The sequence below is a fragment of the Lepisma saccharinum genome, chromosome 26 (assembly GCF_977018435.1).
Source record: "Lepisma saccharinum chromosome 26, izLepSacc3.1, whole genome shotgun sequence".
Taxonomy (NCBI): Eukaryota; Metazoa; Arthropoda; class Insecta; order Zygentoma; family Lepismatidae; genus Lepisma; species Lepisma saccharinum.
Genome location: NC_139254.1, coordinates 1,630,201 through 2,668,761, shown reverse-complemented (window position 1 = coordinate 2,668,761; position 1,038,561 = coordinate 1,630,201). Strand labels below are relative to the sequence as shown.

The 1,038,561-nt window shown below is 39.4% G+C and overlaps 10 protein-coding genes across 19 annotated transcripts in view; 4 read left to right on the top strand and 6 right to left on the bottom strand.

The window, feature by feature from the left end:
- The window catches only part of heph (polypyrimidine tract-binding protein 1 heph), a 1,248,713-nt gene extending 1,116,641 nt beyond the window's left edge, over nucleotides 1-132,072 (bottom strand). For both annotated transcript variants that reach the window (XM_083112799.1, XM_083112794.1), the window contains exon 1: nucleotides 131,959-132,072. The gene's annotated coding sequence lies outside the window, so the exon portion shown is untranslated. The remainder of the gene's footprint in view (nucleotides 1-131,958) is intronic.
- Nucleotides 132,073-173,680: 41,608 nt separating this feature from the next.
- Nucleotides 173,681-198,384, bottom strand: Cchl (Cytochrome c heme lyase). 4 transcript variants are annotated; one of them, XM_083112826.1, is made up of 8 exons: nucleotides 198,310-198,384; nucleotides 191,963-192,116; nucleotides 189,247-189,390; nucleotides 186,062-186,145; nucleotides 184,053-184,172; nucleotides 181,911-182,030; nucleotides 178,520-178,632; nucleotides 173,681-174,222 (listed from the first exon to the last, which is right to left on the bottom strand). In XM_083112826.1, exons 2-8 carry the CDS (start codon nucleotides 192,089-192,091, stop codon nucleotides 173,982-173,984), a joined length of 951 nt encoding a protein of 316 aa, XP_082968952.1. In that variant the 5' UTR covers nucleotides 192,092-192,116; nucleotides 198,310-198,384; the 3' UTR covers nucleotides 173,681-173,981. The 4 variants fall into 4 exon arrangements, with proteins under 4 accessions (XP_082968952.1, XP_082968954.1, XP_082968953.1 ...); XM_083112828.1 differs by having other exon boundaries at nucleotides 191,963-192,113; nucleotides 198,310-198,356; XM_083112827.1 differs by having other exon boundaries at nucleotides 198,274-198,333.
- A 12,998-nt stretch (nucleotides 198,385-211,382) lies between these two features.
- Nucleotides 211,383-712,988, bottom strand: stan (Protocadherin-like wing polarity protein stan). Of its 3 annotated transcripts, none has more exons than XM_083112510.1 (38): nucleotides 330,809-331,202; nucleotides 322,405-324,000; nucleotides 312,255-312,421; nucleotides 310,473-310,792; nucleotides 306,223-307,674; nucleotides 303,782-303,914; nucleotides 302,255-302,454; nucleotides 298,981-299,130; nucleotides 297,802-297,976; nucleotides 294,769-294,894; nucleotides 283,743-283,968; nucleotides 281,512-281,716; nucleotides 280,501-280,613; nucleotides 279,283-279,447; nucleotides 274,817-274,971; nucleotides 272,951-273,117; nucleotides 270,311-270,583; nucleotides 269,045-269,207; nucleotides 266,757-266,882; nucleotides 264,948-265,087; nucleotides 263,789-263,972; nucleotides 262,860-263,056; nucleotides 258,934-259,143; nucleotides 256,989-257,175; nucleotides 253,275-253,556; nucleotides 251,589-251,880; nucleotides 250,326-250,467; nucleotides 248,499-248,717; nucleotides 245,283-245,503; nucleotides 241,628-241,774; nucleotides 238,736-239,003; nucleotides 236,999-237,114; nucleotides 230,966-231,084; nucleotides 230,497-230,631; nucleotides 227,245-227,436; nucleotides 225,684-225,878; nucleotides 221,512-221,683; nucleotides 211,383-212,346 (listed from the first exon to the last, which is right to left on the bottom strand). In XM_083112510.1, the coding sequence occupies exons 2-38, from the start codon at nucleotides 323,931-323,933 to the stop codon at nucleotides 212,319-212,321; spliced, it is 9,291 nt and encodes a 3,096-aa protein (XP_082968636.1). In that variant the 5' UTR covers nucleotides 323,934-324,000; nucleotides 330,809-331,202; the 3' UTR covers nucleotides 211,383-212,318. The 3 variants fall into 3 exon arrangements, with proteins under 3 accessions (XP_082968636.1, XP_082968637.1, XP_082968638.1); XM_083112511.1 differs by having other exon boundaries at nucleotides 330,826-331,202; XM_083112512.1 differs by lacking the exons at nucleotides 322,405-324,000; nucleotides 330,809-331,202 and adding an exon at nucleotides 712,866-712,988.
- LOC145979783 (dual specificity protein phosphatase Mpk3-like) lies at nucleotides 586,657-678,359 on the top strand. The gene is made up of 4 exons (XM_083112763.1): nucleotides 586,657-587,314; nucleotides 615,013-615,293; nucleotides 624,849-624,984; nucleotides 674,264-678,359. Exons 1-4 carry the CDS (start codon nucleotides 586,930-586,932, stop codon nucleotides 674,656-674,658), a joined length of 1,197 nt encoding a protein of 398 aa, XP_082968889.1. The 5' UTR covers nucleotides 586,657-586,929; the 3' UTR covers nucleotides 674,659-678,359.
- A 33,131-nt stretch (nucleotides 712,989-746,119) lies between the features above and the next one.
- LOC145979321 (uncharacterized) lies at nucleotides 746,120-761,687 on the bottom strand. 2 transcript variants are annotated; one of them, XR_014440774.1, is made up of 2 exons: nucleotides 761,593-761,687; nucleotides 746,120-746,444 (listed from the first exon to the last, which is right to left on the bottom strand). XR_014440774.1 is itself a non-coding variant. In XM_083112170.1 (2 exons), the coding sequence occupies exon 2, from the start codon at nucleotides 759,450-759,452 to the stop codon at nucleotides 755,685-755,687; it is 3,768 nt and encodes a 1,255-aa protein (XP_082968296.1). In that variant the 5' UTR covers nucleotides 759,453-759,519; nucleotides 761,593-761,681; the 3' UTR covers nucleotides 754,905-755,684. The 2 variants fall into 2 exon arrangements, 1 of the variants encoding a protein (XP_082968296.1); XM_083112170.1 differs by lacking the exon at nucleotides 746,120-746,444 and adding an exon at nucleotides 754,905-759,519 and having other exon boundaries at nucleotides 761,593-761,681.
- A 12,649-nt stretch (nucleotides 761,688-774,336) lies between these two features.
- On the bottom strand, nucleotides 774,337-812,283 carry Arl8 (ADP-ribosylation factor-like protein 8). Its single transcript, XM_083112750.1, has 4 exons — nucleotides 812,054-812,283; nucleotides 804,549-804,703; nucleotides 792,592-792,753; nucleotides 774,337-775,308 (listed from the first exon to the last, which is right to left on the bottom strand). Exons 1-4 carry the CDS (start codon nucleotides 812,174-812,176, stop codon nucleotides 775,188-775,190), a joined length of 561 nt encoding a protein of 186 aa, XP_082968876.1. The 5' UTR covers nucleotides 812,177-812,283; the 3' UTR covers nucleotides 774,337-775,187.
- Nucleotides 812,284-818,424: 6,141 nt separating this feature from the next.
- LOC145979698 (uncharacterized) lies at nucleotides 818,425-838,603 on the top strand. 2 transcript variants are annotated; one of them, XM_083112673.1, is made up of 7 exons: nucleotides 818,425-818,562; nucleotides 821,747-821,916; nucleotides 823,466-823,576; nucleotides 825,395-825,460; nucleotides 828,033-828,161; nucleotides 831,466-831,576; nucleotides 838,440-838,603. In XM_083112673.1, the coding sequence occupies exons 1-7, from the start codon at nucleotides 818,499-818,501 to the stop codon at nucleotides 838,461-838,463; spliced, it is 675 nt and encodes a 224-aa protein (XP_082968799.1). In that variant the 5' UTR covers nucleotides 818,425-818,498; the 3' UTR covers nucleotides 838,464-838,603. The 2 variants fall into 2 exon arrangements, with proteins under 2 accessions (XP_082968799.1, XP_082968798.1); XM_083112672.1 differs by having other exon boundaries at nucleotides 825,389-825,460.
- Nucleotides 838,604-841,388: 2,785 nt separating this feature from the next.
- ppk23 (amiloride-sensitive sodium channel pickpocket 23) lies at nucleotides 841,389-905,764 on the bottom strand. Of its 2 annotated transcripts, XM_083112817.1 has the most exons (11): nucleotides 905,329-905,764; nucleotides 898,699-898,899; nucleotides 894,281-894,446; nucleotides 885,175-885,323; nucleotides 879,679-879,781; nucleotides 874,892-875,171; nucleotides 866,185-866,238; nucleotides 856,457-856,541; nucleotides 851,533-851,624; nucleotides 847,147-847,359; nucleotides 841,389-847,080 (listed from the first exon to the last, which is right to left on the bottom strand). In XM_083112817.1, exons 1-11 carry the CDS (start codon nucleotides 905,493-905,495, stop codon nucleotides 847,025-847,027), a joined length of 1,566 nt encoding a protein of 521 aa, XP_082968943.1. In that variant the 5' UTR covers nucleotides 905,496-905,764; the 3' UTR covers nucleotides 841,389-847,024. The 2 variants fall into 2 exon arrangements, with proteins under 2 accessions (XP_082968943.1, XP_082968942.1); XM_083112816.1 differs by having other exon boundaries at nucleotides 841,389-847,359.
- Nucleotides 905,765-932,104: 26,340 nt separating this feature from the next.
- LOC145979463 (glycine dehydrogenase (decarboxylating), mitochondrial) lies at nucleotides 932,105-1,002,397 on the top strand. Its single transcript, XM_083112369.1, is given in 20 exon segments — nucleotides 932,105-932,278; nucleotides 932,280-932,315; nucleotides 935,310-935,388; nucleotides 940,339-940,474; nucleotides 942,588-942,752; nucleotides 943,280-943,505; nucleotides 946,776-946,972; nucleotides 952,434-952,636; nucleotides 953,550-953,689; nucleotides 966,214-966,300; nucleotides 967,852-968,034; nucleotides 969,625-969,809; nucleotides 971,529-971,730; nucleotides 972,827-972,943; nucleotides 976,068-976,213; nucleotides 977,105-977,252; nucleotides 978,069-978,276; nucleotides 979,705-979,812; nucleotides 980,132-980,277; nucleotides 1,002,142-1,002,397. Coding segments are annotated over 20 exon segments (2,973 nt in total). The 5' UTR covers nucleotides 932,105-932,125; the 3' UTR covers nucleotides 1,002,250-1,002,397.
- Nucleotides 1,002,398-1,020,444: 18,047 nt separating this feature from the next.
- LOC145979846 (phospholipase A-2-activating protein-like) overlaps nucleotides 1,020,445-1,038,561 on the top strand; it is a 52,661-nt gene continuing 34,544 nt past the window's right edge. The window contains exons 1-6 of the mRNA XM_083112881.1: nucleotides 1,020,445-1,020,727; nucleotides 1,020,992-1,021,185; nucleotides 1,026,200-1,026,421; nucleotides 1,031,508-1,031,649; nucleotides 1,032,801-1,032,968; nucleotides 1,034,323-1,034,457. Coding sequence (XP_082969007.1) covers nucleotides 1,020,591-1,020,727; nucleotides 1,020,992-1,021,185; nucleotides 1,026,200-1,026,421; nucleotides 1,031,508-1,031,649; nucleotides 1,032,801-1,032,968; nucleotides 1,034,323-1,034,457 — 998 coding nt within the window. The 5' untranslated portion in view covers nucleotides 1,020,445-1,020,590. The remainder of the gene's footprint in view (nucleotides 1,020,728-1,020,991; nucleotides 1,021,186-1,026,199; nucleotides 1,026,422-1,031,507; nucleotides 1,031,650-1,032,800; nucleotides 1,032,969-1,034,322; nucleotides 1,034,458-1,038,561) is intronic.

The window sequence follows — 1,038,561 nt, the reverse complement described above, 5'->3', positions numbered from 1 at the left end:
CCTTTCTTCCTCCATTCTGGTTACATGCCAAAACCATTTCATGTCTATTGATGAAATGGTTTTCAATTGATGTTTGTTCCAGCTCTTCCCTTATCCTTTCATTTCTTACTCTGTCTCTTGTTCTTCCTACTATCTTTCGGTAGCATTTCATTTCTGCAGTTGTTACTTTACTAACGTCCTTTCCTTTCGTTTGCCAGCTTTCACTTCCATACAGCAGTATTGGTTATATTACTGATTTATACTGGCCCTCGTTCCTATTTCTCGTTTCCCAAATATTGTCTGGTTCAATTAATGCTTTTCGGACACGATTTGAGACTTCTGGCTCTATTTTCCCATTTTGATGAAGTACGAGGGGGTGCTGATAAGTCCTTACCTTTGCCCCCTTCCCATTTTCCTATTTTAAGAATTTTTTTTTTGTTTGAAAGCTACATGTTTCTATATGTTTGTTACCAAAAATCAAAGCAGTGGTACTAATGGAACTATTTCTTTTTCAGGTGATTAGTTGAGATGGCGGGGCAGTCAGTCAAGTTCAGTGATGTTGAGAGCAGAGCAGTGATCAAGTTCCTCTTTCTCCAGAGAAAGTCTGCAGAAACCATATATGATGAGATGCTGCAAACAATGGGGGACCAAGCCCCGTGCTATGCTACTGTTAAGAACTGGATTGTCAAATTTAGGACAGGATATTTTGTCACTGAAGATGAACCCCGCCGTGGGAGACCCTCCATAGTGGTTGTGCCCGAAGCAATTGAACAGGTGCATGAAATGATTCTCGCAGAGGACCTAGGCATATCCCGTGAACGCGTTGGAGTCATTATTCGTCATCATCTTCACATGACAAAACTGTCGGCCAAGTGGGTGCCGAAATGTTTGCATGTCGACCAAAAGCATCCTCACAAGACCAATGTTGCAATGCAAAAATTGGCTACGTTAGGGTTTGAACCCTTGGATCACCCACCCTATTCACCTGGCCTGGTCCCATCGGACTACCACCTATTCCCAAATTTAAAGAAACACTTGAAGGTATAAAAATTCAGCAACATTTCTGACGCAATTGTAGCTGTAAATGCATGGTTTGACACCCAACCTAAAGAATTATTTGTAGATGGTCTAAACAAAATGCAACAAGTGCATCGAATTGAGTGGAGAGTATGCTGAATAAATTCTTCATAAAACTTTAACTTTGTCTTTTTTTCTCCTAGGAAAGCTAAGGACTTATCAGCACCTCCATCGTATTGTTACAAGCAGGGTTGTTCAAGGTACAGGAATATTAAATAAAATTCAATTTCGGTCCAGGTGAGAAAACCAGCAACCGTAAATGTGTTCTGGACCGTAAAGGTCCTTCTTATTTGCAAAGTATTTCAATTCGGTCCAGGAAGCTTTTCTCCGGCTGAATTTAAATACAGTGTTGTGATTGAGCATTATATTATGTATAGTCATGAAGCAACGAAGAAGAAGAACAAATGTGTCCAATAGTCTGTTGTTGATTACGATAGAGTTAGTTTAGATTCCTCGAGATCCATGTTGTACATGTGTTGAAAGATTATTAAACCTTGTTTGTGTTTTACGTACAGGATGTATTTTATTGTATCATTCCATGTTTAATTCGTACCTAAGCATTCTACTAGCCACTCGGAACGTTTCATTCGGTCTAGAAACCTTTTTTCCGGATCAATTTCAATACGGTCCAGGAACCTTTTTTTTTTTTTCAATTAAACAATTCGCAACTTGGACCGAATTTAAATTGTGCGAGAAAAAGGTCCCGATCCTCCAGATAAACCAAATAGAATCCATTATAATTTATGGGTTCCTGAACCATTAACAACCCTGGTTTTAAAATATTCATAGCTTGAGACCTGCTCGAGTTGTTTTCCATTACAGTTTTCAATTTAGGTTTCCTACTTGATCTCCTGTTCTGCTCATCTTCATTGCTTTGCTCTTGCTTTCATTAACATAGATTTTGAAAAAGTAGTGCGGAAGAAAATCAAGGGGTGTGCAAGCTCCCTTTCGCAATCCCCTGGAGCCCCCCCCCCCCCCTGACGCCTATTCCGATTAATATGCGAGACAAAGCTCTCGCACTGGGGTACGTACACCAGACGCATGCTTCTAGGATGTAATGGGGCAAAGGGAGAGTGAATCATTTCCGTCATGCGGGAATGCAATTGCAGAAGGAATTCCTCGTATGTGTACACACACACACACACACATATGCATTTGGTTTGTTTGCATGGGGAACGCTAGAATTGAATTCCGCGTATTTATTATTTGCCAGCGATATATTTAGGCAGCTAAAATAAGCAAGCTTTGGGTGGCAAATCAATTTAGACACGCAAAAGGAGATAAGCCCGCAAGCCGGTAATATGGCGCTGTTTGCGTTTCGAATGAAACTTTATATAATATTACAACGTGGAGGGAGGTAAACATATTTACTCCTTTTCTAAGCGCCGCCTCTATCTCTCTCATTTATTTATGAGCGCATGCCTGCGCGGTCTGCTAACAGTCTTGGTTGCAGAGAGGATAATTTGCACGCCTGTATTTTGTTTATATTTGTGTATTTGCAAAATCGTGAATACCCAATAAATGCATTTTATATCACAAGGTCAACAATGAGGAATGAAAAATATCGTAACAAGATGTGCATACACACATACGTCAATAATAATAACAATAACAGTAAAATCATTATTGTTCAGCTGTTTGATGCACGTCGGTCGAAAGAAAGTTTCTTTGGGGAGAGAGAGAGAGGATACAGAGAAAGAGAGAGAAAAAGTAAAAAGGGATAGAGAACAAAAAGAGAAAAGGAGGGAGGGGGACAGAGAGAGAAAGGGAGAGAAAAGAGAGATATACAGAAAGAGAAAAACGAAACGGGAGACAAAAGGGAAATAGAGAGAGAGAGGGAGAGAAAGAGGGAGCAAGAGAAGATCTCTTTATCTAACAATTTATCGAGGGTCTGTATAGACCGAGAAATATACAACATTCTACCGTTAATAATGTAACAAACAGCGGGACGCAGGTCTTTTTAAAACTCAAATTTGAATATTTTATTACGCATCGAGGAGTCCGTGATTAGCAAAACTGTAGAAAATATTATTTTTCAGACAGGAAAAATGTTAACTATTACTAAGAAATGATGTGCGTCGATTTGAACTATTCAATTTTAACATATATTCACGAGATTCTGTGTATCCTAATCGTGCACTAAAGACAGTTTACCTAATAGTCTCCAGTATGCAAGATTTTTACGCACAAAGGAATCTAACGAGAATCCAACAACACCATTGTGTTGTGTAATGCAAGAAAAATCGAATTAATTAAATAATAATGGTTAAAAATTATCTACACTTTGATGAGTTTAGTAAAAATTTGTAATACATTTTGTTGTACTTGCTAAAACATTAAAGCATGGGTCCCTTAGTCCACCACGAACTCTATTTCCTTCAAAGGAGAGACTCTTGCATCACTACAGACAAAGTTTGCCTACTGGTTACGTTAACATTTTTGCTAAAATATTTGGCATAAAATCTGCTACAATTATGCCGTGAAATACGTACGTATTTATGCAAAGAGAACTAAAGCTAAGAAGTTTAACCTAACAACGTCTGCACTGACGTCAGAACAGAATGTTTCTTGAGGCTTGTGTTGCGAGTGAGATCCTTGCGTCCCGAAGATTTTTTTCATTTGGGTGGCGTTAGAGTCAAAATGACCATAAGTTGGGCCTTGGTTAAAAAATTTAAGGGTGTTGAAGAAATTTTGGGGGGGTGTTAGAGGGTGTTGGGGGTGTGTGGATAAATCAATGCAAGGGGCAGCTCTACCCTTACTTACCAAATCAAATTAACATTCAGTTCCGCGTTTAAAACCGTGTCTGCACACAACTGGATAACATTTCCGCCACACAACACTAGAATTCGTCCGAAAACGGGTTGGCCCGAACAGCGCTGCCACCTTGGGACAAAATTCTGAACTAGGAGTGCCACAGGTGGTCATTCGAGCCTGAAGAAGACCCACCATCCATTCTGAGCGTATTTTTTTGTGCGATAAACTCAGAGCAGGAGGAACTTTTCAAGAAGTTCTTCGTTTATGGTCCTCTCTCCTCCAGTTTATTCCGGAGTTTTTGAAGCGACGTGTCTCATGAATAGGGGGAATTTATTGTACCGAACTTGGTGAGAACTGTTGCAGAGGAAGGCAGAGCGATCAATATGGGCTCGATCCAGCGAAAGCGATTGGGACGTGTTACGTTAATTGTGTTCGGAAGAAACAAAGTACTTGGACTCGGTGTTTGCAAAGTTACTTTCTTAAAAATAACTCAGTTACAGTTACTGGAATTGCAGTTGCTGGTACGTGAAAAATAACTGGAAGCTCCTTTTATGCTGGAAATTTTCTGGCAAACTAATTACACACATCAATGTGGTTGTAATAAAATGAATAGGAAGATTTACCTGCTTTATTTACGTTTCTGGTACATAATGAATACTCATATAATATTTAATCTATCTATCTATCTATCTATCTATCTATCTATCTATATCTATCTCTCTCTCTCTCTCTCTCTCTCTCTCTCTCTCTCTCTCTCTCTCTCTCTCTCTCTCTCTCTCTCTCCAGGGTGGCTACTCTAGGACCATGATAAAATTCAAGTATAATTCCCGGTTTTCAAGGCGAACTTTCTAAAAATTCAAGCAGATGTATTCTCTATCTCAACCTTACGTATTACCGCCTCTCAACATCCACACACAAATATCTTAATAATCTAAAGGGTCAATGTGATTCCAACATCCAAAAATTATAATTTAATTAAATGGTATACGTAATATAATTAAAATATTTAATTTAAGGTGTCGAGTTTCTATTTACAATCAAAGACGCAACCACGAATTTTTGTCTGAGCGGGCGGGGAGAAAGTGCCAGGATCAACGTACTAATACTAATAACAATAGTATTAATAATAATATTACGTATTATAACATTATTATTATTATTATTATTATTATTATTATTATTATTGATTTCGTTTATTTTACTTCGCTTCTTGTGCCACGTTTGGCTAATTTGCGAAGATAGGGATGAGTGATGAAATGATGAAATTGATGAATGGACAGTCACAAACATCCATACCCAAGCCAGGATTCGAACCCGCTGAGACCAACATTGTTATTTTTATTAGTAGTAGTAGTAGTATCAAATACTTTATTAACCTCGTAAATTATGCAAAAATGGGGTAGAAGTTGGTGCTAAAGCATTTGTGTTCGAAGAAACGATTTCAATTATTTTTTCTCCACACGGCACAGTAGTTCGGATCCCATTTCAAACTGTAGGTCCAGTCCCGATTATCCTTTCTGTGCATAAAGTGAACTTAAAACCACAAATCAATAAATCAATTTTACAACATTTTTCATTTAGATAGTTCGGCGCCCAGGGCCGACTCCTGCCGCCCCCTAGCTATGGTTATAAACTTGATAAGACTAAGAAAAGTAGGAATTTCGAGCAAAGCGAGCAAGAAAATTTTCCGAAAATAATTTTTATTTGCATAAAATGTGAATAGGATTTGTATTTAAAAAGATGTAATTTTTCAAGTCTACGAAGAAAAATTCAAGTAGAATTCACGCATAATTCCAGGAATTCAAGGAATTCCCGGTGAGTAGCCACCCTGCTCACTCTATCTATAATATGGGGTAGGGTCAACAGACTACATTTTTTAAATTAAAGTAACTACTTTTACCTTACCTTACCATCCGGCTCTACAACCCCTGGTGGGCCTTGGCCTCTTCCACGACGTGCCTCCAGTCTTCTCTATTCTGTATTCTTCTCCCCCATTCTCTTATTTCCATCTTCTTTACGTCCTGGATGACTTCATCCCTCCATCTTCATTTTGGTCTCCCTCTTCTCCTCTTTGAATACATTATTTCCTTTATTACTTTCTTTGGCAATCTTTTCTCTCCCATTCTTTCGACGTGCCCCATCCATCTTTGTGATTTTATGAATATAACTACATCTTGTCCATCGAGTATTCCATCTATTTCTTCGTTATTTCTGACTCTCCATAGATTTTCCTGATTATTCTTCTTTCAAGAACTCTCAGGTGGTTTTCATCTTCCTTTGAGAGAATCCATACTTCAGAGCTGTACGTAATTACTGGTCTCACTAACGTCTTATATACTTTCATGTTAGTTCTCCTGTCGGTTAGGTTGCTCTTCAATAACTGTAGATTATTGTTTCTTGCCTGCTTGTATTCTGTCCAAAATTGTTTTGCCAGGTATTTAAAGCTTTGAACTGTTTGTATTTCTGCTTCCTCTATTTGTATGCTGCCTATATCTGCATTTAGGTGATGCAATCATACATTTTGTCTTTTCGGTGATTACCCGTACTCCTACTTTCTGTGCTTCTTTTTGTAGTTCTTGAAATACTTGTTTCATTGAATTTTCTGTCCTTGCCATTATTGTTACATCATCTGCGTAGGCGCAGATTTGACTAGTCTTGGTAAATATAGTCTGCCTTTTGTTAATTGTACTAATGGCTCTGTGAAGTGCAATGTTGAAAAGGGTAGATGACAGACAGCCCATCTCCCGGTTTTACTCCGCTGTTGATGTCAAAAGGAGTGCTTATCTCATTTCCAACTTTAACTTTTGCTATTGTATGCTCAGTGATAATTTTTATTAGTCTCACTACTTTATCTGGGTAGTTTACTTGTCTCATGATCTGCAATAATTATTTTCTTCTTACACTGTCAAAGGCCTGTTTGAAATCTACAAAAAGCATATAGAGGGTTACACCATGTTCACAGTGCTTCTCTATTATCTGTCTTGTCACGAATAGTTGGTCTGTTGTACTATTTGATCTAAATCCACACTGACATTCATCCAGTATCTCTCTGTGTAGTTCTTTATTCTCTCATTTAAGATTCCTGATAGTATCTTGTATGTTATGCCTCTGTAATTTGACCATTCCAATTTGTCTCCTTTTCGATGTATAGGACATATGATACCGATTCTCCACTCTACAGGCATTTTCTCCTTATTCAATATGATGCTAATGAGCTCTGTTATTTCTTCTATCATACTTCCTCCTGCATTCTTTATCATTTCAGCCACAATGTCATCATTTCCAGGGGGCTTGTTGGATTCTAACTTTTTGATCATCTTCTCTATTTTCTCTTTCCTAGGTGCTCCTATATTAATTTCTGTATTTTCGTTCGTCTCCTTGTAAGTCTCTATTGATATCTCTTCTGCTTCTTCTATGTTAAGTTGTTCGTTGAAGTATTCTACCCACCTAATGATCACTTCATTTTCTTCTGTTATCATTTCGCCTTCTTTTATTTCTGCATCCTATTTGTCTCCGTTGGTATCCTTTCGTTGTTTTGTTAATGGCAGCATCGAGTTTTCTGGTTTCATTCTGTTTATTCAAGTGTTCGTTTTCTACTATCTAACTCTGTATGATATGTCTCTGTATTTTTCGCAGTTATTCCTGGTTTCCCTTTGTAAGATTTTTTATCTTGCTGCATTTTTCTTCTTTATTGCATTTCTGCACTCATCATCAAACCACTCTTCATTTCTTCTGGTCTCTTGCTCATTTATTAATTCTAGGGTTGTTTCGGTTAATATATATTTTACTCTTCCCCTTTTATCTTCAATTGATTCTTCTTCTTGTATCATTGCTTCTTCTATTTAGTAACTTCTTCTCAATACTTTCTTGATACTTTCCTTTAATCTCTTTATCTTTAAATTTATCCGAGTTCCAATTCTTCCTTACATCTCCTTTGCTCTTCTACATATTATTTAACTTCTCTCTAATTTTTCCTTTTACAAGAAAATGATCTGAGTCGCAGCTTCTGACATCGAGTCTGAAGAAAAGTACCTTGCGTATCAAATCATGGTCAATTTGGTTAACTGTATTGTCAGGTGACTTCCATGTACCTAAGTGTATGTTCTTCTGTGGGTGGAGGGGCCTCCCCGATGGCGCAGTGGTAGCGTCGTCGCCTTGTAATCAAGGGGTCCCGGGTTCGATAGCCGGTGGAGGCACATAGTGGTTCGGATCCCACTTTAAACTGTAGGTTCAGTTCCGATTAGCTATCAATGATATCTATCGATTGCGATCATACTATGCATAAAGTGGAAATGTGGCGCTGTACTTCCATGATGGGTTGTAATAATGACGTGAACTGCTCCGATTGGTTATGGATTTGACTTTACCTTGTAATCTTGCAATAAACGAGAGCAGTGGCGGCGATTGGGTCCCAAAACTTGGGAGGGGGGCAAGGTGCCAAAACTAGTGGGGCAAATACAGTATATTTCCCTTTGTAGATAAGATTTAGCCTAGTGCGGGGGAAAAAGTGGCGAAAATTGGGGGGCAACTGCCCCCCTCGCCACTGAACGAGAGATTATTTCCTCGCAACTTCCAGCCACTACCAAATATCTTTCTAATTAATAACTCAGCAAAATCACTTAACGTGATTATTTGTACAACCCATCATAGAAGTACAGCGCCACATTTCAACCTGGTGGTGGAAAATTGAAGTATTTTTCTTTAAATCGCCATCCCCTTCCCCATGTGCTGCATAGTGGATTCACCAAATTTCAGAGTTCTACGATGCCTCAAACAGGCTCTGAGTTGGGTAACTTTAATTTTGGCCACCCGGTATCATATTTTGGTACTCTATCTTGATTTGATTTGATTTTAAAATTTTGGGTGCGTCAGCACTAAGGCTATTTTGCACCCGTCACAATATACGGGGTCCAGCCCCTTATCTTTACACATAACAACTCTAACGTTGCTTAATTAAAATCATAAAATATTAAAAAGTTCTGACTTTTGTTAAAGGCTGAGGCTGCAAAGAACACTCAGCACACATAGGGACAAAAGAACAGGACAACACAAACAAAATTATACTGGCCATGGGGCCAGTCGCCAGAGCCTCGTTAGTCTTCAGTCCAGGGTGGGGGTACTAACGTGGAAGTGAGGTTGACATTTGGGTGTACTACGTGGAAGATCACCCCTTACACCCCGGTACTCTATCTACAGTATCTTCTAATAGATCGTAAAATTGATCCTTCTCATTATCTTCTTTCTCGTTCGTTGGGGCGTGCAGCCTTGAGTCTCAATGCACATATACGGTCATTTATTGGTTCAAACTGCAAGATGTTTCTTCTCATTTGTTTGGTTATTATGAAACCAGTTCCACATAACATTAAGTAACTACTCTAGTAACCGCTAAGCAACATTTTTCTCACAGTTTCTGTGCAATGAATTACGAAACTAAACACTGTTGATTAAACATAACTACCCTTGGAATATTTTCCAAGATTTATAGCTATTAGTTTGTCACGGTTGGGGCAGACGAAACACTGCCTCTTTACTTAATAAGAAATGTATTTTAATTTCTCCAAATTGTCAAATGAAGGAAAATAAATTATTTAAGCAAAGAGAGAGAAAGTAATTGACCTTGAATAATCTAATAGAGTTGCAGTAGAAATGCAACAGTTAAAGGAGAAATTAATTGATTTTTGGTGTCACGGGTGGGACACAACACAAAAGAAAATAAATCATAAAGTTAAAAAAAACGAACAATAGGTAAAATAAATACCATCTAACTTAATTAAGTATAATGCTTGAATGTCTATCCAAATGACAAAGCATTGCATTTAATTTTAAAAACCGACATGCATTTACCCTCCTTTCGACACGCCTGTGCTCACTCCTCCTGCTTCGCCCCCCCCCCCCGGTCTTTTGGGGATTTAGACCTGAACTAGCTAACTTGACCTTGCCTCATTTGTCAGTGTTTGGAAGTAACAGTTACTGTACCTTTTAGAATAATTCTAACTGTAACTAGCTACTTTCAAAAGTAAGAAGCTCAGTCTATACGAGATGTAAGGTTTTCAATAGCTACTGTTTAGTTACTTTATGACACTTAAATTGTTAACCTGAATATTTGTAACATGCGGGAAGAGCTCAATTCGGCAACTGTGCTTTCAACTATGTGCCTTATCTGGATGCTAAGGTGAAACGTTTTTAGTGAAATTTCAGCCTGAAATAAATCACTGTCGAGAGAGTGAATCTTGTTGAGCTACGAATGGAATCGATGCCACCGCGTGCAAAAATACATTTCACAACTATTAAATAGAATACCTTTCTTCTGCATTAGTATATGCGATACTATATTTTCTTTTCTAATAAAAAAATAGAAAATTATAATTGAATGGACTTTATTTAATCAATTATTATATGGGTGTGAAACTTGGTCCGTTACATTGAAAGAGGAACATAAATTGAGAGTATTTGAAAATAAGATCCTTAGGAAAATATTTGGACCTAAAAGGGAAGAGGAGACAGGTGAGTGGAGAAGGTTACATAATTTAGAACTACATAATTTGTATTCATGTCCAGATAGTATTAGAATAAATAAATCAAGAAGACTTAGGTGGGCAGGCCATGTGGCACGAATGGGAGAGGAAAGAGGAGTTCACAGGATTCTTGTTGGGAAACCCGATGGTAAGAGACCTGTAGGAAGGCCAAGACGAAGATGGAGGGACAACGTTGAGATGGACCTAAAGGAAATCGGTAGGGATGGAAAAGAGTATATATATCTTGCTCAAGATAGGGACAGATGGAAGGCCTGTGTTGCTTCATGGCTACCTCCCACCCTACCCACGAAGTTAATAAAATCGGCCGCCCACAAAACCGAACCACTTACCCATTAATTACGTCAATAATCATTAGAGCTTGACCCTCGGTTTATTTCAAATTGCACCTCCCCGGCCAAACATAAATTCAACGCCATAAATATTAGCTACGTCATGCCGGCTTCATTTTCTCCACTCTCAGGATCAGGAAATGGAAATAAAAAAATAAAGGTACGACAACCAGACGCCTGATCGGAACACCGTGCAGGCAGTTTATTAAATTCTACCCGGCCGCCATCGCTAGGGACCACGGCGCATTTGATCTCCAAAGCATTAAATTTGGAAATCACGGGTCATTGCCCATTACTGAAATTCGATGACTAAACTAATTATTGCATTAGGCTCAGAATGCCAATCAGTCACGGTGAGGGTTTTTTCCCGTTTGATTCTACATTAGCGGTCGGCGAGCAGGGAAATATTATTTCAAGCACTTACGGCGTTACGCTGTGGCGATTCCTCCGGGGAGATCTATGGGGATGTATCCCCAAAGAATCATACATATAAAGTTTATAATTAATATTTTGGTGTGCGCCAAAATACACACAAATCTATGTATGCACTAAATATTTTCATACTATGTGAGAAAGAAACTGGCGATATGGATAAATGCGAAGAAACTTTTCATCTCGCCACCGAAGCAAATCGGGTTAGAATCACGACCTACCGGTGGGTGATCAATGTGAATGTCCCTTCTTCAGGTGGAAGAAAAGTGCGAAACAGACTAAGTGCACATGGAATAAGAGCGGAAATACTAAATATAAATGGAATAAGATCGATACAGACGAAGTGCACATGGAATAAGAGCGGAAATACTAAATATAAATGGAATAAGAGCGAAAGAGATTAAATGAACATGGAATAAGAGCGGAAATACTAAATATAAATGGAATAAGAGCGAAACAGACTAAGTGCACATGGAATAAGAGCGGAAATACTAAATATAAATGGAATAAGAGCGAAAGAGATTAAATGAACATGGAATAAGAGTGGAAATACTAAATATAAATGGAATAAGAGCGAAACAGACTAAGTGCACATGGAATAAGAGCGGAAATACTAAATATAAATGGAATAAGAGCGAAAGAGATTAAATGAACATGGAATAAGAGCGGAAATACTAAATATAAATGGAATAAGAGCGAAACAGACTAAGTGCACATGGAATAAGAGCGGAAATACTAAATATAAATGGAATAAGAGCGAAAGAGACTAAATGAACATGGAATAAGAGCGAAACAAAGTCGACATGAAATGTGAGCGAAAAGATTAAATATAAATGGAATAAAAGCAAAACAGACGCTCGTCGCGATTAACCAAAAAATGGCAGGAAAGCGAGATATAATAACGAAAATAAATACAAAAAATCTATACTTTGCAACCCAATCAAATGTGCATTAAAAATAAATGACGATTTTCTTTTTACTCAAAACACATCCAATCCAAAATCTAGGGGCATAACCGTGAATCCAATTTCACTGACTTATTCAGGTTATCCAAATCAATGGGGATCCCGTTCAGGCCTGCTCACGCATAGGAAAGACTACCTGCTCAAATCATGGTTTTCATTTGTGATTCTCCCTGTAAAACATACTACAATGAAAGAGAATCGGTCACAAGCACTGTGCATCCCCGCACACAGACCGCACGACGCTCTTCGGGCACTCGAGTACAGTCTACAACCATGCTACACACTCACACACACGACAATTTTTCTCTTCAGAGGAAAAGACAAAAATCCACATAACGAGGGGAGCAATGTCTCTACTTTTCCGCTTCTCGGAGAACCGAGAACTCAAGTGCGGCAGCTTGTTTGATTCTCGTTACTAAGGACGCACTCAATCTCTCCGTCTAGTTCCCTCGGGGGAGGAGAACCCGCGGTTACTTTGTAGTTCGTTCCTGCGTCCACAAGGTAGAGAGAAGGAAGGGTCTTTGTCCGACAGCCTCTCTCCCTCTCTTCCTTCAGCTCCTCATCCCAAAAGACAGCGAAATGAGAAGGGTTTATAAAAGAGAGTAAGGGAGAATATACACATGCTCAGAGCTTCTTCGGATCATCTTCTGTACACTCTGCTCCAGGTACATTCGGAGCGAGTGCAGCGGTGATTTTTTTAACTTTGAGCCAGGCCCGTAGCTAAGGTGGGTTGACTGAGCCCTAGTGCGCCATGCTCGGAGGGGATGCCATTCAAAGCTTCTCTTTTTAAAATAAAACAACAACAAAGTCAGAATACAAGACGGAGAAATTCACACTTGGATTTTGGTTCCCGAAGTAGGAGTAACAGTATGTTTTTAAAGATGGTCTTTAGGCACTAGCATATAACGGAAGTATTCTTAAACATTATACACTTTTTTTAATCAGAAATGCAAAGTACGAATCTTTAAATATGAGTTTCTCTTTATTTCAAAATTTGTATGATGTAAATATCACAAACCATGGCATAAGAAAAAGAAAATATCGAAGGACGCACATAAAATGTCGGTGCTTGGTAGTACGGGTAGGGGGGAGGGCAAACCACAATTCTGCGCAGGGCGCCAAAATGTGTAGCTTTGAGCGTTCCTCTCAGACTTAAGGCTGGTTTACATTGGTCGAGTAAGCGGGAGAGTTACTGGGACGAGTTACTGGCCTGTCTGCTCGACTCGACCATTATGTGGCGAGAAGCTGTTTACACACTTTTTATCAAAGTGGGATAGTGGCTGCAGCTCTTTGGTGCTCCTTTGATAATATGGACACATCGACGTAGTTGGCGATTTAAAAAAAAAGCTCTAAAACAGTTCACACACTTTTTTTTTACGAGAAATGAATACAATAATGCACGAGAACAAGTCTACAAAGAGAACTAACTTACTTGATTTTTTTATTTTTCTTGGTTGTACGTAGAACGTAAATTCTTTATTTTCAATTTTACTTCTCCTACGCCTCTACAAAGTTTATGTTGTCGGACTTGGATCACCTCCTATTCATGGTTGAATATTTTTTTTAAAATACAATTGCAATTAATATGCAAAATCACAAAACACTACCACCGCACGTACTCCATACTCTCCTCAGAAAGCGTTTACATTGACCGAGTGGTCTGTCGAGTATACGCGCGAGTGAAACAATCGATGGGAGAGGAAGCAACTCGGTCGAGTCGCTGTCCTCCGTGGATAGCCACTCGACTGTCCTGACTACTGGAGCAAGTACTGACTCCAGTGCTCTTCCCAGTTGTTTACACGAGGAGAGTAGCTCTCTTAGCTCTACTCGCTCCAGCTACTCGTACTCTCCCGTCTACTCGACCAATGTAAACCAGGCTTAAGTGTACCACCAATTAATAATAGATCAACAGACAAATACGGTGGTTCCTCGCGTAGTGAACGGAATCCGTTCCGGGAAGGCGTTGTTAAGCGAATCATTCGTTATACAGGACGCTGTTCTCGTATGCTACTACGAGGTGTGCCGGTTAATACTTCTTAATTTCGTCGCTGGATGGCGCTGGGAGCAAGGGTTGGTGCACAGTCTCAATTGTTACGTCAGTGTGTTGCCAGGAAAGTACCTGTCAAAACGCCGTGGATGTGCAACCACCGAGTGCGAGTGATCGTTATATTAGGTTTGTGTGGGAAACATGTCGACCTTCAAACCAAATAAGGAGCATGTGCTGCACGTCCTGCTTTTCTTGTTCAATCAAAAGAAAAACGCCAGTGAAAGCCATCGTATCCTTGTGGAAACGTACGGTGACAATGTCCTAACGCAAGACGCGTGTGTGCGTTGGTTCGACGATTCAAAGTGGTGATTTCGACTTGAAAGACAAAGATCGCCCGGGCCAGCCGAAAAAATTCCAAGACGCCGAATTGCAATCGGACGAAGACGGTACGCAAACGCAACAACAACTGGCAGAGAAGTTAAATGTTGGTCGCCAAACCATATCTGATCGTCTTCATGCCATGGGAAAGATCCAGATTGGGCGACAAGACACGGAAAAGTGATTTTTCAGCACCACAACGCCCCATCACACACAGCGAAAGGCGTCAGACACCATTTGTGCACTTGGCTGGGAATTCTTGCCCCACCCGCCATACTCAACAGACTTAGCCCCTTCGGACTACCACTTGTTTTCATCGATGTCTCACTCACTTTCCCAGCAACACTTCAACAATTACGAAGATGTCGATCTAGCGATGTATAGCTAGCGATGGCGCATACTTTGAATAAAGAATTTCTTACGTTTCTCCCCAGATACACTTGTTTTCTTTCGGATCGATTGAGAATTATTAACCGGCACACCTGGTATAAAAGAGGGGTAGAAAAAACTGATCCAGGCGCCAGCCCACTTTTCTCAGGAGCCAATTTTTTTTAAGTGTGGTCTAAGAAAGTTGTGAATCAAAGTAAGAGGCCTTCCTCCAAGCTATGAGATGTGATCATAAAACATTTAACTTACTAATTTAAGATTGGATAAACGTAATTAATTCTTGCAACAGAGTGACATTCCTAAAGAAGGCTCAATTGGTAACATCATGAATAACTATGCAATATATTCTAATATCGCCGCAAGATTTTACAATTCGGCCAGTAACAGTGAATTATAATGCATGTTAATTATTCTCATTTAAAAATACAAGAGATACAGAAAACACACTAGCAAACAAAACACATACTGTACTCGTTACTTTTTTAAAAAAATGGAAATTTCCATAAGCGAACTCGAAATATTTAAACATCTATAATTTTAGCATTGAATTTGAAAATTCAGGTGGAAAGTGAAATTTTCTGGTGCCAGGACGACCGGGCCAGTGGATTTTTCTACCCCTGGCTATAGGAATAACTTTAATCCCCCCCTCGAGCCCTGTCCAAAGTCGCGAAACATCGTAAAGAAGTTGCAAGAAATGTCAAAAAACGCAGTGGTTCCTGTAATTGAATTACTCGCCACATATTCGGCTGCAAGATCCACAACACTACACTCTAAAAGGGAATCTCCGGAGCGAACGGACGAAAACAAGTCACAGCTACACCGTTTGCAGCAGCGTACACTGCTTTGCTCCGCCAACTCGCATTCTCCCCTTCTCTTCCATTATGCGCGGCTTTGCTCCACAGATCCCAGACAGTATAAATCCTGTTTTTTTCTTTCTATGACTCCTTGTCTCGTTTCATGTTCTCACTAACAATCTTCGTTGTGACAACAAAACAAAAAAAAAAAAACAGACATTTCCCACAAAAACACAGATAACCACTTTTTTTTTACCACCTTCAGCTAAGTTGCTGCAACTATGCCAATATTTAATTAGAGTTCTTGGCAACTTTCTAGTGGGGGTTGGGTCCCCTGAACCCCTCTTTCTAAATACGGTCATTACTTTGTCCAGTTTTGCTTCAAGATCAGGTAAGTATAAAATGCAATTCTATTTTTGTTAATATGAGTACATACCTAGAAGCGAAGAGTCCCCCAATCAAAACTCTCCTCTTAGACAAGACCTTAGCCAATGGCATTCTGCTATGTTTTTGCAAGGTACTTAACAATTACTTACCTAAAAAAGAAAAAGAGACAAATATTAACAACAAATTCACACATCTTGATCTCAATTACAAGATTAATATAAACTAACCAACAATAAAGATGACGTCAAGCATATTTCTAGAAGGCTACATATAAAGTCGGATTCAATCTCTCCTATTTCTCTCGACATGCTTCGTAAACAATAGCTTCAACAATATTTAACTATTCATTTTTAACGTCGCCTTCACATATTCTTCTCAACAACTCCCTAAAAGTGGTAAATAGCCCGCCTTCTGCAATCTTTATTTTTTTCTATGGAACTTGAATCAATTATTTACTGGCATTATATTCAATTCTCTTTACAGTTCGTGAGAAAGACACGTTAGGACTATATTTTTCGGAGGTGAAAAAGTCCCTCGATGTTTTCAGGTCTCATACTTTCAAGCATAATATTTTCTCGTTATTGCAATTAGTTTGAGAGTGGTAGAATGTAATGTATTCGGTTTGTACAACATAATTTGAACTTCTTACTTGTCTTTGTTACTTTGTTTACAATGCACCAGAAATAAGGGAGGAACTTCTGTTAATTTGTGGACTCTTTACGGCAGCAGCTTCAGGACTGAAGGTCAAAAGGCAACATGAAACAGAGTAGCAATCCGACCATTCTATTCCCCTTTATAGAGAGTTTACAGAGAAATTCCAAATTTCACATTCTGAAAAAATGTTGGCCTCAAGGCAGTTTCATCGTTAATAGTGTTAACAATGAATGTGATTACACGGACGGTAGTTCTAACCCCACCGTGCCCGAAGGGTACAACCACCACCCACCACTGCGAACATTTTCATAAAAATTGAAAATGAATTACATTGTTTCATAGGGTGAGCCCAATGTTTCCGTATTCTGTTCATAAACTCCTACAGGTAACGTTCGTAGGAGGCAAAATTCACGAGTGGGATTTGGGTTTACACACGATACTCGTAAAATTGACTGAATAATTGGCTCACGTTGTTCTCTAGTTAATGATTGCATTTTTGTAATTATTATAATTACTACTGAACTGCATCACATAAACAAAAAAGTATTGATGCGAAAATAATGTATTTTTGTGTGTTTTAGTGAATGATAAAAAATGTGTGTGTGACACTCGTGCAGGGACTGCAGTTGAAACCTACTTTCAGTTTCAGTTTCAGTTCGGCTCGGAATGAAACATTGCGGTTCACTTTCAGTTCTCGAACTGAAACTGGAATGAAACCGGAGTATATATGTCCGAACCAGAACTGGAATGATCTGATGTTTTACATCCAGTTCGGCACGGAATGAAACCATTCGGTTCATTTTCAGTTCTCGAACTGAAACTGGAATGGAACCGGAATATATATGTCCGAACCGTAACTGGAATGACCTGAGGTTATAGTTTCAGTTCGGCCCGGAATAAAACCTTTCGGTTCACTTTCAGTTCTTGAACTGAAACTGGAATGAAACCGGAGCATATCTATCCGAACCGTAACTAGAATGATCTGAGGTTGGACTTCTACGGTAGTTCGGCCCGGAATCAAAACCCTTCTGTTCATTTTTAGTTCTCGAACTAAAATTGGAACGAAACCGGAGTATATCTACCCGAACTGTAAATGGATGGTCTGAACTTTCACTTCCAGTTTGGCCCGGAATGAAAGTTTTCAGTTTTCAACATACTTGTTCACACATAAACACATGTGCAGATGTAACAAACAAGTTCTTATGGGTTCGCAACCATGGCAGGTTCCAGCTTTGTTGTTATTTGTTTTTTTACAATAGAGAATAAGGAAACTCTTGTCCTTTTTTAATTTCTGAAAGTAGCGTATGACATCACAGTACAGTAACCAAATTGTAGTTAATAAAACAGATACAATTCTATGTGAGCTGTGGCTAGCTTCATAAGTGTGTCCATTTTCGCGCAAAACTACATCAATAAGATTAATACACATTAGATTTTCCTATGGCAGCAAATTTTCCAATTCATGGAAAATGGCATTTACTCTTTTGTATTACTCTTTTGTATGTAATTACATAATTTTGTTTGGTTTTCTGAATTCCTGAAAATAGAAAATTAAAATAAAATAGTGTATGAACTGTTAATTTATGAAAAACGCAATAAGCATCTATCCTCGATGGATATTTTCACACCTACAAATAACCATGGATTAAAGAAAAATCACTTAAAAATATGCTTCACAAACTTTGGTTGATTGTAAATGATACATGTCATAATTTTGTAGTACGAGTTCCTCCTCCTCGTATGTAACCTCGTATTTGCACTTTAACAGCTATTATTTAAATTTTGAATAAAAAAGGAAATTAGGTCATACATAAATCTTACAATGTTAATCTTTTAAATGTCTTTCCAAACGAGAATTATGAAAAACGACAGCAAACATGTGAGCATTAAAATCAATGACTATTGATCTTCCTCCTCGACGAACTCGTAAACACTACTGGAGCTAATAGAGGAACTGAAAGAATTTTCATCTTGGTTTAAGGCTGGCAAGTGCTGATCAGAACGCTTTTGGAATAAAGCATTCGTCCGCAAGACCATGAGATCATCAAGTGTTGGAGAGGAAAGGTTGTACCTCAAATCTGACATTACAAACTTCACACTTGGGAACAACCGCTCCACGCTTACCTGGGTGGCTGGTGCAGCCAAAACCACCGGTGTCGGGAAAAATGCGTCCGGGAAAAGTGCGCTCTCGCAATAAAAGTGGGGAAAATGCGCCCTCTCAAGAGTAACCACAATGAAAAGTGGGGAAAATGCGCATTGCACTTGCCTTCCCCAGTTACCCATTGAAAGAAAATGTATTGTGGTTTAAGCCGACAGTGTGTCGATCAAACTTCTTTCGTGACCGCAGAACCAATGACCACCACTCTTGGACAATGCCGATATGAGAATTGTTTCTTGAATTCGTATCAATCCATAGGATTGTATGTTTATTTTATTAAGTCTCTCTGAACGCTTCATGTTGACCAGGGCATTCATTTGTTTTTCTCTCAGCTGTCTCAAGCTTCTTAGGCATGTTTACAATGCATTGTGTTGTGCCATGCAAACCTCCTGAGCTTTCAGGAAACAGGTAACACTTCTGGTTTTAGAGTCAGCGGTTTGCATGGTAGCAATTATGATAATAAACACGATTCGGCGATTCGGCATCGAGGAAGAGCTCGATGGCCAGGGAATATAGAGGTGAGACAAGCTGGGAAGTGGCTGGACTTTGGGAATTGAGTTGGTAGAGAGAGGAGGTCAGCAAGGCAGGAGGTCGATAGTAGTACAACGCTCTGGTCAACAAATAGGAGAGAAGCTCACAGAGGACTTCGCTATTTTGATTCAGCTAAGAGACTTCAGTTAGACAGGTAATTATCCTACTCCCAGCCATGATACAGGTTCAACGGTTCACAAAATCCAACGAGTTGCCATTGTCTTTTCAGTAGTTTAATTCCTTTGTGTAATTTGTACCTTTCGCATGCCAAGCAATAACTCGTCATGTCAATGACGAGTGGTCTCATCAAGAGGATGAATGATGAGTAGTTTACATCACCCCATCAGTTAACTGGTTCAGATCCCTTCATTCTATAGAATGACACGTGGATGGAGGTGCTTAGGGCTTTCATCCATTTTTACGGAAATGCGATGAGAAAAGAGTTTGTTAACCAGTTTAGAATTATTCCCCACCCTAAATTTTGACACGTAGTGGAGTGCTAGTTCATTACCCACCCCAAAATTTTGCTCATTTATTTTCGTTAGTATGTCCTTGCCATATTTTATTTTGAAAATACATAGGGCTTAAAAGCTTTTGCATTTATGGGGGGAGAAGAAGTTATTGGTGCCATGATAGATGTCGAGCTTTCACCTTGCTGATGAACTCGACGAAACATTAGATCAATTGCTAGATATAGCACGAGGGACTACAAGTTTTAATTTAGATGTCAGCAGTCCAGCTGCAAGTTCCACCCCCAAGTTTAAACGTAGCCCAATTTTAACTAGACGCCTTCAGCGAGAATTATTGGAAAAACAGAGATGTGAACCACGATTAGAGCAACAGGATCAGGATTTTAGAGATTTAGACCAAACACAATTCGCAACAATGGCTCAGTCGCAGTTTGTTCCCCCAACTATTTTAGAGGGTATCCCATTTCAGGGGATAGCCGGGGAGGACGTTTCAAAATTTTTAGATAAAGTGGATAGCCTTGCCATATTAAATGGATGGAATAATGCCCGTAAACTAGAATTATTTCCAGCCCTTCTGGCCGGGCCAGCATTACGGTGGTACCAATCCTGGAAAGATGGTACAGACAATCAGGAAGTTACTTACGAGGAGATACAGAAAAAATTTAAAGACGAATTTACAGGGTCCTTGGATCAACTCCAGATCGAGGAGCAAATTCGATATAGGTTACACAAAGAAACTGAGCCAGTTACGAATTATGTTCGGGACAAACAATTACTTCTACTCAAGGCAGACCCCAAAATGAGTATTCAACAACAGATCAAGCAGATCATATTAGGCTTACAGGTGGATTACATGAAAGATATCCACCATAAAGAGTATGAGTCCGTGCATGGGTTGCTTAAAGATTTGAAATCCTTTGAGAAACTCCAATTTTTGATGAGACAGCGCAAGCTGAAGGAATTGAGGTACGAAGAGCAAAGAGAGAGTTTATTCTCTCCTTTGCATAATACACCAGCACTTTCGCAACAGCAGCAGATTTTACTGCAGAGTAACAATCTGGCTACTGCTGAGTCAGCGCAAGCGCGACCCACTTCAGACATTGAGGCAAAATTTAAAGCATTGCAAAAGGAGGTTGAGCAACTTAAGTTATTTAACAATCCTCACAATACCAAAGCTCAAGTCCAGGCTCAGGAAACTGGTCTGGAAGCGAGATTAGCCAGTCTCACTTTGAGATTGAACAGCATGGAGGATCAGAAACAGAACCCTGGCACCGACTCATCTACTCCAAAACAATTTAGAGAACCCTATTATAAGGATAATTATCAGTCAAGTAATAATTATAGAGGCTCTTATCGGGGTAATAATAATAGACGACAATTCAATAGGGGGTACAGGAATGGACGTAATAGTAATGGTAACAACACAGATCGCAATAGGCGATACAGCAATACCCAACAATGGCGAGGACGTGGGAACTTCCGCGGACAGAACTCGCGGGGTTCCTCGTCTTCAGCAGGGCGAGACCAGGAAAACAGGGAAGAGCAACGGGGGAGACCACGCTGCTCAATTTGTAATTACCCTAATCACACAGCAGCCACTTGTTTTCAGAACACGGAGGCTTTAAACGAACAATGACTGCCCATAGAAGAGACGTATGCGCAGATTTCGTTGGCAAACAGATATCAGTCTCTACTTTCCCCTATGAGGAATTAATTTATATTAACGCAGTATTAGGGGGACAACGTCAGAGGTTTCTCGTGGATTCCGGAAGCCAAGTATCCGTCACCAGTGATCGAGGCATTCCTACAACCGCCAAACGTTTCAAAATTCATACGGCCATAAGGGGAGTAGCCAAAGAACAGATTGAAATTAAAGAGATTGTCCTATTAACTTTTGCAATAAACGGCCGCAATTTTACCCATCCTTTTCGGATGATTCCAAATTTTGAACATGGGACAATCCTGGGAAACGATTTTTTAAGAGCGCATAAGGCAAATTTGGATTTTGATCAAAATCGACTCACACTGAGGAGATTTGGTACTCCTCCGCGAAACCAGTTAAGGACGGAACACCGAAAGACCTTTGACGTTTCCATAAAAGTTGCTAGTCTGATCAGGGATTTATATGTGCCGGAATTTGTAACTTCCAGACAAATTAGAATCAAACCTAGATCTCATTTGTGCATTCCTGTCAAATTGACAAATTCTAGTAATCAAAATTTAACTTATTTGGAGCCAGATTTACAGTTTCAAATGGACACAGGCTTAATGGTGCCTCGAGCCATTGTAAATCCGGAGTCATTTTTAATTTGGATTACTAATCCAAATTCTTACAAAGTTAAAATTAGGAAAGGGGCACGCTTAGGTACCGCAGAGGCATGGCAAAATCCAGTACCAGCCTCACGTCATATTGCAGACGACGAAGGACCTAACGTTATGGTGACCAAGGAGACTGGCACCGTGACAAAACCAGTGCACGACATTACTAAATTTGACATAAATCCAGCATTAGAACCCGATCAGAAATTGCAACTTAGACAATTATTAGAGAAATATGTAGATGTATTTTCATGGTCTGAGCAAGACATTGGTTGTGCCACTAATTATACGCATCGTATAAAGTTAAAGGACGATTCGGAATTTCACGTTCCAGCCTACCCTATACCAGTTCACCTGCGTAAGGAAATTAACCAGCAAATTGACAACTTGCTAGAAGCAGGGGTCATCAGTCCTACGACATCACCGTACAATTCACCAGTTTTTCTTGTCAAGAAGAAATCAGGAGCTTATCGCATGGTGCAAGATTTTCGATTATTGAATGCCAGGTCTGTTTTTGACGCAGTTTCAATTGGAAACATCTCAGAGATATTGCACAATATGGCCGGTAAGAGCTACTACTGTAGTGCTGACTTGAAACAAGGATTTTTTCAAATACCATTAGAAGAACAATCGAAAAAGTACACTGCCTTTACTATACCAGCCAGGGGACAATTTGCAATGAACTTTACACCTATGGGACATGTGACTTCTCCTGCGGCAATGACCCGATGTGTTCAGCTCGCTACAGCAGGGATGAACGACAATAATTTCGCCTTTTATATTGATGACATGTTTGTTTTTGCCAATACATTTAAGGATATGTTGGTCAATTTAGAGAAAATGTTTCAATGTTTACGATCTGCCGGATTGAAATTGGCTGTACCTAAATGTTCATTTGGATATTATGAGACAATTGCCTTGGGCCACAATGTGGGCAAATATGGCTATCGTATAAGTGATAGAATACTGTCATCCATTAAGAATTATAAAGTTCCCACCACCACGAAGAAGGTTAAAATGTTTTTAGGTCTTTGCAGCTACGTGAGGAAATATGTCAAGAATTTTTCTGATATTGCATCACCATTACAGGGTTTAATTCGTAAGGGCAAGAAATTTACATGGGGTCCTGAACAACAATCGGCATTTGAGAAATTAAAGGAAGCTCTAATTACTGCACCTGTTTTGTTACCGTACGATCCAGCGAAGAACACCAAGGTTTTCACCGATGCTTCATCTCATGCGGTCAGTGGTGTATTAATGCAGCCCAATGCAGAAGGAGAGTACTTGCCATGTGCGTACTGCAGTAGAACGTTGACCGATACTGAAAAAAGATTGAGTGTTATTGAGCAGGAATTAACAGCAATTTTATATGCTTTCAAATCATTTAGATTTTATCTTGTTGGCCGCCATTTTGATTTATACACAGACAACAAAGCAATTACGTACATTAGGACATCCCGTAATTTGAGCTCAAAGCTTCTTCGATGGAGCAACCTTTTGGAGGATTTTTCATTTACACCAATCCATGTTAAAACTACGGAGAATATCGCCGATCCTCTCAGCAGAGAATGTGGAGAAAACGTAGAGGATGCCAACACTGAAGAGGACATTCCCGAACCCAGGACACTTACTTTATTTGATGCAAGCACAGATGTCGCAGAACACCAGAGACAGGATTCATTTTTTGGCCCAATTATTAAAGTTTTGGAGGACCCAGACAGGGACGATGGAACATTACCTTTACACATCCAGAGGCAGGTTTATCATCATGTGTTGGAAGATGGATTATTATATAGACAGCAGAAATTAGGAGCTACTACCAAGAAATTATTATGCATTCCCATGACGTTACGTGATTCTGTGATTGAGACACTCCACGCTTCACCCATAGGAGGTTCTCATCTTGGGTTTACCAAGTGTTACAATGTGGCCTTACCAAGAATTTATTTTCCAAATATGAAGTTATTTATACAGAGGAAAATTAGGGAATGTATAACATGCCAGCAGAATAAACGCCGTCCAGGTCTACCAGCAGGGGAACTGTGCACTTTTCCCGCACAGAAGCCATTTCAGCGGATTTGTCTAGACTTTTCAGGCCCATATCCTCCTTCATCCAATCTTCGTCACCGATACATAATCGCTGCAACAGATTTTGGGACGCGCTATTTAATAGCCAAACCAGTTGCGGATTGCACGGCCAGTACAGCAGCAGAATTTGTGTATGAAGAGATTGTGTTACGCTACGGAGTCCCACAGGATATCTACACGGATCGCGGATCAGCATTTAAATCTAAACTTTTCCAGGAACTTGGCAATAAATTGGGAATCACTATCAAGTTCTCACCAGTCGGTCTTCATAACTCTATAGGTCTTTCGGAACGTAACCACGGCGTCTTACAGAGTATAATGAAGTGTTATGTCAACTCAAAACACACTGATTGGGTCCAATATTTACAGCCAAGTGTATTTAGTTACAATACTACCAGGAATCAGAATTTGCGGTATAGCCCATTCTTTTTAGTACATGGATTCCAACCTACTTTGCCCTGGGAGCTTGCATTGCACACACCAAGTTGTGAAAATGTGGAGAATGATGTACGGTTCCGAGTATTGGAGAAAGCAAGAACCAATGCTACGGATAACTTAGCAAAACGTCATGTTGAAGTGAAGAAATATTATGATCAGAAGAGGAAACAGATCAAGTTTCAACCAGGCGATCAAGTATTAATTTTTGACAGCACCCAGAAAATTGGAACCGCACGGTGCTTTTCAGGTATTTATAAAGGCCCAGCTACAGTTATTCGAGAAGAGAATCCCAATACATACCTGGTGGAATTCCAAAACAAGCGCGGAAAGACAGTAGTGGACTCTATTGCCGTCCAGAGATTCAAAAAATATTATGCGCCAGATGACGGTGAAGGCGAGGAAAATTTGGCAGGTGAAGATGAAGATCGTCAAGAAGACAACGCGGACTCACGCACGGATAATGGTCACTAAAATTGAAAATTCATATAAGTAACAGGTTTAACATTTTAATTTCACTTGCGTGACATAAGAATAATTTATAATAAAATAGCACTAATAATATTAACAATTAAAAGCAGACTTATTATTTAATAATGTGCTTTAGGCACAAAAGTTTTGCAGTATGTAATAATACTAGCTCAGCGAATACATCACTAGAATTTTATAGTTACTCTTCAGAAGAAGGTATATGATTATATTAGCAAAGTTTATTTTTAAGCGCCAGTTATGAGAATATTTATATTATATGAATATGTAGACGTCGACGTCCAGATTTTATTGCGCTCCACTAACAAGTATTTTCCTTCGGATATTGGATCATGACCAAAATCCTGGAAATCCATTCTGCCATCGCAGAATGATAATGATTAAACCACAACGGTTTTAGTTTAAAGCTTTGCCACAATAATATGCTAAGCATATTTTAGAATGAGTAGAGAGAATTAAAGATTCTTCAAGTTTTAGTGATGTTAGTATTTTAATGCATTTAAAGATTGCATAAATAATAGTTATTATTTTATTTCAGGTAGTCAGGAGTAAATCAGTCTCAATTTTTTTCCCTTACCTTGTACTTCAGTACGGTTCGATTGATTTCAAAGTTTTTAAACATAAAGTTAACACCTGAAAAGTTTGCAGTAAAATTTAAAATAACATAAGTTAAACAGTGCTAATAAATTTAGAGAATAAATAAATTATATTAAATAAATAAATCACGCAGATAATTTGAGCCTAGAGTCAGAAATAATTAAAGGTTGAGTTAAAATATCTACTACTTAGACTAGGCAGGCTTAAAGTACGTGTTAGCTTTGAAGAACTGTTTGTTTTGATTGCCTAAGCAACATGAAAATCATTGCGATTTTAGTTATTTTAAACGGATTACTTCCACACGTAAAAGCTTCTAATTTTATTTATCTGTTGAACAAGTCCTTTGACTATCCTTATAATATAATTACAATTTTATTATTAACAACATTTATTATTAGTATTTTTATAATTTTCATAATCTGTTATTTTCAATGTCACCGCAAGAAATCTATTACTTATGACCATGAGTGTACCAACGAGTTACAGTTAAGCAAACTTAATGCTCCACCGTCCATTGATCAGATTTACGACGATGTTACACCAATTGTTGAAGTGGTACCATTGAAAACAATAAATCCGCCACTGCCGCCTCCACTAATTCAGTCCATTATTATTCAACCTAGGGTACAAGAAGAAGTTCAAGACGCATCCAGAAATAGTTTAGTCACTAAAGACGACAGTATAGATTTACCGAAGAATATTTTATCCGTTAAAGATAGAGTTCAGAAATTTGCCGTAAGCAAGGATCCTAATTTTGTTCAAAACAGTCGCAAATTGGAAAGTGAATTGCCTATTTCATCCTGTGTTCAGCCAGTTGTAAAAGTTAAAGAGTTATTTGCGAATCAGTCACCAGTAAAAGTTGAGAAAGTTTCAAGTGTTACTTTAAAAGCGGAAAGTAAGCCAGATTTTCAGGTTCCCGAACCTGTTGTATCGTTTACAGATCATATTTTTTACGACTTCACGTTCGCCTAGAATTTTATATTAATTACGATTTAAATTTTAAGTATAATTCATTTTTTACGTTTGATTGTACCTTATGCAAGGTTTATTAGTCATTTAGTTTGCTAACAGCTTCCCAACTGTTGTTATTTTACCAGCACGGAAGTGTTCTAGTAACACGCTGTAATAAGCGCAACGAAGTTTTTTTTTTTTCTTTTCATCCAATTTATTACGTCATTTCAACGTCCTTGACTTTATTTCGAACTCCCGCAGCGCTTACTAGACTTTGTTCGTAGTAATTTAAAGTTTCGTAAACTTTACGCGTCATTCAATGTATCAGCGAACCATCGCCTTGCATTTTCTCTCTCCGCTCCTTTGCTCGCTGCCCGAAGCAGCGACCTTTTCCCTTCCACCTCCCGAACGGAACCCGAACTTCCCCGAAGTCGCCGATCACGGCAGCGAACATATGCCAGAGCTTTCGTTGTCGCCATAGAGAAATTTTCAGTTGCGTCCAGCGACCACAAATGCAACCTTGCACAATTTAGAATGTCTGGTATCAGCGAATTCCTTTTCTGCACTCAAGCGCTTTCCCGAGTACTTTGAACACGTTGGAAGCTTAGAAAACACTTAGCATTGAGATTACATCAGCCAGGGGCGGTCGTCCATTAAAATTTTATGGGATCAGTTTAGTTACGCATATAGCCATCAGAAGTTGATTTTTACGATAGAAGTTCATGTAAACAATGTTAGGGATATTTTGTTCTACTTAGATAAATTTTGCCATAAAACGTCGCATTTATGCACTTCAGGTTAATCACGACCAATAAATTTACAAAGGAGCAGCAAGACGAAATTTTTTTTTGCGTTTTTCTCGCAAAATTTTCCCGTTTTCATAGAGATATTTATAGTAAGTAAAATTTTTGGGAAATTGACGCATTTTTTTCATTAAAATCAGGATAAAGTCAAACGAAATTTCGATAAATCAGGGAAATTTTACAAAAGGGCAATTTTAGCACTTTATGCACTTAGAGTAATCAAGATTATTAGCAACATGCCAGGCTAAGCCTCGGTGAGTGGCACAGGCATTTGCAGCAAAAGTCGCCACGGCATCGTTAGCCTGTCCAAATTTAAACAGAGTGGTTTACCACAAATGTTGAATTTGAGAATTTATTATTAGGAAATTTAGCTTACTTACCCAATTTGCACCTTATTCGACAATGCAGCAATAAATTCATTACTTCTTACTGATTAACTTCATGTTAATGTTAGTACAGTAGGTAATAATTATTAATTTCTATTTATATTTTAATATATTGCACAACTATTCTCTATCTATTTTGTTTAAACATACCTAAGGGATTGACACACCATTCTTATATGGGTCAAGTATACCTTTCCGCGGCGGGTCTGTTTACACGGCCAAGTGATTTGAGGTATACGGCGGACTCAAGAAGTTTTGAGTGGATAAATTTCTTTTGTTTAAAGGAAATTTGAAATTGAGAAAGTTTTTCATTATTTTTATTGTGTTTAAAATTTGAATTTCACTTTTTTAATTCCCTGATGCTTTATTTGTTACCACCTGGAGTTTCAACAAAGTCAGAAGTAGCATTTAGAACATGCTTGCAACACTTATCTTTGTTTATTAATTCTACATTTTGTAATTTTGAAGTGAAGTCTATTACTGACAATAAATTATTTCAGTTTATCAGAACACGCAATGGTATTTTAATATCAGGTTCAGGTCAATTTATTGTCATTCAGAATTTGAATAATAATTTGAACACGCACAGATCAGTTCAGCTTACCGAAGGCCAATCTTTATTTTTTAATTACCAGGATTTTTCGCAAATTATTGTGGATCAACAAATTTTACACACAAGAATTTTAGCTTTCGAACAAGTCAATATGAAGGAAATTGAGTTATTACTTAATATTCCCAAGAATTTATCTGATTTCACTATTCCCCAATGGACTCCACTTGAACTTGCTTTAAAACAACTTAATCAATCAATTAGTAAGAACATTTCATTTCAAGAATTAGTCCTAAACCCTTTGCCCATGTCGATATTAGTTTTTGTTATTTGGAATGTGTTATTAACCGCAACCCTAGGATATTATTTTTATAAGCATTATCAGCTTGCGAATCAGATTAATTCAGAGCAGCGCAGTAATAATTAATAGGTTAAGGCAACACATTAATCATGGACATTAATATTTTAATTACGGTTGGATATTTTATTTAAATTTTTCCTTATTTATTTTCAAAGAGTTATGGCAATTATTTTATCAATTTATTTTAATCATATTTTATTTTTGATGAGACAATTTAATTTAATTTTCAAAGAAAAGGCAGTGGAAATTAGTTGGTTTTGTGTACATGCGTACTTGAATTATATATACCCATCCTATTGCAATTTCCTTTCTTTGTCATAATTTTTCCTTTATTCAACCTAACCTGTCTATACGGAACGCCATGGACAAGCAATGCCTACACCATCCATGGGCATTTTTCATTACGGACATCCGCAGGCAGTCTACTATTACCAAGCAGAAAGACTGAGTATCATTCTACGAGGGAGACATGCAGATATTTTAAGTACTATTTCAAGAAGAGACTCGTCACCACCAATTTGAGGGAGACATGCAGACATTTTTACTTATTACTGCACGGAGACTACCTTTTACAGGAAGGATGTACAACCATACATTTCCCAGCATAGCGGACTACACATTATCAACAACACCTAGTGATGGAGCTAAATAAAATTCCCCTCCACACTGTTTGCCCTCCTAGTTCTACGGGTAATTTACTACATTTTTACATTGCCCCAATGCAGTCAAGACGACAAGCAATCCAGAAAGAAGAGGAAGCAGAGAAAATATACATTCTACAACCAGCAGTTCCGGTCACAAACAATAATTACAGAATTGTGCTACAGTGTTTCTACACATACACATGTGAGCTCCTATCATGTGTATCTATTTGGTCATTTAACATGCATTATGGGAAACAGTACTTTTCCATAGTCCTTATATACATTTTCAGTTTTGTGTCATGCATAAGAATCAGTTTTATATGCATTTAAGTTTACATTATACTGCAAGGAAGCGACAAGCATCAGTCAATTGACCAGTGCATCAATTAGTGCATAATTTTTTTTTTCCGATGAAATTTTGCACTTTGAATAATAAACGGACATGCAAGCAATAAAAAACATAATTTCAGCACTTGCGAACATTTTAGAAAGCATGCTGTAGAGACAATATTTTATGCATATGTTTATTGCATGCAGATATGAGTGATATATATTTTTTTTTTTTTTTTCCTTCTCACCAACATGGAATATTGAAAGCGACACATTTGTTCGCAGAACATTTTTATAACTCAAGCACATAGTTTTGTCACTTGCAAGATTAATAATTTTGTGTGCAGTCATACAAAGGTATTCACCAAGCCAGATATATGTATACAGTGTACAGGTTAATGTAGAAAAGAAAATTGAACGCTATAATTAAGTTTTACCAGCGACAGTTTTCAGTGTAACTCACTATATGCTTTGAATATTGTATAATAATACATTGGAATGTGCAACATAGCCGTGCAAGTTCATATATTCAACGATTTTTGCACTAGCTACGCAGTTCGTAAAACATACGCACTTTGATATGATCGGGTTTTTACACGGACAAAACAGTGAGATGTGACAATGTTTTACATGCTTACCTACGTGTACTTACTTGTGCACCTTTTTAAGGTATTTTTTTACTTTTGAAGAGTCCATATCAAGTGGCAATATAAATAAACATTGTGAATTTCGTTCTATCTTGCAAAGACGCTCCAGTCAGCCGTTGGCCTAGCGGAAGACACAGAGTCGTTATCGCGTGGCGAGGGATCACAGACTCTTGACTAGGAGCAAATTAATGAGCAACTCTACATGAAAACATTACGTACACGCACATGTGATACATTAAGAGTTTTTTCGCTTAACGACACGAACTTTTGTGATTTCTAGTCCTATAATAGTATATATTATTGTTTTTTACATCGTATAAACATACGACTTTGTTAGTATTAAGGGTATTATTTATTTTAGAGTTTAGGGAATAAAATTTTTTTTTTTTTTTTTCATTCAGGCTACGGCAAACAACAGACAAGTTATGTTTTGGTGGATTTATTTTGTATATTTGGTTTTTTAAGAAAATATATGGAATTGGCGAACCTGAGTCATGTCAAGCTTTGCGATTTGACTTTTAAATTTTCAAAGGAAAATTTTTCCTAGGCGGCGCGAACGTATCAATCCATAGGATTGTATGTTTATTTTATTAAGTCTCTCTGAACGCTTCATGTTGACCAGGGCATTCATTTGTTTTTCTCTCAGCTGTCTCAAGCTTCTTAGGCATGTTTACAATGCATTGTGTTGTGCCATGCAAACCTCCTGAGCTTTCAGGAAACAGGTAACACTTCTGGTTTTAGAGTCAGCGGTTTGCATGGTAGCAATTATGATAATAAACACGATTCGGCGATTCGGCATCGAGGAAGAGCTCGATGGCCAGGGAATATAGAGGTGAGACAAGCTGGGAAGTGGCTGGACTTTGGGAATTGAGTTGGTAGAGAGAGGAGGTCAGCAAGGCAGGAGGTCGATAGTAGTACAACGCTCTGGTCAACAAATAGGAGAGAAGCTCACAGAGGACTTCGCTATTTTGATTCAGCTAAGAGACTTCAGTTAGACAGGTAATTATCCTACTCCCAGCCATGATACAGGTTCAACGGTTCACAAAATCCAACGAGTTGCCATTGTCTTTTCAGTAGTTTAATTCCTTTGTGTAATTTGTACCTTTCGCATGCCAAGCAATAACTCGTCATGTCAATGACGAGTGGTCTCATCAAGAGGATGAATGATGAGTAGTTTACATCACCCCATCAGTTAACTGGTTCAGATCCCTTCATTCTATAGAATGACACGAATTGCGCTGCAGCTGTGGTGAAAAACACGATTCCAATGTGGATTTGACTAATATCTTGTATGAACAGGGTTATTTATAGTACCTGGATTTAAACAGTTTGATGGCATGGCAGTCGGGTAGGAGGCCACGTGATTGGTTGGGAACGGGAATGCAATGCGATGTAAGGCACTGTTGGAAAATACATACTTCCTGTTCCCTTCCTACAGGTGGTGACGCAACAGAAACTGGACCGGACGGACGTAGTGACTGGTGAGTCACCTACTGACTATTTGAATCAACAATGTTATTTTTTTATGTTGTAACAATATTACATTTATTTTGTTATAATTGAAATCTGGGCTATAAAATATGAAAAATGACACCAAACACGACCAAGATATACGAATTACAAACATATTGCCACTCAGAAGTAATAACTACGTATCCATATTATTATGTAGCGTATTGGAAGCAATGAGTTCGTGTTTGGTGTCATTTTTCACACTTATTTCATACAATTTTTAGGTATATAAAATATTGAGAATTCAGGGGGTACACAGAAATATTCAATAATGTCAAGGGGAACTCTCAGACAAAAAAATTGAGAAACACTGCCTTAATGGCATTTCGGATCTTATCTATTTCCAAATATTCGGATCTGGCAGCCCCCAAAATACCAAATTGTTCACTACGAAGTTTTATTCCGAAACAAAACTTAAACTGAAAGTACACGGAGGGTTATGGTGCACCAGAATGTAGCAAAACATTTCAGTTCAGGTGTGCACCGGAAATGTTCACAACGAGGTTTCATTCCGGAACTGAACTGAAGCTGAAAGTACACGGAGGGTTATGGTGCACCAGAATGTAGCGAAACATTTCAGTTCAGGTTCGGGTGCGAACCAAAAGTGTTCACAATGAAGTTTCATTCCGGAACTGAACTGAAACTGAAAGTACACGGAGGGTTATGGTGCACCAGAATGTAGCGAAACATTTCAGTTCAGGTTCGGGTGCGAACCGAAAGTGTTCACAATGAAGTTTCATTCCGGAACTGAACTGAAACTGAAAGTACACGGAGGGTTATGGTGCACCAGAATGTAGCGAAACATTTCAGTTCAGGTTCGGGTGCGAACCAAAAGTGTTCACAATGAAGTTTCATTCCGGAACTGAACTGAAACTGAAAGTACACGGTAGTTATGGTGCAAGAGAATGTAGCGAAACATTTCAGTTCAGGTTCGGGTGCGAACCGAAAGTGTTCACAGTGAGGTTTCATTCCGGAACTGAACTAAAACTGAAAGTACACGGAGGGTTATGGTGCACCGGAATATAGCGAAACATTTCAGTTCAGGTTCGGGTGCGAACCAAAAGTGTTCACAATGAGGTTTCATTCCGGAACTGAACTGAAACTGAAAGTACACGGAGGGTTATGGTGCACCAGAATGTAGCGAAACATTTCAGTTCAGGTTCGAGTGCGAACTATAAGTCGAACTGGAGCATGTTTCAGTTCGAGTTCAAATTCGGTTCGCAGTCCCTGCACTCGTGCAAGTAAAAGCAAATAATTGGTTCTTGTTCTTTTATTAGTGACTAGCTGATTTGCCCGGTGTTGTCCGGGTATTTATTTATCCTAATCTTCTATTAGAGTGGAAAATAATGAATTCTAACTATAGCATAAAATGAACTTGGAGTTGAACGGCATTGGGAGTGTCACTATTCATCTTAGCGACCCCGAGAACTATGGATTCCACACTAATATCGGTCGTTTTCGATTATTTTTACATGTCACCCCGTTTCTTACCCCCACCCCTAGGGGTGCCAGGGGTATCTTATCCCCACAGTATTTCTTTCCAGATTGCAAGTCATATGTGTACCATGTTTGGTTGAAATCACTCCAGGATAGCAATATCGTACCTTCTGTGTAGGCAACCAACTTCGCCGTGCTGTGTAGCTGGAAGTATAACTTGCAGGATATGGCACGAAAATTCCACGCAACAGAATGATATTTCATGTCCCCTTCCCACCGCCACCCCTAGGGGTGACAGGGGTGACTTACCCCCCACAGTATTTCTTTCCAGATTGCAAGTGATACGTGTACCAAGTTTGGTTGAAATCGCTCCAGGCGTTCGAGAGTTATGCCGGAACAAACACATATATATACACACACATACATCCATTTTTATATAGAGAGAGAGAAGCGTGTCGTGACACTCGCTCACACCAGTCCTCCATAATGACTGCAATTGAGGTACGGACCGGACCTGACCAGATAAAATTAAATAAGCAAAATTAAATACGTTTATAGGCCTAAAATCATCGTGTTTGAGAATGGCAGCGCAGCTTAAAACACAGGTCCGTGCACGTAGTCTTTCGAACCTCTTCCCCCCTCTCCTCTCGATCCTCTCCACCTCTGTTCTGATCTAATCTGACCTCCTTACGATCATTGCCGTCTGTTCTTGTTCTGTCCGTATTCCGCAATCACATCTCGTTCACCCTGGCAGTGACCTGAGGAATTGCCTTCTCATCACCTTTGAGTTGCAAGGCTCATACCTGCACCGACAGACATTCCACGATAAAGAGCAAAGGAAGCAGTGATTCAATAACAAAATGATTTCCTGGATTTTATTCTTCTTCATCTCTTGAACTACAGCCCTTGGTGGGCTCTGGCATCCAAAATAATCCTTATCCACCTCGTTCTGTTTTGAGTTTCTACATTCTTCCAATTACTTACATGCATCCCTTACAAATCATCCTCAACCGCATGGATCCATCTTCCCATCGGTCTTCCTTTCGGCCTTATTCCCCATAGTTTCTGGTTTAAGACCAAGCGTAGTAACCTGTCCTCCTCCATTCTCATCAGATGCCCTGCCCATCTTAAACGTTGCGATTTCATGATTCTCACCGCGTGTTCATGTTGGATGAACTCTTCTAGCTCCATAATATACCTAATTCTATAGGCTTCAAGTTCACTCTTTATGGGGCCAAAAATCCTGGATCCTGTGGTTAACTATCACTTCTTCTTCTATAAAAGTGGAGATTCCTTCAAAACATAATCTTTCGTAAGATCTCTCTTTCAAAACACACCACCTTGCTTTCTGCTTTAGATGTAAGATTCCAGGATTCTGCACTATGGTATACCTGGTCTGATGAGTGTCCTATACAATCTTTGTGTTCCTAGAGAGGCTTTTGGACTTGGAAGGCTTCAAAACAGTATGTACCTACATTGAAAGCCAACCTGGTTGTCGATCTGGACATTCTCATGTATCTCGTTATGGTTTCATTAATTAATAGTCCAGTTTCTCCGGATTTGCTATCTTTATATATATATAAAAGCTTATAAGATCCGTAAGGGTCCGTGATATTATCACGATATCATCAACATACTTGAATTTTAGTGATGTGTGGGCCTTTAAGCCCCCCTCCCAATCTCCATCTCTGAGGTAAGTTTCTTGTAAGGCACGAGTAAGTTAGCGGTGAAATGATTAAATGGATTCGAACACAGAACCCCGTTGCGCTAACCTCTACACCAGAGGGGGCCGGAATACCTGCCGGAATACCTGAAGATTGAGTGGGAGCAGGTACGTCAGCACGCCGCGGTCCAGTCCCAAGCGCAAACACCGCCATAATTAAAGTGAAAGTTACCGTCAGGTGCACACAACTTACCCCAAGCGCAAAATCCGCGTTTTTAGAAGAAAAGAACAAAAAAGAAGCGTGGTAATATAACCCCCTCCACCGACAAAGCAAACACAGAATACAATTTAAACTTCCAACATACGCAACAAAAGAGGAAGAAGTCCCGCCGGGCACCGTGGCCAAAAAGTTTAATTTCGCCCGTTTATTTATTTTACAAATGAAATCCGGCCGAAATTTATACCCCAGTGTGCGCGTGTATCTCGCTCAGGCAAGGAGGCATACAGGAGAAAGAATAAACTGGCTCTCGTACTCAAACATACCTGCGCGATTTAATCACGGGGGCTGCTCGAGCGAATATCTCGCTCATTTCGTGCAGACATCGAATATGCACGAGTGTGTTGGGGGAGGAGGGGGGTGCCTTTGATACTCTTATTGAAGACGATGATTCCACGTTAACGTTCGTCTGTTCCAACGCATCCTTGATTGAGGGAGGGAGTGAAAGATTAAAGCTTTACCCCCATTGGAACGCGGCAACAGAACGCAGCAGACGTGTTTGTCCCTGTACACTCAGAGAACTAAATGCATCATATCGATTGATGCAGCAGAATGCATCGATTGATGCACTAAAGTGTGTTTTGCGGTTTCTTCAGAGAATCAGATTCACATTTGATGCATTTGGGTGCATTTTTGTATGTCGTGAAAGAAACACCAAAGTGCATTATTTGATTCAAGTGAGGACTTATTACAGTCGAGATGCACTTCAATGCATCAGTTAATGCGTTTTGATGCATTCTGTAGCTCAGACCAAACGTTTAAGTGCATCATCCAAAAAGATGCAGGAAGGTGCATCAAGGAACATCAACTGATGCATTGAAGTGCATCTGGACTGAAAGGAATCCTCACTTGAATCAAATGATGCACTTTGGTGTTTAACGACATACAAAAATGCACCCAAATGCATCAAATGTGAATCTGATTCTTTGAAGAAGCCATAAAACACACTTTAGTGTATCAATCGATATGATGCATTTAGTTCTCCGAGTGTACAGGGACCGAAGCGGGAATTTCCGTGCCAGAAGTCTGCATTATTTTAAAGGTTATCGCCCACTGAGACGCCCAAACGCGTCCGTTCTCGCGTTTCTCCGCGTCTTACCAAACCTCATCTCCAAGAAGGTATCCGCTTGGGGCAAGCTCCGGCAACTACCGACCTGTTGGACTTATAAAACGTTTTCTGTTCCCCCCAAAAGAGGCAATAGTTAGGCTGGAGAGTTCTATAACTAACCGCTCTGTAACTTCATTCGTAATTGGAGAGTTTTTGTCTTTCCTCCGCGTCTCAGTGGGCGTTAAGCTTAACCCTTACACGACGGAGCGTGTTTTGCCGATAAACTCGCCAACGACGGAGGCGTTTTCAACGCGAATTTTAAACTTGCGCATGACTTTAAATAAAATTTTATATCTCTGGAACTAAGAACGCTTAGAGTTACAAATTATATCTCGTTTTGTTCAGTACACATGGGGCTATAAGGCTATGCTATAAAAACAAAATTTTCCGTTATCGGGTAGAAGATTTATTATTTTTTTTTTTTCAAAATTTGTCGGACCCCCACGTTAGCAACGCCGGGAGGAAAAGGTCCAAAACGGTACCTACATATTGTCTGATATGTTTTTCATTATCGTGGAAAAAATTGTGCACATATTGCAGATACTTTCTGAAAAAAAAAATTCAAATGTAAAGCAAGAAAAAATCGAATGTGATTTTCAGAGGGCTGGCCCCTCCCAAATATAACAAAAATGAAATTAATTAAACCTTACTAATTGCTAATTACATACCTCAAGACTCATGCAGAACATAAAACATGTATATCCGAACATTATCCGAGACACGGTATGTCCAAAAAGTTACTACGAGAAAAAGCTCCTTTTGACAATATGTCACAAGCCTTCATTTAAGGGTTAAGGGAGATTTCGGACCGTTTAGGAACGAGCCATTCAACAGCTACGTATCACACCGTAGCGCAGTGCTGGAAATGACGGGGGCTGGTATCCCCCAGCTGGCAATATTTTTGCAAAGCATCCGCCAGATGTCTCATTGTCAGCATGTTAAACCATAGGAGCATTCCCACTCTACAGATCGCCACGACGCCACGGGTCCCGGGTTCGAATCCCGGTCTGGGGATGGGTGTTCTTTGTGAGGGTTCCTTCGTCATATTATCACTCAACCTCATCTTCGTGTGGCAATCTTTCAATCGAATGATCTGGTTTCATTTTCGTTTCTTTACGGGAGATTTCACACCAAAGCGACAAGCGACACGTGTCGCTTGGAAGTGAACCCTTAATAATTCAATGCAACCTTTCAAACCCAAGAGACACGACAAGCTGCATGCGTCGCTTGTCGCTTACGTGTAGCTCGGACTGGGTCGTTTTCTCACTACCGTACATCGTATCGCCTCGTGCTGTTGTTCGCGCATGGGCGGTAAATGTTTCCTTTTGAATGGGCTTGTGTCGCTTCGGTGTGAAATCTGCCATAGCACGACTAATCGCTTCTTGTATTGCAGTAAACTTGCCAAACACTCCACCTACGTTCCAAGAACGGATACGGCGCTACATGACAAATGCCTTGTTTATTATCCCATTTCAGAACCTCAATCGAAAGAATTCATCATCTGGGAACGCAACATGAAAATCGTAAACATATCATTCTATTCGCAACCCCATAAGGCAAATGGGAAAGGAGGATTTATGTGCTTGTCGGCTGGCGTGTGTGTCTCTTTGACGCTCCCCGCTTGTGACACGCGGTCGAGTAATCGAGATACCTCACCATCCATCACGTGGGCCTCCGAGGCGACAGCTGATCCTCTTCCATTGATTCCGAAGGGGAGCAAACGCACATCAATCATAATTCAGCTGCTGGCTTCCTCCGCTCCTTGCGTGTAATTGCTGGTGAAATCTTCTTTATTTGATCTTCCAGATCTTCCACTGGTTTACAAGCACGTCTTAATGCATACACCGAAACAGGCAGGCAGTGTTGCCACACATCTGCAAAACAATCTAAATCGAAACGAGGCGTGGAACAGAACAACGTCATTAAAGAAACTTGTTTTGCCTTGATGACTTGTGCGGTGACACGTTGCACATGTTTGTGCCCTAATTTCGAGATGAGTTGTTGTTAAGTCCACTATATGCACAGATAGGCTAATCGGGACTGAACCTACACTTTAAAGCGGAATCCGAACCACTATGTGCGTCCATCGGGTATCGAACCCGGGACCAATTTCTAGACGAGACCGAGACACGGGCCGAGTTTCCTCTCGTCTCATCTCGATACCATTCCATAGTTGGCAAACAATTTTCATCACTAAAAAGTTGACTACGTTGTCTCGGAAAGATTAAAGAGTTACAGACATTGTGATTCAGAACTGGAAATCCTTTCACGTGTCAATTAGCTTATATACAGGGCAAGGACGTATTTAGGGGGGGGGGTCCGGACCCCCACCCCGAAAGAAATATCAAATTAAATAATGAAAATATATTCGTTTAGCCTTTGTTGTATAATTTTCTCTGAGCTTATTGGAAGACAAGGATTATATTACGATCAAAAGGCTTTGAAGGACAGGAATAACGTCTTTACGGGGTTCCAGGAGTTCGGACCCCCCCGAAAGACTTATCAAGTACTTAAATTAAGTAGTGAAAATATTAGCATTTGTTGCATAATCGATGGTTATTAATCTCCTCTGAACTTTTTAGAAGGCAGGGATTATCTTGGGATCATACGGCTTTGAATGACATTACAAAGATTTATGTACACTACCACTTAAAATAATATGCATCAAATATTAATCAGAAACTTACATCTCTCCAACTACATGTAACATCATTTTTGTTATTCAATAAATATTCAAATATTCATCTATTTGACATTAATTTCATTGCCAGGGCACTTGTTTTTATGTAAATTATTCCAATCTTAACTACGTACGCTACGTAATGAATATGCGCTGTTATATCTCTATTCTTATACAGTCTTTTTACCAATTCGTGTAATAATAATTTAAACATTATTATATTATTATTCCTGAGACACTTAATTCGCCCCCCCCAAACATATTTCTAGATACGTGCCTGATACATGGTTACTGTATCTCGGGACACTGTATTTTCCAAAGTACTGCATATACAGATATGAATGATACATGAAAATAACTGTAAACTCACCAAGTTTCCATCGTGACACACCAGTTGGCAGCACGAGTGCAAAATGGCGACAAACCGAGATAAATAAGAGTTTTTGTGTGATGGAATATGCTAGATGTTCATCTGTTATTGCAGTGCATCGTGCATTCAGAAGAGGGTGCAGAAAAGAACCACCATGTAAACAGAGAATTGTGCTGTGGTGTCGGCTGTTTAAGGACACTGGATTACTACAAAATGTGTGGGTGGAAGTCGATTACCGCTTGGATGTGTGACGTGTGGCGAGATTGATTGAGTTGGTGTTTTAAGTCCACTTTATGCACAGTAAGGCTAATCGGGAGACTGGACCTACAGTTTAAAGTAGGATCCGATCCAGTATGTGCCTCCACTGGGTATCGAACCCGGGACTCCTTGATTACAAGGTGACGACGTTGTGTGGCGAGAGGGGCACACACAGAAGATTTGTAGAATGTGAGGAAAACTTGGTGAGTTTACAGTTATTTTCGTGTATCATTCATATCTGTGTGTACAATACTTTGGAAAATACAGTGTTTTGAAATCGAACGAATCATTTATAGAAGCCATAGCATACCTGATGTGACGTCATACAAACTGCAGTAAAGTATATGGATCAACCTTGATGTAACTACCAGGATTGAGAATGGATTTAGTCAGAAAAAGCGGTAGTGTAAAACTGTAATATGCATCAGCAATAAAGCTTACCGGTAAAGTAACACGAGGAACGAAGAGAATGATCACAAAATAAACAAAATTTCAGCAACGTTTCAAATTTTGAAAATAAGGTTACTGACAGCTAAGTTGAACCAAACAAAGGCTTACGAAAGAGGATTCTCCGAAAAATGCCAACTCGTTTAATAATGCACTTGCTGAAAGATTTAAAAAAAGACAGCAAACAATGAAGGGAATACGATTAGAGAGAGGGGATCGGCAACAATGCGACCATAGCGAAACCACCAGAAGACAATCATGGATATTAAAAATCCTAGGATCGATGACAGGACGGGCGAAACACCTAATGAAGCTGTCAGCCGTGTCGCAACGTCTGTCAACAAACACGGGAGTCTTTTCAGTTTCCACGCACCAAGAAGGTTCCCGTCTGATGGCCGGTTATGTTTGCTCATTCCGCATCATTCGTTTGCTTTCGCATCGTTCGGATTTTCCACCTGACTCTCTCTCGTCCTCTTTCCCCCCAAAAGCGCAGCTAAAATGTACCTCCCGTGTTCAAACACGTCCTGTGTCAACACTTTGGAAGCGGCCATTTCCAAATATGGCGAATCAATATGCACGTGCGGCCTGTCAATTACGGTAACTCATACGGTGGAAACGGTTCTTATACGGCACGTACGGTCCGCTGCAGTGAGGCCACCAATTAGAGACAAAGCGCTTTCATTGCCGGCGGATGGCACTTATAAGGGCCATGATTCGCTATCTGCATATGTGTTCATTGCACGGCCGAGTGCCTGCCAATAGCGAATGGTTTCGATACCTCTGGAAAGAGAGTTTTGGATTTAGTGTAGTGTTTCATACAGGTCCTGTAGACGAGTCAGAGATTACGAACTTATCCAAGTGTATACAGGGCAGTTTGGTGGACAAAAAAAATGTTAGTGGTCGCTAATCGCGTGTAATTAGTCCTTAACAACATAAAAACTGCACTGTACTGTACTAAATGAAACATTTAGAGCATCTAGCCTCTATGCGAGTTCCATTCACGAGGGCACGATTTCGGGTGGAAACTTTTCTCTCGCCCATCAATAGGTGCTTTGGGGGAAAGGTAGCTGGACAAACCCCCCTCCCCAAATGTTTTCATGGCAGCCTGCATCCGTGCAGTGATGCCACAATATGAGGGCACAATTTCCCTTTCCAAGGGGCAAAATTTCCCTTCTTGGACCATTTTTTCCCTTCACCTAAGTAAAAACAAATTATACAATAATAATAAGTATTAGTTGTGATAGTACCAGTCCCGGTATTTTTTACTATTATTATTATTATTATTATTATTAGTGGTGGTGGAAGCAGCAGTAGTAGTATTTCCGTTGGTCCATCGACGTGTGAATAAAAAATGTTAAATTTTTCACATATCACTTTCATCCCTTCCTGACCAGATGTTCCAGGTTTGGATTCTGGGAAGGAATCCATTTAATCGTTAATCATCATCGTTACTATTATCCGCTGGTGCAGAAAAGCGTTGTACGCTATGCGCCAAAATATAAAGTACTGAAACTCCCGCATCTCGAACACGTGGTTGCGTTTGTCGTGAAGGTGGACCGAGTTTGAAAAAGGTGACTGGTCTATATGCAACCCAAATGACAATCGTCCACTCCACATGCCCAACCTAACCTAACCTTAGGTTTCCTGACAGTTATGCAACCCAAAAGGCACGATTGTTATTTGGGTTGCATATAGACCAGTCACTATATTGTAACATGTCTTATACTTTTGTTCATCTTTTCATTTCAGAACTGTATATTTTTGCGCATACTGTACTTAACAGAAATATAAATAGATGCAGGATATATTCAAGGGAGCAGAAAAAATAACAGAAAAAATGAAAATGTGAATATGAAACTAGAACTTAACATAAATTGTAATAATGTAGTCAGATGTCTTAAAAGTTCCCTGAAATTGTGGTATTTTTAATCAAAATTCCCTCTTCCCTTTGGCTAAAATTTCGGTCCGAATTTCCCTGCAAAAGGGAAATTTCCCTTCATGTGGCAACACTGCATCCGTGCCGGAGTGGTTATAAAAACGCAAGTTCAACTGGTGGTTGACCTTAATGGCTGTTCCTGGCGCGTCTTGTCCCGCAATCAGGGAGCGTGTGGTCCGATGGGTGTCAACAAACTCCGTTGCGAAGTAAAAGCTGAAGGGATCACATCGCTATCCCGAAGCAACGTTGCCAAGCGTACTTCTGTTTTTGCCAGTTGTCTTTATATAACTGTGTAGTGTGTGTCCTCCTGCATTCCGACCTGTGGGTGGTCCTTCCGGAAACTTCTTCATGCAGAACCACGTATGCAGTGGAACCCGCTGGTTTATAGTGCTGACCGAGAAGACTCTTTCTCGCTTTACAGTACGTTTGGCAACATTTGGTATACCCAACGCTCAACGTTCGGTATCTTGTGACTCGAAAATGTCCGATCTCAGTCGAAGAAAATTCAACTGATCACTGATTCGCTGTTCCCCAGCCGCCAGTTGGAGTTGCGTTCAGTATAGCACAGCCCCTACGACGCGAGGCGTCCACGTTGGAATCCTACCCTGGGCATAGGCGTTCTTTCTGAGTGTCCCTTCATCAATTTCATCATATCATCACTCATCCTCATCTTCGCGATTAGCTAGCAGAATGGCGAAGTTAAAAAAAAAACAATCAATTAATTTCATGACACAGCTCAGAATGTTGCCCTTGTGATGCATTCTGACAAACACGCATTGCTCTTGGAAATTCTCTCATAACATGCTCAACACGTGTGTTAAACGATATCTTGCTACAGGCTACCACAAAAGTTACTTTACCATATCGTTAAAATTTGACACATGTAATGTTATTTTTCAGAATTTTGATATTACATCTATCTTTCGAAAGAATGCGAAATTTCGAAAACGGCTTCATTCCCGATTTTCAAGGCGAACTTTCCAAAAATTCAAGGACACAAACATATGCTTTCTCTATTTCAACCTTAGGTATTGCCGCTTCTCACCACCCACACACAAATATAATAAAAGTTTTAACTTTTCACGTCCACAGAGAAAAATTCAAGCAGAATTCACGCATAATTATCGGTGCCAATAATTCACGCATAATTCCCGGAATTCCTGGTAAGTAGCCACCCTGAATAACGACTGTACTATATGTGAAACATCAGTGTTATCTCGGCAGAAGGCGATCTTCACGGAGCCTGTTTGCCTTATCCTTTCCACCCCTTTTGGGGTATAAGGGGTGAGTGACCCTTTGCGAGGACTCACAAATTCCAAACTCACTTCAACATAATACACCCTGGACCCCTTGATTACAAAGCGAAGACGTTACCACTTCGCCATCGGAGTGACCCTGTACGTTTGTAATTGTCCTTTCATCCATTTCATCTTTAACACCATTCATCCTCATCTTCACGATTACCTAAGTGGCAGAAAAGCGAAACAAAATACAGTAAAACCTCGTTAATCCGGTCTTCGCTTAACCGGACAGGCCAAAAAAAAAGCATAATGAAAGGTTTTAAATGTGGCTAGAAGTCAACAATCGCATTCGTCATATTGCTCCGTAATGACTAAGAATACGTACATCCAACGTCCATGGATTGCTTTTCATTTTACTGTACTGTATAGTGTATTTAGGCCTATGCCCTTTAAATACACCATAATAAACGTGTTTTGTTGCTATAAACGGAGTTTTAATGCACTTTTTACTGTTCCTTTAGGTTATTCCAGTTATCCCGAACTTTCGTTAAACCGGTCAACTTATCCCCCCCATTAGTCCGGATTGACGAGGTTTTACTGTAAATCAAATCAATCAAGTATTATGCGCACTTGCATCGATGGTAAGGGCTATGGCAGACAGAATTATGTAACCAGCCTATCATAAGAACTTGCAAGTAAACCCTAACAACTCCTGAAAGATGGGAGTCGATTCGTAATTAATTAGAGAGAGAGAGAGAGAGCGCGCGCACGGGCACGCGCGAGAGAGAGCAATTAAAAATGAAAGTAAAAACAAGCTGAAGATGTAATCCGAGAAATTCATGCACCCTTCGGCACACAAATTAACGCGTCCCGCGCTCAGAAGGAAAACTAATTACGAGTCACCCTGTACCAGAGAGCATATTCAAAATGAAGAGATGCTGTCGTCCATAGTGCCAGAGATGAATAATTCATCCGGCTGTTTTTTTAGGCGAGAGAGGGATATAAAAAGATACTCCAAAGATGGCTGGCGAAACTGAAAGATCTGTTTTGAAAACAAAAAAAATTGGAGAAAGGCGAGAAGACGTTGGAGGGGGGAGTGTATCCATATTCAAACTGGAAATGTTTCACGGTGCATTTATTCCTCTCTCTTTGGCTTGACTCTGCCTCCAAGTGTAAAAATTACGAGTCGCACCACTTCTTGGCGGCATCAGCCTAATGAGATGCGATGCTGGTGGAGGAATTTCCACCGACGCTCCATCAAGGTGAGGTGTTTTAAGGGAAATGAGAAATATCAATGCGTCGGAATGACGTCTATATTTGGTCGCTACAGTACGCCGCGAATGGTACACAGTAGAGACCTGCACGGGACCACTTTCGCTCGCTCGAGCGTATACAATGGAATATCATTTTATTGTGACAATAATCGTGTGTAAAATATCCGTCCTGGCAGATTCAGCCCACAATCATCCGTTTCATTTTCATATATCACTGTATTGGTAAGATAGGCTAAACAACATTTTAACATGGAGATGATGACTATGTTTACTTAAGTTTCAATTTCACAGTGTTGCAACCTGGAGGGAGCGGAATGGTCTGAGGATTTTGAACGAAATTTGTATTCGCTTTTTCCTAGGCTGTTTTCTACCTGTCGGAGTACAGAACCTCAGCTTACCTTTCGCCTACGACTCTTTTCCTTCTTTTAAAACTTGAACTCTCCGATGGCGCAGTGGTAGCGTCGCCGGCTTGTAATCAAGGGATCCCGGGTTCGATTCCCGGTGGAGGCACATAGTGGTTCGGATCCCACTTTAAACTGTACGTCCAGTCCCGATTAGCCTTACTGTGCATAAAGTGAACTTAAAACAACGAATCAATCCAATCCTTTTAAACTTGAGAAACCATCCATTTAGATACTCCTATGGCGGCGCTTGTGTACTCGACAACATTATACTTAAGTTTATGTAACTCCTTCTGATTTCGCAAATATGTTGCAACATTGTAAACAATTTATCTGGCCTGTCCTCTAAAGGGCTTTCCAGAGCAGATTGTGGATTTCGTTGGACCCGGCATGATTTGATTCTTGCATTTCAAAAATATGCAGCCAAGAGTAAAGAGCAAGACCATTTCAATTATTTAAAAAAAGAACACATGCAAGCATGTTATCAGAGCGATTGTTGTACGATAAACAAAAGAACCCCCACTCGGCTTTTAAAAAAAAAATCCAGGCCACTGCTCGATGTCGCATTCAGAAAATTAAGTCATTCGCCCAGTAGTTTCTCTTTGTTATAAACGTTAACGCGCGTGCGTAATACTACAGTTTACGATCCGCGCACCGTACGCATTTTCAAAGACCGGGTTAAATCAAATGAACCACTGATAAACTGATATGAGCCGGCACCGACAATCTACACAGTAAAAATAGTTTGTCATATTTGTTTTAGCTTAATTTTACTGAGTTGGCACCACTCGTAGTCTCAAGGCCAGACCAGTACGTAGAAGAGAGGTGGGGTGGATGACGTAATAGGAAGTGCTCCTCAGCGATCTGTGCATATAGGGACTTCACTTGTCAGGCTATAGGACCCGTTGACCAACGGGGACGAGTCAGAGATAGAGCAGGTGATTAACGTAACCAAATTGAATAGTTAATTGACTGAGTTTTATTTGGCAAGCACTCCAATAGAATATTAAAATGGAGAAGCTAGGGGAGAAAGGATTAGCACCATAAAGGGGCAGATATTTCAGGATCGCTTGGACGCTGGAACGGTGGCTGATCAGGCCTCTGGACAGGCCCCGGCTTGGGTCCCACGCCTTCTGGGCGGCCCTGTAGACGATTCTCCTTGGCGTGTCGTTGGCTTCTCCTGAGGCAGCTTCTTGACCCCACTTATAGTGTTCTCGGGAGTTGGGAAATGCTTAGGATAGGGTTTCCGGGTATGGCCGATAACGTTACGATTATACGTCTACTACTGGGCTTCGAACGTATGCCGCTCTTTTGCCTGTTCGAGCGTTATTCGCTCAAGCGAAGAGGCTCTCAATTCCGTACGCTATCTAGCGTCGTCCTTGCAAACTATTTGGCGCTCTATTGAAATCCTCTCCCTGCAGTACTCTACCTCCGATACAGTAACAATTACGTAGAAACTACCCTACCAGTGAGGGTGTTAAACGTCTTCTACGGGGGGGAGTGACACCTCCTTCTCCTTAATACACCTGAGGCCTCCCCGTAGCGTATCACCGTCGCTTTGAAATCAAGAGGTTCAGGATTAGATACACAGTGGAGGCACGTGGCGATTCGGATCCCACTTTAAACTAAAGCCTCAGTCCCGATTAGCCTTTCGGTGCATAAACTGAGCTTAAATCAAAATCATTAATCCACTACGTGGTGCTAATATTTCCCATAATTCACGATGTGTAAGGCAAGGTAGTAAAGGTAAAGTTCCTCGTGCACTTTGCATCATGCCATGAGGCATATGCAGGGGGATGTGGAAGTAGGGTCCCACAAATTCTCGTTCAATTTGGGAATGATGTGATCAGCACCACGCACCGGCCGCCTTTACCCCCAATAACCCATTTAATTGAGGCTGGGTGAGCCTCAGAGCCGGTTATATGGAAACAATATCGAAAACAATCCGACCTAAGATCACCCACCCCGGGGTGGCAGTCAGACCCCAAACCAAAACACCAGGCTCCTAATTCACGGTATGCAGACCAGCAAAAATGCTCCCGCAAGGGAATCGAACCCGGAAACTCTTGATTACAAGGCGATTGCAACGGAAAAACTTGCCGAGACTACAGTTACCGCAAGACTGCCACTTACCTTATTCATCAGTTACCGCTACTGAACGCAGGACCTCACGATGCACGTGAGGCATTGGGTACAAGGCCACTCTCACTCGAGAACTGATCCGCTGTGTTCCAATGTCGATGACTGCGACTGCAAAAACTCGACTCCAGCGAGTGACGAAAGGAGAAAGGCGCTCGCCTGGATCGCCGCGGACGTAAGAAGCAGTTACGAGCCGAAAGGATTAAGACCAACAACAATCAACACCCACGATCAACCGCTGAGGGTTGGCCACAGGTCCCAGGTTTGAATTCTTGGCAGGAATTAAAATCTCGTCCAGCAAAGCAGGGAATTTAATGGTCGGAAAGATTTTGATTGATTGAGTTGGTGTTTTAAGTCCATTTTATGCACAGTAAGGCTAATTGGGACTGGACCTACAGTTTTAAGTGGGATCCGAACCACCATGTGCCTCCACCGGGTATCGAACCCGGGACCCCAATGGTCGGAAAGGAAATTTTTCAGTCTGAAGCAGGAAGAACATTGGAAAGAGGTAAGGATGGTCACAAATTCCGGATAACGGATATACGGATTTCAAATTATCCTATATTATTTTCGGAATGCAACGGATAATATGAATATCCGGATAACTTGGACATCTCGGATAGAATAGATTTGATGAAGGATTTGGATCCATACTGTGAAATACGAACATGATGAATAAAAAATATGTGGACAGCCCATAAAACGGATGATGAAAATTTTCGGATAATGCACACATTACAATATAAGGACTTTTAGGATTATCCGGAAAATTCGGATATTTGGGTAATCCGTATATCCGCATATTTGAAATCTGGATACAAAATTATCCGATATTCCTAGATATCCCTAGAAAGAGGACGGCTACGAGTGTAAGTGGAAAGTCGCAGTCATGATGGAATACAATTCTTACAGAGAAATCTTCAGAGATAAGGACTGCCAACATGATGTGTTTTTGTGTGTAAAAAAAAACACCTACTGGTTGTGCATGCCATCATCATAGTTTAGTTCTCCGTCTGAGGAAGACCCTGATATAGGGGGAAAAACGTAAAGTGTAAAGTGCTTTTAATTTTCAATAAACTGCCTTGGTTAGCAACTGCAGTGTATTATTCCCTGTTAAGAGTAAAATTTCCCTGTGATGCTGTAATAAATTTCCCTACGAAGGGGAATATTATAATATTTATCCACATCCAATTTCCATATCAGAGGGTGGTTGATTTTTCATTCACAGAGTGGGTAATTTCCCTACTGTGAGGGAAATTTCTTTACCCTGAGGGAAATACCTCGGTTCTGACAAAGTCTGCAGCTTGCTTACACAACAACAGTTGTAATCGGAGGCCTGAATCCCAGGGCAGCTGCGCCAACTCAAAAAAAGAGAAAAAAACGATTTCCCTTTGAATGCGGGGGAAAATATCGTCGTGATTTTATTGTTGTTTTATCGCCCAGTCTATCAGCGCCCCTCTTTTTACTACCGTTACGCGAAGGCCACGCGCCTCTAAAGAAATCCCATCTGCACCTCGAACGTGAATTTTGCATGCCAACATAACTTTATTGTTCGCAGGGGCGATATGGCTGGTATATGTGGAATAACCATGCACCTGCAGATACCGAACCACACCGAGAGAGATCCGTTACGGAAGTATCTTGCGAAATGACCACGAGTGGCGAACCTGGGCAAGAATCGAATGGACGAGCCTGGATTGGGGGACAGGAGGAATGTGATGAGGGATTACAAAGCTGCCAGGAACACAAACTTCTCTCTCGCCAACACCACACGTATTACATACCGAGTACAGAGTTGTAACCGTTCAGTACAGGAGCTCGCTTCAGGGTTCATTAACCACTAGGGCTAAGATTTGTATGACCTTAAAAACACCAAAATTTGCAAAATAAAATATGCTCTAATGACCTAAAATTTTACAAAATATGCACTATGTATTTGAAAAATATGCCCTTATAATTACACTGTTTCAAACATTAAATTATTTTCACATACGTACTAATTTTAGTTCACTTTATGGGCCCTGATGAGTTGAAATGCACAATGAATACCTACTTCCGTAAATTTTCAATTAAAAATTAAAAAGATTTTGCTGCCCCCCCCCCCCCTCCGAAAAAAAACTTCAGTGAACATGGAAGTAAGAAGTAATCAACTTGGAAAATGACTGTATATTTCTTGAAAAAGCGAAAATATGCTGAATATGACCGAAAATCCATCAAAATGTGCCTTATCACGTAGAAATGACCAAATATGCCAAAATATACCCTTAAAAAGCACGTTAATTTAATTGCTTTATTCATAATATGAATTTCTATATGTCTGGGGAACACATCACCCTTACCAAAAAAATATATGCTGAGTCATGAAAATCCTAGCCCTAGTTATCACTATACTCTGCTCCGGGAATCTGTGGAGCAGAGCCGCGCATGACGGTAGAGAAGGGGGGAAAGCGAGTGAGCGGAGCGAAGCAGTACGAGCTGGTATCTCCAGCTTCATTTTCATCTCATACACTCATTTTCCCTCTCACGTGTTCATTGGTCGAGACCTCTCGAGTCACTACTTGCGCAGAGACTTGTTTCCGTTCGTTCGCTCCAAAGATTCCCTGGACACAGTGTAGATAATTTTTTCCCTCCTTCTTTTATCATCAAGTAAACGATACCGCCTTCCCAACGCTGATGAAATAAAATATACTCTGTCCCAGAAATCTGCAGACCAAGGACCCTGTATAAATCAATTACATTTCATAGCTGTGCTTGTCTTGTATTCTTGTTTTCCAATACTTTTCTTGTGCTTATATTGTTATTGGTGTAATCTGCTAATGGTATCTTGAAAGAGGGAGAAAGTATGCAACAATCACAAACATATTATTTTGTGTGTGATTTTGGTAACAGTATACTCAAATTCAAAGCTAATCGCTTATATTTTGTTATCACAATCCTCCGACCGGAAGTCGTTAGGGCGTCTGACTGCCACGCGGGTGACTCGGGTTCGACTCCCGGGTTGGGTGATCCGGCCACCCAGCCTCAAATCAATGGGTAGGGGAGACCGGGGCTAGTTGACACACGGGTAAGTTGACACGCTGCCGATAAAATCCATATTCTGCAGTTGGTAGTCCTGATGGCTTTGTCGTGGAAGCGCGCGACGGAAATGCAGTTGCTGGTGTAGTTTGGAGCGGATCGCAACCATTCAGAGCTTGTGAGAAGAAAAATACTGTTTTTCGAGTGGGTAAGTAAATTTTGACATCATCAGATTTTATGTTTTTCTGTATAGTTTATTTGAAGTTATGAAGATGCCGGGTATTGGCTTTCAAGCAACCATATTTCGTTGATAAACTGTATGAATAGAGAATCTTTCTTAGTAATGGTTGTTGTGAAGGAAAGTTCTTTGTTCAAAATGGCGCAATGGGGTAAGTTGACACAAAGCGCCTGGGGCTGGTTGACACAGTGTGTCAACTTGCCCCATGTGCAAAATAATGATCCATACATATTCGTTGGTAATACTTTTCCGCAATAAATATATGTTTTATTGCTAGTGCTGGATGTATTGGCTACATGTAGATCACTTTTTGCCAAGTATTCCACAATTTGATATTGTGAAATATAATAAAGAGAAAACTAAATTTTACAATAATATTTAACAGTTTAAATTTCGGTTTCAAAATAAATTCTGAATTTGTCATTGTCTGAATGATCATTTTCGAAATTAGGATTTTTAAATTTCTCTTTGTAATTTCGTATTTTCATGACAATAAACTCTCATTTGATCAAGTACATGTGTTACATATCTGCTTCTCTTTCCTTCCAGAAAATGGTACGCAATTATCGTAGGAAGACTGAACGAGCAAAAACTTCAGCAGATGTTATGCTGCGTGCAGCAAGAGCTGTTCAGATCGATGGCAGATCTATTCGGGGGCAGCCAAAGACTTCGGGATACCATTTAAAACATTGGCTAGATACGTGAAGACGCTGAAGGACAAAAATGATGTAAGTACAGGTGCAAACGATAATATAACTTTAAGAGTGGGTTATGTGAAGAGTAGAATGGTGTTTTCAGAGCAACAGGAGGAAGAACTTGTAAACTATTTAAAGAAAGCTTCGGACATTTATTTTGGACTGACCCCTAAAGAAGTTCGGAAAGTTGCCTTTCAGTATGCTAAAGCATTGGATATTAGAATGCCTTTAAATTGGAGTGAAACTGAACTGGCCGGAGCAGATTGGTTTTCGAATTTTTTGAAACGTCACAAAGAACTTTCGATCAGGACACCAGAATCAACAAGTTTAGCAAGAGCATCTGGCTTTAACAGAGTAAATGTTGATGATTTTTTTAGAAATCTGAGGACAGTTTATGATCGTTTGAAGTTACGGCCAAGTGAAGTCTGGAATATGGATGAAACTGGTATTTCGACCGTTCAAAAACCTGACAAAGTAGTTACTAGAAAAGGCTTGAAGCAAATAGGGAAGATTAGATCTGCTGAGAGGGGACAGTTGGTTACCTTGGCAATGGCTGTTTCTGCTACCGGAAATAAAATACCACCCTATTTTGTTTTCCCGAGGGTTCATTTCAAGAATCATTTTGTAAGTAAGGGTCCAATTGGTAGTGTTGGAGGAGCCAACCCATCAGGATGGATGAACGAAGTTAACTTTGTGGATTTTATGAAACAGTTTGTGAAAGAAGTAAAGTGTACCAAAGAAACTCCTATTCTGCTACTTCTTGATAATCATGATTCCCACCTTTCAATAGACTCCCTAAACTATTGCAAAGAAAATGGAGTAACATTATTATCATTTCCTCCACATTGTTCTCATAAACTTCAGCCCCTAGACAGATCCGTATTTGGCCCTTTGAAAAAGTTTATTAACTCAGCCACAGACGCTTGGATGGCAAACAACCCAGGACGTACAGTTACCATATACGATGTTCCTGCTCTAGTTCAAACAGCGTTACCTTTAGCAGCAACTCAAATCAATATCCAATCAGGATTTGTAGTAACGGGAATAATGCCATTTAATCCACACATCTTTCAAGATGAGGATTTCATGCCAGGATATGTCACGGACAGACCTAATGTTCAATCTGAAAGTGTTAAAGAGACAAAAGTCGACAAACTTACCAGCACAGAAGGAGACTCTGTTCAGGATTCGGGAAATATGGACATACAGGCAACACCCGGAACATCACAAACTGTTAGCAGTGTTCAAAAACTCACTATTAGTCCTGCAAATCATTCAAAATCCCCTGAAGATGTACGACCATTACCAAAGGCAGGACCAAGAAAAGAATGCCACAACAGGAATGTAAGAAAACGTCGTTCTGCTATATTGACAGACACACCTGTGAAGGCAAAATTAGAAGAACAGAAGAAAACAGAAACCAAAGCGACTCTTCAGTGATAAGAGAAAGTCAGCAAAGAAACATAAACAGTCAAATAGTTTAGATATATCTTCTGATGAAGATGATGTCTTCTGCTTGGTTTGCACAGATCTTTATTCTAATAATAGGCCAAAAGAGTCATGGATTCAGTGTTCCCGTTGCAAGTATTGGGCTCATACAGCATGCACCCCAGGAGGAGATTTCTATGTATGCCACAACTGTGATTCCATGGATGATTTATCTGACTGAAACATAATGATAAAAGACTGATCACTGCTTAGGTAGAAGAGTGGAGTGTACATCATTTTAGTATAATCACTAAATTATGATTGGCCAATTTGTGTTAATCTCATTACTAAGAATTAATGTGTACTTCAATCTAGTATTAGCAATTCTATAGTTTGAAAAACAATTGTATATTGATTGTATTGTTTAAAACAGAACAATGTATGAGCTTCAAATACAAAAGAGGTAGACAAAACAGTGTTTTTATGTTTCCTTTCAATGTGTCAACCTACCCCACATAGTGTGTCAACCAGCCCCGTGTATGGGGCACATTGACACACTTCACATGCCTCCATTTTTGTGCTCATAGCTCCGAACGTATTGGACGAAAAATATCTCTGATTCTTCTCTTTAGTAGAGGACACTATGGCAGTTCTTGCAATAGTTTACTTTCTTACTCTGGATAAATACTTAGGTAGCTGTAGGCAAGAAACAAAAAAGTGTGTCAACTAGCCCCAGTCTCCCCTACTTGGGGGTAACCCTGGGGGGTAAAGGCGGCCGGAGCGTTGTGCTGATCACATCACCTCCGAAATGACAGAGATTGAGAATGTGTGGGGCCCTACCCGCACATTCCCCAAATGTGCCTTCATGGCGGGGTGCTATATGCACGGGGAACCTTACCTTTACCTTGGAGATTTTGAGAGCAAGATTGTTGGTGGGGGAAATCCCCGTCTCCCCCAGGATTTCGCACCCTTCCCTCTCTTATGTGTGTGTGTGTCTCTCCCATTCTCTCTCCATCTGAAAGCACTTCCCACCCTTTCTCAACCCTTCTATTCCCACCCCCACCCACCAGATGTCGCAACGTCACATGCCCAAGCACCTGCCGGTACACACAAGGAGACGCATTCATAGCCGTCATCCGGAGCGATTCCCAGCGAGGGAGATCTTCTGCTCCTTCGAGCGACAAAACGGACACGACACGAAAAATTCATCCCTTTGCTCCTGCGATGGAAGCAGAAGGGAAAAGTGGGGTAGGGGGAAGGACATCCATGATCTCCCGTGTCCCGCATTCGGAGATGACGTCTCCTCGCAGGAACAATCGCTACTCGTGCCACTTAGGCTCGCCAAGTGGAAGGGAAAGAAGGAACGGAAACGACTCTTCGATAAGGGGGAAGATGCGAGTCGGGCCATCAAGAAGTAAAGCCAACCTTTACCCTGAAAGTTACAGGGTAGAGAATGGCTCGGGAAGCGAGTATATGCTTTTCGCAGGCAGTGTTGCCAACCGATGCATAACAAAGTTCACCAAATTCAGTGATTATTTTCAACTTGGAAGAAAGAGATGGCGAAAGATACTGGGGTTAAAGTAACACTTTCTGTACAGACTGGACCTACAGTTAAGGTGGGGTAGAACTAGTATATGCGTCCATCGGGTATGGAACCAGGGACTGCCTAGTTCCAAGGCTACGCGATCGAGGAGACCTAATATCCCGTTACGTGTATTCCAGTTGCGCCTAATAGCTTATCACTACACCCCCACCGTAGGACCTCGTTGATCTGGGACACCACATCAGCGCTCATTAGCACAGTAAAGCATATTGTTCACTACGTGGGAAAACGCAGCAGGGGTATTCTGCCACAAAAGAAGTGATGTAAGTGAGGTGACAAAAAGAAATTTTATAAAGAATATGGAGGACAGAATAAAGAAAATATGCACGAAAGAATGTGAAAAAGAAGGCAAAATAAATAGCCTATGGAAACAGCTGGAAAAGAATGGCTATGAGAAGGAGGATAGACTGGACATAACAGAAGTAAGAAAAGGGGCAGGGGAGAATTGGAAGAGAAAGAAAAAGAGAGAAGGTTTGGAATAAGGACTATTGGGAAGACCACAGAAAATATATGCAAAGTGCTTAGGAAAGCAGGCATTAAAACTTACAGGAAGGGAAGGAGAAGCATCTTTGGAATAGCGAAGAATGCAAACAAGAAAAAGGAAAACAGAGAAGAGGAAGAGGAAGGGATTATCTACGAAGTGAAATGTAAAGAATGTCAGAGTGTGTACATAGGAGAAACGAAAAAGAGGCTGAAAGACAGGTTGAAACAACATAGGGATGATGTACGACTTAAGAGAGAGAGAGAAATGCGATATTTAAACGCACGACAGAAACAGGACATGGCATAGAGTGGGATGAGGCTAAGCAGATAGGAAGGGAGAAGAGAATGCTAGTGAGAAAATGGAAGGAAGCCAAGGAAATAGAGAAGAAAGGTGAAGAAGACACAATGAACTGGAATGGGGGACTGAAGTTAAACAAAGAATGGAAGGTGTTAGAAAGAGTGGAAAGGCCCAGAGAGAAAGAGGAGAGGAGAAGGAAGAAAAATGAAGGAAAAAGAGCGTGAGATAAAAAGTCGAACCACATTCTATATGGAAGAAAATATGTTTGGCCTTTTAGGTGAAAGTACAGTTGACAAGGGAAAGCCACCTGCTAGAAAGTTCCAGAACAACTTTCTAATAGTCTGGAGGGAGTAATGTTTGTGTATATATAATGCCCTGTTTTTGTATTTTGTTACATTTGTACTTGATACAGAGTCTGAAGAAGACCTTGCTAGAAGGTTGAAGCGTTACGTTTAGTTTATGTTTTTAATAAAATAAATTACTGCCGTGGCCAGCATATTTAGTTTTTCTTAATCATGGAAACAAGGCTTAATGGTGTTATAAGTGGGAAAACGCAGCAACAGAACTTCTGATGTCTGCTTCTATTGAAATCAAATGGTGTAACGCCCACTACAGGGAAACGCGCGGAATTTCCATGCCAGAAGTCTACAAGTTATCGCCCACTGAGATGCCGAAAAAGACGCGTGAAAAAGGGTGAACGTATTGAACACTTACGCGAATTGTAAAAAATCTAGAAGTATGTTTTTCACTCGACGTATGATTCAATAAATGTAAGCGAACCGTTTAATTATACCGATTTTTTTAAGAAAATCTTTCACGTACTTTATAATCACCCTGTATTTCAACAGTCATGCTCATAGCTACGCTTAGCTCAAGGGACGACGTAAAAACGAGACAGAACTCCTTACACGCGAGACTGCATTCTTAATCCTCATTGTCGCGATTAACCTAAAAAAAGAAATAGCAGGAAAGCGACGCAAAATAAGAAAAATATAAGTCGTCAACTTGCCCGAAACTCCAGCCTGTACACTTGTGTTCAATTCGCGTCACACAAGCAGTATACTTCTGGGTTTTACGCCGGGCTGTACGGGCGATTGCACCTTCATGCAGTGCATACGAGATAAGGGCTTCCAGCTAAGCGTGCTGGACACGGGGCATCCGGATAGAATTTTGCTTCCAGTTACGACTTCCAGCGTCGCTTCCAGTTAGAATGTTTCAGTGCAGGCATTCTGATCACGTTGCCCGGCAATAAAGCGAAAAACCGCCGCTTTTTTCCCGGTCTCGGCGGTCGCAAAGCTCTGCCTTCGATAGTAGTATCATCTGCAAATACGTTGATCAGGGTTGCCAACTCACGAAACCGCACCCTGGCATGCACCTAATCTAGGAATTTTTGGGTGAGTGTTCTTTTTCTTTTTTTCTTTTGTGTTGCATAATGTGAGCATTGGGTTTGTGATATCCCATTGTAATTGGAGCATTACTATGTCATGGGATTGCTTATAAATAAATAAATAAATAAATAAATCCTCGCAGTTGTCTCAAGTGTAATATTCTTCGTAGGTTTATTTATCTTACGTTTACATACATTTTCTGTCCTCTAGGCCAGTGTTCTCATTTCTTCTTTTACTTACGATGAACTGTACTGAACGCCCGTCATCTCGTGACACTTATTTGGATTTATAATTATTATTGTTATTATTATTAGGGATAATTACATCAAGAAGATTTAGATGGGCAGGCCATGTGCCACGAATGGGAGAGGAAAGAGGAGTTTACAGGATTCTTGTTGGGAAACCTGATGGTAAGAGATGGATGGAGGGATGACGTTGAGATGGACCAAAAGGAAATCCGTAAGGATGGAAAAGATTGGACTGATCTTGCCCAGGATAGGGACAGATGGAAGGCTTGTGTCATTACATAAGGCCCGGGACTTTATGTCGTATAAAACTTTAAAATATGTATGTAATTATGTTATGAAAATGGAAAAATATGGCATGAAAAATTAAAAATATGTCAGAAAAATTCAGAAGTATCCCCAGTAAAGCCAAAAATATGCACAACAGTACTTTCGAATGTCTCATTATACGGGATATCAGTATCTTCCAGGGAAGATAGACTGCGATGGGGGTGGGGTATTAAATGAAGTCAGAATCCCTTCAACCATATAATGTAGTGGGAAAATACTGACAATATATTGTGAGGTTCACTGCAATTATCCAAAATGTTATTTGCTATTAGCGTTGCCCACGAGACGAGACTTTGGCCTGTCTCGTCTCGTGGAAATGCTGTGAACTGCTGTCTCGTCTCGAAAATATTCGTTTGTCAAAGGGACACATAATCAATCTCGTCTCGTCTCGAATTTTTAAAAGCCTGTCCCGTCTCGTCCCGTGGGCAACACTATTTGCTATCATGTCAGATTTACACCTTTGTGGAAAGTAAAGCATAATTGGCAGCTCGCTATAGAAAAGGGGGTATTTTTGTTCTGTATTAGTTGGTAAGAAGACGACATCCGCTTTAATTTCTTCGTTCGCAATTTCCTTATCCTGCCATAGATAATATGAACTATCCGTTGTGCTAAAGCTACGAATTATAAAATAAAAATAAATAAATTATAAAATAACCGGTTATTTGCAAGACAATTACGAAATTATACAGAAATATGTCTTATTACGAGAAAATTGAAGAAATATGTTGTAAAAACACGAAATTGGTAAAATATGTCAAAATATGCTTTATCAAGTTTGTATTTCAACTGATTTTCATCAGATATGTAAAGCTCTCACCCCAGTATCCGATCTGATGCCAAATAAAAAATATGTTGTAACATAAAGTCCCTGGCCCTAGATTAGGGTCGGCGGAACGAGTGGAGGTGTTCAGGGATACTTCACTACTCGTTCAGTGACTACTTGTGACAATGTTTACTAATTATACAGTAAACACTCGTTAATTCGAACTTAGCTCAATCTGGAATTATCTTGCCAAAGACATTCGAACTGAAATGCACATGTTATAATGCTAACCATCACTTGAATCAGCATTCTACATATTTTTTTTTTAGTTTCTTCTCTCTACCAGCTTTTTGTCTTTATTGCGTCCGGCGAAGAAAACTCTGGGCAAAGTTACACAAGTGTTAACTTGAGGGGTAATGGGAGAGAAGGATAGTTCGTGCACGGACTTGATAAAAAACACAACTTTGTTCATTTCCGTGAACATTTGTACGAACAACATACTTGGAATGTTTTTTCCCCCCTCTTTCGACAAACACGCAAGTCAATCTCTAGTGATTGATTTGTTAAAAGGGAAAGAGTAAAAACAAAGTTTCTTTCCTGCACGCGAACTTCACCATCACGAAGGTGAGAAGATGTCGATTCCACAATAAGGTTAAGTTCAAGTCGACCAGGCGGATTTCACGATGGAGTGGATACATGTCCGCCCGAAAGTGATTCAAGATGAATACAAATGCACTTACGCATACACACAAATCTGAAATATGTTTCTCTTAAATGTACAGGGTGAGTCAAAAATATAGCTACACGTTTGAAGTAAATGTAGGGTGTTACTGTGCAATGAAGAGGGAAATAGTGAATTGCATATTAAACTTGAAACTTTATATTTTCATTTCGGAGTCACGCGCCCGAGCTTACGACATTAGGCAAGATAGCGTTGAACATGCAGCAGCAAGTTACAGTTGCAGCGTGGCCAATTGCATATCGGAATGATCATGAGGGCCGTGTGCACAGCAATGGACTTAAACTAAACAACTATTTGATTTGAGCAGTCGTTTCCTCCACTTTCCCACAGTCGACGGCAACAATGTTACCGTTACGTTAAAACTATGCTTACCATATTTTTTTGGGTCCAACCCAGGACATATTCGCGATCAACTCGTTAATGCTGAATTTCGTTTTCTTTTACAAAAATAAATTGAAATTACTTAAAAGCCTTAACATTTTATTGGAACATTAAACTATAAATTGTACAAGAAAAAATATTAACATTATTTTCTAAAATCAATCAATCAATTTTCAAATCTTTAATTGAATAATACATTTTCTGATGTTTAGGAAACCTCTCTGTTCTAGGTAGCATTATCTCTTAGTTGACTCAGTTGCGCTTTTCACTAGACATGACTTTTTTCAGAAATGGCTTGTTTGTTTTAACATCATAAAATTCACAACATGAAAGTTCTGATATAATTTTAACATTCAACAGATGTTTAACAGTGGATACTAGAAGTTTAACTTGAATTCCATCCTCTATGCTGAAATATCTTACAACAATTGGAACAAGTTCTACTTCACTTCTGTTTGAACTATCCATCGATAATGTAACATAATTAATGTTTTCTAAAGAACGCAACACATTATCGAAAATAAATGGCGAAATAACATTAACAATTATTGCCTCGGTTTTGGTTCTAGCAGATGAAAATGTTGGGTCATATAACTTTTTAACCAGTTTAGAAGTGGAGTCTGATGTGTTGAAACTTAGTTCTTGTCTAGCAGTGTGGTATGAAAACGTAGCTTGTTTAGCAGCACACTCCAGATCACTGTTATTCCCATCTTTGGCTTTTAAAAAATCTTTATGTTTGTTGATGCAGTAGCATTAATAGCACTTCTATGTTGAACTATTTTCGCGTGGTCTTCAATACCACCTCTTCCTTTATGTGCAAGAGAAAATGCTCCATTACAGAGTTTACATTGCACACGTTCACTGTCACTGTCGTTACACAGTTTCAAGAATTTATATTCCTGCTGCAGGTTAACGTTAAATACACACTTTATTTTGCCCATTTCCAAATGTAAAGCCCTTGTAAATAATTATAATTATCAAAAACATGTAGACGAGTAACTTCACACGCTTGCAAGACCAAAACGCTCACGGAAGTACGGAAACGGAAACGCTCGGAAGTCGATATCTCGAAGAAAGAAAAGGTATAATCGATCTTTATAATCGATCGATCCTTGCCGGTCATAAATTCTGGTCGTGAATATTCAATACCGGTAGCTATTTTCATGTTCAGATTCTAAAAACCCCGGACATCGCCCCGGACAGCACTAAAAAACCAGGACTGTCCGAGCTAATCCCGGACGTATGGTAAGCCTAGTTAAAACCACGTCTCGCCAGTCTCACGATCATTCTGGTATCACGTTGCATGTTCAGCGCCACCTTTGCTACTGACGTACGCTCGAGCGCATGACTCTTACATGAAATGAAAAAAAATGAAGTTTAATACACCATTCACTATTTCCCTCTGCATTGTACAGTAACACCCTACCTTTACTTCAAACGTGTAGCCATAGTTCTGACTCACTCTGTATATGTGCACCGTGGCAAATCTGGACAAATAAAAATTAGTGCTTCAAGAAATGGTAGAAAATAACAAACATTACTAAAGCAAACATGTTGGTTGTTGAAGACGTTATTATTAACATTTAGGAACATTGCAGTGTTACGTGTGTGACATTCACACATAAAATTGTAAGGTTCTAGACATACGATTGGATTAAAATGTTCATAACGAACTGATTTCATAGAATTATGTGGTGCCTGCTAGCAAATGGGAAGAACTTGAATGTTATGATATAGCCTGAATGCATCTAAAGTATTAACGAAAATGTGACATTTTGCAAGTTTGACTTCATTTGTCTGAGAAGCATACAGGCTACAGATGTTCATTATTTTTATTGTGAAATATGCAAATTATATGGTTTCACAAATATTTAAGCCTATATGCAATTAAAAACACTAATAATTTCCAGACTGATTCATTGTGTTATTTACACGGAGTAGGACCACTTTTGTGGAAATGCTCCTTTAGATCTATCTGTTTTGTTAATAGAACACATGAAAACTATTCGGATTCCAAATTCAGTGCGGGTATTCACTGTGAAAACTTGCAAAAATTGTATTCTACGAGGTGTGGCTAGAAAAAACCGTACTGTTGCTACAAAACGTTTTATAGGTTATTTTGTACAATATGAACATAATCCCCTTCAAACTACTCCGCTGCACTATCGATACACCGCTACATAAGAATCTTCCATTGCTGGAAACACTGCTGGAAATCATTTTTTGAAACCATGTTCATGACCTCGGTCGCTTTTGTTTTCACAGATTCTACAGTCTTAAATCTGGTTCCTTTCAGTGCTGATTTGACCTTTGGGAATAAAAAAAAAAGGTCGCACGGAGCGGGATCCGGCGAATAGGGTGGATGGGATCCCATACTTTGCCAATAAAGCCTTGACTGACAATGCCGTGTGGGCAGGAGCATTGTCCTGATGAAGAATCCATGAGTTGCTATTCCACAAATCAGGTCGTCATCATCTTACTAGCCCACGAAGGGTCGTCAGCACCGTAATGAAATAATGTTGGTTGACAATTTAACCTTTGGGTACACAATTCGAATCAATTTACCGATATTTGCAATGTTTGATTCCGTTTTTGACGTGGAAGACCGTTCAAACGCTAGTCCTCGCCATCACTTCTCGTCTCTCTTTAAATCTTTCAAACCACTCAAACACTTGAGTGCGTGTTAACACTAATCTCCGTACACTTCCTTCAACAAATCATAAGTTTCGGTGGCGGATTTTCCGAGTTTCATAAGAAACTTCAGATTGATACGATATTCCACTTTCACACTTAATTTGTTTTCCGACGGTGCACAGATGTACGGTTCACTTAGTCCACAAGCTACAGCGGAACCGAGCACCGCGAACCCTGGGCAATCAAACAGTCGATAGGCAGGATATCACGTTATACACTCATGCACCGCTTGACCTTGACGCGCTTGCCGTTTGTCGACAGCAACATCAATCCGGTTTTTTTCTAGCCACACCTCGTATTTTGTTTTCAAAAGTGTTTTAAAAAATTGCTCTCTTTTTGGAACACTCTTGCGCACTGGCGTACACAAGGGGAACTGATGGGGCTACAGCCCCTCCCGAAAGTTTGAGAAAATATATTTTTTTTTTTTTCAAATTACAGGAGTAAAGAACTTGGGAAAACCCAAAGTGATAAATGCTTTTCAAATGACCTCCGATTACAATTTTCGCATTTCACCAACTTTTAAAAAGAAAGGTTAAGAACGCTAAATGCGAAATATTTTGTAGTTTACCCCCTCTACCGAGAAAGTAGCTATGTGATATCCACAGTTCTACAATTCCAGCCCTTCCGAAAAAATCATGCGTACGGTAGTGCTACTCTCAATTTTGTTGCAAGCGGTTCCGGGATCGAGTCCCGATATCAAGAAGATATTGAGGACCTACTTGAAAGGAAGTAGCAGGCTCCTGTAGTTCTAATGGTGACTGATTTATAGTTACTATGCTCAAGAAGTAACTCGGTTACAGTTACCGTTAGTTTAAAAAGTAACTATAAGTTGACTATTCATGGCCACTTAAATAGAAATTAATTTCCATTGCGTTCCAATCGTAACATGTAAATACAGTAAACCCTCGTTAACACAAACTCGCTTAAGACGAACACTCGGTTAACATGAACAAAATGTTGATCCCAGCAGGGATGTATTATATCTTATAGAAAGTTTTATCGGTTACCACGAATTACGAACTGTTTTTTAGTCCCTTGAGTCATTAGATCTCATTTAACACGAACTTTCAAAGTTTTTCATAATTTTTTTCTGTTGTTTCTCTGTCGTTCCTCTGCTAGGTATGTAAGAAATCGCTCAACAATGTCTATCATCTTGTCAACAATCAACTTGTAGAGTATAATTGTAACCAACAGATTCAGATCAACAATGTGTTCAAATGTGTTTTTCTATTCTTTAAAACATAGCCAGTACGAGTAACATCAAGTTGGAACAAGCAGTAAGACGGGAGTCATGGCCAAGAGGAAGCAGACAACCATACACCTGCAAACAAAACTGAAAATCCCCGGTTAGCACGAATTCTTTTAACACGAACTCTTGATTTTTCGGTCCCTTGGGATTCGTGTTAACGAGGGTTTACTGTACATTAAAAATTATAGCAAACAATAACTGTCTCCATTACTGTTGAGTTGTACTGAAAAATAACTGCAAAATTATGAAAACATTAAAATTTACTCAGTTAAAAAAGTATCTATTTGCAGTTAAGTTCGCTTGGTCAGGAGATGCCTTCTTCGAAAATTCTGGTCGCATTATCTGGACGACCAACATCCAGAAATGCGAAAAACGTCGTAAGGGGACAGGCCAAGACATTCCTGCCAAGGAAAATGGTCACAGGGGCACAATACACTCTGAGAGAGGGATATTCCTACAGGAAAAGAAATCCCAAAAGCAACATCAAACGAATACAAGGCTCTCCACAGTATCGCTCCCAGAATAGGGACATAGAACGGGACACACAGAGAAAGAGAAAGAGTTTATATAGTAATACAAACAGGCATGTAAAGCAAATGTACAGTGAAAAGACAAACGAATGTCTCACCAATGACAGTAATTCGGTGATTTTTGCACAATAAGTAGCATGTCGGGATATTATTAGAATAATTAAAGCAAGAAGACTTAGGTGGGCAGGCCACGTGGCACGAATGGGAGAGGAAAGAAGAGTTTACAGGATTCTTATTGGAAAACCTGATGGTAAGAGACCTGTAGGAAGGCCAAGACGAAGATGGATGGATAACGTTGAGATGGACCTAAAGGAAATCAGTAAGGATGGAAAAGATTGGATTGCTCTTACCCAGGATAGGGACAGATGGAAGGATTGCGTTGCTGCAGTATAAACCTTCGGGTTTAAAAATTCTAATAGAGAGTGACTTAGTCAGTTACAATATTGAAGTCCCGCCACTAGTTAATCAGTAGGTCCCAAAATTGCATTATTGGTTTATTTCTACTTCTCTTCTCTGCCAGTTTTGGCTAATCGTGAAGATGAGGAGGACTGATGTGATTACTTGATTAGATTGATGAAGGGACATTCACACACATACCCATGCCGCGATTCGAACCCGGGACCCTTGGCGTCGTAGCGTGATGTGCTAACCACTCCGCCACGGGGCATCGTAGAGACAGATGCGATACATTTGTAAACAGTAAAATGTTCTTATTGTATGATTGAACAGTAACGCGTCACTTTTGCAAGTGCCATTAGGGAGGTTTCACAACGAAGCGACACGCTACATGTACGTCCTACGCACTCCAATTCTGTGAACTGAAGGACAATGAGCTGGAATATATAAAACTGTACTGATCCAGACTTGCATTTGAGAGAAATTGGTCAACGAGTTTCAATATCTCGAAGTTTAAACCACTTACACCATTTTTTGGAAAATACGTTTTATTAATTAATTCGGCTTATAATACTTCGCTTTTTTCTAATCGCGAAGATGAGGATGAATGGTGGCCTCCCCGATGGCGCAGTGGTAGCGTCGTCGCCTTGTAAATCAAAGGGTCCCGGGTTCGATAGCCGATGGAGACACATGGCACAGTGGTTCGGATCCCACGTTAAACCGTAGGTCCAATCGCGATTAGCCTTACTGTGCATAAAGTGGACTTAAAACAACAATTCAAACATGTAGGGACGACAAAACACGAGCCCCACAGAGCATTATACTGGTTGCGAGTCCAGGCACCTGAGCCTCGCTAGTCTGCAAAATGCAGTTCAGGGGAGACAGTAGAAGGGAGGCTGACATTTGTGGGGGTCTTCGGGGAGGTGTGACGTTTGACGCGAAGGGAGATTTCTACATTGAAAAAACAGTTATTCGTACAACACTTCCATTTCTTGACAACCTTGTTACGTTCTTGGGCTTTCATTTAATAAATAAACGACCCTTTGCTCTCTTAGTGGCGAACAATAAGACTTAAATGGCTTGCTGCTAGAACGCCGCAGACATGGACTAAATTATTGAATCTAACGCAGGGGTGGGCAATGTAAGCAATGCTTACAAATCATCCATCCCGCGCTTAATACTACAGGGCGAAATGTAACGTATTCAAATGTTAATTAGTAGGGATAGCTTGTTGTTGTAGACGTAGTATGTAATAATGTCAACAGATGCCGTGGTAAGAGACTTGTAAGCAACGCACTTGCCGCTCTGGCCAGACACGATAGAGGTAATTGCTATAGCTATAGCCATTGGTGGTTGCTGGCACTCGCTACAAGCGCCTGTTGGGAAGAGGAAAACGGGCGGGAAATATCCAGGCAGAAGTTCGTCAATAGCTATCCCTGGACATTGTGTCTGTGTGCGCTTCCTTGTTTTGAGTAGGTCTTTAATCTGTCTTTCAAGAATCTGCAGTCAGTGAGATAGATTGTTCTAGAAAGGACACTGACAAAGTATGGATTAAGAGAATTCTGTTGTATTTTCTTTCCACACTGTGAAAAACTTGCCTCAAGGTATTGATAAATATGGACAAGTTGAATGGGATTTGGTTTAATATAGTTGAAGAAAAATTCATGAATAATTCACGCATAATTCCCGGAATTCAATGAATTCCCGGAGAGTAGCCACCCTGAACTACTCAACAACCTACACGCCCAGACGAGGCACAAGTCCAGCAATCGTACCAGAACGAAGGAAGACACGCATAAATCCCTCTCCCGGAGACCTTTGCAAAATATCTCGCTCAGAGATCTCGCCTTTGAAGAAACCACGGCTCCCTCCATCTAGATGTGGCCCCATCAACATTATCTCCCTTCAAAGCGAAAAATGTTTATGAGATCCCGAAGGTAGCTCGGGACCTTTCTCGAATCGATCATTACCATCTATACGACGAAGATACCCGGCAAGAATTGCCCCTTCAGAAACTTTTGAATGATAACGAAGACGACGGGAGCGAAGGGGGGACGGGGTGGGGGGCTAATGCAGAAACGTCGACGGGACTTTAACCGCGTTTAGACTTTGAAGCATCTATGTACACTCACACTTCTAATTAATTTTATAAAGCTAATTCATTATGAGTTAGGATCTGTCTAAGGTTTACGGATCAAATTAAGCGTCCACCGAAGCGTAATTCTCAAAGCAGATGGAAGGAAAAGACCCGCTCTCCCAATCACCTCGCGGTTGCCTAGCAACGGCTTTCCGTCACGTCTGCCTCCTCGTGGGATCGCTTTCTGCAGCGCCGCTGGGGGGTCTAAGGAAGCGAAGCCTTACTTTTGAGCATGCTAAGACACACATTGAAGACCTTATCTGCTCTCTCGGCTTCTGAATATTCCGACGCCAATTTGCCCAATTGGAAAACGTCGTGCACGTGACGACGACCGTCCAATTAGAAAACCAAATATAGGAAATGCAAGAGCATTGAGGGCTCGTATTTGCCTTCATGTTTTCATGTATTTCTCTGCTTTTCAAAGGAAGATACACTACTGCGGAAACACTCGTGAGCCCGGGACGCGCTTTTACAAATCCCATGTGGGAATCGCAACTGTGGGCGTGGCTGATGTCAACAGCCAATTGTAGCACGTTTCTTACATGACGCATTGCTGCTAAATGCGCCTTAAAAGTGGTTCTCGCTTACAACATCTGAATCATTACATCTAGTGTGTTCGGGAAAAGGCACATAAGTCACAAACTGCAATTTCCTGTTGCTTTCATCCAAGTTACAATGAATCAATTATAGAAAAAATATAAATATAATTCTATATTAGGCATTTGTAAAGGTTCTAAACAGTGAGAATCCAACATGTACATCATGTCTGTAATGTTTCCTATTAAAATGATTATCATAAATAACTGTCTCTTGAGGTAAGGCATTTTTTGACGTAAGATGTTGAGGTGATTTGATTTAGTTTGCTTGGCGTATCTGCCACTGCTAATTGCGATGATGATGAATGGTAATAAAATAGATGAACGGTGATTGGTGATTGATTTGGTGTTTTAAGTCTACTTTATGCACAGAAGGCTAATCGGGACTGGACCTAGTTTGAAAGTGCCTCCACCGGGTATCGAACCCGGGATCCCTTGATTACAAGGCGACGACGCTACCACTGCGCCATCGGAGAGAAGAACACATACGGACAGCACACAACAAAAGTCCCATGGAGGGTTATACTAGTGATGGGTCCAGAAGCCAGGACCTCGTTAGTCTACAAAATACAGTCCAGGGTTATATATCTTTTTGGGAAATCAGTATCCAATCTAACACACTTGACGTAACAACAAAACTAACACGCCTAACTTTACAAAAACATAAACTTACTAACAGATTCGAACCTAACAAAAACCTAAAAAAGAAGTTAAATTACTAATCCTCTCGAACCTACAAAAACGTGAAATTATTAACGGCAACAAATCTACCAATATCGTACATTTACTAACCCCTTCAAACTTGACACAAACGTAAAATTAATAACCACCTCTAACCATTTGTGGAGGTGATGTGATCAGCATCACGGTCCGGCCGCCTCTAACATCTGTTGTTCCACTCAGGGCCCGTTCATTAGATGTTGGGTGAACCCCAGAGCCGAGCCGATTGGTGCAGGGACATTGTTTGAAGAACTCTCATCCCGGGACTCGAAGCTGGAGTAGACAAGGTAGCAGTCAAACACGCTACCGACTGGATCAGCACGACTCTCTCTACAAACCACACACATAGAACAGATTGATTGATTTGGTTTATTTTACATCGCATTTCTGCCACTTTTAGCTAATCGTGAAGATGAATGATGATGAAATTGACGAAGGGACACACACAAAGAACATCCATGGCCAGGTCGGAATTCGAACCCGGGACACTTCACTCTTCTCTCCTATATCATCGCCGAGTACGCGAAGTCACATCGGCTAAGTGCTGAAGCAAAGAAAGACGACGGAGTTGGGGAGGAGGGGGGAGGGGCCTCGTTCAAATAAATCTACCTTATGATACGAGAAGTGGCATCTAAAAATAGCGGGAAGGGAAAACAAATGCCGATCACAGCGGAAGAAAGCGACAGGATGTCTTCTATTGATCACCGCGAGGGGGGAGCGAAGGGGGAGTGGAGGAAGAGGAAATTGAAGAAAACGGAAAAATCTTGAGAAACATCTTCATTAAATGAGCATCCCCATCATTCATCTCACGATCGTTATTTCTCCAAACAACAAAGGAATCGTCATGAGCTTCCCAAGATTGCCAAGTTATATAAGCATCTATTCTCTCTCTCTCTTCCCCACTCTCTCATTCTCTTTTTCTTAGTTTCCGAAAGGGTGGGCACGAAGAATGGGACTGCAAATCTGTTTTTAATGAATGTACAAACAATCTTCTAAACATATGGACTTTAGAAAGGAGCTGTATTGTATTCCAGACTAGACATTGTCAATCCACAAAGAACTGGAATAGTTTCAAATAAGAATCACTTGCCAGAACTTTGTTATCCTTAAATAAAATTCCAAACTTTGTACGTTCATTTTGTACACTCCTGTTCACATAAGGTTGGACAGTTGAAGTATGTGCCACTTTATCTGAACAGGAGTGTACAAAAACATATTTAGATGAGTCCCGCCCAAAACTTTTCGTCGCTTTTCTGTCACTTTTGACTAATCACAACGATGATGATGACTGGCGATAAGATGAAATGGGTGAAGAGACAGTAAGCACCAATGGACAAAACAGACCAGGAGTCCCGCAGAAGAACATCCTGGCTGTTGGTCCAGGCACCAGAGCCTCGACAGCCTGCAAAAGATGCAGTCTAGGCTGTACTATGTGGAAGAAAGTTTGATTGATTGGATCAGTTCTTTTACGTAGCATTTCTGCTACTTTTATCTAATCGATGAGGATGAGTGATGATATAATGAAATTGACGAAGGGACACTCACAAAGAACACCCAACTCGGGATTAGAATCTGGGACACGTAGCGTCGTAGCGCGCTGTGCTAACTACTCAGCCACGGAGGTCGGCTAAACATGGGTTCTGTGTGTGCCACCTGGGAGATCTGGGTTCTGTTTCCAAGATAGGTGATTTCCAACAAAGGACCAAGGCCTGTCAAACCGGCTTCTTTTATTGGTGACCCGTGATCAGCGCATGGAGTCCCATTGCCGCTGTTTTCTGGCTTTCGAGACTGGAGCTTCTCAACTGTCCTCACGACAATGGGTTAATTGTGTGAGAATAGAACTCCAGACCGTTCGCACCAAAGGCGAGGGCGTTAACCATCTGGCTACTCAGGGCCCTGTATTTTGAATTTGAATTTGAATTTAAAATTTTGGGTACGTCAGCACTAAGGCTATTTTGAACCCGTCACATTATATGGGGTCCAGCCCCTCATCGTTACACATAACAAATCTAACGTTGCATAACTAAAATCATAAAATATTAAAATCTTCTGACTTTCGTTAAAAGCTGAGGCTGTAAAGGAGCACTCAGCACAAATAAGGACAACACACAGGACAACACAAACAAAATTATACTGGCCATGGGGCCAGTCGCCAGAGCCTCGTTAGTCTGCAGTCCAGGGTGTACTACGTGCAAGTGAGGTTGACTATTGGGTGCACTAGGCGGAAGGAGCAGGCCGTGATTCGATCCCGAGATCCCTGGCGTCGTAGTGCGCTGTGCTAACCATTCCGTCACGGAGGCCGGCAGAATTTACAGACAGACAAGTGAGCGTAGGAGAGGGCAGAAGGACGCTTTACTGGTACAGAGTTTTCTGACCAAATTTGCCTTCGTTTTGAGTGGAGATTTCTAGATCTCTGTGAGAAGATAACCTTGTGCTTCGAGTACTGACTTCAGAGCGGAACTTAAGCCTACAATGTACAGTATGCGCCAAAATATACAGTACTGAAATGAAAAGTTGAACAAAAGTATAAGACATGTTACAATATAGTGACTGGTTTATATGCAACCCAAATAACAATCGTGCATTTTGGGTTGCATAACTGTCAGGAAACCTAAGGTTAGGTTAGGTTTAGTTAGGGCATGTGGAGTGGACGATTGTCATTTGGGTTTCATACAGACCAGTCACCTTTTTCAAACTCGGTCCACCTTCACGACCGCTTCCGTATGAGCGGAAATAATGCTCAAGTATGAATACTTTTTCCTCCGTCGAGAGACCCATTTCCAACAACAACTGCACAACACAACTTCCTTTTCACTACTGCGAACACGTGCAGCTGGAGCTATGCCCCGTCGACAAACGCAACCACGTGTTCGAGATGCGCGAGTTTCAGTACTGTATATTTTGGCGCATACCGTATTTGAGAAACAACAAAAAATCCGGCCCTCGGTTTACAATTCGACTGGGAGAGATTCGGTGCGGTTTCTTGTCGCGCACCCTGTAGCCGAGAACGAGGAAATCATTAGGAGGAAGAGAACCGCTGCATCAGCCCGAACGATGGGGGACGTCGTGTAGCACCAGATGGGATGATAAACAGACTTCGATAAAAATAATCGACCATCTGGCGACCCTTGAACGGGCTTTCAAAGCGGGCTGTACTCCATTTCCACAGTCCTCAATAAAATCGACTTTTCCCTGAAAAAGAGGGAAAGGATATGTAGCTCGGGGTAATGTGAATGTGCGCTGATGAGAAGGGTGTACGTATGTGATCGTTATGTTTAATACTTCCACTACTCCTTACTTTTGTTTATGCATAAATGGACGGGATGGAATCATTGACGTGTACCTCAGGGATGGCGCCAAGGGGGTGCGAATGGGTGCCCACAGGGTGGATAAAAATAATGATTTTTATTTTTTAATTTTTTTTATTTAATTCGATTTTTAATTTATTTAAATAACACTCTTAAAATTGCTTGTATGGTTTTTGGCACCATACATACATGTATTACGCTTTTTCTTGTAAACGGCCCTATAAAATATTTGAACAGATTGATTAAAGTAAATAGAAAATTATACGTAAATATACGTTTCTCTGTTTCTGATACTGTATATATGAACCTACTATGTTAACGTTTATTGAGTGTGTTAATGAAACTATAATACGTTTAGTAACTTTTCTTCCAGATAAAGTAAAAACATTCTGGATGTACTCTATAATTATAACTTAAAATATTTTTTTTTATATTCTTTGTAGCTGAATTTTAGCAATTTTTAAATGATAATTTGCAAATATCAGCTGCCATGTTTATTTACAGTTTAATGATCATTATTAGGGCTCGGAAATTGAGGAAATATCCTTTCTTTCCCCCCAAGCGTCCGAAGACGAGGCCCAACATAATATATGTTCATTTTGGGTCATTGTAGGCCAGAAAAAGGTGAGTTTTATTTGTCCTTTTTCGCCTTTTTCGGCGTTTTTTGGCTTATTGGTCCTTTTTTAGCCTATTTTTAGGTCTTAACGGCTTCTTTTTGCAACTTCACCTTTCGACTATGTTTTTACTGCCCATTCTCAATTCGAATCATCATTAGTTCATCACCTCTTAAACATCCTTTCTGTAGTAAAGAAATAAAAAAAGAAAGAGAGAAATATATTTGAACCATCCCTGAAACGAGAGAAAAACATTTTTGGACGACTGAAGCAGGTACGGTACAAGGTCCTTTAACCGTAACTTATCTGGAAGTTGTAAGTGGCAACTTTCTCTTGTTTTGAAGCTTTCAGGACGGTGTATACGACCAGACAGCACGCGCCTGCAAATATCCCAAGTCACATAAGGAGGTGCCGCGCATATTCATTAAATATGTAATTAGAACTGAAGTTATTAATTAATTTGGGTCACATTTATACGTCCTTTTTTCGGTTTTTAGGTCTTTTTATAGGTCTTCAACTTCCGAGCCCTAATAATGACACTATTTACGGTTTAACATGATTAGTATTTTGTATAATTTTCTACACAAAATGTTTGCTACTTTTTCCTATAAAAATTATTGAATTTCAAATCAAGAAATATGTGTGTTTACAGTTTACATATTACATTTCCTTTCGTATGAGCTTCACTGCATCAGTACATATATTCTGTATACTTTCTTTTCCTTTCTTAGAGCCTAATAAACACTATTAAATGATTACGAGATTAATGTACTTTCACCCAAAGTAATTCTGATATCTATAAAACTCTTAACACTATTCTATCAATTATTTATTTAAAGTGATTTAAATGTGATTTTTTTTAAAAAAAAAATCTCTTGATTTAAATCGATTTAAATCAATCCACTTTGGGTGTCCACCCCTTACTTTTTTCCGCAACCCCTTCTTCAAAACCTATTTTCAACCGAAAACACACTTAACTCTTGCAGTGTCATATTGTCATATCATAGCCCCTTCGTAACTTGTGCCTGAATGTTTACACTCCATGTCCACTTTCGTGGAGTGTAACACGTAATGTGTCATTGGACTGCTTTCAAATTTACAAATGGCCTCCTCGATGGCGCAGTGGTATCATCGTCGCCTTGTAATCAAGGGGTCTCGGGTTCGATACCCGGTGGAGGCACATAGTGGTTCAGATCTCACTTTAAACTGTAGGTCCAGTCCCAATTAGCCTCTCTGTGCATAAAGCGGACTTAAAACATCAATTCAATAAATCAATCAAATTTACAAACTAACAGAAAAACGACGTACAATAACCAAATTCAATCACTCAAATTTCCAAACATGTGTTTCTTGTGGAAAAATCAAGCAAAAATGGAGCAAGTCACTATCTTCGGTACTTGATGTAGTGGCTAAAGATTGCAAACATATTTCATTTTCCTCTATTTTAAACATCAGACCGCACCCCCTCAGCGCCCCTAGATGATTAATCCTGGCGCCGCCCTGGTGTTCCTCCTTCAGGAATCAAACCCGGAACCTGTCACTCTTCTTCTCATTCTTCCTCCTCTTTTATCACTCATTTATCGTTTCTTTCCGGTCTCTATTCTGAAAACTAGAGACAAGTCGTTGCTTATCTGAAGTAAGAACGAAAGCTTGTCAAAAAGTCGACGTTTGTTTTAGGTCCAGCTGATACTCGGATAGGCTAATCGGGTCTGGACCTACAGTTTAAAGTACAACCTCAATCACGGTGAAATGTCTCCGCCTGGAATTGAACCAGGGAGAAGAAAAGAGAGAATAAAAGTGGAGGAAATCTTGTTTTAAGTCCATTTGATGCTCAGGTGGGCAAATAGGGACTGGGCATACAGTGTAAAGTTGGATCTGAACTACCGTGTGCCTCCACTGGGTATCAAACCCTCGACTTTCGATTACAAGGCGACGACGCTACCGCTGCGCCATCGGGAGGTCTCTAGAGAAATAATAGCACATATGATGCCCGAACATTTCTAAGAATTTCATTTCGCAAGCTCTAGAAATGTAGTATGCCAAAAAAAAAATCTGTAAAATGAATTCGCTTTTCTGCCACTTTGGCTAGTAGAGAAGATGAAGATGAGGCATGATATTATGAAATTGATGAAGGGACAATCACAACGAACACCCGCCTCTTCGATGGCGTAGCGGTAACGTCGTTGTCTTGTAATCAAGGGGTCCCGGGTTCAATACCCGTTCGAGGCACTCGGATCCCCCTTAAACTGTAGGACCAGTCCCGCCTATACGTGCATAAAGTGGACGTAAAACAACAAATCAAACAAACAAACCCAGGATTCGAACCCAGGCCACCTGCCGTCGCAACGCGCTGTGCTAACCACTCCGTCACGGAGGTCGGCGGTACAAAATTAGAATATATATCGTTACTAGACATTTTCAATTACTCTTGTCTTGCAGCTCGAGAACATGGCGCAGGTTCCACCACGAGGATCCATCCACACGAAAGAACACCTCTGCCAGTGGGAAAACAACGCGTCAAATGTAGGATTGGAAACGAAAAGGATGCTCCGGGCCGGTAAATAAAATCCCTCGCGATTCCTGCAGATCAATTCGGGCGTTAACAGCTTCCGGACAGAGTATCTTCGCCTGCAGCGAGGATGACGTCACAAACAGGGACCGGTGCTCTCACTCTATTAGGCATGATGGGACGAAATGGGGAAGCGTAAACGTTATTAGCGGAATGATATACACTTGCATAGGCAAATGAATGCGCGCCCGAACTTTACGACGGGCATAAATGCATTCCCTCCCCCCATTTTTAATCATAAATGGCGACTGCATTAGCATTCCTGTTCGACATCGACTTTTGAACGTGAGTAAAATAGTGAGATTTGCATCATCAGTGCTTTTCATACATACATGAAAACACACACACACACACACACACACACACACACACACACAAGATGAAGCAAAACCCTGGCCACAACTTCATGTCACGGTACATCTGGAGATAGTCACTTTTCCACCACGATAATGCACGTCCACATGTAGTTCTGGTTTCCGTGCATGCTTTTGTGATGTTGAGAAACTTGCTTGGCCAACCAGGTCAACGGATGTAAAGTCAAGGAACGGAATTTAGTGAAAGTCGTTGTCTTTTTCAATACTTGATCACGATGTTAAACACTAACAAAATTGTCTTAGGGTAAAAGAAGGGATGTTCGCAATGCTGGGAATCTCGCCGTACTTGTGGTTTTTGTAATCGTAGATAGAAACTATAGGTTTGGAAACACTCACTGATGCCTGTAAAAAATCAAGTAACATGTGCCTTGTTTCCACTGAAAACTACAGTGTGGTGAGCTAACTAGCAAGCAAGCAGTACAGTTTTGGAATGCGCGGTTGCTCTACACAGAAGACAAAGAAAGGTGCCGAATTGCAATACTACGTTGGAAATTGTCATTTCGTGGCAGATAAGAATTATTTTTCTTCCTTTTAATTATTAATTATTGATATCGTAACCTCAAACCTTAAGAATGTCGTGAAAAGATTTGCTTTGGAAAGCGTACATGTACAAATAAACATAAGTTGTTTCCTTACGACTATGCATTTGCTGGTAAATTCGCCAGAGTAACAGAAAATGTGTCGAATTTCCCTTCTTACAGGCGATCTTTTACACACAATGCATATGAACATTTAGGCCTATGTTTCTTAAACATGTTTGTATTGTATCTTTTTAAGCAGTTTTGTATTGTCATGTGTAGGTCTTTCATACTTTGTTGTCTGACTTATTGGAAACAACTTGGTATTTCATACACTTAAACTGACGATAAAATTATAAATAAGTTATATTGCGAATTTTCCAGCATGTGGCGGGAATTTCGCACTTTTTCTCATTTTAGTATTTTTAATATTACGTCATAAGTATAAGTAACACAGTATTTATGTTATATTCCTCATAATACACAATGACTACTTTTTATTTGTATAATTGTTGTCCTTCTCCCCCAATTCGTTTAGAAGGAAAAAAAATGAAAAGCATTTTGGTGGCGAACTTCCCTCCTTTGCCCTATTTTATTTCATTTCCTGTTTGTAGATATTTGGTGCTGAAATCGAAAATTAACCGCATTTTTTTAATATACTTAAGGCTTTTTAAAATATTCACCTCTATATTTTCCTTCGTTTTTGCTATCCATTTAAGAGGATGTTTAAATTTGATTTTGATTAATTGATGATTTTCTGCAACTTTCGGCTAATGTTGAAGAAGAGGATGAGTGATGATATGACGAAATTGATGAAGGGACACTCGCCAAGAACACCCACGCCTAGTCGAACTCGAGACCCCTCGCGTCGTAGCACGCTGTGTTAACCATTACCGCCACCGAGGTCAGAAGGATGTTGAAAGTTCAAAGACGGCAAATGCCTTCTTGCAGCCTGGTAACAGTTAACAGGAACAGGAAAGAATCAAACACCCAACATTGAACTTAGACGCATATTAAGAATACATTGACACAATTGGCACGTCCCTCTAACTTCAACGACAAGTGTCTGTTAGCATCGAACTATTCCACTACTATCACCTGTTATTTATGGAAAGAAAAGTGTACATTGTCATAGCTGAAATACCTTTATACCGCATTTTCTAAACGTTTTGGATCAATTTTCGTCATTGTAAGGTTACTTTTGAAAATTTTTACGTCCTCAATTTCCGAGCCATGCTTATAGCATACTGAACATCTATGGAATCTGCTTGTGTGGCATCTCGCACTCTCGCGTGATTTCAGGGGCCTTGAACAGCAGATACGGCGTTACGACCCCCTCCCTCCCTCTTCCGTGCTCGATACCCGATGAAGACTCACTGCATAGTAGTTCGAATCCCACTTTAAACTGTAGGCCCAGTCCCGGTTACCCTACCTGTTCATAAAGTGAACTTTCAACAATTCAGACAAACAAACGTACTGAGTCCCACACTCTGGACGTCTCTATGTCGCCATCAATAATAATCGCTCTCTGTTGGACTGTGCATTGTGAACTTGCTTTCGTGTTTTATTTATATATTTGACAAAATCCCAGATACGGCAGAGAAACCCATTTTACCCTGAAATTGTCAACAATGAAAAACCAAAAAAATCGGGCACCCCGTGGCGCGACAATACAGGGTGAGGCAAAAGTTAGGATACATAGGTCACCACGTTCGCCAGACCTAACACCTCTAGATTTTTAGTTGTGAAGATATGCAAAGACCAACGTGTACGCTAAAACAAAGTAAGAACCTGGAGCACATCGAGGAAAGGATCCCATGCACTATCTCCCAAATCATACAAGCAGACGTTCTACGCAACTGGGAGTCGAAGCATTCATTCAAGAACGTGTTGTGCGTGTTGAACATGCACTGTAAGTGTAACCATTGCATATCAACCATGGTAATGTTTGTCACGTTCTTGTTTTCCTCTCACTTTTGCCTCACCCCGTAGATTCAAGAAGGACATTTCCTTCGATGAAATGAAAACGTGCCCCGAACGATCGCGAGGCTGGGAGCTACTTACTAATGCAATACGACCGAAACGGAGAGGGAAGAAGGGGTCAAAGAGTGTCACCGATGTCCCCCTCCCCAACGACCGTTTCCATTTACGACTCCCCAACACCGCGAACATTAAATTGAATTCAGAAGCCATTCCCGGCGCCACCATTGTCTTCCCGAACGACTTGAACCGCCGTTAAAAAGATACTCCGCTGCAGTATGCAGACGATACTTGGCGCTACAATCGACGTAAATCATCGTCTTGCTGTTTCCACCCCGAGAAGGACTCCTCCGGCCTTCAATCTTTGCTCCGCCTTGTAGATTGGATCTTAATGCCTGGAGTTATTGGGGCGACCAACTTAATCGGCCAAGTTTTATCGCTTAATTAATGTTCACCTCCGAGAATCAAATGGCACTAGGGCACTTTGCAGAACCAGGGTATACAACGACATCTCCATCCACTTCGAAGGCCACGGCCAATAGCCACTTATGGATTTTGGATTCAAGGTGGTGGGAATTGTAAGGATTAAGAGAAAGTGGCCAGGAGACGGTAGTTGTATTCAGCGTCGCCTTTTGCCACTTCTGACCAGGGTGCGAAATCCCGGGGTAGACATAGGAGAATTCCCCCACCAACAATCTTGTCCTGAAATTCCCCCCCCCCCAAATTTTTCCTGGGGGGGGAAGAGTTTTTGTTCTAACAACAAACAAACAATTAGTTTTGGAGTCGAATATACTTTACTGGAATAATATCGAGAACATAAGCTACACACAGAACGGTCAACAAGAGCCTCATCTCGGAGAACACTGAACCCAGCAATCCCCAGAACACACAAATTAGCCTGATTTGTTATTTCTTCTCCATTTCTCATCGCCTTTCGTCAGCTACCGCAAAGTATATAAATATATTTTAAAAAAACGTAATAGCATTTAGATGTGAGGAGACTATTACCTTCTTAATGTCTTAATTTTTGTCCCTCCCCCCTTAGTCACGCCAAATCATTATTCATGTTCATAGCATTAGTAGTATATTCAAATTTTCAATTTGTAAATGAAAGGAAGGTTGATATAATATATCGTATATTTTATAATGTAATTTGATTATTTACTAATTGACACATATTTAATGACATGAAATGTATATAGATAGATAGATAGAGTGGTGTGTGTGTGTCTGCCTGTCTGTCTGTCCAATCTGCAGTGATTTCGCACCCTGCTTCTGACAATCAGGATGGATGGTGGTCACATGAAGCTGACGATATCCATGCCTAAGCCAGGACTCGAACTTGAGTCCAACTGCTCGGCCTTAAAGGTGACTGGTCGAAATTCCAACATCGGGGGGTGTGGCGCGATGGGTGTCAATAAATTCAGTTGCAAAGTAAAAGCTGTAGGGGTAACATTGGGCACATCCAGGAACGCTCAACGTTGGAGCAAGGACTCCACACGCTACCTACGGTCAACATAGTCATCTGCTAGTGGCAAGATGGCAGACAGGGGCACGAGCAGAATAGTTTCAAGGGTATAATGCACAAAGATGTCATCAACGTTTACATAATTCTAAATAAGATATACAACATTGTTCGTAGTTATTGATATAAATGAATGAAAAGAAATATATATTGTTAATTTTTTTGGCTGTTTAGTCAAGTGCAGTGTGAAAAGCACGGATCGCGAGATGATTGTCAATTGTTATCAGCTGTTGCTCTCTGCCACTCAACTCTGCATCCAGAAAATTGACCTCCTTGTGAATTTGTGTTCTTTGTGAATGTCGCTTAATCAATTTCATCATTCATCCGCAACTTCACGATTAGCCAAAAGTAGCACAAAATCGAAGTAAAATAAACCAAATCAATAACTCAAAAGCAACTCACTACTTGCCTCCACCAGGTATGGAACCCGAGACCCCTTGATTACAAGGCGACGACATTACTACTACGTCATCGGGAAGGTTCGTAAGAAATATTACAACGATGCGCACTGTGCCCTTGGCAACGCTTGAGAAAGGGTTGATTTGCAAGAAGCAAGAAAGGTTACAGGCTGAACTGCAACCTACCATTCTCAAGAAAATGTCGAACAATCAAAACGGGGAGAAACAGCTCAAACAAGAGGTTCTTTTTTCTTAAGTTATTCCGTCGCAGAGGCAATCCGAAATAAGATATTCATCCGCCGAGAGTTCCCGAAGGCAACAAAACCAAATTACATCAATTACGGAAGCCAACCGCATCTCGTCGATTCGAGAGACTCGCCAACAAAAGCGAAGGATCCTGCCTTAACAAGATAGGCACTTCCTTCAACAAGTGGGGTAGGAGGGGGGGAGAGACCCTTTATAGTCGATTTAATGAGATACAGAGACGTAGCTGGGAATTTAACCCTGAGCTGATTGCTATCTTCAGGTGGGTGCGTTACTTTCTGAATAATCCTCGTATATGCGTAAGTGTGTGTGGACGGGGATGTAAAAATAACTAAGTTACTTGATTGATTGACTTTGGGAACATCAGCACATAGGTTATTTTGCCCTTAACTAATACTAAATTGAAAACATGGCCTTAAGAAGAAAGTAAAATGTGTCTGTTAAAAACTTGCTTACTCAATTTTAAAACTAATTCATTCATTTATTACTTAATAGAAACTAAAACTATACTACTAAATCAGTGGCGTATACTGAGTGAAAGGTCTGGGCTATCTCACTATGTCACAAGGTCCTAGGCTATGAATAGAAATAAGTTTACCAACTCCTAAGAAATCAGGTTGACAACTCACAAGAAATCAGGTTGCCAACTCATAAAAAATCAGGTTGCCAACTCATTGGAAATCAGGTTGCCAATTCACAAGAAATCAGGTTGCCAACTCACAAGAAATCAGGTTGCCAAATCATAAGAAATCAGGTTGCCAACTCACAGGAAATCAGGTTGCCAACTCATAAAAAATCAGGTTGCCAACTCATAGGAAATCAGGTTGCCAACTCATAGGAAATCAGGTTGCCAACTCACAAGAAATCAGGTTGCAAACTCCAGAATCAGCATCATCATCTCACTGATATGAAAAATTTTATTTACAATTTCTGATCAATTTTTTTCCTGTATTTTATTCTCTAGACGTCAGACTTCGCTGATAACCTAGAATATACGCTCCTGTTATTCCTGAGGACTAAAATCTTTTTACCTAGGTTAAATGCTGAGGCTGTAAAGGAGCACTCAGCACACAGAAGGACATACGCAGGAGCACACGAAACACAAAGGATTATCTTGGTCGTGGAGGCGCCAGAGCCTCGTTGGCCTGCAAGAATGCAGTTACTGGGGTGGACTACGCGGAAGTGAAGTTGACATTGGGTGCCTTACCAGAAGGTCAGCCCATATACGCCCACTAAGTTACTACAATTCTTCTTCAGTTAAGGTTTCTTTTAACAGGGTGTCTACCAAAACAACAAATCCAAAATTCTTGACTTTTTCATGAATATTTCTTGGCCTTTCTTTCCTTTTTCTTAACATTTATTTAATCATTCCCCGATACTTAGGTATATAGAGCGACCACAAACAAAAGCAACTTCGGCGCGCACTTTCCTTTCGATCCGTTCAGCTCGGGCAATAAGGAAGCATGGTTCACCCTGCCCTCCCCTCCTCGCAGGAGTATACGGTTCACGGGAGTCGCGGGTCTGCCTAGGTTTTTTGCTGGTGGTTCCACTATAGTTGAAAATTAAGAAAAATTATATTTTTATTAAATGAAAAGCCCCTACCACAAGAAAAAACTCTTTGCTACGGTCAATAGGTAACCGGATTAACCCTTCGTACACCAAGGTGGGTTAAAAATTGTCCACACTTTGATTCGGATAAGAATTTTTATGGATATTTCTTTAGTATCATGTCATATTTTCTGTCATTCAATACTTTTAATTTCTAGAAAATAACCCAAAATTTAAAAAAAAAGCTTTCATGGTGGACATAAAGTACCCACCCTTGGTGTAACGTGTTACCATAATGTGCATGTAAAAGAACCGAAAACAGGAAGAGGAAGATGTGTTCTTTGTTGCAAAGAAACCAGATCAAAAAATGTACAGTTGAACAAGTTTGCAAAAACAACAATTGTATGTGGAAAATGTGAAGCCTTTGTTTGTGGAAAGCATAGTGATAAAAAGTAACGTGTGCCGCTCTTGCATAAGCAAGACTATTGATTCAGAGTAACCAACAATGACTTTTGGAAAGTAATATAAGACAATAATGCTTACTCTGTAGCTTCCAACAACAAAAATAATTTATGTCTGTAGTACTACATCATTGCTCTTATAATTCGGGAAACATGTGAATAGAATTTCCATAATGTTAAAATATATTGTAAGAATAACACATAAAAATGGTGATATATTTAATAGAATTTCCATAATGTTAAAATATATTGTAAGATTAACAAATAATAAAGGTGATATACTTAATACCTGCTCTGTTCGTAGCCTTCAGTTGTCTTAATTTATAGTTACTACAAAATAGAGAAGAATATTAAATTTTCTGGGACAGAAAATAATGATTTACGTGGTGGACATTTTTTAACCCTCCCTTGGTGTGCGGTGTTAGGCGTAACCCCTTGGTGTACGTAGCGTTAATGGCGTAGTGACAGAGCGATGAAACTTACTGGATATGTAGGCCAGGCTGGGGTACGCCACATGTCTGCGACACGAGTTCCAGACCGCGTCGCTAGGTGGCAGCACTGGCAGGGAAGGAAGGTTGTGTATGTGCAATTTGCCTCCAAGGCGCCTGTCAGTCATACTTCATAATTTAAACAAAACTTGAACACACACAAGAATGCAATTCTTAAGAAACAAAGCGAAGATATCTTAACCCCAACCCAATACAATTTTAGATTTCCAAATATTTAATTTTATCAAATCCCAGTGCAGGTATATAACAATGTAAATTCAATATACTGTAAAAAAAAATAGCAAAAATTCTTAACCACTAGCACAATCCCTGACCTTTCCTTGACTTTCTTGACCTACCTGTTGATTTCATTACTTTTCCTTGACTTTCTTGACATTACTGACTGGTAGACAACCTGTTTAAAGAAATTACTGTACTCAGTAATACTGCTGTGAATGTTAGTGACAATTACGAGTGCCGTTTGGCTCAAACAGTCATTCGACCCTCTCTGAATATTGGCATAATTCGTTTCAAATTAAATAAAAACAATCACGACAGAAATAACGTTACGTTAATTACCGTTCCAGCAGAATAGCCTAAGGGAAAATGAGTCAGCTCGGAAAAGAGTATAAATTGTAGAAACCAAATCAGAAGTTCTTGTTTTCAAATGTTACCACCAAGTACAAGGAATCAACGGTTATATGACTTTTCACAATTCCAAAAGTGAGATATTTATGCGAGAGCTCACACAATTTAAATTCATGACTAAAATTTACCCAAACTTTGAATATTTTTCCTGAATTAATAACTAAAAGTTATTAACATAGAATAATTACGCGTTGCAGTACAGCACAAGTCAATTTATACCGGAAGGGAACAATAATTATAATAAAACATTAAAACGAAACAAAACAGTACCAAGATAAAAAGAGGTCAGTTTCACAAATAACATTACTTGCGACCAATGTTCTGTAGGTTGGTGATAAAAGACGAATAACAGTTGAAAATATCTATTTGGTTTGAGACGTTGTTAAACTGATTACGAAGTCTATGGAATCAAGAACGTTGTATGAGTGAGAGTCTGGGAGTTACACTGTGGAAAGTTTCCTTGCTCCGTGTTTATGTTCAGGTACTTTGAGAGAGAGTTCGTGAAGTGAGATGCTACAACACAAGGTTCCATTTGAGACCTTACGTAGAAATTTCATATCTGCAATGTATCTGCGTGATTCTAGAGTGTTAATGTGTAAATTTTCGAGCAAATCTCTCTTGGATAGATGTCTTAGGGCTGGTCCTCTAAATCGAACGATGGAGAGGAAAAAGCTGAGAACACTGTCGATCTGGAGGTATGAGAATGGGCAGCCATGTTCCAGATGGGTGAACAGTATTCTACAGGGTGGCTCAATAAGTCACTTAACACCCTCAGTACAAGGCTACTGCGGCATGGAATGTGAAAATGGCGATGACCAATCATTGCCTGGCCAAGGGGGAACCACATTGACGCCACCCACACGGTCGGCGGCCATCTTGATGTCCGCCATCTTGAATTCAACTTCAGAATTTTAAATGGGAAGGGGGTCGTGCGACATATCAAAATGGGCTAGAATTTCACGAGAAATGCAATGGTGAAGGTTTTTTCGACGTATCTTTAACCAGTAAAAAGTTATGACTGAATTCTTGTACCAATTTGATCCTTTTCGAGGTGTTAGAAAAATGCCTTAAAATTTGTTTAGCGCATCGGTAATGCATCGAGATCAAAGTGATGTCTAGGGAGAGAAGTTCGCATGCCATTGCACACGATTTTAATCGGATACATCCATGAAGAGCTGCACATTATGAATGGTTGTCGCGAACAATTTACAGTGTGACGCTTCCATTGAATTAAAAGTCCTCCACAGTGACAAGGCTAATGTTTATGTTCATAAGGAAGTTTATAAACAGAATATTCGATGCTTTTTATCTGATAACTAACTTTGGACAAAAACAGGTTCATAACGTTCCCAGAAGTGTTCTGGTGTTCTTCCCTATTGAAACAAATTTTAAGGCATTTTTCTAACACCTCGAAAAGGATCAAATTGGTACAAGAATTCAGTCATAACTTTTTACTGGTTAAAGATACGTCGAAAAAACCTTCACCATTGCATTTCTCGTGAAATTCTAGCCCATTTTCATATGTCGCACGACCCCCTTCCCATTTAAAATTCTGAAGTTGAATTCAAGATGGCGGACATCAAGATGGCCGCCGACCGTGTGGGTGGCGTCAATGTGGTTCCCCCTTGGCCAGGCAATGATTGGTCATCGCCATTTTCACATTCCATGCCGCAGTGACCTTGTACTGAGGGTGTTAAGTGACTTATTGAGCCACCCTGTAGAATGGGGGACATGAAAGTAAATGAAACAATTTTTAGAATATCCTGTACATTTTTACTTTACCTAATTCTAGGTGTAGTGGTGTGTATGGAGTGCAGCCTAAATAGTTGAGTTGACACTTTTTTGTATAGGTTAAATATTCTAGAAATTTCATTTCTGTAATGTATATACGAATGTTTTTAAGTAAGTGGAAAGTGCTTTCGGGTTATTGATTTCTGCGAATCTGTACAGTAGGCCTACCATACGCATTCCCTTTCTGTGGTGGTTGAGATGTGATTTCATGTATTGAGTGGAAGTCTTCCAAGGGAGACAATAGTAATGATAACAAAATTACAATAAAAGACTAGTATGTTATTAATTATTACCTCTACTATTGAATGACTGCTACACGGGAGAGACTGATTCGATTCCCGGATTAGGAGATTTAGGATGGGAATTTTTCCAGCAATGCTCCTGCATGGAGAGGCTCTATGGTTCACCCAGTCACAATAAATGGATACCTGGGCCAGCCTGAGGGGGTTAAAGGTGGCAGGAGCGTGGTGCTGATCACACCACTTTCACAAATAGCCTAGATCGTGAATGTGTGGCGTCCTATCTCCACATTCATTATACACAACACACACTCCAAAAATATCTCATTCCATTTTCCTTTTCTGTATCTCTGAAATTTTGTATGCGTTTTATTAGTTTTTTTCTTTCTGGTTTTCCATTAACAATTTCGCGCGCATTTATTGTGTGTACGTATCTACCCTCTGGCTCTGTTGCACATACATACACACAAATCCTCGACCACCTAAACACACACACAAACGTACCTAAACTTCTCTCCCTCTCTTCAATCTCTCTTCTTTCTGCCCAGCTCCCTCTCCTGAAGAGCGTACGTTTTGAAAATTCACAATCTCGGGGTGGTCCTTCAAATTGGCAACTTATTTTTTGACGAGCCCCTTACAAACAGTCTAAACTTAACAAGAAGCAGAATCCGCATACTACAAACGCGCGTAGGTTTCTAAGTGATTCCAGGCGAAGAGACGAAAAGAAAATGACGCTCAATCAGTGGGTTCTCGGGAGCAAGGGGGAAAACTCGGAAGGCTCCCTGTGTCAATAGCAGGTTCGATTTCGGGAATACGGGGGCAGATTAAGGGTGCGGGAGGGGGCGAGACTAATAGCGACCCTCGAAGACGCAATTAGAGAGATCCGTGCTCGAACAATCGAATTCAAACGATCCCTTTCCGGCTCGCAGAGGTGGAGATGGCCACGGAGGATAAGCCGAAGGTTCTCGTCGACAACTGAAGGGCGCGACAGGCTAGCCGATTGCCCATTCAGCAGTCGTTTCCCCACAACAATGCCTCCCCATCAAAAAACCGTCTTGAATGTGAAGTTATAACGTTGTTGTACAGTCACCAGCAATAAAAATGAGACCCATATATAGATCCTGAAATCTTCGTTTGCCTGCAAGGTGTAATGTGTTTTGCCTAACTTTACGGCGATAAGTGATTTGTAATAGCAAATTTTCAATGGCAACTTCTATCACCCCCGTAGAGTTAGGCAACATACATGACGCCTTGCAAGGAAGCAAGTACAGTAGAACGTCGTTTATCCGCATAAATTGAGACCTAAGGTTATGCGGATAACAGGAGCGTATATTCTAGGCTAATTAGGCTATCTGCGAAGCCTGAAATCTATAAAATAAAATACAGGAGAAAAATCCATCAGAAATTGTAAATAATATTATTCATATCAGTGAGATGATGACGCTGATTCTGGAGTTGGCAACCTGATTTCTTATGAGTTGGCAACCTGATTTCCTATGAGTTGGCAACCTCATTACCTATAAGTTGGTAACCTTATTTCTTATGAGTTGGCAACCTGATAAGCTATGAGTTGGTAACGTGATTTCTTATGAGTTGGCAACCTGATTTCTTAGGAGTTGGTAAATTTATTTCTATTCATAGTCTACGACCACGTGACATAGTGCGATAGGCCAGACCTTGGACTCAGTGTACGCCAATGGCGGATAACGATTTTTGCGGATAACGCTTGGGAACAGTGAAATTGCGGCACAATGTTTGAGAGCTAATTTAGGGCGATTTCATGCTGCTGAATAATGATATAATAATATATTTCCTGAATTGGCTCTAATTTATGAAATAAATGCAACTAATCCAAAATGGCGGAAACATAAGACATACATATAAATGAACTTCCAACAACAATGTAATATTTCTTTTTGTGATTACAATCATTATTATAAAAATAAATTTATATAGGCCTATGATCATAATAATTAAGAAAATATGTACACAATGAAGTAACAAACTAAGTGAAACGTTTTCTATACGATTTCCTGCTGTATTGCTTTTTAGGACAATCCCTCGTTAAGCTCCAACAGTAGTCGGCCATCATGTGGCGATCCCACCGTCCCTGGTACCTTTCTTCCATTCTCCTTATATCCTGAAGGAACCTTTCTCCCTGTTCTTCACTAAAATCACCAAGGTTCTCAGGGAATCTGTCAATGTGGCTATGTAGAAAATATATCTTCACACTCATATTAGCTCCCAATTTCTCAAAATGTTTCAACATATTTCCAACTATATCGCGGTAGTTTTCAGCTCTGTGATTCCCCAATTGCCTAGCAATGCTTCATAAGTTGCCTAGCAACAATTTACAAATAAATTAATAAGTTTCTTAATGGGGATTTCAGCCCATTATCAAATTTTGATATTACCGAGAAAAGCGTGGAGTAATTTTACCTCCTACATTTTCCATGATGTGTTTATTTTTATAACTGGAGTTAATTCAACTGAACCAATCATACAATTGGCAATCACAGCTGTTTTGTGTGCTGAAACTGTTATTAAACTTTATGCCACAAAATAAAATCTTTTTTCTTGTTGCCCAGTGTAATCAAACATGTGTTTATTTAACAAAGAAAAGCACGTACACTATGTTATAGATACTGTACACAGTACTACATAAAGAAAACAAAAGACACGACAAAATGAGAAAACACTCGTTGAATCTTGCTTTTTTGAGTGTGCGGATAAACAACGTTATACTGTAATTCAGAATCTAAAGCGGGCTCGGAGAAAGAACCATCTTCAAAATTCTATTTTTGTCTCTTCCGTTGAAAGCCAGGGAAGGTCACATGAACCGCTGAACCAATCGGCTTTGTCCAGTTGCATTGTTGAGGGGAAATTCTCGTGGTATTCTGCGTTGCCAATTTTTTTTTCATTCGAGTCGTTTTCGAAACAGGTGGCAGCCTCAACAAGGCAAAGCACGGCGAAGCCTAATGGTTGCCGCCGCGTAGTAAGAGAATGGGTCTCCGATTCTCTCTAAAATCGAGCGAAGGGCGCATGTTGACAGCAGACAGAAGGTGTCGTGTACGGTTGGACAAAAATCAGGCATGTGTCAACACCGCTTTTCCCCCCCTTGAAACTCCCACAACTGGAGGCGAAAAGTCTGGGTTTCCTGACGTTTATTCTTTGGCCGGTAGAGCTTTAGGTGTTCAATTTTTATTGTCATTGACTGTACAAGAGTCCTCCTCCGTGGCCGTGCGGTTTAAGGCGCTGTGCTTTGGGCTCCGACTGCGGGACGACATGGGTTCGAGTCCGCCTGGGTTCAGTCTCTGGGTTTTCGGTCTGTGTACAGGACCGGTGGCAACCCACCATCGTGAGGAAGCTACGAGTGACTAGCGTAGCCCGGTCTCGGAACTCTCCTATAACGGATGGGGGTTCGACGTGCTGACTCCACGTCACCCCATTACCGGTTGAAGATCTCCACACCTCTAGGTAGGGGGTGTAAGGGGTGACCTTTCACGTAGTACACCCAAATGTCAACCTCACTTCCACGTTAGTGCACCCTGGTCTTTAGACTAACGAGGCTCTGGCGACTGGCCCCATGGTCAGTATAATTTTGTTTGTATTGTCCTGTTTTTGTCCTTATGTGTGCTGAGTGCCCCTTTACAGCCTCAGCTTTTAACGAAAGTCAGAACATTTTAATATTTTATGATTTTATTTTTGCAACGTTAGAGTTGTTATTTGTAACGATAAGGGGCTGGACCCCGTATAATGTGAAGGGTGCAAAATAGCCTTAGTGCTGACGCACCCAAAATTTTAAATTCATATTCATACCTCTAGGTAGGATTGTGAGAGGCAGATATGCCTAGGCCCTTCAAGGGCTGTCGAGTCATGGGTTATTATTATTATTATTTGAATGTACAAGAACATTACAACTACTGTAATTATAAAAATAGTGTAAACACACGATTTAAGTAAAGTGGGATAAAATAACAAGGGGAGCCCATGATTCCTAGGAAATGACGTTCTGGTTTAAATTTTAAGACATCAGGACAACATGCGCATACCCCTGAATGTATTCGTGCGTAGCAGAGCTTTTTCAGAACCTCCCCCTCTTAAAAAGTCAACTTTTTTAGTGCACCGCTACCGCAGTTATTTGCATGCTTAAAAATGCCAAGTACGCCAGATCGGAAACACACACACCGTAATCCCTGCCTGCAATGAAATCATCTTGTTTTAATGACAAAAACGTACGAGCCAAGTTCCATGGAAATGTAATGAATCGCGGGCACTAAACATAATGCTTTAGCATTCATTAAGCTCATCATTCCTCTGTTCGGCGTCCGTGGCCCGGTGTGATGGCAAACAGCGCGTCATAATTAGGCATTTTAAGAGAAGCATCACGAGTCGCGCACGGTCATTGGTCGAACAGGCATCACGTCTGCGAACGATGGGAAATAAAGAGTGACGCTGTCATATTTCATTGAGCATATTGACCGGCAAGTAGACGATTTAAAGAATACAGAGTTGGATTTGACTGCATGATCAGTCGAAGATATGAAGAAATGCTGTTTCCTCGGTGACTTCAGGAGATAATTTAGCTTCCGAAAGAATAAGATTCTACGATTGATTGATTTAAAAGTTTTGGGTGCGTCGGCCAATTTTGCACCCTTCAATGTATACCGCGAAAAATCCCATTATCTGAAACCCATTACAAGGGCTTCCCCGATGGTGCAGTGGTAGCGTCGTCGCCTTGTAATCAAAGGGTCCCGGGTTCGATACCCGGAGAAGGCACATAGTGGTTCGGATCTCACTTTAAACTGTAGGTCCAGTCCCGATTAGCCTTACTGTGCATAAATTGAACATAAAACCCCAAAACAATCAATCAATCAAAATTAACAATTAAAAAAGGGTTGTAAAGTGCCCCTTGAGAAAGGTTAAAAATGTAAGTTGTAATGCAACCTGCATTGGGCAAACACAACACATTAAAAATGTAAGCATTGTCTAAAAGCTACCTCAGAAACAGTGTAACCGGCCCGCTCTTCTCACAAAGCTAAAAACATTGGCTAAAACACTGTCATCGTCTCCCAACATTAGCTGACAAATCGTTGGGAAGATTAAAAGCCGAAAGAAGACAAAATCGGCACATTCGAGAAGATGAAAAAAACACTCCACTTCGGGTAATTGTTTGACATGTATTGATTATGCTGTGTAAGAATTTTCATTGTGGTAAAACCTGGGCCTCCCTATCAAACAATTACCCGAAGTGGAGTGTTTTTTCATCACAACATATTTTAAAGTTTCTTCTACTTTCTGAGTAGGTTAGAGTGATAATATAGTCATTTTCTGTTAGGACTGTCCTCCTCTCCAACAATACCTAAATCATCAAAATGCTCCACATAGTTTCCGAGATATGACATGTTTTGTGTCACATGGTGCGTTCGTTGGTCGACCTAATTTCTGAAAATCTTCAAACTTTGAAAAAATTCTTTACTTTCAAAATACTTGGTTTGGTTTGAGTTTGGTTTGAGTTTGTGTTTTAAGTCCACTTTGTGCACAGTAAGACTAATCGGGACTGGACCTACAGTTTAAAGTGGAATCCGAACCACTATGTGCTTCCACCGGGTATCGAACCCGGGACTTTCAAAATACTTGTTGGACAAGTCTAATATTATATATTTGTCATATTGGACCAAGTAAATATCAGTAAAAAAAAAATATGAGGCAAATACATGACTATGACGCAACTTTTTGTCTTTCAATTGAGTGATTTCATGTGGAATGACCCACATACATACGGCCATGACAATCATCATTACATTCTCATCATCGCGAAGTGTGTAAAGGGAAACTCTTTCAAAAGACATCCAAATGTTCACCACTCTTGCACATAGTACACCCTGGACTGCATTTTGTAGACTAACGGGGCTCTGGCGTCTGGAACTGCAGCTATGAATTGTGTTGTGTCATCCATACGTTCGTCCATCTCACAATTCATCCCCAATCTCGAGATTAGCCAAAAGTGGCAGAAATGCGATGTTAAATCAACTAAACCAATGGAAATCAATCAAACATCATTGCGATTATACAGAGTGTCCCACTCGTAAGAGTCCCCGGAAAAAGTGTTATAAAAATCTTAATAAAAGAGTATATGAAACCAAATTTGTACATGACATACCTTTATGGTTGAGAAATGAAGGTACGTTACAAGAAGTGCTGGAAGTGCCTCCCCCCACCTGTATACACAGTTCAAGACGGCGCTGCATGTTCGTGAATGTTGCTGCCAGAGTATTCGGCGTGACTGCCTGGATTTCACGGCGGATGTTCTCACGTAACTCGTCGATGGTGCGTGGTTTGTTCTTGTACATACTACCTTTAAGGTGTGTGTACAAGAGTTACGAGTTACGTGAGAACATCCGCCGTGAAATCCAGGCAGTCACGCCGAATACTCTGGCAGCAACATTCACGAACATGCAGCGCGTGTTGAACTGTGTATACAGGTGGGGGGGGGGTCACTTCCAGCACTTCTTGTAATGTACCTTCATTTCTCAACCATAAAGGTATGTCATGCACAAATTTGGTTTCATATCCTCTTTTTATAAAGATTTTTATAACACTTTCTCCGGGGCCCCTTACGAGTGGGACACACTGTAGAAACTTGCAGAAAAGCAACGTAAAATATAAAAATACGGAAGAAAAGAGCTGAATTTCGTGATCGCATCCAGTGAGGAGGGGAAGGAGGGATTTTTATTCACCACCACGAGGCTGGGAAAACGGCGACGCGGAAATCTTGAGAAAACAAATCAATATCTCACCCCAGCCTTCGATACATCAGGAAGCCTGCTGGCCACTTGTAAGAGGCCCAAGAACCAGAATGACCATCCGGGGCTATGAATCCAGCATCCCGATCAGGAGCAGGCGCCCGCGGGGGCAACCCATCCAGCTGGAAGCCACTTCAACGCCTGTTTCCTCCATATTTCTTCTCGGACGTTTCTCCTTTCACGGCCCTCGCCCCGAGAAGTGCCATAGAGCCACGGACAAGAGGCATGCTCTCAGAAATTATGTTCCACCGATACGTAACGGTGAAAGGTCGTGGAAAACTTCTCCGCTGCGAATATTGTAAAGAATACCTCGAGAGGCATACCGAGGTATTCGGGCGAGAGGGGAACTCTTTTCTTCTCTTAATGCTTTCTGTAGCTTCCAAATACTTCTGCGGTTTATTTTCTATTTCATTTTTTTTTTTTTTTTTAAAAAAAAGAAACTTATCCGGCGGAGGTTTTCCGATTCTCAGTGTTTTGTCAACAACCAGAATCATACCCGGTGTCGTGAGCCAAGGACATATTTACCAAGTACTGAAATTAAATAACCAAAATGTATTTGAAGAAAGTCTTTAAGTTTTCTTGGCGACGAACGTTGAAAAGATCTCCCTCTGGCTATCAACTCACCTGGTTGACAGTCAGAGAGGATCCATTCATAAAAATATACAGGGTGAGTCATAAATATGGCTACACGTTTGAAGTAAATGTAGTGTGATACTGTACAATGTAGCGGGAAATGGTGAATGGTGTATTAAACTTGAAACTTCAATTTTTAAAACAATCAGGTAAGTGTCACGCTCCCGACTTACGTCATTAGCCAAGATGGTGCTGAATATCCAGCAGCAAGTTACAGTTGCAGCTTGGGTAATTACATACCAGAAAGATCGTGAGCTTGGCGAGACATAACTTTAACATAACATTGTTGCCGTCGACTGAGGACAAGTGAAGAAAACGACTTTCTACATCAAATTGTTGTTTAAGTCCATTGCTGTACACACGGCTCTCACGATCACTCTGGTATGCAATCGCGCACGCTGTAATAGTAACATGTAGCTGCATGTTCAGCGACATCTTGGCTAATGACGTAAGCTCGGGCGCCTGAGACTTAACTGAAATGAAAAAAAAGTTTAATACGCCATTCACCATTTCCCGCTACATTGTACAGTCACGGACACTGCCGGCTCGTAATGAATACATTGACTTTCAATGGAATCGTTACAACCCGGCAGTGTCCGTGACTGTACAGTGACAAATCATGTTTACTTCAAACGTGTAGGCATATTTATGACTCGCCCTGTATTTAAACTACTGTTTGCAAAATTGGCTTGCTTCTAGTCTCTCTGGTGGGGATATGAACTAATGTGTCTTCCCAACATGAAGCACTATAAAATTAAATTTTATCCAGCACGGGGAATAAGAAAAGGCAATTTCGAAAATCCCTTTCCACCTCATATCCATTTGATTTCAATCTTGCTCTCCTTCGTAGATTTGTTTCTTCATTGGGGGAGGGGAGGGGGTAGCTGGAAAGATTCATGCTACCTATTCTCTATCCCTTTCGCCGTCTTATTTTCTGAAGTGGATAATCAAGGCGTTTGCATCTGTAGCAATAGAGGCGAGTTATCCAGCCCTGTGATCGGCTGGCGAGCGAAGCTTTAACAAACATTTTTCACGAACCTTGAATGCCTCTCTGATTAACAGTCGACTTGACGCCGGCAGAAAGGTAATTGCTTCGAATCATGTTTAATTTAGAATGGGCAGCGGCATTTCGGATAGGGGGGGAAAAAAGGGGGGGATAGCACGCAGGTAAAATGAATCATGAGGGAATTTAATGGCTGAAATACACAAACTTTCCCAGGCCCGTTTTTTTAATGTGTCGACTACGAAAGCCGTGTTTCTGTCAGTTGTTTTGGCTTGTTGTTCTGCGTTACATATTTTTAATCGTCCGTTTCAACTTTGCCTTTTTTTGTTGGATTCAATTGTGTTGTGGTGTATTTGTGTTCTCTCAAATGAAATCATAAAAAATGCAGTATCCATAAATTATTGATCACACTATAAATTTTATGCGAGGTATTAGCAAAAAGTTCCCGGAATTCGCCTACCAAATGTATCCAACTGAAGTGTAGTGTCTCTGAACGAACACATTTCCTCCTAACATCCAGTTACTATCAGAGCGCTTCTGATTCGCCTCTTTTGTTCCTTTGGGAACGTTTACGGCAGTCCTGTATTGAGAGTACGGAACTGCCAAAAGTCGGCAAGTGCTAGATCAGGCGAGTAAGGTGGCTGAGGCACTAGTTTGATGTGCTTCTCCCCAAGGAATCTGATGTTGCTGGTGTTCCTGAAATTTGACGTTCCGTCACATGCACGGGGCAGAACCAAACTCGGCAGTTTCTACGCACGTGATGCGTTCATCAGCACCGCGAGTAATGCAACACGTTGCTAGAACCTACTTACATGCACCTACGTTTTACAATTACGCCCAGTACTAATAATGCCTACGTGGCTTACGTTAAAAGAGGCAGGTTTAGGGTTCGTAGCTATCAATTTTCGCGACATACGGACGTATTGTGTGCTGCTATGGCGCAAGGTTGCCATGTACCATCTTACGAAGCACAGTTGTCACATGTCTTGCACAAGCACAACAGCGCCACTTCGGGAAGTTTTTGCTAACACCTCTCATGAATGTAACATTAGCATCATCATAATCACAAGAGGATCAATGTTTTGGAGAAAGGGTGTGAAAGAGGTGTACAGGTAGACTGGTAAAGATACTCTCTGGGGAGGTAGGGTCCAACACAAGCCCGCAGCTAGAATTGAACTCCAGGGGTGGCTCGCGGGTTATCGGGGGGGGGGGGGGCTTTGTAAACCAAGTCCAATTTTCAAAAGTTTAACAGTATTATACGGCGTACGCTTTTAGAAGGAACATGAGTTCGGCCAATACCCAGCCAGTGCTACTGCGCTGTTGCCAAACTAACTGCTAGGGCAAGGGAAGGACAGAAAATTCGCGATGTGTCCATTGTTTTTGATAATGCATGCTCGGTATATATGAGTACAGTGAAATAATATAGTGAATATTTCTACACAGGATTATAATATCATATCACTGTAGCATATACGAGAAACAGAAGCTTGAAGGTATTTCTTTATTCATCACCGCTCTCGTCGTCTTCCTCGGTCTCCGCATGGACGTCCGCAGGATTTTTTCCAGGGAGGGGCAAGGAAGGTGTTTTTTCCAGGGGGGGGGAAACAAGGGACATTTTCCTCCATAATAGTGTTGTTCCCTCAAAAACATTGCTTAAATTTGAATATCATATTCATGCAATAATTAACACATTATTGTGGCTGTAATGAAATTATATGTGAAAAATATATAATTTTTGGTTGACTTTCATTTTCCAGGGGGGGACCACGGCCCCCCATTGCCTCCTTCCTCCCGGACACCCATGGGTCTCCGTGTCACTGAATTCACTCATTTCCGAATCACTCTCCTGGGGGTTAATGATTAGATTTTGCACCCTTGATGTCTGTACTACTGGTGCTAAGTTTTGAGAGTGACATTATTTATAACACACGGAACACACACTATCGGAAGAAAGGGCTGTGTTTAATCTTTTCACAAACTGTTGTTTTTGGCGCACGAGTGAATGATAAGCGAAAACGCTGAACTCAAACTGACCCAGACTTTCAATGTTCGAGAATGCCCAGAACAATGAAGGGTCATTGTTTATATCGAGACGAATTTAACACCCACAATTTTCCCTAGAAACAACAACTCAGCTGCGTCAACACGGTGGCAACGAAAAAAACAGACGGAAGGAAATGAAAGGTGATGTTTCCCTTGTTTCTTCAAGGAACGATAACTCCGGCTGTAGGCGACGGAAATTCACGGGATTTGGACAGTCAGGTTCAAAATGTCTTTCTCCATCTTATGATGAACCTTAAAGTGACGAGTTTTATGAAAACTTCTTGCGCGCAAGAAAAATACAGAACACGGCTTTTAACTTCTGCGCCGCAGTCTCCTAACTGTACAACGTTGCACTCCTGCCATTGGCTGATCGCCACGCACACCCTTGGCTTGGCCCCGCCCGATATCGCTTCTAAAAGCGTGCGTCGTATATATTAAGGTAAATTTTGTGTATGGGGCAGGGGGCGGTCATTAAGTGATATGAAATTTAGAAATATCATACAAATACTGTATTTTTCTATATACGTATTTTAAAACATCGTTTTCTTGAAGTGTCGACTACTACTGAAATCATTCCTTGCTGCACACTCCATACTACTTTTGATGATACACACAAGAAAAAATGCACAATATTAATCATAGTGCCTACAGTACATTCCACTCCCGACGGAAGCAATGAAACTCCCCTTCCTTCCGAAAACTTGGGAGCAGTTAACCTTTGACACAGATGCAGAAGGAATTTGCATGATGACATCGAAGTCACAGATTTCTGTCTAAGTGGGAGGCCGCAACAGGGACAGCGAAGGTACAGATAAAGAAGCACTCCTGTGAAGGAACCTTCTTGAATCTAGAGAAGAGAATCTTCTAAATACTTGCCGCTACTTATACTTCTTCTTACAAATAAGATGAAGAAATGTGTTTGATACCTGTTGTTCATGTTCTGTGAATTCATCCTTCACCTAAGTTGTGAGAAAAATAATATCTGCTGTCTACATTTTCACTCTTCACTTTTGCCTAATGTCAAGGGGGCTGAAGGCAGTACCAGGAGAAGGGGGCTGACGGTAGTTCCGGGGGGGCTCAGCCCCCTGCCTGGCTACGGGCCTGGTCCAACATATTCACAATCTCGGCCATTGCGGACGTGACATGATCAGCACCAGGCTCCGGACACCTTCATCACAGAGGACTGCCCCAAAGCTATCCATTTATTCGAGGCTGGTTGTATAATAAAGGAATATTGCCGGAAATATCACCCCTCAGATCATCCAGCCTGGAAATCGAACCTCGTCTCCATGACAGCCACACTCCCTATCAACTTTTTAAAAATATTTTTAATTTTATAATCTGAATATTCGGATAGAACAGATTTGATGAAAAAATCCGAACAGTGAAATGCGAAAATGACGGATAAAAGAGTGTGTGTGTAGCCCGTAAAATCGGGATATTTTCTTTTCCGGATTTGCCCATTCCGACTCACACATGAAACGACAGCTGTGGTTAACACAGCGCGTTACGACGCCAGGGGTCCCAAGTTCGAATCCCGGCTTGGGCATGTGTGTGCCTAGTGAGTGTCCCTTCATCCAATTCATCATATCATTCATCCTCACCGTCGCGATTGGCCATAACTGGAAGGGAAGCGGCGTAAAATAAGCAAATTTAATCAATCATGAAACGATATCTGCAAACGTTACAATGTTTACTCTAACCCTTCAACCACGAAGGACAACACGAGCAGCACTGAAACGCAGACAGCGTTCAGACAACCAATGGTAAAATTTCCCTCCACTTACACCGTAAAGCCATTCCCACGGCCGTTGAAACCAGAACAATGTTACAGCGCCGCTATAAGATATTACGACCATCAAAAGACTCGATACCTCGTTACCTCCGTAATTAAATTCTTTGTACGGACGCTTTGGCGCTGTGTACACACAAGCTGTAAACTTCTGAGGTGGAATCTCACCCAAGGACGTGATTTACGGCAACGGTCAAGGACTAATATTCCGTAATTCCGTTCGTCTATGCGAAGGGGGAAAAATGGAAGCAACCCTCCGACGCCACCACCATCCCTCATCTCGCGTATATACAGCGACTAGCATCTCTTCTCAGTAATTTCCTATTTCCCGTCAGTCAGCAGCATGTAGTTAAATTTCCTCGACGTGATAAAAAATTTCCCCCGGTGAGAAAAAATTCAATCTGCATGACGAAAAAATTCCCTTTGCACGGCGAAACATTTCCCAGTGCACGACGAAAAATTTCCCTCATGGTAGGGCAAAAAAAAAAGTCCTTGACATGAAAAAAAAGATTTGCGGGAAATTTTCATGTGCGTAAAAAAATGTTCCTCGAAGAGTGAAAAAAATTCTGCCCGTTCAAAAACCTGTCGCGACGATACACAGGCGTATGCATGATTTTTTTTTTCGGGAGGGGCTGCAATGGAAAGGTGGATAGTTTTAGCTCAAAAATAGCCGAATTGTTTGTATGCGGCCCTGATGTACCAAAATGTGTTCGGCCCTGTGGACCAAATGTGTACGTCTGTTGGACTGAGCTGAGTCTGCCTAATTTTGTACGATGAACGCGAAACAAAGATATTATTACTTACTGCGCGTCGCGTTTATACTGCAGTCCTTAGAAAGAGCGTTTTGCGGGTTAACAGCAGACGTCGCTCGCACACTGTTGCCGATACTCTCGTGTCGTCTGCTCCTCAGCCCAACAAACAGGTCGAGCTAGCAAGAGACAGAGGTCACTCACCCTTCCAGAAGGGTGCAGCGAGCTAGCTGTGGCAACCGGGTTCGCTCATTTGCGGACCTGATTGGTTCTCGCAGACACACACCCATATTGTCGTGTGCTGCAAGCACGCGAAGCAATCTTTCTAAGGCCTCCTCATGGAGTATAGTACAAACCCTTGCCTCTGGAGTGGAGGTATGTTGTGTTCCAATGGGTTGATTCAACTCGGATGTTTGCGGAATAACACTCACTGATAATAACGAAGATATATTGACTAAAACAGAAGATTACATGCTTATGAAAATTTGCTACAATGCAAAACGATGGACGGAATGAATCACCGCCCTTTCCGCCATATAGCCTCTCCGTTCGAGAGTAAGCATAGAAATGCAAAACTGAATTCCCCTGACATCTATTGATAAAAATTACAAACATATCAATTATGATCTGAAACAATAGCAATTGTTTCTTTTTAGACGAGTTTGAATTTACCACTCTGTTTTTATCGCCGAGTTCACTGCTTTTATTTGAAAAAAAATTATTTTCTTAAAATTTCAGAGGGGCTGTGGCCCTTTCACCCCCCACCCCCTCTGCGTACGTCAGTGCGACGTTAGGAAAGAGATCGCTCTTCGCTTGAAAAAAAAATTCTCGTCAATTCGCGAGTTCGTATCCATCCACGGTAAAAATCTATGTAATTATCAAAATAAGTTTCAGGGGAATCTTCAAAAACAACAATTTATTTTATTAGATTTATAATAGACAAAAATCCAAACTAGTTTCCGGGGAAATTCTAGGGTTTTCGGGAAAAAGCACTTAAGTCACAAATTGTTATTTTCTTTTGCTTTCATTTAAGTCACACTAAATCAATTCAAGAAAATATTATGAGTATAATTTTATGAAATTGGGCAAGTGAAAAGATTCTAGACGGTGATGATCCAACATGTTTTCACTTCTGTAAAGTTTGCTATGTTGTAATAGAATTACATTCCTAGAAAAAAATAATTATTCCCAACAAATACAAATTCTTCAATTGGAAATATTGTCTTTAGAATGGGTAAAAGCATTTTTAAACGAAGTTTTGGGGAATTTAAAAAGGATTATTTTTAAAGTACGAATTTATCTGTTGTGTAAACGTAGAAATATGCTTCTCTTTTGAACTGAATATTTAAGTTTAAGGTACGAAATTTTCATTCTATATGAATACATCTTTAAAATGAAATTTTTTTATTCATTAAACTTAGATTTTATGTTTACAAAAGGGAAATTTTGTTTCCTTTGCGGGAATTTCGTTATCGCAACCCACCGTCAGTGATCGGTTCGGGCAAGGCACGCCATGGAGTGTGCCCCTCCTCCCCTCTCCGTGACAGGGAGGAAATTAATTTCTCCCCTCATAAAATCCGGCCATCAAAACCAACGTAATTTCACTCAGCGCTCGTTCCGAGATTACTGGTCAGCTGAGAGTCAAATAATGCAGAGCTCTGTCCATTTTAATGCCCTGCAAGCCCCTCGCCCCCCCCCTCCTCGCCCGCTTCAACGCCGAGGAGAAGAGAGGAAAATGACAAACGTTCGCAATCGCTCTTCTCGCCTTGCTGCAACTAACTTATACCTGTCGGATATTTCGTTCCATATCTTTTTTACCCCCTCCCCCACAAGAGCAGCTAGTGCATACTGTCAGGAAATTGCTTTGGAGCTGTGGTTAGTGCAGCAGCTGCAAGAAAATGTGACGAGCGATGAAGCTGAATTCTTGTGTCCAGACGCAACTTCTTGTTCCGACGTCGCACAGTGTGGTATTTTGGTAATCTAGCTGGACAAAAGTCAATTTTCGCATTTCGGTACATGGGTTAAATACTTGTTAACTTGCAAAGGAGTTGAACCATATTACATGAAACTAGGCTTTATATTCCAAGAAATCACACTAAACAATAGAAAAAAGGGCCTCACTAGCCGACTACCTGAGTTCCGCCTGCCAAGTGCTGCAAGCGATCGCCTCATTCGTCTGAGTTTGCTCGATGAATACGGTCTGTTTCTGTGCGCTAGTGGTGATTGTGTGGTGTTCTTATTTGCTTTCGTGTTTCAACGTACGGTTACACTTGTTGGTGTATTATTATGTTTGAGTTTAAGCATGAGTACCATCAGAAAAAGTCACGTTTATTTCTGTATGAGAAAAAAGAAGTCAGTCTGAACTAGAGTTTTAGTACATTATATTGCATTATACAGATCGTTTAGCCTAGTTTTCTGAAAGAGTTACCTACACAAATGATGTTAATTTGTTTGCGAATGTTTGAGACACTCATACACTCATTTTTTAAAAAATGACAGAATGACTACGCAAATTTCACGGCGGAATTTTTTTGACTTGTGGTACATCAACGCCAAAGAATCAAGAACGGATGCTTTGTTAAATTATATAGGGGAAGAATGTGGTACCTCGTCCTACGTTTAAAAGTAACAATCAGAAGTGTTAGCCAAAAAATAGAACAAAAGTGGTTGAAGTCCGGATAGAGAACGCTTTTTAAAAACGAATTCTTTGTGGTTATTTATTATTTAGTAGGAAAACTTCAAGAGTTGATACAAACAGAGATTTAATTATCAGATTGCTTATTACCTCAGATTCATTTCTTGCAAGTTTACGTGTTCCTCCCAAAACTAAACGTGGAACAATTTCTCCAGAACTATGCCAGCTCTTAGAAATGAGAGCTCCAGCTATGGAGGAGGACGAAATCCAATCAGATGAATTTGATGGCGATTCAGAGGAATCTGCAGAAGATATCGAAAGTGATTACGCTTAATCTGATAGTGATTCCAAATAATTGCTATATTTTCTCTGAAATTTCTATAGTTTTGTATATTATTATTATTATTATTATTATTATTATTATTATTATTATTATTTGTTGTACCTCTATATATTTGTACGACTATGTAGGTTCTTGTTTTTATATATTCTCTTGAATACTTTTCGTTTCTTCTGTGCTTTGGTTTCATTGATATTCTTAACCGATTTAACATCATTGTCATATATTTTATTATTAGTATGATATATTTTCTTAAAATATATGTCTCAACCCTTGGTAGTGCTTTTGTATTTCATCTACAACACTTTAGAGCATACATGACTTACATATTGAAGGCTAAATAATTTTATCTAGCTAGATTACGGAAATACCACACTGTGCGTGGAACGGAGAATAGTTAGTTCTGTCAGGTTTGTTTCTCTTGGCATAAATACACCGCAAATGTATTATTTATGCTAAGAGAACTAAACCTAATAACTTAGGCATTTAGCCTAACAATGAAAACATTCCGCGGTGACGTGAGGTTGTTCTAGCGTTGTGCAATAAGGGAGACCCTGTCTGGACAGGCCATCCTGAGGTTATCTGTGATTTTCCTCGCGAATTCTGGGATGATAGCTTTAACCAAGGCACGGATTATTACCTACCTTCGTTTAAGCTTTCTTACATCTTCCAGTCGCGAAAGCAAGAATATCGTCGCCCTGTAATGAAGGGGTTCCAGATTCGATGCCCGGTAAGGCATGTAATGATTCGGATCCCGCTTTAATCTGGAAGTTCAGTCCCGATCAGCCTATCTGTGCACAAGTAGACATAAAATAAACTTGGTTATTTTTATACGTAGCTTCTCTACCTTTCACGCCCGACCCTGTGGCCGAGTGGTTAGCACATCGCGCTGCGACGCCAAGGGTCCCGGGTTCGAATCCCGGTCGGGCTTGGTTGTTTGTGAATGTCCATTCATCAATTTCATCATTTCATCACTCATCCCCATCTTCGCAAAGTAGCCAAGAGGCACAAAACGCGAAATAAAATAAACTAACTCAATCAATCAATCTACCTTTCACGGTTAGTCGCGACGGTGAGGGTGAAATAATGATGGGACAAATATCCATTCACTACGTCTTGAATATCTCTCATGGAAAGACCCTGTAACACCGTGATCTTCAACCCGCGTCCCGTAGGCTGTAATTTATCGGTCCGTAATAAAATAAAAAAATGAATGAAAAAGTGCGAACCAGTTAACTCAAAACATGTGAAAGAGTCAGAATTGAGTTTTTGTAAACTGACATCAGCTTGTAATACAGCACTGGGACATGCAAGAAAAATTAAAATCTGAATATTTTATCTTGTATAAAGATAGCCAATGATTACAACTCTAGTAAACTTTTTACAGTGTAGCTACTAACTCGCAACTAGAAATAATTGCTAACTAGCGAACCTCATTCATACACAAAAAACTCTCTCGCTTATTCACCAATCACTTGTTTCCAGTCCAACAAATGCAACCTGTGCCTCCACAACGACGAAATTCAAACATTAAAAAGGAAAATGTTATTAATTTAACTTGCAATCTGCATTTAAGTTGGTTCACCAGCGGCAATTAGTATTGCAATCATATCCATCACCGAAATCAATCTGCTCCGGACAGCCAATCAAGTTGGTTAAATAACGAAACAAGATAAATGGAAACAGAGAGAGAGAGAGAGCTAAAAGATTCACAAAATGAAAGCGAAAAAAAGTCCATCATTGAAATTAAATGCCTACTTTTTCCAGTATACAATTGCATCATATCGAATGTGTTTGGTGAGTTAATCAAACAAAGTAAGGCGTTACGGTTACTTTGCATCCAAAAGTAACGAGTTACTGTTCCAGTAAGGGTACTTTACTGATTGTCAACCTCCGTGGCTGAGTGGAAACGATGTCGCCTTGTAATCAAGGGGTCCCGGATTCGATACCAGCTGGAGGCACATGGTACAGTGGTTCGTATCCCACTTCAAATTGTAGACGCAATCCTGATTAGCCTATCTGTGCATAAAGTACACTTAAAAACAAAACTCACATTTACAATCGCTGCAAAGCGATTAGAACAGCGCCCTACGATACTGTAGAAGTCCCGGGTGTGTTTGCCTAAGAGCAAAAGTACAATTCAAAGTATAAGTGGCATGGGTGTTCTCGGCCAGGGCATGGGTGTTCTTTCTGTGACCGAAAGGTCCACCAAACAGGTTTCAAGTACGGTCTTGTCGGCAGTGACGTCACCTAGTGCAGTTCGAATGCGCCAATTAAACGAGGATTTGAGCACGCAGGGCGCAGGACTCGAGAATGCCGTATTCTGTACTTGACTAGGAATTACCGATCGGCGTCCCTGCTTCACTCGTCTGTTCCGTTTGTTATTCATTTCTTTGAAATTATCGGCCAGTTGTTGGTTGCAGTTCTTCTGTTGTGTGTAAATGCAAATATAAGAACTATTTAAAATGCCATGCGATTTCTATGGTGAAAAACAAGTATATAACGGGTGATAACGAGGAGCATTGTCATTTCTGATTGGATGGGTGTGCGGTCATTCACCTTCGCAGGGATCGACATTTCAGTCTAACCTTGGTATTCAGTAGCAATAGAACAGTGGTCGGTCGAACACCGCATGTTCACATACGACGCGTATGTTTGAAACGGTGACTCAGTGGTAGCGGCTCAACGAGCAATTCGTCTTCATTTCAATGTCAGCCGGCATGGAGCTGTCCCTAGCCGACCAACCATTATGAAATGGTAAATGGCATATCCCCACAATCATGTTACATACGTTCAATAAAATTGTTTTTTGAAAAATTAACTATGTTTAGCTTGTTTCAAAAAGACAATGCTCCTCGTGGTCACCCTGTATAACGCGGGATAAACAATGTGTTCGTAATTTTGTCTACTGATTGTATTAGGCGCTGCAATTAAAGTGTAATTCGGAAGATTTGGCTTCGAGACAGAACAGTGAGACCATTCTTGAAGTATGCCCTCAATCTCTCATAGCGATTAGACAAGTAACAAGCCCTCCCCCCCCCCCCCCCCCGACATCACATAAAGAACATGTAATACAGTATACCAGATCGTGAGGGACCGGCGTTAGGAAAAAGAAGATGCTATCTGGATTTCCCCTTGGAAGCCGCAAGCCCCAATAATTCAGCCCATCAACACAGCGAAGGCGTGTTCTATGGCGGGCATTGTTCCCGCCTGATCGATAACACGAAATTTCCACTACTAGAGAGAAGGTGATTCCCCTGGGTGGGCGCACGCCCCCCTTCCTCTCATCTGCACGTCATGCTTATCTGGCTGTGGCAAGTCTAAAGAGATTACGTGTAGTAGTATCCATGACAACACTCTGTATTCTATCGCCTGTCTCCTGTTGCCAGTAATCACGTGATAAATTGCGTGGCAGGGTGGGGTGATGGGAGTCTGTGAAGGACGTGAAAGAAATTTAAGATTACTTATTTTGGGAAGAGATATTCGCGAACCTTGGCTGAATAACAATAATGGATGACGCAGAGACCATAAAGAATGAGGACGAGCAAGTGAATATTGTTGCACTGATCAGTGGCGTAGTTCGAGGGGAGTTTTGGGGCCGGAGCTACTGTACTATTCTATTTATGCGAATGTGCATTGTATAGTTGAAGTCCTGATTCGAACGTCACTTTACTTCAAAGAAAGTTCCGAAAGTTCAGTTTCCATATGACAACCACGTGTCAAATCCGCCCAGTATATCCTCCCCTGAAACCATTCCCTCCAATAGCATCCGTTGTAGGAAATGACAGTACTTGTCAAGTCCTCATAACGCGCGGCTGCGGTTATCCTTGCTAGGTACGTGCGTCAAGTAGGAATCGCCACATATTAATAAATTATGAAATTATATCTCAAACGTTTGCACATCGTTAGCACACGAAAGCACACTATTTATTTTAATAAGCACACAAATATTAATCAAGATATTAATGAGTTTATTGTGGCGATTCTGGCTTGATATCAAGATAAAATCGCCACAAATCAAAAAATTATTTTTGAGCAACCAACCTGTACTATCCTTTAGGCATTCGTTAGCACACGAAAGCACACTATTTATTTTAATAAGCACACACATATTAATCAAGATATTAAGGAGTTTATTGTGGCGATTCTGGCTTGATATCAAGATAAAATCGCCACAAATCAAAAAATTATTTTCGAGCAACCAACCTATACTATCTTTTAGGCATTCGTTAGCACACGAAAGCACACTATTCGCCACAATAAACTCCTTAATATCTTGATTAATATTTGTGTGCTTATTAAAATAAATAGTGTGCTTTCGTGTGCTAACGAATGCCTAAAAGACGGTACAATTTGGTTGCTGAAAAATAATTTTTTGATTTGTGGCGATTTTATCTTGATATCAAGCCAGAATCGCCACAATAAACTCACTAATATCTTTATTAATATTTGTGTACTTATTAAAATAAATAGTGTGCTTTCGTGTGCTAACGAATGCCTAAAAGATAGTACAATTTGGTTGCTCAAAAATATTTTTTTGATTTGTGGCGATTTTATATTGATATCAAGCCAGAATCGCCACAATAAACTCATTGAGATCTTTATTAATATTTCTGTGGTTATTAAAATAAATAGTGTGCTTTCGTGTGCTAACGAATGCCTAAAAGATAGTACAATTTGGTTGCTGAAAAATAATTTTTTGATTCGTGACGATTTTATCTTGATATCAAGCCAGAATCGCAACAATAAACTCACTAATATCTTTATTAATATTTGTGTACTTATTAAAATAAATAGTGTGCTTTCGTGTGCTAACGAATGCCTAAAAGATAGTACAATTTAGTTGCTCAAAAATATTTTTTTGATTTGTGGCGATTTTATCTTGATATCAAGCCAGAATCGCCACAATAAATTCATTAATATCTTTATTAATATTTGTGTGCTTATTAAAATAAATAGTGTGCTTTCATGTGCTAACGATGTGCAAACGTCTGAGATATAATTTTATAATTTATTAATATGTGGCAATTTCCACTTGACATACGTTTGCTAGGTTGTGTTTCTTTATACAGTGTGGAGACCTTGGGAGTGTAGTCGTCACAGTTCGTGTTGAAGATCTTAAACACTGCAGAGAAACAGGTGTTGGCTCGAAACCAGATACGTGTCCGGTAGGTTCTCTCTCGAGCTATATCAAAGACACCGAACTGGCGTTAGAATCAGGACTTCAACTATACAGTCACCGGCAATAAAGGTTACCACTGAATGTTTGCTTTTAAAATCCACGTATCGCCGTAGAGTTAGGCAACACATACGACGCCTTGCAGGGGAGCGATTATTTCAGGGTCTATTTATTGACGGTGACTGTACATACGTTTATTAAGCCTACTAAAGTCTGAAGGTAACAATCGCGGGATTTTTTTCAACTCAACTGTTTATGTCCAGCAATGAATTACATGTCGAAAGTTGTATTTTAAATTTAGAAATGACTGTCTTTTTACATTAGATTGATTGGTTGATTTGGTGTTTTAAGTCCACTTTATGCACAGTAAGGCTAATCGGGACTAGACCTACAGTTTAAAGTAGGATCTGAACCACTATGTGCCTCCACCGGGAATCGAAACCGGGACCCCTTGATTACAAGGCGACGACGCTACCACTGCGTCATCGGGGAGGCTTTTTTACATTAGAGAGAGAGAGAGAGAGAGAGAGAGAGAGAGAGAGAGAGAGAGCTGTGCAACAGAAAAATGCTGCCAACCATTGTATTTCCATTGCTTTCAGTAGGCTCTCGTGGCGTAGTGGTTATCACAGCGCGCACTAAACGCCAGGGCTCACAAGTTCGAATCCTGGCCTGGGAATATATGTTGCTTGTGAGTGTCCATCCCTTCATCAATTCCATCATATCACCCTCATTCTCGCGATTAGCCCAAAGTTGCAGAGAAAAGCGACGTTAAATAACAAAATATTAAATTACGATTCAATATTACTGCTGACCATGATTTCACCATCATTGTTATATTTGTATCTTGCACTACTTAAGTCTGAATCTCGGTGAATATGAACTTTCGCCGGAATGAGCATAATTTCAGACATATTGGATAAATCCATTAAAGACGAAAATCCTACACTCCTTTACGGTATCTTGAGTCTTAAGTGCATCCTCGCCTTGCAACACTGGCGAAGAAAATCAATTTGTTGTGAAGAGGGCGAGATTTATAGCATGTAGCTCTTTCGCCTTGGAAGGAAGTGCGTTTTTGTGTTTCTCTGTCGGAGGCCCATATTTCTAAACGCCACTGGTTTCGTATTTAAAGGGGTTACTAGGATAACAAATGTGTCCTCAGCGTATGATATGACTTTTGGGGTCAAATCCCGCGTATCGTCACCATATGGTTTAGTAGAATGCGACTGATATGATGAGCGTGATTAAGGATGATACAAAGTACCGATCAGAGTTTTAAGTCCACTTTATGCACAAAAAGGCTAATCGGGAACAGTTTAGAGTGCGATCTGCGAACCACTGTGCCATGTGCCACTATCTGGTATTGAAGCCGGGACCCCATGACGTTACCACTACACCATCTGTGAGGCTCTATAAAAACATAATGGGTATGGACACAAATTTATGGTAAATAAAAACTGAGGAGAGCGGTAAATAAAATGTTAGATCAGCGGTATATACCAGCGGTGAAAAAAAAATTGGCACACACTTTTTCATTATGAGAGAAAACAACATTGAAAAGAGCTATACATTGATAAACTACTTCATTTTTATATACTGTACACATACACAAGTAATTAGTTATCCAACCAAAAAGAGAACATCAACACAAAATCGCTTCATTTCTAAATTGCATATCTCAAGTGATTTATTCATTGTATGTATTTAAAGGATATCCTTGCTGTCCAACAAATAAAATAATCACTACTGTACATACTCAAACACATGTTGAAAATCACATAATGATACACAAAATTCATTCATGACTGAACACAAATTACACCATTGTTTCCCTTGATGTGCGGGAACAGACTAATCTTATCGCTGCTACAGCTAGCAGGTTCAATGAAACGAAGTTGCGTAGACATTCTGGGGAAGAAAGGAATGCAACTTGACAGGAAGTGAAGATTTAGAACTGAGATGATTATGTGCATGGGAAATCCCAATTTGCAGCGTCTTCCTGATGTCATCGAAGATAAAACTTTCTTCAGCTGCAAGTGGTAGGAAACTTTAGGCAAACAAATCGTTACAAATCGACAGTTTGTGCGCTAAACCTCGATTGCCGGTTTTTGCGTGTTTTCTACTTAATTTGATGATATTTCACTGTTATTTCGCCAAAAAGCATCCATTTCGTGGAAAAGCACACATTTCGCATTACTTCGCGAATAAAACTCATGCATATTTCATCATTGGGGGTGTAGTTACGTGCAGAATGTTCAAAATTGCATCTTTTTTTCACATTTCGCGATTTCGCGCATCGCGAAAATTCAATGTCCCTAATAATGGGATACCACTTTGCCGAACCAAATTACTTTTCCCGACTTTCATATACTTTTAAGTAACTTACTACGTAACTACAGGTGTACCGAAAATACATGATAAACCTTCGGGAATGGTTCCTTATACGTAACGTAAATTTCCTGTACACTTTGCACCGTGCCATGAGGCATACATAGGGGGATGTGGAGGTAGGGCCCACTCGGTAATTTGTTAGGTGATGTGATCAGCACCATGCTCCGCCCGCTTTTATCCATCAGCTACCCATTTATTTGAGGCTGAGTTAATTCCAGTGCCACTTTATGCATGGCTACGGCCGGAGAAGTTCCAACCTTCGATCACCCACACCTGGATCGAACCCGGGTCTTCCATGAGGTAGTCAGACGCCCTGCCGACTAAACCACCGCGGCTCCCTTTACATGTAGAGAAGGGGGAAAATCAACATGGGTCCGTAAATGTATTACTTCTGAGTAATCCAGGTAATATATGTGCAAGGATATGTTGCGGTTGTAATTTTAATTATTATATCTCTGATATTCGGAGGACTCGAGAATTCACCCCGCTCTAGTGCAAGGCATTCAACATATTCCGGTGTTGTTCTATTTTGTCAAATCAAGTTGCCAGAATGGTCAAATTGTCCTCCATTATTTTATTTCATTTTCTCTTGCATCCCAAGTGTTGTGGAATTGTATACTGATTGTGGTGCACTGTTGTTTCGTTGCGGTTTTATTTCAATTCTTAACCTCTCATACTCTACACAGCATGGTCAGCACGAGCCAAAATAGCATTCTGCCAAACGCCCTCTCCGCACGTCCACACCCCACGGCGTCTCTCGCCAGACTGAAAGACGATCGCTCGAAGCGCCACCTACTACACCGAGGCACAGGGATGCCACCGTCAACTCCTTGAAGCAGGGTTGCCAAATCTCGCCATTCCGCGAAATTTCTGATGCAACCTCGCACGCTACGAAGGCAAAATCTTCCTGGCCACCGTAGCGAACGAATAAAAATTCATACCGACGAGACAGCTAGGTTAATTCGGCCATTACTCTTCACTGCCGTGTCCCCATATCAAGCGAAATCGCACACGCCCTTCCTTTCCATAGAGCAGGAACGCCCCTCTGACGGACAGTGCCGAGATGAAAAGACAATTAGTCCGAACCGAGGCAGCAAAAGGCACCAAATATTGCATGGATCTCTTCAGTCATGTTTTCAGGAGACGTACGAATGTGCGTCTGACGTTAACGCAATTAAATGTAAATATTGAAATGGCTGAAAAATTAAACAATTCTATCTGGCGCTGCCTGATTGTACGGGCATGAAATCGTTCTGGGTGGAATTTCCTTTGATTGGAATAAATCGCGGGAGAGGGTAGGGTATTTTAATCACAGATTTTCGCAACCAATGGCGGAGTATGTAACCTCTGTCATGGGGATGGGGTCGGTGAAATTAATTTAGATGCAGTCTGCTATGTTTATTGGAGGTCTGTTTTAGTTGGATTCGGATATAGGATCCAGGATTCTGGATACGGATATGGATCCATAATTCTGGATACGAATATGGATGCAGAATTGTAGATTTGAATATGGGATCTAGGATTCTAAATTTGGATATGGGATCCAGGATTCTGGAAACATATATGGATTCATGATTCTGGACATGGGTATGGATCCATGATTCTGGATTTGGATATGGGATCTGCGATTCTAAATTCGAATAAGGGATCCAGGATTCTAGATTTGGATATGGAATCCAGGATTAAGAATACGGATATAGAATTCTGTATTAAGGCATGGGACCCAGGATTCTGGATTCGGATATGTAATCCGGGATTCTGGATTATACCAGATCCAGTATTCAAATCCGGATGAATTCTAAATCGGATTCGAATGTCCAGTCCCAGTTTCTAAGCCGGCCTCCGTGGAGGCTGAGTGGATAGCCCAGTAAGGTACGACGCCATGGGTACCGGTTTCGAATCCAGGCCTGGACATGAGCGTTTTTTGAGTGTCCATTCTTCAATTTCACCATCACTCATTCTCATCTCTGCGATTAACCAAACGTAGCAGAAATGCGAAGTAAAATCAACCAAATCATTCAAACCCTAGTTGCTAAGTATCCCCTCTTCTATGCTGGACAGCACTCACTTATGAGGCAAAACGTACAAGATGTTATATGTACTGTAAAGGACAGAGCAGGGACGTCTGGCTCCACACGTTTCCTCGAGCAGTGCTAAAATCACCCCAGACACACTAAAGAAAATCCCAGGTGTCCATGGCAACCACACAAGGAGGAAACAGAAGTCTTCTTTGGTACCCGTCTCCAAGGAGCCTCGTGATCGGATGCTGTTAACGCTAACAAGCAGCGCCGAAGCTGGTCTTTAAGAGACCTAGACCTCAGCTGCAAGGAGAATGGCTACCATAATGCCTTTTTCACTGTTGTGCTGAGAGGAAATTACGCCACTGGGGCTTACCGTATAAGGGGAAATTTCCGTTGTTAAGGGCATACTTAGAAACACGTGGAATTACTACAACTTCCTCAAAAATAATCCTTCTTCGTGTGTTGCCTCTTATGGGAGTGACAGTCTCGCACCAGATGCATTTATTTCAATATCGTCGGAATGGGCACTGCTACTGAAAAAAACAAAACATAGGACAAGAGAGTATGAACTTCCCTCCATGTTGCAAGTGGAAGCGTTTTTCTAAAAACAAATTATATTATTATTAAGCTATATAGGATGTTTGAAAAAGATGATGAATAAGAATTTTCAGAATCCTATGTATTCCTTATGGAGAAAAAAGACAATAATATAAAATAAAATAAATAAGGGGTGTACGCCCATTTTGTGACCACCCTGTACAATGTGAAGCCTGGTAGTCAGTCAAATCACTGTTGAGGAAGGATCAATATTGAACTGAATTGTTGTTTTAAGTCCGCTTTATGCACAGAAAGGCTAATCGGGTCTGGACCCACAGTTTAAAGTGGGGTCCGAACCAATGTGCCATGTGCCCCAACGGGTATCGAACCCGGGACCAGATCAATAGTGAAGTCTCGCAGGTATTGGAATATAGGTGTGTGGCAAACTGTACTTACTTATACACAAACATCTGTATGTCGCCAGCGCTTTTTAAAAAGTTGCGTATGTATACGAGAAGTCACAAGATTGTAAATTATGCGAAGGAGTACTCTATTCATGCCAAAATGGAGCACTTGCTGGCTTCTTGAGAACCTAATACGAGCTAATGCACTAACTAACTCTCTAGCCTTCTTAAACCCGAAGGTTTATGGCTGCAGCAACACAAGCCTTACATTTGTCTCTATCCTGGTCAAGATCAATCCAATCTTATCCTAGGTCCATCATCGTCTTGACCTTTCTACAGGTTTCCCAACAAGAATCCTGTAAACTATTCTTTCCACTCCCATTCGCGCCACATGGCCTGCCCACCTAATTCATTGATTGAGTTTATTTTACTTCGCGTTTTGTGCCTCTTGGCTAATTTGTGAAGATGGGGATGAGTGATGAAATTGATGAATGGGCATTCACAAACAACCAAGTCCGAGCGGGATTCGAACCCGGGACCCTTGGCGTCGCAGCGCGATGTGCTAACCACTCGGCCACAGGGTCCGGCTGCCTGCCCACCTAAGTCTTCTTGATTTAACTATTCTAATAATATCTGGACATGAGCCAATGTATTAAGATAACGTTACTTACAAACACAATGAAGGCACTCAAATTATCCAATGATAGATAAATTAAATATGGGGGGTGCTATTTGCGAAATATCATTGGTCGTGCGGAACAACTTCATTTGGAGGTGGCGGTGGTGGAGAAGGAAGGGGGAGGGGGGTTTGAAATGATTGCTACAGCTTCAGGCCAATGTGTTCGACATGAATGAACCGTTCTATGGGCATGAAAGCAAAGCACCTCTCTGCACGATAGTCACGGAAGTATGCTTTGGAATTCATAACAAATGCCTCACTTTATACTTGGTCACGGTCACTCAAAAGAAACATGCGAACGTTCGATAGAAGTTGGACAGCAATAAAAATAATCTTTCCCTACATTTTTCTCTTTTCTTCTTTCGCTTTGGTGTGTGCTGAGACCATGATCTGGTCAGCAAAGGCTTCGAGTTTGAGTTTTGGCATTTGCATTCCTTAAGAGTTTTCCTTCATCATTCATCCTCATCGAAGCGGGTAGCCAAAAGAGGAAGAAAGCAACTTAAAGTAAGCAATTGACCATTACATAGTTCACCGTAATTGATGTAATTTTATGATCGACTTGGTTTGTTTTGCTTCGCTTCACTGCCACTTTTGGCTAATCGCGAAGATGAGAATGGGCGATGATTTGATTTGATTGATTTGCTTTATTTTGTTTTGCTTTTTGTGCCACGTTTGGCTAATTTGCGAAAATGGGGGTGAGTGATGACATGATGAAATTGATGAATGGACACTCACTAACATCCATGCCCAGGCCAGAATTTTCATCGTAGCGCGATGAAAATGGGTTATGATTGATTGATTTGGTGTTTTAAGTCCACTTTATGCACATTGAAGCTAATAGGGACTGGACCTACAGTTCAAAGTAGGATCCGAACCACTATGTGCCTCCACCGGGTATCGAACCCGGGACCCCTTGATTACAAGGCAATGACGCTACCACTGCGCCATCGGGAAGGCGAAAATGGGTGATGATATGATGAAGGGACACTCGCAAACACCCATACCCAGACTGGGATTCGAACCCGGGACCCCTGGCGAAAATGAAAAACTCCATAAGGAACTCTAAATTTAAAAATACAGGGCTATAGACACTTTCAATGTCTCATAAAACAAAAACTATTCGTATAGTCGAGGCGCTAGCTACGTTAACGACCGGCTGGCTTGGAAGTCCACGGAGCGCGCCCACCAGCTGCAACAATCACATTCAACGCACAGTGTTGCCACACATCTACTCTACGCAACCTTGACCTTCCGCGCACAAGCACCTTCACATGGTCTCCACATTGAAGTTGCAAAGTACAGCAACAGCGTATCCGCAATCATGTGACTGAGACTCCACGTGGAGTAGACGAGCAGAATGACAGCTGGGCCCATTGGCTGAAGGTTGATTGTCACTGGAGGAAAACAACTCGCCCGCTATTTATTCCCATCCACGTTTATGACGGCGGATTCTTTAATTCTTCGACGTTAACGAAGTAAACGCGTGGAATATAATATCGACATGAATTTTGCGCTGGTAGGTTGAGGAACTGTGAAAGTTTCGATAGGACACATTGTTGGTGTTTGTTGTTGTCGCTGATTATTGTTCCAGCGCAACAATTGCTAAGATGGCTGCAAACGCTGTTGAAAATCATATTGCTTTCTTGAACTAGCCAAAACAAACTCCGTTACTGTCGTACAACTATATTTTCGAACACGTTTCGGAAAACCAGCACCTACTAGACACTCGATCTACGATTGGTACAGAAAATTTGAAACAACAGTGTGTTTATATGTAAAGGCAAAAGTCCCGAAAGACCCACCGTGTCAGAAGAAAAAGTGGATCGTGTCCGTGCTGTTTTCCAGCGAAGTCCACAAAAGTCCACAGCAAGAGTGAGTTTGGAACTCCAAATGCCACAACAAATTATTGTGTGTGCTCAACATTCAGAAAACGTTTTATTTTATTCCACAACCTTCCAAAAGTGTAGACGCAGGTATCTTACGCCGGGTTTGGGTTGAATTTGATTATAGTCTTTATGTGTGCCGTGTGACACAAGAAGAACATATTGAACATCTGCGAGTTCCCGAAACGAAACTTAAAGAATTACTTTATAAAACAGTGAAAAGTGTTTCCTGATTGTGTTTGGTTTTATAAAGCATTGAAAGTGTATATTTCTTTTGCAATAGCCCTGTATAATAATTTAGAACTGTATTCTTCTGTACCCCTTGTCTCAATGCTGTATGCCTGTACGTTTAATATCGCAAGGGGTTACCAACGCCATGTTTCCATCTCTTTTCTAGCCACAGCATGCGCTCACGAAAAGTGTGTTGTAAATTTCTAATTGTAAATTAACAGAAAAACTTTTAACGGTACAACATTGTAAATTTTAAGGGTAACTTCTAACAGGGTGAAGAGCGACACGAGGAAAAGTGTCCCGAAACTAAACATGGATGTCATAAAAGAGGAAAATTTCTCCCTCCGTCTGAGTTATATAAAGACGGCCTCCGGGGGTAGGAGAAACCAGAGAACAGCGAGGACCGCGGCACTCAGCAAATGGCGTTCCCAAAGTAAACGATAACTTGATAAATTAAGACCAACATCGCCCTATCTTCTTGGGCAAATATTTTCTGCGTCGGCTCCAACCAGCGAGAGCAAACGGACGACGGTGAAATTGGAAGACCGCCGTGCCCTGAGCTACGGCGCGATCGGTTCAGAGTTAAAGAGTTAAACGCCGGCAGGAGTTTCACAGTTTTTTTTAACTCTTTGATCCATATTTCAATTTCGCGGTGCCGACTCCAGTTCATGTGTCCTATTTTATATATACTGTGTGTGTGTGTGTGAGTCTAGTCGCTTGGGAAATTGACAAGTCGTTTCGCAGACATTTTCGGAAATGCGATCTCTCCCCCCCTCCAGGACAGATCGTAAGGTATAAAAGCAAATATAAAAACTGATTGAGTCATGTAATCTGTACACCCATAACCCTTTTCAAAATTCTCGTTTCTAATTTGCTTCGCGAATTAATTGCTTTTGAAGTCTGTCGACGTCGAGAGGCCAACAATTAAAGCCTGTGGCGTTAAAATTAATCTTGCTCGTTTAATTTCCTTAAAATGGTTACGAGTTCTGATTATATGTTACAGAATCACTTCTAATCGTATTTATCTGGTTGAAACGTCGAATGCAAAACACACCACAGTAAGATACGTTGTGTTAATCTTGTTTTCACAAATAATCAGCTTTGAATTCCGATCTAACTTTGCTTGATAGCAAATAAATTTCAATTATTACTTCCATTGAGTAGTAAGAGTTTATCAACATTATCTGTTTTATGTGGAATGTTTATATTTATGATTTAATGTTGTTTAAGTCTACCTTATATTCGGAGGCTAATTGGGACTGGACATACAGTTTAAAAGCTGTGCAGTGCAATGTTATCATGGTCGTATCGTAACAGTATGTCACAATTCATACTGTCAAAGAATTTTCATCAAGCATAACAGTTGTTAAACCTTATCACTAGCCGTTGTACTCTAAGGTATTTTAAAAATGCTTGCATCAGTAATTAATCAATCTCCTGAAACTAGTATTGCATACAAGTGGCCATGTTGCTGACCTAAAAGGTATCGTAAAGTAATGAGTCAGTAAAGAGGAAGAGAAGTAAGAACAATAAAATTAAGTACAACGGACAGTGAGGGGTCAGTGATTAGAAATTCGTTGTGGTTATCGACCATGCAGTCAGTCTTTGCCTGAGGAAAGAGAGGAGCAATTGGAGAAGCTAGAGTTGTACAGTTGTACGTTTAAGTTGCTCTTCAACGAGACCTTCATCATCCATTGATAGGTAAATATCCTTACTTCTTACCATGCGAGATCTGGATTGGAAAGTGTAAAACCCAAGTAATTGTGTGTTTGCCATTCAAGTATGTGTATTTATAACCTCTCGCCTTTTACCATCAAGTTTACCAAGCGAGTGCTCTGTTGATGAGGGTGAATGATCATTGAGATACATCTACCCATCAGGACAGCCAAGGGTCCTGGTTCGATCCCCCGTTCTTGCAGAACGTTACGGTATTTTCAGGGGCGGATTAGGGCTCAAACCCCTCCCGAAACTTGGGGGGATTAATGCAAGTTCAAAAACAAAAAATGCAAATCATTTTCAAATACTTACTTTAGAAGAATAGAACAGGGGGTCAGCGCTAATAGAGCCCTCCCTTGAGATAGAGTGAGAATTATCAAATGTGTGGAATTCCTGAAAATTAGAGGAAAGAGGTATATTCCTGCAATCCCTCTACTCTTGACTCCTGGGGGTGGCCTTTTGCAGACCAACGAGGCTCTGGCGCCTGAACCCACGGTTAGGATAATCATCTGTGGGGTTTGTCGCTTCATTCACTTCATCTTAGCACTTTCATAAAATCGGCGTCAAATAAACTGAATCAATCAATAAAAAAAACTCGCTTCTGGCCATCCTGTTTCCAGTGTTGTCCCTGTTCAGACTGAAAATACATTTTCCCTTTGTGTTGTTAGATAAGTTGTTTCAATCCACCCTTGTCAAAAAGTCGAACCTCGGAAGCCCACAAAGAGCACTACTACAAGTTTTCAATGTGTATGGTGAAAACGGTCAACGACATTAATCGAATTAAACAAACAGGAATGCGGATACGTTAGCACTTTCCCTGTGTTTATTAATAATTTACCGCGTCTGAAGTCCCGTAACATGAATAAGATCGCTTATTTATAGCGCTAGGTTAACAGCAATGCAGGGGTGAAAGAGTCGGAAATGGCCATGGACGTTGCCAAAACATTTTGCAGCGTGGACGGGAGGGGCAGGACTTTGATAAAAGTTGAATAGCAGAAATAATAATAATTATTATTATTATTACCAAGATTGTAAATGTTACTGTAAATAATAAATGTAAACTAATGAAAACATTATTATCTAATATATAACAATGGATGTATAGTCACGAACACTGCCGGGTTCTAACGATTCCATCGAACGACAATGTATTCATTACAACCCGGCAGTGTCCGTGACTGTATGTATATATGTTTGTTCCGGCATAACTCTCCAACGCCTGGAGCGTTTTCAACCAAACTTGGTACACGTATCACTTGCAATCTCGAAAGAAATACTCTTCTTTTTATCCTTTATTAATTTATAAGGGTCGTTCAAGGTTGACCTTCGTGCGTAAAATGTTAATGAATCAACGTAGCGCTGCAATACTTCGGCAGGACAGACCATGATTCCTTGCGAGTAACCATGATCCTTTGCGACGCATTTGGTGCATGCGCAGTAGTGTAAACAAAGACGGCGGCAAGTAGTGTATCTGTTGCTGTGGAAATTTCTCGTGAAGGGGAAGGTGAAACCTGCTGAAATTTGGCGTAGACTGCAAGCACAGTATGGTGAACACTGTCACGGGCAAGAGTGTACGAATGGTGTCAACAGTTCAGTGAAGGGCGGGAGTTGATAGCAAATGAACAGCACGGACACGTTCGCCCAACTGCAGTCACTCCGGTGAATATCGCGCATGTTTAGCAAGTTATCCTTGAAGACCGGCGAGTAACAGTGCGTGATATATCGCATACAGTCAATATCAGTGTTGTATGTGGGGCCGTTCGGAAGAAAAGACCTGGAATCTTGTTGAAACATGTAATTCTTCTCCATGACAATGCCAGGCCACACACGGCCCATTTGACTCAAACAACACTGGCCAACTTGCACTGGGAGGTTGTACCACACAGTCCTTACAATCCAGATTTAGCCCTCAGTGATTTCCACTTGTTTGGTGCTCTTAAAGAGCATTTGGGCGGGATGAATTTCCAGACAGATGAACTAAAGAACGCTGTCCTGCAGTGGTTACGACACCAACCTACTTCTTTCTACGCCAAAGGCATCAAGGAACTTTCACAACGATGGCAACGGTGTCTGGATGCTCAGGGGAATACTTTGAAAACTGACTTAGTTTGGTGCATCTATGTATGTATATTTCCTGTCTAGAAATATAAGTCTTGGTCAACCTTGAACGACCCTTGTATTTGCTTCCTTCCTCATTGTATTATATTTCTCGAGGTTTATTCGTGTCTTTATTTGCATTACTTCTTTTCTTGCTTTGTTCTTTTCTTCTATTATCCTCCTGCAATCCTCATCTCACCATTCATTTCTGGGTGCACTTCCTTGCTTTTGTATAACAGCATTACCAGTTTCATTTATTGCGGTTTGTATATTCGTCCATTCTTCATTAATATTTCTACTTTCCATGAGATCTTTCAATTTCTCATAGAGTGGTGTTCTGTATTCTTCAATCTTTCTAGAATTTTGCAGATTTGTTGTGTCCCACTTTATTGTTTGTTCTATTTTTCTTGTAGATTGCTGGTAATGTTTGTTTTAAGTTGGCTTTCACAAGGAAATGGTCAGAGTCAATGTTAGGGCCTCTCAATGTTCTTACATCTTCAATTACATCCGTTTTTCTGCTATTAATTAGTATATGGTCAATCTGATTAACAGTACTTTGGTCTGGGGATGTCCATGTACCTTTATGTATTTGTTTATGTTGGAATTGTATGCTCATAACTACCATACTATTTGCAGCTGCAAATTCACATAGGATTTCTCCATTTCTGCTTGTTCTTTCAAGTAAGCTTGCCTGTCATTTTCTTGAATATTTCTTCCTTTCCTAGTTTTGCATTAAAATTACGCGTGCGTACCTAGTATTATAATCGTGTCACTTTTTGGTGCACTAACTAGTAAATACTGTATGTCTTCATAAAATTGCTCTCATTATTTCTTCGGCTTCTGTTGGTGCATGTGCATTAATTAAAGTTATGTTGTTGTATTTATTTTTAATTCTTAGTTTACATGTTCTTTCATTATATGGTACAAATCCAAATACATGTTTTTGCATTCTTTTCAGTACCACAAATCCGGAACCAGCCTGTCCTGTGTTATCTTTTGTACCGCTGTAGTATACAGTGAGGTCCATCTTGTTAATTACACCATTTCCCCTCCATCTGGTTTCTTGCACAGCAACTATTTCAATTTGAGTTTTCTTGATCTGTTCAGTTAGTTCTTGCATCTTTCCTGGCTTTAAAAGAGTTAGGACATTCCAGGTTCCAATATAAACCTTATTCTTATTCTGTTGTACTCGCTTCTTTCGACATCCATTAATCTGTCCGGCTTTTCTCTGTTGAGAGTCTTTAGCGGTCGTAATTTTTAGTACTAGGATGCCGACCTCGCACCCAAACCTTTACCTTGGAGGACCTGGAATTTATATTTCAGGGTTATCTCCCTTAGAGGGATCAGCTTCACCATGACTTGGAGTTCCCTCTTCCCCTTGGTTTTCTGTCAGAGTTTTCCTTCCCTTAGCCTTTGAGGATCCCTCCTCACCACAAGGCAGTAGGTTTACTCTTCATTTTTAACCCCAAGAGGGAGGGTTGCCTCTTCCGCCATCTGCGCTGTACCGAAGGTCTTCTTCTCCGCCGCATCTGCCGTGGAGGTCTTCACCGTAACTCTGGCTTGGGGCCCTTACAAGGTACTACCATCCGGAGCCAGATGGACCAAGGTTTTTTTTTTAGAGAGGTGTTACTCCTCTGTGTTCTCCGCCTCTGCTGCCGTTGAGATGACCATCCATGTTCTTCCGCCTTTGGAGCCCAAATAGCTCGAGGTCCCTTGGTCGCTACTCCACGTACTTACTAATAGTAAGCCCCCTTGAAGGGGGGGGGGGGGTGTATAACCTAGTTTCTGTATTTTTCAGCCATCTAATGCATTTTTTTACTTTGATTATCCTGTTCGAATACTAAATATTTGAAACTTATTTCTGCAATTAACAATAAAAGTAACAAACTTTCTGCTTTTAGTAACTTGAAATGAACGTCCAGGGGGGTTGTTGGCCCCATTCGACCTTCCCTTTATAAAAGGTGCAATCTTTTCATTATCCTGGAGTTATTGAGCAGCTGTTGTTCCTCTCATTCACTATCTAAAGTCACATGAATATGTACGTAAAAATGCAACAGGCCTCAACTGGGGGCACTACTGCATTTCGCCATGCTAGAACTTCACACAAAAAAGTAGATTATTTTTTTAAATTTCATAATAATTTAGAACGGAGTAGTAACTTGGACATTGCAAAAGGTTGCTAACAAATTTCCCTCTCAGAGCTAATTTACTGTTAATTTGCTTGAAAATATATGATAATTACATGATATAAACCATTGTTACAGAACATGTTATTCAAAGAGGGGGAACGAAGAAAATGCATCCCTACCAGTGCACAAATTATTGAGCATTATGTTTTTCAAACAAAAGCTGGTTTAAACAAAATGTGAATTTCCTTCATACAATGCTTCAAACAGACAAAACAGAAATAACAATTACCTATTGTGCATGCATCATGAAAGAACAATGTGAACAAGAATACAAAAATTTCCAGCAAAATGATTTTACAAAGGACCTGTCTCTTGGCAATTTACAAAACTCACAGTATGCAAACCTGAAAAAATACAGCATATTAACTTTTGTTGAACAACTCATTCAGTATAAATTATTTTCATTACATCACACAATATCAAAAATAAACATGCGCAATTGCAATGCAAATATTCTGAATGGTTTAGAAATTCTGTGGTTATATTAGAATCTGAAAGTACTAATTCCAGTTTCAAAGAAACATGCTGATATAAAAATTCATAAAAATACACCTATTTAGAATTATCATCATTAAAATTAAAATCAATGATGAATTTCTCATAGCCTATGTTGTCCAGATATTCATAATAGTTCTGTGGTTCGCTACGTCAATTATATTTGTATTTTTGTCATTTAGCATTGATTTTCTGGCACTTTTGGCTAATCATAACAATGAGGATGAGTGATGAATAGATGAAGAGAAACTCATAAGGATTGAGCATGGACTCAAAAACCCCCGGAACCTTCAGTGGCGAGATCAAATGTCAACCACTTATAGACGAGGGTTGTTCCGAAAGTTCTAAGAATCAGTCAGAGATGACGTTGCAATCGGAACAAAAGCATGTGCATTAGAAGGCCACATCTGTTCTGAACGTGCAGGGAAAATGTCATCGCCACTCTTCCAATTGTCTACGTAGTTTCCATAGACACGTGAAGGAGCAAGAGTGCAAGTGATCTGACAACTTAAAACAAAAGGAAGTTTGTGTGGTCATCAAGTTTCTGGTGAAGGGGTAAAATGTGACAGCCATCAAAGCCGAATTGGACACAGTGTTGCAACGCCATCTCTGGCGATTCTTAGAACTTTCCGAAAAAACCTCGCATAACATGCTTGGACAACGAACTGGCTGTCAATTTTCTATTGCGATTATACAGACAACAGTGAATGTAACCCACATCTAGGAAAATACTATACTGGCCAAACCCTTCAGAATTTATAATATTGGCCTTTTTTTCTTTAATAGCAAGATCCAGCGTACCATTTCAAAATAAAGGTAAATGCACACTTACATTTCAGACAATAACATGTCAAAGAGTTATTTCCATCATATACTTTAAAAGAAAGTGAATACATTATTCCAGAATTTCCTAATGAACTAAAATATATTTGGCATATTTTGTATGGATATTTATTATATCGGGTGTTTCATAAATACTTGAAGGGTTACAAAAAATTTATTGCAAGTGAATATTGAACTTACGTTAATGAAACCAGTCAAAACGAACGAGAAACTCAAACAGTTTTTTTTTTACACCTACAAATGTTCAATGTGTGCACCACGGGTGACATGGCACACATCAACACGATAGTTTACTTCTTACAACACTCGCATCAACATGGGCCTGTCGATAGTGTCTATCGCTACGATTATACACTCCCTTTGGGCTGCGATATCACGTGGCATCGGTGAGACGAATACCCTGTCTTTGATGAAACCCCACAAAAAGAAGTCAGATGGTGTAACGTCCAGTGATCTTAGGGACAAAAACATTGCACAAAACACTGTCAGTGATGTGGGTGATGTGAGTGTCCCCAGCTCTCAGCTTAACAAAACATCCGTGCAGAAACTGTTTGCACTCCTCGATTGTTCTGGACTTTTTTTCATTAACGTAAATTCAATATAGTTTACTTGGAATAAATTTTTGTAACCACTCAATTATTTATGAAACACCAGCTATGTTTGTTGCCAGAAAAAATGTACTTCATTGATTGGTACATCACTATAGAAAATTCAGTTTTACAGTTCCTGTGTCTGTTCTCTGTCACTTATTTGCGGAAACCATATTTTGCAGGGGAAAAGAATCAAAACATGATTATTAATACCACAAAAGGTATTTAAAAATATGCAAACATGGCATACAGAGGATGAAAAAGGCAGTTTGTTCCCATTGCTGTTTCATGTAAATATGCATCCTGTTTGAATGTCTTATTTCATGCTGATTTAGAATTTACATAATTAAAACTTAAATACATTCATACCATCAGATCAAGCTTCACAGTTTTAATTACACCACAGAAAAAAACAAGAATACACAAAAAACAATCAGGTAGGTATGTTATGGACAAGAATAAGCATGCCACATGCACAAATCCGAAATAATACTGTGTGGATATATTAACATTGACATCCTAAAGGAACCTAGAGAAAAAAACATATTTGCTCCATTCCTTAAACAACAGAACATTCCAAAAGTTGCCTAGATCAAATCATTACTGGCAAAAATCTATCTATCTAACATAGTTTCAAATTCTGCTACTGGCCAATCAGATCACAATGCTATAGGCATTGAAGTAACAGTTGATGTAAAAACAAAAAAAATCTTTTTCAGACTACAATGGAGGAAAGGAGATCATTCAGTGAAACCAGTAAAAACTTTTTTAAATACTTAATCAGTAAAAAAACTTGCAAAAATGTACTCCAACAAACAGACAAACTTAAAATTGAATAAAGTCTTAGACACTATAAAATACTATTTTAATATAGTTTTTCCATTAATAACAAAAAAGATTGAAACAACAAACACACGTACAAAAAATGATTGGATTATAAGTGGTGTTAGAACAATGTAATAATAAAAGAGAGCTGTATAATAAAGTTAGGACTAGTTCCAACCCTCAGATGAAAGCCCATTACAGGGAATACACAAAGACACTCAAAAAGGTCCTAGCAAAAGCAAAGAAACTGGACAACAGTAACCATGCAACAAAAATAAAACAATATGCGATATAATTTAAAAAAAGAAACTGGGAGAGGGGAAAACAAACAAAAAACAAGCTTATCAATTGTACATAATAGAATTTCTGTAGATCTGAGCAAGAGGTTCGTTCTTGCCTCTACATTTAATGCCTTTTCCTGAATTCTATTAAATCATCAATTTCTGGCGCACTAAGTGCAAATCAAATCAATAACAAACAAAATAACAATAATAAAATATCAACATCACCAAGAACAATTTCTTCATTAGCCCAGTCACTCCGCATAAAATAAAAACCATAATAAAAAAATCTAAAAAAATAACACATCCTGCGGAAGCGATGGCATCAGACTTCATTGCAAAAATTTGCCCCGATGAACTCCCACTAGCAGATATAAGCAATACCTCTTTTGCATCTGGTTGCTTCCCTGATTCATTAAAAATAACAAAAATTAAGCCTGTACACAAGAAAGGAGACAGAACAGACAAAGAATTACAGGCCAATATCCATCACATTTCCATTGTCAAAAATTTTAGAAAAAGCAATGTTTAATAGAATAACATCATTCATGGAAAAAATAAATTAATATTTTCCAATCAGTTCGGCTTCAGAAACAGTTACACAAATAATGCCCTGTATTCTATCACAAAACAAGTCCAAGAAGTTCTTGACAGGGAAGGGGGAAAAATAGGTATTTATGATGATCTGACAAAAGCATTCGACCTGGTTGACCATAATTGACTGCTAAACAAATTACAGAATAATGGAATTACAGGAATACGAGTATACCCACACAATCGAAAGCAGTATGTTGAAATTGAATCAACTGCGTCAAAGATCCTCACTGTGGAGACAGAGGTGCCCAAGGCATCTGTTTTGAGTCCCCTTCTATGTCTGGTATTTATAAATGACATGTCTCGGTCAGTGATACCATCCAACATATTTCTATAAGGAGATGATGCAAGTATATTTGTTAGATCTAAAAAATCCAGAAACATTACAAATAGATAGTATAGCGGAAAAACCAACACAATGGCTACAGGAAACAAACTAATATTAAGCAGAGCCAAATCAACTTTCATGTACTTTAAACACTCACAAAAGACATAGTACGACTTTTAAGTGAAACTTAACAACTTTAATGTAACAGAAGTTACGAATACAAAATCCCTAGGACTATGGATAAATTCAAAACTAACATGGAATAAACACACTGATATTTTTCTAAATTAATTGAGTCAAATGTGCTACATGATCAGAGCAGTAAGAAATATTATAAATAAGAAAACAGTACTCAAGCTATATCATTGTTATGTTGAATAAATAATATCCTTTGTAATACTTGTGTGAGGACACTTGCCAAAGATAAATGAAATTTTTAAAATGCAGAAAAAGATAATATGAATCATTGAATTTGTGCCTAGCTTTACATTCGGTAAACAATTATTTTCTACACTAGGAATCCTGACAAGTCACCTGCATATTCATTACAGAAACACTAAATTTAATTCACTCAAACCAACAAAATTTACCAAAATCCAAGAAGTACACAGATACTAAACAAGAAATTCCAGTCTTCATCTGGAGAGAGACAAAACAAACCTCTCAACTAACAGTATTTATCATAAAGGTCTTGTAATGTACAACAAATTATCTCAAAATTACAAATCAATGAATCTCTTGGACTTTACAAAAAATATAATGTTTATTCTGTATCTGAATACCTTGATGCACAGCTGTAATATATATTCCACTTTATTTGAATCTATATGTACGTATGTATGTGTGTGTGCATGTGTGTCTAAGAATATCCACCTAAATATGTGTGTTAGTGCATTGTAATGACACTGTATATTGTAAAAAAAATGTACTCTTGCTAGAATGCATTGTATATAATATTTGTACAACTTTAATTTTATGAAATAATATTGTATTGCTTATAAAAATGTTAAAAATCATGTAAGATTATTGACACCATGGATTATTGTAATCCCTAAAGGTGAATAAATAAACCAAATCAATGAAAACAAGTTAAAAATAATAGGGTGGCAAATGGAAAATGAAGGATAATAAGTATGAAGCCAACAATTTTCAAAATTGGCACTTTAACCTAATAGCAAATTAACTAAACATGTCCTCAGGCTATCAGACAATAATAAAAAGAAGAAAACAGCAACAACAAATACTAAAAATGCAATACTGAAAGGAAAGCAGAGGAAAATGAAGAGTCCTTTTGCGCACCATCTGTATGTAATATAGAAGGGAGAGTCAAATGAGAACCTTAATTTGTTTTTGTTTCTTATCTAGTAGATTTCTGTTGCACAAGTTTGCTGCATTTTAGCACAGACCTATTGCTGCTCTACATACATTTTCAACTTCGAGTTAGTGCCTGTATACTTCAAGAAGAAAAATTTTTGGGAGTCCACGTGCAATCACTTATGAGCCACTGCTAAGGCCCTTCCACCCATCTCCCTGCGAACTGAGGTCATTGTCGAAATTTCTCCTCCATTAATAAACTTACAGGTGTGGTAAGCATGCCCAGAGATATTGAATTTTCAATTGCCAAGAAATTTCTGTAAGTTTTAGGTTGACAGGGAGCAAGAAACCATTCCTCTTCACTGGTGCAAGTGTGTAGTGGAGGCTCAATCTTTACAATGATGTTTTCAAGCTCACTTGATTAGTGTTGCAGTGTTTTTTTGTAAATAACATCTAAATTTGAGCTGTATACAGTCTGCCCTGCAATTTTTATTGGACTTTTAAAGTTTTTATTTGACTCTTGTAATATATATTAGTGAAGGTAATTTGAATAATAAATTTGTACAAGCACTTCAAACTCTTACATTCAAGAATACTACAAAATATTGGTTGAAACAAGTATACGTAGTCCATCGAGGATAAAGTATTTGAATTTCCCTCTTTTATTCCTTGCCTTTCTGCCATGCAATAATGAGGATGAATGATAGAAGGAACTTGTGAAGAGATGCTCACAAAGGAACATCCCTACTCAGACCAGGACTCAAACCTGCAACCTTGAAGACTGAGATCATTGATTAGACTGCCCAGCGTGGTTGATCATTAAAGCAGCCAAAGATTCAGGTATGTATCTGTCCTACACAAATGATTTTTCTGTTGTTTTGTGATGTTTAATTTATTTCTAAGGCTCTGGGGTTAATACAAGCAGAGAAATTATTGTGTAATAAGTCCACTTTATGCACAGAAAGGCTAATGAGGACTGGACCTACAGTCAGTGTGTAAAAACAAAATTCCCTGACTTTTGCAGGTTTTCCAGATAAAGAACCAAACTTTTCCAGACTAAGCTGTTAGGGCAATTCATGTATTGAAATATGTGTGTGAGAAGGTTATTATATTTTAGACAACACTACACTTAGAATCTCACATATCCAAGTTTTTAGAATATTCATTTCACATGCAAAAGTGATAAGAAAGGGAACTGCATAGAAATTAACTGCTTGAAATGGGGGTCAGGGATGAGCTTTTACGTAAATACTTTGCATATATTGACTTATGGTTAATAAATATTTTTTTTCTGTAAACAATCATAATTTAGTAATAGTATATGTATTAAACACAATATCTACCAAATACAACCCAAAAATTGTGAAAGTAAGTGGGACAATAGCCACTTATTGTAGTAGATTTCATGTAAAAATTGTAGGAAAATGTCATGTTTTGAAGAGTATTTATGCACAATTTTACTATAACTGCTGGCAATACTCAGTATATCAAAACCGAAGTATGTTTTGACTGCAACAAATTTTAAACAGTAAATTTCCTGACATTTCCATGAATTTTCCAGAAAAAGTAAATTCCCTGACTTTTCCAGAAGTTCCAGGTTTCCAGACAGGTAGACACCCTGACAGTTGAAAGTGGGATCCTAACCACTATGTGCCTCCACCAGGTATTGAACCTGGGATGCCTTAATTACAAGGTGACGATATTACCAACGCCATCAGGGAGGTCCTAGAAGCAGAGAAACTCTTTCAGTATGTTGCCAACACAACTAAAATCAGTGATCAACAATCTGATTTCACATTTTGCCAACCATTTTTAGAACTGTTGGCATAACGTTGTGCCAACCACTTTTGGTTACTTGGCTTATTCTTAACACATGCATATATAAACATTTCCAGAAGTATTTCTTTTATTATTATTATTTTAAACCATTAAATGTGCACTTTCAGCTATTTATTTTAAATTCACGTGCAGACTATCAAGTGGTCCTCAAGAATTTGAACCCATAGCTCCATGAGCAGGCAGTTTTGTCCAGGAACCTAAAAATACTTATTCTCAAAGCCAAAAATGCAATTCAACCTTTGTTGCGAATTAAAACTAATTTTTCAAATACAGTAGATTTAATGGTGCTTAGATGTTCAATGCAAACGTCAAATCTCCATTGCCACTTTCAAAAAACTCTGCGTTCTTCTTTCCCATAACGTACTAGAAAACCCCTCATCAAAAGGAGAGTGCCTTTCTTCACAGTATTTATTACTTCTCAATGCAAGAGACTCCCCCACTTCTGCTCTGCTGCTAGCTGGCCTTGAGGTGCAGTGTGCAAGCCGGAATACTGTACCATTATGGAGTGCTCTCTGGCCCAGATAAATATTTTCCTTTATCATGGTCCTGTGGTCTAAGGCAAGGATTTGGGCTCTGGCTTGGGTAACCTGAGATTTTGGCCGGTGCTTGGAACTGCTTGGAACTTGGAACCCACCATCGTGATAAAATGGAGAGCTATAAATAAGTAGTGTAACCTGGTCACGGAAACTACAATTATGACTGGGAGTTCGTCACGCTGACGTCACGTCACCCCATAGCTGGTTGGATGTTCCCCCACCTCTGCTGAGGCACATGGGAGTGAGGCCGGCAGTCGGTAGGTAGCTGTTGCCCTCAATGGCTGTTGCACCACAGGTTACTTATTTTTAGTTGATAAATATTATCTTAAAGTTCAGGTCAAGAATATACCGTTACGATGCCACCAAGCACGCTAGGCCAGAAATTAAAAAGAATGGTCAAAATTTGAACACACGATGCTGTCAGCATCCCAAATAACAAAATAAAAAGCACAGGAAACAGAAAATCATGTAAACTCCAAGATTATTCACATGATGACAGTGGAAATCACAGTTAAATAGAATGCTCTCAGTACATGAGGAAAAAATCACAAGTCTTCACTTTATCTGTTCTTAGTGTAGAGATTTTCACTGATACGTGGATCATTATCAGGCAGGTTGGATGGAGCTGATGCTCTAAAAGCTTTACTTGGTCTGTCAGAATTACATCAGAATATTAAATTAAATGTTAACACAAAATTCAGTTTTTCAGCACAAAACTGGTGAAAATAAAAAAGAAACTTGGAATTTTGTTTAACTTCCAGGATAATTCAAAGTAAAGTAAAGTGTTCCCCTGTGCATAGCACCACGCCATGAAGGCGTATAGGGGGTGTGAGGGTAATGCCCCACACTTTCTTGATCCGGTCGTGAGTGGGCTTGATGTGATCAGCATCACGCCCCTGACCGCCTTTACCCCCCAGGGTTTCCCCCAGGTACCCATGTTATTCGATGCTGGGTGTGCGCCGGGGCCGCTTCCAGGATAATTCGACTCTGCTAAAGTGTCAGACGACACTTTTGTGGAGTCTGTGAAAGACTAAAATGCCGGAAAGGTATTGATGGGTATTGGTAAATAAATTCCAATGAACACTTTCCGATAGCAATACCAAGGGTTAGGCGGGAGAACAGCATATGCTGAACCTCACCTGCTTAATAAAGATACAGGATTTGTCCGGGAAGTAATGAGACTGGCCACCACACGGCACTCCAGTCGTCGACAGCACGTCCACCACGAGCGGGATTGGTGGTGGGGGGTCTTAGCTAACAACGCTACCTGGATCAGTCGCTTTCGAGCTCTGGTAGAGTAAACAACGTCGAGATTTTTGGAAGCTCAAAATGCAGAGTTTGCTTGAGCAACGCCATTAAATTTTGCTTCAAGCTTGGAAAAACCGCTGCAGAGTCGTTCACCATGATTAAGGAGACCTACCAGGACCAAGCTCTGTGAAGAGCCCAGGTTTTCCGTTGGCATGGAGATTTCAAGAACGGGCGGAAAAAACGTGGAGGACGACAAACGCTCTGGATGCCCTTCGACAAGTCGTGTGGACGAATATGTCGTCAAAGTGAAGGAACTCTTGGACCAAGACTGTCTTTTCAGTGTGAGAATGACAGCCGAAGAACTGAATCTACCGAAAACAGTGGTGCACGAAATTGTGAGTGAAAATTTGAACATGCGCAAGATTTGTGCATGTTCACACCGGAGATTGCCAAATGCTGGAAGCTCCATCACGATAACATGCAGAGTCACACAGCGTTCGTTGTAACGCCATTACTGGCTAGAATCGGCGTTGCCACATTGCCACAGCCAACGTACAGTCCTGACATGAGCCCAGCAAACATTTTTCTATTCCCCAAGCTCAAAATAAGCTTGAAAGGTTGTCGGAAGCTGACTTCCAGGAGGCGTACGCTGCGTGGAAATCGTGCTGGCAGCGGTGTGTCAATAGCCAAGGAGAGTAATTTGAAGAATTTTAACAAGTTGTACCCATTGGATCAATAAATTTTATTTCCTGGACCCAGTCTCATTACTTTCCGGACAAAGCCTGTATATTATTATTACTGGTGTTGGCAGATACCGATACATCAGCATTTGTATCAGCTCAGCCCTAATCCAAATCATTAATGTCACGTTGGTTACAAGGTAGTGGTCCCTGTGTGATTGAACTGACCCACTGTAATTCACACTCAATCAATTAATGATGTTTCACTGCTATGGTGAGTGTGGGTTTACCTGTGCAGAAGCAACTAAGACAGTGCTCAGATTTGGTGTGAACAAAAATTAGAGATATTGGTGAATACAGACACTCCAAAAGTGAGAGATCTGTTATGTATCACAATTGTGCACATTCAAAAGTGGAGAGAATGCAAGAGGATACTATCTCCTGTTGCTCCATACAAGCATCCACTTACCTAGGAATTTGCACTTCAAAATCCTCCATCCAATAAATTATTACAATGATAAGATATGACTTCTCAGCTGGTTGTAAAAGACTAATGGTATGAAATTCCAATTGTTATAACCAGGAGTAGAAAAATTCAGGGCACCTGAATTTTTAAATTCAGTTCTAAAAACAATTTAATATTTCGTGTTCACTTATGGAAATTTCCATTACCTTTTTTTTAAAAAAATAATGAGTACTGTATGTGGGTTTTTTAATGATCGTGTGTTTCCTGCATTACGTGTACCATTAAATAAGAAAAATATCTATGTTCTTCTTAAAGGATCACATAACCACTTATGTACTAGATGCAAAATAATCTTCTAACACAGTCATTTTTAGTGGTTTTTATTTTATCTGCGAAATTTCATCCTGGTTTCCCAGAACTTTTTGAAGCTACACCAAGATAAACATAAACAATAAAAAAAAAAGCTTGAAAAAGTTCTGGGAAACCAGGACAAAACGTTGCAGATAAAATAAAAACCACTAAATAACTGTGTTAGATTATTTTGCAAATCAGAATAATAAACATACCACTTTGCACTGTTGCTAGCCGAATTTTAAAATCTGCAGCAATATGAAAAGTCAGTCATATATTAGAATATACTGCATAGTTATTCATGCTGTCACATGTTGAGTATTCTTTAAAAAGACCACTCCAGTGCAAGATTTAATTACTTTTGATCAAAATTTCTATTAATTAATAAATCTAATGTTTTACAATTACATTTCACAGCTTATCTTAGTTGAATTCACGGCTTTCTTAGTCCGTATTTGCAAAAATAATAATAATTAAATACTGGCTCATGAGAAAAGAAGGCTGGCACCTGAATTGCTTTTAGTAGTTTTATCTACCCTTGGTTATAACACAGAGCCATATTCATATACCCTTAATATATTTTGTACCATTCAAAAATCCAATTCTCGAATAACTAATAAAAACAATACATAAATTACAGAAAAGAAACACTGCATTTCTTAGAATCTAAATGTGGTGCTTTTGAAAGTTAATGAACATGTACGTGGATTCATTAAACATTCTGAAATTTCAATGTATTCCTAGCTCTTGAAATATGTGTAATACATTAAAACATCCCACACTGCGGCCATGCGGTCTAAGGCGTAATGCTTTGGTCCTGTGTATGAGACTGGTGTAATCCACCACCATGAGGAAATCAGAGAGCTATGAATGAGTAGCGTAACCCGGTCATGCAAACCTACAACAACTACTGGGGGTTTGTTGTGCTGACCATATGTCACCCTGTAAATGGTTGGATGATCTAGTGAGACCGGCAGTCGGTGGCCCTCACGAGCTGTTGCACCACAGGTTATTGTTATTATTTTAATACATTAAAAAAACAGTGCACTAAAGAAACAGAAGTTCTGTTTTACACTATTATTCGTCATTACACATAACTGTACAGTCAGAATAAACTGACATTGTTATGTGATCGTTAAAATACACCCTAAAATCATTGCTTGAAGTGAGAGAGAATGATATCCCCCAGCCAGTCCAAAACACAATCAAACATCCCCCCCGGTTAGTGATTTCCACTTGAAGCACAGAACGAAATTACTTTACTTTATGTTGCATTTTGGAATACAAATCAGGCAATGGTAACAATTCAAGGTTGTTTTCAGAATGTAGTGTAAATTGTAGGAATTTAAGCAATATATTCCAGACTGCTTCAGCAATGACATGTAAATTGCAAATCTGAAACCCAGTTACAATGCTGGATAACATTTCTAAGCAAAAACTACACAGCTTGCTCTGATTAACCTCTGTGCAGAAAAGTAATGCTAGAGAATCGATAATTATAATAATTTAATGTTGGAAGCAAAAAGTACTATCCCTATATTTTATATTGTAATGGTCCAAAAAATTATTATAGATCTTCCCACACTAAATGAACACTAGTATATAATATGAGCTTTGTGTATATCGATGATTTGGGCTACACACTAACATTACATGAAGATGAACTTCAGAAAATAAGCACATGCAAAATATCAGGCTTCTCGCGGTTGAACACTTGGTAATCAATATTCAAAAAATTAGTACATCTTGTTTAGTTTATATTTCCAATGTAGATATATTCATTATGGTGCATGTGCTGGTGTAAACTAACAACACAACCAACATTGGCACATGTATCAATAAAAATCTCAATAAAAATACATGTATGCTTGCTCAGTGAATAAAAAGTGAAATTTCTACAAGCAACACAACGTTTACAGAGTAGTCTCCACTCCAATCATAGGCCTACAAATTCTTTCTTACGTGATCGGTTTGTTTACATTAACCTTTACTGCTAAATGTCCCGATGTTCTATCGAATTGTAGTAAAGGGATGAATATTAATGCACTTTTTATGCTTGTGATCAATGTAAAATTAAAAGTTTTAGATCCTGGTTTAATTTTTGTTGATAAATATTAACTGTCAACATACGAACTGGCCACTCCCACATCTGCTTGTCTAATTTTGGCTCCGGCTAGTAGGCGAATGTATTGAATACGCGGAATAATAACGTTAATAATGTATAAATATAATCCTCACTTGTCTTTCAGTGGCATTCCGAAAGTAATGTGTACAAAAACAATCAATAATCAGCATCACAAAAGTTGCCACCCCGTCTCCCAAACCGTCGTGTCAAAACTTCAACACAAAACCCGGATGATTTACACACAGTTCACACAATGGTAGCATAAGAAATGATCATAATATCAATTAAGAATCTACATTACCCGTTCATCATATGGAGATCTTTCAACGCACGCAGCTTCGGCCCTAAATCCGTAATATCTGATTCACGTTGTCACAAGCAACACAACAAGTGGTCTTCTTACTATCCAATATGGCGACCTCCCTTACTCAAGAAAAGCGCCATCGTCATAGAACAAAATATAAAGAGAAAGATAAGCATTGACCATTCCTGTAGAGTTACATTTCCTCTAGTTTATTCTTCTATCAAAGCATACTTGTAAGTTAGGAACGAATTACCTTACGTGAACATGTACTTTATTCTAGCAGACCGAAACATCATCAGATGTTTGTATTGGCTGTCATCTGTTGTTTAACACCAAATTAGGAAAACAATAGACAGTTGCCATGCGTAATTTCACTTGCGCTTGACAAAATAAATACTATATACATTTCAGCGATCAAATTAAATAAAAGTATTTAAATATGTGACGTTTTCATTAAAAAAAACAATCAAATAGTAATTCATACTAATTTGTGAGGAAATATATGTGCGTAATCATAAAAAAAAGCAGAAAAGTAGCACAACAAATTCACGCTGGTTTATTTATCTGCGTTTATTGACGCAAGATAAAACAATTGTCACGTCTTTCTTATTTGATAGATCATACAAATGCCCGCATTCAATGGTCTCGGATGGCAAGTGCATCTGGGTATATTTATTATTGAAACGTGTTATTGAGATATAGGCTCTTTTGGCCAGGGAGGACGCCAGAAAGAGTGAATTGTCACTAGAGTGCGAAATCGTTAAGTCTCGGGGGGGGTCTCACTCTACACACACACATACAATACAATACAATACAATATATTTATTCATCGTTAGACATTGTACAATGCAATAGATGTCGTCAGTTATTGGTTACATATTTGTTATTGTATATATGTAAATATATAATTATATATAGAGAGAGGGATTACATGGAACTCCAATATGTTATAGATACTAATATGAGAGTATATGCATATATAAAGTAAGAGTACATAGACATTAGACAATTATAATATTAGTGACGATGAAATAATATAAATATGGCAGTGGCAATATACACAACAATAATTCATAAAACAGGAAATAAACAATACAATACATTCTAGAATATTAAATCATTTTTGGGATGGATTTCAAATTCTTCTAGATTGTAGAAGACCTTTTCTTTTAACCATATTATGTGATATAAATATTTGTAATGTTATTAAATATAAATGTAAATTACTAAATATTTAATTGATTGAGTTGGTGTTTTAAGTCCACTTTATGCACAATAAGGCTAATTAGGACTGGACCTACAGTTTAAAGTGGGATCCGAACCACTATGTGCCTCCACCGGGTATCGAACCCGGGACCCCTTGATTACAAGGCGAACTAAATATTTACAAACACATTATTATTATTATTATTATTATTATTATTAAATAAAGGGAATTAATATGTTACTTTTATATATTTCAGAGAAAAAAATAATTCCCTTAATAACTAGTTAGGGATGTCAATAAATTACAAAATAGTTGGATTTTTTATGTATAAGTTCTTGGATTCTATTACTTACAAGTAAATTATTTATTATATTTATATTTGTCTTACATTACTGTTTTACTTTTATCGTGCGTATATTGGTATTCGTGTAGATATGTTTGTTAATTATCTATTTTGCAGAGAGAGAGGGGAGGGGGGACCATGACAACCACACTACTATGTGTGCACTTTCGATTTATCATTTGTAAAGTATATTTGAAGTCAAAAATTATAGCTGTTGTTACAACAAATGCTCTCCTCCCTCGGAAATTTTTGGTGATTTTTGAGGACAAGATTGTCGGCGAAGGGAAATACCTCATACGTCCTGTCCCCCTCCCTCCATTATTTCGCACCCTGACTGGCACACCACCCAGTTGACCAGACCGCCCCTGCCGAATACCAGCAAGTAAGAAATTCAAATAATAATAATAATAATAATAAAAAAAAACTCCAGTGGTGTATTTAGCGGGGGCACATGCCCCTCAAAAGCGATTATGAAAAGTGTTGACATCACTCTATCCCCACGAAGATAAACATGTTCGAGCAACAGAAAACAGAATCCTGCAATGATATCCTGGTACTATTATCGTATGAGGGAAACACCTACGAATCATATATTTCGGACTTCTTTACATTGCTAACGTGTTATTTTCGAATGTGGAACATTTCCTAAAGTGAAATAATGCATATCAATGTCTATTTCTTCTATTTACGAGTACTTACTGTTACTTGTTGTTTCGAATCTGTAACACATTATGGCCGTGATAGCGTACTGGTTTAGGGGGCGTTCTGAGAGTGTTTTGTCGATTTATGCAGTGTTGCAATCTGGTTCACCGGAAAATATCTACTTTCGTGCCCGGATTTGAAATTATGCTAATACGTCGCAAACCATTGACGTTAGCCCCACAAAGCATTGACATTAGCCCCAAAAAACATTCACGTTAGCCCCAAAAAACATTTTCCGTAAGGTTAGGTTAGGTTAAGTTAGGTTAGGCAAGCACAGTTAAAAAAAAATTAAAAATACTTGACACGTCATGTTCTAGTGAAAACACGGCGAGGCTGAAACACTGGCTACGGGGTTGCATCATCTTAACACACGGAACATTGCACTCTCATGCAGAAAGCAAATGGCGGGAGCAGAAACAGCGTGTCAGACAGATTTTCGCAGAAAACAACACGCATTCACATTAAAATGGATCAAATCTACATTCAGGAACTTCCACAAAGCTAAAGAAAATGATTTCCGTAAGTACTTTCTCCTGTAAATTTGAAGGAAATTTGAAGGAATCCGTTTCCCTCATACGATAATGTTACCCCTAACCTAACAGGCCTAACCTAACCTAGTAGGCATACCTCGTCCCCGTGATGGTTTGTGGGGCTATCGTGAATTTTTGGGCTAACGTCAATGGTTTTTGGGGCTACCCGTGGATGGTTTGTGAGAAATAACGAACAACAGTAAGTACTCGTTAATGTAAGAAATATACATTATTTTCGTTAGAAATTCATTATTTCACATAAAGAAATGTTCCGCAATGCAGAATAGTACGTTAACAATGTAAAAAATTGCGAAATAAATCATTGATAGGTGTCTCCGGTATAGTAAAGTAGTACCAGGTTAGGTTCCATTAGCACTCATTTCGTTCAATTTAGCATATACGGACAATACGAGAGCGTAATGTGCTCTCATGCTGAAAGCAAATGGCGGCAGCCGCAATAGCGCGTCGGAAATAGATTTTCGTAGAAAACCACATGCATTCGCATTAAAATGGATCAAAACTACATTCCCGAACATCAACAACGGTACAGAAAATGATTTGCGTAAGTACTTTCTCTTGTAAATTTGAAGAAATCCGTCTCTGGTATAGTAAAGTGTTACCCGGAAATCATTTTCTTTAGCGTTGTGGAAGTTCCTGAATACAGATTTGATCCATTTTAATGTGAATGCGTGTTGTTTTCTGCGAAAATCTCTGTCCGACACGCTGTTTCTGCTCCCGCCATTTGCTTTCTGCATGAGAGTGCAATGTTCCGTGTGTTAAGATGATGCAAGCTCGTAGCCAGTGTTTCAGCCTCGCCGTGTTTTCACTAGAACCACGTGTCGAGTATTTTTTAATTTTTTTTTTAACTATGCTTGCTTAACCAAACTTAACCTAACCTAACCTTACGGAAAATGGTTTTTGGGGCTAACGTGAATGGTTTGTGGGGCTAACGTGAATGGTTTGTGGGCCTAACGTCAATGATTTGTGGGGCTAACGTCAATGGTTTGCGAGGCTAACGTCAATGGTTTGCAACGTATTAGCATAATTTCAAATCCGGGAACAAAAGTATGTATTTTCCGGTGAACGAGGTTGCAACACTGCATAAATCGACAAAACACTCTCAGAACGCCCCCTAAACCAGTACGCTATCACGGCCATAATGTATTACAGATTCGAAACAACAAGTAACAGTAAGTACTCGTAAATAGAAGAAATAGACATTATCTCAGTTAGAAATACATTCTTTCACCTTAAGAAATGTTCCGCATTCGAAAATAACACGTTACAATGTATTCGGTAACATTATCGTATGGGCAAAACGGATTCCTTGAAATTTCCTTCAAATTTACAGGAGAAAGTACTTACGGAAATCATTTTCTTGAGCGTTTTGGAAGTTCCTGAATGTAGATTTGATCCATTTTAATGTGAATGCGTGTTGTTTTCTGCGAAAATCTCTGTCCGACACGCTGTTTCTCCTCACGCCATTTGCTTTTTGCATGAGAGTGCAATGTTCCGTGTGTTAAGACGATGCAACCCCGTAGCCAGTGTTTCAGCCTCGCCGTGTTTTCACTAGAACCACCTGTCGAGTTCGGAACAAGCCATTTTTTCCGAATTGGTGTCACTTATCGCACAACATTGTAGCAACATTGTGTTCCGACGTCACAGGAGAGAGGTTTTTTATATTTTTTCTTTGTAATTATGCTAATGGAACCTAACCTAACAGGCCTAACCTAACCACGTAGGCATTCATCGTCTCACGTCTGACGTCTGACGTCAATATTCAAGGTTGGAAGGAAGAGAATTACGAAAGAAAGAAGGTTCCTACCCGAATGGGTGTCACTTATCGCACAACACTGTAGCAACATTGTGTTCTGACGTCACAGGAAAGTTTTTTTCATGTTGGGCAATACAAAGGTAACGCGTCTGTTAGCGAAAATATTATTTTTTCTTTGTATTTATGCTAATGGAACCTAACCTAACAGGCCTAACCTAACCACGTAGGCATTCCTCGTCTGACGTCAATATTCAAGGTTGCAAGATGGTTGTGCGTAAAGGAAGAGCATTAACAAATTTCGAAAGAAAGATGGTTCCGACCCGAATGGGTGTCACTTATCACACAACACCCTAGCAACATTGTGTTCTGACGTCACAGGAGAGACCTTTTTCATGTTAGGCAATACAAAGGTAACGCGTCTCCTAGCGAAAATATTATTTTTTCTTTGTATTTATGCTAATGGAACCTAACCTAACAGGCCTAACCTAACCACGTAGGCATTCCTCGTCTGACGTCAATGTTCAAGGTTGCAAGAGTGTTGTGCGTAAAGGAAGAGCATTAACGAATTGCGAAAGAAAGATGGTTCCGAATTGCGGAAGGAAGATGGACAATGAACGTGGTAAATCGCAAGGTTATTTCACAAGTTCTACACGTAAATGCGACGTATTAGCATAATTTCAAATAGGGGCACGAAAGTAGATATTTTCCGGTGAACGAGGTTGCACCACTGCATAAATCGACAAAACACTCTCAGAACGCCCCCTAAACCAGTATGCTATCACGGCCATAATGTGTTACAGATTCGAAACAACAAGTAACAGTAAGTACTCGTAAATAAAGAAAATAAACATTATCTTAGTTAGAAATGCATTATTTCGCCTTAAGAAATGTTCCGCAACACGTTAGCAATGTAAAGAAGTCCGAAATATATGATTCGGAGGTGTTTTGCCCATACGATAATAGTACCATACATTCTTTCACCTTAAGAAATGTTCCGCATTCGAAAATAACACGTTAGCAATGTAAAGAAGTCCGAAATATATGATTCGTAGGTGTTTCCCTCATACGATAATAGTACTTGTATATATAATGAACTCGCCTTTTCATGACATTGCTAAGCTTACCTCAATGGACGATCTAGGCTTCTTCCATATTGACGCTTCCACATATCACTACCTTTATACCTCTTCAAACTTCGTTTTCTGCAGACACCAGCCATTTCACGGTAGTCCATTTTGAAACCGTATTGGCTCGACAGTTTTGTAAAAGTGGTAAAGTCAACTATTTTCCACTGTAGACACACGCACCTAAACCACTTGCAGCCAACAAGACTTCTGGTTCAACGTCCAACAGCACAGCTTGCCACTACCTGTTGGGAAACAATTGGAACAGAATTGTAGATAAGCAAAGAAAGTGCACAACAATGAGAAACTTCGTCTTTTGTGTAACGGGCAAGTACGCAGTTATATATTTACTGCTGTGTTGGTTCTTGATATGTTAAAATTCAACTATTCTCAGGGGCGGATCCAGAAACGTTTCAATGGATGTGTCTAGGATAGTAAAAATTTTTACTGTAGAGGAGACCAGGGCAAAATGATTCCTCTAAGGTATATTAAACCATATTTCGCATAAACATTACAATACAATGAAGACAATTACACATATGTTTTCGTGCATATCTCAACTATTACTTAGAATTGGTTAGGAATTTTTAAATAGGAAATGTAACACAGAATAAATACAGATATAAGATGATGCAAACGATCATTTTGCCTCAGGTGTACTGGGCAATATGATCCCCTATTTCTTAGGTATGTTACAACAATGCAAATGCCTTGTCAAAAGAGAAGAAAACTAAAATGTTACTTTAGAAATGAAAAATAAACATCTATAGCACTTTATACATTTAATTTTCTTGGACTTGGCTTGAATTTTCATATATTACTTATAGAGAACACAAATAAATTCAATGTCATCATCCACTCCAGCACATTGTTGATGAGCCCATTGTTTACACATATGACACATAATCCAACCAGACCCTATGATTAGGGGGGCAAAAGCCTTGAAAGTTCAGATGGGAAAAGAAAACCTAATTTTATCTCACTGTTCTAGTTATATTGCATTGATGGGGTATGCGTATGTGTGTGTATATATATAACATATTATTTTAATAAATTACATAATCAATTCATCCGACCCATAACAAACCAACAGCAAAAATGATATAAATTGTCTCTGAAATGTGCGCGCTCCTTTCCTCAAAACCAAACCGTTTATAGCAGCAACTGTCTGAAGCACTTAGTTGTTCTTATTTCTCTCTGGTGATTTACAATGCATTACAGAAAAAAAAATTGCGAACGAAGCGAGCAAGAAAAATTTTCAATCCAAAATTTTCCAAATTGAAAACAGTATTGATTTAAAAGGGCGCAAAAATTTCATGCGACACCAAGGCATTCTCTTTTGCAATTTATCTCATTCAAATTCAAATTCAGGGACAAGTTCGGCCGCCCCCTAATTACGGCTATGAATTTGTCAAGACTAAGATGAGCAGATATTGCGAAATGTATTTTTATTTGTATAAAATTTGAAGTCAAGGGGGCAATTGCCCCTCTGTGCCTCCCTGCAGGTCCTCCTGGCCGTCTGGAAGAAATAATGGAAGAAGGACGTGAAAACTAATTCCATCTTGAGTATCCTTTTGTCCTGCTACTCTTAGATTCTGCTAGTCTTGCTTTCTTTTACTTCAATGTTTGCCCCACTAGAATTGATTTCCATCCAAGGTTGGGATGAGGCAATGCCCCTCTGCCCCCTTGTGGTTGCGCCAGTGCACCCGCTTCCCCCGTAGTTGCTTTGAACTTTCATCGGCTTCAAAATATTTCATTTTCTCCTATAATATCGTTTAATAACAGTGACAAGATTCCTCTACACTAAATTTCTAGGTGAAAGTATAATAATGTAGGGGCATGGAAAGTCTTAAAGGGGACATGGATGGCCACACCTCCTCAACCCTTCGAAAACGAATGTCAACCTAAAAGTATATATTTCACATTAGTATTTTACATTAATTATTATGTAATGGGGGACGACGCAAGAATGCGATAGTTTCAAATTCAAGTGGTGTTTTTTTGAGGGGGCAGCACTATTATCGGGCTAATATGCCTCATGGAAAAAAATACCTTGCTTGTTCCTTCGTGGAAATAATCTGCGAACGTCCGTGAATAGGGCGCAACGCCCCCTTGCTTCGCCCCCGTGCGCACGCCTATGATTGGAATTATCATTATCACTTTCAGAACACTTCTCATCCTTACAGGGATCATCAAGCCCCAGTTGCTGTTACCACATGAAACACAATGCCATGATAAAACTGCATCTTAAATAGACAGGACAAGGCATATGCAAGTAACCCTATTATACTACAACACCTAAATACGTACTAAACAATCACTTCTCTTACATCAAGAGGTCTTGCAATAACATGTTTGCCGCAAATTATAAACAAAAGATTGTGAGTGAAACAACTAACTCTTACCGACAGTCTTTACCTCAATAGGGATGGCCAAACGGATCCGGATCCGAGAGTTTCGTATCTCAATCCCATTATAATATTACCACACCTTAAAGGGTATTATGATCTTCGATTACAAAGAAATTTTTCGTTAGTCCTACAAGAATTTTTTTCAAGTGTTGTTCCTAAAATACTTCGCTACGCATCGGCTAACACACTCGTGCACAAATGTCAGAGGTGATTTTGTAAATGCCATTGAAACGAATATGTATTCATTCGAATGTATTGGAAATGAAAACACACATAAATGTGAGACATTCCATTCCAGGATGAAACCTTTAACACATATAACAAGATAGAAATGTTATACCAAAATTATGCAATTGTTCTACAGTTACAGTTTTACAAATTAAAATAAAACATTATAATATATGCAGTGTTAAATAATTACAAAGTGTAAGACTAACAAGGGAGGTTATCTAAGTGTCCCCCTCCGATTTCCATGAAACTTGGCAGTATAGTGTTGCCCAAAGGAAGAATTACATGTTTTTTTGTTTCAGCTAAAAAACGGTTTTAGGGGGCAAAACCCCCTCAAATGTCAAGATGAGGACAAATTGAAGTGAGGATCGGACCCCTGTGTCCCCCTCCGATTTGCATGGTACTTGGCAGGTGTGTGTATAAACGGGCCCAAATGAAGAAATGCGTGTTTTTTTTTTTGTTTCGGCTAAAAAACTGGTTTTTTTTTGTTTCGGCTAAAAAACTGTTTTAGGGGGCAAAACCCGCCTTAAATGTCAAGATGAGGACAAATTGACGTGGGGATCATCTGACCCCTGTGTCCCCCTCCCATTCTCATAAAATTTGACAGATGTATAGAGAGGCCCTATGCCCCCTGTTTCTTCCTATGCCATATTTACGTGGTTTCGGGGTCAGATCCCCACTTCAATTTCTCCTCATCTTGACATTTGAGGGAGGGGGGGCTCTATACATATGCCAAGTTTCATGGAAATCGGAGGGGGAGACTTAGACCTCCCTTGTAAGTGTATTAATTAATTACAAATCGCGCACGCGCGCACACACACTATATATATGTGTGTATGTATATTATATATATATATGTATATTAGCAGGTAACAATATGTTATAAGCACATTCTTACTTTCCAAAGAAGCGCATGTGGGATGGCAAAACGGATCCTTATCCGAAAATTCCGGATCCGGATCCGAAAGTTCTGGATCCGGATCTGAAAGTTCTGGATCCGGATTTGAAAATTCCGGATCCTCGGATCCGGATCCGAAAAATTTTAGAATCCGGATCCAACCAACCGGATCCGGATTTCGGATCCGCTAGGGTCCGGATCTGGCCATCCCTATACCTCAACTGAAGAGGTAGTACATGAATTGCTCACATCATAGTACCTCTAACCGAGCAGAAATTACAACGCGTGACGAATCACCGCAGCTAGAAATAGTACTGAGATGAGACTTTCTGCCTTTGTAGTGTTTATCGACTTTGATAAAGGTACGCTACAAGTTTATTCATGTTAAAGAGAGCAGTGGAAATAATTGATTGATTGATATGCTATATTTTACTTCGCTTGTTGTGTCACTTTTGGCTAATTTGCGAAGATGGGGATGAGTGATGAGATGAAATTGATGGATGGACACTCACAAACATCCATGCCCAGGCCAGGATTCGAACCCGGGTACAGTGTAAATGAAACGCTATTGTCTGTCGGGACTCCCCGATGGCGCAGTGGTAGCATTGTCGCCTTGTAATCAAGGGGTCCTGGGTTCGATTCCCGGTGGAGGCACATAGTGGTTTGGATCCCACTTTAAACCGTAAGTTCAGTCCCGATTAGCCTTACTGTGCATAAAGTGGACATAAAACACCAACTCAATCAATCAGTCAAACTCTAGATATATATATAATTTCTGTAATTTAAACGCTACTATTTTTAATATGAGTTCATCATATAAATCACGTTAGAAACAGAATAACGCCGGAAGGATTTCGTGAAATTATTGCACTTACAATTGTCAAACTTCGTGTCGAAGTGATTAGCATAACACAGATAGGATAAAAAGGAAATCGGTGCTGAAGTGTTTTCACCTGAAATGTATGCAACCTAGCACAGCGCTTACAAAAAATATATAGACTTCAAACCAGAACCATAGGTATGGAGATACGACTGAGACGAGAGTATAGCTCCATTCTTGAAGTAAATGATATTCTATTTGTTTCAATTTTGTCTGAAATGTTTATGCTATAAAAATATCTCAATGGTAGGAAAAACTGTCGTATTGTCATGTGCCAAAAGCTGAGAAATGTGTTATTTGGTCCCCCATGAAAAATGAATGTCCACCTAAAAAGTATATATTTCACACATAATTTCATATGTCACAGTAATTAATGTTAATTTTTTAAAGGCATCGAAAGGATATGATAAATTCAGACTGAAGCAGTTTTTCTTGAGGGGGCATCACTATTTTGGGGGGAAATATGCCTCTTTTGCAAACCCCCCCCCCATGGAAAAAATTACCTCGCTTGCCCTGCCGTGGAAAAAAACCTGCGGACGTCCTTGGGGACGACCCCGTATTGCTACGACTCTGTTGAAAACATACACGCACGCACACACACACACAGAAAGAGAGAGGGGGAGAGAGACGCCAGGGATCCCCCCACCCAAGAGTCTCTTGCGAAAGAGGTAAAGTTTCATCACTGCCAGGGATGATCGTATACCCCCCCCCTTCCCACATACATAACAATATAATAGTCAAATTTAATAAAATTCAAATATTTTAACTTTTAAAAGCAAACTTATTCGTGACACAAGTAACGTTTCGTGCTATCTAATGTAATTCGTGAAATCGATAGCAACACGACTTTATTCTCAAGAAATGCTAAAAAAAGGCAGTCACTCTTGCATTAATAAATTTAATGTAAACGTTCATTGAATGGGAAAACTGCACCGTTATTTCAAGTATTCTCAAATTAAATTATTGCACAAAAAGACAGCAGATGATTTGTTTATGAAAATATTTAAATTTTCTGCAGTCGTGAAAGTTACTAATAACTAATAAACGGGTTTAAGAGGTAATCACAATTTGTGAAAAAATGAAAACTTAACACGGCCATTCATGGAAAGGTGTATGCTCAGAAGATATGACAAAAAGGAATGTGGAGTTTTTATATTTTAATGTTGAGTTATTGTTAATAATAATAATAACAATAATACGTAATAATGTGTATTTACACGTATCTCCTCCCCAGAAAGAGAGTGTAAAGGTATGGTAACACCCAGCTGACATCCAACAGAAAGTCACATCTCCCTATAACCGCATATACGTATTGTAATATCAATCACACATAAAATATACTTCCCATTTCAAAAGCTACTATCCAGCCTAGGCATGCACACAAAAATCTCGACCACACTGCTCTCTTTCATTGTTTCGATTCGAGGAACTATGTTGGTAATTATTTTCCTTTCTTCTTTGCTTAAATGAAATGTGCATGTTTCGTGAACGATTGGTGCACACTGTTGTCAAATTTTGTTGGTACAAAAAGGATCTAGGATCTGGCAGCACTGATAAACTTCGTAGCTGTTGAGGATACGTTGCTGAACTTCCACAAAACCGATTACGTCAATAAAGTCCTCACGCACACCGTCTTAAATTCTAAGCTCCTTTATTGAAAACAACGAGCTACAGGGATTACAGCTAATGAGATGATAAGCGGATTTCTATGTCATGCATGTTGCGCAAAATTGAGGAAATCTGATACCTCGCTGCGATAGAATTATTGTTTTTTAACTTCACATTTCCGAAGTTATTACTGCAATATTAGTTTATTTTTCAAACAAAAATGCAACGATGGTGGAGAATCTCGTGATGGAATTTGATCACCGGACCAAGTTTTATGCATTGATCTAGATGTGTGGAACAATCACTTTTAGGGCAACATTACACTACATCACTTGTTCTACAATGCATTATCTTGTGTAGGAAGGTAGGGGAGCAATGACATAACCTGAGTTAATCTCCAAACTTCCAGTTTACCTTCTTACAGTAGCTATAATTAGATACTTTACTTCGAAAAGCTGGGATGATGGATATCGTATTTCATTTGAGTGAAATCGGTCAATAAGTTTCAAGATGGTGAACGATACTTTAATTTCCCTATGTTATGAACGTTTCAAATTCTGCCAGCTGAGGCATGAGTTTTTGCCCCAAGCTACAGAATCATACACAATGGCAAAATTAAGGGATGAAAACTTTTAGAAAACAAACATGTGGAATGAATAAGATAAAAAGGGTATGATAAATGTGTGATTGATTGATTTGGTTTATTTTACTTCGCACTTCTTCCACTATTGGCTAATCGCGAAGTTAAGGATGAGTGATGATATGATGAAATTGATGAAGGGACACAAGTAGTATAAAATACAATATTATAAACTCAAGAAAGTATGAACCCCCCTCAAGCAGATTTGGCTATACTTAAAACAAGCTCAACATGCCCATATGAGCTTTTTGCTCAAGTGTGGAACCTTGTCTAATCCAAGATTTTTGTAAAAATGCCCTCGGGAATTTCCTGAGAAAGTATGACCCCCCTCAGATTGATTTGCCTACACTTATAAAAGGCACTTCTGTGAGATTGTTGTCCATAAATTTGTTAAAAATATGCCCCTCTTGTGCCCACACCTAAAACTACGCAAACGTATTAACACACACACACACACACCCACACCCACCCACACCCACCCACACATATTTACTTCCGGTCCACTTCCGGTCCACTTCCGGTCTACTTCCGGTCCACTTCCGGTCTACTTCCGGTCCACTTCCGGTCCACTTCCGGTCCACTTCCGGTCCACTTCCGGTTTAAGTTCAATTGGACACCAGGCTCATCTTGCATATCTATTATTAAAACAATGTATTGTGCAGAGCTCTTCTAGAATTGCTCTGTGACTCTTTCATTTCTTACATCATAAACATATGATTTTTCACCTATGAGAATAACACTACATATGGTGTCATCAGGTAAAGCCTCATGGAATTCACAGATAATTTTAATGTTTGTCCTGTCATTCACCACAACCTGTTTCCTTTTTGAAGTGTTGATGACAAACATGGGTCTCTGTGTTTTGAATTCATCTGGTGTGTAATACATGTCAGTATTGCCAGTAGTGACCCTTTTGTTTGCTGTAAATGCCTCATATAATTTGAGGAAATCATCCTTGGACATGTCTAAATTGTAATTTTCTCTAGGAAAAACCTCATTTCTGCCATTTTTAAGATATATGTTCTTGATGTTGCAGTTATCAAATTTACTTGAATTTTTTTCCTGATTATTGTGTCTTCCAGTCTGAAACAATACTACCACAAAATCCGGCATGTCATATTGTATGCTGGAGAATGAGTTTGTAGCATCAAATTCATAATAAGACCCAGATGCAGGCTTCTGTACACATTGATATGTGTAAAATTGCAGAGGAATCTGTGGATTTTTTATTATATCAGCTTTGTATTTAAGAGCATAACTGGCCTCATATTCAACAACTGGGATTCTTAACTCCATAGTCTGAATAATGCATTTGCCTGCATCAGGTAGGGTATTGGGCAGAGCTTCCCCTGTAGGGTTTAATGTGCTGTACCTCATCAAAGCATTGTTATCATTTGCAGCTCTTCTAAATGTAATTCTTAACCCGCCCTTCCACATAATATCTTTGTAATCTGAGAAGAATCCTGGCAACAGGCGCATGGGGAACAGCACAGTGTGGTTCTTGGTTAATATTTTATCACCAGCCTCAAATCCACCGATTCTGTAGTAAGAAGCCTCGGTTTTGGATAATTTTAGTGTGGCCAAAGCTGTGGAGGTAATGCCGGGATAATCCACTCTGTTTATAACAACACCATGCTTTCTGATCTCAATTTCAGAGAACAGATGCGGCACAAAATTATCTACCAATCTTATATTTGAATTTGCCGGATAATCTGTTCCATCGAGCTTTACAACATCAAATTTGATGTATAGATCTGCTCTGTGGGGGTGTATAAAGCCATCCCCTACATCAAGATCAACCTCAATTTCTGTGTTGGGTTGATTTAAATTTGCAAATGTCCTCCTGTTTGGGGGGAATGATTGTAGCTCATAACTCTCAATATTTTCCATTGTATGTATTTTTATTTAAATGTTAATCTCTATGATAGCAGTTGTTGTGGCTCCAGCAAAATCAACTAATTCTTCTTTTTCATTAGTGACCATCAATTCAATATAATCTATTCTATTATGACACACAGGAAAATATAATGTTGGGGATGGATTGTAGATGATTGGCTCCATAAATTCAGAATTAGGTTTGAATGTTGCAATGATGCCAGTTTGTTTGTGAGTGCCTATGCCATTTGATTTGGTGATCATACCCTCAGCCACATTACAGTGAATATTCAGAGTCTCTATGGCTAAGAATTTTGGTATATTAAAAGCAGTGTGTTTGATGGCCGGTTCAAGTTTTGTGTTGTTCTCAAAGCCTAACAGCTCTCCTATAGTACCCAGATCTACCGTTTCTGTAGCAGACACAATCTCTACTCTGTGAGTGACAGAATTTTGACTTAACACTACACCTCTGGGTAATTGAGCATTTAGAGTGGACAGATTATATTGCCCTGGAGTGATGACAATTTTTTGATCCCCTACTGCAATTGTATTGTTGTGGTGTGTAATATTAGGGATCAAGTACATGCCGTAAAATGCTCTGAGAGCTATTGTTTTGGGATACACTATATCATCATGCAATTTGAGTTTCAATATTGAATTTTGGCTGGTGAGATGGAATACCCCCATGATGTTTCAGATACCACAAGGCTTTTTGAAAATCTTCAATTGATGGTTTATTTATTTGAGACATATATCTGAGAACAGATAAACACAAATGTCCGCAATTAACATCTTTGAAGTTTTGAACACGGGCATTATTGTAATAAAGATTAGCTGATTTTAGATATTTTACCAAATTTTCAGGTGGAACACCTCCAAATGAATCAAACACAAATGCCTCATTGTTTAAATATTTAAGATAACAAATCCAGTGAGTGCCCTGATTTTTGTACTCATCCAAATTAACAATGCCACACTCTTTGTTGAGTGGTTGTTCTGGTAAAGAATCAGACATGTACACACCTCTAAAATTTTTGATGCCCAGTGGCTTGATTAAAGCTTCAATATCTTGGTTTGTAAGCGGCTCTTGTTTTTTTTAAACTTATTCATGGCTCTCTTAACACCTTTGCCTTTTTTCTCCATGGCCAGGTTATGGCGCCTCTGCTCATCTAATTCTGCCTTATTTTTCTTGGCATCTATTACTGTTTTTTGCTATGGCAGCTGATCCCCCAGCCAAGCTCCCAACAGCCCCGAGAGCAGCTAAGATGGCCGGGATAGTAAATATGAAACCCCCCACATGTGATTTTTTTTCTTGATTGCTGTAATTTTTTTAATTGGGGGGTACTAAGCAACAATTTCATACCATGTCCCTTTGCAAGACAAGAGCTTTTTTTCTTGCGCTGCTTTTTGGTTAAAAGGCTATCAATAGTTTTAAGAGATTTGAGACCTGCATAAGGTATTTGATACATAACACCCTTGGCCTTCATTGTAGGTTTATTATATACATATTCACAACCCCCACCCCAGTTTTTGTTTGGTGCTCATAGCTATGGTGGTTCCCAATGCTGCTATTTTTTCACTCAAAGAAGCATCTTTGCTTACAAATCTACCAAATGCAGCCTCTTCTAATTTCTTGTCTGCAACATGTCTCTTGTCAAGATCAGTATGTGTGTTGTATGCTATGTCATGGTCTCTACAAGCAGCATCTAAAGGATTTACACCAGGATCCCCTCTGTTTAATCTATGATCCAATTTTGTGCCTGGACCACAATACTGATAGCCTGGAATGTGTAGTTCAAATGGCAGCTTGTTTATAATGTCATTAACAAGCCCCCGACCCTCAGAAATATTCCAAAATTTAGGTGGTAGAGTATTAATAATTTTTATGAGATATCCAATCCCCTTAGGGTCATTCACTATAAAATTAGACAATTTTGTGCTTATCATGTCCATAATTCCAACCTTTTCATTGTAAAAATTGTGGTTCCCAGCATTTTCCTCCCCAGCTATCACCAATAACCTATCCACAAGTTTCCTGACATCATCAACCCAGACAAATTCTTTAGGCAGGGTGTTGTATTGTTTGATTCCACTGCCAGTCTTGATCTGTGACCATATGGGCTTGATTAAATTATTGTATTTTGCCCCACTGCTAGACTTGACTCTTTTTTGTGTGGGATCATTGTTCTGGTATAGAGCATCTGATTTTATTAATATTTCTTTGTAATCCTCATAATCTTGCTCTGTATAGCTGCCAGGCCTTTTCCTAGTCATCAGTTCCCACAATCCAGGTGTTCCGGGGTACTTAACAAAAGCACCTTTTTCTCCGAGACGAGATTCTGAATAAACAATTATATCATCTCCCATAAATGTTACTCTAAAATTGCCAATTCTATGTATGATGCTACCATCAAGCTCTGTGTCAGCATATAAGCCAAACACCTCATCTTTATTGTCTTTAGGTGTGGTTAAATATTTTTGAGCAAGAAGACCCAATTCAATAGGATCCTGAGTAGCTTCAATTCTTCTAGGAGCAACAGGACTAGGTGTATGAATACTGGAAAGTGGGGTGAATGGATAATCTAATATGTTCCTTGCAGCTACAGGTACAAGCTCTGTGATCAAATCTTGATTTTGCTCTGTAACAGTTTTGATATTCTTACCTAAATTATTAATAGCATCAATTACAGGCTGTTCTGTTTGTTTGTGTTTTTCATAAATTCCACGGTTCTGTGATTTCCATCCCTTGAATCTTTTTACAAGATAATCTCTTAATTTAAGATCGTCAATGATTGGTCGTTTCATGGTTGTTTATATACGTCTCTACGTCTAGAAAATCGTTGATTTTATTTCTGTATTTGCCGCTACTGGGTGTTCTTGTCATATCAATTGTGACAAACCCATAACTGTCCTGGTTCCAGCACTTGCTGCAAAATTTAGAAAAATCATTGTAGCTCAAGTCCCCACCTACATATTCATCATGTATGTGTTTGAGGTTGGTATGATCTTGATAAAAAACACATATAAAATTGCTGTTGTCTCGGATCAGCTGCTTCGGTATTTTAGAAAAAGTCTGTGCCAGGTAGAAACAATCAATGTTTTTGTGCCGGCCCTGTGTAAAGAAATTTCTAACCTTGTTTTGATTATCCAGTATAATGTCATCAAACACAACAACAGAATTATCGAGACATTCATGGAGTGGCTTAACATCTGGTACAAAAGTGGCTATATCCAATCCATCATATAGCTTCATCAGCTGCTGATATTTTAATTGTTCCAAGCTCTTAGAGAAGATATACAAGTGCCTGTTTTTCCAGTCTAACCAGTTGGGTGCCAATAAAAAATTATCAACCATTAGTGTAGTTTTACCACAAGCAGATGGCCCAACAATAAGACATCTAATATTATCAGGCAGCAAGTTGCCATTTCTCTTATTCTGTTGTTCAGGTTCTGGCAGCCTTTTTATAACATCCCAGGTGCTCATATTATCACTTTGTCTGCATCGATCCAGCTGTTTTCCGGATGACCTAGCCATTTGACAAGTAACTTGTTGCCTTTTCTGCGGATGATTTTTTCTATGAGATATGTGTCAGGCTGTTTAGTTTTGCTGAGTTCTTGTTCATAGAACCTGCCTTTGAGAATTTCTCCTCGGTGGTCTTTTATTATATATGTGTTAAGGGTCCCGGGTTTAACTTGAACCACTGTAAATAATTCAGTACTCCAGTTTCTTGTAAAGCCTCTTTTGAATAAGTGCTTATATTTGCTGATTCTTACTTGATCACCCGCCCTGTATTTGGCCCTTCTTGTTGTTGGCTGGTATTTAGGATAATAAACAGTCCTGATCAATTTTTGCTCATCAGATGAAGTTACTTCAGAGGGTTTCATGTTGATTGTGGAATGGACAGAATTGTTATATTTATGTAGAAGTTCTGGAAGAATATTAAGCCATTTATAATTACCTTGAAGTGTAAATTGTTTATACATAAGATTTTTTAGGGTTTTGTTGAATCTCTCTACAATTGAGGCCTTGAGATCACTGTAACTCGAGTAATGTTTTATTGCCTGGCTTTTAATAAATTGTTGGAACACTGAATTATAAAATTCTTTGCCATTATCTGTTTGCAAATAGCGCGGTGATCTTCCTGAATGATTGATGATTGTCCTGATGGCTTCTGTAACACATGTTCCAGTCTTGGATTTGAGTGGCACAGCCCAGGCAAATTTTGAAAATGTGTCTATGACAGTGAGTAGATACTTGTAGCCCTTGTTGATTTTGTCTAAGTTTTTCAACTGTCCACTTGACAACTCAATCAAGTCGCTCTGCCATAAATCATCTATGCCTTTTGTGACTACTGGGAGTCTCTTAAAATTATGTCTGGCCTGTCTGTGTAATTCATCAACAACTAGACATGGTATGAAAACAAGAATATTGCAACTATGGGGTGTTCAGCAGCTGAGACTGCAGGATTTTCTAAATATAATTTGTCTCCTATTTGTATTTTAAATTCCAGAGAGCCATCATCTTCAGCATAGGCTGTTTCTAATGTATCGGGATCTGTAAAATCCTCTAACTCTACACTGGTGACCTTTGCTTTGTTCTCAGCATTTGTTATTGATAAGGTGGGGTAGTGGTGTGCCTGTGGCTGATGCCAATATTTGATCTTGATTGGTCTCAATGTGCCCCCAACAAAAAACTGGTAATAAAATTGTGCAGGGGACAGCATATATATTTTGCCACCTGGTGTAAATGGTGAATCATATTCTTTGTTGGGGATGCTGTACAATTCAAGAATTACTGTATGTTTTGGATTCTCGATTATGCCTGTTATTTCTTTTTCTGCTGTAAGCAATCTACTTGTTACAGATTCAAGGTGCTCATTGATGGTCCTAACAACATCATCATGGCCTGGCTTGATCTTTATGTCCACAATAAGTTTCTTGTATTGTTGCACAATCTCTTGAAGCTGGGTGGCAAAAACAGACAGAGCATTTGCTTGATTGGATTCCATGGTCCCTAGCTGTTGCTTGATATTAGCTACAATTTGTTGTAAATTTTCAACAACTGCCAATTTTGAATTTTGAGCAGTAAGATCATGGACCTGTCTTCTGATATCCTCAAACAGGGCATGCAGTTCATTAATATGTTGATTGGTTGGTAGAGTGGCCACTGTCTGAGTGAGATGTTTGATCTCTGCTTGGATATTCTTGATATCTTCTGATTTCAATATGTGATTCACTGCTCTCTTAATATTTTTAAGTTCCTGTGATGTAGGAAGATTTGATACTGTATTTTGCAAAGATTCAAGTGCCAATTTCACATTGTTTAATTCAGAAGCATCAGCCACATTTTGTATAGCATTTTGGAGCAGAGCTATATCTGCCTGAGTGGGTGTGGATTGTTGTAAAATTTCAAGTTTTGTTTGAATATCATCGATCAAGTGATGAAAATGAGATAGCTCAGATTCAGTGTTGAGGTTTTCAAGCTTTGTGATCTGTTGCTGGACACTGACAAGGGTGTCTACAATACCAGGCAGGCGGGATTCTAGTACATTTGCCAAATCACTTTGCACTGCTGCTATTGTACCCTCAAGATGGGTTATGGTACTTTGAATTTTTCCAAAATCTTCATATGTTTCAAGTTGCAGCTTAATATTTGCTACACTCCGAGTTATTGCATTCAAAGCATCAGAAGATGGCAAGTTGTTCATAAAATTTTCAAGTGTTTCAATTTTTTCTTTAACCTCGGCTATGGCATTGTGCAGAGGATCCAGATTAGGTATTTGGAGTGATTGAATCTGTTCCTTTAGAGTGGAAATCACTAGATCAAAATCTTCTTGTGATTTTATGCTTTTGACAATTGTTTGGAGCTGTGTCTGGACATTATTTATCTGCTCTTCCAATTGCTGTTTCAATTGCTCAGAGTTGGTGGTCTGGGTCTTAAATTTGGCTTGAAGAGCTGCTACAGCTTCTTCCAAACTTTGAAAATTATCTAATGTTGCCAGATCAGTATATTTCTGAAGCAGCACTTTGAGTTCAGAATCAATTTTAAGAAGAGGGTCCATGCATTGTGATTGTAAATTTGTAATTTCTAATTGAAGACTGGCATTGAGTGTGGTTTGTAAAGCTTGTAAATCACTTCTTAATTTCTTGACTCTGACATCAAGCATCAGAATCTCATCACTGTGATCTTCATGTCTTGTATGGCCAAATATATCATTAGGCATTTTTGTTTTAATGGTTATTTATTATAGAGTATCTGATTCTTAATTCTATAAAAAAGGGTATAAGCTTGTCATATGATCCAGGGACCTCAATATATAAGCAGTCACCAGCAGAAACAGTATATACAGTGCCAGAAATCATGTTTGAGTGCTTAATTCTATAAATATTTCTCCCTACTGAAATCTTGACATCACCCTCAGGGGTTGTAATAAATTGCAATTGCCCACCTACAGGTAATTGGTAATGATTTAAATTATTGTTAAATATGTACAATGTTTTGCCTGTTTCTTCATCAACATCTGTAAGTATGCTGTTCAGATGAATAATTAACAAGCCACTCAGTTTAGACAGCATATCAGAAGAGGGTTGTGGTGTTGGCAGGTCCATAATAACCTGTTTTTTGAACCCAAATAAGTTCATGGGCATGTTTATTTATTTCAAATCATGCTCTGTAATTGGGCATTGTTTGCCACTTATCAAGTCACAATGCCCCCAAGGTAAAGTATGTATGTCACATGATAAAATGCATCTCTTATCATCATGTGGGTCCAGAGCCACTTTTGTTACAATATTTGAAGTCAACAAGTGATCCTCACTCTGAATTCTATTTTCTGATGTTCTGATTGAATTCTGGGATTTGATGCAATTTTTATAATCTTCAAATTCAAGATCTTTGTCAACAGTTACTTTGCCAACGCCCTTAGCCTTTTTGGCAGCAACACCACTACATGTTTTAAAAGTATACACCTTGGCACTTAACCCAGCAAATTCCACAATAACATCACCAAGTGTCTCATCTTTTAACTTGCCAGGCACCTTTTTGTTGTGGGGTTGAATTCTTGTATGTTCACTGGTATCAAAGTATTGAAACAATTCAGACTGTGCAATATCTTGATAAACATCTTCTGTTTGAATATCAAGAACAAAACTATCCGTATCCATGTACATCAGTTTTACACGATCACCATAAAAAGGTTTCAACACATCATAATACAATGTTAACATATGTAATTTGGACAATTCCAATATCACAGCCCCTACATAAATAGGTTTATCAAATTTGATCTTTGTTTTCTTCATGTTGAAAAGTGCCATGTGCTCATCATAAATTCTTCTATAATTGAAATTAGGCTTTGCAACCAATTTTTTGCTCCGGCTGGGGTCAGTAATTATTTTAACATCGGTATGTTTTCTGACATTTTCAATTGTTTTGCCATAGACAGAATTCACCATCAATTTAAACAAGCTCTTATCAAATTGGCTCTTTGCAGATGTTCGAAGCTCTGTATTTGTATCAATGTATGGTTTCAACCATTCTGAGTGCCTGAACCTCAAAACTTTTCCAACTTTGGTCACTTGAACACCATGATTCATCAGGAACTGGAGGTTTTTGTAATATATGACATAGCCTTGTTTTGGCTCCAGTGTCATCATGAGCTTCTTCTGTTTAGAGCCAGGTGAGCACTGAACCTCGGGAATTGGGGGCAGATCAGAAAATTTATTGTGCAAATCATCAGGAATTGTCAGATCAGCCTCTAAGAATAGGCCATAATTACTGTCATCAAAATCTTTAAGATCTTCAATATTGAAATCTTCAACCCATTCAAGCCCTGCATATGGCAGTTTTTGCATCATGGCATGACCATAGAGGCTGTTTGCATCCACATACAGTATAAAATTTGATGGCCGTGCTGGATCATAATCAGGCAGCATAATATGCTTGTTATTTGCTCTGGCATATCTCTGGGAACATTGCACCATCCCCCCTCTTATACATTTCTCCATAAACAGATACATATCTTGATCTTGGATCAGATCCAATTGCATGTTCGTGTTCAAAAACATTGCAGACCATGCTAGGCCCGGGGCACTGTAAAAATATACTGGGTCCAGTCTATAATTTTGCATGGAAGATTTTCTGAATGCTTGCAATATATCAGCTAAGAGGGTGACATCAAGTTTTAAATATGCCATGTGGTAATCACCAAATGTCTTGCAATTTAAATTGTTCCACATCAACTGGGCATGGTGATAATCATCATCAGTGATTCCAGATCCTCTGATTTTGCTGTAAAACTCTTCTTGTGGTGGCAAAGAACACTCATCAAATTTAGAAAAATCTGTAACATAGTCATATGGATATACACCCTTCCGCCTAATTAATTTCAGGTCCTGATTTGGAAACGAAGCACGTGTGATTTTCAAGTGATCATCAGGTAATTGAGAGGCCAGTGTAGCCAGGCTAGCAGATAAAAATCTGTAAGAATCAAGAAATCTTAAGTGAATAGCAACACCATCAACTTTAATTATCTTGCTAATAGATATATATTTCTCATCATTTTCAGCTAAAATATTTAAATTCTGCTTGTCAAACCCCTCGTATCTGATCAGATGATGGAAATCATAATTGGATGCTCCATGGCAAAATATGGGGACAAATCTTGGTCTCTTGATCTTAATATTACAGCTATTACACAGGGCCATTAAGAATTTACCATCTGTATGAGAATGGTGTTTCACCTTGATATTTGTATCTGAAAATTCAGAATCACATACCGGGCATTTTTCTGCATTGTTGAAATCTTCAATCTGTTCCTCTGTTAAAGGCAACATAGGCTTTGATTTTAATAAGATGTTAGATGCTATGTCACGGCACTCATTTTCTATTCTAAGTGCAAATTCTTTGATGGCATCTGGTCCCATGTATGAATCTTTTTTAGTAACAACACCATCCTGTACAACCACATAACAAAAGCTGGAAGGTTCATGTAGCTGGTATGATGTACTTGAAGATTCTTCAGGATCTGGATTGCAGAATGCAATAGGTTTGACGTTCGATTCGAAATCACAGACAATATATGCTGGGTGTTCCAACGAGGCTTCATACTTTTTGAATTTGCAATTTTCACTTGGATTAGGCATCACCATATGAACAGGTTTATGGTTGCCACAGTATTTCAGATGCTCAATTAACTTGTTTTTAGCAATTTCTGCATTCACTTCCCGAACCCCATTCACCATTTTTTGACCATCAAATTCAGTTAAGCATCTTCTGCACAACTTAAATATTGTATGAGTTTTGTCTAGTTGTGTTCTAACTAAAGCTTCAAGATTATGTATCAGAGTATAATGGTATGTATCATTCCCTTCAATTAAGAGCAGATCAATCGGAATAGCAGATTCATCATCAAGTGTACTGATTCTGAGAGGTGCTATCAAGCAATTGCCAGTGGAACAAATAAATACATTAATAGATAATTGTTTGCCATTGAGGTGCCTGGCCTTTTTTTCAAATTTATCAATATTCTGAACAGACATTGGATATTCTAAACCCTCCATTGCATCGTCAAAATCATGTTCATGTTGCTTGTAATAAGTTATTCTCTCAGGATTCCTTGAAACTGGATACAAAGCAGCTAATATACACCACAAAAAGCATTTCGCGTCATTATTTTTTATATTGACCACGGCTCTTCTGTTTTTAATATTATCAGGTAATGGCACATAAGTGGAACCTTGTAATGGGCTGAATTCAGAAATATTAATATATAACTTGTGTGATGAACCGCATAGGCTCCATCCGGACTCTTTTGCCGCAAATTCAGAGTGTTTAGTGTTCAATTGTTCCATCAAATTGCTTATTATTCTGTCCAAATTTGCATTTGAATATACCGGTACAGTTTCTGTTATGTGGGGCTGTGTAAATTTTGTGCCATTTGGCTTCTTATATTGTGCAAACAATTTAAGGGTCAGCTTATAAGAGCCATTTTGTGCATTAAGAATTGCCTGGAGATCAGAATTTTTACTGTTCAAAAAATTCTGAATTCCACATCTTGGCTCTGATACAAAACGGTGATCTCTTAATTGGCCGTTAAAACTGCTACGGATAGGTTCATAGCGTGGCTGCTTTGCCGGTCCAGCATTAACAGGTGCTTCATGCTTTCTTTTCAGACCAGATGTTGATGATTGTGCAGAGCAAGTATCTTTATGTTTATATGTGAAATATTCCATGTTATATTCTCTATGGCATTTGGGGCAAATTATTGTGGGAGTTCTGTATTTGTCTGGGTTACAAATCTTTTGGTGCTTGGCCCAATTGGAGCTGGATATATTTTTATTGCACTGATTACAATATTTTTGATTCGGCATTTTTGTTGTTGTTTATTATATACAATTTCCTGGGATTCAAATCAAAACTCTATGCTGGATAAAAATATCAGCTGGGTTCAGCACTGTGCTTTGTATGTGTGTGTATGTGTGTATGTGTGTATACACTTAATATTTTTGGCTTTGGTATTTATATACAATTTCTTGGGGTTCAAATCAAAACTCTATGCTGGATAAAAATATCAGCTGGGTTCAACACTGTGCTTTGTATGTGTGTGTATGTGTGTATGTGTGTATACACTTAATATTTTTGGCTTTGGTATTTATATACAATTTCTTGGGGTTCAAATCAAAACTCTGTGCTGGATAAAAATATCAGCTGGGTTCAACACTGTGCTTTGTGTGTGTGTGTATGTGTATATGTGTGTGTGTATGTGTGTGTGTGTGTGTGTGTATGTGTATATGTGTGTGTGTGTTGATATTTTTGACATTGGTATTTATATACAATTTCTTGGGGTTCAAATCAAAACTCTGTGCTGGATAAAAATAGCAGAAATAGGCCACAACTTGGCCACAAGTGGACCGGAAGTAGGCAAACCGGAAGTGAACCGGAAGTGAACCGGAAGTGAACCGGAAGTGGACCGGAAGTGGACCGGAAGTGGACCGGAAGTAAATATGTGTGGGTGGGTGTGGGTGGGTGTAGGTGTGTGTGTGTGTGTGTGTTAATACGTTTGCGTAGTTTTAGGTGTGGGCACAAGAGGGGCATATTTTTGACAGGTTTATGGACAACAATCTCACAGAAGTGCCTTTTGTAAGTGTAGACAAATCAATCTGAGGGGGGTCATACTTTCTCAGGAAATTCCCGAGGGCATTTTTACAAAAATCTTGGATTAGACAGGGTTCCACACTTGAGCAAAAAGCTCATATGGGCATGTTGAGCTTGTTTTAAGTATAAGCAAATCTGCTTGAGGGGGGTTCATACTTTCTCGAGTTTATAATATTGTATTTTATACTACTGACACACGTACGTAGGCCGCAATTCGAACCTCAGTCTTTGTAGCACGGTGTGACTGTGGTGGTAAAAGTATTTATCCAAGATGTCAATCAGACGTCGTCAAAGTCAAAAGCGAAAATTTTGGAACAGTTTGTTTTAAGTCCACTGTATGCCTAGAGAGGCTCAGATAGGAAAGGACCTACAGTTTAAATTGGAGCCCATACCACTGTGTACTGTGCCCATAGCGAGGATCCAACCTAGTACCCCTCGATAAACGTAACCGTATATTATGGAAATTAAAATGTGGAAAGGGTTGGGAAAATTCTTTTAAATATGTGCCTAATAAGATTACATACATTAGAACAGTTAATATTTCCTGCTGATTTGCATTCAAACATCCAGGCTTCTATTCTAAAATCAAAAGCTCCAAAGGTATATTGTAACAAATGAGAATACAGCGGTCTTCCATTGCATGTTTGTGAACTATTTGCAATGGTGAAAAATACAACGTTAAATTCTCAGTTACAAAATTTCAACGAAAGATATAGAAGGATATTTCAATGCGACACGTGAAATACACGAGTTGCCTTTGAACCATCGCACCCTTTTTCCTTTCCTCAAATCAGAGACGTTCCTATGTCATTACGAAGGTCATAATTTATAAATATTTGCTCTCATTGTTCTTCTGCTGGAGACAGATTCTGATTCAGAACAAGAGAAATTGATTGCTACGAATCCTGCGGAGTTTCCAGTTCTGAATAACAAGGCTTGGTACAAAAGCATTAACCTGGATCTCCTGAAAACACAGTCTTAGCGATTCCCCTGCATTCTGAGGAAGCAATTAATAAACGCCATTATGGGGAATGGTGGCGCTGAAAGCGGCGGAGAGAAGGCGAAACACTCGGTAACATCTCTCGGTGGACATTTTCCCATTAACTTTCAATTGCTACGTCATTTTGAACAGCAATGACGTGGTCGTTTGTTACACCGTTGTAAGAAAGGACGGAGATTCAAGTAAAGCGAAATTCCAATATGATTCAAGACGTTTTCTTAGGAACTGAGGAGGCTCAATTGTGAAAAGGACAGTAATGGTGACGGGTGTTGGTTGAATGAGACCACGAGATTTTTCTTTGTGCAGGGAGTATAAATAACGGCTGAGAGTGCCACCAACGGGGAGTTTTATTAAAAAGACCGGGAAGTTTCTCCAACAGAGAATTAACCTACGTTCTCAGCTGCCATATTTCACCGTCATATTATAATGGCGCTCATGGTGCCGCAATTTTGGATCTCCTGCTGATTGTCTTCTCTTCGGGGTACATTACCTAAACCGAGAACGCACTATTGTTTAAAAGAAAACAGTGTGGTATATAAGCTACGCTACAAAAATGCAATAGGCTAGTAAACTATAACCAATGTTAAAATTGCGAACATTTTTAATGAACTGTCATTTTAATTCCTTGACACTATCGAGGAAAAAAAAATTAAAATCTCGTTCCAGAAAAAACTCTATATGGATTTATGAATGTAGTATTTATTCCCCTCCTAAATGCTTACATATATAACCTATTTGTATTATTTCACCTCGCTGAATACATAATGAACTTCCAAATAACGTAAATGAACTTTACCTGGTCTTATGTCACACTAATAATAAAGATCGTGTGACTCTGATCCTGATGTGAACTTGCACGGAAGTCAGTCGAATCAAGCTTTAGTTTTACGTATAGGTATTCATAGGTGTGCGCACGGGGGGAGGGGGCAGTTGCTCCCCTAGAAATATTTTCCACTTTTTTCGAATTAATCCAATACACATAGCTTCAAATACCAACTACGTATGGTATCTTCGTGAGAATTTGAAAAGAAACAGTGCAGAAACTTCTTCCATTAAAGTCCGTATCTGCATCGATGTCAGGTTATCATGTACCTGCAACATCCTTGCAATAATTACAATATATTACTATGACTGAAATGAAATGATATGTATGAAATATATAATTTTTGGTGGACTTTCATTTTCAATGGGGGCCGTGCGTGGGCCCTCTTTCTCCCCTTCCTGGAGGTCATATGTCTATCATTAACAAGATGGACTTGTTATGCTGACGCTGTGGCCATCAAACAATCATTCCGAAAATATTTGACAGCCTCACAAACCAAGGGTGCCAGCAGAAGGGGGCAAGTGGCACTTGACCCCCCCCCCCCCTTGTGATATTCGGAAAGTCTTCATACAATTCAAATTTTGAAATTGTAGCGCGAGAACATCGACGAGGGGTGCTATTAAAGACAACAGATTATGTGCCCATGGAAATTATTCTGCTGGGGATGCTCGATGAGAATTCTCTTAACTGGGGAAAAAGCATCACTCCACTGCACCCACACCACACCTCTGAGATAAAAATCTGCGGGCGGCCTTGTCACACACAAAAGTATCTGAAGGCGAAAGCAAAGGACTGCTTTATGTTAAGAGATATTAGCTAATTTTAAGTCCATTGTTATAGTTAGGAAGACTTTAAGTTTATAGTCATCACAGGTTTTCGTCAATGAATAACGCGAGATATCTTAAAGCCACTCTACAAAACCTACGTGAGGATGACACGTGGTACGAAACCAAATTCACACTGTTGAAATATGTAATGACTTGGATGTAGGAATTTCCTCGAGTCAAAAGAAAAAAAAGTATCTCACCGACTAGATGATACGTAACAAATATTAATTCCAGTTTAAATCAAAATTTAACTCAAAATCAAAAAATAAAAACGTGTCAATTAAACCTTATTTGTACGTAATGCATTTATACATACTAATTTTCATAAACTACAGTTGATTTGTGCGTAACCAACACACAACAATGTCACAGAAGTATACATTTCTTGTCGTTACAAAAACACAAGGTGAGTTTCAAATACGAAACAGGATAGGCGGACATGGAGGCGATCGGTCTCGAGTTGCGAGATAGACGATTGCGGTGCGGCGAAGGCAAGGAGATGCATGAAATCAGTGGAGAAAGATTGCGGGAAGTGGACGCTAATCTACTTAAAACCGAAATAGCTGCAGATTTACGCATCGCTTGCTTATACCACACCTTGCACAGTCATTAGTAAACGATATGCTATTTTAGACGATTTTTTTAAATTGGGTAATTAATCAACAAAACGCAGCCGTCAACAAGAGGAAAGATATGTAGATTTGGAGAAAGCGCGTCTTCTGGTTTCGGCAAAATCGTTCTGAAAAATTCTAGTTCACTATAGTGAAGTATAGTGTCTACTGTAGTATTTCAATATTAAAGTGTTCACTAATAAAGTGGTAAATGTAATGTATTTAAGATTCAAACTTTTAGATTCGTTAATTTATCACTTTGACAGAAATAATCTGTATTATATCTTGTTCCTCAAAATACTGTATATATAATTACACTATTTTAATAAAGAGATGACATGTTATCTAAATCTGACTTGTAAGTAATTCTCAATTATACACATTATTTTCCTTTCACCTTCACATACGTATAACTCATGTTCAACTGTATATGCAATCGTGTATGTGTGTGTTGTGCGAGTTTTAGTTTAAGAAAAGCATAAATTTTGTATAGATTCGGCTTTCCTATACTAAGTAAATATGAGTTACATTTCTGTGTGGGGATATGATATGACATACAAAAACAGTGAGATGGAAAGAGGTTTTTCTTTCCTCTATTAAACTTCCATTCAGGCTTTTGTTCCCCCTCCCCAAATAGAGGGTCTGCGCACGCCTATGCGTATATTATGTATTACGAGACCACTGAGAAGACTTACTCGTCGTGGCTGTTTTTAGAGAAACATTGACTTAAATGGAGGTCTCTTCGTATGACCACAAGATGGAGCCATCGCTACATCCCCTACTACAGTCTATTAAAGGCAGCGAACAATAATTGGTTGATGCAAGGTTCTCACTTTAGAGACAGCTACGTGGGAAAAATACAAATAAATAAATAAATAAGTAAACAAAACAGGAACTTACTAACTAAAGCAAATACTCGTCAAGCCTGAGTTGTTTTGTATCATTGCGCCCCACAGTTTCACGGTTGACTTTTTCAAACCACCCGTCTGGTGGCGTTTAATTAACCGTTGAGGTGTAAATAGAGAATTTGCGCATAAAATGAGGGAAAACACTGGTAAAACGAATTTATATTTTCTGGGTTTACTTACTTTAAAGCGAATACATTATTTTATACCTATTATTTTCCTTTACTATAATGTTACTTGAATTTCATAATGAACGCTTAAATGAAGCGAATGATACTTTTATCGTCATCATTAACATAGATTATTTCGTGTCATGCGATGTATGTTTCAATTAATACTCCGGCTCATTTACGCTCATGACTGTACATAGCAGTTTTAACGTTGTCCAGTGGTTTTGCTTTCTTCTTTACAGTGCAAGGCCTTAACAAAAATGAAGCACGAGGGACACATATTTCTTATAATAGCTTATACACATGACAAACTTTCAACTAAAAACAGAAATACTATTGGTTTAGGTTGGCATCAGCTGTACAGATCGTAAGTATAAAATATCTCACATTTCAGACGAAGTAAAGAGTAGCATATGCACATTTCTTCTTCACAGGTGTTTCCTTCACACAAGAGAAATGGAAGGGGACAAATAATGACAAAGGAACGCAACGATTTAAAAGAAGCCATTTCAGATATTGCTTTTTTGGCACTTTCCTACAGTTTTTTACAACACTGGAACTTCCTAGTCCTGAATCTAAGCGTGATTTTTTCCAGGGCGCACCTGTTTCTTTCCCTGTCAAGAGCACATTAAAAACATTTCCCCTGTAATGACGCGATGTTTAAAGCAACTTTTCTTCGTCCGTGACTTGAAAAGACGTTTCTCTCTAAAAAAGTTTCAACATAAAAGAAAAGTTCGTAACCACAGACTTGGGAGTGTCGAGATATGAAAGAAAAGCAAACAAATCACCAAGCGAGAAAACAAAAGAAGTTTTAGCAGGAGAAAGAGTTATGGTTTCTTACCGCTTCGCGTGTAGTTTTACACGATGGTACAAGAGTTGAATCATTTTTCAGTTTTGCTGGATTACATGCAACAACTTACTTCGTTGCTGTATGCTTGAAATACATTTCAACAATTCTTCACGCGATGTTTATTTAAATGCCACTGTATGTAGTATGAGAATCTTCCGCAAGAGGTCTCAAATGTAGACTAGTTTCGGTTTTAGTGGAGCAATGTTACCAAAAACAATCCCTTGTTGATTGAATAATTCAAATTTTAAAAGTATAACACAAAAAATTTGTCAAAGTTTTTCGAAGTCCATTTTATGCTCAGATAGGCTAATCAGGACTTGACCTGCAGTTTAAAATGGGATTCAAACCAGTGCTTGAAGTAGAAATTCCTTGATGGCGTAGTTGTAACGTCGTCGTCTTGCAATCAGAGTCCCGGGTTCAACAGCCAGCGGAGGCACAGTGGTTCGGATCAAACTTTAAACTGTAGGCTCAGTCCCGATTAACCTATCTCTGCATAAAGTGAACTTAAAACAAAAGCTAAAACTCAAAACTCTTAGAAGGGGGGAGGGAGGTGTCTGGTCCAGTTTGGGGAAAAGGAGGTGATGCTTGTATGATTCATCATGGTGACAATGAAGCGGGTGGGTAGACGTGTTTAAAGAAATTATCCTAGCTGGGATATATAGCATCATCACTTTCAGCAACGATTTGAACCACTGCGCAATGTGGCTCCACCAGGAATCGAACCCAGAACCCCTTGGTAATAAGGCGACAGCATTACCACTATCCCATCGGGAAGGACCTAAAAACAATTATTAGTAATAACTTGCATTGTCGATCGACTATAAATTTTAATTGGCTAAATGAATGCATTTAATTGATTAATCTAATATTAATTGATTTAAACATATTGAACAAAACCAAATGATATAATTTTAAATTCGATTTTTTTTGTAGATAATACAATGTAGTAATGTTTTTCTAGTATTTAAGAACAGCACACATTTTATTGATGTATTTCACAACTAATTGTGTTGTTGTGCTATGTAAGAAGAAAACAAGCACTTCGACTTGTCTACATCATCAAATGGCATAGAAATTTTGCTCTACACCAGATTCCCTCCATTAATTGCTTGATTAAACACATTTAATCAGTTATTCAAAGTTTAAATGATTGGTTAATCAGCTATTGTAATAATAGTTGTAAAAAAAATAGTATTAGACTAAAAAAGCACTTTCACTTGTGTTGTTTAGATAACCTCTATTCCTCCACACACCAGCAGTGGCTGCGACCTCTTGGCGGTAGGGAAACCATGACAGGTTTTTGTTGTTCTGATTTTAACTGAAAGCAAGATCTGACCATCCATTCTACTGACAAGGGTTGCTTCCCCATTTTATGGATCAAAAAGATTCTTCCCTTCTCAGTATCAATCCCATACATTGATATGGCTGCTTCCCTGGATTTACTGCTTCATTAGCATCATTACTCATGGCCTATTCCACACTGCTGTTGTAAGTGGTTTACATTGGTTATTGCTCACAAAATGGTGGTGACGCAGCTTTCCAAATACCTCAATGAATCAACATGTGCGGTGTAACATGTAGGGCCGAGCCGATCTATCGGTATCAGACAGTATCGGTTGGAATTCATCTACCGATACCAGCCAATGCTTTTCCGGCGTATTGGTTTTTCATGGGATCTGCAAATATGCCATGCGACACTTTTGAGAAGTCTATCATGAAAATTATGCAAAATTCAAACTTTTTTATTTTGCACAGAAAACTGAATTTTTTAATTTCATAATATCGATTTTAATATTCTGATGTAATTATTGAATATTCTAAAATAAATTTCTTGATGAATTCATGCATATAATTGGAGAAGAATATTTACACATCAATATCGATCAATATCTCAAATTTTAATTATTGTAATTTTCAAGTATCGGTATTGGTGAGAATTCATATGAGTATCGGTACTGGTTCAAAGTGGTATTAGCTCAGCCCTAGTAATATGTGTATGGAATGTACGAGGGGCAGTCAAATGAAAACCGAGCACCCGCTACAAAGTGACAATGGAGTTTGTTTTATTCAAAAGTAATTGCCACAAGTGTTAAGACATTTATCCCACTGGGAGACGAGATGATCAATTCCAGTCTTGTAGAAAGAGGTAGGTTGCTGACGGATCCACAACCTCACCCACTGTTGCACTTCCTCGTCCGAATGAAACCGACGTCCACAAATGACTTTTTTCAGGTCACCAAAAATGTGGAAGTCACAAGGGGAAAGATCGGGGCTGTACGGAGGATGTTCAAGCGTTTCCCAGCCAAATGTCTGAAGCTTATCCCTCACCAGATTGGCAGTATGGGGATGGGCATTATCATGCAAAAGGATGATTCCATCCGACAGCATTCCAGGGTGTTTTGACCTTATTGCACGTTGCAGTTTCTGCAATGTGTCTGCATAGCGCTGCGCATTGATTGTGGCTCCACGCTTTAGGAAGTCGACAAGCAGAGGGCCCTTGCAGTCGAAGAAGAAGCTCATCATGAGCTTACCGGAACTCGTATGGACAGCCTTGGATTTCTTTGGTGGGGGAGAATTGACGTGTTTCCATTGTTGGCTTTGCCGTTTGCTCTCGGGCTCAAAATGGTGGCACCACGTTTCGTCCCCTGTGACGATACGTGACAGAAACGCACTCTCTTCCTCGTGGTACCGCTGCAAATGACTCAGACATGCAGTCATTCTGTCAATCTTTTGTCCCTCCGTCAGTTGATGCGGAACCACTGCGCGCAAATTTTTCGGAACTGCAGGTATTTTTGATAATGGCATGCACAGAGCCATGACTAATGCCAACCTGAACAAAAATTTCTTCCTCTGTGATTCGTCGGTCTTCCCAGATCCTCGCAATCACATCAGGCGTAATGGCTTGATGGGCCTGTCCTGGGCGCGGATCGTCTTGCAATAATGTGCGTCCTTCGTGGAATCTCTTCTGCCACTCGTGCACACTTGTCAGGGACATGCAGTGTTCGCCATACACTGCAGACATGCGACGATGAATTTCACATGTTCCAGCACCCTCAGCCACCAAGAAACGAACCACACCTCTCTGCTCTTCTTTGCTTGCCTTCATTTCCAATGCTGGACACTTTTCACTACTCTCACCTCCTGAGCAATGACGAAGCAACTGTGTGGACCTGTGCATTTCACTATGCATTTCTCCTACCCTACAGATGGCAGTATCGATACATAACACAGTGTTGCCAACTTTTGCGAGGAATGTGTTTTAAAGTGGGTGTTCGGGTTTCATTTGACTGCCTCTCATACGAGGGCCATTTTTCTTGTAATGGCAACATGTATGAGAAAGAGACATGAAAAAAAGTGTTCCCCTGTGCATAGCACCACGCCATGAAGGCGTATAGGGGGTGTGGGGGTAACGCCCCACACTTTCTTGATCCGGTCGTGAGTGGGGGTGATGTGATCAGCATCACGCCCCTGACCGCCTTTACCCCCCAGGGTTTCCCCCAGGTACCCATGTTATTCGACGCTGGGTAGGCGCCGGGGCCGCTTCCACCGTTAGAAAAGTTCCCGGATTTGAACCGGCCGGGGATCGAACCCGGGACCTTGAGCATGGTAGTCAGACGCGTTACCGACTGAGCCACCGCGGCCGAAAGAGACATGAAAGAAGATACATACTTGGAATCATTTACAATCCTTCAATGTAGTCTCCTGGTGCTGCATGAAGACGTTTCCAAACATCTGGCAGTCTTTGGATGCCATTGATAGCTCCCGTTCGTACCAGTGTGCGCAGAGACGACCGCCCTGTGTCCAAAATGATGCTCAGGATGTCTGGAAAGCATTCCCTCCCGGCGGTACATTCATCTCGGGAAACAAATCAAAGTTGCAGGGACTCATGTCAGGAGAATAAGGTGGGTGCTCCAACACTTCCCAACCCCATTGTTGCAGTATGTTCTGCACCACTTGTGCTGTATGACACCTACGTGTGGATCTGTTGCCATGCGAGGATGCCCATCACCATGTTCTTTCGTGGCTGATTCACGACCACTTTTAAATGCTTTGGCCCATCTGGCAAAGGTACAAGTGTAGTTCCCACATGCCTCGCGTAAGCCTGTGTTCAGGGCGGTATTATACACACTTTACTTTAATGTCTTCTAACTACCACACAACAGTACTATTCCGCACCAAACACCTACACACGATCCGTAGTACAAATTAAACAAGACCCGATCGTCTTTTTCCCCAGCGACAACTGACAAGCGTATACCAACAGTGTTGCCACTACAAGAAAAATGACCCTTGTATAATATCCTTACTAACGACACTGATAATAATTGGTACCATGCATTTTAAATATGGAAGTGGATTCTTCTGCACTACAGAACCAGAGACTTTAGTATCATCACAAATTGGTCTCCAGGCTAGACGTTCAGAAATTTCACCAGTAACAATGCCAGAAGAAAGGGGAAGCTTCTCAAATAGGAAAAAACATGATAAATACATTTTTTTAGTAACTCATTTTTTATGTATGGTATTTAACCTGCTGGTGGTGTAATCCTCCCTTGGTAATTTCTCAATTTCTTTACAGGGAGACAAGTATAAGTAAGTTTTCACTGAATAATAATTAACAATAATGTACACTATTTATTGCTGAAAGCATAGTACCACACAATGGGCTTTCTCACAATCAGGACACCAGTGAAGATAGAATCCCACACATTCACAATCACCATCCTTGGGAATCGAGCCTGGGTTTCCCACATGTCCTCTCCTATCAACTGGTATTTAGAAAGGTATTAAACGTAACCAGCTCAAAAAATATCCCCCTTCCCTCGAAAAAGGGGGAAAGGATTTGTGCAATCCATTATAGAAATATCAGATAGGTAAAATCATCAGCCACCTTCTTAAACATGGTTGAATTCTAAACAAATCTTAATTTGACATATTTAGAATAGAGTATTTTTCATATTTAATTTTAGACATGTAATGTTAATTTTTCATGTTTTCAAAGGTGTGAGGTGCATTTTGCTACCATCCTTTGTCACGAAATAATGCGAAATAAACTCTTAAACACCAAATTTAGGGTTTATTTACCAACACAACACCATCTGAGGTCTGAATTGTCTTGAGTGTTATGCAAATCCAGGAAAAACGATCAATTCTGCTGTAAATATTTGAGAAGCAAAAATGGACTCCTTTACACAAGAATAAACTTAATATGCTGATAACAAGGGAACGGAACTTTAGGTAAATAAATGTTTTTTCTGCGATAAGATAGAGACCTTCGTTTTTGCCAAAATTCTGATCAGGGCCTTATATGTCAACACAGCAAATTTTATTTTACATAAAAACACATATTTTCCAGTTTTCTGTATGTAAATACATATTTTGCGAATTTTCATTTTAAATACATAAAATCGCTCATTGACTTCAGCTACCTCGAAATCCACGAAGGAAAAATGTTTATTCTCTGCACCTCTTTCATATCGAGAGTGTTAGGTTTGTTTTGTCTTTGAACACGCTCGCTGGCACCTCGCCTACGATCCTATTTGGGGAAAATATTACCCAGATAAGGCAAGCGTACAACATAATGCAGAGCTTCGAGAGGGTTTCTGCTTTTGTCATGTTCTGCGATATGCCAAAAGTTAAGTCAAGTGTTTCATCTCGTTTGCAACAGTTCTGTGAAGAATATAAGGATGAGTTTGCAAATTTTGCTAACCCTGTGGTAAATCTATCGCAGCTGACCAACGTTTGCAAATTATGCAGCATTTAGGTAGCAACAAGCATGTTGTTGCTTCTTCACGTTTGAGTGGCAGACAGGCACTTATTGGGCAAACAAACTCTATCTTCTTCTGGGGAACCGTCAAAATTTTCTGCTTTTTCAATGGACTTGTGCAGAGCTTTTGTGCCCCCAGATATTCCACTGTTCAAATTAAAGAACCCTGATTTACAACACTTTCTCACGAAATATACGAACTTTGAACCGTCCGACGAATCAACGTTGCGAAAACCTTATCTGCACAGTTGTTACGAGCAAACCTTACAACATATTCACTCACAATGTGCACATCAAAATATTTGGGTATGTATTGATGAAACTACAGACTCCACTGGTAAAAAAGTGGGAAATGTGATTGTGGGAGTGCTAAATAATGATGAAACAGTCTCAATGAAAAATTATTTGTTAGTGTGTAGAGAGCTAGCTGGGGCTTCACATGTAACGATAGCAAGGCTTTTTAACGAAGCAATGTAGCTATTGTGGCTGGAAGGCATAAAATTTGACAATGTTCTTCTCGTGACAGATGCTGCAGCTTACATGAAAAAAGCTGCAGTAGGCCTTGCCATTAGCTACCCCAAAATGGTGCACGTTACATGTGTGGCTCATGCATTGCATAGTATATGTGAAAAGATAAGAGCTCTTTATCCCCATGTCGTAAACTGGTTTCAAATGGGAAGAAAGTTTTTATCAAGTCGCCTAGAAGAATAGACATTCTTAAAGAAAAATGTCCTGAAGTTCCCCTTCTCCCTGCACCTGTAGTTAAGCAATGGGGGGACACTTGGTTGGATGCAGCTGTATATTATGCAAATACATTTGAAAAAATTGTATCTATTGTAAATGATCTCGACAAAGAAGATATAGAAATTCTGCAAGAACTGTTGAAGGATCCCTCCTTAAAAGTCGAATTGGCATACCTCAACAAACCTGTCCATTCTCTCTAATTCCATACGAAAGCTTGAGTCGTCCGCAAACACTTTGGCAGCTTCCGTGGGTGAAGTCCGTATAGTAGAAACAAAACTGAAAGAACTCACTGGATCTAACACACAAGTGCTAATGTCTAAATGTACAGATTTTTTGGGGGAAAAACCAAGGTTTTCAAACATTTTCCCCAAATTGCACGTGTTTTGGAAGGTGAAGTAGAGGAAGAGGAAGCTTTGGAAAACTTCAACATTAGTGACATTTCGTGCTTCAAATATGCAAGAACTGTTTCTTGTGACGTGGAGCGATCTTTCTCAAAATATAAGATGCTTTTTAGAGATAATCGTCACAGATTTACAATGGAGAATTTGGAAAAAGCTATGGTGATCCACTACAACTCTTCCAAAAAATAGCTCGCTAAGAGGTAAGAATTTAGAAACTGATTTCAGGTGTTTAAAATGCATGTAACATTTTGTTGTTTTTGTTACCAAATGTTTTTTTTATTATCGTTGTCATATATTTTCCTATTTTTATCACATATTTTCAACATTTATGAGACATAAAAAAAAATATTTCAGAGTTTTTTAGCACAAAGTTCCGTTCACTACTAATAACTATATAAATGTGCTGTTTGAAGTGAAATGTTAATTTTGTGTAATAAGTAATTTTTAATCAAATTTAGGTTCTTATTCACCACTTTAACACAGATATGTCATTTTATATATCACTTTTAATCCTGAAACGTTTCCAGTTTTTGTACCGAAATCTTGATCATTTATTCATCATTAATATGTGGTTCTAGTGATACAACCTGATGTACAGACCATATGGAAAGCCTGCTTGCAAGGCAGCCTCAAAGGGCAAAGATCCATTGTGGTATGGAATTAACATACTCAAACAAAAAATTAATCAGGCTGGTAGATCACTTGTTAGTAGCTTTTTGGCTCAACAGATGGCATCCTGATAGTAATGCAGGTTGACAAAGAGCAGCAACCTCTACCAGAAGTATTTTACAGTTACCTGGATACGTAGTGTGCTTCAGTTGTAAGCAAGCAGATCACCAAATGGTTGATTAATTGATTGATTTCAATTTGTTTTTTGTGCCACTCTTGGCTAATTTGCGAAGATGGGGATGAGTGATGATGATGACATTGATGAATGGACACTCGTAAACATCCATGCCCAGGCCAGGATTCGAACCCGGGACCCCTGGCATCACAGTGCGATGTGCTAACCACTCTGCCATGAGGGATGGCAGATCACCACATGGGTCGCAATTTAGATGTGACAGTGTGGCAGAAAGCATCCGATGTGTTTGGGTATGCCCATGGTCATAGAGCCCAGATTGAAAGTGAAGGAGACTGTCCAAGGGGTGTACCTCACCAGCAATCTTCGCACTTTCACCATAACTTTCTTTAGGTTGGTCACACTGCCTTTACGTTCGCATGCTGAAAGGTGTACGTGGTTACATGGCCAAGGTTTCATATTAATATATCCACATTTCTTTCCTTTGTAATGGAGTGAACATGGCTGCTCCATTGCCAGTGTGCACCAAGGTAGAACAAAGATCAGTGATTCACTTCTCTGGTCTGAAGGTGTGTCAGGGGCTGAAATTCCTCACAGGTGTTGGTTGTTCAAGCTCTCTCACCATGGCCACTTGGTGTAAGGCACCTTGCTTTGGGCTCCGGTATGGGACAGCAGAGGTTCCAGTCCCCTGGGTGGGGGAAGCGAAACAACATTTCGCCTAAGATTTCAGCCTGAGTATGGGACCCATGGCCACCCAGCATTGTGAGGAAATTGGGGAGCTACAAATGAGTGGCATAACCCAGTGATAGCATATTGCTTACGTGCGTATTACTCACTATCTATAAACAAAAATACATTAAAAGTATTAAATTTCGTCTACTTACGTAAATGAGTATATATTCGTTGTAAACTAAGTTTCGGAAGCTTTACTGCTTCCTTCTTCAGGTGGTCGTATTTTAGGCTCGGAACATCAAGCCATGCTTCACCTTGGCAGGGAACTAAGACTTTCAACGGCCACTCCAGCATACAGTGTTGGTGATTTTAACACGATTTTTCGTGAGTTTTAAGGGTTTTTAACAAAGGTAGTTTTAAGTTTGTATGTGTCGAGCGCCATGAAGTGTTTTTAACCCCAACCTTTTACCTAGTATCCTCGCATGACACTTCTCCGACGTGGCTAGATGTTCCGAGCCTAAAATACGACCACCTGAAGAAGGAAGCAGTAAAGCTTCCGAAACATAGTCTACAACGAATATATACTCACTTACGTAAGTAGACAAAATTTTACCCCTTAAGCGGGGAGCCCGAGTTGTGCTCGGGCATTTGAATTTGGCGGCTTTTTGTGCGTTTCAGATCCAGTCAATGTTTCCGTAGCGGGGAATTATTTTCTTTATATGGATATACATTAGTACATACATAGATACATTTCGTTTTGTACAGTTTGCTTCAATGTTTGTGTGTTCATTCACCTTTCTCTCATTTACAAGACATGTAATGTTATAATGTTATAACGTTGTCCAGAGCCATGTGCCCTCTGGGACAGGGGCGGACTGGGGGCTCCCTGAACTGGGGTCTAAGATTGAACATACAATTTACTTTAAATTATGTGTGCAGTAGTTTCATTTCAATTTCAGGTTTAAGTTACACTCTCTATCTCAAAAACAACTGTGTATTGGATTCCACATAGTGTACACAACAATACCAGAGAACAATTCATGTTACCCGATCTGAAGTTGGAATACAATTTCCTGCCCGAACCTAGCTCGGGCAACCTGCTTAACGTTACACATTGCAACCCCGAACACAGCTCGGGTAACCTGCTTGTAACTCAATTTATAAAATCGAAACACCCACTTAAGGGGTTAATACTTTTAATGTATTTTTGTTTATAACCCAGTGATGGAAACCTGCAATAATGACTGGGGATTCGTCACCCCGTAACTGCTTGGATGATCTCCCATTGCTGGTGGGATTGAGGTCAGCAGTTGCTACGTAGGCCCTGGCCCTCATGGGCTGTTGCACCACAGGTATTATTATTATTTGTTGCTGTTGTTCAAGATGGAGGGGGTTCTGTGATATCCTGTAGGTGTTTTTCTTACCATGTCACCTTCTGGTACAAGTGACTGAATCCTTGAAATAACATTGATACCCTGGCATTCTGAAAGACTGTGTTGCCTATTAGCCAATATCTCCATGACAAGCAAAACAGAACCTCCTGTCTACCAGAATAACAACTGCCATGTATGCCAGGACACACCTTGATGAGTAGGGAACGGATTTCTAGGTCCATATCTATTTTTTTTTTTGCTACGTCTTAGACATATGCCATTTAGATATCTTTGCGTTTCATGTACACAACACCCTTCTACTGAAATTCTATTGGACCTAAAAATGCCTAAATGAACTAGAACAGTTAGGTGAAAGGAGTTTGCACCAATAACTTCCTGCATCATAGAGAAAGGTTCTCCACGGACACTTCTGGATTGTAACGACCACATTGAAAGTTAATGGAATTGTTACAATCCAAAAGTGTCCATAACTGTACAAGCGCCTATTCACAGACAACTGGAAGAATACCACGGAGAACATTTAAAAGCATATGGTGGGGCAGTACTTCAAAATATGATAAAGTTTTTGCATTGGACAAATTGCATATTTTTTATAATCAAAGAATAGTCATAGCAATAAAAATAGTAATTGTTGTACACAAATTGCACCTAAAACCAGATATTTCATAAAATTATTATTAATTAATAATTATGCATATTAATTTATTATAAGCACGTACAAATCCTAAAATGGAGTTAATAAAGTCCTAAATCCTTCTTATTTAGCACCTAAAAATCTGTTAACTAACGATGAGCATTCCGCAACACATACATATATTGACTATGTCATTTCAGTTCTTACGGCAGGCGCTCTAGAAGCTGGCAAGGGAAGTGGGGAGCAGGAAATTCGCTGCAGACCAACCAGACAACAGCGGTGGTGCCGAGAGATACAATGTGGCAGAAATATGTACTACGTGAACCTTGTTCTACAGGCTGCTGCATTTCGTATCACGCTGGATTGGTCGCTTCCCCATTCCCCACTTCCCTTGCCAGCTTCTAGAGTGCCCGCCGTAAGAACTGAAAATACCTATAGCCGACTAGCCTGCCAATTCCAAAATTTGAGTGCAATGGGGAATCTGTGGACTAGAATAGCAGGTGAAATGCATGAACAGGCCTCCTGATTAACTAGAGGCTGGACTTCAATGTTGTACACCTCCAAACCCTCGTAAGATCCCTACAACATTCATGCCGTTATCCAGGAGAAAGGTGGTGTCACCAGTTATTAAATAAGTTCTGCCCGAAGTGACCTTTCTGTGTGGATGTGTGCAGGGAGCTTATACTTTTCCACTGAACATCAATATAAACATTAGGAACAATAACGAACGTATAATGTGAAACATTATGTTTCTTACAGTTCTAGTTTTATTTGGAATACCTTACTGGAACAATTACATCAAATTTTGACCAAACATTAGGAACAGGATTAACGCACAATCTTCCTACATGAGAATTTCAATGGAAAATAAACACTTGATTGAAAAAACAAACAAAAAAAAAAAAACACTTTTGGTACCCAACATTTCAACAAAAGTATTATTTACACATTACTACAAAATGCTGAAATAAATTATGACACATTATGGCTAGAAATGCCTGACAAGATGAACACTTCCACTACTCTCAGCGGTTGATGGAGCTGATCATGATTTGAGCTTTGTTTGTTCCTGAGCCTCCTCTGATCGCTCGTAGAACCATCGCCACCAGGCTACCTTCATCCTGTCCCATACGTTCTCAACGTTGTCCATCGCAGGGCGAACATCCAGGAGCGCAAACTCGTAGTTCTTTTTAACACTGCCACCATCGTAGTAATCGATTATGTATCTCACATCCTTTCCACAACGATCCACAATCCAGTCGTGTCTGTCGAAAGGAAGTTCATAACTGGAAAATGAAAAGATTGTTGTTATTATCACAACAGAAAACTTTGCTCTTTCCACACGAAGTATACGCATCCCATCCCTATGGATGGAACAGATACTGAGGTATCAACCGGTACAGGCATATCAGTGTACTGATCTAATACATATTTATCTCCAAACAATCTGTAATTTAGTGCAAAGGTTATCAGTAAATTTTGTACCGGTTCTGGAAAAATGTTCATATCGGCTATCCCAAATATTTAATGTTTCAGAGGCTAAAATTCCTTGCCCTTACAAAAAAAAATGAAGCTCAAATTATATTTTTGAGTGACGGTTTATTTTACTTTGCATTACTGCCCCTTTGGCCTAATTGCGAAGATGATGATGAGTGATGATACGATGAAATTGATGAAGGGACACAAAGAACACACATGCTCAGGCCAGCACATACATGGTTATTTTTCTTCACTTTTCTGCCACTTGACTAATTGTGAAGACCAGGATGAATGAGACGAGATGGATGAAGGGACAATTATTAACACACAAGGGGTCTCCCGGATGGTAGCATCGTCATCTAGGAATTAAAGGGGTTCCAGGTTCGATACCCAGTGCACTTCGATTGTACATAAAACTATGTCCAGTTCCAATTGGACTTTCTGCGCATAAATTGGACCTGAAATTAAACTTAGTCAATCCAGAAACACATATGGACAGCACATGACACAAATCTCAGTTATCCATGAACATCGTTTTCAAATGGTGATTTGTTTACGTTCCGAATAGTGATTGACAGTAATTCTGAACTGGACTGGGAACGCCGGAAGTTGACTTTGATCAGGAACTGGAGGAGTGAATCGGAACTAAGATTGATGGCTTTATGCGTTACGAAATATCATCTGAAGTGCGTGAAAATTGGCAAATCTGAATATGAAGTGTTTATGAGTTCTGGTTCAAGTAGTGAAATGAATCTACCCCTGTTGCGAGTAGCAGTGCCTTTAGTAAAAAAACAAGAAAGAAGAGTTGCAATAGGTTGTGAAGACTCGTATATTGCAGATAATTTCTTGAATGATTCTCCATCTTCCTGCAACGATTGCTCTGGTTATAAATCATTTTATTCAAAGGTACTCGAATCTGTTGATAAGCTACGCGATGAAGTGAAGTCCCTTACATCGCAAGTAACAAATCTTAGAGATGAAAATATGTCCCTTTATTCTAAGCTTCTGACTGGCAGTAGACGACCAACTTCCTATGTAGAAGCTGCTTTAGCGAAAAATAACCAAGCTCAAGTGTCACCTACTGACGTGGCTGAGAAAACAAATGAATTTCATGTAACATCAAACCCAACTGTTTTGTCCGCCACTCAGTACCGCATTGACGGACAGACTCCTGGTAGTGCTAATCCAAAGAATTGTAATCAGGTAAACAGCGAGAAATGGTTTGTGTTTGAAAAGAAAAGTAGAAGTAAATAATTGCAGAAAGCAAATACTAACAAAGAAGTAATTTCTAAAGCATCTGGTCAGTCTTCCGTGGATAGGAGGAACATCACGATAGATCGCAGTTCTTCAACCTCCTTGAAAGTTGTGTGCAAAGTTTCTCCTCCTAAAGCTATTCTTGTATCAAGATTGGATCCATAAGTTACAGCTGCCGAGCTGCACAATTTTCTTGAGAAAACAGAAATATTCCTAAGATGGTGTATCATAAAAAAGAAGTTGTTCTCCTTGGATAAAATGTAGTATAAAATGTATGCTTAACAAGAAAAAAAGGTTTTATTATAAGTACAGGGTCAGGCAAAAACAATGTACCAGTTTATTATAGTTCCTACAGTAACACTACATAGGGAATGTAAAGGACGAGAGTGGTAATTGATAAATAACATAATGCCATTTTATGACACAATAATTATTTTTTGAAAATCACATACTGTGAGATAATCACCCTCCTTTGTGATGCACTGACGGAGTCGACGAATGAAACTGTCCATTACTTTCACCAGCATTTCAGGTGGAATTGCCTTGACCTCTTCACTGATGCAACACTTCAGAATCTCTAAGTTCGGGACACGTGATGCAAACACTCGGCTCTTGAGGTACCCCCACAGAAAGAAAGAAAGATCTGGGGATTTCGCTGAGCACGATATGTCCCCAAAACGTGAGATGATTCTGTACGTAACGTTGTCATCTTGTCTCCAGCGGTATGCGCAGTTGCACTATCTTGCTGGAAATAAAAACTGATGACAAATCAATGCCCTGTCTCTGTAATTCAGGAAAGTCGTCAGTATGGCTCTGTAAAGTTCCGAATTGACTGTGACTGCGTTTCCGTTATGACCCTCAAAAAAGTAGGGTCCAATAATCCTGGAAGCCTAAACACCGCACCAAAGCATGACCTTTTCACTATGGAGTGGTTTTTCGTGGAGTTCCTGTGGATTCACATTACTCCAGTATCACATATTTTGTTTGTTGACATGGCCTGTCAGTTTCAAGTTTACTGAACACCTAGGACTCCTGTCAATAGCATTCCGTACCCTCTCAATGTTGTCTGGTGTCTGCACTGTCCTTGGCTTTCCCGGTGGCTTCTTATTCATGGCACTTGCGGTAGCACGAAACTGATCAACCCAGCTTCGAATTGTGTGCCGTTCTGGTACTCTTCCATGTCTTCAAATGTTGAATTGCTGTCGAAACTTCCGCTACGTAGCTACCACACTGTCACCACTTTTGAAATACGCTTCAATCACAAAAGCGCGATGCATCTTGGTCCAACGCTCCATTGTAACTAAAATGGCCTCCTTCCTGCTACACTCTACTCTGCTTGGTTTTATGTTCACTGCGGGGCCGTACAAGCTACCAACCGTTGAAAGTGGTAGATTGTTTCTGCCGGACCCTTTACATTAAAACCAATAAACTTACTTGGTATGCCAAATTTTATTTATTAAGGAAAGAAATTAAGAGAATGATCAAATATGCTAAGTGTAGATATTATAATTATTTAAATTCCTGTTTCGCTAGTGGCAAAACTCATTTTTGGAGACTAATTAATGGCTCACGTCCTAAGGTGTCTACTCTTGTCACATCTGATAATAAAATATTGCATGATGAGAAGGAAATTGCTGAAGCATTTATGAGTCATTTTGAGGGTAATTTTTCTAAACCGCAAGACACTGATATTCAGGAATCTGATTGGTATTTTAATCCTATATTCCCCCTGTAATCTGTCAGAAAGATATAATTGATGTCTTCAAGAAAATTAAGGCTAGAAGTAATTCTGGTCTCTACAATATACCTAACTATATTTTCAAAGGATGTAGTGATATACTTGCACCTGTCTAGCGTTTATTTTTTTAACCAATCATTAAAAACTGGCATCTTACCCAAATTATGGAAGGAAGTAACTGTGGTGCCAATTCAGAAGATAACTGGAAACAGTAAAATTTCTAATTGGAGACCGAATGTGCGCTGTTGTTAACTGTGCGTCTGGTGCATCTAGCGTCTAGCCATAAAATTCAAAGGTTCAAGTCAAACACATTGCCCAGACGCTCGTAGATACCAAAATCAAGGAAACGCACGCCATAATGGACTTCCCGCACGAGCTAAACATCAATAGCAGGCAAGCGCACCACACTTGGATTCCCCTACTACAACAGTTATCACCCGGAAATAGCAGACTACACAGACCCAGACACACAGTTAACAACAGCGCAACTAGCAGCAGCCAGAGAACTACAAACAAAAGATGCACGCCAAGCAACAGTACAGCAAGTTCCAACGCGGATGGTGGCAGTGGCCTCTCAAATTAATCGAAAAAGAAAAAACAGCTTCGCAGATAAAAGTGAGTACTAGTTTCTCCGTATTTATATACTACCGCATCTCTCTTTTCCCAATTATGAATTGTGCATATTGTTGCCTCGATATGCACAATGAATGGTTTTCTACACGTGTCGCTTCTCACTTCAGTCTGAAAGCTCCCTATGGCAGAGAATGATCACTGATTAATGAAATGACCTCACTTGGGAGGCATATCGAGAAAATACAAGAAAAAATTAATTCTTCACTAAAGTGAGCCTTGTAGTGTAGCATATGCCAAGTGGGAGTAAAATATATTATACTTAATTTGTCCTACTGATTACTTGAATAGGAAACATGAATGCACATTATACTGTTCAGTGATAATCCTAGGAAATCACAGGACTCATCTTTCATTTGTATCTTTGCATTCCTGAAACAACTATGATCAATAGTGGAAATAATTTACACAGATGAAAAACAAACCTTCATATAGCAAATGACATCTCGAAAAATAAGTAAACCAGCAGCATCACAACTTACCCTAACCAAGACCTTATTCTGGCACGTGGTGAATAATCCTTAGCACGGCCTCCAAAACTCTTCAATTTTGGACTCCCACACTCATGAGCATGGAGTGCTTCCCACTTCAGAACCTGACGTGAAAGTAAATACAATTCTCTGATCAACGAACGTTTCAAAACAATTCACCAAGCATGATGGTATATTTACTTAATTAGAATTCCTAGAAATCACACAAGACAAAAATGAGATGTGCACATCATCTTTGGGTACCTTACAAAGATTTTGGTGACTCAAAAAGTTCATAATTGCTGGATGGAAAAAGTGACATGTTTTCTACTATAACCCCCTAAAAAAAAGTGCTTTAAAGAAAATATAAATATATGTAGTATTATTTAAAATCTATTACACAATTTAAAAGATTTTTTTATTTGCATGACAAATATTATAATGAGTGACTTTCTTAGTTTCCAAGATAATGACAGCGTGCATGAATGGGCAAATACTCCCAAAGTAAAATATTCCCCCATTCAGATCTTGGGGGGGGGGGGGACTACTACTTTGGGAGGTCCCTGGATCAAGTTTATGACTAGATATTACTAGAATAGTTAAATCAGGAAGACTTAGGTGGGCAGGCCATGTGGCACAAATGGGAGAAGAAAGAAGAGTTTACAGGATTGGGATTGTTGTTGGGAAACCTGATGAAGAGACCTGTAGGAAGGCCACGACGAAGATGCAGGTAAAACGTTGAGATGGACCTAAAGGAAATCAGTAAGGATGGAAAGGTTGGATTGACCTTGCCCAAGACAGGGACAGGTGGAAGGCTTGTGTTGCTGTAGGCATAAACCTTCGAGGCACTGCATTCAGTTACTTTATGTCAGCTCTAAATTGCAATCCTAAGATAATTTCTTCTGCTTTCTTGATGTCTCACCCCAGTAGCGCAAAGTAATATTTCAATGATACACCTGACATGATCAAGGGTTGCATCAAGTGTATGAGAGTTGGAAGTGTAAAGTTTTAGTTGTGTGGAAATATTAATAACAGAATGATGCTCAGAGAAAGAAAAGCACAACACTGTTCTGGAGAGAATGAAAGGATTTATTACTATAGAATCACAGCGGTAATGTAGGTAACCAACCTATAAATGAAATAAATATAGGAATACCATTTTGGTGTGTGCTTCCCACTTACAATACATTCCAAGGCCGAACGATGTTTACTATACTCCATCCTGGCAACCACTGGAGCAAGGCTGCGCATAACAGTAGAGAAAGGGAGTGCGGAGCGAAGCAGTATATGCTGCTGCAAAAGCTGGTAACAGCAGTCACATTTCCACCCACCCCACCCAATCCCATTCCCTCTTGTTCATTGGTCAAGCCCTCTCGAGTCACTACCTGCATGGAGACTTGCTCTCGTTTCCTTGCTCCAGAGATTCCCAGGACAGAGAATACAGTGTGTTCACTGAAGATATGATGCAGCTACTTTTGGGAATATGAGTTAACTGGCTCAGTCTTAGCAAATATGACCTTGAGACCACCAGATAATTATATATTAAAATATAACCAGACTTAAGACTTCTAGCCACTAACACACATATGAAATCATAGGACCTCGTTGCTTAACCCATCTGCTTACCTCGTCGTTGAATCGACGAGTTCCCGATTTTCATCACGAAGTTTCTTTTTCATTCAATAGATGGCAGAGGTTGTATGATCTTTCAAATCTATGACGTGTATGTTTGTGCTGCTAAGTTTTTCATACCATTTCAAGCGTATTTTGTTCAGTAATTTCTCATGTAAATAAACCATCATTTGTTACGTCTTGCAAACATGTTGCATAAGAATGTTGTAGAAGATTCTGCGATTGAAAAGTTGCTTTTCGATAGCGATGAAGAGGAAAATGTGGATTTTGGAAGTGGAGATGAACACGGGAGTTCATTTTGTGTTAGTGAAATTGAAGAATGTAGTGAAAGTGAGGAAGAGGTGGCTGTGGCAGGAAAAATATAAAAGGTTGAGGAATGGAATGCAAAGATGTGTGTGATCAAATTTATTAGGTGAGTTTCTAATTATCTTTCAAGTAAACTGCATATGTGCATACTTATTACTATACTTCCACTTCAATATATAAAATTTTCAAGTAAATTGTTTGGATAGTTTTCACAATATTTGACATCTTGTCTTGCTGTGCAACCTTCACGGGAGATAGCCAAATTTAAATGGTATTTCATGGCAAAAAAATTGGCATTTAAATGGTATGCGGATGGGTTAATCTCGTAATTTGGAATGTTAAACAAGTTCTCTTCCTTTGTATGGCTCCAGCAAATTACACCCCAAGCAGTAATTTGATATAAAACTTGAGCTCTAGACAAAGCTTTCAGAGCTTTTACCAGGAAGTAACAGGCCTTTCTTCCAATTTGCATTGAAATACATCTTATGGTTTAATGGTGAAAGGCTTAAAATAACATCCAGATCTAGCTTTTGCCCTGCGCTTCCACACCAAGAACTATGTTAACAATAACTGAGCCAATCTTTTGAGTGCAGTTCCCTGGAGTGTATTCCAGTTGCTGTCTCTCGGTCGACGATCTGTGGTAAATGTGAATTTCTCGGGCAAAATCTGTCTATTCATATTTCTCCAAGATTGTTACAGGTAAATCAATTTAAGTCTAAACAAGAGTGACATTTATGTAAGTTTAAGTCCAAGATTACATAAACAATTATAACTTATTACTAAAGGCACATATTTCTAGTAAATAAAAAAGCAAAATAATTTCGATACAAAAAGAGAGTTAATTTCGGGTTCAAAAGTGGTTTTAAAACTGTGAATAGAATCCTAAATTTGACATAAAAACTGCACTTATTACAAAAAATTAAACATATCCCTTCAATAGCACATTCATGTAGTTAACAGAGTATTTATTGTATTCCTGTATAAAGATGTGCATTTTTGCTTCTCAAATATTTACAGCTTTACAGCAGAATTAATCAATTTTCCGTGAATTGCATAAATCACAGGATAATTCTGATGTCTGTAAATAAACTTGAAATTTTGTGTTTAACAGTCTATTTCGTATTTTGCAGTTCATTTCGCTTCATTTCGTGAGAAAACAGGGTAGGAAAATGCACCTCACACCTTTCAGAAACATGGAAAATCAACATTACAATGTGTTATTTCACAGTTCACGTTTTCGTCAAAAACGAAATATGCATATCTCTACTTATTACTCAAAAAGTTACAAAAGATACAAAAAAAGATATTTAGAAAGACACAAAATACATACAAACAACAATTAATAATAATAATAATAAAAAAGATAACACAAAATTGTACAATATGAAACACAATAACACATGAAAATTCAGGGTACACCAGTATGAGGACATATGCACTAAATTTATTCAAAACTTGTACATACCTCTCTCCAAGCTAATTCATTGTTAGCGTTGTGGATATGAATTATTGAGTCCATGTCCTCTGGCCGAATATCTGTCTCCTTCCACCTCCAACCCTTTCTCAACATCGCATTCCAAAACATCTGCAACAATGTAACAATATTACTATGCAGGAAATATATTAGGATACCATAAATTAATGTCATGTTACAATAAAAGATCTTTGCAATAACTTTACATTGCTACAATGGACCTGTACCGATTGATTGATTTGGAGTTTTAAGTCCACTTTATGCACAGTAAAGCTAATCGGGACTGGACCTACAGTTTAAAGTGGGATCCAAACCACTATGTGCCTCCACCAGGTATTGAACCTGGGACCCCTTGATTAGAAGGCAACGATGCTACCACTGCGCCATCGGGGAGGTCTGCAATGGACCGGTATCAGTAATACTAGTTTGATCTTCACCAGGGGTAGGCAAAATAAGAATAAATCAGGTGGTAGCTCATTTTCCTCAGGAACAGTTTTTTTCTAATATGGGCTTAGAAAGCCACGAATCCAACTAAGATAAAGTTACACGATTTGAAATGTGACCCTACAACTTCTAATTTATTAATTACAAGATTGGATTAAAGGTAATTCATTCTTGTGTGGTAGTGACCTTCCTTAGAAAGGCTCTACCATAGTGATGCAAATTTTAAAATTCAACTAGCAACAGTGAAAAAATTTATAACGGTATGTTTATTATTCTCATTTAATGATACAGAAAACATACAGTATAATCTGTACTCATTATTCTTTTTTAAATAAGGTAATGAAAATTTCCATAATTTCTCTTGAAAAGTTTACGGTTGTTTTATGTGCTTGTAAGAGCCACAAACTTTTCAAGAGAAATAATTCTACAAGGCAAGCAATACCTATACAAAGTATTGAATAATAAAAAAAGATAAAGAGAGATAGATTTGAGAATTCAATCACCATAAATAACAACCATTCTCTCTCTAGGAACATTTCAAAACAAAATTCTGTCAGTGACATGGAATATTTACACCTGATCTTCACCATTCATTTTCCAGAGTACAGGAAAATTTCATCCATAAAATATCAGTAACCTAAATATCCTGTAAGTTATGGATAACTTGAATTTTACACAAAAATTGTGTAGCAGAAGTGGATCTCATTAAAAAAACCCATTAAATAACAACTATTCTCTCTTTAGGAATATTTCATAGCAAAATTCTGTCAGTGACATGGAATATTTACAATCGACTTTATCAATCCATTTCCTAATTACATTACAATCTTAGAGAATGTATCACTTATATGTAGACAAATCTATTATTTTCCACATTTCTTGTTATGGAACACATTAACCTTATGGCATTTATTTCCATTGATTAAAGGCATAATTTTTAGCAGATGAGTTTAAACATTCCTAAATTTCACATATTTATAGCTGTTTTCAGAATGAAATTTATCAACTTAGAGTATTATTAAAAACAAAACTTTTCTGTTAATTGTTTTTAAACAGTTGTGTTTCACATGGGATCGCAGTAAATCAATGGGCATTATACAAATTTCTGCAGGTACTTAAGACTTGGAGTTGACCTTGACCACCCTGTGCATAGGGATATGCATTTATGTACTTTCCACATTCACATACTAGCTGCGAGGATGGTGAACAGGCAAGGACAGAACCGAAGGAGGAAGATAACACCTGTCATGGTCAGGGTTCACTGGTCAACTCTTGATTTTTCTGTTCTTTCATTTCTTTCCCTGTAACTCTGAAATATGCTTCCAAATATACACATGAGTTTCCACACTACTGTTTCTCCACTTACAACTTTCCATTGCAAACAGAGATGGCAAAAAATCGATAACGAATATCCAGATTTGATGAAAATCGATACAGTGAAATATGAACATGGTGAATAAAAGAATATGTGGACAGCCTAAAAAACAGACAAATGATAAAACTATCAGGATAATTCACACATCAGATAATCTGAATATTTGAAAATAGGATATCCAGATAATCCTGACAATTCAGATGTCTGAATAATCCATATATGAAATCTGATTAGAAAAATATCCAAACTTTAGGGATGGGAAAATTCCATATCTGTCAAGTCCAAATTAAAATCTTCCATGCTATCATCCTTACCTGCTGTGATGGGTAGATCCAGAAGTCTTCTGTGCCTGACTTGGGAATATTTGAAACCTGCCTCGCTGTAGGGAGTGGAAATGGTTGATCTGGTGCTGGTCTTTGGTTCGGTGGAGGCATCTGAAAGGGAAGAGATTTACTGCACCAAACGACATGTTTACTCTAACCAGACTTGCCTACAATTAACATATTGTTCATTCATTATCTATATAAAGCCAGGTGTACCAATGAGGGTTATTCGCTGCCAAGAGAAACTCGTGTGGACATCATGCCGAGAATGAAAGTATGGCTGTTGTCTGCATGTTCCAGCAAGAACGATGGCTTCATGTTCAAATGGTGTTGAGCTGATTGTGGTGTATCAGTCTCCATTCAAATTCAATCAGAAATACTTTTTCAGAGCGTAGGAACCTCACAGTCTTCAAAAATACCACACATGTACATGAACACAACTCATACATATTTTATTTATTTCTGTTAATACTGTTGCTAGTGTTATGAAATTTTTAGTTTTTGGATTAAAAGTTATACTGGAAGCTGGAGCCAATTTTGGTTTCTACACATCTCTAAAACTATCCAGTTTTGCACAGATATATCTGTTTGATTGATTGACTTTATTTTACTTTGCTTTTGTGCCACTTTTGGCCAAGTTGCGAAGATGCAGATGAGTGATGACATGATGAAATTGATTGATTGATTGATTTATTTAGTTTATTTTACTTCGCGTTTTGTGCCTCTTGGCTAATTTGCGAAGATGAGGATGAGTGATGAAAGGATGAAATTGATGAATGGACATTCACAAACAACCAAGCCCGACCAGGATTCGAACCCGGGACCCTTGGCGTCGCAGCGCGATGTGCTAACCGCTCGGCCACAGGGTCGGGCATGATGAAATTGATGAATGAACATTCACAAACAACCATGCCCAGGGTGGGATGTATGTGAAAGACCCCTGGCATCATAGCAACAGATATACCTGTTGTTGAATCAGTTGCCATGACTAGTGTGTGATGAAACAGATGTGTAAGAAAATGTTTTGTTAGCAACTATTTTTTAAATAGAAAGTTTCCTTGTATTATGATGGTGTATATGACAATAGTGGCATTAAATAACTGTGAACGTCTTTTAATGACAACAATAAACTTCAGTAAATGTAAGAAAATTAAATTCCTCCGCTATCACGTCCTGAGAGGGCTAATTGTAGCTGCAACATAAAGGAAAGTCCCATAACCCTACCGAGCACAGAGATTGGGCAACTACCTTCATGTAGTAATCCTGTGACTCACATCAAAAGGAACATCACAACTTTCAACCAATGCAAGAAAACTAACAATCCAAACCAGTTTTGGGTATTCACAAATCCGAATATATATACACACTGCAGCCAACATGATACCACTTCAAACCACTACCTGCCACTTTTTGTTCACAATATTTTTGTTGTGAGAGATTTGGATATTCTCCTTTCGCAATTACATGTATCGTTTATACAAACTGTGTTTGCATTTTTGTTAATTTATGTTGTTTTTCGCCACTTTTGGCTAATTGCAAACATAAAACTGTTGTAAACCTGTGGTATAGGAGCAGTCCCAGGTTATTCTGCTACAAGTGCAAAGCATGTGTTGGCTACATGAGTGGTTAGATTCAAATGTGACTGACTCTCAAATACTGGGAAAATACTACATCTGCTTCATCCACTTGTATTTGCATAAAAATGGTGGAACATGATAGATTTCTATTTGCAGTGAATGAATTTGATTTATATTAAAAAAAACGTTCTTTATTGATAAGACTTCCTTTTTTTGATAAGGTCTGCCATGTATATGCACAGATGCAAGTGAATTTCAACACACACACTGTTCAAAGACATGGCACACCCTGCTACATGCAAATTTCACCCTACCCTCATGCCCCTTAGAGTAAGTTAACCAACTGCCAATAAGGTTTCAAGCTTTCTCCTACGTTCGGACCTATTAGACAAATTAAGTTACAAATTCCGTCTGTCCATTTACCATATTTGCTGGATCAATATCATACTGAGTGGCTTCACCTCTTGGGGTTGCCGGGCATTCACTCACAAATCTCTCAAAGGACTTCTGCAAGGAAAAGGCAGAAAAAGAGTATGTATACTGTAATTACCTTAAATATATAACAAATTATGATGAAGCTTCTATAATTATTTTTACCATAATTCAATTAATTCCAAATGTAAAATTACTCAAGACATATTTCATGGTTTTCTAAATACAGGATGTCCAAAGAAGCATCACTGTTGATGGTCACGTGCACCTGAAAATTTTCCTGTAAATAAAGAAGTGATATTAAAAACATATGACATGGAAGACATCTGTATTTGTAGCACTGTAAAAACAAGACACAAAGAGTCACATACAAGGTCAAATAAGCATGACAGTCCAGAAGGTGTGTGAAGCTAGATACATAAAACAGAACACTGCAATGACAGCAAAGTAGGGGACTGAATTGATTTATTTTACTTCGCTTTTCTGCCACTTTTGGTTAAAGATGAGGATGAATGGTGAGAGGATGAAATGGATCCTACAACAACAGCACACAACAAAAGCCCAATGGAGGATTCCACTGGCTGCGAGTCCTGATGCCAGTGCCTCGCTAGTCTCCCTGTGGCAGGGAGGGTGACATATGGGTGTCTATAGAAAGGGCTAACACCAGGAAACTGAATAATGATCAAGGAGCAAGTAACAATAGCTAATCATGGAGAAACAACGACAGAACTTTTCATATTTGGGAAATGAAAGATGTGGTAGTAGATAAATCTAGTACTCACTATATCCACAAAACTGCTTTTTTTATCTATTCATTTCAGTGGCCACTGCCACCATCCTCGCTGGAACTTGTTGCACTGTTGCTTGGTGTGCTTCCATTGTTGTTAGTTCTCTGGCTGCCACTAGGTGTGCTGTTGTCAACTGTCCCTCTGTGTTGTTGCCTGGCATTAACTGTTGTAGTAGGGGAATCAACGTGTGGTGTGCTTGTCCGCTATCAATGTTTAGCCCATGCAGGAACTGCATGATGGAGTGAGTTTCCTTGATTTTGGTGTCTATGAGTGCGTGCTTAGCACAGATCACATGCTGATTGACACAAAAATCAAGGAAACATATGATATCGTGCACTTCCCGAATAAATTAAACATTGCACAACACCTTACCACAACAGTTGCCACTTAGGAACAACAGACGAACAAGCAACACAGCACACCTAACAGCAAAAGCAAAACCAAAAGCCACGCAAGCTCACCAGGCTACACGAGACCATTTACTCACTGTACCCCTTCAAGAATTACCGTATTTACGTGTGTATAATGCACGTGCGTGTATAATGCGCACCTTGGTTTTTGATAGGGAAAAGTGACAAACAATTATATCTCATATATAATGCGCAGTATAATTCAGGTGCACGAAATGGCTTTCTTCGTTGTAGGAGATGCATGCATGAAATACGCCAGAACAGACTGCTTTTGTTAGTGTAGCAGAACATTACATTTCAAAATGAAAAGTTGTGGGATGTAGCCTTTAGACTTTTATATGCAGTTTTGCTCATTTCCTCTTTACTTTTTCTAAAAAAAATTTCAAAATATATACTTTTTCCATGACTAACGTACCATTTATAGGAGGCACATTCAGGACCTTCAAATTAGCAGTTAACAGCAAAAAATTTCTTCCATTAAGGCATTACACACTCCAAATATGTCACTATTTGGCCAGTAATACATTTAAATTGTTATATTCTTTTTCTTCATCCAAAGCACCATAAAAATCAGAATGTTCCTTCATTTTGTGATGAGTTCATTTCAACCGCATTGCACAGTACTGTCACCATCTTGAATGGAATACTGTTGCCATATTTAGAAACTACAGAATTTAAGCTTTACAACAATATATAACATGATAGGGTTCCGTAAACAGAAAAGATCAATGCAGGCGTCACAAAATCATGAAATGACCATGTGTGGTATCATGTTGGCTGTTTATTATTCTGTGCATAATACGCACCACAGTTTTTGGGGACAAACATTTTGGAAAAAAGTGTGCAATAAGTAAATACAGTATGTTGATTTTTATTTAATTGGCAGATTTCGATGTTTTATGTAATATAAAATTGCTTCCAGTGCATGGAAAACACAAACAATGGAAATATTTGATCCTAAAGTAGAGCTCAAGTAAGTAAAAACCTGCCATCTCAGAGTATTTTCGCCAATTTTCATTAGTAAAAACCATGTATATGCACATTAAAATAGCAAAAGAACATGTCAGAAATTGCTATCAGCTCCAAACCTAACGACATAAAATTATAGCTGCTGTTGTGGAACGTCTTGTTGGGTGCTATACTCACTTGCACAAAGAATACGGGCTGTTTTTCTTCATGGTAAGATAACACACTACGATAACAGATGTACTTTACTTCACAATAACACATTTCTGCAACGTAAAACCAACTGAAAACATTCATAAACAAAGTAATCTTCATAAACGTTGGAAAATATTTTACCTTCTCTAGGAGGTACAAAGGACCAAGGGTACCAGCAACACTACAAGTTCTCAAGAGGATGGTGGCAGTGGCCATCACAATTAACAGATCTTTCTCAAACCAGTAACGAGAATAAGCAGTTCTTCATTACGGTATAATAAGTTGATATTGTGTCCTTTTCCCAAAACATGAATATTGCAGTTACACTCTAAGAGTATCCTTACAGTACAAAACATATCATTTGCAATTTTTAAGAAAATAAAGAGAACGTTATGTCTAATAGAGGAATAATTTAAAGTAATTGGTTATAGGTCTTTTCTACTATTACGGCGGGCACTCTGTATGATGGAAAGGGAAGTGGGGAGTAGGGAATATGCAGCAGACAACCGGTGGCGCCGAGAGTTACGACATCGAGGGGAGGAACTACAATGTACACCTCGTTCTACATGCTGCTGTGTTTCTTATTGCGCTGGTTTGGTCGCTTCCCCGCTCCCCACTTCCCTTGCCAGCATATAGAACACACTGGAAAAGAGCTATAATAAAATGCATATTAACAGATTACAACTTTCTAATGCAGTACTTGCATGTAAAGTATATGTAAGCAGCACTAAGCAAGTATCGAAGTCGCAATTAACCATCATATTTCAATTTTACATACATTAACTACAAAGGAATGACATTTCTTCAATGCACTCACCTCGCCATGCGCAACTGGACACTCGGAGCCTGAAAATTTTGAATTGGCCCAGTGATCGTCGTTACTGCCTATTATCTTGGCAGCAGCATTTTCTGCTGCAGCTATGGTTTCGCTACCACCGTTCAGCGTAACATGACGCGATAACTGCATGAGAAAAAGAAAATGCACAATTACTGTCACATATATTAAAGCGAATAACCCAGAATATCTTGAGGAGATTTCACAATGAAGCGACAAGTAGCGGGAGACATGCAACACAGAGGTTTGACACCAAAGTCACACGCAAAAGTCAGGATAAGGCAAACACGGAAGGCTAGAATGTTTAACCTCGCACCAAATCATACATTTCACTCTGCTGGATGACTTTCCGGGACTTCATGTGGGTGTTTTCATCTATGGGCGTAACTTGGGGAAGGAGGGGGTGGGGGGAAAATCGAATTTGGGACTTAACTTGGGGGAAGGGGGGGGAGAATCCAACTTGGGACTTAAATTTCGGGAACAGAATTTATAAGTTTTCAATCCCATAAAAATAGCATCCACAACACTTTTGCTAAATAGCTTACATTTGCACCATCATAAAAAAATACTCAATACTTTGAGTCTCTGGTCCCAGGAGCTTAACAAAATTATCCTTAACTTTTAAATTTAGTAACCTGAAAATCTGGGGGGGGGGGCAATTCTCCCACCCCCAGCCACTTGCAACCACCAAGTTGCGCCTATATTTTCGTCAATTGGCAAAAGTCTTGCTCTCTGCTTACCAGGGGTCGCAGTTTCCTTCGCATGGGTAATCTGAGTGCTTTCCTGCCACATTGTCGTAGATGTGAATGTTCTGGTAGTGGAGAGGTCTGTGCTTGCAGCACCACCTGTCACAAGGTTTGCTCGCTTGCACCAAAATCAGTGGCGACAATGCCCTGCAGTCGACAAGAGAAATTTTTGGTGGAAGTTATGCGAGGTTAAACACTTTTAGACTGGCCTCCAAAAATGCCAAAACGTAGCTTCTTTACATGAAGTTGAGGTAAATTCTAGATGACAGGTACACAAATAGAAAATGATTGATTTCGTTTATTTTACTATGCATTTCTGCTACTTTTGACCAATTGCTAGGGGAATGCATATTTCGTTTTTGACTCGAACAGAAAATATGAAATAACACAATGTCATATTCATTTTTCATATTTTTGAAAGCTGTGAGGTGCATTTTGCTACCATGTTTTTTTTTCGCAAAATAAACTGCAAATCAGGAAATAAACTCTTAAACATTAAATTTAAAGTTTATTTACCATCGCAACACTTTCTGAAGACTAAACTAACTTGTGACACCGAAATGCCATTTTATATACCACTTTTGATCCCGAAATATCCCCAGTTCTTGTACCGAAATCTTCATGTTTTGTTCTCCATAAACATGTAGCTCTAATAATCGTGAAGTTGAGGATGAATGGTAAGATGAAATGAATGAAGGGGCACACACACACACACGGACAACACAAGCCCTGCAGAGGATTATACTGGCTGTAGATCTGGATTCCAGAGCCTCATTGGCCTTCAATACTGCAGTCACCGGGGTATACTGCGTGGAAGAAGGGTTGACATTTAGGTGCCTACAGCGAAGGTCACCCCTCACACCTCACACCTCACACAAATAGAAAAGATAAAGTCAAAAGAATATTGTATTTAAATTCTGAAAGATGTTCATACCAATGCTTTATTATAGCATCAAACTTGAGGTTTACATTGTTACAACTCTGGGAGCGAATTTACAATACCGGACCCCTCCCCGATTTTTGTAATATTTCGCATACTCACAAATTTGGGGGTCACGTGTAGAAATTGCAAAATAAGCTAAATTGAGTGGTCCGTGATCGGAACAGACATGCACGATTGCTCATTATTTACCAGAAGATTTTGTGTTTCCAATATTTAAAAAACGAAATATATACATTCCTGACATTACTACGACCCCAAATTTTAACTATGCTTGCCTAACCTAACCTTACCGTGCATGGTTTGTAGGGCTATCCGTGCATGGTTCTACGACCCCAAATTTTAACTGTTTGCCTAACCTAACATAACCTAACCTTACCGAGAATGGTCAGTGGAGCTACCCGTGAATGGTTTTGCACTAACTGTGATAACGAACCGATAAAAAAATCTTATTTTTGTAGCACTTTAACGGCAAACGTTCTTCATCAAAGATGTCAATTTCGTATCCTGCAATTTTACGATCGATGCATTGTTGTCAAACTTACCTGTCATCAACAACTTTTTTACTGTTCTCTTCCGGCATTCTAACATGATCTATGCTCTCCAAGTATGAAATCAACAGTGGCAACACTGTAGACAGCGTAACTAATTGCGAACGCCAACTGTTCATATCAACAAATATGGTTACCATACTTGTATACGGAGAATCATTGCGAGAATGGAAAAGCTTATTTTACAACTTCCACACGTTAATGAACTATTTCTACAACATGCTAACCTCAGATAAATCATCACGACTAATTATTTCGTGAGTATAAGCAGTAGCATAGAAATTACAGAAGGGTCCGGTATTGTAAATTCTTGCGCAACTCTGAAGCAGCACTGCTATCTTGGTGATTCCCAAACTATAAGTTTCATCGTTATTTTCCCCCACAGTTATGACTGAGATACCATAAGATAATGTCGCACAAATATTAGGAACAAGGCAAAAAGACAAAAATAAGTGAATTACCTTTATATCCAATGGACATTTGCAATCACGTGGCGAGTCTTCGAATTTCTCCAAGCCATCATCCTTGAAGGCATTTGTACCCACAATTTTGGCTGCAGTGAGTTCTGCTGCACTTACTGTATTGCCCATGTTAAATCACTCTTGTTCGCTGCTACTGGAAAACGAAAAATAGTGTGAAAATTCTACCAGAGTTTGAATTAAAAATCAGCGACGTCACGCCAGACGAGTGTAGTTGCATAGCTCTCATTTCGTGGCAGGGATCAAGATTGTCTTGGACAGAGTTGATCATGTAATGCTTTTCATAATGTTTACAAGAGGACAAGAAAGGCATTTAGAACTGGAGTTGAGTGTGGAAGGAGTGAAAAACTCAATATATATTATTATAAAACATAAACAAAACGTAACGTTTCAACCTTCTAGCAAGGTCTTCTTCAGACTCTGCACCAAGTACATTTGTACTTATTGAGTTTTTCATATCATGGAAACAAGGCTTAATGGTGTTATAAGTGGAAGGAGTGTGCGGGTGATCTTCTGTACACCCGCAAGAAAGTTGGAAATGTCTTGTTGGTTGGAAGATTGTATTTTTTGAATGAATGTCAGGTCACGACATGATTGAAGCCAAGGATGCAGCTGTGGTGTGTTTATCATAGAGGTGCAACAATGCAGCAGGAACTACATATTTTCAAGGAATGTATATAAATTAATTTTACTTTCTAGTTAAATTAGGAATGTGGGTATTAAAACCTGGGAACCTTTGATTACAAGATGATGATGTTACCACTACACCATCAACAAGAAGTGTGGAAGGAATTTGAACTTTGGAAACTTAATTTCTCCTTTTCAAATTACAGGAAGCATTTGTTTCAGATATATTATGTAGGTAGTGAAAATATTAGTATTTGCACAGGATTCAAAAAATCCCGGTCGCCATGGCAACTGAAAAATTTCAGCATGGCGACTGTGATGTCTTGCTGTAATATTGCCGTATTTTCATTAGCCATTGATTTTTTTCATCTGGCACCTGATTTTCAGAGCTGGCGCCTGGCTCCGAAGGAGATTTTTTGAGCACTGTATTTGCATCATGTAGCACACTAAGCGATGATTACATGAAACTGTACACCCATGCCAATATAAGGATTTAAACCCCGAAACTTCAGAGTGAAATTGAAAGTTGACCACTCAATGTGCTGGCTAAGCTGTGAAAGAGGCATCTGCCTGAAACTTATTAATCACATGGAAAACATTGTATGCACACACCAGATATTCAGAAAATGTAGAAATACTAAGAATCATAAAATATTAAAAAAACATGCACAACACAGTCACAATGCAGGAGTGTAATAGTGATGAGAGTAGCAAACCTGACCTGCCCAATTTACTCCTTCAGCATCCTGGGGAGGGGTCACTATCGGGAGTAATTGAGTGAGTGAGTGCAAGTTCGGAACTTAAAACATTACGGAAAGTACTTATCCTTCTTCTCCATATCGTGGTACCTCGGACACCTTCACAAAGTGTCTACCTTGAGGAAAACAACTTCCTCTCCCCGGGTCAGAATCCAAAATGCACTGCCTGAAGGGCTGCCAAGTCACACCGAGGTTTCCTTATTACGTCAAATATGAAGAAAATCGGAGAGGGGTCCAGTCATCTTAAGTCTTACAATACCGCGAATTTCTCCATTTTGTTTGAAATTCGGCATACTTACTAATTTTGGTCCCCTAATCACGAATCTGCAGTTAAAATTTGGCGCTCACACGTGGAAATAGCAAAATAATCTAAATTAAATTCTTATTTCTACTCCCTAGATTTCCAAATTTCCCACCGGCTCCCCGGCTTTCTCTAGAGTCCCTGTTAAAGACATGTTAGAAATTGGCCGGAGTCACCTGCCCCCAAATAAGCTCCAAGTTTATATGTGAGTGCCAAATTTTAAGTGCAGATTCGTGATTAAGAGGCCCAAATTAGTAAGTATCCCAAATTTCAAACAAATTGGATAAATTCCCTGTATTGTTAAATTATACCTAACGAACTGTTACCGGAATTTTTACAAACAACTATTGGTAACAGTTTCATACATCGGAGACACATTTCTTCATTTTTACAGAAGAAACTACTTACGGAAATGAGTTTCTCTAAGGTTTCCAACGTTAGTCGAGGTATTTTCTTTCATTGTGGTATCTATTTGACCGGGAAATCATGTTAATGTTTCCAACCTCTTTCTTCTTTTTTTTTAACTATGCTTGCCTAACCTAACCTTATCGGAATGGTTCGTGGGGATATCCGTCAGCTACCCGTGTATAATGTACAATTTGCACACGTGGCGAACACGATAGTAGGAATTTTTCGGTGAAGAAGGTTGGAAACACTGATATTCAAAAACAAAAGAAGCTATATTCGCAAAGTAAGTGATATCAAAACGTTATGTGTGTTCGGTAGCACTTAGAAAAATGCATTATTTTAGTAGAAAAAGTGTTGTCCGCAATACACAATTGGTAAGTACGAACCATGCAAAACACAAAATATCAGTTTTTAATAATGGTAAAAATTTACTATCCTTCGGACACCTCTAATGTTTTAGTTTCGTCAATTTTTGGCATTCGTACTTACGTATCTGCTTCGCGGAACATTCCTGAAGGTGTATCAACGTTGTTTTGATTAAATTTGAACTATGTTTCCTAACCTAACCACGCGCCAATGGTTCGTGGGGCTAGCGCCAATGGTTCGCAATTATTTCCAATTTCTAGATCCTGATACTAACACGGCACCAAATTTTAACTATGTTTCCTAACCTAACAGAAGTAACCTAACCACGCGCCAATAGTTCGTGGGGCTAGCTATTCTCCGTCGGAGAATTAATTTTCAACGAACAACATGAATTTCAGCTATGGAACATTCCCACATCACACAAAACACCTTCCCGATGTTCGACAATGCTACAGGAACTTATTACGGTAAGTAGTTTCTTCTGTAAAAATAAATAAATGTGTCCGAAGGATAGTAAACAAGTACCTTGGGTGAATAATAATAATAATAATAATAAAATCACCTTTATTGGAGCGGGCGTGTTTCGGCCTCTAGGGCAGTTCTTACAACAGACCCTTGTCTGGGAGATTAATACAATGGAATAAAGAGTATACATTGAGAAAAAAAATAAAAATAAAAACATGAAAAGGATTACATAATACAAATAAGAACAATTAAATATATAGGTATATACGCGTATATGTATAAATAATGAAAAAGAAAAACAGATTTACCTATACTGTTATCTATATACCTATACCTATAGCTATACATAGGTCTCTAATGTTTGTTGCTTTTGTTTTAGTACATATTCATATATATTCAGTAATCTGGAACAATGAAAAATATAATAATAATAATGAAGTGAAATAAAATTATGAAATTATAAGATTTATATGCACAGTTGCCAAATGTTACAGTGCGTATTTTTATTAATGAAAAGTTGCTCGTGATTAAGTATTTCGCTGCCTGGTACTATTATCGTATGAGGGAAACACCTATGAATCATATATTTCGGACTTCTTTACATTGCTAATGTGTTATTTTCAAATGTGGAACATTTCTTAAGGTGAAATAATGCATTTCTAACTAAGATAATGTCTATTTCTTCTATTTACGAGTACTTACTGTTACTTGTTGTTTCGAATCTGTAACACATTATCGCCGTGATATCGTACTGGTCTGGGGAGCGTTCTGAGAGTGTTTTGTCGATTTATGCAGTGTTGCAACCTCGTTCACCGGAAAATATCTACTTTCGTGCCCGGATTTGAAATTATGCTAATATGTCGCAAACCATTGACGTTAGCCCCACAAACCATTGACGTTAGCCCCAAAAACCATTCACCTTAGCCCTAAAAACCATTTTCCGTAAGGTTAGGTTAGGTTAAGTTAGGTTAGGCAAGCATAGTTAAAAAAAATCAAAAATACTCGACACGTCATGTTCTAGTGAAAACATGGCGAGGCTGAAACACTGGCTACGGGGTTGCATCATCTTAACACACGGAACATTGCACTCTCGTGCAGAAAGCAAATTTTGGGAGCAGAAACAGCATGTCGGACAGAGATTTTGGTAACAGTAGTATAAGCCGGAAACACATTAAACTCATTGCTACTTACCTCATATGCATAGCGGAAGATTTTTGAAGCTGGGGATCACTTTTTTTCCATGAAAAAAGCGTTATTTTTAACATTATAATCATTTATTGGTCGTTGTTAATTCGGCGCGCAAATTTTGACTCACGTTGTCTATCGTCAGCTAATATGCAGTATCGTCAGCTGATGTGCAGTGTTTCCAAACTTATGAACCGATAAATGCCGCACAAACTATTCACGAAAGATTTTGAAGCGAAAATTGAGGCTAGACTCTACTTTACGTTCTTATCTGCATGGTGATTGCTTCTTTGCGTTCGCGGTGCGCGATCGTGGTGCGGCACCCGGCATCTCTTCGGGTAAGTACCTTTTTATTTTTACACTTTCTGTTCACGATAGCCCCACTATCCATTCACGGGGTCGAGGTATGCCTACGAGGTTAGGTTAGGCTCCATTAGCACTCATTTCACCCCATAATGTGTGCTTCATCATCTAAAAAATTCCTCAGTACGTTCAATTGCGCATATCCGGACAACATCGGTTTTTCTCGACTCACTCCTTCAGGAAATTTTTCCTCGCTTTGGGATTTACGTTGGTAACACTTTACTACACCTGAGACGGATTCCTTCAAATTTACAGGAGAAAGTACTTACGGAATTCATTTTCTGGAGTGTTGTTGATGTTCCGGAATGTAGTTTTGGTCCATTTTAATGCGAATCCATGTGGTTTTATACGAAAATCTTTCTCCAACGTGCTATTTCTGCTCCCGCCATTTGCTTTTTACGAGAGCACAATACGCGATATTGCTGCTGCTACAAGCCGATGTTGTCCGTATATGCTAAATTGAACGAAAGGAGTGCTAATGGAACCTAACCTAACAGGCCTAACCTAACCTAGTAGGCATACCTCGTCAGTAAAAAAGTCAATTTAAAATTCCTAAAGTGTTTTTAATGTTAAAAAAAATTATTTCCGACGCGCTATTGCGATCAACGGTAAGCTACCGCCATGTTGTGTGTGGAAATAAACAAGAACAGTAAGTACTCGTAAATGTAAGAAATATACATTATTTTCTTTACGAATTCCATTATTTCACCTAAATAAGTGTTCCGGAATGCAGAATAGTACGTTAGCAATGTAAGAAAGTGCGAAAGGAATCATTTCCAGGTGTCTCAGGTATAGTAAAGTAGTACCTTTACGTTGTTGAATTCCTTATAAAATAAGCTTTCCAACGATATATGAGACGTATTCCTTAGGAAAAGGACGTAAACTAGAGTCTTACCTTACATTGGAAAAAAAAAACCGCTCACACGTCATCTTGTCAAACTTCCGCGTGGTTGCTACACTGTGAGGGGGTTACATAACCGAACGCACGGAACATTTGATTCACGTAGTCGACGGTAATGGTGACACGAGCTATCGTACAACGGAGATGCATGATTGACGAAAAATACCTTATTTACAGGCAAAATACGTTGCACGATTCTAAAAAACAATTTCCCCGGCTTCAGAAAGTCCCCAAGAACGCAATTGCGTAAGTACTTTCTCGTCTTTTCTCCTGTAAATTTTAAGAAATCCGTCTCCGGCTTATACTACTGTTACCGAGATTTTCGCAGAAAACAACACGCATTCACATTAAAATGGATCAAATCTATATTCAGGAACTTCCACAACGCTTAAAAAAAATGATTTCCGTAAGTACTTTCTCCTGTAAATTTGAAGGAATCCGTTTCCCTCATACGATAATGTTACCCGCTGCCTTGCCAGTAGATACTGTTTGAGATTCTTTTTAAATAGCTTATGGCTGTTGATGGATGTTAGGGAGGTTGGGAGGAAATTCCAGTCTTTAGTGGCAGTTACGGTAAATGATTTTCCATAGGTGGTCGTATTATGTACTGGAACTGACAATAATGTGTCTCCGATCTATGAAACTGGTACCCAACTAACTACAAACCTATGAACAAATGCATTTTTAAAACAACAAATTGTGACTCCTTTCTACAAATCCATACATTTTATTATATATGATTTACAATTTGTTCCCGTAGATTTAAAATGACAAAATAAAATGGGATACTATTGAAAGGAATTGCAATGCAGAACACTACATTTTGAATTCAAATGAATTCGTACACTGTTAGAAGAGTTGTGATCTTTTCAAGTTCTCCTTCCTTAGGTATTAAATACTTTGCATGCATGAAACTTACTAAATTTAAACTTATAATAAAAACATTTTTTTTTACATTTCACCGCGTTAACCTAAACCCCACCATACCGAAATCACCAGCCACTCACAGACTACTGCAATTTACTGCTTCACATTTTGACGTCTCGAATGAGAAATTCTACATATACTGCTGCGCCAAGTAGATTGATGTTTGATTTGTTGTTTTATTCTCTTTTTAAAAAGTCCACTTCATGCACATATAGGCTAATCAGGAAAGTTGGATCCGAATCACTGTGCTTCTACGGGTATCGAGCCCGGGGCTCCTTGATTACAAGGGGACGATTAGGTAAGATTTTAAACGTGCGCGCAGAATATAGTTCCACTGAGACGGGTTCTATTCCGACACAATTGCATACTTGCATGAAAACAGTTATTTATTTTGTAAAATACAGACAAAATAATATTTGATCGGTTGCAATCACTGTGCAGACGAACTAGGATCCGCAGATTTGCCAACTGGACTTTGTATTGCGCTGAAGAATCGCCGAAGATCAAGAGTGAGTCGTGCAGGAATACGTTGTAGAGCGCGTGGAATCCGTGATACCAGTTTTGCACATCCCACTATTTTAACCCTATGTTTATTGTGATTGATTAATAATGGTGTTATACAGCGGCGAGAACGGCTGAATCGAGGTCTCCTGTTCAGCGCGCGGTTTTACCTGAGTGTTATTATGGGCTTCATCCGAAGGGAAAAGCTCTTCAAATGAAGCAAGTTGTTTTAAATGCATAATCCTCCTTACAACATGATCAAAGTATAACCGGGCGTGAGGTGATTTGCCGTCAATGTGCGCACGAACTGTATCGCGAGTGCTGAATGATTTGCGGTTTAAGTTTAGGAAGAGGACACGATTGTTTGTTGTTTGACGGCAAAAGAATCTCCGCGGTATTAAAAGATATCGCTGTGATAAGAAACATGTTTATTATTTGGACGAGACGTGCTTTAACTCGGTGGGGGGAGGTGGCGGGGGGCGTACATTGAATCAAACATTGAAGGAATCCACCGTGCAAAACCACCGCCAGGGCTGAAGAAACCGACGAAAAAACAAGAGGGGAATGGGGAGTCTTATTGTTTCGTTTCACCCACTGGCAGAAATGAAGTCTTTGTTGAAGGGACGTATTTACTGTTCCGTGCAAAGAAAGGGTGATTATCAGCAAGAAATGGACAGACCAAGATTTGAATCCTGGTTTAGTAAAGTGATTCATAAATTGAAACCAGAGTAATAGCATAAAATACTTAGGGTAACTATTCTATGGTAATAGCAGCAGACAATGCACCTGATTGTCACCAATAACAAATCATGCTTTTTTGGCTGCTATAATTTGAAGTCGTGGGCGTCCGCAGGATTATACGCAAGGGGGGGGGGGCAAGAGCTGGGAGATTTGATATTTTTAAATTCAAGATACGCAGCCAATTACGTGCTTAGAAAATGTGTAACAATTGAAGGGGGTTATGGGTGGCCCAATTTTTCCCCCTTGTATGCTAATTTCTGTTTCTCCATTTATTGAATGTTATCTTTAGTACATATTGACAATAAAGATTCCATTTATTGTAAACAGACAGTGCAATAATAGCAATTATTATATAACATTGAAAGTAGAAGGTTAGTCTTCAAAAGAAAACTGCAATATTTACGGCCTTTGAAACAGCAGGGTAAAAAAAGCTTCGTTTGTTCCAAAATGTCAATATATTCAATTTTGTCTTTGCCATTTCCTTGTTCATACTTGTTTTGCCAATAATCATACCAGCATTTTGCTTCATTCACAAAATTGTCCAAATGATAAAATTCTTGAATTTTTGCAATAATTCTATTAAATTCACTGGCGGATAAAGTTTTCATATTTTGAGGAAGTAGCTGCAGGAGATTGTAGCTTACATCATTTCTGTCTGAAAACCGTGTGCGTAATGATGAAATGAGTGAGTCCAAATATGGAGTATAAATTGCTACCCGGTAATAAACTTCTGGCGATGTGGCTACATGGTTTGCTCTGTGTGACTGTCGAACTGCTTGTCGTGGAACAGTTATCTCAACATTAACGCTAGCCGCTATTTCCTGTGTTTGTTGCAGGATGGTTTCCAACTGCTGTTCTGCTTCACGTCTGTGCTTAACGAAAATTTTCACAAGCTCCTTCAGATGATTCCGAACATGGCCGTATTTAGAGGGGGGTTTCTAGGGTTCAAACCCCCCCCGAAACTTCTGACATGTTGGATTAATGGAAGTTCAGAAACCAAAATCTGTAACTAATTTTCAATTTTTTTTTTCGAAGCATCACAAAAGTACAAGGAGACAATGTTGAAACGATCAACCTAGAATTTTCATACAATTGGAATTCTGAAACTTGAATGAAACGGAATTTATTCTCGGAATCGCAGCCCCTTCTGCTGTCCTCTTTCCAGTGTTGTTCCTGCGGTACTATACCGTCACAATGAATATAGACTGAAAATTCCCTTATGATTGTCCCAAAATTCCCTATCCGTAAAAGTCGAAAATCCTCCTTGATAGGAGTTCAAACCTAAAATCTCCAGTTTCGTAGCGCGTTACGTTAGCGATTGAGGTTACAATCCATGCACCAGGCAAAGTTTAAAAAAATGTAACTGGTTCCACACTTTTCAAAATTCCAAAAATTGAGTTTTAAGTTCAAACAACAAAAACTTTATGACTAAAATTTCCATCTAACTTTTACAGCTTTTTCTTGAAAGTATCTAAAATTTAATTACAAAGTATAATAATTGTGCATTTCAGTACACACTATATGAAACGTAAAGGAAGAAAACAAAAGAGACCTTGTGCTGGATTGAGTAAACCCCCTCAAGGATATAACAATGTTAATAATAATAATAATAGTAATTAGCATTATTATGGGATAAAATAGTTTTATTATTATTACATTTTAATTATTATTGTATATTTATTGTTATTATTTCTATTATTCAAATTTCTGGCGACGCCCATGGGAACAATTATGAATGAACCCCCCCCGAAAATGTTTCCTGCCTACGGCCATGATTCCGAACTGCATTGATATCAATGGACACACTCTGGAGAATATTTGTGATTGGTTCTAAAGCACCACTGTACATTGCTACAATTTTCAAAGTTAGAATGAAAACAGGGGTTGTTGCAGCATACAATAGATGGTGAGCCCTGTGTTTTGTTCTTGAATTTCCATTGTTACTAAGCTGTTCTAGTGTCTCAATAATTACAGTGAAGTTTTCTGCAAGGAGACGAATGCTTTTGTATTTTGACGACCATCTAGTATCCGATAGCATCGGAATGTTGGGGACCAGCTTCCGTCTCAAAGTGCTTTCACGGTAAAAGTTAATTACTTCTTTTACAGTTCCGCCTGTATTTCGTATTTCACTGACATCATTGAGATCATTAATTACAAGATTAAGTCTATGAGAAGCACAGTTGAAATATAAAGCATGAGTATATTTGTCCTGAATAATTTCCTTGGGGAGGGGGCTCGATCCCCCTAATTCCCAACTTAGATACGTGCTATTATCAATAATAGTGTTACAGAACATTCTCAGCCTTTCCTCGATAATTATTTCTCTCCTTAAATTATCTTTATTTTATTTTATTTCACACCACAAGGAACCAAAAACCTAATTTTATCTAGTGTAAACTGAAATCTTTCAAGGGGGGCTCGAGCCCCCGCCCCCTTGGATACGTTCCTGATCTGAGGTTAACATGTGGGGGTGGCATGTTGATAATGGGCCCGTTCCGAAAGTCGCACGAGTTTAACGCGTTATGGTAACTGGCCGTTCCATAAGTGCTTCCGTGAGTTTCATTATGCTGTCCCAAAAGTCGCATTCCGTGCTTTTCGTGCAAGAACGAGATTCACCAAACGCACGGGCCAGGATGCTGGTTTGTTCCGTGAAAATCGTCTGCTCCTTGCAGACATTGCACGTGCTGATGGATTCAAACTGCACTAGTTCGGAAAATGTATTATAATTTTAACAGATAGCGATATGAAACAACATGCACAAGATAAGTATGCCTTGACCGTTCTTAGAATGTGATTAAAATGAGTAACAGTGGCCATAATAGAGTTTATTTTTGCCATAAGGACATTCCTTCCGCTGACGCCATGCGGAAACTTTCTCTAAACAAAACGCTGCGCCTGCGCTTTCGCCTAGCGTGTCCCATAAGTCTGTAAAATAACTGGTTTCACCAGATTCACGAGCCCAGTTATTTTCGTTGAATGCGTTCGTTTCGTTAAGACTTTCGGAACGCACTCATTGTTATTTGACGTGCAGAAGTTGTATAATAAATTTTTTAATTACCGCAATCGTTCTCCGCATACGAGAATGGAAACCATAGACATACATACAAACAAACCACGTTTGTTTAAATCTTCCGGTAAATAATGAGCAATCGTGCATTGTCGGTTGCGATCACAGGCCACACACGCCATTCACGCATAGCCCCAAAAAATATTCACGGTAAGGTTAGCTTAGGTTAGGCAAACATAGTTAAAATTTGGGGTTGTAATTTCGTTTCTTAAGGTATGGGAAACACAAATCTTCCGTTAAATAATGAGCAATCGTGCATTGTCGTTTGTGGTCACGGACCCCCTTTACTTTGAATTTCTACACGTGACCTCTAAATATTAACATGCAGATTCGTGATTAGGAGGTATATTTATTTAATTAATTAGAGGAATTAGGCAAAATTTATTCTCGCCTGTTAAAAAAAAAACACCCCCAAATAAAAATTAAATAATAAGGTGTGATAGGAAAAAACAACTCAAACAAATAAAGATAAAAATAAACTAAAAACGGGAGATATATAACAGGGATAATAATCATTAAATATGCGAAATATAAATGAAATCTGGGAATGGTCCACTATTGTAAAATTGCCCAGAGGATTATTATAAGAGGCCGTAGTGCGAGAGGGCAACTTTCCCTGTGACGGTCCTGTGAATCCACACAATATAATTATATGTTTATTGAAATGATTAATGTCATATTATACAAGTCACTTTCAAATAAGTTAAAAAAATTATAATAACTACTTTGTACAACGTAAATTATACTTTATGTTATTTATTGTGCTATACGTTGTATAAACTAGGTATTTTTTGGAATTCTAACGTTGTCATAGCAACGAGAATCAATAGTCGCTATGTAGCAATCGATGTAATGGAACTGAAAATAGATAATAGTGAAATGCATATTGCTCAGTTATTTCACTATAGACCCATAGAAGTTGTATCTTCACCTTTGCCTTATAATTCAAAATATTTATGAACGAAATGTAATCGTGCAAATGATTGACTAGTGAACGTCTCTGTCACTTAAGCCCCTATCACACGGAACTGGATTTCTATTTGGAATGCTCTAGTTGACGCTGGACTGGCTACCCATTTGCTTGTTTTCGCCTCACACGGTACTTGTTATACCGTACTTGTCGATAGTCTTTCGTTCCCATAATGGCGGCCGCGCGAGATGTAAACAACGTATCACTTCACACTTTTAAAATACGATAACTATTCAACCGAGAGGAATATCGCATCGCATTAAATGGTTTTAGGTAGAGAAGAACGGCGCTGTTAAAATACGTACTTTACAACGTTTACTATACACGTATGGAAGAATATTTTAGCTTTTTCAATTGTAAACATGCCTTTCGTGTTGTATGCACTCGGAAGCCACAGACAAAAAAAGGCTACTTTACAAACTCACAGAATATCTTCACATGGCCAAACTTTGCTCTGATTGGCTGTTCCACAGAATCTAGTCGAAGAAGTTAGTAGCAATTAGAACATGTTCTATTCCTCAAAACCAGTCAAGCAGTCAGCCAGGCGGCCATGATTACTACCCAGAAAGTCAGTTCATCGCCAACTAGGGCATTCCAACTAGAAATCCAGTTCCGTGTGATAGGGGCTTTAATTAATATCTACCCACAGACAAATTTGTCTGTGATGTACCCTTTAATTTTTAATATTCAGAAATAAATTATGCTATAATCATAGAGAGTATTGGCATTTGCCTTATTGCATGGTATTAGTTTGAAGTTGACTACTGGATCTAATGGTAAAGTTAAGCATGTGCACACATGCCATGAGGGCATATGGCGTGATGTGGAGATAGAGCTCCACATATTCTTAGGTTGGGATGATGTGATCAGCATCATGCTTTGCTGCCTTTACCCCCAGGTATAAAGCGACCACAAGGAAAAAAACCATGCACGAAAAGTCCCTACGCAGTTTTCCCTTCTTCCGTTCAGCTCGGGCCATAAGGAAGCATGGTCCACTCTCTCCCTCCCCTCCTTGTGGGAGTACGATGCACAGGCATTGTGGGTCTGCACAAGTTTCTTTGCTTGTGGTTCCATTATACCCATTGGTATGAGGCTGGGTGGGGATGGGCCTCAGAGCCATTGAGAAACAGGGAAATAACTTGAAAATTCCCTGGTCCAAATCACCTGCCCCAGGATTCGAACCCAGGTCTTCAGTGAGGTAGCCAGATGGTATACCAACTGAGCTGCCACGGCCCTTCTGGATCTAATGGAATCATTATATTCATTTGGTTAGTGTTGATTTTTATTGACATGTTCACTTTCGGACACCGAAAAATTTCAATTAACCAGAATATTTCCACTTCAATATATTTGTTAATAGAAATTGCTGCAAAAACTAAATTACCCATGGTGACCATCCATCAACGTCCAAATTTACAGTAGGGAAGCAAAATGCCGCCCTGTTAGATTGCTGACTGCCATTGTCATGAAACCATTCCCTATTATCGCACTGGAAACCTGAACGAAAGGCTATCTTTCCAGATGCAAGATTTCATCCATCCGGCGCTGGCCCAAGAACAGCCCCACAGTTGATTTCTTATCATCACTGGCAAGAAAGAATTTCCTCTTTATCGCAGGTGAACCAAAGGGCATCTCTCCAGATTATTGTCAGATTGGGCTGCAAGTTGCAAACTTCAGGAAAACCTATAATTGACACCAGACCCAGCAGTTCAGAAATGCTGTTTCATCGAGTTATCAAATCTCTGGGGGATGGATATATGTTTTTTGATTCTTTTACGTTTGTTTTAAGTTCACTTCATGCACACATTGGCAAATTGGGACTGGACCTACAGTTTAAAGTTGGATCCGAACCAAATTTACTACAAAATACTGATATGCAAAAGCTTGATAATGTCCTGCCAAAATAATAATTTCCTCTCTCTTCATAATTCCTTTGCCACTATTCAAGGTATTATTAATATACAAGAATAACTAATAAATGATAACACATTCAAATACAGTTTAATACGGAATCAAATATAGTCAAATTTTTATTACAGGATATTTCCTTTCAAAAGTTCCATGGAAGCAACCTGCACCCCAGAACTTCCTTGGGTGTATCCCTGCTTTAATCCTATTGTCTGAAATAAACAACAATCTGTCAATTTCTTTGTTCAGCTATAGATGTGTTGGTTTGGTAACTATCCGAAAACAATGAACTGTAATATTTACAAATTGCTTGGTAGTGAACTTTTTTTTCAGTGAAAGCAGTGGGCAAACATACCTATGCATTTGTCCCCTGAATTTGAATTATTGAGTGAGATGTATTCCCTTACCCCTCCCCCACTAAAGGCACCCGTGGCTATATCCTTATATGTGATGTGAATGCCCCTTTAAATATTACAGCCTCAACTTTTAGCATAGGTAAAGGTAAAGTAAAGGTAAAGTGCTCCCCTGTGCATAGCACCACACCATGAAGGCGTATAGGGGGTGTGGGGGTAACGCCCCACACTTTCTTGATCTGGTCGTGAGTGGGGGTGATGTGATCAGCATCACGCCCCTGACCGCCTTTACCCCCAAGGGTTTCCCCCAGGTAGCCATTGTTATTCGACGCTGGGTAGGCGCCGGGGCCGCTTTTAGCATAGGTAAGGAGATTTTAGGCCTCAGATATTTACTTAAAGAGAGCCTTGAAATCTGAAGTTTGCCCATAATGCAAGTTATTGTATGGTTAGTTAAGGCAAGCAAGTGTCTTTTATGACACGTACCACATTATATTGTATGTACAAGTATGAGCCAAGGTTCTAGCCCTAACAAAGTTTGCGTCTCCTTCCTTGAAGACTTGCTTTGAAGTCAAATTCAGCTGATATTTTTGAGATTTCAATAAACAAATCCTTCTACTTTCGTTTCATTTATATTTATTTACATACATTGGCATTACTTCAGTGACTTTATTATGGTCAACCCTACATGATCAGGAACATAGGCAGTGTCTGAAAGGTGCAAGACCATACTTGAAGCGAGCATCCTCCGAGAATGGTTTTGCAGTGTGGACTGGAAGTGAGTCTTTCGAATTGCACTTCGACTGCAGCACCAAATGCAATCAGCAGATAAAACCGAGGACTCGTTGTTTTTCCCGTTTTTTAAACACCCATTTTTCACCATAGAAATCACATAGCATTTTCAAATGTTCTTATATATACATTTCCATAAATTAGACAAACTTCAATCAACAACTTGCAGACTTATAATGTATACTTAACCTGTGTTGCTGGCTTTCTACCTCCGCGATTTCAAACAAATGAACAACAAGTGCAGAAATCATGGGACCAAGACTTCAACGATCCATACTCTGAGCTATGGTCTTGATTTCTTGTGTACTTGGTGCTTTCGAACAGTATTAAGTGAAGTCACCATCAGACTTCAAGTCTGTATTTTGTACCTTTCAGACACAGCCATAATGTTGAGATGAGAGAGTACATGATGCATTTTATCACCATCATTTCACTACTATAATAATTTTGTAAAAATGTGTACAATGTGTAGTTACTGTATTTGCTGGCGTATAAAATGAACCCCCCCTTTTTTTTACACATATTTGAGGAATAAGCTTTGTAACTAAATATTATAATTAATTTACAGTATTTCAAATACAAAGTAGTATGTAAGTGTATTTTCAACAAATAACTTACATAATCTAACTAGGAAAGAACACATTTTAATAGTCTTCGTCAAAACCCAGACATTCATCTCCAAAGCTAACGAAGAGTCACTTAAAACCTCTTCTAAATCAGAATCCGAGTCCTCATACGTGCACATGAACTTTACATGACTGGAATGCTCTCATAAACTGAAAGGAATCAAGAAAGAAATCATCTAACTCAGAACAGAGCAAGTTTTCAGAAATGAAGGTAATAAAAAACTATTTCCGAAGGATAAAAGTGCATCTTATACACCGGAAAATATGGTAATTATGACACAACTTTTGCTAGCTTGGTTCCTCTCTCCATGCAGGTCTTGAGTAATATCTGCCTTTGTCGTCAAAATCAATATGTAAGTTTGACTTAACATGAAATAACATTACAAAGTATCGAGGAAGCCCTATGAGAAAGTCTCAATAACTGGCTACCGACTATAAAGCTGACCTCCCTGATGGTGTAGTGGTAATGTAATCGCCTCGTAATCAAGGGGTCACATACACATGGTAGTTCGAATCACACTTTAAACTTTAGCCTTTCTGTGTAAAAGTGGACTTAAAAACAAATTCAAGCAAATTATAAATTGCTAAGTGACAATTGAAGACTTGTATTTCAGTTTTAAACACAGAGAATCAAGATAAAAATAATTGTTGCTTTTCTGTTCACTTTAGATTTTTCTGTGAAAGGAAGAAAATATACACTATACGAGACTGCTGATCAGAAAGGACATCCAAAATCAGTCACAGCCAACATGTAGGACAAATAAGTTGATGATAATAACACAACTGTAAATAAAACTTGCTGCTTAATGAGTTAACCCATCCGCATACCTAGTCGTCGAATCGACGGCCTGTCTGGACGTTCGCTTGCCGTACCTTGTCGTCGAATCGACGGGTTCCCGATTTTCATCACGTAGTTTCATTTTCTGTCAATAGATGGCAGAGGTTGGATGATCTTTCGAATCTATGATGTGTATGTTTGTGCTGCTAAGTTTTTCATACCATTTCAAGTGTGTTTTGTTCAGTAATTTCTCATGTAAACAAACCTTCATTTGTTACGTCTTGCAAACATGTTACGTAAGAATGTTGTAGAAGATTCTGCGATTGAAAAGTTGCTTTTCGATAGCGACGAAGAGGAAAATGTGGATTTTGGAAGTGGAGACGAACATGGGGATTCATTTTGTGTTAGTGAAATTGAAGAATGTAGTGAAAGTAGTGAAAGTGAGGAAGAGGTTGCTGTGTCAGGAAAAAAATAAAAGGTTGAGGAATGGAAATGGACAGATGTGTGTGATCAAAATTATTAGGTGAGTTTCTATTTATGTTTCAAGTAAACTGCATACGTGCATACTTATTACTGTACTTCCACTTCAATATATAACATTTTCACATAAATTGCTTGGATAGTTTTCACAATATTTGACATCTTGTCTTGCTGTCCAACCATTACGGGAGATGGCCAAATTTAAATGGCATTTTATGGCAAAAAATTTGGCATTTAAATGGTATGCAGATGTGTTAAGTGCTCTCAGGGTGGTTACTCTAGAACCATGATAAAATTCAATTATGATTCCCGGTTTCCAAGGCAAACTTTCTAAACATTCAAGGCTACAAGCAGATTCTTTCTCTACTGCCTCTCCCCCCTTCCCTACATGCACACACACATACACACATATGTAGTATTAACAATATAAAAGGTCTGTGTGACTTCAATGTATTTAAAATATTTAATTTAAGGTGCAGAGTTTACATGTGCCATGTCACATACTCATGACTCGAAATACATCTGCAAACACAAGTCACAAATGTTGAGCAGGGAGTATACTAATCTACGAAAAATTGTTAATTGAATAAGAATTTTAAACTCAAATTCAACTGGTCAACTTCAAGATATCTTGCAATAATCTTCCGTCCGTCAGATAGATCGTTCTGCAAAGGACACTTAACAAAGTAAACAGATTGAGAGAATTCCGTTTTATTTTCCTTCCTTGATAAAAATAAAAGCTAAAGTAAAAAAATTGCCTCAGGGCATTAATAAAAATTGCAGTTATACACGTCTACGACGGATTTAATATGCTTAAGAAAATACTGTATGTTTACAAATTGGCAAAATTTTTTACATCATTACAATGGGTAAACGTTCCGATTTAAGAATGAAAGATGACATCTGGCATATGTCCCCTGGCTAGATCTAGAGCGTGGTGTTTTAATGTCTGCTGTCGAACCTGTTTCCTCCAATTTCTGGATCAACTTATGAACTGTACTCTCACTATGTGCACTTTCACTTCCAAGGATTATGCGATGCTTCCTAACAGTGTCTGCATAACACTCGCCATTCTTGTAATGAGTTTTCACTATCAAAACTCGTAATTCCTTTGTGGAATGATCCATCTGAACTAAGCTGCAATCATTGATAAAGGAACTTGTAACAACAGTGTTACCAACCCAACCACAAGACATGTTGTGTAAATCATACTTGGCATTCTTAAATCGAAACATTTTCTCAATAATGATGTAAACATATTTGTCATTCCTTTTTAAAAAAGTATTCTATTAAGCATATTAAATCCGTCGCTTTTGTTGGGACACCCTTTATAAATTTCCATACCTGAGAAATCTACCTCTCAAAATAAAATCACAAATATAACTGAGTGGGCATCTCCCCAAACCAAAATCAGTGGTCGGAAGTAACCTATCTACAAGTTTCTTGTGAACACTAATACATGTTCGGTGAGATTGGTCAGTTGGAGAATGCTACAAGGTTGCACAGTTTTCGGCATTTAGTGACTGGACCATTATTGGGCACGAATGATTTCTCACTTGTGTTTGTAACACAGGTAAGAAATAGTGTTCTGTATTCTTTCAATTCCCTTTTATTTGAGGGGTCTAAAAACATTCCTGGCAGGGGAAAAAATAATTTTCTTTTGCTGGAGACAAAATTTTTTGTAGGGGAAATATCCCTGCCATCTGCACACTGACCCAACATAACACTCTTTCTTCTCCACCATCCATCAAAAGAACAACCTGACAAAGTACAAAATATAGAGCAAGAAAATGAGGAACATATCAAGGTAAGAACTTACAATTCCTTGTTGTCAACATGTAGCATTAATAATTCCATTACGTTGTTTCTTGTTTTACCTACCGTTATCAAACACATTTCATCATAACATATGAGGGTGGATCAAATGAAAACAGAACAGGGGCCACAGAATGAAATCTACAAGGTTTATTTCAAACTTAATCTCCAAAGTTACACAAGCACTTGTCCCACTGTTTCACCAAGTGGTGAATACCCTGCTCGTAGAACTACTTTGGCTGAGATCGGAACCAGTTGCGAACATTGTCCATGACGTCAGTGTCCGAGTGGAAGAGCCAACCCTTCGATGCCCTTTTCAAGGGACCAAAGATATGAAAGTCGCATGGTGATAGATCAGGGTTATACGGTGGGTGTTCCAACACTGTCCACCCAAGTGTTCTTTGTAATAGCTGACGTATGTGGCCATACGTTGTCATGCAGCAAAACCACTCCAGGGGACAACAGGCCAGCCCGTTTGGCCTTGATTGCTGCACGCAAACGTTGGAGGGTACTGAAGTAACAAGCAGCATTAATTGTTTGATCATGGTCCAGGAACTCAAGGAGAAGGTATCCTTCATGATCGAAAAAACATATCAGCATCACTTTGCCACTATTCTGCAAACATTCCGCTGCCGCAGGTGAAGCACTGACTTACAGCCAGCCTGCTCGCCTTCTTGGACGATACTGCTGCCCGATTGCCTAGGCATATCACGTGCTCACGTACAACTGGTGAGTCAATTATGCAGTACGGGTTTCCTTCATTGCCTCCCACTCTACCTTCACACAGGGTTGTCACCACATACATACATAAATATAACCCAATACATCCACTGTTCCATTTTCACTTGATCCATCCTAATACAAAAAAAAAGGTAAAGTGCTCCCCTGTGCTTAGCACCATGCCATGAAGGCGTATAGGGGGTGTGGGGGTAACGCCCCACACTTTCATGATCCACCCTAATACACTGAGTAAATTTACATAAACAATAAATATAATTAAGTGAAATTATATCTCCACAACCTCACTTTGTCTGCAATCTCTGATTGCAATTGTAAGAAAAATATCAACAATATGCAGAAATTAATATTTATGATGGCTGTACAAACAAAAATACAAAAAAATACAAAAAACGATATTTTTACATGGATGGAAATGAATTATACAAAATAATTATGCTGATGAAAAAACCACCAAGCTTACTGGAATGTTGGCTTGAGATCAATGACTATGTCCATCATTCGCATACGCTCATACGCACACACACACATGCATCTACATATATATATATATATATAAAGCTACATATTTTTAAAATAATTTAAATTCACAATTTACATACACAAACAAGATGATAAAAAAGTAATTATCTCTTGCATTTTTAAAAAACATTACTAAGTAGGCACATTTTTTCACTTCTTTTTAACAAATCAAAGGCTTAATTTGGACAAAAGTAGGCACTCGAAAATACAAAATATACATACACTTTACACAAATATACACAGTAAGCAGTGATCATATTATGAATTAAGCTTTGTACAACACTGTATAGAATACTTGACCACTGGTTTATACGGAGATGGCAGTTTACTGGAAAGATGGACATATGCACAAAACACATATGTTGCTCTTATGGCTTACGAACTAGAAATGCACATATTTAGTTAATTCTTGCAGAAGAACCATGTGCATAACTTATATAAATACAGACATCCACTCTCACAAGTCCATACAGTCACTTCAATGAAATACTGCACACACACACACACACATACACACACATATCTTGGTCACTGGTACCGTATGGAATCCATTATTTTTAGTTTTCACTGAACATGAAACATAACATTCATAGCACATCTTTGGAATAAAATGGAAATGCATATTTTGTACACAAATGGCATAGGAGGGAAAAAGTTGCATAACTATTCAAGCTGCAAGCTTCATGATTGCTAAACAGTCCTATCTTCCCCTTGTACTGCAGCTATGATATTTTCCTATTTGGCAAGAGTCATACTGACGTCTCATTCATATCCTTCCTGCAAAAAGAAATTGAACAGTTTGTATTTTTTTAAAAGGGGTAATATTAGCATTTGGGTTTATAGAATGAATCAAAACACACACATTAAATCCACAATACATGCATATTTTGTTATTGTCAAACAGCATGAAGGTTCATAGTTGTAAACATACTTTTTTGTGGGACTGTAGGGTTGGAATAAAACAGCAAGTCTGAAAATACAAGTTTTTGCAATGTGAGTCAAATTATATTGCATAGGCATATACACTAGCCTAAATTTGTGACTATCATAGCATGCTACGATGTCAGGGATCCCACGTTCGAATCACAGCCTGAGGATGAGTGTTCCTTGTGAATTTAATCAAACCATCACTCATCCTCATCTTCGTGACTAGCCAAAAGTGCAAGAAAAGCGAAGTAGTAAAAAAAATTCAATCAAGCATATCCTATACAATGAATAGGATATTCTAGACCATTACAGTAAAGATAATTCTAATTTTGAGAGCTGTGGAGGTCCAATCAGTAGGGCATCTGATTGCCATGTGGGAGATCCGGGTTTGATTCTTGGGGTAGGCAATTTCAGATGAGAATTTTTCCAGCAATGGCCATGCATGGAATGGCTCTGGGGGTCACCCAGCCTCTAAGAGAGGTGGCAGCTCCACTAATGACCAAGATTGTGAATACTTGGAGCCTTACCTCCACCTGTTCCACCAAATCCTATTTTTTTCCTTAAAAAAATTGCTGTAACTTTCTCAGTTTTTCCCAAGAAGTAATTTTGCTTTAACTAATATTGAATCAAACTAAAAATGTAGTACAATACAGGTGCAAACATATACACTCGGACAGACACAGAATGGAACAATGACTACGCAAACAGAAAAGGACAAGAAGTGTCGTTTCCTTCACAGAGTGCTAATAGCTGAGGGAGATCTATGCAGTCTGGTGTCCAATAGAAGCTGTAATTTCACAAGAGTGTTTACAGAAGTATTACTTTTTACATAGGCCCTGACTTTAGGCAAGCAAGGCACTTTCTGCATCCCCTAAAATTCACGTAGAGGAACAGATGTTACATACATTTCCATATCATATATAAAATCGTTTATGCCAACCTAGACCCCCTTTATGCACTGAAGCACCCAGTGGATAATCCCATGCTTCCAGCCTCTCCCGTCCTTCTTTGTCGCATCGACAATAACACTCACTTTTTTCTTACACAGAGCTAGAGGAGAATATGGTCGAGAGCTAACAAAGATTGAATGGAATATCTCTCATTTGGAAGGAAAAATACAAACTGGCACAAATAGGCATTCTGAAATCATTTTTCTGGAATGAATACTTGAATGGCACATATGGCAATTTTTCACTGATAAATATATACGGGGAAAATCCCCTTATCTAAAACACTTACCTTAAGAATTAAAAAAGGCTGTAAGAAGCCCCTTGCGAAAAGTTAAAAGTGCAAGGTTATTGTTGAACATTGTACAAAAGACACACTTTCCCAGCATGGTCAAATTGACTTATCATTTGTTTTTTTGCTGTGTAGTGAGTAGTCTGTGGCGAATGCTCTCCAAGAAGGTTGTCTTGTACCATATTGTACCAAGAATGTAGCAATGTACATCGCGTTGCTGTCGGTCGCGTTAGACCCTAATAAAGTGTTAAGTAACTGTTAGCACGTGTTGTTACTCCTTGTAAAACCAACTTATCGAAATATCTGCGCTGAAGTTCAACAGGTTATGGGCCCAGATACGTTCCCACTGCGACCGTGGAATTTGGTAGTTTGTCGGAGTGCAACAGTAAGTGTAGTCGTTCTTTGGAGTACAACAGGAAGTGTCCTTTGTCTTCCTAACCAGACTGGTGAGAGTTTTACACTTTCGGAAGAAGCGTGTTTCGTTTGCTGCTGAAGATGGAGTTCAAGACAACAGTAGACAAGCTGGAAGGTGCAAAGAACTGGCCGAGATGGAAACGACAAGTGGAGCTGCTGTTACGACACCACGATGTCCTAAAAGTTGTGGATGGCACGTGTACTTCTCCACAGGAACTTGGTGCTGAGTGTACTACGGAAGATTGACGTAAGTACGAAGCAGAGTGTAAAACGTTCCAGAAGGCGGACATTATGGCACAAATGATATTGGTGAATAGTATGAATGATGCAAATTCGGAACTTACCAGCACGTGTGATACGTCTAAGGAAATTTGGAACAAACTAATGTCAGTATATGAACAAAGTTCAGCACAGCGTTTGGATCGATTGTCAGAGCAGTTCTTCAATCAATCCAAAGATGCAGCGGAAGACATTGCAACATACGTGTCCAAGTTACAGAGAAATTTTCGTGAAATGAAAGACGAAATGGAACGTCTCACGAAGTCCAAGGTTCCAGAACTGCTTCTAATGAGTCGAATCATGTCTACCTTACCTAGTGAATATTTTGAATTCAAAAGTGTATGGAAATCAGTTCCAGTGGAAGAGCGTACTGTAGACAGGCTTGCTGAATGGCTTAGGTTAATTGAAATGAGACTTCCCAACAAGACTAGTGACAAAACAGCTTGTGTGGTGAAAAGTGATGATCCGAAGAAACACAAGAAACATAGAGAAAAAGTGTTTTTAATGTCACAAGGTAGGCCATTTTGCCAAGCAATGCAAGTTGGTGTTAAATAAATCTTCAACCAGTGGAAGTGAGCGTGTTCCAGAAGGAGGAGCCTTTGTGAGCTTTGAATCGAACTGTCCTGCTTCGGAAGTTTGGATTGCAGATACTGGAAGCACAGCACATATGACTAACCGGAAGGACTACTTTCTACAGTACCAAAAATTCCCAGCACCAAAGGAATTACAGGTGGGAAATAAAGCCATCATATTAGCACATGGCAGTGGTATAGTGAATGTGAAAATGTTGGTCAATGGTAGGTGGGTGAAAAATCATCTTCGTGATGTGTGGTATGTGCCAAATATCAGTAAGAATTTATTTTCTGTGAACTCCACTACAAAAAGAGGTTTTCTATTCTGTGCAGACTCCATGAAGTGTTTACTAAAAAAGAATGGTAAGGTACATGCATGGGGAAGTGTTACTTTAAGTGGTTTGTACCAAATGCACGTGCGTGCATTACCCCCCAAAAATCCTGCTGAAGTGTGCTTAGTGTCAGCTTCCGATACATTGCAGCTGTGGCATGAAAGGTTGGTACACCAAGGTAAGCAACATGTTCGGAAGTTTCTAGTGCAGCACGGAATTGATGTAAAAACTGATGACCAGTTTTGTGAAGGCTGTGTGGTTGGCAAGCAACATCGTAAAAGTTTTAGACAGCGGGTTACTCGTGCAGAAAAACCAGGTGAAAGAATCCATGCTGACGTGTGTGGACCAATGCAAACAAAATCATTGGGTGGTGCACTGTATTTTGTTTGTTTCAAGGATGACTTTTCGAAATTCCGACGTGTGTTTTTTCTGAAACAAAAATCGGAAGTTGCTGCAAGACTAAAACAGTTTTTAGGTGAAGTCAGTGTTGCAGGTCATGTAGTGAAAGAATTGCTCACTGACTGTGGGAAGGAATTTGATAATGCAGAAGTGAAGGCTTTATTGGAAGAAAAGGGGATCAATTTCAGAACCACCATGCCTTATACACCTGAACAGAATGGAGCTGCAGAACGTGAGAACAGAACATTGGTTGAATCTGGACACTCGATGTTGCATTCAAAAGGTCTTCCAGTGAAACTTTGGGCTGAAGCAGTGAATACTGCAACGTATGTTCTGAACAGAAGTGGACCAACAACAGTAGAGAAGAAGACACCATATGAACTTTGGTATGGAAAAGACTTACCAAGTGTAGATAATTTGAAAGTGTTCGGAACAGAGTGTTTTGTTCATGTACCAAAGCAAAAGTGACAGAAATGGGACAAAAAGAGCATTAAGGGTCTTCTGATTGGTTACTGTGATGAAAAAGATGGTTACCGCATCTGGAATCAGAAAACTGATAAAGTGTTGCTCAGTCGTGATGTTGTTTTTGCACAGAAACAATTTTGCCAATAAAAGAGTCTTTTGAAATTGTTTCACCAGAAAAATCAGTAATGTTTGAATCTACTGTGGAAGAACCTGATAGCCCTGGTAGTGAGTCCACATACTCTGATGATACAGGAAACAGATGCATCACAGGAGATGTAACTGGTGGAAGTGAACCACGTTATGAATTGCGAGATTGTCAAAGCGTGCAGAAACCAGTGTGGCAAGATGGTTATGTGTTACAGGTAGATTGCTTAGAACCGAGCTCATATAAAGATGCCATGTCATCAAGAAATGCTGCAGAGTGGAAATTAGCAATGGAAGATGAAATGCAGTCTTTGGCTAAGAACCATACTTGGATACTAGTTGAACCTCCAAGCAATAAGAAAGTTATTGATAATCGGTGGGTTCTAAAAGTAAAGACCAAAGCAGATGGCAGTATCTACAGATTTAAAGCAAGACTGGCAACAAAGGGTTATCTACAGAAGAGTGAAATTGATTACGATGAAACCTTTAGTCCAGTGGCTCGATTTGATACTGTACGAACTGTGCTGAGTGTTGCAGCTTGTGAAGGGTTGAAGTTAGCTCAATTTGATGTGAAAACAGCTTTTCTTTATGGTAAACTTTATGAGGAAATCTATATGTGTCAACCTGAAGGGTTTGATGACGGGACTGGTCGTGTGTGTAAGCTAAAAAGGAGTCTTTATGGACTGAAGCAAGCACCTCGTTGCTGGAATAGACGATTTGTGAATTTCATGTCGAAGCATGGTTTTACATGCAGCAAAGCTGATCCCAGTATATCATTCGTGAGAAAAATGGAAAGAAAATGATCGTAGCCATCTATGTGGATGATGGTTTGGTTGCTGGCAATAATATTGAAGATATCAACAGTTTTCTCGGAACTCTAAAAGATGAATTTGAAATTGTGGTTGGGTCATTAGATTGTTTCTTGGGCATACAAATAACACAAAAGGAAGATGGTTCTATTTTTGTATGTCAAGAAAACTATACAAAGAAAATTCTTGAGAAATTTCTCATGAGTGAAGCAAATGCTGTGTCAACACCTGCTGAAAAGGGAAGTGTAAATGCAGGGGAAGAAAACACACAGCAGTTAGTAGACACTAGTGTGCCTTACAGAGAAGAAGTTGGCAGCTTGATGTATCTGGCTACAGTCACTAGGCCACATATCTCCTATGCTGTTGGATTAGTGTCGCAAGCATTGGACAGTCCAAGAGTATCTGATTGGCAAGCAGTAAAACGAATTTTCTAGTATCTACGAGGAACCACTGCTTATGGAATATGCTACAATCCAAATCATAATCCTGGGATCCTGGAAGCCTTCAGTGATGCAGATTATGGTGGAGATCCAACAACAAGACGCTCAACAACTGGAGTTCTATGCAAGTATGCAGGCGGAGCGATATCCTGGATGAGCTGGAAGCAGAAGTCGGTTGCTCTATCAACAACAGAGGCTGAATTTGTGGCAGCCAGCGAGGGAGCGAAGGAAGTGATATGGCTAACAAGACGATTGAATGAGATCACTCGTCTGACAGGAATGCCCACACTGCTGGTGGACAATGCTAGTGCTATTAAGTTAGTGAAAAATCCTGAATTTCATAAACGCTTGAAACATATTGCAGTGCGTTATTATTTTGTAAGAGAAAAGTTTCAGGAAAAAATGTTAAATGTGGAACACATTGATGCTGAAAGTCAGGTAGCAGACATTCTCACGAAACCATTAGCAAAAGTTAGGTTTGTTAAATTATGTGGCTTAATAGGTGTGGGAAATGAAAAGTAGTGTACTTATTGTTATGTTAAAAGTGTAACAATGTTTTTTTATAAAGGGAAGCTTGTGAAAGTTGTTTTTGAGGGGAAGTGTTGAACATTGTACAAAAGACACACTTATCATTTGTTTTCTTGCTCTGTAGTGAGTAGTCTGTGGAGAATGCTCTCCAAGAAGGTTGTCTTGTACCATATTGTACCAAGAATGTAGCAATGTACATCGCGTTGCTGTCGGTCACGTTAAACACTAATAAAGTGTTAAGTAACTGTTAGCACGTGTTGTTACTCCTTGTAAAACCAACTTACGGAAATATCTGCGCTGAAGTTCAACAGTTATAAATGGACCTACGCAAGACAAACACAACACATTAAAAAGTAAGAATCAACAAAAAGCTTCCTCACAGACAGTTGAAGAGACCAGTTCTTCATAAAAAGCTAAAAACATTTGTTAAAACACTGTCATCATCTCCCAACAGGGATGACAAACAGTTGGGAAGATGAAAAGTCCGCCAAAGGAAAGCAAAATCGACACATTCAACAATAATATGCCGAACACGTAAAACGACATTACAGACACGACACATTGGAGGGTGTGACCACGGGTGAGAAGGCTGTGTCCAATACAAAGTCGAGTTAGAAGAATTTCTTCTCAATGGGAGAGATGCGACGAGTAATGCCATGTATTGTTCCCCTTTACCACATCCCACTCCTTCTGCCAAGCATCAAGAAGGCAACAATGAAAAATATCCTGCAGGTTGCTACCTGGCAGAAGGTGAATGAGAATGTTGCCATCTCCATCAGCAGACTTTGCTGCAGCATTGGCTGCTTCGTTCCCCTTTATGGCCCATGACTAGGATCCCAGCAGAAGGGGACGTCAGCACTGGCAGATAACGATATAAGGCATCAAAGGATGCGGTGCACTACTGGATGCCAAGAATTTGGCGATTCCAGACTCTGAAGCACGCCTGGACTGTCTCAGAAAACTGGAACATCTGACAACACTAAGTAAAGCCCCTATCACACGGAACTGGATTTCTAGTTGGAATACCCTAGTTGGCGATGAACTGACTTTCTGGGTAGTAATCATGACCGCCTGGCTGACTGCTTGACTGGTTTTGAGGAATAGAACATGTTCTAATTGCTACTAACTTCTTCGACTAGATTCTGTGGAACAGCCAATCAGAGCAAAGTTTGGCCATGTGAAGATATTCTGTGAGTTTGTAAAGTAGCCTTTTTTTGTCTGTGGCTTCCGAGTGCATACAACACGAAAGGCATGTTTACAATTGAAAAAGCTAAAATATTCTTCCATACGTGTATAGTAAACGTTGTAAAGTACGTATTTTAACAGCGCCGTTCTTCTCTACCTAAAACCATTTAATGCGATGCGATATTCCTCTCGGTTAAATAGTTATCGTATTTTAAAAGTGTGAAGTGATACGTTGTTTACATCTCGCGCGGCCGCCATTATGGCAACGAAAGACTATCGACAAGTACGGTATAACAAGTACCGTGTGAGGCGAAAACAAGCAAATGGGTAGCCAGTCCAGCGTCAACTAGAGCATTCCAAATAGAAATCCAGTTCCGTGTGATAGGGGCTTAAGGTCAAGAAATAACTTCAGAACAGAGATGTCAAAATGTACAGGGTGTTTCACTTGGAGTGGAACCCTGTATTTCGTTCATAACTCGGACACTAATAAAGATATTGCAACGAAATTTGGAGTGAACTTACCTCCGTTCATGGGAAGTCGGATGACATCATAACAAGTGTTGGCAATGGCCACCATTGGCATCCAGACAGCATTAGACGTGGCGTTCCATGTTGTGGAAAGTCCGTCTCAGTACGTCACGTGTCCCTGCTTTAATGGCTGCACTGATGTTTGCTTTCAAGGCCTCTATGGTTCGCGGTTTGTTGGCGTAAACCTGCAACTTCAAATGTCAAATCGAGCGAGCGCAGTGGCCAAAGTCCCCTGGAAATTACGCAGTTGCCGAAAAAAGACCGGATTTCGGCCATGTTTGCACGTGAGGTGTGCGGTGTTGCTCCTTCCTGCTGGAAATAACCAATGGATAATTCCTCATCGTCCAGTTGGTTCACAAAGCAGTTGAAGATATCTAGGTACGCTGCTGTTTTGATTGCCGTGTCGAAGACGCCAATGGTGGCCATTTCCAGCACTTCTTATGCTGTCACTCGACTTCCCATGAACGGAGGTAAGTCCACTCCAAATTTTGTTGCAATATCTTTCTTAGTGTCTTGAGTTATGACCGAAATACAGGGTTCCACCCTGAGTGAAACACCCGTAAGCTTTGAACATTGTAAATGTTAAGTTAAAGAGCTAGAAATGCATGGGAGTCTAAAAACATTGTTTGTTACTTTTAATGCAGCTTAATAATCAACGTGAAGAGCTGCTTGCTTATGCCACATGGGAAAGATGCATACTGTAGAAAAGAACCAAACCTTTTTCAATATTTAAGATTATATCCACAGAACTGAAATAAATGTGAAACTTTTGCGAAGCTGTACGCCATGCCCTTAGGAAAGGATACACACAGACAAACCTAATTTATACAAGAACTACGGAGAATATGCTACAGGAACAACAGAAGATGCTCAGTGCTTGTTAATGTGCAAAAACGTGCTTAAACACACTGTGCATGTGATGAATGGGTATTTCATAAAGGTCAACTGCACTTACCTCTTCCCTACAAGAAGGTTCATGTAAAAGAAAATAAGGTTGTTATTAGTAGACAAATAATTAACTGCACTTGAAAGCACCTTTTAAAGATAGATGTTTAAACATTAATATTTAGGGCTCCACACCAGTAATATCAGTATATAAAAAAGGACAAGGCATTATATTAATCTTTTTCATGTGTTTTCTCTGGTACGTTATTCTATTTTTGTTACTTTTGTTACTAACATTACTTGCTAGTTTCTTTTATCTATTCATTCGTATCCATATTCAATTGCATCTACATAACATTTCTTGCGTAGTACAAATGTACTGAAGGCTTTTGCTACCACTAATATAACACACTGAAAACTTCAGAATTCACTCTATGTACACTCCTGTTCACATAAAGTGGCACATTTTATAAGGGTGAGCAGTTGAAGAATGTGCCATTCATCTGAACAGGACTGTGCATAGCATGTAAAAACAATTCATAAACAACCATTACTATGGTGTTCGCACTGATTCTCCAGATATACACATTAACAGTGGCCTTTCTCTAACGCCTTCTGGAATTTTTATTGAAATTTCACCACTGTTTAGAAAAGTTTCAATCCTGTTTCAATCATTAGGTAAAACTAGGGAGAGGGCACAGTGCCACTCCAATGTTATTGTTCATGTTGGATTTTTATAATTGAAAAAAGAAAAGAAATGAAATGATTAACAGGAATGGTTGTGCCAAATACTTACTCTGACTCAGAAATATTCGTTGACGTAAGTGGTGGAACCAGCAACCCATGGGGGTTGGGGAGGAGAGGGCTCGGACTTGCAGGGATCCCTTCACATGGATGGTTGATGTCGTTGAAGGACGAAGACATCACACGGCTTGACATGGGGACAGTGTACCCATTCTGACACTCATCTAACAAAAGAGACAAAGGCATTGTTACTTCTTGGTGGTGTGATATGCTTATCGTTCTCGCTGTAATTCAATTAACGCAATAGAATGCATGTTCTCTGCTAGGATGCAAGGATGCACACTGGGTAAATACAGTGTGTTCCGCTTAGAGGTATCGAGAAATAATTTGAAGTGTAAATAATGGCTCATTAACCCTTTCCCTGTGGCGACAAAAGAGAAGTGTGGCCAAAAAAAAAAAATGTTTATACATAGATGCAACCACAAATTCGTGTCATCGTAAATAATGCAAAAAATAACTATAAAAAGACTTGCTGCAAAATGAAGCTAAGGAAAACAATCTATATATAGACTGCCGTAAATAAACATTCCATATTAGGTAAGGTCAAAGGTAAGGTTCCCCCTGCATACAACACCATGCCTTGAAGGCACATTTAGGGTATGTGGGGCCCCACACCCCCACTAAATATTCTTGACCTCGGTCATTTTGGAAGTGATAAGATCAGCACCTCGCTCCGTTCACCTTTACCCACCAGGGTTGCCCCCAGGTACACATTGATTTGAAGCTGTGTGAGCCCCAGAGCCACTTTATGCAGGGACTAGGCTGGTAAAATTCCGACCTCAGGACACCCGCCCCAGGAATCGAGCTCGGGTCTCCCGCATTGCAGTAAGACACTCTACCAACTACACCACGGTGGCTCTAATTCCATATTGCAAAAAAAAAAAATATATATATTTTTCAGGAACTGACAAAGCATCAACAATGGATTTTTTGATGGTCAGTAGCCCACATACACTAATAATAGCACGAAAAATTGATGTCTATCAAAATGACTTGCCGCAATACAAGAACCGTTAATTTTGAAATACCGTCTATATATAGACGCTCCGCAAAGAAGGCCCAATTTTAGAGTCTATATATAGCTCAGCTGCAGTTAATGGGTTAACACATTTTTTACATATCTTGATGTAGAAACTCTCTGAGTTTAGGAAAATGGTCAATGGAACTCGATGTGTGTGCCTCGAGTTTCCCTGCAAACATCTAAATGGTCCACATTCTTTCCGCATTGGCATGCATGCACAAGCACGTGTATATTCACTCTGAGAGTTTCTGTATCTTGTAAAACGAAAATCATAACAATATCTTCCTCCGTTTTTAAATGGTGAGCATTTATTTCTCAATCACTCTAAACGAAACATGCTGTATTACCCAGAAGCAGGATTGCTTCCAAAATCCAAATTATAATTGTTTCAAAGCATGTAAACAGTAACATCTTCATTTATTTTTTTTTTAGTTTGAACATTATTATTGTATTATATAATTGATAAAGATGAGAAAAAAGAACATGTTGAAGTACCAAACTGAAATGTACCCAGGCAGCATTTCCATAGTACTGGGAGCGGAACTAAGAAAGTTTCACAGGTGATTCAAGCACCCGAACAGTCAGAAAAGTTCCCTGGAATGGTACCGAGAAGGGTTGCCTCAGGCGTCAGGCACCCATTGAAAATGATCAAAAAATATATTTCAAAATTTTTACCCACACACGCATCCTTACAGGTTAAAAGTAAAACAAGGGAAGACAGAAGTAAAATGCAGGCAGTGGAGAAAATTTTATTAACGTGTATGCTGTGGAAGATCAGAAGAGAAAGAACATGAACAGGCTTGAGATCTAGCCAGAGGAATGAGGAGTGGAGGCAGTAAAGCTGCAAGACAGAATAGATCAGGTGGTTTTGACATAGGAAGAAGATGGGACCAGGAAAAGTTCCAGTGAGAGTGATACACTGCATAGGGCGTGGAGAAAAGGTAAAAGGAAAGAAAAAGATGTTGGTGGAAAGCTCTTGTACTTTTGAGAGTGACAGAACAGAGAAAACAGATCAGGATTTGAACCCAGTGGATAGAAGTGGTGAACAACCAGAACATGTACAATAGGGTGGAACGAAAAAAAATTAAAAAAAAAAATTCTAATAGTGCGAAAAAGTTGCCATTTCATGTCAAAACGACCAAAATAAAATTTGATGGTAATCGGAGCATGACTTGAGGTGCCGCAAGTACGATAAAGTTTCATAAATTTGATTTTTTTTTTGCTCTATTTCAACCTATTTCTGTAGTTTCTTATTTGCGCTATAAAAGCCCAAATCGAAAAGTTTGTACTTTTTATGCCTTTTTATTAATAGAACAAATTTTTTTTGGGGGGGGGGTAAATTTAATATTTTAATAATTATTTTTTTATCAGCACCATAAATTTAAAACCACCAAAAAACGTTTTTTCTATTAATAAAAAGGCATAAAAAGTACGAACTTTTTGATTTGGGCTTTTATAGCACAAGTAAGAAACTAGAGAAAAAGGTTGAAATAGAGCAAAAAAAAAATCAAATTTATGAAACTTTATCGTACTTGTGGCATCTCAAGACATGCTCCGATTACCATCAAATTTTATTTTGGTCGTTTTTACATGAAAAGGCAACTTTTCCGCACTATTAGAATTTTTTAATTTTTTTGTTGTTCCACCCTAATGCACTTGAAATCTAGCCAGACACTGGAAATGGTGAAGAAAGGTGAAGGGCTCCATGTCACTGAAAGCTCCCTATCACATATGCAGTGGGACCTCTATTTTATGTTGTTTTTTTCAGGAGAACCAACCTGAAAAACTTGAAATATGGGAATATGCAAAACCATAGAAAATTTTATAACATTTTGATATGTTGGGACCACCAAAATTAAATACATAATGTGAAAAGATGTAAAAATTGAGAATGTAAAATTCCAGTTCTACTGTATATATTTAACAATACATATTCCAAATAGCATACCTCAAAAATCTGGATTTTGGTTTTAGCGGTGTCATTTTCAAATTTCTCATAGTTGTTAATTCATTACTTTTTATTTTAATACTGAAAGAATATGTAGGTGCTATTTTATTAATTAGCATTTACAACTTTGTAGTTGAGCTATTTGAAAGAAATAGTAGTAAAACTCTATATGCAGAAACAGGATTTGATGCACAGAGCACATGTTACTCAATGAAATGCTGTTAGGCTGGTTTTGGCCTTCAAAGCTCTATTACAACATGGAGTTTACGTTTTCTTTTTAAAATTTGAACAGAAAATAACAAGAAAATGTAAAATCTACGAGGGTCATCGAGAAAATAAAGACCATTTGGTTATATAAAATGTAAAACACAATATTTATTGGAAAAAAACAATTCTGTTACATACCTGAAGCTTCCTTCACTTCTCTACGTAATCACCTCCTACATTTAAACATTTGTCGTATCTGGGCACGAGCTTCAGAATTCCCATGTTATACTCTTCTGCCGCCAGTTCATTAAGCCAGGTGATCACTGCATTCAAACAAAAGACCGCTCGTGCATTTGCACCAAAAGGCACTACGATCAATGCAAATCGTTATTGTGAGACTCTAAGAAAACTACGGCGAGCCATCCAAAACAGGAGGCGAGGAATGCTTTCTGGATGAATTGTGCTTCTGCACGACAATGCCCACCCTCACACTGCTAGTGCAACTCAAGAATTGCTGGATCAATTCGGATGGGAAATTTTTGATCATCCACCCTATAGTCCAGACCTTGTTCCTAGCGATTTGCACCTTTTCCCTAAGCTGAAAGAGTTTCTGGGCGGTAAACGTTTTGGAAGTGATGAAGAGTTGGAGAATGCAGTGACCACCTGGCTTAATGAACTGGCGGCAGAAGAGTATAACATGGGAATTCTGAAGCTCGTGCCCAGATACGATAAATGTTTAAATGTAGGAGGTGATTATGTAGAGAAGTAAAGGAAGCTTCAGGTATGTAACAGAATTGTATTTTTCCAAAAAATATTGAGTTTTTCATTTTATATAACCAGACTGTCTTTATTTTCTGGATAACCTTCGTATTAAAAAGTGTCTGTTTCGTACAATATCAGTCTATAAAATCGTGTTTAGGATTGTGATATGGAAGACAATAACAAATAAAACAACAGGAAAAATAAAAGAATCCAGTTTTTCAATTACCTGTGTAGGGAAACAGGTACTTATCCCCTATGTGGTGTTTCTCCTCCAAGTCCATTCCTGCATCCAAGTCATGGAAATTCTCCTGAGAAGCGACTAGTTTGTGGTTCAAGGGTTCATTTGGTGCTTCATTGTCTGAAGCCGTAGGAGTTGAGCATTGACCCGCTGACCACTGACTGGAACGTGCAGGATCACCCACTTTTAAGAGAGAAGACAAACCTAATTGAATTCACATTGTACACTAAACCGAACTTGCAACTTTTAATACAAACAAACAATTAAAAGTTAAAACACTAAAGTTGCTGACCTTTATTAAGATTTAAAAACACTTTACATGTAATGTTTCTACCTCTATCAGGGTCTTCCTCAGATGAAGAACTAAGACCCTGTTACATGTAAAGTAATTTTACATCTTAATAAACTACCTTGGTCAGCAACTTTGTGGTTCTTCATATGGAAACAAGGCTCAATTATATTACAATTAAAAGTTGTTCAAAATATTGGTTAATATTAGTGGATGAATATTCCACTTCAATTCTATGCATCAATTTACCAGAGTTTTGTTTTAAAATCTTCCAATATTACACCAGCAAATTAAAATATCTGTTATGAAATAAAAAAGGGTGAAAAATTGGTGAAAAATCAATTGGTAACTGTGAATTTTGCATAACTTCAAGGATAATTACCTCCATGAAAGCATTGTGCTAAATTTTTGCGGAACTCATGAAGAGAGCCCGGGACTTTATGTTATAACATATTTTTTATTTTGTATCAGATCGAATACTGGTGTGAGATCTTTACGTATCTGATGAAAATCAACAAAAATAGACTAACTTGATAAAGCATTTTTACAACATATTTATTCAATTTTCTTGTGATAAGACATATTAATGTATAATATCATAATTGTCTTGCATATAATCGGCTATTTTATAATTTATTCTTCATACCTTTAGCGCAACGGATAGTTCATATTATCGATGGCAGGCTAAGAAAATTACAGACGAGGAAATTAAAAGCAGATACAGTATTTTCTTACCAACTAGTACAGAACAATAAGATCCTTCTTTTTTTATCCCGACGGTAATTCGTGTGGGCACGAGAATTACCGGGCTGGAAGTAAACAAGTTTCAACTGTTCTATTTTTTTTTTACCTTCTTTTGGCTACGCACAACAATCAGTCAAAATTAAAAATAGCATTTGGTACATTACAGCCCCTACTCTATCAGCAATCGAGTACGGAGTTCATGATCACTTGTTGTTTGAGCCAGGCACGTATCAGTGTGTAGCAGTGCAAGTGAATAGATTGCCTCCTGTAAAGGAATGCGGTCGAGAAATTCGAAAGTATTATTGTGCATATTTTTGTCTTTACTTGGAATATTTCTGCATTTTTATGACATAAAGTCCCAGTCCCTACTCATGAATGATAAATCACCAGCAAAGTATCAGCCGGTATTGCTAAATAAAATTCGACCGACACTTCCTGATACCAATACCACTGGTATTGGGTGGTATTGATATCTAGTTAAAAGTGTAACTTATGAAAATCATTTATAATACTCACTGCCAGCTGTGAGATATGCTTCAGGCAATTGGCTGGACCATCGTGGAGCATAAATAGGTTTTAAATTTGGGAACAGAGAAGAATTCATGACATTGAGCGCAGGAGACATGTTGAGAGAGCGAGGCGTTCCTGGAGGATCGGCTGCGATGTTCGGCATGTACGACGGAATTGGAGGAACCATGGTGGAGACACCTGGAGAAAGAAGGAAGGAATTTAGATGATTTGTTGGTGGATACATGGAAGCAAATATTGATAAACGTTTTTACCTCTTACCGCTGGTGAAGTACATCTCTGTTTCCACTGGACATCCTTTGTTGAGACTCTTGTAACTGTCTCGGGAACCACTTTTTTTCCAATATCTGAGTTCTATTTCATGTTCTTATGCAACTAAATATGCTAAAATAAAATATGCAATTGCATATACATTCAGTCACTTTTATCTTCCCTTAGAGTCTGGATTGTATATATTTTCATGACTCTTGGTAAGATTTTTACATGTAATTCAACACAACATGGCGTTTAATGTACAGCTTTCTTATTCTACACCCTTCAAGTGATAAGAGCGAAAAGTTTGTGATACATCACTACTGGTAAGAAAAGATATGTGGTATTTATGATATGAAATAATGAATAAAATTTATTTTGCAGCACAGGTTATTAAGTTCTTTGTGTCCTATATAAAATTACAAACAGATCTACTTTTTCAGGATTTATAAGGACGGAGTCAAATGAGAGAGATCACGTCTTTCCCTAGGTCAAATGGTTTCATCCAGTGGAATGGAGCATGTCCAGTCACTGAGCACTCAGCGAGCTACCTGATTGCTTAGCCACTTGACGGCCAAATAAGCAAACTTGAACCTTGCTTGCCACAGGTTTAAGACACAGAATATATGTTTTTTGTATTTCGATCTTGTGAGGCAAGAGAAGAAGGAAATGGGGGTGAAGATTCAACTAATAAAAGAGTATTTGTAATTAACCACTTGCGATATAGTGTATTTACAGTGGAAGTTCAAGTAATAGAAGGTAATATAATTTTCTCCTTTTTGTAATTGAATTAAAATGATAGTGTTGTTCGTTCCAAATATAAACCATAGTTTTGGAGCCTAAAGGATAAAATTTCGACAGTTCTGTCAATATCAACCATTTCCATAATTAACAGCTTATCAAAGTCACTGGAATCTTGTCCACTCGATGCAGCCATATTGATTACAGGTTAAATGCACAAGTAAATGATCTGTCTGCTCACTGAGCAAAAATCTTGCTCAGCGAGCATTACTCAAAGATATTCGACGTGCCCTTGGTAAATCAATTTGAATGATGTAATAACCTGTTAGGATGCATTCTGCATGTTAAACAAAGGTCTGTATTTCAATGGATGACTGAAGGTGTTTCTCAACATGAAGAGTATTGCTGCATGCCTGAAATACGTGTATACTGAGAACATTGCATTTAGTAGGCCACTATGAAATGGTGGTGCAAATGTTTCAAGGAAGGATGTGTCAGCTTCAGAGATAATCCAAAACATGGACAAAACTATCAACACTGGTTGATTAATGCATTAATTGTGTTTTCAATCTCTTGCTCAATAGAACTTTATACTATATATATATATATATATATGCATAAGTACATTTCTGACATTTTCATTTCAACATTACCCGGTGGAGGTAATGTTGCGCATAAAGTGCACTTAAAACATCGACTCAACCAATCAATCATTTAAACATTGCCTAGACTCACTTTCATTCGACTCACCCTTATAGAACATAAGCAAGAATCTTATAGCAGGAGGTACAAAAGGGGAAGCCAGAAAATAGATAACAAACTGATGTAGGATAGCTGAAAAATAGTAGCGAGTAGTTTCTAAAGCTGTCAATAGGTGGCAGCACAATCCAGCTTGATGATAATGGGCAGCTCAGTTTAAAAGTGGCAACTGTGCTTTTAGCGAGCGAAATATATATTATGAATGCGTAGACGTGAGACATAACCCTCATCAGGATCAACCAATCAGACATTTTCGTTCTTACTCACGCAGAAAGGCACTTCTCCAGTAATAATTTGAAGAAAGAACGAGCTACCAATGATGTTACTTCGAGCAAATGATGTAGAGACATGAACTTATATTCTAATTACTTCATAAATATATTTGTATTCATACTTTATATGTACATTTAATTTCAGTGCTTGCTTGTCCTTTAATCACAAACTTTCAGCCGCTGCTGGAAGTTGTACATCCACAAAAGCAGCGCTTGGACTCATAGGAGTGCGCACAGGTTGGGGATCAAGAGGGGGCAATTGGCTTCCCTAATCATGGACGTTCGCAATTTTCTCCAGGGATTTTACGAGGCATATTGATTAAAGCGTTGCCCTCTCAAAAAACACCACTTCAGTTTGAAATTATCACTTTCCTGCAACCCCATTATAATAATTTATGTAAATTATTGTGACTGAAATCAAACTATATGTGTGAAATATGTACTTTTAGGTTGGCATGCATTTTGCAGGGGGAGGTATAAGATATGCTTAAGGAAATGCTTCCTGTTTACGGCGAGAAGGGTTTGTCATGTAATGTGGTGCACAACTGGGTCGATAAATTCATGCAAGGATGGTCAAATGTTGTTAACGAAGACTGTTCAAATTGCAACAGAACCAACAGTGCAGGATGGTTTAGCATACAGCAACTTTCACCTGTTTGGACTGGTAAAAAACTTGGCAGCAAATATTTGAAGATGAAGATGTTGAACGTGAGGTGGGACTGTGGCTGGGACAGCAGCCCAAAGTCTTTTATGAAGCAGGTTTTTGGGTACTCATAACGTGATGGGATGTATGTATCACTGTTGAAAAAAACAACAACACAGTTTTAAAGTATTTGCACATTGTACTACAACGCCAGGGGTCCTTGGCTCAAATACTGGCCTGGGCATGGATGTTTGTGAGTGTCCATTCACCAATTTCATCATATCATCACTCATCCCCATTTTTCGCAAATTAGCCAAAAGTCGTACAGAGCAAAGTAAAATAAAGCAAATCAATCAAACTCACTCAGTATATTTTTAATAAACATCTGTGACCTACTTGCTGACTTACCCTCACAATTTTGGAGAGCTGGTTCCTGAGGCTTTTGTGATTTTCTAACTAAAGAAACTATGTGCTGGGCCATGGCCACTGGAACATTTTTCATTAATTAAACATTCTTATTACAAGTCCATGCAGAGTACAGCTATTTGTCTGCAAGTAAATATGATAGCTTACCAACATCTCTTCTCTCGGCTTCATCCTCGTCACTGCTGTGGCTAGAGGCCAGCTCTAAACTTCGTCCTTCGACAGATGCTTCCGATTCAGAATCTGACTCCTGTCTTCTCGATCTATCTGCACCTTCTTCATCAGCTACGGAATACGGAAGAAATGTTGTCATTGTCAATGTACTTACTTCATTTGTCTGTGATTCTGACTAAGAAATTGTTTTCTCCAAAGATTCTATAATTCGCAAAACATGAATTACCTGAAAAATGTTTTCTTCCATAATAATAAATATGAAAATTTGCTGTATAATGCCAAGGAGAAAGAGGTCGCACATTCAGAATAAAATTACTATTTCACAATTGTTATACTTGAAAGTTTAATTAATTACAAGTTGTTTAAATAGCTATGAATTGTTATGAATATGTAAAAGGCTTTGAAAAGTGCAGTTGACAAAAGTGCACAATAAACATCAATGTACCTTCTGTATGTTGGTGTAGTTCTGAATCATGTTCATAGCCCCGTAGATAGGATGGCATATCACTTGTCGAGTTGTAGTTGCTGGTGCTTGTCGACGTCTGGCGAAGTTGAGTGTCACTCCTGAAACATACATTCAAAGCATTCAAGTTGTTTCTAAAGGCTAAGGTTACCTTAAACTTCATATTGAATAAAATCAAAGTTAAAAGGTGTAACGGGCAAAAAATTTTTGTATTGGCAATAGTAGACACCTTATTGTGCACACTTTCTGCCAAACAAGCCAAGTCACAAAGATAGTGTGTCCGATACTTCCTCTAGGAAAGATTAAAGGAAATGATACCATCTCTCTCCCCTTGGTAAATGTCACAGTTTTCAAAAACAGGATGTAGCCTAGCAACGCAAGTGAGAGTTAATCTGTGATCAAGAGTGACTAGGTCAGATAGAGATCACTAGTGTCCTCAGAAACAGAAACCCAAGGTCTCCACATGCACATGTGTTCACACGTGCATGAGATAATGATCACCTTGATAACTTTTCTTCTAAATGGCAAGACAGCAGGAAATTGACTTAGGCGAAAATTGGCCACTGGAACAGTAAGGGTGCTTGAAGGTTAGCGCAAGTATTGAGACACACCAACTTAAATGACAAAAACCCCTCCCTTTGAGTAACCAGCATCCTAGCTAGGGGAATTGTTGCCCAAGGCTGACCGGTGTCACTTCTGCCAATCTTAGGCAAAATACTTTACTATTTTTCTGATGGTATGGCACCTTAGATTATCTCCTTGCAGTTACCATAGCAGTGGCATGGCGTGACTTTATCAAAAGTGTTACCGGCTATCAGTACGGCAATTATACCTGCTAGACGTTATCCCCCCGGTAAAGAAAACATGTTTTCGAGCAAGATATTTGTTCATTTCGTTCTTGTTTTACAATCAGCACAGTGATTTAGCCACAAACACTCCTAGAAGGAACTACCACTCATGACACAGTTAACACGAAAATCCAATGAATAGTGGTAGACCCTTGTCAATCCTTCATCTGTCTGTTTCTTTGCAATGAGGTGCAAAGGGGAAGAAGAAGAACCACACTTTTCTTTTCTCGGGTCAGTTTGACGTTTGTGTGCGGTGAGCACTGAGCAGACGACAGACCTCCGTTCCTTTGTGGAAGGGAAGCCCAGCTGTACGTACTACTGTTGCCAACTTAGTATTTTGGAGGAAGGTTTGTCCAAATCACGAATCGCACCAAGGAACTATATTTATGTCTATTACGTAACTAGTCTCAGTTGTAGTTCAATCCCCTTAGCTTTGCAGTCTACCTCTAGTTGCTTCACAGAAATGGTATTCCTATTTTAGGCGGGATTAAGCTCTTTTCTGCCAATCCAATGTGACAACACTGGCTGATCTGGTAGGTACGAACGGCAACAGGGCCCCTTAACAGGCATATAAATAACCCCAAAGTCCTTCCCTGCTCTTTCCTTGCATTGGCGCCCTCTTCTCCCTTGTTGCCTCTTCAGGGTAGCGGAACGGCCTCCCTCTTCGCTTCTGTCGGCTGCAGAAATAGTGTCCCAGGCAATATCTACTCGACGGCAACGGTGTTTATTAATGTATTTAACACTAACGTATTTAACAATCTTGTCATTTTATTGAAACAACTTTTTTAATTCTTTACATTTTGCTGTTCCCTGCAGTAACACCGGCTACATGCATGCCACGCCTCTGTACCATAGTATTAGTACTTAGAACTTAACACTTAGTATCTTAGTACTTCGTTAAATTATAAACTGTATACGACTTGAACTTACAATCTTTGTGTGAAATTAGAGAGAAAATAAACCTTAGAAATGTACAACTCGAGTTATCAATGAACTGCTCTGAGCTACGAACCCCAAGTGATGCCAAAGCTCCCCTTGGCATTGCAAAGGTGTCAACCTTTCAACTAGGAATGGGTGGATTCAATTCCTAATAAATTTCGGATATTTGACCAACGATTCAGATCTGATCCACTTTCAAATAAATGTCCATCCTTAGTTTCAATCCTTAAAAACTTGGGTCTTTATCAGGATGAGGTGTGTAAGGGATGACCTTTGCTGAAGGCACTCAAATGTCAACCTCTCTCCCATGTAATACACCCCTGGGCTGCATTTCTGCAGGCTAACGAGGCTCTGGCACCTGAACTTGGCCTGTATAATCCTCTGTGTGGAGTTGTGTTCTGGCAGCCACGTGTGTTTGTGACTCTTGATGTCAATTTATAACCATTCATGGCCATCAATGTAATTAGCCAAAAGTGGCAGAAAAGCAACATATAAAAACTAAATCAACAACTTCATCAGGATAAGATGCTTTTAAACCAGGAGTGTCCAATGTTTTTCTGTAATTACTTCTCCAATTCACCATGGGACATATTACATTCTACTGCAGCTAAAAATAGCAACTCAAATAAAGTTAGAGGCTTTGTAAGTATACAGAGGAAACTCAGATGGTTGATAACAGTTTGAGTCTCTCCCTTTAATTGGACTTCTCAGTTCTTTCTGAAGCGAAGAGCAATTACCCCTTAATTTACACTATCTCCTATGCATGTAGGAAAAAAACAGATGCATTTAACTTTCACAAAGCAGTTTCTAAAGTACTACTTTACTATACCGGAGACACCTATCAATGATTTATTTCACAATTTTTTACATTGCTAACGTACTATTCTGCATTGCAGAACATTTCTTTAGGTGAAATAATGAATTTGTAACAAAAATAATGTCTATTTCTTACATTAATGAGTACTTACTGTTGTTCCTTATTTCCCACAAACCATCCACGGGTAGCCCCATAAACCATTGAAGTTAGCCCCAAAATTCACGATAGCCCCACGAACCATCACGGGGATGAGGTATGCCTACTAGGTTAGGTTACATTAGCACTCCTTTTGTTCAATTTAGCATATACGGACAATACGAGAGCGTATTGTGCTCTCGTGCAGAAAGCAAATGGCGGCAGCAGCAATAGCGAGTAGCAAATAGATTTTCGAAGAAAACCACATGCATTCGCATTAAAATGGATCAAAACTACATTCCCGAACATCAACAATGCTACAGAAAATGATTTGCGTAAGTACTTTCTCCTGTAAATTTGAAGAAATCCATCTCCGGTATAGTAAAGTGTTACCGTTTCTAAATAACACACTTCAAACACATTTCCAATATTTATCTTCCTCTATTTTGAAAAACCAACATACTTACACACTGGAGTACTGCATGGGACCACTTTTGCTTGATCCCACGCTCAAATGTCATTTCGATGTGACAATAATCGTAGAAATATACATGTAAAAATCCACCCTGGTAGTTTCAGCCCATAATCATCTATTTCATTTTCATATATCGCTATATATTGGTAAGATAGCCTAAACTACATTTTAACATGAAGATGATGACTATGTTCACTTAAGTTTCAATTTCACTGCATCTTTCACTTCATGATCCATATTTGAGGGGCCAATAACACAGACAATTTACGCTTATACGTGGACTAATGGGCTTCGAGCATATACCAATAGTTTTGCCTGTTCAAGCGAAGAAGCTCTTGTCCGTGCAAACTACGACGCGCATCCAGAAAGTAAGTTTCCCTATTTTTTAAAAAAAACCAACACAGTTTCAGGAAACCATTTATTGGCAACAGGTACAGCAAAGGTTCAGCTATTTTTCAACATAGCAACCACCAGAATTGAGACACTTGTCGTATCGTGGTATCAACTTTTGGATCCCACTGTCGTAGAACTCTGCCGCCTGTGAATGGAACCAGCGTGTGACAGACGTCTTCAGCTCTTCGTCGTTGCCAAAACGCTCACCGGAGGACAGGAATTTCTTGAGGTGCAAGAAAACGTGAAAATCGCTGGGAGCCAGATCAGGACTGTAAGGTGGATGATCAAACAACTCCCAGCCAAATTCCGTCAAAACAGCTGCTGTGCGCCGAGCAGTATGTGGACGAGCATTGTCATGGAGGAGCACAACACCTGCAGTAAGCATGCCACGCCTCTTGTTTTGAATGGCAAGTCGCAATTTCCTTAGTGTTTCACAGTAATGGTCAGCGTTCACCGTTTCACCTCTGGGGAGGAAGTCAATGAGCAAAATGCCCTTCCTGTCCCAAAACACGGTGCACATAACTTTCTGTACCGACAGCGTCTGTTTGAATTTCTTCTTGACCGGAGATCCACTATGCTGCCAATGCATTGACTGCTGCTTGGTTTCCGGGGTGAAGTGCGAAATCCACGTCTCATCGCCCGTGACGATCCTGTCGAGGAAATCATCGCCGTCATCATGGTACCGTTGCAGGAATGTCAGTGCTGCTCCTGAACGTTTCATTTTGTGTTCGGGTGTCAGGTTTTTCGGCACCCACCTGGCACACAATTTTTTGAAAAGCAGGCGCTGCATGACAATCTCATGCAACACGGATCGCGATATCTGCAGAAAAAGGCTACTCAACTCCGTAATCGTGAAGCGACGGTTCTCTACGATGCGCTGCCGCACCAGCTCAACCAGATCATCAGTGATGAGGGACGGACGCCCACTTGCTCTTCATCATGGACACTTTGACGACCTTCCGAAAACTGCTGACACCAGCGACGCACCATCTGCTTACTCATAATGTTCGGCCCATAGACCTTACAGAGCTGACGATGAATGTCAATTGGTGCAATGCTTTGTGCATTCAGGAACTTTATCACCGACCGAACCTCGCATGCGGCGGGAGAAGGAATACGAGCTTCCATTTCGGACCACTTCTGCCTCGCTACTGGCATGCGGCGGGAGAAGGAATACGAGCTTCCACTTCGGACCACTGCTGCCTCGCTACTGGCACCGGGTGGGATCTGTTCGCCTGGCATATGATTGATACGTCTTAGCTCTGCTGCGCATGCGCAATTTACATGGCTCATTATGTTTACTTTCACGGGAAAAAAATAGGGTAAGGGAAAAAAATAGGGTAACTTACTTTCTGGATGCGCCTCGTATTTGGCGCTCGAGCAAAAAATGCACATTGCAGCACACTATTATACACAGCATTAAGTTTGATCAAACGTCAATAACTTTAAAACACTGAAAAAATAATTAACATGGAAGTTACAAATTGTTACATCCATATCCTTGTCTTTTACAACCAACAAATCTCAATGTTGAGTGTCAAGTTTCCAGAAAGCCCCGCACTACATTGGCTAACTGGCTGAACTCCACCCTGGCCCGAATTATCCTAAATTCGTTGGTTCCCGCACGGTGTCTGGTTAAGTAACAGACACACATATATTTAATGTCTACAATACACATATGCAAAGGACTATACAATAAACACGAAGGGCTGTCAATATACACGAAGGACTGAAATTCGGCTGTAGAATGTGTCTCTACAGCGCACTTGTAACTGCGCGCGTGTGTCACAGTTCCTCTTATGACAACTCTTTGATGACGACTGATTCTTGACTCGTGGCAACGTGCAAGCAAAGAGCCTGGCTCAGTTCTCGGGATGTTCCTGAATGCACTTGTGGGTGTAAGTTCCCGTAATTAAGTCTGCGGGAGGTTCCGCAGTTTCTTACTCCCACACACTTCACACATGAATAACTCACACATTATATAAAATCATTTTTCACTTGATGCATATACACAAAGAGAAAGAATATATATATATATATATATATATATATATATATATATATATATATATATATATATATATATATATATATATATACTTTGTTCACTGAACACGCAATGATTAAATTTTTTAAGAGTTCAACATAAAGGATGGTAGCAAAGCAAGCGCTCTTATAATTGCATCATACAGTTGAAACTCTAGTACACTGGCGAGGTTGTTACAGTATGCACTGCTAAGTCAGTTTTGGACTGAGCACCTGGATTTCTTATGACTTATTATTTTTTTTTGTGTGTGTGTGGATCGGAGGTGCAATCTCTGTTCTTGTTCAAACATATTATCTACCTACCTATTGTGTACAATTTTGACACTTAAAAAACACCTCATGATTTTGTCATGATTACGTACCTGTAAGGGCTGCTGCTAGTTTTGCATGTAGAGCGTGATGTTGTGCTGGAGGTGGAAATTCCAATGTTTCGCCTCGGAGTTTCAAACGTGCTGCTGTGGTAAGCCAGTGCTGACCTCTGAAGTGAAGAAAATGTAATTTAATATTCTGGTTTCTAATTTACAAATGTTAATATAAGTATTTTCAGGGATAGACGAAACTAAGAATAATTCAGAAGCCAGCACCTTTTTCTCAGGAACTACCAATACAGTTAATTTTGCTTCTACTCAACCTCTTGGACTTTTCCTCAACCTAAGTATTCTCGGGAATCGAACAATACAGGGTTATTACAAATGATCTTTCCGATTACAAACTTTAATAACTCACGTTTAATAACACTCAGATACATGAAAGTGGTATCAATGGAAAGGGAAACTCAAAAAGTTTTGTATTACATTTGGTTCACAACATCACATTACATGTGCTCAATGTGAGCTCCCTGTGTCACACAACACACATCGAGCCTATAGTCCAATTTCTGCCATACACGTTGTAACATTGGACGATCCACTAATGCAATGGCCATTGTGATGTGAACACGAAGATCCTGGATGGTAGGTGGTAAAGGTGGCCGATACACTTGTTTGACAAAACTCCAGAGAAAAAAGTCACAGGGTGTAAGGTCGGGGGAACGTGGAGGCCAACGCAAACATTGACTATAGTCAAGGCCAGCATGCCCATTCAGTTCACGTCTGACATCGAAGTGGAAATGGGGTGGTGCCCCATCCTGTTGAAAAATTAAACCTGCGATATCCTGTTCCAGTTGTTGAAGAAGCCATGTCCGTAACATTTGTAGGTACGAAATCCTGGTGATTGTGTTCTCGTCAAAAAAGAAAGGGCCATACACCTTTTCATGGCTGATAGCGCAAAAAACATTCAACTTGGGGGAGTCCCGTCCATATTCCACATAACCTCTAGGATTTTTAGAACCTATCCTGACATTATTTTTGTGCACTTTGCCCGACAGGTGGAACATTTGCGTTAAATCTTCCGCACAGTTGGTTGCGGGACGTCTAATTCTCTGCTAGCTGTGGTGGTGGATTTCTGTGGACTTCGTACCAAACTTTCTCTCACACGCTCCACAGTTGCCTCGCTTACTGGTGGATGGCTGCTTGCAGATGCATCCCCTTCCTTTAAAGTCAGAATACCACTTACAGATACTGGGCCCACTGGGTACATCTTCACCAAAATTCCTTCTAAAATTACGTTCCACAGTGATAACAGACTGGCAGACGTAAAAATCCAGCACACAAAAACCTTCCTGTCTTCGTTGGCAGCCATTTTCTTTCCTACGCGACAGTTGTACCAACCATTGAAACTTTTTGAGTTTCCCTTTCCATTGTTACAACTTTCATGTATCTGAGTGTTATTAAACGTGAGTTATTCAAGTTTGTAATCGGAAAGATCATTTGTAATAACACTGTATATCGATCCCTGGAGGTTATGTACTATAATAAGGATATTAACTTTGTAAATACAGTGTCTACTGTAGCATTGCCTTAATATAAAATGCAGCCATACTATGCTAGGCTAAACTACACAGTCGTGGGAAACTTAAGAGTGGACTTGACACATAACTATATCGGTCGGCAACTTAAACCATGACAGTGAGATGATACAACTTTATTGGTAGTCACTGATACAGTGCACCAAACAACCAGTAATTTAAATACTGCAACAGAATGAAAGATTATACTCACCGAAGCAACAGTGGTTGTACCGGTAGTCCCGAGGTTGTTGTCTAACGGAGTTTTCTTCCCGAGACAACGGAGGATGGAGACGTACAGATTCTGACGCACTCTTTGGTTGATGCAGCAATACCCGACTAGAATAAACACGGCCTGGACGAACACAGCCAGGGAGAGGAGGTAGTAAAGGACCGGTAGCTGCTCGCTCACGGCCAGAACAGCCAGCACCCATGTGATTCCGAGGAGAGGAAGAGATGCCACACCCAGCCACAACAGAGTCCTGGAAACAGAGATAAAATTAGATTACGAGATTGGCCCTTCGGTTTAGCCTCAGTGATCGACCTAAGTAATCTGCTTAGAACTATCACCGAGTCGATATCAATATGAACCAATATCCTTCTCTACTCTCATCAATACTGATACAAAGGCTTGAAAAATCATAAAAACTGAAAGCTGTCCAAAATATTGCACTGCAATTTGTCGGGTGAGCATCAGACGGGCATAACTCCAATTTATCAAGTTTAAAGGTGAGACGAAATAATGTAACGGTTGGGCTGAAAAGTTCGTAGGCTGACTCATAGATGGCGTTACTAGAATTAAATCCATGTGATTTTTACTTAGTACTAACCTTCAAAAGATACGTGTATAAATTTCACAGCTGCCGGATAATTAGTTCGTGAGATATAGCATTGTGAGTGAAGCAGCTTTTGTTATTGTGAAAAAATGGATAAAAAAGAATTTCGTGTGTTAATAAAGCATTGCTTTTTGGCGAAAAAAAATACTGTTGAAGCCAAGGCTTGGCTTGATAAACATTATTCGGACTCTGCACCAGGAAAATCAACCGTTGAGAAGTGGTTTGCTAAATTTAAACGAGGCAAAATGAGCATCAAAGACGATGCACGCAGTGGATGCCCCAAAGAGGCTGATACCGACGAAAACATCAAAAAAGTCCACAAAATAATTTTAAATGATCGTGAAGTGAAGTTGATCGAGATAGCCGAGACTTTAAAAATATCAAAGGAACGTGTTGGACATATTGTGCATGAATATTTGAACATGCGAAAGCTGTGTGCAAAATGGGTGCCGCACGTGCTCACAATCGATCAAAAGCAACAACGTTTTGATGATTCGGAGCAATGTTTAGCAATATTCAACCATAATAAACACGAATTTTTCCGTCGATATATTACAATGGATGAAACATGGCTCCATAACTACACTCCAGAGTCCAATCGACAGTCAGCCGAGTGGACTGCACGTGATGAACCGAATCCAAAGCGTGGAAAGAGGCCTATTTTGAGGCTAAAGAGAAATCGTACTATAAAAATGGCATCGAAAAATTGTATGACCGCTATAATCGTTGTATCACCCTCGAAGGCAACTATATTGAATAATAAAATCGAATTTTGTAAAAAAAATATTTTTTACTATGTTAGCCTACGAACTTTTCAGCCCAACTGTTATTCTTAGGAATACTATTGCCTAGCAAATGTAGGCAAAGTTCCCCGTGCACTTCCCACCATGCCATGAGGCTTATATAGGGGGATGTTGGAGTAGGACCCCACACATTCTAACGACCTCAGCCATTTTGGAGGTGATGTGATCAGCACCATGCTCCTGCTGCTTTTACCCCCATATGCCAATTAATTGAGGTTGGGTGAGTCCCAGAGCCACTTTTGCAGGACAAGGCTGGAAAAATTCCAACCTTAGCTCACCCACCCTGGGAACTGAACCCGGGTCTCCCACGTGACACACCTACCGACTAGACCACTGCAGCTCCCAACTTTTAAAAAGAGTCAGTTAATTTGAGATTAATGACTCCACCTTGCTCCTAAGGAGTAGCAGTGGAGATACATTAATCTGTTACTTGCCCCTTCAGTCTTCAGTGATTAGGTTTCATGCACTAAGAACAAAACACTTACGTGTCAAAGTCGAGTTTCAAACACTGCTTCTCAATACTAATATACAGCATGTAACAAAAGTCTGGGAACACTTTAAAAAAATTATTGTAGCCAAACGAGTAGCATTACAAAGTGACAAAGTACATCATTTCAAAGAGTAAAGTTGTAAGTTTTTCTCATTGCAGGTTTTACGTGTAGTTCCATATATCGTCGCTAGGTGGTGTCATAATCAAGATGGCACTTTCTGGAGCTGAGAAGGCTTTCTGCGTGCTAGAATTTGACAAACCAAAGAGTGCAACGGATGTCCAAAGAAAATTTAGGATGAAGTACGGGAAAGCAGAATCAACCAGGAAGGCAATCTATAATTGGCACGTAAAGTTTGTTGAAATGGGTGTTTGTGTGTCAAGAAGAGAAAAGGTCGGCTAGGTGTGAGTGAAAATGACATTGAGCGAGTGAGAGAAACTTTCACAAGGAGTCCGAGAAAATCTAAACGAAGAGCTTCACGTGAGTTGGAAATGTGAACAATGACTGTGTGGAGTGCTTTGCGTAAAAAATCAAACATGAAACCGTACAGACTAGTTAGTGCAAAAGTTATATCCTAAAGACAAGGACCAGCTCCAGAAAGCGCCATCTTGATTATGACACCACCTAGCGACGATATATGGAACTACACATAACACCTGCAATAAGAAAAAAACTTACAACTTTACTTTTTGAAATTATGTAGTTTGTTACTTTGTAATGCTACTCGTTTGGCTACAATAAATTTTTTAAAGTGTTCCCAGACTTTTGTTACATGCTGTATTAGTACAGCAGTTCTCAAAGGATATGTCATGAAAACCCTGTGGACTAGTGTTACACATTGTGCTATTTAACCCATGACAAACACCTGAATTAAATAGACCAGGTTGGAAGAATTTAAATTGTAAAAAAAAAAAATGAGAACCGCTATATTAGAATATCAACTACTGCAACTGTATCAAATGAGATGCAAAAATCTCACCTTAGGTTGCCAAAGTCCATGACATGATCCTTCAAAGTGAAAGCAGCTCGAATGGAGAAAAGGAGAACTCCAAGGTTGAGCAGGACAACCACGCACACAGGTCCTATCAAGCTCCACACTACGGACTCGTATATGGAAAGCCAGCAACTGGAAAAAGTCAGAAATCATATAGCAAAGCAGTCCAAAATTAAAGTAATACACAGGAACATATAAAGGAAATGGTCTACTTTACTGCAGCCAGAACTTTGTAACAAACATAATCCTTATACTTTTACCTGGAAATACCTCTGTGACACAACATTCTCTTAACACAATCCGGCTCCCCATAAACAACCATGGTCGTATGTGCTTGTATTTACCCACAAATGACAGGTTGTTTAGCTGTGGTGTCACTTTTTCAGGTGTTTTGACATCTTCTCCCCCATGTTGATTGGCGAATGAAAATGGGTGCACCACTTGACTTTGGGGGAGGTCCAATGTGGTACCCGAGAGCATATCAGGGGTGCCAAATTACCAAGGGCTCCAGGAGGCCAAACACTTTCGGATCATTGGAGGACCAAGGGGGGGGGGGGGTCACCAGCAGGAACACTCGAGGAAGTTCCTATTTGCCAGACTGAAAAATTCAACGAAAAGTGCCATTTGCAGCACCCAAGGTGCCATTTTGAAAAAGTCAAACATTTATAATGGCAACAACATTTTTTTGAGGTAAGTTTGGATTCAGAAAATGCCTGGGCTGGCAGTTTAAATGTCCCTCCCAGAGCTGGGTGTGAATGTGTTAATATACCAGATAGGTCTTTAATGAGCAGGCCTGTTTTGGTCTCGCAGGATACTTACAACAAATTCCTGTCTCAAAAAAGAAAAAGTATCAATGAAGGGAAACAAATTACTTCTTCGTAATTGCATATATTCTTTTTACATTAATGAAAACTGATACATGTTTGCAGTCAATCATGATACTTTGAAAACCAGTGCAACAATGACAAAGTTATACTGAAACTGTACATTTAGAATCACTTCTAGGGCATTCAGGAGACATTTATATGCTTACTATTGCCTAGATGCATGTGGTGCCCTTACTCAATTTTCCAATAGGAAATAGCCAATGATGATACAGCACAATTGAAAAGCTAGCGAAAAGGTGTGGCACCTTGTACGACATGGCACATAAACATACTGCATTGTCACCTAACTAACTCTCTCACATTCTTAAACCCGAAGGTTTATGGCTGCAGTAACACAAGCCTTCCACCTGTCCCTATCATGGGCAACATCAATCCAATCTTATCCATCCCTACTGATTTTATTTAGGTGCAACTCAACGTTATCCTTCCATCTTCGTCTTGGCCTTCCTATTGGTCTCTTACCATCAGGTTTCCCAACAAGAATCCTGTAAACTCTGTTAATTATTCTAATAATATCTGGACATGAATACAAATTATGCAGTTCTCACCACTCACTTGTCTCCCCATCCCTTTTAGGTTCAAATATTTTTCTAAGGATTCTATTTTCAAATACCCTCAATTTATGTTCCTCTTTCAATGTAAGGGACCAAGTTTTGCATCTATATAATACTACAGGCAAAATTACTGTTTTGTATATTACGAGGGTCACTATTTATATTTTGAGCCTAACAATGAAAAAACAGGAATTTGGCATTGAAAACTGCTTTATTGTTTTTCGAAGTATTCTCCTTTATGGTTTATACACTTTTGCATTCGTTCGAACCATTTGTCAAAGCAGTTTTTCCAATCTTCTTGAGACACCTCCATAATATGGTTTTTGAACGCATCAACGGCGTCTTCCGCCGACGAAAATCATTATCCACGTAATTTATTCTTGACATTCGGGAACAAGAAGAAGTCATTGGGTGCCAAATCAGGACTGTATGGCAGATGACCCATCAATTCGATTTTTTGACTGTTCATAAAGTCGGTTGTTAGACGAGATGTGTGACAGCTGGCATTGTCTTGATGAAGAATGATCCGACGGCGTTTGTTTGTTTTCCGTATCTGACCGAAGACCTCTGGCAAACAAATTGTTGTGTACCATTCAGAGTTGACCGTTCTACGTTCCTCTAAAGGCACAGTTGCCACATGACCAGTTTTCCCGAAAAAACAGGCGACCATTTGTTTCGATGTGCTTCGAGGGCGAACAACTTTTGTTGGATTGGGTTCATCTTGAAATACCCATACAGTCGACTGCTGTTTACGTTCCGGCTCATATGCATATATCCATGATTCGTTACCTGTTACAATCTTATATACGTCTTTTGAAGCACCATGATTGTATTTATTGAGCATTTGTTTGCACCAATTGACGCGAGCGTCTTTTTGAGTTTTTGTGAAATTGTGTGGGATCCAACGAGAACATACCTTTCTCACAGCTAAATGATCATGTAATATTTTATATATGCTGATGGAACTAATGCCTATGGTTGCCTCAATCTCACAGTATGTCACATGACAATCTTGCAGTATTAGGTTTTGCACAGCATCAATGTTTTCTTGAACAACAACTGATTTTGGACGACCTTTACGAATCTCGTCAGTGAGCGAATGGCGGCCACGATTAAATTCGTTATACTAGCGTTTCACAGTGGCAAAGGATGGGGCTTCATCGCCAAATGTGGAAGTAAGTTGATCGATGCACTCTTGTCTTCATAATCCATGTCGAAAATCGTAAAAAATCATCGCACGAAAATGTTCACGAGTTTATTCCATTTTATTGTTGTCGCGCAATCTCCAAGGTAACATAAACAACACAAATGAAGTTATTGACAAAACATTTGAAGTACGTTATGGTCAGTAATGCCAGACGATTCCGTGCAAACGTCAAATCGCGCCTAACTTCAATCAGTGTTGCCAAGGCTCAAAATATAAATAGTGACCCTCGTATAACTTTTAGCTTTTTAGATACTTTATGAAAAGATAAAAGTTTATGAAGGGAAAACTACTTGAATTTGGAAACTGATTCAAATGAGTTGTAATCAATAATTAAATTCAGATTGTTACCTAACACTTTATTTTGGCCTGTAAGCATATATTTAGTTTTCTCTTTGCTAACTTCCAAACCTATCTCTTTAGCAGCTTTTAAAAATATTTTAGCATTATTCTTAATTGTATTTATATCATCTACTAGTAATTCTACATCATCAGCATATGATAAAAACTGAGTCAGACCGTTTAATTCTAACCCTTCATTAGTTTCTTTTACCATCGTAACAGCATATTCTAAGGCAAAATTAAAGAGCAAAGGAGATAATGCATCTCCCTGTTATAACCCATCATATAAATACCAACACAACTTTCAATTCTTTAATTTTTGCATACTTTGATCCAGTGGCGTGTCCAGGATTTTCGAAAGGAGGGGGTTACACATACTTTTTTTAAGTAGTCAGCCCTCATTTTGCCATCTTTTCCTCCCTTTGACAGCCCTTTTTTTTTTTTTAGGAATGTAGGAATGTAGGACCAAAGGGGGGTTATAACCCCCATTAACCCCCCTTGGGCACGCCACTGCTTTGATCATAATAACAAGCTTCTTAGGTATTCCAAACTCGACTAATATAAATTTATTGCATTACCACCTTCTAACCACAAATTTCAACTCTTTTTCTTTGCAGAATTCCAAGTAGATCACATATAATTCATGAACTTACAAGTAAAAGTTTCCATACTGATCTGCTCGCACTCCAACTGACAGACCAACAACTACAGCTGGAAGTCCGTAGCCGACGGTGTAGTAGAACCTCATTTGGCCGTGGTTTATGTCACGCATCTCAGTGAGCATGCGGTACAGATGGATAGAGTCTACCAGGACCCAACTGAAACCACTCAGCCAGAAATAATGCAGCATAATGGCCACCAACTTGCACGGAAACTAGAAAAAGAAAGTAAAACAATTATTACACTATTTCTGGGCTCAAAACTCTTTATTTTCAATACAAAAATTTCATCTGCGTGGTTTCACAATTTAGACTTGGTGGGAAGTTCTTTCTCCAGTCAATTTGTGTTCAACGTGGCTTCTTCCTTTTTGAACTTATACGTGGCAGATGTTTAGGGCTGAATCCATACCAGTTTGAACCGATGCCGATATTCTCACCGATTCCCACCGATACTTGTAATAATTGAAAGTTGAAAAATATTGATTAATATTAGTGGGTGAGTAATTCCTCTCTAATTATATGAATCAATTTACCAAGAATTTTGCTTTAAAATATTCAAGAATTACATCGGAATATTAAGTTACATGTCATTCATAATTGAGAAAAGAGAGACGCGGCAGTATATAAATACGGAGAAACTAGTACTCACTTTATCCGCGAAACTGTTTTTACTTCTTCATTCTATTAATTTTAGTGGCTGCTGCCACCATCCTCGTTGGAACTTGCTGTACTGTTGCTTGGCGTGCATCTTTTGTTTGTAGTTCTCCGGCTGCCGCTAGGTGGACTGTTGTAAACTGTGCATCTGGGTTTGTGCAGTCTGCTATTTCTGGGCGACACCTTTTGTAGGAGGGGAATCCAAGTGTGGTGTGCTTGTCCGCTATCAATGTTTAGCTCATGCAGGAAGTGCATTATGGCATGCGTTTCCTTGATTTTGGTGTCTACGAGCATGTGGGCAGTGTGTTTGACTTGAACCTTTTGAATTTGATGGCTATTGTATTTGATATGTTTGGCAAGACCAGTAGTGGGTTGGTCTTTTTTCGCATCTGTTAGGTGCTGTTGGATTCTTTCATTGACAGATCTGATGGACCTGCCGATGTAATGTGCCTTGCATTCGCACTCTGCATCGTATACACCTGAGCTATTAAGGGGGGAGAGGAAGTACCGTTTGTGTTTGTTCAGTTATCGCCCGGAAATAGCAGACGACATGGACCCAGACGCACAGTTAACAACAGCGCACCTAGCGACACCCGGAGAACTACAAACAAAAGAAGCACGCCAAGCAACAGTACAGCAAGTTCCAACAAGGATTGGCAGCGGCCACTGAAATTAATAGAACGAAGAAGAAAAAACAGTTTTGCAGATAAAGTGAGTACTAGTTTCTCTGTATTTACATGTCATGTTATCACATAATTTAGTTATTTCACACAAAACTGGTGGAAAATAAAAAGAAACTTCGAATTTTGTATTATTTCCAAGATAAAGAGACTCCTTGAAATTGTTGCGAGGCATTTTTGCAGAGCTCATGAAAGACCAAATTACCAGAAAAGTATCAGCCAGTATCGGTAAATAAATTCCAACCAACACTTTCCAATACTAATACATTAACATTGGTATCAGCTCAGCCCTACAGATATTATTTGCTTACTCGTTTCAGTTTTTAACTTGTGTGTGGTGTATCTATTTTTTTTATTTTTAATAAATGTGATTGAAGATAATAGTTCATTTCTATGGCAGTGACAATGATTCTGGTTTTGTGCATTTTGGGACTTTCTCCATGAAGTTTTGGCAGATAAATTATCATAATTTCAAGTGTAAAATTGTTATGGCATACAGTCGTTGAAATACTTTATCTATGGGGGAAATATTTTTTTCATGACTGTCAATTATGTGTCATATCTGCTCCATTTACTTCGTAACTTCTTTGGGACATTTAAGAGCATATCAGAACCAATCCAGAAACAATCACAATACAGTTCGTATGTTAGATGACAGTCACAAAACATAGGACAAGGGAGTGAGGTTTCTTTGGTTGCTAGCATAAGCTACTTTTAACATAATGTTTTTTTTCTGCAGCTTTAGAAACAAATGCTAAAGACCTACAAAAAAGATTTATGTAATGTTTTATTCAACTGTTTTTAGTGATTTCACAAAAAAATCATTGTTTGTGAAGAATATATAGGGTGGACCAAAAGTCGCAAATACATAGGAAAATAAAATCTTGTTTTTAAGTTTCCATATTTATTTATTTATTAATGTGTTGTTTTCTAATGCATGTTCATCAGAGTGGGAGAAACGTATTGCAAACTAATGGTAACCACGTAGAGCATATTATATGAACACATTGTTTCGTATCACAACATATTTATTTTTCCTTTGTATTTCGACTTTTGGTTCACCCTGTGTACACAGGTAACTACTGCAATTCAAGGAATAATATCTGGTTTGTGTATGGAACCAACTCAACACATTGTAAGTCAATGGTATTTTGAGCCTTGATCCATTACTCCTTTGTTTTATTGCACGTGGGTTGGGCAAAAGAGACCTCTGTGAAACTTTTACAGCCCTTTGATGTAGTCATCAGCATTGTGTACAACCCATTGCCAGCGATGTGGAAGTCGTAGTATTTTTGTAGCAGTGCCTGGTTTGAATGGAGAATCTCTGGAATCTCTGGAACAGTTCACAAACTTAAACTTAGTGATCAAATCAAAGCTACTAGGGCTGGTAGAGCATCTACCAGCCCCATCGAGCTAACAAATCACCCACAGGTTGAGCTACATGCTCCCGAGCATTGTCATGCAAAATGACGGGAAGATTCAGCAGAAAGTGTTCCCTCTTCTGTCACAATGCAGCTTGCAGGTTATGTCCCAAAAATGAACAGTAATACTGTGCACAGACCTTGAGGTATTGTATGCATTAACATAACATAATCACAGTCGTACACGGCAATCACCATAACTTTCACATTAGTTGGGTTCTGACTACACAACTTTAGACCGCCAGTTCCAAAGATAATCTATTCTATTCGTCACTGCGCATGCATCTAATGTTGGAAGGGAGGTAGTTTAAGCATCTAACTAACATGGCATCATGACATAAATACAGCAGTGTTGCCACTATTAAATCTTCAACCCACACATATTTGCATATTCCATTTCTTACTCGTTCTGCAAGAGATTATTAAAGTAAATTTCTAATCTTTTCATTACTTACCTCTTGTTGAAGCAGCAGTTTTCGCATCTTTAGAGCGAGGAAAAACACAAATTCTGAAACGAATATGCAGAGCACCATATTCTTGTGTATGGAATTGGAGTTGGTTTCAACACCTCTTATGAGGCTGAGTATAAGCAGAGCAACAAACAGCATAGGCAGGGACAAGCAGAAGGCCAGATAGGTAATTGCGTTCTCAGCTGCTGTTGGTTCAGGAACATACTGAAAATATGAAAGACAAAGTTTACAAAATGGTTCTCATTATAATTAGATTATTATGCAAATATCATGGATCTATGCATAGAAATTCCCACAATTTTAACTGTAGAGGTAAATGTTGAACTAAAATGAACATAAATTATGTTTTTGTGTAAAATTTGGCTTGTTAGCAGCAATACTCTTCAAAATAAGGGCAACCCTCTCCTCAAGGGCCTTATAATTTTCTTATATGTGGACAACTGTTACAGGAGCATCATTTCCAAAGTTCTGTGCACTCTGAAAAAAAAAAAAAAATTATTGTCTGCTCCTGTTCAGTGGCACATTTTTTAAGGTTGGACAGTTGATGTGCCACTTTTTCTAAATAGGCGTGTACATATACTTCAACTGCCCAACTGGGGTGTAAGGGGTGCTCCTTCCACGTAGTGCACCCAATAGTTAACCTCACTTCCACATAGTACACCCTGGCCAGTATAATTTTGTTTGTGTTGTCCTGTGTTTTGTCCTTATTTGTGCTGAATGCTCCTTTACAGCCTCAGCTTTTAACGAAAGTCAGAAGATTTTAATATTTTATGATTTTAGTTATGCAACGTTAGAGTTGTTCTGTGTAACGATAAGGGGCTGGACCCCGTATAATGTGATAAGTGCTAAATAGCCTTAGTGCTGACGCACCCACAATTTTAAATTCAAATTCAAAATTCAACTGCCCAACTTTATAAAATGTGTCACTTTCTGTGATCAGGAGTGTATGTAGTACATTTAGAGGTTATGAGAGTAATCTTTTTTTATGTACTGATATATAATTTGCACAGCATTATTCTCTCAGAATTTGAAACTTAGTTTGAATTTTTTTTTTTAAATTCATTAACAGTTGTATTGAGGTGATGAATTGAAGTGCATCACAGACTTCACTTGATAACCTTGTGCCTCCCTGATGAGATAGTGGTAATGTTGTCACCTTGTCAGGGGGTTCCAGGTTCAACAGTGGTGGAGACACATAGTGGTTCGGATCGCACTTCAATTAGTTTATCTGTGCATAAAGTGGACTTAAACACTGAAACTGTATGAACTTAAATGTGGTTTTGGAATACATTATAATCAGCAAATGGTTGATTAGTGAAACAAAGGAAGCAGTATGCAATATTGGTCATTCACAACCTTTATGATTTCAGTTATAGTTCATTGCATAGGAGCACCGGTGGTGGCAGCGATGACGACAACGACGAGGAGGGGGAGCTCCATCTGAAGTTCTTTATGGTACTCCCCATTTTGCAGTATACAGAGCCCTTGCTCCATTTTTCACCCATGTGTGCATGTATGTGTTACATGATGCACACACAAGAAATAAGAACTGTGGGTAACTCCAGTGGCCCCCTTTCTCCTCACACCTCAAAAGAAACATTATTTATGTATAAATCAAAGTTCACGGAAGTGAAGATCACAAAAGGCAAAAATATAATTTTACCTCTCACTTTTTGTCTTCAATATTCCCTCCCAATTCTTTTGTCCAGAAAAGTAATAACTTTATATCACATTCATGTCAGTAAAAACAATAAACGAGAAAGGGAAAAGGTTAAAATTAATCAAATAAATTAAGAATTATAATTCACAAACCTTCATATCAACCACATCTACTAACACAGCAAAAGTAGACAAGTGGTTACAGGTGCAGTTTATGAGAACAGGTACAGTGTTTGATTCCTCCCAGTTCTCGGGCACACTGGTTTGACATCCGATGCGTGACCACTCTCCCACTCTGCAAACAGCAAATAGATAATACAACTAACTGATGCTAATCTTAAAAATAGTTAAAACAATTATATCAGAACCCCACACTTACATCTTTGCAAATGGTCCATGTAGTAATATCAATAAGAACTTTATTTTTTTTAGTGGCCAATTTTCTCAACATTTCGATAAACAGGGTGATTGTAAAGTCACGGTGAATTTTAGAAGTGGTGAAATACATTTCTTTTGCAAGTGATGTGAAAGAATGTAATGGTACAAAAAAGGCCAGTCATTGTTCGTCATCTTTGTGGAATGGCGTATGAACAGGTGCATGCAGACTTCACTTGGAAATTCAGCAAACTAGGCCCCGCCACGGTTGAGGGTCCCTCCTCATCCAACCTGACTCCCTTGGACTCTTGCTGGCTGGGAGTTTCCCAAGTCAAAGGTGTACAAGGTGAATATCAGCATCACACAATCGGAACAATGGAAAACACAGTTGCTGAGATTATATGTTGGAGAGGCTGTTTTGGGCCATGGTGGATGGACTCTATACAAACAGGCATGGACAACAATAATTTCTACTCGTACTGTTACCAATGTTCCACATCAGCTGAAAAAGAAATGTATCACATCATGTTATTACTAAAATGTATACAGTGACTTTAAATCACCCTGTGTCATACACACATCCTCCTCAAGAACTAAGAATACAATGAAATGTAATGCCAGTTACAAAAGATAAAAGGCAACAAGGATGTAATGTTTTTGAAAGATGGCAGTATACAATAATTTTGTATTGTTCTATTTTAATTTATCTGAATTTTAGCACTATCACACAAACCTATATATGAGAAAAATTGATATTATTACTATGTATTTACATACTACTTTTTCCAGCTTGGTAGCCAAGCACATTAAATTGTTGACTTTCAATTTCGTCACCAACATCCCCAGATTTGGGGCTTTGGGTGTACTTAGTGAGTGTTCTTACTCAATTTAAACTAATCATAACTCATTCACATTGTCGCAATTAGCCAGAAGTGGCAGAAAAGCAATGTAAAATAACAAAAATTCAAACACATACATATTACTATTATCTAACTATAAAAAAACATAACAGAAAGCATTGATTTTGGTGAAGATACGCACCCTCGAGCGGTTGTCCAGTGCACGCACTGTGGGTTCGTCCGTGGGGAGAGAGGTTTCATCTGAAGCCAGAAACGAAAGCGGACTGGTGTTGAGAGTTGTCCTCGAAGCTGTTTCCCGCCAGGTGTCAGCACCGCCACCGTCATGACGGTAGAACCCACTTGCAGATCCACCCCCCAGCGTTTATTCACCGTATCGTCGTACCGCATCGGCAGAAGTTCCCCCATGGTTCTGTATTGAGCATAGCTGAATATGGCACGTCGTTTTGTGAAGGACTGCTTTGTTGAAAGCTCTCCTGTTTAATAAACATGTTACTTTAAATTAGGCACAAAACAAGAATCATGAAGAATCATTAACTTCCTATTTCTTATGCCTTGATGCTAGTGATGCATAAAGTACGGGTGATCACACTATTGTTGGCTACTTAAGTGACAGGTTCTGTTCATATTACATGTTACATTAGCAAAAATACTGTCTCACAATTAGGGTACAGCCAATTTAGATGTATTGGTCTAGGCCAGTAGTCTTTGCCCCTATTTTTTTTCAGCAGAAATATTAGTGTCATTGAGAAGCCGAGATATAAATATTCAATGCAATAGGTTTTTCTTGGAACGATCCAGCGTTAACTCTCGGCTGCTCTGTGGCACGGCGCTGCTGTCAGTTTTCAAAGATGGCTGTAGTACTCAACACGTCCATGTCGTATGAGCAGCGAATGTTATTAGTTTTCCATGGAACAAGGTAGGAACACCCATCAAGATTCATAGGGAAATGCACCGTATAGGCCAGACCTCGCCCCCAGTGATTTCCACATGTTTGGTCCACTTAAAAAGATCCTGGCAGAACAGAGGTTCATTTACAATGATGAAGCAAAGACTGCTGTCCAGCGGTGGTTCCACGACCAACTGGCCGAATTCTACAACAGCGCCATCTCCAAACTAGTGTTGGGATGGGACAAATGCCCAAACCGCTGTGGTGACTATGTGGAAAAATAGTGCAAGGTACATAGAACAATTCCTATACTTTGATTTCCCTGCATGTTTATAATTTCGGTTGAAAAAAAAAATGGGTCAAAAACTTTTCGATTTGCCCTCGTATATAAGGTCTTAAACTGTGCATTCTAATCAAATGAATGAGGTTGATTCAACATTTTTCAAAATAAATGAAGGAAAATAAAATTAGAAACACTTTTACGTAAAACTACTGCAATGAAAAAAATTGTTAGATGAAGGTTGTTTTTTACTGTTTGATAGGTACTTGCTTCAGTCTCTAATCCTAGCAAGCAAAAAACCATATATTTTCCCAGACTTTTCCAGCTTTTTTTTTTTACTAAATTTCCTACACTTTTCACCTTGGTCACAATACACACACAAAAGTGTAAATCAGCTTTCAGACTGAAGCGGCAAGCAACACAGGCCTTCAGTCTGTAAAAATCATTCATTGTGCATTCAGAACCTCTTCACTATCAGTGATCTGAATTTGGTTGTAAGCGAGTCAAATCATGTTTAACATACACTGTAGATGCACAAAATACCAGAAACTTTGATTTTACCTGATGGATATATGCTATTTCCTCACACACACACACACACACAGAGAGAGAGAGAGAGAGAGAGAGAGAGAGAGAGAGAGAGAGAGAGAGAGAGAGAGAGAGAGAGAGAGAGAGAGAGATGCATGAATGGATGAGCTTACCTTTCTCAAGGGGTTGAATTCCCAGAAGTTTCAGAGGCACCAAGACTTTTGTGTTGGGATCAAATTTGTTCCTGTCCAGCAGGTAGTTGTTATATTTGGGAAATACTATTGTGGGTCCTGAGTTCCCGCTTCTTTCCTCCCCATTGGAAGCAGAGATTTCAAAAGCTGGTTCCAGAAAGTTTGATGTGTCTGGCAGAACGACTCGCTCGCCAAGTGAAGATGAGTCCTTTTCCGTTTCATACCCGAACAAACTCTCCGACGACAGCACATCCAGACCCATAACTGTCATGAAAGGATTTAGAATGATGCTCTACTTTATAGTTTTCTATACTAGACAAAAATATTTTTGAATTAATGAAACTGTGATACTATCCTTCCTCCCTCACTTTGAGCACTGTGTCATCCAACAAGGAAAATGGGGAGGGGACTAGTGTTGATGACTTTTCAAGTAACTACTTTTGTGTACACCTAACAAGAACATTTCTGTGTGTGCTGGCTATCTTCATAAATATATCTACCGACATTGATGTGTTGATTGTAAACAAAATATTTATTTAGTGAGTAGTGAGTAATACATTGTAACACAAGCTATAAAATATGATTTAATAAATGACTTTAAAATGGGTACTTTATCTTTCTGAAAAAGTGGTACAAATAGTTCTTGGATGGCAACACTGGCATAAAAATATTTAATAAGAAATACACACATGGCCTGGAGACATGTTAACATTTAAAACAAAGATGGCATCATATCTGCAGAGTAGCCAGACTGTCTCTCAACCCAAAACTCTGACTTCACTGTTTACATCCACATCAACGGCCACAATACAAACTCCAATGACTGTTTCACAGTTGTCTTTCTTATCCCCCTTAACCAACACCTCTTCTCATAAATGCTGGGAAAGGTCATACATCACTTATCAATGCTACCATAGCTCCTCGATTCAACCTAGCCACTTAGTAGCCAACCCATAAGTCTCCAATCCCAATCATAATTTCTGACATTATTGAACCCACACACCATCTGAAAAAGAGTCAAATTTTGGTGACAGAACTTTTTGTCGAACACCTGTGTCTATCACCTTCCATCATATGGCTACTCAGCTGCATGATGCCATCTTTGTTTCTAAAGTAAGTATGTGGCCAGGGCACGAAATACAGACATTTCCATTCTGTGTGGTATGTTTATTCTTTCCTTTTGTTTTTATTTTTCTACACTTCTGACTCCTTTTTCTTCTCATTTCATGTATATTTGCATCTGTGTATAATACAGGGTGGGGCAGAGCAACTTGCTTATTTAGAAATTCAATTACAAAAAAAGTAATGCAGCTATATATTTAATTCTCTGAACAGCATCAAGTACAACAATTAAATTTTATGTTTACACAGTTTTTAAGATGATATCAGGCAGATGGCATCCATTATTCTCAATACACTGCGTTAATCGAACTCGGAAGTTTCGTTCAACTCTTTCCAGCATATCGACGGGTATGTTGTCGACAGCTTGACGAATGTTGTTCTTCTGGTGCACCAGGGTCCTAGGAAGATTGGTGTAAGCAAGTGATTTTAGATAGCCCCATAAAAAAACAGTCGCACGGGTTCAAATCAGGCGACCGTACTGGCCAGCGCAGATCGCCCCTCAAGGAGATGAGGCATCCTGGGAAGTGTTGCCGCAAAATAGTCATTGACACACGTGCTGTGTGTGCAGTGGCACCGTCCTGCTGGAACCATACATCTCCCACATCCATCTCATTGAGTGTTGGCAGGAAAAACTCCTGAATCATGTGGACATAATGGTCAGAAGTCACCGTAACTCCCCGTTTGTGTTCCTCAAAAAAAACATGGACTAATTATTCCAACTTGCGATAGTGCACACGAAAACAGTTACACGTTGTGAATGTAGGGGAGAAGCTTATGAAGTTGTCTGGGGTTATCAGGGTTCCAATAGCGCATGTTCTGCTTATTTAGAGATCCCGAAAGATGGAAGTGAGCCTCATCACTGAAGAAAACAAGTGTGTCATGAGGCAAGCCAAGAAGCGCCTCACATGCATTTTCTCGAGCAACAAAATCACGTGGCTTAAGTTCCTGCACCACAGCCAATTTGTAGGGATGAAAGTTTAGTTCTTCATGAAGGATTCGCCTCACAGAACGAGCAGACATCCCAACAGCAGCTGCATGTTTGCGGGCAGAGCGCTGAGGGGATCGCAAAACAGAATGCCTTACGATGTCAATGTTTTGGGGTGACCTTGCTGTTTGTAGAAGCCCAGGTTTGTTTTTCTTCACATCACCAGTTTCCCTGAAGTTGTTTACCCATCAAACAATTGACTGCAGCCAGGAACACGACCACGGGGCGCAATATTGAAATTTGTACGGAATGCACGTTGCGTGGCGATGATTGAGCGACCGTTAGAAAAGTATGCCTCGACAGCGAACGCGCGCTTTACCTTCGTCCACTCCATGCTGCTATCTAAACCAAGCAGAGCTACAACTTTACACCCCGCCCTCTCGAATGTGCCTACCCCCACCCTCCTCGGAGCAATCATCGCTTCAGGGTGCCAAATTCAAATAAGCAAGTTGCTCTGCTCCACCCTGTACAAATATCACACACAGATATAAATGCAAATAATAATTACCCATGGGGCAACAGCCCATTGAGGGCCTGGGTCTACCTACCGACTACCAGCCTCACTCCCACCTCCAACCTGTTACGAGGTGACATGTGGCCAGCATGACGAAGTTCAGTCGTTGTTGTAGGTTTATGTCGCCCCAGTCGACTGCAGCTTTTTCAAGCGCTAACCGTTGCATCTGTGTTATATTAATCTGTGTTCAATTCTGTTTTCTTTAAAAGATGTTATATTTCTTTCTCTAAAAAGACGTTATTGTTAATATCACATATGTAAAGGGTTTTTTATACTGAATTCTTACTGAAAAATAATTTAAAAGATTTTGGAATTTTGTTAAATTAAAAGAAAATTGTAAAACGTAAAAGTTCTGTAACTATGAATGTATAAACAACTATAGGGTTGCCTAAGAGAAATGTAAACACATTTTCTGTACAAAAGGGTGACAGCTTTGTAAGCCTGTGGGACACACTCCTCGTTGCTGAAAGGCTGCTCTTCGGGGTGGCTTTGGGGTACTTGTATTCCAAGGCAAATATTTCTAAGCCCATCTGAAAAGGTGTTCTCCTGCATCACCAAAAGACCAGGGTTTTAAACGGTGGTATAACTAATAGGTTTCGGCCTACAAGTTATATCAGGTGAATTGTCTGTTTAGAAAGTTGTTGTATATCGTCAGAAGCTGAAAAAAATCTCTAAGAGATACTAATGATCTTTCATTCCAAACCAATATGGGTAAAATAACAAAACAAATCCTACACCAAAGACCACACAGGGGCTTGGTCCTACTAACCCTCAGATGCCCTTGAGAAGTCCAATAAAGGGTTGTATACGGACTAACCTAAAGCCAGAAGGTGCGTGTCAGGTTTTCCCTGACCAGGTTATGCTACTCATTTGTAGCTCCCTCGCGATGGTGGGAGGCCACCATTCTCATACACAAGCCGAAATCTCAGGAGAAAAGTTGTTACGCTTCCCCCAGGAGACTTGAACCTACGTACGTCCCACAGCCAGAGTCCAAAGCATCATGCCTTAGACCGGATGACCACGGTGCGGGACGTTTAGAGAATGTACACAAATTATATGGTAGTCAGTTACTTACCCAAATTTCTTGTAACAATTTCGAATGGATTTGTATATGTATCTTCCTGGCTCTCAATCAAAGTTGTTATGTAGTCATCTAGCGCATGGATAAGATCTTCGGTTGTCTCCCCTGTGAGGGCCTCCACCTTCTCCCAATGCCGCTTGTACTTTGGGTCCAGGATGGTGCTTGCAGTCTCAATCATGTTCTGGAATTAACAATAATTCAATTAATTGAATATACCTGAGCCACAATCATACTTAAGATTGGAAGAAAATTCATGGAAATTTCACAAAAATGTATTTATTGCCATATTTCCTAACATGTCTGTGATGATTACCTACATAAAACATGCATTTTTCGTAACTGCTTATACACAAATGTTGCCATATAACATGACTATTGTGGAAATGTTTGTCCTATTTGAAGTATAGTTTTAGTGCCTTCAAATCTGGATTCTACTCATAATTCTAACTATAGGGAAAGGTAACTCTACTCCTGCACATTGCAATATGCCGTGGGGTGTGTGGAGGTGAAGCCCCACATTCACAATCTTGGCCATTTGTGGAGGTGACGTGATCAGTACCACGATCTGGCTGGCTTTATCCCAGGTACCTATTTATTAGAGACTGGGTGAACTACAGAGCCACTTCAAGTAGGGAAACTGCTGGAAAAAATTCCACCTACGCCAGGAATCAAACCTGGGTCTCCCACGTGGCAGTTAGGCACCAAACCCACTAGACCAGTGGCTCTCAAACTGTGGTATGTGTACCGTCAGGGGTATATTAACGACTTAAAGGGGGTACGCGGTCAGCTCGGAAGAGAAATGTCGAGAATAGCCACAGGACAACATTTTTGCTGCAGGTGTGTAGACCAGACTTCATAGCTTTAACATTCAACAGATAAATGAGGCTGATTTGTCACTGATACTCTTATCTTTGTTTCATATGTTTTGGAAGAAAATACTCGTTCGAAATCTGTATAATAGACAAAATTTGGAGCCAAATCTCTGCCCGAAAGATTCAAGTGCACAACCAGACATCAAGAAACTGTGTCAGGTTATGCAGGCACATCATTCGCCACACGTGAAATTGCTGCTGAACTGTCGATAAGCAAGGAAACTGTTCAACACATAATCCACAAGAAGCTGAATTATGGCAAAGTTTGTGCACAATGGGTGCCCAAGCATCTGTCAGAGACGCAGAAGGTGGAGAGCTCCAGGACAACGCTAGGCCACATGTGGCCAAGAAGACCCTCGACCAACTGGGAACATTTCAATGGGAAGTCCTCACACATCCTCCATACAGCCCCGATATTTCCCCTTGTGACTCCCATATCTCCGGCCCTTTAAAACAATCACTCAAAGGTCAACGGTTCACCTGTGACAAGGAAGTGCAGAACACCGTGGAAAACTGTATCCGTAGGCAACCCAGGAGTTTCTACACTGAAGCCATCCACTCCTTTTCTATGCGGTGGGATCAGTGCATCAATATCAATGGCAGTTATGTGTAGGTATCATGTTACACATTAACTGTAATTCACATATTATGTAATGTAAATATTCTGTAATATGATATTCTTTAGATATAACTAGTCTCCTTTTCATTTGGGCATACCTTATACATGCCTTGAACATATCAAAAATGCCCCACCAATCAGGCAGCCAAAAAAATTCCCCAAAACCCACCAATCGGAGAAAATCTATGGTGGGGGTACATTAGACATTTAGTTACGACTAGGGGGTACAATGAGAAAGAAAGTTTGAGAACTGTTGCACTAGACCACTGCAGCAACCACCTGAAATTCACCACTCATTTCTTTAAAGCTTTCATATCTCCAAAACATGAACTGAACAGATGGCAGTTAAAAAAGATATCTGCCTTCCAAGGGAGAAAGTTCTGCTTTACCTCGACTCAAAATATGTTTTTCTTTCTTAACCTAATGAAACTATGATTTGCAAGATTACCTTGATGTAATCCTTATCCTGGCTGTGCGTGAGGTTGAGTCCACTCTCACCGGTCTCGTAGTTCATCAGCTCTTTCAACAGCTCGGCAGACACCAACACGTCGCTCCCATGAAGGTCCTGAGTAATGTTTGTGGCTCTCTGCAGGTCGCTGGCTACTTTCACGGCCAGGAAGGTTGTCACTTTCAGTTCTTCAGTTTCCAGGTGGCTCAGCTGGTGGGAAGGAAAGATATTGTCAATTATTCCGTTAATGAAATTATATGCAACCAAACTGTAACAGATCTACAGTGAAACGTACGGAAGGGTAGGCACACTTTTGCTCCCTGAAACTCGTTTCAATCTGCCATGCTCGAGCGTTTACAATGGAATATAATTTTAATGTGACAATTATTGCATGTAAAATATCTGTACTGGCAGTTTCAGCCCATAATCATCTATTTCACTTACATATATCACTGTGTAAGTAAGACAGAGGAAACTACATTTTACCATGGAGAAAATGACTATGTTCACTTAAGTTTCAATTTCACTGCGTGTTTCCATATTTGAGGGCACACTACCACATAATATACGTGAACTACTGTGCTTCACGCATGTACTGTTCAAGCATTATTCGCTCAAGCAAAGATACTCTCAAATTCCGTACGCTAGTGATGTCCATATGAGCTATTTGGTGCTCTAGTAAAAAATTCTCGCCCGACCCTGTGGCCGAGTGGTTAGCACACCGCACTGCGATGCCAAGGGTCCTGGTTTTGAATCCCGGTCGGGCTTGGTTGTTTGTGAATGTCCATTCATCAATTTCATCATTTCATCACTCATCCCCATCTTCACAAATTAGCCAAGAGGCACAAAACGCGAAGTAAAATAAACTAAATCAAATCAAAATCAAAGTAAAAATTTCTCATTGCAGCACTCAAGTAAGTACCCTAGCAAAAACGTCAAAACTTTAAGGCTCCAAGATATATTTCAAAATGCCAAGGTGCCAGCCTCCATGAGTGGTATTAGTACATCGAGCTACAATGCCAAAGGTCCAGAGTTCGAATCGTGGCCTGCACATGGGTGTTCTTTGTGAGTCTATCTTCGTGTATTTCATATCACCACTCGTTCTCATCTACGCTATTACCCAAAAGTGCCAATCAATATGCCATGGTAGAATTCTTCACGAAGTGTGAAGTACCGAATAAGGGGGAAACCTATTCAACCAATCGACAGCAAGTTCGGCCAGGGAGCTAGTGGAACTTATAAGCCTCACTGTTGGAATTGTTTTCCTCTTGATGCGCAGATATGCTAATAGGGACTGGACCTACAGTTTAAGGTGGGATCCGAACCACCATGTGTCTCCACTGGGTATCAAACCCGGGACCCCTCGATCACAAGGTGATGATGTCACCACTGCACCATCTGTGAGGTCCTTTATAAGACTTGTGCTTGACCTATCTTCAACTGTTCTTGTAGACCCTGTTGCATTTACGAATCTCACTATCTTAAGTTCTACCTCTTGTATAGGGTTTTCCAATAAGAACAATATGATTTTACAATTAAATAAAATAAAAACTATTTCAGATACAACCAAACTTTTTATATTATTTTGAAGCATAGTTTATTACATTATGTTTTGAATAACACATCATTTAAGTATCCACCTTGACTTCGTGCACACGAGTGAATTCGATGAACCCAGTTTTCGATGACTCCTTGCAATAACTCGGGCCTAATGTCACAAATGCAGAGTTCGATGTTCAATTTTAATGCATCAAGGGTTCGTGGTCTGTTTGCATAGACTATAGATTTCAAATAACCCCACAAAAAGCAATCTAAAGGAGTTAAATCACATTTTCTTGGAGGCCAACTAACAGTTGCGTTTCTTGAAATTATCCTTTCACCAAACTGTTCTTGCAATACGTCGATAGTGGCATTAGCAGTGTGACATGTGGCACCATCTTGTTGGAACCACATGTCCTCCAAATCAATTTCATCTAAATTTGGCCACAAAACATGTTAACATCAATCTGTACCAATCACTGTAACCGCATCTCCTACCTCGTTTTGTTAAAAAAAAAATGATCCGATGATGCCACCATGCTATAAACCATACCATACAGTGACCTTTTGCGGGTGCAAGGGCTTCTCGTGAATCTCTTGTGGATTGTTTTCACATTGTTTTATATTTTGAGCCTTGGCAACACTGATTGAAGTTAGGCGCGATTTGACGTTTGCACGGAATAGTCTGGCATTATTGACCATAACGTACTTCAAATGTTTTGTCAATAGCTTGATTTGTGTTGTTTATGTTGCCTTGGAGAATGCGCGACAACAATAAAATGGAATTAACTCGTGAACATTTTCGTGCGATGATTTTTTACGATTTTCGATGTGGATTATCAAGACAAGAGTGCATCGATCAACTTACTTCCACATTTGGCGATGAAGCCCCATCCTTTGCCACTGTGAAACGCTGGTATAACGAATTTAATCGTGGCCGCCATTCGCTCACCGACGAGATTCGCGAAGGTCGTCAAAATCAGTTGTTGTTCAAGAAAACATTGATGCTGTGCAAAACCTAATATTGCAAGATCGTCATGTGACATACTGTGAGATTGAGGCAACCATAGGCATTAGTTCCACCAGCATATATAAAATATTACATGATCATTTAGCTGTGAGAAAGGTATGTTCTTGTTGGATCCCACACAATTTCACAAGAACTCAAAAAGACGCTCGCGTCAATTGGTGCAAACAAATGCTCAATAAATACAATCGTGGTGCTTCAAAAAACGTATATAAGATTGTAACAGGTGACGAATCATGGATATATGCATCTGAGCCGGAACGTAAACAGCAGTCGACTGTGTGGGTGTTTCAAGATGAACCCAATCCAACAAAAGTTGTTCGCGCTCGAAGCACATCGAAACAAATGGTCGCCTGTTTTTTCGGGAAAACTGGTCATGTGGCAACTGTGCCTTTAGAGGAACGTAGAACGGTCAACTCTGAATGGTACACAACAATTTGTTTGCCAGAGGTCTTCGGTCAAATACGGAAAACAAACAAACGCCGTCGGATCATTCTTCATCAAGACAATGCCAGCTGTCACACATCTCGTCTAACAACCGACTTTATGAACAGTCAAAAAATCGAATTGATGGGTCATCCACCGTACAGTCCTGATTTGGCACCCAATGACTTCTTCTTGTTCCCGAATGTCAAGAATAAATTGCGTGGACAACGATTTTCGTCGGCGGAAGATGCCATTGATGCATTCAAAAACCATATTATGGAGGTGTCTCAAGAAGATTGGAAAAACTGCTTTGACAAATGCTTCGAACGAATGCAAAAGTATATTGACCATAAAGGAGAATACTTCGAAAAACAATAAAGCAGTTTTCAATGCCAAATTCCTGTTTTTTCATTGTTAGGCTCAAAATATAAATAGTGACCCTCGTAACATATCCACTTAACCAGAAATGAGCTTCATCTGAGAAGATAATTTTTTGCCCAAAATTATGATCTGTTTCAAGTTCAATAGAATGTCTATTTTCATTTTTTTTTTTGATAATAATCAAACGTTCTTGAAGTGTGTATTTAGCTATGATGAATTGTCACAGTATATTAAACACAAATGACAACTAGTGACAGTTATAACATTTGAATCATAGTTGCCAGTTCATTTCAAAATCATATCATTTTTATTGGAAACCCCTATACATCAGGCAAACAACTGGTACATATTCAATATTTAATTATCAAGATAGGACATTACCACACTTACATCAGATACAAGGATATAATGACAGCACACACAGAAACAGAAACTTGCACCATCATACGGTCTGTATAGAATGCGAATCAAACCTAGATATTCTGAATTACAATGTTATAGCATTTAACCACTTTAATGTAATTTAAGCAGATGTAAAAACAAATGTACTTACAACTTTTCTTAAGTCTAAAAATGCATCCGATGTGCAATTAAACAAGTCAGGCTCCAGCCAACCTAGCTGATCGTCGCAGATCCTTGCTGACTTGCCATGGGATTTGGAAGGACATGATTGGACGGTTGTTTTCCCAAAAGGGGTTCGTTCCCACCAGAGTCCTTTGGCAAAACTACGAGGACAGCCATCATAAACAACTATAAAGACAAGAGAAACAAACATATGTTAAAGAATGTAATGTGCACTTTTAAATCTACCCGTTAGTTTTAACTGTTCACTACGTAACATATTGCTAATGTCACGTTGCATGACTGAATAGGAAAAGGAGAGACAAGGGCACACAAGAGTTTGCCAGATTTTTTCCTATCTTGGTCGAGCTGTATATATTGTCACTTTCTTCAGACAAGCCAATTTGTTTGTCTGTTCAGATAGGCTAATTTGGACTGGGGCTACAGTTTAAAGTGTGATACTACTGAATTAACTTTATTGCTGGGTGATGCTCGGTTGTTGCTGGTCTGCAATGTGCCTCCACCAAGGATAGAATCCAGAACACCTTGGTTACAAAGTGACAGCATTACAGAGTGATAATTATTTTCTTATTATAATTATAATTACAGAGTGACCACAAACAAAGAACTTTAAGCGAGAAGCCTCAAGTCCACCTGTTGAACTTGGGACATAAGGAAGCATGCTCCACTCTACCCCTCCCCTCCCCTCAAGTCCTTTTGCCTGTGGTCCCACTAAACCCGTACACAATGGTAAAGCCATCAGATCGGAGAGAACTGTTAATTGTTTAAAGAACCAAATGCAGCATAATTGCTACTGATTTATCATTACACTCTCCCATTATCTCAGAAGGTGAGTATATTAAGATCTTGTGTGACTTCCATTACAATAACAACTCCATGATTTAAAGAAATTATATTCACCTTCGCATCCTCTCAATGTAACTTCAGCGTAAAGATTGGAGCAAGAATCACAGCGACGACCAATGACACCTTTCCGGCACTTGCACTGCCCAGTCTGAGCATCACACTGACTTCCATATGATCCTGTGGAGTAGCAATTGCAATCGAAGCACCTGTCAGAGTCATCCGGCTGATAATGGTTTTCCTACAAAATAAACAGACAAAAATCTATGAAATTGAATATTTTGTTAGACTGAACATTCAATCCTGGTACCCAGAACAGAAAGAAATACAAAGTTCATGAACACTGTTTCAGCAACAACTTCTTTAAAATAAATGATTCATTTTTAAGAACTGCATGATATTACAAATGTTTTTTTGCAACACTGGTGACTTGAAGTGTATACAGGGTGTCGCAGACCCGACTGACACATTTCAAATGGTCATAGATAATATATGGAAATAGGAAAAAATAAGCGAAACTGTCTATAAATACGTCCAAGTATGCTATTTATTACTTGCAGATTAAAAGCTCATTTTTTAAAAAACTACATCAGGCAGATGGCCTTCATTTACATCAATGCTGTTGTAAGCGTGTCTGGAATTTGCCGTACACATGTCTCTGTAGGGGCTCATCAATAGCCTTAACTTCGTCAATTATGGCTTCTTCACCCAAGCCAAGACATGTCCATGTCAACCAACACCGAACTGTCCTCTAAAGACACACTGCATTCCTGTCACAGACTTCGTTTCGTAATAACTACGAACACAGGTAACATGTTGTTGCAATGCTCCACTGCAACTGGCTATATCAAATGGCATCCTCTACTCTACCGTTCCCCTCCCGCCAACCACGACAAGCTATCGTGCCAGTGCAATATTCAAATTTGAAATGTGTCAGTTGGCTCCATGGCACCTTGTATAATAGTGCACTGCATTAAGTCCCATCAACTGGCTTTCTAGGACACTTCATCTTGCAAAATAGCTCCCCAATTATCTTTACGATGTTGTGTCAACACCAAATTGGGGATCAAATCTGGGACTACTCATGCCAAAGGCAAGAGCACTAGCCATTCAGTTGTGCAGATCAGTGTGTACATGCATGTTTCTTTTACTTATTATGTTGGTACAAGGGTTTAAGTCATGCTTTAATAAAGACAACTGTTGTCCTTATACATACCTTACAGTAGCATTCACCAGTGGTTTTGTTGCAGTTGGGATCATAACCCTTGTCAATGTCACAGTGACATGGTCCACATACTGGGTAGCCCCACCAACTAGTAGGACATGGCTGGTCGACTTTCACATCACAATAGTTACCTAGATTTAAAATACATAAAAACATTCAATGAAAGATGCTCTTAAGGTAATAAGAGAGAAAGTCAACATGTGTGTGTTTGATTGATTGATTTGCTTTGTTTCATTTCACTTTTTCTGCCACTTTTGGTTAATTTGCGAAGATGGGGATGAGTGATGATATGACGAAATTGATGAATGGACACTCACAAACATTCTTGCCCAGGATGGGATTCCAACCCGGGACCCCTGGCATCATAGAGCGATGTGCTAACCACTCTGCCATGGGGGCCGGCATTTGTGTGTTTGATTCCAAAAGTACCAAAAAAATTACTACATTTACAAGTACTCTTAGTAAGCTTTCAGACCAAAGCAACAGGTGGCAGGTAACAAGTGGCATGGCAGTTTCACACCAAAGTGACACACGACATGGACACCTTTAATGTTAAAAAACACTGTGCATGCATGACCAGACTGAGGCGGCACGATGCATGATATTGAGAAAACTGCACAGTCTGAGTGACAAGCAAGCAACAAGTAGTATGAGCAACTTGTATCAGTTCAGTGTGAAAGGTTTCATTTATTTATGAAGGTTCACTTCCAAGTGACATGTTTCAGATGCCACTTATCACTTGTTGCTTCAGTATGAAAGCTCCCATTTCTCTTTTTCATAATGACAATACAGTGGAAGCTCAATTTTATGTTCATCGGGTTACTAAGATAGAAAAAAAACTTAAAATTGGGGAAAATTTTATAACATCTTACTATGCTGGGACCATGAATATTGGATATATAATGGAGGAAAATTTAAATTCAGGAATGTTAAATCGAGGTTCCACTGTAATTCAACTCAAATAAGATCTATGAACAATTGTTCTGTACTGACGATGTGGTGTGGTAAACATGGTGAAAATAAAGTTTTGTAAATACATGTTGCTCTCCTTATTCTAGAAACCAGTTAGTTTCAAAGGTCCACTGCCTTCATTATCAAGATTTAATAAGACTAACTTGTTGCTAAAATAAGAGCAGCATGAAAATCTCACTTTTGCCACACACCATCCTCGTACTTCAAGTACAATTAACAGGTAACTAAAACAATTTATATTGGTATTAGTAGGAAAATGGCCCTAAACTAAAAAGGCTTCACAGAATATTAGGACTCAAAATGCAATTTTTGACCCAATTATACTGAACGCAACTCCAACTGGTGGTTGACCTTGATGGCTATTTCTGCCCATCCTGTCCCCCAATCATTTTCGAAGGCATGTGGTCCGATGGGTGTCAACAAATTCAGTTGCGAAGTAAAAGCTGAAGGGATCACATCGCTCTCCCGAAGCAACGTTGCAAAGTGTACTTCTGTTTTTGCCAGTTGTCTTTATATGACTGTGTGTCCACCTGCATTCCGACCTGTGGGTGGTCCTTCCGGAAACTTCATCATGCAGAACCACGTGTGTAGTTGAACCTGCTGATTTCTGGTGCTGACTGAGAAAACCCTTTCTTGCTTTACAGTACGTTTGGCAACACTAATTTGTTTCGTTCCGCGAACAACGTTCGGTACCTTGTGATTCGAAAATGCCCTATCTCAGTCGAAGAAAATTCAACTAATCGCTGAATCGCTGTTTCCCAGCTGCCAGTTGGAGTCGTGTTCAGTTTAAAAGTGAGTTATATTTTATTGCAGAGGAGAAACACAAACCTGAGAATTCATTGGAATTGCATTCACATTTGTAGCCACGCTTCTTCTTCCTGTCTTTCATGCAGTATCCTTCGTTCTCACATGGGTTCACATCACAGATATCCACGCAAGCAAAACCAACATAGCCTGTGGAGAAAAAGAGATCATCCTATGTATTGTACGTTTGTAAATTAATGAACAACAAGGCAAAATTTATATCTATATTATGGGAATGAGACAAGACTAATCAGTGGTGATTATATTGATGTTATCAGTTTATTGGTAAAATTCCCAAGAATTTTATTGATATGATACTTACATTGGTGATTCTCTTGCTAGAGGCACCAAACTATTGCCTATAAAATTTTATGTTATTGGAATAATGGCGTGAAAATTTATATACACATACCGACAATGATGCAAAACAGAATGGACCTCCAGCGATATAATGGACTCGTCCAGTGACTTTCATTTGCCTTTGTTCCGCATCCTTGCATCTTGGCAGGTGTGAGTTGAATATCGCGTGAGTAACGACATATACACTCGAACAGCGCATGGTCATTGTTTATAAATACTGATAAGCAGGTTCATTTAAAGCATACCAGATGGCATTTCTTACACAACATGAAGGCTGCAAAATGTCTGAAGAAACAATACACAATGTAAAGGAGCAATTACTGGTGTCACCATTCAAATCCCTATGAAAACTTTCCCAAGAGCCTAATCTCCCATATTCCAAGTGTCAAAGAGCTGCAAAGAAAGCAAAACTACATTACACGCCAAGAGATTCAAACTGTTAGCTTTGATGCATTGAGAAAAGTATTCCAGAATTTGGAGAAACGCATTCAAGTGTGAAGGGAGACTATTTTCAGCATCGATCATGAGCAGGCCCTGTTTTGCATTGCTGAAGGTAAGTGTATATAAATTTGAGTCATTTTCTCAATAACATAATTTTTTATAGGAAATAGTTTGGGGCCTCTAGGAAGAGAATCACCCTGAACAATTACGTTATAATTGAGTGAATTATTCTGACATCTGATTACTGTTCCATTCTCGTATCATGGTTTTACAAGGTAAATTTCTAAAATTGCAGGCAAAACCCATTGGAATCAGCTGGTTACAATCATTAATTAAAGGAATGAATGCACTATTCTGGTTCTTCATGGTATCTTTCTTTTTTTTTTTTTTTTTTTTCAGATTGTTAAAGAGTATTAGCTTTGAGTATCAGTATTGGTATTTTATTTGTACCAGTTGGTCTATCCTTAACATATCATACAGGGTTAGCCTAAAAGAAATAGACAGTTTAAATGCTTTATAAATTGAAATTTGTTTGTTACATCAGAAAACATTTAGTACTGTTGTATAGAGAAAGTCTTCAAGTTTATGACCTCCGCTTTTAGTTTGTCTTTGTAACATCAGCATCACATGAGCACCCTTGACATAAGTCGAGCAGTATGGCCGCTAGCCAGGTGGAGAAGGCTTTCTGTGTGATTGAATTTGCAAAAACAAATTATGTTACTATTGTGCAGCATCGTTTTAGAACACGGTATGATTGATTGATTGATTTAGTTTATTTTACTTTGCATCTTGTGCCTCTTGGCTAATTTGCGAAGTTGGGGATGAGTGATGAAATTGATGAATGGACATTCACAAACAACCAAGCCCGAGCAGGATTCGAACCCGGGACCCTTGGCATCGCAGTGCGATGTGCTAACCACTTGGCTACAGGGTCCGGCTAGAACACAGTATGGCAAACAACCACCCACTAGGTAGTCAAACTACGATTGGAGAAAAAAAATTGAGAAAACTGGTTGTCTGTGCAAGGGGAAAAGTCCTGGGAGAGGAGAGATGGACCATCGCATTGATATCTGTCGTGTTACAAAAGGGTCACACATAGAAAACTTGTAACTTACCAATGTAAACTCTTCAGGACGTACTCTTCAAACCACGTAAGTATTTCAGCCCTATTATTAAAACTATTCTTTCTGTAAAACTTTGAAAGTGTCTATTTCTTTTAGGCTAAACCTGTATATTAGGGACTGTACCACTGGTACTCTATCCATATCAGCAGATATACCACAAAACCACCTCATCACATCCTTACAAATATGTCAACAATAATGGATGCTTTTGGGAAAATTCTAAATAGATTTAATTTTTCAAAATTTAGAATATCAGAATGCCCCAAGTCAGTCATCAAGACACTTTCTTTATTTAAAAATATTCATTGAATCAAATTTGACTGATCACTGCAGAGGCTGAAACCACAATGGATAAATATTCTGACATGAAGCTAACTCGGCCCTTACCTGTGTCGCACTTGCATTTGTAGTGTTCCCATTCCGACATGCACTTGCTGTGAGGCGGGCACCTGTCCTGGGAACATGGGTCCAAGGAGCCGCAACCTTCGTGCACATTCTCTACGTCCGTCGGATGTTGAAGAACAGACTGCATGCTTCCCACCCGAACATCCTGAGGAGACAACATAGCACATCTTGAAATACAAATTCTTTGCTAATTTAGAATTATAATGCACTAAACTGCGTGTGGTGACGGAGTATCTAACTGCAGGAAATGTGTCCCCCAATTGACATTCATCAGAGAATGAAGGCTTTTTATGGCAATGAATGTGTAACGTCAGTAGTGTATGATGTTGGGCTGTTCATGCTCACAATGAAAACACCTGCCAAGGAATGCTTAACTCTCAAGAAGTTCATTGTCACACACATTGAGAGTTCCTTGGAAGGGGTTTTCATTGTGAGCATGAACAGCCCAACATCATACAGTACTGACATTACACATTCATTTCCATAAAAAAGGCTTCATTCTCTGATGAATGTCAATTGGGGGACACATTTTCTGCAGTTAGATACTCCGTCACCACACACAGTTTCAGGTGCACCGACATAGAATGGTTACATGCTGCCATTTTCCTCACTCTAGTTCAGCAACCCCTGGTGATAGAAGTTTGAAACTTGGAATGGAGAAGGGGGAAAGTCTGAAGAGTATAATGCATGGTTGCTCAAAATCCAAAATGTCTTTACACCGTCACAAAAAAATAGGAGGCATTACTTTTCAGCACACCCTCGTACATGTCAAATACAAAGCACACACTCTCATAAACACAAAAATCAAGGAAACACACACCATCACTCACTACAACCATGAACTCAACATAGATAGTGGTCAGGCACACCATGCCTGGCTTCCCTTACTGCAGCAATTAACACCGGTGAACAGCATATGACACATGTGCAGACATAAAGGTGACAACAGCACACCTAGTAGCGATTTAGGAAGAAACAGCAGAAACACTCCAAGCAATGACACAACGAATTCCGAGGATGGTGGCAGTGGCTACCGAAATTAATAGAAAGTAACTTAAAACAGCTTCGCGGAAAACGTGAGTACCTGAATTAAATGAAGGTTAGTAATTGAAATTGTACTGCATTACGTCAATGACTGCCATGTGGAAACGTTACTTTTTAAAAAAATATCCTTTAGCTCGTAAGTACCACACAATTCAAAATGTTCATTCATAAAAAGATGTACTTCAAAAATAACATTAAACATACCTGTATGCACCCATCAAAGTAGCTGGTAATGATCCTGTTGGTGTTCCTCTCTGTGGGGTCAGGTCCTCCAATGACAGTCTTACCAACATACAACCCCTGAATTTTCTCTTTCACAGGGGCAGTCACTTCATACTGGCCATAGTCGAGATTGATCCACACCTCTCCGGACATCCATTTGATCTCTATGTGGTGCCACCGTCCATCACTCACAAATGCTCCATCCAGCGACACTTTCTCCGAATTGTAATTGTACTGGATGAAACCATTCTTCAGCTGTGAAGAGAAAGAAAGTGGCAATGGTGAAATTGAAAGTAGATCTTTAGAATTAAGGCGAGTCAAGCCATTTATGATAATTAGTCCCCTTTCGAAGAAACGGATATTTCAAATTCTGAAAAATTGCACATGCTTAAAATTCCATAAGGTGCAATGTTTCGAAATTGGCAGCCTATGGCCTGGTACCAGGCCCTGGCGTCAATTATACTGGACCGTGGGAGGTTCTGCAGTTTGCGACTTGCAGCTGGCAACCACCTGGAAAGATGGCCTTTAGCTCAGGGCTCACCATCAATAAGAGCAGATCCTATCGCGACGGTGAACGATCAAAGGATCTAGCAAGGTGGGGGCATGTGCTTCCTGCCCCCAAATTTGGAGGTTGATGGACGGGAACCACAAACAATTTAGTTTGGGCAGCAATTTTTATTAACAAACTTATTGAAGAATATTTTGATTAACTGGAATTTTTTACTGTCCAAAATAGAACATTACAACGAAAATCAGCACTTACCAAATGAAATTAACGAAACTAAAAGATAAAAATAAAATGCAGACATAATTCAGGAAATGCATGTTACTTTTCTCTTCATAAACTTCTATCTTCTCGTATAATATCTAAGAAACTAAAAGTTAAAATAGTTAGTTAGAAACTAAAAGATTCAATTAGATTCAGTCACCCTCACTAATTAAAACCAAATTTTATATTTTGTGAACAAGCCTAGACATAATTGAACTAATACTCTCTATGATTATGCCATAATATATTTATTAATATAAAATTTGAGGGTACATACACACACATTGTCGATAATTACTAGAGGCATGCATATTTCGTTTTTGACGAAAACACGAAATGTGAAATAACCCATTGTAATTTTTCATGTTTCTGAAAGGTGTGAGGTGCATTTTCCTACCCTGTTTTGTCACGAAATAATGCAAAATGAACTGCAAAATAGACTCTTAAACACAAAATTTGGAGTATATATACCGACGCAACACTTTCTGAAGTCAGAATTATCCTGTGAGTTATGCAATTCAAGGAGAATTGATTAATTGTGCTGTAAATATTTGAGAAGCAAAAATGGACCCCTTTGTACAAGAATACACATAATATTCTGGTAACAACACAAATGTGTTATTAGAAGGGATATGTTTATTTTGTGTAGTAAGTGCAGTTTTTAAATCAAATGTTGAGGATTATATTCACAATTTTAAAACCAAAATATTGTTTTGATACTGCTTTTTCACCACTATAACACCGAAATTTAATTTTATTTACCACTTTTGAACCTGAAATTGACTCGGTTTTGGTACTGAAATGTTGCTTTTTTATTTACCAAAAATATGTGCCTCTAATAATTACTCTTCTTTCGAAGAAACAGATATTTCACATGCTTAAAATTCCTTCCAGAGGAATGGGCTCACAAAGGGCTCACCACTATTCTGGTGCATTCATGTGAATCCTCAGGTGGGTTGGTTTCGCTGTTGTCTACATATTCACAATAGGTTTGTGGCTATGTAAGCTTATTAAACTTACATAAAAATAACAACACAATGAGCAAATTTTGCACTAAGCTATTTATAGGTATGTAGTAAAATATTGAGTTTTACTAATGAACCAATACACTTTTGATATCTATACAGTGTCGATAAATCTGTCTCATGCATAAAACATAAAAAAAACAAGCAGAAATGAGAATGAAATAATTAATTAGTACATATTATACATTATTAACATACAATCATTTAGCAATTGATGGTTTGCCAACATCATCTATAAACAGTACTTAAAATAGTTGTTGCATATTTTGAAAATATGATGTATATCACACATATTCCTGATGACAATTCTGTGCTCCTGTCCTGCAGAATCTATTGCATGCCATGGCCAGCACATTCACCCTATCTCACCTGCATCGAAAATTCATGGAAACTCCCGACGACAGCAATCGCCAATTGTCCGACCCACCACAGACCCTCAAACATCTCACCAAGGCTGCCATACAGGAATGGGATTGTATTCCTCAGGATACTTTGTACAACCTGGTGTAAAGCGCGACGCATTGTGTAGAGAGGTCCACTGGGTCCTGAAGAACGGCTGTATCAGCAATGGCTATTGAGATTGTTTAAACTCATTAGGCACCTCGGTTGTTGTGGTTAATTTTGTGTACTTTTCTTCCTTTTGTTTTGTGTAAAATGCTTTCAAATAAAGGTTTTTACATTCTACCTGAGACTGCCATTCTGTAAATATCAGATTATGCAACAATTTTTTTGAGCACCATAATATGAACCTAGCAAACAAACTAATTCATGCAACACTGATAATAAATATCTAGCAATTATATGAAAAAAAAAAGTATTTCTACTCACACTTATAACTGACGAGCTATTGTGACTGACTACGATGCTCATAAGAAATGCATCTCTCTGTAAGGTGCGAATAGACAGGCTGTTCAGCCACGGCAATTGGATGGATCGCAGCAAGGGGTTGAACATCAAGATTCCATCGCCTCGGAAATGCCACGGAGGTTTGATAGCTAAGGAATCACAAACAACATCCAGATACAATCACATTCACAATCAACCTGCGAGGATCTTGCACTGGGTACAATGATGCAACACTAAACTACAAAGGTAATTTGCAAATGCAGGGAACAAAGGGGGAGGGTTACATCCAAATATACTTGACATTGAGGCAAGAAATATAAAAATAAGCACACAATCTTTTCATTATAATGTTAAAAAAAAATAAGCACAAAATATTTTCATTATAATGTTAAAACAAAACACTCCTTAACCTTTAGCAGACAGACGGTCATCATTTCGACCGCACCGGAATTTCCATTGAGGACGGACGATATTTCGATCAGCGCCATGTGGCAACAATTACTGTACCATTCCTTGAAAACTATTAAAGAACCTTGAAAACTATTAAAGATATTTCCGTTCTTTATTTTTTGTTCATTAGTATACATATATGATGGTATGACATACTCGAATTACAAAACAATATATCCAGTGTTACTATTATTAACAAGGGAAGATTGAAAAAAGTCCTTTGTTTTCCCAAAAATGATGAGACAAATTTATTAAAATTGGTATAACTTCTAAACCAGTGCATTTTAAAAAAAAAAAATACATATAACAATGAGTAAAAGGTTACACTTTCAGCAACGTGCAACAATTAAGAGTCCAGGGGGGGATGCGGTGGCAAAGGCCTGATTTTCGATCTCGTGGCAGCAATTTATGTGCCATTTCTTAAAAATTATACTTGATATTTCAGTTCTGTCTTTTTTGTTCTTTAGTATACATCTAAAGGTATTATATTCTTCAATTACAAAACAATATATGCATTGTTTCTATTATTAACAAGCAGCATTTGAAAAAATCGCTTGTTTTCCTTTTCTCACTATATAATTATTTGGTATTTTCTTCTTCTTCTTCCTTTAACACTGGGAGGCACAATATATAAATTTTACTTCTGCTAAAAGCCCTGTCTTCAAGAAAGAAAATAAAACCAATTTCATCAATCTACGACAACTAGTTCTAGAGGTATGTTTTTTTTTTTGTACTTTGCCGCAACTTTGAAAAGCACATGCTTGAAAAGGTCCCATCTGCAGAGAATTTACCCTCGGACGAGGCTCTGCCATGTAAAGGTTACATTTACTTCATCTTACTGTCATGTTTTTACTACCTTTAACCCTCCTCCCTGTGCTCAAGGATTGTATCCATTTATTAGAGACTGGAAACACAAACTACAGCATAAAAACTAGTGTGTTTCTTTTATTTATCATGGTATCCTATGGCAAATTTAGACCATATTGCCATTTTAATAAAATAACTGCCAATGCAGTAGTATAAAATTACCTCCAAAATATTTAACAACTGATTGAAACTGAAAAAGTGTTTACTAATGATGTTTTCTATTCTATTAATGTATTCTGAGTTTAAAAATTTATCTAACTAGTATATATATTTTCAGGGGGGGGGGGGGGTAGAAACGGAGATTTTAACAGTCAGGAGAATTCTGCTGTTGTTAGGGCTTACTGAAAAATTTGCAACTTACACCTAATTCTGAAAAACAACCTTGCATCCTGATTCTTATTTACCATTAACTGACTTGTCTGTCAAAAATAAATATAAATTATAGAAATTTCAGGGTGTGTTTTAATGATTGCATAACAACTGCAATTTTCTCCCTTCTGTACAGAAACATTACAATGGGGAAAAACTCACTTTCACCACAGTCCTTTCCGCTCCACCCTTCTGGACACTGGCACAGGTAGGTTCCCCAACCGTCAGAGCATTTTCCTCCATGCTTGCAAGGTTTGGATGCACAAAATGACTTCTTCTCAGGGCACCCAGCAATTGTTCCATTGTCAGCCACATAACTGAAAAAAAAGGAAATGTTCACACTTGTTATTTTCTTTATTTTTGCAAAAAAATAACAACAAATTTTGCTTTGAAAATTATAAATCTGGTCGAACCTGGTTTGAGTCTTGAGTTTACATTTTTCGCTAATATTCCTATGTAGTTTATTCAATTCTGAATCTGCATTTTTTAAATTTTTTTTTGCTAAAATTTCTACATAGTAAATTTCTTGTGGGTGCCAAGTCAGAAAGGAATTCCACTTCTAAAGAATACCTCTGCGTATACCAGATGTGGAAGAGAATGTATTGATACATTGGTGCACTATTTTGAAAGTTCAGTTTTTGGACAGAATTCATATTCGATCACATTATATAGAAGATAATTAGGGCTTGAGCCGATACCGATGCCGATGTATCAGTCGATACCAGTGGTATTGGTATTGGAAAAGCATCAATTGGAATTTATCTACCGATACCAGCCGATACTTTTCTGGCATTTTAGTCTTTTACAGGGTCCGCAAAAATGCCACGTGACACTTTTGCAGTCTAATTAGCATGGAATTCATACTATGGGAATGAGAGATGGGGTAATAGATAATTCAGCTACTCACATTTTCCGCGAAGCTGTTTTTAAGTAATATTCTGTTAATTTTCCTGTAGTTTACGGTTATTACAAGCATAAGAAAACAGTTTTTCTTTGTGACGTTTCAGGAGAACACACGCTCCTTTCATCAGACATTTATTTTCATTTTGACTGAAGATACAGTTATAACAATGGTTAGTAATTTTTAAACAAAAAGAATTCGTTATATAATGGATGTTGTTAATGTTACATTGTTGTAATATAGCAACTTAACTGTGAAAAAAGCAGTCTGTTATTTTTATTTCAGATTTTTTTTTAAAATTATGAATCCCAAATATCATCAGGTAATTCAAATTCATCATTGTTTTCACAAAGTCTCTTGATGTTTTCTGTTACATTAAATTTTAAAGATGGTGGCTTACTCCATTTGTGAAAGAGAAAACTCCATACTGGATCTATGTTACCATTTTCATTATTTAATTTATTACAGTGTTCTTCTGCAATGAACGAAGCTTCCCAGACATTCAACTCTGTGTTTCCCGTTAATCTTTTTAAAACCCTTCTCTTTTTAATCAAATGCTTCTCTTCGATGATATGAGTTGACAAACCTGTTCTTGGGTTTAGATTTATAATGTCCAAATCATGTTCGTGCCATCTTATTGCCATTTTCCTTGCTGTTTGTCCCACATAATCCTTTGATGAACAACTTATATTATATATTCCTGTGGTTTCCACATCTGGTAGAGAGTTTCTCATTTTGAATTCATTAAATGTACATTCCAAACTTCTTGGTGATTTAAAAACAATTTTGAAATTAAAACTTCTAAAAATTTTTGCAATTTTATGTGAGAATCCCTTGTGGAATGGAATGCACACAAATTTCTTTTCAACAGATTTTTCATCTTTGTCTGTATTTCTCTTTTCCTTTAGTTTTCTTGGAACTTGTTTTTTGATTTGGTTTATTCTGTTAGTGTGAAAGCCATTTTCTTTTGCTATATTAAAAAGCCTTTCTTCTTCACTTTTGATATCCTCATTATTAGAACATAGTCTTTGTGCTCTCAGGAAAAAATTTAAAAATATGTTATCCATTGTTATACGCGAATGTTCTGAATTGGCATGGATGTATTTTTCCCCCGCTAATTTTTTCCTATGGACTGATGTTTGAATTGCTGAGTCAGTTGTCTTAATTTGCAGATCAAGGAAAGAAATTACATTGTTATTCATGGGTTCGCAAGTGAATTTTATGCGACGATGTGATTCATTTAACAATTTAAATACGTCCATGATGGTGTTCTCATTTTTAGCAATAATTAGCACATCATCTACATATCTGATGTAGAGTTTGATATCCGCACCTATTTCATTAACAATTGGAGATTCTATGTAATGAAGGAAAATGCTGGAGATGATTCCGGATACTGGGTTTCCCATTGATAGACCATTACTTTGCTGATAGATTTTGCCATCAAATATAAAGTACATCTGTGGCACCTTCTATTGGGACACTAGGATATAAATTTTCAACATCAAAACTTGCAATACGATACTCAATATTCCAAACAATATTTTTTAGTTTCTGTTTCACTTCATATGCATTTTTAACACTGAATGGTGTTTGTTATCAAGTCTTTCAACTAAATATTTGGATAGTTTGTATGCAGGATGTGTGAAAGTTGCAATGATGGGTCGTATTGGAGTTCCGGGTTTGTGAGTTTTTGGTAGTCCAAAGGCAATCGGCAGGGTTGAATTTTTGACAATGAGTTTTTTCTTCATTTCTCTTGGTATCGTGATACTGCTTTCAATTACTTTTTTTACTTCATTTATTATTTTAGTCATAGGGTTTCGAGAGGTTTCTGTGAAATTGTTTACTTTAGTCAAAATTAAAATAAATGTCTGATGAAAGGAGCGTGTGTTCTCCTGAAACGTCACAAAGAAAAACTGTTTTCTTATGCTTGTAATAACCGTAAACTACAGGAAAATAATTCTGAATTATCTATCCTGGAAATTATGCAAAACTCAAACTTTATTTTTATTTTGCACCAATTTTCCACGAAAAACTATATTTTGTGATTATACGAGGGTAAGTCAAAAGTAAATGCATTTTTTTTACTTTTCGTCTGTAGGTTGGCTGTACAGCTTTCTGCACTCGCAAGCCAATAGATGGCACCTTTGTCTTCGCTTGTGGCAGGTTAGAGCACCATCACTTAAGTTTGCTCTGCACTGTTGGGAAGTAAATATGGCAGAGCCACTGTCCGTGTGCACCACAGAAGAACAGCGTTCCGTAATCCGTTTTTTGTGGTCTGAAGGTGTACCAGGAGCTGAAATCCATAGAAGACTTTCAGCACAATACGGTGACAATGTTTTACCGCGGCGAAGTGTTTACCAGTGGATTGAAAAGTTCAAAAGTGGTCGAACAAGCGTGAAAGACAAGGAAGGAGTAGGACATCCAGCCACATCCACTACTGATGACAACATTGAGCAAGTCTGTGTACTTATTCTGAATAATCGACGAGTGACTATTGATGAAGTGGCAAACCAAATGCACATTAGCCATGGTTCTGCATAGGAAATTATCCATAACAGGCTCAACTTTCATAAAGTCTGTGCGAGATGGGTTCCTAAACAACTCACTGAAGAGTACAAGCGCAATAGTGTGAGAATCTGTCGGCACTTACTGGACCATCATGCTCACGTAGGTAAAATCTTTTTGAAAAGAATCATCACTGGAGATGAAACAGGGATCCATCACTTCGAACCTGAGAGCAAATGCCAGAGCATGGAATGGAAACACCTGAATATCCAGTGAAAAAGAAATTCAAGCGTCAACCCTCTGCAGGAAAAGTGATGCTCACACTTTTTTGGGACTCACAAGGGCTAATTCTGGAACATTACCTGGAAAAGTGGTCAATAATAAACAGTGAACACTACAGTGATAGGCTTTCCAAGAAGTTGAAGCCTGCAATTCGAAACAAACGACAAGGTCGATTGTCGGAAGGCATTCTTTTCTTACATGACAACACGCGTTCCCATACCGCTGCCCACACCGCTCAAATTCTTCAGAATCTGGGCTTCGAGGTATTGGAGCATCCTGCATACAGTCTCGATCTCGCCCCGTCAGATTACCATCTGTTTGGTCCAGTTAAAGATGCTTTAAAAGGCCTTCGATTTACCACAGATCAACAGGTGAAGGAAGCAGTGCATACGTGGCTTACTGCTCAACCGAAATCCTTTTTTTCTCAGGGTATTGGAAAGCTTGTGGAACGTTGGACCAAGTGTATTGAAGTGCAGGGTGACTATGTTGAAAAATGGTCATTGTAAGTTTTCTATTGTTGCTGTGAAATATAAAAAAAAATTGAGTGCATTTACTTTTTGACTTACCCTCATATAACATCTATTTCAATATTCTGATGTAATTCTTGAATATTTTAAACCAAATTTCTTGGTGCATTCATGGATATAATTGGAGAAGAATATTGACACACCAATACTGATCAATATTTTGAACAAATTTTAATTATTGCAAATTTCAAGTATCGGTGGGAATCGGTAAGAGTATCGGCATCGGTTCAAAGTCATATCGGCCCAGCCCTAAAGAGAATCCACAATTTCATTTTGTACTTCTTCAATTTCTAATTTATCATCAAAAACATATCTGCTACAAGTGTTATACAGTTCATAAAAAGTACAAATAAAATTTTGAAGTTTGAAAGCATTTTAATAACATTAAATTAAATTAAAGGAAACAGTACCTGTTTAGGTCGATAAATTTGTGGTCCACATACAAGTCACTGAGGCAGCCAACGAAGTCCTTATTATGGATCTGGAAGTTTGTCGGGAGGCTTGGCAGGCCACCCAGTTGTAGGGGCCCGGTTAGGTCCAGAAATCGGTGGCAGGTTTCTGTAAACACGGCACATCTGGAAAGTAAATAAAACAACATTAGAACTGAATCCAAACAGCAACACAGATCGCAACAAAGAAAATTATATTTATTGTTTGTTCTTCTTTTTAACTGATCAACAGTGGTTGATTCATGATGAACTGTTTGGACTTTTATCCACTTTACTGGGTTTATTATCAAGGAACTGATTTACAAAGAGTGTTAGATATGTAAATATATATTATGTTATTTCAATCAAAATATGGAATTAAATATGGACTTACAATTGTGAAAAATGTCAATTTCATAAAGCAAGCACCTTACCTAGCTACACAAAATGCATAAGGTTTATAAAACATAGTGATACAAAATTCAATTTAAACTGTCCTTTATTTTCTGTTACCAAAACGATGGATTGCCAAACTTAATTTTAAGTCCTGAAACATGACTGTCCTTCTGTTGTCCCTAAAGTCAGATTTATACTGACAAAATGTGACCACTATCTCATGAACTAATGGAAGTATATTTAAAATATGCAATGAATTTTGCAATTAAAGCTTGATTTTGCATTCTCTATTGTTGAAAAGAATGTTACAATAACAGATGCATTGTCTATGGTCAAGATTTAAAATAGAGTACAAAATGAACAGAATAGAGATGAATGGAAAACCTTTGGTATCTAACATAAAAAGGTAAAATGCAGTAATGGGATGAATATGGAATATATGTCAAAAATGTTTGAAAATATGGAAATTATATGTAAAAATAACAAAAATATAGAAATGTGCTAAAGCTGATACATGTTAAAATATGATGACTTTCGTGGCAGAGTGGTTAGCATGTTGTGCTATGACACAAGGGGTCCTGGGTTCGAATCCTGTCCTAGGTATGGGTATTCTTTCTGAGTCTCCAATCATCAATTTCATCACATCATCACTCATCCTCATCTTCACAATTAGCCAAAAGTGGCAGAAAAGAGAAGAAAAATAAACTGAATCAATCAACCCATCAAATCAATCAATTGATACACCAACATCAGGTACCAAACAAAATCTGTTCCATCCCTGGCATATAAAAACAGCATGTTTACCTCTTTTCCAAGACTTGTTCTGAGAAATTTGCACAAGCCCAATCCTCCCCCAACTTATCTCCATATTTGATTGCCAAAAGGGTATCACAATCGTCCAGGCTCACAGTTGCACTCTGAAATAGAAATACGAACATTATATTTCCATTCTTTGAAACTTATAACGATGCATAATTTATCAATTAGATATGCACTTATAAAAGAAAGCAATACACTTTTAGTTTATTTGTTGATTTTCTTTTCACAATAATGCAACATATCAGGCTGTCTTGTTATGAACAAGGACCAATATATATTTGCATCACAAGAAATTGTTACAAGTTGACATCTTATTTGACATATTCAACACCATACTACATTGCAAAAAACATTATGATTTCATGAATGGAAATAAATAAATAAAATTTAAACATGGCTTATACCTAGGGTTGTTAGACATCATATTTTTACAGGATGTCCTGCATTGTACGATTTGTTTTCACGTCCTGTGAAAGTTCATAGTATACATTATTTTAATGTAATATATAATATGATTAACATTATTGAGTTAGTTTACATATATAAAGGCTGGTTTTTACATTCCTCTTGTGTGTGTCCTGTATTAGCACATGTTACTTGTTCAAACATGATTTATTGTTAAATCATAGGCATAACTTGGTGGGAGAAAGGGCACTTTCAATGCCCCAAATTTTCAGTTTTATTAAAATTTACAGGATCAGATTTTAGTATAGTTCAAGCATGGCATTTTCATATAAACATCAAAATGGTTCATGTAGTGTATAACATTTTACCTGCAACTTTTTCTAACTTTAGTAAGGCCTCTCTTGAAGATGCAACATTCTCAAAACATTAAAAAAAAAAACATATTTCTTCATTATGTTAAAGATATTTGTGGATATACTGTCAAGACAAACACTAATGAGCCAGAAATATAAAAATGTTGGTTTAAAAAAATGAGAATCGAATGATCTTTCAGGGTAATAAAGATGATTAAGAATATGAATAACATATTACCTTGTTAAAATACTCCACAATGACTTCGTGCCATTTTCCGTCGCTGACTCCTCCAGGGACAGAAGCTGTTATCCTCGTGACATCGGATCCCAGCGAGAAAGTGAACTGCACATCCCTGTGCACTATTTCCAAGGCAATGAAGTCATGTTTTTCATTGTAACGACCATTGTACAGAAGCAATCCATTTTCAGATTGAGTAGCAAATCTGGAATTATAATAGTTTTCATTTGTAAAAGAAAGTGATTTTTCACATCATGTCTAATTGATATCATAAAAACAACAAAGACCAAGTTACAATAATGGTTTACCGATATCATATTGACCTGACACACATACCAAGACTGACACCCTTACCGATTCTCACAGATACAGTTGTCGACACCTGGAAATTGAAACAATTTGAAGAAGTTCAGAATATAAATTTTAAAATATAGTTTTTAAATAGAACTATACCACATAAATCTGAGAGTTTTGCTTTAAAATATTCACAATTTTACAAAAATATATTGCTCCCCACAATACTTTTTGCAAAAATAATGGAAATTACAGATTTTGCATAATTTCCATGATATTTCTATTTGCAGTGGATCAGTTGGTAGGACAACTAATTGCCATACTGGAGACCCTAATTATCGAGGAAATTATAAATTATGCAAAAAATTGAAGTTTTCATATATTTTGCACCAATATTGTGTGAAAAGGAAATTCGTGGTTACACAACAGTAATTCCTGAATACTTTAAAGCAAGTGAAAAAAAAAGTGCTCCCCTGTGCTTTGCACCATGCCTTGAAGGCATATAGGGGGTGTGGAGTTAGGGTCCTACACTTTCTTGATCACGGCCAAATGTGTGCTTGATGTGATTAGCACCATGCTCCTGGCCACCACCCCCAAGAGTTTCCTCCAGGTACTCACTTTATACAATGCTGTGTGGGTGTCGGAGCTGCTTGAACAGGTTGAAAAATCCTGGTTCTCCCCTGCCGGGGATCGAACTCAGATCTCTCGCATGGTAGTCAGATGCTCTAACGACTGAGCTACCGCGGCTTACTTTAAAGCAAAACTCAGGCAAAATGATTCATATAAATGGAGTGGAATACTTACACAATAATATTAATCAGCATTTTGAACAACTTTTGAATACAATTTCCAATTATTAGTAATGATATGGGTGAGAATGAGCAATGAATATAGGCATTGGTTCAAAGCAGTGGTGTGACCAGGATTTTTGAACAGTGGGGAGGGGTTATATACATATTTTTTAGTAGACAGCTCTCTTTTGTCACCTTTTTCCTTGGATTTGTCCACGTGACGAAATATTTTATGGGCTGATTAAAAATAAACATGAAGAAGTGGAGTGTAGCTCTGCGAAACGTCGTTTACAAGATTGTTGTTTTAACACAATACTCACTCACGTAAGTGTTTATATTATATTTTTTCTTTGATCATCTTTCCTGCCTTTGACTTTTTTTTTTTGGAATACTTGGACAAAGCAGGGGGGATGAATGACCCCTACCAACCCCCATTGAGAATGGCAATGGTTTGAAGTTGCATCACGTTAACCCTAATAAATAGGATAACTGTGAAATTCACAAAACATTATGTTCTTTTTTCCACGTTCAATTCCTGCAAAGAGGCCAATAATAATTTGTTTAACACAGCATATTGAGGCCAACTGGGCAGTTACTAGAAAACAACTAAACTCTTGCTTATAGTCAGATACAATCAATAGGAGTTTGCAGAATCTGAAGTTTCGATGTTGGAACGGGGGGAAAAAAATTTACGAAATGATTTCGCAGCTTTTTGGGATCCCAAACGGCAGGAAATTCCTAATGGTCACATCTTAAAGTGGTTAATTCTTGAAGTTTTCTGCACTATAATTGTCTTAAATTCCTGGGAAATGGAAGTTTTTATTCCAGAAATGCAAAAACAATCACTTCAGGGTAAAATTTGTGTGTAGGTTTTGCGATTTTCAGTGTCGGGAAATTTCGAACATTTCCCATCCCAAAAATTTCAGGAAAATGGCAACTTTTTCCACACCAAAAGTTGTGATTCATAAAACTTCCAATCCAAACCACCAGCACACCCTTAGAAAAGCATGTTTGAACTTCATGCACTGAGAATGCATCACCAAACAAAAAGAACTTGGAACAACAGAGTTCAGTCCTTTTTTCTTTAGCAGTGCTTTATAGGGGTGTGCATTATGCAAATAAATAAAACCAAATAGCTGTACTTACTTCAAACGTAAATGGAGTCGATGCCGTTGCCTCAGAGATGGAAAGGTGAGGAATGAGCTTTTGGAGAAGCTCCTCGCCCGAAGTTCACACAGCTTGGTGTAGTACTCATCACGGGTGCAGTTGTCGCAAATGAAGCCACCTTTGATGAGAGGAGCACACGTTGATCCTGACCTACATATGCCTGGCTGACAAGTATCCATTGTCGTGTCTATTTCACAGTTCTGGCCTGAAATGGAAAAGTTCTCTTTACTAAAATGGCTTTATTTTCCTGGCAGCAAAATTTGCAATGTAAAAAATGTAAAAAGAAGGAATGGAGAGGTATGACTTTTTTTACGTGATCACTGTCACAGATATCCATCGACAGATTTGTGTCATGGCGAATAAACACCGCCATAAAAGTGTTGTTCCCACTGTCTCGTGAGCTTGGAGGGATCCAGAAAGGCTAAAGGAGTTGGAACCCTGACATGAAACAAGAGTGTACCTGAGAACCAACAGGTGGCAGCCCCACCACTCAGGTGTAGGCTGAGACAGGTCCGATTAGCCAACAGCCGAAAACATAAACAATTTGAGATAAGAAAGAAGCAAGCCGGACTGGAAATTGGAGACGACACGGGCTACGAATAGGGACATTGAATATTGGAACACTGACAGGAAGGACTGAAGAAATTGTGGATCTAATGGAGAGAAGAGGGACCGACATCTTTGGAAAGAGCAATACGAAATGGAACGGAAGAGGAGAAATGAAATTGAGGAAAGACTATAAACTGTACTGGTCAGGGACCGAAGAGGGCAGACGAAGTGGGGCTGTAGTCAGAAGTGGAATAAGTGAGGAAGTAGAAAGGGTAAATGACAGAATTATAAAACTAAAAATGAATGCCCCACAAACAGGAAGTACAAGGGGGGAAGGGGGGAAGAATATGAAGAAGATTTGGGAGAACACCTAGAAAAGGAATGGCAAATTGTGATGGGTGATTTTAATGCACAAGAGGGAAGAGACAGGAAAGGGTATACGGAAGTACTTGGAGCAGATGGATGGGGACAGAGGATTGAGGAGGGAAGGAGGCTACTACTGGACTTTCGTAAGAGAAATGGACTGTTAGTAGGTAATAGATGGTTTACGAAGAAATATGACAGCCAAAAAGGTATGTGGAAGAACAAGCATGAAAAGAAAGAAGAAAGAAACAATATGACCATTCAAGGATTGGGCATACATGCCCAGACACAAACACCCACAGACCCAACCTAAGTGCAAGGGCCATTAGGTTAATAATAGAAAGGGCGGTGAGAACTATTTTCCACTGTCTTATATTTTCCTACAAATAGCATCATGAGTAATGTTTAAAAACCATTTGCTACACCCATGGGATGGATAGAAATGCTTTATTTGTTAAAAAGTAACAATTTTCAGGCAAACAGAAGCCATCTTGGATACAAGAAACCATGTGCTCCAAACCAGATATTTGCTAAATCCTTATTTTTTATTAAATATGAAAGATAACATTTGTGCATAGGTAATATCATGCTTAAATCATGTAAAGTTAACTCATTTTTAATTATCTGTCATAAATAGGCCAGAAAAAGTGAAAAAATACCTTTCTTTACATTTTACATCCAGGTATCGTTCACAATCACTGGATAAGTCTGCCATCTGGTGGGAGGAGTTGGAACTCCTTCCACAAAGCAGCAAAAAGCCACAGGTGATCTCAGCCAGCCAATGAGAGCTTCCAAGGCTGTGACGTCACACAGGAAGCAGTCAAGTGTTTTATTATCTTCTGAGCTTGGCCTGCAAGGTCACTTGTGTAGTTTACCTGATAGAAAGCAGGTCGGAGGCTGTGTTGTCAGCCAAAACCAGTTCGTTAATGGTCGCGTGGCCCATGAACAATGGATTTACAAAGTGAATAGCCACCCAAAGTCCATACAAAGTCTATTGTGGACCTGGATGAGTGCTGCTATTAGTGAAATGGCAGCCAATGCTTTTTTTGAAGTTCCGAGTGCAATTTTCATCATTTTTGAGTGAAAAGGTGTGTGATCCATACCAGGATAGGGAATGCCAAACCACATGGCTTGCTGGATGGAATCAGAGGAGCATCCGCCAAGTATCCATAGTTATATGCAATCCTTTCATGGAAAGCCAGGAAAGTGCACCCATTACCCCCCAGAGTCTTTGTTACCTCAAGGAAATAGGCCAAAATAATCAAATTCAGGAAAATACCCCTTCTTTTGTTTTGTGTGCCCCATCAAAGGCCAAGTATCGGGATGTGGCGTGTGAATGTCAAAAAGTGTGTGGCCCTCCGGTATGAGAAGTATTTTAAGGAAATGGTATGACAGATCATAAGTTCTCTAGTTGAAAATGTTGTATATAAAAATAATCACACTGTACAAATTACAACTTTGCCAGCAATGTGTAAAAAACTACAATGGCAATCACGCTGTACAAATTATAACTTTGACAGCGCTGCAAAGAAAAGTCATATTGGCAATCACATTGTATAAAATAGAGGAATAGGAGGGTGGAGAGATTCTGTGGCTTAGCTTAATGGAAGCGGTGGTTGTAAGTTTATGCAATGCATGTTAATCGGATTGTTTTCTAACAAATTTCAAGCATGTTTGCATGTAAAAATTAATAAAAATCTGAATTTACTAACACCAGACTTGTTTTTGACATTTTTCATGAGTTGGCGTATGTGGTTTAAGCCTGAAAGGTAAAAATCCAAGTAAGGAAGTTGGTCCCCTGCGATTCTCAAGTTGCGAGAAGTGCTACGAGACTAGGTAGGCGGTCATAAAAAGATTTTATGAGACTCAGTACGCTGTCTCAAAGATTATTCGTCTAAAGATTATAATGTGAAATTTTTTACATTATCATCGCAACTAGTTTGCAAAAACGAAATATGTGATTCCACGATTGTGATAGTGTTCAACTAGTTCTTGTTTGGTGCAAGGTGAATTTAAGTGGTTTTACGTGAAAAATAAGAAATATGGAGCAAATATTGGCTGAATTACGAGCTATCTCGAAGTCACAAGAGGAACTTAAACAGGAGTTAGGACAAGTGAAAGCAGAATTTAAGAGTGATCTAAAGAATCTAGAAAAAAATATAAGAGCTGATCTGAACATCCAACTGAATGTCATGCAGAAAGATGTGTCCCTATACAGGCAAGAATGCATTTCTAGGAATGAGAAGGTTACGAGTGAAACCCAGAAAATTGATAGAAGAAAAGGATGAATTGCGTCAGGAACTGGTGGTTGTGAAAAACAAACTTTTTGAACTGGAAGAAAGAATACAAAACAATGAAGCCAAGACTGTATGGTGTCATCGTCAAGTACAAGTACCAGAGTCTGTCAAAAGGAAGCCTGCATTTTCACCTGTAGATCAACAGGAATCTACTGAAGAGCCATCAGAAGCTGAAGAATGGTTTAATTTTATTGCTGGTAAATCCCACACAAGTGAAAATATTCCCATCGAAACTAGTGAATTACGAAATGGTAATGTTTCCCATGAGGTAGAACATTTAGTGGGTATTGTGAACAATACAGTGTTGCCCGTTTTGTCAGGTGTAGCTCAACAAGTTAAAGTTCTACAGAATTCAACTACTACTATGCTACACTGGTTTCGGGAAAGTGATTCAGATAGTTCTCCCAGCACAATTAGATGTCATTCATCTGGGCTTAAGAGTAGAAAAAAGAATAGGTCTAGGAAAAAGTCTCCCTTAGTAAATGTGAATAATAATGATAGTGTAACAACACTTTTCCCTAATGGAACAAGTAAGCGTGTTTCTAGGTGCAAAGAAAATCAAGTTTCCTCACATGTTACTAAAAGAAATTTCTTGAAGTCAGATCAATTAAATAGGTTTCCGAAATTCTCTGGAGTTTCTAGTGAACTAATCCCATCTGAATTCTTAGATGATGTCGAAGAGAATTTCGAGTTATTTCAAATAGCAGAAACAGATTTTATGACTTATGTACCAACGCTGCTAACAAAAGATGCTAAGCAATGGTACAAGATCTCAAAGCAAAAATTTTCAGATTACCAATCTTTCAAAATTCAGTTTCTGAATCATTATCAAAATTCTAATTGGAAAACAACGATGCTCACCAAAATCTTGAATTCCCAGTATCAAAAGTCTGTTCATGGGTCACTGCTAACATTTTTCATGGACCAATGGAAAATTTTGCAGATTGTTCAACCTAACACTGACGAAGCACAAAGGCTAGCTCAAATTGCTACTTTGATGCCTTTCAAAATCAAGGAAATTTTCATTATGAAACCTGTTACCGAGCTGAGTGAAGCCATCACGGTAATAGAAAATTCCGAAGCCCTTAGCAAAACTTCATTATGTGAAAGGCCACAGGCAGTATTTAACAGTAGAACTAAAAACTTTGATAATAATAGAAACGTAGCAGTTATTCAAACTAAATGTACTGATCAGTCTAAAGACAGAGGTGACAAATTCAAGTGCGAGGTTGTTGATCATTCCAGCACACAGCGTAACTCGAAAAGAAATGTAGTCACCAATGCTAATAAGTCTACTTTTTCGGGAAACGAGTTAGTCGCTCATGTCGAGAGGGAGGTGTCATGAGTGTACCTGCTAATCCTCCTTTGCAACAACCCAACTCTAGTAATCTTAATCACACAGACAAAAAATTTTACAATTCAGTGAAAACAAATACCGAAGCACAGGCCATTGAACCCTTGTACAATAATGTTCATTTGCTAGGTGATTCCATGATGATCCGCATAGCAGAAACCTTGGCAAACTACACTGTTTCATATGATTCACTAGGTAAACTGAACATAGGGTTATGTACTAGTGGCCAAACTATTTCCAACCTATCCCAAAAAATCCATCCAGATACCAAAGTTGGTAAAAAAGTGATGTTGCTTATTGGCACCAATGATTTTTTGAGATATACAGAGCTACACAAAATGAAAAGTGACCTCAAAGGTTTAATACACAAGTTATTACCTTTAACGAATCAGTTAATATTACTCACATTACCACCAATCCCAAAGTTATTAACTGCTGACAATCCTGATTTGTGGAGTAAGTGGAGTCAGTGGAATAATTTTCTAATGGAGTTAGGGAATGATGAGAATCTCATTGTAGTGAATATTAGTGATCTGTTTTTGAATGCAGTATAAAACTAGATCTATTTGAAAAACACTTAGGAAATCCAAGGAATCGCCGAATTGATTTAATTCATTGGTCAAAGTCTGGGATGAATGTAGTTTTTGATTTCTTGAAACAAAAAGGTCTGTTCAATGATGTCAATCAAAATGAAATCACAGTCCAGGCAGACATACACCAGTTTAACTCGTTAAACTAGTTACGAGCTCATGTCAAAAAGCAGGTGATGTGAGTGATGCGATAAATCCTGCTATTCATTTTATAAACTTAAGTGAATGTGATGAAATAGATTGCAGTGCAGAAATCAAAAATTGTAAGCAACCCATAAATACTAATAGCAAGCGTAAACCTTCTGCTCACATAAAAGTAAGAATAAACAATAAGGAATATACTTCTTTACTCGATAGTGGCGCTGAGGTCAGTGTTCTCTCGGAAACCCTGTGGAAGTCTATTTGTACTCAGGCTTCTAAACCACGGCTATTGCCAGTTACGGGAATTAAATTAGTTGACTATACAGGGAAAAGGAAAGACAAACTAATAGGTTCCACTCATTTGAACGTTGAAATTTGTGGACTTTCCTTTTACATTAAATTCCTGGTAGTCAGACATTTAAGAGTAGACATTATTCTCGGTTTAGATGTCCTATACAATATTGATAGTACTTTAGACTTTGTCCAGCGAGGCTTACTCTTGGAATCGAGCGAAGGAAGCAAATTCTCCAAATTTATCGCTGTCTCAAATGAAAGTTGTCCGGAAGAAGAGTTAGATTTCAGACCTTCTGTATCTAACATATCCCCACGGTCATCCTCTCATCCTTCTGATGAAGACTTGTGGAGAAGGGTTAAAGAGTGTGAACATTTAAATGAGTCACAAAGGATAGCTTTAGTTCAGTTGTTAAAACAATATAAAACATTGTTTTCTGAATTACCAGGTCTCTGTAACAAGTATACACACACAATAGAACTGGATACTTCCACACCAATAGTTAACAAAAACTATCCAATACCATTAGCATATACGGATGAAGTTGGCAGGCAAATAGAACAAATGTTCAACTTAGGCATTATTGAATATTCTGAATCAGAGTACCTATGTCCTCTCCTAGTTGTAGTCAAGCCCGGAGGAGGCATTCGTCTCTGCTTAGATCAAAGAAATATCAACAAACATGTCAAGCTTGAGCAATTATATCCTATGAACATAAATGAACTCTTAATGAGTTTCCATGGATGTCAATGTTTGTCCTCCCTAGATTTGGTTAATGCTTTCTGGCAGGTCCCCTTACACCCCAAAGCAAGAAAGTATACTGCTTTCAGTTTTCAGGGAAAACTTTACCAGTTCACAAGGGTAGTGTTCGGATCAATCAATGGAACGTCTGCTTTCATTAATGCTCTGACACGAACCTTGGAAGGTACGGAATCTTTTACAGTATGTTATGTAGACGACGTAATTGTCAAAAGCACGTCTTTCGAACAACATCTTTTTCACTTAAGACTTATTTTTGACAAGTTACAAGATGCCAACATGACACTGAGACTGGACAAATGTAGGTTTTGTCAAGTCAAGGTGGAATTTTTAGGGCATTCTATCAGTGCACAGGGTTATGAGAAATCTCCCAAGTATGTTCAAGCCATAAAAGACTTACCTGTCCCTTGCAATATCAAGCAACTGCAGAAAGTCTTGGGAAGTTTCAATTGGCTATCAAAATATGTTAAAGATTATGCCATCATGGCACATCCCTTGTACCAGTTATTGAAAAAAGGCAAAAAGTGGGAATGGGATGAAAGTGCACAATGCTCCTTTGAGTTGTTGAAACAGTCCATTATTGCAGAAACAATGCTTTACCATCCAGATTTGAACAAACCATTCTTTGTTCAAACTGATGGATCAAATATAGGCATTGCAGGATATTGTTTTCAACTGGTAGACAACAACATGCGTCCGATTGGATTCGTGTCAAGGATTTTGAAACCTTTTGAGAAATCATATACGTCCACTGAAGTAGAAGTGTTAGCAATACTCTTTACACTGGACAAATTTAAATCACTGTTGTTAGGTAGAAAATTTACTGTTATCACAGATCATAAATCCCTCACGTGGTTAGAATCTGCATACACTTGGAACAATAGGCTGACTAGATGGTTTATTCAAATACAACAGTACTCATTGCATGTCGAGTATTGTAGAGGTAAAGAAAACCTCTTGGCAGACCTGTTGAGCCGATCTTTTAATGACCATGATAATGAACTCATATTCATGAATAACTTTGAGTATCTTGATGAGTCATTAATATGTGATAAAAACAATTTTGTTAATGAACAAAATAGTGATCCGTATTGCAGTGGTGTTAAATCTGTTCTCGCTGGTTGTGAAAGTTCACAACAGAGCAAACATCGAAACTGGAAGAATATATACCTTATTCACAATGATCTACTTACCATCAAAGATTTTCACAATACAAACCGGATAAGAATATGCATGCCTCAATCATTAGTAAATCTTGTACTGCACAAGTATCATGATCAAGGTGGTCATTTTGGTACAGACAAGACACTCGGTAAAATTTACCAAATATTTTACTGGCCTCATATGAAAAGAGACACAAAGTCTTACATCACTGATTGTGAAATTTGCATGAAAAATAAACCAGATAAACATCCTCCTAAGTATCTGGAAATCATGCACAAACCCTCAAAACCAGGTGAAATATTATTTATTGATTTACAAGGTCCATTCATACGTTCCTCCAAAGGTGAAAAATATTTACTAACAGTATTAGATTCTGCTAGCCGTTATCTTGTGGCATATCCTATTGGCAATAGTACAGCTTCCATCGTAACTAGAAAACTAACACATTCTTACTTCATCCATTTGGGAATACCAACAATCATTATATGTGACAATGGTCCACAATTTCGTGCAGAACATTTTACAAAAGGTATGCATGCTCTCAATGTAAAAATTTTTTACATACCCAGTTATCATCCAAGTGCTAACTTAGTGGAGAGATATCACCAGGAAATAAATAGATTGATGCGTATATTTTGCAATGGTAAACATAAGCAATGGTCTAGCCATGTTGCTGCCATTTTACATCTGTTAAATAATTCAATTTGTTCCAGTACAGGTTATGCTCCTATAGAACTCAGGCTAAATGTTGAACCTCAAAATATCTGTAAAAAAGTACTAACGGATCGCATTCCTGATGTAGAGATGTGGAAAAATAAGCTGCTTATGGCAGAAACATGTAGTTTCAATAAGAGACAAAAACATATTATAAAACAGCATGAAAAACAAGCAACAAAAATTCCAGTAAAGCAAGGCGATCTGATCTTCATAAAACTGCATCCTCAAAGTGACACTATCACTTGCATTATAAAAAAATATTGTAATTTATACCAAGGTCCTTTTGTTTGTATGCAAATTCATGATGATAACACAGTGAAAGCCATATGCTGCAATACTGGAAAAGACATTGCAAATATTTCCGTAAAAAATATCAAAGCTTGGCATTGTTCATTGGACAAACAAAAACTTTGGATAAACAAACTTTTAAGCATGCGTAACGATTTGCAACTTCATGAGTTAGGTTTGGAGCAGTTGCATGATGCTGTCTAACGATATTTATTAAGAGCATGATAACAAATTGTAAATTATAGTGGTACCATATTTGTGATATGTGGAGTTTGTGCATACATGTTGTCTATTGCATGTTATGAATGTATGCATGCTAATTTATGTATGCGAGATGCATATGTTATGATTTTATCTCTGCATGCAAATTGTACATGATGTGTTTTCTTTTTTTTTTACTGATGCATGTAAACTGCACGTGTGTTGTTTTGTGTTTATTCTTGAAAATTGTACAAATTTGGTTCTGCGATTATGCATACAAACTGTACATATGTGTATTCTGTTTTGTGTTTATGCATGTTAAGTTATTTAATATATGAATCTGATATTTTGTCATAATCTTACATGTTATATCTTTGTTTATGTGGTGTTTGTTTTGTAACTAACTTCTTGCATGTAGACAATGTCATAATTTTAGTAATGCATGAAGTATTTGACATTTCTTCTTGATTCTCAGTAAGAAAGTCAAATTTCCCAACCCCGGGGAATTTATGACAGATCATAAGTTCTCAAGTTGAAAATGTTGTATATAAAAATAATCACACTGTACAAATTACAACTTTGCCAGCAATGTGTAAAAAACTACAATGGCAATCACGCTGTACAAATTATAACTTTGACAGTGCTGCAAAGAAAAGTCATATTGGCAATCGCATTGTATAAAATAGAGGAATAGGAGGGTGGCTTAGCTTAATGGAAGCGGTGGTTGTAAGTTTATGCGATGCATGTTAATCGGATTGTTTTCTAACAAATTTCAAGCATGTTTGCATGTAAAAATTAATAAAAATCTGAATTTACTAACACCAGACTTGTTTTTGACATTTTTCATGAGTTGGCGTATGTGGTTTAAGCCTGAAAGGTAAAAATCCAAGTAAGGAAGTTGGTCCCCTGCGATTCTCAAGTTGCGAGAAGTGCTACGAGACTAGGTAGGCGGTCATAATGGCCGATGTGCACAATCTTTTGTGTTTGTATTCTATGTTTCCTGTGTGAAACGGTGATGTCTATCTTTGGTGGTGGCCATGCCACAGATGGTGTTTGATATTCAATAAATGTGCTGTTTCAATGTGATTGACTTGGCTATCATTGACGTGAGCAATAAGTTTAAAAAACCCTCCTCTACCTACCGTTTTAGAATTTAGGCAAAAAGTTCGACTGTTGGTTAACAGGTCTCCCAAGGGACACCTGTTATGATCCACGGAACACCACACACAGCATAGGGTCTGCGTGTGGCAGCATAAAGTGTTGCTCCTTTGAATAAGTGTTGTTGTTGTTATTTTTTATTCTTTGCTGATTTGGTTATTCTCCACCAAACCCTCCCCGTAACAGTCGCTGAATCTCTAAGCGTAATAACTTGCAACATCTCACATTTATTTTTCATACCCTCATAACATCATGGTGGAATGAAAGAACTCGAGAGGCAGTGAAAAACAAAAATGATACATTTAGAAAATGGTTTAAAGCTAAATCACAAAATGCACAAAAAGAGTACATGGAAAAGAAGAAAGAGGCAAGAACAGTAGTAGAGGAGGAAAGAAGAAAGTGGATGGAAGAATGGACCAAAGTGCTAGAAGAAGATATTAGATGGGAACAAGAAAGTATTAAAAAGATTTCCGCGGAACTTACTTGTAAATGTTATATAAATTTTTGTGCCCTCTGCCACCATCCACTTGGGAAACTCGATGCTTCACTTACAAGTAAGTTTTGTGGAAATCTTTTTAGTACTCACTTTCTCTTTCTTTCTTCTTCTTCCTCTTCGTGCTGTTAGGCGTCGGGGTCTAGTACTCACTTACGTCTTCTAATTATCAACCGCGTTTTTTATTCACTCCAAAATGAAAGAAAGTATTGTTTGGATTAGTGAGAGAAAGGAGACGAGAAAGAGGAGATAGCTGTAAGCTAAGGGATGAAAGGGTAACTGTTGTAGAAGAGGATGAAGAAATAAGGAGAATGCGGGGAAATCATTTCGAGAAATTGCTGAATGTGAAAAAAGGAAATGAACATGATAAAGTGAAGGAAAAAGAAAACAAAAGAAAAAGTGAATCTCACATGGAAAGAAGTGGAGGAAGCTCTCAAGAGAATGAAGAGATTAAAAAAGTTGTAATTTTCAAACGTCTATGGAGAAAAATTCAAGTAGAATTCACGCATAAATCCCGGAGCCAATAATTCACGGATAATTCCCGGAATTCAAGGAATTCCCAGTAAGTAGCCACCCTGATAACTAACAATACAAAATAAGACTGATAAATGAAACAAAGCTTCTACTGGTGATGCTTACCTGTATATCCTGGTTTGCAGATGCAAGTGTAGCCACCCTCTCTTCGTTTGCACTCACCATTGTTCCCACAGGGATTGGAGTAACACAGGTTAACTTCTGTGTCACAAAGGTAATGTTCGCGACTACCTGTAGAAAGAAAGACATAAAATTAAATAAAAAGTACACAAAACTAACACTCAATTATTACATTGCAACATTGTTAAAGTAGAGCTTCAATTGATTGATTGATTGAGTTGGTGTTCCAAGTCCACTTTATGCACAGTAAGGCTAATCGGGACTGGACCTACAGTTTAAAGTGGGATCCAAACCATTATGTGCCTCCACCAGGTATCGAACCCGGGATCCCTTCATTACAAGGCGACGACGCTACCACTGTGCCATCGGGGAGGACTAGTAGAGCTTCAATTCATACCCTTAAGTGCAGTTACGCTCCACATTTACTGTGAACATATAGTTTAATTTTTTTTAAAAAAAAGTAACAATATTTAACGGGTCTGATATTCTGTAAATACCTGCGGCTTTATTCCTGAAGCTGCTGGCAGCAAAATGAAGATATTCTCAGGATATCGATCAGGTCATTTCCTGATAGGCTTCCAAGCTTTTGAGAGCTCATATCAAATATCAGTCTCATCTTCAGCGAATGAAGTGAAGATGATAGAGAGGTGAGAGTTAGCTCTCAGAAGCCTATCTGAAACTGACCTGGCCACTTTCCCATGCACATATTACCTCTACAATTCTGTAGTTTTGTTACATTTTTTTTCTTTTTTTTAATGTAAATACAGGATTTGTATATGCTATTTTTAAATGGACTTCTAAATATTGTTATTCTTCTACAACAAAATTCACCAAAGATATCTTGTCATATGCTTGAAGCTAAACTATTCACAATCTACGAGGTTTATTTTTTAATAAGGGGCCGTATTGCGCTCATGTTGACAACAATCCATGCTTGAGTTTTCGCATGTGCGTTAGTTACCGACATGCCTTGCATGTAAACAGACGACTTGTGAAACGCTTGGTGTGGTTGTGGTGGACAATGGAAGAGGTGCAGGTGATTGAAAATCCCGCCGAGTGTGAGATACGATCAGTGATCAGGGTTTTGACAGCGAAAAATGTGAAAGCGGCAGACATTTATCACCAGTTATGTGAGGTGTATGGTGAGAATGTCATTATTGAAGGCAAGGTGCATAGGTGGGTACATCTGTTTAAGGCTAGTCGCACAAATGTTCATGATGAACCACGATCAGGATGCCCCTCAATCATAACGAACTCATTGGTGCATGATGTTGAGAGCGCGATACGAGCCAACCACCGTTTGACAGTGTTTCTGCCGAATGGACAAACAGTTAATGCAGCCGTAAATTGCAATTCTCTCAAGAAACTAACGATTATCACCTATTCCTCCACTTGAACACTTTCCTCGCTGGGAAGCGATTCAACAGCGCAGATGAAGCCAAACAGATCGTGACGGATTGGCTGTCTGACCTGGGACAGATTTCTTTGATGAGGGTCTACAAAAGCTCATCTACAGCTAAGACAAGTGTTTCAACAACTATGGGAACTATGTTGAGAAGTACCTGAATGTACATATGAACAGCCACAGAGGTAATTAAATTTCTTCCTTTGCATGTTTTCGTTTTATTTCAAAACGGCCTATTTCAAATTTATATTGGTACAGTAACAATAAAAGTTTGATATTGGTACATCCCTAGTTAATCTCCTTTTCCTCATGTGCTTCTGCGGTCAGAACAATGATTCCAGACTCTCTGGAATAGTCTGAGAAATGTACAGTGGAAACCCAATTTTAAGTTACTTGGTTTTACATTTTCCTGCATTATACATTAAATTCTCGTGGTCCCAGTAGAGCAAAATGCTTTAAATTTTTCCCGGATTTAAAGTTCTTTCAAATTGAAAAGCATAAAATCGAGGTTTCACTGTAATGATTTCATGGACATTCATATCATACGTAGAAATTTTCAATTGTAATATAATTAAACCTTGTTCCTCAGACGAAGAACTAAAAAGACCCTGATACAGGGTTGAAACGTTACCTGTTAAGTGTTTTTTATCTTAATAAACTGCCTTGGTCAGCAACTTAGTGTTTTTAGAAATTTTCACTGGAAAATGCAGGCTTGACCAGGACTCAAACACGGGTCTCTGGCATACCGTGCCATTGCTCCACCACTGAGCTATTGAGCCGACCTGGCCTCACCTGATTTTTTGCTGTCGCTGTTTTACCTGTGTGGATTTACCTGGATTACGTAGTACATCTTCTGTGTGACTAACCTTCAAGAATTCACATATCATCTTTCATAAAAACGAAAATTCACATTCTATTAAACATCGAAAATGTATTACCTCAAAAGTAATCTCTATAACTGTTTACAGATATATCCCACTGGGAAACAAGATGGCCATTGTCCTTCTTGTAGAAGCTTGTCAGCTGCTGACAGATCCACAACTTTATCCAGTTGCATATGTCCTTGTCTCAGTGAAACCGATGCCTCCCTTCAGGCTGCCAAAAATGTAATAAACAATGGGGAAAGCTCTTGGGTGTAGGATGGCTGTTGAAGTGTTTCTCAGCCAAATCCATGAAGTGTATCCCTCAACGGATTGGAAGTGTGGGGATGGGCATTATCATGGACAAGAATGATGTGTCTGTCTCAGAATCTCTTATGCCACTCCAGCACACGTGAATGTGACATGCAGGGTTCACCACACCCAATAGACATGCGATGATGGATTTCTCGTCCTCTATTACCCTCAGCAGTCAAAAAACAAACCACACCTCTCTGCTACTTTTACTCGCCTCCATTCTGATGTTGGATGAATGTACATATCGCTAACCTCACTTCCTGCACAATAAACAAACAACAAGTGTGCACATTTGAGTTGTCACTGTGCTTCCCTCCATTCCTGACAGTTGGAAGTATCATCCGTAAACAGAAGTATTTGTCCACCTTGAGTTCTATGAGTGGTGACACTTTTCTATTTGACTGAGGCTTATAAATCACAAAAAATATTCAAACATACCTGTAAACCCTTCTGGACATCTGCACGCAAAAGTCGTCACTGGATAAATCGGCCGAAACAAGACAGTATGGCTGCTAATGAATCCTGATGCATTTCCAAACTTCAGAACAGTCAAGCATTCTTCATAGTTTAAGCATGGCTCTCTCACGCACAAGTTGTCATCAAATGGAAGAACCTAAACATTCAATAACAATCAATGAGAACATGAAAAGGAAACATATTTTCAACTGATATAATGAGTTTGATTTCTCGTTGAGAGAAATGAAATTACATTTCTGGTGACTAGTTTCACGGAAAGATCTTTTCAGCATTATCAGAGAGGAAAAGTTAAGAATATTTACTGCTGTTCATGTTACGACAATAGCTATCAGCACCAGGTGTGTGCAATATTTCCACAAGTATTAAGGAGAACATCAACAGTTTGATACATTCAGTAGTCAGACACTTTCACTAAAACTTTTCCTATGAACTTTTAAAAAATCATTTCAGACCACTCTATAATGATTTAAGATATTAAGTGTTATGTCTTGAAATAGGCATGTTAATCAAATGAATCAGGTTTATTCAAAACCTTTAAAAATAAAATAAAACATCTTTATACTTAATATCAACCCCCCCCCCCCAAAAAAAAAAAAAAAAAACTCAGTTGGAAAGGAAAAGTTAACATGCATTTGAGTTTCCAGAATAAGGAATGAGGAGATCCGATAGACAGTGGGTGTGGTGAAGCTTCAGGACAGGATAGATCAGGCACAGATGAGGTAGTTCAGACACATGAAGAGAATGGATGCAGAAAGACTACTAGTAAGAGCTTACCATGCACAAGGAGTGGGAATAACGCCAAGGTGGAGACGAAGATGTTGGTGGAAAGAGAGGAGTGGTGGAAGACCAGGAAAATAAGGAGAGGCTTGACTTCTATGCCAACCCAGCCAGAGGCAGGAAACGGCGAAGGATGAAGATGATGAGTTTCCAATCCTAGAAGGCGAAAATGGCATTACTTTCCCTGATTCTTGCAGGTTTTGGATTTTTTTTACAATATTCCCTCATTTTTTCATGGCTTTTTTAAATTCTAAGCTGATTTCCCTGGCTTTTCCAGGATTACTAAGCCAGTGGAAACCCTGTCACTGATTTCATATAAAATTGAAAAAAATCTCTTCAATTAACAAAACAACTGACCCATACCTGCACTGTTGATAACCTGGCCAAGATTGCTCTGTTCAGGTACACCCTTTCTTGAAGAAACTGTGGAGAGTAGAAGACTTCCTCGGAAACATCTGGGCGTTTGGCAGAGAAGCTTACATTGAGGATCCTGGAGCTCACATCAGTGTCATCCTATAAATCAAGTAGAAAATAATTGTTAAATTGATACAACTGTTATTTATATCTTGCAAATCAGTTTGAGCAGAACGATAAATAAAAAAATTAAAAAAAAAAGGAACACGTTTCCATTACCAGAATTTGTGCATCTTTGTAAATTTTCTAATCATAAACAACTACAAAAATTACGGACGAGCCCATAGGTGTAGCTTGGTGGGGACAAGAGGGGCACTTACCCCCTCCCCTCCCTCTAAGAAAAAATATTTGCAATATTCAAATTTACAAGTTAGGTGCCCTGAGGAGCAAAGTAATAAAGACAGGGTTCCTACACAAAATCATGCAATTTTTTCCAGGACTTTTCAAGGATTTTCTACAATTGCTCCAGGACAAGTGTAGAAAGTAAGCATGGCAAAATACACATCATTACATATTTTCATAATGAAGGTTATTTAATTTTTACAATAATACAAAAAAATACAAAGGGACAAAAATAAACACAAGTATATATAAGTTTATAAAAAATTACCATCTTGTATTACAAATAAACAAGAATAATATCCTTAGAAAACTTGCAATATTTAGGATAGCAAACCCTTTTCTTTAACCATTATTATTATTATCATATTTTCTACCTCTGAGCAATACAAAATACAAAAATGCAGGGTATTATACTTCAATCACAAAAATAAAACTTATCACAAAACTATGACTACAGTACACAGCAATGTGACATAAGTAAATAAACCACTCATGACACTGGCCTGTTTTAAATGAAAACTTATTGTAATTCATACAAATAAAACGGGGCAAAGAAATTTCCAGGACAATCTCCAAAATTCCAGGTACAGCTTGGAAAAATGTGAAATTTCATAACATTTCCATGCCTGGAAGGAATATTTTAAAATTCCAGGTTTTCCAGGCTGTGTATGAACCCTGAAAGAGTAATATTTGTGATTTCGTAAATGTGTCAGTCATTTAGCAAATAATCCTGGATGCTGCTTTTATGGGACGGGAAACGTTTCAAGTCTCTTCCCCCTAAAAATTAAGCCTCAGATTTGATTCTACCTCCTCAAAACTAGGCTCCAAGTCTGATTCTGTCCCCTCAAAATTAGGGACGCCTATGGATGAGCCAATATGAAATGTTTGATAACACCAAAAAGTCATCATTAGAGACCAGATGTTCAGGCACCGAAAAGTATTAAAAATGGCAGGCAAAAAGGCAACGAAAAATTGAAAAAAAGGGCAGTGTATGTCGAAAAAAAGGCAGTCAAGTTTCAGAAAGAGGCAGTGAAAATTGAAGAAGAGGCATTAAAAATTGAAGAGAAGGACTTAAATTCTTCTTAAATCTTTAAAAATGTATTTACGAATAATAATTTGAATAACAAGGGCTATTGAAAAATGAAATCAAATAGAAGAAGAGAAATATAATTTTTAAAAAAATGCCTTGTCGGAATGACAAAAAAGGCAAAAAAAAAAGACAAAAATGTTTGAAAAAAGCAGCATAAGGTGAAATAGGCAAAAAAATGGCAACATAAAGTATTGTTCAGAATGTTGAGAACCTTTGGATCGGTGTACTCGTGTTCAATTTTTGTCTACCAGCGTCGGAAACAAATAGGCATTTTGCCTAAAATCCAGGCTCTAGTCATCATCATCATCATCATCATCCTTCCCTGTATCCCACCTTCATGGTGAATAAACACCACCATAAAAGTGTTTGCCCCCACTAACTTGTGGTCCTGGAGAGATCCAGAAAGGCTGAGTTGGAACCCTGAGAGAAAACAAGGGTGTACCTGAGAACCAACAGGTGGCAGCACCACCACTCGAGCGTAGGCTGTGACAGGCCCCATTAGCCAACAGCCGAAAACATAAACAATTCGAGATAAGAAAGAATCAATACCAAAAAGTACAGATGTAAAATTTTACAGACACTATAATCAATATTCTACAGATCTCATATACAATTAAAGAACATGAATTAACCTCCATAATTAATGTATGTAACAGGTGGCTGGGATGCAGTGATTTATCCTCTCAACACGACCACAAATTTTTTCTAACATCCCAATATTTTTTTTTTTCGGAAAGGCAAATATTATGGTAATTTTGCTGCCAAATTTACCCTTACACTCCCTCTAAAAACATACTAACCCACTCCCCCCTTTTCAGATGGAATTTTTTTTGATAAACTCATGTTGCAATAGGTTTCACCTTTGAAAAAGAACTGCAAATTTAGACATTTACTTTCCAATTGATTGATCATTGTTCTGCCACGTTTGGCTAAATGCAAAGATGAGGATGAGTGATGACATGATGAAGAAACATACACAAAGAACACAGATGACCAGGCTGGGACCCATGGCATTTTAGTGCACTGTGCTAAACATTGTAATGTAATTATTTTCTTGTAGTTTACGGTTATTACAAGCATAAGAAAACAGTTTTTCGTTGTGACGTTTCAAAATGAAAATAAATGTCTGATGAAAGGAGCGTGTGTTCTCCTGAAAGGTCACAAGGAAAAACTGTTTTCTTATGCTTGTAATAACCGTAAACTACAGGAAAATAATTCTACAATGCAAGCAATGCATACATACAAGAAAAAATATTGTAATGGAGGTCGGCATTTACTTTATAAAACCAGGATATATGAAATATTTGTTTATGATCATAAAAGTATAACAAAATGGCAGAATTCTGTAGCAACTTACAGGCTATTTACAGATATATCAGATATGCCTATCTTGACCAATAGCAGTAGAGCATCGAATAATCTGTCCCATGTGCAATGCATATACAAATGAGAATGAACGGAATAGTTCATATGCTCAACACATTAACTCAGAATAATGGAAATTTTTATGTTTTATGCAATCAATTAACATTAAGAGAAAATGGTGACCCCTCCCTTAACATCTAAAACTAAGAATCCTTCAATGAAACTAGAAACAGCTAGAAAAAAGTGATCTATCCTCTAGGAGAGGAGGTCATTAATGCACCACTTCATAATTAAGACTGTGAAGCCTTAGCAAGTAGACCTCCTTCCCAGTATCTACTTGGATGAACCCCACTAAACCAAGCTGCAATGAAAACTTTTGTTAGCAAAACAATTCACAAGGCAATTCCTTCAGTAATATGTAATTACCTGTATGCTGAACACATAGACGTTCTCTTTTGGACATGGAATGATGGCAGCTAAGCCCTCGATGAAGAAGGAAAGCAGAGGGGAGAGGAAAGCTTCTTCCGTCATGTCATCCAAGCGGACCGTGATAGAGTTAAAGAGCATTTCCTCTGTTATCAATCTGACGCTTAGCTGCATGATGGCCTTTACTTCATTCACTCCATCTGAAAAGAAAACACAATGATGAAACTCCACAATAAACTTGTACACTTGTAAATTTATTTATATAGTTCTTGTTTTGGATGGCAAAGTTAAGGCACAAGCCTTTTCTTCCACTTAACCATCTCTACATTTTATAAATTGATTTTTATACCTAACTGTTTGTGAAATATATAAAAACTAAAAACATTAAGATACCAAAAAGAGAAAAGAAAAACACACAAAAAAATGTAAAAAATAAACGTAAAACATAAACACACACACATAAAAAATACACAAATTACAGAAAAGTCAGTGAGTGTTGGTCCTACAAGTTTACACGAAGGTTTAATTTTATTTCAATGTTTTCAGAACTGGTAAGTTGACTCCAGAAGATGATTTCTTAATTTTGATTTGAATTGGCCGAGGGAAGAAGAGTTTCTTATGTCATTAGGGAGGTCGTTCCATGCTCTGGTAGTAGTGACCGTGAAGGAATTCCTATAAAACATTGTCTTGTGGAGGGAATGGTCAACAGAGAGTTGCCCCTAAAACGGGTGGCAAAGCGGTGTGATGCGCTCAGGGGCTGAAATCGAGAAATTAGGTAGGAGGGCTCTCGTGAGTTTGCTATTTTGTAGAGGGCTGTAAGAGCATGGAAACGGCGGCGTGTGGAAAGTTCGAACCAGCCTAGGTCCTTGAAAACACCCGTATCCATTAAGATCCCTTACAAACAGGAACTCGTAAAATATATAAAAACACGCACGATTGCACAGCTGGCACAATGGGTCTTTTAAATAGTGAGGTTTTTTAAATTGAAATATGTCAAGGACAGTTTTTAAGTGTTTTTAACCCATCCCTCTACCTAATCCTCATATTACACTTTACAACGCAGCATTATGTTTTAGTGCTTAGAAAGAATTATGAACCTGATGAAGGGGGCAGTTGTACCCTGAAACGTCGTTCTTCAACAATTGCATACTCACTTACGTAAGTAGTTCTTTAAACTAATGTTATACTATTTTTAGTATTGTTTATATTATATAGTGAGTAATACGCACCCAGCCACAATATGTCAGCCTACTAAAATAACAAATTTGTATTGTGAATCAATTATAAATCACAAACATGTTACTAATGTCCGGAAGTATGCCAGACTGTGTGTTGTGTACATACAGGGTGGCCCCAAAAAAGGCAATCAAAAGTATTAAGTAGTCTGTGTTTGAGAACTTTGAAGAAAATATAGTTATCAGGAAATGTGGATCAAATATTGTGACATGATATTCTGTTACAGAAACTAAGAAGACTGGTTCTTCTATACCGCAGCATTATTATAAAAAGTCTCTTATTTGAACATACCTGTCACAGACACCTCCATGGTGGCTACTTTTGGCACATTTGTGTTCAGTTGAGGGGACAGCATGATTTCTCCACTCGTCTCATTCAGCTGGATGAAGTTGGCATTGTTACCTGACAGAATTCGGTAATGGAGCTGGAAAGAGAATTGAAATATTCAATATTATGCAATGAGACTTATCACTGTTGCAACTAGTGCATGTTTGTGCATATTTTATGTCCAAAATTTAATTCTTGACAGAAAAGAAGAAAATCACTTGAGCTCCACAAGCCCCTGAATTTCAACATTTGCTCGTGTAGGAGTGAATTAAAGAAACACAGTGGAGCATTGGTTTTATGATTTTCAGGGGATCAAGATGAAAAAGCTTTGTAATGTTACTTCCGCGTGCTACACACTACACCAGGGAGCGATGCAAAAGTGTACCCATATACGCTTGAACAATTCAAAATATCTCAGGGCTTGCTGGGTTTAGTAAGGAAAGTCCAGTAAGTAAAAATTTACTTACATTTACACATGTGAGTAGATTACCAGTTTAGCACACCTACACCAAATGACGTCACTGCTCCTGAGGTCTAGAAGATAATGGAGGGCAGGAACCATCCATTTATTCCTCGCAGTGAGGTGCCTGTGGAGTGTTAGGGACCTAATTTAATTTAGGGGCATCAATTATTGGGTATAACCAATAGCAGCCATCATAGTTGTCACGTGCTGTACCCTCTGGGGACCAACACGCAAAAGCATCTTAGTCAATTGCGAGGAATTGGCGAGGGCGTGCGGGAGCCGTCCAAGCAATAGCGAGGAATGGGCCGAGGGGACCGCAAAATCGCAAAGATTTTGGGATCAAATGATGCCAAGGAGTCACACAGGCTACTGCAAGTGAACGACAGGTCCATTGTTATGTCCAGGCAGCAGCAAGAGATGGCGAGGTACAAGGACAGATCTGGGAGCACCCAGGAGACTTGGGTTTAGGCTGCCACGATCTAAGGGTAACACATGAAGCTCATATTGGGCCTGGAAGGTAGGTTATCTGCTTCTCGTCTTTTCCTCCTTCCTTCTGGCTGCTTGGCTATTGGATCCTGGTCGGGGAAGCATCCAGACTAGATCTGGGAACCAGGTCTTTTGCAGTCAGCATCTGGCAGTCAACTGAGCCCTCGCTTCACTGTTTATATACTGTTTTGGTGGCAGCACAGAGTCAGGTGGCGAAGATCAGAATTAAGCTGGCTGCAGTGTTGCAAACTCCCTTTAAATTAAGAGTTGCAACCCAAGTGCTCTGAATTATCATATTTTTAGATTCTAAAAATCACCAACATAAAAGTTACTAGAAGCACGTGGTGATATAAACTTAACACTTGTGTGCTAAACTAAATACGTTACAATAAACCATGCACAAGACAAAAAGATACAACGATACAAGCCTTGCAAACTAACATTTCAGCATTCAAGTTTGCACCACTGACTATGTTTTTGTTGTAATATCATTTTTAGCATACAAAATGATCCTCACAGGCAAAAGGTGGAGTTTGACTGTCGATAACATGAAAAATATTATGTATTCAGGGTGACCACTCTTGGACTACGATAAAATTCAACTATAATTTCCAGACCTATTAAAATTTCTTACTGTTTTTAACCATTGCACTTAATCAGTATTTTTCAGGAATTTTGAACCATTTTAAGTTTTTTGGAACCTAAATCAGGATTTTTTGAGCCTAATTTGAGATTTTTAGAACCTATATTTGGATTTTTAGAACCTATTTTAGGATTTATAGAACCTATTTTAGGATTTTTAGAACCTATTTTAGGATTTTTAGAACCTATATTAGGATTTTTAGAACCTATTTTAGGATTTTTAGAACCTATATTAGGATTTTTAGAACCTATTTTAAAATTTTTAGAACCTATTTTAGGATTTATAGAACCTATTTTAGGATTTTTAGAACCTATTTTAGGATTTTTAGAACCTATATTAGGATTTTTAGAACCTATTTTAGGATTTTTAGAACCTATATTAGGATTTTTAGAACCTATTTTAGGAGTTATAGAACCTATTTTAGGATTTTTAGAACCTATTTTAGGATTTATAGAACCTATTTTAGGATTTTTAGAACCTATTTTAGGATTTTTAGAACCTATATTAGGATTTTTAGAACCTATTTTAGGATTTATAGAACCTATTTTAGGATTTATAGAACCTATTTTAGGATTTATAGAACCTATTTTAGGATTTTTAGAAACTATTTTAGGAACCTATAAATCCAAGGTCTATGAGAGACCAAAGTTATGGTTACGTATGTACATAACTTCTCTGTTCTATAAATATGGTTTTAACAAGCAGAAAATACATTTTTTAAAAAACACAAAAATTTAAATAAAGGTCCCTTCCAACGTAAATGAAAAGGATTTTTTTAACCAAGGGTATAAAAGAGAAAACAAAATACTTTACCTGGTCGCTAACATCTGCATCAAATGCTGGTACTCTACCAATGCCATCTGTCGGGAAACAATTCCTAAAGTTGTTGAAGATGACATGGAAATTCTGCAACATGGGGGCGTTATCATTCACATCTGTCACATGCACTTCGACGTTAATGTCATTCCTCAGAGGAGGGGAGGCAGCCCTGACGACAAGATCGTATTTCTTGTGCGAAGATTCGTAATCCAATTCCACCATTGTCAGAAGCTCTGCTTTTTCACTGCCTGGTCTTGTAACGAGAGAAAAGCTGTTAGCATCGTCTCCTCCTACGATGGAATACTGGACCATGGCATTTGCACCTTCATCTGGGTCATGTGCGTGGATCTCACCTACCGTAGAACCAATCGGGGAATTTTCCGAGATGTACAAAACGATCTTTTCTCCGTCGAACACTGGAGGTGAGTCGTTAATGTCTTCCACTTGAACGGTGATCACGACGGATGAGGACAGTTCTGGTGAGCCTCTGTCTATGGCATAGGCAACAAGTTCATACTTTGCTACCCTTTCCCGGTCCAGTAACTTATTGGTCCGGATGACTCCAGATGTTGGATCTACGCTGAAGGCTTCATCACCATCGTTTCCATTGACGAAGGTGTAGCGAATCCTTCCATTCAAACCCTGATCTGCATCAGTCGCGGAAATCGTTACGACGCTTGTTCCGACAAGAGCATCTTCAGCAACTGAGCCAGCATATGATGCTTTCTTGAACTGCGGAGTATTATCGTTAACATCAGCAACATTAATTTCAACATCAGTTGTGTCGGAAAGTGGTGGCATGCCGCCATCTTTAGCGGTTACAGTTAGCAAATACCCTCCTTGCGTTTCCCTATCCAATTCCTTCGTTGTGATTATGGCACCTGTTTGGGGATTGATCGTAAACTCCGAAACCTTATCTTCACCAGCTAGAGTATAAACTATCTGAGCATTTGGACCCACATCACCATCCGTCGCACTAATAACAAGCACTGTGGTACCAACGGGAGCATCCTCAAAAACATTAGCAGTATACGGGGCATTTTCAAACACAGGGGCGTAAGTGTTGGCATCTGACACATTCACGTAAACAGTTGCAGTGTCATATCGACCACCTGAATCGGAAGCTGTCACCGTGAGCACAAATCTTTTCTCCTGCTTGTAATCCAGTGGCTGTGATATGGTGATCAATCCTTGCCCATTCTGCGAAGTTATTCCGAATCTACCACGGGTATTCCCGTTTGTGATTTCATAGTGCAGCCGTGGATTTTCATCCTTGTCTGATGCTGTGACGCTTACAACCGGTGTACCAGGAGGATCGTCTTCTGAAACTACAGCCTCATATATTTTAGGATCGAAGATAGGGTCGTTGTCATTGGTGTCTTGTACTATGATGATAACACTTGCTGTGGCACTTTTTGGTGGGGTGCCTTCATCTTTGGCTATAACCTGGAACATAAAGACTCTTTTGAGTATCATTGAATAAAATGTTGTCAAACAAACAGACCAATTTATTGCCACAGATATGAAATAACATGTGATTCATAACTAATAGTAAATGTAAAATAAAATCAATCATTCAATTCCTTCTGAACCTCTATCTAGTGCCATTCTATGAATGACATTCCAGATTCCAAATAATTAAATTTGTTTAAAAATTCTTCTTGAAAATTGGGAAGCTTCTTTACATGGATTGCATATATTATGTTATATTATTATTAAAAAATTGCCAAATTGATGTATAGATATATATATGTGCGATGTCAACATGTCTTTTGTAATGTACATGCACCAATGCCCCCAGGGGTATTATCGGTGTGAAAATTGCTCAATAAACTCAATAAACTCCATTTTGCCTGTATTTTTTGCATAAAAATACATGTCATGAAATACTATCCACAAAACAGTGCTCATAATCTGTCCAAAGATTATCCATAAACTCTATGAGCATAATGTGCAAAATATTATGCTAAATATTGTATTTGAGACAGAGGCGTAAATGTAACCGGTGCAATGTAAAGAAATTAAAAAGTTTTTTTTCACAAAAATAACATTGTTAAATACGTTAACCGACAGGATTGTAGTCGAGTATATATTGCAGAGGACATTTTTTCTGCAGCCGACAGAAGAGAAGAGGCAGGCCATTCCGCTACCCCCAAGAGGTAACAAGAGGAAAGGGTGCCAATGCAAGGGAACAGCGGGGAAATACTTAGAGGCAAGTGTGCTACAGGGTTATTCATATGCCTGTTTAGGGGCCCAGTTGCCTGTCTAACCTACTGGATCAGCAAGTGTTGTCACATTGGATTTCCAGAGATGAGCTAAATCCCACCTAAAACTGGGATACTATTTATCTCAAGCAACTAGAGCTAGACTGCAAAGCCAAAACTGGATTTAACTACAACTAAGACCGTTGACGTAATAGATGAAAAGATAAGTACTTGATGTGATAAAGTGATTTGGACAAACCTTGCTCCAAAAAACTAAGTTGGCAACAGTAGTACGTACATCTGGACTTCTCCTCCACCACTGGAACAGGAGAATTCTGTCGTCTGCTCAAGGCAGAAACGTCAAACTGACCCAAATGTGTGGTTCTTCTTCCCCTTTCCACCTCTTTGCAAAGAAACAGATGGTTGACAAGGCTCGACTACTATTCACTGGATTTTTACGGTAACTCTCTCATGAGTGGCAGTTCTTTCTAGGAGTGATTGTGGCTAAATCACTGAGTGGATTGAAAAAAAAAAAGAACGAAATGAACAAAACTCTAGATCAAAGACATATGTTCTTTGAGGGGGGCGGTAGGGTGGAGATGATAACGTCTGATGGCCGGTAACACTTTTGAAAAAGTCAAGCTACTCCACTGATTTGAGATATGTTGGTTTGTCTCACTTGAGCTCTTAATTTTACAAAAAGTAGGATGCAAATATGATGTTACATATTCAAATGGTTTTAGTGCACACTTTTGGACTGTCTTTTAGTACATAATTATCTGGATCTTACTAATAATCAAGTTTAAAAGTGCTAAACTACACTGGATATTTGAGAGAATAAAACTTATCCTACATTTGTTCAAAATAAAATAACAAAAGTACCATAGTTGCTGACAAAACCAGTTTCATTATACACTAAAAACATTTTACATGTGACATTGCTTGAACACCCCTTAATGTTCTTCTGCACCCCCTTCAGCGCCCCTTTTCAAAACCTATTTCCAACCGGAAACAGTATTAAGGTCCAATGTCATATTACGATTAAAAAGTTGATTGGTTTTTTATGTAATGCATGCATGAATGTTTCATGTTTTCTTCATTTTCAACATCGCACCCCTAAATTTTATTGAACAAAATAGTTTTTCTTGTATGTACGCATTGCTTGCATTGTAGAATTATTTTCCTGTAGTTTACGGTTATTACAAGCATAAGGAAAAAAACTGTTTTCTTATGCTTGTAATAACCGTAAACTACAGGAAAATAATCATTGAACAAAAGGATTTGTCTCATTCTCAAATCTTGGCAAGCACAAAAAAACACTTAATTTTTTCTAACATTTCCTAGTTAACTGCAGGCGCATCGCCTGATAATGTTCGCATGAGCACATGAACACTCATGTATATGTCTTAAATTACGTAGTCTACATATTAAATGCACACACACATATACGTATATTTATTCGAAAGAATACTATGTTTGATGTACGAGTATATACACACAATTTACTCTGATACAACTTCTTTCCCGTCTGATAACTTCTCTAGGTAGTTGGTAACCCTGACCCCCATGGTGTTCCACGGAGGGCATTGAACATAATTGCTGTGCGTGTTGCATAGAGCTGACAGCTAAGGGGCTGTTGGCATAATACCCCGAAGATGTTCACTTCGCTGTGCGAACACTGATGCAAGCGGAAATACTTCTTACATTTGGCACCAGATGGCAGCATGTCTATTGGGACTCGAAAATGTCTTGTACTACATAGTTGCAAACTTTAGCGAGAATTCGTTAAACCTGGCAGATTTTAAGGAGGTGAGGGACAATTTCCCCTAGGTTCTTCTTGCATTACTTCAAATATAGCGTGATTTTGGGGGGAAATTGTTGAAAATAAATTGAACTGTTATTCTCAATTTTTCAATTGAAGATGAAGTTACAAGGGAGAGGAGTAAATCTGCATTCAGTACAAAAACATTATTGTGAACACTCGTATGCGAACCGCACGCAACGCCACTGGTTAACTGGAACCTTAAAAACAGTACATACCTGAAACTGAAAGCGTGACTGCTCCTCCCTATCCAACTCTCTGGTGGTATAGATCCAACCGGTTGAAGCGTCAACTGACAAAGGCATGTTCTTTGAGCTCACTCCATCCTTATCCCTCTGCCCAATGCTATACTTGATGGCTTTATTGGAACCCTCATCGCCGTCATACGCCTGCACTCGAACAATGCTGAATCCGGATGCCACATTTTCCGACACAGATTCCTGGAAGACTGTACTGTAGAAGCGAGGGGCATTGTCATTCACGTCTTTCACATTGACCAGCAGCTGCGTGGTGTTTGATCGACTGGGACTTCCACCATCTGTAATACAGATTGTTACATGTACACATACGTCAGTCAAATGCTTTGAGTTACAAGCAAAAATTTTTGTATGGGTGCCCTTACATGAACTTTACAAAAAAATATCCTCTCGGAAACTGCTACTGTTCTTCACTCTAGAATGTTTGAAGAAGCAAGAGTTAAAAATTTAGAAATAAATTTTCAACAGGTACGAATCTAGAACTACATTTCAGGAGGGGTCTAAACCGAGGGTTTTACATGTTATAATAACTAATAATAAAGTTCATAGTTAATATGTTAATAAGATTAGCCTATTTACTGTAGGTTAATAATAATTATTATAATATTAAAATAGGTGAAGTAATAATAATGGATATTATTATTACATGAACACATAAATAGATATAAGAATAGCAGCACATGTTCATTATTCAGCTACCCTACCATCCATTTTCAAATAGATGACTTATTGAATATCAAAAAGGTGTTTGGTCCGGCTGATGAAAAGTAAAGTCCCTCATCATTATTTTAATGCATATTGTTATTACTAGTGTAAATTTTTGCAGGCACTGTTAACGCAAAGCTGTGTAATCACAATCTAATCCTCATCTTTACATAAGTTTGTGGAAATAAATAAACCTCACATTATACAACAGCAAACAAGTATTTTGCTTATTTCAGTTTGGACTTCGTAAGTCTTTTGGGGGAGGTGGGGGGATTCGGACATCTTATATCCTCTCTAAATACATCCTTGGTTTTGAAATACAAGGTAATTCACAAATCCATGAGATATAGTAAAAAAAATTACAAGTCATATACTACACATGTAGTGGTAATTCTTACAGCAGAAGAATGATAAACCTGTCAGGTTTCTTAAAGATGACAGCTCACACTTGGTTGGCATTACACGAAAACCACCGTATCCATGCTGTTTATTTCCCTCAGTTGCAACCTATTAATTTTTAAAGGCTCGTCACCTTACTTGACAGAAGTGTCTCAGATACAAAATATTTCATGTGGATTATTTCATCAAGCTTGTATCCCCTGTCTCTATCAGCATGAACCATGTTAAATCACAGAAGCTAAAACCCAAGCAAACATCCTCCACATAATCATTTCTACTTTGAGGGTTGATAGAATGTACAACACAAACACGCATAGAGAACTACCTAAATTGTGGAAATTGTAGGGAGCCACAGGTTGGCTTTGTGGCTCAGTGGTAAAGTACTGACAGAAAAACCCCAAAACTAAAGTTTGCTCTCTGTTTGAGCCACAATTTTCAATAACTGATCACATTCTCTGTGTTTCAGGTTATTATTGTACAGCCATGGACATTACTGGATTGTAACTACTCGATCTGAGTAGATTTTGGTGCCTTTACAGTCCAGAAGTGTCCATAAATGTACCTGTGGTGACCAAGCTATATCCCTAATTGAAATATGATCCGTTTTTCACAAATGGTTCTTGTGCAACTGTTCCTTACCTTGTGCTCGTATAACAAGTCTGTAGCTCCTAATTGATTCATAATCCAATCCCTTGACAAGTGACACCTCTCCTGTGAGGCTGTCGATGGAAAACTGGCTTTGCGTGTTTCCTCCGATGATCGCGTATCGGATTGCAGCATTGTATCCCTGGTCAGCATCCACGGCTCTGGTGAAAAAAAAAGTGAATGAGTACAGATGTCTACCACAACCGTACAATTCATGTCTATACAATGACTCTATTGAATAACAACATATTATTTATTCATATTTGTGTTTTATAACTACAAAAAGTTAATTTAGGGGCATACAATGCCTCATTATTGGTGGCCAGTAGCAGCTCCAGACTCTTTAGTGTGAATGGGCCACTGGAGAGCCAGAGCTATAGGGGAAGGAACGGTAAAGTGGCCACTCTAAGGTTTGATGAATTCTTATCATACCTTCTTAATCAACAAAGTTATAGAAACATAGACCAATAGTAAGTATAATAACTTTACTTCCAACTTCCATTTTTTTTTTTAATTCTTGTTGTTTAGAAATGCACATGTTACATTTTTAAAAAGGTACGAAGTGGCCACTTTGCCCACCTAGGTTGGGTTAAGTGGACAGCCCCTTCCCATTTTAGCTGCATAGGTAAAGGAACAAATCACATTGATTCAGAGTGTGTATTTAATCAACACAAGCTGAAGTAATACACATTAACAATAAGTACGTATTATGTTTTTTAAGTATTATCTTAAGTATGAAATATTTACAAGATAAAGTAAATAGTAATTCGTAATCAATAGTCTATCAAGAAAGGATTAGGCGTATGCCTATTTTCAATATTCACACTCAAACTTATCATCTTCTTCGTCACAACCGGCGCACTCTTCATGTGCTCACTTCTTACATTTTAAACATCTAATCCATCCTTCATTGCCTTTCGAGTCTGTCTGTTTCGTGGGCACTTTGCCTGGTCTGTTTCGTGGCCACTTTTCCCAGAATGACGCCATTACAAAAACTGTTGTATAACGTCTAACCTACATGACTTAGCGTTTTAAACACACATAATTTAAAAGGTTATTTCACACTGATCAAACAGCACAAGAGCATATAATTATAACACTGCTATTATTTAGCTATAATCAACAATTTGTACCACTTAGCTAAAATCAGACTTGTGAAAAAACAATAAAATGAGTTCACATCTAGAAAAGTGCAGCCTCCCGCTTCAAAGTCACAGACAACACTGACAGCATCTGTGGCGACTGTTTTGCCCGGCTCCCATGTGGCGGAAGTGTTATACAGCGAAGAAAACTAAAATGGCCACTTTGCCCGCATTGGCCACTTTACCCTTCCTTCCCCTATACAAGCAGTAGGAAAAAACTACAACTAATTCATGCGACAGCCCCTTTTTCTCAGGAGCCAGCATTTTTTTTTATTATTTACTTATTTTTGCAAATATGGTCCGAAAAAGCCATGAATCCAATTAAAATAAAGCTAGACATTTTGAAATACAACCTTGAAACATTAATTATTGGATTAAAAGTAATTAAATATTGCACTGGAGCCGCCTTTCTGTAGAAGGCTCAACAGGTAACAGGATGAACAACTATGCAACACATTCTAATATATGGCCCACTGTACCATATCAGGGGTGCCCACAGGGGAGGATTATGGTGCAGGCTGCACCATACATTGAAGGGGGGGGGGGGTATCCAATTCCTGTGTATTACTCTTGTTTTAGACTGTTGCGGAAATTGTGGTGTGGAGACTGAGAATTAATTTTTTGAAGGAGGCAATATCCACTCTTCAATATAAATAGTAAGTCTAAAATTGGCATGGAAATTTTGGTTGTAGGATTGAGTATTAAATTTAAAAGGCGAGATAAGAAGCTCTTGATAAAGTGTTAAATCTTACATTGTCAAGGGATTTCTGTAGTGGAGAGAGAGTTCGAACATTAAATTTTGGAGACTGTATTTTGCTATATGTAAGGACGTGAAGTTTTCGTTTTATTTTCCCCCGAATTTCGATGTTATTTTTTTCTGCATTTCGGTGTTATTTTTTGTGGTTTAGGGCAAAATTCGGTGTTATTAATTTTAAAATCGATGTTATTTTTACATGCATTTTTACTGTTGCTTCTATGCTTAAGATTTTCACAATGCTTTAGTTCTGGAAAATTAAAACAAATTTTAGTTTTAATGTTAAAAAAAAATTAAGGCTTACCTTTGTGAGAAATTAGCAAATTTCTTCCATTTGGAAAACTAATTCATCTCATCAGCCAGTAAATATGAAATGTTTATTGAATGATATGACTAGAGTGCGAATTTTGCATATTTTATTCCGGTCCTTTAATTAATATGCAACCAGGTTCTAAAGTTGTTTCAGAGCATTCCGAACCAAAGTAGAGGGGTTTTAAAGTGCATATAACTGCATATTTAAGGTGTTCGTGCATATTTACTGCGTAAGCGCATATAAATGCATATTACGTGAAAAAATCATTAAATTGATATTTTCTTTTAAATAGGATTTGTTTACTTGGTTAATGTTTCGTCTATGGAGTGTTTCTGAGAGTACAATTTTCAAGCACATGTGTTTGAAAACCTATGTTTATGCACTGCAGGGCAGATGGTCCCCCCTCCCTCCCGCATACCTGGCAATGACACAGAGAACACGTGCATACCCTCTCCTGGCCTTCTTCCTTGGCCTATATCAGGCAACGGAAATTTTTGCTCATAAACAGTCTGTACTCCGTTGAATTAGTGTAGTTTGCATTGTGTGAAGATACTGAAGGAAAAATCATCGAAGATTGTTTTACTGAAACAGTGGATTATAGGAGAGCCTACTTTACAAACGGACGGGAGAGCGATTTTCTGCAGAGTATAATATATAAAGTAATAAAGTAAGTATAATATTTTTTTCTTTTTTATACTCAACTTGGTCTCTTTGTTTTTAGTGAACCGCAACAGTGTGAATCCAGAAGTTATTAAAATATTTTGTATTGTTTCAGATACCATGTGACAAAAAAATATCAAGTAGTTCAGCACACGAAGATTGCCATCCACCTAAGAAATTCTAGCAAGACCTGCAAACAGCAAACAATAGAAACTGTACTTGATAAACAAAAAACAAGTGAAGATGGTTTCGCTGGTGACCTGTGCAAAGCGCAGATAGCAGCTAACATTCCTTTAAGAAAGTTGAGCAATCCTGAATTTCGTAGCTTCCTCGCAAAGTATTGCGAGAAAAAGTTCCAGACGAGTCACTACGAAAGAATTATATTGGTCCACTGTATTCCGAGGTAAGTTGTTTTCGCAGTACTTTCGAGAACTTAGTGGTAAAATTGCAAGCGACATTATATTTAACAAACGAAAGAAACAAACTAATCTACTTCTTTTATTTTTTTAATTCACTCTGAAGCTGTATAGAATAATAAAAATGCTCAAGGAATATTATGTTTTAAATTATTAATTTAAAATATTTATTTCGCAGGTTTTACAAAGTGTCAGGGATGATATCGCAGATTTTCCAGTGTGGCTGTCTATAGGCGAAAACACAGATTCGTGTGGTAGATATATCGCAAATGTGGTCGCTGGAAAGCTCAATCAAAATGAACCAGGCACCACACCTGATTTTGACGAAAGCTTTGGAACAAACAAATCATTCAACTATAGCAAGAGCAGTTCGTGATGCACTACGTAAGTACAATTTCCATTGTATTTTTTAATTTTAGTCTCTCTCCTTCACATAAAATTACCACACAAACATGTTTTCTTTAATAAAAAATTAGATTCCTCATTTTCGGGTCTTTTTGTTTTTTTATTTGCAAGAGTAACACATTTTCTGAAGTTAACATATTTTGCACAGTTTTGTGGAACTTCAACTGCTTCTTTTTCCAATATCATTTCTTCATTCGGTTATCATGAGTTAAAATTGCGTATGTCTTATTTTCAGAAATTTTATGGCCAAGCGGAGATAAAGAAGACAAGTTCCAAATCTTCATCACAGATGCAGCACCTTACATGATTAAAGCAGGAAAAGCATTACAAGTGTTTTATCCAAACTTGACCCATGTAACGTGTGTTGTACATGGTCTTCATAGAGTTGCGGAAGAAATTCGTGCACAGTTTCCAGATATAAATAATGTGATTTCTGCTGTGAAAAAAGTATTTCTGTAAGCACCTTCAAGAGTGAGGATCTTCAAAGAAATGTTACCAGACACACCCCTGATCCCTGAACCGATTAACAAGGTGGGGCACATGGATTCAGGAGTCACGGTATTATAGTAAACATCTCCAGGATGTCCAACAGGCAAGTAATATTTTCCAATATTTTCTTTTAAGGACGATGCTAACTGTGTATACTTTTGTAACAAAGGTAGAACACTGTTGGTGTTAATACATATGTATTTTATATTTCAGGTACTGCTCGTACTCGATCCAGAGGAAGCAAAGTGCATCCCACAAGCACTGGATGCATGCCAGAAAGAAACTGTGCAAAGCCAATTGGCTTTCGTAAATGCACACTTTGCATCCCACCCTTCGATTGTGACGCAGAAGGAATGTCTTTGTGTCCTGCTCTAACTCTTTGGGAAAATGTCAGGAAATAAATTGTATCCATTTCAACATCAGTGGGGAGAATTATTGCAGAAAAGGCAGATCAAGAGACTTCCAAGAACCCAGGTTTGAATTTTTTGTGCAAAGTGAAAGCTGTGCTACAAGGTGAATCAACAGAACTATTACAAGATCTCACGCCAGAGGACATAGCTGCATTGAAATATTGTCCAGTGACAAGTTGTAGTGTGGAGCGCACCTTTTCTTTATACAAGGATATACTAACTGATAAACGGAAAAATTTCACTCTAACCAATTTAGAGAGATATGTTGTAGTGCACTGCAATTTACATAAATTCAAAACTACTTAACAATTTTCGTTGTATTGTGTTTAACAACTGGAAATAGTAAATTCAATTTAATACAAGATTTTGCAACCTTACTTGACATGGAAGCTGTTGTTACTTCGTCTTTACCTTCAATGGTCACTATGTGTGTGTAGTACTTTAAAAAATAAATGTATTTCGAGGAATTTTCTTTAGGCCTATATTTTTCCTTTAGTGCATAATTTGCATATTTGAGTGCATATTTTACTTGTTTTTAGTGCATAGATGCATGCATATTTTCCACTTTTTTAGTGCATACTGATCCACACTCTAGATATGAGCCAAATCTTTGAAAATAGTCATACGTATCACTTTCCCCAACAATGCCAACAAAATCCCCCTGCAACCTCAAAATATCATTTTGTGTACACATACACAAACTCCCCCCCCCCAAAAAAAACACAACAGGTGGTTCTCCCTGAAAATTTTCCTGTTCCTAATAAATTTCCCTTCTAGCAAGATCCTCCTCCCCGAGCAAATTCTATTTCAGGAAGAGGTTAAATACTGTCAAGTCATGTCTGCGCCAAACTGCAATAAATGAAGCATGGCAATTTCTATTGAATTGAACTTTCACCAGCAAGACTAGGCATCTTTCACTTTAAAGTGCAAAATTTGGTGTTACTCTGAAAAATATCATAATTCACATTATTTCGCGATTCCGAAATACCGAAAACTTGCCTCCTTAACTTACCCAAATACATTTTAGACACTTTATTGTGCTTTCCTCAACTTTTTCGAGTTATCGTTAAAACGAAAACTTCACGTCCCTAGCTATATGGTATCCACATGTTTTAAACCCCGAATGTGCCAAAAGAGAAGCTGGAAAAGGCTAAATATCTCGGGCTCCAAAGAAAGATGGGCACCTCTGTTTAGGGAGGAGGCAGATCAAATATAGTGTTCAGTACAGCTAAGGAAAAAGTTACTTTCGGTAGACACGCTGTCGTAATTAAAGACTTTGTGGGGGTACAATATGGTTTGAGTGTGCGAATGATATGATTTAGGGGGGACGCATGATATGATTTGGGAGGAGCCATGGCAAGATTTTCGGGGTGGGGGCATTGGCCTTGGGGAGAATAGGCACCCCTGTACCATACCGCTGGATATTTTGAACTTCGGCAACCAACAGTGCAGAAATTTATAGTGGCATTTGAACAAGTGTTCTTGGGTTTCCAGCCACGTTACATCTATGTTGGCTTCCAACGTTTCGAGCTCATAAATTGCTCTCATCATCAGGGAATATTCCTCGAAACGTTGGAAGCCAACATAGACCTAAACTGGCTGGTAACCCGAGAACAATTGTTTGAATCATGTCACCAGGAAAGCTACAATTCTTAAAGTTGCATGTCTATTATTTTGATTTACTGATACACATGATACAGAAACCATACAAACATTAGAAATAAAATGTACTCCTTATTTTTTTAAAAAAAAATGTAATGGAAATTTCCGTTAACGAACTGGAAATATTACCAAAAATATTAGAACTTAACTTAAAAATCCACGTCCCCAGTGAAAATTTTCAGGTAGCATGGCAGCCCTGATGATCTCTTAATCAGTTTCATCACATCATCACTCATTCATATTTTCACAATTAGCCAAGAAAGTGGCAGAAAAGTGAAGTAAAAGAAGCCAAATCAATCAATGTACAGTCACGGACACTTCCGGATTGTAATTATCTCACTGAAAGTCAATGGAGTTGTTACAACCCAGAAGCATCCATGACTGTACTACACCCAAAGGTTTGTGGCTGAGGTTTTTCCTCAGTTGGAGGAAAACAAACGACATTTTAAGATATCCAGGGCTGTAGTGGAAAGTGTGGGAGGACAGGATTGGAACAATGTTGAAAGAGAGTTATGATGGAAGATCAGACAACAATGAAGAGGGTTGACTTCCACGATGATTCAGCTAGAGACTGTAAATGATGAAAGGATAGCAGTGGAAAGTGTATGACTCAAACCAAGAATCTTCAGAGGTGAAAGTGTGTACCTGTCACACAATTAAATTTTGATATGTAGCTTAAGGTTATCAATAGGCAGGGCTGTAGTCAAGTGTATATGGCGTTTGGTTAACCTTACTCGTTAGTGTATAACTTCTGCTACAATGTGTATACTTTGTACTTTTGTCTCCATCTTTGTAATTTAGCCATTACTCCTACAAGCTTACAATCCACTTTGGTGTCAAATCTTCTTAAACAATGCTCTTTTTTTATACCTGAAGCAATTAACGGCAAACTATAAACAATCTTGTAGTTAAATGACAAATGGGGTCTTGTATTTCAGTTTTAAACACTGAGGGAACAAAAGAATGGGGATTTTTTTCTTTTTCTGCTCATTTTTATCTTTTGAATTTTAGTGTAATTAGTAGTATTCTTAAAATTGTTAACAGGATACAAGCTAATAATGCACAAAAGTAATATCAACAAGAAAATAAAGTACAATAACATGCTGTACTGTAGCCCTTATGTTTAAATGCAATCCTTAAAATATGAGTTCATATTTTTTTATTTTAAATATGTCTTCTCTATTGTAATAGGCCTATGCCTCTTTTATGCCTATTATGGGTATATCATCGTCATCAGTATTCTACCCATGGATGTCCACAGAATTTTTTCCAGGGAGGGTCAAGCAAGGTATTATTTTTCCAGGGGGCAAAGGAGGCATATTTTTCCCCATAATAGTGATGCCCCATCAAAAAACATTATTTCAGTCTGAAATTATCATGTTTCTTCAACAAATTTATAATAATTAATATACATAAATTACTGTGACTGAAATGAAATTATGTGTGAAATATATAATTTTTAGGTGGACATTCATTTTCCAGGGGGGGCGTGGCCCCCCTTGCCCCTCCTTCCGGACATCCATGATTCTACCATGAATTACATTTTTTGTTCACCCACATATTTAATGGAAACTATGGTCTCCACTTAAGGTTTTATGAAACTTAACGTATACCCTGTGAACATTTTGGGAGTACAGCATTGTAATAGGTATGTTTCAATACCTGCAATTTTTGCAAAGCAGATAACAAAGTGCACTTATACATTATGAAATGACAACCATTTATTCAAATTCCAAATCAAATATTCACACCTAATGCATGTAACTACACGAGTCTTAGAATTTTGCCTTAGAAAGTGTAACTATATATTCAATGTACACATTTAAATGTCCTCACCTGCAGTTCTTCAAATAATACTCAATAGAAATAGCATTATTGTGTACATTGGCAATACATTTTGGATTTATCTAGAAAAATGTCCATTCTTAGAGTACACGATATTTCAAAATGACAGTAGTGTGTTGTTCACTTAAGAACATTCAAGGTCCCCACATTTCTCACTCCCATCCTGTCTTATAACACGTAAGACAATGTTCTTCACAACTGGGAAATGCATGGGAAAACATATGTTGCAGCTTTGGAAGACCTTCGTCTTGTATAATCAACAGGGAGTCAAAACAAGTCCACGGAAAGAGAGAAAGTAAAGATTAGTGTGATGTGAAGTAATGTGCAGTGTCAGTATGTGACAGGCAATGGCATGCCCCCAGGATTTTTGAAAGGAGGGGCTATCACGTGCTTTTCTTTGGTTGTCAGCCACATTTTGCCATTTCTTTGATTGTCAGCACATTTTGCCATATCTTTTCCTGCTTTTCATGTTCTTTTCTTAGAAATACTTGGCCAAAGGGGGGGGGGGGGGATTATGACCACCACCAACCTCCCACTAGTGTCAGGGAAGGTACAGTGAGAACTATCTGCAGGTAATATTCAGGCTTAGCTGAACCTTTGGCTGATTTTTTTTGAAATTTCCTCTCCTTTCAAAAAACCGCTATGAAATTCCAAAATCTCAAAACAATACTACTGCATATATTTCCTTCTAGAGCATTCATATTAATTTTTGTGTGGTTTGCTTTCAGGGTTTTCTATATATTCAAAATAGTTTAATATGCTTATGTAGCTACAAAAATATTGCAAATATCTAGACAACAGTGACGGCATACAAAGACTCACATAAATGCTCCAGAAGATATTCTAAACAGACGTAATTGTTCCAATTTTGGAATATCATAGTCAGTGGCGGCCGGCGGCAACTATGATGGGTAGTGCCAACATGATCAAGAAATCGAAATAAAGAAAACCTCTGCGAAAGTTCCCCCACCGTGCCAGGCCAAGATGGGCACGGTTTCTTATGGGCTAATCCCGCCCTCTGCCACTTTGTTCTCGGCTCATGGTGGAAATCTTCCTCCCTGAGACTTCTTCAACCCTCTGCACGTGTGTCAACTTCGTTAGGTCAGCTCTTGGGCGGCACAGACTGTTGCCTCGTGAGGGTACAAACGAAACAGCTGGTGATGCAGTGAGGAGGTTTGGGCGGTCGTCACGTCAGCTTGACCGATTGCAAGGTTCGAATCTCCTTGTCTGTAAACTATCCATGTATTCATTTAACAATACTTGGCGAGGTATGAGTTTCTTCTAAGGGTAGTGCCATGGCACGGCGGCTCTTCCCCTTGAGCCGCCACAGATCATAGTGGTTTTTCAAAAGGAGAGGAAATTTCGAAAATAGTTTTGCTGTTGATGGCCAAAGGTCAAGCAAAAATAACACCCTCTGATTGAATGTTTGCAAGGTCAAACTGAATTGTGCAGGCATGAGATGTCAAAAGAGGTGAAAGAGTTAATTGGTTCTCCAAGTGGAAATTCCTAGCTGAGATGGGGGGAGGGTGCCTGGTCGAGTTTGGAAATATACTGCTGGACAAAAAAAACCGGACACTTGCATTTTTTGTGATAACGCAATGGGTCGATAAAAGCTCTGGTACAAGGGCTAACTAAATGTTGCAGAAACTGAATTAAGTACGAATGCATAAACAAAGTCCGAGCCTATGAATGGTGCATATGGTACTACATGATCTGCCGAACATTCTGTAATATACCTGCGAGCTGTTATTGCAATTCAGATGTCAAATATTAAAGTGTCCGGTTTTCATTGTCCAGCAGTATAGAAGGGGGATGCTTGTACAGATCAACATGAAGACAATGCAGTATGTGGAGGGATGCTATGCAAATTATTCTACCTGGAGGAATGCCTTCTTCATTTAGCAGAGAATGTGTGAATTTTATTAGTAGCTAATATTTTAAAAATAATGATCAAGTTGAAATCTGTAAACTGACTCACATATTTATTACTGTACATGCAGTGCATAGACATCTTAATATGCCAAGTGAAATACTTGGGAGATACTTACTTGACTGTTGCTACAACTGGATTGTCCGTCCAGGATATATCTTCAGGTACTTTCACAGTGTACGTCCTCTCTGTAAACTTTGGATAATTGTCGTTGTCATCCAGGACTTTCACCACAACAGTAGCAGTAGCAGACTTCCTGTCTGCTGGAGGGCCATGATCAGCTGCTTGCACAACCAACGTAAAAACATCCACCTTTTCGCGGTCCAAAGCCATTCCCGTTGTTATCACTCCACTCTTAGGGTCAATACGAAATGCGTCACCATCATTTCCAGACCGATTTAAGATGAGTAATGAATATTCAATCTCTGCATTTCGACCAACATCCTGATCCGTGGCACGTACAGTCATGACGGTAGATCCTATTGAAACCGACTCTCTTACTGACGTCTCGTACTCGTCGGACTCAAACACTGGAGCATGGTCGTTGGCATCTTGCACGTTTACTTGCAATGTGGTCGTGCCGCTACGAGGCGGGAAAGAATAATCGGTGGCAGATATACGAAAATAATGCACGTCCAACAATTCACGATCAAGTTTTGTCAGTGTTGTTATAACACCAGATTTCGTATCTATGGTAAACATGGTTTGGGAACGTGAATCTAGCAACGAGACCATCGAATATGTAACTGGAGAATTTTCAGGGTCGTGTGCTTTAACTGTGGTCACTAAAAAGCCTCCTGGCTTCTCTTCTGGGACCGAGGCAACATACAAAGACTGGTCGAAGTATGGTGATTGGTTCCTAGCTTCTCGTTTCACACGATGCACTATATCTGTATCGTTAAGATCCTGATGGTGATAAACAATTTTTAATCGATGCTCAGAGGAAATGGGGTGATTCCCTCGACACTGGAAATTCAGAAGAATCTGAACTTTCCACATCGGTTCGAGAATGCACTGATCTTCAGCTGATACCAAATCACCAGCCTGCACTTCAATTTTAAAACGGGGATCACTAATGTCGACATATTGCACTTCACAGTTCACTTTCACACTATCTGGGAGGAGGGTGGCCACTCGGTTGACAAACTGGCTTTTCCTGAGGCAAATCTTTTTCCATCCATCTGTTCCCGGGACTGCATATGAAGCAAATGTTTCACTAATCCACTGTTTGGCTTCTGACACTTTCACGTGCACTCTCTCACTGCATCTCTTTCCACCAACAAATATCCTTAACGGTAAAGAATAGAAATCTACTCCTCTGCTCACATTTGAAATGGAATCTATGTACAGTGTGAACAAACTAGGATAATACACTCCATCACAATTCAAGTGTCTTTTCAGGATAACTTTTCCATCTGCTGATGTAATATGAAAAAGTCGATGCACAAAACTGGCACTTTTATGGTTGTTAATGCGATAATGCCGATTTGAAGGGATTTGTGATAATGTTGCATTAAAGACAACATGTCCAGGTGGTTCATCTTCTGCTATGATGATCAGGTATCCTGTACCTGGATCAAAAAGTTTGAAGAGGACAATAACTATTGTGACGACCCACACACCACAGGATCCTCCAGTATAATACATCTTGAGCAATGTATTATCTCCTCAAATGTATATCATTGTGAAGTGGGGCTGACTTAACCAATGTAGCCTGAAAAATGATATAAAAAGATAAGTTATTTTACATTAAAACAAAATGGCCTTAATATTGTACAGTTTAATACACAAATGTAATTTCTTTATTTGAAGTGTTACAAAGCTGCAGTGTGTGCTTTTCATGCTAGTTTTTTCTAAAACAATTCTTATACTAAATGTAAAACTTTGCTTTCTATATCTGACTAACATTTCATGGACAAATTATGCCACAAAATTATTTACTTATATTTCATTGACAAAGCTCTAACATAAAATTTACCAGCATGTTCATAGCTATTTATTTCCTTTATTTGGGAATAGCCCTACCACCTAAAGCAATTTTCTCATGAATTCTTACCACTGCCACAGACTTACATTTCTACACTGTAGAAGACTGTATAGGGTGACCAGATATTTGTTGACCAAAAAGAGTATAGTCTATAGGTTGAAGGTGCGCATGCATTTTGCTCTTTCACGGGGTCCACAAAAATCCCTCGCGACTTCTTGACAGTCTAATTATCCCGGAAATTATGCAAAATTAAAACTTCCTTTTTATTTTACACTAATTTTGCACAAAAAACTATATTTTGTGACTACATAATATCTATTTTAATATTCTGATGCAATTCTTGAATATTCTCAAGCAAATTTCTTGGTATGTTGATGCATATAATTGGAGGAGAATATTTACACACCAATATTGATCAATATTTTGAACAAATTTTAATTATTACAATTTTCAAGTATCGGTATCGGTGGGAATCGGTAAGAGTATCGGCATCTGTATCGGTATCGGTTCAAAGTGGTATTTGCTCAGCCCTATTCATTATCATTAAATTCCAATGAATTTTAAATATGTTTTGCTTGTTGATGGAATATGAAAATGACACTTGCAATTGTTCATAGGAAATTCTTGAGTCAAGGAGTAAATACTTCAGTTTGTTGACATCTTGACGTTTTCCGTTCTGTGGATATTAATGCATTTTTAAGCGTAAAATAATGAATGAAATTAAATAGCAAGGAAAATAGTATATTTGGGGATTTTTGCAAATTGAAAAGAGTATAGAGTATATGAACCTCTAAAAGAGTATAATACTCTTAAAAAGAGTATGTCTGGTCACCCTAAGACTATAACTCTGTGAATTTATTAGTTGTCACCTTGTTGGCACTGAAGGTTTGTTGTTTGTCATTTGTGGCAGTAAATTTCTAATTTACATGCCAACGGGGGAGGGGTAGATCTTTTTGAGACATCAAAGGTGGGGATCGCCAATAACCCTTCCATTGACTCAGCGATTTATTCACACACCCCAACACCCCCCTAACATTCCTCAAAATATTTCTCAATGCTCCCCTTAAAGGTCTTCACAAAGGCTCAAATTATGGTCATTTCACCTTAAATGCAAACACAGTGGCGGCGATTGGGGGAAGGGCAGGAAAATTTACGATCTCTTGGTAAACAAGGTTAGGTCATAATGTGGAGGGGCAAAAAGTGACGAACGTGGGGAAACTTCTCCCTAATCGCCGACACTGCTTAAAAACCCCCCACTAAATACGAATTTTACCCTCCCGATGGAAAATTTACTGATAAATCCCTCGCTTAACTGGTAGTTTCCTATTACTTTCACATATCTTTGGCGTAGTATGGGGGGATCGCGATTTACTCGCCACTTGATGACTCTCCCTTTAATCGGTCCATTTTATTTAGATGTTCCTTTCGACTATTTTCTGTTTATTTCGGGTTTATTTCTTTTTGTGTTTTTATAGTGTATTATGTGCGATTCATGTTTTCACACTTGTTAGTTCTCCACTAGGGCCCTCGTCCATCAACCCACCCGCCAGCAAACAAGAAAAACACATAATTGATTTGTTAGCTCAATTTGCATTTCGTATGGTATTGAATAAGCCTGCCCCTCCCCCGAAAGTATTTTCGCCACACTGATTTTTTTTTCTGGCCTTGAGAGTTGAGTCTGCCCTCACGAAATTACTGGTAGTCAGTGCAGTCGCCAGAAAGGGGCCTTCAGCCGTCTAGTAAAATTTGATAATTAAATGCATTTACAGCCCAAAAATGCATTTTATGTGTGGCACTTTTGAGAATATTAAAAGTAGCTGGTTCCATAAAATATTCTCTCCCTCTCTCTTCTAAATTTTCTGCCGCTGTTACTTTTCCCCAGGTAAAATGTCGGAACTCGGAAGAAAGTTTTAGTCTGCTTTGTGCTCAGATAAGCTATGGATCTGTAATTTTAATTACATCGGGCACTGTGGAGAAATCAAACAGGAATCGAAACCGGGACGCTTTGATTTCAAGAAGTCATCATCATTAGCCAGTACGTAATCGGGATGCGGGTAAAATGTCGGGAAAACGCTTGATTTGAGAGCTCTAAACGCTTGTGCGTCTTCTGTTGGCGCGATGTTTTATCTACAACAGGGCCTCAAACTCACACCCTGGAAATACAGTTTGTGCACATCATGCGTTAACTGTAGCTACCTGGCGAAATGTTCGAAATCCCTGTCGGTATAATAAAAACTTACCAACAAACCATTTTGGTAATGACAATCGAATAATAACGAGTAACTATCAATTCTTCCATACTTGACATTTTTCCAAGGTGAAATAATTTGCACAAGTAACAATTATTTTTTTCTTGGCCTATAGACAAAAAAAAGTAGTCGATTTTGGTCACAGGCTCCCTCAGCAGCTGACAGTGGCGTGCCCGAGGAGGAGGGGGGCAGTATTCTTTTATTTAAAAAAATAATAACGTCGGCAAAATATGTGGGCTGCGCTATTAAAAAAGTATACATCCCCCCCCCTCGGCCCCTATTCGGAAATCCTGGGCAGGACACTGACAGCGAACACGCCCTTTAAAAACTTTCTGGCTGCACTTGTGCTGATAAAAAAAATACACCGAAATGCCTCTATTATCATTATAGTTTCTTAAAATCTAAAATTTATGAGTCATTTTAGAAGTACTTTTTTTAGGATTTTTAGTTCGTCGAGTTCCGAGCCCTACTTGCGAATGTAAAATTTCGGGAGTGCCCCTTCATCAATCTTATCTTCGCGATTAGCCAAAAGTGGCAAAAAGTGAAGTAAAATAAACCAATCCAATCAATCAAAACATGGGCTCTTTGGGTCCATAGACCTCCCGAAATCTTGCTACAACATTACATATAAAGAGAAAACAAAGTAATCCTTAATAGATTTCGGAGTGCTGAATTTGAAAATGACATTGTGTTGCTTGGCTATTGTCTTGTTCCCATGTTAACCTTATTTTTCGCAATCATTATAACACCGAAAAAACGTTAATGATTGTCCGATATTGCTTAAAAGTGCAGCCAATAACATGCTAAACACATTTTGAAGTTTTACTAAATGGCAAAATAATGCACGTTTATTATTTTATGAATTTTTAATGTTCCTCGCAAATGTCAACGCACTTTGCAGTTACGAATTCTGCTATGGGAGTTTGATGTGTTCGATAGAATTATTTGAAAAAAATAATATTCGATGAGCAATGGCTCCAATTTATTTAAATGCTGACAAGTACACTACAAGTTGTTATTTCAGTAGTATTAGAGTCCAGCGCAGATAATTCTGCCGTGCAATGCGCGACAGAACTAAAGAAGCAGTGTTGCTAATGGAGCAGATAGAAAAATCGCTGCGGTGCGCCGATGCACAGCTGTTACGTACAACAATAAAATTAGAGAATTCAGGTCTATCTAACGTTGAGTTTTAAACGTCATGCATTATACCAGGACTAGGATTAATATGTACTAACAAGTGACTATGTATGTAGCTACATACATATGGACTAAAAATTCGCAAAATATGAACTAACACATAAGTAAAATTACCAAAAATGCTGCAAAGAAGACTTCTTCATACGATTCCTTATTTGAGTGATTTCAAACAAAATAAAAAAATATATATATTATTTTTCATTGCATTAATGCACTGGTGGCGTTCTAACTTTTCACTCCCAAAACCCGTATACACTGGTATGGAACTGCAACGGCAGATAATAACATGCCAACGTGTTAAACCGCTACAATTGCACCATAACACTCCTCCTGAAGCAGTATTATTATTTCCTCTCTGAGATCGGCGACAGTCGGTTGCCTTTGTTGTACATTTACAAAGGATGCCGGCTTCCACAACAATAACAAGTACATATACTGCCACTAGACGATAAGCTGCGCGGCTTTTTCTTTTGTTATGAACCAGGGCCGGCGCTAGTCATTTTGCCTCCCTGGGAGGTGGCGGCAGATGCAGCTCTATTTCGACCCCCCCGGTCATTACGCAGCAACGGAAAATTGAAAATCAATATATTCCTAACTAAAACATCAAAATATAAAATAAATAATGAGACTTCTTATGCTATTTCAATACTATTCAGCGCAAAAGAATATCTCGCTCGATCACAGTTTTCAATAGGCTTATTTTTTTCTTCTCTTCAAATTTTGCCGCTCTGGGCGATGGGACGGTTCGCCCTCCCCTTCCGCCGGCCCTGCTATGAACTTGGTCACCCATCAAAGCATGGCAATTTTAACACAGAAAACAATATGTATCGCATTAAGCAGCAAAAATGACAGCCTCCTCTATGCAATATCTACAAGAACACGTGCCGGAGCCAGAGTTGAAATGATGTTGGAGCCACATAATTTATTTATTTTGAATAATTCCAAAATTATGAAATATGAACAATTTGTTGCTGCTGTTCGCTGCTCTCTTGCCAAAATGCTTTATTGGGATGCTAACACCATGACTGGCTTCCTCCTTCATGAACTCGTGCACGTTGCTTAGAATTTCCCGAGCTTGGCTATGCAAGGTTTTTGATTTCAACTTCGACAGAACTGGAGGCATTATGGAATTTAACGTTCATCAGCAAACACACACTTTTACATAAACACACGCAATACACGCACACAACGTCAAACCGGTCAAATACTTAGTATAAAATAAAAATATGGTGCTTCCAATCCAACAAAACTCACCGCCACTTTACCTGCTTTCCCCTTCCGTGACAGAAATAGTGCTTCATTATTACAGTTGGCAACACTAGTTACTAGCTAGCCAATGAACATGCACTGCATAAAAGAAGCAACGACTACGCCGTGCTATATTGCCACATTGCCGTCCCTGCTGACCGGTGGGAACCGCGAGCTGGAGCGCTGTTCAATTGTTTTCAATGAAGTTTGCGCGAGTGTGTCCAGGAATGGAATGACAATATGGCAACAATAGCGAAGGTTTTCGAGCAGGGTAGAACACGTGATGCTAAGAGAGAGGGAGACGAAACGAAAATACGTTTCTACGCAACGGCAAATTTACGTGTGTGGCACTCTACTCTAAGAATTTCCTTAACACTTTTTTTTTTTAAAAAAAATAAAGATTGGGCCCCACCCGAAAACAATCTTGGTTACGTCCCTGTGCAAATTTAAAAAAATGTCTGCAAAGCGTGATAATAAGTGAAACAATTCAATATTACATTACATGAATTTTACACATGTACTATTGACATTCGTTGAGTGCACTATGTAATGACATGGTTCAGTGAAAAAGCAGGGGAAAGAATTCCAAAGTAGAGTTCCACTGCACTGCAGAGTTAGAGGTCCCTCCTTTCCCACGATTAACTCTTCCCATACTTTATGAATAACACAATGCTTCGTCTGCAATGCGTGTTCCCCAATGTTCCCACCCACTGCGTAAGACGAGCGGTGCGTTCGGTCAGTGAAATAAGCAAGAGGTCTCGGGTTTGAATTCTTCCTAATTCGTTCATTAACCTGCTACAATTTGGTGCAAAAGTAACGAGGGAACTGGTCAGAATTCGAACTAAATACTCTTGGCGTGTTACGCTAACCACTACATCACGAAAGTCGACAGTTCTGATTGTGATTTGAGACAAAAAAAGCAGCAATGAGAATAGGATCTTGCCCTTCACAATAAAAAATCAATTATTTTGATACTGTTCACAATCATTAATTTAAAACCTGGAATTCTAAGCTTAGGCAATGCTATTATATTTCGATTTAACTAGAATGTAGCTTGGGAATGAACAATGTGGCGATCAATGTAAAATCCATAGGTTCTATCAGTGGCGGCGATTAGGGCAGTTGCCCCCCCCCCCCCCCCGTTTTGGCACCTTGCCCTTGTCCGGTTTTGGAAACGAATCGCCGCCACTGGGTTCTATAATGAAATTGCGATATACCGGTATATATATTTTAAATCACCCCTCTCCAACCAAGGTGTCAAAATTTTGCTATACTGCCCCCAGAAAATAAAATCCACACTAAGTTTTATTTTGACGACAACGCGCCACAATTTAAAGTTTTTCAAACTGCAAATTCATTTTTTTTACAAAAATCACCAATAAATTGGATATTTCCTTAATTGAAACCCTAAATATTTTGAGATTTTTTTAACAAGGAGAAGAAAAGTACCTCTTGTTATATATACCTCTACTATTTTCCAATTGAAAACTCTCAAAACACAGTTATAGACATTCGTTTCTACTTTTCTTTTACTTTAGGCTAATCGCGACGATAATGATGAATAGATGAAACACAAAGGCCAAGAATCGAGCCCAAAATCTTAATTGAATCCTGCACTATCTGCAAATGATTTGATTGCGAAAATACTACAACAGTATTCATTAGTTTAACGCTACTTACCTTCTAACATGCATAACTTTTTGTGACTTTCTAAATGCAACTTCTTTCAACTAGGATTACACACACACACAAAAACACTTGAAGAAGTAAACAATAACACGCTTTGTATTCATGAATTATACGGTTGTACTTATTTTAACTGCTACAATAAATTTACTCACTTCAGCAGTTACCGTACATTTTTATCGTTGCACACTTCCTTCCCACTGCTCACTCGGTGAAACATGATGCAAATTTAAGCGAAAACAAATACGTTACGCACCCTCGTCGAAAGCAGACACCGGACTCAAACCGGAATGCGCGCACCCGATGTGATCCACCAGTGACAACAACGATGGGCCTCACTCCCTCACTGCGCATGTTTCAAGATGAAACCCACTAAAATCGGACGATTTTTCCGTGGCACTTGTGCTCGCGAAGTACGTAGAATATTTTCTTTTTCACACGATTCCATCTTTCACTGATGCACTGGCGGCGTACTCTTAAATTCGCCGACATAATCGCCACCGCACGGCCATGTCTCGACAACCGCTAACTTCACAGGTTGCTGTACGCAGGTGCACAAAGGCCGGACTGAAAAATCAATGTGCACAGTTGGATCAGTGTTGCCAACTAGGCTCGTTTAGTACCAGGTCTGGTCCCTTTCGCACCGAGTGATATGTCTTCCGGTACAGCGTTCGGAGAAAGTTTGAAATGTGGCCCCATTTGGTAACGAACCCGGGAACTCTTGATTACACGTCTGTCCATTAATCGCTACGCTGTCTTTACTGATGGCGCAGAGGTGACTCTTTCGCATTTCCAATCAATGGTCCAGGGTTCGACTTACTTTAAACTGTAGGTCCAGTCCCAATCAGCCCATCTGAGCATAAAGTAAACATTAAAACGCACTTTCTTCTAAGCAAATGAACGTAACCTGCCGCCCTGTAATGAAAGGGACTCAGGGTCAGTTCCGTGTGAAGACACCCAGCTGTTCGGAACCCACTTTAAACTGGTGACCCAGTCCCGATTAGCTTATTTCTACATAAAATGGACTCATCCCTATTTTTAAACACGCAATTTTTGTCTAAGATTATTATTATTACATTTTCGTTAGAGTTGGGGTTGGGACATTACTTTTATTGTAGTTTTTTTTATTTCATAAGTCATGATTAATATTTGATGCCACTGAACCACGTTTTAAAAGCTGAAGTATACATGATCAATATTTGATATATAACTGAATAAAAGACAGTTCAAATCATTACTTGGAACAGGAACATGTTCTAATTAAAAAAATTGTGTCGATCTCCGTGGCGGAGTGGTTAGCACAGCGCACTACGACACCAGGGGTCCCGGGTTCGAATCCCAGTCTGGGCATGGGTATTCTTTGTAACTGCCCCTTCATTATCCTCATCGTCGCGATAAGCCAAAAGTGGCAAAAAGCGACGCTTAATAACACAAATCAAATCAAATAAAAATATTGTAAAGATGAAAAAACACTTAGATACTTAAATACCTACAAAAGAAACCTATAAATTTATATCACTTAACTGCAGTCATTACACACATTACATGGTATTGCACTAGTGCATTTGTTTTATCGTCATCAACAACAAGAAGAATAGATTATGTTCACTTTGGGCAGCTTTAGCCCACAATCCTCTAATTTGTTTCAGTATTGAATTTTCCTATCTGATACGGTTATACGATCTCAATAATTAATATTTTATTTCACACAGGCTCTGTCCAGTGTCTACTTTATGCAGATATGCTATTAGGAACTTAGCCTACAGTTTAAAATGTTATCGGAAAGTAGCTTCATCCGGTAATCGAACCCGTGAACCATGGGTTACAAAGCAACGACATCAAGCAGAGTCTATCTCTCGCCTTTTTGCTTGCTTTTTTTTATGTGCTAGGTCAGTTGCGCCCAAGTGCAGAGCATTTTTTTCTCCGTAACTGAGATATTGCTCCTTTATATAAAGTGACATTGCAACACTGACTTATCTGCCGTTCCGTCCAATGCGTCTCCTCCCTCCGAACTGCTGCATGACGTTCTCAATGTTGTTGCTATCGAGCAATATTTTAGATGCATGTTGTTGCGAAAACGTTTCAAGATATTATCGTAACGTTCCAAGAGTATGGACGTTACAATTCTGCTACGAGAATAGTAAATATCAAGCTCAATTAAGTTTCGTGTGGGGGGGAGGGTTCACCACAGACGACAGCATCAAGATGGTTCTTTAGCCCGAAGGAAGATAGAGAGAGGGGTAATGGGATTACTGCTCTTCGTCTGTCGTACCTGTGCGAAAGGTTACAAAAAACTCAGGTACGCCGGAATTCCTTCTAGCTTTTTTCCATTCCTTTTATCCTCCCAGAGCACGGTGGAAAGAAGTTATCTAGCATTTTTAACGAGGTTACACTTACAAAAGTTTCAATTTGTTTACCCGGCCCGTTGGAGATTAAATGTGCAACAATCGCCGAGGAAACTTTATAAAAGTTCATTGTTGGACCAGTAGGAGAAGCAGCCTGCGGCCGTGGAAGGAAACATTGACCTTGGCCCAGGCATTTAAGTGAGGATACTGAAGTGGGAAAACGGGCTTCGTGCTGCTGTCGGACATAAGCGAGATTCACATTCCCGTTGAAGCGGCAGTTTGAAAGCGCTGACAGTTTTGCACTCATATCTCTAGCGGCGTCGGCAGAAAATTTGTCACGTGGGCTGAAACCTGGACGGAATGTTGTCAAGGGTTCTGCTACATTGGTCTTCGCTAATAAGATTCCGTCTTATACTCTTTCATGGGTGTCGGGAAGAGGCAGGGGCGAGTCTTAACAGGTCCGTCGACCCGTCCGCTTGTAAATTGACATAATTCATTTGAAGTTACAGAAAGCTAATTTTCATTGTTATTGTTAATAACAGAAATAAAGTTCATTTAGTTAGTATTCGAACATAATAACCTATAAGTAAGCTCTATTTAGATAAAAATGAGGAACCGTGTTGTACAGTGGCTGCGATTAGGAGCGCGTGAGGGCAGTTTCCTCCTACTTTTTGCCACTTTTGCCCCCGCACTATGCTAAACCTTATCTCCTAATGGAAAAGTAAACTGTCCTTGCCCCCCCCCCAGTTATGGAACTCAATCGCCGCCACTGATGTTGTATTTTTATATTCTACCATTTAATTTCTTTAAAAAAAAATGGCTCCACAGTTTTCAAAATTCCAAAAAATTATAGTTTTAGATGAGAGGTCACACAATATAAACCTTATGAGTATAATTTGCCCTTAAATATTACAGCCGTTTCTTCACTACATTGTTCACTTCCTGATGATAGCCTCCACCAAAGAGGTGATTAGTCTTTTTTGAATGAAGTATGCAAAAGTTATTAACTAAATACAATGTCTGTGAATTTTAGTACATTAACTGAATGAAATGTTAAAAATAAATGATAAACAGTTGCGAGTAGTAAAGTCTCCCCTTTCCATAATAATAATAATTTGGGATAAAATTGTTTTATTTTTATAAGTTTAACAATTATATTTTCAATTTCATATCTATTTTAATTATTGTTACTGTTCAAGTTTTCTCATTGGCCCGACTCCCCCTGCAAAAAATTCTGGTGGCCATGTGCTCTTTCTCTCTCCCTCTTAATCCTTCTCTTCTCTCTATCACTTTCTTCTCTGTTTCTCTATCTCTATCTCCTTCTTACTCGCTCTAGCTCCTGTTCTATCTTCCTCTATTTATCTCTTTTTCTTGTCTCTCTCTCTCTCTCTCTCTCTCTCTCTCTCTGTTGTTTTCATCATCCTTTTTCTCTGTTTCTCATTCTTTGTATATCCTCCTTTTTATTTTTTGTTTGTATTCTTCTCTTTCTCTTTTCCTTTGTTTCCACTTTCTTTCTTCCTGTATACTCCTCCTCCATTCTCAATATGTCTCTCTTTTCTTTCTTCACCTTATCCCTTTCTTTTCTCCCCCTTTGTTTCATTACAGTTTCCCTCTTATCTTTATCTTTCTGCTGGGGTGTGCGGGATTCTGGCTGTTTTAAATTTTTTAAAAATATGTGGATTATTTATCAATAGGGAAAGGAATCTAAGGTGCAAAATTATGGTCGGGAAAGGGGAAAAAGGTTCTGAAAATGTTTTCAAAAAGGTGCCAAGAAAAGGTGCAGATAAAAAGCCTTTATTCAATGCTCTGTTTCTCTGCGCCTTCTGTATATAATGCGCGCGGACCGCGTAGAGAACTGTGGTTTTGGTGAAGTTTGTGTTTTCTCTCGCTGGTTTTGCTACATTATCTTGGGAACTACTGGGGCTGCAATGATTATATTACACCATTTTATAATTCTCGTTCTGCTCTACAAACTGAGGCTGCAGGGTTTTATTTAGGTGCTGAAGAAGAGTGAAAATATTTTTTTTCTGTCCAATTGTTTTTAACAAAACATGAAGGAAAAGGAAAGAAATAGATGTTGAAACATCAAAGAGGGGGTAAAAAGAGAATAAATGTGCTAATCTCACAAAAAGGTACAACATCGTAGGGTCAAGTGCCCATATTTCGGATACTTAATTTCAAATTACATTTTCAGTACCTAAATGTAAACAAAATAAGCCATAAATGTTTTGATAAACATTAAACATATATTTATTAATGTTTCTGAAAGTTATATTAACATTTATAAGAAATACTTGGTATATTTTATGAAACAAAGAATTGTATGCATATTTTTAGTCTGACAAAAAGGTTGCCTAATGTCGGATAGGGTATTTCCTAATTTCGGATAGGGTTAATCATGAGTATTTGGAAAGGGTGCACAATTTCGGATAGTCGAAATTAGGTACCCGTGTAGCATCCGAAATTAGGAAACCCAGTCGCATATTCAATATGGCGATTCTCTGCGTTCCCCCTCTGAAATAATGTGACTGAAACTACGTAATAATGTTTGCTGAATCTCTCACGATTATATCAAATTTAGACAGAAGTGAGTAAATACTAACCTTCTAGTTGTAGGTCTTAAGTTTGGATTGTGAAATATTACATCAAAACTCCGGAAAAGTCAGAAATGTCAGCCACATACTAAAGAAACATTGCTCAAGGTCACGTACAAGGGTGAAACTGGGGGACGAAGTAGCGTGTTAGTTGACACTATCTGCACTTCGGCGCTGCTGTTCTAAGGTGGAAATTTCTTGGTATCCGAAATTAGGAACCTATCCGAAATATGGGCACTTGACCCTATATTCATTTTACTTGATTTCATGTCCTAAAATACATATCTCAAACATTCTGTATGAAAACAGCTATATTTTTGGAAAGGTGCTGCAGCTTAAAATTCGTTCCCTATTTATAAACATGGATAAATTGCACTGTCCCCCTGAGAAAAATCCTGCAGACGGCCTTGCATAAAACGAATCTCTTCTCTGGATTAGCCTCCCTCCCCTCTCCCCTCGTGCGAAGCGCAACGGTGAACTATAACAGCCTGAGGTAAGATCAGAGCTTCACCCAACTCCTCCTGGGACAGGGACTGAGGAAGTTGCTGATCAACTCTACGAGAGGCGAAACTGTTTGGTCATTCCTCGAGGCACGGAGCGGGGGAGAACAAAAAGATCAAATCAACGGCTGCTTCAGCATTCCTTCCACCTCGGGCCTCTTCCGGGCGAGATGAACAGGGTAATTCAAAAGTTTCTGATCGAAATGAATGTTGCACCTATGATAGCGCACTAAAAAACTTGTAAACCAAACAAGAGAATATGTAACAAGATTATGAAAATAGGCACTTTAAAGGACACCAACATGAACGTGAATTTTACTAATTCATCAGTTGCACATTTATCGACAACGAAATTTCTATTGTGTTGTATTTTTCTTAGTTCTACGCAGCTCTTCTGTTAACTTTGGTTTATCGCGACGATCATGATGAATGGTGGTTTAAGATGAAATTGATGAAGGGGCACTCACAAAACAAAATATTACCAAGGTTCTGCCGAACAGCCAAAGTAGCGAAAGAAAACGAGAAGAAGCAAAGCAAAACGAACAGGCACTTTTAGGCAAGATTAAGCAAAATAGACCCTAAGCCTAAAATATGCACTATAAAAATGAGTTATCAGACTCGAAACAACACGAATTTGTCACATTAAAGCCTACATTTTTAATGCAAAGGAAATTTATAAATGCAAATAGACAAAAATCCTCACTTTAGTTATAACTAGGGGACAGACGTTTTCATATATGCATTTTTTTTTGTTTGTCCACAATTCTTTTAACAAAGGATTTAGAAGTTGTTTGTGAACAAAACGGTCTATCATTAACACCACTGTAACTGTTCACCATGATCATGTTTCTGCCAAACAGTACAAACTTCCCTTTATTGTACTGTCATGGACACTCATGGACGTCCGCAGGAATTTTTACAGGGAGGGGCAAGGAAGGTATTTTTTTCCGGGGGGTCAAACAAGGCACATTTTCCCCAAAAATAATGTTGTTCCCTAAAAAAACATTGCTTCAATTTGAATGTATGATGTTCATGCAATAATTAACACATATTATTGAGGCTAAAATGAAATTATATGTGTGAAAAACATAATTTTTGGTTGACTTCCATTTTCCAGGGGGGGCCACGGCCCCCCTTGCTCCCCCTTACATGTGGACACTTCTGAGTTGTAACGATTCCATTGAAAGTTAATGGGATTGTTACAACCCAGAAGTGTCCATAACTGTACAGTAGTTAGCTAATTCTACTTAAATACACTACCACTCACTAACAACGACATAATCTCTAATAGCTTAGTCCTTTACTCAAGTAGCTAGCGTCAAATGGCTAGTGACTGTATGTTAGATCACCAAAAAATACACAGATGGACAAACTACAAACTCATCCTGGCAAATACAAGTGTATGAACAATGGGTATTGGGAGAAGGGATCGAACAGGTTCGTTGACCTCACTTGGAAATTGGTATAGTTCATTTCAAGTTACAATAAGGCAGAAAGCTTGTTATTTTTATTGATAATAGAAATAAAACGCAGTTAGTTATTGGAAGAGAATAACGGAAGTAAAAACAACGTTAGAACGAAAAAATTGTGTAAAATACAGGATACAGGTTATATTTTCATATTCAACAATTTAATTCAAAGAATAATTGGTTCCACAGTTTTTAAAATTTCAAACGTTTTCCACTATGTGCAAAGTTCGTAATAAAATACAACAACTATGCATTTCATTACATTAACCTTATGAAAAGTTAAAAAAATAATTAAAACATTCGAGTGGAAGAGTCTCTTCAGGGATATAAAAACAACAACAAATATAAAATAATACCGAGTTCGATTCCCGGTGGAAACACATAGTGGTTCGGATTCCACTTTAAACTGTAGGTCCAGTCTAAATTAGCCTTACTGTGCATAAAGTGGACTTAAACACCAACTAAATCAATCAATCAACAATAATAATAGTAATAAAAATAATAATAACGACATTAATAAATTTGAAATAATATCGGTTTATTTATTTAGTTCATAATAGTTATTATTTATAATTACAATCACAACTATGATGATAATAATAATAATTATTATTATTATTATTTCTACTATTCAAGTTTTATCAATGGCCTGACGCCCCCTACAAAATTTATGGCGACGGCCATGCTACGAACCTGTATTTTCTATGAATCAAGTTTCTGGGACCAGGTTCAGGGCTGTACAAACAATAACAGCTGTCAACGTAGCACAAAGCTATCGTTCTTCGTTTTATCTCACGTGGCACCCACAAGAATGACCTGCGAATGCAACAATCAGCGGAGAGTAGAGTGTACAGCCCGTCATAAATAATGTTAACTCGAACTTTACACTGGTGAGTTTGCTGGAACTCTTTAATGGTATTTGCCAGTGGAAACTTTCAAAAAAGCCAGTTAAGTTCACGCATCAGGTATTTCCGATCAACAATGTTAAAAGTGCCCGTATTTTTTAGTGAATTAATTGTTATGTACAGTGGGATCTATGAGTATTACCGTACAAATTGTCCATGACTATTTTCATTAATTTTTCTCTTACATCCTATGTGTTTGTAAACAATGGATTTTTATGTATGCTGGTGCAGAAGTTGTCAACAGCTTGTTTTGAGTTTTCTTTTAATTCTTGAAGCTCTTATTGAGTCAAATAAAGTGCACGAACATGATGATGGGCGATTTGCACGGTAATACTCATGGATCCCACTCATGGGCGTATTTAAGAAGGGGGGGGGTTCAACGGGTCCAACCCCCCTCCCATTGGTTCAGTAAAATTACCAGATTACCTGTTTTATCCGCTATGCGCAGGGACTTGTTCGTAGAAATTTCTTCAGACTTATTTTGTTCTCATAAATTACGAGCGTATAGAACGAGATACGGATGGGAAAGAAATTAATTCCACACACCAGATGGGACTGCAAAGCAAATGTCTGAAATTTCCTGATAGTTTCGGAATTTATCTGGAAAATACTCAGGAAACTCCTGGAATTTCACAAATTCTGTAATGCCACATGTAATTTCTGCCCGAAGCAGCTGCTTGTGAATTTATAGCGCGAACATTATAATTTCTTAGAAGTTCCCGACATGGTTTGTTACCATTCAAGATTTAAAAACACTAAGTTGATGACCAAGGCAGTTTATTAAGATAAAAACACTTAACAGGTAACGTTTCAACCCTGTTTCAGGGTCTTCCTCAGACGAAGAACTAAACTAAAAAAATTTAGTTTAGTTCGTCTGAAGAAGACCCTGATACAGGGTTGAAACGTTACCTGTTAAGTGTTTTTATCTTAATAAACTGCCTTGGTCAGCAACTTAGTGTTTTTAATATGGAAACAAGGCTTAATTATAGTTCAAGATTTAAGTATTCCTCAGGTTCTAAGTTTTTGATAATTTGAAATTTCCCAACTGATAATCCTGAAAGTTGATAAACCATTTTCCAAACTCTAGATCGGAATGGGAAAATTGTCCCTATTGGAGAGTGTATAACTACATCTGGGTTAGCTTCAGCATTTAGTACTTCTACTCTCTCTAGGTTGAGTGGGTGTGGCTTTAGAAGAAAAAAATGGTTGGTGAAGAATATGATGGTGCTGATATAATGGGTGGTAGAATTAAGGGGGTGAGATAGATAGATAATTTCGGAGATGTGTCCAAAAGCAATTTTTGTACATTGTTCAGCACACATTTAACCCTGGCTATTGCCCATTTCTGTGGAATTTCTGCGATATTGAGACTGTCAAATCAGTTATAATTATTTCCCCTCGAGTCTTCTCAAAGAAGATCCTCCGTGGTTAGCACATCGTGGGTCCTGGATTCGAAACCAGGACATGGGCGTTTGCCGGTGTCCATTCATCAATTTCATCATATCATCACTCAGCCCGATGTTCGGAAATTAGCCAAAAGTGGCACAAAAAGGGAAGTAAAATAATGCAAATAAATCAATCAATCTTCTCAAAGTAATTTGGTTGTAAAAATGCAGTGCAAGATAGCTAGGGAAGTTCTGTAACGTTCTCAAGTTGTTTGACACAAGATAGACAGAAAAGTATCAATACTCAGTAGGGTGACTTGTGAAATCGTATACATTAATATTAGAAACTTTGCTGTTGTCCATTTTTTGACCATTTTGTAGTAGAAATGAACCCAAGTTTCTCTGAAAACAGTAAACACATTGAAAAATTGCAACAAGTTATTCCAATATGAAATGCCTATTCCTCATTCATTGGAACAGTGTGTCAAAATGTTGGATGGCCTGGTTGATATGTCTTACATTTTCAAATCTGAATGATAAATGTGGCAAACAGCAATTGAAAAGACATGTACAGGGTCTGTATTGTAGGCAGTAGAAAATTTTGACAAGATCTTGTACTCAAATATGCATAAATTGTTGGTGTTCTTGGCTACACTGCCAGTTCCATCTTCAACAGCCGAAAGGATGTGTTTAACATTAAGGGGGTTGAAATAATGTCCTCGCAATTCAACGGAGATCCCCGACTAATGGACCCTTCACTGTTAACTGTACATACATACGAATATTAAAATAACACCGATTAAGTTATTTTCAATTTTGTAGCAAGGAGGAAAAGACTAATACTAACATTGCAATTCTTTTTTAAAGAGAAGCTGGGATTGGCTTTTTCAAAAGCATTTTCTGCTCATTTTATGTAGAAAAGTTAGAAGTTCGTAGATATACTTAATTTAATAAATATGTGACCTTCCATGTGGTGGCAGAGTGGATTTTGACAGCCAGATCATACCTAGGGACGCTACGTCACGCTATACGTCCCGCATTTTCAGGGACAATTCCGGAATGGTATCATTTGTCCCGGTGTTCCGAATAGTTTCTTCGGGATGCACAAATGTCCTGGAATCGCGGGGGAAAGAAGAAATGAAATTATTAAGACTATATTTTCCTGAAATTTTTTTATATTTAAATACATGGACGTAATTTTAAAATACTCATTTTACAAAACAATCTAAACCACCCCTCTCCATAATACAAGAGTTAACGAGATACAGACGGTACTGCAAACATCTTTGACTTCCCGATGGCGCCGCCGTCTGCTAGTGGTGCTGAATTTCAGTTACGATTCTCTTCCATTGTATAGTAACCTGCTTACTGCAAGAGTCAGCGCTTGGGTGCCTATCTGTTCAGTCCGCACTTTTCAAATAAAGTTCCCACACAATGTGTGATGTATCTAGAAAAATATTTCCGAACCAAGTAAAAAATAAAAATAATAATATTAAGAATTAATAATCATAATGTTTAAATTAAAATAATTATATTAAATCAAATAAATACTAATTATAATATGTGGGGCCCTACCCCCATATCTCCTAAATGCGCCTTCATGGCACAGTGTTATATGCACGGGGAACTTTAAAATATATATATAAATTAATTAATATATTATTTTTATTACACAAATAGGTAAAAAAAAGACTGTATAAAAATAGAAATATAACAGCACGTATAGTGCGTACTGTAGTTAAGATCGGCATAATTTGCATAAAAACAGGTGCCCTGGCAAAGAAATTAATTAATATTTATTGAATAACAAAAAAGGATGTTAGATCCAGTTTGCGAAAAGTGAAGTTCCTGATTAATATTTTATTCATATTATCATACTGTCCATCAAAGCCGTATGATCCCAGTATAATCCTTGCCTTTCAATATGTTCAGATGAAATTAAGAATCATCTATTGTACAACAAATTGTCTATTCAGAATGTAAATGTTCCATCTCCAAATTATAAACAAATCGTCCACTGAGAATGTTCTATGTCCAATTTTTCATTTTTTCAGGAGAACCTTTAAAAGTTTGACATGATATATTTATTGGACCTTTGTTACGATTGTGCTGAAAGTTTGTGCCATTGCAAAGGCTTATATACATATTGAAGCCTCTCTAAAAATAAATAGTTGTTTGGTTAGGTATTTATGCTGTAATTAATTATTGAAATTCCAGATAGTACAATTGCACTCAACACTAGCTATGATTTGAGAGTTCCAATGTTCTATCTACCAGACAGAACACTGCATTCTGGAAACGAGATGAAGATGAAACATTTTCATTATAAATTTGTCATTCGGTAGCAAAGTAAATTGAATAATTCATATTTTGTGAAATCAATCAACTACTTTGATTCCACTATTATTCTAAATTTTTGTCTGTTAACAACAAAAGTAAGAATCGAAGACCAGTACTATTGCTAAGGAGCTCCCACAAGTGACAAGTTAGAATGCAAGTGGTCGTTTATTTCATACTCAGATGGAGCTTGCGGTTGGTTGAAGAAATTATCGTAAGGTTTCATTGGCTGTTGGAATTTTCATTCTCGTGGCTGCTTTCAAATTCTGTACATGGGCCAAAAACACTCTTAATATATCAATATAGGTTGTATGTAGGCATCAGACGAAAGCAGAGATGAAACAAGTGCATCCTAAATAGACTGCAGCCAAAATATCTCCATTTGTTTACAATTTGGACATAGAACATTTGCATTCTCAGTGGACCCCCCCCCCCCAAATACCTCTTTGCTAAGGAGTAGGGAGAATCTTTGTAATTTCGAAACACTGGTTAAGGGGCCAAATCCTTGTCAGCTCAGAATGAAGAAATTCCTTGCGTCTCGCTCTCTTGTCCTTCCTCAGAAGAGATTAGGAAGGGAGCCAGAGGATGCAGAAGTTGTCGTGGGAGCGAGTCTATAAGCTTCCGGGGTGTCTGTGAACGAGAGGCTCACGGGAACCGCCCGCCAGAGCCAACAACTTTGGGTAAACTCGCTCCGAATTAGCTCCGTATCTTGCTCAAAACGATCTCCATTGTCAGACGGCGAAGAGCAAATGAGGCATTGTTGAGCTTAATTGAAAAGTATGAGAATTCCTTTCCAGGCAACAATGGCTCCATTTTTCAATTCTTGAAGGCGCGATGTCAGTGGATAGGCGTTTCTGTGGATGATAATGGAGAGATTCTTTCTTTTATACTGCTGTTTCATTAGGAGTAATTAGTTTTAAATTACGCATAATCTATGGACCAATTTATTATTGTTTATTACGTGGCTTTTAGTCGGTGTTCGAATTGAACAAAATGTAGAGGGAAAGTTCAGAAATTATTTCTCTATTTTTACATTTAGAACGGCCTTTAAATTAACGTTGAAAATACAAAAAAAATGTAATAATTTTTAAAAAATCTAACAACTTGCTTTACGTATTACAATCTAAACTTGACTTTTTTAAAACTAAAAATGATTGATTAAATGATTTGGCTTATTTTACATGGCTTTTGTTCCACTTTTGGCTTAGGATGAGGATGAAGGCTGATAAGATGGTATAGACATGGGCGTCCGCAAGGGGGGGCAAGGGGGGCCGTGCCCCCCCTGGAAAATGAAAGTCAACCAAAAAATATATATTTCACACATATAATTTCATTTTAGCCACAATAATATGTGTTAATTATTGCATGAACACCATAAATTCAAATTTAAGCAATGTTTTTTAGGGAACAACACTATTTTTGGTAAAAATTTGCCTTCGTTTCATCCCCTGGAAAAAATACCTTCCTTGCCCCTCCCTGGAAAAAATCCTGCGGACGTCGATGGGTATGGATGAAGGGATAATCACAAACACACGATGACAGCACAAAAAACGAGTCCATACGCCAGCACCTCGGTACAAAATGCAGTCCCAGATGTACTACGGGGAAGGGAAGTTGGCGTTTGGGTGCCTTCCGAAAGGGCATATACATGTGTGTGTGTATGTATGTATGTATGTATGTATGTATATAGGTATACATACATACATGTTTGTGTGTGTGGGGGGGGGGGTGCGTGCGTGTGTGTGTGTATTGAATTTTTATCATTTTAAGGAAAAAATCGCCTCTCCATTATCCACCCCTATGGGCACCCCTGGTTAGTCTTTTCGAGTACTAACTTACTGAACTTAATTTCTGTTTATTAAGGAGAGAAGATAGAGTTATGCACCAATTGTGCATTTATTTCAATATCGCCCGAATGGGCAATGCTAATAAAAAAAATCCTGGGTGTATCCAAGAGTATGAATTTCCCTCCATGTTGCAAGTGGAAGCGTTTTTTAATGTTGATTATTAAGGTGGACACGATGTTTGAAAAATATGATGAATAAGAATTTTTGGAATCCCATGTATTCCTTATGGGGAATCAACTTCAACACCAAGTTACGGCTAATAAATGGAAGTTTCGACTTTTCCGCTGGTAAAATGCATCTTCAAACTGACCTCTTCCCGTTGACAAATGTTTCTATTCCATCGGAAGTTTGATATTCCAAAGAGAACGAATCAAATCATACCCCATATGATCAATGCTTTTCTCCTTGCCTCCTGGCAATGTTGCCAAACCTGATGGGCATAAAAGAACTAAATTTCACCTTAAATGGAGTTAAAACTGATTCTCATGGAGCTAGATTTACGATGGCTGGACAAAGTGCCTTCTAGGGTAATGTTAGTTGTCAAAGGGGTGGGGCACTGCTATTATCGTTAACTCTAAATTTATGACAATTTATTCTTAGTTCACAACATCTAGATCCGGCGGCATTACCCATCTCAATAATTCACCGATGGTGGTATGAAATCAAAAATAGAGGATTCCCTGATAACAATATTATGTCAATTTCACGTCAAACATTGCGCTATAAAGAAGTAGCTGGGGAGATAAGAGGAAGTGGGGCGACGCAGCCAATATAACAATATCACGTCACGTGCAAAATGTATAATTATGACAAAAGTTGGTCAATGTGGGTCGGAACCAATGATGGCATCATAGTGGGGCACGGGGGTGGGCGTCCCAGTTCACAGCCGGGCGAGTGCACGAAAGAGCCAGATCTGGCTCTAAGAGAGCTAAGTTGGCACACTGCCACGGACGGAAGAGCTTGAGAAGACTCTCGTGGAAACTGTATCGCTTGCCCTTAACAATAATAATAACAAGCTTTCTGCCTTTTGTAACTTAAGTGGTATTAATTCCCAGAGAGATAGACGGACCTGTTCGACAAGTTCCTCCTGACGCCTGCTCCATGACAGAGATCTGTCTCATTCTTCGCCTCGTCTTTCGAATGTTTTGGTAGTCGGCACCTTCGTACCCTCTCCATTAAACGCTGGCCAGCGTTCCGAAATACATTTCTAAGTTTGTCCCTGACTCGCCTTGAACCTTCCACTCTTGATACGAGACCGACAAGGCTTTTCCCCTGGTGGTGTTTGCACGCTCTCGTGTTGCCACGGGCAGATATATGCAAAGCTTCGGGCGGGAGCTGATATTTCGTCTTCAGGACAAAGTTCGCGTGACTCCGTGCTTCCGTGAGGCTTCTTTTCCGTGCAGACCTTGGAGTCCTGATCCTGAAGGATAACAAACCTGGCGAGTAATGGAGCTTCACGCAAGAACAGAAGAGACACGGGTTAAGGTTCCTTTCCAGTGCGCAAGTCGTAACATGCGTCGCTATGACTTAATCTGTTTTGCTGTTAAAATCTGCTCAGCTTTCATGTATTTTACAAATCGTCGTATGAGGACAGAGGAACGTAACTAAAAATGCTGTTATCGGTTTTGTTTCATTAAGCTCCTCTGAATTGTTCTATTTGGAGTAAGGTAAACATTTCTCCACTTCTAATGATTAGCAGGAAGGTCAGACACATTCCTAGGAATATCGTATTTCCTCTCCCCTGTAAATTAGATTAATCGGAGTTACGTCTCCTTGGTCCTCACACGACCATTTGAAGCTGGGAAAGCACACGGATATATACAGATCGATTTTATGGGTACGTGAGGGATATTTATGGCCAAGACGAACATAAATTGAACTTTTGTTAAAAAGTTTTAGGAGCTGTTCACAAAAATTTGGGAGGTGACGTTAGGGGTGTGTGGATATATCAGTGTGTGTGCCTATATAGCAGTGGCGGTGATTGGATTCCAAAACAGGTGTACAGGGGCAGTTTCCCTTGGTAGATAAGATTTTGCACAGTGCGGAGTCAAAAGTGGCAAGAAGTAGGGAGGCAATTGCCCCCTCCCCCACCCAATCACTCCACTGGTGCCTAGTATAATGGTTTCTCAATGCGCTGCGTAATCAAAGGTCCTGGGTTCCAATCCAATAGTGTGTGTTCTTACCATTGATTTTACATAATCCATTTTCTACTTTTGAGCAACGAACATCGCTATGGATGTTTGTATCAGGTGCAGCATAAATAACAACAATAATAATTACCAATTAAGAATAATTAGTTATTGTTATTACTAGAGACTGTGTGGATTCCACTTTAAACTGCCGGACCCTGGGGCCGAGTAGTTAGCACATCGCGCTGCGACGCCAAGGGTCCCGGGTTCGAATCCCGCTCGGGCTTGGTTGTTTGTGAATGTCCATTCATCAATTTCATCCTTTCATCACTCATCCCCATCTTCGCAAATTAGCCAAGAGGCACAAAACGCGAAGTAAAATAAACTAAATCAAATCAAATCCCCTTTAAACTGTAGGTCCAGTTCTGATTAGCCTATATTCACATAAGGCACACTTGAAACAAGAACTCATTATAGATACGGTACCGAGACGTCCTCTTAAGCTGAGCGAGACTATACGCTTCGCTCTTCTGCCACGTCTCGCTAATCACGACGATTGGGATGCATGGTGGTAAGGGACAAACACGGGACACATATGGGCGACACGAGACAAACTACTAATGAGGCTACTGACTATTGGTCTAAGTTCCAGAGCCTCGTTAGCTTGCAAGAATGCAGCCCAGGGTGTACTATGTAGAAGAAAGTTGATTACCTTCACCGAAGGTAACTACTTACACCCCCCCCCCTGATCATTTTGTTTATTTTAATTGAAAGGTTGATCCATTACTGGTAACTGTGAAACTGTGCAGCGTCGTTGCATATTCAGGATAAAATTAAATTGTTTCGAGGATTCATAGCGTCGAAACTACAGTGGTTCCGGCCAAAGAACGGACTTGGAAATTCTATTTTTGTCTTTTCTGTCGAAAGCCATGGAGGGTCACATGAACTACTGAACCAATCGGCTTTGTCCAGTTGCCGTGGTGAGGGGGAATTCTCGTGGTATTCTGCGTTGCCAAATTTTTCGTTTTTGGTCGTTTTCGAAACCCTCATCAAAGCCAGCACGGCGAAGCCTCATGGTTGCCGCCACGTAGCAAGCAAATGGGTCTCAGATTCTCTGCCTCTCCCTGAAATGCGAGCGAAGAGTGGTTGTTGACAGGAAGAGGTGTCGTGTACGACTCGACAAAAACCAGGCGTCTAGCAACAGGTAGCAACACCGCTTTTCCCCCTTGACCTGTAGGCGGAAAGTCTGGGTTTCCTCAAGTCCATTCTCTGGCCGGGCGGACTTTAGGGCAAGACACTGACACGTAGGCAAAGAAGAGAAATATAGTGCTTATAGTGCGTATAACAGAATTTACATGTTATTTTTTTACACTCTGACTGAAGTGTATTATTTGCTTAAGCATTTTCAATATCAATGAAAGTTTGAAGTCAACTTTGTGCACAGATAGGCTAATAGGGACTGAACCTACTGTTCAAAGTAGGATCCGGTCCACTATGTGCCTCCTTCACTGGGTATTGTAAAGATGTAAATTGTGCTTTTAGAGCGATTCACAGCTCACACCTTCAACATGCACACCCATACATTTCAAAACCTTGTCTCTAGGTTCAAAACATGCAGTACCTGAAGTTCCGTGGATATAACTATTGGCAATAGACAGGTATTTCTTCAAATTATAACTTAACGCCCATTTCCCTTTTGATATATACAAGTTTATTCACATCTTATTTACACAAGTTAAATCTTGGCCGTTATTCGCAAAATCCCCATTTAAGTGTGCCCTGTCCCCCCTTCCCGAAGAGAGTGTGTAGACTCGTGTAGCCGCTGACTTCACGAGTAAAAAAATAACCCTTCAGTACCAAAAAAGGTGGCTGAAGGTATGTGTAGCCGGTTTCCCACATGAAATGTACTATTGAAATAATATGAGAAGAGCAAGTGTGTATTAAAAGAAAGAAAGTTAATATCCCGTCGGTTCACATAGTAAGGGAAGAAAGCTCACCCAGCTGTTCCCCTTAGAGAAGAAGATATCTCTTACATCGCTCTACTCTGCCAAACATCTGAGAGCTACTGGATAATAAACCTTTTCTCGAGCAAGGCCTCATCTCCAGGAAGCTATCAACTTGCGGCAAGCCACGGCACCTAGCGACCTGTTGAGTAAGATGAGTCAAGGCAAAATGGATAAGAAACCTTTCCTGCTCCCACAAAAATAGGCAATAATTAGGTTGAAGAGGTCAACGAACTAACCGATCTCTAACTACCCACTGGTAATGATCAGGCTGGAAAGTTCATATTAACTAACCGATCACTGATTGACAGAGCCACTCCTTTCCTGCCCTTCCTATTTATAGGCCCCGCTAATGATCTAAGCCATTACTGAAAACTTTCTGCTGGTCGGTTGTCCAGCGACACACCTGATTACCCTAACGGCCAAGAATTCGAGAAAAGCCAGTACAGAAATACACATACATACAATTTATAACATGAAAAGGATCCAGTAATGATCGCCTCATTACAGTATCTAACACTGGATTCCTTGATATCAAGGCTTCAATGGGTCTCCCCGGGTGGAGTGGTAACGTTGTCGGCTTGTGATCAAGAGGACCCGGCTTCAATACACAGTGATTCGAATACAACTTTAAAATGCAGGCCCAGTCCCGGTTAGCTTTTCTGTGGACTTGAAATCAAACAAACAAACAAGGCGTCGACGTTGCCATACGCTATCAGGGAGGCCCTGAGCTTCAATATCGCTTTGTTTCTTGGAAGCTTGTTTCGCTTTAATGGCCTTCAAGTTCTCTTGGGAGAGGGCGTTTGTGATGAAGACTTCGAACGTCGACCTGCAAGTAGATCGCCCTAAGAGATTATTCACTAAGCAGCTGCAATGGTAGATGTGATTGATGAGGTATTTCACGTCCATGCCATGTTAACGTCACATATCGCTCCTTATCAACCCGCTATTGTTTCCCCGTTCGCTAAGACAAACTGGATTTCCTTCCTCAGCATGTGAGAGTGTCAGAGAATGCGCAAAACGAGTTGCAAAATCGTTTGGTGGATCTAAAACTGTCATGGCGCTGCTTATGCAATATGCAGACGACACTGCCTCAGTCAGTTTAGCAATAATACAGAATGACGTAGACATATATCATAGCCGGCGACTTGCTGCTGACATAATGTGGTCGAAAAGCAGTCAAAAACCATTTTGAAATCTACAGCGAAAATCTAGAATACTGATACAGAGTGTGGAATTTTGTTAAATGGAGGGGCAGGGTAGGGTGTTTCCCCAACAAAATTCTTGTCCTAAAAAATTCCCAGGCAACCATATTTCGGTAGGGATCCGAAACAAATGTGTCAAGTAACAATAACAATAAATTTATAATTAATAGATTAATAAGATTAATGTATATTAATATTGTTATTAAAATAGGACAATCAATGATAATAATATTATTATTACATGAACAGGTAATTTCATGACATGAGAATAGAGATATTTATGTCTAGTTAAGATCTTTAATATGTATAAAACAGCCTTCCTATCGAAGAAAATAGTGTAAAAGTAATGAATTAGTTTACTGAACACCAAAAAGGTCATTCTTTGCGTATTATTATTAGTAGTGGTATGCAGGCACGTACACTAAAAACATATGTCGGGGGTCCGAACCAAGTGTATAATAATAATATAGTTATATTAAATTAATTAATTATGTATATTATATTAATTGATATTATATTTTTATTACATGAGTAGGTAAAAATACGGTATAAGAATACGCAGTGGCGTATGATGAACCTAAGACCTAGACACCTGGTCCTAGGCTATGGAGGAAGGGAGAAGAGAAGACTAGGCTCATTCTTGACGTCTTCAAGGAAGCCACGTTGCCATCCCAACGGTAATCAGGTTGCAAACTTATAACAATCCAGGTTTCCAACTCCTAAGAATTCAGGTTGCCAACTCCTAAGAATTCAGGTTGCCAACTCCTAAGAAATCAGTTTGCCAACTCCTAAGAAATAAGTTTGCCAACTCCTAAGAATTCAGGTTGCCAACTCCTAAGAATTCTGGTTGCCAAGTCCTAAGAATTCAGGTTGCAAACTTATAAAAATTCAGGTTGCCAACTCCTAAGATTTCATGTTGCCAACTACTAAGAATTCAGGTTTGCCAACTACAAAGAATTCAGGTTGCCAACTCCTAAGAATTCAGGTTTGCCAACTCCTAAGAATTCAGGTTGCCAACTCCTAAGAATTGACGTTGCCAAATCCTAAGAATTGATGTTGCCAACTTATAAGAATTCAGGTTGCCAACTCCTAAGAATTAAGGTTGCCAACATCATAATCGCAATTATCTTCTTATTGAAAATTAGGTTTATTCACAGTTTCTAATCGATTTTTCTTCAGTGTTTTACTTTCTAGGCTTCAGGCTTCGCAGTTGGCCTAGCTAGCCTGGAATATACGCTCCTGAAGAATAGATGTAACATCACGTATTCATTATCTAGCTTATCGTCAAAATTATGGAAATTAATGTAAAATACATAAAGAATTGAATATTTATTAAATAACAAAATATGTAGAATTTTAGATCCAGTTGACGAAAAGTACAGTTTATTATTAATATTCTATGCATACTATATAAGTAGTAGTGTGCATAAATCTTCTTTGGTACTGTCATTCAAAGAAAGTCCAATGATCCCAATATAATCCCTGTCTTCCAATAAGTTCGGCGAAATTAACCATCGACTAAACAACATATGTTAAATAAGTATATTTTCATTATTTAATTTTAGTACTTGGTAAATCGTTCAGGGGTGTCCGGAACCCTTGGACACCTTAACTTACTCTTACTTTGTGATATGCAGGTACTGTCAACGCATGGCTGTATAATCAATCAGTAATCACTAGGGAACGGAAGTTTAGGTAAATAAATGTTGTTTTTCTTTGCGATAAGATAGAGACCCTCGTTTTTGCCAAAATTCTGATCATAGCCTTATATGTCAACACAGAAAATGTTATTTTACATAAAAACACATATTTTCAAGTTTTCCGTATGTAAATACATATTTTGCAAATTTTCATTTTAAATACATAAAATCGCTCATTTACTTCAGCTACCTCCAAATCCTCGAAGGAAAAATGTTTATTCTCCGCACCTCTTTCATATCGAGAGTGTTAGGTTTGTTTTGTCTTTGAACACGCTCGCTGGCAGACTTCTGGCCCCTCGCCTACGATCCTATTGGGGGAAAATATTACCCCAACTGGATCTAACGCACAAGTGCTAATCTCTAAATGTAAGGAAATGTTTGGGAAAAACCAAGGTTTTCAAACTTTGTGCCAAATTGCACGTGTTTTGGAAGGTGAAGTAGAGGAAGAGGAAGCTTTGGAAAACTTCAGCGTTAGTGGCATTTCGTGCTTCAAATATGCAAGAATTGTTTCTTGTGACGTGGAGCGATCTTTCTCGCAATTTAAGATGCTTTTTAGAGATAATCGTCACAGATTTACAATAGAGAACTTGGAAAAAAAAGGTGATCCACTGCAAGTCTTCCAGAAAATAGCTCGCTAAGTGGTAAGCATTTAGAAACTGATTTCAGGTGTTTAAAATGCATGTGATATTTTGTTTTTGTTACCAAATGTTTCTTATTTTTGTCACATATTTTCCCGTTTTTATCACATATTTTCAAGATTTATGACATAAAAAAATAAATATTTCTGAGATTTTTAGCACATAAAGTTCCGTTTCCTAGTAATCACAATCTAATCCTTAACTTTGTGTGCAACTTCATATTACACAACAGTAAACAAGTATTTTGCGCTTTTAATTTTTGACTTGCTGGGTCTTTCGGTGCGGTTCGAACGTCCTGGACGCCAAACCAAGTATATCATTGGTTTTTTCTATATATTTCCCATGTTTTGGCTACATACTCGCAAAAAGCCAGGCCTTAGTCATTGTTGCTGCGTTGAGCTAGCAGGGGTCTCCACAGAAGAGCGTTTTGTCTCATCAACTCTGGGAGAATCTTCAAGGCCACGGAAAAGTTTATTTTTTCCCCCGTGCTCTTTGAAGCAGGCGGACGCCCTCGCACCTGTAAGGAATGCTTCCTCACAAAGGCTGCGCCTCTTTGTTGCAGGAGAGGGTGGAAGGTGAAAGAGGGCCACTGGGTAAGGGCTGGAGACGTCGGAATGTTGTGCAACCAACTGCGCTGAGAAAGGAGGGATATATTATGTTGATCAGAGGTCAAGAATTATCTCCCTCGCACACAGAAGAACGACGCAGCCGCTCCTTTTTCTTTCAAACTTCTTAACAACAAACTGGATTTCTCCTCTCTGCTTTAAAGAATAGCTTCTTATGTCCCTTATCCAAAAATTGCGATCAAGAACTCTTTGCGATTCCCCGCACCCATACAAAATCCGCTGCGAAGAATGTGTAGCTTGGATAATGACTGGTTAGAGAGAAGGACACCCAATTTTCTGAGTTCAAACGCAATTTAATGAACAACATTTTTACTTAATATTTTCTTAATATATATAGCTAGCTATTCATGTGTGTGTGTGTGTGTGTGTGTGTAAAATTTGATTCACTATCAACCTTTGTTCCGCGATAATGTATAAGAATTATACTTGTATGTGTAACTTTTATATTTATTTTTAATTATTGTATACTTGGAGGCCACGGGAATAAAATAACACCCTAATAATCCATTAATGACTTTTGTATATGTGTGTGTGTGCGCATGGGCATGGGGATGAGTTTAACCGCCCAACCCCCTCCCCCGAAAAAGTGGCATAGTTCATTCATCGTTGATAACAGGGAAACAAGTTCAGTTAATATTTGAGCCAGGTCCATACAAAAAAAAAATGATTGGAGAGGGGCGGCAGATCGGAAAATATGGAAAAAAGTGAATATCTGAAATGCTGTTGGAGTATTAGATGTGACCACCAACGCTATGATAGTATTGCAGCCAGACCTACAATGGTAGAGTTGCAATATAACTTCCGAAGTAATGGAAAAATATTAACTCACCCGACAATCTGCAACATAGTCGCTTACCAGACAAAGCCTGCCACACGCCGTACAGCTTGGTACTTATTGTTTACATTCAAATATCAAAAGTATTCGAATAGTACTGCATTCCGCAAATTAACAATGTTTTCAAATTCATTTAATTTTCTTATACCAGCACCACTGAGCAGTCATGATTATTCTATTAAAAAAAGAGGACATTTTCGCATGACGACTGTAGTTCGAGAACAGTCGGGACAGGGATTATAAACAATGGATTGTCCCACCCTACTAAATCTGGGTCTGGTAGTCTTGCATCAATGGTTGTAAAACTAACATTACCAAATACTTTAGATTGAAGACTGCTGGAGAGTGCCTCTCTCCACAAATGTGTGCAAGCTGCAAGGACAAATTCGAATTTTTCTAATATGAAAAGAAAATGTGAAATTTTGTTCTTAGAAAAGTGGAATTCTAATCTCAGATATTGGCAACACTTGCTGATGTCATTCCACTGTGCAAGTGTTAAGAACGATGTTGCATGTTTCATAAAGTGCCTTTCCGAAACTCTTGGAAAATCTGAAAAGTCGTCAATATTATTTTCGTATGTTTTTATAGTTTCACATTGAGATATTTTAGTTAGAAGGGAGCGCCATGGCCCCCTTGGGTGCGGGCCTGACCCGGATGTGCAGAATCTGGATTTGGCTTCCCCTTAGGTACCCCTGCTAGGGAGCCAGCGTTTCCATCCCACAGTTGAAATCACCGAGCCCTTTCTCTTAGAAATATGATAAAAATATGTAGACAAGATGGAAACGATGTACGCAAATTAGATAATGGAGGGAAAGGCAAATGAAAGTGGTTTCCATCATTCAAAAAGTTTAAGCGTATACACAGTTGTTATAGGCACGCATAAAGAAGTATTCAACCAAGTAAACATTTAGGTACTTCAGAAGCACAGCTCAATATAACCCTTGTCTTCAGTGATACCATCATTCGAAAGAAGATGCTGCATAACATAATACGTACATCGCAAAATCATGTAACAATTTAAGCTAAGAGATTACTGTTATTTTGGGGACATTCCATGTGTCCCTGAACCTCAATTTTTGAAATTCAATGCAATCCTGCAGTAGAGTCATTCCATATGAAATCAACACAGCTCCCAACCTGACCAACTCCGATTTTCATGAAATTTAGGGAGTTGAAATTATGCATGGAACTTAGCAACTATGAAAGTTTTGAGTCTCGTGCGTCTTGTAATTGTTAAATTATTCAAGGTCAAAGTTCGCATAAATTGCCCTTTTTGAGCCCGCTTACCTGTACTAAATGTGCTGTAACTCCGCCCCTATTTCGCCTAGGAAGCTCAAATACAGCTTATTGTACAGGGGATTGAACAAGCTTTTCAGTGATGTTTAACAAGACTACCTTTGGATAAAAATATAATTTTGTCACGTGACCTTGACCTTTAACATTGAATATCTCAAAACATGTCATCACCAAAAATCGTGAAAAAAATATATTTGGTTCCTCATGCCATACTCTAAAACATATCAAAAAATCATTCTGGGACTGCAATGGGATCAGAAGATACAAAAATAATATGTGTAACTATGTAACTGATAAAAGCCTCATTACATGAACTACTGTATGACGAGTCAAAAGTCTTTTAACACCCCTCACAGAATGTAAAGGAGTTATCTTTGGTATAATTGGTCATGACAGAAATTGCTAATCACAGGGAGATCCTTAGCTGTGTTTGTCAATGCAGGTCCGGCATATTGTTGACCGCCATATTGAATTCAACGCACAAAATTTCAAAGAAAAGGGGGTGATGTGATATATCAAATCAGGCTAGAATTTCACGAGAAATGAAGCAACGAAGTTTTTTCTAATGTATCTGACAGAAAAAAGTTAACATTGTCAATGTTCCTGTGAGCACACTCGTTGACGCCTCTCACACTCACATAGAACATTTGGCAATGTAGCAGGTGCAACATCATTGCAAGCAGCAACTATGCCTTCTCTCAGATGGTCAGTATCACGGACTTTTAATGCATGCACCATTCTCTTCAAATGTTTCTGAAGGTAAATGTCCTCCTAAGATGTTAAATCTTGAGAATGTGCAGGCCTTTTAATAGATCCCTATCTGCCCATCAATCTACCTAGAAATTTACCATGAACAAATTGCCACAATGTCCACATAGTGTGGTCACACTCTGTCCTGTTTCAAAACTCTGGAAAAGTGCCATATCCCGTAAGCAAGGATGAAAAACCTCTTCACTTAACAAATCCAAGAAGCCCTCACCATTTAAGGTTCCGTTGTTGAATATGGACCAACCATTTCAGTTCTCCATACATATACTACATCATTAGCTTACCAGCAACAACAATTCGGCTGGGATCTGTCTACTGTAGATTATCAAATCACAGGTATTGCCTGTTATTTTTTATTAACTTCACCATGAACATAAAAATTAGCCTCGTCACTGAAGAATTTTTCATTCCGTAGGAAGTGTTCGTTTGAGATGCTTTTCCCAATATTCTTCACTATTCAACTTTTGGTGAATGCTGCTGATTAAAATCATATGCAATGGTGCGTACCTAGGTATACTTCTTTCTCTCCCGAGATGTCAGCATGATCTCGATGAGTTCCTAACATGTTAGGAGCATTTTAATGCCTTGTTTTTAACAACCTCGAAAAGGGGAAAATGGTTACGCATGCAGTAATAACTTTTGCTGGTTAAATATATGTTAGAAAAACCTTCGTCACTTCATTTCTCGTGAAATTCTAGCCTGATTTGATATATCACATCACCCCCTTTTCTTTGAAATTTTTGCGTTGAATTCAATATGGCGGTCAACAATATGCCGGACCTGCATTTGACAAACACAGCTAAGGATCTCCCTGTGATTAGCAATTTCTGTCATGACCAATTATACCAAAGATAACTCCTTTACATTCTGTGAGGGGTGTTAAAAAGACTTTGACTCGTCATACAGTAGTTCATGTAATGAGGCTTTTATCAGTTACATAGTTACACATATTATTTTGTATCTTCTGATCCCATTGCAGTCCCAGAATGATTTTTTGATATGTTTTAGAGTATGGCATGAGGAACCAAATATATTTTTTTCACGATTTTTGGTGATGACATGTTTTGAGATATTCAATGTTAAAGGTCAAGGTCACGTGACAAAATTATATTTTTATCCAAAGGTAGTCTTGTTAAACATCACTGAAAAGCTTGTTCAATCCCCTGTACAATAAGCTGTATTTGAGCTTCCTAGGCGAAATAGGGGCGGAGTTACAGCACATTTAGTACAGGTAAGCGGGCTCAAAAAGGGCAATTTATGCGAACTTTGACCTTGAATAATTTAACAATTACAAGACAAACGAAACTAAAAATTTTCATAGTTACTAAGTTCCATGCATACTTTCAACTCCCCAAATTTCATGAAAATCGGAGATGGTCAGGTTGGAAATTGCACATATCTGTGTTGATTTGGCATGGAATGACTCAGTAGTTTTATCATATCTTGTGAGTAAACAGTCTAAAATTGTCTGTTAGATAAAAAGTCAAGTATTTTGCATAATTAAGTTAGAAGGTAGAAGGTATTTTCCATACTATTTGTTTATTTTAACTTTTTGATTTACTTGTGTTTTGTATTGTGTTCCACCTGTGACACCAGAAAACAATTAATTTCTTCCTTTAACTGTTACATTTCACCTTCAAGTCCTCTAGAATATTCAAAGGTCAATTACCTTCTCTCTTTATAAAAATAACTTATTTTTCATCATTTGACAATTCACAGAAATTAAAGTAAACTTCTTATTAAGTGAAGAGGCAGTGTTTTGTTTGTCCCACCCGTGACACAAAATTGTTCACTTACAGCTACACATCAGCGAAAGTATTTTAAGGTTAGTTACGTTTAACCAACAGTGTTTAAGTTTCATATTTCATTGCAAAGAGACTAAGAAAAATGTTGCTAACTATCAGTAGAATTGTTATTTAAATATCAAAAATGTAGTCAGCGTGTTCCACCCGTGCCAATGGAAAGCCCCTTTTATATAATTATGAAGGAAGAACGTATTTAGGGAGTCCGGACCCTCCCCCCGAAAGATTTATCAAATACTAAAATTAAATAATGAAAAATATATTCGTTTAGCCGTTGTTGTATAATTTCCTCTGAACTTATTGTAAGACAAGGATTACATTGGGATCATACGGCTTTGAATGACAGGAAGGACGTATTTAGGGGGTTCGGACACCCCCCCCCCCGAAAGACTTATTAAGTACGAAAATTAATTATGAAAATATACTCGTTTAGCATTTGTTGTAATTTACTCTAAACTTATTGGAAGACAAGGATTACATTGGGATCATACGGCTTTGAAGGATAGGAAGGACGTATTTAAGGGCGCGTCCAGGGGTCCATACCCCCCGAAAGACTTACCAAGTACTAAAATTGGGTAATGGAAATATTAGCATTTGTTGCATAATCGATTGTTATTACCTTCCTCTGAACTTTTTACAAGGCAAGGATTACATTGGGATCATACGGCTTTGAATGACATTACAAAGAAGATTTATGTGCACTACTACTCAAAATAATATGCATAAAATATTAATCAGAAACTTATTTTTCTCCTAATACATGTAACATCATTTTTGTTATTCGATAAATATCAATTATTCATGTATTTGACATTAATTTCATTTACCAGGGCACTTGTTTATGTAAATTATTCCGATCTTAACTACAAGTACGCTACTTAATGAATATGCGCTATTATATCTCTATTCTTATACTTTTTTTTACCTATTCGTGTATTAATAATATAATATTAATTTATGTATTGTAATTAGTATTAATTTGATTTATAATTTTTTTAATATGAACATTATTATTATTAATAATAATAATATTAATAATTTTGTTATTCCTGAGACACTTGGTTCGGACCCCCCCCCCCAGATACGTGCCTGTGAAGGTATTAAATAAATGCATACCCACAGCAAACGTATTCTTTAACAGTAATACTTAAAGTGTTTAAAAATAAGGCTATTATTTTCTTATTTAAAACAGTAAATATGTACTATGGTCAAGGTTTTTATTAGGAATGGAAAATGGGGCGGGGGAGTAAAAACCCACATCGCCCTGGTGAAAATTTTATCTTGAGCCACCCTTGAATGTGTAACCGATCTTGATGCACCCCTTATAAAAGTTGACCCGCCCTCGCTGGGGGAAAAAGGGCGGCAAGAGAAGTTAACGTCTTTTCTGGGGGACGATTGATGTGCGTTGCGAAGAAGACAGTCCGGGTTAAGCATTGATACGGTTAGTATCCGTGTTACGTTGGTTATAGGTTTCGCGGGCCGTGAAAAACTGTGAGTGAACTAATGGCCAAGATCTCAGCCGGAAAGAGAGATAGTGTCTATAGAATAAACTGTGAGTGAACTATCGGTTTGTGCAGTATCTCTACCTGAACCTGAGAAAAGGTTACTAAAGATGAGAGGCTACATTTTTATTATGAACCAATGACAGGAGGATTAGAAGATTGAAGACGTCCAACTCGTTACCAGCAAGATTTGTGCTTTCCCCCCAACTCCCCCTAAGTGTTCACCGTTAGTGTTTTTCAGCGTGTTTATCGCCAAGTGAATTGAATACATAAGTAGTTACATCGAAGACGTAAGTACTCAGTGAAGTAACCACTAAGTTTGGTCTAATATATCTCAACAAATTCACACCGGAAGCTGACTAATCTGTGTATTCCGGAATTGTTTGTAAACCACAGACGTCAGGTACCTGGGCCTTTAATAAATATTAATACTGTATTTTGTGGTGTATGAATACTTAGATACTTAAATATAAAAAAAATCACTGCTAGTCTCCTTTTGTGATATTGACGTTGTTCGACGGCAGAATGAAAATTGCACTATCTAAATAAAACCAAAGAAAAGAATTTCATATTTTCTTGCGCATGTCGTGTGTTTTTCTTTCTAATTTTTGCCTACGATACCTTATCTTCCACCCTTTCTCCTTCGTTCCACATTCTTGTTCAACCATTTTCTTCCTGAATCTTAACATAATATTAAATGAATGCTTTTTTTACGAACACCAAATCAAGAAACTAACCATCTGGAAGCAGTGAGACTGATCTGAAAACGCCAGAGGCCCGTTAGTCGTCTGTGATTTGACTACCAAACGGGAGCCATTACCGGCTTCCATCTCCAGGGTTCACGGCTTGTCCTTCCTGGATTCCGGCCGGCGCTGGAGCGATTTATCTTCCAGCTGAACAATGGCGACGTGGAGTATTCGGGGCCGGTCTCCGAGGTGTCGTTTATCTCTGAAGAAGATGTCCGAATGCTTTCAAGAACATCGATGCGTATATTACTCAAGGAAATGTACGAGCCGTGCCCAAGGATATCATATTTCAGGTTGCTTTTTAAGAACCAGAAAGGTGAGGTAAATTGTCCACGAGTAGAACAGTGAGGTATGCATTTATGTGCATTGTCTTAGCAGGCACGTATCTAGAAATATATTTCGGGGGGTTTCAATCAAGTGTCTCAGGAATAATAAATAATAATAATAATGTTTAAATTAAGATAATTATATTATAAGTATATTAAATTAAATAAATACTAATTAAAATATGTAAATTTATTTTTATTGTATTGTTATTATTACATGAATAGGTAAAAAGACGATATAAGAATAGAGATGTAACAGCACGTATTCATTATCTAGCTTACAAGTAGTTAAGATTTGTACTATAACAACAACTGTTCTGGGAAAGAAACGGATGTAAATAGATGAAGAACTGAATATTAATTGAACAACAAAAAAATGTTAGATCCAGATGACGAAAAGTAAAGTTCCTGATTAATATTTTATGCATAGTGTGCATAAATAGTAGTGTGCATAAAACTTCTTTGGTAGTCATTTAAAGCAGCATGTTCAAAATGATTTCAGAATAACCATCGATTATGGAACAAAGACTGAAGAAGCATATTTTCATTCTTTAATTTTAGTACTTGGCAAATCTTTCGGGGGCCCGGACCCTAGGACATGCCCAAATACGCCCGACTATTCTCTGTACGCAGCTAGAACGAAGTTAATGTACACCAAACCACGCGAGAAATAGTTCATTTATCGTGTATTAGTTCCGCAGAGTGCTCCATGTAGAATTTCTTAGCTATTCCCCCACCCCCGAGTCAGTGTTGCCAACTTAGCTCTCTCAGAACCAGATCTGGCTCTTTCGTGCACTCGTTTGCCTGTGAACTGGGGCGCCCGCTCCCGTGCCTCATTATAATACCATCACTAGTTCCGGCCCACATAGACCAACTTTTGCCATGATTATACATTTTGCACGTGACGTGATATTGTTATATTGGCTGTGTCTCCCCATCCCCTCTTATATCCCTAGCTATTTTATTTATAGCACCGTGTTGACGTGAAATTGGCATAATATTGTTATCAGGGAATCCTTTATTTTGGATTTCGTACGACCATGAGATGGGTGATGCCACCTGATCTAGATGGTGAAAACTGAGAATAGATTGTTATCAATTCAGAGTTAACGGTAATAGCAGCGCCCCACCCCTTTGACAACTAACATTACTCTAGGAAGCACTTCGTAAATCTAGCTCCTTGAAAGTCAGTTTTAACTCCATTTAAGGTGAAATTTAGCCCCTTTATACGCACCAGGGTTGGCAACATTGCCAGGAGACAAGGAGAAATGCATTGGGCATATGGGAGTATTTTTTTATTTGTTATCTTGGGAATATCAAACTTCCGATGGAATAGAAAATGATATCAACGGAAAGAGGGCAGTTTGAAGAAGTGATTGTCCACCAGAAAAGTCTAAACTTCCATTTGATTGGCCGTAACTTGATGTTGAAGTTGATTCCCCATAAGGAATATCTGGAATTCCGAAAATTCTTATTCGTCATATTTTTTACTTGTCGTATCTAGCTTAATAGTCAACTTTGAAAAACGGTTCCACCTGCAACATGTGGAGAAATTCATACTTTCTTGTACCCCCACTTTTCTCTTCAGTAGCATTGCCCATTCCGACGATATTCAAATAAATGCACACATGGTGCGTAACTGTATCTCCTCGCCTTAATCACGTTTGGGGATAGGTGGGAGGAAGCATGTATGGATCCAGATGGGAAAAATGCAACAAGTGGGGGGATGCTTTATGCAAATTTATAACAGTATTTGTTAACTTTGGCTTCGATCTTACTGTGGACAGAGAATAGTCGGGTGACAAGAACGTATTCTTGTTTAGCCTTTGTTGTATAATCGATTAACTTATTGGAAAGAAAGGATTATATTGGAGTCATACGCCTATGAAAGATCGTACCAAATATTTATGCACACTACTAATTGTAATTAAGAATTGAATATTTATTGAATAACAAAAAATCCAGTTGACGAAAAGTAAAGTTCCTGATTAATATTTTATGCATATATAATTGACATAATTTCCTTGCCAGGACACTTTCTTTTATTCAAATTCTGCCGATCTTAACTACACGTAAGCTAGATAATGAATACGTGCTGTTATATCTCTATTCTTATACCGTCTATTCAAGTAATCATAATATAATATTAATGGCATTTGAATTAATATTATTTTACTTTAATATAATTATGATATAATTGTTTTAATTTTAACATTATTATTATTATTATTGGTTGACTTGGTTCGAACCCCCGAAATACATTTCTACATACGTGCCTGTCGGGTGCGGACCCCACCTGGACATCCAAGGCTCCAGAGTGGTCCCGCCATTCCTGGAAAGAGAAGCAAAATCTTCTCAAGGTCGGCTGGAAACCGGTCCCTTTTTCCCCTGCAGACAAACATTCCATCCAGTTGCGAAACGCGAGAGCGATCTTCGGTCCAGATACCATCTTTGCCACATGGGCAGGGGAACCGAAAAAGGAATCGCTGCTCGGAATTAAATCAAAATTTGTCGTCGCGGTTAATCTCGCTACCTTTTTCTTCTTCTTCGTTTTAACCATCCGGGTGACGTTTCTGGTCCTTTCCTCGGAGGACCTGGAAGGTTGTTGACCGAGGATTGTCGCAGCGAGCCCACAGGGAAGGAACAGGCTGGTGTTTATGGTTAGGTGTGACTTCGTGACACTCCGTATCTTCCTACCTCTTGTTTCACTTCTGCACAAACTGCGATGGGTTTGCAGAAGTGCCACGAAAGGAAGCTGCAGATTCCTTCGGTTTTTTCTGAAGGGGTTAGGCAATCAAGGGCGCCCGCAAGGCTACGGGGGGGCAGAGGGCATCCAGAAATGTTTCTTTGATATCTGTGCATCGTGAAAAAGTACAAAAAACAAAGCACTATTCACAAATAATTTACAGATGTTCACAGAAAAGAAACGCAACGAATCCAGTTTATATTTAAATAGTGGACTCAAGTGTGAACTTGTCAACGACGCCAAAGAATTTTCAATTTTATGATTCGTATAATAATACTATTTTAATATTTATGTAAGTGATGAGAACGATTTAACAACCAGGTACATCACTATGTCAAAATTGGTCATACAAAATTAGCTACAGATTTGAATGCATAATTATAAAATAAAGCAGTGGATCCTACAATCTTATACATCATCATAAATTCAAAGTGTAGGTTTCAACAAGTTCAGGTACTAAACCTCTGGCCTTGTTTAGGCATGTAACAATTGTGATATATCTATTGGAATATCTGGGAATTTTATAAGATATATTATTAAAAAAATATTCACTGTCAACTTGGAAAGTTAAGATCTTCTGTACAAAGTTATCCTTATAATAATATTAATAATAATAACAACAACAGCAACAATGCTTATGATTAGGACTAGAATTTTAATGTAGAATAAAACCCAGAAAATACTCTACAAAATGTTCAAAATTATCTTTTACAGCAAACTTAAGTGTTAGTATGCAATGTTAATTGGACATTATCCATTGTCTAGTGGTTTAAATAATACTTATTTTAACACGACGTTCGAGCGAGCAGTTCTTCTCTCGTTTTCAGGTGAAATTTCTTTTACCGGTGGTGGGAATCGAACCCACGAGAGACCTGTGATTTGACTACAAATCGGATGCTTTAATCAACTACGCTCTACCAACGAGTGCGCCGTGAGTTTACGTTTATAATACGCTTAACCAATATATATATATATATATCCAGTGGCGTGGCGTGACTTTCTCAAAAGTGTTTTGGCTATCAGTACGACAATTATGGCTGCTAGACGTTATCCCCCCCCCCTCCTCCCCGGTAAAGAAAACATGTCTTCGACCTAGATATTTGTTCATTTCGTTCTTGTTTTGCAATCAGCACAGTGATTTAGCCACAAACACTCCTAGAAGGAACTACCACTCATGACACAGTTACCACCAAAATCCAATGAATAGTGGTAGACCCTTGTCAATTCTTCATCTGTCTCTGTTTCTTTGCAATGAGGTGCGAAGGGGAAGAAGAAGATACACACTTTTCTCGGGTCAGTTTGACGTTTGTGTGTGGTGAGCACTGAGCAGACGACAGACCTCCTCTCCTTTGTGGAAGGGAAGCCCAGCTGTACGTACTACTGTTGCCAACTTAGTATTTTGGAGCAAGGTTTGTCCAAATTACGAATCACACCAAGGAACTATATTTTCTATTACCTAAATGGTCTCAGTTGTAGTTCAATCCAGCCTTGACTCTGCAGTCTACCTCTAGTTGCTTCACAGAAATGGTATTCCTATTTTAGGCGGGATTAAGCTCTTTTCTGCCAATCCAATGTGACAACACTGGCTGATCCGGTAGGTATAAATAAAACATAGCACACTATGCCCCAAAGTCCTTCCCCGCTCTTTCCTTGCATTGGCGCCCTGTTCTCTTTTGTTGCCTCTTCAGGGTAGCGGAACGGCCTCCCTCTTCGCTTCTGTCGGCTGCAGAAAAATGTCCTAGGCAATATCTACTCGACGTCAACCACCGTTGACGTCGATTAGACGTATTTAACAATGTTGTCATTTTATTGAAACAACTTTTTAATTCTTTACATTTTGCTGTTACCTGCGGTAACACCGGCTACATGCACGCCAAGCCTCTGATATAGCCCCAATCCCACCACTCACTGACATAAATGTTCTTCATGAAGGAAGCCCCGGATCTGTGTTATCTCCTTGGGGAGCCTATTCCAATCCATCCACCAAATTAGTGAATATCCAGCACAACTGTTTTGTTTCAACATTCCATTCGGGTAGATTGGAAAGAGAGGAGACTTCTAAGCAACTTATACATGAATCAACGAGTTAAAATGAGAACAAGAGACGAAATGACAGAAGGCTGTGAAATTGGAAGAGGAGTACGACAAGGATGCTGCCTATCGCCTACTTTGTTTAATATCTATTTAGAAGATATAGTGAAAAATTGTTTCCAGGGAACAGGAGGTGTCAAATTAGGAGGAAGAAGAATAAACTGCATAAGATTTGCTGATGACATGGCATTATTCGCTGAGGATGAAATAACCATAAATAGTATGTTAGAAGAGTTAAACAGCAGCTGTGAACAGTATGGGATGAAGATTAATGTAAAGAAGACAAAGGCAATGGTTATAGGACGGAAACCAAGGAATATTAATGTCAGAGCAAACAGTGAAAGAATCCAGCAAGTGATAGCTTCAAGTACCTCGGATGCACTATAAGCAGTGACATGAGCTGTAAACAAGAAGTGAAAATGAGAATCGCAATAGCAAAAGAAGCTTTCAATAGAAGAAAAAATGTTTTTTTGTGGACCCATGGACATAGGTCTAAGGAAGAGATTAGTGAAATGTTTTGTGTGGAGTGTAGCACTATATGGTGCAGAAACCTGAACGTTGAGAAGAAATGAAGAGAAACGACTCGAAGCTTTTGAAATGTGGACATGGCGAAAAATGGAGCGTGTAAAATGGACGGACAAGGTAAGAAACGAAGCCGTACTGAAAAGAGTTGGTGAAAAAAAAAATCTATACTGGAGACCATCAAGAAGAGGAAAAGAAACTGGTTAGGACACTGTCTAAGAAGGAACTGCCTGCTAAGGGATGCCTTGGAGGGAATGGTTGAAGGAGGAAAAGTCCGTGGAAGAAAGAGATATCAGCTTATGGATGATATTAAATTAACTGGGTCGTATGCTATTACGAAGCATAAGGCAAAGAATAGGGAAAGCTGGAGATTGCAGTGAAAAACCTGCCAATTAGGCAGAAAACAATGAATGAAAAGTGTACTGAAATGCGTAGTTATTCTATTTTGTTACTAACTTTTATACGCGTAGTTCAAGTAAGTGCTTATAGTCTCCGAAAAAAAAAGGTAAAAAGGTAAAGTGCTCCCCTGTGCATAGCACCACGCCATGAAGGCGTATAGGGGGTGTGGTGGTACCACGCCATGAAGGCGTATAGGGGGTGTGGTGGTAACGCCCCACACTTTCTTGATCCCGGTCGTGAGTGGGGGTGATGTGATCAGCATCACGCCCCTGACCGCCTTTACCCCCCAGGGTTTCCCCCAGGTACCCATGTTATTCGACGCTGGGTGGGCGCCGGGGCCGCTTCCATCGTTAGAAAAGTTCCCGGATTAGAACCGGCCGGGGATCGAACCCGGGACCTTGAGCATGGTAGTCAGACGCGTTACCGACTGAGCCACCGCGGCCATAGTCTCCGATGTTAGTAAAATTGAATCTCTTGGATAGAATGTCCGGCATAGCACTTAAACCTTTTCAAATAACAAAGCACCACAGAATGAATGTCAGTTTCTTTGTAATTGCCTGGAAAAGCAAGGGAATTTCATTTCCCAAAACAGGTGGGAACACAGATGATACAAACATAACAATTTTCCCAAATGCAGCAGCTGTGATCAATCTAAATTATTTAAGGTAACAGCGTCGGGAATCAACAAAAACAATTCGTCTGTCGCTTGAGCGATTTCTTGTCCAGAAAAGCAGTTTCTCTTTCCTTAGCGCGTGAGGAGACTCCGATTACGTGTAATTTTCAGTAATTCCCCGACAGATGTCTCTCGTCTCACTTCCCTCCGCTGGGAAGATCAGTCTCATGGTGTTTCCGTTTCACGACGTCGCTCGGTTTCTTTTTCATAACTGAAGGTTGTTGCAGGAAGCAAAGGCAAGAAGCGTGTTTCATCGGTTTTGTCGCTGGCTGCGTTTTACTGAAGCAGAATTATGAAAATTGAGGCAGGAATTTTGCTTCGCTAAATTGCGAACGATCACATAGGTCCCTGTTTCATGAGAAATGATTGTTGTTGAAGAGGTGAGCGTGGGTGGTCATTCGCTCGACATTTCTTGCATGTCAATCTGTCGTTTCTAACGCTAACCCTGCATTTTGAATCTCGTGTTCTAGGATTACTCTCTCTCTCATTTTCTTCGTCTCCATCTCCCTCCGTCCACTTTCCCCTCTCTTTACATCTTTCTCTCTCTCTCTTTTTCATTTTCCATTTTCATCTCTCTTTTTCGTTTCTTTTCCTCTCTCTTTTTCTTCTTTCTTTATCTCTCTCTCTGTCTCTCTTCCCTCATTTCCCTCCCTCTGTCTCTCCTTTCCCCTTCTCTCTCTATCATTTCTTTTCCTCTTTTCTCTGTTCCTTCGTTTCTTTTCCTCTTTATCTCTTCCATCTCTTTGTATCCATTTCCTTCGTTCCCTCTATCTCCCTCTTTGTCTCTTTACTTCCTGTTCCCGTTCTATCCCTCTTTTTCATCTCCCTCTGCCTTTCCTTTCCTTTCCTCTTCTCTTCTTTACCTTTCTGACAAAAAATAAGAGTACACTCGAGCTGTTTATCTCTATTCGCTGAAACACACCTTTTGCTTAATGTTCCACTTTGCGTCTCCACGGGGGTCGAACCTGGGACTCTTTTATTACAATGTGACACTATACCCTGGAGGAGACCCTCCTGCACTCTATCGTTTTGAACTAAAACCACCTATATGGTCTTGTTGCCATGCAGAGTGCGCATGCGCAGTGTGTGTCCGAGTTGAGTCGTGAGACGACGTACAGGTGTTGTACGCCTCGTCATATTTGTGTACATTTGTGTGGAACCCTTCATTATATTTAGTGTTATTTACATGCTTCATATTATTAAAGTTTTTGTTAATCTACATATATGTTTCATTGTGCCAGAGCGAATGAATACACGAGACAACACACCTAAGATCTAGGAAGCTATTCATATAGCTACCACCTACACCGTTATAACATGTCGTGAAGACATATGGGGGTAGGGATCCACACAGTCACAATCTCGGCAATTTGTGAAGGTGGTGTGATCAGCACCATTCTGTGCCTTCTTCCATGTTCTATATTTGCGATTTTAATGACGAAAAATAATGGATTTTTTAAAAATTAATATAAGTGTTACTGTTAAAGAACACGTTTATTGCATGTATATGTTTATTAAATACCTACATAATGACGTGGAAATAACAGTAATCCCTTAGCTTTAATTGCTGCATGATTTTGAAACAGAAGTAACTTCAATTAATTCTTGTCAACAATAAATCCAACTCTTTTATTATATATAAATATGCACACACACACACACAAATAGCTACGCACCTTGAAGATACTTAGTGCTTCGGATCCCACTTTAAACTGTAGGTACAGTCCCGATTAGCCTTTGTTTGAATAAAGTGGACTTAAAATAAACTCAAACAAACAAATCGTCACGCTTATGTAATCAGAAATAAGGTTTTGGCGCTAAGCAAGGGGACTATCCCTTCTGGCGCCCCACTGAGGACGGCGCCCGGGTCACCCGGCCCTTAAGCCGCCTCTGTCACAGCGGAGACGATTTTCACGGAACTTGCTTCCCTGTCTGCGTTCCATTTTCAGCCGTCAACCCTACTTCGCCACTGGACTCGTCCTCTTAGCGCATGCGCAGTTACGTCGTTGTTCGCGAGTAACGAAGATGGCCGAAGTAACACGACAACCAGATCCCGCCTTGCTCCTTGGGTGGAGCGAGTTTAGCAGCTCTCGCGATCGGTTGTTAACGCTCGGGCATAAATATTCACTTGAGTTTACATTCTTCCCAGTCTTTCCCCTTGCCCGCCCGCGTGCATGCTGATGAGGGGCGTGTTGTGGCTGCACTTCGTTCATGCACAGCTCATCGTCTCGCGGAACGTGATGCAGGATGATCGACTTCGGGGTGGGTGTGTGTGGGTGTTCGCCACGTGCAGCGATGGGCAATACAGCCGTAGCCAGTCTTTGGAGCTGATAATGAAAAGCTTAAGATTAGATTCTTATGACACTTTTGCTGGGATGCAGTGCCGACGATAAGGGCCTCGCAATCAAACTACAGGGTGGCCCAAAATTATGGAAACACCCATTTGAAACAAATATGGATGGTGGCACACGAATAAAACATACCGATATGATGCAGGGAAGAGTGGAAACCGGATGGGGTATGTGACTATCAACCAACATGGCGGCCATCTTCAAGTTCATTATCTTGGATTCAACTTGTTTTGTTAAATGGTGGCCAAATGACATATGAAAGTTGGCTAGAATTTCAAGAGAGAAATACGTTGGCATGCTTCATTTTCGTGTAACTTTAATGCTCAAGGAAACATTTACAACATGAAAACTACCATCTAAAACATGTTGCAAGATAAAATTGATTTGTTTTTATGCCTCAAGGCTGCAGTAAAGTATAACAAAATAAAATGGCCCACTATTGTGTTTTCGACCAGTGGAACGGAAAGGATTGTAGATCGAATTAGGTTTCTATTTCAAAACATTCTATAATTAATTGGTATAAGAACTGCAGGCAAACCTTTCGGTACAAGATGGACTGATATATATTTTGTGTTGGCTTATCAGTCGCTCTCTCTCTCATGTAATATATTTATTTACATATATTTCTTGGGATGACCCCGGAAGAACCTCACTTCAACGTAGAACACCCTGGACTGCATTTTGCAGACTAACGAGGTTCTGGCGTCTGGACTCACAGCCAGTATAATCCTCTTTGGGACTTGTGTCCTGTCCATGTGTGTTTGTGATTATCCTTTCATCAATATTATCTTATCACCATTCATTCTAATATTCGCGATTAGCCAGAAGTGGCAGGAAAGCGAAGTAAAATAAACCAAGCCAATCAATAACATGTTCGTGTAAGTGTGTCTATGTTGATATTCTATCGACGCCAAGTTTTGACATGATTGAGCCCACGAAAAAATCACTTGCGTCTCGTATTTGTAAATTAACAAGTAAACTATTAGAATTAACGGAAGAATATTACGAATTTACGGCCATCCAGTGATAATTTTACTGTTCACCTTCTATATTACTCCAGTATACGTAGTTTCACCTTACACCACCCAGGTCGTATTTGTCTCACTTTTATGTCCGTAAGTTCTCGCTCTTCGATCATGATAATTCCCCCCTTTCTTTACACTCACATCTCGTTACAGAGCAGCACCCAGCTTATCTGACAATTCAGCTCCACCCTGAATCATCACTTAACAACTCTTCTCGTCTTGAAACCTTCTTATCTTTATTTCCACTAAACTTCCATTCCTCTTTTCTAACAGTGTCCTTCCCAAATATTTATCTTTCTACTTACTCTGCATAGACCTCCAGGTACCAGACTGAAAACGTGAGCTATTCAACATAGTTCAACTTCAAGCCAAACATTTCCAAGCCAGGGAATACAGTAAAACCTCGTTAATCCGGTTTAACGAAAGTCCGGATTAACTGAAATAACCTAAAAGAACAGTAGAAAGTGCATTAAAACTCTGTTTATAGCAACAAAACACGTTTATTATGGTGTATTTAAAGAGCATAGGCCTAAATACACTATACAGTACGGTACAAAATCTGCGGGAAACAGAATTTCATCAGTGGTTGACTGCCTTTTCTTTGGGAAGTTCTCTTGTTGACTTCTAGCCACATTTAAAACCTTGCATTCCTTTTTTTTATTATTATTTTGCCTGTCCGGATTAAGCGAAGTCCGGCTTATCGAGGTTTTACTGTACTATCATTGCGTCGAGCATATCTTCATATTTCCACTTGTAAAAACTATTTTGAAGATTGTGAGTCATTGCACGACACAAGATTGCAATTTTTGAGTTTACTAAGAAGGATATAACTCTTCATATTCATCTCCACAAGTGAGAACAAATAATTTCTTCATAAACATGAAAACAATAACAAGCTCTAATGCGCAGCACCGCCATATTTCTATCCCCCCTGGCTATACATCCTTTTAAGTCTGTCATTAGATGTCTGTGTTACTCTGTGCCTTTCTTGGCAGTGTTGTCAGGTCTTGTAACTAGAACGCAACTGAGCGTAAAAATTGCATCAACCGCTTCACCGTTACCACCCAAGGGAACGTTATGGGGAAAGAAATCACAAAGCGAAAAAAACATTTGTTCGTCCAATTCTTTCGTGGCAACCGTTTTCACTTTTCCCTGTAAATCATTGCGAAAACTGTCAACTTAGAGCAAGAAAGGCAGGAAGTATTAAAACAAACAATGAAGAGGAAATGTCCCCAAATGAAAAGTGAGAATTGAATGCTTTGTCAGTGGCGTTCGCGAACTTACAAAAAAGGCTATCGTCTTTATGGAGCAAATCTTTATGACTCATTACAAGAGCTATGTATACTGTTGTAGATTTTTTTTGGTTTCAGGGAAAATATAACACAGTGCTTTTCGTAGCGTAAAGGTTGTGAGTGGGGTGCGAAATAATTGAAAACTGGTGGGGGGGATAAAATTCTTTATCTACAAACCCCTTCCCCCACAAACTTATGTGTAAATTATACAATACATATTTGTAATGTTATTAAAAGTAAAAAGAAATTACTCAATTATTTTTTTATTATTATTACTATTATTATTAATTACATAAAGGGAATTAATTTGTTACTTTTATATATATCAGATATTGCAAAGCAGCAAATTAATTCCTTTACAAACTGGTTAAAGATGTTAATAAATTATGAAATAGTTCAAGTGGTTTTATTATGTGTAAGTTTTTGTTTATTTTGTGCTTTACGATAAATCAGATTTCATAGTTATTATTTTTTGCCTTCTTGTTTTACTTTTATTGTGCGTATTGATGTAGATTTGTTAATGATCTCTTGATGCATTCAATATTCACAACTACACTAATTTGTGTGTGTTTTCGATATTATTCTTAGTAAAGTATATTTGAAATTAAAAGTAATTGCTTATCTTTTGTTTGTTATAACAAAACCTCTCCCCCCCGAAAATTTTTGGTGGGGGGGATTTTTGAGGCCAAGATTGTTGGTGGGGGAAATCCCCCAGGATTTCGCACCCTGGTTGTGAGGGTTTGCTTGCTTTATTTATTTTGTTTTACTTCGCTTTTTTGCCACTTTCGGCTAATCGTGAAGGATGAGTTATGAAATGAATGCAGGGACAAACACAAAGAACACCCATGTCCAGGCCAGGATTCGAACCCGGGACCCCTGGCGTGCTAACCCCTCCGCCACGGAGGTCGGCCATTGTGAGTGGTGTCGGGTTGAATCCGAATCCAAAAGCGGCTTCGCTGGTATCGGCCGAGCCTAAAATAGGAATGGCCGCAAAATCCGGAAAACGGATATTCTAATTTCAAATTATCGGATATTCGTTTAGGACGCAAAGAATAATCCGAATATCCGGACACTTTTGGATATCCTGATAGAACAGATTTCATGAAGTACGAACAGGATGAATGAAAGAATATGTGGATAGCCCGTAAAACGGATAAACGATAAAACTATCCGTATAATGCACACATTCGGATAACCGGACATTTCGGATATCAGAATATCCGATATCCAGATATTTGAAATCCGAGTAGAAAATTATCCGAAATACGGATTTGACCTTCCCTAACCTAAATTTAAATCAAAACAGCGATGGCAATTTACAGGCAACGTAAACATGAAAATATCTCATCTGAAGAAGAGAATGAGTGTTGGTTCTTTAAGTTCTTGCACCCTTGAATCCTTTGATACTTGCCTTTGTGCGTACACAGAGCCGCTCCCCCATGGCAACACACCAAATTGAATTCCCGTAGTCAAAGAAAGAGGGGGAAGGGCCCAGAGGGGGGCGAAGAAATCCTAAAACGTGATCCGATCCTCAATGGCCTCTTTTGACGAGATCGATAAAGCTTTTTTACAAGCAGCAATGCTGAGTCTATCAAGTTGAATACTTCTGTGGGGAGACTATTGTGTTCCTGAAGCACGTACAAGGGAACTGTTTGTTAAGTAGTGGCTGTGGGGAAAGATATCACGCCTCTCAATTTGCATCTGTTCACTTAAATCCACAGGAGTCTGCTATCTTGGAAAGAAAGCCGTGGAAATGACAGAGAAGAATGAATCATTGGTTTTTTGTTCCTTGCCTTCCTTTCTTCAGCAAAGATTTGGGTTCAGAATCTGAAGGTCACGCGGGATAAGAGAAACCAGATTCACTGCCTTACGAGACTATTCATGCGTGAATTCCACCACAGACTCATGACGAATCTTTCTTCTTCTTCTTGAGCTTGTCATTTACGAGGCGTCCTGCTGGACTTTCGAAATGTCACTAAAAGGAAAAATCTTTCCTTCCTTTTCGTTTTTATTTCGTTCCTTTATTCTCTCTTTCTTTCTTATGTTTTCCTGCCATGCCTTCTTCCTTCCTTTCATTCTTTCTTTGTCTTTCCTTACATCTTTCCTACCTCAATTCTTTCTTACCTTCTTTCACTACTTCCCTGTTTGTCTTTCATTCATTCTTGCCTTCTTTATTTCCTTCCTTCTTTCTTTTCCTGCCAATTAAAGGATTCAGAGTTCCATACCTGTCTAGATTAGGCCATCTGTGCATAAAATGGACTTCAAACAGTTTTCCGTTACCATTATGGCGCTCAAATGACTTTTCTGACCGCGATCCTTTTAAAAAAAAAACTTTCGGGATGCACATGTGAAGTGCAGGTGTCCCAGGTTCGAATCTGAGTACGCCATAGACGTGTTTGTTCATTTGTTTCACCAACTCTCCATTCATCCTCACAGTCGAGAAATTATAAGAGTTACCCATTGTGCCTATGAGTGCAGGCAACCAGTCTTACTTCCTCGCTGAGAGAGGACATATAAGCAACAGGATGAAACGAACACCTCTGTTTTTTGTATTTTATTGTGTTGACAATTCGAACCTGGAACCTTCGGTGTCAAGATCGAGAGTCGACCACTGAACGTGCTCGTTGCAAATTGACACCAGACTGCGCAAGCGGTTTCGAATACTTAGGCGTCAGAATTTTTGCAAAGACGGACAGGCAAGGTATGTTTTCCGCCGCAACCGAATTCCGCACACTTTAGATCCAGTATTGCGCAAAAATCTCACTGGACTGTTTTGCGCACAGATTTTGATCGAACGTTGCCACTTTGATAGCTTTAAAGTTTGTGCGCAAAACTGTTTCTTTCTTTACACAAGAATAGAGAGAGAAATTAGAAATAAAATAGTTAATCATACCAATTGCCCCAAACTCAAAAGTTAGGTTAGGTTACATTAGGTTAAGTTAGGTTAGGTTAATAACTGTAAAAACACGTGTAAGTCCACACAAACTAACACAACAGAAGTGAGAACGGCTTGAGAACATTTTACATCTGACAACATCGCCTCATTTTTTGTGCGCAATCCTGTACATTGTGACAGCTTGTCAACGGCTTATCAGATACCATTGAGAAAACCGGAAAAGTGTGCGCAATCTGGCTGTAGTCATGTTTTCAAGGGAATGAAACGAAACATATTTCCCCCTTAATAGATTTGCCCCCTCAAAAGAAATTCCTTTCGTTTGAAGTTATCGAGTTCAAATGTTCATGTTTATGTATAAATCTTAAATAAAAATTAAGCTAACAATTTCATGTGCTCAGAATTCATCATTATCATCGCGATTAACCTACAGAAGTAAAAAAAGCTACTTAAGATCAAGAAAATAAATGTTCTAATGGGCGAGACCAATAGTCACGTGAATCACTGTTATCGATGGAACTTAGGGAATTCTCACGAGGTGGCAGCATCAGCGGTTCAAGTTCCTTTAATTCAGTCCCAGACTGTCGACTAATGTATTTTGGACTTATCCCCATCCAAGAATAGGGAAACTACCTACTAAGATAGAGAAGGTCCCAATGCGGGGAGAACAAATTGGAAGGGGGGACGAAAGGGGGTGGGTCCTTGGCTGCTGCAGCTGGTGTTATGGTACTTGTATTGATCCCGGAGGATGGTGTAACGAAGTTGCCTTCAATTACGATGGCAGAATTGCCTCTTACGGCGAGCGGGGAGAAGGCAGAGAGAAGAATTGTCTTTCCGGAAGACACTTGGAGTTGGAGCAGTTGAAGCGAAGTACATTAACGTCGCCAAGGACCTTTGGCCGCCGTCGCCAAAGAAGTTTTCGAGAATTCGGAAAGTCGCATTGATGTTCTAAATTCTGAAAAACTATATCTTTTTAGATACCTTCGCATGGTTTTCTGTAGCTGCTGACTCCGGCCCGTAGCCAGGGTTTCATTTCGGGGGAAAGGGGGGCTCAACCTTTATCAGCACAGGCGTCGCCAGAAATATTTGTAGAGGGGACAGGCCACTGATAAGACTTCATTCGTATAAATAATAATGGTTAATAATAATTATTACTACGGTTGTAATTGTCATTTTACAATAATAACTGTTATAAGTTATTAAAAATAAACCAATTTTAATCCAAATTTATTATTATTATATAAACGAAATGGAGGGACTTTATACTACTCGATCGGCCGTATGAGAGAATAACGCAACAATTGTCCATTATTTTTTTTACATTTTGTACAGTTAGTGTACTGAAATTCATAGTTATTGTATTTTGTTATTAACTTTCACACATTCCGTTCAAAAAAGGCTTTAAATGTTTATATTACGTAATCTCACAAAGAAAACTATAACTTTTGTAAGCTGTTATATACAAATATAACCTGGTTCTTCTATTATACACTAACTTTTTTCGATCTAATGTTCAATCCTGGTAAGGAAGTAAAATTAATTACCATTATACACTACTTAAATTAGATATTTGTAGGAATACCGAAGGGGCTTCAGCCCCCTTAGCTCTCCCGCTGGCTACGTGCCTGTATATCTGTGATAAACAATAAGATTATGGTGCCGTGAAACTATCACAGATACTTACACACAGAAAACTAACTGAATGAAGTTTATTTGATGCAGCAGGGAAACACATCGATTGGTACAGTAAAGTCCACACTGGAATTTCCCAATAATCAAGTTTACAGTTCAATGCAGTTTTGTACATCGTTTGTAAAGGAAACTCCTATAGGGTGACCATACGTTTTGACCGGGACAGTCCCATTTCAGAGGAGTGTCGCGGTCGTCCCGTCCATATTATTAAAAAGCCACCATTTGTCCCGTTTTATAAATGTCTAGGAGTTATCTTGAAAACCAAGTCTAAATTTCAGAGACATTTCATGCTAAATAGAGATACAGTAAAACCTCGTTAATTCGAGACTTCGCTTAATCCGGCAGGCAAAAGGCCCCCCCAAAAAAGGCAGAATGCAAGGTTTTAAATGTGGTTAGATGTCAACAAGAGAACTTCCCAAAGAAAAGGCAGTCAACCACTGACGAAATTCTGTTTTCCGCAGACTTTGTACTGTACTGTATAGTGTATTTAGGCCTTTGCGCTTTAAATACAACATAATAAACGTGTTTTGTTGCTATAAACGGAGTTTTAATGCACTCTGTACTGTTCTTTTAGGTTATTTCAGTTAATCCGAACTTTCGTTAAACCGGTCAACTTATCCCCATTAGTCCGGATTAGCGAGGTTTTACTGTATTGTATTGTTTTGTGTCTTCCGTTATTTCTGGAGCAGTGAATAAGCATGGCCAAGAAGCGCACATGCAGTTTCAATACGGAATTACAACAAGACCAACTCAAATGACAAATCTTGCGTTGCGTGTCAGATGTGTGGGGTAAGGTTTTTGGCCGTTTTCGGCGAGATTCATAAACGGTTGGTAAAAAATAAAGCTGCTCTCAAGAAGATTCATTCTTCTGATAAATACTTCTGGCACTCCTCAGCTTGAGCGTAGGGCTAACATCAAAGGTTGATCAGCAGGAACCACAAATACTGTGTAAGTCACACCGAGATTATAATAATTAATACCTTTTGACAACGGGAGATCATATTTCAAATAATAATAATGATACTTTAATTATAACAATAATTTTGTAATCGGACCTAACCGATTTTTCAGGAGAGGAGGGGGTAAACGGATCTCCTTGGGATGTCCCGTTCTTGGGCCAAAATATTATGGTCGCCCTATAAGTGCATCATTTGATGCAAGTATGTCGAGGTGTAAAATGCATCGATTGATGTTCCTCCCTGCATCTCTCTCGGTGATGTACTGAAACATTTGGTCTCGGTTACAAACCTTTCGATTTTTTTTTTAGTTTAGCTGATGTGTTCACTCTTCTGTGTGTATACAACAACACTGATGAATTCCCTAGGGGGAATCACCCCGGAAATTAAAATATCCCCCCGTCCCCCAAAAATGTCAGAAAACCTGGCAGAGCATTCGGATAATAAATGAAAAATTTGGCAACCATGTTTACTTTAGCTATGTTTCACTTAACGTTGAACGTACTCATTCTGTTTCTTTCGTAGTAATAAGCACTGATTTCGTTCTCTTTATAATTAAAAGTCCAAATAATGAAGGAATTTAAACTATCGTCCGTTTCGATAACTGCTAAATTAAGAAATAAGATGTATCATGATATGCTCGAAGCTTCTGTGAAGGCGCCAACTGAGGGGGAACAGAAATCCACAGAAAGTTTCATTGATGACGTCATCCACAGATATGCTGTAGGAAGACTAGTTTGCTGTAAATGTAAATTATTGCATGCTGTAATATTATTTTATTGATTCTGATGCCATCACTCGGAAAATTATAGTTAATTATACCTAATTACACAAATATATATACTGCATATATAAATGGATGGATGTGTGTATATATGTAGCTACATTTGTTCCGGCATAACTCTCGAACGCCTGGAGCAATTTCAACCAAACTTGGTACACATATGAGTATGACTTACAATCTTGAAATAAATACTGTGGGGCTAAGACACCTTTGGCACCCCTAGGGGTGGGAGTGGAAAGGGGGTGACGTTAAAAATAATGTAAAGCGACCGATATTAGTGTCGAATCCATAGTTTTAGGAGTCGCTGAGCTAATTGGTGACATTCACGATGACATTTAATCCCAAATAGCTTTATTATTTAACATTTTCCTGTTTAATAGAAGATTGTGATGAATAGGTCTCGGAAGTTGAGGAAAAATCCTTTTTTTTTCCTAGTGTCCGAAGACGAGGCCCAACATAATATATGTTCATTTTGGGTCATTGTAGGCCAGAAAAAAGGTGGGTTTTATTTGTCCTTTTTAGCCTTTTTCGGCGTTTTTTGGCTTATTGCTCCTTTTTTAGCCTTTTTTAGGTCTTAACGGCTTTTTTATGCAACTTCACCTTCTTTCGACTACGTTTTTACTGCCCATTCTCAATTCGAATCATCATCAGTTCATCACCTCTTAAACATCCTTTCTGTAGCCTAGTTAAGAAATAAAAAAGAAAAGAAATAAATACATTTTTTGGACGTCTGAAGCAGGTACGGTACAAGGTCCTTTAACCGTAACTTGACTGGAAGGTCGCGCTGTAAGTGGCAACTTTCTCTGGTTTTGAAGCTTTCAGTTTTTTCGCACTGTGTGTTCCATACATCCAGAATTTTGTACTTTTTTATTCATTAAATATGTAATTAAAACTGAAGTTATTAATTAATTTGGATCACATTTTTTCCGTTTTTACGTCCTTTTTTTATATTTTTAGGTATTTTTTTAGCAATTTATAGGTCTTCAACTTCCGAGCTCTAGTGATAAATAAACACCCGGGCAACGCCGGGTATTCAGCTAGTTAATTACATATAAATTACGTAAATAAATAAACAAGGGGCACTTTAAAAATACAAGTGTATTATTAGTATTATAAATTGATGTCTATTATATTGGCGACAAGTGAGAGAAATTTTAGTTCAAGCCGAAGGAAACTCCGAACGAATTGAGGACCTCGAGATGAAAGTGCGTCAACTGAGCGTGACTAGCAGCGGCACTTCACAATCGTCGCGGGAGCCCAGATTAACGTCACCACCGGCAGCCGACGTCGCCACTTGTTCGAACGGGGAAAGCGACCAGCGAGCTCCAGAAACGCCCCGCCCCCTTCGAAGAGAAGACGCTGCGTCACCACGGGTGAGTCCGCGCCGCGAGCAGAGGGACGAGGATTTACAGTTAGGACAACCGTCCGCCAGAAGAGCTCTGTTTCCGCCCGAATACCGGAAGCACTTCAAAAAATTTTCGGGTGCTGACAGAATCCTTCCTTCCACGTACCTCGAGGAATTTAATTCTACCGCCCGTGAGTTAGGTCTGACGGACGAGGATAGGCTTCTGATTCTGAAAGGTTTAATGCAGGACCGGGCCAAGAACTGGATGGACAGGAACGAGGGGAACTTCAATTCATATGAGGAGTTCAAAGAAGCGTTTCTCACTTATTTTCAACGTCCCCTGCAGGTCGAGAGGATGCTAATGCAGGTGAGAAACGAACGATACGACAGGGGCGGAGGACTCACGTATGCCCAGTACTTTTGGAAACGTTACAATGACTTCAAGTCTCTGCAACCCCAAATGACCACGGCGGAGGTAATAGCCGCTCTGGTGTACCATTTTCCACACGAGATTCGTCGTCATCTCAATGGAGCATGCGTGTTTGACGCCGACGCGATGTCCCTCACACTGGAAAACCTGTTTCAGTGCGAGGAGGAGAGGCAGAGAACCAGGGGTGAGAAGTTTAGCAAGCGGCGCCGACCGGAAGATGATTCGTCGCACCGGAATAAACACCCGCGCGTTCATCTAGTCCAGCAGGGATGGAGAGGACAGCACCACGCTCCAGGGGCTGAAAGGAACCGCCAGCTGAAAGATCCACCTTCACCGCAACGAAGACGCCCGTTCCGAGGCAGGAGACGGCGTGGAGGTCCGACTCGTGCGTCGCCAAGGAGGAACGACGGCTTTTTTCAGAACGGCCAAGTCCGGGATGGTTTTTATCGGCGCAACGCACATAGCAGATCGGTCAGCCCGGAGTCAGATCGGGGAGATGCAGGACGCCGTGGAGCGAGAATCCCATGGAGCCCAGCGAGAGACACGAACAGGCCAAATTCGAGACACGGTTCGCCCAGATACGAGAGAGAGAGCGACGTAAGAGCGCAAGCTGACACGTAAATGCTCACATCTTGTTCTTGTTTTGTACATATACTCTTCATATTATGATATATTCAGGGTGTTATTATATATGTTATGTATCTGGAAGGTCACAGTGTCCGTGCCGTTCAGAGAGTAAATTTTTATATACAGGGTGTTCATGAATTTGTTGGACAATTTTATATACAGAGTGTTCAAGGATTTGTAACAAAAAAAAATTCTGTCCCTGTGTAGAGCGAATTTTTCACGCTTACGAAATCCTTGGAAGAAGAAGAAGGGCGAGGTTGTGACAGTCAGATTTACCGTCATTATTATTATCATTATTATTCATGTATGTAGCGGTAAAAAGACGAGTTGATTCAAAGTGTTAAGTGTTTTAATTTGTGAGATTACATATTTGATTCTTGCCAAGCCGACGGGAGGAACGAGACATCCGCTTGTGTTAAGGGCGAGCACCTGAAGGGTCACGCTATGCGTCTAAAGCTTAGGAAATTCGACCGTAATGACAAACATTTAAATATCTCGGTTTCCAACGGTCAGATTCATGTGAAACTTATACCAGCGCAGCGGCATGTGTGCAAGGACAGATATGTGGAGTTTCGTCACGATCAAGCGACAATTACGGACGCCAGATCAAATCGGTTCTAATTGATCAGTTTGTGGACAGCGATTGCAGTTGAGCTATGGGCGACAGCCAGGCGGAAGCTTAATCCGCGCAAGTCAACTTCGGACACGGTACGTCCTAGTTTGGAGACAATAGAGCAAAGTGGACTGACCCCTTCGGGAGCGTCACTCCAACGTGCGCATAGCGTCGTTTTTCAAAATCTAAATAAAACGAAGGACATGGTTTTTCGTTACACAGTCTTACCGCGATCCTCGTAGGGAGAGCAGCTCCGTGCTACCTCTCCATATACAGTTTTGCCGCGATTCTTGGAACGAGAGCACCTTCGTGCTACCTTTCGTGTACAGTGGACTTTGTTGTGTTGTGCGAACACCAGTGTGTGTGATAGGCAGTAAGTCTACACGAGTGCGCCTACCTCAACCGCTGGGGGAAGTTGAAGCGAAACGTGTTTCCGTGATTACCTTACGCCATTTATAATTTTTGAGAAACAAGGAACACCGGAAACTATGGCGGGCTAGAGGAAGAAAGGAGATGAGGGCGTTACGTCGATTCGCCTGATGTCAGAAGAAGCTACGCCGACGATGCCTATCCGCCGCCATGGAGAGAGAGAGAACGTCGAACGCCGCCCCATTGATACGCCCATGATGCCTATCCGCCGCCATGGAGAGAGAGAGAACGTCGAACGCCGCCCCATTGATACGCCGACGATGCCTACCATCCGCCACGTTGACGTCCCGACGACGCTTACCAGCCGCGACAGAGAGACGTAGAGAGAGATGTTGACGTCCCGACGACGCCTACCAGCCGCGACAGAGAGATGTAGAAAGAGATGTTGACGCCCCGACGACGCCGACGACGCCTACAACGACCGCTCAGATGCGACGTCCGAACCGCGCCATACCACGGAGATCCACCGATCCCGAGAGGAAGAGGAGCCGGGAAACTAGGTGTTTGAATCCTTCTCGCATCTTCATCGTCGCGACCAAAGGAACCTTTCGCGTGGATACTATGTGTTTTCAATCGCCCATAAAGACGCCAGGATGCACCCCGGGAGCTGAGAGATGGTAAAGTATTCATCTGTGTGAACCTTAACACGTGACGGCCCGATTGATTTAGAGAACGCCCTTGAAATTCGTCGACATTTGGAAAACGCCCACTCAACTCGAAATTTTACATCAAACTCCCGTCGCGCTTGTCATTTGTAATCTATTCGTCTCAGGTCAATTTTTCTTATTCCTTGTGATATTTTTTTATGATCTTAAATTCATTGTTGTTTGTGCTCCTTCGTATTTGTTTAAAGTGCGTACTATTAGAGTAAAGCGCCGCCCGCTTAATTGCATATTCTACTTGAGGTTTGTTCATTTTTATGTGTCAGCGCTGTGTCGCTGCTAGCTATGTCCGGTCGCATATGTGATTATTTGTTAAAGTATTTGCCTGGTAATGTGAATTGCTCGTCGCGGCGAAGTGTTTAAGTCCCGCCTGCTAGAGAGTACATGTTTGCGTCACTCAACGGAGGTTATTTGTTATGTTTGAACCACGTGAGGTCTTGTAAAAGGAAAACGTCCGCCCACGTGAATGTAATTGCCGTTGAGACGCCTTTGTTTATACTGGTCAAGTAATGTATGGTCACCGCGCCGACTAGTTTCTTTTTTTAAAAAAAAACAAAAGGTGAACTTAAGTAAGGGCTGGCTAGGATTTAAGTAGCACTGGAGCAAAAATCACAAATGACCTGATTAGACAAAAAGTAAGATAAAATTAATTGAGAATGCAATAATTAGGGCTTGTCGTCATAAAACCTGTACATGTCATGTATAATTTCTAGTGTCGATAACCCCATGAGGATTGAATCTGAGAGAGAATGTGAGAGTGCAAGTGTGGGGACCTGTAACAGTTCCATTTTTGTTGGTTATGAATAGAATATACTTTTTATTTTCATGTTAATTTTGGGCTATATCATTTTCGTATGCATGTCGCTACCCGTGATTTTCAGGTATGCAGCTAGCCGCTTCCCGGCTACAGGTAAAGAGGTGGTAATTTGGAAGTACATATGTCTTTGTTTTTATTCGATATGGCTTATTACTATGCACTGTTGGTCACCGGTTCCTACACACGAACTTAACCTGGACCGTAACGCTATTTCGCTTGTCCGAGGGAGATTTTGCCGCCTCTATCTAGGTAGTGGTAGCATTTGTCTTCCCGGGCAAGGGAGGGTGTTTCATTCATTCATACAGTGGCTCAATAAATACAGTCAAATACCCCTAAATATTACATACAAAGTGCATATTGTAGTCGAAGTTATGTGGGGCGTGCGTCTTCCCGCACCCCATTCATCCCTGTTTGTTCCAATTCTACTTTATGCACAGATAGGCTAATCAGGACTGGACTTACAGCTTAAAGTGGGGCCCCAACCACTATGTACTTCCACCCTGAGCCCTTGATTACAAGCCGACAACGTTACCTCTACACCATCGGGGAGGCCCCATGTGTTTTGATGTGAAGAAAATCAGCAGATTGCTACGTTGACACGACATATCTCTTATCGCCAATATAAATGTGACAATTACTAATGCATTATCGTTACGCGAGCGAAGTAAAACCAGATACGCGATTGACAGCTGCTAATTCGTAATTGTAAAATTAACAAACTATTCCAATACCAACAATAACCTTGTTCCACGATATATTATTAATATGATCTACTGGAGTCGAGTTATCGCCTGTAAGAATTCTTCACTCTCTGAAGATGTTTGCCGAGAATATGATTCAATAACATTGATGGAGTATCTTGTCACACAATCGATTTTTGATGTTCTTGCATTTGGTTATTAACGGCAGAATACACTTTCATTTTGCAAGAAACGAAGCATCGATATACACAAGTCAGTCAGCGCCATCATGTATGCGGAAAGAATATTAATTGAAGTTAGCCGCTATCCTCGAACAGCTGCTATGCGGGCGAAGGTGGGTAGCGAAGTTCACGCTTAGCAGCTCAGACGGAAAAAGCGTCGGACATTTGTTCAGCTGCCCTACGACCAGCTGCAATTAACACGAGCGATATGACTTTTTTCTTGTAATGAAAGGGTTTCAGGCGCCTCGGTGCATAAACAGTGTGCATATAACCATCCGCGTCGTAACCTTTGAATTGTTAAGTGGAGGCATAACATAGAGAGCATTTTTCTAGCTTATTGGGGGCTGTCCCCTTGTCCCTCTCGTTTGAGAGTGAGACGTCGCATGTTGTGTTCTCGTCTCTGGACAATCATGGAAGGCCGCTTCCTATAATAAAGAAGATTGTTTGTACTGAATTACATGTCTAGAATATGAGCATGGGCTTCTGGAAGGTGGGCACGACCCATCGCCTCAGAAAATGAATGTCAGCCTAAAATTATGTTGGTTGCCACAGTAATTTGTGTTCATTATTACATTGACATTGCAGGAACAAAATAAGTTCAAACTGAAGGATTTTTTTTTCGAAATGACATGCCTCGTTTACCACCCCTTAAACCTGGATCACTGGTCAATTCCTGCAGACGTCCATGCGTCCCACTTTCCTTCATTATTTCTTTCATCTGAACAATGTTACTGTTCTTTAGCAGTACTTTTCACCCATATGTCCAACGTTCCTAAGCTGGTTTGGTCAGAAACATATCCACAATTAAATAGCCATATAAATTAAACTCGCACACATACATATATGCACACTAACAAGTTAAAACCTATCTAGCAACTCCCGCAGCTTTACAGCTCCATCTGTGTGTGGACAAATATAAAACTCATCTCCAGCAGTAGACGCTTTCTACTTCTTAGCGATAATGTACAAAAGTTGTGATGATCACTGGTCAATAATTTGCACGATTACATTTCGTTCATAAATATTTCGAACTAAAATGCGAAGGTGAAGATACAACTTCTATGGGTCTATATATTAGTGAAATAACTGAGCAATATGCATGCAGTTCACTATTACCTATATTTCCATTTTGTCACAAACATTACCACATAATGACTATTGTTTCTTGTTGCTATAGCAACGTTAGAATTCCAAATATCTCGTTTATACAGCGTATAGCGCAATACATAACATAAAACATAATTAACGTTGTACAAAGTAGTTATTATACATTTTTTAACTGTTAATAGGAAGTGACTTGTATAACTTGAAATTAATAATTTCAATAAACATATAAAGGCCTCCCCGATGACGCAGTGATAGCGTCGTCGCCTTGTAATCAAGGGGTCCCGGGCTCGATACCCGGTGGAGGCACAAGTGGTTCGGATCCCACTTTAAACTGTAGGTCCAGTCCCGATTAGCCTTACTGTGCATAAAGTGGACTTAAAACACCAAATCAACAACAACAACAGTAGTACAAGTGGCCCGGTACCAAGTCATCAATTGGCGCTCGAATCATCATTTGGCGCTCGATCGCCTTAATGGATTTCTCTCGTAAGGCATGTGTTGCCAACTCCTTACCCGAAAAAATCACCAAGGTTGTGGCGCTCGTCGTAGCCTTTTATGATGTATATTTTGAGAGCAGAGTTGGCAACACTGTGGGTTTACTGTAGCTTTTTATGAGGGGGGGGGGTTATTGTTTTCTGTTTGCATCTGGCAACACTACCGTAGTTTGACAGTGTTGTTAACCTACTGGGTTTTTCACTGTAAATTTTCATCAAAAGACGTGAGGGGTCCATGTATTTTTTATGTCTGGCAATACTGTTGGGGGCCTAGTGTTGGCGACACTGTGGGTTTACTGTAGCTTTTTATGAGGGGGGTCTATTGCCCTCTGTTTACATCTGGCAATTTTATTGGATGTTTTTTTTTTTGAGGCTCGAAATTATTATTTGAGGCTTGAAATCATCATTTGATGCTCGTCGGTGTTGCCTACCCACTCTACAAAAATTCTACTATATCGTAACAATATGATTTTTCACTGGCTAAGCTAACCTACAAATAGGAATTGGCAGCACTGACTTATAAACCAACTGGGTCCTCTTGGCATGTTTTTTCATGATGTGTTGCTAGGCTATTGAGCATCTTGGCGTATACAATGTATATATTTTGAGAGGGGGTTATAGCTTTTTATGCTGTACGAATACTGGAAGCTTGACAGTGACAACCAACAGAGTAGGTAACACTAGTTTCTGACAGTGAATTTAAAATAAAATATTAAACAAAATACATGAGTAAGTACTGTGATTACAAATAGTACCAGTGTTATGCCCCCCAACTCCAACTGGACAACTGGGGAAAATAATTGTACAACAATTTGTACCTAATTGTACAATACTTGTACCTAATTGAGAGAGCCTTCCCGTAACTTACCTCATGTACAATTTATATGATTTTACAACTGTGAAAAGAAAGCATATGTGTTCTGTATGCACACATTTATTCTTATTTTTCGAAGTTGAATGGAAGCACATGTTTTTTTATGCTCTCGTAATACTGACCTTGCCCCAGTGATTTTAAATTGCTTCCATCCGCTATTTTTTCTGTGTTATTTCCGCATGCATGCAACATTCGCTTTCAATAGTTTAATGAAATACAGAAGGAGTGTTAGTATAGCAGGCTCCGAGTTTTATAATTTATTAAATTAAACAATAATTTATGTAAGAATATACTTGTACTTACCGAACACAAAATAATAAAAGCACATGTGAATTTTTGTGTGTGTTTATGTTATATGACGACTGAGTAAAAAAATAATGTTGACTCTTCGAAAGATAAAGTACTCTACGTTACCAAAAAAAATATCTCCTCTTGTCGATAAGTTGTTACGTTGTAATCAAAGGGTCCCGGGTTCGATACCTACTGGATTCCGATTCTATTTTAAACTGTATGCCCAGTCCTCCGATTAATCTATCTGTGCATAGAGTAAACTTAAAAAGTCGGTTAATTATTGTTGCGATTAAGGATTAAAAAAAAGAGTGGGTGAAGTCAGATTCAAAAAGAATGCCACGTGATTATTTTGATTCAATAGCTTCGTCTAGTTTGCTGCATTTTTTAACTGCACTCATGTGTTTAGTTGGTTACACGGTGCAACCTATCTTGTTGATTTGGTGTCATGTAGTGTATTTGGTGTCTGCACCACGTCTTGGAGAGGTGTAATATGTGGTGTGGTGTATGACCACGTGGTGAGTGGTTAACTAATCAAATGAATGTTTAAAGCAGCAGACAGGCATTTGTTGAATCTTCTGAACTTGAACACTGCTATTCGTCTACTTGGTTGAACGTTATTTTCTTTCACCAGCCTGACACCGGGATACACCTGCACTGCAAAGAAGTGCAGCGTACTAGACGAGGATATTAAATTGCTCTGTTGTAAATGAGATGCATGATGTTCTCTCGTAAGTTGTTAATATGAATTGATGTTACTGTGAAGAAACTGAAGGCAGAATAATGCCAATGCTATCTGGACTCGCTTAGTTAATTCAAGATAGTCGCGACAAACGTAAACGGGCTGTGCAGGACTTGGAAAATTTTTTCGATTGATGAAAATTTGGTTCTATGATGATGACCTATACTAAATTTTTGGTATGGGAGGACGGAGGATACCGAGACTCGACCAACACACTAAACCCCAGATTTCTCTATGGCTACATGTTCGGAAGTTACGAGTGATTAAAAGTTTTGGGAGGGTGTGTGTAAACATCTCTTACCCTTGAACTCAGGACCACCAAACTTTGGCATATATTGGTCAACCATGATAACCTATGTTTATTTTGTTAGGAGCCAATGCTAGCGCATGTCTCTACGATGATCCTATCGAAAAGAAATTGACAATTGGCCCACCCTTGACCTCCAAATTTCGTACACGTACTCTACATCACCAAAATCGACAAGGGGGTCGACCCTATCTTCTGCACAACTCTGACGTGTACGTCCTGTTTCGCGAAGAGACGACAATCTTCCACAGCTGTTTGTATTATATTACATCAGATATTATATTGCATGAGTGAGTTGGCTGTGTGTATAAAAACTAGTTTCAGACATGGACGCGAATATAATGCCATGATAATTAGCTGCTGTCCAAAGTTATTGCATAACTTAAAATATTTATATATAAAAAATGATATTTATTGTACTGTGCTTTCTAGCGAAGGTATTATTGTAAACGATATTGTTTGTAAATGTGGAAAGTTAGAAGCTCAGTCCCCGGCCTATCAATGATAAAAAATTTCATCACGGACAACAACCAAAAAAAGGGTGTGCACGTCACAAAAGCATTGTCATATGGACTGATGATTATTATTTTTTTTTAAAAAAAACAGACCTAGTTACGATGGGTTATGATCTGTGCTGTCTTGCAATTGTTTTTGCTTATTTCAATGTCAGCGAGCGTGATATGAAACATGCATGCGAAGAAGGGAGGGAGATCATAACAAAATAATTCATACTTCGATTTTATTATTTTTGCTAGTCATGTTTTACCTCCTATCTAGAAGGATACTGGATGCTATTTTATTTGAAGATGGCTAAAAGCGAGGGAAGGAGAGAAATGTTACTTTTTACTTTTTTGCCTGTGTGTGACGAAAATAGTTTTACATGCATACGGCTGTATCGTGATCTGCTTGAATCATCATTACGTCTGTGAGTTTTCAGTATTGCTGAATATATTTACATATCAACCAACGGTTATGAATTGCGTAGAAATTGGCTTTTGTTAAGGGTCCAGTGGCGAAGTTGGAAACAGAGAGCGGTCACATCAGACAGGTGCTCCTGGTATCTAAAGAAATGCCCCCTCTTACAGAAAAAAATGGAGTGTTAGAAAGGAAAGATGTTATACCCGAATGAACGGGGAGTCTCGAGCATCTTCCAATCCTCATCTTCGCGTTCAGCTAACGAGGAAAAAAAAGAAACTTTACATATGGGGGACTCAACAGCTGCTGTACGGTATTGTCCATGGATGTTAAAATTTTTGTTTTTTTCTGAATAGACGGACATATCAGTGTTGCAATCTCCAGATGAGACCGGAGCTTATTATTATTATTATTTTGGACAAGGGGGATCAGATCAATGTATGGACTAAAACTTTTCTTTACATCAAAATAAAACAGAGGATTTTTTACTCCACCGCTTACTTATTATTGTAAAGAATGGGGTGCTGTGTTTTATTGTATAGTCTTCCAACAGCATACCTCGGGGGGCGTAAATTTCTGCTTCTTCATGTATGCAAAATGCACTTAACTTCTGTTGTGAAGCGAATGGAGAGTTTTGTTTTGCTGCTGTGATTAAATACTAAACCAAAATCTTATTACATAACTTTGAAGTATATTTGTTAATACGATCTATATTATATGTCCTCCTCCGTAGTCGAGCGGGTTAAGGCGTTCACTCGTCTTGAGATCGTTTGCTGCGGGACGGCGTAGGTTCGAATCCGGCTCTGGTCGGAATTTATTCGGCCTACGTATAGGGCCGGTGGCAACCCACCATCGTGAGGAAATTGGGAAGCTCCGAGTGAGTGAGCGTAACCTGGTCAAGAAGACCTACAATAACGGCTGGGGGTTCGTCGGGCTGATCACTCGTCACCCCAACACTGGTCTGAGACCTCCACGCTATAACAGGTGACGGCGGAACAGTGTGGGAGGGAGATCAGCAGTCGGTAGGTAAGCCAAGGCCTGCCATGGTGCTGTAGAGCTGTAGGGTTATGTTATCTATATTATATCATCGCTATAGGTGGTCCATGTTATGTGCAGGAGAATTTTTAAAAAATGTCTTGTTTCTCAAACCTGTGGCCTGTAGATTTGCTTTGTTGGCAACAGAAACAGAAAATGGCACTATGTTATTCTATACTGATACAGGTGTACTGTAATCATAACAATTTTCTAGTAACAAAACAACAACTATGTCGGAAAGAAATGGTGGGGGGCTTGTCTGTGTGGGGTCTTATTAACTACTTCACATCTGTACCTGCACAACTCATCGACTACAAAGCAACAATGTTAGGAAGTGTGTGCATGGTCCCAAAAATACAAATTTAAAAATTACTAATAAGACATGAACTCTCTTCACTGGTGTGTATTTGAATATGCGAAAATGAGGTACTTTGAATAACCACAAAAAAGCTTGCAACGGTATAGAGAAGGGTCACAACTTCAAACTTTAGACGATTTTTTGTTAATCTGCAAAGGGGTCAGGGCGTACGGTAAATTGATTTTATTGAAAAGTATGCAGAAGCAGTGTTGGAAGCAGTTTGAAGACTGAAACGGCTATGGAAGGACACTTATTATAATGTTAATATTTCAGTATAATGTTTTCAGAATTGCTTTTCGATAATGTTCGGTACTTAATTTAATCAATTGTTAGACAAAACATACATTCGAATTCAAGGACGGAAAATATGAACAGCGAATGAATGCTTTAGAGTAGATGTGATATTTAAAGGAGGTGATTATTTTTTTTATTTTCTCAATTCAAACAAAAATTCATGAATATTATTATTATTGAATGGTTGGTTAGGTGCTCGGTTTATCTTGTTCCTCCGAACGAAAGATGGAATGTATACAAGCCTGTGCCTCCTAAGTTTATCGCGGCTATGAGGATAAATCGCGAAATAAAACGAACTGGAAATTTTCAATATATATATATTTTTATAACATACTTCACTAAGGAGGTCAAATGACAAGTTGGATTGCTATTTTTTTTATAATTTGTTAAATTTTATTACGAACGAGGAAAGAATGCATGGCACTTAATGCTGTAATGTTATTGATTAGATCATCGTTTATCTTGTCCGCATCGATTAATCTTCTTATGTTTTTTTTTGTTTTTTCGTCGCGTCCATCTCTTCTGTTATCACAATCGAGACTTCTAGATTATTATTTTTTCTCCCTGCAATTTTAGAAATGTAATTTTTCACGATCATCCAGCGAACGCCTGAGACATTTCAGCAAAATGTCGATTATTCAATGCGTGTCATTCTAAAGAATGAAGAGATCTGAACCAGTTAATGGATGGGGTGATGTAAACTACTCATCATTCATCCTCTTGATGAGACCACTCGTCATTGACATGACGAGTTATTACTTGGCATGCGAAAGGTGCAAATTACACAAAGGAATTAAACTACTGAAAAGACAATGGACACTCGTTGTGTTTTGTGAACCGTTGAACCTGTATCATGGCTGGGTGTAGGATAATTACCTGTCTAACTGAAGTCTCTTAGCTGAATGAAAATAGCGAAGTCCTCTGTAAGCTTCTCTCTTATCCTGACCAAAGCGTGCTTCCACTATCGACCTCCTGCCTTGCTGACCATCTTCCTCTACCAACTCAATTCCCAAAGTCCGGTCCCTTCCCAGCTTGTCTCACCTCTATATTCACTGGCCATCGAGCTCTTCCTCGATGCCGAATCGCCGAATCGTGTTTATTATAATTGCTACCATGCAAACCGCTGACACCATAACCAGAAGTGTTACCTGTTCCTGAAAGCTCAGGAAGTTTGCATGGCACAACACAACGCATTGTAAACATGCCTAAGAGGCTTGAGACAGCTGAGAAAAACAAGTGAATGCCCTGGTCAACATGAAGCGTTCAGAGAGACTTAATAAAATAAACATACAATCTTAGGGATTGATACGAATGGATGTTGTAAGGTTCCATGTTTTTTTTTTTCACTATCTCTTGTTTGGTCGATTTTGAATTTGGGAGTTATTTTTTTTTATTTTGCTTTTCGCGACATGTTCGACTAATCGTGACAATACGTTTCAACCTTTCTGCATAAACGTTGAAACGTTTCAACGTTCGTTCATTCGTTGAAACGTTTCAACGTTTATGCAGAAAGGTTGAAACGTATTGTCACGATTAGTCGAACATGTCGCGAAAAGCAAAATAAAAAAAAATAACTCCCAAATTCAAAATCGACCAAACAAGAGATAGTGAAAAAAAAAAACATGGAACCTTACAACATCCATTCGTATCAATCCCTAAGATTGTATGTTTATTTTATTAAGTCTCTCTGAACGCTTCATGTTGACCAGGGCATTCACTTGTTTTTCTCAGCTGTCTCAAGCCTCTTAGGCATGTTTACAATGCGTTGTGTTGTGCCATGCAAACTTCCTGAGCTTTCAGGAACAGGTAACACTTCTGGTTATGGTGTCAGCGGTTTGCATGGTAGCAATTATAATAAACACGATTCGGCGATTCGGCATCGAGGAAGAGCTCGATGGCCAGTGAATATAGAGGTGAGACAAGCTGGGAAGGGACCGGACTTTGGGAATTGAGTTGGTAGAGGAAGATGGTCAGCAAGGCAGGAGGTCGATAGTGGAAGCACGCTTTGGTCAGGATAAGAGAGAAGCTTACAGAGGACTTCGCTATTTTCATTCAGCTAAGAGACTTCAGTTAGACAGGTAATTATCCTACACCCAGCCATGATACAGGTTCAACGGTTCACAAAACACAACGAGTGTCCATTGTCTTTTCAGTAGTTTAATTCCTTTGTGTAATTTGCACCTTTCGCATGCCAAGTAATAACTCGTCATGTCAATGACGAGTGGTCTCATCAAGAGGATGAATGATGAGTAGTTTACATCACCCCATCCATTAACTGGTTCAGATCTCTTCATTCTTTAGAATGACACGCATTGAATAATCGACATTTTGCTGAAATGTCTCAGGCGTTCGCTGGATGATCGTGAAAAATTACATTTCTAAAATTGCAGGGAGAAAAAATAATAATCTAGAAGTCTCGATTGTGATAACAGAAGAGATGGACGCGACGAAAAAACAAAAAAAAACATAAGAAGATTAATCGATGCGGACAAGATAAACGATGATCTAATCAATAACATTACAGCATTAAGTGCCATGCATTCTTTCCTCGTTCGTAATAAAATTTAACAAATTATAAAAAAAATAGCAATCCAACTTGTCATTTGACCTCCTTAGTGAAGTATGTTATAAAAATATATATATATTGAAAATTTCCAGTTCGTTTTATTTCGCGATTTATCCTCATAGCCGCGATAAACTTAGGAGGCACAGGCTTGTATACATTCCATCTTTCGTTCGGAGGAACAAGATAAACCGAGCACCTAACCAACCATTCAATAATAATAATATTCATGAATTTTTGTTTGAATTGAGAAAATAAAAAAAATAATCACCTCCTTTAAATATCACATCTACTCTAAAGCATTCATTCGCTGTTCATATTTTCCGTCCTTGAATTCGAATGTATGTTTTGTCTAACAATTGATTAAATTAAGTACCGAACATTATCGAAAAGCAATTCTGAAAACATTATACTGAAATATTAACATTATAATAAGTGTCCTTCCATAGCCGTTTCAGTCTTCAAACTGCTTCCAACACTGCTTCTGCATACTTTTCAATAAAATCAATTTACCGTACGCCCTGACCCCTTTGCAGATTAACAAAAAATCGTCTAAAGTTTGAAGTTGTGACCCTTCTCTATACCGTTGCAAGCTTTTTTGTGGTTATTCAAAGTACCTCATTTTCGCATATTCAAATACACACCAGTGAAGAGAGTTCATGTCTTATTAGTAATTTTTAAATTTGTATTTTTGGGACCATGCACACACTTCCTAACATTGTTGCTTTGTAGTCGATGAGTTGTGCAGGTACAGATGTGAAGTAGTTAATAAGACCCCACACAGACAAGCCCCCCACCATTTCTTTCCGACATAGTTGTTGTTTTGTTACTAGAAAATTGTTATGATTACAGTACACCTGTATCAGTATAGAATAACATAGTGCCATTTTCTGTTTCTGTTGCCAACAAAGCAAATCTACAGGCCACAGGTTTGAGAAACAAGAAATTTTTTAAAAATTCTCCTGCACATAACATGGACCACCTATAGCGATGATATAATATAGATAACATAACCCTACAGCTCTACAGCACCATGGCAGGCCTTGGCTTACCTACCGACTGCTGATCTCCCTCCCACACTGTTCCGCCGTCACCTGTTATAGCGTGGAGGTCTCAGACCAGTGTTGGGGTGACGAGTGATCAGCCCGACGAACCCCCAGCCGTTATTGTAGGTCTTCTTGACCAGGTTACGCTCACTCACTCGGAGCTTCCCAATTTCCTCACGATGGTGGGTTGCCACCGGCCCTATACGTAGGCCGAATAAATTCCGACCAGAGCCGGATTCGAACCTACGCCGTCCCGCAGCAAACGATCTCAAGACGAGTGAACGCCTTAACCCGCTCGACTACGGAGGAGGACATATAATATAGATCGTATTAACAAATATACTTCAAAGTTATGTAATAAGATTTTGGTTTAGTATTTAATCACAGCAGCAAAACAAAACTCTCCATTCGCTTCACAACAGAAGTTAAGTGCATTTTGCATACATGAAGAAGCAGAAATTTACGCCCCCCGAGGTATGCTGTTGGAAGACTATACAATAAAACACAGCACCCCATTCTTTACAATAATAAGTAAGCGGTGGAGTAAAAAATCCTCTGTTTTATTTTGATGTAAAGAAAAGTTTTAGTCCATACATTGATCTGATCCCCCTTGTCCAAAATAATAATAATAATAAGCTCCGGTCTCATCTGGAGATTGCAACACTGATATGTCCGTCTATTCAGAAAAAAACAAAAATTTTAACATCCATGGACAATACCGTACAGCAGCTGTTGAGTCCCCCATATGTAAAGTTTCTTTTTTTTCCTCGTTAGCTGAACGCGAAGATGAGGATTGGAAGATGCTCGAGACTCCCCGTTCATTCGGGTATAACATCTTTCCTTTCTAACACTCCATTTTTTTCTGTAAGAGGGGGCATTTCTTTAGATACCAGGAGCACCTGTCTGATGTGACCGCTCTCTGTTTCCAACTTCGCCACTGGACCCTTAACAAAAGCCAATTTCTACGCAATTCATAACCGTTGGTTGATATGAAAATATATTCAGCAATACTGAAAACTCACAGACGTAATGATGATTCAAGCAGATCACGATACAGCCGTATGCATGTAAAACTATTTTCGTCACACACAGGCAAAAAAGTAAAAAATAACATTTCTCTCCTTCCCTCGCTTTTAGCCATCTTCAAATAAAGTAGCATCCAGTATCCTTCTAGATAGGAGGTGAAACATGACTAGCAAAAATAATAAAATCGAAGTATGAATTATTTTGTTATGATCTCCCTCCCTTCTTCGCATGCATGTTTCATATCACGCTCGCTGACATTGAAATAAGTAAAAACAATTGCAAGACAGCACAGATCATAACCCATCGTAACTAGGTCTGTTTTTTTTTAAAAAAAATAATAATCGTCAGTCCATATGACAATGCTTTTGTGACGTGCACACCCTTTTTTTTGGTTGTTGTCCGTGATGAAATTTTTTATCATTGATAGGCCGGGGACTGAGCTTCTAACTTTCCACATTTACAAACAATATCGTTTACAATAATACCTTCGCTAGAAAGCACAGTACAATAAATATCCTTTTTTATATATAAATATTTTAAGTTATGCAATAACTTTGGACAGCAGCTAATTATCATGGCATTATATTCGCGTCCATGTCTGAAACTGGTTTTTATACACACAGCCAACTCACTCATGCAATATAATATCTGATGTAATATAATACAAACAGCTGTGGAAGATTGTCGTCTCTTCGCGAAACAGGACGTACACGTCAGAGTTGTGCAGAAGATAGGGTCGACCCCCTTGTCGATTTTGGTGATGTAGAGTACGTGTACGAAATTTGGAGGTCAAGGGTAGGCCAATTGTCAATTTCTTTTCGATAGGATCATCGTAGAGACATGCGCTAGCATTGGCTCCTAACAAAATAAACATAGGTTATCATGGTTGACCAATATATGCCAAAGTTTGGTGGTCCTGAGTTCAAGAGTAAGAGATGTTTGCACACACCCTCCCAAAACTTTTAATCACTCGTAACTTCCGAACATGTAGCCATAGAGAAGTCTGGGGTTTAGTATGTTGGTCGAGTCTCGGTATCCTCCGTCCTCCCATACCAAAAATTTAGTATAGGTCATCATCATAGAACCAAATTTTCATCAATCGAAAAAATTTTCCAAGTCCTGCACAGCCCGTTTACGTTTGTCGCGACTATCTTGAATTAACTAAGCGAGTCCAGATAGCATTGGCATTATTCTGCCTTCAGTTTCTTCACAGTAACATCAATTCATATTAACAACTTACGAGAGAACATCATGCATCTCATTTACAACAGAGCAATTTAATATCCTCGTCTAGTACGCTGCACTTCTTTGCAGTGTAGGTGTATCCCGGTGTCAGGCTGGTGAAAAAAAATAACGTTCAACCAAGTAGACGAATAGCAGTGTTCAAGTTCAGAAGATTCAACAAATGCCTGTCTGCTGCTTTAAACATTCATTTGATTAGTTAACCACTCACCACGTGGTCATACACCACACCACATATTACACCTCTCCAAGACGTGGTGCAGACACCAAATACACTACATGACACCAAATCAACAAGGTAGGTTGCACCGTATAACCAACTAAACGCGTGAGTGCAGTTAAAAAATGCAGCAAACTAGACGAAGCTATTGAATCAAAATAATCACGTGGCATTCTTTTTGAATCTGACTTCACCCACTCTTTTTTTTAATCCTTAATCGCAACAATAATTAACCGACTTTTTAAGTTTACTCTATGCACAGATAGATTAATCGGAGGACTGGGCATACAGTTTAAAATAGAATCGGAATCCAGTAGGTGTCGAACCCGGGACCCTTTGATTACAACGTAACAACTTATCGACAAGAAGAGATATTTTTTTTGGTGACGTGGAGTACTTTATCTTTCGAGGAGTCAACATTATTTCTTACTCAGTCGTCATATAACATGAACACACGCAAACATTCACATGTACTTTTATTATTTTGTGTTCGGTAAGTACAAGTATATTCTTACATAAATTATTGTTTAATTTAATAAATTGTAAACTCGAAACCTGCTATACTAACACTCCTTCTATGTTTCATTATACTATTGAAAGCGAATGTTGCGTGCATGCGGAAATAACACAGAAAAAATAGCGGATGGAAGCAATTTAAAATCAGTAGAGCAAGGTCAGTATTACGAGAGGCGTAAAAACACGTGCTTTCATTCAACTTCGAAAAATAAGAATAAATGTATGCATACAGAACACATATGCTTTCTTTTCACAGTTGTAAAAACATATAAATTGTACATGAAGTAAGTTACGGGAAGGCTCTCTCTTTTATGTCTGTGTATATGTTGTACAATTAGGTACAAGTATTGTACAATTAGGTACAAATTGTTGTACAATTATTTTCCCCAGTTGTCCAGTTGGAGTTGGGGGGGGGGCTTAACACTGGTATTATTTGTAATCACAGTGCTTACTCATGTATTTTGTTTAATATTTTATTTCAAATTCACTGTCAGAAACTAGTGTTGCCAGTTCCTGGATGTAGGTTTACCTACTCTCAAAATATATACATTGTATACGCCAAGATGCTCAATAGTCTAGCAACACATCATGAAAAAACATGCCAAGAGAACCCAGTGGGTTTATAAGTCAGTGCTATATATAACTCCTATTTGTAGGTTAGCTTAGCCAGTGAAAGATCATATAGTAGAATTTTTGTAGAGTGGGTTGGTAACACCGACGAGCCTCAAATAATAATTTCAAGCCTCAAATAATAATTTCGAGCCTCAAAAAAAAAACATCCAATAGAGTTGCCAGATGTAAACAGAGGGCAATAAACCCCCCCCTCATAAAAAGCTACAGTAAAAACCCACAGTGTCGTCAACTCTGTGCCCCTCAAAATATACATCATATAAAGCTACGATGAGCCCCACATGATGATTCGAGCCTCAGTAAAAAAACCCAGTAGGTTAACAACACTGTCAAACTACGGCAGTGTTACCAGATGTAAACAAAAAGCAATAAACCCCCCCTCATAAAAGGCTACAGTAAAAACCCACAGTGTCGCCAACTCTGTGCCCCTCAAAATATACATCATAAAAGGCTACGACGAGCCCCACAAGCCCCAAATGAAAATTCAGTACCGGGCCACTTGTACTACAACATTTTCAAAGACACTGTCGTACTTGTGTGCCGGGAAAGTGAATATGTGCAACCAAACTGTGCTCTGCCCCACCGAGCTCCAAATGATGGTTCGAGCTCCAAATGATGACTGGGTACCGGGCCACTAGGTCTACTAACAACAATAAACATATAATTATATTGTGCGGATTCACAGGACCGTCACAAAGATCACACAGTTGCTGCGTGGCTTCCAGGAGATGCAGCACTCACCTTACAACCCAGACCTTGCCCCGTCGTTTACTATTTTCTTTAAAATCAAATCCGGTCAGAGATTTGTGTTTTATTGATAATCATTAATTAATTAACTGGTTTTATTTTACTTCGCGTTTCTGCTACTTTTCGCTAATCGCGAGGATGATGATGTGTGATGATACAATAAAATTGATGAAGGGACATTTACAAAGAAACCGGGATTCGAAGGAAGGACCCCTGGCGTCGTAGCGCGCTGTGCTAACCACTCCGCCACGGAAGACGGCATTAGCGTAAACCTGAATCTGAGGAATAAATATGCTATGTATCAAATGCATTTCGAATACATTGTGCGTTTTCGCGTGTTGAAACAGAGACCGGGTGCTGCAGAGTCCGAATTTAGTGTCTCCCCTTCCGTTGGTCCACCGCAAGAAGCGATGCTAATGAATAAAATCATCAGAGGACGGGATGAACAGAGTGTTTGTCCGGACCTGGCGTCGGGGGCCATGTTCGGCCTTAATTGCATTCGGGTGGCTGTGACAGGCAGACATGGCGGGGATGGAACGTGGCCTAATTGTATCAATTAGGACGCATTAGCCTGGGAGGAGGGGAGGGGGCAGGTTAGGGGAGGTGGCAATGCACCCGGCGTGGAGACTTCATCGAAATCTACGCCTGGCGCATTCACAAATTCACCATATGCTCAATTAGCGCGATGGTGCTGCCGCGGTGGCGGGAAAGGTAAACTTATCGTCTGTGTTACATTGAATGTAGGCTATTTTCTGTTTTCATGAATATGATATGTTATTATAAGGGTGTCCAAAAAATCACGGAACCGAGATTTTGAACACACGTAACTTTTGTACGAAACAGCGACATGAAAATTACACTGGATGGATATAGCAATAAAATCCTGCTCTACACGAACGTTCAATATGTGGAAAAAGTGACTAAAGTGTAAAAAACTGTTTGTAGGAAGTAAGAACAAACATGGATAAAAGACAAGTGTGGAGCCACTTGCAAAAATGTTCGACGTGTATAACTTGACAAGTTTAAAAACAAGACGCTGCAATCCATTGTTTGCGCACCTCGCATCACATTTCCCCACCCCATTGTCTGCGGCGACGTTAGTTCGCAGTGTTGCAAACCTGGAGGGAGAGGAATCGTCTGAGAATTTTCAACGAAATTTGAATGTGAAAGACATGAATAGACCGTGTTAAAAATGTAAACATAAACATTGGTGAGGTCTTGCCCGGTACCCCCGGAACTTCCGGTTTAGGCCAGTCCCCGTTGTTGCCAGTGCAGATTCACCGGCATACGAAGTAAGAAATGGGCGCTTGTTTTCATCAGTTGTGTGACGATAGTCAAGAAAGGTATTTGCTAAAGTTCTATTATGAAGGAGTGGACGTCTAGAATCCGTCGGATGACAACTGCAGAGCAGATTATTAAAATATGATTTGTCTTTGTGGCCGCCAGTTGTATAGCAGTTTCTCATGTACAGGCACGACGAACTCAAAACGTACAAAAGTTTAGATATATTCAATTATTTTGTAAATGGAAAGTGAGGGAAAGATAATTCTATAAAACTAGTGATATTATTATATTATAAAGTAAAGTAAAGTAAAGTAAAGCTTAAGTGAATCTTTGCCAACAAATATGCAGAAGTAATTACTCATAATAAATGCTAAAGTAAATATATGTGCTTTCAACGTCGCCTTTGCCCCTGAGGGATTTAGGGCAAACCTATGATATGGCATGCCACTTTCAGTTGCACGAATATACTTCGAACAGCAAGGGAGTTTTCAGACTGAAGCGACAAGCGATATCGAGATTTCGCACAGAAGCATTCGATCTAAAGCAAACCATTCACCAGTCACGCTTGCGCAAATAACAGGCCGGGGCAACACAATGCACGGTATTGATAAAACGGCCCAGTCCGAGCGAGAAGCGACACCTCCAATTTGTCGTGCCGCTTTAATTCGGAAGGTGTTGTTTATTTTTGAATGTTGGTTTCCAAGAAACACGTATCGCTGCAGATTGAAAGCTTCCTTTCGAACCAATTCATCGCGAGAAAATACACGTGTCGCTTGGACTGGACTGTTGTTTTCTCAGTAGCTACCATGCATCGTGTCGCCTCGGTCTGTTGTACTCGTATGCAAGGTGAATTGTTTCCTTTAGAGTAAAGGGGCTGTTGCTTGTCGCTTCGGGCTGTAATCTCCGTGCCACTTAAAAGTGAATCCTCAGTGATCAATGAAATTTTTCGAACCGAAGCGACACGACAAGCTGCACGTCTCGCTCAGATTCCCAATGGCGTGTATTGTGCCGCCTGAGACTTGATTTCCCATGAGCGGTAAATGCTTATTTATAGACTAAATGGGCCTCTGTCGCTTGTCACATCATTACGAACCACTGCTGTCGCGTGTCGCTTCGGTTTGAAACCTCACTAAGAGGCGTGCTTTTCACCACAAGACAATACGCAGATAAACGATCAACATGCTTAACAAAATGTAAGTCGTACAAATACTTTCCGGGTACCAATCCTTTCTTCGTTCTGCTTGTATCAACAGGTTTCGCCTTTCTACGTCCTTCGGAAACCTACCAAGTGATACTTGACTCAATAAATTTGTTCCCGATCAAACTGTGCAACCATATCCTACACAGCTGACACCCTACTTCCTTGTAAAAGAATCTCCACCTTGCTCTTTCATATTAACGTCCATATCACCTTAAACGTAACCGGATGTTCGAGGGGGACCAGACGAGTGCACATGCTCCGCAGTAGCTCCGCCTTTAACACCGTCTATTAGTATCCCCTCACCTACGCTACCTATTGATTACGCTAAATTCTAAATACATTTTGATATTTTTCCTTTAAACCTTAAATGAATTAAGTTATATTAGGGATATTTCTTACCAGCATAAGAAATGTATGAAATAAAATGATAGAAAAATGAAAAATATATAAACGATAAAACTGAGCTCACCTTCTAAATGCTTTCCAGTTTTCCTTCTTCAGTTTCACTCTCCCACTCATACGAGTCTGTGTCTACCGATGAATCTGTGTCCGTGTCTGAATCGGCTTCACCAAGTCTAATTATCAGTTTATCTACACGCTCGTCCATAAGTCCATCTCTTTCAAAGTAAGAATCTTCAATTTTTTTCACGTGTTCACAACATTTAATCCATTTCTGTACAGAATATTCACTAAATAATTTTCCCAGCAAATCTTTGTTTGCGTCCAGTGAATCCGAAATGAATTCCCTTGCCTTACCCTTGATTTCCTCCCCACACAAGTTCAATGGGATTTAAGTCTGGTGTGCCCCGTGTTTCTAAATTTCGTGTCAATCGCATACTGTTGCACATAAGGTACACTTTGAATTTTTTATGTACAATTTCCTTTTGTTTATTGTTCACAATGCTTTCACTCTATTCTCCGCATCGATTTCAGTTTCGTTTGCAGGTTTGTCTGTCGCTGAGAGCCACTGTACCATGAAAATCGTCATATTTGTTTTATCTTAATTTTGCTGAGCTGGCACCACTGGTACTCTCAACGCCAGACCAGTGAGTAGAAGAGTGGTGGGGAAGATGACGTAATAGGAAATGCTCCGCAGCGATCTGCGCATATCGGGACTTAACTTGTCAGGCTTATATCTATGGCCTCTGTGGGTATTTATCGAACTGATAAAAGAGCGATACATTTTTGAGCAGGAGATTTATAGGGTTAATTATGGAATATTCATTTTAAAAATGTAAGTTTTTTTTTCTGTAAGTGGGATTGGCCGTGACAGAAAACAGATCAAGGTGTATCCGACATCTCGTTGTGTTATTCGATCAATGCCCGGATGAAACAAAAAGAGTTTAAATATTTTCGTACAAAAAGATAGGTTAGTTCTTGTAAACTATCCCATTTCTGAGTTTGTCCTTCACTGTGGAAAGTGCTGTGAACAAGCAATGAACCGTGAAGCCATGTAGTTTTGAATTATTTTGTAAATGTATTTTTCTATTTTACTTAAGTTTTAGAACCGTGTCTGACTACCACATTCGATACCCAGGTTGTGTGATTTCAGGTGGGGAATTTTTCGAGCAAAGTCACTGCATGGAGCTGCTCTGGGGTTCAGCCAGCCATTAATAAATGGATAACCGGGTGGGGGGTAAGGAGGCCGGAGCTTGGTGCTCATAACATCCCCTCCACAATTATCCCAGATTGTGAACGTGTCGGCCCTACCTTCACATCCCTCATATACTTTCACGACATGTCGCAATATTTACCGTTTCTAATACTAATTATTATTCAGTGGCATGCCCAAAAGGGGGATGGGGGTCATAACCCCCCCTTTGGCCCAATATTCCTAAAAAGAAAAGAACGTGAAAGGCAGGAAAATATTGCAAAATGAGGGCTGACTACTAAAAAAAAGTATACGTACCCCCCGCCAATTTTGAAAATCCAGGGCACGCCACTGTTATTATTTTTATTTGATTATTATTCTTACAATTCACTTTTATATGTACAACTAACCCCACCCTTGGAAAACGTTTTGGCAACGTTCAAGTAACACGTCGGTCTTTGACGTAGATGGATCAAAAGACGCAGAAAACTGACGTGCAGGGGGCGCTAGAAGCCAGAGAAGCGAGCTCCCGAAAAGCCGCGTCACAGTTTCCTGTCAAAGAGAGATTTAACCGCTCCATTCTCGGTGATTGAATGTCTGCGAGTCGTTTTGCAGGAATCCGGAGACGTCTTCTCTCTTCCTGCTCGTGGCACTGATGAATGCCCAAGCTGAGGGGAAAAGGTCCCGGAGTTCAAGGGACAGGGGCGGGAAGTTGAGGAACTGATTCTCGTTCGGCTGTACTCCATAAACAGTAGTGCAGTGTTGCCATCCGAAGGGAAATTACCCTAGGTGCAGAGAAATTCAATCTAACAATGAGATTTTCTATAAAAAAGTGGAATTTTCACAAACTAAGGGGAAGTTCTAAATATTGTAGAGAAATTTGTACATTGACTTACACTAAATAATAAACGCTATTTTGTTGGACAGAAGCGTTGAATGTCTCACTCACGAACTCGTCGCTAGGGTTCCGGGTTCGAGTCGTGACCTGCACATTGATATTCCATTCTGAGAGAATTTGACACGTCCTTTAGTCAAAAGAACATGATTTAACTAAAAGAGCAAATAATCAGTTCACATGAAAGACTCGAAAGCATTCGCGTGATGCCTCTCAGGGTATTGGGTAATATACTATCTCTGTTAGTTCGTCAAATAAGAATCAAAGTTAAGTTTTCACTACAAAAAATGAAGTCTATTTTACTTCTTTGCAAACTAAATACTTATATGCCCAACATATAATCCATGTCACTCAAAGAAATTAAACTTCTTCCAAGCCCGAACTTGCAAAGTCAAGAAAAAACACACTCGTAATTAACATGGCAACAGCTCTTAACAAGATAAATATATTCAGGTTAGTCACTATCCTGACATTATCAGTGATAGGTAAATTACAGAAATTAAGATTAAAGAACAATAAACATTTGTACAAGAGAAAGATCATTAATAACAATAAATATTAGTGCAATGGGAAAGGACGTGTCAATTTTTATCTTATCATTATTCACCTTCATCCGGCCGATTAGCTTAAAGAAACAGAGAAATTTCAAATTACGCTAGAATCAAGAAGATTCTGCTCAGAGGATTATTCTTGATTTATTGATTCGGTTTATTTTACTATGCATTTCTGCTACTTTTGCCTATTCGCGAAGATGAAGATGAGTGATGATGCGGTATGATAAAGTTGATGAAGGGACACACAAATATCACCCATGCCTAGGCGCGGTGTGAGAGGGTTATTTTTATAACAAATATTATTGCAGAATTATTTTCGAATTTTGATATTTTTCGTCGCTTTTCCACAATTTGGCTTATGGCAACAATGAGGATTGATGATTAGACTGATAGGGAGAGTTACAAAGGAAAGGCAATACCTAGTCAGGACTCGAACCTTGAACCTTTAATGGCGAGATAGTGAGCCAACTATTGCGTAACTGCTATTTAAAGCCTGAATCACACGGAACTGGATATCCAGTAGGAATCCTCTAGTTGACGCTGGACTGGCTAGCCATTTGCTGGTTTTCGCCTCACACGGTTCGTGTTATACCGTACTTGTCGATAGTCTTTCGTTCCCATAATGGCGGCCGCGCGAGAAGTAAACAACGTATCACTTCACACTTTTAAAATACGATAACTATTCAACCGAGAGGAATATCGCTTCGTATTAAATGGTTTTAGGTAGAGAAGAATGGCACTGATTGAATATATACTTTACAACGTTTACTGTACACGTATGGAAGAATATTTTAGCTTTTTCAATTGTAAACATGCCTTTCGTGCTGTATGCACTCGGAAACCACAGACAAAAAAGGGTACTTTGCAAACTCACAGATTATCTTCACATGGCCAAACTTTGCTCTGATTGGCTGTTCCACAGAATCTAGTCGAAGAAAGCAAGTAGCAATTAGAACATGTCCTATTCCTCAAAACCAGTGAAGCAGTCAGCCAGGCGGCCATGATTTCTACCTAGAAAGTCAGTTCAGCGCCAACTAGGGCATTCCAACTAGAAAACCAATTCCGTGTGATAGGGGCTTAATCAAATGGAAAAAAAGTTAAGAATAAAAATTAGAAGAGAACGATCTGACCGAATGATGCAGGAAAATTTTAAATGTTAAAGAGAGGTTCTTACATAGTAAAGGAAACAGTTATGTAGTAAATATAAACCTTTTTATTTGTTTAAGTTCACTTTATGATCAGATGGGCCGGCCCCTTTGGCAGAGTGGTTAGCACATCGCGCTACGACGCTAGGTTCGAATCCTGGCCTGGGGATGGATATTTGTGAGCGTCCATTCATCAATTTCATCATATCATCACTCATCCCCATCTTCGCAAATTAGTCAAAAGTGGCACAAAAAGCGAAGTAAAATAAAGCAAATCAAATCACAAATAATCATATGGGCTGATAGGGCCTGGACCTATAGATTAAAGTGGGTTCCGTCGATTATCGAAACGGGGCGTTTGATTACAAGGCCGTAATGTTACCACCGTGCCATCTCAGAGGATCAAGAAAACTTTTAGGTACTCAAGAAGGTGCACTGTGTGGAAACACTGTCTTCTTCCACGCCACGCTGAGCCGATCAGCAGAAGATGGAATTGAAAATGAGGCTCCTGGAGAGTAGTCGTTGAAGAACTTTCCAAACGACTTCCAGCGCTCCCTTGGAAGTTTCCTCACTTCGACTTTCGTACTGGAATCTTTAACCACCTTTTTGTTTTCTAACTTATGGCGCGGTAACCCTGGATTTGCATTCCAAGCAGCTGCTGCCTGCTCTCTACCGATAAAAGTTAGTCTCGCTCAGTGTTTATAATTCAAAGTTGGTAACGATGTCAAATCTCAGCAGTTGGTAACGATGTCGCTTGATTATTTCCAGCAAGCATTTGTTTTCCGAAACTAATAAAACAGTGCAGTAACTTTCAAACAGCAGAATATTTTTCAAATTCGTTTCTCACTCTTTGAAAACATGATTAGACCCCTCATTAAAAAGAATAAAAGATATATTGCACAAAATAATGGAAAGTGTGGCAAACTCAAAACCCAATTCTGTAGCATGAATTGTATCTCTTGCAAACTATGCTGTTTAAAATTGTATTGTTGTTATGTAGCATCGCTTTTCTGCCACTTTTGAATAATCGCGACGATAAGGATGAGTGATGATATGATGAAATGGATGAAGGGTGCACTCAGAAGGAACTGTCACGTCCAGGTGTCGTAGCGCCCTGTCCTAATCACTCCTCCACGGAGGTTGGCGAATTGGTATATAAGAGCATGTATACATTACCTAGCTTACATCTACAATAACTTTTCCCCAAATAAAGTTACATGAAATCTGATTTCAGATTTGACATCCTGACGAAATTCTAGCCTATAGTCATGTATCACATGACCCACCCATTATTTAAATAAAAAAGTCAAATTCAAGATGGCGGAACCAAGATGGCAGCCGTCCCCGTGACATACTTCAAAAGGTGTCCCCCTAGACCTATTTTGTATCGCCCATATCAAATTCCATGAAAATACATCACTGCGGATTTTACAAGGGGTGGTAAGGGACTTCTGATACACCCTGTAGTTAAGATCACTAAATTTTGTATAAAAACAGAGAAATTGTTTAAAGAATTTTAAATGGATTATTTATGGAATACCAAAAATGTAAATTCCAGCTCAGGCCCGATCTCCAGGGGAGGCTCACGGGTTATGAAGGGGGGGATGACTTTGTTAACAAAGTCTGTTTTTAAAAAGTTTAACAGTATTAAATGAAGGTAAATTATGTGTGTGGGGGAAGGCGTGAGGGGAGTAGGAGGGTAATTAAGTTATATATATTTTAGAAACATCATACAAATACTACCTTTTTTATATCTTCTAAAATATCGCTTGAAGTGTCAATTGACTTCTACTGAAATCATCCCTTACTACGCACTCCATACTACTATTGATGATACAGATATTTATATCACACAAGAAAAATGGACAGTATTCAGTCATTGTGCTTAGCGAACATTCCACCTGTATAGGAATGTGTTCTTGTTTTCATTATTTGGTTTTGATGATGTGGGTTGGATTGCTTTTGTTCTCAAGAGATGGCGTGTGTGGTCCGTGTGTCAGCTGTTTGCGTGGGCGCCAAGTAAAGAAAAACGGTTAGTGAGAGAGAAGCATCATGGCGCGAATCGCGATAACCACAGCTGGACATTACTAAGAACATACGTCGTCTAAAGTGATTAGAATTGCCTTTCAGTGATACTTCATGGTAGTTAGTGCATTACAGGTAGAAAATAGATGTCTCAAAAGAATCAGCGTGTGCATTTGTTATTGTGTTTTCTTACAAGAATCAACGCAACTCCAACATTTTTATGGTCCTCCAAGCCTTGGATGTCTTACATCTACCTGACTTTGTGAACTGTAAACTTTGTGGTGAACGGTGTGTTCTAGTTTTGCATTGACATAGCGTGGTCCAGTTGTGTGGATTCGTGTCTCAAGAACTGAACGTTTCGTGCGGGTGGCAGAAGGGACATTCCGGAATCTCGATACTAAATTTATTGCGTAGCAAGCATATTCAGAAGGCGGGGAAGGAAATCAGCTGATTCTTCGTGCGAGCAGTGCAGCAGTGTTTCCAACCGGCGAGACGATTGTGTGTCCAACATCGGCAGCGCTGAAGTTTGCAGGTAATCAGGCTCATTTTAGTACCATTTCCTTTTCCTTTCTTTACATTACATTAAAGGTAAAGGTAAAAAAAGGTAAAGTGCTCCCCTGTGCTTAGCACCACGCCATGAAGGCGTATAGGGGGTGTGGGGGTAACGCCCCACACTTTCTTGATCCGGTCGTGAGTGGGGGTGATGTGATCAGCATCACGCCCCTGACCGCCTTTACCCCCCAGGGTTTCCCCCAGGTACCCATGTTATTCGACGCTGGGTGGGCGCCGGGGCCGCTTCCATCGTTAGAAAAGTTCCCGGATTTGAACCGGCCGGGGATCGAACCCGGGACCTTGAGCATGGTAGTCAGACGCGTTACCGACTGAGCCACCGCGGCGAGACGATTGTGTGTCCAACATCGGCAGCGCTGAAGTTTGCAGGTAATCAGGCTCATTTTAGTACCATTTCCTTTTCCTTTCTTTACATTACATTAAAGGTAAAGGTAAAAAAAGGTAAAGTGCTCCCCTGTGCTTAGCACCACGCCATGAAGGCGTATAGGGGGTGTGGGGGTAACGCCCCACACTTTCTTGATCCGGTCGTGAGTGGGGGTGATGTGATCAGCATCACGCCCCTGACCGCCTTTACCCCCCAGGGTTTCCCCCAGGTACCCATGTTATTCGACGCTGGGTGGGCGCCGGGGCCGCTTCCATCGTTAGAAAAGTTCCCGGATTTGAACCGGCCGGGGATCGAACCCGGGACCTTGAGCATGGTAGTCAGACGCGTTACGTTCATTAATTGCATTATTGTGAAACCTTATCAGTTATCCTTTCACCATGACAGAGGCAGAGATTAAACGTTTAAAAGTTGTGCGAGGAAGCTACAAAGGGCAATTGACCCGTATGAAAGCATTCGTCGATGCATTTGACATTAATATACAGAGTGTTCAGGAAATTAAATTGAGATTAAGTCACTTGACAGAGATGTGGGACAAATTCAATGACGTTCAAACCAGTTTGGAACTTCAATCGGAAGCAACCGAAGAGGAAGTTCACAGAATAGAATTTGAAGAAAAGTACTACAGCATTAGGTCTCAAATGGAGACAATAGTGATGCGGCATGATCAAATGAATCAGCCCAGTGTTAGTACTAGTTCTGTTACGTCAGTTCAGTCTCAACTTAGACTTCCAAAGATTTCCATACCCTCTTTTGATGGAAATTATGAAAACTGGCTTCCATTCAAGGACAATTTTAAAGTGTTGGTCCATGATAACAATACATTACCAGCAATACAAAAATTTCATTATTTGCGGTCCTCTTTAAAGGGACAAGCCAGTAAGCTAATTTCAAACTTGCAAGTTAGTGAGGCAAATTATACAGTAGCATGGAACTTGCTCACTGAAAGATATGATAATAGCAGGCTTATTGCATCACATTACGTTAGTGAACTATTACACATAAAGTCGGTGCGTAAAGAAGATGCAAATGAATTGAGACAGTTTGTAAATACAGCAACCTCAAATCTGAATGCTTTAAAGGCTCTTAAACTTGAGGTGCCTTTGGATGAAGTCATTTTATCACAACATTTTGTATCTCATTTGGATCACAATACTCGTAAGGAATTTGAATTATCACAAGAGCATGATTACTTTCCTACCTTGTCAGAATTATTTGCATTTGTAGAGCGCAGGTGTCAAGCTTTAGAAAACATGAAACCGACACATAGTGACACCAATGCTAAGCAGTTTCAATCACATGATAAACAAGGTAAATTCATGAAACAAAGCAACACGTATTTAGCAACATCCACTAACATTCAGTGCATGTACTGTTCCGCAAATCATACTTTGTACCAATGTGAGACTTTCTTACAGGCAAGTTATAAACAGAAGCAAGAATTTGTGAAGAAGAAAGGTCTTTGTTTTAATTGTTTATCTTCAAAACATTCAGTGAAATTTTGTAAATCTGGAAATTGCAAAATTTGTAATTTGAAACATAATACTCTCTTGCATAGGGATACACCTGAAAGACCAAGATCGGCGAGTGTCAGTAACAATACAAGCAATAGACAACTATTGAATTTCAAAGTGTCTCCTCAAGAAAGCAACAATGTGGCAAGAGATGAAGCACCTCAATCTTCATATTGTACAGTCAAAGAAAGACACACTTCACAAGTTTTATTGTCAACTGCCTTAGTGAAGGTAAAGGGCAACAATGGACAATTTCATTATTGCAGAGTTCTCTTAGACAGTGGGAGTCAGTCTAATTTTGTAACCACATCATTAGTGCAAAAACTACGACTGACGAAAGAAAACTATGTTGTTCCAGTTCAGGGAATAAACAATTCGTGTCTTGAAACTAAACATTGTGTAGATGTTGTAATCCAGTCTAGAACGTCTAATTATACAACAACAGTGAAGTGTCTTGTGTTACCAAAAATCACAGGCGACTTGCCTACACAGGTAATCGATTGCAGTACTTGGAATCTTCCAAAGGATATTCAGTTTGCTGATCCTTCATTTCATCAGCCAGGCAACATAGATTTGTTGATTGGATCTGAACTATTTTTCTTGCTACTACGTTCAGATAGAAGAACAAGAATAGGAAATTATCCTGTACTTCAAGATACAGAGTTAGGATACATTTTAGCAGGAGCTATGCCTCAACAATGTGAAGCACCTACAACAGTTACTTCATGTTTTGTACGTACTGAAGATAGCCTTCAATTACAATTACAGAGGTTTTTTGAGTTAGAGGAAGTATTCACAAAGACCAAGAGCAAAGAAGAAATGGATTGTGAAAGGCATTTTCAAGAAACAACCATCAGGCAGAAGGATGGTAGATTTATGGTTAGGCTACCATTCAAACCAAATCATACTGAATTAGGGAATTCGTTTCAACAAGCAGACAAAAGATTTCATCAGTTGGAAAGAAGATTAACAACACAGCCAACACTCAGGCAGAACTATTGTGAATTCATGGACAATTATGAATCATTAGGCCACATGAAGCAAATTAAAACTACTGATGAAGAGAACAAGGAGTCATATTACCTACCGCATCATGCTATTATTAGAGAAAGTACTACAACACCTGTGAGAGTTGTATTTGATGGATCATCGAAAACAGACAGTGGACTATCCCTTAACGATGTTCTAATGACAGGGCCTACAGTCCAAGAAGATCTATACTCTATTGTACTGAGGTTCAGAACGCACAAGATAGTTTTTACAGCAGATATAGCCCAGATGTTTCGCAACATTAGAGTCCATCCTTATGACACTAAATATCAAAGAATATTGTGGAGAAAATCACCAAACGAAGAAATACAAACTTATGAATTATTAACTGTAACTTATGGCTTAACCTCATCGCCGTACCAAGCTGTTGCAGCATTACAAATGCTTGCAAGACAGGAAAACGAAAACTTACCCAATGCATCCAGCATATTATTAAGGGATTTTTATTGTGACAATGTAGCATCAGGAGGTGATAACATTGAAACTATGCTCAACTTACAGTCTGAACTGAATGAACTCTTGAAACGAGGTGGATTTATTTTACGCAAATGGTGCTCCAATTGTGAGGAATTGGTGCAAGCAGTACCAGAAGAACACAGAGAAGTTCATTTACCATTTCAGTTCAATAATGAAGCAGAAATAAACACATTAGGCCTCATCTGGCAACCATCAACGGACAAATTTTTAATTTCGTGCAAAGTAGCGAAAGATGGAGACTTTTGTTCACCATTAACGAACATAACCAAACGACAAGTTGTGTCAATTGTTAGCTCCATATTTGATCCACTGGGACTTATCAGTCCAACTGTCATTTTATACAAGATATTTTTGCAGAAACTTTGGAGTTGTAAATTGGAGTGGGATGAACAATTAGATTCAGATTTAAGAAACCAATGGACGAATTTGTATCAACAACTACCAGATATAGTTCACATCCAAATAGAGAGATTTGTACTGACAACAGAAAAGACAAATGACATTCAGATACATGGATTCTGCGACGCAGCAGAAGGAGCTTATGGTTGTTGCATTTATATTAGATCAAGAGATGAGTCAGGAAGAATCAATGTTAAATTACTGTGCGCAAAGTCAAGAGTAGCGCCAATCAAAAAAGTTACTTTGCCACGACTAGAATTGTGCGGTGCTCTTCTATTAGCTAAACTAGTTAAGAAAACAACACCAATTTTGAGAATTCCAATTGACAGTACATATTTTTGGACAGATTCAAAAATCGTACTTGGGTGGCTAGCAGCGTCCCCCACTCGATGGAAAACCTTCGTAGGTAACCGTGTTGCACAGATCCAGGAACTTTCTGCTATTAACCAATGGCATCATGTCACATCTAAGTGTAATCCAGCAGATTTGATAACAAGGGGAGTAGAACCAAGAGCCCTCAAGGATTCGGAAATTTGGTGGAATGGACCTACGTGGTTAAAAGAAGATACTTGGCCATTACATGTTATGGAAAATAGCGAACTTGAAGAATGCATAACAGAACAAAGGAAGATAGTTACATCAATGTTTAGCAAGATACATGGAACAGAAGCAGATTTCATGCTGAGATTTTCCACATTACAGAGATTGCTTCGTGTAGTAGCAACATGCTACAGATTCATTTACAATGTTAAGAATCCTGTTTCGAAGAGAACAGGAAACTTTTCTTATGTTGAATTACGTGCAGTACTAATGAAATGTATCTTAATTGTGCAACGCATTTCATTTCCACAAGAAATTCATGACTTAGAAGAAGGACAACAAGTATCAAAAAATAGTCCTATCAAGGATCTTCATCCATTTATTGATGACAGACAGCTGTTACGAGTTGGCGGAAGACTCGAAAATTCAGAATTGCCATATGAGAGCAAATATCAATTAATTTTGCCTACCAAACATCATCTGACGCAACTCATAATTGAATCAGAACATCGTCGTTTATTACATGCAGGGCCTCAATTGTTGATAAGCTCTTTAAGACAGGAATACTGGATTCCACATATCAGACAAACAGTAAGATCTGTCTTGCATAAATGCTTAATATGTTTTAAGTTGCAAGCCAAGGCGTCACATCAACTCATGGGACAATTACCAAGCCCAAGAGTCACACCATCACGTCCATTTTTAAATACAGCAGTAGATTATGCTGGTCCTTGCATCATAAGAACAAACAGAAGAAGCAGAATCACTACCAAGGGATATGTAGCTATATTTGTGTGCATGGCTACTAAAGCAGTGCATATTGAAGCAGTTATTTCCTTAACGTCAGACGCATTTATCGCTGCTCTACGCAGATTTGTTTCTAGAAGAGGAAAATGTCAAAACATATACAGTGACAACGGGACTAATTTTGTTGGAGCTAATAGAGAACTGAGAGAACTCAGTCAACTCTTCAAAGCAGAACAGCTAAAAGGTGGACTTGAAGATTTTGCAATAAAAGATGGAATCAACTGGCACTTCATTCCAGCTAACGCGCCCCACTTTGCAGGATTGTGCGAAGCCGCTGTAAAGTCTATGAAATATCACTTTAAGAGGATAGTGGGAAATGCTACTTTGACATACGAAGAGCTTGCAACATTGTTAACGCAAATTGAAGCATGCCTCAATTCCCGACCCCTGACCTCAATATCTGATAATCCCAGTGACACCTTTTACTTAACACCTGGTCACTTTCTTATAGGGTCACCTCTCATGTCCATACCTGAGCCTGATTTAACTAACTTGCCCCAAAACAGTCTTTCTAGATGGCAACACATTCAGCAATTACAACAACATTTTTGGAAAAGATGGTCGAAGGATTATCTCCACGAACTACAACAGCGTCGTAAATGGACGGCTTCAACAGAAAATCTTCAACCAGGCATGGTGGTTCTGGTCAAAGAAGACAACGCACCTCCACTTACATGGAAAATAGCAGTAGTGGAAGAGACGTTTCCTGGTAAAGACGGTGTAGTGCGTGTGGCAAAAATTAGAACAACAACTGGTTTTACTAAAAGACCAGTGAACAAATTGATTCCCTTACCTAATGACAATTGAATTAGCAAATCTGTTGATTGGAATTTATCCAATCAAGAGGGGGGAATATGTATAGGAATGTGTTCTTGTTTTCATTATTTGGTTTTGATGATGTGGGTTGGATTGCTTTTGTTCTCAAGAGATGGCGTGTGTGGTCCGTGTGTCAGCTGTTTGCGTGGGCGCCAAGTAAAGAAAAACGGTTAGTGAGAGAGAAGCATCATGGCGCGAATCGCGATAACCACAGCTGGACATTACTAAGAACATACGTCGTCTAAAGTGATTAGAATTGCCTTTCAGTGATACTTCATGGTAGTTAGTGCATTACAGGTAGAAAATAGATGTCTCAAAAGAATCAGCGTGTGCATTTGTTATTGTGTTTTCTTACAAGAATCAACGCAACTCCAACACCACCCCCGGGCCGAAACAATAAAACTCCCCTTCGTTCCATGCTGGCCTTTGACGCAGATACCGAGGGAATTTGCATGATGACGTGTCAAAGTTACAGGAATCTGTCTAAACGGGAGGTCGCAACTCGCAACAGGGGCAGCGAAGGTACAGATAAAGAAGCTCCCCTATGAAGCAACTTTCTAAAGTCTAGAGAAGAGAATATTCTATATACTTGTCGTTATTTAGACTTCTTGTAATAGCTGCTGCTCATGTTCTGTGAATTTATCCTTCACCAAAGTTCTTAGTAAAATAATATCTGCTGTCTACATTTTCACACTTCACTGCAAACAAATTATACAAAATAGTTTTATCTGATGTCAAGGCGGCTGACGGCAGTGCCGGGGGGGCTGACGAAAGTTCAAGGGGGGTCAGCAACCCTGGCCCCTGCCTGGTGACGGGCCTAGACCAGCTCATTGAAAAATCTACCCTTGATCATTATTTTTATGCTTATTATTATTGGTAGTGGTGTGAATGTAGTATTTTAGCAGGCACTGTCAACGCAAAGCTGTATGTATAATCACCTAATCCTTATCTTTATGTAAGTTCTGCGGAAATAAATCACATTATAAAGCAGTAAACAAGTGTTTTCCGTATTTAATTTTGGTCCTAACATATTTTTTGAGGGTCCAGACCCCCTGGAGCCCCTCCAAATACGCTCTTGCTGGTAAGACTCCTTTTAATCATCATAAAAATAAATGATCTTTCCGTGACGTCATCTGCGTTAGTTGAATAAACCTGATGGACTCACCTGTATATTCCACCTTGGGGCAGATATCATTGTTTCGCTTCTTCACTGCCTCCTACAATCGAGGGAAGAAAATGACGGTGCCTGGTTCGTTCCCTCGACAATTGACTGCCGACTCTTCATCGTTTGCGGCATGATTTGCCAAAGCGTGCTGGGAAAAAGATTGCACAGGTTCCGTTCGGAACATAATGCAAGGGATTACCACGATGATGCACGTTTCACGTCTGGAGATACTTTTCTTTCCTGGAGGTAAAACATAGTTTGGTCATGTTCTCGTTTGAATTTTCTTTCTCCGCGAAAGCAGTCACTTTGTTTGTGTGTGTTCTAGAATTTTCGCGTGACGTCACAGATTTGCACAACTGTTCAACGTAAGTTAACGTATATGAAGTGGTGTGCCGTACACTATACGTTTACATCTACATGCGTTGTATGCACGTAATCTACGCGTAGATTACATTTGGTTGTAGTTTACATAGACTACGTAGACAATCTAAAGTACATTAGAAGTAATTTTGAAGGCTTTCATGAAAGGAAAGTGACATTTTCAACTATATTTGTTCCTAACGAACTGACAAGAATCCTATTTACAACAAAATTTCTTTCTTCTCGAAGAAAAATAAATCTTATGCAAAAAAAGACAGCAGATGGCAGTCGTGAGGCAAAAGTAGTCCTTTTCCGACAAAACATTAAAATAATTCTTACCTTAGGCTTCTTTCCTAAGCGAAAAATTGTTGAAATTGAAAGGAAGAGTATGAAAGGTTTTCTCACACATTAACAACTGATACGCAGCATAATTTTGTTTTACTTCTACAACGCCCTTAGCTAAGTTTTCACCTTTCGTCATGTCAGTGGCGTACGCAAGGGGGGGGTTACCGGGTTTAAACTCCCCCCTTGAGCTTTTGAAATATTATGGAAAATGCTGTAGAAAAAATTAAAAATGGCTAATTTATCACAGTCAAAGATCTGCGACAGTAATAATAATAATAATAATTTGAATTATTATTCCCATGCAGCATGAAAAAAAACACAACATTCCAAACACAATCTAAGCGGCCGCAAAGTTCAATTTTGCAAATTTTTTTTGCAAAAAGTCGCGCAGTGACTCTCGCGAGAATTGTGAAAATTCCTTGCTTCGTCGCAGTGTGCCGACCTTATTGCAAACGTTCTTCCCGGTACTGATTTCACATCCCCTTGTGAACTCTCAAGTGATGCTGAGTCTACATCCACATCATTAAATAATGTTGAAGGGCTTTGTGAATCACCTAGAAGTGATAAATGTGTTGGAATGTCTATAAACTTACTTTTCAACGAAAACATATACTCAGTGGAATTTGGCAACATGTATTCTCGCGCTTCATCATCATCATCATCCTGGGCGAGTTCCATAGGTAAAGGTAATGTAAATTCCCCCGTGCATATAGCACGGTGCTATGAAGGCACACGTAGTGGTGTGGTGGGCCCCAAAGATTCTCGATCTCGAACTATTTTGCAGGTGATGTGATCAGCACCATGCTCCGGCAGCCTTCATCCCCCAGGGTTGCTCTCAGGTACCCATTGCTATGAGGCTGGGTGCGGAGACAAGGCTGGATTAATTTCCAACCAATTCCGGGAATCGAAGCCGGATATCCCAAGAAGTTGTCAGACTAGACCAGCGCGGCTCCTTGAATGAGTTTCATTTTTTGATTATTTCAATAAATTTAATATATTTGCTTGTTTTTATGGATTTTCTTCACACTTAAAATGTCTCACAACCGTTGACTAGACAGTTATTTTGTAACAAAGAAACAAAAGAAATGTAATTTTGTTCTATTTCTTTCATAAATAGCAGCTGCATTAGTAGTAATTATTAGTAGTAATTAAACTAATTAATTAATTATAATAATTATTAATGTATTTATTATTAATAATAATTAAAGTATAATAAAACAATGGTAATGTGAATTTGTAGAAAGTTTTCTAAATAACACCCCCCTTGATGAAATCCTGCGTACGCTACTGCGTCATGTTGTTTACATAGATTACGTTACGTGTATAAAATAGTCTACGTGTAGAATGTAGACTATCGTTGTTTACACGTAGACGCACATCGCTGCGTATATGTAAAGGTGAATCTCGTCCCTGTGTATTGCATAGTGGTAAAGTTCTCGCCTTATAATCAAGGAGTCCCGGATTCAATACCCGGTGGAGGCACATAGCAGTTCGGATCACATTTGGACTGTATGTCCAGTCCCGATTAGCCTATCTCTGCATCAAGTTGACTTGAAACAAAATCCCTCCCCTTACGCCCAGAATTTTTTAAAAAATAACGGAAATGCAGGAAAAGATGTCAAAATCCCCTTACACCATGTCTTCATTACGAAAGTCATGCGAAATCCACTGCACACACATGCGCAAAGATTTTCTGGTATTTTAGAACTCGATATAAATTGTTAAAGAATAACTTGCATCAAATTCAAATTTGGTCGCGAAAAATACTCCGAGCGTTGTTATGTACGGTCACACACATTTCTGGGTTGTAACGAACCCAGAAGAGTCCTACACGTTGCCCTGCATTTTCCAACCGGCGGCTGGGAAACAGCGAATCAGCGATCAGTTGAATTTTCTTCGACTGAGGTCGGGCATTTTCGAGTCACAAGGTACCGAACGTTGTTTACGGGACAAAACAAATGAGCGTTGGGTCCACCACATGTTGCCAAACGTAAACTAAAGCGAGAGCGAGTCTTCTAGGGCAACGGTATTGTCAGCACCAGAAATCAGCGGGGGGTTGATGGTAGAACTGCACTCGCGGTCCTGAACGATGGAGTTTCTGGAAGGACCACCCACAGGTCGGACACACACATAAAGACAACTTGCACAAACAGAAGTACGCTTGGCAACGTTGCTTCGGGAGAGCGATGTGAACCCTTCAGCTTTTACTTCGCAACTGAGTTTGTTGACACGTATTGGACCACACGCCTCCGAAAATGATTGGGGGACAGAAAGGGCCAGAAATAGCCTTCAAGGTGGGCCGCCTGATGGAGTTGCGTTCAGTGTAGGATTCTCAGCCAGTACAAACCTCCGTGTGTCTCGTGTTGTTTCGTCTCTATATGTTTGTGATTGTCTCTTCATCCATTTCATCCTCATCGTTGCGAGTAGCCAAAAGAGACAGAAAAGCTAAGTAAAATAAAGCAATTCACACAATCAAACCCAGAAGTGTCCGTGACTGTACTTCATGTATAACTATGTTTGAAATCGATCGGTAACTAGAGAAGAGAAGAGGGTGGTGAATGGCAGAGGTGAACGTAGAACAGATATTCTCGATCATCTGCAGGAGCCCTGGGGAAAAGGCTTGTGTGTGTGAGGGAGTTGTGAATTGATGGAAGAAGCCAGGGATGAGCGCAGTAGCAAGGGGAGGTGGGGGACTAAGGCTGCAACGCCCATCCGACAAGAAAGTTGGTTTGCAGTGGGTGGGCGTCCAAGTGCTCGGCAAACTTTGAAGGCAAAAGGATTCGGCTGCCAAGATCCAGAATACGCTCCCAAACTGAAACACACCCACTCGTAGAAATTCCCTTCCATATAGCAAAAATTTCCCTCTCTTTTAGAAAAAATCCCTCCATTTATGTAATGCTTCAGATCAACACACAAAAAAACTCATAGTGTAGCAATTAGAGTCGCTAGCAGTTTAATATACCACTATATGACTTGCTATATTTTTATTAAGAATATGACACGTCCTTTCCCATTGCACTATTTATTGTTATTAATTACCCTTTCTCTTGTATTTATTGTTCTTTAATCTTAATTTCTGTAATTTACCTATCACTGATAATGTCAGGATAGTGACTAACCTGTATATACTTATCTTGTTACGAGCTGTTGCCATAGCAATTACGATAGTGTTTTGTCTTGACTTCAGAGTTCGCAAGGTGAGAGTTCGGGCTTCGAGTTTTAATAGAGTGATCAAGATGAATTATAAGAAGTTTAATTTCTTTGAGTGAAATGGATTATATGTTAGGCATATAAGTATTTACTTTGCAAAGAAGTAATATAGACTTCCTTTTCCTTAGTGAAAACTTAACTTTGATTTTTATTTGACGAACTAACAGATAGATAGATATTACCCAATACCCTGAGAGGCATCACGTGAATGCTTTCGAGTCTTCATGTGAACTTATTATTTGGTGTTTTAGTTAAACCGTGTTCTTGTTATTAAAAGAACATGTCAAATACTACTATCAAAATAGGGCATCATTATGAAACTACTAAGAAAAATAGAGTATGATTCATTATCGAGTGTATCTCTAATGAATACTAGTAAAATTCACATAATGATCAACTGTTCTACCAAAGAGATTAATGTCACAATAAATGGAAAACTGCAAGGCTCTAATGAAAATAAAGTTAGTGTATTATTTTATGAATAAGAATAATGATATATTTTTATTTATTAATTTTATCTTTTAATTTTTCGTAGACGACTGTAAATACAAAACTCTATTCACAAGAAACTGTAAGTCAATAGTTATTTCTTCAATTTACATTTATTGGCATGGCGACTCTTTCGATGGCATGGAGTGGGATCTTTGGTAACCAAAGTTAAGTTGATTTGTGAATGAATAAAATCTATAAATTGAACTCAAACCTACCTCTCACGATTGCGACGTTGAAGCACCTCGGAACTATCTCTTCACCGTGGTAAAACGGGGACTGTTCGATCCCGAAAACCCCAGATATCGAACACCCCAGATCTTACCAGAATCCTAACCATTATGCTTGTGTGATGTAGCTTCGTCATTCATTCATCCTCACTGGTGAGCACTCGCCCTTGGCAGATAACTTGATGGTAATAGGCGAGAGGTTACTTTTCACACTTGAAATGGCACAACACTAAGAATTTGGGTTTATATCTTCCAGTTTAGATCAACATGGTTAGAGAAGGATATTACCTGTCTATTCGATGATGAATAAATCCTCGGAGAAAACTCCTAGAAGTGCTCTATGCAGACTCGCTCAAGCTCTTTCTCGTTCCTCGTTCCAAAGCAAAATACCCCAAGTCGCCCGTTACACTCTAACTTATACTTTCTTCCATCACCAAGTTGTTGCTCCCTAATCCCCGTTCATCTGCAACTTACTTTCAATCAACCAGGAAGATAGATTTGATACTGACTTAGCATTCTTTGAATGCTTGAGAGAGTAACGGCCGACGAAGGAGGTTATTGCTTTTGGCTTGCTACTTTTCACAAATCAAGGGAACCTGTTACGATATGGAAAAGGGGAGACGGAAGAAGAGATTCCGTGATGAAAGACCAGAAACCGAAGAAGAGGGGGATGCAGATACCACCAGCGAGTGAGACGCTGAGAGCATTCCAGCGTCACAGCAGAGACCGACACCAGAGAAGACATACAAACCACGATGTATCACTATCTATAATACGACCAGCCTGACCATGGCAACGACGATCCGCGATCTAGTCGGCAACAGATGTTACTTCCGATACACTCGAGGGAGTTGTCGAGTTATCGCATTCAATCAGACGGACTTCACCGCTATATGTGAATTCCTAAAGGACAAAGGAATTGGATTCGCCTACGGTTCGTCCGCAGCAGCAAAATTAAAGGTTATCATCCGATACTTTCCGATGGACGCTACTCCCGCGTAAATTCAAGAGAGTTTGACAGCAACCTATGGATTTACCGTCCATAGTGTTAGTCGATTAAATGTGTTAGATCGCAGTCGGAAGAACCATACTACTGAGGACCAGAGTTCCAATACGACCAGGCGACCACTACCCCTCGTAATGGTCGTCCTCCCCAACACCACGAAATCTCGTCAGATCTTCAACCTTACCGCATTAGGTATTTATCAGATAAGGGTGGAAAAATACCGCTCTAAGCAGATTCTTCAATGTCATGCCTGCCAGAGGGTCGGGCATGGCCAGCGCCATTGTTTTGCTGCGCCTCATAAATTCTCCGACTGCCCGCAAAAGGACCAAACTATCTCCCCAAGATGTGCGAATTTCGGATTATCACACTACGCCAGTTACAGGGGGTGTTCCCTGTTTCAAAAGGTAAAACAAGAACGGCGGGCCCAATCGGACCCAAAACGACGGGTTGAACCACGGCCCATTCGACAGGACGTACCGGGTGATGACGCCAGCCAGAGATTATCGTCCCAGAACCACAATTCGCCAGCACCAAGCAGGAGAGTCCATCGTCCTCACGCACCTAGACAGACTCCTCGCCAAGCAGCTCCTCCGACACCCGATCATGTGTCATTGTTGGATTTGCTCCAACAATTGGCGCAACCAGACATACTCCCTGGTTTGATTCAGCTCCTCCAGGGAATTCAGAAAATCCGGGAAGCACCGGACCCTTCTACCCGACGTCGGGTGATTACCCAACTCGTCGATGCTCTGGTGCCGTAAGGTACCATGTGTTGTCCTGTTTCGTAAATTTGTTATAAATGTTTCCTTACACGGTACAATCCCAACGAATTCTCCTTGCCACAGTTGCGGGAGGGCTCGTTGGGGTTGTGATTCTCATGTGAGAATGGTTTTGATTTTCATCCCTGCCTTTAGCGCGGGACGAAATGGAAGAATTGAATGTCTATATGCACTTGTATTGTATAATGATATTTCAGTTAAATATATATGTGAAACTGACCTAATCCTGCCATGTCCACGATAAAAAAAAAGAAACTTCTCACCAAGCGTCGGAGGATCGTTCGATCGTATCATAGATGCGTGACCACGGCTACTCCTTTTATCTCTTCATTTTTAATTCAATGTTTATCCTTTTATGCCCCCCAAAAGGAAACATTTGATTATTAACTGTGTTTTTAAGTCAAATGGCTGTTATTAGTGAGAATACAATTTTTTAAAACTAATCTAAGCCAGTGGTTCATCTAAAATTTCTCCATCTGGAGCGAGGATGTAAAGTCGTTTTTACGCGTGTATGAGGGTACAGAGGATATAAGTACAGAGATCTAGCATACGTTTAGCACTTAATTTGAAAGGAAGGGATCACACACTGCTCTATTTAAATGAGCACGTCACAGGAAATTTTTGGCCTGCACAATATTTTGAATTCTGCAAACAGAAACACCGACATACTTGTACGATAAAACTCCAATTTAGACACGAAATAACACCACTCTACGAAACTTCATCTGGACAAATTTTCAAAATCTATACTCCTGTCATCTACATACAACAGCTTTAAAAGGGCAGTGACGAAAGTACTTCTTGGTGAGCAGGGACAGAGCCTCAGTACATGTGACTAGATTCAGCATACTTGCGTTGAAATCGATACCAAATACATGAGCAGATTTGAACTAGAAAAGAACAACGTTTGATTTGTGTGAATGAGTAAAATTATTTTTATCTGTTTTTATAGTGCTCGTTACTGGCATATTTAGTAGGGATAAATGGAATTAAATAATTGTATCTCATAGTAATATTGTTTTTTTTTTTTATTTCATTGTATAATTGTTGCGTTAGAGCAGCCACAGGCTGAACTCAGGCCACGATTAAAGAATTTCTAATTTTTAATAATTCTTATTTCTAATGAACATGCACATTTAGTTTGACATTGATTTTCCAGAGGGTAGAGGGTCGGACACAGCACATGGTGATGAATTCACTGGGTGCCCCTGTAGGAAAATGCCCCCCGGAAGTTATAACCCCCCCCCCCCCCCGAAAACGTCAGTAACCTGGCATTGGATTCGGACAATTGCTAATAAATTTGGAAACCATCACCCTGTTCGGTTTGGCTTTCTTTCATTCACTTTAATTTAATATAGAACGTTTTTTTTTTAATGTTTTTCCCGTAGTAATAAGCATGGATTCAGCCCCCATTGCAATTAAAAGTCAAAATAATGAACGAATTTTAATTATTGTTCGTTTGGATAGCTGCTAAATTAAAGCCCCTATCACACGGAACTGGATTTCTAGTAGGAATGCCCTAGTTGGCGCTGAACTGACTTTCTAGGTAGACATCATGGCCGCCTGGCTGACTGCTTGACTGGTTTGGAGGAATAGGACATGTTCTAATTGCTACTTGCTTTCCTCGACTGGATTCTGTGGAACAGCCAATCAGAGAAAAGATTCGCCATGTGAAGATAATCTGTGAGTGTGCAAAGGAGCGCTATTGTCTGTGGTTTCCGAGTGTTACTCCAGCAATGTATAACGTATACAGCATGAAAGGCGCGTTGAGTTAGGCTACCATCTATACTGAGTGCACGGTGTCTACATTTGAAACTAAAATATTATTTCATGCGTGTACAGTAAATGTTGTAAAGTATGTATTTAAGCGGCGCCATTGTTTTGTACCTAATAACGTTCTATACGAAACGTTATTTCTATCGGTTGAATAGTTATCGGCATTTAAAAATGTGAAGTGATACATTGTTTACATCTCACGCGGCCGCCATTACAACTTCCCTCGTATGGGAACAAAAGTCTATCGACAAGTACGCTGATAAGTATCGTGTGAGGCGAAAACTAGCAAATGGGTAGCCAGTCCAGCGCCAACTAGGGCATACCTACTGGATATCCATTTCCGTGTGATGCGGGCTTTAATTAAGAAATATTACGGATCAGGATACGCTTCAAGCTTATGCGAAGGTGTCAACTGAGGGGGAAAGTTTCATTCTTAAAGCGACAATTAAACCTAAGTACACTTCATTTAATTTTCAGAAGTAAGGGGTAATTTTAAAATATTATAATTGTTTTATTTATTATAATTTGATGCCCATGACATCCCCCCGTAAAGTTTGATGTCCCGCCCCCCCGGAGGAAAGTGGCTGGTGGTCGGACGTTCATAATAATTACGTTTCGACTATTACCCACCGCTTGGTTTCGTACTGTACTTAGTTTATTCTGTGCTAAATATTCACACCGAAAAAAAAATAGAACCCACAGCAGGCTGTAATAATTCAGGAACCTCAGTTGATTTTTAAGTAAGACGGGCTTTAGAGTTTAGACAATCACCAATTAGGGAGCGTTCCAAAATGCTTTGCTCTGATGCATTATGCCCCCCTTTCCGAAGGCACTCAAAGGCTTCCCCTCTACGCAGACCTCCTCCATTACAGATACTACTCGCTATGCTAAAAGCCCTGCCTCAAGATAAACTGGGCTCCAGGGTAGACATATTCGAGCAGTTTCCCTGTCTGCTGCCAGGGGGAGTCACGGAGGCGCGTAAGGGACGTTTTGTCGCAAGAGCGGTCACAGGAACTGCAGACGTAAATCACTGTTGCCAGTCTATGGTTGGGTGCTCGCTCCATTTATATGGCACAGGAGGTTTTTTTAACTCTGCGAAAACACAACGTACACTTCGCTGCTATACCAATGGGTTAAACGAACAACTAAAAATAGGTGGATGATGAGTAAGGAAGCTTTCAGACCGAAGCGACAAGGTGCACGTGTCGCTCGATACCTTGCATTGTGCAGCCTCGGTCTGTTGTTCCGAATTAAGTTTTTTGTTTTGGAGGAAGCCCACTTAGTGGCGTAATTGTGATTTTATTTCTGGAGATAGTTTTTTTTGGGGGGGAGGGCGGTATGTAAATTATCAGTTAAGTGAACTAAACTGTTGCCTTAGAACATTGGTTCTAACATAGGTCATTAAATCTTATGAGAACGTAATTTAGAAGCAGTAAGCCCAACTAATACATAAAAAGAACTATGCCATGAAAACTTAAGTGGATTTGGTTTGCATTATTTACTTCGCTTTTTGTGCCACTTTGGGCTAATTTGCGAAGATGGAGATGAGTGATATGATGAAATTGATGAATGGACACTCAAAAACATTCATGCCCAAGCCAGGATTCGAACCCGGGACCCCCGGCATCGTAGCGCGTTGTGCTAAGTGGAAAACAGCCTGCTGTTGCCTCGGCTCGATGAGGTTGATCCGTTGGAGAATGGTGTCATTGAATCCACAAGGCTGCAGACTTTTCGGAGGGAAATCTTTGGTGACTGGACCATTAATGGACACGAATGAGTTTTCAATTATGTTTATTGCATAGTTAAGAAATAGTATACTTTCAATTCAATTTTCTTTGAGGGGATATAAACATTCCTGGCAGGATTTTTCTTTTTTGCCGCGGATACAATTGTTTTGGGGGGGGGGGATCTGCAGCATCCCCTTCGTTAATTTGCACACTGGTTCGCGGTGAATGTTTTGCTTTACACTGAGGCCCGTGTCGCTTGCCTTTTGGGTATTAACCTCTGCTGGTGCTTGTCGCCTGTCACATGCCTTTGATGTGAAACATTTTTGTTGATTGGCTAGTTCCCAAGCGACAAGTGTCGCCTGTCGGTTGTGACTTCGATCTGAAATCTACCTCAGGGACGGAAAATCTAAAAATTATCTCTACAGCACATACATTCAGTTTATGTCAACTGCAAGAAGAAAGGTGGTTCAATGCTAATATTATTATTTCGTTTAGCGTTTTTCTTAATGTGTGAAGTATATAGAAATAAGGGAGAGGTTGGTGGACAGTAGCAGGCAAGACATCATGGCAGAATGTGGGGAGGAGGTAACGCTCGCCGCAGCACAACCGCCAGGGGTGTGGGTGGAATGGGGGAGGAAACGGTACATTGATACGTGTACGTACCAGCAAAGAAGTGGATTCGCCTGGTTCCTGCTAGGGGGGTGGAGGCAATACAAACTCGAGGGGCCGGACGGTCGTGCAATCTGCACGTTATGCGGCGAAGCGGAGACGAGGACTCACATCCTACATAAGTGTGTTTGGTCGGCGCCACTGATACAACGCAAATGGGGGGTCAGTGCAAGGGACAGCATTGAGCAGACGATCCAGGCTGTATCTAGGGAGGAAAGGGTAATGTAACGGATGCAAACATCAAAGCCCTGGGCTCATATTTACATGCAATTTGGAGGGAGCGTAGGGAAATGCTGCAAGGGGTCAGTGAAAGTGAAGGGTACGGAACAGTGGATCAGGCATAGGTGGAGCGTGTAGTGCAGTGTTGTGAAAATGAACAATCTCAAATGAATGTAAGAAGGCCATATTGCCTTTTATACATACATACATACATATATATATATTTCTAAATGTTTCTGTTTCTAAATGTTTCTAAATCTAAATATATGATCATTGGGGTGTATGTTTAAGTAACAAAATTGTAGGATACGCACAGCCCAAGGGTTTGTAGTATCAATATCAATAAATAAAATATCATATCATATCATAAATATTGACAGTAGCAGAGTTTGGTGCTATAGACGAGGGATCCCATAGACTGCATATATGCTATAGGCATTGTACGAATTAACGGGAGGGGGCGGATGCTTGGGATTTCCCCCTACAAAAATTTTATCCCTGGGAAAAGAAAATTATTTTTATACCTCTAAGGGATGTTTTTATCACCCTCGAAGGAAATCGAATTAAAAGCATATAGTATCGTTTCATTTTAGGCGTGACGAGAAAAGATAACGTGCTAAAACCCTCATCTATCACCACGTAACAAACCAACGGCATGCTGGGATCTAATCTGGGTGATGCAGCTCAGTTCATCATTCATCCCCAACTAATGGCATACTTGCTGCTCATGGAGAGCTTAATGGCAAAGTGCGAGAGGTAACAACTATACTCATAAATGAATGGCAATACATAACACCCCTACAGACTGGATCAGCATCGTTATGGATAAGTATACCTGGCTCTGTCCGAAGACGAAGTTATGGTCGAGACTGTACAACGTAAAGAGCCCGACTTGCGACTCGCTTCAACATTCCTGCCACTCTCAATTCTTGCTACAAACTCTCCTCTCTCGATGGTATCTCAAAACGACTGCCGTGACCCCCAGTTATTTATTCTAATTGTTTTTGCTAAGCAAATGCAGAGTCAGACCTGTAGTATCTTCCTTGATTTCGCCTGTTTACATGTTTACGCCGCTGATGACCAGGAAGAGCTTAAGCGATGTCTGACACTGCATTCCTCAGATGTTTCTAGATATTTCCAGGTTGGAAAGATGATGGTTGAATGACTGGGATTTGGAAGCTCTTTGTACTTTTAATTTCCAATGATTTTATAGACTGTTACGGTATAACATTTCTTAACTATGTAAGATACACAATTGTGACAGTCGTCAAATATTTCCCTGCCAAAAAATACGTATCCTTGTGGGTTAAAGCTGGAACCATTCTTCAACTGACCAAACTCATCGAGTCAACAGCAGGCTGTTTTCCACTATGTTTTCATGGCAGAGTGCTCATATTTTACATGCATGAAAGTCAATGGCGTATACCGAGTCCAAGATCTGGGCTCCTATCTCACTATGTCACGTGGTCATGGGCTATGAATAGAAATAAATTTACCAACTCCTAAGAAATCAGGTTGCCAACTCATAAGAAATCAGGTTGCCAACCCATAGGAAATCAGGTTGCCAACTCATAGGAAATCAGGTTGCCAACTCATAGCAAATCAGGTTGCCAACTCATAGGAAATCAGGTTGCCAACTCATAGGAAATCAGGTTGCCAACTCATAGGAAATCAGGTTGCCAACTCATAAGAAATCAGGTTGCCAACTCATAAGAAATCAGGTTGCCAACTCCAGAATCGGCATCATCGGTAGGTTAGATGGACGTTAAGTTTGAACTCTGCAATAGAAATTTTGTCAAGTTTTCTGTGCTATAAGTTCGATATCTCTTTTTCTGTTTGAGTGTTCTTAGAATGTAAATAGTGTTTCTAAATTGCACATAAAAGTTATCAAGATTTAATGACCTAGGTTAGAACCAATAATTTAGTTTGCTGAGTGGTAACATATACAGATTTGCGTACTCCCCCCAAAAAACTACCTCCCAAAATGAAATCACAAATACGCCACTGAGCAAAAAGCTTAATTCGCAAAGTGTCTACAAGGGAAATTTTTACCGTCACTAAAGTCCTGAGGTATTGTCAAAGTAGATCTAAAGGATAACGAACTTGAACACATACACACACACAAGTAAAAGCAATTCCATTATTATACGATTCTCAGGAAATGTTCAATTGCTTTTACATTATCTGTCTTGAAAAAGAAGAGCGCGTTTTCAGGTTGATTCTGCATCCTTTAGTGTAGAAATTGCTGCCATTTAAATTGTTTTCCTCCTCTGTACTCCCTTTTTTATGCTTCAGTGTGGAAAGAAGAACAACGCTTCAATTTGAAGTGGTGGTGGTTGCAATCGCTCTTTCAAGACTGTCTTCTCGGAAGATTTAACCGGAAAGTGGGTTACATTCAGCAGACGAACTAAATGCAGTCTAGATCCGCAAAAACGAAGCCTTGTCCTCGATTCGTAGATTTATTCCTCTTCTTATTTGCAGAAATGGGGCCATGCCTTCATTCTTGCCAATTTCTTTAAGTTTTCTGCTATTTTGTTACTCTATTGGTGGGAGCTAAGAGTTCATCGGTTACTTCGCGTTTGTTCGGCTGTGATGCGATGTGTATCGGACTAAACAACGGTTCTGAAGTGCCTTTGGAATATATGTTAATGCATACATCGGATTTTTAAATAAAAAAATCCAATTAACATGTATCCCTCAGCTACTAATACAAGGTAGTCTTGAAAATTAACTCATAGTATGAAGTAGTCAGTATTTCAGCAAACATTTAGGGACATACAAACGTGACGTGTCGCTTGTGAACGAACCAATCAAGAGCAATGTTTCACACCGCAGTGACATGACAAGCCTCATAAATAGGACTCGGAAGTTGAAGACCTATAAATTGCCAAAAGAAGACCTATAAAAAGACCTAAAAACGGAAAAAATGTTTTTAGCTTTTTGAGAAGAGCGGGCCCCGTGCACTGTCTCTGAGGAAATATTTGGTTTCTCCTTGCGTTTTTAATGTGTTGTTTTAACCTTTCTCAAGGGGCTCTTTAAATACATTTCTTTTTAAATTTTGAGGTAAGGGTTTACCTGTATACAATGGTGCAAAATGGTCATATGTGCCGACGCACCCAAAAATTTCAACTCTTTCATTAATGTATTTATTTTTGGGGGTCCGACTGCCAAACAACTACTTCAGCTTCAGCGAGGGTGGGCAAGCGCCCACCCAAAAATATTCAACAAGTATTAATAAGTATTTCGAAAAATACGAATGCTTCAATAAAAATATATATACATATATGATTACACGCTGTGCATATTTTTCTTACGAATATTGTCGATACGGGAAAGGCTCACAAACATCGTGTATTGTAAGCCTTTGGACTTACATTAATTTACCGAATAAAATAACAAAAATTGTGATCGAGTTAACACTTCTGTGACTACAAGTATGTATTACAATATCTATCTACAGCCAAAGTGCACTTTTCCCGAGGTGGGAGTACAAAACATACAGGAAGAATATCTAGAAAAACTAAACAAATGAATAGAAATATATTCACATTACTTCCATATGGTACGCAAAAGAACTTCGATTCATGACTAGGTTTCTTTCACATAGCATTTTGGGTAATGGGTGACTTCTTTCGCTCGTGTAGCAATTGTCAGTCATTGAAACCGTTTCCATGAATTCCAAAGCGTTATGAAGAACGGAAACTCCATTTGTATGAAGGTAAGGCGTGAAGAGGAGAAGAATTGCCACATACGGTAACTACAATGATCAAATTTCATTTTTTTTTTTTTTGCCTAACTTACTTTAACGTGTTTGTTTTCTCAATCTCTAGGCATATTTCTATTGAACCACATGGAGCATTTCTTTTTCCTGCATAAGTCAGGTCACGATTATTTAGTAAATGATGAACTCGATTTTTCGATGTTCATTTTGCACATATTTCTTTATGTTTTGCAATATTTAGTTTTATTTTCTGTGAAAAAAATCACGCAATGCACAATGAACAAAAGTACCTTAAGAACTTTTCTAACAAGCATTAATTAAATACAAAGATTCATGTAGGCGGCTACACGTATCAATTTGGAACACTCCTCTGAGCCAAGTAATAGAATCATTCATTAGGCCTCAACGAAGAAGCCCTGCTCTTTTCAGTTAAAAACTCATAATGGTATTACAATTGTATATTCAAAATCATTCATTTGAATTATGAATCATTTCTTCACTATTGTCGGGGTTTATCACACTTTCTGTCACCATTCTTGAATGTTTAATGTTTTCATGCGACATTGTATCGCATGAAAACACAAGTTATTTCGTTTTGGCAAGTACGTCAGTAGTAGTAAATAAAGACGGACAGCTGAAACTTTAGCCACTGTAAATGTCGAATTTTGGCATAACTTTCTTTCCGAATCTAAAACGCTAAAATTACATTTCAAATGGTTTTGCTGCTAGGTTGCTTCTCTCCATGAAGCATTAGGCCTTGTTCCTCTCCAAGGGACGGCGCTAGTTTCACACATACAAATTACTTCTTGTAGCATTTTGGTGTCTCTTTCATTTGTAAAGAATTTGTTCCATATTTTTCATAATTATCGCACAAATTAAGCAATATACTCTAATCTGCCACCTAGATATAAACCTTTCTTCCACGTTACACTCTGGACTGTATTTTGCAGACTAACGAGGCTCTGGCGTCGGTCTCACATCCGGTATAATTCTCTGTGGACCTTGTTGTGTGATATGTCCATGTGTGTTTGTACCGTCCTTATATCTATTTCATCTTCTCACAATTCATCCTCATCTTCGCGATTAGCCAAAAGTGGAAGAAAACCGAAGTCAAATAAAACAAATCAATTCATCTCATATACTTCGATCAGCTAATTAAGTATAGTCTATGTTAAATTTATTTTTAATCCAAAGGGATAGGATAAAATATCCACTTACAAACCGAAGTACACGGTGAGCAGTGGAAAGGCATGGGCAGGGAGATACAATGAAGGGAAGGGACACTTAAATGAGATAAATAGGGAGGTTATATCAAGATTGACACATGGAAGATATGAATGATAGCCAAGCGGCTTTACAACAGGTGACGACATGGAGTCACGTACTACTCTGTCCTAGATTGGAGTGGATACAGGGAAATTTAATCAGAAGATTTGGTGAACGGATTACCGGTGCGCGCGCATGTATGTGTGTGAAAGCGCGAGAGGGAGAGAGAGAGAGAAAAGGGGGGTAATACAAGCAGAGGAAAATGGTGGAAAAAGATAAATAAGACATTCAACAGTAAAGAGAAAAGGCGAGAGAAATACAAAGGAATGCAGGAGAGGGCGAGAGAATACGGGTTTGTGAAAATCATTGATTTTTTATCTGCCCACCCACCCTAATTTATCAATATTTGGCTCCTGCCCACCCGGTCAAAATTTTCTGGCGCCGGAGCGGATGTTGATGACCTAAAAAATATAGATATATGACCTATAGAATGTCCTAAAAAAATGGGGAAAAATGACGTAAAAAATGACTATTAAATTTGTTAGTTTCAGGTTAAAAATTGAATTGAAAAGGAAATTAAACAAAATGCAATCTTGCTTTAGAAAAAAGGCACCAAATGATGCCACATACACATTCAATCAAAATATGCAACGAGTATTTCCAATGGAAACAACCGAATTATTTTTAAACAATTTCATGAAAAAGTCGTATACACTGAATGCATAAATTTCCCGCATCTGTGCTTGTAAATTGCAATCTTGCGAGATCTATATAGGCCTATGTTCATCTTGGTGAAAAGACTCATGAATATTACCAAAATGAAAGAAGTGATAAAATATGACGAAACATTACACCGAATATAGCGAAAAATGTCGAGAAAATGCCGAAAATCGGGTAAATATCCTAAAACCCGAAAATTGGCAAAAATTGCAAAAAATTGCACTTTAAAATTACCTTTTTTGGGTTCTAGACGAAGTGTAATATTGTGTTTATTTAATGGGCATCGTGTCCGAAATGTCAGAAAAAAGATAACATTTTATTTACTTCTGCTCCCTACTCATCACAGTTGACATCGTGCTCCTTGCAACCCCACAAGGTTGGCTGTTTTCGTCACTGAGGCGCCCAATGATCATGCCATTTTGAATGTCTGAGAGGTCGAGCATAAAGGCGTTTGACTGGTAGCAAGATGTTCATACATAACCCATACGACTGCTGCTGATAAACAGATACCTCCACTTTTACTCACTAGATGCAGACTCTGTGCTGGGTTGCGTGATTGTACTACAAGGATTAATTTGTCCACCACTTGTATTACTATGCCTTTTACGTTTGGTGATAAAGGCTCTAATAATATGTATTAAACTTTGATTTAAATGCAGATCATGTTCACGATAGGCTAATCCGGACTGGACCTACAGTTAAAACTGGGATCCGAAGCAGTGTGTGACTACACCGGGTGTCGATCCCGGGACCCCTTTATTACAAGGCAACGAGATTACCACAACGCCATTGGGGAGGCCCCACTGTTAAAGTTACACAGTTCATTAATCACATTTACAATGGAATTTTTCATGTCCATGTCAAGTGTACGCAATACCAGTTATGTGAATGTTACACGCCTTTTTACAACAAGGCATAATATCATAATAAGGATTGTGCAAGGACTACAATTGATAATTTAGACGCTACTGAACAAATTCAAATCCAAGCTATAAATATAAATTTAGCAATTGTGTCTAAACTCAGATTTTTATAGCTAAGTAGTTGGCTTAGATTCATGAAGTTGAGATTGAACTCGATTTCTTTACGAAGTTTTGCGTTATAACTGATCTTCATTAACTCGCTCACTGTGCGTGGAGGGGGAAAATGTTCGCTTCACTTCCTGTCGTGACGTTGCACTGTTCTGCTACGTCTTGGAGTTAATCATGCGTGAATTATTACATTACGGATTCAACGTTCACGGAGATAGCGTTTATGTTTTAAATGCGTGATGGCCCGTTGAATGCTGGGAATTTTCGGTGCCCCGCTGCGTCGGAAAATTACGTTTTTGGAGGTCACGCACATTGATGATTGGAAGGCTTCTTATGAATTTAACAACAGGAGGTTTGCGTATTCCAGACTCTAGCCAAGACATGATATGCGAGTAAACTGGTGCTGCCATCTATGCCACTGCCCAAATGGCACCCGTGAAATGCCTTTTCTGTGATTTCTGACGCTTTTGGATAAGTTGCATTACAGACGGTGTTAAAGGTGGAGCTAGTGCGGAGCATGGGCACTCGTCTGGTTCCCCTCGAACATCCGGTTAAGCTGACGGTCAGTGATGTGCGTCTACGCGTAAACAACGATAGTCTACATTCTACACGTAGACTACTTTATACACATAGATTACGTAATATATGTAAACAACATAACGAAAGGTGACAACTCAGCAAAGGGCGCCGTGGAATTAAAATAAAATTATACTGCGTATCAGTTGCTGATGTGTGAGGAGAACTTTTCATACTCTTTCTTCCAAATTCGAACTATTTTTCAGCTAGGAAAAAAAACTAATAGAAGGAAGTATTCTAGTGTTTTATGGGTAAAATACCACTCTTGCCTCACGACTGCCATCTGTGTTTTTTGCATACTATTTATTTTCTTGCATAGTTGATAATAGAAGATAGAGAAATTTTGTTGTAAATAGTATTATTTTCAATTCGTTAGGAACCAATATAGTTGAAAATGTCACTTTCCTTTCATGAAAGCCTTGAAAATTAATTTTAATGCACTTTAGATTGTCTACGTAGTCTATGTAAACTACAACCCAATGTAATCTACGCGTAATTACGTGTAGACAACGCATGTAGACGTAAACTTATAGTCTACGCACATCACTGCTGACGGTGCTATGGGCGTTAATATGAAACGACGTAATGGAGATTCTTTTACAAGGGAAAGGGGTGTCAACTGTACAAGTATCACTTCGTAGATTTCCGAAGCACATAGCTGAATGAACATGTGAATACAAGCGGAACAAGAATGGATTGGCACCCGAGTCAAGACAGTTGTTTTTACGACTTGCATTTTGTTACAAGCATGTGGATCTGTCTGTGGTGTTGTTCTGAAAAACACCTCTTCTGGAGGTTTCAGACCGAAGCGACACGCGACACCGGGGCTTCACACCGAAGTGACAAGCGGCACATGAGTGGCAGGACCAATAGACTGAATGAGGCAACAGTTCGCACGCCATTCCGAGTCTGAGCCACAATTGCAGCTTGTTGTGTCGCTTCGGTTCGAAAAAATTGCACTGATTACTGACGGTTCGCTTTCAAGCAACAAAGAGATTTCACACCGTGAAATTATTCTAAAGCAAACCATTCACCGCACATGCGAGAACAACAGACGGAAGCGGTAATGAGAAAACGGCCCAGTACAAGCGACACGTGCCTTTTGTAGTGTCGATTCATTTCGAGAGGATGCTTTCAATCCGAAGCGACAAGCTAATAAACAAAACCTGCCGAATCGAAGCGACACAACAAGTTGCACGTCTCGCTTGTCGCTTGCGTGTCGCTCGGTGGGCCGTTTTATCAGTATCGTGCATCTTCTCGTCTTGGTCTGTTGTTTGCGCATGCTTGGTTTTAACTGACGCCTACTATATTTATTTAACGTGCCTGACGTCACTCTGGTTCTACATTACAATGGTAATGTCAAACCCACAAAACAATTAAACAAATAAACAAAAGGCAATCATTAACAACCTATTTACCTTTTGTCCCAGGGTAAGTGCCATCAGTTGGAGCCCAAGAGATTACATAGGGTAGAACGAATCACACTACAGGGTTAGTTCTATATATATACTGTAATTTCTATAAAAGAGCACATGCATAAACATTACATCATTGCCCCTTTCATTCTCACAGTCACACTCGCATTCATTTCTCGGCAATCCAATAGACATGAGTAATTAATACAATAATAGTTCTGCGGCATGTTTAAAGTTAGCTACATTAATTTAAACTGTTCTTAATTTGACATTTTACTTTTGCATTTACGGAAAAACATGTTCCGGTCGGAGCTTTACCTGTACGACAAAACACTACTCCTTTTAAGTTGTTGTTGTTGAATGAATGTTAATCTATATATTGTTAATTTTGAGGTTAACAAGGATCACTGATATATAATTATATTGACAATTTATAGCGTCGTACAATCTGAATGTTAAATACTTTGGATGAATGGATAATTGAACGCTGTACGGTTTTACATGTTAAATGATAGTTGATGCAATTTAATCACCGTAATAAGCAATGTCTTGGTAATGTGTACGTAATTAGCGAGTTCATTGGATGTCACGACGGGGCGAACGAAGCTTATCCATTTTCACGTCCATTCCGGCTTACCTTTGTCGGCTCTGACTGAAGTCCTCGTGGTGAAGTCGTGGATGTTTGCGGCGTGGTCAATAGATGGCTTCCGGGCGATAAGATAGGATCTCCGCATCTTCAAGGTGGCAACTGGGTCAGACGCCCCCCAGCAGGGCCTTTCTCTGTCTCTACTCCATATTGATAGTACACAGACACGTGCGAAATAACACAACACGGAACGGTGCGACACAAAGCGGATACTTTCGCGGGTGGTTCTCGAGAGATTGACGATGATAACACGTCGAAAAAATCTGAGTAAAACTGGTTGATAGCGCGTCGAAGAAAACCCGAGTAAAAACTGGTGGTTTCCCTTCTCTGCGCGTCTATTTATTTGCTATTCAAAAGGTCTGTTACGGTACCCTCTCTGTCCAAGCGTTGCTAAATTGTCATCAAATCGTAGGCTCTTGTCCTGCTATCTTCGCCCGTATATTTGGAGTTCTTTGACCCTTCTCGAGCAGCACCTCGAGTAGAGGTTAGCCAAAGATCGGGCCTATTGTAACCTGCACGTTCGTTCCGAAGACAGTGCCAGGGAGTCTGTAGCTATTGTTATCCAGTCTAGCTGTTTAACCTTTAATATCGGGCTTAATTTATCTCCTATCAAATTCTGCTTTGGGGATTTCGTCGATGATAATCTGCTGCTGGGCTGTCTTTAATTTCAGTTGAATCTGACCATTGGTAACAAAGTTGTATTTTTATATTTCTTTACCCGAGGCTCGGCCTCTTCTCTCGGGAAACAGGCTAGTCCTTCGCTCTCTGCCGTCCAAGTCCCGGTGAACAGCAACAATCCAATGCATATTATTGCTTATTACGATGATTAATTGATTTACCTGATAATTAGCAAGATTTTATCGTTATAACATTCCCCTCTCCTTACACATGAATTTTTTCTGAGCTTAAGACTATACGCGAAGGAGAAATTCATCAAAACACAATTAATAATTAACGTTAAATCTTGCCTAATTGTTACACATAGGCGCTCGAATAGGGACTCGAACCCTGGAATATATAGTTGTCTTTCTCTATAGACTAAATTGCACTTTTCAATTAATTTTACATCATTACCTTTAATATTAACCAAACATAAAATTGTAGGATTACTCAACATTCATTTGTAGTTCTTGACTCTGTAACATTGATCATTTAACAAACACCTTGCTAACACTTATGAGAATTATCCTATTATGTATGCATATACATATGTAAACTTACTACATTCACACTCTAAGTTATGATGAAAATTCACTCTGAGATATAGTTCAAAATTATTGACTTACTACATAAAATATTTCTTATCATCAATTCAAACCTTTTAAAATACATGTTTCTTTACTAAATAATATCTATTCTGGGTAATAAGAATATAAATAATACGTTATTAATGTTGGCATAAACATAACATGATATATGCTCAGATATTGATATGTATATATATATATATATATATATATAAGTTCTCAGTTTTTTGAATATTAATAAGAATAATATCATAATTGTGTTAAATTATTTACACTAGTATGCGGAATAATTTACAAGTTTAAAGGCTCTACTGGTAACCTGGCGCGTTGGGATTGAGTCCCCTACTCGTTGATGGTTGAGGCCATTGTTCGTCAGTCTCTTGCTTCTCATTGTTGTAGGCGGTTCTTACTAAATGAATAGCTTGTGTTCTGCCTTCTTCCATACGATTGTCTTCCTCCCCGCGTGAAAATCGTATGTCGCCACGCCCTCGGTAACCTGCGTTTGTGTTCTTTCCGCCTCCACGGTAGTTTCCTCGATTCGAGCGTTTGGTATCCCTGTCTCGCTGTCTTGGAGGACTGTACTGCGATTGTTCTTGTCGATTGAATTGCTGTCGACGTCCATTGTATGTATTACGTGTAGTCGCCATTTGCACTCGTGGAAAATTTTCTCCTCTCTTCCTATCAAAATTATTATTCCCTCTTCTGCTTGATTGATCTTCCCATCGATGTTTTTCGTTCTCCTTCAGCAAATCCATGTCTTCAAGGATAAGCGACATTCGGTCAAAATTTTCTAACACATCTCCTGTAAGCTGTCTCTGTACGTAGCTCGGGTACATAGCTCTGATGGCCGTGAGGATTTCTATCACTTCGGTTCCGGGCTTAAGCGAACGGAATTCATTCACCCTCTGCCAGAAAAACTGTTTGTATGTGAGCTTTCCGTTGACGTCGTACCGCTTGTTTCTTAACTGGGTAACCTTCCTCTCTACCAATGATCTGCACTGAAATTGTTCAATGAAAGCTTTTTCGAAGGTGCTAAAGGTCTTGAACGCTGGTACCTGGTGGTCTAACCAAATGCGTGCGGAACCGCGAAGAAGTTTCTGGATGAGCTTCAGGTGGTCCTCTTCGTGAATCCCATATAAAATGCAATCTCTTTTGAATTCTTGAAGAAACGTGGATGGCAAAGTTTCTGTCTTCTCTTGGTCGAAAATCATAAAGTTGTCCAGTGAAAACTTCGAGAAGATGGCACGCCTGCCTATTTCCGAGGTGGCTACACTGGTCTGTACCACGGAGTGGACTCGCGAGCAACTGCTATCCTGCTCCATGACGTCATCGCCTGTGGCTTGACTCCCCGATCGAGATGGCTGCTGCGCTAATGTCGCCAGGGGCGTTGTTTCTCGCTGGTCTTCCTCGTTCCTTGTTCGTGGTGACGTAATAACGATTGAAGAAGTCTCTCTCTGCATCGTTTCTTTGATTCGCGTGACGTCTTGGCGTAAGTCTTGCGTCATGTTTTTTATCTTCCTCCATTGCTGTTCTTCCGAGGTCATCTTTGTTTCGATTTGTCCAAATCTTTCTTCCACCATTCTGGAATCCGCTGCAAGTCGACGATCAACCATTCGGAATTCCTCTTCTATTCTCTTTTCTACGTCATTCTTCTTTTCTTCTATCTTCTCTCCCAGGTGTGCCAGGTGTTCATGGATCTGCCTGACTTCAGTTTCCACTGTTTTTTCCAGATTCTCAATGTCTTTCGAGTTATCACGATGTCTTTCAACACACTCTTCTTGGGCTTTTTCTATTTTCTCATCATTCCTTTTTAATGCTTGTAGAAACTGATCCATCATCTCTCGGTGTTGTTGTTCTTTCTCTCTTCTTCGCAATTCTTTTTGCTTTTCTTTCTCTTCTTCTTCCAATTTCCTCTTCCTTTCTTTCTCCTCTTTTCGACGTTCTTTCTCTTGTTCTTCCAATTTTCTCTTCTCCTCTTTCTCTTCTTCTTCCAATTTTCTCTTCCTTTCTTTCTCCTCTTTTCGACGTTCTTTCTCTTCTTCTTGTTGCTTCATCATCGTAGTGAAGAGCGCCATTATCGCTTGAACATCCATGGTGCCTTGGGTTGGTAACACTGCCGTTGGCTGCTCACTTTCAGGGATAACGGTATTCTCCGGAGCACGGTTGCTTTCTCCTCCCTGGTCGCCTTCCAGTAACGTCACTTCCTCTCCTTCCTTTAGATTGTCCATTTCTTCAATCTTCTTCCTTTGTCGAGTTATTCTCTCCATCACCCTTCTCCTCGGTCGTTATTCTCTCTCTCTTCTTCCTTGGATTCGATGCGTTCTCGCAGCGAGATATAAATTTCTCTTTTCTTTTTCATAAATAGACCCTACGGGGTTTTACGTCTCCCCCCTTACCATCCTTGATCGATGCTTTATCCTTATCGCCGCATAAAAATCCAAAATCTCTCGCTATGTAAATTACTTTAACCATTGTTACTTCACGCCCACTATATATATTGCACAAACAATTAAATACTCAATTCACATGCTAACTATGCGTAAATACACTTAAATACTCTAAACTAGAAAATTACGGATTATAGCAACACAAAGAACTAAACGCTTCATACTCTAGGCGTCCTGCGTGGTATTTTTTTAACTGCAATAAGTGATTAATATTTGATTTTCTACCTCTATCAATCTCTTGGTTCCTGTCGAAGGCATGTAGGCACATAGCTCTATCACTGAATAATTATGGCACAATAAACTCATTTTTGCGACTATTAATAACTTCCTTCCAACTATCGACACTTATTTAAACTTCGGGCCTACTCGGGCCTAATTATCGCATATTCGGGCCTACTCGGACCTACACGTCGAATGTTCGGACTTACTCGTCGAATATACATGTCACTTGTTCGGAATTACACATCGAACCTACATGTCGCTTGTTCGGAATTACTCGTCGAACCTACATGTCGCCATGTTCGGAATTACTCGTCGAACCTACATGTCACAATGTTCGGAATTACTCGTCGAACCTACATGTCACAATGTTCGGAATTACTCGTCGAACCTACATGTCACCATGTTCGGAATTACTCGTCGAACCTACATGTCACAATGTTCGGGATTACTCGTCGAATATACATGTCGCAAGTTCGGAATTACTCATCGAACCTACATGTCACATGTTCGGGCGCCATCTTTTAACTGTCGCCTCGGCTACGGATACTTATTTAACGTGCCTGACGTCACTCTGGTTCTACATTACAATGGTAATGTCAAACCCACAAAACAATTAAACAAATAAACAAAAGGCAATCATTAACAACCTATTTACCTTTTGTCCCAGGGTAAGTGCCATCAGTTGGAGCCCAAGAGATTACATAGGGTAGAACGAATCACACTACAGGGTTAGTTCTATATATATACTGTAATTTCTATAAAAGAGCACATGCATAAACATTACATCATTGCCCCTTTCATTCTCACAGTCACACTCGCATTCATTTCTCGGCAATCCAATAGACATGAGTAATTAATACAATAATAGTTCTGCGGCATGTTTAAAGTTAGCTACATTAATTTAAACTGTTCTTAATTTGACATTTTACTTTTGCATTTACGGAAAAACATGTTCCGGTCGGAGCTTTACCTGTACGACAAAACACTACTCCTTTTAAGTTGTTGTTGTTGAATGAATGTTAATCTATATATTGTTAATTTTGAGGTTAACAAGGATCACTGATATATAATTATATTGACAATTTATAGCGTCGTACAATCTGAATGTTAAATACTTTGGATGAATGGATAATTGAACGCTGTACGGTTTTACATGTTAAATGATAGTTGATGCAATTTAATCACCGTAATAAGCAATGTCTTGGTAATGTGTACGTAATTAGCGAGTTCATTGGATGTCACGACGGGGCGAACGAAGCTTATCCATTTTCACGTCCATTCCGGCTTACCTTTGTCGGCTCTGACTGAAGTCCTCGTGGTGAAGTCGTGGATGTTTGCGGCGTGGTCAATAGATGGCTTCCGGGCGATAAGATAGGATCTCCGCATCTTCAAGGTGGCAACTGGGTCAGACGCCCCCCAGCAGGGCCTTTCTCTGTCTCTACTCCATATTGATAGTACACAGACACGTGCGAAATAACACAACACGGAACGGTGCGACACAAAGCGGATACTTTCGCGGGTGGTTCTCGAGAGATTGACGATGATAACACGTCGAAAAAATCTGAGTAAAACTGGTTGATAGCGCGTCGAAGAAAACCCGAGTAAAAACTGGTGGTTTCCCTTCTCTGCGCGTCTATTTATTTGCTATTCAAAAGGTCTGTTACGGTACCCTCTCTGTCCAAGCGTTGCTAAATTGTCATCAAATCGTAGGCTCTTGTCCTGCTATCTTCGCCCGTATATTTGGAGTTCTTTGACCCTTCTCGAGCAGCACCTCGAGTAGAGGTTAGCCAAAGATCGGGCCTATTGTAACCTGCACGTTCGTTCCGAAGACAGTGCCAGGGAGTCTGTAGCTATTGTTATCCAGTCTAGCTGTTTAACCTTTAATATCGGGCTTAATTTATCTCCTATCAAATTCTGCTTTGGGGATTTCGTCGATGATAATCTGCTGCTGGGCTGTCTTTAATTTCAGTTGAATCTGACCATTGGTAACAAAGTTGTATTTTTATATTTCTTTACCCGAGGCTCGGCCTCTTCTCTCGGGAAACAGGCTAGTCCTTCGCTCTCTGCCGTCCAAGTCCCGGTGAACAGCAACAATCCAATGCATATTATTGCTTATTACGATGATTAATTGATTTACCTGATAATTAGCAAGATTTTATCGTTATATGGTGAATGGCTTGGTTTAGATAGAATACTTCTGTGTCGCTTGTCTCTTCGTTGTGAAATCCCCATGTCGCTTCAGTATGAAAGCTTCCTTAGGGAGAATTCACACCGAAGCGACAGGCAGAACGTGCAACTTGAGGATTTCATTTCACCAATCGAACGCATACTTCTGCGACGTACCATGACACTATGGTGTGAAACGTTGCTGCTGATTGGCTCGTTCCCAAGCGATACGTGTGGGCTGTCGCTTGTCGCTTCTGTGTGAATTCTCCCTTACTGTTTGAATTAAATTCGTGCAAGTAAAAGTGGCATGATAGGTTTCCCTGCTAAATCCCTTAGGCGCCAAGGCAAAATTGATGGCACATATACTTACTAGTATTTGTATTACTCATTGTTGGCAAAGATTCAGTTCAGCGTACATCACAACAATATCACCAGTTTTATAGCATTCTATTTCCCCTCACTTTTTCATGTACAAAATAATTGAATATATCTAAACCTTTCTACATTTTGAGTTCGTTGTGCGTGTATTGCCCAGCCCGTGGTATTGTAAAACTGGTAACCACAAAGACACGTTGATTTTGTATAATCTGCACTGCAGAGTGCAGCTAATCATTCAAAGGAAGGGATTCAACATGTCCACTCCTTCAGGTAAAACTTTAACAAATGCCTTTCTTGATTATCGTCGCACAACTGACGAAAACAAGTGCTCATATCTTTCATATGCCGCTGTTTCTGTACTGGAAACAACGGGGGCTGGCCTAAACCGGAAGTTCCGGTGGAACCGGGAAAGACCGTCACCAATGTTTATGTTTATATTTTTAACAGAGTCTATAGAGGGCGCGTCAAGTATCTGAACGACGCTCGCTGAGCAAGATTTTCGCTCGTTGAGCAGACAGATCATTCACTCAACGGTTTGTGTTCATTGATCAAAATATCAATGCCTTTCAGTCAGTATCGGAGATTAGGGGGCTTGGGGCGTGGGGTTTTGCCACTTTTGTCCCCGTACTATGCTAAACCTTATGTACCAGGGAAAGTAAACTCCCCCCAGTTTTGTAACACAATCGCCGCCGCTGCTTTCAATAATCTGTGATCAATATGGCTGCGTCGAGTGGACAAGATTTCAGTGATTTTGAAAAGCTGTTAATTATGGAAATGGTTGATGTGGGTAAAACTGTCGAAATTTTATTTTTCATACACTTGCACAAATTTCCAAAACTACAGTGTGCATTTGGAATAAACAACACTTTCATTTTAATACAGTTACAAAAACAGGAATATTATATTACGTTCTGTTACTTGAAATTCCTCTGTAATTACGCTGCATCGAATGTTGTTAATCACAAATTCTTCATACTTTGCCTCACGAGATCGAAACATAAAAAAAACTATATATTCTGTGGCTTAAACCTGTAGCGAGCAAGATTCGAGTTCGCTCAGCGAGCAGGTAAGCAGCGCTCACCGAGCACGTTGCTAGCTGAGCGCTCAGATAGTCAACGCGCCTCAGGAAATCAATCTTTTTAACCTAACTACAAATATTTCTTGTACAAGGATTGATCGCTCACTGGCGTGAAATAATTTTCTCTTATTGCAGTCGAAACCAGAACGAAAGGCCATTCAGTGGTTGTCAACTTAACAATATAGCGTTTGAAGGAAGAAAAAATATTTCAAATTTTCAATATACCGGGTGTTCCAAAAGTCACTTGACCGAGAAATAAATATTTGTATTTGAAAACAATACTTGTGTTATTATATCAACATTTTTTTTAATTTCATACATAGTAGAATTTATTTTAAGATAAAAACGCGTTCTTCAGTTGTTAGTTTACGGTTCATGGTTAATTGATAGCAACTGGCAGGTCCGTAGCCAGGCAGGGGCCAGGGGGGTTGAGTCCCCCCTGGATCTACCGTCAGCCCCCTTGACATTAGGTAAAACTAGTATTTTGTGTAATTTGTTTGCAGTGAAGAGTGAAAATGTAGACAGCAGATATTATTTTGCTCACAACTTTGGTGAAGGATAAATCCAGGGAGAATGAACAGGAGCTATTACATTCGTTCATCTTATTTATAAGGAGGATTCTAAGTAGCGGCAAGTATTTAGGAGATTCTCTTCTCTAGACTTCAGAAAGTTTCTTCACAGGGGAGCATCTTTATCTGTACCTTCGTAGCCCCTGTTGCAACCTCTCATTTATACAGAAATCTGTGACTTTGATGTCATTATGCAAATTCCCTCCACATCTGCGTCAACAGCTCCCAAGTTTTGGGAACGAAGGGGAGTTCTATTGTTTCGGCCGGGGAGTGGAATGTACAGTAGACCCTATAATTGAATATTGTCCATCTTTTTCTGTGTAATATAAATATCTGCATCATCAAACGTAGTATGGAATGTGTAGTAAGGGATGATTTCAGTAACACTTCAAGTGATATTTTAAACGATATAGAAAAATGTAGTATTTGTGTGATATTTCTAAACTTTATGTAACTTAATGACCCCCTCCCCCACACCTAATTTACCTTCATTTAACATTGTTAAATTTTTGAAAAATGGACTTGATTTACAAAGCCCCCCCCCCTGATAACCCGTGAACCCCCCCTGGAGATCAATTCTGGCTACGGGCCTGAACACTGGTCAAACAATACGTAATTACCCAACAATGTAATACTCAATCACCTGGAAAAAAAAGAAAATAATATAAGTAGTGTTACCAACATAACAAATATGACATTTTTTAAACAAAATTAGGTGTGTTTCAAAAAATACAAATATTTATGTCTAGGTCCAGCGACTTTTGGGACACCCGGTATATATAGACACCTGCGCACTTGCGTTGATGGTGGTGACTATTATTCTTTATGAATTCCAAGAGTTCGTACTAACTATAAAGTTACAAAAAAAACTAGAAAAACTACTGTGCTACTAAAATTGTTGGTATTGGGACATCGGCTTTATGAAAAATAATTTATCGGGCTGTGATCTCACGAAGACTGACAATTACTGGTCTAAAGTACAGTCAGCGGCAATAATAATGCGACACCTATATCCTGCAATACTCGCTTCCCTGCAAGGTGTTATGTGTGTAGCCTAACTCTACGGCGGTGGCAGAAGTTGCCATTGAAAATTTGCTATTATTATCCACTTGTTGCCGTGGATTTAGTCTACACACGTAACACTTTGCAGGGAAGCGAGGTGTCCCAATATTATTGCCGTTGACTGTACACAACTTTTCTTATTTGTCAAGTAAAACCAAGGAAAAATTAATTCCGGTAAAACTGTTTCCATGGCAACGACGTAAATATCCTTCCAGGAACTTTCATTGCACATTTCCGTACATGCCGTGCAATGTGATTCCGTCTGGAAGAGAATTCCCCCCTAACAAAAACTCAACGAGATCCACCCTGCACCCCCTCCCCCTTCCCGTCGCTCAATGAATGTTTGCGAGTGACGTAATTAACGAACGCACGCGAAACCGTGTCGCCATGGCAACGGGGGCTGTTGAGTCATCGTAGACTGTCATTGATCCGTAGGGGGTGAGCGGCGGGCTATAGAGTATTGGGTTGCAACACAGGAGGGGGCGACAGACAGCTGACGCGAATGAGGGCGCACTTTGCTTGCGAGACTCGCGTTATGTGTAACGAGTAACGAAGAGCATTTCGAAATGTTTTCTTGCACGATTTACTTGAGACGCTTTGTTGTATGCAGTGCGAAGTTTGATACTTGACAGAAAAGCGAAGAGGTTGGGAACTTCAGCGTCAGTACAATTCCTTCCGTACGCAGGATGCAATAGATAAGAGCAGGGGTAGAGAATATATAAATATTTTAATATTTCGAATATGCTTATGAAAATTTCCATTCGTTTTTTTTTTTAATATACAGTAGGTGTCTTTAAAAAAACAGTTTTCTGTATCACGTGTATCACTAAATCAGAGTAATAAATATGACATTATAAATATTTTCACTGTTGCCAGTCGAATTTCAAATCCGCGGCGACATGGTAGAGTCGTTCATGCTGTCATTTCAGGGTTGCATGGTGTATGAAAGTTATCGAAAATTTTCTAAAATAACCAACTTTCTCCTTTTACGTTAAAAGTGCCTTAGTGTGATAGCCAGAGGTGAGACACGTCTGTCAGTGACACTTGCCAGCAACAGTGTTGCCAGTGTGGTTCGTAATATTGTATACCCTTGTGCAATGTTTGTAAGACTTCATCAACGTACTTTTTCTTTCAAATTCAATAGAATTCCATCCAGACTGTTCGGTAATTTTGTTCATCCTATACATGGACGATCTCCCTCAAAGACTTTCCTCACTTCCTGTCAATATACTCATGTTTGCTGACGACTGTAAACTTTTCAAAGAAATCTCAACCACACAAGATGCTGTGATTTTCCAGAATGCTCTTTCCGAACTTGTCACATGGTGTAAGCAGTGGAATCAACAACTCAACCCACATAAATGTTCCTCCCTCACAGTCTCTTTAAAAAAGAACAGATACATTCTCATTATGTTCTTGAAAACAATTATATTACTACAGTTGCGACCCAAAAAGATCTAGGTGTTATCATAGATGAAAAACTGAACTTTAAGGAACACATCGCAGCTACAAGTGCAATGCGTCTCTTAGGCCTTCTCTACAGATGCACTCAAATTGATACTCCAACTTCTCTTAGCCTGTTTTTCAAGTCATTCATTTCTCCGATTCTCGAATACTGCTCTCCAGTCTGGGCCATGGCTTCCAATACAAATCTTTCTAGCATGGATTCAGTCCTCAGCTTCTCTACCGCCATTGTTCGTCATAGATTTCTTTCTCTGCGGCATCTTCAGAAACCTGACATCCTGACTACTTTGAACATTCACTTACTGCAGACCCGACGCGATATGGCCGATATGAATTTTTTCTATAAAATCATCAATGGGAAATTAAGATCTGAACTTCTACTTACAGAATTCAACTTCAGAGTTCCCTCTCGATCGACCCGAAACACTGAATTGTTCCACAACTCTACCGCTAGGCTTTCCCTTATACATAGTGATGGGCACCATCGACTAATTTCCACCATCGACTAATTAGTCGTTAGTCGAAACAAAATATCGACTAATTAGTCGAAAAAATTAGTCGACTACTTTTTCGACTAATATTAGTCGAATTAGTCGTTCGACTAATATTAGTCGAATTAGTCGTTCGACTAATATTAGTCGAATTAGTCGTTCGACTAATATTAGTCGAATTAGTCGTTTGACTAATATTAGTCGAATTAGTCGTTCGACTAATATTAGTCGAAAAAGTAGTCGACTAATTTTTTCGACTAATTAGTCGTTCGACTAATATTAGTCGAATTAGTCGTTTGACTAATATTAGTCGAATTAGTCTTTCGACTAATATTAGTCGAATCAGTCGTTAACGACAAATATTAGTCAAAGTGGAACTATATATTTTTCTTATTATTTTCAAATTCCTCCACTCTTGTGCTGAGCTGAGCCAGGCTAAATTGGACTGTTTATAAACGAATGTTTACACACACACACACAGATATATATATATATGTATATGTATATATATATGTGTGTGTGTGTGTGTAGGCGCACAGAGAATAGACCCGGGATCTCTTCATTACAAGGTCACGCATGAGAACATTGAGAACAGTCTCTGTGGCCCGAAACGTTGAGTTGTGTACTCACGATGTCAGTCACCATCAAGGTTCCGGCTTCAAATAAAGACGTAAAGAAGACATAGGCAGGCCCATAGACGGGAATTATCATGTGTCTTGGGTGGGGGGGGGGGGGGACAAATCCTAATTGGAACAAAGAAAAGATGCGAAATGTTGTTTGTTGGAGTGTCAGATGTGACCGATAACTTTACTATAGTAGTATTACAGTTAGACATACAATTATAGAGATGCTACATTAAAATCTAAAGTAACGGAACAAATCAATCTCACTGATAGATACCTCGCATACGTCGTACAGCTTCATGTTTGATGTTTACATATATTCTTAGAAGTATTCTAATAGTATTCTAATAGTACTGTATTCCTTAACAGTGTTTTCAAATTTCAGTGACGTGCGGTGACGTCGACACTTGGGGTAGCAGTCAGTGGCGTGCTCAAGGGGGGCTGGTTGGTGTGAGTCACACCCCTCCTCCCTTTAGGGCCAGTATTCCTTCAAAAAAGAAGAATGTCAATAACAGGAAAAGATTGCAAAATTATGAATGAGTACTAGAAAAAAGTACACGTAACCCCCACCCACATTCGAAAATAAAAAAACTATTTGATTTGACTCTAAGCCAGAGATCCTGGGTTCGAATCTCGGATTGGCCATTTGTGTTCTTTGTGTGTTTTCCTTCATCTATTTTGTTGTACCAAAGGTGGCGGAAAAGCGAAGTAAAATAAACCAATTTGAGCAATCAATCAATGATTTGATTTCATTTTTGTTACTTAGCGTCGCTTTTTTGTCACATTTGGTAAATTGTGAAGATGATACGATGAAACTGATGAAGGGAACGAGCACAGGGAACGCCCATGCCCGAGTCGGGGTTCGAACCCGGAACGCCTGGTGTCGTAGCGCGCTGTGATAACCACTCCCCCACGCTTGGTTGATTTGGTGACAGGAAACAAAACACAACACACTTTTTTCTACTTTCTTCAATGATATTCATTTGACTTTTTGAGTTCTGAGATACATTTTTCATTCCAAATTATTTCATTATTCACTGCAACACAGGACAAGAATGCGCACTCATCACGGATTCGAATCCTGGCCTGGATTGTTCATATGAGGTCCCTTCACCAATTTAATCATATCATCACTCAATCCTCATTTTCGCGATAACCAAATGTGGCAGAAAAGCGAAGTAAAATAAACCAAACCAACAACAATATGAACCCGCGTTCTCTTGCCCAAATAAATACATCCGTATTTATGATTGTTACAGGCCAATATATTAGTATATTTAAATAAAACTCTACTAAAACGAGAGTCAGAGAGAGCCTGAGCACATATTTGTAATTTAATCATTATATATTCCATATTTGAAAAAGAAAAAAAGAAAGAAAGCATAACATTATTGTCTGCACATAACACGTTCCCATTTTATAAATAATAAAACTACATCCCATATTATACATACACACATATTGTACAACGTGCAAAAGGTTGTGTAAATACAGAGAACATAAGTACTGCAGAAAATTTTACCCTGTGTTCTTTAGAGGATTTACAAAAAAATTATGAGAAACCAATCCCCTATCTGTCCTATAGGAGATAGACTGGGGGACCTGAAAGCCTGGGCTTTCAACCATTGCAGCGGGGTGCGTGGGGGCAAGGGAAGTATGGGTAGAAATCTTCCTTTCCTTGGGCCGGCCGTTTCTACCTGGAAACTGGCCTGGCTGAAGAAGAGCGAGCTAGGGTATCCAGCCAGCTTTGCCCGCAGAGAACACCGATGGACGAGAAGCGCGTGGAAAAGAAAGTGTTGCGTATGAGCTGTGGTGGCTTTAACAAGACAATATTGTGATTTGAATATAATTCGAGATGCGAGATTGATTGATCTATCTCTGCTAGACTAGCTACTCCTCAGTGCACGTCACTGTCAAATTTCCTTTAATCAACAGTGGAGGCGAGTTCTTGCTCCCATACTATCCAACACATATTGGTCGAAATTTTTAAAGGGGTGTGACCATTATGTGAAGCTTTTAAAAATATAGTTCTGATCAGTTAAAAATTATTTATTACGATGTAAACTGCCTTTGGTGCAATATTAGGATGAATGAAATACTAGCGAATAAGTTGAAATTGAATAGTCTAAAACGACAAACATAATTTATTTGTGACAGTAAGCCTTTTTTCGGTATGAAACAAAAAAGTAAGACATTAGTTGTTATTGATTTGTGCATTATAGTCGAAATATTACACCTGAGAAAATTTACCAGAGTATTGCGAAACTGTGTCGAAAGATCATGCGCCGCTATAATTGGTTTCGTTCTCTAACGCACCAATGCGACGATTACGAGATGAGAGATTATTAACCATTTTTGGACTGAAAAAGCAGGGTGCGACGGTCATGCGATGAAATACATGTTTTTTTTTTAATGCCAAGCCTTGTCTACCAAGAAAAGTACACTGCCCCCCCCTTCCCAGTTTTGGTACCCAATCACAATCACTGCTACTGTTTATCAATATCATTCACCAACCATGATACTTTTATATGTAGATATAATATATTCTGAAATTAAGTGATATTTATTAGCAATGAATGAAGAACATGTCTGAATGTGAGTTAACCAAGAAAATGACATTTTTCATTGCCACTTAAGTCCGAAGAAACTCGGGACAGGGATTAAAAAGATTTGACTGTCCCAACTAAATCTGGATGTCTGGTAGACTTGCATCAATTGTTATAAAACTACCTGGGTACAATTACCAAATATGGCAGACTGGAGCCTGCCTCTCTCCGCGAACAACCCATTCATTTATGCAAGGACGAAATAAAATTAATTCGTCAATTAGTTTGATAGGTTTTATATAGCATCACATTAAAACATTTCGTAATTCGAAGGGGTAAGTGCCCTCATCGCCCCTTGATTACGCGGATCTACATGGCTTTCTTTGTGAGTTTCGATTCACTAATTTCTTAATCGTCACTCATCATCGTCGTCGTGTTTACTCAAAAGTGGTAGAAAAGAGACTCTAAATAAAAATTCGAATACTATAAGAGGCTTCAATACACCCTTCTCAAGTAATGAGTTGCTGTTTTAAGTCCACTTTATGCACACTAAGGCTAATCGGGACTGAACCTACAGTTTAAAGTGGGATCTGAACCACTTGTGCCTCCACCGGGTATCGAACCCGGGACCTCTTGATTACAAGGCAATGACGCTATCACTGCGCCATGTGGGAGGTCCTCTCTCAAGTAATGATTACTTTCCGGTTCGAAAATAAGGTTTACAACTTAGAAGCAATATCATAATGTAAAATGCCTATTTTGTGTAGTGAAACAGCAATAATGAAACAACTTGAAAGAACGTTACTCATACCTGATGATTATTTGTTACAAGTTTCTGCAGTAAATAATCCTATGTCTTTCGTTATAATTTTCCAAATTTTTAGTAGCTTTTCTGTCTCTTTATGCTAATCAGGACAAAGAGAGAATAAATGGTGATTAAAGAAAATTAATGAGTAGAAACTTACAAAGGAACACTCCCATGAAAGGATTCGAACCCGGAGTCGTGATTGGCGGATAATGTGAATGGCCACTCAGCGCAAAGTGAAGATCAACATACAAGGTTGTATTATAGCGAGTGCAGCAAGTTTGAGATTGTACTTTACAGCGTAAAGTTTAGTATTTGCTCCAAGAACATAATTAGTGTTCATTTTTATTAAAACTAATTTTCCCTTGCCTTGCGTGAGAACTGGTTGATTTTAAACTATATTCTTAAGTTTGACATTAGTTTTAAGTTTAAGAATATTTTCATTACGGTACAATGCTTTTAAGATAAGATCTCTAGTTCACATGAAGGCCATACATTGAGATTTAAATATTGCGATATCTTTCTTGCACCACTAATGATACCTAGGGATGGTTAGGTCTTTGAATTCCAAGAAATTCTCCAAGTCCTGAATGCGTATCTCTTGAGAAAAGACACCATTGTAAACAACAAATAGCCACATGAATGACTACAGCAGGGGCACCTTTCGCTTTCAATTTGGCATGCTGTGAGGCGGTACCGGAATTTTCCAGTCACTCACCTTTCCAAGAAATGAAATACACCTAGGCCATTCTCCCTCGCATCACTTCTTAGCGATAAGCCCTCTCTACTTCAGTGGTCTACGCTTCGTCTGGAAACGGAATCAGAATCAGTTGTGTTCGATTTCCACTGATATTAGTCGGAAATAAAGTTGATTTCGACTGAAATTAATCGTGTGACTATTTCGACTAATATTAAATGTGAGAAAATTTACTAATGTTGCGAAGTACTTACTTAAAAAAATAATTCTCTGCGTCCAAAGATCATGTGTCGCTCTAACTGGTTTCGTGATCTGATGCGTCAATGCGTTAATGCGACGATTGTGAGATGAAATATTATGCTTTCATAGTGTTAAGCCTTGTCAATCAAGATAGAATCCTCCCCCTCCCCTCAAGTTTTGGCACCCAATCCCATCTATGTTTGAGGGACTCCCCGATGGCGCAGCGTCTTTGCCTTGTAATCAAGGTTCAATACCCGGTTGAGGCACAAGTGGTTCCGATTCCACTGTAAACTGTAGGTCCAGTCCCGATTAGCCTTTCTGTGCATAAAGTGGACTTAAAACATCAATCAATCAATCAATCAAAACCATCTATGTTTGACTATCAATTAACCAATCATGATAATTAAATGTATAGAAAATGATATATTTTTAAATTAAGTATGTGATAGCAATGATACTTATAATGAAGAGCATGTCTGAACTCCACGAACTCTCCCTCAGAGTGCCCAGACATAAAACACGGAGCAAGGAAACTTTCCACACTGCAACGCCCAGACTCTCGCTCATACAACGTTCAATATTCCAAAGGCTACCGAAACAATTCAACAACATCTCAAACCAAGTAGATATATTCACTGCATATTCGTCTTTTATCACCAACTTGAAAAACATTGTACATAAGTAATGCATTGTGTAAATAATCTGTTTACCTTGGTACTGTCTTGTCTTGTTTATTATTTATATTTTGTTTATTTTCTTTTCTTTATTATAATTTTTTAATTTTTTGGTCTTGTTTAGTGTTTAATGTGTTCGTTTTAACACCAGTGTACTTTTTACTGTTGTTTCTTTCCGGTTTAAAATGGCTTCTGCTGTACTGGAAATTTCAATAAATAATTAAATGAAAAAAAAGACATTTTTTCATCGTGAATGCAGTTCGAAGAAAGTCGGGACGGGGATTTAAAACAAGGACACTCTGGGCTGAATCCGGGCGTCTGATAGATATGCATCAATTAAACCTTTAAAGGTTATAATACTAAAATTATAAAATAACCAAATATTGTAGACTGCAGAGTCCTGGAGCCTATCTCGCTTCGCGAACAACCCATTCATTTATGTAAGAATAAAATCGAATTTCTTGCAAAATCTGAAAAATCGTCAATGTTATTTTCGTAGGTTTTACAGCTTCATATTAAAACATTTCATAGTTGGAGGGGGTAAATGACCCAATTGCCCCACCCCTTGAGTATTAGGCTGGACATGGATGTTCTTTTTGATCAATTCATCCTCATCGTCGTGGTTACCCAAAGTGACATACATCCTCTATCTTTCTTTATTATTATCCTCAATTTACATCGCTTTTATGCCTCTTTAGGCTAATCGGGATGATGAGAATGAATTGTGATTACAGGAAATGGATGAGTGGAAACTTACAAGAAACACCCATGTCCACCACAGGATTCGAACCCGGAGCCGTAAAAGGCGTGAATGTGAATGAACCACCCTGCGCGCTCTGCCACCGATGTTGCTGGCAAATTTGTACCCCATAAGGGGCAGAAAGGTAAATTAACATCTAGCGACTGCAGCAAGTTTGAGATCGTTCTGGACAGCGTATATTTTAGTATTTGCCCCACGAACATAATTAATGTTTATTTTTAATTAAATTAATTTTACCTTACCTTGCATCAGAGCTGGTGGATTGTAAACTCTCTTCTTATATTCGACCGGTTTTTTAAGTTTAAGAATATTTCCATTCCAGTAAAATGCATTTATCATAAACCCTCTAATCCATCTGAAGGTCAGAAATGGATAGTTTTGCTTTTAAAATGTTGCGGTGTCTTTCTTGCACCAACAATGTGCACTGGCCTGTGAATACCAAGAAACTCTCGGAACTATGAATGTGTATCCCTTCAGAGAAAACAAAAATAGCGACATGAATGACGGTAGGCATCGCCCCCTGGAAGTAGGGGGGGATAGAGCTACAGCAGGGTCAGCTTTCCCTTTGCATACCAGCTCTGTCGCGGCATCAAGGGATGAAAGATTCCAGTCACTGACCTTTCCAAGAAATACCTACCTGCTTTGCTTCCCTTCTTGACAATAAGCCCTCTGCTCAAGTAGTCGATTGTTCGTCTGGAAATGAGACATGTTCGGTCATTTCGACTAATATTAGTCGGAATGTTCCCGACTGAAATCAGTCGAAATGTTTCCGACTAATATTAGTCGAAATGTTTCCGACTAATATTAGTCGAAATGTTTCCGACTAATATTAGTCGGAATGTTTCCGACTAATATTAGTCGAACGACTTATCCGACTAATATTAGTCGAACGACTAATCCGACTAATATTAGTAGAACGACTAATCCGACTAATATTAGTCGAACGACTAATCCGACTAATATTAGTCGAACGACTAATTCGACTAATATTAGTCGACTAATTTTTTCAGTCGACTAATTTTCATTAGTCGATAATTTTTTCGATGGTTTTAATAATCGACTAATCGACTAATATTAGTCGACTAATGCCCATCACTACTTATACAGCGCTCTCTGATTCACAGGCTGCCACAGTTCTATAATAAACTACCTACAAACATCGACATTTTTGCCCCTGAAAGTACTTTCCGATCTTCTCTAAGCTATGTAAATCTTTTGTTTGTTTCCTTGTTTATGTCTTATCATGTTTATATTTAACCTTTTTTTGTTTTTACCTAAAACCAGCTTGACTTGTTCTTGTTGATTCATTAGAGTTTTCAGTGTAAAATGGCCTTACAAGTGCTGTATCTGAAACTTTGAATAAATAAATAAATAAAAGAAATATTGCAGTAATTTACCTCACTGAATTCTGTCAATAAATACAATTTGCAAAAAGTTTTTGTCTTTTCTGGCAACATTTCAATTATTTGTTATTAAATCATGCATGATATTCCATATGTTTGTATCACATAATTTTCTCAACATACAGGGCCTTATCTTCGAAGAAAGCGTTACTTCTCATTCCGTTTAGCTTTTCAGTTATACGGTCACTCGTGAACACCGGGTTCGGTGACTTCTGGGACACACTATAAGGATAAGGACACCCAAATGTCAACATCCCTTCCACGTAGTACACAGTGGACTAACGACGATCTGCCATCTGGACTCACGGCCAGTATAACGCCAACAAAGCATTTCCTTTATCATTTTTGCTAGCATAAATGCTACGTAAAAGCTTCCAAAAATCTTATAACAGATAAAGGGTGTTCAAGAAGTTACGCAATCTTCTGGGAAAACATTTGTTATTACATTTTTTCCATTAAGTGCTGGAGGTGACTGCCGTTTTGTTCTTCACACAAGTGGTTATATCCTCCACGCTTTTTACCGTGCCACAGTTATTCGATTTTTCAATCCAACGACGAACCACATGTATATTTCCAAAGTTACTTTTCAATGTTATCTGTCAGATGTTACCAACACAGCATGAGATTTCCCATAAGGTTGTGTCACTTTTTGAACACACTGTAGTACTTTACACGAAAGCATTTTATGGAATATTTCGGTTAGCTGTTTTCAATTACAATGTACAATACATACAGCACGAAAGGCACGTCGAGTTACACCGTCAATGCTGTGTGCACGGTGTTTACAATGGAAAAAGCTAAAATATTCTTCCATAAGTGTACAGTAAACGTTGTAAAGTATGTATTTTATCAGCGCCATTCTTCTCTACCTAAAACAATTTAATACGAAGCGATATTCCTCTCGCTTGAATAGTTATCGTCGTTTAAAAGTGTGAAGTGATACGTTTTACATCTCACGCGGCCGCCATTACAACTGCGCTCGTAACCTGGAGATCGCTTCTGATTGGTTACGCTACCAAAAAGGATTCGGACCGAGCCTATCCTTGAGAAATGCCATGAAATATGTCTCACTTTACACGGTAGCTTTTTGGTCATGGCATAAATGTTAAGAAAAATGCTTTCGTCTAAAGCGCGCCTTACTCTCAGTGCGGCTTGTGTCGTGTGCTGCCCATGTGTGTTTGTGATTGTCCCTTCCTTCCTTTCGTCTTATCACCATTCATCCTTATCTTCGCGATTAGCCAAAACTGGCAGAAATGGGAAGTAAAATAAAACAAATGAATCAATGAATTCATGCTGTTACGAATGCAACTCTGGAGCCAGAATTAATTACTTTTAATCCAATCTTGTATTAATTAATAAATTAAATGTTTCAAGATAATATTTCAAAATGTGTAGCTTTATCTTAGTCGGTAAATATTAGCGGTAAATTAGCGGTGGCTCAGTCGGTAAAGCGTCTGACCACCATGCTAAAGGTCCCGGGTTCGATCCCCGGCCGGTTCAAATCCGGGAACTTTTCTGACGTTGGAAGCGGCCCCGGCGCCCACCCAGCGTCGAATGACATGGGTACCTGGGGGAAACCCTGGGGGCGGTCAGGGGCGTGATGCTGATCATATCACCCCCACTCACGACCGGATCAAGAAAGTGTGGGGCGTTACCCCCTATACACCTTCATGACGTGGTGCTAAGCACAGGGAAGCACTTTACCTTTTTTTTCTTAGTCGGATTCATGGTTTTCTTAGACCATACGTTTCAAAGAAAAAAAAGCTATTCCTGAGAAAAAGGAATTAGTTGTAGTTTTTTCTACACCTGCACAGGACAATGAAAAAAAGAGAATTGAGCAGCTACTATACATCTATCTGTCTAAGCCCCGCGACAGGTTAAGTTGCCAGCAACATTTCACACATGTAGACCAAAGCGTGCGCGCAGAATATAGTTCCGCTGCAATACTGCCGATTTCCTCGCTGCCTGTGACATAAACATCTCGGCGGTTGAGGTAAGATTGGCACGGGAGATGCTGAGCGCCGTTCTCGCGTGGATTAATACATAAAACTTGCTGCAAACTTAACTTGTCGCGAGGCTTACATTTCACATACTGATACATCTACATTCGGATGGTATCAAAACAAAATAATGTCGGTCTCGTGTCGATATAATACCATAAACAACATATGTATAAACAATGCAATCAATAGTACAGTCCTGATTAGCCAATCTGTACACAAGCCGACCTCCGTGACCGAGTGGTTAGCACAGCGCGCCATGACGTCGGGGGTCCCGATTTCGAATCCCAGCCTGGTCATAGGTGTTCTTTGTTATTGTCCCTTCATCAACTACATCCTATCGTATGCGACTGTCTTTTACGTTTTTATATAATAATAATAATAATAATAATAATAATAGTTGTTCTTGTTGTTATTATTTATTATTTTATCTAACTAACAAACTCTAACGTTCTTAAACCCGAAGGTTTATGTCTGCAGCAACACAAGCCTTCCATCTATACCTATCCTGGGCAAGATCAATCCAACCTTTTCCTTGTCTAACGATTTCCTTTAGGTCCATCTCAACATTATCCATCCGTCTTTATCTTGGCCTTCCTACAGGTCTCCTACCATCAGGCCTTCCAACAAGAATCCTGTAAACTCCTCTTTCCTCTCACATTCGTGCCACATGGCCTTCCCATCTAAGTCTTCTTGATTCATTTATTTATTAATTATTTTATTACACGTGAACACTTGGTTAGTGTACATAGACTTCTGTCTCCCATGCACGTGGGCGAAGTCTCCTGTCCTGCAGTCCCAGAGACGCGAGGTGTGACCCTCCCAGTCTGAGTCCATCTCATCCCGCGTTGCCGTGGCAACCAGATTATGACGCTCGGAGGGGGGACCGCAGAACAACTTTGCGTAATGCCTCTCACGTGCTCGCTCGTGCGTGGGAAGAAACGCATGGTTCTGTCCCGACACGCGTTACGCATTTTCACGGATGCGGTTGAGCTTGGAGAGAAGGCATTACGTGGTGATACACAATACCCAAGAGGGTTTAACCGCATAACTCCAAGTTGTGATTGCAAATAAGTACTATACTAGGCAGGGATGGTCTAGGGTATACGACTGTATACGCTCTGTTTAGCTACACTCGTTAACGTGTAACTTCTGCTACAATGTGTAAAGCCTGTTCGGCTTTAAAAGTTTGTATCTTCCATCGAAAGCCAGTGAGGGTCACATGAACCAATCGGCTTTGTCCAGTTGCCGTGGTGAGGGGAAATTCTCGTGGTATTCTGCATTGCCAAATTCTTGGTTTCGAGTCGTTTTCGAAACGGGTGGAAAGGCACGTAGCCAGGGGGAGGGCTAAGGGGCCTGAAGACCCCCGAAATCCTACGAATATCTAATTTAAATATTATTTTTATTGTTAATAACAGAATAAAGTTATAATCACAGTAAAAACTGCATTAAATCGAAAAAAGGTTCAGTGTATAATAGAGGAACCGGTTATACTCTACCATTTAGTTCAAAGAATAAATGGATCTACAGCTTCTAAATCTTATAGTTTTCTTTTTGAGAGGTCACAGAATATAAACTTTATGAGTAAAATTTACCACTAACTGTTAAAGTCTTTATTTGAACGATTGTATAAAAGTTAGTAACAAAATACAATAACTATGATTTTCAGTACACTGTACGAAATATAAGAAAAATAATGGACAACTATTGTGTTAGATACTCACTTATACGGTGGATCGAGAGCAAAGTCTCTCAATTTATGTAATAATAACAATAAATTTGGATTGAAATTGGTATATGTTTAATAACTTATAATAGTTATTATTGTTATTATTTGTACTAATCAAGTTTTATCTAAGGGCTGAGCCCCGTCTACAAATATTTCTGGCGACGCCCATGCTAATAAGGGTTGAGCCCCTCCCCCAGAAATTAAATTCTGGCTACGGACAGGGGTGGCACACTCAACAAAGCCAAGAACGGCGAAGCCTAATTCCTAATGGTTACCGCAGCGCAGCAAGCGAATGCCTCTCCCTGAAATGTGAGCGAACGGTGCTGCAAAAGTGTCGTGTACGACGGGACAAAATCAGGCGTGTTAGCAACACCGCTTTCCCCCCCTTGAAACTCCCACAACTGGAGGCGAAAAGTCTGGGTTTCCTGAAACTTATTCTTTGGCCTTTAGTTTCATTTCGTTGATATAAAAGTTTACAGGACCATTTTTAGGAAATCTAGTGGTAAGAGACCTACAGGAAGACCAAGACTAAGATATCGTCCAGGGCCTGCCGTGACGCGTGATCAGCGCATCGAGTCCCATTGCCGTTGTTTTATGTCTTTCGAGACCTCCCCGGCGTGGAGGGGAGGGGCAGAGTGCTTCCTAAACGCACGGTCATGAATATAGGCGGTTGGGCAGAATTGCGCTGGTGCCAAATGTGGAAGAAGCAAAGCGAGAGCGGGACAAAAGTGGCTGGTTCCCGCGCGCTGTGTGGCAACGTCAACCGAGCTGCGTTGCCTAGTTCGAGCGTCAGACCGACCTCTCTCCGGGGCACTTCTGTGTCATCCCTGACCTTTCGAGCAAATACTGCCAGTTTGTATCGCATGGATTACAAAGACTAAGGCTCTGTCCGAAAGGTAAAAAGTGCAGACTTGAAGTATGGTCTTGGCGGAAGTGACGTCACCTAGTACAGTTCGAAAGCGCCAAGAACAGAAGGACGCAAGTACACAGCGTGCAGTACAGATGGTTGGTGGCTAGGTCACGTGGTTTCCGCACTCGTTGTTCATTTGTTTGAAATCACGGAGGTAGAAAGCCAGCGACACAGGTAGATATACGTTATGGGCCAGCAAGTTGTTGGTTATAGTTCTTCTAATACGTGGAAATGTATGTGTACGAACATTTGAAAATGCTATGTGATTTCTATGGTGAAAAATAAGTGTTTAAAACGTGAGGAAAACAACGAGTACTCAGTTTTATCTACTGATCGTATTTGGCGCTGCAGTCGAAGTGCAATTCGAAATACGTGTACTTCCAGTCCACGACTTGAAGACCGCACTCCAAGACATACTCGGAGGATGCTCGCTTCAAGTACGGTCTTGCACCTTTCGGACACGGCCCAACTCTACAACGAGATCTTTCATTGTCTTAAAACACACGGTGTTGTGCTCCGAACTTCTGCCATCGGGCTAATGGCCATTGTTGAACGAATGGAGGTGCACGGAGACTTTTGGCCGAAGGTTCTTTTCCTCGTGGTTGCTCTATAGCTCCCCAATTGTCCTCAGCTTCTGGATCAACACCGAAATTTTGGGTTCCCCCATCAGGTATCGAACCCGAGACCACTCGCATGGTCCACTCGAGACTCGCACACTGTTTTAACGGTTTCATGATCATCGCATTGTGGAAAACAGAGCCGCATGTAGACGAGTCTGCAGCACAACGCTGGACATACACCATAGCAACAGGGAAAAAGAAAAAGCTTTCCAGAGCTGTTCTTCCGCACAAGAGAGTTTGTCTGACAAGAACTCGTGCCCTAAGGCCAAACCACTCGATTGAATCGGGCCGCGAAGAGGAATAGGGGGGTGGAGGTTCGAAATTAGTGATCGGAAGACGTTACAAGCCGATGCGTAGGCTCGCTCGCTGGCAGGAAAATTGCGAACGTGAATCTCGCATTACATGTACTGGTGCATGACTCCACCCCGTGGCCTCAGTAGTGCCAGCACAGCTTTTCTCATGCATTCTTTTTTATATGGCAAGGGAGGGGGAGGGGCAAAGTGATGGCATGCTATACTTAAGTCAATTGTAGAAAGATCTCGATTGCTTCCGACAAGCAACAAGGCAGCGCATTTGCTTTGCAGTTTTCGCATTTTGAAATTGTTTTTACGTGCACATTAGTCACTGCAAGTGTTTGAACTCAAGTGGGAGGGGAAAGTCATGCAATTTTCCCCTCCCTACATATTCTATTACAATCTTTACAACTTTAATCCCGTTTCCACACAGGTAAATAATTCTCTCCCTCCTTGTATACATTGTGACAGTTCTTTTTATTAGAAATGAAGAATTAGAAGAAATATTTTCTTTAAAATTACCAGTTAATTATACTCTATTCTCTATCCACTGCAATGGCGTAACAGATACGTATCATCTAATTTATAAATATATTATTTCTAAACATAGAATTTGAGGAATACGATACTCTTGAAATGCGTCTGATAACTGGAGCACCAAGCTCTACGGCGTGTGACAGTCCTGTCTGTAAACAGTTCTGTTGCAGATTGTCGGGTCGGGGGATTATCGGTGAGTTGAGTTTTTATCATTACTTTGGACCATGGCCGTAGGCAGGAAAAAATTTCGGGGGGTGTTTCATTCATAATTGTTCCCATGGGCGTCGCCAGAAATTTGAATAATAGAAATAATAACAATAATAAATTAAATTTCATAATAAAACAATTTTATTCCATAATAATAATACTACTAATAATAATTATTATATTATTTTTATATCCTTGAGGGGGCTTACTCAATCCAGCAGATGAGTGAATATCCAGCACAAGTTTCTTTTTGTTTTTTTTTACGTTTCATACAGTGTGTACTGAAATGCACAAATATTATACTTCATCATTAAACTTTAGATACCTTCAAGAGAAAAGCTTTAAAAGTTAGATGGAAATTTTAGTCATAAAGTTTTTGTTGTTTGACTTTAAAATTAAATTTTTGGAATTCTGAAAAGTGTGGAACCAGTTATTCTTTTTAAAAACTTAGCCTGGTGCATGGATTGTAACCTCAATCGCGAACGTAATGCGCTAGAAAACTGGAGATCCTAGGTTTGAACTCCTATCAAGGGGGATTTTCGACTTTATCGGACAGGGAATTTAAAAGCTGGAAAGGGAATGTTGGGACAATCATAAGGGAATCTTCAGTCTATATTCCTTGTGACGCAGGAGCAACACTGGAAAGATGACAACAGAAGTGATAATGGAGGGGTCGCGGGTGGGCTACGATTCTGAGAATAAATCCTGTTTCACTCAAGTTTCAGAATTCCAAATGTATGAAAATTCTACCTCGATCGTTTCAACATTGTCTCCATGTATTTTTGTGATGCTTCGAAAAAAAAATTGAAAATTTGTTACAGATTTTGGTTTTTGAACTTCCATTAATCCAACATGTCAGAAGTTTCGGGGGGGGGTTTGAACCCTAGAAACCCCCCTCTAAATACGGCCATGCTTTGGACCACACTACATTAACTCTACAATTGTAAGTCTAGCTGCAATACGAGTAGAGCATTGGTGATAACATCTAATACTCCAATATCATTTCGTCGAGCAGCGTGGCGGAGTGATTATCACGGCATGCTACGACTCCAGGGGCCCCGGTTTCGAATTTCGGCCTGGGCATCTTTGTGATGAATTTCACCACATCATCACTCATATTCATCATCGCGATTAGCCAAAAGTGGAAAAAAATACGTAAGATAACCTAACCCAATAGCATTTTGGGTCTCGTCTTCGGATCTACCCCCCCCCTCCCCCCAATCCTGAGTAGGGGTCTGAAACGCACTCTATTCTTACGCGGAAGTTTCCCGCGCAGCTGACATTCGCCAACCAATAGGATGTCGCAGAAGGCATGTGTATTTGTTTACATTGGCTACGTTCTTACAACGGGCAGGCCTGACGTAGTATAATAGTAACGTCATTGCCTTGGAATCAAGTGGTTCGGATCCCACTTACTGTAGGCCCAGTCCCGATTAGCTTTCTGTGTCTGAAGTAGACTTAGAAAAAAACTCACTCTTGCAACAGACAGAGAATAGTAAGTCAATTGAATTTTCTTCAAACATTACCTTAAATTGCTGGTTTGCAAGAAGAAAAGCACAGAATTCATTCCACCACCCCAGATGACCTGCTCTGCACATGGATGCTACCGCCGGGAAGCAATATACGAGATGCTGCAGATTCTTTCTGGAATTCCTCTGGATGCTGGTACGTAGACGAGATAACATGTTTTTCTGTGTCGCTTCGTGGCTATCGATTTCTTTCTTTTCCTTTTAATAACGGCCGACGGGAAATGTTCAGAGCCAAGAAGCCACGGGTTATTGGAGGAGATGAATGGACAGATTTCTGGCTCCGTTTCCCCTTTCGCTCCACATGGCACCGCCAACGGGTCCAGCCGCTGGATGTGAACGCAGCGTTGCCAACTGCAATTAACACAAGACGCCAATAATATCTAGGAAACTATGAGTGATAGGCCAGCCTCACACCGAATTCATTGATTGATTTGCTTTATTTTACTTCGCTTTTGTGCCACTTTTGGCTAATTTGCCAAGATGGCGATAAGTGATGACATGATGAAATTGATGGGGTGTAAGGGGTACCTTCCACGTAGGCGCCCAAAAGTCAACCTCACTTCCACTCACACCCTGGACTGCATTTTGCAGACGAACGAGGCTCTGGCGACTGGCACTGTGGACAGTATAATTCTGTGTGTTGTCCTGTTTTTTTGTCCTTACGTGTGCTGAATGCCCGTTTACAGCCTCAGCTTTTAACCTAAGTCAGAATATTTTAAGATTTTAGTTATGCAACCTTAGAATTGTTATTTGTAACGATAAGCGGCTGGACACCGTATAATGTGACGGGTGCAAAATAGCCTAAGTGTTGATGCACCCAAAATTTTAAATTAAAATCAAATCAAAAATGATGAAATTGATGAATGGACACTCGCAAACATCCATGCCTAGGCCAGGATTCGAACCAGGGATCCCTGGCGTCGTAACGCGATGTGCAAACCACTCCGCCACGGGAGCTGGCTCACACTGGATTCAAGAGGACAGGACGCGACGAGTCATTCTTGTCGCAAACAGTCTTAGGGAAGGTTTTATAACAGTTTCTTATGGGCAGCCCCACACCGTACGAAACATTTGACTCGAGTCACGTTGCGACGGTTTGCAACAAAACAACATAGGTCCTGGAATTTGGTCTCGCGTGGAGTAGCTTACGACAAAACGATCTGCGCATGCGCGAATCCATTCACTTCAGGCACAGACCGGAAACGGGAGCAACTTGAAGCCAGCAATTAAATATAGTCGTTTAATCTTACATTAAAATGGTTAATATCGTATTTTCTACCTACTTATTTGATAGAAATATATTCAATTCACAACATATAAACTAATACATCAATCCTACATACACATCAATACATTTATTCTGCTGTTTGTTTGTTAGCTAAAATCTGATAGCAGATTTCGTCCATGTACGCAATAGGTCTAGGTCTGTCTTTCCATAACTTAGGAAGCTGGTAACGATGCATTACCAGCTTCCCAAGTTATGAAAGACAGACCTAGACCTATTGCATACATGGACGAAATCTGCTATCAGATTTTAGCTAACGAACAAAATGACTCGTCGTGTGATGTTGCTTTGTGCCTCATGTAAAGAAAGGTTCGTTTTCTTAGAACGTTAGCCTGACACAGGCGACTGAGGCCACGCACGTTGCCGAATGTCATTGACACGTCTCTAATTGTTTCATTCGCATTTGTTTTCTTAGCTGCGTCTTTCTCGCAGAACGCAACGGCCAGTCCTCCAGTCCGGCTAGGAAAACGCATGCAATTGAAACAATTGGAGATGTGTCGAGGACATTCGGCAACGTGCGTGGCCCAATCGGCTGCATCGGACGACAGTTTGAGGAAAGAGAAAAAAGTAACCTTTATGTTTCGTCGTGTCGTGTCGGATCTGGTGTGCGGCTGGCCATAAGATTATGAATCATGCCTCGTTTTGTTCGCCATGAATCAGGATACAAGATACATACTCAGTAAGAGCTGATATGTTTCAGTAATTTGAACACGAAAACAGAAATGAAATTTGTTAAAATTCACGAAAAAGGAACTTTGCCTCAAAACGATACCTAAGTATTGCCTGATATTTTTGATGCCTTTTCATTTGCAAAACTATTTATAATATGCGCGTAAGAATATCTTCATTGTTAATGGTCATGAAAAGAATCGCGCATGCAAAACACACTTCTGTTACCTGTTATTGTGACGTACGACCATGCCAGTGATGACATTGGTCATGTAATAATGCAAATATGAATATTTTTACACAAAACAATTTACACAATACAATGTGAAATGATTACACATGTCCATTTCTCCTGGACGACGATGCGGAACAACAAAAGTGAAGATGAAAAAATTGTATATTTTTTCCTTTCTTTAAAAAAATAACTCAATTTTTTGCATTTGACAAACAACCTCCTCCTTTTTCCAGAATTTTTCGAATCTCCATATATAAAAAGTTCTTCTTGGGTCATTAACTTCTCGGATGGAAACACTGCCGCAGAGGCTGTCGACCGCTGACGTCGCTTGAACGAGACTCGGGAGGGGAATAAGATAATAAAAAAATAAAGGAGTGAAGAAAAAGGATGCGAAAAGCGGAAAACCAAGTTCACAGGGTGAAAAGACAAATTTTGCTCGAGAAGGAGAACTTGATAAGGGACCGCGGATAAAGTGACGTCGAAGGAAGAAGAGAGCGGAGTTGAGAGAGGAAAATAAACCGACAGAAAGAGGAAAAAGTAACGTAAGCACGTCGCTTGGAAATCTTCTCACTGTTGTCCAACGAGGGTTGATTGAGATCTCTTTCTTGTCGACAGTTTCTGCTCTGACAGTGTTGCGAACTGGAATAGATTTTATGAAAAAGTTGAATATTTTTATCTACAGGGTGTTCCAAAAGTTTGGGATGATGGCAAAGATTTATAGAAGCTGTTCGGAATTAATCCCGTTATTCGAAACACAAAGTTTCAGTTGATGCTGCCATTTCATTAACACTCAGTTAATGTAGAATCAGTATACTGACAAGCGTGTCTGACTGATTCTGTCAGAGTAAATTATTATCTGGAAAGAGAATGAATTCACTATATGATTCCAGACTTTTGGAACTGCCTTTAGACTAGTGAGAGAGTTTCTCAAGCCAACCCAATGTGGTTATGATGATAATGATGATGGTAATAATAATAGTAATAATAAGGAGATGAATGCCACCTTAGTGGCGGAAGGTTTTAGGTTTGGGTCTTAGTGTGGGAATTGGTGTTTGTTCATCTAAAGAACATTGCCAACTAAGAGGCAGAAAATCTACCTAAAGTAACGAATATACGTTGACTGGACACAAGTATGCCTAGTTTCGGTCTGACACCACGTTCCTCAAACTAGAAACATAGACCTATATTTGATGACGACGAGTTTCAATACCAAAGAGGGACCCCAAAACCCTCGCCAGATACCGATGCCCATGTTCCTAGTTTCATTGCGCAGAGGAGAGTCTACTCCAGACATCTTCAATCAAGAATACCTCATGAACTATAAGATGAAAGTGGTGCCATACCGGTCTCAGTGATGCCTCTCGGGCATTCACGGAGCCAATGCTTGGCTCAGCCAAGATGTGTGAAGTGTGAAGCCAATCATCTCACTTCAGAATGTCAGAAGAAAGACCGGAGATGCAAAACGTTGTAATTTTGGATCGGATCACCCTGCCAACTACAGGGGCTGTAAAATGTTCCTATCAGTTCATCAGACGAAGCCAAAACCCACTTCAAAATCAGACGATGGAAAATAACATGAGAAACAACTACAAGCCCAATCATCTCAAGAGAAGCCACCAGCAAAGACCCAACCACCGACAACAATGAATTATAGCCAGATACTTCAGACTTTAACGGAGGAACAACAAGAAACTAAAGAAATAATTGCATGGCTTTTGACAAAACTTCAGGACAAGAGATTTAAGACTCATTAAAAAAGTCAAAGACAAACTTCAAAAGACAAAAGACGACACAGACAGAATAACGACAATCCTTCAGACTCTAATCGAGTTCATCACAGAAGAAATCTAAACAGACAGCAAAAGATGACTCAGATCTAAATACGAATTGACATAGCAAAGTCGGCCCTTTTTAGGACCAAAACTCCGGTTCAATAGTGAACCACCAACACCGACCGAACTTCGAGCAACAGTTGCAGGGGTAACAGAAGTCCATTCATCGCAGTACGACACTACCAGACCTATAAAGCAGATTGAAGGCAAGGAAACGGTACTTCAGAACGAAAACTTCAAGAAAAATTCATTCATTCATCCAATATAAATATTTTTTTTCTTAGAAAATAAGTTAAATTTGTTTTATTAGTTTATTTTACGAAAAAAAATAACTTCGTTCTCAATTGTCAATATTCTTACCAAGTACTTCAATAAGTCAAAAGTAATATTAATTATATATACGTTATAAAATGATTTGGTTGCTAATTAGGAGAGATTGATTGAGTTGGAATTTTAAGTCCATTTTATGCACAGTAAGGCTAATCGGGACTGGACGTACAGTTCAAAGTGGGATCCGAACCACTATGTGCCTCCACCGGGTATCGAACCCGGGACCCCTTGATTTCAAGGCGACGACGATACCACTACGCCATCGGGGAGGTGCAATTAGGAAAGAAATGGACAATGTATTGTAACTTGCTAAATTCGTATAACTGGTGTATGTACAAAATGTCTTCAAACAATAAAGAAAAGTGCATATTGTTGTTAGATAGTCGATTGAGCTGCCATCTGGTGTAGAGTTGGAAATGACAATTTATTTTGGACGGCTTGAAGTCCATAGAAATTCTAGGCTGTAAGGCGTAAGCTTTTTTTTCTTCTTGCTTCTTGGTGGTTAATTTAAGCCTAATTGCTTCGCGTCGCAGTATTCAAGTTCTCATTACCAATGGATGGCGGACACGGAAATCTGCAATCCATTATGCACCAGTCACCGGAAACGAGTCTTGTTCAGTGACGTCAGATCATCTTCGTCAGGCGAGGCTTACATTAAGCGCGTTATGATATGCTACGGCGGAATTGCCCCGACTGGGCGAAGAGGAATGCTGCTCCGTTACTCGATTTGACCGTTATTCTTTTGTCTGCATGTACGGTTCGTTTTCGTCCAAGTCGCAGAAGAAGGTGAGAAAAAAGACGATAAAAGGGAAAGCATGACCCAGCGTTTCCTCCAACTCGATTCCTTGCAATTCTCCTCTACTTTGCCATGTGGAAATCCAAGGTGGACTGATACAGGTAGGTACATCGCTGACAGCGAATGGCGAATGGTTGATAAGAAATGACATAACCACACTCTTTTCATTCAATTAATTGCAGAGGTCCTTGTGCTAAGCAAAAGGAGAAATTCGCTAGAGTAATGAAATGTGAAATCAATCAACATATTTTAATGTGCATTTGTAGCGGACAGCCTGCGAGCCTACAAATTTTATTTTCTGCCTTCTCAAACAGGGAGGAAGACAATCACATGCCAACTTCCAAGAATATCAAAACCAGAGAAGCTGGAGTTTTATTTTACATTCGATGTTTTCATATGGAACGATCGAAAACATTAGTTTAATGATTAATCATTTCATAACGAAGTTTTTTTATATATTTAATTTTAAGTTTGGCTATTTTATTTATAAATTTTACAAACTATCATAAGTCGGTAGGACGTCTGACTGCCACGCGGAAGACCCGCGTTCGATTCCCGGGGTGGGTGATCAAACGTCGGATTTCTTCCGGCAGTGTCCATTGTCCCCGCAAAAAGCGGCTCTGGGGCTCACCCAGCTTCAAACCAATGGGCACCTGAAAGGGGGAGGGGGTGAAGACGGCAGTAGACCTAGTGGCCGGGTACTGGGCCCTCAATTGGGGCTCGAATCATCATGTGGGGCTCGATCGCCTTAATGGATTTCTCTCGTAAGGCGCAGTGTTGTCAACTTCTTACCCGAAAAAATCACCAAGGTTGTGGCGCTCGTCGTAGCCTTTTATGATGTACATTTTGAGAGCAGAGTTGGCAAGACTGTGGGGGCACTGTAGCTTTTTATGAGGGGGGGGGGTTTATTGCCCTCTGTTTACATCTGGCAACACTACCGTAGATTGACAGTGTTGTTAACCTACTGGGTTTTTTTTCACTGTAAATTTTCATCAAAGGACCTGAGGGGTCCATGTATTTTTTATGTCTGGCAATACTGTTGGGGGCCTAGTGTCGGCAACACTGTGGGTTTACTGTAGCCTTTTATGAGGGGGGTCTATTGTTTTTTGTTTACATCTGGCAACTCTATTGGATGTTTTTTTTTTGAGGCTCGAAATTATTATTTGAGGCTTGAAATCATTATTTGATGCTCGTCGGTGTTGCCTACCTACTCTACAAAAATTCTACTATATCGTAACGATATGATCTTTCACTGGCTAAGCTAACCTACAAATAGGAATTGGCGGCACTGACTTATAAACCAACTGGGTCCTCTTGGCATGTTTTTTTCATGATGTGTTGCTAGGCTATTGAGCATCTTGGCGTATACAATGTATATATTTTGAGAGGGGGGTTATGGCTTTTTATGCTGTACGAATACTGGAAGCTTGACAGTGACAACCAACAGAGTAGGTAAACCTACATCCAGGAACTGGCAACACTAGTTTCTGACAGTGAATTTGAAATAAAATATTAAACAAAATACATGAGTAAGCACTGTGATTACAAATAGTACCAGTGTTATGCCCCCAACTCCAACTGGACAACTGGGGAAAATAATTGTACAACAATTTGTACCTAATTGTACAATACTTGTACCTAATTGTACAACATATACACAGACATAAAAGAGAGAGCCTTCCCGTAACTTACTTCTTGTACAATTTATATGATTTTACAACTGTGAAAAGAAAGCATATGTGTTCTGTATGCACACATTTATTCTTATTTTTCGAAGTTGAATGGAAGCACATGTTTTTACGCCTCTCGTAATACTGACCTTGCCCCACTGATTTTAAATTGCTTCCATCCGCAATTTTTTTCTGTGTTATTTCCGCATGCACGCAACATTCGCTTTCAATAGTTTAATGAAATACAGAAGGAGTGTTAGTTTAGCAGGTTTTGAGTTTACAATTTATTAAATTAAACAATAATTTATGTAAGATTATACTTGTACTTACCGAACACAAAATAATAAAAGCACATGTGAATCTTTGCGTGTGTTCAATGTTATATGACGACTGAGTAAAAAAATAATGTTGACTCCCCGAAAGATAAAAGTTCCCGGTTCGATATCAGATGCATGCAAATTTTATGTTTTGCTCTCCAAAATCTTGATTTTTATGTTTGTGCTATTTGTCATACAGCAGAGGAGAAGAGGGGAGAGGGCAGGGGAGGGGGTACTATTAGCGCCATCTATTAGCAAACAATAGAAATAAAAAGTAGCGTCAAACTTTTTCAACACCCAAAAATTTTAAACGTCCTCGCGTAGTAATACGATCTAGCTGAAGATGTTTGAAGGAGTACTCTTAGTCGACGAAGCTAATTGCTAGGGCCCATATATTGCTAAAATGTTCTTTGATTTGCATATTTCTCATACCGCCATATGTTGTTCTAGTTGACTTCTTCCAAAAAAATGCTAATTAGCGAGAGTTAATTAAGCAAGGCAAGTAAAAGAAGCAAATAGGACAATATGTGGTGGCGTGAGAATATGTAAAAATTCGATTCAGAGGTGGATCGAATTAAAATTGGGGGATATTTTGCATTTTTTCCCTATAATGTACAAAACATTTACCGTACATAATCTTTTCCATTTACAACAGTATAAAATAAGAGGAATGTGTGACAATATCCATATTAATTAGGAAGGTATGTTGTATGCTAGGTTAGCTAATTGTGTCTTCTACAACTTTACTGTATAGAGGAAAGATGGAAAAAGAGAGCTCTACAAAAACTAACGCTCTTAACAATATTGTACGCCCCCGTGAAAATTATATATAAATAAGGCATAAGCGTATTATCTGCTTTCATGTCAGATTTTCCCGACCTGTGAGCTGTAGTGTTTAGGTGACAAGCGACCTGCTGAAATATAATACCGTTGACAATATTGTACGCCCCGTGAAAATTATATATAAATAAGGCATAAGCGTATTATCTGCTTTCATGTCAGATTTTCCCGACCTGTGAGCTGTAGTGTTTAGGTGACAAGCGACCTGCTGAAATATAATACTGTTGACAATATTGTACGCCCCGTGAAAATTATATATAAATAAGGCATAAGCGTATTATCTGCTTTCATGTCAGATTTTCCCGACCTGTGAGCTGTAGTGTTTAGGCGACAAGCGACCTGCTGAAATATAATACTGTTGACAATATTGTACGCCCCGTGAAAATTATATATAAATAAGGCATAAGCGTATTATCTGCTTTCATGTCAGATTTTCCCGACCTGTGAGCTGTAGTGTTTAGGGGTCAAGCGACCTGCTGAAATATAATACTGTTGACAATATTGTACGCCCCGTGAAAATTATATATAAATAAGGCATAAGCGTATTATCTGCTTTCATGTCAGATTTTCCCGACCTGTGAGCTGTAGTGTTTAGGCGACAAGCGACCTGCTGAAATATAATACTGTTGACAATATTGTACGCCCCGTGAAAATTATATATAAATAAGGCATAAGCGTATTATCTGCTTTCATGTCAGATTTTCCCGACCTGTGAGCTGTAGTGTTTAGGGGACAAGCGACCTGCTGAAATATAATACTGTTGACAATATTGTACGCCCCGTGAAAATTATATATAAATAAGGCATAAGCGTATTATCTGCTTTCATGTCAGATTTTCCCGACCTGTGAGCTGTAGTGTTTAGGGGACAAGCGACCTGCTGAAATATAATACTGTTGACAATATTGTACGCCCCGTGAAAATTATATATAAATAAGGCATAAGCGTATTATCTGCTTTCATGTCAGATTTTCCCGACCTGTGAGCTGTAGTGTTTAGGCGACAAGCGACCTGCTGAAATATAATACTGTTGACAATATTGTACGTATATTGTATTGTATAGGAGACTAGAAGCATATAATTTGGCGAAAAAAAAAACCCAAATAAGGTCATAGAAAATAGTTAAAAAAAAAGTGAGCAATTATATTTTGCATTGCACAGCATTTGGTATTAAATAACATACCCCCAAAAAATCTCTGCATTATGCGTTCTGAAAAAAATTGCCCTACGTGCCAAATTACTGTGTCAAGTAAACATTTTCAAAGGCACTGTCGTACTTGTGTGCCGGGAAAACGAATATGTGCAACCAAACTGTGCTCTAAGTGTGGAATAAATATTTCTATTGCCAACTTCAAGCGACACCAGCTTACTTGCAAGAGCACTGGAACATCTCTACCGCAACCTTCCAAGCGAAAGGTAGAAGTAACCTCCCTCGATGCATCGCCACCTGCCAAACGCGTCAAGCTGGCGAAGAAAGCAGACCGATTTGCGTTTGAGCATTTATTAGAAGACTTTAACATAACATCAGACAGCTTCTGCGATGTGCGTAGTTTTCTGGAGAGCGAGCGAGCTAAGATAATATCCATCCTTAACGATGCATTGGCTACATACTCCACTAAATTCTATGCTGTGCTATGCTGCAAGTATAAGAAACCGTCTGATGAAATATATAAATTCTTCCATGCCACAAAAGCAAAAACACTGCATCAGGCAGATGTCACTGACCTCGACAGCATCTACAACAAGTTTGTCGAGGAGTTTGTGGCAAAGCACGAGGAGCATCAGGCTAAAGGCTCGGGCGGTTCGCTGTGTGGCGACCCCCACGAACTTTGTCTGACACTTAGCAAGTTCCTGCCACTGGCAGGGTCTAGCTATATTGCCCTGCCACCCGAGGTTGAAGCAAGGAAAGCTGTTCTCAATATTCAGAACAAAGACACCAAATGCTTCCTCTGGTCGGTGCTGGCAGCATTGCACCCTATACCTAGGGAAAACCACTCGTACCGTGTTGCACACTACAAGCAGTATGAGTCGGAACTGGAGGATGCAATGGCCGGGATTGCCTACCCTGTAGAAGTCTCGCATATTCACAAGTTTGAGGTTCGTGCTCGTGACTTGTTGGGCCTGCAATTAGCCATCAATGTTTACGGTCTCACCGAGAACAAAAATGAGGTCCATCCCATCCGGGTGAGCAACGTGAGCAACAACAACAAGGTACGAGAAATCAACCTCCTGCTCATCAAGGACGAGACCCATCACCATTACACCCTTATCCGTTCCCTCTCTCGGCTTGTTTCGAGCCAACGGAGCAAAGGCAAAACCCACGTCGAGGTGTGTCGCAGGTGCTTGGCTACATTTAATAATCGAGAACAGCAGGATTACCGGCGCATCAGAGGTCCCAACATTGCTGCTGAGAAGCTAGCTCGCCACATGTTCTACTGTGGTACCAACGAGCCTGCACGAATTATCCTGCCCGAACCTGGTGCAGTAGAGTGCTTTCGCATGCACAGTGCTATGGTGAAGCATCCTGCCTATATTGTAGCAGACTTCGAGGCCTTTCTTCAACCTCTGTCTAACTGCGAGCCCAACCCCGAAACATCCTCTACCATTCCTTTCCAAATCCACGAGGCCTCGAGTTACTCCTATCTTGTGGTGTGGCGAGACCAACATATTGCCTCCGAGCCCTATGTGTATCGCGGTCCTGACCCGGTCAAACACTTCCTGGAGAGAATGCAACAGGAAGCCATCAAGATAGGGAAGGTGCTGTTGGCCCCCAAGCCCATGCTGCCTCTGTCTCCCAAAAACAAGCATCAGCACGAAATGGCTCTAAATTGTCCTGTTTGCAAGTCGGTCTTCACTGACGATAACAAAAAGGTCCACCACCATGACCATTATGGGACCGGAAGCTACATTGGCCCGTGGTGCAACAGATGTAACTTGAGAGCCAGGGACCCGCGCTTCATACCGGTCTTTTTTCACAATGGCTCGGGATATGATTTCCATCACTTGGTCACACATCTAGGGTACGACAATGCGAGAATCAATGTCCTGGCACAGAACGAGGAGCGTTATATTAGCGTCAGCAAGTGGGTGCCGATCCCCAACTCAAGCATCAGCATCGAGCTTCGGTTCCTCGACTCTCTGAGGTTCCTCCAGGCAAGCCTCGATGCTCTTGCTGGGAAGCTCAGAGACGGCCAACTAGCCATTACTACATCAAGTTTCCCGAACTTAGATGTCACACTCATCAGACGTAAAGGGGTCTACCCCTACGAATACGTCACAGACCCTTCCAAGTTCGAAGAAGAGTTGCTGCCTCCCCAGGATAAGTTCTACAGCCAGCTGAGAGGTTCTGGTATTACCGACGAGGAGTACAAGCATGCTCAGTCTATGTGGGTCGAGTTGGGTTGCCGAACTTTCGGTGATTACCACGATGCATACCTGAAGCTTGATGTGACGCTTCTTGCCGATGTGTTCCAGGCGTTTCGGGCGACTGCGATAGACATTTACAACCTGGACCCTGTATATTTTTACAGCCTTCCTGGACTGGCATGGTCGGCCATGCTCCTGCTGACTAAAGTTAAACTTTCACTTATCTTCGATGTTGATATCATGCTTTTCATCGAGAGAGCTATCCGGGGCGGCATGGTCCAAGTGTCGCAACGCTTCGCACACGCCAACAATCACCACATGGCCACTGGTTACGACCCCTCCCAACCATCAAGCTACATCATGTACACTGACGTGAATAATCTTTACGGGCACTCCATGATGCAGCCACTCCCAACAGGACAGTTTGAGTGGGCTGACCCCTCCAACTTCGACATCGAAAAAGAGTGCGACGAGTTTGGGTTTTTTGCCGAGGTGGACCTTGACTTCCCCGAGAAGCTGCAGGATACATTCTGTGACCTTTCGCCTGCTCCGGAATTGAAGTGCCCACCTGGCTCGGATCAACCGAAGCTCGTCATGGACTTGGAGCCCAAAAAGCGTTATGTGCTACACTACCGGAACCTCCAGTGGTTAATGCAGCAAGGGGTCTCGGTCAAAGCAGTTTACCACGTGCTCTTGTTCAGGCAGTCTCCATGGTTGAAGCCGTACATCGAACTGAACACCAACCATCGCACTGATGCCACTTCGGAACTTGATCGCGATTTTTTCAAATTAATGAACAATGCGGTATTTGGGAAGACCATGGAGAATGTGCGAAATCGCGTTGATGTGAGGTTGGTGACGAAGAAAACACAGTGTCGTCGACTTGTTGCAAGCCCGCTGTTCAGGTCTCGAACAATTTACAACGAACAGATGTCTCTGATTCACATGAACCGGGGCAAGGTGCTACTCAACAAGCCCATCTATGTGGGAGCTGCAGTTTTGGATCTGAGCAAGTTGTGCATGTTCGAGACATATTACGGCATACTACGTGCGCACTACAACCACAATATCTCGCTCCTCTACACAGACACAGACAGCTTGGTGTACCATGTTCGCACGGCCGATGCGTATGGTGATATGGCCAAAGTTCCAGCTCTTGTCAAGCTCTTCGACACATCGGGCTATCCCCAGCTAAACCGGTATGGAATTCTGCCCCGGAACAAAAAAATACCCGGCAAACTCAAGGACGAGAAAAACGGGGATGTGATTGTGGAGTTTGCTGGACTTCGTGCCAAAGCCTATGCGATCCGGGCTGAGGGTTCAGTAACAAAAAAAGCAAAGGGTGTAAGCAGGCAAGTGGTTCGGGAGCACCTCAAGTTTGAGGATTACCTCGAGTGCCTCAGAACAAAATCGCCCATTCTACAAAAAGAACATCGTATCCAAAGCGTCGATCATGTGCTTACAACTAATATTGTCAGGAAAGTTGCTCTGGATGCACACGACGACAAGAGGTGTATTCTTGAATGTGGGGTCCATACACTTCCGTGGGGCCACTATCGCCTCCAAACTAGTAAGGCCTGCCCAGAGTGCAACAAAAAGTAATAGGCAATGCGAAAAAAAAAAACAATTTTAATTTACTTCCACTTCCTCGATTACATGCATGCATGGCACAGCAAAATTAAACTTCTGGAAACTGCTAATTGCAATTTGTACTTATATATATAAAATTCCACATTTCTTATTGTGTGCTATTTTTTTTTTATTTATTTAAAACTGTTCAGTCACTCTTTCATTCTTGACGTCATACACAAATGTTTTCTCTGCAATAAGAATGACACTGCACAGAGTATCTGCAGGCAAGGCATCGTGGAACTCGCATACAATCTTGATGTTGGTACGATCGTTGACCACCACTTGCTTCCTCTTAGATGTGTTGATGACGGTCATGGGTCTCCGTGCTTTGAATTCGCTGGGCGCGTAGTACATGTCCACGCTTCCCTCGGTCACGCGTTTGTAAGCCGTGTAAGCTTCGTAAAGTTTGAGGTAATCGTCTTTGGTCATGTCGAGGTTGTAATTCTCGCGCGGGAACACTTCGTTTCTACCGTTCTTCAGATAAACGTTCTTGATCTTGCAGTCGTCGAACTTGCTGGAATCTTTTTCCTGATCGTTATCGCGTCCGGTCTGAAAAAGCACCACGACGAAATCTGGCATGTCGAACTGTATGTTGTTGAACTGTGTCGTCACGTCGAATTCCATGTGACTTCCCGACGCCATCTTCTGCACGCACTGGTAACCGTGAAAGTGAATCGGCACCTGCGGACTTTTCAAGATCTCCGCTTTGTACTTGAGGGCGTAGTTCGTTTCGTATTCCACCACCGGCATTCTCAATTCCATGCTCCGGATGACACATTTCGCTGCTTCGGGTAAAGTGTTGGCTATCGGCGTGGTGCCGTCCGGACCCAAAGTAGCGTATCGCATCAGTGCGTCGTTGTCGTTGGCCGCTCTTCGAAACGTGATCCTCAGTCCTCCCTTCCACATGATCTCCTTGTAGTCCGAGAAGAAACCAGGCAGCAGACGCATGGGAAAGAGCACCGTGTGACTTTTCGTCGATATTTTGGTTCCGGCTTCGAATCCCCCGGCCTGGTAGTACGCTGCGTCCGTTTTGGATAATTTCAACGTTCCCACTGCCGTCGACGTGATGCCTGGATAATCTATTCTGTCGATGACGGTGTTGTGTTTCCTCACCTCCACCTGCGAGAACAGGTGAGGCACGAAGTTGTCCACGAGTATCAAGTTTGCTGCTGCAGGAAACGCGTCTCCGCTTTCCTTCTTCACCACGTCGAATTGAAGATAAAGGTCCGCTCTGTGAGGATGAATGAACCCGTCGCCTACGTCCACGTCGTATTCGATCTCCCTGTTCGCTTCGTTCAGATTGGCGAACGTGCGACGGTTGGGAGGGAAAGACTGCAATTCGTAACTTTCGATTTGCTCCATTTTACATGTATGGTTATTTATTATACGTTGATCTCCACGATGGCCGTCGTAGTGGCACCTGCGAAATCCACCACGTCTCCTTTCTCGTTCGTCACCACCAACTCTATGTCGTCTATGCGGTTGCGACATACTGGAAAATAGATCGGCGAAGAGGGCGTGTAGATGATCGGTTCCATGAACTCGGAACTTGGTTTGAAAGTGGCTATGATTCCCGTCTGCTTGTGACTTCCTAATAATCCGTCCGAAGATTTCGTGATCATGCCTTCCGCCACGTTGCAGTGTACGTTCAGAGTCTCTATGGCCAAGAATTTAGGAATGTTGGTTGCTACGTGCTTGATGCCAGCTTCGAGTTTGGTGTCGTTCTCGAAACCTAAAAGTTCTCCCATGGTGCCCAGGTCCACGGTCTCCGTCGCGGATAGGATTTCCACTCTGTGCGTGACCGAATTTTGAGAAAGGTATGTGCCTTTGGGTAATTGAGCTTGCAAAGTGGAAAGATTGTATTGTCCTGGCGTGACGACGATGTGTTCGCTTCCGACGCTAATTTTGTTGTTGTGCTGCGTAACATTAGGTATGAGGTACATGCTGTAGAATGCACGCAGAGCCACGGATTTAGGATAGACGATGTCGTCGTGCAGCGTGAGTTTCAAGATTGAAGATTCGCTCGTGAGATGGAACACGCCCATCCTAGTGATGCTGTTTGAGGTTCCACAATGCTTTCTGGAAATCCTCGATCGTAGGGTTATTTATTTTAGAGAGAAACGCGAGCACGGAGAGGCAGAGATGACCGCAGTTCACGTCTCCGAAATCTTGAATGCGTTCGTCGTTGTAGTATATAGAGGTTTTGCTCGTTTTCAGATAATAAATTAAATTTGTAGGTGGAACACCTCCGAAAGAATCGAAAACAAATGCTTTATCATCATTTTTGTGGTAACATATCCAATGCGTGCCTGGATTTTCTTGACCGTCCAAGTTGACTACTCCGCATTCTCTTCTTTTAACGCTTGAAGGTAACGAGTCGGACATGAAAACTCCTCTGAAGTGTTTGATTTGTAACGGTCCGATCAGAGATTCAATGTCTCGGTTGGTGAGTGCTTCTGTTTCTTTTTTTTAAACTTTCTCATCACACCCTTCCCCTTTTTCTTCTCCATGGCCAGGTTGTGACGTTTCTGTTCTTCCAACTCGGCCTTGTTCTTCTTCGAGTCGATGACGGTTTTCGCGATGGCGGCACTTCCGCCGGCCAAACTTCCAACGGCCCCCAATGCTGCTAGGATGGCCGGGATGCTGAATATGAAACCTCCGACCTTTTGCTGTTTCCGCGAACGCTGCAATCTTTTCAATTGAGGTGTGCTGAGCAGCAATTTCATTCCGTGTCCTTTCGACAAGCAAGAACGTTTCTTCTCGCGTTGTTTCTTGGTGAGTAACCCATCGAGGGCACCTAGATTTTTCAGATTGGAGTATGGTATCTGGTACACGACACCCTTGGGCTTCATGTTGACGCTCTATGTGTTATTTTCACGGTATGTTATTTATATATATATTCTGAGATTTTTTTCTTGTGTAGTTTTTTTTACGGTATGTTATTTATATATTTTCAAGGCCTCGCAGTCGTTACACAAATTCTATTACGTGCTTCGTTTTCTTGCCAAGAAGTTCCTTTGTCCCCTTGTACACGATTCGAGTTTTGTTCTCGATTAAAATAGATAGCTTCTCGTCGGATAACATGTTAGCGTATCGATCTGGTAAAAATAGACTGTATTGTGCGTTGAGCAACAGGCGTACCTTGGGACCATACTGGGTAGAAACGATTGAACCGGAAGTTATCGTGTAAGGTTTGTCGACTTCCAATTCCTGAATTTTTACATACTCGACTGACAAATTTAGCATTTGTTTTAATGCTTGGAGATCGCTCATTTTTTCAGTTGTCAGAGTGTTAGAGAGAAATTTAATTGCTTTCTTTTTCACGATGTGTGTTATTTATATATACCGAAGATTATTTTTTTACGATGTGTGTTATTTATATATCAAGTTTTTTTTTTACTGGATGTTATTTATATACCCCACCCCAATTTTTGTTTCGTGTTCATGGCGATGGTGGTACCCAGTGCGGCGACCCGTTCACCCAACGATGCGTCTCTGCTCACGAACCTTTCGAAAGCTGCATGCTCCAATTTTTTGTCTGCTTCGTGACGTGCGTCCAGATCCGTCTGCGTGGTGTTGTAGGCTATGTCGTGATCTTTGCATGCGGCGTCCAACGGATTCACACCCTTGTCTCCTCTCTCCAATCTTTTCTCGAGTTTGGTACCCGGTCCGCAGTACTGGTAGCCAGGTAAATGCATCTCGAAAGGTAACTTGTTGATGATGTCGTTCACGAGTCCCTTTCCTTCGGCCACGTTCCAAAATTTCGGAGGCAGCGTGTTGATGATTTTGATCAGGTAACCTATGCCCTTGTCGTCGTTCACGATGAAGTTGGAAAGTTTCGTGCTGATCATGTCCACGATGCCAACCTTCTCGTTGTAGAAATTACGATTGCCTGCATTCTCTTCGCCGGCTATCACCAACAATCGGTCCACGAGTTTCCTAACGTCGTCCACCCAAACGAATTCTTTGGGTAACGTGTTGTAGCGTTTGACGCCGCTGCCTGTTTTGACCTGGTTCCAAATCGGTTTGATGAGATTCCTGTACTTCTCGCCGCTGCTCGATTTCACCCTATTCTGCGAGGCATCGTTGTTCTGGTACAAGGCATCCGTCATGATCAGAATTTCCTTGTAACTTTGGTAATCTTCGTCGGTGTAATCTTTCGGCTGCTTTTTGGCGACGAGTTCCCACAGTCCCACCGTACCCGGATACCTGTTCCAACTATCCTTGTCGCCTAAATTGACTTTAATGTCGTTGCCTTCGAAGGTCACCTTCGATTTCCCAATCTTCCACACCACACCGCCGCCTTCGCTGGTTTCCATGCTGGGATACAATCCGAACACTTCATCCTTATCGAATTTCCCCGTGCTCAGGTAGTCTCGTGCCAAAGGTCCCAACTCGATTTTATCCGAAGACGTGCTGCCTATGGCTCGACGTCGTGCAGGTGCATCCTTCAGTTCGAACGGCGTCGAAGGAATGCTCGAAATAGGCGTGGGTACGGCGTAACTTTTAGCTGCGAGCGGTACGAGTTCATTAATCAAATTTTTATTTTGTTCCGTGACAATTTTAATTTCTTTACCTAGACTGCTGATGGCATCGATCACAGGTTGATCCTGACGTTTCTTCTCTTCGTAGAATCCGCGATTCTCGGATTTCCAACCTTTGAAGCGTTTCGCGAGGTAATCGCGAAGCTTGAGATTTTCGTCTTCGATTTTCCGTTTCGTCATGACGTTATTTATACACGTCGTTTCTCACAACGTTGCAACGTTTAGAAAGTCGTTGATTTTGTTTCTGTATTTTCCATCGTTGGGTTTTCTCGTCATGTCGATCGTCGCGAATCCGAAATCGTCACCGTTCCAGCAAGTAGAGCAGCCTTCCGAAAATTGATTGTAGTTCATGTCTCCCCCTACGTAGTCATCGTACGCGTGCTTGAGGTTGGTGTGATCTTGACGAAACAAACATATGAAATTGGCGTTGTCGCGCACTAACTGTTTTGGAATTTTGGAAAACGTTTGAGCTAGGTAAAAACAATCCATTCCTTTGTGACGACCTTGCGTGAAAAAGTTGCGAATTTCATTTTGATTTTCCAGGATGGCGTCGTCGAACACAACGACTGAATTTTCACGACAACCGTCGAGCGGTTTTATTTCCGAGGCGAACGTTGCAATATCCAGACCATCGTACAGTTTCATCAGTTGCTGGTATTTGGATTGCTCCAAACTTTTCGAGAACACGTACAGGTGCCTGTTCTTCCAATCTAACCAATTCGGTGCGAGGAGAAAATTGTCCACGAGCAGTGTCGTTTTCCCACACCCCGAAGGACCTACGATCAGACAGCGGATGCTGTCGGGAAGCAACTCACCGTTCTTTTTCTTCGTTTGACTTTCTGGATCCGGTAGACGCTTCACCACGTTCCACGTACTTACAAGATCACTTCGTCCGCGTCGATCCAACTCTTTTCCGGAAGTCCCAACCATTTGACAAACAGTTTGTCACCTTTCCTACGCAATACTTTCTCGATGAGGTACGTGTCGGGGTGTTTCGTTTTAGAGAGTTCCTCTTCGTAAAATCTCCCTTTCAAAATCTCGCCGCTACTATCTTTTATTATATACGTGTGTCGGTTTCCAGGTAGAACTCGAACCACCGTAAAGAGTTCCGTGCTCCAATTTTTTGTGAATCCCTTCTCGAAGGTGCGTTTGAATTTGCTGATCCTCACCCGGTCTCCAATTTTGTATTTAGCTTTTTTTGTCGTGGGCGTGTACTTTGGGCAGTAAACGGTAGAAATTAAACGCTGCTCGTCGGACTTGGTAACGTCGGCTGGCTTCATACCTATCGTTCTGTGTACCGTATCATTATAGGTGTCGACGAGTTCCGGCAGGATGTCGACCCATTTGTAATTTCCCCGAAGCGTGAATCGTTTCCACATGTGTGTTTTCAAGGTTCGATTGAATCTTTCCACGATGCTGGCTTTGATGTGACTGAAGCTCGAATAATGTCGAATCTTGTGTTTTTGAATAAATTTTTGGAATACGGCGTTGTAAAATTCTTTACCGTTGTCCGTTTGCAGAAACCGTGGTCGTCTGCCACCGCTTTCGCGAAAAATTAATTTGAATGCTTCCGTGACGCATGTTCCCGTTTTCGCCTTCAAAGGTAGAGCCCATGCGAATTTCGAAAACGTGTCTATGACAGTGAGAAGGTACTTGTTGCCCTTGTTCAATTTATGCACGTTTTTCAAATTGCCGCTACTCATCTCCACGAGGTCACTTTGCCAGAGGTCGTCGATGCCCTTGGTTACCACAGCCAAACGTTCGTAGTTGCGGCGTGCAGGTTTATGCAATTCTTCGACGATGGCTTGCCTAGACATTTTTTTTGTTTAGAGATTACGTTTCAAGAGAAGCACCAGCGTGATGGGATTCAAAGACGGTGGTACTTCGCTCGTGTTTTGAATGATCAGCTTATCGCCGGCACTCACGTCGAAAACGGTGAGATCTTCGTCTTCGTGTATTTCATATATGTTGCGCGTTTCGTTCCAACGTGCCAGAGGAATGTTTCCTGCTTTCTGGACACCACGATTCGATATCAAAGTCATGGTGGGAACGCTAGCTTTTCTGCCGTGAGACCAGTACGAAAATTCGTTTATCTGAATCGTGCCATCGAGGAGAAACTTGTAGTACGGATGATAAGGATGCAACATGTACAGTTTGTTACCTTCGACGAACGTGGAGATTCTTTGTTGATTGGGTACGCTGTTGATTTCGATGGCTTGCAGAGAATGCAGTTTAGCGAATTTAGTGTCGACGCTAACGAGGTTACTGTGAACTTGTCCGAGTTTATTTTCGATGGGCAGCAAATGCTCGACTATGGTATCCGTTACGGTAGAAAACGACGGTTTGATTTTCACTTCCACGTTCAACTGCTTGTAGTTTTCGTTGAGTTCTTGCAACTTGGCACCGAAAGAGGCCAGCGTCGATTCCTGCGTGGATTCCAGCACTCCAACTTGATCTCTGATGTTGACGACGATGTTCTGAAGGTTCTCGACTTGATTCAATTTCGAGCTCTTCTCGGTAAGATCGTTCACGATGCTTCGCATCTCTGTAAACTGCGTGTGAAGGTCGGCGACGCTCTGCGAAGTGGGCAGCGTCGACACCAGCGAACTAATTTCGTCTCGAATCTGTTCCACGTTCGCCGTTTCCGTTTCCAGTCGTTTCAGCATTCGAGATATGTTTCTTTTCAAAACGTGCAATTCTTTGGAGGTGGGGAGATTGGCCACCCTACTCTCGAGATCGCTCAATGAACTTTTGATGTCGCTCGAATCGGATAGTGCCGTCACCGCCGTTTTCAATTTTTCCAAATCTTCGCTCGAAGGTACGCTCGTCCGTAACGATTCCAAGTCACCCTGTATGTTGTCGAGTACGTGATGAAAATGAGCGAGATTCGTTTCGACGTTCAAATTTTCTAAATATTCGATCTTCTGCTGAACCGTGCTCAACGTGTCTTGAATGCTCGTCAACGCTCTCGCTTCGGCGTGAATATTTTTAATTTCTTCGTTGATCAATTCCAAGGACGCCTGAAGCGTAGCGATGGTGGTTTGAATGTGTTCGAAATCTTGATAGGCCTCCAATTGAATTTTTATGTTCGCGACGCTTTTACCGATGACCTGCAGTTCGTCCGACGATGGTAGGTTCGTCATTGTATCTTCCAAAGTCTGCAACTTGGATTTAATTTCTTCCAACGTGCTGGTGAATTCTTCTTGTAATTTGGAAACAACAACATGCAAGCGTTCTGCGTCTATATCGTTCACCACGGTTTGAAGTTCGGAGAAATTCTTTTCTATTGCGGAAGTTCGTTCTTCGATTTCGAGTTTCAGTTTTTCCAAATCTTCATTTTTCGATTGAAATTGCTGTAATTTGGCCAAATCATTTTGAAGCGAATCCACGCTCAACTGTATATTTTGAACGCTGTCGTAAGAAGGTACGTCGACATAATTTTTTATCAGCGTCTTCAGTTCGGAATCGATTTTCAGAATGGGGTCGAGACATTGCGTTTGGAGCGTAGCGATTTCCGACTCTAAACTTTTGTTTAAGGTTTCCTGCAAAGCGATCAAATCGGTCCTCAACTTCTTAACTCGAATGTCCAACATGAGAATCTCTTCTGCGTGGTCTACACGCTTGGTGTTGCCGAAAATGTCGTTAGGCATTTTTGGTTAACGGTTATTTATAATAGGATAGACGATTCGTAATTCTACGAAGAGAGGAATGAGTTTGTCGTAATCTCCGAGGAGTTCCATGTAAAAATAATCTCCTGCAGACACATCGTACGTAATGTTAGAAAGCATCTTGTCGTGCTTGATTCGAAAAATGTTCTTGCCGGTAGAAATTTTGATTTCGCCTGCGTTCTCCGGATTCACGGTGATTTGAAGTTTCCCGTCGATCGGAATTTCGTAGAAATCTAAATTGTTATTAAAAACATAAAACATCTTGCCCACATCGTCATTCAGTTTCGTCCAAATGCTGTTGAGGTGAATGATCAACAGACCGTTGAGTTTAGGTAACACGGAAGGTAAGAGGTTATTGGAATTTGGCGGTGCAGTCTCCATGTTGATCTGTTTGCGGAAGCCAAAAAGATTCATTGTCTTTGTTAGTTATTTAAGAATACGGTCAAAGTTTTTTTTTGTAATGACACGCAAAATTTTTTTTGTTTGCTTGCGTCACAATACAGGCACGCGCGCGCGCGTGTGTGTGTGCGACACATTGTTCCCGAAAAAGGTTTACAAAAGTCACAATATATAAACCTTTGGTCCCACAGTTGGAAAATTACGATAAGTTGCATTCAAAAGTTTCAAAATATCATATAGTAGAATTTTTGAAGAGTGGGTAGGCAACACCGACGAGCCTCAAATAATAATTCAAGACTCGTCAGTGTTGCCAATTCCTATTTGTAGGTTAGCTTAGCCAGTGAAAGATCATATAGTGGAATTTTCTTCGGATGGGTTGGCAAAACCCAAGCCTCAAACAAAACATCCAATAAAATTGCCAAATATAAAAAAAAGACAATAGACCCCCCTCATAAAAAGCTACAGTAAACCCACAGTGTTGCCGACACTAGGCCCCCAACAGTATTGCCAGACATAAAAAATACATGGACCCCCTCAGGCCCTTTGATGAAAATTTACAGTGAAAAAAAAAAACCCAGTAGGTTAACAACACTGTCAATCTACGGTAGTGTTGCCAGATGTAAACAGAGGGCAATAAACCCCCCCTCCTCATAAAAAGCTACAGTAAAAACCCACAGTCTTGCCAACTCTGCTCTCAAAATGTACATCATAAAAGGCTACGACGAGCGCCACAACCTTGGTGATTTTTTCGGGTAAGAAGTTGGCAACACATGCCTTACGAGAGAAATCCATTAAGGCGATCGAGCCCCACATGATGATTCGAGCCCCAATTGAGGGCCCAGTACCCGGCCACTAGGTCTACTGACGGCCCGACTATGCTGCTGATCACATCACCTCCAAAATGGCCGAGATCGAGAATGTGTGGAGCCCTATCTCCACATCCCTTAAATGTGCCTTCATGGCGCGGTGCTATATGCACGGGAAACTTTACCTTACATCAAAATTACTATTTGTTTCAAATTTTGAGGAAATATGCTGTTTATTATTTTTATGAGGCGAACACGGAGAGCATTTATGGAGAAAAATGTATTCGTCCTTGCGTGACTCAGACTATACCTATTAATTTCAACATACCCCCAAACAATACAGTGTTTTGAACAGTTGTTGATTCGATTATTCAATTAAGTGCAAGATGTTTGCTAAATCAACGATGGGTTGAATCCCCTAACCCCCTCCCTCCGCCTTATATACAGAGATGATTTAGTGCCTCATCCAGGCTTCTTAGTTTGGCCGAAAAGCTCAGAGAAAAAATTTTCTCCCAAGAGGGGAATCTGTGTAGAGAAGAGAATAACAGCGTTGTACATTTATTCAGCAACATTAGAAGCACAAGACGGGACAAATTACACCTTCCGAATGAAGTCACGTACTGCAGAGCGTGAGAAGCGGCGAAATCAATGTTGTGGCGAATTGGCAACGAGGAGACGCAAAACGAAAATACGCCGAGAGCGCAGTGGGGGGTCGGTCGTAAAAATACGTAAAAGAACTACTTTTACGCTTCGCCTCGTAAAACGAAGGCTCTTCTGAGCAGAAACGAAATGAAGACGTAGCAGGAATCGCCATCTGGAAGGAAAAGAATGAAATATCGTTCGAGAAAACGACATCAACTTCTGTTAGGATCCGGCAAGCGGAAAAACGAAATTTGATTTTTCTTTTTTTTTCTGTTTTTGAGATTTCGTTTCTCTCTCTATCGCTGTTCCAATTAATTTTCTCGCTACGAAATGTTCCAATCCGATAGGGGATTCAATTAAAAACTTTCCAGCCATTGTTTCTGGGCTGGAAATGTGGGGGAGGGGGGTTGAAACGGCTGCGCCACTATGACTAATGATCAGTGACGTGCGGTGACGTCGACACTTGGGGTAGCAGTCAGTGGCGTGCTCAGGGTGGGGGGTTGGTGTGGGTCACACCCCTCCCCCCTTTAGGGACCAGTATTCCTAAAAATAGAACGTCAAAGAAAGGAAAGGATTGGAAAATGAGGAATGACTACTAAATGAAAGTACACGTAACCCCCACCCACATTCGAAATAAAAAAACGATTTGACTACTAAGCCAGAGATCCTGGGTTCGAATCTCGGCTTGACCATGGGTATTCTTTGTGTGTGTCCCTTGCCCTTCATCAATTTTATCGTATCATCTTTGCGATTAGCCAAAAGTGGCGGAAAATCGAAGTAAAATTAACCAAATCGAGCAATCAATCAATGATTTGATTTCATTTTTGTTACTTAACGTGGTTTTTTTTTGTCACATTTGGTTAATTGCGAAGATGATGCGATAAAATTAATGAAGGGACAAACACAAAGAACACCCATGCCCAGGTCGGGTCTCGAACCCGGAACTCCTGTTGTCGTAGCACGCTCTGATAACCACTCCCCCACGGTTGGTTGATTTTGTGTTTTAAGTACACTTTATGCACAGAAACAAAACAGGTAACAAAATACACTTTTTTGTAGTTTCTTCAATAATATTTATTTGGCTTTTTGAGTTCTGAGATACATTTTTAATTCCAAATTATTTCATTATTCACTGCAGAGTACAACACATAGAATAAGAATGCGCACTCATCACGGGTTCGAATCCTGGCCTGGATTGTTCATATGAGCCCCTTCATCAATTTCATCATATCATACTCATCCTCATTTTTGCGATAACCAAATGTTGCAGAAAAGCGAAGTAAAATAAACCAAACCAACAACAATATGAACACGGGTTCTCTTGCCCAAATAAATACATCCGTATTTATGACTGTTAGAGGCCAAGAGTAGTATATTTAAATAAAACTACTAAAACGAAAGTGAGAGAGAGCCTGATCACATATTTGTAATTTAATCATCATGTATTCCATATTTGAAAAAAATAGAGAAAGAAAGCATAACATTATTATCTGCACATAACACGTTCCCATTTCATAAATAATAAAACTACATTTAGATTATACATACATATTGTACAACGTGTAAAAGGTTGTGTAAATACAGAGAACATAAGTACTGCATAAAATTTTACCCTGAATTCTTTAGAGGATTTACAAAAGAAATCTATGAGAAACCAATCCCCTATCTGTCCTATAGGAGATAGACTGGGGGACCTGAAAGCCTGGGCTTTCAACCATTGCAGAGGGGAGGCACGGGGCAAGGGAGGTAGAGGTAGAAATCTTCCTCTTTCCTTCAGGCGACCGTTTCTACCTGGAAACTGGTCTGGCGGAAGAAGAGCGAGCTAGGGTATCCAGCCAGCTTTGCCCGCGGATCATACCGATGGACGAGAAGCGCGTGGAAAAGACAGTGTTGCATATGAACTATGGCTTTAACAAGACAATAAATATTGTGATTTGAATATAATTCGAGATGTGAGATTGATTGATCTATCTCTGCTAGACTAGCTACTCCTCAGTGCACGTCACTGCTAATGATGTCTGACTTCCGAAAGTCTGCTGTAGGCGTCTGCAAGCATTGAAAAAATGAACGTTTTTCCAAGTTCCTGGTCTCTTTACAAATGGAAATATTGAGCTCGTAGTTGGCAACTCTGACAGTTTTATTTTCTATGTTGGTCAGTTCATTACTTCATGTTAAATCGCGATGGGACCGAAATAAATGAACGAACAAACACCTCTGCCTTATGCAGGATTCGAAACCAGGACTCTCGTCGGTTGTAGAACCATACGCAGAGATCTGCACCATCGACGGTGGCAACAGGACCACAGTGACTCATATTATATATATATCATGGGCGTCGGGAAGGGGGGGTCGAACGGTTCGTTCGACACGACCCCCTCTGGAAATTGACATCTTTCATTTAAAGATACAAGAAAGCCGATAGTTTGTTACTCTTATTGTGAAGAACAGAAATAAACTTCATTTAGTTAGTATTCGAACAGAAAAATCAAAGTAAAAATGCATTGGATTGAAAACATTGAGTGAAAAATACAGAACCATTTCATCCAAAGAACAAATGATCCCACAGTTTTCAAAATTATAATAATTACAGTTATAGGTGAGAGGTCACACAACAAACGTTATGAAAAAAAATACTTTTTGTTAACGAGACTTGCAAATGTTAATATTAAAATGCATTTCAGTTACTAACTGCATAAAATGCAAAACAAATAATAGAAAATAGTTGTGCTCGTATTCACTTGTTTGATGGATCGAGTCTCCCCATTTATATAATAATAATCGTTTATTTTAAGTGTTGAGCACAGTATGAAACCTAATACAGCACTAAGTCAAATACAAAAGTACAAAGTTACACGAATCAAATACATAAGCTGTAGAATAACATAACATAACAAGTTAGCATATTTACACTTCAAGTTACGGTTTTCAACGAGATCTATTATATCTCTGATACTAATAATTGTTTATTGTTATATAATATTGTGCAATTAACTGTGTATTGTTCTAATAATAATAATAATCATATTTATTGAAGTGATGATAACGATTAAACAACCACTATGTTATACAAAATTAAAAAATTGAATACATTATTATAAAATATAAGAGTGGATCCTACAATCTTATACATCAACATAAATTCAAATTATAGGTTTCAACAAGATCAGCTACTAAACCTCTTGCCTTGTTTAGGCATGTGAGAATTGAGATATACCTATGGGAATATCTGGGAATTAATAAGCTATATTATTCAAAAAGTATTCACTGTCAACTTGGAAATTTAATATCTTCTCTACAAAATTTATCCTTTTCATTTTTCTTCTTTCTTCTAAAGAAAACATATTCAACTGTGATAACCATTCAGAGTAATGTTGATCATAGTAATTTTTTTTAAACTTTGTGCATAATAACCTGATAAAAAGTTTTTGAACTGATTCAACTTTTGAAGATGACTGGTTGCAGTCAGAAACCATAATTCATTTGCTTATTCAAGAATAGGACGAACTATCGTTTTATACAGGAATATTAAGGTATCTTCCTTTTTAAAAACTTTCCATGAGAAAAATATATAACCAAGCATTCTCTTTGCTCTTTTGCAAATTTCTGAAATGTGCTCATCACATATGAGAGAGGAGTCTATTACTATTCCTAAGTCTTTATGACTGTCGCACACTTGGATTTTATTTTCATAAATAAAATAGTTGGAGACTATATAATGAACTTTCTTAGTACATCTTAAAACTTTACATTTTTTCAAGTTAATTTCCATTTCATTAATCTTGCACCAATATGTCATTCTATCGAGATCAGCCTGAAGTTGAGCGACATCATTATTTGTTAAAATACTCTTAAAATTTTTTATATCATCTGCATATAGTAAACATGTGCTAGATTTAAAACATAATGTAACATCATTGATAAAAGCAGCGAACAGAATTGGGCCAAGTGGCGACCCTTGAGGTACTCCACAAAGTATTTCTTTTTTAGAAGAAGTTGTTTCACCAATCTTAACAGAGAAACTTCTATTTACTAAAAAATTGGAAAACCATTTCAGAAATCGTGGTGATAATCCCATTTGGTCGAGTTTGTAAATTAATAGCTCATGGCTGACACTATCAAAGGCTTTAGCCAAGTCAATAAATAAAATATCGGTCTGGGATTGCTTCCTAATGTTAGATTTAAGAGAGTCTATTAAAACTAATAAATTTGTAATAGTAGACCTTTTTCTAAAAAATCCATGCTGATTTCCACCAATATATTGTTTAAACGAAAAATACAAATAGTCAGCAATTATGTGTTCAAAAACCTTTCCCATGGAGTTTAATATAGTAATTGGTCTATAATTATTAATATCATTGGCTTTTCCATCTTTGTTTTTAGTTACAGGTACAATAAATACATTTTTCCAGATATCTGGAAATATTCCAGAAATAAGTGACATGTTGTAAATTTTAGTTAACAATGGTACAAAAACATCTTTGTTTGCTTTCAAAATAAAGTTATGTATGCCATCAGGACCTATTGAAGAACTGCCTTTTAGTATGTTAATTGTATCACTTACATCCTTTTCCAAGATAACAGGTACATCAATTAAGTTGGTGTATGAATGAAGATTAATATTTTTAAAATTTACATGACTTCTTTTTGAGAAAGATTTGTGAAAAAGCTCACTAAAAGCATTAGCAATATCATATTCATTGAACAGTACATCATTATCATAAATAATTTCAGTGATAGTATTTTCTCTCTTCTTTCTATTAAAGTGAAACCAAAAAGCATTCTTGTCACCACTAACATTGTTTTCTAAGAAGGAGTAGTAATGCTCCTTTACATTAGAATATTCCTTTTTAACATCTTTCCTTAATAATAATTATAATAATAATTATTGTTATTATTTCGAATAAAATTTATTTTTGTTAGTTTATATTTATTATTGTATAATAATATTTGTAACCGTGGTAATAATACATATTATTTATCTACTATTCAACTTTTATCATTTGCCCCCCCCCCTGCAAAAATTTCTGGCGACGCAAATATATATAATATCCACCGTCATCTTAAACTCTAAGGTTGTCAAGGAGGCACTTCCCAACACATAAGGACAAAACCGTCGCCCAACAGTGGATATTATTCTATATCCTGTCCCAGAAGTCTGTGGAGCAAATGAACGAAAGCAAGTCTTCCGCGCAAATAGTGACTCGAGAGAGGGTTACATGGAGGTTGCAAAACGCAACTGCAGTTATAGTCGACGCGCTAGTTACGTTAAAGACCGGCTGGCTTTCAAGTCCACGGAGCGCGCCCATAAGCTCCAGCAATCACATTCAACGCAAAGTGTTGCCACACATCTACTCTACGCCACCTTATCCCTCCGCGCACAAGCACCTTCCCACGGTCTCCACATTGAAGTTGCAAAGTACGGCAACAGCGTATCCGCAATCATGTGACTGAGACTCCACGTGGAGTAGACGAGCAGAATGACAGCTGGGCCCATTGGCTGAAGGTTGAGTGCGATTGGACGAAAACAACTCGCCCGCTATTTATCCCCACCCACTTTTGTGGCGGCAGGTTTCTTTAGTCTTCGACGTTAACAAAGGAAACGCGTGGACTATACAAGCCGTTTGCAGCAGCACGCACTGCTTTGCTCCACCCATTCACTTTCTTCATTTCTCTACTGTTATGAGAACAACAAGAAGTTTATCATCTTTCTTCTTAGTTGGCAACACTGAAGCCAAAAAACATCAATCCAAGTCGATACATTCGTACATTCCTGCAGAGAGATCGGAATTTGCAATTTTTATGTTCTTTTTTTTTTACTGCTTCTACTTTGCTCAGCTTACTGCATGAACGCCAGTGGAATGATGGAATGACAACAACTTGGAAGTTTGCTAGAGAAAAGGGAAGACTTGACCTTGAGACAAAGGAGGATCAATAATTATGTACGGCACGCATGGTGGACCCATCATGCAATGTGTTATTGGCAGCGCCCCTAGCGGTGGGTTGTAAATGAAAGCAACAACCTTATTGTACGAGTTATTACACGTGCGGCAGGTATATAAGAATGATTTGAAGAATCGTTTCGAAATATCTACTCTGAGCATACTCGCAATTAGATAAGTGTGAGATTAATGCTACGTAATGGCAAATCATAATAAACATTTTTAGCGATGTTTTACGTTGTTTGGTTTCAGATAGGAGAATTGGATTCATTAGTCTCCAATAGTGGCGGCGATTTGAAGGGGGGCATCATCATTCATGCTCTTCCTCTGGAATAGCCAAATCCAGTGGCGGCGATTTGCTTCCATAACAGAGTGGGGGGGGGGGGGCAAGGTGCCAGGGGCGGCGCCAGAAATTTTCGACCGGGTGGGCAGAAGGTGTATATTAATAGATTAGGGTGGGCAGTTATAAATGTAAGGCCATATACGTGCGTGTGTGTATATATATATATATATATATATATATATATATATATATATATATATATATATATGCATTTAAGACACACATATATATGTACGACATACATGCATATGTATCCCCTTCTCTCTTACACTCCCGATTTCCCTTTGCTTTTCATGTTTTCTGTTTTACTCCCTAATGCCTTCTTATAGCTTTCTTTCTCAGCTTGTTACCTCTTTCTCCCTTTCACTTTCTCTCGTTCCATTCTTCAAATGTTTCTCTTAACTGCCATGCACACACACATCACATGTATGCGTGTGTGTGTTTGGTGTCTTCCCTCTTACTTTTCTAATCTATTCTCGCATCTTGTTCCACTACTTTGTCTCCTTCAAGCAAGTGTTTGTGTGTGCGCAGCCATACATTCTAATCACATTCTTTCACGTCAATGTAGTGAAATAAATGTGAATTGTTTGCATCTCATTTGTCCTTCAAGTGCAAAAATACAAGACACATACCTACTACACTTTATATATTAGGGCCGCGACAGTGATAGAAATTGTGATGGTACACAATGGCGAAGGATTAAATTACTTTTTCGTAATTTAAATGCATGTTCTTGATCATATTACTTTCATCATATGAGATTTTGACTGAAACTTGGCTTACAGAGTTATTGCAACTGACAAATGTATCTGAATGTTTGCAGTTACGGCTATTGGGTACCAAAACTTGGGGGCAAGGACAGTTTTCTTTTTTTGGTAGAAAAGTCTTAGCATTAAGAGGCCAGTGCGGGTACAACAAGTGGCAAAATGTAGTGGGGGGGAACTCCCCCCTCGCTCGTCCTAATCGCTGCCACTGGATATTTGGATTAAAATTAATTTCTTATTGGGAATGTACACACATACATGGAAAAACCAATTCTTTGTTCATTCTGCATAAAGTATCCCCAGGCTTATGAAAGGCTATTTTGACAAATATTGCCCAAAAGTAATAATCAAGTAACATTGAAAAATCTGTGAGCTAAGTTGTTATTCGTTTTCTGAAGTAAGTCTTCGTTACTCATGCGGGAGAAGTGATACACGTATGGTTAGATGAACACATGCACTGAGGTAACAAATAGTTTACATTTTGTAGAATGTGATTTTGGACACAAGGAATTCGTCGAAATTGATCACTATACCCGGTAATTCATCTCTTTTTCACAGACGACTTGGATTGTATGGCGTGACCTTTTCGAAAGCGCTCAAATGTTAACCTCTATCCTGCGCAGTATACCCTGAAAACTTTAATCTTGCAGGCGAACGAGTCTCTGGCGCCTGGAACCACAGTCAAAATAATAATTTGTGGGGGGTAGTATTTTCAATGTCTGTGTGTATTTGTTCCTCCCCCCTTTCGTCACTTTCATCTAATCACCATTGAACCTCATTTTCGCCATTAACCAAAATTAGCAGAAAAGTGATTTCACCTAGAACAAATCATTCGAATCAGCAACAACTTACTCTTCCAAAAGTGGAGTTTCATTAATTCATACAACTTCGAAAGTTGAGGTGGTAGTTTCAATTTCACAGTGTTTCATTGTCGGTTCAAGGCAGCTAACTCCGTGAACAATAACGTTGTTTTCCGAAAGTCTCAAATATTTATCTTTGGCAATACACCCTCTTAAAAGAACGCATCTTTTATGGTGATAATATAACACGTTCCCTGCGAGTTCTTTCTGTATATATATATATATATATATATATATATATATATATATTTCTCAAATGGCATAACGTTGTCGCCTTATAATGAAGAGGTTCTGGTATCTACTGCCCCCTCTCCTAGTGGAAGCACAATGCACACTGGTTCGGACTCCACATTAAACTGTAGGTTTAGTCCCGATTAGCCTATCGGAGCATAAAATTCGACTTAAAAACAAATAAACCAAATTTTCTTATTGATACTTCGTGACATACCATTTCTTCTTTACTTCATCGGCATCTACAGATTCTGTTGACCTTTTCGGCTAAACCTCTGATGCTTCAAAAGTTTAAACCTTCTCAAAACAAAGCTTTCCTTCCAACTGCTGCTTCTTTTAATTCTACTTAAGTTAATCACAAGAAAAATCGCATGATTACGTAACTGATAGGCAAAATTTATGTCTGGAACCAGGATTTCTAAATAGAATTAGCCACCCATTATCAATTCAATAATTCTGTTGCTTTTTCCAAACCCACATAACTGTTACATCAAAATTAATATACCTCGGTATTGTAGTGGCTATTGTGACTGCTTCTTATTAGTATTTATTAGTAGAACGAATACAAAGTTGTTATTTTGTATACCATGTAGATATTTGAAAATGACAGGCTAATGTAAAATATAAATATAAAAATTGTAATGAAATAAAGAAAGAAACACTTCTGGAATTTCAATGTAGACCCAGTGGCGGCGATCAGGGGGGCCCTACTTTTCGCCACTTTTGCCCCCGCACTATGCTAAACCTTATCTACAAAGGGAAATATACTGTCTTTGCCCCCCTGGTTTTGGAACCCATTCGCCGCCACTGTGTAGACCTAATTACAAAGTCGAAATAATTTATTGTGTTGCTGGAGGAAGCAACGCTGAGGTTTTTATTTGTTTATTTAAATATTATTTTAATCATACGCAGGCCGGGATTTATATACAGTGTGTCCGTAAAGTCATGGTGCACTTTTGACCGGTCACAGGAAAGCAACAAAACAAGATAGAAATGTGAAATATTCACCAAATAAAAGGAAAACTCTCCAAGTTTCCGTACTATGATGCGCAAGCGTGTGCGCACACAGGTGATGACGCAACACCACGAACTGCGCAGCAGCGGATCAGCCCTCGCCCACGCCAGTCGAGATGTGGACGGTACAGAGGAAATTTCTGTGTGTTCTGTGGCTTGCGAAGTTCGAATCCGTGAGCAAAGTGCAACGTGAATACCGTCGCGTGTACAACGAAGCGCCACCACATAGGAATAACATTAATCGGTGGAATAAGCAGTTGAAGGATTCCGGCAGTTTGTTGGACAAACCCCGTTCTGGTAGGTCATCGGTAAGTGACGAGTCTGTAGAGGCTATACGGGAGAGCTACCTAAGGAGCCCTAAAAAATCTGTGCGTGCGTGTGCTCGACAATTACACCTAAGCAAGACTACAGTTCATAAGGTGTTAAAGAAACGTCTGTGTTTTTCGGGTTACGAATTGCAGCTGTTGCACGCTATCAAACCGGCGGATAGACCCACACGATTCGCGTTTGCTACAGATATGCTTCATAAGATCGACAATGATGAACGATTTCTGCAGAAGATTGTGTTTAGCGATGAGGCGACATTCCATGTCTGTGGGCATGTTCATCGCCATAACGTCCGAATATGGGCTGCTGAAAATCCTCGTGCCTACGTTGAGTACGAACGTAACACCCCTAAAGTGAACGTGTGGTGTGGCCTGATGCATGATAAAGTGATAGGCCCATTTTTCTTTGCGGAGCAGACTGTGACGGCAAACAACTACCTTGACATGTTGGAAATGTATGCAGTGCCACAATTTCCAGAAGGTGTCATCTTTCAACATGACGGCGCGCCTCCACACTACGCCAACATTGTTCGTGAGTTTCTGCTGGATACAACATTCCCCCAACTGTGTATAGGGAGGGGTTCTGTCCAGCCATGGCCACAACGACCCCCAGATCTGACGCCCTTAGACTTTTACTTGTGGGGTTATGTGAAGCAACATGTGTACAGTGAACATATCAAAGACATTAATCATTTCAAACAGAGAATCATAGACGTTATTCACTCTGTTACACCAGATGTCCTTAACCGTGTGTGGGAAGAACTTGAGTATCGTTTAGATGTGTGTCGGGCAACAAATGGAGGCCACATCGAACTGCACTGAATAGGTAAGACACTTGGAGAGTTTTCCTTTTATTTCGTGAAGATTTCACATTTCTATTTTGTTTTGTTACTTTCCTGTGACCGGTCAAAAGTGCACCATGACTTTAAGGACACGCTGATGTGAAGACCCGGAGCTTACAACACCAAGCCCACACCCCAATCCCCTCCACACTTTCAGTTATAACTTTTTGCCAAGCTACATGAGGTGGTTAGTTACACGTATTTCTACATTTTTTCATCGCATCCAAAGTACCTAATTTTTTCTGTATGTGGTACTTTTCAAAGCAGTTTTTCCCCCAGTGAAGGCCCGGAGCTGCAGCCCTCAAGCTCACCCTAAATCCTGATCTAATTTTGACCATACCCTGCATAATTTTGCCTCCTAAGGCCACTAGCTGCTTCTAATCATAGAAGTATTCAATTGGTCACAGTTGTCTTGTTTCAAGATCTCTAGTAATTCCTTTTGGTTTCTAATGACAAAGTTAAATCAGCTTTTTATGGGATGATGATATGTGAACATTTCTAGTATAGATAATATTCATTAGTAATGAACACCAGAATACACTTATTTATTGCAACATTCACATATCTCTAAGTATATGTACTTAGTGAATTTGTTTGGGTGGGCAATCGGGTGGGCACAGGAATTTTTGGGTGGGCGCTTGCCACCCGTGCCCACCCCTGGCGCCGTCCCTGCAAGGTGCCAAAACTTAGGAAGGCAAAGTCAGTTTACTTGCCGCCACTGACGCAAAATACACAACATACGATGTACGCTTAAGGTAAACTATGTCACAGTTTGGTTACAGATATCGTTGATGCCGAGTCGTGAATACATGCCTTTAGGGTTTAGTGTTAATTACAGTAAATTCACTTTCTTTTTTTTTTTTAGTTACTGCAATTTCAGCTTGATGATCTTACTCACAAAGAAGTTTCTTGTAGAAGGAAAGAAAATGCTTCGTTAATTACACTATTCCAGCTACAATAATTAACTGGAATTACTGAGTTGATCATTATCGCATGCATGGGCGGAGTAAGACGAGGCTCCAAATAGCTGTGTTCTTGCATTCCTCTGTGAGAGCGTCCCTGATTGCGGCCTATGTAACTGGTCAGAGACTCAAGCATCGCGAGGCCAAAAACAGCACATGCGCAGGAAGTGGTTATGATTCTGTGAGCGTTTCGCACCATCTGACACCCGATTTCTTGCTATCTCTTGTACGTGCGTAATTGTAACGTTCCCTTGAGATGTAAATCTTATTTGATAGTTGCATGTAAACCAGTCCTGTCTAGCAAAAGATAAGAAGTGGTTGGTTCTTTCTTCGGTAGCAAGGCACGTGACTTCTGTGCACGATTCTGAAGATCGTTATTTGATTAGAGGAGGAGTGTTTCGGCCTGTAGGCCAATTTTTACAAGCAAACGTGTCTGGATTGTGATACATGATGCAAACATGACCATGTCATACTTTGGTGAATTTTCCCGACGTTATTATATGCAATTATGAAATACACTATGTGCAACAATAATGTGTATTATGTATACTTATTATCTACTTCATAATGTGCTCGAAGTGGAAATTTATAGGCGTACGCAATCCTCTGATTGGGGGGAGGGGCAAGAGGCTTGAGGAAAGTTCGGTCGGGGATAGAAATGTGGTAAAAGGGTTCGAGCCCGGTGGAGGCATAGTGGTTCGGATCGAACTGTAAACTGTAGGTGCAGTCCCGATTAGCCTTTTCCGTGTATAAAGTGGACTTATACTTTTCTTGATGGGGTGTGTACAGTGTGTGCCCGGCTTGAAAATACTTTATTTTTAAAAAAAATATAATAATAATACCGGTATAATGAAAACGACGATAAGATTCCTTTACGCTAAATTTCTAGGTAAAAGTATTAAGGGGCAATTGACCCCTTTGCTCCCCTGTGTGCACGCCTATGGTGCAAATTCGTATCTGTGGGGGATCTTGGTCTAGGATGCACATGGAGGCAATGCAGTAGGGGAAAGATATACATGCAAATTATCCTAGCTGGGGATCCCCCTCACATCGGGGGTTATATAGAACTACTATAATTTCTGACCTTTTCCTGCATCCGATATTACTGCAGGAGATGGGGAAACTGGTCCAGACGGGAGAGAGGGGGATTACGACCACTGGTTCTATACATTGTGTCACGGTATCTTGTGACATGCTAAACGCAGTTCGATATAAATTATTTTTTATATATTGATTCATTTTATGCACAAACAAGAAAGTGTGAGGTTTGATTTTATTTTTGTGAATAAACTTGTATCCGAGCCAGACGTCGGGAGTTGGGAGATGGGGTTTTTCTTGAGTGACAGCCGCCGCCTAGAACATGACATATTTGCACCAACGCGGAGATAAGGAAAAATTATTTTCGCCGCTACCGGGCTCGAGTCGCAGCAGGCGTTCGAACCCATGTTCACGGATGACCAGGAGAACCAGCTGGAGCCCAACTCTGCAAGGATCCAGGACGCGTCGCTGACCGCGCCTTTCAAGACAATGGGCAGAGGTCATTTCCATCCCCTGAGAAAGCGAAGCCAAGCCACTAGAGCGTCCTGTTCAACGGAAGAATTCGAATCTCTTATATATAGGCAGTACTATGATTCCAGACACAGTTTTGACCCGGATTTCACAGAGAGAGCATCTCCGCGCTACACTCTCGCGTGATCATTGCTTTGTGTCCGTGAACTTTGTTTCCTTACGTACTGTGAGCAACTTGCAGATAGAGAGTTACCAGTGTGCGCCTTATTTTGGTGAAGATTACGCGGTGATTTGTTTTTGCCAAGCGTGGACTACATAAGGATGGAGGGCTAAAGAAGATAGAGAAGGGAGGCCGTCGCTTCCCTGACACCCGCAACGATGCATCGCCATCTTCCGACGAAGCCAGTCAGCCAACGCCAAAGACGACACCAAAGCCAACACTGCCCAAAGCCCGAAGGACGTTTTCAGAACGACGCCGATCGAAGCCAGAGGGAGAGATTGAAGGACGACTCCAGAACGACGCCGATCGAAGCCAGAGGGAGAGATTGAAGGACGACTCCAGAACGACGCTTCCAGAACGACGCCGAATCGAAGCCCGCCACCAGAGAGATTCCTGACCGACGCGTGACCACGTACACCCGACGCTAGTGACGAGATGAACGCCCGAAGTTCTGAGGAGGTGCAAGTGCAACAGATCGTCGCAATTATTCCTCGTCGCGATCGACCTCGGAGGACAATTTCGCCACAAAGGAACCGTGTGCAAGTCCCGCGTCCAGGAGAGATGAATGACCACGCCATGTAGCAGAGTCTGGTACAGTATACTTCAGAGGGTCTCATGTACATGTAAACGTGCGTCGTCAGTATCAACACCGTACAGTTAACGCCGAAGTCTCACTTATTTGCAAAGTTACTCAGGAAACCCCGAACCTGATCCCCGCGTCTGATAATTTGTGGTATTGTTATAAAAAAGGGTAATTTCATGTTCAGATGTTCTAATTTAATTGTCTGCATTCAGCGTTAGAAGCTCCATTTCATTTCTTTAATATTTAGTATAAATGGTCAAAGTGTGCTCCATTTCTTGTGTAACCGACCGCCCCGTCGCGCCATTTAATTTGTCAATAGTTGACTGATGAGTCCTTTTTAATTGTGGAAAGCGTAGTTGTTTTTATTGCAAGGTCGTGCGCATGAAGTAGTATTATTTGTTGCATAGTGGTTTTTAATGTAATTTTTGCTCGCGCCGACGATTGATTTGTGTATTTCCGGCAGCTGGAGCCAATTAAGTTTTTGCATCCCTATGTAATTGTGTAGTTGTTCTCATTGGACGAGAGAGGCTTATGTGTAATACCCCCGTCCGAGAAACTTGTAAAATGCCGTGCTTACGACTGGATGCATACGTACATTCGAACGAAAGATTTAACCACGCCGACCCAATTGTCTTAGTTAACGGCTTTCCGAGGGCTGGCACTTAAGTTAATTTAAAAGAGCACAGGAGCTGGCAGACAAATGCCCTAAATTCACATAAAGGTTTAAAAATTAAAAGGAATGATATGTTAATGAGATCCATGATTTGTATCCATACTTCACATGTAAAAATACCTCATGTGTGTGAAAGAGAGATAGAGTGAATGTTGTGAGAGTGAGGAGGCTTTGTAAACAGTTGTTGATTGCAATATTTTTGTTGTTACAATATATATTCACTTTTTACCGTTCGTCAGTGTTGTTATTTGACGTTTTTCAGGTACCAGATATTATGCTATTAGTGTTTTATGATTGTTCGAATCTACATATCAAAGGTAAACAAAACAGTGTAACTTTCCAAGGTATTAATCTCCGCCTCGCAATAGTATGACAATAAACGACCGTCTCAGTACCGAACTTGATAACTGGACCGTGAGTCACGACCGGTTTCCCGTACACATAACGACGTTTGGCCCCGTGCCGGGGTATGATTGACACGTCATTTCGGGGACCGTGAGTGCACTCGTTACATTTGGCGCCGCGAACATGGGACGGCAACTTTTGTCATGTCTTTCCAGGAAAGCCAGGTTGCGAGAGCGGTAGAAATTTCATTGTTGTATACGTCACGCATAAAATTCTTGTGTTAGGTTCCTGGTTATTTTTGTGTTTTTGCTTTGTATTTCGAGGGTTATTTTCATGTATTTGTCGTAGGTTCACGTGTAAGGACACGTTATTGGGCGTAATTGGTAACAATAGGGCAGATATTTTTTCGGCGAAAGCAGCAAGGGCAGCTGCATAGGGCATTTTTTATGTACTTTTTGTGTACTTTTTTGGTTGTTGGCGTAATTTATGGCATCAGGCTGAGTTGCGGGATAAGGGATTCCCGACGGACCTCCTTTTTCTTTTTATGTATCGATTTGTAATTCACATTTTGTGTGAGCTCGCGTAAGTTTGCGTAACTGTTCCTAAGTGCGACAGAAGATTGAGCAGATAATTAGGGAAAGGCCTCCATGAGATTAAGAAATCGTCGTATAAACTGTTTGAACATGAGTGACGTCATGGTGGTTTGCAAAGTTTGTGGACAGGAATTTTCCAATTTCGAAGTCGACAGCGAGGGAGCCGGACCGGTTTGTCTCCAGTGCAAGGGCCCGTTAGAAAGCGAAATGGAGATACCAAGTGCCCAGGGGGGTACATCGTCACGTGCGGACAGCGACCACAACAAGGAACAAGATGACGTAGGAAGTGGCAGTGGTGCCAACCACCTCCAGCTAATCTTCCAGATGCTCCAAGGAGTTCAAACCAACATCCAGGGGTTGCAGGCTGAAATGCAAGGGGTCCAGACCAACATCCAGGGATTGGAAACCAGAGTCCAGACCAACATCCAGGGATTGGAAACCAGAGTCCAAACCAACATCCAGGGATTGCAGGCTGAGGTGCAAGGGATGCAGACCGACGTACGAGGGATGGAAGAACGCCTCCAAGGGACGGTTCGCGCCTCCGGAGAAGAAGTGACGCAACAACTCCTTCAGACGATCCAAGAATCCGAGGCTCGAATCGAATCCAGGATCGCCAGGACCGATGCTCGCATCAATGAACAGGAAGCCAAGGTGGCAACACTGGCGCAGAGCGTGCGTGAACAGGAAGGAGCTTTGCAACACATCGGCCAACAATGTGCACAGCTGGAGTCAGACTGCACTCGGAGCAACGATGCCCTTGAGCGACCTGTACGGCGAGCGGCGAGCGTAGCGGAAGGGAATTCCGAAAAGATAAAGGAAATAGAAGAGAAACTGCAGCGACTGAACGTAGCCGACGTTCCCGGATCATCGCGAGAGCCGGCAGCCATGACGTCATCGCAGCCAGCTGCGGTCCCCTCGTCTTCGAGGCGCGCGAGTGACGCAAGACCGACTACGCTTGTCAACGGAGGAAGCGAAGTGGAACCTGGACTACATCTTCCATCGCCGCGACCGTTCGAAGCCCAAACTTCAAACAGGGAAGATATACGGTCTGAACCAGCACCGACGAGAAGGGCTCTGTTCCCGCCTGAATATAAGAAACATTTCAAGAAGTTCTCCGGGGCCGACAGGATATTGCCGTCTGCCTTCATCGAGGAATTTGAAGCAACAGCCCGGGAGTTAGGACTTGCGGATGGGGAGCGATTACTCGTGCTGAAAGGCCTAATGCAAGATCGGGCAAAGAACTGGCTGGATCGGAATGAAGTACACTTTCATTCATACTCGGCGTTTAGGGAAGCGTTCTTGACACACTTTCAGCGCCCCATGCAAGTGGAAAGGATGCTTATCCAACTGAGGAACGAGAGGTACGACAGGAACGGGGGACTTACTTTCTCACAATATTTCTGGCGTAAGTTCAATGAGTTCCAGGCTCTCCAGCCACAGATGACCACGTCGGAGATAATTGCGGCCCTAATTTATCATTACCCGCAAGAGATAAGACGGCATCTCAACGGGGCGTGCGTTTACGATGCAGAAGCCATGTCGCTCACTCTAGAGAACCTAAACCAGTGCGAAGAGGAACGCGAGAGGACACGGAGTGACAGATGGAACAAAAGGAGGCGACCGGAGGATGAAGGAAACCGGGGAAACAAGCACCCAAGCGTCCATTTCGTCCATAGGAGGTACGATGGGCAGCAACGCGCTCCAGGAGCCGAAGTTCGCCAGTTTCGAGATGATCCACCTTCGCCACGACAGAGACGCCAGTATCGGGGACAGAGACGTCGAGGTGGTCAAACTCCTAGGTCACCGGGTCACCATGGCAACAACAACGACAGCAGCTTTTCCAACGGCCGAGTGAACAATGGTTATTATCAGCGTCACCCCGACAGTAGACCAGAGAGCCCGCGTTCTGACAATGGGCACACAAGGCGGAGCCCGCCGAGGGTTCAAAGGAGTCCGACGCGAAACGCGAACGGGCCGAATCCCAGCAACACATCTCCACAGCCGGGGCCGTCAGGTCGTCAGCGCCGAAGAGAGGAATGGGATGGCGAAACATGGTTAAGCGACGTCGCGCCATTTTAGAAGTATAAAATAACATTGCGCCATACCCAGAGTGTATAAAATGTATATTTATTATGTAAATTGGAGGTATCGTTTATATCATGTGTTTTGTGTTATCGAACTGGTTTATTTTTCTTGTACAGGGTGTTAAAAAATTTGTAGTCAAAATTTCATGCCCCTGAGTAGTAAAAAATTTTATTCGCCTACAGAATTTTTCGATCGGAAGGAGGGCGAGATGTCACGGTATCTTGTGACATGCTAAACGCAGTTCGATATAAATTATTTTTTATATATTGATTCATTTTATGCACAAACAAGAAAGTGTGAGGTTTGATTTTATTTTTGTGAATAAACTTGTATCCGAGCCAGACGTCGGGAGTTGGGAGATGGGGTTTTTCTTGAGTGACAGCCGCCGCCTAGAACATGACATATTTGCACCAACGCGGAGATAAGGAAAAATTATTTTCGCCGCTACCGGGCTCGAGTCGCAGCAGGCGTTCGAACCCATGTTCACGGATGACCAGGAGAACCAGCTGGAGCCCAACTCTGCAAGGATCCAGGACGCGTCGCTGACCGCGCCTTTCAAGACAATGGGCAGAGGTCATTTCCATCCCCTGAGAAAGCGAAGCCAAGCCACTAGAGCGTCCTGTTCAACGGAAGAATTCGAATCTCTTATATATAGGCAGTACTATGATTCCAGACACAGTTTTGACCCGGATTTCACAGAGAGAGCATCTCCGCGCTACACTCTCGCGTGATCATTGCTTTGTGTCCGTGAACTTTGTTTCCTTACGTACTGTGAGCAACTTGCAGATAGAGAGTTACCAGTGTGCGCCTTATTTTGGTGAAGATTACGCGGTGATTTGTTTTTGCCAAGCGTGGACTACATAAGGATGGAGGGCTAAAGAAGATAGAGAAGGGAGGCCGTCGCTTCCCTGACACCCGCAACGATGCATCGCCATCTTCCGACGAAGCCAGTCAGCCAACGCCAAAGACGACACCAAAGCCAACACTGCCCAAAGCCCGAAGGACGTTTTCAGAACGACGCCGATCGAAGCCAGAGGGAGAGATTGAAGGACGACTCCAGAACGACGCCGATCGAAGCCAGAGGGAGAGATTGAAGGACGACTCCAGAACGACGCTTCCAGAACGACGCCGAATCGAAGCCCGCCACCAGAGAGATTCCTGACCGACGCGTGACCACGTACACCCGACTCTAGTGACGAGATGAACGCCCGAAGTTCTGAGGAGGTGCAAGTGCAACAGATCGTCGCAATTATTCCTCGTCGCGATCGACCTCGGAGGACAATTTCGCCACAAAGGAACCGTGTGCAAGTCCCGCGTCCAGGAGAGATGAATGACCACGCCATGTAGCAGAGTCTGGTACAGTATACTTCAGAGGGTCTCATGTACATGTAAACGTGCGTCGTCAGTATCAACACCGTACAGTTAACGCCGAAGTCTCACTTATTTGCAAAGTTACTCAGGAAACCCCGAACCTGATCCCCGCGTCTGATAATTTGTGGTATTGTTATAAAAAAGGGTAATTTCATGTTCAGATGTTCTAATTTAATTGTCTGCATTCAGCGTTAGAAGCTCCATTTCATTTCTTTAATATTTAGTATAAATGGTCAAAGTGTGCTCCATTTCTTGTGTAACCGACCGCCCCGTCGCGCCATTTAATTTGTCAATAGTTGACTGATGAGTCCTTTTTAATTGTGGAAAGCGTAGTTGTTTTTATTGCAAGGTCGTGCGCATGAAGTAGTATCATTTGTTGCATAGTGGTTTTTAATGTAATTTTTGCTCGCGCCGACGATTGATTTGTGTATTTCCGGCAGCTGGAGCCAATTAAGTTTTTGCATCCCTATGTAATTGTGTAGTTGTTCTCATTGGACGAGAGAGGCTTATGTGTAATACCCCCGTCCGAGAAACTTGTAAAATGCCGTGCTTACGACTGGATGCATACGTACATTCGAACGAAAGATTTAACCACGCCGACCCAATTGTCTTAGTTAACGGCTTTCCGAGGGCTGGCACTTAAGTTAATTTAAAAGAGCACAGGAGCTGGCAGACAAATGCCCTAAATTCACATAAAGGTTTAAAAATTAAAAGGAATGATATGTTAATGAGATCCATGATTTGTATCCATACTTCACATGTAAAAATACCTCATGTGTGTGAAAGAGAGATAGAGTGAATGTTGTGAGAGTGAGGAGGCTTTGTAAACAGTTGTTGATTGCAATATTTTTGTTGTTACAATATATATTCACTTTTTACCGTTCGTCAGTGTTGTTATTTGACGTTTTTCAGGTACCAGATATTATGCTATTAGTGTTTTATGATTGTTCGAATCTACATATCAAAGGTAAACAAAACAGTGTAACTTTCCAAGGTATTAATCTCCGCCTCGCAATAGTATGACAATAAACGACCGTCTCAGTACCGAACTTGATAACTGGACCGTGAGTCACGACCGGTTTCCCGTACACATAACGACGTTTGGCCCCGTGCCGGGGTATGATTGACACGTCATTTCGGGGACCGTGAGTGCACTCGTTACATTTGGCGCCGCGAACATGGGACGGCAACTTTTGTCATGTCTTTCCAGGAAAGCCAGGTTGCGAGAGCGGTAGAAATTTCATTGTTGTATACGTCACGCATAAAATTCTTGTGTTAGGTTCCTGGTTATTTTTGTGTTTTTGCTTTGTATTTCGAGGGTTATTTTCATGTATTTGTCGTAGGTTCACGTGTAAGGACACGTTATTGGGCGTAATTGGTAACAATAGGGCAGATATTTTTTCGGCGAAAGCAGCAAGGGCAGCTGCATAGGGCATTTTTTATGTACTTTTTGTGTACTTTTTTGGTTGTTGGCGTAATTTATGGCATCAGGCTGAGTTGCGGGATAAGGGATTCCCGACGGACCTCCTTTTTCTTTTTATGTATCGATTTGTAATTCACATTTTGTGTGAGCTCGCGTAAGTTTGCGTAACTGTTCCTAAGTGCGACAGAAGATTGAGCAGATAATTAGGGAAAGGCCTCCATGAGATTAAGAAATCGTCGTATAAACTGTTTGAACATGAGTGACGTCATGGTGGTTTGCAAAGTTTGTGGACAGGAATTTTCCAATTTCGAAGTCGACAGCGAGGGAGCCGGACCGGTTTGTCTCCAGTGCAAGGGCCCGTTAGAAAGCGAAATGGAGATACCAAGTGCCCAGGGGGGTACATCGTCACGTGCGGACAGCGACCACAACAAGGAACAAGATGACGTAGGAAGTGGCAGTGGTGCCAACCACCTCCAGCTAATCTTCCAGATGCTCCAAGGAGTTCAAACCAACATCCAGGGGTTGCAGGCTGAAATGCAAGGGGTCCAGACCAACATCCAGGGATTGGAAACCAGAGTCCAGACCAACATCCAGGGATTGGAAACCAGAGTCCAAACCAACATCCAGGGATTGCAGGCTGAGGTGCAAGGGATGCAGACCGACGTACGAGGGATGGAAGAACGCCTCCAAGGGACGGTTCGCGCCTCCGGAGAAGAAGTGACGCAACAACTCCTTCAGACGATCCAAGAATCCGAGGCTCGAATCGAATCCAGGATCGCCAGGACCGATGCTCGCATCAATGAACAGGAAGCCAAGGTGGCAACACTGGCGCAGAGCGTGCGTGAACAGGAAGGAGCTTTGCAACACATCGGCCAACAATGTGCACAGCTGGAGTCAGACTGCACTCGGAGCAACGATGCCCTTGAGCGACCTGTACGGCGAGCGGCGAGCGTAGCGGAAGGGAATTCCGAAAAGATAAAGGAAATAGAAGAGAAACTGCAGCGACTGAACGTAGCCGACGTTCCCGGATCATCGCGAGAGCCGGCAGCCATGACGTCATCGCAGCCAGCTGCGGTCCCCTCGTCTTCGAGGCGCGCGAGTGACGCAAGACCGACTACGCTTGTCAACGGAGGAAGCGAAGTGGAACCTGGACTACATCTTCCATCGCCGCGACCGTTCGAAGCCCAAACTTCAAACAGGGAAGATATACGGTCTGAACCAGCACCGACGAGAAGGGCTCTGTTCCCGCCTGAATATAAGAAACATTTCAAGAAGTTCTCCGGGGCCGACAGGATATTGCCGTCTGCCTTCATCGAGGAATTTGAAGCAACAGCCCGGGAGTTAGGACTTGCGGATGGGGAGCGATTACTCGTGCTGAAAGGCCTAATGCAAGATCGGGCAAAGAACTGGCTGGATCGGAATGAAGTACACTTTCATTCATACTCGGCGTTTAGGGAAGCGTTCTTGACACACTTTCAGCGCCCCATGCAAGTGGAAAGGATGCTTATCCAACTGAGGAACGAGAGGTACGACAGGAACGGGGGACTTACTTTCTCACAATATTTCTGGCGTAAGTTCAATGAGTTCCAGGCTCTCCAGCCACAGATGACCACGTCGGAGATAATTGCGGCCCTAATTTATCATTACCCGCAAGAGATAAGACGGCATCTCAACGGGGCGTGCGTTTACGATGCAGAAGCCATGTCGCTCACTCTAGAGAACCTAAACCAGTGCGAAGAGGAACGCGAGAGGACACGGAGTGACAGATGGAACAAAAGGAGGCGACCGGAGGATGAAGGAAACCGGGGAAACAAGCACCCAAGCGTCCATTTCGTCCATAGGAGGTACGATGGGCAGCAACGCGCTCCAGGAGCCGAAGTTCGCCAGTTTCGAGATGATCCACCTTCGCCACGACAGAGACGCCAGTATCGGGGACAGAGACGTCGAGGTGGTCAAACTCCTAGGTCACCGGGTCACCATGGCAACAACAACGACAGCAGCTTTTCCAACGGCCGAGTGAACAATGGTTATTATCAGCGTCACCCCGACAGTAGACCAGAGAGCCCGCGTTCTGACAATGGGCACACAAGGCGGAGCCCGCCGAGGGTTCAAAGGAGTCCGACGCGAAACGCGAACGGGCCGAATCCCAGCAACACATCTCCACAGCCGGGGCCGTCAGGTCGTCAGCGCCGAAGAGAGGAATGGGATGGCGAAACATGGTTAAGCGACGTCGCGCCATTTTAGAAGTATAAAATAACATTGCGCCATACCCAGAGTGTATAAAATGTATATTTATTATGTAAATTGGAGGTATCGTTTATATCATGTGTTTTGTGTTATCGAACTGGTTTATTTTTCTTGTACAGGGTGTTAAAAAATTTGTAGTCAAAATTTCATGCCCCTGAGTAGTAAAAAATTTTATTCGCCTACAGAATTTTTCGATCGGAAGGAGGGCGAGATGTCACGGTATCTTGTGACATGCTAAACGCAGTTCGATATAAATTATTTTTTATATATTGATTCATTTTATGCACAAACAAGAAAGTGTGAGGTTTGATTTTATTTTTGTGAATAAACTTGTATCCGAGCCAGACGTCGGGAGTTGGGAGATGGGGTTTTTCTTGAGTGACAGCCGCCGCCTAGAACATGACATATTTGCACCAACGCGGAGATAAGGAAAAATTATTTTCGCCGCTACCGGGCTCGAGTCGCAGCAGGCGTTCGAACCCATGTTCACGGATGACCAGGAGAACCAGCTGGAGCCCAACTCTGCAAGGATCCAGGACGCGTCGCTGACCGCGCCTTTCAAGACAATGGGCAGAGGTCATTTCCATCCCCTGAGAAAGCGAAGCCAAGCCACTAGAGCGTCCTGTTCAACGGAAGAATTCGAATCTCTTATATATAGGCAGTACTATGATTCCAGACACAGTTTTGACCCGGATTTCACAGAGAGAGCATCTCCGCGCTACACTCTCGCGTGATCATTGCTTTGTGTCCGTGAACTTTGTTTCCTTACGTACTGTGAGCAACTTGCAGATAGAGAGTTACCAGTGTGCGCCTTATTTTGGTAAAGATTACGCGGTGATTTTTTTTGCCAAGCGTGGACTACATAAGGATGGAGGGCTAAAGAAGATAGAGAAGGGAGGCCGTCGCTTCCCTGACACCCGCAACGATGCATCGCCATCTTCCGACGAAGCCAGTCAGCCAACGCCAAAGACGACACCAAAGCCAACACTGCCCAAAGCGCGAAGGACGTTTTCAGAACGACGCCGATCGAAGCCAGAGGGAGAGATTGAAGGACGACTCCAGAACGACGCCGATCGAAGCCAGAGGGAGAGATTGAAGGACGACTCCAGAACGACGCTTCCAGAACAACGCCGAATCGAAGCCCGCCACCAGAGAGATTCCTGACCGACGCGTGACCACGTACACCCGACGCTAGTGACGAGATGAACGCCCGAAGTTCTGAGGAGGTGCAAGTGCAACAGATCGTCGCAATTATTCCTCGTCGCGATCGACCTCGGAGGACAATTTCGCCACAAAGGAACCGTGTGCAAGTCCCGCGTCCAGGAGAGATGAATGACCACGCCATGTAGCAGAGTCTGGTACAGTATACTTCAGAGGGTCTCATGTACATGTAAACGTGCGTCGTCAGTATCAACACCGTACAGTTAACGCCGAAGTCTCACTTATTTGCAAAGTTACTCAGGAAACCCCGAACCTGATCCCCGCGTCTGATAATTTGTGGTATTGTTATAAAAAAGGGTAATTTCATGTTCAGATGTTCTAATTTAATTGTCTGCATTCAGCGTTAGAAGCTCCATTTCATTTCTTTAATATTTAGTATAAATGGTCAAAGTGTGCTCCATTTCTTGTGTAACCGACCGCCCCGTCGCGCCATTTAATTTGTCAATAGTTGACTGATGAGTCCTTTTTAATTGTGGAAAGCGTAGTTGTTTTTATTGCAAGGTCGTGCGCATGAAGTAGTATTATTTGTTGCATAGTGGTTTTTAATGTAATTTTTGCTCGCGCCGACGATTGATTTGTGTATTTCCGGCAGCTGGAGCCAATTAAGTTTTTGCATCCCTATGTAATTGTGTAGTTGTTCTCATTGGACGAGAGAGGCTTATGTGTAATACCCCCGTCCGAGAAACTTGTAAAATGCCGTGCTTACGACTGGATGCATACGTACATTCGAACGAAAGATTTAACCACGCCGACCCAATTGTCTTAGTTAACGGCTTTCCGAGGGCTGGCACTTAAGTTAATTTAAAAGAGCACAGGAGCTGGCAGACAAATGCCCTAAATTCACATAAAGGTTTAAAAATTAAAAGGAATGATATGTTAATGAGATCCATGATTTGTATCCATACTTCACATGTAAAAATACCTCATGTGTGTGAAAGAGAGATAGAGTGAATGTTGTGAGAGTGAGGAGGCTTTGTAAACAGTTGTTGATTGCAATATTTTTGTTGTTACAATATATATTCACTTTTTACCGTTCGTCAGTGTTGTTATTTGACGTTTTTCAGGTACCAGATATTATGCTATTAGTGTTTTATGATTGTTCGAATCTACATATCAAAGGTAAACAAAGCAGTGTAACTTTCCAAGGTATTAATCTCCGCCTCGCAATAGTATGACAATAAACGACCGTCTCAGTACCGAACTTGATAACTGGACCGTGAGTCACGACCGGTTTCCCGTACACATAACGACGTTTGGCCCCGTGCCGGGGTATGATTGACACGTCATTTCGGGGACCGTGAGTGCACTCGTTACAATTGCGCTTTTATATATACTTGAATGAGTCTTTTTAATGTCTATAATATTTATATCTTACTCTCCCAAGTTTAATAAAACACAAAACATGCTGAACAATGCAGTCTTTATTAACAATAAGACACTATGCACGGTTTCTTCCCTCTAACAGGGTCTGTTGGAGGGTGGAAACGTTCATAGACATAGTTAGGTAGGGGTTAGGGGATGTTAAGCCCCCTCAGAACCGGATATTACCCCTCCCCCCAAACGTATGTGTCATGCACAAATAATTATGGGGAGAGAAACTGCACATAAAACTAGAAAATTCATCATGAGGCATTCACATGTCGCATTTAAGCAAAGAAGTGCAAATTAGGTTTGAGACATAAAATAACGGTAGGTTCAGTGTGCGATTTACAGACTGCAGGGGTCCCGGGTTCGAATCCGGTATTTACATGGTAGGTGTCTCTTCATCAGTTTCATTATATCACTCATCCTCATCGTCGCCATTTGCCAAAAGTGGCAGAACAGCGGCGCTAAATAACAAAAATCAAAACAATGTAAAAGATAAAAAATCTGAAATACAGTTGAAGAGATGATTGACGACTTACTCTATGTGATCAGAAGTATCCGGACACCCACCTGAAAATAAAGTACAAGTTTGGGCAACCCTCCATCGGGAACACTGGCAGTCAATACAGTGTTGGTCCACCCTTAGCCTTGATGACAGCATTCACTCTCACAGGCATACTTTCAATCAGGTGCCGGAAGGTTTCCTGAGGAATGGCAGCCCATTCCTCGCAGAGCGCCAAAATGAGAAGAGGTATTCATGTGGATCGGTGCGGTCTAGCTCGAAGTCAGCATTCCAAAACATCCCAGAGATGTTCTATGGATTCAAGTCAGTACTCTGCACAGGCCAGTCTATTAGTGGGACGTTGTTGTCGTCAAACCACTCCCCCACAAGCCCTGCATAATGGACGGGTGCTCGGTCGTGTTGAAAGACACAATGGTCAATCCTGAACTGGTCTTCGACGGTAGGCAGCATGAAAGCTGTTAAAATGTCAACGTAAGCTTGTTTGTGCCGTGACATTGCCATGCAAAACAACAAAGGGGGCCAAGCCCCTCTAGGAGGAACATGACCACACTGTAACCCCGCCACCTCCGAATTTCACTGTCGGCACTATACAGACTGGTAGATGTCGTTCACCAGGCAATCGCCACATCCACACCCTACCATCGGATCCCCTCATTGTGTACTGTGATCCATCACTCCACACAACGGTTTTCCACTGTTCTATGGTCCAGTTTCGACGCTCCTTGCACCACACGAGGCGGCGTTTGGCATTTGTCTGTGTGATGTTTGACTTATGGACAGCTGCTCGGCCATGGAAACTAAGTTGCCGCACCTTGCGTCAAACAGTAATGGTGCTTGGAGTAGATCCTGACGCAGTTCGGAATTCCTGCGTGATGGTGGCGATGGATGATTGACGATAATGCTGTACGACCCTCTTCCACACTCGATGGTCTCTGGATGTCAACATGGGAGGTTGGCCTGCACGCTTTTGGGTTATACATATCCCTTCACTATAACATTGGAAACAGTGGACAGAGGATTGTTTAGGAGGGTGGAAATCTCACACACAGACTTCCTACACAAGTGGCACCCAACCAACTGACCACGTTGAAAGTCTGTGTGTTCCCACTGTTCTCTCACACTGTCTGCAGACTACTGAGTTCGCTGACTATGTGTTCCACGCGGTAGATGGCAGTACTGTGTCGCCCCCTATGATAAAAACACGTTTCGCGGTGTGTCCCGATACTTTTGATCACATAGAGTAGCAAGATATATCAAGGAACAATTGAAAGCAAAAATTGCTGGTTTTGTTGCCTTTTCGTTCGCAATAGCTGGGGTAGCTGCTGATTGAGCTCTATTAATTCGTGAATGCAATTTTCATCTCAAAGTGCCCGAAGAACTGCTTGACATGATTCCTCTCTGTGACACAACTACAGGAGAAGATATTTTCAAGGACGTGGAGGCCAGTTGGCAAAGGTACAGTAGTTATAATTTCAGTCATTTCCCAACTTCTCTGGATTACCGACGGTCAATCCGTGAACCTGTTTTAAGCCAATATTGGTCCAAAGTAAACATTCTGCTTCATGATTTTGACACCAGGTTTCAAAACGTCAGAGTGCGAAGGAAAATTTACTTGTTTATTTTCCATTTTTTTTCGATGCTGCATGTGGAAGACCCAATCTTCCAAAGCAATTTATTGACTTACAATGCAACTCAGTGTGAGAAAGAGAAATATCACGAGCATGGGCGTCGCCAGAAATTTTTGCAGGGTGGGGGGTCGGGCCAATGATAAAAGTTGAATAGCAGATAAATAATAAGTATTATTACCACGGTTATAAATGTTATTATACAATAATAAAATATTACAAAACTAACAAAAATAAATTCTATTCGAAATAATAATAATATTATTTATATTAATTATTATTATTATGTAAATGAGGACACTCGATCCACCAAACGAGTGAATACCAGAGCAACGATTTTTCATTACTTATTTTATGCAGTTTGTATCTGAATGCATTTTGATATTAATCTTTGCACGTCTCGTTCAAGAAAAGGCTTTAAATGTTAAGGGGATTTTTTTATTTATATATAAAGTTTGTTGTGTGGCCTCTCACCTAGAACTGCAATTATTAGTATTTTGAAAACTGTGAAACCATTTGTTCTTTGGATGAAATGGTAGAAGATAACCTTGTTCCTGTATTTTTCACTAAATGTTTAAGATCCAATGCATTTTAACTTTAAATTTCATTTATTTCTGTTCTTAACAATGAAAGTAGTCATGGAATAAGTTTTGCTGCTGGAATTTTAGCGACGTTCGGCAGCACTTAACTTAGTGAACAGCTGTTCTCCATTTTGAAGATTAGCAAAACAGTCCAACAATAAAAAATGACTGACAGCTGACCACCGTGGCAGAATGATCAACGTAGCGCGCTACGACGCCAGGGGTCTCTGGTTCGATTCCCGGCCTGGGAATCTCTTCATAAATTTAATCATACCATCATCATTCAACCTCATCGTTGCGATGAACCAAAAAATGGCAGAAAGGTGACCGAAAATAACAAAAAAAAGTTAAAGAATGACTGACAAACATTCGTTATTTGCATTAGAGTTTCCTGCACACAAAAACGTAATGCGGACATTGAGAAAGTAGTTTAAAAAAAAACAAAAGGTTCATTTACCGATTTCTTGTCGAAATGTTTGCACAATTGAAACCAATTTATACTTGAAACAAACATGTAAAATACCATAGTATCACTGACATCACTAAGTATGAAAAACATATGTTTTATGTCAATAAAACATGTGAGGATTATAAATAAAATATTTTTCATTAAGGTTACATGTGCACATGTAATCGAGAAAACATTCAGTTCTAAGTAGGGTGGTATGTAAAGGGAGTGAGGAGAATTCTTGCATCCCCTCTTGGGTGCTAATTTTTGGCACTTGGGGGGGGGTTACTCTCTATATAACGGCCAGGAGAGTTTTTACATTATCAATATACGGCCCTACTTACGAGTTGAGTTTGACATGGCTGCCTTACAGCATCTGCTTAAATGCGCCTTGCCCCTTGAGTCCCTCTCCTCCTCCCTTCCCCTGTATTCCTGCACGTAAATAACATCTGCAAAACTGAAGGTGAAAACATTGTACGACTTCCGGAAGCTACACTTTGTAGGCGACTACCGTTCTGAAACGAAATTGTTTACACCAACTTAGTTAACTAGCAACTTCTGTTCCCTGGCCTGGTGAAAACGTACGTGCAAAAATCGTGCACACTTGTTTTCCATGTTTGATCTTAAAGAGAGGAGAACGATATTTGTTGGATAATTATTGAAACCTTGTTAACTGGTCTAACCAAGAGTTGGTGCTTACGTTGTTTCAAGTAACGTAACTTTTGCAGAGAACAACGGGCAGTTGGAAGTGAATATCCTGTTCCACTGCTGTTGGTAAAATGCTCGCTTTCTTGAACCACCGCAAGGTAGAATGCATGGAGGTGAGTCTATGAAGGACAGTGAACGGCCATTGGTTGATGACAATGACGATAAATTAGTTTAAAAACTATTATTGCAAAGAACACTGGGAATAGAAACTCAATAGAAAGGCATGACAAAATATGAATGATTGGAAGGGATAAAAATATTAATAAATAATGTCAATGTAGATTTTTTACACACTGCACTACAATAAATACGTAATATTTGTTTTCGGGTCTTAGGATATATCTTAAATAGTGTTAAATCCTTTGTTTGTATATCTTACATGAGTGTCAACGTTATTTGTTTATAAACTTGTTTCTACAAATTACAAACATGTTACATATCTTGCATACGCGAGATAGTTCTAAGCCTGATTTTCACACAAAGTTCAAAGATCCACAAATATGCATATGCAGTCGAAAATTCTTCTGCATTCGTGTTCTGTATAATTTTGTGTTATTTCTTTTGAAATGTTTTGCAAGCGCGTGGTGAAAATAAATGTAGCATATCACATATGTAATTTCACTTTGCCAGTGCAAGATTTTTTCTCAGGGGGGGGCAGGGCATATAAACTTTTATTATTGTTATTGCTATTATTACTGCTTTTATTGTTGCTTTATTATTATTATTATTATTATTATTATTATTATTACTACTACTACTACTTGTGTTTTTTAAAATTATATACATTTGTAATTTCCATATTCTGTATATCTATATACAATTTGCGTAACTGTATAATACTGACAAGAAGCTGTTTTTATAGTTAGATAATCAGTGTAAAATAGACTAAGTTAAATTTCACCCTACTACTTTTAATAATAATACTAATAATAGTTGCTGTAACTTGCGGCCTGTGAGTCACAAAAAACAATATTTTTGTTATTCAATATCGCTACAATTTCACTATTCGAATTACATTAACTCTTTCCAGAAATCTCAAGAGGGAGGGGGGCAAATGCTCCTCCTGGCACCTCCTTGCGGGCGCCCTTGATATGGAAACGAGCAGTTGGTTTAAAACAAGGGTAAGATATATTAGTCCTGCCTTGCATATCCTGGATGTATGATGGTTATTGAAGAGCATGAAATGCATTACTGTTTGTTGCTGCGCGGTATCAAGTTATCATTCATTCTATCTAAGATCTTTCCTGCGTATCCCAATATTGCTCCAGCGGGACGTGAAGCAAATCCAATCGCACAATCCTCCCCGTTGAGTGTTTGTATCTGGTAGCGTGTGGCTAATCTCGTTCAATCCCTGCCCCGCCTCTCCTCGTCGCCTGTTCTACAGAGGAACAGATAACATCTAGCAATGCGATCTCTTCCCACAATCCATTGCATGCAGATTGGTCAGATCAGTCATTGGGGAGTGGATGGAATGGAGGAATGCTGTCGGGCATAATCGACGAGTGCCGAGTTCGATGCTTGGGACGCAGTTCAGTAAGTTATTCAAGGAATGGAAGAATAAATGTCAACAATGTTAACATAAACGCAATTTTTGTAAATATATATTTCTTTCGTAGTTTATACTCAATTACATATATGTACGTACTTTCTAGAGTGTCAATTATTTACAGGTCCTTTATTACACACATAATTAATGTATTTCTTCAAGGTAAATAACTTCTATACTTGATTTATACTGTGTTTATTTTATTTCCATATTTTATGTAATTTATAATATATTTTAATTGGGGAGCTTCAAATGAGTAAGCGTAATCCGGTCCCGGAAACCTACAATAACGACTGGGGATACGTCGGGCTGACCCCCCCGACTATTCCAATACTGGTTGCAGATCTCCACGCTTAGAGGTGAAGAAGGAAAGTGTAGGAGGGAGACCGGCAGTCGGTAGGTAAGCCAAGGCCTTCAGGGGGTTGCGCAAAGTATTATTATTATTATTATAATATATTATATTAGTATCTCATATATAAATATATATATATATATTGTACATGGTGGTAAAGATCTGAATTACTGAGTGTAAAGATAAATACGTTGTGCATTGTATTTAATAATTGAAATATCGTATTCATGTAGGCTATTTTTGTAGATAATAGTTAGATATTTTATTCCACTCTCTTCAATTAACATGTATTATTATAACTCGGTTTGTTAACTGTTGTATACACATATAATTTAGCGTTGACATGTTTTATGTTTATTTACATTTCTGCACAATAATATTTCTTATCAAACTGTATATTTACAAACTCAAAGCAACAAATGTAGAACACTGTAATTGGGCATTCGCCTGTTTTATTTAATAATAATAAATAAATAAATAAATAAAATAAATAACCCTGCTGGCTCAGTTGACAAGAACGCATCACTACACGACTTGAGTCCAATTTACACACCGATGGACCGAAAACTTGAATAACACAGTGGATTTTTATGCGTAGGGTGGGTGCCTTGAGTAATATTCGATTGGAGAATTTCCTAATTATTATTAGTTAGGCTCGGGACTTTATCTTATAACTAGGGCTAGGATTTTTATTACGTAAAAATCACCAAAATATGCCAAATAAAATATGCTCTAATGATCTAAAATTTTACAAAATATGCACTAGAATTTGAAAAATATGTCCTTATAACTGGACTGTTTCAAACATCAATGTCTAACATATGCTGAAATATTTTCACGTACGTACTATTTTTAGTTCACTTTATAGGCCCTGAATTGCAATGCACAATGAATACTTTCTGTAAATTTTCAAATAAAAATGAAAAAGATTTTGCTGCAGTCCAATAATAAAAAAAAAACCTCGAGTGAACATGGAAGTTAGAACGAATCCACTCCGAAAATGACTGTTTCGTGTGAAAGCAAAAATATGCTGAATATGACCGAAAATCCATCAAAATATGCTCTATCACGTATAAATGGCCTAATATGCCCTTAAAAAGCACCTTAATTGAATTAGTTTCTTTACAATATGAATCTATAATATATTTAGGGAACACATCACCCTTGCCCAAAATAATATGCTAAGTCATGAAAATTCTAGCAATTATGACATATTTTTTATTTGGCATTGGATCGAATACTGGGGTGAGATCTTTACATATCTGATGAAAATCGGACGAAATATGAACTTGATAAGGCATATTTTGACATATTTTATCAATTTCACGTTTTTACAACATATTTCTTCAATTTTCTCCAAATGAGTTATTTCTGAATAATTTCGTAATTGTCTTGCATATAATTGGTTATTTTATAATTTATTCTTCGTACCTTTAGCGCAACGGATAGTTCATATTTTCGATGGCAGGATAAGGAAATTACGAACGAAGAAATTAAAAGCAGATGCCGTCTTTTCTTAACAAAAAGTGAAGAACAATAATACCCCCCCTTTTTTTCATAGCGAGCTGCAAAATATGCCTTAGTTTCCACAAAAGTTTAAATCTGATATAATAGTAAATGAAACGCAGGAAAATTTCAGTGAACCTCACGATATTTTCAGTATTTTCCCACTACATTCTTCGGTTAAAGGGATTCTGACTTTAATACCCACCCCCATCCTGTCGATCTTCCCTGGAAGATACTGACATCCTGCATAATGAGAAATTCGAAAGTACTGTTTGCATATTTTTGGCTTTACTGGGAATATTTCTGCTTTTTTCTGATATATTTTTAAATGTTCATGACATATTTTCCCATTTTTATGACATAATTAAACACAAATTTTACAGTTTTATAGGACATAAAGGACCACAATTATTAGAAATGAACTGTATCCGAGCCGAGTTACTTAGCAATTCCTTTGAGAGAGATTAACAGCGTTGACGATTCCTATTGCTGAATATATTCCTACTGACCGAATATTTCCCTCGGAACTTTCCTATGAATTTGTAGAGAGGTTGTTCATTTTGAAGAGTTGAAATTAAAATTTGCATTACTCCCAAATTGAAGACTAAAATTGGTAAACGTGCCACAAGAATTCAAACACCGTTTTCCACGTTAAACTGTGAAATGTGCCATGCTTGATAATGTGGTAAACGTGAAAAGTGGCTGGTAGCCCTCTAAGTAGTTCAAAGGGCGTGTAAAGAGGTCACTAGTGTGAACGTTAGTACGGGCTGGTGTGCTGAACGATGTAATTTCCCAACACTTTCTCTTTTGGCACTTACAACGTTTACCACTTTTAATCCTCAATTTAGAGCGCGATCACCACGTACAGCCAACTGCAAATATAACAGGAGGAAAATTGTCCATCATCATCTTCATTCTATTCTGTGCTACACCTTGCGTTGTTATAAAGAATGGAATTCTGTAGATTAGAAGCATATATTGTCATCTTCCGGTTGATTGATTGACTTAGTTTATTTTACTTCGCGTTTTGTGCCTCTTGGCTAATTTGTGAAGATGGGGATGAGTGATGAAATGATGAAATTGATGAATGGACATTCACAAACAACCAAGCCCGAGCGGGATTCGTACCCGGGAGTCGCATAACCACTCGGCCACAGGGTCCGGCATCTACCGGTTGACGTCTTTATTTCAATACATAAACATCATATTTTTGACAACAGACTGAAGGAAAATGGTGACGGACAATTCGCATAACATTTCTTTTGCCGTTGGGTGTACAAAATAGTACAATACAGTACAAAACAGTTATCTCGTATCGAGCCTCGAAAAGTATAGTACAAACACCATACACAATGCGTCAATGCACAATTTTTCACAGGATATAGAGGGAATTAAGGTAAATGATAGTTTTTCATTGACGTCTTATTTCGACATTACAAACCTTCGAGAAACGGAATTTTATCCTGAATATATATGTAATCTCGCAGCACAGGCTCGCAATTCCCGCTAATGGATTGACTTCGTGTAAGAAATGTTAATTATTTAGATATCTACTTCGTGTGTATGAAGAAGTCGCATGACAAATTGAATTCGGTTTAGGTAACATTTTAAATATCGTATCGAAGTCTCGAACGAGGTCGAGAGTCTTGATCACAAAGAGTCGGTCTCGTCTGGATATTTACAGAGGTCTGTCTTGTCCTTGATACCATCTCTCAGGGTCGGCTTTAGGGCCGGGCGACTGCCCAGGGCGTCTTGAGTAATGTCAGAAGCTTTTCTGATTATCTCATACAGCACAAATCTCCAAAGGATATCCATTGGATATCCACAATGTCCAAATCAGTACCATGGATATTATGGATATCCATTAGATATCCTTTTCAGTATATCCCCTTCTGGATATCCATTGGACGTCTATGGGATATCCAGAACTGGATATCTGATACTCAACCAATTCTAAATATCTAATACATAGCCCAAACATGTATAAAACTGGCTGTCCGGAAAATTGTCCAATTCCAAATATACAATACGTCTCCAGATCTTGTTCAAAACGGGATATCCATAACATATCTACATCTTGTCCAAAAAGAGATATCCAAAACACATCCAATTCTGGATATCCAAAACATATCTAGATCTTGTCCAAAACGGGATATCCAACAATGAACATAATTAGGATCTGTTTCGGATATTAGAAAATGATCACAGTATTTCCGTTATGTAAACTTTTTCATACTTTATCGTGTAATTGAAACAATAATTGCATTGAAGCATTAGCGTTTATAAACATATTTACCTGTTATTTAGTGATTTCATTTTTTTTTAAATCAGAAAATTTCGATTTAGCTTTACTCAAGGCTACAATACAATCCAGACTAAAATGAAGTCAATCCTGCTTAGCTCAATTTAAGATACTGCTGCTTAACATAATAAATATATTACAAACTCATGTACAGTAGCAATTTAAGCTGAGATATTATTGTTCCTTTGAAATCATTATGTAGTTATTAAATAAATACATACCTACAATGAACGTGTTGCTTAAGAGTAACACAAGTATTTAAAAATAAGATTATGACAGTTAGTTATTAAAACATAAATATATAACATGGTCAAGTTTTTTTTTATTGGAGAAAGGTGGAAAGTAGGTGGACCAGGGTAGCAAGTTAGCGGGGGCGGGGGGCGCAGGGATGAAAGTTGGGGAGCGCCAAAAATCCACCTTGCCCGAGTGAAAATTTTACCTTGAGCCGCTCCTGCCATCTCTAGTGAAATTAACTAAGCGTGAAAACTTCCGGCGACCCCAAAATTAATTATTTCAATCAGTATCTCATCATCCCCACCTCTTTATAATCGCCTTGTTATTCTCCCAGTTTGTGACCCTCTTAAGGCAACACGCTTGCTTGCTTGCTTTATCGTGGCTCACACCGCCTATCCTTCGCTGTTTCTAGCCAACGCTGACCTCCAATATTGAGTTGTCGAACGAAATGGATCTCGTACGAACACGCTCCACACTCCACCTCATCGTAAATACCCAGGTGAAACCTGTGATTCAGGAATTCTCGTCAGCTGTTCGATACGTTACAAAACACCCCCTCTTCACTCTCCTCACAGCGAGGCTTCTAAGAATCACACACTAGATTAATTGATTTAAGAGGTTTGTCATAAGGTAAAAGGTAAAGCAACCTTCTGCCCAATTGAACGTGTCGTGAAGGCATCATTTGTGGAGGTGATGTGTTCAGTACCAGGCTCCGACCGCCTTTACCTCCTATTTATTAGAGACTGGGTGACATTTTTCATCACTCGTTTTCCACGGTGGGGTGGGGGGCAAGTGCCCCTTACTCCGCGCTGGATACGACTATGGATTGGTACGCGACATTTGTTGCATCCTTTTATTAGTTTTAACAGTAGCGGCGATTGGGTGCCAAAACTGGGGGAAGGGGACAAGGCTTAGAATTAAGAGAGTGCGGGGGCAAAAAAGTTGGGGAAACTGCCCCCACGCACCCCCTAATCGCCGCCACTAGGCTTCCAGGAAAGGGCAATCGGTTACATTTGTAGTTCAAGGGAGGGTGATCGCCTGTTATTCTTATAATACGTTAAATGGAGGTTTGCAGGCGTCTTGGGGAAGGGTGGGGGGCACGTACGGAAGGTGCTGAGTTCGAGTCTATGTCAGGGTGTCACTCATCATTCACCTCGTCGTAGCGATTAAGCTAAAGTTCTAGAAAAGCGACGTTTGGGACCACAAAAGAATCTTGAATACCGCCATGCTGAGGACCATAGCAAACAATCTAAAGCTGAACTGAATTATTTTTAACGAAAAACTGAAAACGTGTTGGCAGGGGATGTGACAATGGGCAGTAAATGAAACACAATTCTGTAGGTTGTTCCCTTGGTGGAGGACAATGCTTTTGCTATCCACTCTTCTCGACACACGCACGCAAGGCAGAGAGCATTTTAAACATTTTCTTTACGGGAAAACAGGTTTTCTTCTTCGTCGGTATTCGTGCGGTCAAGTAACTTTTTTTTTTCTCCCACCGCAGGATGGCGCAGAGGATAAGAGACTCTCGCGACATCTACATTCCCGTCTCGATAGCTGTTTCCCTTCGTGCGTCAATCGTGGCTACTCCTGCCATCTGATGAGAATTTGCAGAACTTCGTTGTCATGCATCACTTGAACGCATTTCTCCCATTATTTACTGGGCCTCCACAAACACCTGCAGCTTTGTAATCATCTGGGTTCGATTCCTGGTGCATGTGCCTTGCCTGGTGGTTTGTATCCTAATTTAAACTGTGTAGGTTCTCACAAATAGCGTATATGAGTGTAAAGTGGATGCGTAGACGGTACACCCATACGCGTCCGCAGGAATCTTTCCAGAGAGGGACAAGCAAGGTATTTTTTTTCCCAGGGGGAACGAAGTACGTATATGTCCTCCCATAGCATAGGCGTCCGCACGGGGGGGGGGGGGGGGGCAAATGTCGCAATTTTTTTCCACGGAGGGACAACAAGGTATTTTTTAACGAGGTATAATACCCCGATAATAGTGTTGCCCCCTCAAAAACACCACTTGAATTGAAATTATCACATAAATGTAAATTATTATAGAGCGACTACAAGGAAAAAACCGTGGACGAAAATTCACAGCGCGGCTTTCCCTTCTTCCGTTCAGCTCGGGCCATAAGGAAGCATGGTCCACTCTCCCCCTCCCCTCCTCGAGGGAGTACGGTGCACAGGAGTCGCGGGACTGCACAGGTTGTTTTGCTCGTGGTTCCACTATATGACTGAAATCAAATTATACGTGTGAAATATATACTTTTAGGTTGACTTTCGATTTCTAAGGAAGGGGGAGGTATGGCATCCTTACCCCCCTTCCAGAGGAACATGTCCCTACATTATTAGCTATACTTTCACCTAGAAATTTAGTGTAGAGACATCTTATCGCCGTTATTAAAAGATATTATACTCTTAAAGAGAATCAACTATTTTCAAACGGATTAAAGTTCAAAGGGGAAAGGGGGTGCATTGGCGCAACCACAGGGGGGCAATAGGCATTTTCCCTCCCCAACCTTGGACGGAAATCAATTATAGGGATCAAACATTGAGGTAAAAGAAAGCAAAACTAGCAGGACAAACGGATACTCAAGATGGAATTAGTGTAGCATACACGTCTTTCAAGCATTATTCTGCCTTTCTTGCAGTTCTGTCAAGTACAGAGCCGTAGCTATGGGGGCGGCGGGAGTTGGCCCTGGGCGCCGAACGATCTAAATTAAAGAAAATTGTAAAAGAGAATGCGTCCCCTGATTTTTTTGTGCCATATTAAATCAATATTATTTTCAGTTTGCAAAAATTCGGATCTAAAAATTTTCTTGATCGCTTCGCTTGCAATTTTATTGTTTTCTGTAATGCGTTGTAAATTAACAGAGAGAGAAGTTATAACTACTAAGTATAGACTCTTGCTGATAAACTGTTTTGTCTGAAATGCATCGACATTATTATTTGGAGAGAAAGGAGCGCGACACATTTCAGAGACAATTTATTAATTCGTTATGGTGCCTCTATGTTGCTACATTATATATATAGAATGCAATGAAACTAAAAACAGTGAGATAAAATTAGGTTTTTTATTTCCCGACTGAACTTTCATCATCAAGGCTTTTGCACCTCCAAATCAGAGGGTCTGATTTCGCCTGCCTATCCAAAGTAGTGTTGCCCCTCAAAAACACTTCTTCAGATTGAAGTTATTATGTTCTTGCAACATCCTTCCAATAATTAACATAAATTACTGTAACTGAAATGAAATATATGTGTGTAATATAGAAGTTTATGGGAATATACATTTTCCAAGGGGGCCGTGCCCACCCCCCACTGCCACCCGTTTCGGACGCCCATGCTTACACCTATTTTCGTCTCGTTCATATTTATTTATGTAATTTGTCTACTCCAGTGAGCTTATAATATTCAAGCAACACGTGTCGCGTGTCGCTTAGGTGTGAAAGATATCTAAATAATAATAATATTCTGTTTTTTTTTGTTTTTTTCGAAAAAATTGACGGCGGACTATAAAGGCTCTTACCGTTAAACGTGACAATTGAAGTCTGCTGTATTACACGGAGAAGGGGAGAAAAGAGAGTTGTTGCTTTTTGTGTTATTTTTTTATGTAGGGGAGAGCGGGGCAAGTTGATACAATTTGAGAGTTTGATTTCTTTCTTTTTTTATGTTATTAGCAAGAAAATAAAACATGTTACTACTCGGTAGCTTAACTCTTTACCTTTATAAAAAGCACATAAAAATTTCACAGATATAATTTGTAAGCTGACGAGAACCTAATTAGTAACGCAGGACGCAACGTCTCAACTTGCCTCGTCGTGGGGCAAGTTGATACTGGTATGGGGCAAGTTGATACTAATTTGAAGTAGGTTGATAACGATGTGACGTAGTTTGATTAAATAAGACAAAATACAAGAAAGTAATTTTGAATTAAAGTTTAGTATTCAGGAAAAGCATACAAACATGAACAAAATATCGTATCATGATGGATAGCCTACATGCACTATCACTTTCTGTTATGCACATACAGATTTACAGTGAACACAGGTGTACATAGAACTATCGTATACGCATTTTAAGTTAGCCCATCTACTGCAGAAAATGCATTGTATCCATTTTTGACCAGGCTAAGAAGCTGAAAATGGTTCCAGGCACATTAGAGACAAGCTGTCTTCATCTTCTGACTCTGACTGACTGAATTCTTCTTCTTCAGATATTTCCTGTTTGGTATTTTCTTCTTTTTACCCTGAGTTTCTCTTTCGGTCGGTCCATTATTTATTTTCTTACTATTATTTGCTGACTCCCCTTTTCCTTTTTTCAAAGAATGGCACAATCCTTTTTCAACTCTTTCTGATCTCAATAATTTATTGTTAACTCTTGTTCGAGCTTCATTTTCTAATCTGTTCTTCACTGGTGTGTTTGTAATAATTGACGATATCATTCGTTGTTTCCCTTTTCGATTTGCTTTTCGTTCTCCAGCCTTAGGGTACAGACGTAACTCTTCTGGGCTTACTGACACACAATGCAATTCATGATTGTCACTGCTGGTGGAAGGGGTGGCTTCTAATCCCAAGACGTTGGTTTCAGAGATTCTACTTCCATCAGGTAAACGATGTTGCTCATGTTCTTCGGTCCTTGGTCGATCAGTTACGGAACATGGTAAATAATCTTCTTCAGTAAAAATATCTGGATTGAATGGCATGATTCCCGTTGCTTGAAAGCCTGATGTAATATTTTTTGGTGTTAGAGCATTGGGTAGTGAACTACTAACGACTCCTCGTATGTCGTATATAGTAAAGGTCTTCCCTGGATTGCTGGTCATCCAACTGTCAATTGCTGCAAAATAAAACTTCTTAAAAGGTCCATAAACCGATCTGTCCAGGGGTTGGAGTTTGTAGGAAGTATGAGGCGGAAATGACAACATAATGATCCCGTTGTCCTTGCAGAAATTCAACACTTCAGTCGACAAATGAGAATCATGATTGTCCAGTATCAATAGACATGGGTGATCTTTACTTGCCTTCACGTGGCTCTGAAAGTGTTTCTTAAACAGCAAAAATGAAGACGCTGTCATCTATCCTGTGGGATATGAAGTTCCAATACAACCACTGGGTCCGCTCTGAATAAAGTGATCTTTAAAATAGACCCTTGGAAATATGAACATTTGGGGCACGGAGTTTCCAATCGCATTTACGGCAGTGGCAAGTGTTACAATTATGCTGAACGGCGTCTTCTGTTTAACGGACATTACCCAGCGCATGCGAGTTCCCTCGTAAATGGGAATGTATCAACTTGCCTCCGTCTCAACTTGCCCCGATCTACCCTAAGTATTTTATCACGATTTTCACTCTTAGTGTAATTAGCAGTAATATTATAATTGTTAACAGTATAGCTACTGATAATGTACAAAAGCTATATCAACAAGAAAATAGAATAACTGTGTACTGTAGCCTATAGGGGTAACCTTTACAGGCCCGTAGGCAGGAATTCTTTGTAGGGGGGGGGGCGAAGTCAATCCTAGAGGGGGCAAATTTTAAATATATTGTGTAGCATTGACAGATATGGCAGGGTACACAAAGGCACTTGCCCCGTTTCCCAAAAGAGATACATAACAGAAAAGGGATAGCATATCATCTTGCAACTGCAACGAAAAAAAAACAAAAACTTCGAGCAACAAATAGCAATATTACGATAATGACCTTTCCAGGTTGCCAAAGAATATAAAGTTAAACATAAATAGGCTAAGGGACTGATTCTACTTGATATTTCCAGGTCGATAATGTTAATAGACGATTAATGTGTACCAACAGCTTTGAGCCTCTCTGCAGAACTGATTAAGGGAGCCCTTTATAAATCGTGCTTCATAATGTTTGCCTATAGTTTCCTGTATGCAAGATTTTTACTCACAAATGAATCCAACGAGAATCCAACAACACCATTGTGTTGTGTTTGGAAAAAAAATGGATTAATTAAATAATAATGGTTACATATTATCTACACCTTGATGAATTGAGGACTAAAAGTGGTAAACGTTGTAAGTGCCAAAAGCGAAAGTGTTGGGAAATCGCATCGTTCAGCACACCAGCCCGTAAGAACGTTCACACTAATAACCTCTTTACACGCCATTTGAACTACTCAGAGGGCTACCAGCCACTTTTCACGTTTACCACATTATAAAGCATGGCACATTTCACAGTTTAACGTGGAAAACGTTGTTTGAATTATTGTGGCACTTACATTGCTTACCAATTTTAGTCTTCAATTGTGTAAAAATTTGTAATACATTTTTTTGTACTTGCTAAAACATTAAAACATGGGTCCCTTAGTCCACCACGGACTCTATTTCCTTCAAAGGGGAGACTCTTGCATCACTACAGACAATGTTTTTCCTACTGGTTACGTTAACCATTTTGCAAAGTATTGTGTGAATTTTATTATATTATAGTTGAAATACATGTTTCGACACCTGACAAACAAATAGGAATCACTTGATTGATCAATGACTTCTGAATTACAGTGTCATCATTAATATTTCATATTAAGTTTCATAGAAAGAAATTATCTTAATAGAGCGCAAATCATTTTACGGGGTGCCATGGGATTCTCTTTAACATTTTTTTTCATATAGATCGTTCGACTCCCGCCGCCCCATAGCTATGGCTCTGAACTTGAACTATAACAATAGCAGGAAAATTTTACGAAATGTATTTTTATTTGTATAAAATTTGAAATCGAGGGCGACAATTGCCCCTCTGTGTCCCTTGCAAGTGCCCTTGGCAGACTCGAATAAAAATGCAAGAAACACGTAAAAACTAATTCCATCATGAGTATCCAATTGTGCTGCTATTCTTAGATTTAGTCTTGTTTTTTTTATTTCAATGTTTGCTTCCCGGAATCGACTTCCGTCCAAGGTCGTAGGGGGGGGGGGCAATGCCCCCTGCTCCCTGTGGTTGCAGGACTCATCAATTTCACATCATCACTCATTGTTGCGATTAGCTAGAAGTGGCAGCAAAGCAACGCTAAGTAACAAGAATCAAATATCCACTCCCTCTCTCTACCATATGAATCACTATTACGAAAAAGTAGACTTGGGAAACAATAATTTAAGGAGTTCCAAGTTCATAGCAGCACATCCAAGAAAAGCATCCGAACACATTACACACCTTTAATACAAGACTACTCAAAATGTCACAACTGTTCTAGATACTGAAAATTGCGAAATCATTTCCCGAAGTTTGAATCTCGAAGGGAATCCCCCCCCCCCAATCCTGATACGACATATGGAATCCCATACACCCTAATAAATCACAAAATCAATAAGTGTTTTTGTTATGTTGCTAGAGTTACACATGATACAATTGTAAAGATTATTGAGAATTCCAGGTAGGAATGTGTTCTGTATTTTTCACAGGGTAGCAAAGCAGGCTCTCACGGGGGGGCAGTTCCCCCCCGCCCCAGCTACGGGCCTGAACCTTTATGCACAAGAAACGTTTTACATTACCAAGAGAATTGCTAAAATTCTGGCAGAGATCGTGTGCGCACATGCCGTCACACGGGATCCGTGACATCGGCATATATCGTTCGGGAAACAATGGAAAATAACATCCTGAAAACTAGTACCTATCCAGTGCATGAAACTGATGCGAACAATTTAAAATACTTGTCTAAAAGCACAATGAAGATAAATTTAGGTAAAACTGGCAGAAAAGTGTATGTACTAATATAAAACATGAATTTTGGCAAAAAAATACCCATAAATCGAGGTTCGTAGTGATAAGGTTTCGGAATTGGGATACGTCATCTAATGTAGGCTTTTGCTCTCCTGCATTTGCGCCATATAATTGATTTCTATTGTTTGTTAATAAATTCTTGTTTGTAAGGTGCGTTGCAAAATGATAAGAACGAATCAAAAGTAAGTTTGACACGTTTACTAAGTTACAGGTACAGGCTAATGGTGTACTGCCATGGTTCGTAATGTACAGAAATGTACAGAAAGAGAAAACGTGTTGACCAGAAGTCATTGCAGGCAAGGAGAAGGTACAAAGCAACGAACCTTAAAAGTGACCATGTTTACTGTTGCAAAATGATAAGAACGGCATCCCAGACCTGCTTTAATAGCCAATATACTGCGACGAGCCAAATGGACATTCGCTCAATTTATTAATTTAGATCAGATATCCACGACTCAATAACTGAATTTCAACTTTGCCTGGTAACGCTGGTGACGAGTGCAGATCGCTGGAGATTAAAAGTTTATACTTTCAGATTTTCAAGTAGGATTTCAGATAATTTACAACTAACAATAACCCCTTTCCATAGCAACAGCAAAAACCCAATTTACACATGCGAAATTCCCCCCTTCTGAAAGAGAAGAATTAATCATTTAGACATTTTCATAAACACCAAATACAAATGGAAGAAAATATTTTAGCACGTAAATATGAACATCAGAAACAGTAAACTTATTTATTGTATTCAATTTAACACATATTTCCTGCGTAATAAAGCATCAACAATCTGTCCTTATTAATTAAGAGACGTAAAATAAAAACTGTCGATACGTGAACGAAAATTACCCATCAAAGTCATATGGCATGCACCTTTAATGCCATATAAGGAATTACAAAGTCCTAATTAGTTCCTATTTTGACATAGATCCAATCTGGGAACATGCTCCTCGTTTATTTTGATTAGTGCTATGCGTTACTTGCACGAAAATAAATCGTTTTACGAGTGCACAGAGCCCTTTTCAAACATGGCGTCGATGGCCATTTTGTAAATAACGCATGGTCTGTGACGTGTACTAGTACCGTTTCCCGTAAAATTCAACACACGCGAGATAGCTATCTCATGAACAACTTTGCTTAAACGTTGTAAACACGATCTTCGAGAATTTTCTTCCTATCGAAGTCACTTAAGATAATTAATTTCCTCACCTGGTGTGTCGGGAACGACGAATCCAGCACGCCCGAGTCCACTCTTACCTCTCTCTTCCCGAGAGCTCCATTCCTTTCCAACACCTATTTTTGCGATGTGCTTTCACTTCTTGCTATTATCTGCCGTTTTGTCCTAACTGCAGATGTAAAATTCCTCCCTAAAGCACGGAAACAATTCTGATTTCCTCCACTGTAGTGACATTACTCTGTTCACTCCATGTTTTTTTTTTCCGGAAGTCCTTCTCCACCACTGCACACCCCCATCGATCACTGTTAGTCATTTTTGCAGAGCACATTTGTCTTTTCCAAACAACAATTTTTCATAATTTAAATACCACACGTTAACAGATATGTATGTGCGTTAAGAACCTAGTGTAATGCTCAATAAGATAAACTTTTTGCTGATAATTAACCAAAGGCATCTAGATCAAAACGCTGTATATATTATTATTTTGCGCCATAAGTGCGAATTGCCCATGCGTGCAGTGACCGACACATCAAAATGTCCTTGTGCATAAGGAAACCGCGAGAAAATCGGATCTCAGACAAAGGAATTTACAATTCAACTGCGCACAACGGTCAGAGCCATCTAGCGATTTTTCGCGTAACTATTAAAGCAACAAAGTTTTCATATTGCATAGGCATTCCACCTATCGTGAATTCTCTGCACTTGATGAGTTCATCGTCTTAGAACTTGAGATGGGCTACTTTACCCGAGCAAAACACACACGAAACTCAAGTTTCCAGAATACATTATGACAGTTCGTCATAAATGGCGCCCAACATAGGGATGAACCCTCACACAATACTTTTGTTACAATACTAAAGTTAGACTTTCATCAAATAAACATTCATATTATACATATTCACTAATATACATATTTGATATATACAGAGATATTACTATATTGTTTACAATATGATACATCCCGGATCACCAACTCTGGTGACTCCATCATTCTCCAGAAAGAAGGAACCCCGCTTGTGTTTTGGCGTCTTGCAGAACATAGTGGCTTGTATTTTTGGTTGGAGCTGGAAACAAATGAATGCCTAGGCCCACCGCAACATTATACTTACTTGACTATTAGCCCGCCGCAAGCATAACCTAACTTGACCTCTACCGCATCATACCTGCCCCCACCCGCAAACTCAACAACACCCCCATGGAATTACCTAAACAACTCTTAATTCGATTCTGGAATCATTCTATCTGAGCTAATAACTATTGTAAACGTTTCACCTTATTTTGGAGCAATCTGGAAGATTTCAGGCTCATCTCGCATGCTAGTACGCCGCATAAATTTCACCTACTTGGTCAACTCGCCCGCCGCAGGCTCAATCTCACTTTACCCATACGAGAAATTTTAACCTTGAGCTTCCCCTACCCCGCCTATATCTACACTGTCCTTAACTACCACGTCTGATTTACAGCTAAACCCCATCGTCTGTAACATTTCATCCACACCTTCCAAATTCAAATCTAGTAATCTTTTCACCCACATTTTTACCTTGTCCCCTGAACAATTCCAAACTTTACAATTTTCTATCGACTGGTGATCCAATTTTTCTCCTGTCACACAGTCTATTAATGACAGCGTAGAATCTTTACTGTTCTTAACACAAAGATAAGGGCCGACAAAGAGGTCACAATATTTTCTTATCACCTTATCTCCGGTACCACTTAAGATCTGATTCTTAACGTGTTAAATTTACTTTTACGCAATATCTATATTCAAAATAGATCCCAAAAAACTCAAAATTTGGTGTGTTAGATAGCTAGAAATATGTTTTTCTTACAAACACAATTCGATGTTTGGACAAACTCAGTAACCTTAAATGCGACTGTGCAAGGAGAATTCACCAAAGCCAGAAGCTACATCAAACAGCTGACGTCAACAGCCCCGTAATTACATGGCGCGCAATCACTGCCACCAAATGTAACACTAACATTTTTGTTATTAATACTGGAACCGAACCAGGATACTCGCCTTGAGTAAACCAAAGATTCGTTTTATATGACTTATAATTTTATGTTGCCATGCAAGATTAATTGAAATTAATTTGTTCCCTCTTGAATACTGGTTACCATCGGGTGGCATATCTCAGATACCCCCTACCATCACCATGTCATGTATACAGAGAAATCAAACCTATTGAATGTCGATACTTAAACTTTCCAAAATACAGACTCCAGACGAACTTGTGTCAGGACTAAGCCGACACTAATGGCAAATGTCCCCTCGACACCCTATCGTTCTCACATTTTCTATGTGTGGAGACGTATTTTCCCAAGGCCGAACAAATACAACATCCAGTGTCCCTGATGTTCCCTTGTGTTTCTTTAGAACGCCAATCAACACGATTCTACCCGAGAAATTCGCACAAAAGTTTACAATGAAACTTGCATGCACATGTGATAACAAATTCAAAATGATACTGCCCACTTAAAAGCTGTTGGCTCCAAAATGATAGTGAGGCTGCTTGACTTGTTAAATACTCCCATTTCAAATTTCCCGCATAAGACTGTCCATCAGATATCTTTCCTGAGCTATAAACTTGACACCAGACCCCAACTGAACTGACGTTTGAAAATAAAAAAAATAGTATTCAAATGATAATTATATTCAAAAATTTATTTTAAACTTTCCAAAGATCCATACGTTATTAAATCCTTCAAATTAAATATATTATCTATAATATTTACATTTTGTACAAAGCGAAGTTGTTTTCACTGATCAAAGAGTGATGATCGCTCCGATGATCTCAACAGGCATCATCTTTGAGCAATCATTCTCAACCATATGCATCCCATGCCATTTTCTTCTGACATGAGTGCGATGCCAGATCATTCTAACCCTGTACCAAAGAGACAAAGCCAAGAGAAGACACATACTCAAAATTTCCCCCAAAACTTTTGTGTTTGTACTTTTCCGAGGATACCTTTTTGTTCTTCTCTTCCTAATATGGCTTGGATGGAGAGATACTCTTCCTCCAGCAACAGTTCGACTTACTACCAAAGTTTTCCTGGGAAGTGAATCAGTGGGTGACTTCATTTTAACTCTGATGCGCCTCCCATATCTGACTGAATAACCAGTGCCTAATTTCATGAAAGAAACGACACATGCCATACTGGCAATTCTTTTGGGCATAAGAACACGCATAGGACCACACCTAATGCAACTTCTGGGTTCGAATACTGAATTCCTCACACCAGTCTGCAATGGATAACCAACTACTGGTATGACTACGTTGTGTACCGAACGATCTTGAACTATCGACACTAAAGGTAAGTCAATACTATTTTCCCCAACAGACACAACAGACAGGATAGATTTGTTCTGAGATGATACTGAATTTGAGTGTAGACACTGAGAATCCACCTTACTTTCCGGACACCCTGTATCAACTTGCACCGTGTGCACACGCTTACTCAACGAAGATGAACCCGAAGAACCACTTTGTTTAGAACCATCACCCAATAAAGAAAATTGCAAGCTCGGTTTTGGGAAAGATGCATCTTTTGTGCAAAAGCCGACAGGGAAAGACTCGTCTCTGTTACCCGACACCCCAAAAGACCACTCCTCGCTTATCATATATTTTCCTTTATTACCCTTGTGGTGTTTTTGCTCTAACGTTCTGTTTCGGTTCAGTTCGCTGGTACTCTGTGCATAACTTTCCGACCAGGAAGTCAGAGTGCCTGTGCAATGGTCATGTTCGACCGAATGTGAAGTACACATGCAATTGGTGACCGCAGAAGAAGTTACAACACCATTCATCAGTTCAACTTTACTCCCTGACAAATCAAACTCCTTCGTCAAAGACTCATGCCTTTTTTCTATCAACTCAGCCCTGTATTGTGAGACCGACAACGTGAGATCATTTAAACCTTCACTTGTCTTTATTACATCTTGCTGCAGCTCTAATATGCATTTACTGGTGTCCTCTAGATCAGACTGCAGTTTACCCACTACCTTACTAGTATGAGCTGCAAGTTCTGTTTTGAGCAACTGATTGCTTTGATTAAGTTCTGATTTGAGCAACTGATTGCTGTCTCTAAGTTCTGATTTGAGTGACTGATTGCTGTCTCTGAGTTCTGATTTGAGCAACTGATTGCTTTCATTGAGTTCTGATTTGAGCAACTGATTGCTGTCTCTGAGTTCTGATTTGGGCAACTGATTGCTTTCATTGAGTTCTGATTTGAGTGACTCAGTGCATTCCTTGTACCTTTCCTGACTTTGTTTAATAAAGGCGAACAAGGAATCTAATGTGACCGGTTCCTGCTCTGTTGCCATTATTAATATTAGCTTTAACAACAGCAATTAACCAACTAAAGATTAACCTACTTGAAACCCAACAAAAAATTCAATAACGCAACCCCTCTGCACTTGAGTCCTCGTAATCTTGCGACGAGCCAAATGGACATTCGCTCAATTTATTAATTTAGATCAGATATCCACGACTCAATAACTGAATTTCAACTTTGCCTGGTAACGCTGGTGACGAGTGCAGATCGCTGGAGATTAAAAGTTTATACTTTCAGATTTTCAAGTAGGATTTCAGATAATTTACAACTAACAATAACCCCTTTCCATAGCAACAGCAAAAACCCAATTTACACATGCGAAATTCCCCCCTTCTGAAAGAGAAGAATTAATCATTTAGACATTTTCATAAACACCAAATACAAATGGAAGAAAATATTTTAGCACGTAAATATGAACATCAGAAACAGTAAACTTATTTATTGTATTCAATTTAACACATATTTCCTGCGTAATAAAGCATCAACAATCTGTCCTTATTAATTAAGAGACGTAAAATAAAAACTGTCGATACGTGAACGAAAATTACCCATCAAAGTCATATGGCATGCACCTTTAATGCCATATAAGGAATTACAAAGTCCTAATTAGTTCCTATTTTGACATAGATCCAATCTGGGAACATGCTCCTCGTTTATTTTGATTAGTGCTATGCGTTACTTGCACGAAAATAAATCGTTTTACGAGTGCACAGAGCCCTTTTCAAACATGGCGTCGATGGCCATTTTGTAAATAACGCATGGTCTGTGACGTGTACTAGTACCGTTTCCCGTAAAATTCAACACACGCGAGATAGCTATCTCATGAACAACTTTGCTTAAACGTTGTAAACACGATCTTCGAGAATTTTCTTCCTATCGAAGTCACTTAAGATAATTAATTTCCTCACCTGGTGTGTCGGGAACGACGAATCCAGCACGCCCGAGTCCACTCTTACCTCTCTCTTCCCGAGAGCTCCATTCCTTTCCAACACCTATTTTTGCGATGTGCTTTCACTTCTTGCTATTATCTGCCGTTTTGTCCTAACTGCAGATGTAAAATTCCTCCCTAAAGCACGGAAACAATTCTGATTTCCTCCACTGTAGTGACATTACTCTGTTCACTCCATGTTTTTTTTTTCCGGAAGTCCTTCTCCACCACTGCACACCCCCATCGATCACTGTTAGTCATTTTTGCAGAGCACATTTGTCTTTTCCAAACAACAATTTTTCATAATTTAAATACCACACGTTAACAGATATGTATGTGCGTTAAGAACCTAGTGTAATGCTCAATAAGATAAACTTTTTGCTGATAATTAACCAAAGGCATCTAGATCAAAACGCTGTATATATTATTATTTTGCGCCATAAGTGCGAATTGCCCATGCGTGCAGTGACCGACACATCAAAATGTCCTTGTGCATAAGGAAACCGCGAGAAAATCGGATCTCAGACAAAGGAATTTACAATTCAACTGCGCACAACGGTCAGAGCCATCTAGCGATTTTTCGCGTAACTATTAAAGCAACAAAGTTTTCATATTGCATAGGCATTCCACCTATCGTGAATTCTCTGCACTTGATGAGTTCATCGTCTTAGAACTTGAGATGGGCTACTTTACCCGAGCAAAACACACACGAAACTCAAGTTTCCAGAATACATTATGACAGTTCGTCATAATACGAACCATGGCAGTACACCATTTTGAAGACCCGATCACACACGCTGTCCACCAGCGTTTTCAATAGATTAGCATCAAGGGCATCCCATGCAGCAACGATAGCATTCCTCAGGTCATGAACGTTATTGTACTGGTTTCCATTGGCGTACACTGAACGGCACAGAAGACCCCACAGGTTTTCCATGGGGTTAATGTCAAGGGAAATAGTAGGCCAATCAATGACATGCACATTCCTGTCCAGAAACCAGAAGATAGTGGACTCAGCAGTGTGTATAATGGCGTTGTCTTGCTGAAAACGCCACTGATCGCCACCATTGCCATTGGTAAATGGCAATAGATTGTCCGTTAGGACGTTTTGGTATTCGAGCGCATTCATACGGCCTGTGGGAAAGGCGAGATTCGTTTTCCCATGATAACCAAACCCACCCCAGACTGTCCTCCTTGTCGTCTCTTGGAGAAGATCTTTTCCTCTTTGCGGAGATCATGCCAATAGTATCTCCAGCCATCGGGACCATCCAAATTGAATTTCTTTTCATCACTGAAAATTACCCGCCGCCATTCCTCCTTCCACGCTATGTGCATCTTGGCCCAGGACACGCGACGCTCCTTGTGTTTGCTGTGAGTCGTGGCTGTCGTTTGGCCTTGCGATATCGGAGACGATTGCTGCGTTTCACAGCCCGTGATAGCGTTGATTGATGCACATGAATATGAGGATCACGAGCCAACTGCCAACCAGCAGCCAGCTTTCTCAGGACGTCACGTTCCTGTCGGGGCGTCAATTTCCGCGGCCTTCCCGGTGCTTTCATCACCTGTCTCCAAGTTTTAGAAAATTGTTCACCACACAGGCGCTGCGACAAACTCGGCCTGCAATCTCATTCGAAGACACTCCCTCTTCCTTATATACCAATATCTGGCCCTTTTCACGTTCCGACAATCCTGCTCGACGGCCCATTCTGCACCTTCATCAATGCTGTCGTACTCCTCAACAGGGCATGAATACCTCGCGATTTGCACGCTAGCTGCAACAGCGCCCTCTGTAGCCACTGGCAACGACATCTACTGGGGTAACCGCACTCCGTTCTTATCATTTTGCAACTCTCTTTTGACTTCGACCTTGCCTGCTGTTACACATACACGTCTCCCTGAACAGTACCACGTTTTTCATGACATGCTCTCCTCTCTCTGTCAGTTTGCATCACTTTCGTTTCCTGTTTCCTTTTCGTTCCCACGATATGTTCAAATTCCATACTGTTCTTATCATTTTGCAACGCACCTTATCACATATCAAATTACATTTTTTAAAAAAAAAGATGTAGCCCATCCAATCTCTAACCATACAGTAGTCCCATTCTGGCGCCGTACGCACGCGCGCATAACATTTGAAGGGCCAGGGGGAAAAACGATGAATGTTCATTCGAGACGATTTGCCAGGAAATGAAAAACAAGTATTTCTATTTATATATACGTGAATATATATCCAAAAATAATAATGCGTTTTTCAGGCACTTCTCACCGTTTCCCAACCATGGCCGTTCTCATTCTTATAGTACAGATCCAGAGCTATCAGATGGCGCTGAGATCTCAAAATGGGCGAAAAATCGACATTCATCGTTTTTCCCCCTGGGTCATCATTTTTCTACGTACTCAGATTACATGCGAAGCAAGTGCCCAATGCTCGCTGAGCGCTCGCTACCCAACGCATGCAGGATGCGCCTCTCAATCCCATACCGACAGTTGTGTCATTCTGGATGCACCTGAATCCGCAGTGCCGGTTGAAGTAGTTCAACTTATAGCACATAGATGGCAGGACTATCCGCGCCGAATTCATTGCTCCATGTAGAGACCTTGAGAAGCGCACCAATGGACGATCGATTCAGTTGCTACCGACCGTGACAAATTACAACAATTCAGAAAAGTTCCACGTTTCTCAAACATTGCAAGAAACATGCACTGTATTGAATGATAGCGTGCTGGCAGGAATGTCAAGCTTGTTTCATTAATCGCCTGACTAGCGTACTCGTATAGATGAGTAACATTCAGAACAAAGGAATTTGCTATTTTATTTCTAAGCAGAAAACAATATATTTACGAGACAACCCCCCCCCCCTCCCCCGTCTCTCTACTACGAAAAGAAAAACAAATTTACATACAACAGAGAAATACACTGTTTTACGGAGGCACTCTATATGGAAATCCCTTCTCTACTTACGACACAATAGTGGAATTCAGCAACCTACACCACTGACCTTGACGTAACCCCATTCTCTACCAATCTTTTTTATAAAAAGTAGTGGTTCTTTTTATAAATGTACACTCACGAGCGGAAGTAGGTTCTCCATTTAACAAGGAATGGAAAAGTTGGAATCTGAATCCTTTGCTGCAGTCAACCGGCATTACACAACATATTAGCTCGTTGCATACAATGCTAGGGTTACAATGGATTGAAGTGGCACCAGTGGCGTATTCTCCATTTTATTGTGTTTAGAACCGGTAAACCAACTTTTCTCACATATTTGTTTATATTTATTTAGTTTTAATATGTAGGAAATCGTTAATTAAATATTAAAACAAGCTTTTAACCCGAATTTAAGTAAATTATGTAAAGCAATGAAAGACTGGTTAATGTACGCCATGATCATTCACCATCGCACCCTTTTGAAGACCTGGTTTCCTCACTTCCACCGTAGGAAACAGTGTTGACGGGAGAAAACTGCTTGTTCCTTTCTGTTTCTGCGCCGCGCTTAGCAGAGGTAGTGTTGCTATATGAAGGGGAATTTCCCTTGCTGCAGGCAAATCCAGGTTCAATTTTAGGTAAAAGGGGAAATTTTACGAAAAATATCGAAATTGCCGGAAAATTTGACGTTGTCGGACTCGTGTTTTTTGTTAAAATTGCATGCTTGAACTGGTGTTTCATTTATATTATATATATTATCCACCAAATTAGGGGAGTGTATAATAAATGCAATTAATATGTAAGAATTGTTGTGGTAAACCAGGTTTTGCGACAAAAATATAATGTTGGTGACTACATTGACAACGTGCTGTCTTGTTAGAATTCTATAGGATAAGAATGGCATTTTTCTAGAGGGGAGTCACTACTGTTATATGAAGCACCCTGGGTACGGAGAGTTCTCCTACCCCCACCCCCTTCGTGCTTAATCCGCCCCTGAACCTGAGGCGATTATACTTGAATGACAGACGGAATTCATTGCACCATATCGCTTAAACGGCATTATACGATAAGATATAGTGTTTTTTCGTAACATCATACAATTCATCAGTTTCTTGATGAATTGCATGCTTATCGCTTTGATAACGCTATAGCGTGTCACAACAATATAGCAACAGCAGACAAAAACGAAATAGTAGGTATTTCCACTCGATTGTTGGTAGTGCTCTTCACTTTCGAACGATAAAAGGGACCATTCCTGATTTTCCACCAACCTCATTCGAAGTGAACTCTCGCCTTGTTGCAATTGGCCGTTTGCTTGTTTCTGTGTGGGCGTCACTTTCTTGCCATGTTGCTAACCGCGGCAGTTGTAACGGATTAACCGCCAAAGTGAACTTTTCACGCTTAATCTTGTTACTTGTTGATCACTTCGAAGTTGCTTTATGCACAGAGAGGGTAATCGAGACTTGATCTTCAGTCTAATGGTTCAATCTGAACCACTCTGCGTCTATCATGAATCGAATCAAGAACTCCTTGATTGCAAAGAGATAGATTTAGTCACTAAAAATTATTTCTATTCCACATAGATATGAAACATGGTCCATCACACTAAAGTAAGAGCATAAATGAAGAATTTTATAAAATAAAATCATTATATATATTTTGACCGAAAGATTGATTGATTTGGCCATTTCATGTCACTTTTCTGCCACTTTTGGCTGATCGTGGCGATGAGAACGAATGACGATTAGATGAAAATGTAAGAAGAATAATCACAAACATATGGCCAAGACAAAAAAACAAGCCCCACAGAGGTCAGACGCCAGAACCTCGTTAGGCCGCAAGAATGGAGTCGGGGGTATACTACCTGGAAGTGAGGTTAGCACTTTAATGCTCTCTGAAAAGACCACCCCTTGATATCATTCAAATAAGTGGAGAAGCTTCGCACAGTACTAACCTATACAAGTAGATTCATCAAATATTATTGCAATAATTAAGTCAAGAATACTTTGATGGATACGGATGAGAGACAAAAGAAGTGTTTTTGCAAGACCCTTGATGAAAAACCTAAAGGTAAGAGACCTGTAGGAAGAGCAAAATGTTGCGATGGACCTGAAGAAAAACAGTGAAGATAATCAACGTTGGGTTGATATGAAAGCTTATGCTGCTGTAGAAATGAAACCTTCAGGTTTAGGAATAGCGGTGAGTTGGTTCATTTCTCTTTATGCACAGGTACCTTATTCGATGCTGAACCTTGTTTACAGTGAGATTCGAGCCACTTGAATGGAACCCACGACCTTTCAATTAGAAGGCAGCAATGTTGCCAATACAATTGTCATCGCTATTGATTATTTTTGTGACGCTGTGCTTCCAAGATCAAATGCTGCTTTGAGTTATCTTCGCAGTTGTTACCTTGCTCCCTTGCATGATTACTGATTCACTCCTTCAACGCTTCTATGTTTATACTTAATATTTTAAATTCCTCTCCAGTGTAGTGGGATCCATGAGTATTACCTTGAAAATTGTCCATCACCATGTTCGTGCACTTTATTTGACCCAATATGAGCTTCAAGAATTAAAAGAAAACTCAAACTGTTGACAACTTCTTCACCAGCATACATAAAAATCCATCGCTTAAAAACACATAGGATGTAAGAGAAAAATTAATGAAAATAGTCATGGACAATTTGCACGGTAATACTCATGGATCCCACTGTTCAAAAGTGGGCGAGGAAACACTTCATTCCTATCAATCCCACAATTCCAATGATGGAAGAGAGCTCGAACGGTAAGCAGCGCCACATGAAAATGTTATGCGGACACGGAAAGGTCCTCACGATCAGCGTAGGTCTAGGTTCATCATTAATGATCGCTGGAGACACGTTCGTCTCTTCCGGGAAATAGAGAGAATAATTTGCGTGCGAGTGCGAAACTTGTCGTCAGTTAACCGTCTGTACAGAATTCAGGGCGGGACGGAAATAATGGGTTTAGCGAGAACGCCTTTTAGGGAAATTTATGAATTGAAGCTGTTTTATGGAGTTACAGCGTTCGATATCAACAAATACATTCGGGTATAGTGGGATCCATGAGTATTACCGTGCAAATTGTCCATGACTATTTTCATTAATTTTTCTCTTACATCCTATGTGTTTTAAGCGATTTTTATGTATGCTGGTGAAGAAGTTGTCAACAGTTTGAGTTTTCTTTTAATTCTTGAAGCTCATATTGGGTCAAATAAAGTGCACGAACCTGATGATGGACAATTTGCACGCTAATACTCATGGATCCCACTGTACACCCAACGTCGAGAGAAACAGTAGGCGAATTGTGCACTACCATTTTCATTCGTCTGTATTACACAGTGTAATGAAATGAATTGAAAAAAGACGTCAATTAGCAGAGAACAATGCCTGCTTCGAACCAACATAATTAGTTTCATTCCTTAAAACAACACAGGATGTAGAATAAAAAAGTAATGAAAATAGCGGTGAACAATTTGCTAATCATTATTCTTTGCCGTTGGCCCGTTGACTGTACGTCTGGGTACTGGCAAGCAGCTGGTTACATCACCCACCTTAGCTTCGCTTGCACACGTGCAGAAATTTTGTATTTTGCACATTGTCTGTGGTGAAAGCGAGGGTAGTAAACAAATTACTATAGACTTTAGTTCCCGAGTTTGCCGCAGTCTTACTCTTCTTTGCACGACTGTACAGTGGAAAGCATAAGTATTACCAACCCGTCACCATATTTTTTTCTCTTTATTTTAGCCAATGAGAGCTTCAAGAGTTGGAACAAAATGCCCAGAAGGCAGCTGAGAACCCCTGTATCAGGGGAGGTGTTGAGTGTATTGCTTAAAAACTTGTAGGATGTAAGGGAAAATTAACGAAAATAGTGACGGACAAATTGCGGATCCTACAGTACATGCAATCCAAACACAATGCTGGCTTTATTTTCTGAATATTTTTCGAGGCCTCTGGAGAGAGAAACTGCCACATTATATTTATAACTTATTCACAGATATTATCCTTGCAAATGGAAACAAGCATGTTAAAAATAACATCCCACAGAATTACTTGCAGAAATTTCCGTCATTGTTCAATGGAAATTTTTAAAGAAAGCTTATCTTGAAAAGTTGATGGAATGAATTCAGGAAAACCATAGATAAACACACACACAGACACGAAAATGTGAAAGAAACATCTGGCTTTATGTTGATACAGGAAAAAGATTACGATAAGATAAATCGTTGATTGAAATTCAAATCGATAGTTACGTTTATCGGACTATCTGCTTCGGTACTCCTTGTACAGGACAAATGGGAAGATAAGGTTATTTTTTTGCCTCGAGCGATAATGTCGGCGTGCCGTGGTTGAAGACTGGTAGACGACACCAGGATGGGAAATCATTGAAGAGTGTTGGGGGGGGGGGGGGAGAGCTTAATCTATACACATGCCCTTATATGACATACAGTATGTGATATACATATTTATAATGATATTAAATCTAAAATAAAGTACTAAATATTTAAAAATACATTATTATTATACATGTAAAGGAATCAATTTGTTACTTTTAGCTACATGTATCAGATATTTGTAAAATAGCAAACTAATTCCTTTACTAACTGGTTAAAGATGTTAATATATTACAAAATAGTTGACATAGTTTTATTATGTAATAGTTTAAATGAAAGAGTTTTTGTTTAGTTTTTGATTTCTATTAACACATATCAATTAGATTGCAAACTTTTATTTGTCTTTGGTTCTTGTTTTAATTCTAGTCTGCAGATTTTGTGCGAATTAACGGGGGGAGGTGCCGGGGATTCCCCCCGCCAAGAAAATTATTTTTTCCCTGTCATTGTGTCATTAATGTTTGTATCCCCCCTCAAAGAAAATGGGATTGAAATCATAGAGTATGCCATTTCTTAACAATGTAACAAGCACGATTGAAAAATCGTTCTAGTCCATTAATAGTCCAGTCATCAAAGATTTTCCTGTGGAAAAGAATTTATTCTTGGGATTGGAGAACACCATTCTCTAACTGAACAATAATATTAACCCGTGGCCCGTAAGGACCTTGGCCTATCTCCCGACTGCCAGTCTCCCTCCCACAATCCTATCTAGAGGTGTGGAGTTCTTCAACCGGTAATGGGGTGACGTGGGGTCAGCACGTCGAACCCTCAGCCGTTAGAGGAGATTTCCGAGACCGGGTTACGCTACTCACTCGTAGCTCCCCGATTTCCTCACGATGGTGGGTTGCCGCCACCTGTCCTATACACAGGTCGAGAACCCAGAGACTGAACCCAGGCGGACTCGAACCCATGCCGACCCGCAATCGGAGTCCAAAGCACAGCGTCTTAGATCGCACGGCCACGGAGGAGAACTCTATTCAATACATATATTAAAGTGTTCAAGAATAAACTTGTAGGTAGGTTAAATATGTAGAGTCCGAACCAAGTGTATAATAATAATAGTTTATTTATTTTATTTAAAGTACTGAGAACAGTTACAAAATCCTCATACAGCACTATGTCACATAGAGTAATATAGAAGGATTAACTCATAATGGTTTTTACATAAAATCACATGCTATACCTAAAAATAATATTTTAAGGGAACTCATAATCGAAATCATCGATTAATATTTTTATAAATTCACCACCATTTTTTCAATTTTACTGATAATAATGTATTTCCTCTTGTTTTTTTTATTTTGGAACGTTATAAACTATTGCATTTCTAAAGTATTCACTATCAGTCCTATTTGACAAGATGCTTTGTATAAATACTTTGATTTTATCTTTTCTTCTTAAGCTCAAGGTTGTTAAATTAAAAATTTCCAACCCCTCCATATATTTTAGTGACATGTAACTTTTCTCCATTTTCATACAAAGTAACAGCATAATAATAATGTTTAAATTAAAATATTTATAATTAAATTAATTAAAATAGTATTAATCAAAATATTCAAATTAATATGTTTTTATTACTACATGAATAGATTAAAAGACGGTATAAGAATAGTGATATAACAGCACGTATTCATTATCTAGCTTATTTATAGTTAAAGTCGACAAAATTTGTAAAAAAGAAAAACACCGGCCCTAGAATATTTATTAAATATCAAAAAAAGGATGTTAGATCCAGGTGACAAAAAGTAAAGTTCCTGTGTATTATTGTAAGTAGTGATAAATAAATCTTGCACAAATGTTCTTTGGTATTGTCATTGCAATAAGTTCGGCAGAAATAAATAACTCTCAATTAAACAACAAGTAAATTTTTATTATTTAATTTTAGTTATTTTATTGTTTCATTTTAATACTTAGTAAGTCTTTCGGGGGTCCGAACTCCCCATAACCCCTAAAATACAACCTTGGTGCCTTGTGATGTTTCCTTGTTTTGTTGTACGCCCCAAACGCATCGTAGTTGGAAACACTGTCGATTTCAACATCGATCGGTTGGCGAAGCAAATGTAGGGGCGACAGAGATGCTTAATCCCTATGAATGGAACGATTTGGCTTCCACTTCCACACCAATTGAATGACTTTCCTTCTTGAATGACAGGTAAGCATTCGCCATTCGTCCTTCGTCTGTTGTTTTCCCCCAGCAGGACAGAGAGAGAGAGAGAGAGAGAGAGAGAGAGAGAGAGAGAGAGAGAGAATTTATTTCCAGGTTGAGAAGTGTCGCCATCAACAACATGAGACATTTCGGAGAAATAGAACGTTCGACAATGATTTTATTATCTTCTATGAATAGGGTGAACAGATATTTGTTGACCAAAAAGAGTATAGTTTATAGGTTGAAGGTGCGCCATCATAAACATAAAAAGAAAACGAAAATAAGGGTGGCTATTTGTTATTGCTTCCATTATAGCTCCTATAAAATAGGACAACACTTTACAGATTCAAATTACTTATGGGTCTAATGTAATAAATTATAACACCATTAAGCCTTGTTTCCATGATATGAAAAACTCAATATGCTGACCAAGGCAGAAATGTATGTTATTATAAAACATAAACTAAACGTAACGTTTCAACCTTCTAGCAAGATCTTCTTCAGACTCTGCACCAAGTACAAGTACATTTGTACAAGTACAAGTACATTTGTACAAGTACAAGTACATATGTACAAGTGCAAGTACATTTGTATAAGTACAAGTCAAGCACCAAGTACAAGTACATTTGTACTTGGTGCAGAGTCTGAAGAATACCTTGCTAGAAGGTTGAAACGTTACGTTTAGTTTATGTTTTATAATAACATACATTTCTGCCTTAGTCAGCATATTGAGTTTTTCAATTAAATTATGATTAAACAGTCCTTTATTGCCAATCCAAACTCTTCACAGGTCATGTCCACACTGAATTTCACTTTCATTATTGTTCGAATGTTGACACCAGGAGTGTACTTTTTTTCTCTCGCTAATAAGTTTTAATAACACTGAAACGTCTTTCACAATCAACATTTGTACCAGGCAGAGTAAACAAGATTTTTATAAGATTCACAATCACTTTTAAATTTGACCCAGCCTGTACTGACCTCCACTTACCCATCATTGTTGCTTTTCTTTCTGTGGATTTTAACGCATTTTTACGCGTAAAATAATGAATGAAATTAAATAGCAAGGAGAAGAGTATATTTGTGGATTTTTGCAAATTGAAAAGAGTATAGAGTATATGAACCTATAAAAGAGTATGTCTGGTCACCCTATATATGAATGACGTTGAGAACACTGCCAGCATATTTCAGTCAATGGCGTGCCCAAGGGGGGGGGGTTATCCCCCATTTGGCCCAGAATTCCTAAGAAAGAACGTCAAATGCAGGAAAATATGGCAAAATGAGGAGGACTGGCTACTAAAACAAGTACACGCAATCTCCCCATTTTGAGGAAACCAATCTCTTTTTCAGACTCTGAATAGTTTCCACCAGGGTGCGAAATCACTGCAGATTGGGGGGAGGGGAAGCACACAGACAGCAGGCACACACTATATAATGTCACTAAATATACGAGGGGCGATCAGGTTGCTCCGACCCTAACATAGAAGGAATGACGTCACGATTGATTTTTTATTTTGTTATTGTTTAGTGATCCTTTATATGCTTTCAATCTGAATTGCAAGTCTAAGTAACGTACAGATTTCTTTTTACAGGGGTTTAACTGAGTGAAGGTGTGTCAATGTGCCAGAATGGAGAAAACTGAGGTGAGAGCGGTGATCAAATATTTTGTGAAGAAGAAGTGGACGGTATCCAAAATTCATGAGGACTTGGTGGATACATTTGGGGACAGTGCTCCTTCATACAGTATGGTGAAGAGATGGCGTCATGAGTTTAATTGTGGGAGAGAGTCGTGTGAGGATGAACATGCAGGTGGAGCACCAAAAACTGTAATGACGACCGAAAACATTAACAAAGTCCACGATATTGTGCTGAAGGATCGTCGAGTCACTATCCGTCATGTTGCTGAGATGTCTGGCCTGTCATATGGCACTGTGCAAACCATAATTACCCAGGAATTGCAAATGAAAAAAAATGCTGCGAGATGGGTGCCTCGAAACCTCACCCCAGATCAGAAGCGCACCCGAGTGCTCATCAGTCAAGAACTTCTTGACAAGTTTCGTGCTGATAAAGACTATTTCCTTGCCCGATTTGTAACTATGGATGAAACATGGGTCCATCACTTCGACCCAGAAACAAAATCACAAAGCATGGAGTGGAAACGCTCACATTCTCCACCAACGAAGAAGTTTAAGGTGCAAATGTCAGCCAAGAAGGTGATGACCTCAATTTTCTGGGACTGCAAGGGTGTCCTTCTTGTGGACTATCTACAAAGAGGCCAAACCATCACTGGCACATACTACAGTGACCTTATCAAGAAATTACGTGATTCCATCAAGAAAAAGAGGCGTGGGATGTTGACCCGTGGTGTGCTCCTTCACCAGGACAATGCAACTGTCCACACCTCGCGCATTCCGAGGGCCTCTATCGCAGATGCATCGTTCGAATTGCTACCCCACCCACCCTATTCACCAGATTTGGCCCACAGTGATGTCCATTTGTTCAAACATTTGAAGAATAACATTCGTGGGCAAAAATTTTCTGATGATCCTGAAGTGATAAGGGCTGTGGACTCATGATTGGAGGACCAGTCGGAAGATTTTTTTTTGCAAGGTATCCACGCGTTGGAGCATCGATGGGAGAAGTGCATTGGAGTTGCAGGAGAGTATGTTGAAAAATAAAAAAAAAATTGAAACCCCATTGCCGCTCTTTCTATGTTAGGGTCAGAGCAACCTGATCGCCCCTCGTATGTCAATTATTACATAATTAAATGATGATATAAAGTATATAATATACGGACTGTTCTTCACTCAAAATTCGATTGCAAATTGAAGATTTTAATATATACTACAAATGCTATGAACAGCGATTTGCGTGACTGGGAGGGGGAAAAGTTAAGAAACATTAAGAGAGATGGTGTTTTAAGTCCACTTTATGCACAGTAAGGCTAATCGGGGATCCGAACCACTATGTGCTTCCATCGGGTATCGAACCCGCGACCTCTTGATTACAAGGCGACGACGTTATCACTACGCCAACGGGGAGACACAAGAGACATTAAGAAGATAATACATAGTTTCCTATGTAAAAATTCACATTTAAAAGCTATTACGTGTTTTATATATACGTATATACTTTGCGGTAGCTGACGAAAGGCGATCAGAAATGAGGAAGAAATAACAAGCAGGACTTAATTTATGTGTTCTGGAGATTGCTGGGTTCAGTGTCAGTGTCCATAGAGCAGGGACGTAGCTAGGTTGATCAGTTTGGAGAGGGGGCCCAAACGTAAGATTTATTCTATCAAACTATTTTAAATTAACAAACTATTTATACACCATATAGGCCTATACTGTATACATACATTATATATGTATGTGTGTGTGTGGGTATATATATTATATATATATATATATATACATATATATATATATATATACTGTATATATTCTTGGAAAGAAAAGGAGCAAGGGCCTCCTCGGTGGCGCATGTTAGCATTGTCGCCTTGTAATCAAGGGGTTCCGGGTTCGATACCCGGTGGATCCTCATAGTGGTTCGGATCCCACTTTACACTGTAGAACTAGTCCCGATTAGCCTTACTGTGTATAAAATGGACTTAAAACACCAACTCAATCAATCAATAAATTGGAAAGGAACATCACGCTACGAAAAAGGAGGTCCAAAGTTCGGACATTGGACAGGTATGGTTGTATCATGTCTGTCCCACCGCCATTCCTTCGGCTCATCATCATCCTCATCGTCGCATTTAACCCAAGAGGTAGAGAAGCGACGTAATATAGAAATATATAAATGATTGATTTTGTTTATTTTACATCGCTTTTCTGACACTTTTTGGCTAATCGGGAAGATGAAGATGAAAATGAGTGATGTGAAATTGATGTTAGGACCATCATAAAGAACACACACCCCCAGTCCGGGATTCGAACCAGAACTCCTCGCATCGTAATGCACCTTGTTAACCACTGAACAACAAATAGAAACAGAAAATGCTTGATACGTTATTTGCTTCTCCATAACTCATGATAAGTATTATTCGCTGTATGACTAGATTAATTATATTTGTATGCCTAGCCAACCTTGCTTGCCAAGCAGCAGCAGCTTCCGCATTTGCAGGTGGAGGCTAAATGAAGAAAAATGACAGAAAGTCAGAAAGATATACAAATTTTGTAACATAATACTTATACAGGGTGGCTCAATAAGTCACTTAACACCCTCAGTACAAGGCCACTGCGGCATGGAATGTGAAAATGGCGATGACCAATCATTGCCTGGCCAAGGGGGAACTACATTGACGCCAACCACACGGTCGGCGGCCATCTTGATGTCCGCCATCTTGAATTCAACTTCAGAATTTTAAATGGGAAGGGGGTCGTGCGACATATCAAAATGGGCTAGAATTTTACGAGAAATGCAATGGTGAAGGGTTTTTTTGACGTATCTTTAACCAGTAAAAAGTTATGACTGAATTCTTGTACCAATTTGCTCCTTTTCGAGGTGTTAGAAAAATGCCTTAAAATTTGTTTAGCGCATCGGTAATGCATCGAAATCAAAGTGACGTCTAGAGAGAGAAGTTCGCATGCCATTGCACACGATTTTAATCGGATACATCCATGAAGAGCTGCACATTATGAATGGTTGTCGCGAACAATTTACAGTGTGACGCTTCCATTGAATTAAAAGTCCTTCACAGTGATAAGGCTAATGTTTATGTTCATAATGAAGTTCATAAACACAATATGCGACCCTTGTCATCTGATAACTAACCTTGGATAAAAACAGGTTCATAACGTTCCCATAAGTGTTCTGGTGTTCCTCCCTATTGAAGAAACTCTGTAAAAAGTACCTTCTTCCATAAGCAAGGATGAAAAAACTGTTTATTTAACAAATCCAAGTAGCCCTAAGCATTTAAGGTTCCGTTGGGAAAACTGACTAACCAATCGTGTTCCACACAGCACGGCACACCATTAACTTACCAACACTAACCATTCAGCTTTGATCTGTCGAAAATGGGTTATCAGATAAAAAGCATCGAATATTGTGTTTATAAACTTCCTTATGAACATAAACATTAGCCTTGTCACTGTGAAGGACTTTTAATTCAATGGAAGCGTCACACTGTAAATTGTTCGCGACAACCATTCATAATGTGCAGCTCTTCGTGGATGTATCTTATTAAAATCGTGTGCAATGGCATGCGAACTTCTCCCCCTAGACGTCACTTTGATCTCGATGCATTACCGAAGCGCTAAACAAATTTTAAGGCATTTTTCTAACACCTCGAAAAGGAGCAAATTGGTACAAGAATTCAGTCATAACTTTTTACTGGTTAAAGATACGTCGAAAAAACCTTCACCATTGCATTTCTCGTGAAATTCTAGCCCATTTTGATATGTCGCACGACCCCCTTCCCATTTAAAATTCTGAAGTTGAGTTTTGGGGGGATCCTGGATCTGGTGTGCAGCAGGGAGGAAAAGTGCATTTTCAATAGGTCTCAGACTTCCCTCACCGTGGCGGACCACAAAAACATTAACTTCATCCCCTCCCAATACATCTGTTTGTGTTCAACAAGCAAGAAACAGGGAAATAAGAAAGAAATGCCTCGCTTGGGTTCGTGCTACTGAAAATTGAAGAAGTGTTTCAAACTGCAAGCAAAATTTACTGAAGAATTATTTTGCAATATTTGTCATCAAAGTAAAATTTCAAGCAAATACAGAACAGTTTCCCGGGCCCACGTGGACGTTTGCCGGGGCCAGTCCCCCCGCGTGCCCCCCCTAACGACGTCCCTGCCATAGAGAAGCTCTTTGTTGTTCGTTCTTTGTGTGTTTTCGATGTTGTTCCAGTAAAGTATGTTCGACTTCGGAACTGTTTCTATTTGTTATTAGAACAAACCCCCCCGGAAAAGTTTGGTGGGGAGGATTGCCCCCCTCACCCCCCGGGATTTCGCACCCTGGTTTCCACTGTTCAGAGGTTCTGTGTTCGATCTCAGTGGAAGCTCCTGAATTGCACAATAACGACACTTGAGGAGTTACTTGGAAAAAACGTTTCGCGATGTTTGCTTTACGTCCAGCTTAAGCTCAGATAGGCTAATCCGAACTGGACTTGCAGATTCAAGTGGAATCCCAAACCAGTGCAGTGTGGCTCCATCGGGTATCGAACGCAGGACCTCTTGGCTACGAGGCAACAGTATTACTAAGAAGCAGTGCTTCTTTTGTAGCCGTACAGTGATGGAAAAAAAAAATACTTCCCCCTAGAGCCTTAATGGCCGGTCCACAGTACCAGTAGTCTTATGGGGAAGCATGGACGTCCGCAGGAATTTTTCTAGGGAGGGGCAAGGAAGGTATTTTTTCCAGGGGGGGCAAACAAGGCACATTTTTCCCAAAAATAGTGTTGTTCCCTAAAAAAAAATGGCTTAAATTTGAATTTATGGTGTTCATGCAATAATTAACACATATTATTGTGGCTAAAATGAAATTATATGTGTGAAATACGTAATTTTTGGTTGACTTTCATTTTCCAGGGGGGGGGGGCACGGCTCCCGCTTGCCTCCCTTCCGGACGCCCATGTGGGGAAGTACAGTCTTAGAAAAAAAATACCTGGGCCACGGGACGTAGAATTTCGTAACGTCTTAAAGCCTGTTGTTTATGCAACCCAAATAACAAAATATTCGCTTAAGTTTGCCTGGTGATTCTGAGTTCTCGGGAAGGATTGAGCTTTGATAGCATGAGTCACATGACTCGTGCCCAGCCGTGCTACGATGCCTCCAGAAGAAAATTTCAGGAACTGGTTTCTTGACAAGAGCTACTCGTAAGGAAATACTATTCTTTCAAGTGATATTAGAGTCATTGTCAAGAAGGTTCGCTGAAATGATGGTTCTCATCACAGACCACATGCCACACGTTAATTGTTTAAGTCCAGTTCATGCACTGGACCTACAGATTAAAATGAGATCCGAACCAAATGCCTCTCTATTTGGTATTGAATTCGGAAGCCTTTCATTACATGGCGACATCAGAGAGGCAATGGAACCCCTTGAGAAAGAGATAAGCAAAAATTGCTACGTGACAAACCATATTTGCCCGTAAATTTTAAAAATAAGACAATATTTTGTACTGACAGTTTCGAACCGTGGGAGAGGCATATATTTTTTTGTACCATCGTCCATTTCACGAGTTTATAATTCTTCCTCACCGACACGAGTAACGCGAGTGGTAGAAGAAAAGCGAAGTAAAATAACTGAAACAGAAATAAAAGGAAAAAGCGAAATAAATGTTATTCATAATATTCTGCAGTCACTTGAGTTGTATTCACGGGATGCTATCTTTAAAGAAAGCCGTGGTCTCTTCCTTGTCTTTTTCGCTTCCTTTGTGCTCTTGCTTCCCCCGTCACGATTGGTCTAAAACTAATTAATGCGACGTTAATTAAACAATCCAAACGACGAAACAATGCACAATCAACTGCACAAAACAACATTCCAAATGTTTTCGAATCGGAAAACAATTGAGATGCTGTAAAATGACTTAAGATGCAGTAATAAAGTGGGAATTCGGTACCGTATAGAATTAAATCGGTAGAGATGTTCGATTTGATTGGATGTTTGTTATTTAGATTTGCTATTCTTTCACTTTTGGCAAATAGCGACGATGAAGATGATTGATGCTATGATGAAATTGATGAAGGGACACTTACCAAGGACACCCACGCCCAAGTCGAGATTCTAACCAGGGACCCATGGAATCGTAGCGCGCTGTGCTAACCACTCCTCCATGGAGTGGACATTATAGCATATTTTGTGTGCTCAATTGGGATCAATCAATGGAATGAATAGGCATATTATATGATTAATAAATTCATATCATAATATCACGTCATATTATTCGGCACGAAGTAACATCAGAGACATCCAATTATGCATTTTTGCCTTTCAACTAATTCTTTGAATTCAGGTTAATCACAACAATAAGATAAATTATGAAGCAAATGATAGTGAATGTGGGATATTGACAGTTATTACGAATTACCTGACAGAAACAACATTTAGCAGGCTCGGTGGTCAAGCTCATTAAGTGATTGACATTCGATATCGTCGCCAAAGTTCCCGGGTTTGAGTACCGTCCTTGTCGGGGGTGTTTGACTATTTCGTCATAAATTTCATGTAATGGTCACTCGTCCTCATCGTCGCGATCATCGAACAGGGAATAAAAATTATAAAAATAAATACGATGGAAGAGTACTTATTTCATCTCTCACGAAATCTCCTACAAAACCGGAATATATGAAGTACATGTATATTCATTCACATACATTTTCGATTTCTATATTTAACTAATCGAGACCGAGAACGGGAGAGCAATTTTCAATTCGACAAACCGCGAGACGAAGAAACTGTCAAGTCTCGTTTCTTCTTGGCACCTCCGTAATCGAGTTGCTCTGTTTGTCATTGGCTTTGTATTGGCAATTATTGGCAATTATTGTCATTATTCTTCCCCTGCAGGTAAACCATAACGATGAATTATGATGAAATGAAGCAGATAAAAGGGCAAGAACAAGAAAGTCATGCCTGTTCGGGACTCCAACCCAGAACCTTATGTAACGAGATTTGAAATTCTGGAGAAGGCGTCCGTGTTTCGCTTGGTTTTCTCTTTCCTCTACTTCTCTTATATTATCATACATGTATAATAAAAATGGATCTGATACGATATGTTGCGATTCATAATTGTGCTGGTTAGATGCTACAGATGTGAACTCCAACCTGCAATATATTATTCCCTTTTGTTTCGTATCTGGTTGAACATGAAATTTTCTTACACTGTGACAATTTCTTTCTTAGTTTTGGTTTGGTGCACAGATATGCTAATCTGGACTCGACCTTCAGTTTAAAGTGGGATACTAACCACTATGTGCATCCACCGTGTATCAAACCCGGGATCCACTGATTACAAGGCGACGACGTTATCACTACGCCATCGAGGAGGCCCCATGACAAAATGTTATTCACTCGATCTCTACCATAATTTATTTCAGCATTTACATTTTCGTTTTCTTCTTCTTTTTTCCTTTTGTTAACTACTCTTATACAACTCATTTTGCGTCTTCGAATTTCTTCTTGTTTCAGGAAAAACTAATACATGCAGGCTGTATAAAAATCTCCCGTTCAAATAGATAAAACGTTCACTCTCGAGAACTAATTTACATGTTTATCACTAACGTAACCATTAGGAAACTATTGAAATGTTAACTGATATAACTGCAGATGAAACAATACTTACAGCCACTAACGAAATATCTATTCTTGTGTAGCCTCACAGACAACAAGTATCTGGTGAGTCATTCACTCTTGCTGACTTCGGGCGAAGGTCACTGAACTAAAGGGTGGTGGCAAGCAAGCAGGCTTCTGCTCTACCAAAGACGAGGTCACGTGTTCCAGTTATCAATGGCGTACGAAATAAGGAGGAACACAGCTATCTGACGTATATTTTGGTCCCGTCATTGCACGTAGAACACTTTATCATCGTGGCCTTGAAGTTCCCTCAGGGCACTCCTACGTAAAGGCTTCTCAGCTAGAAGGATATCTTCCCCATTGAGTGGAGGAAAAGTGGGTGCGTATAGAGGTCCTTCAACTTTCGTATTCTTTTTCATTTCAGAACCCGTGCTGTATCGTCGACTTAATCCAATCTATCCGATGTAGGTTTTAGGTTCTGTTTCTGTTCGGTTATTTCACGTTGTCTTCCTGCTTATGTTATTCGCGACGAAGGTTCTGGATTCGATAATCTGGACAATAACGGGATTGTGTTGGTTGCTTGATTTGGTGTCTTAAGTCCACTTTATGTCCTGTTAGGCTAATCGTGAATGGACCTACAGTTTAAATGGGGATCCGAACCACTATGTTCCTCCACCGAGTATCGAACCCGGGATCCCTTAATTACAAGGCGCCCACGATCCCACTGCGCCATCGAGGATTGTGTTCGAAACGAATGAATCAAATTTGAGTGATATGATATGCAACCATTAGAAGACTATTGAAAGAAAATCTATGGGAACCTGCCAGTTTTTCTACTGCAGACAGGAAACCATAAACATGGAAGAGAAGCTTATATATACTATTCTATGAAACCTGACGCTATGTGCTCGAATACGTTAAACAACCTCTTATATGATACATATAGGTTTAAAAAGGTCGAAATACAAAGATTGTGTGCGCCTCACTGATGGCGTAGTGGTAAGGCCTTGTAATCAAGGGGTCTCGGGTACGATACCAGGTGATCGCACATAATGGTTCGGATCCCACTTTAAACTGTATGCAGTTCAGATTAGTCTATCTGTGCCGGTGACTCAGTCGGTAACGCGTCTGACTACCATGCTTTAGGCCCCGGGTTCGATCCCCGGCCTGTTCAAGCCCGGGAACTTTTCTAACGTTGGAAGCGGCCCCGGCGCCCATCCAGCGTCGAATGACATGGGTACCTGGGGGAAACCCTGGGTGTAAAGGCGGTCAGGGGCGTGATGCTGATCACATTAAACCCACTCACGAACGAATCAAGAAAGTGTGGGGCGTTACCCCCACACCCCCTATACGCCTTCATGGCGTAGCGCTAAGCACAGGTGAGAACTTTACCTTTTTTTTTTTTGCATAAAGTGGACTTACAACAAAATTTAAACTTGCGATAAAGATTATGATAAGGTATTAAAGAATTGGGTCTAACACATTTTTTTATTGTTTACCAATGACATTGTTAACTAATATTCTTAATTTCAGTTTCAAGATGAAATCGGCTACGAAATAAAAGGAGTGGGTTCATATTTCTGTTACGAAATTCCACTTTTGTAGTAGACCTGTGCCACACTAAGATGTGACATAATAAACAAATCTGAGACACTTTCAAAGTATTAAATTGCTATCTACGTATTTGGGAACAATCTTTCAATAAAATACTTTTTTGGACGCGTCAAATCATAGTATTTAATTCCTGTTTTATCAGCTGTAAGAAACCTTAATGGGGGGGGGGGGGAGGGTTACAAATGCCCTTTCTGCTCCCGTCAAGTTACGCCTATGACGAACAGGAATTCAAAGTAAAAGACTGTCCCGAGAGACACGTCTGATAGATTTACAATTGGGAAAATCATAATTAAGCGTGTAGTTGAAATCAACCTATTTTCATATATTGCATGCAGCTCTACTTTTTCTGCAATGTGGATCAAGAACTGGGGACGTGGAGAAGCACAACACTCCACGTAACCAATAGTCACGTGACCCTCTTTGCTTTCCTGTCATGTTGACCTTCGCGTGGAACACATTTCTCGGTGTTAAGACAGGCAAAATCACCCGATCATCGAAGGGTGCAATATGTGTTGCCTACCCTCCTGCATTACTTGCTCCTATTAAAGCCTTATGGGGAAGAACTTTTTTCCATGACTGTACATGTATTTCGGTGACAATAAAACAAATAGCATGTTTTTCAGTCAAGATAGGTTCTGAAACTAAAAGCTCTGATACAAATTTTAGTGACTTTAACGAGACATAAAGTAGATAATGATTACGTGCTGATATGTCTCTATTCTTATGTTATCTTTTTATCTTTCCGTGCAGTAATAATAATAATAATAATAAAAAATAATTGTCCTATTTTAATGTTATTATTGATTGATTGATTTGCTTTATTTTACTTCGCCTTTTGTGCCACTTTTGGCTAATTTGCGAAGATGGGGATGAGTGGTGATATGATGACATTGATGAAGAATGGACACTTGCAAATATCCATGCCAGGATTCGAACCCGGTACCCCTGGCGTCGTAGCGCGATGTGCTAACCACTCGGTCACGTGGGCCCTGCACGAAATATAGTTCTAGATCCGTATTTAACCATTACATTACGACACCATGTAATCATTATTCATTGTCACGATTATCCTAAAGAGGCAAAAATCGACGTAAAGTAACCAAAATGAAATAGGATAATATTTTTGCAACAAATGTGAGGCAAAAATCGACGTAAAGTAACCAAAATGAAATAGGATAATATTTTTGCAACAAATGTGCACTTAGCATATGTGTTCATGTCCCGCGGTTCTTTGGAAGCACGACATATGCGAGTCGTTTAGCATTTTTGGCCACCCACTGGTCTACGCTGATTGGCTGAACTGCACCTAACCGCGAGGTAATGGCGGGATTCGTTATTAAGATAGCTATTGCGCACTTTATGCCTTCCTTATACAGCTATAACGACACTTTCATTTTCCTCTTCTTTTGATGAGCCATCCCGAGGACAGGAAATGATCTAAGGAGGAAGAAGAGGAAAAGCAGAGAGTTTCAGCCCACGCCGAGAGATATAGCAGTTTCCGTTCTGACAAGAATTGCATCTCAGAAGGCAGAAATGTACACTCCTTACAACCAGGGTTGTTGAAGGTCCAGGATTTTTAAGAAAATTCAATTCCGGTCCAGGAGAGAAAATCATCAAGCGTAAATGGGTTCTGGACCGTAAAGAACCCTTTTTATCTGTAAAGTATTTCAATTCGGTCCAGGAACCTTTTTTCCGGATCAATTTAAATCCTGTCTAAGTTTCGTATTGAAATGAAGCAATACCCAACTTGGACCGAATTGAAATTGTGCGAAAAAAATTTTTCGGTCCTGTTGCGGAAACCAATAGAACCCATTAAAATTTATGGTTGCAGGGTCGCTATGATTTTTTTATAATGAAATGCCCTGACATTTCCAGTCCAAAAAAAGTTTTTTTTCCAGACATATTTATTGTCATGATTTTTGCTTTTGAACCTCGTGTTTTTAAATTAAATATACAGGTGCGTTAATGATTATTATGAATATTCACATTCACCACTTTTGTAAAGCAAATTTTATTCTACACGAACAAAAACAACGTGCGTTGTACCTATTCTTGAATATGGTTCCTGTATTTGGTCAATGGCAGTATAAAGAGAACAAACAAAGTGGTAAATTTCTTCATCAGAATATATTCTGATGAAGTCAAACACAGATGTCCAGCCCGTGCAAACTTTTCCAAACACGAAATTCTATCCGCTCCTCAAATTCACGATCTTTTCCTTCCCCGTCAGTTTCAGATCTAATATTTCTTTTCAGAATCATGAATGGACAACTTTTCACTAACGAACTCGTGCCACATCTTCGCATCCGGATCCCACGTACCAACAGCAAATGCAACAACTTCTTTTACACAAAAGCCTCAAGGCTATCCTTAGAACAAAGGTCATTTCTCTATAGGCTACACACAAGGTACAGTTGGATCCATGAGTATTATCGTGCAAATTGTCCATCACCATGTTCGTGCACTATATTTGACCCAATAAGAGCTTCAAGAATTAAAAGAAAACTCAAAACAAGATGTTGATAACTTCTGCACCAGCATACATACAAATCCATCGCGTAAAATCACACAGGATGTAAGAAAAAAATTAATGAAAGTAGTCATGGGCCATTTACACGGTAATACTCATGGATCCCACTGTACAATACACTAAATGCTCCTCCAGGCTTCCATCTATCTAAGCAGGCTTTCAGAAAGGCGTGCATCAAGCAGTTGAAGAGTAATCAATATTTGTTATACCCTAGTTATTGTTTTTATTTTATTCTTGTTACATATATGTGTGTGTTTGTGTATGTGTGCGTGTTTCTCAATTGTTAACTTCTTTTATCTCTCTCCGTTGATATCCTGATATAAAATGGATTCTCTCTGAATTCAGGATTTTTCAAATAAATAAAAACACCTGAAAATTTAAAGAATAACGTAAAATTAGAATCGGTATCAAACGTGTTGGGAGCTGTAATGAAATGCGTCAGGCTAATGTAACAGAGGTACATTATTTCACCACAACCCATATCCTCGATTTAAAAATAACAGAAAACGTTCACGAACAACATAATATTCATAATCACACAAAGTTTCTCGGCTGATTTGCTATACAATTCCTATATGCAACAAACATTTCTCAAGATGCTGTGCGCTTATTTATTAATTTTTTCGGCTTTATATACGTGGCGAAGTTAAAGCTATTTATTATGCCTTTTCTTCCACTTAACCATTTACTTAGATATTTTCTTACATCGCTACGCTAACAAAATAGAAAATAAAACACAGAAGAATTAAAAAATACAAAAAAACAATACAATTTATAAATGCACACACAAACACATGCTCACCGTTTCATGCACACAAACAAAAAGGCAGTACAGTTTATATCACACACACACACACACACACACATTCTCGCCCTTGCCCATACACACATGCACACACACGCACGTACAAGCAAACATTATACGAGGGTTGCTATTTATGTATTCGGAATAACAAACAAAAAAAAATATGTATAATTGAAACTGGTTTAATTGTTTTTCAAAATATTCTCCATGATGATCGATGCACTTTTCCATACGTTTGAACCAATTATCTTAGCACTTTGTCCATTCCGATGGAGGTATCTCGAAAACATGCATTTTAAAGACATCAATCGCTTCTTCTGGCGTCGAAAATCGTTGACCACGTAGCTTATTCTTCACGTACGGGAACAAAAAGAAATAATTTGTTTGCACCAATCGACGCGAGCCTTTTTTTGAGCGATTGTCAATTTATGTGGGATTCAACGCGAACAAATCTTCTTCACGGCTAAATGTTCATGCAATATCTTATGTATGCTAGTCATACTAGTGGACTTAAAACACCAATTCAATCAATCAATCAATATTATGGCCCGAAGTCTCAGGGAAAAAATCAACTCTCTTACCCGACAAACAGCAACATAGTTGCTTACAAACAAAATGCTGTCACATTGTCACACGGCGTATACAGGTTGTTGCTTATCGTATACATTTAGTTCTCAGAAGTGCTCGATTAATACTGAATTCCGCAAATTAACAATGTTTTCAAATTTCCTTTAATTTTCTTACATCTCACCACTGAGCAGACATAAAATTATAAATGATTGTTCATTGAAGAGCATGTCTGTAAGTGAGTTTTTAAAAAGAAAACACTGGACATTTTGATTAACGACTGTGTCGTTCGAAAACAACCGGGACAAGGATTAAAAAGATTGTCAGACTAAATCGGAACGTCTGGTAGCTTTGCATCAAACTAACATTATCAAATATATTGCAGATTGCAGACTTCTGGAGCCTTTCAGCACAAACAAGAACAAATTCTAAATTCTAGCAAAAGCTAAAAAAATCGTCAATTTTCGTAGGGTTTTTTAAAAGTCCACATTAAAATATTTTATGGTTCAACGAGGGGAAGGTGGGTGAATGGCCCCCTTGGTGTCGCTCCGGAAGGTTCCATGTTTGAGTCTCAATCTTGACACGGGTGATCTTTTGAGTGTATTTTCATCAATTCGTCATTCATCCTCATCGTCTACAGGGGCAGAAAGCAACGTAAAATACGATAAGCCAGACAATGTGGTGGAGTGGTCAAAGTAACACGTTGAGCTACGATTCTGAGGTCCTAGCAGCGACATATACATACGTGGGCGAATCAAAAAGTAAGTTACACCCGAGCCGCGTTCCTGTACTAAAAGAGAGAAAATAATCACGCTTGGTGGCAGCACTGTCCGAAATGTATTCTGCCCATACCCGAAGCAGCCATGCTGCAGTTGCTTTAATATGAGAGTAGTCACCTTGTCAGCATGGCGTGTCGTACTGAGGTGGCGTCCAACATTGCACACAACATTGCGCTCAGTGATCACTCGTCCGATTTTTGTGGACACGAAAACATAATCAATGTGAAATCCATCGCCAAATTGTCGAGGTGTATTGTGAGAATGCAATGTCACACCCCATGATCAGGAAATGGTGCCAGATGTTCGAAGAGGAAAGAACGAACGTGAACGACGAACAGTGTGTTGGGCAGTCAGCAACTGTGAACACTATCGACAAAACGGAGCGAGCGTGTGAATGCAACGTGAAAGTTAAGAGAGATTGCAAGCAGGGGCGCTGACTTGTCAAAATTATTGGGGGCCTCTGATCACTGAAATAAATTAATGAATGACTCACTCCCTCCCTTTTTTTAAAGTTTTTACCTCAGTGTTCGGAATCTCATAAAAGCCCATGAATTCCTCAAAAATATCAACATTTTCATTCACAGTTCGAATGCAGAATGTCAATTGTTCACATTCCCGACTTTTAATATCTGCTACCACGGAGCGCAAAACAGATCTCCCTAACATATCAACGATCTCGTTCTGAATGTCACCTGAGAGCCATTTGTAGCCCGAACGTCCCATCCACTCCCCCAGTTCATGCACATCGTCTTTGGAAACTCTTTAGTAAAAATGTTAACCAGTCCTCATCTTGACATTTGAGGGTGGTTTTGCTCCCTAAACCCGTTTTTTTAGATGAAGCAAAAAAACACATATTTCTTCCTTTTGGCCCCTCTATACACCTGCCAAGTTACACAGAAATCGGAGGGGGACATAGGGGTCAGATCCCCACTTCAATTTGTCCTCATCTTGATATTTGAGGGAGGTTTTGCCCCCCAAAACCAGTTTTTTAGCCTAAACAAAAAAAACACGTATTTCTTCCTTTGGGCCCCTCTACACACCTGCCACGTTTCATGGAAATCGGAGGGGGACACTTAGATAAACTCCCTCATGTGTTTTGCTGTCTCTGGTCATAGCCTGCTCCCAAAGTTGATGGTTTAGCGGTCTCAGCCCCCCAGCGTTGATGGTCTAGAACATTTCAAATGTGTGTTTAAAGTTAAATTCATGTGGTACAATTCAGAGTACACTTTACAAGAGAAGCAAAGTAATACTTTAGATCCTCTTAAGCAAATTATTTTGGGGACTCTGCCCCCACATCGTTAACATTGGGGGGAGGGCTCGATCCCCCCAAGCCCCACGGAGTCGGCGCCTATGATTGCAAGTGAATTGAACATATCATACGATAGTGTGTCTATGATGATTCATGACCAGTGAGGTGTATAGTAAACTGTGCTCTCTCTGGGTGCCGCGATTGTTAACCGATGAGCACAAAAGTCAACTCAATTGAAATTGGACTGCATTTTGCAGACTACCGAAGCTCTGGCGTCTGGACTCACAGGCAGTATAATCCTCTGTGTGTGATTGTCGCTTCATCCATCTCCATTCATCCTCACCTTAGCGATTAGCCAAAAGTAGCAGAGAAGCTTTAAACTGTAGGTCCAGTCCCGATTATCCTTTCTGTGCATACAATGGACTTTAACACAAACTCATAATGTTTACGTAAGTATATGTTGATTGATTGAGTTGGTGCTTTAAGTCCACTTCATGCACAGTAAGGCTAATCGGGACTGAACCTACAGTTTAAAGTGGGATCCGAACCACTATGTGCCTCCACCGGGTATCGAACCCAGCACCCCTTGATTACAAGGCGACGACGCTACCACTGCGCCATCGAGACATAAGTATATGTATTGTTTTCTAACCTACATATTACTAATACACTCATAATTTATGTGCCACATGAAGTTTTTAATATGTAGTAGTAGTTGTAGTTTTTGAATATACGAGGGGAAGTCAGAAAGTAAGGTTCCTTAATTAATATCTAATGTTCTATTCCAATAGAGCTGCTTCTTGGCTGAGATGAAACTTAGATTTTAATTATTAGATGACAGCGGTTTCCAATGCCAGTTACACTTGAATATTGAAAAATACAGATTATACTATGCTGGGAATAGAACATTAGATATTGATTAGGGAACATTATTTTCTGACTTCCCTTCGTACTTATGTTACAACAGCTAAAACGGTTAAACTGATTGTGCTCCACATGTCTAGTTTTTTAAATGGATAATTTGGAAGATTTTTATAATATGAAAGTACATTTTACCTCTAAGGCACAGAACATTTGGAAATTTCTGAGGGTCCCTTAACATCGTCTATGGGTTCCAGATTTGACCACTGTTTAAGACATGGATGTTTGTCCCATCATCAAATTCAGCAGTTCATAATTCATCCTCATCGTCACGATTAACCCAAGAGGTAGCAAAGTGACGTAAAATAACTGATATAAAAATGAAAGAAATACAAGGAATATACAGGCAGAAACGCAGTTTCAGGATAATATTCGATGAGCGATATTGTTCAGCCCACGAGCTCACTGGGGAAGCAATATATATATATATATATATATATATATATATATATATATATATATATTATATATACGTATATATATATTTCAACAGCACAAAAACAGTCTTTACTCTGGACCAAAAATAACAGATTTGTCAAATTAACACTAAAAGCAGCTTTTCAGGTTTCAAATACGCAAAACTGTTTCCCCCTGGGGTAATTTTATTTGCTCGAACATTATGCTAACTGCAGCGCATGACATTCCCGAGGCAGCAACTGTTTCATCACCATATTGTTTTATGGCCTTGCGCTACTTTAAAGGTTACAGCAAATGTATTGTTTTACTGTTCCCATAGGTGATTCTCTTTTCTTTATTTTTATTATATTATTATCTCGCAGTTATTTTCGTACCTCAAACCTGCATGCAAACTGTGAAGTCAGTGATGCTAGAATATAAACAGATGTGAAACAATGCACGAGTCGTATCGCGTGTGCAAACGGAAAGTCAACCTACGCCGATGGTGCTGACATCTGCCCGTGGGTTGTTGACGCTGTCCCCGTGCACGTTTATTCCCAAACGAAAATAACCCAGACACATTCTCGATTCGCGTGCTGTCTATCCTTTTCACTTTTAGTCCTCTGGCGAGGGATTAGCTTATCTCCAGCGGCTATTATTATTTGTACAGCACGATCGTTAATATTTACATATTTTGAATATGATAAAAGTTGATGGTCGGTAATGTGTTCTATTTGCATGTACATATTTTCTAACTTAACCCACTCAAAAGTGATAGGTTTATTTTATTTTGGTTTGACTATTATTAGGCGGTGATTCAGGAGATATATCTGCCTAACCTTGGTTTAGTCTGTTTTATTGGACAAAGAGGAATTTATCAAAAACTTTTAAATTTGGAGGAATGTGAGGACATTTTTTTTCATGACAGAGGATCGTCCCTCACATTCTTTTAGACGGTGTCGATTTAAATATCCTTCGGAAAACTTTTAACCTTCCGAAAGATTTATCATCCATGTTGGGCGATTATGGCAGTATATAACTGCCATCAGAAGTATATAACTAATGTTTTTAGCTTTCTGAGAAGAGCGGGCCTTTCATAAGCGTGCGCAAACCCTCTGATTAGGGGGGCAAAAGTTTTGATGAAAGTTCAAACCAAATTCCATCTAAATGTTTTAGTTCTATTGTATATATAGCTATAGTGGTTTAAGTCATAAGTCATGGCATCTATTTTTATCTCGCGAACAGGAGACAATACGAAAAATCTAAGATATGCGTTTGAAAGTGTATGGAATGTACTTTCGAAAGAAGCCACCAGATGGTGTATGTGAGCAACGGTGGGGTAGTAACGGTAGTAAGCACGCACCCATCAGTCGGTGAGTCTGAGTGACAGAGTTCGAAAATGGAGGTCATGAAGCAGGAGCAACGTTCGTACGTAAAAATTGCAGTTCTCCGCGGCAGAAATGCACGGGAATGCCATACAGAGCTACGGGAAGGTCTGGGTGTGCATGCCATGCCCTATCGAACAGTGGCGAGGTGGGTGGAGGCCTTCAAACGGGGCAGAGTGTCAACTGCCGATCTGCCTCATACTAAAACACTGTTGTCCAATGTCCTGTGTTCTGCCTCTTCCCTACGACAGTCTCCTGTATCCAGACTTCATATGGTGGCTTCATTCAAAGATACATTCCATACACTTTCAAACGTACATCTCAGATTTTCCGCGTTGTCCCCTGTTTGCGAGGGAAAAAAATAGTTGCCATGACTTATGACTGAACCCTCGTATATTTACGTACATATATTAAATGCAGCAACAGAGGCAGCACGTGAGAGTGTTAATAACAAGATTTTTGCCAGAGAACGCAGTGGAATATACAGCGTTATTAAAAAAGAATGGTACATAAGTAAGGTCAATTTATTTTTAAGTGAAAAGAGATACAAAAGCAATTCTGGTGGGAAAGAAGACAGGAAGGTTGTAAATTTGTAGCCTGTGGTTGTAGTTGACGTAAAATCCGCTAGAGGCGCTACTTGTTGTTGATGGCAACAACGAAGGTAGAACAAGCATATTGCGTAATGGAATTTGCACGAACAGCGGCAGTTGTTACAGTTCAGAGACACTTTCGTGCGAAATTCAAGAAACGACCACCACATCAGGGACGGCGCCAGGGGTGGGCACGGGTGGGCAAGCGCCCACCCAAAAAATCCTGTGCCCACCCGATTGCCCACCCAATCAAATTCAATAAGTACATATACTTGGAGATATATGAATAATTCGATAAATAAGTGTATTCTGTTGTTCATAACATGTATATTTTACTTGTGAATATTATCTATGCTAGAAATATTCACATATTATCAACCCATAAAAAGCCAATTTTGTCATTAGAAAGTAAAAGTAAATACTAGAGCTATTGAAACAAAAACTGTGATCAAATTAATACTTCCATGAATAAAAGCAGTTAGTAGCTTAGGAGGCTCAAAATTATGCAGGGTATGATCAAGATTAGATCAGAATTTAGGTTGAACTTGTGGACTGCAGCTCAAGGCCTCCACATTACGTATATAAATTCCGGTCTGGGTATGGTTAAAATAATCTCTAAATAAACAAATAAAAACATCATCTTAGCGTTACTTTCTCCGGCAACACAATACATTATTTTGATTTTTTAATTATTATTATTAGAATAATTTAATCAAGAACACTTAGATGGGCAGGCCATGTGACACGAATGGCAGAGAAAAAAATAGTTTACAGGATTCTTGTTGGGAAACCTGATGGTAAGAGACCAGGATGGAGGGATAACGTTGAGATGGACCTAAAAGAAATCGGCAAGGATCGAAATGATTGGATTGATCTTGCCCCGAATAGGGACAGATGGAAGGCTTCTGTTGCTGAAGCCATAAACCTTCGGGTTTAATTATGCTAGAGAGTATAATATAGTTTTAATTAGCTCTGCATTAAAATTCCAGAAGTGTCCCTTTTTTTATTTCATTACAATTTTTATATACTTGTTATCTTCAAATATCAATATGGTATGCGAAATATCAACTTTATATTCATTCTACTAATTAGAAGGAATCACAATAATCACTACAATACTGCAGTGAATAAATTTTAATAAACCAGTTATGTATGGAAAAAGCTACAGAATTATTCAATTGCTAATGAGTGGCTTATCCTATTTAGAAATCCTCGTCCCATACATAAATTTTGCCATATGAATCAGCCGAAAATGTCGACAGAATCTGCAGATGCAGCTGAAGTAAAGAAAACAAAGTTATGTCACGAAGTGTCCAAAAGACGATTTTGTTAGTTTGTTTTTAAATCCACTTTTATGCTCAGATAGGCTAATCGGGACTAAACCTACAGTTTAACGTGGAACCAGTGTGCATTGTGCTTCCACCACAGGAGGGGGAGTCGAACACAGGACGTCTTCATTATAATGCGACAGAGTTATGCCTTGGGGGGAAAATATACAGAAAGAACTCGCACCAAACGTGGCATTTTATCTCCACAGAAGATGTGTCCATTTTAGGAGGGTGATTGCCTGAGACAAATATTTGAGACTTTCGGAAAACAACATCATTGTTCACGGAATTAGCTGCCTTGACTTGATCCACTAATGAAACGCTGTGCAATTGAAAGTACCATCTCAACTTTCTAAGAGGTATGAACTAATGCAACTCCATTTTTGGAAGAGTAAGTTGTGGTTGATTTGTTATATTTAACCTTTAAACAGTCGAGCCGGTTTTCGAAAGTAACCCCTCTCTCGCCGCGGCCTTTGCGCTCGATTTTTAAATTTTTACACTTATTTCAGAAAAACGTTATATCTCTGAGACTATTTGAGCAATCTACTTCGGATAAATTTTGTTTGAAAACAAAAACATCGGAGCACGCGACCGCGTACAATTTAGAAAACCCAAGTGAGAAAAACGGGGTTGGGAGGGGCCAAGTCACCAAATTTGAATGAAAAAATCGCGTTCGCCCCCTTTTCTCTCCTTATTTTGGAAAAAGGGCGCGAACTTTTGCATTGTTTTCAAAGAGTAGACCTTTTGCAACAAAGGGAAACTTCTTTCAAGTTCTAGTTCTCATACAAGCTGAAATATGACGCAATTCGTACAATTTGCATTTTGGCTAAAAATAGCTAATTTGCATATTAGAGAAAGGGGGAGGGATGGGTTTTCTTCCATATGACATTTCAAACTCTTGTCTCAACATCTGTCAGCGTTTACAACCTCACATACAAGTATGAAGGTCCTAAAAGCACGTGAATGTTGTAACCGGCACCATGGGTCATATATGACCCACTGGCTGTTTAAAGGTTAAAGTCATTTTTCTGCTAATTTTGATAATGATGACGATAAGGTTCAATGGTGATTAGATTAAAGTTAGGAAGGGGTGAAAACAAACACAAGCTGACACTCAAAATACAAACCCTCATAAATTATTACTTTGACAGTGGTTCCAAGCACCAGGGACTCGTTGCCCTGAAAGAATAAAGTTTCCAGGGTAGCCTATGCTGCACAGGATAGAGGTTGACGAGGTTGACATTCTAGTGTGTTCGAAATGGTCACGCCATGCAACCCAAGTCATTATGAAAAATATATGATATATTACTGGCACGGTGATCAACTTCGATGAATTCCTTGTGTCCTAAATCATTTTGTTACCTCAAAAAATATGTTCATGTAACCAACCATACGTGTATTGCTTCTCCCGCATTAGTAACATGAGAGTTCAGAAAACGAATAGCAACTTAGCTAATAATCTCTTCAATTCTGAACAGAATTTTTGATCTTGTTTGTGAGTGATATTCTGTCAAAATAGCCTTTCATTAGCCTAGGAATACTTCATGGACAATGAACAAAGAATTTGATTTCCGTGTGTGTTTTAAACCATTCCTAATAAGACGTTCATTTTAATCCAAACATTCAGTGGTGGCGATTAGGAGGAGCGTGAAGTGGGGGATGCAGTTCCCCAGCCACATTTTGCCGCTTTTTGTCCCCGCACTATGGCCTCTTTATGCTACCAAGAAAAAGTATATTGTCCTTGCCCCTCAAATGTTGGCACCCAATCACCGCTACTACAAACATTCAGATAGATTTCTCAGTTGTACAAACCTTGTAAGCTACAGTTGTACGTACAAACCTTGTAAGCTAAGAAAAGTAACCCCCCAGGAGTAAGAAAACTCTTTCAGTCAAAAACTCATACGATGAAAATATGCTCAGGAACATGCATTTAAATTACGAGAGACTTCACGATTGTCTACCATCGCACTTTCTATCATTGTCGCCGAATACATAAAATCAAGTATGTGCCTTGTATTTGCAACACACGCTTAAACCTAATTCACATTTATTTCACTGTGTTAACATGCATGAAAGAATGTGATTAGAATGTATGGCTGCGCATGAGTAAACACTTCCTTGAAATAATTGTGTCCATCAGAGACAAAGCGAAAGGAAATGGAACAAGATGCGAGAATAGATTAGAAACGAATAAAGAGGAAAACAAGGAAAGGGAAAAGAAGTAAGAGGAAAATCGGGAGTGTAAGAGAGAGGGGGTGATACATATGTCTTACATACACATATATACTATAATATGGTCTTACATTTATACTGCCCACCCTAATCTATCAATATGGAGCTTCAGCCCACCCGGTCGAAAATTTCTGGCGCCGCCCCTGCACCACATAGACACTGCATTACACGTTGGGTGCAGAAGTTTGAATCAACTGGATGTCTGTGCAGTAGAAAAATTCCCGGTCGACCAGGAACGTGGAGGGAGACAGTCAGGGACGGCGCTACGTAGGGCTGAAGCCCCCCAAACCAGGCCTCAGCCCCCTTGTAGCCCCCTAGATTTTTGTAGTACCGTAGACGAATTTCGACCGAAAACTTAAGTAAAATTTACATTTTCCATTATAAAACTTCTATTGGGGCAAGTACAATATTCAAGTATACATTTTCTAGTTCGGTTAGGTCGCAATTGCTTTATTACGATGCGTTCTAAAATCAAGGTGCCACTGATCATTCGATGGTAAGTAATTGACCAATCATGAGTCACAAACTTGCTACGAAATCTTCCGCCTGCCTGGTAGGTGGACGTATTCAATGGCTGCTGTTCCTTGATTGTTGTTGGCATATACAGCTAAAGGTGTTCAATTATTAGCCTCTGTAAATCGTATCATTATATTTCGGAATAGGTCTAACAGATGTGACAAATGAATTTTTGTAAGTAGGATGAAGTTACAATATAAAGAAGCGTTAAGTTTCCTTTCTGTTGGTTAGTTCCTCATCGGAGTACCGACAATTGCACGAGTGATAGCGATGTTTTCTCATTGGTTTTATAGTTATATCTATCCTAAACTAACCATTCTTAAACCCGAAGGTTTATGGCTGCAGCAACACAAACCTTCCTATCCTTATCGCTGCAAATATTCGAGAGGGAGAAATACAGCGTGAAAGAATCAAAGAGTACACAAAGTCCTAAATGCTAAGCATTGGAAAGATTAAAAATTGGCCTCCCAGCCCCTATAGTGTAGCGATGAAATTGCTGCTTTGATATCAAGGGTTCCTCGTTTCCATCCCCGGTGGAGTTAACATTTCATTAAGTGTTTCGGATAGAAGGACTTTCCCGATGGGGTAATATCAACGTCGTCGCCTTGTAATCAAGAGGTCCCGAGTTCGATACCCGGTGGTGGCACATTGCACAGTGGCTCGGATCGCACTTTAAACTGTAGGTCCAGTCCCGATTAACCTAACTGTGCATCAAGTGGGCCTCAAAAAACAATTCAATTCCACTAGAAGCTGAAGCTCTCGTCCCAATTAGCCTCTGTGCATATAATCGACATGGATTCAAATTCAATCAAGTAGTCATTGCAATACGATGCGAAGATCAGCAGCTTTGGGCAATTTTATTAATCACAATTCCACATATTACATACATACCTCCTCAACAGCTTATTTCGGCAAATCAAGTGTTGCCTTCGTAATCGAAGTGGTAATGAGAGGTTGAGAGCGCCATCTATTCTGTCCTTTGAGAAAGCATCTGCAGAATCTTTGAATTTAAACAAGGTTGTGGCTGCTCATATATTCAGACGCATCTTCTCGTAGTTTTTTGGTGTGGTTATTTCTTTATTTGAACAAAAAAATAATCCCACTCTTTACATAGAGTGTTGCGTATAATATTTATACGTATATCCAGCGAGTTGATAATGAATGTAAGTAGTTGTATTTGTGGTGGGATAAACTCAAGAAAGTATGAACCCCCCCTCAAGCAGATTTGCTATACTTAAAACTATCTTAACATGAGCATATGAGCTTTTTGCTCAAGTGTGAAACCCCCGTATAATCCAAGATTTTTATGAAAAAGCCCTCATGGATTCCATGAGAAAGTATGACCCCCTCAGATTGATGAGGCTACACTTATAAAAGCTACTTCTGTGAGATTGTTATCCATAAATTTGTTAAAAATATGCCCCTCTTGTGGCCATACTTAAAACTAGGCTATCCATACACATACACATGCATACACCTACATACATATATACATATACACACACACACACACACACACACACACACACACACACACACACACACACACACACACACACACACACACACACACATACATATTTACTTCTGGTTTAAGTTCAATTGGGCACCAGCTTCAATTTGTTTATCTAATATTGAAACAATGTAATTCTTCTAGAATTGCTCCGTGACAACAGACCCATCTATGTGCAAATGCCTGAACTCGGTGAATACTTGGGAACAAGTCCATTTTTTTCATTATGTCAATATTTTTAACTTCTTTTGCCAGTAATAGGGAAATGGTAGCAAGCAATAAACAAAGTACTTTGGAGCTGAATATTCCTTTCTTAGACGTCGTATATTACTAAAATATCTTTAATTCACATATTTTCTCATACCGCCGTATCTTGTTCTATTAGGCCTCTTTGAGAACATTGCCTATTAGGACTCTTCAAGAACATTGCCTATTAGTAAAATAATAGGACAAGCATACGGCGGTATGGGGATATGTGAATTGTTGGTTTCTTCAATTCAGATAAAAGGATTGAATAGAAACTGGGATATTTTGCATTTGTTACATTCAGTTTCTTTGTTGTAATCTGTTCATATATAAAATTAAGCCCCTAGAAAGTATAAGATCAATACTTGAACAATATGTGTGCATGACGGCCCCAAAGCGGTGGGATCGATACTTTCCGCACGGTGCACAGTTCTATTTGCCCGCATTGAGTCTTATTAGAGCGAGCTCCGGCAGTTTTATTCTGATCGATTAGTTCCAGAGTTGTCCACCGCCGCGCCGGGAGGCAATGGCGCTGCGGTATGGATTGCATCGATTAGTTCCAGACAATTCCGCTCCCCTAAGCGTGGAGGCGCTGCGGTACGGATTGCATGTATGCTCAGCAGAAAAACGGGAGGTTCATTCAGAAGAAAGTACTTCGGCAAAAATGTTAGAGAATAGCTCATGTTTCTGAATGTACCCCTACAGTGTTTCTATTGGCTCTGTAAAACTATAAAAGCCAGGGTACAGTGCAGATTCTTCACCATTGCTGGATTGGAGACTTGAAGCATATAATTTGGCGGAATAACCCAAGTAATGTCATATATACATACACACATACAAAGCACAGTGCTGAACCCAACTGATCCAGCATAGAGATTAGATTTAAAACCCAAGAAATTGTATATAAATACCAAAGCCAAAAATATTAAGTGTATACACACATATATACATACACACACACAAAGTGCAGTGCTGAACCCCAACTGATATTTTTTATTCAGTATAAAGTTTTGAATTGAAACCCAGGAAATTGTATATAATAAACAACAACAAAAATGCCAAATCAAAAACATTGTAATCAATGCAATAAGAATATATCCAGCCCCAATTGGGCCAAGCATCAAAAAATTTGTAATCCAGACAAAAGCAGAACTCCCACAAAAATTTGCCCCAAATGCAATAGAAAATATAACATGCAATACTTCACATATATACATAAAAATACTTGCTCTGCACAGTCATCAACATTGCCCTCACAAGCACTGAAAAGAAGGCACGAAGTACCTGTTAATGCCAGAGCAGCAAAGCAGCCACGCCATGAACCTATCCGTAGCAGTTTTAATACCCAACTTAGGGATTATCAGTTTGTATCGGAGCCAAGATGTGGCATTGAGAATTTCTTGAACAGTATAAATTCTGATCTGCAGGCAATTCTTAATGCACAAAATGGCTCTTATAAGCTCTCCCTCAAATTGTTTGTACAATATAAGAAACCAAACGGCACAAAATTTACACAGCCCCACTTAACAGAAACTGTAGCTGTATATTCAAATTCAAATTCAGACAAAATAATAAGCAGGCTAATAGATCAATTAAACATCAAACACTCTGAATTTGCGGCAAAAGAGTCCGGATGGAGCCTATGCGGTTCATCACACAAGTTATATGTTAATATTTCTGAATTCAGCCCATTAAAAGGTTCTACATATCTGCCATTACCTGCTAATATTAAAAACAGAAGAGCCGTGGTTAATATAGAAAATACCGACCAGAAATGTTTTCTGTGGTGTATATTAGCTGCTTTGTTTCCAGTTTCAAGGAATCCTGAGAGAATAAATTATTACAAACAACATGAGCACGATTTTGATGATGTAATGGAGGGTTTAGAATATCCAATGTCAGTTCAGAATATTGATAAATTTGAAAAAAAGGCCAGGCACATCAATGGCAAACAATTATCTATTAATGTATTTATTTGTTCCACTGGCAATTGCCCGATAGCACCTCTCAGAATCAGTACACTTGATGATGAATCTGCAATTCCGATTGATCTGCTCTTAATTGAAGGGGATGGCTCATATCATTACACTCTGATACATAATCTTGAAGCTTTAGTGAGAACACAACTAGACAAATATAAAAAAATATTTAAGTTGTGCAGAAGATGCTTAACTGTATTTGATGGTAGAAAAATGGTGAATGGTGTTTGTGAAGAGAGTGCAGAAATTGCTAAAAACAAGTTAATTGAGCATCTGAAATACTGTGGGAACCATAAACCTGTTCATATGGTGATGCCCAATCCAAGTGAAAATTGCAAATTCAAAAAGTTTGAAGCCTTGTTGGAACACCCAGCATATATTGTCTGTGATTTCGAATCGAACCTCAAACCTATTGCATTCTGTAGCCCAGATCCAGAAGAATCTTCAAGTACACCATACCAGCTACATGAACCTTCCAGCTTTTGTTTTATGGTTATACGGGATGGTGTTGTTATTAAAGAATATTCATACAAGGGACCAAATGCCATCAAAGAATTTGCACATAGAATAGAAAATGTGTGCCGTGACATAGCATCTAATGTCTTATTAAAATCAAAACCCATGTTGCCTTTAACAGAGGAACAGATTGAGGATTTCAACAATGCAGAAAAATGCCCGGTATGTGATTCTGAATTTTCAGATACAAATATCAAGGTACATCACCATTCTCATACAGATGGTAAATTCTTAATGGCCCTGTGTAATAGCTGTAATATTCAGATCAAGAGACCAAGATTTATCCCCATATTTTGCCATGGAGCATCCAATTATGATTTTCATCATTTGATCAGGTACGAGGGGTTTGAGAAGCAGAATTTAAATATTTTAGCTGAAAATGATGAGAAATATATATCTATTAGCAAAATAATTAAAGTTGATGGTGTTCCTATTCACATAAGATTTCTTGATTCTTACAGATTTTTACCTGCTAGCCTGGCTACACTGGCCTCTCAATTATCTGATGATGACTTGAAAATCACACGTGCCTCGTTTCCAAATCAGGACCTGAAATTAATTAGGCGGAAGGGTGTATATCCATATGACTATGTTACAGATTTTTCTAAATTTGATGAGTGTTCCCTGCCACCACAAGAAGCATTTTACAGCAAAATCAGAGGATCTGGAATCACTGATGAAGATTATCACCATGCCAAATTGATGTGGAAGAGTTTAAAATGCAAGACATTTCGTGATTATCACATGGCTTATTTGAAACTTGATGTGACCATCTCAGCCGATGTAATACAGACATTCAGAAAATCTTCTATGCAAAATTATGGACTGGACCCAGTGTATTTTTTCAGTGCCCCGGGCCTAGCATGGTCTGCAATGTTTTTCAATACCAAAAAGCAATTGGATCTGATCCACGATCAAAATAAGTATCTGTTTATGGAGAAATGTATAAGAGGAGGGATGGTGCAATGTTCTCAGAGATATGCCAGAGCAAATAATAAATATATGCCTGATTATGATCCAGCACGGCCATCAAATTATATACTGTATGTAGATGCAAACAACCTCTATGGTCACGCCATGATGCAAAAACTGCCATATGCAGAGCTTGAGTGGGTTGAAGATTTCAATATTGAAGATCTTCAGAATTTTGATGACAGTGAATATGGCCTCTTCTTAGAGGTTGATCAGATATTTCCAGATCATTTGCACAACAAATTTTCTGATCTGTCCCCAATTCCCGAGGTTAAGTGCTCACCTGGCTCTAAACAGAAGAAGCTCATGATGACTCTGGAGCCGAAACAGGGATATGTCATATATTACAAAAACCTCCAGTTCCTGATGAAACATGGTGTCCAAGTGACCAAAGTTGGCAAAGTCTTAAGGTTCAGGCACTCAAGATGGTTGAAACCATATATTGATACAAACACGGAGCTTCGAACATCTGCAAAGAGCCAATTTGATAAGGGCTTGTTTAAATTGATGGTGAATTCAGTGTATGGCAAAACAATTGAAAATGTCAGAAAACATACCGATGTTAAAATAATTACTGACCCCAGCCGGAGCAAAAAATTGGTTGCAAAGCCCAACTTCAATTACAGAAGAATTTATGATGAGCACATGGCACTTTTCAACATGATGAAAACAAAGATTAAGTTTGATAAACCTATTTATGTAGGGGCTGTGATATTGGAATTGTCCAAATTACATATGTTAACATTATATTATGATGTGCTGAAACCTTTTTATGGTGATCGTGTAAAATTATTGTACATGGACACGGATAGTTTTATTCTTGATATTAAAACAGAAGATGTTTATCAAGATATGTCACAGCCTGAATTGTTTCAATACTTTGATACCAGTGAACATACAAGAATTCAACCCCACAACAAAAAGGTGCCTGGCAAGTTAAAAGATGAGACACTTGGTGATGTTATTGTGGAATTTGCTGGGTTAAGTGCCAAGATGTATAGTTTTAAAACATGTAGTGCTGTTGTCAAAAAGGCCAAGGGCATTGGCAGAGTTACTGTTGAAAAAGAGCTTGTATTTGAAGATTATAAAAATTGCCTCAAATCACAGAGTTCAATCAGAACATCAGAAAATAGAATTCAGAGTGAGAATCACTTGTTGACTTCAAATATTGTAACAAAAGTGGCCCTGGACCCACATGATGACAAGAGATGCATTTTATCATGTTGCATACATACTCTACCTTGGGGGCATTGTGATTTGAAAAGTGGCAAACAATGCCCAATTACAGAGCATGATTTGAAATAAATAAACATGCCTATGAACTTATTTGGGTTCAAAAAACAGGCTATTATGGACCTGCCCACACCACAACCCTCTTCTGATATGATATCTAAACTGAGTGGCTTGTTAATTATTCATCTGAACAGCATACTTACAGATAATGATGATGAAACAGGCAAAATATTATACATATTTAACAATAATTTAAATCATTACCAATTACCTGTAGGTGGGCAATTGCAATTTATTACAACCCCTGAGGGTGATGTCAAGATTTCAGTAGGGAGAAATATTTACAGAATTAAGCACTCAAACATGATTTCTGGCACTGTTTATACTGTTTCTGCTGGTGACTGCTTATATATTGAGGTCCCTGGATCCTATGACAAGCTTATACCCTTTTTTATAGAATTAAGAATCAGATACTCTATAATAAATAACCAGTAAAAGAAAATGCCTAATGATATATTTGGCCATACAAGACATGAAGATCACAGTGATGAGATTCTGATGCTTGATGTCAGAGTCAAGAAATTAAGAAGTGATTTACAAGCTTTACAGACCACACTCAATGCCAGTCTTCAACTAGAAATTACAAATTTGCAATCACAATGCATGGACCCTCTTCTTAAAATTGATTCTGAACTCAAATTGCTGCTTCAGAAATATACTGATCTGGCAACATTAGATAATTTTCAAAGTTTAGAAGAAGCTGTAGCAGCTCTTCAAGCCAAATTTAAGACCCAGGCCACCAACTCTGAGCAATTGAAACAGCAATTGGAAGAGCAGATAAATAATGTCCAGACACAGCTCCAAACAATTGTGAAAAGCATAAAATCACAAGAAGATTTTGATCTAGTGATTTCCACTCTAAAGGAACAGATTCAGTCACTCCAGATACCTAATCTGGACCCTCTGAACAATGCCATAGCCGAGGTTAAAGAAAAAATTGAGACACTTGAAAATTTTATGAACAACTTGCCATCTTCTGATGCTTTGAATGCAATAACTCGGAGTGTTGCCAACATTAAGCTGCAACTTGAAACATATGAAGATTTTGGAAAAATTCAAAGTTCCATAACCCATCTTGAGGGTACAATAGCAGCAGTGCAAAATGATTTGGCAAATGTACTAGAATCCCGATTGCCTGGAATTGTAGACTCACTTGTCAGTGTCCAGCAACAGATCACAAAGCTTGAAAACCTCAACACTGAATCTGAGCTATCTCATTTTCATCACTTGATCGATGATATCCAAACAAAACTTGAAATTTTACAACAATCCACACCCTCTCAGGCTGATATAGCCCTGCTCCAAAATGCTATGCAAAATGTGGCTGATGCTTCTGAATTAAACAATGTAAAATTGGCACTTGAATTTTTGCAGAATACAGTATCAAATCTTCCTACATCACAGGAACTTAAAAATATTAAGAGGGCAGTGAATCGCATATTGAAATCAGAAGATATCAAGAATATCCAGACAGAGATCAAACAACTCACTCAGACAGTGGCCACTCTTCCAACCAATCAACATATTAATGAACTGCATGCCCTGTTTGAGGATATCAGAAGACAGGTCCATGATCTCACTGCTCAAAATTCAAAATTGGCAGTTGTTGAAAATTTACAACAAATTGTAGCTAATATCAAGCAACAGCTAGGGACCATGGAATCCAATCAAGCAAATGCTTTGTCTGTTTTTGCCACCCAGCTTCAAGAGATTGTGCAACAATACAAGAAACTTGTTGTGGACATAAAAATCAAGCCAGGCCATGATGATGTTGTTAGGACCATCAATGAGCACCTTGAATCTGTAACAAGCAGATTGCTCACAGCAGAAAAAGAAATAACTGGCATAATCGAGAATCCAAAACATACAGTAATTCTTGAATTGTACAGCATCCCCAACAAAGAATATGATTCACCATTTACACCAGGTGGCAAAATATATATGCTGTCCCCTGCACAATTTTATTACCAATTTTTTGTTGGAGGCACACTTAGACCAATCAAGATCAAATATTGGCATCAGCCACAGGCACACCACTACCCTACCTTATCAATAACAAATGCTGACAACAAACCAAAAATCACCAGTGTAGAATTGGAGGATTTTACAGACCCCAATACATTAGAAACAGCCTATACTGAAGATGATGGCACTTTGGAATTTAAAATACAAATAGGGGACAAATTATATTTAGAAAATCCTGCAGTTTCAGCTGCTGAACACCCTATAGTTGCAATATTCTTGTTTTCATATTATGTCTAGACAAATTATTGTTGATGAATTACACAGACAAGCCCGACATAATTATAAGAGACTTCCAGTAGTCACAAAGGGCATAGATGATTTATGGCAGAGCGACTTGATTGAAATGGCAAGTGGGCAGTTGAAAAACTTAGACAAAATCAACAAGAGCTACAAGTATCTACTCACTGTGATAGACACATTTTCAAAATTTGCCTGGGCTGTGCCACTCAAATCCAAGACTGGAAAATGTGTTACAGAAGCCCTCAGGACAATCATCAATCATTCAGGAAGATCACCGCGCTATTTGCAAACAGATAATGGCAAAGAATTTTATAATTCAGTGTTCCAACAATTTATTAAAAGCCAGGCAATAAAACATTATTCGAGTTACAGTGATCTCAAGGCCTCAATTGTAGAGAGATTCAACAGAACCTTAAAAAATCTTATGTATAAACAATTTACCCTCCAAGGTAATTATAAATGGATTAATATTCTTCCCGAACTTCTACATAAATATAACAACTCGGTCCATTCCACAATCAACATGAAACCCTCTGAAGTAACTTCATCTGATGAGCAAAAATTGATCAGGACTGTTTATTATCCTAGATACCAGCCAACAACAAGAAGGGCCAAATACAGGGTGGGCGATCAAGTAAGAATCAGCAAATATAAGCACTTATTCAAGAGAGGCTTTACGAGAAACTGGAGCACCGAATTATTTACAGTGGTTCAAGTTAAACCCGGGACCCTTAACACATATATAATAAAAGATCACCGAGGAGAAATTCTCAAAGGCAGGTTCTATGAACAAGAGCTCAGCAAAACTAAACAGCCTGACACATATCTCATAGAACAAATCATCCGCAGAAAAGGCAACAAGTTATTTGTCAAATGGCTGGGTCATCCGGAAAACAGCTGGATCGATGCAGACAAAGTGATAATATGAGCACCTGGGATGTTATAAAAAGGCTGCCAGAACCTGAACAGCAGAATAAGAGAAATGGCAACTTGCTGCCTGATAATATTAGATGTCTTATTGTTGGGCCATCTGCTTGTGGTAAAACTACACTAATGATTGATAATTTTTTATTGGCACCCAACTGGTTAGACTGGAAAAACAGGCACTTGTATATCTTCTCTAAGAGCTTGGAACAATTAAAATATCAGCAGCTAATGAAGCTATATGATGGATTGGATATTGCCACTTTTGAACCAGATGTTAAGCCACTTCATGAATGTCTCGATAATTCTGTTGTTGTGTTTGATGACATTATACTGGATAATCAAAACAAGGTTAGAAATTTCTTTACACAGGGCCGGCACAAAAACATTGACTGCTTCTACCTGGCACAGACTTTTTCTAAAATTCCGAAGCAGCTGATCCGAGACAACAGCAATTTTATATGTGTGTTTCATCAAGATCATACCAACCTCAAACACATACACGATGAATATGTAGGTGGGGACTTGAGCTACAATGATTTTTCCAAGTTTTGCAGCAAGTGCTGGAATCAGGACAGTTATGGGTTTGTCACAATTGATATGACAAGAACACCTAATAGTGGCAAATACAGAAATAAAATTAACGATTTTCTAGACGTTGAAACATATATAAATAACCATGAAACGACCAGTCATTGATGATCTTAAGTTAAGAGATTATCTTGTAAAAAGATTTAAGGGATGGAAATCAGAGAACCGAGGAATTTATGAAAAACACAAACAAACAGAACAGCCTGTAATTGATGCTATTAATAATTTAGGTAAGAATATCAAAACTGTTACAGAGCAAAATCAAGATTTGATCACAGAGCTTGTACCTGTAGCTGCAAGGAACATATTAGATTATCCATTTACCCCACTTTCCAGCATTCATACACCTAGTCCTGTTGCTCCTCGAAGAATTGAAGCTACTCTGGATCCTATTGAATTAGGTCTTCTTGCACAAAAATATTTAACCACATCTAAAGACAACAAAGATGAGGTGTTTGGCTTATATGCTGACACAGAGCTTGATGGGAGCATCATACATAGAATCGGCAATTTCAGAGTAACTTTTATGGGAGATGATATAATTGTTTATTCAGAATCTCGTCTCGGAGAAAAAGGTGCTTTTGTTAAGTACCCCGGAACACCTGGGTTGTGGGAACTGATGACTAGGAAGAGACCTGGCAGCTATACAGATCAAGATTATGAACATTACAAAGAAATATTAATAAAATCAGATGCTCTGTACCAGAACAATGATCCCACACAAAAAAGAGTCAAGTCGAGCAGTGGGGCAAAATACAACAATTTAATCAAGCCCATATGGTCACAGATCAAGACTGGCAGTGGAATCAAACAATACAACACCCTGCCTAAAGAATTTGTGTGGGTTGATGATGTCAGGAAACTTGTAGATAGGTTATTGGTGATAGCTGGGGAGGAAAATGCAGGGAACCACAATTTTTACAATGAAAAGGTTGGAATTATGGACATGATAAGCACAAAATTGTCTAATTTTATAGTGAATGACACTAAGGGGATTGGATATCTTATAAAAATTATTAATACTCTACCCCCCAAATTTTGGAATGTCTCTGAGGGTCGGGGGTTGGTTAATGACATTATAAACAAGCTGCCATTTGAACTACATATTCCAGGCTATCAGTATTGTGGTCCAGGCACAAAATTGGATCATAGATTAAACAGAGGGGATCCTGGTGTTAATCCCCTAGATGCTGCTTGTAGAGACCATGACATAGCATACAACACACATACTGATCTTGACAAGAGACATGTTGCAGACAAGAAATTAGAAGAGGCTGCATTTGGTAGATTTGTAAGCAAAGATGCTTCTTTGAGTGAAAAAATAGCGGCATTGGGAACCACCATAGCTATGAGCACCAAACAAAAACTGGGGTGGGGGCTGTGAATATGTATATAATAAACCTACAATGAAGGCCAAGGGTGTTATGTATCAAATACCTTATGCAGGTCTCAAATCTCTTAAAACTATTGACAGTCTCTTGACCAAAAAGCAGCGGAAGAAAAAAAGCTCTTGTATTGCAAAAGGGCATGGTATGAAATTGTTGCTTAGTACCCCCCAATTAAAAAAATTACAACAATCCAGAAAAAAATCACATGTGGGGGGATTCATATTTACTATCCCTGCCATCTTAGCTGCTCTCGGGGCTGTTGGGAGCTTGGCCGGGGGATCAGCCGCCATAGCAAAAACGGTAATAGATGCCAAGAAGAATAGGGCAGAATTAGATGAGCAGAAGCGCCATAACCTGGCCATGGAGAAAAAAGGCAAAGGTCTTAAGAGAGCCATGAATAAGTTTAAAAAAAACAAGAGCCGCTTACAAACCAAGATATTGAAGCTTTAATCAAGCCATTGGGCATCAAACATTTTAGAGGTGTGTACATGTCTGATTCTTTGCCGGAACAACCACTCAACAAAGAGTGTGGCATTGTTAATTTGGATAAGTACAAAAATCAGGGCACTCACTGGATCTGTTATCTTAAATATTTAAAAGATGAGGCATTTGTGTTTGATTCATTTGGAGGTGTTCCACCTGAAAATTTAATAAAATATTTAAAATCACCTAATCTTTATTACAATAATGCCCGTGTTCAAAACTTCAAAGATGTTAATTGCGGACATTTGTGTTTATCTGTTCTCAGATACATGTCTCAAATAAATAAACCATCAATTGAAAATTTTCAAAAAGCCTTGTGGTATCTGAAACATCATGGGGGTATTCCATCTCACCAGCCAAAATTCAATATTGAAACTCAAATTGCATGATGACATAGTGTATCCCAAAACAATAGCTCTCAGAGCATTTTACGGCATGTACCTGATCCCTAATATTACGCACCACAACAATACAATTGCAGTAGGGGATCAAAAAATTGTCATCACTCCAGGGCAATATAATCTGTCCACTCTAAATGCTCAATTACCCAGAGGTGTAGTGTTAAGTCAAAATTCTGTCACTCACAGAGTAGAGATTGTATCTGCTACGGAGACAGTCCATCTGGGTACTATAGGAGAGCTGTTAGGCTTTGAGAACAACACAAAACTTGAAGCGGCCATCAAACACACTGCTATGAATATACCTAAATTCTTGGCCATAGAGACTCTGAATATTCACTGTAATGTGGCTGAGGGTATGATCACCAAATCAAATGGCATAGGCACTCACAAACAAACTGGCATCATTGCAACATTCAAACCTAATTCCGAATTCATGGAGCCCATCATCTACAATCCATCCCCAACATTATATTTTCCTGTGTGCCATAATAGAATAGATTATATTGAATTGATGGTCACTAATGAAAAAGAAGAATTAGTTGATTTTGCTGGAGCCACAACAACTGCTATCATAGAGATTAACATTTAAATAAAAATACATACAATGGAAAATATTGAGAGTTATGAGCTGCAATCATTCCCCCCAAACAGGAGGACATTTGCAAATTTAAATCAACCCAACACAGAAATCGAGGTTGATCTTGATGTAGGGGATGGCTTTATACACCCCCACAGAGCAGATCTATACATCAAATTTGATGTTGTAAAGCTCGATGGAACAGATTACCCGGCAAATTCAAATATAAGATTGGTAGACAATTTTGTACCCCATCTGTTCTCTGAAATTGAGATCAGAAAGCATGGCGTTGTTATAAACAGAGTGGATTATCCCGGCATTACCTCCACGGCTTTGGCCACTCTAAAATTATCCAAAACCGAAGCTTCATACTACAAAATCGGTGGATTTGAAGCTGGTGATAAAATATTATATAAAAATCACACAGTGCTGTTTCCCATGCGCCTGTTGCCAGGATTCTTCTCGGATTACAAAGAAATTATGTGGAAGGGTGGTTTAAGAATCACATTTAGAAGAGCTGCAAATGATAGCAATGCTTTGATGAGGTACAGTACATTAAATTCTACAGGGGAAGCTTTGCCTAATACCTTACCAGATGCAGGCAAATGCATTATTCAGACTATGGAGCTAAGAATCCCAGTTGTTGAATATGAGGCCAGTTACGCTCTTAAATACAAAGCTGATATAATAAAAAATCCACAGATTCCTCTGCAATTTTACACATATCAATGCGTACAGAAGCCCGCATCTGGCACATATTATGAATTTGATGCCACAAATTCATTCTCCAGCATACAATTTGACATGCCTGATTTTGTGGTGGTACTGTTTCAGACTGGGAGACACAATAATCAGGAAAAAAATTCGAGTAGATTTGATAGCTGCAACATCAAGAACATATATCTTAAAAATGGCAGAAATGAGGTATTTCCTAGAGAAAATTACAATTTAGACATGTCCAAGGATGATTTTCTTAAATTATATGAGGCATTTTCGGCTTTCAAAAGGGTCACTACAGGCAATACGGATATGTATTACACACCAGATGAATTCAAAACACGGAGACCCATGTTTGTCATCAATGCTTCAAAAAGAAAACAAGTTGTGGTGAATGACAGAACAAACATTAAAATTATCTGTGAATTTCACGAGGCTTTACCCGATGACACCATATGCAGTGTCATTCTCATAGGTGAAAAATCATATGTTTATGACGTAAGAAATGAGAGAGTCACGGAGCAATTCTAGAAGAATTACATTGTTTCAATATTAGATAAACAAATTGAAGCTGGTGCCCAATTGAACTTAAACCAGAAGTAAATATGTATGTGTGTGTGTGTGTGTGTGTGTGTGTGTGTGTGTGTGTGTGTGTGTGTGTGTGTGTGTATATGTATATATGTATGTAGGTGTATGCATGTGTATGTGTATGGATAGCCTAGTTTTAAGTATGGCCACAAGAGGGGCATATTTTTAACAAATTTATGGATAACAATCTCACAGAAGTAGCTTTTATAAGTGTAGCCTCATCAATCTGAGGGGGTCATACTTTCTCATGGAATCCATGAGGGCTTTTTCATAAAAATCTTGGATTATACGGGGGTTTCACACTTGAGCAAAAAGCTCATATGCTCATGTTAAGATAGTTTTAAGTATAGCAAATCTGCTTGAGGGGGGGTTCATACTTTCTTGAGTTTATCCCACCACAAATACAACTACTAATGTACTTTCTATGGTGTATTTTGTTTACTGTTTATGTGAATAATACGTAGGGAGCGGAAGTTGATGAAATGTCATCTTGCATTTTTTGCCAGTTTTCAGGTTTTAGGTCATTTTCCCCGTTATTAGGCATTTTCTCGTCATTTTTCGCAATATTCGGTGTATTGTTTCGTCATATTTTGTCACTTCTTTCATTTTGATAATATTCTTGAGTCTATTCACCAAGGTGAACATATATATCTCGCAGGATTGCAATTTACGAGCAAAAGAAATGCTGAACTGGTGACAGTCCTTGTTGTGTCGGGGGAAACCACCAGGTTGTTGAATTGGTGTTTTAAGTCCACTTTATGCACAGTAAGGCTAATCGGGACTGGACCTACAGTTTAAAGTGGGATCCGAACCATTATGTGGCTCCACCGGGTATCGAACCCGGGACCCCTTGATTACAAGACGGCGACGCTACCACTGCGCCATCGGGGAGGCTTTGAAACCACCAGGTGTCCGTCTGAAGCAAACTTGGAAATTAATGCATTTTACACCAATTCATTTAGTGTATACGACTTTTTCATTAAATTGTTTTAAATTTATTCTGTTGTTTCCATTGGAAATCCTCGTTGCATATTTTAATTGAATGTGCATGTGGAATTAGCTTTTAGTCTATATTAGTTAGCCCCCCGAGAATTTGACTCAAGAAATGTGTAGCCCCCCCCCCACTTATTTTAAGCTGGCGCCGTCACTGAAGACAGTGGATAGGATTCGTGCTGCTTTTCAAACGAGTCCCAGAAAATCGACAAACGAAGCACAAACTTAATGTGCCACAACCCACTGTATGGCGTATTCTAAGAAAGCGTCTATGCTTTAAACCATACAACTCATGCACACTGAAAAACGCAGATATGCCAAAACGCCAGACGTTCTGCATTGAAATGCAGACTGTTCGAAGAAGAGGATGGATTCGCTGACAGGTTAGTGTTTATTGATGAAGCGACATTTCATGTTAGCGGGAAAGTGAATCGCCATCACGTTAGGATCTGTGGTACAGAACACCCTTATACCATAGTGCAGCAGGAAAGAGTCTCACCAAAAGTGAATGTGTTTTGTGAAATAAGCAGACGGAAAGTGTATGGACTTCCTTTTTTTGCCGAAGCCACTGTTACTGGCCAGACCTACCTGGACATGTTAACGGAATGGCTCATGCCACAACTGGAGGAAGATATTCCGAATTCCAGCTTTCAACAGGATGGTGCTCCTCCCCACTTCCACAACCTTGTTCGTGCGTACCTCAATGCCACCAGACCAGTTCGTTGGATTGGCCGTACCGGGAATCAAGATTTGGCAATGTTGACCTGGCCTCCACGATCCCCAGATCTTAGTCCATGCAACTTATTTTTATGGGGGTTTGTGAAAGACACTGTTTACGTTCCTCCATTACCAGAGGACCTGGATAATTTAAAGCAGCGCATCTCTCATGCAGTGGAGCTGATAACCGAGGATATGTTGGAACGCGTCTGGCAAGAAATGGATTATCGTTTTGAAATCTGCCGTGTTACCCAGGGTGCTCATATCCAACATTTGTAATTGCCCAGGTAAATTTACAACCTTCCTTTCTTCTTTCCCACCAGAATTGCTTTTGTATCTCTTTTCACTTAAAAATAAATTAACTTTACTTTTGTACCATTCTTTTTGAATAACCCTGTATATAGTTCAATTACATAGGAAATAATGTACTCCCTCCCCACGCAGTTGCCTTGAAGTTTCAAATTACTCAATTTTCTTTAAGAGTATAATATCGTTTCATAACGACGATAATATTCCTCAACACTAAATTTATAGGCGAAACTATAATACTTTGGAGGCATGACGTCTGGAAAGGCAGGGGGGCAAGGAAGGCCACACACACGCCCATAAAAACAAATATCAACCTAATAGTATATATTTGACACGTATAATTTGATTTCAGTCGTACTTACGCTAATTATTATAATGGAGATGCAGGAAGTTGATAATTTCAAATTCAGGTAGTGCTTTTTTCCAGGGGCAACATTGTTATCGTTGAAATACGCCTGACAAATTCCTTTCTTGTCCCTCCGTGGAAAAAAAATCTGCGAATATCCATGATTAGGGGGGCCACTGCCCCCTCTTGACCCCCCCGTGCGCACGCCTATGGGGCCTTTTGCAATGGTTCTAAGGAGATATTTTAAGTGTCTCACCTTTTCACAATGTTGTGTACGAGTTGTGCGGGTCCCCTTACAACCTTGAACTTTTAACTTTCCTCAATGGGCTTTTTAAGTCTTTTTTTTAACTCTCAGGTAATGATTTTTAGATAGGAATTTCCCCGTATACAGTGATTGGTGCAAAATGGCCGTAAGTGCCGACACACACAAAATGTGCGACTCATTCAGTTTTGAACCTAACTTTTTCACTGTTGAAAATACAAAGCAAAGATTTTGAAGTCAAATTATCGATTTATCAATAACACCGGAAAGTTGAGGATAGCAAAATAAGAACATAAAAATACCCAAATGTTGATATCTTGAAGACTAAAATTGATAAACGCTGTAAGTGCCACAATAATTCAAACACCGTTTTCCACGTTAAACTGTGACATGCTTTCTAATGTAGTAAACGTGAAATGTGGCTGGTAGCCCTTTAAGTAGTTCAAAGGGCGTGTAAAGAGGTCACTAGTGTGCACGTTCTTACGGGCTGATGTGCGAGACGATGCGATTTCCCAACACTTTCGGTTTTGGCACTTACAACGTTTACCACTTTTAGTCCTCTATTCTTACCAGAGAACAGTTTCAGAAAATTGCTAACAATGTAGGCTATGTGTAATTTTTTTCCGTGCCATTTTTAATGCTATTGCTTTGTTGTTATTATTGTTGTTTTCCTGCTGTTACTGTTTCAGTATAAAATAGCCAATCAGTACTGTATCTGAAACTTTGGTAAAATAAATATTAAATAAATAAACATGAAAAAGCATGGGAGACAGGTCTTTGGATGCTTTGGAGGTACGAAATAACTCCAAGTTGTAGTTTTGTCAGAAAAGCATCTAATAGGCCTAATATCATTGCGTTGAATTCAAGTTTACTAAACAAAGATTTTGTTAGTGGGAAAATAAAATATTTCTGAAAATATAATGGAAGACGCATTAACAACATTGTCGTTCGAGAAATGAAAGTTACTGAAGGGAACGAAAAGTAATTGTTTTTACGATAATTTGTTAGTAACCAATGAAACTCCTCGTTCTAGTCTATGAGAGTGAAGAGTGTATAATGTATATCAGGAGCGTATATTCTAGGCTAGCTAGGATATCTGCGAAGCCTGAAGTCTAGAGAATAAAATGAAGGAGAAAAATCAATCAGAAATTGTAAATGTTATTATTCATATCAGCGAAATGATGATGCTCATTCTGGAGTTGGCAACCTGATTTCCTATGAGTTGGCAATCTTATTTCTTATGGGTTGGCAACCTGATTTCCTACGAGTTGGCAACCTGATTTCTTATGGGTTGGCAACCTGATTTCTTGTGGATTGGCAACCTGATTTCTTATGAGTTGGCAACCTGATTTCTTGTGGGTTGGCAACCTGATTTCCTACGAGTTGGCAACCTGATTTCCTACGAGTTGGCAACCTGATTTCTTATGAGTTGGCAACCTGATTTCCTATGAGTTGGCAACCTGACTTCTTGTGGGTTGGCAACATGATTTCCTACGAGTTGGCAACCTGATTTCTTATGGGTTGGCAACCTGATTTCTTGTGGATTGACAACCTGATTTCCTATGAGTTGGCAACCTGATTTCTTGTGGATTGGCAACCTGATTTCTTATGAGTTGGCAACCTGATTTCTTGTGGGTTGGCAACCTGATTTCTTGTGGATTGGCAACCTGATTTCTTATGAGTTGGCAACCTGATTTCTTGTGGGTTGGCAACCTGATTTCTTGTGGATTGGCAACCTGATTTCTTATGAGTTGGTAAATATATTTCTATTCATAGCCTAGGATCACGTGACATAGTGAGATAGCTCAGATCTTGGACTCAGTATACGCCACTGATGTATATGTTTTATATATTTATATATTTATGTAAATTATATTGTATATAGCAAAAGGTAATGCCTATTGTAATTGGAGCATTCGCTCTGTTATAGGCGACTGGTTAATAAATAAATAAATAAATAAATATGTTCAAAGAGTTGCATGATGTTAATCAGTACATATTTCATATTTGGTGTGCAATACATATACAAACCAAAGGTTTATTTCTTTCACAGAGATAAGTCTAAAGCTTGTTTTTATTTATAGCATGTCTAAAGTTATGAACACTTGTTCAGTGTAAAAATATGCGCATAGAAATATCAAAATAACAGATTTTTGAGATAATAAATAAAGCGAAAAGTTCTGTTCATGAATTGAGCAGGCATACATACGTGTAATCAGATAAAAATAAAAATTATTATTATTTATAGTTTCCCTCTTCCACGCAGTACACCCTGCTTTCTTGCAGACTAACGAGGCTCTGGCCTGTGTAATCCTCTGTGAGGCATGTTTGATTCTTGTTATTCAGCGTCGCTTTTCTGCCACTGTTGGCTAATCGCGAAGATGAGTATAAATGATAAGAAATTGATGAAAGAATACCAATGCCCTAGACTGGATTCAAATCTGTGACCTCTGCCGTTGTATCATGCTGTGCTTACCACTCAGCCACGGAGGTTGGCTCTGTGGGGTATGTGTTGTGTCCTGTGTCCACCTCTCATCAAATTTGTCTCATCACCATCCTTCACGATTAACCAAAAGTGGTAGAAAATTGAATTAAAATAAAAGCAATCAATAAATCAATCTTCATTGTATGTGTTTCCTGGCCACAAAAATTCGTTTTACATGCATGTATTACTACAATGAAGCCAGGGGCCCTATACTCTGTCTCCCGGCTTTGTCTGGAGCAAGGCCACGTATAGAGGCAGAAGGGGGATAACTGCAGTCGCTTCCCCCTCCACGCAATCACGTTCCCTCTTACATGTTCATTAGTGGAGCCGTCTCGCGTCACTACTTGCGCTGAGACTTGATTTCGTTCGCTTGCTCCAGATACTGGGACAGAATATGTAGGTTGGAAAACTGGATATGGATGTATCTTTGTTCCATTATCCATTTCATCAATGCATCCTTGTCGTCACGACGATTAGAGGGGTCGAAAAGCGATACGCAACAGAACAGCAAAAAAAAATCCTTATTGTTCGTGCCTTTCATGCTGAGGTGCTAATCGAGCTGGGCAGTGCCTGTAACAGGACATTTTGGGCATGTCAAGGGGTATTGCCCCCTCCGCCCCCAATAAGCTGCGAATGATTGCAGCTTACGATTGCAGTTCGTTACGAATTCAGCAAAATCAGTCAAGAGAACTGCTTTATTTATTCCTTTTCTTCCAGCTGCTGTAAAGACCGCGACGCCCACGAGTTCTTGACTATGCGTACAATATCCTCGTATTCCGCCGATTCTTGTCAATGAATTACGTCACTCGGGAGATCTCGTGCAATTGGCTGCTGCGCGTGCACGTGACCGATCCTGTAGCCCACAGGAAAATGGGTTTGTAATGAATGTACTCAGCCTGCGGACGCGTCCATGTCGCGGCGAAGCGGGGGGGAGAGAGGGTGAACGACTAATCTCAGAGTCAGGCTGTGTTGGTCCTTGGACGAGAACGGACGGAATGTTTAGAGTGGACGAGGAGTCGCTTTGTCCTGCTTTGTGTGTGAATTGTGCGGTCCCTCGTGTTATGGTGTGCGACGTGCTGTGCCGATGACGAAGGGTAAGCAATAGCTGAGAAGAGACTGCTGTTTTCCGACGCGGTGCGGTTCGGAGAGAACTTGACAAGACAAGACGTGCAGCGTGGTCGGCGTGTGAAGACTTGTTTTTGTTTTCGAACGCGATATGATAACCGAAGATGTTGACCGGATGGCCACGGAAGGGGAATTGTTCATGAATGCCGACTGGCTCTTGCAAGAGCTGCGTTCCGACGCTACGAGGCTTGTTATCCTAGACTGCAGAAGTTCCAACGAGTTTGTGGAATCGCACATCAGACATGCCGTGAATTTTAGCATCCCCAGTATTATGCTTAGGCGCTTGGCGGCCGGAAAGATTGACCTGCCGTCCACCATCAGGTGCAGAGAACTGAAGGACAAGATAATGAGTTCTTACAAAGAGAACTTGTTCGTTCTTTACGACGACACCGAACAAAACATCCCGCAGAGTGATACACTTCATGTTCTTACCAAGCGTCTGCAGCAAGATGGCTGCCAAGTCGTGTGTTTGGAAGGTAAGTTTAAGTTTGTTTTTCGCAGCTATTTCCCCCGTTTTTCTACAACTCCTGTACCATTCTTGTTACTAACATCCACTGAACTATTACTGCATTCCGTACATATTAATTCCGAGGCTACGCCGCACGTTTAAACACTAAACGCGAAATTAATACCTCGCGAAATTTATTTGCGGCTCTCACACCACCGATAAATGCATGATAAAAATTTGTCCTTGCCTGCACAAGCGTTGAGGTAATAGCATCTTCTTGAAACATTACCGCCGTTTTTAACTCCTAAGTGCCTATATCTGACAATACTGTCCCTATAATATAACCACATGCTAAAATACAGCGTCTTTCTTGACTAGAGTGGTACATATGATTCCCAAAACAATAATGGAGGACCGTACCATTTTTCGTGACAGGAGGGCGAGTATTTGTCACCGTACAACGAAAGCAGGAAAAATTATCGGTGTAATCTACGTTCATAAGTGAGAGAGAGGTTTCATTCTTGACAACAAGTGAATGGGTTGCTGTTTTGCGTTCAATGACATGCTCGTTGTAACGAGGTTTCTTGCATAAACATTTCCCAGCAGGAAACTATCAATGTTATTGTTGCAGCTATTGCGCGCGGATGGGAAGTTGTTGCGGTGTTTACATTTTTATGGAGGTCTTGGCGGAAATTACATGACTTGTGAACCTATATCGTTTTCACGCGTTATTAATTCGAGCCGTTACAAGTAAAAGTTATTAAGTTCAAACCTGTTCACAGCGCCAGTCACTTTTCGGCCTTATAATGTCATTGTTCAGTCTTTTTACTATTAGGAAACTCAGTTCATAGTTAATAATTAATAATTGCAACCGCGCTTTTCTTATTTGGAGTAATATATTACACATTACAAGGCGCTGTAACATTAGTCTAGTTTTTGGAATTCATCCTGGCGACGGAAATCGTTGATTGATTGATTTGTTTTATCGTCGTTCGTTTTTCTGCCAATTTTGGTTAATCGCGAAGACGCGCATGAATGGTGACAACATGAAATGGATGAAAATGAAATCACAAACCTACATGTACGGCACAATACGACTTCTACAGAGGATTATGCTGGCCGTGAATCCACACGCTGGAGCCTCGGTAATCTGCAAAATGCAATCCAGGATGTACTATGTGGGAGGGTGAGATTTGGTTGTCTTACACCCCGACGGAAATGGTATTGATCAAGTTTTCATGTTTTTGTCCTGGTGTTTAAAGACTATACATTGGTGACAACCACACACCCTTTATTACCCATGATATTATTAATTTACTATCGCCCCCTTCAAAAATATTTTTGCCAAATTCATTCATGAATTGCATAGCTCCGAACAAAACGTATTTCACAAACCGGATATGTATAATAGGTTATAATATAACCAGGGGCGCCAACTTTTGAAAAATGTGGGTACGCTCGAACGCTTGAGTTATAAGTTCACCAAAAAATCTCATAAATCCTCCATGTATCATAAGATATAAATGCACACCAAGAATGCATCGTTACTTATTTCTTTAAAATCTGTTATTCAGTGATTTCAATAAGCAGTCTATCACGAATCAGTAAAACAAATATATAATTAAATACAAATTATTCGGTGGGCTCAGGCCCCACGGGCCCATACACCACTTTGATTCGGTAAGTTTTGATTCAGAACCAACGCGCAAGATACACTTTAGCTGTAAAGGCTATTCCAATTCTATAGTTCCATATTCTTCCTGTAGATGACACTTCTTTAAGGAACAGATGACTATCTATCCAAATATTTAACCTTTGCTACATTTTTCTAGAAAATGTCAATTATTTAACATTCTCGATCTGTTTTACCTTTTCTAATAACCTGTAGAATGCTGGCGCGTTCAGTTTTTCTGTTCAAACACATATAAAACTGATCAGAAGTAAAACAAATTGCATTATGAGCCTCAAATGTCCTCTAAAACAACACTCCTCATTTTGGATGTGAAGGCACATGTATAGATGGTAATTTCACACATGTGTATTTATGTGAAAATGTTTCTCATGTTATGATGTGTATAACAATTCATATTTCTTTATACACTCCTGTTCACATAAAGTGGTACACTTTATAAGGTTAGATAGTTGAAATATGTGTCACTCGATCTGAACAGGAGTGTACAAGAACACAATGTGTAAATTTCGCTGAACAGGATCAAGGTAATTGTTGAAACATAGCACGATAATTTAGCTGTTGCGTTTTGGAATTTAAACTTTGTATTTTCTAACAATATACTACAGTGAGCTGGTGATAGGATCTTGGCAGTTTGTGTTCAGATTATACAAATGTTGATCTTTGACCTTGATCTTTGACAAGTGAAACACGACTGTGTGGAAGACTGTTTAGAAAATGTCGGATTTTACTTCCAGTTTGACAATTAACTGGACCTCATTGCAACTGCTCAGACATATGTATCAACAATAGCATCGTCCATCACTCAATATGGAGAAATGATCATAGATAAACCTATGCGGACCCTCCCCGAAAGAAATAGGAAGTTAATTATGAATTTAATAATGAAAATATACTTGTTTAGCATTTGTTGTATAATGGAGTGTTATTTATGTTCCCGCAAACTTGAATGACAGTACCAAAGAAGATTTATGCACACTAATGTACGTAATATTAATCCGGAATTTCGCTTTTCGACAACTGGATCTAACATTATTTTTTTGTTATTCAATAAATATTCAATTCGTTATCTTCTTGACGCTATATGCCAGGACAGTTGTTTTTGTACACATGTTAGTGCGAAAGCTAGATAATGAACACGTGATGTTGTATCGCTATTATTATACCGTTTTTTTACCCATTAATGTAATACTAATTCTGTAATAATAATAATAATAATACAATTAATTTACATACTATGAACAGACCTATAAATTATATTAACGTATTTATTTAAACATCCATATTACGGTAAAACTATAAAGCCTCGTTACCATATTAAAAGCACTTTACCCCTTGGGACGGGAAATGTTCGAAATTTCCCGAAGCTCTGAAAATCTCGAATTTCCAATACGTTCCAGACACTTTCAATGCAGAAAACAAGAAAATTAACAACTTTTTAAAATGACCATTCCGTATTTCCCGACTGCTCGGGATCCAGAAAAGTCGGGAAGTCATTTCCCTAAGTCGGGATCGGGACGGGATTTTTTTTCCCGATCCCGGTCCCGGCTTTTCGGGATCCCGCACACCCCTAGTTTATAATAAAATTGCCTTGGTCAGCACCTGTAGTGTATGTTATTATTATTATTATTATTATTATTAATAATAATAATAATTATTATTATTATTATTATTTGTGAGACACTCGGTTCAGACCTCCCCAAAATATATTTCTATCTACGTACCTGGTAAACACGTCATTTTTATTCATGTTAAGTGTTGTATATTATTCGGGGGCCGCAAGTTTAAATCACGATAGGAATGATTGGGAAGGCCCATCCTGTCCTCAGTCAAGCAGCATTTTATATTTTTAAATATTAGACAAACTTCCTCTGTTAAACCAAGTACTAACATTACATTCGTGTTAATGATATTCGTGCATGTTCTTTCATCGTCGCGGTTAACTTGCACGGCGTATAAATAAATAACGACCGGGCTTGCGCAGGTGTCGCCACCTTCGCTGCGTGAACTCGGAGGGGGGAGGGAGGCATCGTCTCGTGTTCCAAGTGTGGGAGTGACCTTCAGACGAATAGCCGGTCACACCCAGAAAAGGGAGAACGTTTTCGAGGTTTACAGTTGGGGACCTCTGACCCCCCACCCTCCCCCCTCTCGCTCCGAAAGGAAGAAGCGGATGTTGCAAGTACCCAGGTGATGCTATATACCTGGCCATGACGTAATTTCCGAAGCGGAGAAGAGCATGTTTTGAGGGTTGGCATTGAGGTGCTTATCCTTGTATTAATATATCATGCAGTTGGCCGAAGAGCGACAGAAGAACAGGGGCGGACAAGGAAGGGGCCTGAAGTTGTCGAAGGGATATGTTCTAGGAATGGCGAAATCCGGATAAAATTTTCTATCTGGATATCAGATATCCTAACATATGGATTATCCAGATATCCAATATTCGGATTATCCGAATGGCTGCATTTTCTGGACAGTTTTATCGTTTTGGATTGATTGATATAGTTTATTTTACTTCGCTCTTCTGCCACCATTGTCTAATCGTGAAGATGACGATGAATGGTAATAGGATGAAATTTATGAAAGGAAAGTCATATATACTTATGAACAGCAGGCGGCACATGCCCCACAGAGGATTATACTAGCTGTGAGTTCAGTCGCCAGACCCTCGTTACTCTGCAAAATTCTCTCCAGTGTGTGCTACGTGGTAGGAAGTGTAACCCCTTACGTCCGTCTCCCATCAAAGCTGGCCTCTCAGAAAGAGAGAGAGACAGAGAGAATTCTCCTCTCTCTCTCTCCCTCCTCTCTCCCGAGGGGAAAGATGAGAGAGAGAAAGTGAAAAGAGAGAGGGGAGGGAAAAAGGAAAGAAGAAAGACAAAAGAGATAAGAGGGGAAAAGGAAAGAAAGAAAGAGGAGTGAGGGAGGAGAGAGAGAGAGAGAGAGAGAGAGAGAGAGAGAGAGAGAGAATTATCTCTTTCTCAACCTTTCCTTCCTTCTTTCTTTCCAGTGGGGCCACCGGGGGGGGGGGTGGTTATGGATGTTAATTAATTTGTTTTATTTTACAGTAGACTCGCGATTATCCGAGCTAATTGGGACCGAGACTACCTCGGATACGGAGATAATGTACTAATAGGTCGTAAATGACGAAACAACACTTAAAACTGTATAGCAATTATTTATTACTAGCACAACATAAATGAGAAGATTACTTTTTCAAAAAGTCTTTCATAGTTTTTTTGGACACACCTTTTCCGTTTGCCACTCATACTACATTACTGGCTTCGAATAGGCCTATACACAGATTTAAACACCAGCGTAACAATCGGATACACCGACAATGTAACGTACACTTGACTCCAACTTACTACAAACAGGGGGTTGCGTTATGAAGCGCGATGTTTTCCAACCACTCCCTCGGTTAAACCGGAGCCTTGGTTAATCGCGAGTCTACTGTACTTCGCTTTTCTGCCACTTTTGGCTAAACGCGAAGGTGAGAGTGAGTGATGATATGAAATTAATGAAGGGACACGCAAAAAACACCCGTGCCGGGATTCGAACCATCGCGCTATGCCAACCACTCCGCCACGGGGGCCGGCTGAACGTCGATTCATTGCAGGCGTTTATGATCCAAGCCAATGAACACGAAATGTTCTTGAACAGGTGTTCTCTTCAGATAGGATTATTTTCGTCAAGTATCATAACAATGGCTCGATATGGCTAATAAGTGTTTCCTGTCATTCTGGAAATCTTGTGTTGATAAGATAACATCCATGGAAATCTCCCACGGAATTTAATAATCGAGGTGTTGTTCGAGCAGAGTTAAATACTCGAGGTTTCTGGCGCTTAAATTTCACGCCCTGCTTTTCTCTTCCGTGATTTTCGTCTTTGTTTTGACTTGTTTTGTGAGGCAAGCGTGATGTTTTTGTCCGGCCCACTCAGGTTTCAGCTTATCAACTGTTGACTCACACTTTTTGTCTTCCTCTCGTTTCTGCTGACGGGGGGTTTCGTCCAGATCGTATTTCGTGTGACATTGCACCGTGAGTCAGTGCGTTTAGTCATCGGTACATGGCGATGTTGCCCTCGTATTCGCACTTTATGTACAGTCACGGACACTGCTGGGCTCTAACAAACCCAATTACTTTCAATGAAATCATTACAACCCAGAAGTGTCCGTGACTGTACAATACGTCTGTGTTCCGCTTACGTTCCTGCATTGAGACATTTTTTTCCTGAACAGGGACAACTTAGCTTACCTGGGCCCTTTTTTATCACTAAAATTCGACACAATTTTGTTATCGAATCACTGATTCCTTTCTTGTTTACATAAGTTTAGTTATTTATCATTTACTACCTGATTGCCCGGTGTTGCCCGGGTATTTATTTATCCCAATCTTCTATTAGACAGGAATATAAAGAATTCTAACTATAGTGTAAAATGAACTTGGAGTTGAACGGCATTGGGAGTTTCACTATTCATCTTAGCGACCCCGAAAACTATGGATTCCACACTAATATCGGTCGTTTTCCATTATTTTTACATGTCACTCCCTTGCCACCCCCAACCCTAGGGGTGCCAGGGGTGTCTTGGAGTTAAACGGCATTGGGAGTGTCACTATTCATCTTAGCGACCCCGAAAACTATGGATTCCACACTAATATCGGTCGTTTTACATGTCACCCCCATTCCCACCCCCACCCAGGGGTGCCAGAGGTGTCTTGGAGTTGAACGGCATTGAGAGTGTCACTATTCATCTTAGCGACCCCAAAAACTATGGATTCCACACTAACATCGATCGTTTTCGATTATTTTTACATGTCACCCTCTTCCCACCCCCACCTCTAGGGGTGCCAGGGGTGTCTTACCCCCACAGTATTTCTTTCGAGATTGCAAGTGATACGTGTACCAAGTTTGGTTGAAATCGCTCCAGGCGTTCGAGAGTTATGCCGGAACACACACACACACACACATACATACACACATACATCTATTTTTATATGTTAGGGAAGATAGATAACAGTCACAAAAATGACCGTAAGTAATAAAAAATAATAACCAGAATGACATATATTTTATTCACTGAGTAAAAACATATTAAGTTTCAATCAATGCTTTTTTGTGTATATAGATGCAGTTGTATATTAATTATAACTAAAAGTACCATCTTTACTAACCCATTTTACACTTGTCACTCCACTGGCATGTGTTTTGAATAACACGCATCCAAAGGGGGTGCCTCATAGACCCAACAAGTGGGTTTTGCCTCCTATGTACGTTACATTTATGTTTTTATGAACAAAAGTAATACAGAAATACTAGTGAACATTGTAAGTTATTTTACGTTTTTTATAAAAATTTTCACTGTTGGAAAATCGAAAAACGAGATGTGGTGTGCCTTACAGCACTGACTACGACGCCAGGTGTCCCGGGTTCGAATCCCGGCCTTGGCATGGGTGGGTGTTGTTTGCGAGTGTCCGTTCATCAATTTCTTCAAATCAACAGTCACCCTCATCTTCGCGATTAGCCAAAAGTGTCAGAAAACCGAAAGAATAAAACAATGAAGACTGGAACTATTGTTTATATCGGGATCCAAATCGTCATGACCCTAGATCTCGGGACCACCTCGCTATCGGTGAATATTTCAAACGGATGAAGTTGTTATTGAAAAGGTTCCCTATTCGAATTCTGGTGAGGAGGGTGCACATTTCAGTGGTGCCATTGCAGGTCCTGTCATGATGTGCATAAAGTTTTCTTCGGTCAAAATCTTTTTACCTCACACACATTGCGAGGAAAGTCCTACAAGGTGTAGATCTCTTATGCGGTAAATCTTTGTTTCGAAATGACACGTGACCTTTTCGAGTCAACGTTCGAACATTTCCTGCAACTCGAATGCTCGCGTTGTCGACACACGTTGTTCTGTTCTCCGAATCGAAGAAGTCGAGTGAACTGAATCGGTCTCCGTTCTCTCAGCGTGGGCGTATATCTATCTAGCTGCACGTTACAATCAGCGATTTCGTTCTTTTTTTTTGTTCTATGCCCAGTCTTCCGAACAGGAGAATCTAGCGTTGGCGAATTTCGCGGAAATCTCGTTCAGGCAAAGCTACCTACGCGCGTTCTTGGTTCATTTCCCCACCCTCCTCTCTTGTGTACAATGTTGCCAAGCTGGAGTTTTAAATCACACCTTCCATATGTTCTTTGGAGCTTCGTAATTTCACCATTGCGCCGCGATACATTAGGATACTACTTCTTTTTTCTTGACTCACCCCGCATTTAAACGAGTTCTAGCCAACGGTGCGGAACACGGATTTTGTTACATTTATTCTTGTTTCAAACAGTAATCTGTGTGTTTATTCACTTTTATATTCCCCATTGTCACTTATTCAAATTTGTTGACTTTCTTTTAAGATATAGTAAGGTTTTGGATTCGTTTTGGATTTGTTTCGGATTCGATTGTTCTGGGGGTTATGAGCATTAGGATACGTAGTGCGAGATGATATAACATTTTGAGGTGGTTGGCAACAGAACAGGTGAGTCAATAACTGATAGTGAACTGACATTTGTTGACGAGTCATAGCGTCATTTTGGAGGAAATTCCGTCCAATTTAATTGGCTAATCTATTACCTAACCCCAAAGGGAAGAATAATGCGGTAAAGGAAGATGACTAAGAAACGTCTAAAATACAAGGCATTGGAAAAAGAAAATATACACAGTGTGTGTAAATTAAATGATAAAGTTTTTAAAATGTGAGTTCATGTGCTGTTGAAAGTAAAACAATGTTTAGCGAGTAGCAGGAAATCCTGTTTTATTCATTTTTGGAATTACGTCACCTCCGATCATCAGTCAGTGAATCACATCTCCGTGCAAAATAACTAAACAACCATTGATATTCCTGCTGGAATATGGTTGCATTACGCACTTCAACTTCACCGCAGGAAATTAAAAGCCAAATTTTAGGGAAAGGGGTGAGGGGGATGTTATGGAAAATATTAACATTTTGGACAACATTTAAAGATTTCTCTCATATCAAAGTTCTTTGAAGTTTTTCCGGTCTTTCACGAATATTTCGCAGATCAGTAACTTTCGTAAATCTTATATTTTGTGTGAATTGGTGTTTAGTTATCCTATCCCGAAATGATATCGTCATTGAGATTTTTCTAACATGAAGAGGAATACTGGACACTCATGTTGTGGCAACACTGGCTCGACGCGCAGTCAATTAATATGAAATTCGGTACGAAGCCTTTTTGCAGCAGAAGGGATATAAATCAAGTTATCGGCGTGATTTCGAGAATTCTGGTTGCCTTTTGGAGATTTGAACACGGGCTGCGTGTGGCAGAGCAAAACCTTGACTTCGAACTTAGACCGGAAGTGCTCGGGAGGGTATGAAAACAGCAATCGCAGCGTAGTTCCTGTTGCTTCTGCAACGCGCTGTTTCACCTCCTAAACACATCCTCTTCCTCCCCCGATTACGCTGCAGACCATGAAACTACCTGGGTTTACTACAGACGTGGAGAATATTTATTTTTATTACTATTCTGCTTCAACTACCGTCTTTTTTCCCACAATTCCACCGGATTAAAAAAAAAGCAAGACACGAAGATAAGACCATCCTTTGTTCTCTCGCTATCTGTTTAAGAATTAAGAGTAGAGCCGCCTTTCTGGCATTATTATTACAGGAATAAACTTGCAGTCAAGCAGCTGATTAGGCCTACCGCTGCCCCCCCCCCCCCCGGTTGGGCAACAAGCGGCAACCTTAGAATCCGTCCTCCCTGAAGCGGCCAGCGGGGAAACAGGATTTTGTCAAAATAACCGTTCTGCGCTGTGAAAGGGAGCAGAGAGTTAGCTTTACCAGTATAGTGACAAACAAATCACACCATCATTCTAATCACTGTGCTTTATAAATCACAGTCACGAGTGTGATTGAATCGTACGGCACACCTAACAACCAATCTCATCCCGTGGGATGATAAATATATTACTATTGTTAGTATTTAGTTAATTTTATCCGCTTGTGTGTTAGGAACAATTTTTCTATCATGTCATTTTCACTATATACACTAGGATTGTACCATAATTGTGTTATACCCATTTCTGTCACTTTTGTAATGAACACGAAATATCTGTGACGGAACAGAATATCATGCCTCCATGTCATCTGACAAATGTCTACACATTTTCGAAATAATAATAATAAATATTCTTTATTAAGTGGACTAGATTCAGCCTAGGAATGTTCTGCCACCTAATCCTTGTCAAAATCAGTTTGAACGTTTAATGGATAAACTTGTTCTAAATAAAGTTTAATGAAAAACTTACTGGTCCGAAAATGTTTCTTCTTCTTTTTTCACATGTAGTGAGTTTATATAGGGTTTTCCAGTAAGAACGATATGATTTTACAATGAAATAATAATAAAAAAAAAACCTTTCAGATACAACCAAACTTTCTAGATTATTTTGAAGCATAGTTTATTACATTATGTTTTGAATAACACGTCATTTAAGCGTTCGATGTTCAATGTTAATGCATCCAGGGTTCGTGGTCTGAAGCCCCTCTGGCAATCCCCAATGCATTACAGAAAACAATGAAATTGCGAGCGAAGCGAGCAAGAAAATTTTTCGATCCAAATTTATATAATTGAAAACAGTATTGATTTAATAGCGCGCAAAAAATTCATGAGATGCCATGGCATTCTCGTTTACAATTTTTCTCATTCAGATCGTTCGGCGTAGAGGGACAACTCTCGCAGCCCCCTAGCTACTACTGCTCTGAACTTTGATTGATTGATTTGGTGTTTTAAGTCCACATTATGCACAGTAAAGCTAATCGGGACTGGACCATCGGGGAGGCTGCCGCTCTGAACTTGGCAAGACTGTAAGAAAAGCAGATATTGAGAGAGAAGCGAGTAAGAAAATTTTACGAAATGAATTTTTATTGTATAAAATTTGAAGTCGAGGGGGCAATCCCCCCCCCCCGCAGGTGCTCCTGGCCGTCTGGAAGAAATAATGCACGAAAGGCGTGAAAACTAATTCCATCTTCAGTATTCTTTTGACTTGCTACTCTTAGATTCTGCTACTCTTGCATTCCTTTACTTCAATGTTTGCCCCCCCCCCCCCATAGAATTGATTTCTGTCCAAGGTTGGGAAAAGGCAATGCTCCCCTGCCCTCTTGTGGTTGTGCCACTGAACCTCGTAGTTGCTTCGAACTTTCATCAGCTTGAAAATACTTCATTTTCTTTAAGAATATAATATCGTTTAATAACAGCAATAAGATTCCTCTACACTAAATTTTTTAGTGAAAATATAATAATATAGGGACATGGAACGTCTGGAAGGGTGGGGAGATGGCCACATCTCCCCCTTCGAAAACGAATGTCAACCTAAAAGTATAAATTTTACACGTAAAATTTGATTGCAGTCATAGTAATTTACAGTAATTATTATGCGATAATTTCAAATTCAAGTGGTGTTTTTTGATGGGGCAATACTATTATCGGGGTAAAATGCCCCATGGAAAAATACCTTGTTTGTCCCTTCGTGGAAAAAAATATGCGAACGTCCGTGATTAGGGGGCCAACTGCCCCCCTTGCCACCCCCCGTGCGCACGCCTATGATTTCAATGTCCTTTTTATGCCAATCAAAGAGAGATCTTATTGAAGAATCTAATAAAAAAATGAATACCTCTCCCAACTTCTTTATCCTCCTTAATATTAGCACCAGGTGTAACAATTGTATTTATAATTTTTAGATTTTTCATGATATTAATAAAGACATAAAAACTATATGTATTCAAAATTTGTAATTTGATGTAACAATATCACGTGGGACTTAATTCTGTGGGACACTTGGTGTAGAGCTGGTATAACAGCTAAATCAAATATACAATGAATGAATGAATATATTCGTGTTCAGTAAAGTTACATAATTGGACGGGCAAAAGTTACAGTGCTGTAAGTCACTTTTTTAAAAATGACTTTGGCACAGAAACGAGATCTGTATAAGTCAATCTGCTAATACAAAACGTGAAGTAAATCAGAGATTCATTCAACTGTCAACAGATGACAGTTTAAGGTCTAGTGATAAAGGAAAGAGCTATTGTGTTGATCAGCAAAATGCTGTGAGTCAGACTTATTTTTCTTTTTATGAAAGTGACTTACACCACTGTAACTTTGACCTGTCCAATTGTGCTACGCAAAACGTTAATATATCCCCTCCTTTGTGATGGTTTCGGTTATAAGGCACGCTCTAATCGTAAGTAAAGGCATTGAGATTTATATCTCGACCACTTCTCACGTTTCGCTGTGTTTATGAACGAAAACAGAACCTCGGGTCCTTGCTGTACGATGGCATTCTTATCTGCAACGAAGAAGGCAATAATCGTATAATCCAGTCATAATGACTGGCATTTCTTTGAATGAGAAAATGAAATGGTCGCGAACAATGCGTTCCACAACTCGTATACAGCGTACGACAAATTGTCCACTACCGTTTTCATTCCATTTTCTTTTTATATCCCGCGTGTTTCTAAGGGAAGGAATTGAACTAGCACCTTTTCGAGTTAGTCCATTTTATACGCAGATAGGCTACTCGGGCCTAAATGTAAAGTTTTAAAGTAGAATCCGAACCAGTGTGAAGCCTCCATCGGATACCGAACCCGGGACCCGCTTGATTACAAGTCGAGGACGTTACCACTACGCCATCGGAGAGGTTCTTTGAATTGATGCTCTGGCACAGTTAGCCACAGCCTAGCAACTTGGAAATACATGCTAACAGCACCAAACCTGACCTGCCTAACCCATCTACGTATGCATACAACCTGCCTAACCTATTTTACATGCCTATTTATTTTATTATGTGCCTACGTGGATCGGTTAGGCAGGTCAGGTTTGGTGCTGTTAGCATGTATTTCCAAGTTGCTAGGCTGTGGCTAGACGTTGTCGTCTACTTCGTTGGCAGTTTGATTTTGATTTAGTTTATTTTACTTCGCGTTTTGTGGCTCTTGGCTAATTTGCGAAGATGAGGATGAGTGATGAAATGATGAAATTGATGAATGGACATTCACAAACAACCAAGCCCGACCAGGATTCGAACCCGGGACCCTTGGCGTCGCAGCGCGATGTGCTAACCACTCGGCCACAGGGTCGGGCTTCGTTGACAGTGTACGCCCAACGGCAAAAGTATTCCACCGTGTGTTTGTTTTCCATAATGTGAGGATCACGAATTGAAATAAAAACGTCCATAAGCAGAGCACAACTCCTGCTTCGCATCAGCAGAAGTAATTTCCTTTAAACGACACAATATATAGAATAAAAGGACATGATAATAGCGATGGACAATTTGCCTACTATTATCTTTGCTTTTCGCTGTACAAGACAAAGTAAATTAACTTGATGATGGAGAATTTGCATGCTATTTCATTTGCTGCCAGCTGTAAGATTCTAAGTTAATGAGTCAAAGAATAAATAGATGTCCACCTAAAAAGAAATTATAAGCAGCTGTAATGCTTCATATTTTTTTAAAATATCATAGCAGTTTTTCGAAACGAGGGGAAAATTCGAAAACGTCTTCGCTAGCGTTCGCCATAGATCGAGCCAAGCATTAAAACACAGGTTCACGTGTTGGGATCAGTGTTGCCACAATGCGAGATCAGAATTTCCCTTTTCCAGGTACAAAAGTTCCCCTTTTCATCCAAATTTTCCCTTCGTATTAGAAAAGTTTAATCTGCGGTCACAAGACTTCAGCATTACTATTTTTTTACTAACCAGTAGAAATCATCAACATACAGAGATATTAGGATCAATTGAAATTGACAAATATTTATATCAAATTGTACACTTTGCGAAAAATATACAAAATATGGTAATTTTATGAGATCAGTTAAGCTCGTTATGTTTGTACTGGTTGTGTTATACAAATAATTTTTAAAAAAATACTTGTAAATAATAGGAAAGCTTTAATTGTTCCTAATCCAAGTATTTATTATTTTGGTGGGAATAATTTACACGACAAAAGCGTTCAAACAGATTGAATGTATGCGAGTCCAATATCTTCTGATTTTCCTACGATTTTGATATTTTTTATAAAATTTCCCTTTTCATGTAAAATTGTATCCAAATTTCCCTGCAGTGACGGAAATTTAGTTTCATATGGCAACACTGTTTCGGAATCGTTTTTGTGGCGAATGTGGGAAGAAGTGTGGGAGGATTGTTGATCCTTCTCGGGGGTTCCCCCGTGAAAAGGTTTCAGTTTCATTCTTCCCGGAATTCCCGCATAACCCCCGGAGTTCGCCTCTGCTAATCTCTGTGCCGCGAGCGCGAATCGAAGGGATATCCCGTTGTTTTTCGAGGAAACCCATGGACGGATCGGTTGCCTGGCGACCCCTAGACTCCCGAAGACAAACCGTCGCCATGGTTACTGATCGAACGCGAGGGGGCAGGGGCGAGGGACGCCCACACGTGCGCCCGAGGGGGGTGGAGGGGCGCGGGCACGAGGGAAGGCGGCTGATGTGACCTGGCGGGGTTTGGAAGATGTTGCCCCCCCCTCAACCCCCAAAGCAGGACGAGCAATGTCGGTTTTGTTTTTCTCCTTGGGGGAGGGTTTCCTTGGTCCAAAGGGGTGGTGTTGAAATTATTGAAACCCAAACAAGAAATAATAAAATAAACGGTTTTGAAAGACGTAACCCAAGTAAAAAACGGGTTTGATGAACGCAACCAAAGAGAAAAAACTGTTTTGATAAACGTTACCGAATGAATTGACTGTGATAATCTACACGCGAGAAAAGTTTTGAAAACTGTTTTGATGGCGTCCATCGAAACTGCTCCTCAATCGCTTTGGTAAATAATTATACAATACACACACGAGAGAAGAATTGGAGCAGTATGGTAAATATTTGCTGCTGTTTGTATTTTAAATTTTTGTCTAATCGCGAAGAAGAGAATGTTTGATGATTGGATGAAATCGAATGAGAGAACGCTTACAAAGAAAAGAACACCTATATCAAAGAATCAAGTTGTTATGAGACCCGATGGAGGCACATGGCACAGTGGTTCGGATCCCACATTAAACTGTAGGTCTAGTCTCAATTAACCTTTATGTGCATAAAGTGAACTTGAAACATTAACAATTCGTGATACTGCAACGTGTAAAATATCCATGCAATGATTAAGGTCGGAGATATTTATATGTAACAAATTGTTTATTTTACTTCGCTTTTCTGTCAATTTTGGCTTGTCGCGATGATGTGATGAAATTGATGACGGGATAAAGATTTTTTTGCCGAAAATGCAGTGTTGCCAGCACCACATTAAATAAAATTCGAATTGCTTTTCTGACTAGAAGATACAAGAGATCTTCGCCCAAAGAGCACCTCTGCTGCCCGCCACTATTTCTCTGTGTGTTCCACGTGCGGGTTCCGTCCTGTGAAGAGCCTCATCCTGCCAGCGAGCGCTTCCTCTTTCCCTACGCCAACCCTATGTCACGTGAACAGCGGGAGAGAGAAAATGATTCCTCTCCTTCCATTTCACCATCGGCTCATTTTTAGAGCAAAATCCATCAGAAAGACGCTCTCCACGAGTGCTTGTGTAGAACTTTAGCTGCATGTCCTTCTCGGTTTTCCTTCTTTGCACCAGACAAGCGTTCAAAGTAGTTACATAAAAAAATATCATATTGATTTTTTCCCCTTAGTTTGCGTTATTTTATCCCACTTTGGCTAACGCAACAATGATGCATGTTAAAGTTAAAGTATATGCACCCCTGTGCATGTGCACACATGACGTGAAGGCATATGAAGTGATGTGGAGGTAGAGCTGATCTCGATCACGCCCGGCGGCATTTACCTCCCAGCGTTGCCCCCAGGTACCCATACGAGGCTGGGTGGGTCACAGAGCCGCGCAGAAACAGAAAAATGACTGGAGGTAAATTAAATTGACGTATGGACACTTACAAGCATTTTCAGGCCGAGTCTTGAACCCAGAACCTTCGATGGAGTTTGTTAGTCTATCAGTATCACCGAGGAAACTATAAAGTGATCCCAGTTTAGGGCTTATGGAGACAGTATTGCCTCCTGGTGCTCAACAAGAAGACAGTTCCACCGTGCGTTGAACTCCTGCTGTAGCACACACCGCAACAAAAGTTAACGAGCCAACTTTACTGTTTATTTCTGGAGCGAAAATTCCACGACAAATCAATGGTATTAAGAAACACTTATTTTAAAAGCAATTATGCTCGGACCATGCTATCTCCCGGCCCCCATTCACAGTACAGAACGGTTATTTTGACATAATCCTGTTTTTCTGCTGGCCGCTTTGGAGAGGAGGGATTATAATGTTGCCGCTTCTTGCCCAAACAGGTCAACGGGCTGTTAGACCGAAAGTTCCTTCGTAAGTAAACGCGGCAACAGAGTGTCACTGCCATAAGGGCGTTCCCTGTGCCGGCTGTTATCGTGGGAACCAGTTAAATAACCTTCTCATTGCCTCGTCACAGCTTCAAGAACCACTCACAACAAGAAAGGACACACAGATGCAATCAACCACCGGACGCTGAGGAAAGGAAACGCTATTTAATTGACGAACTTTGCAAGGACATTTGTCATCCCCTTCCCTCCTCTCAACACGTATTTGCAGCAAGTGGCAAGAGCCTGTTACTTTCAAAAGCCCCCCCTCCAAATTGTAGCAGACCCTAGGGATGGCCAAATCCGGATATCGAATATTCGGATATCTGGATATACCTACGGATTATCTAGATATCCGAATTATTCGGATTAGAGAGAGAGAGAGAGAGAGAGGAGAAGGGTGTAGAAAGAAGGAACGAAAGAAGGAAAAATAAGAAGCAAAAAAAACTCTCTTTTTCTTTCTTTCAGTGAAGAGATAAAAAGAAATTTCTTCCTTCTTCTTTCTCTCTTTCTCTGACAAAGAGAAAGAGGGAAAAGAAAGGAGTCGTGAAAAAGAAAGAAAGAACTAAAAAGAAGAAGAAGAAAGCGGCCAGGGAGAGGGAGGGGGATGATATCTCTCTCTCTCTCTCTCTCGCTTTCCCTCTTCTCATGGGTTTCTTCTCCCTTTTCTTCTTCTTCTTTCTTCCCCTTCCTTCCTGTGATCAGGGGGTGCGTACCCCCCTCTCTCTTTCTCCTCTCTTTACCTCCCTCCACAGAAAGACAGAGAAAGGAAAAGAGAAAGAGGCGAGAGAGAGTGAGATAAGCTTTCTTTCCTCTTTCTTTCATTCTTTGTTTTTCTCTCTGATTTTCTTCCAGGTTCGATACCCGGTGGAGGCACTTTATTTCTTCTCTTTTCTTTCTTTCTCTCAATTTTTTTTATTCTCTCTCTCTCTCTGCCTAAATGTCCGGATATCCGAATGTGTGCATTATTCGGACAGCTTAATAGTTTATCCATTTTAAGCTCTATATACATACATACATATTCTTTTATTTGTCATTTTCGTATTTCAGTGTTAACTATTTTTTACAAATCCTTCATCAAATCGGATATCCGTACTATCCGGGTATTGGGATTATCCGTTTTATACGAAACGGATATCGGGTAAGTTGAAATCTGATATCCCAAGATACAAGAAATGAATATGATTTTGTAAGATGATCTAGATTGTATAAGAAAGGGTAGAAAATGAGTGGTGCATATTCACTTCTCTCTTCATATATTAACGACTTTCTTTTCTGACAATAGTCTTATTTGGGGAGGGAGTGATATCAAAAGTAAAAGACCCCACTCGCATAGGCAGACATTGATTGATTGAGTTGGTGTTTTAAGTCCACTTTATGCACAGTAAGGCAAATTGAGACTGGACCTACACTTTAATGTGGGATTCGAACCGCTATGTGCCTCCACCGGGTATCGAACCCGTGACACCTTGATTACAATGCGACGACGCTACCTCTTCGCCATCGGGGAGGCCCCGCGTAGGCAGAAAGTACCTTTTCTGTATTGGTCAATGTCTTTCTTCGATTCCTCCTCTTTAAATTGTGAATTTAGATGCGACGTTGGAAAAAAATAGGTATTTGTATGGCTTTTTTCTTCGTTTGTTTTTTACCCGCAGTGGCTGATAAGAGCTTTGTGTCGCTATTTTGTAATCCCCCTCCCCCCTTCTACAGTTATAAAGGCAAAGTTTTGTTGCTAAGTCCACTTTTGTGCTCAGATAAGTTAATCGGAAGTGGACTTCCGTAGGGACCGAAAGCAACTCCACCAGGATTCGAACCCGAGACGTTTTAACATAAGAGAAAATTGCGATTCCGGTGACAACCGGGCAATAAAATGTAATGAAATAAATTAATCAAAACTATGGCTGAGCCGATACCAGTTTCAACCGATACCGATGCTTCAAAATTTTAAAAATTAAAAGTTGTTCAAAATATTAATTAATATTTTTGATTGTGTATTATACAAAATATTAAAAATTAAAAGTTGTTGAAAATATAAATTAATATTTTTGATTGAGTATTATACAAAATTTTAAAAATTAATAGTTGTTCAAAATATTAATTAATATTTTTGATTGAGTATTCTACAAAATTTTAAAAATTAATAGTTCAAAATATTAATTAATATTTTTGATTGTGTATTATACAAAATATTAAAAAGTAAAAGTTGTTCAAAATATTAATTAATATTTGTGATTGAGTATTTTACAAAATTTTAAAAGTTCAAAATATTAATTAATATTTTTGATTATTATACAAAATTTTAAAAATTAAAAGTTGTTCAAAATATTAATTAATATTTTTGATTATTATACAAAATTTTAAAAATTAAAAGTTCAAAATATTAATTAATATTTTTGATTATTATACAAAATTTTAAAAATTAAAAGTTCAAAATATTAATTAATATTTTTGATTGAGTATTATACAAAATTTTAAAAATTAAAAGTTGTTCAAAATATTAATTCATATTTTTGATTATTATACAAAATTTTAAAAATTAAAAGTTGTTCAAAATATTAATTAATATTTTTGATTGAGTATTATAAAAAAATTTAAAAATTAAAAGTTGGTCAAAATATTAATTAATATTTTTGAGTATTATACAAAATTTTAAAAATTAAAAGTTGTTCAAAATATTAATTAATGTTTTTGATTGAGTATTATACTCCAATTACAAGAATAAAGTTTTTAAAATACCTGTTACGTAATCACAAAATATAGTTTTTACAGCATTGGTGGAAAATCGATTAGACACCTTGAATTTTGCAAACCCGAAGAACGATCAAAATATCGGGAAAGTATCGGTTGGTATCGGTAAATAACTTTGTGTTTCCGATACATCGGCATCGCCTGAGCCCTAATTAAAACTGTGAATATTTTTATTAATTCATTACATTAATAAAAACGTAATGAACTTTGTATAGGAAAAAGGTCATTCCACTTCCTCGAGATCGTCAATTCGACACTCTTTGAAATCTGACTTGATGCACCACTTTACCTGATGAGACTTGTCTAAAAGCCATTTCCAAGAGACTCTCGCACTTTGCTAAATTGAACGTCACGTCTTTTGACGTGTTCCGAAGGTCACCCGAGGTAATAACGCATGCTGCTGAGCGTGCATGAATCATAGTTTTCATAACCTGAGCTATTCGGTGGAGGTTATCGATTGCGACTTCCGTTACCCCCCCTCCTCCCGATTCCATTCGATCTCACATGTCATCTTATGTGACGTGTGTCAGTTACGAAAGGACGCGACTCGTGGAAAACCTGAGGCCCTTTCGTTCTATCTACATTATGGAAACATCACTTGGCTCCTGCATATCACTCTATCTACACACACCAGGGTGCGAAATTGGGGGGGGGGGGGAGCGGAGACACACACACACACGCACTATATATATACACATCTCTTTCTCCTCACACCGATGATGCTACGAAGTTAGCGAAAATTTTGAATTTTTCTACTGTCCGGTGAGTGTTTCCTTTTACCTTCTTTGATTTTTACTTAGCCCTTTTGGCCCTCCTTGCTTTTATCCATATATATATATATATATACATATACATACACAGAGTGTCCCAGAAATAGGTGGCATAACTTCAGGAGCGTGTTCCTTAACAATGAAAAAGTTTATATGAACATAGGTCCGTTTGGTTTCCGAGTTATAGGCTGTCATAACATGTGCTCACTGGAATTTGTCTATCTTCCGGGCCTCTACAGCATTGCCATCTGCCAAACCATGCATGAAGTGCATATCTGCTCGTTCCCGATTGGTGTACATGGTCTCAACAAGGCCCACTCAGCATGCACCACTAATCAAATAATTGGTTGTGTTACAGGAAACCACCTGTGGAGAATAGACAAATTCCAGTGAGCATATGTTATGACAGCCTATAACTTGGAAACCAAACATTTCCGGACCTATGTTCATATAAACTTTTTTTCATTGTTTACATGTAAGGAACACACTCCATACTCCTAAGTTATACCACCTATTTCTGGGACACACACACACATACACGTCATTAAATATGTGTCAATTATTAAATAATCAAATTATTGTATAAAACATACAATATATTATATCGACTGTCCATTTAAAATTCAATTTCAAATTTAAGATTATAATATAGGCTACTACCAATGCAATGCAATGCTTTGCGTGACTAAGGGGCAAACGTTAAGATACCTTAAGAAGATAATTGTTTCCTGTTTAAAATTCACATCTAAATTCTATTACGTGTTTTATTAATATATTTATATACAGTACTTTGCGGTAGCTGACGAAAGGCGATGAAAAATGGAGAAGAAATAACAAGTCAGACAGACTAGTATCTGTGTTCTGGGGATTGCTGAGTTCAGTGTTCTTAGTGATGAGGCTCTTTGTTGTCCGTTCCTTGTGTATGTTTTGGATCTTATTCCAGTAAAGTATATTCGACTCCAAAACAAATTGTTTATGTTTGTTGTTACAACCAAAACTCCCCTCCCCCCGGAAAAGTTTGGTGGGGGGAATTCCCCCCTATCCCCCCAGGATTTCGCACCCTGACACACACTCACACACACACACACAGTGGCGTGCGGTGACATTTTCCGTTGGGGAAGCAGATCCCGAAAAATTAAAAGAACCAAGAATTCATTGCTTCTACATGGTACGTTATACTGAAAAAATGAGCACTCTACCTGGTACTGTTCCCATAACGTCTCTAAGGGAAAGATGAATGTCCTGGAGCAGTTGTTCATTTACTCGAATTTCAGTTGACCATTTGTCAAACGTATTTAATGCAACAGACGATCGCGTATGATTGAAACAATTTTCAGTATTTTCACACATTGCAATATTCACAAATCCACTTTTGCACCACGTAGTTTTGTCCGTAGTAAATAGTAACTAAACAACACTAAAGCTTTTGAAGCAAACAAATATAAATTCAATCGTCTGAACCGTAACTTTTCACCTCGCAAAGCGCTTGAAAGAGTGTGACCACGGCCAGCGATTTTTACCAACTCTATTTGGCGGATGTGTCCATGGACATGTCAGCTGTTTTAATAGACCGAACGCTCGGAAACGTTTATCTTCACATAGAATATGTCATCCGTATGTCAGCAGTCATATTTGTGTGTTGTTTCTCCTCTGTTTTGAAACTTTATAGTTTATTTTATTTATGATTTTTAACTAGCTTGGTGGATATGCTACATCGCTGACAGTATACAGTACACTTGGACACTTAATCGTGCAGTTCGCAACACTGAGGACATCAGCAGCAGAGTGAACCGATGGCACTCTCGGCTTTCTTTCAGCCCTTATGGGTTGGAAAACAATCTTTGTCTCCACACAACGTCCCCTTCCATTGGATCCTTCAAGGTCGCCGGGATATTTTTCGGGCTCCTGGTGGCATTGCCAGGGTGATACTACGCAGATGTTTTGTCAACACGCCGCGAGGGGGTATTGATGGCCCATATCGGAAAAGGACTATCCTTGGAGGCTTGCAGGTTGAAATTCTGTTGAGGCAACCCGGAAGAAATAATGAGAAACCAAAAGTTAAAGTATTAATTTGTAACAGTTATGCTGTGCGCCACCACTGCTGGGCATGCTGTACCGGAGTGCACGCTCATGCACACACACACAGATAGACACAGACAGAGTTTATATTAGGAAGTTCTTCGATAGAAATACAAGTCCAATGAAGTTGTAGTACACTAGGTTTTTCCACTGGACATGCGAATTTCACAAATGATCCTACACAAGACTTAAAGAGTCATTTCTGTTGCAAACCGTCTCAGGAAAGGTTCAACATTAGTTTCTTGTGCGCGGCTGCATACCGGGGAAACATTCGACTCGAGTCACGTTGGGACGTTTTGCGACAAAACAAGGTCCGTGGAATTTGGTCTCGCGTGGAGCGGATTGCGACAAAACGATCTGCGCATGCGCGAGTTCACTTCAGCTACAGGCTTCCAATTACAGACCGGGAACGGGAGCAAGAAAAAAATCCTATTTACATAGTCGTTGTAGCCACCGCTACATCTCAGTGCAAGGACAGTAACAGTATTATAGAGATTCAATTCAAAACACATAAATTGATACGTTAATTCTACATACACATTGATTCTGATGCATCGTTACCCGCTTCCCAAATTATAGAAGACAAACCTAGACCTATTGCGTACATGGACGAAATCTGCAATCAGATTTTAGCTAACAAACAAATGACTCGTCGTAACGTCGTGTCGTGTCGAATCCGATGTGCGGCTGGCCTTAGTAAACCACTATCTTGGACATAATTGCATAAAACGTGTCAATATTATAATGCGATTATTCCTCGGAAAGTCAACAGCCCCCCCACGAACAAATATCACTTATTCAGATCGACAGTTCCAAGGTTCGTATGCATACGGGTTGGGTCAATCAGGGGCAGTGAACGGTTTTTTGGTTCGCTAGTTGACGTCACTTTGGATTTAAGTGGGGAATTTAAACGTTGAAGGACTGCATGCTCATGATTTCACATTAGAATGAGTCTTATACAGAAACGTCGTGGAAGAAAGTGTTAAAATCGTGACAGCTGCGGCGTGCGATGTTGTAATCGGTAGCAGAAATCTCGGCAGTTCAAACAAACGCAGCGAGACGTATTCCACAAGCAAAAGAAAGTTCTGATGAATTTGTACACGGGTGAGAGCGAAAAGTTAGTAGTCTTTGTTAGTAAGGTGACCGTGGGTTTGTGCTGGGACCGATTCCCTTGTTATCTGGTCATTTACATCTTCCTTAACTGTCTTCCCCACAAGTGCCATGCATGGAGGGGAAATTTTCTCCTGCGTAAGGTTATTTTTCCTCTTAGTTTGTGATGAGATTGGGAAAGAGGGAAATTTGTGGGATTTTTTAGAAACATGAATTTTCAAATTGTTATGCGTTTTTGCAGACTGATCTTCACTTGTGTGTGTGTGTCTTTTGGCGAGAAAACTTAGAAAAATGACTGCCTTGTTCAGGATTTTAAGAGACTAATTAGTTTTCATTTCGAAAGGAATTTTTGTGAGGGATTTTTTGAGCGAACATTTGCCTGCCCTGAGGGATTTTTTTAAAACCCGAAACTCGTTGCCTGACTATTGTCTTGCGCGAGGAGGAGGGGGCGTTAAACGATGATACGTAGTGCTTCGCGTGCAAGACTGTACGTTTCGCAGAAGTATTTTCTCAAATATGTTTCGACAAGGATCGCCTCCTGTAAAACATTATACATTATGCGTTTGCTTTCCCTATTATGCGCTTTTCCCCGAGCAGGTGGTATCTTTTTCGTGATGAATACGATTTGATTTTATCCACCGGGTTAAATGGCAATCACGTATCATCTATATTATTATAGTCCGGTGCCTTTCAACTTTTAATCTAGACAGTAAGAATAACAAGACGTAACCTTCGGCAAGTGTTCCCAAACGTATCGTGAAAATTTCCAATATTTAGCACTTCAAGAAAATTCGCCATCTTGAAAAACGTCACCCATGTTGGATTTTATGCATCGCCTTAGTTTTTCGACCATATTTCTCATACCACTCAACATAAAGACTTGATCTTTTTTTTAAAACCCTTCCGTACATTACATCCGTATAAAGTTTCTTTGGTTTTATGCTACTTTTGACTCATCGCGGAGATGACGAGGGATGATATGATGAAATTGATGAAGGAGCACTCACAAAGAACGCCCAGGCCAAGGCCGGGATTCGAACCCAATATAAAGGCCTACGTAAACAACTTCGCACGTGGCAAATATCTTGGTTCATATTCCGCACATGATGAGGTCCAAAGTGTAATTATCCCAATATAAAGTTGCGTGAAATATTCCACGTATTGCGCCAATCTTCCATATCTTTTCTTCAACATCAAAATTACTATTAGCCGCGGCAAAATAGTCCTACATAGTTCCAAATTAGGCTGATTGTTTTTGCACTATCCTACGCTACATCGTTGGTTGCTTCTGGCATATACGTTCCACGTATGCGGCGAAGGAAGTGATTGTTTTGGCTAGGAGAAACTGCAGAGCTTGCCAATATAACGGAATAATCTTCAACGGGCTTTGTTTTTGCATATTACGCACTTTTATCAACTTGGACTTTATCCGATATGGCGCGTTTTTACTTTGTTTTCAGAGCGATTAGATAAACGGCCATATTGTTGAGATAGGTCGGAAGGTTTCTCCTCTCCCCCCCCCCCCCCTTGTTATGTATCGTTCTATTTCATTACTTGTAGGTTCCTCTACCTGGCGTTTGTTCAAGGTAAGGTCACTGTTAAGTAGAGGTGTGCGGGACAGAATTTTTTGGGTCGGTACGGAATTTTTTTTAAATCCCGACATTCGGACCGGGGAAAATAATCGCAATTTCCCGACAAAGTCGGGACGGGAAATGTTCGAAATTTCCCGAATCTCTTGAAATCTCGAATTCTACACGTCATTTTCACCATGTGTGATTGTTTTGCATTTTTGGAATTAAAACTAACAATTTACGATAAGTCGTCGAGAATTAACGACTTTTTTAAAATGACCATTCGGTATTTCCCGACTGCTCGGGAAGTCTTTTCCAAAATTTACTCTCATTTCGAATATCCACTATGGTATTGGAAATTCTGAAAAAATATTCTTGTAATTGCTTCTAGAGCATTCACGAAAATCTTCGTGTATAGGTGGGTTTTATGTGACGTCAGGATTCGCCAGCCGCCATGTTTGAGGCCAATTTCGTGTGCAACGAAATATCCATCACCTAGCGTTCGTCTCAGGCCCTAACTTTATTTTATTACTAGAAACTAGGGATATGCCGAAGCCGATTACAGATGTATGAAAATCGGCCGAAATTGACACATCGGCATCGGTATCGGAATCGGCAAAAATCCGATATTTAAACCGGTACAGATTATATTAGAGTTTTACCTTCTAACAAGTTTATATTCTAGTTTTGTAAGATTTATTGAAAATTTGGTTATGATTCGTCATTATTGTAGAGTTTTTGTAATAAAATTATTGCAAACTCATTCAGAGGATCAACCTAACTATAAATCGAAAATAAAACAGTAAATTGCTGAACCAGGATCTGCTGTTGTATTGGAAATTCAAAAAATGAATATTCAAACCTGAAGCAAGTCCTGAGAAAATATTCGCGGATATGTATATACATATGATACGCAATAGAAATGTACATAGCAAATTTATTTTTGTCATGCTGAAAATAACATCCCATTTCTGTTTAATAATCTTATGTATCGGAATCGGTTAAATATCGGTATCGGTTCCAAAAATTATCGGTGAGTACATCGGCATCGGTAACTCTTCAGCTTCGTCACATCCCTACTAGAAACCATTTTGTTATTGAATCACTGCTTCCTTTGCTATTTACATAGGTGTAGTTATATATATATTAATTATAATAATTAGAAGAATTACTATCATTTATAAAAAATAACCAATTATTGCACGAGTGCCACACGCATATTCACTCAACCTAAAAATAATACTTTCTCGTCAACACTTTTTTGTTTTATAGGTAATAGTTATTTAATAATTATAATAATAACAAAAATTGCTGTCATTACCAACCAATTGTACACTGTCACTTGCAGGAGTGTCACGAAGAACAACGTCCAAAGACCCTTATAGGCCCAACAAGTGAATTTGACCTCCTGTATACATTATTTTTATGTTTTTATGAACAAAAGTAATACAGAAACATTGTAATACCCTTAGGAAACAATGTTATTTATTTTCAATTTTTTGGTAAAAATGTTCAAATTTTGAAAAATCGAAAAACAGGAAAAAGCTGGTGGGCCTGAGTAGGCTCCCTGCTCGGGTAGCGGGTTAAACTGTAGGTCCAGTCCTCATTAACAAGGCTTGAGGGCAGTGGCTGCGATTGGGTTCCAAAACCGGGTTTTTTTTGGCAAGGTGCCAAAACTGGGGCAAAGACAGTACTATATTTCCCTTTGTAGATAACGTTTAGCATAGTAGGGGGGGCAAAAGTCACGATATTTTGGCGATATTCATGTATATATCGTGTCGGCGATATATCGTCACGATATTTTGGCGATATATAGCGTGGAGACGATATATCGCCGATATCACGATACGGAAAAAAATATCGTATCGAACCGTATTGAATCGATATAAAATTTCCGATATCGTCCATCCTTAACCGAGACGTACTGTTGAGGTGCATTGTGTTTTACAGATCCTGCACGAACCTCTTTCAATTGAACTCACCTGACGACTTGGAACGTTCTATCGACCCCCCTCCCGTCCCCCTCTTCTTTGTCGAAGCAATCATTGCAAGCCCCGTGCCTGGTACGCTTCAGATGCTGCTGTGAATTGCGGACAGACCACCGAAGCGAGAGTTCCTACCTTTCCCGCGCCGTTTTGCCGTTACAGTGCACTGGCGTCAATGAATGAAGTCATTGATAGTTCTTTTTCTTCTTAACGACCTCGCATTCATAAGAAAGTTATGTACGGGGAAAGGTCTCGCAGCTTGTTACGTTTGCATGCTTGAAAGCAGCGGATTGATTGTAGATTGGTTCGACTTAGAACAGACTCTCCCGTTGAAAGGAACCCGAGGGTGCGATACATTAACCTAATCTCCCCTTCCCGTTGACGTAATTGTATCGTCGTGCCCTTGTAATTAAGGGATCCCGGGTTCGATACTCGATGGAGGCACGTAGTCGTTCGGATCCAATGACGTATTTAGGGAGGTCCGGATTCCCCCCACCGAAAGACTTGCTGTTCGCGCCCGTCATCCAACAAGAAACACTCTTCTTGTTTCGGACGCTGTTTGTAGCATATCCAGGAAGGTTAATGATGCTGTAGGTAGACTAATACACGTAAATAAGACACTCAATTACATTGAACTGATGTATTCGTCGCAAAATATACATTGATAGCAGACAGCCTGCAATACCTCTTCCATCGCGTCGCTTCTCTTCTCACAGACTATTTACTCTCTTTTAACGAGGCACTAGTGTCCAGAGAATAACGTGGCGGCCATCTTGGCTCCAAAAGTACAAGGTACGGAACACTTACCAAGTACTAAAATTAAAACAATTGAAATTGTTTTAGCATTTGTTATGTAAGCGATGGTTGTTTATTCCCGCCTAACTTGGAAGGCAAGGAATTGGGATCATAAGGCTTGGAAGGACAGTTATGCTACTTAATATTGATGTGCATAAAATATTAATCAGGAACTTTATTTTTTGTCAGTTCGATCTAACTCCCTTTTTGTTATTCAATAAATATTCATTTCATTATCTATCCGACATTAACTTCCTTGCCAGGGCAGTTGTTTTTATACCAAATTGGCGACCGTAACTACACGTAAGCTAGATAATGAATTCGTGCTGTTATATCTAGTGTACGCCTTTTTAAATATTCATATAATGATAATGCAATATTAATTAATTTACATTGTATGTAATTATCTAATTATTTTGATTTAAACATTTATATTATATTATTATTTCCGAGACACTTGGTTCGGACTCCCCCCCCCCCGAAATATTCTAGATACGTGCTTGTATATTGTAACGGGTGCAAATGACCTAAGTGCTATTGAACCTAAAATGTACCATTTCAATCATTGTTGTAATTCCTCCTTTTCTTCTGTTGCAGGTGGTTTCACTGGCTTCCGTAGTCTGTACCCCGAATGGTGCGAGAGCGATGCTTCCGACGTGGTTCCTCTGATGGGGCTCCGCAGCTTGAGGATCTCGAGTTCGGGCTCCGGCTCAGCGTCGGCGTCCGCGTCCGGCAGCTCCGACGAGGAGGAGCGCTGCGACTCTTCCTTGGGGCTGGACGAGGACCGGGACTTCCCCGTGGAGATCCTTCCCTTCCTGTTCCTGGGAAATGCCGCCAATTCCGAGGATAGCGAGGCGCTGCAGAGGCATCAGATACAGGTAAGAGGCATGTCGTGTGACTGCTTCTGTATCTACTAGTGTTTGGTTGCTGGTGCGACCAGCCTTCTACCAGGCCATACTCACTCGGCAGTTGGAGTCGTTTACCCGACTACCCAAGCAACTTTCTACTCTCCCATACCCACTGAAGCAGGTTTTCTACAACCGCATGGAACAAGCAAGGCGAATCTACCCGAGTACCCAAGCAGCTTTCGACTCGCCCATACCTACTGAAGCAGGCTTTCCTACTGCTAGAACAACCGCGAAGAACAAGCAAGGCGAATCTACACGAGTACCCAACCAGCTTTCTACTCGCCCATACCCAGCGAAGCAGGTAGCAACCGAATCGAACAAGCAAGGCAAGTCAACCAAAGTACCAAAACAGTTTTATGTTCTTCCGTACCAAAGCAGTTTTCTGTTCTTCCGTACCCATTGAAGCAATTTTTCAAATAGCATAGAAACAAGCAAGGCATGTTTACCTGAGTACCCAAGGAACTTTCTACCTGCCCATACCCTTTGGAGCAGATTTTCTTACTGCTACGGGAAAGAACTAGCAAGGCGAGTGTGCCCGAGTACCCAAGCAACTTTCTACCTGCCCATACCCACTGGAGCAGGTTTCCCTACTGCATGAAAAATCGCATGTTTACCCGAGTACCCGAACAACTTTCTACCTGCCCATACTCACTGAAGCAGGTTTTCCTACTGCAAGAGTAATCGCATGTTTACCTGAGTACCCAAGCAACTTTCTACCTGCCCATACCCACGGGAGCAGGTTTTCTTACTGCAACCGCAAAGAACAAGCAAGGCGAGTCTAGCAGAGTTCCCAAGTTCCCAACCAATGCATTAATATCCCGTTGTGCTTTGTGTCAAGAAGATGATTGCAACCACTCATGTATAATGCGCCCGTATTATTCCTGATGTATCGCAGCACTCTTATATAAATGACTGAATGACGCATTTCTCTGTGACGTAATAAAGAAGGAAAAAACATTTTCCCGTGGAACTCCATTGTTATCTTTGCAGCAACTAGTTTTTTGCATCGCTTGCTACGAACAGTTTGTTTATTCATGTTTGCTTAGTTATCGCGTTCTATTGTCACGGGACGCGAGCGGGAAAAGCAGAAAAGCTTTATTATGTGCCCGGGGAGGGGTGGGTGGGGCCGGCCCCACAGCTTGATTACATACGCACGGCATTTCACCCCCAGGAAGAAAATATTCGCAATAGCCATGGAAACCTGCTGAGACGTGTGTTACCAATTCTTGGAAGTTCATTGGCCGATCATATCCTTGCTGTGCATGACTTTACAATGGAATTTAACTCTTTTCACAAGGATTCCGCCAAGAGCTCCATCGTTTATTGGATCAACTTTATGCCTGCCTTCATGGCTGAGTGGTTAGCGTAACGTACTATGAAGCCAGAAACCACAAGTTCGAATCCTGTGTCAGTCATGCTGCATATTCCATCATCTTGCCTCGTCATTCCATCGTTGCGATTGACTCAAGAGGTGAAAAGCGACGTAAAATAATCAAACCATGTTAGATAGAGGCAGATCAAATATTCGGGGTAGTCATAATTAAAGTTCTCCTGCTCAGAGTCCTGTTCGAAGCATCGCATTGCTGAATTTCTCACGAAAATTTTCACCACCAAATGGGAACTCAAATCTGGTTCACAGTGAACAACATCCTGCTGCTGAATCATTGGCCACGCTGTCTTGCGCTTTCAGAGGTTCATTCACGTTTAGACACGCATATTGAACACTGCTGTACTGATATAAATTAAAAATAAAGTTTTGCATGCTCGATTGTTAATTCCAGCGCCACATTTCCACCTGGTGGTGAAAGTTTGAACATTTTTTTTAATGAGTATTCGCTTCCCCATGGTCTCTATACCCTCTGTACCAAATTACACCGCATTCCGTTGCTTCGAACGGGCAACAGAGGACTCTGAATAGGGAACGTTTAATTCTGACCACCCTGTAGATCACTTCTTGTGAAAACTTATGGGAAGGAACGGTAAAAGCAGAAATCTAGCAAACCAAATGTGATTTTAATGTTGAAGGGTACTCGAGCTATTTGGCAGACTTCTAGGAAGGAGTTGAGTCGTGGGGGAAATAGTCCTGGGAAGAGAGAGAGAGACGGTAGTTTGTCAAAGTGCCTATTTGCGGACAAGGCATCGCCGACCGACCGTCTGTCTGGGTTTAAATCAGCAGACGTAGACATTTCTTCATCTAACCAGCTGCGCGCGTAATTCAGGATCACGAGACTTTGTTTCTCTCCCTGCCGGAAGTGTGAAGGTCTTGGCACAGGTCACTGGCTGGTTATCGCTTTCCCTTCGTAGAGAGGGGCGTGCGTACGGTTTTCGAAGGGGTGATATGCCTTCTTTTTTTAGTAGTCACTCCTATATTTTGCGAAGTTTTCCTCAATTTCTAGTCAAAGGAGGGAGTTGTGTCCTCAACTCGCACCTCTTGGACATGACAGTGTTCGAACAGACTGCATTACATACACTCAAAACGCAGTAATTGCAATTTTCAAGTGAAGGATGGTCATTTGAGGCTCAAGTAGGTCAATCTGTACTGGATCTTCGGTTTAAAGTGTTATCCGAATCACTGTGCAATGTGATCCCCACCGGTCATGCTAGGAACCCTTGATTTCCATGCAATAGCATAACTACAACGCCATCAGAGATATCCGTCTGTAATTTTGAAGATTGGTGCTAATTTTGGAGGTCGGTAATATGGACTTTGTACATTTGGAGGGCCGTAATATAGACTTGTACATTTGGAGAGCGGTAATGTAAACTGTGTTAATTTGGAGGGCGGTAACATGGACTCTGTGTATTTGGAGGGCGGTAACATGGACTCTGTGGATTTGGAGGGCGGTAACATGGACTTTGTGTATTTGGAGGGCGGTAACATGGACTCTGTGTATTTGGAGGGCGGTATCATGGGACTCGTGTGTATTTGGAGGGCGGTAACATGGGACTCTGTGTATTTGGAGGGCGGTAACATGGACTCTGTAGATTTGGAGGGCGGTAACATGGACTCTCTGGATTTGGAGGGCGGTAACATGGACTGTGGATTTGGAGGACGGTAACATGGACTCTGTGTATTTGGAGGGCGGTAACATGGACTCTGTGTATTTGGAGGGCGGTAACATGGGACTCTGTGTATTTGGAGGGCGGTAACATGGACTCTGTGTATTTGGAGGGCGGTAACATGGACTCTGTGGATTTGGAGGGCGGTAACATGGACTCTGTGCATTTGGAGGGCGGTAACATGGACTCTGTGGATTTGGAGGGCGGTAACATGGACTCTGTGCATTTGGAGGGCGGTAATATCAACTCTAGATTTGGAGGGTGGTAATATGAACTAGCTTTTAAGGTCTGTGATTTTCATTAGTCAGCTTTTTAAAAGAAAGAATCAATCAGTTGACTAATATTGACATAATTCCCACCAGAACGGGAGAAATATCCTGCAGAAAAATAGGAACGCATCCGGCTGAGTTTATGGCGCTGTCTGTAGAGATCTGGGTAAAATGTCTTCGGACGACATTCAACGCGCGTCGGCTGTTTTCTCGGCACGCCTCGTTACTTGGCGGAAGTAATTGCTGCCATCCGGTCGTAATTATTAAACGCCTCTTCAAGTTTGGTCTCTAACGTGAGACGCTCTGTGCGTGCGCAAGGAAGGATACGCCATGGCACTCTCGGAGTTACGGCTAACTTGCGAGAGACATCCTCAAGTACCCCATCCTGTCAATCAGTTTTATTGAACACGGTACGCCACTGACTAGGCTCGGAAGTTGATGATTTTCTGGCCTTTTAGGTCACTTTCAGTATTTTTTGCCCGTCTTGTTGCATTTTTAAGGCTTGTTTTTAACACCTTCCTATTATTTCCTGAATTTTAAATTCATTTGCTATTATAACTTACATATTTAAATTTCCTAACATGGTCTTTTTAGCAAGTTCGCATTATTCAAAAATATGGTGTTGCTGTTAATTTTAAATTAGCAACATGCACACAATATATATATTCTTGCAAGAAATAAAATGCAGAAATCGACTTACGAGTTCGTGTATTACACTATACATCCCATAATACATAATTGAAACAGTAACAGTGGTAATGAAATGTCTTTCTTCGTATCAAAGATTTTTATCATTAATACAACTAAATTGTGAATGTTATAAAAAGATGACAGTCACAATGGCCAATGCAAAAGCACAGTATTACTTTTAATTTGAACTTGAATCTTCAGCGATTGATTAAATAATTGTGATAAATATATTGTTCCTCCACCAAAGTTAAAATACTTTAGGTGAAGCATATTTTGAAGTTCCTGTGCTGGCCACTAATATCGCTTTAATCTGATGCTGTATCGTGCAAGGCCCATTCTGAAAGGAGATGAATGACTTACACAGAAATAACCTTGCGTTGTATTTTATGTAACCTTGAAGTAAGAATAAAGGAAACTGCATTAGAACTTAATTGCTTTTTCACCTTTGTTTCGGTAATTTTAACCACCAAACAACGGGTTTTATCGAATTAATCAACTACTGGAGTAGTTGCAAACTGCCGTTGTGTTCGAGACGAGACGCAACGAAAGCCTCGTGCCAACTTTCACCTGTTTGGCGCGCCACGCGTGACTCGCTGAAAAGACAAGGTGCCTACGGAGGACGTAATTCCTGTGGGAGATGTTTTTAAGTTATGATTTATTACTACATCACAGAGTTTGAGTCCTAACATAACTTGAGACTAGATACCATGAATTAATCTTTATACGAATATCAAAACATTTGTCAAATTTGTGATAACACGTGGATGTAATATCACATATCCCATGAATATCCAGAACGGGACGTCCTATGGATATCCAGGACTGGATATCCATGGGACACACACAATATAAATGGACGTGATCTGAACATTGTGGATATCCTATGGACGTCCCTTGGAGATGTGTGCTGTATGGGCTCTTGTAATTTAGGAACAAAATTAAGCGTTCATTTTCAGAGCGAAAATTATTTTATGTTATTTTTTTAATAATTTTAAGGTCAACTTCCGAGTTCTACACTTCTGACGGTAAGTACTGGTTGGTCTAAGAACTTGACTCGTGTGGGCGTTATTTTTGTCATGATCTTCACATTCTCTTTCATGGAAATTAATCTGTAGTGTTCGTTGTGGCAGAACAAAACGTTTGGGTGGGAGGGCGCCAGCTCCGCCATGCTACATGTATTTCGGCGTTGTTAAAGGAGCTAAATTCGTTGTGTTATTTGACTCGTTAAGCTCTGTTCTAATATTCAAAAGAAGCTTTTAAAATATTTCAATATTTAATATCTCTCCCCCCCTTCTACCCTTTAGCTTTCATAATCCACCACCGAAAAACCCACATTCGCCCTCTGCTTCATCCGCCTACGTAGCCCGGGGTTATGACTACCCTCCCGGCAACCAGTGTTGCCACTACTAGATAAATTTATCTCGATGCAGGGAAACATATAAACTTCATAAACAAAATTCCACTATTTCTTTTCCACTTGGATTGTGGGTTGCAGTTTCTGATCTTGCTCGCGTGCAGATATGAAGTATGTATTTTATGCCCAATTAGTAGGGAGACAAATTTATGGTAAATAAAAATTGAGGAGAGCGGTAAATAAAATGTTAGAACAGCGGTATATACCAGCGGTGAAAGAAAAAAAATTGGCACACACTTTTTCATCATGAGAGGAAACAACATACAAAAGAGCTATAAATTGATAAACTACTTCATTTTTATATACTGTAAACATACACAAGTACTTAGATTTCTACTGTAATTGCCAGTAGCGGTGATTGGGTGGGGCAAAGATAGTTTACCTTTCTTGCTAGACAAGGCTTAGTATTTAGAGGCCATAGTGCAGGGGCAAAGAAATCTCGCAAGTTCAATGAAACTGGAAGTTGAGTAGACATTCGGGGGAAGAAACGAATGCAGCTTGACAGGGAGCGAAGTTTTCGAACTGAGATTATGTGCATGGGAAATCCCAATTTGCAGCGTCTTCCTGATGTGATCGAAGACAAAACGTTCTTCAGCTGCAAGTGGTAGGAAACTTTAGGCAAATGTTTCGTTACAAATCGACAGTTTGCGCGCACAACCTCGATAGCCGGATTTTGCGTGTTTTCTACTTAATTTGATGATATTTCACGGTTATTTCGCGAAAAAGCGTTCATTTCGTGGAAAAGCACACATTTCGCATTACTTCGCGAATAAAACTCGTGCATATTTCATCATTGGGGGTGTAGTTACGTGCAGAATGTTCAAAATTGCATCTTTTTTTCACATTTCGCGATTTCGCACATCGCGAAAATTCAATGTCCCTACCAATTAGGTATTTTAACACAGTACTTTTGATTTCACACCAACACCACCTCGAATTTGCAACTAGTGAACGAAATATTCTTACTGAAGGTATTTTTCAAGTAGAGAATGTGGCAACACTGCCTCTAACCCTGGTTCCGCGGCAGATCGAGCGATAATATGGAGTGGAGCCATCCAGAACGCCCACGCTCTGCGGGGAGCAAAGAGAATTGCATCCCGTGACCTTTACCCTATCTTATTATTCGCTTTTGCCCGAAGTAAAGGCTTCTGTGATGTCCTTCCCATAAATGTACTAGAAAAAAAATAGTTATTAAAAGAATCAATGCATACGAAACGAACGAACTTTTTAAACTCGCAGTTCTCTCGGAGTTGACAGTTTCTCTGCATGAAATGATTTTGAAGATGAGTCCGTATTCTGCTGCAGATTGAGAATTATTGCCTAAAAATTTGAAATGATAGCAGTAAAATTATGGCTTCCAATGGCTAAAACTTAAGTACACTTAACTCCGTTACTAATATTTAATTTCTATTTAGATTATTTTACGTCCCTTTTCTACCTGCTGATTTAATCGCGACGATGAGGGTGAACGAGAACTCGATTTTATGCAAAAAACAAAACGATGATCAGGATTCGAACCTGACACCTCTGCCTTGCAAGTTCTTCGTGAGCAGTCAAGATTGAAACCTGGGTTTCGACTAATGTATAACACGGAGGCGCCAAAGCTAAATATTTGTTCTCCATAATGTAATCCAGTAGCAAAAAGTGAAATATGACAACTAGTGTTTACGGAAGCTAGGACCATACACCAAAAGCGAATACATTTAACGGGTCGACATCAGAGTTGGAACTTCGAGTCTGTACCGCGAGATGGCATTAGTTCTGGGAATTGTCAGGTTCGTCGCATTTTGAACCAAGGTTCTATCACGACTGAACGACGTCCCTGCAATTATCTGACACTAAAAATATTTAACGTTCCCAAAAGCCAAAAGATTTAAGCAAACGTATCTTCTTGAACATGCTATTTTGGACGAAAGTTAGGGCGAGTGAATACATTAACTTTCATTAACTCCAATACATTTATATTTATATCAAAGTCAAACTTTTGATGATGTAATCAGCTCGGAATATGCATGTTATGTTAAATGACGATATCACTTATTTGACATGTAACATTCTATTTCCTTGTATTCGAAGCATAAGCACTGTGTTTTACGTCAACGAAGGAGGGTAATTTTTTTTTCACCAGTCGGCCCAACTGGCAGTTTTTTTTATGGATTATATTTTCGAAGACTCTACTTGTCTGATCAACAAGTGTAATAGGCTCAAGAATATATTTTATTAAGGTCTGATTGTTAAGTCCATTTTATGCTCATGATAGGCTAATCGGGACTGGACCTATAGTTTAATTTGGATCCGAACCACTATGCAATATTGTCAAAAGAGAATCGAACCCGAGACCCTTTGAGATAATAGTTGTTTTTTTTTTGTTTATTCACTTTGGCTACAGCCGGATTGCACACACTTTTCCGGTTTTATCAGTGGTATCTGATAAGCCGCTGCCAAGCTGGCAGAATGTACAGGATTGCGCACACAAAATGAGGCGATGTTGTCAGATGTAAAATGTTCTCAAGCCGTTCTCACTTCTGTTGTGTTTGTCTGTGTGTGTGGACTTACACGTGTTTTTGCAGTCTTTAACCTAACCTAACTTTTGAGTTTGAGTAAATTGGTATGATTTACTGTTTTATTTCTAATTTCCCTCTCTCTTCTTGTCTAAAGAAGAAACAGTTTTGCGCACAGACTTTAAAGCTATCAAAGTGGCAACGTTCGATCAAAATCTGTGCGCACAACAGGTCAGTGAGATTTGTGCGCAATCCTGGATCTAAAGTGTGCGCAATTCGGTTGCGGCGATTCACTTTAGTTCCTATCTTATTGTTCAATTTACCATGGCAATGGGAGGAATTACGATAACGACATACAATAATAACTATATTCCAGCCTTGAGGCCTATTTTTTAAAAATAATGCCATAATCTCTTAAAACTTGGAAGTCAGCTTGATTCCTGTTGAAAGGACTACAGTCCGACTATGTATGGCTTACGTTAAACAGTGCAAGTGTAGCTTAGAATTGGTTCTCGGTAAGGCGAGGTACCCGACTGAAATTATCCCTTCCCAACTTCTACATCCGGCACTGCTTCTTTCCTACATCGAACGCTGAATATCGACTGTCAGAACCATCACAGGAAGCAAGTCGACAGCGAGGAAGAAATAAAAACCTTTTTCCCCGATGGATCCGTTTCCTTCTGAGGAGAATTGCTTCCAGGAAAAGCACCTGTAGCCGTTGCGGAATGTCGCCTGAGGAAGTTTTCGGCTTCCCATGATCCCCCCCCCCCCCCCCCCCCCCCCCCCCCCCACCTTGTGTGTGAGAAACAGGCGAGCTTCGATTCCCGCAGAACTGGTCCCCCATGTTTTGAAGCCATGCGTGGCGGTTCCTCGTCTCGGTACCTCGAATGCGATACGCGGCAACGTTGCCAGCAGCGTAAAATATCGGCAGCGTGCCAGGACATATTACACATTTTTTCCGGGAGGGGCTGGAAATGTAAAGGTGGATGGTATATAGCTCCTTTCTAGGGGACGTATATATATATATATATATATATATATATATATATATATATATATATATATATATATATATATATATATATATGTGTGTGTGTGTATAAAAGATATTTCTTATTTTAAGAACTTTCTACTCTGAAAAATGGCATTTGGGGGTTATTCTAAAGGTTTGCATTTACCATTCTGTTTTTCCTAATTTCTTCACTGTTTTTAGTTGGAAACGTTGATTTTCTCAAAATTTCGGAGAGGGCTGTAATCCCATCAGCCCCCCTCTCCCTACGCCAGTGCATGGCAACATTGCATCTTTTCTTCATATTGCGGGCCAACGGAGTTCTGGCGCCTGGCATTGCAGCCAGGGTAATCCGGATGTAACTCGCCTCCATGGAGAAAAACTGGGAATACTTGGTAATAATAATATAAAATTGACCATTTCTGGATTGTTATGTATATGGGCTTCGCGAGAAAAGTGAAGCGTGTCATTCGTAGCCCAGTCTATCTGGAAATTGACAGTAAGTGTAGAAAATAGTTGTTTTTTTAAAAGTACTAATGATAGTCCATAAAATAAATTACACGTGATTCACTTTCGTTGCAGTACATCTTGAACGTGACCCCAGACCTTCCAAACGTCTTCGAAGACGCTGGTTCCATCAAGTACATGCAGATTCCAATCGCAGACCACTGGAGCCAGGACCTCGCCACTTTCTTCCCCAAGGCCATCGAGTTCATAGGTAGGTGGAATCTTATTTTATTCTCGGAAGGAAGGTGAACTTGTAGAGGTGAATCCGATATTTATTTTGTGATTGAGAATCTTTAGCCTACTCGTTGTGACGTAGATCCTTTTCTTCTTGACACGACTGTTATGTAGCGCTTTTTTTCAGTTAAAACTTTCCAAGGGTAATACAATGTCAGTAACAGCAAATAAGGGAAATAAAACTGTTGACATGATAACATTTATCTTGTCACACGTTTATAAATTTCACCTTGCTGAGGGGTTAGAATTTGCTTGGAAGATCAAACGCAGATGGTTCACTTCGTTATCACAGCTACGGTGCTGCCTGCCCTCTTCGTAGAACCTCAACTGTTATGTTTCGAGAAGACAACGTGTAGCATTAGTGTGCAAGTCAAGAGTAGTTATCATCTTTACGAGAAGCATAAGTGGCATTTATTTTTTATGAGCTGAAATGGAGAGTTGTAATTACAGAAAAGCACAATTCGTAAATACGTACGTACGTCAGTAATATATAAGTTTAGGAGCATTTTCCAGGGTTACAGCGTAAAAAAAAAGGAGCACAAAAATTAGAAATATTGTAATGATTATTGCACAGAAAAGTAAGAGGTAGCAATAACTTTGTCCATGGTTTATTTACGTTATTGTACGCACCTTCTTTCGTATGACAAGTTTGCTTTGCAACAGGTGGGGAATAATTATCCCGCTGTTGAGCTTGAGAGTGGCGACATGCCGTCTACTATTTTACACGTCCTTGGCGGATCCTCGAAAATCATTTGTGTTATGCGGGCGACTGTTTATCTTGTCCGAGTTAATAGAGCAGGCAAACTCTTCATCTTCGGAGGCCTTCGACACAAGCGATCGGGCCAAGTGCTAATAGGCTTGGAATATTTTCCTAGACTGCAAACTTTTCATGGTGTTTTGCATGTTCCATGGTTTGAATCCTGGGTAATAGAATGCAGGAAAGTTAAAGTTGTGTACTTCTATTAATGCACTAAATGTTTTTATCGGCTAAATCATTGCGCAAATGCAAGGAAAATTTGTAATAAGAATGTGTATACAAACACAGTGTCACGGAATGTGACGTAGCGTTCAAGCGGACAGACAATACTACAGATTTCCAAACTGATCGCACCCTTCTTTAACAACTTTTTTTGGCCAAGTCCCGCCTTCTGACGTGAAGCAAAATGCTTTTGTTGTATCTTTATGGTAAAGCCCTGGTGAAGCCTCTAAAATTTGCAGGGTATTTATGTTAAGAGAACTAAACCTACACTCTGTGAGCCGGGAATGTCTGTAGCGAGCGAACGAAAGCAAGTGTCTGGCAAGAAGAGACTCGAGAGGGCTCGACCAATGAACGCGTGAGAGGGAGCGGGATTGCGTGGAGAGGCAAAAGCGAATGCAATTATCAGCCTTTGGAGCAGCGTGTACACTCCATATGCGCGGTCTTGCCACAGAGATTCCCGCCTAACCTAATAACGAAGGGCCGGCCCCCGTGGCGGAGTGGTTAGCACATCACGCTACAACGCCAGAGGTCCAGGGTTCGAATCCCGGACTGGACATGGATGTTTGTGAGTGTCCATTCATCCCCATCTTCGCAAATTAGCCAAAAGTGGCACAAAAAGCGAAGTAAGATAAAACAAATGAATCAATCAATCAACCTAACAACATTTTAGGTGTTGAAAGGCGGGGTTTGACCAAAAAGTTGTTTGAGAAGGGTGCGATCAGTTATATCCAAAACGGTGCAAGATTTGGCATGTGCCCACATAATGCGTCACAGTCGACCCTTCCTCGAAAGTGTGTGGGGGAGGAGGAAAGGGGGTATCCGGTTGTCTGTCATTTTTCGCTTATTCTTGCAGCTGAAGCGTGAGTAATCCGCCAACACCCTTTCCTGCAGCTTACTGTGGAAAGAGCTTAGATATTTGCTCGAGCGATCCGCCTAATCAGCGTTGCATCCTGCTACGGAGCACTACGGTTTTAGGCACGTTCCGAGAACGCTACCAAGTTATCGAGCTCGTTACGATAAGCGGCCGTTCCGAAAAAGTCTTCGTGCAGATGGTGCATGACGCAGGGTGGTCCAAAATTCGCGTGCCGGAACTTCTCGTACGTGACACACGGGCTGGAAATCGCCCGCGCTTCGGAAAATGCGATGTCATGGAGGCATAATGCGCCGTAGACAATGTCCCCCAAAGAGGCAGCGATGAACGTGTAGTCAGTTGCGCTTGATTCTTTTCTGTTGCCTATTTTTGTGCCGCATTTGGCTAATCTCAACGTTGATGATACATTGTGGGTAGATGAAATTGTAGAATGGACAGTGACAAAACAAGATTGATTGATTGGATTTATTTTACTTTTGTTTTTCTGTCACTTTGGCTAATCGCGAAGATGAGGATGAGTGATGAAGGAACACTCATAACAAACACCCATGCCCAGGTCGGATTCGAACCCGGAAAGGCGTCGCAGTGCACCGTGGCACTTGGGTCAGCTCGCAAAACAAATGATTATGTTTTACAGTAGCGAAGTAAAGCGAAAATAAGACAAATGACAACGTTAGTCAAGATTATGCAAAATAGCCACACTGGAGGACTTATCATACTGCGTTATTAGGTTCGAAACGAATTAACATTTAATTACAAAGGATTTTAAAAAGTAAATAGGCAAAAATCAGCACAGTAGTGATTAGAACGGACAATGGCGTCTACAATTAGGCTATGGTCACATTGGATCCAGTTTCGGCTAAACTTTTTACACCGTACACGGTAGAACCCAAAAAGCGTGATACTGTCTGTCTCCTGTTGCATAACTGCTTCACCGGCCACCGAATGGAATCACATAACTTGGACACTGAAAGTAGTTGGCAAACGCATTAGAAGTTGCGTATTGACCGGTGGCCAATACTCTGTACTCCTTATCCCCTTCCCCGTATCCACACACACGTACGAACAAACGGCGACTGGCGCTTTGGACTAGAGTGTCCTAAAAATAACATAATAATCAGTTCCACGAAATTCGCTACACAAACTCACAATACCGCGGCTTTGAAAGGGGTTCGGTCATAGCTGCCATTTTACCATTAACAATTAAACAAGTTCTAAATTTAATTTTTGGTAATCTGTTTTGGGGGGATAGTACCCACGCTTGCTTGCCCCCACGATGGCGATGTTCCTGCAAGCTGAATTCGACAAAACCGTGGGGTTTCGTAAGACTGTATTTCGTGGAAGCCCATTTTGCGAATTCTCCTTTCTCGTGTCGGTATAAAGGGGTGCCGGGTTCGATACCCGGTGGAGGCACAAGTGGTTCGGATCCCACTTTAAACTGTAGGTCCAGTCCCGATTAGCCTTACTGTGCATAAAGTGGACTTAAAACATCAAATCAATCAATCAATCAATCGTGTCGGTACCGAGCGCATACAAAGTCAGACATGGTAGATGGTTTGGTTCGGCCAGCTTTGCCGAGCCTCCTCAAGAACCTGCTTCCTCCCGAGAGAGGCAATTAGTGAGTCAAAAGCTCCTTCAAATGCCTCAAATGGTTTTCGAGAAATAGTGTTCCGAAAGAATCCTTGTTTTCTGCTGTTCTCGCTGCCTTCTAATTGTCTGTTCGCTTTTTAAAGCTCTTCCAATGCAGCATGACATTCTCTCTATGTGGGCGAACACCTGTGCAAAGAAGAGGGAGTCCCTACATATGCAAAGAAGCCCAGATGTGAGTGTCCTTGTGGAAGGCCGTGGCCTCAGGCGTAGCGGGCTTTCGGCTGGCGAGATGATCCAGGATGGAAGACTCCGCCCACACGATTCCCGACACTCCCAGAGAAATGTAGATTAGATGTGGCCGGAGTTAAAGCATCAGTCATCTGATACATGGCCACAAGGGCGGAAAAATGAAGCTCCCGTGGTCTGAAGCAACAGCAAAGCCAGGAGCGTATATTCTAGGCTAGCCAAGCTATCTGCGAAGCCTGAAGTCTAGAGAATAAAATACAGGAGAAAGATCGATCGGAAATTGTAAATAAAATTATTCATATCAGTGAGATGATGATGCTGATTCTGGAGTTGGCAACCTGATTTCTTATGATTTGGTAATCTGATTTCCTATGAGTTGGCAACCTGATTTCTTATGAGTTAGCAACCTGATTTCTTATGAGTTGACAACCTGATTTCTTATGAGTTGGCAACCTGATTTCTTATGAGTTGGCAACCTGATTTCTTATGAGTTGGCAACCTGATTTCTTATGATTTAGCAACCTGATTTCTTATGAGTTGGCAACCTGATTTCTTATGAGTTGGCAACCTGATTTCCTATGAGTTGGCAACCTGATTTCTTAGGAGTTGGTACGTGACATAGTAAGATGGCCCAGATCTTGGACTCAGTAGCAAAGCCAAGAAAGAAGCAGTTTGTAAGTTCAATTTCTGTTCAGATAGGCTAATCGGGACTGGACCTACAGATTCAATTTTCCTCCGCTTGGATCGAACCAGGGAGGCCTTAGAGCAACGAGGTGAACCGAAAACCAAGTATAGATGCCTAGAAATTTCACCGAAAAATGCTGGACTTGAATCTTGGTCTCGAACATAACGTTCCCGCCTGAAATATCTACATACCACATCTCCAGTGTATGTAAAATAGTAATGTAATTTAGAACTCTAACTGGGAGAAACCAGGTATCGTCGAATCAACAGTGTTTCAGAGGCAACAGATCCCATTGACAGAGACAGTCCCACACAGGTAAAACAGCAAGAACGAAAATCAGGCGAAATCAGCGCTGACTCCCTAGCTCAGTTGGTAGTGCAATGGCGCGGTAAGGCAGAGACCCAGGTTTGAATCCTGGTCGAGCCTGCATCTTTCGCTGCAATTTTTGCATAGTACATCTCCTGTGTGTGTCAAGTAACCCACCTGAAGATGGTCGGAAACATGAAGGGAAAGTCTTAAGAACAAAATATAGATGGTAGGTATGAGATACGCCAGGACCGGGAATGAAGCCTCTACTGTCTAAAACATCGAGGCTTAAGCCGAAAATTAAGTATAATTAGACATGGGGTCAAGGTCGAGAATGAAGCACCCTTGAAACATATATGTTCTCGCGCAAAATACGGTCATAGGGGCTGCCTGGTAACTGCTAGCGGCTCAGACAAAGGGGGAAGAGGGGGGTTTCCCCCCTCGTGATTGCCGGTCGAACGTGGGCGAGCAGTTGAACTTGGAGAGTCCGCCACCTGTGTTGGGAAAACTGGGTTAAAAACAGGGTCGAATAGCGCAATTGTGATGTGATCGATAGGTGAACGGAAGTGACGACATAGTCCGGGGCGTGGTCGCTTCTTCTGTAGGATGAAGGTTGTGTGAGTCGGTTGCCGGGAGACCGAACGTGGCGGCTTCCGGTTTTTTGGGGACGTTGGAAGTTTGTCTTGAATGTTCTGCTGTGACATGTCCAGACAGTATTTTGTGTATGTATCTGGCCCGATTTGCCAGACTATTTTACAGATCAGCTCCTGCTCTGCGAAGGGAATACAGTGAGAAAGGATAAAATAGAGAAAATGAAAGAGAGAGTGGAATACAGGGGACGAAATATACAAATGTAGAGAATGAGAATGAAAGCAAAGGTGCGAAAGAAATAGGACGTACGAAGTAGGTGCGATGTAAGAGGGGATAGGAATGTAGAAGGTGCGATGTAAGGGAGATAGGAATGCAGAAGGTGCGATGTAAGGGAGATAGGAATGCAGAAGGCGCGATGTAAGAGAAATAGGAATGCAGAAGGCGCGATGTAAGAGAGATAGGAATGCAGAAGGTGCGATGTAAGAGAGATAGGAATGCAGAAGGTGCGATGTAAGAGAGATAGGAATGCAGAAGGTGCGATGTAAGAGAGATAGGAATGCAGAAGGTGCGATGTAAGAGAGATAGGAATGCAGAAGGTGCGATGTAAGAGAGATAGGAATGCAGAAGGTGCGATGTAAGAGAGATAGGAATGCGGAAGGTGCGATGTAAGCGGTAGAGGAATGCAGAAGGTGCCATGTAAGAGGAATGGTAGGACTGAAGAAAATGCAAGGTGGAATGAGTGTAAGGAAGATGCGATGTGAGAGAGTTTGAGAACGAATAAGTGTGCGGTATGTATAAAGCAGGAAATTGAGTAATTGGAAATAAGAAGCGGACTGTGTGAAGGATATGAAAGGCAAAAAAAGGTAGGGACTTAGTGGGAAGGGCTGAGACAGAAAGACATCCGCAGCGCCAGTCAAACAGATCCCAAAACCTGGAAGTTATTCGCCGACCAAATAGGAGAGACCTTGCTTCCACCATATCACCCGATTTACGACCAGTCCAGACGTCTGTATTCGTAACGGGGAAAATGCACGCAGCAGGGAATTATTAGAATAACGACGCCGTTACCTAAAGATCGACGAGGATGAGTTGAAAACAGCGGGATTAAAATAAGCTCCCCCCAGCTAATGTTTCGTATTGATCGCAATACAAGGACGCGGGATTCTGTCGGTTTCCGCTCTCAGAAATAGCCTCGCGTCTGGTAGTACGTGGGCGAACTTAAAGGTTAACGCAATACAAACCATATGAGAGTATAAAGCACGGGCAAACCCGAATTTGGTATTCCAAAATTAGAAACAGAATCACGAATTGAATGATAATTATGATTATAAAAGTTGATTCTTAGGTATTGTGGTGTTCACATTGATGTAGATTTTAGGTTTCGTTCTCGATGTGAGGAGAGGCATAAGGCAAGTGTATACGGGTGTGTCAACTAATTGTAGTAAACGAACATTGGTTGACTAGTTGATCCCACTTCAGAACTACGTTGCGAAAAGTACAACCAACTTAATATCTTCACTAAACTGAGTACTCATGCTGCAATGCGAACAAAGTTCATTAAAACCTACTTATATTAGTGAAATTTAGGCATTCATTTGCCGAGGTGTTGTGCAACATGGGTCCACTGTTTCGCAACTGAGTTGTTCAAATCGGCCGTTTGACGGCGCTAGTGTCGTCCGTATGACGTTCACGTATCCTATCCATATATCGGGAACTACCAGAGTTACAATTCTACGGCATCGCTCAAACCAATAAAACTACAGTGATAAAATCAAGGTTATTAGAATTATATGGATAAAATATAGACGATCTCAGCAAACTCGACAATTGAGTAATATTGTGAAGGTATCGAAGTTACGAATATAAATTTTGGACAGCTAAAAGGTAGAGAAGTACTAAGCTAATTCGATATGCATATTTCCGATATTTTTATAAAGTATTTTTTAGTTATAATAAATAACTGAACCATTTCATTACATATTTATATCATTATTTTCTACTTGCTGAAATATTTTGTAAGAATATTGATCACCCTGTAAAAATTGTTCTCTGTGTGTTTATGAACTTTGCAGTGAAATATAATATTCGGAGTTGCAATATATTCACTACACAAACAAACTGGTGAAGGCACTAAGTTCTTGTAAAGGTGAACTGGAGCGATAGTAGTATTTAACTTGCAGCGCATTATAGTTGTGAAGGAACTCCGGGAGAGTCGAATATGCTTGAACCAGCATTCCTTTGCAATTATTTCCTGCATGGAATAGTACACCTTACTGCATTGAGTACAGTGGGATCCATGAGTATTACCGTGCAAATTGTCCATGACTATTTTCATTAATTTTTCTCTTACATCCTATGTGTTTTTAAGCGATGGATTTTTATGTATGCTGGTGAAGAAGTTGTCAACAGCTTGTTTTGAGTTTTCTTTTAATTCTTGAAGCTGTTATTGGGTCAAATAAAGTGCACGAACATGGTGATGGACAATTTGCAAGGTAATACTCATGGATCCCACTGTACCAGTATTCGTTTACAAACTTTGCGAGCCAGTAACTAATATTTTTTTAATGTGCGATTCCAAAACTACAGACGAAAACTTTATTGGTCGTTGGATTATTTCATTCGCTGCATATTTTGCCAAACTATCTGCTATATCATTCCCTTCTATTAAAGAATGCCCAGGTGTCCAAATACAGTTGATATCATATTCCAATGCTAATATTTCCGATTGTATGCTCTTTGGTGTTCATATGCAACAATCGTAATTAATTTATGCATATCAATTGCTCTGAAACGACTAGAGGTAGTGATACGATACGTAGAGTATTGAAAGTGATATCACATGTTAGTTACCTTATTGGACACTTAGTTATAAATTCAGCAAGTTTTGAACTGCGTGTCGATACGTCAGATACTGGATCATATCGCAGTCATACAGAAGCAATTTCGACATATTTTCTTGTCTGAAGCTCTGGCCAAACAGTTTTGAAAGACAAGCTGATCTGATGGTGTGAAGATTTTAAACAGATCGAAGCAACTAAAAGGGAATTAAAACAATGCTAGTGTGACTTGCGTGTGGTACGTGTAAGCAAACATGAAATACTAAGGCCCCCCCCCCCCCCAGATGCCCTCCAGGGGATAAATATTTTCAGCCAGAAGGGGATAATATTCCTCCACACTTCCTCTCCACAACTACCATCCTGCACTACTGTGAATTCTGAAATCTCAAATATGAGAAAATCCTACGCACGTAACGCCATACGTCAGAAGAATGATTCAGAGGAGTCGGAATGCATTGAGTCGTTCCAGAACCTCATGAATGGAACTCAACACGCTGACCAAGCTGCTTCTGAGATTATTCAGCGCTTTCGAAATATCAGAACCCGATCGAACAATGGACGCGCGAGACTCATTAGTCCGGAATGGGTTGCCGCTGCCTACACATGTTCTCCGGAATTTATACATCACGGCACTCCTCGCTTTGTGACGTCATCCTCACGTGCTCCACGGTCATTTGTCGTGGCAGGAGTTTTCTGCGTGTCGCACGGAAGGCTTTTTTCCCTCGGTTATCCAATGAGGGATCGCACTTTCTCCCTTCGATGGTTTGCCGCTGGATAATCGCTCGCTGGAATCTGTGGGTTTCTTCCTCCGCTATTTGTGGCGGTATTCGGTGTCAGCCTTCTCCAGGCTTTTTGCCTCTGAAGTCTTTTCTCTGAAAAGAGTACCTTTGTACCAGAAATGTATGTCGGGGGGTGGGGAGGAACAAGTGTCTCAATAATAATAATCAAATTTACATTAAGATAATATTAATTTCATAGAGTTGCAAAAAAATGGCTTTTTTGGAAAAAAACGGAAATTTTGGCTTTTTACTAATTACAGCCAACCTATTTGACTTGAAGTTACTGTTATGAGTTTACAGGTTTGTAGTGACATATTTTACAACTAGCTAAAATAAATTTACATGATGTAGCAGTCAAGAGACAGATATTGGCCAATCCCAGTGAACACATATTGCATAGTGGTCCAGATACAATTTTAACCTAATTCGTTTCCTAGGATGTTCCCAATATTTCTTTATTACTTTTGTTTATAAAAACATAAATGTAATGTAATTAGGAGGCAAAATGCACTTGGTGGGCATATCAGGCGCCATCACTCATACCAGTGACAGTGTACAATTGGTTGATTATGATGGTAATTATTGTAATTATCATATTTAATAAACAACTGCACTTCTGCAAACTAAAAAAAAAAATATTATGGATTTTGTGAGTTTTAGTGAATGATAAAATATATGTGAGACACCCATGCAATAATTGGTTATTATTTTTATTAATAGTAATTTTTATAATTATTATAATTAATGAATAACTGCACATATGTAATCAGCAAAGGAAGCATGATTGAATTATAAAATGGTTTCTTGAAATTTAGTGATAAAACAAAGTGTGGCCTGTGAGCCGCCCCCCGTTATGTAAGTTTCTCATACGGCTAGGGTTAAAACTAAACGTGAAGTCCTAATGAGCACATCTGACCATGAAATTGACTTAAAACAGGTTTTTACATGTTTGTGTGTCAATTTAAATGTTGATGGCATAAAATATGAAACAAATGTCAGTATCAAAGTATTCGATGTTTCGGGACAATTAAAAATCTTTACTGTTCACAACACGTATGCAGAAGTAATACGTATGTGTGTATATATCCCGTTTAACGGAGCTTTGAGATGGTTTAACGGAGCTTTGAGATGGAAGCGACAGGTGGCTCTTGGAAACCAACCCTTAGAAGTAAATGCAACCTTTCGAACCGAAGCAACATAAGTCGCAAGCGTCGTTTGTCACTTGGCTTGTACCGTTTTATCAGGGAACTTTCAGACAGGAACAACAAGTGACATGTGTCACTTGGAAGCAGTAATCTAGTAATCCATTCAACCTTTTGAACTGAAGTGCGACAAAAAGCTAAACATGTCACTTGTATGTTGCTCGGACTATATTTTTTTCTCAATTGCATGCATCATGCACGGTTGCATCGGTCTGTTTTTCTTACATGCACGGTGAATGTTTTGCTTAGATGGAAGATTTCATTTAGCCTGTAAATCACAGATAACAAATTGCAAGTACTGTTGATGGAAAAGGCCTGCTTTTTGATAGAACGTTCCTTTTATAATCATGAATGAGCCTCTGATCTGAAGTGGAAGTGGAATAAAGTAATGCTGTTGACTTGTAATAAGGGGTCTGAGGTTCAATCCTCAGTGGAGTCAGAGTGCTCCGGATCTCGTTTCAAACTGTAGGTCCAGTCCAGATTTCTTAAATAGATATTTTTGCCATTTGCGGTCAGTCTTGTTTGCTTCTGCTTCAGTTTTAGTGCCAGTGTTGTTCAACCGCAAAAGGTCCGTTGCACCCAGGGGTTGGCAACTAATTTAAATCTAATTTTATATTTGACAGCAAGTCTATACATATTTGAACTATGATTATGCCATACTTGATTTATTAATATTAATTAAGGTTGCATATTAATTTCCATATAAACATTAAAGATCAGAAATGTATTTATGAGTGGGGTGTAAGGAGTGACCTTCCACGTAGTACACCCTGGACTGCAGACTAACGAGGCTCTGGCGACTGGCCCAATGGCCAGTATAATTCTTTGTGTTGTCCTGTTTTTTGTCCTTATGTGTGCTGAGTGCTCCTTTACAGCATCAGCTTTTAATCTAAGTCAGAATATTTTAAGATTTTAGTTATGCAACGTTAGAGTTGTTATTTGTAACGATAAGGGGCTGGACCCCGTATAATGTGACGGGTGCTGACGCACCCAAAATTTTAAAATTAAATTCAAGATTTAAATTCAAAAGTATTTATGAGTGAAATTGTTGGGATCAGGGCATTGACTTGTAAGAAATAAATTTACTCAGCTGTGGTCTCACAAAGGTCGAGGACCACTGCAACAAGCAACCAAAGTACATCACTAGTTGCTTCGTGACCAGGTTTAGCGGCCATTTAACCAAATTATACATGATGTACTGAGAAGCCAGAATACAAATATAACTGAACACATAATTTGATACTAGATTTTCAAAAGGTAGAGCAGTATTTTCTTTTTGCTTCATGTACGTGTTCGTATAACAAATTCAAGCATTGAAAATCATATCATGTACTATTAGGTTATATTAAAAAAACATATCCAAAACTTCTCTAGTTATGAATATGTTTATACAACATAGATAAATTTAATAAGCCTACCGAAATATGAAGATAACACTCGGGAAGAACCGCCCATTCAAAAAAGCCAGCTTCCTTGAAAACACTGTTTTCATATTGTAAATTGTACAGGGAGGTTATTTCAGTCGTTCACCGTCAGACCGTCGGCCGTCGAGCGCCTCCTTCATGCAACAGTTCCCGGCAAATTGACTTACAGGAAGCCCGTAACAGAAACCGCTTGCTTTGTAATGTTTCCACTTTTCACAATTACAGTTACAATTACAATTGAAATAAGCACGTACCTTGTCGCAAGGATGCTGGAAAAGGTGTCCTCCCAAATACAAATATTTCTGGCACCTTATTTCTGACATCTAAACCTAGATTAGACATCGCTACTTTATCCTCAGTTGTCGCGACAGCGCCGGCAGCTTATCGGGGGTCGGGGGAGTTGTCAGCCGCGAGAAGGCGCTTCATACTGAACAAACGCGACACCTGTCGCCAGTGATGCCAACCGTAGGGACATGTCCCTACGCATAGGGACTTTCACTATATTTCGCCCGCGTAGGGACAGATTTTACCAAATAAGGGAAAACGTAGGGACTTTTTTCAATCTTGGAAAACAACATTTTATTGTGCAAAGGTGCAAAGCTTACTCGCCAGTCAGTTGCACTTTCTTCGTGCTCGGTTTGGAATGAATGGATTAGTTTATCTGGATACTTTAGCGAGGAGGAGAAAAAAGAACTAACCAACAAATCTCCATCAGAATTTTGAAACATGTTATCGGTTACCAAGAACTTTCAAGGCAAGTTATTTTTTGAAAACATTTTCACTCTCGCGAAAATAGTGCTAACATTGCCACATTCTAACGCGGAAACGGAAAGAATATTTTCAATGTTAAGTGATACAAAAACAAAAAAAAAGATAAATAAAATGGGACCAGAATTGTTTAAGACTGAAGGAAATACAGCATCACCAACCAACATCTATCTCTTGGCAGCAGCAGCATGTATGACTTCAAATAACATAATCAACAGTAAACGACTCAACGTTATTCATTAGGGGTGTGCGGGATCCCGAAAAGTCAGGACCGGGATCGGGAAAAAAAATTCCCGTCCCGATACCGACTTCGGGAAATGACTTCCCGACTTTTCGGGATCCCAAACAGTCGGGAAATAGCTACCGAATGGTCACTTTAAGAAGTCGTTAATTTTCGACGTTTTCTGCATTGTAAGTTTCTGTAACTTATCGGAAATTGTAAGTTTTTAATCTAGAAATGCCAAAACAATCACTTAAAGTGAAAAGCAAATTTTTTCGTCCCGACCCAAAAAATTCTGTCCCGCACACTCTAATTATTCATTAAGGCAAGAATTTACAATACCGGACCATTCTGTAATTTCTATGCTACGTCTTATACTCACGAAATAATTAGTCGTGATGATTTATCTCAAGTTAACATGTTGGGGTGAGGTAAAAAAATTGGGTCATTAACGTGTATAAGTTGTAAAATAAGCTTTTTCATTCTCGCAATGATTCTCAGTATACAAGTATGGTAGCCATATTTGTTGATATGAACAATTGACGACGTTCGCAATTAGTTACGCTGTCTACAGCGTTGCCACACTGTTGATTTCATACTTGGAGAGCATGGATCGTGTAAGAATGGCGGAAGAGAACAGTAAAAATGTTGTTAATGTTGTACAGATTGTTAGGTGGAGTGTGCAGGAGGATGGCCGTGGGCTAATTAATAAACTTATGGATTTCGGTATATTGCCGAAAGAAGGTGCTTACATGTGACAGCGACAATCACGATGTAGAAGAACATGTGGAGTGTGGACTGATTTGATTACAGGTAAGTTTGGTAATAGTGCATCGATCGTAAAAGTGCAGAATACGAAAATGGCGTCTTCGATGATGAACGTTTGCCGTTAAAGTGCTACGAAAATAAGATTTTTTTTATCGGTTCGTAATCACAATTAACCCAAAACTATTCACGTATAGCCCCACTGACCATTCTCGGTAAGTTTAGGTTAAGTTAGGTTAGGCAAGGCAAACATAGTTAAAAATTTGGGGTCGAAAAACCATGCACAGGTAGCCCCACAAACGTTTGACGAATAGCCCCACGAACCATTCAGGTAAGGTTAGGTTAGGATAGGATAGGCAAACATAGTTAAAATTTGGGGTCGTAGTAATATCAGGAATGTATATTTAGTTTTTAAGTATTGGAAACACAAAATCTTCCAGTAAACAATGAGCAATCGTGCCGATCGCGGACCACTCAATTTCACTTATTTTGCAATTTCTACACGTGACCCCCAAATTTTAACTTCAAATTCGTGATTAGGAGGCCTCAATTAGTGAGTATGCGAAATATTACAAAAATCAGGGAGGGGTCCTGTATTGTAAATTCGCTCCTTCATTAATTGTGGAAGCACCGAGCAGAAAGATTTGGTAAGTAAATGTGTATATTTTATCTTCTGTTTTGCATGCTCATGAGGTGTTGTTTTTTTTAGTCGCTTTACTTGGCGTAGGGACATTTGGTCAGTTGTAGGGACATTGCCGAAAAATGGTTAGCAACACTGTCGGCTACCAGACGTAGTGAGTGTACCGTACCCTCATGCACACTTCTGTTTGCGTTTATCAGTACGCGTGTTTTTTATACGGTTTTATTCATTTATTCAGTGCTAGTGCTTTATTGTGTGTTAATTGTTATTCATTCATTAGTTATGCCGCTAAACAAATATAGTCTTGAACAAAGAGTTTTTATGTACGATAATTACGTGAAAACGAATTCTTGCAGAAAAGTGGTCAGGCAATTACGAGAGACAGGATCTCTTGAACCTAAGAAACGTGTTGTATTGCTGTTGAAACATCTCTTATAACACAGGAGGTTAGTGATCATCATTATTATTACTTTTAAATATCATTTTACGCTTTCGGTTTGCTTTATTTGCCGGGATGCTCTCTTCCATTTCTGTCATACTGAGGATAAAATAGCGATGTCTAATCCAAGATTAGATGTCAGAAATAAGGTGCCAGGAATATTTGTATTTGGGAATACACCTTTTCCAGCATCCTTGCGACAAGGTACGTGCTTATTTCAATTGTAATTGTAACTGTAATTGTGAAAAGTGGAAACATTACAAAGCAAGCGGTTTCTGTTACGGGCTTCCTGTAAGTCAATTTGCCGGGAACTGTTGCATGAAGGAGGCGCTCGACGGCCGACGGTCTGACGGTGAACGACTGAAATAACCTCCCTGTACTTTATATTTAGAAATTATTTTCTATTTTACAGTAGGGAGATAAACGAAAACCATGAAACAGGAAAGTTACTGCCAACTCCTGTATTTTCATTAATTTGGGACACTTTTGTGAAAAAAGCCGGTTTTTTCCGACCTCTTCCAACTCTACTTTAATATGTAAATTAATTAGTATTGTATTATTATTACATGAATAGGTAAAAGGACAGTATAAGAATAGAGATATAACAGCACCCTATTCATTATCTGGCGTAAGTGTAGTTAAGATCACAAAAAAAATGTGTAAAAGCAACTGCCCTGGCAAGGAAATAATGTCAGATAAAGAATTTAATATTTATTGTATAACAACAAAGGCGATTGACAAAAAGTAAAGTTCCTGATTAATATTTTATGCATATTATTAGTAGTAGTGTGCACAAATCTTTGGAGCTGTCCTTCAAAGTCGTATGATCCACCTTCCAATACGTTCGGTGGAAATAAATGACTATCGATTGTATAACAAATGCCAAACAATTATATTTTCATTATTTAATTTTAATACTTGGTAAGTCTGTCACCCAGAACCTCTCAAAATCTCGCAATTGATTCCATAATAACCTATTACCTCTCAAATTATGCAATTACATAAATAACTCAGTAGCTCCCGAAATCCTGCAGTTTATTCCGCAAATAGTCTGGAAGCTCTCGAAATTCTGAAGATAATCTGTCAAACTTGTCTTCTTGAACGATTAAAAGTATTGTTTATTCAGCTGGATAGCAATAAAAGAAAAGGATTTTGTCGGAAGTGGCAGGATCTAGTGAGCCGAGTTGAACATGTGTTGCCCTGCACAAACAACTTGGTTAATTTCCCACCAAAACTATTTCGTTTGATTGCCAGTTCTTGGTTCTTTCCGTTTCTTTTCATGTAAAAGATGAGTACATTGCCACTCGGGAGCACCTGTGCCCGTGTGAGAAAGAAAACGAAATCCTCTTCAGTGTTGTCATACTCTGGAAGCATAATATCCCTGTATGATGTGCTTGTATTTTTAAGTGATATATCTTTTTAAATGTATTAAATCCATAAGATACGACAGTGTGCAAGAAAGATTGCACATGTTCGAAAAGTATTGGAATAAGACTTTCCACATTCTGAGTTTCACCTAACAATCGATTTTGGAAAAGTGGGATCACATCATGAATCAAGAATATTCCGTGCAAAATTGAGGTTTTCAGAAAAACACAAGCTCAATGAGAATACAATTGCTTTTAGCCTTTCGGGTCCTCTTCTCGTTTTGAACAATCATATCCGTTTAAAGTTTTTCTTAGGATCAAATGTTAAAGAAGATAATAGGGATGACAGTGTAGCTATGATCGGTTTCTGACGCCATAGAAACAATATAATGCAAATTCAGGAAAACTTCTTTTTGAGTATACTTTACTGTCCTTCATCAACATCGTGTAATCACCACTGGTATTCCAGTACTCACTTTTATCTTTCAGTTAAAATTTTATACACTGAGATATTGCTTGTTTGAATTACTGTTGTTTTCAGTACACTGCATGCACAAACAGCCTAATCGGGACTGGACCTACAGTTTAAAGTGAGATCCGAACCACCCGGGACCTCTTGATTACAAGGCAAATTGTTACTTCAGATGAAATTTCAGGTGTTCTGGTCGAATTGTGGCCGTTTTTGGATGTTCAAAATCTCCTTGTGCAATTTTGCTGAGATCGGATTATACATTTCCTCCCAAAAATTATTTCTATCTTTTTAACAAAATATTTGAATCTAGTGTAATTTTCTATCTCGTGGCAACACTGTGCTAGGTTTCCCTGTCTTTGTGTTATCATCTAAGCAACTTGGCTTTTTCCTTCCCACGAACCTTCCACGAACTCCTTGCTTCCTGTCGGAACGCAGCTGCTTCCGTTGCTGAAAGTGTTGGTCGGTGAGAATTTTTGATCAGAAGATAAAGATGGACAAGGCTCCCCTTCCCCCATTTTTTCGAAACCATGGTAATTATCGCCGTAAACAATGCAATTCCTTCGGAAAAACTCCTTCGGAAAGACCTCCGTAATGAGGAAAACTGTTGTCGGAAAGCCTCATTAGGAAATAACGGAGTCTTGCTGCTTCGATTTTCGATTCTTAATTAGTTTTTGTTCGTTGTCGGTAGGTGGCAGGTTAACATGGTCGAGAATGTACTTGACATGGTAAAAAGACGGTAATGGAAAAATAGGTTGACAAGCGTAAAACGAGGTGGGGAGTTAGAATGCACCAGAGAACGATGTCTATAAACTCATAATCCACCAGATGATTCGAACATTTGGAACTTACAGAAGAATGAGAGATAAGCAATTAAGACACGGAGAATGCGTACCTTAGTTTGTGAAATATGCACTTGGAATTCACCCGAAGTTGTGAAATAAGCACTTAGAATACATCAGAGGATGCGAGACAGAACCTTAGAATGCACAACGTGATGTGAGATAAGAACTAAGAACGCACCACGTGATGTGAGATAGGAACTTAGAATGAACACACCACGTGATGTGAGATAAGTGCTTACAATACATCAGACGATGTGAGATAAGCACCTAGAATACATCAGACGATGTGAGATAAGAACCTAGAATACATCAGACGATGTGAGATACGCACCTAGAATACATCAGACGATGTGAGATAAGCACTTAGAATGAACCAGAGGATGCCTGATAAGTAGAGCTCGGAAGTTGAAGACCTATAAATTGCCAAAAAGGCCTATAAAGAGACCTAAATATATATATAAAAAAAAGAACCTAAGAAACCGAAAAAAGGACGTATAAATGTGATCCAAATTAATCAATAACTTCAGTTTTAATTACATATTTAATGAATAAAAGAAATACAAAATTCTGGTGGTATTGAACATACAGTGCGAATAAACTATATGAATGAAATGAATCTTATTTCAGTCCAAAAATGTTTTTCTCTCATTTCAGGGATAATTCAAATATATTTCTTTCTTCTTTTTTATTTGTTACAGAAAGGATGTTTAAGAGGTGATGAACTGATGATGATTCGAATTGAGAATGGGCAGTAAAAACGTAGTCGAAAGAAGGTGAAGTTGCAAAAGAAAGCCGTTAAGGCCTAAAAAAAGTCTAAAAAAAAAGACCACTAAACCAAAAAACGCCGAAACTGGCAAAAAAGGACAAATAAAACCCACCTTTTTCTGGCCTACATGACCCAAAATGAACATATATTAAGTTGGACCTCTTCTTCGGACACTAGGGGGGGAAAAAAGGATTTTTCCTCAACTGAGCCCTACTGATTAGCTTCTAGAACGCCAAGCAAAATAGGGAATAGAGCGCTTTCATGATATTGTCATCGCACTCACTCTAACACGACTTCCATCCAATACGATGCAGCATTTCAAGAGTTCGGACCCCACTTTTAACAGTAGGCGCAGTCCCGATTAGCCCGTCTACATAAAGGAACTTGAACAAACTTTTGCCCTGACAAGAAATTGACATTTTGAATGCGTTGAAATGAAGTCCGGTACATACTTGATATGCTGCAGGATGCTAGAAGTTTGTATGAACTCGAAATGCACATTTTTCATGCGATAATGTCCAAATCGTTCCCACTGTAGGTGAATTACATGATTAGTTGGTACCAGTGGAGCGTATAGCGTAACTCCACCTTGTTTGTGTATCTCATGAATCGGTGCTTTCTGTGATCGGCGACAATAGCGCGTCAGAGACACCTGACGGCAAGCCTTGACACTATCCTCGACGCTCTATTGTTTCGTTGTTGGAGCAACACAATAGGACAAATAAAGTAGTACCTGCCGTCTTCCCTCCTCGATTATTAGGTTACCGCCTTCCCCCCGTCTGGCTCAATTAACCTCATCACTTCCCCCACCGGCCGCCATTTGCAATTCCGCGTACCGGAAATTGCGTCAATTAGCGATTCTGAAGCGACTTCCTCTTGCTACCTAGAGAGCAAATGAGAAGCAATAAACGGTCGTGGGAAAGCATTCAGGTTTTTACGTCTTGCCCCTTGGGAGGCCGGAAAACAGGTTCTGATCAAACGACGAGCGGCTATTGAAGCTTTGTATCAAGTCTTTGGGTTAAAAAAATGAAAGACTGTAATTATTGTAGATTTAATTCAACATGAGTAAACGTGTTAAATATCAGAGAGATGGAAGTTTGAAGTTTATTATCTCTGTATGTTCACCCAATTTTATGCCGGCAAAGAAGTTGCCCTTGCACACAAAGAGACAAGGTGGTCCTAGTCATTAATATCGAGTTAGAATAGGTACAGTTGCTGAAGTATTCGAGATATCGGCAGCTCACTTTTGGTCGATTGGTGCATCTCATGGCCATGCAGTTAATTTACGTTCTGTTTCGAGCGGCTAGTGACATCTACAGAAACTTTGAGATATATGCTACACGCACCAAACCTGACTCACCTAACCTACTCACGTATGCATCGAATAGCAGAAATAAACCAATTATGCATGTGAGTAGGTAGTCAGGTATGGTGCTTTTAGCATTAATATCTACAAGCTGCTTTAGCTGTTCGTGTGTTTGAGGTGTTACGTGATAGGTCTGTCATGAGAGAAAATAGTTGTATACGCACATGACTGTTGCACAAGTGTTCTTGTTCCATGCTCTTGTTAATTAGAACTCAGAAAAGCACCTGCGTCACAAACTAGAACACTAACATTTGAAATAATTTTATTGTGCGCCTCTTTAATTACTTTTTTAAAATATTTTTTGTGAAGTTGTCGATTAAGTTTGATGTTTTTATTCGTGTTGGCGCAAAAACAAACTTCCGTAGTATTTTATTCGAAATTTTTAAAGTTTGCTTGGAGCAGTGTTTTTGAACATGCACCCCATTTTAGGAGGGACGTAGAAATCACGATGACTAATGACTGATATTCATTTTTTTTTCAAGTGTCTCAACAAACTGGATAATTTAATATGGAGAGATTTTACCGCTCGCAACTTAGCTGGGTTTCTTCGTGCCGTTGCCCGGTCATCAACGTTTATAGGCGACACAATTAGAAGTGGTGAGAGCATGCACTTCATCGTTAAGTGTGGGAGATTTCACTCTTCAGGAAATGCAGTGAAAGTTGCCACTTGCACACTAAACCATTTCGTGAAATAGTTTTAAACTTTTTACATTTTACTTTGTTAGTATATTTCTGTTTGTTTTGGATATTATACACATTTTTCATAAAAGTAATCATCACGTAACGATCCTAAGGTGGAATTTTCCTGTGACATAGATTGGAGGTTCTCGACAGGCATTTTTTTCCATTCCGACTTTCGAAGGATAAGATAATTCCATATTTTGTGAGAAATTAATTGAATAAAAAGTCTTAAAATTATAATATTATTGTCCTTGGGAATCTATGGTAAAATGATCGAAAATATTTACAGGAGCTAAGTTTTAAATTGATTAAATTTTATAATTCATAAAATATCTGTATTTCGCAAGCAAATATTCATATGCTACCACTCGTGCTCAATTATTCTTAAAAAGTGTAAATTACTAATACCAGAAAGTAGACTAATACCAGAAAGTAGGAAATATTGATAAATTGGTTGAACCAGACAGAACTTTATCTAGTACCATTCCACTTACAAATTATAATTCTAGGAAACGTAAGTTCTCATTTGAATTTAACTGAAATAAAATATATGAAGTATATTAACAAAAAAAATGTTTTTCTACGATTAAATCTTGCAAGCTTTGTGGTTATTTTTTGATTATCCATGTTATTTAAACTCGTTTCTTTTTGTAATTCTGAATGTCCATTAATGTTAGATTTGTTCATAGTGGGTTAGGGGCTTCAGAGAAGACTTGGCATTTCAATTCAAAATAAATGTCTCTCGTGTGACCTGTGACGTCATCTATTTCATCTGTTTGCTGAAGATGCTTTCCTCAATTGTCCAACTATATATATATTTTCATCTTGCATGCAACTAACTTCATGAAGGTAAAGAAGGAAACTTGTATTGGAAAACTGAAATTTGTCCGTAGCAAGAGATCGTGACACACACACGCATACAGAGGGAGGGGAGGTACGTATGTGGGTTCGAGTTTTCCATCCGCCCTCTTTGTCTGATGTTTGATCTGTATTTCGCCCCCCTCCTCCCATCCCCGCTTCCCACATCACGTTCTGTTTACGTCACGGTAGGCCTGCGCGTGGGCTGCTCAGTCGTCAAGTACAAAGATGAAGGATGAAATTTCTCGAATTCGCGAAGTTGCCAGGCGCAGTGTTGCCAGTATTTAGTTAAAAATTACCACCGGTTTCGAATTTCTCTTTCTTCCCCCTTTTTGCATTGTTTTCGGCATTTCTTCGTGGTTATAATAGTTAATGGGGTCGTTTATGAATTATATATAATTAGATCTGTTCCAAATCCTAATTTTGGTGCTAGTGTGGCCCAGGCTCGGATGCACGGGGAGAGCGATCGCCTCCCCCCCCATGTCTAGATTATTTTTTTTGCATACATTATATTAAATCTATATTTTATATCATTGCTGTAAAACATTATGGATTGGTTGGTTATTATGGATATTTTGTAACTATTGTAACATCGAGTGTGAACATAATAATTATTATTATCTGTTCCTAACTCTGTATTTAGATCTTCCGATAATAATCTACATTTCAAATCTAAATTAATTAAATAAATAAATAACGACCCTAATGCTTTATGTAGCCTATATCTTTCCATTTTCCTCGATCATCGTATGTTTATAACGTTAAGTTTATCGCGACAATGGAAAAATATAATAAAGGTGGAAGAAAATAATAAACATCCTTTACTTCTACAGAATTCGAACTCAGTATTCCTATTTTCACCCTGTGTACGCTAATCCTACAGGCCACAGAGTGCTGCTACTAATGTTTATGTAAAAATATGTGAATATTGGTTAGAATGGACTTCTGCGGGAAAATCGTCCCTCCCAAGTGCCATTTCTGGGTCCGCCACTAAACTAGGAAATGTTGCGAACGGTCATCTAATTTTCCAGTGGTCGGAAGTAGCTCGCTATAATATTTGCTGTAGCAAGAATAACGCTTACTTTTGCAGGAGGTTCATAAGGACAAAGTCTATTACATGGAAATACGGATAATCTAGATTATAAATATCTCAATATCGCGCATTATAGATATTTGCGTAATTTATTTAATTAATATGTGAATATTTCTAATATCCAGATAACTAACAGACACATATGAGCAGCTACGTTTTCTCAGCTGCATCGCTCAACATGCCTCGTTTGCGACACCTCCGGAACAAATCATCTCATGGTGTATGAGACAGCAAAATGTCATTACTTATTGTCTAAAACACAACTTGCAGTGCAAAAACGAGCGATCCATTCTCCACTAGAATGACAAGGCAATAGTGCCAGCAATCAATGTGCTCAGTACGTCGCTTTTCACGCAAATCTTGAAAATGAGGATGAATGCAACTCAGAAAAGAAATGGGCCAGATCTTGCAGTTCGGGTGGAGAGCTAAATAACCCCCTTATATGGTTGGTTTTGCATTGCAGTCATTGAGAAATCTTTGTTCCATAATGTAAAGAGTACACAAAATTCCCCTTTATGCAAATTCATGTGAAACATTAGTGACGCTGTAATCGAAGGAACCATTCAATAATCAATGGATTCCTATTTGTCGAGTATCAAGGAACTGTTTTTACTCCAAACAAGTTAGACAATTTTAAAAATGTACACATTAGTCTACAGAATGTCATACGTAAACAGTACAATGTCTATAGTGGAACAAGAGTCTTCCTTTATAGCAAGTAGTGTCAGAGCCAAGACGGAAAAAGTTGAGACATGAATTAAAAGGAATGGGCTGTCTGATAGCCTTGCATCAATGGCTATAAAATTAGAATTGCCAAATATTGCAGACTGCATACTTCTGGAACCTGTCTCTTCCCAGAAACAAGCCATTCATTTGTGCAAGCACAAAATCGAAATTCTTGCAAAATTTGAAAAATCATCAACGTTATTTTCTTAGGTTTTTACAGGTCCAAATTAAAATGTTTCATAGCTCGAGGAAGGCGGATGGCATGCCCCCCCCTCCCTTGGGTACGGGCCTGCCACATGGTTATTTCAAGTTTTCTATGCAGAAGTAGCGAGTAGCGAACAGGAGTAGCGTAGCGAGCTACTTTTAAAAGAAAGCGTTCTGATCACTGTAATTTTCATTGAATACAAACGTCGTTTGTTTGAATATGAAAATGTTGAGTCAAGGCAATTCAAAGTAAATGGTTATGCTTTGAAAAAAAATTCCATCACGAAACTATACGTATGAAGATTTATATATAATTTTTAATGTTGAAACGTACAGAAACGTTACTGTATAGTGTAACTTCTCTTTGCAACACTGATATTTTGTTAGTGCGACTGGCACCCCACTCGCGGTGGATGGAGGAACTGAACACAAAGATGGTTTTGTTTCAGATGCCGTTTCCCCTTTCCTATCTTTGCTAGAGATCCGTCAACGAAGTGGCATTTCGAATTAGAATGCAGTTCCGTCTCGTTTTGGATCGGATTCCGTTTCTGAACGAGCGCTGAAGAGGCCTTCTTCGTGTATGAAAGCGCTCTTTATTATCTCTCGCCGACCGGCGTGACCTCTGGCGAGAGAAGGGGGCGCCAACGAAGGGATTCTCGGCGCCGGAAATGACGGGGGTCAAGGGCCTCCTGAGACTTGCTCTTTCGCCACCAGGGGCACTGTCGTAGGCCACGAAAATCGTCTTGTTTTCTACATGTCCTCACAATCTTCGTCAGATAACGCTCCCCAATATCCATTTATGCATGTTAATTGCGCGAAACCTTATGGGAAAATCAGTTCTACCAGACCGTGCCAATATATTCGTATTGGGGTAGTATCTTCAGTGAAGGCAACGAACGTTTTTCTGTCAAAACTCACTCATTGCCGTTGAGTTAGGCAACACAGGTTACGCTTTGCAGTGAATAATATTTCAAGATCCATGTGTCTCATTTTTATTGGCGGGGACTATAATTCGTCGTGTGAGAACTACAGGACGTAACTCCAATTTATCAAATGTACGGTGGAGAGGAAATAATGTGTTCTTAGGAATACGCCTTGACTCTTAAAAAAAGCCCGTAAATTGGAGGTACGGGACTCAAACCTTATCGCTAAGCATTAGAAGTGGAGATACTCGATCTGACTCCAAATACAGCTCTTCAGAGGAGTTCATTTAAACGAAACTGAAAACAACATTTTTGGAGTTACATTCCTCTGGTTCTCATAAGACGAGTTAAGGGGGAAAGGGACAATTTCCCCTAGGTCTTTCTCGCTGCGGCAGCTGCCGAACACTGTTGCCAACTTCGCTATTTTTGAGCCAGATGTGGCTCTTTCATGCACTCGTTTGGCTGTGAATTGTGGCAACCGCCCCTGCCCCACTATGACGACACCACCGGCTCCGGCCCACAAATAACAACTTTTGCCATGAGTGTACATTTTGCACGTGACATGATATTGTTATATTGGCTGCGTCACCCACATCCTCTTACCTCAGCTACTTTATATAGCGCCGTGGCTGAGGTGAAGATGACAATATTGTTATCCGGGAATCCTTTATTTTCGATTTCATATGACCATCAGAGGATTATTGAGATTGGTGATGCAACCAAATGTAGGCGATAAAAATTAAGAATAACGTACCATCACTTTAAAGCTAACGGTAATAGCAACGCCTCCACCCCTCTGTCCCTAGGAAGAACTTTAAGCAGACTTTGTTGAAAGTCATCTTTAGCTCTATTAATGGTGAAATGTAGCTCTTTTATGCACATCAGGTTTGGAAACACTGCCAGGATGGCCGTAGGAGGCAAGGAGAATTGCACTAGGCGTAAGGGGCCATTATTTTATTCGTTCTCTCGGGAATATCAAACATCCAATGACGTAGAAAAGTACATGGACGGGAAAAGGACACGTTGAACTGTCATAGTAGTAGGAAAAGTCGATACTCGAATTTGATTAGCCTTAAATTGAAGTTGATTTCCCATAAGGAATACATGGGATTATGTAAATACTTATTAATCATATTTTTCAAACATCGTGTCTAGCTTACTAATCAACTTGAAAAACAGTTTTCACTTGCAACATGGAGAGAAATTGATACTCTTTTGCGTACTAGTCCCTTCTTAAATCGCAGTGCCCAATCCGACGCTAACCACCATTGTTCCCTAGTCTATGTGACTATACCTGCCGCAAAATTAGTTTGGTATTGAGAGCTGAAGGAACACGCGTCACGGTGTTGCCATATCATGCGGTACGGTACGCAGTGCAGCCTTCTGACGCTGTGTCGAGGAAAACGTGTTATAAAAAAGAACAACAATGATGAAATGTGTTATTGTTTTTCGAGGAAAACGGAATAACAATAATGACAACAATGATGAATGTGTTCTCTCTTCATTTCCATCTCCCTTACAACATGAACGAATTAACGAAACGAGAATTGTTTACAGGTTACCTTTTCAATCCATTCTGAAAATATTGAATATATGCACTTTCAATAATCATTTCTTTCCGAAGTCTCCGTTAAAGTCTGCCCATCTTTCAATTATACCGCAACTGAATTGCACAAAGTCCAGTTGGTGAGGCGTCTGACTTCTACGCGAGAGACCCGCGGTGGTTTGGGGAACTCTTTCAAATATCCTTAGCAGGCCTCCCTGATGGGGTAGTGGTAACGTCGTCGCCTTGTAATCAAGGGGTCCTTGGTTCGATACCCGGTGGAGGCACATGGCACAGTGGTTCGGATCCCACTTTAAACTGTAGGTCCAGTCCCGATTAGCCTTCCCGTGCATAAAGTGAACTTAAAACAACAAATGAATGAATGAATCAATCAATCAAATATCCCTAGCGACTCCGGAGTCGACTCAGCCCAAATGAGTACCTGGGGCAAACCTGGGATAAAGGCGGTTGGTGACCAACATCACCGCATCACCTCCATAATATGGTCGAGGTCGAGAATGTGTGGAGCCCTACCTCCACATCCCCATATGCCTCCATCCTTTACTTTATTTTGCGTCCATTATTTGTTTTTGTATGAGAATCCCAGAGATTTTATGACTGTCCTTAAAGATGTTTCCCCACCTTGAAAAAGTCCCGAATCTTTCAACGAAACGCGCAGTTTCCCAACAGTGGGATGAACTTTCCTCCTATAATAAGAGTAAATATGGCGACGAATAGCGTCTTGCTGAAAGGTATCTAAATTTGTTACGCGTTTACTAATATTCCTCTTGTTTCCTGGGGTTTCCAGTTTTGAAGCCTCGCATTGATTTATTTCTACCACATTATATTCTTCTTTCCCCATGGTAACAATAGTGTTCTTAGACACGCCGACAGCAGCAGCAGTCCTGTCCAGAACTTTATTTACAGAAATGATTGGACCCCCATTGTTTCTTTCTTGCTCAAAATATTTGCGCACAGAACAAACGTTTTCCCGCGTTTGGCCTTTGAGAGGAATTCCTCGAGTATTGCTTCCTGTGCTTGACATTCTTCACACAAGCACACGACACACTCAAGCAGAAAATTATGTACAAAAAAAAACAACACTAAAACAACACGCTATATACAACAAAGAATACTCTAAATTCAGTAAACACTAAACAAACGGACCGGTTAAAATATCACAGCAACGCAACGCAACAAACAAACAACACGTCCTCCCCCAACAACATGAAAACTGATCGCAAGAACAATCACCCGATACGCGGCAACACTGTGATAAACGTTTTCTGTTGCTAGGTAACCAGAGCTTGGGTGAAGCACTGGGACGATTTTGATTGGCTCGCATGCCAGCAACCCACCCTGCTGCAGTAAAGTAGACCTGCTTTCTCCACGTGCTTCCCAGGCGTCAATACCAAACTAATTTTGCGGCAGGTTTAGTAATCAAGAGTTTCCGTGCTGGATACCCGACGGGAACACATTTCAGTGGCATGGATCCCAATGTAGACACTGAAAGAGGATTGATTTGTTTTGTTTGTTTTACTTCGCTTTTCTACCACTTTAGGCTAATGGCGCACATGAGGATGAGTGATGCCATGAAAGGACACTCACAAAGAACACCCATTCCCAGGCCAGGATTCGAACCCGGGACGAGGAAAGTGAGTATCAAATTTCAAAATAGTATTACTTTGGGAACCTTGAACATGGCGTCGCCCATGCTTACTCGTATCGTTGGCGCCACCGTGCTGGGAAGTAATGCTAGCAAAGGGAGCGTGGTGCTAATCACAACATCTCCATGCCACTGCGCTGAATTCATGGGAATTCTCTGCATTTTTTATTGACAAGAAATTTCTCGTGCGGGTGCTAAATGTGCGCACTGTAGCTCTTTTTCATTTGAGCCCGAGGCAGTTTTCCTAGATTTCTCCCTTCTTTTCGCACTCGCTTCTCGCACCGCAGGTCGTTGCCTTTCGTTGTGTCTACAGAACCATTGTCAATGTCAACCACGCAAACCTCGGTTCCCCATTCTACGAAGAAATTGATTGGGTCGTGTTACACTTCCTTCGCAGAAAGGTTGGGGTCGAGATTATTGTGCAAGGGCTTTTCCACGTACAATACGACAACGTACACTTGCATTTGTAGCGTGTTGCACAATGTCAATGTTGTCGATCGTAAAACACGATGCATTTCATTTTATTTTTGTCAAAAAGAAAAGTTTGTTAAAGCTTGTTTTAGATGAGTTAAGCGGGTCTGCAATTACAAGTGGGATCTGGCTCATATTTCATCGGGATTCAACTCGCGCCTCAGTATTACGAGGCGGCAGCGAAGGCTCAGATAATCTATTTCGACACATCTCTATAGTTGTAATATGACAACTGTATTATTTGGATATGCAACATGGAAAAATGGTTAGGTTTTGTACTTATGGTATTGCAATAGGGGAAATGGTTCTTTCTGGGGAAAACATTAGGAATGTGCATGGAGCTACAATAATGCAACAGCAACAATAAGGTAAATAATAAATTGAGTATTTGGGGGTACGCAATATTAAAGTGATGTATAATGTTCATGGAAGGATAGATTATAATAATTGTACTGCAAAACTGTAACATAGAACATAAACCGGTTTTGAGGATGTATTTTGTGTATTGCACAATTCATTCCAAGTAACAAGAAAACAGAAATATAGTTATTTTTATTGTTAATAACAGAAATAAAGTTCATATATTTAATTTTCGAACAGAATAACTGCATTAGATAGTAAAAATTTAGTGTAAAATACAGAAACCAGGTTAAATTTTTTTCTTATAACCATTGAGTCCAAATAATAAAGGGTTTCACCGGTTCCAAAATTATAGTTCTATGTAAGAGATCATATAATATGAACTTTATGAATAAAATTCCACATAATTTTTAAAGGCTTTTCTTGAACGAAATGTGCAAACATTAATACCACAATTCAATAACTATACTGTTGTGTTAGATATTCACTTATCTGGTGGATCGAATAGCAAAGTGTCCACATTTATAAAACAACATAATTTGGAATAACATTTCTTTGTTTATTAGTATATAATAGTAATTGCAAAATAACAATTATAACCGTGCTAATAATAATAGCTATTATTATTTCTGCTAATCAAGTTTTATATAAAAATTTCTGGCGACGCGTTTGCGTAAGTAAACATGTGTATAGGAGAGGAATTTCTAACATTAAAAAAATGGAGAATTATGTACTACTTCCATCGGGTCGCAGTTGGAAAATACAAAGAAGTTAAAAAAATCAACTCCCTGCCTTCGGGAGCTTGTTACTCTACCGGTACTCTCCAGACTGTCTCCAGCTTCCGTTATACCAGTCTTTCCCCCCCCCCCCCCCCCGAAGCTGTGGTTTGGAAATAACAACGTGGCCAGGCGATAACTCTTGTGGAGGAGGAAGGGGTCGTTGACCGGCCTTGAGGGACGGGAGTTGCTTCGGTCGACTTATGATCGTCTGTAACTCCACTGCGTTCCAACCAACCTTCGATTATGCCCTTGCACCTTTCATCACGATTTGCTCTGCGCGTTCGAAATTTCCACCAGAAGCTAAGCTCTGGTGATCGCTCAAGCGCAAGTGACGTCACATCGATTAGTTCACGACTCCTTCCTTTTCTGTACACACTGGTAATAGCCAAGGGACATGATACCAAATCTGAAAATATATAGTATTCACGAGTACATGTGACTATATAACACGAAACATAGATTTCAATGGAAATATGTTTCTAAAATGATATATGTTCCTTTCGATACTGTATGGATTTTAAATATGTTTCTGAAATTTGTTCGTTTGCGCGTTTTTTTTTATTATTCATTGTCTCTGCTTTTCAAACTTGTAACCTTTTTAATAGTCTCAGTCAATATCACTTTATCAAAGGTATTTTGGCATATATCTGCGCAAATTTACAACATACGAATACATACACACAGTGGCGGCGATTGGGTTCCAAAACTAGGGTTGCAAAGTGCCAAAACTGGGAGGCGGGACAAGGACAGTTTACTTTCTCTTGGTAGATAAAGTTTAGCATAGCGCGGAGGGAAAAGTGGCAAACAGTTGGGGGGCAACTGCCCCCTAGCCCCCCCCTAATCGCCGTCATTGCATACACAAAATACAGAAGTCCTGAACACTGTAATGAACATGTTCAAACATTTTATCATTACAAATCAAGTCGAAAGTACTGAAGAATTTTGCTCCACAAATTGCCAATATCTTCCTATTTCAGCTTGACGTTAAGTGTGCAAATGTTGCCAATGCCTGACAAACGAAAGCACTAATGTTTCTCGGGCAATATGTGCTGGCCGAAATGCAACTTGTAAAATTAATCAATCACTCATCTACGATGGGGATCTTTTTGCTGGTGCTCTTCTCTCGCTGTTTACCTTACTTACGGTATCAGTAGACATTTCACGGCTAGAAGCGTCTGAAATTAGATTCGGCCGATTATTTTTTGAGTGATAGCTGAAGGTCGCTGTAGACTTTTCGATCTTGTCACCAGGTTTGATGAAATGCATCTCAACTCGTGTGCGTAATGAATTCCAGGAATTATCTGATAGAACGGAGGATAATTACTTATCACAAGGTTCAAATAGTTATGTACTAAAAGAACGCAAAATATGCAGTAAAAAGTGTAAGATATTTACGTAAATATGCACTATGAAAACCAGTTTAATTTATAAATGCTGTATATTACAAACTATGGAAGATTGTATGCCAGGCAATGAATATACATTATTCTGAATGCTCATTCGCTACACAGATTTTTTCAACGTTAAATGAAACCCAATACATTATAGATGAAGATCATGATTGCATTTGATAACAACATGATGTCTCAAATTTTCAAACTTGAAGCTCCTTCTGTTTTCAGCTTATATTCAGAAAACACACGTTGCACTTCGCAAGATACAAGTTGACTGTATTTTAGGATAACAAAGTTAGACATATCAAGTTCCAGATCATCGACACGTTTTCCATTTGTATGCAGAATTTTGAGGTGAGAATGACGTACTTGCCACATTTCATACAATGCAGGAAAAGGAAAGAAGAAAGACAGAGAAAAGCGAGGAGAAGAAAAATAAATACAGTATATGCTCGGAGTTGGTTTTGGGTACAAAAATGTGCACATCAACTTATTTTCATACAATTTGCACCAGCATATGAAATATGAATTTTTAGTTAAAAATCCTTAAATATGCATTTGCAAAATGAATAATTATCCGAGACATACTTATCACTAACACCGTCGAGAGAGAGAGAGAGAGAGAGAGAGAGAGAGAGAGAGAGAGAGAGAGAGAGAGAGAGAGAGAGAGAGAGAGAGAGAGAGAGAGAGAGAGAGGAAATTAAAGCCTGTCGTGATTTCAGTTGAAATTTCTACAGGTCCACGATATCTAACGATCATGGTAAGATGACATTACTTGTACATTGACCTCTCCGATGGCGCAGTGGTAGCGTCGTTGTCTTGTAATCAAGGTGTCCCTGGTTCAATACCCGGTGAAGACACATAGTGGTTCGGATCCCACTATAAACTGTAGGTCCAGTCCCAATTAGCCTTACTGTGTACAAAGTGGATTTAAAACACCAACCCAAGACTTTCTGGAGAATTCCGAACCACAGTTTCCGATATATGTTCCGTATCGAGAGTGCACTGTGTACACAGAGAAATCAATGCTTCACCAAGCAGAATTAACACACAGGAATTATTTCTCATAAGTCGCGTGGCTTTTGTTTATGTTAACTTCGTTCTTGCAGTTGATGGAGAATAGTGATAAACACACCAAGATATGTGGATCTAGGAATGGGATATATTATCTAGATGATTATCTATCTAACCTAGGTATTGGGTAGGGAGAGGCATGCATATTTCGTTTTAGCCGAAAACACGAAATGTAAAATAACACAATGTAATCAGTGGCGTGCCCAGGATTTTCGAAAGGGAGGAGTTATGTACACAGTCTTCATTTTGCCATCTTTTCCTACCTTTGACGTTCTTTTTTTAGGAACACTGGGCCAAAGGGGGGGGGTTATAACCCCCACCAACCCCTCCTTGGGTACGCCACTGACTGTAATGTTCATTTTTAATGTTTTTGAAAGGTGTGAGGTACGTTTTCCTACCATATTTTCTCATGGAATTGGAAATATACACAAAATTTAGTTTATTTACCGCTGTGATACTTTCTGAAGTCTGAATTATCCTGTGTTATGCAAGTCACGAGAAGCAAAAAAGTACTCCTTTACACAGGAATAAACTTAAATACTGATTGATTTAGTTTATTTTACTTCGCGTTTTGTGCCTCTTGGCTAATTTGCGAAGATGGGGATGATTGATGAAATTGATGAATGGACATTCATAAACAACCAAGCCCGAGCGGAATTCGAACCCGGGACCCCTTGCGTCGCAGCGCGATGTGCTAACCACTCGGTCACAGGATCGGGCTTAAGTACTCTGACAAGTACACAAATGTGCTATTAGAAAGGTAAAGTTAATTTAGCGTAATAAGTGTAGTTTTTAAATTAAATTTAGGGTTTTATTCACCATTTTAACACCGAAATGTCATTTTCCATTGCTTTTGATCCTGAATGTGCCCAGTTTTTGTACCGAAATATTGATATTTTATTCACCATAAATATGTGGGCATGGGTCATTCATTGTTTATTTCATTTTATTTGTCACGATCACGAACAATAGTAGTAAAAACAACTATATGAATGTGAGATCGATTATATGACTTATTCATGTTACGCTACGTGTGAATGAGTATAGCCAGTCGATTCATTCATCACGCGATAGAAGGAAAAAAAAGCAGAGGAATTTCGATAGCACCTGCAGTTCCGTAACAAAAATCCTCAAATGAAAACCATTCCAGCTGAAAAAGGTTTCACTGAACGTCTGGAGCGCCCAAAGGGTTTCCAGATGTCACGTGACCTTGCGTTATAGGTCACGGCGTTGCCAGATGTCGCGCGTGTGGGCGTCGGTGGTAGAGGATCCCCTTATCGATTGGGGCGTCTCCATTGAAAGCGTGGGTGCGAGGGCAGCGGCGGGGGTGTTTCTGAATGGGGGTCCCTGCGTGGGCGAAACGCGTTCAATGGACGTAGCTCGCGCGCTCTCGCCATTCTTGGCAACGGATGGAGGAGGAAGCCGCTGTGGGCGTGTCTAGCGGAGAAACAATCTCTCCATTTCCGGTCTCCCCCCTCACCCCCCTGTCGACGGATTTCCATCAAAGCGTAGCCTCGTTTCCCGACCAATCAAGATTTTGTTCATTTATGTAATTGAACGAAGCCTCCCTGGTGGAAGAATTAATGTCTACTCGTTCAGGTGTGCCGACGGTACATTACGTAACGTTTTCCTGTGACTTTTTGCATCGTATGCACGTTAAAACTTGTTTCTAGTTTTCAATGGTGTTTACTGCCTGTATTTATGCTCTAGTGCAGTGTTCATATAAGGTAACTAACATAGGCGCCGGCTCCATGGGGATTAGGGGGGCTCGAGCCCCCCAATGTTAACGATATGGGGGCTCTAATTTTGCTTAAGAGGATCTAATGTATTTTTTTGCTTCTCTTGTAAAGTTTACTCTGAATTGTGCCACATGAACTTAACTTTAAATACACATTTGGAATGTTCTACACCATCAACTTTGGGGAGCTGAGACCGCTAAACAATCAACTTTGGGGGGGGGGGGGGTATGACCAGAGACAGCAAAATACATGAGTTATTACTATATACTAAGTATGTAATTATGAGTATTGTTAAAATTTTTACTAAAAAGAGTTTCAAAAGACGATGTGCATGAACTAGGGGAGTGGGTGGGATGTTCGGGCTACAAATGGCTCTCACATGACATTCAGAACGAGATCATTGATATACCAGGGAGATCTGTTTTGCGTTCCGTGGTAGCAGATGTTAAAAGTCGGGAATATTTTGCTATTAGGCTATGGTTGACGAAACTTGTGACATATCCATCCGTGAACAATTGACATTCTGCATTCGAACTGTGAATAAAAATTTTGATATTTTTGAGGAATTCATTGGCTTTTATGAGATTCCAAACACCGAGGCCAAAACTTAAAGAGGGAGAGAGTGAGTCATTCATTAATTTATTTCAGTGATCAGAGGCCCCCCCCCCCCAGTAATTTTGACAAGTCGGCGGCCCCGATAACTAACCATATTATTTACACCCACACCTTACAAGGGCCACGGTAGCTCAGTTGGTATAGCATTTAACTACCACGCGGAAGACCCGGGTTCGAATCCCGGGGCAGTTATTTCCCTGTTCCTGCGCGTCTCTGAGGCCCACCCAGCCTCGTACCAGCGGGTACCTGAAGGCAATCCTATGGTGTAAAGGCGGCCTTGAGTGGAGCATGACTATGGCAGTATGACGTTTTTCAAGCACTTGATGCGAAATATATAAATATTACACGTCTCATTGCTTCGGTAAAACGCAAACGCAACCTGGGATAAAGAAATAAGAAACAACTTACAATTTTTCGATTTCAGGTTTCAGCCATCTTATTTTAGTAGTGGTCATGATAATATTTTCACCTCATTCTCTATTGATATTTTTTCTTTCCAAAATCGAATACAAGTTGACATAATTTTTACAAAGTTTTTCATCAACAAATTTGCATAGTTTTTTACAATATTGTCTGATTTTAACTTATTATTGAATAATTTGAAATAAATTAGGTTTAAAAGAAATCGCTACTATGTGTGGATATGGTTTGCTATGGTGAACAATAGATGGCTCTGGTCTTATGCGTATTTTTCTAACATTTTTCTTCATTGTTTCTGAATGTTTTACTGTGGTTGAAATGATGTAAGATCTTGATCTTTTTTACAGAATTTAGAATTTTATTTGAAATTGAGAAGATACCACATGTAGGAAGATAACAAAGTTTAATTTCTAATTGCCATAAAGAAAAATGTATGTAATTTCCTTTTATAGAAGTAATAAAGCTAAATTTTTTTTGCCAAGTGGCTGCCATATCAATATCATTTGTATGATATAGCAGAGATCAAGAATATGTGGAGCTCTTATTACGTTAGGCCGGCTCGTGACACTCTACCATCGCATCACCCCATATGCCTTCATGGCATGTGTGCACATGCACAGGGGTACCCTTACTTTACCCACATATAAATGTGGGATTTGAAAAGTTCCCAGCGGAGGATTCCAGTACAGTAATTAATCCATCCCTAAAAGTTTTTCACAAAGGACAAATTTATCTTCATTCTGACAAAATTTACCTTTATACTCTGTGGTTGAAGAAGCGGATTTTCGTTGGATGAACACTAACCAGCGCATAGTCTCACCGCCGCTGTTTTCTTGTGTTCGACACCGGAATCCGGTACTTCTTTTCAAGTATCTCCCAATTGTACTCACGATGCTGCGACAACACCGAATTTTTTAGAGCTCTCACCTGTCATCGAACCTGCGGCCGCTCGCACCTAAGGTGAGAGCGCTAACCATTTGGCCACGCAGGAACCCAAATACGACGGCAGCGGTCCCAGGTTCGAATCCTGGCCTTATGCCCTTTCATCATATCACTCATCCTCATCGTCGCGATTAGTCAAGAGTGGCAGAAAAGCGCAGTAAAATAACCATATTCAATACGAACTTACACTCACTCTAGATGGAAACTTCACGCCAAAATAATAATAACAGTGGCGTGTTCATGATTTTCGACAGGGGGAGGGCTACGTGTATGTTTTTAAAAATAGTCAGTGCTAATTTTTTCCATCTTTTCCTGCACACTTGCTTGATGGGTGTCATACCCCCCCCCCCCCTTTGGGCACGCCAGTGAAATGTAATAATGATACAACCTCTGATATTTATTCAAATATCACCGTGTATATGGAAAGGGTGGATTGTAAGGGATGACCTTTTTCGGAAGGCAACTTTACGTACACTCTGGAAACTCAATCTTTGACCGTAATCGCCAATGGACTGCATTTTTATGGTATTGACTTGAGGATTTGCAACACTGATGCAAGTGTTCTCTGCACCCGTATTGCAGCAGCGTTGCCAGAGCGTCGCTCCCATTCACCGCATCCGAACGTTAGAATCGACCCGATCGCAGTGTCCCACGAACTTGAATGGATCCTCCAAAGCATTAACGAATTTCTGCATCCGGCCTTCTTGAACGAACGTTCCCGGTTTTTCCACGATGAAAGAACGGACGAAACATAAAAGGGTTGGATTTCTCAACGGAAGTTCCCATGGACCTGCTGCAAATTTACAACTGACAAAAATGCTCCCTGTGGTATTGTAAGCTACATCCGGACTTGACGAGGTCCTCTGTGATCCGCGCGTTAACGGAGTCTTGAAAAATCTCTTTGTGGAATTAGAAAGCTACAGTTAGAATATGTTCCCAAGGAACATTTGGAAGCCTTCGCGGACTTCATATGACGAGGAGAGGGGGTGGGGGCAATATCATTCCTTCAATTATTGTGTATGTATTCTTTCTAAGGTTTTAAAACAACAAAACAGGAGACTTCCATACTTTTCAGAAGGATCAACGGGACGGCACAATGTACATATTTTAATAATAATAATAAAAAAAACTTTCGCCGTAAGTACTTATGTTTGAAAACTAATTACATTCTGTATAAATAACTTACATAATATGGTGATATGCACTGCACTCCAACCAAGCATTAATTTAGAATTTGAAGACATTCATTGATAATTTTGCCGATAAATTGATCAATACACATTTCTTTTCAAATAACATTTTGTAGAAGTTTACTCACATGTGATTAAAGTTCTCCTTGTTAATCAACAAGTTTGTACTGAAAGATCTTCTTGTTACTTTTTTACAAACAATTTATGTGCAAAGAAACTAGTTCAGTAGGGGCATTAGTTCTAGATAAACAGAAGATACTCAAGTTTTTTAAAGAAAATAGGAATGTGGCACACTGTTGACGTTTAAATGTGAAGTAATTTTACTCAACAATGCCATAGTTCAAAGTAATAGAAGAGAATATGTATTGTTGCAGGAATTCTATGTCGATAAACTCATTGAGGGACATTTTTGGGTCCCGTTTTACGTTCACAAAAAACGGGACAGACTCATAAACGGGTCTACACATTTTGAAATATGATTTTAAAACATTTAAATTTATTAATTAATACAAGATTTAATTAAAAGTAATTAAATCTCGCACCGGAATGGCTTTCTTAAAGAAGGCTCAACAGGTGACAGCATGAATAACTATGAGGTATATTCTAATATATGGCTGACTGTGCCATATCGCTGCAGATTTCAAAATTCGTTTAGCAACACTGCAAAAAAGGCGTACCTTGGCGGGGGCAAGGGGCCACTTGCCCCCCAAATATTCATGTTACTAAATTTAAAAATTAAGGATACCTTTAGCTCCTGGAACCTGAGTAGGAAAGTGTCTAATAGTACATTTTATGATTGCGCAAATGTAAGGTATTTAGCAAAATAGTTTTGGGACTTTTTACGGGATGGAAAACTTGTCGATTCTGGCTCCCCAAGTCCCAAGTTTCATTTTGCCCCTGAAAGTTAAGTCGCAAGTTTGATTGTGCACCCGAAAGTGAAAGTTAAGTCTCAAGTTTGATTCTGCCCCCGAAAGTTAAGTCGCAAGTTTGATTCTGCCTCGAAAAGTTAATTCCCAAGTTTGATTTTGCCCCTGAAAGTTGTCTCAAGTTTCATTCTGCTCCCAAAAGTTAAGTCCCAAGTTCGATTCTGCCCCCGAAAGTTAAGTCCCAAGTTTGATTCTGCCCCCTCCAAAGTTAGCCCCCAAGCTACGCCCATGGATACACGTAATGCAGAAACAGAAACATTCAGAAACACATACTGTACTTATTAAAAAAAAAAAAAAAAGGTAACGGAAATTCCCATAAGCGAACTAGAAATAGAATATATAATTGAATTTGAAAATAAAGTTTACTGTTTCGTGCTTTTAGATTTTTAAGAGAAAGGTAAGTCAGTCCCTTTGCAAACTTTACAAGAATATTAAGTGCCTCCCGGATGGCGTATTGGTAACGTCGTAATCAAGAGATCCCGGGTTTGATACCCAGTGGAGGGACTAGTGGTTCGGATCCCACTTTAAACTGTAGGCCCAGTCCCGATTAGCCTTACTGTGCATAAAGTGAACTTGAAACAAAAACTCACAACTCAGAATATTCGAAACTTAAATGAGAAAAAAAGGCAGTGCGATTTTTGTCATGATCTTCTGGGAAAGACAAAAATACATGTCCCGAAAGTTGTGGAACTGTAATCGGGAACTTTTCGTGTTTTTTTTTTTTAGAATGTTATTTTGGTAGTAGTTATCTCATATGTAGGAATGTTTTGTAACTTGTGTAAGACAGATTGAGGGGAAGTGGACCAACAACCTTGAGATCCGTTGGCGTGGGTCCGGTTTGTTCCGACCAGGCGAGCAGCGGAAGTTCCAAGGTCGACAGACGCTAGGAACAGAAGTAGCTGGATCGATCTCTACGGAGGGTATCGGGAAGACACTGCCATCTCACGCGGCGGGGGGACAGGGGAGGCTAACCCCTTCTTCCCATGGAAATCAACCGAACATTAATTGTATTTTTCGTATTTTACGTCGCCTTTTCCCTCCTTGGTTTGTTCGCGACGGTGAGGATGAACAATGCACAAAAGAAAACGTATACCAAGGCCAGGATTGATTGATTGTACTTCGCTTTTCTTCCACTTTTGGCTAATCGCGAGTGATGATATGTTATTGATGAAGGGACTAAAAATGTCCAGGTCAGAATTCCACTTCCTGGTGTCTTATCGCGCTGTGCTAACCACTCCGCCACTCCATTAGTATGCTACGTAGTTGCATATTCGGGTTAAAATCCTGTTTTTCGAATGCTCGTAGAGTCGAAACGAGGCATCAAAGTTGTGTGCATTGACATGCTGTATAATATTTAAGACACGGGTGTATCGTTGAGTTTGAACCATCATCTGTGTCAACACTTACACCATTCGTTTCTCCCAGATGGCGTAGTGTTATCATCGTTGTCTAGAGGTTATGGTTTCGAAACCCGGCGAGGCACTTTAAACTGTAGATCAAGTCCCGATTAATCTACGACTATGGATGTAGGAAGTGACATTTTAGGAAGGCAATCTTTCTTGAAACGAGGCTTTGACGCCTGGAGCTGCAGCCAGTACAATCTTCGAATTTTAATTTTGTTATCTAGCGTCGGTTTGTTGCCACTTTCGAGTAATCGTGACGATGAGGATGAGCGAAGATATGATGAAATTGATAAAGGAAATACACATGGCCAGGCCGGGATTCGAACTCGAGACCCTGGCGTCGTGCTAACCGCTCCTCCACCGAGGTTCTCTGTACGAATTGTGTCGTGTCGCCAAGATATGTTTGTGATTATCCCGTCATCCATCTCACAGCATCACCATTCGTCGAGATGTGCCAAAAGAGGCAGAAAAGTGACGTAAAATAACCAAATCCAATCATGCACATTGCCAGGAGCCGAAAAGGTAGAGATTCGATGCAGTGTGCGAATTAACAGGGGACCCCCCCCCCCATACACAAACAAAAATTATTCCCGGTAGGGCTCGAAAGTTGAAGACCTATAAATTGCCAAAAATGACCTATAAAAAGACCTAAAAATATATAAAAAAGGCCCTAAAAACTGAAAAAGGACGTATAAATGTGATCCAAATTAATTAATAACTTCAGTTTTAATTACATATTTAATGAATAAAAAAAAATAAAAAAATTCTGGTGCTATGGAACACACAGTGCGAGAAAACTATATGAATGAAATGCATCTTCTTTCAGTCAAAAATGTTTTTCTCTCGTTTCAGGGATGGTTCAAATATATTTATTTATTTTTATTTCTTTACTACAGAAAGGACGTTTAAGAGGTGATGATCTGATGATGATTCGAATTGAGAATGGGCTGTAAAAACGTAGTCGAAAGAAGGTGAAGTTGAAAAAAAAGCCGTTAAGACCTAAAAAAAAGGCAAAAAAGGACAAATAAACCCCACCTTTTTCTGGCCTACAATGACCCAAAATGAACATATATTATGTTGGGCCTCGTCTTCGGACACTAGGGAAAAAAAAGAAAAGGATTTTTCCTCAACTTCGGAGCCCTAATCCCCGGCAAAGCAAAGTAATTTTGATCCCTGCCAGAGATGTTCTTATATCCGTCAAAGAAAATAGAATTGAAAGCATATAGTACACTACTTCTTACCTGTGTAACAAACAACAGAAATAATCATTCGTGTCCATTGGTGCAGTCTTCAAACATTTCCCTCCCGGAAAGTATGCAGCCTTGTGGATGAAAGGACACCATGGATATTAAGCTGGAACTTCAATAGAAATGTGGTCAATTTTTCGGTGTTACTATTTCGATATATTTTTGTGTGCATTACTTTCGGCTTTGATAAAATGTAAATATACTACATCAGGGTGGCTACTCACGTGGAATTCCTTGAATTCCGGGAATTATGCGTGGATTCTTCGTGATTTTTTCTCCGTGTTATTCCAAATGCCCCGAGGCAAGTTTTTCACAGTTTAATCGAAGAAGAAAAAGGAAAGAAAGCTGCGTGGAAAATAAAACAGAATTTGCTTAATCCGTTTACTTTGTTAGTGTCCTTTGCAGAACAATCTACGCGCAGATTATTGCAAGATAAGTTATCATGGATGTTGATTAGGCAAATTGAGTTTAAAATTATTGTACAATTAACAACTTTATGTAGATTAGTATATCCCGTAACATTTGTGACTTCTGTTTGCAGACTTATTTTCAGTCGTGAGTATTTGAAATGGCAAATGTAAACTCCAACCTTAAATTGAATATTTAAATAGTAATATACGAGGTGCATCCAGAAAGTAAGTTTCCCTATTTTAAAAAAACAAAAAACAATACAGTTTCAGGAAACCATTTATTGGCAACAGGTACAGCAAAGGTTCAGCTATTTTTCAACATAGCAACCACCAGAATTGAGACACTTGTCGTATCGTGGTATCAACTTTTGGATCCCACTGTCGTAGAACTCTGCCGCCTGTGAATGGAACCAGCGTGTGACAGACGTCTTCAGCTCTTCGTCGTTGCCAAAGCGCTCACCGGAGGACAGGAATTTCTTGAGGTGCAAGAAAACGTGAAAATCGCTGGGAGCCAGATCAGGACTGTAAGGTGGATGATCAAACAACTCCCAGCCAAATTCCGTCAAAACAGCTGCTGTGCGCCGAGCCGTATGTGGACGAGCATTGTCATGGAGGAGCACAACACCTGCAGTAAGCATGCCACGCCTCTTATTTTGAATGGCACGTCGCAATTTCCTTAGTGTTTCACAGTAATGGTCAGCGTTCACCGTTTCACCTCTGGGGAGGAAGTCAATGAGCAAAATGCCCTTCCTGTCCCAAAACACGGCGCACATCACTTTCTGTACCGACAGCGTCTGTTTGAATTTCTTCTTGACCGGAGATCCACTATGCCGCCAATGCATTGACTGCTGCTTGGTTTCCGGGGTGAAGTGTGAAATCCACGTCTCATCGCCCGTGACGATCCTGTCGAGGAAATCATCGCCGTCATCATGGTACCGTTGCAGGAATGTCAGTGCTGCTCCTGAACGTTTCATTTTGTGTTCGGGTGTCAGGTTTTTTGGCACCCACCTGGCACACAAAATTTTTTGAACAGCAGGCGCTGCGTGACAATCTCATGCAACACGGATCGGGATATCTGCGGAAAAAGGCTACTCAACTCCGTAATCGTGAAGCGACGGTTCTCTACGATGCGCTGCCGCACCAGCTCAACCAGATCATCAGTGATGAGGGACGGGACGCCCACTGCGCTCTTCATCATGGACACTTTGACGACCTTCCGAAAACTGCCGACACAGCGACGCACCATCTGCTTACTCATAATGTTCGGCCCATAGACCTCACAGAGCTGACGATGAATGTCAATTGGCGCAATGCTTTGTGCATTCAGGAACTTTATCACCGACCGAACCTCGCATGCGGCGGGAGAAGGAATACGAGCTTCCATTTCGGACCACTGCTGCCTCGCTACTGGCATGCGGCGGGAGAAGGAATACGAGCTTCCACTTCGGACCACTGTTGCCTCGCTACTGGCGCCGGGTGGGATCTGTCCGCCTGGCAACTGATTGATATTTCTTAGCTCTGCTGCGCATGCGCAATTTACACGGCTCATTATGTTTACTTTCACGGGAAAAAATAGGGAAACTTACTTTCTGGATGCCTCTCGTACATCATACAGTTTAATTGAATTAAATTTTAGGGATTCGTTGGAATCACACAGACCCTTTATTTTCTTAATATGATTGTATGTGTGTGGGTGCTGAGAGGCGGTAATATTTAAGTTGGACTAGAGAAAACATTTGCTTGTACCAGTGGCGTATGCTGAATCTAAGACCTGGACTATCTCACTATGACACCTGGTCCTAGGCTATGGAGGAAGGGAGAAGACTAATAGACTCATTCTTGACGTCTCCAAGGAAGCCACATTGCAATCCCAACGGTAGTCAGGTTGCAAACTTACAAGAATTCAGGTTGCCTACTCCTTAGAATTCAGGTTGTCAACTTCTAAAAATTCAGGTTGCCAACTTCTAAAAATTCAGGTTGCCAACTTCTAAAAATTCAGGTTGCCAACTCCTTAGAATTCAGGTTGTCAACTTCTAAAAATTCAGGTTGCCAACTTCTAAAAATTCAGGTTGCCAACTCCTTAGAATTCAGGTTGCCAACTCCTAAGAATTCAGGTTGCCAACTCCTAAGAATTCAGGTTGCCAACTCCTAAGAATTGTCATTATCTTCAGTATTTTACTTTATAGGCTTCAAGCTTCGCAGACAGCCTAGCTAGCTAGCCTGCAATATACGCTCCTGGCTTGTACCCTTAAATTTTTTGAAAGCTCCCCTTGAAAACCGGGAATTATACTTGAATTCTATCATGGTTCTAGAGTGGCCCCCCTTTAAATGTTTTTAAGTTACGTTTAAATGTTATAAGATTCTATGACGTAGGTTATAATCAAGGTACCTAGAAGCGAAAGGCAATACGTTTAGTTTAGTGACTGGTAACGTCAGTGGCGTGCCCAGGATTTTCAAAAGGGAGGTGTTACACGCTTTTTCTTGGTACTCAGCCCTCATTTTGTCATATTTTCCTACCTTTGAAGTTCTTTTTTTTTAGGAATACTGGACCAAATCGGGTTATAACCCCCCATCAGCCCCAACCCTCCCTTGGACACGCCACTGCGTATGGGACATTTCATTGTCGCGGGTGAGACGTCCGGACTACATTTTTTATATTAAAGTGACCATTCCACTGATAGTTAAGCAATATTTTTCTTACAGTTTCTGTGCAATGAAATGCTGATGCTTAAACATAACTACCCTTAAAATACTTTCCCAGATTTGTAGCTTACAAGTGGACAGACGAGAGACTGCTTCTGTGCTTAACAAGAAGTTTATTTTAATTTCTGTGAATTGTCAAATGATGGAAAGTAAATTATTTAAGACAAAGACAGAAGGCAATTGACCTTTGAATATTCTAGTTGAGTTGAGGGGGGAAATGGGAAGTATAACAGTTAAAGGAGAAATGAATTGTTTCTTGGTGTCACGGGTGGAACACAATGCAAATCAAAAAGTTAAAATAAACAAATAATATGCAAAATACCTTCTACTTTCTAACATAATTATGTATAATACTCGAATTTTTATGCAACAGACAATTTTAGATTGTTCATTCACAAGATAGGAAGTTACAGCATTGCATTTGGTTTTAAAAATTGATGTTCAGGGGCTTTCACATGTAATGCCCCATATACATATTTGCATACCTCAAAAAACCTCCCGAAATATAATCACAAATACGGCACTGAGTGGGCACCGCCCCCAAGCAAGAAGCTTCATTCTCACAGTGATGTAAAATAGAACCGAAATAGCAATAGAAGTGACACTGACTCTATTATAGCGAGCTAAACTTGGATTCATAAGCTGTTGTGTCAGCCATGACATGCAGAAAACGTCCTTGTGTTCAGCCTCCCGAAGCCATCCTGTTTGAATTTCTCGGAAAAGCGTGGGGTATATAGAGAGAGAGTCACAGAAAAAGTTTAAAAAAGGATCGAGTGGCCAATTGTTGAGCAGGAAGTGCGTGGGATATGATGTCGAGATTGTTAACGTTGCGCCGGCCGCGAAAGATTAATACACTGCAGTTGCCATGGCAACGAATTGACGTCACAGGAAGTGGTGTGTTTACCTGAGAGCGAGTGGGTGCCGCAGGAAGCAGTGGGTAGCGCTGAGAGCTCCGGGCAAAGGTACAGAGGAATGGGGTTTCTATTGCCCGAATAATGTTTACTATTCGTTGAGAGAGGGGAAAAGTTCTTCAAGGCAGGAAATAGTTGTGTAAAGCTTGCGTGCTTTTCTAGCTCGAACGCCCGATACCATTGAAAGTTAGTGAACAGGTACCCAGTAATTCGAGAGTTCGTAGTTGGTTATGTGCACAACTTCCACTACTACATACAGGGTGTTGCAGTCACGGGCGGCTCAAGATAAAATTTTCACCCGAGCGAAGTATAATTTTTAGCCCCCCCCCCCCGCATGGTCGTCCGCAGGATTTTTTCCAGGGAGGGGCAAAGTAGGTATTTTTTGCAAGGGGGCAAACTAGGCACATTTTCCCCCAAAATAGTGCTGTTCCCTAAAACAAATTGCTTAATTTTGAATTTATGGTGTTCATGCAATAATTAACACATATTATTGTCGCTAAAATGAAATTATATGTGTGAAATATAAAATTTTTGGTTGAATTTCATTTTCCCGGGGGGCCACAGCCCCACTTCCGCAGCCCCCCTTGCCCCCTACTTTCCACCACCCCTCAATAAAAACACGACCATGTTATATATTTACGGTTTTAACGAGGATAATAATAGCCTTATTTTTTTACATACCTTAATTTAAAGAACGTTTATATTAGGTATGCTACATAATGGCAGCAATCTCTTAACTTAAATTGCTACATAATGTTGCAGCACTTAGTGTGTTATTAGTGTGTTATGCAGCAGCAACTTAAATTAACTTTTGGCTAGAGAAATCCAACCCTTTTTAAAACAAATAGCACGTGAAATGTGAATTAAGGTTTTGCCGCTACTCAAGGGCAGTGTTGCCACAATCTGATGGCACAATTTCCCTCTGCAAGGAGAAAAATTTCCCTTTCTCGACTAATTTTTCCCGTCGACTAAAAAAAATCATGGGTACAATAATAATAATAAAGTTTACTTTAAGTGCTGATAATAATAATAAGTAGGCTATTAGTGGTATATAGTATTTTCGTTGGTCAATGTTCGTATTTACGAAAAATGTTTTGCTTACATAACCAGGTCAGATGTTCCAAGTTCTAACCTTCGCCAGGAAAAATGACGTAAAAAAAATAGAAATTTAAGTGTGCATACAAGCTTAAACTCAAAGGAATGGAATACCAGCAGTAAAAAATGTGAATATGGAAGCAAAATATAATATAATGCGTACTATTCAGTTCAATATCTTCAATCATCAAATCTCCCTGAAATTTTGATATTTTCCATCGAAATTCCCTTTTCCCTTTTGGATTAAAATTAGGGCACAATTTCCCTGCAAATAGGGAAATTTCCCTTCATGTGGCAACACTGCTCAAGGGGCACGCTCCGGAAGGGCAGGAGGAACACTTTGTGTCCAGCCAGACGCGAGGACCCTAAACGGCTCCTTCCCCACCGACCATTCCACGCTGAATGGTCGTGGGGGTGGGAGAAAACTTAGCACAGAGAAACATATGAACGGAAAGATGACAGGTTGAAGGTTTTATTGGCAGGCGGAAAAGTCGAAATTTCCATTATGCTTGTGAAAAATTACGTAAGAAGTTGTATTTAAAAGAAACAAAAACAATATTGTCGTATGTCTACACCCTTCTGGATCCAATTGTAGCACAGCTCTCAGTCGATCTGTTTGCAGATATCTTAAGCTCAGTATACTTCATACCATGGATAAAAGGCAAGAAAAGTGTGTCTACTATAATTGTTATGCCTTGGGGAATGTTCTTGAAGAAAGTGTAGTTACTACAATTTCCGCAATGAACCTGTCGGTAATTGTCCAGTAGATGGACCGTGCATATGTAGTGACATATTTACTCGTAATTGTAAATAATATCATTTATAATAAATTATGTACGTAAGTATAGTCTACTGCTCAGTTCTCTGTTTCCGTCTGAACCCCTTTAGTATTTATTATATATTGTAGTTACGGTGTTCACTCTTCATAATAAACTGTAGACATTTAGACGCAGAATTTTACTGCTGCTACAGTGCTACAATTTTCGTTATGTAACTTTATTTTACTGCGCTATTCTCCCTTCAAAACATATTTGCGATTTGATTGTGAATGACTACTGATTCTAAAATCAGGTCTACCATTTCAACTGCTTAAAATTGGTGTTTAACATATTGAGATAATAAAGCTCCTAGTAAAAAATAATAAAAGAATGGGGGGGGCACAAAACATTTTGACCAGGGGCCTCCACAAACCTTGATACGGCCCTGTCCACGAGTATGACCTTGCAAATTGCAAGAATTAATAGAAAACTCAAAACAAGCTGTTGACAACTTCTGCACCCGCATACATAAAAATCTATAGCTTAAAAACACATTGGATGTAAGAGAAAAATTAATGAAAATGGCCATGGACAATTTGCACGGCAATACTCATGGATCCCACCGTACCTTGGCCTCCCAGATAACCTGGCTTGAATCCTTTGGATTTTTGTCTCTGGAGTCATCTGAGAAGCGTAGTGTACAGGTCTCTCATTGAGAAATTTGCATAATTGCAACACCAGATTGAGGTTGCCAATTAAGAAATGAACCGGTGCGTTTGAAAGATTTCGGAAATCAATATCCTTACTTACTTAATAGCTGAGGCTGTAAAAGGGAACTCAGCACATATAAGGACAACACAGCCCTACAGAAGACTATACTGGCCATACGTGCAGTCGCCAGAGCCTCGTTAGCCTGCTAGAAGCCTATGTGTACTAGGGGAAGTGAGGTTGACTTGTGGGTGCGTTAACAGGTCACCACTTACACCCCAACAAACAATCAGTTGAAAGGAACCTTGTTGGGAATTCAGCTACAGAGACGTTGTTGCACAGATTGTTACACACACCGATAGAGGAAGAAAGTGAAGAGGCAAATGTCTGCATCAAAACTTGGAATATAGTATATGAGCCTAGTTATTCATGAAATGAATTTAATCACAATTCAACCACCCCGTGTCGATTCGCCAGAATTAGAAGAGAAAAATGACACGGAGAATTTAAATAAATCCATGTTCATTTCCTATTTTGGTGATTTTTTCGTTGTAGTGTCATTTTAAGGGCCTGTTCTCATCATTTTGTTGCCTATTTGTTTGCCTACTTGAGATATTTTCAGTGCTTATTAATCTACTCTCGAGTCATACTTTTTTAAATATGGAAAACATGTTTTTATAAATAAGTACTTCTTACATTTGTTTCTGGACCCAAGACCAGAGTGTCTTCATAATTAACAAGACGAGATGTGACAACTATATCACCAGACATGCGTGTAACTTGGGACTTATCTTTGACGGGGCAGAATCAAACTGGGTCTAATTTTGAGATTATAGAATTAAACTGGGCCTAATTTTGAGGGGGCAGAATCAGACTTGGGCCCTAATTTTGAGGGACAGAATCAAACCTGGGGCTTAACTTTGGGGGAAGAGACTCAAAAAGTTTTCCATCCCATAAAAACAGCATCCAGGATTATTAACCAAATAACTGTGACGTTTGTGAAATTACAAATATTACTCTTTATTACTCAGGTACCCTAACTGCTTGTCCCCGCCAAGTTACGCCTATGTCACCAGAGTAACAACATTATCACAAATTGTATTCTCTATTCTGTAGTCCAAAATAGAAAGTTGGAGGGTTTTTAATTTAGTCAGCACTGATAATTTCTGTCCCTCTACAGTATCAAGAAAAATGTTAATAATGTTGCGGTGAAGAGATTGTAAAATGTATTTTGTATCTTGGAAATTCAATCTTTGGTGTGATTATGTCACAACAAAACACAATCATGGGGGGTTATCTGGACCTGTTTTTTTTCACTCTTTACATTGATACAGCCAGTAAATTTCTAGTGTGATCTAGTAATTTATATGTTCCTTGATTACAAGGATTCTTCTTTGTAGGTGATCAGTGGTGGGTGATTCATTCATATATTTTTTTCAACTTTTAACCACTGTTTTAAATTTTTATTTTCGTATGTTTGGAAGACATTCTGTTCCCTTCCTCAGGATAATGTGCTATTCTCTAATTGCTCGTTTGTTCAGTGTCTGGACACGTGATGTGTTTGGGGCAGGTGTGTATATGATAGAATATAAAATATTCTGCTAGGAGGATTACTTTTTGGTGGCCGAGGGTCTACCTTGTCTGGTGGTCAAGACCTGTTTGTAAGTGAAAAATGCCAGAGAGGACTGACATCTCCAACCTTGCTTCGGCCAGTCAGCATACAATCTGGGATCAGTGTAGCGCATGCACTGGGAGAACTGTATGCCCACAACCTTTCAGGGACTGACAGTTGCACGTAAGCTGCACTGAAGGAAATTGAATATACATTTTTAAGGTTGATTACTACCAGTATCAATTCCTAACCTTCTGACTAGGTGAAGCCTGGGCCACCGCAAATATAACCCTCCTAGCAGCATATTTTATTTTCTCTCATATAGACACCTGCCATGGCCGTATTTAGAGGGGGGTTTCTAGGGTTCAAACCCCCCCGAAACTTCTGACATGTTGGATTAATGGAAGTTCAGAAACCAAAATCTGTAACATGGAGACAATGTTGAAACGATCGAGCTAGAATTCTCATACATTTGGAATTCTGAAACTTGAGTGAAACAGGATTTATTCTCGGAATCGTAACCCACCCGCGACCCCTATCACTTCTGCTGTCATCTTTCCAGTGTTGCTCCTGCGTCACAAGGAATATAGACTGAAAATTCCCTTATGATTGTCCCAAAATTCCCTTTCCAGCTTTTAAATTCCCTGTCCGATAAAGTCGAAAATCCCCCTTGATAGGAGTTCAAACCTAGGATCTCCAGTTTTGTAGCGCATTACGTTCGCGATTGAGGTTACAATCCATGCACCAGGCTAAGTTTTTAAAAAGAATAACTGCTTCCACACTTTTCAAAATTCCAAAAATTTAATTTTAAAGTCAAACAACAAAAACTTTATGACTAAAATTTCCATGTAACTTTTAAAGCTTTTCTCTTGAAGGTATCTAAAGTTTAATGACGAAGTATAATAATTGTGGATTTCAGTACACACTGTATGAAACGTAAAAAAAAAAAAAAACTTGTGCTGGATATTCACTCATCTGCTGGATTGAGTAAGCCCCCTCAAGGCTATAACAATAATATAATAATAATAATTATTAGTATTATTATTATGGAATAAAATTGTTTTATTATTATGAAATTTTAATTATTATTGTACAATTATTGTTATTATTTATATTATTCAAATTTCTGGCGACGCCCATGGGAACAATTATGAATGAACCCCTCCCCCGAAATTTTTTCCCCCTTCGGCCATGACACCTGCCCCAAACACATCACTTGTCCAGGTACTCAACAAATGAGCAATTAGAGAACAGCATACTACCCTGAGGAAGGAAACAGAATCAGTCTTCGAAACATAGGTAATAAGAATTTAAAATCAGCATAAAAAGAATGTATCTGTGCTGAGCTATAAATGGTGTGTTTGTTGTATGAGAGTCTTAAGAATATATTTACAAACATTTAGTGACCAATGCTAAGATAGTGTTTTTACACCTTCTCTCTTAAAAATTCCTGTATAATCACCATGTGGTCAAAGGTTATTCTATCTTCTCAGTTACTAAGCAATATGTATACACACACACTTTGATACCTTGATATCGTATTTATGAGGTGTGTTTACTTCTGAGTACTGCTAAAAGTTTTGATTTGTTACGTATAGAGCATAAACACACATTTTGAGAAATTAACTGGGAATTCTATGTTTGTTTCAGATGAGGCTCGAATGAACAAGAAGGGGGTGCTGGTACACTGTTTGGCCGGAGTGTCGCGGTCTGTGACCATCACCGTGGCATACCTGATGTGCAAGAAGTCCATGTCACTGAACGACGCTTTCAACTTCGTCAGACTGCGTAAGTCCAACATCGCCCCGAACTTCAACTTCATGCATCAGTTATACAACTTCGAGAAGCAGCTGCAGACAAAATCGGGTGGACGGAGGCCAATGCAGGAGAGCTGCAGCTCGGCATCCGGTCCATGTTGTACTTGCGGAACCACCAACTCCGATTGCAACTGTCCTCCTATCCCGCACTTCCTGAGCCCGTTGCCGACTGGTACGAGCCCCGACAGTGGAATTGAGTTTGACAGGTGGACTTCAGTAACTGAGTGAGACGAAGAGGGGGGGGCACCTGCCCGGTCTACCACCTGGCATTTTTAAGCAAGAGCATTGGGCCCTCCCCGGTGGCTAAGAAAGAGTTTCAAAAGTAGGTTGTATTATGTCTACAAAGCAGCGCACAGGAATAGGTGTTGTTTTAAAAAAATGTTCAAGCGTTGTGGCAGGGCCACGCGCTGCCATGTTTGTTCCTCTGGCTATGCCATGTATCTTATGCAGCATTGTCATTATTTTGTACGGATCTTGTGAGATCCCATTGGTCAGTCAGTTGAGGTCATCGGTGCTGATACTGTACCACATGCAGGTTGATTCCGTTGCATGCCCTCAAGTTGAAGTTTAAAAATGAAAGGATTGGTAAGGTTTGTTATGCAATTTGGCTGTAGAAAGTTTGGAAAAATGTCTGCACTATGAAGCCCAAACGAAACCCACTGTTGTAGGATTTAATCCAATATGAAGCACCTCCCATAGTTACCTGTCCACCATTACACATATTTTTACATGTTGATTTATATGTAAAATAAACTATATATAATTGACAGTGTTTTTAAAAGTTCAGATCATTTTTATGTGGTATTTATAGCTTCTATACTTCAATATACACAATACACAAAGCAGTTTGTGTATGTGTGGTGGGTTAAATTTTTGTAATTTGAATTGTGTAAACAAATTTTTCCATTCTTGGTACATCATTTTACTGGGAAAAGAACAGGAAATTTTGATGTTACTTTCAAAAAATAGATGAATCTCAAATTTTAATGAAATAAATGGGTATTTTTATGAGCACAGCTGTTTTTCTTTACATGTGACTAATGTAGATTCTTAATAGGTTTTATTAACATAGTCACTTGACATGCTATATGCACATAATATATATATTTATATATATATACATATTGGCATTTCTGATAATCATACCATATGAATAGTATTAAATTGTTTCTGAATTCACTGAACATTGGCATTTGTACTGAGAGATTCCAAGAAGGAATTTGCTGTTCAAGTGTACATAAAATTTACGAGTACCACATCTTATCAGTTTGTAGCACTCAGTAAGAAGTGTTGTGGGTAACATTCAGGTATTATTTCCAAGGTCGTATGGTGAGAAAATAGAAGGCGAAGCTCAACCAGTGACGTGTGTCCATTACATGTATTTAATGTTGGTTCAGTACAAGTGTTCACACAAATACAGTTAAGATTGCCAGAGATCGAAGAATCGAGACAATGTACTTAGAAGGGAGGATTTTGTAGAATACTAAGACTGTCATGGATAGATAGGAGAATTTTTTTTTTGACAACATTAATAACACGTGTCCAGTATTAATATTAGTATGAAAATTCTTGTATCAATGAGAAAGTTGTGTAACAATGACAAAAGAAAAGTTATGGAACAAGTGAAAAAGCCCTTCTTACTAAATGCAATACAGAGCCAATTAAAGGGGTTCATAGTTGCTCAATATTACAAAGAAAATATTTGGAAATGTTTCTTTGATCTCCATTTAATGCTGCATTCCATTTATGTCCATAATTGTTGGTATGAAAATACATACGGAACCAGTGGTCAAAAGTGTGGGAGTCTGTGGTGTAAAATTGATATGTCGGTTGTTTTTGTCCTTGGGTGAAAAATGCCATAGAATGCCAAGGAATAAATTAGTAGCTGTTTCAGAATATAGCTCATATGTCAACTGAAAATAAAATATAGGCAGATGCAAATTTTCTGATGTAAATGATATACTTATTGCATGTAACATCAAAATGGATAAACTTGCTGGTCAGGGTTATCCAGCATTGTCTGTCCGTCATAGTTGCTTTACATTTTATATCAGGTTGTCTGTTGTCCACAAGTATGTTAATGAAATTAAATGTTTTAATGTAATTGTATGTTGTAAAGAAAAAAAGTGTTTCAAGATATGAACCTACAGAAAAGAAAAGAATTCATTATGAGACCTTTTTTTTTTTTATCGTTTCCATCTGAACAAGGAATTGTGATCATGCTTTTAAAAAAAACATCTCAAGGTTCAATATCAGTGTGATTAAAATTTCAAATGACAAGTCATGAAATATGTATTAAATTATAATATTACAAGGCGAATGTACCGAGTTTTTTCTCATATGAAGAATGTAGTAAATTTAAACTTAGATATATGCAGAAAACTTAAGATTACCATAATCTGCAGTATTTAATTTGGAGTTTATTTTGCCTTGAGGAAGAATGACTATTTCAGTGTATTATAGAAACTGAAGGTTCAAGAAATTTGTTCTGCAACTTTAAATACAATTGATAATTTAATATTTCATTACATCTGTAAAATTCTCATTAGTAGCACATGCTGCATGATGGTTAGGCAGATAGTATCTGTTTGCACAACACTCGATACAAAAGAAACTAGACAAATCGGAACAATCCAGATGTTGATTTTTGTAATAACTTAATGTAACGTCATTCTAACTATGGTGCACAACATATTAGTACTGCCATTGTATCTTGTCTGTGGTAATGTGTGTGTTTTGCACAATGACTGTAGGTTCATTGCAAAAAATTTCCAATCAAAAGATCTCAGATGTCGTGGAGAAATATTCCAACAGTTACACAAAAAAATAAATTTCAATAAAAGTAGATATATTTAATGTTGTGTGCCTTTGTTGAATGATCTAGCTAGTGACTACTTTCATAACAGATGTGAAAAACATTCACTGACAGCTATCTAGTTTCATAACAAATCATATTGTCCTGTATAATGTTGAATGTTTTAAAATATGTTTGTTTCGAAACCTCTATGTTACCAGTAGGTAGTTTTGTTGTGCGTGTATGCAAGAAAGTGTGCATGAAGTGATAATTAGCAACCAGAAAAGTGTACTGCTTTTCTTCATGTGTGTATGTGTGTACAGATGTTCAGAATTTAACAAGACAAAACTCAAGTAATCTACTGAACTTTTTCTGTTTCATTTTGATGTGCCATACTATTTTCTATTTGTTGATGTGTTCCTGTTAATTTTAATGTTCTTTTTTTGTAAAAACAAGTGAAATTATCACGTGTGTTTTAAATAATCATTATGTGTGTGAATATGTATTAATTGTATGTGATGTCACTGTTTTATGAAATTCAAAATATTTTTTTTACGACAAAGAAAGTGAAAGTTCTGGTCAGTAGATTTTAAATCAGAAGTGACTACCTCAGCGAGAGAGAAAACACAGCAGCAGAAATACTTTGTAGAGTTCTATTATTTTTTTTTCACTTTTCTAAAAAGACAGCTACTTAATTTTCAATTCTAAACATGTCAATGACGTTACTATCTACTGCCATGAAGCAAAAAGGCAAATGCAATAGGATCATATATATTTTTTGTGAATAATTCATCTAAAGCCTGTTTGGCGAAAGAACAAACTTCAAAATTCTAAATTGGTCTTTTCCGTCGAAAGCCAGAGGGAGGGTCACATGAACCACTGAACCAATCGGCTTTGTCCAGTTGCTATAGTGAAGGGAAATTCTCATGGTATTCTGAGTTACCAAAATTTTTCATTTCGATTAGTTTTCAAAACCGGTGGCACCCTCAACAAGGTTAAGCATGGCGAAGCCTAATGGTTGCCTTCGTGTAGCAAGCGAATGGGTCTTTGATTCCATGCCTCTTCCCGAAATGCGAGCGAAGGGTGCATGTTGATAGCAGAAGCTGTCGTGTATGACGACAAAAATCAGGAATGTAGCAACACCACTTTCCTTCCTTGAAACTCCCACAACTGGAGGCAAAAAGCCTAAAGCCTGGGTTGCCTGAAGTTTATTCTGTGGCTGGTCAGGCTTTAACCATACACGTCATAATGGCAACATTTTTTCTTAAATAGATTGAAACTTCCTATTATTAAATCTGGAGTTTTTCTATTAGCGTTTTCCGTACAAATAAAGAAATAAAGGCGTGACTGAATACACATATTTTAGCTAAAGTTTTCTACAAATATTTAGAAATTGTTCATCTCTTTCTGCTGCTGAGTGCATGGTTCCATGTAAGCTAAATGTCATTTTAAAAGAAAAATAATATATTTCTCTTGTGGCATCCTAAATAAAATGGCAGCAGTAATTACTTTAGTTCTGAGAGGAAAGTGTGTATTTTTGGAACTTGTTCCTGGGAGAGTTTCACGAACATGATAAACATTATGTTGGTAATCCTGATGTATTTATCTTGCTGTAAGAGAGAGCTATGTTTATTGAATTCAAACCAAAGCAATACTGTTGCCTGTAGAAGAAAGGATGACCAAACAATCAGAATCTTCCAAAATATACCCCCCCCCCCCCTTCGTTCCCTGAAAGCAACGTGGATAATATTATGGTTGAGAATCATACACATCTGTGATGACTTAGAGTACAGTTTACTTTTCATTTGGTGTAAGAAAAGTGTACAGTTATACATATTTAAGTTACGTGCCAAATAGTCTTTTTGTGTAAGAATGAAACCAAACAATGTTCTTTAAAATACAAGTGTGGTACTTTGGAAGTAAGAGTTGTTGGGAGCAAAGCCTAACGATACAAGGAAATATTATTTCCCTCTTGATCAAAAACAATTAACATTTACTAGCAACAAAGTCATTCTTTGCTAGGTTCTTCCATAAAGCCTGATGCGTTTATATTTTCCTTGGCTGAAAATAACCTTCATTAATGAGATGCATTTAAATTCATTAAAAATGCATTATTGTTAATGCATATATGTATGCAATGTATGGTTATAATTTTTGCATGATGCTATTAATTTACATTCAACCACTTTAGCTCTGATTGAAAGATAAGTGCAAAGCTTTGAGTCACAAGCTCACGAAAATTTGTATATTTACAGTGCAAGATAAACACATGTTTGAAAGAAATGCAAATAGCTGAGAGGAAAATATTTAGAAGGGAGAAAATCATGAATTCATGTCAAATATCACTAACTGTTAAGTCAAAATAGTGCATTCACAAATGATTCTTTGTAGTTTCACAACAATTTTTCTTTGGTGTTTAGTGCATATTAAACTTCATGCTCAATATACTTTGAAATTTGAGCACAGAAGTAGGCTATGTATTCAGTGTGAAAATTTTACGATGTAGGGAACATAGACTTTATGTATTTCCAATCATAGCTAAGCCTCTCAAGAATATGTTGTAGTTGTCAGGCAATAATATGTGTAGCATAGTGCATTCAAAGTTCTGCAGAAACAATCATTTAACAAAAACACAGAAATATTGATGTTTACGTAATTTCATTTTTCACTGCGTGTATGCTTGTGTGGTAGACAAATCAAACAGGGAATTGCTTCACAAAATATTTACAACTCCATTTTCAATATGTACACACACAAGCTAGAAAATCTGCAACATCACTTCTTTGTTTCTTTCTTTTCTTAATGGGAACAAACTGGCACAAATCCATGTCATTTTGCATGCATTGCGAAGGATGAAATAAAAAAAAAGCTTCATGCAAGTTCATATTCACTCATATTCAAAGCATGTTTGTTTTTGATGTAGTGTTTCTTTCCAGGGTAGAAGTATTATTATGTGCCAAATTGTAACATTCTTTGCCTGTGATCTCTTTTAAAAAAAAATGATTCAACAACTCTCTATTTTCCATTTTACTGTTTCTGTTTAAATAAAAGTCCAGCATAAATAAACATGCAGTGTTTTCTGTTATGTTCCATTATATTAGCACGAAATTTCAATTTCTAATGATCGCACAAAAAAAAAACAACTTTTGATACACTGAAGAAATTCTTAGCCCTTCCATGTTTTTAAGACTGTTGACGTTTTATAGTAGCACCTTCCTGGGAAAAAAAAATGATGAGAGACTGATCGCGAGACTGACTATTATCTATTAAAAAAATATGAAGTTTGAAAAAAGTGTGTATGTGTAATAATAATAAAAATACTTATTAATGTTTGATGCAGCTTTTCCCTTAATTTACAACTAGATAACAAGTAGTTACCTACTGTTTAGGTGTTGCATTCGTCTATAAATGTGCAGTGTTTTTAATTGCATTCTCCCTGCCCTTCTAAATCTTTACATGCTGATCTCACAGGTACGAAAAATCTGTTTTTCCAATTATATGTTTGGTTGTGTATTTACATATACACTCATGTGATACTATAGTATTTCTTTGTTTACCCCCCCCCCCCTTCCCCCCAACCAAATACACCAACACCTCTTACATTCCTGTTGTCTTTACTAAAGGATGAGGTATTCTTAGAAGCCTCGTATAGAATTTGTTCATCTATGTAGTTTGTTTTAATTCCTGGAGTGTAAAATTCAGGTTTAAAATCTGTTTATCTGGTGTTCATTGTATTTTGTTTCTCAATTTTAAAGATTATGAAAAACTACATTTAAAAGTACAGTGTTTTAACATTTGTATTGCTATCTGAGCATTGTTTGTCGTAATGCTTGCCAAAACAAAAAATGATTTATTTTGTAACATGTAAAAGTGTAAATATATTCATGGCAAAAATTATTGTTTGCAATTTATTTAAATAAACCCATGGAGATTAGTCATAAACTAGATCTTGGCATTATGTAATTTCACTAAGTAATGCCTGAATCACACGAGTCTAGATTTCCTGCTGGATTTTCCAGTTGGACTTTGACTAGTTGTGTGGTAGTTGCTCACCTGCTAATTTTCGCCTCACACAATACTAGTTTCAAATATCTAGGAAACGTAATTGAGAGAAGTGGCAGAATAGATGAGGAGGTAAACAGAAGAGGACAAATGGCTAGTGGACTATATCAATGCATTTGAAGATTAATATGGAACAGGGATGTACCTATGAAATGCAAGAAGGTAATAAATACAAGGTGTGGCAGAATTCATTAGACAGTTTGAAATTCCAAAAACTATGTATTGTAATACAAGGGTCGTTCAAGGTTGACCGGGACTTTTATTTCTGCAGAGGAAATAGGTAGCAGAAGAAACACCAAACTATGTCAGTTTTTCAAAGTATTCTCCGTGCGCGCCGAGGCACCGTTGCCATCGTTCTGGCAGCTCTCGAATTCCTTTGGCGTAGAAAGAACTTGGTTGTTGTCGTAGCCACTGGAGGACATCGCTCAGCAGTGCTTCGTCTGTCGTGAATTTCTTCCCTCCCAGATGGTCTTTAAGGGGTGCAAACGAATGATAATCACTGGGGGGCTAAATCCAGACTGTAGGGAGGATGGGGCAGAACTTCCCAGCGCATGTCGGCCAGAGTAGTTGTTGTCACATTGGCCTTGTGAGGGTGGTCATTGTCATGGAGAAGAATGACATTTCCAGACAACATCCCAGGTCTTTTCTTGCGAATGGACTTTCATACAGCACCACTCAACAATGTGGAGTAATACTGTGCATTAATCGTGCTCCCTTTGTCCAGAAAATCCACATGGATAACGCCCTTCATGTCCCAGAAGACACTTGCCATGATCTTTCCAGCGGACGGCTGCGTTTTGCTTTTCTTGGGGGGCGGGGAACCTTTATGCCGCCACTCCATGCTGCGTCTTTTGGTCTCTGGGGTTGAATTGTGCAACCATGTTTCATCACACGTGATGATGGATTGCAACAATTCATCACCTTCTGCTCGAAACCGATTCAGAAGCTGTTCACAGACCGTCCTGCGTGTCCACTTCTGATCGAATGTCAGCTGGCGGGGAACCCACCTTGCACAGATTTTGCGGAAGCGTAAGTGGTCGTGAATGATTGTCTCAACACTCCCGACATTGATATTCACCTCGGCAGCAATATCCCGCACTGTTACTCGCCAGTTCTCAAGAATCATTTGCTCAACACGTGCGATATTCACTGGTGTGACTGCAGTCGGGCAAATGTGTCCATGCGCTTCATTTGTCACCAGCTCCCGTCCTTCGCGAAACTGCTCACACCATTCGTACACTCTTGTCCGCGACATCGTTTGTTCACCATACTGTGCTTGCAATCGTCTGAAAATCTCAGCTGGTTTCGCTTTCCCCTTCACGAGAAATTTGATTACACACCGCTGCTCCACAGCCACAGACACAGTGCTTGCTGCCATGTTCGCTGCAACTGCTACGCATGCGCGAAATACGTCATGCCGGGCGCTAGTTACTCGCGAAGGAATACATTACGTCACCCGCACGTTTCATCATGATCCGGCTATTCATCGATTTTTTACGTACGAAAATCCCGGTCAACCTTGAACGACCCTTGTATAAACTGATGAAGAAACACTTATATTGCTGCAAGGTGCATACAAAGCATTTCATTTGGTGTTTATGATTTGAAAATAATGTCAGTGAGATGACCTCCATTGTTCTGCAAATATATCTCTGCACGCTGCATAACAGACTACGCAACACAGACACTCTCACCACATTTTCAGCTGTCCGTACAGCACGTGAACGGCCGGGGCGCTCCTTACTGTCAGCAGATGCAGTGGTTCTGAAGGTCTTCACCCAATTGAAAATTGTCTGGCGTGTTGGAACCTCCCATTTCTTCCGATATTAAACTTACGTCTAAAGTCACGTTGCGTTGCAGTAGCTGAGTCATTGTTCTTGAAAAACTGCTCCACAGCATATGCACGGTGCTCACTTGACCAGACCCCCATGTCTACTGAAGGCTTTTAGCTGCTTCACTAAATAACGCAAGAAACAGCGCACTATCTATCGGCAGACGTTAATGGCACTAATTTCAAACTAATGAATTCTGCCGCACCTTGTATATAACACATACTGTGTGCCAATAATTACATATAGAGCAGAGACTTTGACAGTGACAGAGAGACAAAAGAAAGATGCAGGCAGTGGAGTATATGGGAAGACTAGAAGGCATAGAATAAGGAATGAGGAGATGTGACAGGCAGTTGGAGTGGTGAAGCTTAAGGCAGGATAATTCAGGCACAGATGAGATGGTTCGGACACATGAAGAGGATGGATGCAGAAAGACTACCAGTAAGAGCTTACCATGCACAAGGAGTAATAAGGCCAAGGGGGAGACCAAGATGTCGGTGGAAAGAGCAGATAGCAGAGAGTGTTAGGAGAAGAGGACAAAATTGGAACACCGTGGAAAGAAAGGAGTGGTGGAAGACCAGGAAAAATGGAGAGGCTTGACTTCTATGCCGACCCAGCCAGGGGTAGGAAACTGCAAAGGATGATGATGGTGGGCTAGAAATTGTCTCAAAAGAAAATATGATAAACAAGGCACACTCAGCAACACACATGAGATTCTCAGAATTCATTGATAAAAAATTACTTTGTTCAACTAAATGTATCAAACATTTAATACACTGGTAATAATAAAGATTTTCGTTATCAGCTAATCCCATCTGCCACGTAGAAATCTCATCACTTTGTATAAATTCCTAAATATTAATGAAAATGAATGTTAGTTTTTCTTTCATCAAGCAGCAAACAAAAATAAACCAACACTTGGAAACCACAGAAAAAACAGATTATCGTCAAATGACCAAACTTTTGTTCTGATTGGCTGATACCACAAAATGTAGCAGAGAATCCAGTTGCAATTAGAACACAGTCTAGTCTTCAAAACCATTCTAGCAGCCAGCTTGGCAGCCATCATTTCCAACCAGGTTGCCAGTCCAGTTCCAACTAGGGTATTCCTACTGGAAATTCAGTTCTGTGTGATTCAATCTCAACTAGCCACCGTGCCATGGCACTACCCTCAGAAGAAACGCATACCTCACCAAGTATTGTTAAATGAATACATTGATAGTTTACAGACAAGGAGATTCGAATCTTGCAATCGGTCAAGCTGATGTGACGACTGCCCCAACCTCCTCACTGCATCACCAGCTGTTTCGTTCGTACCCTCGCGAGGCAACAGTCCGTGCTGCCCAAGAGCTAGCCTAACCCATGGACCTAACGAAGTTTACACACGTGCTGAGGGTTGAAGAAATCTCCGCGAGGAACATTTCCACCATGCCGAGAACAAAGTGGACCTTTCGCAGTGTTGACACAGTTGCCACCTTCAGAGAAAAGTCACTAAATACGACTGATTTGTAAGACGGGAAGTAATTTCTGCCTACTTTTGGAGAAACAAACCTAATATTTTTCAAAGGTTAAATTAACATTTTTGATAATAGATAGATGCACCAAGAGGGCCATCCAGACTTTTTTTAAAATATAAAAGTAAAAAATTCTATGATGATGCGAGTTTCCTTTGGCATTTCGACAATTTATTTTCATAACAAAGATATTTTCGACATCAAGTTAGAATACGTGTGCATGGAGGAGGAGAAGGTGATAGGAGTTGTTTTTCCTTTCCTCTTGTAATTGTTATAATTTTAGGGAAGTGTCCTGTAGTGTATAAAGATAGGTTAGTGGGTGAAGATGAATCGGATTAGTGCGTTATTACTTAAACGCACGTTGTATTCCACGTTACCAAATGAGGATAAACATCTTGACCAGTGGTGCAACCTCAAGGAGGGGCCAGGAGTTTTTTTTCTTTTATTTCTTGATCACGTTGGCACTACCCATCATAGTTGCTGCCGGCCGCCACTGATCTCAACTGAAGTCCAGTTTTAGCATGTACTTACTGTTTAATTCTAGATTTTGCTACTCATGTGGTTTCTTCAGGAGTTAAGACAACTCCTTTGCTAGAATCATGTCAAAACTGGACTTCAGTTACTTAAGGAACTGGATTTCCAGTAAGTTAACACTGAATTGCCTATCTGAGGGGAAGTGCCTGGCTGGCTGCTCGACTGGTTTTGAGGAATAGGCCATGTTTAATTGTTACTTGTTTTCTTCGACTGGATTCTGTGAAACAGTCAATCAGAGCGAAGTTTGGCCATATGAAGATAATCTGTGAGTTTGCCGAAGGAAACTTTTTGTCTGTGTTTTCCGAGTATTTGTTGTTTTTGTTTGCTTCTTGATAAGAGGAAAAGTAACAAAGATTATGTGCATTTGTGTTTATTTCATTAATATTTAGGTATTTATGCAAAGCGATGAGATTTGTATGCGACAAATGTGGTTAGCTAATAATAAAAATCCTTATTATCATATCATTCTCATGAATGATGGGATCGAACCTGCCACTCCCAATGGGTGACGTAGCTAATCATCATCCATCCTCATAAATGATGAGAGCACTTGTCATAACGACAAGTTAAATGCTTGGCAGCAAAAGGCACAACTGAAATAAAATACCTTAAACGACTAGAAATGGCAAATTGTCACTCGTTCGATTTTGTGAACCTTTGAACCTGAATCATGCATGTAATGGTTAGGATAGTTACATGTCTACACTTAAAAGAGTGATGATGAATTTAGTAACGTAGAGTAAAATAAAACTGAGCTCTCCCTAGGCTTCGTCGCTTCTTGACCTAAGTCAGGATAACTCCTCCTTCCAATCTCTCCCCAAAGGTGCTCTTCTCAGTTTTCGATCTAATCGCAAAGTGAGTCCCCTTCCAGTCTGTCCGCTCCTCTAAACCCCTGTCTTTGGAGACTTCTTATACGCTGACACGTGAGTTTTACCTTCCTATTATTGTCAGCTGCTTACTCCTTGTTTACCTGTTGTAAACCTTGTAGTCTCTCAATATATCAGGAAGTGGAAGTCTGCTTAACACTCGACTGTGCATAATACAAATACCTGAGAGGAATGGACAGCTGGTGTAAACAAGTGAATGAACTTTGGTGAATTGAAGCCTTTAGAGAAAGTTAAATAAAATAAAGAATAATCTTATGGATTAATACGTTATTACAAGTGCATTGAATGTTCGATATATATATTGAATTGAATTAATCCTGTGAATCTCGTGTATATGCATACCAGAGTTCGTTAAAAAGCTTGTTCACTACACATTGATTGCCGCATTTTCTTTCAAGCCAATTTCTAATCCATATTTTTCTTTTGTAATTTTTAATACAGCAGTAATTCTCCTACAACATTCTTCAAATTGCTCGTACATCTTTTTAGATTGTCTGCTCTGTGCAATGGGAAGAAAAGTATACCGACAAGTATGGTAACAAGTATTGTGTGAGGCAGAAACTAGCAGATGGGTAGCCAGTCCAGCGCCAACTAGGACATTCCTACTGGAAATCCAGTTCCATGTGATTTGGTCTTTAGCGAAATGATGGCATGTGGTGTAAGTTATGCCTTATGTATTATTTAATTTGTTTGCATTGCTTCAGTTGATGGTACATAGTGTATTGCAATAACCTAAATTTTATAGTGCTTGATGAAACCACCCTGAGTGGCTCTGAAAAATTGTAAATTTGATTTATTAGTATTTATTAGCGCTGAGCCGATACCACTTTCAACTGATACTGATTCTCTTACCGATGCTTAAAATTTGAAATAATTAAAAGTTGTTCTAAGTATTGATCAATATTGATGTGTTAAGCATTGTGCTCCAATTATATGCATCAATTTACCAACAAATTTGTTTTAAAATATTCAAAAATTACATCAGAATGTTAAACTATATGTTATGTAATCACAAAATCCAGTTTTTCGCACAAAATATAAAGAAAATTTGAATTGTAAATAATTTCCATGTACCAACGAGAACGAGAACAAGTCTCTGCACAAGAAGTGACGCGAGATGGCTCCACCAATGAAGAGTGAGAGAAACGGGATTGCGTAATGGACGACTTGAGTTACCCGCTTTCCCTGATTTGCTCTGTCAGCGTTGCAATCTTTTGAAAATGATAATACTGTACACACATGGCAAATGGACCGTATTTTTGTCTCCAGGTCTGTACGCTTGGTTTAAGAATTTCTTAGGGAAATATTAGGGATAAAACAACAAGTGCAAATTTTGACAAGCCGTACATTTTAGCATATGGACTAAGGTGTGGACTGTATGTCCGTACATGCCATGAAATTTCTGTACAGGTACAATACTGACCATACGGTTGGCAACGTTGTGCTTTCACCACTCCATTTCCCTTCTCCTCCTCTGCTGCTATGCGCGACCCTGTTCTACAGTTAACTGGAACAGGGTTTAGCCTCCACAAAAATGCTGTACACTATTTTTGTGGACCACGTGAGAAACCAAGATGCCGGAAAAGTATTGGCTGTGGTATCTGTAAATAATTTCGAACAAACATTCTGTTACTGATACTATGGGTATCGGCCGATGGGGATGCATTGGTATCGACTCGGCCCTAATATTTATTATTATTATTTTCAATCTGTAAGTTCAACAAGCAACACATAAAAAGTAGTACACACACACACCTTTTTCGAATGCATGGAAATATATCTGAGGGAGATTTTACATCAAAGCAACAAGTGACAGGTGACTGACACGTGTTGCTTGGGAACGAGCCAATCTGCAGTACCGTTTCACACCATACTGTGACGCAACCCTGCATTTTATTGGTGAAATCCACAAGTAGCACATGTCGCCTCTCGCTTTGATGTGTATGTCTCCATGGGAAATTACTGTTTCACATCTTCAGTCTATTTCAGAAAAAGAAAAGACAAAGTTACATTGACTGGCGCTGGCTGGACTCCCGTCAAGTCCAGTGTGGCTATCGTATTACTGTGCATGTGCAGTGAAGACTGTGACCGTTGGGAGTTTATTACTGGTCACTAGCAGAGGGATGGAAACTCAGATTTCAGTTAACTAGAGCAACAAACAAAGCTAGCAGGAGTATGCATCCCTATCAGTCAATACCTGGCACCTAAATTTTCAACTTTTTCAATTTTTTCTTTTTTCATTGTTTGAGTTCGCGTATGGAAATTTCCATTACCTTTTTTTTGTAAAGTAACGAGTGTAGTATGTGTTTTTTTTAATGTTTGTATGTTTTCTATATCATGTGTATCATTAAATCAGAATAATAACATGCCATTATATATTTTCGCACTGTTGCTAGCCAAATTTTAAAATCTGTAGTGATACGGTAGAGTTGGTAATACAGTGCTCTTCACAGCCAAGTCGCCTGTTGTGAGAGGATGTCTGCTGGCAAACTAGATGCAACATCCACGTAACTGGAACCACTAGCTATGTATTGAAATAAGCTCATACAATTACATTGACAGTTACAAATAAAATGATCACATACCTTGTTACAAGAGGTGTTAGAAATGTTGTTCTCCTGCTTCTACACATTTATGGTATCTTTTTAGGAAAATTTCACTAACGCATCAGTTCCTTTTTTGAAATTGCTTAATTTCCTCTCCTGATATTTTCTTTGAATTCTTCTGATGTATGACTTCAGGTTTAAAAGCTTGGTAGCTCACCATGCAGACGTCATGGAAACGTCTGTTTCTTGTGCGAGGCACCGGAGGGATTTTTGAGGAGTATGTTCCAGTCATACTCCAACATTGTCTACTTTCTCCTCAATAAGCACATGCCGTTTCACTCTTCACTTCTTATCAAGAACAGACCCTGTTTTCCTAAATTTGTTCACAAGTTTTGGAACACTGTCTCTGTGTGGAACAGAAACGTCTGGGAATTCTGCTGCAAAACTCTTTCTAACAACCCTACAAGAATGAAGTAAGAGTCGTACATAAAAATTTGTTGTTTTAAATTGTACGCATTGTTAGACCAAAAACTCAATATGCTCACCAAGGCAGAATTTATTTTATTTTAAAAACAAACTAAACGTTACGTTTCAACCTTCTAGCAAGGTCTTCTTCAGACTCTGTACCAACTCAACTCATAAAAGGACTTAAGTTGAATGGGAAGAAGATGAGAATGTTTAGCTTAGACGTGAAAAGTATGTTCCCAAGCATCAAGAGGGAACACATTTTGGACATTGTTAGAAAGAGAATGGGCCAAGAAATTATAGGAGAATGGAACAGTGAAAGGGTAGTGAAGGAGCTGGAAACCATTTGGAGTAACGGTTACAGTAAAATGAGGGATAAAATAATGTTAATGAGTGAAGGACTGAATATAGGTTCTAGCCCAGCATTGGCTGAATTGGTTATGAATGAATGGGAAAAGAAAGTGGTCGAAAAAGGAGGTGACGAAATAATTCTGTTTTGCAGATATATGGACAATTGTTTTGGCATATGGAAGGGCACAAAGAGGCTGGTCGACATATTTGCCAAAGAAATACAAGATGAAGAAAGAGGGATATTGCTGGAACTCAAAATAGAAGAAGACAAGCTATCTAGATATATTGATGAAAAGGAAGAGAGGACAAGAAATTGAAACCGCTTGGTATCAGAAGAAGTGTGCAGCAGGGGTATTCTGCCACAAAAGAAGTGATGTAAGTGAGGTGACGAAAATAAATTTTATAAAGAATATGGAGGACAGAATCAAGAAAATATGCATGAAAGAATGTGAAAAAGGAGGCAAAATAAATAGCCAATGGAAACAGCTGGAAAAGAATGGCTAGACTGGACATAAACAGAAGAAGGATGAAAATTGGCAGGGGAGAAGAGGAAGAGAAAGGAAAAGAGGTGGTGTGGCATAAGGAGTGTGGGGAAGACCGCAGAAAAGATATGCAAAGTGCTTAGGAAAGCGGGCATTGAAACTTACAGGAAGGGAGGATGAAGCATCTTAAGAATAGAAAAGAATGCAAAGAAGAAAAAGGAAAACAGAGAAGAGGAAGAGGAAAGTATTATCTACGAAGTGAAGTGTAAAGAATGTCAGAGTGTGTACATAGGAGAAACGAAAAAGAGGCTGAAAGACAGGTTGAAACAACATAGGGATGATGTACGACTTGAGAGAGAGAAATGCTATATTTAAGCACACGAGAGAAACAGGACATGACAGAGTTGGATGAGGCTAAGCAGATATTAAGGGAGAAGAGAATACTAGTGAGAAAATGGAAGGAGGCCAAGGAAGTAGAGAAGAAAGGAGAAGAAGACACAATGAACTGGAATGGGGGACTGAAGTTAAACAAAGAATGGAAGAAGGTGTTAGAAAGAGTGGAAAGGACAAGAGCATGAGATAAGGAGTCCAACCACTTTCCAGATGAAAAGAAATGTTTATCTAAATCGCCTGTCAGGTGAAACAACAGTTGACAGGAGAAGGCCACCTGCTGGAACACCTGGAAAGGAATGTTTCAGATAAACAACTTTCTAATATTCTTGTGTCTGGAGGGGAGTGATTTTTGTGTATATATATATATATATATATATATATATATATATATATATATATATATATATATATATATATATATATATCTTCCTGTTTTGTACCTTATTTCATTTGTATTTGGTAAAGAGTCTGAAGAAGACCTTGCTAGAAGGTTGAAACGTAACGTTTAGTTTATGTTTTAAAATAAAATAAATTCTGTCTTGGTCAGCATATTGAGTTTTTGGTTATCATGGAAACAAGGCTTAATTGTGTTAGCATTATTAGACTGCAGAAAGGCACCAGTAATACGTAAACTAACACAAAACAGTCTAAAACACTTGGTAGTACCTTAACACTTCACAAACATCAGCTATCTGGATACTGAAGCACAGAGAGAAGGAGGGTATGCCAAGGTCAGCATGAAGTTGTGACTCTAAATGCCGGCAGATGTGCTCTTACTGCCCGGCACACTAGCTGCCACTCATGGGCGCCGACTTGTCAAAATTATTGGGGGGGCCCCTCTGTCACTGAAATAAATTGATGAATGACTCACTCCCTCCCTTTTGTAAGTTTTGGCCTCGGTGTTTGGAATCTCATAAAAGCCCATGAATTTCTCAAGAATATCAAAATTTTTATTCACAGCTCGAATGCATAATATTAATTGTCCACGGATGGATATGTCACAAGTTTCGTCAACCATAATAGCAAAATATTCCCGACTTTTAATATCTGCTACCATGGAGCGCAAAACAGATCTCCCAAATATATCAATGATCTTGTTCTGAATGTCATGTGAGAGCCATTTGTAGCCCGAACGTCCCATCCACTACCCTAGTTCATGGACATTGTCTTTTAAAACTCTTTTTAGTAAAAATTTTAACAATACTCATAATTACATACTTAGTATATAGTAATAAGTCATGTGTTTTGCTGTCTCTGGTCATAGCCCCCCAAAGTTGATGGAACATTTCAAATGTGTATTTAAAGTTAAGTTCATGTGGCACAATTCAGAGTAAACTTTACAAGAGAAGCAAAATATTACATTAGATCCTCTTAAGCAAACTTATTTGGGGGGCTCTGCCCCCACATCGTTAACATTGGGGGAGCTCGAGCCCCCCAAAGCCCCATGGAGTCAGCGCCTATGCTGCCACTCCATGGGGGAACTGGACTGTGAAAAGCACTGGTACCATTAATCGATTCTGTTCTTAACTTTTTCCTGGCTATACCTCATTACGCAATTTTTCAACACCACATCTCCTGTCCTTTCTAAACTTAGACTACTTATCAGCGCCATCTACTGAATAATTTTAGGTATCTTGACAAAACTGTCAATGGCAAAATTCATTGCAACACGCTCCTCCAGGAGTTCCACTTTTGAGTGCCTATGCGCACAACATGCAACACAAATATATTTTACCTAAAAAAAAGCCTAGACTGGAAATTCAAAAAGAGATCGCTCTTCCACAAACTTCCCACTCAATATAACGACCTCCCATCAAGTGCTGATGTATTTTCCACAGAGTATGCCTTTCAGTCAACCATCAGAACATATGTTGCCAAATAATATTTAATTGTGCTATCTTGACTTATTTATATTAAACTCTTGTTTAATTTTGTTATTTTTATTTTTGTTCTTTTCATTGTTACTGATTTCAGCGTAAAATGGCTACGTGCTGTATCTGAAATTTTCTCAATAAATAAATTTAGTGATTGTACATTCAGCAAGTTTTATTTTGATGGCATTCTAGACAAAGCAATCCCGATCATTCATAAACATTACTTCATTCATTCCCCTCCCCCTGCTAGTATGTTTACATCCTTTAAAGTAATAATTGTGCCTTATTACACATTGAAATCACAGTTACTTATACGAATGAGGTTCGAAAAGTGCCCCTTCATGGTCGGATTTTAAGAAAATTATGTATGTCCGCAGACCTGCCCCCTCCCCCTTTTCCTGTTGTGGAGAATCACGTTTACCTTGTTAATAAGGAAAATGTAATGTAAAGAACATACATGCAGCACTTAAATTCTTAGTAATATCAAGTATTATTATGCTTCCCAAAAATCCACGATCAGTACTTCAAACACTTAAGTATGTAAAGCATACTTAATTCTAGTTTTTCTACAGATTTGTAATACTTTTGATTGCCAATCTGTGCCATAGAGAAACCTCCACAATTGGATTAATGGAGAAATTTAGAATAAATATATGTTAATTTTGAAGAGGACAAGGAATTACAACAAGCTCGAAACTGAAAGTCTATGAAACATGCGAGCTTTTTAAGGCAGAGACGAAAAGACCCACCACAACATCCACCCACTGCCTTTCCATCTATTTTCTGAAACTTAAACTTTCATGAGGAATCATAGAAGAATGTATGATTTCCATAGTTATTTCTTATTCCGAGCCCTGTGTTTCCCATCTTTATATTTACAAACCATTCACAAAGGATACATGCATACATTCCACTTCCATGATAACCACATACATTAGCTACTTATACTTGTTCACAAGATGAATATGTAACATCAATTATACATTGAAAGAAAATTAAAAATAAGTTACTTCTACATAAATCTTCAAATATTTACAGTTGATAAAATTGTAATTATTCACATTTAACTGCAACACAAATTATTTATCACTGAATAATTTACAGAGGGTAGTAAATATTGTATTCTCAATATCTACATAATATAATTCTTTAAGCAGGAAATCTTTTGGTCAATAGTTTTTGTTTGTAATTCTGTCTCCATTGTCAATTTCATCTGCCACATAATTATGCACACTTCTTTTAGAATCAACAGCCATTTTGTTTTGTCAGCATGCCTCTCTTTCATTGTCTACTCACTCTTTCCATGAACCACAGACAAACTGGAACATTTTGGAATCAATTTCAACCGCAGAAGGTTCTCCAGTGGTAATCTCAATGCAACCACTGAGTCTTCATGAAGGTTTTCTACCATCATGCCTTTGTTAATAGAAAATTCACTTTTGACACTTGCATTTCCGTATGAAAGAAGAGTAAAATTTTCAATACCTTCTTAAGTTCCTCAAATTCACCATTGTTACCAATCAAATTGTAGTAGAAAGTGTCCAACCTATCTGATTGCATGTTGAATCTTTCAAAATTAACCTGCTATTCCCTCTCAGGTACCCGGTTTCCTTTGCAGTACATGGTGAAATGTGTTTTTCCTATGGCTGAGCCAATACTGATGCCCATGTTATGGTATTGACATTGGAAAGTATCAGTTTGAATTCATCTACTGATACGAGCCAATACTTTTCCAGGATATTGGTCTGCAAAAATGCCACGCGACACTTTGCCAGTCTAATTATCCTGGAAATTATGCAAAATTCAAACTTCCTTTTTGTTTTGCAGCAATTTTGCATGAAGAACTGTGTTTTGTGATTACATAACATCTACTTTAATATTTATTCTAATGTAATTCTTGAATATTGTAAAGCAAATTTCTTGGTAAACTGATGCATGTAATTGGAGAATAATATTTACACACCAACACTGATCAATATTTTGAACAAATTTTATTTATTGCAAATTTCAAGTATCGGTATTGGTATCAGTGGAAATTGGTAAGAGTATTGGTATCATGTCAAAGTAGTATCGAGCCAGCCTGTTTCTCATAAGTAGGGCTCGGAAGTTGAAGACCTATAAATTGCCAATAAAAAGACCTATAAAAAGACCTAAAAATATAAAAAAAATGGATCTAAAAATGGAAAAAAAGGACGTATAAATGTGATCTAAATTAATTAGTAACTTCAGTTTTAATTACATATTTAATGAATAAAAAAATACAAAATTTTGGTGGTATGGAACACACAGTGCGAAGAAACTATATGAATGAAATGCATCTTCTTTCAGACATTATATATTTTTTAGATTAACATAATTTGAAAAATCATATTTGAAGAATCATATTTGCGACCTTCCAGACAAGTTATGGTTAAAGGACCTTGTACAATACCTCCTTCAGTCGTCCAAAAATGTCTTTCTCTCGTTTCTGGGATGGTTCAAATATATTTATTTATTTATTTTTCTTTACTACAGAAATGATGTTTAAGAGGTGATGAAGTGATGATGATTCGAATTGAGAATGGGCTCAATTGAGGTAGTCGAAAGAAGGTGAAGTTGCAAAAAAAGCCGTTAAGACCTAAAAAAAGGCTAAAAAAGGACCAATAAGCCAAAAAATGCCGAAAAGGAAGAAAAAGGACAAATAAAACCCATCTTTTTGTGGCCTACAATGACCCAAAATGAACATATATTATGTTGGGCCTCGTCTTTGGACACTAGGAAAAAAAAAAGATTTTTCCTCAACTTCCGAGCTCTACTCATAAGAGTTCTTGAAAGTACATAATGTACATGACTTTCATTCAGACTTTGATTAGCAAAGATTTCTCTTGGAATCAAACAGGAAAGACTTCACATAAATCTACACCTCATGGTACTTCTTTCAAGGATTTTCGTACACATAGCTGCCAGAAACCTTGTGCATTGTAGCAAGCACTCCTGCTGTTGTCTCTCATTAGTTGCACTACAACTCAAGAATTTCTTTGCAGAAAACCCATATCCACTTTAAGACCACTGTACACTTCGTATCATACCCTTAGGTATGAGGGGTATTATTGAGAATGTAGCTCACTTAATCATTCATCCTTGATGGTGGAGCAACTAGCTGCTCATTGTGAGCTCGATGGTAAGGAGCTAGAGGTACTAAAGTAATAAGATACACTAACCAAGAACTAAAAATGGCAAACAATTAACACATTTGAATTTTAAAACCTTCGAACCTGAATCATACATGGTAAGGGCATTGGTCAGAAGTAGCAAGCTACTTGTAGCATCGCTACTGTAGCTAGCTACAAAATTTGTAGCGGTAGCTGTAGCGACGCTACATTTTGAAAATTGTAGTTGTAGCGGTAGCGAAGCTACAAAATTCCTGTAGTTGTAGCAAAAATTTCGATACAGCTACATTTTTTCTCAGCATTTTGAGGTGAATTTTGAATGTGGCAACAGCGTCAGAAAAAATCGACAGTAACCCTTAATTTTGCAGGGGGTTCATAAAGACAGTCTATTACATGGAGATACAGATTATCTGGATTGTAGGTTATTGATATCTGCGTAATTCATTTAATTAGTATCTGAATAATTCAGATATCCAGATAACTAACTGACATATATGAATATATTCCTGCTAACAGCTATGTTTTTTTAGCTGCATCGTTATTTTGGGGAGAAACATGCCTCGTTTGCTGCACCACTGGAGAAAAGTGCCTCATTTGCATCACCCCCAGAACAAATCCTGTGGATATTCATGGTGTAAGAGACACCAAAATGTCATTAATTGCTGTGTAAGACACAACTTGCAGTCCAAAAACGAGCGATGGATTCTCCACTGCACTGACAAAGGAATAGTGCCAGCAATAAATGGCTCAGTACGTAAACAGCATTGATCATCGTCAGTATATAGGATCTCACCAGCAAGAAATTATTGTTACATGAATATTATTGTTACATGAATGATAGAGTTTCTGGAATTAGAATTACTTTCGTGATAGTATTTGTTCACAAATTTTAAAATTACAATACGTTTAGAACACTCAGGTTTACACAACAGTTTCCTCAATAATTTTATCATATTGCAAAAAGTATGTACGAGTTATTGACTTTCCTGCATAAATGACAATTTTCTTTAGTTAATATACATAGTTTTCAAATTTATGTATTTCTCCTACTTTTGCGTCACTTTTCTGTAACTTTTGCTAATCATGGCATCATCATCATCATCCTTTGCAGCTTCCTGCCTCTGGCTGGGTCGGCATAGAAGTCAAACCTCTCCATTTTTTTCCTGGTCTTCCACCACTCCTCTCTTTCCACGGTGTTCCAATCTTGACCTCTTCTCCTAACACTCTCCGCTATCTGCTCTTTCCACCGACATCTTGGTCTCCACCTTGATCTTATTCCCACTCCTTGTGCATTGTAAGCTCTTACTGGTAGTCTTTCTGCATCCATCCTCTTCATGTGTCCGAACCATCTCATCTGTGCCTGATCTATTCTGTCCTGAAGCTTCACTACACCCACTGTCTGTCGTATCTCCTCATTTCTTATTCTATCCCTTCTAGTCTTCCTCACAAGACTCCTTAAAAATTTAATCTCCACTGAATGCATATTTTCTTTGTCTCTCTATGTCATTGTCCAAGTCTCTGCTCCATATGTAATTATTGTCACATAGTATGTGTTATATATAACCTTCTTGCATTTTATAGGTACATCCCTGTCCCATATTCATCTTTAGTGTTGCCCACGGGACGAGACGGGACAGGCTTTTAAAAATTCAAGACGAGACGAGATTGATCATGTGTCCCGAGACAAACGAATATTTTCGAGACAAGACAGCATTTCACAGCATTTCCACAAGACGAGACAGGCCAAATTCGAATCCTTTGATATAGTCCGCAACCTATTTGTCCTCTTCTGTTTACCTCCTCTTCTATTCTTCAACTTCTCTCAATCATGACAATGAGTATGAATGGTTTATTTAATTATTCTCTTATCTATAGTCGCTTTCTGCCACTTTCGGCTAATTGTGAGAACGAGGAAGAATGATGAATGATGAGCAGTGTGGGGAATGGAGGATCTCATCCTCCCAACTTGGCGTCTTTCCTAGTTTTTTTGTTTTGAGTCCATTTTATGCATAGATAAGCTGATCGAGACTGGATCCTAACCACTATGTACCTCCGTTGGGTATCGAACCTGGGGCCCCTTTTGTAGTCAAAGGGCTCCACGTACTTTTCATTCAAAATGCTGACTTCATATCAGTCTATAAAAAATTAAATATTTATTCTCAAAAAAATAAGTTGATGTGAACATAAAAAACTTAATCCTACCAAATTTTATTTGTATATAGTTGTAATAATTAATTTGGGTAACACCCTAATTGCAATATTCATATATCAAATTTGAATTGATATGCCACTTGCATAGGTATGGTATTCTCAAAAACTATAGTAAAAATAAGTAACTGAAGTAACACTGCTATCAAAATTATCGAATGACTGGAATCATGATAACAAATAACAGAATCTATTTACCAGTAGTAGGGGATTTTTTAATACCCATATCATTTTTTTATGCAGAAGTAGCGCAAAAAGTAGCGAAGTAGCGAGTAGCAAACAGGAGTAGCGTAGCAAGCTACTTTTTGGAAGAGTAGCTGTAGCTGTAGCGAAGCTACTTTTAAAATGTAGCGTTCTGATCACTGGGTAAGGGTAGGCTAATTACCTGTCTAACGTGAACTCTGATGATGAAATTGAAATGAAGTTATAGAACGAAGTGTAAGCCTGTACTGAAGGCTTGCTTGGCAAGCTAAGTCAGTAACACTGACTTTGCAGACCAAAACCAAAGAGCGCTGTTCACTATCCCAAGCCAATCCGAAGAGTGTTCTTCTACCTTTCTCCTCTATTCCTCTACCAGTGGAGACTTGCTCCACTCCGATTAGTCAAGTTTTGACTTCCTATATCTTAGTAAAATTACAACCTGTTTACCTGTGAGCAGAACTCCAGGAAGTCTCTTTACACTTGATTCTGCATATTTGACATGCCTAAGAAGAGCAACTGGCTGGTAGAATAAGTGAACGACCGTTGGTCAGATTGAAGCTTTGAAGCTTCTGGAAAATGTACAGGCTTACGCTTTGTTACGACTTGTCTTTCATCATTTACTTCCACTCTCAACAGTTTGAGTGTGATATCAGAAAAAATATAAATATGCTGACCAAGGCAGTAATTTATTTTATTAAAAACATAAACTAAACGTAACGTTTCAACCTTCTAGCAAGGTCTTCATCAGACTCTGTATCAAGTACAAAAGTAACAAGATACACAAGAAGGGCATTATATATACACAAACTTCACTCCCTCCAGACTATTAGAAAGTTGTTAGGAACTTTCTAGCAGGTGGCTTTCACTTTCCAACTGTACTTTCACCTAAAAGGCTAAACATAATTACTTTCATATAGAATGTGAAGAGATATTCATATAGAATATCTCACGCTCTTTTTCCTTCATTTTTCTCCCTTCTCCTCTCCTCTTTCTCTCTTGTCCTTTCCACTCTTTCTAACACTTTCTTCCATTCTTTGTTTAACTTCAGTCCCCCATTCCAGTTCATTGTGTCTTCTTCACCTTTCTTCTCTATTTCCTTGGCTTCCTTCCATTTTCTCACTAACATTCTCTTCTCCCTTCCTATCTGCTTAGCCTCATCCCACTCTATGTCATGTCCTGTTTCTCTCGTGTGTTTAAATATCGCATTTCTCTCTCTCTTAAGTCGTACATCATCCCTATGTTGTTTCAACCTATCTTTCAGTCTCTTTTTTGTTTCTCCTATGTACACACACTGACATTCTTTACATTTTACTTCGTAGATAATCCCTTCCTCTTCCTCTTCTCTGTTTTCCTTTTTCTTGTTTGCATTCTTCGCTATTCCTAAGATGCTTCTTCCTCCCTTCCTGTAAGTTTTAATGCCCGCTTTCCTAAGCACTTTGCATATCTTTTCCGTGGTCTTCCCCATACTCCTTATTCCAAACCTTCTCTCTTTTTCTTTCTCTTCATCTTTTTCTTTCTCTTCATCTTTTTCTTTCTCTTCCAATTCTCCCCTTCCTCTTTTCTTCCTTCTTCTGTTTATGTCTAGTCTATCCTGCTTCTCATAGCCATTCTTTTCCAGCTGTTTCCATAGGCTATTTATTTTGCCTTCTTTTTCACATTCCTTCGTGCATATTTTCGTTATTCTGTCCTCCATATTCTTTATGAAATTTCTTTTTGTCACCTCACTTACATCACTTCTTTTGTGGCAGAAAACCCCTGCTGCACACTTCTTCTGATGCCAAGCGGTTTCAATTTCTTCTCCTCTCTTCCTTTTCATCAATATATCAAGGTAGCTTAACTTGCCTTCTTCTTCTATTTCAAGTTCCAATAAAATCCCTCTTTCTTCATATTGTATTTCTTTGGCAAAAATGTCGACCTGCCTCTTTGTTCCCTTCCATATGCCAAAACAATCGTCCACATATCTGCAAAACAGAATTATTTTGTCACCTCCTTTTTCTATCACTTTCTTTTCCCATTCATTCATAACCAATTCAGCCAATGCTGGGCTTAGGCTAGAACATATATTCAGTCCTTCATTCATTAACATTATTTTATCTCCCATTATACTGTACTTGATACAGAGTCTGATGAAGACCTTGCTAGAAGGTTGAAACGTTACGTTTAGTTTATGTTTTTAATAAAATAAATTACTGCCTTGGTCAGCATATTTATATTTTTTCATAATCATGGAAACAAGGCTTCATGGTGTTATAATTGGACATTTTCCAAGGCTGATGAGGAAAATTAACAACTGGAAGGACTTGAAGAGGAAAGAAATACACAAAGACGAACAAGAGAAGTTTCTGAGAAAATGTTTGGAGAGAGGCACAGCGCCTAAAGGATTAAAAATAAGTAAGAAGGGAGTGGTTTGCAATACCAGGAGATGGAAGATATTGGTTCAGAAAATGGAAAAAGAACTGATATGGAATGAAATAAGGGCAAGACGAAAGGAGATAAAAATAATAAAGGAGAACCTCAAAAGAATTGAAAAAGCTATTGAAGATGGTCTCACCATTTTTACGAGAGAATATACATTTTACGAAATGAAAAGCTGGCAGGAGAAATTTAGAGAGAAAATAAAAATAAAGTTGAAGAAGAAAGGAGAGGGACTAGGATGGAAAGAAGAAAGGGGAGAAGAGGAAGAAGAAGAGGATACCAGAAGAAGAGTTGTGGTAATAGGGAACGTAGACTTATCAAAAGAAGAGGAAGCTTTTTTAAAACCAGGTAGAGGTTTCAAAGTTAAAGAAAGAAATGTAGATTATGAGGAAGTTATATATGACATTGAAGAAGCAGTACTCCACATAAAAGAAGAACCAGCTAGAGACAGGATTAGAAGAAGAACAGCAGCCATACTGAAGAAAGAAATGGGAAAACAAATAAAAGTAGATAATTTGAGTCAGAAAGAAAGGGAAGGTATGAAGAAAATCAAGAAAAGAAATGATGTGGTGATAGAGCAGGCAGATAATAGAGGAGCAATTGTGGTGATGGAAAGAGAATGGTACGAGAGGAAGTTTGAAGACCTAAAAGAAAACGGATATGAGGATATTTGTGGAACAGAAGAAGAACAAACTATAAAAGAAAGGGTCATACAAGACTGTAGGAGGAGTGGATTCAAGAAATGCATAAAGGAGACAGGAAGACTACCAAGCTTGAAAGGCTTTCCAAAGATACACAAAGAGGAGATAAAGTTAAGACCAGTAATGAATTGCAGAAACAATATTTTGGAACCCTTGGAAAAGAAATTAAAGAAAGTTATTGAAGTGTTAGTAACACAGTAAGAAAGCAGAGCAGTTAAGAACAGTGAGCAAGTAGTAGACCTCATAAAAGGTCTTAAGTTAAATGAGATGAAGTCGACAATGTTTAGCTTAGATGTAAAAAGTATGTTCCCAAGCATCAAGAGGGGACACGTTTTGGACATTATTAAAAAGATAATGGGAAAGGAAATTATAGGAGAATGGGATAGTGAAAGGGTAGTGAAGGCGCTGGAAACCATTTGGAATAACGGTTACAGTATAATGGGAGATAAAATAATGTTAATGAATGAAGGACTGAATATAGGTTCTAGCCTAAGCCCAGCATTGGCTGAATTGGTTATGAATGAATGGGAAAAGAAAGTGATAGGAAAAGGAGGTGACAAAATAATTCTGTTTTGCAGATATGTGGACGATTGTTTTGGCATATGGAAGGGAACAAAGAGGCAGGTCGACATTTTTGCCAAAGAAATACAATATGAAGAAAGATGGATTTTATTGGAACTTGAAATAGAAGAAGAAGGCAAGTTAAGCTACCTTGATATATTGATGAAAAGGAAGAGAGGAGAAGAAATTGAAACCGCTTGGCATCAGAAGAAGTGTGCAGCAGGGGTTTTCTGCCACAAAAGAAGTGATGTAAGTGAGGTGACAAAAAGAAATTTCATAAAGAATATGGAGGACAGAATAACGAAAATATGCACGAAGGAATGTGAAAAAGAAGGCAAAATAAATAGCCTATGGAAACAGCTGGAAAAGAATGGCTATGAGAAGCAGGATAGACTAGACATAAACAGAAGAAGGAAGAAAAGAGGAAGGGGAGAATTGGAAGAGAAAGAAAAAGATGAAGAGAAAGAAAAAGAGAGAAGGTTTGGAATAAGGAGTATGGGGAAGACCACGGAAAAGATATGCAAAGTGCTTAGGAAAGCGGGCATTAAAACTTACAGGAAGGGAGGAAGAAGCATCTTAGGAATAGCGAAGAATGCAAACAAGAAAAAGGAAAACAGAGAAGAGGAAGAGGAAGGGATTATCTACGAAGTAAAATGTAAAGAATGTCAGTGTGTGTACATAGGAGAAACAAAAAAGAGACTGAAAGATAGGTTGAAACAACATAGGGATGATGTACGACTTAAGAGAGAGAGAAATGCGATATTTAAACACACGAGAGAAACAGGACATGACATAGAGTGGGATGAGGCTAAGCAGATAGGAAGGGAGAAGAGAATGTTAGTGAGAAAATGGAAGGAAGCCAAGGAAATAGAGAAGAAAGGTGAAGAAGACACAATGAACTGGAATGGGGGACTGAAGTTAAACAAAGAATGGAAGAAAGTGTTAGAAAGAGTGGAAAGGACAAGAGAGAAAGAGGAGAGGAGAAGGGAGAAAAATGAAGGAAAAAGAGCGTGAGATATTCTATATGAATATCTCTTCACATTCTATATGAAAGTAATTATGTTTAGCCTTTTAGGTGAAAGTACAGTTGGAAAGTGAAAGCCACCTGCTAGAAAGTTCCTAACAACTTTCTAATAGTCTGGAGGGAGTGAAGTTTGTGTATATATAATGCCCTTCTTGTGTATCTTGTTACTTTTGTACTTGATACAGAGTCTGATGAAGACCTTGCTAGAAGGTTGAAACGTTATGTTTAGTTTATGTTTTTAATAAAATAAATTACTGCCTTGGTCAGCATATTTATATTTTTTCATAATCATGGAAACAAGGCTTCATGGTGTTATAATTGTGATATCAGCTTTTACTAGAACATTTTAACAAACTTCCTCATAAGTTCACGAAGCAATTCTTCACATTGAACTGACAAAAATGGTGCTAATGGTTCTGACAATGAACTTTCTGAGAAAACGTTCAATATCTTCAGCTACAACACAAAATAAATGCTAATTTTGGTAAAGTCAATGGATCATTAACTGCTTGTTGAACATCCCCAGTTTCTACATACTTAGGAAGATAATTTTTGTAGTTCCAAGTATTTTTTGATATGTGGCAATAAGTCAATTGGACACTGAGCAACCTCATCTAATTTGGCAAAATTTCTTAGGAAACATGTGCGCATGAAAAAAGTCTGTTTGCCGAACATGATTTTCTTTTAAAAGTCTGTAGATACTCTTCATCATTCATAAACATCATCATCACCATCATTTGCCATTTCCTGCCTTTGGCTGGGTTGGCATAGGGGTCAAGTCTCTCCACTTTTTTCTGGTCTTCCACCACTCCTCTCTTTTCACGGTGTTCCAATCTTGTCCCATTTTCCTAACACTCTCCGTTACCTGCTCTTTCCACTAACATATTGGTCTCCCCTTTGGCCTTATTCCCACTCCTTGTACATCATATGTTCTTCAAAAGTTCATTAATATTCCCACCAGTTAGAGTGAGTCCTGTTTCGAATGATTCATGAATAATGTGTAAACCCATGTGCAAGACCTTGGGGCTTTCATCATTGGTTTCGATTTCAGAAGCCAAATTATGAAGAAATTTCCAGTTCTCAAAAGGTCCATCCATGGAAACTTGGATTATTATGGATAATGGTAGACCTTTAATAGATCTTCAGCAGTACAGTGGCCAAGAAACATGGAATTCAAGTACCTAGTTGACACCTGGTTACAGGTGGTGTTCAAAAATGAATTAGTAAACCCATTTGATCTTGCTGAATTACATGATTGTTTACTTACTCAGCACTTCAAATAACTGTGACTTCAAGTGTAATGCCAAACCATACACAACAATATATCATGTCTTTGTTCAACCTATTGAAAACTTTTGAGCTATTTCATTATCAGAATTCAGGAAACATAACTTAAATATGAAATCAAAGCCACTGCAGGAATTGAATGAAAAATGTCCCAAGACTATTTTTATAGCCCATTTGGATCTCAGCACCTGCTACTTCTTTAATTACATACTGAGAGAGAATACTTGGCTTTGGTGCTTCTGGGTTCCCATTTACAGGAGTACTGCTTGTACAGGCACTGGATACTAGTGTAACGAGTGCACTCACGATCCCCGAAATGACGTGTCAATCATACCCCGGCACGGGGCCAAACGTCGTTATGTGTACGGGAGACCGGTCGTGACTCTCGGTCCAGGTTTTCAAGTTCGGTACTGAGACGGTCGTTTATTGTCATAGTATTGCGAGGCGGAGATTAATACCTTGAAATGTTACACTGTTTTGTTTACCTTTGATATGTAGATTCGAACAATCATAAAACACTAATAGCATAATATCTGGTACCTGAAAAACGTCAAATAACAACACTGACGAACGGTAAAAAAGTGAATATATATTGTAACAACAAAAAATATTGCAATCAACAACTGTTTACAAAACCTCCTCACTCTCACAACATTCACGCTATCTCTCTTTCACACACATGAGGTATTTTTACATGTGAAGTATGGATACAAATCATGGATCTCATTAACATATCATTCCTTTTAATTTTTAAACCTTTATGTGAATTTAGGGCATTTGTCTGCCAGCTCCTGTGCTCTTTTAAATTAACTTAAGTGCCAGCCCTCGGAAAGCGGTTAACTAAGACAATTGGCTCGGCGTGGTTAAATCTTTCGTTCGAATGAACGTGTGCATCGAGTCGTAAGCACGACATATACAAGTTGCTCGGACGGGGGTATTACACACAAGCCTCTCTCGTCCAATGAGAACAACTACTCAATTACATAGTGATGCAAAAACTTAATTGGCTCCAGCTGCCGGAATACACTAATCAATCGTCGGCGCGAGCAAAAATTACCTTAAAAACCACTATGCAACAAATAATACTATTTCACGCACACGACCTTGCAATAAAAACAACTACGCTTTCCACAATTAAAAGGACTCATCAGTCAACTATCGACAAATTAAATGGCGCGACGGGGCGGTCGGTTACACAAAAAATGGAGCACACTTTGACAATTTACACTAAATATTAAAGAAATGAAATGGAGCTTCTAACGCTGAATGCAGACAATTAAATTAGCACATCTGAACATGAAATAACTCTTTTTTATAACAATACCAAAATTATCAGACGCGGGAATTAGGTTTAGTTTTTTCCTGAGTAACTTTGCGAATAAGTGAGACTTCGGCGTTAACAGTACGGTGTTGATTCTAACGACGCACGTTTACATGTACATGAGACCCTCTGAAGTATACTGTACCAGACTCTGCTACATGGCGTGGTCATTCATCTCTCCTGGACGCGGGACTTGCACACGGTTCCTTTGTGGCGGAATTGTCCTCCGAGGTCGATCGCGACGAAGAATAATTGCGACGATCTGGTGTACTTGCACCTCCTTAGTACTTCGGGCGTTCCTCTTGCCACTAGCGTCGGATGTACGTGGTCACGCGCCGGTTCGGAATCTCTCTGGTGACTGGCTTCGATTCGGCGTCGTTCTGGAAGCGTCGTTCTGGAGTCGTCCTTCAATCTCTCCCTCTGGCTTCGATCGGCGTCGTTCTGAAGACGTCCTTCGGGCTTTGGTTGGTGTCGTTCTGAAAACGTCCTTCGGGCTTTGGTTGGGACGTCGATCTGAAAGCGTCCTTCGGGCTTTGGGCAGTGTTTGGTTTTGGCGTCGTCTGACTGGCTTCGGCGTCGTTGCAGGCGTCAGGGAAGCGACGCCCCCCTTCTCTATCTTCTTTAGCCCTCCATCCTTATGTAGTCCACGCTTGGCAAAAACAAATCACCGCGTAATCTTCACCAAAATAAGGCGCACACTGGTAACTCCCTATCTGCAAGTCGCTCACAGTACGTAAGGAAACAAAGTTCACGGACACAAAGCAATGATCACGCGAGAGTGTAGCGCGGAGATGCTCTCTCTATGAAATCCGGATAAAAACTGTCTCTGGAATGGTAGCACCGCGTATTTATAAGAGAATCAAATTCGTCCGTTGGGAATGACGCTAAGGTGGCTTCGCTTCCCTTTCTGAGGGGGTGGAAATGACCTCTCTCCATTGTCTTGAAACGCGGTCAAGTGCGCGTCGTCGATCCTTGCAGACTTGAGCCCCAGCTGGCATTCCTGGTCATCCGTGAACATGGGTTCGAACGCCTGCTGCGACTCAAGCTCGGTAGCGGCGAAAATATTCCTTTCGTATCTCCGTGTCGGTGCAAATATGTCATGTCCTAAGCCGAAAAGACAGTTCCGCTGTCACTCAAGAAAGACCCGTTCCCAGCTCCCGACGTCTGCCTCGGATACAAGTTTATCCACAAAATAAAATACCTCACACTTTTATATTTGAACATAAGATGAATCAATAAACATAAATAATTTTTATCGAACTGCGTTTTACATGTCACTAGATACCGTGACATCTCGCCCTCCTTCCGATCAAAAAATTCTGTAGGCGTATAAAATTTTTTACTACTCAGGGGCATGAAATTTTGACTACAAATTTTTTAACACCCTGTACAAGAAAAGTAAACCAGTTCGATAACATAAAACACATGATATAAATGATACCTCCAATTTACATAATAAATATACATTTTATACACTCTCAATAATTTACACAAGAATAGGATAACTGTACCTCACATCCTGATCAGAATTCAAACCAAAGACTCGCTCGTGCTTTTATATCGCGCTAACCACTCTTGGCGCTTTTCGTCGGAGCAGTTCCACCTTTTGCATTTCTCTGCAAAAATACGGCCCGTCGTACATGAACAACGGCTTCTTGATCTTTCCCTTCACTTGCATAGAGCGTGGAAAGTGCGTTAGGAAGGCTTCCCTAAACGCCGAGTACGAATGAAAGTGTCTTTCATTCTGATCCAGCCAGTTCTTTGCTCGACCTTGCATCCAGCCTTTCAGTACAAGCAATCGCTCTCCATCCGTCAGTCCTAACTCCCGGGCTGTTGCTACGAATTCCTCGACGAGGGCAGACGGCGATATCCGGTCGTCCCCGGAGAACTTCTTGAAGTTTTTCTTACATTCGGACGGGTACAAAGCTCTCGCCGACGGTGGTTTAGACCATATGTCGTCCCGGCTTGAAGTTTGGGCTTCGAACGGTCGCGACGATGGAAGATGTAGTCTCGATTCCACTTCGCTTCCTCGGTTGACACCTGTAGTCGGCCTTGCGTCACTCGCGCTTCTTGAAGGCGAAGGAACTTCAGCTGGCTGCGATGACGTCATAGCTGCCGGCTCTCGCGGTGATCCCGGAACGTCGGCTACGTTCAATTGTTGCAGTTTTTCCTCGATTCCCTTTATCTTCTCGGAATTCCCTTCCGCTGGGTTCGCTGCTCGCCGCACTTGTCGCTCGGGGGCATCGTTGCTCCGATTGCAGGCCGACTCCAGCTGTGCACATTGCTGGCCGATGTGTTGCAAAGCTCCTTCCTGCTCACTTACGCTCTGCGCCAGTGTTGCCACCTTGGCTTCCTGTTCATTGACGCGAGCGTCGGTCCTGGCGATCCTGGATTCGATTCGAGCCTCGGATTCTTGGATCGTCTGAAGGAGTTGTTGCTTTATTTCTTCTCCGGAGGCGCGAACCGTCCCTTGGAGGCGTTCTTCCATCCCTCGTACGTCGGTCTGCATCCCTTGCACCTCAGCCTGCAATCCCTGGATGTTGGTTTGGACTCTGGTTTCCAATCCCTGGATGTTGGTCTGGACCCCTTGCATTTCAGCCTGCAACCCCTGGATGTTCGTCTGGACCTCGGTCTGCAATCTGGTTTCCATTTCTTGCATGTTGGCTTGCAACCTCTCGGAGTCGGTACGCATCCCTTGGAGCATCTGGAGGATAAGCTGAAATTGGTTGGCACCACTGCCACTTCCTACGTCATCTTGTTCCTTGCTGTGGTCGCTGTCCGCACGTGACGATGTACCCCCTTGGGCACTTGGTATCTCCCTTTCCATTTCCAACGGGCCCTTGCACTGGGGACAAGCCGGTCTGGCCCCCTCGCTGTCGATTTCGAAATCAGCAAATTCCTTTCCACAAGCCTCGCAAACCATCATGACGTCACTCTTGTTCAAACAGTCTATACGACGATTTCTTAATCTCATGAAGGCCTTTCGTTAATTATCTGCTCAATCTTCTGTCGCACTTTGGAACAGTTACGCAAACTTACGCGAGCTCACACAAAATGTGAATTACAAATCGATACATAAAAAGAAAAAGGAGGTCCGTCAGAAATCCCTTATCCCGCAACTCAGCCTGATGCCATAAATTACGCCAAAAACCAAAAAAAATGCACAAAAAGTACATGAAAATGCCCTATGCAGCTGCCCTTGCTGCTTTCGCCGAAAAAAATATCTGCCCTATTGTTACCAATTATGCCCAATAACGTGTCCTTACACGTGAACCTACAACAAATACATGGAAATAACCCTCGAAATACAGAGCAAAAACACAAAAATAACCAGGAACCTAACACAAGAATTTTATGCATGACGTATACACAATGAAATTTCTACCGCTCTCGCAACCTGGTTTTCCTGGAAAGGAATGACAAAAGTTGCCGTCCCATGTTCGCGGCGCCAAATGTAACGAGTGCACTCACGATCCCCGAAATGACGTGTCAATCATACCCCGGCACGGGGCCAAACGTCGTTATGTGTACGGGAGACCGGTCGTGACTCTCGGTCCAGGTTTTCAAGTTCGGTACTGAGACGGTCGTTTATTGTCATAGTATTGCGAGGCGGAGATTAATACCTTGAAATGTTACACTGTTTTGTTTACCTTTGATATGTAGATTCGAACAATCATAAAACACTAATAGCATAATATCTGGTACCTGAAAAACGTCAAATAACAACACTGACGAACGGTAAAAAAGTGAATATATATTGTAACAACAAAAAATATTGCAATCAACAACTGTTTACAAAACCTCCTCACTCTCACAACATTCACGCTATCTCTCTTTCACACACATGAGGTATTTTTACATGTGAAGTATGGATACAAATCATGGATCTCATTAACATATCATTCCTTTTAATTTTTAAACCTTTATGTGAATTTAGGGCATTTGTCTGCCAGCTCCTGTGCTCTTTTAAATTAACTTAAGTGCCAGCCCTCGGAAAGCGGTTAACTAAGACAATTGGCTCGGCGTGGTTAAATCTTTCGTTCGAATGAACGTGTGCATCGAGTCGTAAGCACGACATATACAAGTTGCTCGGACGGGGGTATTACACACAAGCCTCTCTCGTCCAATGAGAACAACTACTCAATTACATAGTGATGCAAAAACTTAATTGGCTCCAGCTGCCGGAATACACTAATCAATCGTCGGCGCGAGCAAAAATTACCTTAAAAACCACTATGCAACAAATAATACTATTTCACGCACACGACCTTGCAATAAAAACAACTACGCTTTCCACAATTAAAAGGACTCATCAGTCAACTATCGACAAATTAAATGGCGCGACGGGGCGGTCGGTTACACAAAAAATGGAGCACACTTTGACAATTTACACTAAATATTAAAGAAATGAAATGGAGCTTCTAACGCTGAATGCAGACAATTAAATTAGCACATCTGAACATGAAATAACTCTTTTTTATAACAATACCAAAATTATCAGACGCGGGAATTAGGTTTAGTTTTTTCCTGAGTAACTTTGCGAATAAGTGAGACTTCGGCGTTAACAGTACGGTGTTGATTCTAACGACGCACGTTTACATGTACATGAGACCCTCTGAAGTATACTGTACCAGACTCTGCTACATGGCGTGGTCATTCATCTCTCCTGGACGCGGGACTTGCACACGGTTCCTTTGTGGCGGAATTGTCCTCCGAGGTCGATCGCGACGAAGAATAATTGCGACGATCTGGTGTACTTGCACCTCCTTAGTACTTCGGGCGTTCCTCTTGCCACTAGCGTCGGATGTACGTGGTCACGCGCCGGTTCGGAATCTCTCTGGTGACTGGCTTCGATTCGGCGTCGTTCTGGAAGCGTCGTTCTGGAGTCGTCCTTCAATCTCTCCCTCTGGCTTCGATCGGCGTCGTTCTGAAGACGTCCTTCGGGCTTTGGTTGGTGTCGTTCTGAAAACGTCCTTCGGGCTTTGGTTGGGACGTCGATCTGAAAGCGTCCTTCGGGCTTTGGGCAGTGTTTGGTTTTGGCGTCGTCTGACTGGCTTCGGCGTCGTTGCAGGCGTCAGGGAAGCGACGCCCCCCTTCTCTATCTTCTTTAGCCCTCCATCCTTATGTAGTCCACGCTTGGCAAAAACAAATCACCGCGTAATCTTCACCAAAATAAGGCGCACACTGGTAACTCCCTATCTGCAAGTCGCTCACAGTACGTAAGGAAACAAAGTTCACGGACACAAAGCAATGATCACGCGAGAGTGTAGCGCGGAGATGCTCTCTCTATGAAATCCGGATAAAAACTGTCTCTGGAATGGTAGCACCGCGTATTTATAAGAGAATCAAATTCGTCCGTTGGGAATGACGCTAAGGTGGCTTCGCTTCCCTTTCTGAGGGGGTGGAAATGACCTCTCTCCATTGTCTTGAAACGCGGTCAAGTGCGCGTCGTCGATCCTTGCAGACTTGAGCCCCAGCTGGCATTCCTGGTCATCCGTGAACATGGGTTCGAACGCCTGCTGCGACTCAAGCTCGGTAGCGGCGAAAATATTCCTTTCGTATCTCCGTGTCGGTGCAAATATGTCATGTCCTAAGCCGAAAAGACAGTTCCGCTGTCACTCAAGAAAGACCCGTTCCCAGCTCCCGACGTCTGCCTCGGATACAAGTTTATCCACAAAATAAAATACCTCACACTTTTATATTTGAACATAAGATGAATCAATAAACATAAATAATTTTTATCGAACTGCGTTTTACATGTCACTAGATACCGTGACACTAGTACACAGTGGTGATTTTGTCTTTGACATTACTCTTTGTTCATTCTTCAACTGTTTTCTCTTCTTATAGGATGCACTTTTTCAATGGCTGATCACTGACATTTTGTTCCATAAAATACACAATAGGCTTTATAGGGGTTATGAGACACTTCTCTGAGACAGTCAGCCCAGACTGGATTCAGTTTGCAATCCATCCACTCCACGTTAAACACTGTTCTTTTTACATCCAGGCATTCAAAATTTAATCTGAAAAGAACAGCAAAGTATAAAATTAGTTTTAATAAGCTCAAACACTATGGGGAAAAAATGTACTTTTGAGCTGAAGTAACATTAACATTACTTGACAGGATGTCTCCTCAGGGTACCTTAGACAATTCCTAGATAAAAAATATATTTTCCTAATATATTCTATATAATTCTTTCATTACAAACACATCATATATCCACACTCTGCTGGCCTCCATGACAGAGTGCTTACCACAGCACTATGATGCCAGGGGTCCCAGGCTCGAATCCGTGCCTAGGCATGGGTGTTCTTTGTGAGTGTCACTTCATCAATTTCATCATATCATCAATCATCCCCATCTTCACAATTAGGCAAAAAAGTGGCAGAATGGCAAAGTAAAATAAAACAAATCAATCAATCAAATACTATTTTAACTATCTTCTCACAGAATCTGCTCATCTGCGCAGTCAAAGGCATAACTTAGCAGGGGTAAGGGGGCCCCCAATTTTCAGGTTTAATAAAATTTACAAGTTAGGTGTCCTGAGGAGCAAAGTAATAGAGAGTAATATTTGTGATTTCGCAAATGTCACAGTTATTTAGCAAACAATCCTGGATGCTGTTTTTATTGGATGGAAAACTTTTCGAATCTTTTCCCCCAAACTTAAGCCCCAGGTTTGATTCTAACCCCTCAAAATTATGCCCCAGGTTTGATTCTAACCCCTCAAAATTATGCCCCAAGTCTGATTCTGCCCCCTCAAAATTAGGTCCAGTTTGATTCTGAACTACAAAATTAGGCTGAGTTTGATTTTGCCCCCTCAAAATTAGGCCCCAAATATGATTCTGCCCCCTCGAAATTAGGCCCCAAATCTGATTCTGCAACCTCAAAATTAATCCCAAGTATAATTCTGCCCCTCAAAATTAGGCCCAAGTTTAATTCTGCTCTTTCAAAATTAGGCCCAAGTTTAATTCTGCTCTTTCAAACTTAGGCCCAAGTTTAATTCTGCTCTTTCAAACTTAGGCCCAAGTTTAATTCTGCTCTTTCAAAATTAGGCCCAAGTTTAATTCTGCTCTCAAAATTAGGCCCAAGTTTAATTCTTCCCTCTGAAAATTAGGCCCAGTTTGATTCTGTCCCCTCATAATTAGGCCCAAATTACGGCCATGTGTGCAGTAGACTCTGTCTGTGCTGTGGCCTCATTTGCTAATCTGTGCCTGACTTAGCATCATCATTAATGCACTTGACACTGATTGCATTCATAGTGAACACTACAGATCTTACCTTTGTGTATGACCTGAACTCACCTCTTATTTACCATTCATCATAGGTGTTGATGAAGATTCGTCCTTTCCTCTGTCCACATGAAAAAAAACATGTCGCACAAACAAGCAATATTCAATTTCTTCTCCTATGCATCAATTCGTTACAGACATGCTGGAAAGACATGCACATATGTATATCGAAGTAAGAAATGAAAAAAATTGCACCTACCTTATTCCAGCTATGGCCTCTATCTTCCATCTGGATCATGGTTCCCTCCATTAGTTCCGGAATGAGTGGATGAGCTGTGAGGACGTCCCCACCAATACACGCGCTGCTGTATGCCTGGTGCCAGGTGAGGCAGAGCAGACCCCGTCACCAGCCACTCCCGAGCTTCAAATATCGAGAACTTACTACAACGGTCCTTTCTAGGACAATCGGCAAATTACGGTTTGTGGCCTAAATGCATAATGTAGACATGGTAGCTGCAAGGAGAACACAGTACATTTATTGTGCAAAATGGATGGAAAAGTAAAGAGACATGGTACTTACCTTATCTCAGTCTTACCTTACCTCCAGATATTCATTGACATGGGCTGCACTCTTGATTCATCTGCTCATACGTGCTGTAGAATGTTCTGTACTGTGCCCTGATCTGCAGCAATGTCACTTTCCTGCGCTGTGGACACATTTGCCATCTAAAATTAAGGAAATTTAATCAAATTTGTTAAGAATTCAGGAATGTTGTCTAATATTGTTACAAAACACATTGTACTTTGATCAATCAAGTCAAATTTGACAGGCATGTATGTACCTATACTCTGTCCAAGGTGTCTGGAGCAACCATTTGGTATAACACTGGCGAAATATGATTTGTACATTGCTCCAATTCTTTAGTCTCTAAAACAGATTCTAAATGGAAAATATCTCCACATTTTTCATCGGTTGTTCCAATACACCCAAATAATAATAATAATAATAATAAATTCTTTATTTCCGTAGACCCATATCCATGGGTGTGGAAAACGTCATACAATACTAAATATTACAAATGGAGTAAGATTACAATAAAAAGAACAAAATGCAAACACAAAAATACAAATAAATCATATCCCTGTATCCTGGTTGTTATACTTGTTAGGAAACATTTCAACATGTTGGTTGGTCTCACTAGAAATAGAGACAGAGGGTCTGGATTGATTGCTGTTAATAGCAGTAGAGGTAGAGGGGGTAGAATGTTCTGCTGACTCAACATTAAAACCGCTCGTACCCCGCTACGACAGGATGTAACATAACACCAGTCGCATCGAATTTTTGCTGACGCGTAGGAATGAATAATTTCTACGCCATTCCTACGCGTCAGCAAAACCAAATGGTTCTTCGGGATTGTATTCAGGAAGCGGAAGTGTGCAGACAGGTAGGCGGTGGCGATGATGCAGTGTTACATCATGTTGAAGTTATAGAAGAGACAAGAAGGCGTTACCAAAGATTCAATATGGAAGGACGAATGGTGCGTGCTCGGTTGCGGGGGGCACCACACAATGAGAATCCGGTGATATGGGTTCAGGAGGGATTGCAAGAACTGATCCAATATCTTCTACGTGATGTGGCCGAGCATGACCAAGTTGGTATTACTATCAGGAATGAAGATCGCCCTGATCTCCCTTTTTGGTTATCTTTTCGGGAAGCACAGGCGATAAATATGGAGATATTGTGGGCAGCATTGGAAAAAGTATTGCAGAGCAATACAACATTTCTTTCTGACAACAATTTCTATGTATATCTCCATCATGTCCAAATGCTACGAGGGGGAGGACGTGTTCGCCAAAATGCAATGAATGGGGAACAATTCTGTAAACTAAAAAAAGGAATTATAACTATTAAAAATTCCGATAGCAGGTGTTTGGCTTATGCGTTGGTTGTGGCAAGAAGTATTAATGTTTACAAAAATGAACCTAAAAAACGTTATCAGTATGTTAGACAACATAAATGTGTTATGGAAGAAGAAGTGGATAAACTGTGCAGAGAAGCTGGGGAAAATTTGAGTGGTGGTGGAGGAACTACCGAAATTCAAAAATTTCAGGACTATTTATCTGATTTCAAAATTACCGTATATAATGGATTTTCCGGGAGTGATGTGATATATGAAGGTCCTTTATTACCTAGGCGCGAAACTTTAAATTTGGTGTACATAAACAACCATTTTAATGTTATAACATCTCTTACAGCTGCATTCTCCGCTAATTTCTATTGTGAAACTTGCCATAAGAAATATGATCATGTTTCTAGACACCTAGGATGCTGTACAGCTGTTTGTTCACAATGCCAAGAAAAGCCCAAATGTACTGTTTCAGAAACCAAAATAAAGTGCACTGATTGTAACAGATTTTTCTATGGTCAAAAGTGTTACAATAATCATAAAACATGTTACAATAGAAAAAACTCTCTTTGTCAGACAGTAAAATGTTGTGAAAAATGCATGAAAGCGTATGCTATCCGTACAAACAGAAATCCTCATATATGTGGGGAGAAATTCTGTGTCAGCTGTAAAAATATGGTACCATCTGAACATCTATGTCACATCAGTCTATAGAGGCTATTCAATGGCTGGTATGGGAGGAAAAAAAAACATAAAATCGAAATCCAACATGCAGCCAGAGGACCAGAAGTAAAAGTTGGAGGAAACTTGAAAGTAGATGGATATTTTAAAGATCAAAAGGGGCAAGAGCATGTATTTGAATATCAAGGATGCAGAACACATGGTTGTGTCAAATGTTTCCCTACTTCACGTACAGAACCTCTTCATGATGACCCATATGATACTTTGTCTTTTCGGTATGAAAGAACAGAAAATAAAATTACCAGATTAAAAGCACTTAACTACATTGTCCATGAGATGTGGGGGTGCGAATTTCATCAGCAGTTGAGAAATAACAAAACCATGAAACATTATGTTGAAAAACATCCGTTATCAATTAAAGCCCCCATAATTCCCCGGGAGGCGTTTTATGGTGGTAGAACTAATGCTACCAAACTACATTACACTGTGAAAGAAAATGAAACAATTCAATATAAGGATGTATGTAGCCTGTACCCTTATTGTTGCAAAGTTAAAAAGTTTCCAGTTGGACATCCGGTGAAAATTTATGTGGGGGAAGAATGCCCCGATATTTATTCTTTTGAAGGGCTTGTCAAAGCAACAATACTTCCACCGAGAGATCTGTACCATCCTGTGTTACCATATCGAACCAATTCAAAATTAACTTTCCCTCTATGTAGAACTTGTGCCGATGAAATAAACCAGGCGGAATGTAACCATACTGCTAGGGAAAGAGCTATAACTGGAACCTGGGTTGTGGATGAAGTTCAGAAGGCAGTTCAAAAGAAATACAAAATTTTAGAATTACATGAGGTATGGGAATATAATGTTGAACAATATGATCCTGCAAAAAAATCAGGTGGTGTTTTTGCAGAGTACATCAATACATTTCTCAAAGCAAAAGTTGAAGCAAGCGGCTGGCCATTGTGGTGTATTGATGAAGAATCCAAAAAAAAATACATAGCTGACTATTTTGAAAAGGAGGGTGTGTTGTTGGATGAAAACAGAATATGTGCTAATCCTGGATTACGAAGCTTAGCAAAACTTATGCTGAATTCATTTTGGGGTAAATTTGGACAGAGAGAAAACCCTGGTCAAGTTAGTATTATCAACAATCCTAAGGATTTTTTCGATAAACTAGAAAGTCCCAATGTTGAAGTACATCAAGTTATACCTATAAATGAAGATATGTTGATAGTTCACTGGCAATATCTCGAAGAATCTGCACTTCCATTATCGACTGTAAATGTAGTTATTGCAGCATACACTACAACCCATGCATGATTAGAGCTTTATGAATATTTGGATACATTAGGCGAAAATGTATTGTACTATGATACCGATAGTGTCATTTATATTCAAAGGCCAGGTGATGTTGATCTGCCTGTTGGAGACTACCTAGGGGAGTTAACAAATGAACTAGAACTCTATGGGAAAAATGCTTATATCAGAGCATTTTCATTAAGTGGGCCGAAAAGTTATGCATTTGAGGTAGTAAATCCAGACAATACTAATGTTACTACTGTTTGCAAGGTGAAAGGCATATGTCTAAACCATAAAAACAGCAGCACAATCAATTTCGAATCACTCACCAATGCTATTCTCAACAACACCTCCTCTTTAACTTTACTCAACTCGAACAAAATCGTACGCACAAAAAGACATTCCGTTGTTAGTAAGCCGGAAATAAGGGTTTTTCAGGTGGTATATACCAAAAGAAAAAGATGTGCATCTAGTTTCGAGACTTTACCATATGGATTCAAACAACAGAAAACGGAATGAGTTAATTTTGTAATGCACTGGAATATATTTTTATTAGATTAAGTTAATGCTATCCTTAGGAATAGTATATCTGTGATTTGGTCAACATACAAACTGGATACCAAAAGAAATCTCATATTATATGCAAATGTTAAAGCTTTTCATTACCAAATCTGTTACTTAGTAAAAAATAAAATGAAAACCATTCATTTGAAACCATTTGCTGTCATTGAAATATAATTATGCAGCCGCTATAATTCTTTGCTTATTATCAGTACAAATCTGATATTATGTTGTGCACTTTAATAATGGAGTGAGTGACTAGTTGACAAGTTGGTTCTTCGGTGCAAGGTTGTATGGTACAAGCGGCCTTGTGCCCCTCTCCAACTTAAAAAAAAGAGGCCCCCACAGATGGTAGCCACGTTGATGCCGTTGTGGGGCTTTCTACAAAAAGCTACCTGTACCAAGCCCGAAAACTTATTTTGAGATGGCGAGTATAAACTTTCCATTCCTGTTGACCTTTAGTTTCCTCAACACACATACCCAGTTGGAATCGAACCCTCGACCCATTGGTTTCAAAACATCTCTTTGTGCATAATGGCTAATCGAGAGTGGTAACGCATCTTTTAAAAAATTCGATACTATTATTTATTTTTTTGGTTTTAAAACATAGCATACATTAGTGGTAAAATCTTTGCATTGTAATCAAAAGGTTCCAGGTTCGATATTCGTTGAAACAGCTTTATGCATTACGGTTAATCGGGACTGCGTAAAAAACGCCAACATTAGCCCCTAGTGAAAATCGAACCCTCGACCCCCGTTGGTTGCAAAACTCCAAAATCACCCATTTTCTATTTGTGTATCAAGGATAATCGGGAATAGTAACTCACTTTTTAAACAAATCAATGTTATTCTGCAATTTGCCAGCATTGGAACCCAAAACCTTTTGAATACTAAACAACAATATCAGCTATTTTGTTTTGTTTTTGAATATCTGTTCGTGCTAATCGGGACTGATAACACACTTTTTTTTATTTAAACAGAAAATCATTATTAGGCACTTTGACCACAATTTCTATGTATATCTCCATCATGTCCAAATGCCACAAAAAAGGGGACATGTTCGCCAAAATGCAATAAATGGGAAAAAATTCTGTAAACTAAAACAAAATTATAACTATTAAACAGGGACGGCGACAGGGGTGGGCACGGGTGGGCAAGCGCCCACCCAAAAATTCCTGTGCCCACCCGATTGCCCACCCAATCGAATTCATAAGTACATATACTTGGGGATATAGGAATGATTCAATAAATAAGTGTATTCTGGTGTTCATAACATGTACATTTTACTTGTGAATATTATCTATGCTAGAAATGTTCACATATTATCATCCCATATAAAGCCAATTTTGTCATTAGAAAGTGAAAGTAATTACTAGAGCTATTGAAACAAAAACTGTGATCAAATGAATACTTCCATGATTAAAAGCAGCTAGTAGGCTTAGGAGGCTCAAAATTATGCAGGGTATGATCAAGATTAGATCAGAATTTAGGGTAAACTTGAGGACTGAATCTCCGGGCCTTCACTGGGAAAGACTGCTTTGAAAAGTACCACATAATGAAAAAATAGGTACTTCGGATGTGGTAAAAATATAATAATAATAATAATAATAAATAATAAATTCTTTATTTCCGTAGACCCATATCCATGGGTGTGGAAAACGTCATACAATACTAAATATTACAAATGGAGTAAGATTACAATAAAAAGAACAAAATGCAAACACAAAAATACAAATAAATCATATGGGTTAAACATAAACAGTTATAAGTGTTACATACTAAACTTGTAAAACAGATAATCCAAATATAGGAGACATACAATATCAAAAGAATTTAAATGCTTCAATTTACTAATCCAGTTTAACTATTGAAATTCATTGAGATTATATAGAGGTATATCTGTTAAATACTGTTTAATTGATTTCAGTTTCTTGTGAGTTTCTGTAATTTCTTTGATGTATGTGGGAAGTTTGTTATGGTATTTTATTCCTGCAACATGAGGTGATTTGTCTGAGAGAACAAGTCTGTGTGCTTGCATGTGGAAGTTCTCTTTTTGACGTGTGTTGTGCTGATGGACGGTCGAATTCTTATCTAATTTACGGTGTTTTAGTACATATTCAATTACTTTGTAAATATATAAGGAATATATGGTCATAATTTTATTTTCTCTAAATAATTCTCTACATGAGTTTCTAATTGGTATTTTGAACATATACCTTATTGCTCTTTTCTGTAGAGTAAGCAATCTTTGAGTGTATTCCTGTGCAGCTCCTCCCCATGCTATTATGCAATATTCTAGGTATGGATATACAAGTCCATAGTATAGATTTGTGTTTATTTCAGACACATTATATTGTGTTAGGAGTTTTAGTAGATATAAGTTTTTCCCTACTTTTTTGCATACATGGTCAATATGATATGACCATCTTAATTTGTCATCAATAACTAAACCTAAAAATGTAACTGGATTTTCATAATTGATTTGATTACAATCTATTTGTAAGTTTATATTATCAAAATTGGGTTTATTTCCAGGATTGAAAGCCATATACATTGTTTTTTGATAGTTTACATTCAAGTTATATGAATTTAAGTGCTGAGTTATTATATTTACTGATATGTAGGTTTGTATTTCTAATTGTTCTTGTGTATTTGCACTGCATGTTATGGTTGTGTCATCTGCGTATGTTAAAATATTTGTATTGTCTGGAGCAGGTAAGTCGTTGGTATATAGTATGAACAGTAGCGGGCCTAGTATAGAGCCTTGAGGGACTCCTGTTTTTGCATATTCAGTGTCAGATATAATTTTGTGAACCACGGAGTTTTCAGTATGTAGTATCTGGGTGTACTGTGGTCTATCCGTGAGAAAAGATTTTATCAGTTTGTATGTATTTCCTCTAATGCCAAGATTGTATATTTTTTGCATGAGCATAGAGTGGTCTAAGCAGTCAAAGGCTTTGGACAGATCCAGGAAAATAGCACAGGGTATCTCATTATCTTCTAATGCATCTATAATTATCTCAATAAATTGAGAAGTAGCTGTACTTGTCGATTTACCCTTTTGGAAACCATGTTGTAGTGGACTAATTATGTTATATTTGGCACAGAATTCGTATATTTTGTTACAAATGATTTTCTCTAACAGTTTTGAGAAAGATGATGTGATCGTTATTGGTCTATAGTTTTTTATTTCTGTCTCCATTCCTTTTTTGAGTATTGGTTTAATTATACTTTTCTTCAGTACTTTTGGGAAAATTCCACTATTGATAGAGGCATTTATAGCATACTGTAGTGGTAATGTTATGTATTGAGAACATTTTTTAATTAGATGATTTGACCAACCATCTGGACCTGCTGATTTCTTATTATTATTTAAATTTTTTATCGTAGTTTCTAGTTCATTTAAGGTTATTTCATCTAGATAAATGGAGTTCAGTACAGTATTTGATTCAATTTTAGTTGTTTGGGCACTTGTGGGGTCAATGGGACAGTTTACATAGGAGTTTGAGAAATACTTATTGAATGTATCCGCAATGTGTTTAGGGTTAGTTATTTCTACTTCATTTTCGGCCTCCCCGATGGCGCAGTGGTAGCGTCGCCGCCTTGTAATCAAGGGGTCCCGGGTTCGATACCCGGTGGAGGCACAAGTGGTTCGGATCCCACTTTAAACTGTAGGTCCAGTCCCGATTAGCCTTACTGTGCATAAAGTGGACTTAAAACACCAAATCAATTCTACTTCATTTTCAAATAATGTGGTATTTTCATTACACTTATTGGGTTTTTTGCCTCGTTGCTCATTTATGATATTCCAGATTGCCTTTGATGTATTACTATTATTTCTGATATTATCTTTGAGGTGTTTGGATTTTTCATATCTTATTAGTTTTTTATATTCATTTTTCTTTATTCTATATGACTCACAAAGTTTGTTTTCCTTAGTTATGCACATTTTGTCATAAATATCTTTGAGATCATTCTTTTTGTGTATTATTTCATTTGTGACCCAGGTTTTTGTTTTTTTGTTTGATTGAACATGCTTTATTTTTAAGGGGCATGCAAGATTTATGAAGTAAGTTAGTATGGTCATGAACTTCTCCCATATGTTTTCGGTTTCACTTTCTTGAAATACTAGAGCCCAATTCTCTTTACCTAACAGGTGTAACAAATAGTTTACGTTGTCTTCCCCCATGTTTCGGCTTTCTATTCGTATAGGTTTTTTTGCATTGTAATGTGGTTTGATTATACTAATTTCAACAAATTGTGCTGTGTGATCAGATATTAAGTTGTGTATCACTTCTGCTTGTATTGTGTCAGAGGGGAGATTGGTGATAACATGATCTATTAGACTTTCGGAGTTACATGTTATTCTAGTTGGATCTGTGATTATCTGTGAGAGTCCATAGGACCTAAGGAGATCAATGTATTCTGTGTTTTTATTATTGCTCTTGAGGAGGTCAATGTTAATATCTCCCAGGATAATGATTTTGCAATTTGATCTTATTTTTGTTAACATGATTTCTAGCTTTTGATAAAAGAGTCTTAAGTCACTATTTGGAGAACGGTATAGGGTTATTATCTTCACAGATAAATTTCCCATATCAATTTCCATACCTGCTACTTCAAAGACCTTTTCGATGCATAGTGATTCTAACCAGTGTATTTGTTTCCATCCAATTAGTTTTTCTTTAATGAATATGCCTATACCACCACTTTTGAACTCTTTTCTTGTAAAGAATGAGATCAATTTGTACCCTTTTAGCCTTCAGAATTCTGTTTGTTCTTCATTGAGTCCATATTCAGTTACAGTAAATACATCTGGTTGTAATTCTTCTAGAGATATGATTATCTGATCTAATTTGTTGGTAATGGATTGAACATTGTTATGCATAATTTTTAAGGAAGTGTTATTTTTGCTCATTTTTTTACTCTCACTTACCATAAAAAAGAGTCCCTTAGTTTGATTGTTTTTTTTATATTCCTTTTCAAAGGCCTGTCCGTGACACTGACACTAATTTTTTCTTCATCTTTTACCGTATCATCATTTTTGTTTGGAGTTACGAGGTTAGTATCACACTGCACTTCACACACACTTCACTTTCCGGTTTTTCCTTAAGAGGGTACACTGATTTCTGCGAGGGTGGTGTATTAGTAAATAGTGCATAGAGATTATCACACAGAAGTGTTTTCCCTTTTCCGTTCAGATGTTGGCCATGGTTTGTGTGGCCATCTCTTCCAATTTCACTAACGCTTAGCATTTTTGCTGTGGGAGAGGATTTACACACTTTGTAAATTTTAGAGTTCACACTGTTAATTTCTAAATTTACACAGGAAGTTGGTATTAGGTCGTATCTGTGAGGAATGGCAGTAATGACGACGTTGGTATGTTTTGTTGTTTCAAGGCAGTTTTTAAGTACTGAGATTACCAATTTTCCTTCATTTCTTGATATATCATTGGAACCTAACAAACCACACCATGTAACTTGGCAAGAAGTTGTAACTGAAACTGTGTAGGGGGGATTGGAGTGAGGTTTTGGTGCTGTAAGCTCCAGGCCTCCACATACGTATATAAATCCCAGCCTGGGTATGGTTAAAATAATCTCCAAATAAAAACATCATCTTATCGTTACTTGCTCCAGCAACACAATAAATTATTTAGACTTTTTAATTATTATTATTAAAATAATTTAATCAAAAGGACTTAGATGGACAGGCCATGTGACACGAATGGCAGAGGAAAGAATAGTTTACAGGATTCTGTTGGGAAACCTGATGGTAAGAGACCAGTAGGAAGGCTAAGACGAAGATGGAGGGATAACGTTGAGATGGCTCTAAAAGAAATCGGTAAGGATAGGAAAGATTGGATTGATCTTGCCCCGGATAGAAACAGATGGAAGGCTTGTGTTTCTGCAGCCATAAACCTTCGGGTTTAAGTATGCTAGAGAGTATAGTATAGTTTAAATTAGCTCTGCATTGAAATTCCTTTTTTATATTTCATTACAATTTGTATATACCTGTCATCTTCAAATATCAATAAGGTATGCGAAATATCAACTTTATATTCGTTCTACTAATAAGAACGAATCACAATAATCACTACAATACCGAAGTGAATACATTTTAATGAACCAGTTATGTATGGAAAAAGCTACAGAATTATTCAGTTGTTAGTGACTGGCTTATCATATTTAGAAATCCTCTTTCGACACAAATTTTGCAACACGAATCAGCCGAAAATGTCGACAGAATCTATAGATGCAGCTGAAGTAAAGAAAAAAGTATCCAGAAGACGATTTTGTTAGTTTGATTTTAAGCCCACTTTTATGCTCAGATGGGCTAATCGGGACTAAACCTACAGTTTAACGTGTAGTCCGAACCAGTGTGCATTGTGCTTCCACCAGAAGAGGGGGGAGTCCAACACATGACGTCTATCCATTGGGGAAAAAATATACAGAAAGAACTCGCACCAAACGTGTCATTTTATCATCACAGAAGATGCGTCCGTTTTAAGAGGGTGATTGCCTGAGACAAATTGAGACTTTCGGAAAACAACGTCATTGTTCACGGAATTAGCTGCCTTGATCCACCAATGAAACGCTATGCAATGAAACTACCACCTCAACTTTCTAAGAGGTACGAGCTAATGAAACTCCATTTTTGGAAGAGTAAGTCGTGGTTGATTTGTTTTATTTTAAGTCACTTTTTATTTTAAGTCATTTCAATTGTGATTAGATGAAAGTAACGAAGGGGCGAAAACAAATACATTCTGACACTCAAAATATAAACCCTCACAAATTATTACTTAGACAGTAGTTCCAGGCTCCAGAGACTAGTTGCCCTGAAAGAATAAAGTTTCCAGGGTATGCTGCACAGATTGACATTCTAGTGTGTTCGAAATGGTCACGCCATACAACCCAAGTCATCTATAAAAAATAGATGAATTATTACTGTTTCGGTGATCAACTTGGATGAATTCCTTGTGTCCTAAATCATTTTGTTACCTCAAAAAATATGTTCATGTAACCATACGTGTGTTGCTTCTCCCGCATTAGTAACATGAGAGTTCAGAAAACGAATAGCAACTTAGCTAATAATCTCTTCAATTCTGAACAGATTTTTCAATCTTACTTGTTTATTACTTGTGAGTGATATTTTGTCAAAATAGCCTTTCATTAGCCTAGGAATGCTTCATGGAAAAAGGAACAAAGAATTGGTTTTCCGTGTGTGTTTTAAAACATTCCTAATAAGACGTTCATTTTAATCCAAACATGCAGTGGCGGCGATTAGGAGGAGCGGGAAGTGGGGGATGTAGTTCCCCCGCCACATTTTGCCACTTTTTTCCCCCGCCCTATGGCCTCTTTATGCTAAGCCTTTTCTACCAAGAAAAAGTATATTGTCCTTGCCCTTTAAATGTTGGCACCCAATCTCCGCTACTGCAAACATTCAGATAGATTTGTCAGTTGTGCAAACCTTGTACGCTAAGAAAAGTGATCCCCAAAGGAGTAAGAAAACTCTTCCAGTCAAAAACTCTACAATGAAAATACTATGCTCAGGAACATGTCTTCACGATCGTCTACCATCGCACTTTCTATCACTGTCGCTCCGGCTCCCGTGGCGGAGTTGTTAGCACATCGCACTACGACGCCAGGGACCTGGGTTCGAATCCCGGCCTGGGCTGGATGTTTGTGAGTGAGTGTCCATTCATCAATTTCATCATGTCATCACTCATCCCCATCTTCGCAAATTAGCCAAAAGTGGAACAAAAAGCGAAGTAAAATAAAGCAAATCAATCAACCAATCAAATCAATCTATCACTGTAGCCGAATACATAAAATCAAGTATGTGCCTTGTATTTGCAACACAAGCTTAAACCTAATTCGCATTTATTTCACTGTATTAACATGCATGAAATAATATGGTTAGAATGTATGGCTGCACATGCTACACCCTTCCTTGAAATAATTGTGTCCATCAGAGACAAAGCGAAAGGAAATGGAACAAGATGGGAGGATAGATTAGAAAAGAATAAAGAGGAAAACAGGATAAGGAAAGGGAAAAGAAATAAGAGGAGAATCGGGAGTGTAAGAGAGAGGGGGATACATTACGTCTTACATACACATATATACTACGTATATATGGTCTTATATATATTTATACTGCCCACCCTAATCTAACAATATGGCGCTTCTGCCCACCCAGTCGAAAATTTCTGGTGCCGTCCCTGCTATTAAATTAAAAATTTGCCAACATTTGGACTCGAACATGGAACCTTTCGAACACTAAACACCAGTCACAGCCATTTTGTTTTGATTTTTAATATCTGTTCCTGCATAAATACTAATGGGGACTCAACACACTTCTTTTTTTTTTATTTTAAAAACAACATCATTATCAGCCAATTTGACATTGTGAATCGAACCCGGGGACCTTTTCATTACAGCATAAACATCCTATTTCCAATTAGTTCATTTTCTCTTTGTGCACAAAAAGCTAATCGGAACTTTTAAACAAATATAATTGAATATCCAATTTTCACCAACATTGGGAATCGAACCCTCAACCACTTGGTTAAAACATCTCGCGGAATAAAAAACACCCCACGCGCGCGCCGCGCCGCGCCGCCCTGCCCCGCCCCGCGCCCCGGTCGCCGCCGCCGCCGCCGCCGCCGCCGCTAAACACAAAACGCGGCCGCCATTTTGATTTTATTGAAATACTATTTATGCACAGATGGACTAATCGGGACCTATAATGGCGGGACAAAACAATTGGCCTCATTTAACTACCTAGAAAATCGAACCCGCGACCTCTTCATTACCAGACGACAACAATAACCACTAACCCAAGGCCGCCATATTGATTTTATTCAAACACTATTTATGCACAGATGGACTAATCGGGGACCTATAATGGCGGGACTAAACAATTGGCCTAATTTAACTACCTAGAGAATCGAACCCGCGACCTCTTCATTGCCAGGTGACAACATTAACCACTAACCCAACTCGATTTTCGAACTCAACCATTTTGTTGCCTTTATTTACACACAGGCTAATCGAGACCATTCAATATTGACATCGTCGCCTTGTAATCAAAGGGTCCCAGGTTCGATACTCGGTGGAGGCACATAGTGGTCCGAATCACCACTCTTCAACTGTAGCTCCAATCCTGATTAGTTTTGCCGTGCATAAAACGGACTTAAAAAAAACTAACTCAATCTATCAATCAATCAATATTGACTCTACCAGGAATCGAACCCTCGACGCCTCTTGTTTTACAGAGCAGTAACCTTAGCCGCTAAGCTTTCGGGGTAAAGCACCTTCGGCGCCATCTTTAAATCATTTCTTCATGTCTTTGAATCATACGCAATGGTTGCGCGCGCATTTCCTCCACACACACACAAACATACGCACGTGTTAGGTTAGCATACATCAAGAAACAACGTGACAAATCCATTGACCCCCTCCCCCCCACCGCTTCCGATGTCTTCAACGTGATCAGACACGTTCTGCTGACTCAACAATAAAACAGCTCGAACCCCGCTACACCGGATGTAACACAACACCAGTCGCATCGAATTTTTGCTGACGCGTAGGAACGAAGTGCTGTCATTCTACTGTATAGTACAAACGAAAACCACAGATACCTCCCATGAAATAGAGACGAAAGTTCCCCTTCCACTTTGCCGAGAGATGCCTCCGTGAGGAGCTAGACAACGCCGAAAACGTGTGAAAATGAACTTCACACCTCTGTACAGCTAGTACACCGGCGAACTTTAAAAAAAGATCTCCCTCATCTTAGTTAGATTGGAAGGTAGTTGGAAACACTTCATTACTCCTGTATTGGATAAGAAAGTGGGGGAAGGCAGTTGCAGACAAGGCCATCACTACCTTATACGCATGTAAACTTGTTTCCGGAAAGCTTTCTGTTGGAGTCTTATCAGGCATGATCTGGTCAGTTTGTGGAAGATTTTTGTGTTCCTACCCTCTCCCCCCTTCTCTGTGTATGTGTGTGCGTGCGCGCGCGCACGCCGAAACCCGTTTCTTTTTAAGTTTGGCGTATTTTTATTGCATCGACTAATTGCTGTTATGGCTGGGAATGAACCAGGTTAGCAATGGGCAAATAAAAAAAAGTATAAAAAATACCAAAATTCCTGGCATGAGTAGTTAGTAGTAGTAAAGGTTAGGTCAAGTTCCTCGTGCGTATAGCAACGTGCCAGGAAGATACATTTAGGGGGTGTGGTAGTAGGGCACCGCATATTCTCGAGCTCGGCCATTTTGGAGGTGATACGATCAGCACCACGCTCCAGCCGCCTTTTTTCCGCCAGGGTTGTAGTAGAAATGAGAAAATAGAAATGTTTTTCATTCTGCGTATGTGACAGTATTCTTCGGATATTGTCCCTGAAATATATGTTAACATCCTAACCCGCAGTTTTTTTTCAGGATAAACTACTTGAAGGCCGCGAGTGGTTCCTGAGAAGTAATGAACATATCACCGAATGCGCACTAGTTTAGCTCACGTTTCTTGGGGGGGGGGAGAATGATATACAAATTTATTCTACGAATGCTTACGTCATTGTGACAATGGAGTATATTTTGCAGACTAACGAGGATCTGGCGTCTAGACACAAGGCCAGTATAATGGTCTGTGGAGTTTGGGCTGTGTTCTACGTTTCTGATTGCCTTTCACAAATTTCATCTTAACACACCTTTCATCCTTATCTATATGATTACTCAAAAGTGGAAGAAAAGCGAGGTAAAATAAATCAATCAATTGGTCATTGTGTCGCTGCGTTTTTCAATATTTCTTCCTGAACTAAAATTAATGTTTCACCGATGTAATGCATCAATATAGTCATGTGAATTATTATTTTCCGTCATTATAGTGTGCTTAATCATTCCTTCGAGCATAGACTTTAACGCTGTTGTCCTTAGTGTAAACGATCTTAACTGTGTGGAAGTTTTTACGTAGGCATAAAAATGGTTAAGAGTAAATCCCAATTGATTGTTAGAAATTTAAAATAACATAACTCTGACGTGACGCATATTAACTGTTCTTAGGTCGCTGTCAAGGAACGATTTCTCCTAACTAAAAAGGATTCCGGCCTCCGTGGTAGAGTGGATAACACAGCTTGCTTAAACACCGCCTTGGCATTGTGTTCATTCGGTGTTCATTCTGAGTGTCCCTTCATCAATTTCATCATTTCATCGCTCATCCTCGTCGTCGCGTTTAGCCAAAAGTGGCAGAAAAGCAAAGTAAAATAAACCAAATCAAACATAAATAAGAATCTGAAGGGAAAAATATTCCATTACCAAAAATAAAATATATAAATATACAGTAATTACTTTGTTGACACTGCAATTTTTTTGGCAGTGTGTAGCTGTCTTAGGGTCGTATGTTCGAATTAGCCGACCTCAAAATATACGAAGAGTGAACGATTAATGGAAATGGGGATGCACATTTCTATTACTTTAGTAAGCGTTCAGTCGTAAATCCTGTGGACACAGTGTGATTTTCGTGCAAGGAGGAGGTTCCTGGGACATCAACTAGGTCGACGTTTACTTATAACGTTACGAGGGTATGGATTTCTCTCAACAAGTGCTACAAATGTTTATGGTCATGGAAATTATTTATACAATTTGTTTGGGTAACGTCGTTTTCTACCTCTTGAAATTAATGGTGAATGGAGATGAAAAGACACACGTGGCAGATTGTAACGTGCTTTGAAGATAGAGGTCTTAAGTTCAAACCATGATTAAGGCATGTTTGCCCACATCCATGTTATCAATTGGTCAATCATTCTCATCGCCACGAATTAACCAAGAGGCAAAAAGGCAACGTAATATATCCTAAATAAAAAAAAATACAGAAAAGGGGCAAGGAAATGCACATATCGTGCCGAGTCGAGGTTGTGTGTTGCAAGACGGAAATGTGTAACAATTATCGCAAGAGCACGTTCAATTATATTAGGGCAGAACCATATATCACACAATACAGGTGAAATTGTTGTAGGTTGACGTGAATTGTTAATCTGCCTAAACTCTTAAAATACTCTAATATCAGGTTTTTTGTTCCACTTATTATTTCAATGTTGAGGGTCTTCATGACCGAGAGCTTTACATACTGCTCTATGAAACCGGAGACCCTATGTTCGATTGATTGATTTGCTTTATTTTACTTCGCTTCTTGTGTCACTTTTGGCTAAGCTGCAAATATGGAGGAGGCCTCCCCGATGGCGCAGTGGTAGCATCGTCGCCTTGTGATCAAGGGTTCCCGGGTTCGATACCCGGTGGAGGCACATAGTGGTTCGGATCCCACTTTAAACTGTAGGTCCAGTCCTATTAGCCTTACTGTACATAAAGTGGACTTCAAACACAAACTCAATCAATCAAACTCAATCAAATATGGGGATTAGTGACGATATGATGAAATTGATGAATAGACACTCACAAATCCATGCCCAGGCCAGGATTCGAATGCTGGACGACTGGCGTCGTAGCGTGATGTGATAACCACTCTGCCACTGGGGCCGGAATCTATTTTCGAAGCGTGGGTAATATTTAAGAGCTTTTTGTGTTCCTTCATTTTTTCTGGTCACTCCAACATTCGTCCTTATCGTTGAAAGTAAACAAGAGGAATATAATATGATCGTAAAAATAGCAAAGTTACCACATATGCCTGTCACGTGCCGAAAGAAATGGCCTTCGACCTTCTTTGCTAGTTTTCTTTTTATATTTGTTTTAGAGCTAATGAGAAAAGAGAGAAAAGAAACGAAAAAATGAACAACCTATTTTCATTCATGAAGGAAATAAATCGCCAGCTCAGAACCTGATTTCTTGAAAGCTCAAAATGGACAACAAATATTTCTTCCGAGGCCGAATGACCACAGAAAGAAACGCTGTGCTAATTCCTTGATGACTCATGGTTAACATTGCTCTTCTGTGTGGTGTTCACGACTGACAACTCTGCAGCTCTTCCTTATCTTGCATAGAGTTTCGGCATTGACGCTGGAGTGTTTCAAACTCAATATCGGTTTTTATTTGTTGCTTCCAATGTAACTGAGAGGAGGGAGATCTTTTTTTAAAGTTCGCCAGTGTACCAGTGAAGATAGAAAGGCGGAACAAACGAAGTCAAAAGGAACACCAAAGTCGCCCATCCGAAAAACAATAGGCGGCAGCTGCGCAACGCATGCGCATGGGGTTCCACAAAGGAAATAGGAGTGTCCCGCAAGACAAGTGAAGGGAAAGGGTAGCGATCGACAACGGTAGGGAGAAAAGAAGCTATGAAGCATGAAGTAACAATTGCACAGCGGGAAACAAACACATGCAGCGCGTGGGGAGTCCCCAAACACAGTGGGGAGACACCGCAGCAAGAACAAAGCACGGTTCAACAAAAGAGAAAGAGGACCGGACTGGGAATGGTACCTGTCAATGAGACAACAAATGCGGGACGAGGGATTCCCCGTAGCAGCACCGAGGGGATGTCACACAGAGGTCGTGCGCCAGCAGGACAAACACAGCAACTACGGGCACAGGAGGTTTATTGCCACGCAAAGGTGCACTTACAGATAGGAATAGTACGTAGTCGTACCCCGGACTGACGTTGTTACAAAAGTTGCTCAAATTGACGACCACCACATTCAATGCAGGCATTGCAGCGTCGCAGGAAATTCTGGCGAACCCTTTCAAAAATCCCTGGCATGGTACACACCTCGGCCGATGCTGCAAGTATCCGCGCTACCAATGTTTCCTTGTCAGGCACCGGGGTCTCGTAGACGAGTGTTTTCACATGGCCCCACAAGAAGAAATCCATTGGTGTGAGGTCAGGCGAACGGGCGGGCCAGGGGACGGGGCTGCCGATCCAGCGCTGTGGGTAGGTACGGTGCAAAGGGTTCGCACTGTGCCATCAAAATGTGCAGGCGCTCCATCCAATTGAAACCACATACGATGTCGCACGTTGAGGGGTACATCTTCTAGCAGCTCTGGAAGGACTGATGCAAGAAAGGTGCGATAGAGGCGGCCATTTAAACGTGGTGGCAGCAGGTATGGACCGATAATCTGTTCATCGATGATACCTGCCCAGATAATCACTGCAAACTGGGTCTGATGGTGCACCTCGACTGCTGCATGTGGATTTTCATAATCCCACACATGGCTGTTTCGGCAATTGAAGATGCCCTCACGGGTGAATGTTGCCTCGTCCGTGAAAAGCACATGGCGCAAAAAACGGGGATCGTCGGTACAAAACTGCAACAGTCGTTGACAGAATTCCACACGTCGTGGGTAATCCCCAGCCTGCAACGCGTGGACTCGCTGTGGATGATAGGGATACAGCAGATCATCATGAAGGACACGCCACACTGTCGACTGTGATACTCCCACTGCACGTGCAATGCTACTGGTGCTAGGGGACGGCGTGTCGTCCACGCGAGCAAGTACGTCCTCGTCGACCGCCGCGGTGCGCACATGTCTTGGGTGACCGACATGATGGCCTGCACGTAACACACCCGATTCACCAAGGGTACGGTGCACGTTCGAAAACAACCTGCTGTCGGGTTGTCGCCTTTCCGGATACCGTCCGCGATAAGGGCGTGCAGCTGCTCGGCCATTGCCATCTGCAAGGCCGTAGACAAAATGCATGTCCCTCAGTTCTACAAATGTGTAGCGTTCCATGGTACGGTGAGGATAGTGCCAATTATGGAATACTGTACTGCAGTGCACAGGTGGCACACACACACACACACACACTGGTCACAACGGCTTCGAAACAACGTACTCAATTGTCGTACGTCAAGCACACCACCACCGCACCGGCTCTTTCACTGACACGCTCCCTGACGCTGCACTTCCAATCAGCCCACACGTCCGCACGGCGCTGTGGTACAATCAGCTGACGTTCCTGAGCCACCCGTGCCTGTGCTCTTCACTACCTGACCACTGCCGTCACGTACTTCGTCCGTCTTGCTCGAGCCGACGGGGAGCACTACGTACGATCGTGTGGTGTTTGTGTACACCAATGTGGGGTAACCCAGCAGTTGAACAGACGTGCATACCCCCACGTAGCTTCATTACACGATTGTCCCACGCAGTTTATCTGCAGTGTTGCCAACTTGGCTCTTTTGGGGCCAGAACTGGCCCTTTTTAGTACGTACTCAGCCCCAAAATTCAGCAAAAGCCCCAAGGGGCTTTTTAACCCTACAGAGAGAAATCTTGCTACAAATCTAGCCCTTTCAGTAATGAAATGTTTTTTGGTATTTTCAGTAAAGTAAACTCATATTTTCAGCTTAATAAGAACCATTGCAACACGCAAGGAAGAATTCACATAACCGACCCTCCTCTGCACCTGCAAGCTCGTCCTGCTACCCCTCCTGGGGAGCAGGTAGCAAGTGCACATTCTCACACCCCCTTGTTTTGGCATGCTGTGCAGCCCGAGGCGAATTACGGATAGCGTCGATTCCAGGAAATGCCAATCTTTGTTCAGTTGCATTGCGATTGCATCTGGTCGTTGAAAGTTCACAGAAATGCGGTGCGGAATCGACGAATCGTTCGCAACAGTGAGGCTCGACCAGTGATGCCAAAAGAAGGGAAATTTCCCTCGGCACAGGGAAATTTGAGGGTGAAAAGGGAAAAGGGAAATTTAATGAAAAATAGCTAAAAAAACAGGGAAATTTAAACTCACATTTTCGTTTCATTCTTTTAAAAAGTTCGAAAATATTTTTTTTCAGCGTGTACTTTTTCCAAATAAATGCTTAGCAACAGTGACAGTTTTCAGTAAGCTTTCTTTCTCCCTGTTATAGATGACCTTGACCGGTCAGGTCAGTCTTATATTTGTCGCGTTTCCTAGAAAGGCCTCAAGGCACGAGCCGAGGTGCACGTGGAAAGAATTTGGGACGCAATTTTCAACTTCATTCTTTGTTCCATCCATCATTTCAGAACGTGTCTTAGTGGCTGTCTGTGTGACCAAAAAGTATACACTTGTAATCCTATTCTCTTTGTGTGTGACTTTGTGTGTCCTGTGTCGATGCAAGGAGAATGTAAGAGGTGACTGATAGGAAGCTACCTGCAACTCCCAAAAAGGTTAGAAAACGTCGTGGGGATTTATCTGCGGATGAAAAGATATCTGGGAAACATGTGAAAAAATTTCGTATTGAGTGGCTTCCCATTACTTCACACTTTTATGATTTTCATATATATTTAATAATAATAATAATAATAATAATAATAATAATAATAAAGTTTGTTCCTCAGGCAAAACAGGCGTCAAAAGAAAAAAAATTAACAGCAGGCCCCTAACTAAGCTTTGACAATGGGTGGGTTTCAAAGTCCGACAATCATTGCGCGGCAGACGAAAATTTTTTTGGTTTGGGAATTTTTTCAATACATTAGTGTTTTATTTAAAAATTCAAATGTTCATTTTAGGATAATTATATTATGAAACTATGATCAGTTTCTAGGGGGGGTTTGAACCCACTAAACCCCCTTATATACGGTCCTGATTAACAGTTATAGTAATACAAAGATACAGCTTCGGATGTGTTTTGAAAATCGAGGGAAATTTAGGTCGAAAAAGGGAAATTTTACACTGGTAAAAGGGAAATCCTGCATTCGGAGATTGGCAACACTGGGCTCGACCAGAGACTAGTTCGTGCGTGCTTCGGTTTCAGAAATTTTGCACCAAAAAACACCCAAGAATTAAGAACCAGATTTTTTTTCAGTACGCAGCCGCACCTTTGTAAATCTAGCCCCTTAGATGTGAATTTTAGCTCCATTTTGGGTGCGATTTAGCCCGTTTTTCTCTCGTACTGTTGGCAACACTGTTTATCTGTCCAGCCTTGCTCGGCCCGGTCTCACACCCACGCGGCAGTGTGCGGCTGCGGTGGTGTGAGGCCACGCTTGGTTTCGGAGCGGAAGGCTGCGGCCGAGGAGGGACTTGAGTTGTTCGGCTGGGGTTGCGCTCGGAAGCAAGCAGCCGCGTCAGGTCTGGGAACGGTGGACCTGGTGATCGGGATGGAAACATTCCGACCTCGTCCATTAGTGTCGTCCACCGTACGGAGTGGTGGGGTCCGTACGACACTCCAGCAGCCTTTCGCCCGCTCCCACCCAGCGATGTGCCTCCGGCTTCATTTCTAAGAGGCTGATTGGGCCCCATCACGACGTTTGTTACAACGTCAGTACGGGGTACGTGGTCCTATCTGTACGTGAACCTTTCATTAGCAATAACCTCCTGTGCCCGTAGTTGCTGTGTTTGTCCTGCTGCCGCACGACCTCTGTGTGACATCCCCTCGGTGCTGCTACGGGGAATCCCTCGTCCCGCATTTGTTGTCTCCTTGGCAGGTACCATTCCCCGTCCGGTCCTCTTTCTCTTTTGTTGCACCGTGCTTTGTTCTTGCTGCGGTGTCTCCCCACTGTGTTTTGGGGAATCCCCTTGCGCTGCACCGCCAGCGCCGCCATTTCTGCCCCGAACCATGTACGCGTCTGTTGCCTGTCGAGTGTCACGGACCACTTTGCTTGCATTCTCGGTGTGTTTTTACATCCTACGTCGTCCTCCCGTGGTTCTGCAACCCCGCACTACTTTTCTCGACTGCACTGCTTCAGTCATGGTGTTTGTTTCCCGCTGTGCAATTGTTACTTAATGTTTCATTGCTTCTTTTGTCCCTACCGTTGTCGATCGCTACCCTTTCCCTTCACTTGTCTTGCGGGACACTCCTATTTCCTTTGTGGAACCCCATGCGCATGCGTTGCGCAGCTGCCGCCTAGTGTTTTTCGGATGGGCGACTTTGGTGTTCCTTTTGACTTCGTTTGTTCCGCCTTTCTATCTTCACTGGTACTAGCTGTACAGAGGTGTGAAGTTCATTTTCACACGTTTTCGGCGTTGTCTAGCTCCTCACGGAGGCATCTCTCGGCAAAGTGGAAGGGGAACTTTCGTCTCTATTTCATGGGAGGTATCTGTGGTTTTCGTTTGTACTATACCTTTAGAATCACCCTGTATATCTAATTTAAAAAGAGTATAGTGGTAATTAATTTTACTTCATTAGCAGGATTAAACATCTTGCATAATACGTTGTAATAATCTGAGATTCATCATCAGGACTTCTACACCCACTTTTTCAACTTTATGTGGCCACTGGTAATAAGGGATGAGTACCCTCCCCAACCCCACCCCGAAATAAAATTCTGGCTCTGGCCTGCAACGATTCGAACTTTTAAACCATGTCATCGCAGAGAATTTCGAGCTCGGAAAGGGATTTTTTTATCATTCATAGGGAATTTCATTCTCAGCCAGGAACACAAAAACAGAAGTTTGGCGCGTGAAACTGAATACGTGTGGTCGTTGGCTTTGACCTGTGCTTATTATTTATTTAGGTGTTAGTGTTTGTCGTGATAGTGCTGTATTAAAGGATAATGGATGTGATAGAAGATTTGCTGGTGAAACCTTTTGGAACAAGATCTTTTCAGGAGAAATTGCAAATTGTTAATACAGGTAGGCCAGTGCCATCGCTTCAACTTACTTCTATATACAAAGACAAAAAATCGGGAATGTGTGAGGCATTTTTCGCAAGCAAATTATGACAAAACACCATGGTTGACAGGAAGTACAAGTGTTAATAAGCTTTTTTGTTGGCCGTGCTTACTTTTCGGGGCTGAAAAGAATGTATGGACGCGTGGCGGATACTGTAATCTTAAACAATCTTTGCAACGCTTGTGCCAAACATGAAAAATCAAAAAGTCACATAACTTCCTTTGTTAAGCTGCAATCTTTCGCACGGCCCGGGGGTAAGTTGAATTTCGCACTTAAATTAATATTGAGGGTTTTTATTTCACTAGTGCACGTATTTCATTTCATATTTCACAGGTTTTTTTTTTATAGCTTTATAATAGTCTTGTTTTATTATTTGAAATTCTACACGTATATTAAACTACAATAACAAGAATTAATTGATTGTGGTAGCAGCAATAAGAGAAACATTCCCACACAATATTCATAAATCCGATATGGATCCTGACATAAATTGCACGGAAACTTTTGGAGTTTGAGGATCAAGGGTCGGAGATTACCCACTCGTTAGAACCAGGATACGCCACTGGCTCAAGCCCACCGAAAGTTGCCGGTCTCCGGGTCAAGCTAACTCCCACCCCAGCGTCCATTCACAGTGCAGAACGGTTATGTTGACAAAATCCTGTTTCCCTGCTGACGGCTTCTGCTTCTGGAAGGAGGGATTCTAAAGTTGCCGTCTGTTGTCCAAACAGGGTAGCAGCGGTAGACCTAGGGCGCGTCAGGGCCTCCCCGATGGCGCAATGGTAGCATGGTCGCCTTGTAATCAAGGGGTCCCGGGTTCAATCCCCGGTAGAGGCACATAGTGGCTCGGATCACACTGTAGGTCCAGTCCCCATTAGCCTTACTGTGCATAAAGTGCACCCAAAACACCAATTCAATCAATCAATCAAACCTAGGGCGCGTCAAGTATCTGAGCGCTCAGCGAGCAACGTGATCATCACTCTGCTACTTGACGGCCAAATGAGCGCTGCTCCGCGCCGCTGCTCGCTTGCTTTTCTGAGCAAACTTTAACATTGCTCACCACAGCTTTGAGCCACCGAAAATATCGTTTTTGTGTTTCGATATCGTGAGGCAAAGAGAAGAGGATGGGCAAAAACTGTATGAGGATGACGGGTTGGCGACCAATGAGAAAATATTTATGATTAACGGCTTGCAATATAGCGTAATTGCAGAGGATGTTCGCGTAACAGTAATGTAATATTCCAGTTTTTGTAATTGTATTAAAAAATGAAAATGTTGTTTATTCCAAATAATAAATATGCAATAAATAATTAAATATACACCATAGTTTTGGAAAGTTGTGCAAAGGTGTGAAAATGAAAATTTCGACAGTTTTGCCCACATCAACTATCGCCCAAAATAAACAGCTTTTCAAACACCGAAATCTTGTCCACTCGACGCAGTCACATTCATCACAGATTATTCAAAGACATTGATATTTTGATCAACGAGCACACTGCGTCAAGTAAATGATCTGTCTGCTCAACGAGCGAAAATCTTGCACAGCGAGCGTCGCTCAAATACTTGACGGGCTATTTGATTGCAAGTTCCTTCGTAGGTAAACGCGTTAACGGCGATTCATTGCCATGAATGCGGATCCCGCGCACATAGTCAGCTTGGCTTCAGTGTCCTTTGATACACAAATTGCATCTAAAACTAGTTATTTCATGAAATCATTATTGAGTAATATTTATACACATGGACGTCCGCAGGATTCTTCCCAGGGAGCGGCAAGCAAGGTATTTTTTTTTCCAGGCAAAGGAGGCATATTTTCCCCCATAATAGTGATGCCCTCTCAGAAACACTATTTCAGTCTGATATTATCATGTTTCTTCAACGAATTTATAATAATTAACATATAAATTACTGTGACTGAAATGAAATTACGTGTGAAATATATAATTTTTAGGTGGACATTCTTTTTCCAGAGGAGGGACCGCGGCCCCCATCCCCCCTTCCGGACGTCCATGTATTATACATATTAATATATTATAAGCAGTAAAAGCAGAGTGCGTAATCACTGAAGACTGGTGGGGGAGGAGGATCTTAATCTACATTTACGATATGTAAATTATTAAGATATACATATTTATAATGTTAAATGTAAAAATAATTTACTAAATAATTAAAAATGCATTATTATTATTATTAAATACATGTAAAGGAATTATAATTTTTTACATATTAATATTTATCAGATATTTATAAAGTAGCAAACTATTTTTTAGTAATTCCTTTACTAACTTTTTAAAGATGCCAATAAATTACAAAATAGTTGAAATCCTTTTTATTATGTATAAGTTTTCTTTAGTTTTTGACTTATATCAATATAAATCAATTAGATTTCATAGTTATTTCTTTCTTGCATTCTTGTTTTACTTTTATTGTGCGTATATTGTTATTGGTGAAGATCTAATGATATCTTGTTCAATATCAACACCCACAAGTCACAACCACACTACTTTGCATCCGTTTTCGATATTATCCTCAGTAAAGTACAGGGTGGCCCAGGGTGCGAAATCATTGAAAACTGGTGGGGGGAGAAAGTTCTTCATCTTCAAACCCCCTCCACAAACATATGTGTACATTATACGATATACATATTTGTAATGTTAATAAAAGTGAAAATAAATGACTCAATTAAAAATATATTATTATTATTAATTACATAAAGGAAATTGTGGCCGCGGTGGCTCAGTCGGTAACGCGTCTGACTACCATGCTCAAGGTCCCGGGTTCGATCCCCGGCCGGTTCAAATCCGGGAACTTTTCTAACGGTGGAAGCGGCCCCGGCGCCCACCCAGCGTCGAATAACATGGGTACCTGGGGGAAACCCTGGGGGGGTAAAGGCGGTCAGGGGCGTGATGCTGATCACATCACCCCCACTCACGACCGGATCAAGAAAGTGTGGGGCGTTACCCCCACACCCCCTATACGCCTTCATGGCGTGGTGCTATGCACAGGGGAACACTTTACCTTTACCTTTTACATAAAGGAAATTAGTTTGATACTTTTATACATATCAGATATTGCAAAGAAGCTAATATCCTTACCAACTGGTTAAAGATGTTAATAAATTATGAAATAGTTCAAGTGTTTTTTTTTATGTGTAAGTTTTTGTTTAGTTTGTGCTTTATGTTAATATAAATAAATTATATTTCATAGTTATTATTGTTTTGCATTCTTTTTTTACTTTTATTATGTGTATTGATGTAGATTTGTTAACGATCTCTTGAGAGAGAATGCATTCAATACTCACAACTACACTAATTTGTGTATGTTTTCGATATTATTCTTAGTAAAGTATATTTGAAATTAAAAGTAATTGCTTATCTTTTCTTTGTTATAACAAAAACTCTTCCCGCCGGAAATTTTTGGTGGGGGATTTTTGAGGCCAAGATTGTTGGTGGGGGAAATCCCCCCGTCCCCCCAGGATTTCGGACCCTGGTGGCCCAAAAAAGGTAACCGAAACATAATACAACGGTTCTAAATTTCTGTTACCTTTTATTGGGCCACCCTGTATATTTGAAGTTGAAAGTAATTGCTTATCTTTGTTCTTTTAACAAAAACTCTCCCCCCTGTTCCCCCATGATCTCGCACCCTACCTAAATGTCCTAAAATTGAGTTTATAAAGTTTCAAATCCCTATTTTTTAGCACCTAAAAATCCGTTCCCTATTGATCACCATGGATGGATTAAACCAGGGTTGTTAAAGGTGCAGGAATTTTTAAGTACATTCAATTCCGGTCCAGGAGAGAAAATCAGAAAGCGTAAATGGGTTCCGGACCGTAAATAACCTTTTCATCTGTAAGGTATCTCAATTCGGTCCAGCAACCTCTTTTCCGGACCAATTTAAATACGGTCCAGGAACCTTTTATTCCGGATGAATATGAATACGGTCCAGGAACTTTTTTCTAGGATCAATTAAAATACGGTCTAAAAACCTTTTTTTCAATTAAACAATACGTAACTTGGACCGAATTTAAATTGTGCGAGAAAAAAGGTACCGGTCCTGCAGCGGAACCCAATAGAATTTCTGGGTTCCTGGACCTTTAACAACCCTGGATTAAAGTGGCCCGGGAAAAGGGGGCGGATGCCCCATCGAGACATCTTCACGTTGCATTTGTATTTCTGTTCTTTGCCGTCGGATTTCTTCCACTTTTGGCTACTCGCGACGATGAAGGATACGATGAATTCACGAAGCAACACCCACTCACAAAGAACATCCTCCGTGGTGGTGTGGTGAGCACAGCGTGCTACGAAGGAGTGCCCCTTCCACCAACTTCATATCATCACACTCGTCCTCATCTTCGCGATTAGTCAATAGTGGCAAAAAGCGAAGAAAAAGAAGCCAAATCAATCACCAACCACCACCCCTGCCCAGGTCGAAAATGGAATCCAGTAACTTCGGTGGCGAGGACCTATTCACGTAACATTAATGCAATAGTAAATTGTTGTTGTCCCTACTTACGTCCAAATTTAAGAATATGTAAAACACTACAAAGAACGTAGGTATGGCGTCGCCAGAAATGTTTCCAGGTCGAGGAAGGGGGGTGGGAGGACAATGTTAAAACTTGAATAGTAGAAATAATGATAAAATAGTTAAAAATATAATTGTTATTGAACAATAATTATTATAATTGTTATTGTATAATAATAAATATAACAATTTTATCACAAATTATTATTTTTATATAAATGGGGAGACTTTACTCCTCGATCCAACAGATGAGTGAATATCCAGCACAACTTTTACTTCATAGAAGTTTCCTTACATGTCATGCAGTTAGTGGACTGAAATTGACAGTCATTGTAATTTTGTCATTAGCTTTTGCATTTTGAATACCTCATTCAAGAAAAGGCTTCAAAAGTTAGGGTGAAATTTTACTCGTATGGTTTCTGTTGTGTGACCTCTCACCTAAAAATATACTTTTTGGAATTTTGAGAACTGTGGAGCCATCTATTTTTGATTAATGGAAATACAACTTGGTTCCTATATTTTCCATTCAATTCTTTCGATGTAATGCAGTACTTCCTTTGGTTATTATGTTGTAATACCAACTCTATTTCTGTTATTAGCAATAAAAATAATAAGCTTTCTCCTTTTATGTTACTTGAAATGAAAAATGCCAATCCGCCCCCCCCCCTCATGACGCCCGTGAACGTAGGCGGTTAACAGCTACAAGCAGGGCCGTATCAAGGTTTGTGGAGGAGCACAGCACGAAGCCTGTTTTTCACAAATTTCATTTTTGAGAAAGATCTTTCTCCACTGCAGTTTGTTACCATTAACACCAAATACATTCTAAAGAGAATTTCGACATTGGGAAATGTACTGCGGAACGGGTCCTTACATACAATATTATACATGGACAGACTTCCATTGGGATGCCTTCCTGATGTTTGACATTGCTACTGCTTACTAGGTGTGGAAACTGTATCAGCTCATTCTCTAGCGAGGGTTCCAGATCCTCCTCGTAGATGCTCACAAGCTCGCGAGCTGCAGATGCAATTTGTGATGGAGTTGCCACTGCAAGTTCATTTAGAATACTGAACCTCTTTGCGACAGTTTCATAGAGAAAAATCCAGTCTGCGAGTGATGAGGTGACTTGATCAATCACTGGTAGAAAACTTTCCACTCTGAAATGTTAACTAGGCGAGAGGTGGATTTGAGGTTGAGAATTGATTGTTTGAATAAGTGTGCCTTATTTCCACACCACAGCCAAATCAATCCATGGTATAAAGTATACTGAGCTTCAGATATCTACAAACAGATCGACTGAGAGCTGTGCTACATTTGGATCCAGAAGAGTGTAGACATACGAAAATATTGATGTTTTTTATTTTTAAAATACAACTTCTTATGTAATTTTTCGCAAGCATAGCCAGCTGGTTAAAAGATTTTTTTTGGTGGAGGCCCTTCACAGCTTCCTTCTGGTGGGGGCCCCGGGGCAATTGCCCCAGTTGCCCATAGGTTAATCTGGTCCTGGCTACAAGCATAATAAAGCGATCCAACGGCCAGGTGTTTATATATATATATATATATATATATATATATATATATATATATGTGTTATTATCCCTGATATCTTTAAAGACTCAAACGTTCTGTCTTTTATCACTAGCTTTAATTGGTTCGAGAATCATTTTTAAAGTTTCATTGAAGTAATCGGAACTGAACTTACCGTTTAAATTTGGACCCAAATCACTGTGCAGTGTGCGTTCCTCAAAAGGGGATCGAACCCTAAACCAATTGAGAGAATAGGTGCTTGTCTTCTTTTCTAATTCATTTTACCCCTCATATCTGATCGTTCAGTTTATCGTGGCAATTGGAATAATTGTGATAACATGCAATAACAGCCACACTTACTCTAGCCATTGACCCCTATTTTTGCAAAACAATAGGCCTAAATACTCTACTTGGTCCATGTTTCCGATATTATATATAAAACAGATTCTTATAAGACAGTGTAGGTTAGAAATGATCGCGGCGAGATGTGTAACATTCGACTGAAATTCGCCCTTCCCAACTGTAAATTCTTAATTCTGGACCCGCCACTGACACCAAGAGAAACGGACGTTAATCCGTGGCTACAATTCGACTGTAATACGCGTCTTGACCAAGATCAAAATTAGCTCCATTTCTTGTCTTTGTTTTTCACATTGTTACTTCATAAAAAGGACAGGTTGATAGAAACAAGACATGTATCTTACACTCACCTACAATGCAGAATTGGCTTCTACGAAACGTCACTGCAGGAAATAGTAAAATAAGGCAATCTAGAATGACTCGGAGAACACTTGCACACACACAGTTCGTATGCAGTACTAAACGTTTCTTTCCTTTCCCAGGGTGCACAGCATGCAAGATTTGTTGTTGGTCGTGTTGAACCAATGCCCGCTCATTCCTTCAGTTTGCTACTAACCAAATACACCTACGGAAAGCCAGGCATGCATTCGCAGACGAAAGAAGTTTGCCTCGCGCGAAATTAAAGATAAGAATTCCCAAATATATTAGTGGCGACGATTGGGAGGGGGGGGGGCTGTTTTCCTCCAATTTTGCCACTTTTGCCCGGCACTATGCTAAATCTTATCTAACGAGCTAAAATAAACTGTCCTCGCCCCCGCCCCTAGTTTTGAAACCCAATCGCCGCCATTTGTATTTTAAAACATCGAAATGAATAAAGTGTTAATTCTGTTCATAATTTAATCAATACTTTTTCAATAACAGCCAGGGACGTCGTTAGAGGGGGCCGGGTGGGGGGGGGGGGCACTGGCTTCTGCAAACGTCCACGTGGTCCCGGCAAATGTTTTTGTATTTTACTAGAAATTTTACTTTGATGGCAAATATTGCAAAATTGTTCTTCAGTAAATTTTGCTTACAGTTTGAAACACTGCCCTTAAATTTCCCGCTTCGTGACAGGCCCGTAGCCAGGCAGGGGCCAGGGGGGGCTGAGCCCCCTGGAACTTTCTTCAGCTCCCCCCCCCCCCTGGCACGGCCGTCAGCCTTCTTGACATTAGGTAAAACTATTTTGTATAATTTGTTTGCAGTGAAGTGTGAAAATGTAGACAGCAGATATTATTTTACTCACAACTTTGGTGAAGGATAAATTCACAGAGCATGAACAGCAGCTATTACATTCATTCATCTTAATTTTAAGAAGTCTAAATAGCGACAAGTATATAGAATATTCTCTTCTCTAGACTTTAGAAAGTTGCTTCATAGGGGAGCTTCTTTATCTGTACCTTCGCTGCCCCTGTTGCGAGTTGCGACCTCCCGTTTAGACAGAAACCTGTAACTTTGACACGTCATCATGCAAATTCCCTCGGTATCTGCGTCAAAGGCCAGCATAGAACGAAGGGGAGTTTTATTGTTTCGGCCCGGGGGTGGAATGTTCGCTAAGCACAATGAGACTGAATACTGTCCATTTTTCTTGTGTGATATACTAAATATCTGTATCATCAATAGTAGTATATGGAGTGCGTAGCAAGGGATGATTTCAGTAGCAGTCAATTAACACTTTAAGCGATATTTTATGAGATATAAAAAAATGTAGTATTTGTATGATGTCTCTAAAATATAGAGCATTCCCTGACATTCGCTACGAGACTCGGCGGCAAGCGGCCCGGCATCAGCGCTTGTCTTTCCCGGTGAACGGGTAGGCAACAGTTGCTTATATTAAACCTCGTAAAAAAGTTTAGAGTAACAGGGTCAGTTCTGAATAAAAGTGGAACGAAAAATGGGGAAATAAAGTATACAAAGACAATCCGCACACCATCCGTGAGTTAAAAGAGAGTATTGTACTAAAAATCTTGAGATTTACAGTAGACGAACTTGCACGTGTAAATGCCAATTTCCTTCGGAGATGCCAGGAATGTGTTGCAGCAGAGGGACATCATTTTCAACACCTTCTGTAGACAAGGTTAGTACACAATATGAAAACTGTAATTTTAATAGCCGACTCTAGCGACTGTCGCGGACCCCGTTCACCGGGAAAGACAAGCGCTGATGCCGGGCAGCTTTCCGCCGAGTCTCGTAGCGAATGTTGGGGAATGGTCTATATCAGTGGCGACGATTGGGGGGGGGGCTGTTTTCCTACATTTTTGCCCGACACAATGCTAAATCTTATCTAACGAGCTACAATAAATTGTCCTCGCCCCCGCCCCTAGTTTTGAAACCCAATCGCCGCCATTTGTATTTTAAAACATCGAAATGAAGAAAGTGTTAATTCTGTTCATAATTTAATCAATACTTTTTCAATAACAGCCAGGGACGTCGTTAGGGGGGCCGAAAGGGACACTGGCCCCCACAAACGTCCACGTGGCCCCGGCAAATGTTTCTGTATTATACTAGAAATTTTACTTTGATGGCAAATATTGCAAAATTGTTCTTCAATAAATTTTGGTTACAGTTTGAAACACTACTCTTAAATTTCCCGCTTCATGAGCGCCAAAGGAAGACTTTTCTTTCTAATTCGCATTTTTCTACTTCTTGCCTGTCGAAAGCAAACAGATGCAATGCAGGATCTGGCGATAATGATTTTATTACCCGTCCCGTTAAGTAAACTCGTAGGTCTTTTGAAAATGGCTGCCAGGTCAAAATTCGGACCGATTGACTGGTAAGCGGTAACAGATGTCCCTCCTTCCGAAGCTCTTTGGAAACAATTTTCATTCTTGTCTCAGATTACAAAGACAGTCATAGTGTGGTGCGTGTGATAGAAGTTGCAAGATAAAACTTCAGGAGGAGGGGGATTGACGATAACACATGGCTATAGTGAAGAATAAGTCACCACGTATGTAGTAAATTATTAACAATAATCTACACGTTTTATATACATTAGCTTTTCAAATTGTGCATGACTTTCTATAGCTTTATTTTCAGAGGCACATTTGGCAATTTCAGTTTAGGTCACAAAATTGAAACTACTATTTAGACATACAAATACTCCTAAGATTAATGAGGCTCCGATATGTGGACCCACAGCCAGTGTAATTCAATGACGGATTCTATTTTGTCTTGTCTATGTTCCTTAATGATTGTCCTTTCATCTTACCACCATTCGTCCTCAACGATGCGATTAAAGCCAGAGTTTATTTTTTAACTACATATTATTGTAGGACAAAAAGGGGAGGATAACAATGAAGCAAAAGCAGTAAATGTATCCACAATTTCCCTGCAATATGCTTAAATTCACATTTCTTCTTCTTTTGTTTCAATAAAACATTTTTCCTATAATCAACTTCATCTAGCTACTATTAATCATATTCGTTGCGAGTAGTACAGCAAAGAGAATTCTGCGCCCGAAAATGAGGTATAGTGAGGTACACAGTGTTGCCAACCTCTTACTCGAAAAAATAACCAAGGTTTTTTTTTTTCGGTCTAACCTAACCTCAAACAAGGAGCTGGCAACCTTGCTTGAGGCTTTTCTCGCAGTGTTGCCAGCTGGGGCTCGGTGAGGCTCAGTGCCAACCTCTTACTCGAAAAGTTACCAAGGTTTTTATTTCTTGGGCTAATCTAACCTAACGCGAGGAGCTGGCAATCTTGCTTGAGGCTTTTCTCGCAGTGTTGCCAGCTGGGGCTCGGTGGGGCTCGCAGTGTTGCTAACCTTTTACTTGAAAAAATGACCAAGGTTTTTATCTTGGTCTAACCTAACCTCAAGCAAGGAGCTGGCAATACTGCTTGAGGCTTGTCTTGCAGTGTTGCCAATATTTTACTCGAAAAGTTACCAAGGTTTTTATTTTGGTCTAACCTAACCTAAGGCAAGGAGCTGGCAATCTTGCTTGAGGCTTGAGGCTTGCTTTAATTAATTGCATAAATCAAGGTTGCCAACCTACTGGTATTTCTACCATGGTTTTTTTTTACAAAAAAAGAGAGAGGGGGAAGAGTTAAACAACCGACAATGCTGCCAACACCTACCTATAGTTTTTCTTACTTGATAAGGGTTTAGCCAATTTATACACTGGCGTAACATACACACACTGTGCAATAGAGCCGGCAACAAATATATACTGCCGTAAAAGAGAGATGGCAACACAGTGCGTGTGTGCGTGTATAATATGTAGCATTATTAACTAGAGTGTGTTGGCAACCTACCTGCAATTAAAAAAAAACTAGAGACGTCAATGTTGCCGTAAGATAAAGAGGGAGACTAAGCTGGCAACAGTGGTGAGCGAATATGCCTTATTTCCAAGTTCTGGGCGTCAATGTATATCGGGATTTTTGTAAAAATCTTATCGCGGGAACGATGTGCTGCACATGCATATGCGCGCACCTGTATTGTGACGCAAACAAACAAATAAATAATTGTTGTTTTTTAGGATTCCTGGCCCCTAACCCCGCCAGGGTGCGTGGTGCCCAACCCAAAAAGGTTCTAACGGCTGCGACTCTAGATAGTCGCACCTCTGTAGGGTTTCACGTGTTTTTTTTTTTTTCCCCCCAAACTTCCATGAAACCCTACAGAGGACCTCCGTAATGCATGCAACGTGTACTAACGACTCTAGTGTTATTTTGATGTTGTAATATTTTTGGATATAGAGTTTTATTGTGAGATATAGATAAAAATAATTATGTTTATTATAATATTTTTTTGATGAAGATGGATAATGTATGTGTGTGTGTTACAAATAAAGTTGCATGCTTTTTTTCTAGTGTGTGTGTATGTGTTTTTGATGTTTCGACAGCATCTGAAACGATAAAAAAGAATTTTATTGTTAATTTTCTCGTGTAAAAAAAAAAAAAAACAACAACAAATTTTTTTTGTGCAAATTTTCTGATTGTCTTTCGTGCTATAGTGCAAAAAAGATATTGTAACTGATAACTAATGAAATAGACATTTGTAACTGATCTGAACTAGTGAAATTTTCGTATTGTGCCATTGAAACTGATTGTGCTAGTACAAAAATTTCTTATTGTGCAAGAAAAAAATGTAAAAAACTTGTTAAAACTGCTCTGTGACCCTCTCGTTCTTCACGTCGTGGACGAAGGACTTCTCTGCAATCAGGATAACGCTGCATACGGTGTCCTCGGGCAGCGCGTCGTGGAACTCGCAGACGACCTTGATGTTGGTTCGATCGTTGACCACCACCTGCTTCCTCTTCGTGGTATTGATGACGAACATGGGTCTGCGGGTTTTGAATTCGCTGGGCGTGTAGTACATGTCCATGCTTCCCTCGGTCACGCGTTTGAAAGAGGTGTAAGCTTCGTAAAGTTTGAGGTAATCGTCTTTGGTCATGTCGAGGTTGTAATTCTCGCGCGGGAACACTTCGTTTCTGCCATTCTTCAGATAAACATTCTTGATCTTGCAGTCGTCGAACATGCTGGAATTTTTTTCCTGGTTGTTATCGCGCCCGGTCTGAAAGAGCACGACGACGAAATCTGGCATGTCGAACTGTATGTTGTTGAACTGCGTCGTCACGTCGAATTCCATGTGACTTCCCGACGCCATCTTCTGCACGCACTGGTAACCGTGAAAGTGAATCGGTACCTGCGGACTCTTCAAGATCTCCGCTTTGTACTTGAAGGCGTAATTTGTTTCATATTCTACGATCGGCATTCTCAATTCCATGCTCCGGATGACGCACTTGGCCGCTTCAGGTAATGTGTTGGCTATCGGCGTGCCGTCGGCGTTCAAGTTGGTGTATCGCATCAGTGCGTCGTTGTCGTTGGCCGCTCTTCGAAACGTGACGCGCAATCCTCCCTTCCACATGATCTCCTTGTAGTCCGAGAAGAATCCCGGCAGCAGACGCATGGGAAAAAGCACCGTGTGACTTTTAGTCGATATTTTGGTCCCCGCTTCGAATCCTCCCGCCTGGTAGTATGCTGCGTCTGTTTTGGATAATTTCAATGTTCCCACTGCCGTCGACGTGATGCCTGGATAATCTATTCTGTCTATGACGGTGTTGTGTTTCCTCACCTCCACCTGCGAGAACAGGTGAGGCACGAAGTTGTCCACGAGTATCAAATTTGCATTGGGCGGAAACGCATCTCCGTTTTCCTTCTTCACCACGTCGAATTGAAGGTAGAGGTCCGCTCTGTGAGGATGAACGAACCCATCGCCTACGTCCACGTCGTATTCGATCTCCCTGTTTGCTTCGTTGAGATTGGCGAACGTGCGACGGTTGGGAGGGAAAGATTGCAATTCGTAACTTTCGATTTGCTCCATTTTCACTATGTGTGTTATTTATTATACGTTGATCTCCACGATGGCCGTCGTAGTGGCACCTGCGAAATCCACCACGTCTCCTTTCTCGTTTGTCACCACCAACTCTATGTCGTCTATGCGGTTGCGGCATACTGGAAAATAGATCGGCGAAGAGGGTGTGTAGATGATCGGTTCCATGAATTCGGAACTGGGTTTGAACGTAGCTATGATTCCTGTCTGCTTGTGACTTCCCAGCAGCTCCCCGTCCGAGGATTTCGTGATCATGCCTTCCGCCACGTTGCAGTGAACGTTCAGAGTTTCTATGGCTAGAAATTTAGGAATATTGACTGCCGTATGCTTGATGCCAGCTTCGAGTTTGGTGTTGTTCTCGAAACCTAGAAGTTCTCCTATGGTGCCCAGGTCCACGGTCTCCGTTGCCGATACGATTTCCACTCTGTGCGTGACCGAATTTTGAGAAAGGTACGTGCCTTTGGGTAACTGAGCTTGCAAAGTGGAAAGATTGTATTGACCTGGCGTGACGACAATGTGCTCGCTTCCGACGCTAATTTTGTTGTTGTGCTGCGTGACGTTAGGTATGAGGTACATGCTGTAGAATGCACGCAGAGCCACGGATTTAGGATAGACGATGTCGTCGTGCAGCGTGAGTTTCAAGATTGAAGATTCGCTCGTGAGATGGAACACGCCCATCGTATTTAAGATTCCACAATGCTTTCTGAAAATGTTCCACCGACGGGTTATTTATTTTAGACATGTATGCGAGAACAGAAAGGCATAGGTGGCCGCAGTTAACATCGGTGAAACCCTGGATGCGTTTGTCATTGTAGTAGAGGTTGGCAACACTGAGATACTTCACCAACCTGGCAGGTGGTGTGCCACCGAACGAATCGAAAACAAATGCATTGTTATCGTCAATTTTGAGGTAGCATATCCAATGTGTACCAGGATTTTTGTAACTGTCCAGGTTGACCACGCCATACTCCTTTTTCTTCACAGCAGAGGGTAGAGAATCGGACATGAAAACACCCCTGAAGTTTTTTATTCCCAACAGTTCGATCAGAGATTCAATATCGAAGTTGGACAGGGCTTCTTCTTTTTTTTATATTTCTTCAAAGCATCGAGGTTGCTTTTTTGTTTTTTGGTTATACCTTTCCCCTTCTTCTCCATAGCCAGGTTGTGACGTTTCTGTTCTTCCAACTCGGCTTTGTTCTTCTTCGAGTCGATGACGGTTTTCGCGATGGCGGCACTTCCGCCGGCCAAACTTCCAACAGCCCCCAATGCTGCCAGGATGGCTGGGATGCTGAATATGAAACCTCCGATTTTTTGCTGTTTCCGCGAACGCTGCAAGCGTCTCAATTGAGGTGTGCTGAGAAGTAATTTCATTCCGTGTCCTTTCATCAAGCAAGAACGTTTCTTCTCGCGTTGTTTTTTGGTGAGTAAACCATCGAGGGTACCTAGATTTTTCAGATTGGAGTATGGTATCTGGTACACGACACCTTTGGGCTTCATGTTGATGCTCTATATGTTATCTTCACGGTATGTTATTTATATATATGTTTTGAGATTTTTTTTGTTTTGTGTAATTTTTTTCGGTATGTTATTTATATATAAATGTTCTGAGATTTTTTTGTTCCGTGTAATTTTTTTTTTCAAGAATATACTCCGCGCAGAGCCGTTACACAAATTCTATTACGTGCTTTGTTTTCTTACCAAGAAGTTCCTTTGTACCCTTGTACACGATTTGAGTTTTGTTCTCGATTAAAATAGCTAGCTTCTCGTCGGATAACATGTTAGCGTATCGATCTGGTAAAAATAGACTGTATTGTGCGTTGAGCAACAAACGCGCCTTGGGACCATACTGGGTAGAAACAATTGAACCGGAAGTTATCGTGTAAGGTTTGTCCACTTCTAATTCCTGAATTTTTACATACTCTACTGACAAATTTAGCATTTGTTTTAATGCTTGAAAGTCACTCATTTTTTCAGTCGTCATATTGAAGAGAAATTTTCAGTGTGTGTGTTATTTATATATCAAGTTTTCGACAGAGGAAAAAAGTTCGTGCTTCGGAAAACACGATGATGTGCGTGATAATATCTTCCGTCTCTTGTTTAGATCTACGCCAATCATCCGTGTATTGTCTTCTTCCCTGCCTCGCCTCGTGCAGTTCGTCCATCCTCTCGTTTAATTTTTCCCCTGCAGCCGAAAGAAGAGTGTCGAGATCACCGCACCTCATGCCACTGATCTCCCGAAGATAATCCTTAACAGCCATTTCACAAGGGATGCGAAATTCCGGCGTTGATCTCGCTATGATTAAAAGTTTATTAACATCTCCGTTTACTGCGTGTTTAAAAATTTTACACAACAGTTCGTGTGGCAAGACGGTTATACCAGACATGATGTGTTTTTTTTTTTTTTTACTGTATGTTATTTATATACCCCACCCAAGTTTTTGTTTTGTGTTCATGGCGATGGTGGTGCCCAGTGCTGCAACTCTTTCTCCCAGCGAAGCGTCTCTGCTGACGAATCTTTCGAAAGCTGCGTGCTCTAACTTTCTGTCTGCTTCGTGACGTGCATCCAGTTCGGTGCGAGTGGTGTTGTAAGCGATGTCGTGATCTTTGCATGCGGCGTCCAACGGATTCACACCCCTGTCTCCTCTCTTCAATCTTTTCTCGAGTTTGGTACCTGGTCCGCAGTACTGGTAGCCGGGTAAATGCATCTCGAAAGGTAACTTGTTGATGATGTCGTTCACGAGTCCCTTTCCTTCGGCCATGTTCCAGAATCTCGGAGGCAGCGTGTTGATAATTTTAATGAGGTAACCTATGCCCTTGTCGTCGTTCACGATGAAGTTGGAAAGTTTTGTGCTGATCATGTCCACAATTCCTACCTTCTCGTTGTAGAAATTACGATTGCCTGCAGTCTCCTCTCCTGCAATAACCAACAACCTGTCTATGAGCTTGCGCACGTCGTCCACCCAAACGAATTCTTTGGGCAGGGTGTTGTAGAGTTTGACGCCGCTGCCTGTTTTCACCTGGTTCCATATCGGCTTGATGAGATTTCTGTACTTCTCGCCGCTGCTGGATTTGACCCTATTCTGCGAGGCGTCGTTGTTTTGGTATAAGGCATCCGTCATGATCAAAATTTCCTTGTAACTCTGGTAATCTTCGTCGGTGTAATCTTTCGGCTGCTTTTTGGCAACGAGTTCCCACAGTCCCACCGTACCCGGATACCTGTTCCAACTATCCTTCTCGCCTAAATTAACTTTAATGTCGTTGCCTTCGAAGGTAACTTTCGATTTTCCAATCTTCCAAACCACACCGCCGCCTTCGTTGCTCTCCATGCTCGGATACAATCCGAACACTTCATCCTTGTCGAATTTTCCCGTGCTCAGGTAGTCTCGTGCCAAAGGTCCTAACTCAATCTTATCCAAAGACGACGGCGTGCTACCTATGGCTCGACGTCGTGCCGGTACGTCCCTTAGTTCGAACGGCGTCGAAGGAATGCTCGAAATAGGCGTGGGTACGGTGTAACTTTTAGCTGCAAGTGGTACGAGTTCGTTGATCAAATTTTTATTTTGTTCCGTGACGCCTTTAATTTCTTTACCTAGATCGCTGATGGCGTCGATCACAGGTTGATCTTGACGTTTCTTCTCTTCGTAGAATCCGCGATTCTCGGATTTCCAACCTTTGAAGCGTTTCGCGAGGTAGTTTCGCAACTTGAGATTTTCGTCTTCGATTTTTCGTTTCGTCATAGCGTTATTTATACTCATCGTTTCTCACAACGTTGCAACGTTTAGAAAGTCGTTGATTTTGTTTCTGTATTTTCCCTCGTTAGGTTTTCTCGTCATGTCGATCGTCGCGAATCCGAAATCGTCACTGTTCCAACAGTGGGAGCAGCAGCGTTCCGAAAATTGATTGTAGTTCATGTCTCCGCCTACGTAGTCATCGTACGCGTGCTTCAGGTTGGTGTGATCTTGACGAAACAAACATATGAAATTAGCGTTGTCACGTACTAACTGTTTTGGAATTTTGGAAAACGTTTGAGCTAGGAAGAAGCAATCTATTCCTTTGTGACGACCTTGCGTGAAAAAATTGCGAATTTCATTTTGATTTTCCAGGATGACATCGTCGAACACAACAATTGAATTTTCACGACAATCGTCGAGTGGTTTTATTTCCGAAGCGAACGTTGCAATGTCCAGACCATCGTACAGTTTTATCAGTTGCTGGTATTTCGCTTGTTCGAGACTTTTCGAAAATACGTAGAGGTGCCTGTTCTTCCAATCTAACCAATTCGGTGCGAGGAGAAAATTGTCCACGAGCAGTGTTGTTTTCCCACACCCTGAAGGGCCTACGATTAGACAACGGATGCTGTCGGGAAGCAACTCGCCGTTCTTTTTTCTCGTTTGACTTTCCGAATCAGGTAGACGTTTCACGACATTCCACGCACTCATAGAATCACTTTGTTCGCGTCGATCCAACTCTTTTCCGGAAGCCCCAGCCATTTGACAAACAGTTTGTCGCCTTTCCTACGCAATACTTTCTCGATGAGGTACGTGTCGGGATGTTTTGTTTTAGAGAGTTCCTCTTCGTAAAATCTTCCTTTCAAAATCTCACCGCTACTATCTTTTATTATATACGTGTGTCGGTTTCCGGGTAAAACTCGAACCACCGTAAAAAGTTCCGTGCTCCAATTTTTTGTGAATCCCTTCTCGAAGGTGCGTTTGAATTTGCTGATCCTCACCTGGTCTCCAATTTTGAATTTTGATTTCTTGGTAGTCGTGGGAGTGTACTTTGGACAGTAAACTGTAGAAATTAAACGCTGCTCGTCGGATTTCGTAACATCAGCTGGCTTCATGCCTATCGTTCTGTGTACCGCATCATTATAGGTGTCGACGAGTTCCGGCAGTATGTCGACCCATTTGTAATTTCCTCGAAGCGTGAATCGTTTCCACATGTGTGTTTTCAAGGTTCGATTAAATCTTTCCACGATGCTGGCTTTGATGTGACTGAAGGTTGAATAATGTCGAATGTCCTGTTTTTGAATAAACTTTTGGAATACGGCATTGTAAAATTCCTTCCCCTTGTCTGTTTGCAAAAACCGTGGCCGTCTGCCGCTTTCGCGAAAAATTGTCTTGAATGCTTCCGTGACGCATGTCCCCGTTTTGGCTTTCAAAGGTAGAGCCCATGCAAATTTCGAAAACGTGTCTATGACGGTGAGGAGGTACTTGTTGCCCTTGTTCAATTTATGCACATTTTTTAGATTGCCGCTACTCATCTCCACGAGGTCACTTTGCCAGAGGTCATCGATTCCCTTGGTTACCACAGCTAAACGTTCGTAGTTGCGACGTGCAGGTTTATGCAATTCTTCGACGATGGCTTGCCTAGACATTTTTTAGAGATTACGTTTGAAGAGAAGCACCAGCGTGATGGGATTCAAAGAGGGTGGCACTTCGCTCGTGTTTTGAATGATCAGCTTATCGCCGGCACTCACGTCAAAAACGGTAAGATCTTCGTCTTCGTGTATTTCATATATGTTGCGCGTTTCGTTCCAACGTGCCAGAGGAATGTTTCCTGCTTTCTGGACACCACGATTCGATATCAAGGTCATGGTGGGAACGCTAGCTTTTCTGCCGTGAGACCAGTACGAAAATTCGTTTATCTGAATTGTGCCATCGAGGAGAAACTTGTAGTACGGATGATAAGGATGTAACATGTACAGTTTGTTACCTTCGACGAACGTGGAGATTCTCTGTTGATTGGGTACGCTGTTGATTTCGATGGCTTGCAGAGAATGCAGTTTAGCAAATTTAGTATCGACGCTAACGAGGTTGCTGTGAAGCTGTCCTAGTGTATTTTGTACGGGCAACAAATGTTCGACGATGGTATCCGTTACTGTAGAAAATGACGGTTTGATTTTCACTTCCACGTTCAACTGCTTGAAGTTTTCGCTGAGTTCTTGTAATTTGGCACCGAAAGAGGTCAGCGTCGATTCCTGCGTGGATTCCAGCACTCCAACTTGATCTCTGATGTTGACGACAATACTCTGAAGGTTTTCGACTTGATTCAATTTCGAACTTTTCTCGGTAAGATCGTTCACGATGCTTCGCATCTCGGTAAACTGCGTGTGAAGGTCGGCGACGCTCTGCGAAGTGGGCAGCGTCGACACCAGCGAAGTAAGTTCGTCTCGAATCTGTTCCACGTTCGCCGTTTCCGTTTCTAGTCGTTTCAGCATACGCGATATGCTCCTTTTCAAAGCGTGTAATTCTTTTGAGGTGGGGAGATTGGCCACCCTACTCTCGAGATCGCTCAATGAACTTTTGATGTCGCTCGAATCGGATAGTGCCGTCACCGCCGATTTCAATTTTTCCAAATCTTCGCTCGAAGGTACGCTCGTCCGTAACGATTCCAAGTCACCCTGTATGTTGTCCAGTACGTGATGAAAATGAGCAAGATTCGTTTCGACGTTCAAATTTTCTAAATATTCGATCTTCTGCTGAACCGTGCTTAACGTGTCTTGTATGCTCGTCAACGCACTGGCTTCAGTGTGAATATTTTTAATTTCTTCGTTGATCAACTCCAGAGACGCCTGAAGCGTAGCGATGGTGGTTTGAATGTGTTCGAAATCTTGATAAGCCTCCAATTGAATTTTTATGTTCGCGACGCTTTTGCTGATGACTTGCAGTTCGTCTGACGATGGTAGGTTCGTCATGGTATCTTCCAAAGTCTGTAACTTGGATTTAATTTCTTCCAACGTGCCGGCGAATTCTTCTTGTAATTTGGAAACAACAACATGCAAGCGTTCTACATCAATATCCTTCACGACGGTTTGAAGTTCAGAGAAATTCTTTTCGATTGTCGAAGTTCGTTCTTCGATTTCGAGTTTCAATTTTTCCAAATCTTCATTTTTCGATTGAAATTGCTGCAATTTGGCCAAATCATTTTGAAGCTTATCCACGCTCAACTGTATATTTTGAACGTTGTCGTAAGAAGGTACGTCGACATAATTTTTTATGAGCGTTTTCAGTTCGGAATCGATTTTCAGAATAGGGTCGAGACATTGCGTTTGGAGCGTAGCGATCTCCGACTCTAAACTTTTGTTTAAGGTCTCCTGCAAAGCGATCAAATCGCTCCTCAACTTTTTAATTCGGACGTCCAACATAAGAATCTCTTCTGCGTGGTCTACACGCTTAGTGTTGCCGAAAATATCGTTAGGCATTTTGGTTAACGGTTATTTATAATAGGATAGACGATTCGTAATTCAACGAAGAGAGGAATAAGTTTGTCGTAATCTCCTAGGAGTTCGACGTACAGGTAATCTCCTGCGGAAACATCGTACGTAATGTTAGAAAGCATCTTGTCGTGCTTGATTCGAAAAATGTTCTTGCCGGTAGATATTTTGATTTCGCCTATGTTTTCCGGATTCACGGTGATTTGAAGTTTTCCATCGATCGGAATTTTGTAAAAATGTAAATTGTTGTTGAAGACGTAAAACATCTTGCCCACATCGTCATCCAATTTCGTCCAAATGCTGTTAAGGTGAACAATCAGTAGACCGTTGAGTTTAGTTAACATGGAAGGTAGAAATTCATGATCTGTCGTCGCGCGATGTACAGTCTCCATGTTGGTTTGTTTTCGGAAACCAAAGAGATTCATATTATGCTGGTTATTTAAAATACGGTCAAAGTTTTTTTTGTAATGACAGTCAGTGTTTTTTTTTTTGTAATAACTAACAAAATGATTTTTTTTGTTTTTTTTTGTTTTTGTTTTATGAATCTTCTGTTGAAGATGGGCATATGTTGCAGGTTTTGCTTTCTGCTAAGCGATAGTGTCCCCACGGCAGTGTGTGGATTCCACATTGGAGAACACACCTCTTGTCGTCGTTGGGATCCAGGGCAATCTTCCTCACTTTGTTGGTGGTCAACACATGGTCGACGCTCTGGATGCGCTGTTCTGCTCTTAGAACCGACGACCTGGTCTTGAGGCAATCCACGAAGTCCTCGAATGTGAGATGCTCCCGAACCACCTGTCTGCCGACACCCTTGGCCTTCTTGGTAACGCTACCCTCGGCTTTGATGGTATAGGCCTTGGCGCGAAGACCTGCAAACTCGAGAATCACATCTCCGTCCTTCTCATCTTTGAGTTTGCCAGGCACCTTCTTGTTGCGGGCCAGGATACCGCTCTGGTTCGGTTGGGGATAGCCTGACGTGTCAAAGAGGTTAACCAAAGATGGAACTGTGGCTATATCCCCGTATGCGTCGGCTGTGTGAACGTGGTACACCAAGCTGTCTGTGTCCGTATAGAGAAGCGAGATGTTGTGGCCGTAGTGTGGACGTAATATGTCGTAATATGTCTCGAACATGTGGAGCTTGCTCAGATCCAGAACCGTGGCTCCAACGTAGATGGGCTTGGTGAGTTTCACCACACCTTGCCTCATGTGAATCAGAGCCAGCTGCTCGTTATAGATTGTTCGAGACTTGAACAATGGACTCGCGACAAGCTGACGACATCGCTCTTTCCTCGTCACCAATTTTATGTCCACGCGATTCCGTACATTCTCCATGGTCTTGCCAAACACCGCATTATTCATGAGCTTGAAGAAATCCTTATCAAGCTCGGACGTGGCTGCGGTGCGGTGTTCAGTGTTAACTTCAATATATGGACGCAACCACGGAGAATGCTCGAACTTGAGGATACGGTGAACTGCGTGGACTGTGACCCCTTGCTGCATCAACCACCGGAGATTCTTGTAGTGCAGGACGTAATTCTTCTTGGATTCAAAATCCATGACGAGCTTCTTCTGGTTGGAATCGGGCGGACACTTGAACTCGGGTGCAGGGGGGAGATCGCAGAACAAATCCTGCACGTTCTTGGAGAACTCAAGGTCCACCTCGGCGAAGAACCCATGTTCCGAATCGTCAAAACCTTTAATGTTGAAGTTGGAAGGATCAGCCCACTCGAACCCTCTAAAAGGGAGTGGCTGCATCATGGAGTGCCCGTACAAGTTATTCACATCCGTGTGCATGATGTAGCTCGACGGTTGGGTGGAGTCGTAGCTAGTAGCCATGTGATGGTTGTTGGCGTGCGCGTGCCGTTGCGACACCTGGACCATTCCACCCCGCACGGCGCGTTCCACAAACAGCATCATGTCCACATCCGAAAGAAGCTCCAGCTTGATTTTCGTCACCAGAAACATGGCTGACCACGCCAGTCCGGGGAGACTATAGAAGTAGGCGGGATCCAGGTGGTAGATGTTCATTGCAGTCGCCCGGAACGTCTGGAACACGTCGGCGAGGAGCGTCACATCAAGTCTGAGGTAGGCGTCGTGGTAGTCTCCGAGAGTTCGACAACCTAGCTCGCGCCACATGGACTGGGCGTGGTGATATTCTTCGTCGGTGATGTTCGAGCCTCTTAGCTGACTGTAGAACTTCGCCTGGGGAGGTAGCGACGTCTCCGCAAACTTGGTAGAGTCGGTGATGTATTCGTAGGGGTAGACCCCCTTACGCCTGAAGAGACCGGCGTCCAAGTTTGGAAAATTCGCAGAGGTAATAAGCATTTGCTCGTTGCTCAGCTTCCCTGCAAGGGCATCGAGGCTGGCCGGGAGGAACCTCAGGGAGTCGAGGAAGCGAAGCTCGACGGTAGAGTCTGCTCCCAGGATCGACACTAGTTTGCTCACACTGATGTAACGCTCCTCGTTTTGTGCCAGGACGTTGATTCGCATGTCGTCGTACCCAAGATGCTTGATCAGGTGGTGAAAGTCGTACCCCGAGCCGTTGTGAAAAAACACAGGGATGAAGCGCGGGTCCCGGGCCAAGCGGTTGCAATCGTTGCACCAAGAACCAACGTACCTACCGCTAAAGTGATCGTGGTGACGGACTTTACGGTTGTTGGCGGTGTACTCCTCGACGCAGACAGGGCAAGTGATGGCCTCGTCGTGTCTACGTTGATCATCGGGGGACAGTGGGAGCATAGACTTGGGGGTCAACAGCACCTTCCCTATCTCGTTGGCTTCCACAACCATCCTCTCGAGGAAGTGTTTGGCTGCGTCGGGACCGCGATACACATAGGGCTCGGGGGCGATGTGTTGATCTCGTCGCACCACAACGTAAGCGAAACTGGATGCATCGTGGAGTTGGTAAGGGGTGGTGGAAGAAACTTCAGGATCGGGGTCGCAAGTGGACAGGGGTTTGAGGAAGGCTTCGAAATCCGCGATAATGATAGCGGGGTGCTCTACCATGGCACCGTGCATGTGGAAACGCTCCACGGCACCAGGTTTGGGCAAGTCTGCCAACCCAGGTTCGTTGGCATTGCAGTAGAGCTTGTGGTTAGCAAGCTTCTCGGCAGCGATGTTTTCTTCTTGTAAGCTCTGGTGTTTTTGTTGTTGGTTGTCAAAAGTGATCAGACACTTTCGACAAACTTCTATGCTACCATGATGCTTGCTTTTTTGACTCGACACAAGTCTAGAGAGGGAGCGAATAAGAGTGTAGTGGTGATGGGTCTCGTTCTTGATGAGTAGGAGATGGATTTCTCGAGCATCATTGTTGTCTATGTCGCTCACCCGGATGGGGTACACCACATTTTTGTTTTCGGTGAGGCCATAAACGTTGATGGCCAACCGAGGGTTGTGTGTACGGGCCTCAAACTTGCGAATGTCCGAAAGCGCCACCGGGTAGTCGATCCCAGCCATCGCATCTTCCAGCTCTGGCTCGTAGGGTAGGTAGTGGTTAACTCGGTGTGGATGGTTTTTCCGGTCGACAGGGTGTAATGCTGCAAGCACCGACCAGAGAAAGCACTTGGCGTCACTGTTTTGAATGTTCAGGACAGCCTTTTTATCCTCAATCGCTTCTGGTAAGCGAACGTAGCTGGAGGCGGAGAGAGGCACAAACTTGCAAAGTTTGACGCGCAGTTCGTGAGGCTCACCACACAGCGAACCCCCCGAGCCCTTGGCTTGATGTTCCTCCTGCTTTGCCACCAGCTCCTCGGCAAACTTGTTGTAGATGACCTCTAGGTTTTCGACATCCGCCAGATGTAGCGTCTTCGCCTTGGTGTTGTGGCAGAAGCTGTAAATTTCGTCAGACGGCTTCTTGTACCAGCAACAAAGCGATGCGTAGAATTTGGTAGAGTGCGTTGCAAGCGCATCGCCGAGAATGGAAATAATTTGGGCTTGCACGTTCTCCAAAAAGCTACGCACGTCGCATGAGTCCTCCGAAGTAAAAGGAAAGTCTTCTAACAAATGCTGGAAAGCAGACTGGTTCGCTTTCGCCACATGCTTGACACGTTTGGCGAGTGGTGCATTGATGGTGGCTGCTTCTGCCTCTCTCTTGGTGGAGGTCGAAGGCTGTGCCCCAGATGTATTTTTGCTTAGACAAGTAAGCTTATGTTTCTTGGCATACGCAATCGTAATATGTTTATTGCATCCGGAACACAGTTCAGTGGCAGCCAAATGCTTGTCTGGCACGCAGGTGCGACAATGTCTTGCAAAATTTTTGCTTAATATAGTTTTTTTGCACACAGGGCAACTTTTCATAGAGGGCATTTTTTCGGGGTATGTTTATTTATATATGGGAAGCGTTGTCTTCCTCAAATATGTGTTTTAATCAACTCTATAAAAAAATATAAAAAAATATATAAGAAAAATATGATTGTAGATGGAAAAAACACAATAAATATTGTATGTATGTGTAATTTTATTTAGCTTACTTTCGCTAGACACGAATTTTCTTCAGATTTTATTGCCCACTAGTATATTTTTCCACCAATCTAGTAGAGGTGTGAAACTATGAAAATATACTTGTTTATATATATTTTTTTTGTTTTGGCTGATATAATAGCAAATATATATATAGTTATTTTGAAATTCTAAAACTTTCAGGTATACTTATTTTTATATGCAAACATACATCATAAAAAAATTACACAATCGTATTTTTTTCCATACACATATTTTTTATTTTCAGAAAACAAAATTATTTTCGATCTTTATTTTTTTTAAAAATTTATTTGTGTTTATAGTATTTGTCGGGCAATAGCAGATAGAGCAAGAATCGTTTTCCTACAACCCATAGTTTATAAATTACAAAACATCTTAGAAATTACATCTTGAAATTTTAATCCAAAATAACTCAAAAACAGCAGGCACTAGTCATCATCCCTCCATTAGGTTGTAGAGTACTTCTAATTTTGTATCGAATACTATTAAAATTTTCGAAATAGGGTAAAAACTAAGCCAGCAAATCAAGTTTCTCAAAAAATAAAAAAATTGTCTGTATTTCCGAAACTTGAGGGGGTGGAATTGATTTTATTTGCCAGTCGAATAGTTCTCGTCGAATCCTATCCAACAAACCTAAAATCATCATCCTAGCTCAATTAGGAGCCGAGAAAATCAATGTCTTGGAAAACATCTTAAGATTTTTGTCTTAAGAAAATTTTCTTGACAGACCGGAAGTAACATCTTGACAGACCGGAAGTCGACTTTCTTAAAGATTAAGATATTTGTCTTAAGACATTTTCCAAGACATTGATTTTCTCGGCTCCTATGGGGCCTAGAACCATGTAACTTTGGTCTATGCATATACCAGTACTTGTCCGACCCTGTGGCCGAGTGGTTAGGACATCGTGCTGCGATGCCAAGGGTCCCGGGTTCGAATCCCGTTTGGGTTTGGTTGTTTGTAAATATCCATTCATCAATTTCATCATTCACCCCCATCTTCGCAAATTAGCCAAGAGGCACAAAACGCAAAATAAAATAAACTAAATCAATCAATCAATCAATTAATATACCAGTATTTTTCCTACATGTTCACTCACCTTACAACCCACCCGATCAAAAAAAAATACTCCCTGCACGCATACACACATGTATAAATTTAAAATATAGGTTCGATATTGAAACAAAAATATTATTTTTTTTTCCTCTTCTCCTCTCTCTGGCCAAGATTGCAAATAATTGCAGAAATAATAATACCATGATATTTTTTTAGACTGTAAGTCTAAATAAATAAGATTCGAATAACTATGTACTTCTACTAGCCTTTGCGATGGCGCAGCGATAGCATTATAATCAAAAAATCTCGGCTTCGATACCCGCACAAGTAGTTCTTAAAACTGTAGGTCCAGTCCCGATTAGCCTTACTGTGCATAAAATAGACTTAAAACATCAAATCAATCAGTACTTCCACCAGCCTCTGCGATAGCACTGCAATAGCCTTGTAATCTCGGCTTCGATACCCGCACAAGTAGTTCTTGAAACTGTAGGTCCAGTCCCGATTAGCCTTACTGTGCATAAAATAGATTTAAAAAACAACAAAATCCAATCCAGAGTATCAACAAATTCAAAAAATAGAGTTTCTCCTGTACACATGTATAATTTTAAACTCAAAGTTCGATATCCTGCAGAGGTGGTTCGGATCTCGCTGTAGGCTCAGTTTCGATTAGCCTTACTATGCATAAAATAGACTTAAAACAACAAAATCCAATCGAGAGTATCAACAAATTCAAAAAAAAATAAAATTTCCCCTGTACACTTGTATAATTGTAAACTCCAAGTTCGATACCCAGTGGAAGTGGTTCGGATCCCACTGTAGACCCAGTTTCGATTAGCCTTACTGCGTAAATTTTAGTTTTATAGCTAGTCAAGCAACTTGTGTGCGTATAACTTATGCTGATATGGTACTCACCTGACAGACCAAACTAATTCGGCTTCTATTACACTTGATATTTACACTTGGTATAGCGTACACTTTTATGCGACTACCCAGTAGCAATACTCGACTGCAACTGATGTGCGAAGAATAGCAAAAAAGCAGGCAAAAGCCTTGGCATGTATCACCCCCCCCCCCCCCGATTCACCAGACGTTGATTGATTAATACCCGAGTGCTTCTGGCGTGCCCAGCGAGCGAAACCAACACAATATCACCGGAAGGTCTACTCCACCCAGTTGCGACCAGTTTTTTTGTGCGGGTGACCTCGGTGGGAATAATGGCGACGAAGACAATCAGATATTATCGCCTCACGTTCCCACGCTCATCATGATTTGGATCGCTGCGCCTTTGGAGCTTTCTGCGTCACTGGCGTGCCCAGCAGCGAAACAAAAAAAACTGGCCGCAACTGGGTGGAGTAGACCTTCCGGTGGGGATAATGGCAAAGGAGATAATTAGATGCCGCCGCCTCACGTTCCCACGCTAACTCCTCTAGTTACTAGCAGTATTTTGCCAAATAACCAAAATATTACGACAACAATTAACCCACCCACTATTGCCGACACCACCACTACCATACAAAAAAAAAAAACACGTGAAACCCTACAGAGGTGCGACTATCTAGAGTCGCAGCCGTTAGAACCTTTTTGGGTTGGGCACCACGCACCCTGGCGGGGTTAGGGGCCAGGAATCCTAAAAAACAACAATTATTTATTTGTTTGTTTGCGTCACAATACAGGTGCGCGCATATGCATGTGCAGCACATCGTTCCCGCGATAAGATTTTTACAAAAATCCCGATATACATTGACGCCCAGAACTTGGAAATAAGGCATATTCGCTCACCACTGTTGCCAGCTTAGTCTCCCTCTTTATCTTACGGCAACATTGACGTCTCTAGTTTTTTTTTAATTGCAGGTAGGTTGCCAACACACTCTAGTTAATAATGCTACATATTATACACGCACACACGCACTGTGTTGCCATCTCTCTTTTACGGCAGTATATATTTGTTGCCGGCTCTATTGCACAGTGTGTGTATGTTACGCCAGTGTATAAATTGGCTAAACCCTTATCAAGTAAGAAAAACTATAGGTAGGTGTTGGCAGCATTGTCGGTTGTTTAACTCTTCCCCCTCTCTCTTTTTTTGTAAAAAAAAACCATGGTAGAAATACCAGTAGGTTGGCAACCTTGATTTATGCAATTAATTAAAGCAAGCCTCAAGCCTCAAGCAAGATTGCCAGCTCCTTGCCTTAGGTTAGGTTAGACCAAAATAAAAACCTTGGTAACTTTTCGAGTAAAATATTGGCAACACTGCAAGACAAGCCTCAAGCAGTATTGCCAGCTCCTTGCTTGAGGTTAGGTTAGACCAAGATAAAAACCTTGGTCATTTTTTCAAGTAAAAGGTTAGCAACACTGCGAGCCCCACCGAGCCCCAGCTGGCAACACTGCGAGAAAAGCCTCAAGCAAGATTGCCAGCTCCTCGCGTTAGGTTAGATTAGCCCAAGAAATAAAAACCTTGGTAACTTTTCGAGTAAGAGGTTGGCACTGAGCCTCACCGAGCCCCAGCTGGCAACACTGCGAGAAAAGCCTCAAGCAAGGTTGCCAGCTCCTTGTTTGAGGTTAGGTTAGACCGAAAAAAAAAAACCTTGGTTATTTTTTCGAGTAAGAGGTTGGCAACACTGTGTACCTCACTATACCTCATTTTCGGGCGCAGAATTCTCTTTGCTGTACTACTGTTGCGATTAACCGAATGTAAATAAAGTGACGCAAAAATAAATACCAAAATAATCAAATCAATGTGTGTGCCATCAAGTGCCTACGTGTATTTCCATCATTTTGGGTGCCTATTTGTCTGCAGTTTTAAAAGTTTTTAGCGTCTATAAATTTGAACCCCTGCTTATTACTTTAAAAAAGAACAGCACTACGTGCTTTGTAGCACTGAAGTATGAGATAATCGGAATACTACTGCTCCTTCACTTGCACGTAAAGTGAAATAAAGTATGCCGATGCATCAAAACATGCGTCCATTTTCTGCTGCAACATGCAGGAAAGCATCCATTTGCAAAATTCGATATCTTTAGAAAAGTCTTGCATAATGGAAACTAGAGGGAATCATTATGAAGCATGATTTAAAATGGGCTCACTTAATCAGTTCTGCAGAGAGGCCCAAAGCTGTTGGTACATATTAATTGTCTATTAATATTATCGATCTGTAAATATCAAGTACATACAGTCCCTATTAGCCTATTTATGTTAAACTTTATATTCTTTGGCAATCTGGAAAGGTCATTATCGAAATATTGCTATTTGATGTTGCTCGAAGTTTTTATTGTTCGTTCCCCGACATTCGCTACGAGACTCGGCGGCAAGCGGCCCGGCGTCAGTACTTGTCTTTCCCGGTGAACGGGGTCCGCGACAGTCGCACGCTACAGTCTGTTTTTTTCGCTCTCCCTGCCTTCGCTCTCTTTCCCTTTCTGTTGTCGTTGCAGACTGACGCCACTATAATCCTCCCTCGGAAGTTGTGTTGTGTAGTGATATCCATATGAAAAACTGACTTGTGGTTCCCAAGATTCCTTCTCAAAGTGGCCCTTACAGAAGTCTCCACCCAGAGAGAGAGAGGGGGGAGGTGTAATGGGAAATTTAGAGCGAAAATGACCACAATTTGGGCTTTATGAAAAATTTGAGAGGTGTTGTGGGTGCGTTATGATAACCCACAAGACCATAGAATTGGTGCAACAGTGTATTATATTCAACAAAAAAGCTTGACACTGAATATCCTCAATCATATAATGTGTTGCTTTTCGAGCATGGAATTCTTAAAACTTTTACCTACTTTCAGAATACTGATATGCAATAAAATGGATCGTCGACTTGTAATCAAGGCATCCCAGGTTCGATACCTGGTGGAAGCACATAGTGGTTCGTATCCCACTTTAAACTGTAGGTGATTGATTGATTGATTTAGTTTATTTTACTTCGCGTTTTGTGCCTCTTGGCTAATTTGTGAAGATGGGGATGAGTGATGAAATGGATGAAAATGGACATTCACAAACAACCATACCCGACTGGTATTCGAACCCGGGACCCTTGGCGTCGCAGCGCGATGTGCTAACCACTCGGCCACAGGGTCGGGCTTTAAACTGTAGGTTCAGTTGCAATTAGACTTACTGTGCATAAAGTGGACTTAAAAAACAAACTCAATCAATCAATAAAATGAAGGAAACTTTTGTAGTTGCTTTATATCCTGCTGGCCTCGTCAGTATGACACTCAATAGAGAACACACACCCAATAGGATGTGTAGGTAAAATATGTGTAACCAACCTACAAGCTCAATGATTGTCTTAGCACAGTAAGCAGCATGCGTGTTTTGACAAAAGAATACCCACTGCTAAATTTATTTACAAAGTTTCGTAACTACCTTGTGTAAAAGATTGTAATTGTATACTCTCAGCTAAGTTGTCAAATTATTTAAAAAAATGTTATTCACATTTGATGTCTAAGAAATCTTAACTTTGAGAGATATTCTTGCATTAAACCTCTTTACTAAGAACAACTTTTTAAATTATTTTTCAAGCGTCCAGTTCCACATCTTCAAAAAGATGAATGTTCTTTGTAGAAAAGACACAGTTCCTCTTTGTATTAAGATGAAATTGACCTTCAAATATTTCAAGTAGTTTAAACAAGTTTAATTGAGTATATTGATCACACTAAATATGGGTTACTAAGGAACATTAATCTTGCAGATTTAAACATTGGACATCATTTGTGCACATGGATGTTTATGGATAATAGTTGGTTGAATGAAATATAATATAGCGATTTCTGGCGTCACTACTAATGCAGTTCATAAAAATGAAGAAATTGACAACCATAGCATAAAGTGTCTTTCAGTACTTTATATCAACCTTTTCTACAATACTTCTTTCATTTTAAGCTAAATAAGGAGCTTATAAAGTATCCATGTCCTGTTCTATCTTTTCACCATGAAGCTGGTTCCCAATGTTACCGGCTCCTCACAGATCTTCACTAACAAGCACATAATAAAAATACCTATCTTCAAATGCTAAAGATGAAGATTTAAACATTTTGTGGAAAGCAGCAACATTGAAACTGATTTAAATATGTTGTTACATTATATATATAAAAAAAGGTAAAGTGCTCCCCTGTGCTTAGCACCACGCCATGAAGGCATATAGGGGGTGTGGGGTAACCCCCCCCCTTTCTTGATCCCGTCGTGAGTGGGGGTGATGTGATCAGCATCATGCCCCTGACCGCCTTTATCCCCCAGGGTTTCCCCCAGGTACCCATGTCATTCAACGCTGGGTGGGCACCGGGGCCGCTTCCAACGTTACAAAAGTTCCCGGATTTGAAACGGCCAGGGATCAAACCCGGGACCTATAGCATGATAGTCAGACGCATTGCCGATTGAGCCACCGCAGCCAGTCATATGTTGTTTCATCTCATAATTTGTAACACAACAATTACATCAATAGATAGATATAGACACCGGAAGTTTAGCAAAATCCCTTTTTGCAATGCTGCATTTATGTACGTATATTTTTTTCTTTTGATAAACATTTTTTATGTGGTTAATGTTTTACAACCTGAACCATTTTCATTTTGCTTATTATGTATACTACTGACTACTTTTGACGACATTTCTGCCATTTTCAATGATATTTTAGAATGCTTTAAGAAAAATGTAAGCAAATTATATTTCTTTCAAAAACATTTATAAGAACTTGTTTTTGGTTTATTAGCAAATAATATTCACCCAATTTTAGTAGTACTGGACTTTCCTATTTTCAACATTGATGAACAGTTACCATACCTAGTTAGGATTGCTTATGGGTTAAAATTTTCTTTACATGATTTGGTTGATTGATTCATTTAGTTTATTTTACTTCGTGTTTTGTGCCTCTTGGCTAATTTGCGAAGATGGGGATGAGTGATGAAATTGATGAATGGACATTCACAAACAACCAAGCCCGAGCAGGATTCGAACCCGGGACCCTTGGTGTCGCAGTGCGATGTGCTAACCACTCGGCCATAGGGTCCGGCTTTCTTTACATGATTGACAGCTGATAACCTGCTGCAGAATGATATCATCATGTCCAGCTTCAGTGCCAACACGTGACAGACTATGTCTCACAGATGACCAAAGTCCTTTGTCTGGATTTCCGTTTCAAGAACTCCAAGTTAGTTTGGTCCTGCTCTTTGGAGGGGAAGGATTGTGTGTTGTCATCATGCAGAACCCTCTGCTATGTCCTGTATGTAATAGTATTTTAAGTATTCGGCAGATCCTTCTGAAATGTGCCACTTATTTTTGCCAGGCAGAATTTTAAGGTTCCCAATGATTTGTCATGCATGTTGGGAGATGACAGTGTTTTAGCAAAAGTTTTTAATTTTTGAGAAGAGCAGGTCTTTTACACTTTTTCTGAGGAAGTTTTTAGATAAGTCTTACCTTCTTTCACCCTTTACAATTTGCACTTTTAACCTCTTTCAAGGGGCTTTTCACCCCCTGTTTTAATTTAAGGTAACGAGGATTTTTTCTTGTAGACTTAGAAGCAGTGGCGGCTGGCGGCAACTATGATGGGTAGTGCCAACGTGTTCAAGAAATAAAAAAAAAAAAACCTCCACAATGTCCCCCTCCCGCACCCTCATTGAGGTTGCACCACTGGCCAAGATGTTTATCCTCGTTTGGTAACATGAAATACAACGGGTGTTTAAGTAATAACATACTAATCCGATTCATTTTCACTCACTAACCTATCTTTATACTCTACAGGACACTTCCCTAAAAACATAACAATTACAAGAGGAAAGGAAAAAAACTCCTATCACCTTCTCCTCTCCCATGCACACATATTCTAACTGGATGTCGAAAATATCTTTGTTATGAAAATAAATTGTCAAAATGCCAAAGGAAACTCGCATCATCATAGGATTTTTTACTTTTATATTTTAAAAAAGTCTCGATGGACTTCTTGCTGCATCTATCTAACTAACTAACTAACTAACTAACTCTCTAGCCTTCTTAAACCTGAAGGTTCATGGCTGCAGCAACACAGGCCTTCCATCTGTCCCTATCTTGTGCAAGATCTATATACTCTTTTCCATCCCTACCGATTTCCTTTAGGTCCATCTCAACGTTGTCCCTCCATCTTCGTCTTGGCCTTCCTACAGGTCTCTTACCATCAGGTTTCCCAACAAGAATCCTGTAAACTCCTCTTTCCTCTCCCATTCGTGCCACATGGCCCGCCCACCTAAGTCTTCTTGATTTAATTATTCTAATAATATCTGGACATGAATACAAATTATGTACTTCTAAATTATGTAACCTTCTCCACTCACCTGTCTCCTCATCCCTTTTAGGTCCAAAGATTTTCCTAAGGATCTTATTTTCAAATACTCTCAATTTATGTTCCTCTTTCAATGTAAGGGACCAAGTTTCACACCCATATAATACTACAGGCAAAATTACTGTTTTGTATATTTTAACTTTTAGTTTCTTAGATATTAAACGAGAAGACAAAAGTTTATGAAGAGAAAAGTAACATGCATTTCCTGAATTAAGCCTACTTTTTATTTCCTCTTTAATATAATTTTCATTTGTTAATATTACTCCTAAGTATTTGAATTTGGAAACTGGTTCAAATGAGTTGTTATCAATAATTAGATTTTGATTATTACCTAACACTTGGTTTCGGCCTGTAAGCATATATTTAGTTTTCTCTTTGTTAACTTCCAAACCTATCTCTTGAGCAGTTTTGAAAAATATTTTAGCATTATTCTTAATTGTATTCACATCATCCCCCAGTAAGTCTACATCATCTGCATATGCTAACAACTGAGTCACACCATTTAATTTTAGTCTTTCGTTAGTTTCTTTTACCTTCCTAACACCATATTCTAAGGCAAAATTAAAGAGCAATGGAGATAATGCATTTCCTTGTTTTAACCCATCATGAATTGTAAATTTGTCAGACACATTAATACCCACACGAATTTTACTTTGTTTCACTGGTACATACTTTTATCATACTAACAAGCTTCTTAGGTATTCCAAACTCTACTAATATATTATATAATTTATCTCTTTTGACCGAATCATATGCTTTTTTGAAATCAATGAATAGCTGATGGACATTTTGATTATATTTCCATTTTTTCTTTCAAGTGTCTGTCTGATGTGAAAAATTTGATCTGTAGTTGATGTTACGTTTAAATCCACATTGATAATCACCTATAATTTCATTAGCATATGGGGTTAGTCTTGTTAAAAGAATGTTAGATAATATTTTATATGTTGTTGCGAGTAGAGAAATTTCACGGTAATTATTGCAGTTCATTTTATCACCTTTTTTAAACACAGGAAAGATTATTGATTCTTTCCAATGTTGAGGGATTTCTTCTTTATTCCATATTAAACAAATTAATTTATGAATTTGACATTAAAGGTCATTAAAATAGTTCTTCCATCTATTTAGAATATCGCTTGGGTCAGCTAGAAAATCACCGTCTTTATCTTTTATCAAGTTTACTTTAGGTTGCCACCCCTTTCTAAATTCATTTACACCTTTATATAAATCTGATATTTTTGTTTTTGCTGTTTGTTTCAATTTCGTTAATTTTGCTTTTTAGGTTTTCTCTTTTTTTTACTACTAAACGTGCGGTTAACTTCTCGCTTTATTCTATTATAATTGCTTAGATTTGTATCATCAGAGTTATTTAACCACCTAAGTCTAGCCTGATTTCTTATTTCTATTACATTATGACATTCATTATCAAACCATGGCTTACTTTTTCTTGGTTTATGGAATCCTATACTTTCTTTAGCTGCTGATTCTATTGCATTATGTATGCAGGCCCGTAGCCAGGAATTCTTAGTAGGGGGGGCGAAGTCAATCCTAGAGGGGGCAAATTTTTAATATATTGTGTTGCATTGACAGATATAGCAAGGTACAGAGAGGCACTTGCCCCCCCCCTCCTCCAAAAGTAATAAGTAACAGGAAAGGGATGTTATCTTGAAACTCCAACGAACAATAAAAGTTCAAGCAACATCAAATAGCAATATTTCGTTTATAACCTTTCGGACTACCAAAGAATACAAAGATAAAGTTTAACATAAATAGGCTAATCGGGACTGTATCTACTTTATATTTACAGGTTAATAATGTTAACAGATGATTAATATGTACCAACAACTTTGGGCTTCTCTGCAGAACTGATTAAGGAAGTCATTTATAAATCGTGCTTCATAATGTCTCCCACTAGTTTCCAGTATGCAAGATTTTTACGCACAAAGGAATCTAACGAGAATCCAACAACACCATTGTGTTGTGTTATGCAAGAAAAATCGAATTAATTAAATAAGAATGGTTGCATATTATCTAGACTTTGATGAATTGTGTAAAAAATTGTAATACATTTTTTGTAGGCCTACTTGCTAAAACATTGAAACATGGGTCTCTTACTCCACCACGGATGCTATTTGCATCTTGCATCACTACAGACAATGTTTGCCTACTGGTTACGTTAACCATTTTGCAAAATATTGTGTTGTTGAAATACATGTGTTTGACACCCGACAAACAAATAGGAATCCCTTGATTGATCAATGACTTCTTGGATTACAGTGTCATCATTAATATTTCATATCAAGTTTTATAGAGGGAAATTTTGTATCCTATTATGACTATGGTACGAAACCGAACGATATGAGGCCTCCTTCACCTTACCCCATTAACCCGGCACGAGGTCTCTGGGCCGCTTATCGTCACCACTTTTTGAGCAGAAGCGTACAAACCCAAAACATCAGTTTCTTTATACTGATACTCTTCTCAGTCACTATTTACTTGTCTAATTCTACTTTCTATGTTACAAGCAATCGAAATATGGCATCTTCTGTTCTTAATGTATGCAATCCCATTGATAGCTTCGCAGTTGCAAATGGCATTAATTTTTACTGCCGTTTAAAATTCTGAGAGCAATATATAACATAATATGGAAACGATATCATGCAAACAGTAAGGGTTGAAACTTAAATTTTCCTTTATAAAATGGATATCATAACACACACCTATGTTGCTTATCATATTTGATGCGTTTGCATAGAGAAATGATTCATAAGATTTGAAATTGATATTTACACTCCATAAGATGCTTAGTGTAACTCTTATCAAACTACACATTTTATAGTTTTCTAACCGAAATAATAAATGTGAAACACTATCACATTTTCATCATGTTTGATAATAATTTGAGCCAGTAAGCTGTCCCACATCTTTCATTAGCTGACCTCCATCATAACACACTACGAAGCCATGGGGTTCCAGGTTCGAGCCTGGGCATGAGTGTTCTTTGTGAGCAGACGCGAAACCACAAATTTTTATCTGGAGAGGGGGTCAAGTACCATGACAAACGTGCCAATAATAATAATATTAATATAGTGGTGGTAGTGGTAGTAATAATAGTAGCATTAAAATACGTTATTATCGTCGTAAATCATGCAAAAGGGGGTAGAAGTCGGTGCTAAAGCATTCGTGTTTCAACAAATTATGTGAAATATTAGTCCAACCCATTCAATTTCATATTAGCTAGTAATGGAAAACAAGCACGCAAACTGTATTTTTCAATGACAGAATATGCATGACGGACATTATTCTTTTTGTACATATGACACGTACAGTATAACTTCCATGTACACTTCATTGAGATCGTTTTGGCTCCCAAGGCTGACTTCCGCTGCCCCCTAGCTATGGCTTTGAACTTGGACTATATGAACAGTAGGTATTTTGTTTGCGAGCGAAGCGAGCAAGAAAATTTTACGAAATGTACTTTTATTTGTATAAAATTTGAAATCGAAGGTGCAATTGCCCCTCTGTGACCCCTGCAAGTGCCCTTAGCCGTCTGGAAGAAAAGTGCAAGAAAGACTTGAAAATTAATTCCATCTCGAGTATCCATTTGTCCTGCTGTTCTTAGATTCTGCTAGTCATGTTTCTTTACTTCAATGTTTGTCCCCCCTAGATTGGAATTCCGTCCAAGATTGGGGGGACAATGCCCCTGCCACCCTGTGGTTGCAACACTGTTTGTGAGTGTCTCTTCATCAATTTCATGTCATCACTCATTGTCACGATTAGCTAGATGTGGCAGAAAAGCTACGCTAAGTAACAAAAATCGAATATCCGCTCCCTCTCTCTATCACATGAATCGCTATTACCAAAAGGTAGACTTGGGAAACAAAAAATTATGCAGTTCAAACCTCATAGCAAGAAAAACATCCAAACACATTAGGCACCTTTAATACAAGACTACTCAAATTGCCACAACTGTTCTATATACTGAAAATTGCGAAATCATTTCCCGAAGTCTGAAACTGGAAGGGAATTCTTTCTCCCCAATCCTGATACGACATTATACGGAATCCACCTTCATAAGTCACAAAATCAATAAATGTTTTTGTTATGTTGCTAGAGTAATACAGAATATAATTGTAAAGATTAGTGAGAATTCCAGGTAGGAATATGTTCTGTATTTTTCACAGGGGGGGCAAGGCAGGCTCTCAGGGGGGGCAGTTGCCCCCCCTGCCCCCCCTCTAGCTACGGGCCTGTACGTATGTGCTCCCAATTCTTATTAACGTCTGTTTCTTTTATATTTTCATCATCATCAGCATTATTCTTAATTGTATTTACATCATCCCCTAATAAGTCTACATCATCTGCATATGCTAACAACTGAGTCACACCATTTAATTCTAGTCCATTAGTTTCTTTTACCTTCCTAACAGCATATTCTAAGGTAAAATTAAAGAGCAATGGAGATAATGCATCTCCTTGTTTTAACCCATCATGAATTGTAAATTTGTCAGGCACATTAATACCCACACGAATTTTACTTTCCGTTTCACTGGTGCATACTTTTATCATACTAACAAGCATGGTGCATCTATTATCAAAAATGTTCATTAACTTTGATAAATACTAGGTTCGTTTCTCCAAAAGTAGTCAGGAATTACTTCCCGTCTTACAAATCAAGTCTTATTTAGTGACTTTTCTCTGAAGGTGGCAACTGTGTCAACACTGCGAAAGTTCCCTCACTGTGCCAGGCGAAGACGGGCACGGTTTCGTATGGGCTAACTCCGCCCCATGTCACTTTCTTCTCGGCTCATGGTGGAAATTTTCCTTGCGGAGACTTCTTCAATCCTCTGCACGTGTGTCAACTTTGTTAGGTCCATGGGTTAGGCCAGCTCTTGGACAGCACGGACTGTTGCCTCGCGAGGGTACGAACGAAACAGCTGGCGATGCAGTGAGGAGGTTGGGGCGGTCGTCACGTCAGCTTGACCGATTGCAAGATTCGAATCTCTTTGTCTGTAAACTATCAATGCATTCATTTAACAATACTTGGCGAAGTATGTGTTTCTTCTGAGGGTAGTGCCATGGCACGGCGGCTCTACCCCTTGAGCCGCTGCTGCTTAGAAGGGTTCAATACGTGCCGAAGCACCCAAAAATTTTAAATCAATCATTAAGTAGCAAGTTACATGGTTATGTGCGAGACTTTGGTGAAGGCACTTTTTCCATAGATTGTGCTATTCTCTGGAAGATATGTAATAAAAAAATCAACCATGAGAAAAAATACTTTATATCTCAGCATGTGACAACAGCAAATTGCAAATCTGCAGCTGCTAAAATCATACGACAGAAGAATATATCCCCAATTTGGACAGTGGCCACTTCATCCAACAGGCAATCTCAGTCGTCTCTTGAACTATGCAAAGCTTTCATGGAAGCAGGAATACCTTTCTGGAAACTGGAAAACAAGTCACTGAGGATGTTCGTGGAGAAATACACTGAAGAAATGCTGCAATCGGAATCTATGCTTCGGAAATCATATTTAAGTGTCTGCTATGAAGAAGCTCTGCAAAGAATTTGTGCTGAAGTTGGTGGATTTCAAGATAAAACTAGTGACGCTATGGGACGGTACTTAGCCAACACTATCATTGGAACAATGAAACCAACATGCAATGACTGCCCATCATTTGAGATGTTGCAGATATTAGAGGCAAATTCGATGAAGGTCGACTTTTCTTGTTACATCAAATACATTATTTAAGGCTGTGGGAACTCGTGACCGAGTCTACCTCGCTTCTAACACTGAAACTTGCTTTAGAATGGGACAGTGCACAAGCTTTAGAATAGGAGAGATGTTTGGAAAATGGCTGATTCCCGCAACTTGTATTTTGGAAGTTAGCCCTTAATATCCGCAACGCCTCATTTCTTCTCAAGTTGGAACAACTAGAGAGAACCAATGGTTCATCAAGAGCTCAGATATTCTAGAATTCCCTGCTTCTTTGGCCAGAAGGTGTTACTTTTCATCAGTGATGACAGGCTGCCGCAGAATTGAAAGTACTCTTCTCACTCTGCAACTGAGTTGGCACATTTACTGTGACAATTAGTGGAACGTGTTTCCATTTATTATTGTTTGCTACAATTTTCTGATGCAGGGTGCAAATGCACATTCAGAACCAGAAATACTATTTTAAGTCTATTGCTTGCAAACCACTGTAACTTCATCTATTGTTATAACAAACAGAGCAAATAAATTACATAATTTAATTTTCTTTAGCAATTTCTGTTTTCCACAGAGTTAGAGAATTTATTAGCAAAATTCTAAACATTACATGTTCAACTTATACACTAAAAGAACAAACTGCATTTCATGTCAAATGTTTATTATGTACCTTTCTTATTCCCCTATTTACATTAAAACATTTTATAAACAAAGGCTAGATTCACTCTTATTACTGCAATATATATATATATATATATATTTTAATATTCAATAACACACATCCACGCACACTCGCACACACATAGATTTCATTTGCTTTAGAGTTAATTAAAACAATTCATTGCTGACTTACAATTCATTCAAGAGAAAACAATATAGAAAAATCTAACCGCAACTGCAAAGGACATTACAAATGCTGCAATGTGTTATACGCGGCTCAGTCTTTAACTGAATATATATTTATATATTTATGTATGTATATATTATGTACATGCATAGTGTCTTAACATGGGGGGAGAACGAAAAAAAAGAAGTACAAATTTTTTTCTTAGTGAAAGTGAGTTACAGATACACTACATTCCATCACATAAATACTTATCTTTTTGATTCCTTGTTGTAAATAGCTGTCAGTGTTTACCTACCGAAACTGGGAATAACGAAGGGAGAAAATGTTCAGCGGCTCATAAGCAAGTACTGTATAAAACGAAAGCAGAAAAAAAAGACAACAGCAAATTTCAGTTAACATGTAAATCGAAAACTAAGCAACTGAAGTCTCCTTTGTGAAGCTGTCTTTGTTTTTTCACATTTCCCGCGAGATCAATGATCGCCCACTCTACTTTTCAGTGATTTGAAGAAACATTCCTCCCTTTTTTCCACTAAAATTTTACCTTCTCAAAAACCAAGCTGTTTCCAAATATTTTCTTGATAGAAGTGGCACTGCACATTTTTTAAGGGTGTAGACTGGGGGAAGTGAATGTGCTTTAGCTAGATTCTAACTCCATCAACGTCCACCTGACTTGGAATGGGCGATCAACCACTGCAACGTGATGTCTATGTTGTCCTTCTCCTTGCAAGAGATCGAGTAGCAGCATATTTCCCTGTCCTGGATAGCCGACAGATTCCTGCAGAGAAAGGCATACAATAATTCACAAGTCCTGTTGCAAGATAAGTTTTTCACAGAATGACAGAAGCCAAGGAGGAATTTGGGACCGTAAGAAATACATGGGAGTCAAAACACATTTCTTGATGTTATTTACATTTATAAATATCAACAGTACCCTAAATTACAATCTACAGAAACTTCAAAACAGTTGCATAACATTTACACTGAATGTCAACGTATTTCCCTGTACTTAAAGGAACTTAATTGGTTAAACGTTAAAAATAGGATAACATTTCTGGCATTGTCTATAGTACACAGGATTACGAACAATAAGGAACCTAAAAATGATTGTCCCCAAATTGCCCCGTTCAGGAAGAACGGAAAACAAACTAACCTTTTTCAGAAAACTAAATTCACGATTCCCGTACACAAAACAGCACTTTACGGAATCATAGTGATAAAAGAAGGGAATGAACTACCCCCCACCACTGACCTCAGGGGAGCTCCACCCTGCAACATGCAAACTAAAGAAACACACACTGTCCGAACAAGAGTGCCTGGCCTTGTCTTTCCTGTAAGATACAGGAATGAGGTATTGGCTATAGTTTTAACTGTAATAGTATACTAATGGTGTTTTAGATTTTACTCTGTGTAATCAGTACATTAATAAGTTTATATTACAAGTATTTAAAAAAATAATCTATAGTGGATTATGAAACCGTAAATTTGCCTGTAGTATTATATGGATGTGAAACTTGGTCCCTTACATTGAAAGAGGAACATAAATTGAGAGTATTTGAAAATAAGATCCTTAGGAAAATCTTTGGACCTAAAAGGGATGAGGAGACAGGTGAGTGGAGAAGGTTACATAATTTAGAACTACATAATTTGTATTCATGTCCAGATATTATTAGAATAATTAAATCAAGAAAACTTAGGTGGGCAGGCCATGTGGCATGAAAGGGAGAGGAAAGAGGAGTTTACAGGATTCTTGTTGGGAAACCTGATGGTAAGAGACCTGTAGGAAGGCCAAGACGAAGATGGAGGGACAACGTCGAGATGGACCTAAGGGAAATCGGTAGGGATGGAAAAGAGTATATAGAACTTGCTCAGGATAGGGAAAGATGGAAGGCCTGTGTTGCTGCAGCCATGAACCTTCGGGTTTGAGAGGGCTAGGGAGTTAGTTAGTTAGTTAATCTATAGTGGATGGAAGAATGGACCAAAGTGCTACAAGAAGATGTAGATGGGAACAATAAAGAATTGTCTGGATTAGTGAGAGAAAGGAAAAGTGAAAGGAGACAGCTGTAAGCTAAGGGATGAAAGGTGAACTGTTGTAGAAGAGGATGAAGAAATAAGGAGAATGTGGGGGAAATCATTTCGACAAATTGATGAATGTGAAAAAAGGATATGAACATGAAAAAGTGAAGGAAAAAGAGAATAAAGAGAGGTAGAGCACCTGGAGTAGATGCAGTCCCAGTGGAAATGATAGTAGGAGCAGGAGTGATTGGTGTGCAGTGGCTGTACAGAGTGTTGGAAACAGTGTGGCAAGAGAGAGAAGTGCCAAGAGATTGGACAAAGAGACTGATAGTTCCCATATTCAAGAAGGGTGACAGAAAGGAATGTAAAAACTAGAGAGGAATAAAACTTATGTGCCACTCAGCAAAGGTGAATGAGAAAATATTAGAGAAAAGGATAAGGGAAGTGACAGAGCTGAAAATGAGAGAGGAACAGTATGGATTTAGAAGAGGCAGATCAACAGTAGATCTGATATTCACCATAAGGCAAATGCAGGAAAGGCACTACGAGTATGGAAATGATTTGATTATGGTATTCCTAGATATGAGGAAGAGATAGTGTGTAGATTGCAGAGCACATAGAAGGCCAACCAGAGCTGTGTGAAGACACCAGTGGGAAGAACGGAGTGGTTCAGTATAAGTAGTGGATTAAAACAGGAAAGTGCTCTTTCCCCACTCCTCTTCATAACTACAATGGATGCAATTAACGAAGAGGTGGGGAAGAGATGAAGGCCCTGTTGTTTTCTGATGACTTAGTAATATAGGGAAACAGGGAAGAAGAAGTACAGAGACAGCTTGATAGTTGGAATGTGGAAATCAGAAGAGCAGGAATGAAATTCAGTGCAGAAAAGAGCGAGGTGCTAATAACAAGAAACAGAGCCAGAAATGAACCAAGAATAAAGATGGACACGGAATAGTTGAGGGTAGTGGAGAGCTTCAAATATCTAGGAAGCATAATTGAGAGAAGTGGAAGAATAGATGAGGAGGTAAACAGAAGAGGACAGATGGGTGGTGGACTATATCAAAGTGTTCGAAGATTAATATGGAACAGGGATGTAATTATGAAATGCAATATATGTGCCAATAATTATGCATGGGGAAGAGACTTAGACAATGACAGAGACAAAAGAAAGATGCAGACAGTGGAGATGAAATTCTTTAGGAGTATATTAGGGAAGACTAGAAGAGATAGAATCAGGAATGAGGAGATCGGACAGACAGTGGGTGTGGTGAAGCTCCAGGACAGAATAGATCAGGCACAGATGAGGTGGTTCGGACACATGAAGAGGATGGATGTTGAAAGACTGCCAGTAAGAACTCACCATGCACAAGGAGTGGGAATAAGGCCAAGGGGGAGACCACGATGTCGGTGGAAAGAGAGGACTGGTGGAAGACCAGGAAAAAAATGGAGGCTTACTTCTGTGCCGACCCAGCTAGAGGCAGGAAACTGCGGACGATGATGAATCTATATTTTAACTATTCTACTGTAAAACCAGTGCTAACAAATTTTTATCAACCGAACCCCCTCCCCCCTCTTCCTTTCTTTTCCAGCTGTCTCATTGTCACAATGTTAAACTGTAGAACCATCTCCCCAGCTAAGAATTTCCCCTTCAAGCGATGTGTAAAACTGATTTCAGAAAATGTTATGTAAAATATCAATTGCAATATGTATTTGACAACTGCTTGTTGTGAAAGAGGCCCATGAGGCCGAAACATGCCCTCCCAATAAAGGCAAATTCTATTGTATTCTAATAGCTTATCTAGCTTAACGCTCTGGCACTTTAAATTCTGACTGAGATTGTTGCAGCTATACCAAAACAGTGAATGTGCAAATTTTGACTTTTTCATCTGTGAAGTTTGTGACAACTTTTGTTTATGGAATTTTATGTTAAGCTATGTGGCGTAATAAACATTTATAAGTATGTACGTATGTACACATTTTATTGATGACAATATTTATCCAAATGCAAAATCTGGTTTTTCCCCAGACACTGAATATCAGAAATAAGATTTAGCACATTCATGTTTTTGGCATTGGTGCGACAATATATGTATGGTGAATGGATTGATTGGTTTCATTTTACTTCGCTTTTGTGCCACTTTTGGCTAATTTGCAAATAATAATAATAATGAGGAAACGCTCTTATAGCGATTAAGAGAAAGAGGGATGAAACTGGGGTAGGTAAGTGCAGAAATTAAACCTATTTTGTCAGAATCCCCTATTGTAAAGGTGTCTCCGAAAGAATTGAAAAAACAGTGCGAGGGTATGGTGTAAAATGTGGGATGAAAGCCCCTCGGAGCATTGAAAAGCATTTCACCAGATATAAAAAAAAGGGGGGGTCTGCTAGATAACCTGTAAGGGCAAAAGGGAGGATTAGATGCGAATGTGGGAAATAATACGTGGGACAGACAGGAAGGAGAATGCGCATCAGGTGGGGTGAACACAACAAGGATACCCAAAACTGGACTTTCAGAACACACATTAGTTAGCGGGCATAAGATCGCAACAAGGGAAGTTATCAGAAAAGTGAAGAACAAATTGGATAGGAATGTTTATGAAATAGCCTATATATGCACGGATAATTGTAATAAACTTATTAGACGACGGGAATTTGGAAGATTGATGGATTGCATTTTTCAAAAAATGGGATAAAGCTGTGAATAATGATGCCAAGTTGGGTTTCCATGTTACGTCCAAGGTCAGGAAGGCCGCTGAGGCGGAAATCGAGTTCACCTTGGACTGGTGAAGCACGGGTTTCATGAGGGGAAAAACAAGGAGAAGTTTGCTTCCTTCTCCATGTTGAGCATACGCTGCACATTCGCTTCTACCAAGCACTGGTCACGTGGCTCCTAACAGCCGCTTCGGACGTTTCTTCTATGAGGTTTTAGATTGTGACATGCACGGTTTTAGATTTGTGTGTGGACAGAATGACGGTTTCTATAGCTACAATGCGGGTTCTTCAATAAGTGTTTTTTACCATAACCTTTAACCTTTATCCTCAACTAACACTTTCTTAACGTGACACCATGTTTGGTGCCTAAGAATACGCATTAACCTGAAGAAGGAGGCAGTCTTGACCTCTGAAACGTTGTTTTGATCAACAAATCGTACTCACACACGTAAGTAATTGATCTTTGATCTTTTTAAAGTTCTTCATTAACTTGCAAAGATGGGATTGAGTGAAGATGTGATGAAATTTATGGACACTCACAAACATCCAGGCCAGGATTCAAACCCGGGACCCCTGAAACAGACAAAGATAAGAGTATCTGGAAACAACCTTAAACCAGACATGAAGAATATAAGAGAAAGAGATGAATAGAGTAAGGACATCTAACAATGCATACTACCAACTAAGCCAGACAAGTTTCAGAAAAAAGGAAACAGACACCAAAATTAAACTACAAGTGTATAAGTCAGTAGTGGAACCAATTTTATTATACGGAAGTGAAAGCTGGCCAGTAAGAGGAAAAAAGTAAGACAAGGAATGACAGTAGAGATTAAATGCTTCTGTAGAATATTTGGTAAAACAAGAAGAGATAGAGTATGTAATGAAAGAATCGGAGAAGAATTAAATCAGAGGCCAATAGAAGAGAAACTGACACAAAGACAACTAAAATGGTTCAGACATGTGGTAAGAATGGAAGCTAGAACAAGAGGTATACCCCGGAAGACATTCAAAAAAGGAATATAAGAAATAAGACAAAAGAAAGGAAAGAGAAATGAAGAGGATGACAAAGGAACGGGAGAGATGGAAGGAGTGGATAGATGCAACCCGGACACTATAAGGCAAGAGGAGAAAGAGGAAGAAGAAGAAGAAGAAGAAGACTCTTGGAGTCAAAGCGTGATGTGCTAACCACTCTGCCATGGGAGCTGGTGTATGGTGAATGGAATGGTGAATGTTTTGCTTTAGATTGACGAGACCTGTGATGCTTGTTGCTTTGGTGTGAAATTCCCATCTAGCTTGTCATCTGTCCCTTTGGCCTGAAATCTCCCTTAGATATCGATTTAGACGATGGTGCCCTCCCATGGCAGTCACATGGGGTCAAGGGAGGGGGAGAGAGTGAGACTGAGAGAGAGAGAGAGAGTGAGTGAGTGAGTGAGTGAGTGAGTGAGAGAGAGAGTGTTTTTAAGTCCACTTTATGCACAGTAAGGCTAATCGGGACTGGACCTACAGTTTAAAGTGGGATCCGAACCACTGTGTGCCTCCACCGGGTATCGAACCAGGGACCTCTTGATTACAAAGCGACAACGTTACCACTACACCATCGGGGAGGCACAGATGGGGTCAAGGTATGATAGAAATGTATTTTTATGAAGCTATAATTTCTTCTCAATACACTGGAAAATATTTTCTCTTCAGGGGGGAAAGAGGGGGGGTCCTTCCATTCTTCAGTCTCTCCTTACTTCATTCTTTCCTAGTTTCCTGAAAATATCAGCAACAAGTGTGGCAATATGCGGGGACTGTTTCATACCCTCATATCTCAGTGTTGCCTATGTGGGGATCTGACCAAGTTCAAATTTCATAAGAAAAGTACAACCATCGGCTTATAGCCTAGTCTGTACTGAACAAAACAGGGTAAAATTTGTAACTCTAGCATTTGTATTTTCCGATATATAAAATTTTATTTAAAACCTTGCCGAATTTGAAATTTCCTCCTGAATACATGACCAGCATTGGCACATACACTGGAAAAATGAGCCTCAGAGTTCAAGGGTTAATAGCTGACAAGGTGGACCTGACTCATGAGAGAAACAGGTTTCATATCTGCATTTCATCCAAAATAATACAAGGGAAAAGGTGCTGATATATTTCTATTTCTAATTTTAAAAAGCAGATGGTGCTTCTGGTCCTTGCCTCCCATTTCTGAGACTTTCCGGAGGTTTTCCAGGAGTTTAGAACTGGCAGCAAGAATCATACAATAATAATCTGTGGTGCAACAGCCTGCGAGGACCAGGACCTGACCCCCAACTGCTGAGGTGGAGATCACCCAACCTGTTACGGGGTGACGTGTGGTCAGCATGACAAATCCTAGTCGTCGTCGTAGGTTTCCATGACCGGGTGACGGCACACATTCGTGATTGATTTGCTTTATTTTACTTTACTTTTTGTGACACTTTTGTCTATTTTGCGAAGATGGAGATGAGTGATTATTAGGGGGCGGACTTTTGTATATTTGCATGTTTTTTACCTTAAGGAAAATTCATATGCTCTCAATGGTGGTAAGGTTTTATAAGCTAGTATACAATAAAATGATTTTGTTAAAATCAATACTCACTAACATACAGGGGATGGACAAAAATATAGAAACACCTGCGAAGAAATGCCGGAATACTGTAGCTAATAAGGTGCAGGACCGCCTTTAGCTTCCAAAATGGCCTGCAGTCTCCGAGGAATGGACAAATACAAGTCCTGGATGGTGGAGAATGGGAACTTGCACCATTCTTCATGCAAAACATGGTCGCAATCCTCCTCAGTGTCCTTCTGTCTCTGTCACTCAGTGTACATTTTCGTCCACACAGGTGTTTATCTGATGATATCTTTCAGGACACACTATAATGTCATCATGATCTTGGATAGTCCCCCTCTCGATACGCCAAATAACATGGCTACTTTCATGACAGATATGCCTGCAAGACAATTTGCCCTCTTTGAAACACTGTCAGCTCAGAATGATTCAGTATCAACTGCACTGCACGCTATCTACAGTGTAACTGTCGACTCCTACCAGTCCGACCGAGTCCTATCTCACGGCGCAAAACAAAAGAATGTCGGACCGCCTACGATTTGAAGTGGGAAAATTGCGTCGATATCACTCGTTCCGATGTCGTGGCGTTTCCATATTTTTGTCCATCCCCTGTAAGTACCTTTAAGTATCTACATTTTATTGTATACTAACTTATTCAACGTGAGTAAGTCGCACGAGCACTAAATATGAAAGTTTTATAGTGCATATAAATGCATGTTTGGGACGTTAATGCATATTTTAGCTTAACATGCATATAATTTGCATATATTGGGAGTAATATTCATGTAATTGTTCGTTTCAAGTTTACCTGCTTAATTTTCCCTGTTCTTTGTGTCAGCATTAAAAAATAGCCTACTTCGTCTGGTCATGGGCACTAGTAAGGTCAAGACATTCCAAACCTCATCTCATAGTGTTGCAGGTGGTCTCGTTGCGAAGATAGAAAAACCTACCATCTCATCAACCAATGAATGACCTTTCAGAGTTGTGAGTCACATTTCCAAATTCCAACGACAACACTGGGGTCGCGTAATTTGAGGATTAACTGTTAATGTGGCATCTTGATATATCTGAGAGAGAGTGAGTGAGTGAGTGTGTGAGAGAGAGTGAGTGAGTGTGTGTGTGTGAGAGAGAGAGAGAGAGAGAGAGAGAGAGAGAGAGAGAGAGAGAGAGAGAGAGAGTGAGTGAGAGTGAGTGAGTGAGTGTGTGCTGAAGTGACAATAAATGTCGAAGGAGAGAAACATTTGTTGCCTGCGTAGGCCTGGACACTGATTTCTATAAACTTGTTAACTTTTATGGACAATGCTGCTGTATAACCTAGTCAAGGATCATTCTGTTATTTGAGTACGAAATAAGAAGAAAGTAGAAACTAAGGGAATGATGGTCAGGTGATGAAGATAAGCACTATGAGCCTATTTTATTCTTAAATTATACATAATAAAAATACAATAACTTTTTGCGATTATGTCTGTCAATGGGTTGCAGCTATATATTCAAACAACATACTGGTGGGGATTAACCCCTTAAGTGGGTGTTTTGATTTTATAAATTGAGTTACAAGCAGGTAAGGTTCAGGCAGGAAAAGTTTATTCCAACTTCAGATCGGGTAATGCAAATTGTTCTCGGGTATTGTTGTGTACACTATGCAGAATCTGATGCACAGTTGTTTTTGTAGATGGCAGCACGGTATTATTAACCGAGCGGGAATAGCTTGCATTTCTTTCATGTGAGAGAATGGCTGAGCAAATGCAAAGTGCGGACCAAATTCGACTTCTTCTTGAGGATTTCAGTTGTGATGAAAGTTCGGAATTTGAAATTAGTGATTCCGAAGGAGATACAAACTATGATATTTCATCAGAGGAGAGTGGAAGTGAAGAAGTTGAAGGTGAACAACAAGAAGAAGAATATGAAGCTTGGACCATTATGCCTCAGTGTCAAAGATCGGAGATTCCTTTCACAGGTGACTCTGGAATAAAGGTAAACTTTACAAATCCTTCTGATCCATTGAATTTTTTTCGGATTTTTTGTAAATGATGAACTGCTGTCTATAATAGAATGTGAGGCAAATAGATATGCAGAACAGTTCATTGCAGTGAATAAAGAAAAGTTGATAAAATGCTCTCGTGTGAAATGTGGAAACCAACAAAGACGAACTCATGCTTTTGTTTGGATTTTTGTATGCTCAGGGGTTGGTAGTGAAGCCAGATCAGAAAATGTATTTTGCAAGACATGACATAGTAGATACACCGTTTTTCTATAAGACAATGAGCAAACATAGATTTTCTTTGCTGTTAAAATTTTTACACTTTACCGACAACACTCGATACAATGTTCCAGCGAAACTGTACAAACTGAAACCAGAGTATTATCACTTTCTTACAAAGTTTCAAGAGGCTTATATTCCAGAGAGGGACATTTCAGTTGAGGAGTCTCTTCTTTTGTGGAAGGGAAGGCTTTAAACCAAACAGTACATTCCCAACTAAGAAATTGCGTTTTGGAATAAAGTATCACTCGGTCTGTGAATCTGGTACTGGTTGTCTTTATAACACCATTGTGTACACTGGAAAGGACACTTGAGCTAGACCCTGAATTGCACACATGACGCGTCCATCACACATTGTGCTTACAGACAATTATTACGGTAGCCCTGAATTATTTCGGATTCTGGTAGCACATAACACAGATTGCTTGGAGATGTAACCGATCTTGATGCACCCCTTATAAAAGTTGACCCACCCTCGCTGGGGAAAAAAGGGCGGCAAGAGACGTTAACGTTTTTCTGGGGAACGGTTATGTGCATTGCAGAGAAGACAGTCCGGCTCAAGCATTGATACGGTTAGGATCCGTGTTACGTTGGTTATTGGTTTCGCGGGCTGTGAAAAACTGTAATTGAACTAAGGGCCATGATCTCTGCCGGAAAGAGAGATAGTGACTAAAGAACAAACTGTAAGTGAACTATCGGCCATAATCTCAGCCGGAAAGAGAGATAGTATCTAAGGAACGAACTGTGAGTGAACTATCGGCCTGTGCAGTATCTTTACCAGAACCTGAGAAAAGGTTACTAAAGAAGAGAGGCTACATGTTTATTATGAACCAACGACAGGAGGATTAGAAGATTGAAGACATCGAACTCGGTATCAGCAAGATTTGTGCTTCCCCCCCAACTCCCCCTAAGTGTTCAACGTTAATGTTTTTCAGCGTGTTTATCGCCAAGTGAAGTAAATACCAAAGTAGTTACATCGAAGACGTAAGTACTCTGTGAAATAACCTCTAAGAACTAAGTTTGGTCTAATATCTCAACAAATTCACACCGGAAGCTGACTAATCTGTGTATTCCGGAATCGTTTGTAAACCACAGACGTCAGGTGCCTGGGCCTTTAATAAATATTAATACTGTATTTTATGGTGTATAAATACTTAGATACTCAATTATAAAAATTCACTGCTGGTCTCCTTTTGTGTGATTGACGTTGTTCGAGATCAGAATATAAATTGTGCCCTAATAAAAGCAAACCCAAAGAAAAAACGTTATATGGTGCCAAAACCAGGGAAATCCTTCGGTTATTTGTTGAGATACTATGTTAAATTTAAGAAATCATGTTAATATTGGATTATTTGTGTGTAAAATATTGGTGTTCTACATAAGAAAATATAAGAAAAACCTGTACTGGCTGATCGGAAGAGCAGGTTTCTTTTTTTTTTTCCTCCCTCTCGCTGCAGCTGTAAGGTATTAAGGGATTAGCAAGCTAGCGATAAGCAAGTCAGTGGTGCGAACATGGTTCAAATGATATGGAAAGGTCCTTGTTGCGGCAAGTTGAGGATTTCAAATGGCGGAATTGTTTGTTCAGTCTGTAAACAAAGGTTCCACAGAGATTGTGTGGAAATGAACAAATGTGCATTCAAAGATGATCAGGCTGATTTTTGCTGTGAACAATGTAAGAGTCCTGCTGGCAAAGAAAATATCAAGGAAGTAAAAGGAGAAGAAAGTGCACAGGGTGTTCCAAAATTAACTAGCAAAAATGAAGAGAATGTTAACCTCACGACACTTCTGTTATTTATGAAGCAGAGTAGGCAAGAACAGGATAGGAAATTGGATATATTGTGTCATACTATGGAGAAGAATAAACAAGAGCAGCTTAAATTTAGAAAAGAGGATAGGCAAGAGCAACTTAAATTTAGAGAAGAGGATAGGCAAGAGCAGAATAATAAATTTGACATGTTGTACCAGAATGTGGAGGAAAATAAACGAACCTTGCAAGAAATGAGCATACGGCTAGAAGATAAATTGGAGAAGTTAGAAATTAAGGTATCTAAATTGGAAGAGTTATGTAGTTTACATGATCATAAGCATTCTTGTCAGATTATGCATGAAGAACCAAAGACGAGTTCAGAATTCAAAGAGGTTTTTGAAAGTCCAGTTAAGACTCAACACGAACAAGTGAGTGTATTAGAAACAAAACTGAATAAAGTTGAGGATGTATTACCCATCGAGATGCAGCGAAATAATGAGCTGATACAAAATGGAAATGAAGGTATTCCTAGAGAACCGAATGCAAAAAAATGATGATCTGTTCTCCAACTTGAAAGAATGTGTAATTTCAGACAGAACATTTCAGGAAATGATTATGATCAATAAGAGGAAGAAAAATAGAGCAAGACTTAGATATGGTTTTGTAGAAAAACTGAAAAAACTGAATCGAAAGAAATTGAAGAGGGCGTAGAATTTAGATAAAACGGAAGAAACGTCGGAGAAAGTAATGGAGAAAGTTCGCGAAAGGTCTAAGAATGCCAACACAGATGAATCAGATTCAGACACTACGTTGCCGGAGAAAAGTAAGAAGAAGGTGAAACAGAAAAAGCAAGGAGTGTATGTATTTTATGAAGATGTTGAGCATGATGCGAAGCCCCGACAGAAACTAGACTGGAAGAAGAGAAAGAAGAAATTAGTTTCTCTACTTGAAGAAAGTTGGAAGAAGAGGAAGAAGAAAAAGCTTGGCTTAGAAAAAGAAAGAACACCAAGCTCTAAATATCGAACAGAAATTTGTGATTGTTATATTATGTGTATGAAAAGCTGTTAATGGAAATAAGTTACTAAAAATGTATAAATGTTATCTAGAGTCCAAATATAATGTAAAGAGTAAATATATATATTCTTTGATAGTTGTTTGAACTAGATATGGTTCAATGAGGAACTGTTCTGCTACTTGTACTTTTGGTAGAAGCACTGGTTGCTATTAATCTCAATAGACATTTGAACGAGTGGATATATTATGAAATTGTTAAAGTAGTTTTGAGATTTAATATTTCATTTTAAAAAAATGCCTATGTAAGTAAACCTCTAAGTTATCTATGATTATGCACAGATAGAGTGAAGAACGAATGAGAAAGAAGATCGAACATTTACGCCCAAAGGAGATACACTGGTACACTTGAGAAGTTGTCCAGGATGAAAGATGATATAGTGTTTATGGAATGATAAATAGCATTAATAGAAGAAAGAAGTAACGAGAGTTCTTGGACATACAGATGATAAAAAGTCAGTGTGAATTAAGAGAAAACGAAAGTGCGAGAGATGCACAAAAGTTGAAAATAAGGTCGAAGGCGAACCGGAAAATAGTTGTTTAACATAAGGTCGAAGATGGACCAGAAATTATTACAGTTGTGTATTAAAAGTACATGCTGGCGTGAAGTAAATATGAATGTTCAAGATTTTGTTACTAGTCATAGAAGATATATGCTATTAAGCGGTGAATCGTAAGAAATTGGAAATTAACCAAAATTAGTGATCTGGGCTTGATGATACTTTGTATAAGAGAAAGGAAAGTAGAGGTTATGACAAACGCAAGAAAGTTTACTGTTAAGATTATTTTGATCAAGTAAGGTGATATTTTTTAAAGATAAAAGCAATAAAGTTATTTTTGGAACAATTCTATCGAAGCTCGCTCAAGTGTTTATTTCAGGTTATGAGTGTTAGAAAAAAGAAAAGTTGGTATATTTTACAAAATTACAAAAAGTAAAACAGGATGTTAATGTGATAAAGTAAAGGTTTGTGTAAAATGAAATAAAAGAAAATACTAGAATGTTAAATATATGAAAAGAAAAATATCATTTGAATAATTTATGAAAGCATACTGGTTCAAACAAAGGTGATATATTTAAGTTAAAAAAGAATACTCAAAATTATTGATTTTACCTAATAGAAATCTACAGCAATATTTCATTAAGTATTGTCTTGATTCTAAAGAAAAGATGCTTTTGATAAATATTGTTTGATAATGTTTTTAAATTTGTGTAAGCATACTAGTGTCTATGTAATTATATTGTATGTGGAGTATATATGATCTGTACTTGATTGAATAATTGGATTAATATGCAAGATGTTTAAGTTGGGAGTGGAAAAATGTTTGATTTGTAAGTTTTGCAGTTATCTAGATTGTCGCCAGAATGCCAACTTGCGTATTAGGTAAGTAAAGAAACAAGAGAAACAAATCAATTTCTAAAGAGGTTTTATAAAACTAAATATGGTTTGTACTTTCAAAAAAGATAAAATGGTATGTATGAGGCTAGTCTAATAATTGTAGGTGTCGTTTAGAATTGTAATAGTTATCAAGTTATTATCTCTCAGAAAATGTCCATCTAATAACTTTTTGGAGGAGGGGGCTGTTGTAACCGATCTTGACGCACCCCTTATAAAAGTTGACCCGCCCTCGCTGGCGAGAAAAGGGCGGCAAGATAAGCTAATGTCTTTTCTAGCGAACGGTTGATGTGCGTTGCAGAGAAGACAGTCCGAGTCAAGCATTGATACGGTTAGGATACGTGTTACGTTGGTTACTGGTTTCGCGGGCAAAGAACAAACTGTAAGTGAACTATCGGCCATAATCTCAGCCGGAAAGAGAGATAGTATCTAAGGAACGAACTGTGAGTGAACTATCGGCCTGTGCAGTATCTTTACCAGAACCTGAGAAAAGGTTACTAAAGAAGAGAGGCTACATGTTTATTATGAACCAACGACAGGAGGATTAGAAGATTGAAGACATCGAACTCGGTATCAGCAAGATTTGTGCGTCCCCCCCAACTCCCCCTAAGTGTTCAACGTTAATGTTTTTCAGCGTGTTTATCGCCAAGTGAAGTAAATACCAAAGTAGTTACATCGAAGACGTAAGTACTCTGTGAAATAACCTCTAAGAACTAAGTTTGGTCTAATATCTCAACAAATTCACACCGGAAGCTGACTAATCTGTGTATTCCGGAATCGTTTGTAAACCACAGACGTCAGGTGCCTGGGCCTTTAATAAATATTAATACTGTATTTTGTGGTGTATGAATACTTAGATACTTAAATATAAAAAAATTCACTGCTAGTCTCCTTTTGTGTTATTGACGTTGTTCGACGGCAGAAAAAAAAACTGCACTAGTAAAAGCAAAAAAAAGAAAAAACGATATAGGGACAGTGAGGAAAAACAGAATAGGACTCCCCACAGAAATAAAAACTGGTAAAGGGGGAAATGAACGTATATTTTAGTGGCAAGCTAATGACCGTACAGTGGAAGGATAAGAGGGATGTGTTCATGCTTTCAAGTGTACATGACAATGCGTTTGTGGAAACAGGTTCCAGATCTAAGAAAAAGCTCAAACCATTAATAGTGGCTAAATATAATGAGAAGATGGGTGGTGTGGACTTGTGCGATCAACAGTTGGTTAACTATACAATGTCCAGGAAACGAATGAAAAAATATTACATGAAACAGGATGGACATTGTTGTTTTGAATTCTTACGTGCTGTACAGCAAATTAGGTGGTACTATGAACAGGTTGCAGTTTCAACTACGACTCGTGGAAAGATTGATGTAGGAATATTCACCAAAGATTGAACATCCGTATGTCAGAAGTGGAAGACCAGCCTTGTCGTCAAAACCATCTTGTCTAACGGAAGACATTTTCCAAAATACCTTCCTCCAACAACAAAAAAACTGCCCCAACAAGACAGTGCAAAATATGTTGTATGGCAAGAGATGAAAGGGGCAAGAAAGTCAGAAGGGAGACCAGGATTTACTGCAAGGGGTGTGATGTTGGCTTGTGTGCCGTGCCTTTTTTTGAGAAGTTTCATACTGGAACTGTTTTAGATACTAATACTTAAAAGGTAACAAGTGTGTTCTTTTCTAGAAACTGACTACTAAATGCTGATATATATATATATATATATATATTCCTTGAAAATTCGGAAATTATTATGATCACAATAACAATTTTTCATTAAAATAATAAGTTAAAGGAATAAATATATACATAAATTCCAAGATGAGATTGTATTATCCAACGCTACTATTCAAAATGTTGAATAATATTTGATGATATTTCTGTTTTGTCAATTTGCAAAATAATTAGTAAAAGGAATAAATATGTACATAAATTCCAAAAATTCTTTCTGTTGTGTCAATTTGTAAAGTAATAACTCAAAGGAATAAATATATACATACATTCCAATATGTAATATGAAAACTTTGAACAATATTCAATGGAAGTTCTGTTATGTCAATTTGTCAAATAATAAGTTAAAAGAATAAATATATACATATATTCCTAAATGAAAATTTATTAATTTCTGACATTACTGTATATTGATTTTATTATTATTATTATTTTTTACTTGTAGGGGGAATGATGTAATGGTAGAACCAGTACATGATAAAAAGTAAAAAAAAAAAAAATGTAAATTCCCCCCCTGTGCATAGCACCATGCCATGAAGGCGTATAGGGGGTGTGGGGGTAACGCCCCACACTTTCTTGATCCGGTCGTGAGTGGGTGTGATGTGATCAGCATCACGCTCCTGACCACCTTTACCCCCCCAGGGTTTCCCCCAGGTACCCATGTTATTCGACGCTGGGTGGGCGCCGGGGCCGCTTCCATCGTTAGAAAAGTTCCCGTATTTGAACCTGAACCGGCAGGGGATCGAACCCGGGACCTTTAGCATGGTAGTCAGACGCGTTACCGACTGAGCCACCACGGCCACTACATGTGGCCATGACCAGTACATGATCCTTTTCTTTATTAAATGTTGGTATATGTTCATTAATATTATTTTTATGGGTTGGTGAAGGTAATATTTGTTATTCAGTTTCTAATGTAACGTGCTACAGAGCTGGCCTACCTGTCTGGGAAAGCCAGTTTCTCAGAAAGTGGGTAGTTTAAAAACTGGTCCTCTCAAAACCCGGAGGGGTGAAAAAGAAGTTGTTTTTTTTTTATTCGCCTATATAAGGGATTCTATTGAGTAGCAGGGGTTGGCATTCGGTTGGCTCTTGCTTGGGCAAGAGGAGAGACGTTGGAAGTTCTCTCGGTTCCGGTTTGTGGAATTACAGTGGCTAGTCTAGGCAGGCTAGCGGTCACAAGTCAACCATTTTCATGGAGATAGTACTGATAGTCTCGGCCAAAATATGAATCTCGTTTTTTGCACCCGAGTTATGTTTTTATATTAAAGAAACTGTGTTTCTAGTACTGTCTGTGGCTAGTCTAGGTGGGCTAGTGGTCACTGGGTAACATTATTTAATTAGAGGTAGTTCTGAAGGTCTAGGCCAACATACAAAACTCTATTCTACGCAAATACAACCTGTGACAATAAAGTTCGGTGAATGATCCTGAATATCGAAAGTAGACAAATTCTTAATGAAACCTACCTTACTGTCCTTCGAAGTAGTCCTCTCCCATGGCTATGCACCATTGAGAACGGCTGTACATGTCCTGGAAACTTTTAGAAAAGTCTTCTTTCGGGAGGGTGTTCAAGACCCTTGTCACGTTCCGTTGGATGTCCGGAATATCCTCAAATCTCTGACCTTTAAAAGCGATTTTGAGGCGTGGGAAGAGAAAGAAATCTGGAGGAATCAGATCCAAATTTCTTGCAATGCATTGCTACAGAGGATGAAAGCTGGTGTGTGAGGTACGACCCTGAAACGAAACGCCAAAGCATGGAATGGCATTCTCCTGCATCACCCCGTTGGAAGAAGGTCAAGGCGGAAAAAGAGAGAGAGAGAGAGTGAGTGAGTGAGTGTGAGAGAGTGAGAGTGAGTGTGTGTGTGTGTGTGTGAATTCCTTGTGGATCATGCCATCACTGTCAAAGAAAGTGATAAGCATCCTCTTGATGCGTGATTTTTACGCTTTGAAAGAAGACTTTTCTAAGTTTCCAGGATATGTACAGTCGTTCTCAATGGTGCATAGCCATGGGAGGGGACTACTTCGAAGGACAGTAAGGTAGGTTTCATTAAGAATTCGTCTACTTTCGATATTCAGGATCATTCACCGAACTTTATTGTCAGAGGTTGTGTGTGTGTGTGTGTGTGTGTGTGTGTGTATATATATATATATATATATATATATATATATATATATATATATATATATATATATATCAAAAAATGTCAGTTAATTTAATTTGGATCATGTGGGGGTCGTTGCATTTGTAATTCATTTGTACATATTTAAACAAGAAATAAATAGTGTTCTTATATATTTTAACCTGAGCGTCCGAGCTTTCATTCATGAGAAAAGAAAGAGTTTCCCCTATATCCATGGTACAGAAAAATAACTAGAAATTTACGGTAGTTATTCTAAGATGTGTATTTTGAATTAACCGTATTGTTAGTTTATTATATTTTTGCACCTTATTCACCTGTGGCTGTAACAGAACAAGTAACAGGTAGAACCAGGCCAGGTTACTGTATAACAGAGGAAAAGGAGTAAAACAACCTGCAAACCCTTATGTACTTACATTCTCTCTATTAGCCCATTTTCATCAAGGGCATGTGGAAGGTCCCTCTTGTTGCCCAGCACGAGGACAGGGATTCCAGCCAGTTGGGGTTTGTCCAGTAAGTTGTGAAGCTCATTTCGAGAGGCCTCGATCTTCTCCGCATCAGCTGCATCCACCATGTACCTGGAATGCAATTGCAGCGAATATAGCAGGTATGGAGGTAGGAAGTTGAGGAAATAAATAATAAAATATTAAATAAAAACACAAGTTTTACTTACTGGTATAAAACGTTCCTTTCTAAAGCAATGCTTCATTGTTTTCTTTCTATGCATAGTATATTATGTTAAACATAATTGGGAGATATATCCTGTGCTGAACTAATAAATAATGATAATAATGATCATGATAATAATAATAATAATGATGTGTTTCGAATCCATTACTGGGCTCATCTTCAGGGTTACCCAATAAGATCACATTAAGACTCGGCTGGACCTTTGGCCGACACCAGGACAGCTTTTTTCGAATTCTCCTCCCCTTTTGAAAAACCGCCATGATATTCCAAAACCTAAAAAAAATTACATCAGCTTAGAATCCCTTCTACAGCATTGAGGTGAATCTTCAAGTGTTTGCTTTCACTGTTGCCTTAATGTTATCAATAGTTTTGTGGCTACATAAGTCTATTAAACTATTGATAATATCTAGACAACAGTGTAAGGAAGCCACACAAACATTATGTGAATTCTCTAGAAGGAATTCTAAGCTGATGTAATTCTTTTAGATTTTGGAATATCATAGCAGTTTTTCGAAAACAGCAAAAGGTCAGGCTGAGTTTTAAAAAGACCAGTGTGGCAAGCAGTAGGTGGATAATGTGTGTTACTAATGCAAGATGGTCGATGTCCACAAGGTAGTCTGTTAAGATATTGACTTGCATCCCTTCATCCTTTTAACCAGTTACCTTTTTAATATAATCTTATTGAACAACCCTGAAGAACAACCTGCCAATGGATTCGAAACATTGGTTTTTAGAAAGAAACTTTTATTTACTAATTTGCAAGTTGTAGTTATGCAAACCTTTAAGAAGTTACTTGCTCTCAAGCATATTATTTATGAAAAGGAAACATACACTGTCATGATCTTATCTTATTTTACATTACCATCCTATTCATGATGAATGGACAAACAAAGGAACACAAATGCTTAGGTTGGCAGAACTGTTAGAGAACTTCACTAATTACAATATTTGGTACTAAGTTGTGACCCATACAAATACCACTGACACGTGGCAACGTCGACACTTGAGGTAGCGATCAGTGGCATGCCCAAGGAGGGTTGGTGTGGGTTATAAACTCCCTCACCCCTATAGGGCCAAATATTCCTTAAAAAAGAACTTCAAAGACAGAAAAAGATTGCAAAATGAGAAATGACTACTAAAAAAAAGACACTTAACTTCCACCCCTTTTTGAAAATCAAAAACAATTTGATTTCACTATTAAGCCAGAGATCCCGGGTTCGAATTCCCACATTGCCATGGGTGTACTTTGTGTGTGTGTCCCCTTCATGAATTTTATCGTATAATCTTCACGATTAGCCAAAAGTGGCAGAAAAGCGATGTAAAATAATCCAAATCAAACAATCAATCAATGATTTGATTTTTGTTACTTAGTGTCACATTTGGTTAATTGCGAAGATGATATGATAATATTATTGAAGGGAAGAACACAAAGAACATCTATGCCCAGGTCGGGGTTCAAGCCTGGAACTCCTGGTGCCATAGCACACTGTAATAACCAATCCCCCATGGTTGGTTGATTTGGTGTTTTATGCACAGAAAGGCTAAGCGAGACTGGACCTACAGTTTAAAGTGGGAGCTGAACCACTATGTGCCTCCACCGGGTACCAATCCGGGACCACCTGCACTCCCCATGGAGGTCAGCCGACGACAAACACGAGAGGAAAGCGCTAACCATTCGGATACGTGGATATCGGTAACTTAAATTGCATTTTTCCTCAGTGGTAATTTTCAATTGGATTTTTGAAACACCATCTTTGTATATGATTAAAGTTTTTTAAAAAAAAATTGCATTGCTTGATTCCCCTAATTTTTCAATCTCACGATATCATTACTGAAGGATCCGAGCTCGGGCCCTGTGCATGAATGTTTCTTTGTATCCACCCTTCACAGTTTCATTTAATCAACACTCATTGTCATGGCAGATATTAGGAAAAGTTATGAAAGATCAATGCTTAAATAATAAAAATACAAATAATTTCCTCTCAGTGAAATCAGGAGTCCAGAGTTCTCCGTTTATGATTACCTTCATGACTTCCATAAACTCATTACCTACTTATCACAATTAAATCTATACAGCTATAAAAAGTGATGGGAGGTGGCACAAATTCAATGTATTAAAGGGGATACACAGGTAACAAAACACTTTTTTTGTAGTTTCTTCAATAATATTCATTTGGCTTTTTGAGTTCTGGGATCATTTTTCATTCCAAATTATTTCATTATTCACTGCAGAGTACAACACATAGGAACAAGAATGCACGGTCTCTGGTTCGAATCCCGGCCTGGATTGTTCTTTGTGAGGTCCCTTCATCAATTTCATCCATCACTCATCCTCATTTTCGCGATAACCAAATGTGGCAGAAAAGCAAAGTAAAATAAACCAAACTAACAACAACAATAAGAACGTGCGTTCTCTTGCTCAAATAAATACATCCGTATTTAGGACTGTTTAGCATACCCATATTTTTTATTGGAGGCCAAGAGATAAATATTTAAATAAAACACTACTAAAATGAGAGCGAGAGCAAATATTTGTTCTTTAGTCATTTCATATTCCATATTAGAAAAAAAAAAGAAAAGCATAACATTTTTGTTTTCACATAATACATTCCCATTTCATAAATAATAAAACTACATCCCATATTGTACAGTCATGGACATTTCTGGGTTGTAGCAATGCTATCAGGGACGTCGTTAAGGGGGGGTCTGCGGGGGCACCGGCCCCCCAAAACGTTCATGTGGCCCCGGCAAACTGTTCTACGTTTGCTGAAAATTTTACTTTGATGACAAATATTGCAAAATTAGATTTTAATAAATTTTGCTTTCAATTTGAAACACTATTCTTCAATTTGAGTTTCACGAACCCCCAAGCAATACCTTTCTTTCCCATTTGACTACTACAGTGGTTCCGGCCAAAGAATGGACTTGGAAATTAAATTTCTATCTTTTCCGTCGAAAGCCAAGTAGGGTTACATGAACGGCTGAACCAATCAGATTGACTCAGTTGCCGTGGTGAGGGAAAATTCTCGTGGTACTCTGCGTTGCCAAAGTTTTAGTTTCGAGTCGTTTCCGAAATAGGTGGCACCCTCAACAAGGCCAAGCGCGGCGAAGCCTAAGGATAGAAATACAGTGAAGCACAGAACAAGTCTCACATTGCCAGAAACTCGCGAGGAGAAGTTTCAGGCAATTCAAACCTACAACAGATTTGGTGGGTTAGTAACGGTCCGTTCCAGGATTCGGCCAGGGAAGCTAGGGGAATTTGTGAGCCAAGAGCTCGACCTAACGTTACCTGGTCTTGTTTACCTGTTGCAGTCACCAATGATCAGATACTTAATTTCTTAATCTTGCAGATAAGGGAAACAAATAGAGATTTTTAACATATTTAATTTATGAACAACTAAACTTAGCATACTTACACGAAAAGGATACACTTGTTATAAAAAGGATACACTTGTCACAGGTAAACCAAAACGTATCTCCAATTGACACTTATCGCAACACACGACTGTATACTCATAGCACAATACTGTCCCGGGTTCGAACTCTTATGCACACGCTCTACCGTGTAAGTTACTGGCGTACTCCCTATTTCAAGTCTCGTCACGCACTTTGGCGGGTAAGTCTCGTCACCCACTGTCCTCTAGAAATGAGTCGTTCGCGAACGAACGAATCTTTTTGAACGAATCTTTCAAACGAACGACTGATCCGGTTCACTGATGCGTTTCGAAACGGCTCAGTCGCGAACGAATACAGAAACCGCTCCGCGCTGGCATAAGAAAGACTGAAAGACGCCTCGAGCGTCCAAAGAGAATTTGCCTCGAGCGCTCGGGGGAAACAGTTGGTCCCTTTGTTCATACTCTGCGCCTGCGATTGAAAACAAAATTCCAGCAAGTCACGTGAGACCCGAACCAACCCCCTCCCTCCTCCGCTTCACCGGCACCCAGGGAAATAGGACGGGTTTCCACTAATGTGGTCTTCAAAGGAAATTTCCTCGTCAGACATAAAAAGCGGAAGTGGCTAGAACCAGCAAGGGGCAAGACGGGCACTTGACACCCCCCTTGGAAGAAGATAGTGCTGTTCATTTCGTTCACTGTTCTTTTTACCTTGGAAAGTAAAATAAATATAAATCTTATTTATTCCCTTACTAATTAATTCAAAATAAAGCATCGCCCTCCTGGAAAATAGTTTTGATTTATCCCCTTCTGGGGAGAAAAAGTCTCGACACGCGCATGGTTAGAATTATTTGGCAAATTTGTCGTTCATCCGAAAGAAGGGAAAATGCGAAAGGTATTTCGCTCTAGGGATGTCCCGATTGATTGATTGAGTTGGTGTTTTTACGTCCACTTTATGCACAGTAAGGCTAATCGGGACTGGACCTACAGTTTAAAGTGGGATCCGAACCACTATGTGCATCCACCGGGTATCGAACCCGGGGGCCCTTATATTAGCAAGGTGACGACGTTTCCACTGCGCCATCGGGGAGGCCACATGTTGGGTCGGATATCGCTTTAAACTGTACATCCGGACTCACAAACTTTGAGAATTTTTTTGATAAGGAAAAATCTCGAAATACAAAAATTTAAAACAAGAAAACCTCCATGAAGACAAACTGAAAACATAAGTTTGTACATTAAAGAGCATGGATTCTTTGTTATATTCTAATACGTCGCACAGTAAAGCAACTTCGATTTCGGCGAAATCGTCGACATACCACTGAAGGTCTGGGTTCGAAAACTTACTTGGGCATCGTTATTGCATGCCTTATGAGAGTCTCTTCATCATTTACAGTAATCATCATTCACTTTCGTCGTAGTAATTAGCCAAAAATGGCAGAATCGACACACAAAATAAGGAAAATAATTTTAAGTTAAGACTCTCGAATATTTAAGTTTCAATCTCGATTTTACATTCCCCGAAGTTCTTGACCTCGTCTTATAATGCAGAAGGCCTTAGAAAGTTGGCTTCGCGGGCTTACAGCAGACAACAATATGGGGGTGTGTCTGCGAGAACCAATCAGGTCCGCGAATGAGCGAGCCCGGTTGCCACAGCTAGCTCTCGCTGCACCCTTCTGGAAGGGTGAATGACCTCTGCCTCTTGCTACCTCGGCCTGTTTGTTCGGCTGAGGAGCAGACGACACGAGAGTATCGGCAATAGTGTGCGAGCGACGGCTGCTGTTAGCCCGCGAAACGCTCTTTCTAAGGCCTTCTGCATTATAACAAGTCTCGATGATACTTATCTCTTCTTTACCTACGCAGGATGACATTTTTCTTATCACTAAAGTACCATCTTATGAAAAACAACACGGCGATAAAGAGAATCAATGTATACTTATCTTTGCTAGCGACTGCATATTTATTTTTTCATACACTTATCCACAAAGGAAAGACACACCCATATACAGAGGGGAGGGAGTTACAAGCGTTGCAGTTACAAGGGAGTCATCACTTAGTCTATTTTGCACCCGTCACATGATACGGGGTCCAACATAACTAATAAGTAATAATAAAACTGTAATGCCGTATAACTAAAATCTTAAGATATTCTGGCTTCAGTTAAAAACTGAGGCTGTCGAAGGGCACTCAGCACAAACAAGGGCGAAACACAGGACAACACGCACACTAGGAAGATTATACTGGCCGTAGGTCCCGACGCCAGAGCCTCGTTAGCCTGCAAAATACAGTCCAGGTTGTACTACGTGGAAGTGAAGTTGGAAATTGAATGTACTACGTGGAAGGGTCACTGCTTACGCCCCATGCAACAGATGAATTCCAAGAAGGACAAATAAGAATGTTATGAAAAATAACTATACAATGAACAGGAAGGAGTAAAACAAATATTTGCAGAGAAAATAAGTTTCTTTTTAGTGGTTTATACCCACTACTATTTCACACATCCTGAAATATGTGACAGCTGGTAAACATTTCTGAGGCATTGTTCTCATGTCATAGGAGGAGAAAAGTGCATTTTCAGTGTTACAGTTTCTTTTTCGGACAGAAGTTGCCATTATTTAAAAGTTTGAAGAAGAAACCAAACTAAACAAACAGAATGTTAAAATTGTATTTGGAAACCTAAATAATATGCAATCGATGAGGAAGAATGCCACTATTTATGTGTGTTTGTACTAAACGGTGTATGGTTTCAAGCAGTAAGGCTGGACACTGGAATGAAGTTGCTGAATTTTCATGGGAGAATGTTTTTGATTGTAATTGTTTCTCGTTATTATGGAGTGATAAGTAAACAATCACACAATTACCTACTAACATAACTCTTTCTCCATTGTTAAAATTGTTAGTTTTTTTTCTGAAAGAAGGAAGCATTATAAATTCCTAAAATCAGTCAAAACCTTATTCAAGGGAACTAACTCATGGCTGTAAAGGTAATTTCCATGCAGCGGTTATGGCTTCCACATGCCGCGGCATGTCTAGAACAATTCCCATACACACCAGCTACCGAAAGACGGTAGCTGGTTCTGCAAACAAAGCAAGTCCCCCTTCCTTCCTTTTCATTTTGCAAAGTCAAGTCCCGTTACATTCCCGTGAGGATGGTTTTAGCTGCTGCGGGTGGTGAGTGACAAGCACAAGACAACCCTTTTGTAACATCCACATCAAAGGTTATTGACTTTTCCAAAAGATTCTTCTCTGATCTGATTGGATCTTGTAGGCAGGCCTCCTGCATTCCAGAAAAGCAAACATATGTTCTAGTCGGCCGCTCGTTTCTGACCGGACGCGGCCAAGCTGATCCGGATCAGTGAATTCGTTCGCGAACGATTCGAGGAAACAGAACATCCAGCTTGTCGGTCTTTTCTGAACAGGATCAGTGAATTCGTTCGCGAACGGATTCGAGAAAGCAGAACTCTCCACCTTGTCGTTTCTGACCGAATCAATGAATTCGTTCGCGAGCCGATTGGAGGGAATAAGCAGATCCTCCAGCTGGTCGGTCGTTACCGGCTGCACCAGGATTAATCGTCTAGGGGTGATGACGCGTTTGGAATGAAATTAAAGGGGTGCGATGTTGACCATAAATGAGATATGAAAATATAATTTAGATTTCTACTCCGCCACTTTTGGCTAATCGCGACAATGAGCTTTGTTTTAGTGTTAGTGACGATTAGTGTTTGTTTTAAACACTAATTACAATCATGTGTAATGAAATGAATGCTAACAATGTAATATATATGTAAAAACTACTTACACTAAACTGTAGGCAATTATCGAAAACCACAAAAGGGATAGCTGAATAAAGAAAAGAAGAAACATCTTACAACAATAGTGACAAAAGACAACAGTCGTTGATCGGTGTAGCGACTGCCGCCATTGCAGTAAATGAAGCTTCGATTTTAGATTAGAACCAATGGATTGTCTGTTGTATGCAATATAATAGCTGTCTCACTTCAAAACCTAACAACATTCTAGGCTGAATATGATTACATGGTTTAACAAGCCATGACGTAATGTGAGGGCCTGCCTGATGTCGTAGTGGTAACGGCGTTGCCTTGTATTTAGGGAGCCCCGGGTTCGATACTCGGTGGAGGCACATAGTGGTTTAAACTATAACCTTTCTGTGCATAGAGTGAACTTAAAACAACAATTCAAGGGGTCTTGGGTTCGATACATGGTGGAGGCACATTGCACAGTGTTTAAACTGTAGGTCTAGCGCCGATTAGCTTATCTGTGCATAAATTGGACTTAAAACAACAATGTAACAATGTAAGAGTTAATAGTGTTTCTGTTTAATATGGGTTTTGAAAAAGGGGTTGTGCAACTCCCTGGCACCGCCCCTGGTTGTTTCTGACCGGGTCAGCTAATTCGTTCGCGAACGAATCTTTTGAACGGATCCCAGTGCTGAACTAGTTCACAAAGAACGAATCCCAAAAATGAACGGAACTTTCCATCTCTACTGTCCTCTCTTCCAAAACATTTCCCAAAAACTGTAGCTTTTGGTGGATCACGTGTCCCCCTGGCCCAATGAGATTGTCCGGCGTTGTTTTTACCAAATCGTGGGAACAGCATCCCCTAGACGTTCTCTGGATCCTCCAGTTTCTGCCACATGTTAGCTAAATTAGTTCGGTGTCGATGGACTGTGTCCAGTCGAAGGGATACAGGGCTCATTTGTCACTTCTCGCATTCCTTCGTCCTGGTCCCTCCCTGGCTGGGGAAATAAGAAATGCAGCCCCCACAGAAAGAAACCTAGTTCCCAACTTTCAGAAGGAAAGTATTCTCAACTTTGAGCAACATAGAATTGCTATAAACCCATGGAGTTAAATGAAGAACGGCATAGTGGAGCCCCGCTCCTGGCGAGAGGTTCCCAAGAACAAACAAGGTTTGATCTTGGGTTCCTTTTTCCAAGTGGCAGCTCTGTGATTGGCCCACTCAAGGTTACTCCCCCTCCCTCGAAGTAACCATTTCCTGCCCTTTTCCCTTGCTACTGTGACATAAATAGGGACTGAAAATATTTTAATATGAATGAAACGAAAGCTCAATTCGTCACGGTAAATAGAGATAAACCTGCGATATGCAATAAATTGCATGGAATTTTGATTGAATGATTGATTGATTCGCTTTATTTTACTTTGCCTTTTGTGCTACTTTTGGCTAATTTGCGAAGATAGGGATGAGTGATGATAGCATGAAATTGATGAATCGGACACTCTCGAACATCCATGCCCAGGCCTGGATTCGAATCCGGGACCCCTGACGTCGTAGCGCGATATGTTAACCACTCCGCCACGGGGGCAGGCAAATTGCATTAAATACCATCTTGCAAATGTTGGAAGCACGTTGCTCCATAGATCGGGAAAGAAAATGTTTAAGAAAGTGTGGGGCGTTACCCCCACACCCCCTATAACCTTTATGGCGTGGTGCTATACACAGGGGAGCACTTTACCTTTTTTTTTGGGCCCCCCCAAACTGATCAACATAGCTACGTCCCTGAATGCTATAGACTTTCAATGGGATCATTACAATCCAGAAGTGTCCGTGACTGTACAACGTGTAAAATGTTTGTGGTGTAAATACAGAGAACGTAAGTACTGCAGAATCCCCCTCCCCAAAGTTCTTTAGAGGATTTACAAAGGAATCGAAGGGAAACCAATCCCTTATCTGTCCTACAGGAGATAGACTGGGGGACCTGAAAGCACGGGGTTTCAACCATTGCAGCAGCAGTGAGGGGCAAGGGAGGTAGAGGCTGAAATCTTCCCTTTCCCTTCCGGTGGCTGTTTCTACCTGGAACTGGCGAGGCGGAAGAAAAGCGAGCTAGAGTAGCTCCTTCAGCGGGCAACGCTGATCACACCGAGGGACGAGAAGCGCTTGAAAAAAAGTATTGCATATGAACTGTGGCTTCAACAAGACAATAAATATTGTGATTTGAAAATAATTCTAGAGATGTGAGAGTGATTGATCTATCTCTGCTATACTAGCTACTCCTCAGTGCACATCACTGACAAATACACAAAAATGAAAAAGCAGAAATAATTTACCTTAATGGAAAAAAGTATTCACAAAAACACATTCTGGAAGTATACAAGAACTATTCATGTGTAATTCACGGACTGTAGTGTTACCCACAGAAAACAAGTGAAAAGTGCCTCCCTGATAGCGTAGATGTAATGCCATCACCTACTATACATGGGGTTCTGGGTTTGATATTAAGGGGAGGCACATAATGGTTCACATCTAACTTTAAACTGTAGGCCCCATACATATTAGCCTTTCTGTGCATAAACTGGACTAAAATTCACAACAAAGGAAAGCAGGTTGTCTTAGAGTCTCAAAATTTACCCTTATTCTGGAAAAATCAACAATTTAATAGTAAAGAAAAAAAAGCCCAGCAATAAATGAGTATTACTGGTCAGGGTGTCTAACAGTTTCTGGAAAAGTCATGGGAAATGTCAGGGAAATTTACTGTTTCTGGAAAAATTTAACATTTATTGATTTTGGAAAGGATTTTGAAAAGAGAAAAACAGAACAGGCAAGAAATTTTAAATGTATTGTGGTCAAACTATACCTCAGGTTGACATAATGAGAATTACAGGTAGTTAGAGTAGAAATTGTATGTTAAAATACTCAAAGCAAAGGAACAATACAATCTGATTTTGTTTAAATATTCTATAGTTTTGTATTGAAACTTATCTTGTATGGTAAAATAATTTGGTCAGCATAATGCAGTGGCATATTCTGAAAATTTGGTCTAGTTTGCAGGAACAATTCTTACTTGTTGTATAAATTTATTATACACTAATTGGATATAATAGAAATAAAACACAAATGTAGACATGCAAGTAAAACAAATACAGAAGTCCAATAACTTCAAATTTTCTGCCAATTTCTATACCTATATATGGAAAATGTTGGTTTACCAGCAGTAATGGCAGAATATGCTGCAGCTAGAATGCTTTGAAAACCTGCCAATATGCCACACAGACTTCAATATTTAACACTGAGCTTAGACAATAGAAGCTCTGGATTCAAATCAGGCAAAGGATTTCTTTCTTGCTGCGAATTTCATCAATTTTTAATGTGCATCCTCTGAGTGAAGCTACGGGAGTATACAAGTGAATGGAAATATCAAATACTGTTAAGAGATATTGATAAGGGCCAGAATTGAACAGTCACAAAAAAATGTTAACCTTGATTCAGTTAGGTGAAAAACTAAAATGACCCAGTGTCCTGTATTTTCTACATGAATTGCATAAGCACATAAAGAACGACTTTGCAGATAACTTCCAGAGTTCTTTGTGCAGTGTGATGTTTTCCACATCACTTTTATATGCTTGGATGAGTAGGTTAGGCAGGTCAAGTTTAGCACTCTCAGCATCATTAATTATGCTCATACGAGCTTACACTGTCACTATTTAAACATTTTACCTATTTTTCAAACATAATTCCTCAAAAAATGGGACTTTTAACATACAATTAGTTTAGCTAAACTTCAAACTTACACCTACAATCATTTTCAGTATTATAAATGCATTCTGCTTCCTCCAGTAAAACTTGCAAAAATCATCACACAATCGCAACTGTCACCCTGAAAATTGCAACCGCATTTTCTGAAACACTGCATCTGACGCATACACAATATTCTATCCTTAATTTCATTTATTATTTAGGTATGACTTAAGATGACCGGACCCCTCTCAGATTTTCTTCATATTTGACATACTTACTAATTGAGGCCTGCTAATGACGAATCTGAAGTTAAAATTTGTCGGAAACATCTAGAAATTGCAAAATAATTGCGAACCATTGACGTGTGGTTAGGTTAGGCAAACATAGTTAAAATTTGGTGTCGTGGTAGTATCAGGAATATATATATATTTCCTTGTGAAACAAAAAATTTCGCGAAAATAGACAGTTTCGATTCCGAAAACTAACTACTTATTTTCGCTTATTTTGCAATTTCTAGAAGTTTCCGACAACTTTTAACTTCAGATTCGGGATTAGGAGGCCTCAATTAGTGAGTATGCCAAATATGAAGAAAATCGGAGAGGGGTCTGGTCATCTTAAGTCGTTCCATTATTTACATATTTAACTTTATGATAGCATGAGGCATTTTGCTAATGATGAACATATGAGCATTATAGTACAATACTGATGGATTTGGACTTATGCCAAATTCATGACACGTAATGAGTGCAATGATTATATACAATCGGATGTCAAAGTTATGAAAAGGCTAATGTACTCACACAATGGCATTGACTCCTCTACAGTATCTTTCCCACATAGATCTGAACCTAGGCTGGCCTCCAATATCCCATACTTTGATGGTAACATTGCCTTTAGTAATCTTCCTCATGTTAAAGCCAACTGTGGGAATCATATCTTCACTAAACTGACCAGACTGAAAGAGAGGAAACGCATATATAAATCAATATTTTCATCACTGCATAAAACATATATAGAGTACATCCACATCACATCAACCAAAAAAGTAACTTTTGGAATTTGATATCAGGGATTTTGCTAATTTTTGGTACATAGGTTTCTTTATCATCTGAAATATGTAAAGATCTTTAAAATTGTGTATTCTGTTGCAGATTTTTGAGTTATTGAATTTGTGAAACTGACAAAATTGCTCCCCCACTGCTCACTGCCGAAGCTTTAATGCAATAGGGCTGGACATGGACTTGTTTAAAAGCTTATGGAAAGGGCTCTTATTTGATACATGAGCAGCTCAGGAGAAAAACTTCATAATCCACACTCAGTTCAAAATTCAGTTAACATCAGATTCTTGTTGTATAACAGTGAATGAAGTTCCTTCAGTAGCCGGTGACATCCAGAAACACAGGAGTAAGCCCATAAGCCACAATGCAATCAGATTTCAAATACATCTGAAAACACAAGTCACAAATGTTACAGGATGTCCTATTGTACAAAAATTTGGGTACCCTTGTCCCTCTGTACCCCCTGGAGAATGTGAAATATTTTGCATGGTTTATTAAGATTTTGTTGTTCATGAACATTTTCAGTTGATTTTAGCTCTCGGAAATGTGTTCTTGTGAAGTAAAGAACATCTGTTACCTTAGCATGTTACTTTAAAGTGGAGCAGAACAACCCGAAGGCTTTGCGCAAGTGAATATAGCACCCAAAACTACTTTCCACAACAGCAGATATAATATTATGTAGTTAGGTTAGGATTGTTAGGTTTGGTACTGATAGCTATTTTCGACGTGTTCTTTCGCTATTTTACTGTACATACAAACAATTTTTACCAACAAAAAGCGGTGAAAATTCTTACGTGGGCAATTCTTTGGGATCAAATATCTCAGTTATTTGTGATTTCTTAAAGCTGGCTGCCTTGTAATGAAGGGGTCCCAGGTTCGATACCCGGCGAGGGACATGGTGGTTCAGATCCCACTTTAAACTGTAGGCCCAGTCCCAATTAGCCTTCCTATGCATAAAGTGGACTTAAAGCACCAACTCAATCAATCAAAACCTAAAGCTGAAACCACTCTTACATTACGTAAAACATTGAAATCTATCGATTAAAAGAAAATTTGACGTAATTCTCAAGGGATAAATGGCCCCAAAAGTTGTTTACCTAATCAACTTCAAAATATCTTATCTTGCAAAAATCAACCGTCAGTCAGATTGTCAGTGTCCTTTGCAGAACAATCTAAGTAAACAAATTGAGAGAATTCTGTTTAATTTTCCTTCCTCCATAAAAATAAAAGTTAAACTATGAAGAACTTGCCTCAGTTCATTTATAAATATGTATAAATTCAATGGCATTTGGATTAATAAAAGTTGCAAATATTTTAGTCTACAGATAAAAATTCATGCAGAATACACAAATAATTCACACAATTCGTGGAATTTTCCACGTTTGGTTCTCCTAGAATTAAATTAAAGTCCCTAAATGCATTCTACTAAGGTTTTGATTTACTTCTACATTAATTCCAACTAGTCTAATATTTACAGTCGCTTGTCAACGGAAAATACATTGTCCATGGGAAGCACTCATGCTTGTGTAAGGTAATTTTTCAGTTTTTGTTTTCAACAATAAATAACTTTTTTTAAAAAAAATTCATACAGTGCTCATTACTTTAAGGAAGGTTCAAATTTTCTACGACAATGATTGTCAAAATTCTATCATAATTAGCCTTCCTGATAGGGGAATTTGAAAAAAACTCATAACACAATCCGAATTGTTACCAATGTATTTTCTGCACTTGAAGAAACTGCACATTGTGTTGAAGCAAATGAAGATATTGAAAAATGATTTAGAACGTGAAGTGAATGTATTTTTCTTATATCTTCGTGGATCAGCACAGTCATTTAGTTTTTGAAGAAGGCTAGATGTTCTTACAATCCGACGACATGCCATTCTTCGCAAAGTGGACCCACGTGCTAGCTACCTTAGTCGACGTGCTAGCTACCTTAACGACCGGCTGGCTTTGAAGTCCACGGAGCGCGCCCACGAGCTCCAACAATCACATTCAATGCAAAGTGTTGCCACACATCTAACCTACGCCACCTTGTCCCTCCAAGCACAAGAACCTTCCCACGGTCTCCACATTGAAGTTGCAAAGTACGGCAACAGCGTATCCGCAGTCATGTGACAGACTCCACGTGGAGTAGACGAGCAGAATGACAGCTGCGCCCATTGGCTGAACGTTGAGTGTGATTGGACGAAAACAACTCACCCGCTATTTATCCCCACCCACGTTTCTGGTGGCGGTTTTTTTTTAGTCTTCGACGTTAACGAAGTAAACGCGTTGACTATAACAGCTATGGGTAGAACATGCCAACTGAAGCAAGAGATGACACAAGCACCCAAAATCTTTTCAGAGAAAGAATGTCTGATCATTAAGTAGTTGCTTGCTATGTGTGCTTCAGTGTTCATAAGTATGCAAAATATATTAATTTAAATCACTGCATGACCTGTGAAGGAACTTGATTTTCACATGATACTGAATAAATACTACTTTGAAATTCTAACTGTGCCTTCAGTAGATGTCTACCAATATGTGTAAATTTGAACAAGAAAAAAAAATGAAAAATTTTTGGTAACGATTAGATAAACCGGAAACACATTTCTTGAAATTTACAGAAGAAAAGACTAGAAAGTACGGAGCGATTTTACAATACCGGGAATTTCTCCATTTTGTTTGAAATTCGGCATACTCACTAAATTAGGGCTCCTAATCACGAATCTGAAGTTAAAATTTGGCGCTCACGTGTCAAACTTGCAAAATAAGAGGGTCAGTCATTGAAACCGACAATGCACAATTGCTCATTATTTATCGCAAGATTTTCCATTTCGAATACTTAAAGAACGAAATATTTATATTCCTGATATTACTACGACCCTAAAATTTAACTATGTTTCCTAACCTAACCTAGCCTAACCACGCGCCAATGGTTCGTGGGGCTAGCGCCAATGGTCCGTGGGGCTAGCCATAATTCAGGAATTTCTATACGTGAGCGCCAAATTTTAAGTGCAGATTCGTGATTAGGAGACCCAAATTAGTAAGTATCCGAAATTTCAAACAAATTGGAGAAATTCCCTGTATTGTTAAATTATACCGAAAGTACTTACGGAATTTAGTTCTTGTGGACTTTCTGAAGCTGGGGAAAGTGTTTTTTCGAATCTTGCAACTTATTCGGCCTGTAAATAAGGTATTTTTCAACATTCATGTATCTCCGTTGCACGAAAGCTCGTGCCACCATTACAGTCGACTACGTGAATAAAATGTTCCGTGAGTTCGATTATGTAACCCCCTGCCAGTGTAGCAAACGCACAGTAGTTTTACAAGATGACGTGTGAGCGGTTTTTTTTTCCAATTCAATTTTCTGTTTGCCTAACCTAACTGAACCTAACCTAACCTTCCGTGAATGGTTTGAGGATCAATTTTCGCTTAAAAACAGTTTGTGAATAGTTTGTGCGGCATTTATCGGTTCATAAGTTTGGAAACACTGAACATCAGCTGACGATAGACAACGTGAGTCAAGATTTGCCCGCCGAATTAGCAACGACCAATAAATAATTATAATGTTAAAAATAATGCTTTTTTCATGGGAAAAAAAGTGATCCAAAGTTGAAAAATGTTCAGCTATGCATATGAGGTAAGTAGAAATGAATTTTATTTGAAAATAAATGTGTCTCCGGCATATCTAACTGGTACCAAAATTTTTACTCAAAAAACCAAGTATGCTATACATGAAAGTTCCTTTCATACGCTTTAAAATGAGACCATGTATCGCGTATCTTTCAAACGGCATTAAAAATTTCAGCAGTGAACAGTTTAAGAATAACTTTGTTAATTTTCAAAATTCAATAGCTCAAATATTGACAACAGGAAAAATAATGGTACGAGTTTACAATACCGGACCACTCTCCAATTTCTATGAAATTTTGCCTACTCACTAATTGTGAACTCCTAATGACGAATCTGCATGGACAATCACCGTGGTAAATTGCAAGGTTATTTTAAATTCTACACGTAAATGTACAATTTTAACAAGTGAATATGAACTACAGATACCTCAGCAGGACACCAAAATTAGTAAGTAGGCAAAATTTTATAGAAATTGGAGAGTGGTCGGGTATTGTAAATTCATGCCAAAATAATAATAAAAGAAAAAAAATTCACATATCCTAAATTAAACACATCCTTGACATCAAAAGGTCTTGCACTAGCTGATTTGACATTGAATTACCACAAGTATAACTTACTTTGTGGATTTGCATTTTCATTAAAATTTCGGTAACCACCAAACGTCTCTAATTCCCTTATTTTCGTATTTTTCACATTGATACTTACATATTCTGCATTCGTAAGGATTCTTCTATTTCGCGTTTCGTTTTTTGCAGGCAAATAATCTCAATTTTCGAAATATGGAGTATTTTTATTTTCTTCGCTTTTGCTTGCGTTACACGCGATATGGCGGAGAAATCTTGACTAGCGTAGTCCATGATCAGTGGTTATGCAGTGTTGCGACCTTCTTCATAGCAAAATATCTAGGTACTAGTATGGAGAATACGTAAGTATGAATGTGGAAAATACGAAAATAAGGGAATTAGAGACGTTTGGTGGTTACTGAAATTTTAATGATATGGATAACAACATAGGCCTTTAGCCTAAAAATAAACTTCAGTCTGCTGACGTCAGAACGCAAGGTAGCAAGAGTGTTGTGCGATAAGTGATTGAAATAAAACAAAGCAACTGAAACCATTGGCGCGTGGATAGGTTAGTAGGGCCACGCAAAGGTTTCAATAGTGAAAAAGAAAGCCCCACGAACCATTGGCGCTAGCCCCACGAACCATTGGCGCGTGGATAGGTTAGTAGGGCCACGCAAAGGTTTCAATAGTGAAAAAGATAGCCCCACGAACCATTGGCGCGTGGATAGGTTAGTAGGGCCACGCAAAGGTTTCAATAGTTAAAAATATAGCCCCACGAACCATTGGCGCTAGCCCCACAAACCACTGGCGCGTGGATAGGTTAGTAGGGCCACGCAAAGGTTTCAATAGTTAAAAATATAGCCCCACGAACCATTGGCGCTAGCCCCACGAACCATTGGCGCTAGCCCCACAAACCACTGGCGCGTGGATAGGTTAGTAGGGCCACGCAAAGGTTTCAATAGTGAAAAAGAAAGCCCCACGAACCATTGGCGCTAGCCCCACGAACCATTGGCGCGTGGATAGGTTAGTAGGGCCACGCAAAGGTTTCAATAGTGAAAAAGATAGCCCCACGAACCATTGGCGCGTGGATAGGTTAGTAGGGCAACGCAAAGGTTTCAATAGTGAAAAAGAAAGCCCCACGAACCATTGGCGCTAGCCCCACAAACCACTGGCGCGTGGATAGGTTAGTAGGGCCACGCAAAGGTTTCAATAGTGAAAAAGATAGCCCCACGAACCATTGGCGCTAGCCCCACGAACCATTGGCGCGTGGATAGGTTACTAGGGGCACGCAAAGGTTTCAATAGTTAAAAATTGGTTTCGAAAAAAATATTCGTAGCCCCACACACCATTCTCGGATAGCCCCACGAACCATTGGCGCTAGCCCCACGAACGATTCACGGATAGCCCCACGAACCATTCACGGATAGCCCCACGAACCATTCATAAATAGCCCCACAAACCATTCACGGATAGCCCCACGAACCATTCATGGATAGCCCCACGAACCATTCACGGATAGCCCCATGAACCATTCACAGATAGCCCCACGAACCATTCACGGATAGCCCCACGAACCATACATAAATAGCCCACGAACCATTCATAAATAGCCTTAGAGATACTGGGCGAAAGGGGGTGGTTGTCACCCCCCATCAACCTCACATTGAGCACGCCACTGATCCTGTGCACGTCATGTTGTCGCAAGTTCGTAATCAGAAATGATGAACAGTAACTCACGTTTATTTACGTTCTAGAACTGTTACACAGTTACAAAACCGCGCATTTGGAAACACTGACCGGTTGTTACGTCATGAAACGCTCGCAAATATTTGGTTCACGTAGTAGACGGACATCAAGGGAACAGCTTTCATGCATCGGAGCGACATTAATGTCGAAAATTACATGATTTATCGGCAAAAAAATTTCAACGAGTTGAAAGCAAACTTCCAAGACCTTCCTAAAGTATAAATAAACCCATTTCGGTAAGTACTTTCTCCTGTAAAATTGAAGAAATACGTTTTGGGGATACGAAAATTTTACCGCATTTTCTTTCACAAGCACTTACCAGTAATATACCATTAACTTTCCACCATCAAATTAATTTCTAACCCTCAAAATTATTGAAGAATAAAATATGATCTTAATTTTTATGTGTGCACCATAATTGCTCATTGCAAAACATACATTCCAAGGGAATAATTTTTCTCACACGCATAATCACCATGTAATTCACAGATAACACAACTATAGCAAAATATTTATAACCTATAATTTTTCCAATGAATACATATAATAAAGTTACACCAGGGTGTGGAAGTAGGACTCGCACATTCTCTACTTGGGTCATAATGGAAGTGATGTGATCAGAAACATGATCCAGCCATCTTTGCCTTGGATTGCAGGTTCAATCCCCCAGTGGGGGCACATTGCACAGTTGTTCGGATCCCACTTTAAATGGTATGATCAGTACCGATTTGGTTATATGAGCATAAGGGGACTTTATCCAAACCCCATCTTATTCATATGTGCTTAGTGTACAGAAAGAATACTTAACTGTAAGTTAAGTTTTTACAACACAATGCAATTTTTAGAATAATGTGATATGATAGCTGTGTATTCTTCTGCTACAAAACACTAATCAGCTGTTTGTTAAATGTCATGGAAAAGTTTTTCTCAATTACAAAATTAAAAATGATAGGTTATTTAAACATCTTGCTTTTTGCAGGCACAAAATATTGTTTATTATCATGTACCAACACTGCCTACCATTTATAGCATTTGAGTTCTACACACTTTACCATATGACAGAATCACTTAGATATGAATTTATTAAGTTGAATGACGCTATTCACTCGCATTAGACACGCCTCCCGATGGAAAAAGTGACAAATGTGAAGAATAACCAAATCCACATTGCACGAAGACACAAACATGGCGAAACTCACAAATCTAACTAACGAAGTTCTCACTTTTAAATATATTATTCATAATAACCATTCTTCAAATTTTCTTAAACATTCAGTATGCATCACGCACTATTCTCAGTGAATATTGGAAACATCTTACCGCTATCACATTTACGAAGGTAGTCTTTCCCGAGTACTGTAGACCAACAAGAGTCAACTCCATCTCCTCCTTCCAGAATAAACTTTTAAACCAGTCTAAAATACGATTAATTAAAGCCAACATTTTGAGTTCTTTGCAGTTCACTTTCAATACCACCTCCGATATGACAACTAAACAACAATACCGAAAAACTGCTTATTCGTTTCCAGTCAAAATCCTATGATCAGTCGACACACCAGTGTTGCCAATCTCCGAATGCAGGATTTCCCTTTTACCAGTGTAAAATTTCCCTTTTTCGACCTAAATTTCCCTCGATTTTCAAAACACATCTGAAGCTGTATCTTTGTATTACTATAACTGTTAATCAGGACCGTTTATAAGAAGGTTTAGTGGGTTCAAACCCCCCATTGAATACAATAGTAGTTTCATAATATAATTATCCTAAAAAAGACATTTGAATTTTAAAATAAAACACTTATGTATTGAAAAAATCTCAAAACCAAAAAAAAAAAAAAAAAAAAAAAATTCGTCTGCGGCGCAATGATTGTCGGACTTTGAAACCCACCCATTGTCAAAGCTTAGCTAGGGGCCTGCTGTTAATATTTTTCTTTTGACGCCTGTTTTGCCTGAGGAACAAACTTTATTATTATTATTATTATTAAATATTTATGAAAATCATAAAGCTATGCACCTACACTTACACTCGTTACCTTTAACTAGTTGTAGCCAGCCTTTGAACTGTGGGTTTTCCTGCCACTCAATACGAAATTTTTTCACATGTTTCCCAGACATCTTTTCATCCGCAGATAAATCCCCACAACGTTTTCTAACCTTTTTCGGAGTTGCAGGTAGCTTTCTATCAGTCACCTCTTCCATTCTCCTTGCAACGACACAGGACACATAAAGTCACACATACAGCCACTAAGACACGTTCTGAAATGATTGATGGAATAAGAAAAGAAGTTGAAAATCGCGTCCCAAATTCTTTCCAGGTGCAGCGCGGCTCGTGCCTTGAGGCCTGTCTAGGAAACTCGACAAATATAAGACTGACCGGTCAAGGTCATCTATAACAGGGAGAAAGAAAGCTTACTGAAAAGTATCACTGTTGCTAACTATTAATTTGGAAAAAGTACACGCTGAAAGTAAATATTTTCGAACTTTTTAAAATAACGAAAATGTGAGTTTAAATTTCCCTGTTTTTTAGCTATTTTTCATTTAATTTCCCTTTTCCCTTTTCACCCTCAAATTTCCCTGTGCCGAGGGAAATTTCCCTGCTTTTGGCATCACTGCGACACACAGGGTCGACACTTCATTGGATACCCGTGAAAAGTGAGTCAGTCAGTCAAAACAAATTCTAATACACTTCCGTTTCAACATTTTTTCTTTAGAGGATTGCTGTAGATTTTCTTGCATGGCATTAGAAGCGGAAAAAATATGCTTTAAAAGTAAATATATTTATTTGTAGAAGAAACACCTTATTGAAATTAATTCATGTTATTTAGACATTCAATGGACAACATGAGTCATGGGTACACTGTGCAAATGTTAAAATATTCTGCTATGTTCCAAATGAAACGGAAAATAAAAATGTTGATCGTATTTATTATAATTGTTTGAAATATTTATTGATAACTTTCTCAATCAAATTTCTTATACAATTGCATCCAACAAAAATGATTGAGATGTGGATATAATGGAGAGTGGCGTTTCCAGGGGGTTGGTAGGGGCTTAATGCCCCTCTTTGTTCTCCATTTAAAGAAGGAATAATTTGTAACAGGCCCGTAGCCAGAATTTAAATTGGGGGCTTCACCTTTATCAGCAGCCGCGTTGCAGCGGCAGATTTATAAACAAACGAAATATTTGTAGGATTTCAAGTGGTTTCAATCTCCCGAGTTCCTCGCTGGCTAAGTGCTTGATCTGTAACCTTTTCTTATTAGATTATTGGGACATGACATTCAGCGACAAAATTAATAGTAGGCTAATTGAGGCCTAGAAGTGCCAAAAGCTAAAGTGTTGGGAAATCGCATCGTTTCGCACATCAGTCCGTAAGAACGTGCACACTGACCACGTTACACGCCCTTTGAACTACTTAGAGGGCTACCAGCCACATTTCACTTTTACCACATTATAAATGATGGCACATTTCACAATTTAACGTGGAAAACGGTATTTGAATTACAGCGTTTACCAATTTTAGTCTTCAATTGTCCATCACCATTTTCATTGAACCTGTTTTTCACAATGTGTTGATCATGATGAATTGAAATAAAAATATCATTAAGCAAACAACATCAGCTTCCCATTAACAGAATTCCATTCCTCAAAACAATGCAAGATGTAAGATTTCAGAAAATTAAAACTGATGGACCATTTATCTACTATTATCTTTGCTGCTGGCTGTACGGACAACGAAGTTAGTAATAAGAAGGTGTGTTTTATACATCGGGTATTGATACATTTGTAGGTTCAATTGTATCTTCTGCAAATATGCTGTATGAAGAAACAAACTGCCTTAGTACTAAGTGAGGCGAGTGTACAACTGATCGCGGATTCTTCTCGGCTTGTTTGTGGTATCATTTTTGGTAACGCTCAGACAGACAGCGGCAGATTCAGTGGTGTATTTAACAATTTCGCTCCCCATCCTCATAGCCTTCCTTCAGCGAAGAACTTTCATGGGTTTTCACTCTTAAATGTTTTGCTCAGTTTATCCTTCACCTACTTCTTTTAGAAATGTAGCTGAGAAAAAAGAAGCATATAAAATACAATATTAAGGCGAAGAATGACATTTTCGCACCTGGTATGCATTTATTTTCATATCGTCGAAATGGGCACTTGTACTAAAAAGAAAAGCGAAAACAAACAAAAAAACATGGAACAAGAGAGTGTACGTATTTCTCCCCGTGTTGGAAAATGACAGCATTGAATTTACTTTGGGCGAGAAATCGCTCCAGCCACGCTCTCGTTAGCTGTGCTGCCTCATGTCGGATGGGAGAGGAACTACAGCGTGCGTAGGTTTAATTGTGTTTGCTCTTAAGGGGCGTCCAGCTCGTTTTGTGGCATTAACGGCCAACACATCCCGCTGTTTTTAGAAAAGGGACGTCGTTTTCGTTTCTCCTCGTAACGGAAAGAGACAAGATGGTTCTAGGAAGGTCACGAAACAATCTCGAAGCTCTACGACTTACGAGAACATTTTTTTGCGTGTTTGTGAAGATAAAACAGAAGGACGAGTATTCACGAGTTCTTCGAAATAGTTGGTGTGTTTCCATTTCCTCGTTGCCAGAAATGTTCTAAAAATAATTTCGGATTTTAATATATAAGTGTAGCTTTTGGGAAATTATTTGAATTGAAAATGTGCAAAAAACAAAAAAAAAAACAAATAAAGAAAATAGTGTTATTGATCTGCTAAATTAATTAATTTGTTGCCGATCTCCGTGGAGGAGTGGTTAGCAACGCCACGGGTCCCGGATTCGAATCCTAGCCTGGGCATGTGAGTGTCCTTTCATCATATCATTACTCATCCTCATCTTCGCAATTGACCAAAATTGGCAGAAATGCGAAGTACGAAATCAATCAACCAATCAATCAAAATTAACTAATTTGTCTCCGGCCTCCATGGAGGAGTGATTTGCAACGCCACGAGCCCGTTCTCTGTTCTTTAAGATTAGCCAAAAGTGGTCGAAAAGCGGGGTAAAATAGACCGAATAAACGACTTTTGCGACACCGTCGTATGCGACACTAGCATTTCTGCCGTCATATGCGACACTGTATGGAAAATATATTCCATGACAGTTGCGACACTGTCATCTACGACACAAAGTGCAAATAGCTTCGCTTCACACTTTATCCAGGCTTAGGACTGGCAGCATCATGGAAGCTGGTGTGTTTTTGAAAACCTTTATTAGTTTTCCTTCACACTGGCATCATGGAAGCTGGGTGTTTAAAAGCTGGATGTATTTATTTTTGTCAATGACGGATTTTTTTAGATCCCTTGTCAGTATAGGAGCAGACTGCAATCCCTTGTCAATGTAAAAGTGTAGAATGCGTCGTTTCTCTTGTAGTTGAACCAACATCTTACTATTTTCATTCTAATTTCTGAACGTACGCCATTCTCCTCAAAAAGCGCTTAAGATCTCAATGCATTTCATAGTCGGCAAACGCTCTTTGTATTCTCTCATCTAATGTAATGTACTGACGTCGTCTACGTTTCCCTTTAAGATTCAAGGCCCTCCTCTCACATAAGTAGTCGTTGTACACAGCTTCTAATCTAAAAATTTTCACTAATTGGTACACGTTAGGACTTGACTTTTCCGTCAATACATTAACTGTATGGTTCCATCCCTCGACTGCATTGTTAGTCCTGTGCCACTGTTGGGAGCAGTTCCACATGGAAATGTCGAAAACAGAGTTGTTCATCCACTGTTCAACGAAATAATCCAAAACAATTCTTAATATGTCGTGGTTTGGCGCGTCTTCCATCACACACAGCCACCCATCATCGACGTCAGCCACAGGGAGGTAAGCCAGAGCTGAACACATTCTTATACACAGCCGCACGTCTGGATCTGTTTTGTAATCGTTTGTCAGTCCCAACTCCTGCACCTTTCGCCACAAACATTGGTTAAAGTGATAATTACAACCACTGAGCTGAGCCTCGGGAAATGCTTTCTTCAGAGACACTATTGCTGCTGCACGTACGCAAATGTCGTTAATTCTGGTAAACAAATTAGAAATCGTAGGGGAAAATCCAAGCAGTGTCGCTTATGACGAAAAAAAACAACAGTTTTTGCCTTAGTGACGGTGTCGGAAATGTCGGAACTCCAAATAGACCAAATCAATCAATTAATCAAAATACGTGTAAGTCTTCATGTGGCCGCGGTGGCTCAGTCGGTAACGCGTCTGACTACCATGCTAAAGGTCCCGGGTTCGATCCCCGGCCGGTTCAAATCCGGGAACTTTTCTAACGGTGGAAGCGGTCCCGGCGCCTACCCAGCGTCGAATAACATGGGTACCTGGGGGGTAAAGGCGGTCAGGGGCGTGATGCTGATCACATCACCCCCACTCACGACCGGATCAAGAAAGTGTGGGGCGTTACCCCCACATCCCCTATACGCCTTCATGGCGTGGTGCTATGCACAGGGGAACACTTTACCTTTACCTTTACGTGTAAGTCTTCATACATTTTTTATTCCAATTAATGGTCATTAATTGTTTTCAAGAAAATTTCCAGCTGAAAGTAACTGTAAAAGTAACATAGTTACTTTTAAAAAGTAACTTTCCAAACACTGATACACACACACACACACACACACACACACATATATACAGTAGGAAGTAAGGCACAGTTAGCCAGTCGATAGGATATGTGACTGGCACGTGGGTTCGATTCTCCCGAGGCACATAGTTGATCTCGGTTGGGACTATCTTAGACCATGTCCCTGCATAAGGCGGTTCTGGGGTTCACCTAATCTCTAATAAAATGGAATACCTTATGAGGGGAGGGGGATAAAGGCGGCTGAAGCTTGGTGCTGATCACATCACCTACACAATGTCGGAGATTGTGAATGTGTGGATCCTCTACGTCCACATCTCTATTGGCAGACATGGCTTGTTGCAATGTGGAGACGAAAGCTTTGCCATCATACCTTTCCCAAATTCTGGGGGGGGGGGGATAATTTTGAATTGAATTGGCTTATTTTGCGTCGCTTTTCTTCCACGTTTAGCTAATCGCGACGAGATTTGCGGGCCGGAAAATTTTTGTTCGGGACGGGAAAAGTTCGCAATTTCCAAACTAGGTCGGGAATGTTTCGGGACGGAAGATGTTAGAAACAGTGGCATGGGCGTCCGCAAGGGGGGGCAAGGGGGGGCCGTGGCCCCCCCTGGAAAACGAAAGTCAACAAAAAATTACATATTTCTCACATATAATTTAATTTCAGCCACAATAATGTGTGTTAATTATTGCACGAACATGATAAATTCAAATTTAAGCCACAAGTGGTTCGGATCCCACTTTAAACTGTAGGTCCAGTCCCGATTAGCCATACTGTGCATAAAGTGGACTTAAAACACCAAATCAAACCAAACCAAACCAATCAAATTTAAGCAATGTTTTTTGAGGGATGAACACTATTATTGGGGAAAATATGCCATGTTGGCCCCCCCTGGAAAAAAAATACCTTCCTTGCCCCTCCCTGGAAAAAATCCTGCGGACGTCCATGAACAGTGGCATGCCCAAAGGGGTTGGTGGGGGTCATAATCCTCGATGCTTATTTCTAAGCTGGCATCGAAATAATAGACTGGTATAAATTCAACTTAACAATGTCCACTCGATGCCTTGGAAACAAAGAAAGTAATTGCCCGTTTCTGTAGGCTAGCAACGCATTCGTGGAGGGACCATCTGCCTAGGGATATAATTCAGATGGTGACTTGAGTAAATTTCCAGCGGCAGATGGATACTGTAAGCAGTGTGGGCAAGTCCTGGTGGTGGCTGAACCAACAGATCGTGTATCTCTGTAAGTCCCTTGCAATAGCGAAAGCGCGTGTTAAATTCTGGGGGTAGACACAGCCCCACAGCCCCGGCCCTAGGAATTTTGCCGCCCTGTGCAAATTTACTTCTTGCCGCCCCACCCCGAAATACGTACAAAGAAAACGTAATGTATGGACAACTAAGCTTGTTATCCGTGGCAATTTCACATGGTATATCCAATGCAGGCCTGTCAGTGCAACAAAAAACATAAGTCCAACAACTTGAACTTTTCCAGCAGTTTCTACATATATGGAAAAAGTTGGTTGAGCGGCGATAAACCAGATAACATGAGAGAATACGCCACTGTTTCGAGCGGTGGGTAGACAGTAGCATAGGAAAAAATCCAAGATGTTTCTTTCCCCTCTCAGTAAAACAAACTTTTTAAAATTAGAGGTGCTTCATGTTTTAGGCGCGATCCGAAAGTCGCACGAATTTAATGCTTTAAATGAGTTATGTGTACTGGCCATTTCATAAGTCCTGTCGTGAACTGGGTGAACTTCGTTATGGCGTTCCTCAAGTCGATTTTCGTGTGATGCATGAAGCTCCTGCACGGACCTGGAGGCTGGTTTCTTCAGTGAACTAGGGAAGCGAACATTTCAGGATCTAGTTGTCCTCTATTTATTGCCGATGACTGTACATTATTTATTTTTTAAAAATATTGTAGACATTGTTAGAATTGTATTAATTTTTTTTATCGGTTAAAAACGTTTGACTCTCGACTGATTAATGAAGTATTTCTTCGCTTGCAATGTCAATGATATTTCATAGTAATTTCCATAAAGGTCTATTATGAAATGAATATGAAAGCGATGATTTTTAGTTTGTGGAAACCTTCATCACACTTAAAAAATTAATTACAAATTTACCACTGATTCCTTAATGACGATTGTGCGAAGACAAGTCAAGCCAACTCCCGGTGCGGGACCCGCAGTTGCCGCTTTTACCTACGAAGAAAGTTGTAAACAGCTGATTACGCTTACCGCCGCCCCAGAGGCGTCTCCTGAATGTATGCGGTGCCACGCTGCGCATGTGTCAATTGTGGGAAAGGGACAGCTTGCTCTGCGACGACATTAATGAGTATTTCTACATTCTATAGGAGAAGTATTTATTTTACACGAGAGCGCAACTAAGCTTATATCACATTTCTTGGATCTGAAGTCAAAGAAAGTAATAATTATTTTCCCATAATTGACGCATGCATCACTTCAGATCCAAGAAATGTAATATAAGCTTAGTTGAGCGCTCTCGTGTACAATAAATACGTCTCTTATAGAATATAGAAATACTCATTTATGTCGTCGCAGAGCAAGCTGTTCTTTTCCCACAATTGACACATGCACAGCGTGGCACCGCATGCGTTCAGGAGACGCCTCTGCGCTGCCCCCAACCCTGTTTGGGCAACAAGCGATTACGCGTAATCAGAATTCCTCCTCCCCAAAGCAGTCAGCAGGAAACATGATTTTGTCAAAAGAACCGTTCTGCACTGTGAATAAGGCCGGGAGTTAGCTTGACTCAAGTATAACAGCTTGGAGGTCCCCTATAACTCATTTCCCCTGCACCACGGGATCTTTGGAGTACTTATCACCGCTACTGGTTGTGGAGGCGTTGACTCACATTTGACACTTCAGTTGTCTATTCCTCACAGAAATTATGATAATTTCTTAGGGAAACAAATGAAAACAAAGTGAGAAATTAGGCAACAAACCCTTACTATCAGCTCGTTGCATTCAATCAAGACCAAACTGGAACCTGTCTAATTTGAGTCATCATAAAGTTCACTTTTCTTCCATTTTGTGGACATTTCTGTCAAGCCAGATTTTCTTTTCCTGTGTGTTATGAATGGTTTGATTACGATATTTTTTCTCTTGAAGGAAAAAGGTCTTGCTTCATGAAAAGGTGTAACAAATGTATATTCAGTGATATTGAAAAGAAATGGCACCGTTATAATAATGATTAACAATATCAAAACCCACCAACATTAAGAGTACACTCTGCGTCTGTGTGGCAATAACATTTTGAGGGTCAGATCCTTCCAATCAGCTTTTCCTTGAGTGACACGTGATTGTGTCTCATCACCACTCAGTTTCTTTCTGGTGTATTCCAATTGACCTTGTGATGGTAGGTCAACACTCAGAATCTAGAGATCCAGTTTAACCTCCAACACTGTATTTGTTTGAATACATTAGTCACTATTGGTATTAAGAGGCCAATGTGAGTGACTTTTTTGGGGCTGAAGCCCCACTCACCTGAAAGTTCACAAAAGGAGTGTTTACTATCCTTAAAACAATGAAAACAGTATTTTTGGAATGTCCGTGTATGCAGTGCTTGAAGTGAGGGGGATTGTATCCCATCCCTCAGCTAGCAAAATTTCTGCAAGGCATCCCCCCAGCTGCCTCATTGCCACCATGTTAAACCATAGGAGCATCCTCAAGGCTTGACCAAATATTCCCTCAGCTAATATTTTGTTTTTTATGTATATATGTAACCTAATTTATTTTTAAAATCATATCAAGCGAAAAATACAAAATATCATGTACTAAATATTTGGCCTGATCCCCAAGGAAGATTCCTGGCTGTACCACTATGCTGAAGTAAAAGAATATATTTCCAACTTCGTCTTTCCATTATTTACCAGGGATTGATATCATTCCAATTTAGTTTCGAGAAGCTACTACTGTGATATTATAAGTCGATAACAAAAAGTTGGAAGGCAGGCCAGTCAACCCTTCAAGGGCATGTAAGTTTATTTTTCTCCATACTTTTTTTTTTTTTTTTTTTTTTACTAAGGGGCTCCCAATATTTTACTTGTGGAGGGTAGGGGGAGACACTGACAAGCATCTCCCACCTATCCCCAAACTCGACCAGGCATTCTCCAGCTAGAATGGCTTTTAATCAATTGTTCTGTGGTTTGAATTCTCAGTGGTAGTACTTACTGGTGGTTCAGAACCAACTTTAAACTGCAAGTAACGGTATGACCATAAGCAAGAGTTATGGCATCTCTTAGCGGATGCTCCAGTATCAATCTTTGCCAGCATCCCTAACATTATCTGGTAATTTTGTTTTTAGGAAAGCTGACTCAAAGAGAAATGGAGGCTTATAACTCCAAGTCTCTCTGCCATGCCAGAGACTGCTTGGAATATATAAATGTTTTTTTCTTTGTTACATTTTAGTTCTTGCTGTCATCATCACTCCAGTTCGGCTTCTAACTTCCAAAGTGCTTTACAAGATACTTCCACCACTCGTTGCCCTCAGAACGTGCTTTGCCTACAAGGGTGACACCATGATTTTAGAATTGGCTGTAATCATTCTAGCTCTGTTCCTCTGCTGGATAATTGTGCAGGTAATTTGAGGTAACGAGTTACTTGTAACTAAGGTTGTTGTATGTCCCAGACAGTTCCAGAATGGTATAATTTGTTCCGGTGTCCCAAAAAACTTCTTCAGGATGCAGTAATGTCCCAGAATAGGGTGCGAAAGCAGAAACGCTCAAGACCGGTGGTTCCCAAAGTGTGTACCGTAGCACCCTGGCTTACAGGGGTGCCACAAAATGTTCCATCAATGTGCTTATTTAGTACTTTTTGCACATAAAATATTTCTGAATTTGAAATATGTTTATTTTTTAACTTAAGGCAAGGAACCTCCTAATTCACTCTAACTGAGCATTGCAAGTGTTAGATAAGCCTACATTCTGACTTGGGCACTGTTGGGAAATCTTGAAACACTAAGGAAGCCATGATACAAAATTGTTTGGGAACCCCTGGGTCAGTGGTGTGCCCAGGATTTTCGAAAGTGAGGGGTTACATACACTTTTTTTGGTAGTCAGTCCTCATTTTGCCATCTTTTCCTGCATTTGATGCTTTCTTTTAGGAAAACTGGGCCAAAGGGGGGTTATAACCCCCACCAAACTCCCTTGGCACACCACTGCCCTGGCTTAAGACCATACTTTCATGAATTTCGCTATTTATTAATTACATTCCTGTTCATGAATCTATTATGTAAGGTATAAATTGGATTTCTGAAAATTCTCTCTAAGTCCTGAATTTTCATGACTTTTGTTGCAAAAATGTGTCTTCTAAAATTAGACTACAAGGCAGGGTTTTCATTTTCCTCCCTGTCCTTGAAAAATCGTTTCTGAAATACTTTACCATCTTTGGAACCGTACAGGCATTTCAGTGTTTATTTCATAATAACTAGAAATACAAAGTGTACATACATAATACTACTCCGTCCTACAAACAGGCTTCCGGTCAGCAGTGTCCTGGATTTTCACTTATGAAATATAGCAACCCAGCTTGTAACTCAGTTACTAGAAATAATAATAATAGTAGTAGTTGTAGTAGTAGTAATGATGATGATAATAATAATAGAAGTAGAATCACATTTATTGAGCAGGCATGTTTCCTTTTACAAGTTTGTAAGGGGCATTTTTTGCAATACAAGATTCCCTGATTACTCTTTCTTTCAGGTACCATTAAGAAACTTTCTAGACCAATCTATAATGTTTTAAGATGTTAATAAGTGACACGTCTTCTGCTTTGCATGCTAATCAAAGTAAGAAAGTTTTGATAAAAAGGAATGAAAATAAAATAAAACATTTTGATATGAAATATGTTCAGATGACCAGTTAGGAGAGAAAGCTTAAAAACGCATTCAATTTCTCTGATTTTTAAGCAATTTTACAGAGCCCTCTGACATTTCCATGACCTTTTCACACCTAGTGATTTCCATGGAAACTATGAATTATGAAAAAATCAACCTTACATATCTAAAGTTTTACGGTCATCCACTCACGACTCCTACTCAGTACAAATTGAATTTAAAGTCAAGCTTTAAATTTGCAGATGCACTGTTCAATATTAAAGTCTGATTTCATTTCTCTTGTAAACTTTTAGTATCAAGCTTCAAAATGCAAGGCAGCACTTGAAAATATGGAGACGATCTCAACCACTTTGCAAGGTCAGCTTCAGGACTTTGAAAAGCAACAAGAATTTCTACAGAAATGTGTGAGTTAAGATGGCTTCGTTGTTCTAAGTTCTCTTCATAGAATTTGTGTAAATTTGTTCAGCAAGGCGACGACTTAAAATCAATTTATTCTCTACAAAGTTTTTAGATGTCAAATTAGTATGTAATTATATTATATCATATATGTATGTACGAGGGTTGGGGAGTAAGTCATGGCAACCCAGATAATTGGACAATCGAAGGATGTATTAAAAATTTGTTATATAGAACTGAAAGAGTATCCATTATGGATATTTTGTTGGCAGTAATCATGAACCATGTCGCTGGTTGATTGGCATCCTCTCTGAAACGCTGCTACCCATCTTGCGACAATTCGATGTGGCAGAGCGTTATTCTCTAAAGCTTCTACCAATTCTTGATGACAATCACTCGCATTTCTCCGCCAGAGAACGGCCACGTTGATGTACAATCGCTGTTCCAATTTGGTCACTTCCATCTTACTCCACGGCTGACTCACAACTGTTTTCCCAGTGCTCTGTGCTCATCCAGTACAACACACAGAGCCATCTATTGACCAGCAGGTAAAGTACTCGTCTCAGGCTTCCTCCTGCAGTCTCCATTTTCCATCTACCTTTGCATATAATTAAAATATTACTGGGTTGGCATGACTTACTCCCCAACCCTCGTATATACACTGGCATATGCAGAATTTTTTCAGAGGGGGTTGGAATTGTAACACACCTATGTTCTAGGAGGAGGTGGGATACAATATAAAATATTTCATAATTACATCTTTTCTTCCTCTTAAAAGTTTTTCAAAGCCAAAAAATTTTAATCAAGGATAATTTTATGTGAAGTTTGAATTTACAGTTTTGCTTTTTTCCCCAGAGTTCTTTGCTGATTTCATTTGGAAATTTTGATTTTAATCACAATTTTGGGAGGAGTTATGCCCCATCAGCTCCCTCCATGCATACGCTAGTGTGTGTACATAGATTTCAGCTAGGACGTGAAATATCAACCATTTGCACTGTAGCCGTGAGGTCTAAGGCACAAGCTTTGGGCTCCGGCTACGGGATGTGTGCAGGTTTGAGTCTCCTGGGGAAAGCATAATAAATTCTCCTGAGGTTTCGGAAGTGTTTAGATATTATTAGAATGATTAAATCAAGAAGACTTAGGTGGGCAGGCCATGTGGCACGAATGGGAGAGGAAAGAAGAATTTACAGCATTCTTGTTGGGAAACCTGATGGTAAGAGACCAGTAGGAAGACTAAGACGAAGATGGAGTGATAATGTTGAGATGGACCTAAATGAAATCGGTAGGGATGGAAAAGAGTATATAGATCTTGCTCAGGATAGGGACAGATGGAAGGCCTGTGTTGCTGAAGCCATGAACCTTCGGGTTTAAGAAGACTAGAGAGTTAGTTAGTTGAGGTTTTGGACTGGTGACGTACCACGATCGCGAGGAAATTGGGGAGCTATGAATGAAAAGCGTAGCACGTTCATAGAAAACCTACAACAAGGACTGAGGGTTCGTTGTGCTGATTGAGGCGGTAGGTAGGCCCACGGATATATACTTTGAGAAATTATCCGAGTAAGGCACTGAAATATGTGGTCCACAAATGCCATACCGTCTAAGCACGCAAAACAAAAACAAAGTGCTCTCAGTGTACATTATTCATTCAGATGGTAAATGCTTTACTGTTGGTAACTCTGAATGTGTGAAATGCTGCAAAGCAAGGTATCTCGGAAGATCAAGATTTTTCAATTTTTTAAAAACTCCTATTATCTCATGCTTATTTGTGGTTGTGTGTGTGTGTGAAAATATGATTTTGTTACAATGTTGTTCTTTATCAGTTACAGTTTGTGGACAACACCTGCAAGGAGTGTAACACGCTTCTCGTCATGCTGACAAGTCAGGATCTGGCTGTAAGTGTCTATTGTCTTTATTAATTGTTGCTTTGACTGAAGAGATCTTTGTAACTACAAGGACAGGTCTGTTACACTGTCTGTGAGGAAGTTTCTTAGTGTGACCTCCCCTTTTTTAATGTCCTGTGTAGGCGCTTTACAACATGCACTTTTAACCTCTTTCAAGGGGCTTTTTAGACCCCCTTTTTTTAAATTCCTAGGTAAGAATTTTGGATAAGGGGATTTTTCCCAGTATACATTGAAGGGTGCAAAATGGCCATGTGTGCGTTGAAGCACCCAAAACTTTTAATTCAATTAATCAATCAATCCTGCACTGGTCAATCAATCCCCTCCCCCTGGAAATTGTCATCGTTCATTCTAAGGTAAAAAAGGCAAAAAGCTTATTATTTTGCGAATAATAAAATAAAGTTCTGTTAATAAGCATCCCAGGAGATCCATGAAATTAAAAACTTTGTTAGCTCAAAAAAAAAAAATTGAGGACACCACATCAGAACTTAATATTACAAATTCTACAACTAATGGTTCCATCAAGTTTCAAACTTCCCAAAATAAGATTTTTAGGTGAGGGAGTCTCAGAACATAAGCTTCAAGATTAAGCCCCCCCCCCTCAAAATTTCAGTGACTTTTCTTGAACTGTTCTATTTAGCTATGAAATATGAAAAAAATAAAGAGCAGCAGTTATCCTGGATATACACTCATCTGGTGTGAGCTGAAGTCTATCCAAGGATATAATAATAAATTGGAAGTAAAATAGATGATGATTATTATTGCTTTACAAGAATTATTTCGTTATCATTAGTTCTCTAGTTAATTTTATATAAATGGCTTGACAACCCTATAAAAAATGTGGTGACATCCCTGGTCTCCAAATATAGTCACAAGGAAAATTGAAATTTTGCCTCCTTTCCGGCATAGACACCTGTACATTTAAAGTTGGCAGGCAGGGATGGGGGTGTGTGAACACCAGAACAAAAATATGAGCCCAGCTACTTATATGTTGCTTCAATTCACAATTTTTCCTCTCATAACACTCGCACACACAAATCTGACCTTAAAATGACCTCCAATAATAATTTTTACAGGTCTCCCCCATGGTGCAGTGGTAGCGTCATTGCCTTGTAATCAAGGGGTCCCGGGTTCGATACCCGGTGGAGGCACAAGTGGTTCGGATTCCACTTTAAACTGTAGGTCCAGTCCCGATTAGCCTTACTGCGCATAAAGTGGACTTAAAACACCAAATCAAACCAAACCAAACCAAATAATTTTTATGTCTTTGAACAATCTTTGAGACGAAGGGTATAAATGGAAATTATGAAATGTTATATAATGTATCCTGCTCCCCTAAAACACATCTATGTAATATCCACATTTACAATTCCAGCCCCCTCTGAAAAAAAATCCTGCATATGCCAGTGTCTCATAATATACATGTATTATTTCCCCAAGAATTATTCTACTGGATAAGCAATCTGGCGGTTGTAAATATGATTTCCAAAAATTATTTGCGTAAAGATGGAGAAGAGATGCTGCTTTGATACATGGTGTAGAATAGACAAGAATAAAAAGTAGACAATGTTTAATAACCGATCAAGATTGAAAATTATCAAAGGACCATCGTTACAATATTCAGACAATTTGCATTTAGTTAACATGATGAAGATGACTAATGATAAGATAAATAGATCAAAGATTTAACAGCGAACCTAGAACATTTAGCAACAAGATCACGAGTTGCTTATGTACTTAACGAACAATAATTATTTCTCACCATGGGCATCGGGAAGGGGGGGTGGTCAAACGGGTTGGTCAATCCCCCTGGAAATTGACATTGTTCATTTAAAGATACAAGAAAGCCGAAAGCTTGTTACTCTTATTGTCAAGAACACAAATAAAGTTCATTTAGTTAGTATTCGAACAAAATAATCAAAGTAAAAATGCATTGGATCGAAAACATTGAGTGAAAAATACAGGAACAAGGTTGTATTTTACCATTTCATCCAAAGAAGAAATGGTTCCACAGTTTTCAAAATTCCAATAATTACAGTTATAGGTGAGAGATCACACAACAAACTTTATGAAAAAAAAATCCCCCTAACATTTAAAGCCTTTTCTTGAACGAAACGTGCAAAAGTTAATATCAAAATACTTTTCAAATACTACCTGCATAAAATGCAAAATAAATTATGGGAACGTTTTGCTGGTATTCACTCGTTGGTTGGGTCGAGTTTCCCCATTTACATAATAATAATGATAATTAATAATAATTATTATTATTATTATTTCGAATAAAATTTATTTTTATTAGTTTATAATATTTATTACTGTATAATAAATTTTATAACCATGGTAATAATACTTATTATTTTTCTATTTTTCCACATTTATCATTTGCCCGACCACCCCTGCAAAAATTTCTGGCGACGCCCATGTTTCTCACTCATGTTTCACCACAAAATATTAGTAAAATGCAAAACAAAGCAGATTCATGCAATTTGAGAAACGAACATGTTACTAATAAACAAAGCTGGCTAAAGCTGGAGTCTCGTAAAAACTGGTCCATGTTTATTTTCAGAATCCCATTTTGCAGAAGAAGAGACCTGGAAGTCCGTCATTTCTGAAGGCCAAAGCATCGCTCTATTTGGGACAAGATATTCCGGCAAATACAGAAATTGGAAAGATTTTGGAAGAAGAGAAGTCAAAGGTACGCAGAAGCAAAAATTAATATTGCAGGAAAACTTACTTATTTTGAGAAGTAACTTAATATGAACTTAATATGAAGTTAGAAAATTATAGGACATACTATGCAGCTTGAATTTTTGTAGACGTATCAGCTGTTTCTCACAGAACGTCCTCAAGGCTGCAACAGTGATCAAGTGAGCTTCAAAAATCCAATTTGGCGCCAAGAAAGAGCTTCTCTGGAAACCTAAACCTGTAGATATTCTCCTGCGGCTAAAATGCAGTATACCTATGCATGCGTACCAGACCAGCAAGTTTACGAACGGAGGAGAAAATTCGATAATGGCATCACTAGGGACATTGAATTCTCGCAATGCGCGAAATCGCGAAATGTGAAAAAAAGATGTAATTTTGAACATTCTGCACGTAACTACACCCCTAATGATGAAATATGCATGAGTTTTATTCACGAAGTAATGCAAAATGTGTGCTTTTCCACGAAATGAACGCTTTTTCGCGAAATAACTGTGAAATATCATCAAATTAAGTAGAAAATATGCAAAAACCGACAATCGAGGTTGTGCGCGCAAACTGTCGATTTGTAACGAAACATTTGCCTAAAGTTTCCTATCACTTGCAGCTGAAGAACAATTTATCTTCGATCACATCAGGAAGATGCTGGAAATTGGGGTTTCCCATGCACATAATCTCAGTTCGAAAACTTCCCTCCCTGTCAAGCTGCATTCCTTTCTTCCCCCGAATGTCTACTCAACTTCCAGTTTCATTGAACTTGCTAGCTGTAGCAGCGATAAGATTAGTCTGTTCCCGCACATCAAGGGAAACAATGGTGTCATTTGTGTTCAGTCATGAATGAATTTTGTTTATCATCATGTGATTTTCAACATGTGTTTGTGTATGTGCAGTAGTGATTATTTTATTTGTTGGATAGCAAGAATATCCTTTAAATACATACAATGAATAAATCACTTGAGATATGCAATTTAGAAATGAAGTGATTTTGTGTTGATGTTTTCTTTTTGGTTGGACAGCTAAGTACTGTATGTGTACAGTATATAAAAATGAAGTAGTTTATCAATTAATAGCTCTTTTGTATGTTGTTTAATCTCTCAATGAAGAAAAAGTGTGTGCTAATTTTTTTTTTCCACCACTGGTATATACCGCTGATCTAACATTTTATTTACCGCTCTCCTCAGTTTTTATTTACCATAAATTTGTCTCCCTAGGCATCACTTAACAGACAGATGGTGGAAAAACTTTCACAGTGGTGCATAAGTGCATCCTGAGGTTACCAAACACTTTCAGAGCACTTGAAAATATATGTTGATCGCCAATGAGTCCATGATGAAATATGATACAATTTGGCAACTTGCATGCAAATATCTATTAGATAAAATACAAAACAAATTAAGGTTTTCAACTGACTTATCCTCATACTTTGGATTGATTGAATTGAATTAAATTATTTTGCTTTGCTTTTCTGCCACTTTTGGTTAATCATGGAGATGATTGATTGATTGAGTTCGTGTTTTAAGTCCATTTGATGCATAGTAAGGCTAACCGGGACTGGACCTACTGTTTAAAGTTGGATCTGAACTTTATGTGCCTCCACTGGGTATGGAACCTGGGACCTCTTGATTACAAAGGCGACGATTTACCACTATGACATCGGGGAGGCCCTGGTGGATATGAAGAAGAATGATGATAAGATGACATGGATAAAGGGACATTCATAAACATTATAGATGAGACATCACAAGCTTCACAGAGGATTATACTGGTTGCGAGTCCAGACACCAGAGCCTCCAGTGGCGTGGAGTGACTTTCTCAAAAGTGTTACCGGCTATCAGTACGACAATTATGCCTGCTAGACATTATCTCCCCCCCCGGTAAAGAAAACATATCTTCGAGCTAGATATTTGTTCATTTCATTCTTGTTCTGCAATCAGCACAGTGATTTAGCCACAAACACTCCTAGAAAAAACTACCAATCATGAGACAGTTACCACGAAAATCCAATGAATAGTGGTAGACCCTTGTCAATTCTTCATCTGTCTCTGTTTCTTTGCACTTTTCTCGGGCCAGTTTGACGTTTGTTTGGTGAGCACTGAGCAAACGACAGAACTCCGCTCCTTTGTGGAAGGGAAGCCCAGCTGTACGTACTACTGTTGCCAACTTAGTATTTTGGAGCAAGGTTTGTCCAAATTACGAATCACACCAAGGAACTATATTTTCATCTATTACCTAACTGGTCTCAGTTGTAGTTCAATTCAGCCTTGGTTCTGCAGTCTACCTCTAGTTGCTTCACAGAAATGGTTTTCCTATTTTAGGTGGGATTTAGCTCTTCCCTGCCAATCCGATGTGACAACACTGGCTGATCCGGTAGGTCTGAACGGCAACAGGGCCCCTTAACAGGCATGTGATTAACCCCATAGCACACTATGCCCTAAAGTCCTTCCTCACTCTTCCCTTGCATTGGCACCCTCTTCTCCTTTGTTGCCTCTTCAGGAAAGGGGAACGGCCTCCCTCTTCGCTTCTGTCGGCTGCAGGAAAAATGTCCTAGGCAATATCTACTCGACGGCAAGGGTGTTCATTAACGTATTTAACAATGTTGTCATTTTATTGAAACAACTTTTTAATTCTTTACATTTTGCTGTTACCTGTGGTAACACCAGCTACATGCACGCCACCCCTCTGAGAGCCTCATTAATCTGCAAAATGCAATCCAAGGCGTACTACGTGGGAGTTCGATATTTGGGTGCTTACACCCATACATCAAAGAAATATTAAGATTGGTGAGTATGGAACAACTTGCACTCCTGGGAACTTTAACAATAAATCAAAACCTTGAACAATAGATCATAAATGAATGCAAATATCAATAATAATAATAATAATAACCTGTGGCACAACAGCCCTTGGAGGTCAGGTCCTATCTACCGACTGTCGGCCGCCTCACTCCCACCTCGGCAGGTCATCCAACCAGTTATGGGGTGATGTGTGGCCGGAAGATGAACCCCAAGTCATTGTTGTAGATTTCCATGATCGGGTTATGCTACTCATTTGTTGTTCCGAAATATCAGGAGAAAAGTTCTTTCCCTCAGGAGACTTGAACCTGCATGAGTCCCATAGCCCAAGCCCAAAGCATGATGCCTTAGACAACATGGCAACATCTCAATAATAGAATAACGAAATGAGGCCTATGTGTACTGTTGTTGATCTTTACACTTCCTTCTTGTTCAAATTATGTATTAGTCCATCACTTAACAATAGCATGAATAATTTTAAGTAAACTAATCTTTAATTTGCAGGTGACTGAAGATTCCGAAAAAGATTCAATCACTTCCTTTACAAATTATAAGCAGAGTCACACCGTGTACAGGGATATTTCAAATGGGTACAACCTGGATCAAGTTATAGAAGTAAGTACCGCAAAATATGTTTAGGGGTAATTTAAAATATGTGATGGAGTGGTTCTAAGAGATGTAACAAGTCAATATTTAGCAGAGATTACATTTACGAATAGATGTTTGTCATGGCTTCTACACTAGTCATTCTCAACATTCTTGAGACTGTGGCCTGGTATTTTTTTTTTTTAAAGTTGTTGACATGATAACAATTTTACTCATAAACATCTTTCTAATTTTTTAAACTTTATACAGGGTGACACAATTAAAGTTGCCCCATTCAGAGTCCTCTGGAACCCGTTCGAAGAAACGGATTCCGTTGAAACTTGGTATAGAAGCTATAAAGATCATCGGAAAGTGAATACTGATGGTAAAAAATATGTAGTTCAAATTTTCACCACCAGATGGAAATGTGGCGATTCAAATTTACTAATGTCTGGAATCTGGGCCGACATCCTCAATTTGGAGCCTGAAAAAGAAAGGTTCTAGTTATTTTATCTGGACATGATTTTGTGTGGTAGGTGCATGTATTATGAGCATTTAATTGATGTTGCTGTACTGGTTTGCTCGAACCCACATAGGCAGTGAATTTTTCAACCTGCCCTCGTATTAGAAATAAAACACCAATACAGGCATGCAAATAAAACAAAAACAGAAGTCAAACCACCTCAAAATTTCCTGCAATTTTTATATGTGAAAAAAGTTGATGGGACACTGGCCACTGCTATATATGGATTAATCATACATAAGTTACGAAGCCCATCATGAAATATATAATCTCACACAGCACTCTCTTGCATAAATCCATCTGCACTAAGATTGAGTTGATTGATTTATTGTTATTGTAAGTCCACTTTACGCATAGAAAGGCTAATCGGGACTGAACCTAGTTTAAAGTGGGATCCGAAACATGTATCTCCATCAGGTATCAAACCTGGGACCCCTTTCATATAGCTGTTAATAATCAACCAAGATATAAAAACTAAATATGCTGACCAAGGCAGAAATTTATTTTATTATAAAACATAAACTAAACGTAACGTTTCAACCTTCTAGCAAGGTCTTCTTCAGACTCTGTACCAAGTACAAATATCACCAGGTACACAACAGGACGATATATATACACAAAAATACTCCCCTCCAGATTATTTGAAAGTAGTTCTGGAACAATCTAGCAGGTGGCTTTCCCTTGTCAACTGTACTTTCACCTGAAAGTGAATGTGGTTGGACTCTTTATCTCACGCTCTATTCTTCTTCCTTCTTCTCTCCTCTTTCTCTCTTGTCCTTTCCACTCTTCTTCCATTCTTTGTTTATCATCAGTCCCCCATTCCAGTTCATTGTGTCTTCTTCACCTTTCTTCTCTATTTCCTTGAACTCTTTCCAGGGACGTCGTTAGGGTGGGGCACGCGGGGGCACTGGCCCTGGCAAACGTCCACGTGGCCCCGGGAAACTGTTCTGTATTTGCTGGAAATTTTACTTTGATGACAAATATTGCAAAATAATTCTTCAGTAAATTTTGCTTGCAGTTTGAAACACTTCTTCAATTTTCAGTAGCACGAACCCAAGCAAGGCATTTCTTTCCTATTTCCCTGTTTCTTGCTTGTTGAACACAAACAGATGTATTGGGAGGGGATGCAGTTAATGGTTTTGTGGTCCGCTCCGGTCAGGGAAGTCTGAGACCAATTGAAAATGCACTTTTCCTCCCTGCTGCACACCAGATCCAGGATCCCCCCAAAACCCGCACTTTCTCTTCATCTGGCCCTGCACTGGCACCATGGGTGCCGAAAAGTCGACACCAACAGGAAGATTTAGCTACGGGTGGCTAGAACTTTCTGGGTTAATTATTTTATGGTTCAGAAAAGATATCCCCATGCGTTTCAAATTCCAAGAACAGAATTCTATTGCTTGTCCCTTTTTCGGCGCGGGAATGAATGACATAGCGGTTCTTCTCACAGCACTCAACCCTCCTGCTAATGACCTGCCCTGCAAAGGAGGGAAAGGCCACTTTCTGAAAATTCGGAGAAACATCGAAGCGGTCGGTTCATCTGTTGATTTGGTGGACAATTGATGTCTGTTCAGATAGTTTGATGTAGGTCCGAGTGGTGGTTAACTTATGTAAACGCGAGAAGATAGAATCACGAAGTGTTTGTGATCTCGTTTTCCTACATCGCGAGTAAAATGTCGAATGATAAGCTGCCAGATTGTCTTCCTCTGGAAACAATGGGTCAGGATCGACTGATCGACCAAATATCCAACATATTCGCATTCTAAAAGAGAGTCTGACTACCACACAAGATCCTGGGTTCGACTCCCAGGGTGGTTGATCTTATGTATAATGAAGAATAAACCACGTTTCAATTAAGGAAGGAAACTAGGTATGTAGCAATTGTTTTTACAGCCGTCTGCATGCTCTATAAGTATTATGTTACAAAATTTGTTTATCTTTCTGACTTTCTGTGCTTTTTCTTCATTTAGCCTCCACCTGCAAATGCGGAAGCTGCTGCTGCTTAGGTGGCTAGGTTGGCTAGACATACACATATAATTAATCCATAGTCATGCAGCGAATAATACTTATAATCATGAGTTATGGAGAAGCAAATAACTAATCAAGCATTTTCTGTTTCTATTTGTTGTGCAGTGGTTAACAAGGTTCATTACGATGCCAGGGGTCCTGGTTCGAATTTCAGACTGTGCACGTGTGTTCTTTATGATGGTCCTCTCAACAATTTCACATCACTCATTGTCATCTTTATCTTCACGATTAGCCAAAAAGTGTCAGAAAAGCGAAGTAAAATAAACCAAATCAATCATTTATATATTTCTATATACGTCGCTTTTCTACCTCTTGGGTTAAATGCGACGATGAGGATGAATGATGAGCCGAAGGAATGGCGATGGGACAGACATGATACAACCATACCTGTCCAATGTCAGAATCTTGGACCTCTGGTTTCGTAGCGTGTTATACTCAGTGGAATTCTTACGAAAAAAAACTGTAAAAGTAGGGTGAAAAGAAGCAAAGTTGTACGGTGCATAAAAAAAGCCATGTTTAGTTCTTCTAAACCTTCCAATTATCGAGTTCGTGTTTTAAGTCTACTGTATGCACAGTAAGGATAATCGGGGATTCGAACTACTATGTGCCTCCACCGGGTATCAAACCCAGAACCCCTTCATTACAAGGTGGCGACGCTACCACTGCGTCATCGAGGAGGCCGAGAAAAAACTTACAATTTTTCAGTAAAATTAATATTGAGGGACAAGGCCTGCGAAGAGTTCTTTCATTCAGTTGCGCGTGGTCATCACATCGAGTCCCATAGTTTCGAGAGCAGAATTTGCTTCCATATCGCTTTCAAGTACTTCCCAAATTGTCCTCACGATGTTGGAACAGCACAGAAATTTTGGAACTAATACAAGCAGGCACATAAACCAGGGAAGGGGCTCGGGGGCTGCAGTCCTTTCCCGAAATCCTACAAATATCTGATTTTAATAATGAGTAGTAGTAATTAAATTTACTTCATTAACAGGATTAAACATCTTGTATATGGTAAGTTGCAATATACCATATAGAAATTCATCTTTAGCGCATTTACTTCTTCCCCCAACATTTTCGTCATTAGATGGCGGCTGCCGATAAGGGATAAGCCACTTCTGAAATCAAATTCTGGCTACTGGCCTGACCACCAGGGACCAAACCTTGAACCTTTCAATTGATTGAATAATTGAACTGGTGTTTTAAGTCCACTTTATGCACAGTAAGGCTAATCGGGACTGGACCTACAGTTTAAAGTCAGATCCGAACAGCTATGTGCCTCCATCGGGAATCGAACCCGGGCAGGTTCTTGAACCTGCCGAACCAAAGACGAGAGCGTAATCATTTGAGCGTGTGGGAACTTTGTTTTATCCAGTGCCATCATATATTGAGTTTTCCACATACAAATAAGATAAATTTTAAGAAATTAGACGTATGCATATATTTTTTTATCGTCATCATTTCCCAAGTGAACAATCAGATGCCATAGAAGACTCGGGCCCGCCCTTGAACTAAGAGATACCAGATTCGATTCCGGTATGAACTGTATACATGAGATGCCTAGCTTGAACTCATTACGCACATATTTGATATTTGCACTGTTGCCAATACTTGTAAACCTGGCTCCAGCAATTTATATCTAAAACCACAGAAAAGGGTTTTATCTACTTCTGAATTTTCTTCCAGCAAATTTACAAATCTAAAGACTAATAGCATTGTTCTTGGTGTATCAACCATTAAGCTAATGAGTTCATTCTGCATTTAGTTTTCCGAATAATGGCTGTGGATTTGATAGAAAAAAAAATCTTACGTTTGGGCCCCCCCCCAAACTGATCAACCTAGCTACGTCCCTGACTCTTTCCATTATCTCACTGGCATTCTCTTCTCCCTTCCTATGCGCTTAGCCTCATCCCACTCTACGTCATGTCCTGTTTCTCTCGTGTGTTTAAATATTGCATTTCTCTCTCTCTTAAGTCGTACATCATCCCTATGTTGTTTCAACCTGTCTTTCGGCCTCTTTTTCGTTCCTCCTATGTACACGCTCTGACATTCTTTACATTTCACTTCGTAGATAATCCCTTCCTCTTCCTCTTCTCTGTTTTCCTTTTACTTGTTTGCATTCTTCACTATTCTTAAGATGCTTCTCCCTCCCTTCCTGTAAGTTTTAATGCCCGCTTTCCTAAACACTTTGCATATCTTTTCTGTGATCTTCCCCATACTCCTTATTCCAAACCTCCTCTCTTTTTCTCTTTGTCTTTCTCTTCCCAATCTCCCCTCCACTTTTCTTCCTTTCGTTTATGTCGAGTATATCTATAATGGTGTTATAATCCACCAAGCTTTCTGAAACCCCGGAAAATATGCTAACTATAGGCTTCCCCGTAACTTTAACTAGCGCCACTGCTCCCGTGCCAGGGTTTCAGAGGGGTTGGTGGATCTCTACAAGGCCACGGCTTATCAAATAAATGTGAGATCAGGATTACCATGACTAAAGACTAGATACACAATTTCCAAAGCCCGATATTATGATGACGAGCCACGGTAGTCGAGTCAATAGGGCATCTGACTGCCAGGTGGGAGACCTGGGTTCAATTTCCGGGATGGGTGTTCTAAGGTCGAAATTTTTCCAGATTGTCCCCACATTAAGTGGCTCACCCAGCCTTAAATCAATGGATACCTGGGACAATCCTAGGATAGGCTGACCAGGCATCCTCTTTCATCCGGACATGTCCTCCTTTTTAGGTGTCTGTCCGGCATACGGGCGGATTTTTTAGAAATCTGTAAATGTCCTCCTTTTTTGGAAAGAGGTTGGTATCGACCATAGCAAATGTGCTGCATAGAGAATGCTTCCACACATAATGATATTCATATGACGTTAAATATGAGAACAATGCTCACCTAGCATCTGGAAGCTGAACACGATCACTTTTTCGACTGAGTCATTAGTAGGGTGCTGATTTATAGGCACTAAAAACCTCTGAAATATGCACTAAAATGATGAAAATAGGCACTATAAACTAAGAAAAGACACGAAAATAGACACTTAAAAGGCACCCTCAAATTAAAAAATACATTAAAATAGGCAATGAATTTGAACTTCTTTTAATTTTATTCTTACAATGCACAGTTATACTGTATTAGCACTTCAATTTATACATAAAACTGCGCTAACGATTAATCCCCAGGCCTGGATTCGAATCCGGAACCGTTGGCATTGTGCTAACCACTCCGCCATGGAGGTCAGTCAGTTCCTTTTCGAGCTATACATATGCAAGACAGAAACGCGCAGTGAGAATTTTGATTATTAAGTAATATTTACTATTATGAAATAACAAAGTGAAAGTGTAAATTCATCATTGATTTCGCAAGAAAATATCCAGCTTTTAAAGGATAGAAGAAACGAATATGAGATAAAGTGTAAGGTGACTGCCACTTTTCCCTGCTGTTGAAAGAGTCCTAGAAATGTTCGCGGCATTAAAATCATATTTCATGTCCCAATCTAAACCACCTAAAATTTTAATTTGGTTTTTGGAAATAAGTTAAAGCGAATCTTACTTGTTACATTTGCATTCACTGGTGGGGTAATTTCATTCTAATATCCAAGAATTAGAAAATGTAGTAAAATTCTATGCTTCAAATTGTAGATATTCTTTGTCATTTGTTAAATAACAGATTAGGAGATTGCTTTCTTTGCTTAAAGGTAAGAGGAAGTTATTGAAAGAGATCACTTGAAAAGTATCTGTGAGCAAAGTGTTGGTAAGTTTCTTTTATATTGATTAAATCATGAGTAATGGCAAATGTATTGCCATTTCTTGCGGTGTCCTCTTTTTTATGACTTTGTCCTCCTTTTTCGCCATGCTCTGTCCCCTTTTTTGAATGTATGTGTCTGGTCATCCTACCCTAGAGGATAAAGGCAGCCGGTGTGTGGTGCTAATCACATCACATACAAAATGGCCAAGACCGAGAATGTGGGGCCTTACCCCCCATATCACCTTAAAGGCATGGTGCTAAATGCACCATTTACCTTACCGATATTATGATGGCTTTGGGAATGTGCAGCTCATGGTAAAGGGAGATGGAACTTACCCCTTCCATGCATTTAGATTCTCGCAGCTGATCACCAGACTCGCCTCTCTGTCCCGTGTCACTTCCTTACATCTGACTCCTTTCCCATCACTGCCCTGCCATTTTGTCCTCTCTCAACACTTCCATCTTCCGCAATTCCATCCAAGCTCATCCCGGCATTTACTTGAAGAATTTCCCTCTCAACACTTTCATGCCAGGAGGCTCATATCTGCAGTGACATTCCATGATAAGCATTTTCTGATATAATTCTATTTTTCTATTTCAGAAGGACGAAATCCCCGAGTATTGATAAAATCTGCTCACAAGTGAAAAAGTAATGCATCACAACAGCCATGCATTACAATTCTTGGGGACATCTAAACTTTTCTGCCTGGAAGGATATTTGTATTTATTAGTTGAGAACAGATTATATTAAAGTTTTTGACAAATTCTTGTTATTTTTGCTTTTGAACTTGTAGGTTCATATTATCTCCAGTCAACAACACAAAATGTTGAAAACTAAACCGGATGAACAGTAGCAACAATAATAAGTTTCAAATCCCTGTAGAACTGAATTATAACTTTTCCTGTAGTTTGCAATGTGTAAGGTTTTTACACACACACAAATCTGGCAAGAATTCAACATTCAGAATAACGTAGTTAATATTCACGAAAATTGAATACATTTAATAATAATAATAATATCAGGGCCATTGTTTAGGGTGTGTGATGCATGTTACCATGCAGGGCCTCACTTTGTGGGGTCTGATGCTTTTGAAATATACACGAGGGATAGTTGTAAAAAAAAGGTTTCCCTACTCTGCCTATGCAGGTTTTATTCTGGAGAAAAAACATGGCATGAGCAGAAAGAGGTATATTTACACTATTTAGCCACATAGGCCCCAATGACATTCAGGCACTTGTCATACTGTTCCACAAGTTTCAAAAAACCCTGTTTGTAAAACTGAGTGTCCTATTTACTGATGAAGAGACTTTGGTTCAGTGTTGAGAAAAATAAAATTTATTTGTCCATCACATAATGTACCGGACGTCTCACCCATTCGTAGTGAACAGCAGCACACACTTCATTCTTTGTCCACGATTGCAACACACCTCTGTTCTCCATGCCAGCCAGGCACACACTTACCAACAATTAGTTTTCACCGCAGCATATTACCAACACAAAATTTCCATTGTTTCCGGAAATACACATGCGGGAAACTTTTTCTGACTATCCCTTGTATATAGAGGCCTATAATTTTACTGAACTATTTATTTACTCTTTCTTGTACAAGCACATTCAAATAGGTGAAAGAAAATAATAGAAACTGAATTGGCAATAGAGCTCAATTTGTGATTAGGATATGCAGTGGCATGCCCAAGGAGGGTTGGTGGGGGGTTATAACCCCCATCCTTTTGTACCAGTATTTAAAAAAAGAACATCAAAGGCAGGAAAATACTGGACATGCCACTGAGGATATGTGCTACAGAAAAAGAAAACCAGCAGAGTATTAATGTTTCTAGAAAGTTAAACAATAGATAAAATAAATGTCAGTAAATATGTAGTGGACGGTGGCACATTATGATTTTTGATTGCAGTGAAACAAAGCCTGAACAGTTTGCTAGTGGTTTAGGCAATACTAATTACAACACTAGTCTTAGTGTAGTAATGGTTGTTTTCTGTATTTTCATCTCTCAAAACATAAGGGCCTCACAGACAGAGTTTGCACAGCACCTTGCAAAATACATTAACATCTTACCTACACCCGTGTCTTAGACTCTACCTCAATTGATTGATTGATTTGCTTTATTTTACTTCGCTTTTTGTGCCACTTTTGGCTAATTTGCGAAGATGGGATGAATGATGATATGACAAAATTGATGAATGGACACTCACAAACATCCATGCCCAGGCCAGAATTCGAACCCAGGATGCCTGGCATCGTAGCGTGACGTGCTAACCACTCTGCCACGGGGGCCGGCAGACTCTACCTCGAATCCCATTTGCTAAGCTAGGGTGACTCTTGCACTGGTTACATAGATTTTACAAAATGTGGCATGCATTGTTAGTGTGCGACTCGCACATTCTTTTGACCACAAATAGCATTAACTTTCTTCAAATCTGCAAAATTCAAGGCATATTCACAAGCACAACAATGCCACTCCAAACGACAAACCTTAACGAACTTCTAACACTGTAGTGTTGCCATATCAAAATCAAACGCTACAAAGTTATGCATCAACACAATATTATCCCCCATTTATTATTATTATTAATTTATTTGGTTTATTTTACTTCGCTTTTCTGCCACTTTTGGCTAATCATAATGAGGATGAGTGATGATATGATGAATGGATACTCACAAAGAACATACAGCTAGTGTACTTATCTGCCAGTGCTGCTGTCCACTTCTGCTTGGTTCCTAGTCATGTAGGTATAAAGGGGAATGAAGCAGCTGATGATGTCGCCAAGTCTGCTGATGAAGACGGCGACCTCGTCCACCTTCTGCCTGCTAGGGACTTGCAGAATCATTGTTCCCTTCTTGACACTTGGCAGGAAGAGTGGGATGCGCTAACAGGGAACGAGCATCACGCTATTAAGCCCTCCATAGGTGCATGGTGTTCGTCGTCCCGTGCCTCTCGTCGAGAAGTTCTACTTAACCAACTGCATTTTGGACACTGCCATCTAACACATGATCACTTGCTGCAAGGGCTAGACTCTCCAATATGTCGTATTTGAAACGTCATTTTAAGTATTTGGCATATTCTTGTTGAATGTACCAAATATTATTTCCTCAGACAGATTTTTAATCTTTCAAATGGTTTGTCATCCCTGTTGGGAGATGACGACCGAGTTTTATCAAATGTTTTTTTGCGAAAAGATGGTTTCTTTAACTATCTGTGAGAGAGCTTTTAGTTGATTCTTATTTCTTGATGTGTTGTGTTTGTCTTGTGGACGTCCCTTTACAATCTTACACTTCTAATGTTTCCCAAGCTGCTTTTTACATTGCTTGGTTTAAATTTTTAAGTAAGAATTTTAGATAAGGGGATATTTCCCCGTGTACACTGAAGGGTGCAAAGTGGCCTAAAGTGCTGATTCACCCAAAAATTTTAATCCAATCAATTCAATCAATCAAATCATGCCAGGATTCAAACCCAGCATGGGCATTGTCTCTTTTTTGCTTAGTATATTTGCTGCTTATGACTGTTGTAGTGATCAGCAAGTACTAACAAGTGAACACACAACAAATTGCTTTTATTGAAATTTTCAGCCAAATAATTACAATGTACACAACATCAAGCACATAAATTAAGTTGCATTTCAATAAAATATGTGATATTTTAAACCAGTTTAAGACCCAAGGAACATGTGACTATATTATGAATAAATATGTGTCACTTTCTTTGGTTTGTTAAAGAGGACTTTAACACAAAATTTGAGCACAGTGTACGGAAAAGTAATAACCAAGGTAACAGAAAGTAAGAGTAACTGAAGTAACTGTTATTGACATAAGCATGGATGCAATTCTTCAAATACAATGTGAATACAATGTGGAAATTGGATTAATATATTAGGTTTTGGGACATGTAGGCACAACTACAAAATACATATGTACATATATACACAATGGAAATACTTTTCCAGTTTTCTACTGGTATAATACATTATCTTGCTAAAATTAACTTTGTATAGATTACAAGAAACATAACATGTAAATTATGTATATCAGTGAATACTATAAAATAAAACATGACAAATACTAGATACAGTACTCAAAAATAAATTACAATCGAGGTAACGATACACTGAGAAGCGCAGATATTAAATTTTTAAAGCACTGCTAGCTTAGAGTGACAAACAATACATAAAAGTTGTTATTTATATTATTATATTTAAAAGAGGAATTAAGAAATTCTTATCAGCAAACCAATTCATATTTCAATTACATTTTCATCTAAAATTACCATGTTGTAAGCTATGGACCCCATTTAGCAAGGGTTTTCAGTAATTCTCTGGAGTTAGTGACAATGGTTCTTTATTAGTATGCAATGTTAATTCCACATTATCCATTGTTTAACACTTTTAACTATACTTATTCCAACACTAGATTTCAAGAGAGCACCTCTTCTCCAAGTGAACAAATTTCTTTTTGCTTGTGAAAGGTTCGAAATGTAGTCAATGGATAATGTCCAATTAGAGTGCACGTCAAATCTCCTGCATATGGCGATAGCCAATAGCAGCGCACTGCAGCGGTGCCATGTCGAAATCTCACACGGAAAAGAGACAGCGTGGTTGAGCAAAAATAACATACCTGATTATGCCAGAGGGACTGCATAATTGTTTCAATATTCTCAAGGTGGAAGTTGTAGAGCCCTTGTAAGATATTTTGTCCCGTAAAGAGTACGTTATCTTTTTGGCAGTAGAAAATTCGCCATGATCATAATTTTCAAAGACAGTTCTATGAACTACATCTTTTTCAAAGTCACCTACGTTTGTCGTTCTTTTCGGTATGTTAATGTGCTTTCTAGGTGATTGAAACATTGGAGCAGGCCCCGATCCACATTGTTTTGCCCCCGAACATATCTGAGAAACGGTCGCTTGATTCACACCACACGCTTGAGCTGTTAGAACATGGCACTTCATAAAGTCAATTTTACTTCTCTGTTCTTCACTCGAACACCAGGTACACGATTTAGTAGCGAGGTGAAACAGGTTCTGAACTAGGCAATGCTGCACGTCTGTGATTCGCTGGTGCTGTATAGCCGTTCAAGGCCATATGCAGGATATTTGACGCACACTCTAACATTGCATGCTAATGTTTTGAAAAATACAACAAGATCCTTTGGTTTTCAATTTTGGAAAATACAATAAAATCCATTTAAAAAGTGCAACCTTTTTCTACATTGTTGGCAAAAACTGAATACTTCTCCTTGCGTGAAAACTGTTCCTAATCTACAGTTTTTGCACCAGTTGCTGAACCAGATTCTGGTTATTATTATTGTTGAACATGAAATGTAGAAAAATAGAGCATTACATTACTAAATTGAGTTTTTGAGGCTAACATTCACATTCCCATAAATCAAGATGTGAAGAATACACTGCAAGCATATGCAACAAGTTTGAGAGCACCAATTCAAAAGCTTCTTGCTGTTTCTTGCTTTGATACCTCCAGTAATCTACAAACACTAATGTGAACACAGACACAGAATATTTTATGTACTTTAACTATCACAGACCTCGCACAGCTTTCCATTAAAACCAAATTACATCTACAATTTAATTAATTGTCTTAAAGATGCTAATATGTTCGGCTTGTAAAGAACATGTTCATTTTATGAAAAGTGAATCAAGTGCATGAAAGAATGAAGGGGATAAAAGTTAAGGATCAATTGTTGAGTGCCTAGAGCAGTGGGCCTGGGGCAAAATCCCCTGCGGAAATTAAAAAGTCCCCCACCAAAAAAAAAATATTCAATACTCTGGCAAAGCATTCAGACAACAGTTAAGAAATGTGGCAACTATGTTCTCTTTGGCTTTCTTTCATTCACTTGAATTTAATGTAGAAGGTGCTTTTTCTGGATTTTTGGTTTTAATAAGCACTGATTCAGTCATCCTTATAATTAAACTTGAAATCAATTTGGATGACAAGACAGGTCATCACTATTAATGGAACAATTAACATTTTTCCATGATCATACAATACTAATTATCATCATAATTACAATCCTAGTGGGCTATTTACTAGCATCATTATTTAATAATAAATTTACAAACCAGTAAAAATAATTTAATAAATTATATAAAAATTAATAAAGTCAAATAATAATTTGATTACATATCAGAGGCATGAGAAAATTTAAAACTATTAGCATAGTTTTCTTCGTATTATAATTTGATGCCAATGACATTCTCCCTGTGAAGTTTGCTATTCCCCTGCAGTAGTGTTCATTGGGTTCCAAAACTGGGGGGCAAGGTGTCAAAACTAGGGGGGGGGGGGTAATGGCATTTTACTTATCCTTGGCAGATAAGGTTTAGCATAGTGTGGGGGCAAAAGTGGCAAAAAGTATGTCTGTGGGGGGGGGGGAGGGGGTCAACTGCATCCCACACGCTCACCCTAATTGCCAGATGAAAGTACCTGGATTCAACACTGGCCTAGAGCAGATAAATAAACAAGTACAGTAGAACGTCGTTTATCCGCACACTCAAAATAGCAAGATTCGGTTTTCAAGAAATTTAAGCAATTTCTTCAATTGTGACGATCAAATCTGTTCCAAAAAATAAAATCTGATTATTTTTCTGCATAAATAACACAATACAGGTACAGTACTGTACGCACGTACTGTACGTACATTTAGAGTGTTTTCTCATGTCTTTTGTTTTCTCATACTGTATACGAATGTAGTACTGTGTACTGTATGTATAAAATAAACCTGTACTGTATGTGCTTTTCTTTGTTAAATAAACACACGTTTGATAATCCGCAAAAATCATTATCCGCATAACCTTCCGTCCCAATTAATGCGGATAAACAACATTGTACTGTATGTTGAAAGTTCCTTGCTTACTGTGACAAACCTGAATTGAAGCTAACAGAAGGAACTGAAGAAACATGAAACTGAACTAAGTTGACAAAATTCTCAAGATCTGCTCAGGAGAATTCCTTACCATCTTTCAGGACTGAATATGTGCAAAGCATGTTCATAAATTCACTCTGTTGTACAAATATCTTCACTTGAGCATTGATATCACATCTTTTGAGAAACACAGATACCCATTACTAAAAAATATACAGTGCCTTGTATGTATACCTATAGTGATAAAACAAAACTTTCTACAAAACCATGCTGAATATTTTGTAAACACAGTTAACAATTATGATTATAAATAACTTACAAACACGGAACCACTAAAAATACACATTGAATAGCATAATATTTAACAATATATATTATGTAATAAAAATATATGTGCTATCCATTCCTTACCTATTCAGAGTTTAATCTCCCCTATTAGTTTCTGCTATCGATATTACAAAAATAAACCTTACATCTGAAACGAAGAAAAATGCTTCAACTCTAACAACAGTCTAAGTTAATCTTAGTAAATTTAGATAGTTTACAACCAAAGCTGGCAGGGTTGTGAAAGGTTCAGGAATTGTCGGTCCAGGAGAGAAAATCAATAAGCGAAAATGGGTTTAGGACCATAAATATCGTTTTTATTTTTAAAGTATTTCAATTCATCCTGGAACATTTTTTTCCGGGTCAATTTAAATATGGTACAAATTCAGTATTGAAATGAAACAATATGCAACTCGGACTGAATTTAAATTGTGGGAGAAAAAAGGTTCTGGCCATCACGGAGCACAGGTGTGCATGGGCAGGAATTTGCCATGAACTGTTAGCTGGTTCAGACACACATTGTGGGAGTGGAGGTGTTCATCCGAACAGGTTACATTCAGGAGATGGTGGGGGCACTGAGACAGCCTGTGTCAGAGCAGTACAGCGTAATTAAGTGTGACGGACAATTGAGAGCCAATGGCAGTGTGCAGAATCAGAAGTATCCAGATTGGGGAAGCATTAGGGTGCCAGAGAATATGGTGAGAGTACATGACACTCACTGTGTCTTGTATGGAATCTGTTTGGATGAATGTATCCAGTGACGATAATTATAATTATTTTAATTTCGTTGCATATTCCAATGAAGCTCTAGAGTTAAAAATTACTGAATTGTTATTTCTAGCAAACCAAGAGAGGGACCGATAATATAGAACTTAAACAAATTGATCATTACGTATCAATATCATACCATTTGTTATACTTTTACTATGTCAAACACCAGTGTTTATGACACAGAAACTAATCTCTTGAATTCATCAGAACATTTTTGATTAAAGAACAGGCCTGCAACTACCTAAGGTCCGTCCTGCCTTCACATGTATAAACCTTGTCCTGTCCAACCTCCATTTTTTATCATCTTTTTACATGAATAAAAAGATTATGAAAAGCAATTCAGATGAATAATTAGCAAGAACTTTATAGACATAATAACTACCAGAATAACAATAATGATGAATTGTAATATAATTAAGCCTTGTTTCCATATTAAAAACACTAAGTTGCTGACCAAGGCAGTTTATTAAGATTTAAAAACACTTCACATGTAACGTTTCAACCCTGTTTGAGACAGCCTGTGCGAATAACTTTTCTTTTTAGTTCTTCATCTGAGGAAGACCCTGATACAGGGTTGAAATGTTAAATGTGAAGTGTTTTTAAATCTTAAAAAACTGCCTTTGTCAGCAACTTAGTGTTATTAATAATGATGAATGTGTGTAAACTTTTAAATTAAGTTTTTGAAACAAGTAGTTTCAAAAGAAAATTAAGGTGACAAAAGTAATACCCATCACTGTTTTTACTTTTCAACATCATTTTGGATCTATATTTGTACTTTCTATACTGGCATCAAAAAAATATTCAGTAACAATTAAAAAATGTTTATATATTACATTAACAATGCCTTCAGGAAAAGAAAAACTAATTGTGTTTTGAGAAAAATGTTAAAAACTGTTCTTAACATGCAACGCGAACCATTGCAGAGAACTATAAACACTGCTGGACCTGGCAACATTTGAGAACATTTCCCACATGGGAAAAAGGATACCCTCAATGCAATACACTTTATTTTCTCCATAAGGAACAAGAGAAAATTATGAATTATGTGAACATTTTTTAAAAAATCTGCTTGTGGTCAGTAAAAGTGTGACAAATGTAACTCTCTCCATCCTCTGCCATTTTCCCGCCAACAGGACCATCTACAAACCTCAACAAAAAAAAAAAAAAAAAGAACAATGAAAGATCCTATCTCAAGCAGTTCCTTTATGGCAAATATGGCAAATTGTAGGGAGTATTGAAGTCAGTGTTGAAGTTAGCAGGCGTAAGGGCTGCCATGGGAGGCTTGCCTTCGATGAGCTTTGGCCCTTTGGTAAACTTCTTAGCAGGCCGGACCTTGTCCTTCCTCCTGCAGAATGTTGGTACAAGACTCAGATCGGGTACACGCTGCGGCAGTTTCAGATATTCTGCGTACAGCTCTTCCAGTTCGTCCTCGTTCCTGTACAGCATGCAGAAGGCTCGCATCAGGAAATAGTAGAGGATCTCAATCCCGCTGAGCAAACTGAATCCCAAGAACAGACCAGCAATTCCGCCAAAGGACACTGCAATGGAAGGAAAGTGTGATGAAATATCTTACATTGGGTTACTCAAAAGTTAAGGTAAAGTTCCCCTTGCACTTTTCACCATGCCATTATACAGGGAGGCACGGATCCGACTGACACGTTTCGAATGGTCATAGATAGTGTATGGAAACAGGGAAAAATAAGCAAAGCTGCCTATAAATACGTCCCAGTATGCTATTTATTACTTACAGAATCGAAGCTAATTTTTTTGAAAACTACATCAGGCAGATGGACTTTGTTTACATCAATGCTGTTGTAAGCGTGTCTGGAAGTTGCCATACATGCACCTCCGTACGTCCTCACCAGTTCCGTCTAGTTCGCTGCACTTTATGACTCTTTGCACTGAAGCATCTACAGAGCATTCCCTGACATTTGCTACGAGACTCGGCGGCAAGTGGCCCGGCATCAGCGCTTATCTTTCCCGGTGAACGGGTCCGCGACAGTCGCTTATATTAAACCTCGTAAAAAAGTTTAGAGTAACAGGGTCAGTTCTGAATAAAAGTGGAAAGAAAAATGGGGAAATAAAGTATACAAAGACAATCCGCACACCATCCGTGAGTTAAAAGAGAGTATTGTATGAGAAATCTGGAGAATTACAGTAGACGAACTTGCACGTGTAAATACCAATTTCCTTCGGAGATGCCAGGAATGTGTTGCAGCAGAGGGACATCATTTTCAACACCTTCTGTAGTCAAGGTTAGCACACAATATGAAAACTGTAATTTTAATAGCCGACTCTAGCGACTGTCGCTGACCTGTTCACCAGGAAAGACAAGCGCTGATGCCGGGCAGCTTGCCGCCGAGTCTCGTAGCGAATGTCAGGGAATGATCTGTAGTTGGTTACACGGTACAACACCGTGTCGTCTAGTTCGTTGATTCGGAGTCAAGTAGTGTATTTGGTGTCTGCACCGTTTGCGCTACCTTTCCGGACCGGTGTATGATCAAGTGGTGTGTACTAACTATTCAAACGACCGTTTAAAGCAGCAGACAGGCATTTGTTAAATCTTCTGAACTTGAACACCGCTTTCCGTCTAGTTGGTTGAACATCATTTCCTTGCACCACCCTGACACTGGATACACCTGCACTGCCCCAAGTGTCAAAAAGTGCAGCAAATTAGACGGGGCTATCAAAATCCACAACTTTGTCAACAATGGCTTGTTTTAGTTTTTAATAGTCAAATTTCTTCATGCAAGCCAATATGGCATTCTGAGACGGTACATGTCCATGTCGAGCAACATTCAACTGTCGTCTAAAGAGACACTGCACTGCTGTCACAGACTTAGTTTTGTAATAACATAGACAACATATTGTATTTTCCAATGTTCCATTGCAACTGACTATATGAAATGGCATCCTTTCATCTACCGTCTCCCTTCTCGCCAACCACAACAAGCTATTGTGCCAGCACAGTATTCAAATTTGAAATGTGTCAGTTGGCTTCGCACCACCCTGTATAAAGGGATGTGGGGTTAGAGCACCAAATATTCTATCAATCTTGGGCATGTTGTAGGTGATGTGATCAGTATCATGTTCTGGCTCCTTTTATCCCCCAATGGAGGCTGCATGAGTCCCAGAGCTGCTCTATTCAGAGACAAGGCTGGAAAAATTCCAACCTTAGATCACCCACCCTGGTTATCAAGCTTGTGGCAAGCTTGCAGTAACTTGTCAAAGCCAGTTTGTTATGGCAAGTTTAGATGACGTGTACAGTTGGCTTTGGCAAGCTTGTATCAAACAAGCAGCTTTCTGTGACAAGCTTGTCACGTCAGGCTTGCTGTAATTTTGACACATGGCAAATGCCTGATGCAAGCTTACTGTGCAATCTGGGGTATATCTATATTTATTTTTTGTATTTTTGTTAAATTTCTCTCTGTTTAGACTAATCGTGATAATGACGATGAATGATGATTAGATCAAAGAATACTTTGCCACACCACGACTTGAACTTTGGACCTTTGGTAGCAAGACCTTGGGTCCTCCAATGAACATGCTCGACCACTGACGTAACTACAGTAATGCATTTTTCAGGGAACCAAGGTGTAAAAAAACTTAAAATGTAGGAAACTGGAAAATCCAGGAAAATGTTATATCATATTGCTTCATTAAATTAGAACAATGAATAATGCACGTGTAGTGCTTGAAAGTGTAAAATCGGGGTTCTCCTGTATAGTTTTCAAAATTTATTTTACATGACGGTGGACCATCTGTATGTACAGTTTACCCACTGGCATTGTTGTTGAATTTTCAGCCATAAGCTAGTGAAGTGATCAGCCGCTTAATATGCAATCCTGCCCCTACATTGCCAAAAGCCAAATGTTTGCATCATCATGAAGGGGTAAAACGTACACACCTAGAGCAAAGATATAATATTTAACGTTGATGATATTTTTTTTTACAACAAAGCAAGGGATGAGAGTTAAAAGTATGAGAAGATGGGGGAAATTCTGACATAAGCAAAGGGCAAACGAGGAGAAAACAAGTTACCATTCACTTTAGTTGGCTGGTGAGAATCTTTCTGACCATGGTCCTGCATAAGTAAGTCTGGGACTCCTCACCCTGCCTCGTACCCAACTTGTAGAGCAATATCATGGTGTGCCAGAGAACGAGGTTCAAAATTGCATCTTTTGCTTAAATTTCTATGTAGCACATCTGTGGGCACTGACGTATGCAGAAGGGGGCTGATGGCGCTACAGCGATCTTTGAAATTTTGAGAAAATCAACATTTTCAAATAAAAGCAGTGAAGAATTCATGATGGGTTAAAACAAGGAGATGCATTATCTCCATTGCTCTTTAATTTTGCTTTAGAATATGCTGTTAGGAAGGTAAAAGAAACTAAAGAAGGACTAAAATTAAATGGTATGACTCAGTTGTTAGGATATGCAGATGATGTAGACTTATTAGGGGATGATATAAATACAATTAAGAATAATGCTAAAATATTTTTCAAAACTGCTAAAGAGATAGGTTTGGAGGTTAGCAAAGAGAAAACTAAATATATGCTTACAGGCCGAAACCAAATGTTAGGTAATAATCAAAATCTAATTATTGATAACAACTCGTTTGAACCAGTTTCCAAATTCAAATACTTAGGAGTAATATTAAGAAATGAAAATTATATTAAAGAGGAAATAAAAAGTGGGCTTAATTCAGGAAATGAATGTTACTTCTCTCTTCATAAACTTTTGTCTTCTCGTTTTAATATCTAAGAAACTAAAAGTTAAAATATGCAAAACAGTAATTTTGCCTGTAGTATTATATGGGTGTGAAACTTGATCCCTTACATTGAAAGAGGAACACAAATTGAGAGTATTTGAAAATAAGATCCTTAGGAAAATATTTGGACCTAAAAGGGATGAGGAGACAGGTGAGTGGAGAAGGTTACATAATTTAGAACTACATAATTTGTATTCATGTCCAGATATTATTAGAATAATTAAATCAAGAAGACTTAGGTGGGCGGGCCATGTGGCACGAATGGGAGAGGAAAGAGGAGTTTACAGGATTCTTGTTGGGAAACCTGATGGTAAGAGACCTGTAGGAAGGCCAAGACGAAGATGGAGGGACAACGTTGAGATGGACCTAAAGGAAATCGGTAGGGATGGAAAAGAGTATATAGATTTTGCTCAAGTAGGGACAGATGAAGGCCTGTATTGCTGCAGCCATGAACCTTCGGGTTTAAGAAGGCTAGAGAGTTAGTTAGTTAGAAGAATTCTGTAAAAATCAGAATGGTAAATGCACACCCCTTTTAAAACGACCCTTGATTGATATTTGTGAAAATGGAAAGTTATAAATATACTAAATAAATTATTGTGCATACCTCCACTGCAGAAAGCAGCTGCATACTTTCCATCTTTACAATATCAGCCTTCCCGAAAAAATCCTGCATACGTCAGTGGCTGTGGGGGCCAAATTACATGCTTTATACTTTTACATTCATTATGAAATAACAAAATGGAAAGAATTTTTTGCACTAAATTACTGGATCTTTATAGAAATACCAGAATGTTAAAATTGATGGAAATTTTATCAATAGATATGCTTACATTAGCCAATGTGACAGAAATATTTAAGAGACTATTGGTAAATTGTCTTAAGAGAATACCGGTATATTGTCTTAAATTAAATTATCAGATATTTCAATACAAGAACTTACCGAGCAGATCAACCCAGCCAAATAAAACCTCTCTCTTGTATCGAACCATTGGCCAAGATACGAAACCAACTTCTAGCGAGTCATTCGTAGATCTGGAAAAAAAATGTTAAAAAAAAAAGAAAATTTTAATACAACATTCAACAGACAAAAAGAAGAAATGTTATTATGTAGTTTGCAAAATTCACTCATTATTTGTTAGTTTTAGCTGCTTTGAGCAGGAGGTGATCACAGTTGGTATAAAAGTAGACCTCATATTTTTAGGTTCTAAAAGTGCGCTTTTTAGGTTCCAGAAGTAGGTTTCAAAAAATTTAAAATGGTACAAAATTCCTGAAAAATACTGATTAGATGCAATTGTTAAAAACAAAATTTCACAAGAATCGAAAGAAATTTTATCAGAACCAAATATTAATTTTATAATCAACTTTTCATTTCTAATGCTATACTTGTCCTGTTAGCAAAAGATACTCTTTAATGTGAAAAATGAATTACGCATGTATAATAATTTGCTGCAGAATATCAGGGTGGTTACTCACTGCAAATTCCTTGAATTCTGGGAATTATAAGTGGATTATTGGCTCTGGGAATTATGCATGAATTTTGGTAACATGAAAAAAACTTTAATTTAGGTACATAAACCTAAAATAGGTTCTAACAAGGTTAAATAGGTTCTAAATAAGAACGTCGATGAATGAAAGGGGGATAATCATTTTGTATATAGAAGAATAGGAAGAAAGAAGAAGAAGCCTTTCCCATTTATCATAAATTGATGAAAGAAGAAGAAGCAGTTAAGAAGAAAGAAGAAGAAGCCGTTAAGAAGAAAGAAGAAGAAGCTTAATCATCCATATATAAGAAGAATATAATTCATGTATACTCAAACTTGCCAATTATTTCTCTGTATTTCTTAACTTTCAGAATATAGATCCGCCTTTAAACATATCCTCTTGGCTATGAATGCTTTCTTATTTGAACCAACAACCCATGAACCTTGAGATTAAGATGTCTGTAGTCGTGGAATAAATTGTATAGTTAAATACGTACCCTAAGGGAGGTGTGGCACGTGGCTCTCACAACGTGGGGCTTACATTACCAATCACAAAGGGGTGTGACACATGCAGTTACTTGAAAAAAAAAAAAAACAGGGTTCCAAATTATTGTGATAAAACAAATTCCAGGTTTTCCAGACTATTTTGTGGCTCTTTAACTTGCTAACAACCAAGTGTTATGAGAATCAAGTTTATTTAATCCTGGTGAGGGTAACAAAAATAAACTATAAAATCATTTGTTTATAGAATAGCTCTCATCAAGAAGCTATTTAAGAAAAAGTGGAACTTACTTTTGTTCTCAAATCCTGGTAAGTACAGAAAAGCTTGATGTTTCCCAGACTTTCCAACTCACAAGGAGAGAGCATGGCTTGGGAAATTGAGTTTGGGATGGACTTTGTGTACTGGTATTGATATGCCAAAGTACTATCGTGCACTAGCCAGTCATTTCTGAGATAAAGCGCTTTAACCCTTATCCGGGCAAGCTATTTTTGTAACGTATCCAGGCAAGCAGTGTCTGTCGGACACTGCATTGTTTTAACTGGACCTTGCCCTTCTAATGCGAGATTTTTATGTTTCATCAATGTGGAAACAACCGAGTAACATGATATTTAACCTAATCATCATTGTTATGTCCATAATTCTTGTAATCATCATCATCATCGTAATTGCATGTTGTAATTTTTGCAGAATAGTATATGAAACATGTTTGGCCAGAAGGTAGTGTGAGGAAATTGCTTTATTTGCTCATATATTTTTCAATTTTTCTATTTTATCGGTAATAATATTTTTATGTGATGTCTTATTAAATACTTTACTTTTGATTAAACATTTGTTAATACATATTCAAGTAATATTACAACTTTTGTTTGTACACTGTGTCCAACAGAAACGACTTGTCCATTTACGTAAGTGAACTGGAAACTATATTTTTACTCCTGACCTACTTTATCAAAGTCAAATATTGTGAAATGAGAAAAAAGAGAGAAACAAACAAAGTAAAAAAAATCACGTTTGCAGGAAGTATCTTTTGAAGTATGTGACAAAAAATATAATCAACAGTGTCTGATAGACACTGGTTGCCCGGATAAGGGTTAAAATTTCGAAGTTTTCCATGCACGCTTTATTAGGACAAGATATTGTCTGACTGCCAAGTGGCAGTGTATCAGTTTCATGTGTCAAAGGTTCTGGGTTCGATTGCCCCTACCTTTTTTTTCTCTTTTATTAACTTGAGCAAATATTTATTGCAAAAATTCATTTTCATTTGTTAGTGAATTGTTGAGAAATATTTTCTTTTCAATTCTTATTTGATAATTACCACTCTGGATTGTGAACCAAAAAAATGTAAAGAAAAGCATTGCTTGTATTTTGTTTCTTGAACATTTTCTAAACAAAAAAGGACATTTTTGGTTTTCGCTATTCATAATATTTTGTCGGAAATAACATAGATAAGTTAACATACAAATGTTTGTAAAGTGATGAGAAAATTAAAAGAAACATAAAAAAAGGTGTATTTCCCCCCAAAAAATTTAAATAAAAGTTCATTTCATATTTATTTCAATGAGTTATTAAAATATAATAAAGAGTTGCTCAAGTTAATAAAAAAAAATCATGGGCAAGCAGACTGTAATTGAACCCAGAACTTTTGAAATGTGAAACAGATATGCTACCACCTGCCCACCGAACTACTTCTCAGTGAGACAATATCTTTGTCTAGTTAGCATGGGAAACTTTGAAACTTTAAAGTGTTTTTTCTCAAAAATGTCTGGCTAGTGTGCACTAGTGCCTTGGCATATCAATACCAATAGGGTACCCTATCAGTACACAAAGTCCCATCCAAAAGCTCAATATCCCAAGCCTCTTATCAGTGAAAACCTTGACTTAGGAGACATCAAGGTGTAGATCCTGTATATACGAGGCACATGTAAAAAAAAGGGGCCGATAATTTTTTTACGTGGCGTTGGCAACACTGATGAAGTTGAGCATGCCCTAGTATTCTGTGCTTGCAACAGAGATAGAATCGTCAGAGTGGGGTTGCATACGTGCGAGTAGCAGTAAGGGAAATGGCTCCTGTAATACAAAATCCCACCAAATGTGAAGTGAGATCTGTCATACGATTTCTGAACGCCAAAAGACAAAATGCAGCTGAAGGGAAGGGCATTCAAATGTCCAAATGTCCATGATGATGAGCGTAGCCTAGTGTTCAGACAGATGATCTGGTGGAACGCGTTAACGAGAAAGTGCGTTCCAATCGCCGGTTCACAATATCTGTACTTGCCAGAGTTTCCAGAAGTGTCTGCGAAAACAGTGCATCGAATTGTGACTGACAACCTGAGGTATCACAAACTGTGTGCAAGGTGGGTGGCAAAAATGCTGACAAACGCTCACAAAGAGCAAACTGCTTTTTTTGGCCCGCTGGGGGGAGGATGGGGATGACCTTTTCTCGCACATAGTGACGGGGGATGAAACGTGAATATTGTACGCCACTGGGGAGTCGAAGCAGCAGTCAATGCAGTGACGGCACTCTGGTTCTCCTAAAGCATTTCAACGACAGTGACGTGCTCAAGACATCAGTTCTGGACTGGCTGCACTCTCAGGTGGCAGATTTTTACGCAGAGAGTATACGGAAGCTTGTGCCACACTATCAGAAATGCAGTGATCAGAATGCAACATTTTAAAAGTAGCTTCGCTACAGCTACAACTACATTTACCAAATAGTAGTTCGCTACGCTACTCATGTGCGCTTCTCGCTACTTTTATGCTACTTTTGCATATACAAAAAAAAATTTGTCACCTTGCATTCAAAGGGGCCCCAGGTTTGATACCTGGCGGTGACACTAGTGGTTCGGATCATACATACATACGTTTTACAATATTATAAAATATATTGAGGAAACTAATGCGTAAACTCAAGTATTCTGAACGTATTGCAATTTTAAAATTTCTGAACAAATATTATGACGAATATAATTGTAATTCCAGAAAGTGTATGTGTATCATTCTTGCAACAATAATTTCTTGCTGGTGAGATCCTATAGGTATACTGACAATGATACTGAACTATTGATTGCTGGTGGCACTTTTGCTTTGTCATTGTAGTGGAGAATGGATCGCTCGTTTTTGCACAGCAATTAATGACATTTACCTCTCTCTTACACCATGGATATCCACAGGATTTGTTCCTGGGGTGGCGCAAATGAGGCTTTTTCTTCCAGGGCGGCTGCAAACGAGGCATGTTTCTCCTCAAAATAGCAATGCAGCTCAATAAACGTAGCTGTTAGCCAGAATATATTCATATATGTCAGTTCAGTTATCTGGATATTAGATTTATTCTATATTAACGAAATAAATTACGCAGATATCTATAATCCGGGATAACAAGATATTTATAACCTAGATTATCTGTATTTCCATGTAATAGACTGTCTATATGAACCTCCTGCAAAAGTAAGCATTTTTGCCGATTTTTTTGATGCTGTGGTCACATTCAAAATTTTCCTCAAAATGTAGAGAAGAAATGTAGTTGTAGCGAAGTTTTCGCTACAACTACAGGAATTTTGTAGCTTCGCTACAGCTACAATTTTCAAAATATAGCACTGCTACAGCTACCGCTACAAATTTTGTAGCTAGCTACAGTAGCGACGCTACAAGTAGAGCACTACTTCCGACCACTGCAGAAATGTCTGTAGGTTAATGGTGACTATGTCGAAAAATAGCCAAGGTATGTACTTGTTTATCAATCACAATAAATTTCTTCTCCTATCATTTTCTTGTTTTTTAAAAAATATTGGCCTTTTTTTTTTTTTTACATGCATCTCGTATATTTTAAATAATTTGACAATTGAGTATTCTGTTCTTAAATTAAGTAGAACAGAGGCACTTACGTAGCATCATTGAGTTTCTCCACTTCATAGATGGTGTTCATGCATCCTAGCTCACATTTACATTCATCAGCTTTCATCAGTGTCTCTGGAAACAAAAAAATGCATTCTACAGTTACGATAATGCCAGAAGTAACAGGTATCCACAAAGTCTTTTTACAAATTTGCACCTTTATTACAAACACCCTGTCTCATGTAAGTTCATGGAACTTTGTTGTACATGAAAGTATAAATATCGAAGTTTTAATTGACATTATTCCTGCTTGTTTTAGGTGCCTAACTCAACACTGCTGTGTTGTATGAAAAGGTGGTTCCTGTGAAAAGCTCAGTGTGGTTAATCGGGACAAAACCTGGTACACAAACTCAAGGACATTTCCGGAATAAGCATGGGAAAACTATGCCATCTGATCCTACTACCTGCCAAAGGTATCAGAAGTTTTTGGAGACTGGGTCCATGATTGATTGATTTATTGTTTTAAGTCCACTTTATGCACAGATAGGCTAATCGGGACTGGGCCTACAGTTTAAAGTGCAGTAGCGTGCTGTGACCATTTAAATAGCTGAAGCACTGAATATATAATTTTTAAATAAACAATAGTACATCAAGGGGCAGGCTTGCCTCGATAAAAACAATGCACGCTACTGCTTTGCGTCATTTTAGTTTTTCACCGGCTCAGCAAAAATGCCTCTCGACACTTTAAGTATCCTGGGAATTATGCAAAATTCGAATTGCATTCCGAAGAAGTTCTTCGGTAGTTTACCTTCTATGCACGCCACTGTTAAAGTGGGATCCGAACCACTATGGGCCTCCACCGGGTATCGAAACCCATGACCCCTTGATTACAAGGCAACGACGTTACCACTACTCCGTTGGGGAGGTCCGAGAGATTGGGTCCATGTTGTCAAGATTGTAATGGCCGCCCATGAACATCAAATGAAAACATGGAAGGTGTTCGTGATTTATTTTCATGGAGCCCAAAGAAGTCCATTCGTTCCACTGCCAGAGAACTACAAATGTGCCGGTCCACGCAAGTGCAATTGTTACAAGGAATGCCGTTGAACAATATACCATGACAAAGACAATTTGTAGATTCTCATTCGATGTACATGGGCGGTCACTATCATCTTGATCCAACACAGACTCAGTCTCCATAAATTTCTGGTGCCATTGGCAGATATTGGGATCAGATGGTGTAGTTTTCCAATACTTATTCCAGAAATGCCCTTGAGTTTGTGTATCATGTTTTTAATTTTTTTTTATGAAGCAAGGGGCACACTTGGCTTTCTTTGTGGGGACCATACTTTCATGCAACAGAGCCTGCTACGTCAGTGGGGCACCTGAAAGAAACAACGACAATCTTAATTTAAACTTTCATATACAACAAATACCATGAACTTACATACTACAGGTGTCTGTAATAAAGGTGCGAAGTTGTAAAGAAATTTTGTGGGCACACATAACAGACCTCCATATTGATTTTAACATATATATATATTTTCATTTCATTTGTCAATTACTTCAGCTTCATTATGGGCTTCTGATGGTACTGGGCTGTCGCCTTGTAATTGAGGGATCGACCTGGGAGTACATTGCTCATGGACTAGTTCCAGTCCTAATTCATCTACTTTACTACAAGGTGGATTTAAAATTGAGCTGGACTCCACTGGTGAACGTATCACCTCAGCCTTGATGATGTCACTGTGTTAGTGATAAAATGTTGATAATTTTACAACTACAATGTTTGGATACAAACAAGAATTGTAAGGTAGAAATTTGCACCTAAAGTACAGGTTCAACCAGAACTTGAACCTGGGTCTCTGGCACATCATACCATTCTTCCATCAACTGAGCTGCCAGTCAAGCAATGGGACGGTATGTGAAACCTGGTTGAGATGAGGTGACCAGAATATTAAAACAACAAAACGGGACATTTGTCATGTTCTGAAGAACACAGGGCAGAAAAATGTATACATTTCAATATAAAAACTGTTTCATCATAAATAGTTGTTTGAAAATTAAATAAATACTGTGCAAATAACTTACATAATATGGTGATGTGCACTGCACTCCAATGAAGCAGTGCTTTAGAAATAGAAGCATTCATTGATATTTTGCCAATGAATGGACGGATCTTCAGAACAGCTTTCTTTTCAAATAACATTTTGTAAAAGTTTACACACGTGTGATTAAAGTTCACCTTATTAATCAACAAAGCTTTCAAAGTTTGTACTGAAAGAGCATTCGTACATTCATGTACGAAAACACTCGTTCAGTGGGGGCATTAGCTCCAGGTAAACAGAGAAGAAACTCCAATATTTTAAGAAAATTGGAAAATGGTACAACGTTGGAATTGAAATAATTTCTACCCAACAATGCCATAGTTCATAGTAATATAGAGAAGTTGTATTGTAGTAATTCAATGCTGGTAAGTTATTGTCACAAAAAAGGGACATTATGGCATTGCATTTTACTTTAAAAAATATTGGGACAGACCCAGAAAAAGGGACTGTCCCAGTTAATACGGGATGTAGGGTCACCTTACTTAGCGAGTACATATTTTTGCTTAAATTTCTGTGTAGTATCTCTCTTGTATGTGACATATTATGAGGTAAATGAAAAAATGTGTAATTCCTCCAGTTTGTCTTCGTGATGTTGAACTGTTTGAAGTAACAAAAGTCACACAAATGACAAACAGCATGTGCTGCTGCCTTCATTGCATAGAATGCAACTTCTATGCCCTAGGATATGACACAATCATCAGAGCTATGGCTGAACAAGACTGCAGAAGGTTTTTGCCCAGTGGCCACTGAGCATGTTGAGTGGACAACTCATATCATTAGCTGTTGATCTACTAGTGATTGAACTGTAATAGTGGCAATTATTTATTTACAATTGTCCTCCTCCGTGGCCATGCAGTCTAAGGTGCTGTGCTTTGGGCAGTCCGCCTGGGTTCTTGGCCTGTGTATAGGACCGGTGGCAACCTACCATCGTGGGGAAATTGGGGAGCTACGAGTGAGTAGCGTAACCCGGTCTCAGAAATCTCTTATAATGGCTGTGGGATTCGACGTGCTGACCCCACGTCATCCCATTACATCTTGAAGATCTCCACACCTCTAGGTAGGATTGTGGGAGACTGGCAGTCGGGAGATAGGCAAGGTCCTTAAGGGCTGTGGAGCCATGGGGTTATTTATTTACAATGGACACTATGTAGATAATATAATATATAATGAGGGCCAGTGCCTACCTACGACTGCTGGTCTCACTCCAACCAGAGGTGAAATTATCCAACCAGTTATGGGTGGTCAGCACTACAAAACTCAAGTCGTTACCATGACCAGGTTACGCTACTCATTTGTAGCTACCTCATGATGGTAGGTGGCTACCGGTCCCATACACAGGTCGAAATCTCTGGAGAAAAACTGTTACTCTTTTCCCAGGTGACTTGAACCAGGATATCACTGACAACCAACCAAGATTATGAGCCTTTCAAGATATCTGTTGAGTTAGTTGCCAACTTCAACGTCAGGTATCCAGCTTTTCGACTTTCACCAGCAGAACGATGTCACATAGTGCAATGCATCTTCTGGACCAACAGATATGTCGCCTCTCTTCCCCAGACCCTTCTAACCTCATTGTTTTAAAATTTTTCATTAAAATTCCGATCAACGGGAAACGTCTCAAATTCGTTTATTTTGTTATTTTTCACATTCGTACTTACCTATTATGCATTGCAAAATATTCTTTAAGGTGGGATTTCGCTTAATTTCAGTTTTGCACATATCAAGAAATTATTGTTCGTTCCTATTTTGCTTGCGTTACACACAATATGGCGGGCAAATCTTGACTAGCATAGTCTATGATCAGTGGGTATGCAGTGTTTCCAACCTTCTTAACCGAAAAATGCCCCACAAACCATTCACGCATAGCTCCACAAACCATTCCCAATAGGGTTAGGTTAGGTTCAGTTAGGTTAGGCAAACATAGTTAAAAATTTGGGTTGTAGTACTATCAGGAATGTGTATTTTGTTTCTTCATCTTCTTGCTAAACAACAGCGTGGTTGGAAACACTGACCGGGGGTTACGTCATAGAAACGCACGCGAAATCCGGTTTATGTAGTGGAAGGAAATAGAGGCAACAGCTTCTGTGCATCGGAGAGACATTAATCTAGAAAAATAAATGATTTACTGGCCAAATAAATTGAATGGTGGGAGAAAACACTTCCACGACCTTTCAAAAGTCTACAGAAACTCAGATCCGTAAGTACTTTCTCTTGTAAAATTGAAGAAATAAGTTTTCCGGAGATCGGAATTTTACCATTGTCAATATACTTTAGTTATCAATTAGATATCTGGACTGCAAGTTTTACTTTGATATTCTTTCTAATATCTAGTATTATAAAAGTGAAAATTTATTACAGAAATTACAAGGAACTATAATTTTGCACAAAGCTGAGAATCACAAGAACAGAATGTAGAAGTGGAAGTGAACTGCTTGTTCATTTTGCAACTTTTTCTCTTTCAGACTCCAAATGCACGTAAATTCCAGACGATCTGCAAAATTCCATGGCATTTCCCTGTTTTCCAGTCACGTAGCAACCCTGGGTATGCGATTTGTTTACAGGTAGGAACTATTTGGAGTTGTCCTGTGCTACAAAAATAGTCCTGTGACATGCATTACTATATCTCAATCCTTCCTGTATGTAAGATTGCTTGCACTGTAGAATTATTCCTCTTGTAGTTTATGGTTGTTACAAGCATTTAAATAAGTTTCTTTTAATGTAATATTTCAAATTCAGAGAATGCATTTATTTGTAGTTCGATGAATGTTACACTTATAACAGGATACGTTTACCAAAAACAAAAAGCAAATCAACAGTGATTCTTGTTGATGTCTGCTGAGTGTGTTCAAAACCTTGCATCAAAGAAAAATGTTAAATGCTTGTAGAAACTACGAGAAGAATATATCTCAATGGTAATGTGATTCCTGTCCAAAACATTTGATGGAAAACAGGAAGCATTAGTATTCTAAAACCAGACATCAAAACAGGATCTTCACAATTATACCAATTAACATATTCCACACTGTATCAAGAAATTAGAACCGAACAATTCTGTGGTGAAATGTGTGCAAGAAAAATCAGTAGCAGCCATGGGTGCCAAAACTACTTTTTCTGGACAAGGCTCAGCATTAAAAAGTCATAGTTTTGGGCAAAAACTGCAAAAAATGTATGAGATTATGGGTTCTACTGTAATCTCACAGCACTGAGAAGAAAATCACTGATTTATTACGATGACTTAGATGTAAATCTAAATATCAGATCTATTCCTTTTGTTTTATTGCAACTTCAACTACGAATGTAATTTTAACATTGTTCGATTTCGATTTACTTCTGTTAACACATCTGCGAAGTTTTAGTGATTACTTAAGATTTTGATCAATATAGGCTTTCGTAGTTAGGTTAGGCAGGCCAGGTTTGGTTTTCTTAACAAAAGTCTCTATTCTACTAAGTTCCTACATTAATTTCCACTAGTCTAAGATACAGTTGCTTGTCAACGGAAAATATATTGCCGATGGGAAGCACGCATGCTTGCGCAAGGTAATTTTGAAGTTGTTTTTTTCAACATAAATAACTTTTTTGAAATCCAAACAGTGCTCATTACTTCAAGGTAGGTTCAAATTTCGTGTGACAATGATTGCCAAAATTGTACGAAAATTAGTTTTCCTGCTAGAAGAATTTGAAAAAATAAAAAACAATCTGAACCGTTACCTAAAAATCTTAGTGATGAAAAGTGGGTAAAAATTTACTATTCCACAAACACATGTAACTTCTTCGTTTCGTCACTTTTAACATTCGTACGTACCTATGTTTTCGGAAAACAATGGCGTGGTTGGAAACCCTGCAATCGACAAACCAGAAGCACGACGTGCGATAATCTACGGAGGTGTACGCGCCAAAGGTTATTGTGCGTCGGAGAATTAATTTTCAACAAAAATAATGAATTTCCGCTATGATACATTCCCACATGACAGAAAACACCTTCCAGATGTTAGACAATGCTACAGGAACTTGTTACCGTAAGTAGTTTCTTGTGTAAAAATAAAGAAATCTGTTTGTGGAATAGTAAATTAGTACAGAAAAGTGAAATCTGTATGTTAATTAAAGGACAGAGTATGACAAATAAATGAAAAGTCAAGGGAAACAACTGAATAAAACTGATATTAGACTCCAGACGTATACATAACAACACTGTATTAATAGTAGACCTTAGAATATTAGAAAACTTGAAAAACACCATATATTTTGTAAAAAAAAATTTAAAAAATGCTTTCTCATGTGTATGTCGAACATAGTTCTGCATAATAGAATCATAGAACTATCTTGACACTCCTCGAAAATTGATATCCCGCTTTTCCGACTCAAATTCATCCCTTAGCTTCCGAAATTCGTGTACGAAATTGTATTGTTTCACCGTCTGAATCGCACCTGGACCTTTGATCTCTCGTATTATATCAATTGCTCTCGAAGGTGTTAAATTGTCATCAAAATGAAGGAGTAAACACACAACTATAAGACAGCTTCTTCCTAGGCACCGATAACAGTGAATTAGTAATCTATTCCCGTTCTGTAATGCTTCTCTAATACAGTCGATTACATTCATTAGTTCACTTATTTCAGGCGCTCCACCAACATCAACTGGATAATGATGAAGCACAAATCCTGCATTTAAATACATATTCAGCAAAGTTGGAACACGATATTTGTTCAATTCACCTCTGTTACACAAACAAAATATATTGGATATTCCGATTTCTTTAAGTTTTTTCATGTCCATGCTCAAATTCCTTCTGGTATCCTTAAATCTACAGCCTGGAAGTTCTGATACGGCAACCGACATGGGATATCCTATAACTGATAAGTTCACCCAGGATATATCCAATGGATCCGTGTAAAGCTCTTCATTACCAAATTCTTCTTCAGACGAGTCGAGGTCAAACATTTTTAAAAAATATAAATACGTTGAAACAACAAATTTCGAAAAACTATTCCACAAAAATATACGCCCACTTTTAAACTTGACGTAGCGTTTGTATCACTTTTACGAATTGTCCACTATCGGAATACAAAAGCTGCACACAAAAAAAATAACTATGATATAGATTTTGTTTCTGGATATTATAAGGCACATTGAATACCTGATAATGCGTTAACAAATAAAAAAATAAGCATGCCCGTTTTATAATTCATGTGGAGGAATTTGTACTATTTTTTTTTTTTTGCGATGCCACTTTACTACAGGACGAATCGCGGAATTACAATTTGTAATAGGTAATAGGTGTCAGATATTTCATACAGCGTTCTGCACTAACAGCTTCCCAGACACTGTGAAAATTTTAAATCCTACAAACACAAACTATTTATCCACGAATAGATTGTTCTCACATTTCTGGGATAAAAGCTGACATGTGCAAGATATGCTCGACTCTTATAGTAAAGTAAACTTCGAGAATTAATGGTGATCCCAAAAAACTGAGAAGTTTTTTTCCTCAAGTCAGAGTCTCTTTTTGGGTCCTCCCCGGTGGCGCAGTGGTAGCGTCGTCACCTTGTAATCCAGGGTTCGATACCCGGTGGAGGCACAAGTGGTTTCTATCCCACTGTAGTTCCAGTCCCGATTAGCCTTACTGTGCATAAAATGGACTTAAAGAAAACGACAACAGAGGCTCTGTCCGAAAGGCACAGTCACAGACACTTCTCGATTGTAACGGCCCTATCGGAAGTAAATGAAATCCAGAAGTGTCCGCGACTGTACAAGAAACACACTTGAAGGCTTGAAGTACGGGCTTATAGCACAGCTTATAGGATGCGAACCACTTCCCTGCAGTTCGTCTTCTGACCGTTCAGACGTCTTCGCGAAATTCCGTCGTTCTTATGATTCGATCTCTTAGCATAAATGCACTGCAATATTTCGGACCTTGACCAAAAAGGTATTACTTATGCTAAGAGAACTAAACCCAACAAGCCTAACCTAACAACGAAGGCATTTCACGCCAACGTCAGAAGGTAATGGGTGGGGAAGTTGTTTGAGGCTTGTGTGATAAGTGAGTGTGATATACGCTTCAATTCAAGTACGGTCTTGCACCTATCGGACAAGGCCAGAATCGAGACGGGAAATTTCTCTTTATATTCGTAATTAAAAGTATCCGATATGCCATCTGGTGAGATTTTCAGGAACCACTCCACGTAGGACACCTCGCTGCGCTTCGCCGTGTTGAAGCCATTCAAAGCATGGGGAACATGCGAAAAAGTAGCGTATACTGTTCAGTTTTTTGCTCTAAATGGTTTTGTGGTTCAGGACAAGTGAAAAGCTTACATGTGTTTTCCACCCCGTGGAATCAACAAAATGAAATGTTTAAATAAATCAGGGAAAACAGAACTGATTGACAAGATTAGCATAACTAAAATGCGGCAAGGAAATTACGAAGAATGTACGAGTCTGTTCATTATTTTTTCCGAAATAATCTTTCGGAAATATGATTTTATTGCCATGAAAGTAAGTTTTAAATTGTTCTTTATGAATATAACATTTTTTTTCGAGAACAATGTATTATGTATGTAATTTGGAACAGGTGCAAGTCGATTAAGTGCAAAGATGAAAATAGTTTGAGAATTAATTAATGTCCGTAATCATAAAGATAAGTCAGAAAAACATAATTGACATGCTAATGTTGCTGTTTCATTCAGTATGTCAATTTTCAGTGAAGACTGAAAATAGCCTCAATGAAATTGTTGTTATTGTTATTATTATTATCATCATTATCCGGTGTTGTTATTAAAGCAGCCTGTCTCTTTGGGAAAAAAACTGCAACAGCATGTTTTCATTTATTTCCTCCCAAGCTTTTCAATACAGGTGAATTGCTTTATTTTCAAATCATTTCTGAGAGCCCCAGTTAGGCAGTTACAACCGAGGTGCAGTGCAGATGAAACAGCACCGCTTTGAAAAACCAGTGTGTATACATTAGTTTCGTGTGCGTTTCGCGTGTTATTTTTATTATCATAATTAAATGCTTCGCTCTCAGCACAGCTTCACCTTCGTTATAGTTCCTGGAATTCACATCGCATTCGCAATATTTAAATACAACGCGTAATTTAAACGTTTCTTTCATACCAGCAATGACAACACGCTGCTATTAGTACTACAACTGAATGTAAACAAAGTTCTATCCTACGTAGAGCGGCCATATTGGAAGCGACACTAGCGCTCAGGTGGTAATTTTAATCGCGATTAGCGACCACAAGGGAAAAACCTTGGACGAAAAGTCCCCGCGCAGATTTCCCTTCTTCCGTTCATCTCGGCCCATAAGGAAGCATGGTCCACTCTCCCCCTCCCCTCCGCGCGGGAGTACGGTGCACAGGAGTCGCGGGTCTGCCTGCACAGGTTTCTTTGCTTGTGGTTCCACTTATAAGATTACGGTATTGCCATTTACTTTTAGCCAAAATACAAACCTTTCGTGTGATATTTAGGAATATTCATTCAGTAATGCATTCAATATTAAAAGCATGTTTACCCGTAGCTTTGTGGCATTTCTATGTCGGTTGTAGAGAATGGTAAGGTTAAATAAAATAGCATTCAGAAACAACTACACTTGATCTCTCCTTAATCTGCCATAATTGAATATTAAGTTATCTTAGTTAATTCTATTGATCTTGTATCAAGCAATTAAATCACTTACCTTGCAATCTAGCCAAGCATATCAGTCCTGATAGGTTGCACACCTTGTAGTTACCTGAAAGTGACAGAGAACATTCAACTATACGAAATAATATAACGAGGAAAAAGTAATAAGAAGACTAAACCAACAAGACATACTTGGTTAATAAGGAATCTTACGCTACTTAACGAAATTGAGGGATGGTGTGCGTTTACTGCAACTAGTGTTGCTCACGGGACGGGACATGTCCCGTCTCGTCTCGAATGTCTCGAAAAAATAAAAGCAAAATTTTTAATCAGTTGCAAATACTTGTTTGCTTGGAATAAAGTATTTCAATTAGAAACGTTGAATAGCGTGTATTAAGTCAAAAGAAGACTATACTAGAGAGAGTAATGAATGAATTGAATACCTAAACTTATTTTCAATACTCTTTCGAAACACAGCGTTACTCCCCATTTTTTTAAAAAAAATATTCCAGGTTAATAACTTTGTTACGATAGTACTCCAGATACTAATACAATTCTGAATAACATGAAGTAAAAGGGCAGGTACAGAAGGTGGAAGGAGGGGCCAAAAGATCTTGGAATGTCTGCGTCCGAGGTTTATCTTGTAAAAATAGTCTCAGCTCTATAATTTGGAAAGATAAACGGACCGACGGATATGGTTTATTTTTATTATTTAATTTTTACATCAAAGGGTGTATAGAAGTGATTGTTATTAGGAAGGAGGAAAAGCATTGTAGGAAACATGGCAGTACAAATTGATAAGGAGTTGTTGGGAAAGTTATTAAGGACTCCAAGATATAAGCAAGACTAAGAGAAGGAGATAATTAGGGACAAATAATCTTGCATTATTCCACTCCGAACAGCTGAGAGCTAAAGAGGAGAAAATGCGGGAAATATGGAAATAAGTAATTTGGTGATTTTAGTGTTTACAGGGAACCACGACAAGATTTTACCACATTATTATTTTCACGGGTTGCGAAATTATTAGAATGTTATGGAAAATTCGGATATGTCTTTGTTGAGAAAATTCTTGTTGTTACCCTCAGGCATTCTGCAGGTGGTTGGATTCGATTTTTTACGTCCGTTTGAAGATTATTTCCAATGTTTTTTTTTATTTCTTTATTTCTTATTTAAGGAGAATACTATTCCTTGGATTGTAATAACGAAATACTGAGGCTGATATAGAATAGATTTCAAATGAAGGAAGTGCACTAAGTTGTGTATAATCGTCGTAGAAGGAAACTTTGTTCTATGAGGGGATTCCCCGATGGTACGGTGGTAGCATCGTCGCCTTGTAATCAAGGGGTCACGGGTTCGATACCCGGTGAAGGCACATTGTGATTTGAACCCCACTTTAAACTGTGGGTCCAGACCCGATTAGCCTTTCTGTAAATCAGATGAAGGAATGTTGTAGCTGTTCTTTTTATTCTGTAAATTTAGCCTTCAAGTTTATGAGCAAAATGCATGTAGTATCTACTGTCTACATTTTCACTCGTTATTAAACACATTTCACAAAGTAGTTTTATCGAACTTCAGAGGGAAGCTGACAGCAATGTCAGGGTGGCGGGAGCTTGTTTACGACCAGGGTGTATTCCGAGACTATTTTTCGCCGTTCCCCACTGACAAAGGTTTCGCTTTGAATAATGGACAGCGTTGCTTCAGGGGGCAAACACCAAACATAGGGCGAGGTTGACCTGCAGTAGCGGGTACGTGCCATAAATCCAGGCCTAAAGTAGGAATGAAAGTTGATGCAAGGGAGGGGCAATAAAAATTCTGTAATTTGGTTTGCTTGCTGACAGGAAGTTTTGCAGGAAAAGCTGAAAAGGAAAACGGCAGACTTTGAATGAAAGAGGGACAGTGAACACAAGTTTGTATTATTCGCCGACACACAACCTTCCATTTCGAAGGTGAGGCTATCAGCAGCGAAGTTATTAGAGGGCTGGAAGCAGTGACGACGCCAGAGGGGGCAGGGGGACGCCCCATGTCAGACACTTCGCCCCCCCCCACCCGGACCCCCCAACTGAAGTTAATTAAATATCGAATAATAAGAGAGTTCATTTATAAGAGTATGACGATTTTCACCTTTTCAAAGTGGTGTATTCTGCATGATATCACTTTCCTGCTTATAATACCAACTTGATTAACAAATATTAATTTTCTTCGTCCAAGATTCGAGCGCCGACCTGGGCATAGGTGATTTCTCATTCATTTATGTCCTGTAATAGCCGAGATTAACCTAAGTTTTAACCAGTCTTAAGAACTGGGAAAAAGTGTTGAATGTGGATGATTTTAAAACATCACGAATATTTTTAGGACCACAAGACATCATCTGTAGTACGGGCAAATTATTCTAATCGTGGTCGTTAGTGACAACGCTAATTATTAAAAGACATTCAAAGTTGATTCAAGATTTGGTTGGTTGGTTGATTTGGCGTTTGAAGTCCACTTTATGCACAGTAAGGCTAATCGGGACTGGACTTATAGTTTAAAGTGCCTCCACTGGGTATCGAACCCAGGACAAAAGGTGATCGAAGAAAACCCGACACTACATGTCAGTTGTTGTGGATTCATCGCGGTTTCTTACTATTCAGGGACTTGAATTTCGAGATGATGAGTCTGAGGCAAACCTTAACAAAGGGGTTTTCTTCGACTCTTGAAGCTAATGAGGGGATATTGTTTTGAAATGTATTGAACGTGAACCTTAAAATGCAAATTACACTTAAAATTCGATTCAAAACATTTCGCGGGCAGGTAAAAGAACGCTTATTAGGATTTGCCACTCTTCCATCATTAGATGCAGGTTCGCTCTTTCTCGTACATATCAAAATCGAAGAACTTCTTCCCACGAACTTCATAGATGCCTGTAATTGGGTAGCACAGACATACGTTGGAGTGGTAGAGTAAGAGTAAGTATTGCCAGGGTCAGAATATTTCTTGAATTATGAGATAACTGTAACCTTTGTCTGATTTTTTATCCTGTGATAACATTTCCCTGAAAGGTGAAACACAAATTTTGCCCAAAACTCTTCAGCGTTACGAAGATGGTTGTCCTTAAAATCTTTGAAAAGGCTTGCTCGAAACAGGATGCTGGATGCAAACTGCCTCATTTGGCTGTTCTTGCCATTGAGAAGAAATGTCAAGTCCTGGACGTACCAGAGGTGCGCAATGTGTTCTCCAAAGCACATAGACCAGAATTCTCCCACAGGAGAATTGCACTTCACTAAGTGCCTCACATTGTTTCTAATACTTAAGAAGATTCATTTCTTCCAACGTCACGTTTATTTTGCAAGAAAATTAAACTCTTAGAAGCATTATTTTCATCATTTATATTATTATCTTATAACTTAAATATTTATATCAATAGTTTCATCTCAAGAAAGACGATGAATTATAAAATTATGAATGTCTTTCAATACTGAAATAGGCCACTAGAGACAACGCAACTTACAAATAAAAAAGAATTAATGTCTTTATTAAAACGAATCAGTTAGTTTATTCTAATATTCTTAAGGTTGATTTTTTTTTTGGGTCCACTTGATTCGCAAATAGGCTAAATCGCGAACCGACCTACAGTTTAAAGTGCGATCCGATCCACTTTGTGCCTCCATTGAGTATCGACGAGAGGACCCTTCATTACAAGACCTCGACGTTATTACTACGCCATCGGGGAGGCACCCAATTTACACAAATATGTTGATTCCAATAAAACGTTATATGCATAATCTGATAATGATGCACTTTGGTTGCATCTAAACATATTTTTTTCAGCTATAGCATGTCTAAAAGAATCATTGAAGTTGGGATTTTTATAACTTCAGGAGGCACGGCTCTGTAAACGTGCGATATAAAATTAATGCAGGTTTGCCTTCCATACGTGGTGGTTTTGTCACATTTCTTCGCTTCGTAAAACATACACTTTTGCAGGAAAGGCTTCTTGCATCTGCTGGGGCCTTGCTCTAGCTAAACAAAAAATATATTTGTTTAGCATAATCGAGGGTTACATATTCGTGCCGAACTTACTAGAAAACAAGGGTTCTATTGGGATCATACTGCTTTGAATGACAGTATCAATAAAGTTTTATGTACGCTACTACTTATAATAATGAGCATAAAATATTAATCAGGAACTTTATTTTTCGTCAACTGGATGTAACATATTTTTTTGTTATTCAGCAAATATTCAATTCATCACCTTTTTTGACTTTAATTTTCTTGCCAGGACAGCTGTTTTTATGCAGATTTTGACGATCTTACCTACACGTAAGCTAGATATTAGCTAATATTTGTGCTGTTATATTACTATTCTTCTACCATCTTTGTAACATGTCATGCAATAATAATAATAGAATTGATTAATTTACATATTCAAGTGAATAGACCTATGAATTATATTAATGCATTAATTTAAACATTTGCTTAATTGTTGTCGTTAATGTTATTATTATAATTTTTTCTGAAACACTTGGCTCAGACACCCTCCCCCGACATATATTTCTAGATGCGTGCCTGCCGAAGGATACCGGACTTAGAGGCTAAAGGGAAAACAAAGAAGTATGTGCGTCATAAGCTGAGCATAAGAAACAGCACAATACCACAAAGAAACACTTGTTGAAACTTATGTCATAGAAGATGTTTAACAATATTAAGAACAATAAATGCTTTCTATTTGTAATATACTAAATATTTAAATTTTAAATAGTCTTTTGTGTTCGTACTACACATTTAAAAACTTTTTTGTTGCTCCCGAGCGCCAAGCTTAGAATTTAAAGAAAAAATGTACATTTTCATAGTGCACGGAAGTTCGACATTCAGAAAGAAAGAAGGTCTATTGGAAAACATTTCAAGACTTCCAAAAGGTATAGCAGTAATGAAAAAGAGCACTCACTTATACCGTGTTTGTTACAACCTGTCCGGCTTCCCGCGGTAGCTGATCGCTGGCTTTTCTAGCATAAACCAAGCGGTGTTGCTGCTGAAGACCGCCTGAACTCCGTGCTGGGGAAAGCCAAACCCAGGCAGCAAATTAAAATACGCAACGTGGCAACAACGTCTACGTAAGCTCCTCTCTTCTGGCTTCCATTCGCTCCTCGCTGCCCAGCAGACGACTTTTTTCTCGTTTCTCATTGGCACCAAAACTGTCGAGCGATGTCCTCATGATTAACGAACCTTATTTATTCTCACCACGCAATGGGTAAAATATTTGGAGCATTATCCCAGTTTCCGGAAAAATATTTCGTGTTTCTGCTACTTTTGACTTTTGTTGGCATGATATTCCGGATCACTTTTACGAGACGAGACAGAACCCTTCGAGACGGGACACGAGACGGGACAAACGAATATTTTCGAGACGAGACACGAGACGAGACAGCATTTTCACGAGACGGGACGGGACAGACCAAAGTCTCGTCTCGTCTCGTCTCGTGGGCAACACTAACTGCAACACACCAAGGGGAGGCTCAGGGTAAAATTTTCATCCAGGCGAGGTAAGAATTTTGGCGCGCACCCTCCTCAAATTTCGTCCTGACATCAACGATCTCTCCACCCTTCAATAAAAAAAATATGACCATGCCATACATTTACGGTTTTAACGAGAATAAATAGCCTTATATTTAAATGTAGGAATGTATTAATCCGAAAATAATGATATCAAAATGAAATTAGCCGACCTCCGTGGCGGAGTGGTTAGACAGCGCGCTACGACACCAGGGGTCCCGGGTTCGAATCCAGGCTTGGACATAGGTGTTCCTTGTGAGTGTCCCTTCATCACTTTCATCACATCGTCACTCATCATCATCCTCGCGATCAGCCAAAAATGGAAGAAACGTGATGCTAAATAAAATAATCAAATCAAAGTAACATGATTTCTTAGCTTAAATTACTACATGATTTTGCAATATACTTATTATGTTATGCAGCAGCAGAGGCGTCTCGTGAACGCATGCGGTGCATGCTGCGCATGCGTCAATTGTGGGAAAAAGGACAGCTTGTTCTGCGACGACATTCATGAGCATTTCTACATTCTAATTTCTTCATATAGAAGAAGTATTTATTTTACACAAGAGCGCTGAACTAAGCTTATATTACATTTCTTGGATCTGAAGTGACGCATGCGTCAATTGTGGGAAAATAATTATTACTTTCTTTCACTTCAGATCCAAGAAATGTAATATAAGCTTAGTTCAGCGCTCTCGTGTAAAGTAAATATTTCTCCTATATGAAGAAATTAGAATGTAGAAATGCTCATGAATGTCGTCGCAGAGCAAGCTTTCGTTTTTCCCACAATTGACGCATGCGCAGCATTCACCGCATGCGTTCACGAGACGCCTCTGTGCAGCAGTAACTTCAGTTAATTTTTGTATGTGCAGATCAAACTGTGAAAACAGAGCCAAAGCAACGTTTATATAACTAGAAAGGTTTTGGCGATAATTGGGGAACGACCCCGATGGGTCCGGTTGTCCCTGAATACTGTACCGATAGTTGTCAAAGATGGGCGCACATGATCGGCAGTTAGGGCCTCCCCCACCCAGCTTTTTTCATTCGTTCTCTCGTCACCTTTACTGGTACGAGAATGATCGTCAGTGTCAAGGTTTAGTTGCTGTTGGTTCAGTCCCGATTAGCCTTTCTGTGCACAAAGTGAACTAAGAAAAACGAGAGTGCTTCTAGCGTATTTTTGTTATTGCTTCTCGAAATTCTAATTGGGTTGCCCGGCGCCTAAGATTGATTGATTTAGTTAATTTTACTACCGAAAGTGGCGATTATAAAATTTCCCTTGCCAATCCCGTCCCGCACACCGCAGTCAACATGGTTCTAATGTCTCTGGTAAAAATCGTCTCTCGTTATTTTGTCTGACATGGCAGCTAAATGCTGTCACTTACAGCCAGCTTGTAAAGCACAGAAAAAATATTATTTATAATAAAATATTGCTACAGTTTCACCATCCGAATGAGGTTAACTTTTTCCAGATACCATGGTGGGCAAGTGTACCTCCTGCCTCCCCCTTGCGGGTGCCATGGTTTAAACGTTGGTATAGAGGGGGCGGTAGTGGAGAGAAGAGGGGAGAGGAAGGGTGAAGAGATGGAGAGAGAGAGAGAGAGAGAGGAGTAGAGAAAGAGGAAGAAATACAGGGTTGCTAAAGGTCCAGGAATTTTAAATAAATTCAATTCCGGTCCAGGAGAGAAAATCAGTAAGTGTAAGTGGGTTCTGGACTGTAAGGAATCTTTTCATATGTGAAGTATTTAAATTCGGTCCAGGAACCTTTTTCCCGGATGAATTTAAATTCGGTCCATGGACCTTTTTTCGGATCAACTTAAATACGGTCCAGGAACCTTTTTTCCGGTTCAATTTAAATACGATCCAGGAACGTTTCTTTGGATAAAACAATACGCAACTTGTACAAAATTTAAAGTGTGCGAAAGAAAAGGTTCCAGTCCTGCAGCGGAACTCAATAGAACCGATTAGATTTCATGGCCTCCTGTTCCTGGACCTTGAACAACCCTGAAGCAGTGTTGCCACAATATGAGGGCACAATTTCCCTTTCCAATGTGCAAAATTTCCCTTTTTGGACCAATTTTTCCCTTCACCTAAGCAAATCATGCAATATTAAAATAATGAGTATTATTAGTGATAGTAGCAGTAGCTGCAATTATTATTTTTATTAGTGGTGATGGTGGAAGCAGTAGTAGTAGTATTTCCATTGGTCCATGTCCGTGTGAATAAAGAATGTTAAATTTTTCACATATATATGTCACTTTCATTGCTTCCTGACCAGTGTTGCCACATTAAGGGAAATTTCCCTTTTGCAGGGAAATTCGGATCGAAATTTGAGCCAAAAGGGGAAAAGGGAATTTCGATGAAAAATACCACAATTGCAGGGAAATTTTAAGGTCATCTGACTACATTATTACAATTTATGTTAATTTCGATTTTCATATCCACATTTTTTTTATTTATTTATTTTGCTATTCCTACTTGTTTCTGCTCCATTAAATTTATTGTACGTTGCTTTTATGCATCTTTGGATAAATAGTAACGATGAGGATTAACTATTATATTGGATTCCTGACCAGGATTCAAACTTGGCACATATGGCCAGGAAGTGATGAAACTGAAATATGAATTTTTTTTAAAATATTTTTTATGCAAAAGAATAACGAATTGAACGGAATACTTTACGACGTACTACTACTGCTTCCACCACCACCACTAATAATGCTTTTAGTACCATTACTACTAATTATTATTATTATTATTATTATTATTATTATATAATTTGCTTAGGTGAAGGGAAAAATTGGTCCAAAAAGGGAAATTTTGCCCCTTGGAAAGGGAAATTGTGCCCTCATATTGTGGCAACACTGTTCCTGACCAGATGTCCCAGGTTTGGATCCTGGTAAGGAATACATTTAGTTGTTAATACTCATGGTTACTATTATCCGAAAGTGCAGAAAAGCGATGTACTTAACAGAAATATAAATAGATTAAGGCTATATTCAAGGGAGTAGAAAAACGAAACAGAAAAAATGAAAATGTGAATATGAAACTGGAACTTAACATATACTGTAATAATGTAGTGAGATGTCTTAAAATTTCCCTGAAATTGTGGTATATTTCATCGAAATTCCCGTTTCCCTTACGGCTAAAATTTCGGTCCGAATTTCCCTGCAAAAGAGAAATTTCCCTTCATGTGGCAACACTGCCCTGAAGAAAAGAGAGCACAGAATACTTACCCGCCGTGATATTGTAGAAGAAAGGCACACAGTGGCACTGCTTCCGTGCGATGTGCATCCGACATTCTCTTCTGCAGCCAGAGTAGGAATATTTGTCGTCCCCTTCCACCCTCTTCTCGTCGTCGAACACGCATCGACGCTGCCTGATCGTCAACTGTCGAGCGTCTTCCGTCGTGTACGTTGTTTTGGCGGCGAACGACACTTTGGCTATCTGCCGCCTCCACACGTGCTGCGGTTTCATATCCACCCCGGGTAGGACGTCGTAGCTGTGGATGTACACCTGGAAATCAAGATCAGAGACTTCAGTCAGTGCGGACCTATTTCTTTTCTTATTATTTTTCGGTGTTATTAGCCCCAAATTTCGAGTTTTCAAAAGCGAAGTTCTAGCATTAAACTTAAGCCCGCATCACACGGAACTGGATATCCAGTAGGTATCATATAGGTATGTTAGTTTTTGCCTCACACGATACTTATCAATGTACTTGTTGATAGACTTTTGTTCCCATACGAGGGAAGTTGTAATGGCGACCGCGTGAGATGTAAACAATGTATCACTTCACATTTTTAAAAGCCGATAACAATTCAACCGAGAGGAATAACGTTTCGTATAAAACGTTATTAGGTACAAAACAATGGCGCTGCTTAATACGTATTTTACAACATTTACTGTACCCGTATGGAAGAATATTTTAGTTGTTTCAAATGTAAACACCGTGCACTCAGCATAGATGATGTAACTCAACGCGCCTTTCATGCTGTATACGTTATACATTGCTGGAGTAACACTCGGAAACCACAGACAAAAACGCTCTTTTGCACACTCACAGATTATCTTCACATGGCGAACCTTTGCTCTGATTGGCTGTTCCACAGAATCCAGTCGAGGAAAGCAAGTAGCAATTAGAATATGTCCTATTCCTCCAAAGCAGTCAGCCAGGCGGCCATGATTGCTACCTAGAAAGTTAGTTCAGCGCCAACTAGGGCATTCCTACTAGAAATCCAGTTCCGTGTGATAGGGGCTTAATAATGATTAATTCTTTGCCCTTTGAACGCACAACAGAACTTAAGTTGAATGGGCGTTGCCAGAAATTTTTGTAAGTCCGTTGAGAAACTTTAGTAAAAAGAATAGTAACAATACAGAAACTCAATCTCTATATACGTATGTATGAAAATGGATGTATGTGTATATATATATATATATATATATATATATATATATATATATATGTGTGTGTGTTTGTTCCGGCATAACTCTCGAACGCCTGGAGCAATTTCAAACAAACTTGGTACACGTATGACTTACAATCTGGAAAGAAATGATGTTGGGGTAAGACACCCCTGGCACAGCTAGAGGTGGGGGTGGGAAGGGGTGACATGTAAAAATAATCGAAAACTACCGACATTAGTGTGGAATCCATAGTTTTTGAGGTCGCTAAGATGAATAGTGACACTCCCAATGCCAATCAACTCCAAGACACCCCTGGGGGTGTGGTGGTAAGGGGGTGACATGTAAAACGACCGATATTAGTGTGGAATCCATCGTTTTCGGGACAGCTAAGATTAGTGTTGCCCACGGGACGAGACGGGACAGGCTTTTAAAAATTCGATACGAGACGAGATTGATCATGTGTCCCGAGACAAACGAATATTTTCGAGACGAGACAGCATTTCACAGCATTTCCACGAGACGAGACAGGCCAAAGTCTCGTCTCGTGGGCAACACTAGCTAAGATGAATAGTGACACTCCCAATGCCGTTCAACTCCCAAGCTCATGTTACACTATAGTTAGAATTCAATATTTTCCTGTCTAATAGAAGATTTGGATAATTAAATACCCGGGCAACGCTGGGCAATCAGCTAGTAATTAATAAAAATAAACCAATCTTATTATCATTATATTATATTAATTATAACAAATATTGACTAATGGTATCACCTTGTAATCAAGGGTTCCAGGGTTTCATACCCAGGGGAAACACATTGTACAGTGGTTCGGATCCACAGGCGCCGACTTCGGGGGGGTTATGCCTCCCCAAAATTCACACACACACACATAAAATAGTGTTTATGACTACCTTTTCCACCAAAAGTAATATTTTAAGTTGCCACCTCTGTACGGATCCCACTCTAAAGTGTAGAACTAATCCCGATTATCTTATCTGAGCTGAGTGAACCAAAATGAACAACATAAAACAAATAAAGCAAAGCGACCCTGAATCAGAAATACGAAACTTGAAATCTTTAGACGCGATATCCAAATTTCGCATTCTAGGCTCGAATCTCGACTTCCAGTCACGATGTCTGAATTTCGAATCCTGGGTCCGATATCCGAATGTGGTCATTTCCATTGTATGCTGCGTGTGTGAATGAAGTTTTATATTATTCAAGATCGTTTAATGTTAACAATCGATCGTGTTTTTTTTACTGCTGGGCTCCGGAAACACGGAAAGAGCTAGAATGCCAGCTTATGCAATATGGATCCACGGCGAACACAATACATTCGCTTACACAACTCACGAATATATGTACACACGTGGAATGCGCTTCCCGTTGCTATGGAGACAGATACACACTAAAACGGCAATTTACGTTTCGTCAGAGTTTTCTCGATATCCAAGTGGACTAACCGTCAGGTTGCTGCTTAGCACAACTGTCGTTATGCGGTGGATCCGTTCACCAGTTCATGCTATCTCGGGAACTTCAGATCTTAGGACCGTAGCTAATAACAGACCTCCAAGAGTGTGGGGGTTGTTATAAACGTCACTTCTCAGAAATATCACAGATTAGAAAAATATAATTACAGTAAAACCTGTCTATCCCGCAATATGATGGTTCCGAGGAAAATTCTCCGTCTTAACAGTTTTCCTTCTTATACAGGGTTGACTTTAAATACAGTATAGAACGCTGCAGGAAATAATGGAAAGACAGATTTACATTTCGCATTACTTATAATGTAGAGTACTAATGCATGTACGTACATGAATAAAAATGCGATACAGTCGCAATAAGCATAGCAGAGATTACCATTATGTAACTACACAACATGTTGGTACACTTTTTACAGTATTGTAAGAACGTACAGTTGTACTTATGTATCTTTTCGAACCTGGGACCCCTGGCGTCGTAGCGCGAAGTGCGTAGAGGGAAAGAGAAAGATTGAAAGATGGAATAAGAGAGGTGAAGAAAGATTGAGATAAAAGGGAAGAAAAAAGAAAGAAACAAAGAGAGATAACAAGAAAAATAGAAAGATGACGAAAGAACAGAGGAGAAATAGACAAAGAAAGGTGGAGAAAGAGGGTAAGAGATGAAAGAAAGAAACGGAATCGTAACAGCTATGAGTATTGTAGCGCATTCTTTCATATCGACAATGTTACCGATAAGCGAGTGGCAGCAGAGGCGTGTTCCACTTACAGTATTGCATTGTTTTCTTGCGAGCGAAAAAATAGAGGAAGAAATTTCCGTCTTACTGAGAATAAAACATCTCGTTGGTCTTCCGTTTCCGCGTTAAGGAGGTTTCCGCCTTAAGCAGGACATTTTCAGGTATAAAATCTGTCCGTTCTGGGGACTTTTTTTTTTCCGTATTTACAGGTTTATATCTTATAGAGGATCCGGGATATGCAGTTTTTACTGTACAAAGTAAAGGCTAAGGCTAGCCTCTGTGCACTGCACTATGCCATGAAGGGGTGAGGTGGAGATTGTGCTCCACACGTTCTCGATCTCAATCACAGTGGCTATGATGTGATCAACTCCACACTCTGGCCTCCTTTTATCTTCAGAGTCGTCCAGAGTCGCAGGGGCATTATTGCAAATCCCCACATAAAATCAAGCACCCAGAGATTCGAACCCGGATCTCCCTCATAGCTAACAGACTGAACCATTTCGGCTGTGTCTGTGTGTTAAAACTCTTACATACCCCCTTACACACATTCATTAATACGAATAGTAAATTTTCACTACTCTATTATTGTTATAATAGTATTTAACCAATTTACCAGCAACAATTCAATGTTCACATTTAGGGTTTTGTACCGCTGACGGTTGCGATGAGTGATGATAGGTTGCCGAATTATATGCACTAAAAAGTCCAAATGCGTAAATGTGCAATAAATTCTCGCATTCTCTTTCAATCATCAACTGGAGTGAAAAGTTAAAATGTAAGCAAAAAAACGCGGCAATCATGAGGCAAAAGTAATGTTTTTGTTATCAATCCTTAGACTATTTTATATAGCGCGTTTGTTCCTCAGTGAAGAAAGTTTCGTAATCATAAAAAAGGAGTGCAAGGTACAGTGAGCTTCATAAGTATTACCAAGCAAATTATTCAACACCACGTTTACTCCCTTTGAAGTCAAAAAGTAGAGGGCAACATAGATTTCCTATCAACATAATTCCATTTCTTGAAACAAAACAAGATTTTGAATAATTATATAATGAAAATAGCGGTGGACAATTTGCTCACTATTTTCGTTGACGGTGACTGTACACTAGATAATTCTATTTTACATAGAATGTATAATCAGCACATTACACACACAGCTTCTATCTTTCCTTCCTGTGGATAACAAGTGCATAGTGAACCGAATTCATTTTGGCGGAACTACGTACACTTGAGATAAGATGACCAAAATCGACTCACAGTTGATAGGGTCAGTAAGAATAATAAGAATAATATGTACATAGAATGTAGGCTATTTTTGTTTAGTCATCTGGTCTAAACTGGTCTCAGTTTCCGTTCTGACGCTAGGTGTCTCTGAATACACAACTTAATTAAAACTACTAACACACTCACCGCAATTGGCCTTTTATCAACGTCAGTGTAGAACTTCATCGACCACTTGGGGTCCGTTTCGTAGATCTGATACTCCTGTGGTCTTGTCCAATTCCCTATTAACCTGCAAACGAAAAAAAAGAGGCAAATATTATTTGACTGCGTCCACAAAGACAAGCATTAGGGCATAGTCAAGTATGAAGCTCTGGATCAGGTTTACGAACCTCTAAATAATTCAAAACTGTACGCGGATATCTATTACATCATATTTCCTTAACTCCTCTTACACCAGCGGGGATCCTCGAAAAGATGAGTATGCATTAATCAAGGATTATTAAACGGAATGACAAAGATATGCGAGGGTCGATTGAAAATTGACAAGACTATTTCGTGGAAAGAATGAAGTGAAAAATGCCACTTGTAAAAGTATTTTGAAACGTTGTACAAAATGCAAAATGCAAAATTTGTGAAGGATGCTATACTTCCAAACAAAAGAAAAATGGTTCTGAAAACCTCTGGAGTAATCTGATTCCGTCTATCTCTATATAGGCTATATATATAGCCTATGCAAATACATATACACCAGGCTCGGCCCGTGCATTATTTTCCTGGGGGTTCACCGAAGTCATATGACACATACTCAAATACCGCAAATAGATTTTTTGGTTAAAACTAAGTACAATAAATTATGCATCTATAAAAGAAATTTCGGGTTTTATGGACGTCATGGACGTCCTCAGGATTTGTTCCAGGGATGGGAAGCAAGATCATTTTTTTCCAGGGGTAGAAACTAGGCACATTTTTCCTTGTAATAGTGCTGTTCTCTAAATGAAACACTCCTTCAGTCCCTGCAACGTCTTTATAATAATCATCATAAATTACTGTGACTGAAATGAAATCATATGTGTGTAATAAATAGTGTTAGGTTGACAATAATTAAAGGGAAATGGCAACCAATGGCATGTACGTACTAGAAACCTGAGACCCTTTCATTGGAACGCTACAGCTTTTCTTTCTTTCTTCAAATTTGGAGTTTGTCGACCTATCACACGCTTTATCTCTAATTTTCTTTCAACAGACGAGAAGGTATGTTTCCGTTAATTGTATGCATTTTAGCGGTCATGTCTTACCTGCGCAGACAGCAACACCTACACTGCATCAAATGACGTAACATAGTCCATCCTTTGGAGCATCAATACTTTGCAACAACTATCCAAGCACTTCGAAAACTTACAACCTTGAAACATTGACACCGACATGGTTTGTCACATCTTCCTTTCTTGTCTAAGATCGCGCCATTCTTTTACTTTCACATATCCGAAGTGTTTCCATCTTTAAGGAAAAAGTCTGAATGCATGCACGAGTTATTTTAGTAATGTATTTCTTTTATTTTAATTCATCGGGCCTAATTCCAGCTTTCATTCATTTCTACTCATCCTTCTCTGCCACAATTTTGCATTTATGCCAAGAAGTTCGGCACAAAAATTATTCAATAGAGAGGATAGAATATGTAACGAATGCGCTTCAAACTTGAACCTCACAGGGCAACACTGGAAGGGAGGAACTCGCAGCAAGGACGGTGCCTTCTGGCTTCTGCTGCTGCTTCTGAGAAAGCACGAACTGCGCATGACCGTTGGTTGGAGATCGAGGTTCCTCAGTATCCTCTGCCATGTATTTTGCCCATATAGCTACCCCGAGCTTCTGCCTGCCGCCCAAACCTTCACTATGGCAGGAGCTCTCCTGTGGGGGTTCAGCTGAGGGTCTGCACGAGGGCAGCAGACTCGCGGTTTCTCCTTCTCAGCAAAAGAATTTGCCGTGTTACGGACACAAATACATGACTTCTTGTGTAGAAATTTTAGCGAAAAAATGTCAAAAGGTAAAGACATTGTTTATTGTTCATTCTCGAGGTAAATGCCGTATATTACTGGGGGTTCATTGATCCTGTGCGCTATAAGGCCAACCGCGCCTGATATACACACACGTATAATATGTGTGTGTGTGTGGGGGGGGGGGGTCAAAGGTTGGTATGGTCTCAGGGAGTGTTCAGATGCTGATATGAACACTCTGTAAATACTGAGGAACGCCATTGGGTATAACAACTACCAATACTACCAACAAATCCTACCTCCACGTCCCCGAAGGCTGTTAGCCGCGTGACCCCTGGGCAATGCAGCAAAAAAAGATCATACGGCCCGCTTCGGCGGGCCGATGCTGTAGCAGACGGAGGAGGGTGAAGGCGAGTATCCAGCGCCTAAACTGGATGTTATCAGCTAAGGGAGTAAACCCTAACAGAAAATCCTGGTCCTCCAAAGAAATGGGGGTTGAGCACTAGGCCAGCACCCTGGTCTCATAAAAATAACCTCCCGCTAAAAAAGCTCAATTACAGAAAGCCGGATGGATTAATGGAAAACGACCTAGGCATATGAAAAGGAATAAGAAAGATATAATCTGTGTAGGAACATGGAATATCATGACTATGCTAAAACCTGGAAAAATGCAAGAAATAGCTGATCAAGTCTTAGCAACAAAGTTGCAGATAGTCGCATTACAGGAAGTAAGATGGAAAGGGCAAGGAGAAATCAAGAAAGATAAATACTCTGTGTATTATAGTTGTAAAGAAACTACGGGTCAGCATGGAACTGGATTCCTAGTAAAGAGAGAAATGGTAAAACATGTACTAGGATTTGAACCGTGTAGTGAAAGAATATCTAAACTTAGAGTGAAGGGAAGGTTCTGTAATGTGACATTTATAAACGTGTATGCTCCAACAGAAGAGAAAGATGATGACATTAAAGATAAGTTTTATGAAGAACTGCAAGTAGTGCAAGATAAAACCCCGAGACATGACCTGATAGTCCTGTTGGGAGATTTAAATGCAAAAATAGGAAAAGAGGATGCATTTAAAGAAGTAACAGGTAAACATACATTGCATGAGATAACCAATAATAATGGAGAATTAGTATGTAACTATGCTATTGCAAATAATATGACTGTAATGAGTACACAGTATGAACATAAAAAGATACATAAAGGTACCTGGGTGTCCCCAGATGGGAAAACTACCAAACAAATTGACCATGTTTTAGTAAACGAACATAAAAAAGAAATGGTGCAGGATGTAAAAACAATGAGGGGTCTGAATTGTGATTCGGATCATTTTTTGGTCAAGGCAGTAATCAAACAGAAATTAATACCTGTACGAAAAAGTATTCCAAGACAACAGATAAAATGGAATAAAAGCAATATGCATAGTAAAGACATTCTGAAACAATATAGGAAAAAAATGAGTCAAAATTTGGAAAACATTATTGATACCCAAGATGTAAATGAAGATTGGAAACAACTCAAAGAAGCTATTCTGAAAACAGCAACTGAAGTAATACAAAAGCAAGATGGTAAACCAAGGAATGAATGGTGGGATAATGAATGTAAAATGGTAATAAATCAGAAAAATGCTGCACGACAAAGATGTTTACAGAGACACACAAGGGCAAATTGTGAAGAATATGAGAATAAAAGGAGAATTGCCAACAATGTATGCAGAAAGAAGAAAAAAGAATGGATAAATGATAGAATCAAAGAGATTGAGGAATACCATAGAAGAAAGGATTCAAGAAATTTTTTTAAGGCTGTGACATCTCATGTAAGGAACTACACTCACGCAACTTCATTATGTAAAGATGCATCTGGAGAAGTAATATCTGAGAAAGAAAAAGTATTACTCCGTTGGAGAGAGTACTTTCAGGAATTATTAAATTGGGAACACTTACCGTCTGAAGATGAAATACCCGAAAAATTGGAAAATGATACTGAAATTCCAATACCAACATATGAGGAGGTAAATAAAATCATAAAATCCTTAAAAATGAATAAGTCACCTGGTTCAGATAATATCACAGCAGAACTGATAAGACACGGAGGATATATGATAAGGAATAAAATTTATAATTTGATACTCAACATATGGAATAAAGAGGAAATGCCACAAGAATGGCTACATGGTATCATTTGCCCAATCTTTAAAAAAGGAGACAGGTTGCAGTGTAATAACTACAGACCAATTACGCTTCTGAATGTCGCATACAAAATCTTTGCAATTCTTCTACAAAATAGAATCTCTGAAATTACAGAAAACAAATTTGGTGAATATCAAATGGGATTTAGACCAAATAGATCTACAGTTGATAATATATTCATACTGCGACAAATATATGAAAAATGTTATGAATATAATATTGAATTGCATAACATATTTATAGATTTTATGCAAGCATTTGACTCAGTAAATAGAAATATAATTCCTACATGTCTAAAGAAAATTAATGTCCCAAACAAACTAATAAGATTAATAAAGTTGACATTACAAAACACTACAGCAGTAGTAAAAGGAAACAATGATTTTAGTCAGAAATTTGCAATAAATAGAGGAGTAAAACAAGGAGACCCATTATCAGCAACTTTATTTAGCATAGTCATGGATGAAATGATTCAGAAGTTGGAAATCAGAGGAAACATTTCAACAAGATTAAGACAGATCTGTGCATATGCAGACGATATAGTAATTACTACAAGAACTAAGCAATCAATGGTGGACTCACTAGTGAAACTAAAGCAACAGGCAATGAAATATGGACTAATATTGAACGAAAAAAAGACAAAGTATATGAGATGTACAAGAAGAAAAAGCCAACAACAAAAAGAGGATATAGATACAATGCACATAGAGCAGGTACAGTCATTTAAATATCTCGGGTCAATAGTAAATGGAAACAATGAAATCGAAGAAGAAATTAAAGAAAGGATTGCAGCTGGAAATAGAACATTTTATGCGAATAAGAGGATATTCCAATCAAAACTAGTTTCCAGAACAATAAAATTAAAGCTGTCTAAATCCATAATAAGACCTGTGGTTACATATGGCTGTGAAACCTGGGTGCTGAAAGAAGATATAATTCGAAAACTAATGATATTTGAAAGAAAGATATTAAGGAAAATATATGGCCCAACGAGACAATCTAATAATATATGGCGAATAAAAACAAACGAAGAGCTTGAAACATTAATAAAGAGTAAGAATATAAGAAGATTTATCAAAACACAAAGATTGAGCTGGTTGGATCATATTGAAAGAATGCCCGAAGAAAGAATTGTGAAACAAATTTACAATTGGAGACCTATTGCTACAAGATCACAAGGAAGGCCCAAAACCAGATGGATAGACGATGTCAGAAATGACATAAGAAAACTGAAGACACAGAACTGGAAGAAATGTGTGTTGAGTAGAGAAGAATGGAAGGATGTAATTGAGCAGGCCAAAGCCCATAAAGAGCTGTAGCGCCTTATAAGAAGAAGTGTGTGTGTGTGTGTGTGTGTATGTATGTGTGTTAGGGCGGCAGTTAGGAAACGCGAGTACCCTGTACAAACTATACTCGCGAGGCCCATATATATATATATACGACTTATTACTTTTCGACCCTTCCTTTTATAATTTATGATTAAAAAGAGGACTGTACTTACCACGGCCACTTATCCTGCGAGAATTTGGCATTGAAGCTGAAGCAGAACCCGTTCTCTGTGAACATCGGGACGAAGTGTTCGCAGCAGCTGTTTTGTTCCTTCCCCTTCCACACACAGTCCACGTACAGATCATCACAGCGTTCAACCACCTGCAGAAAAGGACAAGGAAGACATCAAAATCCGCCATGCAGCAGTTTTACCCATAGGCGTAGCTAGAACTTTATATTTGGGTGTGCACAAAGAAAAAAAATGCGGTCTTGTACCTTTTAATAGCATATTTTGCAACACAATCACTTGGCTCTTTAACAGCACTAATGCTTGTAAAGGAATATAAATTCACTAAATGACAGTGTTGAAAATTTCTGAATGTATGTAGTAGCCTAGAAGAAAATCAAATTTCATAGAAATTACACACACACAAAATGTTCATAAATGTTACAAACAAATACTACATCAAAATACACGTCATCTATAACAAGAGACGTCTGTCAAGATGTACAATGTTCATAAACCCATCACTAACTTCATTTACATAAATAGACGAAGCTTTTTCCTGTTCCACAAATAGCAAGAGCAGGGCTTCCAATGTACCCTGCATCTGAGTTGCTCTTAATTTAGTTTTAACTTGGGAAAGCTTGGAGAAAGCTCTCTCACACGTGCAGCTTGTGACAGGTATAGAAGTACAGAGTAGAATGCAGTAAATATCTTCTTTCTCCAATGACATCAAAAAATCGAAAATCTATAAACACCCGTTTCATCAGCGATAATGCACACGTTTGTACCAAGTAATGACATTTTCAACTTCTTACAAACTGTCGCTTATTTTCTCTCTTATTGAAATATCTGTCTTTAATTCTCTTTGAAAAGCAGCCCATTAGGGTGTGCCTAGGCACACCCGGCACACCCCGTAGCTACGCCTATGGTTTTACCCCATGAAGATGATTTTCATCGGTGCAGTGAAATTCAGGCAGAAACAAAAAGAGAAATATCATGATAACATTTTTTAAAAACCTGAGTAATTTGAAGGTTTTCGGCTCACATATGAAACTGATTGAGATATGAAAGATATGTTCCTTTCTGTCGTCTCAATTAAACCATAATTAAAAGTTTAAGCCTTGTTTCCATGTTAATAAGGCAGGGAGAAGAGAGGACTGGCGAGGAAGTGGAAAGGGGCGAAGGAAATAGATAAAGAAGGAGAAGAACAAATTATGAACGGGAATGGGAGGGGCTGAAAATCAACAAAGAATGGAAATGACTGTTAGAAAGAGTGGAAAGGATGAGAGAAAGGAAGGAGGAAAGAAGAAGGAAGAATAACGAAGATAGAAAAAAAGGAGGGAAGGAGGAAAGAAGATAAGTGAAGGAGTTGATAAGGCACAGACTCTCACCTGTCAGGTAGTGTCAAGATATTCCACTCTCAGGAACTCCTGACAGGAAATGTTCTCAGATAAGGACTGGCCCCTTCATGTTGTTTTGTGTATGGACCCTGTACTGGGAGTGTATATATAAGATGATGGTTGGATATTTCATCAATTTATTGTGAATATTCGTCTGACGAAGACCCTGTTAGAGGGTGGATATGTTACGTTTTTAGTGTATATTTTTTATACAATAAATTTTGCCTTGGTCATCATTCAACCTTGGCAAACCAAATATCATACTCCAGCTGTATGACCGATTCAATTATTGTTTCACGAAACATTACCGAACCCTAGCTAGAAATTCTTAAGCTCAGTGCGACAATATAACACGGTTCCTCTTTCAAAGAACTCACCTGCCCCGTTTTCTTGAGGTAAATATAATTATTTTAGTATCCCATAACAATAATTACGTGGATTTTATCTTCAGTGCAAATTTAACTGGTTAAAGTAATATTTACCAGTGACAAGAAGTTAGAAATGGCGATTCGATATATTTTTGTTCCAAATGATGCAACTGCTTTAATTTAAGCAGTATACCAACACTAAGTATTATATTTTAAGAAGTGATGTTATTAATGAATATCGAGCGCTTATGTCTTGTAATGCAGCTATAGTATAAAAATTCACATTCATCTCAGCAAAACGCCAAACACGCATTTCGGGAAAACATAATTGCGAGCGAAGCGAAAGCAGGCTTTCAAGAATATTAACTTAATGGGGTGTCAATACTTTCTTAAAATTCCCATATATTTAGTCTAATCCAGCTTTTCTTTTGGCTCGTTGGGGCTACAGCCGGATTGCGCACACTTTTCCGGTTTTATCAGTGGTATCTGATAAGCCGTTGACAAGCTGTCACAATGTACAGGATTGGGCACAAAAAAATGAGGCGATGTTGTGAGATGTAAAATGTTCTCAAGCCGTTCTCACTTCTGTTGTGTTTGTTTGTGTGTGTGCATGTGGACTTACACGTGTTTTTGCAGTCTTTAACCTAACATAACTTTTGAGTTTGAGTAAATTGGTATGATTTACTATTTTATTTCTAATTTCTATCTCTCTTCTTGTCTAAAGAAAAAAAACAGTTTTGCGCACAGACTTTAAAGCTATCAAAGTGGCAACGTTCGATCAAAATCTGTGCCAAAACATGTCAGCGAGATTTGTGCGCAATTCTGGATCTAAAGTGTGCGCAATTCGGTTGCGGCGGGCTCGTTTGGGGTCGAAAACGTGTGGACACCATATCGCTAAATACAGTATCAAAAATTTAATTTTCGAACTCTCTCTCCACTACACAAATCCCTTGACAATCTAAGATTTAGCACTTTATCAAGAGCTTCCTATCTCCCCCTTTAAATTTAATACTCAATCCTACCACCAAAATTTCCATGCCAATTTTAGACTTACTATTGATATTGACTCCTTCCAAAAAATAATTCTCAGTCTCCACACCAGAATTTCTGCAACAGTCTAAGATAATAGTCATACACACGAATTATATATCCCTTAATTTAATGGTCAATCCCCCTCTAACTAAAATACTCACCATAATCTAAGACCTAGAGTTGGATACTGTCCCCCCCACCCAACGTTTACTTCAGAATCCCATCCCCAGAACCCACGTGTCAATTAAGGCCTAATATGTAAGAATTGGATACCCCCCCCCCTTTCGGTAATAATACTTTCGGTAATAATCTGTGGCAATACCCTTAAATACTTTCGCCCGACCCTGTGGCCGAGTGGTTAGCACATCGCGCTGCGACGCCAAGGGTCCCGGGTTCGAATCCCGGTTGGGCTTGGTTGTTTGTGAATGTCCATTCATCAATTTCATCATTTCATCACTAATCCCCATCTTCGCAAATTAGCCAAGAGGCACAAAACGCGAAGTAAAATAAACTAAATCAATCAATCAATCAACCTTAAATACTTTCTTTTCTTCATCTAATGGATTAAATATAGTGCATTTAAGGTGTAAAATTTTTACATATATTTTGGAAAAATATATAAATGTTGAATTTTATATTATTTGAAATGGACAAAATCCCCCCCAAAATCTCGATGGCGCAGCCTGCGAAAAAACGCCTCCCACAAGGTAGACATCCCTGCAAATAATCACATTCACCAATCGGGATTTTTCGTTTGTAATTCACCATACAAGTACAAAGACATGTGCAATAATTACATATATTGAATAAAAATGTATAATTGTAGAATATACTAGGTAATATATTGGTACCAAAATGAGTAAAATATATTTTTAATTATAATTTTTTATATTTTTAAAATATTATTACGTACATAAACTGGTAATATTGTCGTAAAGTAAACAGTGCAGACTGACATTTTTTCTGACACCGGCAAAAGCGAAGAGGAGGACTGATCCGGTACCCTCCACAGGCAACATGAGGAAAGGGCCCTGAGCCCACGCAAGGAAGACTTCGCGTTGCGGCAAAGACTGACCGCGGGAGGAGGAGGAGGGTTTATGGTATGCCTGTTTAGCCGTCACAGTTGCCGGTGATCCTTACCGGATACAGATCAGTGTTGCCATATTCAATTGACAAAAAAGAGCTAAGTCGCCTAATCGGGTCTATCTTACTCCGAAGGTATCCAGTCACACTGGGGAACGATGGCGCAGTGGTAACGTCGCCGCCTTGTAATCAAGGGATCCCGGGTTTGGTACCCGGTGGAGGCATAAGTGGTTCGGATCCCACTTTAAACTGTCCCGATTAGCATTACTGTGAATGAAGTGGACTTAAATCGCCAAATCAAAATTTAAAAAAATCAAATCACACTGGGTGAAAAGCAAACTACCAAAAGATATTTTGTATTTACTCTAAATATCAGCGATTACGAAAGTCCTCTTTGTCCTTCTTCGACATCATGGGCGAGAAGGAGAGGAGAGGGTACGGTCAAGGGGTCAGCTGTCCTTCTAAAAATGGCAACCTAAAATTCTATATTTCACACATATAATATTACTTCGGTTACAGGAATTTGTGATAATTGTTGAAAGGGCCGATTGAGATTGACATACGTTGTCGCAGGAATGCAATAATTTTTTTGAGGTGATAGAACTGTTGTTGGGTGAAAACATTACTTACAAGCATAATTTCCCTATTGTTATCTTAGCACGCTCTGAATTGTCAGGTGTCGCAGGTTCGATACTCAGCAAGAAATGGTTATTTCAATGTTTGTTGTTATTATTTTACTTACATAATTATAAAAATTAATAATTACATACACAAAGAAATAATAATTTTATTTCAATAATTCACCATGCATTCTCATCGTCACGATTATCCTATAAAGCGAAAGCCTTAAAGGTAGCAAGGGACGTAAAATATATGAAATAATAGTGGTGTCAGAAATGAGATTTCAGTGGATTTAGCGAAACATGTGAGTGGGAGTAGTTAGGAAACAGATGAAGACTACATCTACTCTACATACGTCTTATTTGAAACGAAAAGTTTCGCGATTTGGGCAAATCTGGTTTCAAAAGAACTAAGATGGCAACAGTAGTAGAACTGGACTTCTTGCAGGTTCCGAAGGAAATATTGGGGAAGCGCCGATGCTGAGAGGGGAGAGGGCAAGGAGGGTGCTTCACGTGTTACAAAAGTAAACAACGGTTTGTGGGAGGGACTGTGCAGTGCGAGTTTTGTGAGTGGTGTCTTTCGTCTTTATGTTGTTTTCGGGCATTGTCTATTGAGTTTATTGAGTTTATTGAACAATTTTCACACCGAAAGTACCCCTGAGGGGCATTGGTGCATGTACATTACAAAATACAACATGTTGACATCGCACATAATATATACATATACATATATATATATCAATTTGGCAGATTTTTTTATAATATAACATAATATAATAGTAAAACATAGACTGACAAATTATTTTTGAAGTGAACTAGTGCTGTAAAAGTACATATTATCTAGTGTATACAATCTACATTTATTTTATAAAGTTATTTAATTCTTGAAATTCTTGAACTGAATATAATGTGTATTCCAATAACAATTTTTTCACTTTACTTTTAAAGATTGTGGATCTTTCAAAATTTTTGTAACTTTTTGGTAATATATTGTATAACTGGATGCCTGAGTAAAAAGGTCCCGTTTGGTATGCAGTTAGCCGCACTTTGGGAATGTGGAAGTTATCTTTTTGTCTGGTATTGTAATTGTGAGTGTCTATGTTCTTTGGATAGTTCGATTGTGTTTCGTGTATGAAAGTAAGTGTTTCAAGTATGTACAAACTTGGAAGTGTTAATATACGGAATTTTTTGAAAAGAGGTTTACATGTATCAGTTTTGTGTGCATTTGCCAAAATACGCAATGCTCTTTTTTGAATTTTAAAAATCCTCTGCGATTGAGCCGAGTTCCCCCAAAATTGGATACCATACCTCAAAATACTTTCGAAGTTTGAGAAATAGATGCCCTACTGTGAAATTATCTTGCTTAATAGAAGAGTTTTTGGCTCTAGATACACCAAATTTTATTATATTAGTTTTTTCGTTGTTCATAGAAAGTTTGTTTGCTGAAAACCAGCTTTGTAGTTCAGTAAGAGCTTCTTCCGTTTTTTGAATTAATGTTACATCGTTAACAGAATCTACCAAAGCCGTAGTATCATCAGCAAAAAGAGTAACTTGGGCAGTTTCAACATTTGCTGGAAGATCATTTATGAACAATAAAAACAATAGGGGTCCTAGTATCGATCCTTGAGGGATTCCAATAACCACATCTTTCAATTAGGAGTAATATGTTGTTTGCGTCCCATTATTGGATAAGCTATTTATTGCAACGCTCTGTTTTCTATTCGATAAATAGGATTCTATTAATTTATTTGATAGACCGCGGATTCCGTAGTATTTTAATTTCTCTAGTAGTATGTGATGATTCACACAGTCAAACGCTTTTGATAAATCACAAAAAATTCCAACAACAGAATACGTTTTGTTTATGGCGGAAAGAATATTATCAATTACATAAAAAATTGAATTTTTTGTTGTTTTCGATTTCACAAACCCATTTTGTTGCTTTATGAGTATCCTTTTATCTTCTGCATACTTTATTATCCTATTATAAATTAATTTTTCGAAAATTTTTGAAAAAATTGACAATAAGGAAATTGGTCTATAGTTTTCAATTTTTGTTTTATTTCCTTTCTTATATAAGGGTATTACTTTTGATATTTTTAGACAATCTGGAAAGCTACCATTTTCCATACACTCGTTAATTAATTTAGCCAAAGGCTCGTTAATGTACATGCAAATCTCTTTGATCACGTTAATCGGCATTGAATCTAGCCCTGTTGACTTTTTGTTTTTCATATTTCGAATTATGTTGGAAATTTCTTCGTCTGTAGTAGGGGTCATATAAAAAGAATGCGTGAAAGATCTTTTCACGTTATTTAACTTTTCTTTGTATGTGTCCGTTACGCTGATGTTACGTTGCAGGTTAAGTGCTACATTAACAAAATAATTATTAAAAGTATTAGCTATTTTTTGAGGATCTGTCTCTATTACATTACCTGCTTCTAATATGATATCTTGATTCGTGGTCGTTTTTTTTACCTGTTATATGATTAACTATTTTCCATAGTTCTGCAGTTTTGTTTTCTGAATTATTCAACTTTTTATCAACATACAACTGTTTGCAATGTTTTAATGTTTTCTTGTAATTTTTGTTGAACTGTTTGTAATGATCTTTAAGGGTAGGGCTGTTTGCATATTTACTCTGTTTATGCAATGATCGTTTTAATTTGCTAAGATTTTTAATTTCCTTGGTTATCCATAGGCAATTGGTTTTGTTGTGAACTCGTGCTTTTTTTATGGGAAAACATTTATTAAAATGGTATCTTACAGTATCAAGAAATTTTTCGAATTTCGCGTTTACGTTTACAGCCATATTGTTTATAAAATCCCATGTTTCTGATTTAAGCGCGTTTCTGAATTTTGAAATGTTCTCATCATTGTTTGTAGGTCTAATAACTCTGAATTTTACGCGTGGTTTATGATTCCGCTTGTCTTCTATTACGTTTACCTTAATAAGCTGAGAATCATGGTCAGAATTTCTTAATTAAGAATTAATTAACAAGCGAAATGGAGCTTGCTCCGAGTTCCGAGGTGGCGGGTTCATCCTATCTGAACAGTGTGTGTAATTGTGCGATAGAAGATATTTTGAAGCAATCTTTCTGTTCGTTCTTTGGCAGAAAAAAGCGAAATTGTGGGGAAAGGGAGGCCAAAGCCTATTTTGAACGATTTAAAAACCAAGTCGTCTGCTGGATATGACCGACATTTCAATGTTTCGTGGTATAACGACTATCCGTGGTTATATGGATGTGCGCAGTTGTCGAAACTTTTTTGTTGGCCATGTACTCTATTTTCGGGTGAAAAAAATGTGTGGAATTCAGGTGTGGATAACATGGACCATGACCATGACGCACCCAAAAATTCAAATTCAAATGAAAAATTTCACTTTATGACAGCATCATAGAACTTTTTTTTGATTTGATTTGATTAATTTTGCTTCGCTTGTGCCACTTTTGGCTAATTTGCGAAGATGGGGATGAGTGATGATATGTAGTGTTGTCCACGGGACGAGACGGGACCGGCTTTTAAAAATTCGAGACGAGACGAGATTGACCATGTGTCCCGAGACAAACGAATATTTTCGAGACGAGACAGCATTTCCAAGAGACGAGACAGGCCAAAGTCTCGTCTCGTGGGCAACACCAATGATATGATGAAATTGATGAATATACATCACAAACGTCCATGCCCAAGCCAGGATTCGAACCCGGGACCCCAGGATCATATAACTATTTTCAAAGAAGAGTCGTCGGATTGATCTGCTCTATAAGTAGCCTTCGATGTTTCTGTAAGCATCAAATTACGTATTATTGGGTCAACAACCAATGTTTGAGATTTCACTTCAGTCCTTATGTCAACATTTTTTCCTGATTAATAACTTTATCAAAATCTAGTATTGAATTGCAGACGTACCAGATTAATATTATATGAACTAATTGGAAGACATTGTGGGGGGGGGGGGATGAGGTGGGGAGGCGCCCAAGTCTTACGGCTCCTCCGTTAAATGTCCTACTAATAACCGGTAACACTTTTAAAAATCCCACGCAGCGGCGTGCCCAGGATTTTCGAAAGGGAGGTGTTATGTGTACATATTTTAAGTAGACAGTCCTCATTTTGCTATATTTGACTGCCTTTGGCGTTATATTTTTAGTAATACTGGACCAAAGGGGGTTTATAACCCCCACCAACCCCCTCTTGGGCACGCCACTGGGCATACACAATAAATAAGAATTGTTGCGGTTGTCTGGGCATGGATGTTTGTGAGCGTCCTTTCATCAATTTCATCATATCATCACTCATCCCTATCTTCGCAAATTAGCCAAAAGTGGCACAAAAAGCTTTTTTTTTTTTTTTTTAATGTGTTGTGTTTGTATCGTGCAGGTCTTTTTACAACCTGCACTTTTATTTTTTCCTAAGGGGCTATTTACACACCTTTTTTTAATTTTGAGTCAGAATTTTAGATAAGGGTCTATTTCCCCGTATACATAGAAGGGTGCAAAATGGCCTTAAGTGCCGACGCACCCAAACAATTTTAAATCAATCAATCAATCAACAAAAAGCGAAGTAAAATGCAATGTAATGCAAATAAATAAATAAAAAGGTAGTCACTCACCTCGTACAGAATCTCCTTGAGGTTGTCCTCCGGAAGTTTTAGGGCCTTGACTTTGTTCTCGTCGAACTTTTGAAACTCGTGAAGGTTGAAGTAAGACAAGTTGGCCACTTGAGTGACGAAATCTCTGTACTCTTGCAACGTGTCATTGCTCGCGTCCGGCCACTTCCTACAAAGGAACAACTACGGTAAGACATACTGTCAACTTGGGCATGGCTATTTTTTACAACTAATGGTAAACCAATATCATACATAATAAGCTACCTCTTGATGTTATAAATATGCCTGTGAATATATTTAAACTAACTGTATGACTGGTTTCTTGCTGCACCATTTTGCTCAATACACGACTTTTTTAAAATTAAAAATATTGTATTATAGTGCAAAAAAAACACAATTGTGTCTCTGTTATCTTACAATGTATTTCACATATATTTTGTTTCTTGACGTTGTATATTGCTGTACCTACAGTACAAGCTTAATGGCAATAAAATATTATTATTGTTATTGGTTCGAGGGCTTTTCAATGCTTAAAGTGGTTTCAGTTAATAGTCGGAACGCTAACCACAAATTAATATACATGAGTATTACTGCTGCTGTTACTACAGTACTACTGCTACTGCTGCCGCTGTTGTTACTACTACTATTACTACTGCTGCTGGACCTCCCCGATAGCGTAGTGGTTACGTCGTCGCCTTGTAATCAAGAGTTCCCGGGTTCGATACCCGGTGGAGGCACATATATGTCCATTTCCGATTACCCTTCTGTGCATAAAGTGGACTTAAAACACAAACTCAAATTCAAAATACTGCTTCTGCTGCTGCAACTATTACTACTACTACCAGCACTAATAATAATAATAATAATAATAATAGTTTTAAGTGCTGAGCACAGTAGCTATATGACCTAATACAGCACTAAGTCTAGTAAAAAAATTAGAAAATTGTATATATAAAATATGTACGATGTAGAATAATACATTGATAGTAACATTAAATTTCAAGATTTTAAAACAAGATCTTCTACTCTAATAATTAAAAAATGGCCAGATACACCATCATGTCAAATTTGTACAATGTTAACATACTAAAGTTATTATACTAATAACAGTAATGTAATTGTTATAAATACATATTAAAACAGCAGTTTTTTTATTATTATTAATCATCATCATCATCAGTGTTTTTCTAGCAAGGAAGGTTTCGGTACTCTTCAAGTTTGTTATTATTATTTAGTATTGTATTCATCGTAAGAACTACCCTAAATACTGTGCAATGCCCATAAAAGAAGGTGCGTCCATGTAGACACACACACACACACACATTTTCTTCATTAGAACAAAATGTTTTTAGTTCTATTCTCATAATAAAGTGATTCCGGTACGGCATATGATTGCGCCGCTCTCCATAGCAGCGTGTTACGACACTAGGGGTCGAATCCCTGAATGGGCATGGTTGTCCATTGTGAGTGCCCTTTATCACTTTCAGCATATCATCACTGAACTTCATCTTCGCGATTAGCCAAGAGTAGCAGAAAAGAGAAGTAAAATAAAAAATATCAATCAAATGGCATATCATTGCGTACCGCCAGAAAATATATAGATTATTATTATTATTATTATTATTATTATTATCATTATTATTATTGCACCAAAAATAAATATATAACTTTTCTAAATTTACGAACCGGAAAGGAGACAAATTTAGAACAAGAACTTTATCAAGAATTAATGTGACAAAGAATGGACTTTTGTATAGTATATTATGCAAATAAAATCGGTGTCTTACGTCACAGCAAGAACTGACTTCCGGCACCAAACCAATTCGCCGAAACGGAGTTCCGTTGCTTTCCGGTTAACTTTAAGCCCTGGGATGAACAAACTCAAACGCTAATTTGATTTTGCTTTCATTTTTGTAGTTTTTGCATGTAATATTTCACAAATTTGCCATTTTGAAATTGTTATTCGTGGTTCGCAATTTCAAAATGTTCCTGCTCGCCTGCTTATCAGTCTTCGGGCGTGGATTTTGTTCTAAATAACTAAATCGATCACATGAAAGAGTGGGATGCATAAATATTATCAAGCAAATTGTCCATCACCATGTTTCTTCTCGTTATTTTACCCAATGCAAGTTTCAAAATTGAAACAGTAAAAAAAAGCTGCTGGCAGCCTTTGAACGATCATACGTAAAACTCCAGTCCTTAACAACACGTAGGATGCAAGATAAAAATTAATGAAAATACTAGTGGACAATTTGCGGAGTAATACTTATGTATCCCACTGCGCAACGTTGTAAGTAACGTTTCTGCTGATAGATGCGTATAGACGAGAAACAGTGGTATTAGTTGCACTTTTACGGACAGATGGCACCGTGAAACTTCCGTTTGGAGTTTTGACTTTACTTTTTGAATTACCCTCGCATATAAATATTTGGGGGGGGGGGAATTCCATGAGAAAGTGCCCTAGAATCTCAGTCTTTAAAAATAAATGCAATGCTGTATCTTTTATTTTAATTTTTTAATTTATTCTATCTTGTAATTCAACAATCTAAAATTGTCATTTGATAAAAATTATAAAGTATTATTTTATATATATATATATATATATATATATATATATATATGTGTGTGTGTGTGTGTGTGTGTGTATTATATTATATATACATAGTTAAGTTAAAAGATTCAAGGCATTTTACATATTGTTAGTTTATTTTAACTTTTTTGCCGGCCCCGTGGCGGAGTGGTTAGCACATCGCGCTACGACGCTACGGGTTCCGGGTTCGAATCCTGGCCTGGGCATGGATGTTTGTGAGTGTCCATTCATCAATTTCATCACATCATCGCTCATCCCCATCTTCGCAAATTAGCCAAAAGTGGCACAAAAAGCGAAGTAAAATAAAGCGACTCAGTTTATTTTAACATTTTGATTTGCTTTTGTTTTGTATTGTGTCTCACTCGCGACACCAAAAAGCAATCCCCTTCCTAGAATATTCAAAGGCCAAAGGTCAATGACCTTCGCTCTTTGTCTTAAATAATTTATTTTCCATCATTTGACAATTCACAGAAATTAAAATAAAGACATTAAGTAAAGAGGCAGTGTTTTATCTGTCCCACCCATGACACAAAATTGTTCACTTATAGCTATAATCAACAGTGTTTAGTTTCATATTTCATTGCACGGAAGCTTTAAAAAGTGTTGCTGAACTATCAATAGAATAGTTCGTTGAATGGCAAAAATGTATTCTGTGTGTCCCACTCGTGACAACGGAATGCACCCCTTACTTCTGAGCAAGGAGGCCTGATTCAAATCACATTAAATAAATTATTTATAGAATAACGTACATAAAAATTTGGTATATATCAGAGTCACTTTTGGTGAAATTATGTAATCATTGAATAGTGTTTATTAGGCTCTAAGATAGTACATAAAGTACATGTACTGATGGTGTGAAGCTCATGCGAAAGGTAATGTAAACACACATTTAAAATTAATATAATTTTTATAGGCAAAAATAGCAAACATTTTGTATGGAATAATATACAAAATACTAATCATGTTAAACCGTCATTATCATTAAACTGTAAACAAACATGGCAGCTGCTATTTTTCAAACTACCATTAAACAAATCCAAAATTCATCTACAAAGTCTTTAAAAATATTTAAGGAAATTTTAAGTTATAATTTTAGAGTACATCGAGAATATTTTATTATCACTGGAAGAAATGTTACTGAAATTACTACAGTTTCATTAATACACTCAACAAACAATTCCATAGTAGGTACAGTGGCATCCATGGGTATACCAAGCAAATTGTCCATGACTATTTTCATTAACTTTTCTCTTACATCCTATTTGTTTTTAAGCGATGTATTTTTATGTATGCTGGTGCAGAAGTTTTCTGCAGCTTGTTTTGATTTTTCTTTTAATTCTTGAAGCTCTTATTGGGTCGGATAAAGTGCTCGAACATCGTGATGGACAATTTGCACGGTAATACTCACGGATCCCACTGTACAGTGTCAGGAACAGAAAAATGTATATTAGCTAACATAAATTTTTTTATTTGCTATTATCTAACTGTTCAAATATTTTACAGAGCAGTTTACTAGAAGAAGCCTTTCTACAAGAAACATATATCTATCTATATGTATGGAACCAAAAACCATGCAAGCAATTTTAAGCGTGTTTTTTTTAAAATAAAATAATCGATTTAAATAAATAAAATCCGATTTTAATCAAGATCAACAAAAAATATTTAAAAAATAAAAATCATGATTTATATCCACCCTGCGTCTGGGTAATCAGGGACTCGAATTCCAATGGAGTCACATTGCACCGCGGTTCACATATACGAGTATATCCCACTTAAAACTTTAGGTTTAGCCCCGATTGGCCAGACAAACTTTGACAAGCTTTTTACTTACTTGGCAATATAGGCCTCCATACGTTCTTGGCTGACTGGGTACTCCGTGCAGACTGTGATGCCCGGGAACACGACGTCCCAGTTGTGAAAGTCAGTGTCCAAGCCAGTGATGGTGGGGTTCGTCTGGAACTTCTCCCAAAGCGACACAATGATGATTGATGTGGCTGTTGCTCCGATGGCACAAAAACAGAACCACATGAACCTTGAAAGAGGAAAACGAAGTCATTAGACATCGTTGTTGTTGAGTTGGTGTTTTAAGTCCACTTTATGCACAGTAAGGCTAATCGGGACTGGACCTACAGGATCCGAACCACTATGTGCGTCCACCGGGTATCGATCCGTGGACCCCTTGATTACAAGGCGGCGACGCTACCTCATTATAGATCGTGTTTTATCAGTAAAGCGGTGGCGCAGCCACAGGAGGGGGGTGGGGTCAAACATTGACAGCCAAGGGCACCTGCAGGGGGGCACAGAGGGACAATTGCCTCCCTCGATTTCTGCAAATAAAAAATCATTTCGTAAAATTTTCTTGCTCGTTTCGCTCGCATTATCTACTTTTCTTACAGTCTCATCAAGTTAAGAGCCGTAGCTAGGGGGCGGCGGGAGTCAGCCCTGGACGCCGAACGATCTAAATCAAAAAAGTTGTAAAAAAGATAATGCCATGGCGCCCCGTGAAATTATTTCATCCCTATTAAATCAATATTGATTTCAGTTTGCAAAAAATTGGATCTAAAAATGTTCTTTCTCGTTTCGTTCCCAATTTAATTATTTTGTGTAATGCATTGCAAATTACCAGAGAGAGAAGTACGACTTCTCTTAATTGATTTTGTCTTAAATGCATGTTTTTGAGGAAATGGAGCGTGCACATTTGAGAGAAAATTTATTTAATTTTTGCTCTTGGTTTCTTATGAGTTGGATGAATTGATTATGCAATGTATTTAAATAATATATGTTGTGTATATATGTATTAAAGAAACTTTGAATGCGTACACAATTTAGTGTTAACCTGTTGCATATGTATTTTCTCATTATACGTCGCTCCATGTTGCATATATGTGAAACATATGTTGTACATGAAAGTTATACATGTTTATGTACTAAAATAATTATATTCAAAATGCACTCATCATGCATTTGCTGCTTTTCAAAAATACAGTGGGTGTGCTTGTTTAATGTTAATGTAAAATTGATCGTTTTGAAGAAAAATAATTCAAATGGTTTCTTCCAACACAAATTCTTTAGCCTCTCTTTGCGTAAATTACAAGGATAATAACGTCTTTGATACTACAGTACTACCACGTACCACTTATAATAATAGTAATAATAATTATTATTATTATAATTATTATTGGTACGTTATCCTCGTACTTGCCCCCCCCCCACCAAAATATCGTGATTGCGCCTCTGAGTAAGGCCAGGATTTCTATGTAGGCAAAACATAATGTGGAGAAGAAATCGCTGAAATATATGATGAAATGTGTGGAAATATATAAGTATATTAAAATATCTAATAATAACAATAATAATGACGACATTCAGCTCATATACTGTATTCTGTGTGACAGAAGAGGGATGTATAATACTTACCACAGGGCCGAAGTCCTGTTGTGTTGAATATAGTATACACCAAGATAATGTAAATAGTGTTAATAATGATGTTAATGTTACATAAAATAATGTTAAATTTTAATAATGTAACAACTTAATATAAATACAGATAAAACTCACTTACAGTCAAGTCTAGTAAAATATAAAGTTTTACAGAATTTTGCCACTAGTAACATCATATGAATCGAAAAATATGTCCAAATCATGCACTAGGAATAACTCATTAAACGATTCCTCAACTCTTACTATTGGATTGTTTTTGGGTATGTTTAACTTTGAGAATGACGTGCAGAAAGGTGTCCTGTTCGTCGCTGTAAACGGTGTTACCTAGAAGTTTATTTTCTCTAACAGCTCAGACCATAGCCAACCTTGTCTTCAAGTAAAAGTATTAGATGAAAATCTTCTGTCTTTCAACGTATTGAGACCGAAATGGTTACATAACGTTACATAATATCTATTATGATATTCTACAGGGTGGCTCAAAAAGTCACTTAACATCCCCGGTACAGAGTTGAGTTGGTGTTTTAAGTCCACTTTATGCACAGTAAGGCTAATCGGGACTGGACCTACAGTTTAAAGTGGGATCCGAACCACTTGTGCCTCCACCGAGTATCGAACCCGGGACCCCTTGATTACAAGGCGACGACGCTACCACTGCGCCATCGGGGAGGCCCTTACACCCCCGGTACAAGGCCACTGCAGCGCGCAACATGGAAATGGTGATGACCAATCGTTATCAGGCCAAGGGGGAACCACATTGATGTATCCAATCAAAATCTTGTGCAATGGCATGCGAACTTCTCTCCCTAGACGTCACTTTGATCTCGATGCGTTACCGATGCGCTAAACAAATTTTAAGGCATTTTTCTAACACCTCGAAAAGGAGCAAATTGGTACAAGAATTCAGTCATAACTTTTTACTGGTTAAAGATACATTAAAAAAAAACCTTCACCATTTCATTCCTCGTGAAATTCTAGTCTGATTTGATATATCATATCACCCCCTTCCCATTAAAAATTCTGAAGTTGAATTCAAGATGGCGGACATCAAGATGGCCGCCGACCGCGCGGGTGGCCTCAATGTGGTTCCCCCTTAGCCTGGCAAAGATTGGTCATCACCATTTCCATGTTGCGCGCTGCAGTGGCCTTGTACCGAGGGTGTTAAGTGACTTTTTGAGCCACCCTGTATATTGCTTTCAAAACAAAATCGTTTCACGATTTGCATTTGTATCTCTCCGTTTTCTGTTTGTTTCGACCGTATTCTTTCTCTCTCTATCTCCTTCCAGCCTGTTTTTCTTCCACATTTCCCTTTTTATCCCTCTTTCACTTTTCTATTCTCTCTCTCTCTCTCTTGATTCTATCTTTCTTTCCCTCCCCTCTATTCTTTATCTCAATCGTATTCTATTTGTCTCTGTTTTCCCCTTTTCTCTCACTTTCTGGCTTCTTTTACTCCTTCGCTTCTCTCTCTCTTTTTCTGCGTGCTCGTCTGTGTTGTCGCCCTTATTTTCTTCTCTATAAAGCACTCCATTCTCATGACCAGTGTTGCCACAATCTGAGGGCACAATTTCCCTTCCCAAGGGGCAAAATTTCCCTTTTAGGACCAATTTTTCCCTTCACCTAAACAAATATAATAATAATAATTATTATTAGGAGTGCCCTATTAGTAGCAACAGTAGTAGTAATATTTCCGTTGGTCCATGCTCGTATGAATAAAAAATGAAACAAAATGTTCACATACATGTCAGTTTCATCGCTTCCTGGTCAGATGCCCCAGGATTGAATCCTGGTCAGGAATCCAATAACTTGTTAATTCTTATCGATACAATTATCCGAAGATACAGAAAAGCGACGTACAATAAATTTAAATGGAATAGAAGTAGATACAGGCTTGTATTCAAGGGAGCAGAAATAAGAAGGAACAGAAAAAATGAAAATGTGGATATGAAACTGGAGCTTATAATGTAGTCAGATGTCATAAAATTTCCCTGAAATTGTGGCATTTTTCATCGAAATTCCCTTTTCCCTTTTGGATAAATTTTCGGTCCAAATTTCCCTGCAAAAGGGAAATTTCCCTTCATGTGGCAACACTGCTCATGACTAGGACCAGGGACTTTATCATGACTAGGTTTTGGTTTGGTTTTGTTTGAGTTGGTGCTTTAAGTTCACTTTGTGCACAGTAAGGCTAATCGGGACTGGACCTACAGTTTAAAGTGGAATCAGAACCACAATGTGCTTCCACCGGGTATCGAACCCGGGACCCGTTTTATCATGACTAGGGGACGGATTTCTAGGAGCTAAAAAAGGGAGGCATAATTATTAATTAGTAATAATTTCATGAAATAACTGGTTTAGATGCAATTTACATACAAAAGTTACTTATTTTAGTGCAAATAAAAAGACATACAATTTGTCTGATATAAAAACTTTATCATATTTTGGAACATTGCAGCACCATATACTTTTCAATGTTCTCAGTGGTGGAGTTCATCCAGGCGTCCGTGAGTGGGCGCTTGTACAGTCACGGACAATTCTGTGTTGTAACAATCCTATTAACTTCAATGTGATCGTTACAACCCAGAAGTGTCCATGGAGAACCTTTTCTCTATGTCGCAAACGTCACAAACGCTACTGTTGCTGATTCCCAAGGCAGGTTTGGTTCTCCCCGGGACGCATTGGCAACGCCGTCGCCTTGGAACGAAGAGGTCGCAGGTTCAATATTCGTTGGAGGCACATACTGGTTAGAATCCCATTTTAAACTGTAGATGAAGTGCCAGTATCACACCCGGTGGAGGCATATAGTGGTTCGGGTCTCACTTTAAACTGTAGGTTCAGTCCCGATTAGCCTATCTGTGCATAAAATGGGCTTTAAAATGTTATTTTTAAAGTTACGCATAAGGTTAAAAAGCCGTTTTTCAAGTCAAAATAGGGCTTTTAGGCGTTTATTGGAATTTATAGTTCATTTAGGCATTTTTATACAACTTTTCCGGAATATCTGGAGTAGCGACGCGCAGAGGCGAAAGCTTGTGGGCGGGGCCAGACTAGGTGGGGAAGGGAGCGATTGGCTAGTCGAGTGGCCCCCTCCCGCGCGACACCTCCCCTCCGCGCGTTCATTGGACGACGCACACACGCGCAACGTGCGCCCAGGACGAGTTCGCGTTCTCTTACTCCAGACATTCCGGAAAAGGAATATAGGTCCTATAGAATATCAGTAGAGGGGTGCTGTGTACATGAAACGAAAAGATCTCTAAATAGGATACGTCTAGGATGTAGCAAAAAAAAAAAAAAAAAAATAGGTATGGACCTAGCAAGCATGACATAAACATGTTAATGTGTGTAAACTAAGGCTGCATCTATTTAATTTTGATAACTCCTTGAAAGAAAATTATCTGTGGCCACCCACGTGCTCAAAATATTGTGGTATGTTCATAAATGACCGTTCATTCATGTAGTTACACGAACTCCTATTCCTAAAATACAAATTACTCTCCTATAAAAAGATGCCGGTACGACGTACCTTTGCGTACCGCCAGAAAAAAGCCCCGGTTATTTTTCAATTGTAAACACCGGCCACAGGCTCATGGATAGAAATATCTCAATATATAAGTATAAGTGAGGTTCATTGTTGTTACTTACTATTACAAGAAAAAAAATGTTTGTGCAGTTTCAGTTTATATACACGCTTGTCTCATTAATTAACTAACCATTTCCTCTCTTGCTACGTTACTAATGGTTTCGGGTTCGAATTGCGGCATGAATGTTCTTTATATGTGCCTCTGCATCAATTTCATCCCTCATCCTGATCCTTGCGATTACCCAAAAAGTAGCAGAAAAACGAAAACCAATAAGTCAATCATTTACTCTATTAAATTACCTTTCATTCTCTTTAAATTTATTAACTATGAAATGAAAACCGTGTAACTCGGTGTGTTTTCGTGTTGTATATATTATCGAATGTTCTCTGCACACTTCGCATCGCAATGGCAAATGCAAACTGGAATGCTACATGAATTCTTCTGTGTAGAGTACTGTCTGCTATTAAAAATGCTATAAGATTTTTTGGAAGCATTTACGTAGCATTTATGCTAGCAAAGACAATAAAGGGTCAATCCATATCAGCACTGGTTCCTTCACCATTTTTTCAAAAAAAAATTTTCTTTTCAACTGATGTTGAATTTTGATGAAAAATCCAAGTTTAGGATTTCCTTAGTAGGCAAGTAATGCAACAGAGCTATATATTTTTTAATATTTTAATTTCTTTTATATTTTCTGCTAAATCTTTGGATGCATATGTTTCCTCTAAAAAAATATAGCTCTGACATTACATTAGTTCCCTACTAAAAAATTCTAAACTTTGAGTTTTAGTTTAAGACTGAATATAAGTTTTGGCCCTAAATCTCAGCCATTTGCAACAGAGATGGTGAAAAATAGGCACACAACATAAATGTAGCTTAAAATGTACTGAAAACAATATTATTCTACCCCGCTTTCTGTCATTTTTCTTAGCTGAGTCATCTTAATTATCGCAACTGTCTGAAAAGGACAAGAAGTGCCGGAAGTCATGAAATACAAATGGCCATTTTCAAACGAAGTCAAGTTTTAGAAAAATAATGGCTGTTTTCATTGGACGTCCGCAAGATTTTTTCCAAGGAAGAACAAGCAAGCAAGGTATTTTTCCAAGGGGGGCAAAGGAGGCATATTTTCCCCCACAATACTCATGCCTCCTCAAAAAATACTGTTTCAGTCTGAAATTATCATGTTCCTTCAACGCACTTATAATAATTAACATAAATTACTGCGACTGAAATTAAATTATGTGTGAAATATATAATTTTAGGTCGTGGCCGTGGCCCCCATTGCAACCCCACCCCTTCTGGACGTCCATGCCTGTTTTGAACTACCCTTGAATCAACCAAAAAATTATTTTTTTAAAAAATGGACGAGTATGAAATTGGTTTTTTTTTTTTGGACCGTTTGGTATGGATTGACCCTGAAGGAAACTCTTCTGTCTAAAGCGAAATCTTACCTTTCGAGAAAGTGTCGCCCTTCTTCGGCGATGTACCTCACCCCATGGAGGGTACTGTTGTCGAAGAACTCCCTGTACTGAAATCTCCAACTGGTTTTCAAAAGTTCAAACTTATGATTCTCCTCATCGGAGTAAGGGTCCCTTTTACGATACGTGTATCGTTCCATGGTCAGAACTTACAACAGCTCAACACGATGGGTGCACAACCTGCTTTGTGAATCCGCGCAAGCGAAGAAATTTCAACCCATTCCCACGACTGCTGCGGTCATTGTCACTGACGCAATCGCTTTCCAGACTTCTAACTCGTTGGACGCCGCGCTGTGGACTGTCCAGCAAGGCCACAGTCGATTGTTTCTCGATGCGGGAAACAATAAAAGAAAACGAATCGTTAAGGCGGCGATCGACTGTTGATAAATGATAATTATGTCGCTATGAAAGTTTCGGACTGGCTTTTCTCTATCTTGACGAGCCGTAAATATATGACGTCAAATGTATAGGGACATAACAGAATTTCGTAACTTGAATCAATGTCTGTTTAGGCTGCGCAAAGAGATACAATTTCTTGAGTTTTGCGCAGAAAATTTATACCTCACAGTCGTACACAGAGCAATACATATTCATTCATTCATTCCTTTATTTTGAACCTAACAGCTTTTATGCATTAATACAATACACATATAAAATGTACATAATTGTTTTACATTAAAATTATCAGTTTTCCCCCCTATTTTACAGATATTCGATTAAAAGAAACACTTTGCCTTTTACAATTGTATGTTACACTTCCTTAAAAATGATAACAAACTATAACCAAATTTGTTGGAAATTGAACCTTTAGATTATATAAAGTTTTATACAAGAGCAATACGTAACATACTTCTTTAATTGGTTTTTACGTGTCCAAGCAAATAGGGCCTCCCCGATGGCGCAGTGGTAGCGTCATTGCCTTGTAATCAAGGGGTCCAGGGTTCGAACCCAGTGGAGGTACATAGTGATTCAGATCCCACTTTAAACTGTAGGTCCAGTCCCGATTAGTCTTATTGTGCATAAAGTGGACTTAAAACACAAATCAATCAATCAACCAAATCCAAGCAAATAATCCCACGTCATCATTGAGTGTACGCATTGTTTGAGAATTGTCTTGATTCTCTGTCGGATATTTGACACTTTTAGCGTCCCTCGGAAAGGCAAATGTATGCTGAAAGAGTGTTGCCAAAGGTGACTCAATACATCCTTTCTACAAGGTCTACAGCATGCCCCTGTACAGTGGCATCCATGAGCATTACGGTGTAAATTGTCCATCACCATGTTCGTGCACTTTATTTGACCCAATAAGAGCTTCAAGAATTAAAAGAAAACTCAAAACAAGCTGTTGACAACTTCTTCACCAGCATACATAAAAATCCATCGCTTAAAAACACATAGGATGTAAGAGAAAAATTAATGAAAATAGTCATGGACAATTTGCCGAGCAATACTAGTGGGTCCATCTGTACCCTAGAGTTAGAGTACGAATTGATTGGGGAAGGTAACGAGCGTAGTGGTCCTAAACTTTGAGGAGGGGCAGAGTCGAAAAGTTTTCAATCGCATAAAATTAACGTCCATGACTATTTACTAATCAACTGCTACGTTTGCATAAAATACTTTGCTTAATAAATGTGTGTATTAACGTACGGCTGTAATTATATATTTAAAAACATTGATCATTTATTGGAAAATTAACAAGCCCAATGGAAATTTTAAGCACACAGTAAACTTTTATTTCTGCAAGAAGCACAACTTATAAACTTAAAGAGAGCCTTGAATCTGAAGTTATTGTATGGTTAAACAAGGCAAGCCTCTTTTAGGCCACATACGGCATTTAAACTGTAGGTTCGATCCCGAGTAGCTCATTTATGCATAAAGTCTACTCAAAACTCAAATCAAATCAAATATATATCCTGAGCCTGAAATCACAGAGACCGTCAAGAAATATTGAACTATCTTCCAATTCGGAGATCATGTTCCACAAAAAAGGCTGGGTTCAGACTCACGAGCAATGCTGTTACTTGCAGACATTCGTGACGTCACGTTGAGTTCCTAAGCTAGTGTTGTCTCTGCCATTCTATAGGTGGCACAGACCTTTTTTTTTTTTTTACTTAACACCTGAGGCGAGAGTGTCCCCCTGGCCCAACGCCAAATTACACCTATGGGAGAAGGGGATGTTTGGAATTTCCTCTGACTGGACAAAACATCCCATGAAACCCAAGACAACCAAAAGGGCTACATCTTTCCTTGGAGCTTTTTATTCGTGATTGAGGAGAAAAGCAAGAGAATAGAAAGAGCCAAACGTGGTTCCAAATGAGTGAAGTTGGCAACACTGAGCACGGCATAACTCGCAATATGGTAACTCGGTGCCCATTTACTCGTTCTATGCCTGACAGAGCTATACACCGTTGCCACTTGTTCAGCCTTCGTATCATAAATAATGACTGGCTAGAAGAGTGTATCCATTACGAAACTTCACAAGAAAGCAATGGAAACTTTCTCATTGGGTAGAAAAGCGCTATCAAAGACACTCACCGCTCTAATGTATTTGCGGTAACAAGCTGTGTTAAGGTCTTGGGATGTATTCTTCATCCACTGCAAGAACGAAGTTCATATGAACAAAACCGTGACGTTTGGAAATAGTTCTTTCCCTATATGTTACCCACAACTCCTTATGCTGGACAGGCCATGGTATTAACATTCACTTCCATTTGGTTAAGACATGTGTATTTTTAACTACAGTACGCTGGCCCCGGTGGCGGAGTGGTTGGAACATCGCGTTACCACGCTAGGGGTACCGGGTTCGAAACCTGGCCTTGGCATGGATGTTTGTGTCTATTCATCAATTTCATCATATCATAACTCATCTCCATCTTCGCAAATTAGCCAAAAATGGCACAAAAAGCGAAGTAAAATATAGCAAATTAATTAACTACAGCACAAAACCAGTGGAGTCTTTGGGCTAGCATTTTTTTACATTATAACTTTTGGGTGAAGTTATGTCAGGTGGTTAGTTATCATTTCAAATATATATATATTTTTTCCTGTAGCCCTTTTCAAATCCAATTTTCACCCAATTAAAGCCCCGTTAGAGGGCTGCAGCCCCCTCACTCCCCCTAAATCCGAGTCTGCACAAGATTGTGGATTGTTTACACTATTTTACGGATTTTCCTATGATTTTTGATGCATATATCGCTTGTGTTCAAATTAAGTCCGATGTCTCCTTAGGATATTTATTTATTTATTTGCTTTATTATTATTATTTTTAAATATCTAACTCATATTGTTTTACCTTTATGTGAAACAATTTAATTGAATAAATAAATATACCTCTAGCAGCACTTATTTGCCAAAACTCAATACTCACTTAAGACTAATAACTTTTCCTCAAATATGTTTCAATAAACACTTCTAAAACAAAAATAGGATAAATACTGACGTTGTTCAGTGGGATTCATGAGTATTACCGTGCAAATTGTCCATCACCGTGTTCGTGCACTTTATTTGGCACAATAAGAGCTTCAAAAATTAAAAGATAACTCAAAACAAACGGTTGATAACTTCTACACCAGCATACATATAAATCTGTATTTTAAAAACACACAGGATGTGAGAGAAAAATTAATGAAAAATGGTCATGAGCAATTTGCACGGTAATACTCATGGATCCCACTGTACAACCACAATAATCGAAAGGTATGCCACATCAGTTTATGCATAAAGAGCCTGTTGTGACTCCAAGAATTAGCTCTGGACATGCAAACCTGTATGTTTTCATTAATGCATTTGTCACAATGTGTACACGTATTTGTAACATAATATCTACACATTTGTATGAAATAAATAAAACATAAAAAAAGGGAAAACCACTAAAAATCCGAGGAAACTGACGCTTATTTGAAGGTACAATGGGATCCATGAGTATTACCGTGCAAATTGTCCATCACCACTTTGTTTGACCAAATAAGAGCTTCAAGAATTAAAAGAAAACTCAAAACAAGCAACTACTGCACCAGCATACATAAAAATCCATCGCTTAAAACATATAGGATGTAAGATAAAAATTAATGAAAATAGTCATGGACAATTTGCACGGCAATACTCATGAATCCCACTGTACCAGGACAAAACAGCACATATCCCCGAAAGTATGGGGGGGGGGAGGAGGGCTTATTCGGAGGATTTCCCCTTTTTAATTTTAAAAAATGTCTCCTTGGTATTTCGTCTCGTTGTATTTCTGTTATATTACTTAATGACAGCTAGTGATGATTAGATGAAATTTGGCAGAAAGACATTCCCAAAGAACAGCCACTCCCAGGTCGAAACTCAAACTTCGGTGTCGGGATCGAAATTCGCCCACAAAGGCAGCGGTAGACAGGCCTGGTCGATTGAAGAAGTGTCACAGCGATTAATGCTCGCGTGTTCGCATACGTAAACAGTGATAAGGGGATATTTCGGGTCATGACAATTGAAGATCGATCGGCCTTGAGGTAATAGACCGGTGACACTATGTTGTGTGAATGGTTTACACGCGTGCTACAAGCGGGTCAAGGGATAGTATACAGTACAGTAATCTGTGATACAGTCATCTACAAAGATATGCACACAGAACCCAAGCGTGTTAGTTGACACTTATATTGACTCCAATAACACTTAAACATGGATAAGGTGCAAATGATGCACTTTTTGGGGGTGTCTAAATACACACTGAAATTCATAAAGGGACAAATGTAACAAGGTACAAGTACAGTTGACAAGGGAAAGCCACCTGCTAGAATGTTCCACAACAACTTTCTAATAGTCTGGAGGGGAGCAATGTTGGTGTATATATATCGTCCTGTTTTTGTACCTTGTTACATTTGTACTTGGTGCAGAGTCTGAAGAAGACCTTGCTAGAAGGTTGAAACGTTACGTTTAGTTTATGTTTTATAATAAAATAAATTACTGCCTTGGTCAGCATATTTAGTGTTTCATACAAAGGCTGTGTTTAGAAAATAGTATATTTACAAAATTAAATTATACATATTAGCAATTATTATTAAAATAGAAGTATGTCTAGATGTGAGTTAACCGAAAGAAAAATGACATTTTTGCATCACGACTGCTTGAAAGAAACTCGGGACAGGAATGGACTGTCCCGACTAAATCGGCATCTAGTAGCCTTGATTCAATGGTTGTAAAACTAAAACTACCCAATATTGCAGACTGCAGACTTCTGGAGCATGTCTATCTCCACGATAAAACCACATCATTTATGAAAGGACAAAAATAGAACTTTTTACAAATGTTAAAAATCGTCGTAATTATTTTCGTAGATTTTTATAGGTTCACCTTTAAATATTTCATAGTTAGAGGGAGGGGTCATGGCCCCTTGGACCCTCCCCTGGGTACGGGCCTGTTGCAGGTTACACCGCTAGAGAGAGAAGACGTTAACTGGCCATGACGGAAGGCTCTACCCCTGCACATGTGCAAATTGATTACCGCTAACCACAACTGTTAAACACGCTCTGTGGTCATTTCTAATTAGTGAAGCATTAAATGGAGACTGAATGTAGTGATCTGGCTGAAGAGAGGAAATTATTAAAAATCAATAGCTCATTACCTGAATGTACCGGGTGGCCAGAATTAAAGTTACCCAACTCAGAGCCCTCAGTAGCATGTTTGAGGCATCGTAGAACTCTGAAATTTGGTGAATGCACTATGCAGACCATGGGGAACAGAATGGCGATAAAAAACAAGATAGTTCAATTTTCCGCCACCAGGTTGAAATATGGCGCTGTACTTCCATGATAGGTTGTAATAATGACGTAAACTGCTCCAATTGGTTATGGATTTGCCTTTACCTTGCAATCTTGCAATAAACGAGAGATTATTTTCTCGCAACTTCCAGCCACTGACAAATGTCTTTCTAATTAATAACTCAGCCAAATCACTTAACGTGATTATTTGTACGTACAACCGATTATGGAAGTACAGCGTCATATTTCAACCTGGTGGCGGAAAATTGAACTTTTTTATCGCTAACTTCTTCCCCATGGCCTGCACAGTGGATTCACCAAATTTCAGAGTTCTACGATGTATCAAACAGGCTACAGAGGACTCTGAGTTGGGTAACTTTAATTCTGGCCACCCGGTACAGTCACCGGCAATAAAAATGGGACACTAGATCCTGAAACACTCGTTTCCCTGTAAGGCATTGTGTGTGTTGCCTAACTCTACAGCGTTACGTGGATTCTAATAGCAAATTTTGAATGACAACCTCTACCACCGCCGCATAGTTAGGCAACACACATGACGCCTTACGAGGAAGCAAGTAATTCAGGATCTAGTGTCCCATCTTTATTGACTGTGACTGTACATGCCCATGTTAATAAATGCCTACTCAAATGCTGTTATGCTCAAGCAAAGCAAATGTACTGTACAAGATGCTGGAGTGTCCTAAGTTTCAATTCTGGAAAACTGATTGATTTGGTTTATTTAATTCGCTTTTCTGTCACTTTTAACTAATCGTGAAGATGAGGTGATATGATGAAATTGATAAAGGGACACTCACAAAGAACACCCATACCCATTCAAACCCTAGACCTCTGGCGTCGTAGCTCGTAGCGCGCTGTGCTAACCACTCCGCCGGCTTAAAACAAGACTAGTGTTGCCCACGAGACGAGACGAGACGAGACTTTGGTCTGTCTCGTCTCGTCTCGTGAAAATGCTGTCTCGTCTCGAAAATATTAGTTTGTCCCGTCTCGTGTCCCGTCTCGTCTCGTCCCGTCTCGTTTTGTCTCGTCTCGTTTCGTAAAAGTGATCCGGAATATCATGCCAACAAAAGTCAAAAGTAGCAGAAACACGAAATATTTTTCTGGAAAGTGGGATAAAGCTCCAAATAGTTTACCCATTGCGTGGTGAGAATAAATAAGGTTCGTTAATCATGAGGACATTAATATTAAAAATGCAGTTTCTTGGTTACTGATTGCTAGGTATCTTATGAAATTTACCTTGTGTTTTTTCTCGCTTTCATACAACTGTCTATCCTTTTGAAATGTTTTCCCCTGGGCCTTCTTTCTTTCTACATGTCGAACTTCCGTGCACTATGAAAATTTACCTTTTTTCTTTAAATTCTAAGCTTATAGCTGGGAGCAACCAAAAATATTTTAAATGTGTAGTAGGAACACAAAAGACTATTCAAAATTGCAATAAGTTACTTAGTATATTACAAATAGATATCATTTATTGTTCTTAATATTGTTAAACATCTCCTTCTATGACATAAGTTTCATTAAGTGTTTCTTTGTGATATTGTGCTGTTTCATGTTCAGCTTTTGACGCACATACTTGTTTGTTTTCCCTTTAGCCTCTAAGTCCGGTACCACCACCGCTTGATAAAATGCATCCTTCGGCAGGCACGCATCTAGAAATATATGTCGGGGGAGGGTGTCTGAGCCAAATGTTTAAGAAAAAATGAAAATAACATTAACGACAACAATCAAGAAAATGTTTAAATTAATACATAAATATAATTCATACGTCTATTCACTTATATATGCAAATTAATTAATTCTATTATTATTATTATATGAAATGTTACAAAGATGGTCCAAGAATAGTAATATAACAGCAAGAATATTAGCTAATATCTAGTTTACGTGTAGTTAAGATCGCCAAAATTTGCATAAAAACAGCTATCCTGGCTAGGAAATTAATGTCAGAAAAGGTCATGAATTGAATATTTGCTGTATAACAAAAAATGATGTTAAATCCAGTTGACGAAAAAAAGTTCGTAATTAATATTTCTGTACATAAATCTTCATTGTGATACTGTCATTCAAAGCCGTATGATCCCAATAGAATCCTTGTTTTCTAGTAAGTTCGGCAGGAATAAGTAACCTTCGATTATGGTAAACAAATATATTTTATGTTAAGCTAGAGCAGGACCCCAGGCTGATGCAAGAAGCCGTTCCTGCAAAAGTGTCTGTTTCACGAAGCGAAGAAACGTGACAAAACCACCACGTATGGAAGGCAAACCTGCATTTATTTTATATCGCACATTTTCAGACCCGTCTCTCCTGAACTTATAAAAATCCAAATTTCAATGAATTTTTTAGACATGCTATAGTTGAAAAAATATGTGTAGATTTACCAAAAGGGAATCATTATGAGATTATGCATATAACGTGTTATTGGAATCAACCTATTTGTGTAAATTGGGTGCCTCCCCGATGGCGTAGTAATAACGCCGAGGTCTTGTAATTAAGGGTCCTCGCGTTCGATACCCAATGGAGGCACAAAGTGGACCGGATCGCACTTTAAACTGAAGGTCGGTTCGCAATTTAGCCTATTTGTAACTCAAATAAACTTAAAGAAAGTACAATGTCAACGTTAAGAATATTAGAATCCACTAATTCACCTGCAGGTAAGTCAAATTTTAGATATCCCTCTTCATCCTCGTTCATAGACTTCCTGCAATACTCTTGTGCATGTGGGTTGCATCCCACCAGGTGCTTGAAATGTGAAGAGTTATTCTTTCCCTGTACTGCGTTCTTTCTTTTCATAAGAGTAAGGCTAAATTCTCGTTTTATTTGAACTTTTAAAAAACGTGCAAAATACTTCTCTATCTTTAAAGAACCACCCTTTCTCATGTATGTGTAAAATAATCCCACTCTGTCTCAGAAAACCTCTTCCTACGATCAAATGGCGGAAACAACTCTCAAGTCTCAACAATTATAAATTTATGCTTAAATTTCCTATCATTTATACAAACAGTAGCACATATCACGTCCTTTGGTGCAACACTGTCAACAGCTAACGTTACTTTACTCGTCCTAATAAATTTACTTCCAACCAGTGACGGCGCCAGGGAAATGTGACGCGGGGGGGGGGGAGGGGGCAACAAAATATTGTTGGGGCTGTCACATTAAAACGCCCGAAAAGACTACATATATAACATATATGTATACATATATAATAATAGTTATAATAATAATTATTATTATATTCATGTATGATGTTTTGTTTTTGTCCCTTGTTTAGAGTGGACGTTTACTGCCTAAATTTACTTCTTGATTACGAGTTTATCTCCATATGATTCTATTTAATAAAGGCATTAATTATTTTTTATTCATAAGTCGCGTTGTCTCTAGTGGCCTATTTCAGTATTGGAAGACATTCATAATTTTATAATTCATCGTCTTTCATGATATAAATATTCAAGTTAGAAGATAATAATATAAATGACGAAAAAATGTGCTTCGAAGAGTTTAATTTTCTTGCAAATTGAACTTGACGTTGGAAGAAATTAATCTTCTTAAGTATTAGAAACAATGAAAGTGAAGTGCAATTCTCCTGTAGGAGAATTCTGCTGAATGTGCTTTGGAGAACACATTGCCCACCTTTGGTACGTCCAGGACTTGACATTTCTTCTCAATGCCAAGGATAGCCAAATGAGGCAGTTTGCATCCAGCATTCTGTTTCGAGCAAGCCTTTTCAAAGATTTTAAGGACGAAACGGTTCTTTCACATTCACACGCTGCATTGGAAACTGGAATTGTTACAGAGAATACAACTAGAGTGTGAACCTTGTGAAATGCCAATTTATATATTCCTAGGATTTCAAAGAAATCCATTTCAGTGCCATCTTCGTAACGCAGAAGAGTTTTGGGCAAAATTAGTGTTTCACATTTCAGGGAAATGTTATCGCAGGATAAAAAATCTGAAAAAGAAATATTCTGACCCTGGCATTACTTACTCTTACTCCACCACTCCAATGTATGTCTGTGCTACACAATTACAAGCACCTATGGAGTTCGTGGGAAGAAGTTCTTCGAATTTGATATGTACGAGAAAGAGCGAACCTGACCGCGATGTGTTTTGATTCGAATTTTAAGTGTAATTTGCATTTTAAGGTTAAAGTTCAATATATTTCCGGATAATATCCCCTCATTTTCAAATTAACTCCAAGAGATTGGAAGAAATTTCCTTTGTTAAGGTTTGCCTCAGGCTCATCATCTCGAAATTCAAGTCCCTGAATAGTAAGAAACCGCGATGAATCCACAACAACTGACATGTAGTGTCGGTTTTTCTCCGATCACCTTTGGTCCCGGGTTCGATACCCAGTGGATGCACTTTAAACTGTAGGTCCAGTCCCGATTAGCCATACTGTGCATAAAATGGACTTATAACACCAAATCAACCAACCAGCCAAATCTTGAACCAACTTTGAAGTATTTTACTAATTAGCGTTGTCACTAACGACCCACGATTAGAATAATGTGCTCGTACTACAGATGATGTTTTGTGGTTCTCAGAATGTTCGTGATGTTTTAAACCGATCCGCATTCAACGCTTTCTCCCAGTTCTTAAAACTGGTTAAAACTTAGGTTAATCGCGACGATTACAGGACGTAAATGAATGAGACATCACCTATGCCCAGGTCAGCGCTGAAATCTTGAACGAAAGTCACACACGCACTTTCGTATATATACTAAAACAAATTTAGTCAAGCTGGTATTTTAAGCAGGAAAGTGATATCATGCAGAATACACCACTTTGAAAAGGTGAAAATCGTCACACTCTTATAAATGAACTCTCTTATTATTTGATATTTAATTAACTTCAATTGGGGGCACGGGGGGGCGAAGTGTCTGACTTGGGGCGTCCGCCCCCCTGCCCCCCATCTGGCGTCATCACTGCTTCCAACCTTCTAATAACTTCCCTGTTGATAGCCTCAGCTTCGAAATGGAAGCTTGCGTGTCGGCGAATAATACAAAGGACTTGTTTATCTTACAAGGGGTTCACTGTCCTTCTTTCATTCCAAGTCTGCCTTTTTTCCATTTCTCTCAGCTTTTCCTAGCAGCTGAAAATAATCCTAAGTGTCCCTCGGATCATTGTTCCTGCAAAACTTCCTATCGGCAAGCAAAGAAAATTACAGAATTTTTATTGGCCCTCCCTTGCATCAACCTTCATTCTTAGGTCTGGATTTATGGCACTTACCCGCTACTGCAGGTCAACCTCGCCCCTGAAGCAACGGTGTCCATTATTCAAAGCGAAACCTCTGTCAGTGGTGAGCGGCGAAAAATAGTCTCGGAATACACCCTGGCCGTAACCAGGCAGGGGGTGCGCTGAGCCCCCCCTGGCATTGCTGTCAGCTTCCCTCTGAAGTTTGATAAAAACTACTTTGTGAAATTTGTTTGGTAACGAGTGAAAATGTAGACAGTAGATACTACATGTATTTTGCTCAAAAACTTGGCTAAATTCACAGAATAAAAAGAACAGATACAACATTCGTTCATCTGATTTACAGAAAGGTTAATCGGGACTGGACCCACAGTTTAAAGTGGGATCCAAATGACTATGTGCCTTCACCGGGTATCATACCCGGGACCCCTTGATTACAAGGCGCCGACGGGGAGTCCCATCATAGAACAAAGTTTCCTCCTACGACGATTATACACAACTTAGTTATCTTCCTTCACTTGAAATATATTCTATTTCAGCCTCAATATTTCGTTATTACAATCCAAGGAATAGTATTCTCTTTAAATAAAAATAAAAGCATTGGAAATAATCTTTAAACGGACGTAAAAAAATCAAAGCGAACCACCTGTGGAATGACTGAGAGAAAGAACAAGAATTTTCTCAACATTTCCGAAATTTCCATAACATTCTAATAAATTTGCAACCCGTGCAAATAATCAATCATGTGTTAAAATCTTGTCATGGTTCCCTGTAAATACTAAAATCGCCAAATTAGTTCTTTCCAAATTTCCCGTATTTTCTCCTCCTCTTTAGCTCTCAGCTGCTCGGAGTGGGATAATGATAGATTATTTGTCCCTAATTATCTCTTTCTCTTAGTCTTGCTAATATCTTGGACTTCCTAATAACTTTCCGAACAACTCCTCGTCAATTTGTACTGCCATGTTTCCTACAATACTCGAAGATAGAATTCTGCATTCGGTGTCAAGTGGATACCGTGACAGAGAAGCGAAAATCGGAAGCGGGGGTAAAGCAAGGATGTGTTCTGTCACCTCTGCTCTTCACTATATATATATATTATATAGTTGCGTATATAGAGTGAACAAGCCGACACCCCCAAGGTGGGGACGACAAGGGTACCGGCTCTCCTGTTCGCAGATGATATGCTTCTGATCTCAGAGACAAATGCCGGCCTACAAAGGGCTCTGGACGGGTTGGAAAAATACAGCAGAGAATCCAAACTGCAAGTAAATCTCACAAAAACCAAAAAATTATGGTGTTCAAGAACGGATATGTATATGGAAAAGACGAAAGTGGACTTTCAGAGGGCAAGAATTAGAAAGGGTAAAAAGAATTAAATACTTGGGATTAGTTCTCACTATGGCAGGGACATGGACAAGACATATGCAAACGGTACAAGGGAAGGCTGGGGCAATAACAAATGAAATAATGCGGACAGTATGGAAATTGGAGAAATACGATAAACATTTTGTGGAATAACTGTATCGTACATTATTAATAGGGTCAGTAGGGTACGGGAGGGAGATATGGGGAGCAAAGGGGAGCGATGCACTAAACAGAATCCAATGCACATTTTACAAGAGGGCTTTGCATATCAGCATGGGCACTGCAAACTGCGGCGTACTACGGGAACTTGGATTGGTAAGGGAGAATACGTGGGGTATGTTCAGAAGGGTTAAATACTGGGCGACATTAATATCAAGAGGGGAGAACTCGGTAAAAGGACAAGCGCTGATGCAACAGGTACAAGGGGAGGAAATGGGAACATGGGCGAAAGAGATCAGAGGTAAACTATACGAAATTGGACTGGGATGGATCTGGGAGGAGGAACACGTCGACCAGGGGACATTGCAATTAGTGAAACAAAGATTAGAGGATATAGATAGGCAGGAAATAATAGTGGAATGTGAAACTAAGAGATCGCTCGAACTCCAAAGAAGGGGAGTTCCGGGAATGGGGACAAGTAGCGTACATCAAGAAGGTGAGTATGGTGGCAAGAAAGTGGTTGAAATGGATGAGGCTGGGGGGATGGAGACACAATACAGTAAAAAACGAGGAAGGGAGATATAAATGCGTATTACGCAATAGTAATGATAGGCCAGAACATTTATTCTCATGTCAGGACACGCGCGTTCTGCAGGAGGAGAAGATACGCAACATAATCTTGGAGAGAGTGTTCAAATCAATTGTAGTGCAAAGGAGCATGGAACTATTGCAAAAAGTGGGCGTGTAATTACAAACATTTAGGGGGAAAGAAGTGCTGTAAAGAGACGGGATAAGGAAGAGGAATAAGTGTTAATTTACCATAACTGCTATGTTAACATCTATACGGAATGTAACGGATAGTGTAGTCTGTAGGGAATCATAGTTATGTAATAAGAATAGATGTAGTGCGCACAGCCTATGGCTCGCACACGAGATGAGCAATAAATAATTATACAATGTTTTTCCTACTTCGTAATAACATTCACTTCTGTACAAACTTTGGTGTAAAAATTAAATAATAATAATAATAATAATAAACCCTATCCGTCTGTCCGTTTATCTTTCCAACCTATAGAGCTGAGACTATTTTTACAAGATAAATCTCGGACTCGGACACTCCACGATGTTTTGGCTCCTCCTTCCACCTTCTGTACCTGCCCTTTTACTTGATGTTATTCAGAATTGTATTAGTATCTGGAGTACTATCGTAACATAAAATTATTAACCTGGAATAAATTGAAAAACAAAAATGGGGCGTAATGCTGTGTTTCGAAAGAGTATTGAAAGTTTAAGTATTCATTCATTACTCCCTCTAGAATAGTCTTCTTTTGACTTAATACACGCTTATCAACGTTTCTAATTGAAATACTTTATTCCAAGCAAACAAGTATTTGCAACTGATTAAATATTTTGCTTTTATTTTTCGAGACATTCGAGACGAGACGAGACTTTTCAAAAGCCGTCCCGTCCCGTCTCGTGTCTCGTCTCGAAAACGAGACGAGACAGGCATTCCGTCTCGTCCCGTCTCGAATTTCAAAAGGTTTGTCCCGTCTCGTGTCTCGTCTCGAAAACGAGACGAGACACGAGACGAGACGGGACATGTCCCGTCCCGTGGGCAACACTAAACAAGACCTCAAATCTCTATTTGAAAGGGAAATATTTAAAGTGAGGGAAATCTGCTGTGCCTGTAATACCTCACCTAGTTATAGGTTTTGTGTGTAAGGCCTAATTGATTTATTAAGAATGTACTGAAGCTGAAATTGGTTTTCCACTAAATAGACTGGTTAAAGCCACACATCTGTATTGTTCCGTAGCATCAGGACTGAAGTAGAGCAAGTTGTTGCAAGAATATTGGATTCTCTATCCTTCGAGGTGTTGTGAAATACACATTGTAACCTCACTGTTATAATTGCGTAATAAACTTTATGCCCAGCTGCTGCAGTCAGCCATCAACACGGTTTGCAACATTACAATTCTACTGCGAAACAAGGATTATGAATTATTTAGTTTAGGTGCGTTCAATAATTTGCTCGCAATACAATTGGTGGACACTCTGCCATATCCTTCCATGTTAGCCAGTGTACGCGCAAGATATTATTGACGAAAGCTTGTGGCATATGCAAGACTTTATTTCGAACGAGTGTTCTCTAGTTACCAGCCAGGTTAAATAGGCGTACTTGTTCGAATCACGTCCACAGGAAAGCTTCAATTCCGACATTTTTTCTGTATAACACTCTAGTACTAGATAAGAAATGCTTTTTAAATAAAAAGCAAGTTTAAAACATATTTTATTAGCTTCGATAAAAGCTTGAACAAAGAAGTAGTCCATGAGCCAGGACCTCAAATTTAGGCGATCGGTACCACTCGGGGGGACAGGTTCTCATATGATTTTTTTGCAAGGTCTGGATGCCTGGAACTGGAAAATGTGTGATAGTATCTCATAACTCTTTGCTTTTTATCTAATATTATTGAATTAGTAACAGCAGCCGAAAAATAATGGTTTTTCATATTTTTTATAAATAATATAAATTCATGACAATATTTGAATAAATAAATTTAATTTCAACAGACTTATTAAATTCAATATTACTTTATAATAATTATAATTATTAAGTGTAATAATATTAATATAATCCTTATAATAATAATAAAACTTTATTATATTTCTTACATACTGACATAGATTAAAGGCTTAAGTTTTACTTACAATTTTCAATAATAATAGTGGCTAAATCATAAATACGCATGTATGTTATAATTTAACATAAACACAATTTTATTATTTACATTCATCATCATCATCTTCTGAATAGGTGTCATCGCTCATTGATTTTCACATGTGGGTAGTCTACACTTGTCAGTGCAACTGATGTAATTTAGACAGAAGACCCAGTTTGTGTTTCTAATGTATTGGTTGTTTGATTTATATGGTGTTTCAAGTCCACTTTATGCACAGTAAGGCTAATTGGGACTGGACCTACAGTTTAAAGTGGGATCCGAACCACTATGTGCCTCGACCGGATATCGAACCTGGGACCCCTTGATTACAAGGCGATGACGCTACCACTGCACTATCAGGGAGGCAGTTTCTAATGGAGTTGCAAGCTAGTACATCTAACACAGTTGGGGGTTTGCCGCCACTCCATCCAATCCACTACCAGCCAGCGGCGGCTCAAGGGGTAGAGCCACCGTGCCATGGCACTACCCTCAGAAGAAACGCATACGTCGCCAAGTAAAGTTAAATGAATATATTGATAGTTTACAGACAAAGATATTCGAATCTTGCAATCGGTCAAACTGACGTGACGACCGCCCCAACCTCCTCACTGCATCGCCAGCTGTTTCGTTCGTACCATCGCGAGGCAACAGTCCGTGCCGCCGAAGAGCTGGCCTAACCCATGGACCTAACCAAGTTGACACAGGGGGGTTGAAGAAGTCTCAGCGAGAAACACTTCCCCATGAGGCGAGAACAAAGTGGCAGGGGGAGGGGTTAGCCCATAAGAAACCGTGCCCGTCTTCGCCTGGCACGGCGAGGGAACTTTCGCAGTGTTGACACGACACAGTTGCTACCTTCATAAAAAAGACCCGTTGGGGAAGTAATTTCTGCCTACTTTTGGAGAAACGATCCTAGTATTTATCAAAGTTAAATGAACATTTTTGATAATAGATAGATGCACCAAGAGGGCCATCCAGACTTTTTTTAAAAATATAAAAGTAAAAAATCCTATGATGATGCGAGTTTCCTTTGGCATTTCGACAATTTATTTTCATAACAAAGATATTTTCGACATCAAGTTAGAATACGTGTGCATGGAGGAGGAGAAGGTGATAGGAAAATGTTTTTCCTTTCTTCTTGTAATTGTTATGTTTTTAGGGAAGTGTCCTGTAGAGTATAAAGATAGGTTAGTGAGTGAAGATGAATCGGATTAGTACGTTATTACTTAAACACATGTTGTTTTCCACGTTACCAAACGAGGCTAAACATCTTGGCCAGTGGCGCAACCTCAAGGACGGGGACATGGAGTTGTTTTTTCTCTATTTACTTTATCACGTTGGCACTACCCATCATAGTTGCCGACGGCCGCCACTGCTACCAGCTGCTCTGCTCCATCGTCTTTTTTCAATGTCCAACTTCTCCCACTTGGACTACTAGTAGGTATACATGGATCATTCAGAAGACATCTCTTGCTTATAGCGGCTTTATAATCGCACGTTAAGCATGTTTCTTGAGACAGTCCCTTCAAGGTTGATAAATGTTTATCTCAACCTTCTTTGAACACAATAGACGACATGCCATGTCATTCATATAATGTACGGAAGATTTTGGAGCATACAGTAAGCACGAGAACTACTATTTGCCCATTAGGTTTTCATTGAGATCCCTTTGATCTCCGAGGCTGCGAACATATTTCCTGTGTTTGGGAGGAAGGATTTTCAATGCACTTACTTTTCCTTTTCCTGCAAATGCACATGGAGACTTATCATATCTCAACAAACATTCTTAATAAGAATTGAAGCTATTTTCCTAATGCCAAGGACCATCATGGATATTTTGGTACTATATTTCAGAAACAATTTAACAATGATTCTTTTGGACTCTCAAACAAGTAATACACACATCTGCGTCATCTGAGAATCTCATTAGCAGCGGCAGTATTCACCAACAAATTACCATATCTTTTTTATGTTTACTGTTGAGATTGAGCACTTTGGGGCTCGCTTCAGATGTGATTTTGCATAATTTATATCCACAGTTCGCGGAGTGTTTATTCAAAAGATTTACAAAATGCTCTGGTTTCCTACATTCGTTAACAAGAAATGCAGTTGGAGTTGTTTCATTCGGTACGTTACTTAGACATTTCCTTTACTTTCTGACAATCTGGGAAGATGAGATGCTCTGTGACTCATGCCAGAGTTCTTCCCACGTGTTTCTTCTTTCGGTGTACTTTACAGACGTCTCATTTTACGTATCAAACAGAGTCCTATTTCCCTCTGCAAAGCAAAGCACAAGGCAGATAGACCTCACCAAAGTTTGACTCCTCTTCCTTTAACTCTCTGAATAGGAGTCATACCATCAATCGCCGTGGATAAATTTCCAGATATTTCCTCAGGGGGATAACATTTTTCTGTAAGTATATCTCTAATGACCATGATGAAAACCCATTTGAAGATTCCGATTATGTGCTGTCACAATAATTCGACCAAATAGTGCCTTGTCTGATAATTGACCTGCCACTACTATCCACTGCCTTCTTCTTGGATCAAGAGAGGAACAGAAAGAACTAGACGAAATCCATGTACAGCCGATGTTTATGCAACTGAATGAATATTCAGAGAACAGATACAGTAGAGTATGGATTAGTACAGGTAACAGAAAGACCCCACAGTCGCTTGAACCAATGCTCACATGATGTGCGTCACTATAGAGCAATGTGTGTATCAATAGAACAGCTCAGAAACGGACAGGGTCACAGCAGTAACTCGCCCCTAGTATGGTGTGTGATCTCGAACGGCCAACACCGCTGCACATCTGTGTGGCATGGGTTCGATGAGGTGATCAATGTGAGCTTGGAGGATTCCTCGAAACTCTTCACTTTGGGCAATTTCAGCTCTGGAAGAGTTGAGGGAGGTGACATCCTACCTAGAATGCGTCTGCCAAGTGCATCCCCGACATTCTCTATGGGATTTAAGTCCAGTAATCATGCTGGCCACTCCATGCTCTCTATTACCTCGTCCTTGGGCACGTTGTGCACTAACAGAATGCTGTGAGGACGAGCAATATCGCCGATGAAAAAGAAACGATCACCTATTGCATCTGCGCACTGCATGGCAAGAGGTTTGAGGTTCTCGTCCTTATATCTAAGGGCCGTCAAACTGCAATTTCCGATGACGTGGAGGTCCGTACGTCCCACAATTTTGATTCCAGACCACACCATCAGTCCACCACCTCCATATTAGAATGTTTCTTGAACAAAAGCAGGGTTATATTGTGTTCCACATTCCCTCCAGATCAGGTACGTCTATTGTAAGGCTCGAGGCTGAACCGCGACTCATCGGAGAACAGCGCTCAACCCCATTCGTTGTGGCCTCTATTGCGATGTTCCTCAGCCAATTTCTACAGACTGGAAGCTGTACGGTGATGGAACACACTCCATGAGTCTATATGCACAGAGGCCATCTTTAAGAAGGCGAATGCAGACAGTTTGAGATGACACCTTCACCCTATTGCTGTGAGAATGGCATGTTGTTGTTTCGTTGCATTCTGTCGTCTGTTCCAATCGGTTGTTAAGAAGAGGTACCCGTTGTCTCTTGCTGTTGTTGCTCGCGGACGAACTTGACCTTACATTCGTCGCGCATTTCCAGTTATTTGGAACCTAATCTACAGGCGAGAAATGGCACTTTGAGACACTCCAAGAGCTACTGATAGCTGTCTCTGTCTGTCCACGGCATTGATTCAGGGAAATCTCACTGTAGAGGCATTGCACCACTTGCCCACGTTCCTCAATGAACTGTTACACTGTCCTTGGACTCTACTGTCATACACACAGCTGCGCACTTCAGTTGTCAATTCAGATATATCTGCATTAATGATGGGCAAATAGGCAATTGAATCCTGTAATGGTGTTAAATCCCATCCAACTTGTCAATTAAATTATTAAAATATTCACATATTTTAATTAGTGTAATTATTATAATTTTAATTATCATCATCATTATTTATTTAGATCAGAATTACTGTAATTGTTATTTCTAATAGTAAAAGTCAAAATATTAAAAAATATCAATACTTTCCATTTACATCAAGGTATCTTGGGAGTGGAGTGATAACACATAGAAGGCAAAGAGTTATGACATGCAATCACATACTTTCCATCTCTATGCATCCCAACCTTGCCAAAAAGTCATATTAGAAGCCATCCCCCCGAGTGGTACCGACAACTTGCCTGGCTCAAGGCTGAGACGTGGCCTTTGCCTAATCCCAAATAATCTTTTAGTTAAGTTCACGGATTGTACAAATAAAAAATATCTATATTATCTATATTAACACACTTGTACAATCACAATGATGGATAGTATTCACAGCCATTCTGATGTTCAATTTTTATCAACAACTTTTTAAACAAATGAAATTTGTATCAGTGCTGCAAACACCTTCATTTTTTTTAACAATAAGTTCATAATAGTTGTGAATGTCAATATTGGACAGTCACAAGGAGTAAAGCGGAATCATTTTAAACAACAGCTTAAAATAAATGGGAAGAAAATATCTTCTTCTGAGATGAACTTAGCACGTTGAGCAGACTGAGTCGAATCTCGCTTGTTCTGGAAGTGAACAATTGCCGACCTGCAGTGGCGGCGATTGGGTTCCAAAACTGGAGGGGGCAAAGTCAGTTTACTTGCCCTTGGTAAATAAGGTTTAGCATAGTGCGGGAGCAAAAGTGGCAAAAAGTGGAGGGGGCAACTGACCCTCTGCCCCCCTCTAAGCGCCACCACTGCTCACCTGAGATAAACTTTCTCGAGTATAGAATACATGTCCCCTCGTGTTACAGCCAGTGGCCCTACTAACCGAAACATGGCTTGTCTGCAAGATAAAGTTAGGAAAGACTGGAAAGAAATCGATAAACAATAAAAACGTTGTTGAAAATACAAAGCACTGTACTCACACTCTCAACCCCCAAATTTTAGCAGCACCCCTTTAAATGTTGATGCTAGATTTTATACTTCCCCCTCTCAAATCATTCTTATAGCTGTCCTCCAGATTACAAATTCTTGGTAACAGTTGCTCCAAACCTCGTTAATTCATTTTATTTAAACTGCTGAAAAAAGCATATATGCCTAATACAGCAGTTTATGATGATATATGACATATACACTATACATACAATAAAATATTAAATAAGTGTAGTACTATGATAATATATAGTAAGAAGAATTGCAAAAACTTATTTACAAAATCAAGAAGGCTTAGTTGAGCAGGCCATGTGGCACGAATGGGAGAGGAAAGAAGAGTTTACAGGATTCCTGTTGGAAAATTGATGGTAAGAGACCTGCAGGAAGGCCAAGACGAAGATGGAGGGATAACGTTGAGATGGACCTAAATTAATTCGGTAAGTATGGAAAAGATTGGATTGGTCTTGCCCAGTATAGGGACAGATGGAAGGCTTGTGTTGCTGAAGCCATAAACCTTCGGGTTTAAGAAGGCTAGAGTGTTAGTTAGTTACAAAAATACAGCTGCCTGGTTTAGACTGTAGGACATCTGACTGCCACACGTGAAACTCTGGTTCGATTCCTGAGTGGAGGGATTTTTCCAGCATTGTCCCTACGTGGAGCAGCAATGAAATTCACCCAGCGTCTAATAAATACGTAAGTACCTCGGCGAGAGACGTACAGGCGGTCGGAGCGTGATGCTGATCACATCACCCACAAATGACGAAGATTTTGAATGTGTGGGCCCCTACCATCATACAGCTTCACGGTATGTTGAAATGTGAATGGGGTGGTTTTACCTTTTATTATTTACAGAAATAAACAATTTTGAATTTCAATATTATGTTGAACATGCAATCACAATCATAACGATTTTTAAGTCACGGTGAAACCCTTTTTCGTTTAGGCACTGATTTGATGACGATGCACTATCGGTTAGAATGGCACATTGATTGAACTTTCGAAGTTCAAGTTATTGACTACAAAACAATTTCCAAGAAGGAGGACTTGAAAAAAGGGGAAAGAAAGCACGACGACAACAGAATGATGAAAAAATAAGGAAAAATCGTTGGAGTGACACATGATTTTCATTTCAGGTCACGGTGGTGTACCTTTTTGTGTCAGTAGGCAGCTTCTAATCTCACTCGGCAGATGGAAGCACAGGCTATGAATAAATTGCTTTGTTTTTTTTGTTTTTTTCAAATAAGACAATTTAACGAACACAACAAACGCAATACAAATTACAATGCTGGTAACGTGAACATCATGTACAAATCTTGTGTCGAATTTTCTAGGGCAGTTAGCAACACTGCAGTGTACACACTTATTTCGTAATATTTCCTCACACCCGCACACACTTTTCTCTTACAATTATAGCAAAGATCGATATTCGTCTGAGTCCTTGAACTTCGATGGAAGGAAAATGTGACAAATTGCAGCATTATTGTCAAACAGAGTAGCAATAGTTCTGCAAATGTTAATCGTAACGCCACACCGTGGTGAAAATGCGAAGTACAAATAAAATAGCAGAAGTACATGAACGGGTCTCTTATAGGACACTTCTGAAACACTTTATTGGTCAAGCCCCACCCTTCGACTTGTGACGTCACAAAAATTGCAGTGTATAGGCTAAGAGAGCCCGAAACCTAACATGCCTAAACCAACAACGAAAGTATTTAGCGTGACGTCAGAAGACGAAGGGCGGGACTTGACGAAGAAAGGCTGTTGACAGTGATGTGCGTCTACGCGTAAACAACGATAGTCTACATTCTACACGTAGACTATTTTATACACGTAGATTACGTAATCTATGTAAACAACATGGCGAAAGGTGATAACTTAGCAAAGGACGCCGTGGAATTAAAAGAAAATTATACTGCGTATCAGTTGCTGATGTGTAAGGATAACTTTTCATACTCTTCCTTCCAAATTCGAACAATTTCTCACCTAGGAAGAAACCTAATATAGGAAATATTCTAATGTTTTATGGGAAAAAGACCACTCTTGCCTCACGACTGCCATCTGTTGTTGTTTTTTGCATACTATTTATCTTCTTCCATAGTTGATGATGGAAGATGAGAGAAATTTTGTTGTAAATAGGATTCTTTTCAGTTCGTTAGGAACCAATATAGTTGAAAATGTCACCTTCCTTTCATGAAAGCCTTGAAAATTAATTTTAATGCAATTTAGATTGTCTACGTAGTCTATGTAAACTACAACCCAATGTAATCTCCGCGTAGATTACGTGTAGACAACGCATGTAGACGTAAACTCATAGTCTACGGCACATCACTGGCTGTTGAGCAGCGTGCCGTAAGTGATACCATACATGAACGGATTACGGGAGATCAAAAGCCGACCACAGCGCACGACCACCGATCAAACTACACGACAATACGACATAATATTCTGTATGACATGCAATCACAAATTGGACATTTTTCGGTATAATATCAGACTACAGATGGTCTATAAGATAATGACACAAATCACGTTTATTCTAAGTGTCTTCTTTGATTGTTTTCTTCATTTCCACACAAATTAATTCAATGTGACGTGCACCTTATTAAAAGACTACAATTTACTACCTTCCGGCCCGCAGCCAGGCAGGGGCCAATGGGGTGGGGTGGGGGTTGAGCCCCCCTGGCACTGAGGTCAGCTCCCTTGACATTAGGTGAAACTATTTTGTGTATTTATAAGAAGTGTAAGTAGCAGCAAGCATTTAGGAGATTCTCTTCTCTGGACTTCAGAAAGTTCCTTCACAGGGGAGCTTCTTTATCTTCGTTGTACCCATAGGCGCCGACTCCATGGGGCTTGGGGCGACTCGAGCCCCCCCCCCCAATGTTAACGATGTGGGGGCAGTGCCCCTCAAATAATTTTGCTTAAGAGGATCTAATATATTATTTTGCTTCTCTTGTAAAGTTTACTCTGAATTGTGCAACATGAACTTAACTTTAAATACATTTGAAATGTTCTAGACCATCAACTTTGGGGGCCTGAGACCGCTAAATCATCAACTTGGCGGGGGGGGGGGGGGCTATGACCGGAGACAGCAAAACACATGACATATTACTATATACTAAGTATGTAATTATGAGTATTGTTAACATTTTTACTAAAAAGAGTTTCAAAATAATGAGGTGATATGACAATTATACCAGTATGTTGTTTAGTGAATTCTGAACAATTTGAGATCGTAAACACGACTTTCAGGCAATATTGATATGTAGGATATTTAGTTATCCTCGAAATCTCTTCCTCTAGTCCAAAGAATAAGGGGAAATAATTCTAAAGTCTTTGAGTTTATTTGACACTGGCTTGCAGTAAAATACGCAAGGAAAGCTTATGAAGGTCTGTATTGCGAAAGCGGGAACGGCTATGATCAAAGGCATTATTGATAAAGCACGGCGTGCTATATGTTTTTCATTATTGCAAAATTAAATTTAAGAAGTAAAATATTGTAGCAAGAACAAAAAATTAAAACTAATCTTCCTGCGATTTCTGTTAACATTTATGTAAATAATAAAATAAAACTGTTAAATATTGTAAATATTCGTTATTTTTATGGGTACGTCAACACTAAGGTTATTTGCACCCGTCACATGTCCTTTCTTTACAAGTCTGTTGCGGACATTAAAACACACCCATGCTCTCGCCGGGACTCAAAACCGAGACCTCCGGATCAAAGCAAGTTGAGTCGACCACCCAACACGCTCGGCTACCAAGGCCGACATGAAACTGTTATGTTGGGCTCTTAATGTAAATACATAGCCTACTTTTCAATAAAAATGTTAATTGATATCTAAAAAACAAATGAGCAGACACACGTTTTTCATGTTACATTTCATTTGCATGAGGAATATAATAGCTGCTTAAAAACTGCTATACGAAGACGTAATTTTTATTTTTAAAAAAGGGAGGGAGAGAATCATTCATTCATTTATTTCAGTGATCAGAGCCCCCCAATAGTTTTGACAAGTCGGCGCCCCTGGTTGTACCTGATTGCAACCTCCCATTTATACAGACACATGTGACTTTGACGTCATTACGCAAATTCCCTTCGCATCTGCGTCAAAGGTTAACAGCTCCCAAGTTTTTGGGAACGAAGGGGAGTTTTATTGTTTCGGCCGGGGAGTGGAACGTACGGTAGGCACTATGATTGAATATTGTCCATCTTTTCTTGGGTGATATGAATATCTGCATCATCAAACGTAGTATGGAGTGTGTAGTAAAGGATGATTTCAGTAGCAGCAAATTAACACTTCAAGTGATATTTTAAAAGACATAGAAAATGTAGTATTTGTGTGATATTTCTAAACTTTATGTAAGTTAATGACCCCCTCCCCCACACATAATTTACCTTCACTTAATACTATCAAGCTTTTGAAAAATGGACTTGATGTACAAAGCCCCCCCTGATAACCCGTGACCCCCCCTGGAGATCAATTCTGGCTACGGGCCTGCTACCTTCAGTTCCCAATAGATTTACAGTGAGTATTTATCCACGGACCCCAATCCCTACCCCCCCCCCCAAAAAAAAACATTTATGGGCATTTTAATTGTGTATTTATCCTTGCACTCAGATGGAAAATTCTGGATATACCCATGTTTACGTTAACATTTAGTATTTTTGTAGTATTCTCGTATCTGTCAATATGTAAATCTACTTTCTATTTCTTTACTTTTTAATTTTTCGAGTTCTCCTCAAGAACTCCAAACGTGCAATCAGCTTTGTCAATCTTCTTCCATTTCACTGCTAGAAGTAGGGCACACTTGTATCTGAATGCATACTATGCAATAGTTTTCCTAGTGACTAAGAAATGCGTATTATCAACGTTACTGATCGGAACAAGTTGTCTTATCGCAAGGTCAAGCCATGAATTCAGTGTTGCCAGTGCCTATATTGTTATGATACAATATCAAATATCACACATTTTAATTGTTTTTGTATTTTGCTTACTTTACACAGTGGCGGATTAATGACTAGTCTCGTGAAGGTTGTCTTAAAATTATTGCCAACAAGACTCATTGAATCCTTAGTTTTTGGTTTTTAGACGTGGAAGGATGATCATCATATTACGTTGATTTCTGACTTTTCGTTGCCTTTAAAGCGATCGTCCCTCCGCCCTTTTCCTCTTTAGGATTAATCGCGACGATGAAATTGCCTAAAGGGGTAAGCGCACAGGAACGTCCACTCTATGGTCGGGTCTCGAACTCAGAACCTTCGCTGGCGAGATGGTGAGTCATTTCTCAACGCGCCGGTCACCGAAGCAGGTTGTGGAGGAGGGGCTCCACGCATTCTCGATCTACTATGCCACAGTGGAAGTGATGTTACCAGCACCATGCTCCGGTTGGGAGCAATGACACTTTACTTAGGGATTCGAACCCGGGTATCCCGTTCGGTTCTGGCCTGAATGGGAACACTTTCCGACCTCCGTGTCGTGTGGTAAGCACAGCGTGCTAGGACTCCAGGTGTTCCGGGTTCGAATCTCGGGTGGAGATGGGTGAAGCTAAATAACAAAAATAAAATCAAAGCCTGTCAGGAGAGCATTACTGGTTTCATTGATTCATTTAGTTTATTTTATTTCGCTTTTTTTTTACCACTTTTGGTTAATCCCGATGATGATGAAATCTATGAAGACACAATCACAAAGAACACCCATTTCCAGGACGGGATCAGAACCCGGGACCTCTGAAGATTAATGAAGATGGATATAATAGTTATAGGCTACAATAGGCCGTTTTGTGGCATAGTTTCATAGTATTTGCACCTGTCACCTAATATTAACACTTACAAGTTTGTACATACTTGAGACACTTTCTTTAATACACGAAACAAAATCGAACTATCCAAAGAACATAGACACTCACAATTACAATACCAGACAAAAAAAATAATTTTCATATTCCCAATTTCGGCTAACTGCATACCAAAGAGGACCATTTTACACAGTCATCCAGTTGTACAATACGTTACCAAATAGTTACAAAAAATTGGAAAGAACCACGGTCTTTGAGGTGAAAAAATTACTATTGGAATATACATTATATTCAGTTAAAGAATTTCAGGAATTAAATAATTGTATAAAATAAATTTCGATTGTATACACTACATACTGTTGTGCGTTTAAAACGCTGGTCCACTATATAATAACTAATATATATATATATATATATATATATATATATATATAATTATATATATATATATATATATATATATATATATATATATATATATATATATATATATATATATATATGATTTTACACTGTATTATACAATCGTCATGCTCCTGTAAAAATATAGTGCCCAACTGATGGATATGTGCGATGTCAACATGTTGTATTTTGTAATGTACATGCACCAATGCCCCTCAGGGGTACTTTCGGTGTGAAAAGTTCTCAATAAACGGAAACGGGGCACCATAGTCAGAGGACGCACCGGGACTTTGCCTGGTGTTCCTGTCCGGTTTTGCTTCAAGGCTAACACTCGACCCGACATTTCCACAAAAGCACTGGCAACCCGGTCAAGAAGGGATTTCTTCTACCACTCCTGGGTCAGCCGTTCCTTTCGACGTCCACGGAGAACCATGCAGCGGCTCCCAGCTCTCCTTCCCGTCCTGCGGGACGCAAGGCTGCTGGTTCGAGTCCCGGCCAGGTCACGGAGCAGCAGCCCCGCCGTCGACAAGCTCCTTCTCAGACAGGATGAATTCGAAACCCGGCACATCGGTCCACGAGAGCTACGACATGATCGAAATGTTGGACCTCATCGGATTTAAGGTTAGTGCGGTCAATACGGGTAGCGAGTTCGCTAACACACCTCTTGATGTGAATTAATATTTAGTGTAATTTATATTGTATACGTAGACAAAGTAAACTTGACTGACCCCCGAGAATTACGTAAATGTTTTTCTAATCGATAGATTTACATATGTACATCATCTTTTAAAATTTGGTTTCTGCCCCATTTTGGTTAATCGGCAAGGTGAGAATGAAGGACGATAACGATAAAATGATGAAGGAACGCTCACAAAAATATCCATGCCCAGACTGGGATTTGAACCCGGGACTCGTGTAGTCGTAGCGCGCTGTGCTAAACACTCTGCCGCAGAGGCTGGCTCGATATTTCATGTAACATTTAATTTGTTTCAGAGCGTGCAAACCACAAATCACTGAAATATTTGTATGTATGTATGTATGGCCCGAGTAAGTAAAGAAAAGCCTCTAGCTCATGTTACTCTCACCGTTTCTTATTCTTAAAGCAGTTACATGTACACTAAAAAAACGAAAAAATACGTTTTAATGCTAATGACACGAAACCTAGCACTGCTAGCCTAACTAAAACGTCGAAAGTTACTATCAGCGCCAAACTCAACACCCATAACCTCACAAAAAGAAGTAAAATTACTGTCCGTATCAAACACAGTACTTTAAGGCCGTACCAAAGGCAATTTTGAGGTAATTTTTCGGTAACTGATGGCAGCACCGTTTGCCGTGGTAGTTATTAGGATTATGCTTACCGTAAAATATAACATTCTATTCTGATTTTACATTTACAATGAATTATCAACTTCGTTTGGAAGTAAAAAAGTCATGCAGTGTTTAAGAAATTGATAGGTTCAAGCGATATTCTCACCGAAATCACATCAGAAGATATTTCTTCAACATGTAAATAAATTATACATTTTGCCTATATTTGAAACATTTTGCTTTTGATGGAATATTAAGCAACAAGCAATTAAATATTAAGACTTACCTTCGAGCTTGTTCAGCTTTTTAACATCCCTTGTTCTCGTATCTGCACGGGATTCGATAAGCTTGGTTTGATTTTCACTCTTTCAAGAACTTGCATTGATCATAAAGTTAGACAACACGGAATGAAATCTTGGCAACAGTGTATGCTAAAATCTGCACCACGGAGTATATTGCGACGAAACGCCACTTCAAAAATTTTAATGATAACCACTACTTTCTGAAGGAACAAAATGTTTTCATTTTTTCACATAGTATTTCAGATACTTGCGGGAAGAGCATGTGATCTTTGTTTCACCACGAAATCTTCCATACTAGTCATAAAAGAAAGAAAATGCACCGGTATTAACAAAACTATCACTTCAGCGCCATCTGTACGCTGCAGTTTGAACATGACGGAGACCTTATATTTTCTGTTATTTACTTAAATCCCTTCAATCGTAACAAAATTATAAGGTTCACATGTTCTGGTGAATAAAACAATCTTTTATATCGGAAAATTTCTTCCTTACCGAATCTATATTAGTTGTACGGTTATCCTTAGAAATTTGGGTCTATGCTTTAGCATGACTCTAGAACCCCCTTAACAGTGTAAAGTTATTAGCACCATTATATCTCCCACATCCAAGTAGGACACCCTGGACTGGATTTTGAAAAGTAGCGATTCGAGGCTCTGCCGTCTGAACTTATGGCCAGTACAGTCCTCCATGGGGTCTGTGTTGTGTCGTCCATATATGTTTGTGATTTTTCCTTCCTCTCATTCATCCAAACATTTTTGCAGGTGATGAAAGTTGAATAGCAGAAAAAATAACAATGAGTATTATTACCACGGCTATAAATGTCATTATACAATAATAAATATTATAAACTAATAAAAACAAATTTTATTCGAAATAATAATAATTATTATTATTATAATTATTATGTTAATGGGGAGACTCGATCCACCAAACGCGTGAATACCAGAACAACTATTTTCCATTATTTATTTTTCATTTTATGCAGTTAGTATCTGACATGCATTTTGATATTAACTTTTGCACGTCTCGTTCAAGAAAAGGCTTTAAATGTTAGGGATTTTTTCCAACTGTAATTATTATAATTTGGAAAACTGTGAAACCATATGTTATTTGGATGAAATGGTAGAATACAACCTTGTTCCTGTATTTTTCACTCAATGTTTTTGATCCAATGCATTTTTACTTTGATTATTCTGTTCGAATACTAACTGAATGGACTTTATTTCTGTTCTTAACAATGATAGTAGCAAACTTTCGGCTTTCTTGTATGTTCAAATGAATGATGTCAATTTCCAGGGGTGGCTGGCATCGACCTGTTCGACCTCCCTCCCGACGCCCATGCTTTCAGTTTGTCACCATTCATCCTTATCTTTGCAATTAGCCAAAAGTGGCAAAAAAAGGAAAGTGAAATTAAGCAGATCAAGCAATCAATCGAAATACAATTGATCATATCTAAGAGCCGGACCCTGGAGTAGAGTGGTTAGCACATCGCGCTGTGACGTCAAGGGTCCCGGGTTCGAATCCCGCTCGGACTTGGTTGTTTATGAATGACCATTCATCAATTTCATCATTTCATTATTCATCCCCATCTCCGCAAATTAGCCAAGAGGCACAAAACGCGAAGTAAAATAAACTAAATCAATCATGTCTAAGAGAAAACCATAGTCAAGAAATGTACATTAAATACCCTAAAAATATGCAGTGTATGTTATATGGTTGCAGGGCGACATGTGTCAAGTGGCACATATAAGTATAATTTTCCACAAAGGAGAAATCTATATGAACTTTGTCACGTTATTCACTGTGTACAGTAGGAAATGAGAAACGCATTTTTAACTCTAGGCAACACCCAAGACAGTTTTCTGAGTCAGAGACAAAACAAGACCTTCCAAACGTCCATGTTGTCCATATTTGATGATATTGATGTGCAACAAAAATATCAATGCAGCTACTTTATATGTGTAATGCTTATTTTTGGTCCAATAAATTATTCTATTTCCAGAGTCTTGATGAGATGACCGACAAAGCAATTCCCGCCAATATTCGCCTGAACAGGGATCTAGATATGGAGGAACCAATGCGTAAGTTGATTGCAATTGTGTAATATAGGGTTTAGTGTTTGTGTAAATTGTAGTGTTATATAAATGGGTGGATTCCTTTACATCGCGAGTATAAATGCCAAAATGAAGTTTTTTACCCACCTACACACACGTATAAAATGACTCGGTGACCAAGAGCTTTAAGTATTCTACGGTACTTTTGATTTTGCCATCGAAGTTCCGAGGTTCGAATTCCGGCCTCAGCAAGGGTGTGTCTTTTGTTCTTTAAGGGGTGAAACCCTGAAGTAAGCCCCCTCCACCCACATACATTCAAGGGTATGCGCTTGTTGTCCTGGTGCCTAAGAATATACCAGGACGTCAGTTCCTATGAATTTCAACGACTTTATTTAACTATTTGTTATATGTGAGATTAGAAATATAGGAGCAATTTAGAATACGGGACAACTCTCCAATTTCGTTCATATTTCGCATACTTAATAATTTAGGGTTCCTAATCACGAATCTGCAGTTAAAATTTGGCGGTCACTTGTCGAATTTTCATAAAAAGCGAAATTAAGTGGTCTGCGATCGGCACGATTGCTCATTATTTACCGGAAGATTTTGAGTTTCCAATATTCAAAAAACGAAATATACATTCCTGATATTACTACGACCCCATTTAACTGTTTGCCTAACCTTACCGTGAATGGTTTTTGGGGCTATGCGTGAATGGTTTGCACCGTAAAAAAATGTCAAGTTTCGTAGCACTTGAGCGACAAATTTTAACTACACATTCGTGATCAAGTGTCCTAAATTATTGAGTATGAGAAATATGAACGAATGCCCTGTATTATTAATATGTACCCAACTGAAAGTTACTAAAAGAACTTACGAAGGAAATAACTTTATTTCCTACCTTCAAAGTCGCCACCTTCCTCACACCACGCAGATTACTGAACAAGTGAACGCTACGTTGAACAAACATGGTTTCCATGCTTGTATACGGAGAACGAACGCGGTAATTGAAAAGCTTATTTTACAACTTCTACACGTCAAATAACAATTTCAACACGTCACCCCACATGTTAACCTTAGATACTTCATCGGGACTACGTATTTCTTGAGTATAATAAGTAGGAAAGAAATTACGGAGTTGCCCGGTATTGTATAATCTTACCGAAATATAATACATATAATCAAAAGGAAATATTGCATGTCGAGACGCAATGGAGTGTTCAATATATTACATGAGATGCATTTTCTGTTCTGGTGGCCAGAACGGAGACAAACTTTGTGAGTGACGGTTTGATATAATGTTTAATTGTTACAGTGACATTAGTGGCATTTGCAATAATTACTCCAAAATTTACATTACATTTATAAAGTTTACAATTACATTTATAACATGGGTGTTCTTTGCGAGTATCCCTTAATCAGTATCAGTGAATGTTGGAAATCCACATCGGCTACGATTGGGTTTTAATACTGCGGGGAAAGTGCCAAAACTGGGGGCAAGGACATTTTACTTTCCTTTAGTAGATAAGGTTTAGCATAGTGCGGGGGCAAAGATGGCAAAAAGTGTGGGCCAACTGCCCCCTAGACCCTCACCTAATCGACGCCACTGGAAATACAAATCGCCGAAACCGAATTGCGCACACTTTAGATCCAGGATTGCGCACAAATCTCACTGACCTGTTTTGCACACAAATTTTGATCGAACGTTGCCACTTTGATAGCTGTAAAGTCTGTTTAAGGATTAAATAAAAAAAATATAATTTGACCAGTAAGTAAAGGTAGCAAGTCAAGATAGGTTAGGTTAGGCAAAACACAGCAAAAACACATGTAAGTCCACACACACAAAGAAACACAACAGAAGTGAGAACGGCTTGAGAACATTTTACATCTGACAACATCGCCTCATTTTTTGTGCGCAATCCTGTACATTGACAGCTTGTCAACGGCTTATCAGATACCACTGAGAAAACCGGAAAAGTGTGCGCAATTCGGCTGTAGCCATACAAATTAATCTAGAGGCAGAAATCGAAGAATATGACGGCCATCTGCCAATTGTGACGCCACATTTGCATTTGTGTAGAGATCACTTTAAAGTTAGTTTTCTGAACGATCAATAACCCAATTTCCATCAAGATTTTATATAAATATTTTGTCGACCTTAATTTTATAATCTAATAGTGAAATATAACTTAAGGAAGGTACTACAGAATTGTTAACACTGAAAATCTATTTCAGAGGATAAACTTTATGATTTCAAGGCGTTTTGATCTGAAAGTTGTAATTGTATTTTTGTTACTTGGCGTCGCTTTTCTGACACTTGTGGCTAATGCGACGATCCTAATAAGAGACAATTAGATGAGATTTGTGAAAGGACACACTCAACAAACTCCAATTTTGAGGTCGGAATTCGAACCCGGGAACTTCAGTAGTGAGATCGAGGCTAACATTAACTGAATGTAATATTACACACAGTAATGTTTGAAAAGGCAGTGTGAATTTCTATAATCGTTATATGATTAGTTGAAAACACAGTGGAGAATCGAGATTTCAATTAAACTTGACTGACGTCACTGAAGTTGTGACACACTTGAAAGATACTCTCCCTGAAAGTAGGATCCACGTCGCTACTTGGTAAATAGCAAATTCCATATCGCATGTTGCATTTACTCCCAGTGGAACACATTAAAATGTTTGCATGAAATTTTGACAGGCAATGTTAAGCTTCATAACATGTCACTGGAGTGAAATCAAACTCGTGTCCTTGACATAGTATTTAAAGTTTCAACATATGTCCATTGCAGCATAAATAGTTTATCTAGGACTGAAGCAATCCGTGTTTCTTAGTCGATCAGACACTTAAAAAGGATCACTGTCACTGATATCGCAGTGACCTTTATACATTTGTTACGTCACAAGTTTCTTATACGTATATTAAAGATACACTCCCCCGAAGCAACTTGAACTCGTACAACTTAAGTAGAAAGCATGATATAAGTAGTAGTTGCAAATTCTTTCAATTTCTACAAATCCTTCATCAAATCTGTACTCTCCGGGTATCCAAATTATCCGCTGCATTTGAAACGGATATTGGATAATTTGAATTCCGTGACTTTTTCTTGCCGTCCCTGCTTTCTTTAACGAGGGTTGTTAAAGGTCGGGAACAAATAAATTCTAATGGGCTCCATTGTGTTCCGCTGCAGGATCGGAACCTTTTTTCTCGCACAATTTAAATTCGGTCCAAGTTGCGTATTGTTACATTGAAGAAAGGTTCCTGGACCGAATTTAAATTCATTCAGAAAAAAAGTTCCTGGACCGAATTTAAATTCATTCAGAAAAAAGGTTCCTGGACCGAATTTAAATTCATTCAGAAAAAAGGTTCCTGGACCGAATTTAAATTCATTCAGAAAAAAGGTTCCTGGACCGAATTTAAATTCATTCAGAAAAAAGGTTCCTGGACCGAATTTAAATTCATTCAGAAAAAAGGTTCCTGGACCGAATTTAAATTCATTCAGAAAAAAGGTTCCTGGACCGAATTTAAATTCATTCAGAAAAAAGGTTCCTGGACCGAATTTAAATTCATTCAGAAAAAAGGTTACTAGACCGAATTTAAAATCATTCAGAAAAAAGATTCCTGGACCGAATTTAAATTCATTCAGAAAAAAGGTTCCTGGACCGAATTTAAATTCATTCAGAAAAAAGGTTCCTGGACCGAATTTAAATTCATTCAGAAAAAAGGTTCATGGACCGAATTTAAATTCATTCAGAAAAAGGTTCATGGACCGAATTTAAATTCATTCAGAAAAAAGGTTCCTGGACCGAATTTAAATTCATTCAGAAAAAAGATTCCTGGACCGAATTTAAATTCATTCAGAAAAAAGGTTCCTGGACCGAAGTTAAATTCATTCAGAAAAAAAGGTTCCTGGACCGAATTTAAATTCATTCAGAAAAAAAGGTTCCTGGACCGAATTTAAATTCATTCAGAAAAAAGGTTCCTGGACCGAATTTAAATTCATTCAGAAAAAAGGTTCCTGGACCGAATTTAAATTCATTCAGAAAAAAGGTTCCTGGACCGAATTTAAATTCATTCAGAAAAAAGGTTCCTGGACCGAATTTAAATTCATTCAGAAAAAAGGTTACTAGACCGAATTTAAAATCATTCAGAAAAAAGATTCCTGGACCGAATTTAAATTCATTCAGAAAAAAGGTTCCTGGACCGAATTTAAATTCATTCAGAAAAAAGGTTCCTGGACCGAATTTAAATTCATTCAGAAAAAAGGTTCATGGACCGAATTTAAATTCATTCAGAAAAAGGTTCATGGACCGAATTTAAATTCATTCAGAAAAAAGGTTCCTGGACCGAATTTAAATTCATTCAGAAAAAAGATTCCTGGACCGAATTTAAATTCATTCAGAAAAAAGATTCCTGGACCGAATTTAAATTCATTCAGAAAAAAGGTTCCTGGACAGAATTTAAATTCATTCAGAAAAAAGGTTCATGGACCGAATTTAAATTCATTCAGAAAAAAGGTTCCTGGACCGAATTTAAATTCATTCAGAAAAAAGATTCCTGGACCGAATTTAAATTCATTCAGAAAAAAGGTTCCTGGACCGAATTTAAATTCATTCAGAAAAAAGGTTCCTGGACCGAATTTAAATTCATTAAAAAAAAAAGATTCCTGGACCGAATTTAAATTCATTCAGAAAAAAGGTTCCTGGACCGAATTGACTTTTCAGACAAAGGTTCTTTACTGTCCAGAACCCATTTACGCTTGCTGATTTTCTCTCCTGGACCGGAATTGAATTTATTTATAATTCCTGGACCTTTAACAACCCTGCTTTTAACACCAAGATGACTTGAATTTTGGAGGCGAAGGATTCCGCGTACTGGGATTGTGGATCAACCACTGTTGTACTGAAACCTAATTAAACTATTATATCAAATTGAGATGTTTCTATATTTCCTTGTGTTTCCCGCAGCCGAGCACGAACTGATAAGAAGAATCAGAGAGATCGCCCGGAAGAACCAAGTGTGGAGGAGCTACATAGGGATGGGGTACCACAACTGCTGCGTCCCCCACACCATCATGAGAAACATCTTTGAGAACCCCGGATGGTGAGTGTAAATCAATTACATCTCTACTGTGCAATCGAATTCCATAAATACACTCTTCGACTTTATAAAGTCATCATATTTATGTACAGATAAGCTCATTTGACTGGGGCTACAGTTTAAAGTGGGATCCGAAGCAGACTCCACTTGGTATTGAAGCCGGGACCCCTTGATTACAAGCTGACGACTTTTCGCGATTAGCCATATGTGGCAAAAAGCGACGCTAAGTATCAAAATCAAATCAAAAGAAAGCAACGAGTCGCACGTAGTTCAGGCTTTTGCCGCAGATGTCTCTGTCCAGCGCTCTCCAGTAACATCATCTTACGGGATCTTTCGGAACTACTGCCGCGCTGTTAACTTGATGAATGTTTCGAAAGTAGCCAACTTTAAACTTGAAACGCCTATAACATGAAAACTGTAAGCTATATTCACAACAGGTTTCTTGCATTCTGAAGCATCGTCAGTTGACATGTTTTAAATCCTTTGCTTGTCAGTTTATTCCATAAAAGAAATTATGGAAAGCAGAGGGCAGAAAAGACGATAAGTAATTGTAGCAAAGGGGCCTCCCCGATGGCGCAGTGGTAGCGTCGTTGCCTTGCATTCAACGGGTCCCGTGTTCGATACCCGGTGGAGGCACATAGTGGTTCGGATCCCACTTTAAACCGCAGGTCCAGTCCCGATTAGCCTCACTGTGCATAAAGTGGACTTAAAAACACCACTCATCTCAACTCAAATTGTAGCAAGGCCATAACTTGGTGTTTTATCGTGGAAACCGCACTATTGAAGGCTATGGTCATGGATGCTCTGGCGTCTTGAATCTCGACTATAATAAATATCTGTATTCTAGGCACGCAGCCAGGGGGAGGGCTGGGGGCCTCAAACCGGCTCCCGAATCTACAAATGTCTAATTTAAATCGTGTATAGTGGTTATTAATTTTATCTCCTTAGCAGGATTCAACATATTGAGAAATCAGAGGCGTGGCGTACATGTAACCGGTGTTACCGCAGGTAACAGAAAAATGTAAAGAAATTAAAAAGTTTTTCTCAATAAAATAACAACATTGTTAAATAAGGTAACCGACAGCGTTGCAGTTGAGTGTATATTGCAGAAGACATTTTTTCTGCAGCCGACAAAAGCGAAGTAACAGGCCGTTTCGCTACCCTCAAGAGGCAACAGGAGGAAAGGGTGCCAATACAAAGGAAGAGCGGGGAAATACTTAGAGGCAAGTGTGCTACAGGGTTATTCATATGCCTGTTTAGGGGCCCAGTTGCCGGTCCAACCTACTGGATCAGCAAGTGTTGTCACATTGGATTTCCAGAAAAGAGCTAAATCTTGCCTAAAACTGGGATACTATTTCTCTCAAGCAAGTAGACCTAGACTGCAAAGCCAAAGCTGGATTTAACTACAACTGAGACCGTTTAGTAATAGACGAAAAGATAAGTATTATACTTGATGCGATTCGTGATTTGAACAAACCTTGCTCCAAAAAACTAAGTTGGCAACACTAGTACGTACATCTGGACTTCCTCCCACCGCTGGAGGAGGGGAATTCTGTCGTCTGCTCACCGCAGAAACGTCAAACTGACCCGAATGTGTGGTTCTTCTTCCCCTTTCCACCTCTTTGCAAAGAAACAGAGATGGTTGACAAGGCTCGACTACTATTCACTGGATTTTCGCGGTAACTCTCTCATGAGTGGCAGTTCTTTCTAGGAGTGATTGTAGCTAAATAAATCATTGAGCGGATTGCGCAAAAAAAAAAAAAACAGACCAAAGGCAGGTTTTTTTGGGGGGGGGTAGGGTGGAGATGATAACGTCTGATGGCAGGTAACACTTTTGAAAAAGTCACGCCACGCCACTGTGAGAAATGCTCCTTTAGATAGCGGTTGCTGGTTAGGGATGATCACCCCCCCCCCCCCCCCGAAATAAAATTCTGGCTACGAGTCTGTTGTATTCAGTAATCATTTACAGTCTCAGCATTTATCATTGGCAATGGCATTGTGATTTTTTAGAGTGGTTTTCAATTTAAGAGGTTTTTGATGTAAACAAGTTTAGGGATAGCGAGACACTTGACTAACTTTTTGGCATTCCTAAACCCGAAGGATTTGCTTGTTGCAGGACGACGCAGTATACCCCATACCAACCGGAAGTGGCTCAGGGGCGCCTGGAGGGTCTCCTGAACTACCAAACCATGATCACCGATCTCACAGGGTTGGAAGTGGCCAACGCCTCTCTATTGGATGAAGGAACGGCCGCTGCGGAAGCCATGAGTCTGTGCCACAGGTAAGGAGCTTCATAACAGTCACGTTCGTTGTTCGAGATGAATTAATATAAGTCACAGATTGTGCCCGAAAGTTGCAGTCTACACTTCAGCGTACTTCGAGTGAGGGTTGTTGAAGGTCCAGGAATTTTAAATAATTTCAATTCCGGTCCAGGAGAGACAATCAGCAAAGCCGAAATGGGTTCTGGACCGTAAAGAAACTTTCTATGCGTAAAGTATTTGAATTCGGTCCAGGTACCTATTTACCGGATCAATTTAAATACGGTCCATCGAACTTTTTTCAGTAAACTATAACTGACATGCAAGAACCAAAAAAAAAAGGCATGTTCTATTAGTGGACATTTTGTGCAAGAGCATGCAGCACCTAGTCTACACTGCCTCAGACTGGAATCCTGCATTTGCATCCGATTCTCGTGAAGTCACTTCTTAGACCCTCTTGTGCACACAAGCACTAATGCATTCAGATTGGTTGTAATCATTTACATGCCCTGTTGTAAGCAATATAAACGTTCATTATAATAATTTCCAGACAGAACAAGCGCCGAAGGATCTTCCTCTCCTCGCTGGTGCACCCACAGACGCTGAGCGTGGTCCAGACCAGAGCAGACTCCCTGGGGCTGGATGTCGAAGTGGGCGACGTGCTGTCGGCGGATTTCTCCAACAGGGACTTCTCTGGGATCCTGTTTCAGTATCCCGACACAGAGGGCTCTGTCGTCGACTTCTCTGATGTCGTCAAGCGAGCTCATATGAACGGGGTAAGTGATGAAGTTTTAACCCTAGCTATCCCGTGCAGTACGAGAAACTTACTTACCTGGGGGGGGGGGGGGTCACAGGCCCACACTTTTTTATTACTAAAATTCAAGAAACCATTTTTTAATTGAATTATATATCTATATATTTATTAATTATAATAATTACATAAATTACCATCATTTGCAAAAAGTAATAACTAATTATTGAACGAGTGTCGCTAAAACTCACAAAAATCACAATAATTTTTGATTTGTTTGTTAAGTCCACTATATGCACAGTAAGGCTAACCGGGTCTGGGTCTACAGTTTAAAGTTGTATCCGAACCACTATGTGCCTCCACCGGGAATCGAACCGGGACTCCTTGATTGTAAGGCGACGGCGATACCACTTCGCCATCGGGGTAATTTCTCATTAGTGCTTCTTTTGTGTATAGAGGTGCAATTGTTTATTAATTATAATAATCATCATCATTACCAGCCAATTGTACACTGCCACTGGCAGGAGTGTCTCGAACAACACGCATTCAAAGATGGCGCCTGATAGGCCCATATATGTGCATTTTGCCTCCTATTTACAACACATGTACGTTTTTATGAACAAAAGTAATGCAGAAATATTGGGAAGACCTGAACAATGTCAATAATTTTCAATTTTTGTAGATAATTTTAGTTGAAAAAATAGAGGGGTGGGCCTGACAGCCCCCCTCGCGTAAGCTAGGATTAATATTCCTTCTTTCCATAAATTTGATTTGATTTGATTTAGTTTATTTTACTTCGCGTTTTGTGCCTCTTGGCTAATTTGCGAAGATGGGGATGAGTGATGAAATGATGAAATTGATGAATGGACATTCACAAACAACCAAGCCCGACCGGGATTCGAACCTGGGACCCTTGGCGTCGCAGCGCGATGTGCTAACCACTCGGCCACAGGATCGGGCTTCTTTCCATAAAGTATTCGTTATACTGGTACTCTATCGACACAGTAGCACCGAGGATTGAAACAACTAATTGCAGCTGATTGAAATCGCCAATCTGGCTAAGCAGAGTAAGAAATAGCGAAAAATAGTGAGAACAATCCCTGGTGTATGCAGGGGGAGCTGATGGAGCCACACGCCCATCTTGAAATTTGGAGACAATTAAAATTTTCAAATGAAAACAATAAAGAATTTGGGAGGAGGGGATGTAGCTTCCATTAACCCCCCTCCCTAATTTAATAAGCATTTGAGAACAGAGGACAGAATCAACCCGAGAGAGATTAGTTTTTGAACCCATGATCCAGATAGGAGAGCAGTATTTAAGTATAGGAGAGATAATGTATTTGAGATATATCCTAATGGATGATCGGTTTTGGATTGCAGAGAATCTGTACATACAGAGACCAAGAAGAGGCATTGTTCTTTTAGTAGAGTTAGTAATGTGCTCATTAAAGTTTAGTTTTTTTTAGTCCAAGATATTTTCATCCGTTTGAAGTTCATGCATGAAACACTGTGATCATAAACGTCCAGAAGGGGAGAAAGGGAGGGCCACGCCCCTCCTGGAAAATGAATGTTCACCTAAAATGTATATATTACACACAATTTCATTTCAGTGACAGTAATTTGTTAATTATTATAAGGGGGTTGAAGGAACATGATAATTTCAGACTGAAGCAGTGTTTTTGAGGGGGGCATCACTATTATGGGTGAAAATATACCTTATTTGTCCCCCCTGGACGATAATTACTTTACTTGCCCTCCCTGGAAAAAAAATCTTGCGGACATCCATGACTGTGACAAAAATAATTTAGAATTGGTAATTGTTACTTAAAGTAAGGACACTGTAACTAAGTTACAGTTAAAAAAAGAGTATCCGTTACTGAATTACTTCCAAAGAGCAACTTCCAGTAAAATCACTAAAAGTACTGATTTTAGCGAACTAATGCCTCCAGTGAAGGATTATAATCAGTAGGACTCGGAAGTTGAAGACCTATAAATTGCCAAAAAAAAAAGACCTAAAAATATCAAAAAAGGACCTAAAAACGGAAAAAAGGACGTATAAATGTGATCCAAATTAATTAATAACTTCAATTTTAATTACATATTTAATGAATAAAAAATACAAAATTCTGGTGGTATGGAACACACGGTGCGAAAAAACTATATGAATGAAATGAATCTTCTTTCAGACGTCATATATTTTTTAGATTAACATAATTTGAAAAATCATATTTGAAGAATCATATTTGGCCTAACCACGCTAGGGTTACAGAAATAGGAGTTCGGAAACCCCTCAGTTGGCATTGCAGTATATCACAATGGTCATCTCCAGCGCGACCTTCCTGACAAGTTACGGTTAAAGGGCCTTATACCGTACCTGCTTCAGTCGTCCAAAAATGTTTTTCTCGTTTCAGGGATGGTTCAAATATATTTATTTCTTTACTACAGAAAGGATGTTTAAGGGGTGATGAACTGATGATTATTGTAATTGAGAATGGGCAGTAAAAACGTAGTCGAAAGAAGGTGAAGTTGCAAAAAAAGCCGTTAAGACCTAAAAAAGGCTAAAAAAGGACTAATAAGCCAAAAAATGCCGAAAAAGGCAAAAAAGGACTAACAAAACCCACCTTTTTCTGGCCTACAATGACCCAAAATGAACATATATTATGCTGGTCCTCGTCTTCGGAAACTAGGGGGAAAAAAAGGATTTTTCCTCAACTTCGGAGCTAATCAGGGTCGTTTTTTTTGTTATTAGCTATAAATGCGAAATGTAACGGATAGATGCAGCAAGTAGTATATGCACGTAACGTGCCTGATTTACGGCTGTAATTTTGTCGCGGATTTTCGCGAAAATTGACCGTTTCTGCGAACATTTTCATTTTTACGATAAAAACTAAGAAAATGCATTTTTTAAAAAAATCCTTTTAGAATTATATTCGATTTGAAGATGTTGGCACAGTAACACGAAAGTCAATTTTTTTTAATGTGCAGGTGACTGGGTTTTCCTGATCCTACAGATTGTTTTGTACACTCCACTTTTTCTAAAATATAAATATAACTGAGTAAAGCTGATTTTCAGAAGGTGAAATTTATTATTTACTATTGTTAAGCTTATTTTCCCATAAATATTGCAAAATATTATGCCTTGTATAGTTGATTTTGTAACATTATGTGCATGGCATTAAAAATTACCACGAAATTTTTGAAAAATTAACACCAAAAAACCCGGCCCTGATTATAATGTATGCGATAAAACTAATGGAGGAATGTATCGGTCGATAATGGAATCCTTTCTTTGCAGACTCTGGTGTGCTGCGCCACCGACCTCCTGGCGCTGATCCTCCTCCGACCGCCGGGAGACTTCGGGGTGGACATCGCCGTCGGGACGTCGCAGAGATTTGGCGTTCCTCTGGGGTATGGAGGGCCCCACGCGGGGTTCTTCGCCTGCCGACAGTCGCTTGTTCGTCTCATGCCAGGGAGAATGATCGGTGTTACCAGGTACTACCACTAAATCTTACTTTTCCATCAATTGCTCGATAGAAATGAAACAATAAAATAGGGGCTGAAGCCTCCCCTCCCAAAATCCTACAAATATTTAAGGCCGAGTCAGCAGTAAGAATAAGCTTCAAATTTGCTCCTGCCACGTAATTCGACTGCTAAGAAGATGTTCCAAATCTTAAGAACAGATAAAGACGAGAAAAATGCAAGTTTATGACTAAGTAGGAATGAATGTACAGGTAATTTAGAACCTTTTTTAGAAAGCATTTAGCGGTATTATTTTAATGCTAACACAACCTAACCTAACTACGAGAACATTTAGGTTTATTCTTGGAAGAATGCTAAGGGACCTAATCTTAAAACATTTTTGTCTAAGTAATCGCTAAAACTTCGCAGTATGTGTTACAGACGTAATTGCATACATAGCATGATGAAATCACGATAAAGCAAAGACAGAGTCTGCTGCCACGCGTATGTCTCTTTTATAGGTTACAGCAGAATAGAACGTGGCAGCAGATACTACCAATATTTAATTTATATAGTGGAAATTAATATTACTTCCTTAACAGGATAAAACATCTTGTGTAATAAGTTGTAATACACTGAGAATTAATCTTCACAACTTTTACCCTCCCCACACTTTTTCGCCTTAAGATGGCGGTTGCTGATATGGGATGAGCCCCTGAAATCAAATTCTGGCTAGAGCCTGCTTATCACAAATACCACATGCCCTTGACAGGATGGGATACGGAGCGGCGATCCTCCGCCTCCACTCGCCACTCTCACTTTTGGTACCCTCTCACTCAGATCTTCTTTCTTGATCTTATCTGAGTGTGGTATCCGTATCCCGGAATAGGATATAAGGATTAACTTGTGGAGAGGTCAGAAGGTACGTAAGAGAGAAGAGGCAAGTGCTCTGAGTCTTGGTACCTAAGATTTAAACCAAGACGTTTTTGAAAAATTAATATTGTGAAATTGAGTAGCTCCAAACAATAAGCAAGATATGAAATATAAAGATACATATAACATAGAAATAAAATAATGAATATATAAGAATACAATATAAGAATGAGAATATAGAATAAGATATTCGAGGAACCCTTAGATCCCATAAATAAGAGAATAATAATGGCACTTGATGAGGAATCCTTAGATCAGAAGACAAGTAGATATTCATAAGAGTTATATTGAAGAGACATCCCTGAAGAATAGGGAGTTCTCAAGCCTCCTCTTCTGTCTTCAATCTTCTACTCGCAGTCCTCAGCTGGTAGACAGCATCTAGATACTGGAAATATATATATTGGTTTCAGTCATCCAATTCTGGTATGTCAGGTTCTCTTCTGAGGGATGTAATGTAGTGTTTTCTTCTATTCAGGGAAGCCGGTCCTTCTTCATACTATCTTATTTCATTTAAGCAATTATTTTGTGCACAGCTGCTTTCTCCCATTAATTGGGCAGCAAGTCTCATGCTCGATCTAGTCTTAGTTCCAGTCGGTTCCATGTTTTCATTAAATGATGATATTGGAACCACTTGTCGGGCTCGTGACTCTTGATGGTGTTTGAATTCCATTTCCTCAAGCGTAGATATCAGCTCAGCCAAAGCATTAATTGTAGGAAAGGTTCGTTGACAAGTAAGTTGTTGTCTTACAAGGTCTGGTTCTAGCTTAGCTCTAAGTTCCCTTATTTTGGGGTCTTGAAATTTATTGCAATAAAACACAGCGTGTTCTGGAGTATCAGTAGTCTTACATACTTGGCACTGGTCATCTAAACTGAGGCCAAAGCGTTTCAAATATGCCTTATAAGGGCCATGCCCTGTAATGAGGTGTATCAACCCTTTAGTTGGTTTAAAGAGTGAGTTCATTGTCCAGAATTTAACGTCAGGCATATATAGCTTCGTGTGTACTGATCCCGAGTATTGTCTCCACTCTTGTTGCCATTTGCTTTGTAGAACCTGGTCAATGTCCTGCATGGTATTCACATTAATTCCCAACAGCATGAATATCTTAGCTTGGTCTCCCTTCCGAAACCAATATCTAGAAGCGTGTCTTTGAACCTCAAAATCAAGAGGCAAGACACCAGCTAGCACTATAGTTGACATAGTTGACGTTGTGCGAAAGGCCCCAAGAATTCTCAACAAGACGTTGCGCTGTGATGATCTCAGACGGTCCCGGACAACTTTCTTCCTAGAAAGGAAAGCCCAAGTAGACGCTGCATAACATATAGTTGTAACAAATATCGCTTTATAATACAGCATTGCGATCTTGAATGGTATCTTAAATGCAGTATTACCCATGTTTAAGATATTGTGTAAAGCTGACTTGGCCTTAGCTGTAACACTGTTCACATGAGCTCTTAGGCTCATTTGAGCTTCCATGTGAATTCCAAGGTATTTGATGACTTGAACATTTTTAATTGAAGAGTTCTGAAACTTGAATATAGGCGCTCGAGCCAGTTTTCCCTTAAGGAGGATTTGATATGTCTTCTCCTTAGCTATGGTCAACTTAGATTCCTCAGACCAAATGGCCACTTGATTCAAGATCTTGTTAGCATTGAACTCCAAACCTTTGCGATTATTCGATCCGGTTATGATTAATAGATCATCTGCATAAGCAACACTATCTATGATCTCATCCATCCTGCTGAGAGCCAGCAGTAGTGGTTCCAAGGTTATATTCCAAAGGACTGGCCCCAGGACAGAGCCCTGAGGACAGCCTTTGTTGACACTCCTGCAGATCGTCTCATGTCCCCAAACGAACTGTATTCTCCTGTCTTTCAGGTAATCACAGATTAAGCTGTATAGAGGCTTAGGAATCTGCAACCTCCTTAGTTCTCGTAGTAAGTATGGCCACCATACATTATTGAACGCTCCGCTAATGTCAATTGTAATTCCAGTAACATACTTATAATGAGTTTGGTTTATAGATGTTATCACACGATTGACCGCATCCTCAGTAGAGCGTCCTTTAATAAACCCATACTGTTTGCTGGAATTCCTTATTAGTGTTAGTCTTTCGTTTAGTCTCTTTGTAATCAGCCTCTCAAAAACTTTGCCTAAGACATCCAAGAGGCAAATTGGCCTGTAGGATTTTACATTGGATGGATCTCTTTTGGTATCCTTTAAGAAAAGCACTAACGTTGCTAATTTCCAGTCTTCAGGAAAAATCCCTTCTGCTAGACATTGGTTATAGATTGTCTGTAAACCTCCGAGAAGTTGGTTTTTAGTAATTTTGATTAACTCGTTTAGAGTTCCATCAGGACCCGGGGCTTTGCCATTTTTCAATCTGTCGATCACCGCGGCGATTTCTTCCTGTGCAAACGGTATCACCAGTGTAGGATTTTCATAGGTTACATCAACTGTAGATCTTATGTTGTTCTGGATTGGTGTGTCCTCTTCAGAATCGTCCAATGGTAGTAGTCCATCCATTATGAAGCTTACTGCCTCCTGCCATGAGCTTGTGTATGTATTGTCACTCTTCTTAAATGGTACAGGGACGAATTTCTGTGAATTTTTTTGGGCAGCTATTTTGTATGGCATGCTCCAAGGATTTTTAAGGATCTCCCGTTGTACTAGACAGGCCCAGGATTTGATCTTGTACTGTTCAATAAGCTTACCGTATTTCCATTTGGAGTTTCGGTACTTCTCTAGATAGAATGTTCTGTCTCTATCCGTCTTGGATTTTTGATAGAGCTTTCTGAGTCTCCGCGTAATGTTCCGTCTTCTCATGATATACTCTGGCCAGGCTTGTTTAGGTTTCTGCTCCTTCATCTTAGGAATATGGCCTGGCGCAGTCCCCAATATGTGCGCAACTGTAGCTACATTTCCAGAGATCGTGTTATCCAAGGTTATCGGATTGTGCCTTAATTCATTTGCCACAAGAGTGCGTAGCATTTCTTGGTCACGCATATTCCATTTTCTTTTGGTTAATCTCTTGTTGACTGGTGTGTGTCGTCTTTTAAGTTTGATACAGTAGCTAATCAAGTTGTGGTCACTAACTGTCAGCTTCTCAGCAACCCACCAGTTATCTATCGATAACCGCCCATTCATGTTTGAAATTGTCAAGTCAATATTCGATGTTGCTCCTGCTCTATTAGAGTATGTTGGAATATCAGATCTTCTATTTAAAACATGTAAGTTTTTACTGGCCAGTAGGTCTTCCAGTTCCAAGCCACGGTTATCTGTGACCTTGCTAAACCAATGCTTTGATTTAGCATTTGAGTCCATTCCAATTAAGATGTTATTCATGGATAGGTCAGTAACAATTCTTTCCAGTTGATCCAAATAAGGTTGTATAGGATCTTTAAACTGGCAGTACATATTTACTAAAAGCCAGCTATCATCTCCTAAGCAGATTTTCGTTACTATACAGTGAGATGTTGAGTAATTGTGTAACCAGAATATTTGTAAGTCACTATTGGCGATTATAGTAAATGTCATTGGTTTATCAGATATTGAGTAGACTTGCATTCGACTCGGAATGCCAATTGGTTTTCCTTTCAGGTGGTAAGGCTCCTGGATGAGAGCAATGTCTATATTATGAGTAATAATATGATTTATCACTTCTTGGGTTGCTATCTTAGAACCCTGCGCATTGATTTGGATCACTTTAATTTCATCAAGAGTTTTGCTATGTACATCTAGAGAAGGGTTATCCATAATTAATTTTAGAAATGATTCTATCTCTTATCTCTCTCTAGGTTGGACATTCTTCTTTAGCGCAATTTCTTTCTCGTATTTTACAGGGTATACAAACCCATATGTTTGCTGACGGACAGTTTTCCTCTGCATGGGATTCTCCGCATTTTCCACACACTGTCTCTTTGTTGCAAAACTTACTAATGTGACCTAGATCTTTACATTTAAAGCATCTTGGCACCGAAATAAAATCCCTAACAATAGCCACTGAAAAGTTTAAGAACAGTCTACCTTTACTTAGGATTAGGTTTCTCATGTTTGGTGATGCTTCTAAAACTACATGAGATGAGGCCTGATTCCGCCTACCAGTCCGAAACCTAATCCTCAGGTTGTTGTACATTTCCTCATCAGTCATAATTTCGCTAAAGTTCATATGGTACAGCTCATCCATTAGTTCCTCATCCTTGTACGACTTGGATATATCGTACAGAATTACCATAGGATTTTTCTTCCTTGTGGGTTCCATCTGTAGTCCGCATTCAAGAAGTTTAGGGTTATCTTTCATACGCTTGAGTTCCTGGTCAGATTCCAGTTCAACTATTAAAAGTTCTTTGGTTGGACGCATGTTGGTGATGCGTATCTTATCTTCTGCAGGCTTGATGTTCGACGTAATTACCCTTAGAATGTCTTTCGGTGTTTTTTCTTTCGCTTTGATGAATAAAGTTGGTTTAACAACTTTTGAGGGTTTAGGTACTTTCGTATCTTTGAGGGTCGTTGCGAACATGTCATTATGTAAATCACCCTGTCATTGTCTTCTTTATATCTCAGAGACGCCAACGGCAGCGACGCCTACAGACTGGCCCTGCAGACTCGAGAGCAGCACATCCGAAGGGACAAAGCCACCAGCAACATCTGCACTGCGCAGGCGCTGTTAGCCAACATGGCCGCCATGTATGCGGTTTATCACGGGCCACAAGGACTGAAAACCATCGCAAAAAGAGTGCACAACGCCACGTCGCTGCTGGCCATGGGTAAATGAACCTCTCTTTCTTGTTCTGTTAACATATATTTTCCAAAATGTATTAACTTAATGTTTACATCTCAAAGTGCGTGATCAAGGTTGTTACATTAAAGGTGAGTCAATCGGATACAGTGTATGCAGTGCAGTGCATATAGTAAAGCGATACTGTGAGCAGATCTAGATTTATAGGTTATTTGTTTGTACAACTGCAGTTTTGTTGCTATGTTATGTAGATTTTCTGCAGCTTCTGGCTAATCGCGACGATGCGCATAAGTGATGATATGATGAAATTGATGAAGGGACACTCGCAAAGAACATCCATGCCCAGGATCCCTGCTACAGATTCGAGTACAATACTTTTTTACACATCGTGTATCACTGTGGTGAGCAGTGGATGCAAAGATGACAAATTTAAAGTAATGTAAGTAATATGAAATGCATTTCAGTTGACACCCACAATGCTACACTCTGCAGACTCAAATCAGAATGCCAATCTCCGCCATATTACCCTGGACCTATGCGCGAGCAAAGATGCGCGGCTTTAAACAAGAGCGCATCGTCTCCAGTCTGTTACCTTGAGGTCTGTGATAATGAATATTAGTTTGGTCATGTACTTAGAACATAGATGTCACTGGTCACAATAAATGATCCAAATTACGCCATAAAAACAACAGGAAGTGTCACTTGGTCGCAAGATTCTAAGACAGTTTTCATCGCTCCCACCTCCAGATAGCATGACCGTCGATCTCAAGAAACCTACAACCAACTGCGTATCGACAAATATTCGTGAAATCTTGCATGCAAGTTCTCTTTGAATGCAAAGAAAGTGCAGTTCAATTTAAAACCAGTCAACTAGTACAGCAAGAGGTGGGAAATTCATGAAATGCCGGACATATTAATTTTTATTCACCGTTTCTCCTCAGGTGTACAAGAAGCTGGCAGCGTTGTAGAGAACGGCCTGTTCTTCGACACAGTCAAGATCCGTCTTTCTGCAAGCCAAGAGGAAATTCAACAGAGAGCAGGGAAGAAGGAGATCAATCTACGATACTACGAGGCCGGGCAGGTGAGGCATTGGTAAAGCAATGGAGTCTAGAGTTGAATAGGTTAACACAGAAGTTCCCAAACGTTTTGTTTCAGATTTTTCTGCGTCGCCCTAGTCAGAATATAGTCCTATCTAACACTTGCAACGCTTAGTTACTGTGGTTAGGTTGCTTGCCGTAAGTTCAAAAATTAACACATTATTCAAATTCAGAAACATTTTATGTACAAAAAGTACTAAATAAGCACGTATTTGAATTATAACACCATTAAGCCTTGTTTCCATGATATGAAAAACTCAATATGCTGACCAAGGCAGAAATTTATTTTATTATAAAACATAAACTAAACGTAACGTTTCAACTTTCTAGCAAGGTCTTCTTCAGACTCTGCACCAAGTACAAATGTAACAAGGTACACTGGGAATCTAAGGAAACGCATAGTTTCGCCAGGAAGAGCAGCTCGCGAGAAACGTAGTGTTTCCAACTCTTGAATCTAGCCACAGATTCACGCGACCGGGTGGAGATCTTGCTTTCCTCTTGATTTGATTTCAAAGGACAACAAGTTTATTTGAGAATGTCTCTGGTAATAATAACAAGGGTTATTAACATTTATGCTTGAGTTTTTTATTATTCTTTTACCACTTCCGAACGAATATGTGAATAAGGAGGTATCACGGATTTCGTTATAGCTCGGATACTTGACACCTCCCATGAGAGAGTCCTGCAGACGAAAAAATAGCATTATGACTAATTCTGTTATCTATTTCAGAAAAAAAAAGCCCCTTCCGATAGCCTAAAGTCGCCTTGTAATCAAGCAGTCCTAGATACAATTCCCACTGGTGGCGCACCACTCTAGATCATAAGTTCCGTTTCCATTAATGTATCTGTGCATAAATTGAAATAAAAAAAATTCTTCAAAATTTACGTGTGCTCGGAACAACCCTTGAAAGGCAAAAGTAAAATGACGTGGAAGTTGTGATTGGTTTTTACATCACTCGCGCTAATGCGGACCCCCGAACTCCATTGTTGCAGTTATTCTTTTCGAGATCTTTTTCTCGTTGGTCCTGCCACCATAGGTAGAAGATTCTGACCCCCATAACCACCTAGACAATATTTTTTTGTTTTGTAATAACGCTTTCGGCATTTTTTCTTCAGAGTTATTTTTTTTCCCTTTTAAATGCTTGGCGACATCTGTTTTGAAAGTTCGTTTTAAGTGTAAATGCATCTGGACACACAGTGTGGAGTGGGATTCGAACAACAAATATGAGCTTCCGTCGCGAATCGAACCAGCGCTCCTTAGATTATGTTTTCTTTCCACGTTTATTAAAATTTGCTTCCTTCAGCCTACTTCCGAATGTCGTATATTTCAATTCGTATTAGTTCTTTTTTCCGGTTTTTTTTTTCATTTGCATTGTTCGAGCTGTGATAATTATCTCTCTTAATCTGGTTATTCAAATACTTTTTATACTTTTTTTCCTTTTCTTTTCCCTTCGCACTCATTACAGATTCGGTGTCGCGCTTTTCCATATTTTCAGTAATTTAATTCTCCTGTGTATAATTCCTTTGACTATTTTCAATTTGCCCTTAGTCTGAATCAAGAAAATATGTTAGGAAATGTTTCCCGTGTAGATCTTATTGTATGGCGGTGTATAATTGATGCCAGCTTTTTCTTGCGATAAGGGTTTTGAAAGTGCAAGGGTCTCATTCATTAAATATGGTGGGAAGGGAGGGGGGCGAAGGGGTGCCAGAAACCTTCCAGACGGAATATGCTTGAAACAAAAAAGTAGGTGCAACATTTGACCGTACTCTTCCATCAGCAGGTGGGGTGCTGAGAAGACTACCTGCGAGCGAGGGGGAGGGGTTGGCGAGCAACACTGCCACAGCGAGTCGCTGTAAATGATTTCATCGTCTGTGCTGGGTGAAACCGGTTCTTGGTGCTCCTATACTTTTCCGATACATTTCTGCCAGCCTTTTTAGCGAAGCGAGGTCATATGTTCCAGATTCGAACTCTGGTCAGGCATGAATGGATCACTGAGTTTGTCCCGTCACAATTTTATAAATTGATAATTCATTTGTATTAACGCGATTAACTCAAGAGGAAGAAGAGTGATGTAAAATAACCGAAATAGAAATTCATGCATTCGTGACTGGTGCTAGTGTAACGACGAAGTTAACTCTTTATAAATGATGAAATATGTAGCCCTTGCGCTCAAATACACTTATACCTTGAAAAAAAAAATCCAACTCATTGCTGATCTCTTACTACATTTGGAATACAGCCAAGAGCAATGTAAAGCAATGCAATTACATTGTGAATGTTTCACATCCTATAGTCTTTCTTTTTCTCGTAGCGGGGGTTCATTCATTTCAAATATCTAGGAAAGGATTTAGCAGCAATCCGTGATAAATGCTGCGTAGCCAGGGTTCTTGGGTCCTAGCCTCTGATAATTATGAGTTTTTCTTTTTCGTTGTTTCTTCAATCTTCATCAATTTCCCTGGAGCATTATTCATCCTCTGTCGCCATTGGCTATATGTAAAGGTTGACATAAAATGAGTAAAAGTCGAAAAGAAAACACAAGGATATGCTTTTCTCATAGCTCGCCAAACATGCACATTTCCGTATTTTATGCTTTCAGCGCTATCATTATTCTTGGCAGGCAATGGAATTGAAGCAACTATCACAACTAACGTAAACTACATGTCACTCAGGCATGACAATTCTTGCGGGCAAAGTGATTTTTTTTGTATTAGCACGTGGTAGCGCAATAACTATCTTCTGGCCTCCTAGATTTAAATCCGTACTTTTTATTCCAGTTGAGTGATGGACTCGCAATTTCGCCATTGAAGGTTTGGGTTGTATTTGGGTTATACGTATTGTGTTTTTGGTGCGCTAGGAAAAAGCAATCCCAAAGGTTCGCACAGAACAGAAAATTGTGTGCTATCCCTCTCTCTCTTCCAACTCCGTCCCTATCTCTCACCCCCCACGTCCCCACTATTTAGGTAAACTGTTGTTAGAAACATATTTTCCGAAGAATATCCACATTGAAAATAATATTCCCCAATTGTTTTGATAGGGCATTTCTATTGCTCCAAACGAATTATCTCCGTGAGAGGACTAGGGCCTCCCCGATGGCGCAGTCGTAGAGTCGTCACCTTTTAATCAAGGGGTCCCGGGTTCGATACCCGGTGGAGGCACATAGTGGTTCGGAACCCACTATAAACTGTAGGTCCAGTCCCAATTAGCCTTTCTGTGCACAAAGTGAACTTAAAAAACAACAATTCAATTCAATTCAATTGAATCATCTTATCAATATTTTTAAATCTGCATGCACCTGCTTAATTTAATATATTATACATTTATATTCATTGCAGGCAGAAATGTGAGAGAAAACGATGTATTTTTTTCAGGGGATGCATGAGACAATAATAATGTATATTTTACGGTTTATACTCTATTATATTGCATTGATTCAATAGTATCCTTATTTTCTAAAGCAAGCGTGAGTTTCTTTGCACACACCACGCAGGCCCTGCTTGATGTAAATCTCCCATGCAGTAACGTCACGGTTGCCTTTGGCACCACGCTTTGGCTTTAATTCTAGCCCCGGTGGGTGCTTCGTTCGAGATCCTGCAGCAGTTTTACTCGTATCTATGCCTTGAGCATGTCACTTGCAACGGAATCTATAAAATGAAACTTTCTGCATCGGAATGGGCGTGAAACTCTACATGCACCAATGATAAGGTGTGGACGATTCATGCGTCAGGCGTTGGATTCGGTGTTACGAGGAAGAAGGTGACCAAGGAATGAAGTCAAGACCCAACAAAGGCCGGCCGAGGAAGACAACCAGGGAAGAAGATGCAGGCATCATTGAGATGAGCGAGGGCAATCTCTTCATGGCTGCAACGAAGATTCACCAAGAGTTGAAACTGGAGTGCCATGCTGCAACAGTTCGACACCGTCGAGCGGCAAAGAATGAAGCAATGACGCATTTCCATCACGAAGCACGGATCAGTTTTGCTTTACAATATTTACCAGCTCCTGAAGAAATTTGGCAGAACGTAATTTTGAGCGACGAGAAAGTATTTTCGTCTGACGAAAATGGTCAGGTTTATGTTTGTAGGCGCAAGAACACTCGCTACGGCTACGAGAACATTTCTACCCATCATAGGAGCGGCAGGATATCCGTGTGGGGATGGATTGGTGGAAGTGTGTTCGAGAATAAATTCATAGGAATACGTCGCAGTGCTGGAAAACCACATGCTTCCCAGCGTGCGAGAGAGACACCCTGAAGATGAGATTCCTCACGTGACTTTCGATCAAGACAACAGCAGCGTCCATACATCGAAAGCGACCACCACCTAGTTTAATCAGCAGCCAGGAATTTCAAGAGTAGATTGGCCAGCGAAGCCTTTCAATCGAAAACATTTGGGCGTTGATTGTGAGAGAGTGGGAACCTAGACAGCTGAGAACAATGGAAGCTCTACTGGCTCACGTGTTTGATGTCTGGAAGAGTTTAAGGAGAAGACCAAACATCTGCTCGAGGAATCCTTGCCTCGTCGACTAGATGCAGTGCTTGAATCCAACAGCGGGTGGGCACAGTATTGAAACCCAGCACGGTTTAACCGGTCCTTTTCTACATTCCAGAACAAAACTAATTACACACATCTCCGTATGCAACTTAACTTTCCAATTCTTTCTTATTGATACCTTGGGGTGCTCATGGTTACTTTTTCGCACACCTGAACCATTATATTATATTCCATAATATTAATATTCACATTAGTGAACAGATTTGATTCACATGAAATTCAAATGCACAGCACACATGCACCCATTCCTAACACTTAACTGTTAGTTTACATCACACCTGTCACCTTGTCACAGTTCTAAATCAGGGGTGGGGCATTATGGCGCAGACTGTGATGGAAATTTGACTGAGTAAACAGGGCCCAAGTTGAATAACGTCATCAATTAGCCATTGCTGTTATACAAATAGTAATTTGTAGATTGTAAGGGGAATTGTTACGGGTAATAAGTAATTTTGGAGTGGGGGGGCCTTAGATTGATAGGGAAATTATGGTGGGCGATTAATGAAGTTAGTGGGATTTTCAGGTAGCGGGATTGATAATTATTGATAATAATTGATTTGGGGGCAGGGAATCCCAAGTCTTGTGTATTACTATTACGTCTTAGATTGCTTATTCGGAGAGAGCAATATCAACAGGAAGTTTAAAATTGGCATGGAAATTTTGTTGGGAAGTTTGAGTATTACATTTGAGGTGGAGGGGAGGGGAATGAAGTTTTGATAAAGTGTTACGTCTTAGATTGTGAAGGGATTTCTGACGATTAAGAAATTGACAAAGATCCGGGCGGGACTCGAACCCGGAAAATTCGGTGTCTGGATCGTTAGTCCACCACTAACAGCGCTTGGCCACAGAGCCGGTTCTCTTTGGTGGCCAAGCGCGTTAAGTGGTCCACTTCCGATCCCAAGAAATTTCCGCGTTCGAGCCACGGCTTCAGTATTGGTATCATGGTATCAATTTAATCTAATCGTCACTCATCCTCATTAGCCGAAAGTGGCAAAAGAGCGACTTATAATAACAAAAGATACAAAAACAACTTTAACACTCTAGTAATTTCTGATCAATAGATGCGTATTAGCTTTTATTGTTGACTCTTTAAGTGCCTCCACGATGGCGCAGTGGTATCGTCGTCGCCATGTAATCAAGGGGGTCCGGGTTCGATTCCTGGTGGAGGCACATAGTGGTTCGGATTTCACTTTAAACTGTAGGTCCTGTATTATATTGATACAATATCTTCAGGAAAATAAAGCGTAAAATTGAATTCTGCCTCTGAGTGAGTCCATGATATTGTTTATGTTTGAAGGTAATATATTAAACATGACTATCAGCATAACCGAACGCATATAATGAAATGATTTATTAGTGTTACCAGGCTAAAGGTGGGGAGTGCGGCCTCTTGCCTCTTTCATTACGGAATTCCACATGTAAAAATTGATCAGCTCTTATTGCGAGTAACCATTATAGGCTTAGACCAAATTCTGGCGTTTATATTTCAATTCACTTCCTCAACAAATCCTTTCTCGATTGACTAGATTTTAAGCGGAGCGTCATTCAGTTGTCTGTGAGTTATCTTTTTGCAGAAGCAACAGCAGCTCGCTCGCACCCACAGTGCCCCGCCCACTCGACGAGGCGCGTTGTCTGTGCAGTGTAGAACAGTGACAGTGTTGCCTCTCTATTCGATCTTTGTATTGTATTTTGTCTGCCACTACACACACATTTCAGACAATTCTTTCCATACAACAAATGGAAAAGCAATCAGGCAACTGTTAAATGGCTCTTTTCTAGATTTTATATTAACAGTTTCCATGGTCAAGATATGTTAACTTGGGCCTCCACGATGACGCAGTGGTAGCGTCGATGCCTTGTGATCAAGGGGTCCCAGGTTCGATACCCGGTGGAGGCACATAGTGGTTCGGATCCCACTTTAAACTGTAGGCCCAGTCCCGATTAGCCCTATTATGCATAAAGTGGACTTAAACACCAAATCAATCCAATATGTTAACTTGGTTCTGTTTCGTATTCCCACAATTTGGGTATTTTAACATTTTAATTTTCATCCGTTTCATGTTTGTATGAAAGAATATGGTGGGAAAATAAACTACTTGAGACAATATCACTAATAATAATTGGCCGCCGCTGTGCCCGAGCGTGGTAAGACGTCGGCTTTTGATCTCGCTGCCGAAATTCCCGGGTTCGAGTCCCGGCCTGGGTATGATTGTTTATGAGTGTTCCTTCATGAATTTTATCATACACTAATCCTCATAATATGAATCTAGCCCCCCATGGTTTCTTTATGACTGTCCTTTTATCAATTTCATCGAGTCATCATTCATCCTCATTGTTGCGACTAGCCGATAAATCTTGGAGAAGCTGCGAAAAATAAGATGTAAAATAATAACAGAATTTTCTCCGCAGAAGGAAAAATAAATACTCCAGAAAACATGCAATACAGGAAAAGAGTGTCCTGTAATGTGAGTCTGTAAACCAAATGTAATTCACGAATGAAGAAGTTTACGTGAAGGTTTCATCTTCTACGAAGCAATACAGGCTTGGATGGCGCAGTGGTAGCGTCGTCGCCTTGTAATCAAGGGGTTTCGGTGGAGGCACAAAGGGATTCGGATCCCACTTTAAACTGTAGGTTCAGTCCCGATTAGTCATACCGTGCATTGTGGACTTAAAACACCAAATCAACAACCAAGCAACCAATACAGGGTTGGAAACACTACAGTTATAGGTTTGGAAACACTGCTCCTCTCGGGAACTACTCTACCAGGCGAAACTAGATGGTATAAAATTCCGGGTTGCATAACAGTCAGGGAGGGCGTTTCTTTCGAATTCCTGTGTACAAAACAGGACGATATATATATACACAAACATTACTCCCGTCCAGACTATTAGAAAGTTGTTCTGGAACATTCTAGTTGTCCCTTGACAACTGTACTTTCACCTAAAAGGCTAAACATATTTTCTTCCATCTAGAATGTGGTTGGACTCTTTATCTCACGCTCTTTTCCCTTCATTCTTCTTCCTTCTTCTCTCCTCTTTCTCTCTTGTCCTTTCCACTCTTTATAACACCTTCTTCCATTCTTTGTTTATCTTCAGTCCCCCATTCCAGTTCATTGTGTCTTCTTCACCTTTCTTCTCTATTTCCTTGGCCTCCTTCCATGTTCTCACTAGTATTCTCTTCTCCTTTCCTATCTGCTTAGCCTCATCCCACTCTGTGTCATGTCCTGTTTCTCTCGTGTGTTTAAATATCGCATCGAAACGTTACGTTTAATTTATGATCTATGATAAAATAAATTTCTGCCTTGGTCAGCATATTGAGTTTTTACGTATTTGAAATAATCATATCATTGACTGAATTTACAATTTTAATAGTGGAACAGGTGAGCCTGATGTCCACTGCATATGTTCTCACATCTTGGTATCAAAGAGGACACAGCCACCCTCATTTCCTGTTCCACGTTGATATTGTTATTTGTCAAGACACGTCTCATTTTAGTGAAAACATTGGAACATTTCGCGGCCCCCACTTTGGGAACCACTGGTTTAACATAAGAAAGGTATATTCTGCAATCTTCAAAACTGAGAACAACAACAGTAAATGCGCTTCTTGCACGCACAGTCACCGGGTGTAAAAATTGGGACACCTAGATTCTCGCTTTCTTGCAAGGCGTTGTGTGTGTGTGTGTGGATTTTAAGGACATGAGGGATGGTTTCCGCAAGGTTCTCTAGGTGGCGCCTGGGAAGCACTTTTGTCAACTTAGCTCTCTTGGAGCTCTAGGTCTGGCTCTTTCGTGCACTTGTTTGGCTATGAACGTAGGCTTTAGCCCCCCTGCCCCACTGTGATGCCATCACTGCCTCCGGCCCACATAGACCAACTTTTGCCACGAATATAACTTTTGCACGTGATATTGTTATATTGTGTGCGTCGCCCCACACCCCCTGTTACCTTCCCAGCTACTTTCTATAGCGACGTGGCTGACGTGAAGATGACAATATTGTTATCCGGAAGTCCTTTATTTTCGATTTCATACGACCACCAATGGATTATTGAGATGGATGAAGCCGCCAGATCTAGACTGTGAAAGCTAAGAATAAATTGTAACCACTTTAAAGTCAACGGTATTGTTCATATTAGACAGCGCAAGCGTAGGTTAAAATTTATTCTCGGTGAGGTGTCACTGGACACCAGCAGTGATGTGCGTCTACACGTAAACAACTATAGTCTACATTTTACACGTAGACTATTTTATACACGTAGATTACGTAATCTATGTAAACAACATGGCAAAAGGTGATAACTTAGCAAAGGGCGTCGTGAAATTAAAATAAAATTATACTGCGTATCAGTTGCTGATGTATGACGAGATCTTTTCATACTCTTTCTTCCAAATTCGAACAATTTCTCATCTAGGAAGGAACCTAATACAGGATATATTCTAGTGTTTTATGGGGAAAAGACCACTCCTGCCTCACGACTGCCATCTGTTGTTGTTTTTTGCATACTATTTATCATCTCCCATAGTTGATAATAGAAGAGTAGAGAAATTTTGTTCTAAATTGGATTCTTTTCATTTCGTTAGGAACCAATATAGTTGAAAATGTCACTTTCCTTTCATGAAACCCTTGAAAATTAATTTTAATGCACTTTAGATTGTCTACGTAGTCTATGTAAACTATAACCCAATGTAATCTACGCGTAGATTACGTGTAGACAACGCATGTAGACGTAAACTTATAGTCTACGGCACATCACTGGACACCAGTGAGCCACAGATAGAGGAATGAAGGGAGAAAGTATAGAAAAGAGAAGGAAATGGAGAGAAAAAGGAAGAGAAGATACGGAAAGAAGGATATAAAATAAGAATGAGAAGAGAGATAGAGGGAGAGAGAAAGAGATAGATTGAGAGGGAAGAGATAAGGTGAGACAAAAGGAAAAAAGAAGGAGATGAATGAAAACAAAAGATAGACAGGAGAAAAGAACAAAGGCTTTAAGAGAGTGAGGGAAGAGAATAAGAGACAGGAAAAGATAGTGGGGGAGAAGGGAAACGAAGAGAGGGATAGAAGAAAAGCGATAAAGAAAAACAGGGATGAGTAGGAGAGAGAGACAGAGAGAGAGAATAAACAGAATAAGAAAAACAGAAAAAAGTGATGAAAAGGTAAAAAGAGAGAGAAAAATGAAGGGTTGATAGCGTGGAAAATGGGAAAAGTGGAAAACTGAGCTTCATAGACAAGTGGAAGAGAGTAAGAAAAAGGGAACGACAGATGGGGGAGAAATAATATCATGAAAATTACATAGATTAGATAACTGTAATGTCCCTTCATATTTATAAACGTCCATGGTTATTTTTAAACGGTAGTTGGAAGACAGTTGCACCTTTTTACAGTGTATGCGAGTTGAATATGTTCATTAACATTTTTATGAATACTTAAACGAGTACTATTTTCAATAAAAACTTTCCAACAGCTACTTCAGAGCTTGAACCCAGTGACGTATACTGAGTTTAATATCTGGGCTATCTAACCATATCACGTGGTCCTAGGCTATGAATATAAATAAGTTTACCAACTCATAAGAAATCAGGTTGCCAACTCATAGGAAATCAGGTTGCCAACTCATAAGAAATCAGGTTGCCAACTCATAGGAAATCAGGTTGCCAACCCATAGGAAATCAGGTTGCCAACCCATAGGAAATCAGGTTGCCAACCCATAGGAAATCAGGTTGCCAACTCATACGAAATCAGGTTGCCAACTCATACGAAATCAGGTTGCCAACCTATAGGAAATCAGGTTGCCAACCCATAGGAAATCAGGTTGCCAACTCATAGGAAATCAGGTTGCCAACTCATAGGAAATCAGGTTGCCAACTCATGGGAAATCAGGTTGCCAACTCATGGGAAATCAGGTTGCCAACCCATAGGAAATCAGGTTGCCAACCCATAGGAAATCAGGTTGCCAACCCATAGGAAATCATGTTGCCAACCCATAGGAAATCAGGTTGCCAACTCATAGGAAATCAGGTTGCCAACCCATACGAAATCAGGTTGCCAACCCATAGGAAATCAGGTTGCCAACTCTTAGGAAATCAGGTTGCCAACTCTTAGGAAATCAGGTTGCCAACTCGTAGGAAATCAGGTTGCCAACTCGTAGGAAATCAGGTTGCCAACTCGTAGGAAATCAGGTTGCCAACTCGTAGGAAATCAGGTTGCCAACCCGTAGGAAATCAGGTTGCCAACCCGTAGGAAATCAGGTTGCCAACCCATAGGAAATCAGGTTGCCAACTCATAGGAAAACAGATTGCCAACTCCTGAATCACCATCATCACCTCACTGATATGAATAATTTTAAATACAATTTTTGATCGATTTCTCCTGTATTTTATTCCTAAGACTTGAGGCTTCGCAGATAGCCTAGAATATACGCTCCTGCTTGAACCCTTTCCGAAAAGAATTCTCGCTACGAATTAAAAAAAATGTCTTGGTAATACTTAAGCATCCCATTCTACTTGTAAACCTTAGATATGTTATTACATTTTACACACTTAAAGCCACATTTACAACGGGGTTGCTAACACATATTACCAGCAAATGTTGGTAACATTTCGAAAAACGCTTGTGAATTTGTTATGAACATCTCATGTTAGCAACAGATTTCCCGTGTTGTCAACATAAATTTTGTTATCCACAAGAAGTCGGTAAAGATAATGTTAGCAACATTTTCCCCGCTTCCCCTCCCGCCACCATCACGCCATTGAGAGCCAGCCAGCGAGTGAGAGATGTGCTTTGTTTTGTAATTTATTTATCATTGGAAGATCTTTGAGTGAAATGGAGTGGTCAAAGGATCAAATGCTGAACATAGTTGAATTGTTCCGCGAGAAGCCTGTCCATTGGGACCAAACTTATCCACAATTTAAAAGACAAAAACCAACAGTTGAAGACTAAAATTGGTAAACGCTGTAAGTGCCACAATAATTCAAACATCGTTTGCCACGTTAAACTGTGAAATGTGCCATGCTTTATAATGTGGTAAACGTGAAAAGTGGCTGGTAACCCTCTTAAGTAGTTCAAAGGGCGTGTAAAGAGGTCACTAGTGCGAACGTTCTTACGGGCTGATGTGCTGAACGATGCGATTTCCCAACACTTTTGCTTTTGGCACTTACAACGTTTACCACTTTTAGGCTCTGACCGAAAGGTGCAAAGTACATACTTGAAGTATGGTTTTGACGGAAGTGACGTCACCTAGTACAGTTCGAAAGCGCCAAGAACAGAAGCAAGCTAGTACCCAGCTCTCAGAACAGATGCTTGGTGACTAGGTCACGTGATATCCACATTCGTTGTTCATTTGTTTTGAATCGCGGAGATAGAAAGCCAGCAACACGGGTTAAATATGCGTTATGGGTCAGCAAGTTGTTGGTTAAAGTTCTTGTAATGTGTGGAAATGTATGTGTACGAATATTTGAAAATGCAACGTGATTTCTATGGTTATAAACAAGTATTTAAAACGCAAGGGAAACAACGTGTCCTCAGTTCTATCTACTGATCGTATTTGACGATGCAGTCGAAGTACAATTCGAAAGACTTCCACTTCTAGTCCACGACTTGAAGACCGCACCTCCAAGACCATAATCGGAGGATGCTCGCTTCAAGTACGGTCTGCACCTTTCGGACACGGCCTTAGTTCACTACCGTTATAATTAGCTCTTGCCCGCAGTGAAGGTCTCACCCAGAATGTTCTTAGTCTTCTTTGTTGCGCCAAAATGACACATGCTGCCACAGAGAGTACAACTTCCTCCACAGTCGGCATCTTGCAGCCAAAACGTTAACACAAATAAAGTCAAAACTAGTGTTCTGGTTACCAACATTTGTTGACAACATCTGTTGTTAACCTTGTTGGTGGCAAACAGTTGATAACATTCGGTGTAAACGCGCCTTTAGTTAATACATGTATTCCTACTTTCAGGTCGGAATCTCTTTGGACGAGACAGTCCAAGAACGTGATTTGGGAGACTTGCTCTGGATTTTCAACTCGCAGAAATCGATTAACGAGGTAAGTGATATTCGAATGTACAATTACAACCTTTGATCAATAAATACGGTGAAAGATTGAATGATTGATTTCATGATTTATTTGCAGGAAAGGTGGTACATGTATGCAGGAATGCAGCTTATTGTCCTTCAAAATAATCGCCTCCAATGGTAATGCACTTCTGAGAACGCGTGTAGAGGTCTCGCATACCTTGGACGAAGGCAGCCTGTGGGATGCGATTGAGTTCAGCGTTCACATTGCGTTGGATGTCGGCAATGCCCGAAACCGTTGTCCTTTTAAGGGTTTCTTCAAGCGAGGGAAAAGCAAATAATCGGCAGGGGCAAGATCTGGCGAATAAGGAGGGTGATGGAGTGCAACAACCCCTTTACGTGCCAGGAACTGCTGCACGGTTATGGCGGTATGGGAGGCGTGCATTATCGTGCAGCAGATACCAGGATCCATTTGCGTTTGAAGCAGAATTTCACGTTCGTACGTTGCTCCATTTCACCCATAACAGCATCGCTGCACTGCACACTTTTTTCCACAACGCGTACACACAAACTGGACAACCACACGGCTTCGCAAACGATGACTGACAAACCTAGGGGTTCACTGACCTGACCGTCAACCAGTAGTACCAACTACACAACACGCCAGCAATTCATTTACCGTATTTCTTGATCAAAGGTTGTATATTTCCCGTCACAGCTGAATGCAAATTATAATCTAATGTCCTGTCTAGTTCGCTGCACTGTTTGACTCTTTTTGCACTCACGTGTCTAGTTGGTTACAAAGTGCAACACCAAGTTGATCTGGTGTCATGTAGTGTTTTTGGTGTCTGCTTCGTATGCACTATACACTCTGGAGCGGTGTACAGTGGGATGTATGGTCACGTGGTACGTGTTAACCAATCAAATTATGTTTAAAGCAACAGACAGTTGTTTTGTTTGTTGAATCTTCTTAACTCGAACACCGCTTTTATCTCGTATGGCGTCTACTTGGTTCAGCATAATTTCCCTGCACCAGCCTGACACAAGATGTACCGCCACTACACCTAGTGTCAAAAAGAGCGAAGTAAACTGAGCTTAAGTGTACATATCTATAACTAACTCCCTAGCCTTCTTAAACCCGAAGGTTTATGGCTGCTGCAACACAAGTCTTCCATCTATCCCTCTCCTGGACAAGATCAATCCAATCTTTTCCATCCTTACCGATTTGCTTCAGGTTCATCTCAACGTTATCCCTCCATCTTCGTATTGGCCTTCATACAGGTCTCTTACCATCAGGTTTCCCAACTCTTTATTTCCTCTCCCATTCGTGCCACATGGCCTGTCCACCTAAGTCTTCTTGATTCAATTATTCTAATAATATCTGGACATGAATATAAATTATGCAGTTCTAAATTATGTAACCTTCTCCACTCACCTGTCTCCTCATCCCTTTTAGGTCCAAATATTTCCTAAGGATTTCATTTTCAAATATTCGTACTACTTCTCTTGATTCGTGCTTTTTGGTTTCAGTGGTATTAAATCTCCTGCAAAGTAAGTAAGAAAGGTGTTTTCTATTTCACAGCTGGCAGAACAGTGCCTGGAGCAGAGGAACAGTAACACAATCCTCCAATCACAGTTCCGAAGGAGTTCCCAGTTTCTGACTCACCCAGTCTTCAACTCTCACCACTCCGAAACGAGACTCGTGAGGTACATGAAGAAGCTCGAGAACCAGGATGTCTCGCTCGTCCACTCCATGATCCCTCTGGTGAGTGGACTGAAACTTAAGAACGTTTAAATTGACTAAGAGTTAATTCATTTGTTAACTTTACACGACGGACAGTCAAATGAAGACATTTTTTTTAAACTAGTAGATTTCTGCATTAAAAGTTGCACATGTTTTCTGCATTTTAGCGTAGACCTATTGTTGATCTACATATACTTTCAATTTTGAGTTAGTGCATGTATACCTTAAGAAGAATAAGTTTTTGGGGTCCACGTGATTTAACTTATGAGTAGACCTTGGATTTTTAGGTTCTAAAAAGTGTGCTTTTAGGTTTCTAATATAGGCTCTAAAAATCCTAAAATAGGTTCTAAAAAATCCTAAAATAGGTCCTAAAAATTAAAGTTAGGCTCGAAAAATCCTGATATGGTTAAAAAAAAATTAAAATAGTTCAAAATTCCTGATTAGGTATAGTCACCGGCAATGAAAATGGGACATCCATATCCTGAAATATGCACTGCACTATCTTGCATAACGTTATGTGGGTTGCCTAACACTACCGCGATGGCAGAACTTACCATTGGAAATTTGCTATTGAAACCTACTCTTCGCCATATAGTTAGACAACAATCTTTTTCATGTTATTCACAGTCATACTCCGCAATTTTGTCTGCGAGGACAATCTTTCAACAAAAACATAGTCAGTGGTGCAAACTTCAATGCTGAAATGTTAGTTTGCAAGGCGTGAATGCCACAAAGCACCAAAGTGACGCGAAAGTGAGCAAGACCACACAGATCAGACCACTTTGGAGTGTACAGGTAACAGTGGCACCAGACATTTTGTTTTGTTTAAAGCTTTGATAAATCACCATGCACATGGAGGAAGGGAAATCGACGGAGTACGTTTCAAACACGTTCGTCATTGAATTTTTTCGTCACCAAATAAAGCAAATGCCTTTGTGTGACATAAAAATCCTGTAAAACCTTTTAAAATATATAAAAACCTAGAAAAAGGCTTGATTTAGGCGCATAATCCTAAAATAGGTTCTAGCAAGCAAAATAGGTTTTCTTAGGCACTATATCACTTCATCAGTCCTTGCGTATTTTAACGAAACGCTGACATAACTTATTATTTCTTGCATACCTGTAAAGGAAAAAAAATAGGTTAAAAACCTAAAATGCTAGGTCTACTTACAGTATGAGCCATCGCGAAGGTCTTTCCAGCCATCTGCGTGCGGACTGAGGCCATTGTCGAACTTCCTCCTCTATTTGTAAACTTGGTGGTGTGATAAGCATGCACAGAGATATTGAATTTTCATTTGCCGAAATTTTTTCGTAAGTTTTAGGCTGACAGAGGGCCAGAAACCACTCCTTTTCGCTGGTGCAAGTGTGTCAGGGAGGCGCCATATTTAAAATAACAAAAATGGTGTTGTGAAGCTCACTTGATTAGTGTTGCAGCCTTGAGGTTGTTTTGTAAATAACGTTGTTACCTCATGTAGATTTGAGCTATAAACAGTCTTTAATACAATTATTGGACTTTTTAAGGTTTTCGTTCGACTCTTGACATATATTAGGAAGTGGTAGAAGTGAGTGACGTATAATGACAAAACAAATGAGCAATGCCTCTCCTTCCAGGGATCTTGCACGATGAAGCTGAACAGCACGACGGAGATGATGCCCTGCAGTTTCTGCCATTTTACTGACATCCACCCTTTCGCCCCTCTGGACCAGGCCCTGGGTTACCTCCAGCTGTTCCAGGAACTGGAGGAGGACCTCTGCCAGATCACGGGATACGACAGGGTGTCCTTCCAACCGAACAGGTAACTTTGGAACATCCATTTTTCTTGCTTATTTCCTCAAGGGAACTTGTCAACATTGCAGTTAGCTATAACCTGCCAAGTCCCTCGATCTAAGCATGGAACGAACAAAATAATGATGTGTTTTAACTTAAAGGACCCTCAAATTAATGTAACTGTAAAAAATTGCTGTTTAAATTTCAGTACTTTAAATTGCTATAAAATCTTCATTGACAACTATGGCAACATTTTATGTTGATAAAAACAAGGAATAAAGTAGAGGCAATTGAACCCAGAACCTTTGGACATGATACTCATACTCCTCTACAGGACCACTTGGCAGTCTGATAATATCTTCGCCTCATGGAGTGCTCTCGAAAGTTTCGAAATTTGAAGAGCTCTTTCTCGAAAATGGCTGCCTAGTGACCGCTGGCTCCTTGGCATAACAATGCCTATAGTGTGCACTACCACTACATGATTTGATTTGGTGTTTTAAGTCCACTTTATGCACAGTAAGACTAATCGGGACTGCACCTACAGTTTAAAGTGGGATCCGAATCACTTGTGCCTCCACCGGGTATCGAACCCGCTATCACTACATGAGATCCCATCGATGGACGTCCGCAGAATTTCTTCCATGAAGAGGCGAGCAAGGTATTTTTTCCAGAGGGGGGCTAAAGAAGCACATTTTCCCCAATAATGGTGCTTTTCCCTCAAAAAACACTCCTTCAGTTTGAAGTTATCATGTTCCTTCAACGCCCTCGCAATAATTAACTTACAGTATATTACTATGGCTGAAATGAAATTATGTGTGAATTACATAATGTTTCGGTGACTTTGATTTTCCATGAGAGGGCCGTGTACCCCCTTGTCCCCAGAGGCGTCTCGTGAACGCATGCGGTGCATGCTGCGCATGCGTCAATTGTGGGGAAAAGGACAGCTTGCTCTGCGACGACATTCACGAGCGTTTCTACATTCTAATGTCTTCATATAAGAGAAGTATTTATTTTGCAAGAGAGCGCTCAACTAAGCTTATATTACATTTCTTGGATCTGAAGTGACTCATGCGTCAATTGTGGGAAAATAATTATTACTTTCACTTCAGATCCAAGAAATGTAATATAAGCTTAGTTGAGCGCTCTCTTGCAAAATAAATACTTCTCTTATATGAAGAAATTAGAATGTAGAAATGCTCATGAATGTCGTCGCAGAGCAAGCTGTCCTTTTTCCCACAACACTACATGCACCGCATGCGTTCACGAGACGCCTCTGCTTGTCCCTCTTCAGGACGTCCATGGTCCCATCCCAAACTCAATTTCCCAAGCTTAGCAGGCCTCCCCGATGGCGCAGTGTAATCAAGGGGTCCCGGGTTCGATACCCGGTTGGGCCTCATGGTGGTTCGGATCCCACTTTAGACTGTAGCTCCAGTCCCGATTAGCCTTACTGTGCATAAAGTGGACTTAAAACACCAACACAATCAATCAATCAATCCCATGCTTCGCCTCTCCTAGTCAGTTATGACATTTCAATGCCTGGAAAAACCTAACTCACACTAATATGTCCAGAATTTTCCATCTTGGGGAGAGGGGATGTAAAGGTAGATGGTTTTGGAGGGTGTTAGGTGTGTGTGTATAAATAACTGCACCTTGCCGCTTGTTCGTGTCACTGTGTGTTTGTCAGCTTTGAAGTTAGCAGCTGAATGTTCTTTTCAAGAAATATACATTAATGTCCATCCTTTTCCAGTGGGGCCCAGGGAGAGTACGCGGGCCTGAGAGCCATCAAGTCCTTCCTGGAGGCGAAGAATGAGGGTCACCGCAACATCTGCCTCATCCCTGTCTCTGCGCACGGCACCAACCCCGCGTCTGCGCAGATGGCCGGCATGAAGGTAGAGCCAATCAACATCACCCGCGACGGAGGCATCGACATGAACCATCTCCTCGAGAAGGTAAGAAGACAAAATTAATAAATTTTGCAATTATCTCAGATTCCTTATTTCTATTGCTTGACTATCACTCTTCTGTGTCTTACATTTCTTATCAATCCTTCCAAACAATGTGTGACTGTTTTGAACACCCTCTGTATTCGTCAGACTTAGCACCAGCTGATTACTTTGTTTCCAAAAGTGAAGTCACACGTGAACGGGCGTCTATTTGACTCGATTTCGGACATCCCGAATACATTAAACACCACAACAAAAGACTGCTTTTACAGAGGCATCCAGAAGTTGTATGTGTACAGTTAGAATATATGTATGTCGAAAGCTAAACAATCAGTGTCATTTCATACTTTTATAACGCTAGTCCTAAAACTTAGTAAACGCACTGTGTAAATAACAGACTTGGGCATAGGCCTATATAAGCTGCCTAACTACATGTGGGCCATAATTCACGAAGGGGTTGCAACACTGAATAATGACCATGTTAATTATGGGAATATCTCATTTATATGTTATGTAGAAAATAGAAAAACGGAAAAAATTTGACCATCATTCAGCAAGATGGAGCCACAGCGCGGACAGCTGCTTAGAACCATTTTCGAGCATTGAATCATTTCACAAAATGCAGACATTCATTGGCCTCCGCATTCGCCAGATTTATCAGAAGCAGACTTCCTTTTTGGGGAACACTTCAAAGAACGGGTGTGTGTTAACAAACCCCCATACGTCCAACAGCTCAAGAAGAACATGAAAATCATAACACTGGCAACACTGACGCGTGTAATGATGAATGTTGTGGCAAGAGCTTGTGCATGCGAAATCAGCAATGGTGGGCGTTTACGCGAAATAGTTTTTCACACCTAGGTGAAAGAAATCACCCATATGCAATGTACATAATACCAGGAAATCAATAAGTACCACCTTCATATGGCAAATGTATGCTCTGTTGAAACCCCTTCATGACTTAATGCACACCCTGTATGTACTTCGAGAAGGTTAGCAGCGAGCGATTTAGAATTGTATACGAAGGCAGAGTTCAAAGTTTTCCATTGTCTTTGAAGACTGTAGTTACAACAATTTACTATTTCCTTGAATGATTTTTTAGGTGGAAAAGCATGCAGACAACCTGGCGTGTCTGATGATTACGTATCCTTCCACCAACGGAGTATTCGAGGAAACGATCGCTGATATCTGCAGGATGATCCACGATCATGGAGGCCAGGTGACTTTTTCCTTATTTCCCTCTTCTACTGTTACTATTATGTATTTTTTTAAAAAAACATTATCGTGCTAATTCCCGTTGTTGATATTCTAACATAGGTACACACAACTTTGGGAAGAAAGGTTCTTCCATCCCCATGTCATCACTAGGGAACGGAAGTTTAGGTAAATAAATGTTGTTGTTTTTCTGCGATAAGAAGAGACCCTCGTTTCTGCCAAAATTCTGATCATAGCCTTATATGTCAACACAGCAAATTTTATTTTACATAAAAACGCATATTTTCCAGTTTTCCATACGTAAATACATATTTTGCGAATTTTCATTTTAAATACATAAAATCGTTCATTTACTTCAACTACCTCGAAATCCTCCAAGGAAAAATGTTTATTCTCCCCACCTCTTTCATATCGAGTGTCATATCGCTGGCAGACTTCTTTCTGGCTCCTCGCCTACGATCCTATTGGAGGAAAATATTACCTCCACTGGATCTAACCCTCAAGTGCTAATGTGTAAATGTACAGAAATGTTTGGGAAAAATCAAGGTTTTCAAACTTTGTGCCAAATTGCACGTGGAACTGGTGAGGAAGAGGAAGCTTTGGAAAACTTCAGCGTTAGAGGCAATTCGTGCTTGAAATATGCAAGAATTGCTTCTTGTGACGTGGGGCGATCTTTCTCACAATATAAGATGCTTTTTAGAGATAATCGTCACAGATTTACAATGGAGAATTTGGAAAAAACTATGGTGATCCACTACAACTGTTACAAAAGATAGCTCACTAAGAGGTAAGCATTTAGAAACTGATTTCACGTGTTTAAAATGCACGTAATATTTTGTTTTTGTTACCAAATGTTTTTTTTTATTGTTGTCACATATTTTCAAGATTTATGACACATAAAAAAAAAATTGTGAGTTTTTTTTAGCACATAAAGTTCCGTTCCCATCACTCTCTTCTTCCCCCTGTCTTTTTCATTCTGTCGCTCGTTGTCCTTTTCCCTCTATGTTCCTCTCGTACTATTATTTTTTCTTTCCCGCCTTGCCTCTCTCTCGTTCCCTGTCTTTTTTTTACCTCTTCCCCTCTACCAGTCCTTCTTTCTCTCACTTTATCTTTTCCCCCATTCTATCTTTCCGTTTTTCAGTCTCTCTCTTCTTTTTCTTTCCTCTCTCTTCCGTGTCTTTCTGTTATTCCCTTTCCCTCACACTCTTAATCACTTTTCTATATCTCCCTTCTTCTTTCCTTCAGTTTATATCCTTTCGTCTCCCTATCTTTGTCCGTTTTTCTTTTGTATCTTCATCACTTTTTCTTACCCTTATCTCTTTTCAACTATCGTTTTCTTTCTGTGACTATTCTTTTCTCTCCTATTTTTCTCTCCAATTCTTTATTTCTTTCCCCTCTCTTCTTCAGTGCTTTCTCCCTTGTTTCTTCTGTCTGTTGCTCACTGGAGTCCAACAGTTGAGCATAATCACGAGAACATTGAAAGGGAGTGTTGATGGTAAGGAAACAGTACAGAGGTTGAATAAGATGACTGAGACAACCCGATCATTCTGCGCAATCCTTATCTTGCTCTCTTCATGAGCAGGACTTTGTCAGGGAGACGTTTTCGTTCGAGCGTCCAATAGTGCGCACGGACGAAGCTAGATATTGTGCGGAATTGAAAGCTCTTCGCTCGCCAGACAAAACTAGTGGTACACACTCGTAAGCCAGTAGTACAGTATAACCGTAATGTTTGTGACGTCCACACGTGGGGTAGCAATCAGTGCCGTGCTCACGAAGGGGTTGGTGTTGGCCATACCCTTCTCCCTTTAGGGCCCAGTATTCCTAAAAAGAAGAATGTCAATAACAGGAAAAGATTGCAAAATGATGAATGAGTACTAAAAGAAGTACACGTAATCCCCAACCCCATATGAAAATAAAAAAATATTTGATTTGACTACTAAGCGAGAGATTCTGGGTTCGAATCTCGGCTTAGCCATGGGTATTCTTTGAGTGTGTCCCTTCATCAATTATATTGTATCATCTTCCGATTAGCCAAAAGTGGCGGGAAAGCGAAGTAAAATATACCAAATCAAGCAATCAACGGTTGGTTGATTTGGTGTTTTAAGTCCACTTTATGCACAGAAACAAAACCGGTAACAAAACACACATTTTTGTAGTTTCTTCAATAATATTCATTTGGCTTCTTGAGTTCTGAGATACATTTTTCATTCCAAATTATTTCATTATTCACTGCAGAGTATAACACACAGGAACAAGAATGCGCGCTCATCACGGGTTCGAATCCTGGCCTGGATTGTTTATATGAGGTCCCTTCATCAATTTCATCATATCATCACTAATCCTCATTTTCGCGATAACCAAATGTGGCAGAAAAGCGAAGTAAAATAAACCAAACCAACAACAATATGAACGCGCGTTCTCTTGCCCAAATAAATACATACGTTAGAGGCTGAGAGATTAGTATATTTAAATGAAACACATCCCATATTATACATACACATTGTACAACGTATAAAAGGTTGTGCAAATACAGAGAACATAACTACTGCAGAAAATTTTACCCTGAGTTCTTTAGAGGATTTAAAAAGGAATCGAAGGAAAGCCAATCCCCTATCTGTCCTATAGGAGATAGACTGGTCGACCTGAAAGCACGGGCTTTCAACCATTGCAGCGGGGACGAGGGGGCAAGTTAGGTAGAGGCAGAAATCTTACCTTTTCCTTCGGGCGGTCGTTTCTACCTGGAACTGGTGAGGCGGAGGAAGAGCGAGCTAGGCCAGGTTTGCCCGCGGATCGCACCGAGGTACGAAAAGCGCGTGAAAAAAAAGTGTTGGATATGAACTGTGGCTTTAACAAGCCTATAAATATTATGATTTGATCTATCTCTGCTAGACTAGCTACTCCTCAGTGCACGTCACTGTGTCTGTGGTGGTGGGCCCTGAAATATGGACCGTGAAATGAATGACACTGTGAAATTGAACTTACGTGATTATAGTCATCACCTGCATGTTAAAATATAGTTTAATCCGTTGTACCAATGCACGGTGATATATGAAAATTCATTTGAGGCTTGTTAATTTCTCCAATGTGTATTTTGACTGCAATATCGAATAATGTTATGTTTCATTTAGGTGTATCTGGACGGGGCCAACATGAACGCCCAGGTGGGCTTGTGTCGCCCAGGGGATTATGGGTCTGACGTCAGCCACCTAAATCTTCACAAAACCTTCTGCATTCCACACGGAGGAGGTGGACCTGGTTCAGGTCCGATTGGAGTGTAAGTACAAAGTTTCTCTATTCCAGTAGTCATAAATACACATTTTTAAGTTTGAAAATAAAGTTTAGAAAATTCACAATTGGACTCTAGAGTTAAGAAATTACGTCACGCATTACGTTTACTTGAAACAATTGTAATTGTACACATGGCGATTAAACAGTTTTTTTATAAAATTTATTCAGCAAATCAAATTTTGTCCATTGCTTTTGAAACTAGAGTAAATTAAATTGTAAAAGTAAATGTTAATTTTGTAACTCTTTATCTGAAAAGGTAACAGAGTTCAACTTACTCGATTCAAAAAGCAATTGCTTTCTAACTGCGTTAGAAGTGATACGATACTTTGGCACAAAAAAGAAGTAAAATTGGTCATTTTATGTATTACAAAAATAGACATATGATGTCTATAATAAAGTAACTCCGGATTCATCCAAACATAATGTTGTTTCCAATTACTTCCCTGTTGAAAATACCATGTTAGTTATCATTATTTATTAAGGAATATAATTCAAAGTTCTATACATTTTCAGAAGGTTTGCTTTTCTATAATGTTTCAGTTAAATGTATTATATTTATAAAGAACACCAGCTTCCTATGTGATGTTTGTTTTATTTGTATATATATTTGTAAGCCTTTCAAAATTTGTTCGATATCTTGAAAGTGATATCACATTTTTTAGTAAGGTTAAGGATAGTAATGACAAGAAAATTTTGAAGATGTGGTTGTGAAATAAAATATTTGTTTACTCGTGTGTGTTTAATTATCTAAATTGAACACTCTATTTGTTTCAAATTTCACATTTTTTCGAAAATATATGGGCTGTCCTCGTTCCCCATGCACTGTCTGCATAATTGTAGTTTTCTTTCTAATAATTTGGTGATTCTTTGATTGCAGAAAAGAGCACCTGGCACCTTTCTTGCCCAGCCATCCAATCGTGGATCCTCTGGAGGTGATGGGCCACCAATCAAAATCGTTCGGCGTTGTTAGTGCGGCTCCATTCGGCTCGTCCGCCATTTTGCCCATTTCATGGGCTTACATCAAGGTACGGTGGGACAGGGGGAGCTCTCGGGCACGTGTCTAGAATTATATTTCGTAAGGAGTTCGGACCAAGTCTCTCACACATATAATAATATTAATATAATTTATAACTCATAGGTTAATAAGATTAATATCGTCATTATTAAATATGGAAATTAATCATTGTTATTATTACAACACGAACAGATAGAGAGATGATATGGGCCTACGAATAGAGATAAAAGAACAAGTATTTATTATCTAGATCACTACAATTTGTATGTCCTACCCAAGACGTTAACGTCAATTTTTTAAGGGGGTAAGAATTGAATGCCAAAAAGGTTGTTAGGTTCAGGTGACGTAAAGTCCCTGATAACTATTTTTATGCGTATTATTATTACTAACGGCACCTGTAAATTTGCGCAGGCACTGTCAACGCAAAGCTGTATGATTATGTAAGTTTTGCGTAAGTAAATCAACTTCATATTATACAACAGTAAACAAGCATTCTGCCTATTTAATTTTGGAATTATGTTTCTCCGGGGTCCAGGCCCCCTTGACCCCCTAAATACGCCCTAATACCTATAAGGGTCTTTCACTGAGGGAAAGATTGCTTCAAAAAGGGGGCACAAAATGAAGACAATGAGATACTTGAAATGCCATAAAAGAATATCGCTAATCGTCTGATTAAACGTGGTCTAAATGTTACATCTGATATTGTATATGCCTGGGCCTGAATATATCTTACAATAGTCAGACAGCTACCCCAACTTACAAGATGTGAGAGAGAAAGCGCTGTCACCCATGTCAAGAATAATAATTAGTATTAACTTTTCAACAGATGATGGGTCCACGTGGTTTACGACGGGCGACGCAGGTGGCCATCTTGAACGCGAACTACATGAGCAAGCGCCTGGAAGGCCACTACAGCACTCTGTACAAAGGCAAGGATGGCTTGGTGGCGCACGAGTTCATCCTGGACGTCAGGGAATTCAAGAAAACTGCAAACGTCGAGGCTGTGGACATTGCCAAGCGCCTCATGGACTACGGTGACTTTACAGCTCACTTATTTCTGCCACGAATGCTTCACGTATTTCTCCACTGGGTATTCCCTATTGGCCGATTTGCATGAAGTATTCCGGATAATTCTTTTGTCTTCACGTATTCGTTTGTATCCCCTCATGAAAGAAAATCACATCACATAATGTGTCAGTAAATAATTAACCGCACTTTAGCTGCAAATTTCGTTAGGTTGGTCACACTGCTTTCTGCGCGTTCATTATGGCCAGCTTAACGAAACTTACAGCTAAAGCGTGGCTAATTATTTACTGGTCCTGTCTTCTACATCCATCACTGCATCTGACGATGCTATTCTAGTTAAATTGAACTAGTAGAACGAATTCCATAAATAAACTCCAAGGGGGTCGTAATTTTTCAATAAGGCGAACATTAACCTATATTTTAATAAACCACATATGTTTAAGTGTGAAAATAGAGAAAACAATTCTTATACTTTACACTTTGAAAAAAATGAGTTAGGCACGGATCTAGAAATAATTTCGAGAGGGCAGTCCGAACCAAGTGTCTCAGGAATAATAATAATAATGTTTAAATTAAAACAATCAAATTATAATTATATTAAATTAAATAAATAATATTTAAATATGTAAATTAGTTACTATTTTATTATTATTATTGCATGTTTAAAGACAGTATAAGAATAGAGATATGACAGCACATATTCATTATCTAGCTTACCTGTACTTAAGATCGGCATAGTTTGTGAAAATAAAACAAGTGCCATGACAGAGAAATTGTCAAATAGATGAATTGAATATTTACTGAATGACAAAAACTTTCCAATAAGTTGAGAGGAAATTAACTCGATCGATTATACAACAAATGCTAAACAAGGATATTTTCATTATGTAATTTACTCAGAGGCGCCTCGTGAACGCATGCGTCAATTGTGGGGAAAAGGACAGCTTGCTCTGCGACGACATTCATGAGCATTTCTACATTCTAATTTCTTCATATAGGAGAAGTATTTATTTTACACGAGAGCGCTGAACTAAGCTTATATTACATTTCTTGGATCTGAAGTGCTGCATGCGTCAATTATGGGAAAAGAATTATTACTTTCTTTCACTTCAGATCCAAGAGTATAAGCTTAGTTGAGCGCTCTCGTGTAAAATAAATACTTCTCCTATATGAAGAAATTAGAATGTAGAAATGCTCATGAATGTCGTCGCAGAGCAAGCTGTCCTTTTTCCCACAATTGACGCATGCGCAGCATGCACCGCATGCGTTCACGAGACTCCTCTGAATTTACTACTTGCTAAATCTTTCGGGGGAGATCCAGACCGCCTAGCACCCCCTAAATACGTCCATTGCAATTACTCATTTAAAAAAAGTAACTGTTACTTGTAATAAGTAAGTTGTACTGTATAATTTCATTTACTGTTGTTTACTTTCAGGCTTCCACGCTCCGACCATGTCGTGGCCTGTAGCTGGGACTCTCATGATTGAGCCGACAGAATCAGAAGACAAAGTAGAGCTGGATCGGTTCTGCGATACTTTAATCTGTGAGTAGACTTAATGCCGTTAGGCTCTATATTGTGAGAGATATGCACGTTGCAAAGTGCAAAGAGGGGGTACGTATATATTTTTTAGCAGTAAGTCCTCAATTTGCCATGTTCTCCTAGCTTTGACGTTCTTTTTTTAAGGAATACTGGGTCAAAGAGGGCTATGACCCCCACTAACTCCCCTTGGGCACACTACTGCACGGAAAGCTTTTAAGCTTTGCCACCGGCAAGTGTAGCATTTGAATTATCCTTAAGTTGTGGACACCATTGTATGTATTTTAGTGAAGATCCTAATTTTCTGTTTACTTGCTTATTGTAGGCATCCGTGAGGAAATTAGAGCGATTGAAAATGGAACAATGGACAAGGCGGTCAACCCACTAAAGATGGCGCCACACACGCAAACCCAAGTGACGTCACCGGAATGGGACCGGCCTTATTCCCGACAGGAGGCAGCGTTTCCAGCAGTAAGTTTGCTGTTTCCTTTCAGTAACATATACTTCCTTTGAGAAAAGGAAACTGAATTTTGTCGATGTTGTGTGCTTTTCGAACTTTACTTTTACCGAGGCGAACAGTTCCTAGCAGTGACGGCGATTAGGGGCAGTTGCCCCCACTCCCCCCCGCCTTATGTCCTCTTAAGAGAGAAAGTAAACTGTCATTTCTCCCCTCCCACTTGTGGCACGCAATCGACACTACTGGTTCCTAGCCTAAATCTGTATTCACTGTCCTGAAAATTTTTCAATAAGGTCATATTTATGGAAAAGGGGATTATACAGAAAACAGGAAGATCAGGGACGGGTCAAGGTAAAATTTTTACCCGGGCGAGGGTAGATTTCTGGCATCTCCTGCCTTCCCTAACTTTCCACACTGGTCTTCCTACTTTCCACTTCCAGTAAAAATCTTGTTACAACCTTACAGTTTTAAATAAGAACACAATAGCTTGTATTTAAAGGTATAATTACAGAATACCGGGAGTATCTCAGATTGCTTTCAACTTTGGTATACTCACTAATTTTGACCTCAAAATCACGAATCTGCAGTTAAAAATTGGCGGTCACGTCTAGAAAATGCGAAATACCGTGCATACATTACCGCTATGATTGTCGATAATAATGGTCGCCATGTTTCATGATGGAACAAGTGAAGTTCGCTATCCGTTCCATGGAGCGTTACTTTACATGTGACAATATAGCGTCTTCAGCATAGGCGTAGCTAGAACTTTATATTTGGGTGTGCACAAAGAAAAAAAAACGAGGTCTTGTACCTTTTTAATAGCATATTTTGCAATACAATCACTTGGCTCTTTAACTGCACTGATCTTTGTAAAGGAATATAAATTCACTAAATGACAGTGTTGAAAATTTCTGAAAATATGTAGTAGAAAATCAAATTGCGTAGAAATTACACACACACAAAATGTTCATAAATGTTACAAACAAATACATCAAAATACACGTCATCTATAACAAGAGACGTCTGTCAAAAGGTACAATGTTCTTAAACTCATCAATAACTTCATTTACATCAATAGACGAAGCTTTTTCCTGTTCCACAAATAGCAAGAGCAGGGCTTCCAATCTATCCTGCTTCTGAGTTGCTCTTCATTTAGTTTTAACTTGGTTAAGCTTGGAGAAAGCTCTCTCTCTCACGTGCAGCTTGTGACAAGTAGTATAGAAGAAAAGCGCTGTAGTACAGAGTATAATGCAGTAAATATCTTCTTTCTCCAATGACATCAAAAAATCGAAAATCTATAGACACTCGTTTCATCAGCGACAATGCACACGTTTGTGCCAAGTAATGATATTTTCAACTTCTTACAAACCATTAGGGTGTGTCTAGGCACACCCGGCGCACCCCGTAGCTACGCCTATGGATGGAACAAGTGAAGTTTGCTATCCGTTCCATGGAGCGTTGCTTTACATGGGACAATATGGCGTCTTCATTAAATTTGGAAAACATACTTGCCGCACGAGCCATTCACGTAGGCCCACGAGCCATTCACGTAAGGTTAGGTTAGGTTAGGCAAGCATAGTTAAAATTCAGGGTATTCATAAACATAGTTTTTGAACGCTAATCATTGCAAAAATTTGTTGTTTCCTTCATAAATCACCGGTGTTTACTTCGTTCACAGACCCCCTTATTTCTACTTATTTCGAATTTTCTAGACGTGACCGCCAATTTTTAACTGCAGATTCTTGATTAGGACGCCAAAATTAGTGTGTGTGCCGAATTTGAAAGCAATCGGAGATACTCCCGGTATTCTGTAATTGCTCCTATTTAAATACTAAGTATTAATGCTAAAGAATAAGGTTATTCCAGTTATGAATTTATTTTTTAATACCTACATAATGATATGGAAATGACAGTAACCTCTTAGCTTATATAGGTACATGATTTTGGTGTTACATTATGCAGAAGTATTTTCCCCCTTGGAGAGATGGTAACAATGATTGAAGACGAGGTTAAGCTGTGCTAGAACCACTAACATTTTACTTCGCTGAATACTTCTTTTTGCGTGCGTATTAATTGAATGTGGCATTGAATTTATTGAGTGGTGATAACCACTTCTAAGTTTCTTTTCATCTACTATCATTTTTTGTACATTGACTTAATTTGTTTACATGTTTCTATTGTACTTTTCCTTTTACTAAATCTAAATACTTATCCTCCAAGAATTTGTTTATATTCTTTTACCTTGTGCTGCCATCTATGTTTCCTTTTCGAAACTGATATCTTTCCATCCCGTGTTGTTATTTCCAATCTGGTTTGAAACAACTCTTTTTGAAACAAATAGCTAAGTTTGTATAAATCAAAATTAAGATTTTTGCGCTACTCAAGGAGGACATACCGGTTTGGCGCCACCCCATAGGAAGTAAGAAAGAGAAGTAGAAAGAATGAAGGCGAGAGAAAAGTAAGGAAAAAACAAGATGCAATGGAAAGAAAGGTAGATAAATGTAGAAAGAGTTGGAAGAATGAGGAAGAGGAAGAGAAGAGAGAAAAATGCAATAGAGAAGAATGAAAAACAGCAAGAAAGAGAAGTAGAGTAACAAAGAGAAAAGGAAAGAAAGAAATACCTCTTGAGAGAAAGAAAAAGGGACATAGAGAACAAGAGAACGAGAGATAGAAAGAGTGAAGATAAGAAATTGAAGAAGAGAGAAACAGAAAAGATGCCGCACGAGGATAGAGAGAGTGGAAACAGAGGAAGAAAGAAAACGTGAGAGAATCTCGGCGATCATGACTGCCGAAAGAGAACCTGCCTGAAGTAAATTCTACTGGATAGATCCTAGACAATGGCTGCCAAGAGTAGTCATTGCAACAATGTGCGCGCATAGGGGCATAGTCACTATAAGATTGGACTACTGCAGCGATTTAGAAGAATTGAGGGAACCGGGCGAATACCCCCGATTAACGCCAAAACTTTATTTCTCATTACATATTTGTTTGTTTGAGTTTATTGTTTTTAAGCCTACTTTATGCACAGAAAGGCTAATAGGGACTGAACCTACAATTTAAAGTGGGACCCGCAGCACCGGGTGCGTGGCGTGCTTTTTTTTAAAAAAAAAAAACAAAAAAAAACATGGATGTAATTGACGACAAGAATTAATTGAAGTTACTGCTGCATAACATACGTAATAAGTATATTTCAAAATCGTGTATCAATTTAAGCTGTTTAAGAAATTTAACTGTTATTTTCATGCTATTATGTAGACATTAAACAAACACATACGTGCAATAAACGTGCTCTTTAACAGTAACACTCACTTTAAGAATAAGGCGCTATTTTTCGTCATAGAGACCGTAAATGTGTATGAAACATGGTTGTTTTCTTTGCAGGAAGGTGGAAAACAGGGGCGTATATTCCAGGCTAGCTAGGCTGTCTGCGAAGCCTGAAGCCTAGAAAGTAAAATACTGAAGAGAAATCTCTTACAAACTGTGTGAATTAAGCTGATTTGAAGAATAAGATAATGGCGATTCTGAAGTTGGCACCCTGAATTCTTGTGAGTTGGCACCCTGAATTCTTGTGAGTTGGCACCCTGAATTCTTGTGAGTTGGCACCCTGAATTCTTGGTAGTTGGCACCCTGAATTCTTGGTAGTTGGCACCCTGAATTCATGGTAGTTGGCAACCTGCATTCTTGGGAGGTGGCAACCTGCATTCTTGGGAGTTGGCAACCTGCATTCTTGGGAGTTGGCAACTTGCATTCTTGGGAGTTGGCAACTTGCATTCTTGGGAGTAGTGTATATGTATCGTTTCAACGCAACACTTGGTACGAGCTCTTTTTTAGCCTCTTTTTTTTTATCAAGAATATCAGTTTTTGACAATTTTTTGTCGATGTTTTAGCGGTTAGCGATGTTTTTAGTAAAATTCCCTTTTTTTCCCTTTTTTCCCACCTCACACTTGGTACGAATGCCACGATCTTACGTGATATAACTTAACCTATCCTTTTTTATTACGTGCTAAACTACACGAGAGCCTCTACTAGTAGTGCAGGTGCACCGGTTGAAGGACATTAAGTGAGGATAAAAAACCCTCAAAAACTCACTTTCTCTCCACGTTCTGCGACTCGTTTATTGCGCTGACGATGTTTCTCAGCGAAGAAAACAGCACCAAAACATGAAAAACTCACTTTAATTCACTGAAGTGAGCCACAGTGTTGCAAAACCTACGAAAATTTCATCAAAATCTCAAAAACTCACTTTCTCTCCACGTTCCGTGCCTGACGAAGGTTTGGTATGGTACGTTCTGGAACCATTCTTTTGATCTACTTTTTTTTATTTTACGATGTTTTACGGGCTAATCTAACCTACAATGAGAGAAAAGTGGACAGAAAAAAAAAGCTCTGGCATCACTTTTTTAAGCTCCTCCTGAAAATTTTTGCTCTTATGCTAACTCGTCCTTTGACCTACACACACTTTTGAAATGATTTACGACATTTTTTCTTATAAGTCTGCTGTCTCCTCCTACTGTAAGGTCCCTCAGTGTAATCTACTACGACCTTGTGTGTGCTCTCAGCGTAATCTGCCACGATGTTTTTTGTTTTTTTTAAAAAAAAACTCATGTGTGATCTTCTGCGGTGTGTGTGAGATAATCAAAATTATTTTTGTTAAGGCCCCATCAAAAAAAAAAGAGAATAAAATATATATCCTGCCAGAGAGAGATGGTGGGGGGGGGGGTGCGTGGTGCCCAACAAACCACTTCTAAAATGGTCATGGCTATCAAAGCCAATGCGCGCCTTTTTGTATAGAGTTTCATGAGTTATTATTTTTTTTTTTTAATTTGCGCACCGAACTAACTTACATTGTATTTTATATAACCTTGTTGATTTTTTTTAGTATGTGGCAATTATTTTTTTTACGAATTATTTTTTAAAACTGTTCCGTCACCCTCTCGTTCTTCACGTCGTGGACGAAGGACTTCTCTGCAATGAGGATGACGCTGCATAGAGTATCGGCAGGCAAGGCTTCGTGGAACTCGCAGACGACCTTGATGTTGGTGCGATCGTTGACCACGACCTGCTTCCTTTTTGTGGTATTGATGACGAACATCGGCCTGCGGATTTTGAATTCGCTGGGCGTGTAGTACATGTCCACGCTTCCCTCGGTCACGCGCTTGTAAGCCGTGTAAGCTTCGTAAAGTTTGAGGTAATCATCTTTGGTCATGTCGAGGTTGTAATTCTCGCGCGGGAAGACTTCGTTCCTGCCATTCTTGAGATAAACGTTCTTGATCTTGCAGTCGTCGAATTTGCTGGAATCTTTTTCCTGATTCTTATCGCGCCCGGTCTGAAAGAGCACTACGACGAAATCTGGCATGTCGAACTGTATGTTGTTGAATTGAGTCGTCACGTCGAATTCCATGTGACTTCCCGACGCCAACTTCTGCACGCACTGGTAACCGTGAAAGTGAATCGGCACCTGTGGACTTTTCAAGATCTCCGCTTTGTACTTGAGGGCGTAGTTCGTTTCGTATTCCACGATCGGCATTCTCAATTCCATGCTCCGGATGACGCACTTGGCTGCTTCGGGTAAAGTGTTGGCTATCGGCGTGCCGTCTGCGTTCAAGTTGGTGTATCGCATCAGTGCGTCGTTGTCGTTGGCCGCTCTGCGAAAAGTGACGCGCAATCCTCCCTTCCACATGATCTCCTTGTAGTCGGAGAAGAATCCCGGAAGCAGACGCATGGGAAAGAGCACCGTGTGACTTCTAGTCGATATTTTGGTCCCCGCTTCGAACCCCCCCGCTTGATAGTATGCTGCGTCCGTTTTAGATAATTTCAATGTTCCCACTGCCGTCGACGTGATGCCTGGATAATCGATTCTGTCTATGACGGTGTTGTGTTTCCTCACCTCCACCTGCGAGAACAGGTGAGGCACGAAGTTGTCCACGAGTATCAAATTTGCATTGGGCGGAAATGCTTCTCCGCTTTCCATCTTCACCACGTCGAATTGAAAGTAGAGGTCAGCTCTGTGAGGATGAACGAACCCGTCGCCTACGTCCACGTCGTATTCGATCTCCCTGTTCGCTTCGTTGAGATTGGCGAACGTGCGACGGTTGGGAGGAAAAGATTGCAACTCGTAACTTTCGATTTGTTCCATTTTTTCACTATGTATGGTTATTTATTATACGTTGATCTCCACGACGGCAGTGGTCGTTGCACCTGCGAAATCCACCACCTCTCCTTTCTCGTTCGTCACCACCAACTCTATGTCGTCTATGCGGTTGCGACATACTGGAAAATAGATCGGCGAAGAGGGTGTGTAGATGATCGGTTCCATGAATTCGGAACTGGGTTTGAAAGTGGCTATGATTCCCGTCTGCTTGTGACTTCCCAGTAACCCCCCGTCCGAAGATTTCGTGATCATGCCTTCCGCCACGTTGCAGTGTACGTTCAGAGTCTCGATGGCCAAGAATTTAGGAATGTTGGTTGCCGTGTGCTTGATGCCAGCTTCGAGTTTCGTGTCGTTCTCGAAACCTAAAAGTTCTCCCATGGTGCCCAGGTCCACGGTCTCCGTCGCCGACACGATTTCCACTCTGTGCGTGACCGAATTTTGAGAAAGGTACGTGCCTTTGGGTAATTGAGCTTGCAAAGTAGAAAGGTTGTATTGATCTGGCGTGACGACGATGTGTTCGCTTCCGACGCTAATTTTGTTGTTGTGCTGCGTGACGTTAGGTATGAGGTACATGCTGTAGAATGCACGCAGAGCTACGGATTTAGGATAGACGATGTCGTCGTGCAGCGCGAGTTTCAAGATCGAAGATTCGCTCGTGAGATGGAACACGCCCATCGTCGTGATGCTTTAGATTCCACAATGCTTTCTGGAAATCTTCGACCGTAGGCTTATTTATTTTAGAGAGAAACGCGAGCATGGAGAGGCAGAGATGACCGCAGTTCTCGTCTCCGAAATTTTGAATGCGTTCGTCGTTGTAGTATATAGAGGTTTTGTTCGTTTTCAGATAATGAACTAAATTTGTAGGTGGAACGCCTCCGAAAGAATCGAAAACGAATGCTTTATCATTCTTGTGGTAACATATCCAATGCGTGCCTGGATTTTCTTGACTGTCCAAGTTGACTACTCCGCATTCTCTATTTTTAACGGTTGAAGGTAACGAGTCGGACATGAAAACGCCTCTGAAGTGTTTGATTCGTAATGGTTTGATCAGAGATTCAATGTCTCGGTTGGTGAGTGCTGCTGTTTCTTTTTTTTAAACTTTTTCATCACGCCCTTCCCCCTTTCTTCTCCATGGCCAGGTTGTGACGTTTCTGTTCTTCCAATTCGGCCTTGTTCTTCTTCGAGTCGATGACGGTTTTCGCGATGGCGGCGCTTCCGCCGGCCAAACTTCCAACGGCCCCCAATGCTGCCAGGATGGCCGGAATGCTGAATATGAAACCTCCGATCTTTTGCTGTTTCCGCGAACGCTGCAAGCGTCTCAATTGAGGTGTGCTGAGAAGTAATTTCATTCCGTGTCCTTTCGACAAGCAAGAACGTTTCTTCTCGCGTTGTTTCTTGGTGAGTAACCCATCGAGGGCACCTAGATTTTTCAGATTGGAGTATGGTATCTGGTACACGACACCCTTGGGCTTCATGTTGATGCTCTATATATATATATTTTTTTCACGGTATGTTATTTATATATATAAATGTTCTGAGATTTTTTTTTGTTTCGTGTAATTTTTTTTTTCAAGGTATGTGTTATTTATATCGTCTCACTCAAAACAACTGTGGCGATGTGTTATTTATATATATGTATTCTGGGAAAGAAAAAAGTTTTTGCTTCGCCTAATGCTATCATGTGGTTTACAAGATCGACAGTTTCAATGTTCGACGCGTACCAGTCTTCGGTAAATCTTCTTCTCCCCTGCCTCCACTCGTGCAGCTCGTCTAACCTATCGTCAATTTTTTTGTTTGCGGCTCGAAAGAGAGTCTCTGGGGATCGGAACATTTTTTTCATTCCGCTTATTTCTCGGAGGTGATCCATGAAAATCATTTTGCACGGTGAACGAAATTCTGGCGTTACTTTACACAAGTCTATGAGTTTAGTTACATCCCCGTCGAACGTGAACGTAAATATTTTGTGCAACACTTCGGGAGGAAGTTGAGTTATACAAGTTGTCATTTTTTTCATGGTATGTTATTTATATATATATATATATTCCGGGGGTTGGGGTGTCCGTGATTAAACAAATTCTATTACGTGCTTTGTTTTCTTGCCAAGAAGTTCCTTTGTACCCTTGTACACGATTCGAGTTTTGTTCTCGATTAAAATAGATAGCTTCTCGTCGGATAACATGTTAGCGTATCGATCTGGTAAAAATAGACTGTATTGTGCGTTGAGCAACAGACGCACCTTGGGACCATACTGGGTAGAAACGATTGAACCGGAAGTTATCGTGTAAGGTTTGTCGACTTCCAATTCCTGAATTTTTACATATTCGACTGATAAATTTAGCATTTGTTTCAATGCTTGGAGATCACTCATTTTTTTTTCACTCATATCGAAGAGAAAAATTTTCAGTGTGTGTGTTAGAGAAATTTAATTTTTTTTCACAATGTGTGTTATTTATATATACCGAAGATTATTTTTTTTTCACGATGTGTGTTATTTATATATACTTTTTTTTCACGAGATTTTTTTTGAATCGAAGATTTTTTTTTAACAGAGGAAGAAAGTCCGTGCTTCGGAAAACGCGATGATGTGCGTGATGATATCTTCCGTCTCTTGTTTCGACTTACGCCAATCATCCGTGTATCGTCTTCTCCCCTGCCTCGCCTCGTGCAGTTCGTCCATTCTCTTGTTTAATTTTTCCCCTGCAGCCGAAAGAAGAGTGTCGAGATCACCGCACCTCATGCCACTGATCTCCCGAAGACGGTCCTTGACAGCCATTTCACAAGGGATGCGAAAATACGGCGTTGATCTCGCTATGATTAAAAGTTTATTAACATCTCCGTTTACTACCTGTTTGAAAATTTTACACAGCAGTTCGTGCGGCAAATTAGTTATACGAGCCATGTTTTTTTTTACTGTATGTTATTTATTTACACACCCCACCCAAATTTTTGTTTCGTGTTCATGGCGATGGTGGTGCCCAGTGCTGCAACTCTTTCACCCAGCGAAGCGTCTCTGCTGACGAACCTTTCGAAAGCTGCGTGCTCTAACTTTCTGTCTGCTTCGTGACGTGCGTCCAGATCCGTCTGCGTGTTGTTGTAAGCGATGTCGTGATCTTTGCATGCGGCGTCCAACGGATTCACACCCTTGTCTCCTCTCTCCAATCTTTTCTCGAGTTTGGTACCCGGTCCGCAGTACTGGTAGCCGGGTAAATGCATCTCGAAAGGTAACTTGTTGATGATGTCGTTCACGAGTCCCTTTCCTTCGGCCACGTTCCAGAATCTCGGAGGCAGCGTGTTGATGATTTTGATGAGGTAGCCTATGCCCTTGTCGTCGTTCACGATGAAGTTGGAAAGTTTCGTGCTGATCATGTCCACGATGCCAACCTTCTCGTTGTAGAAATTACGATTGCCTGCATTCTCCTCTCCTGCAATAACCAACAACCTGTCTATGAGCTTGCGCACGTCGTCCACCCAAACGAATTCTTTGGGTAACGTGTTGTAGAGTTTGACGCCGCTGCCTGTTTTGACCTGGTTCCATATCGGTTTGATGAGATTCCTGTACTTCTCACCGCTGCTCGATTTCACCCTATTCAGCGAGGCGTCGTTGTTTTGGTACAAGGCATCCGTCATGATCAAAATTTCCTTGTAACTCTGGTAATCTTCGTCGGTGTAATCTTTCGGCTCCTTTTTGGCAACGAGTTCCCACAGTCCCACCGTACCCGGATACCTGGTCCAACTATCCTTATCGCCTAAATTAACTTTAATGTCGTTGCCTTCGAAGGTCACCTTCGATTTCCCAATCTTCCACACCACACCACCGCCTTCGTTGCTCTCCATGCTCGGATACAATCCGAACACTTCGTCCTTGTCGAACTTCCCCGTGCTCAGGTAGTCTCGTGCCAAAGGTCCCAACTCGATTTTATCCGACGACGTGCTACCTATGGCTCGACGTCGTGCCGGTACGTCCTTCAGTTCGAACGGAGTCGAAGGAATGCTCGAAATGGGCGTGGGTACGGCGTAACTTTTAGCTGCGAGCGGTACGAGTTCGTTGATCAAATTTTTATTTTGTTCCGTGACACTTTTAATTTCTTTACCTAGACCGCTGATGGCGTCGATCACAGGTTTATCTTGACGTTTCTTCTCTTCGTAGGATCCGCGATTCTCGGATTTCCAACCTTTGAAGCGTTTCACGAGGTAATCGCGAAGCTTGAGATTGTCCTCTTCTTGAAATTGACGTTTTGACATTTTTCTATATACGTTGAAACGTTTTTGAAACGTCGAATTCTCAGCCTATACGTTCGGTTCTCCTAGTTTTCTTGCTGTCACCTGCTTGAGACTATCCACTTTTCTAACACTCACTTTTTGTTGTAATGGTTATTTATATATGCTTGTCAGACGTTTGAAAAAAAAAGAACGTTTTTCAAATTTTATTTTTTTAGATTCTCACGACCTTTTGATTTTTTTTTTTGGGATTTTCTTCTTGTTGCAAATCTGAAATTTTCCTCTTGTTAGCCTTTGAGACGTCTAGATAAACGTTTATTTTATTCCTATATTTTCCATGGTTTGCCTTTCGAGTCATGTCGATGGTCACGAATCCGAAATCGTCACTGTTCCAACAGTGGGAGCAGCGTTCCGAAAATAGATTGTAATTCATGTCAGCCCCTACGTAATCATCGTGTGCGTGTTTTAAATTGGTGTGGTCTTGTCGAAACAAGCAAATGAAATTAGCGTTGTCGCGTAGCAGTTGTTTCGGAACCTTGGAAAAAGTTTGTGCCAGGTAGAAACAATCTAATCCTTTGTGACGTCCTCGAGTGAAAAAATTACGAATCTCCTTTTGATTTTCCAAGATCATGTCGTCGAACACCACAACGGAATTCTCGAGACAATCGTCCAGTGGAATGATTTCAGATGCGAAAGTTGCAATGCCCAGTCCCTCGTACAGTTTCATAAGTTGCTGGTATTTCGGTTGTTCGAGACTTTTCGAAAATACGTAGAGGTGTCTGTTTTCCCAGTCTAACCAATTGGGTGCGAGGATAAAATTATCAATGAGCAGTGTCGTCTTTCCGCACCCCGAAGGTCCTACGATCAGACATCGTATGCTGTCGGGGAGCAATTCTCCGTTCCTTTTCTTCGTTTGACTTTCCGAATCAGGTAGACGTTTCACGACATTCCACGCACTCATAGAATCACTTCGTTTGAATCGATTCAACTCGTGTCCGGAAGTCCCAGCCATTTCACCAAAAGTTTGTCGCTTCTCTTACGCAAAACTTTTTCGATAAGGTACGTGTCGGGGTATTTAGTTTTAGAGAGTTCCTCCTCGTAGAAGCGCCCCAATAAAATTTAACCGCCACTGTCCTTTATTATATACGTGTGACGGTTCCCGGGTAGAACTCGAACCACGGTAAAAAGTTCCGTGCTCCAGTTTCGTGTGAAACCCCTGTCGAACGTTCGCTTCAATTTACTGACCCTCACCTGCTCTCCAATTTTGTATTTAGGTTTTTTGTCGTGGGCGTGTACTTTGGACAGTAAACGCTGGAAATTAATCGCTGCTCGTCAGACTTGGTAACGTCAGCTGGCTTCATGCCTATCGTTCTGTGTACCGTATCATTATAGGTGTCGACGAGTTCCGGCAGGATGTCGACCCATTTGTAATTTCCCCGAAGCGTGAATGGTTTCCACATGTGTGTTTTCAGAGTGCGATTGAATCTTTCCACGATGCTGGCTTTGATGTGACTGAAGGTCGAATAATGTCGAATGTCATGTTTTTGAATAAACTTTTGGAATACGGCGTTGTAAAATTCTTTACCGTTGTCTGTTTGCAAAAACCGTGGTCGTCTGTCGCTTTCGCGAAAAATTAATTTGAATGCTTCCGTGACGCATGTTCCCGTTTTGGCTTTTAAAGGTAGAGCCCATGCGAATTTCGAAAACGTGTCTATGACGGTGAGGAGGTACTTGTTGCCCTTGTTCAATTTATGTACGTTTTCCAAATTGCCGCTGCTCATCTCCACGAGGTCACTTTGCCAGAGGTCATCGATGCCCTTGGTTACCACCGCCAAACGTTCGTAGTTGCGGCGTGCAGGTTTATGCAATTCTTGGACGATGGCTTGCCTAGACATTTTTTTTTTTTAGAGATTACGTTTGAAGAGAAGCACCAGCGTGATGGGATTCAAGGAGGGTGGTACCTCGCTCGTGTTTTGAACGATCAGCTTATCGCCGGCACTCACGTCGAAAACGGTAAGATCTTCGTCTTCGTGTATTTCATATACGTTGCGCGTTTCGTTCCAACGTGCCAGAGGAATGTTTCCTGCTTTCTGGACACCACGATTCGATATCAAAGTCATGGTGGGGACGCTAGCTTTTCTGCCGTGAGACCAGTACGAAAATTCGTTTATCTGAATCGTGCCATCGAGGAGAAACTTGTAGTACGGATGATAAGGATGCAACATGTACAGTTTGTTACCTTCGACGAACGTGGAGATTCTCTGTTGATTGGGTACGCTGTTGATTTCGATGGCTTGCAGAGAATGCAGTTTAGCGAATTTAGTATCGACGCTAACGAGGTTGCTGTGAAGCTGTCCCAGTGTATTTTGTACGGGCAACAAATGTTCGACTATGGTATCCGTTACTGTAGAAAACGACGGTTTGATTTTCACTTCCACGTTCAACTGCTTGTAGTTTTCGTTGAGTTCTTGCAACTTGGCACCGAAAGAGGCCAGCGTCGATTCCTGCGTGGATTCCAGCACTCCAACTTGATCTCTGATGTTGACGACAATACTCTGAAGGTTCTCGACTTGATTAAATTTCGAGCTCTTCTCGGTAAGATCGTTCACGATGCTTCGCATCTCGGTAAACTGCGCGTGAAGGTCGGCGACGCTCTGCGAAGTGGGCAGCGTCGACACCAGCGAACTGATTTCGTCTCGAATCTGTTCCACGTTTGCCGTTTCCGTTTCTAGTCGTTTCAGCATACGTGATATGTTCCTTTTCAAAACGTGTAATTCTTTGGAGGTGGGGAGATTGGACACCCTACTCTCGAGATCGCTCAATGAACTTTTGACGTCGCTCGTTCGGATAGTGCCGTCACCGCCGTTTTCAATTTTTCCAAATCTTCGCTCGAAGGTACGCTCGTCCGTAACGATTCCAAGTCAGCCTGTATGTTGTCCAGTACGTGATGAAAATGAGCAAGGTTCGTTTCGACGTTCAAATTTTCCAAATATTGGATCTTCTGCTGAACCGTGCTTAACGTGTCTTGAATGCTCGTCAACGCGCTCGCTTCAGCGTGAATATTTTTAATTTCTTCGTTGATCAACTCCAGAGACGCCTGAAGCGTAGCGATGGTGGTTTGAATGTGTTCGAAATCTTGATAAGCCTCCAATTGAATTTTTATGTTCGCGACGCTTTTACCGATGACCTGCAGTTCGTCTGACGATGGTAGGTTCGTCATGGTATCTTCCAAAGTCTGTAACTTGGATTTAATTTCTTCCAACGTGCCGGTGAATTCTTCTTGTAATTTGGAAACGACGACATGCAAGCGTTCTGCGTCGATATCGTTCACGACGGTTTGAAGTTCAGAGAAATTCTTTTCGATTGCGGAAGTTCGTTCTTCGATTTCGAGTTTCAATTTTTCCAAATCTTCATTTTTCGATTGAAATTGCTGTAATTTGGCCAAATCATTTTGAAGCGAATCCACGCTCAACTGTATATTTTGAACGTTGTCGTAAGAAGGTACGTCGACATAATTTTTTATGAGCGTTTTCAGTTCGGAATCGATTTTCAGAATGGGGTCGAGACATTGCGTTTGGAGCGTAGCGATCTCCGACTCTAAACTTTTGTTTAAGGTCTCCTGCAAAGCGATCAAATCGCTCCTCAACTTTTTAATTCGAACGTCCAACATGAGAATCTCTTCTGCGTGGTCTACACGCTTGGTGTTGCCGAAAATGTCGTTAGGCATTTTTGGTTAACGGTTATTTATGATAGGATAGACGATTCGTAATTCTACGAAGAGAGGAACGAGTTTGTCGTAATCTCCTAGGAGTTCCACGTAAAGACAATCTCCTGCGGAAACATCGTACGCCATGTTAGAAACCACCTTGTCGTGCTTCATTCGAAAAATGTTCTTGCCGGTAGAAATTTTAATATTTCGTCCTTCGTTGTCCGGATTCACGGTGATGCGAAGTTTCCCGTCGATCGGAATTTCGTAGAAATGTAAATTGTTGTTGAAGACGTAAAAAGTTTTGCCGACGTCCTCATCGAATTTTGTCCAAATGCTGTTGAGGTGAATGATCAGTAGACCGTTGAGTTTAGTTAACACGGAAGGTAGATCTGTCGTCGTGCGGTGTACAGTCTCCATGTTTGTTTGCTTTCGGAAACCAAAGAGATTCATTGTCCTTGCTATTTATTTTATTGTGTATGTGAGACAGTTTAAGTTTATTTTTTTTTTCATTTGCATTGCCTACAATTTTTACTAATTTCTAAACGATAGTGCCCCCAAGGCAACGTGTGGATTCCACAAGACAAAATGCATCTTTTATCGTCATGCGGATCTAATGCTACTTTCCTAACTTTGTTGTAATCACGTGGTCGACGCTCTGGATTCTTTGTTCTATACTTAGTATCGTCGATTGTGAGTAAAGGCAATCGATGTAATCGTGGAAGGTGAGTTTGTTCTCCACCGTATTCTTGCCCACACCTTTTGCTTTCTTCGTGACGCTACTCTCTGTTCTCATGGCATACATCTTTGAACGCAAACCCGCGAACTCGACGATAATATCACCGTTACATTCATCTTTCAGTTTACCTAGGACTTTTTTGTTGAGGGAAGGAATTCCAAATCTGTTGGGTTGAGGATACGCAGAAGTATCGAAATACTCGAGCATGGAAGGATTTTTTATGTCTTCGTATAGGTTAGGTGTTTGTATGCTGTAAATGAAGCTGTCGGTGTCCGTGTACAAAAGTGACATTTTATCATTGTAGAAGGGTTTCATCACGTCGTAATGAAATTCGAACATGTAAAGTTTCGACAAATCGAGAACCGTTGCGCCAACGTAAATTGGTTTTCTGAATTTCATCAATTTTATATCTAGATTGAAAAGTGCCAAATTCTCGTTGTAAATTTTTCTCGACTTGAATCTAGGATCGGACACCCACTTCATGCATTTATTCTTATCCGAAACCAATTTCACGTCTACGTGATTCCGCACGTTTTCCATCGTCTTGCCGTACACCGCGTTATTCATCAATTTAAAAAAATCTTTGTCTAAATCGGAAGTGGCAACCGTCCTATGTTGCGTGTTTGTTTCAATGTACGGTTTGAGCCACTCGGAATGTTTAAACCTGAGGACTCTTCTAACATTCGCTACCTTAGCACCCTTCCCGATCAAGAATCGGAGATTCGAGTAATGAACAACGTATCTCTTTTTGCCCTCTAGAGTCAACAAAAGCTTGCATTGATTAGAATGAGGCGAAGATTTGAACTCGGATGCCGGTGGTAAATCGCTGAACAGATCGTGTAAATGGTCGGGGAATTCGATATCCACCTCTGCGAAGAAGCCATACTCGCTATCGTCGAAATTTTCTATGTCTGTTGACGCCCATTCGAATCCTCCGTAAGGAAGTTTCTGTACCATGGCATGTCCGTAGAGGTTATTAACGTCGGCGTAGAAGATGTAATTCGATGCTCGATTCGAATCATAATCTTCTTTCATGTGTACGTTATTGGCTTTTGCATGTCTCTGTACGCATTGCACCATTCCACCTCGTATCCCTCTTTCGATGAAAAGTAACATGTCAACGTCCGATATCAGTTCCAGCTTGACCTTTGTCTGGAATAACATTGCCGACCACGCTAATCCCGGTAGGCTGTAGAAATACGCTGGATCTAATTTATAAATATTCGTTGCCGTTTTCCTGAACGCTTGAAAAACATCCGCGAGTATCGTTACGTCTAATTTTAAGTATGCGTCGTGGTAGTCTCCGAGTGTCCTACATTCTAATTTCTCCCACATGAGTTGCGCGTGTTGGTATTCTTCGTCCGTGATTCCTTTCTCTCTGAGTCTGCTGTAAAATTCTCTTGGAGGTGGAAGAGCGTCGTCGTTAAATTTAGAATTATCACTAACGTATTCGTAAGGATAAATCCCTTTACGTCTAACGAGTTCTATGTCTACGTTGGGAAAACTAGCTCTAGTTATTTTGAATTGTTCGTCTAGAAGTTTGCCGGCAAGAGCGTCCAGGCTGGCAGAGAGAAATCTGTACGAATCCAGAAACCTCATCTCGATGGTATTTTTAGTCTCGGGAATCATAACTTTCTTACTTATGGAGATGTATCGTTCTTCGTTTTGAGCAAGAATATCTATTTTTTGAGTGTCGTATCCGAGTTTCCTGATTAAGGGATGAAAATCGTAATTAGAACCATTGTGAAAGAATATGGGGACGAATTTTGGTTTTTGGATTTTGAGGTTGCATGCATTACAGATTCCGCTTACGAAGCGACCGTCCGTATGCGAATGGTGAAACACTTTACGATTGTCGTCCGTGAAGTGGTTATCGCACACAGGACACTTGACAGTGTCATAGTAATTTTGAAGTTCGATAGCAGATAACGGAAGCATCGGTTTCGATGTTTGCAGCATGCATCCAATTTTCCCAACCTCCTCGACCATCTTTTCGAAGAAGCGTTCGATTGCATCGGGTCCTCGGTATACGTACGGTTCATCTATTTTATCCTGTCGCACGACAACGTAACCGAAACTGTTTGGTTCGTGAAGCTGGTAAGGTGTGGTGGAAGAAACTTCGGGATCCGGATCGCAGTACGAGAGTGGTTTGAGGAACGCCTCGAAATCAGCAACGATGATGGCCGGATGTTCCAACAATGCCTTGTGCATTTTGAATTCTTCCACTTCGTTCTTTTCGGGCATCAACATTCGAACCGGTCTGTTGTTGCCGCAATATATTTTATGTTCGGCAAGTTTATCGGTAGCAATCTGACGTCCGGTGTATTTTCGATAATCGGATTGTTGTCGATCGTTGAACGTGGTTAGGCATCTCGGGCAAACTTCGATGCAATGTTCATACTTGGTAGTTTGACTTCTGACCAAACGTGATAGTGAACGAATGAGACAGTAATGGTGAACACTGTCGTTTGAAATAAGAAGAAGATTAATCACACGAGCATCGTCATCGTCGACTTCGCTTATCCTGACGGGATGCACGACATGTTTATCCAACGTGTAGGAATACACGTTGATGATTAAGCGTTTTCCTTCTGCATCTCGTGCTCGTGTTTCGAATTTTGATATATCAGAAATGGTCACCGGGTATTCGATGCCAGTCATTGCATTTTCCAGTTCGGGTTCATGCTGCTTGTAATGATAAACTTGTTCTGGATGATTTGACCAATGAATCGGGTGAAGTTCCGCCAACACACACCAAAGAAAACACTTGTTATCGCTGTTCTGTATATTTAACACAGCCCTCTTGTGTTGAATGTTCGGTGGAAGAGGAACGTAGCTGGAAGCGCGAAGAGGCGAGAATCGGTTCACGTAAACAGTTAACGTGTGAGGACTTCCACACAGAGACCATCCCGATCCTTTAGCCTCGAAATCGTCGTGTTTCTTAACCAGTTCATTTGAAAGATCAGAATAAAATTCGTCTAAATTATCGACGTCCGCCAAATGAAGAGCCTGGTTTTTTGTTCGATGATAGAAAATACTTGTTGTACCGTCGACTTTTTCGTATTCGGAAAATAGATCAACGTATACTTTTATGGAATTATTTTCCAATTTATTTTTTAGAATATTTATCACGGATGTTTTTGTTTCACGCAAGAAACTAAGAATGTCACGGCCTGGTTCCGAAGTTAAAGAGAAATCCTGAATATGACGGTTGAATGCAGATCTAATTGGTTTGCGTTCATCGGATAATTTTACTTGTTTGGAAGTAGAAGCTTCCGTTTCTGAATCATCAATTTTTCTTTTCAATGTTCCTTGTTCGGTCGATGGTTTGCAAATTTTAAGGTGTTTACTTAAATGTGCAATGCTGATCATCTTTCCGCATCGAGCACAAGGCTTAGAAGGTAACGAACGATTAATTCTCGAACCTGTTTCGCTACATCTTGCCCTGTGCTTGCTAATATTAGTTTTAGATATTAATTTTTTGCAAGTAACACATTCGATCAAACTGGTAGATTCCATTATGCTTTCTCAGATCACACAAACAAAAGAAAATAATTTCCAGGTATGTTATTTTATATGGAATTTCTCGGGGTGATTACAAAACTCAAAAAAATTCAATCTATACTGTGAATACAATTTTCAGGTATGTTATTTTATATAGAATTTCTTGGGGTGATTACAAAACTCAAAAAAAAAAAAATTCAATCTATACTGCGAATAGAATTTCAGGTATATTATTTTATATAGAATTTCTCGGGGGAACAGATCGTCACGACGATTGTGTGGCCCACGGCGAAGGCTTACCTGGCGTTTGTAGAAAGGCACGCGACTCAATTCGATCTGGGGAGGAAGCTCGATCTGCCCCCACAGCTGGCTAGTTTCAAGAGCGACTGCATCAACGCTCTAGCTTGGCGTCACGTTTTCGAGAAGGTTTTCGGAAAGGATCCGGCCAAGTACCTGCGAACGATTTTTCCCAATACCGTCTGCGACGGCCACGTTCTCAACGAATTCACGTGGACGACCCAGCATCGTTTCCACACGCATTATACTTTCTCGGCTGGGGTCTGATCTATCGATTCTGCTGCATCATCCCGACGTTCTTCATCATACACTGCAACATCAATTACCTGGTGTTGCATTATACGGTTCTGGAAAAACAAGTTGAACGTCCTGAAAGATTTGTACCAGGACGTGACCGAAACTGACGCATTCAAAACTCAATTTCTGCGCCTCCTGAGGACAGAAAAAAGAATATCGAATCAGTACAAAACCTTCGAACGGACGATCCTGCCGGATAATTTTCGTTTCCACCAGATTGTTGAGGGTTGTGGCAGCAGCAGCAGCAGCAGAGATCAACAGCACAACGTGTGGTCTTGGGCCACGTACATCGATTCTCTCAACCTGGACGCAAGCAAAGAACGCTACTTCCCCAAAAAGGATTCCGCGTTCGTTCGGGAGCGCATCGAGCGCGTGAACTGGGTAAAGATCCCCTCGCCGTGGGTCGACGTCGTGCGAACGCTTTTTTCTTACTTTCACATGAAAGATGATCGCAATTTCGGAGCCAGGCGATTATTTGGAATCGAGGCAAACAGCAACAATACCATAAAAGCGGTCGTTTCCCCGAAGTTAGGATTCAGCTTGATCCTCGACCAGATAGACCAGCAGGAGAACGAAGCGTGCTGCTTGCTCCATTTCATCCCGGGCAACAACATTCGCATAGAATTCTCCTGCTGCGACGTACCTGACGCGTGCTGCGAATTTTGTCATACGATGTGCTTCTTGCAGACGCTGAGCAACACAACCCCGACGCTCATTTCTTCGGATTTGAAAGTTATACTCGTAGGCACAGAATCTTCCTCGCTGCAACCCACCACGAACAATTACAGAGTATGCCAAAAATGCCGCGCCTGGTTTAGATCGTCGTCCGACGTCGATGCTGCAAATTTGCAATTAATTCATCATCCTAGTGGATTAGTTTTGGATTTGCGCCAGCCCGACAAAATTGTTTTGAATCCTTTCTTGATAGAAGCCTTATTATTGTCCCGGGACCGACGACGAAATTGAGATGACGAGCATCGCCAGCACGACGGACACCGCATCATCTTCGACCACGAGCCCCTCGCACACTTCGAGTACGAAGACTCCCACAAACCACCTTGGTGGTGCGAAAAATAAATTTCCACACTGGTCCGAGCACACACTTCCACGCATACGAAAACATTTCGGCAGGCGTGTGTACAATTTGGATTTTCTCTCGACGGTGCTGGAGAACGAGGATCCTATCGATAAGGCGCCTCCGATCAAATTGACGCTGCACACTGCGATCGGGGTCCAATGTAAGTTAGTTCGGTGCGCAAATTAAAAAAAAAAAAAATAATAACTCATGAAACTCTATACAAAAAGGCGCGCATTGGCTTTGATAGCCATGACCATTTTAGAAGTGGTTTGTTGGGCACCACGCACCCCCCCCCCCCCCACCATCTCTCTCTGGCAGGATATATATTTTATTCTCTTTTTTTTTGATGGGGCCTTAACAAAAATAATTTTGATTATCTCACACACACCGCAGAAGATCACACATGAGTTTTTTTTTTAAAAAAAACAACAACATCGTAGCAGATTACGCTGAGAGCACACACAAGGTCGTAGTAGATTACACTGAGGGACCTTACAGTAGGAGGAGACAGCAGACTTATAAGAAAAAATGTCGTAAATCATTTCAAAAGTGTGTGTAGGTCAAAGGACGAGTTAGCATAAGAGCAAAAATTTTCAGGAGGAGCTTAAAAAAGTGATGCCAGAGCTTTTTTTTTCTGTCCACTTTTCTCTCATTGTAGGTTAGATTAGCCCGTAAAACATCGTAAAATAAAAAAAAGTAGATCAAAAGAATGGTTCCAGAACGTACCATACCAAACCTTCGTCAGGCACGGAACGTGGAGAGAAAGTGAGTTTTTGAGATTTTGATGAAATTTTCGTAGGTTTTGCAACACTGTGGCTCACTTCAGTGAATTAAAGTGAGTTTTTCATGTTTTGGTGCTGTTTTCTTCGCTGAGAAACATCGTCAGCGCAATAAACGAGTCGCAGAACGTGGAGAGAAAGTGAGTTTTTGAGGGTTTTTTATCCTCACTTAATGTCCTTCAACCGGTGCACCTGCACTACTAGTAGAGGCTCTCGTGTAGTTTAGCACGTAATAAAAAAGGATAGGTTAAGTTATATCACGTAAGATCGTGGCATTCGTACCAAGTGTGAGGTGGGAAAAAAGGGAAAAAAAGGGAATTTTACTAAAAACATCGCTAACCGCTAAAACATCGACAAAAAATTGTCAAAATATGTCAAAAACTGATATTCTTGATAAAAAAAAAGAGGCTAAAAAAGAGCTCGTACCAAGTGTTGCGTTGAAACGATACATATACACTACTCTTGGGAGTTGGCAACTTGCATTCTTGGGAGTTGGCAACTTGCATTCTTGGGAGTTGGCAACTTGCATTCTTGGGAGTTGGCAACTTGCATTCTTGGGAGTTGGCAACTTGCATTCTTAGAAGTTGGCAACCTGATTTTTTATAAGTTTACAACCTGACTACCGTTGGTATGGCAACGTGGCTTCCTTGAAGACGTCAAGAATGAGCCTAGTCTTCTCCCTTCCTCCATAGCCTAGGACCAGGTGTCATTTGAGATAGCCCAGGTCTTATATTCAGCATACGCCACTGGTGGGAAGTAGAACAAGAGTAGAAAGATAGTGAGGGGAGGGTGCAGGAGCGCAGGTTGGAAAGTAGGGGGTGCCAAAAATCCATCTATCTTGAGCCGCTCCTGACTCGTGACGTGTTCGTGTTTGGTATAAACTGTAGAGCACACCAGATGTTACTGGCAAAAGTCATGAAAAACGACAATGAATATTTTCATATAAGAATTTTTTGGCGTACTTCCTGAATGATGATATATTTACATGATTATTTCTTGCTGTCTATTCTTGTACACAAATGCAATGCAGATGTAACACATGTAGGATGTATATTTATTTACTTTACATTGCAATGGATTACCATTTAGTCTTGCTTGTCTCTTTGCAGCCTTTCGTCCGAGTAGATACAAAAGTGTGGCCCAGTGTTGCCAGAATAGATGATATTTACGGCGACAAGCACTTGGTTTGTACCTGTCCCCCAGTTCTGCCTGCTTAACTGCAAGGAAGGAAGATTTGCTTCAGATACAGGACTGCTACTTGTAAAGGATCGAGCTGTTTGTCTATCTCTCTGTGAAAGTTTCGTTAATAATGAAGCACCTCGTTTGTAAATAAATGACTGTCAAATAAAAGTTTATTTAAAATTACTGTCATCGTTATTGAATTCGGTGATGAATTCTCAAGGCTACACAAGCATTTGCACAATCATTTTTCTTATAAAATCGAAATTCTTGCAAAATCTGAACCGATATCACAGGTATCGGAAAGTATCGGTTACACTTTATTCACCGATACCAGCCGATACTTTTCCGGAATTTTGGCTGTTTGCGAGGTCCGCAACCTTTATTGGAGTATATTTATCCTGGAAGTTATGCACCAAGTTTCCATTGATTTTGCACCAATATCTATGTGAAAAGACTGTATTTTGTGATTAAGAAACGAGCTTCTTAATCTTCTGATGTAATTTTTAAATATTTTAGAGCAAAATTATGGTAAGTTGATGCTTATAATTGGAGTGGACAATTCACCCACTGATATTTTTCAATATTTTGAAGCACTTGTGATTCTGATAATAATTTTCAAGCATCGGTATCGGCATGGGCGTGTTTAAGGGAAGTTCATAGGGTCCAACCGCCCCCCCCCCCCTTTTGGTTCAGTAAAATTACCAGATTACCTGTTATATCCGCTTGTTCACAAACATTTCTTCGGACGTATTTTATTCTCCTAAATCTGCGACTCATAGGACGGGATAGGGATGGGAAGGAAATAACGTAATTCCTCACACCAGATGGGATTGCAGGCCAAATGTTTGCAATTTCTTGATAGTTTCGGAATTTCTGTGGAAAATGCTCAGATAATTCCTGACATTTCGCAAATTCTATAATATTACATGTAATTTCTGCCCGAAGCAGTTATTTGTGAACATGTAGCATGAATATTACCATTTCATTATAAGTTCCCGATATTAAGTAATCATAAAGTTCTAATTTTTTGACAATGATGTAACAAAATGTAACAGCCTGTGGGTTAGCTTCAGCCATTAGGCCTATTACTTCTCTCTCTGTGTTTGGTGTAGATTTAGAAAAGAAAAAAAATGTGTGTTCAAGGATATGCTGGCGCTGATGTAATGCATGGTAGATTTAATGGGGTGAGATCGATATTTTCAGAGAAGTGTCCAAAAGCAATTTTGTGCATTGTTCAGCACATATTTTAACTCTAGGTGTTGCCATCATGTGAAATTTATGCGATAAGGAACTACATTGGGACTGTAAAAATCAGTGTTTTTTCCAACGGTCTTTTAAATATCGCATTGCAAGAAAGCCAAGGAAACACCGTAATATTCTCAAGTTGTTGACACAAGATGGACAGAAAAATTTCAAAACTAAGTAGCGTGACTTGTGGAATTGTTTTCACTAATTGTAGAAACTTTACAGGCTTTAAAATTTACCAGTACAAGAGAAACATTTCAGCAAGCTCTTCAATTTCTTCAGTGTGCAACCTATGGGGAGTTTGAAATATCTCTACTTGTTCTAATCAAATTGTTTTCATGCATTTAAACATTATTTTAGGCACCTTAAAAGGTGGACTGTTCAGTATTGTGAACATGTCAGCATTCTAATAGAGGTAGGTCATCATCATCATCTTTCCTACCTCTGGCTGGGTCGGCATAGAAATCAAGCCTCTCCATTTTCTTCTGGTCTTTCACCATTTCCCTTTTTCCACGGTGTTCCAATCTTGTCCTCTTCTCCTAACACTCTCCGCTATCTGCTCTTTCCACCAACATCTTGGTCTTCCCCTTGGACTTATTCCCACTCCTTGTGCATTGTAAGCTCTTACTGGCAGTTTTTCTGCATCCATCCTCTTCATGTGTCAAACCCATCTCATCTGTACCTGATTTATTCTGTCATGAAGCTTCACCCCCCCCCCCTGTCTGTTATATCTTCTCATTCCTTATTCTATCCCTTCTAGTCTTCCCCAACATACTTCTTAAAAATTCCATCTCTACTGCCTGCATCTTACATTTAATAGAGATATTTAAAAAGAAACCCTAAGGGTGAGTTCTGAGAACTTTAATGAAATTTATTCCAAAGCAGAGAAACTATTTAGAGACTATGATGAAGAAATAAAGAGACCTAGAACAACCAGTCGTCAAATAGGAGGAATAAAGAATATTATAAGGTAAACCTCTGTCGTCCATTTTGGACCATTGTTTAGTAGAAATGAACTCACGTTTCTCTGAACACAATGCAAAATTGCAACAACTTCTTCCAAAAATGTGATATGGCTATTTCGTTCATTCATTGGAACAGTGTGTCAAAATGTTGAATGGCCTGGTTGATAATTTTTGCATTTTCAAAAAGGAACAGTAATTGAAAAGACACGTCCAGGATCGGCATTATAGGCAGTAGAAAATTGTGATATGCTTTTTTGCCTAATGCACAAATTGTTTGTGATCTTGACTACACTGCCAGTTTCAACTGCAACACCCGAGAGGATGTTTTCAACATTGGAGAAGTTGAAATCGTGTCTTCGAATTCAACGGAAGATTCTCGACTAATGGTCCCTGCAATGTTAAATGTACGTAGGAATATTAAAATAACACCGATGATGTTATTTTCAATTTTCTAGCAAGGAGGAAAATACTAATTCTAATGTTGTAATTCTTTTTTAAAGTGGCCCGACCCTGTGGCCGAGTGGTTAGCACATCGCGCTGCGACGCCAAGGGTCCCGGGTTCGAATCCCGGTCGGGCTTGGTTGTTTGTGAATGTCCATTCATCAATTTCATCATTTCCTCACTCATCCCCATCTTCGCAAATTAGCCAAGAGGCACAAAACGCGAAGTAAAATAAACTAATTCAATCAATCAATTTTTTAAAGTGAAGCTGGGAATAGCTTTTTTAAAAGCATTTTATATGGAGAAGTTAGAAGTTTGTAGATAGACCTAAATTAATAAAGTTACGGCCTTTCATGTGGTGGCAGATTGGATTTTGATAGCCTGATCATATCTAGGCCTGCTATACATCCCGGATTTTCCGATACAGGCACAGAATGTTATTATTTGTCCCGGTGTCCTGAATAATTTCTGCGGAATGCACGGGTGGGGAAGAATAAATGATTAAAGGTAAACTTTCCTAAACTTTGTTTATATGTGCGTGGGCGTAATTTTAAAATGCTCATTTTACAAAACAATCTAACTGTACATTGTACCGCTCCCTCTCGATAATCCAGAGTTATCGAGTTACAAGAAGATTCTGCAAAGATGTTTGACTCCATACGATGGCATCGCCATCTGCTAACAGCATAGTAAGTAAGCTGCTAACTGTAAACAGTTAGTGCTCGGGTGCCTATCTGTTCAGTCCGGATTTTTCAAGTAAATTTTCGACATTTAATTGTGAGATAGCAGCTTAGTTCATTGTAAAGAATATGATAATGGACTGTACAAATGTACATAATAATTATGTTGTACAAATATAATTTTGTCGGGTCCAGACACCGAAATCCTTACATTCATCCTATGTATGTATGTCATCTGCAGTAGCGAAGTGTGGACTGACGAAGGAGGCAAGCGATTAGAGACAGATATACAATATATATATTTATATCTTACAGGAGATTGGAATTTATTGTGGTGAGTACATCGTCCATGCATGTGTTTCTCTTGGATGGAGATTTTAATGTTTATGTCCCCTGAGTCAGAAGCGACACATTAATATAAATTGGGGGGGGGACAAAATTTATATTAAGGTGGCGCTTCTGGCTCAGGGGACATAAACATTAAAATCTCCATCCAAGAGAAACACATGCATAGACGATGTACTCACCACAATAAATTCCATACTCCTGTAAAGCCCGCATCGCACGGAACTGGATATCCAGTAGGCATGCCCTAGTTGGCGCTGGACTGGCTACCCATTTGCTAGTTTTCGCCTCACACGATACTTATCAGCGTACTTGTCGATAGACTTTTGTTCCCATCTAGAGGTCACGAGTGAAGTTGTAATGGCGGCCGCGTGAGATGTAAACAATGTATCACTTCACATTTTTAAAACCCGATAACTATTCAACCGAGAGGAATAACGTTTCGTATAAAATGTTCTTAGGTACAAAACAATGGCGCCGCTTAAATACATACTTTACAACGTTTACTGTACACGTGTGGAAGAATATTTTAGTTGTTTCAAATGTAAACACCATGCACTCAGCATAGATGGTGTAACTTGACGTGCTTTTCATGCTGTATACGTTAAACATTGCTGAAGTAACACTCGGAAACCACAAACAAGAACGCTTCTTTGCACACTCACAGAAATCTTCACATGGCGAAACTTTGCTCTGATTGGCTGTTCCACAGAATCCAATGGAGAAAGGCAAGTAGCTATTAGAACATGTCCTATTCCTCCAAACCAATCAAGCAGTCAGCCAAGCGGCCGTGATTGCTACCTAGAAGTTAGTTCAGCGCCAACTAGGGCATTCCTACTAGAAATCCAGTTCCGTGTGATAGGGGCTTAATTCTTTAAAGTCAGGTAAATCGGATGTTGGTCGCCTCGCTTCCACGATTTTCATTTCTACACTTTTCTCCCTCGAGCTGACTAAACGAAGCAGATATAAATTGCTAAATAATACACTCGCCTCTTTGGGTTCCTCGATGGCGTAGTGGTAATGTCGTCTTTGTAGTCAAGGGGTCCCGGGTTCAATACCCGGTTGAGGCACATTCAACGGATCTCACATTAAACTGTAGGTCCAGTCATGATTAACCTATCTGTGCGAAACCAAAAAGTGAACTTAATAACCCAACTCAAACAAACAGTAAAGCACCCCGTACATCGCCGTATCAACAGATCCCAAATTCATGTTCGTTTCGATTAATTCAGGGAACAAACACCAGCAACAAACACTCACTTCCTTCCAGATTCTTTCCCCAACTACAAAGCATCCAAACAATATCACTTTGAAAAGCTCTGAAACAACAGAAAGTGATACCAACCTATTTCCTTAATTTTATCACTCACGGGAGAGAAGATTTATTAGTTTGGAGATAAAAATTACGGTGTGGAATCAGAATCATTACAACAGAAAGAGTAGGTATACAATGTTTATGTAATAAAGTGCCATAATAATACAAAATGTTTCTTTGTTCTTAATGTGTACAATGTATACGATTTAGATTGTGATGTTTACAAATATCAGAAGATAGTCCCTTTTTCAGGTACTACTTTTTTCCCACCAATTTCTATTCAAAAGCCATCAATTTATTGAATTAACTTGTAAAATTTGTTAAAAATTTCACTTGAATTACCGTGTAAATAACGACAGTTGCCAACACTGTAGCTCTCAACACTGGTGATGTAATTCGAGCTGGAACAGACATTCCTCTTCCCGGAAACACAAGCGCTCGCCCTTTCCACCCTTTTGCCTCAACCCCTGAAGTCAAATATTTGACGCGTTTTCAAATTCGCGAAATACAAAATAATTTGTAATTTAAATAACCTACATGGAATTTAGAGTAATGATAATGGTTTCTTTCATCAGTCATTTTATGATTATTAATTGTCAGTATCCTTATGGTCATATTTATGTGCTCATGAAGACACATATTGGTTATCGGTCTGCTGGCAATGTTTCCTTCTGCTTTCCGAGAAGCACTAAGAAGCTCAGCTTTTCTGTAAGGGTAAAAACACAGTGAAGCACATCACAACTCACGGGGACAAGTTTCCGGTAATTCAAAACCATGGGGTTAAATGGGGAGAACATAGTGGAGTCCCGCTCATCGCGAAAGGTTCCCAGGAACAAACACGGTTTGATCTTGGGTCCCTTGTTTCAAGTGGAAGGCTCTGTGATTGGTCCGCTCAAGGTCACTTCTCCCTTTCCTGGAAGACACCCTCCCGTTTCCCCACTTTTTTGACAGAGTTGTCGTTTGCAAGCTTGTGCGACGGTGTTCAAGGTGCCTGTCCGACAGCCAGTTCATTCATTATACCCTGACATTTTTATGGCTTGACTGGGCTCCGTGCGATGTGCAAGGGTTCTTGTGCCTCACTGTGTTTTTACCCTTAGTGTTGAGGCCCGTATCTCCAACAAGATTTCACCCTTCGCCATATGATCCTTCGGGTGCATTGCTTTTCCGTGTCGGCGGCGCAAGCAGAGAGTCTGCTGCTTGCAAAGGGCCGCTGAAGGAGTTTGAGGCCGTAAAATATTGTGAAATCGATTGCGATGGAATCTAAATAAGGATAAAACATTAAATAATATTTTAATAGTGCAAGCAGTGCTTGCATTGCTTGTACTATATCTTCGCCGCTGGTCATCTGCATGACGATTGTATGAAATAATAAATCTTTTCGTTTTTATCCCTTAGAGTAATGTGCTTTTATTTCTTTGTGCCCTTAAATTTAGCCAGTTCCTAACTATATCCCTGTACCTGAGATGAGTCTGTGCTTCAGTGAGTCTCATTGTTCACCGCAGAGCATTATTCTGTACATTCCAGTAAGGCCCGTAGCCAGAATTTATCTCCAGGGGGGCTTTACAAACACAGTATTATATGAAAGTACATTATGTGTGTGTGTGTGTGTAGGGGGGTTCATTTAGTTAATATACGTAGAACACATGCAGAAATCCAGAGGCGAGGCGTCCGGTCATCGGGAGATGCGCCGATGACAAAGCAAAATAATAAATATATTGCTTATTGAACGAAATTAGTCAAGTAACACCATTAAACAGCTAGAAATACGCAAGAGATTCGCTAAGTATAGCGCATCGAAAGGAGAGCCCAGTTCTACACCCCCTCCCCCTGTGCCCAACCGTCCCGCTGCATTTCCGTTGAGTCAGGCGGGCCAGCTCATCGCAGCAGGTCTGCGAATCCAAGGTCCTTCGACCGCTTTTCCCCTGCTTTTGAAGGTCTGGTCATGAGATACCTTTTTTTTCAGCCTCCTTGTTTACAAACACGGCAGGGTTTCTGTGACATCAAGATGAAACATCTCAGAATGTCCAGCACTGTAAAGCATGCAATGCTCTTGTTTTTTTGTTTTTTTTAAAAAAAACGTATTGAAGAGCATCGCAACGCAACTTACACAGAATACATGAAAGCAATAGTGCACAGAAAAAAATATAAGTAAGCAAAAGTATAAATTTCCCCACGGTTACTGCTAGAAAGAACTGAAAAAAAAAGCAGTTCTGCATCCATTCTATTTTCTTCATAGTATTTCTTCTATTATTTTTTTTGATCATGCGGCCCAAATATCGATTTCTGTGGGAAAAATGTTCTTGGTTTACAAAACACGAAGTACTTCCTGCTGTTTTGTGTTTACTACGCTTACAAATGACAAGATTGATCAAGATTTTTGTTCTCGAGGTGATAGACATACATACTTTTTCAAACAGAACCTTTTCCTTGACATATCTTACTTTCACACCAGGGATGGCCAAAAATATCAGGATTCTGGAAAATCTAAAAATCTCGGTTCAAAAATTCTACTACCCGGATTTCGGAAGCAATCCGAATTTCGGAGAGAGAAGTTTAACAATTTTTCCTTTTTTTTTTTTTTCTTTTTTTTTTTTTTTTTTGCCATTTCTACTTCACAATTCATGTACGAACACTGTTATCATCATTATCAATGTAGGAATTCCCCCTCCCGGTTCCCCTTCCTAGGTTGAAAGATTGACCCTGACGTTTGGCAAGTCTTTCGATGACTGCGTAAAAATGTCACTAGGGTGACCAGACATACTCTTTTTAAGAGTATTATACTCTTTTAGAGGTTCATATACTCTATACTCTTTTCAATTTGCAAAAATCCCCAAATATACTCTTTTCCTTAAAACAAAGGTAAATATGATATTGAACAACATATAAAATCAAAGTCACACACAGAATGTTCATCGGTTTCTGAGACACGTAAGTTGGATAGTTTCTTCAAGTGTATTGATGGATATAGTAAGTCAATATAGTTTGGAAACTAAGGTTGTTGGATTTGTAGCAGATAATGCACCATTAAATTTTGGTAGCATAAACAAGACAACATCAGGAAATAAAAATGTGCACAGAGAGTTGGAGTGCAGATTAGAAAGACATATTTTGCCTATTGGTTGTGGGGCTCATATTCTACGTAATGCAATTTCTGTACCTTGTGCGAAAATAATACCCATAGATGTTGAGAACTTGGTTTTCAAAATATACAATCATTTTAGTATTTTTACTGTGAGATCAGAAAATTTGAAAAGATTCTGCGAATTTATTGGGTGCCATTATGAGGGTCTTTTATACCACTCAAAGATAAGAGTCCTCTCTTTACTTTAATTATACGTCAGTATGAAGCGATAAAGGCCTATTTTTTGAGTGAGGAAAGTGCCCCAATTGCTATAGTCATTTTTTTTCAAGATGATACAAGTGAACTATGACTATATTTGCTGCATGCACAGCTACTCCTGTTTAATGATACTATGTTAAAAATTGAAAGGGGTGATATAACAGTAATTGAAGTTTCTGTTCAATATTTTCAACTCCTACAGAATAGAACAGAACTTTTTCCCATTCTCAGCAAAATGTTTACTTATGAAACTTGTAAAAGAAGGGAGTATGAAGGAGGAATATGCATACTCTGTTTCAAATAGGTTATTGTGAAGTGGTAAAATACTTAGAAACATGGTCACTTCGTTTTTTTGAAGATGTCAAGAAACTGAGGTATTTACTCCTTGACTCAAGAATTTCTTATGAACAATTCCAAGAGTCATTTTCATATATCCATCAACAAGCAAAACATAATTCAAATTCATTGGAATGTAATGATAATGATATTTTTGACACTTACTGTGCAATTTCAAAAGCCGTTGAAAAACATCTTGAAGATTGGGGGGAAAGAAAAGAAACAATGATGGGTAAGTGGAGGTCAGTGTACAAAGATTTAGTACAAGCTGGATCAAATTTAAAAATGATTGTGCCTCTTATAAAATTCTTGTTTACTCTACTCTGCCTGGTACAAATGTTGATTGTGAAAAACTCTTCAGTGTTATGAAAACTTATTGGCGAGAGGAGGAAAAAAATACACTCCTGGTGTCAACACTCGAACAAGTAATGAAAGTGAAATTCAATGTGGACATGACCACAATAAAGGACCATTTAAACATACGACGCTGGGTGGGCGACGGAGCCCATTGGTGAGTAAGTATTTGTAATTAGCTAATTACATTAGACCCATAAGTAATTTGAATCTGTAGAGTGTAGGCCTATTTTATAGGGGCTAGAATAGAAGCAATAACAAATAGCCCCTGGCCGCCTTTATCCCCCAGGGGCGTGGTGTTGATCACATCACCCCTACCTTTGGCACCCTATACGCCTTCATGGCATGGTGCAATGCACTTTATCTGGCATGATACGGTTTACAACGCGTGGTTGCATACATGCAAGATATGGTACGTCATTTCCGTCCAGAGCATGTGAAGAGGATGGAAACATTTCCAGGATATGCTAATACTGACTTAAGATTAAAAAGTGTATCAAAGGAGGGGGGGATCAACACTGAAATAATTGAATGATGGTGTTGATGATCGGAAAAGGGGGGTTCAGGGAGTGAAGGCTCACAAATGCAGGAAAACACCAATGGTAAATTTTAAGCAATACCTAGTATGTTCAGGAGAGAACTAACCTGTAGCATCAGTGCGCAAATGACGAGAGTGCTCCAGTTGGAAACCATCCTCACGATATTCACCTGCAAGTAATAATTACTAAAGTGAAATAGGAAACACGTCAACTTCTGCGATTCGTTGTAATTAGATTTTAAAATCTTAAAGATAATCTCACAGTAAGTTGTTTTTTTTTTAAACATGTACAGAATATTTTAACGATGAACAAATGCAGCAGTTTAATAATCGAAGGGTTCGGGGGTAAAACGTGGTAGTAGACACAGTGGCGGCGATTGGGTTCCAAAACTGAAGGTAAGGTTGCAAAATTTGGGGGGAGGGCAAGGGCAGTTAATTTTACATTGGTAAATAAGGTTTAGTATAGTGCGGGAGAAAAAGTTGCAAAAAGTGGGGGGCAACTGCCCGCCCTCGCCCCCTCCCTAATCGACGCCACTGGGTAGACATTTTGGTCATAATTGAGTTACAAAATGTAAGGAGCCGTTCTTCAATTTACGCGTGGAATTTTCATGTCATGCAATTTGCATTGGGCTCATTGAAATTTGAAAGCTTCTGAAATTCGTAAACAAAACACGGACCTTCAACCTATAGACTATACTCTTTTTTGGTCAACAAATATCTGGTCACCCTAAGTCACGTTTCGCCACTGCAGAAATCCCTTCTTCCCACTCATAGCAGAAGCCGAGAAAATATTTTAATTACTTCCCTGTGCCTACTTTGCAAATCAAATAAACGAATGTGACATCTATTCTTTGTATTCTGTGAATTTAACCTTTATCAAGTTCTGAGCAAAATAATATCTGCATTCTGCTATCTACATTGTCACTCGTCACTGCGAACAAATTTTAGAAAGTAGTTTTAACAAACTTCAGAGGGGGCTGACGGCACCCTTGGCCCCTGCCTGGCTATGGCCCTGATTCCAGTTCTTCCTCTATTGAAACTTATCAAAGGGTATGCAGATATCTGGAATGTCAGACTTCAAAATAGTTATTTTCCTGCTTCCATCATTGGTGACAGATGTCGCTGACAGAATCATTTCATATACCTACTCCAGCGCTGGAATAAATGGTTATTATTGTAAGTCGTTATCAAAATTCCTCCCACTGCCACGTTAAATTGAATGATCAGATATGAGGAATAAACTGAATAAACAAAGAAAAAACTATTATTTCAAGGGGGGTTGGATCCTCTTTTGAGGCACAGTGCTCTGGTTCCAAATTTAAACTGTAGATCCAGTTCAGATTATCATGAGAAAAAAGTGAGCTTAAATCGAACCTGTTAAACTTGGTAATCAAACAGAACATTTGAGTCTTCGAAAATAGTATTAGGCTTGGTAACATGTTGGAAAAACTAGCAGTTGGGAGAGGTGATCGCCCTTAACACCCTCCCCTTCTGACAGTCACCCGTGCAGTCTCCAAATTTGAATTACAACCGTAAGGTCGTTCTCAAGTTAGGGTGACGCGACTTGCTGTCCGAACTGGCAACTTGGAAAGATGGACTAGCGATCAGAGGAAATCAAAGTTGCTGAGGGGATGCCTCAAAATTTAAATTAAAGGTGTTGGGCCATTCTCGAGTCCGGACCGGAGGGGGCTCGAGACGGACTTGCAGCCCGAGCGGTAACCACCTGAAAAATATGGCCATTCTTTCGGGGGTTGAGGACCTGCGATAACAGGAAATATTCTCGCGACAGTGGCGGTGAGCGATCAAACGATCTTACCGGGAGGGGGCGTTGCTTCCCGCCTGCAAATTTGGAGGTTGACGGACGAGTACCACGGTCAATTTAGTTCGCACAGCAATTTTCATTAGGAAATATATGGAAGTGGAAATATGTTTTTCAGTGTCAGAAATGGAAAATGCCAATTAAAATCAGCACGAACCAAATTAATTTAATTATATTGGCCAGGAAACTAAAGATTCCATTAGATCCAGTCGTTGTCAACTTATTTAAACCAAATGTTATGTTTGTCATCAAACTGAGATAATACGCTCTATAATTATGCCATAATCTTTGATGGCAACCCGATGGCGTAGTGATAACGTCGTCGCCTTGTAATCACGGATTCGCGGGTTCAATACCAGGTGGAGGTGCACAGTGATTTTGATCTCACTGTAAACTTTAGGTCCAGTCCCGATTAGCCTCAAAAGTGGACGAAACCAACAGTGACGAGCCCATGATCTCCTTTATCGCACAACACTTGAACAACCTTTCGTTCTGACGTCAGACGAGGAATGCTTGTCTTAGGTTTGGTTGTATTATATTTATTACACTAACTAACTAACTCTCTAGCCTTCTTAAACCCGAAGGTTCATGGCTGCAGCAACACAGGCCTTCCATCTGTCCCTATCTTGAGCAAGATCTATATACTCTTTTCCATCCCTACCGATTTCCTTTAGGTCCATCTCAACGTTGTCCCTCCATCTTCGTCTTGGCCTTCCTACAGGTCTCTTACCATCTGGTTTCCCAACAAGAATCCTGTAAACTCCTCTTTCCTCTCCCATTCGTGCCACATGGCCTGCCCACCTAAGTCTTCTTGATTTAATTATTCTAATAATATCTGGACATGAATACAAATTATGTAGTTCTAAATTATGTAACCTTCTCCACTCACCTGTCTCCTCATCCCTTTTAGGTCCAAATATTTTCCTAAGGATCTTATTTTCAAATACTCTCAATTTATGTTCCTCTTTCAATGTAAGGGACCAAGTTTCACACCCATATAATACTACAGGCAAAATTACTGTTTTGTATATTTTAACTTTTAGTTTCTTAGATATTAAACGAGAAGACAAAAGTTTATGAAGAGAGAAGTAACATGCATTTCCTGAATTCAGCCTACTTTTTATTTCCTCTTTAATATAATTTTCATTTGTTAATATTACTCCTAAGTATTTGAATTTGGAATCTGGTTCAAACGAGTTGTTATCAATAATTAGATTTTGATTATTACCTAACACTTGGTTTCGGCCTGTAAGCATATATTTAGTTTTCTCTTTGTTAACTTCCAAACCTATCTCTTTAGCAGTTTTGAAAAATATTTTAGCATTATTCTTAATTGTATTCACATCATCCCCCAGTAAATCTACATCATCTGCATATGCTAACAACTGAGTCACACCATTTAATTTTAGTCCTTCGTTAGTTTCTTTTACCTTCCTTACAGCATATTCTAAGGCAAAATTAAAGAGCAATGGAGATAATGCATCTCCTTGTTTTAACCCATCATGAATTGTAAATTTGTCAGACATATTATTACCCACACGAATTTTACTTTCTGTTTCACTGGTGCATATTTTTATCATACTAACAAGCTTCTTAGGTATTCCAAACTCTACTAATATATTATATAATTTATCTCTTTTGACCGAATCATATGCTTTTTTGAAATCAATGAATAGCTGATGGACATTTTGATTATATTCCCACTTTTTTTCAAGTGTCTGTCTGATGTGAAAAATTTGATCTGTAGTTGATCTGTTATGTTTAAATCCACATTGATAATCACCTATAATTTCATTAGCATATGGTGTTAGTCTTGTTAAAAGAATGTTAGACAATATTTTGTATGTTGTTGAGAGTAGAGAAATTCCACGGTAATTATTGCAGTTCATTTTATCACCTTTTTTAAACACAGGAACAATTATGGATTCTTTCCACTGTTGAGGGATTTCTTCTTTATTCCATATTAAACAAATTAATTTATGAATTTGATATATTAATGAATTTTCACCATATTTAATTAACTCAGCTGGTATTAAATCAATGCCAGGTGCTTTGTTATTCTTAAACCTTTTAATAGCATCTTTAACTTCAGTCAAGTTAGGTTCTGGAACTAAAGGTTCTGCTGTGTGGACTTCATTTACTTCTGATTTATCTCCTACATGGACATTTAAAAGGTCATTAAAGTAGTTATTCCATCTATTTAGAATATCGCTTGGGTCAGCTAGAAAATCACCGTCTTTATCTTTTATCAAGTTTACTTTAGGTTGCCACCCCTTTCTAAATTCATTTACACCTTTATATAAATCTCTGATATTTTTATTTTTGCTGTTTGTGTCAATTTCGTTAATTTTGGTTTTCAAGTAATCTCTTTTTTTACTTCTAAACGTGCGGTTAACTTCTCGCTTTATTCTATTATAATTGCTTAGATTTGTATCATCAGAGTTATTTAACCACCTAAGTCTAGCCTGATTTCTTATTTCTATTAGATTATGACATTCATTATCAAACCATGGCTTACTTTTTCTTGGTTTATGGTATCCTATACTTTCTTTAGCTGCTCATTCTATTGCATTACGTATGTGCTCCCAATTCTTATTTACGTCTGTTTCATTTATATTTTCATCATCATTTAAATCCTGCAAAACATCAAATCTATTTGACAGTTTAATTTGGTAATCTTTCTTAATTCTTTCATCAGTAAACTTTCCTGTATCAAATTTTAGAACTTTTAGATTTTGTTGCTTATGATTTATCACTGAGAGTCTTTCTCTTAATTTAGCAATTACTAAATAATGGTCACTGGCACAGTCAGCACCTCTATGTGTACGAACGTCAATTATATTAGTATGCCTTCTCTTATCAATGAGAATATGATCTATCTGATTATGAGTTTTACCATCTGGAGAAGACCAGGTATATTTATGGATATCTTTATGTTTAAAAGTGGTACTTTTCACAATTAAATTCTTTGAGGTTGCAAAAGTAATCAATCTTATACCATTATCATTACTTAATTCATGATATTTATTACACTTATTTTTTTTATTTATGCTAAGAGACCTAAACCTAGCTAGCCTAACCTAACAAACTTAGGCATTTAGCCTAATATTGAAAGCATTCTCCCGTGACGTTAGAACGCAAGGTTGCTGAAGTGTTGTGCGATAAGGGAGACCCAACGAAACTATCCGAAACGAACGAACCATACGTATGGTGCAACTTCGACGTGATGGACAAATCGGAGTAGGTTTAGTTCTCTTTTGTTGCATTTAGCGAATCACAGATGGAACTTGAAAACCAGTGGCAGAATTTACCGGAGTTAGTCAAGGTAACTTAATATACTATAAGGTAGCGCCATCCGAAAATTGCCGATCATGCACGAACGCGTGACGTCATGTGGGAGGATCGGTTATGCTCGGTGCCCCTTCGGTTATGTTCGTTCGGGGCTTGGCAGAAGCAAACGGCCGCTATCATTTCTATGCGAGTTTCAGAGAGGGAAAGTGTTTCATTACTTTGAGGGGTAAATATTAATTATCATACTTCGGGATGGTATTGAGGTATTCCTTTAATGATTAGTAACATAATTAAAACATGCTACTTTTAAAAGAGGGGAAAATTGCACATGCAAAAGTATTGTAAAAATTCATTTTTCTGAAACATCATCGATATATTACAAAGAAGGTTGTCCGTGTTCTAATTAGAATTTCAGATTTCATCATTTCATAAATCATATTATGATTTTAATAAGAAACGTTGCATGCTAAAGAAGAATTGCATAGTGAAAGAGTTACAAAGAAAGAATTGATTGACAGATTTGGTTTATTTTTGCTTTTCTGTCTTTTTTAAATATGAAAGGAAAATCCATAAGAGATAGTCCCCCCCCTTTCTATATCTTTCTTTGTTTCCACAAACCGGCCTCCTTAGCGTAGTGGTTAGCACATCGCACTTCAACGCCAGAGGTTTGGGTTCGAATCCTGGCTTGGGCATGGATGTTTGTGAGTGTTCATTCATCATTTCATCACTCATCCCTATCTTCGCAAATTAGCCAAAAGTGGCACAAGAAGCGAAGTAAAATGAAGCAAATCAATCAATCAATATTTGTTTTCACATATACTATCACATTTACTAAATTCTCAATTTTCCCATTAAGGACAAATCAATATCTTGCCAGATTGGATTCGAATCCGGGACCCCTGGCGTCGAAGTGCGATGTGCTAAGCACTACGCCAAGGAGATCGACAGAGGCCTCCGAGGTACTACGGGCTCACAGAAAGTCACAGGAGTACTATCGGATTATAAATTATGGATATTAGAGTTTGGATAATAAATAAATAAATTATATAATATATAATCTATAAATAAAAAAACACCCGTTCTTTATTTATAGAATCTCAAAGAGAGCGATAGTTTGCCAAACTAAAAAAATAATCCTATTTTGTTCTCAGGATAATAAAAATAGAAGGCATAATAAAAAATAAATTGGTAACTATAGATTGACACAAAATTGAATAAGCTGAATTTTGATGTAACTCGTTTTTATGTGGTTCTACTGATTAACTTTTAATTGGAGTCCAAACTTGAATAACCGTAATTTCTAATGCGATAGTAGCCCGGTATAATCTATTTACAACATTTAACACAACGCAGTACAAATGCCTAATATTTAGTTTTCTGACTAAATAGTTCCTTCTTATTCATTCAGAACGTTGCAATCCTTTCCAGGAACATTTCAAATTTTACATAACATCAGAAAGTATTAAAATTATACTGATATAATTAAAATCCAATCTTTACCATTCACCATAATGTAACTTTATTTTTGAAGTTATCAAACGAAAGAAGCAATATACAATCTAGATAAATTTTTACTCTGCATTTGATACTTACTCTAAATTCGAAAGAATTCCCAACCTTCTTCATATATTTATTTACTGTACAATAATTTAGGTACGGATCAAAGTTCCACATGCAAAAATTTTTTGAAAAGTTTTATGTGGAGGAAGAATGATGAAATAGTTTGTAAGATAGTAGTTTCAGACTTTGAAAACGCAATTCAAGTTTGTAATTTGCAGATATTTTTAATTTCTCTGGTTCAAATTTGGCTGCAAGTTATCGTTGTCATAGTTCTAAAAAGTATTTTTTTGTATTAAGAACTTTACATACAAACGCGTGCTGAAGATGAGTCAAAGTGTACAAGTACTAATTTAACTAAGTTAACCTACTCGAAATACTTGATGAGTACTAGGAACATCAAACTTAAATGTCTTAACCTACTAATTCAAGCCTATAGAAATAGATTTTTGATCACACGGTAAATGAAACGCTTTGAGAATATCGATGAAAATATCTTAGTTTAATTAAACAATAAAGGAGAAAAGTTACATGAACTCACAATGATTGACCGTGCAAGTGTACGAATTATTATTCGTTAAAGGACTTTGTCCGCAGATTTTCCATTTCCATTCCCATGTGTGTCTGAGTTGTATAACCCGAAAATATACTCCAAGGCTGATATGCGACACACATTTGTACATTAACGAAGTAACTTGCATTACACTAATCTTAGATCTTGCTCTTTTTGACAGAAATGTACTACAAAGAAATAATGTACCATCCATTGGTTTATATTGAGTACAAGGGTACAAAATTATTCACAATATATTTGTGAAATACCAAAATTGAACAAAGTTGAAACATTTTAATGATGGGTGTAATATTCACTCATGCAATATTTACCATCGTGCATACAACTCTATGTAACTCGAATTGAAGATGTACTAAGTGAATTTAATTTCCAATAGCTTGGAAGTTAGTACGCGATCTTCGAAATGCATATTTCCGACAACGTTCTTCACGATAATGTGAACATACAAATCACAATCAACATCGGTCTGTGTTAAATGAATTTGTTAATAATTATAAATCCGACTTACATAAAATGTACATAACAAATCAGTTAGGCTCACTACGTACTTCGCACTAGTTGAACACATTTTCAAGATATTGGTGACTTTTCTTGTGCTACTGTCGGTTAGGTTACGTTGTAGATTTTGGACTTCTTTATTCAGTTAAAGCAGGTTGATAGAGGTTGTTTGTAATCTTTAATTTATTTGCTTCGTTATGCAGACGTGTGTTTCTCCTTTGTAAACCATCGAATATGTTTTCCAACAACGAAACATTGCTTGCAGTTTGTGCATATACCTTCGTCTATATATTTTTCTCTTTTCTGGCAGCATAGTCTTTAGCTTCTTTAGGGCACGTCTCCTTATTGCATATCTTTCGTAGCGTGCAGCTCTGCAAACCTTATCAGCACGTCCTACAAGCGAAGCATATTGTGAAGATAAGTGTTTAGGAGAACTACACCATTTCCTCGATTATTTGGTACTAAAGTAATTGGATGTAATTTTAGCGATGGCACTGCAGTTGGCTTCAGCACGTTCTTTGGTGGAAAATACAGAAATTCTGCTTTTAGATCTCGCACATAGTCTTCTTCACACTGCACACTTGCATTTTTTACATTTTCTACAAGCATGAATCCACTGTTTACTTACGCAATTATCGACTGGAAATTATGATATTTTATGTCAGTTCCTTTAGTTTTCTGGTTATAGTTTTCATAGCTTGCTACAGCACAATTAGACATGATTGCAGTCTAGAAGTACAAAAATACAATCAAAATAAATGGAACGCTACAAAATCAACAACCTGCTTGTTCCGATTTTTGCGACGTGTTAGTAGCTAAATGTACCCCGCACCAAACTTACTGCACATAGCAATGAGCACCGTCAAACCCGATCCTCCCAGATGACGTAATGCATACGTACTTCACAAAGCAACGAGCACCCCCTGGGAGTTAGTAACCTCAACTGAACTACCTCGCAAGATATATGTTGGGCGACCCCTTGTAAAGTAGGGACCGCACCGCACGGAAAATGGGAAAGGAGCAGAAAGGAAGTTAACAAAGTGCATTTATTAGGAACTGTTTTAGAATCTTGCAAGTCATGGCTGCCGCACCGTACAAACTAAGCTGCGTTTTATATGGTCATTCGTTGGACGTACGTGCTGTTGCAGTAACTGATGATTATTGTATAATTTCCGGCTCAAGAGATAAAACGGCGAAAATATGGAGACCTAAAGGGTACGTTACTCAATCATATTTATTATGTGAAAAATTGTATTGCTATTGTAATATTACTATTAATCCATATAAACATATTGTCTCCCGTACGTTAGCAGTTAAGTTGACACAAATTGGTGTCGTAGCAAGTTTTGTTGTGAAGTATCAAAATTTCCCGGTGATCCAATGGGAAATATTTTGCCTTCGGAATTGACCTCTCTCTCAAAATGTTTCCCCTGAAAATTTTATATTTATCAGTTATTCCGACATACTCTTTCATTGCAGATTTGAGCCAGGATATCAAGAAGTTCAAACATTGAAGGGCCATACAAATTTTGTATCCTGTGTCTGTTATGTACCACCTCATGCGAACTTCCCCACTGGTTTAGTTGTCACTGGTAGTAATGACAATACCATTTGTGCCTTCACTATAGACTCGTCAGATCCTGTCTATAAGCTCATAGGACACATAAATGCTGGTAAGTTGAACTTTTTGTCAGTTGCATTCATTGATCGTAGTTTGTTTTTGTCAAGGGGTCCGGGTTCGATACCCGGTGGAGGGACAAAGGGATTTGGATCCCACTTGGTACTAGTTTACTATCCTTCGGACACATTTTGTGATGTGGGAATGTTTCATAGCTAAAATTCATGTTGTTTGTTGAAAATTAATTCTCCGACGGAGAATAGCATTTGGCGTGTACACCTTCGTACACTATCATGCGTCGTCGTCGTCTTCTTCTTCTTCATGCATCACTCGTCGTGATTGTGCTTTGTTCATGTTCATTGGGTATCCAGTGTTTCAAACTGTCTGCGTTTGCAACGGGAGTTAGAAGGATGGTGTGTCACAAGCCCCACGAACCGTTGGCACATGGTTAGGTTAGTTCAGTTAGGTTAGGACCCATACTTAAAATTTGGTGTCGTGTTAGTATCAGGATCTAGAAATTGGAAATAATTGCGAGCCATTGGCGCTAGCCCCACGAGCCATTGGCGCTAGCCCCACGAACCATTGGCGCCAGCCCCACAAACCATTGGCACGTGGGGAGGTTAGTTCAGTTAGGTTAGGACCCATACTTAAAATTTGGTGTCGTGGTAGTATCAGGAATATATATATTTGGTTGTGAAACTAAAAAATTCGCGAAAATTAACAGTTTCCATTTCGAAAACCAATGCCTTATTTTCGCTTATTTTGCAATTTCTAGATGTTTCCCACTTATTCCAGGACGGATAGCCTCAAAAACGATTCAAAGAACGCGAAAAAAAAATGAAAAAGAAATAGATCTGATGAACTTGGTTCACGGGCATTTCTTGGGTTCCGAAGGTTGAAACCCTGCATAACAATTGAAAATAGAGGAAAGACAAGCCCGACACGTCATTATGTAGGAAGGTGTACGCGCCATATTGTGTGTGAGGCAAGCGGAGAGGCTAGGAAAAAGAAGTACTGGTAATGTGAAAAATTGCTCTTTCATCAAAACAACGTCAATACACCTTCAGGAAACTTCTGCGAAGGAGATAGGTAAGTACGAATGTCAAAAATTTGACAAAAGACAAGCACGACACGCGATTATGTAGGAAGGTGTACTCGCCATATTGTGTCTCAGGCAAGCGAAATGGCCTACCAGAAAGACAAACTCGTAATGTGAAAAATTGCTCTTACTTTCATCAAAACAATGTTGATACACCTTCAGGAATGTTCCGCGAAGCAGATACGTAAGTACGAATGTCAAAAATTTGACGAAACGAAAAAAATTAGAGGTGTCCGAAGGATAGTAAATTTTTACCGGCAATCATTGTCACACTAAATTTGAACCTTCCTTAAAGTAATGAGCACTGTTTAGATTTCGAAAAGAAGTTATTTCTTGTTGAAAAAGAAACTTAATTGATTTGCTTTATTTTACTTCGCTTGTTGTGCCACTTTTGGCTAATTTGCAAAGATGGGGATGAGCCACTTTGAACCGATGCCGATACTCATACCGATAATTAAAATTAGTTCAAAATATTGATCAATATTAGTGTGTAAATATTCTTCTCCAATATTATGCACCAATTGACCAAGAAAGTTGCTTCAGAACATTTATAAATAGATGTTACATAATTACAAAATACAGTTTTTTGTGTAAAATTAGTGCAAAATGAAATCAAGTTTGAATTTTGCATAATGAAAGTCTCATATAATTTTTTGCGGACCCAGTGGAAGACCCGGAAAGTATCTGCTGGTATCGGTAAATGAATTCCAACCGATACCACTGGTATCGGATATCGGCTCAGCCCTGGTGATGACAAGACGAAATTGATGAATAGACACTCACAAACATCCATGCTCTGGCTTGGATTAAAAAACTTAAAAATTAGCTTACACTTGCATGTGCCCTTCCCATGAACAAGACATTCTCCATTGATAGAAGCAACATTAAATATTGTAGAAAGCATTTAGGGATATTATTTTAATGCTAAGAGAACTAAACTTGACCTGCCTAACCTAATTACAATAAGTATTTTTTAACTAAATCTTCAAACATGTTGGCATCAACAAGAAAGTACACATTTGAACACCTCACGGTAAACACACAGATTACGGAAACCCATTCGTTCCTCACACATTTGACCTAGGTAGGAGGGACAGCTCGTAGCTAAGATGATGGTAAACGAATGACTGTGGGCAAGTACAGAATAATTTATATAGAAGTATGGAAGTGAAAAACCAGTGTCAAAGAAACATGCAGTAAATAATCGCTAAAACTCCACAGTATGTGTTAACAATTGTAAATCGAAATGAAATGCATACATAGCACAATGGAATCACAATAAAACAAGAGAAACTTTGGCCAAAATTTATATACGAGGGTGGATCATTAAATACCGCACAACAATGTTTTAAAAAAGAAGTTTGATAGGTAAGACAACATAAATTATACACAATTAAACCACATCTGTTAGCTACTTTTCGACCTAGGAACCAAGTCTTTCAACACATTTTCCCCATTGTGGCACTAGTTTCAATATACCCTGCTCATAGAACTCAGTCATTTGAGAATACTTCCATCTGCGCACAACCGATTGCACTTCTTCATCGGAATTGAAGCGTTGGTCACCTAGGAATTTCTTCATTGGACCAAACAGATGGAAGTCTGAAATGTTGCTGCTGGTACACTTCGAAAAAAAATTAGGATCAAAGTTCCGATTTCATCATGGTTTGAAGGACTTCTTCTCATGGTTTGATTTCTATTTATGTCCTTTTAACACGTACTTTGCAGGTTTAGTGATTGCTTAACTGCGTGCTTGCTTGAAAATTGTTTTTCACTTCCTTATACTCCCATTGTTTTTTCTCTTGCAACCAGACATGTATTTATTGTATTATTGGATATGGACTTCTGCTGCAATCTATTGTCACATGTGTGATGCAAAGGGATTTCCTCGTTAGGTTAGGCAGGTCATGGCATTGCATTACAATAATTTCCCTAAATGCTTTCAGCGTATGTTCGTGCTGGTCTTAAGCACCTCACAGCCTTGTGTGATGGTAATCTGTGGAATGTCTTGTCCATGGGAAGAGTCTTCTTTTTGCTGATGGATAGGACTTTTCGAAAGCTTCAAATTTACTTTCACAATCATTTCCACTATTCTTCTATACTTTGTCTTTCTTCTATGAACAAGAAATTCCATGTCGATAGGAAGTTCTGATATTTTTGACTTTTTTTTTTTTCGCTGATTAATTGCACATCTCAGAACTCCAAATTAATTTCACTAAGGTTCAAATTTTCTGTAACAATTGTTTCTACAATTCTGCAGTACTTTGTGTTTCTCCTATGAAACTTCGAAAAAATCATTATAGAACCGGAACCGCTACCTACCATTTTCCATTTTAAAATGTGGAGTTGTGTTATAGTAAGGTGATGTGGTACTGTATATTGTTGCCAGCTAATTACATTTTACTGTTGTAATTTTCTTTGTTTATGAAATGTTACTGCTTTTGTAGTGCATTACTTATGAAAGAATAGGAAATGTGTTTGAAAGAAAGTTGAATGTGGTTATGTTTCAGTTGACATTATACAAGAATTGTCGTAGTTTGAGTACATGAGGTCCCACAGGTGGTAGTATTGCCATGGCATCTGTGATCTTCCTGTACCATGGATGCTCCTGGTGGCGCTGTTATAATTCTTTCATGAGCATTAAAGCAACACTGATGGTAATTTTACATTTTTAACAGATTAAGTGTTTTAGGTTCAGAACGGTTAGAATTTCAATGTAGGGTCATTCCATATCAATTCAACCAAAAAAAAGAGGTTTGGGAACCCACCATCTCAGATTTTTATGAAACTTGGTACATTCAATCCTTCCATGGTGGTAAGAAACCTCATAAAATTTCTCGCCTCTAACTCATCTGGTTTCAGAGTTATGGCCTCTCAAACTTTCAGCCAACTCTCGTTTTCCTTCATTTCCGAAGCCCTCATTAAAACCTGCAGTGCTTTACAAAAAAAATTATATCTCGCTCACACGTGATTCAATCCTTTTGAAATTTCACAACAATATTAACCAAACAATAGGCATTTCAGAAAAAAATATGACATCACATGATATCAATATTTTAGTAAAACAAAAAATTAATAAAAAAAATATTAGCGGGATTTTGTTGCCGAAAACATGCCTTGCTAAAATTTCAATTATCATTAAAAGGGAATGAATTAATACCAGCATAAGTATTTTTAATATTAACCTGGATATGTATTCTAACTTACCCAGCAATAAAAGTTATGGTTATTTTATTCCTTCTATAAATATAATATACTTATGTCTGATATTTGGATGAAATGGCTTCCGGAGTATTAAAATATTTTGGTTAACTCAAAATCAATCAAATAATGTGTTATAAATTAATCAGTGAAGCAAACTCTAAATTCTACACTTTTGTTTATTCTTTGAGCATTGTTGTCTTATTATTTCTTTGCTTATTTATAAAAGAATTTATCCATATATAAGCAAAATATATATGGTTCAAAAAAATCTTTGTTTAATGTTGTGTAAGGACTACTAGCCGTATCTAACCATATCCCTCTCATCCCTGGATCACGTTTGCCCCTGCACAATGCCCTCTTAATGCTAAGCTGTGTACACAAAGAGAAAGTAAAGTGTCCTTCTCCCCCCCCACCCCAACCCCTTTTAGTTTTGGCTCCCAATCACTGCTACTGACCGTAAGGTTGACAATCGCATGCCATCTCTTACAGTATTACAACACAGAGAAATTCTTTACTTTGAACGAATCCTGTGATTTCTAGTGATAGAAATAATAAACATTAGAGATGATGTGAAGCCCTTTGCTACATTTTCTTTTTACAAATTAATGGGTATTTTCGCCTATTTTCATTACCAGAAGAACTAAGCAAGAGTTTGCTATACTGTTACAATTGGGGTAATATGGTAACACTGTCAAGTCTTCCATTAAACTGCAGATGAAATTTTATCTGCCAAGCTATGTTGTCAACAGTACTAATTGTTTTCCAGTATGTTGCCTCGCGGTGGGGGAGAATAATATTCTATTGAGTGGATCTTGGGACTGTACGGCTCGCGTGTGGAATGGAGAAGCATGCATCCACACACTTTCAGGACATGAGGCAGCCGTGTGGAGCGTTCTGGCACTCAAGGAGGATAACTTGATGGTAACAGGATCAGCTGACAAGACCATAAAGCTGTGGAAGGAGGGAAATTGTGTCAACACATTGACAGGTATTGATATGCTTTTTTGTTTGCTTGAGTATATCATTTATTCTCATTTTTTGATGAGAGGGTTTAGTCTATGGCTTGAGTTTCTGTTTACCTCCAGGGTGTCTCCAAGTAAAATTTCAGTGCTTACAAATGTACCCTTTTTTTTCAGCATTGGTTCAAACATGGCCGTTTATGGAATTTTGACTGTTTTTAGGGTTTAATTATCTGAGATGGGTCCTCATGAAAAAATCTGATATTTGGCATAAACCTAACTCACAGTAAAAATCTCAACTTTTAGATTCAACTAGTTTGATCAATATGAGGCAGTGTATGTGACCTAATTTGTGACGTTGCAGAGTAATGTTAAGCTCTAGAATAGTGAAACTTTTTCTTTTTCTATTTTAAAGTTGGGTTAAGAAAGTGTCAGAAATATAGTAAAATGGGATTTTAATACTTGACTTACTATTTTGGGCATATTGATTTACCTGGTCTAAGGCTTACTTGACAGTTTGTTGGCCTTGCCATGGGATACAATTTGATTTAAAAAATTCCATTACTTAAATACCCTTTAAGTGGTATTTCAGAAGATCACAACACACTTTACCACATAAAAAATTATACGTAAGAACTTCCCTGAATTGCATTTGTATATTGTCTCTCAGTCATCCCACCTGTAGCCTTGATCTAATAAGTGTTTTATCATTTTTACTAAGTTCGTTAAGATTAATTAAGTCTCTGGCTACTTAACAAAAAGTGTCTTTATAACAGTCCTCTCCACTCAAAAACCATACAGAACACTCAATTTACAGTCAAAAATAACAAACATTTACAAGCCACTACCTCTCAGCAAATTAGGCAAAGGATGAATGACAGCACAGATTGTTCATACACAGAACAACTGCAGACTTGTCTCACAACCTATCTAAACATGTATTTGAATCTTATTTGCTTTCACGAATATCTTTCCTTGGAAGAAATAAATGGAACGCAACATAAAATACGCAACATAAAATAATATACTCTACCAGCTTTGATGCTCCAAAATAAATAGCCTACTTTTAAGATTAATGCACTGCTACATTTAAAATATCACTTGCTGACACTTGGGTTTAATTAAATATGTTGCGGAAACTCACAGTTTTGGAGCTGACAACACCAAATGGATGTGTGTACCAAATAAATGTTGTTTTTTTTCTGAAGTTTACGGTTATTACAAGCATAAGAAAACAGTTTTTCTTTGTGATGTTTCAGGAGAACACACGCTCCTTTCATCAGACATTTATTTTCATTTTGACTAAATATACAGTTATAACAATGGTTAGTAATTTTTTAAACAAAAAGAATCTCTTATATAATGGATGTTGTCAATGTTACATTGTTGTAATATAGCAACTTAACTGTGAAAAGAAGCAGTCTGTTTTATTTTTATTTCAGATTTTTTTTTTTAAAATTATGAATCCCGAATATCATCAGGTAATTCAAATTCATCCTTGTTTTCACAAAGTCTCTTGATTTTTAGAAGTTTTAATTTCAAAATTGTTTTTAAATCACCAAGAAGTTTGGAATGTACATTTAATGAATTCAAAATGAGAAACTCTACCAGATGTGGAAACCACACGAATATATAATATAAGTTGTTCATGTTCAAAGGATTATGTGGGACAAACAGAAAGGAAAATGGCAATAAGATGGCACGAACACGATTTGGACATTATAAACCTAAACCCAAGAACAGGTTTGTCAACTCATATCATCGAAGAGAAGCATTTGATTAAAAAGAGAAGGGTTTTAAAAAGATTAACGGGAAACACAGAGTTGAATGTCTGGGAAGCTTCGTTCATTGTAGAAGAACACTGGAATAAATTAAATAATGAAAATGGTAACATAGATCCAGTATGGAGTTTTCTTTTTCACAAATGGAGTAAGCCACCATCTTTAAAATTTAATGTAACAGAAAACATCAAGAGACTTTGTGAAAACAATGACGACTTTGAATTACCTGATGATATTTTGGATTCATAATTTTAAATAAAAATATAATGTGATCATTTTTTTTTTATCTGAAATAAAAATAGAACAGACTGCTTCTTTTCGCAGTTAAGTTGCTATATTACAACAATGTAGCATTGACTACATCCATTATATAACGGATTCTTTTTGTTTAAAAAATTGCTAACCACTGCTATAACTGTATCTTTAGTCAAAATGAAAATAAATGTCTGATGAAAGGAGTGTGTGTTCTCCTGAAACGTCACAAAGAAAAACTGTTTTCTTATGCTTGTAATAACCGTAAACTAGAGGAAAAAATAACAAATAAATGGTTCCCTTTGGAATGAAATTTCGCAGATCTTCAATTATCATACCTTGAAATTCCAATTTCTGGTAAATCAAGTATTAAAATCCCATTTTACTATATTTCTGACACTTTCTTAACCCAACTTTAAAATAGAAAAAGAAAAGGTTTCACTATTCTAGAGCTTAACATTACTCTGCAACGTCACAAATTAGGTCACATACACTGCCTCATATTGATCAAACTACCAGGTGTATAAGCTTAAATCTGCTGTTTGCTCATAGATGGCGTTAGTAAGCGTATGAAGCTACCATGGGCATGCCATACCTGGTGTTTGTATGAGTTGGACATCTGCCAACACGATTCAGTGCACATCGTCAGCACGTGCAGACAACAGCAGACACGTGTTCCTGTGGTAAGCATGTCTAGTTTTGTGCCAGAAAAAGAGCATATGCGGAAAGTTCTGCTTTTCTGCTTCCATTTGAAGAAATTGGCTGCCAAATCGCATCGAATGCTTGTGGAGGCCTATGGTGGCAGTGCTGTATCCGAAACAACATGCAGGGATTTGTTTTGTTGGTTCAAAGACGGCAATTTTGACCTGAGCGTCAAGAAGCATGAAAATCGACCCAGGAAGGTTGAGGACCGTCAATTGCAGGCTCTTTTGAACGAGGACGATACCCAAATGCAAAAGATGCTTGCCGAGCAATTGGGTGTTACTCAAGCACCCATTTCCATGCGTCTACGTGCCATGGGAAAGATTCAAAAGATCAGAAAATGGGTGCCGCATGAATTGACAGATCGGCAGCTGGAGAGACGCCAAAACACATGCGAAATCTTGCTTGCCAGACAAAAAAGAAAGTCTTTCCTGCATCGGATTGTGACTGGCGATGAAAAGTAGATATGTATTGAGAGTCCTAAACGCAAGAAGTCGTGGGTTGATCCCGGCCAACCATCAACATCTTCCTAGAGTCCAAATCGCTTCGGCCGGAAGAAGATGCTGTGTGTTTGGTGGGATCAACAGGGTATCGTCTACTTTGAGCTGTTGAAACCTGGTGAAAGTTTCACTGCCCACCGCTAGCACCAACAACTGATCAAATTGCACCGTGCTCTGTGTGACAAAAGGCCGGATTATCAAGAAAGACATGACAAGCTGATTTTCCTCCACGACAACGCCCCATTGCACACGTCAAGACTGGTCCAAAACTACTTGGAGACACGCAAATGGGAGGTGCTACCCCATCCCGCCTATTCAGCAGACCTGGTCTCTTCCGACTACCATCTGTTTTCGTCGATGGGCCATGCCCTCGCTGAGTAGCACTTCGATTCGTATGCAGACGTCCGAAACTGGATTGATGAGTGGTTTGCCTCAAAAGAGAAGGACTTTTTTGGCGTGGTATCCACAAATTGCCCGAGAGGTGGGCAAAATGTGTAGCTCGCGAGGGCAAGTACTTTGAATAAATTTCTTGTTGCTTTCTATGAACAAACCATGTGTTTTTCTGACTACAAAACAGCAGATTTAAGCTTATACACCTGCTAGTTGAATCTAAAAGTTGAAATTTTTACTGTGAGTTAGGTTTATGCCAAATATCAGATTTTTTCATGAGGACCCATCTCAGATCTCCCTGTGCCTAACCTATTTCTTTCATGACCAGAATAACTCCTTTACATTTTGTAGGGGGTGTTAAAGGACTTTTGACTCATCATAGTTCATGTCATGAGGCTTTTATCAGTCACATAGCTACACATATTATGTTGTATCTTCTGATCCCATTGCAGTCCCAGAATGTTTTTTTGATATGTTTTATAGTATGGCATGAGGGACCAAATATATTTTTTCCACGATTTTTGGTGATGACATGTTTTGAGATATTCAAGGTCAAAGGACAAGGTCACATGACAAAATTATATTTTTATCCAAAGGTAGGCTTGTTCAATTCCTTGGACAATAAGCTTTATTTGAGGTTCCTAGGCAGACGGAGTTACAGCACATTTAGTATAGCTAAGCGGGCTCAAAAAGGGCAATTTCTGCTAAATTTGACCTTGAATAATTTAACAATTACAAGTCAAACAAAACTAAAAATTTTCATACTAAGTTCCATGCATAGTTTCAAGTCCCAAAATTTCATAAAATTCTGAGCTGGTCAGGTTGGAAATTGTGGATATCTGTGTTGATTTGGCATGGAATGACTCATATGCGACTTTAATACATTGGAATCACACAGCTCCTTTACATTGTTAATATGTATGTTTGTGTGTATGTGTAGAGAGTGGGGGCTGGTGAGAGGCAGATATAGAGAAAACAGTTCGATACCCAGTGGAGGCACATAGTGGTTCGGATCCCACTTTAAACTGTATATCCAGTCCCGATTAGCCTTACTGTGCATAAAGTGGACTTAAAACACCAAATCAATCAATATAGAGAACACATCTGCTTGTACCCTTGAATTTTTGGGAAGTTTGCGTTGAAAAACTGGCTATTATATTTGAATTTTATCATGATCCTAGAGTGGCCACCCTGTATAGAAATTTTAGCAAAAATGCAGGCTCAACCAGGATGGCATGGTGAGTGGCATCTGGCATACCATGGTATTGCCATACCAATTGAGTACCGAACCAGCCCTGACTTCGGTTGATGTTTTGCTGTCCTCTTTTACTTGTGTGGTATCATATTTTCTTAGTTGTTAGAGAAATGGCACGGAATGCCAGAGATCTGGGTTCAAGTCATCGTCGAGCGTGCATTTTTCACTGAAATTTCTGCATATGTTTTTTGTAGTGTGTATTCTAAACAGCCTTGTCTTTGGGTGTTTGTTGCAGGCCACACTGATTGCGTTCGAGGGTTGGCTGTTGTGTCTGCGGCCGAGTTCTTGTCCTGCGGGAATGATGCTTCAGTCAGGCAGTGGACTGCAGGAGGTGATTGCACTGGAGTGTACTATGGCCACTCCAACTACATATATAGGTTAGCTTTGTTCCTTGTTGTTACTTGCATTTACAGCTGAGCAGAGACTATGGGACTTGTTCTCCGTGCTGTTAACATGTGTTTGTGATTGTCCCTACACCATATCATCACTCGCCCTCATCTTGAAGATTAACCAAAAGTGGCAGAAAGCGAAGTGAGATAAATAAAAAATAAGGGTAGTCCCAAAAGAAATGCAGGATTTAATTTAAGAAAAAGTATTTTTAGTATTTTATATATTTATTAGTTGGCAAAGTTATTACATTATATGAAAGGGTAAACATTGATATTACAAGTGGAAGAAGATATCTGACAAATGTCCTCCATGATGCATTTGACACAATTGTTTTGACAAAATTCTGGATCTGTTTGTTTTTTCTGTTGTTTTTTTCTTCTTCATAACTGTGGCTCAATGCATTCAATAACTCTTTGAATCTCTGTTATCAATTTATTAAGCTTAATCCTCAACTTTTCAAAAGTGCACACTTTCCTCCACGTATCTGAGATTAATAACATATTGTGATGTGCGTATTACTCGCAGCTAAATAATGAAGAACTTTAAAAAAGATCTAAGATCAATTACTTACATGTGTGAGTACGATATGTCGATCTAAACAATGTTTTAGAGGTCAAGATTGCCTGCCTCCTTTGCTATCAATTTAAGAATCATTCTTACTTTCGCAGCATAAACTTTGGACATAATGAATTCCCAGAGGGGAAAAAATTGCACAGTGTGAGGTTACACAGTTGTTTCATTTGGGTCACTTCTCCTACCAAAAAGGTAATTAGGTAATTTACCCACAGTCTCCTTATTTGTGTAAGGAATTTTAACGATCGTCACTCACTCCGTCGTGTAGTGTTCCTTATTGACTAACCGCAACATTTTTATTAGAACATTTGACCTCGCAGAACTCTGTCAACCCTGGGGAAAAAAATGGCACAGAATTTAAATCCTGCGTTAATGTTGGGAGACCCTTTATCTCTTCTAAAAAGTAAGTTGCAGAATTATCACACTCAGTTATACACTGTTGGAAGCCATTTTTTGTTTAAAGAAAAGCATTTCATGCATGTAAAGGAGTGGAAACTGTTAAATAGTCAGTTCTGAATTCAAACCTGTTACCATGCATGCAAATAAATAACTATTTTTCTTCCAGCATTGCCGTGTTTCCTGGTGCTGGGTTTGAACACTTCGTAACATCTGGTGAGGACCGTACCATGAGAATTTGGAAAGGTGGCCATTGCACACAGACGATATTCCTCCCTGCACAGAGTATTTGGTCCGTCGCTTGCCTGAGAAATGGGGACGTGGTTGTTGGTAGCAGGTGAGGCTCACTGTATTGTGCTTTTAAGCTTTTTGGTTCAGTGTTCAAGATATCCATCAGTTACATTCCTTGCACTGTAGGGGATTGCGACACACGAAGTGGCTCTGATTCCACTTTGAACTGTAGCTCCAGTACCTATTAGCGTGTCACTAGTGTTTGGTGTTTGTACCAATAAAACTTTGTCTTAATACATTAGAGTAGTGAAAAGGCAAAATTCATTATGTTTTGAAACAAACAAATTTATTTTTAGAAGTTATGCGTGTTTCAATTTATTTCATTGCTATAATCTTGACAATTGTGAAGTATACAGTTTTGCTCCCATTTTGAAAAGTCAGGGAGCCAACATAGGATTAAAAAAAGTCATGGGAATGTCAGGAAATTTTGTGGAAACAAACTTAAAAAAGCCAAGTAAATTAAATATTTTTCATTTCTTACCGTGATTGAAAACTGAAAATGCATTTCATATTTTCCTCTCAACTTGTTCTTTTTACTTTTTATTTCATACAAAAATTCTTCAAATGTAAAGTTCTCCATGCACTTTGCACCATGCCATGACGGCACATATAGGGAATTTGTGGAGGTAGGGACTCCACATTTTCGGTCACTGCAATATTTTGAGGTAATGTGATCAGCACCATGCTCTGACCACCTTAACTCCCCCAACATTGCCACAAGGTACCTATTTATTTGAGGCTGGATGAACCACAGAGGGGCTTTATCCGACCTTCAGTCACCCACCCCAGGAATTGAACCCAGGTCTTCTGCATGGCAGTCAGATGCCCCATCGACTAGACCATCACTGCTCCATGTAAAAATTACCTCTTATTTTTAATAATTTATTTTGAACAATGTTGAATAAACTTGATTCATTTGATTAACAGAAAAAAAAACTCTATGTATGCTGACCAAGGTAGGGTATATTTCAGTAAAAAGAAAACCACTTAACAACTTTGTTTCAACCCTTTATCAGGGTCTTCTCAGACTTGAAACCAAATACCCTGATAGAGGGTTGAAGTGTAACGGTATTAAGTGGTTTTTTTTTACTGAAATATAGACTGCCTTGCTGAGCATACATAGTATTTCTTCTGTCACTGAAACAAGGCTTAATCATTACCAGTCGATTAAGATTCAAAGTTCGAGGCATGCCACTTATTTATCAGCATGTTAAATAATTATAGAGTGGTCTGTGGGGTTATTTATAAGTGCCTGGAAAGGTCAGGGAATTGGGTATCTCTCACAAAATTCATGGGAACCCTGATATGCAACAATCTGTACTTTGATGTGTAGAAGTGAACCTTTTCTTTTCATGCACATTCCCTCGTGATGACATTAAATTTGTTCTGAACATTTCCAGCGATGGAGTTGTGAGGGTATTCTCTGCCGACCCCAGTCGCCAGGTTAGCCAAGAGGCCCAGAAGGCGTTTGAGGATGAAGTGGCGGGAATGACTGTAGCGGCGCAGCAAGAGCTAGGGGGAGTCAAGATCAGTGAGTACGTAGACTGTAATGTACAGCAAGTAACATATGTTATTTGGGGGTTCTTGCATGTGGCATACCTTGCATGACAATATGGAAGAGTTGGGTTATGAACACATTCGATCAGTATGCACCATTTTGTTATCAATAATAAAGGTTAAATTCTCCGTGCATATAGCACCATACCATGAAGGCACATTTAGGGGATGTTGGGAAGAAGAGCCCCCCCCCCACGCATTCTCATTCAATTCACCTCTGCCATTTTGGAGGTGGTGTGATCAGTACCTGGATACATTTACCCCCTCCCCCCCTCAGATTCTCCCCAGGTACCCATTGATTTGAGGCTGGGTGAGCCCCAGAGCTGCTTTGTGTGGGGATAAGGCTGGAAAAATTCTGACCTTTGATCATCCACCCTGGGATTCGAAACCAGGTATCCTGCGTTGCGCTCAGACACCGTACCGATTATACCAGCGTTGCTCTTTGCTCTCAGTGAGGAAATTCTCAGTTTTCTAAATACTTGTGCTATTATTATTACTTGTTTAATTACATTACCCTGCAAAATTTGGGTCACTAAAAAGTGTTCGGAATCTGAGAGCTGATTCTTATGTTTTTTGATACACCGATTCCAAATATGACTTCCATTTTTCTCCACAAACGTGAATCACAGCCACAGGAAAAGTGCCCATTTTATGTATATTGATTAATCATAAATCGTCAAGTAAATGTAATTGAAAGTACAAAACAGCTACAAAATATTATTTTGAAAATTGCCTGTAGGCTATAAAATAATTATTTTATTATAATAATTAAAATAACATGTCAACACTTACAGGCATTTATAGGCCCTACTTCTGCTTTTTTTCTTTTCCTTCTTCCACTTTGTCTCCTGTGGGTGGATTGCGGAAGATCTCTGTGCGGCAACCAACAGTAGTCTGCTAGCATGATTGTAGTACACTTACCCTGATATCTATGTTCCATCTCCTTGATATTTTGATGAAATTCCTCTTCCCTGCTCGTTGCTTGCGGCACCCAGATTTTCGGGAAAGTAGTGCAAATGAAAATTCCAAACTAATGGAATAACCCAAATCACTGAATTTCATCAACATGTATTTCACAATGCATTTGAATTCAGGATCTTTAAAGTTCTCAAGAAATTTTTGCACAACTTCTTTAAAACCATTCCAGGTCTATATTCCGATTATGTTCATCGTCGTTTCCTAATATCTGGCCCAATAATTACACCATCTTTTAATTTCGCTTCTGAAAGTCCCTGAAATTTTCTTTCCAGGCACTTAAGACATTCTCCCTTTTTTGACAGAGCTTTGACAAACTGTTTTATTACACCAAGCTTAATATGAAGTGGAGGAAGCAGGACTTTACTAGTATCAACGAGACTTTCTCGTATTACATAATTACTCTCAGGTTGCAATCAGGTCCTGGCACTGCCATCAGCCCCCTTTGACATTAGGTAAACTATTTTGCATAATTTGTAATTGTTCGGAGTCAAGAGTGATAATGTAGACAGCTCACACAACTTTAAGGATATTCCACAGAATATGAACAGCATCTATTACATTCACTCATTTTGCTTATGAGCAGAAGTAGCTGTAAGTATTTTTAATATTCTCTAGACTTCAGAAAGTTCTTTCATAGGGGAGCTTCTTTATCTGTACATTCACTGTCCCTGTTGCAACTTCCCGTTTAGACAGAAATCTGAGACTTTGACACCCCCCCCCCCTCCTAGAGGAGAGAAGAAAGAGAGGATAGATGGAGAAGAAGGGGAAAGGTGTAACCATTTCTCTCTCTTTTCTCTTCCTTCCATCAAAGAAAGATAAGAGAGAGAGAAAAAGAGGCACCCTCGTCCCCCCCTCACCCCCTCAGGGGACTGCCTTTCCTTCATTCTTCTTCCTTATTCTCTCCTCCTCTCTATATCTCTTTTTCTTTCCCCCTGATTCTGGGAGAGGGGGGAGGGGAAGGAAAAAGAGCATGAGATAAAAAGTAAGAAAGAAAAAAAAGAAGAAGAAGAAAAGGTACGGGGGGTAAAGGTGGTCAGGGGCATGATGCAGCCCCCGAGCCCTTGCAGGGGGAGGGGCGAGGCAGCTGGGGGCATTGCCCCCCCCCTGCCTCCCACAAGAGAGAGAGAGGAGAGAAGACCCCTCCCCACCCCAGGGGTGTCTTTGGCTACCTGCAGGGAAGGTGGGGGGGATCGAGTGCAGTAAAAGAGAGAAGGAGAGGAGAGAGAGAGAGAGAGAGAGAGTCTCCCTCTCTCTCTCTCTCTTTTCTACTCCCCTTCCCTGGGAAGAGGAGGAGAAGAAGAAGAGGAAGCACAACCCTCGCACGGGGGGGGGGGGGAGGAGCTCTCTCTCTCTATAAAAGAGGAGAGAAGAAGGATGTCATCACGTACATTCCCTCCGCATCCATTGTGTGATATAATTATCTGTACCATCTAAAGTAGTATGGAGTATGTAAGGGATGATTTCAGTATCGGTCAATGAACACTTCAAGAGATGTTTTAATAGATGTACAAAAATGTATTTGTATATATTTATAAATTTTATATATCTTAATGACCCCTCCCCCATACACACACATAATTTACCTTAATTTAATACTGTTCAATTTTTTAAAAATGGACTTTGTTTAGAAGGCCCGTGAGCCACCCCTGGAGATCAATTCTAGCTACGGGCCTGGTTGCAATGAAGATCTAGGTGGCCACACATTTTAGATACATTGATGGACCCTATCCTGGCTATCCTATTCGCACAGGAAGCAAGGGTACTTGATGTAAGCTGCCTGTTGTCCCAGAATCATTGAAATGAATATTGCACACCCTTGTGCATGATATTTCAGTTTTGAGAATTATATATAAGTTCTTGTAGCTTTCCTCCAGATACACAGAATGACCAACTGGAACGTATGCATATGTACTACCGTTATGGATAAGCACTGCTTTGAGAATTCTCTTGGAGCAGACGATGAATAGTCTCCAATCCTTAACGTCATACTGTATATTCAACCTCTCTATCAAAAACTTAATATGCTGACCAAGGCAGGAATTTATTTTATTATAAAACATAAACTAAATGTAATGTTTCAACCTTCTAGCAAGGTCTACTTCAGACTCTGTACCAAGTGCAAATGAAACAAGGTACAAAACAGGAAGATATATATATATATATATATACACACACACACACAAAAATCACTACCTTCCAGACACAAGATTATTAGAAAGTTGTTTTTTTCTGGAACATTCCAGCAGGTGGCCTTCCCTTGTCAACTGTACTTTCACCTGACAGGCGATTTAGCTAAACATTTCCTTTCATCTCACCCTCTTTTTCCTTATCCTTTCTTTCTTCATTCCTCTTCCTTCTTCTCTCCTCTTTTGCTCTTGTCCTTTCCACTCTAACACATTCTTCCTTTCTTCTTTATTTCCTTGGCCTCCTTCCATTTTCTCACTAGTAATCTCTTCTCCCTTCCTATCTGCTTAGCCTCATCCCACTCTATGTCATGTCCTGTTTCTCTCGTGTGTTTAAATATCGCATTTCTCTCTCTCTCTCTCTTAAGTCGTACATCATCACTATGTTGTTTCAACCTGTCTTTCAGCCTCTTTTTCGTTTCTCCTATGTATACACTCGGACATTCTTTACACTTCACTTCGTAGATAATCCCGTCCTCTTCTCTGTTTTCCTTTTTCTTGTTTGCATTCTTCGCTATTCTTAACATGCTTCTCCCTCCCTTCCTGTAAGTTTTAATGCCCGCTTTCCTAAGCACTTTGCATATCTTTTCTGTGGTCTTTTCCATACTCCTTATTCCAAACCACTCGCTTTTTCTTTCTCTTCCTTTTCTCCTGCCACTTTTCTTCATTCTTCTTTCCATCAAGCCAGGGACATTGGAACACTATACTAGGCCTTCTCCTTCGGAAAAGTGTTTAATTAAATCTGCTTCTCTCTTTCTAAATCAGGTACCCAATGCCAATAGATTATTTTCCCTTAGTCGAGAACCTAGGAGTTCTGTAGATTCTTTTGAAAGACCAATTTTTCATACAGTTTAGTAGGTATGTGAGAGAGGTTTAAGTAAATCATGTTTTTTTTTAATGTTGCGCACAAATGACATCTTA

Excerpts from the sequence above, each read along its gene's own strand:
- Cchl (XM_083112826.1), bottom strand. The coding sequence starts at position 192,091 with ATGGGCAATACAGTAAGTGCAGCAGAACTCACTGCAGCCAAAATTGTG. Across the intron at positions 189,391-191,962 it reads AATGTCCATTGGATATAAAG|TTATCGCGTCATGTTACGCT; the intron begins GTAATTCACTTA and ends TTTCTCATGCAG. Across the intron at positions 184,173-186,061 it reads ATATTGATCCAGCAAATATG|ATGCCTCCACCGAACCAAAG; the intron begins GTAAATGGACAG and ends CTTCCCTTTCAG.
- stan (XM_083112510.1), bottom strand. The coding sequence starts at position 323,933 with ATGTATTATACTGGAGGATCCTGTGGTGTGTGGGTCGTCACAATAGTT. Across the intron at positions 281,717-283,742 it reads CGACTCCATTTACGTTTGAA|ATTTGCTACTCAATCTGAAA; the intron begins GTAAGTACAGCT and ends TTATAATTCCAG. Across the intron at positions 221,684-225,683 it reads GTACCTGTTTCCCTACACAG|ATGAGTGTCAGAATGGGTAC; the intron begins GTAATTGAAAAA and ends CTCTTTTGTTAG.
- LOC145979783 (XM_083112763.1), top strand. The coding sequence starts at position 586,930 with ATGATAACCGAAGATGTTGACCGGATGGCCACGGAAGGGGAATTGTTC. Across the intron at positions 615,294-624,848 it reads TGCAGAGGCATCAGATACAG|TACATCTTGAACGTGACCCC; the intron begins GTAAGAGGCATG and ends CTTTCGTTGCAG. Across the intron at positions 624,985-674,263 it reads CAAGGCCATCGAGTTCATAG|ATGAGGCTCGAATGAACAAG; the intron begins GTAGGTGGAATC and ends TGTTTGTTTCAG.
- LOC145979321 (XM_083112170.1), bottom strand. The coding sequence starts at position 759,452 with ATGCCCTCTATGAAAAGTTGCCCTGTGTGCAAAAAAACTATATTAAGC.
- Arl8 (XM_083112750.1), bottom strand. The coding sequence starts at position 812,176 with ATGTTGGCTTTAATTAATCGTATTTTAGACTGGTTTAAAAGTTTATTC. Across the intron at positions 792,754-804,548 it reads AGAGGAGTCAATGCCATTGT|GTACATGGTGGATGCAGCTG; the intron begins GTGAGTACATTA and ends ATTGCATTCCAG. Across the intron at positions 775,309-792,591 it reads AATGGGCTAATAGAGAGAAT|GAATCTGTCGGCTATCCAGG; the intron begins GTAAGTACATAA and ends CTTTCTCTGCAG.
- LOC145979698 (XM_083112672.1), top strand. The coding sequence starts at position 818,499 with ATGGATACTGTAAGCAGTGTGGGCAAGTCCTGGTGGTGGCTGAACCAA. Across the intron at positions 818,563-821,746 it reads CCAACAGATCGTGTATCTCT|TTCTTGCTGTCATCATCACT; the intron begins GTAAGTCCCTTG and ends GTTACATTTTAG. Across the intron at positions 821,917-823,465 it reads TCTGCTGGATAATTGTGCAG|TATCAAGCTTCAAAATGCAA; the intron begins GTAATTTGAGGT and ends GTAAACTTTTAG.
- ppk23 (XM_083112816.1), bottom strand. The coding sequence starts at position 905,495 with ATGGAACGATACACGTATCGTAAAAGGGACCCTTACTCCGATGAGGAG. Across the intron at positions 894,447-898,698 it reads ATGGAGGCCTATATTGCCAA|GAAGTGGCCGGACGCGAGCA; the intron begins GTAAGTAAAAAG and ends GTTCCTTTGTAG. Across the intron at positions 875,172-879,678 it reads TTGATAAAAGGCCAATTGCG|GTGTACATCCACAGCTACGA; the intron begins GTGAGTGTGTTA and ends CTTGATTTCCAG.